Source organism: Tursiops truncatus, chromosome 7 (assembly GCF_011762595.2).
Source record: "Tursiops truncatus isolate mTurTru1 chromosome 7, mTurTru1.mat.Y, whole genome shotgun sequence".
Classification (NCBI taxonomy): Eukaryota; Metazoa; Chordata; class Mammalia; order Artiodactyla; family Delphinidae; genus Tursiops; species Tursiops truncatus.
The window spans coordinates 98,811,820-99,965,252 of NC_047040.1; the positions used below are offsets into that span (position 1 = coordinate 98,811,820).

The 1,153,433-nt window shown below is 36.3% G+C and overlaps 1 protein-coding gene and 3 pseudogenes across 1 annotated transcript; 1 reads left to right on the plus strand and 3 right to left on the minus strand.

The window, feature by feature from the left end:
* The first annotated feature begins 145,224 nt into the window (after positions 1-145,224).
* DPP10 (dipeptidyl peptidase like 10) lies at positions 145,225-794,047 on the plus strand. Its single transcript, XM_033860253.2, has 26 exons — positions 145,225-146,135; positions 286,929-287,043; positions 321,493-321,588; positions 457,542-457,636; positions 483,260-483,334; positions 649,627-649,679; positions 649,780-649,861; positions 674,071-674,191; positions 684,692-684,846; positions 692,725-692,822; positions 704,339-704,462; positions 709,282-709,320; positions 714,629-714,736; positions 729,849-729,940; positions 730,352-730,399; positions 733,342-733,463; positions 735,174-735,221; positions 750,026-750,124; positions 750,235-750,304; positions 768,071-768,265; positions 768,963-769,017; positions 788,051-788,150; positions 788,401-788,459; positions 788,574-788,646; positions 792,345-792,418; positions 793,913-794,047. The coding sequence occupies exons 1-26, from the start codon at positions 146,064-146,066 to the stop codon at positions 794,045-794,047; spliced, it is 2,403 nt and encodes an 800-aa protein (XP_033716144.1). The 5' UTR covers positions 145,225-146,063.
* On the minus strand, positions 423,210-425,455 carry LOC101325530 (mitochondrial import inner membrane translocase subunit Tim17-A-like; annotated as a pseudogene).
* Positions 794,048-1,115,434: 321,387 nt separating the features above from the next.
* LOC109549402 (small ribosomal subunit protein uS10-like) lies at positions 1,115,435-1,125,857 on the minus strand (annotated as a pseudogene).
* A 1,903-nt stretch (positions 1,125,858-1,127,760) lies between these two features.
* LOC101329677 (small ribosomal subunit protein mS31 pseudogene) lies at positions 1,127,761-1,129,203 on the minus strand (annotated as a pseudogene).
* Between the last annotated feature and the right edge of the window lie 24,230 nt (positions 1,129,204-1,153,433).

A 1,153,433-nucleotide genomic window follows, 5' to 3' on the forward strand; every position in this document is an offset into this window, starting at 1 on the left:
TGAGTAAGTTATTCCAGAGGAAAATGGTTTCTGAATTCAGATGCTGTGCCATGTCGAAATCTGATTCACAACAATTTAGTACGTGTTGTACACAGCCAGAAATAATGAACAATCTGTTTATAGAATATCTTTTTTTGTACTGGGTCATTTATCAGTACATTAAATAATAAAATATTTATAATACTTTCATTCTTCATATGGTAAAACCAAACATTTACTATTTTTCAATAAGACTTTGTGATTTGAGTAAATTATTTTTCTTGAACTATGTAGAATATTTTCCAAGTATTCAGATTCTTCCCCCAAGAGTACCTTTTTGGTTGTTGAAAATATTTGCCTATTACTTTGTCAGGGCAATACGCCTAGTGGTGTTGCAACAGGGCTTTCCAATTTAAACAATGACTGACGTCTTAATAATTATCTCACAAATCACATGTTCTGGACAACTAAGCCAACCAGGCTCATTCAGATTTGTTAAGCCATTCATTTCTTGGGCTGTTCTAACCAACACTTCACAGTTAGTCTCCAACAGCTGGACCAACTGACACCTTTACATAAATGATAAGATATTCTTGGGCAATGGAGATGTAAAATGATAGAACGATTAATTTGGGGATATCTATATCCAATAACATAGCTCCATTGTTGGTGTATTAATAGAACTGTCTGACAGGTAAACCATCAAAGATTCAACAGTTCTGGCTCATGAAATATACTTTTCAAAAAGCAATGCAGACTCATACTAGCCTTGCATTATTACAGCAAATGTGTGACTCCTTTAAGAAATCAAACTACATAATACTCCTATTTTAAGGCAAATGTAAATTATGGGACCATTACTTTTTAGGAAGAGGATTACTAGCTATACAAAGGGGTTCACGTGGCTTCCTGAGTAGTATTTTTACAATATAATTTCATTGTTTAAATTTTGGTTTGATTCCACTGTACAGAGATTACAGCCAGGATATACACACATACACATACACACTAAATTAAATGAACTTGGGGAGGATCCTTTTACAAAGTTACCCTGAGATCGATCCTTCTGAGGATTATCTGCTTGACTTTTTGAGGTATCACAGGTGGCAGGTTATGTCAGTACTCACTGATAACTCTGTCGTTTCTCTTCCTGGGCACAAGCTCAGCTGCGTTTTCCAGCATCCTGACAGTAATGTGTGGCATGTGATTGACATCTGGTCAATGTGATATGAGTGCAAGTGAAATGTGCCTCTTCCAGGCAAGGCTCGGAAAGCATCCCTAGCTCTCTTTTCCTGTTATCTGGCTAAATGTACAGAATTCCCAGGACCTGGGGGAAGCACCTGGCTCTGAACTGTTTCCATGGGAAAAAACAGTCCACCCCTGGTCCCTATTGCATTGAAATGTGACTTTGAAATTTGAAGTTTTAAGTCACTCAGATTTTAGGATTTGTCCTTTATAGAAGCTAGTAGTAGTTGTCTTAACTAACATCCCTGGAATCTACTCTCTATGGCCCAAACTCAGTCTTCTCCCAGCCTTGACTCTACCTCAACTACAGTTGAATGTCCAGACCCTGCTTGGCAAAAAGATGATTTAGACAACAAGAGAGCAAAGCTGGGAACTTGGGCAGGGTCAAGGCAGAATATGGCCAAGCTTAACCTGGAGCATGTGCGAGCTTCTCACATGATTGGTGGCAGGCTTAGTCACAGCCTATGGTGAAATGAGTGGAAGGTTAAAAGAGGGAAATAAATCAGGACTCAGGAATCTAGATATGGCTTACACGAAGGTGAAGTCGGAGGCTAAAAGGAAAAACTGTTTCTGTACTTACACTTCTGACACCAAATGTGCGGAGTTTTTCCTCACACTAAGCAATTCTGACACTAACTACCCGGAGTTAGCCAGACCCCACGAGTTAAGGGCTCAGTCCTAGAAGACCGTCCCTCCACATCAGATCCCAACTTCAAGTAGAGGGTCCCCAGGGTACCCACACTTCTGTCCAGCTTGGCTACAAATCTGAGGTTCCCATGACTCCCTCTGAGGTTTGATTACTTGCTACAGTGGATCATAGAACTCAGGGAAACACTTTACTGAACTATCACTGGATTATTATATGGGAGATTATAAAGGATATAAATAATCAGCCAGATGAAGAGGTATATGGGATGAGGTCTAGAAGGGTCCACAGAGGAGGAGTTTGGAGTACACCACTCTCTTGGCATGTGGAGATGTGTTCATCAACCCAGAGTCTCTTCAAACCTCTTTGTTTGGGTTTTGATGGAAGTTTCATTACATAAACGCAGTTAATTAAACCATTAGCCATTGATAAATAATCTCCAGCCTCTCTCCCTTCCCCAGAGTTCTGCTAGTGGAGTTGGAAGTTCCAACCCTGTAATCACATAGCTGTTTCTTCCAGCAACCAGCCCCCATCCTGAAGCTATTTGAGTCCACCAAGGGTCACCTCATTAGCATAAACTCAGAAATGGGTTTATTATAAATAACAAAATATGCCCTCTCACCCTTACCACTTGATAAATGTACAAGTGTTTTAGGAGCACTGTGCTAAGAACTGTGGTAAAGACCAAATATATATTTCCTATTATATCACAGGCGCAAAGATGAAAACTTTTTCTAGAGGTATTGGTACTACAAGGGTTTACTGATCAAAACAGTTTAGTAGCTGGGCCCCTATGTACCTCAAACATATTTTAAAAGCCTCCCCTTTTGAAGGTGAAAACGATTTCCTATATTGGTAGTGTTCTCATTTCTTAAATTCTTCCAGTTTGCATTTGATGAGAGTTATATGTTGTTTTGATATACTGAAGACAGACTGATGGTAGGGACACAACATAGGCAGGACAGATAGTGGCTAATCTCCTAGCACCTGAGATTATCATCATCAGATTATTTTCTCAGGACAAGGGATAAAGTTCCAGGCATCTGAGTTTTGCCTAAAACCCTGGCAGCTAAACAGAACTCCTTACATTTAAAGTTTTTTTTTTTTTTTCCGTTAACTATGTATATTTAAAAATAATGGGTTCTTAGCAACAATGTATTAATGCAGCTTTGTTTATGTCACACCAAATTAAATTAGGAGTTAGCAATAAATTGATTCAATTTTTTTATTCTTTCCTCAAATCCCCAAATTATTGAACTCTGGTAACTGGATCTCAGCCCTCAAGGGATTCAAAACTTAATGGGGTAGATCAGGAGGGGATGGATGACTGAGTTAAGCACAGGCTATTAAGATAGCACATAGGGTGTGCATCTAACCCAGATTAGGAAATTGAAGGATAGCAAAGAGAATGAGTTTGTTTAGGAATCCTTAGCATACAAAGACAGCCCAACCAGCTAATTCAGACAAATGTATTTTGCAAATGTAACCCAGACTTTGTGGCTCAATACATATTCAATTTAAATAAAAGAGTGAAATTTGAGCACCTTCTTTGTATCAGACGCTGTGCCCGATATATTAGTTGTAGTAACACATTTGGAGCTCATAGCAGTTCCACAAAGTTGACATTCAGTTTGAGAGATAAGGAAACATTCAAATTTTGAGTCATATTTGGATACCATAATTTATGGTATGCTAGCCACTTTAAGAAACTAAATTTTTACAGACGTAATTTAACTTGCTACCTTACTTTATCTACCTTTCCACGTACTGAGATAAGAGATAAACTAGATTATAATCACAGGGTACCATTATTATAATCACATGGTACCATTATTGGTCCCCTGGAAGAGGGCTTTCACTACCACCTACTCACTTATAATTTGAATCTTCATTAGAAGGAATAAATCTTCCTTCTATTATTAGAACTATGGCTTTAAATGTAAAGTCACCACTGGAAGAAGAGACACCAATTTGATTCACACAGAGATAAATGAATGCCAAGCTTCATTCAGTTTGCTGTGACATAAACAAAATTATACGTTAGCTACGTTGTGACTAAAAAGTAAAAGTCGGAGCGAGCAAGGAGACACTAAAGAAACAGAGAGAAAGATACCATGAAGTTTTATAGGAAACACAGGCAAAGAGGCAAGGGGCAGTGAATAAAAATCTGAGACTACTTTCCATTTTCCCTAAGGGACAGCCTGTTTAGATGTTGAATCTGTCATTGTTGAAGAAGATAAGCAAGCTTTAAAAATAGTTGTTTTTCTAGATTATTTTTATATCTATTTTTCATGTTGAGACAATCAGTTTTGCTCACTCACTTCCATACTAATAATTTGCAGTAGTAAAATGGCTGGGGGGCATCTCTGGTTTAGTCACGAACTACTATGAAAATCAATCCGGCAAACTTGAATTCACTCCTTAGAAGAGCACAGTTAAAAACCAAGTTAGACTACTATGAATAAGTTGGCTCTCCACGATTTATTCACTGTTTTTTTTAAAATCCCATTTAGAATGAGATTGATTTAGATGGTAATCACAACTAATTGCTAACTGCTAATCACTCTTTGGGTTTCAGTTTTTATTATTATCCGGAAATGTCATCAATCTTGAACTTGTTCTCATTCATTTTCCTGACAAGCGTTAGTTTGCCTAAAAATGGTTAAGTCCACACTCACAGTCAATTTGACTGAATTAGTTTGAAGTTAGGGAAACGTCTGATGAGTGTAAACCTCTGATTTTCACAGATTTGGTATTCAGTTTTGAAGATTCACGAAGATTGAAGATCCATGGCCTGAGGAGTTTGTGATTATACTCAAGTACAAATTTGATAATTGTGTGTTATTTAGGTAGTTAGAAGGATCGACGTTCTCAACTACTAAATGAATGTGTCAATGAGGGTGTTTTAGGTGTCCTATGAACACAGTTTCACACGCAGAAAGACTTACTTGTTCACCTAAAAGGAATCCAGAAGTACAGGAAGCCATAGGGTTGGCAGCTTCATCAAGTCAATGCCATTAAAATTGACCACATTTCTCCCCACAGTGCCAGTTTTTTCCTGTATTGATCTTTCCATGGCTGAAGGATGGTTCCTTACTAGCAACTAGGACTATATGTTTCCCTGTATGTATCGAAAGGCTGAGGAAGAATGTTCCTGTCTGGTATTTTAATTAAGAAAAAGTTCTGTGATGTGACCTGATTGGATTGCCTAAGTCACAGGTCCACACTTAATATTGACTGTGGTTGGGGGAATGAATTTGCTGACTGTATTTCTCTGCAGCTCGTGGGCTCCATGAAAGGAGAGGTCTTAGTGTTCTTTTGGAAGGAGGAAGGGGTCAATTTGTGCTAATCACACAACCAAAAGCACTGCCCAGCATCGCAAATTCAATCAGGATTTTCTTTCCATTGCACTTTTGCTTTGTGTTTTTGTTTACTTATTTTTAATTTCATAGTCCATGAATAGTAATATGATGTTAGTAATATATATATAGTAAAACAATATATGATAACAAAATATGGTAATAAAATGATAGGTACTTATGGAAAGATGAGGTAATGAAATATATTACTGAATATATTAACACTGTTAATATTTTTTTAGTGAATATAATTTCCAACCTCTTTCTATGCATATATATGCATATAGAAGAATGACTAACTAGATGGATATACATATATAATAAAAAAATAGAGCAAAGAAGTAATTTATAAGAATGAGGTCATACTTTACATTATGTTTCATAAGGGGTACCGTGGAGGCTTTCTACGTAGACATCCATTTAACTGGCTGTCTATGGGGTAATAGATACTCATCATCAATAAGCACCTCTCTAGTACAACCATACATTTAGGTTCCTATCAGTTGAGCTGTATGTTAAGAGTCAGATAGGTTTATTCCTAAACCTGTTTATGCAGGTTATACTTGTTATTTCAATTTAATATTTTGACAAAATACTTTATAAGCTGATGAAACATGAAGTTGGAAAAATATGAGTTGTATTTATGAAACTAAATGGAATGCTTTTGAAAGACTTAAGTTTTTAAATTTTTTTGCAAAATTAGTGTGAGAGAGGCAACTGTAAAACATATGGATAAGATTTAAGAAAAAAATCTGGAAAGATTTGCAATCAGACTGTTTTGCAAACATTTTTAATGTTAACATCTTGCTCTTCTTTAAAGAAAATGAAATTGAAAATTGTAGAAAATATGCTGTGGTATGATTATTCTGAAAGGAAAATTTTGAACTTCAATTAGTGGCCGTGTACTCAAAAAAGAAACATTTATCCCACAGCAGATAACTAGTGAATAGTGACTAGTGAAAATATCTTTTAGGTTAATATTGAAGTGTTGATATGCTTTTTGTTCCTTTTTTACCTTAGTGTTTTTAAATTCGGTGGCCAGTTGCTTTAAATGAGGGTACTTTAAATTAGAAAGTTTAAATAAATCTACAATAAATCCGGTAAATTTTTAGCTGATTTTAATGGAAGTAAAATAATTTGAAGTAAAATTGAAAAATTGCTGAACTTTTACATAAATGCTTTTTATTACATAAACTTTGGAAAAATTGCTCAGAAAATTTTTTTAAATTATGAAAATTATTAACATGATCAATTTAAACTATACATTGCATTTTTACAGTGTCAGTTGATTCTTTGCTGTGAAAGACACAATTATTAACGCCTTTTCTCTCCTTGTTTCTTTCTCTCACCTTTCCTCCTAATTTTGTTGCTTTATTCAGCATTTATATACCAGTCTATGTCTATAATTTTCCTACCATTTTGTCTAAGTGTTATATTTAAGTAAGTCCAAAGCTTATCACTAGCTCTTCTACCATGGTTTCCTCGTTTTTTAGCAATTTATTTTAATTTATCTCCTAGCTGAATTTCAGCATTGGGCAGTTTATTTTTTTCTGAGAAAAACAGTGCAATATTTCCTGAAGGATTTTTTTGTTCACGTTTAAGCAGAATATTTGAATATTCCCTGTTGCCTTTTTGTTTGAATGACAATATAGTTGGAAGTAAAAGAGAATTACTAAATTATACTTTCCTTTTTGAACTTTCTGGATAGTATTTCATTGTCTTTTAGCCTATAGTGTTTCAGTGGAGAAGGTTGAAAGTAGCCTACTTTTTCTCCCTTGTGACATTTTTTCTGCCTATAGAAGAGTAAAATTTCTTTATTCTTGAAGGTCAATAAAAAATTAACTAGGATATATATACATACTAGCTGTTCAGTAAATGTTTTGTTATTTTATTTATTGTACCTATTTAGTCTGCAGGTTCAATGCTCCCTTATTTCAGGATATTTTTCCTTGTATTACCTTCCTTGGTACTATTTTCCATTCTATGTGTTGGTTTTCTACTTTGAAAACATCAGTGATCTTTTTTTTTTTTTTTTTCGGTACGCGGGCCTCTCACTGCTGTGGCCTCTCCCATTGCGGAGCACAGGCTCCGGACGCACAGGCTCAGTGGCCATGGCTCACGGGCCAGCCGCTCCGCGGCATGTGGGATCTTCCCGGACTGGGGCACGAACCCGTGTCCCCTGCATCGGCAGGCGGACTCTCAACCACTGCGCCACCAGGGAAGCCCTCATTCCAGATTTTTGCATGCATGAAATACTATAAAGAATAAATGATAAAAATTAATTAGTAAATAGGTAATTAGTGGCAAACGATCCCTTAAAACTTATAAAATACAATTTTAAATATATAAACTGTGTGTTTAGATATATTTCTTTTATGATTTCTTTTATGATATATGTCTTTTATGATATATTTCTTTTATGATACACAATCAAATATTAATTTTCTGCCTTCTGGCACAAATGTCAATTAGTTTCTTCCTAAAAAAATTTTGTCAGTTTCTGTAGTCTTTTGTAATCACTTTATACCACCTAAGGAGTTTTTTGTGTGTGCTAAATCTCCATTAATCAACTATAATGAGGATAATCTCCCTTAGAGTTTTTTATTTGCTTGCTTGTTTTGCTAAGTAACTTTATTCCCTTACCTTCTATCATTTTTCTTGATTCTTCAATCAGAACAACCCTCTGAGGGCAGTGAAGTGAAGACAGTGTGTGTCTGTATGTCTGTTTTATTGCTTTATCCTCTGTATCTAGGAAAACACATGGAAGCAAGTGGAAAGCATAACATTATATGAGTAACTATGACCTGATCTTAGTTATCTTTTAATAATTAATATGTTCACAAATCTTATGCTTTCTAATAATATCTGCAAATGACTCACAAGACATCTTAAATGTCACTGTTAAATTACACTGGCACTAAAGGATATGGTTAAGAGGCATTATCCCACAGTTACCAAGATTCCATAAGCAAATATCAGGGACAAGTGACAAATTTGAAAAAAATTATTTGTAACCTATGTAAAATACAGAAGGAAAAAAGCCACACTTCATAAGGAGCCCCTAGAATTTGAAAAGTACAAAAGGATACTGTAGAAAACAAAGAATATAATTAGGAAAATTCCTAAAATAGAAATCCAAAATGGCCCAAATTCAATAAAGAAATGCAAGTCTTGACAACGATGACATGGCAGTTTTTAACCAGGATTGACAAAACGTAAAGATAAATGATATCTAGTGTTTCAGAGAGCATGAGGATGACAGGCAATATAATTTACTATTGATAGGAGAATAAATTGGCCCAACCATTTCAGAGAACAAATTGTCTATATTTCTCAAAAGTTTAAATGCTCAGATTCATTAACTGATTAATCCTACTTCTAAGAATCAGTTTTATAAAAACCTTCACTGGGGTTTCCCTAGTGGTGCAGTGGTTAGGAATCCACCTGCCAGTGCAGGGGACACAGGTTCGAGCCCTGGTCCTGGAAGATCCCACATGCCGCGGAGCAACTAAGCCCATGCACCATGACTACTGAGCCTGTACTCTAGAGCCTGACAGCCACAACTACTAAGCCTGCGTGCCACAACTACTGAAGCCCATGAGCCTAGAGCCCGTGCTCCGCAACAAGAGAAGCCACTGCAGTGAGAAGCCTGCGCACCTCAATGAAGAGTAGCCCCCACTCTCCACAACTAGAGAAAGCCCGTGCACAGCAACAGGGACCCAACACAGACTAAATAAATAAATTTATTAAAGAAAATTATTAATGTTTCTTTAAGCATTGTAACTGAAATAGGTTTTAATTTATGCCATCGTAGACCATTAACATTTTCTATTGCTTATTTTGACCACTTATACCAATATATTTTAGAGAGTCTTCAACTTTTCTTTCTCAACACAAAGTTTATAATTATCTATAAAAATCCATAGGCCCAGAACCAATAAATTGTGATAAAATCCTTTATCACCTTCCTATGGTACTAATCTCACACATTTTATTGTTGTAGCAGTAGGGATGGTTGAAGTAAAATAGTGACTAATTGTAATTATTTTTTTACTTCAAATACAATTTTTCAAATAAAACTTTCAAATCTGAAAGATTATTTGTATTACTTAAGCATTATTGTCCTACCAAAATATTATTTCTATATATTAACTATCCTCCAGTGATTTTAGGTTTGATATCAAAACCCATTTTCTTTGAAACAATATTAATGACACTGTTCAGAGCTAATGGTACGTTACACATTTGATTATTAATTTTGTGTTTGTTTTAAGTGAATGTCAAAATTGGATATAAAGAGAATGCCAGTGGTTTTCACTGTTGCAGAAGTTTTCTTTCCATGAATCAGAGTTACTAGATGGTCCAATCTCTCCCTAGAAAGATTTAATTAGTTATACTTGTTGAAAAGTTTGCCCTAGATGCTTTATACTTAAGACTATTTTATAATTAAATGTCATCTTACAAAAGCTCTTCTTGCTTCTGAATTAACTTATTAATGGATATTGAATTAAAAATCATAAAACTTAATACTAACTGGTGAATAGTTCTTGAATCTTGACTAATAAACAGTTGGCATATGAACCTCCTCATTGAAATATAGAACATTTTTACTGGTGAATACAATTTTCTATTTAAAAGTTTTTATGCTGATATAATTGGTTCCATTAAGCCATTATAATATAAATTGCATTCTCCGAAGGTCATTTTAGCCTTTACACATGGTTAAAGGCTTTCATCAGTTATATAAAATTGAGTGCTGTCAAAGAATTTTACTATTGCTTGGGGGACTGCCCAGTAGACTGAATAACTAAAAGAATGGAGAAAAAGCAAAATAACGCAAAAAGTAGGTAAAACTTATATTGAGTTCACACCAGTCATGCACTTTTAAAATTGTCTCATCCATATTAAATCATTTAATTCTCATTATAATCTAAGAATTGGAACCTACTATTATGCCCATATTAGAGGTGAAGAAACTGAGGCTCAGAGAGGCTAGGTAATTTATACCTGGTGCCATACAGGTAGTAAGGAGTAAACCTAGTGTTTGAGCCCAGATAGTATAGTTCAACAGGCCATGCTCTGATTTAACCATTAAGCTATACGACCTCTATACAAATTAGCTTTGGGTAACTGAAATAGGTACTTGGAACCACGTGACATATAAAGCTGCAGACACAGAGGACCCAAGATTTCATAACTTTAATTTGCTACCACGAACCCATGTGCCAATACTTGGAAGTTCTGGTTTCTCTACTTATTTAATACTTTAATAGATTACACCAATAAATCTGATTTGGTTCCATTCTGCTGCCACTCAGTATTAAACTATAAAAAGATGTACTTGCTCGCTTCTAAACTCCTGCCAATTAATGCACAAAAGGATAAGCTTTCTCATCAAAATCACTGGTGCTTAGCCTCATTTTTCTCATCCTTTTGCTAGAATATGTGTATTTCATTTTAAATACAGACCCTGGGTTGTGGAGTGGGGTAAGCCTGGTGCACATTTGTGACAGCTGCCTTTGGGTTCAAAAAGCCAGATTGAACGAGCAGGAATATTACCTAAGGTAACTGTAGTTTGTAGCACGTTTGAGCAAAAAGAGAGAAAAAAAAGGAAAAGAAATTGTCATAGTTGCTAGTCAGCAGAGTGTGTCAATCCCATAGGCATGTTAAGAATGAAAACAGGAAAATTACTAGTAAAAAACCCAGAAGTTCATAGATTAAAAATATCTGTTAATTGTAACAAAGAGATCTCCTAATTATCAGTAATACCAAATCCATTTAAAATAACTTTTGTATTGTCCAGTGTATTGTTCTGCTAATATTCTTCTCAATGACCAAAGAATGAAAGGGTGAAAAAGGAAAAAACAAAACAAAATAACTATCAGGCACCATTGCTCTTGTCAAAAACCTATAGCATTATCTTAGTTTCTTCTTTCCCTCATTTCCCTACTCTGACGGCGGAGCCATTTAGGAAGCCCTGAGGTTCACCATGAAAATAAAGTGAGAAGGAAGCCACTTCTCCCAATTTCCCTTCCACCAGCTTCCTAGTCAGCATCCTGTTCCTCTCTTGCCTAGACCGCAGCCCAGGCCACTGCTGTGTGTGGATTTCCACGCTTCCACTCCGGCCCTCCCCCAAGGCCTGCTGCAGGACACACTCCAGAGAATTTTAAATTAGAAATGAGATCCTATCACTCTCCTACCTAAACCCTATTTTAGTGAAAAAAGAAAAATCAGTGCTTTCACATAGGCCTTAGAATAAAATTTGAACTCCTTTCAAAGCTCAATGACTGAATAACTTTGTCTTTCTCTAACCTCATCTCGTTTTTTTCTCTCACTTCCCCTCCCTGCCCCATGCTAACTTATTTCCAGTTATACTCTTCTCCTTTTAGTTCTCCAGTTAGCCCCTGAACTCTCTTGTCTCAGGGTCCTGGCACATTTTCCCCGTCTGTGTAGAATGCTCTTCCCCAGACCTTCAAATGCCTGGCTCTGTCCCATTCGGGTCTCCACTCAGTATCACCTACTCAGAGAAGGCTTTGCCGTGCAGCTGTTTGAAAGAGGGCCTCTAAATTACTTCCTATCACACCACCCTGTTCGTTTTCTTCATAGCAATTGTAAACAGTCTACATTTTCTTGCTTACTTATTTAATTATATACAAGTTGTTTCTTCCACTAGATGGTAAAACTTACCAGAGGGGCAGGCCCATTCTACCTCCTTTGGACTTGCTAAATAAAAAGCCTGGTGTATAGTAGGCATGAGATCAACGTCAACTGAAAGAAAGAAATTGGTGGTGTATTAGGTCAAGGGAAAGAGTCCAGGACTGAGACCATGGATGGTGAACATGTTCTTTGCATGTTTGTTAGAACAGAAAGACAGGCTGGAGGGGTCACACTGAGCCTAACCTCCCCAAATGTAGTAAATGAAGGCGACATAGTAAAAGAATGACTGTTTTATATATATGTATGTAATACAACTGTATATGTATCTAATATATAGTTTTATCCTTTCATGAAAATGTACATTGTATTTGATAGTTTTCAAATTTAATCATTACATGGCAATAATTAAAATAGGAAAATAGATTTATAAAATTAGTTAAAAAGTTAAATGCACACACTCCTGAGTCTTCAGAAGTTGAAAAATTTAAATACGATACCTTGATTCCCCAGCGTCAGATTAACCAATGATATACTCTGTGATACGGCTGTCAAATTACATGGTTAAGTAGCCTTTGTAATTGAAATGCTTGCATGTAATTCATGTATCATAGTTTGAGACGATAAACCTACAGAAGCAAATGAAATAATTTTGATTAAAAGTGAACCTGTCTTTTTGGAAGTTAAAATGATAGAATAGTAAAATACGACAGTTTAAGTGTCATGTTTACTCTTTATTTTCCTTTAATTGAAAGTCCAGTAAACCTAGTCCAGAAATCTTTATTACACATCAAAATGTGTAATAAGTTGACATCAACATGGCTATTATTTGTGAGTGTAGGTTTTCTTTTCAATTTGGGCTGGACCTTGAGTTTATGGTAATTACCCCAAAACTTAATTAAGGCTTAGGAAGCTTTTAAGGAGGAGGCCATTGCCTTCATGTTCTTTCCAGAATTGTCAGCAATATCATTTTCACCCCCTTCCCTGAGATTCCATCTCATAAACCCCTTCTGGATATAATTATGTAAGGAGTATAAGAATCTTTGCAAATTACTCCAAAAGGACGATCGTGACTTTAACTGCCACAACCAATCAGATCTAAAGACAAACTTATTTAATAAACATATGTCCATAAAAATAACAGTGAAATTACCAACCTTATCATTTAATAGCAGAAAGGTAAATAATACAAATAAATAGCATAATTAAGTAGTAAGAGGTAATGAAAATCTAGACGTTTAAGAGTACCTGCAAGTCTAAAGATGACTTTTACAAATGCATTGCTGTAAGATAGATTTTCTAATTGCCATTAAGGGTCTTTGAAAAAAATTACATGTCAAAAACTCATTGAAGTGTATACTTCCCTGGATGAATTTTACATTATGCAAATTATACTTCAGTTAAGCTGCTAGAAAAGTTATGTACCAGAACTTTTTTTCTCTACTCCACATTTTCAACTTTTTTCACTCTATGTCAGAGACACTTTCTTCTATACTCATCATATCTTTCACTTCCCAACCTTCTCCGAACCTAAATTTCATCACCTGTTTAAATAATTAATTCTTCTGGAGAGAGAAGTGTTATTCTGACTGGGCGGATTGGTGGGTGTTTTGTGTTTATTTTTCTCCTTATTTTAAAATGTCACTGAGTTTTGAGTTAATCACATTTCTCAGTTTATGGAACATTATCAGTATGGATCTATGCAAGGCTATCACACTTCATTTTTTCACTCCCTGTAACTTCACTCTCCACTGAGGAAAATTTTATAAAGGAGATCATATATGACCTGGGTCCTGGGTGAATGGATTGGATATCCACAGTCAGAGGAGAGAGAAGGAGACTGTGGGAACTAAGAATTGATTGTTGGTTAAGTCTGGGGATAGTGATAGCATTATGTGTCTGGAAAGGTTGTTGTAGCCAAGTTGTAAAGGGCTTAGTATCTTGTGTTAATACAATCAGTAGCATCATCAAATGATTTTGAGCAGATAAGTAACTAGATCAGATAAGGTCATTCTAACACAGGTATAGAAAATCAATTTGAGAAACTGAGCTAGGGAAATCAGTTTGTACAATAGCTTATTGAAATCATAGTCACAATTACAATGTAAGGCAGTGTTTCCCACTGGTACAGTGTTTAAAATAAAGCAGAGGTCGGCATGCAAGTAATCCTGTCTCACATGCTGATATTATAGGCTTTATACTAAAATTCTTTTAAAAATACTCATGCTGTCCCTGTAAACAGTTACCACTACTGGCGTTTTGGGCTGCCTTCATAAATATAAGAACAAACTTTACCTGTTTATGTATTTCTAGCACTAAACCATAACAGATCAAGTTGTAGTGCATTGAAAAGGTGCGTTAGAACTCTGGGTAGAAGGTCTGTGTTAAGTGTAATTTATGTAGAGTAGCACAGTAATCTCAAATTACATGAGAAAATTACCTAGGGAAAAATTCTTTATATATATTTTTAATTTAAAATGATCATGATCAGAACTAAATCTCAAAAATACTGTGAAGCAGTAGAATTTATATTGGGCAATTCCATGGTTGCCTTCTTACATCCATCCCTCCCCCGTCCTGCAACTGGTGTCCTCTGGGTATCTCACTCCTCCCTCTCTCCCCATCCTATTAGAACCTACTCTAAGGAGAATTACCCATCATGGAAATGGACATTCCCCAGGTACATTCTTCAGGGTCTGGCTCCCAGCTTCCTGTCTCAGATCCTCAACTGCCACTCTTCCGCACTCCTGCTGTCCTTGCCACCCACGTCTGCACTTGACATACTATCATATGCTGACCCTATAGTTCCACTTACCCATTATACTCTTTCCGTATATTCAGTTTCCACATATTTGCAATATGTGAAATGCCCTTACCTTCCCTGGGGGTCTGACAAATGACCATTTGTCTTTAAGTCTCAGATCTTCTGAGATTACCTGCTCTGGAAGGACTCATCTAAGGACATGGCGGTTATACAAGTTGAATTACACATATTTGTCTACCTTATTAATTCTAATACTGTACTTACCACACTGCATTTATTTCTGAATATAGTTTTTGTGTTAGATTGAAAAGGTGCCAGATTGAAATGCATTACGCCTCCCTGTTTCCTTTTGTAATCTTGTTTTTAGTATCTGCTCACTGGACTTTGAGCTTGACCATACTATCCACTTGGGCCAATGCAGTGTTGGCAAATACAATGCAAACAGAGGCTTGAAATGCACTTGCACACTGAGGCTTATTTGCTCTTGCCTTTTGCCATTGCCATGAGAACCTTCACAGACTAGCCTGCTGATGGATTAAGGACACACAGAGCAGAACTGGGTTGTCCCAGTTACCTTGGCCACGGCCACCTCAGACCAACTGACAACCAGCTGTTCAGCAGATATGCTTGTTATACAACATTACTGTGGCAAACATAACCATATGATTGCTTTGACTCCACTCTGAAATACTACAGAGTGAGGACTCTATGCCATGATTAATTCTGTTTCTTTCATAGGTAGAACAGTAGTTGACCTAATATGATTTGGTTGAATTGAACTTGATGAAAGCTACTATTTTCCTTTTCTCAAAGGAAGTGATGTATATCTTATTTCTAATAGGTAAATTAAAAAAAAAAAAAACTTAGTCGCCTGCTTAAAGAGATTCTAAACAAAAGTAAAGGTATTCAGAAGAGAACTGCATAATCTCCCTAAAGTAATTAACATATGCAGATGACTAATTCACCTACCACTTTAGCCGATCTTAAGCTTGTCAAAGAGAGTACGTATTTTTCCTGAGTGGTCTTCATGTAATGATTTGAATTTCTCTAAAAATGATTGTGGTTAGCGAGGGACAGGGAGACCAACTTTGAAAACAGCACCAGTGTTCTTTTTTCATCTTTCCTCTAATGAACATATTTATGCTCTGTCCATTTGCAATGTAAACTTCATGTATAAATTTTCTCTCCTGTTTCATGAGCTCCATAACATACTGTTTTTCATATTTGGAATAAAAAATTACTTGTAAATTTACAATTCTGGCAGGTGTAACCAAATAGGTAAATCTCTCACTTCATATAAATAATCAAAAACATACTCTCAAGATATGAATGCAGAAAGATTAGAAATTCTAGGATTCAGGCTGTTTGGAAAGATTGTTCTGATGCCCCCACACAAAGGACTTTTCTTTCAAGCTTTGAAAGAATCAATCTATGTAAAGGTATTTCTCTAAGCTGCTACTGTAAAAGTAGTAAACGTCAAACTTACGGACAGGTGTGGAAACTGAATAGCTTTGCTTTTCTTCTAGGGATTTAATTTATTTTTAATATCACAGATGACTTGAGGCGAGGTATAATCATCTGTCAGTCTTCAGTTAAATGATGTCCCCTCACTTCTGAAATAGTCTTTGATCTCCCTACCTGGAAATCACATTCTGCTTTCTCTGTCATAGACTGTAGTATATAGATATAATAATGGCATTATAAATTGCTCAAGGCTGTGGGGAGTATATCCGTTTAAAAGATGACTGAGAGACAAAACACATGCAAGCATCAATTCAGACATTCCCTTTTTTATGTTTTTTTCTTCTTTTCTGACTTCAGTCGCCAGAAAATAGAAATTGTATGAAGTACAGGTTGAAGACAGTTTTTAACTTCTTTAATTAAGACACCAGAGCTTTTCTTTTTTTTTTTTTTGCTGGTTTTATATTTTAGCCAATATTAACACCTTAAATCTGTAACTCTGTGATTTTGAATATATAGGTTTAAATATTCAGGTTATCAAGTGGGCAGAAAAAACTGAAGTTTTCTAGATATATACTACCTCAATAATAATTTTACTTGTAGTAACATGTCTTAGTTCACAACATAATTCCTAAGAGAATCACTGGGAATACTAGTCTATGTTAGGAAAAGTCATAGGTGGAACTCTAGTTTTTTATATTGGTTACTCCAATATAAAAGGATATCTCTATTTTCCCTAGTCAGTGTAATCATTAAATAGTTTATAAGAAATTTAAATACTACAAAAAGATGTCAACTCTCTTGGATAAAGGTCATAGATGGGACACATTTTGAGAAACATCACCTTGCAAAAATTGTAACATTACGATTATAACGATACCCACATTTATATATATTTTACAAGAAACAAGAACGGGTAAAATGGAAAACAAAAGAAGTCAATATGAAAACAGCCTTGACTAAATAAGTCATAAATCCTGGAAATGGGAATGGTGGGAAGGAAGGAAAGGCTTCTATTAACATGAGGGATGAGAGCTGGAGGGAAAAGGGAGAGTGATGTACAATCTTTGTCTGCTTTCAATCTTGAAGGTAACAGAATCTTGAATTTGGTATCACCCGGCTGAGTGATTTTAAATGATGGGGTTCCTTGTGTCAAGGCTCATTTCTTTTCTCTAATAGAAACAATAATCACTGACACAAAATTCGAAGTTTTGGACGGGTTCAGAACAACTCATTTATGAGAGTTTACAGAAAAGAACTGTAACATTGATCCAAACCAACAAAACTATATAGGAAGAGTGACATGAAGCAACTTTTTAATTTCCAATATTTGATACAATTAGGCTAAAACTGTGTCTATGTGTATACAATGATCCAACAGAATTCATCAGTTTGGTCAAGTCCTGGCTCTGGAAAGGAAACATATTACATGTTTTTGTCAAGTCCTTCCTTTAAGAATTCTTATTATTTGTATGGCTGACTATACCTACCTTGAAAACCACAAATAGGATAGAGTCTGGTATCTCCATGCCTCACAAGTTTTTATGGAATATACTTGAGAGTCTAGTAGGCAAAGCCTACCCCAACTGAGCAGAAATTCTTTGTGGACTCATAACACAGAAGCAACTTTAGCTCAAATCTGGGCCTAGAGATTACAGCCTTCTGGTGCTCATGTAAGGCAGTAGGAAGGTTCGTAAAGCAAACCAAAATGTTTTGTCTTCCACAGGTGTCTTATCTCAAGAATACCTAGCTTTGAGGTAGTACCATGTTCTGGTTTGTTTTGTTTTTGTCTTTTGAGCTTTGCAAGAACTTTATAAGGCAGTACTTAGGGCATGTAAAATTTATAAGTATTTTACAGATGACAAAACTAAGGCTGGTAGTCAGCTGCCTTGACCAAGGTAAGAAGTTGTTCTCTAGTCTATCACCAAGGCTCTGTTGAATAATGGCCTTCTCCTTCCATTGTCAACATCTAATTGGATAGAATATTGAGAACATAGTTTGCCAATATCTGTAATGGTGGATTACAAGAGACTCCTGAACTAATGGTCAGCAAAAGACACAGCTTCCATTTTTTTGCAAACAGTACAACATTTTACATGGACAACGGGCTAGTCGCCAGGGCATATACTAGAATATAGTGCTTTACTGTGCCCATTGGAGACATTCATGGTATTTTCAGGTTACTTTCTAATAAAATACTTCTGCTTCATTTAAATTCTGTCCTAATATTTATGTTGTGAGAATAAATAAATATATTAAAGAACATAAGACTTTCAAAATAATTTTATTTGCATTTTTGATGGCTTATTTCTCTGAATACTATCAACTCTATTTCCTGATTCTTCACAGTACTTTTTGGTACATTGCTTCAGACTCTTAATCAAGAACCTATTAATCTCTGGGTTAAATGGAATTTCTTGCTGTTTGGGGCATCATGCTTTTAGTTGCAAGTTAAAAAAAAAAGATGAGAGAGCTAATTCGTGGTACCAACAAGGGATAGTGCAGGAAGTTATCACCACGTTTAAGTCTGAAGAGGCAAGAACAGAGCAGGGAAATTATAGAGGGAAGCTGCATGGGAGAACCCTCAACAACTAGAGGGACCTAGTCCTGCTGACCTCACTTTCCCTTCTACCTTCCTATCTCCTGCCTGTTCCTCCCATTGGCTGAAACCAGCCAGAAGCTGGTGGACCAGAGGTCCTACATCTGTAAGGGTCAGCTTCCCAGGGCACAGAACTAAGGGGAAGCTTAGCTAAGGGAAAAGGGTGACGAGTGATTTAGAGACACAAACAAAAAATTCAATAGATTACCGCTATTATGAATTCTTTTATATTTTATTATTTTATAATTAGTTATATTCTCCAACAATTCTAAATAAGACAGGCACTCATTTTATAATCAAGGGGAAAAACACTTTTTACTTACCCTGGATGAAGCATGAGCATAGACACACAGAGCCAGGCTGAATTCCATACGTTCCCCACATGTCACCAGATCCCCAACCCAATCCCTCAACACACACACACACACACACACACACACACACACACACACACACACATCTCCTAGACATCTCTCATCTTCTCAGCTCTTCTTAAGGGACGACTTCTCTGCTTTACCGAACTCTGGTCCCAGCTCTGCCAAATTGCTCAAGGACCACGTGTAAGCCGCTTAAAACCTAGGCTTCAATTTTCTCTTCTGTACAAAGAACAGTCTTCTTTCAGTAAAACAATGACTGAACCAATCTCCCCGTAATGTTTTTTTTCAGGCACTAAGTTCCCTTTTTTGTTCCCATATCTGGAGTTTGGAAATTACCTTTGATTTCAATATTGTTCTACATCCATGAAACACATCAATCTTATAGTTTCCTAGGACACATTGCCTAACACAATTTCTCAAAGAAAACATACTTTCTAAGATGTCAGCTATTGAATATAAGTAACTTAATGCCCAAACTCAAGTGAAGTCAGTGATAGAGGAAAAGTATGGACACTGAAACCAGAGTTCGCTAGGTTCAAATCCTAGCTTAGTCTCTTTACTGCCTCAAATGAGCACAGTAGCTTAAATCACTGAGCCTCTGTTTCCTCATCACTTAAAAAATATAATCATAATCCTTGTGTTAGTTTCCTATTACTGCTGTAAAACAATTCCCACAAATGGAGTGACTTAAGCAACATAAATGTTGTGTTCTGAAGATCAGAAGCCAGTACAGGTCTCAACAGGCTGAAATCTACATGCTGGCAAGACCACATCCCCTTCTGGAGGCTCTAGGGGAGAATCCATTTCCTGTTCACTCACTTCTTGGTGGGATTACTTCCATGCAGTTGTATAACTGAAGTCTCTGTTTCCTTGCTAGCTGTCAGCTTCAGGTCCTAGAGACCTCTCTCTGGTCCTGACGCATAGCCCCCAACGTCTCAGAACCAGAAACAGAACTACTTCTCAAGCTACCATTTCTCAGTCCTTTCTTTTGTTGTCACAGCTGTCTCTCGGACCACAAGTGGGAAAAGTTCTCCACTTTTGAGTGTTCGTGTGATTACACTGGGCCTACCTGGATAACACAGGAAAATCTCACCATCTCAATACCTTTAACTTAATTACGTCTGCAAAGTCACTTTTGTTATGTAATATAATATAGTACCGGTTTCTGGGGATTAAGATGTGGGCATCTTTTGAGGAGTCATTATTCTGGCTACCCCTGTTCTGAATTTATTACATCATTGTAAGGCTTAAATGAACTAATGCAGGTAAAACATTCAGGATAGTGCTTTGCAGAAAATAAATTGTCATTAAGTGTTGAAACTGTGACGGTACATGTAATATTATGAGTAGGAAAGCAGTTAGTTAACCTGCATGATATAATTTAAAGAAAGTAAAGTGTTTGTTTTTATTTTATTTATCTATTTTTTATCCAAATATCCTACCCTTTGTCTTGGGGCTTGAAATGTCCTCAGAAGTCGTGTTTTCCTTTAGGTCCTGGAATAACTAAACACTGAAGCAGACATTTCATAAAGTGTGAGGAAGTTAGTTGTACTATAAGGATGTCACAACCTCGGTGAGAGGGGAAATGGTTTTGCTTACTGCTGTATCCTCAGTATTTATAAAAGGACCAAAATAAATATTCGTTGAATGAATGAATGCATGTGTGAATGAATGAGTGGGGAGAGCAATCTTGAGAGAAACAGCTGTGCTCTTTGGGGAAGAGAGAGAGGCAGGCTTCAACAGTACAGCCACTGCCTCTTCCAGAGACACTCCTCTCTCTGCCAGATTGCTTCCAAGAGTCCGTCTGAGTCCTTATGAATTGCACTCCTCTCCAATCCATTCCTCATTTTACAACTGGAATGAAATTTCTTTAGTCAGAGCTCATCACTCACGAACCTGGTTAAATTCCAAGCGAAGTTTCCTTTTGCCTGTTCAGTAAAACCAAGTTCCTGCAACAACACCCTTTAGAGATCTGGCCCTGGCCACCATTTTCCTCACGCTTCGTTCTGCAGCTGCATGAAAAATTTGCTCTTTCCTAGTGTCCCTACATAACCTAAGGCCTTTGTTCATGTCAATTCTTCTGTTTTATAGACTCCTCCCTCCATCTCAAGATGCCCTTTTCTGGTATCTTGCTTTAGTTTTAATACTCAACACAGCTGCTACCCCCTCGATGTTCCCTCCCGCTCTGGTGGGACCCAAACTTGTTTTTTCTTTGAAAAGGAAATAACATGTTAAAATCAGATGTTTTTAAAATTTTTTGTATTTTTATACAGTGTTTAAAGATTACTCTACATTTACAGTTATTATAAAATATTGGCTATATTCCCTATGTTGTATAATATACCCTTGAGCCTGTCTCACACCCAATAGTTTGTACCTCCCACTCTCCCACCCATATATTGCCCCCACCAACTGGTAACCACTACTTTGTTCTCTGTATCAGTAAGTCTGCTTCTTTTATGTTATATTCATTAGTTTGTTGTACTTTTCGATTCCACATATAAGCAATTCATACCATATTTATCTTTGTCTGACATATTTCACTTAGTGTGATGCCCTACAAGTCCATCCATGTGGCTGCAAATTTCACCCTTTTTATGGCTGAGTAGTATTCCTTTATATATATACATGTATATAATTGTATGTGTGTATATATATATATATCTTCTTATCACACCTTTTTAATCCACTCATCTGTTGATGGACACTCAGGTTGCTTCCATATCTTGGCAATTGTAAATAATACTGCTGTGAACATTGGGGTGCATGTATCTTTTCAAATTAGTGTTTTTATTTCATTCAGGTAAATACTTATTTTTTTTTTTTTTTGCTATTTACCATTAAATGTGCCTGGAAACACATCTTAGAGTTTAATCTTATCTTTTCATTGTTATGGTTTATGGGCAAGCTAAGGTTGGCTCTAAAACATTTGCTGGGGAAATTGGTCTAAAATGAACCACCTTCAAAAAGAATCACAAAAAAGGAAGGAGACGAGTGTGGCTAGTGGTACACAGTGAGTGGCACGAGAGTGCACAGTCTACTTTGGCATGCATTTCTATACGGAAACAGGACTAAAAGTGCCAGGACAAGTCTCAGATTACAATTTCAGGAATTTACCAAGTGCCACATCCTCTAAGAAACGCCCCTAACACCTGAATGCCAAGGTTGCTCCTAGAGCACCCTCTGTGTAGTTTTTTCCCACTCCAGAGGATGCTGCATGTAGTTACTTGGCTGTCTCTGCTATCCACCTCCTTTCCAGGACAAAACTTTGATTTTCATACTCCCTTTGTTCCTTTGCACTCAGCACATAGTAAGTGTCTAAACAAAAAAATGCGTTCAAAGCAACCAAACTACAGATGTCCCACTTTGCATAAACAGACATTAAGAAAGCCAGACATTAAAAATATAAGAACTTAAAGGGCACATTTCTGCTTTGAGATTGCATGCTGGTGCTCCCAGGAAACAGAAGTGAAGAAAAAGTGACAAAGATAAGTTTATCCTCCGTTTTGCCATTTTGTGACACCCACTAGCATGCTTAACCTCCAGCTTCTTTCTCTTTGATATATGTAAGGTGTTCCCCAGGAGGGGAAAAGAAAGAATCTAGTAACAAATGTTTCTTCTCTCCTCTCTCCCAGGATTCAGCACCATTTCCATTGGTGGGAAGAACCCTGAAGGGCTACTATAAAATAGAAAATTTGACAGCCAAAATTGGGAGAGGAAACATGTTCTAGAAAGCATGATATGGTCTAAGATTGTGAGATCCTCAAACGCAGATAACGATTCTTGTTCCTCTCTGTTGCCCGGGGCCTAACCTATGCCTGGTAAATGTTTTGAGCTTTGGTGTTCTCATTTGCCAAATGATGTTAATATCTAACTGCACAGAATTGTGATAGGATTATATGAGACAAGCTCCTGAAATTTATTTTTAAGCAGCAAATTTACAAATGAGTAAATGCAAATAGATATTAAATCCATGAAAAGATTCTCAAACCTACCAGTCAGAAAAATGTAAATTAAAACAAATAGGAGATACTTTTTTTTGTCCTTCAGATATTCAACATTTTTGAAGGTTGATATAATCTGGTGCTAATAAGAAAATTATACACAAAACAGTTATTTATTGCTCGTGGGAACAGTATTGTGATATATCTTTAAAAAAAGCAGGCTTTCCAAAATTTTATTTGAAGTTTCTGTTACTTAAAATTTTAAAAGATATATGAAGTTATCATCATGAGAATTCAGAGTTGTTTTGGATTTTCTTATATAACTTTACTGTTAGTTTTGTTTTCATTTAAATTACACATGTGGCAGTAAGGGAAACTATAAGATTTTCAGTACCTAGAGTCCAAAGTCTCTTTAACTTTGGGTAAAAATTTAAGTTGCTATAACCTGGTGGTATCAGTTATCATTATAAAATGTTCAGAGTATTTTACCCAGAGATTCCAATTAGAAAACTCTTTTATGGCTATACAAGCCTAAATAAATCATTTTACGTAAAATACACTTGCTGCAGTATTGTTTGAGGACAAAAATCTGAAATTGGTGGCGGTGGAAGTGGTGGTGTGATGAATTGGGAGATTGGGATTGACATATATACACTAATATGTATAAAATAGATAACTAATAAGAACCTGCTGTATAAAAATAATAATAAAATTCAAAAAAACACCCTGAAATCAGGCATGTTTCAATTAAAATAAGCTAATAAATTAAGGTAGGTACATCTATTTTTAAAAATGAGAATGCATGAGCATTAATCTGGAGAGCTGTCCATGGTGTGCAATTCAGAGAAATGGAAAAGTAAACGAAAGCAAATTGCATAGTAACGTAAATGGTAAAATCACATTTAAAGAAATACAGATTGTATATATGTGATAAGTGTTTAAATAAATACAGAGATAGGTTTGGAAAATTATACATATCAGACTTCTAATCTGGAGTAGTGATGAGCCTAAGATTACACTGTTAGAGGGAATATTATTAACTTAAAAATTCAGTCAAGTTATATTTTCTAATTTCAGAAGCATATATATATATATATATATATATATATATATATATATTTTTTTTTTTTTTTTTTTTTTTTTTTTTTTTTGCGGTACACGGGCCTCTCACTGTTGTGGCCTCTCCCGTTGCGGAGCACAGACTCTGGACGCACAGGCTCAGCGGCCATGGCTCACGGGCCCAGCCGCTCCGCGGCATGTGGGATCTTCCCGGACTGGGGCACGAATCCGTGTTCCCTGCATCGGCAGGCGGACTCTCAACCACTGCGCCACCAGGGAAGCCCAGAAGCATGTATTTTTGATACAAAAATCTAATAAAGTTTAAAAAAGAAGTTGAAATTGGTAAAAACTTGCTACAGGTGGGAGTATTGACTGAAATGGGGAATGAGAAAAATCTCGAGGGTGACACAAATGTTCTTTATCTTGATTGTGATAGAAGTTACACACGTATATATATTTAGCAGAGCTTATCAAATTGTACCTTTAAAATGGGTGGATTTTATGATATATATATTATACTTCAATAATTTAAAAAATGAATTGGGGAGGAGTTATAGGACTTTTTTTTTAATCCTCCACCCCCTTACTCACAAGTGCTCCCAAGATTAGTTGAAAGTATTGTTCTCTGGCAACAGAGTGAACACAAGGGTATAAGGTATTTATTACTCTTTCTACTAATTCAATCCAATTCCCTGAGGAAATGCTACACACATATGTATATATGCATGTATTTTTCCTATTATTTTAAACAACAAATTTTGGGGGAATTAATTAGTCTCCCTTTTCCCCGTGATCATCCCTCAGCTCAGAATCAAATTTCCAGCTCAATTACATCGAATGTAGTGTATTTTATAAGTCTTCACACGTTTCTCTTCTAACTTCTCCATCTCCTCTATTCAAGAACCTAATGTTGAGCCCCCCTTTATAATTAGATTTTTCCTATTTTTCCATATCTGTTGTTCATGTACTTTCTGAAAAATAAATTGCCTAAAATTATTTGCAGAAAAATAAGGGCACACAATTTAAAAATCAGATTCAACAAGCTTTAATTTAGTGCTTGTACATCTAGGACTGCTTGGGGCATAAAGAGAAAGAAATAGGCACCGACACACAAATTAGCAGACACAAATCCTAAGTTGAGAATTTTTGCTATCAACATTTTTCCTTTTTTGAGGATTAACAACTCCGGGGGTCGGGGGAAAGCCTTCCAAAAGAACTGTATTCTGTAATGTAGAAAAGAAAAAGAAATATAATTAATTCTTTCAGAAGACTTTTTAGTACCTGTAGTTAAGAATAAATTTGTGTCTTTTATATCGGTTCCTTTGGTCATTACAGTAAATAGCCTCATGTGGTTATAACCCACTCTGTTGCTCATAAAACAGGTTTGATCTGTGTTTATCACTTGCTCTATGAGTAGCTCTTCATTTCTGTTTGTTGTTCCTATGGTTATAAAATATACTACTGTAACAGTTCTTAAACGCACACTAGCACTATAAAACAGTACCTCTGTTGCAATGGTAAATGGGAGGGGTTCCTTAATTTCTCTTTCAGATTTTTCATCATTAGTGTATAGGAATGCAAGAGATTTCTGTGCATTAATTTTGTATCCTGCAACTTTACCAAATTCATTGATTAGCTCTAGTAGTTTTCTGGTGGCATCATTAGGATTTTCTATATATAGTATCATGTCATCCACAAACAGTGACAGTTTTACTTCTTCTTTTCCAATTCATATTCATTTTTTTTCATATTCATTTTATTTCTTTTTCTTCTCTGATAGCCGTCACTAGGACTTCCAAAACTATGTTGAATAAAAGTGGTGAGAGTGGACATCCTTGTCTTGTTCCTGATCTTAGAAAAAATGCTTTCAGTTTTTCACCATTGAGAATGATCTTGGCTGTGGGTTTGTCATATATGGCTTTTATTATGTTGAGGTAGGTTCCCTCTATGCCCACTTTCTGGAGAGTTTTTATCATAAATGGGTATTGAATTTGTCAAAAGCTTTTTCTGCATCTATTCAGATTATCATATGTTTTTTATCCTTCAGTTTGTTAATATGGTGTATCACATTGATTGATTTGCGTATATTGAAGAATCCTTGCATTCCTGGGATAAACCCCACTTAATCGTGGTGTATGATCCTTTTAATGTGCTGTTAGATTCTGTTCGCTAGTATTTTGTTGAGGATTTTTGCATCTATGTTCATCAGTGATATTGGCCTGTAGTTTTCTTTTTTTGTGACATTTTTGTCTGTTTTTGGTATCAGGGTGATGGTGGCCTTGTAGAATGAGTTTGGAAGTGTTCCTCCCTCTGCTATATTTTGGAAGAGTTTGAGAAGGGTAGGTATTAGCTCTTCTCTAAATGTTTGATAGAATTCGCCTGTGAAGCCATCTGGTCCTGGGCTTTTGTTTGTTGGAAGATTTTAAATCACAGTTCAAATTTCAGTGCTTGTGATTGGTCTGTTCACATTTTCTATTTCTTCCTGGTTCATTCTTGGAAGGTTGTACTTTTCTAAGAATTTGTACATTTCTTCCAGGTTGTCCATTTTACTGGCATATAGTTGCTTGTAGTAGTCTCTCATGATCCTTTGTATTTCTGCAGTGTCAGTTGTTACTTCTTTTTTATTTCAAATTCTGTTGATTTGAGTCTTCTCCCTTTTTTCCTTATGAGTCTGGCTAAAGGTTTATCAATTTTGTTTATCTTCTCAAGGAGCCAGCTTTTAGTTTCATTGATCTTCGCTACTGTTTCCTTCATTTCTTTTTCCCATTGCAACAAAAAGAATAAAATACCTAGGATAAACCTACCTAAGGAGGCAAAAGACCTGCATGCAGAAACTAGAAGATGAAAAACTTTCACTGATGAAAAAAATCAAAGGCGATACAGACAGATGGAGAGATATACCATGTTCTTGGATTGGAAGGATCAACACTGTGAAAATGACTGTACCACCCAAAGCAATATACAGATTCAATGCAATCCCTATGAAATTACCAGTGGCATTTTTCACAGAACCAGAACAAAAAATTTTACAATTTGTGTGGAAACACAAAAGACGCCGAATAGCCAAAGCAATCTTGAGAAAGAAAAACAGAGCTGGAGGAATCAGGCTCCCTGACTTCAGACTATACTACAAAGCTACAGTAATCAAGACAGTATGGTACTGGCACAAAAAAAGAAATATAGATCAATGGAGCAGGATAGAAAGCCCAGAGATAAACCCATGCACATATGGTCACCTTTTCTTTGATAAAGGAGGCAAGAATATACAATGGAGAAAAGACAGCCTCTTCAATAAGAGGTGCTGGGAAAACTGGACAGCTACATGTAAAAGAATGAAATTAGAACACTCCCTAACACCACGCACAAAAATAAACTCAAAATGGATTAAAGACCTAAATGTAAGACCAGACACTATCAAACTCTTAGAGTAAAACATAGGCAGGGGCTTCCCTGGTGGCGCAGTGGTTGAGGGTCTGCCTGCCGATGCAGGGGACACAGGTTCATGCCCCGGTCTGGGAGGATCCCGCATGCTGCGGAGCGGCTGGGCCTGTGAGCCATGGCCACTGAGCCTGCGCGTCTGGAGCCTGTGCTCCACAATGGGAGAAGCCACAACAGTGAGAGGCCCGCGTACCGCAAAAAATAAAAAAAAATTATGTCTATTTATATTCAAGATCTGCCTTTCTTCATTTTCAATGCTATCAACATTTAAATAACTAATGTTAGATTTTGACATTTTTACTTATTTAAATAAATTTTTAAATGCCATTATGAAGTGAATTGTGTGAAATCTTTAATTTGGAAGTTAAATATTTAACATAAGAATATGAAGAGTTGTAGAGCATTTACATCATTTATGTAACATAAATAACTCACCAAAAAAGTTCAAAGCATACATAATTCTGAAAACAGCCACAAATTATTGAAAAAAATTAAACATTATATATTCATGTAGATTTTCACCAACATTTTCTTATTATGTAGGAATTGGTAAATAAACTTAGAACAAATTTTAGTAGCAGTTATAGACCTTGCCAAAACTATAGACTTGTTACCTTGCGTTATTGTAACAGTATTATATTATTTATATATTACATCTTATTAGTCTGTTCGTCAATTCAACAGATATTTTCTTTGTCCCTACTACATGTATGGACCTGTGCTAAGCACTGAGATTATAAAACTTAGGAAGGTTAGCTTTGGCCCTTCAGGAATTTTATTTTAAAGAAAATAAAATAGATGTTTAGAATGTACTGTGATATTTACTTGGATAGCGAGTGGTAGGTCTTCCAAAACTTTCCAGTTTATCCATCTTCAGTTTACCCTCTACTTGATTTTGTTAAAGTAAAACATCGTTGAGTATCTTAGTGTTTTTCTTGCTTATTTTTTCATTTGTGGTTGATTTCTACAAGTAAATAACTTCATGACTCTCATAAATCTTATTTTAAAATTTCTATGCCCAACCAAGTAAAGGTAATTCAGAAACCTAAGCACCAAGCTTGTAATCGATGTGGTGGCACACTGTGAAAACGTGTACACATGTATGTAACAACAGAATCAAGTTTTAATTTATTCCTGCTGGTAGATAATAACAGGAAGTCAAGCAGACTGATGTGTGATAGCTATTTATCCAGCTGTACATTGTTTATGCATAAGCACAATTCATGAGAGTTTCTTTGCGCCTCATTAAATAAGTTAATCATGTAAATCATAGAGAAAATTTTTAGAAAATGCGGGTATAAGTTTAAACATAAATGTTGCATTTGTCATTGCTGAACATAAAAACAGATGTGACAATGCCCAGGTGTCAGTCACAAAATGTTATCATTCTTTAGTATCTAATTTGAGTAAGAAATTAAAAGGTCAAATTGATAATATACTGCTATTTGTAGAGCATGGTCACCAATATAAATCATTCTGCATAATTAAAACAAGCCTAAAGGGCTCCAATGCAATGATAAGAATTTAAAATGAGATGAATATCATTTCTTTAAATTACATTGAGAGACTTTTTCAACAGAAGCTCCCCAAATCCATCATTTAGTCAATGAAAAATCCATTAATATATGTTTAGTGAGTTTATGGCAGTAAACACAGCATGCCTGAATCCTTTAATTTTTCCCAGCCCCTCAATATTCCATATGCCTTCTACTATTATAAGGAATAGTAGCCAGACAGGAGAGGCAACATCTAAAAAATTGATGGGGAGAAAGGGAGTGAATAGAGAAGAAAATGTAGAAATGGCCATACAAGGTGCATATTTAAGGCAGTGACTCTGGAGGCAAATATGGGCCTGAATTCATGTATATGTTATGTTTTCATTTTCAGTCAGTTCAAAGTATTTTCAAATTTCCCTTTTGATTTCTTGTTTGATTAACAGTTTATTTAGACATATTTTATTTAGTTTCAAATATTTGGGGACTTTTCTGCAAATACTGTTACTCATTTTTAATTTAATCCCGTAGTGGTCCAAGAACATATATTGTATGATTTAAAACATATTAGATTTATTGAGATTTGTTTTGTGGCTTAGAATATGGTCTATCTTGGTAAATGTTTTGTGTATACTTGAAGAGAGTATGCATTCTGCTTTTGTACAGTGTTCTGTAAATGACATTTAAGTCACATTGATTGATAGTGTTATTCACATCTTGTATATTCTCACTACTTTTCTCTCTATTCTGTTAGTTATTGAGAGAAAAGTCTTGAAACTTCCCAATATAATTGAAATTAGTCTATTTCTAACTATACCTATATCATTTTTGCTTCATGTATTTTGCTTCGTTATTAGGCATATAAACATTCAGGACTGTTATATTCTCCTGATAAATGGTGTCTCTGTATTTTTTCTAATATTCTTTGCTCTGAAATCCACTTTGTCTAATAGGAATATAGTCCCCCCAGCCTTCTTTGGTTTAGAATTAGGATGTTATGTCTTTTTTTATTATCTTGCTTGTAACCTACTTGCATATTTATATTTCAAGTGGGTTTCTTGTAGACAGTATATAGTTGAGTTTCAGTTTTAATCTGATTTGACAATCTCATCTTCACTTGGGATTCTTAGTTCATTTACATATGATGTGGATATTAATATGCTTGCCATTTGCTTTCTATTTATTCCTTTTCTTTTTTTCCTGTATTCCTATTTTCTGCCTTCTTTTGGATGAAATGATTTTTTAGTGATTTCTATTTATCTCCTTTTTTGGCTTATAAGCTATAACTCTTTGGTTTATTATTATCATTATCATTATTATTATTATTATTATTGTGATTGCTTTAGGATTTATAGCAATCATACATCTTTAAGTTAATTTAATTCAAGTTATATACCTATTCACATATAGGATAAAAGTATTCCAAATGTATGCTTCCATGTATACCATCCCAACCTTTGTGCTATTGTTGTTATATATTTTATTTCAACAATATATTAAACTCTTCAATAAGTTATTGCTACTTTAGTTTGAACAGTTAACTGCCTTTTACAGAGAATTAAATAGTAAGAAACAAAGGCTTTTTATTTGTTCACATACTTGTTTTATTTATTTTTTGGGTGTTTTTCATTTTTTTGTGCAGATCCAGGTTTTCCTCTGGTATCATTTTCTTCTGCCTGAAGGGCTTCCTCTAATAGTTTTTTGAGTACAAATCTGCTGGTTATGAAATTCAGCTTTGCTATGTGTTAAAAATTCTTTTCATTTCACCTTAAATTTAAAATAAAAAAAAACCTCTTCACTTTATCTAGAACTCTAGCTTGGCAGTTGTTTTTCTTTTTTTCTTCTCTCAGTATTTTAAATGTATTACTCAACTGCTTTCTGACTTTCGTAGTTTCTGCTGAGAGGTTGGCTGTCATTCTTATCTTTGTTCCACTCTATGTATTGTTTTACTCTGGGTGCTTTTAAGATTTTATATTTATCAATGGTTTTAAGCAATTTAATTACAGCATGCCTTGGTATATTTTTCTTCATACTTTGTTTGAAGTACTTTGAACCTCTTAGACCTGTGGGTTTACAGTTTTCGTCAAATTTGGAAATGTTTTGGCCATTATTTCTTTAAAAGCTTTTTCTGTATCCTCACTTCTCTCCATCAGAGACTCAAATTACATGTATATCTGGCTACTTGAAGTTGTCTCACAGTTCATTGATGCTCTGTTCATTTTTTTTTCTAATCTTTTTCTCTTTGTATTTCATTTTAGATAGCCTCTGTTTGTCTTTATATTCACTAATATATTTTTCTGTAGTTAATCTGTTTCTAATCCTACCTGGCATTTTTCATCTCAAAATTGTTTTAATACCCTTGTAAACCATTTTATCATGGTGTTATTTCTGGGAATGTTTTAACTGATTTTTGTCCTCTTTATGAGTCATTATATTCCTGTTTCTTTGAATGTCTGATTTTTTTTATTAGATGCCATAGATTGTGAATTTTATCGATTTGGGGTGCTGGATATTTTTTCATTCATGTAAATATGATTAGGCTTTGTTTTGAGATTCAGTTAAACTTATTTGGAAACAGTTTAATCCCTTTTCATCTTGCTTTTAAGCTGTGTTTAGGGGACCAGAACAGTGTTTATTCTAGGTCTAAGTTTGCCCCACTACTGAGGCAAAACCCTCTGAGTACTCCACCCAATGCCCTGTATATTATGCGTGTTTTTTTTTCCTAACTCAGGTAGTTTCTGCAGCTGAAAGCATAAAGCAGATCATTGGAGTGCTCTGTTTATACAGCCCACATTTTGCAGTACTTTGTCACACAAACTCATGCAGTCTTGGCTGTCCATGACTTTCAACAACTATTTTATCAATTCAGGGAGACCTCAGGGTTCTGCCTAATTTTTCTTCTTTGTACCATGCCTTGGAGTCTCTCTAGAAGGTAAGCTCAGACAGTCTTAAGACTTAATTGACTTTACATTTTTCTGAATCACTATTCTTCATTGCCTGATATTCAGTGTCCTGAAAACCATTGTTTCATATATTTTGTCTGGTTTCTTGTTTTTACTTTGGTTTGGTTTTGTTTTCTGCTTTTAGTTGTTTCAGGCATGACGGTCAATCTGGCCCCTGAAGTAGATATCTGAATTCATTGTGATATCACATTGACCTTAGGCTACATTTTAGCTCCTAGGGCAGGGTTTAGTTAAGAATATAATTTTCCAAAATGAGAGTCAATATATAATGCAAAGTATTATTCTCTAATATTTAATTAGGATATTATTTCAGAATATAGTCTCATAATTCTTGGGATTCCATTGTCATTAAAAATCTTTTGACATATAGTCCCTGGCTGGAGGCTGCTTGGGGGTAAAGAAACTGCCATTTTTCTCACTTAAAAATTTCTTATTTGGAAGCAGTCTAAATACCGTGCAACACACTACTTATATACTCAAAAGTCCAAAACTGTCTCATAACCTCTTTTTATCCATAAGAGTATGTCTCAAGATCTTTGACTTAGAAAAATCACTTAAGGAGAATGATTTCTCCTGTCAACTCAGTGTATATTTGGAGGGAGGGAAAAATAGCCTCAAATAAGCTGGTGAAATAACGAACTCTGGACAGCATCTATGTGACATCATGGAACTGATTGCTCTATCTTTGTTGACACCTGATTCTTACAAGATGTTCAGCTGGCTTCTCATAGAAGATGCCTAGAGTTTGGTTGGTTTAATTGTGTCCAATCAGGATGCATTTGCAATCTAATTAATTAATATTTTTCTCACTCCTGTTGACCTGTAAGGAAATAAACATAGGAGACTTCCTAGATCATTAAATTATTGCTTTCTCTAAACTGAAATCATTCTTCTGCATGCAGATTGTGTATTAAAAATACATAGTTTTACAGATGATTAGAGTGCTGATAAAAGAAACAAATAAAAAAGATAAGAATTTGTTCTGTTTATCCTTTTCTCCAGTGATTATTTACAAATCTTTACAAAAGCTCTCAAAAATACCTTAAGAATGGCTTCTTATAATGTGAACCATGCGGCTTTTGGCAGTTTAGCATTTCTAATCTTGCTATCTGACTTGGGGGAGAGGGAGAATCTCTTTGCTTTCTTCGTGTCAGGTTTCTCATCTGAAATATAGCCATAATGTGTTTTGCTCTTGTATGGACTACATACGTTAGTTGTAATATTCAATTTGAAAAACAGACCACCTATTACAAACATAATACATAACCACAGTAATATGTGTCATTGCTGAATTATTCTTCTGCAAGTGCTTACCGTAATGGTAAAATGCAAAGTTTGAGTCTACCATATATAATTTTATTATAAAGAAGAGTCAAATAGGAGAACAAATTACTCTCTGACTTTGATGTACTCTGCATGAGAGTGAGAATAATGTGGTTAAAAAATAAAACAAATGGGCAATATTTGCAAACAATAGAAGGAAATATCTTGGAATCTATTTTTCTTAGGAATGGGAAGAGGCATTTTCAAATCATATTAACTCTGGAAATTGCCTTTCTTCCTATTAAAATACCAAGAGTATCCATATAGCAGAGCAGAGACCATGCAAAGCAGAGAAATCATTCCCAGGGTATATCATTGCAACTGACATTTTGCAGAGGGGTGAAGTAAAAACCTAAAATTTTAATATTATACATTTCTATGTAGATATTAGAAAGAGTTTATATGATTCTGCAAGTCTGTACCTTGAAGCATTGCATAGATAAAGACTAAAAAAACTCTGAAAAATAGTATTTGTAATTAGTGTGATTCAGAATAAGAAGATATTTCCCTTAGAAACAAATAACTGAGTGTTACTATACCATATATATGATATATATATGGTATATATATATCATATCTTTATTCATATATATACATATATCTGTGTGTGTATATATATATATATATATATATCTCATCAACAGGCACGTAGGTTGTTTCCATATCCTGTCTATTGTAAATAATGCTGCAGTAAACATAGGGGTGCATGTATCTTTTCGAATTAGTATTTTTGTGTTCTTCAGATAGATACCTAGAAGTGAAATAGCTGGATCATATGGAAATTCTATTCTTAATATTTTGAGGAATCTCTATACCACTTTCCACAGGGGCTTCACCAACCTACATTCCCACCAAAAGTGTTTGAAAGTTCTCTTTTTTCCACATCCTCTTCCACATTTGTTATTTTTTGCCTTTTTGATAATAGCCATTTTAACAGATGTGAAGTGATATTGTGGGTTTTGATTTGCATTTCCCTGATTATTAGTGTTGTTAAATATCTTTCAAGTGTCTGTTGGCCATCTGTTTGTCTTCTTCGGAAAAATGTCTTATTTTAAAGTTAAGTTGTTTGTTTTATTGTTGTTGAGTTGTATGAGTTCTTTATATACTTTATTAACCCTTTATCAGATATATGACTTGCAAATATGCTCTACTATTTAGTAGGTTGTCATTTCATTCTGTTGATTGTTTCCTATGTTGTTCAAAAGCTTCTTAGTTTGATATAGTCCAATTTGCTTATTTTTGCTTTTGTTTCCCTGCCTGAGGAGACATATCCAGAAAGATATTGCTAAGACCCATGTCGAAGGGCATACTGCCTATGCATTCTTCTAGAAGTTTTATAGTTTCAGGTCTTACATTCAAGTTTTTAGTCCATTTTGAGCTAACTTGTGTGTATGGTGTAAGATAGTGGTCTAGTTTTATTCTTTTGCATGTGGCTGTCCAGTTTTCCTAATACCATCTACTTTTCTCCAATGTATGTTCTTTGCTCCTTTGCCATAAATTAATTGTCAATATATGTGTGGGTTAATTTCTGGGCTCTCAGTTCTGCTCCATTGATCTATGTGTCTGTTTTTCTGCCAGTACTGTGCTATTTTGATTACTGTAGCTTTGTAGTATAATTTGAAATCAGGGCATGTGATACTTCTAGCTGTGTTCTTTCTCAGGATTACTTTGGTTATCTGGGGTCTTCTGTAGTTCCATACAAATTTTAGGACATTTTTGTTCTATTTCTATTAAAAAAATGTCACTGGGGATTTTTATAGGGATTGCATTGAATCTATAGATTGCTTTAGGTAATGTAGTCATTTTAACAATGTTAATTCTTCCAAACCACGAGTACAGAATGTCTTTCCATTTCTTTGTGTTTTCTTCAATTTCTTTCAACAATGTCATAGTTTTCAGTGTATAGGTCTTTTGCCTCCTTTGTTAAATTGTATTCCTAGGTTCTTTTTGTTGCAATTCTAAATAGGACTGTTTTCTTAATTTCTCTTTTTGCTAGTTCACTGTTGGTGTATATAAACAACAGATTTTGTATATTGATTTTGTACTGTGCAACTTTCTGTATTCATTTATTATTTTTAGATTATTTTGGTAAAGTCTTGGTTTTCTATACATAAAATTGTGTCATCTGCAAATAGTGACAGTTTTATTTCTTTTCCAATTTGGATGACTTTTTTCTTACCTAATTTCTTGGCTACGACTTCCACTACTATGTTGATTACGAGTGATGAGAGTGGACATCCTTGTCTTATTCCTGATCTTAGAGGGGTAGCTTTCTGTTTTTCACCATTAAGTATGATGTTAGCTCTAGGTTTGTCATATATAACCTTTACTGTGTTGAGGTGCGTTTCTTCTATACCCAAGTTATTGAGAGTTTTTATCATAAATAGGTTATTACAAATTTTCTTAATAGTTATGCCTTATTATTTTGTTTGTACTTTTGAATATTATTATTTATCTGTAATGAAGAAGTAGAGCATTATTAAGGAAAGACATCATCATCATCATCATCTAAATTTATTGTGGAAAATCTTTGCAGACTCACATATATTACATACACATGCATGTGACAATTTTTTGTTTGTTTCCATCCACATTCTTTCTAAAATTTCAGATGAATTTCTGGCTTATTTATTCATTTTTCTTCTTTGATTTATAAAACTAATATACATTTAATAGCCACTAAGTTCCAGGTAATCTGCTAAGCATGAAAAACTAAAGGCAAATAAGATTGCTCTCAAGAGGTTTGTGTTTCTTGTTTAGTGATTTTCAAAGTGTAGTCCTTAGACCACCTATGTGAGAAGTACCTTGGGTATTTGTTAACTCTGAAGATATCTGATGTCACTCCAAATTATAATTTCTGTGTATGCATTTCCAAAGTCTATATTTTTAACAAGCACCGCAGTTGATTCTTTTGCTCTTTAAAATTTGCACACTGAACTACTGCATTTCAGCATTTCCCGTTTGAGCATTTCCCATCCCCCATAACTTCTGAGTCTACATTTTAAGTTGTCATCAAGGGCTTTTTCCACTTTAAAGTCCGAGAAGCATTGGTATGGTCTATATCATTTCTGAAGCCAACCATACGATGAAGGTATATGATATGATTGGAGAGTGATGTGGGAGACACCAACTAAATGTTCTCTGGACCTTGAATTTCACTGTTATCCATTATTCTATTTTTAACATTTCTCAGGTGAATCTGTTTACTACACTTTGCTTGGGTTTCTTGTTTGTTTGTTTGTTTAGGTTCCAGTTGACACTGAAAATTTAAAGAATAGTGATGCACTGCTTGTGCTGATCAGTTAGTGTCTGGATACCTGTTATCAGCCTGATGCAGGGGCATGTGGACAATTAATATAGCTAGAAGGTCTGTATTACAAAAATAAGAGAAACCACAGATGTCAGAGTTAGTGCAACCTGTCTGCAATCATCTGTTCATTAATTTTATTCAACAGATATTTATTAAGCTTTTTCTACGAGCCAGGGATTTAATAGCATTTAAAATATTAAGAACAGCAAATATTTATAGACCAGTTTCACTGTGTATTAGTGACTCTTCTTAATTGTCACATGTGTTATCACATTTAATTGTCACAATCCTATAAAGGAGGGACTGTGATCTCTTCTGTTTTGCAAACCGGGAAGCTGAACCTTAGAAGAGTAACTTGCTTGAAGTCGCCCAGCTATAATACATTTTATTGGGAACTTGAATCCACCTCTCTTCCCTTGGAGCCCTCCTTTTTAACCTCTATGCTGTATTACTGCACCAGATGCTAGGAATTAGATCATCAAAGTGCTTAGTTAGACACAAAGGTGAAAAAAAATATAACAAGCATGCTACATTTGAGGCATAGTGGAGATTCAAAGGAAGCGTAAGAGGAAATAAGAATTCATGGGGTCTACCTGTAGGAGTCAGAGAAGGCCAGAAGATGTTGCCTTGGTACATGCCAGGAGACGAGGGAGCAACATTCTGGGCATATGGAGCAGTATGTATAACAGCACAAAACATTAGACAACATGCTATGTTTAGGCAACTAAAATTTCTTGGTTTTGCTAAAGTGTATGTTTTGAGGTAGGAGAGAAGTGGGAAATGACAGAGTAGTAATGTGCCAGATATTAAAGATAATTATATGTCATGCCAAGAATCTCAGATTTATCTTATAGAAGATACAAATTGATTGGTTTTAAACAGATTAAATCATGAGATTTCAGTTCAGAGAAATTAATTTTTAAAGAATGGTAATGAATAGTGTAAACTTTTAGGTAATAATGAATCCAAATATTTTGTTGGTATACTTCTTAGTCTTTTCTTTCATAAAAGAAACAGCGGTGTTGCTGAGACAGTTGTAGGCATTTTGGCCTCAGGGAAAGGGTGAGCATAACATGATTTCTTTTTTTAAAAAATAAATTTATTTATTCTGTTTATTTATTTTTGGCTGTGTTGGGTCTTCATTGCTGTGCGCAGCTTTCTCTAGTTGTAGTGAGCGGGGGATGCTCTTCCTTGCTGTGCGCGGGCTTCTCATTGCGGTGGCTTCTCTTTGCTGCAGAGCACGGGCTCTAGGCGTTCGGGTTTCAGTAGTTGTGGCACCTGGGCTCAGTAGTTGTGGCTCACGGGCTCTAGAGCACAGGCTCAGTAGTTGTGGCGCACGGGCTTAGTTGCTCCGCAGCATGTGGGATCTTCCCAGACCAAGGCTCAAACCCGTGTCCCCTGCATTGGCTGGCAGATTCTTAACCACTGCGCCACCAGGGAAGCCCAACACAATTTCTTATACCAGAGGGCAAGACCTTCCCAGCAGTGTTTTTGACTTGGCAAATTATGTGTGCACACTTTTTTCCCATGACTTAGTGGGAGTTGTTATTCTTGTCGGTCAGGTGCATTAAAAAATAAAATTATTTTGTGTTTACCATCATGAGCATGCCTCATTTCTAAGGCATCATTTTTTGGGAATAATGCCTAGGTTGTTTGGTACTTTGGGATCCTAGAGGCTACATATTGTTGGACACAATAATTAATGGTGCTGGACTCTACTGAGGTACAAATGTACATCCCCATCGGCAAGTGTGTATAGGGCAATTTTCAAGCAATGCCTTACTAACAACACCATTTTCTAGTTACAAACTTTTCTCTGACAAAGCCATCCAAATAACAATTCAGAGATCATGCAACTATCTTGCAGGGCGGGAATAGAGACGTAGACATAGAGAAGGGACATGTGGACATGGGGTGGGGGGGAAGGGAAGTGTTGGACGAATTGGGAGATTAGGATTGACGTTAAAAAAAAATCATGCAAATATCAATATATCAATAAATGATGCTAGGATCCTATTTTTCATCAGGTTCGTTCAAGCCACACACACACACACACACACACACACACACACACACACACACACACACACACATGCATCTTCTTTCAGAAAAATAAATACTTTTAAATGTTCCAATTTCAACCTGATTTAAAAATGGACTAACTTACAATTGACTAATTCATTTTTCCTTGAGTAAATTTAGTCACAATTTCCGGTATAAACCAAGGGGAAAGGAGAAGACCTTACCAACACCCCAGTCATATCTACAGCAGATAGTCATTCTTTGTTTTTAGTATTCTGTGATCATCTGGCAAACGGAATAAAATTACTAACTGATGCAATCCTTTCCATTAAGTAAATTTCAGGGAATACCACTTCTGCTCCCACGGATATGATTCCCAGTATCTGGCACTTGTATCATATGTGACAAATAATCGTTGGTTTCTTACTTTGAGTTTGGCCTGGCATTCACCCAGGAGTGAAGGGTTTTTCATCATTCTTCCTCACCATGAGATGTTGCTTATGTGATAGGATAAAACAGAGAAGATCTCCAGCTCATCGATTTTTATGACCCAAGTCAGGATATGAACTTAGGGATCTCTGCCTTTATGCATTATTAGGCCATATTCTTTATACATTTTTTTATAGGAACAGTGATGTTTTTTGCTATGGTTTTTGTTTGTTTTTCTTGCTGTTTCTTCACTTTCCCTCTTTTTCTATCACAGTGTACTTCACTCTGTTTCTTCCACACAGTATATCTTTCTAGGTCACACCCTTGCTGCCTCAAGAATTTTAACGAGAGTTATAAACCTACTGTGTCCACACACCTGGGAAACTCTTGCTGACCTTATCCTTCATCATTTTCCCATGAGGATTTTTTATGACTTTGACTATGGTGTGTTTTAAGAAAACATATTATATAAATAGGTGTTGCCCTTTGTTACACAATGAGGATGCCACGAGTCTACTGGCCCTCTGTCAATAGGCCATTCCATTGTTTCTCGGTTTTCCATCAGTAGAGTTGTCATTATGAGGCTCCCACCTCCTTTTTTCATAATTAAGCTGTGTCTTTCTTGCTGTTACTTCTCTCTCAATCAAGAACGTATGATTTCGCTGAAGGAGCATTCAAAATAAAGAAAAGGCAGATTTGAATTCCGGCTTAGTCACCAACTTTATGTAATACAAATAAAATGTTAATATTTTAGCTGTCCTAGAATAAATTCTCAAACACACCTAGGGTTGTTGCTGCTGTAGTAATATGAACACAAGTTACTCTTGACTGTTGACGCATGGAGTGTTGGGGTTGAAACATTTCTTAATTTTTACCCTCATGTTGCAGATTAGGAAAGCAAGAGCAGAGGGTACAAACAGAATGAGCTGTCATCCCACTATCATGATACTCCAATTTCAAATCATGCCAGAGTCTATTTTACTACATCCCCATATTGATGTTTTCCTACCAATAGCATTATTCCTCTTCTCACTTCATGGTATGTACTTGTGGATCATTCTGAATTTGAACCTAATAATCAGCGACTCTGTCTAGTTCACTAGATTCTGTCTAATGTTTCATGTGAAACCCTTGGGTTTTGTGATATTTTTCATGTTAAATAATTTCATAATTTTAATAGTTTATTTCAATAATGATGTATGCAAAATTATTTCACTGAGGGGACATAGCAAGTTTCCCTGTCTCAGTGTGCTGTAATATATTTAAACCTTGCTAGCCAAACTAATTAAAATATTTTGTTTAAGGAGTTCTGAGGGCCCACTACTTTTTGAGTCTCTAATGGATACTTCATGGGCTAACAGAGAAAAAAATATTGTGTTGACTTTTTTTCTCCTTAAAATATAATGTGATGTTGCATGATTGGTTTAGCCAAACTTGAATATTAGAAAATGATGTACAATCACATGAATCTTGGAAAAGTCAGATTTAATTGAAAAATCAGTTGATTGGATTTAAATAAACTCATTTTTCAAGATCACAAAATTTGAGAGACCTCACGGTTTTGCTAAGCTGTTATTTGTAAGAGTTCTTATCACAATATATAGACATATAAATATTAACAAATTATGTAGTTCATTTAAAATTTCTTCCTCCACGGAAAGCACAAGTTTCATAATTTTAAGTTTCTAATACCCATCATATCTGACTACAAAATATAATATAGTGAATTCTTGATTATTCAGGGATTGACTAATCACTTGGTACATTAATCAGGTTTTTGATTTTTCCTTCTCTCTCCTTGCTGCATGCCTTTTGGTCACATCAGTATTCACTAGCAACTCAATTAGAATGAAGAAAAGAAACTAAACAAAATCCAAATTTAAATACTATCCTTTGTTAGCAAATTACCTTTTTAATTTAAAAATTATAGAGAAAACATTTGAAATATTGACTTTCATTTGAAGTTTTTAGACTATCTGTATATTTAAAATATCAAAACTCTTCCTCTTCACTATTTCTATGGTGTTCAAAGATATATTTTGGCCACATAAAAAATGGATGCAGATGATAATTTTGGTTTATCAATTCTGTTAGTTCATGGGTTTTTTTGTTTTGTTTTCTTTCATTTCATTTCTTTTACTAATTGGATGAGTGATTATCTCAAGTTGTGTATGCACAAGAGAGACGTTTGGTGTGTGTTGAAAGACTGCGTGTGTGTGTGTGCATTTTGCTTAATGCTAAATAAATTCAAACTATCAGTAATTTTGAATTGGCCAGCTGTTTTCATGTAGAAGCAATGACAATAGACATTTTAGGTAAGATTTAAAAAGAAAAAAAAAGAACGTAAGCTTCTAGCAATCAATCAAGGTGTAAGCAACTTAAAATTGTCTCCATCTGTAAAACCATCATTTCACAAATGATATTGTTTTAAAGCAATGACAGAATCCAGCTTTGGTTATAAAACATATAAATTCTTATCTAATGAAATAAAGATAATTACTCCAAATCATACCATTTGAATTCTCAGAAACTTTAAAGCTTAACTATTGGATTCCTACTCTTCACAACCCATGGGCATTTTTAATAAGCCACATAGTATGATTCTAGGCTAGGGTGGGGAAATAAATTAGGAATCTCTCTCTAGAGGGTGCTTATGTATATTACATAGAATTAGGTTGTTTCTGTGAAATCATCCTAAATCATAGTGGATGATACAGTTTATAATTTTCAACCACAAGATCCATCTTAGTTTATAACTTCAGTAATCAATGTCTGGAAGCATACCGTGTAGTATATAGGAGACATCTATCAAATACCTTGTAAATGCTGAAGATCAAAACATTTGGTTGTCCAAAAATATCAAGGAGAGAAGAACATATCCAAATATATTTAATGTAAACATACAATGACACTATATTTATAGAAAAATTTATTAATATAATTTCTCCAGTTCTTTTCAATCTTTGCATAAATTTACTATATAGGAATGTTTATTATTTTCATTTATACTCTCTGTTCTTATCTCCTGTATTCTTTTAAATCAGAATTGCCATTTTAAAATACTCTTACCAATTCAAATATGTGGCTATGTTTTGTATTTTAATTTTGTTTTTGTTTTATAAGCTCCATCAGCAAAACACCATCTGGTACATATTAAACATGAACCATATCCTCATTTAATCTGGTTGCTGTTTAGAAACCAAAGCTGAAGAGATGTCCCTCTACATTATTTTTTAATCACTTGTTATTTACTAGCATTTGAGAATTTACAATTTTACTATTAGTAACGTGTGTATATCATTCCAATGAAAAATTAAAGTAATCCTTGATTCATAGAACACACTGAAGACTTTATAAATTATAAATATGCTGAATAGATAGGTGACTTTCATGCCAATGTTGAGTAAATCAAATGTTTTATCATTCTCGTGATTCCTCCAAACGATTATCTGATTTCTACTAATATATTTACACTGTACCTTTTTAAGTCCATTCATAATGTCATTGCTGCTCTTTGCCAGCAGTACGAATGTTAATTAAAATTTCATTGTATCAATCACAATGACATTGTGACTGAAAAAATACTGTGTATTCAGTTTAATCTTAATGTTGCTCAATTTCAGAAAATATTTGTCTATGATCATATTTTCAATAGTAAGAATTATTTCCAACCGACTTTTAAACACTTCTCTTTCATTCTTTTAAATCAGTAAAACTTCCATATTATTCCTCCTTTCTTGTTTTATATGATTCTAAATGTAGAATAACAGTAATCAATGTGATTAATACACACATTTTAAAATGTAAAAAAGGGCAGCAACCTTGACATTTGAGCAGTAAATTAATAATGAAAGAATATTAGACGTGAAAAGAAACACTCACTTGTATCTTTCAAATAAGATAGAATAAAAAATGAACACTTATTAATGACAGTTCCTAAAATTAGAAAATCTGAAAGTAATACATATTATAGATACCAGTAATTTAAGAGAAGCTAAAATATTTCTTACTGATCTTCACTTACCACAAAGCTTCCCTACCAGCCCCCAGTGAGTTCCTCTATTCTCAAAATACCGATTACCAAAATCTGACTTCTTGTTCACCAGATAAAATTTGGAAAATAGCAACATTGTTTTTATGAAAAATTAGGCAGCAAAATAAGAATGTAATGGAACTTGCTCATTTTGATAAAGGGCATTTATGAAAAACCCACAGCTAACTTCAAACTAATGGTAAAAGATTGAAAGCTTTTACACTAACAGCAGGATTCAGCCAAAGGTGTCTGCTCCTACCACTTTTATTCAAAATTCCCTGGAAATGCTAGCCAGAGCAATTAGGCAAGGAAAACAAATAAAAGGTATCCATCTTGAAAAGTAAGACACAAAACTATCTTTATTCACAGATGACATGATCTTATATATAGAAAATCTTAAACAATCCACAAAAATACCTATTGGAGCTAATATGAGTTCAGTAAAATTGCAGGATATAATATTAATATACAAAAACTCAGTTGTATTTCTATACACTTGGAATAAACAATTTAAAAATGAAACTAAGAAGACATTTCCATACATAATAGCGTTACAAAGAATAAAACACTTATGAATAAATTTAACCAAGGAAGTGAAAATTTGTATACCACAAAGCATTGTCAAAATAATTAATGATTTAAATAAACTGAAAGACATCCCATATTTATGGATTGGAAGATGTAATATTGTTAAAATGGCAATACTGTCCAAATTGATCTGCAGATTCGATGCAATCCCTGTCAAAATTCCACCTTCCTTTTTTTTGCAGAAATGGATAAATTTATTCTAAAATTTATGTGTATTTGCAAAAGAACTCCAAATAGCCAAAACAATCTTTAAAAAGAACAAAGTTGGAGAATTCACAGTTCCTGATTTCAAAATTAACTTCAAGACTACAGTAATCAAAATAGTGTGCTGTTGGAATAAAAACAAATATATAGATCAATGAAACAGAACCAAGAGTCCAGAAATAAATCCACATATCTATGGCTAATTGATTTTTCAACAGGGTACCAAGACCACCCAATACAGAAAGAATATTTTTTTTTAATAAATAGTGCTGAGACAACTGGATATCCACAAGAAAAAGAATGAGTTTAGACCCCTAACTCATACCACATATTAAAATTTACTCAAAGTAGATTAAAGTCGTAAATGTAAGACCTAAAGCTATAAAACTCCGAGAAGGAAGCATAGCTGTAAATTTTACTGTACTTGGATTAGGCAGTGGTTTCTTAATTAATACACCAGAGCACAAGCAACAAAAGAAAAAATAAATAAACTAAACTTAAATTTTAAAATTTATATTTCAAAGGACATTATCAAGAAATTAAGGAGACAACCCATAGAATGAGAGATAATATTTGCAAATAGTATATCTGATAAGGGTCTACTATCCAGAATATGTAAAGAACAATCACAACTCAGCACCAAAAGATAAACGACACAATTGAAAAGTCGGCAATTGATCTGAATAGATATTTCTCCAAAGAAGATATACAAATGGCCAATAAACACATAAAAGGACGCTCAACACCATTAGTCATTAGGCAAATGAAAAGCAAAACTCTTAATGAGGTATACTTCACACCCACTAGAATGGCTATAAAAAAACAAAAACTATATGGGGAAGTTTACTAAGGAAGTGGAGAAATTGAGATCCTTGTACATTGTTGGTGGTAGTATAAAATGACACAGCACTGTGGAGAAGAGTTTGACAGTTCATCCAAAACTTAAGCGCAGAGTCCAAAACATAAACATATGACCCAGCCATTCCACTCCTAGGTATAACTAAGAGAATTAAAAATATATATTTGCACAAAAACTTGTACGTGAATGTTCATAGCAGCATTATTTACAGCAGACAATAGTTGGAAACAACCCAAAAGTCCATTAACTGACAAATGGGTAAAGAATATGTGGTATATTCGTGTGATGGAATATTATTCAGCTATAAAAAGGAACACAGTAGTGATATATGCATGAAACCTGAAGACATGATGCTAAGTGTAAGAAACCAGACACAAAAGGCTACGCAAGATTCCATTAATATGAAATGTCCAGAATAAACAGGAAAGTTCATAAAGACATCAAGTATATTAGTGGTTGCAAGGGGCTGGGGGCTGGGGAGAATTGGTGGTGACTGCTTAAAGATGATGGGTTTTCTTTGGAGGGTGATAAACGTATTTTAGAATTAGCAGTGATCATTGGATGACATTGTGATTTTACTGAAGATGACCGAATTGCACATTTTAAAATGGTTAAAATCATCATTTTTTTTAAATTAAAAAAAGAATTTCTAATAGACATTTTCAAAATGAATACAAATATGGAAATTAGAGTATATCTCATGGCCTATTGTACATTCAATATAAGGTTTGGTTAAATGAAATCTCCATTCTTTTAGACTTTTTCTCTGAAATATTTAGCATGTTATATCACGGTTCCAGTATGTTTCTGTAGAATATAGTGGAGTGTGCTAACTCTCCTACTAGACTACATGCACCTTGAGAACAGAAACAATTTTTCGTTTAATTTAGTTTACTGTTTGCAACTAGCTAAGTCGCTTATAACTGATTAACCTATGAGCATACCAATAGTTGTTGAATGACTTAATTAATTATTCTGACTGAGAAGAAGGAAGTTAATATACTATCACTGGTGATGTCTTGCCTAATTCTTGCCTTCAGATCCAAGTACAGAAACCATGGTTTCTTGTCATTGCTGCAAATGGGATGGAGCAACCATCACGTGTTCGTTTTATGGAGATCACTCAGTTGATGACCATAATACTAAAATGTGCATTAACTTAATTGTCTGGTACATTGCTTTATGTAAAAAATGCAATTTTCTGCAAACTTATTTTAGGTAGTATGATCAGTTATTACTATCTTTGGTTTCAATACTAAATGCTCTGTGGACCCTCAAAGTCCTCAAGTAATGTGAAAGACAGGGAAGTGATTCACTTTCCACTCACTGAGAATTTCAAGCCGTTATATAGTTGACACTGATGAGCATTATATTTGACTCTTGCTTCCTAACTGCAATTTTTAAAAGCATAAGTCTGTTGAACTCAGGTCTAGCCTCATTTCCATACATGGTGCTTCATTGCAAGTAACACAGTGGACTGTCACTTCAATAATATTCTTAAAAAAAATGCACTATTGAGTTCATTTTTGTAGTTTCTTGTAGCAACCTAAGTTAAACTGAAGTTTTAACTGAAAAACTAAAGTTAAAATTCACTTTCTTAATTTGCTTTCAGTCTATGATATTCTTATGCCTGGTCTTTATTAGAAATATGTATTATATTTTCTATATACAATTTCTTCTTAAAATATCATGTGTTTGGTTTCCACCTTTTAATGTATTTCTTTGCTAGCATATTCTTATTGTATTTCAGCATTCTTTTTGAATTGCCCACTCTCCTTTTTTTTTTTTTTTTTTTTTTTTTTTGCGGTACGCGGGCCTCTCACTGTTGTGGCCTCTCCCGTTGCGGAGCACAGGCTCCGGACGCGCAGGCTCAGCGGCCACGGCTCACGGGCCCAGCCGCTCCACGGCATGTGGGATCTTCCCGGACCGGGGCACGAACCCGTGTCCCCTGCATCGGCAGGCGGACTCGCGCTCACTACGCCACCAGGGAAGCCCGCCCACTCTCCTTTAATAACAGTGGTACTATTTATTTTTGTGGTGCTTGAAATAAAACCGTGTTATTGGTGCCTCCTCTGCCATTTCTCATCCAGCTTGTTTTCTTTCCGTGAGTCTAGCTTTTACTAAAACAAAAAGATGACACAAACTACTAATGTCTAGACTATTCTAAGCCTCTGTAAACTGCATTTTCCATTATTCTCTTGAAATTCCATACAACCTGTCCTGGTTTTAATCTGTTTTTTATAAGTGGCAGAGCCATACAATTCAACACAGGAAGTAATACAAATAAAACTCACTCCAAAACTACCACTGGATATTTTTTGTTGTTTTGAACCTGACTGTAAGTGATCAATATAACAGGATTCCCAATAATATATCAATGTCACGATTGGAAAAGTGGCTTTCTTTTTCAAGGGTGGTAGAACTCACTTTCTTGGACAAAATGTTTGGCAGAAGATAAACAACAAGCTAAGAACCACTTGAGCAGGTAATTTTTGAGGAGCTTTTCAAATTTGAAATACTATTAATCTCTCAAGTTCATAATTTTTATACTAAATCTCAAAAATGAAATGGGTATTTGATGACCAAAGTACCTCAAAATGTTTATTTTCTGCCAGTTGTCCAAGAGTGATGTGAAGGTGACTCTTCACAGTCACTGGTAGAACTGGCATAATTTGTCTGCCACCCACTTCTAGAATGGAGGGCTGACTGCATCTTCATGCACCCAAGCCACTGTAAGGGAAATTTTGCTCATAATTTTATATGTTAATATTTTATACATTTTACTCATAAATATTTGCTATTATTTGGGCTTTCCTGTCATATAAAACATAGGGTTTTGTTGACATAATATTAAAAATGTATCATATTGGGGGCTTCCCTGGTGGCGCAGTGGTTGAGAGTCCGCCTGCCGATGCAGGGGACACGGGTTCGTGCCCCGGTCCGGAAAGATCCCACATGCCGCGGAGCGGCTGGGCCCGTGAGCCATGGCCGCTGAGCCTGCACGTCCAGAGCCTGTGTTCCGCAGCAGGAGAGGCCACAACAGTGAGAGGCCCGCGTACCGCAAAAAAAAAAAAAAAAAAGTATCATATTAGACTCACTGTTTTAAAAGGTAATGCACCATGCAGCACTTAAGACATATAAAATTTATAAATAATAAAATAAATAGCCATATCCGCTGCCCAGTTTACTAAACAAAAGATTACCAAAAGTCAAATCTCCTTTGTTTCTTGCTCCCTGATCATCTCCTTTGGAAGTAAATATGATTCTGTATATGACTCTCTCGAATTTCCCTATATGTTTACTGTGGATATAGATATAGAGCTACAAACAGCAGCCTGGGTTAGAAGGTTGGGCTACAATGGCTACAATTTACAGAAAGAATATATGAGTCAAGGGTACTGTGGTGTGGAGACCAACATCAGCAGAATAGATCTGAGTTGCTATCAAGATACTATTATGTCCAGCATCTGAAAAACATGGGTCATTCAGGAGCCCCATGGTTCTCAAGTCCTCAATAACCAAGAACCATGCCAATGTAAGTTCGGCACTGCATATCTTCTCTCTCCAAATAGCCCCAAATGGAGGAGAAGGACACCAAGAGAGAAGAGGGTGAATGGGAGGACGACGAGGAACAGAGAGAGCCAGATGGGGACATCACCTCATAGTCATGCCTACCTTTCCAGCAGCCCTGCTCACTGAAGTGCCCTTCATCCCGTTGCCTCAACAAAATTGCCTAAACCCATTTATAACCAAGAATAGGGGATACGGTTTTATTTCTTACCACTATGGCATCTAAAATCATGTGTCCACAAATGAAAGCAGATTGATAATAGAAAGCACTTCATTCGCAAGCTTCATCTTCTCCATGTACCTTTAAAAGAAGAGAAACACCCCCAAAACAACAACAACAAGAAAATTGCCTCTTCTTTAAGACTTTTCTAGCAAAGCTCATATCTGGAGAGATGTTTACAACTGAAGCTGCCATTTCTTGACTCCATTAGACGTTGAGATAATTGAAATATGATTGAAATATGCCTTATCCCAGCAGTACACCCTGTACCCCCCATTCACCCCCTCCATGTGCCAATCAACTCGTTCTGCTGTTTGAGATGGGAGTAAAGTTTTGACTGCAAAATATCCCTTCTTCTTGCATTTGTTATAATTGAGAAAAAAATGTTTTAGAGTTGAATGGTGGAATGAAGCAATTATAAAAACAAAGCTTTACATTTAACCAAGGTTTTATGAGTTCCTTGCTTTTTCACATTCAACATTTCAACTACAAAAATAGGCAGATGGACCAGACCCATTTATGAGATAAGGGAACCAGGAGTCAGTGACTTCCTACAAAGGTATAGAGTTGCTGTTTTTACTGGGTGAAATCATCTTTCTATGGAAGAAGACACAAGGGACAGAGTTTTACTTTGTTCACTTTATTTTGGTTTTTAGTAAACGTGCAAGTGTTTGCAAAGAACAAAACAGCAAGAATGCAAGGATGTGGTAAATTATTCACTTTAGGACTTCAAAGAGCATAGCTCAATAGATAACAGACCTGTATAGATCAGTGGATAATGGGCATAAATAAGAATCATAGAATTTCTTGAGGTCATTCAGAGCAACACCTCCCAAGGGATGATATTGTTCCAACGTCTCTGAGAAAAGGCCAGGCCTCCCACTCTGGCCTAAGTTTCAGTTTGGATAAGAATTTTCGCTTGGACTCAGGGAAAGCTTGCTTTCTCTTTTGTTTCTCCACAAAGCAGCTAATAAGCAGTGCAAAAACTCTACAGGAGTTAAGAATGTGTTGGGTCTTAAACTTCTTGCTGTGATCACACAAGGGCAGTGTTCTCTTACTTGCACCTGCTCTAGACGGCTGGGGAGATTTCTTATTTTGTTCCATCAGGGCTTTCCATGGGCAGACTTGTTCATGACCGAACACAAGAAATAACTCAGACTCTGTGGGAACATCCCCCAAAGGGGTAGCTGACAACGTCATAGTGTTTTGTCTTCCAGTTTGGGAAGTACAGTTGTCAGCCTTTCTTCTACAGCTTTCATGTTGCAGTCAAGGCTGGGTTTGCAGCTTACACTGCTAAGAGACACCATCCTTAAAGACCTTCAGCTTCTACTGCTCTGTTAGCAGCTTCTTCCTTTCATTGAGATAAGAAAAGCATCTCTTAAGTTTCCAGATCTTTGTACTGTTTTTTAGTCTGAAGGTGCACAGAAAAAGTCAACAATCTTTTCTGTAAGACAACCTTTCAAATATTTCAATAAATTACCTCCCCCTCCCCAGCTACTCCCAGGGTTGGTTGTAATATTAGTTTTTCTAGTCCCCAAATTCTGACCTATCTCCTCCTAGAATATAGATTCTTTTGCCTTTGTGTGCTCTCACCAGAACATTCTCCAATGTGTCACATCCAGTTTTAAAATGTAGATTTCCTAGCAAACCCCAGCTGAGCCTCAATCATTCTCTACAAGGGATTCATTCATATCAAGACTGGAAGTCCTCTACTGTCAATCATGCCACAGATTGCTCCATTTAAAGGTGGTAAAAAAAGAGGGAGGGAAGGAGGGAAGGAAGGAAGGGAGGGAGGGAGGGAGGGAAGGAGGGAAGGAGGGAGGAAAGGGGAGGGAGAGAAAGAGAGAGAGAGAGAGAGAGAGAAAGGAGAGAAAGCGGACAGGGAGGGAGGGAAAGAAAAAGGCCCCACTGCTCCCAAATAAGAAAATGAGTCTGCTGTGGTCTGTTAAGTCATACAACTTTTAAAGAATTCTCTTGTCTTGTCCTCTAGGTTCACACAAACTATTTGATAAATAGTAGATATTTGTTGTTTGCCTACATAATATCCATTCTCTCTTTTCTAATAAGAGTGCCTTCATTTCCTAAGGGATCCATGCTCCCTCACTTCCCTGGAAAGTGGTTTAGGAGAGCTCTGTCTAGTGTGGACTTCAACAGAACACGTGAGATTCTGGTCTGAACAATCAAAGCACTCTGGTCCTCCATCCATGATATCTGTTTCATGATATCTGACCCATTCAGAGACAATAAGGACCAAACTCAGAATTTTAACCAAAAATACCAGAAAATAAATTATATTTCAACAAGATTTGAAAGAAAAGCTTGGGGCTGCTCCAGGCTCCAGTAGGAAAAAAGAAGCCAAGATAGGAAAAAAAAAAAAAAAAAGAGCCAGGAGATGGAAAGAGCTTCCTGATAACTTGGAAATACAGGGCACACACCATGCTAGCAGTCAGTTGTACCAGTGAACTTTTCAGTTACTGACACTTTTTGTTTAAGCCACTTTCAGCTGGGTTTCTTTTATTTGCCACAGAAAGAGACATGAGGAATACCATTTATTTTCCCAAAGTAGACATCAAATTTTACCAGAGTTTACAAAATTAATTATTTCCAATTAAAAGCATGAGGATCACTTATTTTTTTTAATCCTTACCCTTAATGTAATTTATTAATCATCTAATTATTTGTTTAGCAGCTCTCTCCTCCAGTGTTATAAGCTACACGAGAGCAAGAAACATTGTATAAAACAAGCTATGTGTCTAGCACAGTACCATGCATTCAGTTAACACACAGTAAATACTAAGATAGATAGATAGATAAATATAGATAGATATACATAGATGATAGATAGACATTATTACATGAAAATTCTGTCAACTCTCCCATTCTCTGCCATTCAGCATTTGGTGGCATATGCTCTGGGAACTCATTCATAACACTTTCTATTATTCTAATAGCTTTGACCTGATCACATGCTCTCCTAAAATCTTTTTCTCCCTTCTGATTTCATCCTGGATTATTAATTGTCCTATTTAAGGAATGTTCATCTTATTGCTAATAATAAGCTGAGTTCAGAGAGATGCCCCTCACGCTCTTTAAGCCTAGAAAATGTTCTGGGTAACATATGGAGATGGTGCTCATGCCATGTGGGAGAACAGATATAGTATTTCCACAACCGTACATTTTATCATATCTCTGAGGGTCCATGCTTCCTGCTGCAGCCCAGGATGAATTAGAAATTCCTTGTGATGCCTTACTCTCTTTCAAACAATTAATCAGAATCTTTCTGGTTACCTTGGAGACTCTTTTAAGACTCTTAAAATTCTATTTGTCTCCTCCCTAGCCATTTACAGATACAAGGCTATGGGGCTTCTCTGGTGGCGCAGTGGTTGGGAGCCCGCCTGCCGATGCAGGGGACACGGGTTCGTGCTCCGGTCCGGGGGGATCCCGCGTGCCGCGGAGCGGCTGGGCCCGTGAGCCATGGCCGCTGGGCCTGCGCGTCCGGAGCCTGTGCTCCGCGGCAGGAGAGGCCACAACAGTGAGAGGCCCGGGTACCGCAGATGCAAGGCTATGAATTACCACAATTAACAATATTGTTAAATGCTAGCAAACATTATTCAATCACATAAAAATAATAGACGAGCAAACACAGAGATTTCCCTCCTATTTAGGTACTTATTTAAGAAGCATCTGACCTCTGCAGGAGCTTCTGGGTAAACTTTTATACTTTGTCTATTTGTTATTAAAAATTCATAGAAAAATGCAGATGAAAATGACTCATTTACTTTTTTTCAGTCATGCCAAAATTAGTCAAATGGCTTTTGAATCTGATAACTTCCAGTTGCTTTGTGCAATGGACAAGTGATACCACTTTACAGGGCTGGGGGAAAGCATTATGGTGGTATCTAATAATGCAACTTAGGCAACAATTTCCACACAAATAACACATTGATTACCCTCTATGCCAAAGCTAAGCCATCTGCAATTTGTAAACATAGACGACTTACATTGATTTCAAACTTAAGAAATTTTAAAATGCATGCTAATTAAATAAAACACATAGCATCTATAAATAGACAACATAATAGTGATGACGATGATAATAATGACAATAGTTAGATAGCACTTATAAATTGATTTTTAGTTTTACAAGGATACTAGGCACTTTTGTAAATGCTTTCTACAAATTAATCCATTTAATCCTCCCAAATACCATTTGAGGTAGGTAGTATGATTATCCTGGATGAGAATTGAGAAAAATGTTATGCAGTTAAGGTAGTAAACAGCAAGGGTCTGAGACGCGAATGAGCACAGCATGTTGGAGAACCCAAAAGAAGATCACATGTTGATAATTATTTTTTGCATAATAATATTTTATAATTTCAGTTTTCATATTCTTTCTAGTACAAGAGTTATTTTTAAATATATTATAATTTCCAAGGAAAGGATATTTGTTATTCTTATGGCTATTTTTGACTATTCCTTTTTAACTTTACTTTTTAAATATTTTGTTCAGAGAATGTGGATTTCTGTTATATAATTTGTTCTGATTTTATTTGTGATCTACTACATGAAATTTTAAAATATCCTTTCATGAGTATTTGAAAAAAATGTAGTATAAGAGTGCAGCTCTCTCTCTTCCTGTCTCTGTCTCTCTCTCTGTACATATAACTGTTAAATAAAATTGTTAATTGTTTGAATTTTACTATTCCTCTTTATTTTGAATCTATTCAATAGTATCATCATCAAATACATTTGGAATGAAGTATCTTAAAGGCTCTAACATTTAGGGATAAGTTCTCCTTGTATTTCTCTCAGGTTAGTTTTATATATGTAGCCTGATAATATATTTTAGGCATCAAAGGTTTCATGACTTTACTTTTACCAGTAAGACATATTTTTAGCTTGTCCCATTTATCATTTTGTTTTCTGCTATTATAATTGGTTTTACATTGCTGGTGCAATGTGCGGTTCTCGTTGTTAAAATTTGCCCTATATACTTTTTCTGTTATTTTACTATCATACTTTATGTTATATTTTTAACTCTCTCATGCTCATATAGCATTAGCTAGGTTTGAGATTGTTGTTAATCTGTTTTCTTTCTTTTATTATTTATTTATTTATTGCCTGATGTTAGGGACTTTGTTTTATAATAAGGAAATAAAACTTATTTGTATTTGTTGTACCTACTAACTTGGTTAACATTCCTTACTTTGGGGTCCCCAGAAAGGAGACCCAGAAGCAAAGGCTTACGTGCTTCTGCTACATTAAAGAGTGTGATCCCAGGGAGAACAGTGAGGTCAAGAGGAGGAAAGAAGGGAGTCAGTAGAGAATGCTTATTGAACTGATGCTTGACCTTCAGAACCACTCTTCCAGAAACTGTCTGACTCAGAACAGTATGCCCTAGGGAGAATGGGGTGAGAATTTATCCACTCGCTCCTGTGGCCCACTACTCAAAATTCTGGCTGATGGGATATTCATTCCCCCTTGCCCTGTATTCTAGCTACACATAGATGGGCACTGAGCAAAAGTCCTTAGCTTCCTGCACTTACACGCAAAAGACAAAATGCTGAGAATAGGAGGCAGGAATGAGGCACCAGGCAAGGGCGCTGACTGCTGTGTGGTCACACCCGTAGAAGTTGGTCTGCAACCTCAGAGCCGGTCATCACAGAGGGGGCTGAGAGAAGAGCAGGTGGGTCTGAGGAGGTGAATGAATGGTGCATACAAGGTTTTAATACTATGGTCTTTAGCCTGATATCTGTTTGTGTTTCTTTAATTTTATTTTACTGGGTCAAATTGTCTTTTCCCATTTTTTCTAGTTTTAAGCATTGTGTATCATGTGTAACAGTTACTCACCACTGTTTAATACACATGTTTATACTATAATTTTGGAAGGGTAATTTAAATTAGTTTCTATTTAGAAAATGACCATAACATACCTTCACCGTCCTTGTACCCTATGTATGTGTTCCTTCTCCACCAGTCACCCTATGATGATATGCTCAGGGTTTAATTTAGTATTAATAAAATTTTTGGCAATATTCCTGGATTATTAAATCATAACTGTGTTACATATTTATTTTCTGCATTCCTAGGGGAAAAATCCATTTTTGAGCTCACTAGTTTTTTTGTTTTTTTGGGGTTTTTTTTGCTGTACGCGGGCCTCTCACTGTTGCGGCCTCTCCCGTTGCGGAGCACAGGCTCCGGACGCGCAGTCTCAGTGGTCATGGCCCACGGGCCCAGCCGCTCCGCGGCATGTGGGACCCTCCCGGACCGGGGCACGAACCCGTGTCCCCTGCATCGTCAGGCGGATTCTCAACCCCTGCGCCACCAGGGAAGCCCCTCACTAGTTTCTTTTATAGCTCTATCCGCTTCTCAAATCAACCCATCAATTGAGTTTTCTATTTTATTTCAATTGGAAATTAAAAGCTTAAAGCAAACTCTTGTTAGTGGCAACTGCTTGGTATAAACTGGGAAGAGATGAGGAAGCAGTGGCCCATCTACTCTAATAATTATGGTGATGAATGGTCAGGTGGCCTCTGGATTACGATCAAGGAGGTCTCCTGAGCGCTACAACGTTAGCACAGGATCGATACACAAGTTTGGGGCTCTGGTTTCTTATGTTTGTTTTATTACCTTCATAGGTCTTTCTAATCTCCTTTCTAAATTCCAGGAATTCCTACAAAAGTCTGGTATGCTAATGTCATCCTCCAATGTTTTAGTGCTCATTTGAAGATGTTTGGGCTTGTGTGTGTGTGTGTGTGTGTGTGTGTGGTCTCTTTTCCTAGTGGTACACCCTCCGGGTCTACTTCTCCCTCTTTCTCTCCCTCATCCTACTTTGCTTTCTGGGTTTTTCTCATTATGTGGGATTTTGAACAACAGCAGAGTGGAACTGTGTACTCAGTCTATTCTTTGTTTTGGTACAATCTCCAGGACACATTCTAATTAAGTACACATTTTTGTTACTCTTAGTTTTCATTAAAACATATTTACCAAAAAAAAAAAAAAGAAGGAGATAATTGGGTTAGTATACCTGAGTTTATTTAGTGGATAATCTTTTAATTTTAAACTATGTTAACCTTAGCATGTGCACAGATATTGCCTGCCGTCCTGCATTCCGCTCAGTTTCTGAATCAGGGTAATACTTCAATGACACATTAATAAACAGCAAAGTTTTTGGACCTACCATCATTTTAAATTGCGTGACTTGACAAATTGCACAGTATTGCTTAAGATAAACATTAAATACATAAACATTTAAGGTAAAAACTGTATTAGTTTAATCTAGCAAAGACATCACAGATAAATCTTTATTAATGTGTATATATATATATATATATATATATATATAAATGTCTCATTCTTTGTCAGTCATCTTACAGATTACATGCTGTTAGGATTGAATACCAGTTTTAATTTTTGTCACAGCCATGGCTGCATGTGTGCGTACTTTACACCTGCACATGTACACATTTACATCTCTACATTATTTCATTACTATGGGTAATTCAAGGATATTCAAAATATGAGAGAAATACAAATAAAAATGTGAAAGGAATTAATGTGGTTATTTGCACAGTGTAAATATAGAATTAGAGCATGCTTTAGAGATCTAATAGGATCTTGGAATCCATTACATGGCACGATTGCTTTAAAATTATAATGTCTCTCAAATTTTGAAACTTAGAAGTTACCCTCAACTTAAAGCAAATGATAATGACAAGACATTACAATAACATATGGCACTAACCGATTGATTCTAAATGGCCACCTGTTCCTAATATCTGTAATTGCCTCAACAGATAATTATTGGGTACCTGCTGCTCAACACTGTGTTAGACACTACGAATATGAGGATGATTAAAAGAACAAAATAACAACCCAGTATGATCCTTGTTTCCTTTCTCAAAAATGTTGGCAAATTAAAGAGTAGTAGTATTGTTGTTTTGTTAAACATTGGGTTTCAAAATCCAAATAAAATAAGAAACTATCAAGGTAATTAATGGATGCCTAAAACAAGTTTTCCAGCCAGGTCCAGGAACCTTCGGGATCTGTGAAAATCACAGTGGGTATCCTCCAGACTCTTCAGTCATTTCCTTACAGAAATCAATGTTTTACTCTTAATATCTTTGATAAGATCACAAAGACTAACTAAAGGATCAGTATTTCTTTGCTTTTGTTGGACATGTATGAACTCAGTCTTTACTCAGTTTAGCGTAGTGATAAGCTGATAAGTGATGGGTGATAAGGCTTTGATGTGACACAGAGCCAGAGTCCAATTCTGGTCTCTTAACTTACAGGCTGGTGAATTTAGGCAAACTACTTCTTTGAAAAGAAATTGTTTTTTTCTCATTTGGCAAAGGGGCATAATAATCAGAGCAATCTAATGATTATTTTGAGGAATATATATTTATATGCATATAAATATAGAGGAATATATATACATATATATAGAGAGAGGAATATATAAATACTATAGATGGTTATTTTATGCTGAATAACCTATATATACATATTTACATTTATATAATTCACCATAAAATAACCATACTTACCTGTAAGTGTTCAGTGTGGTGATTCTTAGTTAACAAACCTATATGTGTGTTTATATAGTGTTCAAGTTTAAATAAAATAGGATTGAACTTAAACCCCTGGTAGATAGATTTGTATCATTGTAATCTATTAAGTTAATATGTGGATGCTCTAAAATAAACAAACACAATGAAACCTCACAGGCTTATAAAAGTATAATGAGAAATACATTCTGTGGTGGTAAGAGATCATATGTCATGCCAGTGTGGCATTGCATATACCTTTGTGTTTGTGAATATGTTGTGAATATGCTCAGGACAAATATATGGCAGAGAATTATGAAACTGCACACTTTTTCCAGAGGGCAGTTGATTATTCAGTACCATGTCAAATCACATAAGCTAATTCAGATATAATAGATTACAGTAAAAAAGCATGCTGATGTTTTGTCCCTGAATTCTAATAATGAGTGTAAAACAGTGTTAACTCTAGTCAATCAGACATTCATTAGTATGCTAACAAAGTGATTACTATAGTATTGGCTACCAAACAGGTAACAGTGTATGATTATAAAAAAGATATTCTGGGGCTTCCCTGGTGGCGCAGTGGTTGAGAGTCCGCCTGCCAGTGCAGGGGACGGGGGTTCGTGCCCCGATCCAGGAAGATCCCACATGCCGCGGAGCGGCTGGGCCCATGAGCCATGGCTGCTGAGCCTGTGTGTCAGGAGCCTGTGCTCCGCAGCGGGAGAGGCCACAGCAGTGAGAGGCCCGCGTACCGCAAAAAAAAAAAAAAGAAGATATCGACATTACTTACAATATGTGGGTTCATTTATTCTAGGAATAATAAGCATAAAGATAAGTGTAGAAAGACTAATTTGTTAATAAAATGTGTTTTAAATTCACAGTTGCTGACACTTACTGCTTGCTTCTCTTTGCCTCCCTGAATTTTAAATAAAAAAGAGCCTTAAATAACTGAGAATTTTCTCCAATTCATCTATCAGTGTATTAGCCTCCACCTAATAAAAATGTGTATTTGGTTTCAGCATGAAATTTCCCAGATAGTCCAAAGCAAATCTGCCAAATCGATGCGAATAATTTTCTAAGTATTTTGAAAATTAATATTTATAAAGGGTGAAAGTTTACTTTCCTAACTTTGCAATTAAATGAATATTTTCTCTTCATAAATAGAAATTAATGAGTCAATGTTTATGCAATTGTCTGGTTGCCAGTTAAACACTTTTCCTAGAATTCATAACTGTCTTTGTTCATCAAGGAGTCAGCAATAGAGAATTCTTTCTTTTTTCTCTTTTCTTTTTTAAAGATTTAATTTTATTTATTTTTGGCTGCGTTGGGTCTTCGTTGTGGTGCGCAGGCTTCTCATTGCAGTGGCTTCTCTTGTTGTGGAGCACGGGCTCTAGGCTCACGGGCTTCAGTAGTTGTGGCACATGGGCTCAGTAGTTGTGGCTCGCGGGCTCTAGAGCGCAGGTTCAGTGGTTGTGGCGCATGGGCTTAGTTGCTCCGCAACATGTGAGATCTTCCCGGACCAGAGATCGAACCCGTGTCGCCTGCATTGGCAGGTGGATTCTCATCCACTGAGCCACCAGCGTTGTCCCTCTCTCTCTTTTTTTTTAATGACCTTTCTTCTGTCAACTTTTCCTTAATTCTTCATCCTAACAGTTTTTGCTCATCCTCTTTGTTTTTTACTCCTCGCCCTTTCCTTTTCTTCACCGTCCTCCATCTCCTGCGCAGTGAGGGTCTAGTGATGGCCTCACATAAAGCTAAGTGGGGAGCAGCAGGTAAGCAACAGGAGGGAAGCGAGATTCATAAAGCTTGATCAACTTGGTTTACAGCATTTAGAAGCTGAGATGGAGGAAGTTTCCTGGCCCAGAATCTGGGGACTCAAAACAACTTTTTTCCATTAGGTTTTTCTTAAATGAACAGAAGATTACATGTTCAGATTGTTCAGTGTCATTGGCAGTGATGCCGAAGAAAAGCCAGAGGACGAAGGCTAGAAAGAATAGGAACAGCAAGGAGGAACTGTCCAGTTGTGTACAGGAGAGAAGTTGAGCCCAAAGCTGAGATGATGAGTGTGGGTCTGGAACAGACAGGGACGATCGAGGGAATATAAAGAAGAGAGACCCTGGAGGATTCAGCAATCAGTTGCAGGAAGGACAGAAATGAGATTTCACGTTTCACAGATTGGAAATGTAATAAATGCACATTTATGCGTTCTTTCCCAGCTGCTTTTTAAAAAAGCACGTATATCACCTCATGGTTATCTGAACGAGAGCCCTGCTGAAGAGGGTGGCCATCAGACTGAGCCAAGCACACAAGTTATTCCACTATAGGGAACAGCCCTAGAAACAGATTTTACGATTTAGCATAGATATGTCTTTTTTCTTAAAAGAAACAATCCCGGCTTATATTTTATTCATAGAAGCCATTCTTTATTGCCTTGAGTGATTTTGGTGATGAGTAGATGTGAGTGTAGTAGCTTTAAATGCACCTGTGCCCTTGAAACAGCAGCTGCAGTACGTTCAACATTGTTACTCTGCTGCTATTCTGGCTTCTCTGTGAGCCTATCATGAAGCTCCTCTTTTCAGAAAATTGTATTCTGGTGCTATTATTGAATTAACACTTTTGCTTAAATGTATATACACAGACACACGCACACACACTCTCACACATCTCAAAGAGAATGTGTAAATAACCGAAGGACAGCAAAAAGGCATACTCTCTATGAAGAGCTTTTAAAGTGCCTATGATGTCCCGCTTACCTTAGTTGCAAGAGAGATGTAGGGACTTACTAATAATGAGTGGACATGTTATATATTAAATAGGAAGTCAAAGTATATGTTTTCTTTCAGATACCAAACATAATGTTCCTGATTCACTTCCCACATTAAAGAATAATTATTGTCTATGTAAAACGTAATGCTCATTTGCACACTGAATTTAAAAAATGATGATACATTTCTAAAAAAAATACTTGAGCTGTGCTTCCCAACATTATGTGCACATCCAAATCCTCTGGAGAGGGGTAAAAATACTGAAACCTGAATTCCACCCTGATAAATTCTGATTTTTAAAATTTCTCCTAGTCAACTTCATGCATAGCCAAAGTGGAGAATCAGTGTGTTCGGGCCTGCCTGTGGCAGAAAAAAATAATCTCTCTCCTACCTACATAACAATAAAATAGGATGTTGGAGGAAAGTTCCTTCTGAACTTTATATGTGAAATCCATCTCATCCAATTTACAATTCTGTCATTGAATTATCCCGGTAATGAGTTAACCTGGGTCTCCCTGCTTTGAGAGAAGACAGCCTATGAAGAAAAAAAAGAATTTTGGAACAAGAGACTTCAGCTGGAGTGTTGGGCCAGCCATTTACCTGCTGAGATGCTTTGGAAAATGACTGAATCTCTTGTAAGTTTCCTTATCGATAAAGTAGAAGTGAGTAAAATATATGCTCAACTCAGAAGGTGTTTAAGCTGAATGAAAGGTAATATGTGTAAGACTTACCACATAGGAAATATTCAGTCTGTGATTTCCTTCTCCTTTACTACTGAATTGTAACCTTTCCTATTCTCTGGTGCTACTTTAGGATAAAATAGGCAAAGTCAAGTGAAAGTGATCAAAATCAAGTCAGTCTATTTACTGCTTTGGCAACAACTCTGTAAAGTCTGGGGTGAGGCACTTTTAACGTTTAAGGGAGGGAAATGATTTTTTTAAGAAACACACAAAGCAGATATTTTTGTCTTAATAAATACTATCCAACTTAAAATAGTTGGCTATGAGAACTCTGAGGTTATTGCAAAGATACTGCTGCTGCTGCTGAAAAAAATTCACACACACACGTGTGAAATTGTTTTCCAGGATTTAGGGCACTAGGGCAGGATGACAATATAATGCAATTACAGAGTTCTGGGGATACAGACCTGAGGAAAACAAGCTAGTTTTCTGACTCCCTGGTTTACCTTTTAGAGGAAGATGGATTTTGATCAAGTAATTCTATAAATAACTGAAACAAGTAAAATGCTCCAGATAGGAGGGAAACAAATGTGGATAGGGCATACAATTTACTAGGTATTGGAGGTTGTCCAGGTGAGAGAGATGGTGGTACCCTGGACTAGGGTGGGTGGTGGAGACAGAGAACAGATGATCTGTATGAACTATTTGGGAGAGAGAACCAAGAAGATTTGCATATGGGGAGCATTTATTTAAGTACTATTTTCTAAGTAAAATCAATAGGATAATGAAAGAGAAGATTATGTGTGATACCTATTTGTATATATGACTTGAGCAGCCAAACGAATGATGCTACTATTCAATAAAATTGGGTGTACTAAATAAATCTCTCATTTGGGATGGAAGATCATGTTCTGAACATGAGTTTGAGATTCCTTTGGAGTATCCAAGATGAGATGCCAGGTAAAGAGTTGGAGACGTCTCAGTCCCATAGAGGAAAGATGTGGGAAGCAGATAGACACCTATGGGTTATCGACTCTAGACGGTAAGGCAGCAAACGGAGTGATGACTGTGGAAGATCATATTGAGATAAAGAACACAAAGAGAAGAGTGCACACGTTTGTACTAAGAGCTTCCTATGATAACACTGCCTGCCAGTCATGTTGGTGCTTTGTGTATAATAGCACGATCTAACCCATAGGTCCTCTTCCTTAGAAGTTGTTTGCAAGAGAAAACAAAGCTGCTCTTCAAGAAATGTTGCACATACAATTGACCCTTGAACAACATGGGTTTGAACTGTGCAAGTCCACTTATATTTGGATTTTTTTTCCATAGTAAATACTACAGTACTACATAACCCAAGGTTGGTTCAATCCAAGGATGTGAAACTGTGAATACAGAGAAACCTTCGATACAGAAGAACTGTGGGTATGGAGGGCCAACTGTAAGTTATACACAGTTTTGACTTCAGGGCTTTGGTGCCCCACGTTGTTCAAAAGTCAGCTGTACTTGGAAATCCTTGCAAGAAAAGCCATATTTTCCAGATGGCCCTTGGATAAGTCATTGTGTAGAAGGGTCAAGTAACAAAAGCAGACTGAGAATTTTGAAGAGTGGCCATTTCAGTTTAGAATCCAGTCCAGAATCCTGAGATTGTTTTAAGTGACTAAAGAAATGGTTATCCATAGAGGTTTTGCCGAAATAGTCTCCTTAAGAAAATGATTCTCATGTTTGTCATCTATAGTCTGCAATCTGAAATTTAATTAGGAATTCTAAATCTCTCTTGAACCTCTAGTAGTCTTAGCAGTTGTAAAGACGCTTGAAGCTTACGAGTTCTGCCCATCTTACTGCAGGGAAAAGAATGAGAATGCAATGATGAAGGATTTTTCCTGTGTTAGGCAACTCTTTCCCCTCCATATGCAGAGAGACACCTGCTTTTTAGTTAAACTTCTATTTCTAGCCACCTTAGGCAGCAGTTAAATTCTTACTATTTGGGGACAGTGAATCAATTTAAAACTTTAACAAGTAAAATTTAGTCCACTGTTTCTTAAATGTAATCTCACCTTCCAGGGTCAAGAGTGCTTTAATAATTAGGCTTCCAAACAGAGTGCAGGAAGCAGTTAAGGGCAGTGCTGTTGTGAATCATGCTTCGTGTTCAGAATCAAAAGACCCAGGTTTCTACTCACCCCACACAGAGCACAGGATGTGTTGTGAACTGAACTCGGAGCTGCAGAGAAAGGTTTTCCCTTTCCTAACTCTTTATCTTCCCTATAAAGATTCGGTCCTTTTTGTTGTTTCTGTTGTTGTTGGAATTTTAAATTTTACTGTGGAATATTTCAGACATTCAAGTAAGAATAAAGTGCTATAAAAAGTATTATAATCAACATTAGGCTTCATTAAGTGTTAAATTAGGAAATAGTTATTTCTGATTTTTTTAAGAAATTGAACATTGCAGATAGAGTTGAGGTTCCTTTTGTACTCTTCCCCTGTATCGTTTCATTCCCTTCCTCCTTCAATTTCACTAGTCAAGATTCATTGCTCTTAAAAAGAGTGTTTTTGTTTGTCGGTAATGGCTGAAGGTCTCCCAGACCCTCACCTGTGTCTGTAGAGAGAGGCGATCAGAGAATGTACTAAATCTATATTTACCAGCCCTGTATATGTTAAAACAATAACAATTTCTATACATGTTATACTCTGTATCTCATTACATAGTTATGTAGTCAAAAACTTATATATGTGGTTTGCAATTTTTGTTACCTTTATTTGAATAGTATAACAGTGCACCTTGATCTTAGTATTTCGTTTGGAGTTTTACCTATGTGGGTAGCGGTAACTCCATTTCAAATGGGATCAGTACACGCTACTCCAAAATATAGCACCTTGGCGTATTGAATATTTTAAGCTGAAGGAGTTTCAGAAAATAGCAGAGGCAGGAAGATCACTCTGACCTCCCCTCCTTCCCCTGAAACCTTCCTATACCTGGAGAAAAGGAGCATCTTTTTCTCCAAAGGCAAGATATTGAGCAGAGTCCAAACAAACAGGTTTTGCCAAGTTTCCCCCAGTTTACTCCACCTACATCATACTCTTGGACCTATTTCATATTTCTCCATGACTGTCGACTCCTCCTCAAACCTAATATGCAGTACTCACCATTTCTTTGAGGCTCTGTATCCTTATGAAGGCTCCTATGTCACGCAAAACCTATATTAAATAAATACGTACGTTTTTCTCCTGTTAGTCTGTCTTCATCAGTTTAATTTTCAGACCCAGCTAGGAAGCCTGAGGGTCAAGGAAAACTTTTATCTCCCCTACACTAATATTCCATTTATGAATATATGCAATGTATTCTTCCGTGTTCCCATAGATGAATGTTAGTTTTGTTTATAATTCTATTATTATAAAAAATGAAGCACTGAGCATTATTGTTCTGGTACGTGCCTTCTTGTGTTTCTATGTTAGAATTTTATATGCAGGATATTTATTGTTTGATATAGATTATAACACTGTTAACCTTTATGGTACATTGCTAAATTGCTCTCTGAAGAGGTTGTAAGAATATATACTCCCAGTAACAGTGGGAGTCCTCATTCCTTCATTTCTTTGCCAACACCTAGTATTTTCTTTTTTTGTGTGTTGGCTCAATTTTATCTCAGACTTTTGTAACTAAGTCTATGAAAAATCTTGGTACCACTACCATTGTCATGGAGATCCTCCCCATAGACACTACCAGCTCCCTGATTCTTTTTTTTTTTTTTTAACATCTTTATTGGGGTATAATTGCTTTACAATGGTGTGTTAGTTTCTGCTTTATAACAAAGTGAATCAGTTACACATATACATATGTTCCCATATCTCTTCCCTCTTGCGTCTCCCTCCCTCCCGCCCTCCCTATCCCACCCCTCTAGGTGGTCACAAACCACCTAGCTGATCTCCCTGTGTCCCTGATTCTTTCATATGAGCAATTCTTAAACACTTAGTTACGATGGAATGAGCCAAATACTTTGTGAAGTAATTTGCTGTTGTAGTCTAATATATAACTGTGCCTAATCAAAACAACAGGAGTAAAATCTTCAATCTATTACATTCGCCATATATTAGCTAAATAGTGACAATGAGAATAATTATAATTCTGATTTAATAATGAAAAGTAAAAGGATTACACAGTCATTGATGAGAACACACCAGATTCGCCATGAACTTCAAGGAGAGATACTCAAGATTTTTACGCTCCTGCTTGGGTCAGATACATGCATTTTACCCCACTGATAAACTAGGAAATTGGTCAAATCATCAAATCCTTCTTTTGCCCCCTATATTCCCTATTCAAAATAAATTTGTATAATTTTGAATTAAAAAGAATATATTAACAATTTTGTCCAAGCTCCTCAATTAATCTTTCTAAAGGACTTTTTTCGAATTTTGAGGCCTTGATAAAGTCACATAACCATTCTTTTTTACCTGACTTTTTGTCAACCTAGGGTCCTACAGTGTGGTGACCTGTCCAAACACACTGACTGTAAAGAACAACTCAAATGATCAAGGTTTTGCTGTCCCAGTTACTTACTGTAACATATCACCTATTTCATCTCTATTATTTCAGGATTTTCCTCCTTGCTAACCAATCTGGTAACTAATTAACCAGTACCAACCGTGGGTTAATGTCCTATCCACCCTGGAAAATATTTACCTTAGAGTGAAGTTTTTCATCTAGCTTCTTTCTAAAAGTCTCTCAAAATATTACTCTATAAGCATCAAATTAAGCTTCTTAAATGTAGTGGGGGAGGGTTTCCCTGGTGGCACAGTGGTTGAGAGTCGCCTGCCGATGCAGGGGACACGGGTTCATGTCCCGGTCCGGGAAGATCCCACATGCCGCGGAGCGGCTGGGCCCGTGAGCCATGGCCGCTGAGCCTGCGCATCCGGAGCCTGTGCTCCGCAGCGGGAGAGGCCACAACAGTGAGAGGCCCGCGTACCGAAAAAAAAACAAAAACAACAAAACAAAACAAAATAAAAAACAGCCCATGTGATCACACAGCAGCAGCCAGTACACCATACTCAGGAGACCATGGTCCTCAATTTAAGTGGTGAGATGGGCTTGAATGGAGCGGGAGAGAAGTGGCTGGAGAGGAAAGGAAAACACCAGACCACAAGGACGCTCGTGTCATTGTAAGGAATTGGGGCTTGATAACCAGACAGAGAAGTCCTTAAAAAACATAAACAGGGAAATGGCATGATCAGATTTGCCTTTCAGATAGCTCGTTCTAGTTGCCTCATTGTTGCTGAATATTTCCTACAATTAGAAGAGTTAAGGGGAAACGAAAAGAAGCTGTGTAATAATCTCCAGGGCTTTCCCTGTGACTATAGAAGGAAGGCTCAGAGTCTGTGCTAAACTATGAGTACTGGCCTTATGTGTGTTAAACTACAACAGTAAAGGAAAGGACGCGAACTTATCAATATTTAGTCCTTAGCTGCTTCCTCCTCAGCCTGGGGGTAAACCCAAAGAACTAAGGAATAGAGCTGTAAGTTCACTTAAGTGAGGGATCAGCAAACCATGGCCGGGCAGGCCACATCTGGCCCACTGCCCGCTTCTATAAACACAGTTTTATTGGCAACCAGTCACATTCTCATTCTTTTATGTATTGTCTGTGGTTATTTTTGCACTACAACAGCAGGATACTCATGAAAGGGAGCATAGAGCACGCAAAGCCTACAATAGTTACACCCTGTATAGGAAAAGTTTGCCAACCCCTGACTTAAGAGATCACTCAGTCCCAAACATGTATGTTTTCCACATAGTTCTACTTTCTTTGCTCTTTATTCTTTCTTTTTTTTTTTTTTAATTTTTATTTTATTTCTGGCTGCGTTGGGTCTTCGTTGCTGCACACGGGCTTTATCTAGCTGTGGCGAGTGGGGGCTACTCTTCATTGCAGTATGCATGCTTCTCATTGCAGTGGCTTCTCTTGTTGCGGAGCACGGGCTCTAAGTGCATGGGCTTCAGTAGTTGTGGCACGAGGGCTCAGTAGTTGTGGCTCACAGGCTTAGTTGCTCTGCGACATGTGGGATCTTCCCGGACCGGGGCTCAAACCCGTGTCCCCCACATTGGCAGGCAGATTCTTAACCACCGTGCCACCAGGGAAGAGCCTTTATTCTTTGTACCTCGGACATATGTGGGATCATTTACCTTCTGCCTTTAAATTTTCTTCCGTACAAGTCTGCCATGCTGACCCTCTCAGCCTTGTCTGACTAAAAACATCTTTAATCACCAACAGTCACAAAATATTTTACACATTAAAGAGATGATTCCTCTATCATACTTTGTGGCTATTAAGAAGTCAACTGTCAGTCTAATTCTTGTTCCTTTGAAGATAAACTTTCTTTGTTTGCCACTAGCTTCTCTTAAGATTTTTCTCTAAGCCTTTTTTTCTTTTGTTTTGTTTTTTCCTGCAGTTTCAATATAATGTATTTAGTTGCAGGTTTCGCTTTAATTATCCTGCATGGGATGTGTGGGGTTCTTGAATCTGCAGATTACTGTCTTTCAGAATAAAAAAAATTTCAACCACTATCTCTTCAGATATATCTGCTGTCCCACCACCCTTTTCTCTCCCTCTAGGGCTCTGATGACATATCCAGACCTTGTTATGGTGTCATCCATGGTTATAAGTCTCTCTCATGTATAGTCCTCCTTTGGCCTTTCTGGATTGAACCCTAGATAATTCTTTTCAACCTGTCTCCATATAGACCGAGTCTGTCTTCAGCTCTCCTTTTGTGTTGTTAAGGCCCCTCACAGAGATTTTAATTTCTACTATGTATTTTCTCCAGAAGTTTTATTTGTTTCTTTTCAAACCTGCTGTGTCACTGTTTACAGTTCCCAGTCATCCGCAGATACCTTTAAGTGGGTTGTTCTTTTATTTAAATATGGTCAGCATCGTTGTTTTATAGTTGATGTCTAATTATCTTAACATCTGATATCTTGGCCTTTTGCTGTGTTTCTGGCTTCCTTTTCTGCCTTTTCTGCTTATCTTCGTAGAGTCTAGCATGTATATGCACCTAGTTATCATTTTTGATGTGATAAACACTGTATTTGAAAAACTGTTTTAGGGCTAATTTGACAGTTTTTCAAAGACAAAGTCTATCACTGCATCAGGCTCAGGACTTGATCCAGATAATTCAGTACATGACTGTAATTCTTCCCAGACTCTGCCATTTCTCCTTCACCTTCACCCTTGGCCTGAGAGTAAATTCTTTAGGGTCTTGGCTTACCAAGAAGGAGTCCTATCAGACTTCTCAGTTTAGTTGAATTCTAGGCTTTGATTTTAGTCCCATTCCCAGAAGCCCACTGCCAAGAAGTCAAACAGCTTCAGGGCAAAATCAGTTTCTGTGCCAGCATAAATCTCTGGGTTTTCATTATTCCTACATTTTAGCCTGTTAATTCCTTACTGTCCTGCTGTCTGTGTGATGCTTTTAAGAAGCTCTTCTGTAATATTTTATACAGCTTTTTTCATTGTTTTCAACAGGAGGGTACATGCCAATAACCTTACCCTCCCATTACTGGAAACAAGAAGTCTTTTGAACATGCATTTTAAAGGTGAGGATATTAGGTTAAATGAGGCCGTAACTTTCTGCTAAGAACACTTCCTCTGCTGCCTTGGTGAAGCAGGGGAAGTTTCTCTCTTCTTAACATTCTGTGGACTTAAATGGTTACAGCAAGGCTTCGTACTCTTTTTGCTCTGACATTATAAAAAGCTCACGCTAAAATAATTACTTGAGGCCATTTTTGTCCATAAAGGGCTGTGGCTCTGGTGCATAACCAGAATTCCAAGAACTCTTTGCTGGTGCCGATTGAGAAAATGGCAATTCACTGCAGCTTCTTCCATCAAGATGTGGAGTCTAGGGCTTCCCTGGTGGCGCAGTGGTTGAGAGTCCGCCTGCCGATGCAGGGGACACGGGTTCGTGCCCCGGTCCGGGAGGATCCCACATGCCGCGGAGCGGCTGGGCCCGTGAGCCATGGCTGCTGAACCTGCGCGTCCGGAGCCTGTGCTCCGCAACGGGACAGGCCACAACAGTGAGAGGCCCGCGTACAGAAAAAAAAAAAAAAAAAAAAAAAAAAACTTTTAGAGGCTTAGTGTTTACTGTAAGAGATTTGGAAAATCATAAGCACATATGCTACCACAATTATTTTCTCTGCCTCTTATGGTCATCACTAAGTGATTTCTGTATTTTCACGTGAAGCCTAGAATCCAACTCTACACAGATGGCCATTACTATTGGATAGGAGATAGCTTTAAGACTGAAATCTATTTGCCTTAGATTGTCAAAGATAAACAAAACTGGACACTAGTTAAAGTGGTAAGGGCAGATTTTAATTGGTAATATACTATTGCGATAAACAGTATTACATGAGCCACGCTCAATTTTGATTGGTACGGAAACAACTGGGCTTTGTAAAGGGAGAATGAGGAAGTAGGAAGAGGGAGAAACAGGGGCTTAGTAGAATCAGGGAAGTGAAAACCTACAAAGAATTGGTCAGTGTAAATGCCAGTTAGGCCAGCTGGGTCTGTTAGCTGGCAAATATGGAAGTTAGGATTGTATCCTCCCACAGAGACTGGGAGACTGAGGCAACATCCTCCCTGATAATCACATTTTAAAGGGATGGCTTTCACATCCTTGAGAAAGATACTCCTGAGTTGCAGCAGATACACAGACATCTCAAAGGGACAGAGCAAAGAGTCACATTTGAAAGCCCTTTTCAGTAAATGCTCTAAGAAAGGGTCTTCTGGACCTATCTTCAGATGTTGGCTAAGATAAACAGTAAATTATTTTGGGAGCCTTGAGTTTTCTCAGGCAGGCACTTTACAGGAGGCTAGGGTCATTCAAGGGATGAGGTCTTTTGTTCTATGTTTAATGTGGGAGGAGGAGAGTGGACAATAGCATATGTGTTGAGAGTCTGTAGTTTTTATAGACCAAGGCTGAGACCTAGTCAGTAAGAGGGCTCAGAGGAGCCTGGCTAGAGTTTGGTCAGGAAGAGAATCTTTGTCAGGGTTAACATCTATACTCTGTAACACTACATTTTAAGAATAGGGTATGCACTCAGTAAAGACTTAATGATTGTTCCAGTTAATTATATTGCTGCATAGCAAATAGCCCTTAAGCTCAATGGCCTATAGCCACAATAATAATTTATTTCATTAAAAAGTATGCTTTGGGCAGGGCTCAGAGGTGAAGGCTCATCTCTGCTCCATACAGCACTAGCTGGGGCAGTTCAATTGGGGCTGGAAGATTTACTTCCAAAATGGTTCATTCCCACGACTGGCAAGATGGTGCTGGCTGTCTAGTCTGGGTTCTTAGCAGTAGGCGAGGAACTTCTGTTTCTCTGTATGTGAGTCTTTGTGTGGGGCTGCTTGGGCTTCCTCACAGCATGGTGGCTAAATTTTAAGAGTGAGGATTCTGAGAAGACTAGGCCGTAAAACAATTTTTAGGACACAATCTCGGAAGTTCTAGAAAGTCACTTTCATCATATTTTATTGACCAAGAAAGTGTTAAGGCCAGCCATAATTCACGAGGAAGGGATTCTACCTGTTGGTGAGAAGAATGTCAGAGAATGTGTGACTAATTTTTCATCTACTATGCTGAGTGCTTGAATGAATGGAGTCAATGAAAGATTCTTTATTAGCTGTCCCCTGTCTATATCTTCTGAGTTAATGTTTAAATTCCTCTTAAACATATTATGCAAAAATAAACAAGGAAAAATCTAACCACCTGTTGCCATTCTCTTAAATCCTCCTTTCTTTGCCTCTGTGTCTCTATTGATGCTGTGTCCTCAATCAACACTGTCCATCCTTTCTCCTACTATTCACTTTCTATATAACTACATCTCTTTTAAGAGTCAGCTAAGTTTTCTTTCAGGTATGCTTTTATGAAAGCATTCTAGATGCTCTTCCTTTGTGATTCTGTCCAACCCTGTATGGATCCTTCTAAATATATCTGCATACAGTTTTGCAGATTTTTAATGATGCATCCATTTATCTCAGAACTCTGTGATGCCAAGTACTGCATCTTAAATGTCTTTATATTTCCAACATTTAGCACAATTCCTGACAATTCTAGCCCCTCAGTTGTTCTAAAATAAAAGACACTTGAAAGAAAACAATGACCTCTCCAAACTCCAACAATACTTGTGGACTCAAATCATCTGAGAAGTGGTCGTTCAGCCAGGTTTATGAATGCAAAACAACTAAGGGCTCTAGGCAACATTTTCTCTTACCTCTGAGAAATCCTCAAGGAGTTCTACTCTTTGAAGACAAGTGTTGTTGGAAAAGAAGTTGTGACATCAGGTTCACTGCTCTCTCAAATTCTGCCTGGTACTATGATTACAGTGCCTTAGCAGCTTGAATTTCCTGGGCAAGAGTACACTATGCTGTAATAATTCAAAAGCTGTTTTTTGTTCTTGAAACATATGGTGTTAGCTCAGATTTATCTTGGGAAAAGCTGGTCAGGAAGAGAAACTGCTGAAGAGCTGAAATCTCTCCCAACAGTTAAGGAAACGATGGAGGGGCGCTGGCGTCCTTCCTTGAAGAGCTCAGGCTCTCTGCCAGTTTATGGTCCATATGCTGAACCCAAAGAGCTGCTTCAGTTCTAATAATGATTGCCTCAAGTTGCATGGGGCTGATATTACCCCAGAGGGCTCACAGTCTCAAGCACACTTACATGCACTCTGCTAGAAAGCAGAGCCTCAGAAAAATGGATTAGCACTTCTAAGAAAAGAGTTTATTTTTATTCTTCCTGCTTACAGAGTTGCAAGTTGACTTGTTCAGAGAGAGTTCTGTTTTTGCTCCACACTGATATTCAGTTGGGTGCAACGTTTTTTCTGCGGACAGCACATAGCACAGAATGTGGTGATAGAGAAAATGCTGTTTCTTGGCTTATCTCTTGTAGAGAAGTTTGCAGTGGGGCTAAAACCACCTGAGATGAATAACGTCCTGGATATTCAATCTGTATCCACCCTGTGATTTACTATTTCATTATAATAGACTGACTTTGAGGCAATGGTTTGCTCAGGAAATTAAAAAAAACATCTTACTTGATTTGTTTTGTGTGCAGTTTTGAAATATTTGCTTCATCTACTCAAGTACCTCCCTGCTCCCACTCTCCCTCCCCTGCCCCACCCTTTCCTTCTCTCCTCTTCTTTTATTCTCTTTTTCTGTATGTCTGTGTTTGTATAAATTGAGTATATAGTTACATGTATATATAACATACACTATTTGCATATATGCATATTCAGTATAAGTGTGGTTGAATGAATACACTACACCTTATGACTTGAATATTATACATTCAGATTCCTTCCAGACAGAAGAGTAAAGGTTAGTTTCCTAGCACTCAGCAGAGAAAGATAGGCTAGTAAACATGTGGATACCCTGTACCCGGGGGAAAAGGTTTTAAGAAAATATTGGGGGCTTCCCTCGTGGCGCAGTGGTTGAGAGTCCGCCTGCCGATGCAGGGGACATGGGTTTGTGACCCGGTCCGGGAAGATCCCACATGCCACGGAGCGGCTGGGCCCGTGAGCCATGGCCGCTGAGCCTGCGCATCCGGAGCCTGTGCTCCACAACAGGAGAGGCCACAACAGTGAGAGGCCCGCGTACCGCAAAAAAAAAAAAAAAAAAAAAGAAAATATTGGCACTAGTAAAAGGCATATAGGAAGCTGGGGAAAACAGCAAATTGAAAAAGGACAGAAAGATTTTGCTAAACTTTTATTAGGAGGAAGAGACTTCTATGAATATTACATCTTTAGTTATAATAATGGATTAACAATGGAGAATAGCTGGAATAAGAAAATAGTCTGATTAAATATTTAATATTTCTAAGTGGTTTTATTCTAATAATGATAAATCTTATTTAACTAAAGAGGCTGACAGAGTAAAGACTTGTTTTAATACATTCGTAACACTCATTTGTACTTGGCTTCTCAGGGGATGCATGTTCTAGATAGGGTACCCTGATTTCTTCTGTATGTAATACAATTTTCATGTGTGTGTGCATGTGTGTTTGTGCATGTGGGTGTGTGTGGGTGTCTGCATTCATTCTGTTGTGATAATTGAAAGTGTGTCATTTGTTGGAGCAGGCTAAACATTTTCCTTTAAATATTAGTAAGTTTAGAAAACTCTTTCAGAAAGAATAAAAGTGATAATTTCAACTCAGTTTTTCCAAATTACAATAAATTAATCAGAATAAATGAATTTGTAGTACTATTTAGAAAAAAAAATAGTTAAAAGGAAACATTCTAATAAAATTATAATTCACAAAATGCCAAATTTCAAATTGAAAAATCAAAAATAGCTGTAACCTGAATATCTGGCCAGCACTATTAAGGTATAAGTTAGGAAATCTCACAGTTCCCTACCCATCTCACTCACCCCCTTCAAAAAAAAAAGTGTTTCTCCAAAAAATATTAAATCAGCCTTCCTAGCCCTGGCTCATTATAATACTTTATTTACATTTTATAAAATGTTTTATAAACAGCTAAAATATCTTACCTTACACCATATAAATAAATGTATTGCACACACATTTACACATATACACCCCTCCCCCCATACACTGTCTTCCAAGCTGTGCTTTCAACTCAGGAGAGCAAGCACTGCAGGGTGTGTAGCCTGTTCTAATTACAGTCACGGGACAAATGTTCTCAGCCAATAAGCACTTTGTGTTCCAAGTTGAGTGCCTTCTCTAATATATTTTATTTATTTTGCTGCTCTCTCTTGTGATGTCTCCATTTATTTTATTTTGTGGTAAACACTTTTGACCCATAATGGTTAAGAGAAACTGAATCTGCCCAACTGAAACACCTAACTGAATATGCTCGATGTTAAAATAGCAGTGTTATGACGGCTATATGTAACTTCAAGGAACGGTTGAAGGAAGAGACGGATATCAAAGAGCGGTAGAAATATTTTAATGGTTTTATGGGTGTCAAAAAAATACCACTCGATCAATTAGTATAAATCAGTTGTAGAGCAGTGGTCCTCAAACTCAAACATGCATCAGAATTACACAGCGGTCTGATTAACTGTAAGTTGATTAACTGTAAGTCTGATTAAGCTGTAAGTTGGGGAGCACACTTTGAGAACCATTCTTCTAGAGCAACACCTAAAGGGTTCTTCAATCTGTGCTCCGCAACGGGAGAGGCCACAAAAGCGAGAGGCCCGCGTACTGCAAAAAAATAAAAAATAAAAAAATAAAACAGAAAAAAAAAAAAAAAAACACCCTTGCTTTCTTGTCATTCTTCTCCACGTGGCCAAAATAATCCAATCTAATCATCTTTTCCCCTTTGATTTCCACATTACTGATCATCACTAGAAAAATTAATGGTAAAACCGCCATGTGTATTTGCAACTGAAATTGTCCAATATTAATTGGACAGTAGTCATACGCGTCTTACTAGCCCTCTCTGCTGGTTTTCACAATCTCTATTTCAGATTCTCATCAATGAAGTCCCTTTCTCACCGTCCTCTCCATCACACTCTGGAAAAAGATTTTCCTTCCATATTAATAATAATAATAATGGCCACCAGTTAGTTTACACCTTCGACTTCCTTCACCCTTCCTTATGCTGGTGCTTGTGTCTTCTGTCATCTGTGCCTCATTGCTTCCTGCTTCAGAGGAAAACAAGAGTAGAAGCAAGAGCCGGCACACAGGTAGTGTGGGATAAGTACCCCATTTCCCTTTATATTTCTTACCACCAGAGTAGTGCCTGGGAAAGTAGGCAACACTTAAATCTGCAGAAACAAAGCCCACCTATCGCACTCTGCACTTCCACTTACCATTAAAAACAAAAACAAAAACTCACTCTATTGAAATCATCTCTTTCCTGAGTTGTCTCCTAAACTAGACTGTGAGGTTTTTGTTTCCTGTAACTCCTGCTCTCCACCTCTGTCTCCAACAAGTAGCTCAGTACCTGGCGCATCGCAGGGACTGCTCAGTCAATGAGTCAGTGGGTCATTTGTCTGTCGTCATTGTCTCATTTCTGTTAATCCTCACTTTGTGCTCTTAGTTATCTCCCCTTAGTTTTCTCCTCTTCACAATTATTGATACTTTTTTGTATTATCTTTCATTTGCTTATCCAAATGTTTACATCTTGTTCTTTAAAATATAAGCAAGTCATAAAAGTGCAAAGAAGAATCTGACTCACATAGCATTGACATATATACACTACCAAATGTAAAATAGATAGCCAGTGGGAAGCAGCTGCATAGCACAGGGAGATCAGCTTGGTGCTTTGTGATCACCTAGAGGGGTGGGATAGGGAAGGTGGGAGGGAGACGCAAGAGGGAGGGGATATGGGGTTATACGTATGCCTATAGCTGATTCACTTTGTTACACAGCAGAAACTAGCACAACATTGTAAAGCAATTATATTCTGATAAAGATGTTAAAAAAAAAAAAAAAGAATCTGACTCACCCAGAGGTAACCTTTGCTGGCATTTGTTAAGTGATATTCTGGATACAGCTCTATGCATATTTAAAATTTGCAGTCCCTGGGTATTTTACTGGTTTCTTTTGGTTTCTCTTTCAATGGGGGAGGGGGTGATGTGGTGTGGTGTGGTGGTGAACTCTCCCTGGAGCAGCTATCTGAAGAGAAACAGAGTGGGGATTAAGGTCGGGGGTGTCAGGGCTTGTCTTGGAACAGTCTAAAACTTCAGTGCCTGTTTATTGTTTCAAATACCCTCGCACAAAACCTGTTATGTTTTCCAGCTGAGGATTAGCTCTCTGCTTAGCAGTGAAGTCCTGTGATGGAAATCAGATAATCACTGCTTCCCGTCCCTTCTGGTTGTCTATGTCCAACCATCTCCCGGTGCTAAGAAGCAGGATTGAAGACAGTAAGATGCCACATCTGCAGGATCCACTTTGAGGAGCCCCTCTCCTGTTCTGCCCTGTAAATTGGGGTCTGCACAGGGTCACTTTCCCATCCTCCCTCACACCATGCACCCTTCTGTACCTTGGTAGTAGGGACACGCCTTTTCAGGACCACGTTACTCTTTTTCAGAGAAGTCTGTAATTGTCCAAAGTCTGAGGAGATAAATATCAGCTTTAATCACTTCCTCACTTTTGTCCAGATTTTAGTATATGATAGGGATTTTTTTTTTTTTTTAGTTTTAGGTATGTAGTTAGGGTCCTTCCTTGCCACACTGAAACTAATTTGCTCCCCTTCCCCATGTGTATATATAAATATAAATAATATAAATATAAATAATAATAGAATATATTATTATAGAATATAATATATATAAATAATATAAATAATAATAGAAATATTTATATGTACACATGGGGAAGGGGCAAAAAATATATATACACACATATATCTATATATATCTATTTCTATATCTCTATATATCTATATATATATAGAGAGAGAGAGATTCAGTGATGCTTAAAGGACGAGGGTAGAATAAAGATTGCTTAACTCTGCTATTTTTCATTGGAAGCCCTACCAATTTACTTTGAAATTGTTTTTATGAACAATATAACAGAGAAGCAAAGTTAACAAAGAAAAAACAATCTGTTTGTCCTTATCCTTTGCTCTGGGAAAGGCTTCATTTTATTGCTGTTTGACCTCAGCTCAGTTCAGTTTCTCTCCTCTTTGAGGATAGCGCACCTGCCTCTGCGCTGTATTGTCTGGTGTTATAGCTTGTTTGCCCTTTAGTACTGAGGGAAACATTCTGTTAGAAGTGTAAGCTGAAAATAATCACAGTGCTCCTCTGATGCTTTCTGGGCAAGGCTGTTACACAGTCATCCTGACGCCAGCATCTTGGGACATTACTGCTGTGGCCATTGAGTGCGTATGTTGAGGACATACGTCTTGCCAGGCACTCTGCTAAGGGCTCCTATACATTGTAATCACTTCCGCAGCCTGGGACCCACATTTTTAAAATAAAGGAATGGAACCTCATAAAACTCAAAAAATTTGTGCTACTTCATCACACTAGTGGGCGGGGGACGCTCTCTGTTTGGCTCTAGTCTTGTCCACATGCTTGAACACTCTCCAAACTCACTCCAAATAACTCACTTTCTAAACAATTTGTGTCCATTTTCATGGGATTCACACATTATCACCTCATTAATTTGTTCATTTTATTGCTCACTTCCAGAATGGTCTTGCTGCTCCTTTTAACATGAAACATCTCACCAGTCTTAAAGAGCCAGTTTATAGCTCGACTGGCATCCTGTCCTTCCCCTGATTATCCCAGGAGGAAGTAATGTTTCTTCTACTATTACACTCAGGTGTGTTTGTTTCTAACACTTTTTTTTAAAAATTGAAGTATAGTTGATGTACAATGTTGTGTTAGTTTCAGGTGTACAGTAAAATGATTCAGATATATATGTATATTATATATATATATAATTATATATATATAATTTTTCAGATTCTTTTCCCTTAGGGTTATTACAAATTACTGAGTATAGTTCCCTGTGCTATGCAGGAGGGCCTTGTTGGTTCTCTATTTTATGTATGCTAGTGTGTATATGTGAATCCCAAACTCCTAATTTATCCCTCCCCGCACCCTTCCCCTTTAGTAACCATAAGTTTGTTTTCCATGTCCACACTTATTTTAAATGAATCAGTTCATGTCAGAAATACCTGTATCACCTTTAGTTCTCAGAATTGTACTTTGCATCTCTCACACTATCTGGTACAAGACTGCTTTTTTTGTTTGTTTGTTTTTTGTTTTCATTACTTGATTTCAATAAATAGTGTGAAAAGTGGAGGTTTGATCAAATGAAAAAATAGTGTAGCATTTACTATAAGAAGACTAACGTCCAAAGTCCTAGCATTTGCTAGCTGTGTAATATTAGAAAATGTGACGGGGGCCCGTGGACCTCATTTTTGTCCTCCAGAAAAATGGTAGTCATGATAAAACTACTTGTTTTACCTTTCACTGAGTTTTTAAGAGGGAATCAACTACCATAATAGATGTGGAAGTGTTTTATAACCCATAGAGTTCTATGTAACTGTATTTTATCATTGCTAATAAAAAAGAGTTGATTATTTAATTGACTTTTAGGCCGGTAGAGAGTGGACAGTTAAAAAAAAAAAGCAAAGCTGAGACTGTGATCCTAAAATACAGTTGTTGATGCTGTCTTTCCTATTGCTGAAGTTACCTGGTTCTGCATTGCCTTGGGGCTTTTTCACTACCCATTAAGATAAAAGGCTAGAAGATAAAAACCAGAAAAAAATTGTACAGCTAGGCAAAAGTCTAGCTGGAATTCAATGAATCAAACCAAGACAAGTAAAGACCCACCTTGAGGTGGGGTAGATTTGTAATATTTTTTTTTTTTTTTTGCGGTACGCGGGCCTCTCACTGTTGTGGCCTCTCCCGCGCGCAGGCTCAGCGGCCATGACTCACGGGCCCAGCCGCTCCGCGGCATGTGGGATCTTCCCGGACCGGGGCACGAACCCGTGTCCCCTGCATCGGCAGGCGGACTCTCAACCACTGCGCCCCCAGGGAAGCCCTGTAATAATGTTTAAAGTGACTAACTACACAGAAGAATAGAGTTGCTTAAAACACATGAAGTATGGGTGCTCCTGCTGAATCAACTAAACTGAGTCACATACACATAATTGTCTGCATCACGAAACAATATTATAAATATGAATAATTGTACGTTGATTCAACTAATGTAAAGAATATACCATAGTGAAGGACTACACTATCCTTTGTACTATTACCCACCGATTATAGGTAAAATTTAAAAAGAAATTCTCCATGTTTAACCCAATTTAAACTTTATAAAATAAAGTTATAAAAAATTTACTTATTTTACTTTTGAGGGAAACTGAGTTTGGAGAAATAATGATAATTTGGTGTCCACAATGTCTAGGAGATGGTACGTACATAATAAATATTTGTTGATTCAATTAGTGAATGGTAGCCACTGGCATATAAGCTAAACAGCATTTCTGGGTGAAAAGGCTGAAACAATGATTCTTTTGACCCATAAATGCTGGGACATTAATTATATATTAAAAATATAGAATTCTAAAAAAAATTAAAATTAGAAATGCATAAAATGTCACTTAATATTTTCATTGTTCTACTAAATGAATTTGTTTTCATTTATGAGAGTGTAATTATTGCATCTTGTCTCTATGCAGACACATTTGTGAACCACTTTAAATAAATCATCTTTTCCTTTTTAATTTTCTAACAGTGGAGAAAATCTTTTTTGTGTCCATGAAATATACAATTTAAAAAATATTTTATGAAATTGGATGGCTAATTTAGGGATAACAATTGTCATGTGTCGCACTGTGATTCCTTTTAAAACTTAATAGGACTTCCCTGGTGGCGCAGTGGTTAAGAATCCTCCTACCAATTCAGGGGACACAGGTTCGATCCCTGGTCCAGGAAGATCCCACATGCCACGGAGCAACTAAGCCCGTGTGCCACAACTATTGAGCCCACGAGCCACAACTACTGAGCCTGCGTGCCACAACTACTGAGGCTGCATGCCACAACTACCGAAGCCTGCAGGCCTAGAGCCCGTGCTCCGCAACAAGAGAAGCCACTGCAAAGAGAAGCCCGCACACCGCAACAAAGAGTAGCCCCCGCTCGCTGCAGCTAGAGAAAGCCCACATGCAGCAACGAAGACCCAACGCAGCCAAAAATAAATAAATAAATAAATTTATTTATTTAAAAAAGGAACAAAAAACTCAATAGGAGTCTTTTAAAACTCCCCTACTGTGTTGTAAGGGTATCAGTTAACTTTGAAGTATGGAGTAGTGAACTGTGAATGATGGAGTTCATGTTTCTGTTAAATGTAAAGTGAAAAACATAGTAGGTACTGTTCGTATAGTAGGTTTACTGTTACGTTACATAGTGATGTGCAAATTAAAATCGAGAAAGTATCACTTAAATAGGTTTATTCTATTCAGAGTTAAAAATATGACAGCAGCTGGCCTTTATTGTTCTGCTTTACTGCAACAAAATCTTTTTGGATGTTAGTTTCTAGTGTAAATTCACTAAAACTGATAAAAGAAGTCAAATATCTAGGCAAGGGTATATATTTTGGGAGACAGAAAAATTACTTTCTTACCTTCAGCAAAATCTTTTGTTGATCACAAAAGGCAATCCCCAATGTTCTAACTTACGACAATTGTAATACATAAAATATAGTACATCAATGATAATACATAAATGAAATGTAAAGGTCATATTCTATGAGTAAAATGAAGAGATTCTACTAAATTGTGAGCTTCTTGTTTTATTAGCTTTTACATTCCCTGGACCTAGCGTAATACCTATTTTGAAATAGAAGCTCCATGAGTGTTTATTGAAGTTAACAGAATTCAGTTATATAAATTTAAACGTAGCTGAATTATGTAAGCAATTAATTTAGCTTAAGTAGTTTTCTTAACTGCCAGTGACAAAGATAGCATTAAAATGGGCACAGAATAAGTATACCAGAGTTTTGCAAGCATTTCCTGTAAAGGGCCAGATAGTGAATGTTTTAAGCTTAGAGTATCAAAAAGCAAAATCGAGGATATTATGTGGTATTTATGTACTTATTTAAAAATGTCTCTAAATACATTTAAAATATAAATATAAAATGTAGTATAAATATAAAAATGTAAAAACCATTCTTAAATCATATGCCATACAAAAACAGGCACCAGGCACATTTGGTCCATGAGCTATAGTTTGCTGACCCCAGAAGGAGACCTTGTGCAATAAATTTGAAGATTTTTTTCACAGACTCAACCTAAATATTTCTGTAGATTTGATCCTTCATGATGCAGATTTATAGACAAAATGGTAGTGCGGTGATGGATTGAAGTCAATTTCTTGTGAATTTAAAGTAAACAGTTGCAATAAATGGTTTAATTATGCCTTTATTTTGCCACATAAGTTAGCAAACTCTAGGAGCCTCGTGGCTGATGTGGGTATTAGGGCTTAAATAAGTATGGAGATTCTACTGAGAATGACACCCTCAGGAGAAAAAAAACCAATGGGGTTTAAAGTGCACCTCAGAAAAAGAATGGATTTAGATAAAGAGAAAATAGCCTTCCTGGCAGTAGGAGGAGATGCATAAGCAAATGGGCTTCGGGAACAATGTGTGGGTGAGTTAGTGGGAGGAGTAACTGTTCGCTCGAGGGACACGTCAGGCCCTTGTCCTTGAAGTCTGCCTTTTGACATAAGAACATCTAGCATGGAAATATTAGACACAAGTGAGATCTATTTAGGAAACTGTGCTATCCTTTGCCGGAAGGAATTATGCACCTCTAACAGGACAAAACATGCAATAAAACACACATGAGTAATGGAAATTAACTTTAATCAACTAATTTCTCTATTTTAAATGAGATTAGACTGTGGTCTATTAGTGTTGCCTTTTAAAAAGAGCCACATGCCATTTTCCAAACTATAAATTATCCTACATATAGTATCTTTGAGCAGTGTCATAGTAAAACTTAAAAGAAAAACTGAAAAATTATGAAGAAAGGCAAGGCCCTTAACCTTTCTGAGCCTGGGTTACCTCATGGGTCAGGTGAAGAAATTTTACCTAATGATTGCTAATGACCTACTTTTAAAATGCCAGGAAGGCATGGATTTTCTATAAGTTAAATATCTGAAATGCAAAATTACTCACTGAATCACCCAAGGTACAAAGATGTACACATATGTACTATTTTAACACCTAGACTCATAGTTACCAAACTGTGTATCAGAGTGACCTGGGGCACCACAGTGAACTCACAGAGACATCTGTCAGACTCTGTGCAAACTACTGGATGGTGGTAGATCAGTTTCAACTCTTTCCTTTTAACCATGTCACATCTTTCAGGAACTAGCTTTATGGGAGTGGCTGTGACGAATGGCAGGTACCATGTGAAAATCAGTGTGGAGCAGGAAATGAGAGTGGTAGTGTACGATCTGAGTCTAAGGTTTGAGAAGTTGCCCAATGACCAACAGGTTGTAAGGACATACACAATTATTGTTTAAAAAAACATAACTACATAATAAACGGATGTTAGATATTTCATTTGTCTTGGTGGCATCATGAAAATATTACTAAGGCAGTAAGCATGCTGTGACCCAAGAAAGTTTGGGAACCTCTGAGATTATCTATAAATCATTTCTGGGTCATGTCTTTCTAGTACATTTGATTTTTCTCAAGCTAATTAACCTAAATATTAAGTATCTCTGTCCTACTAATTGTCATTCAAAAACTCAATCACATTTGCTTTCAATCTGCAGTGTTCCAATCACAATTCCACATTGTTTACAAAACAACTCCTGACGCTTGAGAGATAAGGGTTCTTAGAGATACATGTGCATCCCTAAAACACAATTTTCCCATAATAAGATGGTAATAGTGGTGTGGAAAGAGGAGGGAATTTTAGTCATACTCAGGAGACTTACATTTATTATAATCTTTAATATTATCTGATATTTCCATGTATTCCTGTGATACGATGAGAATTTAAAAGTTTGGGATCAGTGGTGGGTGGAGAAAGTGAGTGAGCAGAGGGGAATCTGAACAGGCTCTCTACTGGAAACTGTTAAAGTCATACTGGTGAATATAATTCCTGGCCAGGAGGTCATTAAGATGAGAAAATTGATGTGATCAGGGAGGAAACTGGCCTTTGCATGAAGGTATGGGCAATCTTTTCAAGGAAAGGGAAACATCAGGCTTCTCTTAATGTTGTCAAAGGCAAGACTGAGCTTCCTGCTGGAGAAAAGTTTAACATCATAAATCATCGTACCCAGTATACAAGGGAAACTAAACTCCGCCCAAATTAAAATACGGACCAAAGTAACAAATACAAAAATAACAAAAAGAGTCATTGCTTTTCTAAGTGGACATAGAAAAATATCTTTTCAGTAGCATGATGCAATGCAATGGACAAGTGCAACGGAACAGCCCATAATAAGCCACAGAAACAGAGAGATAAATTAGGAGTTCAGGATTTGCAGATACAAGCTACTATATATACATATATCTGCATGTATAACCGAATCACTTTGCCATACACCAGAAACTAACACAACATTGTGAATCAACCATGCTTCAATAAAAAAAGAAAGAAAGGAAGAAAGTCAAATCAACACGAGCAGAAAGGCTGACGTCTTAAGAACTGGTCTTTGCCATGCACAGGAAGAGTCAGAGGAGCCCCACAGCAGGTAAATTTCTAGAGCATTAATAAGAGGAAATATAGTCCAGTGAGATCCAAGGAAAGGTTAATATAAACCGAACTCCCAAATTCAAATGCCAAATGAAGAGGATAGGCAGCAAGAATGAGTGGACATGGAGTGCATGAAAAGCAGTGAAGTAGAGAATGTTACTTGGTTAAAATGTGTCAGCAACTTTCCAGTTGTTTTGGAGGATTGTCAGGTGGGAAAGAGGTACATTTATTGTCAGACCTTCTAATTTTAGATAAGCCAGATATCAGATTTTATGTGAAATCTACTAATCTTAATATATTGACAGCTAATTAAAAATAAAACTTTGAAGGCCATAGAGATCAAACAAACACGTGAAGACCAAAGTGAAATTTTGGTCTTGCATTTCTTTTGCTAAAATACTTCACCAAAACTAGTATGTAAAGATCAGTGGTTATTTGATACACAGGTTTTTTATTATACGAAATATATATATATATATATATATAGTGTGTGTATCTAGAAAGAGAGAGAGAGAGAGAGAGAGGAGTACAATTACCAGTTCATCACTAGTACTTACTATCTTAGTCTCTTTGGGCTGCTCTAACAAAATACCACAAACTGGGGAGCTTATAAACAACAGAAATTTACTTTTCACCGTTCTGCAGGCTGGAGGTCCAAGATGAGCATGCCATCACAGTCAGGCTCTGGTGTGGGCCCCCTTCTGAGATGCATTCTGCCAGCATTTTGCTCTGTCCTCACATGGTGGGTGGAACGAAGGGAGCTCTGTGGGGTCCCACAAATAAAGAGTCCACTCCAACCATCTAATCACCTCACAAAGCTCCTGTCTCCTAATACCATCACATTGGGCATTAGGATTTCAGCATATGAATTTTGAGGGAACACAGACATGCAGACCACAGCAGTTAGAAAGTTTTGGTTTTCCAAATGTCTTCCAAGCTACCTCTTAGAGAGACATCAGTTTCACAGCTGGCCATGAACCCGGACCAACTCTTGTCTGAGAATTCTTGGTGACTTAATCAAATTAAATTGCACTGAAACTGAGTACTATTCGGGGAAGGCTTTCATAAAGAAACTGTACATTTTTGCTTTAAACCCAATCCTAACATTATTTTAAATGTAATTTTTCAGCCAATACCTAGAAGCAGAAAATTAGAAAGAGGAAATAAAATCTGAGGAGATTGCTAAACAAGCATAGAATTTAGAAAGATCTGTTTGATCACTTGGTTAAGGAGAGACTGTTCCATATAACTACACGCATCAGCAACCCCTGAGGTCACTGTTCTATTAGAAGCCTGTATAAATAACAGTAGAGAATGACAAAGCTATTAATCAATATAAGTTTAGTTATTATCAACATATTCTATATAGGAAGACAGGGTAAAATTCCAGAGAGTAGTGAAAATTTTCTACCATAAACATTTGTAAGTTTTCATAGATTTGTACTTGAAGTCCTGGAAAGCATTTTTATAGGGAACCTTTCATTTCCTGAAATTGCCAGGTAATATGTTAACAATGCAATGAACTGACTGCTCAAATGAGTGAGCCCAGGGAATACGTGCAGAAGAAGTAACCAAATAGACTGAGCCTGAAATGCCAACACTCAAGATTCAGAGCTAGTAAATGACTGTTTTAATCCATGAAGTTTCAGGATGGTTAGTTACACAGTAAAAGGTAACTAATACAATGTGTATGTATTAGAGGTCAGCAAACTTTTCTTAAAAAGCCAGATAGGAATATTTTTTACGCTTGTTGAGTCATACAGTTTCTTACACAACTACTCAACTTTGCTCTTGTAAAACAAAAGCAGCCATAAACGATATGTAAGGAAATGAGCATGACTGTGTTCTAATAAAACTTTATTTACAAAAAGAGGTGGCTATCACACATGTAGTTCTAGTTTGCCCAGCTCTGATATATATACATATATATTTGTATGTGCACATTGAATATGTGTGTTTATATGCTCTCAAGAAATCTACGAGTATATGAAATGTTTCGTGCTTTGTGAATAAGTTAGAAAAGTAGATACTTAAGTGCAGAATGGAGAGAAAGAAGACAGTAGGTAGATTAGAGATAGTCTGGATCAAAAAGAATGAAGACCACTAGTCAGAGCAAATAGCTTAATAAGTTCAGTGTATATATATTTATTACATATATACTATTATATATTTATGTATTTATAAATATTATATAATATTTATATAAAATGAAAACAATTATATAAAAGATAAAATATTCTATCTATATTTATAAAATATTTCATATTTTACTTATATAGATATATAATATATTATAATATACATTAAAATATATTGTATTTCTAATCTATATGTGTGTATTTATAAATACACATATATATACATGTATGGATTAATGTCAGTTTCTCTAAGAAACATTGCTAGCAAATACATTCTTCAGTTGTGTCAACTGCTCATTTCAGATATGACAGATAACTAGTTTATATTACTCTGAAACTTGTTTAGGAGAAATAAATCAATGAATGTCCATTTTAAACCTCTTTTTCAAGTTTAAACTCATTCCCTTGGTTCTCTTAAATAGTAATAAAAGGTTTTGCTCAAGTTGAGCCTGCCTAATCTAGACATTACACTCTTATAAAACTACTTTAATCGCAAGGAGAAAGCCGGGCTGCTACAGATTCAGCCGAGACAGCTATGTAACTGTGTGACTGACATTCAGTTGGCCATGTTATCAAGACCCAAGATATTATAACAAATTTTTAATACAATTAAAGATGATGCTAGTAATAAGACTTGCAATCTGGCTAGCAGAGACCTTCAAAAAATCTTTTCTGCTTAAATAAATGTTTTTCTGACTTCATGTTAAAGATTGTGTCTCTGATCCCAGTTAAGGATCAAATTTTAAAAATATAGGTACTTCAGATCTGTATCTGTATTGAATTCTAATGTGAAGATCTTTGCTACAATGCTTTGAAAGAGATTAGAAATATTGATTCTCCTTTAAGTACTCTTAGATCACCAAAATCTCACCAATGAAGAATTTCTTTAGCTAATGACCCCTACTGGCTAGTTAACAAATTATATCATGAACGTGTAATACATTAATCCCTCAGACATGACCTGAAATCACTAAATGAGATATCGTTTGGGCGGGCACCCCGCTCTCGGAAGCTGGGTCTGCACAAACACCACCTTCGGGCTGCAAGCCTTGGTCCCCCCACCTTCTGGGGTGCAGCGATGCATTGACCTTGACTCCCGCTGCTTCCCGCACACTGCCCACGCTGGACCCCGCGCCCAGTATATGATCACGTTTATGGAAGTTTTGGCAAATGCAATTCTTTCAGAAACGTAGTAGGGATATTATCTATTTTATTACAGTCATGTAATCACATCCAAAGTTTTTCCTAGACATATTTCTTAAGGTTGATTGATTTCTCTAATTGTTCACCTTCATACTTTATACCTCAGGTAATGGTGATGATTTGGGGGCTTTCTGGCATAACACTTTTGAGAGAGACGACCACTGCCTTAATCTGATCTCTGCTTCAGGGCTGCAGATGAATTGTCCTTTATCGTTCAAAATTTCTTTTCCTCTTACCTGTTACTGTTAGTGGCCTAAACATAAGCTTTGATAACCATTTGGTATTCTCAAATCTGTACTCATTAATTCCTTTTTATTTCTTTTGGCAATTCAGCCAATTCTTTCCCAGAGAAACCTTTTATTATATTACTATCTCAATACACACAATTACTCTTACCCTTTCCAACCATTTTCTCTAGAGATATAGGCTCAGTGGGCCTACTATTAGTCTACTTCCTAAGTTACTGTGGACAACAATTTTACCAAACTGTTTACAGCTGCATAACATGTGTCTCCATCCATACTGCTTCCAATATCAGTGCCTTTGCTGCTTGCTGCCCAACCACTAAGCCACTGGAGTGTATTTTAGATTTTATAGCAAGACCTTATTTCCTGGTACCAAAATCTCTGTTTTAGGCTTGTTGATACTACTTCTCACTATGAGAAATAATCGTGTTTATTTATTGTGTTTTCTTGTTTATTACCTGCCCTTTCTTATTATTGCATATGTTTTATGAGTTTATTGTTTATCTTTCATCACTTTATACCCTGCATCTAGAACACTGTCCGACTCATAGAACACACTCAATACATAACTCTTTAATATATGAATAAATAAGTAGTTTTGCTTGTTTCACAGCCAAGATTGTATTTCTAGACCTAAATAAATGTCTTTCAAATGTTTTACATGACCATAGTATGAAATCTTGGAGCTATATATACACACACACATAGAGTAGCAATCTATAGTATCCTTGGTAACAATATATATGATCTCCTTCGTTCTTCACACTAAGTGAAGTCTCATCAGTGTGATTAAGAGGTAGTCTTTTTTTCTTTTTTCTTTGCCAATAACTCAGTGAGAGACCAATGCCTTCCAACATTCTTACATAACACCAAAAATGTCTGATTAGCTAAATAAAAAATTTACTTAATCTTATCTTTTGTTAGAAAAGAATATGTTTTATAAAATGATTGACAGACATAGAGAATGGACTTGAGGACACGGGGAGGGGGAAGGGTAAGCTGGGACAAAGTGAGAGAATAACGTTGATGTATATTCACTACCAAATGTAAAATAGATAGCTAGTGGGAAGCAGCTGTATAGCACAAGGAGATCAGCTCGGTGTTTTGCGACCACCTAGAGGGGTGGGATAAGGAGGGTGGGAGGGAGACGCAGGAGGGAGATGCGAGAGGGAGGGGATATAGAGATATACGTATGCATACAGCCAATTCACTTTGTTATACAGCAGAAACTAGCACAACATTGTAAAGCAATTATACTCCAATAAAGATGTTTAAAAAAATTAATTAATTAAATAAAATGATTGTCTAAATTTACTGCATTTCCCCGGAAAGAATCTACTTTGCCAAAAATGACTCAGAATTGATTTTATATTTTACCATTTGTCCTTAGCACCCACTCAGGCTGAGGTCTGCCTCTCTACTGACTGTGCTTTCTTATACTATTTCTCTTAGCGGGCCAATGTGTGGTTCTAAAACTCCACACAATTCAACACATCAAAATGTGCTAGCGGGCTTCCCTGGTGGCACAGTGGTTGAGAGTCCGCCTGCCGATGCAGGGGACACGGGTTCGTGCCCCGGTCCGGGAAGATCCCACATGCCGCGGAGCGGCTGGGCCCGTGAGCCATGGCCGCTGAGCCTGCGAGTCCGGAGCCTGTGCTCTGCAACGGGAGAGGCCACAACAGCGAGAGGCCCGCATACCGCAAAAAAAAAAAAAAAAAAAAAAAAAAGTGCTAGCACAGTTATAGATCGTTGACTAGGTGCCTAAGTCTGATAAGTTAATATCAATCCTAGACAAACAAAAATGTATACTTTCTAACAAAATACATGCTGAAATTGAGCACAGTCATCTGGTGAATCATTCATTCTTCTGTTTGTTGTTTCTTCTTAATTACACAAATTATCAGTGATTATATTGAAAAATACTCAGGCAAAGACTCCAAATAAATAAGTAAAACCCTTGGAAGAGATATTACATACTGATGGCAACACAAAGGTTAAAACGTTTGTGACTTAAAATATTAATAATTAATTTTTATTTTTTTGTACGACTTAGCTGTTTTAAAACACAGGTCACATTAACTACTGACATGATCCAGTTTTTTTGTTTGTTTTTTTTTTGAGGTACGCGGGCCTCTCACTGTTGTGGCCTCTCCTGCTGCGGAGCACAGGCTCTGGACGCGCAGGCTCAGCGGCCATGACTCACGGGCCCAGCCACTCTGCGGCATGTGGGATCCTCCCGCACCGGGGCACGACATGTCCCCTGCACCGGCAGGCGGACTCTCAACCACGGCGCCACCAGGGAAGCCCCATGATCCAGTTTTTTAAACTCTGTTTTCTAGTTCTAAAGACATGAGCATACATATAATTTCCATCACTTAAAGCTATTTGGGCATCATTGTGATGGCCTACTGTACTTCTGCAAATTACTTTATCTTCTTTACTGCTCTGTGATTCTTCCTGTCAACGCCGTGTCTCTGATAATGTCACTTTGAACAGTGATTGCGTGAATGCTTGGAATTACTGATAATTTCCACAGACAGCATCTTGTAGTAAAGCAGTAAGGAAATATTTTTCTATTCTGTGCAAGTGTCTTACAGTGACTGATTTTCTACAAGATGACTTTCTTGGCATCCAATGCAAGGACTCTCGTCCCAAGAGAGAACTGTATGCACAAATGAGAAACGGTTGAAAACATTTCTTAAAATAGAACTGCATTGGAAGATGCATTCTCTCTTAACAAACTCCTGAATTTTTGTATCCATAATTAATAAAGATTATCATAATTCCAAACACAGAATTTTTTGAGGTAACAGACATGTAAAATCTTTCACCTTGATAATTTTTTTTTTTTTTTTTTTTTTGCGGTACGCGGGCCTCTCACTGTTGTGGCCTCTCCCGTTGCGGAGCACAGGCTCCAGATGCGCAGACCCAGCGGCCATGGCTCCCAGGCCCAGCCGCTCCACGGCATGTGGGATCCTCCCGGACCGGGGCACGAACCCGTGTCCCCTGCATCGGCAGGCGGACTCTCAACCACTGTGCCACCAGGGAAGCCCCATCTTGATAATTTTTATAATACTTTATTGATTGTTACAACTTGAAGAGAATAGAAATTCCTTTCTATAGAAACTACCTATTTGGCAATCTATTGCTTAGTCTAATCGTTTACAAAGCTGAATTACTGAAAATATTAAAACTTTAAGTTTAAAAATAAAATTCCTTAGTAAGAGAAAGGGGAAACAAGGCAGTTGATGGGAAATATAATAAAGAAGGAGCAATAAAAAGGGTTTTGCGTTGGTTACAGCTTTTGTTTATTTTAATTTCTTTTCTAAGTGCTATTTCAACCTTATTTTTTATAAGGTTGACTGTATGTCAGATAGATAGAAACTTTAAGTCTATATGTTTAAAACCAGGCCCATAAATTTGGACAGATACTGTTTTAACAATGACTCAGATTAGCTAGACAGGTGCACAGATAGACAGATATAGATAGATAGATAGATAGACATATATATACATTAGGATATCTATATATATACAGTGCAACATCTTTTTCAATTTAAGTCAAAATGCTCTTATGCATTACTATTTGATCATAAACTCAAAATGTACCCTAAAATGCTAATCTCTAGAAAATATAATGCCTAAGACAATTTTACAGAACTTGTGATTTGTGCCATTACTGTCTTACTTATTATAATTTCAAAAGATTTATAGAACATTTCTAGTCAGTCTTTTTAAGAAAACCTGAACATACAAAGTTTAAAATAAGAATTTTCTTTTTTTCTTTCTTTTTTTTTTTTTTTTTGCGGTACGCGGGCCTTTCGCCGCTGCGGCCTCTCCCATTGCGGAGCAAGCCTCCGGACACACAGGATCAGCGGCCCTGCCTCACGGGGCCAGCCGCTCCGCGGCACGTGGGATCCTCCCAGACCGGGGCACGAACCCACGTCTCCTGCATCAGCAGGCAGACTCTCAACCACTGTGCCACCAGGGAAGCCCAAGAATTTTCATTTTTTATAAGAATATATTAATATATTTTCATCCCTGTTTAGAGGGGAAAGGAAATTGAAGGACATTTATTTCATTGAAAAATTATACATATCTTGATTAATATAAGCTTTTGAGATTACTTCATACAAGATTAATCTTCTCATAATTATCATTGTTAATCTGATAATGCAGGATAACTTTGATTCACCCACTGTTTTTCATGGTGCTTGCTTTCTCTTTCACCAGGTTATTTCCCAGGGTGATACATGGGCCCTTTTTGAATATTTATCCCTGGAAAAAATAATCTAACCATTCCCAATATGTGTGTATCTTAGCTAATGTAGATAAAATATACAGAAGTAAACTGCAGATTTGTGAATGTGGAGTAGGATCAATGGGTCATGGCACTTATAGACTAGGGTTTTCAAACTTAGATGTCAGCAGAGGCTTGGTGGGTAATATCAATGGATTGAACAGGCAGGGTATGATCTGTGGTAGACTGTGATGAATATGAAAGCCTATCTCCCCTCAAAAATAGAGAATATCTACTAAGGTGAAACAATTGTTTCCTTGCTGAAATGTAGACTAGATAGTGCAGCATAGGAAGAGAAGTCAGAAATCCATTTTTTGAATGTCTTCTCAATTCAGTGTAGTTATCTAACTCAACTTATTGAACAGTATACAAACCATACAAAATATATCTCTGTGAACTATCAACAGCCAGTTTTAAACCTATGTATAGATCATGTGTAAAGATGACAAACTTGCTATAACAGAAAGACATATGTAGTATTTTAAATTGAATTTTAATATTTTTCAACTAGTCATCGGTCCTATCATTTCTTATTATCTTACCTGTCAGCTTTTTCAATTTACTTCCTTTTGGGTCTTTGAATACCCTTGAGACTATAACCAAGTTGGTGTCAAAATCCCTATGACAATGTCAGTGTGACCACTCATCAGTGGAAGAGTGACTGGGTGTATGGTTGGGATGGGGGTGAGAGATTTAGGAGATTGTTTGACAGCTTGCATTGGGGAACTGAGGCAGTTCCTCTTCCCTATCAAGCAAGGCACCTCTTCATCCATTTGGGTATCTCTAGCTATACGGAAAAAAACACGAATTCATGTCACTAAGCGTGTTTTATGTTAAAATATCAAGAGAATTCTAATCTAAAATATTAGTCCTAGGAAATTAAAAAATAAAAAAGAATTGAAGCTATGTCCAAAATTTGGTTTGAGACACTAAAAATTTTGAAGGCAATAATTAGCAGAAGAGGCAAATGAAAAATGGCCAGAAATTTGAGGTAGGCAGAAATCGCCTACTGGTGGAACTATTTTTGCTCCCCCATTTCTCCTGAACTCACCCCCACCCCGACATGGGCTCTGCTCCTGGTTAACTTATGGAATAAATTAAGATGGTTTCAGGATGGAAAAAAACATCCTCGGGGATAATCCTGATATGGCTAAAAATGTAACATCCCCATGGAAAATCAAGTTTCGGCTTTATATCTGCTCCACCTGTGCTTCCTTGAACTGACCTTGTTAACGGTGAGCCATTTCTCAGTCACTGAGACTGATCCTGGAGAAGAGTTGGCTTCTGGTAAATCCAATCCCTTGGGAGACAATTGTAAGCAAAGATTCTGTGCCTCAGGCAATGAACCTCATCACACTGGTTTCTCATTTGGAGTCACTCACTCCAGTAAGTGATGTCTTGACCATTTTGATACTCAGCTGGCATGTCAGCTGTGTCCCATGCTGACAAACACATAGATGTCAGTAATTGAACAGCATTTTTTTCTAGCTTCTGGCCTGAGGGCCCAAAGAAACCCACTTAGAGGGCTGAGAATATTAGCAACCTTTGAAGTCATTGAATGAAATGCCTTCACTTTTTTTATTCAGTTATATATTTACAATGTATATTCCACATAGTTTTGTTTCTAGCTAAAATCATATTTTAGTTTAAAGGCAGCATTATTTGTTAACATCTTTATTGGAGTATAATTGCTTTACAATGGTGTGTTAGTTTCTGCTGTATAACAAAGTGAATCAGCTATACATATATTCCCATTTCTCCTCCCTCTTGCATCTCCCTCCCTCCTTCCCTATCCCACCCCTCTAGGTGGACACAAAGCACTGAGCTGATCTCCCTGTGCCATGCGGCTGCTTCCCACTAGCTATCTATTTTACATTTGGTCATGTATGTATGTCCATGCCACTCTCTCGCTTTGTCACAGCTTACCCTCCCACTCTCCGTGTGCTCAAGTCCATTCCCTACATCTGCGTCTTTATCCCTGTCCTGCCCCTAGGTTCTTCAGAAACTTTTTTTTTTTTTTTTTTTTTTAGATTTCATATGTATGTGTTACCATATGGTATTTATTTTTCTCTTTCTGACTTACTTCACTCTGTATGACAGTCTCTAGGTCCACCCACCTCACTGCAAATAACTCAATTTTGTTTCTTTTTATGGCTGAGTAATATTCCATTGTATATATGTGTCACATCTTCTTTATCCATTCATCTGTCGATGGACACTTAGGTTGCTTCCATGTCCTGGCTATTGTAAATAGTGTTGCAATGAACATTGTGGTGCATGACTCTTTTTGAATTATGGTTTTCTCTAGGTATATGTCAAGTAGTGGGATTGCTGGGTCGTGTGGTAGTTCTATTTTTAGTTTTTTTAAGGAACCTCCATACTGTTCTCCATAGTGGCTGTATCAATTTACATTCCTACCAACAGTGCAAGAGGGTTCACTTTCCTCCACACCCTCTCCAGCATTTATTGTTTGTAGATTGTTTGATGATGGCCATTTTGACCGGTGTGAGGTGATACCTCATTGTAGTCTTGATTTGCATTTCTCTAATGATTAGTGATATTGAGCATCCTTTCATGCTTTTGTTGGCCATCTGTATGTCTTCTTTGGAGAAATGTCTATATAGGTCTTCTGCCCATTTTTGGATTTGGTTGTTTGTTCTTTTGATATTGAGCTGCATGAGCTGCTTGTATATGTTGGAGATTAATCCTTTGTCAGTTGCTTCATTTGCAAATATGTTCTCCCATTCTGAGGGTTGTCTTTTCATTTTGTTTATGGTTTCCTTTGCTAGGCAAAAGCATTTAAGTTTCATTAGGTCCCATTTGTTTATTTTTGTTTTTATTTCCATCACTCTAGGAGGGGGGTCAAAAACGATCTTGCTGTGATTTATGTCATAGAGTGTTCTGCCTATGTTTTCCTCTAAGAGTTTTATAGTGTCTGGTCTTACATTTAGGTCTTTAATCCATTTTGAGTTTATTTTTGTGTGTGGTGTTAGGGAGTGTTCTAATTTTATTCTTTTACATGTAGCTGTCCAGTTTTCCCTGCACCACTTATTGAAGAATCTGTCTTTTCTCCATTGTATATTCTTGTCTCCTTTTTCAAAGATAAGGTGACTATATGTGTTGGTTTATCTCTGGGCTTTCTATCCTGTTCCATTGATCTATCTTTCTGTTTTTGTGCCAGTACCATACTGTCTTTATTATTGTAGCTTTGTAATATATCTGAAGTCAGGGAGGCCAATTCCTCCAGCTCCACTTTTCTTTCTCAAGATTGCTTTGGCTATTCAGGGTCTTTTGTGTTTCCATACAAATGTGAAATTTTTTGTTCTATTTCTGTGAAAAAATGCCACTGGTAGTTTGATAGGGATTGCATTGAATCTGTAGATTGCTTTGGGTAGTAGAGTCATTTTCACAATGTTGATTCTTCCAATCCAAGAACATGGTATATCTCTCTATCTGTTTGTATCATCTTTAATTTCTTTCATCAGTGTATTATAGTTTTCTGCATACAGGTCTTTTGTCTCCTTAGGTAGGTTTATTCCTAGGTATTTTATTCTTTTTGTTGCAATGGTAAATGGGAGTGTTTCCTTAATTTCTCTTTCAGATTTTTCATCATTAGTGTATAAGAATGCAAGAGATTTCTGTGCATTAATTTTGTATCCTGCTGCTTTACCAGATTCATTGTTTAGCTCTAGTAGTTTTCTGGAATCATCTTTAGGATTCTCTATGTATAGTATCATGTCATCTGCAAACAGTGACAGCTTTACTTCTTTTCTGATTTGGATTCCTTTTATTTCTTTTTCTTCTCCGATTGCTGTGGCTAAAACTTCCAAAACCATGTTGAATAATAGCGGTGAGAGTGGGCAACTTTGTCTTGTTCCTGATCTTAGTGGAAATGGTTTCAGTTTTTCACCATTGAGAACGATTACAGGCAGCATTTTGATTCTGTGCTAAATGGCAGAGACATCAAGACAAGGACATTTATTTTTTTGTTTTGCTTATGTTATTATGATGTCAAATAAAAACACATCTGGATCTAGATAAAGGGAAACTTTATTTGAAAACATTATTGCAAAGGAACTGGGGGATGGACTTTTACAGTAGGAAGAAGGGGACTATTGCAGTAGGAAGAACATGTAACCGTGAAGTCTGCCAGCTTCTCAACGGTTGGTGGGAAAGGTTCTTCTCTTCATAAGGAGGAGTAAACAAAGCTGCAAAAATACAGGTTTGAGGAAGTGAATAAGCAAGGGTGAGATGGAAGGATGGTAGATCGGAGACTGTTTTATGTTGCGGTCCGAATTATTCTCAAGATGGGATCTTAAGGAGGGGTTGTATACAGGCTCAGGCTAAGGATGGATCAAAATACAGAGGCCTGGGAGAAGAAGAGAAACTTAACCAGAGTTCGGTTACAAGCATTTTGTTCTGATTGATCAGTGGGGACTCAACAGTTCATCTAATCATTTACAAGGCAAAGAATGAGAATTTGGAGGTTCTGCCTCTGTTAAGCAAGAGGAATATCTGTAGTCTTACCTAAATCATATTGGGATGGCTGGTTCCTTGCAACAGTCTTTTACCTCAACACGAAGGGGTGGAGGGATTGCTTAACCATTGCTACTTTCCAGAATCACAGGGCTCAGATACAGCTCAACATTGACAATAAGGATTTCACAGTAAGGCACAAAGGGAAAGTTTAAAATAATCTCAAGAAACTAGAATCCCATTGGAGGGATGTTCCCTCACATAGCTTAAGAAGATAATCCATACCTGCAGGGCAATGGTTCTCAGCTGGGGCTGATCCCTTCACCTTTCACCTTGTGGACACATGGAAATATTTTTGATTGTCCAAATGGAGGTAAGGATGCCACTGGCATCCAGTGGGTAGAAGCCAGGGACGCTGTTAAACATCCTACAATACACAGGAGAGTTCCACAAGAAAGATTTATCTAGACCAAACTTTCAGTAACGCTGAGGTTCAGAAATTCTGCTTAGGAAAAAAAAAAAAAAATGAGAACTGGATCATTCTCTGCCATTGTCTGGCTGTGTAGCCTCTCAAAAGTCAGTTAGCTAGTTTGAGCCCCAGTTTCCTTATATGTTACCTGGGAACAATGCTATTTATTTCATAGGGATTATTGTAAGGATTAATGAAAGAAAATCTGTGTAAGCACCTACCACAGGATCTCGTAAATAAAAGTCAGGTAGAATATATTAATTACTTATCTATTTCCCAATTTTCCTTCCATCTACTTTTATCCATTTCTCATATTGGCTCCTCCAGACTAACTTTTTTGGTTATCACCCATGTCCCAGTGTTTGGGCGGAGAGGCTAACCTCAAGAACCTGGGGTTGGGAGGACAGAGAACAGAGCTTGAGTACCACCAGGATTAGCTTTATGAACTTAGGTAAAACAATTAACTTACTCTCTCTGTGTTTTAGTTTCCTTAACTGTCCAAAGGATAAAAAGACATTTTCCCTTACCTGTGTCAGGGCTGAAAATAAATAAGTTAATAGGGAAAGCAATGGCTTGCCCAGAAGTGATCAATAAATTATTTTTGCTTCAACAAGATGTGAAAGCACTTTCAGAAGTTATGAGCATTATCTAAATTGAGAGGTTTAAGTGGCCATTAAAATTTATTTCACTATAATTTATTTACCAGTCTTTTGATCGTAAGGGTGCTCTTTAATTTTTTAAAGTTATATTTTAAATTAAATAACTATCTACAAAATTTTTAAAAAATATGTATAGATAAATCTCAAATTAAGAGTACAGAATTCCTCACATACTCATATCCATTTCTACTCTGGATCCTTAATTTCTTTTCATAATTTCCGAGTTTTATTTCTTTGGGTAGTTTCCTTTGTATATTTAAAATAAGTATTTTGATTTTTCATGATTTATTAACTTTAGATGGTATTATTTGATTCCATTCTTCAAAAGATTAATCATATAGTGACTTACCCAACTATATATGTCTCTTCTCCTTCCTCTCCTAAAGTTTATGTTATTATTTTAAAGTTTCAAAGTTTATAAACTTCACATTTGATATGTAAGTAGTTGTGTTCCAGTTTTACTTTGGGTTGATTCCAAAAATAAAAGTGTGGTAAAAACAATATTTGCAGTTTTTCAATTATGTAAATATTTTAAATTATATAACTATGTAACCCCAAAACTGAAATTAAAACCATAGAGAAAGAAATGCAATCCTATGATACTGACGTGCTAATGCTCAAAGGAGAATATCCCAAGCGTCTGCATCTAGTGACGTTTCCTTTATTTTCTTTTGAGCTTACATTTTTTTCCATACATTTTCAGTGACCACTAATTCGTAATCATCTTGTCATTTTCTTTCTTAAATGCTTTTTAAAAATATGTTGCTCTGTAGGTGTCTGTGGCAGACTGTGAGACAGAGATTTGTGTTCAGAAAATTTATTGAGGCTTGCTCCTAAGGATCGACCTGGTGTGGGATGAGAGGAAGGGGGATGCGTTAAAAAAAAAAAAAAAAAAAAAAGCAGGATTGGTTAAAAGGAAAGGCTGGTCTGTAAAACATAAAGTCTTCAACTGATCCCAGGAGGAGCTCCTGAGCTGAGATGCCCCTTCAGAATTTTCCCTAATTGGGCCAAGGGAGTAGGCATCATCCGTGTGGGTTACAGCAAGGAAGGGGCGTGATGTGTACGGTGGGGTGGTTCCCATCAACAGGACAATATTGGGGAGGTAGGTGGGGAGGAAATCAGCTGCAACCTGTCAGCCACCAGTAATCCCAGCAGCAGGGAGAATGCACGCTTCAGACCTGAAAGGGGTGTCAGGGAAGGGGAGGAATCTGGGCAGCACACAAGGGAATCCAAAACCGTCCCTAAGGAGCCATTTCTCATATGAGATCCTTGAACATTTGAAAATCTGGATTCGTCTTTTTCTTTATGCTTCACTGGTAATTTGTCTGAGTAGATATTCTTTCTGTCAGGTTGTTTTCTTATTGTCTTCTTAGCACACAGTGTTCGATAAGTCAGTCTGCCAACCAGATGCTTGCTGTACCTATTTTTTTCTCTCTATGGCAGATTGAGGAATTTCTCTTCATTCTTAAAGTTCTGAAACTTGTCAGGATATGGATCTTTTTTCATTCTAATCAGCATTTCTAAGTGTCTATGATATGAAGATGTGTCCTTTTCTTTAGCTAACAAAAATATTTGTAAATCATTTATTTCATTGTTTCTTTCCATTTGTCATCACAGTTCTTTTCATCTGCAACACTTACTGAATAAGACCTAGAATCCTGGGTGTACCGTGGCAAGAATCTTTCCTCAGACTATACTTCCTTTTGTCTTTTTTTCTCTTTTTGTCTTCTGGGGCATTTATCCAATTTTTATCTTTCAGATCAGCTAGATTCTTAGCTTTATTTATTTTGATTTTCATTCCATACGCTGACTTTTAATAATATCTAGGTACTTTCTTTTTCTATTAATACCCCTTTTCTTTGGACAGCAGTCTCTTTTATAAATGAAATAAATGCTTGTTTTCCTCTAAATACACTAAATCTGTTTTGTAGATGTTCTTTTCTTCTGTGCGTCATTTCTATTTCTGCCGTCAGCTGTATGTTTCCTCACCCTGGTATTTGCTTTAATGTTTTGTTCACATGTTTGATGATTCATGGTTCATTATTTCATGAATAAAAGCACAACTAATTTGATTAGTATAGGTTGTTTTCATAGGTTTACTCTGCAGATACATTTAAATATGTTTCCCTAAGTGACTAAGTTACATATGCATGGTGTGCGTGTGTCTGTCTGTGTGTGTGTTTATCACTGTGGACTAAATTTTCAATATAAGTATATGTATGTATGTATACTTAATATATAATTGTATGTATTTATATTAAATATAATAGTTTGCATGTGTTTATATATACTATATATGTTGATATATATGCTATATTCTGTCTTTTGTTTTATATATTTTACAAGTTATGTTTTATAGGATATATATATGTTTATATATATTACTTATATATAGTATTGTAATATTATATATAAATATATATATATATATATATATATAGCCACACTATGTATATGTGTCCTCTTCTTTTTTAATCTAAGTGACCTGAATGCTTTTTGCCCCCAAACATCTCCTCTAGTAGCCTCAAATGCTCATTATTTTCAATATTTTCAAAACGCATATTTTTGGTCATATTTTCTGCCCTTTTCTTTCCATAAGCATCCTGGATTTTACTCCTCAGTCCTAATCCCACACCTTGGCCCCAGGAAGATACTTTTAATCTGATTAGTCAGCAATGAAACCATAATTAAGTCATTCTCACTAATGTTGAGTGTGCACTAAATCACACACATCTATCTTTTCTGCCTCTATTTTTCTTCTATCTCTTCTCTATTTCTGTGGTGCTTATATGTAGGTGGAAGAGCCACTAATGTCTAGTTTTCCAGAACTGGCCATCTTATGCTCATTTCCTCTCTACTTCCTTTATCAGTGTGATGGTCTGAGGGTGATAAGCTCTTGAGGTAAAGACTTTTGGGCAAAATATAAAGTCCCATGTAGGCTAGTCAAATCTAGGCTCTACCAGAGCTGCATATTAAGATATCAGGCTTTTATGCAGCCCTTACAATTGCAGTTTGGTTCTTCTATAGCTATTATTCCTTTTGTGTATTGCCCTATTGAAAACATAGACTATATATATATATAAAATGGGCAAGCATTTGATTTAATGAAAACCTCACCCTAAATCCTAACAGTATCCATTCATACGTTCTGCTATGTCTACATGAATCCATTTAAAATGATAAATATTTACGAAGAATAAAACCCATTTATCAATCAGCATCCACCAATGTTTTTTCCTCAAAGGATTATATTCACAATCTAGATCCTCTCGTGCCGTCAGACCCCCAAACTTTGCTCCCCAACCTGCTCAGGAGACTGCTTTTCAATTATGATGACACTCACTTCACTCCAACTAGGTAAAAATAAAAGCATATTTCAATACAACTGAGTATTTTTATGCTGATACCATTGATGAAAGTCTAATTTAACTAATAAAATTTCCTTCACATAATCTTTGCATTTTATCTAATATTAGTATCTATTACTAGAATTAGTAATATTACTTTCGACATGCCTCTCTTTTTTTTTTTTTTTTTTTTTGCGGTACGCAGGCCTCTCACTGTTGTGGCCTCTCCCGTTGCGGAGCGCAGGCTCAGGGGCCATGGCTCACGGGCCCAGCCGCTCCGCGGCATGTGGGATCCTCCCGGAGCGGGGCACGAACCCGCGTCCCCTGCATCAGCAGGCGGACTCTCAACCACTGCGCCACCAGGAAAGCCCTCGACATGCCTCTCTTCTTGTTGGAGGAGGTCATTTAGAGGACATGACTGCTGGTTGACCCTTGGAGCTGGACTCGGGACTCAGGCAATGGAGAATCCTTTCTTCCTCCCCTGTCCTTAGAAAATACGTTCTGCCCACTGTTGCTGCTCTAGGACCTACTTCAAAGATGCAGCCTTAAGAGAGTCCTATGTTAATAAGACCATGTGGACTGTATACATGACAACCCCATTAAAGCCTCTATGTAAATTCTTAAAATTCTCGTGGGCCGGTGTGGAGATCTACCTGTCTTGAGGTCACCCAAGACACGACTCATGTAAGTTCCCTTGCTTATAAAAACTGCCACCTACCAGTCTGGAGGGGTCTGCCTCTTTCTTTGGTTTCTCCTTGCCCACTGTGTATGGGGGGCAGTTTTAAATTTCACCTGGGCAATTCCTGCGATTTAGGAAAACACTTCTGGCTCTGACATACCAATGTGTTTCTACTGATATTTTGAGACTTAGGAGTGTAGCATTAACACATTAGCATAGATTAATTCCTTGATTTAATTAGAAAGCTCAAACAAAGGAAGAGGGACATAAACGGTTTGTTAAGAATGAAGAGGATACAAAGCATTCCATTACCTGCAAAGGGTACGCTTGCCTACGTATACTGTTGTGTGTGCATTGGGGACCTGGGCAGAGGGAGAGTCATAGGACATGTTATAAAAAATTGTCCCTTCTTCATAATTTTGCCAAGAGCTTTTGTTGATCCCCAAAGTCACTGTGTTCAGGGATAGTGAAACTGCAGAGCATTATTGGAGGAAATGACAGAGCTCTGGGAAAAGTGTAAATGCCCCAGTGGACAGAAAGGTGTGAAGTGGCTTGCTTGGGCCTCAGAGTCTGTCACTCTGTTGCTGAGGCAACCAATGCTGGCGGAGAAGTAATATCCATGGTTACCTTTCTGGTCGTGTTGAGTTGTTGGGGAAAAATTTAAAAAGAATTTGGATCATCCGTTCCCTGGAGACCCATTTGAATCATCGAAGCTTAGTGTCATTTGTCTGTATCTCTTTCAGCTATGCATTCCACATATCAATTTGCTTAAATGGTGGGTGCCCATGCCAAATCTAATTATCCCTTATCTCACAGAGTCATTAATCATTTCTATCCATTATGCATTGACTACTGATAGCTACTCCAATCTTTAGTACATGAAACTTTAATATGCATTAGAATACCATGTTTATAAGTGGCATTTATCCCTGAAATGTACTGCATGGCATTTCTTAGATGAAAGATTTTGGCATGAAAACTGGTGGTGTGTTTTATGTTGCTTTTCTAATAATTTATAAAAATAATAAAATAAAAACAGTATGCTAGAGACAATTGCGAAGCTGCTGATAATTATTCATTATAATGTTAATTAGCACAGCAGAGTGAAATATTATACAACCTAAATAGTGTCCAAGAATCTCAAAACACAGCGAAAACAAATTATAACTTATCAATAGCATCAGGGGGCGAACGATGTGAGGGGAATATTTTCCTAGTTAAAATTTAAAAATAATGTAATATTAGTGGTAACTATAGCATTCTCTAGCTGTTCAGCATCTTCAATTGCTGCATTCTACACAATGCCTATAGCCCCATATGTATTCTGACTTTTTGTTTTCCTCCAAAATATTTGGTGGTACTGAAATAGATGTAAACAATGATCAAGTTCAAAACATTTTTTTTTTTTTTCAGACACTTAGAGAGTCTATTGCACAGCAGAGATTTGAACTCAGATTTCATGACTCCAACCCATGGCTATTTCATCCATAGATAGTAAGGGATGTAACCAAAATTTTTTCAGTGTCTCCTACATAACCAGTTACTATACACAGTACCATTACATATTATTTTCACTATTGAGAAGACTAATTATTTATCTATACTGTATCTATATTTCCATCTGTAAATCTATCAGCTATCTTCTTATTAACATATCTAGCTATATAGAAAACAATGGATCTGCCAAAATTTGAATCCTAGTTTGTCATATTTAAATTGTAATTTGAGTATTTCCAAACACTCGACCATTTTTAGTTTCATATAATGCTGAGGAAGTAAAAATAACATTTCCTCTGTAATAAAAACTAATGTTAAATTAATGTTAAATGTCAAAGATTTCACAAAGACCTCTTAATCCAATTCCCCTATTTTAAAGGTGAGAAAATGGAGGTCCAGCAAAGGTTACTGCTTTGCACATTTATATGATTATTTTTACTGTTTCCTAACTTGTAATCTTGTTGATATATTTACTACACCACCACACTTTGCTCTTGAGCTGCTCATAATTGGAATATCATCCCATATTTTTCTTTCATTTTCTCTCCTTCTAGCGAAGATCTATATGTATTGTAAGACTGAGCTCAAAACCTTTGTCTTCCATAAATCTTTACCAAATTTCATTATTTAAAATTTATTTACTTAATTTTTTGGAGTTCCCCAAAAGTTTTATTTTTTAAATTAATTTTTATTAGAGTATAGTTGCTTCACAATGTTGTGTTAGTTTCTACTGTACAGCAAAGTGAATCAGCTATATATATACATATATCCCCTCGTTTTTGGATTTCTTTCCCATTTAGGTCAACACCAGCACTGAGTAGAGTTCCCTGTGCTATACAGTAGGTTCTCATTATTATCTATTTTATACATATATCAATAGTGTATATATGTCAATCCCAATCTTGCAATTCATCCCATCCCCCTTCCCCCTTTTCCTCCTTGGTATTCATACATTTTTTCTATGTCTGTGTCTTTATTTCTGCTTTGCAAATAAGATAATAGATACCATTTTTCTAGATTCTACATATATGCATTAATATATGATATTTAGTTTTCTCTTTCTGACTTACTTCACTCTGTATTATAGTCTCTAGGTCCATCCACATCTCTACAAATCTATAAATGACCCAGTTTGGTTCCTTTTTATGGCTAATATTCTGCTGTATATATGTACCATATCTTCTTTATCCATTCCTCTGTTGATGGACATTTAGGTTCCTTCCATATCTTGGCTATTGTAAATAGTGCTACAACGAACATTGGGGTGCATGTGTCTTTTTGAATTATGGTTTTCTCAGGGTATATGCCCAGTAGTGGGATTGCTTGATCATATGGTGGTTCTATTTTAGTTTTTTAAGGAACCTCCATACTGTTCTCCATAGTGGCTGTATCAATATACATTCCCACCAACAGTGCAAGAGGGTTCCCTTGTCTCCACACCCTCTCCATAATTTATTGTTTGTAGATTTTTTGATGATTGCCATTCTGACTGGTGTGAGGTGTTACCTCATTGTAGTTTTGATTTACATTTCTCTAATAATTAGTGATGTTGAGCATCTTCTCATGTGCCTCTTGGCCATCTGTATGTCTTCGTTGGAGAAATATCTATTTAGGTCTTCCACCTATTTTTTTTGATTGGGTTGTTTGGTTTTTGATATTGAGCTGCATGAGCTGCTCATATATTTTAGAGGTTAATCCTCTGTCAGTTGCTTCGTTTGCAAGAATTTTCTCCCATTCTGAGGGTTGTATTTTTGTCTTGTTTATGGTTTCCTTTGCTGTGCAAAAGCTTTTAAGTTTCATTAGGTTCCATTTGTTTATTTTTGTTTTTATTTTCATTACTCTAAGAGGTGGGTAAAAAAGATCTTGCTGTGATTTATGTCCAAGAATGTCCTGCTTATGTTTTCCTTTAAGAGTTTGATAGTGTCTGGCCTTACATTTAGGTCTTTGATCCATTTTGAGTTTATTTTTGTATATGGTGTTATGGAGTGTTCTAATTTCATTCTTTTACATGTAACTGTCCAGTTTTCCCAGCACCACTTATTGAAGAGGCTGTCTTTTCTCCATATTCTTGCCTCCTTAGCCATGGATTAGGTGACCATAGGTGTGTGGGTTTATCTGTGGACTTTCTCTCCTGTTCCATTGATCTATATTTCTGTTTTTATGCCAGTACCATACTGTCTTGATTACTGTAGCTTTGTAGTATTGTCTGAAGTCAGGGAGTCTGATTCCTCCAGCTCCATTTTCCTTTCTCAAGACTGCTTTGGCTATTCGGGGCCTTTTGTGTTTCCATACCAATTGTACAAATTTTTGTTCTAGTTCTGTGAAAAATGCCACTGGTAATTTAAGAGGGATTGCACTGAATCTGTATATTGTTTTGGGTAGTATAGTCATTTTCACAATATTGATTCTTCCAGTCAAGAACATGGTATATCTCTCCACCTGTTTGTATTGTCTTTGATCTCTTTCATCAGTATCTTATGGTTTTTGGTGTACAGGTTTTTGCATCCTTAGGTAGGTTTATTCTTAGGTATTTTATTCTTTTTGTTGAAATGGTAAATGGGACTTTTTCCTTAATTTCACTTTCTGATCTTTTGTTATTAGTGTATAGGAATGCAACAGATTTCTGTGTATTAATTTTGTATCCTGCAACTTTACTAAATTCATTGATTAGCTCTAGTAGGTTTCTGGTGGCATCTTTAGGATTTTCTATATTATCATGTCATCTGTAAACAGTGACATTTTTACTTCTTCTTTTCCAATTTGGATTCCTTCTATTTATTTTTCTTCTCTGATTACCATGGCTAGGGCTTTCAAAGCTATGTTGAACAATAGTGGCGAGAGTGGACACGCTTGTCTTGTTCCTGATCTTAGAGGAAATGCTTTCAGTTTTTCACCGTTGAGAATAATGTTTGCTGTGGGTTTGTCATATACGGCCTTTATTGTGTTGAGGTAGGTTCCCTCTATGCCCACTTTCTGGAGAGTTTTTTATCATAAATGGGTGTAGAATTTTGTTGAAAGCTTTTTCTGCATCTATTGAGATGATCATATGGTTTTTATTCTTCAATTTGTTACTATGGTGTATCACATTGATTGATTTGCATATATTGAAAATCCTTGCAGTTACAAAATTTCTAATGCATAATTTTTTTTTTCTTGGAACTAAGAGAACATATATATGGTATAATTAATCTTTTCTTATTTACTCTATCTTTTTATTTATGCCTCCTTTTAATCATCCTTTTTTTTTTTTTTGCTGGGACATGAAGAGACTTTTTATTTATCACATATGTTAATACTTATTTTTGCTTGTAGAACAGAGTCACGGATCGAAGAGTAGGCTGTTAGTAGGTATTAGTAGGGTTGCAGCGTCTAGCATAGCATTTAGTACACAATAGGCTGTTCAATAAGGATGAGTGATAGTTCTCAAATGCCAACTTCAGGTACTGTAAACTGTCAATCACTTTTTATGTAGATGCCTTGGATTGCTGATACACTACATTTTCTTCAATTAGGGATTAAATTTTTTTGTAGTTTTTTGGGGTTTTGTTTGTTTCCAGTCATCTTTAGAAGTTAGGTGGTAGGGCCCCGTCTCCCTCTCTTTCCCCCACAACAACAGAATAGTATTCTTATTAGAAGTTCCTAAGATGGGCAATTCCAGCATGCAAAGTGGGATGGGACATAGCCAGGAAGATGAGAAATTGAAGCCATCATCTAGGAGCAATATATTCCATCACTGTTGCTCCTTGCAGCCTGCAGATCTTCTTCACAGCCCTCTCCATTAAACCCATTAACATGCAGGATCTTTATTTGCTTTACAGGGGTGCTTTTACCAGATTCTCCAACACCCAACCCCCTGGTGTAGGGTAGGACTCTCGGAAAAAGAGAGAGAAAGAGAGAAAAGGGGGCAGGGCAAGAGAGCAGGCGGCCAGGGGAGAGAGACCCACACCTGGGTTGCCACAGCCCCGTGCCCCATTTTGGGCACCCCGGCCAGCTGAATCTTTCATCCTTTTTTAAACATGTTCATATATTGTCTCACCAGCTGGATAGAAAGTTCTGCGAGAGAAGCTTGTCCACTTTCTTGTAGCTCCTCCGACTTCCCAGTGTATTGACTTTGCCCGGGTAGGCACTCAATCAGTATGTGGTCATTACTTGATTGATGTTTGGTCATGACAGAGAGCAAATTGTTTGGTTTATTTCATTTACAAGGTACAGCAAAGTCAACTAATATGAACTTTTATCACTGAAAAGGGAAAAGAGAATTACAGAAGTTGGAAATTCACTGCCTACTACCACAGAGGTGGGAAGTCAAAATAGCCATTTTCCCCACCAGCTTTTCCATTTGTGTGCTTCTAGGCCAGTGAGCTCGATATTGTAACATGAACTGCCTAAAACTAACCGCCAGTGTCCATATTTCAAAATGTGTCCATATTTCACCTTTGGAGCACTGACTCATCCATCAGTTCCTGAAAAGCTTTTGTAAGCTCAATGTATATGATGCTGAAGACTGACCCGAACATGTTAAAAACATTGGTGGACATATAAAATAAATAGGAACAGTTCGGCAAGCGAGATTAACAGAAGGAAAGAGAACTCAAATGCCCTCTTTCCGCTTTGGTCCTCTCGTAATGTACCGATTGCCTCAAATACCTTCAGAGTAACCATGTTGGGGGCAAAGTGGGGGAACATGGAGAGACAGAATACTGGAATATTCAGTAAACATGATTCCCAAGAGCAAGAATCCTCTAGGGCAGCGGTCCCCAACCTTTTTGGCACTAGGAACTGGTTTCATGGAAGACAATTTTTCCGTGGATGGGGTGGGGGACGGGGTGTAGGGTTTGTTCAGTTCAATGCAAGCAATGGGAGGGATGGTTCAGGCGGTAATGCGCGTGATGGGGAGCGATGGGGAGCGGCAGATGAAGCTTCACCCGCTCACCTGCCACTCACCTTCTTCTGTGCGGCCTGGTTCCTAACAGGCTGCGAACTGGTATTGGTCTGTGGACCAGGGGCTGGGGACCCCTGCTCTAGGGTAGCTTTTCAGAGATGATTTTTTTTTTTTGGCTCAGCGGCCATGGCTCACGGGCCCAGCCGCTCTGCGGCATGTGGGATCTTCCCGGATCGGGGCGCAAACCCGTGTCCCCTGCATCAGCAGGCGGACTCTCAACCACTGTGCCACCAGGGAAGCCCTCAGAGATGATTTTGCATGATAATAACTTCTGCCTTAGGAAAAGTCTTCTTCACTAGACTTGTCCCTTCTCTGGAATAAGTTCCTATTTTGATAAATGGTCACCACCATCTACCCAGTTGCTCAAGCCCCAAACCTGGATGGTACCCTTTATCCTTTTCTCTTCCTCACCTACTACATCCAATCAACCACCAATTGTTGTTGATTCTATCTCCTAAAAATCTCTTGATTTTTTTCCACTTCTCTCTAATCTGTTACTATCACAGTAGTCTGAACCAACACTCTCTCTCACCTAGATGATTTACTCCTTCAAACTAATTTCCATCCCTTTCTATTACCAAATAAATATAAAGGTTAAGACTGCTAGCTTTCAGATCGCACACTGATTAGCTATGTTACATTGGGCAAATTGCTCAAGCTTTTTGTAAAGTGGAAATAATAATGTTTTCCACCTCATTGAGTTGTTATGAATACTAATATTTGAATACATGGAACATCCCTAAAGAGATTTGGTTTATAGAAGGTCCTTATTGTTGCACTCAACAGACCTAGTGATATACAAAATGAATAGCTGATCATTCCCTTTTCCAGCTTAAAACCATTCAATGACTTCACATTACTTTTGGAATAAATTCCAAAATTCTTAATGTGGCTTCAGATGAGTTTCCTTGATTCACCCCTACACACATCTCCAGCCACATCTTTGCTATGCCTGTGTTCATTATCTGATCTCTAGCAGCACTGGTTTAATTCACATTTCTTAGACACCCAAGACTCATATTGGTCTAAATCTTCACACATGCAGCTTTCTTCTACTTTCCTTGGGCTGGATCATCTCTCATCGTCCCTTAACTTCTGATGTTCTTTCAGAATCTAACTTAAAGAACACTTCCTTGGGGATATTTATTATGTGACATTCTTGTGTGACTACTCAAGACTAGATCAAATCCTCCTTTATATGTAATTTCATACTGTCTAGAATTAGAACTAATTACTTGTGTAAGTATATGTTTTTGTTCCTTTCTGTAATGTAAATTTTACTACATTAAGTGTGTAGTGAAACAGGCAACGAAAGGATTAGAAAAATAATTGTAGAGTAACTCTCATTCTGTTCTTTGACTTTCTGTATCTACTTACCAGGAGAAGAGCCAGGGATGCCTTAGAGATAATTCATCCTAACCTCTATTTTATAGAGAAACCCACCAATTCCATGCAGCAATATGAAAGGCTCTCTCCACTTTTCTCCTGTCAAAAGTTCAATTGCTTCCCTATCTACTGTCACCATGGAAAAATTCCCAAATATTAACCTGGACATTAGTGAAGATTAGTTGGCTAATTTATAAAGCTGTGCATTGTAAAGAGTCCAAAATTTAAATGGTAGAACTAATGAGATCAGTAAAATATTGGTATTAAAAAAAGTCTTGGGACCGTAAACAAGCATTCCCCCTACCTCATCTGATTAAAATCATTCCTGGGTATGAAATATAAACTGTGACAGATACTGTTAAAGGTTTCTCAAACTACTTCTAAACAGGAAAAGACACGATAAAGGATAAAAACTTGAATCTTGACAAGTGCCTTAAAACCTGACCTGTTATTGTTCTTGCCAATGTAGGAAAAAAATGACATCTCCAATCTGAAGACAATGAAACACATTAAATACAAACTGGGAAATCAGAAAAATTCGAAGTCAATTATAAGATTTAAGCATATGTTTTATTTGTCTGTTTCTTTAAATAGTGAGACACTTAAGGGCAATGGATCCATAGTTCAAATTCTTTTAATATTTCAATTAAACTTTAAAAAAGTCATATTATTAGAATCAATAAAAGGTACTTATTTCCAGATTGGAATTGCATCTATTTACAATGACGAAATACAAAGTTTTGTTGAAAGAGTTCCATTTGTTGAACATTTCTGTCTTATATAATTTTATGCTAGTCTACACCATCATTGCTATTGACTAAAATTATAGAGCACTTCATACATTTCAATTTATTTTGTGTCTTCTGTGCTTAGGCAATCTTGACTGAATATGAATGCTCTCTTTTTGTCAACCTGGAGTAGTTGAAGTATATTTATTTAAAAGCAATACTAATGATATAAATAGAAAAAAGTATGGTATCAACTGGATAGGCATTTTCAGGTAAGAGAAAAGTTTATATTTGAAGTGGAAGAGATACAGTATATATTTTATGAGTTGGTTTTTACACTTAAAGTTCTACTGTTCTTTTTGTTCTTGTTCTTCAGATGATCTCTCTCTTGTTCCTTTTCCTGTGTCACAGACAGTTATATTCCTTTTTTTTTAATCTAACCTTTCCCTGATTACAGACATTGTGCTAATTACTCACTGTGATTCCAAGGTTCCACACAGCCAGCTTTGTTCCCACTTCTGCAAGGTACACAGTTGCATCAATATTCAGTAGGGAGTTCTTTAAAATAACCTAAGTGGCACTTGGGAATAGATCTTCCTCCAGTGGGTAAATACGTATTCAAATCAACAAAATATACATTCAGTAAGCGTACTTCTGAAATGTTACACTTTCCAAATGAGTTTTTTTACAATGAAAGATTCATAATATGCTAATACAGATATAAATATTGTGCCAGGTCACATCTAAAGATGGAAAAGTCTAGTAAGTAAAAATGCCCATTACCCGGGGACTTCAAGATTTTTCTGCCCGAGGTGATGCACGGTAGTAGCACTCCCTAACTGCAAAGAACCAGGAAGTTTTGTTGCTGTTGCTTTGTTTTGTTTTGTTTTGTGGGTTGTATCAGCAAAAGACACCAACTGTAGAGTGCTGAGTGTATTTTGTTTCCCTATTGAATTCTGACTCTCTTGTTAAAATGATTAATTCCTATTTTTAAAAAAATTCAGAAAATATCACATAAGTACTGGATTTCTGTCTTCCCTTGAAAACCATGAAGATCTGCCAACTCTGAGCCCCATTTCTGCTCTGCGCAGCAGCATAGCCACTGCCCAGTGGTACCCTTACCCTCAGAGGGAGGAGAGCTCTCTCATTCAGCACGCTTCAGTGTCTGTCTTTGCCTCCCATACACTGAGACCTAGAGTCAAGGTACCATGTACCTATTGTTTTCCTAATGTTAGAGTTAAAATTTTTTTTCTTATATCTATATTTCCATCAAATGTGGTAAAATTAAAAACGGACCTATATGCCAGTATGTTTCAAATAAAAGGGGTAGTCTAAGGAGCTAGTATATTTCTTCGTGGAAACAAAGAACATTCCATATATTTAATTTGTAACGGTGTCTGTGTGAAAGGCTGCATGTTTAACACCTCACTACTCTCCCCTGCTGCACACATTTATATTAACTTACATACCTCTTAGGAGTTGAGTTTACAGCCACTATGACATAGTGTGAGCTGATTTTTGTAAAATGCGTGTGTGAACATGTGTACACTTAGGAAAAATTGGCAAAGGATACCCCCAATGTCAACTGCACTATTTCTGGTCAATGGGGTTATGAGTGATTTTAAGTTTCCTCTGTTTATTTTTTTTATGTTATGAAATTTTCACTGTGTGCTTGTGTTATTTTCGAAAACAGAAACAATGAAATTTTTAAAATATTACAAAATGGGGCTTACCTGTTGGCGCAGTGGTGGAGAGTCCGCCTGCCGTTGCAGGGGACACGGGTTCATGCCCCGGTCTGGGAAGATCCCTCATGCCGCGGAACGGCTGGGCCCATGAGCCATGGCCGCTGAGGCTGCACGTCCGGAGACTGTGCTCTGCAACAGGAGAGGCCACAACAGTGAGAGGCCCGCGTACCCCAAAAAAAAAAAAAAAAAAAAAAAAAATTACAAAATGGTTTGGGATGTCCCTGGTGGCGCAGTGGTTAAGAATCCACCTGCCAATGCAGGGGACACAGGTTCGAGCCCTGGTCCAGGAAGATCCCACATGCCGTGGAGCAACTAAGTCCGTGCGCCACAGCTACTGAGCCTGCGCTCTAGAGCCCGCAAGCCACAACTACTGAGCCGGTTTCCCCACAGCCCGTGCTCCGCAACAAGAGAAGCCACCGCAGTGAGAAGCCCGTGCACCGCAACGAGGAGCAGCCCCCGCTCGCCGCAACTAGAGGAAGCCCACGCGCAGCGACGAAGACCCAACACAGCCAAAAATAAATAGATAAATAAATAAAAGAATTTTTTTATAAATGGTTTGATCAGAATGCTAGAGACCTATTCCCTATTTGTTCCCCTCTGGATGCAATTAATGCACATTTCAGTCTTCATAGAACCTAACCCAAAATGCAAGGGTCTTTATAATCAGCCTTGCCAAATTGATTTTCACTCAATCAAAACCTTCCTCTCCAGGCATATTGATTTTCTCATTGTCATTTAAACACACCTGAACTCTGAACTGTTTCCTCGTCTACATTTTTATTTATTCTGTTAATCCTCTCAACTTGCATCCCAACCCAGAATATCTTATTTTGTCAATGCTCAAAATACTCATATCATTCAATGCCAGCTCAAACTCCTCATTGACGCCTTCCCTAGATTTCTGAAGTGAAGATCTCCCTAATTGCAATTGTACTAAACCGACTTTTAATCTTTACAATAATATTCCCTTATTTGTCCTCTGAGGAATACTAAGTCCTCCTTGAGATATGCACTGTTTTTATGATATAAAAAATCCAATGGTTTAAAAACAAAACCAAATCGTCAGAAACTTTGGTTTAAACCAAGTTAACCAGATTTATAACTGCAGTGATTCTCAGAACAATTAAAATATGCCTGCTCTCCTACTTATATTGAAGGAAAGAAGTTCTAGTATATGGTATTTTACAAACTCTTATCAGCATCAGACTCCTTTTTTGTCTATATTTTCTAGAAGAATGTCACGGAAGGCTATTTCTTCTGCAGACTATTCTGCAGATATTACTATCTGCAGTAATTACTATCTGCAGTAAGATATAACTCTTACTAATATTTTTGTGCTTCAGAGTCCTTGGACGGCTATGAGCGCCTGGTACGTGCACAACCACCACAGGGAGATAAGAATGGCACTCAGGATGCATTGTCCACTGGCTAAGATAGTGGAGGGACAGCAAAGGGGAAGTGGTGGTGAGGACAACGGGGACCCAGATTCTGTAAACAGGAGGAAATGCCTAAAAAAGCACTAGGTAACCTCTGAACGTCTAACATTGTATCTTTCTTCATGACACTTGCTCTTTGTGTCTCTTCTGTCTGGATCAGATAGTTTCAAATCCATGCTTCATGTGACTCTCCACTGTAAAGAGGTTTAAAGAGATAGGATCCCTTCCATTCAAGGTGCAGCCTCATTTTCCCCTCTCCTATTTGCAAATTGATGGGAACTTTACATGCGTCATGTCTTCTTTTAAAGATGAACATAGGGAATGTGGATGATAATGCACTCAATATTTATTTAGTTTCAAAATGAGTGGCAAGGTGAAAATCTTTCATGATGTCTTGATCCAAAGAAATTAATTCAAAGAAATACTTGAGCTGTCTACCTACCACCTCTGACAGGTTTTGACCACTGTTTATTTCTGAAGCACTTACATATCTATGTATTAATTAACATCCTTTTTGTTTATGTTTTCTTGTACATATCATAATATCCTTAAACTATCTGAGACTGGACTTAACGTGCCTCATTCTATGCTCTGCAAGGAGAGGCATATGCGTATTAATTGAGAATTTAGTACATTCTTAATGAATACATGAACTATTCATAAAATGCATTCTTGTTGTTCCTCTTTGCCATGTTTAACCATCACGTTTTCTGTCTTTCATCAAACTATGTTCTTATTTTGCACGTATTCTGATTACACCCCAAAACCCACTTGCCTGAGACTTCGTTCCTCTGTGTCATTATTTCTCAAAGTTTAGTCAGAGAACCAGTACTATTGGCATTACCTGACAGCTTGTTCAAAATGTAGAATCTTAGGTCCAGCCCAGGCATAGTGAATCAGAATATTCATATAAACAAAATCTCTTGGTAATTCTTTTTTTTTTTAAGATTTTTTTGATGTGGACCATTTTTAAAGTCTTCATTGAATTTGTTACAATATTGCTTCTGTTTTATGTGTTGTTTTTTTGGCCACCAGGTGTGTGGAATCTTAGCTCCCCGACCAGGGATCGAACCCACACCCCCTGCACTGGAAGGCAAAGTCTTAACCACTGGACCTCCAGGGAAGTCCCTCTTGGTAATTCTTATTATCCTTAAAGTTTGAGAAGCTATGTTCTAAGTGTCTTCTGGATTTCCACTGTGGTCTCGGGTACTTAGCTTATAGACCTCTTTCTCTCTCAGTGTTCCTGTTATTCTGGGAGATTTCTCCAACTTTTCTCTCTCTCTCTCTCTCTCTTTTTTAGCAAGTTAACTTGCTTTGGAATCTCAAAACCATCTTCATAATTCATCTTCTGCCCCGTCAAAACTCTCCTATCTATATATCCTCCACTCTCACGCCAAAGATAAAAAGTTTCCTTGAACCTGCCTTCCTTATAGCTAGCTGACTCAGATGGAATTTCATTCTCCTTCAAGATTCTGTGAAGAGGCGACTACTCCACTCGCCAGGCATTCTTCGGCTCATTGTTTGTCTTCTGCTCCATAACTCTCTTAAAACCCCTTCAGGTCACAATTACTTAAAGTTTCTGAAGGTATTGAGCATTTCCCAAACTTCAGTTGATGTCTCACTCCTCAAAACTCTGTTTTCCCTCAGCTTCTGTGGCATAATCTTTTCTGATTCTACAATGACTCAGATCTTTCATTCTCATTTTCCTACCTCTGCTTTCCTATGAAATATATTGTCTACAGCCGCCATCCATCCTCAACTTTGCTTTTTTTCCTCCCTACAAATTGTCTACACATTTGCACGTTACCTCCTCTCAAGGATTGAACTATCAAAGTCAGCGCTACTGACGCTTTCTATCTCTGGCCATGCCTGCTCCTGGGCTCCAGACTCATGCCTCTCCCTGCCTGTTACACATCTCTCTTTGTCAATGTGCCCCAAATTAAACTTATTTTCTCCTCCTTTTTTGCGTTCTCTCTTCCTTAACTGGGTTGGTAGAATTGAAATGCCCTTCTCAACTCCTTCTTCCCTTTACCCTCTACATCCAGTCATCTCTGAGTTCTGCCAATTCCACTGTCTTAATCGCTCTCAAATGCATCCCATCTCTCTCATCACATTGTTACTGTCTCAGTCCAGCATTTCTTCATTATTTCTTACTCACATTGTAATAATTGTCTCCTGCTAGATTTTCTTTCTCCTCACCTGCAGAGCTTCATCTTTCTCTCTTCCTCCGGAGTGAAAAAGCTTCCTTCCTCAGACTGTAGTCACCCCAATGGGTTTCTGCTTGCATGTCCACAAAAGGCAAGGAAGGTCTCCTGAGGTTACGACAATGTGAAAGGGACAGGAGGTAAACAACTCAAGTGAGATGTGGTTTCTTAGGCAACATTTCCTTCTATCATCTATGTATAAATGAAAATAAGACAAAGGTTTAAATTAATCCTGGGTCAAGAACATGACTGCAAATTGTTTTTAAGATGTTCTATGTTAGACTTTAGCCAATGATTCTTAAAATAAACCCCACTAATCACCCATCCAATTTAGATGTGCTTCATAGATGTGAAACATCTTTCCCCATTTACATCTTTGACTTATACCTAAAATCTCTACTCAGGGATAACCTTCTCTCATCTCCACATTCTTCACCCTCAGCTTCCTTTTTCTTTTCTCCAACCTACCTCTTCTGAAAGGGAGGTTGGAAACTATCCTATAGTTTGAATTCATCAGCTAGGATCAGGAAAAAGGAATTATTCCAGGAGTTTGTGAGGGATTCCAAAATCTGAACAGAGAGAAACTTCAAAAATCACCCATTTTATGAGCCAAAGATTGTGATCAGAATTACTGAAAATATCCTTCATGATATCAGTACCAAAGCTAAGTCCTATGAAACCAGCAATCCAAGATGGTGGAAGACAAGAGCATGTACAGGGAGAAAAGTCTGTGGCAATTGCTTGTAATTACTGTGCAACATTGTTTGGAATAGAGGCCTCTGCCTGGGACTGGCATTCACATTCAAGTACTTAGTGGGTACGGAGGTCAGCCTGCCATGTTTACCTGACCTGGGCTAGGCAGGCACCTTCCCCTACACCCCGGCAATGGGAAAGAAATGCCTTTCATTACCATTGTATGCCTTGTTCTACATTAGAAATGTGAGAAAGCCTGACCTAAATGAGGATGCCCAGGGGTTCTCGAGGTTACTAATAAGGGTGACAGCAATTCCAGGCAGAGGGCCTGACAGGTCCCTGAGATGAGGAACTATCTTATTCAAATCTGTGTTCCCAGGGTCTGTCACATAGTAGTCCCTCTAAATGTATTAATATGTGAGTCTAGAAATTTGCAATGAGCAATTCTATGTGTCTGCAATTAGCAAGTAACAAACACGGGATAAATGCTGAAACCAAACAAGTGACCATGCAGTTGAAACAAATAGAACAAAGACGAAACTCATGTAGATTTGCCTATAGTTACTGTTCTGGTATTCATTTGGTTAGCAGGGCTTCCATGGATCAAAAATATTGCTTAATTGGATGCCATTTGGTAAATGGGAAAATTTCTAAATGCAACTGTGAACTATATACATCACCAATAGAAGAATAAGTAGCCAAACCTGAAATTTCTTACCTACTTGAACTATAAGAAACTTTCTGTCTATTCAAACCAGTAGATAATCAGATATTTTGAATACACACTCATTAAACGCTTCCATGTGGACAAATCTGGGACATGTTCAAAACAGCATCAGAGTCAGAAGAACTAGAAGCATTATTAAAGAATCCAGTAACATTTCCACAGAAGTCAATGTGCAGTGCGTTACTTCCTTTGTATTCAAATACAGAAACTAAGAAACAATCCATTAATGTTTTATTTTGCTTTCCTCAATGCCAACATGTAAACATAAGTTCACACGTGAAAAGTGATATTAATGGGTAATCCTTAAAAATACAGACTGACAAGGGACATGTCTCTTTAGGGACTTAAAGATCAGGGAACTGAATTAACATTGAGTTCTTAGCAGATTCCAAGATCTGTTGTACACAGGCATTTAGATAGGCTTTCTCAGTTGATCTTCATAAAAACTGCATAAGTAGGTGTAATCAATAGAAAAAAAAATGAGAAAAAATGAATTAAGTAGCAGCAACTTACTTAATGCCAAGAACTTTATTAGGCATGTGGGTATCTATTATCTAAAGCTCATTTTGCTGATGAGGGACGCTGCTGAGATGATTGGTGACTTGCTTACAGAAATGCTGCTCTTAGGTGGTAAAGCAGGGAGTATGAAGCTTTGCTTACTTCACGGCCTGAGCTGCTTTTATTATAAACACCTACAGTTGTTGAGAAGTGAAGACCTTTTGGGAAACAAGTGAACTGAACTGCTTACCTATTTGTTTTTTAATCAGGTCTGTCTGCAAAGACGTCTGCCTGCTGTTTTGTATTTGTCCACAGTACCTAGCCCTGTGTTCCGTCATACTTGACAATCAATAAATGCTTGCCGAATTGACGGATGATCTTTTGTGTGCTGTTAAAGAACACTCATCAGACTCCAGGAACTGTTTGTCCCCATGTTAATCAACAGCTGGTTATGATGAACCTTTTAAAGAAAATTAAATTATCCTCCTCCAAAAACACATACATTTAGTAAAAATGAGAATTTTATTATTATTTGGTATGATTTTGAGGGTCTTGATCTTAAATTCAGTTAAATGGCTAGAAGAATGGGAATAGGGTTATGAAAAAAATTCCTTTATGAGCCATGATAAAGAATAATAATTATTTGATAGTAGATTTAAGTACAAATTCACAGAAATCCTTATAAAATATAACTGATTTATTGTCCTATGCTTGAGTATACAATAAACTATCTCCATAGATAATTTAACATAAATGCTATACATATATATTAAGTATATACACTTACCCTAAGTAAGTATAACAATTTTAGCCCTATCCTCTAGACATAAGGAAAGGGGATGACATTTATTATGTCTGCTCTGCATTAGGCAGCTGGCTGGATAGTACACATCCTCCCTAATGATGATGTTCAAAACAATCATATGAAATATGTTATTGTAATTGCATTTAGATGGAGAAACTAAGTCAGGAAGACTTAGTTAGTTGCGCAACTCACCCACCTTACTCATTAAAGCCAGAGTTTAAACCTGCCTGTCTGATTTCAAAGTCTTTATCTACTCTACTTATGGTATGCTAACCCCAGTAACTCCAAATACAAGGAAGACACAGTGATGCAAATAGAGCCTTCATCAAAAAGGATCAGAGTAAAAGGGTAATGGATAATAAAATATTTACCACATCTGCAGGGTCAAGGATAAGTGCATTTTGGGAAAAAAAAAAAAATGACTGGAAGGAAACACACCACAATGTGAATAGTGGTTTCATTGCATTACATTACATTTTGTTATTTTACTAATGGAAAAATTTAAACTCATAATAAAGGATGAGTGCATTATAGGACAAGGCTTTATATCAAATCAAAGGAGAATTCTGGGAGAGGAGACTTGTGAAGCCATCGTGGAGCCTGGGAAGGGGGAAGGAAACTTCCATGCTTCTGCTTTGAATAAACACAGACTAGAGCAGTCAGCACGCATTTGTGAAATTACACTTTCATTTCAAACCCAGGGTAAGAGCGGTAGTTGTGGCCGAGTGAGAATGTTGAGGAAGAGAACAGTGGTGAAGCCTTCTACTTGTCGTATAGGCAGGCAGGTGCCAGACTGACCAAGCCAGCAGTATGCAAGATGCTGGAGATAGAACGATTAAGTCATGTAGGGAGGTTCAGCGTGCTATGGGGCCGGTCGTCCTACTCCCTGAGGCCTCCCACCCCTTTACAGCTCCCCTGGGAGGGGATTCTTGGGCTACATCTCACTGTATTCATGTCCCTTCTCCCTACCACGCTGAGGACGAAGCACCCTCCAGAGACTGTGGAGAGGAGACGAGACTGGTAATGAGAGCAAATAGAACTTTGTGGTTTTTCTTCTTCCTTCTGCATAGCTTTTACTCCTTCCTTCCTTCATTCGTCCCTTCCTTCCAAATATGTGCATCCTGCAAGAATTCCCCATTTACCTCCTAGTACACTGGCCAGGTTTGGAGAAAGTATTGACTAAGCCTTTCTTTAACAATAGCACCCAACTCCTCTGTTTTATTTAAAAAAAAAAAAAAAAAAAAACACTCAGGTTTTATATTCCATTTTTAATGCCCCCAAAGAAAAGAAGTCTCCAGCATCGTGAGAGTGCTGCTAGATTGAATGGCCTGCCCCTTAAAACTGTTCATGATTTACAACAGGACATTTTAAAGCTCGGTGAAATCATTTCTGGTCCCCAGTACAATGGACTTTTGTTCTCTCACCTCCTGAGGAGGTTGACCTGAACATACTAAATGAGGGTCCTTTTAGTTCCAGTGAATGTGAGTGATGATATCGAGCCACCAACCTAGCCCAGGAGATAACTTCCTGGGAGTCTTTGAGGCTGGGTATTCAGTCTTTCATGTTTTACACATAATCCCAGACCATTCTGCAGAAAGGCTTCTTGACTTCCATTTCAACAATCAAAGGCAAGTTTTTCTCACGGGTGGTGATTCTTACGCCATAAATGAATGTGCGGGAAAGTCGCAAAGCTTTTCTCACTCCCCTCTTTACCTTGAGTGGTCAGGCTTGCTAATTTGACCTCCTACTGTCATTTAGAATCGTCCACCAGGAGAGTTTTTTAAGAAGCAAGAGGCTGAGCACTTAGGCACGGAAGATCATGTTGATTATTTACTTTTATGGAATGGAAAGGACTGAGAGAAAAAAAGAGAGAGATGTGTCCTTTTTTTTTCTTTTAATAAATTTATTTATTTTGGGCTGCATTGGGTTTTCGTTGCTGCGCGGGGCTTTCTCCAGTTGCAGCGAGAGGGGGCTGCTCTTCGTTGCAGTGTGTGGACTTCTCACTGCGGCGGCTTCTCTTGTTGCGGAGTACGGGCTCTAGGTGCGCGGGCTTCAGTAGTTGCAGCACACGGGCTCGGTAGTTGTGGCTCGCGAGAGCTCAGTAGCTGTGGCACATGGGCTTAGTTGCTCAGCAGCATGTGGGATCTTCCCAGACCAGGGCTCGAACCCGTGTCCCCCGCATTGGCAGGCAGATTCTTAACCACTGCACCACAAGGGAAGCCCGAGAGATGTGTCTTTTAGGAGTATTTCACGGATGAGAAACTTTAGGGTACAAAACAGCAGCTCCTTGGTTTATTCCAAAAAGAAAAAAAAACATCTGAACACAAGTCACAATGCAGCAAAAACTCTAAGGTGAATGCTATGCATACCCAGATCCCTCTTAGCATACCTATGTGCGTTAGATTATCTCTAACGCAGAGAAAATATGTTGGAGTTTATGACAGGAAAAGTGCACCTGTGTGAGTTCTGTCTTACTATTTCTGTGACAACGTAGATATGCCATAAAGTTATTTGGAACAAATGGCAATGTTTTTCTAGCTCTCATGTATTCTCAGAGTATTTGCTGGAACACGTCAACTGGGTAGAGTTGCAGCTATGAGCAAGTAAGTAAGGCCATAATATTTCAAAAATTATTCTCCCTAGAAGCTCACGTATACGTTCTCAAGAGATGTCCTCAGGCACTCAGTCAGAACCAATGTATTTTTATGTTATGACCTATTCTACCAGACGAGGCTATCTCATCTCCCAGGTCTAAACAAATTCAAAGAGGAAACGCTGCTAGCAATCAGGAAAGGCAAAACATGCAAAGGGATAGATGGCAAAACCATAAAGCAGATACAGGGATTTACAGAGCCAAACAGTGTGAGGACACCTACTTCAGGAGCCGGAATCTATGCTAACAGTCTCTGGGGGCATAGCACAGAAATGGAGGTCCTGAGTGTTGACCAAAGTCATCGTATTTAAAATCCCCAGTGGAAGAAAGCAGAGAACAACGTAATAATTCTAGAAATCTGTCCACTCAAAGTAGATGCTTAAATATTTTCATTTAAAGAGATTTTCCTTCTCAGTGATGTGGAATAAATTTGGTCCGAGATTCAGTTAACTCAGCGTTTTTAGCATTAGGGCAGGTGATGGCTCCTGCCTTCCGTGGTCCAGATGACCTCACTCTCTTTCAACAAGACAGAGCCAGAGCAGTTACCATGCATGCAAACCACATGCGGGTGTGGGGGGGAGGGGGAGGGGTGGGAAGAGGAGGTCCTCTGTGCTAATGAAAAATAAGCTCAAAGGGCATATCCGGCATCACCTTCATATGTGAGAGGCATCTATTCGGGTTTTCATTTTCTGACAGGGAGTGATAGCATTACAACTAATACAATAAATAAATAGAGCTTTAAGAAGTGCAGCAAAAGCATCCCAACCCTGGCCAGTGATTTGATTTGCTCTAGCACATCTACCTGACGGAGCCATCTGGCAGGGAACCAGGGTTTCTGCGTGGCAATGGGTGGAGCCTCGAGGCAGGCTAGCCCCTTAGCAAAGAGGATGGTGGGAGAGTGCAAGATGGGGCAGGACTGAGTGGCCGACTACCAGGCTGCAGAGGCTCTCATCAGAGGAAAGGAAATGAGCGCTCCACACCACTTTGTCCAGTGTGTTTGGCCAGGCCAGGTGTTGGAAGGGGCCCCGAGATCAACATCAAGGAAGGTCTAACAGCAGGTGTGCCAGGCAAGGAAGGGAAGCTGGGTTTCAGTTAAGAAAACACAGACTGGCTCTGTAGTTTGGAGAGAAGTCCATTCACAGTGAAAGGAAATGGAGGCGGTAGAAAATTTCCCCAGTGGGAAAGCGATTGATGGGACTCCAACTAAGAAGGCAGATCGAGGGACTGGAAATCCAGATAGGTAAATAAAGCATGGCTTAGAGAAGGTTGTGATTTAGAGCCAATACCAATTACATTCCAGACACAACTGTGTATTAGACTATCAGACAAAGAACCAGGTCAAAGTTCTATTTAACTATGGGACTTCGGCTGCCCATTCTCTCCACAGTGTCACATGGGGCTAGACCAGACTTACGCTGAGAGATGAGGGTCACCAGCATAGAGATACAGACGTTCAAAGCTTAAGAGTAAAACTGTAGAGGATATAATGTAGGGACTGGCAGAGGCACTGGTATGCATTACACTGTGTTCAGATGAACCTTACGAAAGTGGAACAAATAGGTTTTCTATTCTAATTTGCTTTTCCAAAAGTTATGTACTTAAATGCTTGCCTTGCTTCATTTCCCCTCTACATGGGGGTCTAGGGTGGCTATCTGGAGGCAAAAGAAAAAGGTTTATGAAATTTTTTTTTAGTACTCTATTGAACACATCACTGCATTTTAATCTGGAGCAGAGGGTGGAAAATGGCATCTGGTTAATCAGAGGTTCATAGATTATTTGGTGATACAACTTAACTGTGTTGATGATGAAATGAAAAATTGTGTGTCTTCCCTAGAGCAGCATTATAAAGCATTCTGCCTGCTACTTAAAATTGATTGTGCATTATATTGGTTAAACAGTGGCATTTTGAAAATAAAATTAAGGGTGATTTGCATTTGTGTTGAAACAGTTGCACGTGCACTTAGTACAAATAGTATTTTTCTTCTGGAGCACATTTACAGTTTGCATTTATATTAACTCAGTGTTTTCCCTCAACATTGTTTTAAAAGATAAGATGAATATGGATATAATTATTCACAAGGAAAATAACTCTTATGTGTGAAATTGGTTGCTATAGATTTCATTTGGAAAAATAAAATGCAAATGTATTTTTTATTAATGAGAGCACAAGCAATACCACAGTAAAAATACCCAGGTCATTGAATTTTTTTTAATGGAAAGTTTTTATAAAGCAGCGGGAAGCATTATATATTATTACGTTTCACATCTAGAGATGCATTTATAGATGCTGTCAGAATCCTGGATTGGTATCTGTTTATTAAGATTTAAGCTCCATGACTTTGTTGCATTATGTTTAATTTATGTGTATTTCCTTGATTCACAATCTACAGTAAATTCTTATTACTTGGATCTGGGCAAAATGTCTTTACAATTATCCATAACTTCCAGGTAGTAGAAAAAATGAATTTCATATTGATGGTAAAGGAAAACAAACTGCTACCCTGTAGCAGTACTGTGATACACACAGATTTATTATTTATCTGTCTTTATTGCTCCTTCAAATATGATTGGGAGTTATATTCTTTCTAGAAAATTTTGTTTTCCAGGAGGGTGTTTGCAAAGACATCAGAGTAGCAATTGAAATAGCAACTAGGCCAGTAATTGTAACAGAGAACTTGAAAATACATGCAAACACAACAGAACAACTGTCTTATTTAACTTATGGTATATTACGTTGTATTTGGAAAGGGACTGAGGAGACTTGGTGTTCAAAAATTTTAATCACAGAAGTGAAGAATACACTGCTGTTATAAAATTTGTGTTATAAGATGGTGTCAGAGACAGAAATAATAGGGAAGTTCATAGACTGTGTTTTCAATTTTTAAGTTATTTAGTGTAAATCATCGAAGGACTCTAGGAAGACAGTCTCTCTCTCTCTCTCTCTCTCTCTCTCTCTCTCTCTCTCTCTCTCATACACACACACAACCCCCTTAAAAGCTGCACATTTTAAAAGGCCAGGAAAATACTACTATAAGACAGTGAAATATATAGTAAGCATCTGGTTGTAAATCTAGCCATAATCATCTAGAAAGTTTGGTTATAAAATGGACATTTTGGGCCGAGTATCAAAGGTTTAATAAATTAAGCTTTGTCAGACAGGAGAAGGAATTGAGTTTCAAAGCAGCCCAGAGGTGAAAAGCAAGTGTGGGTAGATACATCTAGAGGTCTTAACTGAATAGTCTTTAATTGGAAGATAAATCTGAGAAAGTAATAAACAAGATCTTGAGACTATTTTGTTACAAAATAACTTGATGATTCTGTGTTAATGGTACAGTCATCAATCCCTGACCATCAAGACAGTGAGCTTGGTCAGTGAACTGGCTCTAATTTGAACCTCTTTGCCCCAGACAAATGGTTCTAGGCCAGAAAAATCTAAGCTCCAGGACGCTGACTCCCACTGGAGAGATCAGAGCATTTGTGTATCATAATATATATTTATTAAATTCTTTGTAAGTGGCAGACCTTACGCTGGGTACCTAGGGCATGGAAGTGAACAAAATAGACAAAGGCCTCGAGGTGTGCAGTTTGTTAGGCCAGGAGAAGAGAGGTCATAAGTAGATAAACAAATAAATAAACACATTGCAGATGGTGATGGGTTTTTTTAATCAAAATAATGAATCAGAGTAAGTAACAGAGAGAGTAACAGGGATGCTATTTTAGGGAAGATAGTCAGGAAAGATCCTCTTGGCCTAGCAGCATTTGTCAGAGACTGGAAGGAAGTTAGCAGTGAGCTCTATGGGTTTTAGAAAAAGTGTGCTCTGTGTAAAGGAAACAGCAGGGAATCTCGGGTCCTGTTTAAGGATCAGGGAGGCTGCGGAGGTACGAGCAGAGGCAGAATGATGGGAAATGATGGCTCAGAGGTAGTGACAGCAAAGCGGTCAGATCAGTGAGAGCCTTTGGGGTCACTGTAAGAAATTTGGCTTTTGCTTTCACTGAGACGAGGTCACTGAACAATTTTGAGTAGGAGAACGATATGGCCTGGCTTCTCTCTTAAATAGCTCATTTTGGCTGCCCTGAGGAAATTGAAGAGAAGCAAGGTTGTAGGAAGGGATAAGGGCAAGTTTTTGCAACCATCCACACGAAAGATGGTTCTTGGACCAAGTTTCTACCAGTGGAAGTAGTAAGAAGTGGCTGAATCCAGGATCTATTTAATGGTCAACAGGATCTGCCGATGGATTGGATATGGTGTGTGAGAGGAGAGAGAAGTGAAGAGAGGAGTAATTGGTGGCTCCAGGTTTTCTAATCCGTGTAATTAGAAGGACAGAGCTGCCATGTACTGCAGTGGCATAGATTATAAGAGGGAGATAAATCAGGAGTTCATTTTTGGGCGTGATAATTTCGAGGTACCTATTGGACATTCGAGCACAAAGGAGAATTGAAGTATTTGTCTTTGAAAGTAGAGAATAAATGGAATAGCAGAGTATTGTAAGATTACCACATAGCCCTAAAAATCCACCAGAGCTTGTGATTTTCCCCAGTGGGTTCTAATGTTCAGCTAAGAATGAAAACCGTTGAGTAGGACAAGAAAGTATGGATATTCAGTGAAGTGATTAAGGGTATCAAAATCCCTTGGAAATATTTTGCCATCTACACATTACAGTGGTATTGGGGGGTGGGGGGCAGCTGGAAACTGGGTGGCTTGGAAAAGTTCCTTAGATGATTCTCATAGGTCCTTCCCAACGTGGAAATCACTCACGTAAATCAGAAGAGAATTTTTTTCTAGCTTCTTTCAGGAGCATTCTCAGACTAACACCCAGAAAGTTAACATTTATGAGGGAAGCAAATGAAACTTCCAGAAGGCATGTTATGTCTCAGACACTGTATTTGCTGCTTTGTGCATATTATCTTAATTGATCCTTCCAGCATACTGTCGAGATGGAGACTCGGCTGTATTGTAGGGATGAGGAAAATAAGGTTAAATAACCACACCTAGGTGACAGGGGTAGAGGTAAGATTTTGCCTTACCTACAGTCATTTCTAGCTGAAGAAGTTGAAAGATGCTTCCAAGTATTTTGTTATAAGACGGGGTTTTAATAACATTTAAATGCATACTATCTACACAGTAATATGTTAGATTCTGGAAAGAAACACTTAAGGATTGTAAGCTTCTCGAAGATTGAGTCCACGATGTGCTATATGCAGGTGTATTATTGTATTCCTTTATTCATCCAACATTCATTTAGAGCTTATGGTGGGTAAGGAGCTAAATAAGCTAAATAACACATAGTTCTTGTTCTGAAGGATTTCCTATTCTATCAACAGACTCAGGTACTAATGCATTGTTTCGGCTTTAAAGGCTGTGCTCCTCTGGCCTGTGTAATATTCATCAACCGTCTATAATCCTGGGCTTTGCAGAAATCATTCACTGCTTTCTGCAGTGATCAGTTAACCAAGCGGGGCCACAAAGGGGCTCAAGCAAGGGTGGTAGAAATCTAGATTCTAGAATTCAGGAAAAGTCTCTGCTAGCCAGAGCCCAAGGTTCTAAATACAGACCAAGTCAGAGGCTGGGAACAGAGCAGTGTGTGCTCATAGGTCACCTGAACCCAGGGGATTGGGTATAGGAATGGAGACCAGATGGAAGCCAACACTGCTGGTTTCAATAGAGGCAGAGCAAGGTTAGAAATTCCAGCTCAGAAGGTCAGCTGTTTCAAAGAGGAGAGTTACTGCTGAAACACGTGAACTAAAACGAGGGCTCAGAATCTCCCAGAGAAAGAGAGCTGGCTGGGGCACCCTGCTCTGGATCCGCTTAAGTATCAGACCCTTCAGAGTGGGCTGTACAACTTTCTCTATCAGCACTGCTCCGTGGGAGTACTGACTGTGCCACCATCAGGAAGAAGCAAAGCTACAGCCCTCCAGGTCCCTAATTGGAGTTCCTTGAGAGCCCTTGGTCTACTTCAGTAGAGGGACAGCAGGCAGAGGACTGCATCGTTAATACTTACTAGGAGAGTCTTTTGCTAGCGCGTGGCTGGGCAGATTAAATTAGCTCCTTTCAGAAGCTAGAGGTTGAGGTATTAGTTCTGACACTAACGAATATATATAAGGCAGCTGGAAGTGGTGGTTCATTATGATTATTAAACCAACAACAACAATGACACGTCCCAGGCTAAGAAGCTATTTAAGGTATTGTAAGATGCCTGCGTAGAACAGACGTGCTCAGCAGAACTGAAAGAGTAATAAAATATGAGGTGAAAGAAAGGCAGAAAATGAATGGATCTGATCAGTGAACCAAGCACTACCCAAGACACAGAGTAATTTCCACAAGGCTATGAATTCTAATGGTAAGGAAAGCGCAATAGGTTTAAAATGCACGGGGATCCTAAGCGTGCCAAATACGTTGCCGAATCCAATAGACTCGATCCCGCTGAGGATGGTCACGCCTCAGTAGAGTTGAGTCTTCTGAACTTCAGATCACTCATTTGATATGAGGGCATAACGGTATGTGGCATCACCGGATCAGCACAGTTTTAAACAATCTTCCCAGTTACCCAAGGGTCCCTGAGCGCATCTCATTCTATTCTTTTATCATAGAACAAGTAAGGGGCAGAGGCCAGAGAGACAATCAGATGCTGCTTCTGGCAATCCAGAGATTCCTTCAGCAGATCTTCACAAGTCTCAGGCAGATGGTCTTTGTTTGGCAGGTGGATTCTTAACCACTGTGCCACCAGAGAAGTCCCTCTGATAATATTTTTAGTAATTGAATTCTACTTTATCTGATATTAATCCGGGCACTCCAATCTGTATATGCTCACTGTTACTTTCAACCTGTTTGTGTTTTTATATCTAAAGTGTATCTTGTATAAACATAAAATAGTTGGGTATTTTAAACTCCATTTTGACTACTTCTGCCTTTTAATCAAAAGGATTAGTCCATTGACATCTACTGTCAATGGACACTTAGGTTGCTTCCATGTCCTGCTATTGTAAATAGAGCTGCAATGAACATTGTGGTACATGACTCTTATTGAATTATGGTTTTCTCAGGGTATATGCCCAGCAGTGGGATTGCTGGGTCGTGTGGTAGTTCTATTTTTAGTTTTTTAAGGAACCTCCATACTGTTCTCCATAGTGGCTGTATCAATTTACATTCCCACCAACAGTGAAGAGGGTTCCCTTTTCTCCACATCCTCTCCAGCATTTATTGTTTGTAGATTTTTTGATGATGGCCATTCTGACTGGTGTGAGGTGATACCTCATTGTAGTTTTGATTTGCATTTCTCTAATGATTAGTGATGTTGAGCATTCTTTCATGTGGTTGTTGGCAGTCTGTATATCTTCTTTGGAGAAATGTCTGTTAGGTCTTCTGCCCATTTTTGGATTGGGTTTTTGTTTTTTTGATATTGAGATGTATGAGCTGCTTGTAAATTTTGAAGATTAATCCTTTGTCAGTTGCTTCATTTGCAAATATTTTCTTCCATTCTGAGGGTTGTCTTTTCGTCTTGTTTCCTTTGCTGTGCAAAAGCTTTTAAGTTTCATTAGGCCCCATTTGTTTATTTTTGTTTTTATTTCCATTTCTCTAGGAGGTGGGTCAAAAAGGATCTTGCTGTGATTCATGTCATAGAGTGTTCTGCCTATGTTTTCCTTTAAGAGTCTTATAGTGTCTGGCCTTACATTTAGGTCTTTAATCCATTTTGAATTTATTTTTGTGTATGGTGTTAGGGAGTGTTCTAATTTCATTCTTAAGTTTACAGAAAAACTGATTGAAAAATACAGAGAGTTCCCATATACCCCACACCCGCCCCATATACATACAGTTCCCTCATGATTAATATTTTGCATTAGTGTAGTACATTTGTTACAACTGATCAGTCAATAATCATATGTTATTATTAACTAACTTCCATAATTGACATTCGGGTGCTCTCTTTGTGTTGTATATACTATGGATTTTGACAAATGTATAATGACATAACCCACTGTTGCAGTATCATACAGAATAGTTTTACTGCCTTAAAAATCCCTGTTGCCCTCCTGTTCATTCCTCTCTGTCCTTCCCTGAACTCCTAATAACCACTGATAGTTTTTATCTTTTCCAGAATGTCACATAATTAGAACTATACAGTATGTCGCCTTTTCAGATTGGCTTATTTCACTTAGCCATATGCATTTAAGGTTCCTCCATGTGTTTTCATGGCTTGATAGGTCATTTCTTTTTATCATTGAATAAGATTCCATTGTATGGATATACCACAGTTTATTCATCCATTTGCCTACTGAATGGCATCTTGGTTGTTTGCAAGTTTTGGCAATTATGAATAAAGCTGCTCTAAATATCTGGTGCAGGTTTTTGTGTGGACAAAAGTTTTCTACTCATTTGGGTTAATATCAAGGAGTGTGATTGCTGGATCAGATGGTAAGAGTGTGTTTAGTTTCATAAGAAACTGTCAAACTGTCCCCAGAGTGATTGTGCCCTTTTGTGTTCCCGCCAGCAATGAATGAGAGTTCCTGTTGCTCCACATTCTCACAAGCATTTGGTGTTGTCAGTGTTTTGGATTTTCATTATTCTAAAAATAGGTATGTAGCGGTATCTCACTGTTTTCATTTGTAATTATCTAATGTCACATGACATTGAGAACACCTACATTTTAACAACTGCAAATACCGCCACTACCATTACTTGCTAACACTTAATTATCACTTCCTATGTGCTAGACTGAGCACTTTTCACGTACTTTCTCACGTCATGAATCAGATACTATTATTTTTAGGCATTCTGCAGAAGAAGACACTGAAGTTTAGAGAAGTTAAGTACATTGCTGGTAAATGTTGAATCTGTGACTCTGGATTTTCTGACTCCAAATCTCATCTCTTAAATACTAGTATCTTTTTTCCCCCTCTCTTAGAGTGTGACTCCTAAATCTCTTACTTCAGAGCCAACGAGGATGTGGATAAAAATTCAACTCCCAGACACTACCCTATTACATCAGAATCTTCACAATGAGCATCTGGAGGGGGAGATTCTGAGGCACACCTGAGATTGAGAATCAATCAATAATCATACAAAGATTATTCAAAGTCCAAATGGAAGTTTTGATGTTTTGTTGTATCTTGCTTCATGTATTTCTCTTCGAAGGATATTTACAAAAATATAATTATTTATATAAAATAAAATATACTGGAAACAGTGAGAGAATATCTTCAATGTAAAGTCAATAAGTGGTTCACTGTGTCTTCTCATTAGAGAATACGTGAAAAGTTTTCCCCACAGATTTCCAAGCTTGTATCTGAAAATTTCTACCGAAGATTCTTATTATTAGTGTAAGCACTTGGGGACAGATTATAAAATACAGGACCTCTCTCTTAGATACGGATTTTAAAATAATATATCTGAATGAGGAAGACTGAATAAAATGAGTAGTTATAATAAGGATCATGGGAAGCATAGACATAATTTTGAGAAGAGAAGAATGTCCATTGAATAACTACTATGTATCCCTCTGTGCTAGATAAATTGGACAAAATCATACAAAATACTTCTAGTGTTATGATAGATTTATCTAACTATATGTCTCTTGCCTTTTTTATTGGGTATATATACATAGTATACACACATGTACAGTTTATAGTATATTAAACAGCAACTTCAGACCAGGCAAAAGTCAACATAGCAGGTGCTCTATGAAAATTGTGAATTAAATTAAATAGACACATATTCCTTGTGGCTTTTGATCTGAGACAAGACATTATTAAGGATATTTGCAATAGGATTACCTGTGTTAAAATCCCTGTTTTGCCTCTAAATAGGTTTGGAACCTTGGATATCAAAAGACTTGGTCTACTTCATTCTACATGGAGGTAGATATACATCTACCCTGTAGAGTTGTTGCATTAAAACCGTTAGACAGTGCCTGATTTACATGAAGCAGTCCATAAATGTGAGTTATTATCTTAACTATTATTATTATTCACAGGAAAAATTCGAAAATGGGAATGGACTCAATAGAGTACTAGAGTGGAAAGATGCTAGCATGATAGCTAATGGTATCAGGAAATAAATGGTATGTGACAAATGCAAGATGTAGAAATTAAGTACTCTAGGAATGGGAAACAGAAGAAATCACTTTTCACTGGAGTGGGCAGGGATGGCTTCTTCAAGAAATCTAAATGAGTTTGCAAATGTTTTTAGGTGGAGAAAATGTGCATTTGGAGGGAGTGTCTTTTCGGGGATGTACAAATTCAGAGATTTTAGCACTTCTTCACAGATGGAAGGACTCCATTTGGACCCTCAGACACAGACCACTGTGCCAATATTTGGAATGTAAGCAGAGAGAGTTCCAAGACAGGTGCTGCATAAGAAAGAAGCTTGGACCCAAGTGAGGAGAAGGCGTCTTTCTAATGCTAACTGCAGCTCACCTTGGATAGCAACTACACACCCATTTGTAGCTAGAAAATTCCAGGCTGAGGACAAAATAGCCCTTTAAACAAGCATGCCACTGAGTGTGGAAAGGGAAGAGGCAGAGCCACCTGAAGACACAAATCCTGCTAAGAAGAGCATTAATTGTTCTCTATATCACACAGACTTACTTCTGCAATCAATAAGAAAGAGTGGGCTCGGACTGGGGCTCATTGTTTTACAACGTAAATTTGGAATTGAACAATAGATCTCAACCTCCAGTTTTCTCCATGGTGTGGAACACAAGCTAAGCTGATACAGCATTCAACAATATGCAAATGAGCTAATGGCCTTGCAAGGAAGATCCCAAAAAGGATCCCCCGCAAAAGATAAACGCCTTTCTCCTTGCAACCTCTTTTGTCTATCTTGGTGTTTGCTCAAGCTGAGGAGTTCAAAAAGCGTAAACAAATTTAGCATTTCACTGTCAAGGCCATAAACACATTCATAAAGGCAGGAGCAATTTTGTAGCTGTACATACATTGAAGAGAGAGCATGCCACTGGGAGCTGAAGCTTTACCATCACTTAAAACAAGCAAACAAACAAACAACACAATTGGGAAGGAATTGTTCTAAATGCAGTCCTATCTTTTATTTTATATTCTTTTATAGCCACCCTTTATTGAGTGTTTACTAAGAGCTAAGAACTCTACTAGGCATTTTTTAAACTTTTATTTTAAAATAAAACACAAATACAACAAATCACACAAAATTATTATAAAGCAAATACTATTTTAACCACCACCCACATCAAAGAATGAAACGTTCTTTGAAACATTCAATAGAAGCCTCTCCCTCCAAAAGAAGCTCTGTTCTCTCTCCCTCCAAAAGTAAACACTGCACTGACTTTTATAGTAATCCTTTCCTTATTTTTCTTTATGGTTTATCACTTAAGTGTGCACAGTAGCTTAGTCATCAATTTTCAAGTTGATATTTTTTTTTAACTCCATTTTAATCAAGTCATCCCTTTATCCTCCCCCCACCAAACTCCTCCTTTTGTCTTACTTAAAATGTATCTTTTCTTCTTGAGTTTGCTCCAGGGTGGAGCTGCTAATTGCATATTCATGGTGCAGCTTTTCAGGCTCTCTTTTCTGTACTGTGTGGAGCGGGACCCTTGGTCAGACTCAGCTTTGATGTCTTTGGCAAGACTATCGGTGGTGCTGTGCTCTTTTTTCAGGAGACATACTGATGCTTAACATATCAATCCATTGTTTTATTAGAGATTCCAAAATGGTAACACTCGAGTTCTATCCACTATTTTTATACATTTGCTTGAATAATTTTATGTATAAGAAGATGCTTCCTCTCATCTACAATTTGGTTACCCAGTGGTATAGTTCCAAAAAAGGTAGAATCAATGTTTGATTCTTTTCTTTCATGTAGTTTTCATGAGAATAAATTGGTTTCCTATCATCCTCAGAAGGGGACCAATTAAGATTTAAATATATTTGGTGGATACCCATCCACTGTAATTTCTGTCCTTATGGAAGTTCAGTGGTTTCTTTGGCTAGGTAGAGCCATTTTAATGTTGGCTTTTAATTCCTCTTAACGTTGTTCTAATAGTCTTTGATAGCTTCCATGCTAGTTTGTCAAAATGTTCCAGGTTTATCTGTTACAGTTCTTATCCCAGATTCAGTTCAGCTGTGTCTCTAAGAAGCTCTCGTTTCTTGTATGATGACAATATGGGTGTAGGTGATAATCACTGCTACTAGGGTTGCTAGATTTAGCAAATAAAAATACAGGACACTCAGTTAAATTTCAATTTCAAATAAACAACAAATACATTATAGTATAAGTATGTCCCCAAATCAGCAGAGGACAACTTGTACTAAAAAAGTATTTGCTGTTTATCTGAAATTCAAATTTAACTGGACAGCCTATAATTTATCTGACAACTGATTACAACTAGGTAGTCATCTCTAGACTGTATTAGCCCAGGCCCTCTGAGAAGCAGGTATGATTAGATATGCAAGAGAGTTATTGGAAGAGATTCCTATGAGGGAACAAAGCCAGGGGTTTGAAAAGGCACGGGAGCCCTCTGGGATGATGCAGGCTTGACTTCTGTGAAAGGCACAGAGAAGAAAGCAGAATAAGATAAGCAGAGTCTCAAATTACAGTTCAATTCTAACAAATAGAAATATTTATAAATACATAAAAATCTCTGGCTCACATGTTATTTTCTTGAATATCTTAAGTATGTAACTTTATTTTTCCCCCTAAGATAAAGTGTTGTTGTGGAAAAATCTAATGATAATATAATATTATTTACTTTTTAAGTGTTTTTTTGCCTAGATGCCCAAATAAATATTTATTTTCCTTAATTTTAATTAAGATCCCTTAATTTTACTTGGTATTGACTGTGCTGTGTTAATAATCCCAGGCATACTATATGATTTTTGAATAAGTAGTTTAAATTGTTTTTTCAATGTCCAGATCACCTTCTTAAATTGTTGTTTTTAGTATTTCTTCCCCCCTACGCTCCCCTTGATTTGTTCTCCCACTCAGGAACTCCCATAATCTGTATGTTGGATCTTTCTTTCCATGAACAATATTTGTTGCTTTCTCATGGGTCTTTTTTTTTTGCCAAATTATTTTTATTTATTTATTTTAACATCTTTATTGGAGTATAATTGCTTTACAATGGTGTGTTAGTTTCTGCTTTACAATAAAGTGAATCAGTTATACATATACATATGTTTCCATATCTCTTCCCTCTTGTGTCTCCCTCGCAACCACCCTCCCTATCCCACCACTCTAGGTGGTCACAAACCACCTAGCTGATCTCCCTGTGCCATGAGGCTGCTTCCCACTAGCTATCCACCCTACGTTTGGTAGTGTATATATGTGCATGCCACTCTCTCACTTTGTCACAGCTTACCCTTCCCCCTCCCCATATCTTCAAGTCCATGCTCTAGTAGGTCTGTGTCTTTATTCCTGTCCTACCCTTAGGATCTTCATGACATTTCTTTTTCTTAGATTCCATATATATGTGTTAGCATATGGTATTTGTTTTTCTCCTTCTGACTTAACTTCACTCTGTATGACAGACTCCAGGTCCATCCACCTCACTACAAATAACTCAATTTCGTTTCTTTTTATGGCTGAGTAATATTCCATTGTATATATGTGCCACATCTTTATCCATTCATCTGTTGATGGGCACTTAGGTTGCTTCCATCTCCTGGCTATTGTAAATAGACCTGCAATGAACATTGTGGTACACGACTCTTTTTGAATTTGTGTGTGTCCCTAGGTCTGAAGTGGGTCTCCTGTAAACAACATATATATGGGTCTTGTTTTTGAATCCATTCAGCCAGTCTGTGTCTTTTGGTAAGAGCATTTAATCCATTTACATTCAAGGTAATTATCGATATGTATGTTCCTATTCCCATTTTCTTAATTGTTTTGGGTTTGTTATTGTAGGTCTTTTCCTTCTCTTGTGTTTCTTGCCTAGAGAAGTTCCTTTAGCATTTGTTGTAAAGCTGCTTTGGTGGTGCTGAACTCTCTCAGCTTTTGCTTATCTGTAAAGGTTTTAATTTCTCCATCAAATCTGAATGAGATCCTTGCTGGGTAGAGTAATCTTGGTTGTAGGTTTTTCTCCTTCATCACTTTAAATATGTCCTGCCCCTCCCTTCTAGCTTGCAGAGTTTCTGCTGAAAGATCAGCTGTTAACCTTATGGGGATTCCCTTGTGTGTTATTTGTTGTTTTTCCCTTGCTGCTTTTAATATGTTTTCTTTGTATTTAATTTTTGATAGTTTGATTAATATGTTGTCTTGGTGTGTTCCTTGGAATTACCCTGTATTGGACTCTCTGTGCTTCCTGGACTTGATCAACTATTCCTTTCCCATATTAGGGAAGTTTTCAACTATAATCTCTTCAAATATTTTCTCAGTCCCTTTCTTTTTCTTTTCTTCTTCTGGGACCCCTATAATACGAATGTTGGTGCATTAAATGTTGTCCCAGAGGTCTCTGAGACTGTCCTCAGTTCTTTTCATTCTTTTTTCTTTATTCTGCTCTGCAGTAGTTATTTCCACTATTTTATCTTCCAGGTCACTTATCCATTCTTCTGCCTCAGTTATTCTGCTATTGAACCCATCTAGAGTATTTTTAATTTCATTTATTGTGTTGTTCATCATTGCTTGTTTCCTCTTTAGTTCTTCTAGGTCCTTGTTAAATGTAGCTTGCATTTTCTCTATTTCCCAGATTTTGGATCATCTTTACTATCATTATTCTGAACCCTTTTTCTGGTGGACTGCCTATTTCCTCTTCATTTGTTAGGTCTGATGGGTTTTTATCTTGCTCCTTCATCTGCTGTGTGTTTTTTCTGTCTTTTCATTTTGCTTATCTTACTGTGTTTGGGGTCTCCTTTTTGCAGGCTGCAGGTTTGTAGTTCCCGTTGTTTTTGGTGTCTGTCCCCAGTGGCTAAGGTTGGTTCAGTGGATTGTGTAGGTTTCCTGGTGGAGGCGACTAGTGCCTGTGTTCTGGTGGATGAGGCTGGATCTTGTCTTTCTGGTGGGCAGGTCCACGTCTGGTGGTGTGTTTTGGGGTGTCTGTAGCCTTATTATGATTTTAGGCAGCCTCTCTGCTAATGGATGGGGCTGTGTTCCTTCTTGCTAGTTGTTTGGCATAGGGTGTCCAGCGCTGTAGCTTGCTGGTCGCTGAGTGGAGCTGGGTCTTGGCGTTGAGTTTAGATCTCTGGGAGATTTTCGCTTTTTGATATTACGTGGAGCTGGGAGGTCTCTTGTGTACCAGTGTCCTGAAATTGGCTCTCCCACCTCAGAGGCACAGCACTGACTCCTGGCTGGAGCACCAAGAGCCTTTCATCTACACAGCTCAGAATAAAAGGGAGAAAAAATAAGAAAGAAAGGAAGAAATGGAGAAAAAAAGAAAGGAAGGAAGGAAGGGGATAAAATAAAGTAGGATAAAATAAAATAAAGTTATTCAAATAAAAAAAATAATTATTAAGAAGAAGAAACCGGACAGTCAGAACCCTAGGACAAATGGTGTAAGCAATGCTATACAGACAAAATCTCACACAGAAGCATACACATACACACTGACAAAAAGAGGAAAAGGGGAAAAAATAATCTACCTTGCTCCCAAAGTCCACCTCCTCAATTTGGGATGATTCGTTGTCTATTCATGTATTCCACAGATGCAGGGTACATCAAGGTGATTGTAGAGATTTAATCCGCTGCTCCTGAGGCTGCTGGGAGAGATTTCCCTTTCTCTTTGTTCGCACAGCTCCCGGGGTTCAGCTTTGGATTTGGCCCCGCCTCTGCGTGTAGGTCGCCGGAGGGCGTCTGTTATTCGCTCAGACAGGACGGAGTTAAAGGAGCCGCTGATTCGGGGACTCTGGCTCACTCAGGCCGGGGGGAGGGAGGGGCACGGAGTGCGGGGCGGGCCTGCGGCGGCAGAGGCCGGCGTGACGTTGCACCAGCCTGAGGTGCGCCGTGTGTTCTCCTGGGTAAGTTGTCCCTAGGTCACGGCACCCTGGCAGTGGCGGGCTGCACAGGCTCCCCGGAAGGGAGGTGTGGAGAGTGACCTGTGCTCGCACACAGGCTTCTTGGTGGCGGCAGCAGCAGCCTTAGCGTCTCATGCCCGTCTCTGGGGTCCGCGCTTTTAGCCGCGGCTCGCGCCCGTCTCTGGAGCTCCTTTAAGCAGCACTCTTAATCCCATCTCCTCACGCACCAGGAAACGAAGAGGTAAGAAAAAGTGTCTTGCCTCTTCAGCAGCTCCAGACTTTTTCGCCGACTCCCTCCCGGGTAGCCGTGGCGCACTGTACCCCTTCAGGCTGTGTTCATGCCGCCAACCCCAGTCCTCTCCCAGGGATCCGACCTCCGAAGCCCGAGCCTCAGCTCCCAGCCCCGCCCACCCCGGCGGGTGAGCAGACAAGCCTCTCGGGCTGGTGAGCGCTGGGCGGCACCAATATTCTGTGCGGGAATCTCTCCGCTTTTCCCTCTGCACCCCTGTTGCTGCGCTCTCCTCGGTGGCTCCAAAGCGTCCCGCCTCCGCCACCCGCAGTCTCCGCCCGCGAAGGGGCTTTTTAGTGTGTGGAAACCATTTCTCCTTCACAACTGTCTCCCACTGGTGCAGGTCCCGTCCCTATTATTTGTCTCTGTTTATTCTTTTTTCTTCTGCCCTACCCGGGTACGTGGGGAGTTTCTTGCCTTTTGGGAGGTCTGAGGTCTTCTGCCAGTGATCAGTGGGTGTTCTGTAGGAGTTGTTCCACGTGTAGATGTATTTCTGATGTATCTGTGGGGAGGAAGGTGATCTCTGCGTCTTACTCTTACGCCATCTTCTCTTGAAAACTCTTTGGTTCTTATCATTTTTTCCTTCCCACCTGATTTTCCTTAGAGTATCATTTGTTGTGCTTAGTTGCTCTTATGTTACTCCTAGAGTAGTCTTTATTTCTAATGACTTTTCAACAATTTCTAATTCTTTCTTGAGTTCTGTCCCTTTATTTCAGAGTTTTTAAAATTCTGATTGTTATTTTTCATATATTGTATGATTTTTTAAATCTCCTTTAGCTCATGTTGCAATGGTGTGTTATAGTTTTGAAAATATTTTGAGCATGACTTTTTTTGGAAAACTTTCTTTGTCAATAGCAGAAGTTGGTGAAATTCCTGTAAAGTGCTAGAAAGTAAATATTTTACGCTTTGTAGGTCATTTGTTCTCTGCCACAATGCTTAACACTGTCATTGCAGCTTAAAAACAATCATAGGCGATGTATAAATGAATAAGCATGGCTATATTCCAATAAAACTTTATTTATAAAAATAAGAAGTGGGCTGGATTTGGTCAGTGGGCTATAGTTTGCCAATCCTTGATCTGTTGGGATATTATTCCCTTTCGTTCTTGTAGGAAGTTTGTTTTTAAGGCTAATCTTTAAATGGAATATGACTGTGATAGTTTTTTGTCTACTCATTTTTATATATGAATGTAGTTTTCTTGAACTTTTAGATAGTTAAAAGTTCAGACAGGTTTTCTAACTTCAAATTAAATCTGTTTTGTTTTCAGGTAGTGCTAATTGATTCCACTTCTAGTAGTTTTTCCTTATCATGGGGTCCTGTATTTGAAAGAAGCCCTGGCAAGTCAACTTTAAAAGTTCAAAGGATCTAGGCTGCTCTAGTCACCTTAAACTTTGACCCTGGCTTGTTAAGAGCTATGAAGTGTCTGAGGTTTTACAAGGCTTACAAGCTAACAAGTTAACCTACCAGTTTTATGGATATTTTCAAAAAATATGAGACTCTTGGGTCAGAGACAAAGAACTTTACTACTTCAGTATAGCAAAGAGCATAAACATCATCATATTTGTGTGAGCTCTCTTTTTCCCCAAGTCCCATGGAGGTGAGTGATTGGACCCAGATGGATGTTGGTTCACACAGTGGGTTATAGAAGAGGAATCCTAAGCTTAAGAAAACCAAATCTCTTACAATGGGAAGAAAATATGCTTTCCCTTTGTTCCAGAGAGAGACACTGCTTCCTCTTTCCAGGATAATTGCTATACAAGTATTCTTTAAAAGATACTCTAGAACAAAAGACCATTTCTGGCCAGTGAGACCTGCAGAAAGGGGAGAGATCGATGGGAAATCGACTCCCAGCAGAGTCCCTTTCCTTTCACTCACTATTGGAATGCACAAAACCTCTCCTAGTTATTTTTATATTGACACACTGTGCTTTCTGGTGAATATTCACTGACTATTTTGGGGCTCTCTCCTTGAATATTTTGGGATTGTAGGTATGTCATTTGCCCTACTGCTTCCCTCTGCTTTCTCCCATATACATACCAAGGGCACTCAGGCTGTGCGGTTTTTGGTATTTAGGGATTAGTAGAGGTGTTTTCTTATCTGGATTTGTTGTAAATGTTGTGCTTTTTGGTTTTGATGTCTAGTTCTCATCCAGCCTAAACGCATGCGGGCATCACCACAGTCCATCTTCCCCAAATAACCTTGTCTTTTAAAGAAAGTATGCCAAGCCAATTTTCCTTTTTTTTTTTTTGAATCGTCATTTTGACCATCAACTTTACTATGCTATAATATGGTTATACTCTGTGATCCTACTGAGTTGCAGAGGGATGCTTGCCCCTTTTCGCCTCCCCCCACAACACTAAATGGTACTAAGTTGTTCTGTCATTTTAAGTGGAGGTCCAAATCTTCTCTTTTCCATTTATAAGGTTATATAGTTTCCCTTCTTGCTATTAGTTGTGTATCTCATCCTATGGTAATTCCTATTACCCTCTTTTTGAATATGTGGTCCAAAGACTAGTAAATCAAACAACCTTGTTTAAAATGTTTGCAGAGGATGCAAAACAAAAATAAAAATGCTCTGAGGTTGGGCATAATTCTAGAAGATTCTATCGACCTTGTGGTAGTTTTGGCATTATGTGGAACAGGCTACAGAAATTCAAACTATATTAAGATGACAAAACATTGTATTCAATGTCAACATTTCCTCATAATTTTACCCAGTATAGCTCCTCCTTCCTCAAATTCAGTATAAGATTTATATCCTAGGGGGAAGATAGAATACCTTAAGAGCGGCATTGCCAATATAATGCTTATCTCCAAATTCATTTTTCCCTGTGAGTTCTCAGCACTGGAGGCTCAGCACTGTAAAATACTATGTATTTTATAACACATAATATCTGCTCATAAGCAGTGGAAAATTCCAAGTTTAGTTGGCTTTCACTTAATGTTTTGAAACACAGCAGTATCTGGTAAGTCTTTACCCATATCCAGACTCAGCAGATCAGAGGATTATCAAGATTATTTAATTCCTACATGTTAAATAGAAAAAGGTAAAATATTCTGAGACAACAGGGAGACAGAGACAAGGTATTTTCCCTGGGTGACACTGTTCAATAAATTAAATAAAAAATAAGTTCGTAGGAGATTCTGAGAGGGCTTACTATTGAAGTGGTGAGGAGAAGAATTATTTTTTTTCAAAGTATATTTCCTCCAAGGCCCCTTTTCTTAAGCAACGAGACTGATGTAGACTCCTACCCACAACCCCTGCACACACAGAAACTGTACCTCTGCCCCCAACAGGATTTCTCCCCCAACCCCCGCAAATTACAGTGTAGTAGAAAGATAAAATGTCTCTTGTGACAATTAGAATTCTGAGCAAGCTAGTACAGAATAAAGGCATAAATTGTGCAGTGATTTATACACCAGAAGTAGTGTTAACAAGGAGTGTCTCTGTGAAGTTGAGTTAGGAAAGGATGTGAGAGGAGCTGAGTCCTAATACATCAACTTCATTTGGGAAGATGGACAGGTGAGTGGATGGCTTCTCCATAGGGAGGGGTGGGAGACCACAAGAGAGACTGCCCGTCCATCCTATGAGGCTATTTTGATGGCCTATCAAGTAGGATTAAACACATATCAACACTGCTGACTCAATAAAATAGCTAATTAAATGGTATTTCTCTAGTCATTGATTTGTATAAACTGTGATATTTAGTATAGATTCTCTCGACCTCCTCCACTGATGCGTGTAGTCAATTGTTAAGTGCAAAAATGATAAACATTACAAGAAAATATAGGCTTAATATTGGTTGAAAAATATCAGATATAAATCAACTAGAGAGGATAAGGAAATTAAAATTTGGACTATGCTTTCTAAAATTGTATGAATACGTAAAATAAAACAATGGCAGGAGCTATACTTAAGACCTAACCAAAAGGAATTAAGGTATTTCACAATTCTTATGAAAACATTAACAAAAATACAAAAGACTTAATATACCCAAATATCCCTGATAGCTTTAGAAATCATTCTTTTGTCTTTTCCCCTCTTTTTTTCTTCCCACTTTTCCTTGATCTCTTCTTCCTCTTTCTCCTTTTTAGATTTGAATAAAGATACACAGAGTTAATAAATATTTAAATTGATAAGATAGATATTAAGTGACTCAATTATCGTCCCAAATATTGATAGATGTAGGTGACAGATAAATAGATGAATATAAGGATATAAGAAGTGATCTACAAAAATAGCAGGCAACCCATCTAAGCTAATAGGTTAAACAGAGTTAAATAGTGGTTAGTAATGAGAGATGTATTTTATGTGCCTCATTTCAATAGAGGTCACACCCCAAGATATCCTGGAACTATATTTGTAAAATATTTGTAAAATATTTGTAAATATTTGTAAAATATTTGTAAAATGTATTTGTAAAATCTAAACAAATGACTCTGGGGTGAAAGGACTGGCTGGGAATCCAAGGACTTGGCCTCAGTTTCCTTTGGAGATGATAGAAGAAGAATTTCTAGTGGTAGAAACTCTAGTGGTAGTAGTGGGAGAAGAATGCCAGGGGCCCTTTAACGTTAGTGAATCGTCTGGAGCCTTTTTACCTAAATCTTAGACTAGACTATCTTTTGTTTTCAGGAGGAAAATTCATAAGGGAGTTTGAATCTAGCGCTAAATTCTTAAAAATACATTTAGCATGGTGGAACTGGCACAAAAGATGGAAATTCTCTCTTCTCTCCAAAATTAGTCAAGATCTCACTGTAAAAGTTTTCTCTTTCAATTTATTAAATATTTCTCTGAATGGGAAATGTGCTTTGTGCTATTCTGGGAATTATATAAGGAAAGAAGTTAGGTAACCATTATGAAGTCTGAGTGTAGGAGAAGTCTCAAGTATAATGTACTTTCCAAGGACAAAAGATAAAGAGGTTATTTTGAATCATTAGAAAATCAAGCCTTGGTTAGAAAGTGAGAAATATCAAGTTCAGAGAAATTTATCTATCACAGACACATTATCTGAAAAGAACAAACGTTATGCCAATGTTTCTAAGTACTCTTCCACATCTGACAATCTTTCTGTCGTTTGTGGACAACATCTGATTCAGGAAAGTTGATTTCATTTCTAAAGAAATAGGAAGATCAGGAAAAAAAATCATCAACAAAAAGAAAGAGAAGGTATTTTTTTTACAATGCTAACAACCAATTCATTAAATAATTACTCTTTAAAAAAATCAAATAAATAAACACAGATCCCTTGAAAGCATCTAGGTAAAAAAAATCATGATAACAGGTAAATTGCCCACATTCTAGATATTTTGGTGTTGTGATTCAGCTATACATTGGAGAGAAAATATTACATGGGGAAAGTCATGTTCATTGTTTCCCTGTCTTAATACCCTTATATATGATATGGCACAGAGGGCTGTTGGGGGTAAAGGAAGATTCGAGGTGTGTTAATGTAACAACGAAGGGGACTGTACAGCGCTGGGTCTCAGTGCGAATGAGCAGTTTGTCAATATCTTCTGGTCTCCAGTGAGCAACAAGAATGGCTCTCAGGGTATTGCAACTCTGTCTGCTTCCACCAGAGATCATAATTGGGCTATGAATTTTTACAACAGGAAAGTTCCTATCATAGACAGAGACAACAAGTTTAGTTAAATTAACGCCAAGAGCATCTTAGAACTGGATGAGCAGTGTGCATGGATATCACTCAAATACGTAGTGACCCTGCTTCTTTTTCTTTCTTTTTTATGAATATATTTTTGTGATCGTTTACTGGTTAGAGCTTCCAATATATATCTTATTTCTGAGGATTGCTCAGCATACTGGTTTTCTGCCCAATGACATGATACGCGCTTTGGGGAGTTCAAGAAGCTGATTGAGGTGAGTAGAGATGATTTATAAATCGAAAGCAAATGATAGCGGAATATGTGAACTGAAGCTATTTCTTGATCTCCGAAAAGCTAATTGGGCACGTTTCAGGCCAGGTCTCTGAAGGCACAGCTCATGAACTGTCTTTCTGATGCTGTGCTCATTATGGACACTCAATAGAGGACCGGCTAATGCTAGAGAAATCCTCATCGAAGTGGCCTTTATGTGACATTGCAGATTTACTTCAGGAAAGAGAGAGAAGGAAAAAGAAGGGAGAGATTTCAGGCAATCAGCCCTTACAGAGCCCTATTTGCCTTAAGTAATTGATCTGAAACTGAAGAGTTTGTCTGTGAAGGCTTCCCCGGCTTCATAAATTCTCAAGGGACTCTGTCTTCTAACACATCAGGGTTTAGCCAGGCTTTATTTGTTACTGGTTGTTGGAGGACATGTGGGATTTTATGGTCCTGGGTCTACTCTTTGAAATGGAAGACTGAATGCAGCACACATGACCTAAGTATTCTGGAACAACCCATGTTTGCCACTGACGCTTAAGCGTTTTAACGATAATCTTCAATGAATTTAATTATTATTTAATCTCATAACCTATCCTCAATTATTCATATTAATACTTCTAGGTAAGATGAAATGTACTGCATTGGCATCACACTTTTATTAAAGAATCAAATATCAAGGAAAGAAAGACATCACAAATGGTCACAATGCTGTATATGGAGAAAGTTTTTGAGTGACTTGGGAAATTTAAATCAATATATTGAGGAAGCAAGATAGTGGGTTATGTCTACATGGGAACCTGAAACTAGGATTTGAGGCAGTAAAAATTTTCGGAAGGGAATACTGGAGTCTGAATCCTGGAAATCTTCCTGAATAATATGTGCATGTTGCAAGGTTTGGATATTTATAAAACAAAATAGAGGGGATTTTGCTGAGCAATCTCTTCAGGTTTTTGTAGTTATAAGAGTCTGATTCCATTCCACAAAATCTGCAGAAAAACTTCCTTTATCATTGCCTGAGTGTTATAAAATGAGTGGTTGTCCATGAGCTAGCTCATCAAAGATAATACATGAAAAAAGTACTCAAAAATATTTTATAAATCTGGGACTTCCCTGGCGGTCCAGTGGTTAAGACTCTGCCTTCCAATGCAGGGGGTGCGGATTCGATCCCTGGTCAGGGAGCTAAGATCCCACATGCTTTGTGGCCAAAAAACCAAAAACATAAAACAGCAGCAATATTGTAACAAGTTCAATAAAGACTTTAAAAAAGGTCCGCATCAAAAATATTTTATAAATCTCTCCTTTAATAGACCTTTACTTTTCAGAAATGATAATCTGTAAATAAATTAATTTTAATTTTCAGATTTCTAAAAATATTATCAAGACAAGAATTGTTACTATACACTTATGTGTAACTAGAGAGCAGGGGAAAGTTTGGTGGATATTAAGGATCCTTTGTGAAGTAATTTACTTATCTACTGATTTTTTTTTTTTTGGGTATTTGTATAAGTACTTAATTGTCTCACTAAGTTTTAAACATGTATAATTTATCATTCCGATGATAGTCTTTTGCTCCATAAAATTAATATATAGTCAAAGAAATTTAGAGAAAGAAGACATTTTAATGGTCACCTAGTCGAAAGTTTTGAATTTTATCATATAAGGAAGCAGAGGCAGGACATAGGTGACTTAACCCTGGCCCATACCTCTATGTGTGATGGGGGCTAGGGTGCAGCTGCCAATCTGATAACATCTAATCTGGTACAGGTCCTCTTCTCTACACTGTACTAGGATTATATCTAACTGAGTAGTTTTAAAACTTTGTAGATGTTTGATTGTAAATTAGTGTTTTATTTTTTTAGATGATAATCTATAATCAGAAACCATACAAAACTCAGCGGGAGACATTCTCTCAGAATGTAAGGTATTTTTTTTTCTTCTTGAACAGTAGACTTTTTTCTTCAATAAGAAATGAAGTAGAAAATCCTACATTGTAATTCAAGGGCATCACACTTCAAAAAATAGTGTATTTAAGTTGGGGACATCAGTTTACCTGTGATTAAGTTTTAATTAATGCCCTTAACTTAGATCCCAACAGCTACAACATAATGTTCTTATCTTAGACAAAATAAGAACCCACCAAAAAGACACAGACTCAAATTAAATCAAAGAAGCTTTCCTTCCAAAAAATGATATATGTACACAAATACACATTATACATGAAACATACAACTAATATCTTGAATTGTGACCCAAGTGAATTTTATCTGAATACTGAAAATGGATGCAAGTTGAACATCTTAATTCAATCAAATAAGTAATCTTAAATAGAATGAGGATAATTCCCTCCAGTCTATACTTGTCCCATGTGGACAGAAATCTTTGCACGTAACTAAATTCCTGCAAGTCAAGTCAACTGTCCAAAATAGAAACACATTCAAAGGATGAATACACTGAAATAATGAAGAGAAGAGCAAAATATAAAGACAGAAATACTTTTAATGTAGCTCCCTTTCTCTGAAAATATTACATGTGAGGGAAAACCTGGATTGTCAGATTTAATGGATGAATTGCTCAACAGCTATTTTACTATTGTTTCATTTGAAAATTTTGTTTTGTACTTTTACAACTAGCAGAGTTATTCCTATCACAAAGTTATTTCTATCAAAATGGACCAACACACTATATATTACAGGTCACTAGTAATAATGCACTTCACTATCTGTTTTTGAAAAGCAAGCTCTCTCTCCAGTCAAATACTACCTTTTTTGTAGAGAAAGTCATTTTATTTTTATTCTCTAATCTACAGAAATCTGGTGAACATTGCTTTCTTTAAAAAAAAAACATCTTAAAGGCTTAGGACAGTTAATGCTTAGGACAAGCGTGACAATGCGTGTTTCAGGAATTAACAGGGCAGGAGCTCAATTCCTTTTACCCTACAACATTCCCTTAACTAGGAGGTGGCTAGTTCTTGGACTTAAGTGACTCGGACAAGGAGGGAGTTGGTCCTTAGCCAAAAAAACATGACTCAAGGTTACTCTGTTCCCCTCCCCCCCACATAGGCTAGGTCCCTTCTGCTGAAAATTCCTCACGACCCATGTTCTAAGTCCAGTCATACGGGATATTTAACTCCTCCCACCTTGTCTCTGGTCAGCCTGTGCCTGAGACTCAGAGAATGCTTTTTGTCCATCTGCTTTGGGCGGGTCCTTTCTAGCAGCCCGGGAAAGCCACGTGCTAGCACATATGGATGGAACTGATGGACATTGTCTGTTATACCCACAGGAATTCAGCCTCCAAAGAGCTACATTGACTCATTGATTTGTATCCATGCTCCGGGCTCCTGGTACCCACACTATAACGTAAACTCCCTGCTGGCGGGGAATTTGGAGAGTGTTTTTGGCACAGGATAGGTGCTCAATAAACAAACTTTGAAAGGGAGAGAGTTGTGTTGAGCGAAGGGAAGGCTGCAAAGGAACTTAAAATTTGAAGGGTTTTCTACGTGTCCAAAGAAAGAGAGAGAGAGAGAAAAAAAGAAAAATGTGAGTACCAGAGTATCATCATTATTGTTTTTATTCAACCTTTAGCAATTCCACTGGCATTATTTACCAGAGAGCTAGCAGGGGAATCCAGGCTGGAGGCTAAAGGACCCCTGCCCATTGACCCAAATCAGGCGGCGCAAAGCCTCGGGTCATAAGCAATGACACCCTCTTGGGTCCCGACAGGTGCTGGTGGCCCGGATGGGGCTCTGGACCCCCAGTACCCCGCTGCCCCCTGCCTTCTCGGAGCGCTAGAGCATGCCCAATGGCAGCGCTGGAGCCACCGAGGGCTTTGCACGCTGGCACTCCGCTTCTCCGGGTTTTAGCAGGAGCCTGCGGAGGGATTGGGGGGGTGGCGAGGGGACCCGTGGAGCCTGGCAGCCTTGGTCGAGCGTGTGGGGAGCTGGCGCGTGGCGCAGGGCTCTCTCCTGCGTTGCGGTTACTGGGGAGATGCTGGAGCGCGGCGCCCGGCTGCTCCACCTGGCGGGCTGAGCGCGGCGCGGGGAGCCCCGGGGGGTGGGCGAGGGGCGCGGACTGCGGTAGAATGCGAGCCGGGCTCCTCCGGGACTGCGAGACAAAGCTCGAGCGCGATCAGGTGCCGGTCGCCCGCCGCTCGCCGCTCCACTAACTTGTCTCTTGCTGGTGTCTGGTCTCCAAGGCTCTCAGCGCTTTGGGGTGGTGAGGGGCGGGGGGAGTGGGGAGTTAGAGGGTCTGCGGTAGCCGAAGGGGGGAGCCTGCCTGGTGCCGCTCTTCTTCCCTTCCCTACCGCTCCCCTCCCCCCACCCCGTCGCTGCCGCTTTCCCTTCCTCCAATTCGGAGAGCGTCGGGCGCCTGTGACATGCGATCGCTGCCAAGTGACGGACCCCGAGTCTGAAGTGCCCGCGAGGAAGTGAGCGCCAACGCGGGCCGCCGGCGATGACAGCCATGAAGCCGGAGCAGCAGCCCACCCCGGGGGCCAGGGCGAGCCAGGCTCAGTCGGCGGACCAGGTGAGAGTTGGCAGCTGCGGCCAGGCCCGCCAGGGGAGGGAGACTGCAAGCCGCGCTCCCCCCGCCCCTCCTCCCGGGCTCGGCTCCCACGCCTCCCTCTCCCCACCCTCCCTCCGCCCCAGTTCCAAGGCTCTTCCTCAGCTCATGCATGGACTCCGCAGGAAGTTAGAGCATCTGAGCGCGCTCCGGGGCCGGGCGAGAGGATGCGCACGGTGGAGAGCCGCGGGGAAGGGGGGAGAGAGGTAAAGGCTGGGGTGGCCCAGGGAACCCCAGCGGGAGGGCCCCCGAGCGAGGGAGGGAGAGGTGGCCGGGGCCAAGGAATGGGGGCTTCTTGGCGCCTAGTAACGCACGTTGGAGGAATTGCTGCGCGCCTGGAGGCGTCCACTTGCTGGGTTCGAGCCCTGTCTTCACGTAGCTCGTGAGACGAGCGCTGGCCAAAGCTACCCGAGTAGGCGAATGACCTTTAGACCGGCAGAGTTTTTCCGTTCCTTTCTTTTTTCCTTTGAGGAGACGGGGACGGGGGCGCACACCTTTGAGGTGGTCTGCTTGGAACGGAGCTTGGAGCAAAAAGGCATAATTACGGGGAACTGGGAGGATACTGGCTTTAGTGATTTGTTGGGTCCAGATGTGTTGTGTCTGCAGAGATGAGGTGCCGTGTGCTGGCTGAGGGTTATTTTAATTGCTTTTCCGTCTTTCCGCTCCGGCCACCCCCTTTGTGTTTCGGTCTTTGGGGATCTGTAGCATAACCATATGATGAATCTCCATCTCGTTTCTGTCCCTGGATTGGGGTGACTCGGGAGTTTGGTGTCGCTTTTTCCCAAAGTTGGAGGGTCGGGAGCGCCGAGGTGCCCTGGCAAAGAAGAGGGCGGCTGTGAGAAGCCGGGTCGAGATGCTGTCACGTTTACCTGAATTCGAGAGTCTGAACCTAGAGGGTTACACTTAGGTCCGCGTATAACTAGGGAGCTGGAGAAGGGAGGCGCCGGGGTACAGAGATGGTCCCTTTGCCCCGAGTGCACTGTTGAAGGCCGCCCGACGCATTTCTGGCAGAGACACTCCTAGCTCACTGCTAGACATGGGTGAAGGGGGTGCAAACAGCGAGGCTCCAGTAGCATCTCGGCTCTTCACATATTCTAAGCATTGAGGAACTAGTGAAGGGGAGCTGTCCAAGTCGTCCTGAGTGGCCGGGGGGTGGGGTGGGCAGAGGAGGCGACGCCAGGGCTGCTGTTATTAATATTCTAGTCCTGGTCATCGCTTCTGCCTAGTGGCCTCTCTCTTCTCCTTTTCCCTCCCCTTCTCATTTCCCTCACATATGTTTCACACAGGTGGTGAGGATTACTCAATGCCTTACAGCTCCCCATCCCTTTACTGGGATGAATGTTGCAGTTTTTACAAAGCAGTTGTTTTCTTAAACATCCTCTTTGCTCCCTACCCTGAGATAAATATGAGATTATTAAAACATTTGTATTACACTATATGTCCCTTCCCCTCATACCTCTTTTCCCTGCTCCCTCCTGCACACATCACAAAGTAACAACTGGTTAGCAGATTATAAAAATAATTTCAGGAGAGGAACATGGGTTTAATATCCTCTTTCAGACTGACAGCCCTTAAACTTCATTAACAAGCCACTGAGCCTCTCTACTGCTCTTGGAATGATGCTACCAATAAGAATGATTAGTCAGGTGAGAGTCCCCACGTGAAATCTTTGCTCACTAACCTGTGACACCAGCTGGTTACTTGAGGTGCTGCAGACAGTTCAGTGGTGGCGGAGGTGGGGAAGAAGAAGCAAAGCAGAGCACACAGAAGCTGAAAATGTATGTGTAAATGGTGGACAAGTAGTATATGGACAGCAAAGCCTTTTGTCAGAACGAATCTGGTACTTAAAATTCATATAAAGACAGAGATTCAAGTTTGAATCCGTTGTTTCTCTTGTTAGTGTGCGTTTTTGTTATGGTCACTTCGAATAGTCAGGGAGTGGCCATTTGCAGAACTCTTGTTTTAATTGAGTTTTTTAAAGTGCCTTTCTGAGCACTGACAAGATTTTAAAATGTCAATGGTATGCATATTACGCTTGAGTTAAAATGAAAGAGATTGATTTCTCAAGGGAAAAGAAAGACTGAAATATACATGGCAGCATCCCATTGGAGGTTTTCCAAGCACTCCCAGAAAATACCTATATGTAGTCTATTCTTTGTCGAAAGCTTGACATGTGAAATCATGACCAGATGATGTGGACAATTGCTGTCAGTGCTTAAGCTATTTCTTCTAAGATTACTAAATTTTTATTAACAGTATTAGTCATTGTGACCTAATTCTGCAGTTGTCAGACAACTCTCATGTGGTCCTAGATATAATACCTCCATATAGACATGACTGATTGTTCAAGTTTCTGCGATATTTCTGGAAAAAAAAAGATTCACAAATTTATCTAAAACTGTAGCTTTATGAAGTTCTACTTAATGGTTAAATAAGGGGCGTGTTCCAACTAGTCACTTAGTAGGTATTGATTTTGAGTGATTTAAGCTTTTGAATGTTGTCAGAAAGGTCCTGTGCTTTCTGTGGTAGAGATGTTTATGAAACCTCGAAGATGCCTTGTCCTGATGCCATCAAATGCCCATTTCCACTTACAGCGCCGTAGAAGACCATAGTCTTTCCTCTGGGTGAAATGGTTATGAACCACATAATTTGTTTGTTGTGATGGTCCTTTAGAGAGCCGGACGTCCCTATTTCATCTTATCTGCTCTGGTACAGGGTGCCATGACCAGAGGCAGCCCTTCTTCTGGGAGCAGCTGCAGCAAGAATAACAGGAAGTGAATATTTTTATTAACGTTCTGAATCATTGGAGATATTTTTATCATCTCAGTAGTCTTGCCTTTAAAGCTCCATTGGTTAAATAAATGTTCATAACAGTTACTTCTGTTGTTTTTATAACACTCCATATTTACAAAATGTCTAAAAATAAATGTTTGCTATTGGTAGAAACAGTCGTTCCCACTTAGCGTATAATCAATATCCATTTTACATCAAGGGATACAAAATCTTGAGTGGCTAGTTGTAACTTACTAGGTTTGGAAATCACTTCCTGAATGCTTGCCGTGTGCTGAGTACTGTCCTCTGGGTTGATAAGTTAACATTCAATGAATGCATTTTTCTGTTTGATCCTCGAAGCAACTTTTTGAGTTAGGTCTTGTTGTTATTCCTGTTTTAGAGATGAGAACACAGAGGATTAAACAAACTAAGCAACTTGATCAACCTTGACTTCATAAGTGGTAGAGATGAGACATAGCCCTAGTCTATGGCACTTAAGAAAAATAAGCTCATTTAAGTCTAAAGCTCCACCTTCTGGACTTCCCTGGTGGCAGAGTGGTTAAGAATCCAGCTGCCAATGCAGGGGACACGGGTTCTAGCCCTGGCCCGGGAAGATCCCACATGTCCCGGAGCAGCTAAGCCCATGCGCCACAACTACTGAGCCTGTGCTCTAGAGCCCATGAGCCACAACTGCTGAAGCCTGTGCACCTAGAGCCCATGCTCCTCAATAAGAGAAGCCACCACAATGAGAAGCCCGTGCACCACAACAAAGAGTAGCCCCCGCTTGCTACAACTAGAGAAAGCCCGCGAGCAGCAATGAAGACCCAATGCAGCCAAAGATAAAAAATATAAATAAATTAATTTTAAAAAAAGCTCCACCTCTAACCTCTACACAGTTATAGTTCAACACACTCCGATTAGCATAATGCAGAAGAATTGCAAATATTATGTATGTGTGTGTACAAATTTACCATGATTATAAAGTAAAGAATTTGTTTAAAGCTTCAACTATAAATGTAAATAATATCTCTTGAAATTTAAAAGTTAACTTAATATCTATTCTATTGATTAAAATAATATAAAAAGAACCAGATATACCCTGATAAGTACATAGGAACTTAAAAAAAAATTTCGTATCATTTGCCCTTGGTAATGATGAGACTTTCAAGGCTTCCTAAACAAGTACATTTTTATAGTTAGACCTGGTTTAGAATTTGCCCGCGTTGCCACCAGGTGGCACCCTTTTGCTGAATCCAATGGGGAAAAGTATTTCCTAAAATGTTTGACAGTCCTCGGCTCCAAAAAAAACGAAATCAAACAAAAACAAAAACAAACAAGGAAAAAAACCCATAACCTCACTTTCTGAAGTATGACTAAGAAGTGTATTTTTATAAACAACTCTTTGGCTGTAGAGGCAGCATTAGTTATGCATAAAAAAATAAACAACAAAAACAACAAAACTCATTCTGGTAGAAATCCAGTCACTTACAGTTCAGCACATAGCAGCCTCTTGATGAAATAATTCATGGTCAGAATTGCGATTAAATATGTAATGTATAAAATGCCTTTTGTAAAATACCTATGGTACATTTGACTTTTATGTAACATTAACCTAAAATGTTTTCATAAAGAAATTAGGATTCACTATTTTTATTTCAACTTTGGTCTAGCAAACCTGATTAAAATTTTCAAATGTATGCTTAATGAACTCATAAAAAAGTTATTCTTCCTTTTTTCCTTACTAATACATAAACATGTTATAATTTAGTTTATAAAGTATTGTTTTTAACTCAGAACCTCAAAAATAGCTTTTAGAAACCATGTTGAAAAACTTTATTTAATAGAAGGTTTATTACTTCTAAACGTTCAACATAAAATATATACTATCTTATTGGTGGAAGAATTCTATATGATTTGGTTATGAAAGGCATTTGATGCAGGTGCTATGTAGAAGTCTTTATAACTTAGGAGATATTCTACGTTTCCTACCATCCCTCAATTTCTTATTATATATATTTTATGTATATCTTACTGCATATATATGACATTGTATCTGCTGAGTTTAGAACATACCACAAAACATTCCTTGCTTATAAGCTTCTAATCTCTCTGTTTATTTCAAAGACTGAGCAAATTGCACATTTAAGAAAGATTAAACTATATTAAAAACAAGTTAAAGAAAATTGTATTATTAAATATTAATGCTGCATTATCTTATGAAGTGCATTGCATTGGAAACAAAACACTGAAACCAAATTTCTCTGAGTAAAAATAAAGCTATTTCCCAGTTTTCATTCCTTGAATCATTTATAATTACATAATGTTTTAAGCTTCTAGTACTTATAGGCATATTTTAGATTTACTTACAGTTTACCAACATACACAAAACTAGAACGTTGCAACTAGGACTGTGAGCTTTTGTGCCGTCAACCAGGAGTATTTCTTTACTACTGTCTATAGGTTATGCACCGGAAAGCACAGATTCAAGTTCATATGTCAGCTTGGCCAGTCATTGCTGTGTTTTGGGGGGCAGGATAACTCATTTTCTGTATTTCATCTGTGACTGGAGGTGACTACAGATCCTTTACATGCTTGTGGTAAGGACTGAATGAAATAATATGTTAAAGCTTTTGAATAATGTTTGTTTCATACCAATACTCTCATTAAATTTACAGTCTAGGAACAGGAGCCTAGGGGAAAACAAAGCTTAGAGGATCACTGAATCACCTACAGCTGGTATATTATTTTAACATTTTACTGAGTATTGCATTGTTTAGTACACATATGTGTATGATTACATATGAGTTTGCACATGCATAAAAATATTTTAATAATGTAATAAAAATTATTGGGTTAGGCATCTAGCCTGATTTGGCAGAAATGCAGACTTCAAAATATTCTGTAACATCCTTATTTCCACTCAATCAAAACTCACTTTTTACTGTCCTACGCTGTAAGGGACCAGGCTGACAGTAAACATTGGCTAATTCTCACTAACAGGGGAATTAGCTGCTGAATACGCATATTGTTTTCAATGTAATGCACTCATATTGGTAATTAGCATGGAGAAAGAGGAAGTTTGAAGAAAAAAGGGGTGTGACTTATAGAAATATCTCAGGAGGTGAGATTTCAGTCATTTCAATCATTCAGGAGAATGTGCAGAGTAGTGGAACCCCCTGCAGGGAGCCCAGTGTGGGTGCGCCTACCATCACTGGGGGTGAGACTGAGTGACCCAATATTGGGCTTAGCATAATTCGAAAGATTTTTATACACATTTTTCTACAGTTATTCCTATGCAATATTTAAATACACGCAACATTTTTGATGTTGCGACAATTAAAATTACCTCCATATATTTTCATACTTGCTGAGTGACTTCGTATGTTCTAATCAAGTCCACGTCTTACTGAAATATTATAACGGGGGTATATGTACGAAGACATATGTCAACTAGTAAAGGGTGGAGCTCTTCCCATCTGAAGACCTGTAAAGGCTCCAGAAAAGGGCAAATTAATAATGGAGGGAATATAAACTTCTTGATAAGCACGTCTTCATGTAGAGTTAGAAATGTTTCCACCCTCGTGTATGCTGCCTGGCTTTGAGAAGTCTTACAGCTCAGTGTTGATTATTCCCAGCACACTCTTGTGTTAAAGTTTATGCTTGATCTGATCCACAAGCTTTTTGGCAATAACTAATCTCCTTTTACTTTTCTCCATCTAGACAACACCTGTTTTCCAAGGCTTTTAAATTGTGCACCTATCACTCCCCTCCCCGACCTGATAGAGACATCCTTATCATTTGTTACGTATTAACTAAAGGAGGGCTTGTCACTTCCAGGATAGTAGAGAAAGCTGGGAAGTAGGCTCAGTGGAAAGAATGGGACACTTGAGAGAGAGCTCCTCTACTGTAGATTCATTTTAGTTAAGCCGTCCTAAATCTCCAAGGTTTCAAACATACCCATATGTGATGGTAAATATAACACCCACTGCCAGGCCAAATACAGAAAACTGACTTGTATCCAAAGCTGATTAAAATAAACATTTTATTTTAAACTATAATTGATGTTAACAGCACTCTTGGTAATATCTTCTACAGAATAAAAAATGATTTTCATTTTCTTTTCAAGTTTGTCATCCCGTGGTTTATTTGAAAATTGTTAAAGCATTAATAATTTTTTTTTAAGATGTTGGGGGTAGCAGTTTATTAATTAATTAATTTATTTTTGCTGTGTTGGGTCTTCGTTTCTGTGCCAGGGCTTTCTCTAGTTGTGGCAAGCGGGGGCCACCCTTCATTGCGGTGCGTGGGCCTCTCACTATTGCGGCCTCTTGTTGCGGAGCACAGGCTCCAGACGCGCAGGCTCAGTAGTTGTGGCTCATGGGCCTAGTTGCTCCCTGGCATGTGGGATCCTCCCAGACCAGGACTCGAACCCGTGTCCCCTGCATTAGCAGGCAGATTCTCAACCACTGCGCCACCAGGGAAGCCCAGCATTAATAATTTTGAAACCAACTTTCAGATAACATGCTTATTCCATTAACCAGAACAGTACATTTTATTGTATAATATATTTTGGAATTGCCAAATGATTTTCAGATTTAATTATATTCTGGGGAAGAAGGCAACATGATGTAAGGTTGAAAACAGAGTCCAACAGACTGCAGGTTGAATCCTTCTTCTTCCCTTTATCATGCAGTGTAAGGCAAATGCTTTAACCCCTCTGAAACCTTTTCCTCACCTTTAGAGGAAGTAGATGGGGAGAGTGCGGCAAGGGTGAGAGACAGTCTGTATGAAGGGCTTGTACAATATCTGGCCCAAGGCAGCACTTAGTAAGTATTTTTATTCTTATCGCTACTATGCCTCTCAATCATCTAAGAAGATTATTTCATTCTTTTGCAAGGGTAATTTTGCATTTACCTTGATGAAAATGCTGAATATATATGTATGTGTGTGTGGTGTGTGTACATCACCATATGTACACACACCACGTACACATACATACTTATGATCTAAATATACTGGGTATTTTACAGTCGGTTTATTGTAAGGCTTTAGGTAAAAATTTTTAACAACCTGACTGATTTCTCCTGTTTTTAGCTGCTCACCTGTTTAGGATCTTCTTTGAAGTGCTCATGGTTTAATACTCTCTTTACAAAAGTTTGGTTTCCAGAAACGATTGAATTTCCTTAGAAATTCTTTGCATATGGGAGCCGATGATATGTTGAGTTGAAATTTAAGAAAAGTGCATAATCAAAACTGCCTTCAGATCTGGAAGTGCCAAGTCAAGCTGCCTATGTATTCTCTAGCCAAGGTGTATATTATCTGACTTGAATATTATTGTAATTTATCATACTTATCAATTTTTAACAGGTCAATGCAAAAACCTATGTATCAGGTTACAAGAGAGCAAATGAAGAAAAGTGAGGAAACAAGCCACGTTGATTATCTTTATTCCCAGCCCCCTTTTGAGATCTAAATGAAGATTCGATTTCTTCTTCCATTTCAAAGTCTCTGCTCTGAAAACATAAATATGACAAATCTGAATTATATCACTGAGAACCTGAATGGCAGGCTCTCCTGTGATTTATTTTCAAAGAATGGACCAGAGAGACCACTCGAAGTTTCATTAATAATGCTTGTACAGGGTAGAAGCAGGCCTTTCCTGTCATTGGTATATGGGTTTACTTTTTGCAAGAGGAATGGAGTAAATGAAAATTCTGATACTCACGCTTCCATTAATTACATCTCACCTCCAGGAAAGGTTTTAATATGAGTTAATTAATGCAAGACATGGACTTTTTGTTTTCATTTCACATATTTTGAAACAAGTGCTAGAAAGTCTTTTTTTAAAAATAAAGCAACCCTTTCAATCAATGTTTCATAAACTTGCATAATGATTCTTCTCACCTAGACACAGAATCCAGGATTAGGAATCAAGACACCTTTTGAATAGAGGTCAAAAATCTATAGAAAAATCTTAAATTCATGTAGAATTTCTAAACTGTAGAAATAGGTCATTTGTTTTGCTAGGTTAGCATATAATTTACATTTCCTGGGATCTATGAATTTATGAATAGATTTTCCTATCGACTCTATTAGCTTTTAGTGATTTTAGGGAAAAAGACCATGCATTTCACTGGTTTGTTTCTTTTTAGAATACTACAAAACATGTTTTAAGATATAAAGAAAATATAGTTTGAAGGTATATTCATCATCTTCATAAAGTTATTCCTTTTCTCTGATCCTGTGAATTAAGCGTATTCCGTTTCTTGACAATCATGTTGGCAGTGATAGGTAGGTGTGAATTGAACCTGGAGTTGGAATGGAAGAGACTCACCCTTATTCACATCTGTGGAGGTTGTTTATAATTATTCTAGATGGGGTTTACCGAACATTAGTGCCACAGTGGCATTACGGGTGTTTTGCATCTGCCACTCCTTACAAATGTCTGTTCTCACAGAATCAGTGCTTCTTACCTTACAGGATTGTCATGTTGATTCCTTTGTCTCCCTTTGCATCTGCGTCATCTCCAAATCCAAATCCAGTTTTTTCTACCTTTCTGTATTTCTGAGATCCAGTTTCTGTCCAAGACTGATTCCCTGATGTCTAAACTATGTCCATAGTGATGGACATAGCGATGTCCATAGTGGCCTTGCTCATCCGAATTCTCCCTTCAAGTAGCCATAAAGTCATAAATGATGATAACATTTTGAGAAACTGTTCTGATTGCTGAATCTAATGCCTTTGTTTTCAAATCAGGTGACAGTCAGTGCAGAGGTGAGTGGCCTGTCTCAGATCACACAGTTTGTTAGAATCAGAAGCAATAATTGATTTGGGGTCTTTTCAGCAATGGCCGTTTTTCATGCGTCCTGCTGCCAGAGTCAGCTATTGATACAGAGCCTTTGAGAGTTTCTTGGTAGCACATTCACCTTCCTTAGCATTTGATGTCAGAGTAAAATTTGTTTTTTAAATTAATGTTCTTAAAAGCTTTGAATCTGTAGGCAAAACTCACTTGACATTTCTTGGTTTTTCCAGTGTGATGTGTTGGTTCTAGGCCAGTGGTCCTTAGACTTTTTGGCACTTGGCAGCAAAACTTCACAGAACCGCATATGCATCTTCTCCAACTTGCCATGGCAAGAAGTCACCCCAATGTCCTAAAGCCATCCTGAGAGTAACCTGTGAGATGCACTCTTCCAAGGAAACGACAGCATCTCTCACCGTACATGAAGACACAGGCATTCTTAAACCTCTTCTCTTCCCCTCAGCATGAAAGAGGACCCATTGACCCTCTTTCAGCAGTTGAAATTGCAATTCATTGATGAATAGACGAGTGATTGGATGAATCCCTTTTTTTTTTATTTTTTAAACTTTTTAAACATCTTTATTGGAGTATAATTGCTTTACAATGGTGTGTTAGTTTCTGCTTTAAAACAAAGTGAATCAGTTATACATATACATATGTTCCCATGTCTCTTCCCTCTTGCGTCTCCCTCCCTCCCACCCTCCCTATCCCTCCCCTCTAGGTGGTCACAAAGCACCGAGTTGATCTCCCTGTGCTATGCGCCTGCCTCCCACTAGCTATCTATTTTACGTTTGGTATGCACTTGGCACCCTAGAAAGCACCAAGGTGAATTTTAGAGCTTTCTTGATAAGTTAATAGAAACAACAGGCTTCTGATTCGCTGGAATTCTTGGAAGACAGGGCTGCTTCTAGAAGCTGTGATAATTTTGTCAGAGTCCCAAGTTCTAATACCAGACCAGAGAAACTTTTACCTGCTAAAATAAATAAGCAAGAAGTAGTTTTGAGTCACACAGAATTCTTTTTAGTGGAAAGGACTATTGCTTTCTATTAATCTAACCTCAGTTTAAACTCTATTTACTAGTTTGAGCAAGTTACCCAGTCTCTCTCTGAATTTAATACTTCATCTGGAAATGGGATGATTCTTACCATGCAGAATTGTTCTGAAGACTAGCAATGAGATAGGTTTATTAAGCAGGGGATGCTGAAAGTGGCTGTGCTTTTTGTTGTTGTTGTCCTTGATGTGTATTGGGCTGCTCTACCAGACAGAGGCAGAGGGATGGGCAATCAAGCTTCACTGGATTGGAGGTTCCAGCTTTAAAGCTTTTTTCTCTGTTACTTTGATTAAACTTCAGAGCAACTTTAATACTGAGCTCTTGTTTTATTTTGACATGGAGATTATATGGATTCATCCCGGCTCCAGAGCAAACATGGATTAGGAGTTGGTCAGTAAAATATATGGCATCCACTCATTTTTATATTCCTTATAAGCGCAGAAAAATCAACAAAGTTTGCATTCTGAAGGTGGAGAACTGAATGTGGATTTGCCTTTCCTGATTTCTTCCCTCCATTCAATGGTTAAAATCCTTCTCATGCTTCTGACACAGTCTACATTTGGAGTACTGTTTCATTCTTATTCAGAGCTACAGTCCTTGAGCTGTAATGGCAAATCCAAAAAAAAAACTAATATAGAATCACAGACGGTGCAAATATTTGAAAATAGGTAAATACAATCTAGGATTAGCTGCTTGGGCTCAGAAATGTCAGCTTTGTATTGCTTATTCGTCACACAAGGCGATTTTAGTTAAGGCGAAAACCAGGACAGAAGCATCATGATACAAAATTGCTGGTTTGGAGCTATGCAGCATAACAAGCCCATAATTGTTATATAAACTCTAGAATAAGTCGGTCTGTAACAGGAAAAGGTGTTTCAGGGAGGTCACAAAGCACCAAGAGGCTATATAGGTGGTAAAAAAATTAAGTAAATATGATAACATGGAACTGCTATCATTACTGTCTGCTGAATTATATTTAAAGCCAAATTGTTTTTTTTTTTTTTGCGGTACGCGGGCCTCTCACTGTTGTGGCCTCTCCCGTTGCGGAGCACAGGCTCCAGATGCACAGGCTCAGTGGCCATGGCTCACGGGCCCAGCCGCTCCGCGGCATGTGGGATCTTCCCGGACCGGGGCACGAACCCGTGTCCCCTGCATTGGCAGGCGGATTCTCAACCACGGCGCCACCAGGGAAGCCCTAAAGCCAATTTTTGAGGGGAAAATATCTATTCTTATGAGTATGCTGCAGTTTCATATTAAATGACCTGAGCATGGGAACCAATAGATTGCGAGCATAAAATCCGTATGTGGTAATTATTAGTAGTAACAAGCGCTATGTGTCCCTGTTTCTGACTCTGAGCGTTTTAAACAATATAATGTAATTTTCCTTTAGTTTTGCCCCTATAAGAGATGTGATTCTTTGAAAAGCTTAACTAACTATGGTGATTAAGTCACCTGGTCTACTGATAAGACAACTGAGAATGATAAAGGCTAACTTGTTCAAGGTCATACCCACTGATGAATTTAGAAACTGGAGTAGATTAGAAACCAGAGTTCCTTACTTCTAGGTTGGGAGTTGGTAGGAGACTCACTCAATCATGGGATCATGGAAGTCATTTCTGGTTGTCTGTGTTCTTGTCAGAGAAGTAAAGGTGGATGAGAATTAACATGGGAAGGTTCCAGCTTGTTTAAAAGTTCTTCTTTTAATTTAAAAATTTTTTCTAGGCAGTAGGTTTAATAAGATCAGATCTATTATATATCAATCCTATCAGGAAGCATCAAAGAGCAGGTGGTCATGTGTGTAATGGTTGTGTGAAGCCTCGATTTTCTGCGGTTTCTCATTTCTCGGATGAAGTGGCAGAGAATGAGAAGAGATGCTGTAGATAATATACGACCTGTAAAGCAGCACTGATCCCTATCAAGTAAGAAATCGTGGATCTCATATAAATATACAGGGAACATTATGTCAAGGACTTAACTTATTAATAAAGGAGCCATCAAGATGGTAAAGCTGGTTTATAAAGCGTTTGAGGAAGAGAGATTTATATAGTCAGGAAAACAATGGCATACAAAGTTTGCAGAATCAGATCCAAAACTGGTTAATATCCAATAGGGAATTTAAATGATAACCATTGTGGTTATCTTTTATAGCAGACAGAATTTTTTTGTAACCTGTCTATCTTCTACAATTAACATGTAACTTTACAGACTTTGGATCTATGTCAAAAGTAAATGGTAAGTCTAAGAAAGAGACATTCTCCTTAAATTGTATAATCCTTGTGTGGGCTGATTAGAAATTCCTCAGTCTTGACATTAGAAGGATCGACACGCAATCATAATTATGTTTTATTTCCAAGTTCTCAAAAATTTGCTTAACATCCTGACCTTACAAAAATGGTGCAGTCTGGGTCTCCACTTGATGTTGCAACCAACTTTACACTTGACGTTGCAACCAAGCAACTTTATCATAACTTTCTACAAGCCCTGTGGAGCTTTGAATGTCAGACCCCATTCACCAGCAGCGAAGTTGCCCGTCAGCCAACATTGCTTGTCAGATTTGTCCCAACAAATTGGTCCAGGTGTTTTTGAAGGATGGAAGAGAACAGTTTGATAATTTCAAATAGCTCTCTGTGGAGAAGATGAAGTAGAATAATTGCACACAGGGAGGTGAAAAGCCATTCTCTATGATTTAGCAAAATAAAGTCTGATCAAGTTGCATTGTGATAGTGGTTCCTGGGAATGGTGGCTTTCAGAGCTGCCCTTTGTTTTTGTTTTTTTGTTTGTTTGTTTTTCTGTTTTTATGACGACTATGGTTATACTGCACTGTATATTTGAAAGTTGAAAGTTGCTGAAAATCTTAAAAGTTCTCATTACAAGAAAAAAATTTGTAGCTATATAAGGTGATGGATGTTAACTAAACTTGCTGTGGTAATCATTTTGCAATACATATATCAAATCATTATGTTGGACATACACCTTAAACTCGTGCAATGTTACGTTGATTATATCTCACTAAAACTAGAAAAAATTAATTTAAAAATGATACATTCTGGGTTTAATTTCAAGTTTGAGAATTCCTAGCCATGTGAAGTCTATTCAGATATTTTATTCTGAGCCTTTGTTTGCTTATCTGCAAAACCTGAGGCTCTAATTAAAAACAAATAAGCAAGCAAAGAAACAACACTGAGCTGCCCTTTGGAGGCGAGAGATACTGTAATCCCCAACACCGTCCTAAGTGTTCCTTCTCTTGTCACTCACTTTCCTGACTGCCTGTCAAGAGAAAGCTCTTCTCATCTGTCTGAATATATCTGAATTCCACTATGACTCCCTTTGGTCTTTTAATTTTAAGGCTGAGCAGGGGGTGGTCATGATTTAGGTCTAACTGTATTTATTTGACATGCCATGGTGACTTGGGAGGCTGTGTCTTGAGAACTGATATTCAGGGCAAGAGGAAATGAGGGCTTTATGAATGTGAGGGGGTGGTGACAGGAGGACATAAACGTAGAAATAGGGCTGGGAATCTCTGGAGAGAATGATCACCTGCACGTGGGGCAAGCCACTTCCCTTAACTGACCCTCAGTTTTCTAATCCGAGTGAAAAAAAATAAAAGGTAAGTTCAGATGAGTATTTTTGTACTACGTATAAAGGCGTTTGGTGAAAAGTTCGGGGTTTAAACAATCTTATTGGATTACTAAGATTTATTTTCCTAAAATATCTTTTACTACCTATAGAAACGTATCCTACCAAGTATTAGGAAAGATGCTCTAGATCAGTATTGTCCAATAGTACATTCTGGAATGGTAGAAAAGCTTGTATATATGTGTTTTCCAATATCGTAGACACCAGCCACATGTGGTTATTGAACACGAATTGTGTCTAGTGTCACTGAGGAGCTGATTTTCAATTTCATTTAATTTTAATTAAACTGATATAGCCATATGTGACTAGGAGCTACTGTATTAGACAGTTATTTCTAGACCTTTGTTTTTTAAACATTAACATGCATATGAATCATTTGGAGATATTGTTATAAAGTCAAGTCTAACCTGCTGAACCTGGAATGGGGTCCAGATTTTGCATTTATAACATGATTCTAGTCTTTGGACCACGCTCTATGTAAAACTATTTCTCAGCATCAGTGATTCTTGAATTCTAATTTATGGCTTTGCCCAGGCTGACATCTGTCATAGAAGATAAGTCTGATGGGCCTGTAGCAAAGTTACAAAGTAACTTTAGTATTATAAAAGGAAAATAATTTTAGTGTTAAAATTATCACATTTTTATTATCACTGACAGTGGCTAAAGTTTTGAGTACTATTCATATATACCATGCAGTGGTAAAGTGCCTATATCTCATTTAATCCTCACTATAATTCTGTGTAATATATATTACTTTTATTGCAGCTTTGCAAATGAGAAGCTGCGGTTTGGAGGGTTAAGAGAGTTCCAAGGTAGCACAGATAGTAATTAGAGAAGCTATCTTTGGTCACATACAATCATATATATTATAATAAGCATCAGTCGCTTTCCCTTATCAAAATGAGGCCGTGATTTGCTGTGTGTGGGTGATCAGTAAATCATATTTGATTCTTTTCCACAGATAATAGTGGTAGCAGTAGTAGTAGTCGTTTTACTCGTAGTTTCAGTAATAATCCCCTTTAGAACTCTGCAAGTTAGTACTGTCATTCTTATTTTAAAAATGAGGAAATTGTGAGACAGAGAGGTAAAGTAGTTTGATTAGGGCCACACACCATAATTCTAGGTAATAGATTACTTTTATTCCAGTTTTGCAAATGAGAAGCTGCAGTTTGGAGGGTTAAGAGATTTCCAAGAACCGCAGCAGCAGAACCAGAGTCTGAACCTCTGGAGCCCATGCTCTTGCGTGCTCTACTAGACGGTTTCTCAGGTGTTTAGTGAGTACCTATTGTGTGTCAGGCAGTGTGCTAAGAGCATGGTTCCTGTCTTTTTTATGTTCCATGACTTTGAGAATATTCACCATGAATAATTTCATGTTTACTCAGAATGTTTTAAAACAGAAAAATGACTCTTCCATATCCAAAGCGTATACTTCAGTTTGTGTGGTATGGGAAGCCAACATTAAAATTAGGCATAGCTAATTTTAGTGTCTTTTACATGATAAGTATCTTACATCTACTATTTTATTAGTGAAAAAAATGATGAGAACTGTAGGATATGGTGTGTGTGTGTAAACTTCACAATTTAGAAAAACTTAAGATTGTCTTTCCTGTCTCTCACAGTAACCTTGAGCAACACATGGGCTTCATCATTTTAATGAATGAAAAAGTGAATGCTTTCACCCTGGTTATTCAGCAACCTAAGGGTCAGATCTAAGCCTTATTTTGCAGAGTTCTCTTGTCACTTTGTTTAGCTCAGTGACCAATGTTAACTGAGTCTATTTTTGTATTTCCTGATTTTAAACAAATCACACAGTCGTCTTCATTAATTTCTGAATAACATATTCACTTAGTTCAAACATCAAAATCAGTACATATACAGTGAGATGTCTCCCTCCTACAGTTGTTCCCCAGCTGCTCAATTTTGCATTCTATCATTTCCTTAATAGGTCATCACTATTAATGTTTTCATTTTTTTCTTTTCTTTGTTCCAGAGACATCTGTGGTATATAAAAGCTATTCCAAATCTTTCGCCACCTCTTTTTACATAAATGCTAGCATACATGTTTGTTTTAAAATGCATGATATTTTTGTTATCTATGGGTATTATCAAAATAGATTCTCTAACAGTTGGCTTCTTTAACATATTTTCCTCTTTTATTCATGATGAATTAGAGCTCTTTGTGTCCCGTAAACTGATAAGCAGTCTTGGTGCATGTGTGTGCCTGTGCACTTGTGTGCATATAGACGGCAAGAACCATGATCTTGGAACTGCCTGAAATACGATACGTGCTCACTAAACGCCTGAGAAATTATCTAGTGGAGCACATAAGAGCATGAACTCTAAAAGCAAATAGCCAATATGTTTTCCCAGTCAGCCCCATGAAGTAAATTATTTCATATCCTTTATATCACTTAATATTGTTTAAATATTTAATAAATCATTTAACCTCAGTTTAATAAAGGTGAGCAGTTGATCGTTATTATGATATGTATGATCGTATGTGACCAAAAAGACATTTTCTCTATTTACTAGCTGTGATACCTCGGGAATCTCTTAACCTCTCTGAACCTTAGCTCCTCATTTGCAAAATTGGAATTAAAGTATTTAATTGGTTGGCGTTCAGTTCGGTGCTGTACATCTATGTATATGTATATTTTTATCTCTATAACCTTGGTCTATATATGTTAATTAGATTCTTGTGACACATTGAAAAGAGAATAGTGTCCTCCCCACCTTCAAGTATTCGACTCAGGAATAAGTGCCGGCAGTTGCATGTTCTAAAAATTTGCAAATAATTGTTGAGCATTTCCCAGTGGATAGATAAAAGGAAAGGGACATTTATTGTCATATTATCAAAGACAGATTTATATCCAGTGAGTTACTCATGTTAAGGAAATAAGACAATATTTAGAAATTTTAATATAGAATTTTTAAAGTACCCTGGGTTTTCTGTAACAATAAGGAAGATTTTCTATTACTAGATGAATGAATGGTACTGTAAAGCATAAAGTCTGCCAGTGGATAGGACCCAGCGCCGTGAAAATACTGTTTCCTGTAATTTTATTAAGTAATATGGAAACTTTCAATACGTGATGATGAATACATGTCATGTTTGCATTTTCTTGCATCCTGGGGGGTTAACCTAATTTGTAAAATGGGAGACATCTCCTTCAGGAGTGTACTATACTTCATTTTCATCTCTAATTTATCCTAAAAATGCTATATGTTGCTGTCAGCCACCGTTAACTTATTCTCCTAGTGAAGAGGAAAGAGAATAACCATAGTTGAGGGAGAGATGGAAGACCTTAGCCTTTGCAGAATCCTTTTTTATTTTCAAGAAAAAATTACTTCAATAAATTATAAATTCATGACTTTTTATGTCCTTACAACCTCATATAATGAAGAAGCTGAGAACCATTTCAAACTCAGAAATTATCTATTCGGTCAAAATATTCCCCTGTGTTCCCCCAAGTAGTCCTGAAAATTATTAAGAAACACACCAGGAAGAAGAATGGCAGTGAGGAAATGTTTTATTGATCCATTTAGGATGACCAGGTCTTCCAAGGCTCCAACCATTTCACAGAGGGAAGTTTTAGTTAAATGATTTTTAACAATAGGGAAAACAAAGTTTTAAAATTTCTTTTAAGGTTCCCTAAAGATTCCAGAGCTCTTTAAAATCAAATAACTCCTTTTCTCTGAAAAATTTTAAAGAAAAATCAGTTCTTTACAATGCACTTCCTGAATTATGGCAGGTCATACTTGGTGGCAGGTAATCTTTAAACACTAGGAAAAAGCATTTCGTTTCTAGTGGTTTGGGAAAGTCAAGCTACTAAACGGGAGGCAGTTGTTAGATTCAAAACAGGCACTAATTCTTGATGTTCTGCTTGGGATATTAGGAGAATGGGGGCACTGTTTAGCGGGTACATTGATCAAAATCAAGTAGAGCTTTCATAATTCATTTTTCCTGATCTCTAAATAACCTAGTCAGAAAAGGTATATGAAGCAATGCCAGAAGAATTCGTGATTTCATACTAAGTGAATGAATATGACTTAAAGTAAATCTTAATGAGTTAATTATTACATATGCATACATGAAGACTGGGTAGTAGTAGCATTTGATTTTATCATGAGGAATAAACCCTTCTATGCATTTTAATCCAGCATCTCTTAAGTTAGATCTGTTGCTTTTCCAAATTAACCTGGAAATCTTAGGTCAGATAATATGATACCAGTGAGACAGAGCAGTTTATCAGGAAGTCAGGGTTCTCCTGGTCCCCAGGATGTCACTGTGTTAGGTGGCACACCTAACCCTCTGCTTCCCTAGCTACCACGAGAATCTCATGACATAGCCAATGGATGAATTTTAAGTTTTGCCCCTGGCAGAATCTAACTTTATCATCCCGTCAATAGAAATACGTATGTATGTAGACCAGCAGTGCAAGAGTGTTCCCTTTTCTCCACACCCTCTCCAGCATTTATTGTTTCTAGATTTTTCGATGGTGGCCATTCTGACTGGTGTGAGGTGATACCTCATTGTAGTTTTGATTTGCATTTCTCTAATGATTAATGAATGTGGAACATTTCAACACCGTTTTCTAACATGAAACTGTTTTACATCAAGAACTTGCAAGGCACATCTGTTCTTTTTATCCTGGACCTTGAAAAATAATTTCGGACAAACATTCTGCTACAAAAATATTTAAGTTAGCAAGTTTTATTTTTCTAAGTCACAAGGGAGAGTCTGGTGAATTATAATGCTAACCTGGTGGTATTCAGAATGTATCATAGGCAGATTCTGTTTTAATTGTCTATGATTTCATAACCCGTCCCTCCATCACTTGGTGACTTAAAACAACAACTACTTTATTTCTCATGATTCTGCTGGTTAGGCATCCTGGTAGGGCTGGGTGGCAGCTCTCCCGTTCCCTGTGGTGTCGCCAACTCGACTAGTAGCTAGGCTAGGCAGAAGGGCCAAGAAGGTGTCACTCATGTGTCTGGTACCTTGGGACTCGTTCACGTGGCATTTTTCTCCCTCCACACGGATAGCTTGGCCTTCTTGCCAGTCAGTTGTCTTCCAAAAGGGAACATTTCAAGCAGTGAAGACAGAAATTAAGATCTCATAATGATCGACCTTAGAAGTTATAGAGCGTCTCGTCTGCCACATTTTATTGCTTAAAGCAAGACACAGGGTCCAGCCAAATAACAAAGGGAGAGGAAATCCTTATCTCCATTAGAGGTGTGTAAAGAATTTGCAATCATCTCAAAACTACCACAGACTCAAATAATGTTGGTAAAAACAATAGACATATATCTGAGTATAAATATTCACTATATGACCATGGGGAGAATTTAAAGGTGTTTAAATGATGAAAAATATTATAAGAATAAAAGCGATACCCTGAGATACAGTGAACAAGCTGGTGGTTGCCAGAGAAGAGGGGGAAGATGAGTGAAATAGGTGAGTGAGATTAAGAGGTACAAACTTCCAGTAGCAAAATAAATGAGTCATGGGTGTAAAAAGTAAAGTGTGGGGAAAATAGTCAAAAACCATGTACTGTCTTTGTATGATGACAGATGGTAATTAGATTTATCATGGTGGTCATTTTGTAATGCATGAAAATATCAGATCACTGTTATATACCTGAACCTAATATAATGTAAGTTGATTATACTTCAATTAAAAAATTCATAATACCTCTTAATTTTTAGGGGATGCAGATCGAACTAGGAATTTGAAGAGAAGCTTCAGTGTCAGTAAAAATAAAAAAATAGTGATGCCGTGCTGTCAGTGCTGTATTTGGCCATAGTCCATCAATGTATGCCCCTTTAGAATGTGAAGGCAAGTTATAATTAATAGAAAACAGTGCTTCAAATGCAATGATACTTAAAAGGGTAAGAATTTATTATTTTCACTTAAAAATAGAAATAGATATTAAACAGTCACCTTTATCGAGGTATAGTTATGAAATATATTTATTGGGGAATAAACTTAGTGGACTGTTTGTTTGAAAATATGGTATGTTCTAAATAAACTTTTAACTCCAGGGAAATTAGGACCATCTAGAGTAATTTGTTGCCATAAAGTAAAATATATATCTACAGGTCTGAGAAGGTGCACATTATAAAGAGACAACATTGTACACAGAAGTTGGTTACGATGGCTATAAAGGTACTTTGATTCTGAGATATCTAATAATTACTGTTAATGAATTCTGCCACCATGAAATAGTTTATATTGCCACATTTCATGCTGGAAGAAGCAGCTAAGCTGGGATTGGTGGGGTTCGAAAGATTTCACCTAAAGTGAGCTTTTTCAGATGCGGGGGAAATGATCCAGGAGCAAAAGCTTTGGGGTTCTCAGGAATGCAATATCATTCTCTATGGAGTATTTTTTAAAAACCATTCCTGTCTCTCCTTAGACCTTAAAAGTACATGGGAAACCCCCTCTTCTCAGTGGTGTAACTTTTAAAAATGTACTTCAGTGCAAGTGTAGATACGCCTGTCCATGGTGTATGTCCTTATTTATGATACCTTTCTCCTTTATTTACCCCATGGATCAAGCAAGAGTAACTTAACTAAGGAAGAAGGTGGGGAGGCCATCGCAGAAGCCCCCTCTACAGCCTGAGTGATGGAAAGTTCTTTCTTGTGCTCTCCACTCCTCCATACTACCTGTTCTGCTTTAAATACTGCTTTACATATCCACCTTCCTTCATTTTTCAGGGAGATGTGAATGTAGAAACCAAGATGACCTTAGTGGTAAACTGTACCACCCCAGAAGAGTAAGTAGTGTGGCTTATACCACATGGAAAAATTTACACACACACACACACACACACACACACACACACACACACGGGCTAGCGAAGGAAAAATAATAACTTACTTGGAGATTTCTCTTGACATCATAACCTAAGTCCTGCAGACCTTGGTCTGATCACAATGTAAGCCACTCACTCTCACTCAGAGCAGAAAAGAAATAGAGGAAATTATCCACTGCTATAGTATAATGTCATTCTACCCGCAAAATACCATGTAAGAATTCCTTCATCTCTTAGAGATAGGTTCTTCCATTAGCACTCCAAACGATATGGAAAAAACAAAAACAAAAAAAACCATATTCTTTTAAATTGATTCTGACTTGTGGTTCTTGGGAATACAGCTATATGTGGCATTTTAAGCATTCCTGTCTAGGTGGTTTCTGCTAAGTGGCCTCCAGTTATAATGCGAACCTTTTTCTCAACTCCATCATACTTTGAATTTACCTGTTTACTGGTGTCTCTCCAGATAGCTACCTCTCTTAAGGGCAAGGACTGGGCTTTGTTAATTTCGAATCATCAATGAGGAGGTTTCAAAAAACCTTTGTGAATTTGCATTTGTGGTAGAAATGCTTTGAAGAGAACAGAGTCTGGCATTTAGAAGAGGGCCCGGGGTAATCTTTATTAAGCTGATTAGTATCTATAATAGTTCCCAGTTTGTGGGTACTAGGCAAGGTGGGCTGTTGAAGCCTAGGAGAACTCACTTCGACAGGTGGAATGAACAGTTAGCCTTTTGTTATATAATCTCACAGGAAAAAGTCTAGAGTGAGATGATGCACAGCAGAAGGACAGGAGCTCCAAAAGCTAGATCAAAAGAGTGTTAAAGGAACTTGGAAGAACGAGTCTGGAAGAAACAGAATCCAGAGGGTACCAGGCTGGGAGGGGGATGTGCAGGAGACTTCCTGTGCAGCCAGGTGGCCAAGAGCATGAGCTAAACTGACAGGTGAGTGAATTACATTAGTTTGAACTTCAAGTCCAATCAGTAGCTTTGGACTTGAGGTTCAGATAGGGGGAGAGAATAGGCAACTCAGTGACTTTTCTGAATAAGCAAATGAAAGAACGTCTATGAAACCTATTAAGAAGAATAGTGGCCCCAAGGGTAAGGCCTATCCTGAGGGACCTCAAGAGTCAAAATGGAAGCAGTACTTTAAACTCATGTCCAGTCATCAGAATGGTGTAGTCTTTGGCCATTATTATTATTTTTCACCATAATATCGTTTATCAGGAGGAATCCTTATGCTGCCTGATGAGGATTAACTGTGCAGCTGAGCTGACTAGGCTGGATTGCATTGAATAGGGCAGAAGAAGAGGAAATTTCAAAAAGGAGAAAGGAGAGAAAAGTGTGAACATCTGTGGATGATGTGTGACGTCAGATTTCTTCCGTTTCTTGGACTTTATAAAATGATGGCGGCAGCAACCAGGAACTTGATAAGAGTAACATTCTCTTTGGAGGCTGCCCTCCGGGGATGCTCCCATTTATCACAACTGTACAGAAGTCACATACGGGAGAGCTATAACAGGCAAAGCCAAGCCAGCTGTAATTAATGGCTCAGGCCAATATTGGTCTTTGAAGTACTCAGATATTAATAAATGTTAGATAATAAAGGCAGCTAGTTATCTCTTCGCCCAGTACAGTTTCAAACATTTGTACAAGAGATAGATAGCCTAATGTAAACATTTGCAACTTCTCATATTGTCGGAATCTCTGAATTGCAACAGGCGACAGCAGGTTACCTGAAGTATTGCGATGAAACAGGATAATCTAGTAGAAGCTGTTATCCTAAGTAATATATTTTCTGCAAAACGGAGTTAAGAAAAATGAATAACAGTTTTTAGTAATGCACACTATGAAGTCAAAGAAGATATTGCCAACATTAAAGCGTGTTTTATTGCCAAGTTTCATCCCTGCTTGAGAAAAATTAAGTTTCGTATAGTAGTCTTTTGCTGTATGTTAGACAAATATTGAAATAAGTTATAGTAGTAAAATAAAATTGCTTGATATTTTTATTTTTAGAATTAGGTCAGGATCATAAAATGAGGTACCTCACAGCTGGTTTATAACTTTTGAGTTCTGAACTCTTATAAACACTATAACATGTTTGTAAAAGTATCCCATGCTTAGAATTCACAGCAAGTTAACTGGCTTGTTCCAACGGCTTGCTTTTATATATAGGTTTTGTTGTTGTTGTTTGTTTGTTTGTTTTTTAACTTTTAGACATAAGCACGCAGTGAATGACAGGAGCCTCTGACCTGCTTGAAAAACTTTGGAACCTGAACTGCATTATATTAATGGGGAAGAAGTTAAAGTCAGGAATTTAAATTTGCAACACTTGTTAACATATATGTAGAGAATTTCAACAAAGAAATAAATGAAATGACTAAAGTTTTAAAGTATTATGAAAGAGTCTGAACTAAAAAAGAACTCATTAAATATTAACTCACCATTTTATGAAATTCATTATGCAGAAAATTATTGCTAGAGTCCTAAAAAATGATGGAGATTTTCAAAAATAAAAAGTATGTAAAATTTAAGTTCTTAGCAAGAAATATTTTAAATTTATGTCAGTTTATACTAAAACTGCAAGTTTGGAAATTTCTGAATAAAATTGCATTAAGAATGCATGAAATATTTTAGAGTTATGATTAACAAACCAAGAGGAAAATAACATGAATATAGATATTTAATATTATCTAATTGGGCATAGATGGATGTGACTCAGTGTAGCAGGAACTCTAGGAAGCTAATTTTAACAAAAGGTGATAACCTGGATGATATTACATATGCAGGTCACCGTATTTAGAGGTAATTAATGTAATTATAAACCTATTAGTATAGATTGTAATGCAAGGGTGTTCTACTGGAGTTCTCCAGGAATTGTCTACTCTTCTCTGGTGAAAAATATTAGAACTACTTTCAAGAATAAAGCTGACTACAGTATAAGAGAGCAACTCCACAACACCTCTACCTCACAATAAATACACCCCACGATATTGTATTGGTTATGAATTTCACAAAATTCATTAATTGGTTGAATTTCTTAAAAGTCTATTATATTAACTTAATTCTTTCTAACTCTTTTGCAAGTGAATAGAAAGTTTCTTTTATTTCTTCCCCTGTTCTCTCTCTCTTACCACTCAGTAATTCCATTGTTTTTATTTTCTTCTTCATTCCTGGTCTTAGTTCTCCTTGCTTGGTTCTATTTCACTTGTAAACTCAGTTTTACATGAATATATTTCTACATAGAGGAAATATAGTGTATTTTATATGATTGGGGCAACAAATACACATAGATAGAACCTTATGCACCAGGAACTGTGCTAATTACTGGATTTACAGTTTTTACATGATGGAGCTCTCAGAACCTGAAGTGAAAAACTGGCAGAAACAGACCAGTGCAATGGTTTGGTGAATGTAACAAAGTGTGTAGTGAATGCTACAGGCCTCTTGTAAGAGTTTTGCTCAGCTCATCCTTTGGTGTGGTAGGTGGAAGGGAGTCAAGCAGAAAAGATGCCCTTTGACTGGAGACTTGAAACAGGAGCCAAGATAGGATAAGAAGGGGGGATGGTAATCATTTCAAGAAGAAGGCAGTGTGATGCACAAATTGTATAGGTCCCGATTGGTACCTATGGGGGAATTACAAGCAATTGTATGTGATTGTCATGTAAATTTCAAGGAAGTGGTGTGTATTGAGGTTGGAGGATGGAGGAACCATGTCCTAGAAATAATTGTCTTTATAGGATGCTCACAGCAACTTGGGCTGTTCTCTAGAAGATGCGGAGACTATTGGAGGGCTTTAAGCAGGTGACTTTCATGGTCTATTTTAGATGTTTCATTTGGCAGCAGTATGTCGGATGGGCTTACAGTAATAATACCCTAAGGTGAAGAGTCTAGCCAGGGCAGGGGCCACCAACAAAGTTCAGATGAGGTAACAAAGCACCTGGGCTAAAATCAGCGTTGTAAGGAACGAACAGAGTAAAGAGTTTGAAAATATGCATAGTTTCAATTTTTCAGGGCTTGGGAGTCAAGTAGGATGATACATCTTCAGGACTGGATATTTGAGTATGGAACTAACTTTGAGGGAGTAGCATGAATCCAGAATGCCTCCCAGGTTTTTCACTTTATTGACTCAGGGACGTGGTAGGAAGACTCTTAGAATACACGAAGAGAAACAAGTCCATCTGAGAAGTTCGTTTTTGATATATGAAGTTTGAGGTACTTTTGGGCATTGCTGAGCTGAGACTAAGTCTTGACAAAGATAGGAAAGAAGACATCAATTTCGGAACTACCAGTATAGATATATGTATTTGTGAAAATTATGAAAGTAGATGGAGAATTTTAGGTTTAGTGGATATAGTGGGCAAGTTGTGGTTAGTGAAACACCCATAGGGAAAAAATCTAGTGGGCAGATAGAATTAAAGAAGTCCACAAGGACCGACAACAGCAAATGACCAGAGAAGTAGGAGGAAAATTAGGATACCGGCATCATGGAACCCAAGTAAACATGAGATTTCAGTAACAAGGGAGGAATTTCAGTGTTAAAGGCAGCAGTGAGGTCCGGAATTAGAATCAATACATTTATGTAGCCTTTTGGGAAGTAAGGGTGGAAATGCAATGGGTTGAAGCAGGTGGGAAGTAAAACTTCAAAGGAGTTTTGCTGAGCAAGGAAGTAAAAAGACTAATATGAGTGGCGGAGGCATGGAATTCAGCAGTTTTCCTTGTTCTTTAAATTTTGTTCTCTATTATTTGTGTGATTTCTCACCTTATTTTTTAGGTTAGGGAGAATTAAAAATGTTTATAGGCTGCAGGCAAAGAGTCAGTTGAGAGTAAGATTGGAGCTATGGGAGAAAAGGGATTATTAAGGGTCTTGGGAGAATGTCAGGTAACTGGATCTATCTTTGTAAAGAAAAGTTTGGATAGCTAGAGACTACATTATGGCTGTTAAAATTTCATTGAATTTAACTAAAAAGAACCATGACTCAAGTAATTTTAAGCCTACAGAAATGTATTAGGGAAACAGGCAGCACTTTAATATCTCTTCAGAAAATTCATGGACCAAATCATAAAACATAGGAAATCCAAGATAGGTCGATGACAGAAAATGGGTAGAAAACAGAAATGCAAAAGCTTCATAACTGTACATAAAGATGCTCATATTTTCTCATAAAAAAGAAATAAAAATTTAAATTACATTGTAATACCAGTTATCACCTTTCAGATTGGCAAAAATCCAAAAGTTTGGTAATACATACTGTTGATGAGGCTTTGGGATTTGCGGGTGGAAATGCAAAATGGTATAGTTTTATATGGAGAAGAATTTGGCAGTATCTAGTAAAATTATGTATACTTTTGCCTGTTGACTCAGCAATCACACTTTTGGAAATCCGTTTCAAAATACGTTGGCAAAATATAAAAAAACAGTACACCCAAGGCTATTCACCATAAGTCTATTTATAATAGCAGAAGACTGGAAACAATCCAAATTTCCTTTAATAGTACTGTGATACATCTATACAGATGCAGTATTTTACAGTTATAAAGATGATTAAGAGATATTTCTATTTAGTATCGTCATTTTATATATATATATATATATATATATATATATATACACACACACACGTTAGAGAAAAACATTACACACACACACAAAGTAGAGAGAAGTGGGTATTGTATACTACCATTTTTCAAGAGGGGCAATATGTAACAGGAAGAGGGCAATGATGTGAAAGGTGACAGGAAAAGAAGTATATTTTTCTTTGAATATACGTTATCTTGTAAAAGTGATTTTGGAGCTCTATAAATAATCTACACAATTTACATAATGACAAACTAAATTAATCGAGGAATCCTAGATATTAAAAATAAAAGCTACTAACATATCTAAATATGTATCCAGTAGATCACATAGTCGCACAGGAAGGAGCTATTCCAAGTGCCCTTGAAAAACAGTAATTTGAATATTATATGCCTAGTGGAATATCCTTAGATTAAAAAAATTGTCAGAAAAATAATTCTTTAAGTTACCGTATTTTTGGAGTATTGCTATTGTTATTCTGAGACTGTGTGTGTAATGTGAGCAAGATATTATGATTCCTGATGTGTGGATGAGGAAACTGAGGTTTGGAGAAGTTTGTAAACGTGTCAGATGTCACACATTGGCTGAGCTGACCTTCAGAAGGAGGTCTGACTTCCGACTAGGACGTTCTAGGCTCTTCCACGCTGCTCTTGTAAGAGCCTGAAGTGATTTTCAAGCCATTGCTACCTGCTCCCTTTACAGCAGGCTGTGAACTCTTGCTTTAGTCTGGATGGCAGGGGATCAGAACGGTCATTTATGTGTGACGTTGAATACTCTTATATAAGATGTTCAGTGCAATAGGAAATTCTCAGTGTTGCATGTTCTTGTCAGTCTCAGCAGATGCAGTATCCCAGGTCCCCTCAGGAAGGCAGCACTTCCTGAAGAGCTTTCTCTGTGTTAGGCAATGAAGGAGAATTGCGTTGGTCAGCTTCCTAGTGTTGTTTCCCCTGTCTGATAAATCTAAATTGGGACAGTGTCTGATGGAGATTTGGGGGTATATTTTGGGCATTCAACACATGTTAGTCACTATCACTGACTGGGCAGACTTACCTGAAGAAGCAACATGTAATTAGAAGATGAGGGGTGCTCTGTAATTCAAAACCCTATTTCACACTCATGAGACGTTGTCGGGGATTCTAATTCTGACTCATGGTGGCTTTCAAGATGTGTCTTTAAGATCGTGTGATCATTGGCCTGCTTATATTTTATCATTGCTGTGTACTCTTTTTTTTTTTTTCCCCCGGTACGCGGGCCTCTCACTGTTGTGGCCTCTCCCGTTGCGGAGCACAGGCTCTGGACATGCAGGCTCAGCGGCCATGGCTCACGGGCCCAGCCGCTCTGCGGCATGTGGGATCTTTCTGGACCGGGACACAAACCTGTGTCCCCTGCATCGGCAGGCGGACTCTCAACCACTGCGCCACCAGGGAAGCCCTCATTGCTGTGTACTCTTAAAGATGTTAGGAGTAAATGTGTTTTTATGTTCTAATATGCTGAAAAAGACTCTCCCCACCATACACACGTACCTGTAGAGATGAATATTTTGTTGGGCTTGCAACTCTGGAAGGGAGAGGCTTATTTTTCATTTTTGTCTCTTAAAACTGTGAGTATATTTCTAGGTATTACTTTGAGCTTGTGCTTTAAGATCTACCCAGTTATTTACTTTTGCCCCCAAGGAGTCTGCACACGTTCACACTCTCGTGTCTGCTTGCGTTAATGTGTTTATGCCATTGTTCTGTCATCATAAATATTGCTTTGGCTACATGTACCCAGAAATTGTTATTACATTTTTTTGATACTGAAAGTTGGATAACAATTCAAACTTGTGGGATCTCACTTGTTCGTTTAGAAGTGGTAGAAGCTTTTAACGCTTTGTCAGAATTCTTAATGGCTGCTTCTCCCTTGGTTTTGCGGCACAGTAATCCTTCCTTTAATGGTCCTTGCGGGGTATTTTGTGGCATTCCATCCTTAATAAACAAGCAGCTCTTCAGTGGGCACTGTCATTTTCTCTCACTTCTCTTCCACATTTACTGGTGTACCGACATACAGTACATTACTTATTTTATTACTTGCAGTTTGGTGAAAAAGTGGGTTTGACATGACAACCAAGTATTTAATGGAACAGAAGTGTAGATAAAGAACACGTCTTAAAAGAAATACAAGAAGCAGTGTTTCATGTCAATCTGAGGTGCTTTCAGCATTGAGGGGAAAAATATGTGCCAGTGAAATGCCACTTTTTCAGGGACCAGAGTTCATTTTATTTATTAATTGTGAACAGTCCATAAAGCACAGCAGGATTTTCCCAGAGATTTCCTCCTGTGGTTTTCAAATTTATCTGAAATGTAGAAAACAAAAATTTCAGCTGGGACAGAAGAATTAGAGTGCAACTTAAATATATGTGATCATTGGAGCATATTCTTCCCTCAGATGACAAATGTATTAGAATGTATTACAAATGTAAAGACTGTAAAGAATATATTAACATCTTGCTTGAATCTTAGATCTGTGTGCTTCTCCTACTGGGGTTTGTTATGTTGATAGTGACCGACTAGATTAGTCATTCTTCTCCTCTATTCTATGAAAGCATATTTAAAACTTATTACTATAAGATTATATTTATAGTAAACACTCTCCAGTGAATCGGGGTTTCGAAGTTTTCTGTTTCAAAATATATTTATAATTTTGTTTTAGTTGTGCTATCCACAATAGCTGAAACTGAAGCTACATTAAAAAAAAAGATATATATATACTAATATTTCCCTTCCTTTTAGTGGGTAGCTATCCCCATGAAAGATGACTTTTTTTTAAAAGATTGACTTTTACTTTTCTTATACTGTAAGTAGAATCATGGCCCAAACCTCTGACCATGTCTTCCTAATAAAGGTTCACGTATCTTTACTGAGCTCTCTGCACCTCTCACTTTGCTAGAACGTAAGGTGTGAGTATGGTGTATGCAAAGTAACTGTCCTAAAGGAGCTTATCAGAGAACATGTGGAGGACAAAGCACAATAAAACTGAAGCATAAGGTTAAATATAATCACAAACTATGATGAAATATGTGGAGCTGAAAAGAGAAGGGCTTCCTATTGGGAGTTGCTTTATCGTAAAATTGGAACTTAAGTCACATCTTAAAATATGGATGGATAGGCTTAGCCTGGTAGAAGTGAAATGATGGATAGTACTGGTAAATAAATATGATGTGGGACAAGGTTTAATCACAGAGTCTTGGGGAAACAGAGAGGAGGCTGGGATAAATGGAGTTGGGAATATGGACTCATAAACTTACCTTCAGGAGTTGTCAAGATACCACTACTGGCAGCTGGGAAACCTCAACAATTTTCGTTGCTGTAATTTAGCTCAGAATTCCAATTGTAGGGTAAGAGATCTTATTGGCTGTATCTTCAGATCTTTGGAGGCTAACATCTTATTTTCTCTACTGCATTTAAAGTGCACCATAAACCCTAATAGATGACTTGATTCATAGGCAGGATTTGGGATGTTGGTAAATCTTGGCCATAACATTTGAGAGTTGGCTTATTTCACATCCTGTTTGAATGAAGCAGCAGGACATTGGGGTCTTGAATTATGCTTAAGAAAATGAATATACTGTGGCATTTGTAGTTGGTGTGATTCAGAATTCAGCTGGGTAAGCTGCATGTGTCCGTATTCTTTAGGGTCTCATTACCAACTTTTGCAGCACTCTTCAAAGGGTAATTTTAGTAATTTGTGATGTACCTATGGTCATGAAAAATGTTATTACTTCCCCATGACATGTACTAGCTCATCTACTCAGTGCTTTTCACTGTGAAATATTTACTGAGATCTGCTAATTGATTTAGTGCATTTTCTCTAAAGCTTTTTCTGTATTCCTCATTCACTGTAATATCTCATTACAATTTAGGGATCATATCAACCCTATTTTCTTGGACATGATTCGTATAACTGCATCAAGACTAATTAAAATAGAGATGTCTGTCCTAAATGGTTGGGCTAAGACTTAAATGAGCACTCCTCAGCCTAAAATCTTCCAATTTTTCCTCATCTTGCTCAGAGTAAAAGCCAAAGTTCTTTTCATGGTTTATGAGAACCCATGTAATTGAACACCCTGATACTTGTCGGAACTCATCTTCTCCAACTCTGTCTTATGGCGTTCACCTTGATGTACTGCTCTGGATTGTGGTGAAGGTACCAAATGAAAGTGTGTGTGTGTGTGTGTGTGTGTGCGCGCGCGCGCGCGTGCGTGTGTGTGTGCGTGTGTGTGTAACTGTGAACTCTCACAGATGGAGGTTCTGTCCCTTAGTATAACTGCATGTTGCTCCATATGTATACCCTGGATTTTTTGCTGTCCCTCAGTCATGCCTTTCCCCATGCTGTTCCATTAGTCTGGAATGTTCTCTCATATGTCTTCATGGAATACTCCTTCAACTTCTCAAAGACTTTGATCAAATTACTTCCTAATGAGTCTTTCCCTAGAAAGGTTTATTAAAAATTGCACCACTTTTTCTTCCAAGCACTCTTTTTCTGCACAACGGTTGCCACTTTCTAATATACTATATTTTTACCTATTTATTCTCTTTGTGGTCGGTATCCCCACCCCATCCACAGAACATAAGTTCAGAGAGGATAAGACGTTTCTTTGCTCCTTTTCACTAGTGAATCTCCAGCACCTAATTCAGTCTTGCGTGGAGTAAGCATTTACTAAATACACATTAAATAAATGACTGGAAGCTTCATCTAAATACGAGTCTACCATTATTATCACCTCTCAAGAAGTAGATCTTGTGGTCGAAAAGGATGGAAAAGTTCTTCTTACTTTTTCTTCTAATCAGAAGACTTTGTCGTGCTTGAAACATTAAATGGAACTAAATTTCTAGATTTATTTCTATTTATATCTCCAGGTGACATGCCAGAGACTAATTATGATGACATGGATAATAATGTTATAGTAGTAGTAACAATAATCATAGCTAACATTTAATAAGGACTTATTAAATCTCAAGCACTATTTTTGTTCAATTTTTCCTGCCAATTTTATTAGGATATTATTGACATAGAACACTGTGTAAGTTTCAGGTATACAGCATAAGGATTTGACTTGCATACATCATGAAGTGATGGCCACAATACGTTTATTTATTATTTATTTATTTATTGTTTTGGCTGTGCTGTGTAGCATGTGGGTCTTAGTTTCCCAACCAGGGATTGAACCCGCACCCCCTGCAGTGGAAGCGTGGAGTCTTAACCACTGGACCTCCAAGGAAGTCCCACACGAAAAGTTTATTGAACTTCCATCATCTTGTATAGATATGAGATTAAAGAAATAGAAAAAAAATTTTCCTTGTGATGAGAACCCTTAGAATTTACCCTCTGAACAACTTTAATATACAACATACTGCAGTATCAATTATATTTATCACATTGTACGTTACATCTCTAGTGCTTATTTATCTCATAACTGGAAGTTTGTACCTTCTGATATCTTTTTCTATGAGTTTGTTTGTTTGTTTGTTTTTGAAGTCTAATTGACTTGCAACACTATGTTAGTTTCGTTTAAACAACAGAGTGATTTAATATTTCTATATATTTCAAAATAATCACCATGATAAGTCTAGTTATCATCTGTCACCAAAGAGGTTACAAAATTATTGACTATATTCCTCACACTGTACGTTTTATACTCATGACTCGGTTATTTTTCAGCTGGAAGTTTGTACCCCTTAATTCCCCTCACCTATTTCATCCCTCCACCCCCTCCCCTCTGGCAACCATTTGTTTCTTCTCTGTATCTGTGACTCTGTTTCTGTGTTGTTATGTGTGTTCACTTGTTATGTTTTTTAGTTTCCACATGTAAGTGAAGTCTTACAGAATTTGTTTTTCTCTGTCTGACTTATTTCATTTAACATAATACCCCTCTAGGTCCATATCCATGTTCTCCCAAATGGGAAGATGTCATTAATTTTTATGACTGAATAATATTTCATTGTATGTATATATACCGCATGTTCTTTATCTGTTCATCTATTGATAGACACTTAGGTTGCTTCTGTGTCTTGACTATCGTAAATAATGCTGCAATGAACATATGAGTGAATATATCTTTTTGAATGAGTGTTTTCATTTTCTTTGATAAATACCCAGGTGTGGAATTGCTGGATTATATGGTAGTTCTGTTTTTAATTTTTTAAGGAATCTCCACGCTGTTTTCCATAGTGGCTGTACCAACATACATTCCCATCAATAGTGCATGAGGGTTTCCTTTTCTCCACATCCTTGCCAACACTTGTTATTTGTTGTCTTGTTAATAATAGCCATTCTCACAGGGGTGAGGTGATATCTTTTTTGTGGTTTTGAGTTGCATTTGCCTGATGATTAGTGATGTTGAGCATCTTTTCATGTGCCTCTTGGCCATCTGTATGTCTTCTTTGGAAAAATGTCTATTCAGATCCTCTGCCCATTTTTAAATCAGGTTGTCTGTTTTTTTGATGTTGACTTGTATGAGTTCTTTGTATATTTTGGCTATTAACCCTTATCAGACATATCGTTTGCTTTTCCCATTCATTAGGTGACCTTTTCATTTTGCTGATCATTTCCTTTGCTGTGCAAAAAGCTTTTTAGTTTGTTGTAGTCCCATTTGCTCATTTTTGCTTTTGTTTCCCTTACCTGAGGAGACATATCCAAAAAATATCACTAATACTGATGTCAAAGAGTGTACTTCCTATGTTTTCTCCTAGAAGTTTCTCCTAGAAACTTCTCCTAGAAGAAGTTTTCTCCTAGAAGTTTCTCCTAGAAACTTCTCCTAGAAGTTTCAGGTCTTACATTTAAGTCTTTAATCCATTTTGAATTTATTTCTGTGCATGGCATGAGAAAGTAGTCCAGTTTGACTTTTTTGGATGTAGCTGTCCAGTTTTCCCAACACCATTTATTGAAGAGGCTATCTTTTCCCCATTGTGTATTCTTGCCTCCTTTGTTGTAGGCTAATTGCCCATACTAGTGTGGGTTCATTTCTAGGTATTACATTTTCTTAAATTTTCATTACATTTTGTTATTTTATTAAATTTTATAGAGATTTTATTAAATTATTCAATAAAAGTCTTAAATTTTTAACGAACATTTTGATAAGCAGTGTAGGGCAATATTATGCCTGTTTTAAATATGATGGAAACCAACCATAGAAACTTAGAGTAACTTGCCCACGGTTAGACAGCTGGTAAAGAATAGATTTCACATACCAAACAAGGACCTGCCTCAGAGCCCATGCTTTAACCAATGTGCTACAGGACACTATTAACCACTACTCTGTTTCCTGGAATCTAGCTGTGTGGTTATACAGGAGTCTTTAATCTCTTTTCTATTTTAATTATTTGTTCATTTATGTATTTATTTATTAGTTGGTAATTTGTGTATATGTATGTATATATTTCTTCTACTTGGGATTCATTGGATAGTTGTATGTGGGTTTTATGATAGCCATATCTAGCTTGGAGAATATCAGGGTCAGGTAAATTCTGGGTTTTTTTGTTTTTTTGTTTTTTTGGAAATCCATTGGTTTTTAAGCACTAGGAATCAAAAACTAATATAAATAACTATTAAGTTGTTTTCATCTGACTCTTCTGTTTTGACTTGTATACTAAGGGAATCATCCTTTATTAGTCATTTGAACTTTTAGATCTTAGGTTTGAATGTAACAAATACTCGAGAGAAACCTTTTGTCCACACAGAGCCATGTAATTCTATATTTTAATATCATACTAACTTCCCAAAAGTATTTGAGAGGAAATTTGTGATTCGTTTAGGTTTTGACATTTTTTGGTTCTGGCCTTTGTGTTTTTCACCTTTTGTGTCCATACCCTCTTTTTATTCTTTATCTTTGTTCATAGCACTGTGTACTTTTAAATTTGTATTTAGACTGAAAGATGATTTAGAGAAGATAGTCTTTGTGTCATGATTTCCTTTCCATTCATTTTCTTCATGAGATGGTTTAAAATATCTGGATTTTACAAGGCTGTAGATCTGTTTGAATATATGTCAAATAGCATACGAAACTCTCTACTTGACACTTTTGAGATCAAACACTGTCCTAACACCCACAGTGTTTTAAAAGAAGGCAGGTGTCTGGCCTCCAACATAGCTGACCTTTAATCAACAGGAAGTATATAAAATGTCTCTAGAGCGGAATGATGGTATTCCAAACTTAGATTATACAGAAATGACACCAACTCTGGGTCCCCTCACTATTTCTGTGCATCAGTTATTACATCCAAGAAGCAGAGTATTTTCTGTTCCCCTATAGTTCATCTAGTTTGAAGCAAGAAAATTTAAGAGTGCAGCAAAACAAACTGCCTTTTCCAGCTGAACTCTGTCTTCTCTGACACATGGTTTGGTTGGGCGTCTTTTCCATCCAGAGAAGTGCGGTATTTGAAGAATGAAAGCATTGTGAGAGATCATTTGTTTTATAGAAGCAGAGTTTTAAATAACCATTACTACTGCCAATCTCAGCTGTTAATTCTTGGTTTTTCATATACGTGTAGAAGCAGCCCTGGGGTGAGATTAAACATTCAGGAAATGTGTGTTTTTTTCCAAAGTCATTAAGCACCGAGCATTTAATCTTTTCTATATGCAGATTAAAAATGAAGGTTGGGGCTTCCCTGGTGGCGCAGTGGTTGAGAGTCCGCCTGCCGATGCAGGGGTGCCCGGGTCCGGGAAGTGGCTGGGCCCGTGAGTCATGGCCGCGGAGCCTGCGCATCCGGAGCCTGTGCTCCGCAATGGGAGAGGCCACAACAGCGAGAGGCCCGCGTACCGCAAAACAAACAAACAAAAAACAAAAATGAAGGTTGATTAAATAACAACAAAGGAAGATTCATTCAGAAAAAAAACTGCAGCATATTTGTTGGTTCCTTTGGTGCCTGTTAGTAATTTATTATGCAGAAGAATAAGACTTTGTAAGAATATTATTTCCCCAAGCAGGTATAGCCCTTGTGAAGGTTATGGAGTATCTGTTTACTCTGCTAACCTAATTCTCTGCCCATTTCTCTTGTCAATGTTTTTTTCCATTCTGGCATGGAACAATGCACCTAGGACTTATCCTGCTGAATATGCTTCAGGCGCTAGACCCTTCCTAATCTTGTTCTCACGTATCATGACTTGATTATACTTGTCTACTTGAGTCATTCCACATAATGGGAACTTGCCTTTTATAACAATTTAAACTAAGATGCTATTGGCTGACTTGCTGAATGTATTTGCATTTTCCAAATGACTACAAAGCTTTATACCAAAGAAATAACCCGAATAGAGGGGAAGCAAACGTGCTTGTCATTCATTAAGAAGGGGAGAAGCAGAAAATTAATATTTGGAAACAAGAGCGGCTTGTTTGTTCCTCAATTCGTAGCACTTACCTAGTCCTATTTTAGGTTATCCTATGAGTGCTGTTAAGAAAGTAAATGGGAACTCAGCCCACTCTATAATCTAAAAGATTAAAAAAGCCCACTTACTTTGAAACCATATCGAATTTATCTCCACCTGAACACACCTCACAGTTTTCAGAATACGGAGCCATTTTGGTGGCCACTTTGGAGAAAGTTCAGATTTTTCATATCGCTTTTAAGCCAATTCAGTCTTACACAAGGATCTACTAGTTGTGTGTATGTGTAAACAGCAGAGGAGGTGAGTCCAAGAAAAGGAATCAAGAATGATTCCCTTGTAAGTAGACTATTTCTTTTGAAGAGCCCGTCTTGTCCTTGAGGTGTATGGAAATCTTATTTTTTAATAGCGCCCCCTTCTGCTGTGAACCCAGTTCCAGCCTTGCCTCCCCACCATGGAGCAACAAGAGAAGGGTGACACCTTGTTCAGGAGCAATATTTCTGTGTATTCAGAACTGCTACCCCATTAGGAAATCTTGAGGTTAAAAATCCTTATTTAAAGAGGGAAAATATTGGGAAATTATAGATTGTGAATGTCTTTCACTTCCTCATGTTAGTGTCTTTTTTCAAAATGCGGTGCTCTTATGTCTTGGGATATCCTGTGTTATGAAAGATTCTAAGTTTTATGTTAAATTAGTGCTTGTGCTTTCTCAAAATGCTAATCACCAAGATTAGCATTTGATCCAAACTCAGCCGCAGAGTCATAATTCATTTCCATTATTTAATTAATTACAAATTCAAGAAATAAGCACTGCTGACTTGAAAGTCAAGAACTTTGCTATGACCTAGCAACTTAAAGCACAACTTCCTCTGGTTTATCGCTAAATGAAACATACCTGTTAATTAAGAATGGGAAAATTGTGGTTTGGTGGAATTGAACTTATCTCAGTTTCCTGACCAAATGCCCTTGGAATTTTAAACTCGCCTAATTCAGCTTCTTAAGGATGTTTTTTTAATTGTATAGCTTTGGTTTAAATACTTCCAGTAGACCTGTTTCTCCCTACTTATTTCCGGGAAAGTCTCTACATCTGACAGTTGTATTCATTTTAGAGATTATTTTAAGTCTAAATTGGATTCCTTATAATTTTACTTGCTTCTCAGAGCAATACTTTTTTTTTAATGTTAGAATAGCACTCCCTAATAGTGCTTTCTGTGATGAAGAAATGTTCTGTATATGTCCAATATGACTATGTGGCTATAGCCCTTGAAATGTGGCTAATATGATGGAAAAACTGAATTTTTAATCAAATTTGAACTAAATTAAATTAAAATACCCACCCATGGCTAGTGGCTGCAGTATTGGATATCTAGAAATATTGCTGTCATCAGGGCAGAGAGAAGAAAATAATCTCTTATATACTGCCTCACAGGTAATACACCACTCACACGATATTCTTTCACAAACGTCTGAGAAAGAACTTTTGGTGTTAATGCTTATTTTTGCATAGAAATGAAGTCATAAGGAAAATTCAGTATATGGTCAACTGAAGTTTAGAAAGTAGCTCTACATGATAGTCAATCAAGGGAGAGATGGGTAGGGAAGGCATAGAAGGGGGGATAGAAACGGCAGTAGGACAACCAACAGTGGCAATAATTCAACTGCATTGTCCAAGTTCATGTTTCCTGCAAGAATGGATGGGTCTTCAGTACAAGAAATAGGGTTAGCTTGCAGTCTATTGAGTTTTTTTTTTTTTTCCCCCCTAAGTAATATGGTTTACTGAATATTTCAAGCCCACTCTGGAGAACTATTGCTCAGAAAAAAAAGATTCTTTCAAAATATTACTGCTCATTGACAATGCACCTTGTTTCCCAACAGCTCTTATGGAGATGTATGAGTCTAAAGTTGTTTTTATGCCCTAACACAACGCCCATTCTGCAACCCATGGATCAAGGAGTAATTTCAACTTTCAAGTCTTATTATTGAAGAAATACACTTTCATAAGGCTATAGCTGCCATCGATAATGATTTCTCTGATGGATCTAGGCAAAGTCAATTGAAAGCCTTCTGGAAAGGATTAACCATTCTAGATGCCTTTAAGAACATTTGTAATTCATGGAAAGAGGTCCAAATATCAACACTAAAAGGAGTTGGGGGGCAGTTGAGTCCAATGCTCACGGATGACTTTGAGGGTTTCCAGACTTCAGTTGAGGAAGTGGTGGAGCAGATGTGGTGGAAATAGAAAAAGAACTAGAATGAGAAGTGAAGTTCATTGCCAGGGTCTGGGGCGGTGGGGTAATCAGAAATTATTTTTTAGCGGGCATAGATTTTCAGTGTTGCAAGATGAAGCATCTGTTGGAAATGGATAGTGGTTATAGTTTCACAGCAATATGAATGTACTTAATACCAATGAATTCTACATTTAAAAATGGTAAAGGTAATAACTTGTATGTTACGTATATTTTAGCACAATTAAAAAGTTGAAAAACAATAAATTCTAAATAAAAACATTAACAGATAAAAAAAAGAAGTGAAGTCTGAAGATGTGACTGAATTGCTGTAATCTCATGATAAAATTTTAACAGATGGGGAGTTGCTTCTTACGGATGAGCAAAGAAAGTAGTTTCTTGAGGTGGAATCTATTCCTGGTGAAGATGCCGTGTAGACTGTTGAAATGACAACAAAGGATTTAGAATATTACATAAACTTACTTGATAAAGCAGCATCGAGGTTTGAGAGGACCTCGATGCTTTTGTTTTTTTTTTTTTTTGCGGTACGCGGGCCCCTCACTGTTGTTGCCTTTTCCGCTGCGGAGCACAGTCTCCGGACGCGCAGGCTCAGCGGCCATGGCTTACGGGCCCAGCCGCTCTGCGGCACATGTGATCCTCCCGGACCAGGGCACGAACCCGTGTCCCCTGCATCAGCAGGCAGACTCTCAACCACTGCGCCGCCAGGGAAGCCCTTGACTCCAGTTTTGAAAGAAGTTCTGCAGTGGGTAAAATGCTATCAAATAGCACTGCATTCGACAGAAAAATTGTTCAGGAAAGGAAGAGTCAATGACGTGGCAAAATCCATTGTTGTCTTATTTTAAGAAATTGTTGCAGCCACCCTACCTTCAGCAGTCACCACCTTGATCAGTCGGCAGCCATCCACATTGAGGCAAGACCCTCCACCAGCACAAAGATTCCAACTTGCTGAAGCTCAAATCATGGTTAGCATTTTTTAGCAATAAAGTATTTTTTAAATAGAGGTATGTACATTTTTTTGACATAGTGCTAGCGCTCTTAATAGACTACAGTATAGTGTAAACATAACTTTCATATGCACTGGGAAACCAAAAAAACTGTGTGACTCACTTTACTGCAATATTCACTTTATTGTGGTGGTCTGGAACCAAACCCACAATATCTCCAAGGTACTCCTGGGTTTTCGTATAGCATATCATCCGCCTACTAGTGTTCACGTGTCTTTGTTTCTTACCAAGATGCCAATGTCTGGTGGCCAGAAAAGGAAGTAGAAATAGATCCTGAAGGGGAGAATGCTAGCTATGAATAGAAAGCAGTAGGCCACTTCTGCAGGCCCAGACGACTCAGGGGTATTGGGATTTCAAGGTTTTCTAGTGCACTGACCCAGATGTCCCATCTGAAGCCTTAGGATCCAGATACCAAATCTTGTTTACCCCAAGTTGTTGAAGTTTTTTCAATTTTATCACATTTCCTGTTGGTCTCAGAGGGTCTCCTAGAGAGGTGAGGGGGCAGGGGTGACTGTTGTAGTCTATTCTTAAGGGTTTTTTTCTATTTATCCTTATTTTTTTTCCCAAAGTTGTTTCCAGTGTGTATAAATCTTTGGCATTTCTCAAATCTTTACTGAAGGGTCAACTCTGTTATTCAGGTGAAGAGACGGAGGGTCATGCACATATGTGCTTGTCTTTATCCTTTGTTTGATTGTTCTCCATTCTTTTTTTTTTTGTGGTATGCGGGCCTCTCACGGTTGTGGCCTCTCCCGTTGCGGAGCACAGGCTCCGGGCGCGCAGGCTCAGTGGCCATGGCTCACGGGACCAGCCTCTCCGAGGCACGCGGGATCTTCCCGGACCGGGGCACGAACCCGTGTCCCTTGCATCGGCAGGCGGACTCTCAACCACTGTGCCACCAGGGAAGCCCTGATTGTTCTCCATTCTTGATTCCAGGGTGAACAGATTAGAGATGGTGATGCTAAGTTGCATCACATTGGGCAGAGCTGAATTGATCAGAGCTAAGGGTGGTAGCCTTCCAAATTATTACAGTATTTTACATTCAGTCTCATCCAACTAGTGTAGTCATCTTCCTGCTCTGGAAAAATAAAAAAGACAAACACACACACGTACGCGTGCGCGCACACACACACACACCACCACCACCATGAAGTTATCTTTGTTGGCCTCTTATTTCTCTTTTTGAATGTCTGTGTGACTTACCTCAATCTCCCTGTCCAATCACAGTATTCTTTATATCATACGATATATTTTCTTATGTTCATCTCTTGTTAAATTTTTCCCTCCTCCCTGTCCAATCAAAACTCTTTCCCTGCCTATACAAGTTTACCTAATTATCATACTAAAGCAATTCATACCCAGTTGTGAAGCAGTTCTCTAGGCTAGGAATAAATATAGAGAAAGTCTATTATTCAAATGAATCTAAGTGATGGAATCCTGCAGGGGTGGGTGACTGAGCAGTACTCTGAGTTGTCTTCAGTCATCCTGATTTGAGCTGATTTTAGGGTTTTTTTGTAAAGAAAAAGAAAGCTAATTAGTGTAATTGTCATCTGCAGTTAAAATTCTATTATGCCTTGTCTCCCTGTCTCTGCTATAAAGCTATGCATACACTGGGGGCCTCCAAAAACACTTAAGTGACCGCTTCTCATTAGGCAAGGTATAAAAACACAAGTAGAGAAGAGAGTGATTTAACTCTCTCCAGGGGAGTCGTTCTCTACACAAGCATCAGGAACTGGCCACGTGTCAGACACTGGCCTCAGCATTTGTGGAATAAAAAGACAAAGCCTCTAGCCCCTTGCATCTGACAGGAGTGATAGGTACTGTGCGGACCGGGCAGATCCAGTGTGCAATTGTGATGAATTCTGTGATAGTAACCGAGAAAAATCTCTTCAGCCTTTAGACAATGTCAGGACTTTACTAAGCAGTTTACTCATGAACTCTAATCTGCCAACAACCCACAAAGCCCGCGTTACCACCTGCATATTACAAATGAGAGTCCTGAGGCTCAGGGAAGTGGCCTCTGGATGAAACCTTGGGCCCTTGTCTGGGCGGCATCCATGCTCACAGGGCAAACAGGTCATCAAAGAACGAGGAAGCAGCTCAGTTTCTTTTCCCAGCCTCCCTTATCAGATAGAGACAGCTCCTCCTCTGGGGATCAGTGACTCAGTCAGTGACAGGAATCCAAAAAGGGAAGAAGCAGCTTCTTATTCCTGGAGATGAGTGTACACGTTTTCTCACGGGAACATGAAGATGCGGAAATGTTTCCCTCTCACAGGTGACTGGGCTGCTTTCTGCATGTATTCGTGAGGTGAATATGTTTGTGCGAGGTAATGTAGTAGATGCCTTGGGAAACCAATTTCATTTTTTAAAGAATCTACAACACCTTAAATGAGCTTTTTCTGATATACCTTCCACATCTGTTAATTACCATTCTCTGAACAAGAGTTTCATGAACAAAGAGGTAAATGTGGTCCATATTTATGGTTACATGTGGGAGAAACTTCCTACTAGATCCTTGATTTTGTTTAAAACATTCCTTCCCACATCTGACACTGGAGCCATGTTGGATTTTTTCCCTCTTCCAAAGTCAACCTACTAACATATTTCTGCAGAACACATTTGAAAAACGTTTCATTAAACTAAAGGAATAAATGATGTGGAAAATTCAGGCAAATTCAGGCGTACCAGTGGGACTATGGAAACATTTTTGGCAGGGGGTGGGTTGTGGGCAACCATTTTGTTACCCTATTCAGCTAGGTTTACACCTCTGTTTAGCAGCATCTGGTACTAAGAATATATACTGAAGAGTTTTCCAGGGTAATAGAACCCATTGGTTTTGCCTGGATTCTGTAAATTCTAACCAATGTTAAATAATAATGCTAAGATTGAGCATGTACATGCTCAATCCAGATGCAGGCTAGGCTCAAAGAATGATGTGACATGGGAGTGCTATCTCTTCAACAGTCTTCAAAGATGTGATCATAAGATTTATAGAACTAGAAAGAGACCATGACTAAACAAATATTGGAGATTTCTTTCCAACTGCCACCAAGTGTTTTGTTGACTGTTCCAGACTTTTAAAAGTGCTGTAACTTCAATATTCGAACCTCCTTTTTGTGTGCATAATAAACATTTCTGCTCTGTGTAATTTTAACTAGACTGAATGATGCTTGCACTTTCCAGATACCAGCTGTTGAAGCAGCAACTTTCAAATGATTTTGCAGATTGGCAAACACATTATATCATTGTGTGTTTTGCAGCTGTCTCTTCAGTTAGCCTTGCTTTGCTTTTTGCAGAGTAACTCGTGTACAGTGACAGAAGAGTATTTGTTTCCCTCCAACCGTCTTAGCAATTAGTGCTTTCCTAGCTCCAGTTTTTCTTCAGTGCAACAGGTGCCCTGTACTGTGAACCATTTACAAACCAAGGTAATGACTTGTAAGATTTTTTAAGAGCAATTACCATACAAAAATAAAGGAGAAAAAGGAATACGCTTTGTCCTGACTTGAGTCACTTTAAGATTGTTTACTCAACAAATATTTGTGTGCCCGTTGTGTTGAAGGCACTCTGCTAAGTATTTTACGGCCATTGAACAGTAAATAGTATAAATTAGTTGGGTAAAGAGCAGAGGGGAAATTTGTTCTAAGGAACACCAAAATTTTCGAAGTGATAGAGAACATATCACTTTAGTGCAACAGAAGGAAACCCAGTGAGGCTAGAGCAGAGTCCAAAATCAGAATATCTTAAAGTAAAACTTGGAAAGCAGCATATAGATTGTGGAAGGCCATGTTATAGAGCTTGGAATTGTGCCTGAGCTAATGGAAAGCCTTTGGAGGATTTTCATTAGGGAGATACCAAGGTCAGATTTGTGTTTCTAGGCAAAGATGACTCAGTATCCTATAGAGAATAAATTGGAAAGAGTCAGACTGGATGCAGGGAAACCCTAAGGATGTTATCACCTAGTTACTTAACAGTAGGGTCAGCAAGAAGTGGGCAGTGGAAATGGAGGGTCCCAGTAGTTTTCTTATACATATCTGTTACCTGATGTATACAGTTATGAGCTAAAGGATGATAGAATTTTATGTTTTTTTTTAAATTGAAGTATAGTTGATTTATAATATTATATTAGTTTCAGGGGTACAGCATACTAATTCAGTATTTTTGCAGATTATAATCCATTAAAAGTTATTAGAAGATAATGTCTATCATTCTCTGTGCTATAAAATATTGTCTTGCTGCTTACTTATTTTATTCATTGTAGTTTGTATCTCTTAATTCCACATCCCTAATTTCCCCCTCCCCTTTGGTAACCATAAGTTGGCTTTCTATATCTGTGAGTCTGTTTCTGTTTTGCACTGACATTTATTTGTATTATTTTTTAGATTCCACATAACAGTGATATCATACAGTATTTGTCTTTCTCTCTCTGACTTATTTCACTAAGAGGATGATAGAATTTTAGAGCTGAAAGAGCCGCTAATCCAAGCCCTTGGTTTAAGATGCAGAGACCAAGTCTCAGGGCAATTAAATCACCTTCCTAAGACTTTTAAAGCTGGTTAGTAGCAAAGCTAGGATCGGAACCTATGTCTCTAGGGAATCTTGCTTTATATCACCTCTCCATTCTGATTTTATTTTGTATTTTATTACCTTCATTTAGCCTTAACTGCATAGCACTGAGTAAAAGAGTAATGTCTTTTAATATTATTATAAATTGCTAAAATGAGGTCTTGTAGCAGAGGGGGACTGTTTAATGGCAGCTGCCTCTGCCTCTGCCTCTTGTTACTTGACTTTGAGCAATGCATTCATTTGGTTCCAATATCTACTTTATAATTTTTGACTCTACCAGTCTCACTTGTCTCCATCATTCAGTGAACAAGTATTGATTGCCACCCATGCTCCAGGGACTATAATAGGCGCTGGGCGTACATTTTGAGTAAAGCTCTGTCCTTGAGGTTTTGCAGCATAGGACAAATACACAGGGCAACAGGACATCCAGCCCTTTCTGAGGAGTTCAGAATGGCTTCCTGGGCGTGAAACTTATTTGAGGGCAGTGCCGACATCAGAGTTTCAAATTGCCTGAAGTGTACATTTAGGAGCAAATCTACAAAGCTGAAAAAATACTCTGCCTATTTTGTTTTTGTACCTGACCCTTGTGATCGGTTGTGACATGTTTATTATTCTGAAACCCTTTCTGGAATTGGCCTTGTGGACAACAGATCAATTCTCAGACAAGAGTTGAGTCATTATAAACTGGTACCATATTGAATTACTTGGGCCAGCCCTCACTCTAGTGGTAATGGAAACAATACTCACCTCAAAGGCATCCCTTTCCTAACTTAGACTACACCATCTTGATCCTGAGGAGATATCCTTGGTTTTGAACACTTGCCCCAACTTCAAGCTGTGACTGAGTTATAAAAGTTAAACATTTTCATCTTAAGGAAAATGTCACTGCCCTCATAAAACCCACATTCTTTCCAAAAGGCCAGATATGCCTCTGTATGAAACATGAGCATCTTGAGAAAATGAAGCTGTTTACAAAGCTTGTATTCTGTACTCACTCACTCCTTGATTGTTTTTATCAGATAGATTTGCTTAGCAAAATTTAAGATATGCACACTTGTTTAATGTACGTTGTACACACACACATTTGCAATAGTCTCTAGCTAGGTTTAATCAGGAAAAGTTTCAGCATATGCAATTGCTATCATCTCATTCAGTTGCATTCCTGCTAAAGTAGACTTCTTTCTGTGGGTTTTGTTTCCCTAGTATTGCTTGTCTACCACTTTTCCTTGTCCAGTCTAACTTTCTTCTTTTATGCCTTGCGCTACTCATTTTGCTTTCGCTCATCTCCAGAGCAGGCAAAGAAACCTCTGGGAAATGTGGCCTTGCAGCTCAGAACAGCAAAGAAAAAATAATGCAGGAACTATAAGGAAGGAACTGCGTTTCCTGAAGATGAATTTGTGCCAAAGCAGATGCAAGAAGCAACAGCTCTGGCAGAGACAGAGAAGAACTACAGATGTCTCAAGGTTGTAATTCCCAGATTTACTGACACCGATAGTAATGCAGATAGAAAGCACTGCATTTCCACAATATAGTCATCATGGATGCTAAAGATACATAGAGGGAGATTGAATAAATCCAAGCAGTACAAATAAGAAACACTCAAGGCATTTACATTTTAATGCAATTTGTTTATTTTGCAAACAGAAATCCACAACTGTTTGAGCAGTGGTATGAATCTGATTCCATTTTTGTATTGTACTTTAAAGATTAATATGTAACTTGTCTTGAATAGTGCTATTTATTAATTTTAGCATTATTTTGCTAAATTTATGGGTGCTTTTCAGAAAGATGGGTTGCTTACTTAGCTTTTTTTTTTTTTGCGGTACGCAGGCCTCTCACTGTTGTGGCCTCTCCCGCTGTGGAGCACAGGCTCCGGGCGCGCAGGCTCAGCGGCCATGGCTCACGGGCCCAGCCGCTCCGCGGCATGTGGGATCTTCCCAGACTGGGGCACGAACCCGCGTCCCCTGCATCAGCAGGCGGACTCTCAACCACTGCGCCACCAGGGAAGCCCGCTTACTTAGTTTTTTTTTTTTTGTTAGTCTTATTTGTATTTTACTGTCCTTTTGTTTTTGTTTTAGACTATAAAATTTCCTATGAAAATATATTTTTGAAATGATACTTTATCAGTGGGTCACAAAACACCTCAATTTGCCAACATATTAAGAAAGTTTGACTAATAAAATCAATGCTCTTTTATTTATTTGACCTGCAAATTTGACATTATATTTGACTTTTCCTAAAGCAATCTTTTTATTAGCTCCTTTTTGTTTTTTAGAATCCATCATTCTTCTGTTTTACATTCGAGTAACCATATCTGCAATTGAATAATATAAACCACACCACCGTCGAATAATTCGAGCCCATAAATTGTTCTTATTTATTCTAAACTCTGGATGAATGTGATACGTCAGCCAGAAAGATCCAGTTTGAATAAGAAAAATAACTAAATATTTTTTATGGATTTGTTCTGAAATTTGCTAGAACACAGAACTGCCTGGTGTGGTGAGTGAAAGGATGGGCTCTGAAATGTGCCAGCCAAGAGGCCTGCCGGCTCCTTCCTGTGTGGCATTAGATAAGTAAGGATAATAATACTAGGCAAGTTGGCCTCAGGCTTCCTATTTGTAAAATGGCACAAATACCAGTGCCCACGTGAGAAGACAGTTGTGAGACAACACAAGAAAATCATTTAGCAGAGCCAAGCCCTAGGAAGGACTGACTAAATTGCCCTGGGTTAATAGTATCATTACCATTCCTATAAGTTCTACTGGTTCTGTGTATGAGATGAGTCATACATCATCCATTGTCAATGCAGACAGATTTTGGATTTAATAACATTGGTACATTTAGCCCATTGAATTATATTCAATATATAATATGATATATATATTAATTACATATATGTTATATATATATAATGTATTTTATATATATAATTCAAAGAATTCCTCCTTACGTTTTTTTTTTTCACTTTCAACTTAGATTATTGACTCTTGGGGGACTTTCACACTACGTTCTTTCATTTAATGTGACAGTAATATACCAACTATCAGTCAGTTATGTATATCATCAGAGGTAATAAAACCAATTATCACTTCAGTGCATTCATAGTTTGAAATCTATTTTTCATATATTGCTTGGAATCTCTTCAAGAAACAAATGATATCAGTACTCGCGTTAAACAGAGTGGGAAGTGAACTGTTAGGTATTTATTTATTTATTTGTGTTTGGTGTGGGAGAGGTAGCAACTGCTTTATTTGAGGCGTTGAAATGTTTTCCTATTCAATTTATTATTCTTTTCTTGATTAACAAGTAAGTGTTAGTTAAAGCTATTTGATGCTATGGCTGTTTAGCTTTCTATGCAAAAACGGGTGAAAATCCTTTGATTTGTTAAGTGTCTGTGCAGCCTCATGTAAGAGTAAAAACCCAGGATGCATGGCTTAGCTCTGACCTTCTCCTGCAATTACTTCTCAATGAAGCTCTGCTGATGCCTTTGTCAAGTACTTGTACGTTATCCACAAATTAGCTAATTTTCAAGTTGCGAGGTTAATCTTTATCTATGTTACCTTTACACTAAATACCTATTGTTTCCTTAAGCATGTTAGTACTTTAGAAAAGAAGGAGTGAACCTTCTTGACTGAATCTGTTAGGTCATGACCCTTCATTATGGGCTCTTTGGAAGCTGTGAGGAGGTTTTATATTTAGCCGAGATGATCAGAGCAGCCTGCTTTATTGGAAAGAATCAATCCAATATGCATGACGTGTAGTAGTGTTTACCCTCTAATTATTCAGATCAGAGACTACCTTTCATTGCTGTGGCCAAAATACTCCACTTTGATCTGCAATCTTCTTAGATTCAACATAAACTTCTGTGGCGCATACCTTTGAAAAGTCCATGCTGGCACTCAGGGGGTCACTGCGTAGTGACCTTTTAACATATGAGACAAAACAATATTTTTGTGTTTGGTGGAATGATAATCTATGTAACAGTATTGTGAAAACCAACTTTCATTAATTGCTACCTATCTGAAGCACACACACATACGCTGAACTGTCTTTTACCTTGATATATTCTTTTTTCTGATAAATTTATTTATTTATTTTTGGCTGCGGTGGGTCTTCGTTGCTGCGTGCGGGTTTTCTCTAGTTGCGGTGAGCGGGGGCTGCTCTTTGTTGTGGTATGCGGGCTTCTCATTGCGGTGGCTTCTCTTGTTGTAGGGCACGGGCTCTAGGCTCACGGGCATCAGTAGTTGTGGCGCGTGGGTTCCATGGTTGTGGCTCGCGGGCTCTAGAGCGCAGGCTCAGTAGTTTTGGTGCACAGCTTAGTTGCTCCGTGGCATGTGGGATCTTCCTGGACCAGGGCTCGAACCAGCGTCCCCTACATTGGCAGGTGGATTCCTAACCACCGTGCCACCAGGGAAGACCCAGTATATTCATATACTGTTACATATTTGGATATATTTGTCCATAAATTCTTTAAGTGACATGTTTATACATGTTCTGTTTGAAATGAGTTCAATGAGTTCAGTATTTCAATTTGAGAAATGCGTAAGTTATTCACATTGGGTTTATTATATATGGCATTGAAAGAGTCTAGTTTACTTCTCTTTCAAAACCATGTAAGCAATTCATTTATCTAAGTATAAAAGTGACATTCACATGACTAACCATGTCCATTAATAGTTAGTATTCACCACTCTGTTATCCTTTAAATGAGTTCTCAAATAGTTCTATTTAACTATAGGCCTTGTAGAGCCTATAGAATATAGTTGAAGGGACGCTCAGCAGTTATAGTGAGGAGAATTTCCAAGAGGATATTGGGAAAGTCTTCACTAAGGACTCATTTTAGATAGCTGAGGTGTGTATATATACACTCCTGGACTTGGCAGGATGCAGTGCCTTTTTATTTCACATATTTTGTTTCAGAATCAGTAAGAGATACCTTGGAGTAGGAAGCTGTGTTCCTGACAAGCATTAATTTAGAAAAGACTGGGATTGTAAACTCAACCATATCAAAGACCCATTTTGCCAATCTCTTGCTTATAAGAAACTCTTCATGCTTTTACCGTGCTTCACTTACCCACAGTGTGAAGGGATAATAAGAGTAATCAATACTCATCCTTAAGGCTTCAGGATTCGTTTTATATCAGGTCTCCATGGATGTATTTGTGTTTATCTTTCTTCATCCTGACTGATCATACACCACTTACCTTTCCTCTTTTCAGACTGAGAACTTATCATTTTTCTTACTTTCTTTACTTGTTACTCAAAGCCGTTCCTCGGACAATCTTGTTCTGATGTTGTTGGTTGATGATTTTTAGTAGGAAAGAGTAAGGTCTACGTTTTTTGTTTGTGAACTCTTCCTGATTATTCCTTGATTTTGTTTTTATATTGCTGCAATTAATATTTATTTACTAACGTCCGTGTGTTTAATCTTAAATGAATAATAATGTGACGCATCACAGTGTACAATATTCCGAGATGATTGGCATATACCTGTGTCCTAAGTACTGTAATAGTAAGTTAGGTCTAAAGCACCTAACTACCATTATTTCAGTACTTACTATAATCAGTAGATTTTTAAGCATATTTAAGAGCTTAATAAGCTGACTCAGGTCCCTAAAATACTGTTTGCTATACTGAAGTAAGGGCAGGATTTATAGATGGAAAAGTATCAGCAAAAATTTTTTTAAAACAAAATAATTAGAGTAAAATGTATGTATTTTTAAAACAGCATTTAGCATTTGGAGAGAAATTCTGTGTTTGAGAAGCAAGCCTTCCATGAACAGGAGCTGGAAAGCAGACTTGAGACTGTAACATAATTTTCTGGCAAGTGTGGCCAGTGGGTTGGACAGCGCCATGCAAATTGAGAAAAGTTGTGGCTGTGGAATGAATGGAGGTTTGGTCTGGGTGCCAAGGCAATGTAAGGAGCAAAAGCTACATCCCGTGAAGATGGTTTAGTGACAACCCTGGCTTTCAGCAAGTTGATGAAAAGCTTTATTATTCCAATTCTGCTTCAGTTACAGGCATCGTTTTGGGGGTTAAGCTTACCCAAGAGTATTACCTCATTTCCAAGTCTAAGCATCATGTCCTGATAGATGGTATGAAATTGTTCAACCCTGTGGATTTTGAATGGCCTTTTGAAATCATCTGTATCAACAAAAGTGATGTTAAGATACATTGAGTTCATTTTTGATTAATTTCTACTTCAGCCTACTTTGGGGAGGAGCAGATAGGGAAATATTAATCAGTATTGCCGTGTGATGGGCATTTTCTATATGAAATAATTAATGTGTCACTGAACATGTGTTTGTCTGGAAGTCGTATGTGTGTCCCAATCCATCCTTCCTTCTGACCTCCCCACCCCTTTTTTTTTTTTTTTGGCCACGCAGCCCAGCATGTGGAATCTTAGTTCCCCGACCAGGGATTGAACCCGTGCCCCCTGCAGCGGAAGCACGGAGTCCTAACCACTGGACCGCCAGGAAATTTCCCTGACTTCCCTCTTTATTCAGTAACACTCAGTGGACCTACATTGGCCATAATTTGAGCTTGTCTTCTGGCTCTGGAGAAATGTCAGGTTTGCTGGGTTTTCTGTATCAACTCATCACTGGCACTGCATCCATTCCCATACTTCCCTCCTGACCTCCTGACTGCGTTGTCGCTTGCCTCACAGAATTGTGACCCCTTGCTTCCCTGTACCCTCAGGTTTCCAATCCACTCAGTCTGACTGTGCCCATATCTGGCCCTCATTTGCTTTCCCCACTCTCATCTTGTCTTACTGAGATCACTGTCTTATTGTTAGCTAAACTACTACCTGTGTTGTGGACATGACACAATTTTAAAAAGGCTGGGGCAAAAATTTTAACCTATTCCATTACCCAGTAGGTTTGGTTTTTAAAATCTGTTTTTATTCCAGACGACACAATTTGTGTTATGATATACCTATATGGTAAGAATTTTGTGGATATTTTCAATGTCGATTATCCAGAATTGCCTCAAAACAAAGGTGTTGGTATAATTCTCTAGGTCGGTCAATATATTATGCTAGTATTAATGTGTTGTCAAAGAGTGACTTGTTATAATATTGTACCAAATAAAGAAGCATCTTGTTTTGTGCTAATCTCAGCCTAGCAATAACCGATGTTGTGGTTGGGTTGACCCTTGTGGTTCTTGTGATTGCAAGACACTCTTCAGCAGTAACCATCAGAAGCTATGAAAAAATAAAAGCCTATGACTTAAAGGACCTGGAAATTACACAGCACACCTGGGGCTACACAGTGAGGTTGTGGGTAAAGAAAGAGAGGACATGTGCCTGCAGTTCTACTTTTACTGGTGTCGAAGGTGGGGACTTAGGATTTCCACAGGCTCACTCTTTCTTGGTGAATTTAAAACACAAGAGTGGAAATTTAAAGCTGGAAGAGAAAAAACAAGTGGCCCAAATGGTCACTTACCGAAAGCAACCAAGATCTCTAAAGCAAAGGAGACTCAATGAGGGGAGGTAGTCTGACTCTTTACCCAGTGTGGCTGGCAGTGTGTTTTTCTGAGATAGCCCTCTTTGAACTGGATGCCTAAGCAATCAAAGTCAGGCACTTGCACTGAAAAAAAGGAGAAAACCCAACTTTCAGGGCTTATACTCTACATCTTTATTCCCATCTAACAAGAAATCACAAGATTTCTTTTGATAGTAAACTTTTTAAATTATTTGACCAATGTGATGAACATTTTAAGTTGCAATTTTAACTCTGAAAAGAGAAGGCTTTATAAAAGATGCTATATGATTTTATAAATCTGCAAAGTTTAGGAAATAAAACCTTACATTTTAAAGTAGGCCACATGTTGTTGTAGCTCATATATACATGCAAAAATGTAAATCCTCCAAGGTCTATGGAGAGACCACGAAATTTTAAAAATTTCAATGATTGATTTTATCAATATACATGTGTCTGATTTAACATAATCAAAAACATGCATTAAAATATTTGAGTTTTACTGCAGTATACCTTTATACCTACCATGTGTTTGGATTTATTCCTTTATCTGTTCAGTAAGCTTCTATTCATCCTCAAGTCCTAATTCACTTATTAATTTCCCATCTTCTCCCAGATGAGTTGTTTTTACTTCGGGGTTCTACCAAGATACTTCATAATTAGGAGCAAGGAAGAAGCATCAAACAACTTAGTTTTGAATCCTAGATCTGCTCATTTGACCTTGGAAAAATTATTTAATGACTTGAAATCTTAATTTCTTCATCTGTAATATGATACAAGGGTAGCTATTTAATAATAGTAACTGGCCCTCTTTTGTGAATTATAAATGACATAATGACATGGCAAACACATGTAGAGTGCTTGTCACATAAGGCTTATTTTTTTTTTATTTTATTTTTTTTGCGGTACGCGGGCCTCTCACTGTTGTGGCCTCTCCCGTTGCGGAGCACAGGCTCCGGACACGCAGGCTCAGTGGCCGTGGCTCACGGGCCCAGCCGTTCCACGGCATGTGGGATCTTCCCTGACTGGGGCACGAACCTGTGTCCCCTGCATTGGCAGGCAGACTCTCAACCACTGCGCCCCAGGGAAGCCCACATAAGGCTCATTTAATGTTAGTTCTGTTTCTGTGAGTGATGGTCATTATTATTTATTTAGGACTTTGATTTTTTCGTTTAACTTTTTGCATGTCTGACTACTTCCCCTATTATACTGGGACTTTTTCCAGACAGTAATAACTTGGTATGTATTGGTTTTTCCTCAGTAGCTCGTGTGTCCTAAACATAATAAGTATTTAATTAATTTAGGGTGAATAAAGAAAGAATGCTTTACAAAATGCTGCTAGTGGAACTTCAGATACACCGTTGATCTTATTTTAATTCAGTGCCACCCATTACCCATCTTAAAGCATCTGATCTCCTACACATGAAAACCAAAGTCTTTTGAGAACTACTGAGGTTAGCTCTTGTCACTTTGCCCAACACTCTTTATCCTGAACTATTTTGTCTCCTAAAACACATGATTGATTCACAAATCTTTTTGCCTTTGCCTTTGGTTACTTATGACTAGAATTGTCCTTGCCTTATTTACTTGTCTAACCTACTTATTCCATGACTCAACTCAAGCATCACCTTCTCTCAAATCTCTGCTAGGTTTAGGTTTACTCCCACACCGACACTATGCTCTGCTTTGCCTACTTGTCATATGTCACTTAACCCTTATTGTTTTTGTCTCTCACCCATGTGATTATAGTCTTTTGTAAGGGCAGGCAAAGTTCCAGTGTCTTAATTAATTATGAATGTTTTGTCTGAGAGTTAGTTCTTAGTTTCTTAAAAGGACTCAGTAAACATGTGTTGAGCTGAACTGAAGATGTTATATAGAGTTATACTTTGAGGATACAGCTTCTCGACTTGGATTCAAAAGGACACCTTTTCTATTTTTGCACTTGCTGGTGTAAAATGTTTTGAGGCCCTTGTATCTTAACTGTCAAATATACATAAAAAATTGAACTCAAGAGATAAGTGGCTTTGAGGTTTTGGGAAAGGAGAGAAAAAAGGATTTGTTTGTTCTTGAAGCATGATGTCTAGCCTTACATATCTTTCCTGTGACTTTAATCAGTGTGTAGCAAGAAAGTTCTGCTGGATCCTTACATTTTCTAGAAAAACTTTATTCCCTTACATGTACTTATACCTAACTTCCTTAGAGCGTGACATTCGAATGAAATGCGTACCTTAGGAAAATGTATTTCTTTTACCCTGTATGGTTTCCAGCTATCGTACTGGCATAAAATTCAAAGCAGTGGTCATGTCTCATTTTTGTTAAGAAAGAAAATGTCCTTTAATAAACCAGGAAATGCATTGATTTCTTAGAAGGTTATCTGAAGCTCCTCCAAACAAAGAGCACAGAATAATGTAAGTAATTCTGATACTATAAAAATTCTGGTCTGCTTTTAATATTTTAATTGGAGACAGCAAGTTCTAGTTCCCTTTCACTCCATTTGAACCGGACTGTATGTTCCATGTAAACTTTTTCTTTGAGAATGCTGTCAGTAAAATCTTTGGCTTACTTCCCATGCCAAGGAAATTCTCTACAGAGTAGTATCTACTGGAAATAATTATAATAAAATATGCTTCCAATTTCCCATGTCGAACATTTGGGTCTCTAATGTTTATGAGCTACAAATCAATTTTGTGATGATTGTTTTTCTGACCATAATTTAAACAGAAAATACTACTGAATTAAATTGTGTTTTAATTAAGAGAAACACAATGTAGATTTAAATTTTTTTCTATCTCTCTCTTTTTTCTTGATAGATCTTTATTGGAGTATAATTGCTTCACAATGCCATGTTAGTTTCTATTGCACAACAAAGCGAATCAGCCATGGCATACACATGTCCCCATATCCCCTCCCTCTTGAGCCGCCTCCCTCCCACCCTCCCTATCCCATCCCTCTAGGTCATCGCAAAGCACCGAGCCAATCTCCCTGTGCTGTGCTGCTGCTTCCCACCAGCCAACTGTTTTACAATTGGTAGTGTATATATGTCGATGCTACTCTCAGTTCACCTCAGCTTCACCCTCCCACCCCATGTCCTCAAGTCCATTCTCTATGTCTACCTCTTTATTCCTGCCCTACAACTAGGTTCATTACTACCATTTTTTTCTTTATTTTTAGATTCCATATATATTACTTTTTTTTTTTTGTTACTAAAGAAGGCCAATATTGTATGTTCAAATTGAAGTCAATGTACTTATTGGTCTTAGAAGCACATTCTGATATCCATGATCATTGCCCACCAAAACACATTGAGTGCTTACTATACACTAGGATCTGTGATTAGTGATAATATGCGTTATCTTATTTATCAAACTACCTAAGGTAACTGTTATTATCCCCATTTTATGGATGATAAACAAGGGCACAGAGAGTTCAAAGTAGCATAGCTTTAAAAAGTGGAAGCAGGCCTTAATTCTTCAGCTAAGACAATAGACATTCACAACATAGGCTTTTTTTTTTTTGGCTGCTTTGAATCGTTGCTGTGTATGGGCTTTCTCTAGTTGTGGTGAGCAGGGGCTACTCTCTGTTGTGGTGTGCAGGCTTCTCATTGCGGTAGCTTCTCTTGTTGTGGAGCATGGACTCTAGGCGCATGGGCTTCAGTAGTTGCAGCACGCGTGCTCAGCAGTTGTGGTGCACGGGCTCAGTTGCTCCGCGGCATGTAGGATCTTCCCGGACCAGGGATCGAACCTGTGTCCTCTGCATTGGCAGGAAGATTCTTAACCACTGTGCCACCGGGGAAGTCCTGCATTTACCTGTTTGTACTGGTAAAAGTTTGAGTAATTTTGATTTCTAGACTGTGAAGTGAAATCCTTGAAAATGAGCAACATTATATTGTATTTATTTCCTCACTATTTATTACATAATAGGGATGCAGTTAATTTTTGTATCCGAGTCTTGAGTATATGTTCATATTTATGTGGTTCAATATTTCCAGCTCTAGCTCTGAGTACTTTCTCATATTTAGTTTACTTCTGTTTCAGAGTACAAATACCAATACATACTTCCATTCTTATTACGGAACTTTCTCTGTCCGTGGTCCTGAAGCCAGTGAGCTATACATAAATAATAATAACAGGGAATTCCCTGGCAGTCCAATGTTTAGGTTAGGACTTGGCACTTATCTCACTGCTGGGCCCCCGTGGTGAGGGGACTAAAATCCCATAAGTCGCACGGTGTGGCAGAAAAAAAAGAATAATAACCGTAAAAAGTTGCTGTATTCATCAACCATCAGATGATTGATGTTTATCATATGTATTACTGAGACATAACACAGGGAAGTTTGTATTTCTTGAAATACTACCCTAAATTCTCAATTTAGAAGTTCTGCAAACTTAGTAATAGGAGAATAAAATGACCTTAAATGTCATTAGCCAAACTCTGAGGAACAGAAACTTAAAGAAACTGACCAGAGTCTCACACTTAGCTTGGAATTGAGCTTGGAAGAAAACATAACTATACTGTTTTGTTCTTATGCCCTTTAATGATGCTACCTTGCCTTGGCTCTTATGTCAATAAAGAGAAAATCTGTCATAGAAAAATGTGAATTGTTGGACTTTTTCTCAGAATTTATCATCTGCGATCAACAACTAGAAATGTGTGAGCCAGTGAGCCCACTTAACTGTGGTAGAGTGATGGCAGAGATGATAATAAATGCCACCAATGATTAGCATTTATTGAGTGTTTGCTGTGATCTCTATAAGCATCATTCAATTTAATCTTCACTTCAACCCCATAGGAATTAAAATTTCTATTCTGAAGATGGAGACCCTGATCCTCAGAGAGATGTAATTGTTCATTTCCCTTGGCAGTTTTGCAGGGTAAATGTTTGAATCCAGGTTTTCTAACACCAAAGTCTATATCCTTAATCACTATTTATTTTGCCTCCTTTATTTCATATACCATTGTATCTACCGGTTGCTATCAACATTGCACACATTACCACTGCCAAAGACTGTCTTTATGAACTTGTTTGTGACAGTAAGAAAACAAAATAGTATGTTTCCAGTTAGTTACCTTTGTGTAGGCTTCCCATGTGAACTTATGAAGGACACCTTGGATTTAATATTATTCTAAGAAAAATGCATTCAGGAAGAATTGTGTTACAAAGTCATCTGTTGGCAGAAGATTATGTGTAGTCTAGACATAACCAATCCTTGATAGGGGAGCAATATCTCACCAACATAAATGAACTTAAGAAAGTATTAGACTTGCCCTAACTTGGAGTTCATTTAATTATTATTTCTGAAAACAAAACACACTGTGCCTCTGATGAATCTTGAAAAATTCAAAAGGGAGTATAACAATAGTTCACTACTACTATACCACACACTGTACTATGTATTTTACATAATTACTTCTAATTATCATATCTATTCTTCAAAATATTGATCTATTTCATTATCTATCTATTTCTTGAAGAGGGATATGATAATTAGAAGTAAATGTGAAATACTACATAGTGCAGTACCTGATAGATAGATAGATAATGTTCATAGATGTATACGGCAGTATCGCTTCCATCAAATCTCTAGTTATCAAGTATTTCATCTGGCAGCATTGTAAGATGTTATCAGAAAATGTCAGCAAAGCTTGAATTCAATTTTACATACTCTTCAAGAAACAGAGCATATATGATAAATATCTTGTCACTTAGAACGCTGTTGTCATTTGTCTGGTTTGCAGATTTTGTTGTTATGATGCATTGAGCAAATTTTGGTAGTGGGTGGGTTAGACTGCCTAAGTATTATTTTCTATCACAATATGTTTATCATGCTCTTTTTTGGTGCATTCTTTATTAAGAAACTTAATTACTTAGAGCTCTAACTACTATGCCTTATGAGTTACACATATGTGTGAATGTGCGTCCAGCTGTTTTGTTGAATCTGACACATTTCTACAGAGACACCGTGAGAACAAGAAATCAATAAGATCTACTTCCATTTTGAGTTAGAAAAGTGTCCATTTAGTCATCGTGTGGTTATATTCTGCATTTCCATGAAAATCATTTGAAACATAGTAAACCCGTAGTTTTGAATTTGATACTTATAAACATACTGTCAGTTATCCACACGGAAAAATTAACAAGCATGAACAAAATCTTTTTTTTTTTTTTTTGCGCTACGCGGGCCTCTCACTGCTGTGGCCTCTCCCGTTGCGGAGCACAGGCTCTGGACGCGCAGGCTCAGCGGCCGTGGCTCACGGGCGCAGCCTCTCAGCGGCACGTGGAATCTTCCTGGACCGGGGCACGAACCCGTGTCTCCTGCATCGGCAGGCGGACTCTCAACCACTGTGCCACCAGGGAAGCCCTGAACAAAATCTTTTAACTGTCATGTATTATTGTGTTAGGTAATCTTATTAAACTATGAAATACTTAATACTTTTGAAATGACACTTTACTGAACTCTTCTATCTATAACAAAGTTATTAAAATGCTCAGTTTGACTACTTAATAACTGTTGGATCTATTCAATATTTCCAATAGTAGTTAAAGAAAGCATAATTTAGTTAAATATCTGCAAGGAGGAAATTGAAATCAGAACAAAAGTCACTATTTCAAATTACTTATTTGGACTTCACGGTTCTTTTTGTTAATGGAGTTTACCTTTGTATAACCAGTTGTAATAGGTTAAGCTTTCCATTTGGCATAATGCGTGTGTTCCTGTCTGAAGAACTGCAAACTTCAAGTAAATCAAAACAAAACAAGAAATCACCAAACCATGGCACCAAAGCATTGACCGTAGACATCAAGGCACATTTCAAGTTTACACTAAACGCTGGAAACTCCATATAAATTGCCATGTCCGTAGGACATTCTTATAGTCTCTGAATGCAGGGAGACACTACATCTTATTATGACATCGTAATATTATTTTGACATCAAGACATTTGGATGGGATTGAGCTTCTCAAGATTTAATTTTAAGTTGTTGTTTAGAGTTTCTAAGTACCCACATGCTTCCATGCTTCCTAGGTTACATAAAATAAAATGTTCTGAATAGTCTGACTTATGCGAATATGTCAGATTCTAGGGACTTAATGAAATATAGAAATAGTATTTTCATTTCAGTGCAGACTGCTATTTTTAGCAAGAAATTATTTGTCAGAGTGAGGTCAGTTTTCAGAGTACCAGAAATCATTTAGAAATATTTACCTTGCAGTACAGGAATATACTGAATCTTCCAGTTGGAATCATGCTGTTTCGTTCTCTTTTTCTTTCTTTTTTTTTTTTGGCGGTACGCGGGCCTCTCACTGTTGTGGCCTCTCCCATTGCGGAGCACAGGCTCCGGACGCGCAGGCCCAGCGGCCATGGCTCACGGGTCCAGCGGCTCCGCGGCATGTGGGATCCTCCCGGACCGGGGTACGAACCTGTCTCCCCTGCATCGGCAGGCGGACTCTCAACCACTGTGCCACCAGGGAAGCCCCCCCTCTTTTTCTTTTCTCAGGTTTTTTAGAGATGTAATCTGCATACAGTATAATTCACTCTTTTTTAGTGAATAGTTTGGAGTTTTGACAGCCGCATGGAGTCATATAACTATTAGCACAATTAAGATACAGAAGCGTTCCCCCAAACTCCCTCTTTCCCCTCTTTAGTCACCCATCCTTGACTGTCAGCCCTTGGTAGGCACTGGTATGTTTTTTGTCTCTATAGTTTTGCATATTCCAGATTTTCATATAAATAAAATTATACAATCTGTAGCCTTTAGGGACTGACTTCTTTAACTTAATGCATTTGAGATTCATTCCTGCTGTTGTGTGCCTCAGTACTCCACTTCTTTTTATTGCTGAAGACCATCCCATCCTATGGATCTACCACAGTGTGTTCAGCCCTTTTATGCTTTCTTTTTATTTTCTAGGTAGGGTTTCTGCCATGAACACTTAGCATTCTATTAGCACTTTGACTAATTATCATTTTGTGTACATTTGTGTACACTTATTTTCTTTTAGGATTTTTCAAATGAGCTCTCATGATTTTAGTCTTTGAAAACAGGGAGCTTTTTTAATGTATTATATTACTTGTAAACATTTACATTTAAATAAGTATTGCATTTAATAAAAAATGAATCATATGATAAAAGATTCTTTTAAGACCTCAAGATTTGATAATGATTTATTTTTGTACTTTTTTGGGATGCTTTTTTGGTATCAAATTAATTGTGAAAAAATTGAACTAAAGATACTTATAAAAGAATAAAAGGAGAAAAATCTATAGTACTCTAACATTGTTTATAGTTTGCTGGAAAAGAAATTCAATAAATATATTTTTTTAATCTCTAATGTCTGTAACCTTAATCTCAAAAATTGAGAACTATTGATTTACATTCAATTTGGAAGTTTTTAAAGTGAAACCAAAATTAGGTAATTTAGTTAACTTAGGGGAGGCAAGCTGAATCTATGGAGTATGGATGGGGGAAAATGCTTCAATGTTAAAAACATTAAAAAAAAGAAGAGAAAGAAAACTGTAATTTATTGTTTGAGCTAACCCATATTCTTCCAGGGAGTTCCCTACTTTTATTAGCCCACGTATTTGAAGTAGAGTTAAAGCTCAGTTATTTAAAGTTCTGTAGTAGAAAACTAATAGTATTGATTTATAGACTGAAAAAAAAATTGCTTACACATAATTACCAATCTAAGGTTATGAAGTATGGAAGAATAAGTCTAACTTTAATGTACTGAGACAAGAATGTGCACATTCCTTTACCTTTATCTCATTCTACATGAAAATAGAATAACATGCATTCTGTTTATAAGCATGTATGCTTATCCTATGGTACATATATTTGTAATCTTTCTTTTGTTATTGTTCTCACATTTTCCCATGAAAAATTAAAAAAAAAATTTTAATTGAAATATAGTTGATTTACAATATTGTGTTAATTACTGCTATACAGCAAAGTGACTCAGTTATACACACATACATATATATAAATATATATATATACATATATACACATTCTTTTTCATATTCTTTTCCATTATGGTTTATCGCAGGATATTAAATATAGTTCCCTGTGCTATGCTATGTAGGACTGTATTGTTTATCCATTCTATATATAATAGTTTGCATTTGCTAATCCCAAACTCGCAATCCATGCCTCTCCCACCCACCTCCCCTTTAAACACCAGTCTATCCATGAAAAATTTTAAGTACCCATTTTACACTATGATTCATATTAATACTCAAGTTTTTTGTGTGTTATACCTACATTTAGAGTTGGAAGGGACTTCAGTCGTCTTAGTCGAGGCACATCATTTTTCTAGAGAAGAAACTCATCTCTTGAATGGTTAGTGAATAGAAAAGTTCCAAAAGATATGAGAGCCCCAAGTGTCAATTCAGGAGGATCTTCCATAGTGTTCATTTCATAGCTAATAGGAAATGAATCCTACCAGAAATAAGTTTTTATACTTGTGTTTGGAACAAACTCCGGCCCCCAAATCTTTCATTCAAGAAGCAGAGACATGAAATAAATCTAGTCTCATAGGTCATTCTTTTTTGTGACTCCTCCCATGCCCCCTCCTCGTCCTCCTATGGCCTTGACTCCAGATCCGTCCCACATTACCTCTTGTCAGACCAACGCTTCTCAAACTTCGGTAGGTATGAAAATCATCTGGAGAGTTAACAGTGCACGCAGCTGCCTAGGCTTGTTCAAACTGGGCCTTTAAATTTTTATCAAATTTTACATTTGACAATTGACATTGTCACTAGAGTTTAGAATCACGGGTCTAGAGTCCTGCCTATGTTTCCACTGGAGCCCTCCCTCACTCTGCTCTAATCCAGAGAACAGACACTGGCTGGTACAAGTCTTCTCAACGCCTAGTCCATTTTTTTGTTCTAAGTCTATGTCATTGGCATAAAAATATATTTTCTGCTCTCAGAGTCTTGAATTAAACTCAGAGTTATTCCCCATAGAACTTTTCTGGGCCTCATCTTTTTTTCTGGAAAATAAAAAACACAGAGCTTTTTTTATGAGCTTTGAATATAATGCCCATAAAACACTGAGCATAGGGAAGAAGGCGTTGGCCTTGCTAATGTGACAGGCCACGTTGTCCCCTTTCTCCTTCAATTATTTTGCTTACAGCGTTTCACCTGCCCCTCTCTTTTAAACTTGCACATCAACGTTCAGGTCTGATTTCACAGACTCCCAGAAGCCTACTATGATTTCGCCAGGGTTTTGTGCTTTCTTCGTCCTCTGAACGTGTGTACAATTGTCATGTAGCCACTGTTAGGAAAGATATTCAGACGTATGAGTGTCAGTGTACATTCTGATTATCCTCACACAAGACAAGGGAGCTAATCTGATTCCTTTTCATAATCACCGCACATGACAAGCTCCCTAAAATGTGTATTGAACGGAGTGAATACACTCAGTTTGAGCTCTTAATCTTACGGCATTAATATTTCCTAGCAATCATAATAACAGCTGCTGTTTATTCCGCAGTTAATACGTACCAGCCTTTCTAAAGTGTTTTGTGCATGTAATTATCATGAGCTGTCATTACCACAACCAAGCTGAGAGGTCGCTTTGTTAACTCCATTTCACATCTGGAGCAAGGTGAGGCTGAGGAAAATTAAGTAATACGTTGCAATAGCTAGTAGGGACCAGAGCTGCCTCAAACATATAAACTGTTAGCAACTTTATTGATAGTGTCCATAATCATCTAGTCTTGACTGTAAATTGTCTTTTTTTAAAAAAAAAAAATGAATTTAAAGTGGCAAAGCAAAATAGGTGACTATCTTGTAGTTTAAAGGTTACAGTGACAGAATTTAGTCTGTTTTACAGAATCAAAGGTGATCTTTCAAACAACTTAAAGAAGGTTGTAATTGTGTTGGAAGCATAGGTGCGTGTGTGTGTGTGTGTGTGATATTTGTTTTCATGCAGTTCAAATGAAGCTAGATGAGTGGTATTATGTTCTCTAGTAACTGCTCCCACTGTGCTTTCTGAAAGAAAACAGCCTGATTGAATATTTGAGGTACTTTTGGTTATTTAAAGATTTTCATCTAGTTTTTAAAAACGTGGTTCTGGAATGCAGTCTAAAGATACAGTCCCACGTGTGATTGTCCAACCTTGTCCCCAGTACAGACCAGACTTGACTCCATAGGCATCTTCTGGGTTGGAGAAGTCTATGGTTTCCCCACTCCTTCCTCTGCTCTCTAATTTTCCTCCTGGTGTTTCACTTTATCAGGAACATTACAGTGTGAGTTCTTTCTGAGGATGCATTTGATAATTCTTCTTAGAGACTTCGAGTTTCCTGGCATGGAGACTCAGTTTCTGCAGAGAACAATCCGCAGCAGAGCCTGTCATGGATGGGAACTCCTCTCCTGGTTTGCAGTCCACTTGTGGGTGTGCACAGGATGCTAATCCCCAGGTAACTCCTACAGCATCCTCTGACTCATACACCACTCACTTATCTTTTCCATATCAAATGCGAGGGGAGAGGCTCTGCTGTTCCTTCCCCCGCCCCCAATCTCTGTTCTCCTGTCTCCCTCCTGACCTTTCTGTTGCCCCAACTGTATCAGGTCGCTTTAAAACAGAACATTCCAGATATGAGATATAAACTGGTCCTCAAATTGGTAGGGAGATTAGTGAAGGGAGTGGGGGAAATGCTTTTCAGCACTTCAGTCTTAAAGAAAAGGGGAGGATTCTCGCAAGTATTAGGATGAAGTTGAAGTCATTTTCTCTCAGATTCACTTGTCCCCCAGTTTTATTATGAGGATTAGTACTTATCATTTTTACCTCCAGCTCACAATAAAAAATACATTTTGCATCATAATCTAGCTCTCTGTCTCTCTCTCCCTCTCTCTCTTTCTCTCTCTCTCATACCTACACACACACAGAAACACACACACCTGAAATATATTTTTAAATCCAATACTTATCTATACTACATGCCTGCACTATAATTTCCTCTACTCAGTCCTATCAGTTTTCAGAACACTTGTTTCACGGCCCACTAAACTGATTAGATAACCTTTGAATGGGTCAACTCCACAGTTTATAAAACACTGCTGTAGAAGGTAAAGACTAATAAACATGTTGGCCTTTCTCTCCCTGATACTTTGGACTCTCAGATCAATAGGTGGACTTTCCTAAAATTGGCCCTGAAAGTTTAGAATCTTAATTCTCAACAGGAGTTTTCTCTGCTGTAATCCGTGCACTACTGGGGAACATTTGGAGGCAAGAAAAAAGTACTCGGTATGTCATGGCAACTGCTCGTTGTGTACACTTTGACTAGAGGATAGCTCTGTGTGTGTGTGCGTATGTGTGTGTGTGTGCGTGTGCGTGTGTGCATGAGCGTTTATATTTATTAGACCAGTTTTACTGTTTTCCCTGAATATGACAATAATACATGTAATACATGCTTATTGTTTAAAAGATATTTTGAAATATGTAAGTATAAAATTACCTGTTCTTTCTGACTCCTGACGAGTAACGATTACTCCAGATCTTTTTCAGGCCCTACACAGTACACATATACACTCATTCACTCTTATATTTTAGTAGTCTTGCATTTCTGCCAGGGCTTTACTTGTTCCAAAAGTTGATCATCATAGACAGTGTGACCTTGGCATGGGAGTCAGCTCTTGCTCTAAAGTTTAAACTGGCACGGTGAATTTATGATCTCCCTGGGATGAGAACATGATCTTTAGAATCTGTTAGCTTTTCTTCAGCTTGCCTCTCATTTCCCATGAAAATGCTTAGGTTTTTCTTTTTAACTTTTCTTTTAGCTTTTATTGTGCAGTCGCTAAGTTTATTCTCAGTGTGACCTCTTAGATGTCTACAGGGAAAGGCAAATTGCCCTAGAAAGCCTCCATGAAAGGAAGTTCAGGAAATAGACTTCTCTTTGTAAGAATAATATGGGCTGGGAATGGTTTACTGGGGCACAAAAACTCTTCCACATACCAAGAGAGCAGGAGAGTAGAAATAAAGATCTGGATGGTAAAACAATAATGAAGACTTTTCCTCAATTACTTTTTTTAAGTATTTGTCATCTAAGGTATTGACATATTGGTCTCTGGTTTCGAATTTATGGAAAAAAAGAACTGTGGATAGAAGGGTACAATTTGTGGTACAGACTCATTTAAAACAATATAATTCTATTTTAAAATCACGTTGCCTTGGACTTTCCTGGTGGTGCAGTGGCTAAGAATCTGCCTGCCAATACAGGGGACATGGGTTCAAGCCCTGGTCTGGGAAGATCCCACATGCCGCGGAGCAACTAAGCCCATGCACCACAACTACTGAGCCTGCAAGCCACAACTACTGAGCCCGCATGCCACAACTACTGAAGCCTGTGCGTCTAGAGCCTGTGCTTCGTAGCAAGAGAAGCCACTGCAATGAGAAGCATGCGCACCACAACGAAGAGTAGCCCCTGATCGCCACAACTAGAGAAAGCCTGCGTGTAGCAAAGAAGACCCAATGCAGCCAAAAATAAATAAGTAAACAAATTTATTTTTTAAAAAAATCACATTGCCTTACTTGGTTATTTCAAAGCTGAGCATGTGATACCATTTCCTGAAGTGCTCCAAATTATCCTAAAGTTGAAATTTGAGGCTATTACCCTAAGAAGTACATTTTGTGGTTATGGGCTTTGTGCTTGAGTCTGCAACATGGGCAATTTCTCAGTGAAATGTTTAAATTGTTCTCTAAGCCCCAACCCTAGTACCTCATCTCATGAGTAAAATCAAAGCTTTCTTCTTAAATAAGGGGTGCAGGAAACAAACCAGAACAAAGCTTATATACACTCCCTCCCACCACCACACACACTCGAAGTTCTGTTTCATTGTATGATTGTAACCATTTACAGAGTGCTTTTTTGGGTATGTGCCTGACACTCTCCTAAACATTGTTAAATCCTCAAAACAAAACTCTGAGGTAAATACTATCCCCTTTTGGTAAAATAAAAAAAAACTCAAGAACTTTCTTACTGATGTAACATCATGGTGGTAGAGCTTTTAACCCAAGTCCTTACGAATATACTCTGGACATGGGTGTCAGTCAAATGTGTTTACGTAGAGTTGCCCTTTGTTATTTAATGATATAGGTACCCTAGGTACCCTTTCAGATATCTAGTGGGAATCCAGTAGCTGTCTTGTCTATTAATAGTGAAAATCAAGATGAAGAAATGTGTTCTCTTTGGTCCTCTTATTTCCAAGCAATATTTTTATGTTAGTAATAATTTCCCTAATCAAACACCAGGGATTCTCATTTGCTTTCTTTTTCTATGGCAGACATTATTAACTGATTACAGCATTCTCTCTGGTGGAACAAAGTCTGTCAGCACAATCATTCACAAACAGTATTCTAGCCAGATTGTTGAGGGCATCAAAATTGACACCATGGTGGCCTTCTTCCTTCCTATGACCCTCCTGTTCTGATGATTGAAAAGACAATTTTGAATTTTTAACTCAAATCAGTAAGAGATAGGTTGATTTGTAAGAAGCGCTTATTAGGTACTATGCAGAGTGAGCTAGACTCACAGGATACTCTCTGTCATGGAGTTAAGTTGGCTTTCCTTATTCATGAAAACAACTGTAACATCTTAGTGTTCCAGTGAGTTCAGAATTTTAAGGAAGGGCATTACATGTATACCCTAGATTTTGGAATTTGACTTGAATAACATGAATTCAAGATAAGGATCTTAGAAATCCTTGTTTTTCCTGTAGCCCCTTAATGTATAACAGCAACAACAATCACCACAATAAAAATAAACTTTTCTGCTTTCCTACTGTGAAGCTAAGCTTTATACCAGGTGAACCCTCTATGTTAAAATGCAGTTTCTACAAAAAAGTCTTGCAAACTAGTGCACTTTTTAAATTTTTTTAATTAAAAATTTTTTTTTCTAGTATTCTTTTGTTTTTTTAAATTGAGGCGTAGTTGATTTACAGTATTATATTTTCATGTGTACAACATAGTGATTCACAATTTTTAAAGGTTAGACTCCATTTATAAATAGTTTCCTTTTAAATCAGGGAACATAAAACCTGAATCAGCCTTACAAAAACCTCATCTATATCAGAAGTTGAGTATTCTAAAATTCTGTGCTTTATGAAATGCTTGAATGGCATTTCATAATGCCATTCTATAAGCTCCTCTAGTAGATTAAATATATAATTCTCATTAAAATAATTTGATTCACAAGCAACATTGTAGAAACACATCCACTGTATAATGTGATATGAGGTACTACCTCTCATTACTTTATTTATATAATTTTTATATATAATAATAGACAGTTTTTATTCTGTCTGTATGCCTTATCTATTTTATTTTATTTTTGTTAACATCTTTATTGGAGTATAACTGCTTTACAATGTTGTGTTAGTTTCTGCTGTATAACAAAGTGAATCAGCTATATGTATACATATATCCCCATATCCCCTCCCTCTTGCATCTCCCTCCCACACTCCCTATCCCACCCCTCTAGGTGGTCACAAAACACTGAATTGATCTCCCTGTGCTGTGCAGCTGCTTCCCACTAGTTATCTATTTTACATTTGGTAGTGTATATATGTCAGTGATACTCTTTCAATTCGTCCCAGCTTACCCTTCACCCGGCCCGTGTCCTCAAGTCCATTCTCTGTGTCTGCGTCTTTATTCCTGTCCTGCCCCATCAGAACCATTTTTTTTTTTTTTTTTAAGAATCCATGTATATGTGTTAGCATACGGTATTCGTTTTTCTCTTTCTGACTTACTTCACTCTGTATGACAGACTCTAGGTCCACCCACCTCACTACAAATAACTCAATTTCATTTCTTTAAATGGCCGAGTAATATTCTATTGTATATATGTGCCACATTTTCTTTATCCTTCCATCTGTCGATGGACACTTAGGTTGCTTCCATGTCCTGGCTATTGTAAATAGTGCTGCAATGAACATTATGGTACATGACTCTTTTTGAATGATGGTTTTCTCAGGGGATTTGTCCAGTAGTGGAATTGCTGTGTCATATGGTAATTCTATTTTTAGTTCTTTAAGGAAGCTCCATACCGTTCTCCATAGTGGCTGTATCACTTTACATTCCCACCAACAGAGCAAGAGGGTTGCCTTTTCTCCATACCCTCTCCAGCATTTATTGTTTGTAGATTTTTTGATGATGGCCATTCTGACTGGTGTGAGGTGATACCTCATTGTAGTTTTGGTTTGCATTTCTCTAATGATTAGTGATGTTGAGCATCTTTTCATGTGTTTGTTGGCAAACTGTATATCTTCTTTGGAGAAATGTCTATTTAGGTCTTCTGCCTGTTTTGCGTTGTTTTTCTTTTGATATTGACTTGCAAGGGCTGCTTGTAAATTTTGGAGATTAATCCTTTGACAGTTGCTTCATTTGCAAATATTTTCTACCATTCTGAGGGTTGTCTTTTCATCTTTTTTATGGCTTCCTTTGGTGTGCAAAAGCTTTTAAGTTTCATTAGGTCCCATTTGTTTATTTTTGTTTTTATTTCCATTTCTCTAGGAAGTGGGTCCTAAAGGATTTTCCTGTGATTTATGTCATAGAGGGTTCTGCATATATTTTCCTCTAAGTTTTATAGTGTCTGGCCTTACATTTAGGTCTTTAATCCATTTTGAGTTTATTTTTGTGTATGGTGTTAGGGAGTGTTCTAATTTCATTCTTTTACATGTAGCTGTCCAGTTTTCCCAGCATCACTTATTGAAGAGGCTGTCTGTTCTCCATTGTATATTCTTGCCTCCTTTATCAAAGATAAGGTGACCATATGTGCATGGGTTTATCTTTGGGGTTTCTCTCCTGGTCCGCTGGTCTATATTTCTGTTTCTGTGCCAGTACCATACTGTCTTGATTACTGTAGCTTTGTAGTGTAGTCTGAAGTCTGGGAGCCTGATTCCTCCAGCTCCGTTTATTTTTCTCAAGATTGCTTTGGCTATTCGGGGTCTGTTGTGTTTCCATACAAATTGTGAAACTTTTTGTTCTAGTTCTGTGAAAAATACCACTGGTAGCTTGATAGGGATTGCACTGAATCTGTAGATTGCTTTGGGTAGTATAGTCATTTTCACAATGTTGATGTTTCCACTCAAGAACATGATATATCTCTTCATCTGTTTGTATCATCTTTAATTTCTTTCATCAGTGTCTTATAGTTTTCTGCATATAGGTCTTTTGTCTCCTTAGGTAGGTTTATTCCTAGGTATTTTATTCTTTTCGTTGGAATGGTGAATGAGATAGTTTCCTTAATTTCTCTTTCAGATTTTTTGTCGTTAGTGTATAGGAATGCAGGAGATTTCTTTGCATTAATTTTTTATCCTGATACTTTACCAAATTCATTGATTAGCTCTAGTAGCTTTCTGGTAGCATCTTTAGGATTATTAATATATAGTATCATATCATCTGCAAATAGGGACAGTTTTACTTCTTTTCCAATTTGCATTCCTTTTATTTCTTCTTCTTCTCTGTTTGCTGAGGCTAAAACTTCCAATACTATGTTGAATAATCGTGGTGAGAGTGGGCAACCTTGTCTTATTCCTGATCTTAATGGAAATGGTTTCAGTTTTTCACCATTGAGAACAATGTTGGCTGTGGGTTTGTCATATATGGCCTTTATTATGTTGAGGTAAGTTCCATCTATGCCTACTTTCTGGAGAGTTTTTTTATCATAAATGGGGTTTGAATTTTGTCAAAGCTTTTTGTGCATCTGTTGAGATTATCATATGGTTTTTCTCCTTCAGTTTGTTAATATGGTGTATCACATTGATTAATTTGCATATATTGAAGAATCCTTGCATTCCTGGGATAAATCCCACTTGATCATGGTGTATGATCCTTTAAATGTGCTGTTGGATTCTGTTTGCTAGTATCTTGTAGAGGATTTTTGCATCTATGTTCGTCAGTGATACTGATCTGTAGTTTTCTTATTTTGTGACATCTTTTCCTGATTTTGGTATCAGGGTTATGATGACCTCATAGAATGAGTTTGGGAATGTTCCTCCCTCTGCTTTATTTTAGAAGAGTTTGAGAAGGACAGGTGTTAACTCTTCTCTAAATGTTTGATAGAATTTACCTGTGAGGCCAGCTGGTCTTGGGCTTTTGTTTGTTGGAAGATTTTTATTCACAGTTTCAATTTCAGTGCTTGTGATTGGTCTGTTCGTATTTTCTATTTCTTCCCAGTTCAGTCTTGGAAGGTTGTACTTTTCTAAGAATTCATCCATTTCTTCCAGGTTGTATATTTTATTGCCATAGAGTTGCTTGTAGTAGTTTCTCATGATCCTTTGTATTTCTGCAGTGTCAGTAGTTAACTTCTTTTCCATTTCTAATTCTGGTGATTTGAGTCTTCTCTGTTTTCTTGATAAGTCTGGCTAATGGTTTATCGATTTTTTTTATCTTCTCAAAGAAGCAGCTTTTAGTTTTATTTATCATTGCTATTGTTTCCTTCATTTCTTTTTCATTTATTTCTGAACTGATCTTTATGATTTCTTTCCTTCTGCTAACTTTGGGTTTTTTTTGTTCTTCTTTCTCTAATTGCTTTAGGTGTAAGGTTAGGTTGTTTATTTGAGATTTTTCCTTTTTCTTGAGGTAGGATTGTATTGCTATAAACTTCCCTCCTAGAACTGCTTTTGCTGCATCCCATAGGTTTTGGGTGTCACGTTTTCACTGTCATTTGTTTCTAGGTATTTTTTGATTTCCTCTTTGATTTCTTCAGTGATCTCTTGGTTATTTAGTAGCATATTGTTCAGCCTCCATGTGTTTGTATTTTTACACTGTTTTTTTCCGGTAATTGATATATAGTCTCATAGCGTTGTGGTCGGAAAAGATACTTGATACGATTTCAGTTTCCTTAAGTTTACCAAGGCTTGATTTGTGACCTAAGATATAATCTATCCTGAAGAATGTTCCATGAGCACTGGAGAAGAAAGTGTGCTCTGTTGTTTTTGGATGGAATGTCCTATAAATATCAATTAAGTACATCTTTTTAAATATGTCATTTAAAGCTTGTGTTTGCTTATTTATTTTCATTTTAGATGAACTGTCCATTGGTGAAAGTGAGTTGTTAAAGTCCCCTACTATGATTGTGTTACTGTCGATTTCCCTTTTTATGGCTGTTAGTATTTGCCTTATGTAGTTAGGTGTGCCTATGTTGGGTGCATAAATATTTACAATTATTATATCTTCTTCTTGGATTGATCCCTTGATCATTATGTAGTGTCCTTGTTTGTCTCTTGTAATAGTCTTTATTTTAAAGTCTATTTTTGTCTGATAATGAGAATTGCTACTCCAGCTTTTTTTTGATTTCCATTTGCATGGAATATCTTTTTCCATTTCCTCACTTTCAGTCTGTATGTGTCCCTAGGTCTCAAGTAGGTGTCTTGTAGACAGCATATATATGGGTCTTGTTTTTATATCCATTCAGCCAGTCTGTGTGTTTTGGTTGGAGGATTTAATCCTTTTACATTTAAGGTAATTTTCGATATGTATGTTCCTATTATAATTTTTTTAATTGTTTTGTGTTTGTTATTGTAGGTCTTTTCCTTCTCTTGTGTTTCCTGCCTAGAGAAGTTCCCTTAGCATTTGTTGTAAAGACAGTTTGGTGATGCTGAATTCTCTTGCCTTTTGCTTGTCTGTCAATGTTTATTTTCTCCACCAAATCTGAATGAGCTCCTTGCTGAGTAAAGTAATCTTGGTTGTACGTTTTTCCTTTTCATCACTTTAAATATCCCCTGCCACTCCCTTCTAGTTTAGAAAGTTTCTGCTGAAAGACCAGCTGTTAACCTTATGGGGTTTCCCTTGTATGTAATTTTTTGCCTTTCCCCTACTCTTTTAATATTTTTTCTTTGAATTTAATTTTTGAGTGTTTGATTAATATGTGTATTGGCATGTTTCTCCTTTGATTTATTCTGTATGGGGCTCTCTGCACTTCCTGGACTTAATTGACTATTTCCTTTCCCATGTTAGGGAAGTTTTCAACTATAATCTTTTCAAATATTTTCTCAGACCCTTTCTTTTCCTCTTCTTCTTCTGGGACCCCTATAATTCGAATGTTGGTGCATTTACTGTTGTCCCAGAGGTCTCTGAGACGGTCCTCAATTCTTTCCATCCTTTCTTCTTTATTCTTCTCTGTGGTAGTTATTTCCACTATTTTATCTTTCCGCTCACTTATCCGTTCTTCTGCCTCAGTTGTTTTGCTATTGATTCCTTCTAGAGAATTTTTAATTTCATTTTTTGTGTTGTTCATCATTGTTTCTTTGCTCTTTAGTTTTTCTAGGTCCATGTTAAACCTGTCTTGTATTTTCTCCATTCTATTACCATGATTTTGGATCATCTTTACTATCAATACTCTGAATTCTTTTTCAAGTAGACTTCCTATTTCCTCTTCATTTGTTAGGTCTGGTATATTTTTATCTTGCTCCTTTATCTGCGGTGTGTTTTTCTGTCTTCTCATTTTGCTTAACTTACTGTGTTTGGGGTCTCCTTTTTGCAGGCTGCACGTTTGTAGTTCCCATTGTTTTTGGTGTCTGCCCCCAGTGGGTGAGGTTGGTTCAGTGGGTTGTGTAGGCTTCCTGGTGGAAGGGACTGGTGCCTGTGTTCTGGTGGGTGGGGCTGTTTCTTGTGCTTGTGGTGGGCAAGGCCGTGTCTGGTAGTGTGTTTTGGAATTTCTGTGAACTTAGTATGACTTTAGGCAGCCTCTCTGCTAATGGGTGGGGTTGTGTTCCTGTCTTGCTAGTTGTTTGGCATGGGGCGTCCAGCACTGGAGCTTGCTGATCGTTGGGTGGAGCTGGGTCTTAGTGTTGAGACAAAGATTTCTGGGAGCGCTCTCGCCGATTGATATTACGTAGGTCCACAAAGTTTCTGGTGGTCCAATGTCGTGAGCTCAGCCCTCCCACCTCAGAGGCTCAGGCCTGGTACCCGGCTGGAACACCAAGATGCTACCAGCCACATGGCTCAGAAGAAAAGGAAGAAAGAAAACAAAACAAAGCAAAATGAAACAAAACAATTAACAGACAGAACCCTAGGACAAATAGTAAAAGCAAACCTATGCAGACAAACTCACACAAAAAAAGCATACACATACACACTCACAAAAAGAGAAAAAGGAGAAAAAGAATTTTTTTAATATATATATAAAAAAAGGAAGAGAGCAACCAGACCAATATACAAGTCCACCAATGATAATAAACACTAAATACTAAACTAAGATAAACATAATCCCAGATACAGATTAGCCGCAGAAAGCAAACCCCAAGTCTACAGTTGCTCCCGATGTCCACTGCCTCAATTTTGGGAACACTCATCGTCTATTTATGTATTCTTTAGATGCAGGGTTTATCAAGTTGATTGTGGGGATTTAATCTGCTGCTCCTGAGGCTGCACGGAGAGATTTCCCTTTCTCTTCTTTGTTCGCACAGCTCCTGGGGTTCAGCTTTGGTTTTGGCCCCGCCTCTGTGTGTAGGTCACACTCAGGAGTCTGTTACCTGGCCAGACAGGAGGGGGTTAAAGCAGGAGCTGATTAGGACACTCTTGCTCCCTCAGGCTGGGGGGGTGCTTACTTTCTCAAATGCACAGACACCAACAAAAGGCCACAAGAATTATGAATGATTAAGGAAACATGACACAAATAAAGGAAACTGATAAAACATTTTCTTAAAGAAATGCAGTGAACTATGAGAAGACACACAGCTGGACAACTAAATGAAATTAGGAAAACAATACATGAACAAAATGAGAAGTTTAATGAAGAAATGGAAACATTTTGAAGAAAAATCCTAGAGTTATGAATGCAGTGACTGAAGTGAAGAATTTCATAGAGATCTTCAACCACAGGCTCAGAATCAGAAGAAAGAATTAGTGAACTAAAAGACAGGTCATTTAAAATCATCAGAGGAGTAAAAAAGGAAAAAGAATGAAATGTCTAACAAACTAGTAAAGGCAAGCAGATAGTCAGATTCAGAATACTCTAATACTCTAATGTGGTGGGAATGAAAGCATACCAGAAAAAATGAATAATGTGACATTAGTAAGTCTTTACCTGTTGATAATTACTTTAAATGTAAATGGATTAAATTATTACGTCAAAAGACATAGAGTGGCTGAATGGATTAAAAGACAACCCAACTATATGCTGCCAACAAGAGACTCACTTCAGCTTTAAGGACAAGCATAGGCTCAAAGTAGAGGGATGAAAAAGTATTTCATGCATATGTAAACCAAATAGAATACGGTAGCTATATTTAGACAAAAGAGACTTTAAGTCAAAACTGTAACAAGACACAAAAAATGTTCCCATATAATGATAAAAGGATTAATATATAAAGAGGATAACATAATTGTAAATAAATATGCACCCAACATCGGAGTATCTAGAAATACGAAACAAATGATAACAGATCCAAAGGGAAAAATAGACAATAATACATTAATAGCAGGTGATTTCAATACACCACTTTCAACAATGTATAGACTATTCAGTCAGAAAAATCAATAAGGAAATAATGAGCTTCAATTATATTTTAGACCAAATGGCCTTAATAGGCATACACAGAATATTCTACCAAACAGCAGCAGAATACACATTCTTCCAAAGCACACATAGAACATTTTCTAGGACAGTCATATATGTCAGGTCACAGAGACAAGCTGTAGCAAATTTAAGATTCAAGTCATAGCAGGTATCTTTTCTGACCACAGTGATATGAAATTAGAAATCAATAACAGGAAGAAAACTGGAAAATTCACAAATGTGTGGAAATTAAATAACATACTCCTGAATGATGGGTCAAATAAAAAATTAAAAGGGAAATAAAAATATATCTCTAATTGAAAATGGAAATACAACATAACACAATTATAGGATACAGCAAAAACGGTGTTAAGAGAGAAGTTTATAGCCATAAACACGTACATTAAGTAAAAAGAAAGATCACAAATAAACAGTCAAACCTTATACCTTAAGGAAAAAGAAGAACAAAGTGCGAAGTTAGGAGATGAAAGACAAAAAACAAAGGTTAGAGCAGAAATAAATGAAATAGAGACCAGGAAACTTTAGAAAAGATGAACAAAACTAAGAGATGATTTTTTGAAAAGATAAGCAAATTTGACAACCATTAGTTAGACTAAGAAAAAAGAGAGAAGTCTCAAATAAATACAATCAGAAAGAGGGGATGTTGCAGCTGACAACACAGAAACACAAAGGATCATAAGAGACTACAAGGAACAATTATATACCAACAAACTGGATAACCTAGAAGTAATGGATAAATTCCTAGAAACATACAACCTACCAAAACTGAATCATGAAGAAATAAAAAACCTGAACAGACCAGTAATCAAAAACCTTACAACAATGAAAAGTCCAGGACCAGATGGTTTCACTAGTGAGTTCTACCAAACATTTAAAGAAAATTAACAGCAATGCTTCTCAGACTCTCCCACAAAATTGAAGGGGAGGGAACACTACGAATCTCATTTTATGAGGGCAGGATTATGCTGCTACCAAAGCCAGATAAAGATACTAAAAGAAAAGAAAATTCCAGGCTCATATCCTTGATAAACACAAATGCAACAATTTTCAAGAAAATATAAGTAAACCAAATTTAACAGCACAGTGAAAGGATCATACACCATGAAAAAGTGGGATTTGTCCCTGGAGTGCAAGAGTGCTTCACTATATGAAAATCAATAAATATGATATACCCCATTCATAGAATAAAAGATAAAAATTACATGATCATCTCAATACATGCAGAAAAAGTATTTGATACAGTTCAACATCATTTCATGATAAAAACTCTCAAAAAATTGGGTATAGTACCTAAACACAATAAAGGCCATATATGAGAAGCCTACAGTTAACACTAAATGGTAAAAGTTTGAAAACTTTTCCACTAAGTTCAGGAACAAGATAAGGTTGCCCACTCTTACCACTCCTATTCAATATAGAACTGGAAGTACTTGTCAGAGCAATTGGGAAAGAATTGGGGAAAATAGAAGGCATCCAAAATGGAAAAGAAGAAGTAAAATTCTCTATGTTTACAGATGATGATCTCATATATAGAAAGGCCTAAATGTTCCACCAAAAAAACTGTTAGAACTATTATATGAATTGATTTAAGTGGCAGGATTCAAAATCTGTACAGTCGTCCCTAGGTATACATAGGAGATTGGTTCCAGGACCTGCTGTGGATACCAAAATCTGCAGATGCTCAAGTCCCATAGTTGGCCCTCAGCAGTACCACATCCATGGATCCAATTAAGTGTAGGTCAGGTAGTACTGTGGTATTTCTTGAAAAAAATCCACTTGTAATTGGACCCATGCAGTTCAAACCCTTGTTGTTCAAGGGTCAACTGTATACAAAATATAACTGCATTTCTATATACTAACAATGACCCACTGGAAACAAAAATTAAGAAAACAATCCCATTTACAATAGCATCAAAAATAATAAAGTACTTGGAATAATTTTATTCAAGAAGGTGAAAGATCTGTACACTCAAAGTTATAAGATATTGAAGAAATAGAAAATACGGGATATTCCACGTTCGTCTATCAGAAGAATTAATATTGTTAAAATGTCCATACTACTCAAAGTCATTTATATATTCAGTACAATTCCTATCAAAATTCCGATGATATTTTTCTCAAAAAAATAGACAAAAACAATTCTAAAATTCATATGGAACCACAGAAGATGCTCAAATAGCCAAGTCAATCCTAAAGAAGAAAATTAAAGCTGGAGATATCACACATTTGTAATAATGGTTTCAAATATTACTGCAAGTTTATAGTAATCAAAACAGTGTAGTCTTAGAATAAAACAGACATATAGATCAATGGAACATCATCAAGAGCCCAGAAATAAACCTGCATTTGTATATTCAGCTAATATTTGACAAGGGAGCCAAGAATAGGGGAAGAGTAGTCTCTTCAATACATGGGGTTGGGAAAATTGGACATTCACATGCAAAAGACTGAAATGGGACCTCTGTCTTACTCCACTCACAAAATGTAACTTAAAATGAATTAAAGACCTTAATGTACAACATGAAAGTGTAAAACTGCCAGAAGAAAACGTGGGGGGAAAAGCTTCTGGACATTGTTCTTGACAGTGATTTTTTAGATATGACACCAAAAGCCCAAGCAACAAAAGCAAAAATAAACAAGCGGGACTGTATCAAACTGAAAAAGCTTCTGCATAAAAATAGGAACATTGAGCAAAATGAAAAGGCAAGCTATGGAATGAGGGAACATATTTGCAAATCATCTATCTGAAGAGGGGTTAGTATCCAAAATACATAAGAAAACAAATAATTCAATTTTTAAAGAATAGGCAGAGGACGTGAATGGACATTTCTCCCCTCCAAAAAAAAAAACACAGCATACAGATAGTGAACAGGTACATGAAGAAATGCCCAGCATCACTAATGATCAGGGAAATGAAAATCAAAACTACAGTGAGATACCATCTCCCACCTGGCTATTATTAAACAAAGAAGAGATAAGTTTTGGTGAGGGTGTGGAGAAAAGGGAACTCTTCTGCACTGTTGGTGGGAATGTAAATTGTACAGCCACTATGGAGAACAGCATGGAGGTTCTTCAGAAGTTAAATATAGAACTACCATATGATGCAACAATCCCACTTCTGAGTTTATATTTGAAAAAAAGATGAAATCACTGTCTTGCAGGATATCTTTGTCTCCATGTTCATTGTAGCATTATTTGTGATAGCCAAGACAGAAATAACCAAAATGTCCACCTACAATGGAAAGGATAAATAAAATGTGGAAAAGTACATGTACAATGTAATGTTATTCTGCCGTGGGAAAGAAGGAAAAACTTTTGGACAGCATAGATTGCCCTTGAGGGCTTCAATCTAAGTGAAATGAGTTCTACACAGAAAGACAAGTACTTACGTTTTCACTTGTATGTGCAATCTAAACATAGTAACTCATACAAGTAAAGAGCAGAATGGTAGGTACTAGGGGCTGGAGAGTAGAGGAAATGGGGAAATATTGGTCAAATGGGTACAAACTTCTAGCTATAAGATGAATAAATTCTGCGGATCTAATAAGTATAGCATAGTAGCTATAAATTAACAATACTTTATTATATACCTGACATTTGTTAAGAGAGTAGATCTTAATTGTTATCACCACAAAAAGAAATAATAATTATGTGATATCACATAAGAGTTAATTAACTTATTGTGGTAATAATTTCATAGTTTACATGAGTATAAAGTCAATGTTGTATGTCTTAAACTTTTGTATGCTGTATGTCAATAATACCCCTGTAAAGATGGGATAAAAAAGAAAGGAAAAAATATTTGAGGAATTAAGGGATGAATACTTGCCAAGATGTTGAACGAAATAGAAATCCATGAGTTTGTACTGAGAGAAAGAAAGGAAGGAAGGAGGGAAAGAAGGAAAGAAGGAAGGGAGGGAGGGGAGGAAGGAAAGAAAGAAAGAAAGAGAAAGAAAGGAAGGAAGGAGGGAAGAAAGAAAGAAAGAAAAGAAAAGAAAAGCTTTTCTTTGCTGTGGAAGGCAAAATACTATAAGTAGAAGGAATGATGGTTTTCAGAAATCAAGGGCTCAATTAGGAGAAAGCTTAATGAGGAACGGTTACTTACATAATCTCAAAGTATCTCCTCACATAATACTTTTTTTTTTAACAACTTTATTGGAGTGTAATTGCTTTACAATGGTGTGTTAGTTTCTGCTGCATAACAAAGTGAATCAGCTATATGTATACATATATCCCCATATCTCCTCCCTCTTGCATCTCCCTTCCACCCTCCCTATCCCACCCCTCTAGGTGGTCACAGAGCGCCGAACTGATCTCCCTGTGCTATGCAGCTGCTTCCCACTAGCTATCTATTTTACATTTGGTAGTGTATATATGTCCTTGCTACTCTTTCACTTTGTCCCAGCTTACCCTCCCCACTCCCCACGTCCTCAAGTCCATTCTCTACATCTGCGTCTTTATTCCTGTCCTGCCCCTAGGTTCATCAGAAGCATTTTTTTTTTTTAGATTCCATATATATGTGTTAGCATATGATATTTGTTTTTCTCTTTCTGACTTACTTCACTCTGTATGACAGACTCTAGGTCCATCCTCCTCATGACAAATAACTCAATTTTGTTTCTTTTTATGGGTGAGTGATATTCCATTGTCTATATGTGCCACATCTTCTCTATCAGTTCATCTGTCCATAGACACCTAGGTTGTTTCCATGTCCTGGTTATTGTAAATAGTGCTGCAGTGAACATTGTGGTACATGACTCTTTTTGAATTATGGTTTTCTCAGGGTACAAAACATAATACTTTTTTAATTACAAAGAAAACAATGCCAACTTTACAGAGGAGAAATCTGTTGATAGACATCACTTTAACCAAGTGGTTCACGTTAACATCACCATAATTAGGATAAACTGATAGTCTGTGTCCTGATATAACGCACCAAGAATGATATAGCATCATGAATGTGGCATTCCTACCAAGTATGTTTAACATGAATCTAAACATGAGAAAATATCACATCAATGTAGATTGAGGACATTTTACAAAATAGTTGACCTGTGCTCTTTGAAAATGTCAAGGTGAAGGAAGACAAAGAAAAGTTGTGGAACTGTTTCAGAATAAAAAAGACAAAGGAGATATGACAATTAAGTGCAATGTACAATATAGTATTGCATCTTGGACTGAACAAAAATGAAAATCATAAAGGATGTTATTGGAAAATTGAGGAAATCTGAATTTTTTACTGTACATTAGGTGATAATGTTTTATCTTTGATATGTTTTCTGAATTTTACAATATCTTGTGGCTTTTACTTATACTTCAGAAATATAAAGTATTTAGAGATGAAAAATGAGGATGGTGGAAAATAATTAGTTACTAGGAAAAGGAATAGAATGTGAAAAATAATTATTTAATCTGTGAAGATTTACATACTTCTTGAAGTCCAGTTTTTTTCAGTATCATTATTTGTTGAATATAAACCCCATGCAGAACCCATGTGAGGTTGTGAGGGGTCATAAATATAATAGGAATGGTTCTTACCTTCAAGATGATTAAAAAGTGATGGACAAATATATATTTGTAAAATGTTCTAAGCTATTTATAAAGAGTTAGTTTAGGATTGAGACTGTGCCAAAAGAACAGCCTTTGAAAAAAGTTTTTAGATTGTCTTTGGGCAGTCCCATCCTCCCAGTATCAGTAAAGAAACCTGCATGAAAAGTTGGTACAAGACGATATACTTTCTTAACCATATCTAAAAACATGCCCATGCCTATGAACTTTGCATTGTATCACATATTAATATGATACGCTGAAGCATACTCCAGTAGAATCCCTTCAAACACACCACATCAACTTATAAATGAAAGAATTAATGTGTCTTAGGAAGGCAACTTGCTATTTGATCCAGAATTATTTTTTTCTAAAAATGTACTTAGACTAACAGATACTGTGGTCTGAACTTTGCCTCTAATATTAATTTGTTCGATAAAAGGTTGATTAAAATATATAAAGCATTTGGACATAATAGGGAACAGTTACAGAAAACTCATTTTTGCTTCCTGCAAGAGTCACTCCTCTTAATTATCTAAATAATTCCAATGAATGACTTTTATTTATTTTTTGGGTAATTGCTTCTGTTCAAACTTGACCCTCCATGGGCTGTCGACCTGTAAGCCCTGAGGATTACAGCTGAAATAATTGTTGAGGTTATTGTTTAGTTTAATGCTAGTTTAACTCAGAGATACTCATGCCTCATTATGTTTGTTAACTGTATTCTGATCCTTCTCATCTGATTAATCATGATTTATTGGGAGCAGCCTTTTCCCTCTTTGTGTTTACTTCAGTCCACAGAGCATAAAGGAGGAGGGGGGCTCTGATGGGTTTGATGCTTACTGTAGTTGTTGGTCTCATACTTAATCAAGATTTTATTTTAAATTTGGTCCAAAGAATAAAGAGTTGTCAGATTTTTCTTTATGTACTCGAGTGAAGTGTGCCTAAATTCTTCAAATCAGTAAAATCTCAGATTGTTTTCTCAGATGGATGTAATGCTTCTCTTTCCCAGTTGCATTCCTTGAAATGAAAATCTTTTTTCTAACCTTCTAGCTGTAGGGAGTTTGCCAAAGACAAAATTGTTAACAAAGATTTTGATTTCTGACCTATGATTCCAACTTTCCTTTCATCTTAACATAGTTAATATGAATGCAGTATGTCTCAATATGGCATTTTATATGTAAAGGGTGAAAAAAGTAGAAACCCTATTGTTTTCAAATAGATGTTTTTTCTAACTTAGATTTTTTTCTAAATTAATCTATGCATATGCACATGTTTTCTTTGATGATATAACCTGTGTTCTATTCAAGTTTAAAATTATTTAATAGGATATTTTCAAGGTAATAATGTCAATGGAATTGAATTTAAAGTTATAGAGAGTTCTAGAAGAGGTTTCTGTTCAGGGGAGTCAAAATGTGAAAAGAGAGAACCACATGGAATCTCAGTTGGAACTGGAAAACGTGTAGCCTGGCTTTTCTTTTTCTCTCTACTCTTATTATTAATTCTAATCCTGTCAAAACAGGATTAGCTGTCAATAAAACTCAGACAGGAAACAGCTGTCATTAAAACTCAGCCCTATTTCTTTTTAAAAAGCAAATACGATTTATTGATGCTAGAAACGTCAATAAAACAAAAGTACATTTGGGGCTTCCCTGGTGGCGCAGTGGTTGAGAGTCCGCCTGCCAATGCAGGGGACACGGGTTCGTGCCCCTGTCCGGGAAGATCCCACATGCCGCGGAGCGGCTGGGCCCGTGAGCCATGGCCGCTGAGCCTGCGCGTCCGGCGCCTGTGCTCCGCGACGGGAGAGGCCACAACAGTGAGAGGCCCGCGTACCAAAAAAAAAAAAAAAAAAAAAAAGTACGTTTGACCCTTGGACAACATGGGTTTGAACTGCACGGGTCCACTTATACGTGGATTTTTTTTTTCAATCAATATATACCCCACGATCTGAGGTTGGTTGAATCTGCAGATGCAGACCCACTGGTACAGAGGGCCAACTGTAAAGTTATACCCAGACTTACAACTGTACTGGGGAGTCAGAGCCCCTACCCCCAGGTTGTTCAAGGGTCAAATGTACTTCTAATTTAATTTTGTTATTGTCATGGTACACTGAAATTGGATTTATTCTAGTTTATGTATCTGAAATTACTGTATTATACAAAAGCATTAGAAATGAAAGGCTTAAGCAAGACAATGATGAAGATGCTGACAGTAGCTGATGTTATTTGAATACTCACTGGGTGCCAGCTACATGCATTTTTATCTCTTAATTTTCATGGCAACCCATTGATGGCAAAACTAGAGTTTAAATAACTGATTCAAAAACAAGAGAATAAAGACAAGAGTCTAGGAATAAATCAAATTTGAAAAATGTCTAAATTAAACCTAAAAATTCAATTTGGCAAATTAAACCTCCATAATATTTAGTTAAATAAATTATAATTAAAGATGAAATTAAGTTCAATATAGAATGATATTTAATAATAAACAAACATGTATGCAGAATTTTAAATAAGAAATATAGCTTTCATACTGCAGATAGAATTAGCCTACTTTTACACATGTATATCACCACTGAAGTTTGCGTTCAGCCGCCTTTACCAGAACACCACAAATCGCAGTGGCTTAGGCCAAGTTGGTCCTTATTTCTCTCTTTTACAGAAGAAATCCTGAGATTGACATTCCGGGGCAGGTATGGGCAGCGGTTATATATTTCCTGCACCCTGCTTATCTTATTTCCTGCACTTAATACTTATCTTCCAACTTGCTGCTGGAGTTCCAGTCACTGTGCCTGCATTCCAGGTACTAGAAGGGAGGAAAGACAGCAAAGGAAGTATGCTTCAGCTCCCTGTAACCTTTTAAAGAGCCTACTTGGAATCTTCCTCAAAAAACTTGTGTTTACTGTTCATTAGCCAAGCACTTTATCACATGGCCACACTTAGTTACAAGAGATTCTAGGAAATACATAGTCTGTACCTGGAAATATTTCTACCCTAAGTATAATTCTTTTTTATTTTTCTCTTTTTTACATTTTAAATATATACAGTTTATTGACTGTCAAATATGTTTCAGTAAGTATGTTTAAAAGAAAATAAAAAGGGGGGAAATAATCAAGCAAATATTAACAAGAGCAATAATGAAAAGATCACTTTCGGCTATATTACATGAGACAAAACAGACTCTAAGGCAAAAATAGTCATTAGTATCACTAAGGTAAAGGTGTAATGATGAAAGTTCAATACCTGTTAGACATTGTATGCCTAATAATATAAACTTACAAATACATATTGTAAGGGCTTCCCTGGTGGTGCAGTGGTTGAGAGTCCGCCTGCCAATGCAGGGGACACGGGTTTGTGCCCCGGTCCGGGAAGATCCCACATGCTGCGGAGCGGCTGGGCCCGTGAGCCATGGCCGCTGAGCCTGCGCGTCCGGAGCCTGTGCTCCGCAATGGGAGAGGCCACAATTGTGAGAGGCCCGCGTACAGAAAAAAAAAAAAAAAAAAAAAAAACCATATTGTAAGGTATAAAAATATGAAGTTATATGCACAGTCTCATTTTAGCTCAAATTCCAAGGGATATTGACAAATCTCCCATTATAGTGGAATTTTTCAATCTCTCTCTCTCAATTATTGGCATGTTAAGTAGACATAAAATTAGTGAGGAATAGTGCAATTAATATGGTTGATTTAATGGATGTAAATAGACTTACCTGCTCTAAGTATAATTTTTGGGTGTCCAAATAGCAGTCTCTGTCCTGGCATTGAATGTACAATTTGCATTAAACGTACAATGATTTTAAAAATACACATACACATATATGCAAAAATGTATGTATTGTAATACATATATAATAACTGTATATGTATGTGCATACTTCTATAGTTAGAATTGTTTAGTTACACTTGCTTTAGTATATTCATTAATGGTTATTTATCAGTGGAACATATGGTTTATTTTCTTTTTTTAGCTTATAATTTAAAAACATTTGATCTTATATAAGTATACATTTAAAAATAACAAGTAAGTTTTTTAAAATAATAATTTTGAAATTTATAATGTTTATTCACTGTTTTTCCCTAGATTAACCCTTCTAGCATCAGTCACTATTTTTCGTAAACCATACATGTTAAACGTTAAGGTATTATTTTCAGGTCTTTTGCCAATATCAGAATATCTTTTTTTTTTTTTTTTTTGCGGTACGTGGGCCTCTCACTGGTGTGGCCTCTCCCGTTGCGGAGCACAGGCTCCGGACGCGCAGGCTCAGCCGCTCCGCGGCATGCGGGATCCTACCGGACCGGGGCACGAACCCGCGTCCCCTGCATCGGCAGGCGGACTCTCAACCACTGCGCCACCAGGGAAGCCCCAGAATATCTTTTATGGCACTAGGAAGTTGGAAATATGTTCAGATCATTCTGTCAGTGTTACTTGGACTGACTTTCTCTTTTATGGTATGATAAGAATTGTTTCTTTGTTTATTTTTATTATTTCTGAACCAAGAAACTTGGAGATCATATGAATGTACTCGCTTTTCAGTTGAGAGTCAGATGTCCAACTTTAGGGATGAGATAAATCGATGTGTTCTAAAATGACCCCAAAACCCCAAGACGCATGCCGGGAATAAGAGAGTAAATTTATGTTCCTCAAAATCTCAGTAACGATTGCTGCTGTTTCCTTGAGTATAAGTTACTCTTGTTCATGAATGTTTTGTAGTTTATAGAACTGTACCTCAAATGTCTATCCTAACTAGTAATAGTGAGTGGTTACTCAGTCGAAAGGGATAGATACATAATTTTTAAAGCCCTTTTGTACAGCTGTTCTTTAGAATTTTAAATTTTCTTAGTGTGTTCTTCATAATATACCTTAATTGTAAATGTTCTTTTGAAAAATGAAACTAAAATTTGGGGAAGGGAAAAAATACTCTTAAAGTCAAAGCCTCTTCTCAGTTCACTAGTTTATTAAATTAGAAATTAAAAGCAGAGGAAACTGACAAGGGAATTGGGTCATACTACGGAATTACTTTCAAAGCTAAACACAAAAGTAAAACTGTGTCAAAATCATAATTAGTGTTTGCCCTTGAGTTGTCCTTGTTAATAGAAGTGGAACAGTGGAAAATACTGCATAGAAGCATTGGCTGGAAATAGTGCATTTCATAGCCAGTAAATCCCAACCACATTAACAGAATATAATTAAGAGGAGGGTCTGTAATTTCTGTGGTTTGAAAAAAAGCAAAGCACATCTTTTTCTGCATTTCTAAATTGCATCTTGGAATCAATTGAACCTATGTCATCCAGGATTTCATTGCCATTAGTTAAAAGTTGTATAGGAATTATTTTATTTTTTAAGTCTTCTAGATAGCCCAATTTTGTTGAGCATAAAAGGCAGTGGGTCATACTGTTACTCTGGTGGGTCATTTCCCCTTTAGATATTTCTAGTGGGTACTTACGAGCATTATAGGGAACCCTTGGTGAAGAAGTAGCGCTAAGTGGACCTAGACGTTCAGAGATTTGCCTTGAAGTCATGGCAAATTCCTATTCAGCCTTGAGCATTTTTAAATATGATGGTTTTTCTGTCCCAACACTTTCTATAATCCAATTTATTTCTTGCCTTTTCTATTGTTAAAAGAAAATAATTTTGCCACATATTTCTTTTTTTAAACATCTTTATTGGAGTATAATTGTTTTACAATGGTGTGTTAGTTTCTGCTTTATAACAAAGTGAATCAGCTATACATATACATATATCCCCATATCTCCTCCCTCTTGTGTCTCCCTCCCACCCTCCCTATCCCACCCCTCTAGGTGGTCACAAAGCATCGAGCTGATCTCCCTGTGCTATGCAGCTGCTTCCCACTAGCTATCTCCTTTACATTTGGGAGTGTATATATGTCCATGCCACTCGCTCACTTCGTCCCAGCTTACCCTTCCCCCTCCACGTGTCCTCAAGTCCTTTCTCTACATCTGCGTCTTTATTCCTGTCCTGCCCCTAGGTTCATCAGAATCATCTGTTTTTTAGATTCCATATATATATGTTACCATACGGTATTTGTTTTTCTCTTTCTGACTTACTTCACTCTGTATGGCAGACTCTAGTTCCATCCGCCTCACTACAAATAACTCAATTTCATTTCTTTTTATGGCCAAGTAATATTGCATTGTATATATGCACCACATTTTCTTTATCCATTCATCTGTTGATGGACACTTAGGTTGCTTCCATGTCCTGGCTATTGTAAATAGAGCTGCAATGAGCATTGTGGTACATGACTTTTTGAATTATGGTTTTCTCAGGGTATATGCCCAGTAGTGGGATTGCTGGGTCGTATGGTAGTTCTATTTGTAGTTTTTTAAGGAACCTCCATACTGTTCTCCATAGTGGCTGTATCAATTTACATTCCCACCAACAGTGCAAGAGGGTTCCCTTTTCTCCACGCCCTCTCCAGCATTTACCGTTTGTAGATTTTTTGATGATGGCCATTCTGACCGGTGTGAGGTGCCACATATTTCTTGAATGCACGTCTTGGAAAGGACTGGGGGGAGAGTTTATCGGTATGGAAGCCAACATTTTGTGTCTGTTGTAAAACCAGCAGGAAATGTTTAAAGGTTTGGAAGGTAGGTGATTCTCTTGTACTACAGCCAGTAGTTATATAATGTTTGTCTCATTCTCTTTTTAACCTTTCCCATATTCTACTCATGATAAGGCAGAAGGATTTTACTTATCTCTGTATTGTCATGCATTTTGCAACATTTAGTTATATTATTGTAACTCTTCTCAGAAGACCCAGGCATCCTCCCAAAACATGTTCTAATCGGGTTCTACTATACAGGTAGTGGCTGTCTTAACTTGACCCTGGATAAGCAGTGTATTGGAGTGTCTTGTCAGTTTGGGATTTCAGCTATAGGCAATGACAAAGGATTAGAGAGGACCTGGCAAGCAGCCTGCAGAACTAATGCTTGGGGAAATCTTTAGAAGAGCTTAAGTGATGAAGCTGAAATAAAACTGTCTTATTGAAACATTGATCTGAACATGCTGAGCAGTAAGGTGGAAACCAGGTGTGAGACAAAGAAACCAAGACAGAGCAACTGGGTTTGGAATATAGATTTAGAAGCTAGAGCCAGGATGCCTTCCTTCTGGTGCCTAAATAACATGCATATATTTTCTCAGATGTAGAAAATAGACCTTAGGGTCACTGAGTTGATTTCAGTCATTTTTAGGGGAGATTGTAACCTCAGGGGTATAATTGCATTCTCCCATTTGACTTTGCTTGGAAACTAAAAACCCAGAGCAAATCTAAATTTATGAACCACTGTAGTGAGGGAGTAGATCACACTGTTGTTCAATAGAGAGAACTCACAGAACTCCATTGAATTTAGAAAGAGTTCAAAGCCAGCAAGATATAAAGAGCTGAAATTTTCCCCTTTATATTGGGAAAACGATGACCTGTTTGGTCAGAGTTTCAGAGAAAATTGGTGACACTGCATTCTCTTTTAATTTTAAATGAAACTCAGTTTTGATTACCTTTCAAACCCTTCATACCCCTTCCATCCCCTTATTGGAAAATGTTGAAATGATGAAATAAGCCAAACAGTATGCAGTAGAGTCATATTATCAATATTCTTTATTTTATAAAATTAAATTGTACTTAAATAATTTTCTTTATCATTAAAAAATGTATTTGGGGATAAAAGTTCAGGCAAGAGAAGGAGTTGTGTCGGAGGTTTTTACCTTAGTCTTAAAGCAGATTGAAGGCAATAGTCTCCAAGTTTACTATGCAGTACTGCATTTTGCTTAATACTTTGTCTAAACCGTTTTGGATATCTCATTGAACTAATGTGTGATGTTTTTATAGCAGAGCATTTGTGAATAGACAAGATTTATTTTACTGGTACTATTATACAAGAAAAAGCATTCCCTATCTTTATTTTCTTTCTTCCCCTCTGCCACCTAACTTTTTGAATTGAATGCTTACTTGCTAATTTTAAATTTTATCATTTCTAAAATATCCATTTAAGTAACTAAATTTACCTCTGAGTACCCCTTTAGCTGTGTTCTGAATGTTTGAAATGTGGTACTTTTGTTCTCCCTTAGTTCTAAGTATTTCTAAATTTCCACTATTATTTCTTTCTTTGCCTACATATATTTCTAATGATTTTTTTAAAAATTCTGAATCAAGTTTTCTTCCTCCAGTTTTGTTTACTGGTTACTCACTTTAAGCAGCACAAGCAGAAATTGTTTTTTTGTTAATTATTTATATTTGATTAGAGTGAATATAAAATTAACCATATATTAATTATTTTTATAAATTTTAAAGTCTATAATGTATACATTTTAATAAATTTGGTGAAGATTATATGTATATATTGAAAAAATAAGCTGTTTAAGGATGCTGCTCATATATTAAACATTTTTATTCTTTTATTTGAGCCCTTCAGTCTTGCATTTTGAGTAAATAATTACCTTGTTTTCCTTTAGCTCACCACATACAGATATACCCCTGAAACTAATCACATTCATTTCCATATTTTTAACACATACACATATATACTCAGTCTTTGTAATTTGCTTTTCAACATTATGTCCCTCAGATTTATTCATGTTAGTATGAAGCTGTAGTTTAATTTTTATTGCAATGGAGGATCCCATTGTATGAATGAATATACTACAACTTATTTTTCTATTATCCTTTCTTTGGACATTTAGATTATTTCCAGGTAATGCCAAACTATTTCATGAAAAGAATAAGAATTTCAATTGCCCTAATTTTTGTCGACATTTGATAATGTCATACTCTTTCCCCCTAATCAGAAAGATGTGTGCAATGTGTCTGGGATTTTGGTTCATATTTTTTTGTTGCTAATGAGTATGAATATATATGTGTGTGTGTGTGTGTGTGTGTGTGTGTATATGTGTAGATATATGTATATGTATATATCAGCCATCCCTACTTTTCACTTCAATGAAACATTCATTCAAAATATTTTTAATTAAATTTTAGATATAGGAGTTTTATATGTTGTCCAGATCTTAATTATTTGTCAGTTTTATGTCTTGAAAATGTTTTTTCTCAGTTTGTGACTTGCCTTTTCATGTTGTTTGTGGTGTTATTTGACCAACAGAAGAGTCTAATCTTAATTTAATCAGGTTTGTTAATATTTCACTTATTATTATATATATAGTATTTATATAATTTCATCTCTACATTTATGTTTTAATTCACCCAGATTTGATTGTCATTTATAGTGTGAGGTAGAGATATCTTTCTTTATACAAGATACATAGAGTAATTGAATAAGCATCCTCTACTAATTTATCTGTAATACTAGCATTGTAATAAATCACGTTTCCATATACGGGTAGGTCTAGTACTGGGACCTCTGCTCTGCTCATTTGCTCTGTTTTTCTATCCTTATGACAACACCATACTATATTTGTAACAATAGCTATAAAGTCGTTATAACTTGTAACACAGTTTTCCACTTGGTCTTGTTCTTGTTTTGACTCAGATATAATTTGCGAATTCATTGTCATTTGCTCTCCCATATGAATATCACAATGACATTTTTCAAGTTAAAGAAGAAAATTACTGGGATTTTGATAGCAACTATTGATCAAACAGGTGATAACTATACAATTTTCATCTTATTTAAGCTATGTTTAAGTGACCAAATAAAGCATTATGATTTTACTAAAAATACTTGTGCATTGTTTTAAATTTCTAAATATATGTATATGTATATATGCATACATATGTGTGTGTGTATATATATATAGAATTGATTTTATTTTTATTTTAAATTCAATTATTTGCTTGTTGCTGATCTATAGAAATTGTTTTGTTTGTGTCTACAAACCCTGGAGCTGGCTAGATTCTCATAGATTCTAAAATTTCTGCTTCGTGTTTTTCTAAATATGAAGAATGTCATTTATGGATAGTGACAGTTTTGTTTTTTTCCTTTCTAATCCCCTTACATTTTGTATGCATGTGTCTTATTATATAGAAGTGTCAATGGCTCTCATTCTTATGTATTTCCTGGTCTTAAAGGGAATTATTTAAGCATTTTCCAGTTAGGTGTGATGTTTGCTGTAGGTATGTGATAGAAACCATCTATCATATTAAAGTTCCATTCTATTTATATGTGTACATATACACACACACATATATATACATGTATGTATGTGTGTGTGTATATATATATATGTATGTGTGTATATATATATATATATATATATATATATATATATATTTCTACCAAATGCTTTCATTTATTTCCTGGAATGATTATTTTAAGAAAAAATAATTAACAGAATGGATTATTTATTTGAATTTCTGATATTAATCATGTTTACTTAGATTGAACACTACATTTATTTTATTAATATTTTGTTTAGGTTTTTGCATCTATGTTCATGTGTGAAATTGGCCTTTAATTTTTTTCTACTGTCATTAATTTTCGGGATCAAGGTTATACTGTTTTTATCAAATGAGTTGCAGTTTTGTCCCATTTATTGACTGATTGATTGATTGATTGATTGACTGACTGATAGCATTTTCTGAAAGAGTAATATTGGAATTACCTGTCCTATTCATTGAAAGTTTTGTTGAATTTATCTGTAAAACTGCGTGGATATTTTTAATTACTTATTCAGCTCATTTAATTGTTATAGGATTAGTCAACTCTTGTGTTATTAAGTGATGCCCCATCTGCATATCTAGAATTATTTATTGCCTATAGGTCTTTTTTGTCCCATAATAATATGTCTCCATCAACTTTCTTTGGGTTGTTTTCTTCCTGGTCAGTCATGTCATTTTCTAAGATTTTACTTTTGATTGTTCTCTTTTTTGTTCTTATGTTTTAGGTATGCCTTTTGTAAACAATACAGGTAACAAAAGTAAAATTAAAACCTCAGTTTCTAACATGTTTATGTAGTTTCCACACCCCACCTTAATCCCCTCCAAAAAAAATTCTTTACCTCCTGTTAAGAGTTAAAGATTCTCATTTTGAAGTTCCATTTTCATTTCTAGAATATGTAAATTTTCTTTCTTTGTAACCCAATTAGTTGTTTCTAAAATATCTGATAAAAGATGCAGCTCACATTTCCATGCTTTTCTGCAGGAAAAGGGCACATATTATTTCAGTGTGTCAATTTGCCACAAATTGAAAGCCCTAAGCTATTATTTCTTTAATTCATTGGTCATGATAAATGGAACATTTATGAATCTAATGGAATATTTATAAATTGAATATTTTCTGTCATATGTATAAACAAAGGATGTCACAGTCACCAATGATTGCAGCCCTCCAATGTGAGCTGGTGAGCCCTGAGGAAACTCAGGGCTGAAAAGAATACCTGCCATCTAGCAGCGGTAATACTGTAGCCACTCCCTGCGGTGAGCCCTGAGGAGACTCAGGGTGTGAAAATACAGGCCCCAGACAGCTAAGATGCATAGCAAAGGAATGATTTCAGTGAGCCCAGATTTCTGCATCTTCCCATACATAGAAAAGCGCTAAATTCCTTAACTTGAGATATCTGCTTTTCTTTATTTGACAATAATCTTTTGATGGTCCCAATTACCTGCTCTCTGTTGCAAAACTATATATCTTGGCTCCTCCCATCGCCTCTTCTGGAGCAGTTTCTCAGAGTTATCTGAAACGCTGTCTCCCGGGCTGCAGTCCTCATTTTGCCCCAAATAACTCGCAACTCTAACGTTGTGCATTATTTTATGTCAACAGTCATTATATATATATATATATATTTGCGGTACACGGGCCTCTCACTGTTGTGGCCTCTCCTGTTGTGCAGCACAGGCTCTGGACGCGCAGGCTCAGCGGCCATGGCTCACGGGCCCAGCCGCTCCGCGGCATGTGGGATCTTCCCGGAGCGGGGCACGAACCTGTGTCCCCTGCATCGGCAGGCGGACTCTCAACCACTGCGCCACCAGGGAAGCCCAACAGTCATTATAGATCTGTTTGGTTTAGCACCTCATCTTTTGTCACCAGTCTCATTTTCTTACACTCTTCTTTCTCCAGATATCATTCATGTCACAACAGTTATTTTGTATTATCATTTTCCTTTACTCACCATTATTTTACTTGTGTTTTCTAAAAATGTTCTCGGAAACCTAAAAACATCAGTGGATATAGCTCAGTATTTATTCATTTTGAATATATGTTCAGAAAGTAACATAGTTTAGTTCAACTATTGATTATGATATGTACATCTTATATTCTAACATAACATTGAAAAAAATACGTATGCTTCTCTCTGTCTCGAATATATGTCTTGGTCAGTAATTGATATATTGAAAAATTCAATTTAAAAATTACACTTGATAAAGTCATCTTAAAATTGAAAGCACTGATAGTTCTTGGATAAATTGTGTGCAGAGAAATTCACTTTAATAGAAGTGCCATATGTCATTCGTCTTCTTTTTTCTGTACCAGCATATCCATATTCATGGTTTTCATTAATTACTTTTTCCCCAGGCCCCTGTAAAGAAGATAAACTCATTATAGTACATTGCACAGTAATCCCCAAATTCCATGTATTTCCACAAGGGGGAAAATATAAGCCAAAATCATGGTACATTTCTTTGGATGTAGCAGACTCATCCTACATTTATTCCTCATTCCCCTTTAAGTCACAGTGTGTGGCTTGTGCCTTCCACAGTAATGTCTAAATGGGTCAATAAAATATTAGCATTTATTGTCCTGTCTCTGGAAATAATAGTTGTAACCTAGAGCAAATGATTTTATTTCCCTGGATGTAGTTTTTCATTCTACAAAATATTATAGAGAGCTTATCTATAGCAGAAGTCACACATCTCTTGTCTTACTAAAATGCCCATTTCAATAAGTAGCCCCACCTTGGGCCCTGGGCCCAGAAGGATCTTTAAGGGTATATTTAGCCATGAATCTTTATTTAATGAATGCTTAGGGCTGCCTTTGTCCTGACTTTTTCACCAGAGCTTACGTAATCAAGAGTTGTCCTTTTTAAGTACTTGACAGTGATTTGTGATATTCTGTCTTTTGAAGATCTTCCCAGGGACAGACTTGGAATCTTCTGGACTTGACACAGGGCAAGGAGGGGGTGGTGGTAGGGGAAGGGTAAGTTGGGACGAAGTGAGAGAGTGGCATGGACGTATATACACTACCAAATGTAAAATAGATAGCCAGTGGGAAGCAGCCGCATAGCACAGGGAGATAAGCTCGATGCTTTGTGACCACGTAGAGGGGTGGGATAGGAAGGGTGGGAGGGAGACACAAGAGGGAGGGGATATGGGGATATATGTATGCATATAGCCGACTCACTTTGTTATACAGCAGAAACTAACACAACATTGTAAAGCAATTACACTCCAATAAAGATGTTAAAAAATGATAATTGGTTGCGCTACTTTAACAGCTTTATCCTCTTTTTTTTTTTTACATCTTTATTGGAGTGTAATTGCTTTACAATGTTGTGTTAATTGTTTTGGGTTTGTTATTGTAGGTCTTTTCCTTCTCTTGTGTTTCTTGCCTAGAGAAGTTCCTTTAGCATTTGTTGTAAAGCTGGTTTGGTGGTGCTGAACTCTCTCAGCTTTTGCTTGTCTGTAAAGGTTTTAATTTCTCCATCCAATCTGAATGAGATCCTTGCTGGGTAGAGTAATCTTGGTTGTAGGTAGCTTTATCCTCTTAACAACTGCAAATCCGTAGAAATCCTATTCTTGTTTAAAAAATGACATTCCAAAGAATCATTAAGAAGGAGTACAGTTATTCATTAATAAGTTAGGAATTGCTTCATTGGTTTAGTATTTACTGCCACATGCTTTTCTCATGTAATTTTTATATAGGTTTTTGTCTCTGAGACGAGATTCAAAACTTTATCTTTCCTTTGAAAAATGGTAGTGCAAAAATTCTAAAGGTGTTCAACATACACCCATGTGTACATACACACACACACACAAGCCCATTGTTAAATACATTAGCTGGAAGCCCATACGTCTATATCTATTTCCATCTTTTTCTGGTTGTTAAATGTCCAAATTCAAGTAATTGTGAATTGCAACAGGTTGCATTTGAGGTGACCAGGAGGGTGGGTTTTAATTCATAATGAGAATGGAAAGTAGTTAAAATGATCTCCATGCTAAAGATTCAATAGGATTATAAACAAAGAATAGGATATACCAAGAAAATTATGCTGGAAAACTTAAACCTTTGAGGTAATTCAAGAGTGCTAATGGATTTTTGTGATATATTTTTAGGAATTTATGTTATATTAAGGTATTCTGAATTATGAAATGTATTAGTCAGGTTTCATTAAAATAATGCTGCATAACAAGCTATCAAAAATCTCAATGACTAACAACAAGAAAATTTGTTTTTCGTTGAAATGACTGAATGTTGGCTGGTGTGGTTCTGCTTCTGTGGTTAGGTTCATGTCTCTTTCACATGTCTGATATTCTGGGATTGATGCTTACCTGAGGAGTAATATTTGTATGGTTTAAGGCAGGATTACATATACAAACAAAGCCATACATACACATCTAAAGCCTGGTTGGATATGATAAATTCTATCAGCTCACGTGGCAATTGTTCAGGCAAGGCACATAGTCAAGCTCCAAGTCAGTGAAGAGGACATGTATACACACATTGTATATACACCACAATGAAGCCACTTCACGATGGAGAAGGAAGAAAGAATTGTTAACAAACAATACTATTGCCACATGAAATATGCTTAGTAGTATTCTGTAACATTTTGTACACTTCACATAAATTCAAACTGTACTTTGAGAAATATAGCAGGTAAAGATCCCATATATTTTGGAATGATACTATTTAGACAGATGATGCTATTTCAGTTCTGTAAGCTAGTTAATGTTTATTTATGTGTCATCTTTGCATTAAAATATAAAGATTTAATTTCATAGTGTATGTGAAAAGTAGATCCCAAATTCTGGGCTGTGTAACAGAACAATAAAGGAAATGGTCGTAAGAAAATCATGAATCTAGAAAACCACTATTTATGGATTTTATTAAGGGTGCCAAATGGTCACCTTACATGTTGATGAGAAATGAGCTTTTCTTTTATATTGCTCAGTAGTACAACTTCCTGGTATTACAACCTGCTGTAGATGACCCTTGAGTTTTAGGATGATTCAAAGATGTCCTCATTGAAGCATGGTAGTCGAAGTGTCACATAGTCGTGTGCCAAATCTAAGACAACTCCAGGCAGTACTGAAAATCAAATTTAACCATAGCAATTTCACCTTCCCCATTTTTTTCATTCCGTATGTATTCATTGGTGCTCCCACTGTATGCATTCTGTCCCTTAGTTTTGGCTTCCCCTTGTGTGTATCTGATTTTCTCTTAATTTCATTCAGTCTCCTGTCCTATGGATACAAGTGCTCCCATTGTAAACATTTATTGAATATAGAGTTCTTTATTAGGCGCTCTGTATGTAAATAAGTAGGGGACATGGTCTTCTAGGACAGTGGTTTTCAAGCTTAAAAAGAAATAATGCAGTACTGTAAGAAATATTCATTGCAACCCTCTAAACACATACATCCACACACATACAAAAAACAAAAATTTTATAGATAATAGTTACCCTTACTATATGTGGTATGTTCTGATCTATTCTATTTCATTGAGGGTAAGGTCTGGTAGCAACTCACTAAATGGATGTCGGTCCCATTGATATGTCTCATTTCACTGTAAAATGCTACTTTAACATTTTTAGGTCCAACTGGTGGTCAAACTTAAGGACAGTGGAAGAGACATCTATACACATCATACATTCTCTGGTATCATTAACTGCTAAATAAATGGTACAGATCATAAGTACTAAACAAGTTTGGAAAAGGAGGAAGCTAATCTTGATTATAGTAGTGATACCGGACCTCATTAACGATGAAGAGGTGACACTTGGATTTCATGTAGGTGTTTCAAAAGGATTAACATGAAAAAGTATTTTAGTTGTTACATTGCCATGGCCATCAGCAGTATGAATTAGATGAGACGGATTAGATGCAGGGGTTCATTTTGAGAATCAATGTGAAATAAACATGAAATGAAAGATTGATTCCAAATTATGTTTAAATGTGAATTCCAGGCCAAGGATCTTAAAATTTATCCTTTGGGCAATGGGAAGTTTCTTTGAGTTTCTGATTGGGAGGCTGGAATGATGTAAAAAGTGTTTAAGAAGGTGAATTTGATGGGTGACATATAGCAGGATGGTCACTTAACTGCTATTGTCTTTTTGCCGGTTTTTTTTAGAATTTCTGATAAACTCTTTGGTGTGGAGGTTGTTAATTGCTGAAGAAGGTTAATCTATCACACTTTTTCTGGGACTTGTTGGCATTTTGACAGGAGTTAAATTGGATAGTGCTTTAACACTGGTGAAGACTTACTATGGAGAAAGTGTCCCTGGGGATCTAATGCATTAATCTCTCATATTATATATTCTATCCTGAGAATTTTACATGTTCTTAAAAGCATTATTTCAAGTATCTGATATGTGTTGAATCTGCTCACCACTGTCCAGAATGGTTTTATCTTTATCTGTGGTCTTAATTTTTTTTAAGGACTGTGCAAATAAGCTTCATATTTGAGAATGATAATAATTTGACCAACCTTTATATTCTAAGAAATTAATTATCAAGAGTACTTAGAAAGGGCTTCCCTGGTGGCGCAGTGGTTGGGAGTCCGCCTGCCGATGCAGGGGACGTGTTCGTGCCCCGGTCCGGGAGGATCCCACATGCCGCGGAGCCGCTGGGCCCGTGAGCCATGGCCGCTGAGCCTGCGCGTCCGGAGCCTGTGCTCCGCGGCGGGGGAGGCCAAGGCAGTGAGAGGCCCGCCTACTGCAAAAAAAAAAAAACAAAAAAACAAAAGTAAATAGCACGAAATATTAGTGGAAAATAGTGAGACAGGTGTTTCTATCCTCGTAAGTTATTTTGAAGAGGGTACAAAGCCCTTATGATTTTGTTTGTTTATTTGGAGAGGGAGAATTAGAGTTGTAATTATGTTTTAAGGTCCTGGTTTTTCTTTTATTATAGGCAGAAACATGTTCCGCCTTCAAACTGCTGGTCACTGTCAATGCGAGAGGGCTGCTGAGTTTGACTGCATATCAACCCCTACTGGGCTTTTCCTGGTTAAAAACATCTTAGCTGCCCTATAAGTTAGTTTGAAAAACTGCTTTGTAGTCTAAAAAGATGCTAACGTTTATACCATAGGAAAATCAAGGGATGTTTAGAGGAAGGATTCCTATATATCTTAGATGATCATGTTGGAAGCAAATCATGTTTTCAGTGAGATGTCCGTGAGTACCTATGTCAGAGACAGAATATAAGGCTATGCTCTCATGGGGCTGACTACGTAGGAGAATTTAGTCAACTCATTCCTAACATGTAGACATATATGTAGTATATTAAATAATAATGGCAGAAAGGCATGCCTCTGTGCCTTGAGAGATAATTATTGAAGACATTTCTAATTTCACAAATAGGAATACTTTGGAATAGCAGAGAATTGTCTTTAGGGAGGAAATCTGATACATATTAGAGAGCACTATTATATCTAAAAGTGATTTCTCCAGACATAAAATGCTTCAAATTCTTGAAAAATTAGGGCACCTTCATTATCATGGAACTGAATTTCCACAGTGTTTTTCACCAATCTGCAATGTATGCCCAGGAAACTTTCTCTTCTCTGTCTCTCTGCTCTTTCCTCCCTTCCTCTTTCTCTCACCACCTCTGTCTTTGAATCTTGTCACAATTGCTTTCCCAGCACTTTCCATCCTCAGGATATTTGCTCATTTAGTTTCCTCTGCCTTGCATACTTCTTTTTTTCCTATTGGTAAATATAATTCCTAGCCATTAAAATCTATCTCAGGGCTTCCCTTGTGGCGCAGTGGTTGAGAGTCCGCCTGCCGATGCGGGGGACGCGGGTTCGTGCCCCGGTCCGAGAAGATCCCACATGCCGCGGAGCGGCTGGACCCGTGATCCACGGTCGCTGAGCCTGCGCGTCTGGAGCCTGCGCTCCGCAACAGGAGAGGCCACAACAGTGAGAGGCCCGCGTACCGCCAAAAAAAAAAAAAAAAAAAAAAAAAAAAAAAATCTAAAATCACAGAATCTTCAAGAAGTTTCCCAAAACTTTCGTCATGTTCAATCTTATGTCCCCATTTTCACTGTGGCTTGCTTTTTTAAAATTATAGCTAGCCTTCTTGTCCTTATTTAGCAGTAGTTTATGTTATGTCCACTTATTCTTTTCATAATATTCTACTCTAGGTCGAGGGCTATGTCTTGCTCACACATCATAGGCATTAACATAGAAATTTGCAGAGAGTTGGCAATCAATAGGTATTTAAACTGAATTTTCATTCTGAATCACCTTTCAATTATCTGTGTGGATTTAACCATACTTTATTGATGTTTTCATTTAATCAGAAGTCTCTCAAAAATGGTGTAACTTGTGCTGGTATTATGTCTCACTCACCTTTGTACCCCCATGTATCTAACTATAATATTGAGTTCTCATTTTGTCCCAGACTCACTACTAGGTTCTTTGCACTTTGACTCATCTTATTTAGTCTTCAGAATTAATAATTGATATAGTTGGCACTGATATCTCCAATTTATAGGGGAAACAAATTATGGGTCAGGGGTTAATTTCTTAAGGTCTAAGTAACAGAACCAATAAGTCATAGAACCAAGATTAAAACTCAGAGAGTTCTGATTGGAAAGCTTTATTGCCTTCTGCAAACCCTGAACAATGTAATGAATAAACAAACATGACTTCACAGTTATGATACATGTCCAGCAGGAGAGAGAAACCACCATATGGCTCCCTAAAATAGGGTGCATTAATTCTATCCAACAAGCATTTGAGGAAGTGCACTATGCTTAGTAGTTCTGTGAAGCATGATCTTGGGCTGTGTGAATTGTAGAGCTGCAGCCGCTGGAAAGAAAGACGCGGGTACTCTGTTCGGGAATCAATGAGAGACGAAGAAGTTGGTGGAAAAATGGAGTGTGAGAGAGGCAATGGGTCTGTTATTATATATTTAGGTGATTTAACATTATTTCTACACTATAAATACTTAAAATTGTATTTTTATGTTAATCTTTCAATTTCCATGCTATGTGACTTCATTTGTTATCATCATAAGGGCAAGACAGTTTATTCATCTTCATATCTGGTAGACTTGTACACATTGTCTTATATGACACATGGATGCTTACTGAATGTTATTTGGGAGAAAGCATTAGTTGGCTTAAAGCTCAGTATCTTAAACTCAAGGTTGTGATTTAAATAGTAACAGAAGGTACCATTTATTGAGTTCCTATTAAGGAATTGTAGGATACCAGTAGTAAGCATACAGAGCACCTGTATTAGTTATTTATTGTTACATAACAAATTACCCCCAAATTTCTGGCTTAAAACAGCTAACGTTTATTATCTCACTATTTCTTTGATTAGGAATCCAGTGCCTCTGATTTAAGGTTTCTAGTGAGGTTGCAGTAAAGCTATCGGCAAGGGCTGCAGTCTCATCCGAAGACTAGGGGAGAATTACTTCCAAATTCACTCTTCTGAGTCTCAGTTTCTTGCTGGCTGTGGCCCAGAGCCCTCTCTCAGTTGTTTGGTTGTTTGCCCTATAGATTGCTTCACGGTGCTTTCTTATGACATGACATGGTTTCCCCAGGCTGAGCAGTGAGAGAGAGAGAGAGAGACAGGAGAGACAGACAGGGAGACAGAGAGAGAGAGAGAGAGACACCAAGATGGAAGACCAGATCTTTTTATAATCTAAATTGGAAGCGACATTCCATTATTTCTGCTACGTCCAGTTGGTTTGAAGTAAGTCACAAAGTCCAGCCTACATTCAGGAAAGAGGGTTATAGACGGGCATAAATATAGGAGGGGGATTATGGGGTCCCATTTTACAGGCTATCTACTGCAGTACTTACCCTGCCATCCTGTCTTCTCAAACCCATTTCAACGTACTGAAAATGCCCAAGCTCTTTCCACTACATTATAGTGCTTTCATATCACTTTATTGCTGCTTAAAGGGGATTTGAATTTTGTTATTCGTAAAGTATCAACAGATTGGTGTTACAGGTACAGCCAAATGTTTTTCTCCTTAGAGGAAACTGATTTGCACAACATTAAGAGAGATATTAACCATATTCCATATTTGTGGACTGTTGCTGACAGTTTTAATATAGCAGGGTCTTTTTTAGCTGATAAGGTTTTAGAATCAGGAAATCTTGACAGAAGTTTTGAATAGTGTATTCTTTATGCTTTCAAACTGTGAAAACTATGCATTTTCCTAAGAGTAGATTATTAAAGTCACACAGGGGATCAGGCTGGAAATGGACTTCTAGAGTCTTTGCTCTGCAGGTTGTTGCATTTTTTTCTTTACTATTGAACTCTCTCTTTTTCATGCTGCTCCTTTTTTTTTTTTTAACTGCTTTTAGAAATGTAGTGACAAGCTCTAAATTTTCACAGAAAGAGTAAGCAGTAAAGATATTAGGTACCTTTGAACAGCCATGATGTCTTTTGAAAATATTTATCCAGGTGAACTAGAAACTTCAAAAGCTACCTGAAAGCTAAAATATAAGTTGTAAAAAAAAGCAGGTTTAAGTAAGTCATAGGTGAAAAACATTTGAGTAGGAAAACGTGAAAAAAAAAATGTAAAAACTTTGGATGATAATTTGATGGCTTCAGTAGAAAAATTAATAGTGCAGGTTCTTTTTAGTAAAATTTGACAACTATTAACAAAAATCTAAAAATGAAAATTAAAGATTGGTATTTAATTGAGAAAGATGAAGTTGAAATAGTTTTTTTTTTTTTTTTATTTTCATGAGTTCCGTTTGTGGTGAGAACAATATTTTTATTTAATCAAATATATGTGCAAAATGTTATCTTTTTTTTTTTTTGTGGGGGTGCTGTTCACGGGCCTCTCACTGTTGTGGCCTCTCCCGTTGGCGAGCACAGGCTCCGGACGCACAGGCTCAGCGGCCGTGGCTCACGGGTCCAGCCGCTCCGCGGCATGTGGGATCTTCCCGGACCAGGGCACGAACCTGTGTCCCCCTGCATCGGCAGGCGGACTCTCAACCACTGCGCCACCAGGGAAGCCCTAAAATGTTATCTTGATAGTCCTTTTAGAGTTTTAATAAAAGACTCAATCAATGTAAGCATATTTATTCAACCAGCTAGTTATGTTCATATGCTCTGGAAATAATCTGATAATAATGAAACATGAAAATACTAACATAATAAAATTGAACAGAAAATCTTCTCAAGTAAATTGATGTTAGTGTTGCACAGACAGTTGGTATTGTTATAAATCATTCTTCTTATTATAGTATCTTGTTGTAAGTGTTTTCTGTGAAATGAATCAACTTCAGCATCTAGAACATATAGTAGAAGATTGATAACAGGTTGTTAGATGAAGAAGTGAACATCCGATTGCCATAGTAATTGGAATTGTTAGACTGACAGACATTTTAGTGCCTAAATGGGATATTCCAGTTTTCTCTTAGAAAAATAATCCTGTTTGTAAGGCTTGTAGAAATATTGCCAATTGACAGAAAAACTTTACTTCGACCTAGAATGTATGAGTTCATTAAAGAATAAGTATGTCAAGTCTGTGCTAATTTCAACTACCCTTTATCCTGAGCCCCTGAAGGGTAAAGAGCTTAGAGTCAAGGTTATTACGGATGTGAAATGCTTCATGATCCAAATATTTCTTATCTCAGATATGTACCCAAATGGTAATAGGAAATAAAAATACCTGTCAGATTTGCACTGTGATACTGAAATATCTGAAAGAGTGGGCTTGCTTTGCTCTAATTTATTGTTGCTCCTTAGGTTTATTTGGTAAAAATGACAAAACCTTTTAATTCAAAAAATTGTTTTCTTTTATATAAGATGGCATGTTTGTAATAGATAGATAAATAGATATGGAGAGACAGAAAACTACCTTGTATGAAATTTCGCCTTTCCCTTAATTCTTTAGAAATGTTCTTCTTTCCCCCTTAAATGTAAATTGTTTGGATATCCAAGAGTGGAGTATATTTGTTTTCTAAAAGCAGATTTTTTCCATTTTTATTTATTCACCCTAAAGATCCACTTGAATTTACTCTTAGTACTTTTCTGTCTGACCAGGATTCTCTGTCCTTTTTTTTCACATTTAGTTTGGACAGTCTGCTTTTAAAGAGGTCTCACAAACAACTGACATTTATGACTGCCTTCTGATTTCAGATGAGATATTTCAGAACATATTACTAGAGATCTGAAATAATGTTTTTAAAAATCATTCAAGTTATTGGTGTTTTTTTCTGAAGCTCAGTGGCAAACCTTTATTTTAAAGTTTGCATGTGGAACCTGAGACCAATTTGGTAGTTTCCCAAAACTGTTTTGAGTAGAAAACGAGTGCAGTGTTCTTTTATTAGGATTCCGTGGCCAAATAAATTTGGAGATTCCAAAGTTAAAGCCTTGTAGCTCTCCTGTGGAGGACTTCAGAGTCTTTACTAGCTCAGAGGCATCAAGTATTTGCCATTGTCTCAGAAAGGTAGCATAATAAGATGTGTCAGTTGATTGAATGGACCAAGAACTGCTTCCCTCTGTGTAGCATCCCAAGGAACCGGTTTTCTTGCATATACGCTTTGAATCCCCAGGTGATAGTTATTATCTTAGTCAGTCTTACCTTTGAATGATAACCTAATTCATTATACGTAACTGTATAACTATACTTCAAAATACAGTCTAACTGCTTTATCTAACCATTTTATTTTTAAAGGGGATTTTAAAACTTTACTGTTATGAGCACTGCTACTTCGTGTGGAAGTTTTTAAACACTAGAACCTGCAGAATTAAGCCAACTCTGATATGAAAACTATTACATGCCTGTCACTTCTTTCTTTTTTCCTAAGTCTTAGGTGAAATTTGAGATCTGGTTTGTTATTGCTCTAGTGGTATGGCCAGAGTACTCTTTATTTCTTTTTTTTCTTCTTTTCATTTTTGTTTAATCTACAGAGAAGTTCTCAGACCCTCTGGAGCTCTGATGGGAAGAATTGTAGAGTGTATCCACTGCCAAAAGATCTAATAAAAAATTTACACACTGGAGGCCTTAGTTAAATGAATTATTCATTGACAGCTATTCATCAAGGCATTAGAAGTTTATGGCAATATGAGCTGTGGAAAATGAAAAGTTACCATCACCAACTTTTTAGAATGGGAAAGTCAGAAATTCAGATTTTAACCTATGCACGTAGAAAGACACAATGCAAACTATTGAGAGAGCTTGCAAACTGTTAACCTCATTATCTGATAAACTTACCATTGGCTACCAATTAACAATTGTAGAACGTTTCTTCTTATCTTTCTGTCCCTTCATCAAGCGTAATGATATGTGGAGAGAAAGCTTTTTCTGGTTTCTAAGTGTTAACCTTCCTCTGTAAGATTCCTCAGCACTTCAGGCAGGCAAAGCTGTATTCCCAGAATAGAATCCTATTTTATTTTCTTTTATATTAGAAACAGTCCATTGCATCTTGACAAGGTGTTTTGAATCAAAGAGGAAAGGTCAATCATTTAAACAAGCTTCAGTAAAAGCGTGTATATATAGAAAGTTGTTTCTTGGCTTTCTGAAATGAATTTTAACAGCCACCTGTAATTGAAAGCACTTCATGCGGGACCCTTCACAAAACAGACGTTCAGAAATTGCAAGTTGACCCGTGACTGCAGTAGAGTTGTTTTGTGCCTTTGAAAAGTTCCCTGGGATAAATCGTGCACTGTCTATATTGAGTTCTCCAATTAAATAATAATCCCTGTCTCTTTTATCCCTCTCTAGCTAGCCATCCATCTATATATGTTTCTATATATACACACACACTCAAATGTATTTTACATAATTTATCTATTGATGTATATTAACAAGTAACTCTTATGTATCCGGCAGTTGTTTAGGGCATGTGACTTCGTATACACTTACAAAAATTTATGAGGAAAATAGTGTTGTTAATATTTCATATCTTCCAAACCAAGGTTCAAAGAATTTAAGGAATTTTTCCATGTTGACCTAGTAAGGGAAACATTTACTGTATATGTCACTTTAATAACAAATGCCACCCTTTCTTTTTCTTCTGGATACTATATGAAAATTATGTAGACAAGTTTCTTTATAAACCCTTACCATAAGAACAACTCCTTGATTTCTCTCATATTCTTGGGGACAGAAACACCTTTCTTAAATCTCACCCAGAAGTGAATTGTATGCTCATTCCTTTCTCTTCGTGGATATGTGGAGACACCAATGACAGTTCACCTTTTCTCTTGGCTTTTAGCATAGTTACTGATAATGAGAAAATACTCAAATGGTAAGTTGCCAGTTGGAGAAGAGGGAATAAAGATACAGAGAACCTGGCCAATCCAGATTTGAGACAATCACCTTTTAAGAAATGGGGAGTTCGCTGAGGTTGCTAATGAGTGTTGTTACTTGTATCACTCAAGAGGATAATCTGTAAATGGCTGGTGGAGGATCACAGGCCAGAACATAACTCTCTTCTCTGAAAAGCAGCAAACACATTGTATTGAGCTAATTTTCCCTGCATTTTTGTCTAAGAAAAAGATGCTTTCATAATTTCACAAGTGATTTTTTTTTCTTCTGAATATGGGCTACATCCAAGAATCTGAAGCCACTCATACTAGGAACAGAACAGTCCTGAGCCAAGTGTCCATAGGGAGACTGTCACAGGAGTTGGCACATTAGTGAGAAAGGAGACATTACTTCATTTAGAGGGATGACTCTTGAGAATTCTGTAAGGTACTCAGTGAGATAGAGTCACCTTTATTGGTGGCACTATAAAGCATGAGAGATTTTGGCAAGATTGTCTTTCTTACAGAGACATTTTTCTTTGTTTCTCTTTTATTAAGTCAGTGCTAATAATGTTTCTGATTCCCTGCTGTTATACTCCCAGGATTGCACTGAAGGATCATTTTCATAAAGCTTGTGACTTAGATGTCCTGCTTTTGACATATATCCCTCTATTTCTAGGGTGATCCAAAAGATATTTCAGCACAGAAGTACATGCCAACAGAAGTTTAAAGTTCACGTTTTTAAAAAGTCCTGTTTCTTTCTTGCTTTCCTAAAATAAATTCTAAAATGAATTTCTTGAAAAATTTCTGTAAGATTACGAAAAAGAAAAACCAGTAATATTAAGAAATACAAATTCTACTTTGTATAGTTTTCCTAATACTTATAACTTAGATATTTAAAATATCAAGAAGTAAATTCCTAAAGAAATAATATTTTTCCTGTCCCAGAATTAGGATAACAACCACCGTAAACTAAAATAGCTAATGTGTTCTCCATCCTCCACCAATAGGGAATCTTGGAGTATCTGACTGTCTGTTTCTTAGAGACCAGTGAAAGCTGTGAACGAGGCAGATAATCAAGTGCACTGTAATGAATAACCTTATAAAAGTTCTGTCCTTTAAGGGCAGTCAGTTTGGAATACTATGCTATCTTTTAGCACAATGTACTTTTTGATGTTACTCCAGGGATCTGAGAGAATGAGAGTGATACTTAAATCCTGCCAGTTTTGTTTTGTTTTTTCTTTTCCTGTACTTAATAGCACTTTCCCTATACTCTATACATGACATTATCTAATAGGAGAAAATGTTTTATAGCAAAGTCATTTGGGCACTTCAGTCACTATGTACCCTTGGATACTTATAAAGAATAACTCGTTTTGTGATAAAGACCATTCTAGTGACATATGTATACTTTGTTGGATTCCTCCTATTTCTCTCCTTCAGCAGTTGAAAGTTAATGAAAATGTACCTTAAATTGAGAACAACTTCTTTTTTTCTTTTTTTTTTTTTTTTGCTGTACGCGGGCCTCTCACTGTTGTGGCCTCTCCCGTTGCGGAGCACAGGCTCCGGACGCGCAGGCTCAGTGGCCGTGGCTCACGGGCCCAGCCGCTCCGCGGCATGTGGGATCCTCCTGGACCGGGGCACGAACCCGTGTCCCCTGCATCGGCAGGCGGACTCTCAACCACTGCGCCACCAGGGAAGCCCGAGAACAACTTCTGTAACAGTATTTCTTTTTAAATAAATTTATTTTTTTATTATTCAACATACCACATAAACCAAATACTCTGTATTATGTTTGTGGCCATTTTGAAATGCTGACTTTTAACTTTCATAAAGTGTATGTAATTGACATTGTAAGATGTTACAACTTCTTTTGTTAACATTGTCATAAAAAATTAGGGTTGGCAGAGAAATGGGACAATGTTGACTTTGCAGTCAGCCTCCACTAGTGTTGTTGATCCACACTTACAAACAGATGTTTTGTTGCTGTACAGTTTGATGAAGTGGTTAAGACCATAGCTTGGGAGACAGACATGGATTCGAATCCAGGTTCAAGCATCCCTATTTATGTACAATTTGGGGCATGCCACTTTTTCTTTCTGAGGCTCACTTCCCTACTCTGTCAATGTAGAAATAATTCTTTCCTCATATTGTAAGGTGGCTGTGAGAATTTAGTGCAATCATACATGTGCAAAATAAAGTATTCCACATAAATAAATGTCATGAGTGCTTCTTATGATAATGTCATTCAGAGCACAGGCTGCTTACCGCTTATGATGTGAAGCTCTGTGTGCTCTGTCTAGAGGCCGAGCTCTTCTTTTCTGGAAGAATTATTGATTACACCACTTGTGTGTCTATTAAATTCATTGTTATAGATGCCTTTTGAGTAAGGCTAATCGGAAGACATTCTTTTTTTTTAAACAACTTTAAAGATAATTTGTATACCACATAGTTAACTAGTTTAAAGTATGTAATCCAGTGTGTTTTACAGAGTCATGCTGCCGTCACCATAATAAAACTATAAAACCCTTAGAAGAAAACACAAGAGTAAATCTTTGTTACCTTGGGTTATACAGTGGTTTCGATTTGACACCAAAAGCACCAGCAATGAAATTAAAAAAAAAAAAAAAGTAGGTGGGATTTCATCAAAATTAAAAACTTTATGCTTCAGTGAAGTCCACCAGATCAGAAGCCATTCTTACATGTGACTGATCCACAGACTTACTTAATTAGTCTGGAAATGGATATTTAACCCATGGTATGGTAGGTTGACACAGATTTTCTCATGTAAGACTTTGAGAGAGACACAAGGAAATACCATGAAGGGAACCTCAATGAATCTATAACTTGTAAACTTTAGAAAACTTCATTTACCATATTTCACTCACTATGTGGAAAGAGAAGCCAGCAAGTCAGTGAAGAAAGAGAAGAAGGAGGAAGAAAGAGGAAGAGGTGAGGTGAGTTTGGTCTGGAAGAATGCTGCTCAAAATGTTGCCTGTTAATCAGTACCAGGCCATGAACTGCTTGTAACTGGTTTCTACGTGATAGGGAGCTTGTGCTGGAATGTAATAGTCCAGTAGGCATTTCCATTTGGTAGCAAGAATTGCCCAATTAAAAAAAATTCACTTGATTACTTTTTATGTAGTCTTATCAGGGACCAGCTTTTTGTGTGACAATCAACATAAAGCTTTTTGAAAGTATTCCTTGTATCCTTCCTACAATTTTATGTCCTGTGGTAGCAGGTTGCTTGCCCTAATCATGCTCAATGGGTATTGATTGAATTAATAGTGGAAGAGTGAATACAGTCGCAAGGTCTTGAATTTGAGATTACATAATGTTTGAGAGAAAATAAAAGTGACATGGTGAAAGATGTGCTTTTAGGATCAGCAAGCCTGTGTGGAAATGGACATTTTTAATAGTCTTAGAAATAGTAACTAGTAATGGAGTCTTCATTGCTATTTTACTAAGATATGGACAAAAACTTAAAATCTATGTCTTCTACTTTTATGCATTGGTAAAAAAACAGAAAGACAATTTTATCTATTGAAAAATATATATACTCTGGAAGTCTTGAGTCTGAGGCTTAGGAATTCAGGCTCTTCCCAGGAAAACTGTGACTTTATGAAACATTTTATAAACAGGTCTCATGATTCATGTGTCACCTTTTATGATTTTTCACATATGACCAACATGATGCTGATTAGACACTCATGAAACAATTGGGAAACGATTTCAGTGTCAAGCAAGATGTCATATTTGTTATTATGTATTCCATGTGTTGAGAAATTATCTCTTGACGATTTCTTTAGTTAACCTTGGACAATTAATCTTTGTTTCTAACGATGTTGAGGTATGTTCTCTCTGTGTCCACTTTCTGGAGAGTTTTTATCATAAATGGATGCTGAATTTTATCAAAAGCTTTTTCTGCATCTATCAAGATGATCATATGGTTTTTATACTTCAGTTTGTTAATATGGTGTATCACATTGATTGATTTGCGTATACTGAAGAATCCTTGCATCCCTGGGACAATCCCACTTGATCATGGTGTATGATCCTTTTAATGTATTGCTGTATTCAGTTTGCTAGTATTTTGTTGAGGTTTTCTGCATCTATGTTCATCAGTGATATTGGCCTGTAATTTTCTGATTTTGTGGTATCTTTGTCTGGTTTTGGTATCAGGGTGATGGTGGCTTCATAGAATGAGTTCAGAAGTGTTTCTCCCTCTGAAATTTTTTGGAATAGTTTCAGAAGGATAGGTGTTAACTCTTCTCTAAATGTTTCATAGAATTCGCCTGTGAAGTCATCTGGTCCTGGACTTCTGTTTGTTGGGAGTTTTTAAAACTTAGATTCAATTTCATTACTTGTAATTGGTCTGTTCATATTTTCTATTTCTTCCTGGTTCAGTCTTGGGAGATTGTACCTTTCTAAGACTTTGTCCATTTCTTCTAGGTTGGCCACTTTATTGGCAAATGCCTACTTGTAGTATTCAAGGTTTGAAAAACTATCTTCTCCACTTAATGTGTTCTGTTACAGATATTCTGCCTCTTGGATTTGTGAGAGAGAATTGCTATTTTCCTCCTGCTTTTCTAGAAAAGGTCATATGAAGGAGTGCCTTGAATATCCTAAATCTATGGCTAACATTATATTTTTGTTCTCATCTGATTTCTTTCATACTCATTTAAATATAATTCTGTTCTGTCTCCCACAAAAGCTATCATTGAAATAGCTATGCCCATAAGAAGTGGAAAGGTTAATCATATGGAGATGAAACTGGAATTCAGCCCCTATAAACAATATTATGCACACTTTTTCTGTTTGCTTTTTTTTTTTTTCTCAGCTAGACTATGAACAAGAGTTTTAAGTTTTTACTTTTTATCTGGTTGCTTCTAAACATATTTTCACTCCATCCCTTAAACTTCAGTTTTCTCTTACTGTTTTCACCCTTAGAATAAAGTGAAGTTCTTGCATTATTTCAGTAGGAATGAGAAGTAGATGCCTTAATGAGACAACTTCTGATTCCATTTCAGAACTGGGTGAAATTTTGGTTTTCCATTTCAGAAGCAAAGATAATCCCCTGTGCTTGCTGGTATGTGTTTCAGAGACTTTTTTTTTTTTTTTTTTTCTGTTCCTACTAGTTAGAAACGAGACAGAATTCCCATAGAGTAATTGTTTCGGAGACACCACAAAATGAAAACTTCACAGAAAAGGATTCTTCTTCCTCAGTGGAGCCCATTCGCTAATAGATGATATGCTACATGATTGATGCTGGTTTGAAATGGAATAGCCAGTGTATCTGTGCCTCTTGGTAAAATCACATGAGCCCACCAGAAAAAGAATATGCCTGAAGGAGAAAACAGAACTTCTTATTTTTAAAAAGTACCTATGATCTTACAACTTCTGTTGTTTTAATTGTTATTGAAACTAATGATATTTTGTCTCTATCAGTGCCTAGCAAGAGCAGATATTCAACAAATATTATTTAAATTAACAAATACTTTAGTCCACATAGTATAAACCATAATATTTAAATAGACATGATCATTATTCCACAGCAAAAAACACTGGACATCTTAAAATATCAGAAAGTTAAATGTGGAAAATTTTTCCTGCATTTTATTATTATAAAAGTAGGGTCTGGGACTTCCCTGGTGCCTCAGTGGTTACGAATCCGCCTGATGGGCTTCCCTGGTGGCGCAGTGGTTGAGAGTCTGCCTGCTGATGCAGAGGACACGGGTTCGTGCCCCTGTCCGGGAGGATCCCACATGCCGCAGAGCAACTAAGCCCGTGTGCCACAACTACTGAGCCTGCGCTCTAGAGCCCGCGAGCCACAACTACTGAGCCCATGCACCACAACTACTGAGCCCGCATGCCCAGAGCCCGTGCTCCGCAACAAAGAGTAGCCCCCGCTCACCGCAACTAAAGAAAGCCCGCACCCAGCAACAAAGACCCAACGCAGCCAAAAATAAATAAATAAAAAGTAGGGTCTGTTCACAATAAAATATTCAAAAATACCAAAGTATTTATAGGGTAAGATGACATTTTAGGAATTCTAGAATTCGAACCCAGGAATAATCTTTAAGTTTATTGTTGATTTTATATATGTGTTTAAAATTTAATGTTGTTGTTATCATTATATTGTAAAGTGTGATTATTTGCAGTATGTTGTTCACTTTCAGTTGTGGGTGGGGAGATTCTTTCAAGGAGGAAGAGAATCCATTTTCATACTTTCCTGCTAAAAAGTTTGTATAAACAAGTGATAACCTGAATAACCTTAGTACTTGTTAAAAAAGAGATATGAGCCCTGCCAACTTGTAACATATATTTTAATAAGTGAGTTTAAAAAGATAAACACAGATCAAACAGAATTGCATGATACAGTTATGGTTAGCTTTATTGATGTATTTCTGTACAATAAAATTCACCCATTTAAATACACAATTTGATTAGTTTTGACAAATGTGTGGAATCATATAACCATGATAATATCATTTATAAAGCATTTCCATCATTCAAGGATTTCATGTTTTCTTCTAAAAGCTTCATAGTTTAGGTCTTTTATTTAAATCTATAATGCTTCCAAGTTAATATTTTTACATGGTATAAGGTCATGATGATGGATTATTATTTTGCATATGGATAGCCAATTATTTCAGCATCATTTGTTGAAAAGACAATCCTTTTTTTCCATTGAATTACTTTGGCACTTCTGTTAAAAATCAGTTTTCCATGTATGTGTGGATTTATTTTTTGCATTACATTCTGTTCCATTCAGTAATGTATCTATCTTGACCCCAGGGCCATATTGTCTTGATTATTCTAGTTTCATAGCAAGTCTTGAAATCAGGTAGTGCAAATCTTCCAACTTTGTTCTCTTTTTTTAGACATTGGTTTGACTATTTAGGTCCTTTGCATTTAAATATCAATTTTAGAACCAGCTTGCCAGTTTCCATAAAAAAAGCCTTCTGGTAATTTAACAGATTGCATTGAATCTATTGATCAATATGGGAAGAAATGACATGTTAGTAATACTGTCTTCCCAATTGATAAACATGGCATATATCTCATTTTATATCTTATTTATTTATTTATTTTTTGCGGTACGCGGGCCTCTCACTGCTGTGGCCTCTCCCGTTGTGGAGCACAGGCTCCGGACGCGCAGGCTCAGCGGCCATGGCTCACGGGCCTAGTCGCTCTGCGGCATGTGGGATCTTCCCGGACCAGGGCACGAACCTGCGTCCCCTGCATCAGCAGGCGGACTCCCAACCATTGTGCCATCAGGGAAGCCTTCTCATTGTTTTGATACCCGTTAATTTCTCTCTGAAAAGTAGTTGTCAGCTAACAAGTCTTGGCATAAATTTCATTAAATCTATCCCTAAGTACTTCATATTTTTGACGCTATTGTAAATGGCAATATTTTTTAAACATATATATGTTGTATATATACGTACACATATACGCACATTACACATACACACAACTGATTTTTATATAATAATTGAATATCCTTTGACTTTGCTAAACCTACTTACTAGTTCTAGGACTTTTCTCTATATTCACTGGGATTGTTTTTCTATGTAGACAATCATGTCATCTATAAATAAAGAGTTTTATATTTTCCTTTCTAATATCTGAATGACTAGTATTAAAAATTGTTCCCTCAGTGGGTCATATTTGCTTTTGGTTTCTGAAAGTAGAATTAAAAACTCATGAAATCTTTTTTTCCCTGAATCCCACTCCAACTAATATTACAAAGCTATATTTATTATTTTATATTCATAGTGTCTTGCCTACAAAAAATTTTATAGGCTAGGGCCCAATTCTTTCATCTGGCATTTAGAGCCGTGAGGGTTTGCTCCTCAGAGGATCCAATCTAGGAGGTAACCCTCATAGGCAACTGTAGTATCTCACCAGCTAACTTTCCTTGAAATATACCAGAACCTAGTTAAATATCGAAGAAGAGGCTGGATATCCTCTGTTTGGAGATAGAAGATAACATCCACGTTTAAGCTCTTGTTTTAAACCAACAGCGTTGGTAGATTTTGAGATATATTTTGGTTTAAGTAAGTCTCTTCAGCAAAATACCATTCCTGTCTTGTGTCTTATTCCCCTCTTTACAGCAGAGCCTTGTCTCAATCTTTAAATATGGACAGACTTTTTGTCCCTCTCCATTTTGGGATAAGGATTATATCTATATGTGCATTTACAATATGATATTGGCATTTGAATATTTTCTAACTTCTAATGAACCCCATTCACGTGCCTTTCTTGGATTGGATCTTGTAATCTGGCCATGCTTTTTCTCTTAGTCCTGTTACTAGCTCACTTCTTAATTCTAATCTCACTTCTGGTCCTGGCTTCTTTTCTAAGTGCAAAGTGAGTATAGCTTTCTATATCGTAGAGAGTATAGCTTTCTACTATCGTAGTCTGCTCAGAGCTGATGCAGACTCAATTACAGTATTATAATAATCGTTTTGAAGCATGCAGTAATAATATCACCACCTTAATAACTTAAACTTTAATTTATAATCAGACTGAAATACGTGAATGAAAAAATTTGTGATACAGAGCATTACATTTTTGGATGGACAGTTTTATTGAAATCCTAGCAGCTAGGAAGTGATATCTGCTTAAGGTATATGTTGGCGGACTCTCATGCTAACTCTTAACTGTGTTTATTATTTACTGTTTTATATTGGTCAAGTTTTTTGAAGTCTGAATAATAAGTAGTCACTCTTGGTAACTATTGCTTATTTATCTTACGTATGAAGTATATGATACAATTCTATTAGAGGTTTTGTTGATTGATTAATCAATCTAATTAAATACTAATCTAAGTTCAGTGTTTAGTCTGAAGGTGCCATTACTGGGTTGGTACCAAATAACCAGCATTGATTTCTTCTTCTTTTTTTTTTTAACTTTTATTTTTATTTTGGAGTATAGCCAATTAACAACGTTGTGATAGTTTCAGGTGCACAGGAAAGTGACTCAGCCATACATATACATGTATTCATTCTCCTCCAGACTCCTGTCCCATCTGGACTGCCACATAACACGGAGCAGAGTTCCCTGGAACCAGCATTGATTTCTGATCAGTCTGACCATAGCTAAAAATGTGGTTCCCTGAGTGTGTGTACACACGTATTGGATTGTGATTGTTTTTTAATTACAAGCAAAATAACTGTCAGTTTTCACCTCAATATCAAAGTCTTTAGCAATTCTAAGTAAAGAATTCACAGAAAGAAGGAGAATCTATATCAGTGTGTTGAAAATTTTTGCGTATTTTCTATGTAACATGGCTGTTAACGACATACCTTATTAATTTTTGGTGACAAATGCAAATTACTTTCACAATAAGCCTGTTCTCTGTAACACCCTGATTTGTTTAACCTGGTCATGTTGCTATTAAAACAATTGAACAGAGAGGACCCATCAGCTTATACCTAATGCATTATCTCTCAAAAGCCCTGTTAATTTTTTGTTGATAACCTCTGAGTGGCCTCAGTAAGTCAGAACATGACCTCATATTTTAACCTGTCAGACTTTTAGGCACCAAGTAATTTTTCCTGCACTTTTAATTAAGGGTACATGGTATTATCTGTGAAGGGAATATGTTAATCAGTTATGATAAAACGGGACAAAACTAGCTTTTGGCTCAGTGAGAAAGAGAAAAGTAAATGTATTTTTGTTGTTGTTAGAATATAAACTATGTTACAATGTTGCTATAGGAAAATAGATGCTTCTGAAATAGGTTTCAAGGAAAAGGAAAACTACAAGTTAAAATGTATGATTATAAACCTGTACATCTAAGGTATGTTGACTGAAGAAAATCGTACAACCTAAAAGCTGAGAGTTCAGTTTTATTTGGGGATTATACTGAGAGCTATATCTGGGAGATATCCTCTCAGATAGTTCTGAGGAGCTACTCTGAAGAGGTAATGGATGAGCCAGGATATGTAGGAGTTTTTTGCTGGAAAAAAAAAATGTAATTGGACATCAAAAGATTATTGCTAATCACAAGGAACAGACATCTCAAGTTAATGATTTTAATACTTTTCTGTGTATGAGAAGATGCATGATTCTGGGCTCATTGAAATTATTCCTTAGATGTTCATCTCAACTCTCTAGGGCAAGTATACAAAGCACAGAATACTTCTTGTTTTTCTCCATGCTGAATTGCCTGAGGAGGCACCTTTTGTGGGTAGCACAGTGGCTAACGACTTGATCCTTGTAGAACAGGGATGGCAGGCAGCATTCGTATTTACTGGAATGGCAGGCAACATTCCCTGTCCACAGGTACCACACAGAGGAAGAGGCTTCAGTTAGGACCAATGGGATCAATGGATTTGAGTCAATATCAGATTAATTTCTACTTTATTCTTTACATCATTTCTCTTTATACTTTTATTTTATTTTATTTTATTCATTTATTTATTTTGCGGTATGTGGGCCTCTGACTTTTGTGGCCTCTCCCATTGCAGAGCACAGGCTCCGGACATGCAGGCTCAGTGGCCATGGCTCACGGTCCCAGCCGCTCTGCGGCATGTGGGATCTTCCCTTTCTTTTAAAATGTCGCATTCACTAAAACTGCAACAATTGCTCATTTATATCAGACTCTCAGCTTCTCAGTGGTGTTTCCTATCCATTGTGTTTTAACATCTGAAGTGTGGGTTTGTAACTAATTATCATAATAGCTAGTTAGCATTAACTGTATGTCCATAACATGCTTGGCTCTGTGCTAGGGGCTTGAAACTCGTTATCTCATTTAAACCCCATAGCAACACTCTGAAGTTGGTCCTCTTATGAACCCTGTGAATGAGGAAACCAAACTTCAGGAATTTAGTCATAAATTTAGGCAAATGGCAGAGTAGATCCAGGGCATGTGTCTTTTCACAGTGCCACTAGGTTCTTAACTCCTACTCTTTCACACATCACCTACTATATCTTTATTGTGTTGTTTTTAAAAAAGGTAATTAACATCTACTATTAATAAGCTGAAAGATACATTGTCTATAATATTAGAACTGTGATATCCAAATGCAGATATTAAAGAACATACAATAGGCAGTAAAAGTGAGGGTGTAGTAGGAGGGATAATTATATATGTGTTGATTAATTTAAAAATTCTTTTAGTATATATTAACACTTTGGAATGTGTGCAAGTTACACTAGTGACCTTTCTACATAGAAATCCAATGAGGAAAGGCATGCCATTGTTAGATGAAACACTTTTCATTTCAGGCAGGTAAGCAGCACCGCACTTGGTGGATTAAAGATCAATTGATCTCAGCAAGCAAAGAACATTGTTAAATTGGTCAGTCCTCCTTTCTGGCTTTCTCTTTTTGCTAGGAGTGGAAAAAGAGAGGGCCTTGCTCTGCACTACTGTCTCAGTCTTGTACCTAGAGCTACAATTGCTGCAAATAAAACCCAGGAACAATTTGTGTTGTGGTTGCCACACGTAATTACATTATAGCTGCTTCTCTTTGCCCTATAGTCACATTTGCAATTTGTGATTAAAATATTAGTGGAAATAAAGTAATGACCCATTGTAGTTAATGAACATTTTCCTTATCTGTTGTTTCTTCATTGCCTTTATTTCTTTCTCACAGGTTAACATGCGTATGTTAATTTTTATGCATGCTCTATGCTGTACTTACATTTCCATGTATTATTTAGGGAACTTTTTACATTAGCTCTAATAAATGAGCTGTTAAATTTTAAATCATTGTCTTTGCTCTACTTAATTTATTTGTATTTGCTCTTTTTTCATTCCTCCATGAGGAAACTGCCCCACTGTTTTATTTTTATAATAAAATACTCTGAGAAAGAGTTATTATGGTTTCTAACACTGGTATGCAAACATCATTAAAGTTTACAAAGCAATGGCTTTTGATAACATATGGAGAGACTTTTGGCTGACGCAGTTTTTGTGTTAATATGTTTGCTTCAGTGTAAGAGAAACTGGATTTAATTCTTCCTAGGATCCTGTGTAGATATAGACACATTTACCTAAATTTCTTTTTATAGTATACATGTAGAGCCACATCATTTTCACTTTGCAATTTTTAAATATGATTTATTTTCCTGTGTTACATGGCCTGTAAAGTTTAAAGTGAAAAAATATATAAGTATTGAAAATTGAACTAGTATTGACGTATTCTTGACAATGGCAATTGGAATAGGATTTGAGGAAAGGAACAGAGGGTGTGTGTGGAGGAGAGAGGTAAGGCTGTGGACTAGGGGTGGTGAGAGTGAGGTGACAGAGGAGAAGAAAGTGAAGTTTATTGTTAAGCTCTATAGAAATGCTCATTATTTTGAATGGTCACTTTGCTGGTGTTTTTACTGTCCATTAAAAATGAATAAGATCACTGAGAAAGTAGCCAGTGTGGATGTGCTTCTGTTAGCGAAGAAATGATAATGCGCAAATCCTTTTGAGGGAATTTCCTTAAGTCACATGACATTGATATATTACAAACCAGAGGTGCAGTAGCAGCTTATAAAATTTACATTTCCTGCTTCTTCTGCGTGTGCAAGACCTCTATTTGAGACTTTGCTAAAACTTTACTGAAATATTCGAGTACAAATTCAAGTATGTATTTGTGAACTAGAAGAATTGATGAGATTTTAATAATTGGATTTCTTCACTCTGGAAAGACAGAATATGTAGGATTGTAAAGTCAGCATTCATGAAATGATTAAGGGTGTGTATATAGAGAACAACGATTAGCCAAGTCCCAGGGTATCAGAAAATGGGAGTAAGGGTGTGATCCATGAGGTTTCACTGAAATTTGAGAGAGACAGATTTCAAAACAAATGGAAAATAATGATACCTGATTAATTTGAGATTTGTACATCTTACTCTATGTAAATTTTACCTAAAAAATGTTACATATATAACAAAATAATAATTCTGGAATCTAGCTGCTGGGTAGATAGATGTTCACTGTGCATTTTCCTCCACTTTTCTGTATGTTTAAAATTTTTCATGATAAAATCTTGGGTAAGAAAGTAAAACTACTGAGACAATGGTGAGAAAATTCTTAATGCCTGTTCAGGTAACGATAGTTGAAAAGTAAGTTATTTAAAAAAAAGCATTTTGATAATCATGAATCCTATAAACAATGCTCACCTCTGAAGTCCCCAGTGTTATTCTGATCTTGTTGGAATCCTGGACTAGATAACTGTGTGTTTGATCAAGAGTATCCTGTTTCAATATACTTTTTATACAAAAGGATTGTAATTTGCAAATATTTGGCAGAAAATTTCCTGAAGTCACGTGATCTACTGCAAATCAGTTGTGGAGTAGAAGTATTTAGTATTTAAGTTTCCTGCTTCCGGGCGTACAGAACCTCTATGTGAAGATTGGCTCAAATCTTACTAAACCATTCAAGATTACAGATTGATGCATGTATTTGGGACCTAACCTAAAGCAGAGATGAGAACAAAATTGAAAATAGCCTGTAAGACCATTGTCTTAAGCCAAAAGATATCACTTATACAGGATTAGTCAGCATATCTCTAAGGTGATACAATATACGTTTGGGGAAAGACATTTCTTTTTTTTTTTTTTTTTTTTTGCGTTACGCAGTCCTCTCACTGTTGTGGCCTCTCCCGGTGCGGAGCACAGGCTCTGGACGCGCAGGCTCAGCGGCCATGGCTCACGGGCCCAGCCGCTCCGCAGCATGTGGGATCTTCCCGGACCGGGGCACGAACCCACGTCCCCTGCATCGGCAGGCGGACTCTCAACCACTGCGCCACCAGGGAAGCCCTTACATTTCTTTTTTTTCCCCCTAAATCATGACATATCAATGATTAGGCACATGCAGTATGTTTGTTTCTGATTTCTTTAACACTCTCATATTACTTGTGGTGGAGACACTTCTTTCAGGCCAACAAAGAGAGCTCCTTTTTTCCCCTTGAAGGAGATGAAGATAAGACAAATCATCTTTTCAGTCTCTCAGGCAGGCTAATAACTGCTAATCTGCCCATCTTTCCACCTCTGATACACAAAGGAGAGACCAATGTTTGTTATCTAACCATAGATCTGGATTTGCCCCTTTATCACATATCACTTCGTCAATCTACCCCAGACTAAATATTCAAGGCTATTAATAAAATGTTACTAAATATAGATACATAAAAATTTTTGCCGTTAAGCTTTATTAACCAACATTGCATGTAGCATTTTACTCACCACAAATTTCCAATAGCCAGTAAATTAATGGTGTATTTTGGTTTTCCTCTAGAAATATTGGGTAAAGCACAGTCTAGCTCTATACTGCTATCATAATACTTATGTTCCAGAACAACTTATATGCCCACTCTATCAATATATTTTCTTTATTCATATATCTTTTCCACTACTACCTTTATATGAATGATGGATGTATGAGTCTTAAACCCATTTATCAGTAAGAATGAAATTACTACTACTTGGCTACTTTTGTGAGTTACATAAGCAAGAAAATTTCAGAACTGATCTTTTATGAGTATGGAATGGTCACTGATCAGATCTTCATTGTAGGCTCATTACTTTTCAACACATTCAGAAATACCAAGACCTTGATATGACTGGACTTTATGATCTATAGCACTGTGTCACTGTCCATTCCCCCAAATCCATTACATAGTGTAGACTTTTTCTCATTCTTAAAACTAGGGAAATTGATTGCCTTTCCTGTAAGTTTACATAACTGGAACAATCTAGAACTGGAAAGTGTTTTAAGTGGTCATTCAGGTCAAGCATTGCTTCCTTATAGAATTTTTCTTTAACTATCCAAGACAGGCAGCATCAGGTCCTGTTGTAAAATATTTCTGGAGAGAATCTTTATTCCATTTAAATAATGTCATGTATGTATCCCATCCTTCATTATGATCAGTTACTGGTCTAACTTTCCTTAGTGCTGTTTAAGTCTTTTTTTAAAACTTTTTATTTTATATTGGAGTATAGTTGACTAACAATGTTGTGATAGTTTCAGGTATACAGCAAAGTGATTCAATTAGACATATACATGTATCTATCCTTTTCCAAATTCTTTTCCCATTTAGGTTGTTACATAATATTGAGCAGAGTTCCCTGTGCTTCCAGCCTGTAGGACTTAGGTCATTCTGGTCAAGTCTTTCTGTCTCTATTGGCAGGCATTTCAAGGAAACTAAATGAACATCTAGAAGTTGCTTGATGAACATGGAATCAAAGTAAGGAAAATAAGTTTTACAATTAAGATATTTAATAGTCTTAGCCCTATGTTTCCTTATATGTTCATTTCTTCAATAAGAATTTGTGTGTATTGGGAATCAGAGTTGTTATGAACTAAAAGGGCACTGCTGACATTTACCTCTTTCTGACTGCTGAACAGTTTTTCTGCATATAAGACTGTAGTCAGGATATAGTCAGTGACTTTCTCTGTAAATTGAGACCAGTTCTGTTTCTTACCATTCAACTTGGAGAAAGCGGTGTTTCCTTTATATTCCCCAAATGTACTGTGGTACCATCATGTAGTACAGACAATCTTCTGGTAAAAAAAGAATAAAAGGTAATGTTGAATTGTTCAGAAACTGTGGGACTTAATAACACAGGCATCATTAGAGTAATGCATCTAGTAAATGGAGAGAGTTACAATGGAGATTCAGAGATGATCTTTTGAAAAGAGAGAAAAAGGAGAGAAGAAGGACAGTTATGTTGGATTCACATATCCTGGGTGATCTTCTGAAAGTTCATATTTGATCACTGAAATCTGAATCAACACAGACATCCGTAAATCTCTGTTTGTGTTGAAGGAGGAAACCAAGTCTTTCAGAAAGCACTTTGTTTTGATATGCTTTATCTTCCCCTAACAACCAAATCAAAGGAAAGAGATAAGCAATTTTTTAACATGGAAAACCACAACAAAAGAAACATATTTTTCCTTGGGAGAAAATATTGCCAAATACTAAATCTGATTAGGAATTAATACCCAAATTACGTGAGAAACTCATACAACTCTATAGCAAGCAAAACAAAGAAAACAAAACAAAACAAAAATCTGATGGAAAAATGGACAGAGGACCTGAATAGACATTTTTTCAAAGAAAACATACAAATAGCCAACAGGTACATTAAAAAAGGGCTCAACATCCCTAATCATTAGGGGAACACAAGTCAAAACCAGATTGAGATATTATCTCACACATATCAGAATGGCTATCATCAAAAAGACAAGAAATAATGAGTGTTGACGAGGACGTAGAGAAATGGGAACCCTTGTGCACTGTCGGTGGGAATGTAAATCGGTATAGCCACTATGCAGAACAGTATGGAGGTTCATCAAAAAGTGTAAAACAGAACTACCACGTGATGCAACAATCCCACTTCTGGGAGTATATGAAGGGACATCATGAAGTCAGGATCTCAAAGAGATGTTAATTGAGGCATTATTCACATTAACCAAGATATGGAAACAACTGAAGTGTCCATCTATGGATGAATGGATAAGGAAGATGAGGTATAGTTACGTATATACAATGGAATATTTTTCAGCCAGGAGAAAGAAGGAAATCCTACCGTTTGCGACAATGTGGATGGACCTTGAGGGCATTATGCTAAGTGAGATAAGTCAGAAAGAGAAAGGCAAATACTGTATGATATCACTTACACGTGGAATCTAAACAAGCCAAACTCATAGAAACAGAGAGGTCGCCAGGGGCAAGGGGGTGAGGAAATGGGGAGATGACTGTCAAAGAGTACAGACTTCCAGTTACAAGATGAATAAGTTGTAGTTAACAATACTGTATTGTATACTTGAAAGTTGCTAGGAGAGTAGATCTTAAATGTTCTCACGAAAAATAAATGCTCCTTTTATGAGATGATAGAGGTGTTAACTGATTCTACTGTGGTAATTATTTCACAGTACCTAAGTGTATCAAATTATTGCTTTGTATACCTAAATCTCACAGAATATTATGTCAGTTATATTTAAATAAAGTTGGAGAAAGAAATATATATTTCCTGAGAAGGAAGACCCTCAATCTCACTAGTAGTGTGTATTCTAAGCCAGTCATCCCCCCTCATTCAATAAATATTTATTCATTAAAGTGATAGTCTAGTGGAAGAGACACAAATCTGGACCATCAGATGCAGTTTAATAAGTGCTACCATGGGGGTAAGCCAAGGTGCCATGAACAGACTAGGAAAGGGGCCTCATGCAAACATGGGGGCATCAATGGATCATTCTAGAGAGGCCCACAAGGCCATCACACTGTACATTAACCAGGAGGTTGACCTATGGAAAAAATATACTTCTGGTTTTTTGAGATTTACTTATTTATTTACCAAATATACATTGAGATTCTACTGTGTATCAGGCTCTGTTAGTACTATGGATAGAGTGAAAAAAGAAACAAGATTCATGGAGTTTGTATGCTAGTAGGTAGATTGTGTTTAGTTTGGATTAGGTTTTGTAAATTTAAATCTGGGAGAATTACTGTTTAGCTTTGTTCTCTCTCTCTGCCCCTCCCCCCTTTGTTTGTTGCTTTTTTGGGGAAGGGAGCCTCCTGTATAGTATTTACAGTTTTTCTTCTTTGAAGAACTGTTCTTAAGTTTATCTTCACAAATCTCTTCTAAAAGACTTAACAAAATGAAAAATGACATGGGTCTCTATGGTAAACTTATTACTTGTAACTATAAACGTGGGATCTTTACATCAATGTATTTTATGAGGAGAGAGCTTATGGTTGGTTTGAGATAACTATTAAGCATACCCAAATTCTCAGAATGCTTTTATTATGCTAGTAAATATCACCAGAAACTGAGCTGATGATGTCTATCATGTGGCCAAAGCAGTGATGATTTTCGGGAGGGACAGTTGGTTATCTCTTCCTGGCAGGTGGTTTGTCACTCCCCATCTCCACCTCCTCCACGCAGACATAAAGTTGATTGAATTTTATGTATGTCTTTTGGAGAAAGAAAATATAAGACATGCAAAAAGTTTTTAAAAATTAGATTTAAACTCTCTAATAATTCCACCAAAATGAACATTTAGAGCAAACCTCTTTTGAAAGATTGGGGGATGGTCTTGTAACTAGCAGTTCTGAGGGGACATTCTTCCGAAGGCTGCAGATACTGGCTACTGTATTCACAGACAGGGGAAAAAAAGACTCTCTCAGCAGATGAATAGAAACATTGACTGGCTTTCAGGCGAGTAATTGCCTTACTCACCCACACAAAAATTTCAGCCAGAGAAATCCTCTTTTAAGCAGAGCACAAATGATGCATGATGCATACTTATGCAGGTGAAGTGCAATTTACCTTGGGTTTATTCAGTTATTCTTGGTCCATGGGGTTTCTAGAAAATAGCCAGGATACTATGTTACTGCAGATTTAAATAAAATGTCCACATCTCTGTTAATTTCTTTTTTCTTCACTGCAGGGTATGTATGTATAGCATATATGTGTTAGAATTGGTTATAACCATTACAGAGCAATAGAGAAGTTAACATATTCTTTACATCTCCAAATAAAAGGAGCACAGGAATATTGATTAGCACAGTGAAAATATAAATTATTTCTTTCCTTTTTAAATACCTGTATGATACTTATTAAAATTTTTAATGGCAAAATTGATAAAAATAATTAAAAGCCCATTTAGTTCCTGTTCTGCTCCACTTCATTGATGTCTGCTTCTTTTTTGTTTTTTTTTTGAAGAAAAAGTTGTAAAATTGATGTCCTCGCTATAGGTGCCCTTTTATGATATTAAATTTCTGCACGTGGAGGAAGAATTAGAAAGATTTTCTCCTACACACATACTGTGTTTTAATTTGAAAAAAAAAAAAAGTGGCCTACCTCCATTCCTGCTATTTAAAGGGCATTGTTGAAAATTTTAACAAAGAAATGCTTAATTTTCAAAGTTTATTACATTTTTTCTGGGTTAAAAATAATAGATGCTCAATAAATAAATGTGTGAAAAAAATCAAGTTTTGAGCTATGTCAAATGTGTCTATTTCTATTTCAATATTAGTGTCTACTCCTGAGAACCCCAAAGGCTTTTCTACTGAAAGAGAATTCTTCCTAGCCACCGACTTTTCCTCTGGTGAGCGCAACTGAAAAATGGCGCTTCTTCCTGAGGAGGAGAGGGATTTCCAGATCCCACCCAGTACTGACTTACTGGGAAGGTTTTTGGCTTGGGGGCTGGTAGTAGTGACGTAGAAGTGCAGTTAGTTAAAATAAGGAGATCTGGTGAATTGCCAAATTTGTCCCCAGCTGCTCAGCAGTATCTAAAGGTCAGTTGTGTTATGAAGAGCAAATTAATAATGCTGGCTTTGAACTTGGCTTGTAGCTATAGCATCACTTGTTCCTTTCAGCCAGCCCTGCTTTGCCAATGGCTCTACTATTTTCTTAACCTCTGTGTGGAATCTTATTTGACTCCTGGGCAATGGCAACCTGTAACTAACCACTAGAAAAGGAAGCAAATTAAACACACCTTGTTCAACTTGAGTTAACAAGGAATGGGGTTTCCCTCAGCCTGGGGTGAACTTCTTCTGTCTTTCACATATAAGCCCTTCCTGATCCAAGTCTTCTTTAACTAGGAAAGGGTCAATATAGATTTGGTCTTTAGCATACCTGAAATTTAACACCACCGGGGTTCTCTTCTCTTCTCTGGATTCCTATCACATTCAGCTTCTTACACTACAATTTTAATTTTTTAAGAATATTTTTTCTGTTTCTTTTTTCTTCTATTCTTTAATGATCTTTTGATCTCTCCAACTAGACTGCTAGGATTGTCACTTATCTAAAGGCAGTAAACTCATCTGGAGTCCTTCCCAATCCTTCCTTCCTTCCCTCATTCCTCCCTCCCTTCCTCCTTCCATCCATCATCCAGTATAAGCTGACATCTATCTTCGCAGCAGGCTGAGACTTCAAAAATGTATCTGTCCATTAAGAGTTTACAAAAGTCTTATAAACCTGTCTGTTTCAAAGGAACTACTTTTCCTGACTCAATGACAGTTAATACTCATGAACAATTATATACGTTTTCTTTATTCTTCAAATTTGAGAGAGATGGTTACAAAATTTAATAGACTAAATAGTTTATGAACAGTTTTCACTTGCACTATTTCTTTCAAGGCTCACAGATACCATATGCAAATTGGTAATATCACTTCTATTGTGTATATGAGCAAAGCAAAGCTGTTTTATCTAGGAGGCAGAAAAGTGGGGATGGGTGTTGTGACATGCTGACTGCATCAGACAAGGTCCGATGGCATTATTTGGGCATATGCTGCTATTTCTGTTTGATGCCTAAGAAAATGAAAGCCTTATCTTAAGACACACAGGGAATGTATGTAGACCAGGTTGCTAGGTTTACTATTTTCTCTCTCTCTACACTGAATATTCCACATTAGACATGGATAATCTGTTGTCAAGATAGTTTTATATCACATTTTCATATAAAAGTAGTTTTATATCTATTGATATAATAGTACTGAAAATTAAAAGTTGAAATTCTGAAAGTAACTGCAAGGTAAATATAAAGTATTATACAAAGCCCCCAAAATAGTTTCTTAGTCTATTACGTTCATATCATTGGTGAATGTGGATTGACGCACCATGTACCAAAAACTGTGCTGGGCATCGCGGGTACAATGAGAAATGACTAGATTCCTTGACGTCCTCATAGGCAAGAGGTTAGTTTGCTAAAATATTAGAACTTTGGGAAGACTTAGCGGAAGATAATGTTTTCAGCCTTCTCATCTGAAATCAAGCTCAAAGATGATGGTCTGGCTTATTAGCAACTCATGCTGGCTAATGAACCCCAGAAATTTAGGCCTGTTGATCCAGTTTGTAGATCACTGAGATTCTTTTAGTGCTCTTTAAACAACAAACATACAGCTCCTGAGATGAGTCGAAAACTACTCTCCTGGGATGTCTTTTCTCTTTAGATTTCAAAGGCAGAGAGCTAGTTCATCTCCTTTTCCTCAAATGGCAGAGATGCATCCCTCAAGATTAAAGACCCTATTCTTCACTCTCAAAGTATAAAGCTGAGCATAGTGTGTCAGTCCAGATGTTTTGTGAACACTTACTATGTGCTGTACTAGGTGTTGGGGATGCAAGATGAGTGTGAAATGGTCTCACATGCAGTTGAGGTGGAACTCAATTGAGATTAAAACTTGATTTGGTAAATAACAAATACAGAGGAAGATAATAAAAGGGACCACTGTGTCTCAGGCACTATCAGTTGGATTCATAATTTTAAAATATTATTTCAATTGTATATGTAATAGACCTAGTAAGTATGTAATTGGAATTTAAAATCCAGATGTACTTACTCCAAAGCTGCTAAGCCATAATGTGTTCACCAAATTTCACTGAAGCTGAAGTGCATCATTTTAACAGTTCCAGAACTGTAGGAATTAATCTCTACAATTGAGATTCTCAACTTTTAGTGTGCACAGGAATCATCTGGAAGCTTGTTAAAACAAAGACTGTTCAGGACCCAGAAACTCAGTAGGTCTGTGATGGTGCCGAATTATTTGCATTTATACTATCTCAGAGGTGACACTGACCATTCTCTGAGTAGCACTAACCTCGGGAATGTTTGTGAAACTTTAGCATACAGCAGAATTATCTGGACAGCTTGTTAAGAGACATTGTTGGGCTGGGCGTGGCCATGGAGATTCAGAAGGTCTGGAATGAGGCTAAATAATTTTTATTTCAAGCATGCTTTCAGAAGGCATTCAACAGCATCTAAAGGTCAGCTTTAGACTCTGCTGGTTCATGGACTGCACTGAGAACTAAGGGACTATCCAACTAGGTGGACGGAAACCACCTAATAAGAAACCCAATTTCGAGAAACGTAAAACCTTTGGTCAAAATACGTACTCTACTTAAGATGGAATTGTCATCCAAGAAGAGAAAAAAATATGGGAAACTGTGAATGGCATGCATCTGAGAAGCAATAAGTACTACAAGTAACAAGTGATGACACATTAAAATAAAGGTGTTACACATATAGAGGGAGAGGGTAGGCAGCTCGAAGGATATGGTGATACCTTAAGCTATCTGTTTACTTAGAGATCAGTTTGTTTTTATTTTTTAATATCTTGTCCATGAATTCATTTTAAACATTTTTTAACATCTTTATTGGAGTATAATTGCTTTACAATGGTGTGTTAGTTTCTGCTTTATAACAAAGTGAATAAGTTATACGTATACATCTGTTCCCATATCTCTTCACTGTTGCATCTCCCTCCCTCCCACCCTCCCTATCCCACCCCTCTAGGTGGTCACAGAGCACTGAGCTGATCTCCCTGTGCTATGCGGCTGCTTCCCACTAGCTATCTATTTTACGTTCGGTAGTGTATATATGTCCATGCCACTTCCTCACTTTGTCACAGCTTACCCTTCCCGCTCCCCATATCCTCAAGTCCATTCTCTAGTAGGTCTGTGTCTTTATTCCCATCTTGCCCCTAGGTTCTTCATGACCTTTATTTTTTTCTTAGATTCCATATATATGTGTTAGCATACGGTATTTGTTTTTCTGTCTCTGACTTACTTCACTCTGTATGACAGACTCTAGGTCCATCCACCTCACAACAAATAACTCAATTTCGTTTCTTTTTATGGCTGAGTAATATTCCATTGTATATATGTGCCACATCTTCTTTATCCATTCATCCAATGGTGAACACATAGGTTGTTTCCATCTCCTGGCTATTGTAAATAGACCTGCAATGAACATTGTGGTACATGACTCTTTTTGAATTATGGTTTTCTCAGGGTATATGCCCAGTAGTGGGATTGCTTTGTCATATGGTAGTTCTGTTTGTAGTTTTTTAAAGAACCTCCACACTGTTCTCCACAGTGGTTGTATCAGTTTACATTCCCACCAACAGTGCAAGAGGGTTCCCTTTTCTCCACACCCTCTCCAGCATTTATTATTTCTAGATTTTTTGATGATGGCCATTCTGACCGGTGTGAGATGATATCTCATTGTAGTTTTGATTTGCATTTCTCTAATGATTAATGATGTTGAGCATTCTTTCATGTGTTTGTTGGTAGTCTGTATATCTTCTCTGGAGAAATGTCTATTTAGGTCTTCTGCCCATTTTTGGATTGGGTTTTTTGTTTTTTTGTTATTGAGCTGCATGAGCTGCTTGTATATTTTGGAGATTAATCCTTTATCGGTTGTTTTGTTTGCAAATAGTTTCTCCCATTCTGAGGGTTGTCTTTTCGTCTTCTGTATGGTTTCCTTTGCTGTGCAAAAGCTTTTAAGTTTCATTAGGTCCCATTTGTTTATTTTTGTTTTTATTTTCATTTCTCTAGGAGGTGGGTCCAAAAGGATCTTGCTGTGATTTATGTCATAGAGGGTTCTGCCTATGTTTTCCTCTAAGAGTTTTATAGTGTTTGGCCTTACATTTAGGTCTTTAATCCATTTTGAGCTTATTTTTGTGTATGGTGTTAGGGAGTGTTCTAATCTCATACTTTTACATGTACCTGTCCAGTGTTCCCAGCACCACTTACTGAAGAGGTTGTCTTTTCTCCACTGTATATTCTTGCCTCCTTTATCAAAGATAAGGTGACCATATGTGCGTGGGTTTATCTCTTGGCTTTCTATCCTGTTCCATTGATCTATTTTTCTGTTTTTGTGCCAGTACCATACTGTCTTGATTACTGTAGCTTTGTAATATAGTCTGAAGTCAGGGAACCTGATTACTACAGCTCCGTTTTTCGTTCTCAAGATTGCTTTGGCTATTCGAGGTCTTTTGTGTTTCCATACAAATTGTGAAATTTTTTGTTCTAGTTCTGTGAAAATTGCCAGTGGTAGTTTGATAAGGATTGCATTGAATCTGTAGATTGCTTTGGGTAGTAGAGTCATTTTCACAATGTTGATTCTTCGAATCCAAGAACATGGTGTATCTCTCCATCTGTTTGTATCATCTTTAATTTCTTTCATCAGTATCTTATAATTTTCTGCATACAGGTCTTTTGTCTCCTTAGGTAAGTTTATTCCTAGATATTTTATTCTTTTTGTTGCAGTGGTAAATGGGAGTGTTTCCTTAATTTCACTTTCAGATTTTTCGTCATTAGTGTATAGGAATGCAAGAGATTTCTGTGCATTAATTTTGTATCCTGCTACTTTACCAAATTCATTGATTAGCTCTAGTAGTTTTCTGGTAGCATCTTTGGGATTCTCTATGTATAGTATCATGTCATCTGCAAACAGTGACAGCTTTACTTCTTCTTTTCTGATTTGGATTCCTTTTATTTCTTTTTCTTTTCTGATTGCTGTGGCTAAAAATTCTAGAACTATGTTGAATAATAGCGGTGAGTGTGGGCAACCTTGTCTTTTTCCTGGTCTTAGTAGAAATGGTTTCAGTTTTTCACCATTGAGGACAATGTTGGCTGTGGGTTTCTCATATATGGCCTTTATTATGTTGAGGAAAGTTCCCTCTATGCCTACTTTCTGCAGGGTTTTTATCATAAATGGGTGTTGAATTTTGTCGAAAGCTTTCTCTGCATCTATTGAGATGATCATATAGTTTTTCTCCTTCAATTTGTTAATATTGTGTATCACGTTGATTGATTTGCATATATTGAAGAATCCTTGCATTCCTGGGATAAACCCCACTTGATCATGGTGTATGATCATTTTAATGTGCTGTTGGATTCTGTTTGCTAGGACTTTGTTAAGGATTTTTTGCTTTTAAAATGTTTTCTTTGTATTTAATTTTTGATAGCTTTATTAATATGTGTCTTGGCATCTTTCTCCTTGGATTTATCCTGTATGGGACTCTCTGTGCTTCCTGGACTTGATTAACTATTCCTTTCCCATATTAAGGAAGTTTTCAACTATAATCTCTTCAAAAATTTTCTCAGTCCCTTTCTTTTTCTCTTCTTCTTCTGGGACCCCTAAAATTCGAATGTTGGTGTGTTTAATGTTGTCCCAGAGGTCTCTGAGCCTGTCCTCAGTTCTTTTCCTTCTTTTTTCTTTATTCTGCTCTGCAGTAGTTATTTCCACTATTTTATCTTCCAGGTCACTTATCCGTTCTTCTGCCTCAGTTATTCTGTTATTGATCCCTTCCAGAGTATTTTTAATTTCATTTATTGTGTTGTTCATCATTGCTTGTTTCCTCTTTAGTTCTTCTAGGTCCTTGTTAAATGTTTCTTGCTTTTTCTCTATTCTATTTCCAAGATTTTGGATCATCTTTACTATCATTATTCTGAATTCTTTTTCAGCTAGATTGCCTATTTCCTCTTCATTTGTTAGGCTTGGTGGGTTTTTACCTTACTTCTTCATCTGCTGTGTGTTTTTCTGTCTTCTCATTTTGCTTATCTTACTGTGTTTGGGGTATCCTTTTTGCAGCCTGCAGGTTCATAGTTCCTGTTGTTTTTGGTGTCTGTCCCCAGTGGCTAAAGTTGGTTCAGTGGGTTGTGTAGGCTTCCTGGTGGAGCGGACTAGTGCCTGTGTTCTGGTGGATGAGGCTGGATCTTGTCTTTCTGGTGGGCAGGTCCACGTCTGGTGGTGTGTTTTGGGGTGTCTGTGGCCTTATTATGATTTTAGGCAGCCTCTCTGCTAATGGGTGGGGTTGTGTTCCTGTCCTGCTAGTTGTTTGGCATAGGGTGTCCAGCATTGTAGCTTGCTGGTCGTTGAGTGAAGGTGGGTCTTGGTGTTGAGATGGAGATCTCTCGGAGATTTTCGCTTTTTGATATTACATGGAGCTGGGAAGTCTCTTGTGGACCAGTGTCCTGAAGTTGGTCTCCCACCTCAGAGGCACAGCACTGATTCCTGGCTGGAGCACCAAGAGCCTTTCATCCACACGGCTCACAATAAAAGGGAGAAAAAGTAGAAAGAAAGAAAGAGGGTAAAATAAAATAAAATAAAGTAAGATAAAATAAAATAAAGTTATTAAAATAAAAAATAATTATTAAGAAAAAAACTTTTTAAAAAGAAAAAAAAAAAGCAACAGACGGATAGAGCCCTAGGACAAATGGTGAAAGCAAAGCTATACAGACAAAATCTCACACAGAAGCATACACATACATACTCACAAAAAGAGGAAAAGGGGAAAAAATAATCTATCTTGCTCCCAAAGTCCACCTCCTCAATTTGGGATGATTCCTTGTCTGTTCAGGTATTCCACACATGCAGGGTACATCAAGTTGATTATGGAGATTTAATCTGCTGCCCCTGAGGCTGCTGGGAGAAATTTCTTTCTCTTCTTTGTTCTCACAGCTCCCGGGGTTCAGCTTTGGATTTGGCCCCGCCTCTGCGTGTAGGTCGCTGGAGGGCGTCTGTTCTTCGCTCAGACAGGATGGGGTTAAAGATGCCGCTGATTCAGGGGCTGTGGCTCACTAAGGCGGGGCGGGGCGGGGCGGGGCGGGGCGGGGGGGCGGGGCACGGAGTGCGGGGCGGGCCTGCGGCAGCAGAGGCCGGCGTGACGTTGCACCAGTCTGAGGCGCGCTGTGCGTTCTCCCGGGGAAGTTGTCACTCGATCCTGGGACCCTGGCAGTGGCGGGCTGCACAGGCTCCCCGGAAGGGAGGTGTGGAGAGTGACCTGTGCTCGCTCACAGGTTTCTTGGTGGCGGCGGCAGCAGCCTTAGCGTCCCATGCCCGTCTCTGGGGTCTGAGCTGATAGCCGCGGCTCGCGCCCGTCTCTGGAGCTCCTTTAAGCAGCGCTCGGAATCCCCTCTCCTCGCACATCAGGAAACAAAGGAGCAAGAAAAAGTCTCTTGCCTCTTCGGCAGCTCCAGACTTTTTCCTGGACTCCCTCCCGGCTAGCTTTGGCGCACTAACCCCTTCAGGCTGTGTTCACGCCGCCAACCCCAGTCCTCTCCCTGCGTCTGACCGAAACCCGAGCCTCAGCTCCCAGCCCCGCCCGCCCCGGCGGGTGAGCAGACAAGCCTCTCAGACTGGTGAGTGCTGGTCAGCACCGATGCTCTGTGTGGGAATCTCTCCGCTTTTCCCGCCGCATCCCTGTTGCTGCGCTGTCCTCCTTGCCTTTGAAGCTCCCCCTTCCGCCACCCACAGTCTCCACCCGCGAAGGGCCTCCTAGTGTGTGGAAACTTCCTCCTTCACAGCTCCCTCCCACTGGTGCCGTCCCGTCCCTCTTATTTGGTCTCTGTTTTTCCTTTTGCCCTACCCAGGTACGTGGGGAGTTTCTTGTCTTTTGGGAGGTCTGAGGTCTTCTGCCAGCGTTCAGTAGGTGTTCTGTAGGAGTTGTTCCACGTGTAGATGTATTTCTGATGTACCTGTGGCGAGGAATGTGATATCCGCGTCTTACTCTTCCGCCATCCTCCCGGTCCCTCCATTTTAAACATTTAACATATAAAACTGATTAAAATGTTTTGAGTGATATAAAATGAGATTAAATGCTATCCCTAGAAATAGTGTTCACGTTGAGAAAAAGGGTGGGCCCGAGCCTAGCCTGGGGGAACTCCATAGTTTAGAGGTAAGCCTAAGAAGAAACCAGTAAAGAAAATGGAGAAGTGGCTAGCAATGCCGGATAAAAAACAGGAGAGTGTGGTGTCACAGGAAAGACTTTCCTGGGAGGATATATTGGTTGATGGATTAGAATGCTGCTGAGAATTCCTGTAAAATAATGGAAAAATTGGCTCTTTGATTTGGCACCATAGAGACCATGAAATCACCTCATTGGAGTGTTGTGTGAAACCCCTGTTGGCGTTCTTACAGAAAGAAGGTATAATGAGAATTTGGGTTCAAAATATAAACAATTTGTCGATATGTGTGTAAATGGAATTTTTTTGAAATATAGTTTTGTTTATTAATATTTCCTTTCTTATTAATATTCCACAATTTTCATTAGCACAGATTTATATTAAATTTTAGTATCTGGCATCCATCATTATTTTTCTTTTTTCAAAGTTATTCTATCTACATATGATTATTTTTCCAGATGAATTTCAAGATAATTTTATCAGTTCAAGGAAAAAGAGTTCTGTTAGGATTTTTATTGGAATTACTTAAAATTTTTAGATTAATCTAGGAAATGACCATTTTTTCCATATTGAATCATGCTTAACAGGAATGCAGTGATTCCCTATTTCCTTCAAGTGGTCTTAGAAATCCTCTGGTAAACTTTTGTGGTTTTCTTCTTTTGGACACTAAAACTTTCTAAAGTCACTTAATGTATCTGTTCCTATGATGAATGTTGCTATTATTTACATTTTTAAAATCGTGACAAAATATGCGTAAAATAAAAGTTACCATTTTAATAATTTTTAAGTGTACTCTCAGTGGTATTAAGTACAGTTATACTGCTGTGCAACTATCATCACCATCCATCTCCAGAACCTTTTTCATCTTCTCAAACTGAAACTCCATACTCATTAAACAGTAACTCCCCACAAAGAGATGGATACAAAAACTGGACTCTTTTTTTAGCTCCATCCTTCCTACTTTATGTAAATGATGTTATAAATTACATCTTTGTATTGTAGACCCATTAACACAGACTTATAATTAATTTTTATGTTTTTGTTTCTTAAATTCTGTAGAATAGTAAAATGTGGAGTTAGGAGCCAAAATTAAAGTAATGCTAATTTTTGTATTTGTCCTCATATTTATCCTTATGGAATACTTTGCATTTTATTATGACTTCAGGTTATATCTAGCAATCTTTTCATTTCAACTTGAAGGACTCCCTTTAGCATTTCTTGTAGGTCAAGTGTAGGGGCAATGAGGTGTTTTATTTTTATTTCACTGGGGATGTCTTAATTTCTCCCTCATTTTCAAAGAACATTATTGCTGAACATAGACTTTTTTGGTTGACAGTTCTTTCTTTCAGTACCTTAAATATATTGTCCCACTGCTTCTGGCCTGCAAAGTTTCTGCTGAGAAATCCATTGCTAATCGTATTGCAGATACTTGTAGGTGATGAGTCACTTTTCTTTCAAGATTCTCTTTTTTATCTTTGACTTTTAATATATTTATTAAAATATGTCTCAGTGTGGATCTGTTTGGGTTTATCTTACTTGGGGTTCATCTTCCTTGGAGTTCACTGAGCTTTTGGTGCTTTCATATAACCGTATCTTTCTTCAGATTTGAAGTTTCCATCATTATTTCTTCAAATAAACTCTCGTACCCTTTCTCTCTCTTTTTCTTCTCCTTCTGAGATTCTCATGATATGTACATTGCTCTGTTTGGTGCTACCCAATAAGTCCCATAGGTTCTGTTTACTTTCTTTATTCTTTTTTTCCCTTTTGCTCCTCAAACTTGATAATTTCAAAGGACATGTGTTCAGTTCACTGATTCTTTTTTCTACTGTTTGAGTCTGCTGTTAGGTTTTTAAATTCAGTTATTGTATTTTCCCACTCCAGAAATTCTGTGTGTGTTTTTTTTTCAATAATTTCTGTATTTTGGTCGATCATCTTTTGTTCATATATCATTTTCCTGATTTTCTTTAATTCTTTGTCCATGTTTTCCTTTTGCTCTTAGAGCATATTTCTGATAGCTGTTTTAAAGTCTCTAGTAGTCCAGAACCTTTGTTACTTTACAGTTAGTTTCTAGAGATATATTTTGTTCTCTGACTGGACCATGTTTCCCTGTTGCTTTGTAAACTTGTGATCTTTTGTTGAAAATAGGGCATTTGAAAAAATAGCCACTTCTTCCAGTTTTTGGAGACTGGCTCTGTTCACAGAAAGATGTTCTCTAATCAGTCCAGCAGGAAGCCTCAAGATATTCTCAGGATTTTTGCATTTGTCTTCCCTTGGCCTGTGTGTACGTGTTCCCCCCTCCCTTACCCCCAGTTCCCCTGTATACGTGGCTGTTTTAAAATGTCCTGATTTCTTTAAGAGTATCACCCTGCTATTTCTTAAGGTTTTAAGTGTTCCACTGTGTTTCTAAGCAGGTAATCTCTGTCCTCAAATTCTGCTTGTTTACAGTTCAGCAGTTTTCATGCACCATGGAAGACTCCAGTTTTCCATGCCTTCTAACCTGAGATCTAAACTATGCTGCTATTTCTGTCAGGCAAGACAGAAACCTGTTCCTCAGGTAGCCCACTGATAGGCCAGAACATGCAAACAAGTTCCACTCATTTTTTCCATCTGAAGGAAGGAACTGGGAATTGAGTCACTTCCTTCTGAGCATGCTAAACTGTGCCAGGGAGGGAATGAGGGTATTCACACATGCCATGAAATCTCCTGCCTTTTTAAGTGTGACTTTTTCTTGATTGGGCATTTGCTTGGTTGCTGCATATCCTTCACTGGTTTTTGGAGCTCCCGTAATGCTATTTTAATCACTCTATAGTTGTTTACTTGATGTTTCCATGAGGGAATGAGGACCTGGAACATCCTCGTCTGCCATCTTGCTGATATCAGATCTGTTTGTTTGCTTTTTTAATTGTTTCTTTTACAGTTTTAGTTGTGGTTTTGAAGCCTAAACAGGTTCAGAATCATAGATGATCAGCCAAACCTCTAAATCATGATAATAGAAATGTGAAACTACTACTGAAAAATACATTGATGATAGCCGTCATCTTTGTTTTGTCTCTAATTTGATGGTGATCCATCTAGGAGTGTGTCACAAACAAATATAATTATCAGAGAATTATAAATGACAGATTACAACTGAGACAATTGCTAGTTCTTTTATAAACAAATTAATGTTGAACAGATAAAACTAAATCAGAACTTTTTTAAAAAAAGAATAGAGCAAATCTCAATAAAAGACTCTTGTCTTGCATTTCTAATAAGCTCCCAGGTGATGTTGATGCTGCTGTCTATAGTTCATACTATGAGTAGCACTTATTCAGCACTGCCTCATGTACACTGATAACACAAAACTATAATAGATGTAATTTTGAAAAAATGTATAACTTTCTGTATGAAATGTGATTATTTACCAAACTATGCACTTTATTTAGCATAGAGTTTTCTAACTGGAGAAGCATGATAAATGAGGAACTTGTGAATGTCCACAGTATAATGGGCAATTTTAAGAAGCAGTAGGTATTACAAGTATTAAACTGAAAATTAAATATGAAAAACAATCTCTATGATTATATTTTCTTTACTGATATCAGTAAATGTTGTAAGGAACTATGACTATATCTCCTAGTGGTAGAAATATCTCACAATATTTAATTATTATTTATATTGAGCTCCTGCATTGAATTCATTAACATTTTATTTAGTACTTTTGCATCTATTTCTTTATTTAAATTGAGCTTAATTTTTTTTTTTTATGTGCTTTCTATTTCAGACAATCAAGACAAGGTAAACATTAAAATTTTGGAAATTTCCTTCTTTCAATACACTCTAAAATGTTTCAAATGGCACAGGAATTATTTGTGTTTTAGAGGCAAAATCTGTGACCTTGTAATTTTGTGGAGCTATATAAAAAATTGTCTCAATTTCTTTTACATTTACTGGTCTATTCCAGGTTGTAAATATTGTCAATTATTATTTTTGCTAGAAAGAAAAAAAATGCACACTTTGTTCCATTTTCCAATACCTAAGTGTGTATTTTTATACACACTTTACACCTATTTAAAAAAGAAAAAAAATCCTCTGATTCCTTTTTGTCTTTCCAGATTTTGTATATGTAATTCTATAATCCCACCACATCTAGTACCTTATTTATTAGGAAATGCTGTATGAATGCTTAAAGAAAAAAAATTATATCAGTACAAGGAAGTTAATAACTTCTCCCCTCATTTCCCATAGAAAAATTCTGTGATTTGCTGGGTTACCTTTATTTATATAACTTCGTACTATACTGGTGGTAAGCAAAATCTTCATTAGTGTTTATACTCACTGAGGACAGTTCTATTTTAACTTGTATCCCCAGTTGCATGTAGTGTAATGTTCTATATTCTAAAAGACTCCAGTGCATTTTGTTAAACAGAATGATTTAAAGAGAATTGGCCAACTGCTGAATACCCATATCTCAAGGTCTTTCAAGTCAGAGCTGGCTAAACGTTTCTAAGAATGATGTAAAAGGATTTTTTTAAATCAATTTTTTAATCACTATTTTACAGAGGACTTTAAAAGTCTTAATGTAATGCTATGCTTTTCTAATATCATGAAACAATATACAACATTTAAAAGTACCTTAAGTTCCTTTAAGATATTTTCCAATTATTAAGTGTAAATGCTTTGGACTATTTTTTGACCTATTCACAGTTGAGACTTCACAGTTGTGAATGTGAACGCCATGTGATGAAAAAATCTATTTTTATTAAAACACACCCTCATCCAATCTACAGACATAATTTCAATACCTTGATGATTTTTCCTCCTTGTATCTTCCTGTATATGTTATTACTTTTTGATACAATTTTAATATGGAGGGATCATATTTCTTTTCATGATGTATATGGCAGATGAACATGGAGTTTTTTAAGGGGAACTACAAGTGGAATATATATTTATATTTATTATATACATTTATATTCTTTTTCTTATTTTTAAGAAAATTGAATTTGTTGGTTCGGCTTTTTTCCTTATTTTGCCCAAGGAAGTGATATATAAATCTTGGATGTTTTCTGCTTATGATTTCTAGAATTTTTTTCCTTTGTATTTGAACAAATTAAAAATGCATTTGGATTTAGATAAACTATGTGTGCCGAGAACATCCGTCTTATAAACTAAACTGTTCTCTAAAGGGTGATGAGTAATTTGATTGGCAGTGAACACAACATAAATAACTAGGTTACAGATTGAGCTTAGTTTGGCCTGCAGCACCAAAACATCTCTAGACAATCACAACACTGAACTTCAGCTGCAGTTGGACACAAGTGTTTTAACCTATGCATCTCTCCACTGGAGGACTGACTTTAAAAACAACTGTATATATGGATTCTTAAACATTTGTTCTTATACCTTCAAACCTTTCCAGGGGATTTAATATCCCAACATTGACTCTGTGCTGCCTCCAAAGCATTCAGACGATGACATTGCAAGGTCAGGCTGCTGCCCAGCACAAACCTGTCCTGTGGGCCTGGCGTGTATGTTTTCAGGTGTTGGCTAGGAGGAAGTCATTGCAAAGCAGAGCCAATTAGACCCACTTCCAGCAACAATAGAAATTACTGAGGTTGTCGAAGAAGAAGATAAACTGAAGAATGGCAACTGTATTTTGGGATCCAAGCATCAGATAAATGAAGCTAAAAATAATTGCAATCAAATTTATCTATAGCAAGTAGTTCCTTCTTTTAAAATTACTATTGATGTGTATTTAACTAATGACACTGTAGCTCTATACCATTTCAGGTACCATTTATACCACTTAATTAACTGGGCAACTGTTTTCTAAGCACCTATTAAGAGGACTAGAATTTGTTCAGTGGTCTAAGGAATATAAAGTTATCTAAGATGTGCTCCTTACCTTAAGGAGATAACTTTGACAGGGATATGATGGCTGTTTATACATGGCTTTAAGCATTACCATCACCACCATCGTCATCATTATCATCAGAACTGCTATCATTCATTTATTCATTTGTTTATTATGTATAGTATACCTAGTATGTGCCAAAGACTGTTCAAAATGCTAGAGATATAGCAGAGAACAAGATGACCTAGGTTACTGACATCACAAAGCTTCTATTCTGGAGAGCTGAGACTGATAAAATGAACATTTAAACAACTTAATTTATATTATTGTAGATATATGATTTACTATGACATAATATACTCAAAAATGATAATGATATGAAGAAAAATAAAGCTAATTGAAGAAATAGGAGTGGATATAGAATGTTATTTTGTAGAGGGTGGCCAGGCAAGGCTTCTCAAAGGAAGGAACATTTGAGACTGAGACCTGAAACGATGAGAGAGAAAGAGTGACATGTGCAAGTGTACTGAGGAAGCACATTCCAAGCAGTTCACTTAGTGTGAACTGTCTTATTGTATATTTAAGTGAGAGCTTTGTTTGAATAATTTGTTTTAACCCTTGTTACATTTAAAAATAATTATTGTTATTATTCCAGTTGTTCAGCTAAAAAAGAAGCCTGAGGCTTAGGAAATTGTAGAGGCATGTTGTTTGCAATCTCATAGCTGTTAAGTAGCAGAGTTGGTCTCAAACCTATTGGTACAATGCATTTTAGGCATTTTTTTTTTTCAGAAGGAAAATTATATCTGGCTTGCATAATTGGGGGAAGCTTTCAAGAGAAGAGACATTTGAGCAAGATGTTGAATGATTGACAATGTCTGTACTTGGATGCATATGAAAGGAATTGGAGAAAAAAACTGGGAGTGGAATGGTTGGGTGAAGTTTGAAGCATCTGAGGCATATGTTGGAAATGGTAATCAGAGCAGTATAGGGTTCTTCCTCAAAAAAAAAAAGATCAAGTTGGATGAAAAGACTGGAGCTTGGCTATAGACCATTGTTATTCTAGACTCACACATTTGCACTTAATTCGTTAGATAATGTAGAGACATTAAAGGACTTTGTGAATAAAGTGATGTAAGTGAAACCGTGCTTTAGAAATATTATAATGGTAATGGAATTTAAGATGGTTGGAAAGGAGGGAATTATAGTAAGAGTTCATTAAGTCTGCAGTTCCTAAAACAGGGACTTGTAGATGCTTTTGATATTGATGGGTCATTTTTAGAGGAGCCAGACATTCTTATGTGCATCACTTTATGAACAGAAAAGTATTTTGTACTCAAACATGTTTTACCATTTTTAAAAATGGTATATTTTTTCTAGTCTGCCATTCCTGGGAAAATATGAGTTTATTTGAAAGCATTACAGACTTCAGAAGAGCTTTTATAAAATTGTGAATTTTCTCAGATAAAAGGTATTAAAGTGCAACTATTATTATGTAGGGGTTCAAATCATTCCTTGATTCTTTGGCTTATTGATTGATTCGAGAAATATCTCCTTTTAGAATAGCATATTATAGTGTGTGAGTGTGGTTTCTGAAGCTAGACTTTTATGGATTGGACCTTGAGATATCCCACTTATTAGCAGTAAGTGGTTTGTTATTTATCTCTGTAAATCCCATGTTTCTCATCTGCAGATTTGTCAAAATAATAGTAATCTCACCTAATTCTCATGAGGATTTTGTGAGATTGTGAATATAAAGTACTCAGTACAATACGAGACACATAATAAGGTATCTATTATTGCTTTTAGACAGTGCTTGGTAGGCATTGCATAGTTACATATTCAAAAACTGAAAAACACACTCTGAACACATTTGTCTAATAATTTGCCTTGCGTTCCAGTGACAGTGAATCAAGATCAGAGTCAGTAGATTTAAAATTATCATTTCCCCTTGATTCCTTTACTGGACTGAGAAGTCAGTTATAATTGCTTACAATTATTCTTTTTCCTTTTTCTTCCCTCCCTTTGAGTTAATAAATATGAAAGTGTTTATGATTCTTGGTCCAGATACTCACTTCCTATTGTTTGTTGCCCTTCTTTCATTATCTCTTAGTTCTTGAGATGAGTGTCTCACAACTTTTTGCCCAGCATAGGCATCTACGTGTAGCATTGCCTCTCTAATCTATCGTTCTGGCTTCTGAGTAGTCTTAAATAGAGCCTTAATATGGAGCATAACTGGTCATCACACCACACAGATTCTGACAAAGAAATTGCCCAGGGAACCTGCAGTCACGTTGCATTCCAGAAAAGGGTTTATGGTCTTAAGACAACTATTGCTTTTCTTGATGTTGTTACTGAAACATTGATGATTTGCTAATCTACTGTTTCGATTTATGTGGACTAAGTTTATGAATGGAAATTCTAACCAAAATTCAGAAGGGATAGAGGTATTGGACGATAAGCATTAATAAGCATGAACATGAGGTATGGAGTGAGCCATTTTAGAAAAAAGATTGGAATTGATTTCTGCCGAATTTGGTTCATCAGAGTGTAAAACCTAAAGCTACTGATCTGAGAAGGGGAAAAACAAACAGTAACAAAATACCTCGTATGCATGGTTTCTTCTTGCATTTATTTAGGACCTAGTTCTTTAAGTCCAAAGAGTTTATCGCAGAACTGAATGCCACTATCCCTATATGAAAATTGGCTTCAGTGCTTTAAACTGTGAGTCACAATAAGCCATTTATAGCTTATCAGACGTTTGCTATTTTACTTATCTTTGTTTAAAGGAAGCCTGTGGCTTCTTGGGTGATTTGTGCAAATACAGTGAACTGGAAACCTTTACATTTTGTTTCATTTGTCCCCAAATCATTTGACTATTTCTGAATAAAGAAGGCTCTATTAGGACTGGAGGAAAAGAGGCTGGGGATTGGGACAGGAAGAAAGAAACAAGAAGCTTAGTGTTTTATAAACTTTATTATAAAGAAAATCTGGCATTTATTTCAAACTAGTGTGGTCTGTGCTTTACTTTGGTGAATGATGCTCATATATTTCTAGTCAGTAGAATAGAACACAGATCATTTGAAAAATGAAAAGCTTTACTATATGTATTGTAAGAAATGCTCAAGTTTATCCTACCCCATCAGACATACCTCCTTGCCAATATCATGCATGCTGCCCAGGGAGAGGATGTCGTAAACCATTGATATAGAAGCGCTCATTTAATTTAGTTACTACATCCTGTTGATATTTATGAGTGGTAGGGGAACTGTTTAAAATAAGGACCTTTTGAGTTGACAAATGTGCACTGCTCTGCAGTGAGGGGGCATTTTGAATAATTTTCCCATCACTAGTCTCTTTTCCCCTTACCAGTTAGAAAAGTAGTCTATAGTGCTTCAGGAATATTAATATTTAAATCTTTATTGTAGGTTCCATTGTAGCAAGAAAAAATGTAAATGGGCACACTTTATTTACATAATTATTTTGCAGAGTATTTTGGCTATCATCCTAGTGTTTATATTCAATGTATTTTAATGCCATCCACATTTTAGACAACAGGCATAAACCTTTGCTGCTTTATCTGTTGGAGAAATAAGATTGCCCCCCAAAAGATAGCCATTTATAATATATGCACCTTTGAATAATTAAATGAGCTACCAAAGAGGAAGAGGATTCTAATCAGCTTTCAATGTGATTCTTCCATGCACTGAATCATTCCTTTATGAGTACATTTCTCTTGGAGCATGTATAATTATGAAACTTCTTTTTTTTTCTATCTCGGTAGGAACTGGGAAGTAACAACCCTCCACAGAGAAACTGGAAGGGAATTGCTATTGCCCTGCTGGTGATTTTAGTTGTATGCTCACTCATCACTATGTCAGTCATCCTCTTAACCCCAGGTAATCTGTCTTTATTACTCTCTTATGATGGTATTGTGGATGATAATTTCACATTCAAATGCCTTAATAGGGTAGTCACATGTGGTATCTTAGAACACATTAGCATTGGTTGGAATAAAAAAATGAATAACCAGACATTTCGCAAATGGCACAGTCATTTTGTGGTTTAAATACCATGCAAGATATTTGGGGGAAGCTGAAATGTAAAATATATATATTGAGAATGCCAAGGAAATCTTTGGTCTCCAGTGCTGTTTAGAGACTTGTTATGTTTGTCAATTTAATAAATGCGGAACACATTTGACTTTTATTGTGGGTGGAGGTGAGGGAGTGGAGTCTGGAAGTTTCCATATATAGGAGACAGCCCAACTATAATGACAGTGGTAAGGGAGGATTTGACAGACAAAGAGGATTAGATCAAAAGAAAATGAGCTAAGCCTCTAAATAAGACACTTCCACTTTCTCTCGTCTTTCTCTGTAGTTTATACATTCCCAGTTTCTCTCTGTCTAAAGACCCTCTCCAGTTTGCTCTTGCACTACTCTTTAAATTGTGTCCTTTATGTTAAATAGTTGAAAACTACTATATAACTTATCAGTAGGTTTACTTGTTCTCTGGGGTTTATTTCAGTACTCAGAAGTTTTACTACTCTTTGGTAGGTGATAACACAGAAGGCAGAGAAAGGCTGCTCACATTTTAAACTCCCAAACTGCCTTCCAGGAACAAAAAAGTTTGTCATGCTAGTACAACCCACCCAACTAGCTTGCTCAAAAACTGATCACCATATATGGCGGTGAAAAAAATGGTCGTTTCTGTGATAGGATTGAGCTAGTCCCCAGATCAACTCATATGCCCGTTGTTAAAGGCTATAAATTTATAACTTCAGTTCCTGCCCCAGTTTTGTTATTTACAAGCCCCTTAAACATGCTGAATTTATTTCCTCATGTACAACATTTGATTAACAAAAGCTCTCTTTCACAGAGTCATTCAGTCAATTAATTATGGTGGCTAATTATACAAATCGCAGTATCAGGTGTTCCAATATGGTACTTTGTGACATATACCATCTTGGTAAAAACGTTGGCTTTGAAATGTATAGATTCCCAAAAATATAGTTTGTAGTTGTTATTTCACATATGAAGAGATTGAGAAAGAAATTAAGGGAGTCAGGAGAGAGGAAACCGAAGAGGAGACTTTAAAAAAAAAAAAAAAGAAAGAAAAAATTTCTCTTATAAGAGGTGGCTTATCCATCATTCTCTCAGGAACTGTCTCTTAACAGCGTCATTTGCACATCTGCAGTACAGTGTAATTGAGCAATGTGATGGCTGTGAGTTGCTGCCGATTGCCAAGAATCTTTGTTAAAGGAAGATGAGCTTATGTTCAGCATAGTGTTTCACTTAAACGTAGGAATTTTGGCATAATTCTTAAAAAAATGAATGACATGGCTTCACTGCTTCTATTGATGAGTATCAGCCAGATGGAAGAAATTAGTATCATAGAATACCTATGTGTTTCTCTTGAACTTTCTTCCATCTGGTTCTAGTATCCTTGTCCCAGTGATTCAGTTTCTCAGGTTTTCTTGTTAACTCTCTGAGGCCATAGTGATACCTTGGTGTCTTTGGGAGTTTGGTATAACAAAGATCTTGGTCACTTTGTAAATTAAACCACCTCTACCCAACCCTTACCAAGTTGCCCCAGTAATAAAAACACAGGATAGTTGCATTCATTTTGTCATGCACTTATTCATTTATTAAAAGAAGGGTTTAAGCAAGATACACCTTGGTTTGAGTTATGGCTCTCACGGAACTAGTTTTGTGAAGCTGGCTAATAATTTCACCTTGTCTTCACTCATCTGTATTATGGACGCAACTCATAGTGCCAACTTTACAGTGTTGTTACCGACCCGGGTTCTTGGCCTCTTTAATCAATAGAAATTGATAAGAGGCCAGACAAGAAATTCAGGCAAGGCTTTATTGGGGCCCCTGCTGTATCAGGGGGGAGCAAGAACAAACAACAGGTTTCCTTGCTCGCTCCCTGAGGGGGGGCGAGCTGGATCCTTATGTGGGGTGAGGGTAGGGGTGTGTCCAGGGGTCAGGCTGGAGGGGGGGCCTTAGGTGGTTTGCCTACCCCTTTGGTGGTGTTGTGTGCAGGAGGCATGCACAGTACCCTCCTTTTGCTCCTGGCTCTTCAGAAGTGACAGTTGGGATTTTTTTGGTATTTTTGTATCTTGTTGTCCATAATTTGCCCCAACTGGGAATGCACGCAGTTATTTTTAGTCCTTTATAGTTTCTTTGTATTTTCTTGCTCAGGAAGACGTCTGTCCAGGTGCAAGCGCTGCAGCAAAGTGTCCCAGGTCCCAGCCTGTCTCAGTGTTACTGTGAAGGATAAATGAGATAATAAAATTGAGGTGTTTAGTACAGTCTGTAGAACTGCTGCTGGCATTCCTCTTATTATTTTTATTATTAAGTACTTATTGACCACCAGACACAATGCCAAACACTGTTGCATGAGGGAGATTTCTAAGAAAAAGTATAAAGTCTTTCAGGAATATAGATCTTCTGTGATTTCAATTTTAAATTATGGCAGATGGAAAAATACTAAATATTTAATCTGGCATCAGTCTTTCAGTGGTCTGTTCATTCATTTATTCATACATCAATAGATAATTATGGAGTACAACTTTCTAGGTACTATCATAGTTGGCCTCACTATCTCCTGCTTTATATCTATCACTTCCAATCTCCTTCTTCCCCAGCTACACAAGCACACAACAACCACATATCCCAACCCAAAGAGTTAATTTCATATGAAAGTAATCACACACAAATGGAAGTGCAATTATTATTTAGATTTATAATTTAGTGCTTGTTTTACATACCACATGTTCATATGTCTTTAGATTTCACTGTTATTTTTGGCAGGGATGTTATGAAATGAAAAATAAAAGTCAGTGTGCTGGAGTGGAAAAAGTATTGTTACAGAAAACAAACAACTTGTGTTCTACACTCTCTGTTTGTAAACTCAGCGTCACCAGGGGTTGGAAGATGATATAAATTGATGAAGTGGACATAGGTAATGATGCTGGTTTAGGAATTTGCTTGAGTTATGAACGAGCAAATACCAGCCTGGTGGGGCCTCCATGGTGGGCTCAAACCAAACAGCAGAGTAAAATATAAGCTCAGAAGACTTACAGTTTGTGGCCTGAGTCCTAAGCCTAGAAGTACTCTTAGAAGTTATCTAGTCTTGCCTCCCTCGTTAGACAGGAAAAAAAAAAAAATAGAACTGAGTTTGTTTAACCTCTGGTTCTGAGGGCTAGCATGTGCATCGAGACCATTAGTGTGGCCTTTTGATTTAGCACATGTGTGCCTGTCTGTGGTCAGACTCTGGTGCTCTGATTACACGGAGCCTTCCTCTTCTTACCCTCAGCAGTGCTAGAATAGACCCGCAAGGGAAAACCCTTGCGGGTCCCTCCAGCTGAGGGAATAACATGCAACAACCCCCTCTAATCTTTCCTTTGTTCACAAGTATGTCTCCAAGGCCCAGCTTTCTAGGTAAAGCCAGTCAGACGGATGGAAACTTTCAGCCAGGAAGGGGAATCCATGACAGGAAGGGAAACTTCTGATTCTGAAATTACTCAGCAAGATACTTGACCTTTTAGGATAAAGAGCTGACTCTAGAACAATCCTTCCAGTAAGTGTTGGGGTCAGAAATTCAACACCTTTATAGCTACAGTAAGTCCCCTACATACGGACCTTCAAGTTGCAAACTTTCAAAGATTCGAATATGCATGCATTCACATGTCTAATCACGTAAGTTAGTTCACGTGTCGGGCGTACATTGCCATGTGCAGCTTGCCCTCTGTCTCCTACTGCTGATGACCCTTCAGCTCTACCATCTCCCACCTCCTCTCCCTCCTCCTGTCAGTAACTCTTCTTGCCTGTTCACGCGATGCCAGCCCCTGGATGCCAGCTGTTGTACTGTACTACTGTACTTTTCAAGGTACTGTACTGTAAGATTAAAAATGTTTTCTTTATTTTTTGTGTTTGTTTTTTATGTATTATTAGTGTGAAAAGTATTATAAACCTATTACATTATAGTACTACATAGCCGATTTGTTTAGTTGGGTACCTGGGCTAACTTTGTTGGACTTACGAACAAATTGGACTTATGAATGCGCTCTTGGGACGAAACTCGTTTGTATGTAGGGGATTTACAGTATACGACCTCGGATAAATCACTTACCTCCTTTGACCCCAAGTGTTTTGTTGAAGAAAAGGGCATCTTTGGTTTGCCAGAAACTGAAGTGATTTCTTGAAGTTCATTACAGCTCTGATATCTGTGACCTAATAAAACAACAACAGCAATAATGGTGGCTTGCTTAGTAACAAATATAGCAACAGACTAAATCTGGTGAGCTCTCTCACTAAGCCCCTTCTACCTTGAAAATATATTTAATTTTTTGGAGGAGGGTGGGTGACGGAGAAAGCATACAAGGAGTTATCTAGTCTAAGAAATGATTTAGGAACTGTTTTGCTCAAAATAGCATCACATTTTGCAGGTAAGTGCTAAGGAATGTAAGCCTATAACCAGAGAAACACATGTTCATTGTAATTTTGGTTTGATTGCAAATTTTATTACAGAAGTAATTTGACACAGGTGTCTTAATTTCCAAGGTTGTCAGCAACTTCCGTGCCTTGTGAAAAGAAGTCCTAATTATTTTTGAAGAGTAGGTTAACAATTCAAGTATTTCTTTAATAAGTAACTATTTCTGAAAGAAAATTTTCTTTTCAGATAAAAGGACACTTATTCGGATGTATTGATCCAGCCCACATATTTGTTGTTGTTGTTATTTGTATTTAAGTCATTTAAAGAAAAAAGTGTATCCACATTTATTTTCAGAACAGGTAACAATAAGATCAATAATTATACTCTACAGGGCTTCCCTGGTGGCGCAGTGGTTGAGAGTACGCCTGCCTATGCAGGGGACACGGGTTCGTGCCCCGGTCCGGGAATATCCCACATGCCACGGAGCGGCTGGGCCTGTGAGCCATGGCCACTGAGCCTGCGCATCCGGAGCCTGTGCTCCGCAACAGGAGAGGCCATAACAGTGAGAGGCCCGAGTACTGCAAAAAAAAAAATTATACTCTACAAATATATGGGTGTACATTCATGCTTAAAGCTCTGGAAACCAGTTTTAGGTAGCTATGCATTTACTCCGCAGTCTCATATTTATATTTAATATGCAGAATGACAGTGAACATGGTTAGGAAACATTTCACACAGAATACAGTTACCCATTTTGACTTGTTTGGAAAATAGAGAAGCGTATTTTATGAGTTAGAATGTATTTGGTAGAGGATATTCATCAAGCTCTTAAGTTTGATTGCCATGTTGAAATAACCACCTATGGACTGCGTATATTCCACCAGTACTTCAGCAGCACTGGCCTGTTGCCCTTTGATTAACGTCTGTAATCAGTCAGTGTCAAAACAAAGTCTTCAGGTAAATTTACTCTCATGGTTGACTAAAGACAACATTGTAAGGCACTGAAATTGTGTCTTCATCGTTAGCTCTAGCTCTTGCTTTTAGGCAATTTTTTATTCCTTTAGTGCCTTCTGTAGGTGAGCATTTGGGTTGATCGTCACAGTTTTATCAGAGTATAAAAGAAGTCAAGCACTCAGGTATAAGATACCAGAACTCTGCTTGATCTCAGTTAAACAATAATTTAATAAGGATTGTCCACTTCCACTATATAAATGTCTGTATTTTCCCTTAGAGATGTATCTCTAATAGTAAGACGTTTACAGTAGATTCAGATTCCATTTTGGAAAATAATTTACAGAGGTTGAGATTGCCACTGTGATGCTGATGATTAGTTAAATCTTTAATGTCAGATGAGGATTTGATCCATGAAGTTCGGCTCACGTGGTTCATTTGAGCCGAAATTTAGAACCAAGGAAATAGAGAGAACCTGAGAAATTTGTGCAATCCTATCCTGAAAAATAAACAAAACAAAAACTGAAAGTTAACATTTAAGGATGTGTGCCTTTCTTTGAAGAAATACCAATTTACAGATATTTTCCAAAGGGAGTGAACAATCATCTTATTTATTTCTCATAACACATAAATTTAAAGAAAGTAGAGTAGTTTTCTAGATAATACGTCTAAGGCCAGCAGAATTGGGATGACTTTAGGTACCTAGTTTGTGGACAGTGTACAGCAGATAGAGTGATTAAATTGACAGCAGATAGAGTGATTAAATTGACCTTTGTATCAGTCTGACTTGAATTCATCACTTTGCCTTGATATGTCCCTGCAAATATGACTTTGAGGCAAAGAATTCTCTCTTAACTATTGTCTTAGACACCAGATTTATTATTTATTTAACATCTTTATTGGAGTATAATTGCTTTACAATGTTGTGTTAGTTTCTGCTGTATAACAAAGTGAATCAGCTATAGGCATACGTATATCATCCCCATATACCCTCCCTCTTGTGTCTCCCTCCCAGCCTCCTTATCCCACCCCTCTAGGTGGTAGCAAAGCACCAAGCTGATCTCCCTGTGCTATGCAGCTGCTTCCCACTAGCTATCTAGTTTACATTCGGTAGTGTATATATGTCAGTGTTACTCTCTCACTTCGTCCCAGCTTACCTTTCCCCCTCTTCGTGTCCTCAAGTCCATTCTCAACGTCTGTGTCTTTATTCCTGTCCTGCCCCTAGGTTCATCAGAATCATTTTAAAAAAATTTTTTTTAGATTCCATATATATATGTTAGCATACAGTATTTGTTTTTCTCTTTCAGACTTACTTCACTCTGTATGACAGACTCTAGGTCCACCCACTTTAAGATAAATAACTCAATTTCATTTCTTTTTATGGCTGAGTAATATTCCACTGTATACATGTGCCACATCTTCTTTATCCATCCATCTCTCGATGGATACTTAGGTTGCTTCCATGTCCTGGCTGTTGTAAATAGAGCTGCAATGAACAATGTGGTACATGAGTCTTGTTGAATTATGGTTTTCTCAGGGTGTATGCCCAGTAGTGGGATTGCTGGGTCGTATGGTAGTTCTATTTTTAGTTTTTTAAGGAACCTCCATACTGTTCCCCATAGTGGCTGTATCAATTTACATTCCCACCAACAGTGCAAGAGGGTTCCCTTTTCTCCACACCCTCCCCAGGATTTATTGTTTGTAGATTTTTTGATGATGGCCATTCTGACCAGTGTGAGGTGATAACTCATTGTAGTTTAGGTTTGCATTTCTCTAACGATTAGTGATGTTGAGCATCCTTTCATGTGTTTGTTGGCAATCTGTATATCTTCTTTGGAGAAATGTCCATTTAGGTCTTCTGCCCATTTGTGGATTGGGTTGTTTGTTTTCTTGATATTGAGCTGCTTGTGTTGCTTGTATATTTTGGAGATTAATCCTTTATCGGTTGTTTTGTTTGCAAATAGTTTCTCCCATTCTGAGGGTTGTCTTTTCGTCTTCTGTATGGTTTCCTTTGCTGTGCAAAAGCTTTTAAGTTTCATTAGGTCCCATTTGTTTATTTTTGTTTTTATTTTCATTTCTCTAGGAGGTGGGTCCAAAAGGATCTTGCTGTGATTTATGTCATAGAGGGTTCTGCCTATGTTTTCCTCTAAGAGTTTTATAGTGTTTGGCCTTACATTTAGGTCTTTAATCCATTTTGAGTTTTTTTTGTGTATGGTGTTAGGAAGTGTTCTAATTACATTCTTTTTTTTTTTTTTCTAATTTCATTCATTTACATGTAGCTGTCCAGTTTTCCCAGCACCACTTATTGAAGAGGCTGTCTTTCCTCCATTGTATACTCTTGCCTCCTTTATCAAAGATAAGGTGACCATATGTGCATGGGTTTATATCTGGGCTTTCTATCCTGCTCCCTTGATCTGTTTTTTGCCAGTACCATACTGTCTTGTTTACTGTAGCTTTTTAGTATAGTCTGAAGTCCAGGAGCCTGATTGAGAAACAGCTCCGTTTCTCTTTCTCAAGATTGCTTTGGCTATTTGGGGTCTTTTCTGTTTCCATATAAATTGTGAACTTTTTTGTTCTAGTTCTGTGAAAAATGCCAGTGGTAGTTTGATAGGGATTGCATTGACTCTGTGATTGCTTTGGGTAGTAGAGTCATTTTCACAATGTTGATTCTTCCAATCCAAGAACATGGTATATCTCTCCATCTGTTTGTATCATCTTTAATTTCTTTCATCAGTGTCTTATAGTTTTCTGCATATAGGTCTTTTGTCTCCTTAGGTAGGTTTATTCCTAGGTATTTAATTCTTTTTGTTGCAGTGGTAAATAGGAGTGTTTCCTTAATTTCTCTTTCAGATTTTTCGTCATTAGTGTATAGGAATGCCAGAGATTTCTGTGCATTAATTTTGCATCCTGCTACTCTACCAAATTCATTGATTAGTTCTAGTAGTTTTCTGGTAGCATCTTTAGGATTTTCTATGTATAGTATCATGTCATTTGCAAACAGTGACAGCTTTACTTCTTCTTTTCCAATTTGGATTCCTTTTATTTCTTTTTCTTCTCTGATTGCTGTGGTTCCAAAACTATGTTGAATAATAGCAGTGAGAGTGGGAAACCTTGTCTTGTTCCTGATCTTAGAGGAAATGGTTTCACTTTTTCACCATTGAGAGTGATGTTGGCTGTGAGTTTGTCATGTATGGCCTTTATTATGTTGAGGTAAGTTCCCTCTATGCCTACTTTCTGGGGAGTTTTTATTATAAATGGATGTTGAATTTTGTTGAAAGCTTTCTCTGCATCTATTGAGATTATCATATGGTTTTTATACTTCAGTTTGTTAATATGGTGTATCACATTGATTGATTTGCATATATTGAAGAATCCTTGCATTCCTGGGATAAACCCCATTTGAACATGGTATATGATCCTTTTAATGTGCTGTTGGATTCTGTTTGCTAGTATTTTGTTGAGGATTTTTGCATCTGTGTTCATCAGAGATATTAGCCTGTATTTTCTTTTTCTGTGACATCTTTGTCTGGTTTTGGTATCAGGGTGATGGTGGCCTCGTAGAATGAGTTTGGGAGTGTTCCTTCCTCTGCTGTATTTTGGAAGTGTTTGAGAAGGACAGGTGTTACCTCTTCTCTAAATGTTTGATAGAATTCTTCTGTGAAGCCATCTGGTCCTGGGCTGTTGTTTGTTGTAAGATTTTAAATCACACTTTCAGTTTCAATGCTTGTGATTGGTTTGTTTATATTTTCTATTTCTTCCTGGTTCATTCATTGAAGGTTGTGCTTTTCTAAGAATTTGTCCATTTCTTCCAGGTTGTCCATTTTGTTGGCATATAGTTGCCTGTAGTAATCTCTATGATCCTTTTTTTTCTGCAGTGTCAGTTGTTACATCTCCTTTTTCAGTTCTAATTCTATAGATTTGAGTCTTCTCCCTTTTTTTCTTGATGAGTCTGGCTAATGTTTTATCAATTTTGTTTGTCTTCTCAAAGAATCAGCTTTTAATTTTATTGATCCTTGCTATCATTTCGTTCATTTCTTTTTCATTTATTTGTGATCTGATCTCTATGTTTTCTTTCCTTCTGCGAACTTTGGGAATTTTTTTGTTCTTCTTTCTCTAATTGCTTTAGGTGTTAACGTTGAGTTGTTTAGTTGAGATTTTTCTTGTTTCTTGATGTAGGATTGTATTGCTATAAACTTCCCTCTTAGAACTGCTTTTGGTGCATACCATAGGTTTGTTTCTAGGTATTTTTTGGTTTCCTCTTTGATTTCTTCAGTGATCTCTTGGTTATTTAGTAGTGTGTTTTTTAGCCTCCATGTGTTTGTAATTATAAATTTTTTTTCCTGTAATTGATATCTAGTCTCATAGCATTGTGGTTGGAAAAGACACTTGATATGATTTCAGTTTTGTTAAATTAACCAAGTCTTGATTTGTGACCAAAATATGGTCTATCCTGGGGAATGTTCTTTGAGCTCTTGAGAAGAAAGTGTATTCTGTAGTTTTTGGATGGAGTGTCCTATAAATATCAATTAAGTCCATCTTGTTTATTGTGTCACTTAAAGCTTCTGTTTGCTTATTTATTTTCATTTTGGATGATGTGTCCATTGGTGAAAGTGGGGTGTTAAAGTCCCCTACTGTGATTGTATTACTGTCGATTTCCCATTTTATGGCTGTTAGCATTTGCCTTATGTATTGAGGTACTCCTATGTTGGGTGCATAAATATTTACAATTGTTATATCTTCTTCTTGGATTGATCCCTTAATCATTATGTAGTGTCCTTCTTTGTCTCTTGTAATAGTCTTTATTTTAAAGTCTATTTTGTCTGATATGAGAATTGCTACTCCAGCTTTCTTTTGATTTCCATTTGCATGGAATATCTTTTTCCATCCTGTCAGTTTCAGTCTGTATGTGTCCCTAGATCTGAAATGGGTCTCTTATATACAGCATATATATAGGTCCTGTTTTTGTGTTCATTGAGCCAGTCTGTGTCTTTTGGTTGGAGCATTTAATCCATTTACATTTAAGATAATTATCAATATGTATCAATATGTATGTTCCTATTACCATTTCCTTAATTGTTTTGGCGTTTTTTTTGTTTGTCTTTTCTTTCTCTTGTGTTTCCTGCCTATAGAAGTTCCTTTAGCGTTTGTTGTAATGCTGGTTTTGTGGTGCTGAATTCTCTTAACTTTTGCTTATCTCTGAAGGTTTTAATTTCTCCATCAAATCTGAATGAGAATCTTGCTGGGTAGAGTAATCTTGGTTGTAGGTTTTTCCCTTTCATCACTTTAAATATGTCCTGTCACTCCCTTCTGGCTTGCAGAGTTTCTGCTGAAAAATGAGCTGTTAACCTTGTGGGGATTCCCTTGTATGTTATTCGTTGCTTTTCCCTTGCTGCTTTTAATATTTTTTATTTGTATGTAAATTTTGATAGTTTGATTAATATGTCGTTCGGCATGTTTCTCTTTGGGTTTTTCTTGTATTAAACTCTCTGGGCTTTCTGGACTTGATTGACTATTTCCTTTCCCATGTTAGGGAAGTTTTCGACTATAATCTCTCCAAATATTTTTTTGGACCCTTTCTTTTTCTCTTCCTCTTCTGGGACCCCTGTAATTCAAATGTTGGTGCATTTAATGTTGTCCCAGAGGTCTCTGAGACTGTCCTCAATTCTTTTCATTCTTTTTCCTTTATTCTGCACCCTGGCAGTTATTTCTACCATTTTATCTTCCAGGTCACTTATCCGTTCTTCTGCCTCTGTTATTCTGCTATTGATTCCTTCTAGAGTATTTTTAATTTCAGTAATTGTGTTTTTCATCACTGTTTGTTTGCTCTTTAGTTCTTCTAGATCCCTGTTAACTGTTTCTTGTATTTATTTTCTCCATTTTGTTTCTGAGATTTTGGATCATCTTTACCATCATTACTCTGAATTCTTTTTCAGGTAGGTTGCCTATTTCTTCTTCATTTATTTGGTCTTGTAGGTTTTTTACCTTGCTGCTTATTCTATAACATATCTTTTGTTGTTTAATTTTTTTATTTTTGATGGGTGGTGCTTTATTCCTGTCCTACTGGTTGTTTGTCCTGAGACGTCCAGCACCGGAGTTTGCAGGCAGTTGGATAGAGCTGGGTCTTGGTGCTGAGATGAGGACCTCCAGGAGGGCTCACTGAGATTAATCTTCCCTGGTGTCTGAGGTTCTCTGTAATTCCACCAGTTTGGACTCAGAGCTCCCATCACAGGAGCTTGGGCCCGACCTCTGGCCTGGGAACCAACATGTCGTGAGCTTCATGGTACGGTTAAAAAAAAAAAAAAAGAAAGAAAACAAAAAAGAAGCAGTATAATATCAAAGAATAAAAACCGAAATGAAATTAGAAAGATAAAAAATATATTAGAAAAAATAAAACTATAATTGAAACAACTGGTCACTGGGGGTACCTGCCATCCCCTTAGGTGTCCGTTGTTCCCCACCGTTGCCTGGTACGTGCCCTAGTTTTGAGAAGATGCAAATTCCACGTCCTCCTAATATGCCATCTTGACTCACCCCCCACATTTTTTAAAGGAATGTTCTGACCCTTTGAAATGAGGCTTTAAAAATATTAATCTGTCCCTATTTATAAAAAAGATAATTTTCTAGAAAACAGTTGATAAAATTAAGTGCTTTATTGGACAGGTGACAGCTGATTTTTTATTGTTATGCAAAAACTGAAAATGAATTTATTCTGGTTACTATTATATTCTGAGAAAATAATAGCTCCTGGTTATAGTTAGTTAAAATGTCGTGTTATATTATGTTGCAAGCAATGTCTTGGCAGCTCTAATTTAAAACGTGTCATTTAAGTATCTGACCTGTGTTTTAAAATGTCAAAGCAGCGATTAAAATATCCCATTATGCTTTTATGAGGGAGAAATAATGTTTTACATATTTTGAAATTTGCATTACTCACTTATAAACATCAACATCCACCAAGATGCAAATCGTATATTTTATTTTGTTGAATTAAAAAGAGATATATGTTGTATTGATAGGCATAAGCTAAATTGTCTCTGATTGTTTTTCCAAGAACAGCACAGGTGAACACATTTTAATATGGTATTACCCAGGCATAATCAGGCTGCCAAAGAGAAAACAATGACAGATTCTAACAGTTTCCCCCCAGATAAAATGGACTGTGGTTGCTTTTCTAATAGATTTATCTCTTATGTTAAATGAAAAATAATTTTCTCTGTCACTAATAAAGTCAGAGTAGTTAAATTTTTTGTCTCTGCTTTATAGTTGCATTTCTATTTTTAAGTCAGATTTGATTTCCTTATTTATTTTCATCTTTTTGTATTGTCCAATCAGATAAATAAGGGATTTAGTTTACCTTATAATGTGTTCATTTTTATAAGAGTCAGAAGAGAATGTTTTAATAAGTAACATTTATTTATTATCTGCTTGTTACATTCCAGGTATTACACTGAGTGCTTTAAATGTACTACTTTATTTACCATCGCACCACTAACATGAAATAGATACTATTAATTTATTCATATTCTACATTATTTGGCTGAGTGTTACAAGTTACAGTAAATTGCCTGTCACACAGTCAGAATATGGGGAAGCTGGGTCCCTATCCCAGGCCATTTTGGCTCTAGCACCCGTCTTAACCTTTGAAATAAATGTTAAGTTAAGCTCTATACTGTACCTATGCAAAGTATGGGCAAGAAACATTTGAGAAAAAAAAAAAAGAGAGAGAGAGAGAGCAAAATGAACTGTGCTTTTATTCTGAGCCTTGATTTTTTTTTTTAAATGAGTGAGTTAATTCTGTATATTTCCAAAAGGGAATGCAAAGCAAAGAAGGAATTAAGCTGGGGTGGCCAATGGGTAGTTAGAGAAGAAGTGACAGAAGTAGGTGACTGGAAAAAGTATACATGTAAATTCTTTCAGCTATCATATTGTTTTCTAAAACTTCAAACACTCATGATAAAATGTAAGTGAACCTGTTCTTTTGTAAACCACAGTGTATCAAAACTATTTACATGTCACTGTACAATTTTAAATATGTTGTCATATTTTTTATTTGCCTTCTTTTAAATGAAATACTTGCTTTAGGAATATGATAGCCTGGGGAAAATTGGGGGATCAAAATAGCCTGGTCTTTGAGAAGGAAAGTTTCCTTAAGCGAGGGTGTTGTATCCAATTGCCCCTCCTCCTGGAAAAAAAATTAGCATACATTAGCCCCCTGTGTTTGTGATAGGGGATATTTTAATATGCAAATCTGTGCATAATGATTTGACTTTTGCATGGGGTGTAGAACACCTCTGATCCTATGCTCACAGCCTACCCTGTTTTTTTCTGGAGAAACACCAGCAATTATGCAATATGAGGGAAAAAAGGCCAATAAACTTACTTTTTTATATGGGTTATACCATATGGGTAATGCCATGTACCATAAAATTTTCCACTTTGAAGTGAACAGTTCAATGGCATTTAGTATGTTCACAATGTGTGTAACCACCAACTCTATATAGTTCCAAAACATGTTATCACTCCAAAAGGAAACCCTGTGCCCATTTAGAAGTTACTCCCCATTTTCCACTTGCCCCAGCTCCTGGCAGCCAGCAGTCTAGCTCTGTCTCTACCAGTTTACCTATTCTGAATATTTCATACAAATGGGATCAAACAATATGTGACCTTTTTAGTTTGACTTCTTTCACTTAACATAATGTTTTAGAAGTTCATCCACGTTTTCACATATCAGCATTTCATTCCCTTTTATGGCTGAATAATAGTCCATTGTATGTAGGTATCACAATTTATTTATCCATTCATTGATTCATCCATCCATCCATCCATCCAATCACTGATGGAAATTTGGAATGTTTTCACCTTTGGGCTATTGGGAATAGAGCTGCTATGTACATGTGTACATGCATTGTTTTTTTTTGAGTTCTTGTTTTCAATTTTTTGATGAGTATGTCCAGGAATAGAATTATGGGGCTATGTGCTAATTCATGTTTAACTTTTTGAGAAACTACCAGACTATTTTCCACAGCAACTACACCATCTTACATTTCCAACAGCAATATATACATTTTCGAGTTTCTCCACACCCTCATCAACACTTGTTATTTTACATTTATTTTATGATTGTCATCCAAGAGGTTTGAAGTGACATCTCATTTGGTTTTAATATGCATTTCCCGAATGATGAGTGTTGTTGAGCATCTTCTCATATGCTTATTGGCCGTTTGTGTATCTTCGTTTAAGAATGGTCTATTCAAGTTTTTTGCACATGTTTTAATTGGGTTGTTTGATTTATTGTTGTTGAGTTGTAGTTCTGTATTCTGGATATTAATCTCTTGCTAGATATATGATTTGCAAATATTTTCTTCTATTCTGTAGGTTGTCTTCACTTTTTTGACACTTAATTTTTATGAAGTCCAGCTTATCTTTTTTGGTATTGTATCTAAGAATCCATTGCTAAATCCAGAGGCATGAAGATTTACCTGTATGTTTTTTAAAGAGGTTTATGGTTTTAGCTCATAGCGTTAGGGCAGTGAATGATTTTGAGTTAATTTTTGTGTACGGTGTAAGGTGGGGAGTCCAACTTCATTTTTTGCATACATTTCACCTAGAAACATTTGTTGAAGAGACTGTTCTTTACCCATTGAAAGTTTTTTTTTCTCTCTTGTTGATTATCATTTATCATAGATAATATTGGCTTATTTAAGGACTTGCAATTGTAATCCACAGTCTGTGTCTAACCTTATGCCAGTATCACGCCACTGTTTTGATTACTGTAGCTTTGTAGTAAATTTTGAAATTAGAAAATGTGAGTGCTCCAACTTTGTTTTCTTTTTTAGTTTTTAATTTTTTCCTATTCAGGGCCTTTTACAATTCCATATAAATTTGAGGATTGTCTTTTCCATTTCTGCAAAAAATAAAAAGGTAGTTGGGATTTTGATATTGATTGTATTGAATCTGTGGATCACTTTGGGTAATATTGCCATCTTAGAAATATTCTTTCAATCATTAAACACTAGTTGTCTTTCCATTTATTTATATCTTTAATTTCTTTCAGCAATGTTTTATAGTTTTAAATGTAAATTCTTTACCTCCTTGGTTAAATTTATTCCTAAGTATTTCATTCTTTTGAATGTGATTGTAGCTAGAATTAATCCCTTAATATCTTTTTTTGATTGCTTATTGCTGGCATATAGAAATACAACTAATTTTTGAGTGTTAATAAACACTTAAAACCCTTTATTCTAAATTTACTTATTAGCTGTAGAAGATTGTTGTAGATTCTTTGGGTTTTCTACATATAGAAGACAATGGCATGTGTAAATAGAGATAGTTTTACATCTTCATTTCCAAGTTGGCTGTCTTTTATTTATTTTTCTTCCCTGGCTAGAATTCTGGTTAGAATTTCTAGTATAATTTTGTATAGCAATGGTGAAAGTGGACATCATTGTCTTGTTCTTGATCACAGAACGTCTTTCAGTCTTTCATCACTGACTACCACCTTAGCTGTGGGTTTTTCATAAAGACCTTATTTCATGTTGAGGAAGTTTCTTTTCATTCCTAGTTTTTAAAATGTTTCTAAAAGAAAGAGTGATGGATTTTGTCAAATGCTTTTTATCATGAATTGAGATGATCATGTGTTTTTCCTCTTCTTATCTATGAATGTAGTGTATTACATTGGTTACCTCTTTTTTTTTTTTTTTTTTGGTCAGGTTACCCTTAAATTCCTGGAATAATCCTCTTTGTTAATAGTTCATAATCCTCTTGATGTGCTGGAGAATTTGGTTGGCCAATTAAAAGAAGTCATTCTGCCATTTGCTACTAGTATTTCATTGAGGGTTTTTGCATATATATTCATAAGGAATCTTAACATTTTTTTCATGTGTTCTCTTTGGATTTGGATCAGAATAGCCTAACCTTATAAAAGGAGTTATTAGGTATTCCTTCCTCTTCTAGCTTTTGGAAGAGTTTGAGAAAAATTGGAGCTAATTCTTCTTTAAATGTTCGGTAGAATTTACAAGTGAAGTCATCTGTTCCTGCATTTTTCATTTTTGGGAGGTTTTTGTTTATGGATTCAATCTTCTTACTAGTAATTGGTCTGTTCAGATTTTTTATTTCTTCTTGAGTCAGTTTGGTAGTTTACATGTTTCTAGAAATGTGTCCATTTTATCTAAGTTATTTAATTTGTTAGCATACAATTGTTCAAAGTATTCTCTCATGATTCTTTTAATTTCTATAAAATTTTAGCAATGCTCCCAGTTTCATAACTGACTTATTATCTGCATCTTCTTTCTTTTTTATCTTAGTCAACTTAAGTAAAATTTGGTCAATTGTTTTGATGTTTTCAAAGAAAAAACTTTTGATTTTATTGATTCTTTCTACTGGTTTTCTATTCTCTAATTTCATTTATCATCACTCTAATATTTATTACTTTCTTCTACTAGATTTCAGTTAATTTCCTCTTCTTTTTCTACTTATTTACATGTAAAGTTAGGTTATTGATTTGAGATCTTTCTTTTTTAGTGGAGGTATTTATCTCTTTTAGTAATGCCTTCACTGAATCCTATCAGTTTTGGTATGTTGTATTTTCATTTTCATTTGTCCCAAAGTATTTCCTAATTTCCTTTGTGATTTCTTCTCTGAAATACTGCTTGTTAAAAGTGTCTTGTTTAACATCCTCATACAGGTGAATTTTCCAGTTTTCTTTCTGTTATTGATTTTTACTTTCATTCCATCTCATTCAGAGAGCATATTTTGAATAATTTCAATATTTTTAAATTTATTGAACCTTGTTTGGTGGCCTAACATATGGTCTATCCTGGAGACTGTTCCATGTAGTTGAAAAGAATGTATCCTGCTGTTGTTGGATGTAGTGATATGTGGATAAATAGATAGATAGAGAGAGATATTGATACTGATGCATTGATTAGTTGATCAATATTGATATATCGATTTTGGAAAGTCAGTATCCTGTGTGATGTGTAGTCTCTAAAGTCTCTGTTCCTTTAGTTTATGTACAGGTCACATTTTTACAAAGATTTCCTTGAATGTTCGGATTCAAGAGGTGGGGAGGGGCAGGGAGGATAAAAAAAGAAAAAAAAGTAGAATGTTTTTAAAAAGAGGGGACCAAAAAACCATCTCATTCTTTTCAAATTAGTACTGTGCTGGGACACTTATTCAGATCATCTGCAGTTCTGTCTTAGCCTTCACTTCCTGCTTGTACTGAGCCTAAAGTTTAGCCTGAGGTGAAAACTTAGGGTCTTTTCAGATCTTTTTTGAGCATGCATACTGCTCTGGGCATGCATGTGGCTTTCCAAATGTTCCAATATATGTAGGCATTTTGAATGCCTAATTTCCCAAAGAAACTCTTTTCCAGCTTTGCCTCCCAGCTTTGGGTTCCCTATATTATGTCTTAACTCTGTCTTTTTCCCCATGTAGCTGTGGCTCATTCATTTGCTTTATGATGTTTTTGAGGAATACCCATTGCTTTTCTGCCCTGATTGTTCTGGATCAGGTGTAACAAAAATAAGTGCCTTGTGTCAGTTGAGACAGTTTAGAGCAGGCAAACACAACTCTTTGAGAATAAGATCTACTTTGCTCCCTCTAGAACCAGGACCATACTACAAATGCAGGCTGCTGACTCAAAGATTGCCACCAAGACAGTGAGGGGATGGGGGTAATGGCAAATAAAAATTCCACAAGCCTTCCTATTATTTTTAAATTGCCCTTTTCTTGATTCAGTGTTTGCTTGTCTTTTGTAAACATTTGACTGTTTTCCAGAGTTTGACAGTTTATTCTGACAATTTTTCTTGTGTTTTTTTTTTTTTTTTTGATGTTACTGTGGGAAAACAGTCTCTTGGAGCAATCTACTCCTTTGTGTTCATTGATCTCACTCTAATAACAGACTTTACCGATCCAATTTATATGCAACTGGCTTCTGTGATTTGTGATCAACCTGAGTTGTTATATTTAAAACCATCAAGCCTAGGTTTTATATCTTTACCATTTACACTGTTTCCTCCATTTATTGTATGATGCATAATAGTTTATACTATCAGTACAAACCGAGTTTTCACTAAATATTGACCAGTGACAAATTTATCTACTTATTCACTCTTGTATTAAAAATTACAGAATGTCAGAGAAATATTTCATGAAGTTCTTGATGGTGAACATAACAATAACATAATGTAGTATGATCATTAAATCTGATGTTATTACCAAATCGAGAAGAGAGTCCACATCTGTAGAGACCTAGAATAATACTTACTATAACCTTAGCAGTTTGAAATGAAGGTAAAATAAACTTAATAAAATACACAATAAAGTATACACAGGAGAGCTTAGTGTGGGGAACTCTAACAAATCATTGAGGACATAAAAGTGCTTTTGGGCATTTGAATTATACCTATAAATATTTTCTGGATTAGAAATTAATTTCTCAGGCTTTTTATAAAATATCTGTTAATTCATTTAAAATGGCAAAGTAAAACTATTACATGTAAATGTACATAATATATAATGAAAAATAGTTACCTTTTCAGAAATTGGTGAGAAGAATGTCATTATTTTATGTTTTTGCAAATATTTAATGTCTGCTCAATAGAAGACTGCAGGATTCTCATATGTACTCCTGTGTCAATTCTTTTGGAGTCAGTTGCTTTGGTTGAAGCATATGAAGGAATTCTGGCCTCATAAATATATGTAGTTAGAAATGGAGGGAGTTTTTTAATAGCTTTTTCACATGATTGTAGATGCTCTTCCTTGATACTTCTTGAGAACTTGATAAATGGTAGATCCTCAATGGTTAGCTGCATTGTGAAACCTGAAACCATATCCGTAAAATATCAGTACTCTGCTTTTAAAATCTATTGGTCCATCTAGCACTTTAAAAGGATCTTTTACCTATGCACGATTCTGTAACATTATGCATTGGTCATTTGGAAAATATTAGTTCAGTGAGTTATACAGATCTTCCAAATGTTGGTAGAGTTTATTACACAATATTAAGAAAAAACAGCTAATATCACTGATGGTATAACTAGAAAAATCTCACTAGAAGAGTATTGGGAAGTAGTCAAACTCAAGATAGAGAACACAAGTTTTGAGAACTTCAATTTTTTTTTTGAAAGCTTGAATTTTATAGTTTGTAACAAACAATTGTGTTTTTAAATTTTTTTATGTATTATTTTTTAACAGTTATGATTTTTAAGTGAGAGGCTCATTTTATTTATTTTGAAGAAAACATTTGCCAGATCCTTAAATCTAAATAATCATAGTTTGTTATTCATTTTTTCCACTAAAAATGGTGTTCCAGGAAAAAAGCTGTTAGTTCAGTTCATAACTTAAGCAATTGCCCACATGCATTTCTTTGGAACAAGTACCATGTCAATATGCAGGGGAAGTGCTTTTTGGGCAGCAGAGGGGAGGAGGTATAAGTCCCTTTTCACCACACAAATATTAAAAAGATATCAAGGGTGGAGACTGAATACAATGGACAATTTTTAGAACTGTGTTGAGGAAATTCTTAACTGGAATAGGATTTTTCAAGCATTTTTTGAGCATTTATAAGACTAAAGAACAGAATGACTATCATATAGTTTTATGCCACAGTATTGACTCTCAGTGAGGTGCCTGTAGTTGCATCCACTTTTGGTTTTGCTTCCAGGAGTGGGAATTTCAACCCAGTGTAAAAGGAAGATGTGCCTTAGTATTACTATGAATATAATTTTGACTTTTAGGACTGCTTCCACAGTTGCCCACAGATTATGCTCTGCAGTGCTCTCCTGTAGAGTAGTAGAGATATGGAACAAAAATTTGCTCATGGTAATGTGATTGAAATAAAAAGTATGCCTGAGGGAGGAGCTCAAACTTGTTTATATAAGAACTCATAGGCCCAAAGTAGAGCTATAACACATTAGGGTATAAAGAAGACATCATTCTAGCATATGTGTGTGTGTGTGTGTGTGTGTGTGTGTGTGTGTGTAAGGTGTGTGTTATGTGTATATGTGTATCAGTCTGTAATTTGCCTTTTCTTCTCACAATGTAAAAGGCCTTTGTGCAAGTACATTTCTCACATTTAGGTTTTCTACTCAAATTCAGGAGATTTAATTTGGAAAAAGTCTCAGAAAGAAGATTGAATGTGATTAGCACTTTGAATAATTGACTAATTTGACTAATTAAACCTATGAGTAAATCCTAAAGCTCTTGATTTACTTATTCAAGAGATGACAAGTTTGAAGTAAAATTTAATAAGGCCTTCAGAACCTGAAAGTACATTCCTTATTTTGATGAGCACTTAAGAGTGTCTGCTGAAAATAAGGAGAACTCGTACAGAATATAACAGAAATTAGGGCATCTTACGGATGCAAGCTACTTTATGGGCCTTTGTGTGTGTTTGGGGAGGTGTACATCCAATAAAATTCTATATGAAGAAACCAAACATGTCAACAGCAGAGCTGTTCTGTTTGAAGAGTTTTAACCACATAATTCCCATCTACCCCTCTCCTTTCTCTGTCCTAAGAGAGCTTTAGAGTCTCTAGAACACAGCCAGCCACAGTGTAATTTAGTCCAACCCTTTCTCTTTACAAATGAGGAAACTTACTCCTGAATAGATGGAGAGAACTAGCCAAGGGCCTATGCACTAGTTAAGGGTTTAACTAGGATTAAAATATGAACTCCTAGCTCTGATTACTGTTATTTCAGCATTAGTGCTTGTCCCTGTTTGAGTATAGGCAGTGGGAGTATAAGTTCATAACTGTCTGTGGGGAAACTTTGAGAAGACGAATGGATCGTAGAAGGCAAACTTCTTGTAATCTGTATTTCAGTATTTTGTATTCAGTGTACATTCCCTAGAAATTCTCCCCATGCATGGTGGAAAAAAAGGACAGAGTTGGAAGAGGGAAGAAAGTGACAGTTAAATAAATACATAATACCTTATTTGCCAGCCGTCCTCTTCATTCCATTCAGTACAGACCCAGCTGTAGTTACAATTTAGTAACTTTCCACATAGCTGAATTTTTAAATGACTTTTTATAATTAAAATGTGGCTTTCTGTATGAACGCTACATGCTGGAAATATACTTGAGAAGGAAAGAACATTCATTGGAAGATAATCTGATTTAGGAAGTAAATTTAATTTGAAGGGTATATATAATTTAGGCTTTATAAGATACAGGGTTAATCTGAGTCAAAAGTGGTTCTAGGTGGTAGAATTGATGAAGATAAGGAATTGACTGGCCTTTTATTCAAGAAACTAAGCTGTTGCCACAAGATATTGGAGTAGGAAAAGGCAAAAGAAAGAGATAGAGGAAGGAAACTCCTGGCATACCAAGAGGAACAAAGGTAATTTTCTGGGACTATAGAACAGATGGTACACAGTGCACTAATTCCCTTTGTGCTTTTGCTTGAGTGGATGAATTGGTGTTCAGAATACTAAGTGACAAACTGCTTCATTGACAAGACTGATTTATAATTTATTTGTGTGATCCATATATTTGACCTTACAAATTCAAAATAGCCAAATACTCTTCTTTCAAAAAGAGACTTCTGAGTGAATTTTACATTTCACTAACTTTTTCTACTAAAACATGCAACTCAATACTGTACTTCTGGTAGGGTACATCCAAGAACATAATGGAAATATTTGGGCTGAAGGGAACTATGAAAGAAACAAAAACTCCAAAGAAAGGGAAAACATTTTGTTTTGTGACTTTGAAATTTTAAAATTCAAATTTGCTTTACGTTGAGGTACATTTTAACCTTTTAATAATAATAATGACAATGGCTAACATTAAATAAGCTGAGTACTTTGCCTAATGATTTCCATATATTTCTTCATTTATAAATAGAAAAGAAAAGAGATGTAACTTGTACCAGGGCATACCTTATAATTTTCTTCTGTTTCAGTGATATGTATTTTTATTCCTCAATTTTACATTCCAAACTATGTGTAGCTCCTTAACTGGAAATAGTAACCCTTTGTTCATTTTCTAGGTGATAAACCAGGAAACATTAAAAAGAACTTGGTATATTATATCTGATCTCAAATGACATAAATTTTGACAATATTCAGTCTGCTGTATTGTATTTCAGCATCCTAGTGAAAGAAAAGAATGGGAAAATGATGGAAAAAAGAAAGGAATTAGTGCTTTAGCTGTTAAGTAGTAAAACTTTAAAGTCTGACTAGGAAATGTACAATCAGCAAATATTTTGAAAAGATCTGGAATTTGGCTGTGACTGCTATGGTTTGCATTCTATATTTTCATATATACAGTTATATAAGGCAGGGTGGCGGGGGTGTTACCCTTTCTATGAACTTTGAAAAATCAATAATGTTTTAAAATGGAAATGCGGGCTTCCCTGGTGGTGCAGTGGTTGAGGGTCCGCCTGCCGATGCAAGGGACATGGGTTCGTGCCCCGGTCCGGGAAGATCCCACATGCCACGGAGCAGCTGGGCCCATGAGCCATGGCCCCTGAGCCTGCGCGTCCGGAGCCTGTGCTCCGCAACGGGAGAGGCCATAACAGTGAGAGGCCCGCGTACCGCAAAAAAATAAAAAATAAAAAAAATAAAATAAAATGGAAATGCACCAGAAGAGTAGCCTGTAGTGACACTAAACATGGGAAGTGAGAATAAACTTTAAGAATAGAGATTTAAATGTAGCTCTGGGAAATAAAGGTGGTGGTACATTGGACATCCAGAGAAAAGAGAGAATCAAATGAGCAGAAAGAGGAAATAGCCTTGTTCTTCTTGTGGGAATTCCGAATAACTACCTGATTAGATTTTTCTTTTCATTACTGTTTTAACAGGAAATTATTTCAAATAAGATTTAAATTAAAAGAAATATTTCTGAACCTCTGATGTCAAGAGTAAACCAGATAAAAAGTAACACAGTTTCAGTAAAGAGAAACCAAGTACTGAAAGTCACAGATTAGTTTTCCTTCAGTTCATTACTGAAGAATTTTCTTTTCTCTTCTAAGATTATGTGGCCAACTTATTTCAAAAGGCCATTTAAAAGCAAGATTGGATTTTTGGAAGAAAGCACAGAAATACCAATAGAAGTCTATGATCTTGAATGATAGACTAGAACAGAGAAAAGAACATGGAGAGAATTATTTAATGTCAATTCTATTTCTACACTCCTGTTTGCAAAGTTGAATGTTTTAGCTAAGATTCTATATCTTGTACAATTAAAAAAATAATTACTCTGTTTCCAGTTCTTTAAATACTTGGGATCATTGTTATACTGTGCATCTCATTGGATCCATGTGCTATTATTCATAATTATAACCATAATCATAGGATACTATTTGGTTAACAAATATTTAGCCTTTCAATAGAAACTGTCGACAAGCCTCTTAGATAGCCTCATCCACCAAAGGGCAGACGGCAGAAGCAAGAAGAACTACAGTCCTGCAGCCTGTGGAACAAATACCACATTCACAGAAAGATAGACAAGATGAAAAGGCAGAAGGCTATGTACCTGATGAAGGAACAAGATAAAACCCCAGAAAAACAACTAAATGAAGTGGAGATAGGAAACATTCCAGAAAAAGAATTCAGCATAATGATAGTGAAGAAGATCCAGGACCTCGGAAAAAGAATGGAGGCAAAGATCGAGAAGATGCAAGATATGTTTAACAAAGCCCTAGAAGAATTAAGAAACAAACACCTAGAAGAATTAAAGAACAAACAAATAGAGATGAACAATACAGTAACGGAAATGAAAAATACACTAGAAGGAATCAATAGCAGAATAACTGAGGCAGAAGAACGAATGAGTGACCTGGAAGACAGGATGTTGGAATTCACTGCCGCAGAATAGAATAAAGAAAAAAGAATGAAAAGAAATGAAGACAGCCTAAGAGACCTCTGGGACAACATTAAATGCACCAACATTCGCATTACAGGGGTCCCAGAAGGAGAAGAGAGAGAGAAAGGACCTCAGAAAATATTTGAAGAGATTATAGTCGAAAACTTCCCTAACATGGGAAAGGAAATAGCCACCCAAGTCCAGGAAGTGCAGAGAGTTCCAGGCAGGATAAACCCAAGGAGAAACACACCGAGACACATAGTAATCAAACTGACAAAAATTAAAGACAAAGAAAAATTATTGAGCGCAACAGAAAAATGACAAGTAATATACAAGGGAACTCCCATGAGTTTAACAGCTGATTTCTCAGCAGAAACTCTACAAGCCAGAAGGGAGTGGCATGATATATTTAAAGTGATGAAAGGGAAGAACCTACAACCAAGATTACTCTACCTGGCAAGGATCTCATTCAGATTCGTCGGAGAAATCAAAAGCTTTACAGACAAGCAAAAGCTAAGAGAATTCAGCACCACCAAACCAGCTCTACAACAAATGCTAAAGGAACTTCTCTAAGTGGGAAACACAAGAGAAGAAAAGGACTTACAAAAACAAACCCATAACAATTAAGAAAATGGTCATAGGAACATACATATCGATAATTACCTTAAACGTGAATGGATTAAATGCTCCCACCAAAAGACACAGGCTTGCTGAATGGATACAAAAACAAGACCCATATATATGCTGTCTACAAGAGATCCACTTCAGACCTAGGGACACATACAGACTGAAAGTGAGGGGATGGAAAAAGATATTCCATGCAAATGAAACTCAAAAGAAAGCTGGAGTAGCAATACTCATATCAGATAAGATAGACTTTAAAATAAGGAATGTTACAAGACACAAGAAGGACACTACATGATGATCAAGGGATCAATCCAAGAAGAAGATATAACAATTATAAATATATATGCACCCAACGTAGGAGCACCTCAATACATAAGGCAGCTGCTAACAGCTATAAGAGAGGAAATCAACAGTAACACAATAATAGTGGGGGACTTTAACACCTCACTTACACCAATGGACAGACCATCCCAAGAGAAAATTAATAAGGAAACACAAGCTTTAAATGACACAATAGACCAGATAGATTTAATTGATATTTCTAGGACATTCCATCCAAAAACAGCAGATTACACTTTCTTCTCAAGTGCACACAGAACATTCTCCAGGATAGATCACATCTTGGGTCACAAATCATGCCTCAGTAAATTTAAGAAAATTGAAATCATATCAAGCATCTCTTCTGGCCACAACACTATGAGATTAGAAGTCAATTACAGGGGAAAAAAAACTTAAAAAACACAAACACATGGAGGCTAAACAACACATTACTAAATAACCAAGAGATTCACTGAGGAAATCAGAAAGTACCTAGAGACAAATTACAATGAAAACACAACGATCCAAAACCTATCGGATGCAGGAAAAGTAGTTCTAAGAGGGAAATTTATAGCAATACAAGTCTACCTCAAGAAATAATGAAAATCTCAAATAAACAATCTAACCTTCCACCTAAAAAACTAGAGAAAGAAGAACAAACAAAACCCAAAGTTAGCAGAAGGAAAGGAATCATAAAGATCAGAGCAGAAATAAATGAAATAGAAACAAAGAAAACAATAGCAAATATCAATAAAACTAAAAGCTGGTTCTTTGAGAAGGTAAACAAAATTGATAACCCGTTAGCCAGACTCATCAAGAAAAAGAGGGAGAGGACTCAAATCAATAAAATTAGAAATGAAAAAGGAGAAGTTACAACAGAAATGGACAAATTCTTAGAAAGGTGTAACCTTCCAAGACTGAACCAGGAAGAAATAAAAAATATGAACAGACCAATCACAAGTAATGAAATTGAAACTGTGATTAAAAATCTTCCCACACACAAAAGTCCAGGACCAGATGTCTTCACAGGTGAATTCTATCAAACATTTAGAGAAGAGCTAACACCCATCCTTCTCAAACTCTTCCAAAAAATTGTAGCGGAAGGAACACTCCCAAACTCATTCTATGAGGCCATCATCACCCTGATACCAAAACCAGACAAACATACTACAAGAAAAGAAAATTACAGACCAATATCACTGATGAATATAGATGCAAAAATCCTCAATAAAATACTAGCAAACAGAATCCAACAACACATTAAAAGGGTCATACACCATGATCAAGTGGGATTTATCCCATGGATGCAAGGATTCTTCAATATATGCAAATGAATCAATGTGATACACCATATTAACAAATTGAAGAATGAAAACCATGTGATCATCTCAGTAGATACAGAAAAAGCTTTTGACAAAATTCAACACCCATTTATGATAAAAACTCTCCAGAAAGTGGACATAGAGGGAACCTACCTCAACATAATAAAGGCCATATATGACAAACCCACAGCAAACATCATTAAAAAAAAAAGAAATAGCAACTATCAACATATATTAGGTTTTCAGACTTTCACACATGTATCCACACTTATATATATGTACATATGCACACACATCAAAAGGTATCTCATATTTAGTTACAAAATAACTAGAGATGATGTGTTACCCAGTACCTTACTTGTGAAGGATAAAGTCTATGAGACACAGTCCAGTGTTTGAGACTCAGTGCTTCCACTTCTGGGGGCACATGTTGATCCCTGATCAGGGAGCTAAGATCCCACAGGCCGTGAAGTGCGGCCAAAAAAAAATTAAGTAATATTTTGTTGATACTAGGAATAGGTGTTGATTTCAGAATTTCTTCCTCTGAAGATTTGTAAGAAAGGAGCTTTACATGAGGAATCATCTCTTAAAATTATTTACAATCTAATACCAATTTCCTTCTTAAGCTACCTTCTCAGTGTTCGATGTGAGTGATTGGGATGAAGAAATGGTGCCCAGGATTCTCTGTTTGCTAAGTGTGGCTGTAGAGTCAAAATGGAGAGAAAATTATTAAAATGTATGAAATATAAGATTTCTTCAGATGGTTCTAACATAAATTAAGTTCCTGAGAAATCAGGTTGCAGCTGGGTTATAAATGTTTGCTGATGAGGTGTGATAGGTGATGCTACTAATGTTAATACTAAATAGAGTGCAGCAATGAGCAGAGGGTAAATTTGGAGTTTCAGGCTGACATTTTATAGACAATTTCTTGAAGAAAACAAACAAAAAGCTCCACTTTTTCATGAATGCTGTGACACTGCTCTATGTGAGAAAATAGAAAGACTGTGGCAATGGTACCTTCATGAGCAGGTTGGAGCAGAATGGGATGGTAATAAAGTCTGGAGAGGGTACAGGAGGAGTTGAATTTCAATTAGGAGGAGGATTATTGTGGCTAAAAGGAAATAAGAATATTCTTAAAATATAATTTATAAAATTGTACATTTAAAAAAAACTAATTAACACAATATTATAGAGAACGAGAAAAGAAAACTTATTTTGAGAGACAGTAGAGTTTAATAAGTCAGAGAGATGTAGGTTCCAATTTCAGTCCTGCCTCTTACTAACCATGTGAACTTTGTCAAAATCTTTAGGTTTGCTGAGCCTAAGTTTCCCCTCCAAATGGATATCCCATTAGGGCTTGGGGAGGGGCATTTGGAAAAGGGATGATTGATTACAAAGGATGAACACCCCAAAAGACTATGATGAGATGTGGAGATAAAAGGAGCTAGGGGATAAAAAAACCAGCCTCCAAGGCTATTAAAACAGAAGCTTAATTATTCATCATATGTAGAGGAAGAAGTCTCTTTTCTAGGACTGAAAAATTCAAGAGACCTCAGGGATAGTGCCTGACAGCTAAGAAAAATTTAAAGAAATGGACAAAGAAATAAGGAAAAAAAAACAACCAGAAAGAGGTATGAAGTAATGAAGTGTATACAGTTCATTCAGTAATGAATGAAGACAAATAAATTAAATCTTAAGTTTTATCTGATTATTGTTTAAATTTAAAATTTAATCACAATAGTTTGAATTACTTTGATGAGTTGATTTTATAATAAATTCTAAGGGCAATTGGAGTTAAAAAAATCCTGACTATTAAAATTATTGAATTATTTCAGATTATAGAAAATAAATGGAGTTCAGAATATTTACTAAAATTATTAAAATGTTAACTGATCAGTATAATACAAAATGAAAAAAAATAATGGACCATTAGTTTAATTCATTAAAAAAATCTGAACATTTAAATAAACATTTAACATATTAATCTAGCAGTAGAAAAGTAATAATAGTTTGCCATGACCAGTTGGATTTTGTTATAGAAATAGAGGGTGGTTGGAAATAGGAAATTTCATTTATAAAACTTTTATATCAACACATTAAAGGAGAAAATTATGTTTATATAAAAGGCTGGAAGTGTATCATGACATAGTTATAATTTCAGATAAAAATTCGAAGTGACATAGGAATAAAAACAAATTACTTAAGCATGATACAGATTCCTTTCCAAAAATCAAGAAAAAACATCTTATTAAATAATGAAATATTAAAGATACTGCCATAATAAAAGAAGACAGCAGGATTGTTATTTCATCATTATTATTCAACGTTGTTTTGACACTCGAGCTAATGAAATAATTCACTAAAATGAAATAAATGCTTTTTAATGGTGCTGGAGCAATTGGTCATCCAATATGCAAAAAAACAAAAATAAAATATGAACCTCTAATTAATCCTCACATGATAGACAAAAAGTAACTCAAGATGATTCCGGGACTTATATGTAAAATATAAAACTATTATCCTTTTAGGAAAAAAGATAGGAGAAAATCTTCAGGATTAGTTCAAGCATTCTTAGTCTTGACAATAAAAGTGTGATTTATAAAAGGAAAAAATGATAAAGTGGATCTCATCAAAATTAAAAAACTTTTCCTCTGCAGAAGTCCTTTTTAAAGGGATGAAAAGACAAGGTAGAGGGCTGGAGGAAATCCGAAGTTGACATATCAACAAATGATTTACATCTAGAATAAAAAACTCTAAACTCAACAGTCACAGAAACAAAACAATCCAATTAGAAAATGGGCAAATGACATGAACAGACATTTCACTTAAGAGGATATAAACATCGCAAATAAGCACATTAACAGATGTTCATTAGCTATTAGGGTAATGCAAGTTAAAACCACAACGGCATATCATTACACATATATCAGAATGGCTTATTTTTTTAAAAAAACCACCAAATTCTTGCAAGAACACAGAAAAACTAGGTCATTTCTACATTGCTGGTGAGAATGTAAAATGGTACAACTACTCTAGAAAAGCATCCGATTTTTTCTTACAAAACTAAATGTGCACCGTGTGACCCAGCAATTGCATATTTTGGCATTTATCCCAAAGAAAGGAACATTTATGTTCACATAAAAACCTATAATTAATGTTCATAGCAGCTTTATTCATAATAACCCCAAGCTACAAATGATAACCCAGATTTCCTTCAACAGATGGATAGTTTAACAAACTGATACATTCATGCCCTGGAATAGTACCAAGCAACAAAAAGGAACAGAGAATTGATACACTCAACAACTAAGATGGATCTCTGCCAATCTGAAAATATTACATAATGCATGATTCCATTTACATAGCACTCTTGAAATTACAAAATCATAAAGATGGGAAATAGATCAGTGGTTGCCAAAGGTTGCAGAGGGAGGTTATGGCAATAAAAGGGCAACACAGGAGATTCTGGTGATGGAACTGTTCTCTGCCTTACTGGTACTCATCATATTTGATATAATTGCATAGAACTAAAGACAGCCACATATACTCACATGTACACAACTGAATACATGCAGAACTGGTGAAGTCTGAGTAAAGTTGGTGGAGGGTATCAGTGTCAATTTCTTTTTCAGATATTGTTTATGCAAGATATATGTTATTGATGGAAACTGGAGGAAGTGTATAAAGGATTTGTCTTTCTGTATTATTTCTTACAACTGCGTGTGAATCTGCAATACCTGAAAATTTTATATATATATTATGTGTGTGTGTGTATACACATATAAATGTATATATATACATATAAATGCATATATATACATGCACAGATATACATATAAATATATATACATATAAATTTAAACTTTAGGAAAAAGAGAAAATGTATTTCCAGATGATAGAATTGAATATGTAGAAAAATAAAAGATTTAATTTCCATTGGCATTTTAAAGAAAATGTGATATGGTGAATAATATAATTATTAACTCTGTGTGTGTGTATTAATTCATTTAGAATAACAATGGGAAATATTCTGTTCACAATAACAAACCATATATACTTACTAGTAAATATAATAGGAAATGTGAAGGATCTATATGAAAAATAGAAGATGAAACACAATTAATGTACCTAAAGTTTAAAGTTTTCCAATTCACTGTGTATGTATAATGCTATTTTAATAAGATTCCCATTCTGGTGGATTTTAATATGATTTTTAAGCTCATATGAAAGAACAGATGTTTGAGAATTGCCAAAATAATATTTCAAAAAAGTATATGAAAAAAAGATTGTATGGTATGCTGCATTTGCCTTACAAGGTGTTTTTTTGTTTGTTTGTTTTACATATGCCCAAAAAATACAGTAAACAAAATATGTGGAATTTACCTAGGAGCAAAAATATAGTAAATTTTTCAATTCAGTTGATAAGGAACATTTATTTAATAGATTGTGCTATCATAATCTACTTTCCACTGAAAGTTAGACTCCTACCTCCTACCTTTACCTATATAAATTTCATTGGATCAACTAAATAAATGCATATCAAAGAGAGATGGTAAAGTGTAATCATCTAAGAATTAAAGGGATTGTATTGGACAAATTAGGGTGCCTTTATATAATCTCAGGAAACTTTAAATTGTGAAACTTGTCTATACCAAAATCTGGTCTTATTGAGATATCTCATAGAATAAATATATTTCTGAAATCCTGATAAAGTTAGCTCATCTGATTAAAATCCCAAACTACTATGACAGAAAATTAATTCTAGCATCAAAGCTTTTTTGCTGTGTCAAACAAAAAGCAGTCATTCTTTTTTCTAAAATGCTCTCATTCCTTCACTTGTCCATGCCATTCCCTTTCTCTGTCTTTTGAAACCTGTAAGGCCCAGGTCATTTAACTTTTAAAAATAAAAATGAATAGATTTTATTTTCAAGAGAAATTTTATGTTCACAGAAAAATTGAACAGAAGGTACAGGGATTTTCCATTTACCCTTACCTTCACATGGGTAAAACCTCCCCCATTGTCAACATCCCACATGTGATATGTTTACTACAACTGATGAACCTATATTGACACATCATTATCACCCAAAGTTCAGATTTTACTTTAAGGTTCACTCTTGCTGTTGTACATCCTATGGATTTGGACAAAAGTTTAATGACATGTATCTACCATTCTAACTACTAGTACCTTTAGAGTCTCCATTGTTTACATTTTCCAGCATGTTACATAGTTGGAATCATACAGTATGGAGTCTTTTCAAACTGGCTTCTTTCACTTAATAATTTAAGGTTCCTCCATGTCTTTTCATGGTTGATAGCTCGTTTCTTTTTATCACTTCATAGTATCACAATATCTGGACCACAGTTTATCCATTCACCTACTGAAGGACAGACATCTTGGTTGCTTCCAAATTTTGGCAGTTATATATAAAGCTACTATAAACATCCATGTGCAGATTTTTGTGTGGCTGTAAGTTTTCAGCTCATTTGGGTAAATACCAGGGAGCACAATTGTTAGATTACATGTTTAGTTTTGTAAGAAACTGCTAGCCTTTCTTCCAAGTATCTGTACCATTTTTCATTCCCACCAGCAATGCATGATATTTGGTCATTATATTTTTCATTATATTTTTCACTGAAGGCTTTTCTGATTGTTTTTGCAAGATATTTTCCTTCCTTTGTCTGAGCTCATACAGTACTCTGTATCCTCATTCTGACATCCATCGTATTCTTTCTTGCTTTGTGTGAACCCCTCGGGGCAGGACATAGATATGTCTTCTGCACCTTACAATACTTCACTTAACACCTTGAAAATTAAGAGCCCTAGTATTTGTTGAATGAATAAGGTAAATTTAAATTTTGTTGTGTCAGACTGTCAAATGGAGCATTTTGTTTTGCATATCTATATATAATCACGTCTTATACTAGGCTTGGGTCAAACAATTCTCACTAGTTCCATCTGTTATATTTTTTTCAGTTGTTTCTGAACAATTATTTTGTGGGTTAACTACATGGCTGATTCATGTTGAAAGAAACTGCATTTGAAGTTATTGATTCTTTGCCCCAGCTTTTCAGCTGGAAGAAACAAAGCTCTTGCTACAATAAGTACTGAACTTTTAAAAAACAATATCTAATGAGGTTAGCATATATTGTTGACATTTTATTTTCAACCAGAGTTAAGGTCACAGCTGAAAGGTCACAAAGATGATTTTATACAGTAAATAAACAATCATATTATTTTGCAAAGGAAATGAAATATCACAAACTTGTCTGTAGCCTCTTTTGTCTAAAAGTATGTTTGCTATGCTTAATTTTGGTATCTAAGCTGTGTTGTCCTTCCATTTCTTACATTTGGGGATTTGAAAAGGAAGTACACCTAGTTTATGTGTCAGGGACTAATATAAACATGTGCTTTTCATTCATATTCTGGCATTATATTGAGTTTTTACATTTAACTCCTAAGTCCACTTAGTATTTGTTGGGTTTATTTGTGGAATTTTGGTATTTATTCTGTTTATTTGGTGAACTTCCTTTCAAGTTGGGAAGTTTTATTGATCATATTTGTTTGGGACCTTTACCTCTTCATCTTTGGTGTTTACAACAAAACTGTAAATTTATCATTAGAGAGAATATGTTGAAGTGATTTTGGAAAGTATTGGGCTGGATTATGGTTAAACAGTGAAAATGTGTGCGTTGGGGCACAATGCACAATAGAAACTATTAACTGCTTTCATATTATATATCAGTACATAACAAGGGATTGATCTCTTAAATTTGTGGTAGCTCAAGACAATTTTAATATTGAAAATAATTTAATGGGTTGAAAAGTATCATGGAACAGACAAACTTCTAATGCCAAAAACCATTAAAATTTCCACTTTATATTGTCATCTAGTTAACATTTTTAAAGCAAAGTAGTCCAGATAGTGTAATTCATTAGTTTTTTTTAAGACATTTTAAAACTTTTAATTTTATGTTGGAGTATAGCCAATTAACAATGTTGATGATAGTTTCAGGTGTACACTAGAGGGACTCAGCCATACCTATACATGTATCCATTCTCCCCCAAACTCTGTTCCCATCCAGACTGCCACATAAAATTGAGCAGAGTTCCCTGTGCTATACAGTAGGTCCTTCTTGGTTATCCATTTAAAATACAGCATTGTGTACATGTCAATCCCAAACTCCGTAATTATCCCTTCCCCCATCCTTCCCTCCTGGTAACCAGAAGTTCATTCTCTAAGTCTGTTTTGTAAATAAATTCATTTGTATCATTTCTTTTTAGATTCCACATATAAGGGGTATCATACGATATTTCTCTTTCTCTGTCTGACTTTACTCAGTATGACAATCTCTAGGTCCTTCCATGTTGCTGCAAATGGCATTATTTCATTCTTTTTAATGGCTGAGTAATATTCCATTGTATATATGTACCACATCTCCTTTATCTGTTCTTCTATTGATGGACATTTAGGTTGCTATTGTAAACAGTGCTGCAATGAACATTGGGCTGCATGTATTCTTTCAGACTATGTTTTTCTCCGGATATATGCCCAAGAGTGGGATTGCAGAGTCATATGGTAGCTCTATTTTTAGTTTTTTAAGGAACCTCCTTACTGTTCTCCATAGTGGCTGTACCAATTTACATTCCCACCAACAGTGTAGGAGGGTTCCCTTGTCTCCACACCATCTCCAGCATTTATTGTTTGTAGATTTTTTGATGATAGCCATTTTGACTGGTGTGAGGTGATATCTCACTGTAGTCTTGATTTGTATTTCTCTAATGATTAGTGATGTTGAACATCTTTTCATATGCCTCTTGGCCATCTGTATGTCTTCTTTGGAGAATGTGTCTAACCTAAAATTTACTTTATTTTAGATGAACTCACAAATTCATCAGAAACCAGATGGTCTTTAGAAGACCTCTTCAGGAAAGAATTTGTGCTTCATGATCCAGAAGCTCGATGGATCAATGGTATGTGTATACATTCTTATATGTTACATTTATTTCAAGTTCTGTATAATTAAAATTAAATAGTGGTTTTGTTGACCACTGGTTGACCACCAGTGGTTATTTTAATTGACATTATGCTTCAATGATTACAGATACCATTTAATCAGAAATTTATACCTTGGCTCATGTGAGAGAAAACTAATTCCTAAGGTAGTTCATCAATAAAATTATCCCCCAAACATTAGATTGACTGCTCTGTATCTGCTCTTCCCTCATGAATCATTAGTTATGTGACTGCAAACACATATTACGTCTCTAGCATTTCTCTGGGTAATTCTCCTTGGTGTAGAAGTATAGATTTTGGGAGCGTACATATAAGTGATTCAGATTTGGCAATCAGATTAATTTTCTTCTCTCTCTTTGTGGCTTTTCTTTTTAAGTTTAAATGCCACGAACTAGGGAGACTCTCCAGTCTGAGAGTCTACAAAGGTGACTCTACAAAGTTGAAATGACAGAAGGGGCATGGGAACACATTGCACTTTTGCTTTTTGTGGCTTGGCAAAGAAATCACCTCAGCTTTCCTTAGGTTATTTCTGATTTTGCTATTTTCAAAAAGTTTTAAAAAGAGTTTAAATTACAAATACAATCAGTCAATCAGTCAATCAATCAAAACCACTGAGTGGCTCCATGGACTTTGGCTTGTCTTTGTGGGAGGTGGTAGGGGGAGTTATTGGGTAATCCAGTTATAAGAAATGTGTTGGTGAAAAGGAAGTCAGGTTTTCATTTCTGGAATATTACAATTTGCCTGACCATACTAATCACCTTGGTTAGATAGCTGTTAATCTTTGCCCTTCATTTTATTTAGACATAATATCTTTGCTTGTTTTCAAGGCCTAGAGTAGGTTACATGTATGATAGCTAAGAAGAGCTTTGCCTTTGTATCTAATGAATAACGTCTTACTTACAGTCCATTCTTTCTTCTGTAATATCCTAATTAAATACATTTATGCCTGCAAATTAAATGTTTATTTATGGAAGCTATAAAAAGAATGTAACTTAATTCATGAGGGCAGGAGGCAAATCATACTTGTTTACCTAGCACTGATACAGTTTCTGGAGAGCAGCAAGCACTTAAGATTTGTTTTTTTTGAATAAATGAATGAAATCATTTAACAGAAGTTCAGTTTTATTTTTCTGTAAACTCAGGTTTCAGTTGAAATTGGTTGCAAGGTAAGTATTATCATGGTGATGATGTTACAAATAGAGAAAACAAGATAGCAGTTTTATTAATCTATTTGTATATTTTCATTTTGAATTGTTCATAAGTTTGGGTCTTGCCTTATTGTTGCCTTTGCACTATGATTATTTCAGAGGTACACTATGATTTATTTCAGATGAGTACTATTACTAAATTTAAAAAAAGGTATGGAATTACGTAGCCTTGCTCTAATACGTAATGAGTCTCCCACAACTCATTCTCCTAATGTGCCATTGTAATTTTATAAGTCATCTTTCTACTTGCTAGCAAGTATTTTCTATTGAAGGAGATGACCAAAAAACTTTGAGTCATTAGATTTGAAATGCTGAATAATATTCTGTTTTATTCATCATGATTTTGACCAAACTATAGAAATTTGTGCAGTTTTTGACTTTGGGAAGCAAGAAAAAAATCATGGATCTCGTCCCCCTTCTCAGGTTAGCTTGAACTATTTAAAGAGGCATTTACTTCTGTGTGTAACTGACACGTTGGTATCGAAGTATCAAAAGACTGGAGCGGTGTTTAAGCAGAGAACTGCATACTAAATTAAGCCACATTTCAATATCTAGGGCGCACATTCTACTCTAATGCTCCACAAGATATCAAAATAAAATTATTTGGAGTTAATCATTTTAATCATTTTTTTTCATAATTTCTTTACCAATCATCGGTAAAGCTGATTTTGAAAATATATCCTGGGACAAAGCTGCAGTGTATTATCATACTATAAATAAAACCTAAGATCAAATATATTTATAAAAGAACTTGACATAAAACAACCTTTACACAGAATTAAACAATATCTAAGCTCTTAGAGCCATGTGGTCTTTATAAATACCACTGAAAGAATTGACTCACTGTCAGTAGGTTGTGTGCACTGGGTTGCTTTTCCAGCAGGGGAATAGATTTGTGCTCATTTTTTCCTCTATCCAATCCAGATCACCTTTCTGGCAATCACTAGGTACTTGGCCTATTTACGTATTCCTCACAAAGCCAGATAATACAGTGGGGACTATAAATACAATGTGTAACCCTGGCTTCATTGTCACAGATTATATCTAAATGTAAAATGTGAGCTTCTTATTTATTCTCATGACATGTCTCACCAGGTTTCTATAGTATATAAGTGGCTTGAAGGAGTCTAAACTAAGCTCATTTGGAAGCTTCATTTAGTTCTTGGAGGTCACCATAGGAGCATTTAATACATTACTGGTCAAGGAGAAGGAGGGCATCTAGATGGCCCTGACACGTTTAGGCTGAAGTGTAGCAATGTCATTCATTATGCTGCTTCTCAAACAATATATCTGTGAATGTCAATGCAGCCTTGGATGGGTGCTTGTGTTCATGGTTAGCGTAACAACTGCCTTCCACCAAATATGCTCAGATCCTTGAAATCTCCATTTTTATAGCACCTTCTTCGTAGTTATGTCACCTTGAAACTCAGAAATCCATCTTCTTTAACATTATTCATCTCCCCACGTACATTTGAGGACCTATCAATCATCAAAGAAAAATCTAATATTAATTGAGTGCCTTCTACGCTAGGCTTTGTGCTGGATGCTTTATGGACATATTTCATAGATAGCATGTAAGTTATAATGAGGAACCCCAGACAACTGAGGCTAAAGCAAAACACTTATCCAAAACCACAGCTGATAAGGGGTGGAGCCTGCTTTAATCACTATGTTGAAGTATAAAGCCTCCCTTCTCCCAGTGTTTCACTCTGAGATGCCATTCCACATCTTTAACACATGCATTAACTACCTCTTTGACAATCTCATGGGTACAGATCGCACTGTGACTAATCCTTTCATGTTGAATATTGCAGTCATGTCATCTACCCCAAGGACATCCATATAATGGTAACTTATGCAGTCACTAAAATAATGTATAAGCATATTTATATGTTTATGGTATAAAAAGTAAACAAAGGTGTCTTTAAAACAGAGTTGATGGTATGTGATTCACACTGTCTCTACTGTATACCAGTGAGTGTTTCCAGATGGCTGGATTTTGACCTGATATATTTTTTTTCTTTTTGCTTATTCATTTTTTCCTGAATTTTTCGATAAATATGTATGTTTATGTGATTTTATAACTACTTTTTCTTTTTTTAATTTTTTATTTTATATTGGAGTATAGTTGATTTAAAATGTTGTGTTGGGTATACAGCAAAGTGATTTAGTTATACATATACATATATCCATTCTTTTTCAGATGCTTTTCCCATATAGGTTATTACAGAATATTGGGTAGAGTTCCCTGTGCTATACAGTAGGTCCTTGTTGATTATCTGTTTTATATGTAGCAGCGTATATATGTTAATACCAAACTCCTTACTTAGTTTCATGGGTCTCCAATCCTCCAGCAGTCTCCTGCCAAATACAACTTTATAAGGCCCAGCTAAAAACTGTAAACACACTTCTCAAAAACCATCAGAGGAACCCCTTTGCCAATTGAATAAATTCCAAACTCCTCCCTTTGAATTCCAGACCTCTCAGAATCAAGCTTGGCCTCTATCCTGCTTTTCTACTTAACATTATGTTTCAGGGGTATTGAACTGCTTGATATTCTTCGTAAGGCTCAAAAGCTCTTTTGACTCTGTGCCTTTGCCAACACTACTTTCTCTACCTGGAACCCTCTCCCCAATCTGACAGCCCCCATTTTGTCCCACTGGAAACTTGATTCCCAGGTGCAAAGTTCTTTTTCCTGCCAGCATCATCTTCCTCTAAACCCCATAGGTTGATTCTCTCATATAGAAATTTCTTCCTTGATTATAATTATAACATGTCTAATCTCCTCTAAGACAGTGCTTCTAAAACTATTATGAAAGACCACTGTTTTAAAATTTAATACTTTGTATGTATTTCCTATTTGGCACGAATCAATGTTTTTGAAAAATACAATAAAATCAATTATTAGAAAAATAAAATAAGTAAATATTACAAATACAGCCCCCAAATTTAGCTCATTATAATTAACTGTTTTAAAATTACATTGCAAAAATATATAATAAGTACCAACATAACATTGGAATAAAAGAGGAATTTCATATATTACTTTGAGAGTGGATATACAGGCGACTAATAGGATTGCTATTATATTCATAACTTTTTGTTATTGCTAAATGAGAATTAAACAAATATTGAGAAAAATAGTGATTATTCACATTAAATGCCAATTCTCAGGTTTTGAACAGGAACTGGCATATCAATATTCACAGGTTTTAATGTAGGAAATGAACTTGCTTCCTTCTTGTTAACTAATCTAGGTTAGATTGACAACGGCACCACTCTTAGGGGATAATGTATGTTTAGACTGTCTCTATTTTTTTTTTTAATAATATTATTGGAGAGAAGAAATCAGTCTCCAAAATAAGGATGATGGTAATGCAAGGAGATTTTAAAGCATTTTAACAATCTCAGGATGTTCATTTTAAGCTTTTATACAAAATGAATAAAGTGATACTGTATTTTTAAACTTTATCTTCAACTCTTTACCACTGGCTAATTTCAAAATTTATTCTGTAGGATATAAATCAGTTATCTTTTCATCAAAAAATATATTTTGGATTTTAAGTACATCTGGGGTATACTGGAAAGACTAAGGTTGAATCACAACATCATGTAATGAGGTTCTTCTGCGTATAGTTAGTCTGTTGCTGGCTCACCCATGGGTTCATCTGCTCAGTTAAATTAGGCCACTTATCATGCGTTTGGATCTGGCGGCACTGTCAAATTGCTACGAAAGCATCAAATGCTTACCCTCAGCTCAACTTATCACATTGTGGACCAGTGGCCATCACTTCCCAACTGGGTGTAGTCTCCCAACATGACTCTTAGAGCAGCTCGGTTCCAAGAGACAGTAAACCCTGAGGAATAGGACTTGTGTCATATTTATGTTTGAGTCACCCCAGCAATTAGCACACTGTCTGGATCCAATTAAAACTCAAAATAGTTCGGTTAGCATAATGAGATAAACTATTATATTTATTTGATATACTAAGGAGGGCCCACTTGATCCACAATCAGTAGAGGTTTCATTTCAGTTCTTTTCCTCAGGGTGTGCATAGATTTTTCTCTGATCTATACAGACTTGTCCTTCCCAATGTCCATCACGCATGTGAGTTGTTGCATGGTTATTTTTTTTGTGTGTGGAAAATGTCTAGCTGGGATGAATGATCACATGTGAGGCCCTGGATATAATTTTTTTTTAACATCTTTATTGGAGTATATTTGCTTTACAATGGTGTGTTACTTTCTGCTTTATAACAAAGTGAATCAGCTATACGTATATCCCCATATCCCCTCCCTCTTGTGTCTCCCTCCCACCCTCCCTATCCCACTCCTCTAGGTGGTCACAAAGCACTGAGCTGATCTCCTGTGCTATGCGGCTGCTTCCCACTAGCTATCCAGTTTACATTTGGTAGTGTATATACATCCATGCCACTCTCTCACTTCATCCCAGCTTACCTTTCCCCCTCCCCATGTCCTCAAGTCCATTCTCTGTGTCTGCGTCTGTACTCCTGTCCTGCCCCTAGGTTCTTCAGAACCACTTTTTTTTTTTTTTTTTAGATTCTATATATACGTGTTAGCATACAGTATTTGTTTTTCTCTTTCTGACTTACTTCACTCTCTATGACAGACTCTAGGTCCATCCACCTCATTACAAATAACTCAATTTCGTTTCTTTTCATGGCTGAGTAATATTCCATTGTATATATGTGCCACATCTCCTTTACCCATTCATCTATTGATGGACATTTAGGTTGCTTCCATATGCTGGCTACTGTAAATAGTGTTGCAGTAAACATTGTGGTACATGACTCTTTTTGAATTATGGTTTTCTCCAGGTATGTGCCCAGTAGTGGGATTGCTGGGTCATATGGTAGTTCTATTTTTAGTTTTTTAAGGAACCTCTGCACTGTTCTCCATAGTGGCTGTATCAATTTACATTTGAAGTCAGGGAGCCTGATTCCTCCAGCTCCGATTTTCTTTCTCAAGATTGGTTTGGCTATTCGGGGTCTTTTGTGTTTCCATACAAATTGTGAAATTTTTTTTCTAGTTCTGTGAAAAATGCCACTGATCATTTGATAGGGATTGCATTGAATCCGTAGATTGCTTTGGGTAGTAGAGTCATTTTCACAATGTTGATTCTTCCAATCCAAGAACGTGGTATATCTCTCCATCTGTTTGTATCATCTTTAATTTCTTTCATCAGTGTCTTATAATTTTCTGCATACAGGTCTTTTGTCTCCTTAGGTAGGTTTATTCCTATGTATTTTATTCTTTTTGTTTCAATGGTAAATGGGAGTGCTTTCTTAATTTCACTTTCAGATTTTTCATCATTAGTGTATAGGAATGCCAGAGATTTCTGTGCATCAATTTTGTATCCTGCTACTTTACCAGATTTATTGATTAGCTCTAGTAGTTTTCTGGTAGCATCTTTAGGATTCTCTGTGTATAGTATCATGTCATCTGCAAACAGTGACAGCTTTACTTCTTTTCCGATTTGGCTTCCTTTTATTTCTTTTTCTTCTCCAACTGCTGTGGCTACAACTTCCAAAACTATGTTGAATAATAGTGGTGAGAGTGGGCAACTTCGTCTTGTTCCTGATATTAGTGGAAATGGTTTGTTTTTCACCATTGAGGACGATGTTGGCTGTGGGTTTGTCATATATGGCCTTTATTATGTTGAGGTAAGTTTCCTCTATGCCTACTTTCTGGAGGGTTTTTATCATAAATGGGTGTGAATTTTGTCGAAGACTGTCTCTGCATGTATTGAGATAATCATATGGTTTTTCTCCTTCAATTGTTAATATGGTGTATCACATTGATTGATTTGCATATATTGAAGAATCCTTTCATTCCTGGGGTAAACCCCACTTGATCATGGTGTATGATCCTTTTAATGTGCTGTTGGATTCTGTTTGCTAGTATTTTGTTGAGGATTTTTGCATCTATGTTCATCAGTGATATTGGCCTGTAGTTTTCTTTCTTTGTGACAGTAGATGTATTTTTGATGTATTTGTGGGGAGGAAGGTGATCTTCACTTCCTACTCCTCCACCATCTTGAAGGTTCTCCCCCTTGGATATAATCTTAATTTTATCGGACAATGTTGGAGACAACTGAACTCATCTACCATATGATATTCAAAAATAGATATTTAAACCTGTTATCTTTCAAATGATGTGTTACAGTATGACATATTGAAATAGGAAAAGTCCTTAAACAGAGACAAACCAGAGTCTTCTAGCAATTTTTTAAAGTCTTCTGAGGCTTGGTTTCTTCATCTAAAGTGGGGATAATAGTTCCTATAGGCAAAAGCACAGTGAAAATTAAATAAGCAAAAATGTTCAAAAAGTAAAGATAAAAAGGTAAAGGCAAAAAGTAAAAGTTAAGAAAACATAAAGAAAAAGCAAAAATCTGGAGCCAAATAGATCTTAGAATGGTTATTAGAATATTATCCTGACAATAGCTTTTAGAGATGCTCTGGGCACCTGATAATCCTTTATAAATGCCCCAGGACCCTTATCCCGATGAATTATATCCAGGATATTGAATAGAAAGTGAAAAGCCATTGTTATAATCTTCATGAAAAATAAAACAAATTACTGAAATAATATCAATAATATTTACTCATAATTAGGGAAATGGGACAAATGAATCTAGTTTGTTATTTTTTGGTTTGGCACTGTTTTATCATGCAAAGGCTTCTGTCCATCAGTTCAGTTTGGTTTTGTTGCAGAAACTGTTGGATTTCTTTGTGTGCAGGGAGCTACACTTCTGACAGCATTATTACTTCCAGCTCTGGGTCAGAATTTTAACTCTTTTAACTTATTTTTAATTTTTCCCCTAATTTTTTATAAACATCAACCAACCTGATAGTTTAAAAAAGTAGAATTGAATTCATGACTATGAGGTTTTGAGGGTAATTTATATTTTTATTGAAACATAATTTATAAGGAAAAAATATAGAGTAGAGAGTAAATGTGCAAAAGTAAGTATGTGGTTAGATAAATTATTCTACATCCATTTAAGGGAATATTATACAGCCATTGAAACTGATCTTTTGAAAAAAATAATGACATTAGAACATGCTTGGAATAAAATATTAAGTGGAAAGGGTAGAATACAGAATAATATGCAGAGTACATTACCAATTGTATCACACACTTGTAGATGCAACAAAAGTTATATCAGAATTAAATATACTAACATATTAAATAATTTTCTATGATTGATATAATGTTTTAAATTTTTTATCTTTTTGTTTATGTTGTTATTTTTATAACATGTAAAAATCTACTAAATTCTCCTTAAAATAAAAGAGTGCTGGACTATCTTAAGAGGCACAGATTCTTATAATAGCACTCTTACTCCTTGTTTGTTGAGACAGAGTATTCCCTGTAGTTTACTGTTTCTTTTTCCCCTCCCAGTAATGTAAACACATTGAAATTATGATATCTGTATTTCCTGACTCACAGCTTAAAGAATTGAAAATTAGGTTAAAAATATAATTAATTGTTATCATTGCTGATCTTCTTTTTTAAAGTAATGTATGTCAAAGTATCTTACTATCAAGAGTAGATCATTTCCTGCCAAAACTAAAGAAGTGCTTACAGAAGTATATCATTAAAGCATATTTACTTTTCTGCAGATTACCAAAAATGTTCTCTTTATTGCTAAATGATTTACATGCTCCATATATTTTAACCAAAGTTTAAAATAATCTATATTAAAAGCACTTGAAATCAAAAACAAAATAAAAATATTTAGTATAAAAAAATCAAACTGTGGTAACCTTACATACCACTGCAAATATTCATACTTTTGTTTGAAATTTAAATCTAAATAGTTTTTTAAGAAAATATTTTTAAGATTCCAGCTTATGTTAAAATGACTATATTTATACTAAATGCAAAGAGGGAGTAGGGAAAAGGATTTACTCATAAAATCCAGTGTTAGTATTTCGGGGGAAAAATTTAGGAAAATAATATTTCTGTTTTAGAAATACAGTGATTACTTAAGAGTATTTAAAGGGAGTTGGAAATATAAATCAAATTTTAGATTATGAGAGCTAAACTTTTATGTTACAACCTACTTTTTTTTAATAAATTTATTTGTTTTAATTTATTTTTGTCTGCATTGGGTCTTCATTGCTGCACATGGGCTTCCTCTAGTTGTGCTGAGCGGGGGCTACTTTTCATTGTGGTGTGTGGGCTTCTCATTGCGGTGTCTTCTCTTGTTGTGGAGCACAGGCTCTAGGTGCACAGGCTTCAGTGATTGCGGCACATGGGCTCAGTAGTTGTGACTCACGGGCTCTAGAGCGCAGGCTCAGTAGTGGTGCACGGGCTTAGTTGCTCTGTGGCATGTGGGATCTTCCCAGATCAGGACTCGAACCCGTGTCCCCTGCATCGGCAGGCGGATTCTTAACCACTGCACCACCAGGGAAGCTCACAACCAACTTTTTCAAGTAGAAAACTGTATTTTGATTTTTAAAAGGAAAAAATGTCTGTATGAGTGGTATGAAACAGTTATGCTTAGATTCGTCAGCAGGCGTTATTGAATTCCAATTACATGCCCTGCACAGAGTTTTGTATATTCCAGGTAGGATTCATTGACATTTAAAAGGTTTGCAGTAAAATAGACTGTGTACTTACAGTGCATTCCACACAATCATGGTTGGTGCTGGTTTTGTTGGCCCAGGAACTGGGTTTGTCAACACAAATAAAGATTAATAGATACTTTGACATTGGCATCTATTTTTCCATCAATTTATTCATCTAATATTCCTTCAAGAAATACTTATTGAGCGTAGCCAAGCATTCTTCTAGATATAAAGTTTATAAAGATGACTGAACACAGTTCTTTTGCTCAGGAAAATTATAAATACGTTCCTCATTGTTCACAGTACCTTTTTTTGGTATACAGAGTTTGAAGAAGTAAAGTTAGTCATCAAAAGGCTGTGACTGGGGTAGGAAGTAGAGGTAATCTGAGAGTTTCAAGAAATACTCTATTCAGACCATGATGAGGTTTGATTAACCTTTTCCCCAGAAGCCAAAACACATCTGTTCCACACTTCTCTCCCCACTATGATGGACGACACACAGCAGCACATTTTTGCTTTTGGAACTCTTTTATTCTCTTTGCCTCTCCTTTATTTGTTACTGTTTTCTCTTATATGTGATAATAGTTATGACATATATACATATACCACTGACATGTTTAAAAGGAATAAAGTGTGATTATGGTACCCAGGGAATTTAGAAACTAGATGAAAATAACATACCTGAAATAATCAGACAACAATTCGGTGATAAACTCCTGGGTTATTACTGAAGAAAAGACAAAAAAAGACATTGGAGATCAGTTTGAGCTAAGAATAACTGCAGTCATCTTTATGGAAAAGATGGAGTTCAGTCTCAGTGTAGAGGTCAGATGAGCCTAGGAGAAGAAAGAGTACATCACTGGGAGAGCAAGGAAGTATTATGGCAGAGGCATAGGAATTAGCATGGTATGTAAGAGTATCTGTAATATTCTGTGTGTGCCTGTGTGTGTGTGTTTAAAATTAATGATGAAAAAAGTCAGTCAACTCAGATTAGTATATACTTAGAATATTAATACTATTACTTTACTGTACTTGTTATACTTTGATCTCCTTTAGCAGAGTCATATTATTAGATTATGATTTTAAAACAGAAGAATTTGAAGTTGCTCTGATGGTTACCAGCTGTGTTATTTTCCTTAGAATGGGAGATGTCGGTAACAGGAATTTCACCTAATATGTTTATAATAATTCATGTTTACATTTACTTTTCTACTTTTCTAGGACGTTTCAACATATGGTACTTATTTGCATTTCTTTGAAAAACCTTGTTTCGGAGGTAGGGTGAACATTAATTTTGCGTTATAGATGAGTAAGTTGAGACACTAACATCTTTTCTGCACTTCTTCCCAATTCAAAGTCAGTACTTAGCTCTGGCCAGAATCCAGGTTTTCCATGTTCAGTGTTGGGTAGGATACATCAGAGTAGAGAAAATGTCTTAGGTGAGTTTTTTCTGTTGTCCTTAAACTAACATTTAATAATGTTTATAAACCAATAAAAGCACATCTATGGCTTAAGGAAAGACATACTATGGGAAAGATAGATAATAATAAGGGAAGATTTCCTTTGACTCATATCTGACTATATGAATTTGGCTAGAATTTTTAGGTTACGTTGAAAAAATGTAATCATTTTTGTGTCATTGATTGTAACTGTTCCAAAAAAGGTCTTGCAGCGAACCATTATAATAAAGTCACATTTTACACTACACATTAAGCTTTTAATTCAACTTGCTTTGCTTGAGTCATGTTTTCTGCTTGTGTGTGTGTGGGGGGGGTGGTGTGCATTTCCTTCTAAGGCTAATTTTACTTAACCACGTTGGTCATGAAGTCAGTTTGTATGGGTCATTGGGACCTTTAGATGACACACAATCAACTATTCCACTATTTTATGTTGGGCAAACAAATATTAAGCACGTAAGTACATTTCAGAAAGTCTTTAGTTAGAAGAATTGCTCGAGATAATTCTGTTTATCATTAAATGGCTAACATTCTCTATAGTAAGTTATTTCATGCATAAGCATCTACTCAATTGAAATGTTCTGTCCTGTTCACAGTGGTCTGGTTTCATGTGTGCTCATAGAGGTACACACAGTAGTATATCTAGCAGTTTAATTCTACTTCTTTTCTATATTTATCTTTTATTTTTGTTCTTGATAAAAATTAAATACTATTTTTATATAGTACCGTAGGGATGCAAAAAAAATTGTAATATCTGCTTTCATTAATTTATTATTAATGCCAATAATAAAAGTTACGTGTTTTGGAGGTTATCTAATAGTAGCTAGGAACTGTGCTTGCCTTTTTAATTTATCATACAGATGTTTCTAGTTCTCTAATTTAAGTAGAGATATATTCATTTTATAAATTAACAAACTGAGCTTTAAAGTAACGCAGGTGACTTGTTCAAGTCCACACAGCTAGAAGGAGGCAGGTTCAGACTTGAAGTTCACATATTCTACTGTTAACCTCAGTCAACAATGAACCTAGTAACTGTAAACAAATATAAGTTTAAGGAATACAATATCAAGAAAAGACACATAACATAGAGAAAATAGTTTTCAGATATAGGATTAAGCATAAGCTATATAATTAATGTAGGAAAAAGTGAAACTTCTTTAATCAATTTATACAAGAACTCTGAAATAAGATGCACACAGAACTTAATGTGGAATTTAAAATTTAATGTGGAATAGAAAACAGTATTACACTGGGATTCAGGAGCCCTGGCTCAGTAACTGAATATTCACCTTGGGAAAACCTCATCACCATCAGTCTGCTGGACCCCGGGTTCTTAATCAGTGGGTTTGACTGAATGACACATGAGGTCTCCCCAGTTTTCTTACTTGGAATTAACCAAATTTATGTGTGGTAGCACAACTGGCCCTAAAGCAATTGGCAGTGTGGCTAGAATGCATACTTCTAAACTTCATATTACCTGGTTTAAGTGGAAGTTTTACTATGATTATTATTTGTAATAGTAGTAGTAGAATTTTAAAGTTCTCTGCTATCACTTTCAAAACTTGATTCTCCTTTTCAATTTCTAACAAACTTGCTATATGACACGAGTTAAGCTGATGATCCAATTTATGTTGTCATGTAAGATGCCAACATTTTTATCATCAATAATGATAATGACTTAATGCCCTATGCATCTATTTATGAGTTAAAATATTAGTTTTGTCTTGTTTCAAATGAGAATTGGGACTTTTGGGCAGTGTGGAAGGTCTGAGAAGAGGATATTCTGATTGTGCCATTTTTAATACATTAAGTCCCCTACATACGGACCTTCAAGTTGTGAACTTTCAAAGATGTGAATGTGCGTTTGCGTGTCCAGTCACGTAAGTTAGTTCACGTGTCTGGCATACATTGTCACATGCATGCTACAAGTGGTTGTGGTTTTGTGTACTTTACTGTACAGTACTGTATAGAGTACAGTAGTACAGTATCTTTATTTCAAGCCCAGGATGTCCAGAAGCAAGTGTAAAAGCAATAGTGATGTAGCTGTTACTGTACTGTACTTTTCAATGTGCTACACTGTAAGATTAAAAATGCTTTCTTTATTTTTGTGTTCGTTTTTATGTATTATTTGTGTGAAAAGTATTATAAACCTATTAAATACAGTACTATATAGCTGATTGTGTTAGTTGAGTGCCTAGGCTAACTCTGCTGGACTTACGAACAAATTGGACTTATGAATGTGCTCTCGAACAGAACACGCTCATATGTAGGGGACTTACCGTACAACTTTCATAATTTAACTTTTTCCGTTATACATAAAAGTGAAAAGAATAGTATAATGAACCTCTAAGTAATTATGATCAATATGTGAATGATTACCAACATGTTATGGTAGTTCTTCATCCAAGGATACAAATATGAGTGTGAAATACTAAAGGTTGGAAAAGTGAAAGGAATAAATCTAAAAATGAAGCAAAGAGAAAAAGGAGAGCAGTTGTTGGAGATGTGCTGGAGGGGAGTATTCCATGCTGATTATAGCTGGTTTCTGGAATTGTGCTAATTCTGAATGATATAGCTTACCTTTAAGAGTAAATTCAAGGAGGTTAAAACCCAGAATTATGAGCTGGAATTCCTGAAATATGGTTGAAGAAAGTCAGACCTAGAGAAACAAGGAATTGGAGGTGTTATCCGAACCATCATTGGATATGAAAAGCCATCCTGTGAGTAGGGGGTTCGATTTTTCATGTAGACTTTAGAGTTACCTAAAATGAAAGCCCTCAGGGATGGATGTCCGCTCAACTGCAATATGTCACATGTAACAAGTGTAGTTTTCCATCTTTTGACTAGGTTGGTTTAAGTAAAAAATAGTGATTTCTCCATTCCTTGCTAATAATATAGAGAGGTTGGGTGACCATGTGATAAGGATACCTTAGTGGGATTCATATAACTGATAGAAAATTGTAAAAGATGATCCCCGAGTGCAACTTTAGTTCTAAGATTTTGTCATTTTGTCTCCAAGTCAACAGAAAACCATGGTTTAACCCACTGTTTGAATAGTTCTTTGGTTTAGTTAGAAACCAGTTGGTACTCTGATCTAAAACAGTTCCTAAGGAATGGTGTCAGCTTTCACAGAAATTCCTCTGCTTCTCCTTTCCACACAAGGAGCCTCCAGTACATGACATAACACTCTTCTGTCTTTGTTTTGACTGGCCATGTGGAGTTTCTGAAACATAATTTAAAAGCTGATCTCATTTTGCACTTTCAGTTGATAACACCTTGGCATACTCCTTTGTGCTGTCAATACCTGTGCCAGTTTTAAGGAGCTTGAACCTTCATTACTGGGGCTATGTACCCTAGCCATTAACCTGTCACTGCCATGTGCTTGCAAATAGCATCTCAAAGCAGGTAGCTTGCACCTACCTAGTCTCTGATGATATTCAATTTGTAAGTGAAAAAATACACATATTAATTAGTTGTATGTGTTTCCCCCTCTTTCCTAGGAGTGTGAATGCTCACTTGGTTTTCTGCCATGACCAGTTTTGCTAATTGTTTAATTTTCCTTTTGTCACCCCATGACAAAATATTTTTTATACTGCCCTCCTTAGGTTTTAATTCCAGAAAGATGCTATTGTATTCAAAAATTATTAAAAAAATATAAAGCCTCTTAATTAGAAAAGTGAGTAAGGCCTTGTGTAGCATAAGTACTCCATAATCTTTCCTGGCTGATGATTAATTGACTTTGCTGCTCTGTACTGTTCAGATGTGATGCTCTCTGAGGCCCTACCAACCATCAAGGTGGAGAAGCGTCCTGTCAGTATGTCAGATGGAGAGTCTGACAAGGGAGGGGTTAGGCCTCCAGAAATCAGAGCTTTAGTTCTGTCTCTGGTTGAGATGGTGGGCAAGTCACTTGACTTCTCTAAATGGCCATGTCATTACCCATAAGACTGAGAGGGTAATTCCTCTTACGCCTTCTTCCTAAAGTCATTGTGAGCATCACAAGGGATATAAATTCTCTAAAAGTGTTAAACCACTTAAGAAGTTTTGTTTCTATTCTTATTGAAAGAGAATTGATATTCACTAGACTGTGTGGCCTTGCCCAAGTTAACCAATATGTTTGGCATTACTTTTGTCAAAGCCCCATAATGAGAATCACAATACCTAATTATTGATTGGGTGTTGAGTGTTTGCCCATTGGGCTGTTTGCAATGTTCAACTTTATTTATTTAATCTTCACAACAACTCTCTGAATTGTTTTTATGATCTCCACTTTACCACTGGAAAAACTAAACCCAGAGACCTTAGTAACTATCCCAGGCTCCCATAGCTAATAAGTAGCAGACCTGGAGGGAGATTCCTTAGGTTATTGGAGGAGGAGGGATTCAGGGTACAAAGATTCAGTTAGGCAAGATGAATAAATTCTGAGGATCTAACGTACAGCAATGTGACTCTAGTTAATAATACTGTATTGTTATTGAAAATGGGAACTATGTGAGGTGATGGATATGTTAATTACTTTGTGGTGCTTACTTCATAATGTATTTGCATATCTAAACATCAAGTTGGGGACTTCCCTGGTGGCGCAGTTGTTGAGAATCCACCTGCCAATGCAGGGGACATGGGTTCAATCCCTGGTACGGGAAGACCCCACATGCCGCGGAGCAACTAAGCCTGTGCACCACAACTATTGAGCCTGTGCTCTAGAGCTCACGTGCCACAACTAGTGAGCCCATGAGCCACAACTACTGAAGCCCTCGAACCTAGAGCCTGTACTCCACAACAAGAAAAGCCACCGCAGTGAGAAGCCCACAAACCGCAACGAAGAGTAGCCTCTGCTCACTGCAACTAGAGAAAGCCCATGCGCAGCAACGAAGGCCCAACACAGCCAAAAATAAATAAATGAATAAATAAACATCAAGTTGTATACCTTAAATAGATACAGTTTATATTAGTCAATCATACCTTAATAAAGTTGCAAGAAAAAAGAAAACTTCTAAAAATTACTTAAAATTTAGTCCATAAAACTTTGCTTTGGTACAGGTTAGAAAAAAGTAAAAAGCAGAGAACAGAAAATCTGCTACTTTATTTTTGTGTTTTGCTTTGTTTTTGTTTTGGCCAAATTTGCCTAATAGCCTGCTTGCACAGTCCTTACCTGCTTTGAAATTCCAACTGCTGCTCTCACATTTGGGGACAATTTTGTCATTTCTTATCATTTAAAGATCCCGTAACTCGGTGAATGAGCTGGATAGCGCTGGTTACACACGTCTGGCATTTTGCTCTCACCAAACTACCCCTTTCTACTCTCCAAGGTTTGTCAAACAAAAGAGTAGTGTTCAAACCATGGAAAAAGAACACATTGTTGCATGTACATGAGTTTATGCCCTCAACCTACTTTCCTTTCTATACCAAAAGCAGAAGCCTCAGTTCTGCTTTAAATTCAACCATGACTTTCCTAGGCTAATCTATTTTTTAAAAATCTCCCTGGACTAATTTATGCTCAGTCATGTTTGAGACTCACACTGGTAAACTCGGTTTCTTCACAGCAGGAATGTTACATTTTGTCTATATTTTCAGATTCAAAAAAAATGTCCTGCATGTAGTTATTTCCGCAAATGAATTAGTACTTTGATGCCACAGACCCTCATTTTAATTTGAAAACAGACGTAATTGTGAGGGTAGACTTGATGTTTCCTTATAGTTTTAGATGAAATATATATAGTAGAGGACATTATTTCTTCTTTCAACAATTCAAAGAAAGAAAATCATTCATTTTGTTGAAAGCTTAACAAAGGCACTAAATTATTGTGTTCCTTTGTGGGGTGTTATTACTGATGGGCAAACTCCTGTATCAAGTTACACATATATAAGAAGACTAGTATTTTTTCTCTACAATTGCTGAGACAAGTTGTAAGAAGTAGACATATTTGTTTCTGTGGGATCCCTGGAATATTCATTTTCGTCATGGAACTACACTTCAGTAGACTAAATCTCTGGAACTACAGAAACTATGCTAGAATTTAATATGTTGTTGGAGTATTGCATGCCAGTGGGGCAATAGATTTTGCTGAAGCCCGTCATTATCTAATTCCGGTTATGCCATAAAAGACAAATATGAACATGGAGACTTTCAACATATGAATAATTTGTACCCTTAAAGAGAGTAGTTTTGGGTTACTGGGTAGGTTGGCTCCTTAGAGCCATCCTGGATACCAAGAACTGGAAGAGTCTGCAGACATCAGCTGGCGATGATCCAAGTAATCAGGTGAAAATAGGTGAATTATTCAAAACAGATATCTTCATAAGCATCTATAGAGTTTTCATGTTCAGAAATGTCTTTTTTTTTTATACTGGGTTTCTATGTATCAAGTTACCTTTTTCTCATTGATTTTTCAAATGTTTCAATACAATGGCAATTAATCCTACATGGCCAAAACTGGAAGAGGTTTTAGAAAGTTGTTCCTCAGTTTACCATAAGATACTTGAGAATGAGAGAAATGTTGAGTTTATTGTAATCCTGTGGTGCCCAGGTCAGTGCCTGACACCTTTTAGGTGTTTAATAATTTCTGGTTGAACTGAACTGGATCCCTATACATTATCTGACACCATCCACAGTCATCATACCAAGCCCTGTTTTAGACTTCAATGAGGTGAATCCTATGATGACTATGGGTTTTCTCAAGGTCATAAAGGACAGACAGAGTCGTATTTAAGATCAGCCAAGTCATCTTTATTTTTGCTATAAATCAGTATTAATATATGACTGCCTTTCTGACCTCTATATTGAAAATTTCTGATTATAGATTTATTGATTTCATGCAATCTAAAGGTCAGGTTTAAAGGAAGAGGACACAAACAGTGATTGGGAGTCAGTGCCTGCGTTTTTGCTGAGAAGTGACATTTTGATAATAGAATTATCTGGTTTCTGCCCAAAGAGACTTATAATGCTTAAGATGACTCTTTACTCTTATTCTTTTTTACCTATTATCATACCTGTTATTACTTTCATCTCTTGACTAAGCTGCATATTCTAAGAGCTTCCCAAATTTACTTTCTACATTACTTTTTTTTCCTTCTTCTTCTTTTGGGCTTCAATACTACTCATGAATACTTCCAATCCTGCTACTGAAATTTTGGCTCCTTAAAGACAATTATATTTCTCCTTAATATCATTATATACTCTTTTAATTTCCATTTTATTCTTTACAGTTTTATTCTATGATTATATACAAAACACATTGTCATATTTCCTTTTAAGTTACTAAACAGATTTTTAAATTATTTTCATTTTTTTTTAGAAAAATATCTAGTCTTCCACAAGCAGGTCAGTATCAGTCATTATCTCTCCCTCTGAATCCTCAGGATGATGTTCTGTAAGTTCTCATTCATATACATTGTTCTCCTGCTTATCTTTGGAGGAAGGACTGTCTATTCCTGTTGACCCTGCTGGGGCTTCCATGATCCGCAGACATAGGACAGATGGGGCTGTATCCGCCTGGGTTTCTTCTCAGCATCTAAGCAGACTCCATCTTAGTGACATCCTATGAGAACTGATATTGTATCTTTTCCCATCTCTTCAATTCTTGCCTCTCTGACACTTTAAACAGCGCTAATGAAAAAAATCACATTACATTCCCAAGAATACCCTTTTGGGAAGGTTCTTCTTACTTATACTCAGGCCTACAACACTTTCAGATTACAAAATATATGGGCTCCATCACTGTCTTCCCCAACACATCCTATATATCAAAGTATTCGTATAATATTTGCTAGAAGTTGACATTTCTAATAGATATTGTAAGAATGATACCGTAGGGAGAAGAGAGTTAGAAAGTAAAGCAAAGCGTGTGAGATACTTTAAGTTGCACCTAAGCAGTAGACAGATGGCTGGCCTAATTATCTGGTTAATACACTCACTTGAATTTTAGATCCAAGACAGACAATGGTAGCAAATGTAGACCCGTGTGTGTGTGTGTGTGTGTGTGTGTGTGTGTGTGTGTGTGTTTTAACCTAATTTTTGAAACATAGTCTGGTGATGCAAATATTGTAGTTTTTAATCCAACTCCAGTGACATTATAGGTAATGGAAATTTTTCCCAGTTCCTCAGAGGCTGACAGTTCTACTTTTTAGTGTACTATGATATTTACTAAATACAACTATATTTGTTACCATGCATAATTTGGTAGAAATTTGGGAGAGCATGTGGAAAGTACTGGTGACAAGGTACCATTTAATATTAGTAAACTTTTGAGATTTTTTACTTTTTAAGTTCTGAATGCCATTTTTTCTGTTTTGACTGATTTTAAAGTTGTTCAAATCACCAACACATTTCTTATAATTAAAAGGGAATTTAAGATCAATAAATCACTGAAACTTTGATGAGGTGCAGAATCAAAGCAGCCTTTTTCACCAGAAAGGAATTACAATTACTAATTAATAAGCACTAATGAGCCTCTACATCTTTATATGAATATATGCTTGATATTTCTTTGTTTTGAAGTTATGATAAAATTGAAATTCTATACAATAGCTAATAAAACTAGATTTTGATATTTGATAGAAGTTTTAATAGAAAACTTGAAATTATTCCATGTCTTGGATTGGATTTTAAGATTTCTAGTTGACTCCAGTTTAGAAATTAAAGAAACCTTGCCCTAGCTCTGCCTCCATCTGATGTGTAAATTTGGGAAATTTCTTAATCTCAGGGATCTCACTTAGTTGGAGGTCATCTATGAGTTCAACACACTGTTTTTTGGGCCTCACAGTATATTAAGGTCTGTGATAATTATTAAAGAAGTCCCTGAACTCCTTACAGCCTTGGTTTTCCATCTCTTTTTGTCATGAGACTTTGCTCTAACAAAAACATACATGAAAGGAGAGAGGTAACTCCTCTGAATAAGTTTAATTCGGCAGGAGGTCTGGAATGTGCCAAATGTCTCCCCTTTCTTCCTGGCAGCCCCAGGAGGCCTTTGTGAAACCTTGAGGGCTTCAAGGAGCACACGATGGACACCACAACACACAGTGTGGTTCTGAGATCAAAGGATATATTGAAACACTTGTAGTGATATGCAAAGCCTACATATATAATGTTGATTATTATTTTATTCTTCTAGTGATTCACTTCTTTATAAAGTGTCCATCATATTTTCCAATTCATTATTTCTTTTTTTTTTTTTTAATATATATTTATTTATTTATGGCTGTGTTGGGTCTTCGTTTCTGTGCGAGGGCTTTCTCTAGTTGTGGCAAGCAGGGGCCACTCTTCATCGCGGAGCACGGGCCTCTCACTATCGCGGCCTCTCTTGTTGTGGAGCACAGGCTCCAGACGTGCTGGCTCAGTAGTTGTGGCTCACGGGCCTAGTTGCTCCGCGGCATGTGGGATCTTCCCAGACCAGGGCTCGAACCCGTGTCCCCTGCATTGGCAGGCAGATTCTCAACCACTGTGCCACCAGGGAAGCCCTCATTATTTCTTTTAAACATTTTAATCAGTATATGATATCATACTTATTTTTAATTTTCTCTCTTTTTTGCAATGTTTAAATTAAGTCACTAATTTGAATTGAATTTGATCAAGAAGGATGAGAAGAAATACTAATTTTTAAAAATGTAATTGTCACAAGGTGAAAGTTTGGCAATTCCAGTCTTCTTATGGTCAAGTGGATATGATTTAATGCTATATGGTGTTTTCACTGAAGGTCTGCATGTTATGCATTTGTGCAGATGTGTTATGGTGCAAAGGTTGTTTCTCTTTTTAACTTGAAGTAGTCAAAGTCTTTTCTTTGAGTAAAATTAGAAACTATTATGGAAATTTACATGATTTTTACAAACTGCCTTTATGTGGTAATATTACTGTATGGTTAGTTCATATCTCATTATTTCTGTGATTGCCAACTGGTCAAGTATATGCTTTTATTTGTTTTACTTGCTGGTGAAAATGGACTGTTTTCACTAATTACCGAGGTTGCTTTGAATAAGCATAGGATCTGCATATATTTGTTAACAGAGAGTTGTGTGAGTTTGAACTTTCATTGAAATGGTTTCCTAAGAGTTGATTGCATAGCAGAGGGCGATTTTTTTCCTAAAGTAGCTGGATATTCACATTTCAGTATATCTGTAACTAACAGAAAATGATCAGACTACTATCCAGACAGTGTAATTTATCTGTAGCCTTGTTAGACTAAAAGTATAATCAGATAAGTCAAGGACAAAATTGATGAAAAGGAAATGTTCTCAAAAGTATTTCAAAAATCAAGATTATTTTATAAACTGATCTATATTATCACAATAAGGCAGAAAACTGAACAACAAAAACAAACATTTGCCTCTAGTATAATTTCACAGTTTTTTTTCTGTCTTTAAAAAATTTTATGTGAATAATTGCCTTAATTTTCCTCTATAGTTTTGATTAGTTAAATATATATTTATTGAGTGCCTATCATGTGCCAGCCACATCTAAATATGGTGTTGGAAATACAAAGACGAATGAGAGATTATATCTTAATTCAAGAGTGAAGTAGAGATGTAGGCAAATAATTCCAGTAAAATGTTTGGGTATCATGTAGTGTTATAAATTTTATTCAAGCTAAAAATTATAGCAGAAGGAAGACTGACTTTTTGTGGTACAGCCTTTACAAAAGAAATAGAGCTTGTGTAGGGTTTTCAAGAATAAATGGAAGTTGTTAAATGAACAAAAATGGGTTAGAGAGCATTACCGGTTGAGGAAACAGTGATGTCTTTAACATGTAGAGATGCAGCCCAAATGCTTTTCTACTCAATATGTGAGAAATTTCTTGTTTCTCTCTTTTATCGTCTAGTCTATCGGCTGATTAGTTTACCCAAGCCAAAATAAAATTAAAAAAAAACAACTTTCTGTTAGTGGTAATCTCTGTAAATCTATCTGTAATACACAGAAAGGTATCCAGAGAAGAAAATGTTTCAGATAGAAGTTTTCAGACTTGACAATGCAAAAACCTGGGTTCCAGAGACCTGTCTCTGGAGCTATAGAAGGAGCAACTGCATGAAAAGCTTTTCTGATTCTCTGCTTTAACCAGAACTGTCTCGCATTCTGTCACCAAAAGTAAATGCAAAAGCAAGATACATTTAACTAAAATCGTAGACTTAGATGATTTTTTCTTGTTTAATCTGTTTTAGGTGACAGGATAATTGAGAGCTTGTTTATAGACTTGGAAATTCTCATCCTTTGAAATCCATATTTACTTACTTGCAGGTCACTCATTTTTGCCCCTTGATAATTTTAGAAAATATCAGGGAAAAAGACACAGAAATTGATCATATTAGGGTGGAGTTAATCCATGAAAAATTGAAAGCTTGATCTTGAAAACTGTAATGTAGGACAGTTTTCGGGGAAAGAAAAATAAGCACAGAGCAAAAGCTGTATAGTGTCAAGAACTGTATGCTGGTCCCAGTTCTACCCTCTGTAAGCAAAGTAAACAATGGAAAGTTAAGTTTTAATTCCTAGATCATGTGATTTGTAAAATGAGAAGGTATATTGAAACAAGAAGATAAATTTAAACAACCAATATGTGTCCTGGAGCCCTTCATCTGTTCGTATCACATACTATAAACATATATGCTCAGGAAGTATAAGATAAACCAAATATTAGAGTGTGTCAGAATCATCTGGAGGCCTTGTTAGAAGACAAATTGCCGGTTCTTGTCCTCAGAGTATTCTGATTCAGTGGGTCTGGGTTAGGCCTGAGAATCTGCATCTCTAACAAGTGCCCGGTGATGCTGCTGGTCCCAGGACTACACTTAGAGAACCTCTAAGATAAACAGATCATATGAGCTTGAATTCCTGAAATTCTACCTTCTTCAAATAAGAAAACAAAATAATGACCATGTTTTTGCCTATAGAGTTGTGGAGGTCTTTTTATTAATCAAATTTAATTAATTTTGTTTTGGAAATTAAGTTTAAAAAGTTTGCCTAAATGACTATGACAATATCCATTACTCCTATTTTAACTCAATTTTTTGTTTCACTTTCTATTAATATTTTCCCCCAAATTTTAGTCTATTTTAATCAAGATATAAGGTTAACTTATTCTATATTTTTTGCTTTCACAGTATACATATCATATGCATTTAAAATTTTACATTTAGATTTTCAGGATGAACTCAATTGAACTCTTTATGTCCCTCAAATATTTTTTCCTGTAATTTGAGTATCTTGCTTCCAGATGGCAGAAATGATCTCTTAAATAAACATATGAAAATATTTGCAAACTCATCTTTTTAAAAACAGCAAGCCAAGACTTTTCATTAAAAGACATGAACCTGAACTCTTTAAGAAATACCATTTAAAGATTATTGGTTTTCAAACAAAGTTTACCTTATCACATCTCTTTTCCTTTCCCTAAAGATTTCCAGTGCCATAGGTTGTTTTACCCTTTTCAATATCATTATGTTTTTCTTGTGTTTTTCCTTACGAGTGTTCTTTTTCTGAGAATTATTATTTTGGCACAAACCCAAACTTACTAAGTTGTGTTATTTTTCTGAATATTATTATTTGAGCACAAACCCAAACTCACTAAAAATTCTGTGATCTTCAGAGTGGAAGAGAAATGTACTAAAGGGAGAATAATCTTGATACTCAGATATTTGAAGAAGTAACATTTGAAAAAGGATATAGATTTTGATGTAGCCTAGTGTCAAAGAGGGGAAGTTATAGGAAAACATATTTTATCTTAATGTAAGAGAAAACATCTAAATAAACAGAGCGGTAGAGCAGTTACATAATGTGCTGATGCTTTCCATAAATGTCTTCAAATTATGAGTGTATGCTTATAAGAAATATTGTACAAGAGGTTCTCAAATAGTATGAGTGTTAATATGAATGTTATTCTGATTTCTTTATGCTCTAACAATGACCTTATTATAATTTAAGCTAGATTTTTTTTCCCCGTAATTCTTGTTTTCTGTGTTAGTTTACTAACTTTTTAAGTCTTTTTAATATTAGTGTAGGTAAGAGTATAAAATTCCTTCGGGTCTTGCATTCTAAAGATTTTTTTAATTAATAGATGCAATTTTGTTGATCGTATTGTTTAAACCATGAGCTATAAGTTGAAGAAATGCTGTTCTCAACATGAATTTTGGAAGAAAGACAACTGAAAAAAAAGACCTTAGAAAGAAAGAAAAAAAGAGTGCATGTAAGATCTTTTGAGCTTAAAAATATGAACGACTGATTTCTGGTGGTAGTTTTCGAAAACTGCAGTTCTTGTTTGGTGATTTCTTTAGCTTCTAGGTATCAGTTAAGATGGTGAATGAAAAGATAATCATTACCCTTCAGAGGTAAAAAAAATTTCTGCAGGTTTTATAGAACTAACTTGATTTCAATAAACATTAAAAGGTTTTGTAATTTTTGCACTGTCCCACATTCAGTGTAAGGCCAAAATTGATTCTGCTCTGAGCTCAGCAGGATGAAACTCTTAGCAAGTATGAAACTCTCTTAATAGGCCCATATCCTTTCAGTAATACTATTACACAGCCAGAGGCCATTATTTGTGATAACCTGCTATTGACTTCGCAACTGGACCAGGGAAAAAGGTTGTTAATGAACCCTGATCAGAGACCAGATTAGTTGACCAGCCCTGGAGTTTATAATCCAGTATATGGAATAAACATATAGCCATCATTGAAGTCAGAGTAATTTAAGCGCTGTACCTGAGGCAGTACAGTGGATGAGGGCTGAGTGTAGCACTGGGGTCAGGCTTGTTTTGGAATCCTAGCCTAGATTTTTTCTTTGACATTATGCTAATTATTTAGCTTATGCTGGGCACTAGAAATATAAACACAATCAAGACATAGTATCTGCCTGCCTTCAAGAAATTTGTTACTAGTATAGTTGTTAGTGCAGTCAAGTTAATGACATTACAATATATAATATACACTATGTATAATTATAATGGAGTATGACAATGCTATGATAAGAGTGCTATAGTCAGCCCTTGGAAGCCACAGAAGGGTGCCTGACTACTTAAGGAGATCAGGGCAAGTTTCCTGGAGAAAGGAACAAGTTGGCTAAAACCAGTAGGAAAAGTCGAAGTAATAGCTCTTCAGAAAATATTCATTGTGTGTCTATTTGACTAAAGGTCTGCTTAACAGTGAAATATTCCTACTTGTATTTCATACCTCTTCTCCATTGAAAGCTAATTCAGATGGGAGAGGAGACCTAATAATACGAACTAAATATAGACACAGCATTGGAAAGAAACCATTAGAACCAATGACGGCTCATTAGTGAAGCTCAGGTTTGGAATGCCAGTCTGGAAGAGCAGAGCTAAAGAAAAAAAAGTGATAGACTACCTCCTTGATAACATTCTAAATGCCAGTCTCTCTAACCTTTGAAAGGAATTCTGTGAAATCACACCTTCTCCTAACACTGAGGACAAAACTCAAATACTTAAAGATGTTCACACCTAGAATTCACACATTATATTTATAATGCAACTTACCCCCATTCCCATCAGAATTCACAAAATTTAGAACAAAATGGTGTAACAGTAACAAGAGAAGTGATTTCTTTTAAAAGTCTCTAGTCTGCACCCAAACATTTGTTTTTTGTAAAAAAAAAAATATATATATATATACACACACACACACACACACATATATATATATATATATACATATCTGTTTTAAATGTTCATCACATGTCCATGGCTCCTTCTACAGCTCCACCAATAAGTTTCTAGCAAGGGTGGGCTTCACTCCCTTCATCTTCTCCCTGTCTCAGCATTCGCCCACCTATGCCTTCTTTTCAGGCTTTCACCCTCAACAGTCTAATGAATTTCTTTAATCAAACACTATTAGTAAATTATAAACTGCTGAATCCCTCATAATTTTATGTTATCTTTCTAACTATACTCTTTTGAAACATTCTTCCCATTTCTAGTTTCTCCAGTTATTTTTCTACAGGAGGGAGTTCCCCTGGTATAATGTTCAGATCTTTCACCCTCTTTCTACTATCAGTTAGCGTTCTAATCAGTTTCCATAACTTCCATATACTCTTTACAGAGAAGACTTGCAATTCTATTTGTCTAACACTGCACAATATTGCAAATGGATTGATAGCATTAACTTCGTTTGGACTCCAAGCTCAGCTGCAACACACTGTATGTAAACAATGATAATAATAAACTATAATCTCTCTACACATCTATGTTCTCATGTGGAGGAACAGGAATCAGATTTCACATATCATTGGGTTGTCCTACTAGTTAATTATTATGGATATTATGTGAGTGTCTGACTAATTTGCCATCTGGAAGAATTAAGGTCTACCGTACAGGCAGGATTGAATATTAGGATTTATTAAATTTGTTTTTTCAATTTATTTTTAAATGTTTGTCATACTATAGAATAGTGATTAGACAAATGTATATACCTTATATCCATTACTTAAAATCTCCTAGGAAATAAATTGTATTAGGCAAAATTTATAAAGGAGGCAAGGATCATTGAAATATTACTAATTAAAAGGATCAAATGAACATGATAAGCAGACTTCTTTGTTTCTTCTGCTCCAAGTAAAAGTAGAAAATTCTGTGTTACAGGATAAATTCCTTTTTAATATGTTCTTACCAATCAATAAATATTTATTGATTACATGTTAAGTTCTGAAAAAAAAATCTATGGGAAATACTAAAACGTGAAGGGCACAGTATAGCCCCTTAAAAAGCTTTAAATTCAACTGTGGAGTATATATATACACTTTACATATCTACATATATATCTTTATTTTCTTTTATTATTAAAAATTTCAAACATACAAAAAAGTAGACAGAAGAGTATACCTGAACTTCAGCAGTTCCGGGGTTTGTTGGTTTTACATGCATTCCACACCTTTGCCTGCTCACCTCTGTGCTCTCTGCAGCAGCGGAAGGCACACCCAGTGAACTAGGGTTTTCAGCATTGTCCGCCTCTCTCTTGACTCTAGCAGTGGGAGACATAAGGAATGGGACCAGAGAACCCCCAGGAGGTTTCTTCCCCTCCTCTCACACTTACTAGCTTCAAAGAACGCTAACATGTTGCCTTATTAGCTCCATCATTGGTTTTCTTAATTTAAAATAAACAAGAAACATCATGCTATTTTACCTGTAAATACCTCAATGTGCATCTGGAAAAATAAAGACATTGTCTTCATAAGCAAACCATCATTATCACCTCTAACTAAATTAGCAATTCATAGTGCCATTTTTTCTTTAGTTTGTTAATAGTCTTAATTGTCCTTTATAATTGATTTGTTTGAAACATGCTCCAATGAAGATCCCCATGTTTTAGTATATCTCATGCAATACTTGAGGCCTGTTTGTGCCAAAATAGTATTTTTCGTTTATCTGAATTTCAAATTTAACTAGATGTTCTGTGTTTTTATTTGGTAAATTTAGCAGTCATACTCACATTTCATTTGGTTATTATGCTTTTATAGGTCACAAGTATTTGCCAAGCCCTGGTTCAGTTGCCATTAGTAAATACGATGAGATAGTCAAGGTCTTAACAGCACTTCTATTACATAATTAAGGATGATAATCAGGCAATAAAAAATTGGAGGAAAAAGATCTTGACAACAACCATGAAGAAAGAAAAAAGAAAAGTGGTAGAATGTGATTGGAAGATGAGACTAATGCACACTCAGGGAAAATTTATCTGAGGGAATGACACTGACCTGACAGTGAAATCACAGAAAGCATCCACGCATGTGCAAATACTAAGAAATTGTGTTTTTAGAAAAGAGGATTGACGATGTAAACTTTCTGATGTGGGAAAAAATGATTTTTTTTCCCTGAAGACTGCAATAAGCTATTTGTTTCTGGAGTGTCTTGAATAAACTAAGAAGGTATTTTGAGATAAGAATCAAAGAGGTGGAAAGGTGCCGTGTTATTTTAGAAGCTTTTGTGCCATGGGATAGCATTTTGGATTTTATGCTTAAGTATGATGGGGAGCTTTAAAGTCGGAGAGGAGAACAACAAGAAATTATTTCCTGTGGAAGGAGATCGTTCTGGCTGCAGAGAACTGTCAGAGGGCAGGGGTGGATCTTGTACTGGTTAGCAGGGGGTAAGTGTGGTAGATCAGCAGGTGGAAGTGGTTCAGCAGAGAGTTGTAGTAGTGGAGACAGAGAACAGAGGATGTATTCTGAAAACCACTTGGACAGATATTTCAGGGCTCTCCAGGATGACTCAACTAGCTCTGCTTACCTCTTTCCTTACATTGCTAACAGGCTCATGAGTAAAACACCATCACTGCATCTAAAATGCTGTATTGAAATTCCCGATGACGCTGTATTCTTCTCCCCCAGACTGTACACCTCCTGAGGATAGAATAAATGGTCTTTTTAATAGCATCTTGCTCATATTCAGTGCTCGAATCATATTGTGGAGAGGACGTGATTTAATGGGAATTTGCTTCATATTCCATAAATGCTTTTTAAAGACCGTGGCTCCTGCAATTCAGTTAATTAAAAAGCCCATATATATGATATAGACTATGGCTGTCATATAGGATAATTATTGTTATGTATGATATATGTTATATATAACGTTTATATAAAATATATTGCTATATACATATATATGATATAAATTATACCACTATAGAAACTTGAAAGCCTATTTCTTTTTTAACCCTTGAGAGCTAAACTTGGGAAAATATGTTTGTAAGCCTGTGGTCACAGCAAAAGTAATCAGACACACAAGGTTTTAGTCTCTTGAGAAAAACCAGATATAATTTCCTCAATTTTCCATGACCAAATTGTATGACTGGTATCTGAACTCATCTTTTCTCCTTTGTTCCGTCTGCATTGAAGGCCACTCCCAGTTATCTTGGTTAAAAAATATAATCTGTGATAACCTTCACTCCTGTCAATTTAATGACATCAGTTTTCAAAATGTTGCCACAATGAACAAAATGCACCCAGCTGCAACATTCCCCCTGCCTGCAGTTAGGTGCCCTTACAACAATATCTCACACACATGCACACACACACATTCATTCTACTGAATTTCAACTACGTGAAGTTTACTACATCTCAGTTATGGCAGAGAACATAACTTCTTGGCTTTTTTACAGTTACGATTAATAATTAATCATTTGCATAATAACTTTAATTTTTATTTGCCTTTAACACTCTGGGAAGGAATCATTTCTATTTTGTTAAATTTTTTATCCACTTTGGCTCACGTGAGCTTGAAGCTTGGAATTCAACAAGTTTATCATGAATGAGTAACTGACGTAACAAACTGAATAATAGCCTTACTGAACCTAATGATATAAAGGCAAGTGTGATCATCTCCCTAAGGATGTTCAGGAGGTGGGAGGGTAAGAAGAGTCCTGGTTAGGAAGTACCCATGAATTACAACACCCACTGCTAACAAAACAGCACTCAACCATGTTCTAGGGAAGCTCAACATAGTGCATGAGGATTTGGGGAAATTCCTGAGAACATTATTCACAAACGAGTAGTATTCAATATGTAATTATTTATCTTAGAGCCTCTGTGTGAGTACTTATTTGGTAAACATGTGAAATTTATAGAATTACCAAGAAGGCTTCTCTTTAATTAATTAGTATTTCATTATTTAGCTCAACCCGTTTGTTGTAAAACAACCTCTAATCTATCCTGCAACTAAGTTCTTATCACATCGAAGCTAATTTATACCTTATTCCCCATAGGCAGAATCTTGAGGGCATTAGGGAGAACTTGAGAATTCCTTTGTTAGTAATGGATAAAGTCCTTCTACATTCAGCAAGATTCTTTTCTAAACCCAGTCTCTCATTTTGTTATATATTTTTGCCTTTCTAGTTCTTATTTCAGTGACTGGAAACTTACAGGTACCAAAGTACTATATGTCACATAAGTTGAATGAAGAGAACAGAACTTGAGTTGAAACTAGGACAAATGCAACTTTTAAGAGGCTGTGTTTATGTCCCCATGGATGCTTGTTGACTACACACAAACACCATGCTGAAGTATATTCATCCAAGGAAATAAAGCTAAGCAGGGACAATTCCCACAAAGGCTATTTTTAGACCGTAATAATTATATGTTAACCACCTGGTACTTCCTGCCGAAGGGGAGATGACATTTCTGTTGATGATAAGTTGCATGTTCTACAGCCGCATCTTCATGGCACAACAGCCTTTCACTAAATTTCTCTGCAGTAGGGATTGACTATCAGATGATCGTGCTCTATTTGTCACTGCTTTGTCTTTACGCTCTGCTTGATGTAAATAGAGGTACTGGACATTTCTCAAATGATCTTTATTCTATCTTTGCTTCAGCACACCAATTGTTCCCTTTAACACTCAGATTTAATGTTGAGAGAGAAATGAACTGTCTCCACCCCACCCCCTGCCAGTAAAAAAAAAAAAAAAAAAAAAAAAGAGTTTTGATGGTTGTATTTAATGAGATTAACACCTTTTCCTTCTGAAGACTTTCTATAATTCACACGCTAAAATTTCACACAGTGTATCATGTGTATAGAAACATGTTAAACTGAATGCCAAAATTATCTAGACCTCAGTAAAAACTGGAATCTAAGTGCCTCCTTTTAGTAAAGAAATTTGAATTAGGAGAGATTAGATCATGTGTCTGAGGTCTAGAGCTAAGTCCCAGGATTTGTGACTGCATCCCAGAGTTTTTCTCCTATCTTCATAGTTAATGTCATCTTATACTAGTCACCTTTCTTCTCACATATAACCCACACATAAAATATTACGCTTCCTATCATTGCTTGAAATCCCAGTATTGATTTCATGAGGACATTAGACAAAAACACTTGTGTTGTTAGAAGGAAAAGCAGAGAAGACTATGGAGAAGGGAGCGCTTCTCAGGAGGGCTGGTTATGTGAGTTTTAGGAACCGCATGAGGGTATTAGATTCTTTTGGAACTCAGAGTGGAAGTCAACATTTACTTAACATGTGGCTTCTACCACTATTATTTTTGATTAGCGTGCAGTATTTGGAAATGTTTTACTAATCCAGAGTCTTTCAAAGCATGAATATACAATCGTGGAATAATGATTATCTACAAGGACCTCTCTATGCTTATATCAAAGTTTGTTATGAATCCAACAAATATAAAGGTCTTGCCATTGGATATAGATCAGGTGACCAGTGTAACATCCTTACATGATCATATTGATCATGGGGAGTGATTACATTCTGAAATAATTCTGCTTCATGACAGCTACAATAGGGTGCATTCAAGGTGCTGTGAGAACATTCAGGGTGAATACTGACATCCAGAAAGAAGGGATTTTTGAAATGGTATATGAAATGGCTAAGTTTTGATGTCAGACAGATCTACGTTTGAGACTTGAATCTTCATCTTAATAACTCTAGGAGCTTTATCAACTAACCTCTCTAAACTAGTTTCCAGATCTATACATCTGGAATACCAATACATAAACTATGATGATGCAATGAAATAGGTGTAAAACAATGTGATTTCAGCACATATAAATAGTAAATAATCCTTCATCATAATTCTAAATATATATCTCTAAATAATCAGTCCAACATTTATTTTATTAAACTGAGGCCAAAAGGAAAATACTAAAAAAAATTTTTTCTCCTCCAAATGAATGGGAGAAAAATACAAGGTGAATTGTGGAGGTGATATATGAGGAAATCAAAATGTCTTCACAGTTATACCGGTTCACTACTTCATTTCTCTTTTTTAATGTAAATGGATCTTAGTGAATTAAACAGCTAGATAATAAGATTATCTCTTAGGAGAAACTTAAGTGTCACAGCAGAAACGGTATTGACCTAACACTGGGGACCCTGAGTTCTCCCAGTAAGTTCTCCCTATGTGACCCAGGACCACTCAGCTATTTGTGTGTCCATCTTCTCATCTGTATCATAGAGAGTGGGTCCTGGAGGTCATTAAGGTCACTTCTAGACATAAATTTCCACGGTTCTGTGAAAATCCATATTCTCTACTTGCTGATATAAAAAATGCCCCCTCCAATTTATTTATTCTTGTGTTGTCAAATGGGAAATAAACTCAAAGCCTCACAGTTTAATGCCATTTTGGATTATTTTTGTTTTCTTTCCCCTCAAGCCTAGAATTACTGGGAAGCTGTAGAAACACTGAAACATACTGAGTCTCTAATCTTCCGTGACCTTTTGTTTTATAAGCTGTGCTTCGTTTTATTGTCAGTAACTGGTTTCTTTTAAGAAGAGGTGGTCACTTTGATATGTTAGTAAAAAGGTGAAAAAAGTGTTAGCCTTAAAGAAATATATATATAAATTGTTGAGCTGTGTTTTGTTATTTTTAGTTTCCCATTTTCAATTTTTATACTTCACATATAAAGCTGTGTGCTTTCAATGAAAAAATACATAATTGCCCTCATAACTTCAGAATATTCTATATATCATATGTATAATATATATATAATTTACTTCAGGGTATGGATGAAAAAATGCTATACCTAGTGATTTTAATCATATGCGATATTATTTTCAGGACAGTCTGTTGGATGAGCAAGATAGTTACAGATCAGACTACATTTAATATCATTTGTTTTTAATTTTAGTGGTCATGATTTAAACTATAATGAATCCTAACATTTCCATACAGATACATTGTTTTATAGAGGTTCATTGTTTATATTCAAAATCACCATTAAATGAGATTTTTGGTGTAATGAAATCAACATATATAACCCTTGAATTCCAGTTGCTGCTAGAAGTCCCATCACAGGGTAAATTGGGGCATGTGGAAAAAGGATCACATTGAACTCGTTAATGGTCAATTCAGTTTCTGGGCCTTTGTGCATCTTCAGTCAAAGAGAGAGACAGAGCTTTGGAACTTGTTATTTTTTTCAGGTCATGGGAGGCAGGCCTTTCTTTGGTCTGGCTTGGTTAAAGAACTTAATTTAGAGGCAGATCAGCCTCCCAGACCTGATCTGTTTGGCATGGTTTTTGAAAACAGCAAAATCCAAGTTGTGAAGCATGAATTGGAATTGTCCAGGCCAACTAAGTGAAGATGATATATCAATAGTATGGCACTTAAGCCAATGAAATAGCGTATACCATATGTAGGGCCATAGATGAGAACATATGGTTTATTCTAGGACCTGAAAGAAGTTTGTGGTTAATGGTATATAGACATAAAATTTATTAGATGTAAGGGTTTGGGACTGACAGAGGGAAGTGGGATGAGGTTGGACCATTATCCAAAGATTGACTCACTCAGAATTTCATCAAACATGTAAAGAAATTGGGAATTGATTCTAAAAGCCATGAAGAGACAACAAAGTGTTTTAAGTGAAAAGCGACATGATCAAATTCCCATTTTAAAAACTGGAATTTAAAATGATTAGAGTCTTCATATCTCAGAACTTCTGAAGCTAGAGGACAAAAAATGGATTGCAGACATTTCAAGAAGGATGCAGTCCTGGCCTCAGAATCACAGTGCTCTTGAAATGTAAGTGGAAGGACTGATGAAACCCACCCCACTGCTCTTGAAGATACTCTCTTGGGAATGTGGAAGATGTTAAAATTATTTTTTAATAAATAAAAAAACAACACTTTATTATAGGCTGCTGTGAGTAATTCATACTCATGAAAGAAAAAAAAAAGCCCCATTAAATGTTACCTCTCCGTAAAACTAATGAAATGGTTGAATAATTTATTTGTGAAGCATTTATTCTAGCATGATACAATTTTCTACTAATAGAGCAAGTTAAAGATTTAAAACAACTGTCAAAATAGTTCGTGTCAGGTGAAATCACTTTTCCTGAATTACAAGACTATTGTAAGATATGGGTCTAATCAAAGGGGTTTTTGAAGGTTAACCCTTGTTACCAACCCAGGCTCTTGGACTCTTTAACCAATGAAATTGATAAGCAGCCAGAAGAGAATTTCAGACAAGGATTTTTCTTTTAATTGAAGTTGTGTTAACTTGTTGTGTTGTGTTAATTACTGCTATACAGCAAAGTGATTCATATATATATTCTTTTTTCTAATATTCTTTTCCATTATGGTTTATCATAGGATTTTTTTTTTTTTTTGCGGTTCGCGGGCCCCTCACTGTTGTGGCCTTTCCCGTTGTGGAGCACAGGCTCCGGACGCACAGACTCCGCAGCATGTGGGATCTTCCCGGACCGGGGCACGAACCCGTGTCCCCTTTATCGGCAGGCGGACTCTCAACCACTGCGCCACCAGGGAAGCCCTCTCATAGGATATTGAATATAGTTCTCTATGCTATACAGTAGGACCTTTATCGGCGCTCCTGGTGCAGCATAGGGGAGTAAAAGCAAGAAACAAGTACCCTTGACTAGTCTCCCAGCAGAGCAGATTGGGGCCTTAAATGGAGTATGGGTTGGGCAGGTCTGATGGGTTGTGCCAGAGGTGTGGCCTGGGTGGTCTGTTCCGCCCCTTCGCCTTCCAGGGTGCCCTGTGCAAGGGTCAGGGGCCTCACTTCAAACACGGTGACCGAGCTCACTACCACCACCCCAGGAAGATGGAAGAGCTGTCAAAATTGCCCTTGTTGAGCATGCGCAATGCCGGAATGTCCCTAGCCACAGTGGTGGTCTCGTCTTTCAGTTTCACCTGCTGGTCAGAAGCCTCCTGGTCTGCCTGTGGTGAGTCAGCTTCCTGTTTGTGAACAAACAGGAGGCAGTCTCCATATGCTACTGTTCTGGCAGGGTCCAGCCTATCTCAGTATTAGGTGGAGCAAAACTCTACCGGAGCAGGCAGCACGGTGAAGTGGGCTGTACCTTGAAGCACCGTTTTTTTGCTTTTACTTGATACCCCAAATTGAAGTCAACTAAGCACCAAATATTTCTACATTAACCTTACACCCCATTTTCTCTAAGATCCTCAGCCGGGAAAACCTTCTGGCCCATAACTGGGGCCAGCTCCTCTGCGGCCCCTGGTCACTGACCCACGGGGAAGGCCATGTGGAAAGCCTGGGTTTGGGGGACAGTCACTGACCAAGGGGCGAAGAGGCCTGGCTCCTTCCTTCCCAGGCGCCCAGCAGGCAAAGGACTACCTAACCCCATCGTCCAGGAGCTCGCCTCCTATTCCATCCAGGGAGACCGCCTCTCGAGACCCTGGCCCGGGCCTGACCCTGCACCGCCCGCCCGCCCGCCCGCCATGCTCACCTTCAGCCGTGTGGGCCTCCGGGCCTCCTCCCGCCCCGCACCTGCAGACCAGCGGGCGGTCCCAAGGGACCCTCCCCTGTTCCCTTCACCTCACAGCCCTAGCTCCTCCGCCTTCCGCCTGCCTCGGTCTGGGGTCCAGCCCACCCTCCGGGAGGACAAGCTCCGCACGCTCACCTTCTTGCCCTCCTGTGTTGCCAGGAGCGGCCCCCGCAGCATGGTCTGCCCTGGGAGCCCTGCGCCACCGGCGGCAGCTACCTGCCCTCCTGCCTCCTTGTCCCGGGTTCCTGCGGCGCCTGCCTGGCCGCAGTCTCTGCTCGCGGCCGCGAGGGGCGCCCACGTCTCGCAACCCGCACCCGGGACCCGTCTCAAGACTTGCCATCTTTAGGGCAGTCAACTTCCCAGCTTATCTCAACCTAATATATTTAACTTGACTGTGGGTCCATACATAATAACAGTGTTAGAATTCTCTGCTAAGAATAATGATCTCAGTGTTATCCAAAGATGAGAGTGTCTCGAGAGAGTTGAAGATCAAAAATGATTCTTTAGTCCATGGAAAAATAATTTCATCCTCTGATCCAATTGCTTGCCTTCTATTTGTGTAGAAAAAAGTGCTCTCATGTTCTCAAAACTTCATGGACTAGACTCTTCACCTCTGAATCAATTTGCTAGGGCTGCCATAATCAAATACTACAGACTGGGTGGCTTAAACGAAGAAATTTATTTTCTCATAGTTCTGGAGGCTGAAAGTCTAAGATCAGAGTGCTAGCTGACTTGGTTCCTTGAGACCTCTCTCCTAGGCTTATAGACGGCTGCCCTCTTCCCTCTTCCTGTCTTGTTGTGGGGCTGTCCCTCTATGCATATGCTCCCTAGGGTCTATTTTTGTGTGTCCACATTTCCCCTTCTTGTAAAAACACCAGTCAGACTAGGTTAAATCTTACTCTAACGGCCTCATTTTAACTTCCGCTTTAAAGGCCCTATCCCCAAATATAGTCACATTCTGAAATACTGGGGGTTAGCACCTCAATATATGAATTATGGGGGGACATAATTCAGCCCATGACAACTACCAAAGGTTTCAGTGACACCTCATTACCAATTCAGAAATACCCCGGATTTTCTACCTATTGCTTTATTTTACTAATTCAAGTATGCCCATCCTTGATATGAGATTCTTTACCCAATGAAGGTCTATACCTTTAGTTTCCATTTCTCTAGATCCTACCTAGTACTGGCTTTTCAACTCAGCTCAGAATCTTCACAGATTCTTTTGTCGGTAAAAATCTTTGCTGTAGATAGAACTCATAGGTGGCTGATACACAATTTTCCTCTTAATTGTGCATTCCTTTACATTGGATTCTCATTGTTCCATATATTTCCATTGTCTCCCTGTCTAGATTTTAGTTGATGAGGATGGAAATGACACTTTATATTCACTTTATATCTTAATAATGTCCACTTGAGTGTTGTGTCCATATCATATTCTCAAATAATCCTGTTTGATTGAATTTCTGGTTAGTGAAGTATACAGCTACTTGAATCTGTTTGTTTTCAATGTTACCTTAATAGGCTTTGTGAATTCCCAGCACTTTGATTCACCATATTACTTTCTAATCATCTACAGTGCTCGAGCGGGCTAACTGTTGAATGCTTTGGATAGCACTCTAGGCATGAGGGTTACCTCAGTGCACTGGAATACAGTGTGTACCTCAGTGCACATCTATTACCTCATAGATTGTCAAGCTTGATTTTATTGACATAGATGAATGGCTATCTAGATGTACTCATCATGTCTCACTTTTCTTTGTGTGTCCTTTCAAGAAAATGACCCTCTCCGATAGACAACTATTTCTTTTTAACCAAGGTTATATAGGCATCTGTGATAATCTTAAAAGTCATGGACCCATTTGAACTATGTTAGGTGACAGATTCATATTGACCTCCATGAATTACCAATGTTTGTTTTCAGAACAGTTGTGGAATAATGTTTGGGAATAAGTTGATACCTGAACCAAGTATCCAGTAACTCAAGCCAGCTCCCCATGTGATTTCTTAAAATAGAAATTCTAGCTCCTTCAACTTGGAATAATATACAAAACATCAGTATGCATAAAGGGCTCTTGGAAATCATTATTTATTCTTTATTTTTGTATAGTCATTCACCTAAAGAGAGAGAAATAGTGTGCAGTGTCAACAGCTCCCACTGTGTTAGTCTTTTTACTGTCCCAACATATGTCCTAATATTTAAAAAGCAATAAAAGTTTGCTGCTTCCGCAGTCATTAGCTTTGGTTGTTGCAGTCAATCACCCATAGAAGTCAGAACCATATTAGTTCTTTTTCTTCCTCGTTGCACAATCTAGCCATTGTCCTCATTTATCATTAAAGGAAAAATGAACTTAGGAAACTGCCCAGACACTAAAGTGCATTTGCAATGTGAGAAAACTCTCATCAGTTTACTTGAGGAAAAGTACCTCCATCATATTGAGTAAACAGTAAAAACATATGAAATTAACATTATTGATAGAAGTATTATCCCATCTTTTAAGTGGATTGATAGTTTCTAGTTTTAAAATATGTGTTTATTCAAGAAAAAATGATATGAATATTTGACAGAAATACTTAGATAATTTTAGATGAAGTTTACTCTTGTCTCAGTGACTTGATTACTTCTGCTTAGATCATAGTTAGGAATGCCAATAGGATCATTTCAACAGAACCTGATCTATCTATGAATCAAGAAGTAAAATAAAAATATAAGTTGGTCATGTGTGAATGAATGTCCTTGGTGGGTTATGTAACCTTGAAACAATTTTGACTAGGTTAAGGACAGTAATTTAATTTTTTTCAATAAGCTCATTATGAAAAAAATAAATTAGAAACATAGGCAATTTTACATTTACTTTTATTCTCTAAGTAAGATAAAAGTAAATATTATTTTCTATTTCATTTGAACTCGAGCACATTCACTGATAACAAATTGTGATTATTCCAGAGGCATATAATTATAAGCAACTTGAGTTAAATTTCAACTCTTCTGACATTCACTTCAAATTATTATAATTGGGCTAAATATATATAAATTACAAAATACGGGTTTGGAATTGGGCATCCAAACATGATCATGAAAACAATACATTGTATACAAGTACTCTTACTAAATATAAGTTGAAGCACTGCATGATTCATTGGTGAGAAAGGGAGATGATGTGTTACTCAAGTTCAACTTCCTCTTTAGTTTCTGACCAGTGCTGTCCCAGGGTATTTTTCCTGTGCTTTTGGCCAGAACTTTTTGATTATTCAAATAACTGGTCTTCCTTCTTTGAGATATGATTTTCAGGGTTAGTGTTTGTTAGGTTTGTATTTCCCTCACAAGTTGATTTGGTTTCTTAACCAATGGTCCTTGCTCTTGTCCACATACCTCTGTTCAATCTCAGCTTTGTCACCTCAGCAAATTGCTGGGTTATTAGTGCAAGAGTTGATCTGGCAATACATAGAACAAATGTTCATGACTGTTTTGTAATTTGATAAAGTGATGAAATTTATGGATACTTCCCTCACAGAGATGTTCATCACGCAAACAATTGCATATAATTTCAAGACTCATTTATGAACCTGATCTTAGAAGTCCTGGTTTAGAGGTACCTCTGAATGCATTTCCTTGGATATTTTCATTATATGTGAATTTTTTTTCTTGTTCTTTTCTCCCTTGGTTATATTAAGCTGCTTATTAATAGTAAGGAAAGCAGTACTTAAGAAACTAGAATATCTTTTTTCTGTATGAATATGTGGCAAAATTTATTGCAACCATATATGATTTATTAAACTGAGCCAACCCTGAAGCAAATGCATTACTAAGTAGTTAAAAAATGACATGTCTTTAACACAGTGAGAGTGCCTTAGAGGAGCTCATTCATTCAATAAATATGTGTTTAACAAAATTGCTTGAAATGAATCTCTTTTATGGGCTTTCGTAATTATTGTACTTATTTAAGACTTTATATATATATATATATATAGCATAAATAACAGAATCTGTTTTTCACATAGGGTTGTGGTTTGTTTTTGAGTGCAAAGAGTCACAGTCCTTTGTGAGTATGTAATAAAATGCTTTGTTGTATCATTAAAACTACTCAGTAGGCTGTGGTGTGTGGTGTCCTAGAACATATTCTCTACATGGTACATAGCCGCCTTTCTATTTTGAGATTTAAAGGAAGATTGCAATGGAAACCTTCTATGATTTCTTATTGTGGATGTTGGACTCTAAGCTCAATCATTTAGTTATAGAATGAAGATCTTAAATTTTAACTTTTCTGAGTTTTCAACCAATATGTTCAAAACTAAAGGGCTATGCAAAAATGGTGTTTCCTGTGTCATCTGAAATAGAGGTAGTTCTACTTATGTCACATTTTGAGGTATATCACGTAAGTGCAAGCCTCTTCAGTACCCCAGTGTAATTTCCGTATGGCTGCAGTCACGTAGAGAGCACAACTCTCTAAGAACTGCAGCTCTCCATTCTTTTAGCAATTATTTATGTTTAGATTTGTGTTATTGCTAAAGCACTACATACTTTGACTCTATATTCTGAGTCAGTGTTCATGACCTTTTTATCAGTACCACCCCTACCTCATTACTGCTATTACTACTAGTACCATCATCACTAAAAATGACAGTTTACTGAGTACTCACACTGTGACTGACATCAAGAAAAACACTTTATTTCAACCATGTTGCAGATAGAGAAACAGGGATCCAGTGATTTTTAAATAACATGCACAAACGCACACACACACAAATGTATTTGGAAGATAATTCTTTTTTTTTTTTTTTTTTTAGTAATCCACATATGTAAACCAAAGATACACAATGATAGTATTATAATCTACTACCCATGTAAGGTAAGGTATTTCCAAACTTGTGAAGTTAATGTGATTTTACAAACGAATGTAAATATTTGAATAATTCCTTACTCAGTGCTACAAGAGAATAGCCCAATATCTATGTTCACTTTGGCTGATCTGGTAACTCTCAAGAGAAATTCACCATTATACACATACATGGATTTTTCAGGGTCCCTATTTTTGGCATTCTCTATATAAGAGATAATCAAAGATGAAAATTAAGGAAAAAAAACAAACTAGTACCCAGACTCATTAATGGGCACTTATAATGCAATAGAACACATTATTTAGTTTTATGGTTTATAACCTACCTAAACTGTTGGAATAATCTTAAAATTATTCTCTGCTTTCCAGCTACATTATTTGCCTCTGAAAGAATCTTGAAATTTTGCCTGAGAATCAGTCCACATACTATTTGCTGGAGTTTTATGGATTTATTTATTTTTTTATTTTAGAAGTTTGTAGTATACTAATTTATATGCTTAAAGGCCTGTTTATGTATAGTCTTATATTTGAGTAAAAATATAACTTGAAGACAGGAAAGAAATCACAATTTCATCCAACTCCTTTACAAAAATTCTCAGATAATTCTCTTGACTGACTGAATTTTCCAGATCAACTATGAATGGAAAGAAGTGAATGAATCCCATCCAATAAAGGGATTTCAGATTAATTATTTTAAGAAACTAGAAGTAAATACTCTTACTTAAATTACAATGGACTTTTGGTTATGGCAGCATGAGGATGTTGTCAAATTCTCCCACCTCTCCCACCCCCCAAATAAGTATAATATTAGAAAAAATTGTCAGAAACAGCATTTCAGGGTACTGGATACCAACCAAAAGCAGACAAAAGGTTAGTAAGAATTTACTCTTGTAATTAACTCAAGAGCTGTAAGTTAGAAGACAGAGTTATCTATGGCTTTTTTTGTCTAGGTTACTTCCTTCTTTACTTCACACCCAATAGGGTTAGCAAAAACTGTTGTTTTAACAGTTGACATTGAAAACCAACAGCTCTGAGGCTATAGGGAACTGATTTAGTTTGGAATTGTCAGTGAAAACGTATGGTTTTGGCAGCTAAAGTGGGAAATTAGATGGGAACAAATGGGAAAAAAAAAGCTCCCATCTTTGTTAGTCCAGGGTCATCATCCTGATTGTGTGAGCAATAAACCAGCCAGAAATTTAATGGAGAGATCCTAGAAATGAGAGCCATAGAATGTCTGAGATAAGCTCTTCACATATCACTGGCAGATGGAAAAGTTTACACATTTGTCAGGGAAACCTGAGAGGGCTTTGAGAAATATAAATGATGATGGAGACTTGAGAACTAGCTGCAAGTTTAAATGTGTTTCCCAAACCACTCACTAATCAAATTGAAGAGGGTACACACCTTATGGGAACAAGGATTTAGAGCACATCCTTTGCCCAAATAATTAGATAACCACTAAACTATAAAGACACAGGGGAGATTACTAGAAAACTAGGCATAAACATTATGAGAATAATAATAATAATAAGGAAAATAAGTAGAGAATCACAGGCTGCTCATCATGGGGGAGACGGATTCTACAATAAGATTAAGGAAGTTAACTTAAAAAAATACAAAAACAACTCACAGAAATATAAAACATTTCAGAGTTGATATGATATGTTCTCTAAAATGTTAAGTTTTCAACTAAAAATTATGAGACATTCAAAGAAACATGAAAGTGTGACCAATAAAAGAGTACTGAATCAATAAAAACTGACTCTACATAGGACCAGGTGTAAAATTTAACAGGAAAAAAAATTCAAAGCAGCTATTATACATATTTTCAAAGAATTAAAGAAAACTGTGTTCAAAAAATAAAGGAGATATAACAGCAATGAATCAACAAATAGGAAATCTATACAAAGAGAAATATAATTATAGTTTTAAAATGAGCATAAAAATTGTATATTTGAAAAGTGCAATGACTGAAATGAACAATTCATCAGATGGATGCAATAGCAGATCTGAAGTTGCAGGAGAAATATTCAGAAATTTGAAGATAAATAAATGTAAAATTTTTAAATCTGAAGAACAAAGTGAGGAAAAATAAAAAGAGATGCTGAAACAAGTGAGACAACATCAGATATCCCTAATGTAACATATAATGGAAGTGCCAGTGGGAAAGAGGAAAGAGAAAGGGGAAGAAACATTATTTGAAGAAATAATTCCTTACAAGTTCCCAAGTTAGATGAGGAAACAATAATCTGAAGGGCCAAAAACTCAATAATCACCAAGTATGATAAACACAGAAATCCACACCTGGAAGCATCATAGTCAAGCTGCTGAAAGATAAAGAAAAAGAGGAAATGTTGAAAGCAATAAGAAAAATGCAATGTTTTTCACATCAGTGGTAGTCATTTCCTTAAGGAAGAGCTGAAGAGCACTGTCAATGATAGCTATGTTGGTAAATATAAAAGACTCTGTGTGTGCGTGTATGTGTGTATGTTTATAGAATTCTTCTTTTATATCTTAAAAATAAGTTCATTTAAAGCAAGGATTATAACACTGCATTTTCAGAGTCAGATATTTGACTCTCTCTTTCTCTCCATATATATATATATATATATATATATATATATGTATATATATATATATATATATAAAACACATGGCACTCTCAAAATAGACCATCTAGGGAATAACACAACTTTCAATATTTTTAAAAGTGATGGAAATCATACAAAGTATGTTCTCTGGCCACAGCAGAATTCAGTTAAGAATCCACAACAAAAGAATGTTTGGAAAACCTTAAAAGTTTGAAAATTAAATTGTAATTTCCAAACTCATTGATCAAAAGAGATCTCATGAGGGATATTAGAAAAAATATTGATATGAATGAAAATGAAAACAAAATAACAAAATTGATGGAATGCAGCTAAAGCAGTGCTTAGACAGGGATGGACTGCTTTAAACATATATATTAGAAAAGAAACAATATACAATTTGATTATAAGCTTCCACTTCGAGAAACTAAAAGAAAACAAATCAAATCCAAAGCAATAAACCATAAATGTCACAGTAGATATTAATGGAAAAGAAAGTAGTTAAATGGAGAAAATCAATAATTAAAAAAATTTTTTAAAGGAAGAAAAAAGATAAATATTTAATTAGACTGGTTAAAAAATAAAGAGAGAAAATCAAACTACCAAATTTGGGAATAAAAAAGAGAACTCAATATAAACTCTTCAGAAATTAAAAAAAGCACTATAAGAATATTATTCCAACAGTTGTGAAAATGTAGGTGAAATGGATAAATTTGTGAAAGACTCAAACTACCAAAGGTAACTCCAAGAAAAAAAAAAATCCAGAGATCTAAGTCAAGTCAAAAAATAGAATTATTAAGTAATACTCTTTCCACAAAGAAAACCAAGAAAACCTTTATGTACATATGGATAAATTCTGTCAAACACCTGCAGAAGAGGGCTCCCCTGGTGGTGTAGTGGTTGAGAGTCTGCCTGACAATGCAGGGGACACAGGTTCGTGCACTGGTCCAGGAAGATCCCACATGCCGCGGAGCGGCTGGACCCGTGAGCCATGGCTGCCCAGCCTGCGCGTCCGGAGCCTGTGCTCAACAGGAGAGGCCACAACAGTGAGAGGCCTGTGTATCACAAAAAAAAAAAAAAAAAAAAATCTACAGAAGAATACATATTAAAGTTTCACAAGCTATTTCAGAAAATAAAGGAGAAGGAACAGTTCTCAACTTACATTTTGAGACAATTTATTACCCTGACACCAAAACTTGACAAAGATATCAAGATTTCAAGAAAATAAAACTACAGGCAAATATCCTTCGGGTATATAGACAGCAAACTTCTTAACAACGAGCTGGTAAACTGAATTTCACAACACATAAAAAAGATTATACAACTTGACCAAGTGGGGTTTATCCCAGGAATTCAAGATTAGTTTATCATCCAAAAATCAACTATTATAGTCTTAATAGAACAAATGACAATCATATAAATTTTTCTCAGTTGATGCAGAAAATACATTGATTAAATCTAACACTTATTCATGGTAAAAACTATCAACAAAGTGGGATAGAAGAGAATATCCTCAAATTAATAATAAGCATTTATGAGAAAGTTACACCTAGTATAAAAGGTGAAAGAATGAATAATTTCACTGTATGATTGGAAACAATGGAAGGATAGCTACATTCATCACTTCTACTCAACATTGTTAGGGAGTTGTAGCCAATGCAATAAAACAAGAAACAGAAATTAAATACATAAAGATTAGAAAGCAGAAAGTAAAACGGTCTTTATTTTTAGATGACATGATATTGTATGTGGAAAATTCTAAAGAATCTACAAAACAATCAGTAAAATATAATAAGTTAATTCAGAAAAGTTGCAGAATTCAAGGTCAGTATACAAAAATAAATGGGTTTTTTTACTAGCAATATCTGACAATCTAAAACATGAAACAAAGAAAATCCCATCTACAGTTTTATAAAAAAGAAAATATTTATGAGTACATTTTAAGAAGTGTATGTTCTGTAGAATAAAAATTGCAAAGTGTTATTGAAGGAAATTAAAGAAGACCTAAATAAGTGAAGATATATGCCACGTTATTGAATTAGAAGACTCAATATGTTTCAGATGATGATTATCAACAAGTTACCTTGGAGATTAAATACAAATCTTGTCAAAATCCCAGCAGGCATTTTGTTGTAGAAATTGATTTACATGAAAATGCACAGGACCTAGAATTAAACAGTTTTGAAAATAGGAGAACAAATTTAGAGGACTTACACAACTGATTTTAAAAAATATTATAAAGCTACGTAATCAAGACATTGAGATATTGGCGTAAGAATAGACATATAGGTCAATGAAAAATTAAATGGACAATCTAGAAATAAACCTGGACATTTATGGTCAATTTAATTTTGACAAAGTTGCCAAGGTAATTTAATGGGGAAAGGATAGTGTTTTCAACATATGGTGCTGGAATAATTTTATGTCCTCACTTTGCACAAAAATTAACTTGAAATGGATTATAGACCTAAATGTAAGAGCTAGAATTACAAAATTTCTTGAAAATATCATAGAAGAAACTCTTTGTGATCTTGGGAAGAGTAAGTTTCTTTTTTTTAGAAATGGCACCAAAAGCACAATCAATAAATTGTAAAAATGAAAAACTGGACTTCATAAAATTAAAAACATTTGCATTTTAAAATACATAAAGAATATGAAAAGGCAGGCAAGTTACTGGAAAAATATTTGCAAATCATATATCTAAAAAATACCTTTATTCATAATACCTAAGGAACTTTTACAAATTAATGATTAGAAGCCAAAATGTTAAAAATGGACCAAACTGGGCTTCCCTGGTGGCGCAGTGGTTGGGAGTCCGCCTGCCAATGCAGGGGACACGGGTTCGTGCCCCGGTCCGGGAAGATCCCACATGCCACAGAGCAGCTAGGCCCGTGAGACATGCCCGCTGAGCCTGCGCGTCTGGAGCCTGTGCTCCGCGACAGGAGAGGCCACAACAGTGAGAGGCCTGCGTACTGGGGAAAAAAAAAAAAAAAAAAAAAAATGGACCAAACTTTTGAAGTCATTTCATTAAAGATGATATATGAAAAACAAATAAACACATAAAATATGCTCAACTTTCTTAGTTATTAAACAAATACAAGTTCTTATCCACATTAGATTTCACTTACCACTAAATGGAATGGTAATAAACAACCAGATTGACAATGTGAAGAGTTGGTGAAGATATGGAGAAACTGGTACCCTCACACATTTTTGGTGAGAATATAAAAACAAGGGAACCACTTAGGAAAACAGTGTAACAGTTTCTTTAAAAGTTAGACATTTACTTACCACATGGCCCAGCATTTCCACTCCTAAGCATCTACCTAACAAAATAGAAATAAATGTCCATACAAAGACCAGTACACGAACACTCATACAGTAATATTCATAATAGCCCCAAACTGGAAGCCAAATATTCATCAACCGGTGAATGGTTAAACAAACCATTACATCATACAACAGAATACTAATCATTAATAAAAAGAAATTAACTACTGCATTATGCAACACCATGGATGGACTAAAAAAGATTATATTAAGTGAAAGAAGCCAGATACAAAAGCCTACATATTGTATGATTTAATTTGTATTAAATTTATTTATAAGGGAAAGTTATAGAAACAAAAATCAGTGTTTTCCAGAGGCTGTCTGTAGGATTGACTGAAAATTGATGCAAGGTAATATTTTGTAGTAATGGAAGTGTTTTAAAACTGGGTTGGGATGATGGTTAGAAAACAATATAAATTTACTAAAACTCCTCAAACTGCACAATTAAAATTAGTCAATTTTATGTTATATAATTTATACCTCAGAAAAGGTCTTAAAAAATTTCAACTCATTTTCTTAAGATTTGTGCATGGCATGTTTGTTATACCTTAATATATTTTGAATGAAAAAGTAAATCATAGCTAGTCAGTTATTCATAAATAAAAATAAGTTTTTATATTTTGTTAACTTGTTTCAGTTGGGTGTCATTTTTCCATGGGGAAAAAATGATAAATGTTGGCTAATTTTTCAAATAGCCTAACAGTTTTATTTTAGGTCATGATGCCTTTTACCCTGAGTTTCCTTGCTTCCTATAGGTTATAGTTTTTACTAGTTTCTGCATTATCCTTCAAGTGTTTATTTTTGCAAAAAAAAAAAAAAAAAAAAAAAAAGCAATTGCAGAATAGGATTACTTTTCAGACATTTATTAAATCTCATCACACATTTACATGACCGTCTACTAGGAACCATGTGTGGTGCTGTGCTTTAGAGATAAAACTGATTTAAGAAAAAAATACAGCGTTTTGTTCCATATAAAACCTCATTTTAAGATCCAAATTAGATTGCTAAAAGCACATGAACTGACTGAAAGACGTTCTCAGGGACTGGTAAGGATTTAGGAAGAGAGAGAAGGTCCTTTCTACTATGTTCTCATTTAATTGACTGTTTTTATTTTTATTTTTTTAATTTTTTTAACATCTTTATTGGAGTATAATTGCTTTACAATGGTGTGTTAGTTTTTGCTTTATAACAAAGTGAATCAGTTATACATATAAATATGTCCCCATATCTTTTCCCTCTTGCATCTCCCTACCTCCCACCCTCCCTATCCCACCCCTCTAGGTGGTCACAAAGCACCGAGCTGATCTCCCTGTGCTATGCAGCTGCTTCCCACTAGCTATCTGTTCTACGTTTGGTAGTGTATATATGTCCATGCCACTCTCTCACTTTGTCCCAGCTTACCCTTCCCCCTCCCCGTATCCTCAAGTCCATTCTCTAGTAGGTCTGCATCTTTATTCCCGTCTTGCCCCTAGGTTCTTCTGACCATTTTCTTTTTCTTTTTTTTTTTTTTTAGATTCCATATATATGTGTTAGCATATGGTATTTGTTTTTCTCTTTTTGACTTATTTCACTCTCTATGACAGTCTCTAGGTCCATCCACCTCACTACAAATAACTCAGTTTTGTTCCTTTTTATGGCTGAGTAATATTCCACTGTATATATATGTGCCACATCTTCTTTATCCATTCATCTCTCGATGGACACCTAGGTTGCTTCCGTGTCCTGGCTATTGTAAATAGAGCTGCAATAAACATTTTGGTACATGACTCTTTTTGAATTATGGTTTTCTCAGGGTATATGCCCAGTAGTGGGATTGCTGTGTCGTATGATAGTTCTACTTTTAGTTTTTTAAGGAATCTCCATATTGTTCTCCATAGTGGCTGTATCAATTTACATTCCCACCAACAGTGCAAGAGGGTTCCCTTTTCTCCACACCCTCTCCAGCATTTATTATTTGTGGATTTTTTGATGATGGCCATTCTGACCGGTGTGAGGTGATACCTCATTGTAGTTTTGATTTGCATTTCTCTAATGAGTAGTGATGTTGAGCGTTCTTTCATGTGTCTGTTGGCTATCTGTATGTCTTCTTTGGAGAAATGTCTATTTAGGTCTTCTGCCCATTTTTGGATTGGGTGGTTTGTTTTTTTGATATTGAGCTGCATGAGTTGCTTATATGTTTTGGAGATTAATCCTTTGTCAGTTGCTTCATTTGCAAATATTTTCTCCCATTCTGAGGGTTGTCTTTTTGTCTTGTGTACGGTTTCCTTTGCTGTGCAAAAGCTTTGAAGTTTCATTAGGTCCCATTTGTTTATTTTTGTTTTTATTTCCATTTCTCTAGGAGGTGGGTCCAAAAGGATCTTGCTGTGATTTATATAACTGACTATTTTTAAACAGTTGCAGCCTGCTTGATCAAATGACTATCTGTAAAGATTTTATTATTACATTGGAAAAAATTAAAAAGGATCATGATATAATATTTGCATCACTTTAAATCACCCATGAATTAAAATATAAATTCTAGATTTATGGAGAATAGATCATGTTTAGACTATTTGACTGAAAAGGGTAGACTTTGAGGAACAACAGTAAAAACAAAACACGCTGTAAATACAGGTGTGTACTTGGAGAGTCATTGAAATTTAAATTTCTTCTGAATTCTTCAAAATGAGTGTTGAATTAACATTTTTTATCTGAATAATTAAAGCATTAATGGTCCAAGGTTGACAACAGTTGATTTTGTGATGATATGATGATCCTTTGTAGTGACTCTGGGTGACTGTATGAGTTTTCCTTGACACAAGACTAAGCTCTTCTGATCTATTGACTGAAGTGCAAATACCTGAAATTATTCATGCTTTCCTACTCAATGTATTATTAGATTTTTCCTCTCACTTTTTTTTTTTTTTTAACATGCTGTTTGGGAGAAATAAAGATCTTTAACTTTTATTGAGAGGGGAGATGAATTTTCTAATCCTAGTATATGACCACTTGATGCCAATAAAAGGGGTGCTTTCACAGTATTATTTAGGGGAATTCAGAGGGTCCCTGTCGTACCAGGGCACAATAGAGTATTCATGATTATTGGATTTTTTTTTATATGAATACCTTGAATAATTGCCCATAGAGTACTAATGCCATCAGGCCTTCTGCCACATGTAATTTCTCTTTTCTGGGATGTCTCCCTGTGTATGCCATGGCCACATCCCATTTTCTGAGGGGTGGTTCCCTACAAATGGGCCTCCCCCCGCTTTGTGCCATGGAGCTCTCGCATTTGAGACAGCGCTAAATGGAACAGTGAAGGGCATCTGAGGAAGAGGCGGCTTTCAGTGGACCAGCTAGGAGTTTGCGAAGTGGCCTGGTCCACAAGCTCTGTGCCACAACATTATTCTGCTGAATAGTAATTGGCAGTTATTCAGCTACTTTTTCTTTTGGCATCTGAATGTATAGCATATGGAAAACAGATGCAAGGAAAGACAGAAACAGGAAACGTCAGTAAACAGAGACCATGAATCAGTAAAGTTCATAAACTAGAGTTAAGTGATTGTCAGAAGCAGAAAATACTGGCAGAGCCTCCACAGTGGTGGGACGCTAGAATAGGTTATCTCTTCATAGTGAGGTTTGAGTAAATTGGATCTCTTTCTTTAGATTTTCTCGGTTGTTTAGATAGTCTGCAATAAAGGAGTGTTACTTTCATGATCAGGACAATATATGCAAATAGCATAAATATACCTAAAGTTTTGAAAAGAATTACTGGCTTGATTTAACTAGATTTTCCTTTGTTTATCATCATGACTCTGCCAAAGCTACTGCATCTGTTGCTTTATGAATGGAATACTGATTGGGTGAGCTAAAATACAGTTTTTTAGATCTCATATTTAGGCTGCTGTAAAAAGCCTAGTTTCTGAGTAAAAGCCAGACATAGGTTTCTACCACGTGTTTTCAACTCAGGGACAGTTTGTGGACGATGGGGAGTTTCAGTATGGTAGTGATCAAGTTTAATTCTCCAGCTGTCCCTTTAACCATCTGGCTTTGTCTAAGGAATGTAATTCTACACCTCTCAGTTATTTTTTTTCCACTTAGGTTTCTCTGTCATAATGGATGTCTTTGACATTGTGACTGGAGCCGAAGGGATTCCATGTATGCTTCTGATTCAGTGGTCCAAGGTGTTAAGAGATACACATTTTTTTCTGAGGAAGAGCTGTGAGCTTTTTCCTCTCATTAGTGTAAACTAGGTTTATGCCAGGTTTATCCAAGTGCTACCAGATGATTAATAAGAACATATAATCACCATGCTCAGAAATCTGCCAATGTGGGATGAGATTTCAGAATCTTACTTCAAACCTGGACTTTAAAAATAATTTAATCCAACCTCTATTATTATAGAGATGAGTAAATGTTGTTCCAGACAAGTAAAGCCACTTACCAAGATTATAGGAAAGTCGTGACACAGTAGCTTCCAGATCTATATCCTCCTCTTTCTAGCCAGATGCTAGTTCTGCCGTGATGTAAGAGAGACACATCCCATTCATCTTTTATCCCAACATTTAATATAGTTCCTGACACATAGTGGGGGCTTAATTAATGTCATTTATGTGCATCATTGAATACCGAGTACATTCTGTATCATATATCAGAGACATGTACAATTTTTATTTCCACAGTATACATTGTTATGGCAATTTTTGAGGCTGATATATGTTTAACATCAAATAGCATTCATTAATATACACAAAATTGTGCCTGGCACTCTGCCAGGATCTGTCCAAAGAAAATAATATAAAATTAGCCTTGTCTTTCAATTCATTCATTAATATACACAAAATTGTGCCTGGCACTCTGCCAGGATCTGTCCAAAGAAAATAATATAAAATTAGCCTTGTCTTTCTAAATATTTAATCTCTCACACAGTCCAGAGAGAGAGAGAGAGACTTCAAGAAAGTGCTGAGTTCTTGAATACCTCAGGCAAAGCACGTATCAAAGATCAAAATGCAGAGCCACTATTTCCCAAGTCAGTGTCGAGAAATAACGCTGTCTTCAGGAAGACTCTGGGAAGAAAAGCACTGCTATTGACCCGAAATTTCCACTCACTGATAAGCCATGTTAGTTAAGATGGGGACAGATTTCTTTGAAGTGCTATCGCCAGTATCAACTTTGAGGTTTCCTGTGTCATCTGAAGGCTTCATCATAATCTAAAGATGTTGGCTTTCTTGGTGCCCTTTTCTATTCTTGAACTCTCACTTGTGCCTGTGATCTATGATCCTGTTGTTGATTTATCTTTATTATTAGCCTGTTTTCCTAGTAAGAGAGATGTTTAATTCTGCTCAAATTTCTCCTCTTGCATTCCTAATGGGCCTTACACTATCTTTCTGTTTATCATTATTCTCTTGGCCTCTGTTTGTCTAGCTGTACTTTGGCCAATTAAATGTACAGGGGCACAGATGCCAAAGATAGATAAAGAAGCAGCTATTAGTGTAAATGTCTGGTTTAGGATGGGGTCATGGAATTTTCCAGTAAGACTAGGTCTTGAATAATTCCACGGCCCCATCCTAAACCAGACATTTACACTAACAGCTGCTTCTGTAACTACCTTTGAAATCTGTGCCCCTGTGCATTATTATTCTTTCAGCAGTTGTTTCTAAAGGGTTAACCTCTAAAGTCCATCCTCGTATATATGATCTCTGGCTAAAATGAAAATAGAAAGTAGTATGGTCTGTATTAATTAAAAGGTCCTTTAAGGGATCAATGCCAAAAGCTGGATAGATGAAAGCTTGCCAAAGGCACAGGACCAGAAACTTAATTGCACCTTTCTATAGCAAGACTTCTATGGACTCTCACACTCAAACGTATGACCTTCCCTTAATTTTGTGCTAATGCATAAAATGAGGGTCCTGCTTGTCTTTGTACTTAACCATTTGCATGGTACATATGCAGTGCCATAAGTGGAGTTTGTGTGAAAATAGGGCTCCTAACACGATGTCATTGGGAAATAAATCAGATGGTGTAGATGAGTCTGTCTGTATACTTGATATGTTTATGTAAATATATATGCATTCATATTTATTTTAATGACCAGAATATATGAGAATTACAATGAGTTTTTAACATAGTAGTATTCTAATTCTAGGATTGTTGCTATTTCTTTGTACAGCTTCAAAAAGGATCATTACACAAATCTGAAAACAAAACAGTCAAGTTGAAGTCATTTGTGTTTACTCTATCTTCTGAGACTATCAAGCTAATTAGACTGCTAGGTATCCTTCCGAAATTGAAATTATATTTTGCTGCTTGCAACTGCATTGTACTACAAAATATGTGGCCATGGAATGACCATCCCAATGGCTACTGAGCAGATACTTTTCTTTGCCAAGTCACAGAGAGGAGTAACAAGGTGGATATGATGTTTATAAAGTGCAAACGTCAATCAGTTTACAGTTCCTGATTCCCTGGTATGCAGTGGAGTGGCACATTGAGATTTTGAAAAAGAGCTAATTAGGGTATTCCTCCCTATCTTCTCGTAATTTGCCAATATTGGTTTCATGACTATTTCAAGTAGAAAACAAATCAGCTTTAAACTGGTAGCTTTTTCAGTAAGTAGCTGATACAGGTAGATAGGCTAAATTGAAATCATGGCTTAATCTAGCCAAAAGAGGTGCATGGAAAATTGATAGTACATTCTGGAAGATCTTGAGCCATACTACTCTGAAGGATTTTCTTGCACTTACCCTTCCTTGTATCAAGTACTTAACTACTAACTTAGGTGTACAATGAAGAAAAGGAGCTCAGGAAATCTCTCCAAGACATGCATATATTCACAATGCCATTAATTGATTAATCAATTAAGTAAATCACAGTTTATTTGTGTGCCTTCCATGTGGCAAGCATTTCAGTAATTCTGGTTTTATAAGAGATAAACATGAGAAACCATTTATATATGTCCACTGAGAGCTCAAAGGCTACTGTGAGAATGAGACCAATAAATGGACACTTATAAGGCTGTGTTCCAGTTTCATGAATAGCAGTTTACACAAGGAGACTGAAATCTGTGAGAAGATTTATAGAATTTAGATCTAGAAAGGATTGTTCAAGGCAAGGGACCGCACCAGAGAGGGGTGCATTACTTGCTGTGTAACTGCTGCCTGGTGACATCTTACTGGTCTTTTTAATCTAATAACATTTCAGAGGCTTGTTCTGTACTTTATATATAGGGGGCAAATTCTGTCATTTCCACTCATGCTTGCTGTATAAGACTGATATAATCTTGTGTCACCCTTTTCTATGAAGAATAGATATTGGACACCAGGGCATGTGTGTGAATTTAAGTGGTCTCTGGTACAAATGTTTCAGAGCTCCCCAACATAGATCCAAGTCTTTCAATAATAATTTCTTGGTATCATATATTGTAGGTTGTCCAGGGGCCACTAAATAAAAGGTAAAATCAGTGGATTGAAACTCCCAAATAATGTGAAAATATCACCACTTCTGGCTCTCAGGTAGTGTTGTCAGCTTCTTTCTAATGGATATGCTTATCATCGTGATGGGAGAAGAGACAATTTGGAAGGGATTGGGAAAGGATTTACAGTTTGGAAAAGGGGTAACCTCATATAAATTTTGGTAATAGTTTACTTCAATATTAATAATAAATATCCTAACAATATACTTCATATAGCAAACTCTTCTATATCTAACCAGTATTCCTAGTGCTTAATGTATATTAATTCTTTTGCTTATTTTAACAACACTGTGATGTACTTTTTATATCACTCCATTTTATATGTAAGAAAATAGAGGCAAAAGGAGGTCAAGGTTTTCTAGGACCACAGCGTCAAGAGTCTGGTTCTAGGTATTAACCCTTCAACATTCTACTTAGTGCCTCTGAATTTATGATGCCCGGCTCTTTCTCCCATGCTGTGCTTGGTGTTTGTTGTAGTTATGTTAATTTTTCAGTTGAATCATCTGTTTCCCAGGTGTTCAATCATGCCACAATGTATTTTTGTACCATTGTTTTTTATTTTTCTCTCTCTAATTTCTTGTTTTTATCTAATTATGTTTTCCAGTACCTCCAGAATAATAGTTGTGATAGTAGGCATTTTGCCTAAGTGAAATGCTTCAATTGTTTCCCCCAGTATGTGTGATGTTGGCTTTGAGGTCTAGCCAGCCAGACAGTAGAAAATTAAGGTTCATATGGGAAAGCAACTTCAGTAATCCAGATGACAGTGTGAAGAGAAGTATTGAGAGTTTGACTCCTTTTGAAGGTACAGTTGATAGAATTTCGTGATGAATTGGGTTTGTATTTGGTGCACAAGAGAAAGAGAGAATTCAAGATTCAAGGATGACTCTTTTGTTTTGTTTTTTGTTTTTCTTTTTGTCTGAACAACAGAAAAGAAAAAAAATTATACTACCTACCAAGATGTGCAAAGTGTGGGAGGAGCAGGTTTGGTGGAAAGAACAGGAACTTTTTCTTTAACATATGCAGTAGTCAGGGTTCTCCAGAGATATAGAATCAATAGGAGATGAGAGATAGATAGATGATAGATAGATAGATAGATAGATAGATAGATAGATGATACATAGATTTTAAAAAATTGGCTCAAGGAATTGTAGGGCTGGCAAATCTAAAATTTGCAGGGCAGGCCAGTAGGCTGGAAGTTTTGGCAAGCGTTGATATTGCAGTGTTGAGTCTGAAGGCAGTCTAGAGGCAGAATTCCTTCCTTTTTCGAGAACCTCAGTCTTTCCTTTTAAGGCTTCAACTGATTGGGTGAGGCCTATGCACTATGTGAAGGATAATTTGCTTTCCTTAAAGTGTATTGATTTAAATACTAATCACTTCTAAAAAACATACCTTAACAACAACATCCAGACTGGCGTTTGACCAAACAAGTGAGCATTATAACCTAGCCAAGTTGACACATCACATTAACCATCACAACATATTAAGTTTTAGATGCCTATTAGACATCCAAGTAGAAATGTCAAATAGCCAGTGAATGTATCCATCTAGTTATCAAGAGAGAAATCCAAGCAGGAGACATAAATTCCCCATTCATTACAACATGGAAATCAATAAAGCCTTGCCACTGGATAAGAAAATCTTGTCCCAGAGTTCAAGTGGAGAAAGTGTTAATGCAGCTGATGTGTCTAGTAAAAGTTTGAAAATTAGACTGTTCGTTGCAGTGTTATACAGGTCATCATCGTCCTTGATAAGAGCAGTTTCCATGGGGAAGTAAAGGTGTAAGCTTGACTGAAGTGAAACCAAGGAAGAATGAGAGAAGACAAATTAGAAACAGCTCTTCCAAGCAACTTGGTTGTAAGGAAGAACATCCAGAAGAGACAGTAGCTATGGATGAAGGGAGACGTGAAAACAAATGATTTTTTTTAAATAAAATACATTGTAGCATGCTGTATATTGATGGGAATGATCTAGCAAAGAGGGAAAGATTGATGCAAGAAAAAGGAATGCAGTTGATAAAGGTTTGTCCTGCAGATGAAAAGGATAGAATTTAGATCTCAAAAGGAGGTATGATCAGGGAGTGGAACAAGGTAGTTGATCCACAATCACAGGGAAGACAGAGCACATAGGAACAGACAGGTACATAGACAGGACTCTGGGAGAATGAGATAGCACTATTCTGATGGCTGATTTTCTCTGTGAAGGAATGCCATCTGGTGAAAGTAAAGATGAGGGAAGAGGTATTGCATATTTGAGGAAAGAGGAAAAAATATGAATTGTCTTAAGAGAGTGGTACATTTGTACAATCTAGAAACAGCTATTCCTTCAAAATGATGCTTTTCTGTCATCTGCCGGAAAATTGCTAAAATAAATAAACAAGTCTACAATGACTGTGAATGTAAATGGAACCCTCTATAGTTGGGCAGTGTCCCACAAATACATGTTGATGCTAGTTTTAGGAAAATATGGTAGGAGATCCTAGTATTCTTTTGTTGAGCGAATGAATATAAAACATAATAATTGCCTTAAAAGGAAACTAATGAGATCTATTGAAGATGGATGATGAAGTTTATATGTATATTTTGGTCTTTGAGATATACCAAAATTAGGAATAGAATTGAGATAAAGCCCACCATTAGCTTCATGATTTAATGTTTTGCCCAATTTATCACAGTATCCAAATTATTAAAGTAAGCTTTCAAACATTTATTTTAAAATGGGTCATCCTTTTCTATTCTTTATGACTTAAATAAGATGAGTCCATTTTCCCCAAAAATGTATGTGCAGCTTATAGAAAAGAAAGAACTAAAATACATTTTAAAGGTATCTAAAGCCATTAAAAAGTCCCCTGGTGATATTTAAAATGAGAAATAGGGCACTACTTATTTAAGTAGTGTATTAATAATGTGGAAATGGGTTCAACCTTCTCCTCTTGGGGTTCTGGAACTTTCCTCTCGCAATTGTATCTATCCCTAGATGACATATATTGTTGTTAACTGAGAGCTAAAGAATGTCTTATGGAAGTACTTTTGAGTCAGGTTAACATATTTTATGTAAAATGCCAAATGCAAGTTATCAGAGGAAACTGTGAGGTTTTGGTGGTTTTTCCAGATGATTTTGGTACAGTACTTAGTTAACCCAGATCCTGTCCTGCTAATCATGGCTCTTCCCCATGTAGGATCCTGTACCCCAATCCTGTACATGGAGAATCTGTACATTTAGGTATGAAAGTATCACTTGTACCATAGCCTTGTACATGTTTTATCCAACAGTGCATGTATCTGGACTAACAATGAGTTGGCACAACTGACCTAGACTCAAGGCTTGAGGATAACTTTCTATCTTATCTTTAATATGTATATACACAAGCATGCTTGCAAGAAAGAGAATATGACTGAGCCAAAAAGAATCCACTTATATAGATGCCACAGAATAGAGTTGAAGTGGAAATGCAAGGGCAGGGAGGGAATGAATCATGGACAATTGATTATAAAGGCACTATTTTATCCCAATAAATGCTTATATTCTCACCAATGAGATTTGCAAGTCATCCTTCACAGAAAGATCTGGAATAGACTGTGTAGAGCCAGGACTAGTTTGAGACGTATGCCAGAAGCCAAATGTAATGTCTTGAAGATGTGGGAACCTCTTCACATTTTGATCTCAATTGGTATTATTTGGAGAATGGCAATTACTTTGCGGGACATCTACTCACTGATTACTCCATTAACTTACTCACTGATTACTCACTGATTACTCCATTAACTCACTGATAGTATCAGTGAGGTAATGGAAATCCAGAGGGCTTAAATGTCTGGTCCAGAGTTTCAGAGAAATTTAATATAACCTGCACCAGAATTTGACTCTTCACTTGTGAATTTTTCTTATTGATACAGTTCACATATGAAATCTCTGACTGCTTTCATAGGATTCAGAAATGTCTGGCCAATTGGTGGGAATATACCACTAAGAGTCTATTTCACAGGAAATACTGAAATGTGTCCTGGGGGATAACTATACCAAAGGTGAGTTCTTTTATGGTTTCATCCAATAACTAATACTGAGTTTGATAGAATCTTTTATAAAAGGGGGTGAGGTGAGGTTGAGAAGTGAATTATCCAAGCAGCTGAATATCTGTGATTCCCATTTATTGCTCTGACACAGATCACATGTATTAGAGATCAAAGAACTAGAAATTATGTGTAAAAGAGTGAAAAAACTGTTTTCATGGAAGATAGTTTAAGACATAGGGCTCAAAAACTGTATTACTGGGTCTCTGTCAGACAGTTGAATGAAAACAGTAGGATTCTTTTCTTTTTGGCAATGAGACATCATGTTGCTTGGCCATGTTGAGGGCTCCCCAAAATATAGTGCAGTCATAACTTTGGTTTATCAAAGACAAGGGAATCAGAAGCTCTTGAAAGCAAGGCTGGGTGAACTCCTCTGAAATAGAAACCTCATCTGTGATTCAAAAGAAAGATGGTTCTCTCTCCTTACCAGGCAACAGTGGTGATCAAGAGGCATCATCAAGAAGCTCTGTGGCAGCGGGAATCTTGTGGGCAGACACCAGTAGGAAGATCAGGCTAGAATACAGGGGAAAATATCAGATGACTAAGAAATGACTCAGAGAATACTAGGATGTCAAAATAGTGTGTGGAAATATAAGTAATTAATTTTACTGTTAGTATGACCCAATTTGTAACCTTTCTCTCTGGGCTCATCTGAAATTGGAACTGGTGGCAAAAACACAAGTCTGTAGCTACCCCAAATCCAGGGGTCAGTATTCACACTTTTATTCTATAATGCAGTGGCCATACTTAAATTTGTTTCTTCTTTTCTCAATCTCTCTCTCTCTCTCAATTGCATTTAATTCACCAATTATTTATTCAATCCTTACCATGTTCTTATCATTAAGAACTTTTATACCTGTATATATTCATAGAATGTCAAACCTGAAAATAATCTTCAGCAATGTCAGCTTATTTATATTAATCTGATTCAATTAGACTTAGGCAAATAGTGAATAATATAGGAGGGAATTCCATGAACGAGTAAATTAAATATACATTTACAAACTTTTTACACCTATTAAAATGTAAGAATATCAAGTTCAAGGGCTGCTTTCTATTTCAAAACGCCCTTCCATCTGTAAACAGGTTTATAGCACTCTCCCTCCAAAACCCTATATAGATTAGGTGATATAAATAGGTCCTTCAACTCACTAGGTTTTATTCCTGGAACAATTGAGAAGTGACTGCTCTGTGGTGAGACTCTATGGGAGATTCCTTAGCAAACTCATGGATTCCAGGGAGAAAATTGTTGATGCAAAGCTATTTAATGAGTTGTGTTACTTTGACATGAGATCAGTCCTCTGAAGAATCATTCACTTTGAGAGGCAGAATGAAAATTTCCTTAATATTATAACTTGTTATATTGATATTTTATAGCACAGGCAACATAGAGTTCCCAAGTTTGAGAATGCATTTCGGTATTATTTACTTCAACCAGGGGTCTTTGAGAAAGCTGTTTCATTTTAGGGAATTTTCTTAGCTTGACAGTTTAGGTGAAGAAGTCTGTGTGACTGTGCCAGTGGCATATTTCTTTGTGGTAAGAATGTGCATTATTCTGCTAAGCAAATGACAAAATTAGTTACTCTAGATAAGTCAAACTTGCTGGAAGTCAAACTGCAGATGATGAAAGTTATACTAACCGTAGATCTTAAATTCCCATAACTTTCATTCTGTCCCTACATATTAGAGAGTGACTTGATATCTTTTTAGTTAATAATCACAATTCATCGTCCTAACCTTCATTTTTTTAAATGCTATGTAAACTTGGGTTGATAATAATAATAAATCATTTCCAATGATGTCAATTCTGATAGTGAGTTAGTTCAACTAAGGAGAATGAAATTAAAACTATAAAAATGTGTTTGTGTCCCTATGACTTTCTTAGTATTGGGACCATTTGCTCAGATTCATTTACATATATGGAAAACTTTTAAATCATTTAGTGTTGAAAGAGACAATGAAATTCCTGGAAATGCCATTTCCCAGCCATGTGTGGCCACTGTCCTGAAAATGTCCTAGCTGAGTTCTCCCTAGAATCTAGCTGTCCAATTGAACTATAACAAGTGCTACAAATACAAACAAGAAGTTAAAATTGTCTAGTAACACACTGGATTAAATAAAACAAAACAAACTAATTTTAATAAAAGATGCCACTCGGGCTTTCTTGGTGGCGCTGTGGTTGAGAGTCCGCCTGCTGATACAGGGGACACGGGTTTGTGCCTGGGTCCGGGAAGATCCTACATGCGGCGGAGCGGCTAGGCCCGTGAGCCATGGCCGCTGAGCCTGCGCGTCCGGAGCCTGTACTCCGCGACGGGAGAGGCCACAGCAGTGAGAGGCCCCTGTACCACACCAAAAAAAAAAAAAAACCCAAAACTGATGATAATAACTGAGGGAAACTCTAGACTACAACAAAGTAGCAACAAGAACCCTGTGAACTCAAATACTGAGGATGATGGCATAGAAAAGTATAGGAAGCAGTTTATCTGCACCACTCCATCCTCCAGTCCAGAGCAGCTTGATGCCAGGATGGTTACTTTTAGAGGAATTTCACCCCATGGGGAAAAAGGAGAGCAGGAGAACATCAGCAAACCACTGTGGACAATTGCAGTCTTGGCTACTGAGGACTCCCACAAGCCCTGCGCTGGAGTTGTCTCTGCAGTGAGACCTTCCCCCAGGTACTCAAGTGCCAAGCTCTCTAGAGTTGCGATGCCGTGGTGCCTTGCCATATATGGGACCAGAGCTACCACTGCTCTATGCCCCGTGCCTGGTTCCGGGTTCTGGCTTTGTCCTACCGATATTGGGGCAGCCACTGCTGCTCTGACCTCCCCTGCTTCCTGGTGTCCAGGTCACAGATTGTTGTGCTGACCTACCCTACTGATTTTCCAGTGTTCAGCAACAGGGCCCCTGGGTCCCAACACATAGCTTTACCACGCAGCTGCAAGGGACATGCTACTGCTGTTCTTTGGCTGCTCTCTAGGGAAAGAGTTGGGACTTGGACTCACCATATCAGGCTGTGCTACTTTGCACCCTGTACCCTAGGCCCAAGCCGCTAATGTACCCTGTCATCCCAGAACTGCAGTCTGCACTGATGTTGACCTCAGCTGATGAAGATGCATGACTGTTATGCTGTTGTGTGCTCCTGGGAAACAAAGACACTACACCCTTCCCAGCTGGCACCCTTCCAGCTACTTTCGGGTGAAAGTCTGTCCACACTGAAGCCGGTTTGAAAAGGCTGGAAGAGATGACTCCTTCAAATGTACAGATACCCATGCAAAATCATCAGAAACATAAAAAAGCAAGGAAACACCACAAAAGGAATGCAATCATTTTCTACTAACAAACCCCAAGGAAATGGTGATATGTGATTTACCTAAAAAAAAAAAGAAAAAAAACCCTCAAAGTGATTATTTTAAGGAAGCTCAGTGAGATTCAAGGGAATGGGATAGACAACTCAATGAACTTGGAAAAACAATAGATGAAAAACACAAGTTCAGAAAAGAGAGATAAATCATAAAAAAAAAAGAATGAAACAAATTCTGGAGCTGACTAATACAATGAATGATATGAAAAAATACAATAGAGAGTTTCAACAACAAGCTTAAACAAGCAGAAGAGAATCTGTAAACTTGAAGATAGATATCTTGATATTATCCAGACAGAGGAGAAAAAAATATATTAGAATGAAAAACAGTGAGGAAAGCCTATGCAAATTATGGGACACCATTAGACAAAATAATATTCACACTATGGGAGTCCCAGAAGGAGAAGAGAGACAGAAAGGGACAAAAAACTTCTTCAAAGAAATAATAACTGAAAACTTACCAAATAAGGGAGAGACATGTCCCCAAAGAGAACTTAACCAAGCTGATTCAACCAAAAAGAACTTAACATGTTATAATCAAGCTCTCAACCATCAAAGACAAAGAATTTTGAAAGCAGCAAGAAAGAAAAGACACATCACATAGAAGGGAATTCTGTTGAGCATTTTATTGATTTCTCAGCAGAAACCTTTCGGTCCAGGAGAGAGTGGAATGACGTATTCAAAGAACCCAAAGGAAAACAAAAACAAAAAACCCAAACCGGAATACTTTACTCAGCAAAGTTAACTTTCGGAAATGAATAGATAAAGACTCTCCCAGACAAACAAAACTGTTGGAATTGATCATAACTAGATCTCCCTGACAAGAAATTCCAGAAGGATATATTCAATCTGAAATGAAAGGACAATAATTAGTACCATGAAAACATATGGAAGTATAAAAGTTACTTCTAAAAGGAAATATGTAATCAAATTCAATATACTCTAATATTGCAGCAGTGATGTTTAAATCACTTTGAATTCTAGCATATAGATTAAAAGACAACAGTGTTAAAAGTAACTGTAGCTATAATATTTTGTTAATGGATGTAAAAAAGATGTAAATTGGGGCATTAACAATATAAATTGTTGGAAGAAAAGTAAATATACGGAACTTTTTTATGCAATTGAGGTTAAGTTATTACAAGTTTAAAATAGATTACTCTATAAGATGTATCATGAAACTTCATGGTAAACACAAAGCTAAAATCTATAATAGAAACACAAATGATAAAAGGAAAAGAATCAAAGCATATCACTATAAAAAATTATCAATTCACAAAGAAAGACAGGAAGAGAGGAGGAAAGGACAAAGTAACTACAAAACAATTGGAAAATAATGAACAAAATGGTCATTTAAATCCTTACTTATGAGTAATTAATCTAAATGTATATGATTTAAATTATCTAATTAAAAGACAGAATGGCTGAATGGATACAGAAATAATACCCAACTATATGTTGCCTACAAAAGACTCACTTAAGCTTTAAGGACACTTTTAGTCTGAAAATCAAGGGATTGAAAAATATATTTCACACAAATGGAAATGAAAAGAAAACAGGGAACTTACATTATATCAGCAAAATAGACTTTAAGTCAAAAGCTGTCACAATAGACAAAGAAGGTTATTATATAAGGATAAAGGGGTCAATCCATCAAAGGGATAGAACAATTTATAAATATATACACACCCAATATTGGATCACCTAAACATATTAAACAACTTTTAACAGATCCAAAAGCAAAAATATACAGCAGTGCAACAATAAGCGGACACTTCAGTAGTCACTTTCAACCATGGATAGATCATTCAGACAGGAAACAAATAAGGGAATAATAGACTGAACTATACTTTAGACTAAGTGACCTAACAGATGTATCCCAACGTTCCATCCAGCTTCAGCAAAATACACATTCTCCTCAAGTGTACATGGAACATTCTCCAGGATAGATCATATGATAGGACACAAAATAAGTCTTATCAAGTTTAAGAAGATTGAAATCTTATCAAGTATCTTTGTGACTGCAATGGTATGAAACTAATAATGAAGGAGAAAAGCTTAAAAATTCACAAATATATGAAAATTAAATGGCACATTTTTGAACAACCAATGAGTCAAAAAATAAATAAAAAAGGAAGTTAAAAATACCCTAAGATGAACAAAAATTGAAAAACAACATACCAAAATTGTGGAATACAGCAAAAGTAGTTCTAAGAGGAAAGGTTATAGCAGTACACACCCTTATTAAGAAAAAAGAAAGATCTGAAATAAACAACCTAACCTTATGGAAGAAAAAACTAAGTCAAATGTTAGCAAAAGGAAGGAAATAATAAAGATTAAAAAGAAATGAATGAAATAGAGGCTAGAAAGACAATACAAAAGATAAACAAAATTAAGATTTGGGTTTTTTTTTTGAAAAATTAAACAAAATTGGCAAACCTTATCTAGACTAAGAAAAAAAGAGAGTTGGCTCAAATTAATAAAATTATAAATTAAAGAGGAGACATTACAACTGATACCATAGATATATGAAGGATCATAAGAGACTACTATGAACAATTATATGCCATCAAACTAGATAACTTAGAAGAAATGGCTAAATTCCTAGAAACATACAACTTACCAAGACAGAATCATGAAGTAACAGAAAATCTGAACAGACAAATAAGGAGCAAAGATATTGAATCAGTAATCAAAAATCTCCCAACAAATAAAACACAGGACCATATGGCTTCATAGGTGAATTCTACCAAACATTTAAAGAAGAATTGACATCTCTCTTTCTCAAATTCTTCCAAGAAAAAGAAGAGGATACAACACTTTCAAACTCATTTTTTGAGGCCATTTTATCACCCTTATACTGAAGCCAGACAAGGACATTACAAGACAAGAATATTACAAGCCAATATCCCTAATGAACATAGATGTAAAATTCTCAACAAGATACTAGAAAACCATCCAAGAGCACATTAAAAGGATCATACAGCATGATCAAATGAGATTCATCCCTAGGATGCAAGGATGTTTCAATGTATAAAAATAAGTTAATGTGGACTTCCCTGGTGGTGCAGTGGTTAGGAATCCGCCTGCCAATGCAGAGGACATGGGTTTGAGCCCTGGTCCTGGAAGATCCCACATGCCGCAGAGCAACTAAGCCCGTTTGCCACAACTACTGAGCCTGTGCTCTAGAGCCCGTGAGCCACAACTACTGAGCCCACGTGCCACAACAGCTGAAGCCCGTGCGCCTAGAGCCCATGCTCCACAACAAGAGAAGCCACCGCAATGAGAAGCCTGTGCACCGCAACAAAGAGTAGCCCCCACTCGCCACAACTAGAGAAATCCCGCACGCAGTAACAAAGACCCAACACAGCCAAAAATAAATGAGTAAAATAAATAAGTAATAAAAATAAATTTCTAAAAAAAGTATATATATATAAGGTAATGTGATATACCACATTAACCAAATAAAAGACAAATATAGATCGTTTCAATAGATGCAGAAAAAGCAGTTGGTAAAATTCAACATCTTTTCATGGTAAAAACTCTCAACAGATTTGGTATAGAAGGAATGTTCTTCAACATAATGAAGACCATATATGACAAGCCCACAGCTAACATAATACTCAATGGTGAAAAATTAACAGCCTTCCCTCTAAAATCAGGAACAAGACAAGGATGCCCACTCATGCAATTTCTATTCCAAGTATTGGAAGTCCTACCCATAGCAGTTAGGCAACAAAAAGGAGAAAAATGCATCCAGATCAAAAAGAAAGAAGTAAAATTATTTCCATCTGCAGATGACATAATCTATTTAGAGACCCCTAAAGACTACACACACACACACACACACACACACATACACACACACACTTAGTAGATTCAATATATGAATTTAGTAAAGTTACAGAATACAAGATCAACATACAGAAATCAATTGTATTTCTATACACTAACCACAAACTATCTGAAAGAGAAATTAAGAAAACAGTCCCATTTATAATATCAAATAGGTGAAAGACCTGTATACTGAAACTGTAAGATACTGACAAAAGAAATTAAAGAAGACACAAATAAATGGAAAGATATTCTATGTTCTTGGATTGGAAGAATAAATATTGTTAAAGTGTTCATCCTACCCAAATCATTCTACAGATTCAGTATAATCCCTATCAATATTCAAATGACATTTTTTACAGTAATAGAAAAAAATCTATCCTAATATTTGTATGGAACACCAAAGACCTCAAATAGCCAAAACAATCTTGAGAAAGAACAAAGCTAGAGAATTTACATTTCCTGATTTCAAACTATATTGTAAAGTTATAGTAATCAAGACTGTATAGTATTGGCATAAAATCATACACATAGATCAACGGAACAGAATGAAGAGCCCAGCCATAAGCTCACACATATATGGTAAACTGATATTTGACAAGGGCACCAAGAACACACAATGGAAAAAGTTTAGCCTCTTTAATAAATGACATTGGGAAAACTGGATATCCACTTGCAAAATAATGAAACTGTATCCCTATCTTGTACCTTTCACAAAAATTAACTTGAAATGGATCAGAGACTTAAATGTAAGGCCTGAAACCATAAAACTCCTAAAAGAAGACAAGGAAAAAGATCCATGACATTGGTCTTGACATTGATTTCTTGAATAAGACATCCAAAACAGAGGCAACAAAACTTTAAATAATAAGTGGGATTACCTCAAACTAAAGAGCTTCTGCACAGCAAAGGAAATGATCAATAAATTGAAAAGGCAGCTTACAGAATGTAAGAAAATATACCTAATAAGAGGTTAATATCTAAAATATGTAAAACACTCATACAACTCAATAGCAAAAAATAAATAATACAATTTAAAAATGGGCAAAGACTTGAATATTCATTTTCCAAAAAAGATATATAAATGTCTAATAGGTACATGAAAAGGTGCTTGACATCACTAATCATCAGGGAAATGCAAATCAAAACCAAGATGAAATATCATCTCATACCTATTAGGATAGTAATTATTAAAAAGACAGGAGATAAAAAATATTGTTGAGAATGTGGAGAAAAGGGAGCTTTTTTACACTGTTGGTAGAAATGTAAATTGGTACAGCCGTTATGGAAAACAGTATGGTGGTTCCTCAAAAACATAAAACAATAGAACTACCTTATGATCTAGGACTTCCACTACTCGTTATATATTGGAAGAATTGAAATTAGTATCTTGAAGAGATTATCTGCACCTCCATGGCCACTGCAGCATTATTCACAATATCCAAGATATGGAAACAACCTAAATGTCTTTCAGTGGATGAGTGGATAAAGAAAATGTGATACGCACACACACAAACACACACACACACACACACACACACACACACACACACACACACACACAAAATGGAATATTATTCAGCCACGAAAAAGAAGGAAACCTGCCATGCATAAAACTGGAGTATCACTTACATGTATTATCTTTTAAAAATAAAAGGCAATTTCGTAGAAGCAAAGGGTAGAATTGTGGTTGCCAGAGGCTGGGGGGAGGGGGAAATGGGTGAAGTAGATCAAAGGGTATAAATTTTCAGTTATAAGAAAAATAAGTTCTGAAGGTCTAATAGCATAGTGACTCTAGTTAATAACATGGTATCGTGTACTTAAAAGTTGCTGAGAGTAGATCTTAAGCGTTCTCACACACAAAAGAAAAGAGTTAACTATGTGAGTTGATGGGTGTTTTAATTATACTGTTCTTGGTAGTCATTCCACGGTGTATATGTGTATCAAATCATCACATCATACAGTTTAAAAATGTACATTTATATTTGTCATTTAGTCCTCAAAAAGTTTAAAATAAGAAAAAAAATCTATTGACATGTCTCCTAGAAGTCTGTTTTTTCAAATTATTCTTTTCTAGTCACTTTGTTACCTTTGCCTCAATATTATATATTCTTTTTTACTAGTAGGGTGTGTTTTTAAAATGCAAATGAATAAACAATAAATATATATTAAAATTTAAAATAGCTCAAAAGAATATATATAATCTCCAATAATATATGCATATATATGTTAGAGATTCAAAAATGTATTTTTTTTTTTTTTTTGCGGTACGCGGGCCTCTCACTGCTGCGGCCTCTCCCGCTGCGGAGCACAGGCTCCAGACGCGCGGGCCCAGCGGCCATGGCCCACGGGCCCAGCCGCTCCGCGGCACGCGGGATCCTCCCAGACCAGGGCACGAACCCGCGTCGCCTGCATCGGCAGGCGGACTCTCAACCACTGCGCCACCAGGGAAGCCCCAAAAATGTATTTTAATGACAGAAGTGAGTGGGTGATAACTAATTTATATAGTAATTAAGACCTTGTCATTGTCATCAGTCTCAAAGAAAGCGACATTAAGTATTGCTAAGGTCAATTTAAGTGATTTGAAGTTTTGACTAACAGGTTATAATCAATTATTTGTAGAAGAGGATTGTGTTGAGTCTGCACCCATGGGCTATTTACAAAGGGCACTCTACCTTGCCTAATGTGTCTGAAAGGCAAAATATGTGGATATTCTCCTGACTGGAAAAGAGAAGTGGGTTAGATGGGAATGAATGGAGGATGAAGTACTGTACTTTTCAAAATGCAGAGAACGCTTTGCAGGGAAGCAATTCCATGACTCAGTTCTAAGGAGAGCAGAGGCACAGCTGGAAGAAGGGATCTAGAAGAAACTGCAGTTTGATAGGAGGTGCTGGCCCCTAAGAGTTTTATTCCAGTATCTATTTGACTGCTTTCAGAAGAGGAGTAATGAGTTTGCCAAACTGAATGAGATGGCCAGTGACATATGGAAAGGGTTTTTAGATAAATATATGTTGGACAATTAGAGAAACTGATCCAGGTATTAAAAATGACTTTGAATTCAAATTCTTAAGATAATAAATGCCTAACATGGTGACTATCATTAAAGAACATCTTTCTTTCCCTGCTAAACCCTCTGTGGAAACTACATATTTGCTCAAGATTATTTACTCTTGCCTCTTAAAATATTGTTGCCTAAAACTGAACTAAAGATTCTCTGTCTTGCATCAGTGCTAGTTTTATTCTTCCTTAAGTGTTTGAGGGAGAGGAATGGTGATGAAGGAGAGGGGGAATCATTTTATCACCAGGGGCTTGCTGCAGGCCACATTTTTCCTGTGAGACTTTGACTAGGCTAAGCAATAAACATGGGAGGGACCTGAATATTTTCATCCATACAATGAATTGTAGGAGAAGCTGAGGTGATACAAATTGTCAAGAAAAGGGAGCAGTGTAAGACTGATTTAGAATCCATAGTGGAGTGTGTATGATAAAAGATACTATTGTATCTAAAGATAAAGATACTATTGTAGTATCTAAAGATATTATTGTATACTCTTTGTGAAATTATAATTTTCACGTCTTTTGGGGGGGAGAGTGGATGACCTAATATTGCAGTTTCTAACAATTTTAACATGCAGGCTTTTCACTAGCAATACCACGTCTAGGAACTTTCAAAATGATATTTCTTACAACATTATTTATAACAATGAAGCAAAACTAAAGTTCTACAAATAAGGAAGTCGCTAAAAAATTTAAGTAGTTCCTTAGAATATTTTGCCACTTATAAAAAAGTAAACTACATGTATATAACAAGGTAAAAAGTAGTTCAGTCCATTTGTTTTTTAAAGATAGATGATTGATTGCTTGATAGATAGGTAGAAGAACTAAAGGGAAAGGCAGAAAGAATTGATGAATGTATAGAAGGAAGAAAGGAAAGATGCATAAAAAAGAAATCGAAATGATGATACATGTTAAATTTTAACTGTGGTTATTTTTGTGAATAAAATTATAGTGAATAAAGGAGGAATTTTTTTCTTTGTACATTTAAGGTTTGTTTTCCTCCAAACTCCTCATATTACTTTTGAAATATGTTAGATAAGAAAAGCATCTGAATATGCTTTTCTTATTTGGGGCCTACTATTGTTTTTTTTTGTTTGTTTGTTTTGTTTTTTTTTTTTTTTTTTGCGGTACGCGGACCTCTCACTGCTGTGGCCCCTCCCACTGCGAAGTACAGGCTCCGGACACGCAGGCCCAGTGGCCGTGGATCACGGGCCCAGCCGCTCTGCGGCATGCTGGATCCTCCCGGACCGGGGCACAAACCGGCGTCCCCTGCATCGGCAGGCGGACTCTCAACCGCTGCTCCACCAGGGAAGCCCAACTATTGTATTTAAATGAAATTATATTTATTAATATACCCCTCACTTTATTTGAAAAAACAACTTAAGGTTTACAAGGATACGTAAAATTCAACAAGCTAACATAAATATAGTGTTTGGGAAAAAATAAATGATAAGATGGGGTATGATCATAAAATAGAGTAGTAATGGGCCTAAAAATGCATAGCATACTGTCTAAAATGTGGTTCCGTGCTGGCATATAAGAAGAGCTCAAAAGAGGAGAGATTTACTTCATGTGCATAATAATAAAAGCCAAATGCACTTCCCAGACACGATATCTGTAGTGTCTCCAGGACTTTAAAAAACTTATGCATATTTTACAAATAGAATCAGCATTAAGTAAGAGACTGACTTATATGCCCACTTCCCTAGCATCAGATCTTGCCTGGAACCTTCACTTGGTCTACTTTGTCTTAATACATATAGAAACATAACCTTTCCCTCAGAAAAACAAACAGGTTGAGAGCATTAACAGTGCAAGGAAGGTAACGGAACAGACATTTATTAAGAGACATTCAGAATCTTGAATGACTCATGATTATCACACTCTACACTGTTGAAAAAGACATGCCCGTTAGTACTGGGTTCAGTTTTTGTTTTCACTTTTTGAATATGTATATAAACAACCTAGGCTGTGTTCAGAGGAGTGTGTGTGACCAGAAGGGTAAAGCAGTATATCTGACAAAGAGTTGAAGGAAGTGTTCTGTTGCAGAGGTCTTAAAAAAAGATGGGGGACACAAGGACTGTGTGATATCTATTTTCAAATACTTAAAAGAAAAGTGCCAAGAGGAAAATGAATGAAATGGATGAATAAACCAGGACCTGCAGTTGGAGGTTAGAAGGCAGTAGATTTGGGTCTGATCTAAGAAAAGATTTTCCAAAGAGCAGATCTGCTCACTGGTGACATTAATTGCTTTAAAAAGTGATGTTTGCTATTTAGCTTTAACTGAATGGCTACAAGACCAGGTCTCAAATATTGGAAAAGTTCTGGAACTAGACAATTCTAAGATCTCTAAAATGTTGCCAGATCTATGGTCAGTTCTTTCTTTTTCTTATTTAGTAATTGAAGGATATGAAACTAATGTGAAACATTGTGAAACATTATGAAACAAACACACCTAAGACACAGTGTCATATTTTTATCACTTACTGTAGCACAGGGAAAATGAGATTATTTAACACTGAAAAAATGAATAACAGTAACATTGTGATTTCTCTTCATCTACATAGATTTTTAAAGTCTTTGTCAATCAAAATTTTCAAGTACTTGTGGAATTCACCTATTTACCAGAAATAGGGTAGACTGAGTAATACAGCAATAACAACAAACAAAGAAAAATTAATACATTCTAGGAGAAACAAATTAGAAAATAGCGCTCCTTTTACAGAGTGTATGAAGAGAAAGCTAAATCGATAATCCCACCTTTTTGCTTTCTACTGAATTTTCTAACTGAAAAGCCTCAGGCAGTCCTTTTTCAAGAATGGCCTTCTTTTCACATATGGTTTTAATAAAGACAACACGCTGCCAAGGTCCATGGAATGGTAGATAAGCAAATTGCTCTGTGTTTTACTGCCCACTCCACTCCTACATTCCTAGTATTTGACAAGTAGGGCTTAAATGGGAGCACTTTTTCTTATTCTTTTTTTTTTTTTTTTTTCCCCTTAGGGAGGGCAGTTACTCTGAAAACTTAAATGAAACATTGGAGTAAGGTGGCATAAATTTCCCTCCTCATTTATTAAGATCCAATCTGTTTGCAAACTCTGCCAGGCACATTATATTAGGTTGGTTAAACAGATATTATACGAGCTCTTTAAGAGAATGAAAATCAGACAATATCAAAGTAGAGACACAAAGCTACTATTCATGCCAATGCACTGTAATTCTTCATGAACTAATGTCTTGCAAACGAAAAGGAATCCAGGGATGCTGTAATCAATATTAGACAGTCTGTTCTGACCAGAGATCTAAGGGATCAAGCTAGGCATGATAGACTTTCAGGAGGTTAGAGTACAAATCCCTGAATCTCACTAGGTCAATGAGAAACAGACAAATACTAGCACCTAGGTGTGGGTTCAGGCAACAAGAATAAAGGATGGAGGGAAGGGACCCAGGGTCAGTAACTATAATAGAGTCCGTGACCCTATCACCACACCATAGAATTGGAGGGCCAACAAAAACTTCCCTGTATTAGGAGGTCAGGATCTAGATTAGGTAACAGAATACAAACGGACTGCAAAAATGAAGTTTGATTCTGAAGTTATGTACGGATGGTGCTACCAAAACCTTTCTGCCTGAGGCCAGTGCTCTTTCAGTGGGAATCACAAAAAGCAAATGGCTCTTTACAGCTTTAGGCCTGAGATTCTAAAATGATAGAGAAAAATCACAAGACATTCCTCACTCCTCCACCGGGCTTGACCTCGCTGTTGGGCTAATCATATTCACTTCTGATCTCTAACACTCTGGTGGTCTAACCAGTTCACTTTCCTGTGTCTGTGACGCAACTTGTCTAAATGCACATACTTCCATTCTACACCCCAACATTTTCTCTTCACTTCTTGGAGACCTGAGTATAAAAATAGGACCAGAGGGCACTTGTATCTGCCTAAATATTCATGTGAACTACATTTTGTACACTAGAATCCTGAATCTCCATTACTGCAGGATGTCTATAAAGTTGGATTTGGAATTTGTTTAGAATAATGGCAGAATTACTGCTAATAAGGCAAATAAGCTGTTTTCAAAGCTGAGCAGGAAACCCATCTACTTTATTCTGAGAAAAATCATGTCAATAAGCATACTAATCAAAGCTGTATAAATTACCCATACCCCAAATAGAAAAGCAGACAAGACACTGTTAACAGAAAAAGGGATTTCAGACAATATAGTCAACACTTATTCTCAGGTTTCTATCCTGAGATTCATTGTTACCTATCAGTTGCCTTTCCTCAGTCAATGTCAAGTCTATGGACAAGTACACTGAATTATGGTAGCTGGAATGTTCAGCTCCATGGCAGCCCTCATCAGTCCCCTGCTCTTTTATTTAAGCTACTATAGACTTTGCTCAAATCTGAATGAAATTAGAGGCAGTTTATTCTAGGAAATAATGCTTGAAATTAAATAATGCTTGATTTCCAACAAGAAAGGTATACGTAAATAGAAAGGGTTAGTCTGCTGGTTTTGCTGCTGCCTATCTGAGGGGCTTTAGGCCAGCCTTCACCTCTAATATGGGTCTTAGCTTCCTCATCTGTGACATGAGAGGATTAGACTTGGTAATGTAGAGGACCATTCCTTTATGTTAGACTGGAGAATTATTGATGACTAAACAAAATGTTTGGCTGACTGAAGTTCAATTTCGTATGTTTGTAATCATTTGAATTACTTTTGAGGCGTCCATGTTTAAAAGGCATATACAAGTGAGCATGTGTGTGTGTGTGTGTGTGTGTGTGTATTTTTGTCAGTGTTTTATCAACCAGGAGCAGTTTTGCCCCTCAGTGGACTTTGAACAATGTCTGGTTCAGAGGCACAGAGATGGGCGTATTACTGTCTTCCAGTTGGAGAAGCCACAAATGCTACTAAGTATTTTAATGTGCAAAATACCATTACCATTACCCAAAACAAATGGTAATTCAGTCAAAAATATTAATAGTGTCAAGGTTGAAAAATCTTGCAACTAGTTATGGCCTCGGTTGACAGCATACCCTATATTTCTGGATATTGTGACCAGTCCGGTTGTGGCTTATCATCTAAATTAGACGTAGCAGGATCTTTCCCTGCCCTCACTGAGAAAGGATTTCTCGGTCTTGTCTCAAGTACTCAAGGGTTGGAGGCTAAGTTTGTTCCTGTGGTTGAGATTCCACCTTATTATGAGGTTGACAGTCATAATTAGCGAATTCTGTGTATTTCTTTTTATTATTAATTAATATATTCTTTGTGACCTTCCTAATGTACAATTTTTTAAAGGTTTCAAGGTCTATGAAAGAAATGTGTTCTCCATTTTCATGTTATGGCGTTAAATGTATTAATACAATTGATATTATGGATTGCCATTTAGGTTTTCCATACCATTATAGCCGACTGAAAACCAGTAAAGAGATTTTCATTGATTTCTGAATTTTAATGATTTTCTATATGTAGGCAGAATTGATTTGGCTATTTGTGTGTATGTTGAAATATATATATATACGTATATGCAAAAAACACATCTATAAATAAAAAAACTAAATTTTCTATTTCCACATCATTAATTCCATTAGCAAGATACTGTTTATGTGTAACACACATTTTTTTTCCTAATTAAGATTGACATTTACTAAATGTTTTATATCCTCTTGATTTTACTTTAAAAATAGAACTTCAGGCTAACATATGGCTGTACTTCACACTATATATACCTGCAGGGCCTCAGAAAATGAATACAGCCAGCATTTTGCTCCTGTTTCCTTTATTAACTCCATTTATTTCTCTATTCCCCTTAAACAAAAGGACTGGTATTTTCAAAGATGAAAGTGAACTTCTCACTTAACTTTAATAAAGATTTGTCCTTCATGTATCATTCATATATCATGACTAACATGTTCCTATCCAAATTCAAATTTTTTTTCCCCATTAATTAATTAATTTTTTTTACATATGTTCCCATATCTCTTCCCTCTTGCGTCTCCCTCCCTCCCATCCTCCCTACTCCACTCCTCCAGGCGGTCACAAAGCACCGAGCTGATCTCCCTCTGCTCTGCGGCTGCTTCCCACTAGCTATCTACCCTACGTTTGGTAGTGTATATATGTCCATGCCTCGCTCGCTCTTTGTCACAGCTTTCCCTTCCCCCTCCCCGTATCCTCAAGTCCATTCTCTAGAAGATCTGTGTCTTTATTCCAAATTCAAATTTTTGCCTTATGCGATTTTATAGGTTTCTGGTGACCTGAATTCCAGCCTGGCTCTAACAGTCATTTTACATATCTTTAGATAAACAACATCTATATACTGTGGCCCACTTTCTTCTTTAATAATCTGGTCACAGTTTTCTGCTCAATTTGCCTCAGAAATTGTGGGTTAATAAATATTAAGGCACTTTGAAAAATATCAATGGCTATATACATGGGTAATTGTGGTAATATAATTTATACATTAGACAGCAGTAGCAAGAGCAACAAAAACGTAAAATCGACTAGGGCAAATTTTTAAAAAGCTATGATATAAAAAAGTTCCTGGGTAATTTTACATTTAGATCATGATTCATCCATAACTGGAAATTTGAATAATTACTTCAAAAATCTCTATCACCAAAACTTCTGAAGTACAGGCTCACTTCAAGGCCAAGTAATTTATGTCTTTTTTTTGTTAAACAAAGTTGAGTGAACACCTGCGACATACCACGTATTAGATTATGTCCTGGGAGATACCCGGCTTCATCAAATTGGTTCCTTGTCCTCAAGAAGCACCTTGACAGATGCGATAATAGAATCGTATATACAGGAGTGGAACACAAGGAAGCATGGATAAGCTCTTCTTGATAGGAGGGCTCAAGGCAAGCTTCACGGTGGAGGGCATGTTTGAACTGGTACTTCATGTGTTTGTACTTGTCTTGGGGAAGGTATAAATATTTGGGGGAAGTTTTTACTTTGAAGCTCTGGCCTGTTTTAAAGCAACGGTCTTTGGTAAGCACTGTAGAAACTATTCATGGAACAGGACGGCTTTTGCTAGTGCTGACTCTGGAAGAGTGGCATCTGCCAGTGCTTTTTGGGCTGCGTGTTTACCTGTGTCATCATTATGATCATGCACAATTTGGATAGCTGTACAAAAAGTCTGTAAGAGTTTTCTTGGGGTTAGAGATGATGCATATTTAAAACAATTTAAATATTCTCTTCATGTTTAATGGTAAATGAATTAATTTTGTTTTCTAAAGGACTATTTTATTCACCAAGAAAAGATGTTTTACTGTAGTACACACATGCACACACACACACACACACACATTCAGTAAAAGTAAATGTATATTCTGTATTTCCAGAAAATATGTAGGAAATTTCAACTATTGTTTCCTTTTCCTTTTAAGGTTATCAATAATATGAATAGAAATGTGACAAATTTTGCCAATTAATGTTTTTCCCTTGTGTTTACTTCTGACCTGTTATACTGTTTGGAAATGTGTACCTTTTATAATTGCATGTTAAAATTCTTTTCCAAGTGCCTGAGTAAATCTGCTATCAACTTCAAAAGTGCAAAGTAATTCTTTTTACTTTATCATAGAAATATAGAGTGCATAAAATGATATTTTTAGCAGATAAAAGCTCTTTGAAGATAATTGAAAATAAGGAAACATACTGTGCAAGTATAATATGAAATATCTGGAGCAGTGTCTTATTCAGAGTCAAGAATATTGATTGGATTTCAGATCGCAGTCTATTTCTAAGGCAGTGTGGCAGAGTGTTTACGAGCTCAGATTCTGACGGTGGATGGACCTACGTTTGAATTCCTTCCATGTCTGTGATTAACTGTGTGCTGGCACGGTGCTTAACTTTCCAATCTTTAGCAGGTCCCTCAATATTGTCAGACTGAAAATAATACCTTTTAAAAGCGTTGTTGAGACAATCCAACAAGATTGTGTGTGTGTGTGTGTGTGTGTGTGTGTGTGTGTGTGTTGAAACATTCTTCTGAAGGAAATAAATTGACCCTTCCGGGGATGCATCCATGATTGTAATTTCAGTACCACAGACAGCAATTCAGGGTCGCTTGGTCCACGGGCTTAGAGAGAGAATGGACATTTGTGTGCTATGTTCACCTACAGACATTGTCACTGCAGCATTTACCTGGGCCCTGTGGGAAAGGGATGTGGGTGGGGACAAGGAAGGTAATTTGCTCAGTGAAAGCCTTAGGAGTTCTCATGAATTTGAAACTTACAAATGGGTCAAGAAACCTGAGGATAGTTTCACAAAAGACAAATGTGTAGAGCAGGTTGATTCGGCCTTGAGAGGAGAGTCATGCTGAGCGCCAATAATAGAAAGTTTGTTTTCGTCTAGTCTTATTTCTCTTCTGTTCTTCTCTTACCTCCCTGCCCGCAACAATCTTCTATCATCACTCCCATCTTTGTACAAGTGTGGTTCTTTTTTCTTTCGAAAGCTTACTCGTATCTGTTATCAATTTTTTGTTCTTTAATTCCTCTAAATATCCATCCTCACTGTTATCAATAAGCTTTACGCTTCTTAATCCCCTCTCCTTACTCCTTCTATACGCTTGGAATGTCCTGCTATTCTTTGACCCTTCTCTCAAGTTTTGCTGTTGTTCCATTTCTTTACTAAAACAGTGCAAAGTGAGTTATTTTACTAGTTCAGTCCTCATTGATTGTCAAAACTTGTGTACAAGCTACCAGCCTATCCAAGTGATTTCCAAATCCCACTGACCCTCAAAGGCATTTAATCCTACAAAGTTTTAGACTACATTCGTGGAGATTAGATTTTGATAGCTCTAAGTTTGTTTCCAAGAATGTCTAACTAGAGAAAACACTCCCAGTAATTTTGATGGTCAGCTGGGTTGATGATCAGAAAATACATATACTATATATTTTCTAGTTAACCACTGGCCTCATATCTAGTACAGTTTAATTATACTTTGGCTCAATTATTTAATGTTTATTGGTCATTTCTTCTAAGATCTATTAGAAATTCCTTGAGTATTAAGGCTGTGTATTACATACTCCCTAACAATAGGTAATAATTAAAGCATTTTTAATTTAGCTAATTTTAAGGAAATAACTCTCAGGGTTTTTATTTTTGTTACTGTTTATATCTTTAATTTAGTGGAAGAAAAAGTGAAAATTTAGCTCCTAGGGCGAGGCACCTGTTTAATGACAGGGGTTTTTGGATGGTGTGAATAAGAGGAAAGCAGCCTCACTGATGATGTTTTGCATGAGCTAAAGGAACATGAGGCTGGGGCAGAAAAGTCTCTGAAGTTTTACTTCCAAAAATAATACTTGCTAAGTAATTTGCCTGGTACAAAACACAAAAAAATGTTAGAATGCATACACACATACAAATACACGCACACAAACACTCATACAGAGTTAGACCTCTTTTTGCACAGTTCTGCTATGTTTGAATTCACTTTCCATGGTTTAGCTAAATAGCATCAGCCCTCCAACACTACGGTTCAAGTTTCAATTACTATGGTGTATTAGCTGTGCGTAATTTGCAAAACATACATTTTTGTTGTTATGTTGTTGTTGTTACACATTTTGTTGTTATGTATGTTGCAAAACATACATACTGTGAGCTCATTGGTCCACATATCACTATGTAAATAAAAGATGTGAATCATGATCAGTGACCAGTTATGTCCCTTCTTAAAAGCTTGTTTGTGATCAGTCAATAAGCATCTCTTATTTAGTTCACAGACAGCAAAGCATATAGTTGCGTTGCTCCTTGTCTCCAACTAAGTCCATGTGACATTTTACAAGAAGGAATGACCAAAATAAGAAACTGCCAGCAAAGATAAAAGTGCATCAAACAAATGAAAAGTGAAAATGCTGGAAGTGAAATTTGAGTAGAATGTAAATGAAATAGGAATTAACGTGGCAATGTTAGTACTGCTGCCATTCAAGAGTCTACATAGGCAGCCAGGGAACTTAGTGAAGGGGAAACCTGTGAACATAAATGAGGAAAGTGCTTTTGACAAAATGGATGAAGATGCCACTCAGGAAGCGATGTGTCCTGAAAAACTTCACATGAAAGGAACTCTCAGAGATATTTCACGACATTTAAGGCACAAAAGAGAAAATGTTAGAAGCATATCTAAACATAAAAAAGGAGTGTGACAATTCTCAAAGGCATAGAATAGATATTTTATATCATTAAGTTATAGGATGAGAAAAAAAGACAGGCATAGTTTAAAATACTCAATAAATTTCTTACAAGAAACAAAATGTAAGCACTTTAAATTTCAATATTCCTAATGTTTTAGATTACATCATACTAAGTAAATATCAGTTTTACTACTTTTTTTCATTTCCCTATACATTTATAACCAATGATAAGAGAGGTTTTTTAACATTTTGAAAACATTTTTCAAGTGCCACGAAACAATCATAATTTTTCCCATTAAGACCGCTTTGCACAATCAATCAAAGCTTTCATGAACATTTTTGCAGTCCCACATACTGTATAAAGAAAGGATTGCCTGAATATTCTTTACATGAAGTGATAGAACTTGCCAGAAAGTAAAGGTAATCCTTTGGACCAGTGAAAAACACACATGCCAGACTATGTGTGTTAGTAATGATCCTAAACTTTGAGTTTTTCTGGGGCAAGGGCATTCTAGACAAATGGACAAATACGAGAAAGGTATCACACCATTGTGGCTTGAGCAGAGGGGTTGTTGGTGGTTAGAAAATAGAGGTAAAATTTTAAAAGGGATGAGATTCTAGGGCTCCTTTTATCTAGCAGATGAATCTAATTTTTCTTTAAGTAAAAGCATTTGGGCAGATGTTATTGTGAGTGACAGTATCTTTTTGTGTTGTTTTTTTGAAACAACTTCAGTAATAGATAAAGGCAAAAAGAAGTTTTTCAGACCTATCAACAAAAAGCAGTGTAAAATAACATGAATATACTGGGTGTGGAATGGTGATAAAAATCTGGAATCTCAGTTAATAAGTGATCACCCTACAATGACATATTGAACATATTCTACCTGCCTACCTCTGTATTCAATGCTGCATATAAACTAGGTGTAGTGGATAAAATTGTTGGTATTTGGTTTAAATTCCTGTCTACAAATTTTGCTGTAAAAGCTTAGGGGTTTGATGTGATTAAATGTTTTTGATCTTGAGACAATATATTGTAAACTGATTATTTTAATTTATTGTTCCAAGACGTAATACAACTTACATAACTTACATAAGCATTGTTTCAGAATGCTTGGGTGATATAAAGATTAAAACATTGAGATAAGTGCTAGATTGTTGTTCTTATTTAGAGAACACCTGATTTCAGATAACTAATGGATTCTGTGCACAGTCATCAGTGCCTGAATATTAAATGTAGTCTATCAACCGCTTTTAAACACCATTTATTGATGCCCATTTAGCGCCTTGGTGTGGTATTGATGTTTGGATACAGCAGAGGACAGATGAGTAGTAAAAAAAGACAATTATGACAAATGGAAAAGACATAAACTAAGACTTGGAAAGTTTTAAAAACATGGAAACCTAATTTGATTAGAAATTGTATTGTTCCAGTTCTGAAACTTCATTCAGTTTGTGTGTACAACTATGTTTTGAAGTAAGGATTGAGGTTTTATTTCAAAATGACCTGTATTCAATTCAGTTAATACTTTTGTTACCAAAATTATAATTAGTAATACATTATATTAACAGTTAATACAAAATTTAGGTTTAATGATCTGTAAGCTACAGCAATTTTATAAAGTACAAGATACAATATTTCTCTAAAGGAAGCATAGAGTCTCATTGGTGATTAATTATATGACTGCATGAAGGTAACTCAGAATATAATTTATTGATAATTATGTATCCTAAAATGCAGAATTTTTAGAATCATAAGAGACTTCAAATGTCATTTAATCCAGCCCCCTACATAATTTCATCTGATGAGTGATTTCCGTGGAGAAGATGGTGTTTGAATTGACCCAAAATGATGTCAAGATATTCTCTAACATTGATTGAGATTCTTTGTGAATTCGTTTTATCTGTTGTGAAGACCAAGCAGCAAACTGAACTCTGATTCAGCTGTGTAGCTCCTTTACAAATGCAAACCACCCTTTGATTTGACCACTTAGAGAGGTTTTCAGCTTTAAAGAAAAAATATGTTTTACCAATATCTACACGTTTTAGGGCAGATTAAAGCTGTGACCCAGTGCTCTACCCACCTATATTTCATGCCCACTTTCTTCTGGAGCTGCTACTTATTTGGTTTTTTTTTTTAATTAATTAATTAATTTATTTTTGGCTGCATTGGGTCTTTTTTGCTGTGCATGTGCTTTCTCTAGTTGAGGCGAGCGAGGGCTACTCTTCGTTGCGGTGCGTGGGCTTCTCATTGTGGTGGCTTCTCTTGTTGCGGAGCACGGGCTCTAGGCGTGTGGGCTCAGTAGTTGTGGCGCACGGGCTTAGTTGCTTCGTGGCATGTGTGATATTCCTGGAGCAGGGCTCAAACCCGTGTCCCCTGCATTGGCAGGTGGATTCTTAACCACTGTGCCACCAGGGAAGTCCCTATTTGTAATACACTATTGGTCTAAGTAGCTGGAATCCATCTCAGTTCTTCCCTGGAGACGTCAATTCATGATATAGATTTTAAAAACAGGTGTCTGTAGAGTCAAAGTGATTAAAAGAGGCACTTCCTCAGTCACATTAATTGTATAAGTGAAGTGTGTTAATAGATGATCCATGTTGAATCTGAGAGAGCAGAGTGTCATTCCCCAAGTGTTCAGGTTGATAAGCACAGCTTTAGCATTAAGTTACTGATGACTGCAATAATCTCAGATAAATGTCTCCATGGTGCTTTTAAAAATGGAAAGTGATGTAGGATAGGAAAGCAGATGGCAACTTAAATATTCATAATTCAGTGTTCCTCTACCTTAATTATGCAGTAAGCAATGGCTTGCACCTCAGTGTATGAAACATATTAAGAATATAACTAATGTGTTTAAGTTCACTCAGTAGGAAACAGGTGTGAATTTTGAAGGTGATAAATGACTCTCTTGGTGGTATTGTAAAAGCTGTCACTAAGAAATGAACAAGAATGATAGAGCATTTTTGTTGTGTCTAAATTTTCATTCAAACACAATTTATTTTATAACATGTATTTTATTTTATTAAATGTATTTTACGCAGTTCATAGTGCCAAACAGGAGCTATTCATGGACCTCAAGACTAAAAGTCATATTTGTTTTATAGTCTATATTAAAAATAATAAGTCCCTTTATATGACTAGGGGTTCAAATTGAAAAAAGAGACAGGCCACATTAACGGATGGGATTTCAAATTAAATAAGAACTACGATAAAAAATAGTGGGAATAAGCACATGAAAAGATGCTAAACAACACTAATCAATAGAGAAATGCAAACCAAAACCACAGTGAAAAGTCACTTCTCACTCATAAGGATGGCTATTATAAAAAATAAACAGAAAATGGAAAATAACAAATGTTGTCAAGGATGTGGAGAAATTGGAACCTTTATTCATCGCTGGTGGGAATGTAAACTGGCATAGCCACTACGGTATACAGTATGGTGGTTCCTCAAAAAATTAAACATAGAATTACCATATGATCCAGAAATTCCACTTCTAGTATATACCCAAAAGAATAGAAAGCAGGGCCTTGAGATAGTTGTACACCAGTATTCATAGCAGCATTATTCACAGTAGCCAAAATATAGAAACAACTCACATGTCCATCAGTAGATGAATGGATAAACAAAATGTGGTATAAACATGCCATGGAACGTTAGCCTTAAAAAGGAATGAAATTCTGATACATGTAACAACATGAATAAAATTTGAAAGTATTATGCTCATATTAAGCCAGACACAAAATGACACATATTGTATGATTTCACTTATAAGAGATATCTAAATCAGTCAAGTTCAGAAAGTAGAATAGTAGTTATCAAGTCCTGGGGTGTAGGGAGGAATGGAGAACTATTGTTTAATGGGTACAGAGTTTCAGTTTGGGATGATGAAAAACTTCTAGAGATGGATAGTGGTCACGGTTGCCAACAGTGTGAAGGTACTTAGTGCCGCTGAACTGTACACTTAAAAATGGTTAAAATGGGGGCTTCCCTGGTGGCTTAGTGGTTGAGAGTCCACCTGATGATGTAGGTGACGCGGGTTCGTGCCCCGGTCCGGGAGGATCCCACATGCCATGGAGCGGCTGGGCCCGTGAGCCATGGCCGCTGAGCCTGTACGTCAGGAGCCTGTGCTCCGCAGCGGGAGAGGCCACAACAGTGAGAGCCCCGCGTACCGCAAAAAAAAAAAAAAAAAAAAAAAAAAAAAAAAAGGTTAAAATGGGGAAATTGATGTTATGTATATTTTACCACAATAAAAATGGTGAAAATATTTTTATTTTGGAAACTATACTCTTCAAAACACAGCTAACAAAAGAATTTGAGGAACTTTTACTACATATGAATAAGTGTTTTATTTGGAGTTTTAAGGAATGGAATTCAATTTCTTTGACTCCAGATACCTTTGTCCTTCACCTCGGTGGCAGTTATCAGAAACAAATGAAATTTTTATTAAAATATTATCTGGCTTTCCATAGAGTTGGGAAGAATGATTTTACTAACCTTAAATAAAATATAAATCACAATGCATATATTGAACTGACATTGTTTTTCTCTTACACTGGTTTTCAGAAGGTTCAACAGTACAATATATTCAGTGATATGAGCTCTATAGAGCTTCATTTATCTGTTTTATTCCTTTCTTCCTTTTTAAAAAGATATTCCTCTTTTATCTGTATTTTTCTTCTTTTTAATTTAGTGTTATGAATATTTTATTATTTCACAGTACAATGTCTTATTTTAACTCCAGCAAGAATTTGAGGGAACTGGTAAACCCCAATCCACTAAAGGAAAATGATAAAGCTAGTCACAAGATAAAATTGGAAAACTAATGTAGTGTTAAGAGCCAAAGGTGTAGTTGAATAATTGTGCTGTATGAATCCAGAGACAGGAGCACACACTTCCAGCTGGGCTCTTCAGCATGCTGTGATTCGTATGGACTTGGATTTAGCTGCTTGATGTGGGACTTGAGAGTAGATAAAGATTTTATTACATGAAGTTGTGAGGGATGAGTTGGAAAAGAATTTTGTATGTGACCAATATGTGTCTATTTGCAATCTGAAGTCAGATGAACTATTATCTCCTTTAGGAAACTTTTCTACTTCTGCCTGTTCATGCTTAGGATAAATGAGTACTATATTTTTTGAGGATGACCTATAGTTGTGTTAGCAGGGTCACTTACCTATGTCATACTCCAGACCTGCAGCGTTCAATACAGTAGCCACTAGCCACATGTGGCTACTGAGAACTTGAAACATAGCTATTTCTTGGCTTTGAATTTCTGAAATCACACGTAGTTAGTATAAATTTAGACTCAAAATTTGTTCAGGAACACAGACCTAGTAATTTGATTTATCATGGGACACTTGTGTTTTTTTTTTTTTTTTTTAATCCCTCTTAGACCCAGGTCAAGAAAAGCTTCTTAGTTTCTTCTTGCTCTGGTAAGTGGAGATTTTTTCTCCACTAGGCTTCCACTACTGTGAAGTCATAGATTTAATGCAGTAGTCTCAGTTCTGCCCTGTACGGACATCAAAATCCAATTCCTTTATCGTAACTAAGCCCAAGGATCCCGCCCCTACTCATCAGGGCTGTCACCAGTCAGATTGGCTGCCTACTACTCTAGATTTATTTTTTATTTTTTTTTGCGTTACGCGGGCCTCTAACTGTTGTGGCCTCTCCCGTTGCGGAGCACAGGCTCCGGACGCGCAGGCTCAGTGGCCACGGCTCACGGGTCCAGCCGCTCCGCGGCATGTGGGATCTTCCCGGACAGGGGCACGAACCCGTGTCCCCTGCATCGGCAGGTGGACTCTCAACCACTGCGCCACCAGGAAAGCCCTAGATTTCTTTTTTTTTTTTTTCAAACTTATATGCATAGCTGTACTATGGCTGTGACTCTGTGTGTGTGTATGTGTGTGTGTGTGTACATTTCATCCAATATTTCTTGGTGTTACTGTGCGAGTGTTTTTGAGTTACCCTAATTCTTGAAATTTTTAATAGTATTCAGTGTTCAGTGGAACATTGCTTAAGGTTTGTAAGAGAGAAAGGAGATCAAACTGGTGTTTTAGGAAGATTATTTTGCTTACTCCCATGTATGTGAGTAGATTATAAAAGAAAAGACAGTAACTCAAGATGCCATTTATTTAATGCCTTTGATAATTACTGAGATATATCAGGTTTTAAATTGAACACAAATCTAAAAGAAACAAATTGATAAATGAAGTCTGTCTTTTTTGAATATATATAGAGTAGTTCCCCCTTGCGACATATTAAAAACTATTATCATAGACATATTTTTCCTCAAGAGGGTTTCATAAGCGAAAGAAACATAAGGTGAAAAGAATGAGCATTTTAACACTTGCCAGAATTATCAATGTTTCGTCCCTCATCTATAGAAGAACAGTTGTCTTTAACAGTTATTTAAACCATGAGCCTTTAGTTTTATCTGAGAATGCATGGTTAGAAAGCTAGGGACAGGGACAGCACTGTCTGGCTAAGAAAGAAGGGTTTAACAGAGATCAAGCCTATCCATCTGGATTGTAAACTATTTTACTTATTTATTTTTTATTTGCCTTTTTTATTTTATATTCATGCTGAGAAAAAACCTTTTTAAAAAATTTAACATTATGTTCTAGTAAGTCCTTTCTTTGATTTGGGTCTAAGTTATGAGACACATGACTTTCATTAGTACCAATGACTTGTATAATATTTTGTATAATATTTTACATTCTTTAATATTTTGAATTCTTCAAGGCTGAAAACTGTTCGAGCAGTTTTGTCAATACTTTCAACCTTCAAGGCAGAAAATAGGTGAGCAGTAGTAAATGCTCCCTCCCAGACTTTTATCTCTTAATGTGAAAAATCTATGCTTAACAAACATTGTGTTGTTGTTGTTCTATAAAGAAAATAGGGTTCAAACTCTTAGACTTCGAAATTTTATAGCAATAATCTAAACACTTAAATTCAAGACTTTTTTATTCACTGGAAATTTAAGTGCCTACCCTATTTCGTGAATAAGCAGTAATGAGCTGAATAGACGCTGCCCTTGATCTAATTGAGCTTAGAATCTAGAAGCGAAGATAGATATTACATTTATGATTAGAGATATGCTATATCTTATGTAAGGAGAAGTGTAAGATTTTATGAGTGGTTATGTCAAAGTGATTTAAGTCAAGAAGGTGGTTCTCAAGATGTGGTTCCCGGACAAGCAGTATTAGCAACACCAAGACATTTCTAAGAAATGTAAGTTCTATGGCCCCAACCAAGACCTACTGAATCAGACACATTAGAGATGAATCTAGCAGTCTGTGTTTTTAACAAGTCCTCCAGGTGGTTCTAATAGCTAAAGTTTGAGAACAACTGATCTAGGTCAGGATTTCTCAACGTGGGCACGATTGATATCTAGGACAGATAATTCTCGGTTGCGTGGGCCTACTTGTGCACTGTAGTCTGTTGAGCAGCACTCCTGGCCTCTAACTACTAGATGCCAGTAGCATCTCCCAGTCCTGTCAACCAAAAATGTCACCAGATATTGTCAAATGTCCCCAAGAGACAAATTCTTGTTGCCAGCTCCCTTCCCCTCATCTCTCCTTCCACACACACCAGATAAAGTTCAAATAACATGCTCAGTCCTTTTATCTTGTAATCGTATAATGTGTGGTGAAATGCTCTGAAACAAGTAAAAGGGACTCTACCATGTTTATTCAACATAGGAGTCCTAAATTAATTTAACCTCAAGTCTAAACAGAGAATCTAAGTTCTAGTCACTTGGGTCTCAGTTTTTTCTTGCTTTCAGCTTCTTTCTTTTCCTTCACAGTTCTTCCCTTTTTTTGCCATCTGTATTTTTCTTCTCCTTCCCTTTTTTAAAGTGGGGAGTTAATAAACACTCTTATAGATTAGTCCTGTGTTGACCTTAAATAGTAACTCATTCTGTTTATGTTCTCAAGTTAGGAATATGATGAATCTCATGTAATTAAAATGGGGTTTATTTTCACATAAATTAGACTGAAGCACCTGCTCTTTCCTAAGACTTTGAACATAAAAAAGCAAAGAAAGTGAAGCGTGTGATTTTCATTTTGTCTTGTATTAATAAAAAACTCAAAATATTCTCACTGATGAATTGTTATGTAGAATCCTCTGTCAATCATAGATTATTTGGGAATTCATTTATTTTGAAGTCTCTCTCTCTTTTCTTTTTGTATTTACTCATCCATTGTATTTCAAAACTTTTCCTAAGCCCTGGTTATGGAATAGGAAACTGTTTCAGTTTCTTACGTCTTTGAAGCAATCTCCAAAGTGTTTTCGTTTTCTGGTTTTCAGATCATAGGAAGTCCTATTTGAGGACAGGTTGCTAGGAGCCAAATAGATAAAAGTAGTTGCAGTGAAAAAGCAGAGGTGTCTGCCAGTATAGCAGTAATGCGTTTTGATAGGTTCACAAACATGTGTACACTTTCTAAAGTAGTTAACAGACCCAGACCGATGGCATGTTTCCACAGGTTATTATGCTGGGAGGCCCATAACAGGAGTTAATTCTCAGTCACGTTTGGCTGGTACTAACTGGTAAGGGTCAGAGAGGGTCAAGGATATTTTATCTCCACTAATAACATTCTTGAGCAGGATGGTAGTAATAAGTTGTATACCAAAAGATGTTGGAAATGATGATGATGATGGTGATGATGATGGTGGTCATAAATAATATATAGTTGGAAGAAGTTCAGACAGGTATGGATCCAACATAGCATCCTCTGGATTTGTTTTCATTTTTAAGAGCTCTTTGTTGATGGCGATGCAAAACCATGAAGGGAGGGTAGTGGCCGAGTACCAGCCAGCCCTAACCCCCTGGGGGTCAGGTATAAATTACAAAAATAGAATCACAAATAGAGATGGGGTGGGAGTTGGGAATTTAATAAATTGTGGTCGGCAGGGGTAGGCCCTGCTCACAGCCACACTGGCACCCTGAATTCTCAAAGATGCAGCGTGTAACCGTCAGTGATCCCTCAGGCTGACTCACAAAAAGAAAATCTCATGTCCCTAGCTAGTGAATCCAGAGTCAGAAGACAGCTGGAGGGTCAGGGACAGTCAGAAAGGAGACAGAAGGAAGTGGTCAGATAAAAATCGGCAGAGAAAAGACAGAGGGGGAGGGGCACTCGGGAAAGAGACAGCCAGAGACGGCTGGAGACAATCAGGAAAAAGAGCTGGAGACAGTCAGACAGAGACAGTCAGAGAAAAGAGAGCCTGAGGCAGGCGAACTGAAGTTTCCAGAAGCAGTGCTACCACTTCAACAACATGCTTTGAGGGCCAGCGTAGCCTAGGCTGAGGTTGGAGAAGCTCTCACACACTCACACACATCCACATGTAATATATTTATTCATGCATAATGGATGCAGGTGCCTCTCGGAAACCGGGAAAGGGATAAATAACTGTAACAGGGGTCTGGGTTCAGGGTGGAGCCTTGGCACTGAGCAGGTAAAATGTTTTCCGTGCAGCTGGGGGGCAGTGTAGCCCACCCGCCCCCATGTTAAAAATATCAGTTTGCCTTGTAATAAAATTCTCAGGAGGTGAAACACAAGGAAAGGTGGGGTGGGGAAGCCAAAGGCAAGATTTGGGGCTGGGGGAGATGTAGGACGAGAAGCTGGGACAGTGGGAGCCGAGCCCCTTTGAGTTTGCCAGTCCAAAAATATCAGGGGTTGGGGGTCAAAGCCTCAGCCCTTAAATCTTCTCCAGAAGAATGTCAAGCGCCCAGTAACCTCTTCTTGAGCTATTTTTAGAAAGGATGTGGGAGTTCCAATGGGAGGGAGAAATTGGCATCCTGGGCTGGGGAATGGTGACAGACCTTAAAGAAAAAGGCCAGGGCTTGGGGCTGGGAGTCCTGAGGAGAGAGGCCATGCAGATAGATAATTGTCACCTCCTCCCTTGAGTCTGTCACTCCCTTGAGTCTAACTTACATCGAGGGGAAGAAGGAGGCAGATGGTGGGGAGGCCAGACCAAGGAAAGGCTTTGGGAGGGATTCTGGAAGGATTCTGTCCCACTGGCCTCCACCCACAGCCTGACCAGCTCCTTTCACAGATATTGTGCCTTTGGTTCCAGACCACCGCTATTGCAAATGTCACCATACAATTCGCCCCTTAATTCAAAAATACTTTATTGCTAAACAATGCTAACCATCATCTGAGGTTTCAGCAAGTCTTAGTAGTAACATCAAAGATTAATGATCACAGATCACCATAACAAATAGCAGTAATAATGAAAAATAATCTGAAATACTGGATTACCAAAATGTGACACGGGACACAACGTGAGAAAATGCTCTTGGAAGAATGGCACCGATAGACTTGATCGACACAGGCTTGACACAAAGCTTCAGTCTGTGAAAAACTCACTATCTGGGAATCACAATAAAGCAAAAGCTCAATCAAAGAAGGGCATCACAGCGCCCCCTGCTGCCTGAATGGGAGAGGCCCAACAAGGAAGGCCTGGAAGGGAGGCTGAAGGAGGGGCAGGAATAACACTGAATTAGGAAGGAGGGCGGGGGTTGCTGAATTTGGAGGGATCCCGAGGAGGTGAAAAATTCAAATCAGGTCCGGGTTTGCTGGAAAGTGGCAGCTGGACAGTCAGAGAAGTTCACATATCAGAGTAAGCCTGGGTGGGGGGAATGAGATTATTTGAGGGGGCATCAGCTGCCCTCCAGAGTGGGGCTCATTTCAGAGGAGGATCTAACCACATGGAAATATTGAATAGATAAGCTAAGGTCAGGGCAGCAAGGAGAACTAGCCTAGTCGCCCACCTGAAGTGCGGCTGTGGCAGACACGGTGGAGGGCTCTGGGGCATTTCCTTTTTGGGCTCTCCGGAGAGGACTCCAGCCCACCTTTTCCTCCAGCCCAAAGGTGGGCATCACCCCTACCCAGCCATCCCCAGAGGTTGGGTTGAAGTGAGAGGTTCAAGAGGCAGCTGGGTGGTGTTCATCTCCTGCCCAACTCCTGTCCCCTGCGTCCTCCCGGGGCCACAGAAACAGGAGACGGCACAAAACACAAGGAGGTCCTTCTGTTCCATGGGAGGGAGGCCACAAGCCCAACTTGTCCTTCTCCCCTTCTTCCAAATCTTTCTCCTCTGTGCTGTTGTTGTTTCGTGTCTAAAGAGTTTACAAAGCAAGAAGGGAGGGTGAGGGCCGCGAGTCCGAAGGCTGGTCACTGCCGCAGCATTGGGCTCCGTGGAACACAGAGACCTCCACCTCCAGGCGGGGGAGGACAAATGAAGGCAAGCAGGGCGTTATCAGCAAAGACGGAGTCCCCGAGGACTTGAAGCTGACTGTGTGTCAAGGGTGAAGCTGTCAGGTTGTGGGGAAGGCTGCGTCTTGGCTGGTCTGGAAGAGCAGGGGTGGTGGTGGGGGCAGTGGCAGCCATCTGAAGCCATCTTCCTCAGTGGATTCCATCCCCCACGAATCTCTCACGGTTCACTCCAGGTAACCCTTCACTTCTCCTTCTCCTCCTGAGCAACAGTCTCCTCTTGGCGTCTCCTAGGCGGGGCTTGGGCTGGGCAGTCAGGCCCAAGTCCACTGGTGTGTTTCAAAGAGTTGTAAGATGCGGCTGGTAGTGGAAGAGACATAACATCGTCTAGACTTTGGGCAGAAGAGATAATTCATCCTGAGTGGGGAACACCGCAAACAGGTCTGCCACGTGGTCTGCCATCAAATGACTGGCTACTGGGAAGGCAGAGGGTGATGACCTGGAAAATGCACAGGACAAGGAGTGGCAGACTTGAAAGATTCCATTCTAGGGGAGAAGGAAGCACAATGGAAAGTAAAGATGCCCCTTAGAGGCTTGGTGGGGTAAGGAAAGAAAAAAAAAATGACCTAAGAAGAATAGGCCCTCTTTGAATAAAATGCCATCAAAGAATAAGAAGATGTCAGATAAAAACAGGCCAGTGGCAACAACAACAAAACAGTAACAGCAAAAGTGGATCTGTATTAAAGAATAGGCCCTCTTTGAATAAAATGCCATCAAAGAATAAGAAGATGTCAGATAAAAACAGGTCAGTGGCAACAACAACAAAACAGTAAGAGCAAAAGTGGACCTGTATTAAAGAAACTGAGCAGCTAAACTTCAGTGTAGCACGAAGTACACGCACCTTTGCACTAAGATGCCTAACGAGCTACCCTATCCCTCAAGTGTTATCTGCTGTTGTTAGAGCAAAGCTAATTCAAGACATAATCCTGATCATAAAGAAGCTAGAACCCAACATTCGTAAAACTTACTGTGTGAAGAAAAGTATCACCTACTATTTCAGGACAAGGAAAGTTCAAGATAAGAAATCCTCATCATTAAAAAGGAACCCAATATTCACAGAAATTACTACGTGAAGAAAAGGCACCCAATGAATATTTCTTGAATGGATTCCTCAATTTTTATTTCAGTTCAGAAATGCTCATGAAAATACATGGGTAAAGTAAAAGATGCTTAACTTCATTTCATTCAAGCTCTGCTGAACTGAGGCATCCACAGACTTGCTTTCTCAGTCCACACTTTTTCACATAATTCTCCCCCATTACCCTCTTCATGGCAAATATCACTACCTGAGGTTTTACTGTATAGTTTTCATTGGTTTATTTTCTGTCTCTGCCACTAGAATGAAAACACCATGTGGTCAGCAAATTCATTTGCTTTAATTTATCTATCATACCTAAAATAGTGCTGGCCAAACAGAAGGCACTCAGTAAATACCTGTTGAATGGTTAAATGAATGAGTGAATCCATTAAGTATTTTTTGAAGGGATTTGTATACAAAAGAAAAATGAAATGGTGGAATTTTCAGCAAATTCAATCATATATTTGAGATGGGGCTAATTCCTTTGCTTTAAGTTTGACATAAAAATATTGTGAATTTGTTTTAATAGTATAATTATAATAGGAGAAAAACATTTCTAAATGAGTCAGCTAGTACATTTTGGAAAACAGTTGGTACAAGAAGTACTGGGAGAGAGCCATGAGATCAGGCCAACTGAACATTCATTTTACTGTTAGAAATTTTAATAAAACAGTAAGATTGTTGATGTTGCTTCGTATTAGGAAGAATTATCAGAGCAACATATGCTGAGGGGACAAACAAGGATAAGGAGTATAAAGTCTAGTTGATCTTAGTAACTGAGGTAGTTCTCTTAACATTAGGAAAAGAAAAACTGCTCTGGTTTTAGCACTCACTGTATTCTGATCATTGATGCTTATATTTGACATGGAGTGAGAGTGGTTTATCTTCATTTTCTCTCTTGGCTAGGGCCAGTTGAATATTCTTCCTGCATCTGACACATGAATGTATAACGCAGTAAAGTGTTATTGACTTTATTACATTGGACGTCAGATTTGAGGGGTCCTGTGATGAGCACATGTCAGCTTCTGTCCTAAATGTTGAAATCAGAGTCATGTCTTTAGTGGCTACTTGGCATTAAGCTCCACACCAATGGAGTCAAAATCATTCCCGAACTGCTGCAAAGGTGTAAGTCGTAGACCGTCCATCAGATCCCCTGCACGCATGTAATACAGATTTGTGACTGTAAATCATGAGGCAGCCACAGAAGTTACATGAAAATTAATCTATATTAAAGTCAAGAAATATGTATGGTAAAAATGATTAAATCCAGGGCACTTTAGGTCTGGAATTATCCTTTCATTATTCAGGAACAAATAAAATAAAAACCCAGAGGAGTGAATTTATTTTTCTGAAGCCCGAGGATTATTCATTAGCAGAATAAAGGCATAAACTGGGGCCTCTTGAATCCCAATGCTTTGGTCATCTGGAATCTGATTAAATAAAGCTTTCAGCTAAGATTTTTTTTTAAAAACATAAAACTTTGATTTGAAAAAACAATACAAAACAAAGAAACATTGAAATATAAGATACGAACATATAAGCCAATACTTAAGATATAATAAAAAGAAAACTACCAATTAGACTCCAAGGCCAGGATATAGTCAACATTCTTCTTCTCTCTCTCTAGCACCTTGTTACTGAGATAATCAAGACAGCAAAAAAGGAGATCAAATATGACATTCACTTGTTCTTCTTCATAGCTCAGAATATCTGCTTTTTGTTTAATGCATGTCTTTTAGCTGGGAGAGGCTGCTAAGCCATTTATTGACTGTGTGTTCAGACAATTGTGCTGAGTTCTGATGACACAGTCCTTCCCAAGTCATCCACCTTTGTCTGTCTTTCTTAACTATATATCTGTGCACATTTTTTTATTTTATTTGTTGTAATTTTAAAAATGCAAGGTAATAAAGATATAGAATTTTCTAGTATATAAAACGTTGTTTCTCACTTAGTATCAAATCCTGTGCAATAGGGACCAGTGTTCTATGGTTGTCTTACTCATGAAGGATCTGAGGCTCATAGATTGTGGTTTGACACAAATGACAAACCCACTAAATGACAAAGCACGTAACAGGGATTTCTGACTCAGAAACCAGTGGTTTTCCTAGTGGAGTCTTCATACATTGCTGGTGGGAAAATTAAACAATGCAGCACAATTTGACAGTTTCTTTAAAAGTTAAATATGTGTTTATTAGATGACATAGTAAGTATGTGCCCAAGCAAAATGAGACATATATTCACACAAAAACCTGTGTGAAAATGTTCATGAGAGCGTTGTTTGTATGGGCAAACACTGTAACCAACCCAAAAGTTTATCAACTTGGTAAATGGATAAACAAAATATGTATATTTGTGCAGTAGAATACAAATCAACAATAAAACAACCAAATTCTGATGTATGCTACAAAATGAATGAACCCCAAAAACATTATTGTATGAGTGCACTTATATGAAATGCCCAGAACAGACAAATTTATAGATACAAACTGAAGATTATGTGGTGCTGAGAATGGGGTGAGATTACACCAAATGGGCTCCAGAGAATTTTTAGGGGATGATGGAAATGATCTAAAACTGAATTATAGTGATTATTCTCCAACTCTGCAAATTCATTACAAATCTTTGAATTTTGTACTTATAATAGGTATATTTTAAGAATATATACTATACCCCCCCAAAATGAGAGGGGGACAGAGAGAGAGGGAGGGAGGGAAAAAGGGAGGGAAAGAGAAACAGAGACAGATAGACACTCAGAGGGTATTACCAACCCGAGGAGCCATGGGAGCCATTTCTAGATGTAATCTAATCCTCTTAACTTTACCGTACTAAGGATGATGTTGATTGGTTCATGGGAAGAAAGTTTCAGGAACATGATTATTTTACGGGTGACAGAAACAAGGGAATTTTAAAGAATTGTAAAAACATTTAACCCGTGATTCCATTTATGTATTAAATTCATAGATAATTGTTCAGAAACTCTTTTGCTTGAAACAATGCATCTCAACTGTCTTTCTTTTTTTTAATAAATTTATTTATTTATTTATCTATCTATTTATTTATTTATTTTTGGCTGTGTTGGGTCTTCCTTGCGGTGCGTGGGCTTTTCACTGCGGTGGCTTCTCTTATTGTGGAGCACGGGCTCTAGGCGCGCTGGCTTCAGTAGTTGTGGCTGGTGGGCTCTAGAGCGCAGGCTCAGTAGTTGTGGCACACAGGCTTAGTTGCTCTGTGGCATGTGGGATCTTCCCGGACCAGGGATCGAACCCGTGTCCCTTTCATTGGCAGGTGGATTCTTAACCACTGCGCTACCAGGGATGTCCTCAGCTGTCTTTTTGGACTGAAAAAAAAATGTGGAAAGCTTCATATAGTTGAATATAACCTTCAACCACTTCTTATATGCCTATCTCAACACTTAAAATGAAGGAAGGTGAAAAGGAAAATATGATGAGAGAAGAGATTTTATTCAACTAATTATTTTCACCTGGTACATTTTGGATTCAGTAAAAGTCAAGATTTGATCAATATTTTGTATGTATATACATATATATATTATATAATACAATAGACATATGGTCCTATATAATGATAATTAATATTCAACATGGTAATTTTGAAGTATCATAAGAAATATATCAATGCTTACTTTTACTCCAGTCAAAACTGCAGTCTAATATTTATTTTAGAGAAATGCTTACCTTATATGTTTGAAATAGATTATGAGTTAATCAGAAAACTCAATCAGTATCTAATGTCATTCCACTTTCCTCCCTAGTTAAATAGTTAAATCAGAAGATTTGATAAATTTGGTGATTTCTAGGGCAAAATAGTGCATTTTAACTTAATGACCAGTGGGGACCTACTGACTCACTGAGGAGTCCACATGTTTTTCTGAATTTTATCCTTGCCATGGATGTCATCATGGCAGTTGTGTTCATTCCAGCACTAAGACTACATTCCTATATTGATAATGTTGTTAAATATTTAACTTCTCTCTCATTAATTTCAACATCTAAATTTTAAAACTACCTAGGAAAATAAAATTTTAAGACCTCAACATTATGATTTATTTAGGCTTGTTTTCTTTTGTCTTGGAGAGTGGAAACTGAGATGTCCTCAGAGGGACAAACCACAATCAAAGTGTATTGATTGAGCATCGTGGCTTCAATGTGTGTGTGTGTGTGTTTGTGTGTGTGTGTGTGTAATCAAGCTCTCTAGTGATTAATTACATGCCAGTTTGGGGCATTTCTAGAATGTTGAGACTTGTGGAATTATCAGGCATATTGAAATAAACTATGATATAGAGGACTAGTAAAAAGAAAAATAACTTTCTAAAATGAAAAGAGGTGAGGTGTATTTGTACTATGCTTACTTTACATATATGTAGCCTGTCTACAAATCTATTACTTGTGTTCCTATTTTAATTGAATATATGAACATCTTTGTTCAAATCACTGTGCTAGATGATGTGGATATAAAACAGAATAGAATATGGAATTTGTCCTCAAGGATAGAAAATAACATTAATTTTTTTTCTTTCTTCTCAGCATATAGCAATAAATGCAGTAATTTCCCTTTTTAAAATTAGTAATCATGGTATTCATTTGAATATTCAATGGTGATAAGAGTTTCAAATTTTAGCCTTATAAGGACTTTCTAGTGACTGATATAATAGGTTTCAGAGGCTCATTAACTCTACCTGGTGTCCACATAAGTAATCACACACTCTGTTGTATGAATGGATTACATTTTTCATAACGACCTGAAAATATAAAACCTGCCTTTCTCTCCCTATTAATTATTCTCTTTTGGCACATAAGTAGAAGAGACATAATGCAATACCAGGAGTTTTATCTATTTGAGCTCAAGTAATATCTCCCAAGGTGACATTCCATAGCTAAAGAGGCAGTCTTCTTGGTTTTGTGTTTGAAAACACACTTATTTAGATCGAGATTTAAGATGGTACTTTTTTTGGCAGGAATTTTAAAATGCTTAACATACATACATTTAATCATTTCTTTTTACAAGTATATTCAGGCTTCTGAAGTTCTCTAACGAGCTCTTGTTTTTGGCCAGTTGCCTGTACATTTCTCTAGGAAATTTGCATCATTGTGACAAAGTGGTAGTTACCTGTGTCCTTACTGTTCGATTCTGGGTCTCTCTCATGGTACCCTCTCAGAATCCTGGGAAGTGGCAAAAGAAAGTCACTGCAAGGTTGCAGTGAACATAAATTTGACTTGGCCACTGCTAGGTTTTGTGAATGGGAAGAAAGAGTTGTGTACCGTGAGCAACTGCAGTGGTGTCACATGGATTTGCTCAGGAGATATTCCCTGGCCCAACCAAAGTCTGCTTATACATGGGATTAACCCCACATGAGAGTGGGAACCTCTCACATAGTGAGGTAGGGAAGTGACCATTTCAGATTAAATTTCAGAGTTATGGGGGATTAACTGTAGAGCACATTCTGACTACAGATCCAAAGGAAATATGAAATCAAATCCAATAGAGATGTACTCATGAATGCAAATTTCATTATTTAACCAATTTTTATTGATTAGCCCCTCTCTGCCTTCTGTATCAGGAGGATGAAAAGGTGAACAAAATGAATGTGTCCTTATGTCTTGTCATCTCAAAAACCCCAAATACCCTGAAACATTATAGTAATTGTTTGTTTTGTTTTTCAGTAAAATTTACAACCCAGTGACTAAAAGGGAACTTCTTGGAGTAGTTGAGATGTCTCACTCCTTCCTTTCCTTTATCTCTCCCTCCCTCTTCCTTTCTTTCAACTACACAAGCAAAAAGCATTCTTTGGTAAAGAAATGTCCTTTCCTGTTGGCCTCTCAGACCCCATGTTACTTCATTTTATTCATTTATATCTTTCAGGAATTGAATAGTATTTTGAGAATTTCACACCTTGCTTTACTTTACTGCTTTTCTACTGAAGAATTGAGATTTTAGCTATCCACAGAGACACCTCAAACTCAACATGTTCAAAGTTGATTCACTATTATTCCTCGCTAACTCTTTCTGCTGTTTTCCAAACTATAAGAATGATAGCATCACCTGCCAATCATGTAGAACTCCTCCATGACTCCCTTTCCTGATCCCTTACATCCAGATGGCATCCAATTTCAGTCAGCTCTACCTCCTTACCACTTCCTCATCTCGTTCCCTTGTAGTCATCCTCTTGTTTCCACCTTAATTCAGACTTCATTCATCTTTTGCCTAGCCTACTTCTTCTTCTATGTGTTCTCATTAAAATCTTGTCTCTCTTCAACCCATATACCTTGCAGGAGTAAGTTGATAATGCACATATCAAATAAGTTGTATCAGTTCCTGATTTAATCTTCTTTTCCTGACTTCTCATTGCCTGCTAGATTATAATCCAAATTCCTTGGTATGACATACAAGGTCCCGCATTATAGGGAGTCTGCCCACCACTTCAACAATTACAAAACCTTACCATATTTAATAGTTTGGTCCCTGATATGGACTGAATGTTGGTGTTCCTCCAGAATTCACCTATCCTAACCCTCCAATGTGATGGCATTAGGAGGTGGGACCTTTGGGAGTTAATTAAGTCATGAGGGTGGGGCCTCATGAATGGGATTAGTGCCCTTATAAAAAGAGACAAGAGAACTGCTCTCTCTATCTCTCTGCTCTTTGCCATGTAAGGAGAGACTAAGACAGTCATCTGCAAACCAGGAAGTGGGCTCTCACTTGATGCCAGTTGTGATGGTACCTTGATCTTGGACCTTCCAACCTCCAGAACTGTGAGAAATAAATGTTTGTTGTTTAAGCCACCCAGCCTATGGTAATTTGTTATAGCAGCTTGAACTGACTAAGATGATCTCTAAACTATGATAAGTTGTCTAACTCCTTTGTATTGTTGTTCAAGCTATTTCCTCTACCTTGAATGGCCTTCAAGGTAGATTAGTTCCAGACAGGTGTAATAACTCCACTATAAACCACATTTGGAAATTATTCATATTCCTCTGAGAGAGAATTGAATGCTTTCTTATGCCTCCAACAGCATCCTATTTCTATCTATCTTGTAATTTCTTTGAGGACAACATCTGTAACTGATTCATCTTTGAGATTCTTATACCCAGCTTTGCATCTGACACATGGTAAATGCCAAACCTTGGCAAGGTACTGATAACTATTTGTATTTTATGTGATTCATTTAGGCTGAAAGAATTAGGATGCTTCAAGTGTTTCAATACCAAGCTTTCAAGATCAGTGAACTCCAAAAGAGATACTTGAAGAATCAGTTTCTGAGTTTTTTAGAATGGAAGGAACGTAGGTAGAAAATCATAAAACTGTTGGCAGCCATCTCTTTAAATATGTAGGAGTGATTTTTTTTTTTAATGTTTTTATTGGAGTATAATTGCTTTATAGTGGTGTGTTAGTTTCTGCTTTATAACAAAGTGGATCAGTAATACATATACATATATCCCCATATCTCTTCCCTCTTGTATCTCCCTCCCTCCCACCCTCCCTATCCCACCCTTCTAGCTGGTCACAAAACACCGAGCTGATCTCCCTGTGCTATGCAACTGCTTCCCACTAGCTATCTATTTTACATTTGGTAGTGTATATATGTCCATATATACGCCACCACTCTCTCACTTTCTCCCAGCTTACCCTTCCCCATACCCGTGTTCTCAAGTCCATTCTCTAGTAGGTCTGCGTCTTTATTCACATCTTGCCCCTAGGTTCTTCATAACCTTTTTTTTTTTTTTGGTGACAGTTGTAATTCTTCTTTTCCAATTTGTATTCCTTTTATTTCTTTTTCTTCTCTGATTGCTGTGGCTAGGACTTCCAAAACTATGTTGCATAGTAGTGGTGAGATTGGACATCCTTGTCTTGTTCCTGATATTAGAAGAAATGCTTTCAGTTTTTGACCATTGAGAATGATGTTTTGCTGTGGGTTTGTCGTATATGGCCTTTAGTATGTTGAGGTAGGTTCCCTCTATGCCCACTTTCTGGAGAGCTTTTATCATAAATCAGTGTTGAATTTTGTCAAAAGCTTTTTCTACATCTGTTGAGATGATTATATGGTTTTTATTTTTCAGTTTGTTAATATGGTGTATTGCATTGATGGATTTGCATATATTGAAGAATCCTTGCATCCCTTGGATGAATCCCACTTGATCATGGTGTATGATCCTTTTAATGTGTTGTTGGATTCTGTTTGCTAGTATTTTATTGAGGATTTTTGTATCTATATTCATCAGTGATATTGGTCTGTAATTTTCTCTTTTTTAGTATCTTCATCTGGTTTTGGTATCAGGGTGATGGTGGCCTCATAGAACAAGTTTGGGAGTGTTCCTTCTTCTGCAACTTTTTGGAAGAATTTGAGAAGAAGGATGGGTGTCAGCTCTTCCCTAAACACTTGACAGAATTCACCGTGAAGCTATCTGGTCCTGGACTTTTGTTGGAAGATTTTTAATCACAGTTTCATTACTTGTGATTGGTTAATTCATATTTTCTATTTCTTCCTGGTTCAGTCTTGGAAGGTTATACCTCTCTAAAAATTTTTCCATTTCTTCCATGTTGTTCATTTTATTGACATAGAGTTGCTTGTAGTATTCTCTTATGATGCTTTGTATTTGTGCAGTGTCCATAGTAACTTCTCCTTTATCATTTCCAATTTTATTGATTTGAGTCCTCTCCCTCTTTTCCTTGATGAGTCTGGCTAAAGGTTTATCAATTTTGTTTATCTTATTAAAGAATCAGCTTTTAGTTTTATTGATCTTGGCTGTTCTTTCTTTCTGTTTCTTTTATTTCTGCTCTGATCTTTATGATTTCTTTCCTTCTACTAACTTTGGGTTTTGTTTGTTCTTCTTCCTCTAGTTCCTTTAAGTGTAAGGTTAGATTGCTTATTTGAGATTTTTCTTGTTTCTTGAGGTAGGATGGTATTGCTATAAACTGCCCTCTTAGAACTGCTTTTGCTGCCTCCCATAAGTTTTGGATCGCCGTGTTTTCGTTGTCATCTGTCTCTAGGTATTTTTTGATTTCCTCTTTGATTTCTTCAGTGATCTCTTGGTTATATTGCAGCACATTGTTTATCCACCATGTGTTTGTGTTTTTTACGGTTTTTTCCCTGTAATTTATTTCTAATCTCATAGTGTTGTGGTCAGAAAAGATGCTTGATATGATTTCAATTTTCTTAAATTTACCGAGGCTTGATTTGTGACCCAAGGTGTGATCTGTCCTGGAGAATGTTTCATGTGCACTTGAGAAGAAAGTGTAATCTGCTGTTTTTGGATGGAATGTCCTATAAATATCAATTAAATCTATTTGGTCTATCTTCACTATCATTATTCTGAATTCTTTTTCTGGAATGTTGCCGATCTCCACTTCTTTTAGTTGTTTTTCTGGGGTTTTATCTTGCTCTTTCACCTGGTACATATTCCTCTGACTTTTCATTTTGTCTATCTTTCTGTGAATGTGGTTTTCATTCCACAGGCTGCAGAATTGTAGTTCTTCTTTCTTCTGCTGCCTGCTCTCTGGTGGATGGGGCTATGTTAAGAGGCTTGTGCAAGTTTCCTGATGTGAGGGACTGGTGGTGGGTAGAGCTGGGTGTTGCTCTAGTGGGCAGAGCTCAGTAAAACTTTAATGTGTTTGTCTCCTGGGTGAGGCTGAGTTCCCTCCCTACTGGTTGTTTGGCATGAGGCTACCCAGCACTGGAGCCTACAGGCTCTTTGCTGGGGCTAATGGTGGACTCAGGATGGCTCATGCCAAGGAGTACTTCCCAGAACTTCTGCTGCCAGTGTCCTTGTCCCCACAGTGAGCCACAGCTGCCCCCCACCTCTGCAGGAGACCCTTCAACACCAGCAGGTACGTCTGGTTCAGTCTTCTATGGGGTCACTGCTCCTTCCCCTGGGTCCTGATGTGCACATTACTTTGTGTGTGCCCTCCAAGCATGGAGTCTCTGTTTCCTCCTGTCCTGTCAAAGTCCTGCAGTCAAATCCCACTAGCCTTCAAAGTCTGATTCTCTGGTAACTCCTTCTCCCGTTGCTGGACCCCCATGTTGGGAAGCCTGACATAGGGCTCAGAACCTTCACTCCAGTGGGTGAACTTCTGTGGTATACTTGTTCTTCAATTTGTGAGTCACCCACCCAGCGGTTATGGGATTTGATTTTATTGTGATTGCACCCCTCCTACCATCTCATTGTGGCTTCTCCTTTGTCTTTGGATGTGGGGTATCTTTTTTGGTGAGTTCCAGTGTCTTCCTGTCAGTGATTGCTCAGCAGTTAGCTGTGATTCTGCTGCTCTCGCAAGAGGGAGTAAGTGCATGTCCCTCTACCGAGACTAGATTCTGATACTCACTACTCTTCTGGGATTTATTGAACTGGACTGCCTGCATTTTAATGTGGCCAACTGAAGAACACAAGACATTTTTAATGCAATTTTAAAAATGATTATTGAATAATGATACTTAAGTGTTTATTTTTGACTTCTGTAGTAAGTGTCATTATGTAGAACAGTTTGTACCCAGGCAGAGCCTTGTGAAACAAAGATTGTAACCCTTAGCAATCAGGATAGATTATAAACATAAACTGAGACAGCAGAATCATGGCCTTATCTGAATGCTGTGTTCCAGTTCTGCTCAGTGGATGTTGGAAGAATTTAAATGAGGAGGAGAATCAAGAAAATTATGTAAAGAAAAAAGAAATATAAATTTATTTTGTTTTAAATTAGAAGGGTGTAAAGAAAGACTAAATCTATTTTCAAATTAAAATTATTCTAAAGTAAGTTTTGTTTTGTTTTGTTTTTTTAAGAGCAATGTCCAGGAGTTTTTTTTATTGTTTGACTAACAGAACGAAACCAGGCAGAGAAGTCCACAAGGAAATGATGGTCATACTTCATTGCTGCTTGCCATTTGGTCCTTCATCTTCCTAGCACTTACTGTATTTTCTTTGAAAGATTTTAGACATTTATTTAATCACAAATGCAATCCAAGTATGAATAAATAAATGTATTATCTTTTAGGAACCCCCACCCCCATGTTCCTTTAAATAGAAGAAGATGCTAAATGTCTCTTCATAGTTTGTTTGGCCATAGTTGTCCCACCTATAGTTTGAAAAACAGTCTGAAATCCTTTCCTGATTCTATTAAAGAAATCCTGGGAAAGAAGTTCTATTGATATTGTCCATAGTCTTCAAAAGGTGAGGATGGTAACTGGGCTGAAGGCTACTGCAAGGGGTCTTCAGGAAATGGAGGATAATTGGGAAATTGGGCAGAGGCAAATCTTGTCAAGGAGACACCAGCTCCTTCAATTAAAGCCCAGAGAATGCCACCCATCGCAGCTGACCCAACCATGGCCACTGGTCTGTTTCTTGCTGTCAGTATGGCTCCTGTTAAGGCACCGCTCATGGTCGAGTTCCAGGGATCTTCTTTCCCTCTGACTTGAACCATACTGCAGTCAGTCATGGAAAACAGACCTTCCCCAAACAGCAAAGCTACCTCTCAACTGCAGAGCCCTGGTTTTAATAGCTGTCAAACTCCTTCCTAGTCTGTGGTTTACTCCCACTGGAGAACTGCGAAAACCTTTGATTGCCATCACCTATGGTTCTCATCTTAAAGGCCCCACCACAGTCATCCACAATTTGCACGCATACTCTTGTACCTTGACTCCATGGTCAAAGTAAATTTTAAAATTCAGTTTAATCTAGAGACATTGTTGATTAAATTTTAGATGACAGTTTGGTATCTGACTGAGATGAAGAAACCACATGACGGATTTACTGGTTGCTGTTTTGTACTTTGTGATTTTAGCCCATAGTCAATTTTAAAGATCTGCTAGTTAGAAGGTGCTGCCTCTCTACTACTGTGACTAAAACCTTTTTGACTTTAATTTTATCTCTGTTCAAAGAATTAACACCCTTCCAAAAGTTCTACAATCACATTGAAATTACTTTTAAAGAGAAGTTAGCTCTAGGTTTTACTTAAAAGATAGATTCTTAAACCTTTAGATATCAGTTAAGGTCTGTACATTTTATTGCATTTTATATGCATTGGATAAATTCAGTTTTAAAATGTGACAAATCTTGTTTGAAGGGAAAGAACCCTCACTGAGCAGAATTGTTGCACCCTAGTGTGTACTTTAATTTGGAATTTTCAGAATATGAATTTGTTTAGCATTGCCACAAACAAACAGAATGCTTATCTATACAAGTCCCCCATCCTAAAGAAGAACTTTGAATTTGGGTATCTATGCACAAACAGAAAGAGAGGATTTTCCTGTTAGTCCTTTGATATAATGTGGTTATTAGCTGCTTGATTTTATTTTATTAAATTTAAAAAATTTTCGGCCACACTGTGCAGTTATCAGGATCTTAGTTCCCCAACCAGGGATTGAACCTGTGCCCTCAGCAGTGAAAGCCCAGAGTCTTAACCACTGGACTGCCGGACAATTCCCTTAGCTGCTTCATTTTAAAACTTTATAGAAGAATGTGTTTTGGTGCAGACATGTTGGTAAATCTGTTTCTTTTGCCAAGAATACAAGAGGACAACCCAAATTTACATCGTGGTGAACCTCATTTATCATCCTGTCACTGCACCATCTTTTTCCAGTTTCATCCTGGACCAGGATTTCATGGCACAGAAAGAAACCTGGGCATCAAACCATAGCATATGAGCAAGTGGATGGCCCAAATGTTTGAGAGCATAAACATGCCTCTCTCACTGGGCACCAGTTGAGAGGGTTGAAGCCCATTCATTGTAATTGCAGTTCAGAGTAGAAGAAGAAACTGTGCCCAGATGAGAAACAATTTGAATGTTTGTGTGGATTTGGATTTTAATAGCTCTGTCACGTTCCATCACTGTTTGCTTGAGCATTTCCCTGATATGTTCTCCCAACACTGAGGCCATTTCTGCTTCTTTCTTGATATCACTCGTTGTTTTCAAAATGTGGTTTTCCATGCTCTCTTCTCCAAACAGTCTCAGTTAGGTTTGAAATTTAATAAATGGTCAGTAAAAATATAGCCCCCTAGGAGCTTAAGTCCTGAAATAATATTTGAGATGATTTAGTGTAATATTTACTTACTGTAACATTTTTCTGTCCTTTTTAGTTCTCACTCATCTGAAGATGCATCTCAGTCTTCGCTAAAATTTTATTCTTTTCAAAATTAATATTGATAGTGTCATTAATTTCTAAACCTGAAGGACACTAAGTACCATTTTTTTACATAAAGAAAAGACATACACGGAAGGAGTTTGTAATGTTGAGCCATGAACGAGTGATAAATATAGTCTGTTAATGAGACTGTACAGGACGACACTACTGTCATGAGACAGAGAGTGTGCCTTACATAAGGGCAAAACTGCTGGTCTTCCAGTGACACATTCACCACTGTGATCGGGTGTGACAAAGAGGTGGACATGGCAAACTTTGAGACATATGCTAATAACACACTACCCAGAGATATCTAGGGTGGGTACCTACTGTGATATCATCAACTGGAAATGTGCACTTTGGTACTGTCATAGAATGTTGGCATAACCCTGCTGTTTGTATCTAGCTGTTTAAGACATTGATGACGAAGCAGTGAATCTTACTAAGGGAGAAAACAAAGTGATGCAATCAAAATGAAAAGTTATTTCAGATACTATTGCTGGTTGCTAATTGTTATAGGTTATCCTATCACAAATTTAGTATATAGTATATATACATATATTTGTTCATTTCACTTTTGATAATGTTACCTTATTCAACATATTTAAAATTTAATCCACCAAAATTCCTTCCAGAAGAGTCTCCTTTCTTATTATTTTAATGCCCTTATGATATATCATTGTAACTACAATAAAATTAATTAAACAAGGAGTCTATTAGACTGAGGTGGCTCTGATGCCTCGGCAGCCTACTAAGCAAGCCAAAACCTAAGCCAGAATCAATGCACCAGAATCCAAAAAAAAAAACCCAAGAGAACAACCGATCACAAGTAGCCCGCTTTTCCAAATAGGGCAACTGCTTAAGTATAGCCAATCGAATAACGTATTTGTTTTTCTTCTGCATCTTCTCTATGAAAACCTTTTCCCTAGCTTCTGTCATCAGGGAGCTCCTAACCATTTTTGGTTTGGTGCTGTCCAGTTTGAATCGGCTTGTATAAATAAACCTTTGAAAAAATTTTATGTGCCTCAGTTTATCTTTTAACACTACCTATACCTCTAATACAAAAGGAACCTTTTCCTGAGAGCTTTCAACTTTTTCTCTTTCACCTGGGAGGTAGATCTCGACTCTGTTTTGTCCTTATAAGTTATAAAGAACCTATGAGTGTTGGTGTCTATCCATTACCATAATAGAATCTGAGCATTAATATTTATTGGTGGGCATTCCCAATTTACAAAATCCAAAACTTATTTTCATAACCTAGCTTACAGTGAGTGTATTAAATGAGTACAAGTTTTAGTGGCTTGTTGGTTTAATAGGCTCAATTAGTAGAAAAGGATAACTGGATAGCTATCAAAAGCATCCTGCCTTAAGGGTTAGAATGGGGAAGTAATATGCCTTACTACTCAGAAATTCTTTTATTAATATCTTAGTAATCTCCTTCATGACATCACTTATTCCCATTTCATTTCTTCTCTTTGTGTATCTCCTTTGACTCTCCTAAAACAATATGGTTAATTTTATAGAGGGGATTCCTAATTTCATAAATTCTTTAAAATAGTATTGGGCAGTGTAGTGACCTGGCTTTTCTCACCTCTTCAGTCTCTCTTCCCACCATTGCTTCGAAGAGGTTTGCAGTCCTACACATTGAAAGCCACTTTCAGTTCCTGGAATGGACCTTGGTTCTTTCAAGTTTTATGACTTTATTTATATTGTCCCTATTCTTGGAAATATTCTTATCCTCCTATTACAATGGGGTAGCTTTCTGACATTCTTTGAAGGTTTAGTGAAATCATTATTATTATTTTTTTTTTTTTGGAGTTCTCTGAGTTTACTTCTTCTGGCCTGAGATAGGTACTCTTTCTATGTGCCTACTTAATGCTTACATATTTAATAATAGTCACCTTTTAGATGTTTTGATTCACTTACTATTCCAACAGCTCTATTGAGTAAACAACTATAATTGTTATCAGCCGCTTCTTATACATGAGGAAACTGAAGCAAAAAACAAACAAACTAGTACTTGCCTAAGGTCTTACAGCTAGTAAGTGACAGAATGAGTTTTGAAGACAAAGGTCTAGTAGCATCACTATACAAACCAGCGCTGTCCAATAGAAATCTGAGTTACAAATGTGACGTAATTCATAAATTTTCTAAAGAATACATTGAAAAAGTAACTGGTGAAATTAATTGTGTTAATACATTTTGTTTAATACAATATATCCCAAATAACATTTCAAGCATAATCAGTACAGTATTAAAAATTAGTATTAAAAATGAGGTATTTTATACTTTTTATACGAGGTCTTCAAAATGCAGTGTGTATTTTATACTTACAGGATATCTCAATTTGGGCTAGTGTTTTAAAGTACATGTGGTTAATTTCTACCCTCAGTTGATAACACAAGTCTTTACTCTTAATCACAGTACTGTACTTCTCTTTGTATGGAAATAGTTTTATTTGCCTGTATCCCCCATTGAACTCTGAACTCCTTAATGAGTGAGGATGTTTTGTATCTCTAGCACATAGAATAGGTATTTCCTGATACGTAGTACAAACTTAATGAATATTTATTGAATTTTGTTGCTGAAGTACATTGTTAAGTTGAAATTTCAAGAGATTGAAAATAAATGACCAAATGCATACATTTGCCACTCTTGAGCAGATCATGAGAGAAAATTGAGACGACATCCAGGAAGACAGTTGTATCTTTCAGGACAACAGGATATATGTCAGGTTCCATTTTAAGAATGTATGTAAATGCTGAATTTCACTAAAATCATATTATAAAATAATAAATGAAAACATGGTCTAAAAGTGTCACAATTTTTTTTATTATTATAGAATACTGTGTTTTGTTACATTTTTTTAGTGAAAAAGGGGGTCAGAATTAACATTGTATCATCATGTTTGGTAAAATCATGAGTGGAATCATGCCTCATGCATTGTAGATACCTAACAAATACTTTCTAATCTGATTTTTTTGAGCCAGGGATAGTAACCTCAACTCCTACAGGTATTTATTTATTTATTTGAAATCCAATCCAACTTGCCATCAGTTTGGACAAGCTGGGACAATTTCTCAAAATGAACTCCACTATAGTCAAATTGTTCTCCCCAAATGAAAGAAGCTTCCCTTGATGCTAGTCAAAGAGTGAGGGCTCCTTGACTCAGAACCAGATGCAAGCTTAATACCAGCCTTCCATTTCAGCTCAATTACATTCTTGGCAGCCTATGAGGCTCATGGGGTAAACTTTTTATAACAATTATCAATATCAGCCTATTTTTCAGAATGGGCAAGAATAAACTTCAATAGCTCCAGGATGAGTTTGCAGTCTTCCAAAGGTTCTCTCTGGCTAACTGCCATGGAGAATATTGTAGGAGCATAAAGAGTGCAGTTTTATGCAACACTCTAGAAATCAGTTAACTTTATGTTTAGTTAGATTGTGAAGATTTTATCAAGCTGAATTAACTATTTAATGCTGTTTTAGGGTACCGTTTCTTTTTGTGAGATAGGAAAATGGTCATTTTCTTGTGATATTTTATATACAGGACTGCAGCTGTGTGTGTGTGTGTGTGTGTGTGTGTGTGTGTGTGTGTGTATGAGTATTAACTAGCAATGTTTAGAGGTTGGCCTATCACTGACTGTGTCATAAAACTATCATGGATGAAAGAGAGAGAGCATCCTACTGATGGGCTACAGGCTCAGTAAGAACCCGGAACTTTTGGATGTGTTTATTGGGGTAGAAATTTTTGTTAGGAGTAGAATTGATATTCAGGGTGATTTGAAATGATACTACGTTCTTAAACCCAGGAATGGCTAAATCCCGTCATTATCCAGCATTCTTTATATTTTGTAACATCAGGTACATCATTATACAAGGAACTATTAATTATAAACACACACTACTCTGTTATTCACTGAATGTCCATAACCACAAAAGTGAAATTCTTTCTTCAATTGTAATAGGGCATTTAGATTTCTTTCAAAGTTTAAGTGAAAACTTTCCTTTCCTTAAAAATCTAAATTTTAACACCATGCTGCTCTAAAAACTAAAGCAAATATTTTATATAAAAGAGAAGAGGGTGAGAAGCCATATGTATCCTCTTGCCTCTCAGCCAGACTTTAATGTGTTCAAGCCACGGAGGCAGGAATTAAAAAAAGGCACCAGAGGGCTTCCCTGGTGGCGCAGTGGTTGAGAGTCCACCTGCCGATGCAGGGGACACGGGTTCGTGCCCCGGTCTGGGAAGATCCCACATGCCGCGGAGCGGCTAGGCCCGTGAGCCATGGCCGCTGAGCCTGCGCGTCCGGAGCCTGTGCTCCACAACGGGAGAGGCCACAACAGTGAGAGGCCCGCGTACCGCAAAAAAAAAATAAATAAATAAAAATAAGGCACCAGAGACCACATGGAATTCCATGGAATTTCTTCTTAGGAATTCAACCACAGAGATTCTGGAAGCATAAGAAACAGCAATATCTCAACCATGACCTTTGAACATAGTGACCCCTCACATTAGTAATTGTTTAATTTGGTTTATACAAGTATAGTTATTAAATATGGAGTGTCTTCAAGGAGATACCACACCTCTTTCAATAAATACAAATTATAGTTTACAATATGCCCCAAGAGTAGTGCACCATCATTTTTATAAAATGTTAATATATCCCACTATTACTAGAAAAAAAGAAAAAATATGGTGTAAATAATCACAATTGAGGTTTTGTGAAATATTTCATCATAGTAAAATATCTGAATATCGCTACAGTAAATGTAAACAGTCAAATATGTTTAGCTTTGTTTAACAATCATAACTTTTTGCTGATGGATCAGTTTTAGTGAAATTTGTGTTAGAGTCTTTGAAGCATATTTTGAAATACAGCATATCTTTTAATCTTTATGTGAATTGGTTTCATTTAGTAACATTTGGAGGAGATCTCTTATTCTGAGGGAATCTGATGGGAATTCTGATGAGTGTTTGAAAAGTGGTAATTGTGGCACTTTGGGAAATGCTGGGAGAGGGCCAACCTGAGGGCCACAGGTGCTTTTCCCAGCCAGCAAGGAGGCTTAAAAGCAAGAAAGCTTTCTAGCACTGTGCCAGGAGTTGAGCTAGGGCCCTCAATAAAAGGGAATTGGATTTATCTGTAGATAAATATAACATTTCTTTGTCCTTTTCTATTCAAAAGTTATACACGTTGTGATATATACCTCTAAAAAAACTCTATCTGTCCTACAGAGAAAGGGGTCCAGGGAACTCCTTCCACCTCCAGTTTATTAATACTACATTAAAAATGTGTATTACTTTTAAGAAATTTAAACATGACAGTTAAAATACAAACATTAAACTTATAAACAATCAAAAATTATGCAAAAGAAATACAAATACTATGAAATTCTACTTCTGCAAAATCTTGGGTAACAATCTGAAGGTGGAAATCTTGATGATATACAACATTTAATGAAGTTTCAGAATCTATTTCTGCTACTGCAAAGAAATGTCATCATCAACAGTACAGAAATAAAAATTTAATAATTCAATGCGTGTTGCATAAAGAAATATTTTGCAGCCATTAAAAAATGTAAAATAATATGAAAGAATCTAGCGTAACCTTTTCTATCATTAGGGTTAAAATTGGTGTACAAAAGTTCATCCAGTCTGATTTAAAATGCTTAATATAAAAAGATAAAGCTAATTGTATTATCTTTGTCAGGGTTTTCTAGAGATACAAGACCAATTTTCTTCCTATCTATCTATCTATCTATCTATCTATTATCTGTCTATCTATCTATGTAGCTATCTAGAGGGAGAAGGAGAGAGAGGGAGGGAGGGAAGGAGGGGGAGGGAGAGAGAAAGAGAGAGAGGGAGGTTAGTTTATTATAGAAATTGGCTCATACAGTGATGGAAGTCAAGAAGGCCCACAGTCTTTCATCTGCAAGCTGGAGAACCAGGAAAACTAATGGGTTTCATTCAGTCTGAGTCCAAAGTGCCACAGGACCACTGATGTCTGAGGGTAGGAAAAGAGTTGCCCCAACTCAAGCAAAAAGAGCAAATTCACTCTTCTCTTGCCTTTTTGTTATATTCAGACCCTCATTTGAATGGATACTACCCACCTACATTGGTGAGCTTCTTTACTCAGTCTTTCTCAAATGCTAATCTCTTCCAGAAACATCCTCACAGACACACCAAGAAAAAATGTTCTACCCCCTATTTGGGAATCCCTTTGCCCAGTCAAGGTGACACATAAAGTGAACTATCACAAGAACTCATAGAATTTTAATTTCTTTTTTAATATTTTCATTAATTTCTAAAGTAAGTTGTGTTACCATTTAAGTCATAAATACAGGGGAAGGATTCTTCAAAGATGGGTCTAGGTAGGAATTTATCTCCCTAACTAGACAACAGTTGTACTGGCAGAATCTGTCTGATATAACTCTTTTGAAACTCTGGAGTCTGTTGAAGGTTTGTAACTTCCACGGGGAGGGTTTGGATAGCAAATTGCAGATAACAGTCAATTTCAACTCTTAGTACAGTACCAGTTACCCTTCCTTCACACCTCAACCTGGGAAAGGAGGCAGTGCACATGTTACAGGAGAACCTTGCAGGAGCTAGAGTGGACAAAAGGCACCCTGTCTTCCTTTGGAGATCATTGTTCTATTTGCTGATTGTTGCTTCTGATCACAGAGGTTCAGAGAAAGAGGTGGTGGTCATTGTTGTTATACCTACCCCACTGTTGTAAGGTCCTCTCCTTTTGGCCGAAGTGACTTCTAGTGATATTTAAAGGGCCAGCACCTTCCACCCCTGCCCCCTCCCTCTTTTTATTCTTTTTCTCCTTTCGGGAGCCAAACATTGAAGACTGATATATTTAAAATCAACTGCATATATATAGGGCAATTAGAAATGCCTAGGGAAAAGCACAGGATCAAAAAAGACCTGAAAAAACCCTAAGCTTACACCTCAGTGATCTTCAGCACAGAAACAACATATAGCAATCAAAAACAAAAAATAAAAAATAAAAAAACAGAAAACCCTGAGGAAGGAGGAGAATCTGGTTTCCAGAGTTACCACACTACTACATTTAAATGAACAATTTTCAACAAAAACTAAAAAGGCTTAAAAAGTGTAGTCTATTCAAAGAGAAAAAAAGTAAATTTGTTAGGTCACAAATTAAGTTTCAGTGGATTTTAAAATGTAGATATCATACAAAATATCTTCTCTGATCACAATGGGATAAAGTTAAAAATCAATAACAGAAGAAACACTGGAAAATTCACAAATTTGTGGAAATGAGACAACACACTGTTTAAAAATTAATGGATCAAGGCAGAAATCACAAGGGAAAGTGAAATATACTTAGATATAAATGAAAATGAGAACACAGCATGCCTCTAAATATATTGGATGCAGTGAAAGCAGTGCTAGGGGAGAAGTTTATAAATATCAGCAGTTACATTAAGAAAAAAAGAAAGCTTTCAGATCAACAACCTAATTTTATAACTTAATGAACTAGATAAAGAAGAAAAAACTAAACCCAAAGCTAGAAGAAGGAAGGAAATCATAAAAGAGCAGAGAAAAACAAAATAAATAATAGAAAAAACCCCAGTGAAACCAAAAGTTTATTCTTCAAAAAGATCAACAAAATGGACAAAGTTTTAGGGATTTCCCTGGAGGTCCAGCAGTTAAGACTTTGTGCTTCCATTGCAGGGGGCACGGGTTCGATCCCTGGTTGGGGAAACAAGATCCCTCATGCCATGCCAACCTTTAAATAGATGGACTATTTAGAAAGAAATAGAAAGATAGAGAAAATATTCAAATCACTAAAATCAAAATGAAAGTGGGGACATTACTAGTGGTTCTACAGAAATAAAAAAGGATTTAAGAGAGTACTATGAACTAGTGTACATCAACAAATTGGATAACCTAGATGAAATGTACAAATTCCTAGAAACATAAAGCCTACCATTAATAAATGATGAAGAAATTAAAAATATGAATAGAGCTATAACTAGTAAGAAGATTGAACCAGTAATCAAAAATCTCCTAACAAAGAAAAGCCCTGGATCTAAATGCTTCAATGGTCAATTCTACCAAACTTTAATAAAGAAGAAATAGCATGTATCCTTAAAGAAAATATGAATAAATGGAAAGATATACCATATTTATGGATTGGAAGACTTATTAAGATGTAAGTACTATTCAAAGTGATCTACAGAGTCAATGAAATCCTTACTAAAATCCCAGCAATGTTTTTTGCAGAAGAGAAAAAAACATTCTAAATTTCATACGGAATCAAAAGGGACCATGAATAGCCAAAAGAGTCCAGGACAAGGGAACAAATTTGGAGGACTCAAATTTCCTGATTTCAAAACTTAACTACAAAGCTACAGTAATCAAAACAGTGTAGTACTGGCATAAAGAAAGACATATATAACAATGGAATAGAATAGAGAATCCATAAATAAACCTTAACATGTACGATCAAATGATTTTTGGCAAGAGTGCGGAAATATTCATTGGAGAAAGGACAATGTTTTTGACAAATGATGCTGGTAAAACTGGATATCAACATGCAAAATATCGAAATCAGACATTTACTTAACACCATATACAAAAATTGTATATGGTGTTAGGTAAATGTATATGTTTACCTAGTTCATAACTCAGAATGGAACCATGACCTAAATTGAAAACTTAACGCTATAAAAATCTTAGAAGAAAACATAGTACAAAATCTTCACAACATTGGATTTGACAATGATTTTTTGTGTATGACACCAAAATCACAGATGAACAAAAGGAAAAATAGACAAATTGGGCTTCATGAAAAATTTTTTTAAATGTACACCAAAAGACACTATCAACCGAGTAAAAGGTAGCCCACAGAATTGGAGAAAATATTTGAAAATCATGTATCTGATAAGGGATATCCAGAATATTTAAAGAACTCCTAAGACTCAAGCACAAAAACACCAAACAACCGGATTCAAAAATGGGCAAAGAACTTGAGTAGACACTTTTCTAAGGTATACTAATTGTCAATAAGCATATGAAAAGATGCACAAAACCACTAAACACTAAGGACGTGGACATGCAAGTCAAAACCACGATGCGATATCATCTCATATGCATTAGTGTGGTTTCTGTACAAAGCAAAACAAGCAAGCGAACAAACTCAGAAAATAATGAGAGTTGGCAAAGATGTGTAGAAATTGGAATCCTTGTGCACTACTGGTGGGAATGTGAAATTGTACAGTCACTGTGGAAAACAATATGGGGGTTCCTTTAAAAATTAAACATAGGGGGCTTCCCTGGTGGCTTAGTGGTTGAGAGTCCGCCTGCCGATGCAGGGGACACGGGTTCGTGCCCCGATCCGGGAGGATCCCACATGCCGCGGAGCGGCTGGGCCCGTGAGCCATGGCCGCTGAGCCGGCGCGTCCGGAGCCTGTGCTCTGCAACGGGAGAGGCCACAACAGTGAGAGGCCCGCGTACCGCAAAAAAAAAAAAAAAAAAAAAAAAAAAAAATTAAACATAGAATTACCATATGATCCAGAAATTCCGCTTCTGGGTATATCACCAAAAAAATTGCAAGCAGAGTCTTTAAAAGATATTTGTGCATCTGTGTTCATAGCAGTATTATTCACAATTGCTAAAACATGGAAACATTTCAAGTTCCCACCGATGAATGCTATGTACATGCAATGAAGTACTATTTATCTAAAAAGGAAGGAGACTCTGGCATTAGCTAGAACTTGAATGAATCTTGAAGTCATTATGCTAAGTAAAATAAACCAGTCACAAAAAGACCAATACTGTACGATCCCCCTTATATGAGTAGCAGAAATCATAGAGACAGAAAGTAGAATGGTGATTTCCAGGGACTGAAGGAAGAGGGATTAGTGAGTTACTGCTTAATGGATATAGAATTTCAGTTTTGCAAGATGAAAAAAGGGTTCTGGAGATGGATAATGGTAATGATTGCATACTGATATAAAGGTACTTAATACTTCTGACTGTACACTTATAAGATGGTAAATTTTATGAGTATTTTAACATAATAAAAAATTGAAAAAAGAACATAATTACTTTTTAAGTAAAGACACATGTATTAATCTTTGATATGATGACATGGGGTCTCGTGTAATAGTAGGAGGGCTCGGTTAAGCTTCCTCCATTATCATGGTCCTTTCGACCCTTTAGAGGTTACCACTCCATCCTTGCTGAGCTTCAGAGGTGGGTCTGCCTGCACCAGTCAAGCTGGGACTAGCTCCACTGTTAGCCAGACGCTCCCTTGGTTTCTGACCAGATTCTGATAGCTGACACTGATAAAGCTGAGAGAAGCACCCTACAGAACAGATATGGAGGTATCTGCTCCTGATTTTGCCATGTTCAGGTCTCAGTTACTTCCCATAATGAGACATTGCAAGGGCTTTCAGGAGTTACCCCTTCAACTCCTGCGTCTGTGTTCAGGACACCAGCCAGCACTGGGCGGGTTGTGTGCGGAAGGGGTTAGAGATCAGGTAGTAGCATCTTCTGGAGCAGCTGTTTCAACACTCATTGACAAATTGTACTTAAAATCTGTCCCCCATCAGAATTCTGACCCCACCATTCTCTTAATCGTCTAATGTTAGTCCCGTTAACTAAGTTCCCTGAGGCTCAATTTTCTCTAATGTAACAAGAGCCATTACTGTGAGAATTAAATAAGTATAAATGCCTAATAAAACTCCTTTCTTATTATGAAAGTTAATAAATATCGTTTTTTAATATGCCACATAACTTTATTTTATTTTACTGACTAAATTTTAGTTGCCATTTTCTCCCCTTTATATTTCCAAGGAACATGGTAAACACTTAAGTAGTTGTTTGATTATTCTAACAATATATTGAAAAATTGTGTTTATTATTTTGTTAATTGTTTATCAGAATACTTGATAAGGACAAAAAATAGTGCGTGTTTTCTATATTATATCTCATCTGTAAACAAATTGCATACTAGTTTGTCGTATTTTTGCTTCCAGCTGTGCCCTAGAGCAAATGTTATGAGGGTGAAATGGGGTAGGATTTACAGATGTGGCTCTTATCTGCTTAGTGATGTCTATAGTGTCATATTAGAAAGAGGGACAGGAAGGTTCATCATTTTGAAGCAGAAACATGCAAGGTATATTATGTTTTCTAAAAGATCATGGGAGACAAAAAAGGTGAAATAAAATGCTTAAGGAGAGACATCTGTTCTCGCTGATTCTTTAAGTCACTTTAAACTTGGAGAAACAAAGCAAAGTGACAGTTAACTCTTGTGTTTTGTCAGACCTAGATCTTTAGCTCTTGTATAAAAGTAAGCAAGCAAGCTACCATCTGTGCAAACAGGTGGTTTGAATGATGTGGAGTATTATAAAAATCATCTTTGGAGCAATGGCAAGGAATAGAGAATTTAAGAAAACTCAAAAGAGTTTCTTTAGTAAGATGAGAAATGTGAACTATTGATTGTGTGAGTGTTAGAAGATAAAATGTGGAAATTAAAATGTGGAAATATTTGTCCAAAAGGCTCTTCATGATACACATATTCCCATAGTAATTCTATCATCAGTGCGCTTACCCCAAGCAGCAGATGGCGCACTATTACACTTGTGGCTCCCTCAACAGAGTAACTGAGGCCATCTTGGAAACAGTAGTAGGGAAGATGCCTTATGCCACAGCATAACTAAGGTATTGCTCACCCTTGACTATTTATGACTTAGTAGTCACTCTCCTAGCTTCATAAAGGAGGTTCTTGAAGCCTTGAGGCTGAGTGGAAAGAAAAGAATACACAGACTGGAGGGTCAGCTTAAGGAACCAGTATAAACATCAGTTATTAGTTGACAGACAGCCAATGTTGCAGAAATTGGACTGGATTTGGAATCCTCATCCAGGAATTTAATTGCTGATTTCTCAGTGTTTTCACCTAACTTCCTGTGGCTTTATTTTTGAGAAAATGAAGGGATTAGACAAGGTGACCTCCTTGGTTCCTTCCAGCTCTTCAAAATATTTTAGAGCCAATTAGATTGTCAACATTATTTTTAGGACTCCTTTTATAGAAACAATCTGTGAAAATTACTGATAAAGCAGTTAGGTACTCATATATCTGTATGACTAATGTTAAATATTCATAGTTTACTCACGATCTACTGTGTGTAGATCCCTGCATTAACAGAAGTGAGGATGAGAAGGTTCAAAGTAAAGGAGAAGATGAATTATAGGTAGCAACCATAATGCGGAAACAAACCATTTTTGTTTCAAAGACGTTGAAGAATTTAGCATTATTTCAAATAGTGGGAACAAATACCAGGTAAATATCACGTATATATATTTTTTCTATTCTACCAACAGTTTTGTTTTTAAAGCCAAAATAAATCTAAAAATGTATATTTTAAACTTTTGGCATCTTAGCCATCTCTTCTTTGGTCTTTACATTTTTTGATTTATTTATCTTTTAATAAGAACTTTATTGAGATAAAATTCATGTACCATAAAATGCACCCCTTTAAAGTATACAATTCATTGTTTTTTAATATATTCATAGAATTGTCCAACCATTGCCCCTATCTATTTCCAAAATATTTTCACTGACCCCCATACTCATAAGCAGTGATTTCCCCTTTCCCTTTCCCCTTCTCCCCTGACAACCACTAATCTACTTTCTATTTCTATGCATTTTCCTACTTGGACATTTCCTATACATTGAATTATATAACATGTGGCTCTTTTAGATTTGCTTTTTTCAGTTCGATTGTTTCCAAGCTTCATCCCTCTTGTAGCATGTATCATCAGCTCCTTTATTGACAAATAATGTTCTGCTGTATAAGTATATCACATTTTTAAATCTATTTATTAGTTTATGATATTGAGTTGCTTTCCTTTATCATTGGCTTTAGATCTTAATATTATTTTATTTCTTATATTATTGAGTGAATAATTAACCCTTGGAACTTCCTTCTATTCTTCTTGCCTAGTTATCATCAAATGTATATGGTGATTTTACAATGCACAAAATGGAAAGATTTAGAAATTAATTCAATGAGACACATAAACACCAACTATATACTCGGTTCTATTCTAAGTAATGTGGTAAATAAGGAAATTTGAATATTTCCTTTTAGAAAGAGTATGTGCACTTTTTAATGATTAATGACGATATCTGATAAGGATGGAATATAGGTTGAGTGGAGAATTATTTTTTAAAATGCTAGTTAAATCATCATAATCAGGGCTTCCCTGGTGGCGCAGTGGTTGAGAGTCCGCCTGCCGATGCAGGGTACACGGGTTCATGCCCCGGTCCGGGAAGATCCCACATGCCGTGGAGCGGCTGGGCCCGTGAGCCATGCATGGCCACTGAGCCTGCGCGTCCGAAGCTTGTGCTCCGCAACGGGAGAGGCCACAACAATGAGAGGCCCGCGTACCGCAAAAAAAAAAAAAAATCATCATAATCAGCTTTGCTACCTCCATCATCAACAAAGCCAGGATCACTCATTGGGCACATACGCTGTATAAGATATTGCATTTGTTGGCATACATTGGAGTGTTTTATATTCAAACAACTTAATTGGGACATGGTTTTTTCTTATTTCAAATTAGAAGAGTAAATTACAGATAGCTAATGTAACCAGACCCAAAATTAAATGCTTAGGAATAAGAAGAGTCAGGTTTTATCCTAAATCTCTAAAACATACTCCATATATATGTGTGTCAGTGTGTGTATATATATATAACATAGTATTATACTGTGTAATATATATTACACTATATATATTTATATATTGTACTATATAATATATATTACACTATGTATACTTATATACATACATGTACTATAAATATACAATATATATGTGTATTTTATATATTTATATAAATTATATACTTGAAAAGGAATCATGGTGGAGGGACAGACTTTGAACTTATCCATGATGTTTATTTTCAAGATTTGGTTGATCAGAGTTGGGGTTGAGATCAGTGGTTTGAGGAAAAGAATCACAGTAATAAAAAGCATCCTTTCCACTGCAACGCTGTGGTACCACTAACTGATTTTAAATCGTATGTTTAGAGTTTATCCTTATTGGCAAGACTCATTTGTAATTTCAGTCCATTCCTTGGCACATCTGGTCTCTCTTAACAACTCGACAGGAGAGTTGAAACTTTGATGGAGATTTGTGATTCTTCCAGGACATACATGTGCATCTCCTCAGCAGTATCAGATTGATCTGTTGCCCACATGTTTTCTCCCCTCTCAGGAGAATGAATCTCTGACTACACATCCTGGCAAACCCACACATTCCTCCTGGCAAGCTTCCCCAGTGGGCCACAGAAAGTCTTATGCTTTCAGGCAAAATCATTTTTCTCTAAGGGAAGTGTGACTTGGGAATATGGCAAGGCCCCAAATAACCTGGAAAGTTTCCTCAGAATTTTAACAATTACTGAAATAGATTTCCTTTTATGGACCCATTCTTCTGCTACAAAGTACCCATTACACACACACACACACACATAATCAATTGTGCTGCACTTTCCTGCATGATAAAATGCCAGTTTATGGTAAGTTTGGAGAGGCATTGTTTTTGTTGTAAATAACACCCTTCATAAATAAAATCAGTCTTCATTAATGCACATACACTGTATAATAGATCTGTTACCTATTTCACTTATCCAAACTTGACCTTTTTCTGGCATCCACAGAATGATTTCTTTTTTTAAAATCAACGCATACCCAACACTCAGCAGGAGTGGACATGAGATTTAGTCCTGTGCCTGTTAGTACATCACATACCCCTAACATGCAGGGCAAGAATGTTTACCTGGCCCAATCAGGACCAGAGACAGCAGCGAAACTCTGATTGAGTATCCTAGAAAAAGAATCTTAATTTTTCCTGTTGGGCTTGAAAGTGAGAGGCCATGAGGTTTTCGTGATATTTGGATCATGAAGGGAAAGCCTGTCTGAATAGAGCCATCTGAAAGAAAACTATAAGATAGTACACTTGGCCTGATGACATTTGAGCCCTGGCATCAACTGGTACCTTGAAGCCAGACATACAATAAAATACATTTTAGACTTAAATCCGTTTGGGTCAGGTCTTCCAATACTTGAAACAGAAATAATCCTTTACTTTTCTCCCAATTCCTACCCTTATATATAAAATAGTAACAACTTATCCATGTGTTCTTATTTGATCAATCTTCTCCTACGAGCATGAATTAGTATAATACCTGTTTACAGTTAGATAAATTTCATCTTAAGCATATGACAGAATATGATTAAGTTCATTATACAACTTGGACTCATCAGCATTTTTCTTTAATCAACTGAGTTTTTCTAATGAACTTTAACAGTGTTTAAAAAAGAAAAAAACAAACAAAACTAAATATGCTTGAGAAGTGATTTAATCCAAACTCAAAACCCAAAATTATTGCCCAAAGTTATTGCCTCTGTCCACTAAACTTAGCCATAGAACTAACTAGAGTTTTCTTATATTGGTAAATATCCTATAAGTGTTTTAATATATTTTATATTTCTGTTATAATCCCCAGAGTCTGATTGTCTTTCAGTATGTGAATTTTTAAGCGTACTTTTGTCACTTATATCAATATTTTTTCTGTTTAAATCAGTGCAATACTTCCGTTTCATTCAACTAAGTCAATTTCCTATTCAATTAAGTCTTACCTTATGGTTCAGTTATATACTACTTAGAGTGCAGTGATCAATTTTAATCTCTAGAGATTTAATTGAAAATGAAGAAATTGATAAAGGTATGCCATTATGCACTTGAAAAGTCACAGCATCTGTTGTTTAGATGTATGAATTAGTTGTACAACAAAAAAATTCTTCAGTGCTACTTTGTAAAACTATGTTCAGGACTAAAATATCTACATTTACTTTATTCTATTTTTTTTTTTGCGGTACACGGGCCTCTCACTGCTGTGGCCTCTCCCGTTGCGGAGCACAGGTTCCGGACGTGCAGGCTCAGCGGCCATGGCTCATGGGCCCAGCCGCTCTGCGGCACATGGGATCCTCCTGGACTGGGGCACGAACCCGTGTCCCCTGCATCGGCAGACGGACTCTCAACTGCTGCGCCACCAGGGAAGCCCACTAATTTATAATTTTAAGAGAAGCAAAAGGGATACAAAACATGATGTACTTTGAGATCTCAACTGCATGTTTGTAAGGAAACACATTAAAATTTTCATAGTTATTTTTCCTTGGTATGTTGGCATTATACAAATTTTCTGTGTTGCACATATATTACTTTAAAATCAGAAAAGAAACAAAAGTTACTGCCTTTGATAATATACGTCTTTTTCTTTTGTTATTTTGAATGTTCTAATATTAAACATGACGAGAAAAACATTTTCATAGGATGAGAATCTGCCTAAGATAAACTGGCACTAGATAGGGAAAGGTAACAGATTCATCTCTCCATTCAACTGGAAGACCAATTTCAAGACATTGCGTCTTGATAAGAAGGAATAGCCTTATCAAATATATTGGAGAGTAAACATGTTTGTCAGTGGAACAATGTCAATTGTTAATGGAAATTGACTAAAGTGTATGGACTGGCCAGAAAGGATCCAAGTAGCTAAATCTGCACAGATATAAGTATTATAGATAGTTAATTATATTATATATATATATATATATATATATATATAAAATACTATTTATATATTATAGATAGATAACAGATAGATAGCTAAATAGTGGATTTCAGAACTTTAAATGGCAGTCAGTGTTGCAAGATTAAAGCACAAATTGGATGTGTAGAGTTAATGTTAATTTTGAGTCTCTAATTTACAAGTTTGGTGCAAGATTATTTGATTTATGATTAAGTTAATGAAATGTCACTATGCAATTTGAGACCGTGTTATTAATGATATAGAAATTAATTCTGAAATTAAAACCTTGAGAGAAAAAGGGGAGGTGTTTAGAATTGAGGAAGGATAACTTGTAAATGAGTAACTGTGAATGATCTAGGATTTTACTCTCCTTGTGTATATATATATAAACATGAAGCCTTTGGATCAGAGGCAAGGAGAGTTTGTGGTGAGGGCCAGATGGTACCTTCTCATATAGTGAGGTGCCTTACAGGAATGGAACTGCATAATAAGAAAACACTTACCTTGCATAGGATTGCTGGTGACCTGCCCATCCTCCAAATCTTCATTTGGAAGCTGAGATCAGCCCAGATTAATCTTTCCAGAATAAGGAAACATGGAGACAAGTTAGTGGCTAAAACAAAAACAAAATTAGACAAGAGAGGAGTGATTTAGATATTTTCCTAGACTCTTATTTTTTCCTTATATTTTGCAGTTTACATGTTACCTTAAAATAAGATCTGTTCTTTGTATGTGTCACTGCCGTGTAGACTTCTAGACTTTTAAGATCATAGAAACACAACCAACATTTATGTTCATTTCACATGAGCTGCTCAGTGAAGAGAAGGCATGAATCTGTTTGTCTTCTTTTTGCCTGCTGACTACAGTAGACTGGACCACTCAAGCAGAGATAGTTGAGTATATGAGTCTGGAGTTAAGAAAGCTTTGGTAAAGCCCTAGTGATTTCTGATGGTTTTAACTGAAGAAAGTTAAGAACCAGTTACAAGTGGTATTTATCTTATTGCTGTGCAAACAAATCTTCTGGTGGTAGAGGTATTTGAAATTCTAGAGAGTGGTGTTTAATTTTTCTCTTATGTGATTTTTTGCAAATAATCTAAAGAATGAAATGATCCTATGAAAACTGCTTCTATTCACATTTTAGCTACAGATCAAAAAAACATCATTTAGTTGAGTGACCATCAAGTGGAAAGGGCTGTTTACCACTGGAAGTTCCATTCATAGGATTGACATTTCCATATGAATTAATGATCATTACTTAGAATTATGACAACTTTTAAATGAAGATGGCCTTTATTCTGGTTATTTTTTAGAAAAATGCATTTATTTTGTACATTTATCTTTATCCTAAATATTTACCAGGAATGAAAATCATTTTAAGGTAAATATATCTCTCATGCCAGATTGGAAAGCAAAAATTCTTTCAAGTAAATAGATATTTTGGGGATCCAAAAGTAATTCTTCTGGTGACATTGCAGTGATTGGTGACTAAACTAACATTTCTAAATATGGTAAGTAAAAAATATGATCTTTGAATGAAGCAAACAACCAACACAGAAGTCAGCAGATTTTTCTTTAAAGGATCAGAGAGTAAACGTTTTACGTTTTATGAGCTATATACTCTGTGCTGCAGCTACTAAAATCTGCCATTGTAGTGCAAAAGCAGCTACAATATGTAAATGAATAAATGAATAAACATGACTGTGGGCCAAATTTGGTGCACCTAAACTTAGGTTTGTAAGGTTGGGTTAAAGAAAAATTATTTTGCCACATGTTAAAATAGTAAGGAAGACCTCATTCAAGACTATTACAATAGAGGGTAGACTATTGCAATAGAGGGAAGACAACTAAACTGAACTCTAAATACAGCAAAGATACCTAGGGATTTATAGCCAAGAAGCAAAGTGTGAGGCAGAGTACATGGAAAATTTCTAAGAGGACATATCAAGGGTAGTCACTAAGCTGACTTAGCAGGATTCTTGCTAGCAATGAACAGTCAAGGTCTAGTGAAGAAGAGGGGTCAGAGGTGCCCACCTAAATTTTGGTCAAGAAGGGAGTCTTTGTCAATAGTGCTAAATGCATTTCTAAATAAAGTTATACGTGGAAAAATAAAATATAATTGATAAATGTAGTGAAAAGACTTAATCTTGTACCAGAGAAAAATATTTGTTGAGGTCTTTCAATGGGATAGGTGCCATATTGTGTACTATAGAAGTTATAAACTGAATACTAGTTCCCCCAAATTATCACCAAGATAACCTGTTAAACATGATGAAGCACAGCTGAATTTGTTGCTTACCTTCATAAAGAAGATCAGTTTCTTCACCAAGAGTAAGCAGCATATTACCCAAAGGGAATGGTGAAAGAAAGATGTTTATGAGGTTTGGGGGGATCTGGTTTGACAGGTCTTTCAAGAAGTAGTATTGATTAGGATTGGTTGAAATTTGAGTTGTAAAAGTTGAGGATTGGTGAATTTAGGGAGGGGAGGGTTTGGGAGAGACTCTTGAATATTAAACAGTCATTTGGTTGAGTTATGTATTGTTCTGAGAAAGAGATGTTTACTTCAGTGAGCATTAGTTGAGTAGTCTATTTTTCAAATAAATGGGTTTTCAGAAAGTTACTGAAAAAAAAAAAAGGGATGAAGTTATTTGCAACCTCATCTTACCAGCAAGAATTTTCTGAAATATTAAAGCCGTATTAATACAGACACTTGAATAGTAAATTCATGTTAATGTAGATTGTGGGATGTGTGGGTGTGGATTGTTTCAGTTCTGAAAGAAACAAGAAATAGGGCCTTCTAGAATTTCTAAAGTAATTGAAAACCCAAAACAAACACATGAAAACTAAATAAAAATAGACAGTAAAATTATTTGAAGAAATTATATGATTAAATATTAAATGACTGGTTTAAGAGCTCAGAAAAGAGAGATACTGAGTGAGGACTTTCGAAGTGTCGGGAATCTAACCATGCTTTGGGAAATGTGGAAATTCTGGACAGGACCTGGCCATTGGTTACTGGGCATCATAAGGAAAATAGAGTGGGAGTGAAGTATGAGTTGTGTGGACAACTGTAAACAACAGATGATCAGAACTTCTTATAGGGTGTCAGGAGATAATAAGTAGGGAAATACATGTTGAAGTCATGGAGTGAGTAACCTGAGTGTTATGATTGTTTTCAGAGCAAATGAGAGCATTCAAAGTGTTGTTTAGGATGTGTTAGACTATGTGATGGGAATAAACTAGAGGCATAGAGAACACTGAAAAAACTAAAACAATCTTCCAAGTGAGAGGCTTTATAGCCTCTACATAGGAGATCTATATATATGTGTGTATATATATATATGTATATATTTCCATCTATATAGGAAATGAGATAGGAAGATGTAATGAACTTAAGCATATATATAGAGAACTTTGAGGGAGGGTGTAGCCAAAAATATGATGAGTTTAATTTTAGTCTACTGAGTTTTATGTATCTGCAAGTCATTTATGTCATCTAGTATAGAACTGGAAATATGAAACCAGCATACAGGAGAGGTCAGGGTTCAAAAATTTAAGAATCAATATAGGTTCATTCTCTAAGGCTGTGAGTTTGTTCTGTTTTGCAAATAAGTTCATTTGTATCATTTTTTTTAAGATTCTGCATATAAGTGATTATCACAGGATATTTGTCTTTGTCTGACTTACTTCACTTGGTATGATCATCTCCGGGTCCATCCATATAGCTGCAAATGGCATTATTTCATTCTGTTTAATGGCTGAGTAATATTCCATTGTATATATGTACCACATCTTCTTTATCCATTCATCTGTCCGTGGACATTTAGAGAATGAACCTGGTTACCAGGGCAGGGGGAGGGTAGGGGAGGGAAAGATAGGGAGTTTAGGATTGACATGTACACACTGCTATATTTAAAATAGATAACCAACAATGACCTACTGTAAAAATAAATAAATTTTTAAAAAGTAAAGAGAAAAAAAAGAATCAATATAGGTAGGTCTGAGTAGAAATGACCAGTTAGAGAATAGCAGCTGGAAAAAAAAAGCTCAGAATTGAGCTTTGGAGTATGTCTTTGTTTAGATAGCAATTGGATGAGTAGAATGTATAGAAATTTTTGAAGAAAGGATTCCAGGACAAGGTAATGCTTCAAAGGCAAGAAAAGATTTCAAAATCCTCTGTTCATTGTAATTGTCACAGACTGCAAAGTTGAGTGCGGTGGGGACTAAGCGTGCAGAAAGAGCACATTAGATTTGGTTATCACAGGTCAGTGTTGATGTTGGCAGTTTGCTATTTCAGGAGAGTGAAGACTGCATCTGTACTTCAGGGAGATATGGAGAATTGCATGTATGGTGGACACACAGCATAAGGCTGAAACCCCTTGTACAAAAGGTTTACTGAGGCTTATTGTGAATGGACAAAAGCCTGGGAGAGAGCAAAAGAACTGAATGAGGGTGATTATTATTATTATTTTTTAATATAGAGAAGAAATATACAACATGAAAAGTACAAGTAAATGGCAAGAGGTAGATATTTAAGAAATATCAGAAATCAAAGATATTTAAAAGCACGGAGCATACTGATTTGGCTACAAAACAGCTTTTTTGGCTTTCAAAAGAAAAAGATCACCTCTTTCCAGAAGTCTGGGGGAATGGAAGAGTGTACATGGAATGAGATTTTGAGGTAGACAAAAAGGACAACTAAGCCATTTCAGATGGCCTCAATTTTCTCAGGTAAATATATGGAGCCTGGGGTTCCTTAAAAAGTGAGAAAAATTTCTATATAGTTGTGAGCAGTGTTTTAGGAGAGATGGGTAAAGGCCTGCTGTGTTTCAACTATGATTAGCTCATAGTCTAGATTTACCACTGTTATCTTTAAATAATGATTAAATCTTAACTTGATATTTAACAAATTCTTCCTAAATTTATTTGAACATTTTCAGTGATTATCATTTCATTATTTCGTTTTACTGTTTTTTCTAATATTTTCAGTTTGAGTGTGAATTTAAAAAAATGGATGCTATAGAATTTTTATTTTAGATATGTTAAAAATAAGTTTTTCAGACAAAAATCATATTTGTATTAAAATGTTTCAAACAACCAATTTGCCAAGATTTTTTCCACTTTTTGAAAATTCTCTCCACAGATAGATGATAGAGGGATAGATTTAATTTTGAAACATTAAAAGCAAATGTCTAAATTAATGCATCATTACATTACCAATAATAACATTAAAAAATAAGGTGACTTTATATTGATATTCATGGGAGGTGAATTTTGTCAGCTGTCAACACCCAGAATAACCTGTTATGCAAAGCTGAGTTTATTACCTATTGCAGTCAGGGAGAACAACATTTTGATACTCTTTGTAGGTCCAGAAGGAGAGATTGGTGGGGTGGGTTGGGGGTTGTGTATAGGACTGGAAATCTAGATGTGAATTGTTAAGACAGGTATTTCAGTGTGAGGGTATGATCGAAGATGGGTGCATTTCATGATGTAATGGACTAGGAGGGGTGCACACAGAGAGGCAAGCAACTTGAGGTGACCCTTAAGTTAACAGTTGTTTGATAATTTAGAAATCTGCTCAGTTTTAGGAGCTTATGGTTCAGATAAATTACTTTTCAGCAAGTTTATGAAAAAAAAATTAAGTTTTGTACTGATTTACAGTCTTGTCTTCATGGGCAAGAAGTAAAAGTAAAATCTTAAGGATATAGGTCCTGACAGTTGGGGTGGATGCAGAGGCTTCAGTTCTCAATTTCAACAGCAAACTGGAATGTGAAGTCCATTACTACCTGCTTTGAGTGGACTAGGTATAAAATAAAACGTTGCCTTTACTGGAAAGAACTTAAACTAGGATATGGTACCGGTTTTCCTTTTGCTAGACAAATTAGGGAAAAAGGAATTAGAAAGAAATGTCAGGAGTTTGGATGGTGGGCGGTAGACACTAAAAGTATCATTACATTCTTATAGCTCAGGATGGAGGGGCATGAGGGTGATTCTATCTTGTCACATCTTTTCATTTTTTTTAAAAAAAAAAACCTTACTGAATATGTGTTTAGGATAATTGACTCTTAATGTTCAATGAGCTGAAAAGGAAGAAAGATTATTTAATCAAAGTACTGTATAGACATGCATAATACAGTGTTTTAAGAATGTTTCAAGTACACCTACCTTAATCTTCTCGTGTTAATGCACTTTACTCATTGATCTTATTCACTCATATTTCAATACCTAATATTAAACAAAATATGAGGTGACAGTTTTGAAATATATTTCCAGAAAGTAATTTATTAATACAATATTAGGAGTTTCAAAACTGGGAGATTCCACTAGCGATTATAAATCAAACAGTAAAGTAGGATAAATATGACACACAGAAGACCAGATTTTAAAGACCAGAAAAAATTAAAGAGAATTAATAAAGGCAGATATTAGATGCTTTTAAAATAATTCATGCAGAAATCTGTATTAAATATTAACCTGGAGAGTTACAGCTGAATTAAAACAAAAAAAGTTTTCTCCCACTAATGCAACATTGAAAGTCTAATAGTAAAATTTGCAGGAGTACAGATCCAAAGGGATTTATAAATCTCAACTCTCTATAGATGTTTTTCAAGTCTAAGTAATTATCCAATGAAATTTACTTTAAGACAATTAAATGTAAAGAGATGAAGGGGAAAAACCTACAACCAAGATTACTCTACTGAGCAAGGATCTTATTCAGATTTGACAGAAAAATTAAAACCTTTACAGACAACCAAAAGCTAAGAGAATTCAGCACCAGCAAACCAGATTTACAACAAATGCTAAAAGAAATTCTCTAGGCAGGAAACACAAGAGAAGGAAAAGACCTACAATAACAAACCCAAAACAATTAAGAAAATGGTAATAGGAACATACATATCGATAATTACCTTAAATGTAAATGGATTAAATGCTCCAACCAAAGGACATAGACTGGCTGAATGGACACAAAAACAAGACCCATATATATGCTGTGGACAACAGACCCACTTCAGACCTAGGAACACATACAGACTCAAAGTGAAGGGGTGGAAAAGGATATTCCATGCAAATGGAAATCAAAAGAAAACTGGAGGAGCAATTCTCATATCAGACAAAATAGACTCTAAAATAAAGACTATTATAAGAGACAAAGAAGGACACTACAAAATGATCAAGGAATCAATCCAAAAAGAAGATATAACAATTGTATATATTTATGTACCCAAAATAGGAGCACATCAATACATAAGACAAATGCTAACAGCCATAAAAGGAGAAATTGACAGTAGCACAATCATTGTAGAGGACTTTAAGACCCCACTTTCACCAATGGACAGATCATCCAACATGAAAATAAATAAGGAAACACAAGCTTTAAATGATACATTAAACAAGGTGGACTGAATTGATATTTATAGGACATCCCATCCAAAAACAACAGATTACACTTTCTTCTCAAGTGCTCATGGAACATTCTCCAGGATAGATCATATCTTGGGTCACAAATCAAGACTTGGTAAATTTAAGAAAATTGAAATTGTTTCAAGTATCTTTTCAAACTACAACACTATGAGACTAGATATCAATTACAGCAAAAATTTGTAAAAATTACAAACACATGAAGGGTAAACAATACGCTACTAAATAACCAAGAGATCACTGAAGAAATCAAAGAGGAAATCAAAAAATACCTAGAAAGAAATGACAATGAAAACATGATGACCCAAAACCTATGGGATGCAGCAAAAGCAGTTCTAAGAGGGCAGTTTATAGCAATACAATCCTTCCTCAAGAAAAAAAAATCTCAAACAACCTAACCTTACACCTAAAGCAATTAAAGAAAGAAGAACAAAAGAACCCCAAAGTTAGCAGAAGGAAACAAATCATAAAGATCAGATGAGAAATAAATGAAAAAGAAATGAAGGAAACAATAGCAAAGATCAATAAAATGAAAAGCTGGTTCTTTGAGAAGGTAAACAAAATTGATGAACCATTAGACAGACTCATCAAGAAAAACAGTGAGAAGACTCAAATCAACAGATTTAGAAATGAAAAAGGAGAAGTAACAACTACAAGGGATTATGAGAGATTACTACAAACAACTCTGTGCCAATCAAATGGACAACCTGGAAGACATGGACAACTTCTTAGAAGAGCACAACCTACCAACACTGAACCAGGAAGAAATAGAAAATATGAACCAACCAATCACAAGCACTGAAATTGCAACTGTGATTAAAACTCTTCCAACAAACAAAAGCCCAGGACCAGATGGCTTCACAGGCGAATTCTGTCAAACATTTAGAGAAGAGCTAACACCTGTCCTTCTCAAACTCTTCCAAAATATAGCAAGGGAGGAACACTCCCAAACTCATTCTACGAGGCCACCATCACCCTGATACCAAAACAGACAAAGATGTCACAAAGAAAGAAAACTACAGACCAATATCACTGATGAACATAGATGCAAAAAAACTCAACAAAATATATGCAAACAGAATCCAGCAGCTCATTAATAGTATCATGCACCACGATCAAGTGGGGTTTATCCCAGGAATGCAAGGATTCTTCAATATACGCAAATAAATCAATGTGATACACCATATTAACAAACTGAAGGAGAAAAATCATATGATCATCTCAATAGATGCAGAAAAAGCTTTTGACAAAATTCAACATCCATTTATAATAAAAACCCTCCAGAAAGTAGGCACAGAGGGAACTTAACATGATAAAGGCCATATATGACAAACCCACAGCCAACATTGTTCTCAATGGTGAAAAACTGAAACCATTTCCTTTAAGATCAGGAAAAAGACAAGGTTGTCCACTCTCACCACTATTATTCAACATAGTTTTGGAAGTTTTAGCTACAGCAATCACAGAAGAAAAAGAAATAAAAGGAATCCAAATTGGAGAAGAAGAAATAAAACTGGCATTATTTGCAGATGACATGATACCATACATAGAGAATCCTAAAGATGCTACCAGAATACTGCTAGAGCTAATGAATGAATTTGGGAAAGTAACAATACAAAATTAATGCACAGAAATCTCTTGCATTCCTGTACACTAATGATGAAAACTGAAAGAGAAATTAAGGAAACACTCCCATTTACCATTGCAACAAAAAGAATAAAATACCTAGGAATAAACCTACCTAAGGAGACAAAAGACCTGTATACAGAAAATTATAAGACACTGATGAAAGAAATTAAAGATGATACAAAGAGATGGAGAGATATACCATGTTCTTGGATTGGAAGAATCAACATTGTGAAAATGACTATACTACCCAAAGCAATCTACAGATTCAGTACAATCCCTATCAAAATACAACTGGCATTTTTCACAGAACTAGAACAAAAAAATTCACAATTGTATGGAAACACAAAAGACCCTGAAGCACCAAAGCAATCTTGGGAAAGAAAAATGGAGCTGGAGGTACCAGGCTCCCAGACTTCAGACTATACTACAAGGCAACAGTAATCAAGAGAGTATGGTACTGGCACAAAAACAGAAACATAGCTCAATGGAACAGGATAGAAAGCCCAGAGATAAACCCACACACATATGGTCACCTTATTTTTGATAAAGGAGGCAAGAATATACAATGGAGAAAGGACAACCTCTTCAATAAGTAGTGCTGGGAAAACTGGACAGCTACCTATAAAAGAATGAAATTAGAACACTCCCTAAAACCATACACAAAAATAAACTCAAAATGGATTAAAGACCTAAATGTAAGTCCAGACACTGTCAAACTCTTAGAGGAAAACATAGGCAGAACACTCTGTAACAAATATCACAGCAAGATCCTTTTTGTCCGAGATCCTAGAGAAATGGAAATAAAAACAAAAATAAATAAATGGGACCTAATGAAATAGAAAACCTTTTGCACAGCAAAGGAAACCATAAACAAGAGCAAAAGACAACCCTCAACATGGGAAAAAATATTTGCAAATGAAGCAACTGACAATGGATTAATCTCCAAAATTTACAAGCAGCCCATGCAGCTCAATATAAAAAAAAACAAACAACCCCATCCAAAAATGGACAGGAGGCCTAAATAGACATTTCTCCAAAGAAGATATACAGATTGCCAACAAACCCATGGTAGGATGCTCAACATCACTAATCGTTAGAGAAATGCAACTTAAAGCTGCAATGAGGTATCCCCTCACACCAGTCAGAATGGCCATCATCAAAAAAAATCTACAAACAATAAATGCTGGAGAGGGTGTGGAGAAAAGGGAACCCTCTTGCACTGTTGGTGGGAATGTAAACTGATACAGCCACTATGGAGAACAATATGGAGATTCCTTAAAAAACTAAAAATAGAACTACCATATGACCCAGCAATCCCACTACTGGGCATATACCCTGAGAAAACCATAATTCAAAAAGAGTCATGTACCACAATGTTCATTGCAGCTCTATTTACAATAGCCAGGCCGTGGAAGCAACCTAAGTGTCCATCGACAGATGAATGGATAAAGAAGATGTGGTACATATATACAATGGAATATTGCTCAGCCATAAAAAGAAACGAAACTGAGTTATTTGCAGTGAGGTGGATGGACCTAGAGTCTGTCATACAGAGTGAAGTAAGTCAGAAAGAGAAAAACAAATACCATATGCTAACACATATATATGGAATAAAAAAAAATGTTCATGAAGAACCTAGGGCCAGGACGGGAATAAAGATGCTGACCTACTAGAGAATGAACTTGAGGACACGGGGAGGGGGATGGGTAAGTTGGGACAAAGTGAGACAGTGACATGTACATATATACACTATCAAATGTAAAACCGGTAGCTAGTGGGAAGCAGCTGCATAGCACAGGGAGATCAGCTTGGTGCTTTGTGACCGCCTAGAGAGGTGGGATAGGGAGGGTGGGAGGGAGGGAGACACAAGAGGAAGAGATATGGGGATATATGTATATGTATTGCTGATTCACTTTGTTATAAAGTAGAAACTAACACACCATTGTAAAGCAATTATACTCCAGTAAAGATGTTAAAAAAAAAAGAAGTATTTTACTGGAACTATTTTCTATGTTGAAAAATATTCAACAACAGGTGAGTGATAAAGGAATGATGTCATATTCATGAATAGAACACTGTGCAACTGTTAAAAGAATGAGGTAGACACATGTGTACTGACATGAAACATTATTTAAGATTATTAAATTTAAAAAGAAGTGCATCATCAAAAAGCAGACATCAGTGGAACAGAATAGAGAGCCCAGAAATAAATCCACATATTTATGGTCAATTAATCTATGACAAAGGAGGCAAGAATATACAATGGAGAAAAGACAATGTCTTCAGTAAGTGGTGCTGGGAAAACCGGCCAGCTATATGTAAAATAGTGAATTTAGAACATTTTCCCACACTATATACAAAATTATATACAAATATAAACTCAAAGTGGATTAAAGACCTAAACATAAAACATGACACCACAAAACTCCTAGGAAAGTACATAGGCAGAACACTCTTTGACATAAATCACAGCAATATTTTTTGGATCTGTCTCCTAAAGCAAAGAAAACAAAAGCAAAAATAAACAAATGGGAGCTAATTAAACCTAGAAGCTTTAGCACAGCATAGGAAATCATCGACAAAACAAAATGCGAACCTACTGAATGGGAGAAAACTTTTGTGAATGATATGACTGATAAGGGGTTAAAGAACTCATACAACTCAATATTAAAAAAGCAATCAACCCAATTAAAAAATAGGCAGAAGACCTGAATAGACATTTTTCCAAAGAAGACATACAGATGGCCAACGGGCACATGAAAAGATGCTCAACATCATTAATCATCAGAGAAATGCAAATTAAAACCAAAGTGATATATCACCTCACACCTGTGAGAATGGCTATCATCAAAAAGTCAACAAATAACAAATGCTGGAGAGGATGTGGAGAAAAGGGAACACTTGTCCACTCTTAGTGGGAATGTAAATTGGTGCAGCCACTGTGGAAAACAGTATGGAAGTTTCTCAAAAAAACTGAAAATAAAGTTGCCATATGATTCAGCAATTCCACTCCTCAGTATATACCTGAATAAACCAAAAACAATTTGAAAAGATACATGTACCCCAATGTTCATAGGAACATTATTTACAATTGTCAAGATATGGAAGCAACCTAAGTGTCCATCAACAGATGAAGCAATAAAGAAGATGTGGTATATACATGGATATACAGTATGTGGATATACAAAGGAATACTACTTAGCCATGAAAAAAGAATGAAATTTTGCCATTTGCAGCAACGTGGATGGACATGGAGAGCATTATGCTAAGTGAAATAAGTCAGACAGAGAAAGAAAAATACTGTATGATACCACTTATATGTGGAATCTAAAAAATACAACAAACTGGTGAATACAACAAAAAAGAAACAGACTCACAAATATAGAGTACAAACCAGGGGTTACCAGTGAGGAGAAGGAAGGAAGGAGGGGCAAGATAAGGGTAGGGGATTAAGAGGTGCAAACTACTATCTATAAAATAAGCTACAAGAATATATTGTACAGTACAGGGAATATAGCCAATATTTTATAGTAATTATGAAGGGAATATAACCTTTAAAATTGTGATCACTATGTTGTATACCTGAAGCTTATATAATATTGTAAACTATCTATACCTCAATTTTAAAAAAACATTAAAAAAGTGCATCATAAAAAAAAATGATGTGGCACACATATACAATGGAATAGTACTCAGCCATAAAAAGCAGTGAAATTGCATTTTTTGTATTGAGATAGATGGACCTAGAGTCTGTCATACAGAGTGAAGTAAGTCAGAAAGAGAAAAACAAATACTGTATGCTAACACATATATATGGAATCTAAAAAAAAGAAAAAAGATTCTGAAGAACCTAGGGGCAGGACAGGAATAAAGGTCCAGACGAGGACACAGGGAGGGGGAAGGGTAAGCTGGGATGAAGTGAGAGAGTGGCATGGACATATATACACTACCAAATGTAAAATAGATAGCTAGTGGGAAGCAGCTGCATAACACAGGGAGATCAGTTTGATTTTTTGTGACCACCTAGAGGGGTGGGATAGGGAGGGGGGGAAGGAGACGCAAGAGGGAGGAGATATGGGGACATATGTATAACTGATTCACGTTGCTATAAAGCAGAAACTAACACAATTGTAAAGCAATTATACTCCAATAAAGATGTTAAAAAAATTAAATGTAGTCTTTATCTTCTCAAACAAACTCCACTTCCTTCTATTTTGATTCTAAGGGAAATAAAAATTAATTTTCCTTCATCTATCCCAATATAATCCATCATCAGCTGCGGGTTTCCTTACTATGAGAGACAGTAAGGCCATATGTTACTTTATCTCTTCTGTTGAAGAAGAATCACTATTCATGCTCTCTGGGCTCCTGTTTCTCCCTAAGCCCTTAGATTCTCATCCCTATTTAGAATTCTGCAGTGTGCTGGTCCCCTGGGAAAAGAACCAGTCACTGATTGGCTTTTTGCTCTATTTATTACCATGGTACAGTAGAAGGGGAAAAACCCTCTTTCTCTTAATTTATTGTAAAAATATTTTAAGGATGTTTGTTAAGACACGTTATTTATGCTAATCTGTGATGGCAGTGTCTATCCATACCAAGAGGTGGTCCAGAACTGAGAAAATGATGGAACATAACAGAGGCGTCAGTTGAGGTTGGACTATAGATTAAAGCAAGCGTTGATTTTGAGCGGGAAGACAGGAGACCAGAGTCAGCTGGCAAGGCTTAATTGAGTAACACAGGTGACCAGTATTGCTCTTGAGCCTGTGATCATATATTTGGGATAGAAAGGAAAGGGAAGAGAGGTAAAGAATAGAAAGCAAAATAAATATTTATTATGTGTGTAACCCTGTTACTTGTCTTACATCACTAGAAAGGTCAGCAGGTAAAGTTAATGATAAAAAGAACCCAATTTATCTATAGGTGATGAAAGAAATTCAGTAGGTGATACAAGGCCTTATTTTTTTTTTTTTTTTTTTTTTTTTGCGGTACGCGGGCCTCTCACTGTTGTGGCCTCTCCCGTTGCGGAGCACAGGCTCCGGACGCGCAGGCTCAGCGGCCATGGCTCACGGGCCCAGCCGCTCCGCGGCATGTGGGATTTTCCCAGACCGGGGCACGAACCCGCGTCCCCTGCATCGGCAGGCGGACTCTCAACCATTGTGCCACCAGGGAAGCCCCCAAGGCCTTATTTTTAAGTTCACATAGGACCATCTTTCAGTACACTTAAATACAACTCAGATAGTAACTTGAAATCTTTGTCTCTTTTTCTCCTTTCTTAAAACACTATTTGTCTTTCCTTGTGGCCCATGTCTTTCCAACATGTCACTCTCCCCATGTGACTAAGGTCAAGAAGAGCCATTGGCCTTCTGTGCCATCCCTGACTCTAGTAGGAGAGTCATATTGGACTCTCAGTCTTCTGAATGGAACACAGAAGAAAGACAAACTTCATTTTTGCTAGTATTGATTGCTTCTCATCATAACTTCTGGGTGTCACTATTTATAATATTGAAATAACTAGAGAACGAGTCAGAAAACCTTGCTCTGCCAAAACTGTCAGACATTTCCACATAGTTTTCACAGCCCACCATGCAGTATTTGTTTACCACCATTATGCAGATGAAGCCAGGTTCTGAGAATTGTAAATTATATAACTTCATTTACTGTGAATAGTAGGTCCAACCCCTCTCAATATTTCTTCCAAGAATGGGCAGGCGGGTAGGGGGGTGCAATACCATGGAGAAGTTTAGAATTGGGTAAAACTGAAAAGGACATTATAAAAAAAAAAAAAAAAAAAAGAAAGAAAGAACACTCAAGACTGCTTTTATTTGGGTATCTTCCCTTTTATCTAATCACATAAATGTATGTATAATATATCTATTATTTATATAGCTTTTATGTAGATACAGATATCTTTCTTTTCTTAACTCCTGAATATCCTTTCTGGCAGCTTGTCTCAGGTTGGTATTTGCAGTCTATGGTATTCTTAATATGAGTTAATTTCCTGGTAAATGTGGCTGAATTTAACTCAAACATATTTAAAATCAACAGCTGTCCAGACGAAATGCAATTATTTACACTGAAAACATCATTCTCTTTAAAGTTGAAAAAGTGGATACAATGGACACATACAGTCTCAGAGATTTTGACCAGTGGTCACACAATCCAGACAAAATACCAGAGGCACAGTTCCAAACCCAAGGGAGAAAGAGGTTGAGTGGCAATTGAGCGGTGGTAGGACTGGGTTTGTGAAAAAGTCTGCATGAACGTGCTTCATATGATAGTCTCAGAATTGTGTCCAGTTATGTTTAACTGGCAGTCTCGTTGAAAGTTTACCTAGATCACTAATCAGTAACAGCTTCGGAAATGGGAGGCATTTCTCTGTCCCTTCTTTCTCATCTTAGAATGGGCATCAGTTGCCCATGTTTTAATTACTTTTCATTTGTTCAACCAAGAATCTGAGTGACCCTGTCACTAACACTGTTTTCATTGCACAGTAGACCATGTGCTGGGTGGGCTTCCTGAAGAGGATTAATGAGAGCTAAGTACAGAAATCTGCTCAGGTTATTAAAGGCTAACAGTGATTGTTCTAATGTGTCTGTTTATTATGCACATTATCTCTTCTACACTCATATTAACCTAGTCAATGTGTTTGTCAATTGTTAATATCTTTTTGTTGCAGATACAGATGTGGTGTATAAAAGCGAGAATGGACATGTCATTAAACTGAATATAGAAACAAATACTACCACATTATTATTGGAAAACACAACTTTTGTAAGTAATGAATAATTAATTACTTTAATCATTTCAGTATTGTTTAGAATGTTCTCTTGGTATACATAATGGTCGTTTTTTTCAGCTTCAGCACTTGCAAAGCTTTTCAAGTGAAAAGTTAAGGCTGGGATATTATTAGAATCAGTAGATCTATTCATAGAAAATTCCCATGTGACCATCTGCTCTGTTTTCTCCCCAATTATCCTTTTTAGTAAATGAATAAGTGTTTCTAAGAATAATATTTTTTTAGAATGAATGTTTATTCCAATATTTTCTATGTAAGTTTAGCCATACAAATGCCAAAATTAAAAAAAAAAAGGTTAATATAACCCAAGTCATAACTTTTTCTCTGCCTTTACTTTTCATTCTTCCTGACTTGTTTCTAATTGTGGTTTTCGAAATCAAGTAGAAGGCAGGCTTTCTAAAACTGGCCTTTAGTTGGAGTTGATATGCTTTACTTTTATAATTAAGCATTCTATCAGTATCATTTCTCTTCTCCAGAATCATTGTTTGGCCTAACAATGATCCAAATAACTGAATGTATTTATTTTGCTCTCATAAATGTATATGAACTTTGGGGTAAATTCAGTCCTCTTAAGGTTAAATTTAGCTATGATTACCTATTGAGTAAGTGACAATGAATCAACTGTTTCAAATGTTCAAAATCTAGGATCAAACACCACTGAAAAATAGTTTAAAGTTATTTGCTCATTGTTTTATACAATCAAAGGTTCAATGTATTGCCTATTAGATGAGTTCCTATGTTATAACACATGAACTAAGGCCTCAGAAGACCTCCTATACAAATTAAAGGAAGAAGCAAACCATCAGACACTTTTCGTACTTATTGCTACTTGTACATCTGGAATAAACATTTGGACTTCATGTTTGTAATAGGGTGGCCAGGTGGAAGAGATGAAGTGAAAACTTCTGTTGTTAGTGTTTTTACTTTTTAAGAGAAAAGTGGTTGTTGAAATCATGCAGTGATTATATATGTATATATTTGTTAGACTAAATTAAACCAACCAGCTGAGGTACTTTAGCAATTAGGTTATTAACTAACTAATAATGGCATTTCTATTTTTAAATGAATCAGTTAATTCACAGATATTAGAAGAGCAGATACTCTGAATGCAATGATTTATAGTACTTGTGGAATGCCAAGGCAATGTAAGCCATATTGCTCACTTTCTTAGAATATTGATTTCCTTGGGGTAGGTAATGCTTACCTTCCTGAAAAAGTTTAACAAACAGCATAGAGCAGTATCTATTATTTCTTAACTGGTTGGTCCTCGGGGATACTAGAGAAGAGGCTAAGGAATCATCGAGAGATGCTGAAATCAATGGGAAAGAAGCCTCCATATGAGATAGGACAGGAGGTAGAAAGCAGGAATCAGTAATTATGACAGCTAATGGTTGGCTGATTAAAGTCAATGCGAATTAATTTCAGTAAAACTAGTTTGGAGAGCAAAATTAAATGAATTTTTGTATTTGTTTCCTTTATTATAAAGTAACATTTTTGATGGGGGTTATAGACCTTTAGTGGTCAAGTATTTAAGTTAAGAATAACCACGTAGTACGTGAATATCTGGTTATGTGACTGTTCCACACTGATCATCCCCTTACACAGGTTAATGAGGTCTTCTATTGGTCACTAATTATCTTTTTTTTTTTTTCAGCATTTATTCCTTGCTTTCTTAGTCTCTTTGGTACATCAGAAAAGGAACAGAACAAACCTTGTCGGTTATTATTTCATTCTGTCATTGGTACTTCGTACTTTACACCAACCCCATCTCATTGTAGTTTTCTCCATGTGTTAATTAATGCCATTTTATCTTTATGCTTGTATGTTTAATCTTCTAAAAATCCTTCTGAGGTCTATTTCTGCTCTTTTCTATGTTGGCCATGACTCTTAATTACCACCGAGTCATATTTAACAAATATTCTAATTTACTGATCTTTTAAGATTCATAGGCTCCCTGAAGACATTCATCTCACAACACAGATAATGAAGCAGTTTATAAGTCCTAGAGGCATCAGAATTCAGTGGAGGAGGCTGAGGATAAAGATTGGAATGCGCCTTATGTTTCCAACTAGTTAACTGAGAACCGCAAACGAAAAATACAAATTAACACGAATCCAGATGAATTCAAAGGAACTTATTTAATCATTTTCTCCTTCTAACTCCGAGATAGCATTATTAAACACACTTGTGTTTTAAAGATCATGCTAAGCTAAAGCCTGCATATGCTTTCTCTCTCAGGCCACACTCTTGGGAAAAAAATCCCTTATCAGAGCATAAAATTTTTATTTATAGCACAGTTTTTTTTCATTGAGCAATTAGCAATACTTTAATGACAATTATAATTAATTGGATTAGATCACTATAAGAAGCTTTGTAGTAAAGTGTACCAAGGCAATTGAGAAAAAAAATTATTACTTAAAATGTGACAACAGAATAGCCTATTGTATAATAAGACATATTTTGCAAAAAAATGTGACTGCCAGTTTATTTTAAAACTTAATATAACATCACATTGTTATTTCTCTGCTTACATACGTTTTAAATATGAATGGTGGGCCCTTTTAGCTATGTAATCATGGTTAGCAGACACTATGAGTAATGATAATATTGGCTGTGACAGTCAAAAATAAAACAAAAGTAAATAATTTTCCTGAAATAATTGGCTTATGTCTTAAGGCATTCTTTTGGAGTGAAGATAGGTGGACTTCTAATGAAGGAGAAAATTAAAGTGTATATAACTTTTTGAAGAGGAGTTACATGAAAGGAGTGATTTAGCCCCAAAAGTGCTCTTAATCATTTTTAAGTGTTTGAAAAAGTTATCTCATAAAGCCACAACTATTTCAAACAAAAGCTCATTCACAGTGTCATAATGAGGAAAATGTTTCATAAGTATTAGCTGTATTCTGTCTACTGGAAATAATTTGAATATCTCCAGTGGTTTTGGCAAAAAACACCAGCATTCATAAATAGTTCTATCAAATTTCTGAGATTAGAAAGGAATTGGAAACATGATTCTGAGCTACATGCTTAAACATTACTAAGATTAAAAAAAAAAAAAAGCTTGTATACTCATATGGAAAGGGAAACTAAATATCTGTAAGCTTTTAAAACTATGCTATAAAAATAGCCTAAAGCATAGAAAGGAAATTCACGGTAACATTCAAGGGAAATGTTACCTATACATGTTTTGGTCCAACTATTTATTTATAGGTCATTACAAAATAGTAGGTTTGACTAGAACCAAGGAATATTTATGGACTTATCATGCATAGAGATAGCATCAGTTGATTTGCATACCACTGCAGTATTTCTTTTTTTAACATCTTTATTGTAGTGTAGTTGCTTAACAATGTTGTGTTAGTTTCTGCTGTATAACAAAGTGAATCAACTATATGCATACATATATCCCCATATCCCCTCCCTCTTGCATCTCTCTCCCACCCTCCCTATCCCACCCCTCTAGGTGGTCACAAACAACGAAGCTGATCTCCCTGTGCTATGCGTCTGCTTCCCACTACCTATCTGTTTTACATTTGGTAGTGTATATATGTCAATGCCACTCTCTAACTTTGTCCCAGCTTACCCTTCCCCCTCCATGTGTCCTCAAGTCCATTCTCTACATTTGCATCTTTATTCCTGTCTTGCCCCTAGGTTCTTCAGAACCTTTTTTTTTTTTACATTCCATATATATATATGTTACCATATGGTATTTGTTTTTCTTTTTCTGACTTATTTCACTCTGTATGACAGACACTAGGTCCATCCACCTCACTACAAATAACTCAATTTCGTTTTGTTTTATGGCTGAGTAATATTCCATTGTATATATGGACCACATCATCTTTATCCATTCATCTGTCGATGCACACTTAGGTTGCTTCCATGTCCTGGCTATTGTAAATAGAGCTGCAATGAACATTGTGCTCCATTACTCCTTATGAATTATGGTTTTCTCAGGGTATATGCCCACTAGTAGGATTGCTGGGTCATATGGTAGTTCTATTTTTAGTTTTTAAAGGAACCTCCATACTGTTCTCCATTGTGGCTGTATCAATTTACATTCCCACCAACAGTGCAAGAGGGTTCTCTTTTCTCCACACCCTCTCCCGCATTTATTGTTTGTAGAATTTTTGATGATGGCCATTCTGACTGGTGTCAGGTAATACCTAATTGTAATTTTTATTTGCATTCCTGTAATGATTAGTGATTTTGAGCATCCGTTCATGTGTTTGTTGGCAATCTGTATATCTTCATTGGAGAAATGACTATTTAGGTCTCCTGCCCATTTTTGGATTAGATTGTTTGTTATTTTTATATTGAGCTCATGAGCTGCTTTAATATTTTGGAGATTAATCCTTTGTCAGTTACATTTTTTGCAAATATTTTCTCCCATTTTGAGGGTTGTCTTTTCATCTTGTTTATGGTTTCTTTTGCTTTGCAAAACTTTTGTGTCTCATTAGGTCCCATTTGTTTATATTTCCATTTCTCTAGGAGGAGGGTCAAAAAGGATCTTGCTGTGATTTATGTCATAGAGTGTTCTGCCTATGTTTTCCTCTAGGAGTTTTATAGTGTCTGGCCTTACATTTAGGTCTTTAATCCATTTGGAGTTTATTTTTGTGTATGGTTTTAGGGACTGTTCTAATTTCATTCTTTTACATGTAGCTGTCCAGTTTTCCCAGCACCACTTATTGAAGAGACTGTCTTTTCTCCATTGTATATTCTGATCTCCTTTATCAAAGATAAGGTGACCGTATGTGCGTGGGTTTATCTCTAGGCTTTCTATCCTGTTCCATTTGTCTATGTTTCTGTTTTTGTGCCAGTACCTTACTGTATTGATTTCTGTAGCTTTGTAGTATAGTCTGAAGTCTAGGAGCCTGATTCATCCAGCTCCATTTTTCTTTCTCAAGATTGCTTTGGCTATTTGGGGTCCTTTGTGTTTCCATACAAATTGTGAAATGTTTTTTTCTAATTCTGTGAAAAATGCCATTGGTATAGGGATTGCAATGAATCTTTAGATTGCTTTGGGTAGTATGGTCATTTTCACAATGATGATTCCTCCAATCTAAGAACATGGTATATCTCTCCATCTGTTTGTATCATCTTTAATTTCTCCCATCAGTGTCTTATAGTTTTCTGCATACAGGTCTTTTGTCTCCTTAGGTAGGTTTATTCCTAGGTATTTTATTCTTTTTGTTGCAATGGTAAATGGGAGTGTTTCCTTAATTTCTCTTTCAGTTTTCATCATTAGTGTACAGGAATGCAAGAGATTTCTGTGCATTAATTTTGTATCCTGCCACTTTCCCAAATTAATTCATTAGCTGTAGTAGTTTCCTGGTAGCATCTTTAGGGTTCTCCATGTATAGTATCATGTCATATGCAAACTGACCATTTTACTTCTTCTCCGATTTGGATTCCTTTTATTTCTTTTTCTTCTCTGATTGCTGCAGCTAAAACTTCCAAAACTTTGTTGAATAATAGCAGTGAGACCGGGCAGCCCTGTCTTTTTCCTGATGTTAGTGGAAATGGTTTCAGTTTTTCACCACTGAGAACAATGTTGTCTGTGGGTTTGTCATATATGGCCTTTATTATGTTGAGGTAAGTTCCCTCTATGCTTACTTTCTGGAAGGTTTTTATCTTAAATGGGTGTTGAATATTGTCAAAAGCCTTTTCTGCATCTATTGAGGTTATCATATGATTTTTCTCCTTCAGTTTGTTAATATGGTTTATCACATTGATTGATTTGCATATATTGAAGAATCCTTGCATTCCTGGGATAAACCCCACTTGATCATGGTGTATGATCCTTTTAATGTGCTGTTGGATTCTGTTTGCAGGTATTTTGTTGAGGATTTTTGCATCTATGTTCATCAGTGATATTGGCCTGTAGTTTTCTTTCTTTGTGACATCTTTGTCTGGTTTTGGTACCAGGGTGATGGTGGCCTCATAGAATGAGTTTGGGCGTGTTCCTCCCTCTGCTTTATTTTGGAAGAGTTTGAGAAGGATAGGCATTAGCTCTTCTCTAAATGTTTGATACAATTGACCTGTGAAGCCATCTGGACCTGGGCTTTTGTTTCTTGGAAGATTTTTAATCACACTTTCAATTTCAGTGCTTGTGATTGGTTGTTTCATATTTTCTGTTTCTTCCTTGTTCAGTGTTGGGAAGGTTATGCTCTTCTACGAATTTGTCCATTTCTTCCAGGTTGTCCATTTGATTGGCATATAGTTGCTTGTAGTAATCTCTCATGATCCCTTTGTATTTCTGCAGTGTCCGGTGTTACTTCTCCTTTTTCATTTCTAATTCTGCTGAGTTTAGTCTTCTCCCTTTTTATCTTGATGAGGCTGGCTAATGGTTTATTAATTTTGTTTATCTTCTCAAAGAACCAGATTTTAGTTTTATTGTTCTTTACCATCGTTACCTTCATTTCTTTTTCATTTATTTCTGATCTGATCTTTATGATTTCTTTCCTTCTGCTAACTTTGTGGGGGTTTTTTTGTTGTTCTTTTTCTAATTGCTTTAGGTGTAAGGTTAGGTTGTTTATTTGAGATTGTTCTTGTTTCTTGAAATAGGATGTATTGCTATAAACTTCCCTCTTAGAACTACTTTCGCTGCATCCCATAGGTTTTGGGTTGTCGTGTTTTCATTGTCATTTCTTTCTAGGTATTTTTTGATATCCTCTTTGATTTATTCATTGATCTCTTGGTTATTTAGTAGTGTATTGTTTAGCCTCCATGTGTTTGTATTTTTTACAGTATTTTTCCTGTAATTAATATCTAGTCTCATAGTGTTGTGGTTAGAAAAGATACTTGATACGATTTCAATTTTCTTAAATTTACCAAGGCTTGATTTGTGACCCACAATATCGTCTATCCTGGAGAATGTTCCTTGAGCTCTTAAGAAGAAAGTGTATTCTGTAGTTTTTGGATGGAATGTACTATAAATATCAATTGAGTCCATCTTGTTTAATGTGTCATTTAAAGCTTGTATTTCCTTATTTATTTTCATTTTGGATGATCTGTCCATTGGTGAAAGTGGAGTCTTAAAGTCCCCTACTATGATTGTGTTACTGTCAATTTCCCCTTTTATGGCTGTTAGCATTTGCCTTATGTATTGAGGTGCTCCTATATTGGGTGCATAAATATTTACAATTGTTATATCTTCTTCTTGGATTGATGCCTTTATGATTATGTAGTGTCCTTCTTTGTCTCTTGTAAGCCTTTATTTTAAAATATATTTTTTCTGATACAAGAATTGCTATTCTAGCTTTCTTTTGATTTCCATTTGCATGGAATATCTTTTTCCATCTCCTCACTTTCAGTCTGTATGTGTTCCTAGGTCTGAAGTGGGTCTCTTGTAGACAGCATATGTATAGGTTTTGTTATTTTATCCATTCAACCAGTCTATGTCTTTTGGTTGGAGCACTTAATACACTTACATTTAAGGTAATTATCGATATGTATGTTCCTATTACCATTTTAAAAATTGTTTTGGATTTGTTATTGTAGGTCTTTTCCTTCTCTTGTGTTTCCTGCCTAGAGAAGTTCCTTTAGCATTTGTTGTAAATTTGTGGTGCTGAATTCTCTTAGCTTTTGGTTATCTGTAAAGGTTTTAATTTCTCTGTCAAATCTGAATAAAATCCTTGCTGGGTAGAGTAATCTTCGTTGTAGGTTTTTCCCTTTCATCACTTTAAACATGTCCTGCCAGTCCCTCTGGCTTGCAGGGTTTCTGCTGCTAGATTAGCTGTTAACCTTATGGGGATTCCCCTGTATGTTATTGGTTGCTTTTCCCTTGCTGCTTTTAATATTTTTTCTTAGTATTTAATTTTTGATAGTTTGATTAATATGTGTCTTGGCGTGTTTTTCCTTGGTTTTATCCTGTATGGGACTCTCTGTGCTTCCTGGAATTGATTGCCCTATCCTTTCCCATATTAGGGAACTTTTCAACTATAATCTCTTCAGATATTTTCTCAGTCCCTTTCTTTTTCTCTTCTTCTTCTGGGACCCCTATATTTCGAATGGTGGTGCATTTAATATTGTTCCAGAGGTCTCTGAGACTGTCCTCAATTCTTTTCATTCTTTTTTCTTTATTGTGATCTGTGGTAATTATTTCCACTGTTTTATCTTCCAGGTCACTTATCTGTTCTTCTGCCTCAGTTATTCTGCTATTGATCCCCTTTAGAGAATTTTAAATTTCATTTATTTTGTTGTTCATCATTATTTGTTTGCTCTAGTTCTTCTAGGTCCTTGTTAAACATTTCTTGTACTTTCTCCATTCCATTTCCAAGATTTTGGATCATCTTTACCATCATTACTCTGAATTCTTTTTCAGGTAGACTGCCTAGTTCCTCTTCATTTATTTGGTCTGGTGTGTTTTTACTTTGCTCCTTCATTTGCTGTGTATTTCTCTGTCTTCTCATTTTGCTGAACTTACTGTTTTTGTGGTCTCCTTTTTGCAGGCTGCAGGTTCGTAGTTCCCGTTGTTTTTGGTGTCTGCCCCCAGTGGGTAAGGTTGGCTCAGAGGGTTGTGTAGGCTTCCTGATAGAGGGGAGTGGTGCCTGTGTTCTGGTGAATGAGGCTGGATCTTGTCTTTCTGGTGGGCAGGTCCACGTCTGGTGTTGTGTTTTGGGGTGTCTGTGAACTTATTATGATTTTAGGCAGCCTGTCTGCTAATGGGTGGGGTTGTGTTCCAGTCTTGCTAGTTGTTTGGCATGGGGTGTCCAGCACTGGAGCTTGCTGGTCGTTGAGTGGAGCTGGGTCTTAGTGTTGAGTAGGAGATCTCTGGGAGGGCTCTCGCTGATTGATATTACGTAGGGCCAGGAGTTCTGTGGTGGTCCAATGTCCAGAACTCGGCTCTCCCACCTCAGAGTCTCAGCCCTGACTCCTGGCCAAGACCCTGTCAGCCACATGGCTCAATAGAACTGATAGTTAGGGACTTCCCTGGTGGTCCAGTGGTTAAAACTCCATGCTTCAACTGCAGGGGGCACAGGTTCAATCTCTGCTTGGGGTGTTAAGATCCTTGGGTGTGTTGTGGGTTTTACTGTCTTTTTTAGGAAGAATGCACAGATAGGTAGAAAACTTGGGGCCAATCCTGGTGGGCTGCCATTGCAGTATTTTTATTTGTTTAAATTTCACTTATTCTGCCACTGAATATTTGGGGTGGGGGATCGATAAAAATCTTTTTACCACCAAAATATCAAGGAGCTTATTTTCTCATTTATGTTTGAGGAAAGAGCTACGTGTTGGAAAAAAAAATAGAATGGCACAAGCAATCATTTGTTGGATAAAGACAACCAAAATTTCACCTCTTAAAATTTGAAATAAAGAAAGGTTATCAGGGTTTTCTGACCACCCAGGTGTTCCACATGCTGGCTATAATCATGGAGGCTTTATATGTTAAAAATCTGGCCTCAGACAAGGCATACAATGATGGCAGAGTAGGAAGACCCTGAACTCATCTCCTCTCACGGGCATACCAAAATTACAACTATTTACAGAACAACTATTGATAAGAAAGATCGGAATCTACCAGAAAAGATCTTCCACAACTAAAGATATAAAGAACGAATCACAAGACACCTGGGGGTGTGGGAAGAGTTATGGTATATTCAAGACCCATACCTCTGGGAGAGTGATCCACAAATGGGAAAATAGTTACAACTGCAGAGGTTCTCCCCAAGGAGCAAGGGATCTGAGTCCCGTATTGGGCTCCCCAGCCAGGGGCACCAGAGCAAGAATTGGAGCCCCAAAAATGTATGGCTTTGAAGGACAGAGGGGCTTACTTTCAGGTGATCCAGAGGACTGTGGGAAATAGAGACTCCACTCTTAAAGAGTGCACACACAATCTCACACACTGTGGGACCCAGGGAAGAAACAGTAGTTTGAAAGAACTGTGGGTCAGACCTACCTGCTGATCTTGGAGAAGCTCCTGGAGAGGCAGGAGGTAACTGGAGCTCACCCTGAGGATATAAATACTGGCAGCAGCCATTTTGGGGACCTCTTTCTCTCATGTGGAAACTGATGCTGTCAAGGAATATTTTGGAATCCTCCCTCCTGCTTATTAAAGTCAGGACCCAGCCCTGCCACCCCCACCTTCCAGCCTGTAGACACCAGTACTGGAATCCCTCAGGCCAAGCAACCAGCTGGGTAGGGACACAGCCCCACATACCAGCAGACAAGCTGCCTTGGTAAAGGCCTTAAGACTCCCTGAGCCCATACCTTCCCCTGGACATGGCCGTGTCCACCAGAGGGTCCAGGACCGAGACCCACACACCAGTACACAGGCACTAGACCCAGGACCTCCAGGGCCCTGCAGCCAGAGACCCTGGGAACCACCTCTGCCCACCAGTGGGCAGGAATGATCCCCAGAACCCCCTGGGTCCTGGCCACACCCACCAGCCAGCCAGCTCTAGACTTGGGACCAGCCTCATCCACCAGCAGTCCAACACCAACTCTGTGACTCCTGGACCTAGGACCCAGCTCTGCCTGCCAGCAGGATGGCACTAGCCCCAGGACCTAACTTTACCCACTGGTGGGTGAGCACCTTGTACTCCTCTGCCTCGTTATATATCCCCACTCTCCAGTGAGCCAGCACCAACTTTGGTATACTGTAGAACCTGCAGCCAGCCATGTAAGGAACCGGCCTAACCCACCAGCAGGCCAACACTAAATCCAAGAACGTAGCCCCAAAACCATCCACCCCAGAACCTAGTTCTGCCCCAGAGTGCACCAGCACTAGGGCTGGGGCCCCCAAGGGTTCCACAGCCAGCTGCCTTGTGACCTGGCCCCACCAACCAGTGGCTGGCAATCTCCACACAAGGCAGGGCCTGACAACCAACCAAACCAGGAGCCAGCGCCGCACTTACCAGACTGTCCACAGTAGTTAGCCCACTACAGCAGAAGAGCCCACACAGCCCACATAGGGGCATCCCTAGAGCATATAACTCTGGTGACCAGAGGGGTATGTGGTGCTGAGATGCACAGGATGTCTCCTACAAAAGACCACTTCTCCAAGGTTGAGAAGCCTAACCAACATACAAGAAATAGGAACAGCAAATTAAGCAAAGTAAGGTAACAGAGGAACATGTTCCAAACAAAGGAACAAGATAAAACCCCATAAGAACTAAATGAAATGGATAGAGATAGGTGATCTAACAGAATGAGTTCAAGGTAATAACAATAAAGATAATCAATGAACTTGAGAGAATTGATGAGCAGAGAGAGAAGTTATAAGTTTTTAACAAAGAGTTAGAAAATATAAAGAAGAACCAAATAGAGATGAAGAATGCAGTACTGAAACAAAACAAAAGAAACAAACAAACAAAAACACTAGAAGGAATAAACAGTATCTTAAATGATGCAGAGGAATGGATCAGCGAGTTGGAAGACAGAGTAGTGGAAATCACGAATGAACAGAAAAAAGAAAAAACGAATAAAAAGAAATAAGGACAGCTTAAGAGGCCTCTGAGACAATATCAAGCATAGTAATATTGATATTATAGGGGTTCTAGAAGGAGAAGAGATAGAGAAAGGGGCAAAGAACGTATTTGAGGACATAATAGCTTAAAACTTCCCTAACCTGGGAAGGGAAGCAGACACTCAGGTCCAGGAAGCACAGAGAGTCTCAAACAGGATCAACCCAAAGAGAACCACACCAAGGCACATTGAAATTAAAATGGCAGAAGTTAAAAATAAAGGGAGGAATATTAAAAGCAGCAAGGGAAAAGAGCGAGTTACCTACCAGGCAACTCCCATTAGACTATTAGCTAACTTTTCAGCAGAAACTCTTCAAGACAGAAGGGTGGCACCGTATATTTAAAGTAATGAAAGTGAAAAACCTAAAACCAAGGAAACTACCCAGCAACACTTTTACTTGGATTTGAAGGAGAGATCAAAAGTTTTACAGACAAGCAAAAGTTAAGAGTTCAGCACCACCAAACCAGCTTTACAAGAGGTGTTAATGAGACTACTCTAAGTGAAAAAGAAAAGATCACAACCAGAGACGTGAATATTATGAAAGGAAAAAACTCATTGGTAAAGGCAAATATACAGTAAATATATTTTGGATATTAACCCCTTATTAGTCATATAATTTGCAAATATTTTCTCCCATTCAGTAGGTTGCCTTTTCATTTTGTCAGTGGTTTCATTTGCTGAGCAAAAGCTTTTAAGTTTAATTAGGTCCCTTTTGTTTCTTTTGTCTGAGGAGACAGATCCCCAAAAAATATTGCTACAATTTCTATCAAAGAGTGTTCTGCCTATGTTGTCTTCTAGGAAGTTTTAGGTCTTTAATCCATTTTGAGTTTATTTTTGTATATGGTGTGAGGAAATGTTCTAATTTCATTCTTTCACATGTAACTGTTCAGTTTTCCCAGCACCACTTATTGAAGAGACTGTTTGTTCTCCATTGCATATTCTTAGCTCCTTTGTTGTATATTAATTGACCATAAATGCGTGGGTTTATTTCTGGGCCCTGTATTATGTTCCATGGATGTGTGTGTCTGCTTTTGTGCCAGTACCGTGTTATTTTGATTACTGTAGCTTTGTAGTGTAGTCTGAAATCAGGGCACCTGATTCCTCCGGCTTTGTTCTTTTTTTATTAAGTTTGCTTTGGCAATTTGTTGTCTTTTGTGGTTCCATATAAATTTTGCAATTATATGTTTCGTTCTGTGAAAAATGTCATGGATATTCTGATAGGGATTCCATTAAATCTGTAGATTTCCTTGGATAATATGGGAATTTTAATGCTATTAATTCTTCTGATCCACAAACATTGGATATCTTTCCATTTCTTTGTATCAGCTTCAGTTTTCTTCATCAATGTTTTATTGTTTTCACAGTATAGGTCTTTCACCTCCTTGGCTAAGTTTATTCCTAGGTATTATATTCATTTTGATGTGATTTTAAATAGGATTGTCTTCTTGCTTTCTCTCTCTGATAGTTCATAAGTAATGTATAGAAAAGCAACAGATTTCTGTATATTATTCTTATATCCTGAAACCTTGCTGAATTCATTTATTAGCGCTAAACTTTTTTGGTGGATACTTTAGGGTTTTCTATATATAGACTCATGTCATTTGCAAATAGTGAGTTTTATTCCTTCCTTTCCAGATTGGATGCCTTTTATTGCTTTTTCTTGTCTGATTGCTATGGCTAGGAATTTCAATACTATGTTAAATATAAATGGTGAGTGTGGGCATCCTTGTCTTGTTCCTGATTTCAGATGAAGAGCTTTCAGCTTTTCACTGTTGAGTATGATGTTGGCTGTGGGTTTGTCATAAATAGCCTTTTTATGTTGAGATATGTTTCATTTACACATTCTATTCTTTATAAAAGAAATAGTAATTAAAGATTCATTTCATAGAGATCATCTTACATCTTTATACTATGTATACACTTACATATTAAGTAAAACAAACAAACAAACAAATTCACATTGTAAGTTCCCTTTATTTGGAGCAAAGCATTTATGTTTATAATCTCTCCTTCAGTTTAATACTATTTTTACAATTCTGTGGCTTTCTTCTTTCTTATCATTTGTTATGTCCCATAATTTTTATATGTCCCTTAAATATTAACATTTGAGATTTTATAAATTATAGTATAATTACAAATAGAAATATTATTCTTAATCTCCTTCATTGACATGTTTAAGAACAATATAGTGAAAACATGGTTGGAAAAAATATATATAGTATATTGACCTATCTGATATGACAGTCACTAGCCACATATGGCTATTTAAATTTATTTTTAAATTAATTAAAATCATGTAAAATTAAAAACTCCATCTTTTAGTGACAACAGCCACATTTTAAACATTCAATATCCAAGTGTAACCAGTGGCTGCCACACCAGATGATGTTCATACAAAGCCTTTCCATTACCATAGGAAGTTCTTCTGCACAGTGCTGATATACATGTATATATAATAAAAATAAAAGTTTTCCTCCATATCACTCAGTACTCCTTTTTGAGGGTAGCCATGTACATATTTCTGCTCACCAAAAATGACTCCAGAAATATGTCTGTGGGTCTTCTTACATCTGTACATAAACAATATATCTCAAAATATATGCACTCATGTGTGTGTGGGTATTTAATTTCAACAGCATGGATGGTCTCCCCTTTTCATCTACTTAATAATATAACCTGAAGGTCTTTTTATATGAATGCTTTTGTTTTTCTCTAATATCATTTAACGAGTACATAGAATTCCCTTGCATAATGCACTACCATATATTCATTTCTATTATATTCCTGTAGATACACTTGGCAACCATTTTTGAAATATATTTGTAGGCTAAATTCATAGAAGTACTATTGCTGGGTCAAAAGAAATGTCAATTTGAAATTTAATAATATCAAATTGTATTAATCAGATCCACCAATAGTATATGATATTGCCTGTTAACCTACTCTGGCCATCACTAATATTGCCAACATATTAACTAGTATCAATTTGGCTGATGAAAAAATAGTACTTAATTGTTATATTGATTTGCAGTTATTTAATTATGAATGAGATTGAGCATTATCTTGTCATACGTGCCTTGACAATTGGTTCATTTTTTTCTATGAATTCCTTTGCATAACCTTTTATAATTGGGACTTTGCAAGTGAGACACATGTGCAGCAGCATTTCATCTTTACATATTTCTACTTAGCTTGAATCTCACTGGAATCATTCATTCACCACCATCTGCAAAGTCCAGTGAAAGTTTTTTTTGTATTTCAAATGTCTTATTAGACCTGTATCTATTATTAACTGGTGGAAGAAGGAATGAATAATGAGCGTTAGTGAAGGAGGAACAATGGGAGGATTTGTGAGTAAATGTCTGTAATGAACTCATTTAGCCTTAAATACCTATTTAATATAAGAAGAACCATCTGCCCTATAAAGTGTTAGAAATATACCTCTTAATTTTTCCCTCAGTTTTCAAAGTGAAATAAAATTAATACTAAAAAAAAGAAAAAAAGAAAAAAGAAGCGGGCAAACTAAAATCATTCTTCATGTCTTGGGCTTAATCTGACCTTTATCTGCCCATTTGAAAATGTGCAGAAAAAGGATTGATCTTAGCCTTCTATATATTTCATTAAAAAATATTGAGGGCTTCCCTGGTGGCGCAGTGGTTGAGAGTCCGCCTGCCGATGCAGGGGACACGGGTTCGTGCCCCAGTCTGGGAAGATCCCACATGCCGCAGAGCGGCTGGGCCCATGAGCCATGGCTGCTGAGCCTGCACGTCCGGAGCCTGTGCTTCGCAATGCGAGAGTCCACATCAGTGAGAAGCCTGCGTACCGCACAAAAAAAAAAAAAAAAAAAAAAATTGAAATCTTAACATTTCTGAGAAAGGGACAATGCAAGAAATAAATTTTGGCTTTGGGACACTAAAATGCAAAGATTAGTAAATGACAGCTCAACTGAAACTAATTTGCCCTGGAAATGATTTTTATATCTATCCTTACATTTTTGGTGAATGTCTAACAGAGCTCCTAAGTGCAGCTGAAGAGACCCAGAAGTGTTTTCAACTGTGACTGCTAGATAAGAATAGAAGAACTGTTTTCTTACTTTAGAGCTGGGGATTTGGGCTCAAGACATTGGATCTGGAGGCAGCCCCTGATTGTTCCTTATCGTCATTCTATTGGATTTGACGTGATTTCACAGGACCTCTTTCTTTCCCTAGTTAAGCAGAAAGTTCTGTGCCACCAGGGAAGTAAATCTGAAGTTACTTTTTTCTTTTACTATTGCCCTTTGCTTTGGCAGATAAGGGTCAGTTATAGTATATCTGCTTATTAAATGGATAATGACAAATGAGAAGGAAATGGAGAATCAACTTCTTTGTGAGTCCTGAGCAGGAGTAGTAGTCCACCTGTTAATATACTCAAGAAACATTGATGTTCAGAACTGAAAACCTGAGTCTTGTCATTCTTTGGTTTAGTTCAGATTCTTCCTCTGAATTGTCACATCCTATAATTTTTTTGTTTGTTTGTATCTTGTATCTATTATAATCTCATGTTAAAATTAGAGTTCACAGACAGATATTTTAGCATAGTAAAGAATACCAAGTGGTAAATGATAAAGGCATGGTGAAAAGCATTAGTTAACTGAAAAATATTACTGTGTAATTAATATGAAAAAACTCCTCCAATTTTATTGAAAAATAAGCAAAATATTTAAATACACTGTTCACAAAAGAAACACATCATTGATAAACAGAGAAACAAATACTTCACATAATTTACAAACAGGAAAATGATAGTCAACAAAGAGATGTATTTTGCACCTATCCCACTGGCAAAGTTTAACTCTGACGTTACCAAGAACTGGAAAGAATGTGGAGAACAGGACGTCTTACACATTGCTAGCAGGAGTGTAATTTGTGTTTTTACTTTGGGTAACAGTTTGTCATTTTGTGTGAAGCAGAACATTCACACACCCTACAACCCACAGATTTCTCCCTAGATAGATACACCATATGAAAATGGTTGCACATGTGCATCAAGAAAGAACACAAAAGTTTATTCAGTCATAGTTGCAAACAACTGCTGTTCTCCTCAACTGAGCTTAGGATCTATTAATAGACATTTCTGATTAAGTGAACAATAAAGAATGACCTTTAGCTTTGGACCATTAAAGTGCAAGTTTAGTAAATGACAACTCAACATTTAAACTAATTTGCTCTGGAAATTATTTTTTTGTATCCTTGGGTTTCTGGTGAATGTCTAACTCAGTTTGGTTATGTATATGTTTGCCTAAATGACATATTTAGTTGGTTTTGAACTTTTAATAGAGGAACCGGGCTGTCCATGATCTTCATATATGTCCTTTTATCACAGCATTCTGTTACTGGTTCATGCATATTTACATTTAGTTGTAGCTCACTAATTTTTATAGGATATTCCATAGTTTTATGTTATTTTCACATTATTGTATGGTTTGTCATTATTTTCATAGATTACAGCATATTTGTTGTTTATCTGATATTCAAGTTTAACTGGGCATGTTATATTTTTATTGGCTAAATTTATTACAAATGACACTCTGTCAAGAGACAAAAGTTATTATTAATCTAATTCTGTGCATCCAAGGTCCATTAAGATGAAAACAACAAATAAATATTATACTCTTTATATAAATAGTTTTATCAAAGATAAAAATAAGAGAGAAGGGGCTTCCCTGGTGGCGCAGTGGTTGAGAGTCCGCCTGCCGATGCAGGGGACACGGGTTTGTGCCCTGGTCCGGGAAGATCCCACGTGCCGTGGAGCGGCTGGGCCTGTGAGCCATGGCCGCTGCGCCTGCGGGTCCAGAGCCTGTGCTCCGCTGTGGGACGCCGCCAGGAAGGAGCTGGATTTTTAGTCCAGAGGAAGGCGAAGTTACATTGTTACATCTTGCTTGCACTACCCGGGAGTGCCGCGTAAGGCGCCACGCATGCATCCCGTGGATTGTAGGCGTAGCAATATATTGTCACATGTACTGACACACACCAATCCAGGGCTATTGTGTGGACCTTCTGGCCAGTATAAAGCCTGCCATATTCTGCTGCGTAGGGTCTTCCTTCCATCTTTCTTCAACCAAACTGTGCTCCAATAAAGTGTGATACGAAAAAAATCTTGCGTGTGGCGGCTCGTTATTCTGCTGGTCGGAAGCGGCCCGCCGCACTCCGCAATGGAAGAGGCCACAACAGTGAGAGGCCCACGTACCGCAAATAAATAAATAAATAAAAAGAGAGAAGAAAGTAAATATCTAACCTGATATTATTGAAGAATATACCAGAATTTATTAAATATCAATAAATAAGTTTCTTTTTAGTTACTAACGTATGTTCTCTCTTGTTCCTTGGGATTATCAATGGTAATGCTAAACTAATGATGTCGTACCAACTTTAAATGGGTCTTTGATCTATAAGAAAAATCGATCACCTGTCAACCAAAATTCAATCTTTACAGCACTAGTATTTTCCTATTTTTCTCTCATTTTTAAAGAAGATTCAGCCAGGTTAAATTTTTTTATGAAGCAATATTGGTCATTATATTTTCTCTTCTTTTTAAAAATATGAAAATTTCAAAGTTCTTGGTAGCCACTTCCTGGCCTATGAGAGATATAAAATCACATTACTGACACAAATTCTTGAAAAGTCCATAGCATGTTTTAAAATAGTAACTATTAATTAGGTTTTCTCTCTAATATTTATCTGATAGAATATCATTGCAAAAATGTACTGAAGTAATTTGCTACTGGAAAGATCCAGTCAACTTGTCTTATAAGCATTGTATTGAACAAATTATATTAGGCCATGATTAGGAAAACTTATACAGAAATTCTAATGTGATATTTTTTGGACTTTCATAACTTTTAATTTCTTTCTATATGCTGTATTTTTTAGTGCATTACATTTAGTGCCTTACATTCTTTACCTGAATGTAATAACACCATTTAAGATAAATTATGTTTGAAGTATTGTGATTAGAAAACATTAAGACAATTTGAAGAATCAGATTAGCGTAACTCAACTTCAAAGGAATAATTTGTGTAAGTATGCACTTTACAATATTCCTTAACTTTCTTCTCCAGCCTAAGCTTTCTTAATTTGTTGTACTTGTTGCGGAGCACAGGCTCCGGACGCGCAGGCTCAGCGGCCATGGCTCACCGGCCCAGCCGCTCCACGGCATGCGGGATCTTCCCGGACCGGGGCACGAACCCGTGTCCCCTGCATCTGCAGGTGGACTCTCAACCACTGCACCACCAGGGAAGCCCAGTTTGTTATATTTTTGAGTGCAGAAATACTCACATTTTTCTCAAAGTCATCTTGTTGGCCCTTTTTTTAAAGTTATTAACAGAATTCAGAGACCATTAGTTTTACCTTCTATTAAAAATAAAAATTGTTTTTTAAATGTTTTAGTGTATGGACTGTGATCGAACTCAATAAAATATTAATTTGGCTGTTCACATTTATTGAGCAATAAAGATATATGTGAGACATTCTACATGGGTTAGTAAGTACTGATTTAATAGTCTTAAAAACTAGCTACTTGCACCATGGCATTTTCTCCATTGACTTTTTTAATAAAATATTCTAGAATCAATAAGATGCATGGTGCCAAGAAAAAATACTAGAGACGATCTATTATGTTTATACAACATGGATGTCCTAGGCATCACAAAGTAATATAATTCAGACACTATGCTAATTGGGTAGTTATGAAAAGAGAATATTAAAAAAAATAGAATAAAAGGTCTGATTTTTAAAAAAATCTGCATATAAACACAGTTATGGCTATAACAAACAAACATGGCTTTATTTAGAGCTGCAAGATAAAAAAAAAAAAACAGTCGCTCTGCCTCTTCCTTGTTTCTTTCATTTGAAGCCAGACAGAGAAAGAGAGTCCATCTTTGGTATCCCTTAAGAGACTGCGATTTGGTTTGCCTTCTTTTCTGCCTTCTTTTGACCTTCTTTTCCTTTTTTATCAATTGTATAGTAACCATTTCCCTCCTGCCATCCACTTAAGGTCAACTGGCTTTTTAAAATCTTTCCTCATGCTCATTTCATGATTATTTATAGACTGCATTGTAAAAGAGGCTTATTGACAATATATACTTAATCACATACTTGAAAAAATAATATTTTATTTTTCTAGAATAAGAGATGACTTTTCTAAACATTTTTTGTCAGTTATCAATAAGCTAAAATTAGATTAGGTAATGAGGGAAATTATAGCCAAATAAATTAAACATAATCTGTGTGTGTTTGTGTGTATATGTCTCTGTGTGTGTGTGTGTGTGTGTGTGTGTGTGTGTGTGTGTGTGTAGGATTTTGGTTGGGTGAGGTGGAGGGATCAGGAAAAAAAAGACCATAGGGTCCTCAAAGACCTACTTTCTTGTTTTCATCATTCTATATCTGTTGAAAATGTACCCACCTACACTTTAAGTTAGCGGATTCTCCAACTCAAGTTCTTGGACCAGTAATTTTTTTTTTTTTTGTAATAGAGGTGCCTATATATATATATATAAATGCGGTACGCGGGCCTCTCACTGCTGTGGCCTCTCCCGTTGCGGAGCACAGGCTCCGGACGCGCAGGCTCAGCGACCATGGCTCACGGGCCCAGCCGCTCCGCGGCACGTGGGATCTTCCCGGACCGGGGCACGAACCTGTGTCCCCTGTATCGACAGGCGGACTCTCAACCGCTGCGCCACCAGGAAAGCCCACCTATACATACTTTTATCAACAGCATGTTACAAGATCTAGAATAACACTCACCTGAACTGTACTGTTCTTATGCATCTGTCATTTCTCAATCTTAAGGCAACCAAGTCTTCTACCAGCTTTTGTTCATTTTAATCCAATCTCTTGTCTTCTCCTCTTGCTCATTCTTTTCTCAGCCTTAAGTTATACAAATGCATATTTTATATGTTATGGCACTTCTGACATTTACGTTTGTATTTAATGATTTCTTGCCATGATATTCAATATCTGACATCTTGGAACAGTCTAGTCCATTGTCTAGTTTTACCTCTAGTTATAATGTTTCTGACAAGAATGAATCATTGTCATGGAGCCTCTTAATAGGGGCATCACTGTGGCAGTAGATGTTAAATTAAGGTTCCAAACAACCCAAAAGAGCAATAATGGAAGTGATCAGTGATTAAATGAACTGCACATATAATTGTATACATATGACTCAGGCGAATCACTTGCACTGAAAAGGACAGAGAAGGCTTAAAGAGGGAGAATTAGAATGATATTTGAGAGAAATACAGCTTGAATAAAGAGCAGGGAGAGGTGAAGTTATTATGGCAGGTGGAACAGGTTTACTTATAAAAGTAATCGTAAACATTACTCATAATAACTGCATTGTTACTGATCCACTCATAGTAGAACATGTTGTTTGAGAGGTTTTGCTCCTTTTGTCTGATGAGAATGAATTTACATTGAATGTAAACTTTCATCTAATACTCCATAAAATTCCAGATATCTCTCTTAAACTCCAGGCTTATGTACAAAAAGCTTGAATATCCCCTATTGGATATCCCACTAAGATTAAAACCATAGCATATCTAAAATTGGTGTGTCTAAAATTTTCCTCAAAATATGCCTGGTTTTTGCTTTTTCCCAAGTTTGTTTGCAGTAGCAACATTCACCCAGTGATAAAAACATGAAAACCCAAAATTGTTTTGTACACTTTCTTCTTAGTCTTCAGATCTAATCAATAAATTCTTTTGTTTTTATCAGCAATCTCCCTTGCAGATGTACCCTCCTCCCTATGCCCTTGCATCTTTCTTAACTTCTTGACGTTGCTTGTCTGGATTGTCATGAGAGCTTCTTACCAGATCTCATTGACCTCAAGATGTCATCAGATCTAACTCACCCAACTGCCAGAGGAATCATTCTAAATTCAAATCTGATTCTGTTGCTTCCTTGGCTTTAAATTTCACCATTCATGAAAACAGTGATTAGCTTTGCCATATTCATGTTGGTAATAATACATGTATGATGTTAACACTAAGCCATGGGGTTAGCCCCACCTCTCTGGGAATCTTTTAAAACTACATGTACATTTGTAAAGGTTGTTCTCATAATGCAGTCTGTAATTTCATTTAACTGGAAAACGTGGGATCACGAAGTTTTCACTTACATTACTACCGAGTATATGAAAAGTACACCACCTGTTTTTTAAATCTCATAACATTGTTTCCACCCCCACCCCCACCCCCTTATCCTTATGTCAATTTTTGCTTTACCAAAATTAAGCAAACTAGCAGCCCCTAGGCAGAATCTGGTACACATATATGTTTCAAAGTATCGGGCTATAATTTAAGAATCATGAGATTGTAAATTAACAGCTTGATTTCCAGCTTATCTTGAAAAAAATTGGAAAGTTAGAAATACTGTATATAATTTCCTATAAGATAATGCTTATTTGAAGGTGAGGGGCTACTGCCCCCTTTTGACAGCCTGACTGCTCCATTTGTCCTCAGTTTACTCAGCTGCTTTCTTCTACCACACATCCAGTCTTTTAAGGCATTTGGGGCAGAGAAACACAGTGCTTGTCTTATCCTGCCCAATATGAGATGGGAAAGATTCTAATGACTTTGTTTTTCGACTTTGTAGCACCTTCAGTGTTTATCATGGTGTTCATCTTATTTTGAATGTTCGATAAGTTAGTTTTGGTATAGTTGAATGATACATACAAATGAGGTGCTACAAAATCTTGCCAAGCTGCCTGAAAGCATGCATTTGTTTCTCAACTGATCAAATGTCTTTTCTCCCTTGTTAATTTGTTTAGTTAACCACCTGCGTATTTGCTTTCCTGTTTATCCCACCTTACTTGGCTTTAATCGAGTGTTCCTAGATGGCAGAGTTCATGCATTTTAATGCCCTTTGTTCAAAAATGCATTAGTAAGCATCATTGCCGAATAATACCGATAAACACATGTAGAAAATATTTCTGCATCCTTTTATTACAATAGTAATTAAGTGATTAACTATGTAGGTAACATAACAGCATTATTGGCAATAATAGACTTCCCAAAACACTAATTTGAGGCCATATCAAGTTGAGACTCAACTGGAACTATATTAATGTCTGTAATTAGGGTCAGTGTAGACCAAGGGGTCTCCGGTGGCTGCTAGGAAGGATTAATCACCCAGATGCAACAGATGATAACATTAATGGCTTAGGTTAAGAGGGATTTGGCCCTTGACTAAGCGGCAAGGATGTGTTTCTTAGACGTGTATCATCAGCAAGTCTCTTTGCAGCACCACCCGTGCACAACTCTAAGTTCGAAGTTTCAGCAGCTTGGGCCTTTGAAAAGGTATTTGGAAAGTTTCCCAGGTTGTATGCTGCAGAAGCTGAAGGCAGTATAGTGATAATTAATAAAGTGCCAGACTGGATAATTGTAGGAACTGTAAAAGATACTAAAATGTTACCAGGGGCTCAGATGCACCTGTGAACGTGTGAAGTTAATTTGCGTGAGCAACGTTCCGTGAGAACGGATGGGGACGAGGGGGCTGAAATTTTTGTGAAATAATTCAGACTTCAGACAGGGTAGCTCTCTAAAACAAGAGAGAGAGAGAAAGAGAGAAGAGAGAGGAAAGGGGAAGGGAGGAAGGAAAGGAGGGAAGGAAGGGAGGAAGAGAGGAAAGGAGAAAAGAAAGAATCTCCTGTTGGCATAGGGCTTATGAAAGGAGTTCCTCCTGCATTCTTTCATTATATATACTTCTCTGTGACCTTGACAAAAGTTTAAGAACTGTATTATTAGAGTTTTCTTATTCCCATAGGACTGGAATGATGGCATTGCCCTTTCAACCAATTTTTAAATAACAATAAACCTCCTCTTGTGTAACAGTATACCTCCTGATACTGCAATGTGCAATGCTGAGTGAGAGGACCTTGTGTTCTATATGTCACCCTAAATCTCACACAGGCTAATATCTATCAAGTTTCAATATACAATAAGTTAATGAGAAAAAAAGAAAGGGTTAGAATGAAGATACCTCCCTCACAGCTTTGTCATGGGGCAGGAGGTGGGGGAATTATTGAGAACCACAGAATTCTAAGCAATTTCAGAGCTTATGACAGATGATAGATCAATGGTAGCCCTACTGTTGTGATTGTTGTTTGTTGTTGTTATTTTCATTATTATTGAAGTGGCTTTTTGAAAAAATGAAAAACAAATTCCTTGAGGTGAATTATTGCCAGTGATTATTCTGATCTTCTAAGTGGATGGTACAAGATGGATGTATATAGGCAACACCTCTTCCAAATCAATGTTACCATGTACAAGTATTTTCTCCCAGAGTACTCCATTCTCTTGCATATCTGGCTCAGAAATGAACAGACTGTGCTATTTCAACAACAATTCTCTGGGTGACTTACAATTCAATTCATTCTGATACTAACTACTCAGAGTTAGTGAAGACCCCACGGGTTAAGGACTCAGTGCCTGCTCTCATTTCAGATATCAGCTTCAAGTCCTGAGACCCCAGGCTACTTGCATTTTTATTGGACTTGGTTTACAGATTTGGTGGTTCTCACAATCTCCCTTCAGATTTGATAATTTGCTAGAATGACACAGAAAGAACTATACTTATGATTACCGGTTTATTATAAAGAATATAAATGAAAAGCCAGATGAATAGGTAAATAGGGTGAATGGAGAAGGGTCCTAAGTACAGTCTGTCTCAGTGGAGTTGGGATATGTCCCCTCCAGGTACATTGATATGTTTACTAACAAGGAAGCTTCTGCAAATCTCATGGTTCAGAGGTTTTCTACTGAGGTTTTGTTACCCAGGCCCGATTGATTAAATCATCGGCCATATGCTTGAACTTCAGCTCCAGTCCCACCACCCTCCCTGACCTCCAGGTAGGGTTCAAAGTTCTCGCTCTCTAATCAGGTGGCTGGTTCTTCTCCAGAAGCTATCTTGCCACTCTCCCCCGACCCCCAATCCTGGAGTCATCTCATTAACATAAACTGTGTGTGGTCAAAGAGGGCTAGTTATTAATTAACAAAATACCCTTCTATCGCTCAGGAAATTCCAAGCATTTTAGAAGCTCTGTGCCAGGAACCAGGGAAAAAGACCAAATATATTTTTGATTATACCATGCAAACTTTGCCAGATATTGGTTCTTCTGAGTTTCTTGTCCTTTCCATTGTCTTTGGGAATTTCTAAGTACTAAAACCTTGACTTCACCCTTTTCTGTTTTTCTTAGAGACCAGTGTTGTTGAAACTGCCCAGACATAAAATTATACAATTATTTATACCTGTATTTCTCTGCAAAAACCATACAAATTAGTTTGCTTAAAATCCATGTACAGTTTATTTTATTTTTTTGTTTGCGTTTTGTAGGCTTTTGTTGCAGCAACTCAATTTGCTTGCCTTCTCTTTAGATATGAAATTACATGTAATCTCTTTCCCAAATAAAACCATTTTCCCACTCTCAGTGTATTTATCCTTCACTTTACGTTCAAGTCTTTCTAACATTGGATTTATTCAGTGGTAAAATAAAAAGCTCAAAATTAAACATGTGTAGTGCATTTGTTTATATTTCTATACCATATATACATATTGAGTATAATCAGTTATGTATTTGTGTTTTAATCTGCCTCACTCTGGGAGTTTCCTTTAAGGAGATTTTGTCTTTAACATATGTCTTTTTAAAAATATAAATATACAACCTGAGAAAAAACAGAAGTGCAGAGACAGAAAATCATGACACCACAGAATGCCAATATTTCTTTTCCTTTTGATTAATCCAACATGCAAATATAAAAGCATTTTGGTTACTTAAGAAGTTCAATGATGTTTTGCTTTTTTATTCTTATAAATGAAAATATGAATTTAGTCTTTAAGTGATAACATGTAGGGGAGATACGTTAGCAAAACTTTTCTTAATGAAGTGTCTAATATAGCCTCTCCAAGTTTCTATATCCATCTGTAAGGTCCTACATATGTACATGCCTGTGCATACTTATAATATGAACGAGAAAGCCTATTTTACAATGTTATGAGGAGAATGGACATCTTTTTTTATACTTACATATCCAAATGCATGTCAATCTTTCCATTATTAAGCTCTTTAAAATAATTGTTTCTTTTTATTTCTAGGTAACCTTCAAAGCATCAAGACATTCAGTTTCACCAGATTTAAAATGTGTTCTTCTGGCATATGATGTCAAACAGGTAAAGGAGTGATCTTTGAAGAAAATTTTTTCATTGTGTGTTGCATTCAAGTGACAGTTCATAGTTGTGTTGCGTTCAAGTGAGAGTTCATAGTTTTCCTTGGTCATCTACTCAACTAGAGAAAATTTGACATATCCGGTAGGTGCAGGTGAATACTGATAACCGATATTGCACAAGAGAGTTTTGGCAACAATGTCCTTTCTTCCACACCCAGCTAGCAAATAACTGGAACGATCTGCTAGGTGCCTGTACTGGTCCAAGTTCATCGCTTTTAAAGGAGAGTGTGGCAGAGCTTAGCAAATCCAAAAAATGGGGGCTTTTGACAATTCCAGGATACGCCTTAATATCTACTTGTGTTGTATGTATATGTAGATTAAGGGGTTTCCTAATGGCTGTGCCTGAGCTGCAGTGTGTATTGTGGGAAGAGCTGGTGAAAATATTGATTCAGTTTATGGTCAAAGGATTCTTTGTTGGTGTTTGAGCATAAGCCTTGTGGTTGTGGAAATTTCTAAAAGTGGGGCAAGGCAAGAATCAATTCTGAACAAATAAAGTGTTCTAACTGCAATTAGTATTTCATTATTCCATGTCAGCTCTATAGCACAATTAGAGCCTTATGTATGGTTGTGGAGTATTTTTACTCAGATATAATTTGCACTGTTAAAAAGCAAAGTAAATGTTGAAAAGGCAATTCAGCAGATTAGCTTCTGTAGAAAATAAATGATTTTGAAAATTATTCAAGAATGTTTTGTGTGCTTTAAGGCAGACCATAAAAATTTATAGACAAAGCAGGAAGCCTCATATAATGCATTGAAACCCTTCGAGCACATGAAATTTTACTATTCAAAGGACCTTCTACTTGATGGTTTTAGTCTTCTGAAATATACATGTGTTATATTTTTAGACAAGTTTGTATTTCTTATTTAAAATAATTAATTTACACTACAAAAGGCTGGGAGACTGTAATCAAAGCCATCTTTTTCCTGTTACAAATCTTGGCCCTTTTCCTTTACCTTTGTTCTGTGTTCTCTCTACTCATTGGGATATTGAAAAACCTGTAAGAGTTGGAAAAGTGCTTGAGCTTTATAACCAAACTATTGCAGCATCCTCAAGTTTTTAAAACAATATTTGTCGAAAGAGTTTTAACTTAAAATGACTGCTATATTAAAATGATAATAAACTTTAAAAAAAATCAGGTTTCAGTAGCTACAATTTGTTTTATTCTGTTTCATTGATCTATGTGTCTATCCTTCTGCTAGTTCCACGAAGTCTTCTCTTATTTTGGATATTTTACATAAATGGAATCATCCAGTATATGACTGTTGTCTGGCTTCTTTCACTTCGTATAATGCTTTTTAGATTTATCCACATTATAATATGTATTAGTACTTCATTCCTTTTTTACGGTTGAATACTATTTCATTGTATGTATGTACTACATTTATTCATTTATCCATTAAAGGATGCTGGGGTTTTTTCCACCTTTTGGCTGTTATGAATAGTGTTGTTGTAAACATTTGTGCACAAGCATTTTTTTTGAGTACCTGTTTTCAACTTTGGAGATAAATATTGAGGTGTGGAATTGCTGGGTAATGTGATAATTCTAGGTTTATCTTTTTGAGAAACCACCAAATCACTTTCTAAAATGGCTGCACCATTTTACATTCCCACGGGCAGTGTGCAAGTGTTTCAGTTTCTCTGTATCCTTACCAACAGTTGTTATTTTCCATTCTTCTTATTGGAGCTATTCAAATGTATATGAATTGATATCTCATTGTGGTTTTGGTGTATACCTCCCTAATTAGACTAATGATGTTAAGCATATTTTCATATGTTTGTTGGCCTTCTGTGTTTCTTCTTTGGAAAATGTCTATTCAAGTCCATTGCAGTTGTTTTTTTTTTTTTCTTTTTGTAGTTGAGTTTGAGAGCTGTTTAGATATCCTGGATAGAAGACCCTTATCAAATATATGATTTGCAAATATTTTCTTCCACTCAGTAGATTGCTTTTTCACTTTTTTGATAATGTCCTTTGGTGCATAAATTTAAAAAATTCTGATGAAGTATGATTTATCTATTTTTGTCTCTTGTTACTCATGCTTTTGGTACCATATCTAAGAATACATTGCCAAATTCAAGGTCATGAAGTTGTACCCTTATGTTTTTTTCTAAGAGTTCTATAGTTTCAGTTCTTATATTTAGGTTGTTGATATATTTTGAATTATTACTTTTTATTGTTTGAGATAGCCTTAAAAACATTTTAAGGTTCCTGTTATATACTGAAAAACCGTTTCAAAATGGTTTTGTTGGTTTATACTGCCCTTAGGTAATACATAGCCTGTTACATTGACATATATACACTACCATGTGTAAAATAGATAGCTAGTGGGAAGCTGCTGCATAGCACAGGGAGATCAGCTCGGTGCTTTATGAAGACCTAGAGGGGTGGGATAGGGAGGGTTGGGAGGGAGGCTAAAGAGGGAGGGGATATATGTATATGCATAGCTGATTCACTTTGTAGTACAGCAGAAACTAACACACCATTGTAAAGCAACTATAGTCCAATAAAGATGAAAAAACAGAGTAATTATTAAATTGATAGATTATGTATAACCTAACTACTAATTTTGAATGCATACACAACCCCCCCCACATTCACACACATACACACAATAAGTATTGGTGTTATATTACTATGTAATAAATCACCCCAAACTTAGTGACTTAAAAAAAAAATTACTGTTGTTCACAGTTTGTGTGTATCAGGAATTTGGGATTGGCTTAAGTGGGAGGTTCTGGCTTTAATGATGTTGCAATCAGGTATCAGCTGGGGCTGCAGTCATCTGACAGCTTGACTGAGGCTGGAGGATAGACTTCCAAGGTAGATCTCTCACATGGGTGGGTAATTGGTGCTTGCTGACGTCATGAGGCCTCAGGTTTCTCCACATGAAACTCTCTACAGTGCTACTTGAGTGTCCTCATAACGTGGCACTTGGAGTATCCCAGAGTGAGTAGCGCAGAAGATAAAGGTAGGGATTTCAGTGCCTTGCCTGATCTCTCTTTGGAAGTAACCTGTTATTTTCACCATGTATGTATATTTTTTTTGTCACACAAGTCAGCTCTAATTCAGTGTTGGAGGGGGCTACCAGAGGGTGAGGATTTGGGGAGGCCATCTTAGAGGCTGACTAACATAGTCCCCAAATATTTCATATTCATCCTATGTGAAGTATACTCAAGGCCCCCCAAATTTTTATGCATTACAGCCCAGCATTTTAATCAAGGAGATCAATCTCCTTAGGCATGGTTTCTTGACTGTAGTCCCTTGAGTATATTTATATATTCATATATAAAATTAAATATGCTCAATATATAGCCATATGTTTGTATCCATATAAATACTATAAAGATACACATGTATTTTAATATGTATTTAAATACCAATTTGACTATTATTTTCAGGTTTTTTTTTTTTACTTTTATTGTGAATAACATTTATTTACTCCGTTCGTTTATCTTTTGTAGTCTTAGTATTTCTTTAAACATCTATGTGTATAATTCAATCATTAGTTTTATTGTCCTTTCTTTAAATATATCACTGATTTTTTGGTTTTAATTATTTTTTGACTTGGAGAAATTTTGAATTTTGTGAATTTTTATCTTTCACTTTGTTGTGTTTATTTTTGTTCTAAGCTTAGAGAAATGCCCACCAATGTGATAAATATAAACTTGTATTTTTTTATATATTTTATGCATAAACATTCATTCTATTTTAGTCGCAATTGTTTATGGTGACAAGTGATCAAAACCTCTCTTTCTAATGATCATAGTAATAAAAAGACCTATCGTTCCTATGAGTGAATTCATCATGCCCGGTCTTTGGAGGGGCAAGACTCCGAAGGGACATTTTTGATGTATTACTGGAAAACCACCCAACACAATAAACGGTTTCATGAATGCCATACCTGTCCTCAGTTTCCCCATGACTATAATGAAGAGGGAAGAAATATGAATGCTTCTCAAACTTTCTCAAATTTACTGTCCTGAACAATGTCCTGGTCATGTGATAATAATCCTGCCTCTGGGATCCTGTGCAGGAGCCACTATACAGGATCTAGTACTGTTATTTTGGAGTCAGAGGAGCTTGCTGGGGAGAGCTAATTTAGTTTTATTTCCCTACTGATATTCTCAATTTGAATCAAATATCAATAATTTAGTGTAGGCCAAATTTAGAAAGTGCCTTTTAGGTCAACAACTGAGTTCTTCTGTGTGTAACCTGTGGGCTACGCATGTTGAATCACGCTAATCTGTGGGTTACCAATGTTGAAATGCTTTATTCAGAGCTTAAGTTGGCATCATCATCGTGTCTGAGCGATGAAGAGTATGATTCTGACTTTTTTCTTAGCTTTATTTTTATTTTTTTCTTAGCTTTTTGCATGTTAACGATACTATTTTAACAAACACTACAATGATGTGCAATTTTAGTACAGTAAGTTCCCTACATATGAACGAGTTCTGTTCCAAGAGTCCAATTTGTTCATAAGTCCAACAGAGTTAGCCTAGGTACCCAACTAACACAATCGGCTATATAGTACTGTACTGTAATAGGTTTATAAAACTTTTCACACAAATAATACATAAAAAACAAACACCAAAAATAAAGAAAACATTGTTAAGCTTACAGCACAGGACCTTGAAAAGTACAGTAGTACAGTGCAACAGCTGGCATCCAGGGGCTGGCATCGAGTGAACAGGCAAGAAGTGTTACTGACTGGAGGAGGGAGAGGAGGTGGGAGATGGTACAGCTGAAGGATCCTCAGCAATAGGAGATGGAGGGCAGGCTGCAATGTCACTCACGCCTGACGCTGATGGCACAGGTTCTGGTTCCTTGCTGGATTCACTTCTATCTACGCTCTTGAGAAAGCGATCCAGTGATGTCTGGGTGGTAGCTCTTTTTTTCTCGGCATAGATGACAGGGTAGCACTGGATTGTATTCTCAATGGCTGCTGCATCCTTCACGTACCGTTCTACATTCGGGTATGGCTCAAAAACTCACAGTGCCTCCTCAAATAAAGAAAATCCCCGTGCCATTTCCTGCGTCCTGAATCTCTTCGGTTCTTCAGTTACTTCTCCCTCTTGTCTCTCTTCGTCTTTTCTCTGGGCCTCCAATTCCTGCTGCTTCTTAACGGTAACACCTGCATCACCACTGCTTTTACGCCTGCTTCCAGACATCGTGGGCTTAAAATAAAGATACTGTACTACTGTACTCTATACAGTACTGTACAGTAAAGTACACAAAAGCACAACCACTTGTAGAGGATGCATGCACACGACAATGTACACCAGACACATGAACTAACTTAACGTGATTGGACATGGGAATGCATGTTAGCATCTTTGAAAGTTCACAGCTTGAAGCTTCTTATGTAGGGGACTAACTGTATCCATAGTCATAAAGCAATTACGATTACTAATATAGGTTTATGGACAGTTTTTGAAGATTCTGCATCAGGAGTTGCATGCTAAATAAATCATGGAAACTATAAGCCAATAATTTTTTAGTCCTTTGCAAAGAAGACAAAATAATATTCATTTTTGTATCAATGTCAAATTTATTGAACTTAGGCTGAATCTCTTCTGTTGAGATGTACAACTATTAATTAATTCTAATATGATTAATATGAAGACTATTTCCCCCATGCAAATTATTTGTGTTCTACAACATCAAAAAGGTAATTTGAACAAAGTGAGAAGCTGCTTTTCTTTTTCTGGCCAGATTAATGTTTCTCATATTTTGAGCCTATAGCATGGTTCCTAGGTTGTTCTGCTCCACAGAATTTGAGAATGTTTTGTGCCTGTTGTCTACAGGAATCTGTGGACAGATCAAGGTAAATGATATTCTCCTGTAAGACTCTTACAGATAAATGGGGGAAACAGGGAGAAAAGATCGTTTATGATTGGAAGGAAAGATGAGTCTTCCTGTAGGAAGGTAGAGAATGCTGCAGGGGCACTTTGGGGTGACCTTGTGATCCTTAAGACTGTAAGAGTGATATTTATTCCGTTTGCTGCAAAAGGAGAAGTCTACTGGCAATGGTAGAGCTTAAGTCTGGCTGCCCCTGCTGAAGTGCTTTTACTTGCGGCCGGGAAGCTTCCTGATAGTTTGTTTTTTTATGCCCAGACTACTTGTCACAATTGCAGGAACTGTCAGACCCATATCACTTGGTGACCCTGTTTACACAGAAGCTGACACCAAAGCAAAGCAAACTTAAAAACCTCCAGGTGATGTCCCAGAAATGCTGGAGAAAGGAGCAGGAAATCAGATTGATCATTTTCCTCTTTTTTTTTTTTTTTTTTTTTTTTTGCGGTACGCGGGCCTCCCACTGCTGCAGCCTCCCCCTGTTGCAGAGCACAGGCTCCGAACGCACAGACTCAGCGGCCATGGCTCACGGGCCCAGCCGCTCCGCGGCACGCGGGATCCTCCCGGACCGGGGCACAAACCCGTGTCCCCTGCATCGGGAGGCGGACTCCCAACCACTGCGCCACCAGGGAAGCCCTTTCCTCTTTTTTCAAAAGAAGATATTAAACTTGCATAATCAAAGGGAAAATAAATAAACAAAACCAAAATAAATCTCACCTCATATATCCAGATTGTTGAGTTTATCCAACTATGTTTTAGGATGTAACAATATTTGAGAGAAATATTTCTAAAATAAGTGGTATATTTTCTGCATTATTAGACCAAGGAAAGAGAACTCACTAAATACTTTTCTCCTTGGCTCATGGCTATCATTATGAACACTGATTACTCTGCAATAACTCAGCAGGAAACCTGCCTGTTTTCTCACATCTGTGTCCTTGTCTGAAGGATGGGGTACAGAAGAATGAAGAGCCTGGAGAGAAAGACAAGTACTGTATGGTATCACTTATGTGTAGAATTTAAAAAATACCAACTTGTTAAAACAGAATAAAATGGTGGTTACCAGGGGATGGCGGGTGGGGGAAGAGGACAGATGTTATTTTAGGGGACAAACTTACAAGGAGTAGTAAACAAGCCCTAGAAATTATAATGCACAGTACAGTGAATATAGACAACAGTACTGTATGAGAATCATCAAACTTGCTGAGACTAAAAATTATTGCAAATACCTAAAAAGAAAGTGTAATTCTGTAACGTGATAGAGATGCTAATTATTGCTACAGTGGCAGTCATATTACAATATATAAATGAACATGTACACATTAAACTTATACAATGATATAGGTCAAAATATATTTCAATTTATAAAAATGGGGGGATAGTGTGTTTAAGTCATCTCTTGTTGGAAGGAATGTCATAGCCCAGGTTCCCTTCAATCACTCCTCTTCCTTTTAATCAGTTTCCCACACTCAAGCTAAGCTGATCTTTAAAATCTGATTGTCATCCACTGTTTAGAACCTTCCTAGGCTTCTTGGGATAAAGAAGTCATAATAGCCTACAAGGCCCTGCCTGCCGTTTTAGCCTCACCTTCCACAAACCACCCCCAACCTGTTCTCAGCACTTCTGGGATTTCCTTCAGTTCTTCGAAACACCATGCCCCTCCCATCATCGGGCTTTCACTACTCTTCTGCCTGGAACAAGTTCCTACCCCTTTCTTCATATTGATAATTTGTACTTATTCTTTAGATGCCAACTCAAGCATACGTGCCTTAAACATCAAGGCTGTTCCATTTGGCTGTTCCAAATCAAGGCTGATTTGGTCATATTTCCCTATTACAAGTTTCATGGTACTCTCTCTCCCCACTGTAGAATTTATCACAACTATAATTGTGTCTAACACAATGCCTGACACAGTGTTACTCAAAAAAAAAAAAAAAGAGGGCTTCCCTGGTGGCACAGTCGTTGAGAGTCCGCCTGCCGATGCAGGGGACACGGGTTCGTGCCCGGTCCGGGAGGATCCCACGTGCCGCGGAGCGGCTGGGCCCGTGAGCCATGGCCGCTGAGCCTGCGCGTCCGGAGCCTGTGCTCCGTAACGGGAGAGGCCACAACAGTGAGAGGCCCGCGTACCGCAAAGAAAAAAAAAAGAATAAATAGAAACATAATTTATGAATTAATAAACAAGAACCTCCACCAAACTTTTCCTTGAAGTGCCAGGCAAGGGTCAGTTGCCCTTCTCTGTGCCTTTATGGCATGTGGTACATACTTACCTCTCAATATTTCTGTCATTGCGTTGAACACGACCATTTATGTGTACATCTCCTTGACTAAACTATAAGACCCTTAAAGTCAAGAACTTTGCTTTATTCCTTTTAAAGCCCACAGGGTTTTCTGCAGTGAATGGCGTATTGTAAACACTTAGTCAATGTTTGTGAAACTAAAACAGTGATTATCAATCTTGGCTGCACATCAGAATCACCTGGAGAGTTGAGTTCCACAGTGCAGAAATCCTGATTTAATTGTTTTGGGATAGAGCCCAGACAGTGGAGTTGTAAAAACTCCCCAGGAGACTGTAATGTCAGCCAGGCTTACAGTCCACTGAATTTAAGTGAACTGCTCTCTTCCACCTATTGAAGACTTTTCAGACTTCAGACAAGGGAAGGACAAGAAATAAAGATGAAAATACCTGCTTTTTAATACTGCACCTACTTGGTGCCAAAGACTGTACCTGTACATCTTCATTCCTTACCATTTCTCTTTATAGCAGTTGATGTTATCTTATTAATGAAAATATAGAGACAAAGGAGATTCCTTTGCATAATAAATTTGCATAATATGACTCAAGATTGAAACTTTTTTTTTTCTGGAAACATAGTTCTCAATATATGTTCCCAGAATAGCAGCACCAGGATCTCCTGAGAATTATTAGCAGTGTAAATTCTTGGGCTCTGCCCAGGCCCAGTGAAACAGGAACTCTGGAGATGGGACCAAGATCTGTGGGTAACAAGCCCTCCAGGTGATTTTCTGATATAGCTCAAGATTGAGAGCCACCTATTCAGAGGAAATGATTCCTTCAAATTCAAGAGCTCTACTTGGGAAAAGACCTAAGTAGCTAGAACTTAACCATGTATATGGCAGTGATTTAGAGAAAATATCATTTAAAAAAGAGAGTCTACCATTTTCTCTTTAGTATTTCAAAATAATTTAATCCTGGATTTAACGTTCAGCTGTTCCTTTCTGACATTGGCCATTGGTCTGGCCTCATTTACTCTTCAAGGTTGATGCTTAATCTGTCATATTATAATTAGATGTGACCTAGTGAGGAATGCATGGAAGATGGAGAAAATAGGTGATTTTATATTCAAATTATCCATACTTAATGTTTTGTTGAAGTGTAGCATACATACAGGAGCACGCACATACTGTGAGGATAGTCTGATGAAGTTTTACAACTGAGCGTGTCTCTGTAACTATCACCCAGATCAAGAAGCAAAACATTACTGTGCTCCTTTCCAGTCACTACCCACCTCAAGGGAGGCCACTGTTCAAGCTTTTAACAGCTTAGATTATTTTTTTCTAGTTTTTACATATATATATATATATATATATATATATATATACATACAGTGTGTGCTGTTTTGTGTATGTCTTCTTTTACTCAACGATGTTTGTGAAATATATCCATATTGTTCAATAGCTGGATAGTACCTTGTTCATTTTCCCTACTATTATAGCATTCCACTGCAAATATTGTTTATCCATTTGACTGCCAATTGGACTATAAAAAATATATACCTGAACAATATAGCTTTTTTGTGTTGGATTATTTTCTCTGATCACTCCCTTTTCTATCTATTACCCTGCTGCTTTTTTGGTGCCTGTTTCAAAAATGGATTTTAGTAGAGGGAACAAACTTTTGTTGAGTATTCAAATAGTGCCTCTTATATGGGAAGTCCATCAATTTAAACGTGCCCAAATCCTTGCTCCTTAGTCACTGATAACATATTTTACAAAGGTGGGAAGCTTAGAGATGCTAACTTACTTAGTTAGGGTCCCACTTCCCAGTTGCAGAGCTCGGACTCAATCCCATCTTTCTAGCTCCAAAGCCCCTGCCATTTTCTGAAAGTTATTACATATCTCCATAGATTTATTCTGTAATCTGGTGTAATTATTTTCCCATTCATTTGCAATTATATCAACTGTATTCTAATTAAGTAATTAGAAGACAAATGGAACTTGTATTGCATATAATTATTCGCAGTACTCAGGTAGCATTTATTATATTCATCCAGACTTACTGGTTATGCATTTTAATTTTCTATTTGCTTCTTAGAAGTTGTTTCTCAAAAATAGCCAACTAAATAACTGTGGGTTGCACTTTGATACCATTAATTTGAAAATATTCCTGAGGAAGAAAAAAGTATTCCAAAATATAATGCAGTCAAGATTTTATGAAATCTTGATTATCAGAATATTTGTGCTTAAGAATTGTCATCTAGTATTTGACATTTCCAATATCAAACTTATTTTTTCCTTTATTCTGAGTTATGTTAAATCATAAATAGTTTTAACCATTTAAATCAAGTTTATTTTATATATTATTCCAATATGCTTAACATTATTAGTCCATTTGAATTATTTAACAATTGCATTTTAAGCCATCTTTGAAAAGTCCATAGTGTAATATATGTAATAATATATACTTAAGACAAACAAAATAAGTAGAAACAAGTATTTAAAAAAAAACCCTTTAAACTAATATTTATAGTTTTCTTACTGTTTGGATTAACAATGCATATTAAATAGACTAATAAATAGCTAAATTAACTATTTACATTGCCAACATACTTATTATGTCTTATGTTTGGGGTCAGAAACTTTAATTGCATTTACTGTTGTTTAGGAATAATTAGAAGATGAATCTTCATGAGAATAAGCTCTTTCTAAAAAGAAAAGCAAAACCGAATGAATCTATTAAACCGTGTCTAACAGAAGGAATAAATCAATTGTACGTGTGCTACAGTTACTGTGTTGATGTCTGTCCTCCAAAGTCGATGCTCTGCAGAAGAGTGGTCTTGTTATTCTCTAGAGTTAGATGCATTCACTTCAGTTTATGTTTCTACTAGTCTGTAGCTCTGTAGACAAGACCTTCTTTATGATAAATTTCTATTTTAACTAAGATGTAATTCACTGTACCATGAATCCTGCATGCACTACTGCCTAAAAAGTAACTCTTCTCTAGTGAATTATCTAATTAAATTCTGAGCCTTAATACTTCAGTGCTTTACAATTACAGACAAATATTTAAGAAGTCTGTGGGAGTACATGATCTGGTCGTGGAATTATCTAAGCTATTAAGATTCATGCACTTGGGGAGCGCTAATATTTCAAATAATCCTATTAATAATAAACTCAGGAAATCACAGCCTAGGAAAGTGACTGAACTCAAATATATGGGACTTGGAGTTCACCTTGAGAGCCTCCTGCCTTCCAGTGCCCATAGAACACACCTTCTTGGTCCCGTTGTAGCTGCTGCTGCTAAATGACCTTTCTAGTTAACCTCCTCCTTTCTAAAGAGAGATAATAAGGCATGAAAAAAATATTAACATCAATTTTGGATTTTTTTCCTTGGTTAAAGCAGAAGAATCCTAGGAGGAAAAAAAGGAAAGAAAGGAAGGAAGGAAGGAAGGGAGCAACCCTAAGTTTTGGCAGATAGAATTTACAACTTTTCCTTTTTGTAGTAGCTATTATTGTATTTATCAGTGTATCATTAATTCAACTACATAGCATTTGTTTTATTTTGATTTTGAAAATAATATGTTTAGTATAGAGAATTTGAAAACACTGAAAAACATGAAAAAGATGATTATAATGCTTGTATTTACCTCTTTTAGAGAACACCACTAACAATATGTTGATTTATCTCATCCAAGTCTTGTTTTTGTCATAGATACATATATCTTGTTTCCATTTATAGACAAAATTATTAGAATACTTTGAGAAATAATGTATTAGCAAAACATTGTCATACTAAGCATTCCAATCTTGTTCAAGTAATCTAATGTTGTATAATTACTACAGACCTTTGTGGCATAAAACAGTAATTTATTATCATCGTGGATCTTGTGCATTCTGGAAGGGCTCTGCTATGACATTCCCACTTGCATTCTCATTTGTGATTGCTGTCAGATGTTGTTTGAGGCTGCAGTCATCGGAAGACTTGACGGGACGGAGGATCTGCTTCCAAGGTGGCTCATTCACGTGGCTGGAAGTTAATGCTGGCTGTTGGCTGACAGCTCAGTGTTTCTCCATGTGGACCACTCCACGGGGTTACTTGATGTCCTCATGGCAGGGTAGCTGGCCTCTCCCAGAATGGGTGATCCAAGGGAGCAAGGTGGAGTCTGCAATGCCTTTCTGGATCTAGCTTGGACCACATAAGCCTCCATTACCACTATATTCTATTGGCCACACAGGGTCAGCTGTGATTCCAAGTAGGAGGGGAGTATACTAGGGCATGAAAATAAGGAGATGAGAATAATTATGTGTCAGAGATCCCGATAGGAAGAAATCAGATTGCATGAAGGTTTTGGACAGTTCATCATGAACTCACTGTAGCATTAGTGGAGATTACATGCTGAATGTTGGTGAAGTCAGGTGGCTTTGAAGCTGGCTAACTACCAAGAGAGTTATGATTAATTAATATTATTGTGAGCATCTCTATCAATGTAGCACAGGCCTGTATTATTGTTATTGTTCTTTCCTATTCGATATGATTAAACAAGATTTAAATAGATAAAAAAATGCAGATAAAAGTTTAGAATGAGAGTTGATTTAGTAGACTACAAAATCAAGATTACAGATAATCTAGAGGCGGGAATGCTAGCCCAAGTCAACAATGTTAAATTTATTAATGGTTAGAATGAATTTAAGCATGTGTTTTATTTAAAAATCTGGTTCTTAAAATATAGGATGAAAAGAGTAACCGGTATCCCAACTTAGGTACTTTTATTGATCGTAAACTCAGTATGGACTTAGACTCTCCCATGAACTTTAAAAACATCAATATATTTTTCAAGATGAGTTAATAAAATTAAACTGCCTAGAACTGTACTGTCCAGTACTGTAGCCACTGGCCACATGGGCTGAATGAGCACTTGAAATGCAATTAGTCTAAGTTGAGGTGTGCTGTAAGTGCAAAATACACACTCCAGATTTTGAAGGCTTAGTAAAAAAAAAAAAAAAAGTAAAACATTAATAATAGGTCATATTCAAGATATGATAAAACAACATTTTTGTATATATTGGACTAAATACAATGTATTAGTAATTTTTAAACTTTTTTCTCTTTTTTTATTAATAGGGCTATAAAAATTAAACTTACTTATATAGTACTTGCATTATATTTCTCCTGCTCAGTGCTGCTCTAGAACACAGGAGGTAAATATCCCAATGTTTTAAGTGCCAGTTGGAAAGCACCTGGGATGCTGTACCCAACTGGAGACCATATGGAAGGAGACAATCATAATTCTCAAAGACTTAGAAACTGTAATGAAGGAATTAGATATGTAGCTATGAACAGAGAAAACTTGGCAAAAGACAGGGATAATAATAGCTATCTTGAGTGTTGCAGGGCTGTCAAAGAGAATAGAAGTCAGATGTATTTCTTAGTGTAAAACTAAGGCCAATAAAAACAAATGGCAACAGGAAGACAGATTTGGCTCAGCATAAAGAAGGCCTCTCTAACAGTTACTTGTTCAGTGATACAGGGGCCTACTTTCTTTAGAAATTTACAAATGGTGGATGGATAACGCTCCTTTATAGGCACTGTGTAAAGGAAACTTGCACAGGTGAACTGTGTTGGAATAGTTAAATTTCAGTCTTTCATTAATCCAAGAAAGACAGCAGTTTCTGCTCTAAAATACATCATAGCATAAACACAGGAAGAAAGAGTTGTGTGACTCTCCTACTAATATGTCAAGTTTGAAGTCTTGCAGAATATATAGTCCTGAAATTTTCTTTCTATAAATGTCAACATTTATAGAAAGAATGTCAAAAGCAGTCTACTTTGCTTTATTTACTCATATCTAGTTTGAAAAAGATCAAACATAGGACAACTTTTCAGAAAAATATAACAGTAATTCTTACAAGAAGTAGCAAACTTCAAGTAAAAGAAAAAATGTACACATGGAAAGAAATTCAGATGTAGTGTTTTCTGATTATACCAAGAGACGACAATGTTATGATTCCTAATTGGAGTTTACGCTAAGTCACTTGTAATTGCTTTTATCTTGCCTATTTAAAAAAGAAAAAAAAATGGTAAAGATTGTGTGTTAGTAAATTAACCAGCTCAAAGATAGTGTGTGGTATAAGGAGACTCTTAATTTAGCCAAATGGAAAGGACCCGAGCATTTCTGAATAAAGAGGGAGCAGAGAATGTAACTAGAGTAATGAGACCATGCATTTTTAAAAGAACTCAGCCAGAAAATGACCAACAGTCACTGTCAAAAAATTGAGACTTCATTTTTAAGAGCACATTTTTTGTTTATATAGAAGATTTAATCCAGTGTACCTGTAACATAACTAAATGTTGCATAATCATACTGAATTTTACTTATCTGTACTGAATTATGTCCAATTTACATTTTTACACATTTTTCTCATCTTGTGCCTTTGAGATCATTTAAGGCTCTAACAAGGCCTTAATTGATGTGACATCCCCAATACCAAGTTCCATGCAGCTGTGCACTATTGTCATTTCTTTCTTGAATAAGTGAATGACTCCACAAGGAGCGGGACAAACATTCGCCACTCGGGGAGAGAGGACCTATTCCCTGCTTCTTCTGCTTAACAGCCTTTCTAGACCCTGTCTCAAAAAATAAGAGATACTTTACAGAGATGATGAAAAGCCAGTGGTATTGATGTGAAATTTGATCTGCATAAAAGAGATAAATTCAATAATCAGAGCTTTTCACATTAATTTTTCACCTTAGACTAGTTTCTGCACCTATAATTTTGTACTCACATTTATGAATATTGGCTGATTGACAATGATTTAATCACTTTTCTTTTCAAATAGAAAAATGTTTCTGCCTATAATATCCCAAATGAAAAAACATTAACAGTTTTCAATATAGGGTACCACTTTGTCGTTATTGCTTTTCCCTCTAAATGGAATTGAGGAGCAGATTTTTATTTTTTGCGGTTGAATTTCACTTAATACATATGCCTGTCATGCATAATAACACATTCTGGGAGGAGGGCGTTTTATTAATAACTTTATTTGCAAATTCAGTATCATGAGACCAAAATAGTGATATGCATGCTCACTTACTCTTCCTTATAATTGACAAAACTATTTGTGTATTTACTGGTGGTATGAGAAATACAGTTATTTGATGCTGTAGCTAGTCGTGATGTTAATAAAGAATAGACATTTAGGGGCTTCCCTGGTGGTGCAGTGGTTGAGAGTCTGCCTGCCAATGCAGGGAACACGGGTTCGAGCCCTGGTCTGGGAGGATCCCACATGCCACGGAGCAGCTGGCCCCGTGAGCCACAATTACTGAGCCTGCGCGTCTGAAGCCTGTGCTCCGCAACAAGAGAGGCCGTGATAGTGAGAGGCCCGCGCGCCGCTGTGAGGAGTGGCCCCTGCTTGCCGCAACTGGAGAGACCCCTCGCACAGAAACGAAGAGCCAACACAGCCATTAAAAAAAAAAAAAAAAAAAAGAATAGACATTCAAAACTTACTATAATTTATTGCAGATTAGATCTGTACTTAATTATTCATTCATCAAAGAAAATGATGTCTTTGTTTTCAGAAAAATGCTCCAAATTACTGTACAATTCACCAAAAACACAAAGCCCTTTTTCCTGTTGTTGGATATTTAGGTTATTTCAAATTTTTCCTCTATTTAAATAATGTCGTGATGATCATCCTAGCATTTAAAACTGTGTCCACGTTTCTAATAAATCACTGAGTTGAATGATATTAATTTTTTAAGAGTTATTGAAACATATTACTGTAGTTATTTCCAAGAAGTTTATCTCAGGTGGCACTTCTACCATCTCTGAATTATTGTGTGTTCTTTTAATTTAACCTTTTAAGCATTATTAATATATATATATATATATTTTTTTTTTTGCGGTACACGGACCTCTCACTGTTGTGGCCTCTCCTGTTGCGGAGCACAGGCTCTGGATGCACAGGCTCAGCGGCCATGGCTCACGGGCCCAGCCGATGTGGGATCTTCCCGGACCGGGGCACGAACCGGTGTCCCCTGCATCGACAGGTGGACTCTCAACCACTGCGCCACCAGGGAAGCCCCATTATTCATATTTTTGATGAGAAAATTGACTAAAAAGTTAAAGAGATTTGATGAAGACCTACTAGCTAGATAACAGCAGAGCTGGGATCAGAATCAAAGGTCATGATATTAATCACAATGTTAAGATGGTTTTCCTTAATGTAAGATAGTATAGTCATCCAACATAAATTTATTCAATACCGATTCACAGAGCGCTTACTCTGTGCCTAGCATTGTTGTACGCATCACGGATACAGCCCTGAACAAAAATGAGAATTTCTTGTCAACATGGAGTTTTAAGAGAATAATGAAAATAAATGAGTAATTTATACAGCATGTTAGATGCTTCTAAGGGCTAGGGGATTTTTTAAATTTTACTTTTTAGTTTTACTTTTATTTACTTTTAAACATAGATTCACAAGAACTTTCAGCACAGCCTGGAGATGTGTCTGTACCCATCACCAAGCTTCCTGCCATGATTGACATCTTTCATAACAGTTGTGCATTATTAAAACAGGAAGAGTGTATTTATCAAAAACTGTACAATAAAATTAAGTAGATTATAGATCTTTCTCAGATATTTTGCATACATATTTTGCATACACTCATTTTTTGGCATGTCCTATGCATATTTCTGTTGCATTTTCTGACATATAACTAACATCACCACGCACAATTGAGATACACATCCGTTCTGTCACCATGAAGAAAATCTCTTATACTTCTCCTTTGTAGTCACACCTTCCCTCCCCTTCTCTAATCTCTGGCAACACCTGTTCTCCATCTCTACAATTTTGTTATCTCCGGCATGGTATATAAATTGTATTATACAATATATAACCTTTTGAGATTGACTTTTAGGTGTTTTTTTTTTTTTACCATTCAGTATAATGCTCTTAAGATCCGTATAAGTTGCCACGTGTATCAATAGTTTGTTCCCTTTTATTGCTGAGTAGTACAGAGAGATCTATAAAGCAGAAAAGAAAACGCCATTAAGAAGGGTGCAGTTGGCACAGCCTGCCGCCATCTTGAGTTGGGTGTCCTGTGAGGAGCTTCAGCGCACATCCTGAGCTTAGGTATTGGCTCAGCTGTTTCACGAGGAACTCTGGTCTGAAGGGCCGGGGGCGAGGCCTCTGCATGGGGCCAGCTATGAGCAAGTGAAACAGACTAAGCACAAAGGGAGAAAAGGTGGATGGGCTAGGCCTGAAGTGAGATGGCCAGATTTATGTCCTTTCCAGATGAAATGTGGATCCTCTAGCAACAGGAGCCATGTGGCTGACAGGGTCTTGGTGCTCCAGCCAGGTGTCAGGCTTCTGAGGTGGGAGAGCCAAGTTCAGGACATTGGACCACCAGAGACCTCCTGGACCCATGTAATATCAATCAGCAAGAGCTCTTGCAGAGATCTCCGTCTCAACGCTAAGACCCAGCTCCACTCAATGACAGTGCTGGATACCCTATGCCAAACAACTAGCAAGACAGGAACACAACCACAACCATTAGCAAAGAAACTGCCTAAAATCATAAGTACACAGACACCCCAAAACACACGACCATACGTGGACCTGCCCACCAGAAAGACAAGATCCAGCTCCATCCAGCAGAACACAGCCACCAGTCCCCTCTACCAGGGAGCCTACCCAACCCACTGAACCAACCTTAGCCACTGGGGACAGACACCAAAAACAACGGGAACTACGAACCTGCAGCCTGCGAAAAGGAGACCTCAAACACAGTTAAGTTAAGCAAAATGAGAAGACAGAAAAACACACAGCAGATGAAGGAGCAAGGTAAAAACCCACCAGACCAAACAAATGAAGAGGAAATAGGCAGTATAACAGAAAAATAATGCAGAATAATGATAGTAAAGATGACCCAAAATCTTGGAAATAGAATGGAGAAAACACAAGAAACGTTTAACAAGGACCTAGAAGAACTAAAAAGCAAACAAACAATCATGACCAACACAATAAATGAAATTAAAATTTCTCTAGAAGTGATCAATAGCAGAATAACTGAGGCAGAAGAACGGATAAGTGACCTGGAAGATAAAACAGTGGAAATAATTACCACAGATCACAATAAAGAAAAAAGAATGAAAAGAATTGAGGAGAGTCTCAGAGACCTCTGGAACAATATTAAACGCACCAACATTTGAATTATAGGGGTTGCAGAAGAAGAAGGGAAAAAGAAAGGGACTGAGAAAATATTTGAAGAGATTATGGCTGAAAACTTCCCTAATATGGGAAAGGAAATAGTCCATCAAGTCTAGGATGTGCAGAGAGTCCCATACAGGATAAATCCAAGGAGAAACATGCCAAGACACATATTAATCAAACTATCAAAGATTAAATACAAAGAAAAAATATTAAAAGCAGCAAGGCAAAAGCAACAAATAACGTACAGGGGAATACTCATAAGGTTAACAGCTGATCTTTCGGCAGAAACTCCGCAAGCCAGAAGGGAGTAGCAGGACATATTTAAAGTGATGAAAGGGGGAAAAAAAAAGTGATGACAGGGAAAAACCTAAAACCAAAATTACTCTACCCAGCAAGGATCTCATTCAGATTCAATGGAGAAAGTAAAACCTTTACAGACAAGCATAAATGGGGAATTTTATGGCTTGATTGGAATTTTATCTTTAAAAGGATTAAGTGAACTTTATAGGTTCTTATTAGTCATCAATTTTATACACATCAGTGTATACATGTCAATCCCAATCACCCAGTTTATCACACCACCACCCTCTCCCCCTGCCGCTTTCCCCCTTGGTGTCCATGCGTTTGTTCTCTACATCTGTGTCTCAATTTCTGCCCTGCAAACCGGTTCACCTGTACCATTTTTCTAGGTTCCACATATATGCGTCAATATACGATATTTGTTTTTCTTTTTCTGACTTACTTCACTCTATATGACAGTCTCTAGATCCATCCACGTCTCAACAAATGACCCAATTTCTTTCCTTTTATGGCTGAGTAATATTCCATTGTATATATGTACCACATTTTCTTTATCCATTCGTCTGTCGATAGGCATTTAGGTTGCTTCCATGACCTGGCTATTGTAAATAGTGCTGCAGTGAACATTGGGGTGCATGTGTCTTTTTGAATTATGGTTTTCTCTGGGTATATGCCCAGTAGTGGGATTGCTGGATCATATGGTAATTCTATTTTTATTTTTTGAAGTAACCTCCATACTGTTCTCCATAGTGGCTGTGTCAATTAACATTCCCACCGACAGTGCAAGAGGGTTCCCTTTTCTCCACACCCTCTCCAGCATTTGTTGTTTGTAGATTTTCTGATGATGCCCGTTCTAACTGGTGTGAGGTGACACCTCATTGTAGTTTTTTTTTTTTTTTCGGTACACGGGCCTCTCACTGCTGTGGCCTCTCCCGTTGCGGAGCACGGGCTCCAAACGCGCAGGCTCAGTGGCCATGGCTCACGGGCCCAGCTGCTCCACGGCATGTGGGATCCTCCCAGACTGGGGCACAAACCCGCGTCCCCTGCATCGGCAGACGGACTCTCAACCACTGTGCCACCAGGGAAGCCCCTCATTATAGTTTTGATTTGCATTTCTCTAATAATTAATTAGTGATGCTGAGCAGCTTTTCATGTGCTTCTTGGCCATCTGTATGTCTTCTTTGGAGAAATGTCTATTTAGGTCTTCTGCCCACTTTTGGATTGCACTGTTTGTTTTTTGATATTGAGCTGCGTGAGTTGCTTGTAAATTTTGGAGATTAATCCTTTGTCAGTTGCTTCATTTTCAAATACTTTCTCCCATTCTGAGGGTTGTCTTTTCGTCTTGTTTATGGTTTCCTTTGCTGTGCAAAAGCTTTCAAGTTTCATTAGGTTCCATTTGTTTATTTTTATTTCCATTACTTTAGGAGGTGGATCAAAAAAGATCTTGCTGTGATTTATGTCAAAGAGCGTTCTTCCTATGTTTTCCTCTAAGAGTTTTATAGTGTCCAGTCTTACATTTAGGTCTCTAATCCATTTTGAGTTTATTTTTGTGTATGGTGTTGGGGAATGTTCTAATTTCATTCTTTTACATGTAGCTGTCTAGTTTTCCCAGCCCCACTTATTGAAGAGACTGTCTTTTCTCCATTGTATATCCTTGCCTCCTTTGTCATAGAGTAGTTGACCATAGGTGTGTGGATTTATCTCTGGGCTTTCTATCTTGTTCCATTGATCTATGTTTCTGTTTTTGTGCCAGTATCATATTTTCTTGATTACTGTAGCTTTGTAGTATAGTCTGAAGTCAGGGAGTCTGATTCCTTCAGCTCCGTTTTTTTCCCTCAAGACTGCTTTGGCTATTCGGGGTCTTTTGTGTCTCCATACAAATTTTAAGATCTTTTGTTCTAGTTCCGTAGAAAATGCCATTGGTAATTTGATACGGATTGCATTGAATCTGTAGATTGCTTTGGGTAGTATAGTCATTTTCACAATATTGATTCTTTAAAAGGATTAAGTGAACTTTATATTCCCTTTATGAAATGTTTGCGCCAATTTTATCAAATTGTTTAAGTAACTTTGGCATGAAGTGGAAGGCACACATCTATTCCTTTGCATTGTTCATGACCCACTGGTGGCTTTAGACCTCACTCAGAGGGCACAAAAGTCTTAAGAATTTACTGGAAGAACAGAGATGACATCTCCTGTGACTCAAAGGGCATTGCATTAGAGTGTGGTCTTCATCCCAGCAAAATCTCATGGAAGAGGAAATGAAGGTGAAGTCTTGCCAGACAGTATCTGTGGTTTTTGTGATCATGTCAGGTAGCAAACACTAAGTGGACCCACCCGAAAATCCAGTCCATTTGGAAAATTACACGAGCTAAGCCAAATCTTAGCCTTTCACCCTGTCAAAGAATAAGGGGTCCACTTTGTCCCTTTGACAGGTCTCAGAAGCAGCTCAATAAATGAACAAAGCTCAGGAAGCCAAAGCTGTGGATATTCATGAAACTTCTGAATTGAACTGGTGTTGGGGAGAGCTGGCAATCATAATTTTGTTCACAAACATGCTGACAATAAACAATAAACTCTCAGGTAAAAACAGCCAGACACATAGAAGTTCACTCATTTCAGCTAAGTACAACTTCTCCAGGAAAACTTTCCTGTCTTCTGGACTGTGCAATTGGAAACTTACCCCTGCAGTATTAGATGCTGTATTTCCACCATCAAATATAAGCTCCCTGAGGACAGATACTATTTTTTTCTTTCATTTATTTTTCCTGCCATACCTAGAATGTAGTAGAAAGCAGTAGGCACTCTGTAAAAAGGATACGTTTCTCTTACATCAAGGAACACAAGCTATGACTTGCAGGTGTACTTGGAAATGTGACTACTGCTATAAACAGTTCTCAACATCCCTTCAGCGAGCATCAGTATCTGATTAATATCCTTTCTACTTAAAAGAGAGAATTAAGAGATGAAACCTAACTGCCAAGAACCAGTAGGGGAAAGTAGTCACTGTGTTGATTTGAATGCCTGCTGTGCAAGTGACACATTAATATTAAATGAGTTTTTATTGAACAGTTGCATTGTCAAATGGGAAAAAATTAATCATTTGAAAAAATCCAAAGCATTTACCCCCAACTGTGTAGGTAAAGAGGAAAAAAAAAAAGCTGAAGAAACAGTAACTCTCACATGCTTATTTTTTTCCTGAAAGTGTGAGATGGTGAAAACTGAGAAAGAAAGTATAATGTGCTTTTAGCTATTTATAATATTATGTCACAAAAACAATAATAAAAATAAAAATTCTTTTATGGGGTTCATTTACAGAATATTAAGTAATCCTTAGGAAGTTATCAATGTAGTCAGCTTTCTAGATTTACAGGTATTTGTTGTTATTGTTTTAATTTCTTATTTTTATATTTAACCTTCCTGGGTTACCTGACACACAGGTGTTCATGATGAAAAACAAGTGATGAAGATAAGAAATTGCTGATCTTTATTGCTTAAGGTTGTTATTCATCTTCAGCAAAAGATGAAGATAAACAGTTGCTATTTCTATGGTTCTTTAATGCTGACGTCAAGTTTCTCATTTACTTCATATTAATTCCTAAGCACTCGCATCTTTAAAATTCAGGTATGAGTGTAATCTCAAAAGAAGCAATAGGAAATACAAGACAACTTGGTCAAGCTTGTAAACCTCACATAGGGGATTATTTTGTACTCGTCCCAAGATTTATTCTAGTGCAAAATTTAACCATACATCCAAAAACTATTTATTAAGACCTTTTCTCAAATCAAGTGTAGAGCTCTGGTTAGAAGTTTTCAGTCTGGATCAGTTTAGGTCTGGTTTATTTTCTGGATCAGAGCTAAATTAGGCCAAGTGTATTCAGACCAGTTCCTACTTAAGGGCAATGTAACGTGTGATATCCAAGCATGTGACACCTTAAAGTTGGGGTTCCACATTTAAAGAGGTACAACATGTTCTTCCCCTGCTGCCAGAGGTGAATTGAATGGCGAAAATGGGCTTAGTGATAATTTGGGAATATTGCCTTTTGCTTTATTTCCTCTTGTGTTTTCTGTTTGGTACATAGGCTGTCCACTGAAGTTTGTCTTCAGTGTTTGTTGCCCAAGTTGTTTCATTTCTTCCGGGTTGAGGAAGGTGTTCTGGATGAGTTATCAAGAAGTCACAGCATTTTTATGTTACAGAGGGCTTAGAACACCCTGATTTATTGCTGGGAAATTGAGGCCCAGACAGTCAAATGACATAAAGCTATGTAGTAGCAGAGTTTGACCTAGATAGTAGAGCTCTGAATTCTAAAGGACTTTTTTCATTATTGTTTAAAATATTCCATATCGTTAGGAGCAGGAAAAATTATATTCCCTCCAGAAAATTTAAAAAGGACACATGTATCTTAGTCCTTTTCAAATACTAGTTATATTGTATTTTTCCCACACATCTACTCATTCATTTTCAAATAATTGAATATCAACAAATGTGCTAGCAATTAAGAATAAAAATAGTTGCATATAATTCCTGCTTTTCACTTGAAGTGTTCATACTCTAGTGGGGAAATTTGTATAAATAGAAGAATTATAATAAATGGAACAAGGATTGATCTTCAAGAGCCAAGATAGCTCAGAATTCCCAGAAAAGAACATCAAAACTGTACCTTGAAGATTGAGTAGGAATTTTCTAGGGTTAAAAAACTAAAGTGGGGAGATGCCTTAAGACATACAGAACGAGAGTCATGAAAGGGCCCAGCATGTGTACAGAGCAGTGAGATACTTGGTGTGGCAAGAATGTTGGAAAGTGAAGTGTGGAAGAGGTTCAGAAGGTCTTAATCTGCTTGCTAATTATTTTCAGTCTCTGAAGTTTGTTGTGTTGAAATAGAAATCCTCAATCACTTGCAGGCTCACAAAGAGCACATGAGTTTTCGATATCAGGCAAAGCTGCCTGTTTGTTACTGCAGAGTGTTTGCCTCTGTGTGGCACCTCTGGGACTAATGAGCTGGGCAAGATCACAGGAAACTACAGGGTCTCCTTTTCCCCCTCTAACCCAGGACTAGCCTTGAAAGTTGGTGTCTTGATCCCCTTTCTTCCATGTTCTCTTACTTGGTACTCAGGGCTTTTCCAATCCATCTTGACCTTGCTAATACCCTTTTTATTTGGGAATGGAAAAAGGGGCAAAAAGAAGCTCTGAGTAATCCCTAACTTTAGGAATGACCTCTTAGACCTGCACTGGGGCTTGGTTTCATTTTTTTTTCTTTAGGTTTTTTTTTCCACTTCTGAGAGGCAGGTGACACTGATGGGTTCCATCCCCTCCCTTCCCAGTTGATCACTGAAACATATCAAAGGCAAAACAGCCAGGACCTATCTGACTGGCTGCTTCCAATCAGATGAACATTTCTTTAGTTCAAATTGAAATAAGTAAATTGATTATCAAGCTCTGTTCTAAACCAATATTAAGTATGCATATTTTGTGTATATATGTATGTTTATATGTACTTTCATTCGTGTAGGTAGAGCATCCCGAATTTGTATTTGTTAGGTGTCCTCAATCTGGATAAACTATTATAAAACCTTTAATGCATCCATGGTTGCCTTGCAACGGCTTAGGAGATGTATTTCCTTCCCTCCCATTCATTTGGGGTTATCCACATCATCATTTTTTTTTTTCTTTTCTCTTCAACATTCCTACTCCTCATTTATCTTGCATCCTGGCAGTGGTATAACTAAGAGGATTATCTACTCTCATTAAAATGAATGAAATTATCATGATTCTGATAAAATATAGGAGTAGGGGTAGGATAAAAGAAAGACACTGATAATTGAACCTCTTAAAGACTAGCAGTATCACTTGTATTCAACTCCTTTCTTTGCAGATAGTAAAGGGCTTGGGGAGTGTTGTCTGAGGAACTAAAGGTCTGAATCTTTTGGAAGACCTGTCAAAGCGGGATGGTATAGCAGATAGCATGAAAATTTCGGGGAAGACAGATGTTTTACCTTTTACACTATTGCAAGACTACAGGTCTTTCCCAGCTCTTCCTGTTCTGTTTGCAATATTGCAGCTTCATCACATCTACATGCAATTTAATTTGAACATGAATTATTAGCTCTTACTAATATCTGCTAAGCCTTATGGGATATGATTATAAAATCCTTGGAAAGTATGACCCTAGCTTTTGAGAACCTTGTAATTTGATATTCTCTCCTTGACTCATTTTTAGTTCTGTATTCTACCCTTTATCCTGACACCAAATGTCACCTCATAGCCATTCCATCCCGGTATTGCCTTACAGAAAAACTCTAAGAAAGACATGAATGATAACATTCCCAGTGAGGTCATCCTTCATCTTTCATTTTGTTAAATAATTGGAGAACTATTTTAAAAGCTGTCTGGCTGTAACATATAAAGCCATTTTGGAAGGATGCTTTTGCAGAGTTACGGCACTGAAATCGTTTTTATTAGAACTTAAAGATCTTTGAAAAAGTCCCTTTGTACATGAGAATATTTAACACTTCCATGATATATTAGTAGCTTATATTGAAAAGAAAACACAATGCCTTATCTCATTTGCCATTTCTAAATTTGTTTTGATATGCTTTTCTAAAAATGGCTTATAAATGATTTTATTAGGGAAAAATGTTAGGGGAGCAGGTGTATTTTATATTTCTTTGCATGTAAGAAAAGCACTCCCTTAATAGTCTTGAGTAGAAATGGCATCTTTACTTATTAGAATAAAATCTATTTCTTTTATGTTTCATTGTTCAAATGCATTTTACTTAATAACCCAATTAGTCTTGAAAACAGTACTTGAGTAAATAAGTCATTTTAACTTTTACACAATAAAATCTTGATTAGCTAGAACAAAACTAACAAGAAATATCAATTTACCCGAGTGAATTAAATTATAAGGCAACTCAAAAGTACCTGGAATTTAGAAACCTATATTAGAAAATTTGAGGGGAAATGTGCGGAAGGTTATAATCGTCTAATCTAATTCTTTTGCTTTTTATGGTTTTAAAATCACAATTTAGATATTTAGGTCTTCTTGGGTCCTTAAAGCAAGTTTTCTTCTGTGCATTAGATTCTTCTTACAAACTAGGAAAGTGGAATAAAGTTATGATAGTATAATCAACAAAGAATGAAAGAACAACTTCCAATGATTCCTCAGTTAACTGGGGTCGACATAACTTCTTCTTTTGCTGGCATTGTGTTGAAAATACATACATGGAGGAGTTGATAATAGAGTTAGTCAAATAGACGAATTAGGACACGAAAGTACAGAGAGAAAGACAACATTCTGGGGATATTCTTCAAACCTCAGTGTCAAAAAGTCAGTGATGCCATGAGGAGCTTTAGCTACTTCCTCAACAAATCTCAAGACCTATTTTATTACCAACATTAGTGACTCTAAAGAAGACACAGTTCCTGTCCTCTAGGAATTTACCATCTAATGACAGAAAGTGGAGGGAGGTCAGTAATTAGACACAGTTAAAATACTCATCATAAATGACATAACCATGGTGGATGTGTCCACAATATAAACACATGTGCACTTTAAAGTAACTATTATTCATTTGGAAACAGTGTTTGTTCCCATCTCAGTTACAATTAGTTTGCTTGATTCTATGGAAACAAGGCAGTGACATCATATAACAAATTTGTAATAGTTTTACAATTATCCTTTTCTTTTACCAAAATATTCTCTTAATTTTTCTGTTTCTGTTAACAGTATTATTACCCATCTAACTAAACCTTGAGGTTTCAGTTATCTTTGTATTCCTATCACCATCACTCATCCAGTTGTTTTGATATCAGCAAATCAACCTAATGCTTCCTCTGCATTTCCACTGCAAAGACTTACTTAGGTCCTTTTAATCCTTTCCTTAGCTGGGACTTGAGAAATTATTTCCCTACTACAGCCAGATACATACTATTAAAGCATAGCTTTGTTTGGATAAATTGATTTCCTGAAAACCTTAAATGGTCCAATGCCTTCTGTTGAATAATGTACAAACAAGTCAACCAGGCATCAAGGCCAACACAAGATACCCAGATCTGACTCTCTGACATTGTTTTCTATGTCTGCATTAAATGTTCCCTTTGTGTCGTAAATGTGCGTAATTACTCTTCCGACCTGCCCCAAACTGTTAGTCTTTTCCTTTCTTACTAACTGTGCTCACAGATGTTGCTTCTCTGATCTCCATCTCTTTTTATCAAACTTTTCTATCCTTCATTGTTTAGTTCAAAGATCTTATCTTCCATGCATTCTTTCCTTATCCCTTCACTTCAAGATGACCTTTTCTGTTACTGAGATCTTACAAACTTATCCACCAGTCCCATGATACGTTATAAATATTGACTTCTATGTGCCGCTGACTACATCTATTAATTATATCCCTCCAATACCACACTCCTCAGAATCTCTATCATCTTTCACCTGTATTGCTACAGTAGGCTCCTGATTGGTCTTTCTACCGCTAAGGCCTGCCAGTTCCTCTCTTGTTCATTCTCCACACAGAAACTAACGTGATTTTTTTAAAAACCATAAATATGACCATTCTAATCATTAAAATCAATCAGTGACACCACATTAGGGCAAAGTCCAATCTTTTTCAAGATTTACAGTGATTCAAAGCCTCCATCTCTGGCTTTGTCTTTCTCCACTGTCTTTCTTCTCTATCTATGCCCCAGGGACATTTGATGAAATGTACCTTTGAGTACATCATACTCCTTCTTACTGCAATATACATATACATTATACATATGTATATACATTACCTATACTCGTCTCCCAACTGTAATGTTCTTTCCTACAACACACCCATCCCTGAGCCAGGCACTGTGATCATGTTCAGTATAGCATCCTCTGCATGTCCTCTGTATGATGTATATAGAAATCAAGTCCATTCATGCAAGTTTGGTGGAATCAATCCCACTCAAATCATTTTAGTCATACAAAAAGTGGGAGAGAAAATGTTCTTGGGAAAGTTCAAATGCTATCAAGAAAATGAAAGAAGGAATAGGTGCTAGTTAGGCAACAATGAAACTCCACTGCACTAAGTAATGGCATGTGTGTATAATAATACATAATTACAGAGGCTTTTTACACAGTTGTGAATTACAGTTCATTAAATAGTGAGCTATGTGTAAAAATGAAAGAAAACTCATCATTGTATATAGTATGCATATCAATCCAGTGGCTAAAGTTAGCTGACTTTATCCTTTGGCCCAGTTAGAAGTTTTCATTCTCATCACATCAATTTCTTTAACATCATTATTGTCATTGCACCTCTGAACATTTTTCAGATCTGACAGCTATAATGAAATATATGATACATGCAAAATGTGCTTAAAACCGTGCTTAGCAGAATATGCATAGCACATTACTGAAACAGATGAAGAGAGTCCCTAGTGCACTTTACATCACAGAAATATCTGCTTCATTTTATAACTGTTTTTCATGCAGAAACTGACCCCTATTTTTGCTTTTTATCCGTGAAGTTCTCACTAGCCGTCTGCTTAGCCTATGACCTATTTTATTTCTCAACTTTTCAGTTGAAATGAGAATCAACTTTAAAGCTTATTTAAAGGAATGTGAAAAAGCTAAATATGGGGTTGCAGCTGGTTCAGACTTTCTGTTGAACTTATTATGGCCTGGTATAATTTAAGATCTATTTACGTAGTTGTCTTGAACCCGGAAAAACGATCAAAGAAAGCTGCATGTTACATCACTTTGCCAAAGTGAGATATATCAAAAGTGACATTGTCTTTGTCTTCTTGTTTAAAGAATTTAACTCCAAAATAGTAATCTGGCCCACCCACAGATGTGTTAGGTTGACCCTCAGGGTGTTGGTTCAAATATTGGCTAAAAAATTCAAAAACAAATTAGTTGTCACCATTTAACCTACAAATGTTAAATGGTGACATACAAATCCAAATTTTACATACAAATCCATATATTTTTCTCTTGAAAACTTGTAAGATCTGTCAGTATTGGCATATTGAGATGGCATTTCCTCAGGCAAACAGTGACTGGCCTTCATAGATACATTATTCTCTCTTTAGTTAACCTTGGTACTCATCATTTTTAATATTTTTTTTATTCTTGCATACTTCACTTATTTATACAACCTGTCAAACTTTGTAGACCTTTCAGAATGTAACAATTACTTATCACAATGAGAAACTCTGAAAGGACTTGACCAAAATGAACAGTATAAGGAGCTCAAGATGCAATATCAAGATCAATTTCAAGCTTAAGAACAAATCACTCAAGTGATGAACAAATTACAAAGTGAATAAACTAGAAATGCTTGCAGCTGCAAGTGAAAGAAAATACAAATACAGTTGGTTAAAAAAATTGAGTTATTAGTTTCACATAAGAAGAGGTCTTAAAGTAGGCAGCTAATGTTATTTGTTCTACAGTGGCTGGACTGGTATCTCTAAATGCTCTTAACTTTTTCCTTATGTTTGTACCTTCTTATCAATAAAGCAACATATGTCCATGAAATCCCACCTAGCTGACTTTAATTAAGGCAAGATCTCTGTTCAAGAGGAAAGAAATTACAATGATTCATTTAGAATAATCATAATTTACCCCTTTAGGATGACATAGGGTTTGCCCTCCCTGAGATTAAGTTACCTCCTAGAATTTTCTTAGCACAGAATATGAAAATGAGGAGGAGACAGTTGTGTAGGCATTGATCAAAATCTATCACACAAGACTTGGATGCCCCCAGTCAATTTCAAAGGACTTCACTATAAATTGTGCCTTGTACTTTAGGAAGGCTCCTTCCAAAATAACCATTGTCTCACACTAACAGAATTATTATCAAACCAATCAATATTTTCTGATAGATGAGGCCACTGAGTCTTCCATTCTGGAGGCTTCACACTTTTCATCTTTTATCTTGGATTGCAGTTGACCTTGGCAAGTGATATGTATTATGTCGAAGCAGGTGTAAGGTTTTCCCAGGCAGTACCATTTTAGGGTGTAATAAGGTCAGGGGGCAAAAAAATCTTTTTAAAATGCTTTGTAGATTTAAAGAGCACCATGTAATAAGCATATTGAATAATCATCGATTAAAAAAAGATTATTAGTTCACAAACTTCAAGATCATGTTTTCCAGGCCAGGAAGGTGTTAAAGAATGGATTAACCAGAAAGACAAGGCAGGGAAAAAACCAAAATTTCTTTATGACTTCTATCTTTTTAAAACATTCTTTCTCCTTTGATTTTAGGCAAGGTGAGGTTACACAGTTTATGCAAAAATTTACTTATACTTTAAATTCCTAGATTTGATGTTCTGAAATTTAAAACTAGGTCAACCCAGATAAAGAGAGTAGAAGACTCAGACCAAAACCTTCATAGAGTTGTTGTTGCCTGGCCTAAGGAATGAAAGGATTTAAAGGGAATTCACTATGGCAAAGGCAATTCAGATAAATTTAATGTGAACATTTCCATGTACACTCCTGCATTATTCATGTTATCCAGATATTATCATTTTATATGTAAGTCTATAGTCATTTGACCTTCACAGCATATCCTGTAGATAAGATATCATAGGCCTGATATACTTGGTATAAATTATGAGATTACAGGATAACATTACCATGGATCTTTATATTCAAAAGCAGATTATGTCTTTCCTCATAGCTATTCTTCTTGCTCATCTAAAAAATATGAAGCCAATATAAATTATATTTGTAAGTGGGAATTATCACTATTTTCATGACTAAAAAGTATATAAACATATATTAATAAATTATTTTCAAATTTGTAATTGTACACATTCATTGTTCTCCCTCAAAAAATGTATAACTTTTTCATGTTAACTTTGAATGGATAAAGATGATGGCATATTAAATTACCATAAAATATTTTGATTATTGGGTGTCATACATTTGCATGGGCTTCCTTCAGGAAGAAATAAAATGATACTAATTGGATGGGGACACTGATTAAATACATTATTGAGTAAATTGAAGCTGGTATTTACTAAACAAATGGTGTATTTCACTTTGTACTATGATCTTTACAGCAAAATAATCTATTCTAATTCTTTTGTATAGACTACACCATAGACACATGATTTAGATTCATGACTATGCTGGGAAGATGCTCTTACAGATACTTTTTTGGCTCAAAAAAATTATGCTGGGGTGTGCTTTTCCTTAGATGATTTTTATTATACCATTCAAGCAACTTCCTAAATAAGCCATTACAAACTGAATTGTTCAGGGTTTCAGGTGGAGTGAGTAGTAGAGAGATCCAGATCCAGGTTAGTTTCTCAGCTCTGACACCTCTTTCTTTTTCTCTTTCTCACACATAAACACACACACACACACATGTGTGCACAATGCAAAGGAACAGCTTTCTCCATCCACATCCATAAACATATTAACTGAAAAACTTTATTTTGGTTTAATGCCAGTGGTTATTTGTGTTGTTCTCAAGCCTACTATGCTATCTACCTAGAATTTTGACATGACATTTACCAAAACTTGGGGAGTTAAAATTGATCATAATTGCTGAAATTTTATCACACGTGAGAAAATAGGATTTAAATCACAGATGCGCCCTCACATGAGTTTACTATAAAAAAAAAAAAAGCAAATGGTGACAAGAGAATCAAGTTTCTGTTTTCAGTTGCATTATCATTTTTCACCACTAAGGCAGTCATTTATCATTTTTGAAAAGGACACCATCAGAGATGTTATTCCCTAGATTTACGAGTAGAGAAAATACTAATATTTGTTCTTGGGCAACAGCAATTTGAGTACCTACTGTGTGATGGGGATATGAAATAAATACATCATATACATATGTTCCCAGCCCTCAATTACTACATGCATTGGTCAGAGTAGACTCCGTCTGTACTGATCTCAGGGGCTTAACATAATCTCATACCCCAGAGATAACAGTTGCTAATGGTTCCTCATGAGTCCTTTCAGAATCTTCTTTCTTTATAACAACATACATATTCAAGCACATACAGTCTTTTATACAAAGTAACTAGTATACTGCATGATGTTTTGCAGGGGGCCTTATTTATATTTAACCATTTTTATAAAATATATGAAACCCCACAAATATAGGCCTCTTCTTTTGCAGCAAATCATTTAAAAATAATCATTTCCTTGGTTTGTATTATAATCTTTGCCTCTTGCGTAAATCCTGCCTATTTTACTATATATATCACCCACTACCCATTCAATTGAACTCTTTTTTGATGTTCTTTCCAGAAACATTCCCCTCTAATACAGAGGCATCTCTATCTCTTCAGCTCCTGTTTGGTGCTGGGAGAAAATGTCTAATTCCTGTGCAAATACCCGGGTTTTCACGCCTCTGAAACAGAGGAGAAGGCGACTGTGGCGGGACATCAGTATCTCATTCCTGCTGCCCTTTCTTTGGTAACTGATGTTTGATGTGGACATTGATGAAAGAATGTATTCCCAATCTAAAAATCAGAGGCAGAAATAAGTCTTCTCAAAGGCATTGCTTCCTGTCTTATGTACTATTCCTTAGAAGTTGGGAACACACGATTATGTTCCTTTTCCTTATCTAAAAACTATACCCCATAACTCATCCTTGACCTTTTCCTACCTTCTTACATATTAGCACTTGAGGAAATAGTGAAAATGCTGATGTTTGGAAGCCTGATATGTTGAAATGTGTATGTCCTTTTTGTTGTGAGTGTGTATGTTTGCAGAGGGTGTGGGGAGCGGATGGGGTTACCTGGGGGAGATATCTCTGTAACTTCTAGTTTCTTCAAATATATTGCCAAAGTATATACTTCTTTCTGTATGTGTTCCCAAGGCATCATCAGTAGCATGCACTAACTCTTGAATGGCCACTTGAGAACCTTCAGAATCTTTTATATCTTTGAAATAGGAAGAATTTTTCTGAGTATTAAAAGCATAACCTAAGGTTAACTTCCAGGTTATTTCTTTAGTATAACTTTAACTCAGGTGTACAAGAGAGGAGCAAACTTTGATTAATAGACCGATACTCTTTATAACATTAATGTGATTCTGGGAAAAAGAAGAAAAGAAAATTAGCTAGAAGGTGAGAAAAGAGGCGCCGTTACATTTAAAAGTGTGCCTTGCTTACAAGTGACCCTAATATTAGAGTATCAATTGTGCATTAAATAAAAGTATGATCAGAATCTCTCTGCTCTTAAAAATGGGTTTAAAAATTCATTCTATACATTACACATTCTCATATTGTTGTTTTAACCAATAAAAAAGTGTAATGTATCCCATATCCATTTTTACAAGGACATTCTGGCTAAATTAGTTTAATCAAGGTGCTGAAATCTAATGTTTTCTCCTGCAAGGTAACAAAAGCATTTTAGAGCTACTTTCACTTCTTGGAATGGGTGAAAAATTGACACAATAGCTTTCTGTTTACCACTTTATAGGCTATGATGAAGTTATAAAATGTAAAGCTTACACAGTCTTGTGATATTAACATTTTTATGCCATTTTTAAATTGTATTGTATTAAAAGTTAAATTTCACCACATTAAGAACGTGTGTGTGGCGGGGGTGTGTGTTTGGGTGTGAGTGGGTGGGTGTATGTGTGTGTGTGTGCTTAATTGCTTGATGTAATAAAATGCTGTCAAAAGAGTTCTAGATGCATGCGTTTTTTTTCAGCATGTCACTCCTGAAGAGAAAAAAAATGAGAGGTTTCTGTATAGCAGCAGAAGTTGAAGCACCTTTTACAACATGTTACCAAACCAGCTGCCATTTTGACTCTGCATAAGACAATCATAGAATTATCCATCATTGAGGGTTTTGCCATCAAGCACTCTGCCCGTCACCTCTATAGAGATTGCAGATTGAAGGACTGCCTCTGTCAGAATCTTCCCTATTGCTCTAAACCTGACTTCTTGCAATTACCCTTCTAAATTCCATAAGAACCTCCTTTTCTCAGAGTATAATTTTCTATAATGTGTTAAACTGGATTTAAGATTTGTGGACATATTGTAGAAATACTCAGAGATACCCAGAATATTTTTTCCAGATGTTCCAGAGGGCATAGATCCGTCATGGAGGCCTTCGGTGAAGAAAAATGGATCAAGGTCAGACAGAAGGCAGAATGGCCTGCCCCCATTTGTCACTGATTCTGAAATGCAGAGGCTTATGCTTAGGAAGGCATTTTTTCAGGGGCTGAGAGGACTCTTGTGATTTTATTTACTGTGAAATTTTCAATTGTCAACTTAAATGCAGGATTAATGCTCAAAAAGAGGAAGCAACATTGTCTAGTGAAAAAAGCATGGACTTGGAGACTTAGAAGTCAGATGTTACTGGGCTTGTTCTTCATCTCCATCACTTAGTACCTGTGGGACGTTGGACAAGTTGCTTAAATGAAGATGATGATATATGTACTTTATAAGACATTATATTGTATACATTATATATACACTGTATTCTGTGTGTGCGTATGTGTGTGTGTGTTCCTCCGTGAAGCAGACCCAAGATGCAATTAGCCATGCAAGAGATTTATTCAGGAAAAGCTTGAAAAAGATAGACATGAAAGAGCAGAAGTACAGACCTCAAATTTGACACTTAGAGAAGTAAAGGGGCAATGAAGGAAGTTAGGAATTGTCTCAGACTACAGGGAGGACCTAAGAAATTTTCAGGCAAGATTGTCTTAGGGACCCCCTACGCCAAAGTTGCCCTTCAGGGAATTCTATCTCCTGCAGGAATGGGCTTGCCTTTGTACCCTCCTGAGAGCAGCCGTCAGGGAGCATGGCCTCAATGCAAACTTGATAGTGAATCCAGCAGGGCAGCAGATGGAAATACAAGTCAACCCTGCTCCCTCAGCAGGGTCTCTTAAGGGAGATCTCAGTGGATCATGGTGTGTGAACTAGAAGTTGCACAAATAACTTAGGACAGTGAGAGACAGTAGCTTTGTACATTATAAGAATTACTGTCTTTATTGAATAAATTGTAGGGGCAGTTTTTAATGAGGATCATCAGTCAGAGGTTTTCAACTTTTAGGTTTTTACATTAAGAGTACATTTTAGTATTTAGCTAAAAACAGTGGTCCTCACCTCAGAAATTATGATTCATTGGATAGGTATGAGGAAGAACAATGTGTTTTGTGTGTGTGTGTGTGTGTGTGTGTGTGTGTGTGTATGTGCATGTTTGTTTTCTAGCTTTATTTTATTTTTTTCACAGGCTTTTTATTTTTCTTCAATATTATTGACTATATTCCCCATGCTGCATATTTCATTCCTATAACACATTTATTTTGTAACTGGAAGTTTCTGCCACTTAATCTCCCTCCCCTATTTCACTCATCCCTCTATTCCCCTCCTAACTGGCAACCACCAGTTTGTTTTCTGTATATTTGAGTCTGTTATTGTTTGTTTGTTAATGTTTGTTCATTTGTTTTGTTTTAGATTTCACATATAAGTGAAATCATATGGTATTTGTCTATCTCTGTCTGACTTATTTCACTTAGCATAATAAAGTCCATACATGTTGCTGCAAATGGCAAGATTTTATTCTTTCATATGACTGATATTCCATTACATATATATTATGTTATTATATATGTATGTGTGTATATATATATATATATATATATATATATATATGTAAAACACATCTTTATCATTCATCTATCAATAGACACTTAGGTTGTTTCCATATCTTGGCTACTGTAAACAGTGCTGCAGTGAACATAAGGGTGCATATATCGTTTCCAATTAATGTTTTGGTTTTTTTTGATAATTACCCAGAAGTAGAATTGCTAAATCTTTGGGTTTTTTTTTTTTTTTTTTTTTTTTTTTTTTGCAGTACGCGGGCCTCTCACTGTGGCCTCTCCTGTTGAGGAGCACAGGCTCCAGACGCGCAGGCTCAGCGGCCATGGCTCACGGGCCCAGCCACTTTGCGGCATGTGGGGTCTTCCCAGACCGGGGCACGAACCCGTGTCCCCTGCATCAGCAGGCGGACTCTCAACCACTGTGCCACCAGGGAAGCCCTATTTTTAATGAAATATTTTGAGGAAATTTGGTACTGTTTTCCATATTGGCTATAGCAATTTATGTTTCACCTACAGTGTAAAAATGATCCCCTCCTCATGGAAATTTGTTGTCTTTTTTTTTTTTTATAATAGCAATTCTGACAGGTGTGCGGTGGTATCTCATTGTGGTTTCAATTTGCATTTTCCTAATAATTAGATATGTTGAAGATTTTTTCATGTATCTATTGGCCATCTGTATATCTTACTTGGAAAAATGTCTGTTAAAGTCCTCTGTTCATTTTTTAATCTGATTTTTTTTTGATGTTGAGTTACACGAGTTCTTTGTATATTTTGTATATTAACCTCTTATCAGATATATTGTTTGTTAATATATTTTCCGATTAACTAGGCTGCCTTTTCATTTTGTGATAGTTTTTCTTCCTGTGCAAAAGCTTTTTAATTAGATATAGTCCCATTTATTTACTTTTGCTTTTGTTTCCCTTGCCCGAAGAGAGATATCTAAAGAAATAGTGCTAAGACTGATGTCAGAGAGTGTACTGCCTGGCTTTCTTCTAGAAGTTTTACAGTTTCAGATTTACATTTAAATTTTTAATCCATTTGAGCTTATTTTTGTATATGGTATGAAAAAGTAGTCCAATTTGATTTTTTTGTATGTAACTGTCCAGTTTTTCCAGCACCATCTATTAAAGAAGCTGTCTTTTCCCCATTCTATACTTGTGACTCTTTTGTTGTAGATTAATGGACAAATAAGTGTGGGTTTATTTCTGAGCTCTATTCTATTCCATTGATACCTATGTCAGTTTTTATGCCAGTACAATGTTGTTTTGATTACTGTAGCTTTGTAGTATAGTTTTAAATCTGGAAGTGCCATACCTTCAGTTTTGTTTTTCTTTCTCAAAATTGTTTTGATTATTAGGGTTCTTTTGTGTTTCCATACTAATTTTAGAATATTTGTTCTAGTTCTGTGAAAAATGTCATTGTTATCTTGATAAGGATTGTGCTAAATATGTAGATTGGTGTGGATAGTATGGTCATTTTAACAGTTATACTTCTAAACTGCAAGAACAGTATATCTTTCCATTTGTTTGTGTCATCTTCAATTTCTTTTTTCAGTATTTTATAGTTTCCAGAGTATAGGTCTTTTTCTTCTTTGGTTAGAATTATTCCTAGGTATTTTATTATTTTTGATGGATTTGTAAATGGGATTGTTTTCTTAATTTGTGTTTCTGGTAGTTCATTGTTAGTATGTAGAAACACAACAGATTTCAGAGATTAATTTTATAATCTGCAACTTTACTGAATTCATTTATTAGCTATAATAGTTTTTTGATGACATCTTTAGAATTTTCTGTATATAGTATCATGTCATCTGCAAACAGTGACAGTTTTACTTCTTCCTTTCTAATTTGGATTTCTTTTATTTCTTTTTATTATCTGATTGCTGTACCTAGGATTTCCAATACTATGTTACATAGACTTGTCACATGACCTTTATTATGTTGAAGTAGGGTCCCTCTATACCCACTTTGTTGAGAGTTTTTATCATAAATGAATGTTGAATTTTGTCAAAGGATTTTTCTGCTTCTATTTAAATCATCATATGATTTTTATTCTTCAGTTTGTTAACGTTGTATATCACACTGAATGATTTGCAGGTATTGAAGCGTCCTTGCATCCTTGAGATAAATCCCACTTGATCATGATGTATGATTCTCTTCATGTATTGTTAAATTCAGTTTGCTAGTATTTTGTTGAGGACTTTTGCACCTATGTTCATCAGTTATATTGGGCTGCAATTTCCTTTTTTTGTGGTGTCTTTGTCTGATTTGGGGCAGGGTGATGTTGGCTTGGCTTCATAAAACAAGTTCAGAAATGTTCTAACAACCCTGAATTTTTACTCTCCCCTGACACTTAATGTTTTCGATATCATATTTTATACCTTTCTGTTTTGTGTATCCCTTAACTACTTATTGTGGATATATTACTTTTACTACTTTTTTTTAAACTTTCCTACTAGCTTTATAAGTGGTTTATATACTGCCTTTGCTGTATACTTGCCCTTACCATTGTGATTTTTTTTCTTTTATAATTTTTATATTTCTAGTTGTGGTCTTTTCTTTCCCACTTAGAGAAGTCCCTTTAACATTTCTTGTAAAGCTGGTTTAGTGGTTCTGTACTCTTAGCTTTTGCTTATCTGTAAAACATTTATCTCTCCTTAAAATATGAATGGTAGCCTTGCCTATTAGAGTATTCTTGGTGATAGATTTTTTTTTTTTCTTTCAACAATTTAAATATATCTTGCCACTCCATTTTGGCATAGTTTCTTCCGAAAACTCAGTTTGTCTTATGGGAGTTCCCTTGTACTTAACTAGTTGCTTTTCCCTTGCCGCTTTTAAGATTCTATCTTCATCGTTAATTTTTGCCATTCTAATTACAATGTGTCTTTGTGGCAGCCTCTTTGGGTTGATCTTGTTTGGGACTTTTTGTGATTCCCAAATCTGGATGTCAATTTCCTTTCCCAAGTTAGGGAAGTTTTCAGCTACTAGCTCTTCAAATAAGTTTTCTGCCCCTTTCTCTCGCCCTTTGCCTTCCAGGAGCCTATAATGCAAATGTTAGTATGCTTGATATTATACCAGAGGTCTCTTCAACTATGCTAAATTTAATTTTTTTTTCTTTTTTCTCTTCAGTTTGAGTGATTTCCATAACTCCGTCTTTAAGTTCACGGATCCATCCCTCTGTATCATCTAGTCTACTGTTGATTCCTTCTAGTATTCTTTATTTCTAGTATTCTTTATTTCAGTTATTATATTATTCAGCTTCTGTTTGGTTCTTCTTTATATTTTCTAATTTTTTGTTAAAATTCTCACTGTGTTCATGCATTCTTCCCTAGCTTTGTTGAATATCTTTATGATCATTACCATGAACTCTTTATTGGGTAAATTGCTTAACTTTACATCACTTAGTTCTTCTGATGTTTCATTTTGTTCCTTCATTTGTTCCTTCACATATTCCTCTGATGCCTCATTTTGCCTGAACTCTCTGTTTTTATTTGTATGTATTAGGTTTGGTGCTTCCTGATCTTGGAGAAGTGGCTTTGTGTAGGATATGTCTTATGGGTCCCAGCAGCACACTCGCATCTGGCCACCAGAGCTCTATGCTCTAGGGGTGGACCCTAAATGGGTTGTGTGGTCCCTTCTGTTGTGGCAGGGCCAACTAATGTAGGTGAGCTTGTAGGCAGGGCTTGACGCTCGTCTGGTTGACTTCCAGGTCCTACTTCATACTGTGGGTGCTAGCCCACTGGAGGGTGGGACTGGGTCCCAGCACAGCTAGTCTCCTAGTCCAGAGAGTCCCAGGGCTGTTGCTTGCCTACTGATGGGTGGCAATGTATCCTGTGACAGCTGGCTATGGAGCTCTGGGGTTCCTGGGGCTGGTTCTTACTGGTTGGTGGGTACATAAGCCCCCAGCACTAATAGGCTAGTGGGAGGACTACAAAATGGCCTTTGCCAGCACCAACGTCCTTGTGTTAGAACAAGCTCCCAAAAATGGCTGCCAACAGCATCTGTTTTTGCAGGGGTACACCATTTACCTCTTTCCTCTCTGGGAGACTCTCCAAAAGCAGTGAGTGGGTGTGATCCAGGATCCCTTCAAGTTACTCTCTCTGTGCTGGGTCTTGGAGAGTGTGAGGTTTTGCATTAGTTAAGGTTAGAGTCTCTGTTTCCTGCCACCTTCTGGCTCTCCTGTATGCAAACCCCTCTGACCTTCAAAGCCAGAAATTCTGGAGACTTGTATTCCTGGTGTAGGACTCCAGGCTGGAGAGCCTGATTTGGAGCTCAGACCCCTCACTCCTTAAGGAGCACCTCTGCAATTGTGATTACCATCCTGTTTGTGGGTTGTCTACCCAGGGGTGTGGTTCTGGACTATATTGTGTCTCCACTCCTCTTACCCATCTCATTGTGGTTCCTTCTTTATATCTTTAGTTGTGAAATTTTTTTTCTACTATCTTTAGGTAATTCTCACCAAGAGTTGCTCTATAAAAAGTTGTAATTTTGGTACATTCATGGGAAGATGTGAATTCAGGGTCTTCTGACTCTGCCATCTTGGCCACTTCAATGATGTGTATTTTTAACAAACAACCAAGGGAGTCTGATGTTTGTATAGCACAGCCTAAAAAACACTGGCCTACCTAAGTCATATAGACTGTATAAACTACACTGATTATTGTATACCCTATTTAAAATTAGATACATAAGGTTTTTTTTTTTTTTTGATACATAAGGTTTTTATATTTTATAAATCTATGCTGGGGAATTAAGAGTTATTTTCATTTATTCAAAAAATTATATTTGGTGTATGATATCATACAACATCAACAGATTAGTGATTTTTATGGAAGTTCACAAAGGCAGTATAGACTAGCAGCCATTTGGAGGACTTCAGTTTCCTTTCTCAGCTGCTATCTCTCTGCTACTCCAAGTACCATTATCTACTTTAATCATAATGAATTACTGCATTTGTGAATGACAGGTACTTACTTATGCAAATGAATTGGCCATACTAAGCTAGTTTAGTTGATCAAGCTTTCCAGCTCAAGAAGGGCATTTCCCTAGATAAGATTAAGAAACAAGATAAATCTCTTGGGAGATAAAGAGAAAATCATTAGAGCATATCATCTATTTGGAATTTCAAGTAGCATTTTTGTCCTTAAATTGTTCCCCAATTATTGGTCAGATTCACTATAGACACTGTTTCTTGGAATATTCATTACCTTATTGAACTCTAACATTTTTCTGTTGTTCAACCTCACAAAATGTACTCAAATGAGATAAGTATTCCAGTGGAAATATGAACATTATATGAAAGGCAGGTTCAGTGTAAATGCAAATTGCTTCATAAAAGTATTGGAAAATACTCTGAAGGGGAGTAATTTAATGTGAACAAAATATTTTAAAGGGACTTTTAATGTTAATGTCTCCATAATTTTTCAATATCCTGAAAATAGTAATTAGTGACAAAATTATAATTTTATGACAATACCCTGCCTAGTGTGAGATCATTGAATGAGGTCATTCTTACTTGTTTTACAGTTTCATTTCCAATTTACAAACTTGAATAAGACTGCCTTCTTGGTGCTTAAGTTAATCTAGAATAATATAAATGATGCTAAACTGATACAATGGTACTTTAGGCTTCACTTTATTTTCCATTAAAAATTAAAATTATTAGCTTGTGGCTGGTGTTTTTGTTTATATAACTGCATGAAAATAATTACACTTTTATTTTCCAAATAATGTACAACCTATTAGAGGACCTCTGTCAACTTTATAACTGCAGTGCTCAGAGAGTACCTTGAAATTTATTTTACATATAACAAGATCAAATGAGTAGGATGGGCAGGCCATTTAACAAATGTTACAGTTTGTTAAAACATTTTAATTTCTTGTGCAAAACCTTATATCAGATTATTTCTAATATTATTATATGAGTTTGTGGTGATTCTCTGTTAGACATGGCGTCTGGAAAGGGTGCATTGTTTTATGGCTTTAGAATCCTGACTTTGATCTACCTATGAGCACATATTCATGAATCTAAAAAGAAAAGTTCTTTCTTCTGGATGAACTTGTCATAACTGTCTGCTTTGAATTTTCTTTCGTAAGGCTTGAGGTCTCTGTTCAAAGAACTCATTTGCCGCAAAAGGGTCCACAGTGTCTTCTTGCTTCTTAAAATAGTAAGGCAAGCTACCAATTGTCTTGTTGGAAATGTATTTACAGTCTTCAAGATTGTGTTGTTGTTGCCAATTACCTAACCAAAGAGCTCACAGAAATCTAGCCCCCCAGATAGTTCTGTTTAGAATAATATATTACCTAACCTCATCCCAAATATGAAGGTGAGACCTAGGATTATACAGAAAAAGATCAACCAAAATGACACCTGAGCATTTAAAGGAAAAAACAAATAAGAAATGAATATTTTAATGTTCATTGTTAAATTTGTCTTACCATGGCCATTATGACCATTTACACTTCCATTCTAAAATGACTGTAATGTTTTTAAATGGATTACCAGGCCCTCTTTGATTCAGTGATCTTGGTGCCTCATGATACGGACAATTCTGTTCATATAGGTATCACCCCTACTGCACACCTCCCAGTGAAGTGAACAGAAGAAAGAGCAGGCCATCAATGGAGGTAGTTCTTTCTACACAAAGAGTATACAAGTTTCAGTATTTTGTTCTTTTATAACAGGAGCATTAAGGAAACTAGCCCATGACCCACACTGAGCTGATAGAATTTGCCTGCTAAAATCTCAACAGTGGAAGGACTGATCCACAGCCAAGTTAGCATGTACAAAAACAGTGCGCATATTTACACATTGCTTTGAGGGAATTTAGGTCATTTTATAAAAAAAGTCATTGTAGCATGTATAAGAAGTATTTTTTTAACGTTTTTATTGGAGTATAATTGCTTTACAATGGTGTGTTAGTTTCTGCTTTATAACTAAAGGAATCAGTTATACATATACATATATACCCATATCCCCTCCCTCTTGCGTCTCCCTCCCACCCTCCCATTCCCACCCCTCTAGCTGGTCACAAAGCACCGAGCTGATCTCCCTGTGCTATGCGACTGCTTCCCACTAGCTATCTATTTTACATTTGGTAATGTATATATGTCCATATATACTCTACCACTCTCTCACTTTGTCCCACCTTACCCTTCCCCCTCCCCGTGTCCTCAAGTCCATTTTCTAGTAGGTCTGCATCTTTATTCCTATCTTGCCGTAGGTTCTTCATGACTTTTTTTTTTTTTTTTAGATTCCATATATATGTGTTAGCATACAGTATTTGTTTTTCTCTTTCTGACTTACTTCACTCTGTATGACAGACCCTAGGTCCATCCACCTCACTACAAATAACTCAATTTTGTTCCTTTTTATGGCTGAGTAATATTCCATTGTATATATGTGCCACATCTTCTTTATCCATTCATCTGTCGATGGTCACTTAGGTTGCTTCCATGTCCTGGCTCTTGTAAATAGAGCTGCAATGAACATTGTGGTACATGACTCTTTTTGAATTATGGTTTTCTGAGGGTATATGCCCAATAGTGGGATTGCTGTGTTGTATGGTAGTTCTATTTTTAGTTTTTTAAGGAACCTCCATACTGTTCTCCATAGTGGCTGTATCAATTTACATTCCCACCAACAGTGTATGAGGGTTCCCTTTTCTCAACACCCTCTCCAGCATTTATTGTTTGTAGATTTTTTTTTTTTTTCGGTACGTGGACCTCTCACCGCTGTGGCCTCTCCCATTGCAGAGCACAGGCTCCAGACGTGCAGGCCCAGCGGCCATGGCCCTTGGGCCCAGCCACCCTGCGGCCTGTGAGATCCTCCCGGACTGGGGCACAAACCCGCGTTCCCCTCATCGGCAGGCAGACTCCCAACCACTGAGCCACCAGGGAAGACCTGTTTGTAGATTTTTTGATGATGGCCATTCTGACCAGTGCAAGATGATATCACACTGTAGTTTTGATGTGCATTTCTCTAACGATTAATGATGTTGAGCATTCTTTCATGTGTTTGTTGGCAATCTGGATATCTTCTTTGGAGAAATGTCTATTTAGGTCTCTGCCCATTTTTGGATTGCGTTGTTTGTTTTCTTGATATTGAGCTGCATGAGCTGCTTGTAAATTTTGGAGATTAATCCTTTGTCAGTTTCTTCATTTGCAAATATTTTCTCCCATTCTGAGGGTTGTCTTTTTCATCTTGTTTATGGTTTCCTTTGCTGTGCAAAAGCTTTTAAGTTTCATTAGGTCCCATTTCTCTAGGAGGTGCGTCAAAAAGGATCTTGCTGTGATTTATGTCATAGAGTGTTCTGCCTATGTTTTCCTCTAAGAGTTTTATAGTATCTGGCCTTACATTTAAGTCTTTAATACATTTTGAGTTTATTTTTGTGTATGGTATTAGGGAGTGTTCTAATTTCATTCTTTTACCTGTATCTGTCCAGTTTTCCCAGCACCACTTATTGAAGAGACTGTCTTTTCTCCATTGTATATTCTTGCCTCCTTTATCAAAGATAAGGTGACCATATGTGTGTTGGTTTATCTCTGGGCTTTCTATCCTGTTCCATTGATCTATATTTGTGTTTTCGTGCCAGTACCATACTGTCTTGATTACTATAGCTTTGTAGTATAGTCTGAAGTCCAGGAGCCTGATTCCTCCAGCTCCGTTTTTCTTTCTCAGGATTGCTTTGGCTATTCGGGGTCTTTTGTGTTTCCATACAACTTGTGAATTTTTTTGTTCTAGTTCTGTGAAAAATGCCAGTGGTAGTTTGATAGGGATTGCATTGAATCTGTAGATTGCTTTGGGTAGTAGAGTCATTTTCACAATGTTGATTCTTCCAATCCAAGAACATGGTATATCTCTCCATCTATTTGCATCATCTTTAATTTCTTTCATCAGTGTCTTATAATTTTCTGCATACAGGTGTTTTGTCTCTTTAGGTAGGTTTATTCCTAGGTATTTTATTCTTTTTGTTTCAATAGTAAATGGGAGTGTTTTCTGAATTTCACTTTCAGATTTTTCATCAGTAGTGTATAGGAATGCAAGAGATTTCTGTGCATTAATTTTAGAAGTATTTAAATGAAGAAATAAATTAGATAAATAATTATTTTATGTAAAATAAAGCCTTTTTAGAAATAAAATAATTAAAATACTTTAGATAATAAAGAATAATTATTGAAAATTTGGGTATTAAATTTCCCTTATGGAAAGAGAATATACAAATACACATTATTGATCTCTTTCTCAATCTTTTGAAGTTTTGGAGGTAATAATTTGGAAAAAAATAAATGTCTATATGAGGCTTTCTTACATTGGGGTGTTTAAATATAGGCTCTGAATCAATATGGAACTCTCAATCTTCCTCAAAACAAAACAAAACAAAAACCACTTCTGTGGTGTCTTTTAGAGTTACATTTCTCTGATCCCCAAAACTGTCCTATATCTTTTTTTTGTTTGTTTGTTTTTGTTTTTCTTTTTTGCGGTATGTGGGCCTCTTACTGTTGTGGCCTCTCTCGTTGTGGAGCACAGGCTCCGGACGCGCAGGCTCAGCGGCCATGGATCACGGGCCCAGCCGCTCCGCGGCATGTGGGATCTTCCCGGAGCAGGGCACGAACCCGTGTCCCCTGCATCGGCAGGCGGACTCTCAACCACTGCGCCACCAGGGAAGCCCTCCTATATCTTTAAGTGCTTCTCTGAATATATTATTCCTTTTCTTCCTTTCTGAAATCTGACAATTGTTTGTTGAAATCACAACCTCTAAAGCCTCTGCAGGGAACAACACATTTTTTTCTTTCATTCCTCCATGGGTTACAGAGCCAGGATATAGCATAGATATTTTATCAGTTCCTTGTTACCACCTCAAAATAATTTCTCACCTTTCCTCTTTTGAGAACCCAGATTTTGTAAAAAACTCAAGTCACCTAACTACACAGATCTCTCCCTTTCTCACAGTCATTATCTACAACATATTTGCCTTTCACTGCCATTTATCCATGGCTTTAGATTCGGGTTCACTCTCTCTTCAACTCTGCTCTAATCTACTTTACCTCAACATCAAAATGCTTCTAAAACCTTGGGCTTTTAATCCCTTGATTTACCTGCTTCCAGAACCTTTTACTCAGTTCAAGGCTCAAAGTACATTTTTTCATCACCATTAAGCAGCACCCCTCTGTCATCAGTCATGATTCAAAAAATTCCACACTCTAACATTTTTACCCCGTTAGATTATCCCTCATTGTTAATTATTTCTATCCCATTTCAATCTCCATCATCTCCTTCTGTTTTCACCTTTCTTTTTAAATTAGCATATATTCCAAAGTCCATAATAATATCCACTTCCTTGCCAACAACCTCAATTATTTTGTCTCTTGCTGAATCATAGTCATCTGTCAGATCTGGGTTCTACTTAATCATTTGCTTAATTTCACCTTAAAAAAACATCTCCCCAAATGCACACCAATCTCACACAGATCTAATTCAATTTCCCACTTTCTAAGATGATATCATACCTTGTATTTTCTATAAAGCTCTAAATTGTCTTTCTTAGATCAGAACTTGTGATCTGAATAGTCAAATAAGTTTCATAGCTGTCAATTTCAACTCATTAGTACTCAATCACCATCAGGAAGCTGAGTGATCAGAAATAAGTTAATAAAATCATGCCAGTCATTAACATATGAAGTCAGTTGACTATCTCTTTTCCTTTATGACATATATTTATGCAAAAGGGCATGAAATATTCAACTGCCTTTTCTTAAATATAATATGTGAGTATATATGAAGACTAACTTATTTCTCCTCTAATGAACACTGTAAGCAAAACATGCAAACATAGAACAATCTTATCTTAAACATGTCAATCAGCTATAATACTCATTTGAACTTTGGCATTATGACTGTTTCTGGAGCAGGTACTATTTGTATTTCATCATTATGCCTCTCAGCATTATTCCTAACAAAATAATATATCATATATATCTTCTGATAGGAAAAAGCAAAATCCCTCTCAAACCCAAGACAGCAGCTACAATCAAATGAGAATGAGTAAAGGCAAATAAAAGGACAAGAGACTCATTTAAGCTTTAAGAACATTCATAAACTGAAAGTGAAAGGATGGAAAAGATATTTCATGCAAATCTAAACCAAGAGAGAATGGGGCTAGCTATACTTATACCATACAAAATAGATTTTAAGTAAAAAGCGGTAATGAGAGATAAAATAGGTCATTATAAAGTGATGAAAGTGTCAATTCATCAAAAGTATATAACAATTATAAATCTATATGCACCCAATATTGGAGGAGCTAAATACATTAAATAATTATTAGCAGATATGTAGACAAAAATAGACAGCAATCAATGAAATAATGGTAGGAGTTGTCAATATCCCACTTTCAATAATGAATGGATCATTCAGACAGAAAATCAATAAGGAAATAATGGACTTGAACTATACTTTAGACCAAGTAGACCTAAAACACCTATACAGAACATTCTGTCAAAAAACAATGGAATACACATTCTTCTCAAATGCACATAGAACATTCTCCAGTACAGATGACATGTTAGTCTACAAAACAAGTGTTAACAAATTTAAGCAGATTGAAATCATACCAGGTATCTCTTCTAACCACAATGGTATGACACTAGAAATCAAATAACAGGAGGAAAGATGAAAACTTCCCAAACATGTGGAAATTAAGCAACAATATATGTGAACATCAAATTGGTTAAAAAAAAAAATGTCAAAAGAGAAATAAAAAAAAATATTGTGAGACAAATGGAAATGGAAATGCAACATACCAAAACTTACTATGGGATGAAACAAACTTAGTTCTAAGAAAGAAGTCTATAGGATAAATGCCTATATTAAGAAAAAAGAAAGCTTGCAAATAAACAAATTAACCTTATCCCTCAAGGGACTAGAAGAAGAAGAACAAACTAAGCCCAAGGTTAGAAGAAGGAAAGAGATAACAAAGATCAGAGCAGAAATAAATAAAATAAAGATTAAGAAAACAATAGAAAATATCAATGAAACTAAGAGCTGTTTTTATTTTTTAAAGATAAAATAGGCAAATCTTTAGCTAGATTAACTAAAAAAAGAAGAGAGATGTCTCAGTAAAATTATAAATTAAATAGATATTACAACTGATATCACAGAAACACAAAGGATCATAAGCAACTACTATGAACAACTATACACCAACAAATTTGATAACTTAGAAGAAATGGATAAATTTCTAGAAACAAACAACTAACCAGGACTGAATTATGAAGTAATAATAAAGTATAAACAGACCAATAACAAGTAAGGAGATTAAATCAGTAATCAAAAATCTCCCAACAAATAAAAGCCCAGGACCAGATAGCTTCACTGGTGAATTCTACCAAATATTTAAAGAAGAATTAATATCAGTCCTTCTCAACACTTCCAAAAAATTGAAGAGGAAAGGAACCCTTCCAAATTCATTTTATAAGACCATTATTATCCTGATACTGGATACTACAAGAAAATTGCAAGCCAATATCCCTGATGACCATAGATGCAGATGTCCTCAACAAAATACTAGCAAACTGAATTTAAGAGAAAATTAAAAGGATCATTAACCATGATTAGTTGAGATTAATCCCTGTAATACAAGGATGTTTCAGCATATGCAAACCAATAGATGTGACACACCATATTAACAGAATGAAGGATAAATAGCATATGATCATTTTAATAGATGCAGAAAAATTATTTGACAAAATTTATTATTTTTCATGATAAAAACTCTCGATAAATTAGGTATAAAAGGAATATGCCACACATAATAGAGGCCATATATGGTAAGGCCACAGTTAACATTATATCCAATGGTGAAAAGTTAAAAACCTTTCTTCTAATAACAGGAACAAGACAAGGATGCCCACTCTCACCATTTCTAGTCAACATAACACTGGAAGTTCTAGCCAGGGCAATTAGGCAAGAAAAAGAAATAAAAGACATCAAATCAGAAGGAAGAAGTAAAACTGTCTCTATTTGCAGATGATAAGATATTATATACGGAAAACTGTAAAAATTTCAACAAAAAAACTTTAAATAAATTCAGTAAATTTGTAGGATACAAAATCAACATAAAAATATCATTATTTTTTGATATTATCAATATCAAAATCAACATAAAAATAGCATTTTTTATACATTAGCAACAAACCATCTGAAAGAGAAATTAAGAAAGCAATTTAATTTACAATAACATCAAAAATAATAACATACTTTGGAATGCATTTGAACTGAACACCAAAAACTGTAAGACATTGATGAAAGAAATTGAAGACACAAATAAATGTAGACATCCTGTGTTCTTGGATTGGAAGGCAGAATATCGTGAAAATGCCCATACTATCTAAAGTGATCTACAAATTCAATGTAATCCCTTTCAAAATTCCAATGACATTTTTCATAGAAGTAGAAAAAACCTAAAATGTGTATAGTCCCACAAAAAACTGAATAGCCATAACAATCTTGAGAAAGAAGAACAAAGCTGAAGGCATCATACTTTCTGGTTTCAAGCTAAATTATAAAGTTGTAGTAATCAAACAGTATGGTACTGGCATAAAAACAGGCACATAGACCAGTGGAACAGAATGGAGAGCCCAGATATAAGCCCACACATATATGGTAAACTAATTTTTTGACAAAGATGCCAAAAACAAACAATAGGGAAAGGATAGTTTCTTCAATAAATGTTGCTGGAAAAACTGGATATCCACACGCAAAAGGATAAATCAAGATCCCTGTCTTACACTACTCACAAAAATGAACTAGAAACGGATCAAAGAATTAAATATAAGACGTGAAACCATAAACTCCTAGAAGAAGACATTGGGAAAAAGACTTTGACAAAGGTCTTGGCAATAATTTCTTAGCTAAGACACCCAAAGCCCGGCAACAAGAAGCTAAAATAAACAATTGGGACAACAACACACTAAAGATCTTCTGCACAGCAATGAAAACAACAGTAAAGTGAAAAGTCAAACTACAGAATAAGAGAAAATATTCACAAACCTTATATTTAATAAGGGGTCAATCTCCACATTGTATTAAAACCTCATGCAATTCCATAGCAAAAAATCAAATTATTGTTTTTATGTAAAAATGGGCAAAGGACCTGAATGGACATTTTTCCAAAGAAGACATTCAGATGGCCAGTAGGCATTGACAAGTTGCTTAGCATCATTAATCAACAAGGAAATGCTAATCAAAACCACAATGAGATGTCACCTCACACCTGTTACAATGGGTAATATCAAAAAGACAAGAGATAAGTGTTGGCAAGGATATGGAAAAAAGGGAACCCTTTTACACTGTTGGTGGGAATGTAAAGTGATACAGACATTATGGCAAATTATATGTCGTTCCTCAAAAAAAAAAATAGATCTACCCTATGATCCAGCAATACCACTTCTGAGCATATAAGAATCCCCCACCTTTTGAAAGTTTACGCTACTTCGCTTTTACAAAAGACCGACATTAGTACTTGCTTTTGCTAACCTAAAGAAATCCAAAGAGGATTTTTCGCTTTTATGAAAGAAGGTGAAATTTAACTCCCAATTTAAATAACATTTTTGTTTTTTGTTTTTACTTATAGAAAAATTAAGTCTTAGTTGTGTTAGAGTGGGAAGAGCTGGAGTTCTAGAGGCAGATTCTGCACTTAGACTGGGTCTGTGATGCTTGATTTTGAGAAACTAAGTGTATTTCCCTGCCTTCATTCAGACAGAATGGGTGGCAATCTGAATTTCCTTACTTTGATACCAAATGACCTACTTATTTTCTATGATACTGTGAGGACAACCATGAACATGCATTATAACAGAAACAGAAAGCACAGAACTTTCTCCTACTCCCTGAAAAGCAGGAGGTAGCAAGCTCTGAAATTTGTGATTGTGTGTGTGTGTGTGTGTGTGCTTGCCTGCCTGCATGCAGCTGACCCTGAAAATACTTTATTTTTTTATATTTGAAAACTGTTGAATTTGAAATAATTTCATATTTTTAAAAAGTTACAAGATTATTTAAAGAAATATTGTAACCCCTTCACCTGGATTCTTTCTTTCACTAGGTGTGTATGTACATATACACTTTACACACAAACAGAGGCATTTTTTTCTGAACCATTTGAGAGTGATAATGTTCCTTTAGTCCTAGTACTGTAATTTTTATTTCTACAAAAAAGGACATTCTCTTAGAAAACCCTAACATGATGATCAAATCAGGAAATTCATATAGATACAATATTATCAAATTTACAGACCATATTCAAATTTTGCCAGTTATTCTACTTATGATTTTTAGGGTGGGGGGAAAAAAATCCTGGTCCAAAATCCCATCTGGGAATCACAGATTACTTTTACTTGTCTGTTTTGTCTTCTTTCATCTGGAATATTTCCTCAATCTTTTTGTCTCTTATGTGCTTGACATTTTTAAGGAGTACAGGTCAGTTATTTTATAGATATTCCTTCATTTGGGTTTGATATTTTCTCATGATTAAGTTCAGGTGATGTATTTTGGGCAGTGGCAGTATGGAAGTGATTTTGTGTCCTTCACAGTGCAGCAAATTAGGAACTACATACTGTCTATTTTTCATTTTAATGGCAGTAGTTACTTTGATGATTGGGTTAAGATAGTGTCACTTTGTAATTTATAAGTATCAATAATTTTCCATAAGAGAATACTATGACTCTGTATCAATGGCATATTCTCTGTCAAACTTTTCTAATGCTTTAGCATCCATGGACTTTTCTTGCCTGAAACAACTATTACTGTGATATTTCTAAACTTTTTTTTAGGGATTTTTTTCTTCCCTATATTTCTTCTACATTTATTAATTTGAATTCTACTATAAGGAAACACTTTCCATTCATCCCCATTCGTCTGTTTTATCCTATGGGTTATAACACTTTGCCATCATGATTTATTTTGGTGATCTAATTTTCCAGATTTTGCCAATGCGATCCACTTCAAGCTGGCCCTTTGCAAAATTTGAATATGGTCAGTAGATTTAATGATAATATTGTATCTATATTAATTTCCTGTATTGATTCAAAATATTTCCATCATTCTATGAACATTTCCTTACTTTTTGGTAGGGCATATTACTCTAGGCTCATCTTGAATGTTTCCTGCTCCAATTTAAGAATGAATCATTTGTCCAGTTTATCTCTTTTTCTTAAAGAATGATATTTAGGAACCAAGACCTGGGCTTTAGGTGTGTTCATTTTTACTGTAATGACAAATAAACACATGTATGTAATATGATTATAGACACTTTCCTATATCTATTTCTAGTTTTATATTAAAACTCATTAATTTATACTGATATTCCAATTCCAATTAACATTGCAGGGTTCATTTTAGCCTTGCCTTTTTCTGTGTTCTTATATTCTTATCTAGACAGAGAGAAACTAGGATTCCATAAATCATGCCATTGTGGAACGCAAAACAACTCACTACAGCCTCTCTCTCTCTCTCTCTCTCATTCAACTCCAGATTTAAATAACATGTTTTTGGATTAATTTTTCTTTTATTTAAAAATTTAAAAAATTGACTCTTAGTTGCATTTGAGTGGGAAGAGCTGGAATTCTAGAGACAGATTCTGGACTTGTTCCAAGAGGCTTGATTTTGAGAAATTCACTGTATTTCCCTGTCTTCATTCAGACTGATTATTATAAAAAATACTTTAATCTGAGGATATATGTCAAAATATCAATTTCAAATACTATTTGAATTATATTTTTTTCAGCATTTCTATGTTATTAATTTGAAATATGTCTTCCCCCACACTTGTAGAGTTTAGGTATCTTTTTTGTATGTCCAACATTAAAATAATTGTGAAATTTAAAACTGTACAAAAATACATACTTAAGGTATTCTTACTGCCCTTGCTCCTTTCTTTCCTTTTCTAAACCACCAACCTTCCTACCAGTTCTCACCCCTTATACATAACCAACTTCATTAGTTTGTGGATCATCTCTCCAGTGCTTCTTTTTTTAACAAATAAATGCACAGATACAAACATATAAATGCCTTACCTCTTCTCTTTTACATGAAGCAGAGCATACCTTAGATAAACTTTTGTACTTTGCTTTTTTTTTCACTTAACACTGTATCCTGGATATCACTCCATATCACACCTCTTAAGATCATCTCATTTTTTTACAACTAAATAATGTGGATGTATACAAGTTTACCCACCTTCTCTCACCTATTGATGTTTGGCTTGTTTTCAATTTTATGTATAGGCATTTGACTTGATTTCAAATTTTAGCAGTTAAAAAGACTGCTTCAAGGAGAATTTCTAGATGCTGACTTTCCGGGACAAAGATAAATGCATATGCAGTTCCATTAATTAAATGTTGCCAAATTCTCCCCTACAAAGTCAGCACCAATTTGCATTCAGAGTAGCAATGTTTGAGAGCGCCTGTTTCCCTTGAACTTCACCCAGAGAATGTTAACAGTATTTTAATTTTTTCCAGTATGATTGGTAAGAAATGGTATCTCAGTGTATTTGCATTTGCATTTCTCTAATTGCACTTGAGGCTGAATACTTTCCTTATGTTTAATGGCTATTTTGGATTTTTTTGTGAACTGATTTTATCTTTTGCTCATTTTTCTACAATGTAGTTTATTATTATTCCAAACCCAATCAAGTGGTAAGAGTGTGTGTGTATATGTATAATATCATATGTATGCTACATATTTATAATATATATAAGTATATAATATGTATTAAATATATATAAATATATATGTAATATTATATGTTATAATATATTGTTATAAATATATTATTTATATTATAATATATTTTATATTGTACATTATATAATATAAAAAATATATAATTATACATAGTATATAATATATATGATAAATAAAATATATGATATATTTATATATTTATATGATATATACATATTAATAAATACATAATATAAATATATATTATTTATATGTTATACAATATATAATATACCTTTCATATATTTATATGTAATAATATATAATACATTATATATGATATATATGCATAACATATATATTACATAATATATAATAAATAAAATATAAGATATGATATATTTATATTCATACATATACATTGCATATTTATGAATATTATAATATTCATAAACATTTGTTTTATATTATAATATGTTATATAATATATTATACATAATAATACTTATATATCATATATTATATAAATATATTAAACATATTTATAATATCATGTATATGATATTCACTCTTTATCTGTAATATAGTTTAAAAATATTTGCACTCAGTTTGTCAGTTGTCTTTTGAGTTTGTTTATGATATTTATTTTCAAATGTAGTCACACTTACTAGTGTTTTATTGTATCTGAACTTTGAAGTATTTTCTCAAAACCTTTCTGTGGCGATAGAAGAATTCACATGTTTTCTTATAATATGGTTTCATATTTTACATTTAAACCTCTGATTCATTTGAAGTTTATCCTCGTGTATATTGTGAGATATGGATATAATTTGATCCTTTTTGACAATTGGCTATTGTCAATTTATTTATTAAACTATTTATTAAAAAGTTCGTATTTGGTGGTATACCAAATTTGAGGTGTCCCCCTTACCATACACTAATTTCCTATTTAGTATATATTTTGTTGCATGAAGCCTTTTTTTATTTGTTTATTTGTGTTAATTCTCCTCCATTGTTGCATTACTTTGTATGTTTTGGAGAAGTATAATGCCTGGTTAATTTCTTTGACCTTTTAAGTTGTGTGATATAAAAAGCCAGGAAGGCATCAAGGATATTTTCTTAATCATAGATCAGTACATTTATACACATATGTCTTGCAGTTGCTCATTCTCAGGCAGTTTTTCCAGATATCCAGTGGCCCTTTCCAGTATGCAAATTCAGATCTAAAACTTGAATTTCAGTTTTAAATATTAATAATGTTCCATATTATATGTCTTGGCCTATGTTCAATTTCAGCCACTTTCTCTTGATCTTTTTAAATTTATTTCATCATCTAATTTTCATTCTGTTGGCATTTTTCTTGGCTTTTCTTTGACTCATTAGATTTTCATTTAAGTCTATTACCCCTTGACATTTATTAAATTTAATCTTCAGGCTGGGATGATTTTTATCTCTTTTTTCTATTTTTTTTCAGGCAAATATGTTTAATTTTTTTAAATAACTAATGGCAAAGTAAAATATTTCCATCACATCATTTATTTTTGAGTTTAATCAACTATCTCTCTTTTTAAAAACTTCTTCCTACTCACTGATTTTTTCTTTTTTTTTTTACATTTTAATTTCTAAGTTAAGGTGTTTTTTCATATCCTCAGATATTTACCTCATTTTGAGGTGTTTGAGGTATCCAATTTTCTTTTGCTTTGTGGTTGATTTTTGTAGTTATAGATGAGGAAGTGGGATTTCTTCAGCCTGGGTGCCTTAGTTCTCATTTTCTATTTTAATTGTGCTGTGTAATGTTATGTAGTTTTCATGTAATCATTTGAAATATTTTTGGTGTAGTAAAAGATTCAGGGCTTAACAGAATTCTCTTGTATTTCTTTATTTTTGTTTTTGTTTTTATTTTTTCGAGAGGGAGGCGGATTGAATGACCTCTAATTTGTTGCTTCTCTTTTTTACAGCAGGACCCTCAATTTCCCATTTGCTCATTTTTTTAAATCAACAGTTTCTAAAAACACCTCATCCCTCCCCTTTATCTTCTTTCCCAGACATATTATTGCTTTCAGACTGCAACCTCAAATGGCATGTGCTTTCCTGTAGGAAGTATTCTCAACCAGCAAGTCTCTTTTCTAGGCTTTGTACACTTAGAGTGAACGTTCTCCTTTTGGCAGCAATTTTAGCTCAGTTATATACCTACCACTGGTTTCCCTCTTCTCTCTTTCTTGCCATCTTTACTCCTGGCAAAGATTTTCTGTAAGAGCATAAGTGATAGCTCACCATGGTTGGTCTTTTTCTTTTCTTCTTCTACTTTTTCTTTTTTTTTTTACTTAGAGGTAATTCGGGGGGTTTTTCCCCTATATTTTAATCATGAGCAGTTTGGTATATTTCTGTGGTTTTGCTTTTCTTGTTGTTATTTATTGTTTTTGGAGAACATGTCATTATTGTCCACTATTTGAAAGTCTTAAAAAGTACACACACACACGCACACACACAAACACACACATACATATATTTAGCTGTCGTTTAATTAATTTTTCCTGGAACTCATGAAACCATGACTTTGCAAAACTGCTTAGAATAATATTTTAACTGATATCCCTGGCTATAATCTTTTACTTTCTCCCTGTTCATTCTTACCAGAGAAAGCTTGGAGGCTCATTTTAGTAATGTCACTTCCCTACTCAGAAGTCCTCAGTGGTATCACTATTCATCTTCAAATCAACTTGAAATTCTACGCGAGTTATGTGGGATCCCAGGTTGCCTACTTTTCTTCTGTGTCTCTGCTTATTCCCATGAAGCTAACCTGGGTTTGTTCTCTACTTAAACTTCACCCAGGCTAAGATGTCCGTCAGTTCATTCCATTCTGCTACCTTATGGCTATCACCATTTCCTTTTCACCTAGAAAACAGTTTTCAAGAATAACCTTGAGTGAGCATTACCAGAACAAACTGGGTCTGCCCTGGCCACATTGGTTAATGAAAAGTCCCATTAACCCTTTGTGGCACTTTAATCCTTTCTCATGCTGTGTTTCTCTTTCCTTGGTATAAATATTTTAATATGGATACTTAGCAGTCTACCGTAAGTCTGTCTACTGTCCATGCCATAAACAAAGGTCCTTCTTTTGGTAGACGTGCTCAAGAAATATTCTAAGTCCTTACGTACTATATCACTTATACTCTACAACAGCTATATGAGGTATGTACTTTCACTAAACCTTAGTTTACAGATAAAAAAGAGAAATCAAGTTACAGAGAGATGAAGTAACTGAGTTAATATAGCTAGCAATTTGTACAACCAGGTTTTGGACTCAGGTAGCCTGTTTTCAGAGCCTGAACTCAAAACCAGTAATCTGTATGTTGCATAGAAGGAATGGATATTTTATTAATTTTGAAAATTTCAAAGAAATTTCAAAGAAATATAATCCAGTATCCTAAGCTTTAAAATCAGAAAGGTTGCCTGACAATACAGTAGGTAAATGAAGTATCTGATTTTGATTAAAAGAGCAGTAGTATGCTGTAGTTCAGCTATTAGATAATTATAATTCTGTAATATCAGTGGTTTTGAAAATTAATTTATACTTAATGAGATATACCAAATATTAATTATACTTCAAGAAGGAGAGGGATTAATACAGAATTCATTAATAAGAGAATGCAATGATTTATTTTAAAATATACTTAGATTGTGTCTACATAATTGAGGGATATTTTTGGGTTTTTTGGTGTAATAAGAGTTGTATGATTCAACAAGAAGTGATCAGTAGGAAAGTACACCTGATGAATTTACTTAACAGAAGTAATTATATTTAGCATGGACTACTATTAATATGTATTCAAAGCCACACCTTTGCACATATTGCAGAGTACATGAACACCTTACCCAGGCTGGGAGTACTGCAAAGTCATCTGAGTCAGAAATCAGGGAGAACCTAAAAGATTCAGTTGACATTGGGTCATGATCACAACTCTATTATTAAATAATTTTGTCACAAATATGAACTAAAATTAATTTAAAATAAAGTGGTAATATAGCATGTATAAGTACAAATTATTCAAAATTGAATGACTTAAAAGTAAGATAATCAGAAGACACATTTTCTTATCAGCAATTTTTGTTTAAGTGAGGTTCATCGCAATTGAAATTACCTTACAATGATCTGTGTGAAAAGAGACTGAGGTCTGTGGTCTGAGGAAAAAATTTTATGTAATATATATCTTCTAGCATTGAAGTGTTGCTTTCTGAAGAGTCTTTATTTCTGCAGAGAAATAAAGACAATTGGAAAACCCATCTTTCATGCCTGCTGTTTTCTTATTTTATGAAAGTGACATTCATCGTAGGTTAGTTGATAGAAACCGAGCAGTAAATGACGTTCTGAGACCTCATCTGCAGAAGCAAAATAAGCAGCAGACCTTAAAATAACCCCATGTACTCAATATAGTCAAAACAGAATAAAGGAGGAAAATTCTAAATCCATTTACCTAAAATGGCCCAACAGTTTCAATGACACACTTGTAAAAAGTCATTCTTTTCTGTGCTATATGTTTTCCTTACATTTCATCAGGAGCAAAATACTTGATTGGAACTTCTAGTATTAAATGCTTTGGTATTTCAGATGGTGTCTACACTTCAGATCACACATAGAATCTATAACTATACTTCTCCCTCTATGCCCACATGTTTCACGAGAACTTAAGAATCTGTTGTCAGAATTTCCTCATAAACAAATCACTCCTCTATCTGCTATCTTCTTACTTTGTCATCTTCAAATGCGTGCCAAATATTTGTTCTGAGTTAGTGCTATGGTATAATTATTTTAACTTGTGAACAGGAAAGTGCCAATTAAAGGAGATAAAGGCCTGGAAATAAAGTTCTTTTGTTAAAAACATAGCTTTAGAAATGCTTTTAAGTATATTTATTAATCAATCTGCTGAAATGGATACAGTAATTATGCATGACCAAAGACTATATAATTTGAGCAGATAATATTAGTGTAAATGTACTAATATAAAAGACAAAATTGTCCCTCAGGCTATCCGTGTCTCACATACCTCCTTGTGTCATTCTTTGCTCTTTGTTGACTCACTGACTCTCACCAGATGAGGGGAGCTGGTGGGTGTTGGCCACAGTGTGAATCAGGATTCAGGGATTCACTAAGTCGCTTACCCCAGGCACTCACACACCCACTTAACGTTCCAGGAAGCCAGGACTAATTCCCCTGTCACTACACTCTCAGCCGAGTTCGTTTTACTTGACTCACTAAAAAAGCCAAATAATTAGATCCTTTGAGACATAAAGTGTGAGTTTTTGCAATGAAATGCAAAAACTATCAAAGCATTCAGTTACTTATATCATCTTGAATGTTGGCAGTATCTTTAATCAAATTGCAATGTGTAGAAATATGTCAGGAAGGGCAGTGGACTGAAAATGGGCACTGATACCATGTCACTCTGCTCTCCCTCAATCACGAGGACCCTGCCTAAGGAGGTTTAGCCCTCTTTTGTTTCAAAACAACGAGTATAGTGGAAATCAAAAACCACTCATACCCAAAAAAGAACCTCCTGAACAATTTTTGATATATTTTTTCTCCAAAATCTTTGTGTGCATCTGCATGTGTGCACATGTGTGTATGTATGTATCTTTTATAGAGAAAAATGTGCACTCCCAAACGGGATATAAAGTAAATCATTTTTACCTTTCCAAACTAAACTGTTAAGGGCCATTCCTTTACTGAAAAATCATATCACTCAATTTAAATAGAAAGTATTTTACCCAACTATTGCCTGAACAAACCAAAGTTGTATAATTACAGTATTATATATTGTATTCTTTAAAAAGCCTGATATATTTACAGATCAAAGCATGTAGTGCAACACCTGTGTTGCTATAGAGATACCTAATTTTATCAAGATTAAAAAAATTTAACAACAAATCCATTTGTTTTATAAGTATTCTAAAGGCTTACCATAAACACCCACAAACATTTCTTTCATCAGTTTTATAGGACAATACAGGAATAAGATATTATGTGCCTTTTAATGAGTTACATTTTCCAATCTCATGTCTTTTATTTTTCTGATACATCCTCTCTACTGATATATTTCCTCAGTTTAGAATGATCAGTGAAAAAGTTATATTCTTCAACTTTTTAAACCTGGACTGCCAAACTGATAATGTATGTATTTTACATATATACATACATACATACATATATCATATCTCTGTTTTTTCTCTATATGTGAACATAGCACTAGCATGAAGGTTTTTTTTTTTTTTTTAGCTTGAAGATTCTTAAAGTGTTCGTGGGACAGAATCAAGGTCATCTGATTACATAAGAGTCATCATTCAGATTTATTCTTTTGAAATTGCCTGAGAGTTTAAGGAGGATATTTCTCTAGGGATTAGAACCTTAGCATAGCAGTTGTTGATTTAACAGGGTCTTTAAGAAATCATTCAATTATTAATAAGACCAAAACTTACTATTATTATTCTGTTTTTTTTGAACTATCTTTGAAATACTTTGGGGTAACGTTGGGTCTTATGGAAAGTAACTGACTTGTGTTAACCATGACTATTTCATGTTGCCACCTGAAGGAAAAAGAGTGAAGAGGAGACTGGATCTAGAATTTCATATGTAAAAAGAGCACAGAGAAGGTATACTGATTGTTGCTTAAGCTATGTCTAAATGCTGTGTTAGAGTCCCGAAAAAAAGCTGTCATCATCCTTCGTAGGTACTCACAGCAGAATTTGTTAGCCAGATTCCCAAGAAAGCAGAAATGTTAGAATGCTGAGATGAAATTCAGGGTAGAGAGTGAGAAGACCTATTAGAAGCGAATAGGAAATAGACCAGCCGTCAGTGCATGGTAGAGTCATCTCAGTGAGCAGCGCTATAAAGTGAGGATCTATAAATTCTTACTGCTGAAGTGCTAGCCCTGCCTGACATATAGCCTGCATGAAACCCAGGTCTCCTGGGATTTTTGAGCTCCTAAATTTCCAGTGTGATTCTTATTTTCTTACTGCTCTGTACATATCTTTTTTTTTTTTTTGCGGTACGCTGGCCTCTCACTGTTGTGGCCTCTCCCGTTGCGGAGCACAGGCTCCAGACGCGCAGGCTCAGCGGCCGTGGCTCACGGGCCCAGCCGCTCTGTGGCATGTGGCATCTTCCCGGGCCGGGGCACGAACCCATGTCCCCTGCATCGACAGGCGGACTCTCAACCACTGCGCCACCAGGGAAGCCCTGTACATATCTTATAATAACCCCTCCCTTCACTTGAGCTAGCCTGTGTCTCTCTGTACATCTTGAATCATTGAAGCTTAACTAAAGCTATGTCTTTACTAACCACAATTTATGCTAAGCATCATACTTTTCTTGAATTATTGTAAGCTAATTCAGTCACCAGCCATCCATTCGTCCACAAAATGCAAGAACCTGGTAGTCATACTTCACTTTCCTCTCCGCTTCACCAATGCCCTCTCTTCCCCCATCTACACTCCACACCTTGTCCTGCCACCTAATTCCCAGGATTAATTAACCTTCCTCCTTAACACTACTGTCTCACCGGAGTAATATCTCTTCCCTGAACTATTGTGAGAGTGCTGTAACTATTTCCCTGCCATCAATTTAGTTTCCTTACCATCCTCCACATTTTACATAGGAAAATCCATATGGGACATGATTAGAGCCTTAGCACAGGCTTCTTGCCCTCTTGTAATAAGTTTTCTAATGACTTGGTTCTCTCTACCTCACCAGACTTTACCTCCTCCAGCACTTCCTGCTCTGTTGCCTCTGATTCAAATGCCTACCCCATCTCTGTTTGCTCATCATCTCCACTTGCCCTTCAGCACTTGACTGAACCATCGTTTTCTCCAGGAAGATTTTCTTAAACACAAAGATTAGACTCTCCGCTGAGCTTCCATAGCTGTGCTACCTCCAGCTGAGCACACAGCATTGTCCGCTGAGTAAATATCTTAGCTGTCTGTGTTTTCACAAAGCTGTAAGTTTATTGATGCTGAGGACTGCTGTTATGACACCCCAAACCTGGAACAGGGCCTGGAATATGCCAGTGACCAATACACCTTTTTATGAACGTACTTACCCTTGGCCTTGCAATCCGTTGGATTTAGATGACCTCCAGGGCCCTCTCCCAGCCCACGTGATCCCAGTTTTCTCTGCAGCATGATTGGCAATGGCAGCTTGTTTACCTGCTGTGCCAAACCCAGTCTGTGGCCGGCACTGGGGCTTACAGGGGCTTAGAAGGAAGCCCCTGTAGAATGATTAGAACTCCTTAATGGTTTCCCTGAGAGCTGGGTTTACTGAAGTCATCCCCCAGCCCCGGTTTTATTTTAAAGTACCTTCAACCTTACCTTCCTTGATTAACCATACATCGAGAAGAAACCCTCAGTTTCTTCTTGCTTTCTTTGCCCTGCAATAAAAAGAAGAATCTGCCCTTTTAGAAGGATATGTTTCGATACTAAGAGAAGGGGCTGTACAGCCAGGACACAGTGCAGAGAAACAAGAGTCCCATCAGGCCTCAGACTGCATAGTTGGATTTGGGGTAAACATAAATAATAATAATAATAAACCCTTGCTCTTACTTCACCATATTTAGTTTTGATTTTTTTGGATAAAATATATCTTTTAACATCATCATAAGGAAATAAGAGTTTGGTACTGTTTTAGAGCTTCCACTTGGAAAAGATTTCAAGGGTGAGGAGTCCGTGTCTCCTGGAGACATTTCATAGGCACCATCATTAGTGTTAAGGGGGGCAGCCCTGTGGGCTTCTTTACGTTTATAGTCCTTGTTCCTAAAGGATCAGAAGTAGTTTTTCCTTGTACATACAGAAGCTAAGAGCTTGTCACTTCTTCAGAAAGTGCCAGCTCTGTGGCTGAATGCGATTCGTGTTCAGAATTGCCTAAAGCAGAATTTCAGACCCCAGAAGCAACACAGGATCTCGTCCTTGTAATTACCCACAGTTGATGATTGTGGTGAGCAGAAAAATGGCCCCCCAAAATGTTCACATCCTAATCCCTGGGACTTGTGAATACATTGCATTATAAGGCAAAAGGGAATTAAGGTTGTGAATCAGTTGATCTTAAAGCAGGAAGATTATACTGGATTATGCAGGTGGATCTAATGTAATCACACGAGTCCTTAAAAAACAGAAGAAGAAGGAAGAAAAGTCACTCAAAGAAATGCCACAGGTCTTCCCTGGTGGCGCAGTGGCTGACCCGTGCCCCTGTCCGGGAAGATCCCACATGCCGCGGAGCGGCTGGGCCCGTGAGCCATGGCCGCTGAGCCTGCGCGTCCGGAGCCTGTGCTCTGCAACAGGAGAGGCCACAGCAGTGAGAGGCCCGCATACCACAAAAAAAAAAAAAAAAAAAAAAATTCCACAAAGATGGAGGGAGGGCATGAGCCAGAGAATTCAAGAAACCTAGAAGCCACTAGAAACTGGTAAATACCCTCAGCTGACAGCCAGGAACATGGACTGTAGCCCTAAAACTGCAAAGAACTAAATTCTGCCAACAACATGAATAAGCGAGGAAATGGATTCATCCCTAGAGCATCCCGAAAACCTCCCTGCTCACACTTTGGTTCGATTCTACTAAACCTGTGTCAGACATTTGACCTACCAAACTATAAGATAATAAATTTGTGTTGTTTTAAGCTACTATGTTTGTGACAATTTGATGTTACAACACAGAAAAGTAATACAATGATCTATCAAACACTTACCCTTGGCAGGGACAAAACGCCTACAAGAAGATTGCAATTTAATTGTCAGGAAAGATATAAATACATGGAAATTTCAACAGTGATGCGAGAACAAGGCAGTATTTTGAGACGGTAATTGGTTTAGTGGCATAAAACAGTGCTTGATAAATTGCCACATGAATTCTGCTGAGTTTTGAGTAGAGTCTTAATGAAGAGGTCAAAAGAAATGAGTCTCAGGTTCATGGTCTCAAGTATATATTAAGAGGCTGTGCACAGCGTTGGTAGATAACCTCACAAACATTGCTTTATTTAATGTAAATTGGCATTATATAATTAAGTTGAACATTTTATGACACTGAATGTAGGAATTCACAGTATTTGAAATTTTCCGTAAAATACTGAGAAAGAGACTGAATGGGAATCAAGCATGAATGTCTAAGTAGGATTCATTTGGAAAAGGAGGTGAGAGAGGCTTTCCAGAAGAGAACAAATTGATCAGTGTTTCACAGTGGACAATGTGTGCATTACCTCATGGGACAATTGAGGATGAAGCACATTTGCTGCAAAACACCCACAACATCTGAGTGGAACCCCCCACTCTAGGTACACAAACAATCACAAACACATACCTCCCTCACCTGAGCAGTTGGCAATACAGTTTCTGAAAATGAGACAGAACAAAGAGTAATCTCTCAGGCATTCTCCATTAACCCAACAGAGACAGAGCCTCAGTTGTAAGAAAATTTAGATAAAGAAGCCACCAGTATTTTGGTTTCTAATCCCTTTCAAGTTCGGACTCAAAAAGTAATTGAAAGTCAGGAGAGGGGACTTCCCTGGTGGCGCAGTGGTTAAGAATCCACCTGCCAATGCAGGGGACACGGGGTTGAGCCTTGGTCTAGGATGATCTCACATGCCACGGAGCAACTAAGCCCATGAGCCATAGCTACTGAGCCTGTGCTCTAGAGCCCATGAGCCACAACTACTGAAGCCCGTGCTCCTAGAGCCCATGATCTGCAACAAGAGAAACCACCACAATGAGAAGCCCGCGCACCGCAACAAAGAGTAGCTCCCGCTTGCCACAACTAGAGAAAGCCCACGCTCAGCAATGAAGACCCAATGCAGCCAAAATAAATAAATAAATTTATTTTTTAGAAAAGATAAGAAAGGGGCTTCCCTGGTGGCGCAGTGGTTGAGAGTCCGCCTGCCGATGCAGGGGACGCGGGTTCGTGCCCCGGTCTGGGAAGATCCCACGTGCCGCGGAGCGGCTGGGCCTGTGAGCCATGGCCGCTGAGCCTGCGCGTCCGGAGCCTGTGCTCTGCAGCGGGAGAGGCCACAGCAGTTAGAGGCCTGCATACCGCAAAAATAAATAAATAAATAAATAAGATGAAACTCTTAAAAAAAAAGATAAGAAAAAGAAAGCAGGAGAAATCCTCAGTTAATGCCACCCTTCCAACCAAAGGTGAAAGTACTAAAGGAACAGGGAGTTTTTTTTTATGATGAGCACAGCTCTTGGGTAAGCCCCTAATGCTTCCTCTGTCCCAACAGGGTTGGTGACCAAGGCAGCGAGGGCCCCCAATTGTCAGAAATTGTCCCTGCAGGTGCCCCAGCTGCTCACTGACTTCCAGACCTCAAGGGGTCAGTCTAGAGGTAGACACTGCATCTACTGTCTCCTCCTATCCAGAGACACATAGAGCCAAGATCCTGGGGAGCAGGTGTTCCTGGAAAGCCAAGTGGAGAGTGTGATCCTTTTAGTAAGAAGACCTAGATGTAATTTGTGTCTTCATTGCTAATGAATAGTGGAACTTCATGCCAATCACCAAGCCTCTCTAGGCTTTAGTTTCTTCATTTGTAAAATGGCACTGATGATATTAATGTGCCTCTCTCAGAGTAGGCATTCACATCCTTTTGGGTGTGTGTGAGTGTGTGTGTCTGTGTGTGTGAATTTTAGTGAGATCATACAAATCTTTGGTAAAATATAAAGTGCTATGAAATGTTGGTACTGTTGTATTATTATTGTATTAGTTCTCTAAGGCTGCCATGACAAAGTACCACAGACTGGGGACCTAAACAACAGAAATTTATTTCCACACAGTTGTGAAGGCTAGACATCCAAGATCAAAGTGTCGGCAGGGTTGGTTTCTACTGAAGCCTCTTTCCTTGGCTTGTAGATGGCTGTCTTCTCCCTGTGTCTTCACGTGGTCTGCCCTCTGTGACTATATGTATCCAAATTTCCTCTCTATTGTAAGGACACCAGTCACTGGATTGGGATCTCCTCTAATGACCTCATTTACTTCTTCAGAGAATCTATTACCAAATATGGTCACATTCTGAGATACTGGGGGTTAGGACCTCAACATAGGGAATTTGGGGGAACAGAATTCAGCCCATAATAATTATTATTTGATGATGATGGTGATGATGATGATGATAATGATGAATGCCAGTTTAGTGGTTAAAATAATATTTGTACTATGTCAGTTATGAACTTCATCTATAAAAATAGTGAATACCTTTATTGGGTCCCTTTGAGGCCTTAAGGTCCCAAAGTCACTGCTTCTCAGGGGCAACAGAAGCTGGAAGTGTGGTTCCAGTGCTCCTCTGGGCTCACATACAGCAAGTCCCCTACATACGAACCTTCAAGTTGCAAACTTTCAAAGTGCGAACGTGCTACTACCCAGACATCACTGGATCGTTTTTTCAAGAGGGTAGATAGAATTGAATCCAGCAAGGAACCAGAACCTGTGCCATCAGCGTCAGGCGTGAGTGACACTGCAGCCTGCCCTCCATCTCCTATTGCTGACGATCCTTCAGCTCTACCATCTCCCACCTCCTCTCCCTCCTCCAGTCAGTAACTCTTCTTGCCTGTTCACTCGATGCCAGCCCCTGGATGCCAGCTGTTGCACTGTACTACTGTACTTTTCAAGGTCCTGTGCTGTAAGCTTAACAATGTTTTCTTTATTTTTGGTGTTTGTTTTTTATGTATTATTTGTGTGAAAAGTATTATAAACCTATTACAGTACAGTACTATATAGCCGATTGTGTTAGTTGGGTACCTAGGCTAACTCTGTTGGACTTATGAACAAATTGGACTCTAGGAACAGAACTCGTTCATATGTAGGGAACTTACTGTACTAAAATTGCACATCATTGTAGTGTTTGTTAAAATAGTATCGTTAACATGCAAAAAGCTAAGAAAAAAATAAAAATAAAGCTAAGAAAAAAGTCAGAATCATACTCTTCATCGCTCAGACACGATGATGATGCCAACTTAAGCTCTGAATAAAGCATTTCAACATTGGTAACCCACAGATTAGCGTGATTCAACATGCGTAGCCCACAGGTACTGTACTACTGCACTTTTCAAGGTACTGTGCTGTAAGATTGAAAATGTTTCTTTATTTTTTGTGTTTGTTTTTTATGTATTATTTATGTGAAAAGTATTATAAACCTATTACAGTACAGTACTAGGTAGCTGATTGTGTTCGTTGGATACCTAGGCTAAATTTGTTGGACTTATGAACAAATTGGACTTACAAATGCACTCTCAGAACAGAACTCGTTAGTATGTAAGGGACTTACTGTACACATGCCTTGAAGTCGGTGCCTAGACCTCTGGAGGTTTTGTTACCTTTAACAGGACAAACTGTCCTCAAATTATAGTCTCATCTTTTGTACTTCATAAAAGTGTTCAGTTTAACTGTAGAAATTGACTTCAATGACAAAATAAATGTGGAAGCTAACTACTTTTCTGCAGCAGCTCTAAATTCCCTTCTGGCAAAAAAAAATTGCTAAAATTATCATGCTTCATTGGCATTTCCTATTAGAGCATTTCTCCACGATGCACAGAGACTAGACTGGGTAATTTAGGGAGAAGGGCTGTATCCCAAAGTACTCCAAACTCCCAGGAGGCCCATTTATATCCATTCCTCAGACAAGCAAAGATATAGACAGTGAGCAACGTTTATCCTGGGGAAACTGATCAAGGAAGAGAAGCCACCTGGAAAAAACAAGTCAAGGAGACCGGCGGACTTAGAACCGTAATTTGAGATGCTAATCATTCCGGAAGCATGTTTTATTGGTTCACTTAATTTGATTTAGGGAGAAATTTCCCACATGGATTAGGGGATTTTTTAGACCTAAGATACTGACTTAAAAAGTAAAGTTTGATTTACTGTATTAGCTGCCTCAGTGGAATCAGTTCCTCAAGCCTCCTAATAACTAAAGCAGTGGCTTTCAACCTTCAATCTTTCTAAGAATCATCTGGAGAGCTTGTTAAAATGCTACAGGCTCAAGAGATTCTTATTCATCCAGTCATGAGTGGGACCCAGCAATTTGCATTGTATCAAGCCTTCCTTTCTGGAGGCAATTTTAATTTTTCTAACAAACACTTATATAATGTTTATTACATACCAGACACTGTTTTAAGCATTTTATCAATGTTAACTTCTTACAAGGCAAACTACTGCATTTTGTTATCTGTATTTTACAAGAGAGGAATGGGGGCAGAGTCATTTGCCCAAGGACATAGTGCTAATAAGTGGCAGGCCTGGGATTTGAACTCAGGCAGTTTTGTTCTGCAGTCCATGCTCTTGGCTACTATATTGTGCTACCACCTCATTTTGACGCCAATTTTCCAGCCGTCACGTTATAAGAAACACCACAGTAAAGACTATTCACACAGGCATAAGAACTGATCCCATAAGGCAAATGATGTCCATCATTCATGTATACCTGTTTGGGGAAAAGAAAAACATAAGCCTTTATGTAATACCTATTTTGTGCCAGAAGTTCTGATAGCCATGCAAACATTACTAGAGAAATGATTTTAAAAATGCTAAATGGAAAAATTGTTCAACCCCACTGAGTTTCTCTGTGGTCCTAATGAATGATCAGGAAGCAACATAAACGCCAGAGTTTGCTTCCAGATACTCAAACTGCTGTTGGACGCAGGCTCTGGCTCTATGCAACACATGACTTAGGAATTTGCCCCTGTTTTTTCTTTTAAAAACAAGCATTATTTGGAAACAATTTCAAATTTACAGAGATGTTACAAGAAGAAGAATCCTACCAAAGATCATCCCTCATATATCCTTCACCCTGGATATCCCATTCTTAAAAAATCACCTCATTATTTCCTACATTTGTTCAGCCACTTCCTCCCTTCTTTCCCTCTTTCCCTTGGTGCATTCCTGTCTTCCAGCTCTGGAAAGTGTGCCTGAATCTGGAAGTCCTCAAGAAATAGTTGCTGAACAAATATCCATTGGGCAGATAAGGAAAAGGAGGCCCAAAGAGGTTACATCACTTGACCAAAGTCAAATTTCTGGAAGGTGACAGAGCAAAGATGTGTTGTAGAGCCCACATTCTTATATACTGTACATCTCATCATCTGAGAGAAATAAAAGGAGCAAGGCTGAGGCTCATATTTTGGAGTTTTCAGTGGTGGAGCTTCTATCTTCTTACTGGAAAGGCTGAATATTCACACATAAATGTCCCTGTCTTCCTGTGATCACTGTGCTCAGCTCAACTGCAGAAAATAATTTGACTCAAAAAAAACAAGTACTCTTAGTAGTAGTGTTACAAAAGTGCTTTGCACTTGCAAATCTCTTCACTATTTTCCTAGTGCTGTTATATGCATTATGTCATTTTACATCATAATGCGCCATTGAATCAGGGCTTATTATCAACTTTCTGGGAATGAAGAAGTTGAAACTCAAGGAGTTAGTGGTTTCCTCAAGGCCATATAGCAAAAAATGTGATTGAGAACTGGGGCCCAGGTTCCCAGTTTCTGACCTCATCTTCTTAGTACCAAACTTCTTACTCAGCCACATACGCTACTAAGCTCTGTTATACAAAATAACCCTGCTAAGCAAAACTAACAAACCACTGACCCATACAAAATTGTAGGTATGATAACAACGAGGTTCTCAGTGGTACCTGCTAATGACCGTATTATATGGAATAAATGTTAACTCAGAAGTGCTAAAAGGCTCTGAGAAGTTGTGCAAGGCCATCTGGTCATTTGACGATAGACATGTAGTGGTATGTTGGACCTGAATCTTATTGTGACCCCAGAAGCTGGCTTCCTAAGTGGCTAAGGGAGGTGCAATTCAAGGAACAAAACATCTTTTCTGTAGATACCACCATTGTGCTCACCACAAATCCCAAGGACGTGAGACTGAAACATGGATCTAGAGGTTTTCAGTCCAGGGAAATAATCATCATCAGTGACCATCACCAAAATTTCATACTTCCTAGTAGTTTTTAACTTCATAAACTTTGTTAATAGCAATGGACATATTTGAGTCTCAATATAAATGACCAACTTAGGTTATGAGACAATGTAACAATCTCCCTCACTGTCAAATCTCAACAGAATTTCTTAGAGCTATTAATGATTCATCTAATATCTCACTGTTCGTATTACACAGTCTCCTGATGCTGAGTCTGTCCTCTTGTCACCAATCTGCAAAGGGGAAGGAGAATAACTGGTACAGGCCTGCCATTTAGTACTCAGTCAACATTCCTTTTCTCTTTCTCATTGTCCCTGCTCTGTAATTGAAGTATTTTATCATCTTGCATCTCTGTGAGATGATCAGGTATTGTTATCTCCATTTTTTATCAATGAGAAACTGAACCTCAGAAAGCTTTTGCAATTATTCCTAAATAGAAGAGAGATTTAAGTCCAAAAAGCAAAGAATGGGGAAATAGTACACTGAATATTTTCATTACGTTTTATATGTTCCAGGTCACGTTCTAAACAAAGTGATCTAAACAAAGTGACTTCCCTCTTAGATTTCTCTGTTGTCAGGATTACGAAGAAGTTTGTTGCTTTGTAGCCTCTTCAGAATCATTTGTACTCAATTATTTCATTCTGTCCCAGTTATGTATCATTGTGTTGTGTAGTACCAGCTCCAAGGTTACTAGAATAAAATAACAGAATTGCATTATATGTTATGGTTTTATGGGTCGGGAATTTGAGTAAGGAGTTTATTCTCTTCCATTGGACATCAACAGGGATTACTTGATGGTATTCAGTTTACTTAATGGTATTCAGTTGTAAGTGCGCTGGCATAAAAGGTCCAAGGAGGTATTCAGTTGTAAATCTGCTGGCATAAAAGGTCCAAGAAGGCTTCTCCTTGGTGTCTTAGAGGAGATGACCTCTTGGAGTGGAAGGTGCCTTGGAGTAGACGGCTGAGAGGCTGGGTCCAGCTGAAACGATTGACCAAAGCCCACATGGTCACATATTGACACATGGCTTCTACAACATGATGGTCTCAGAGTAGTTGGATTTCTTACCTGCTTGCTCAGGACTTCCATAAGGAGTGTTCCAAGAGGCAGAAATCTGAGACTGCCTTAGGGCCTGAGGGCAAATTTAGCAGCATCAATTCTACTGTATTCTACTATTCAAAGCAGTCATAGGACCTGTCCAGATTCAAGGGATAGGAGTATAGACAGGATGCTTCAATAGAAAAAATGGTACAGACTTTGTGACCCTCTTTAATCTTTATATCTTGTATATTTCTACATCATGATGGTGAGCATGCTGGCATCTGAACTGGTCAGGCTATGCAGCATAAGAAAGGGGGTAGGTGAAATGGGAAAGTGATAAGCATCAGAAGATGGTTCCTGCCTCTGAGGAGAAAGATTTCCCTAGGCAAAAACTGGAAAGTAGTTCAAGTTGGTCTTTCCTAGTCTCCTAACATTTTTGCTATTAATCTTGTCGATGGGGTGAATGTTTAGACAAGTATACTAAATACTGATTTTTTTTTTCCATCAACCAATCCCTGCCAGAGCCATATCTATGGGGTCCCTAAGTCAGTGGTTCCAAATTGCTGTAATTCTGTATCTTGCTGACCATTTTTAAAACCATATCAGACTTCTTGCAGTATTTTTTAACTTTAATTGAATCTGAGACACACGCACACACACACGAACAGACTGTTAACTATTATAAACATTTGACTTCGAGCCTGGAATTGGGCCAGAACATATATGAGTTGCAAAAATTACCTTTGTTCCTCTAGTATAAGACCAAGAACAGCATTGTCAAGTTGCAGCTTATGAAGAATTAGTATTCAGCAAGACGTTAATAAGTATTCTGGAAACAAACACAAAATGCAAAGTCTCCCAATATTTTGGGGAGTGCTTTGATTAACAACTCATTTTGAAAATTCACATTGTTCATATTAATATATAAAAGTCATTGAGGAAATCAGTTTAACTCAGTGTTTCCCAGACTCCTTGACCATAGGAACCTTTTACCACGGACCTCCCAAATTTCATTCAACAAATATTTATTACATGCCTACATTGTACCAAGTCTTGTGCTAGACTTTGGGACTAGAGCAGTGACCAAGCAGATGTCAGCCCTTCTCTTAAAGATTATACAGTATAGTGGGAGAGCCAAATATTACCCAGATAGCATACAGCCAAAATAAATATGCTAAGAATGAAAATCTTAAGAAGAAAATATACTGAGTATGATACATACATATAATATTTGGAGATCAAATTTAGTCAGGAGCAACCAACTAGATGAGAAACAACTTACTGGTGTAACCCACAGGCTCCATGTAGTTTCAAAAACAAGATGGGAACATTATTTTGGAAAATGTTGGGCTTCTAATGCAGCAGCTGCTAGCCATATGTGGCTAAATAAATTAATTAAAATTAAATAAATGTAAAAATTCAGTGCCTCCTTTGTATTCATCACATTTCAAGTGATCAATAGCCAGATGTCCCTATGGCTACTGTAAAGGAGAGTGCAGAATAAAACCCTTCTATTTTCAGAGAAATTTCCATTAGACAACCTTGATCTAGGGCAAGTGTCAGGAAATTATGGCCCACTGGCCAAATCAGGCTGTGGCCTGTTTTGGCTCCTGAACTAAGAATATTGTTAACATTTGTAAAGGGTTTTAGAAATAAAGAGGGGGGAGGGAGAGAGAGAAAGAAGAAAAAGAGGGATAAGGAGAAGAAAAAGAAGGAGGAGGAGAGGAGGGAAGGAAGAGGGAGAAAGGGCAAGAAAGAGAGGAATGAGGGAAGAAACAGAACTTATATTGCCTGCAGAACCTAAAATATTTATTGATACTGTCTGGCCCCTTACAGAGAAAGCTTGCTACCCGGATGTAGAGCCCACAACTTCTAAATTTGTCCTTCTAATGCAGTATTATAAGCCTGTGTTTTCCACCTGCTTAAAAAGCTACATTTGACACTGCTTGGTGACCAACAAAAAACGATGGCCCCATCCCATGGCGTAGAGTTGTAGCTAAGCAGCAGGTGTCCAGGCCATAGATTATAATTCTGAGCCTTGCCTCATACCCTGACCTCTAGTGTTGCTATTAGAATAATTCTCACTAATGGAAGATAAGCGAAACTGATGGATGTTCATTGTGGGTTCAAGATGCTTAAATACTGGTTGTGTGATCCTCCACAATCTTTTTCGATCTCTTGCCTTTGTCTGCCAGTTGGAATATTCTATGTTTAAAGAAATAAGAGATTGTTCAGCCTGTACTATGGGATCTGATCAACAGTTGTCAGCCTTATAGACTAAACATAGTCATTAATTTGTATTGTGTCCCTTTGGCCATAATTATACCAAAATATCCACACTGATGGAGACACAGTAGCAATAGCCTTATTACAGAGTAACTATTATATGGGCTTCTGTGCCATAGAAGTCAGCAGTTAAGAAAAAATACTGCTTTGAAGGCTACAGTGGCAACATATTGGTTATCAAATTCATTCAGGGAATATTTCCTAAATCCCCGAAGCAGGTGTGAGATGAGCAATAAATTAATCAGTTAAGATTACTATTAAGTGAAATTCCAATGATTTTAATTTTAATAAATTGCAATGATTAACCCAGACATTAATTTCAGTTGCAGGCATAGGTAATCCAGATAAATGACATCCTAAAGAGTTAAAACAGAAAATAACCCACACAGTACTGAAAAAAAAAAAAAAAATATATATATATATATATATATATATATATATATATATATATATGCTTCATTACTTAGCCAATCCATCAAGATTCTTGTTTACTATTGCTAATTGCAGTGCCTTCCATGGGCAAAACAATGCAGTTTCTCATGCGTGATATCACTTGAGCCTCAAGTTAAACAAATCAAATTTTATCTAGTTTTCTCTCCCCCCTTTCCCTCTCTTTCTTCTTTTCTTCCTCCTCTCTCTCTCTCTCTTTCCTCCCTCCCTCCTTCCGTCCTCCCTCCCTCCCTCTCTTTCTTTCTTTCTTTCTTTGTTCAAAGCAACAAAGATGCATAGTGTAAAGCAGTTTGCCCACAGTCAAGTGAGAAATCCTAGCTTCCACTGCTGTCTTCCCCATCCTTTTCCTTCTCTCCTCCAATTGGTTAACCTTTTAATTCATTTTTGCTTTATATATCTAGTTTAGTTGTTTTTAGTGTAAGCAAATATATGTGTGTGATCCGCCCATCTATCCACGTCTTCACTTCTTTACACGAAAGGTAGCACTCTAAACATGGTTCTGCATTTCGGTTTTGCTTGTTTCTTTAATACTTAACTATATATCCTCCAGGTCACTGCATAGCAATATACAAAAAAATTAAAAATAGAACTATCATATGGTCCAGAAATCCCACTTTGGGGTATATATCCAAAGGAAACAAAATCAGTGTCTTGAAGCGATACCTGGGCTTCCATGTTATGGTCCAGAAATCCCACTTTGGGGTATATATCCAAAGGAAACAAAATCAGTGTCTTGAAGCGATACCTGGGCTTCCATGTTCATTGCAGCATTATCCACAGTAGCCAAGATATGGAAACCACATATCCAACGCCTGTCAACAAATGAATGGATAAAGAAAATGTGGTACACATATACAATAGAATATGATTCACCTGCCATTTGCAACAACATGGATGGACCCAGAAGATGTTATGTCAAGTAAAATAAGAAAGACAAATACTGTGTTATCACACTTGTATGGGGAGTCTAAAAACACTGTACTCAGAACTAGAGAGTTGAATGGTGATTACTAGGGGATGAGGATGGAGGATATAGGGAGATGTTCACCGATACAAACTCAGTTATAAGATGAATAAGTTTTACGGAATTAACATACAGCATGGTGATTATAGCTAATAATACTACATGGTATATTTGGAATTTTCTGAAGGAGTAGATCTTAGTTGTTCTCACCACACACACACACACACACACACACACACACACAAATGGTAGCCGTGTGAAGTGATAGATTTGTTAATTAACTTGATTGTGGTAATTAGTTTATGACATATTAAATCATCACGTTACAAGCCTTAAAAATTATGTTGTACAACATAAATATATACAATTTGTATTTGGTAATCATATCTCAGTGAAGCTTGGGGGAATTTTTTTTGAATACACTGTCTTGACTACTAGTGCTTTACGGTAAATATTGGAACCAGTAGTGGTTACTTTTCAAACTCTGCTTTTTTAAAGATCACTTTAGCTGTTCTTGATAATTTACATTTTCATAAAATTTTTGAATCACTTCTCAAAAACTAAAAAGAAAATCTATTTGAATTTTTATTTTGTTTGCATTAAACTTAAAGATCAATTTGAGGGAATTGACATCCTGAGTATTGAGTTTTCCAGCCTAGGAACATGATATATCTCTTTATTTTGTTTATCTTTAATCTTTCAGCAATCCTCTGTAGATTTCAGTGTACAGATCTTGCACGTCTTTTGTTTAATTTATTCATATATATTATTTTTGATGCTCTTGTAAACAGAATTATTTTTTAATTTTATTTTTTATGCTACTAGTATATAAAACTAGATTTTTTACTTTAACCTTATATCCACTGACTTTGCTAAGTTTACTGTCAAAGTTGTTTTGCAGATTCCTGAGGATTTTCTATGTAAATAATCATGTCATCTGAAAAAGGAAATTTACTTCTTTCTTTGTTATGACTTTTTCCCTTTGCTTCATTTCAATGTCTAGAATTTTTAATATAATAATGAACAGAGATTGCAAGAATAGACATCCATGCCTTGTTTCTGATCTGAGGAGGAAAGTCTTTAACATTTTATTATTAAATATGATTTTAGCAGTAGAGATATTCTTTTATAGATGCTATTTATCAGCTTGAAGATGTTTTCTATTATAGTTTGCTGAAAGTTTTCATCATGATGTTAAATGTTATCAAATGTTTCTTCTACATCTTTTGAAAGATCATATGGATATTCTCCTTTGTTTTATAAATATGATAGATTACAATGATTAATTTTTAGATATTGAGTCACTCTTGAGAAAATTTTCCAGGAATGATTTTTTAATAATCTGTTAAGAATATTTATGTACATGTTCATGTGCACTATTAGTTTGTGGTTTGTGCATGCTGTTGCTTTTTGTTTGTTGTTATGTCTCTGTTTTTCGTAACTAGATAATGTCAAAGTCACAAAATGAGTTAAGAAGTGTTCTCTATTTTATGCAAGAGTTTGTGTATAATTGATTTATTTCTTTCTTAAATGTTTGGCAGAATTTACCCAGATAGCCATCTGAACCTGTAATTTTTCTTTTAAGAAGGCGTTTAACTAATAAAAAGTTCAATTTAGGTAATTAATATAGGACTATCCAGGTTATCTGTGTTTTCGTGAGTGGGCTTTCACAGTGCTTATCTTTAAAGAATTTTTTCATTACATCTATAATGTCATTTTTATGGCAGAAAGCTGTTTGTAATATAACCTCATTTTTTTTTAATATCTGAAGGACCTTTCATTTCTGATACTGGTGATTTATAGCTTCTCTATTATTTGTTGAATATTTTGATCGTAATTATTTTCAATGAACAAGCTTTGGCATTAATTTTCTATACTGTTTGCATCTTTTCTATTTTGTTAATTTTTCTTTTAGCATTAATATGTCCTTTCTCTATTTACTTTGTGTTTACGTTGATCTTTTTCTATACCCTTTAGACAGCATTTAAAACTAGAAATTACCCCCAGGTTCCCTCAAGCTCAGTCCATTTATTTTAATCTTTTTTTTTCCCCTCTCATATTTTGACTTAATGAAATCTATTGGTAGGTCTTCAAGTGCACTGGCCCTTTTCTCTGTCATCTTTTTCTACTGTTAAGCTCAGCTAGTGACTTTATTTCGGATGTTTATTTCAATTCTAACGTTTCCTTTTATTTCTTTTAGGTGTTGTCTAATCTTTGTTGAAGTTTACTATTTTCATTCATTATGAAGGCATATTCATTTACCTTACACAATATAATAGCTGCTTAGCATCCCCATCTGATAATTCTAACCTCTGAGCCATCTGGTTGCCATCTGTTGATGATCTTTTACCTTAGAATTGAGTCACATTCTTGACCTTCATATACCTAGTCATTTTGGATTGTATCCTGGACATCGTGAGTGTTATGCTGTATAGACTCTGGATTCCATTTTATTTTTTCCCAAAGATTGTCTATATTTTTTTATTTTAGCAGGCAATTTACTTGTTAAGACCCAAATTGCAGACCATCACACCTGAAGTGTGTAATGACTCACATTTTCCTTGTCTGGTAATGCTTATTTGTAAGTTGCTTTAATTCTGCTCACCTCCTCCACTCCCCAGGAGTGATTCAGTGATCAACCAGAAACTTGGGTGGAGTTTGTGTATGAATTAAGCTTGGTCCAGCTTGCTCCTTTTTGCTCCTTACACTTTGGCAGCCCTTGTTACCCCGGAGTTTCTTCTCCTCGTTCCTCTGAACAGAAATCATTTTAGCTTATCTCCACTGAAACTGCATCTACTCTAAGGGTAAAGCACCAATAAAATGGGAATCTACTATATGCTGGTCACTTTCTCCAACTTTTAACTTCTGTCTTAGAAACTCCCTGTTTTGTTCAGCTTCCAAAGCTCTCAGCTAGTTGCTTTTTGTATTTTATCCAGAATTTAAAGCTCTTATTTATGTGAGAGAAGGTTTGTTAGGAGCTCATTTCTCCAACTCAAAAGTATAAACTTCATATTCAATAAATTTTAATAACTAAAAGAATAATGAAATAAAATTTCCCTCAAATGAAAGATACATATTTTAATACATTTTGTCAGATTCATTAACATATATTTTGAAAAAGAACAATAACAATGGTGATTTTCTGAAATTTGTATTTATATATCAATCCTATTAAATGTGTTAGTTGATTTCAATGTATGTATTGAAATGCACAGGACTAAAGTGTTCAATCTATTCTTGCACATCATTGGTGAAATGATTTCTGCTTGATTGCCTCTAAAGCATGGTTCATTCACATTAAATTAGCATAATAATAGGCCACTTATAACATTAATCCACAAAGCTGAATTTATAATTGTAAGAGGTGGCAACTTTGAAATTGGCATTTCTTTTATATCAATGAGATTGCAGCTGTAGATGAAGTGCAAATGGCATATTATGCAAAATAAAAGTTTACTTACGAGAGAAAACTTCAGTTGAATATTCCTGTTTGATTAATAATCTATAAGCAGATACCATCTAATTTCAATTTACAAGAAAGCATAACTGCTGTTGAAAAACTGCTACAATTTAACAGTAACATCAATCCGAGTCTCTTTCCCCAATTTTTTTGTGTATAGGCAAAGCTAGTAGTCACTTGGACGTAAACTGGCCTTTTTAGAATTAATGCCTAGGGAATACAAAAACAATAAAGTTTTATTTTAAGCCATTCTATTTCATGCTCATTCCCTTATTTATCTTGTAAACGTCCTTTTTTGGTGCTTATGAGACTGGAATATTTTTCAATTTGTCCCAGTTGCCTACTCTTAAAAGAGAAAAACATTCATTCATTCAAACTCTTTGAGCTGATATTCATGGGAATTGTGTAGTTTGCCAGAGACCCTCTAAACCTGCTGACTAGAATTGACACAGAACTTATTCACATAAAATACGAAATATTTCACTTCAAAATGATATTAACTTATTGTAGATTTAATTAGTTTTAGGATTGTTTTTGGTTTTGTTTTTGTTTGATTTTAGCAGCCTTGCTCTTGTAACAGCAGAAATACAAACTACAAACACCAGCTACCCAAGTATAAATTGATGACTAAAGGCTAAAGCTTTTCCACATTAAATGCTATTAAGTCTGATATTTGTAACACAAATACCTGAAATCTGTAATGCAGATAAATAACTTAAGTGTATTCCTATTAAAATAGATTATATATATATATATATATATATATATATATATATATATATATATACCATTTGGCAGTTCTGTCTCATTAAATAGGAATCTATCCAGGCAAAAGAAAGAATTATTACTTGGGTTAACGAGCATTACACTGGGAGATAGAAAGTCTTATTCTTTACTAGTTGAACAACACTAATTGTATAACTTTGAAACTAGGTCTGCCTAAAACTGAGTTCCTTTGCAGAATTTATGATTAATCTCTATATCCAAAATTTTATTCCCTTTCTTGTCCCACCCCTATTGTCCTCAGGATTGAGGAGTATCCAAGAAAAGGAGGGGGGGGGGGCAAGAAGTAGGACCTTGTCAGGCCCTCCAAGGTAAATAAGCTCATCTGTGTCTCCTGTTTCTTGTTTGTAGAAAAAAGGTTTTAGTCTCCTAGGCCTTCTCTGAGTTCCAAAGCGCAGATTCAAGCAGCTAATGCTTTGAACTGATGAGTAACAGGACTCCGAGTTCCTCCTGAAGGTCATAAATAACAACCTGGTGCATGTATTTGAGTTGTTCTGCAGAAACTATGACCCCCAACCAGTAGAGGATGCTAACTACATGATGACCACAAGCATGTAAACCCAGACTGGTTGGAACCAGAAGGTTGATGATTGATATTCCCAAAACATCACCCTGTCATCTCACCACCAATCAATCGGAAGAAGGTCCATGAGCTGAACAGGCATCCTACAGCGCTCTCTCCTAACACTGTTGTTAAACACCCTTGCCTATAAGCCATCAAAGAGCTTGGGTCTTTTGAGCATGAGCTGCCCATTCTCCTTGCTTGGTGTCCTGCAAATAAAGACTGTACTTTCCTTCACCACAACCCAATGTCGGTAGACTGGCTTTGCTGCAAGCTGGGTGAACAGACCCAGGTTTAGTTTGGTAGCAACTTTAGGCAAATCATTTGACCTCCCAAGATCTCTGTTTCTTTAACTGTGAAATTAGATATATTTTGTATTAAATCATCTTTTAGTTTTGTTTTTCCCCCAAATTAACATTTCTATGAATAACAACCCTGAATGCACCAGGAATTTAACAGTCTTTAGGTAAAAGTCTGTTTGTCAAAAGGATAGGAGGCTCAAAGCAATGTTGCTTCTCATAATTTTACTCACTGTGTTTTTGAGGACTCATAGATCTATTAGACATGGTCTCTGTCTGAAGGAGCTGCCTATTTTATGGAACGACAGGGTTAGACATAAGAAAACATAACGACTGTTTCAAAAAGTGCTACAGAAATGTATGTTTCCAAAGTCACTGTGTGTTTTTAACACAGAATCTTATACAGACCTTTTAATCAGACTTACATGACATTGAATAGTTAATTTCAACCCCTTATTTTCTGTTTATCTTTACTTCTGTGTCTAGTGAAAGAGATTATCTCATTCAATATTTAAAAACATCTCTTCAAAAATACTTTCTGTATTTTGAGCCATATAAATTTTGCTTTTATTTTTTCTTTCTACTTTTTCATGTGACGTTGCAGATCTTGTGAGACTGGGATTTTTATGAAAGAAAAGGGAGGTCTTCCTTGCAGGCAAATGATCTATGTAAGAAAAAAAAGCATGTGTTTGCAAGGTGACAGCTCTTTGAAGGGGTCACTCACTGAGCAGCCAGGGTCCACACAGATCATATAACAATGGCTGTGGGGAAGTCAGAGCTTTGCATATTGCTTTAATTGTATCTGCCAGGGATTCATTCAGTGCTCTGAAAAAGCCACTTAGTCACTGGCTATTTTAAATAATAGTGCAATGAATACACCTATACCTAAATTCTTATTTATGTCTCTTATTTCCTTGAAGTAATTTCTGTGAAGTATAATTATTAATAGAAAGCTTAAATGTAAGTAATTCGAGAGAAATGATTACTATTAAGATATTAAGATTCTTTTTTTTCTTTTTTTTTGCCGTACGCGGGCCTCTCACTGTCGTGGCCTCTCCCGTTGCGGAGCACAGGCTCCGGACGCGCAGGCTCAGCGGCCATGGCTCACGGGCCCAGCCACTCCACGGCATGTGGGATCTTCCCAGACCGGGGCACGAACCTGTGTCCCCTGCATCGGCAGGCGGACTCTCAACCACTGCGCCACCAGGGAAGCCCAAGATTCTTGATATACATTGATATATTATCCCCCAGAAAGTTGGTACATTGTCTATTTTACCTGGAAAATTTTTTGGGTTTTTTTTGTTTTTATTGAAATATAGTTGATTTACAATGTTTTGATTACCTGGAGTGTTTGAGTCATATCTGCTTTCATCCCTTTCAACATTCTAGATATTATCACTTAAGAAATAAAAAAATCCATATATAAATTTTCCCGGACTTCCCTGGTGGCACAGTGCTTAAGAATATGCCTGCCAATGCAGGGGACATGGGTTCGAGCCCTGGTCCGGGAAGATCCCACATGCCGTGGAGCAACTAAGCCCATGGTCCACAACTACTGAGCCTGCACTCTAAAGCCTGCGAGACACAACTACTGAGCCCATGTGCTGCAATTACTGAAGCCCACACGCCTAGAGCCCATGCTCCGCAACAAGAGAAGCCACCACAGTGAGAAGCCTGCACACTGCAACAAAGAGTAGCCCCCGCTCACCACAACTAGAGAAAGCCCGCGCGCAGCAACGAAGACCCAACGCAGCCATAAATAAATGAATTAATTAATTAAAAAAATTTTCCCATATGATAATTGAATATATTCTATGGGAAAATAAAAGGCTAGATTTGCATCAAAATTTCCTGATCAAAATACAGCCTGTCATTTTCTTATACTTTCTTCAGTTGGTGACAAGGGTACCATATTGTCTGTGAGTTGTGATTTGGAAAAGGCACAAAAAGGAGTCCAATCTCAACTCTGAGAGTGGCAGTGACCAGGAAAACAGAACAGATCTATTTTCTCAGCTTTCTCTGCTCTCCCCAGTGTTTGAAGAAGCAGGTAAGCTAGGGTGTAGGCTCATGCTCCTGTGTAACATTTGGGCATAACAAAGCTCAGCTGGAAGAACTTGACCTCCCTTCAGCTCTGTTTTTCTTTGGTTTCCTGACAACTATCACCATGTCAACCAAGCAGCAGAGAAAAGGAGAAAGAGGCATCAGTCCTGCTATGTACAATGCTGGAATATTGCAGTTTGTGCAGAATAAATCTCAACCATTTCAGAGCAGTGATATTTCTTCATCAGAATTTGGTCTATGAACCAATTCTATCCACTGTCCAAGAAGTGTGATAAACACAAGGTTGATTTTTTCCTGAAAGATAAAGTATTTATGAAGTGATTTTTTAATCAGTAGGCACTTATTAAGCAACACTCTTTTCAGACTATGCTTGGTGCAGACTCTCTATGCAAACTTAAACTAAGGTAAACACCTAGGAGTTTACTTCTTAAGACATAAGGTGCGATAGCAACTGAATGCTGAATAAGAACATGCATTTATAAAGACTTGGTTTACAAAAGCAAAGAGGGAAATGTATCGTAGGTTGATGGAGGAAACACCAAGAAAGAGACAAGCCACAATTTGAATAAACCTTCCTTCAAGCTATTTTATTTGACAATAGCAGCTTTAGAAACAGTGCAATCTTTCAGGATATAGAGATGCCCTTTCAAACACATTGATATTGTGTGACAAGACTGCTTCTTTTTGTGAAATGGGCTGAGGACAGCTGATTGTCAAGATTGTCCTCCTGAGAGGTTAGCCTGGGACCCTATTTTCAGATTTGTCAACTTTCTAGTCTTCCCTGTATATCTCTCAGAAACTTCAGTCTCCTGGCATCCATCTTAAAACCATATAACTTATATAAGGAGTTATTTAACTTCTGATTTAAAAATCAGCCTACCTAAGTGTAATCCTCATACCTGTCATTTGTTTTCTGACCCCAGAGGAACTCTCTCAACCTAGACTACTCACCCACTCATTGCAACATAACAATACTCTCTGAGCCTGAACTGGTCACCCACAGTTGTTCTGTTCTGTCAAGGTAATTGCTATCATGATTCACAACCACTGTCTCTTTCCCTCAAGGAAATGCCACTCAGATTTATCCTACCTCCTTCACCTTGAATACCATCACCTAAGTCCAAGCCTTTTTCATATCATGACCCTACATCTGCAAGAATCTCTTAACTATTATCTCACTTTCTTCCAATGTGCCTATAGCAATATTATTGCCCATTATACTTTTTCATTAGGTCATTTATTTTTTGAAAACATAAGTAACTGTTGCAGGAAGGGGGACCCCTTCCAGGACCCGAGAGTGGGCTCTTGTCTAATACTTGGAAATGAATTGTCCTAGGTGACACATGTGCTGACAAAGCAAAAGACTTTTTTGGGAAGGGGCACCCAGGCAGAGAGCAGCAGGGTAAGGGAACCCAGGAGAACTGCTCTGCCACATGGCTCGCAGTCTTGGGTTTTATGGTAATGGGGTTGGTGTCTGGGTTGTCTCTGGCCAATCACTCTGACTCAGGGTCCTTCCTGGTGGCGTGTGCATCACACAGCCAAGATGGATTCCAGCGAGAAGGATTCTGGGAGGTTGGTAAGACATATGGACTGGCGTTTCCTCTCTCTTTTTGACCTTTCCCGAATTCTTCTGGTGTGGACCTCCTGTTGTAACATAACTCATGCAAGTGGTTACTATGGTGCCTGGCCAGGGCAGGTGGTTTCAGTCAGTGGTTCCCTTAGCATAACCACATTGTCAAAACCCCTTTATGAGACTGTTAAGGTCATTCATATCCGAAAGTTTCCAATTTCATCTCTCATTCTTTTTTTCTATATATATCTTTATTGGCGTATAATCGCTTTACAATGTTGTGTTAGTTTCTACTGTATAATAATCGCTTTACAATATATAATTGCTTTACAATGTTGTGTTAGTTTCTACTGTATAATAAAGTGAATCAGCTATACGTATCCCCAGCTATACGTATCCCCATATCCCCTCCCTCATCTCTCATTCTGATCACAAAAATTTGGGGAAACATTTATTATGCAGTGAATTATGCTATTTTTTCTTGCATTTTATTCTAATCGTTCCAATGCTTTTTGTAATTTAATAAATGACTTCATAAGCCACTACTAGTTTTTTTATAACTTATTGCTTAAAGATGAATTCTATAAAGGTTTCCATGATCTTACAACAGCGTATGAGGATGAGTAGATGATAATGTGACAGAGAAAATTAATCACCAGTATTCACCTGCTTTACAGGACTGGGTCGTGGCTATGCTTTTGAAAACTAAAGGAATTTTGAGATTGTATTCTTGGGCAGATGATAATAACAGTCATTTATTGGGTGTAATCTGGGTCTGAGACACCACATATCTTATGTCATTAAATCTGATAAGAAACATACTACTTACATTATTTCCCCAATTTTGAATTTGGGAAGACTATGAATTAGAGACTATGTACTGTCAACTAAAAATATTCACCACCTAAAAGTGGAGAGTTATGTTTTATTTGGTGGGCATACTGAGGACTTCAAGCCCGGGAGGCAGCATCTTAAGTAACACTGAGAAAACTGCTCTGAGGAGGTGATGGAGGAGCTAGGATATATAGGAGTTTTGCAGCAAAGGGCAGGTAGTAGGAACAAAAGATTACTGTTAATAAAAGAAAACTATATATCTCAAGTTAAGGAATTGAGTGCTTTTCTATGTACAGGGAGATGCCAGAGTCTGGGCTGACTGAAATCGTTCCTTTGATATGCCCCTCAGCTATCTGGGGCCAGTATCCTGTGTTTTCACATCCTGAGTTCCCTCAGAGCTCACCAGCTCACTGTCTGTGGTGGCTGCAACCACTGTTGACTGTGACATCCTTTGTTTACTGACACGGCAGGCAATATTTTATTTCTCGGTATCATAATTTTTCTAAGATGACACAATTTGTGAGCTAGGAGGTCAAAAATTTAAACTTTTCTATCACCCTATGCTATCTCCCTAAATGTTGAAGATAAACATTTTAAATACTGCCCTTGCTTCTCTAATAAACTCAATTTCTACTTCCTAATCTGTCCAAATTCTCATTAACTCCCAATTTCTAGGATCTAAGACATTTCTACTTTTGTCTCAATATAGCGTTTAACTGTATAGTATATATTTCAATATTTACAAACTTATTAAGACATGGGAAATAGAATCTATTAGCACCTGGATAATTTTCTGTTGAACTTCTTCTGTAATGTTTCCAAACCAGAAAGGATCAGTTCTTTCTTGCATTTAAATTTTGTAATCTGAGAGAAAAAACAAAGATGGAGGAAGAAGTAGGAGGGGGAAAAACAAGAGGAAGATAGGAGGGAAGAAAGAGAAAAGAAGGCAGTGAGGCAAAAAAGGAGAACGAAACATGTTTTAATGTCAGCACATAAGTAAAATCTTGGACTCTCCAATATTAACATTATTCCACTCTCAAATAGCCAGAGGTAAGCATGCTGAGTCCTGACAAGTTGTGTAAGGTATCGGTGAAAGTAGACAAACAAACCAGTAAACAACAGCAAAGCTGCACACAGTGTTAGCGACTCCAAGCTCACTCTGCTTGTTGCACGACAGGCCAATAAATCAGTGATGAGGTGGTGAGGCAAGGAATACGACTTTATTTGGAAAGCTGGGCAGCCGAGAAGATGGCAGACTAGCGTCCTAGAGTACCGTTTTATCAGGGTCAGGATGCTAGTTTCTTTTCTAGAACAGAGAGAGGGAGGAGGTGAGGAAGTAAAGTAAAAAGGCCATAAGTCCTACAAAATATCTCCTGGTTTTGGCCAGCCTCAGGGAGGGAACATGTTTATTTCTTCTTTTCTGCAGCCATTCACAGGTGGGCAGGATCAGGATGTTTCCCTGTGAACTGAACAAAGGCTCTTTAGTTTAACATTAAGGCATAGGGGCAGGGTTCCCCGAGGCAGGCCATTATGTGTGCCTATAGCTATAGACAGAACAAAAGCAATGGAAAGCAAAGGTTAAAGTAAAAGAAACAGATCTAACATGAAGTCAGATTTTGTTCTTCCCTGTTACAATAGCATCCTCTCTCACATGTCCCATACTCCCAGAAAAAAGTCCCACATTTCATTTATTTTCTGAATATCTAAATAGAAATTGAAGTTGGCATATATGTAATTGAAAATTATGGCAAAATACCTAATTTGGGATTTATCATTTTCTAAACATTTTTCTTGCCAAGAATCTTCTTAAATGTTATAGAATTTATAATAGATTTGTGTCTCTCACCTGTGTCTGGGTCTTTCTCTTAATATTCTTTGCTTGTAGAAAATAGGTTGTATATTACTTGATTTTGGTAATTGTGTCTATGAAGTCCTACAAAATCCAGTGACTTAATCACACCACGTAGTAATTGAATAACCTTCCAAATTGTGAGTTAAGCTTTTTGTTTTAACCAAGAGCCTCAAACTCCAGTTTTCTTAGTTTCCTTTTATTTAATTTTTAGGTAAGTATTTTCTAAATTTTGCATGATTTCTATCTTTTTTCATATCATGATTCTGTTCATACTAAGGATAAATGTATTTTCCTTTCAAATTTAAGTGATGTACTTGGCATTTTCCTTAGTTTTCATTTTCCTCAGTATAAACTGCAGATGAGGGAAATGTTGAGTGAAGAGGGAGAGAAAGCCAACAGATGAGCAAAGTTTTTACCAACTGTCACATAATGACATTGTCCAGCCAAGAATATTTCCATCTTGTGATCAAAGGAACTAAAATTCACTCAAGTAAATCATTTCAAAAGCAGAAACATTTGCCTTGCATTTCAAACTCAAATTAAATCAGCATTTATGGAGTACCTACTATGTGATAGGACCATCTTCTCTTTCATCCTCCCAACTATTCTCTATATGGCAATTAGTATGTGTACTATGCAGAATCAGCAACTAGGCTCTGAAGGTTAAGTATCTGATGCGAAGTCACACAGAGATTCAAACCCAGATCTCATGATTTAAAAGTTCAATGCCTTTGTTTTTTTAATATATATATCTTCAGATGATGTTGTACCTGTCAAATTCATGGCGTATAGAGTTGGCAATATGAAGATCTCTAGCTAAAATTTAAATTGACATACAAGTTAATACACATGATTCTTAATGAAAACTTTTATTAGGCATTTTAATTAACATATATCTATTGATATTAACTCACAAAATTAAATTTTTATTGTCTAAGAAATAATTGTTCAATAAGGGTATTTTTAAGCATTAGTAACAATTTGAGATGCAATCTTAATTCCTGAAAGAAAAAATACTTTTTAATATTCTACAGGGGAAATTCAAACATTAGACATTTATTTCTCAATGTGTACTTTCACACACTTTTTTAAACTTTTGATAACTGCAAAGAAAATAATATAATTAAAAGAAGTTTTTATCAAGCATTTTATTTTAGCTAAAGGAGTAGATTCAAACTGAAAGTGTAAGTCTAGAAGACAAAATGAAGCTAAACCAAACAGCACTACTTATAAGTCAAATGTGTTCTTTTCTTTTCTCATCTACTTCCTCCTGTGTAACCTGTCACTGGGTACTGATTAATTTCCTTTGAATTGTTTCTCTCACTTTCCTCTAGAGAGCTGGATTGTTGGATCTGGCAGCAGATCACAGCTACTCAAACACTTGTTTGATGGACTCTCAGCCTGATAGTGGAGACTTTGAGTTCAAATGAGCCTAGAATTTCTGAAGGAATATCCTCAAGCAGTGAGGGAAGAAGGTCATCTCTGTTCATTAGACTCAGTCCTGCTGTAAAGATATCACAAAAGTCAAAGTTAAAAACACAGGATGTGAATGCCAGTGTTGATTTCCTGGGCTGGGCCTCAAGGAGGTTTCTGCTTGCCCAGTAAGAGGCTGATATATAAGTGTTCCTGCAATAGAAATAGGGCCTGTGTACCTATTTTTTTAAGTTCATAAAAACGCATGTCCTCTACCACTTTCAGAGATAAGTGATGAATAGCATATCAGGCAAAAAGAAGAGAAAGAATGAAAGCTTATAATTTTCCTTTTCTGCCTCAATTAGAACTGTTCAAATGCAGTCCAGCCCTTGACCAGCTCAGGTTGGGATGGCTCTTGAGTAGTCTGTGACTCCTCTGTCTAAAAGTGGGGAGAAAGGAGTTCTAAGAAGGAAAACCAAAGGTTCACAGAAAATTAAAAAACAACAAAGCTGAAGTCTAAAGTTGATTAATGAAGTTATATTAGCCCAGATGGGTACTCATGGCTTTGCCCTGATCTCTTCCACCATCATGTCAACGACTTGAATACTAATGTCAGAGAAGGTATAATGTATGCAGGTGTGGTAGACTTGGCCATTATACTTGAAAAGAAAAATGATACAAATTAATTCAAATATATTTCAATAGTGTAAGAAATTAGATGTTTCTTCACAACAGGAAATTTAATGTTAATAGGTACAAAAACTCACATTTAGTAAAAACAAACAAATGAAAGCAAACATATTTACACAAATATACAGGGAGAGATTCTATTTAATGACTGTTTATATGAAAAAAATATACATGAGAATTTTAGTTGATTACCTTGAGCACAACATGAGTCAATAGCATGTTGTGGCTGTTAAAAACAGTCTCAAATCATTTTCAGAAGCATGTTTAGAAGCAATGTGCAAAGATAAAAGCAGATAATCCTTCCATTGTATTGTCCCTTTCGTTTGTCCTTTAGTATTTGTTATAACCTAATATTATCAATTCATTTTTTTACATGTTTAACGTGTATCTTTTTCACTAGATTCTTAGTTCCACATCACACCTGTTTATAGCACATGGCCCAACATATATATTCAGTGTCTCATATATGGTAAATGAGGACACTTTAGTGGGTGGAATATAGAAAAGTTGGGTCCTGGGTAGATATATCTTATATTGCAACCCAGGAATCAGGCTCAGACTCAAAATGTAGAAATCATGGAGAGATTAATTTAAATTCAAAAGCAATATATTTTATTTTAACTATTCTAAAACTTAGAGATATTCCAAAATGGAGTAGCCTAGACTTCTAATTAAAGATGGTAGAATAAAAACACAGTTGTGTATCTGGCCTTGGAGATGCCAAGTCAGCTGAAGGAACAAGTGCTTATTAAAGAGCAGAAAGTGATACTTAGTCTATATCCTGAATGATGACACATCTCCCACTCCTCTCCCCGCTGAAACTCTGGGGAGAGGCAAGAACTCTGCCTGCTAACTGTACTGTCTCATAAAACAATTTGGAAGACTTTCATCTGAAAGTGGAGAAGTCTAAGAGAAAAGATGCACAGATATTGCCACATAATTTGTCGCATATAAAATGACTCTGTCTGGTCATTCTACGGTAAGAATCACCATTCATCAAACTGTGTCTGTGATAAGAATTTCCAATCATCCTTTAGTGTCTTTTTATTAAATGTGAATGATTCTGTGGTGATCAGATAATGTGGTAAGCTTCTACCACGAAAGAAACAATAATAAGCAAACTAGAGATATAAAACATGAAAGTAATGGAGACATTGTGGGAAGCAGAAAAAATGAAAAACTATCATTAATATCTGCAGAGAAATTTTCTAAAATTTTTTGTTAATGGGAAGATGCAGTGTTAAAGAACATTTGGAAAAGGAAAAACAAGTGTTGGAAATTTAAAAGAAATATGGATACAGTATTTTAAAAAGTAATACAAATTTTATTAAAGTTAAAGATGTTGAAAAATAATGTATATTATAATATATATAATATAAAAGGGAACATTAAAACACATAGAAGAACCAATCCATAAAGGTCAATATGAATTCCAGAAAGAGAGAAGAGAGAAAAGGAAAAAGAAACTATTTTCAAAAGAATTTTTAAAATTTTCTACATTTTAAAGATATGTATTTCTAGCCTGAGTACGAATAACAAGGGATGGGGTTAAAAAGATTCAGACAAAGGCACATAATTATGAAATTATGGAATGTAGAAGAAAAAGAGAAGACCCTAAAGTTTTACAGAGGAGAAAACAGATTTGGCAATACAGAGGATGAAATATCAGAAAGATTCTTCTCAGTGGCAAAATTATATGATAGAAAACATTGGGAAGTACTGAATACCTTCAAAATACTGAGGGAAAATTATTCTCAAGCTGGAGCTTCATACCTATTCAGTAGAGCATGATGTTAGAATGAAGGTATTTTCAGATCTACAAATCTCAAAAAACAGTGACTTTCTCAGGAAACTACTAGACAATATGTTTCAGAAAAAAAAATACGAAAATCACAAAGAAAGAAGGCATGAGATTGGTTTTCAGGAGTCATAGGATCTCTCATGGGAGACATGAGAAGTGAATTATCCGGGTGGTTAGTGAAAAGGTACCCCAGGATGCCATTTTAAAATCAAGAGAATGGTAAGCTGTCACACAATGAGTCCAAGTTGAAAATAAGTAAAAATAAATAAAAGCAAACACTCTGGTAGAATACTAGAGCCTATTGTGTGGAACATTTGCTATCTATCTGGAGAGTTTTGAGATAATTTAGTTTTTGTTACACAGAATACTTTAAAGAATGTTTTAAAGAATGAATTATTTACTTTAGTGAAACCAAAATTGTTTTGAGTAAAAAAAAATGTAGTTAATGGCTCAGCTCTGGAGAATATTGATGCTGTCATTAATAGTGAAACTACGGAATATTTACGTATTAAAATGATAATATACCTATATTGGATGGAGAGATGGATGGATGGGGAATAATAAGTGGTTCATAGTGAGGTTGAGGGTGAATATATGAGAGCTACATCCTCATCTTCTTTAGTGGGAAGTCAATAGAGAATATTTACTTTTTTTTTAATCAAGAAAATGCTGTGTATTAGCCATCAATTGCTGCAAAGCCAATTATCCACCAATTTAGTAGCTTAAACATTAAAGAGTTACTATCTCACCTAGTTTCTGTGGATCAGGAATATGGGGGTAGCTTAACTGTGTGGATCTCTAATAAGGTTAGAGTTAAGATGTTAGTCAGGGCTGCAGTCATCAAGGCTTGACTGGTGCTCAAGGCTCTGCTTCCAAAATGACTCACTCCCATGGATGTCAGGTAGACCACTGGTGGGAGGTTTTCCCACATGGGCCTCTCTCATAGGGCTGTTTAAGGCTCAGGAATGGCAGCTGCATTTCCCCAGAGTGAGTGCTTCAGGATAGAGCCTGCAGTAGAGGAAATGTCTTCTATGACTAGTCTCTTCAGTCACAAATTATTTCCACAATATGCTATTAGTTACTGAGATCAACTCCAAATTCATGGTTGGAGAGGACTTGGTGTAAGAATACCAGGAGAGAAGCTCTTGGGGGTCATCTTGGAGGCCAACTACCACAAGCAGTATAAGTGTGTGTGTGTGTGTGTGTGTGTGTGTGTGTGTTCAAGATGAGGTAAATTGTAGAACCAATCCCAACACAGCTAACTAAGAGCTACATGGGCAGAGACCCCAGTATGAAAAATAATGAATTTTGTAATTACCCATGTAAATAAAACAACACATCTTGCATCTTCTCTTCTTAAAATGCTTGTAAATGTTCAGCAGCTTAATTATTGAAAGAGCTCTTCAGTTACCTGAGGATAAGCTATACGCATCCTTTAAATTCTATCTGCTCCTCAGCACCACTACCCTGGTATAAGCAGGATATGTGTATTTGGAATTGGCTGATTTGTATTGTCTTTAAGAGAACTGCAAAACTGCAAGTACTTTGTATGATGGTAGAAAAAAGCTAAAAAAATTAAAAAAAAAAAAGAGAGAGAAAAAAAAAGGGAAACAATATTAGCCAAAATAAATATCTTTAGAAAGCATACTTCTAATAGAACATTGATATTCCTAGGCATGTCAGTCAATTAATCCACCCACTTGATAGTGGTTGCAAATTAGTATCTTAAGACATAAGTTTTTCCCCCTACATATCTATATTATATCAGGTCAATGTAGCTTGCATTCTCACAGCAAAAAGGAAATAAAATTTTAATAAAAGCTGGATTGTGTGACTAATATTCTTGAATTTTAGTGCATAAAAAACCTTCATGCAGGAAATGAAAGAGAAAAAAAAATAACCAAGATCCTAACTTTTCAGTAGGGGAGTGAAATGTAAAATGATTATATAAAATAGATCATTTTCAAATTAGTGTTAGAATACCAATTTGCTAATACTAATATGCTCGAGGGAAGAGCCTATTTTTCTCCTGCATAAATTATGTGGGAACACATTTCAAAAACTTAATCTTAATCTAAGCAATGAACATTTCAAAAGTAAATTAGTATCTTCCAGGAAATGAAATATAGCATGTTAGGGAGGCTACTCCAGTGCCACAGAAATTATGGTTTTCCCAACATTTCTGCGAGAAGCCTGATTCTGAAACTTTATTTTTCCTACTCTCCCAGCCTTGTTGATGACAGAATTTAGTGTTGATCCCAGGCTCTGAACAAAGCTGACCTATTTTTTCTTCTTCAAGTGAAACTCCTTTATAGCAATATGACTTTCTAACTTCTTCCAAAAAAAATGTATGGTTTCAGATTTCTCTTATTTCATCTATTGTAGCTTACAGATATGAGAATATCTTCATATCATAAAATGATCGAATTTTAGAGCTTTGGAATGATGTTACTGAAGCCATATCATAAAGGCAAAGGAAACAGCCCATAAAATGTTTTTAAAAAGCACTAATCTTGGAGTCAGCAGCCCTAACCCCTGTGTTAGCCTAGCTTTTTTTTAGTAGGGTTACCTTCAGTCAGTCACTTCATTTTCAGGAGTTTCTGGGTTTTTTTTTTTTTTTTTCTTTTATATCTGTAAGATGAGAGCACTGAACTTGATGGCCTCTAAGATCTCTCTGGGCTCTAATACTACTCAAGGTTGAATAGAGAATGAAGGTTTGAACCAAATCTAGAATATAAATATCTTGACTCTCAGTTTGGTATCTTCACAGATACTAGATTTATGATTTTTTTTTTCTTTTTTTTCCTTTGTTTCACTTGATTATTTTTATTTTAATATGGGAAGAACATGTAACGTGAGATCTACCCTCTTAAATGTTTAAGGGTACAATACGTTATTGTTGACTATAAGTAAAATGCTATACAGCAGATTTCTAAAACTTATTCATCTTTCTCATGCCCATTTCCCCCTCCCCCTATGAATCTGACTACGTTAGATGCTACACATAAGTGAAATCATGTATATTTGTGTTTCTGTGACAGGGCTTTTTCACTTGGCATACTGTCCTCAAGGTTCATTTATGCTGTCACATACTGCGGAATTTTCTTCCTTTTTTAAGGCTGAAAAATATTCCACTGTATGTATACTACATTTTCTTTTTTTTTATTTGCCCATCAGCGGACATTTAGGTTTTCCACACCTTGGCTCTTGTGAACTATGAACGTGGGAGTGCAGATAGCTCTTTGAGATCCTGATTTCAATTATTTTAGACAAATACTCAGAAGTGGGATTGCTGGATCAAATGGTAGAGAAAATGTAACTATTCAGAATACGTTTCTAGGTATATGAGATATATTACAATATGGAAGGAAAACGATGCCCACTTGTGACACTTTTTTATGGCCCTAATCAGACAACTCTAGAAAAGTAGTGAAACATGCATCTGACCAAAATTTGTATTTTTATATCCCCATCAGCCTCTCCCTATGTCCTTGACTTCTTTTTAATATGATCAAATTAACATCTTTGTGAAACATAAAATATCCCAAACAGAATCTCATTTACAAAAATAAGACCCAGTATTAAAAATATTTGGTGATATTTGCCATGATTTTTTCCCCTGGACCAAAGATGGCAAGCCATTCTGGAAACCAAGAGCATTTGATTAGAATATATCAGTGCTTCATCTTAGTGTGATGATTATTCTAATGAGTTTCTAGTTGGGAGTATTTGCAGGCTTATTTTACAAATATAGATTGACTAAATGACTTCAAGTCTCAAGTTATATATTTCTGTGAAATCCACTAGAAAATGCATTACAATTTCATAGCTATAATTTCAGTTACTCATATCTTCCATATGTATAGTGAAGTAGAATGTATCTCTCTTGTTCCCACCAATAAGCTTCTCATATGCTGATATCTTCTGCCCAAATGTAGCAAGTGGGAAGTATGTGTCTTGCAGGCAGAAAGACCTGGGTTGTAATCTCATGTCTGCAATGCATAGTTATAGTGATCCTGGGAAAGTTACTTAATGTCTCTGAGCCTCAATTTCCTCCTTTGCAAAATGGGATTAATAGTACTTCTCTTATAAGGCTATGTATTGATAATAATGATACATTCTAACTATATATACGAAATTATATGCAATTATAAAACAGAGATATTGATACACCTAACACTGTTAGATGCATTAAAAATGCTGAACACATGTATTTTTTTTTACCCCTTTTATAACTTTCCATTTAATCACAGTAACAGTATCACAACTGGTAATATTAGGAGGAATCTTACCACTAGGCAGCGTTGATAAATCAACTGTATAGAATGGGACATAAAACAAAGAATGTGTTTCTTTGTTTAATGATTGTAACTATGGCTGCTACATGACTTTCATACTTTGCCTATTTATCCAAGACCTCAAGGAATTACATTCTTAGAGTATTTAGTGGTTTGTTTCTGTGACTTGATGCTGAAGAGATTTCTAGGAGAGCCAGATATTTGGATGCTATTTTATATAGATAGGAAGTGAATCTTTCCTTTTTGGGGAAGTTCTTGGCATGGTACTCTCGCTTTTGGTAGTTGGCCAGATAGGAGTCTCATTCATGAGTGAAGTTCAAGAAATCCCAATGCTTAGTCCTGTGTTCAGTAAGCGCTCAGAAAATATGTGAAGGGTAACATTGTAATAGTGTGTCTGTGGTTTCTGATTTATATATGCTGATAGAATATCTTTTGGTCCTTGTGTATAGAAACTCTTGTGTTATTTTATCATTGGAGCAGTTCTGTGTCTCAATGTCCATGAGTTCTTTATGGCTAAGTGCTTCTACTTGCTTATCTAATACAGCTACTGCCCCTCCGTGGTGTAAAATCTGCACTGTAATTCAAAGTCATAGTCTGCATACAGCTGACTCAATATTCCATTGTTCTCTCCTTTTTCCACTTCAGATCCCTAACATAAGCCTCCATTTTCAGAGAATCCATTCCTGACGGTTCGAACAAATACTGCTAAGACACATCCCTTCTCTGAGCCTCTTTAATACTTACAGCTAATACATAATTGTCTCAATTTGGACTCCCACAAAAGCAGACATAGGCATGGATTTCAGTAGAAGTAGATTACTGGGAGATGATCTTAAGAAATCCCAGTGAGAAAGTAGGACTGGGAAGGAAAGGTACCGATAAAGGGTATATAGTCAAGCATCTTAGACTCCGGGCACCTGGAGTTTAATCCTCTGAGGAGCTCTGGGAAATGATATTAGAACAACACACTTCAGAGACATCACCATGCCTGCCCACAGGAGAGAGAAATGTGGATTCAATCCTTGATTTAAAGGCTATCCCAGAGACATTCATTACCAACCACTTCTGTGGACTGCCGAAGGGGAGGCCCAAGGGATACTTGGAGCAGGGTAACAAAGGTATTATCAGATGGAATTCAGGGCATGCACTGAAATGGTCAGGGCCAAAGGGGATGAGCAGAAAACTGAAAGGTCTACCATCATCACTGTAAAAACTTATCCCTTATGCAATTTTAGAATTGAATATAACTTTAGAGGTCAGTTCTCAGCTTACGTCTCTTAAAAAAGTTGCTGAGAGGGCTTCCCTGGTGGCGCAGTGGTTGAGAGTCCACCTGCCGATGCAGGGGACGCGGGTTCATGCCCCGGTCCGGGAGGATCCCACATGCCGCGGAGCGGCTGGGCCCATGAGCCATGGCTGCTGGGCCTGCGCGTCCGGAGCTTGTGCTCCGCAACGGGAGAGGCCACAGCAGTGAGAGGCCCGCGTACCGCAAAAAAAAAACAAAAGCAAAAACAAACAAACGAAAAAAGTTGCTGAGAGAGTTTGGATGTGATAATTCTTCATTGGGTGGAGCTGTGTATGTACATGGTCGGACCCGCTGTCTAGCGTCATTCAGGCACCCAGTTACTCAGTGCGTAAATCAGTCCTGCACATTTCCAGGTACCTCCTGACAGTAGCCTGACTGTTGACTGAAAATTTCTCTGAACTCCACAATTCTATAGGGAAAGGAATTCTCTCTTGGAGAGGCTAAGTGACTTGCTTTAAAGGCACTAGGCAACCAGAGTGCAAGTCTCACGCGGTGAGGGCAGAGATCATCTTTTGAGGGAGATCAGGTAGGAGATTATTTTGGTACCTGGGTAGCAGTTATATAAGTATAAAATAATATTTGAGTGGATAATAAATATTAAATTATTATGTGGACTAGTCAAATAGCTTTACAGTTCCCTATATAAAATTTTCTACCCCCTTTCTTAAGTATAAATATTATATATGCACAAAGGCAAAGGCAGAGTAAAGAGATAATCTATTTAAAATTATTGCAATTCAGAACAAATATATGCACATTAAAAACATATATTTTGTTGGATTGTGACCAGTGAAGCTTACATGATACCTGCTGTAATTCCAGGATGTCATCACAAATAAGATGCTTGTTCACCTGAGTTGCTTCATCTCTAGCCAAACACTCTCCAAGTGCTCAGTGTTGGCCAGCTCAATGAGTGGGTAGTCTTTTTGTCCACAGATTCTTAAGCAAATGGAATCTAGTTGAGAGAAAAAAGTGAGATAATGAGAATGTTTCCCCCCACCTGGGGGCTTGTATTATCTATCTCTATTAGAGAAGTGCTTTCCGACTCATCAGTGGTTCTGAGAAGAAGTGATAAACTATTGGGTGTGTAATTTTTTTTTCTTTTTTTTTTCTTTTAATTGAAGTACAGTTGTTTTACAATGTTCTGTTAGTTTCTTGTGCACAGCAAAGTGATTCAGTTATACATATATATGTATACATATTCTTTTTCATATTATTTTCCATTATGGTTTATTACAGGATATTGAATATAGTTCCATGGGTTATAAAGTAGGACCTTGCTGCTTATCTGTTTTATATATAGTAGTTTGTATCTGCTGATCCCAAACTCCTAATTTATCCCTCCCCCACCCATTTCCCCTTTAAAAATTTTAAAAGATGGCTAAGAGCCATCAGGGTGGAGAATAACCCCAAAAATGGCTGGGGAAAATCAGGAATAAATAAAATTTTAAAGGAGGAATTGAGAACATGTCAGGATCAGAAAATTTTAAAGTAAAATTAAATAACTCTGATGTTAAGCAAATGAGGAAAAATGAGAGCAAAAATTTCGCATTTTTGCTTTCCTCTGTGAAAACGAACAAACCAAATTTGAAAAAAAGTTAACAGATACTGAAATTTATAAAAACTACCAAGAAAGCAATACAAAAGTAAACAAATATTTAGTAGTAAAATTATAGTTATAGAACTGGTTATATTTGTATTACATCTGAAAATTTTCTGGCCAATTACTATATTAATTCAGTCCATTTTAAACATGTGCATGTACATACACACGTACATACGAATGCACTTTTTTTCATTTCAGACTGTTTTACTTCTATAAAATAGAAGCACATATTTGAGGAAAAAATCCATTATTTATCTTATCTGATTGACTGATTATAAATTCTAGAATGGCATGGAGTTTTAAGTTGCATTACATGTGACTCCATAGACTAGGTGAATACAAATTCCACATGTGATCACAGCATTACAAAGTAAATGTATTCTTAAATTGCTGTAGTTATTTATGAAAATATAAACTCAAGCAGAAGAGTAATTGTTAAAGGAAAGGGTGGAGCAACATATATAATATTAAACAAAAATCTGGAAACCACTGCTTCTCCTTGGGAAAGCGTATCTCTTTAAGGTTATTGCAATTATTTACGGGGATTAAGAAAATTAATGCCAAACCTAATGATCTGGAAAAATGGAGTCAGTTATTTAACATGGAATTAGAAATTTCATCCTGAATTTCTATTCCTTTCTCTTTCCAGAGAGAACCTAAATGGAGATTATAGTAGAGAATTGTTTGACTGTACAATTAGGAAAAAGTAGCAAGTGTTACTTAAATAGAGGTGAGAGATATATGGAATTAATATTCTTGTTTGGGGGTGTACTTTTCCTACAGTTCTATTTCTCGCAATTTTCTACCACTACCTTTATGCTATATCATAAAATTTCATGTTTCTGTTCCTCTAATATTCTTCCTTCTGCCTGTAATGACTTTCTTGTCTGATTAGCTCCTGTTCATTCTTTGAACTTTAGCTCAGATATCACCTACATTAAGTAGCCTTCCCAAGACTAGATTAAATAGCTGTATCGTAGCCCTGCTCACGTGTCTTTCAATCACTCATACCATTTATCGTTCTAAAATTCAGGTCTGGACATATTAGCTCCCTGCTTAGAATACTTCATGTGCCCCCATTCTCTATAATAAAAAATCTAATGTTCTTAGCATGGCATTGCCTGTACTTCTTATCTTTCTACAGTGCTCTCATCCTTTTCATAAAAGATCAATACGCAGGGGCTTCCCTGGTGGCGCAGTGGGTGAGAGTCCGCCTGCCGATGCAGGGGACACGGGTTCGTGCCCCGGTAAGATCAATACCCAAGTACAGAGCACTGACAGTTTTCTGAACAGGTCCAGCAGTTTCTAACACTCTTGCTGTTACCCCTGCTGACTCCTCTGTGTGATCCTCTGCTATTCTAGTCACCTGCTCTCCTCTCGAGGCTAACTCAGTCAAGTGTCACACTGTGAGCCTTTTGTCAACCCAGGCATAGAACCGACTTTCTCAGTGCCCCTGTGTTACTGACCCTCCTGAGTCTGTCCCCAAAAAGGGTCCTTTTGGCCTGTGTCGCTCGTACCAATAGAAGGAGACCAGATTCGGTTCATAAGCAAAGGAAAACTTTATTCTTTGATCAAAGAATGGAGAGGTGCGAGCGTGCTCTCTAGAGTTCATGCGTTCTCCCCGAGGGACTGTGGGTGAGGCTGCTTTGTGACGTTCTGTCAGTGGGGAGGGGAGGGGGCAGAGTTCTCGCGTGATGGGCACATGCGTGTTACTCACACTCCAGATCGCAGCATCTCTGCACACGGCCTGCCCCCGCCATCTTGAATTGCAGTGTCGTGTGTAGCACTTGCGCACACGGTCCGGGAGCTGAGGTGTCATTTCGTACCAGGAACTCCGGACTGAAATTCTGAGTGTGAGGCGTCTGCACGTGACACCCTATGAGCAAGTGAAACTAGACTAAGCACAAGGGGGAGAAAAGGTTAGACTTTATCTTATCACCCAGATTCTATTTTTGTTCCCCAGGAATTGTGAATGGGCTTTGCTAGTGACACGTGCTTTAGTCTGTGTGCATGTCTATCAAAACACCTGTTGTCATTTGAGTTCAGTCATTTCCTTTTCTGTTTTCTTCAATAAACTCACTGAAGATAGGACTTCGTTCTAACTTTGTTTTCCAGCAACAGAGGGAATGGATACCTGAGAGTCGGTTACTATTTGATGGAGTAAATAAATGCGTAAATTGTAAAATTTGTAAAAGATATTGAAATGAGCTCCAGAGTTGAAACTATATTCTTAATAAACATAAAGTAAGAAAGATTTATTCCATCTGTTCAGTTTTGCCCTCCAAGTGAAGTAGCTTTGCATTTCATAAAGAGCATATTGGAATGTTATGCCACTGCTGCTTTGCTGACGGGCATTCTCATCTCCTGAAATCTTTGCTCACTGCCATTGATTTACATCAGCTGTCCTCCAGGAGAATGGCAGTACTACCTGAAAATCAAGTCCTTGCTTCCCAAACAGAGCCCAGGGCCAGGTTCGAACTTGGAATCTAGTCACCCATTATGTGCTGAACTAGCCTCCTTTCCACTTTATCTCTTTGCTTTCTGCATGCAAACCCACACATATTTTATATTCAAAAGAATAATGTTATGTTTAAGTCTTAGCATACATAACGATGTTTTAAGAGGTATGACGGGCCATCAGAAACTTGTAGCTACCAACTTTTAGTTCCCCTACTGGAAGTGTGGAGTAGGATTTACAGAACATTAGCCTGTCACTCTTTTCAGATTAAAATATCTTACATGGTCATCCAGAAAAATAAAAGAAACCAAAGGTAAAACCTGCAAAACACTGTCAACTAGACAGAAAGTTTGTCATATTTTATGGAGAAACCATAATTTTTACCTGTCTGTATTAGCAATTCTGGTTGAGTTGATACTTTTGGACTGCTTAGAGAGTCATAATTTTCTATCCATTTGCTTAAGAGTATGCATTTTTAATTTTTTTATTTCTTCATATACAGTAATGATCAATAACGTCTTCTTTTCCAGAAACTTATAGTGTAATCAGAGCTCTGCCCAGTTGTTTAGATAATTTCTATGGAAAATATGGTATTAGGGTAGAGTGGCCATATAATTTATTGTCCAAGTCAAGTCACTTTTTCAGAATAAAGAAAGTTCTATTTATAATTGCACCAGTAGAGCAGGCAAAAATTGGAAAGTATGGTCAACTGATTCTATAAGGGTCATTTCTTATAAGAGGAAATTTTTCTAAATAATACAAATCATAAACACCTCCAGAGATATAAAGCCCATTCTGAAAACATAATTTGCCCTTTATATTTCAAAATGACATGGTTAGCATTTAGTGTAAAGAGATGGCAACAGCACTGATATATGACAAGAAATCCTTTCTTGTATTTAATCCCAATCTTTCAGTCCAAACACCAAATGCAGAAAAAAAAAAAAAGATGCACAGAACTATAGTGCTCAAGCATCTCTTTTTGGATTATAGAGTAACAATTAACTTTTACACTATTTTAGATACAATTTCCAACACTTTTTCAAAAAAATTTGGGCCTTTTTTAAAAACTTAAATGTCAGTGTTCAAAAGAAATGGAAATAAGCATAAATACTGCAACTATTCTATTATAAAATATTACATTTTTAATAATAGTAATTATTTCTAGCTATATATCTTCAAAAGCATGATGTTTTAGTTCTCTGTGATAATAAATAGGCAATGCTTATTGATATGCAGTTGACAGGGGACATTTTTAAGTAGGAAAAAAGGGAAGATGAGCCCCATTCATTTTAGAGAAGCATTATTTTTTCATTGACTTGTCTTTCTATTTCTGTAGGTTGTAAGCTTCCTGGATGGTAAAACAGGGATTTTAAACGTGTAAGGAACATTTCTATAATGGAATTCTATAATATATAATCTCAAATGTAAATTGCAGGATGGAAAAAATAATTCTGAGGGTATATTCCCAATCTCAACATGATTCCTTAAGTGACTTAGCACCATATGGAGTGCCATCTACTTGTAGTGGCTTGGTAAGCACTAGAGATCAATTGACTCATATTTTTTCCCCGAATTGGCTCTTCAGCACGCATAGATATTTTTTTCCTCATATTCCTTTACACCTCTAGTATTTATGGCCTTGGCCTTCTTTAGAAGAAAAGAGAATATATTCTCCTTGTTTTGAAATATTTTCCTTTATATTCTATAAAGTTTATTCTAAAGAAAAAAAGATCATTGCCAAAGATGATGAATACCTCTAAGACAGAGTGCTTTCTTTAACTGTCAGAATTTTTTTTGTTTGTTATTTTTTTTCCGTTTTGGCATCAAGAAGACTTTCATTAAATTTCTTATCTCTACTAAGGGCAATTAATTTTAACCTTCTTGGATGACCTATAAATGATTTTGCATTCCTCACCTTTGAGTTAAAGCAGTGCTTTCAAAGTATAATACAAAAATAACTGACTCTCAAGGATTCCAAGGACAGTCACGTTTAGGAAATGTTAAATGTGTTTTCATAATACCTATTAACATTGCCTGGAACTGGTGTAACACAGAACACTTTTTGAGAAATACTGATTTAAAGGGACTGGGATCATTTTCAAAAATATCTCACAAAGGAAGCCCTAATAAAGGAACCAATTACTCCTACCATTAAATGAGTGCATGGGGCTTTTAAAAAGGTGGTTATAGTCAAACGTCATTGTGTTGTAGGAACATGAATTCATTCCTCTCCTGAATCCTTTGTCTAAGTCATTCCAGACTAGCTGCCTGCAAATATATCCTGTTGATCATCAAGTCAACTGAAGAAAAATCCATTTCCACTGCAGGAAAAAAAGTTTCCCAGTAGGTGTTGAATATAAGAGCTTATTCTTTATATGTGGAGTATAGCATGACCTATTATCATTCAGTCAGTGTGTAGTGATTACTTTTCATGCGTTTAGTCTTTATGTTGTAATTGGCATCAGAGAAGGATAAGATGAATTCCCTAAACTGCAAGCACGTTGTATTTTTTATCTCGATGTTGAAGGAGTTACAATAGTTTGGTAAAATGATTTTTAATACTGTGGGTAGCCATAGGCCACTTTGGGAATCTGATCAAACCATGGACCCAGCAAAATGCAAATAAGCACATAAACACAGATATTTGCATATAATTTCAGGGCTAACAACCCCTGTAGCTTATCCTGGGGTCCATGGTTTCCAGATTAAAACCCTTGTTACTATGAGGCTTGAGTCTCTTCTTCCAAGAATTCTTACTTGAATCATGCTTTTTAATACACTTATTTTAATAATATAAGTGGGCAGATTGTTCAGGAAATGTTTATGAAACACCAACCAAATGCCAAGCATAATTCTAGCAATGTGATTACAAAGATTACAGAACACCTGCCTTTAGCAGCTCACAATCTAGATATAATTATAATCGAAATGTGACTGAATATTTCCCTATAATCGGATTTCCCAGCCACATTCAGATGAGTCTATAATTACCCTAAAATTTATTTATTTTATTTATAAATGTGTAAACTCATACACCTCACTTAAGCTAAAAGATACAGAGAAAAATGAGCAAAGGCACATCTATGCAAAATAGTCACAGCAATCATTATACTGGATATTTATACGGCACTTTTTTTTAGAGTTCACACAGATCTTTCGCATGTATTTTGTGAGTTGGGTAGAAACATTTTTTATCCTTCCATTTCATTTTGCTGACTGAGACTCAGATGGCACCAGCCACCTGTCAAAGGTCAGGGTCCTAGAAGTTTTAAACTACATTAGAATCTTTCTAGTTCTAAATGCTCTGCACCTTTTACTTCCCTGGTTTCAATGTGCATTTATGAAGAACAGAAGTTTTGAAAGGTACAGTGCCAAGTCCTGGAGACTGCCTCAATGAACCAATCAGTCAGAGTCTTTCATGCTTAGAATCTAGAGGCCAATCCAGAAAATCACAAGAAAGACCCCAAACAAGGAAGTAGACAATGAGAATCAGGGGCAGTGGCTAATTGAGGTTAACAGTGAAACCAATTGCTTCATTGTCAAAGGTCAGGAGTGTCAGGGTTCTTGACACTCCAGGGTTCTTGGCCTTCCCCAATCAATAGAAATTGACTAGAGGCCAGACAAGAAATTCAGGCAAGGCTTTATTGGGGCCCCTGCTGCAGCTGGGGGGAGTGAGAACAAACAACAGATTCCCTTGCTTGCTTGCTCCCTATACAGGGTAGGGGTGTGTCCAGGGGTCCGGACGGAGTGGTGGCTTAGGTGTTTCGCCCACCCCTTATGTGGTGGTGTGTGCAGGGGGCATGCTCAGTTCCCTGCTTTTGCTCCAGGCTCTTCAAAAGTGGCAGTTGGGTTTTTTTGGTCTCTTTATATTTTTTGTCCAGAATTTGTCTCAACTGCACATGCAGGCAGTTATTTTTAGTCCCATACAGTTTCTTTGTATTTTGTTGCTCAAGGAGAGGTATGTCCAGGTGCAAGCAGCACTGTAGCAAAGGGTCCCAGGTCCCAGCTTGTCTCAGGGGGGTGTATTTTATTTGCCTCCAGATAGTTTCCTGAATTCATGCCTGTGGTTTGCCTGAAAAGTAGACCAAAAGCTTTTCATTGACTTTCATGTTCATGCAAGTATGCATTCTCATTAAATACATGGGTATTTTACTGAAATACTGAAAGATCATGCATAACCCAGATTTTGGCAAATTGAATTATTTCTCTTGTAAAAGGAAGCATTATGAATCAATTAGAAAAGGGGTTCAAACACTCTGCCACTTTCTAAAAACTGTGTTTTTAGCAGCTTTATTTAGGTATGATTTACATGCCATAAAGTTGACTCATTTAAAATATACCACTCAATAGGTTTTAGTCTATTTACAGACCTGGGTATCCATCTCCATATTCTAATTTTGGAACATTTTCATCATCCCCCCAAAAGGAACCTTGAATACATTAGTAATCATTCCTCATTCCTCCCACTGTCCACCCCCTCAGCCGGGCCCCATCCATAGACAACTACTCACCTACTTTATGCCTCCATATATTTGACTATTCTACATATTTCATATAAATGGCATTTTATAATATGTGGTCATTTGTGTCTTCTTCTTTCACTTGGTATAATGTTTTTGAGGTCCATATGTGTTGTAGCATGTATAAATACTTCATTCCTTCTTATTGTCTAATAATATTCCATTGCATGGGAATACCACATTTTATTTATTCATTCATCTGTTCATGGAAATTTGAGTTGTTTTCACTTTTGACTGTTCATGCTGCTATTTATGCACACATTTTTCTTTGTTTATTTTGGATCTACATTTTCATTTCTCTATTTAGAATTCTACCTAGGAGTGTAATTGCTGAGTCATGTGTTAACTCTCTGTTTCACCTTTTGAGAAACTGTCAGACTGTTTTCCAAAGTGGCTGTACCATTCTACATTCCCACCAGCAATGTTTGAGTGTTCCAGTTTCTCCATATTCCTGCCAAGACTTTTTTTTAACATCTTTATTGGAGTATAATTGCTTTACAATGGTGTGTTAGTTTCTGCTTTATAACAAAGTGAATCAGTTATACATATACATATGTTCCCATTGTCCAACTTTTTTTAATGTATTTTTAATGTATTTTAGTGTTTGGTTCTCAAAAGTTAGGAATATCTTTTATGCCTTTTTTTTCTTTCTAATGTTTTCCTACCTTGAGCAATTCATGGCTGTATAAAAGTCTCAAAAGTACTTTCATAATCTCTTTGAGAGATTTTGTCAAATCTCTCAGAAACAACCCCCCAAAAGGCATTTTAGTGGGTGACTAGTGATATTGAGTATCTCTGCCTGTTTGGATAAATAAAAATTTCTTGGAACACAGCCTCACCCATTCATTTATTCTTACTTTCTATGGCTGTTTCTGCAGTATAATGGCAAAGTTGAGTAGTTGCAACAGAATATATAATCTGCAAGGTTTAAAACATTTACTATCTGGACCTTTACAGAAGAAGTTTGCCAACCCCTACTTTATCAAATAAATTCACATCCTTAACTATGTTTCATTTACAAGTGAATTTCCATACATCAGGGTGATTAATGCCATATAGAGATACAAGTGTATCTAATTGTATATGGAGAGGAAGATTGAAATGACTTTGGATATACTTGTGAACTTGTGGTTGATGTTAAGTTTCTATGTATTCATTCACATATAGTCATTCAAATATTCATTTATTTCATATACTTATTTAAGTCTTACTATATGCCTGTAGCTGTGTTAGATTCTGGAGATATTGCAGGAAGGATGGACAATATCTCTGCCCGAACGGAGCTCACAATTTATGTAAAGACTGCCTTTTACAGGGTGGAAGTGATGAGGTACAGTGGTGACAAGGGTGTGAGGGAAGATGGGAAATGAAAGTGGATAAGGATTAGTGGAAGGAACTGTTAGAACAGTATTCCCCAAAGTGTGAAAATATTTCTCAGTGTTGTGAGAGGAAAAAAAAATCACTGGTGCAATATCTTTGTGTCTGAAGAACAGATTTCTTTTTCTATACAATATCTCAGAAACTTTAATATGTAAATTGCAGATCTGTAGCAGGATTTCTCAATTTCCCAAGATCACCTTTGAGTTTGACACCTTTGAGTATGGCTCCCTGAAGCATTTTCTCAGAAAAAAGATTAGAACTTTGCTGTTCAGGAATTGAGTTGAAGATGGAAAAGATTCATACAAGCTCCAGGAAGCAAAATGAGATCACACACTCAACTTTGGTTTCCTAGTACGAGGTGACCTTTTTAGATCTTGAAACTTTCCCTTGTGTAGATATTAGGCCTGTAAATTAGTTATGGTAATGCCTCCTTTAAAGGGTCTTTGAAGTTAAGTTTTTCCTTTATTAAATACCTGTCTTTCATATGAGTTTTTCTAAAACACCTTGAAATCATAGAGAAGAAAGTTCAAGGAAAGATAATATAATAGACTATTCTTCCTTGAGCCCTAACACTTTTAAAAGAGTTATTTCTTACCTTTTCATTAAATTGACTTAGATAACTTTTTCAAAGTAAAGTGTTTGGTTCTCAAAAGCTAAGAATATCTTTTTGTCCCTTTTTATTCTTTCTAATATTTTCCTTCTTTGACCAATTTATGGCTGGATAAGTCTCAAAAATACTGTCATAATTCCCTTGCCAATTTTTTTGTCAAATCCTTTAGAAACAAGCTTCCAGAAAGCAAAAGCAAGCACTGTCAAGAATCCTCAGTTTATCAGTATTAGAAGTGCAGATAGCAAGTAACCTATGAGAGCACCTAAAGTTCTGCTGTGTGCAGCCAATTATAATTCTGGACTGTGTGGAACTCAAGCTCAATTACTCACACTGCCATTTAGCACCTGTGTACTTGGAACAAATAACTGCCTTCCTTTGTAACTCAAGTTTCCTCTTTTGTATAATCAGGAGAGTTAATGATACTTGTCTCAGTTTATTGTGAGATACCAAGTAGATAGTTGGCATGCAGTATATATAACTACCAATACAAAAATTGGTCTAACAAATGAAGAAACATCCATTAGAACAACTTTTTTTTTATTTGGTGAAAACATTATTCGTGCCTTGAAGCAAAATTATCTGCCGTATTGTGTCACAGTCTGTGTAAAAGTTGTGTCACTTTGTCACTACCTTAGGCTGGAGGGGGTTGATAGTCTGTTGGATAACCGAATGATGACCATATCATATTGACAGAGGTATGATGCATCTAATTTATTAGATAATATTAAAAATTAATAAATTGGAAAAAGACCTTTATTTGGATCAAACCTACAATGTTAGAAAAAGTCTATGAAATGGAAAGGGTGAGTGTAGAAAATACTTAGGGGTTTAAAATGACTGTAAAATTATGTGATAAGGAGATGCATGTGCCCAAAAGAGTCCAATATAATTATAATTACCTCAAATAGATTAAAAAGTATCTGCAACAATGGAGATTGTTGCCCTACTCAAATTTGGACTTGATTCTTAGAGTGTTATATTCAGTTGTAGTCACTGCACACTGAGGGATAAAGATAAATGCTAATATATTCAAGAAAAGTTAAGTGGTTGGTGGCAGCTGTTGATAAAAGGATTAAGATATTAGGGGCAGTCATGTAGATTGGAAAATCTAATATGAAATTATATAACTGAAAATAACTAACAAAACCACTTCACTCCAACAACCCCAAGTCTGTGAATTTACCATGAAGAGAGTCCTCCACGTGTGAAAGCAATGTATGTTCAAGGTTCTGAATCTGAGCATTAGTTGTAACTTGAAAAGACTGGAAACAGCCTAAGGTGCTGGTTGAATAATTTATGTACAACCACTCACTGAAATAATATTTTTCCATAAAAAAGGATGAAGTAGTTTTCTCTGAACTTATGTGATTTCTAGGGTATATAGTATAAAGGATGACTATAAGTTTCATTAGGTCCCATTTGTTTATTTTTTGTTTTATTTCCATTTCTCTGGGAGGTGGGTCCAAAAGGATCTTCCTGTGATTTATGTCATAGAGTGTTCTGCCTATGTTTTCCTCTAAGAGTTTTATAGTATCTGGCCTTACATTTAGGTCTTTAATCCATTTTGAGTTTATTTTTGTGTATGGTGTTAAGGAGTGTTCTAATTTCATTCTTTTACATGTAGCTCTCCAGTTTTCGCAGCACCACTTATTGAAGAGGCTGTCTTTTCTCCATTGTATATTCTTGCCTCCATTTTCAAAGATAAGGTGACCATATGTTTGTGGGTTTATCGCTGGGCTTTCTCTCCTGTTCCATTAATCTATATTTCTGTTTTCGTTCCAGTACCATACTCTCTTGATTACCATAGCGTTGTAGTATAGTCTGAAATCAGGGAGGCTGATTCCTCCAGCTCCGCTTTTCTTTCTCAAGATTACTTTGGCTATTTGGGGTCTTTGGTGTTTCCATACAAATTGTGAAATTTTTTTGTTATAGTTCTGTGAAAAATGCCATTGGTAGTTTGATAGGGATTGCATTGAATCTGTAGATTGATTTGGGTACTATAGTCATTTTCACAATGTTGATTCTTCGAATCCAAGAACATGGTATATCTCTCCATCTGTGTGTATCATCTTTAATTTCTTTCATCAGTGTCTTATAGTTTGCTGCATACAGGTCTTTTCTCTCCTTATGTAGGTTTATTCCTAGGTATTTTATTCTTTCTGTTGCAGTAGTAAATGGGAGTGTTTACTTAATTTCTCTTTCAGATTTTTCATCAGTAGTGTACAGGAATGCAAGAGATTTCTGTGCATTAATTTTGTATCCTGCCACTTAACCAAATTCATTGATTAGCTCTAGTAGTTTTCTGGTAGCATCTTTAGGATTCTCTATGTATAGTACCATGTCATCTGTAAACAGTGACAGTTTTACTTCTTTTCCAATTTGGATTCCTTTTTCTTCTCTGACTGCTGTGGCTAAAACTTCCAAAGCTATGTTGAATAATAGTGGTGAGAGTGGGCGACCTTGTCTTGTTCCTGATCTTAGTGGAAATGGTTTCAGTTTTTCACCATTGAGAACAATGTTGGTTGTGGGTTCGTCACATATGGCCTTTATTATGTTGAGGTAAATTCCCTCTATGCCTCCCTCTGGAGGGTTTTTATCATAAATGGGTGTTGAATTTTGTCAAAAGCTTTTACTGCATCTATTGAGATTATCATATGGTTTTTCTCCTTCAGTTTCTTAATATGGTGTATCACGTTGATTGATTTGCGCATATTGAAGAATCCTTGTATTCCTGGGGTAAACCCCACTTGATCATGGTGTATGATCCTTTTAATGTGCTGTTGGATTCTGCGTGCTAGTATTTTGTTGAGGACTTTTGCATCTATGTTCATCAGTGATATTGGTCTGTAGTTTTCTTTGTGACATCCTTGTCTGGTTTTGGTATCAGGGTAATGGTGGCCTCATAGAATGAGTTTGGGAGTGTTCCTCCCTCTGCTATATATTTTGGAAGAGTTTGAGAAAGATAGGTGTTAGCTCTTCTCTAAATGTTTGATAGAATTCGCCTGTGAAGCCATCTGGTCCTAGGGTTTTGTTTGTTGGAAGATTTTTAATCAGTTTCAATTTCAGTGCTTGTGATTGGTCTGTTTATATTTTCTATTTCTTCCTGGTTCAGTCTCTGAAGGTTGTGCTCTTCTAAGAATTTGTCCATTTCTTCCAGGTTGTCCATTTTATTGACATATAGTTGCTTGTAGTAATCTTTCATGATCCTTTGTATTTCTGCAGTGTCAGTTGTTACTTCTCCTTTTTCATTCCTAATTCTATTGATTTGAGTGTTCTCCCTTTGCACAGCAAAGGAAACCATAAACAGAATGAAAAGACAGCCCTCAGAATGGGAGAAAATATTTGAAAATGAAGCAACTGACAAGGAATCATCTCCAAAATATACAAGCAGCTCATGCAGCTCAATATCAAAAAACAAGCAACCCAATCCAAAAATGGGCAGAAGATCTAAATAGACATTTCTCCAAAGAAGATGTACAGACTGCCAACAAACACATGAAAGAATGCTCAACATCATTAATCATTAGAGAAATGCAAATCAAAACTACAATGAGATATCATCTCACACTGGTCAGAATGGCCATCATCAAAAAATCTAGAAACAATAAATGCTGGAGAGGGTGTGGAGAAAAGTAAAACCTCTTGCACTGTTGGTGGGAATGTAAATTGATACACCCACAATGGAGAACAGTATGGAGGTTCCTTAAAAAACTAAAAACAGAACTACCACACGACTCAGCAATCCCACCACTGGGCATATACCCTGAGAAAATCATAATTCAAAAAGAGTCATGTACCACAATGTTCATTGCAGCACTATTTACAATAACCAGGATATGGAAGCAACCTAAGTGTCCATCGACAGATGAATGGATAAAGAAGATGTGGCACATATATACAATGGAATATTACTCAGCCGTAAAAAGAAACGAAACTGAGTTATTTGTAGAGAGGTGGATGGACCTAGAGACTGTCATACAGAGTGAAGTAAGTCAGAAAGAGAAAAACAAATACCTTATGCTAACACATATATATGGAATCTAAAAAAAAAAAAAAGGTTATGAAGAACCTAGGGGCCAGACAGGCATAAAGACTCAGATGTAGAGAATGGACTTGAGGACACAGGGAGGGGGACGGTTAGGCTGGGACAAAGTGAGAGAGTGGCATGGACATATATACACTACCAAATGTAAAATAGATATCTAGTGGGAAGCAGCCACATGGCACAGGGAGATCAGCTCGGTGCTTTGTGGTCACCTAGAAGGGTGGGATAAGGAGGGTGGGAGGGAGACACAAGAGGGAGGAGAAATGGGGATATATGTATAGCTGGTTCATTTTGTTATAAAGCAGTAACTAACACACCATTGTAAAGTAATTATACTCTAATAAACATGTAAAAAAAAGAATGATTATAGAATATTAAGTTTTATATAACAAATAAGGGGAAGTAAGAACAGTTGATTCTCTCTTTCTTGAGGTATCTATCTATCTGTTTATACTTTTTTGGCAAAAAGAAGCAAAGGAATACTAAATAGAAACTAATGAAAATAGTTATCTATAAGGAGTAGATGAAAATGAGAGAGAGGAAATAGGAATGGGAGTGTTACTTCTCTGCAGTTCCCTATTAATAGAGTTTGATGTTTGAATTATAAAAATATTTTGTATATTCAAAAAATGAAATTAAATATAAAGGAATGAAAAAATTAATTTAACCAAATAGAAACAAATGAGCCTACCTGAATATCCAATTAATAACTACCACACTAAGAAAATAATTAATTTAATTAACTTTTTCTTAAATATTTAATTAATTTACTAATGTAACTACTTAAAATATTTATTTGTCATAATGTTACTCATAAAACACATGCTTAGAAAGATGTATGTATTATGAAGTCCAAAACCATTGCACAAATATGAACTTTTTTGGTAAGTTTGTTGTTGGTATTTGCCTTGGTGTGGTCATTCTGAAACTATACTGTGTCTGTAATGTAGGAAAAAAACAAATGGTTAAATATATAGATATTGTTGGGAGATAGGAGATATAAACATGGAACAGGATAGTGTAGAAAAACACTGTAGTATTGGGTTTTATTAAGAAGTCTTGGTTATTACACACACACACACATGCACATACACATACCCCACATACATATACTTGATATGTCCTTCAAGCACAAGCACATATTCATCCATCTTGAATCAATCTAACTGTTCTATGTTCTAATAATATATTCTTCTCTTGGTTAAAGGACATGATGATATCTTTTTGTGCATCTAATGCCCAGATCATGATTTCTAAATACTGTTCACCACATGCATATTAAAAACTGGGAAACTTAAAGAAATGGCTGGTTTCAGGTCTGAACAGGAAAGAACAAGGTGAGTCTGATGCTCAAAGATTAATAGGATGAGAGAGGGTACGGATATTGTGTATAGGGAATTCATTGACCTAGTTAGTAATATATAGCATCAATAAGAAAAATATAGAATAGCATGTAAAAAAAAAATCCATGTATGTGCCCATAGTGATACAAGAGATACAGAAGAAAGAATAAAGGTGGGGGAGGGCTCTTTTTCAATAGAATGATGTGTTTTGCAGGACAACTGGTCTGGACTTTCCAAAGGATTCAATATGAGAAGAATAGGGGAAATCAGATCAGTCATTCTAAATTAGAGAAGACTAAAATGGCATAACAGTCTAATATAATATTGAATTTGTATCCTGTATTAAATTATATATATATACATATATAATGTTTGTATGACTACTGGTGAAATTTAAATATAGGTTCTGTGTTGGATAATGTTAAGCTTGAGTTTTCTTGGGCATGGTATGGTGTTGTGGTCATATGTTCTTGACAGAGACATGCTGAAATATCATGATGTATACAGTCTACTTTACATTGCTTGAGAAAACAGCTGTGTGTGTGTGTGTGTGTGTGTGTGTGTGTGTGTGTGTGTGTGTGTGTGTATAGAATTAGAGATGAAGCAGATATAGCAAGATCTTGCGAGTTTGTGAATCTAAGTAGTATTCAGGTCTTTATTATAGTGTTCTTTCAATTTTCCTTCAAGTTTGAAAAATCTGAAAATAAAAAATCATAATTAACTTACATTATACCTAAATGTGAAAAACAGATCGATCGTTATCAAGAAATAACATAAGGAGGGAGACAGATTTCTAGTCCCATGTCATAGATATCATAAAAAAACTGCAAAATTCAAAAGAGGGGCTTCCCTGGTGGCGCAGTGGTTGAGAGTCCACCTGCCGATGCAGGGGACACGGGTTCGTGCCCCGGTCCGGGAAGGTCCCACATGCCACAGAGCGGCTGAGCCCGTGAGCCATGGCCGCTGAGCCTGCGCGTCCGGAGCCTGTGCTCCGCAACGGGAGGGGCCACAGCAGTGAGAGGCCTGCGTACCGCAAAAAAAAAAAAAAAAAAAAGAAATCAAAAGAAAATGGGATCTTACAAGATTCCGGAGGAATGCAAGACTACAGTAGATGGGTAATTAATTCAACAGACCTCTCACCAACAACCAAGAGATACCCCAAAATAGTGGAATAATATTTTCAGTGAGCTTACAGTTCTATACCCAGTAATATATCTTTCACGAGTATGGGTGAAAAAAAGACATTTTTAAGCATACAGGCTGAGATAAGCCAAAAGAAAAGTCTCTTTAATAAAAGAAATTCTAAAGGTTTAATTTAGGCACGAGGAAAATCGTACAATATGGAAAGATAGAGATGCAAGAAGAAATTATGAGCAATTATGTTGGTAAATATGTGGTTAAAGCTAAACAAATGACTGTATAAGACAATAATAATTTGAAATTATGTGAAGAGAAAAAAATCTTCTTAGAACATAAAAAAAAAAACAACTGTGATGACAAAATCGCCTACAGGAACATGAGTAAAGTATATGACAGTCCTTGCATGGTGTGGAAAGTGGGTAACTTAATTATCCTTTTTAAGTTAAATTAGGACAACTACTGAAAGGATAAACGTAAGGTACAAACACTCAAAACTAGAGGAGAAAAACAATAAAACCTCGAGAAACATGAAAAATGCAATGCAAGTGATAGAGGAAGACTGGGCAACAATGACATTGTAAACATTGGGGAGTTTAGAAAACCAATGCAGTATATTATTGGGAGAGGATTTCTAACAGGTGAAGAAACTCAGCAGCTCCAAATTATGAATAAATGTTATTTTATGAGAACTAAGACTGAAAATATTATTGAATTTACTAGACCAGAAATAGAACATGTTTCATAGGCATAAGACTGATTATATTTCCCTTTCTCGAGGGAGGGGGGTTACTTACCTAAGTCAGGTCTAGACATAGCTCTCACCAATTGACAGGAATGGTGATGATGCCAGTCAAACCAAACTTGTGTGAAGTCCATTTAAGCCTGAATAGAGTGTGTGATCTCCAGTATAATTCGTATGACCACTGCATATATGGCATTCAATTGGTATAATTCAAAAATGTAATTTAAGAGTGAAGGCTTCAAATTGTGTAAAGTAAGAGGATGGTGTGTAGAATAATATCCAGAAATCTGATTCCGTGTTACATTTAAGTATAGAATGTAGAAGAGAATCTGAAAGTTAATAAAATCTTTGGAATTCAGAGATGACTCTTCCACTGCATAAGCCTTGTGAAAATCTCTGATATATGCAGTTTCATATGCATTTGTGATTCTGCCTAATTTTAATGGGTGCTGCTTTGCGATTCTTTGGAAAGAAAAGTATCATGAGACTGAAGTCTATCAGTTGATTGCACATTTCTTGTTTAGTCAAAACTTACTCAGAATTCTAAGTGTACATTTACTAAGACTGTGCTTGAAGGGTTGGTAATGGGTGATTTAATTCTGGTGATGTTCTATGTGATTGCAATCTGGAAGGCTGAACTCTTTCGGTGATGGCCAACCGTGCAGGAAGAAGGTTAACACATCAGCGGTGGCATTTATCTCTAAGGGCAGATACAAGTGCATGTAAAGCAGAAGTCCAGGAGAGAGAATTCGGCTTTTCCTCTTTTAATTCTTGAATTCTAGGCCAAAATGTCAGGTAAAAGTTCTGTGACTAAAATATCAATATTGATTTCTAGAAATACAATAGGAATGCCTGAAGGATTCTATGTATTTTTCCCTGTAGGTCACTCAAAATAACCTGGTATGCTACTTTTTAAAATATGTTAGGTTTCAGTTGTCCTGTGGAGTTTTCCTTTGATGTCCCCCTCTGGACTGTAAAACGTGAAGGGTCTGGACTTAGAGTTGAGCTGGTTTAGTGTGTGCGTTCATCTGATTTCCGTCAACAAATCAGTGCTACTTAAATCATTGTGTGCATAGGGGTTTATTATAAGAATTACACTCCACATAAACGTGGGAGCAGCGGATGAGGTGAAAGTCTTTAATGGGGAATAAGAGGATTACAAAGAGAATCACTAACAGATTTGTCTAAAGCACTGGCCCAGGTACATAGGTAAGAGCTTGCAGACAAACGGAAGAAACCGAACGTGTCTACCACCAAAGTGGAGCTCTAAAGAGGGCACTTAAGGCAAAATCTATAGGAAAATATTTCTTTGGGGAGCTGCCACCTCTGTGGGTCCACAGCCATGTGCTCAGTGATAGGTCTGAGGCTGCCATTGGTCAGCAGGACCACCACCTGGAAAGAGGCTCTGGCTTCAAAGAGGAGAATGAGAACAAGCTGGGATATACCATGTACCTCTATGTCTATCCATCAATGTGTCTTTCCTAAGATAACCTTCTGAAAGTGCTGGCTTCTGTTTCTCTTCTACCTTCCATATGTAACAAATGTTTCTCTTCCGTCAGCTCTAACTGGAGCCATAAGGAAAAGGGTATTTTACAAATGCAGTACCCAGTATTAACAGGATAAAACAACTCTAGTAAGAAGCTGATGATGTCCATGTAATTTAGGATGATTAGGAGTCTAAAACAGTATGTAAACTAGCAAGAAAGAGACCAATAATAGTTACAGGGAAATAAGTCAGGTGCTGTATACAAAGAATCTATCACCCAAAAGAGAGCAGACAGGAAAGAAAAGCGTCCAGACAGACAACTTCTGTCCTTATGTTTTATGTCATGCTAGTATGTAAAAGGTCAAGGATGAGATGATTTGTGCTAGGAGCCAAAGGAGAGTGAGACTTACCTCTGAGCTGATTAGAGGTCATAGATGAATGAAGGTCAAATTTGCTGCAGTTTCCTTTTTTTCTCCAAATATAATTAGAAGGAAATTAATTCCAGAAATTTTGTGGTATTTTTTAAAAATGTAGATTTCTGGAACTTCCTTATAGACCTAGGAATCAGAATTCTCTGGGGTTTGGATTCAAGAATTTGTCTTTTTAGCAAGATTCTTAGATGGTTCTTCTGGGCAGTGTAGTTTGGAAACTTACACTTGCAGAGTGGCTAGTTTATCCCAGACATGTGCCAGGTCCTTTACAGGCACTGCTGTATTCCCTTTTTGAGACCAGTGACTTAAATAGAGACATAGAAAAATATATTAAATTTTTAAAAAGCTGACTAATAAAAGAAACACTGCTACTTTTTAGGGAAGAGAAAAATTGAGGCTAGAGATGGCAAATAAATGATTTGTGTCACATATCTAGTAAGTGATCGAGTCCATATTCTAATTTAGATCTGTTTGGCTCCAAAGAGTATCCTTGAGCTGTTTAATGTGGTAAAAAGGTCAGGCTTGCTGAATATTACGTACCTTCTTGCCAAACAAACATGAGTGAGACCCCTCCAGGAAGAACGAGTAATATTGTTCTCCAATTAAGCTAAGTCTATGTGGATTTCTAAGAAAAATCCTAGAGGCTCAAATGCCTCAACCACTCCCAAAACAAGCAGACAAGTAATAGACAAAGCAAGGGTCTGAAAAAAGCCCTCCCAAGAAAAGAACCTCACACTTGTCCTGTTTCCTGTTCCATCTTCTCCTCCCTGTCTGTGAACCCACCACATACAATGAAAAAGTCCTGCATATGACTTATGTCCTATCTGTGTGTCGTTAGCACATGGAGCATTCACATTTCTTCTAAAAAAAATCTGGCTTGTTTAAATGATATTAATTGCACAGTTAATATACAAAACCTAACTTTCTTTACCTGTCTTTTTGAGAGGAGTACTGTGGACTCTGGCTGAATTATTTGTATTGATATTTTTGAAGGAATAGGTGAGTGTGAGCGAGAAACCTGTGGAATCAGATTGCATCCTTAGAGGTGAGCCTGGCTGTGGCAGCTGAAATGTGACCTGGAGCCCCTGTATTCTAATTTAGACTCTGCTGGGAAGCTTTACAAGAACTACTAGTTTGCTGGGTAGCTTTCTAACAATCAGAGCTCGTCTGATTGTTTGAGTTGCCTTGGGAATTAGATAATTCTTCTACGTGAAAGATACTTTTGCAGGGGATTGTCTTTACATGGGGATGTTATACACCATTAATTTATAAACTACAAAGTTCAGGTCCCTCAACCTTAATTTTGTTCTATTACTCTCCATTCACCAAATGATGGTAAAACTATCTTTCTTCTGCACCTTGCAGAATTCCTGCTAAGAATAACAAGATAAAAAATGTAGAATATCTTTGAAAATACATAAAGTCATATATATTTTATGATGTACATACAGCATATAGGAAAGCACTCTTACATCAGCAACAATTTCATTGGTTCCAAATCTGGATGCTTTTTACTAGCTCTACTAGCCCAAGCATCATGGCTCATCGGCTCACTAATAGTATCCTAAATGATCTCCTTTTGTCCTGTCTGCTTCCTCAAGACTCCATTATCTAGTCAGAGTAATTTAGAGCCTGTCATTCCCTTGCAATGAGAATGTATCAGTACAAGTTTTGCCATGGCTTCAAGGCCATACGTGATTTGTCCTCACCTGTTTTTCCAGGTCACATCTCCTACCAGTGTCCCTTTAGTTCTCTACATTCCAGCATCACAAACTTGCTTTCCTAATGTCAGATGTGCCCAGCTCATTCCTACCTTCATCTTTGCTCTTCCCATTTTGTTCAAGTATTACCTTTTCAGAGAAATCTTAAACCACCCTAAATCAATTAGCCTAAACTCCTTCTGTCTCCCATTGTCCTCTTTTATTTTCTTCATAGTACTTACCACTATCTAAATTTATTTGCTTACTAGTTTATAGGTTCATTATTAGTTTCCTGCTACTAAAGTGTAAGCTCAGTAGTGCTGATGTCTTTGTCATGTATCCCTAATTCCTAGAAGAGTGTCTGTCATATAAACGTCTGTCATTATAAATAAATGAATAAACAAATGGGAGAGACAAACTTATATGTGATAGGTCAGTAACTGGCCAGATTCAGGGAAATTATGGGATATAAGTGGCCCCAATGAAAACCTTTTTTTTATGCCATTCTATATATCATAGTCTCATGAAACATTATGCATTTCAGCCACAGGATCTAAAATAATGAAATAGAGCATACTAGTTGGCCTTGGAACCAACTTCTCCCTTAGGCACCTGGAGTAATGAGCAGAAAGCTCATGCAGAATTTAAGCTGATCACTTAAAAATAATCCTCTGCAGCTCACAGAGAAAGGATGAATAGGGCATTAGTTTCCAAGTCATTGGCTTTTCAGTTGTTAGATAAAATAATTATAAATATATTTGCATGTTATATTATTATAATTCTAATCAAAATATAGTTTTTGTTCTCAAGATGGGCACAAATTTAAATAGAAATGAGGCAATGCCTCATAAATACAATATGATGATGTTTAACAGATAAGACACTGTGATGTTTAATTTTACAGGTTAACTTGGCTGGGCCATTGTGCCCAGATATATGGTCAAACAGTACTCTGGATGTTTTTGTGAAGGTGATTTTTTGGATGAGCTTAATCAGTGGACCTTGAGAAGGTAGAGTGCTCGCCATGATGTAGGTGGGCCTCAAAGGCCTGATAGAACGAAGACTGAGCTCCTCTGAGCAGGAAGAACTTCTGCCAGCTGACTGCCTTTGGACTCCAACTGCATCTCTTTTCTGAGTCCCCAGATGGCCAGCCTACCCCATCAGATTTTGGACTTGGCAAGCTTCTACAATCATGTGAGCCAATTCCTTAAATAAATATGTCATCAACAGGATGTTGATAAAACCAGCATGTTTTTTATCAACATCTGGCTGGTTCCGTTTTTCTGGAGAACACTGGCTGATACAGACATATTTCTGTTATGGGTTTAAAATATACTATTGAGAAAAGTTTACATAACCTGTCCAAATATTTATTTGGTTATTCATTCAGTTATTGTATTGGCTGTATCTGTCACATCAGAAAGCCTATTTGTAGATTGCTATTAAGAATCAAAAGATGGTATGTGGGCTTCCCTGGTGGCGCAGTGGTTGAGAGTCCGCCTGCCGATGCAGGGGACATGGGTTCGTGCCCCGGTCCGGGAAGATCCCACATGCTGCAGAGCGGCTGGGTCTGTGAGCCATGGCCACTGAGCCTACGCGTCCGGAGCCTGAGCTCCGCAACGGGAGAGACCACAGCAGTGAGAGGCCCGCGTACAGCAAAAAAAAAAAAAAAAAAAAAGATGGTATGTAATATCCCACGAAATATGAAGTCATTTAAATTATTTAACATACATTAAGAAAAAAATGAATGAATAAACTCAACTTACTTCATTTCCTCTGACTTAGCAGTTAAAGTCAGTCTTGGCCCTAGCATCAAAATTATCTGAAAAAAAGGTAGGAAGAGCAAGTGTGACCTTGATATGCAGTGCAATTGATGGCCATAGTGGGCTAGTCTCATATAAGCTGTTACAATATGTACAACTCATCACTGTAGTTCAAAGTTACCGTCAGCGTAATTTTTCTTCTTAATTGCTCAAGGCACTCCACTGTGACACTGGCTACTTTGGCTGCATAGAGAATTTAAAGAATCAATTCATTGTATTTTATAGTTAATATGATTGCTAATAAAGAACAGTAGTAGCATGAAAATTTGCAGAGAGACAGTAAAATGGAAGCCTCAAAGGGTCTACCTGTGCAGATTGTAAAATACATATTTTGCCCAAAGATTTAAAAAGGGGAATAAAGATGGAACCATGATATCGTAGCTTAATACAAAAGGTAAGGTGTCTGACTTAGAATATAGGACAATATTAGGGGCATAGAGCACGTATGAAATTATATCAATAAAATTATTCTCCAAGGTCCTTTTTATTTATTTATTTATTCATTTATTTATATTTTTGGCTGCATTGGGTCTTCGTTGCTGCATGTGGGCTTTCTCTGGTTGTGGCGAGCAGGGGCTACTCTTCGTTGTGGTGCGCGGGCTTCTCATTTCAGTGGCTTCTACTGTTGTAGAGCACAGGCTCTAGGCTTGCGGACTTCAGTAGTTGTGGCACATGGGCTCAGTCATTATGGCTCATGGGTTCTAGAGTGCAGGCCCAGTAGTTGTGGCGCACAGGCTTAGTTGCTCTGAGGCATGTGGGATCTTCCCGGACCAGGGCTCGAACCCGTGTCTTCTACATTGGCAGGCGGATTCTTAACCACTCCGCCACTAGGGAAGTCCCCTTTGTCCTTTTTAAGTTACAAGAATTACTTGTACTCTTCAGCATATCTATATTTTCAGTACACTTTTAGAAATACTTATGAGTTCCTGCTATGTACCAGACACTGATGGGCTTAGTCAGTTATTTTGTACCTGGTCATAGTTAGCTTTGGACAAGGCAAATCATCTTCTGAACACTCCAGTTTGGAACATTTGGTGAAAAAATGCATTAGACGTCTATTTAAAGATTCTTCACATAGCTCTGTGCTCTTCTTTGCTGGTGTTCTCCTGTCCATGTCATAGTCACAAATCATCAGCACCTAACTGGCCAAGCAGGTCAGTTGATTCTCATGCTCTGCAATACACTCAACATTTCTAAATCCAGTTCCACACTGTAAACCACCTGTGGTTAACTATCACATAAATTACAAAATCTTTACTGCGTCTAACCTACAGGAAAGAAACGTATTCTTGGTTTAGCTATTTATTGACTAGGAGTGGTTGTGTGGGGTTGAGTTTGGCAGCCAGTATAAGTCCTCATAATTTAATGCAGTTTGTGTAAATAATACTCACCAAAGGTATAATTATTTATGTTGAAACACAAACATATCCAACAACATAATTGGGTTCTACGTTTCTTTACAATGGTGAACAAGTCAGGCTCCAAAGGCAAACTGCACAGGAACTTGCCTTTTGGGCTTACAGCATTGCCCTTGTTACTTTAGGTGTTCACCCTGGTGATGCTGTGAAAATATCCTGTAATGGAGTCAGACAGGAAGCTGAGACACAAAGCCTCTTTGAGCTAAAAGGGTCCTGAAGATTGATAGTGCTTTGAAGTCCTAAACTCTTTTCTGAAAGGCCAAGTCCAACCCCCAGATGTGTTTTGCCAACTAATTAGTTAACAAATAAAATGAAAATGGTGAGTTTTGATGCAAAGATGGTAATTTTCAATTTATTTGGAAAATTTAGTAGATCTGATGCACATTCTTCATGATCGTAATCAGGTGGAGCTGAGAAGTTACTTCCCCTTTCAGGTGTGTCCTTGATCCCCAGGGTTTCACAATCCTTCTCAGCCACTTTCTTTTTACATCATCTGTCTGGACTCTGTAATCATATGGGTTTACAATCCTTTGTTTAATCTAAACTCTTCATCTTCATCATGTAAAATTTGAGTTATGAAGGAGAAACAATTTACCTGAAATTGTGGAAAACGAAACTCACCTATACATAAAACATGTCATATGCCCTTATTCCTTACTATAAAAAACTTCATGTAATTCAGAGTGGCTATATGTCTAATTTTAAAAATAAAATAAAATCTTTAAGTTTCCAGTCTCCCTTGCAAAAGGGTTCACCATATGACAGACTATGTTCCTATGTTATATAAGTAGAAATCTATTGGGGATTTCTAGGAAAGATTTGCCAACTCTTTCTACTTCCTTTTTTCTTTTTCCTACATAAAATATTAAGGTAAAACTGGAGCATTCATGTCATGATCATGAGGCAATAATTACTGGGACAAAAGGCACAGTATAGCTTTCAGAGTCAGGAAAGATAGAAGAACCTATGTTAAGCCACAATGCTTGGCTTTTGTTAAATGGACCAAATATATAACCTATAACCCTGACTAATAACTGATAAGCATATATATTTCCTTTCCCACCACACAGAGACACACACACACACACACACACACACACACACACACACACACATTCTGCTCTCTTTCCGTCTTCCTATTTATGATTTTATTTAGTACTTATTATAAGTCAGTTACTATACTGGTCCTGCTTCTGTCTGAAAGTAATGGAGATCAGACCGTGGCACACTGCTCCCTGGTCTAAAATGCTCGTGAAAACCAAGAAAGTTAGACAAAATAGCACATTCTATTTAGATCCTTAAACATCATTAAAATGGGGCTATTAGCACTGTGAATGGGAACACAGCCTACTCTTGGTAAGAAAAGGATTGAGGACTTAACAAATGGGAGATTTATAATACATTAGTAAAATTAACAGATAAAGGAACGAAAATCTACAAACAAAAAATAAAATTGATTCTCAGGAGATCTGTGATAATTCAGTCAATTCCATCTGCACTGTTACTTGTGCTGAAACACCAGTGTCCTATACATGGGATGTAAGATGCAGTACCATTAAGACACAGGGTGAGAATGTGTCTGCGTGTGGTTTTTATGTGTGCATGTATTTAACATACATTTAGATATTTCCTTTGTCCGCCTCAGCTAATATCGTGGTAAGAGAATATCATGTAGGTGGCTATAATGAAAGATTTTGTTTGACATCACTTTAAAATACTCTTAGATCTTCTGAGTGAATCTTATTATCAAAATATTTCACTTTGGCAGCTTAGAAATTGTTTTCAAGCAAGTTTTGAGAAAGCTGAAACACTTTAACCTCAATTTCCTCCTCTCTAAATTGAAGATGTTGAATTGTACCATTACTAAGTTCCTTTCAGATCTAGCATTTTCAGAGTTCTGTAAAATCTCTTCCTAATGCATTTTTTTTCTGCCACTGTGTGCACACTGCTTGCTCCTGGATCCGTCTCAACAGATGAGGTAGATCACTGTGTATAAACTAATCAAAAGCGGTAGGTCATGAATAGGAAGTAAGGTACATTCCTTTTATAGTAGCCATAAGAAGTTATTCCCATCAAATTGAGATAAAGGAAAACCATTCACTTCACTCTGGAGACTAGAGATTTATTTATATGTTTACAGTCTCTATGGGCTTCAGAAGTATGGACAGAAAGAAGAAAGAAGGCAACATAGAATTTGAAGGCACATCAGGACGTTTTCTTTCTTTGGTGTGGAGCAGTCAGAGAAGGAAGACCACCCCTCTCATGCGTAGAACTGATTTGACATGCATTACTCATAGAAATGCACTTCTAATTCCAGAATTTAAGGCGCAGAAGTAGGCAGTTGAGGATGAAATGGCACATGGGGGGAAATTTTCTAAACCACTCCGAGCAGCTATACAATTATTACACTCATTCATTAGTTCTTTTAACAGATAATAATTTAGGGGCCAGGTACTGTGATAGGGACTTCAGATATAGTATTATACAAAGCAAGGTCTTTGCTATAGGGAGTACAAATAATTAAAATATAACAGGATAAATGCTGTGTTAAAAATAATACATGATAAAATTTAATAAACACAGGGCTGTGATAATTTGGAGGAGGACGTGACTAAATATACCCAGTGAAAACTCTCATCACTTCTGTCCTATGCTAAGAAGGAAGAACTTATTTTATGCTGTTACTTTGTATGGCCAGAGTGATAGCAAGGGACCTCTCTCCCCCAGTCTAGCTTACCAAGATAAATAAAAGCAATAGCCCACTAAGGGATCGTAAGAAGGATCCACCAGAGCGGGAAGTATGGTGGGCATTTATGATTCCTTTATTTAAAATTAATCCAGTAGAACTTGGTGAAGGCTAGGATGTCCTAACCAATTTACATCAGTTTTACCAAGGGAGGGGAGAACCTATATGAGAACTTATAAAAGCAAAGGTAAAGTAAGGTGAGAGTTCACAGATTAATGGAGTAGATTCCAACCCAGTTGGAAAGCAAAGAATAATTGAAATCACACAGATAATCCTTACTATTCATCTTTGTTTTCTTAGCGCCTAGCAAAAGTAGAATGAGCCAAATGTAACAGATTAATGGGGTAGACACACCAACCCAGCTGGATAGCAAAGCAGTAATTAAGACCAGGCAGAGGTACTGGCATAGATGAGCCCATGTTATTATGATTATTCTCCTAAAAATGTATCTTTCCAACATTAGTGGGAAGAAAACAGTAAAACCTAGAGAGAATTCAACAGCATGGGGAGAGAAGAGAGGAAACAGTGCAACAGTAAGAATAAGACTATTAATGTATCTTTCCTTGGAAGCCTTAGTGAATTAATGCTTATAAATGGCCAGAGTATTTGGTTCAAACATTCAGTATAAGTGAGAGGAGCTATTCTTAGGTAACTTTTTCAGAGTTCATTAACAATCAAAGGGATTATAATGGACTTTGACAGAACTAAGTGACAATCAACAAAGTAAGAAGGGAGTTTATTATGGAGAATATTATATTTCCTGCATAATATTAATTTCACAAAAGGCATTTTAGAAACTACAGCTTAAAATTTGCTGTATTCATATTTTTGTATTTAAATCTTTATTCCTCCTTCAAAATACTCCTTATATAGGAACATGATTTTGGGGGGAAGTCATTGATCAGTGTCTTGTTAATTTTCTCATTTTTTTATATTACCTTTAAAATAAGATGTTGCTTTTAGAATACTTTAAAATAAACTTTGGTGTCAACAGTGTTCTGCTTTCAGTGGTAAAAAAGGAGAGAGAATTCAATTAAACTTTACATTCTCTCACCACATGGATTTTTCATTACCATGTGCTATGTTTTATGCCGTATACTATTTAATTTGAATGGAAATGCGCCTCATATTTTCAGAGTACATATTCTTTAGTTATTCATATTAGTTCATATACTGAGAACATAAATATACTTCCATTCTTTTTCCTACACATTGGCTTCTAACCAGCCAGAGACTTTGTTTCCACCTTTAATACCTGACAAAAAATGCTGGCTGCTGTTAATGTCATCTGTCAAATATCACATTTCCTCCATTATGGGAAAACTAAAACATATTTTTGTTTATAGCATGTCAAATGTATAAATTCAACAAACTTCTGATTTGTTGGCAGAAAGCAAAGACTAAAAAGCAGTGAATATTTTCATTTGGCATGTACTAATTTGTTGGCACAAATAATTTCTATATTATAAATGATACTCAACTTCCTCTTTGATGGCCTCACTTTAAGAGTAGATTTTGAACCAAAGATTTTAACCAGTTAGAATTTCTGTCACTGGGCTGTTTTATTCAGAAGTATTTGATACTCGAAAGTGCCTTTTTTTAACATCTTTATTGGAGTATAATTGCTTTACAATGGTGTGTTAGTTTCTGCTTTACAACAAAATGAATCAGTTATATATATACATATGTTCCCATAACTCTTCCCTCTTGCATCTCCCTCCCTCCCACCCTCCCTATCCCACCCCTCCAGGCGGTCACAAAGCACAGAGCTGATCTCCCTGTGCTATGCGGCTGCTTCCCACTAGCTATCTACCTTACGTTTGGTAGAGTATATTTGTCCATGCCTCTCTCGCTTTGTCACAGCTTACCCTTCCCCCCGCCATATCCTCAAGTCCATTCTCTAGTAGGTCTGTGTCTTTATTCCTGTCTTACCCCTAGGTTCTTCATAACATTTTTTTTCCCTTAAATTCCATATATATGTGTTAGCATAGAAAGTGCCTTTTATTCGCTTCGGCTTGAATCATGTGCTGCCAAAAGCTTTCCTATTAACGTGATTATTTCAGGGAACATCTTAAAGTTTTCACTGAGTAACTTTTTTGACGTGACAACTTTTATCTCCTCGATCTTGAAAAGTATGTGTCGTGACAAAGGTGCATGCTGGTGAAGGGTGGCGAGGGGGTAAGGCATATGGCATCCCATAAGGATAATTGTATTTTGACTGTTTTTTTAAATAATTGAGGTATTTATTTATCAGCCTGATTATGACTATAGTTTCTCTTTTTAATCCATTCTACATATTGCTGCCAAAGCGATTGCTCTGTCTCACATATGTATATACTTTTTAACATCTTTATTGGAGTATAGTTGTTCTACAATGCTGTGTTAGTTTCTGTTTTATAACAAAGTGAATCAGCTATACATATACATATATCCCCATATCTCCTCCCTCTTGCTGTCTCATATATTTTGGCTTATAACCCATCTGCTGAAAAAAAACATAGGGTATCTTTGTATTGTTTTCAGAATTATTTTTTGCTTAGAGTAGCACACTGATCTTTGCATCATTGCCCCTCCTTGCCCTCCAGCCTCATCTCTCTCTTCTTCCCATGGTGACTTCTGCTCTAGCAATGCTGATCTAGAGTCATCCTCACACAGTCCCTGCTCCCCTGGGTGTCCTGCTTTTGGCCATGCACTTCTGCTTCTAGCAGCACTTAAAAAAGAAGACGAAAAAGAAGAAGGAAAGAAAGAACTCCTACTCATTTTATGAGACTCACCTCAAGTATCCCCTCCTCCTCAGACCTTCCCAAAGCCCCTGACAGTGAGCCCTATTCCACCATCCATTGTACTGTGTCACCACCAAGCAAATTCATCCAGTTTTGTAAAGTATTTTCATGGTTTTCTTTTTCTTTTTATCTTACATATGATTCAAAGGTTGAGAGAAGGGTCTGAGTCTTGTCTATCTCTGTGTCCCTCCATCACCTAGTAGTAAACAGGGATAAAACTTTTTTTTTTTGAAAGAAGGAATGAATGGAAACTACAAGTTTATATAAAAGAGATAGCAAAACAAACAAGCCAACGAAACAGTACTGGTTCACTCAACCCTATTTGTATAATAAAGTTGACATCTAAATTAGTCTTTCTAGTTGGTAAATTGGAAGAAAATTAATGATCCTGAAAATGAAAGGTAGGGTGTCCCATTATAAGCTTTCTTAGGATATAACTGGGAACTTTCATTCCTTCTGTTGTCCTCTTTTCCCTCTCTGCTCTGAATCATCTTCTAAAATGGTTCACCCAAATAAAAAGTTAATTAATTTTTATTAAGCAATTAGAGGAAGAAAAGTAATTTTCATTTTCTAGTCAAAGAATTGGAAAGAGGGAGAGAAACTGACTGATATTTTTAGAAATGGCTATCCTAGAGACCAAAATGTTGCCCACATATAGCAAGGTAAGAAGGATGAATATGACAGGGATGATCCATGGGTAATGCAATACTGTCTTCCAGTGTGGAGAGAGATGTATCTGTACATCAACTTTGATCACACTATGAAGGGATTAGCATAAGAGAGAGATGGCATATTCCTTGAAACATATTCTCTAGCCTCCATTTATACTGAAAATTTTGCTGTAAAGAGGATGAGCAGATACCTTCCATGGTTGAGCAGCTTTTTCAAATTTCACAAATTTTCAAACTTTCTATCGACAAATAGTGGCATACTCAATTCTTCAAGCTAACAGTGTTGAACTGAATCAGAGTTTAGGGTTTCTCTAGCTATAAAAAGTAATGATCCTTTCTCACAGCCTCTCTGGAGTGCATCACGTGCATCTATAGGTTAAGAGCATGTCCTAACGCTCAGACGTGTGAATTCAAATCTAGACCCTGCAGTTGACTTTGTGATGTTGGACAATTTAATTTTCATCTTTGAAGCGTGATTTTCTCAGCTATAATATAAAGGGGGAGTATTGTGAGGATATAATGAATAACAAAAATAGCTAATATTAATTGAGTATGTAGTATATGCCAGTCACTCTTGCAGGTGCTTTATACAACTTAATGCTTTTAAACAATCCCAATAAATTTATTATTTAGGTACAATTATTGTACCCATTTTACAGAAGAAGAAACTGAGAACCAAGTAAACTATCAATTATTTGGTAAATGAAATATATAGCAGAGGGCCTGACATACAGTAAGCAAGCAATAGCTGGAAACAGATATTGCTTTTTTCTGTTAGTCATATTCATACATGTGAATATATGTATGTGTATATCATATAAATATATGAGAGCAAGGAGAGATTGAGAGAGAGAGAGAAAAAGAGATTCTTTATAAGGAAATTGTATGGACACTGAGAAGTCCAACAACTGCAGTCTCCAAGCTCGAGAACCAAGGGAGCCTATGGCGTAGTTCTAGTCCAAGTCCAAAGGTCTGAGCACTAGGAAAGCCAGTGGTTTAAGTTCTAGTCCTAGCCTGAATTGAAAGGCAGGAGAAGAGCAATGTCCCAGCTTGAGAACAGTCAGGCAGAGATGTCAAATTCTTTCTTATTCTGCCTTTTGTTCTATTCAGGCCTTCGATGGATTGGATGAGGTTCACCCACATTGAGGTGGGCAATCTGCTTTACTCAGTCTGTTGATTCAAACGCGGATCTCTTCCGGAAACACCCTCACAGACACAGTCAAACTAATGTTTAACCAAAGGTCTGAGCACCCATGGCCCAGTCAAGTTGACACACAAAATTAACCATCACAGTAAATTTCAAAGGAGGCAAATGTTTGTAGAATCACTTAAAAATGAATTCTCAAAATGAAGGTTATAATTATATTTACAAATGGAAGCACGAATGAGAATGGAGCCCAGTCCATACTTCACACACAGTAAATGCTTATTCAGTGATTAATTGAAATATCATCCCTTGGAGATGGGTATGCTAAATTTAGAACATTGTAACAGGTAATTGAAAGGACAGAGTACAAAAGTGGGTCCAAAGAGAAGACAATTTAGGAAAAGCAGAGCAAGTGAAATGATGGCAAAGGGTATATCCACATATCTCAAATAATTGAGATATCTATATATCTATATATATCTATATATCTATATATCGATATAGATATGGGTTTTAGGAATCAGACAGTTGGACAAAACATGAAGTAGAATTTGTCTAATTCAAGTTGAAAAAATAATTTTAAAAGTATTCTTGGATTAACAAATGATGACTACACAGAAGAAATATCAAACTGTAGCTTCTCTGGTTGTACCCTATTTCAATCTATCCTCATTAGTGCCAGTAGTTTGCTTTTAAAACTATGAATCTAATTGCCATCCACATGCTTAAAAATGTGTTAGGGAATCCCCACTGTGTCTAAATGAAATTCAAACTCCTTTGTATACCATAGATTCTCCTAACATTTGCCTTACTTTTCATTTCCAGACTCATCTCTTACCACTGTTCCCTCTGTATACATTGAATTCTATCTATAATTAGCTACTTATATCCTTCTCTTGCCTAAATGACTCTATCTTCCCTTTTTCAACTGATGAGCCCTATTCCTTGAAAAGAGCGTTTATGATGGTAATGACAATAATGGGAATGACAATATAATGGGAAAGAAGAGGAAGGTGGTAGTGATTATAGCTCTCTTTTACTGATTATTTCTGGCCAAGCCCTTTAAAGAATGTCTTAACTACCTTACTTCATTTAATGCTTACAACAAACCTTGGTTCTGTTATTCACAGTTTGTTGTGGAAATTGTAGCTTAAAGAGATTGAGTGACTTGCTCAAGGTCACCCACTTAATAAGAACAATTTTAATTTCGTCTGAATACCAAATCCACTCAGCAAAATATCAAAATGGCTTTTCTAAAAATCCTTTTATTAATAATAAAATTTTAAAACTCATTAAGCTCTCCAGTATGTTGCTTTTATATTGTATCTAATTATATAAGAATTATTTACATATCAGACTACTCAATTGATTTGATTTCCTTAAGTCTAGGAATGAGTTCCATCAGTCTGCTTGCCCCATACCCTGGACAGTGTTAGGTTCATCATAAGCAGTTTATAATCTTTTATTAATAAAAGCAAATATAAAAAATAAATTCTAAATATACCCAAATGAAGGCCTACAACCCCAATAGTAAAAATAAAAAATCAAAGCAAATTGCCTTTGCTATTTTAAATGTGAGGGGAGATAGAAACCTTATTAAAATTCCCCTCTACTAGAATGTCAATAGATAAACACATTGGATGAAAATAAGCACAAAGCTTAATTCTTTTTCTTAATTATTATCTGGGGAAAGTCTTTGAAAAGAGAAGTATCAAAGGATACAAAAACAGGAAGATCAAGAAATGTACCAAATTGGCACTGATTTCCTAAGCAAACGGAATAGTCTATAAAATCATTGGGGGTAGGGATTGTTGCTTCCATCACAAAAAGCATGAAAATTAAATTATTTGCTTTAAATAATCTTGTCATAAGGAAACTCAATATGCTTCTTCCTACATTAAATAAAAATGAATCCCTTGTGTGGTTGCCCATTGTGAAGCAGGATAACGACTTTATTGTTGATAGACCAATCAATATCTTTCAATCCCAATGTGCAACGTATCTGTCACCATCAGTACAGCAGAAGGCAAAGGAGGTGAAATAAATGTTAGCATAGACAAGATGATGTAGCAGATAGACTCATTAGAGGAATTATCAGGAGTAGAGAATTCTGTCTCCCGACATTAATGCCCACAACTTTAACCTTTTGATTGGATTTCTTCATAGAATTCAGCCTGACTTTTATAATTTTTAAAAAGTCTGCATTTATTCTCTAGTTTCTCTTGTGCTTTTCAGGATATCTTTGTAAATATTCTCTATGAGTAAATATTTGGAGGGCAATTAATGTTCTTGTAGAACTTTGTGGTTGTTTTGTAAATGCATTCAACTGGAGATAAATGCCCTCAACTTGAAATTTGGATCTCATTATCCCTTTTACTAAATTATATATTGCCGTTTTGTAGTAGTTACAGTGTCCCAAATACATAGCTTCTGTAGGCGTCTTTAATTAGAAGTATTTGGCCAAATAAGCACAGTTGAAAGTTCTCACTGAGATTCTGGGACTCAAGTTTGCAGCAACACCAACGCACTACACCCATAACAGGTACTCTTTGTGTGCTACATGTTAAAAAGCACTTGCGAATAGTGTACGTGTATCAGAATTTTTTGTTTTAATCAGACTATACCAAGTCCTTTAGAAAACGTTTTCCAACAAATGATGTAAACATTAAATCATACTATATAAATTTTGAATCTGTGAAAGTCACAATTTGTGCTTGCTCATCCACGATATTTGTCTTGTCTACTCCATCGTGTGTTTCCTTCTAGATGCCTCTATTGAGTGAGTGGTTCAGGTACATAGCAAGTCATATGGATCCTTGTTCGCTTCTCCCTTTGGTTATTTTCTTTCAAATTCTAATCCCTTACTTAAATCAATAACAGAATAAACGCATGTACAAACTATTAAGAGGTTGGTCATGTAATTGCTCAACAATTTCCTGCTGAGTTGATTCTAGTTTTCAGATAATTAGTTCTTTATTCAAGACAAGTTTCTAAGGGAAGACTGGGAGAGAAGATTGAAAGATGAAGAGTTGGTGACGGGTATTAATTGCTATGGGAGAGTCAGTAAGACTGTGATGCATTGCAAGATACTGTTCATATTTGTATTGCTTTTTATTAAGTCTCAAGTTTAACATTTGGAGCTTACTCTTTTTAAAAAAAAAAAAAAATTCCGGGGGAATAAAAAACCGGAGGCTGCAGCTGCTTTGAAATACTACTAATATTAGATATATAGCTCTGAAGATATGAAAGAACTTTGTTTCCCTTTTTCTTGTATTTTTGCATAAAAAAGAAGAAAGATAAATCTGTGGGTATGAAAGGAAAATTATAAATTCTAGTTAGGGATTTATTCTTCAGCAAGTTTTCATCTCAATATTTTTAAAAAAGTACTTTTTACAGTTAGAGGTGTTCATATTTAAAGTTCAGGTAATATAGAATATGGTAAAGAAGAAATTAAAAATTAACGGAAATGCCACGAGTTGAAGAAAATCACCATTATATTTGGCATATATTCCTCAAGAACATACATAAAATATATAAAAAGACAACTAAAATGTTTACGTGCTTATTTATTTATCTTATAGAAATGTAATCATTCTATAAAAAAATTTACGAAATGTTTTTTTCACATAATTTATCATGACCATATTTCCATGATAATAATGGCAGAACCGTGTTAAATTATAAATTTGCTTATCCTAAAATTAAATTAACATTATTTGATCCTATTGGCTTCCTATTATGTATCAGAAATAAATTTAAGGTAAACCTCTTTTGTTTATTAAAAAAGATTGTTGGGCTTCCCTGGTGGCACAGTGGTTGAGAGTCCGCCTGCCGATGCAGGGGACATGGGTTCGTGCCCCGGTCCGGGAGGATCCCACATGCCGCGGAGCGGCTGGGCCCGTGAGCCATGGCCGCTAAGCCTGCGCGTCCGGAGCTGGTGCTCCGCAATGGGAGAGGGCACAACAGTGAGAGGCCCGCGTACTGCAAAAAAAAAAAAAAAAAAAAATGTATAAACCTAAAAGTAGATAAAGAGGGATAATGGCAGCAATAGATTTTCCCAAAAGGCTTACATGCAAACCTGATTAATAGATGGTGACAATAATGATGAAACAAACTTCTCATGACTTTAAAACCAACCATTTCAAAATCATATATCAAATTCAGTGTTTGTTGTAGTATGTGAATCTCAAGAAGGGTATATTTCTTTTAATTTATGAAATGTTAAATATAGCTATTTTCTCTAGCTTTTCTCAAGACATTATTTAATCTGTATCTTTGCTTTTATTGAGTTTTTTTCTCCTTTTAGTCTTCATTACTCTCTCCTTTCTCTCAATCTGGTCCATTTGCTCTGTTTTTTTCTCCATTATGTTCTGCCTTGAATTCTCAACCACCATTTCTAAAAGGCTTCTTTTGAACTTCAATTAATGATGTGGGTGTACATTAATTATTACTTTTAGAAGTTCTTGTGTTTTTAAAAATGTTTTGGAGCAATCTAAATGCATGGAAGTTATATGATCACAAGATTTTTTAAATGATAGAAATGTCTTCATTTACATTAGGCGCTTTATGTTCTTTCCACATAAATGGTTACTAGAAATAAATAGTATTAAATTCTCCTGGAGACTTTAAATATTTATGTCTCGTGTGTTTGAAGAGAACTCTCTTCAGTAGATCTCAATAGAGCATATGTTCAGGCTGCTCTTATCTCTTTCAATATTTAAGGCATTATGTGTGGTATCTAAATTGTATTATACCAAGACGATAAAACGAATGACTCTTTTTTACAGCAACTTAAAATAACACACATTTATGATCTCACAGTTTACATGCATCAGGGATCTAAGCATGGCTTAGCTGCGTCATCTGCTCAGGGTCTCACTAGGGTGCAATTGAGGTATCAGCCAGAGCTGCAGTCTCATTTGACACTGGGGTCATCTTCCAAGTTTGTTGGTTATTGGCAGAATTGAGTACCTTGAGGCTGTAGAATTGCAGCGCGCAGCCCCAGTCAGCCTGCTTTTTAAAGTCTGCCTGCCATTCCCTCTCACATGACTCTCTACAGAACGTGACATTTTGCTTCTTCAAGGTCAATGGGAGAATTATCTGCTGCTCCTACTCCTGTCTCTGAATTCCAGTCCCAGTTTTTTTTTTTTAACATCTTTATTGGAGTATAATTGCTTTACAATGGTGTGTTAGTTTCTTCTTTATAACAAAGTGAATCAGTTATACATATACATATGTTCCCATATCTATTCCCTCTTGCGTCTCCCTCCCTCCCACCCTCCCTATCCCACCCCTCCAGGCGGTCACAAAGCACAGAGCTGATATCCCTGTGCCATGCGGCTGCTTCCCACTAGCTATCTACCTTACATTTGGTAGTGTCTATATGTCCATGCCTCTCTCTCGCTTTGTCACAGCTTACCCTTCCCCCTCCCCATATCCTCAAGTCCATTCTGTAGTAGGTCTGTGTCTTTACTCCTGTCTTACCCCTAGGTTCTTCATGACATTTTTTTTCTTAAATTCCATATATATGTGTTAGCATACAGTATTTGACTTTCTCTTTCTGACTTACTTCATTCTGTATGACAGACTCTAGGTCTATCCACCTCATTACAAATAGCTCAATTTCGTTTCTTTTTATGGCTGAGTAATATTCCATTGTATGTATGTGCCACATCTTCTTTATCCATTCATCCGATGATGGACACTTAGGTTGTTTCCATCTCCTGGCTATTGTAAATAGAGCTGCAGTGAACATTTTGGTACATGACTCTTTTTGAATTATGGTTTTCTCAGGGTATATGCCCAGTAGTGGGATCGCTGGGTCATATGGTAGTTCTATTTGTAGTTTTTTAAGGAACCTCCATACTGTTCTCCACAGTGGCTGTATCAATTTATATTCCCACCAAGAGTGCAGGAGGGTTCCCTTTTCTCCACATCCTCTCCAGCATTTATTGTTTCTAGATTTTTTGATGATGGCCATTCTGAATGGTGTGAGATGATATCTCGTAGTTTTGATTTGCATTTCTCTAATGATTAATGATGTTGAGCATTCTTTCATGTGTTTGTTGGCAGTCTGTATATCTTCTTTGGAGAAATGTCTATTTACGTCTTCTGCCCATTTTAGGATTGGGTTGTTTGTTCTTTTGTTATTGAGCTGCATGAGCTGCTTATAAATTTTGGATATTAATCCTTTGTCAGTTGCTTCATTTGCAAATATTTTCTCCCATTCTCAGCGTTGTCTTTTGGTCTTGTTTATGCTTTCCTTTGCTATGCAAAAGCTTTGAAGTTTCATTAAGTCCCATTTGTTTATTTTTGTTTTTATTTCCATTTCTCTAGGAGGTGGATCAAAAAGGATCTTGCTGTGTTTTATGTCATAGAGTGTTCTGCCTATGTTTGCCTCTAAGAGTTTGATAGTTTCTGGCCTTACATTTAGGTCTTTAATCCATTTGGAGCTTATTTTTGTGTATGGTGTTAGGGAGTGATCTAATCTCATACTTTTAAATGTACCTGTCCAGTTTTCCCAGCACCACTTATTGAAGAGGCTGACCTTTCTCCACTGTACATTCCTGCCTCCTTTATCAAAGATAAGGTGACCATATGTGCGTGGGTTTATCTCTGGGCTTTCTATCCTGTTCCATTGATCTGTCTTTCTGTTTTTGTGCCAGTACCATACTGTCTTGATTACTGTAGCTTTATAGTATAGTCTGAAGTCAGGGAGCCTGATTCCTCCAGCTCCGTTTTTCATTCTCAAGACTGCTTTGGCTATTCGGGGTCTTTTGTGTCTCCATACAAATTGTGAAATTTTTTGTTCTAGTTCTGTAAAAATGCCAGTGGTAGTTTGATAGGGATTGCATTGAATCTGTAGATTGCTTTGGGTAGTAGAGTCATTTTCACAATGTTGATTCGTCCAATCCAAGAACATGGTATATCTCTCCATCTATTTGTATCATCTTTGATTTCTTTCATCGGTGTCTTACAATTTTCTGTATACAGGTCTTTTGTCTCCTTAGGTAGGTTTATTCCTAGGTATTTTATTCTTTTTGTTGCAGTGGTAAATGGGAGTGTGTTCTTGATTTCACTTTCAGATTTTTCATCATTAGTGAATAGGAATGCCAGAGATTTCTGTGCATTAATTTTGTATCCTGCTACTTTACCAACTTCATTCATTAGCTCTAGTAGTTTTCTGGTAGCATCTTTAGGATTCTCTATGTATAGTATCATGTCGTCTGCAGACAGTGACAGCTTTACTTCTTCTTTTCCTATTTGGATTCCTTTTATTTCCTTTTCTTCTCTCATTGCTGTGGCTAAAACTTCCAAAAGTATGTTGAATAAGAGTGGTGAGAGTGGGCAACCTTGTCTTGTTCCTGATCTTAGTGGAAATGCTTTCAGTTTTCACCATTGAGGATGATGTTGGCTGTGGGTTTCTCATATATGGCCTTTATTATGTTGAGGAAAGTTCCCTCTATGCCTACTTTCTGCAGGGTTTTTATCATAAATGGGTGTTGAATTTTGTCGAAAGCTTTTACTGCTTCTTTTGATATTATCATGTGGTTTTTCTCCTTCAGTTTGTTAATATGGTGTATCACGTCGATTGATTTGTGTATATTGAAGAATCCTTGCATTCCTGGAATAAACCCCACTTGATCATGGTGTATGATCTGTTTAATGTGCTGTTGAATTCTGTTTGCTAGTATTTTGTTGAGGATTTTTGCATCTGTGTTCATCAGTGATATTGGCCTGTAGTTTTCTTTGTGACATCCTTGTCTGGTTTTGGTATCAGGGTAATGGTGGCCTCGTAGAATGAGTTTGGGAGTGTTCCTCCCTCTGCTATACTTTGGAAGAGTTTGAGAAGGATAGGTGTTAGCTCTTCTCTAAATGTTTGATAGAATTCGCCTGTGAAGCCATCTGGTCCTGGGCTTTTGTTTGTTGGAAGATTTTTAATCACAGTTTCAATTTCAGTGCTTGTGATTGATCTGTTCATATTTTCTATTTCTTCCGGATTCAGTCTTGGCAGGTTGTGCATTTCTAAGAATCTGTCCATTTCTTCCAGGTTGTCCATTTTATTGGCATAGAGTTGCTTGTAGTAGTCTCTCATGATCTTTTGTATTTCTGCAGTGTCAGTTGTTACTTCTTCTTTTTCATTTCTAATTCTATTGATTTGAGTCTTTTCTTTTTTTTCTTGATGAGTGTGGCTAACAGTTTATCAATTTTGTTTATCTTCTCAAAGAACCAGCTTTTAGTTTTATTGATCTTTGTTATTGTTTCATTCATTTCTTTTTCATTTATTTCTGATCTGATTTCTTTCCTTCTGCTAACTTCGGGATTTTTTTGTTCTTTTTTCTCTAATTGCTTTAGGTGCAAGGTTAGGTTGTTTATTCGAGATGTTTCCTGTTTCTTAAGGTAGGATTGTATTGATATAAACTTCTCTCTTAGAACTGCTTTTGCTGCATCCCATAGATTTTGGGTCATCGTGTCTCCATTGTCATTTGTTTCTAGGTATTTTTTTATTTCCTCTTTGATTTCTTCAGTGATCACTTCATTATTAAGTAGTGTATTGTTTAGCCTCCATGTGTTTGTATTTTTTACAGATCTTTTCCTGTAATTGATATCTAGTCTCATAGCGTTGTGGTCGGAAAAGATACTTGATAGAATTTCAATTTTCTTAAATTTATCAAGGCTTGATTTGTGACCCAAGATATGATCTATCCTGGAGAATATTCCATGAGTACTTGAGAAATATGTGTATTCTTTTGTTTTTGGATGGAGTGTCCTATAAATATCAATTAAGTCCATATTGTTTAATGTATCATTTAAAGCTGTGTTTCCTTATTTATTTTCATTTTGGATGATCTGTCCATTGGTGAAAGTGGGATGTTAAAGGCCCCTACTATGAATGTGTTACTGTCGATTTCCCCTTTTATGGCTGTTAGTATTTGCCTTATGTATTGAGGTGCTCCTATGTTGGGTGCATAAATATTTACAGTTATATCTTCTTCTTGGATCGATCCCTTGATCATTATGTAGTGTCCTTCTTTTTCTCTTCTAATAGTCTTTATTTTAAAGTGTATTTTGTCTGATATGAGAATTGCTACTCCAGCTTTCTTTTGGTTTCCATTTGCATGAAATATCTTTTCCATCCCCTTACTTTCAGTCTGTATGTGTCTCTAGGTCTGAAATGGGTCTCTTGTAGACAGCAAATATATGGGTCTTGTTTTTGTATCCATTCAGCCAATCTGTGTCTTTTGGTGGGAGCATTTAGTCCATTTACATTTAAGGTAATTATCGATATGTATGTTCCTATTCCCATTTTCTTAATTGTTTTGGGTTCGTTATTGTAGGTCTTTTCCGTCTCTTGTGTTTCTTGCCTAGAGAAGTTCCTTTAGCAATTGTTTTAAAGCTGGTTTGGTGGTGTTGAACTCTCTCAGCTTTTGCTTGTCTGTAAAGATTTTAAATTATCCATCCAATCTGAATGAGATCCTTGCTGGGTAGAGTAATCTTGGTTGCAGGTTTTTCTCCTTCATCACTTTAAATATGTCCTGCCAGTCCCTTCTGGCTTGCAGAGTTTCTGCTGCTAGATCAGCTGTTAACCCTATGGGGATTCCCTTGTGTGTTATTTGTTGTTTTTCCTTTGCTGCTTTTAATAATTTTCCTTTGTATTTAATTTTTGACAGTTTGATTAATACATGCCTTGGCATATTTCTCCTTGGATTTATCCTGTATGGGACTCTCTGTGCTTCCTGGACTTGATTAACTATTTCCTTTCCCATATTAGGGAAGTTTCCAACTATAATCTCTTCAAATATTTTCTCAGTCCCTTTCTTTTTCTCTTCTTCTTCTGGAACCCCTATAATTCGAATGTTGGTGCGTTTAATGTTGTCCCAGAGGTCTCTGAGACTGTCCTCAGTTCTTTTCATTCTTTTTTCTTTATTCTGCTCTGCAGTAGTTATTTCCACTATTTTATCTTCCAGGTCACTTATCCGTTCTTCTGCCTCAGTTATTCTGTTATTGATCCCATCTAGAGTATTTTTAATTTCATATATTGTGCTGTTCATCATTGTTTGTTTCATCTTTAGCTCTTCTAGGTCCTTGTTAAATGTTTCTTGCATTTTGTCTATTCTTTTTCCAAGATTTTGGATCATCTTTACTGTCATTATTCTGAATTCTTTTTCAGGTAGACTGCCTATTTCCTCTTCATTTGTTAAGTCTGGTGCATTTTTATCTTGCTCCTTTATCTGCTGTGTGTTTTTCTGTCTTCTCATTTTGTTTATCTTACTGTGTTTGGGGTCTCCTTTTTGCAGACTGCAAGTTCATAGTTCCTGTTGTTTTTGGTGTCTGTCCCCAGTGGCTAAGGTTGGTTCAGTGGGTTGTGTAGGCTTCCTGGTAGAGGGGACTAGTGCCTGTGTTCTGGTGGATGAGGCTGGATCTTGTCTTTCTGGTGGGCAGGTCTACGTCTGGTGGTGTGTTTTGGGCTGTCTGTGGACTTATTATGATTTTAGGCAGCCTCTCTGCTAATGGATGGGGCTCTGTTCCTGTCTTGCTAGTTGTTTGGCATAGGATGTCCAGAACTGTAGCTTGCTGGTCATTGAGTGAAGCTGGGTGCTGCTGTTGAGATGGAGATCTCTGGGAGATTTTCGCCTTTTGGTATTACATGGAGCTGGGAGGTCTCTTGTGGACCAGTGTCCTGAAGTTGGCTCTCCCACCTCAGAGGCACAGCACTGACTCCTGGCTGCAGCACCAAGAGCCTTTCATCCACACAGCTCAGAGTAAAAAGGAGAGAAAGTAGAGAGAAAGCATTAGTAGAAGTAGAAAGAAAGAAGGGAGGGAGGGAGGGAGGAAGGAAGGAAGGAAGGAGGGAAGGAAGGAAAAAAAGAAAGAAGATAAAGTAAAATAAAGTAAAGTAAGATAAAATATAATAAAGTTATTAAAATCAGAAAATAATTATTAAGAGAAAAAAAAACGGACGGATAGAACCCTAGGACAAATGGTGGAAGCAAAGCTATACAGACAAAATCTCACACAGAAGCATACACATACACACTCACAAAAAGAGGAAAAGGGGAAAAAAATCATAAATCTTGGTCTCAACGTCCACCTCCTCAATTTGGGATGAATCCTTGTGTAAAGGAGGGAAGGAAGGAAAGAAAGAAAGAAAGAAAGAAGGTAAAGTAAAATAAAATAAAGTTATTAAAATAAAAAATAATTATTAAGAAAAAAAATTTTTTTAAAAAAAGGATGGATAGAACCCTAGGACAAATGGTGGAAGCAGAGCTATACAGACAAAATCTCACACAGAAGCATACACATACACATTCACAAAAAGAGGAAAAGGGGAAAAAATCATAGATCTTGCTCTCGAAGCCCACCTCCTCAATTTGGGATGACTCGTTGTCTATTCACGTATTCCACAGATGCAAGGCACATCAAGTTGATTGTGGAGCTTTAATCCGCTGCTTCTGAGGCTGCTGGGAGAGATTTCCCTTTCTCTTCTTTGTTCTCACAGCTCCCAGGGGCTCAGCTTTGGATTTGGCTCTGCCTCTGCGTGTAGGTCGCCGGAGGGCATCTGCTCTTCGCTCAGACAGGACAGGGTTGAAGGAGCAGCTGATTCGGGGGCTCTGGCTCACTCAGGCCGGGGGGGAGGGAGGGGCACGGAGTGCGGGGCGAGCCTGCGGCGGCAGAGGCCGGCGTGACGTTGCACCAGCCTGAGGCGTGCCGTGCGTTCTCCCGGGGGAGCTGTCAGGATCCCGGGACCCTGGCAGTGGCGGGCTGCACAGGCTCCCCGGAAGCGGGTTGTGGAGAGTGACCTGTGCTCGCACACAGGCTTCTTGGTGGCGGCAGCATCAGCCTTAGCATCTCATGCCCATCTCTGGGATCCGCGCTTTTAGGCGCGGCTCGCGCCCATCTCTGGAGCTCCTTTAAGCAGCGCTCTTAATCCCCTCTTCTTTTGGGAGGTCTGAAGTCTTCTGCCAGCGTTCAGTAAGTGTTCTGTAGGAGTTGTTCCACGTGTAGGTGTATTTCTGGTGTATCTGTGGGGAGGAAGGTGATCTCCGCGTCTTACTCTTCCGCCATCTTTATGCAGCTACACAGGCACCAACTGGCAATGACGTGAATTGAAATTCTTTCTGCAAATAACTAAAAACCATGTGCGATCAGGAAACTTGCCTCTTAGAGCGTAACAGAACAGTGATGCTGGCACCTTTGGGAGAGAATGGGGAGCCCGTCAGCAGTTACAGTGTCTTCTCTCCAGTCCCAGTTTTAAAGGGCCCACCTGATTAGGTCAAGCCCACCCAGGGAAATCTCACTTTTAATTAACTTCAAAGCAACTTAATAGAGGCTTAATAACATCTGCAAAATCCCTTCACCTTTGCCATGTACATAGCATACTCTCGTACTCATGTGAGTGAAGTCCCGTTATATTGGTGAACACGTTGTTATATTGGGTTGGCCAAGATGTTCGTTCGTTTTTTTCCGTAAGATGGCTCTGGTAGCACTTAGCTGTCTTTAACTGCATTTGAAACAATTTCGTTAGATTGTATGTGACAGCTGTCATATTAGCGTGCATTTTAAAAAAAAGACATCAAAATTGGTGAATTTTTAGGTAGCCAGCTTTGTATTTCAAGAAAGGTAAAAATGCAACTGAAACGCAGAAAAAGATTTGTGCAGTGTATGGAGAAGGTGCCGTGACTGATCACACACGTCGAAAGTGGTTTGCAAAGTTTCGTGCTGGAGATTTCTCGCTGGACAATGCTCCACAGTCCGGTAGTCCAGTTGAACTTGATAACGATCAGATCGAGACATTAATTGAGAACAGTCAACGTTATACCCCTTGGAAGATAGCCGACATATTCAAAATATCCAAATCAAACGTTGAAACCATTTGCACCAGCTTGGTTATGTTCATCGCTTTGATGTTGGGGTTCCACATAAGTTAAGCAAAAAAACCTCCTTGACCATATTTCCACATGTGATTCTCTACTGAAACGTAATGAAAACGTTCCATTTTTAAAACAAATTGTGATGGCTGATGAAAAGTGGATACTGTACTATAATGTGGAATGGAGGAGATCGTGGGGCAAGCAAAATGAACCACCACCAACCACAGGCCTGTCTTCATCCAAAGAAGGTGATGTTGCATATATGGTGGGATTGGAAGGCTATTTTGAGCTCCTTCTGGAAAACCAAACGATTCATTCCAGCAAGTGCTGCTCCCAGTTAGACCAACTGAAAGCAGCACTCGACAAAAAGCGTCCAGAATGAGTCAACAGAAAACGCATAATCTTCCATCAGGATAACGCCAGACCGCATGTTTCTTTGATGACCAGGCAAAACCTGTTACAGCTTGGCTGGGAAGTTCTGATTCATCCGCTGTATTCACCAGACATTGCACCTTCGGACTTCCATTTATTTCTGTCTTTACAAAATTTTCTTAATGGAAAAAATTTCAGCTCCCTGGAAGACTGTAAAAGGCATCTGGAACAGTTCTTTGCTCAAAAAGATAAAAAGTTTTGGGAAGATGGAATTATGAAGTTGCCTGAAAAATGGTAGAAGGTAGTGGAACAAAAGGATGAATACATTGTTCAATAAAGTTCTTGGTGAAAAGGAAAAATGTGTCTTTTATTTTTACCTAAATACCGAAGGCACTTTTTGGCCAACCCAATATTTACAAGTCCTGACCACACTCAAGGTGAAAGGATTCTACAGAGTTTATAGGGCGTAATTGATGCTGATTGAATCAAATAAATGTGATGTTTGCAAAGTTATGACCTTGTCAGTTAACTTGGGTGCAACAAATCTTTTAGATCTATAGGAACTGAATCTAAAAGATAACTGAAGAAGGCAAATTTCCATTTATCAAAAAAATGGCTTTTGTCTTTGAATACACCTTTATTTTATAACAGGGATAGTCTAAAAGCTCTGCAAAAACAAACAAACAAAACAAACAAAAAACATTACTAATCTCTCTCATGTGGAGTCACAGAGTAAATGAAAGTTGCTGGGAATATTAAACGTGAAAGTAAGCTTGCCCAACCTCCCATTTTATAAATAAACTAGGTAAGTGTTAAGAACCAGATAGGAGGAATTGTCCTAGGTCATATAGTGAGCCTTTAGCAAACTTGGGACCAGAACTCTGTTTTCCTCACTGACTCCACATTTCATCTCTCACAAAGTGCTTTTTCTTTTTTTCTACACTGAAAGTGATTTACAAAACATAATTTAAGATTAAATCTATTTCCAATTAGCTTCAAAATGCAGAGTCCACTTTAATATGTATCTCTAAAAAGCTGCAGTTCAGCCCTCAGGCTGCATTATGAGAGGAAATAAAATTAGCATTAGTTTTGTTGATTTAGTCACAAGTTGGTGGTTTGTTTTAACCCCTTCTTTTTTTTTCCCAAAATGTCTATGAACTTGATATTGAGACAGTATTTCCATAGCATGCACGAAAGTTCAAGGCTATGGCCTTAATAATAATATAATACTTATAATAGTAATAAGATAAATTGTTTATGTGTACTACACAGAGAAATAGCCAAGGATATTGAATCTGTCTGCTTGACCTAAGAAATTCAGTCAGTAACTGTTGCAAGAAAGAATTCATCAGTGTTCATTCATTTGTCAGTGGTACCAGCCCCAGGCAAATTTCTTTCTGTTTTGGCTCTTTATTAATTAACCATATCCTAAGCGCTGAAAGCAATGAGTCATTTCAAGAATTTATTTTTTGTATGTCTTCATTTCTAGTTTTGCCACTTTGTACTCACAAACAAGCCACAGATGGATTAGTCATTATGTCATCTAAGGTTATAAATCCATGGCATGGAGGTTAATTTAAGAAATATGTTGTCCTAGCATTTTATGTTTTTTTTGTTTTTTTTTTTTTTTTTTTTTTGCGGTACGCGGGCCTCTCACTGCTGTGGCCTCTCCCGTTGCAGAGCAACAGGCTCTGGACGCACGAGCAACAGGCTCTGGACGCACAGCCTCAGCGGCCGTGGCTCACGGGCGCAGCCGCTCCGCGGCATGTGGGATCTTCCCGGACCGGGGCACGAATCCGTGTCCCCTGCATCGGCAGGCGGACTCTCAACCACTGCGCCACCAGGGAAGCCCTGTCCTAGCATTTTATAATAGCCTTCATTTATTGAAGCCCTGCTATGTAACACTCATTGTGCTGGGCATTGTCCATATATCACTGCCAATTTGTAATTGGCAACTACTTAAGGATTGTCTTTTTGAAATCTTTCCCTTTACACAGTTGAGGCTCAACAAATTTGAGCATATTTCCGAAGGTTAAATGATTGGTGAATGAAAAAACAATCATTAGTTCTTGGCCTCTGAGTTCCGAATCTTATATTTTCACCTCTTCACCAGTCTGATTTTGTCACCCCGTGACTAAAGTAATTGGCCGTATGAAAAATCATTTCAGTAGATATTGTGATCATTCCTGAATATCAGGTTTCTTTATTGTCACAAGTATTTTGATATCAAAGCTGATTTCCTCTTCCCGTGGTTTGAAGTGGAACTTAATTAAATAAATGACTGAAGAAAATATAATGAGAGAAATACATCAGAGTAAATAATGCCAACAAAATCTAACTCTCAGGGTGGTAGTCAGACCCGCTACATAAATTGTGAGGCCCGGGGCAGGATGAAAAGGTGAGAGCCATCATTTAAGAAGCAGGAAGAAAGTACTATTAAAGATACCAAAACTTTTTTTCCTGTACTCCATGGTCTCTTTCTCTCAACTTGTCAAGGTGTTGGGGGCTTTGTTATTATTGTTTGCAATTTAATGTCATTCTAAATAAAGAAAAATTAAAATTTACTTATTAGCATGGATTTCAGCATTTGTCCTTATATTGTGCAATGCCGATTGTAAATGAAAATGTTAGTTCTTATCTTATATGTAGGACCGAAGCTACACAATTCATATTTCTTAGCTTGTATATGCAAAAGTATTTCTTTCTTACTTGACAGTGGAAACAAACTGAACAAACTGAATTTAGCTGTTTTTATTTCACTTTTTTACAAGCATATATTCTGCTTACAATTTCCACCTTTGGCTTAAAGATGTGTAAGACAGACCATCAAAGGGAAAGGAATTATGGCTTTTCCTCCTTCTGCTTCCTTCAGTGATATCATTTTCAGCTTAAGCAGTTGACTAACATAGGGAAGTAACACACATAAAAATAATATCATATGGTTCCTTGGTCATTTAATGTTTCTTTATTCAACTAAGTTCTGGTTCAAGCAGAGAGCGTGGCCTCTTGGGGCTCTTAGCATCCCTGCCTACTCAGTTGTAGACATGACACACACTCAATTTGAGTATCGCTGAACTACCACACGTTGTGAGTTTACCAGAATTTTGTGCATATGGGATGTCATAGATACTGTATACGAATACGATGGCAAGCAATGGCAGACATTTCTACTGTGCATATCTCCTTTGCTCACATGCATGCTCTGCTGTCCCAAAGTACTTCCATTATAAAACACAAATTCAAAGATCTAACTTAAAATTTCAAGATGTTGAAAACCAAGCACAGGGCCTTTCTGTGTATGGGGTCCAGGCCACAGACTCCACCTGCAGAGGTAAGAATATGCTGTGTTTAAAGAACACTCATTATGTAAAGGGGAATTAAAGATTTTTTATTCAGAAGTGTTTTATTTTTTTAAAGATAGTATTGGAAGTCTTAGCCACCGCGATCAGACAGAAGTTTGTTTGTTTCTTCCCTGCAAGAATGCCCCTTTGAAGTTGGAGAAATTTCAAGAAGTCAAGAAAACTGTTAGGCGAATACTTGGGAAACAAGACAATGTGCAAATTTTAACATCATTTTGTTGGGTGGCTCCGATGCTTCTAAGCTAGATTGAAATTTATGCTGTATCGGTCTTAGGGAAAAACACAAGGGTTTTAGAATCAGAACACTTATGCTTCTACTCACTAGATAGATAAACATAAGTAAATCATATAACCTGATCTGTAAAATGGGAATGATTGTGCTCATCTCTTGGAGTTTTGTGAGAACCAACTCTGATAATACAGAGAGGGTTCTAATAAAAGTTCCAAGGTGGATATGGAATTTGACATAATAGACATTTTATAGATTATAGTTATTTTTTTTTAATTTTGGAGATATCATATGACACTTAAGGAAAAATCTCCATATTAATATGCTCTGAGGGTCAAAAAATAATTTTGGAAGATAAATCAAAACTGGAACAGTATATATTGGAATTTTTGAAAGTACCACCAAAGATAAAAACAGAAAGTGAGAAAAAAAATAAAACAAAACTGAAATTTCATGATGAGTTGTTCAAAACTGCAGGGAAAGAATCAGACCAAAGAGAAGGCTATCCCAGAAAGAGAAAATTGTTCAAGGGGAAATGAGGAGTTTACTTTAGAGGCTTATTTGGAGGATGGTCCTGGAGCAATAGTTCCATGAGGCTCTCTCTGCTTTCTGTAGCCTATATTAATCTTGTTTTTCTCTGAATCAACACCTTTCACTATACCACTTAATTCTGTGTTTCTTAGATCATTCTGTACTCCAGATGTCTGCTTCTCATGTTCATTACTACATTACAGATTTCTTGGTCATGAAAACCAACTATAGTAATTGTATTTTTTTTCTCTTTCACCTCCTCAGTGTATAGCACCATCAAGGTGAATTGATTTTCAAGTGCTTGCCTTATTTTTCATATTTCTGTGACCATTTCTATAGTCATTACAGAATAATAATAATTCAAATATTTGGATATAAAATGAGTTGCTTAGACTAAATAAATTATAAAGTCCTTTCTGGGTCCAAAATTTTATTATACAAATGCTTCTGGAAAATGGGGATTTCTTTAGTGATAATAGAGTATTTGAGGCCTAACAATTCAGATTGCTTGTTTATATAACCTAATTTCCTTGTAAAACAACTCTTCAATCTATTTAAATTCCAAATTACCATCTTATCCCAGGTCCTACTATAATTCTTGTTCTTATGTCTTCCTTTCATTTTCTTCTTTTTCTCTGTCTGCTTGTTTGTATCTTGTTTTCATATTTTAATTTTATGGTTGCATTTCATGGAGGTGTATGTTTTGTTCTGTTCTGCTTTGCTTTAACTGTGAGAGTCTTTATATCTATTTGGAATTAATAAAATGTACCCTATAAATAATAATATTATTTTTTTACCATATTTATAGACCAATTTCTTGACTAATTATTGGGCCAACAAGAGTTCTGAGACAGTTATTTAAAAACATGAGTTTTCTGTGTCATCATATAAAAGTCAAGACTAATCATAACAAGAAATGTATGCAATCAGTTGATGATTCATTTGCTATAGACTCTAATTTGGTTTTATTTTTTACATGAAATGTGTATTTCTAATTGGCTTTGTACTAGGTAACATAATTCAGTTGGTTTTCCAACATCTTTTGATTAGCCTTTCTTTAGTTACCATATTTCTGTGTTCTCAACATGGAAATCTCCTAGAGTCAGGATGTAGGCATGTAATCTAGACTGCCAAAGTTCAACCAATTGAACTTTAATTTGGAATTGATCAGTATGAGGAAGAAGGCTCTCTCTGGTGTTTCTAAGTTTTGCAAGGTTGGTGGTCACAGAAGTGTTTGGCTTTCATTTGTGTCAGTTGTTACAAGTCGTGTTCCTAGCACTGAAGTGGCTTTTGTGGGGTGAAGAGGTGGAAGTTTTCCGTAGGCTCCATGCAGCATCAGTGTTTCTTTTTTTATCACTAGTCAGTTTCTTTTTTTTTTTAATGGTTAAAATGCCAAATTTTATTTATTTATTTTTCCATTTTATTTTATTTTTTTATACAGCAGGTTCTTTTTAGTTATCTATTTTATGCATATCAGTGTATACATGTCAATCCCAATCTCCCAATTCATCCCACCACCACCCCCAGTCCGTTTCATTGTGTAGTTTCACCTAATATTCCTAGAAACTTAGCCTCCACCCTGTTTTTTTAAGTCCTCCCAACTATTCTATGAGATTCATAATACATTTCTACTATATGCATTTTCCTTTACTTAGCTAAAATGCAATTCTGTTACTTGTAATCAAGAATTCTGGTAAAGCCTTCCTTAAGCCTTTATTCAGACAATGGAGACCTAAAGATATGTGACATAGCACGATACATGGAGCATGCCTAGGAACATGTCAGGACTACTGCATCTTTGTGTTTAACAATGTGCTCTCTCTCCAGGTAGACAAGTTGTGAAAAGTTGTCGCTTCTGAGCACTTGCATCCATGAGCACACTGTTTGGCTAGGGCTGAGCAAGTTGTGTGGTGAAAAAGGTGCTTTTTCCTCTGGCAGGACACAGCTCTGACCAAGAAGATAACCAGAATTTAGATTGGGTTTCAGTCCCCTCTTGTCTGTTCAGCTGGGTTGTTTTGTATTGAGAACAAGCTACATAATCATATGAAATAGCCCTGATATATCTCATATAACACTTACATGTATGCATTTATAGACATGCGCACGTTATGCTGGTGATGGTATGTACATAAGACATTTAAGTTAAGCTTGGTAAAGTCCTTAAGTTTTACTGGGATTCAAATTAATATCTACTTACATTTGAAACATGTGAAGACACTTTGGAAATCACCTGCATTTACTAATTATTTTATACTGGAAAACATTTTTATTTGTAAAACTTGTATAGCACAGTATATAATATATAAAAGCACCAAAATATACTGGAAAATGACAAAGTAGAATAATCAAAAGTGATATAAAATATTATTGAATACTGATGACAAATTTTTGTTTTATCAGCAAGAAAGATTTTAACCTATGTTTAATCTTAGTATGGATCTGGGTTATAGTCCCAAATCTTACTCTCGTCATTAGTTATTGTGTATTTAAAAAATATAACTAATGATAATGCTTAATTTGTATCTCACAATTTTATTTATACCAGCACATTGAGAAAAAAATAAATAAATAAAATCGAGGTTAGTAGAGATTTCTCTGCTAGGAAATTAAATGCTTAATTTCACGAAAAATCAGGAGGCTTGTAAGATGTGAGAAAGGAGAAATGGCCGGTATTCTTACTGCTGGGCTGTCTCCTGTGCTTATCACCTTCTTAATTGTTTCTCTCTTATCCCAACTAGGTTGATGAAGTAGGAGACCATGGAGACCAAAGCAGCACTTTTACTTTCGGAGCTGTGTAGTAGGGCCACCAACTGCTTGGTCATTCTATCCTAATCTAAAAAATGCTCCAACCCAATGGCTAAGCCTGCACTGTGCACTACAAGGCTGCTAGTTACATGTGGACATTTAAATTTAAATTAACGTTATAAAGTTACATGTTTAATTCCTCAGTTGCACTAGCCATATTTCGAGTACTCTATATTCACATATGGTTTGTGGCCAGTGCACACTGAACACGTCCATCATTTCAGAAGGTTCTATTGACCATGCTGACCTAAGCCCTTACTTAGAAATTAGTTTTCATTTTTTACTTACAATTCCTCGGAATCTTGCTTTAAATACTCCAGTGTTATACTAAGTGTCTCAGTCTCATACTGCCGTGTTCAGTTCAGTTGCCGTGAAGTAATTAGTAGTGTCTTGTGGGATGAAGGTCAGCAAAGCATAGCAGTCACGGCATTTTAGCCTTTAACCCTTTTGACAAAGATATACTTCCCTTTACCAAAACTTGTTTGCTAAAGGAGAATAATTACTGAATTTCATTGAATCTGAGATATCATCAGTTGAAAGATGTAGCATTATTTTGTGTTCCAGTAAGCTGTTCAATTATGATGTTCCCTTCATATCAGAGTCATCTTAATTTCAAGGATGTTAAAATGTGAAAAAAATGCACATCTTGGATTTATTGAAATATGGTAAAATAAAAAGCCAAATCTTCCTTCCTTTACAAAATCATATCTTGCAACATAGAAAGAATAAGACAATTTAATTACAGAAAATTATACTTGATAGTGTATTAATGGATTGAGAGCTTTCTTAAAATACCCTTTTCTTTTATTCATCTTGTATATCTGGCTTTATCTCTAATGACAAATAGCTCACTATACATTAAAATACAAGAAAATTCAATCTTTTTACTGTTCAGATCTGCACGTTTTAACAACTGCCTATTAGTCATGGAACCACCACCACAATCAAGGTATAGAATAGTGCCATCACACTAAAAATTATCCCACATCACTCTGTGTTCAATTCTTCTCTTTAATTCCAGCCCATGGCAACTATTGATTGGTTTTTTTGTCTCCATAGTTTTACATTTTCTAGAATGTCATATAAATGGATTCATACAGTATGTAGCCTTTTTTAAATTTTTTTTATGTAGCCTTTTAAATCTGGTAACTTTTAATTTGCATTGTGCATTTGCGTTTCATGCATGCCGCTCTGTGTGTCAGGAGTTTGTTCCTTTTTTTGCTAAATAGTATTTGACTATATTGATATACCACAATTTATTCCTTCCACAGTTGAAGGACATTTGTGTGGTTTCAAGTTGTTGATAATTATCTCAGAAAGGAGTATAAGCATCGAGATTCAAGTTTTTGTGTGAGCATAGGCTTAAATTTCACTTTGATAAGCACTTAAGAGTAGGAATTGCTGACTCGTATGGTAAAAGCATACATCTACCTTTATAAGAGACTGTGAAACTGTTTTCTGAACTACCACTTGACAGTCCCATCAGAAATGTTTGAAACTTCCAGTGGCTTCATATAATCACCAATTTGTACCTTCAGTACTGTCATTATATTGCCATTCTAATTAAGTGTGTAGTGGTATTTGAATTTTCCTAATGACATCATCTTGAAAATTTTTTCATGTCCTTAATTGCTATCCATATATCTTCTTTAGATATATACTTGTTGAGATCTTTCCTCATTATTGGTGGGGGAGGGGATTGTTATTGTTTAATTATAAGTCCTTTATTTCTTTTGGATGCAGGTCTTTTATCATAAGTGATTTGCAAGTATTTTCTTCAAGTCTTTGGTTAACCATTTCATTTTGATATAAGTGATCTTTTTGAAGATCATTCTTAATTTTTATGAAATCCAATTTAGCTTTTTTTCATTTATGCATGGTGCTTTTGGCTTTGTCTGTAGGAAATTTTGCCTAACCAAAACTCACAAAGATTTTTCTTCAGTGTTATTTCCTTCTAGAAATTCTAGGTTATACATTGATGTCTATGATTCATTTCTGGTCAATTCTAATATATAATGCAAAATATGGATAAAGGTTTATTGTTTTGCATATGGATATTCAATTATTTCAGCACCGTTTGTTAAAAGTTTGATTTTCCTTTCTGTGTTGAATGGAGAGAAGGCTTGGTTAGAAAAGCAATGAATATATTTGTATATCTGTGTTTATTTCCGAACTTTATCTTATTTTGTGAGTTATATGTCTGTCATTTATTTAACATCACATTGTTTTTTTGTTTTTTTTTTGCGGTACGTGGGCCTCTCACTGTTGTGGCCTCTCCCGTTGCGGAGCACAGGCTCCGGACGCGCAGGCTCAGCGGCCATGGCTCATGGGCCCAGCTGCTCCGCGGCATGTGGGATCTTCCCGGACTGGGGCACGAACCCGTGTCCCCTGCATCAGCAGGCGGACTCCCAACCACTGCGCCACCAGGGAAGCCCCATCACATTGTTTTGATTACTGTAGCTTTATAAGAAAATAATTGTGTGAGTCCTCCAAATTTGTTCTTTTTAAAAGTTGTTTTGGATTTCCTCTTTTGTCTTGTTTTGTTTGCCCTTCTGTATACATTTTAGAATCAGTCTGTCAGTATGTTTTTTGCTGGAATTTGAAGTGGAATAGTGTTAGATGCAGAAATCAGTTTTGGGAGACTTGACATCTTAAGTATACAGAGTGTTCCAATCCATGAATACCATGTATGGCAATATACTTAGGTCTTCTTCTCTTTTCTCATCAGTGTTTGGTAGTTTTGATCCTGCACATATTTTAAAAATATTTATATTTAAGTATTTAACCATTTTTGACACTATTATAAATGGCACTACTTTTGGGAATTTAATTCCCATTTGTTCATTGCTAGTATATTACTTTTGGACTCATTTTTCTATGCTGACATTGTATTCTTTGACATCACTATACTCACTTATCAATTCTAAAAAATACTGTAGATTTCTTGGATTTTCTACACACACAATTATGTCAGCTGAGGATAGAAACATTTTTTTTTCCTTTCCAATACATATGTATTTTATTTCATTTTCTTGCACTGAATAGGAATTCCAGTATGATGTTCAATAAGAGTGGTGGGAATGTAAATCCTTGCCTTGTTTCCAAGGGTTGTGTGTTTAATCTTTTACCACAAAGTGTGACATTAGCTGTATGTTTTTATTAATGCTCTTTATCCCATTGAGGTGTTTCCTTCTAGTTATGGTTGCTCAGAGTTTTTAATCATGACTGGATATTAAATGTCAAAAGATTTTTCTGCATCTATTAATATATAATGCAATTCTTATTTGGTCATTGGTGATGTGAAGTACTATAATAGTTTATTTTCAAATACTGAATCAGTCTTACATCTAGAATAAATTCCAATTGATCATAATATATTCTCCTTTTATCTGGTATTGGATTTCCTAGAATTTTTTGAGGAGTTTTGCATCTGTGTTCACAAATAATATTGATCAATTTTATATATATATATACACACACACACACATATATATATATATATATATATATATATATATATATATAAATGCTTTCATCTGGTTTTGATATTAGGATAATATTGGCCTTATAAAATGAGTTAGGAAGTATTCTTTCTTCTCCTATCGTCTGGTAAAGTGTGTGTTGATTTAATGTTCATCCTTCAATACATGCTTAATAAAGTACCAATGAAGCCTATAGTTTTCTTTGCTTCAAATGTTGATTGGCTATTAATTTAATTTCTTTAACACATGATGGACTATTTAAGTTACCTATTTAATATTTAGCAAAAGTCAGCGGTGTTGTATCTTTCAAGGAATTATTTCTAATATTTCTAATTTTGTTTTTGATCTGATTATAGCTTTATTAACATTATTGATCATAGTCCATTGACGTTTTAAGTGATTATTGATAGGTATCTACTTATTGCCGTTTTGTTACTTATTTTTTGTTTTTGTTTGCTTGTTTGTTTTTTGTAATTCTTCCTCTGTTCTTTTTTTCTTCTTTTAGTATTTTTCCATGTGGTTTAGTGACTTTGTAGTGGTATGCTTGTGTTCCTTTATCTTTGTTTTTTTATATCTGTTACAGGTTTTAGATTTGTGGTGACCATGGGGTTTATATATGTTAACCTATAACTATATCTACCTGTTTAAACTGGTAGTCATTTAAGATCAGGCACAATCTAAAAGATCAAGATTTTTTACTTCCCTCCCCCACATTATGTGTTTTTGATGTCATATTTTACATCTTCATGTTTATCCCAATACTATTTATTATAGTTTTATTGATTTTACAATTTTTTTGTTTTTTAATTTTCAATTAAAAATTAAATTAAAAAAATTTTAATACTAGCTTATTTAAAGTGGTTAATCCTCAGCCTTTACTATGCATTTGCCTTTACTAGAGGGATTTTCCTTTCCTTTAGATACCTACCTCTTGTTGCCTTTTCCTTTCCACTTAGAGAAGACCCTTTAACATTTATTTTAGGGTGGGTTTAGTATCGATGAACCCTTTTAGTTTTTGCTTGTCTAAGAAGTTATTTATCTCTCCTTCAATTCTAAATGAAAATCTTGCTGGGTAAAATTACCTAGGTTGCAGGGTTTTCCCTTTTAATGTTTTAAATATATCATGTCACTCTCTTTAAGGTTTCTGCAGAAAAATCAGCTGCTAGCCTTATGAGGGTCCCCCTGTATGTGACTCTTTTTTTCTCTTGCTGCCTTTAGAATTCTCTAACTTTAACTTTTTCCATTTTAATTATGACATGTCTTGGTATGGGTCTGTTTGGGTTCATTTTGTTTGTTAACCTCTATGCTTCGTGTACCTTGATATCTGTTTCCTTCTTCAGGTTCAGGAAGTTTTCAGCCATAATTTCATCAACCCCTTTCTCTCTTCTCCTTGGGCACCCAAATGTTGGTATATTTGATGTTATTTGATGTTTATAACTGTTTATAAACAGTTATAAACTATTCTCATTTCTTTTTTACTTTGTTTTTCTTTTTGTTGTTTTAATTGGGTGATTTCCATTATTACAATTTCCAGATCATTTATGTTTTCTTCTGTATCACCAAGTCTGCTATTAATTCCTTCTCGTGTGTTTTTCCTTTTAGTTAATGTATTCTTCAGTTCCAGTTGGTTCTTTTTTATATTTTCTAGTTCCTTGTTAAAATTCTCACTGTGTCCATCTATTATTTTCCCTGATTTAGTTTACATTTTTATTACTAATGCTTTGAACTATTTATCTGATAAATTATTTATTTCTGTTTCACAGTTGTTTTCTTTTTCTTTCTATTGAAACAAATCCCTCTGTTATCTCATTTTGTTTAACTTTCTCTGTCTCTGTTAAATTTGGTGAAAGAGTTAGCTTTTGTGGTCTTGAAGGGGTGTCCATGCATGGGAGCCTTCTCATACAGTCTGTGTGTGCCTGGTGACTTTGGTGGGAGAGAGAGATATAACATGAGCACAAGTTATGTTTTAACCCAAGGTGTGCTATCACCTTGGTAGGAGGTGGGGCCTGAGATGGAGGAGCTAGATCCAGAGCCAGGTGTGAGTTGGGGCCTCCCCTATGCTCTGTGGCCATCACTGCTCTATCAGGGGCACGGTTGGGTCCCAAGTTGCTGGAGCAGAAGCCCTGAGCGGCAGATCAGTCTGGTTCTGTTCCCTCTAAGTGTGTGCTCTCCCCTCTTCCAGCACTGGCACATTTGCCCCACAGGGGATTAGTGCTGTAGCAAGAGGGCCTGGAGCAGACCCTTGGCATGGGTGTGGGCATGGGCTGTAGCAGTCCTGCCCCTAGTCAGAGTTCCCTGCTGCTTCTGATGGGCTGCTTCAGTAACTGCTAGTAATGGCTGTCCACACCCTATTCAGTTGCTGTTCTGTTTCTGAGCTGGCTCTGTCCCTCACAACTGAGCAGACCCCTTACCCTGGCATCCCTCACCCTAGTGTGGAGCTGCCTTGTGAAGCAACCAGGACCAGAGTGGTGCTCTACTGAGGCTGGGGTGTGCACCAGGGTAGTTGCAGGAAGCCTGCCAGAGTCCTGTACTGTTTCAGTCTGCTTTCTCCCCCCGGTTTTGGGAGTAAGCAGGTGTGCACTTGCTCTTCACGAGTGAAGTCTAGATTTTTTACAGCCCTCCTGCTCATGTCCCTCTCCTCTTCTGTGTCCCCTTGCAGGAGCACAGGTCTCACCCTGATTGCTCCTCTTCCCTTCCTCACAGACTGTGTGTGGATCCTTCTTACAACCTTGGTGTATAGGAGTCTTTCTGCCAGTCTCCAGTTAGTTTTCAGTGAGAATGGTTCCATAGGTAGATGTATTTTTGATGCGTTCGTGGTGGGAGGTGAGCTCCACATCATCCCACTCCATCATTCTGATCTCTTCCAGCTACCGTAATATTGTAAGAGTTTAAGGAGTCAAAATGTGTCTATGACTATCTAGATAATTGACTTACCTGAAAACTGTATAATTAAAAAACAATGTATGGACTCCTGGTGCAGTGTTTAAGAATCTACCTGCCAATGCAGGGGACATAGGTTCGAGCCCTGGTCGGGAAGATCCCACATGCCACAGGGCAACTAAGTCCGTGCGCCACAGCTACTGAGCCTGCACTCTAGAGCCCGCGAGCCGCAACTACTGAAGCCTGCACACCTAGAGCCCGTGCTCCACAACAAGAGAAGCCACTGCAATGAGAAGCCCACGCACCGCAACGAAGAGCAGCCCCCCGCTTGCCACAACTAGAGAAAGCCCGCGCACAGCAGTGAAGACCCAATGCAGCCAAAGATAAATAAGTAAATGAAAATAAATTTATTTTAAAAAAATGTAGTTTACAATGACTAAGTTAATTGGCAATGTGTAATAAAGGCTCTAAATAATTAATCATATAATTATTTTAAACATGATATCCTAATAATAACAACAACAGCAGCAGCAACAACAGTAATAATGGTTATTGAATACTTAAGATATACTAAGGACTTCACAACCATTATCTCAGTTAATCTACACAGCAAGCCTATTTTCCAGATATGGGACCTAAAGCTCCCCCTGTCCAAAATGCAGCTCACTGGAATTTAAATGTAGTAGGCTGCTGAGCATAAATTCCAATAGCACATCAGTTCCCTTAACCATGTCATTGAGAAAATTATATTTCTTTTGTCCAATTTTTTGTCATCTACTTGTCCAATATCTTCTGATACTTTCTTGAATTCCCCATGCTATATTCTCATAATCCTAGTCAAAACTGTGATTGTTTTCTCACATGTGGGCTCTTATATCTAATTCAGAAGTTCAAAGCCTCAATGAGGAATAATTCTTAAGTTAAGGAACATACAGCACCTTCCTCAATGTTACTTAAAGGGGTCATTTTCCTTACACAGCTCAGTGTGTAATACCTGCTGTCAAGTATTTATTACCCTGAGCCTGGCTGCTTCTTTCTTTGAACCAGGAATGGTATTTGATACCTGCGTACTTCTATCAGTAGATTCTGCTCACAATACAGCATTGGGAGGTGATTTTAAAACTTTCTACATTTGCTTATAAGAATAACTTCTTTAATGTAGTGTAAAGCGAACAGGATGATTAATTTCACATTAGGGAAGAACATTGACTCCGAAGCCCTTTTCTCATGTTTTATAATGAAACTTCTACAGCCTCTAGTTTTTCTATTCAATCACCGTGGCTGTAAACAATGGGAATTTTCATAGAGCAGAACAGCATTTCCCAAACCTGCCTGACAAAAAGGATGACTGGAGGCACACAGTAAAATGCAGATTTCAAGGTCTCTCCTAGGGGATTTCCTGGAATTCATAATTTTATAAAATTCTTCTAATGATTTTTATGATTCAGAAAATTTAAAGAATATCACAATACATTTTTTTTAAAGGGGAGAAGGGAAGGATAATTTGGATTATTAAGATACTAATTAGTCAAAGTGCAACACCGGGCTTCTAGAATCAAGCAAAAGTGGGCACAGAAGTGAAGAAAACAGACCCACGTAGTTCATTTTTTTACAATTTTCCCTGATCTTCTGATTTTTGGTATAAATCATATGTACTATCTCCCCTTTGCAAGTATTATATACTTACAGCATGTAGCTTTCTAAGAGGGAGAAAAGGTCTGTTCTTGAACCTTAGGCTCTGGTACCTACTCTACCTGATGGTTTCTGGGTGATCTGTGTGGCATTTTCAAGGCTCAGTTGGTTTGGCTGACCTTCAGGGCTAAAGATTTGGCCCCTTCAGGAAGAAAGTTCTGCTCTTAGTAATAATCAGATTGGCATGGGCCACTTGCCAGTCCAGATGAATACACATGAAGTGATTGAGATTGAAAGTCAGTTCTTTATATATTTGATTTTCATGACATCAGAAATCTTACAAATAGAGGGGTCAGAGGGATTTTATGTTGAAAGTCAGTGTAGCATTACCTTTGCTATGTGGGATGACAACTTCTTCAGATATTATTATCACCATTAGAGTAATTGTTCTGTAAAGTTTTGTCTCAATTTCTGTTTCCTTTGAAAAATAAATATTTCCTATCCGCTTAGAATTCAGGTCATTTTTCATAAGCAGCATATAAAAGCACATTAATTTTTTATGGATGTCTGTGTATATTTTTATCTTAGGGTTAGTTATTCTCAAATATTTTCAACCTACAACCTTTACCTTTAATAAGAGTTCTTCTCCATTAACACCTTCAGTAACTTCCCATCCTTTATTTTTTTTTAAATTTTATTGGAGTAGAGTTGATTTACAGTGTTGTGTTAGTTTCAGGTGTACAGCAAAGTGGTTCAGTTATAGATATACATATATTCATTCTTTTTCAGATTCTTTACCCATATAGGTTATTACAGAATATTGAGTAGAGTTCCCTGTGCTATACAGTCGGTCCTTGTTGGTTATCTATTTTATCTATAGTAGCATATATACGTTAATCCCCAGCTCCTAATTTATCTCTCCCCGCCATGTTTCCTCTTTGGCAACCATAAATTTGTTTTTGAAATCTGTGAGTCTGTTTCTGTTTTGTAAATAAGTTCATTTGTATCATTTTTCAAAATTAGATTCCACATATGAGTGCTATCATATGATATTTGTCTTTATCTGACTTACTTCACTTAGTATGATAATCTCTAGGTCCATCCATGTTGTTGCAGATGGCATCATTTCATTCTTTATTTATGGCTGAGTAGTATTCCATTGTAGAAATGTACCACATCTTCTTTATCCATTCCTCTGTCAATGCATGTATCTTTTTGGATGGTGGTTTTCTCTGGATATATGCCCAGGAGTGGGATTGCTGGATCATATGGTAGTTTTGTTTTTAGTTTTTTAAGGAACCTCCATACTGTTCTCCATAGTGGCTGTATCAATTTATATTCCCACCAAGAGTATAGGAGGGTGCCCTTTTCTCCACACACTCTCCAGCATTTATTGTTTGTAGACTTTTAATGATGGCCATTCTGACTGGTGTGAGGTGATATCTTGGGGTTTTGATTTGCATTTTTCTGATAATTAGTGATGTTGAACATCTTTTCCTGTGTTTTTTGGCCATCTGTATGTCTTCTTTGGAGAAATGTCTATTTATTTAGATCTTCCACCCATTTATTGATTGGATTGTTTCTTTGACATTGATCTGCATGAGCTGTTTGTATATTTTGGAGATTAAACCCTTGTTGGTCACTTTGTTGGCAAATATTTTCTCCCATTCTGAGCGATGTCTTTTCCTCTTGTTTATGGTTTCCTTTACTGTGCAAAAGCTTTTAAGTTTCATTATGTCCCATTTGTTTATTTTTGTTTTTATTTTCATTACTCTAGGAGAAAGATCCAAAAAGATATTGCTGCGATTTATGTCAAAGAGTCTTCTGCTTATATTTTCCTCTAAGAGTTTTATAGTGTCCGGCCTTACATTTTGGTCTTTGATTCATTTTGAGTTTATTTTTGTGTATGGTGTTAAAGAATGTTGTAATTTCATTCTTTTACATGTAGCTGTCCGGTTTTCCCACCACCACTTATTGAAGAGACTGTCTTTTCTCCATTGTATATTCTTGCCTGTTTTGTCATAGATTAAATGACCATTGGTGCATGGGTTTATTTCTGGGCTTTCTATCCTATAACTTCCCATCCTTTAAAAGAAAATCATCGATTTTTCTTGAAGATGTTTCCATCACTAGGAAACAGGCAAAGTTATGTCACTTACTCAGGTTTGCACAGTAAATGTTGAGCCAAACAAACAATTCACACAGACACTTTAGCACCCAACCCGCAGTCTTCACTATTTCACTACTCTGCATGCTTATGATGATAGAAGACATTAAATGAAAACATTAACAAGTAAATTATGTTCATGACCAATAAAAACATCTTTTAAGAAATGGACTCAAGAGTTTTTTGAAAGTAATAAACAATAAAATTTTTATTTGACAGTAATTAATCCTCCTCTTGGTTTAACTAGAATTTAATCAAAAGACTAAACCTGCACTTAAATAGGCAGTATTTAGAGTGTATATATGTCATAAAAAAGATGAAATGAGCTAACCTTCTCGGATGTTAAAATGTATTTTAAAGTTGTACTATAGTGATTCTAGTCAGAAAAAAAGGTCAAAGTTATATAAGGAATTAAGGAGGTACATTAAATAAAAGGATAAATTACAAATCAATTATATTGGAGAACTGCCTGGTTATTTGGGGAAGAAAAAAACAAAACTGAATTTATACTTCACCTCTTAAACAAAAAATAATTTTAGGTGGATTGAGGAGATCATAGACTTGAGAAGTGCTAGAAAGAATATTGTTTAAAGTTTAAAATGTTGAGTTAGTGAAGCTTCTCTTGGCACCCTTCTAGGGTCTGAAATAGTATATAGCTTTTAGAAATAATCACATAAAGATTTAAAATTTCTCTGTAGAGAACACACACAGGGAAAGAGAAAAGGCAAACTTTAGTTGGGTAAAATATTTATTGCATTAATGAAAATACATTTGCATTTTGTAATATAAAAAGAGCTTTTAGATATCAACAAGGAAAAGATGAACAATGCCATAGAAAAGACATTGATAGATAAGTAACAAATGAAGAAGTACAGAGCACTAAGAGCTTATGACAAAATATTCAGGCTTAATCATAATTAGACTGCAAGTCTAAATAATGATGTTTGTTTTCGTTTTTGCCACTCAAACAATCCAAATCAGCACAATGGGTAATGTTATTTTATTGTGGCATTAAAGAAAACATAAGATACTTGTGTAGCACATAGCACTATGACTTGTTTCTAATCTTTCTAGAAAATGATTTGGTAGTATGAAGCAAAATGTAAAATGTGCATATCTTCGGATCTACAAATTTTACTTCTGGGAATGTATCCTAAGGATATGTGTAAATATGCAATGAAAATAATCTCAGTATTTTGCATATGTGAAAAATCTCAACCTAAATAGCTATTAATATGTAAATAATTACATAAATTATCATATATTCTTGAAAATTATATTTTTATAATTTTTGAAAAGAAAATTTGAAAATTTGAAAAAAGAAATTTGAAAAGAATATTTTCTCTAATATTTTAAAATTATTCAACACAAATGAGTCTTAATTATTTATGGGGGATAGTGTTGCAAAAAGTAACTAATAAATACCATTAATTTTATGGTTGTTTTCCTTTCTTGCTTAATAGTAAGACTTTTATTAAAGAAATTTTAAAATTTCAATTACAATAGATTTGAGTTTTCCTGGTTTTGGTTTGAGTTTGGGGTTAGCCTCATGTGATAACTAAATAATTTCCTTATGGTTTGTCTTATAATCTTTATTAGGAAACAGTTGGATATATCTTGCTTTCTCCATTTTCCTGATGAGTCAAGTAAAATTTTTAAGTAACCTGCTCAAGAAACAGAAGCTAGGACTTGATCCCATTGAAATAAAAAAAGAACCTTTTCATCAAAGTTGCTGGGGAATGAAATGACTACTTTCCTGAGTTACATACTTGGTTCCATCAACAAGGGCCTGCAAATGCCTTCAAATCTTGTTGAATCAATAATTTTAATCCTTTTCTTTCAAGTTATAGTACTCAGTAGAAGCAGTTCGAGATTTTTGTCTCTCACACTCTACTATTGTAATAATATATTTCTTCATTGACATGCTATAGAGAAATTTACTGTAAGGGTAGTTAGATAATGTTTAAATTTATTTCAGTGCAGATTGAAAACCTACTTGCACTACTGTCAGCAGTTAACCCTTAAGTGCTATTCAGGTTATCAAACCAGATATTTTTAATATTGGGACATAGGAAATAGTTTAATGCCAGTTGGTGTGAAAGTAGCTTATTTGCATTAATTAATACAGAATGGTCTGGTATGTGAAAATATTTTATTACAAAGGATGGCACTGTCAATGAGGTTGGTGTTTTAGTCAGCAGTATATTATGGTGCAAATTGCATGTTAAATATGAATAATTAAAAAACTGATGCTAGGGAGCTTCTTTGGAATGAAATTTTGTATTATAGACAACATCTCATGAACTAAATTCTGAGAGCAATTCTAGGAGATTTTTCTATAATGATCAGTTAGTGTATTTAACAGGAAATAGATCAGAAAATGATTTATTCCTCTCACTCAAAGATCTCTTGTATAATACAGTATATTCTTCTCATGCTGGCTGCTTTTACTTTGCAAGTCATTGGGTTATATCCTGGACACGATAATCCTACACAAAATTGAAAAATGATGCCCAGGTAATTTTTGTCATCTGCTTTTAAGACTTGAGTCATTAGCCATCCATTTTCTTAAATAAAATAAATGTTTTAAATGAAACCATGTTTACCTTATATAATTTCTTATTAGGTTGTTCACTTTCATAGTATGCCAACAGTATCGTATTTCAGCTCAGAGTGAATACACTATGAATACTAAAAACAAAGAAAACAATATCCTATCTTTTCCAAATGGGAAGCCTGCTAGACTCAAATAAAGTAAGAAAAAGCCAAAATCTTACTATATATCCTGTGTGATGATGGCATCATGATGCGTATAGGTTAACAGAATGACTAAATTGGATTTGTAGCAGATAGTCTGTTTTTTAATTAGCAAATTTATTTTTGTTTTATATAGATTTTGCCAAATTTAGAGCTGAATTAAACATCTAAACTTTATCTTCTCTAGCATCATTTATATTTAGTCTCACCATCTTGAGTATTTTACTATGTCTGCCACTTACCATAATGGTGATACAGTGAAAGAATCTTACATGGTTCTTCCATGTAGTAACACATTAAAACGATGCTTGCATGTTTGGAATGTGTAAGATCTTGGTTCCAATCATGATTTTACCAATTGTGTATCCTGCATAGTACTTCTTTTTTTTTTTTTTTTTTTTTTTTTTTTTGTAGACAGGGTCCTTTATTTAACTTCTTAAAGAAGAAAACATATAAAACATTTTTAGCCACTTTCAAATTGAGGATCAAGGGGAATGACATCAGTGAAAATGTCAGAGTAGGGAACTCTGGGGTGTGTCCATCCCCAGAAACACTGACATAGATGGTAAAACCTGTCAGTAATGATCTTATCAACATATGTAAGTTTTTAAAATTAATTTTTATTGGAGTATAGTTGATTTACAATGTTGTGTCAGTTTCTGCTGTACAGCAAAGTAAATCAGTTATACATATACATATATCCACTCTTTTTTAGATTCTTTTCCCATATAGGTCAGTACAGAATATTGAGTAGAGTTCCCTGTGCTATACAGTAAGTTCTTATTAGTTATCTATATTATGTATATAGTAGTGTGTATATGTCAATCTTAAAGATTAAAGAAAGACTAAAATATTGACAAATATTACTTATACCTTAAATTTCCTCCCATATTTATTTTCCCTTTCTACCAATACCTGTTGTTCACAATGTTCACAAAACCTTTTTTAATACAGTGTCTTAAAAGGATTTTTGTAGAGCTGCATCTTGTAATTTTGTGAACCATATTTACTACATTAGAGTATCCTACCTGATGGTCTAGTTTTTCACTGCATAATAAAGATAAAAATGTCCAACAACAGAACCACTACTTACTCATCGTGAAGGGTATTCCATTATCCTAGAACAAACGTGGCATCATTATACCACTTACTTCCAAGAGAAACAAACAGCCTTTTGTCTACATTGTCTTTTCTCTCACTGCCACTTTTTCATAAATACTATTTATTCAGAGACCTGCTTCCTCATAGATTAGTTTTCCTAACTGTTTGAGTCAATGGCAAATCCATAATCCTATTTTAAATATCCTCAAGCCATGAAAAAGTATGCTATTTATTCCAATTCGGCAGTTTAACTGCAGAGCAGAAAAGTTCGGCACCCAGAGATTTAAGCGTTTAAATTAAATTAAAGCGTTTAAGCGTTTTAAGCGTAAATTACTAAGGCACCCTGTTCTTTTTTCTTGTAAGTGTAACTCTCCTTGACGTGAATCCCCATAGATGTCTTAGGCAATAAATGATATTCCAAGAAAATGTGAAAAAGCTAAAGGAGAAGGGGATTTACATTTTTAATTTGATATATTAGATCATCTTTCAATGAAATCTCTTAACTGTGATAATCACAATTAATTCATGCCTACTCGTGTCCATAAATCTTTGGGTGGTACCTTTAAAGGTCTTTCAGAAATAAATCTTTTGCAAAGCTGGAGTCATGCTTCCTGTCCCAGCTCCGTGAGATAGAGAGTACGGAGAGATTAAGTCATAATATGGGTTGTAATCAGACAGACATAGGCTCAAATTGTGGCTCTGTCTCCTGCTTAAACTTTCAGTGCTTCCAGAGCCTATCCCATGAATTATGAATTACAGTTTCTACTTCCTGAGGTCGATTTAAACGTAAATGATATATATTGAGCACTCAGCAGAGTCCAGTATATAGTAAATACTCAATTCAATAATTATATTAGTTCCTTCAATGCCAAAGTCAACTGTTATCTTCCCTATGATTGCAGGCTTGAAACAGATTACTAATTGCTTCTTGGAAAGCTTATGATTTATAATCTGCAAGTTCTAATTTAACCAAGACCTGCAACTGGAGCCCTTTATACTAATATAATATTTCCTAACTTTGTCCCCCCAAATGGGTCAAGAGCTCTTTGGGGGCAGGGGTCATGTTTATTACAGTCTTTGCATTTGGCAATGGCAAGGTACTTAACTTATAAGCTTGCATATAATTAGTATTCAACACATGTTTATAAACTGACAGATAGACAACATATAGGAGTAAATAAAAATTATCAATTGATACTCTTTTCTATTTTACTCTATTTTAAAAATGAGTTTTATCCCCATAATAATTTTTTTTTGGAATGGTACCTAGTGTAGTGCCTGTGTCAAAAAGATTATTTAACAGACATTTGATAACTGAATGGATGTAGCTAGTTTTCATTTGCAGAACATGAACACCACCACTGTGGGTAACTTCTATATGTTTCTTGTGTTTAAGTTCTGGCAGGCCTTCCTTCAATATGCCTGTTTTTTTTTTTCTTTCTTCCAGTAACATCTCATGCTATGTCTGTGTTACGTGTACAGGTAGTCTTCGTTTTTTAAAGATTCTGGAATTGCAAACATACCTGTTTTCTAAATTGTATTTGTAACTGCAAGATCCATACTTGCTGCATGTTCTCAGTCATTCACAAACATGTTCAGAACAGCAGAACATCTGCGTTGCCTGATGCACACTTTCCCAGCTGAGATCAAAAAAGGTGATGCAAGGTCTTCTTGTTCCAGCTTTCATACTGTAAATTAGAGTCCTTTTCATGGTCTTTTAGTGCTATTTTTTCAAAAATGTTTGTGCTTTTTGTTGGTGATTTTGCTGTTTAAAGTACTCCCAAGCACAGTGCTGAAGTACTGTCCGGTGTTATTATGTGCAGGAAGGCTGTGATGTGCTTTACAGAGAAAGTACATGTGTTAGGTAAGCTTCATTCAGGCATGAGTTACAATACTGTTGGCCATGAGCTCAGTGCTAATGAATCAACAATATTTAGTGTTAGATACAGTGTCTTCACATAAAAAAAACACGTGAAAAGATGGTATGTATTGATTGGTCGATGAAAATGTAACCAGAGACCCACAGGAACCTAACCCTATATTTCTCCCAGGAGCTATCATTCAGTATTTGCTAATTCAGTGTTTACGATGACTTATAGAGCAAAACTATAGCAAACAATGATAATTAGTTATACCACTCATGGTGATTAATATTTGGTAATCAGCCTCTTATAGGGTCCTAAAGTAAGGTAGAGGTGGTGGGGATCAGATTGGTTTGCAGGATCTTATGATGCCTTCTGTACATCCCAATACATTTTGGCATCATGAGACTGAATGTCATCTCAAGTCCAGCTTCCAGGAGTAAGCACTGATCACGTTTTTACATAGTATATCTCAATTTTGCCCCACACCCACTACCTTTGCTATAACTATTCACGCTCTGTATCAAGCAGTGGAACATCATTTGCAGAGATGGGATGAATATGTAATTTTTGACTGTGAAGTGTCTTTGTCCCCAAGGATCTCATCAAATGTTCAGTTCGGCGCTCACTATGCAACAGCCAATCATTATAGGAAAAAGACTGTTTCTAACATCAGGGACTCCAATTTTATCCTCTCATCGTAAAACAAGACCTACCTAGCCAATGTAGAAGAGGAACATAGGATAAAAGGAAATGAGGAGTGTTAGAAAAGAATAGAAATGTTATTCAAGGAAGGAAAGAGAGAGATGCAGATTAACACAGACTGAATTTAGCCCAATGTGCTTCAATACAAATGTTCAGTAAAGCTAAGTCTAATTCTACTTGAAAACTCCCCCTTTCAGAATCTCTGCAACACTATGAAAACAAACATAAAGAAATGTCTACCTCTAACCCTGTTGAAAATCTCTCCTATCTTACACTCTTTACATTCTGTGGTGGACATATAATGCAATTTTAATTATGGAAAACTACAAAGTATTTGAAATCTTCTGGGAGTACACACACTCACACACACACACACACACACACACACACACACACACACACACACACACACACCAAGGGACAGTGGATTTAGTGGAAAGAGTTCTAAGCTAAGAAAAAAGGGCTAGGTTCTAATTACCTGTAAATGGCAAGCTGCTGGCTTTGTAGCGAACCTATAGTTGAGGCTAAGTCTCTGCAATTTGTTTGCTGTGTGTTTGCAGGTTAGGCAGGATTAACTTTTTTTAATTAAAGTATAGTTGACTTGCAATATTATGTTAGTTTTGGGTATACAACATAGTGATTTAATATTTTTATAGTTTATGCACATACAATATTATTAACTATATTCTCTGTGCTATACATTACGTCCCTGTGACTTATTTTATAACTGGTAGTTTGTACCTCTTAATCCCTTTCACCTGTTTTTTTCATCTCTGACCCTCCTCCCTCTGGCAACCACTAGTTTGTTCTCTGTATCTGTGAGGTTAAATTCTTTATTGTGATCTTCCATCTCAGCATACCAGCTGAGAGAAACAAATGTTGTATTAGGCTAAGAACTACAAAGCAGAAAGTGGATTTATATATCCCTCTCTCTAAATCCCATCATTGGGAGACCATCTAAGTTCTTTGGATTCATACATCGAGAAGAGCCAGCAACCTCTATAATTCTATATTATATAAATATGATAGAGACCAACATTCAATGGTTATATCCATCCAGTTTTGTCTCAGTGGTTATTTTGGCTTGCTTTGACTAAAACAGTAGTGCACAGGAACTCTCAAGATGGATGTGAGCCTAGAATTCAGGTACAGTGTGTTAGGTGATTAACAGATGGGATAAATAGTTTCTTTTTACCCATAACATCATTGACACATTTGTCTGCTTTGAAGACCAAGTGCTCACTTGGCAGTTTGCTTTGGCAGCAGAACTTTCTGAGTTGAAAAAAAATGTTTATAGAGGTGGTCACATTTCTCACCTCTTTGTTAGCTATAGTAGTAAATTCAAGATTTAAAATTTGTAGTCAAATATGGAATTTTATAGAACACAATATGAAAGCCAAAATAGACAACAGGAAAAGTTATTTTCACTCCTATGACTCTATAGTGAAGGCAATCTCAGATTTAATAGTTATTCCAAAAGAAAAGGAGGAATAAAGCTTCATTGTAAAACACAATATTATAACAAATGGGGGAAGGATTGTAATTTCAATGCAAAGAGAGAACACTAGTATTGCTTTACAGAATATGTGGCCAATCATGTTTAATTGAAGCTATTGCAGTGAGAAGTAACAATTTGACTTCTAGGGAGTTTCAATTGACAGTATTATATTTGTGCAACGTACATCCACTAGAGGAATAAAAGAAACTTTTACTTGTATGCTGAAAAATGGAAGTATCAACATAAGTTCTGTAAATCTTGCAAATAATAACAATATAGCTAGATGGAAAAAAGTTTCTTCACTAGATCCACATAGCTTAGAGAAAAAAAATTTCATTGAAATGTCACATACTTATCATCTCTTTCCCTAACCCGTCTTTTGCAATTTTCCTCATTCTTCTGTATTCTACTATTCCACCATCTTTAATTAGTAAGAACCAAAATATAGGGATATCTTTGCATCATCCACTATGTTCCTTAATGTCACCCCATCATGGATGCTGTGATCCTTGGGAAGATGCCCTTTAGAAAGAAACAAGGCTCTTTATAAGATGGCACTAAAGTCTCTTGAAGATACGTACTTGCAACCCACTAGTTAACATATAATTTTCAACTATTTCTATGAAGTGATTGGGGTGTTACCCCATTTTGTCTCCACAAACACTTTAAGCTGCAAGAGTTTTTCCCCATCAGAATCATTACTCAACAAATATTGATTGCATGTTGCATGCAAACATGACACCATATAAGGTAATGTGGAGGATGCAAAGGTAATACGCACCTGGACCTGACAACATTTTAGTGGGAAAAAGAAACAAGTACTTAAAATATTTATCTAACTTACGTTACAGGGTGAAAATTGTCCTAAGAGTTGAAAGTAAACTGTGAGACAGATTTCTATTGAAGGCTATACAGAGGCTATAATGGAAGGAGGGGAAATTTTCACCTGAGTGAGGGTAGGATGTCCTAAAAAAAAGAAAAAAAGAGAGAGAGAGAGAGAGATGCTCAGGTTACTCAGGATATACAGAGGAATTTGTTTAAGGTAATTGAAGTATAGACTAGGTGAAAAGAAGTAGTGGATGTTAAGGGTGGGAAAACGTGTAGGACCCAAAATACCAAAACCCTTGAATATCATTGAAGTGGTTTGAACTTTATTTTATAGGCAGTGAGGAATCACTGAATATTTTAAACAAGTTAGCAAAATATTCAGAATCATACTAAATATAGAGTGTGGATTGAATAAGGAATGAGATTGATGGTAGAAAGAAGGATTAGGAGGTTATTACAGTAAGGCTCAGAAAGGGTAATAAACTCCAGAACTAGAATATTTCACATTTTGAATTCTCTCTAAAACCAATTTTAGATTTCCTGGATTTTATCAAAAACATATATACCCATTAAGATGGAGGCTTTATTCCAAACTAGGGTCTATAATGCTTCTTTTTTTTTTCAGATTTTTCATTATTCGTATACTGCTTCATATGTGATTTACAATATACACACTAGGTAAGTTCTTTGATTTTCTGGTTTCCATGAGCAACTGTCCAACTAAATTGTTGATGTAGGTGTTAATTTGTTCATGTAAAAATATTTACCTTTTTTCAAGGGAAGTTTGGGAGTTAAATCCTCCAGAAGTAGAGGACTCCATCTTGCAGTACGCGGCCTGGGGCGTCCAAGGGCAGCAGCTGGTAAGCACAGGCATTGGTATGCACTGAGTACTGTCAGCCAGGGCCCTATGGAAAATGCTTACAGAAGCCACTCGTAAAAATTGTCCTATTATACTGGATGATTTTAATTTACCTTAATATCTTTTATCTAGTATTTTAATTTAAGAATATATCAAATAGTACCAGTATAATGTTATCAACTAATTAAAAAGAAAAGTTTATAATGTGTGATTAAACTGCTAGTTAATAATAAAACCCAGAAGAGATCCAAGAATACTAAGGCCTCGTTCTGTAAAATTTCTGTTACATAATGTTTTATTTATTCTTAAATAAATTTATTCTTAAACTGTTCATGGCAAAAATGTAAGATGGAAGTCTACACTTGACAATGTTCTCTTAAGACTTTTTTCTCATATATTTTGGAATTATCACAAACTCAAAAAGAGAGTGATTGATGTATAAAAGCAGTTTGAGCTTCACAATATTCTTGAGTCTCATGGGTGCCTGGATATAAACTTTAAGGGAAAATTGCTCAGGAAGTGGTATTGCTTGCTTGTATGGCTTGAGCATGCTCAAAAGTACTACACATGGCCAAACTGATTTCTAAATTGTTTGTGTGTTTATATGCTTACTAGCAACAATGTGAGAATCCCCTTTGTTCCATATCCTCACGAACACCTAGTTTTTCCAGACTATTATTTGTTAATAATGGCATTATTGCTTCTTCCATTCCAATTTTTCTGCTTTCTAATTTATTAAATTCTTCTTGCACTAGCTACCCTATGAATGTGCCTAGTTATGGTGAGGTAGTTTCTTTTTTTGTGGGAAGATTTTTAAAAATGTATTCTATTATGATTGTAACAGTAAGGTTTAGATTTATTTTTGAATAAGTTTTGGTAATTTATGCATTTCTAAAAGTCCATTTCACCTAAATTTTCAAATTTTTAGCATAATATTTTTATAACTTCTTAGTGTTCTTTTAATCTTAGCATGTGTTGCTGTATTTTTTCTTGTTTCCTAATATTATTTATAAGTATTTTATTTTCATGATCAACTTTGGTTGATATTTATAAATTTCACATTTGTCTTCTCAAAAAGCCAAATTTTAAATTTATTTGATCCTTTCTAGTATAATGTTAGTGTCCTCTTTTTCTGTTCCAATAAAACATGGAAGACTATAGAATTTTCTTTAAATGGTGCTTAATCTTCATCCAACAATTTGATAGTAATACTTTTAATAGTATTTAGTTAGAAGATTTTTAAAAATTTATTGCATATTCTTATTTCAGGTGTGTTATTTTGATGTTTGTTTTTAAATTTACAAAAATGTGAAATTGGTTTTGAAGCTAATTTGTAAAGTTCAAAAACAGATCTTTGTAATAGTCACTTAGAAAATGATGACCTAATGGCTTAATGTAAACTTTAATAAATGTTTTCCCTGCGATAGGTACAGTGTTTTATATGTGCCTATTGGGTCTATCTTAATACATAATTATGTTTTACATAATACATAAATTAAAGTTAAATAAGTTAAAGTACATAAGACTTTAACTCCTTAGTAGTGATGGTGGATATATGGTCTTTTTCTTTAGTGTTCTGTAGGTTTTACATTATATAATTTGAACTATGCTTTTAAGAATGAGGGGGGTTAAATGTATTTTAAATACGTCTTTTAGTAAATTCAAATTCTTCATATTCTTATCAATATGTTCATCTTATTTGCCTTTAATAATTCTGATCAACCAACCCTAACCCTAACCTTTAACAGAAGTTAGAATCCTCTAGTTTTGTTTGTTTGCTTGTATTTACTTAGAATTGCTGCTTCAGTAACAGCTGAGTGGGTTGAGGTATGTTTTTTAATTTCCCATGGCCATCATTTCATTATGATAATTTAGGAAATATAAATATTTTCCTTAAAAAAGTGCATATTATTAGTTTTATTCCATTTTTTAAATCTAAGAAATACTTTCTTAAGCTAATTGGCGAAACAGATATTTCACATCACAGTAAGGCTGTGGAATAATGTACTATAACTAAACAATGCATCTTTTCATTAAAAAACTTCTGGACCCTGAAATATTCTGGACGTGAATATACCTGAGATAGAGTCTCGGCCAGTGGTTGGTTATGTGACTTTGGCCAAATCATTTTTCCTCTCGGCACCTCATTTTCATCAGTAGTAAAATGAAAGCATTTGACTGCTTTTTGACCTCCCTCATATTACATTCTATATAATTCTAAATATTATAGTCTATATTTAACTGGGATTATTTAAACCTTAAAGATTTACCAATAATATTGAGAGAAACATATACAAAGTTGCCAGACATTAGACCCGAAGCTTCTTGAACATCTTTATGGTTACATTTTATAAAGAAATCCTGTATAACACAGTGTATTCACTGCCTTATCCACACTAAATGGTTGAATAATTGATTAAATTATTATGAAGAAAACAAGCCAGTAATTTAAAATGAAAAAATATTGCAATGGTTCAAATACCGTAGATTATAGACAGTATATTTGCATTTATCCTGTGTCTATTTTAGACATGTAAAACAATGTGTTTAATATACCTATGTAGGGCTGTCTCTAGATCCATTCCATTATGATATTCCTGAAGAGTGGCGGCAGAAGCTGCCTAAGATATGCTAGATATGAAGATGCAGGTCTGATTCAGAGAAGTCAAGGATCAGTGTATTGATGGACAGTAGTGAGTGGGCACCAGGAAGTGGGCAGGCGCTGTAGTCCTACTGCTTCACTCTGCTGCTGTCAACAAGAGAGCTGGTCCATTAGGCCAGAGGGAAATTCTAAACACACAAAATGTTAGAACACAGAAACCCAAAATAACTTCATGTTCCTGTCACTGGAGAGTCCTTAGGAAAAATGTATAAAACTTTGATTAGTTTTAAATGATTCTTTTTCTCCAAGCCTGAGAGCAACCTACACCTGTGCCAAAATAAGTTTTATACCCTAAAGGAAGTAGTATTAGTTGTATGCATTTTCTTTAATGATTCCTATTTGTTATTGATTCCTTATTCTTTAATATATTTGAGAAAATCATAAGAATACTAAAAATTTACAAAAATCACAGATCCTCTCATGGGGGTCATTTTGCAGGTGATTGAATCCTCATCCATTACTTACTAGCTGTTGATTTTGAGACAATTACTTAATCTCTACATGCCTTAGTTTTCTTATCTTTAAAATGGTGACAATAACAGTGCTTTACTAATAATGCTATTCTGGTATTTAATGTATAAATACAAAGCATTTTGAAAAGTATCTAGCATGTAGTATTTTAGAGGTGTTAATTTTTACTGTTTTAAAAAGATTAAAAACAATGTGTCACTTGAATTTTAACTTCTTCAGGAATTTTGGTGTTACTAGTTTTTTTGAGAAATAAGCCTAAGTTCTTTGTCATGGCATTTTCCAAAGTCATTTGGGAAAATTTGGGGATAAGTTCTATTCTTGTTGAGGTTATTTTTTGTGCAAGTAAACATAAATTCAATATAATTAAAGGGTGTATCTCTGCAAATGGCTAACGGTCCATTTCATGTGAATATGACAGGCTTTGTCACTATTTGAAGCCATCAGCAAAAGTCAGCGATATGATTATACCAGAGATGAGCCACTGCAGTACTTTAGTTTTGCATTAAATTAATCAGAGTCCTGTAGTGTTTATAAACTAAGAACAATTGATTTTTTCATCCTTAATTCTCAGTCCCTAATTTTATTTGCTGTAAAATAAATCCTTGGCTATAGAGAAGAAAGGTAAGAGATTGGGCATAATTTATAGATAAAGAGGGTCTGAGTTAGAATTCAAAGGATGGAGAATTTTTTAGTAACAATAGGTGTAGGGGAAAACAGTTTGGTTGTGGCCAACTTTGTGGGAAAAAAACCTGACACAATACAGCATGTATTATTTAGAGAAGGCAGTGAGTAGACCACTTCAGCTGTAGCAAATGTTTTATAAAAAGAAATGATGGATACTGAAGCAGGAAGAATTATGTTAGTCATTCAGTTGAAAAGAATTCTGGTTTAAGAGGGCGTAGCCTTTTTCTTTCCAAAATAACTTCATCTTATAAAAGTTAAAATCACTCATTGTAGAACATTTGAAAAGTCATATAATTATATGAATTCATGTAAATTCATATATAAAAGTTAAATACACCTTATCTATAATTTTACCGTAAGAATTGAAAGCTTCTAAAAGTCAGATGAAGTCTGAGCATAAGAAGGAAAAAACATTTCACTGATTAAAATACACTCTCTAGAATCAGAAAAAACTCAATTCAAGTTCAGATTCTGTTTTTTGTTTTGTAACTTATGGAAGGTTGAAAGCTTTAAGCTTAAACTTGCTCATTTTAAAAATGAAAGAAAATCATAACTACCCCCAGTTTTGCTTGAGGTTTAAATGAGATAGGTAATGTGCACAAGTTAAGATTTTCCAGTAAACAGTATTAATAGTGTATATAGCTATATATGTATATGTGTATTCAGAGAGAGAGAGATTGAGAACCTGCCTCAAACAACTATGGGCGCAGTCTGGCTGGCTGGAAACTCTGATAAGATTGAATATCACAGTCTTGAGCTGCAGTCCTGAGGCCTTCAACTCATTGGATAAAGACCAACCACATGATTCCTTACTTAAAATGAACTGATTGTAAATGTTAATCATATCTGCAAACTGCTTTCACAGCCAGACTAGTATTTGACCAAACAGTCAGGCACCATAACTCAGCCAGATTTACACATAAAATTAGCCATCACAGCATAGTAAGCACTCAATAAATGACAGCTATTAATTGGATTCCCACTTGTCCTTTCATGTAATAACATAATTAATTCAGAATTTCATCATCTTTCCCCTAAAAATTTTTGCAGCTTATTTTCTAACGTCCCTTCTTCAATTGCTAGCCATTCTAATTCACACCTGCAGAGATATGGTTAGCAATGCCGATCCTTAGCAACTCCCACAAGGTTATGAAATGTCACTGAGATGACACACAATGTCATTGATGTGACACACAAGATGTGACTAAGTTGTCACATCATCTGACTCCTGACAGTTCATCACAGAACAAAGCACAGATGCTTTTCTACCTGGACCAAACTCTGTAATTTCCAGAGGGTGACACAGGGCTGCTTTGTGCTCCGAGTGATTCCCCTTTCTATACCCGTTGTTTTCTTTTCGTCAGAACTCTTTGTCAAATACTTTCCCTCCTCTTCTCTGGTAATTTTTCCAGCATTTCTACATCTAAGTGAATTGTTTACTTCCCAAGATTCTAGTATTGTTCTATTTTATTTCAAATTTTTACAGTATTTTATATTATTTATTTACATTGCTGTCTTCCACCACAAAACTGTAGTCTTTTCCAGAGCAGACAGAAGAAAGAATATGCTAAATGTCCCTCTCTTCTCTCTCTCTTTCTCTCTCTCTCCTTTTATCTCTCTCTCTCTCCCTGCCTCTGTCTTCCCCTCATCTTCCTCCCCCTTCCTTCTTCATAAAATTCATCTTAGCACAAGGCACAATGTAGATTTAATAAGAAATTAATGAAAGGCTAACAGTTGTTTCCATGGATAATGGGATGCCAAAGAAGGTTTTGAAGATGGCATAATATGAAAAGAAATCATTCCTGAAAAGACAGGTCTGGCAGGAAAGTTTAAAATAGAGTGTAGGTTACTGAGTCCAAAGGCAGAGAGCTAGGTTTAGAGGCCATTAGTATAATCTAGAACTGGTTTGACAGATAACAATATATTTAAGAGATGAACACATCAAGTTTTAAACTGAGATCTAAAATTTGCAGTCCAACAATAAAAATTGTCTTATAAATACTTATTCAAGTAAATTAAATTATGCATATATGTATGTTTTTACATATTTTTGCAAATAATCTCATTTTAGACTCTTAATTTATTTAAACCACTTTATTGAGTACAAATAAAAGATTGAGGGCTTCCCTGGTGGCGCAGTGGTTGAGAGTCCGCCTGCCTGCAGGGGACACGGGTTCGTGCCCCGGTCTGGGAAGATCCCACATGCCGCGGAGCGGCTGGGCCCGTGAGCCATGGCCGCTGAGCCTGTGCTCCGCAACGGGAGAGGCCACAACAGTGAGAGGCCCGCATACCGCAAAAAAAAACACAAAAAACAAAAGATTGACACATACAAAAGGCTGTACTTTGCACTGAATACATACAAAAGACTATAAAACTTGAGATGAAAATAAGTATACACCCATGAAACCATCAGCACCTTCAATGGGATAAACACATCCATCACCTCCAAAAGATGTTTACTGCCCTCTTTAATTTTTTGTGTGATAAGAACACTTAACATAAGGTAGACTCCTTCTTTAATATTGCTAGTACTTTTTCAATCTATTCAGGATAAAATAAAATCACCATACCCATTCTTCCGATGGCATAAAGCTTTAAAAATATCCAGTATGTTACTTAATTTATCACAATTTAGGTGTTTAGAGAAATCACTTTTCTACATTCATTATCTATATTTTTGAAGAACGTAATGTTTAGGTAATTCTCCAAATACAATTTATCAAACTTTCCTATCACCTACATTTTTACTTACTAGAGATTTACCTTAAAATTGTATTAAAATCTTAAGTGATTAGCAGTGGTTCATTGCCTCTAGGAGAGTTTCAATTTCTTTGGTGTAACTGCTTAAGTTTTCATTAAGATTTAATGAAAATTTACCTAATTAATTAATTTCATTAATTAATGTAAACATTTTGAACAATTTTATTGACTTTTCCAGGGTGACTTTAACCCTTCTTCGTTTAAAGGCAGATGTTTAAGGTAGCATTTTTCAAACATGTTGCTGAAATCTCATGTCCCCTACTAAAAATCAATATGATTTTGCTTCATATGCCATTGTGTTTTTCTCCAGTATAAAAGTAATCATTTTAATTGTCATTAAGATGTATTCAAGAAATACATGATAAGCATTTGCAAATATAAGATATACACGTGCATACTCATACACACACTACACACACACATAGTCATATGCACACACATTCACTCCCTGCTGCTGGTGTCATGTACATTTGAAACGAAAGTCTGGGGTTTAGAGTCCTAGCATACCAACATACCAGAGGTGACATAGAAGTAAATAAAGAAAAGCAGCCATTGAGAGTCAAGGTCTATTTCAAGTCAGTTCTTCACTGTGGTGTGTGTGGTGTGGTAATCATTCCTAGGTAGTACATTGGTGCAGGAAAACTGCCAGAAAATTTATACCATAACATCCTCAAGTGTTTGTCATGATGACCTTTTCTCTTATAAATGAATTTGCACCTTTTTTTAAAACTCCACTTATTTTCATTAGTGGTGATAAATGAAAAACAAGGTTACTTTTTCATTTTACCCAGGACAAAATCTAATGATTATATTTTTAGTTCCAGGAAATAATAAAAGCAATCCTTCTTATTATATTCTAGTATTAGACACACCTAAGGTCTAATGGGTCTCACTTCAAGTTTGGAATCAGGAAAATCAATATCAAGAAGCTAATATGTTTTCTATAATCAATATTTTGACTGGGGATAACTGATGAACCATAATAGGATAACTATGTTTGGATTTAACAAAAATACCTTTAAACTATCTCAACCATTTTGACTGATACATTTGCATTGTATTCAGGTGTATATTTACATTAGTATATCATGTAGGCAAATGTGACAGGAAATACATTCTCATATAAGTAAAATATGGTAACAGTATAAGTGTACATGTGTAAAGAAAAAATATGCAATTACAGTGTACAATTTAAAAGAAAATTAATTTGCCTTGCTGTGCAATATAAATCTTAGTGTCTTGTAATTATTTAAACAGCATATTTATGACTTTTCTACAAAATTCAGATTTCCAAAAGAAATGGAAAATGAAATTACTATCCTTTATAAGCACACATTTCAGATTATTTCCCTCCAATTAAGTGTTGCTTATTTCAATGTAAGGAGAAAACTGAGCAACTTGCATACTGTTAGCTATACTCGTATTGCTTTTAAAGGCTTTGCACAGGCCTTATCAGAAGTCACTTGATAAGTATGTGTTGACTTGACTTTGATGATTGCCTTGGACTGTAAACAAACTCTCTGAAGGCAGGAGCTCAAATTCTGTAATTCTGATAGCATGTATAACTGTATATTGGACTATGGAGTTAGCAGGCATGGGTTTTCCATGGAAAATAATAAAAGAGAAGCTGCTTAGAGAAGATGTTGTAACCTGTGCCAGCATATGCAAATGGAAGATACTTAGATGCTGACAGATGCGAGGCCAGCCCTGACCTACATTTAGATCTAGAGAGTGATAAGAAATATTGCCAAGCTTTTATCTAGTAATAATAATAATATTAATAATTAAAAAGCAAGAAAAGAAAATCAATTCACTGTATGCTATTTGAGAATGCCTTTTTCCTGTGCTATGTTTGTAGTGTTTTATTCAACATTTAGAAAAATCAAATGGAAACCAATACTGTCATATAAAGTACCAGTTTTAATGATGGAATGTCAGAAATGTACTTCTCTCTTCTGGGGGGAGATGGTAGTCTTTATCCTGATTTAAAGTGCTTCGTTTGGTTTAATCCAGCATGAAATATAAAATTTCATAGAACTTCTAACTAGGTCTTATGAACTTGTTACTTATTACGGGTATAAAAGGCACAATATCTATTCCAGGAATTCACAGAAAATAGACTTAAAGGTGAGAATACTCACCTTTGGGAACACCTACAACATGGACCTCATCTTGCAGGGGGAATCCTCTCTGAGGTGATGGAGCGGTTTCCTAGAGGAAGTAACCAGCAAGTTGAGTTTTGGAGTTATATACTGGTGCAAGATTTGGACCTTTATTTAAAGGCATCCCTCTGACTATAAGGAAGCTCTCAATATGAAAAGAAATAGAGTAGACTTCTATGCAATCACATGCTTTAATTCTTTTATTTATACTTTTAATAACAGAAAACTATAACTTACTATTATTTCCAAATGTGAAAAGATAATAAAGCAAACTAGAAATATAAAATGTGCTAGCAGACTTGTACTGGAAAGAATAACCATAAAAACTCATTGTAATAAAACTCCCTATATTTCCCTTAACTTATATTTAAGCAATTTTGAGTTATTTAGTAATAATGAGGTAAATGCAACAGCCATATCTTTTCCCCTATTTGTTTGTTTTCCAACATAAATAGCAATTTCTGCAGCACTTCTTGTCTCATGCTGCTCCTAACATTGAATTAAATAATATATTGTGGAGTAAGAGCCAGAGAGATTCTAAGATTGCACATTTTTAAACTATAAATCTGGATCATACATAATCCGATGTACTGAATACTTTGGACAGTTCCTGCTAAGCAAACCATTTGAATGGAGTAACAACATAGATGATGATCAGTGAAGGTTTCTAAATATTAGACTCTTTCTGTTTCATTGCAGCTAAGCTTTTGCATATCTATTATTCTTACTTTTAACCATACAGGGTTATCCTACAGTGCTGTCAAGTCATAGTCCTTCAACGGTCTAAATAAAAACTTTAAAAATAAGATTATAGTAGTGTTTTATTGTAAGATGTGACCCATGCTACACAACCCCTGAGGTATAAAGATTCCAATTAGGAAAAGTTCAGTATTCTAGGGATTTACTGTTCTTTAGTAAACGGCATGAAGAGAACTCTCTGAGAGAAACTGTGCTCTGCATTAATTTCAAGATTACTCATGTCAGAAATAACTCCAGGCATCCTTTACATGGTGTGGTAGAGGAGCTCTCCCCTTGCTTTCCTTCTTAAGAACAACAAAGAAACTGAACATGTGAAAAGAAACTCTGTATTTTATGATACTTTGAATCGACCACAGCCTAAACTATAGTCTCTGAGAAACATGAAGTAATAATTCTCCAGAGCCAGGAAAAGTTTGAAAGCAGATATATACTTTAGTAGATTTCAGAAACTCAGAGAAATAGACAAATTGAAAATTTTAGCTGGTAATTTCAACACTTGTCTTCCGGTTAAAGATAGAACAACTATACAGAAAATCAGTGACGATATAAAAGAATTGATCGACACAGTCAATCAACATGACATAATTGACATTTACAGAACACTATACCCAAAAATTACAGAATACAGGGCATTTTTAAGTGCTCACACTGGGTCATAAAACAAACCTCAATAAGTATAGAAGAATGGGAATAAAACAGAATATGTTCTTGGACCACAAAGGTATTAAATTAGAAATCAAAAATAAACATAAACTATACACACACATTCTTATTGGGCTACGAATATATCCAATAAGAAATATAGTGCTATATATCTAGCAATTCTAAATATAGAATTTATCCTGTGGATATATTGCACATAGATCCAAACACATAAAAAGAAAATTCACTTGAATGTTATTTATAATTTAAAAAGCAGAATAAAAGAATAGAAACAACTTAAGTCATCATTATGAGACTAATAAAATATATTAGGGTGCATAAAATAATCAAATATTAAAAAGCCATTAAAATTAGTATGATTCTTCTACATGTGCAGATATGCAATGCCATCCACTAATAAACGTGAATATAATTAATCAGTATGCTTTCTTTTTAAGTCATTGTAAATTTTTGAGACTTTGTTTCCTTTGGGTCTTATTTCTAAAACCAAGGTGTATTATCTTGGTAGCTCATCCAGTTTTAATCATATGGTTAATAAAACATGTAGTAAACAATTCAGTTAGCATGAATTCAGTTCTGGTAGCATTTATTACTCCCAAATGTGATGACCTTCAAGAATTTAGTTAGTAAAATGTAGAGAACATTTTCTATAAAAAAAAAATAGCCACTTGAGTTTTTAAAGAATAAGAAGTTTGTCCTTAGAATCTGCTATGTTAGTCACTAGAGAATTCCGTTGGAGTGAAATTAAAGAACGGCTGAGACATTTAAAATCTAGAAGCAGAAGATGATAAATCAAGACATACTTTGGACAAAACTACAATAGTTATAGCACAATAACATGCAGATAAGGCTAGTCGACGGCATACCTTTTTTTTTTTTTTTTTAATGAGGGAAATAGTGGGTTTGTTTCTTTGGAATCATGATTTTGGCCCATGGGCCCAGCCACTCCGTGGCATGTGGGATCCTCCCAGACTGAGTCATGAACCCATGTCCCCTGCATCGGCAGGCGGACTCTCAACCACTGCGCCACCAGGGAAGCCCTAAAAATAAAGAGATTTTACAGAAGAAAAAAGTTATTTGAAAAGACTTTGAAGGAAGATCTGATTTATTTGCTCTGGATGTTTGGCTTGTTGTATCAGAGAATCTAAAAGGTGAAGAAAAACAAAATAAGGGATCTGCTGGGACAGAGAAGTGTTGGCTTGGTTGGCCTAGAATGTTATGGTGACTAAATATTTGGTGGATTGTAAACGCTGTTTTTAAGAAAAATATGAAAATTTTGCTCTAAATCAATCAATTAATTCGAGTCAATCCTTGATGTTTAATTTCTCAAGATGAGTTTTATTATTGCTACTGAAGTTTGCTGACAAAAAGTTTACCCATATCTTGGAGAAGTGTTAATGCAATTTGAAAGCTGTGAAAATAATAGATCTTTAAGGATACAAATAATGATACAGTTACCAGTTAATTTTTATTTAAGGTAATAAGACTTATTTTAAATTGCATTTTTAAAAGTTTTAGAATATTTGGCCTGTAAGATGTTCTGATTTTTTTTTTAAATTGTGGTCAACTGTATTTAGGAAACGTTATATAATATCGTGGATTTCAGTGTTTCAAAATGAAATTAGCAAACTTTGAAGGATCCTGAATTGAAAGAAAGAGAGGGAGGGAGGGAGGGAGAAAGGAAGGAAAAGAGAGAGAGAGAGGAAGGAGGAAGGAAGGGAAGGGAAGGAAGGAAGGAAGGAAGGAGGGAAGGGAGGAAGGAAGAAACTAATACTGTTTAATTCAATATTTCTTCGTTGTTTACCCCAAATCAAGGGTCAGCAAACTTTCTGTAAAGGGCCAGATAGTAAATATTTTTGGTTTTGCAGGACAAGAGGCAAAATCAAGAGTATTATGTAAGTTTTAATGTAACAAGGCAGAAAAACACGTTGCCAGAAAATTCTATTGAGGTAATTCAAAGTAAAATAACAATTAAGTGTAATGTTTTATAATACATATCTACCAATAAGAAGAATGGGATTCTTTTTTGTGGGATAACTTTTCACCTAATTAGGATTCCATGTAAGTGTTCCCTCTCATCAAATTAATTACACATGTTGGTCTGCAAAAACCATTCTTAGTTCATGGGCCAGGCTAGATTTTGCTCATGCACCATAATTTACTGAACCCTTCCATAGACCATGAAACTTTTTTTTTCATATAATGCCTATCAGAACTAGTATTTTTATAACTAGTGTTTTAGAATATTACTTTTCTGCATTGAGAGCCAGAGAATGGTAAAGCTGATTGGCATGAGCCTCATATGAAAAGGATTTTTTATAATGAGGTGAAAGAATTATGTTCTAAAGGAACAAAAGGGAGCAATGAGCATCTTGAGGTGTGAGATAATAAGCAGGGGTCACTAGAGAGGGTGCCTGGGTAATGATGTCCTCAAGGGAGACCAGGGTTCAGGTATGGCAAAGAGGGAGAAGGAACCCTTAGAGAAGTAACAAAGTAGAGGGAAATAGGTTGGTTTTGGAGTGCCAGTTTTCAAATATAGAGTAAAAGGGCATGGAAGGTTGAGTGGGTAAAGGGCCAGGGAGTATTGAGTGTTATTATAGGGATGATGACATAGTGGAAGATAAGTTGTTAGTGACAGTAGTTAAAATCTGGAGATGTCTGATACAAACAGGAATAAATGACATGAGAGATTTCACTGATAAAGTCTGTGTGAGGAAAGTGATCACTAAGCCTGGGGCAAGGAGACTTAATTGCTGCAATGATGGGATCCATGCAAAGCTTGATGGTCTTCTTTGCTTGAACCCTGTGATGAAGGATTCTGGACAGCAGACTTACAGCCTATGCAGCCTAAATGATTTTGAGGAAGTAAATTCTGGGTGTATTTCCTCAATTCTCATTCTCCTCCTCCTCTTTTTCATCTTCCTTCTCCTTCTTACTACTTTTAAATTCCCAGAAAAGTCTTTTATTCAGGGACATTGTTTTGAAAGTTTGTCAAGCTGTCATTTTTTTCACCTTGTCTTATTCCATCCTCCATTTATAAACCCAAGAATGTATATGCACTGGTGATATTCCCCCTCCCCCTGCCCAGAATCATACTGTTCATTTGCTTCTCAGTCATATTATATCTCTTCAAGAGTTATGATACCAAGTTATCAGTGGAGGATGAATTTGGACTTTCCTATTAAAACATCTTGCTATCTGTCTAAACATTGATTTTCTATCTCTATTAGTCTTGGTTTTGTCTATTCTAACATTAAAGTATTATATGCATCGAACTTGGAAATACACCCACCTCCCACCAAAGGCTAATGTGAAAGAAGTCCATTTTAAGAGAGGGCATATTATTTGTCTACTGTATTAATGCCTGTAGAATCAGGAGACCCATATAGGAAAGGTGTTTGGAGGTTCAGTTTGAGATATCCTATACCTTAGTTGTTAATAATACAATATCACTGAGATAATTGAGATTTCATTTCACTTCCTGCTTCTCCAAGAATAGAGAGTAATTATTTAAATTTACTCAAAATGAAATGAAAGATTCTATGATCATGATTAAAAATTTTTCAAGACACTTTATCCATCTTTGTACCTCCACAAATGGACCAATATTATTCTAGTCAGTTTTTAAATAGAACTGCTTTTCAGAATGACTAGTAAATGGATAATTGTTAAGAAAGATCTCATTCTCATCTCCTTATGTTTCCCTCTCTTCTCTCCAGCTCTCCAACAAATCTTTCATATCTATAGTCTGGCTTCATTCACCCGCTAACACACATCTCTTTGCCTTGTCATTTCTCCCCCTATTCCTTCTGCTTTTTGCTATATAGTGTGTTTTCAACATATGATCATTTAAACCCACCTTTTCTCATGCCATTTCCTCTACTTGAATTTTGTTTTACCTTTCTCTGCCTAGGAAAATCCACCTGAACTTGTAAGTTCAGCCAAAATGTCTTGCCTCATCTGAAACCTTTTCTGACCCTCCTATTCCTCAATCAGATTCAAGCTGTCTTGTGTCTTTATTCACATTCTAATAATGCTTTGTGCATCAATATGTCATACAAATACCATGTAGTTTGTTAATTACTTCTTGTTTTTCTTATCTTTCTTATTTTAAACTGTGAATTCATCAAGTACAGGGACTAAGACTCAGTCAACATTGTCTCATAGACATGGTGCATAGTAGGAGTATAGTGAAATTGCAAATGAATAAGTGACCTGTATACCATCGTTCCTCCATGTGTGCCCCCATACATGTGGCTTGCCATCTTCTTTCATCTTTAAACTTTCTTCATTAAGAAACAAAAATATTTCAAGTAGTAAATATATATAATTATATGTGTCTTTAAATAATATGAAATGTCTGACATTAGCATTTTTAAAAAGTGGTATCTCACAAGGAAGTCTATTTTCTGTTCAAGGTAGACTTTTTCTGTTTTGTGTGTCAGTGTCTCCCCAAGAAAGAAGAAAATAAAACAAACACAGACAAAAACTGTACTGTGTGATGGCAAGTGGATGAGATTTACTAGGGCAGAGATTGCCTTGTAGATGGATTAGTACATAAATCCTAACCAGTACAATTTGCTTAGAATTTTAGTGTAAAGAATTTAGCCTTTACTCTTTATGGAATGCTGAAAGTTTAATTGGACAATGTCGCAGTCAAAGCACTGACAGAAAGGGTCTGTTTTGTCATTTTATTGTATGGATGCAAGTGAGGAGAACTGAAGAGAGGGAAGCAGTGAATAAACTATTGCAAACACCAAACATGAATTAGTAAAAATCGAAAATGACTCTTTCAAACATCCTCTTACATTCTTTCATCAACAAAATAAAAAGTTATTAGGGTATATTGTGTTACAGTTACACATACATCAGAGATAGGGTTTAATTATACCCCATTGTAGCAGACAGATAACGAAGCACAAGGGATAATCATTTCTGTAGACTCTCACATGGGGAAAAAGAAGAAGGAGACAACAAGGAAGTATTTCAAGTGCTTTTTGTCCTGCATTTCAAGTTATGCTTGAATTTAAATGACTCTCATCCTCAGTTGATCATTAGCTCAATTAAATTTAACTTTATAAGAACATTAACTAGAATAAACAAATTAATTATGGACATAAGACATTTCATTACTAAGTTGAATTTTTATGATTATTTTACTCATATCCAGTATTTGGGGAGGATACAGTAAAAAATGTTTGGATATTCTTGTATTGAAAAAAACGGCCTGTATTTTTCATTTGTGCCCAGGGACGCCTTGAAATTGCCTGAAGTGGAATAAAGAGTCCAGAGCTGTGGGTAAAATGTGCATGGGAGATAGCCAAGGCTGGTTCCACCTACTGCATTTTTCAATTTGTTTTCTTATCAACATGCCCATAAACTGGAAAGCATTAGGCACAGACACATTGATAAGCATATGAGAATTATGCTTCCAATCTCCCTCAATCCTCAGAATCTCTTTTTTAAATTTTGAAGTCTCCATTTGAAATACAAGGAGTTACAATACAAATGTAAAATCAAATTGTTTTAGCATCAGAGAATAAAGTGTATATGCACCATGCTTTTTGCTAATCCTGGGATGGATGAAAGCTGGAAAGAAACAGGGGTTAATTTAGCTTGCTCCCAACATAAGTGACAGTGAAGGGCTTTCTTACCCATGAGGCTTTGAAGGTCAAGCTGCCGCATGTCTCCTGGTAATTAGGATTCCTGGAAGTAAGTGAGAGACATGGATTCACGTTCATTTCAACCGAAAATGAATTCATTAAATAGATTTCTGAAAACTCTCAGAACCAATGAGAAAGTTGGAATTCCAGGACTGGAAAATGAACAGGAGCCAGGAGGGGTCAGGCATTGTTGAACATAGGATTTGTTCAGGAAAATTTGATTACAATGCCACAGGAATCTGTGATTAGGATACTGCAACTGGCAGCTACATCAGTCTCACAAAGAGCACTGCCAGGATTAGATCCCATGTCTCTTTGATAGAAATCCCATTTTCTACACTTTTGCTTTTATTCTTGTTTCCCATTTCAAGTTCTACTGCTATGACACATATTGGGCAGTAATATGTCCCGCTAAATTAATGTCATCATACATTGGTTTTGTTTTTCTTTACTGGCCATATCTACATTAATTTGTGTGTGCTTGTATTGGAATGCAACATTAGATTGTAAGATCTCGTCCTTATATCCCCAAAACTTAGCACAGCATCTAGCATGTAAACAATCCAGATACCTATTTGGTAAATGATAAAGGACTAGAAAAAAGGGTAATAAGACAAGAGATGGAGTGGTGAAGGAACAATGAAAAAGAAGAAAGTGGAGTAGAGGAAGAAATGGGTACACAATGACTAGACAATACCATCCTCTAGCATTCTGACACATATAAATCATCACATTAAAGTTTTTTTTAAATAATATAATAATGTTGATTGTCTTCAGTGTGTCGCAGTTTATTTCTTGGGGCGCATAAGAATTTTAATTTTTCAATTATCAAAATGATCAATTTATCATACAGTCTTCTCTTACCCTAAATGAGGTTTAGGGAATGACACTGCCAAGAGATAGTCTGTTGTTACATTTCATTGATTGGAGTTGGTTTTCAATTATCTGTTTGCTTGTTTTTATCTGGTATCCATTTTTCTCCTAAAAAAAAAATGGATAAAAGGGCTTTGGAATTGGGGAGTGACTTACATAATTATGAATTTAAGGCAAAAGGATATATTTCACTTCTTTGAGAATGCATAATGTTCTATAAAGGTTTTACGAAATAAGAACTCTTTGAAAGGGTTTCCTGATATGAATAATTGCAAATGTCAAGGGATGAGAGTTCTCTGATAGTGATTCTATCTCTAGAATGTCAGGTACTAGTGCAAAGGTGACATGAATGATTTGAGTGAGTTATTCTATCCCAGAGATGGTTCTGCAGAGAAATGAAAGCAGTACTCTATAACCCACAGACAGATTTATTCAAAGCTAAAATGTCAGAGGTAATCAAACTATTTAACTTGTGCTCATAGCTTTACTTTGCATTACATAAATGGGCTCTCAGAATTTATTACACACTGACAAAGAAACAAAATTTTTATAAAGTTGAATGATATACTGTGGCTTTTAGTAAAATATTGATCATCTTTAAGATAGCATTTTCAATGAATTATGATTACTGATAAAATTCTGCATAATTTTTTCCTTTTTCTTTAAGTTAACAGAATGCAGCAAATAAGCAGAGCTGATTCTTGTGAACAATCCCATTTTCACAGTGCCCAGAGTAGAAACAGAGCATCATTCATATACCAGAAGACCCCTGATTTGCTCTTTACTAGTGCTACCAAACCAAACTTGGGTCTGCTCACCCACCACACAGCAAAGCTAATCTACTGACACTGGGTTGTGGTGAAGGCAAGTACAGCATTTATTTGCAGGGTGCCAAGCAAGGAGAATGGGTAGTTCATGCTCAAAAGACCCAAACTCCCTGATGGCTTTCAGGGAAGTGCTTTTAAAGACAACATTTGGAGTGAGGGTTGCAGCTTGTGGACTTTCTTCTGATTGGTTGGTGGTGAGGTAACAGGGTGATCTTTCAGGGACCTTAATCATCAACCTTCTGGTTCCAACCAGTCTTGGTTCTATGTGCTTGTGGTCAGCATACAGTTATCATCTTCCACCTGGGTGGGGATCTTAGTTTTTGCATAACAACTCAAAGATATGTGTCAGATTGTTATGTGTATTCCTTGAGAAGGAACTAGGACTCTGTTTTATCCCTAAACTATTGTTTCTTGACTGCTTTTCCTTTGTTTCTTCATTCCCTCACTTCCCTAATTATTAACTGCTTGAGTCTGTTCTTTGTAACTCAGGGAAGTCCTAGGAGACTAAAGCCCTTTTTCTACAAACAAGACACTGGGGACACAGAAGGGCTTTTATACCCAGGAAGACCCCACAGTGTCCTGCTCAGTTTCACTAGCACTATTCCCCGCCAAGGGTAATTATTATCATAATTTGCAACACAGTTGTTGACTATTACAAATAGCGCTGCTATGAGCATTCTCATATATGTTCCTTGATATATTGGGTTCCCATATATGTCCATATATTGGATGTATATCCATATACATTTTTGTTATGGATATATATCCATATACATTTCCTTGGATGGAGTTGCTGAGTTTTACAGTTATGCACATATTCTGTTTTGGTAAAAACTGTTACATATATTTACAAAGTGATTGTACCAATTCACTCGCCCACCAGAAGAGATGAAAGTTCCAGTTGCTTTACATCCTTGGCAACATTATTATTGGCTCTCATTTTCACTTTAGCCATTCTAATTGTAAAGTCAAAATACTCTGATTTTTTTTGTCTGCTTATATTCTTTCGTGTTACCAAAAGAATCTGTTATATAAATCAAAATAAGGACCTTTTATTTATAAGTTTACACTTAAGAGTCTTTAAAGAATAATTCCTCTAAGTGTTTCCTAGACTGAAATGTAGCATATTGCTTAAAAGGGAAAATTTTACTTCAAATCCAATGGAATCATACCCATTAATGGAATATGGCTTAAATATTTCAAACATTTTTATTTATTTAAAAAATACTTAAATGTCTTATGTATGTGATGGAGTTCAAGGTGGCTTATTGATAAAAAAGTATTATGTACATAATTATGTGCTTTAATACTGTCCATATGATAAAATTTTCTTATTTATTGAAAAATGATAACATCTGAAACTAATAATGATGCTAAATCACTGCAAAATCTTTTGTGAATGATTTATTTCCAAAGTAATATTACATGAAATTCACTTTATTAACATATATTTAGTTTCATATAAATTATTTAAGAAATTGATAAGTTGGAATAATTAAAAATTAAAATCTGTTCCTGGTAAAGCAAAAGGCAAAGATTCCACACAAATTTTGGAGCCACTATTGGATCAGGAAGTATGACGAAGTTGGAGTATGGTTAGTGGTCCAGGAGCCAAAAGAAGCAAGGATATGGTTATCTGAATGTTCACATCTATTAGGGCAGGTTGAAAGATGAGAACTGCATAGATTTGAAGAGTATAATATATATATATATATATATATATATATATATATATATATATATATATATACTGCTACTTAGTCACTATTGTTGAAGCTGGCATGCAAAAGCCACTACCAAAGGTTAAATGTCTTCCAGTTCCTAACTAGCAGCTTTCTCATATTTGCAGAAAGTAACTAGAACCCATCAAGCAAAGAAGCTGAGAAGACTAGTTTGCAAGGGAATTTTAGAATTGTAGATTTCACGTTTCTGATGACACAGTAATAGAAGACTATGGCGGGTGGGGGGCAGGTGTGGGGCTGAGTACCAAAAGACAACATTCAGGGCTTCCCTGGTGGCGCAGTGGTTGAGAGTCCGCCTGCCGATGCTGGGGACACGGGTTTGTGCTCCAGTCCGGGAAGATCCCACATGCCGTGGAGCGGCTGGGTCCGCGAGCCATGGCCACTGAGCCTACGCGTCCGGAGCCTGTGCTCCGCAACGGAAGAGGCCACAACAGTGAGAAGCCTGTGTACCGCAAAAAAACACACAAAAAAGACAACATTCAATGTATATCTGTTGGTGAGATCCCTGCTAGTGTAAGTTTGTATTAGTATTGTCATTGTCTGGTGCACAAAAATGGATTCATGTTGAAATAATTTTCTTGTTTTGTGCCTTTTGTCACTTGACAGTATCTCAGTGAAACACCTCCAGGTCAACTCATGTAACTAATTTATTCTCAAAGCCCGAGTGTTACTACCTGGTGTGGATGAATCATAATCCATCCAGGCAAGCACTTTGATAGGTTTTCACTTTGACTCTTCATTTTGGCCATCATAAACACTGCAGAAATAAATATCACTCTTCATCATTCTGTACATATTGGTGGTTTTCTGTTTTTGTTTTTCTTACAAGACAAGGTCCCAGATTTGGGATTGCTGATGAGATGGAATATGTTTTGTTTTCAGTTGCCATGTTGCTTTTCAATATGCTTATCACATTTTATATTTTCACAATCAACATAGGAAAGGTCCCCTTTCACCACATCCCTGCCAGTAATATATGTTATCTGGGATAGTTTCTTAATTACAACTTTTTCCCAGAAAGCAAGCCACAGTAGAAGGCAACCCAAATACTATCCCAACTTGGCTGTGACTTTGTAGATTCTCTTACACCATTACAACATATGGGGATTTTTGAATGATTTGTAGTTTTCTAATTTAAAATTATCATAAAAATCACTCAAATCAGTGAAGGTGGAATAGCTTTTCAGTAATATTTCAGCTAAAATAGATCTAACATTCAATTATATTTCTGTTCTATTCTGATGTTCTTTTTCAATTAAACTGGCTGAAAGTTCATAAGAGTCTGCTCTTATAAGTTTGTATTAGGCATTGTCTCTGGTTAAATCAGTCACAGTAGGGTAATTTACATTGTAGTTGCTCTCAAACCTATAATCCTAATGACTTTTAAGATCAAATGTTCATTTATTGCCATATGTCCATCACAAGTTGGCTGGGGCTGGGGAAGGAGTTTGTACCATACCTCTTCACCCAGCAATCCTGGCTGCTGGGGCATCCATCATCTTAAGCATTACTGGAGTAGCAGCAGGGGAAGAGAAGGCAGAAAGTTGAAAATTGGCTCTTACAGCCTCCTGCACAGCAATGACACATGTTGTGTTTAATCATTGGTAATGAGTAATATCAATTAACACATTGATAGAATAATTTCCTGGGTCATTTACTACATATTTCTCAGTTTGTCACAGCATATAGTATTTCAGCTGTCTTCCTGTTGCCTTTCTTGTGACTTTACCAATTTTGAATTATTTTGTAAGTGTACTAAGACCATGGATTTTGAAAAACTGCTTAGTCAGCTTGCTCTATTAGCTGAAAAATTAAGTGGTCAAATAGCTATCCATTTCTATTTGTTATACTGTGTAGGTGGCTCATTGAAGGAATTGATTGATGGCGTCAAAAATATTATGACAGTTTAATCAGTAACATTAGGATAAATGGCATTAGTGTTTGTCGTATTTTCAATGTGATTTAAATCTAGTCGTAGCCCTTGATCATTGCCCTTTGGATCCAGCTTAATTTCATCAATGTGCCAAGATAGTACCTGGGAATATTTGCAGCTCCTATATTGCTAAAGTAGTGGTGAGAGTTTGTGACTATTACTTGAAGCTAATATAATTCAAGGAAAAACTTTGGTAATTTAAAAGGGTTTAAAAGACTATAAATGTATATTTTCATAAAGGCAGCCACTAATTTTTTGTCCACAGAAAAAAGATCTTGTGGATATCCCCTGATATTACAGATTTCAGCAAATGGCATTAAAATTCTGATTCCATATTGCTTGTTCTTTTACATTGAAACAGATGTCAGTTTCATGTGGAGTTTGAACATCATCCAATCTGTTCTTCAAATACAAATGTAATTACTGGTCAATGGTTTTGGTATCCAAAACCATTTATACATCTGCTGAAATCGTGGAGGTTTTATTAATTGTTTTGACTTAGAGTTTGTTCCCTTCAAAAAGCTGAGGATTTGGAACAATATTACATTGGGTTAAGTAACCCTTTTTAGTGTTTTTTAAATATTTATTATTTATTTATTTTTGGCTGTGTTGGGTCTTCGTTGCGTCATGGGGAATCTTCACTGAGGCACGCGGGATCTTTCGTTGCGGTGCGCGGGCTTCTCTCTAGTTGTAGTGTGCAGTTTTCTCTTCTCTAGTCGTGGCGTGCAGGCTCCAGGGTCGGTGGGCTCTGTAGTTGCAGCACGCAGTCTCTCTAGTTGAGGCACTCAAGCTCAGTAGTTGTGGCGCGTGGGCTTAGTTGCTCTGTGGGATGTGGGATCTTAATTCCCTGACCAGGGATCGAACCACTGGACCATCAGGGAAGTCTCAAGTCACCCTTACTTTTGATAATAGTCCCATGTGCTTATGTAGCATGAGTGTGGATGATCTGAATTTCTATTTACTTACAAGTCCTAGTAGAAGGTTATGGTACAAAAAGAGAATTCCCTCCAAGTAAAGCCGATTTTGTGTGCCTATTTCATATACTCTTTGTGAAAGGCAAAAGGAGGTAGTATACAAAACACATAAAGTTTAAGCCTTAAATGGCTACCATAAAGCTAATATTATTTCTCAGTTATGAGGGGTTGTGAAAGTCATAAAAAAAAAACTTCCATCCAGTTTTAAGATACCTGAGGTATAGTTCTCAAACTTTTGCCTAAGTGGGACCTGCCTACTTTCAATAAGTTTATTTCCTATATTCTTATCACTTGAAAACTTTCTAAATGAAGTGAAAGCAATGAATATCATTTGTTAATACCACCCCCTCTCCTCCTAATAGTACTACCCCTACTGCTATTACTATTCTACTAACTATTCCTAATATACAGTCGTCATAATATAATCAACCCAATAGTCAATAGTTTGGGATAATTTACACCTTGGCTGAAGCTGTAGAGGTTTTGTTTTGAATTAGATTCCGTAGCGCCTGCAAAAAGTGTAAGATTTTTGAACCAGATTATCTTGCGTGAAGTCAGCCCTGCTCCTAGCAATAGCCACATGTGTTACATGTTCTACATTCATCATCTCATTTATTCTTCACATCAGATCTCTAAAGTAGGTGTGAGACATCCACATCTTATAAAAGAGAGGATTGAGATGCAGAAAGGTTAAGCAAATTATCCAAGTTATTTGGATTTTAAATTTAGGCTGCCTGATTATAAACACATGTTTAAACACCTATTATATCTTTTTACTCTCCACCGCCAACAATTCTTATTCTTATTGTCATCCTCACCTGTAATATAAACAACAGGTAGTAGTGGAATGGTTAACTAGATACACTCACTGTTAAGTGCTTGCCAAATCACCAGAATCAAAGTAGAATACCAATCAAATGTTCTGGATGTTAAGATTGCCTTCATCATTGAGCACATCAAGGTTTAAAGCCTAGGACCTCATGATTAATCACACAATTATTTCAGAAGTTCTTGTGTTTGCTCTGTCTGCTTTTGTGCAATGATCCTATAGCATGCTGGAACACATGGGCACTAGGCCCTCTTTCACCTTCTTAGTAGAATGTCAATCTAAATAGCAATTTGGCTTTCATTGAACAATATTTTACTCCCCGCAACAAGTGGATGAAACATGGCTCTGTGACAGTTATATCACACAGACCAACAGTTTGAAATGTTTGGCATTAAAAATGTTTTAAAGTGAATTATAAATAATTTTATCCTGAATTATCTCTATTAAAGATAGTTCATTTTTTTGTGGACAGACACTTTAATTTCTACTGCTCTTCCTGTATTGGGACTATTGTTGTTGCTGCTGGTGATGTTGACATTATTTTGTAAGACTGTAATGTATTCATATTAAAACTCTTTCTTGAATCCTCAAGCACAAGGTTATTATTACTGCTATGCTATTTAGGAAAGAATTACCAGGGAAGACTGAGGCATAGGGAGGTGTGTTCCACTTATCAATCTGAAAGAATTTTGCCAGTGTTTCCTTTCATTAGTGGATCTTTGAGTTGAGCTGGAGAGAATCAGAGACATGCTCTAAAGATTATTTTATTGATCACCAATGCATTTTTTGGTAAAAGACCCCAAATTGAGGTTTTTCGAGTTGTTTGCTGTTACTAAAATGACATCTAGTACAGTTGTCAGTCTCTTAAGCCTGCAGAATATTATCTCAAACCCAAACCAATTTTGTGGTATGAGAAAAAGATCATTAAGTAGATGAAACATTGTTGTCGAATATATGGATTTAAAAGCTTCAATAGCTAGTACCATGTAATTTCTAAATGATAACTGGATATTATATGATAGAGAAAGAAACAGCCATTAATAATTGAAAGCAATAAAAATATACATTAAATAAAAACAAATTGAAAGCAGGCAAATAATAAAACACTTAGCTCTTCAGCTATTATTCTATTATATGAAAGTTTAAAAAAAGGCTTCCTAATATTTTTGGTTTTTTGGTTTGTTTGTTTTACATGTTTCCTGATCCAGATTTATATTTTTGAAAATAATATCTACTATCAACCTGATATAAAGAGTAGTTCATTGCGACTGACATCTTCTGGAAAAGAAGGAATTATTTTTAATGGAATTGCTGACTGGTTATATGAAGGTGAGTGAATAGATTTAGTTTCAAAAGAATACAAATGATATATTTTTATACAAAATCTATAAGAAAAATCTGTTCAATTATAACAATACTTATAGCACTATTTCTTCCTCTCATTTCCTCTCAAAATTGCCTTCATGCTTTCATATCTTTGCATCTGCTCATGTTTTGACTGGTTATGATTTACATCTACTTATATAATTCCATGTTTGATATATATATATATATATATATATATATCTCACATATACACACATACACATTTTGTTCAGGCTAAATAGATCTTATTTTTGGTGATGCTTAACTAATGAAAATGAATAATCACCTTACATCACTCTGGAATTAGATGCTGAATTTTTCTGACTCTGGGAAAGAATAAACAAAATCCTTTACTATTCAAAAAGTGCATGAAAGCCACTTAATTATTAGTCATTTCCATTAAGAACATTCTGCACATTTTAAAAGCCACTGTATAGGGACCAAAATATTCAATAAAACCTACCTAAAAAGTTATTTATAATAACTGTTGAATCAAGTTTTCCTAATAGCTGAGAATATAAGAAGGAATCAGGTGATGAAAACCTCTATCCAATTTTATCATGTACCAATTATCAGCTAGTTATAGGTACAGATTGCCTAGGAAAAACTCAAAGTGTGAGTTTAAAACCTACGTTTCAGACTCTACAACTGATCTTGGCAAAATACATCAAAATTTAAACTAAGTTAGTCTATTAAATTAAAAATTATAAAGCAAGGATCTTCCAGAGCATAAATTTTACTCTTGAGCAGTACTGGCAAATGCAATCTTTCTAGCTCAGAGTTGCTACTTTTAATTATGTAAGAAAGTAAATCATTTAGTTTATTCATTCATTCATTTCATTCATTCATGCTCTCATTTGACAGATATTATTGAAGACCTACTATGTTCCAAGTACTTGTCTAAGTGCTGAGATACATCAGGAAACAAAACAAAGTTCTGCTCTCAGGACTTTACATTAAAAGGAAAATGTTGCTGGGTGGAACTATATTATTAAGGAAGAGATATTGTAGCCTTCAAGATTTACACATATATGTGTACGTGTGTATTTATATCTATAATATATTTTGTGTATAAGCTAGCATCAAATAGTAAAAGCCACAGTTTATTCTGAGGAGTAGGGGAACCTACTGTGGAAATATCAGTGATAATTATACTATGAAATTTTACAAAATGAAATGCACAAACAGATTAGTAGGATTCTTTGGTTGAGAGTGTCAAAAAACTGACTCTGGCTTTCTTATTTCAAATGATGGATTATTAGAGGGGCCTGAGACGCCCCAATGAATTGAAAAAACAGGTGAGGAACAAACTTGAAACCTTGGTAGTTCTGAGAATCTAGGTAGTAAGAATTAACCACCTCTTACCTAGAGGAGCTAGGAAAGACACACCTTTTATCTTCAAAATATTTTTGGTACTGTAGAAGACCCTGAAAGATGAAGAAACCATGCGCATGCAGTGTACTAAATAATAAATCACAGTAAACACAGGATTCTATGAAAAAACAAAGGAGTCAGACTTAGCCCATTTTAGGGATTTGTAAATATTTTCTTAATGGGGAAACCCTCTGAGCTGAGCCTCAAAGAATAAGAAGTTTAACACAGAAGAAGAAACCAGGAAGGAAAAATCCAAGCAGGAGTTAAAAGCTTGAAGAAGCATAGAAGGGTTAAATAGCATAGTGTGTACCCAGGGAACTAAAATCAGCTTGGTATTATTGAGGCATAAAATTTGAGAAAAGGAAGGCAACAAGAACCAAGAGGCAGTAACCCTAAAAATTATCTGGGATTTCAATTATTTTCCACTATTAAATGGAGAAACTAATACAGCTTTTCAGGAAAGGAAGTGTCAAGATTAGATCTTCCACATAAATAGATCATTTTGGCTAGAATGTAAAGCTGGAATTGAATAGTGAAAAGAACCAATGAGCAGCTATAAGGCTTTTTCTATGTTCTATCAAGAGATAATGAGCAAGAGGACTAGGGTTAAAGCAGGAAGAAGGAGGGAAGATTCTAAAATTGATGAGGCAGTAAAATAGGTAGATCTTAGTGTTTAAATGGACGAGATGGATTGAAGAAGTCAAGAATGAATCTTTGGCTTCTGGCTTGGATCACTAGTAAATAGTGGTGGCAGACACAGTGAGTAGACATCAGAAGGAACAGTAGACTCAGGGAGGAGAGGAATAATTTAGTGGGAACATTGGTGCTTCACAGTGTGCTAGTATGCTACATTGGGTGACAAAATGTGATCCTTAACATTCAAGAAATTTTGAGTCAACTAGGGGTAAACCCAATGTAGGATGTACCGACTTGACACTGATCAAGATTTGGGCCTCTGTCCTTTAGGGAAGGCTTCATATAGCTTATGGAATTACATCTTTGAGGAAATTAAAAGGAGAGAAATTAAAGACCGCTATTTGGGAAATAAGGTTATCTTCTTAATTAGAGAATAAAAACCTGTATATTGGGGCTGAAACTGAACAGTGTGTTGAGGGATAAGCAGGACAAATGAGTAACAAAAACTTTTGTTTTGGGGATGACACTGTAAGTCTGACACTTTCCAAAAAGGGGGAAATGGAAAAATTATGGGTTTTGCCATTCAAATTAAATTCAGTCCTTTGGGCTCATATGTTCTAGGTATACTAGGAAATTCCAGATATGCTATGTGAGTTAATTCTTACGATGCTAGTATATCTAATCACTTACTGAAGAAACCATGATTCAGGGAGGATAGGTGACTTGGACGTGCCCTCAGCGTTCACAAGGGTAGAGCTGACACTTGAATGTGTGTCTTCAAAGTCAGTGCTTCATCCTGCGCTACTCCACCTGTTACAGTGCAGGCCTTTCACTCTTCCCTAAGGGATGACATGCATTATGGACCTAAGGTGTTAGATTTCCCTCGTCTCTTTCATCAGCCAGAGACTCTGAACCCTACTGTCCATGGACTTACCTCAATTCTTGCTTCAGTTCCAAGAGAAGGGACCTTACGAAGGGAATAAGTGTTAAGGTTTGGCAGAGGGATTTAGGCAATTCATACATCATTGATTTTCCCTCAGCATTTTGCTTGGCATCCCCAACCTATGGTTCAAAAGTCCCACACGGGCCTTAATCACTTACTATCACTTTGCTTGTCCAATGTGTCAACACCTCCCAGAATCCAGACCTTCTCTTTTCCTTCAGTATACTCATGAAAAGGCAGTACTACCTATTAGAAATGCCTATGATCTTCAGCAGTATATATGTGATACTCTAGTGTAGAGATTTCCTTTTTATTACTTTGCAGAAATCAATTATAATATGAGTTAGCATGTGTGGGAAACCCAAGAAGGAACATGTAACATTTCCACTTACTTTTTCTAAATGGAAATTTACCTTCTATAATTATCGTAGGAAAAGATTAGAAGAGTCACATAAAAGATAATAAAATGTTTTTATGGCAAATATTAAGTGCGTTAGGGCCAGGCCATTCTGTGAGTGTGCCTGTTGCTCCCAACCACAGTCACTAATGTGGAGTCTTTAAAAGTCTTTTAAAAGTGTAGTTGTTTCTATTTCTAGTATTACGCAATTCCTAAGGAAAGTAAAAGCAAATAAAATATAATGTGGGGCTTCCCTGGTGGCGCAGTGGTTGGGAGTCCGCCTGTCGATGCAGGGGACACGGGTTCGTGCCCCGGTCTGGGAGGATCCCACGTGCCGCGGAGCGGCTGGGCCCGTGAGCCGTGGCCGCTGGGCCTCCACGTCCGGAGCCTGTGCTCCGCAACGGGAGAGGCCACAACAGTGAGAGGCCTGCGTACCCCCCCCCAAAAAATATATATATATATATATATATAATGTGTTTTAAAGAGTTGATGAAGTTCATGGGGAATTCTCTGGTGGTCCAATGGTTAGGACTCCATGCTGTCACTGCCAAGGGCCTGGGTTCAATCCCTGGTCTGGGAACTAAGATCCCACAAATCACGCAGAGCGCCCCCCCCCCAAAAAAAAAAAAAAGAGTTGGTGAAGTTCAGAAGAAAAATAAAACATTGTGCTCAAAATGAAACATTTTAAGTATAATTTACACAAAGCACCTCAAATCTTATTCACATAAATTGGCATATTTAATGTGGTAACTTAACTAAACAAAGTATCAGATCAATATTTTGTTTAAAAAAGGTAAAGTTCACAGCTGCCAAGTTTACAACTTGAAAATCTCCATGGAGTATTGAATCTATTAAATAGAAACAAAAAATGACTGTCACTTTCAATTATTTGAATAATGGAACTGACATGCCTAAAAGATTTATAAATATATTTTAGAATCTCGTATTTTAAAGGAATCCTTCTCTGAAATTCAATCTAACAGTTGTTGAGCACATATATTTGTCAGACATCATCTGAGAGCAATACAATGAGGAATATGGGTTTCTATGTTTTGGGTATTTCCAACTAAATGGAGAGAAAAACTATAACCAGCTATTATATAATGAAACATTTGAAGCATGGTAAATAGAAATATAAGTAGAACTACATGTCATCGTATTAAATATATGTATAAATAGAATTAATTCTGATGCGTTGCGGGAATATAGGGTGGTTTATAGAAGAAATGGTTTTTGCATTGAGCTTTAAGAATGACAAGAATAAAGAGGTGAGAGAAGAAAATTACAAGATAAACAATATGCTTATCAACAAATTGGGATTGTTGTTTTTTTGTTATTTGGTGAGAATAATGCAAAACGCCTGTATTCACTGCCTTCTCATAGACACAGGAAGTCACATTCATCCATTCATTGATTCAACAAATATTTACTGAGTACTTACTAAATCCCAGTAAAACTGAACTGTGACATATAAAAGAAAAAAAGATTAGAGATGCAGCCATGGAAGCCAGAGGAAGATAGGATGATAAACAACAATGCCAAGTCTCAGGAGGTCAAACAAGCTAAGGATTCCAAAGTTACTGTTTGATTTGCTACCAGAATTTGACTAGAACAAAATCAGTCAAGTGGTGGTGCCAGAAGCAAGCCTGCAGTGGATGGAGCTGTAAATGGGAAGTGAGAAGGTTATGAACATAGACAATTCTTTCAAGAAAGTTGACAGTAAGATACAGGCAATAAGGGGAAAAAAATCAACCAAAACCCAGGGCTGACAGTAGATCCTCAGGAAATGCTATCTAAGTTGATAAACTACAAATGGATAAAATCAGCTTAGTTTTCGGAATTGCTTGTTAATCTGAACACAGTGGTCGTATAGGAGTTAATTTTCTGTGAGTGCTTTGTGTTGAGGCTATATTTTTAAGTGTCTGTGATATAAAACCACATGTGTTGAGAACTCCATCTGCTCTGCCGTGAGATTTTCTAAATCAGTGTAACAAAGACATTGAAGAGCCACGCCTACATTGAAATGGAATGGAATGCAATGTGTAAAAATACATTGTTTGTAAATAATCTGATTACAGGAAGTTTCAATCCGTGAGTAAAAGTCCCTACTAGTTGCAATTAAAGAATGTGTGCCTTGTTCAAGAGGACTTTTAAGCAAATGCATATTAAAGATTCTTTTATTTATCTACTTTCTATTCGGGTAGCTTTTTTTATATACCTGAAGGAAGTCACATAACTCTTTGTATATACTACTTTGCTCTTTTATCATTTTTGTGAGGAACAACTTTAGGCATAAATCACTCTAAAATAAATAAAGGTAGATGATGTCCAGTTTCTACTGAATGGTGCTCTCAAATTGGGGCCATTCTCATTCTTGGGAAGTACTTGTGTACGCATACTTCAGCACCCAGGATACAACCTGCTTCTTAGAAACCCTGAGTGTTGATTTTGGGCAACACAATCTGATCTCTCTGTACCTACAGGTCTTACAAGACTTAGAGTTTACGTGCACTCAATTGGCAGCATGTTTTTTCTCCAGTGTTATGTGGCTCACTCATGTCTCCTCACCTGAATGTTAAGTTACTTGAATAAATCAGGGTCAGGATCACTATTGGAAAAAAAATTGGCGCGTTCAGCATAGTATTCAGCTTTATCTATGAAGAGGCCACTTGTAAAAGACAAGGAATATACAACCTGTGGCCAGTAATGGTTTAGCCGTTAATACCTGAAGAGGGAAGGGGGGCAGCTGTTACTAGGGCCTAGAAGGAGGGAGCCCTGGAGTTTTCACAGTGTTAGAAGCAGTGAGTTTTGGTTGAAGAAGACAGCCAAACCCACATGATTTCCATGGGTGGAAACCAACAAAATAAATACCATGCACTAACTTTTTTCTCTTTATTTGATTTGCCTGGCTTCATATTGGCCACACTTTGAGTTTTTAAACTCAGACACCATGGGAATGTTCTTATTATTCAAATGAAAAGTCTGTGGCCCCAGAAGAGGAACACACAAAGTCTCATCTGCTGCCGTTTCATTGTAGAGTGATGTTAGTCCAGTTACATACCAGTCTGAAATTGACAGCCAGTATCTGTGTTTTCCATATAAGGTTTGGGGGGAAATGGCCCCATTAAGAACGGAAATAACTTATCATATGGCCTTAATTGGTAATCATAGCTCCTTTCCTGAACTGTTCATTCCTTTTTCCATGTACCTTCAGTCAGCATTTTGACTAGATAGGTCATTTACCTGGTGCATCAAACCAAAACTTTATTCCTGCCAAATCTTATTCCTTTGCTTCCTCTTCTTAATAACTAGGTTGCTACCGTTTTAGTTTTCCATTGAAATGGAAATTGGCATGTAGAAATGTGGAGCTGGAAAATGAGATGGAATTAGACAAAAGGGTATTTGTGAATCTGCTAACTTCCAAATATCTTCTTCCTTTTCCTTCTTTATATAGTAAAGGCACATTTTCTTCCTGGCAGATGATATTAATCGTTGACCCCGCACAGTGACTGTGTTTTCTGTCAGTTTATTTTTCCAGTCACACTGAGCCCAAAATGGTCAGGGAAAAATTTCAGCTTCTAATTCAGAGGAACAGAACTGTGACTATTTTCCTTGTTTGGAGGCAATCCTCCCTTAGGTATTAGGACTTCTGCACCCACCAAGCCCATTGTCATGAGGTTAAGAAACAGAATGTTGTGTCCAGTGGATTATTGATGTGATAGTGAAAGAGAACACTACACTTCCACCCCTTAGCTCCTAGATCTGTGCTTCCTGGTTATGCAGGCGGACACAGAACCTCCTCTGCTATGAATGTGCTCTGGTGGACATTAAGCAGGACACTAGTATCTGGAGGATAACATCCCAACTTCAAGGATGGTGTCAAAAAAAATAGTGCCTAAATCGAGGTAGAGCAGACTATTTTACTCTTCTATCAAGCCTGGCTAGTGGGGAGCATGAAGAAATCAGTGAATGCCATTCTGAGTCCATTGCCTTCCTTTTGCTGTAAAATATTTGCTGTGCGGAGGTGACACAGTGTGGGTTATTGCGGTAATGGATAAGTTATTCTGTAAGTCCACGAACAGCAGTGCGGATAGGACTACAGGCAGCAAAGACATGTCCATATCTAGAATATGTATCGATTTCTGTTATGGCAAAATTCTACCCTTTCTTGATGGAAGAGTTACCATGTAATCCACCTGTCACCAGGTAGTCAGCTGGGCCAGCTGGGAAATAATGCCATGTCAAGTGTTTAGTAATGATCATTATCATTGGCAACGAGAGACAAACTGGCATGCACTCGGTGGTCATACTGCCCATCTGGTCATTGAGAGCCTCCTCTGCTATGGCTGTGCTCTGGTGGACACTAATATCTTCACATTTTTCCATTTTTACCCCTCCTGACAAGTCCATGCACTTAGTTTCCCTAGACTTCCTGTCACTCATTCTGCGATTTTACTTTTCCATATCCCTGATCAGGTGACCATTTATTAGTTACTGTGCATGAGTCTGGATGGACCTATGCTTCAGGCCAAGTCTCCTTCCGCAAGAAGTAGAAGCTTCAGGCCAAGTCTCCTTCCGCAAGAAGTAGAAAGCTAAATATCTTGTTTAAAAGTCTTCCAACTGGGAGGATTTATGTCTATTATAGTCTTTTTAGGCCACTCCTGGGTAAGATTATAGTGCAGAGCCTGTCCAGTTCCAGTGTGTTCAAGTACATCACGCAAACCTGCCCATAAACCAGGCCTACATTTACTCCTCCTCTGCCAGCTTATGTCAGGATGTCAGAGGCATAGGCATCTTGAGGCATAGACGTGAAATGGAGGAGAAAGGATGAAGCAGAGGATGCAATACGATGGGCAGTTCACTTATACGTTCTAGTCCAGTTCCTTATAAACCCCTTCTGTCTTATAGTGGAATATAGCTGTATGTGTTTAGTTTTATGGTCAGTGAATCAGATAAGATGGACAGTTTGGGTTGCATAGTCACTTGGTATCCCATGGTCAGCCTAATTATTTCTACCATAGCTCAGTAGAGAGCTGCTTTTGAATTGGGGAATATTTATCGGCACAGGAGAAAATGGCCTTTCCCTAAAGCTTGTAATGCCTGTGCTCTGATTGTCATACGGTGATTGCCAGAAGCTTCACACAACATCTCTGTTTGGGAAGGACACTTGGACTACCATCGTATCTGCTGGGTCACAGGGTGAAGATGGTAGGAAAGATTGGACCATGGCCTTGGTCTGCTGCACAGCCCTCTCCTGCTCAGGTTCTTCTCAGAACTGGCAGTTTTAGAGGTTACCTGGGAATAAAACAGGTCAGCACATGTGAATGTAGTTTACGGTGTTCTTCAAAATCCAGAGTACAGGCCCTCTTTACTTTTAAATAAATATAATCCCAACAAATTTCCTCACTTTTTAATAGATATCCCAGTGTATCCCAGGCTACTACGTCTCTAACCTTTTCCCTAGGGATGCAGCCTCTTAAAATTTACAGGAATTACTCTTTCACTCTGCCTTTATGCAGAGAAGGTCTAGCTCCCTTGTATAGAGGTTGCTTCAGTCAGCAAGAAGACTTGTGGAAATTTTGAGGTTCAAAATCTTCAGCCGACATTCCACTATAAAATGTGTTATTTATGAGACTGGTCCAGAAAGCAGTAAGCGTACTGCACACATCTACCCAAGCACCCTTAGCCTATTTGTCAGGCTCCCAATACTTCTCTCCCAATATTGCTGTCTTAGCTTTAAAACACAAATGAAGTTGAGACCCTAATCTGTGTTGCACCTCTGCAACACTTTCTATGTTCTCTCGGACCTCAGCCACATCTGCTCTTCAACTACAGAAGAGAGGGACCCCAAAGTTGCCATGGTGACCTTTTGTGTTTTCCTAATTTAGTTGTCATGATTTCAATTTCTGCTTATTCCTATGTAATCCCTCTGAGGTGTCATAAGAACTTCACTTATAATCTTTATCGTTGTCATTTGTGTAGCAACTGAGTGTCACCATCACTTGTCCTCCAAACGCTTTTCCTCTCTAGCTGCATTTTATTCTATGTCATCACCAGTGACAGTTGATTGTTCATGATTCCATCCCTTGCTATGGATTATCTATGCTCCCAATTCCCCCCAAAAAAGTTATTATTACATCAAAGGTCTCCAACCTAATCCCAAAATCTAATTTTGAAGGTGTCTTTTCTGAGTCTACTGCTGGTATTATGGTAGGGTCTTAAAAGGAAAAGAGTTAGCATATTCAATAATTTGAAAACTATTTATTTACAAAAAGATAATTTACAGAGGTGAAGGTGTAGGGGATCCATAAATGACAGAACTATAATCTAGACTAGTAGCAGCCAGGCGATGTGCACCCCTATGATGACAGAAGTGAGCCATTATCAGATACAAAAGGAGAAGATTGTGTAGATGAGGCTGCATTGATAGGCGTAGTGAGATCATTTAAAGCACTCAGCAAGCCTCAGGTGACATTTCAGAACAGAGCCAAGGGAATACATACTCTGACTTTACTCTCCTTCTTCTAATCTCTTGCCACAGTACCATAGTGGCCATGCTCTAGAGAGCATGGGAGCCCTTTTGATATAGTTCATACAGGTTAATTTCCTGGGCCAGAAATCAGGTGTAGAAAAGTGGATAGTGGATCGGGGGTCACGTGAAAGATATCCAGTATATTTTTTAAAATTTTATTTCCTTAGAGCTTAGGATAGTTTAACGAATCTAGTAGGTATTCCACTTGTTTGATGATAGGATGGAAATATGACTGAATGCAGATATGAATGAATAACGACACGAATATGGTTTTATGCCATGTTTCAGTCTTCAATTACTGTTCTCATTCTTTTTACTCTGATAGTGCTTTCATCTCCTCTGTTCACATTGTTGACAATCCATGAAATCCTGACTTCACTGCTTTATTCTTTCCTCTCTTTGCATCTCCTTTTCTTGGGATCAAAAGGGTAGCTCAGAAATACAGAATTCTTCATGAAGTTGATAAAATCCACCACACTGTATAGAAAAGATTTATGTCCAATGAAGATTTCAAGGACAGATGTTTGTGGGTCACTGAACCCACATCTACAGTTGTTTTCAAATAACACTCGTTTATTCTAGAGGAACTTCTGCATTCTCACATCGCCCACTGGTGGTCACCAGATGGAGAAAGGCTTGCCTTCCTGATGATAAATGATTCCTTGGTGCCTAACATGGTTATCCCCCGGTTTACTGGAGCTTTGTATCCCAAAGGAAAGAAGTATCCATACCCTAAGGTAAGTGAAGTGGAAGCCCTGTTTGTCCCCCCGCTCTGTGTGCCCGTGACTTGATTGATAGTATTCTCAGTTCATGAACAAGTTGTCTTTGGAGAATAAAATAAGCCCCCTTACCGGTCGACAGAGTCATCATTCTGAGAGCTTGCAGCGGTCTGTGCGCAGTGCTTGTGTATGAACAGCTAAAGATGATTCAAGGGTGCAGGAACTTTTGCTGTATTTCTTTCACTTTGATGCTCTCATTCTTTATCCCTCACCTTCCTGGTTGAAAAGAGGGTGAGAAAACATAAGAAGCAGCATTGATCCCAGGGCAAAAGTTTCTCCAAGGTATATTCTGTGAGTTGTTAATAGCTATTATACAGGAGCAAAAAGTGTCACAGTCAAATAAGTTGGGAATTCTCAGTTTAAAAAAAAAAAATCTAGCTTTTTTCCAGATGATTTCTTAGAGCACTTAATATACTGCTTGCTAATGTGTATTAAAAATCTCCTAAAAAAGTAGACTGAGCATAAAGAATCCCTAGTAAGGAATAGACTAAGCATAAATAATCTCAATAAAAAATAGACTAGGGCTTCCCTGGTGGCACAGTGGTTGAGAGTCCGCCTGCCGATTCAAGGGACACGGGTTCGTGCCCCGGTCCGGGAAGATCCCACATGCCGCGGAGCGGCTGGGCCCATGAGCCGTGGCCACTGAGCCTGCGCGTCCGGAGCCTGTGCTCCACAAAGGCAGAGGCCGCGGCGGTGAGAGGCCCGCGTACCGCAAAAATAAATAAATAAATAAATAAATAAAGACTAAACATAAAGAATCACCAATAAAGAATAGACTAACCATAGAGAATTTATGAGTATTAATATTAGCACCAGTATTATTTTGGCAGAACATACTTTATCAAATGCTGGGGTAGAACCATAGCCAGGCCTAGCTGGAATAGATGGAATTGTTTTATTGAGTGAAGCGAATATAGAAACCCTGCACAGATAGCAAAACTATTTTTAAGTGTTGGGTGAGGCCTCTGAAAGCAGGCTGTGGAACCATCTGGAGGGTACTGGTTTTTCTCTTATACGTCATCGTTAATTATCTAAGGTCTCTTGCTTTAAAGTTTATTTTCCCCATGTTTACAAAACAAAAAAAAGTGAGCCCCCCCGCAAGCATTAATCATGTAAGGATGTCTTATAGAAAACTTTTAAAATTCAAGTTTATACGTTTTAGCTCTTAATGAGGTAAGAGAAGGCTGCTGATTTCATTTAGAAGTCTTTATTAAGCCATTTCTTTAGTGAGTTGTACCTTGTGTTTCCAAAGTACAATAGGTTTTATACCTTTAAGTTTGTGCAGTACCTTAACTGGGCAGAGTACTGGAAAAATTATCCATCACGTGTATTTTTCTACTCCTGCAATGAAGGCATGGTCAGGGGGGATGACTTTCCTCATTTTCCTATCATCTACAAGACTCAAGTTATCCAAGGTGGGGACAGGAGGAAGGAAAGTAGTGAATATGGAGAGTCAGGGCTGCGAAGCCTGTTTCCTCAGGGAGATTCTGTGCTATCTTTCTCCCCATCCTATCTTCCTTCCAATAGGTTGTAGTAACAGAGTGACTGATTGACAGCTACGGAAGACAGCAGGTTTGAGAGGAATAAGATTCCATGATTTTGAAATATTATTTTTAGGGTCTTCTCTGGACATAGATCTGAAAGCACGTATACTCAGTGCTCTTCAGGAAAAAAATGGCAATTTGACCTAACAACAGAATAATTATATTTCCCAAGACATTTGTATGGTACTCCAAGAAAAGTACTTATGTCTTCTCCAGTTGTAGATTTAGCCATGTTTTATGTATGACAGTTTGTGCGGGTACAACATACCTGTACCAGTTATTTTTTCCAGAGAAAAAATTAAAAGATTTTTGAAATATATTCTCACCCCATTTGATTTACTTATAATAATGAAAGTTCACCTGACAATGTAAATACAAAATGAAGAATGGGTCCATACTGTGAAAAGCACATGTCAATGGGCAAGACAGTCACTCAGAGCTGTTCAGTGTGTGCATTGCACAAAGGGAATAAAATCAACCCCAGGGAAGGGACCACTTTCTGTAATTCATTTTCCAAGAGGAGTGGGGATTTTAGGATTCACACAGAAGAGCCATATGTAATAGCTGCATCTTCGAGTTGCCTTCTCAGTTACAGACTCTTGGTGCTTGAACTTGGACACTCCTAGGCCTTATAATTTTATCAAGACTAAGGCAAACAAATGGACATACAGAAACATCTGAGAAAATCTAAATAAGTCATCAGTAAGTCAGAAGATACTGGGTTGACAAACCTAGACAATTTGTTTTTATTTAATAAGTTATTATTTAATTAATTACTATTTCTTAATAGTAAAGCTAGGCATAAAATAATAATAATGTTTGTTTACTAAATGGGTAAATCCTGTGTGCTAATAATATGCTATATATTTTCAGGGAGACTTTTCACGTTTTTTCTTCATTCGGCCGTCTTCACAAGTGCCTCTGTTTTACAATTGGGCCAACTAAGCTTCTAAAAGGCTAAGTCCTTTTATAAAAGTCATAGTTATATAGAGAACAGAGAAATAACTCAAGTTTATTGATTCTGTCTCTCTCTCTCTCTTTCTGTCTAAAACTACCATAGGTTAACTTGTATCTCAGAAGATGTAGCTGGAATCAAAATATCTCCTTGTCAGGTTAACGAATAGATGTGGAGCTCTCTTTGCTCCATTAACTGCAAATGACTCAGCTCCGTATGAGTAAAATTCTTAGCCTGTATATTTAATAAATGATGTATGTAATACATAATGAAGGTCCTGAGTGTGTATTAATGACTACCATTGAGGACTATTAAAAATAAAGACAAATATTATAGTGGCCAAAGAGAAAGAATCCCAAGTCCTCACGTGGCTGTCAGTAGAAATATCTGCCCAGGTGCTTAAGACAACAGGACTCAAAGAAACTAGGTCTGGGTTTTCATCCTTGTTCTCAGAATAAATTTCAGAATAATTTTCAGTCTATTACTTGAATTTTCAGTCTCATTATTTTCTACTCTGGTTTAAAAAAAAATGTTTGTTAGTTTTTCCACTAACAAATGTGTTATTTTGATTTGTTCTTACTTATGCAATAAACTTCCAAAAAGTGGTGCTTTAGACATCGAAGTAATGCATAGAGTTCACACTAAATTGTGCTTCAAATTAAACTAGATTAAAACGAGTGCAGCAAATACCCAATGTGGTCAGGTTTACTAATGAAATACTTACACTAAACAAATATATTTGTATTTTGCTTAATTCAGCATAATTCAGAATTTATAAATACCCTATCATTAGCAATTCAGCACAAAAAAGATGCACAGTTCTATCTCAGCAACTCAGGTTAATCTTCTTAATTAAAACATTATCTCATTTAATGACAGTTTGGTTGCCAGTAAAATAAGGTTAAGTATTATTGAGGCTTGTGTTTCAGAATCATAGAGGAAGGATTCTATGGGTTTGCAGTCTTTGTAGCAAATTAGACTGTTAAAAAGCGAGTAGATGAACTCCTCTAATTTGCAAACTATTGAAACAATTCAAATATTAAAGGGTACAAATGAACTTGCAATGTGCACTTAATTTCAAAACTCCAAGGAAAGAAATCAAATTGAGATTATAGAATGCTAGAGAGCTGAATTTTGGAAAGAGCTTAATGTTTGGTTTTTTGTCTAAAACTGACCATAGGTGTACACAACTTTTTTTTTTAGATGTTTTCATTTCTTTACTATCTTTCAGTTCCAGTAATTTCATACAAATTCAGAGGGAGATAACAAACTTGCATTGACTTTGAACCAAACGGATGTTAAGTGGTTATGTTTTCATTTATCAATGATCCTCTTGTTTAATGATGGCTCCAAACTTTTCTTTTATTTGAATCTGAAAATATTTAAAATTCATATAATAAATTAGTTGGCATTTTTCACAAATGCTTTATTATAGTAATGGCTTTCTAATTTTATCTTGTACTTCAATCATGGACTTTTAGACTCATGGTGTGTATACAACCTTTAATTTGTTTTCATGTGAAAGCTAATTGGGATACCAGTGATCCTGTATAGTCCTATAGACCTGAAAAAAACTGCCTTAATATGTGGTAATAACTGTGTATATCTTTGACAAAGTATGTCATAAAATAAGACATCACCGATAAGAATTCATAAAAATTGATCAAATTTAATTTAATTTCTCTTTTTCTTTAATCAATTTTTTTTGTTTGTTTGTTTGTTTTGCGGTACGCGGGCCTCTCACTGTTGTGGCCTCTCCCGTTGCGGAGCAGGCTCCGGCCGCGCAGGCTCAGCCGCCATGGCTCACGGGCCCAGCCGCTCCGCATGTGGGATTTTCCCGGACCGGGGCACGAACCCATGTCCCCTGCATCGGCAGGCAGACTCTCAACCACTGCGCCACCAGGGAAGCCCTAAAAAATATGAACATAGTTTTTCACTCACTAGAAAAATCAGTGTCTGACCATTATTTTTAATTCATGAGTTAATTATGTAATTAAGTATATACTATTTTTTGGCACTTTTGAAAATCATCTTTTTTGTTAGTCCATATAACAAAAGTATGAGATGGTTTTTTCCACTGAAAGGAAATCTACTTTGGCTCAAAACTTCTGACTGTGACGTATTCTCAGAGAAATGTCTCATTTTTGAGAATCAAATAAAATAATACTTGAGGATCTTTAACATCCTGTCCATGGTCCATGTCCAATAAATAACAGTCAAACTTGAACCCAGATTTCTGTGATTCGTAGATTAAACTGAACCAGTTCTCAAAATGTTGCCCTTTTACCAGCAATGTCAGCCTCATCTGGGAAATTATTAGAAATGTGAATTCTCATGTCCCATCTAGACATTAAAGATGCTGGAGGTAGGCTTCAGCGGTCAGTGGTTTAATTAGCTTTCCAGGCCCTCTGGATGATTTTCATGCAAGTTCACCTTTAATAACTGCTGAGCAGTAGTATATATCGATATATAGATATATGCACATACATCAGTGTCTTAGCAACATTTGCATACTAATTATAATCATCTGGAAATCCTCTTACAACACAGATTTTTAGGTCCACACCCAAAGATTCTGATTCTTGGTCTGAATATAGGTCCGTCCGTTTGGGGCCCATGAATTTGTGTTTCTATGGTTCTAATTGATGCTGCTGGTTTAAAAAAAGCACTTTGAATGACACTGCTATATACTCTGCCCCAGCTCTAAATTTTAACATACCTGATCAAGCTAGAGAAATGGTTAGACTCAAAAAATACAGAGAAAGACCAATACTTTCAGGGAGAAACATGGCAATGGAATTAAAACAAAAGTGATGTGAAAGGGACCTCCTAAATGAGGTAGAAGGCTAAATTGCCCAAGACAGATGAACCCAAGCACTGGAGGGTTTTAGAGCAATAAAAAGCTTTACAAAGTTTGACACCTGAGCCTTCTCTGTGAGGCAGGCTCATAGCTTATCTTCCAGGAAGCCCTTTATCATATGAACCATTTTCATAATCTCTCTTTGTAGTCACTGCATTTCTAAAATGAAAGCCTTTCTGGACCCCTTTCTTTGGATCAAACTTCTGATGTGTGTGATATGCTCCCACAGACGTGCTAGTCATTTTTTAAATGAAGACTTTATTTTTTAAGAGCAGTTTAAGATTCATAGCAAACTTGAGGGGACGGAAGATATTTGTGCCATATACCCCCAGCTCCCACTTAGCACCCCCCATCAGAGTTGTGTGTTTGATATAATTGATGAAGCTCCATTGACACATCATAATCACCCAAAGTACAGAGTTTACATTACAGTTCCATCTTGTTGTTATGCATTATGGTTTTGGACATATGTGTAATGAAAAATACAGAGTGTTTTTCACTGCTCTACAAATCCTGTTACTTCGTCTATTCATCCCTCCTCCCTCCCCTCCATGTTCGTTATTTTTAATAACTTAACAAAACATTCTTGAGGAGCTATTACTGATTATTGGTGGAATGCATTATGTTGCTTCTCTCCTGATTTAACTCTGGGTTTTGTCAGTACCAATTCCTTGAACATGAATCTTTCTTTTTCTTTTTTTTTTTGCGGTACGCGTGCCTCTCACCGTTGTGGCCTCTCCCGTTGCGGAGCACAGGCTCCCGATGCACAGGCTCAGCGTCCATGGCTCACTGGCCCAGCCGCTCCGCGGCATGTGGGATCTTCCCGGACCGGGGCACGAACCCGTGTCCCTTGCATCATCAGGCGGACTCTCAACCACTGCGCCACCAGGGAAGCCCTGAATCTTTCTTTAAATCACTTTTATCATTCCCTTTAGATTTTTGTCAGGTCTTTTAATTCAACTCGCTTTTAATTTCCTTGTCCTTCTCTGTATATCTCACATGGTCTTCTCTTCACAAAGCAGCTACACCACAATGATACTGGTGTATTGTTTAGAAACACATTGAGCCACAAGTAGCCAATTGATTCTGTTAATTATTTATTCACATAAACATTCTTTCATTCGTTCATCCTACCTGCTTGAGATATATTGGCATAAGTTCCCATTTCTTCTCGCTAAGAGTTCACAGTGTATTTAGAAAAACTTTGAAGGCCTAGGAATGAATGGAAGCAAATCTAGAGCCGTTAAGAGCATCCTGGGGTTAAATACTAGCTCCCTCAGTTATTGGATGTTTCACCCTGCACAATTTGCTAAGCTCCTCCATTTTCATCTGAAAAATGGTTATAAATAAGTCTTAGGACTGTAGTAGGAACATAGAATACGATAATTCATGTGCTGCTTTAACACAAAGTCGGAGCCAGAAACACACGAACTGCTATACAGACTAGTTATTATTTCATAAATTTTGATTTAATAAACTCAAATTACATTTTCTTACCACTGTCTTTCTAGTCTTCATGCCAGGTACATAGTGAGGGCATTCTGCTCCATGGTCCACATCCCAAGGGACATTTATACCTCATTTAGTATTCATTATAATTTAAAAGGAAACCTATGATGATTCATGCATGGAAGAAATTAGGTATTGTGGAATTTTAAACATGTGGCACTGGGATAGGGTAGGTTTTCTTTTTCTTTCTTCTTCTTTTTTTTTTTTTTTTTTTAATTAGCCAAGCTTTCTTCCCTTTGCTTTTCATATCCTATAGTGTGAGCAGCTGCTTTATCTACTAGTTGTTTTGTAAAGCCAGCCCTTCTGGTGTCATTCTAGGGGAAGAACACAGAGCATTGCCTAATGAGTAAAGTCATCATGATTTTCTGTCACCTTTAATTGTCTGACTAAAGTGCTAGAGAAGCAGCAATCTACAAAAACAATTGAGAGCAATCATGTTGTTGCATTTAAAATCATTTCTACTTTAGAGAAGTTAAACTTTTTTCCCCATTCTAACACAAAATTGTAAAAGAATCAAAATGCATTTTCTTTTCTCTTTCTGACTTACTCATATATATGGAATGTAAAAAAAAAAATTGGTACTGATGAACAAGTGGCAGGGCAGGAATAAAGCCATAGACAGAGAATGGACTTGAGGACATGGTGTCAGGGGTTGGGGAGGGAAGCTGGGGCAAAGTGAGAGTAGCATCGACATATATACACTACCAAATGTAGAATAGATAGCTAGTGGGAAGCAGCAGCATAGCACAGTGAGATTAGCTAGAGGGGTGGGATAAGAGGTTGATGCAAGAGGGAGGGGATGGGGGATATATGTATGCATATGGCTGATTCAATTTGTTGTACAGCAGAAACTAACACAGTATTGTGAAGCAATTATTCTCCAATAAAGCTCTATTAAAAATGCATTTTCTTTCTTTCTCAATATATTCTAATAATGTATTTGCATTGCAACTTTCATTTTCTCAAAGGCAGGTCAAGTGAACCCAACAATCAAATTATATGTTGTAAACCTATATGGACCAACTCATACTTTGGAACTCATGCCACCTGATAACTTTAAATCAAGGTATGTAATTTCAATTTCACTTTTACCAGAAGATAGATCTCTTAACTCCAATTATCATTTTGTTGCAATTTAGAGAGAGATGTGATCAACTCAACAAATTCACTTGAAAATAAAACTGAGGTTGTGTCCATTAGTGCAGGAATGAACTCATTGTGGATCTCTTGTTGTTCCCAGGAAGCATTTAGAGTTTTGAGGTCATTACCAGCACCACAAAATGACTAAATATACTGATACCAAGAATTAGCTCTTTGGCAGGAGATGTGACAGAGAGATGGGAACAAAGGATAATTTTCCATTGAATTTTCTTCCTGAAAATAGTCACTCAATGTTTTTAAATGGTCCTCTTTCAAAGAGTATAATCTTCCTAAAATGTGTGTAATTTTCCAACCTTTTCCCTGTAACTTGCCAATGATTCCCTAGCTTTGTTTTCCACGCAGAGAAATTTAATGAGATTTTGTTTTGAAATATCCTACATAAGAATCCTGCTTATTTAAGTCTGAGTGGGGAGAAAAGACACACATTTTATGGGTCAAAAACATAATTTTAATATTAGCAAAATTTCCAATATTTGAACAACTAATCAAATGACCATGTGGATTGTGAAATCCAGAGTGGTCTCAGACTTCAAAGGTGATTCTTTCAAATATTTTAATCCTGTGGAAATTTACAGCAGTCCTGGAGATGGAATAGGCAGCTGATTTAGGAAAATAGTTTTATACTGTATTGAATGGTATAAGGCTAAGCTTAGAGTTTGTTTTGATGACATCAAAAATAATCACAGGGTGACTGATTCAAGTAGAAATTCCATTCAGTGTTCCATTGACATATTTGGGAAAATTTCCTCATATTTGGGATTTTCACAGATAGTGCAGCCTTTAGCATGTAGAAATTTTTCCTACTTGAAAAGTTATTAAAAATATTTGGAATGCTTACACTGGAAAGACCCCCATTATTATCTAATATAAACTGTTCCTATTATTGGTGGAAAAGATGGGGCCCAAAGAATAAGTATGCTACAGATTAGTTGGTAGTAGAGGTAGAAAGTGAAGTAAAGCCTGTTTCAAGTTATAGAGCATTTCATCTAGGTTGTGATGAAAGATCTTACAGGGTCATTAAAATTGACATATAGAATACAGTACAGTTGACTAAATCAGACGAAACTTCTACTTCTGAGCTTGGTTTACCAGCCATGAAAGATTTGGACACAAATGAAGCAATTATGAAAATTATTAATATTTTATGTGATCCTTAAGGCTTATCTTTTTCTCTGGTTTGTTCAGTGCTCTGAATTAACAATAAAGAACACTAACCTGGAGTGTTTGAGTCACATCTCTACTACCACTTTATTGTGTGACCCTGGATAAGTCACTGTACCTCTCTCTAAACCTGAATACCCTAATCTTAAAATAATAATTTCTCATTTTTATCAGCTTTTTAAATCTTTCAAATGGAAGTCAATTTTATAATATCCAGGTTTCTTTCTAATAGAAGGTAGCGATTCCTGACGTTGATGCTGTTACCTAAGAGCCTTTCTAATGAGTTCACCAGCTAGGACATAGCAGTGTCATCAAATACAAAGCTTTGTAAAGACAGAATCAATTGTCATTATTAGAGAATTAGTTAAGCATATATCTGTTTAATATTTGAGGTACAATGTGATCAAATTAGTCACCCATTGCGAAAAGATATCACATATCTTTAGATGTTGGAAATCCAGTACATAGAATGGTATTCTAGATCCCTCTAAGAATGAGGAAGAATCCTGTGAAGAAAAAGTTCTTAACTGTAATTCAGGTATGTTGGTTTATCAATGAACTTGGTCTACATTTGGCAGAGTCATGTAATACCTTATCTGCACAATGTATGTAACATGTTTCTTTTTCTGCCTCGTAGTTATGTAAGTGCCCGTTGTGGCATGTGAAACCACAATTGGCACTTTTGGCATTTCTGGTGCACCGAAGTATATGATTTACTCCTTTAGTTGGAAAACTCAAGACCAAAATTTACTTCAGAATGTTTTTTTCAGTATTCCCCAGGAATATTCAGTTTTTATGTTTCCTTACTCATTTGTTCCTGGTGAAAGCTTTAGTCCAATTTCCTATCATCTGCATTTAACCTCTCTGAGCACCGGTATTACTTTGATGGGCCTACAAACACACAGACATGAACAAAGTAGAGCTATCCATGGTGCAAATCAAAGAATGCTGCATTTATCTGCACATCAAATGGAAATTAAACTCATACTTTTCCTTGATTTTGTTTTAGGATTATCAATATCTATAATATTTAACACCTAGTACTTTAGCCATATGGAAATTTGCTAGAAAACTATTGTGCCCTCCCTAGTTAGATAGACATTTGCGATCTAAAAGAGCATAACATTTTCCATAATTTACTGGTCAGGGTCCTGGAAATTAAAAACACTCAAGAGGGGTAATTGAAATGCAGTTAATTAAGGGACTGTTAACAAAGATATGCACGGGATTAAAAGGACACTCACAAGGGACAGGAAAGCAACACAGAGTCTGCAATAGCAGAAATCCTTTACTGCCCCAGGACTGAAGGAGCAAGGGGCAGACTCACTTAGGAAGCCTGAAGAGGCTTGTAGCTGAAGAACAGAATGGACCAACAGGACCTGTCCACAGGTAGAACAATTAAGTCATTGCCAAACCGGGCCCTAATAGGGAGTGGGTCCTGGGAATAAACACCCTGAACTCTCTCTAAAGCTTTGAGTTCCTCCAGAAGTCTCTCTTGGGCTAGGGAGCCTCGTTGTAGTGTCCAGCCTCTGGAGACCTTGGGGGTGAGTGCTAAGGGGCAAATTCGAGAATAGATTTGACAAATGGGGAATATTCAACAGACATGATTTAAGGATATATTTCCCTGAAAATTTATCATTCTTATTACTTTAGGGATGTGTTGGAGATGTCCAGAAGAACACACAATAATTTGACGCCATGTGAAAAGTGTTCTGTCTCTGTTTCTAGTTCTGTTTCTGTCCCTGTCTCTTTCTCTCTGTCTTTGTGTGTGTGTGGCGTGTGTCTTTCAATCTCTCTGTCTCTCTCTCTTTCTCCACACACACACACACGCGCGCACACACACACACACACACACACACACACACACATACGCATCTATGGTTTACCTAAGTAATACTTGTACTTTTCCTGAAAACGTGCTATATTTTTCTCAAGTGCATTGTAGATTATGTAACGAATCATGTTTCAGCTGTTTGCATCAGTGTATTTTGGACATGGAGTTTACCCCTGGTGACACCTGGGTATCTCCTGTAACTTATTTTCCTTTATCTGTCTTCCTAATTTTATTTACCACAGTATTCTTAAATCATTCTAAGCTAACACAAATTCTTTTTATTTTTTGAAAATGTTAGCTCTATAAATATACAAATTAATAGTTTGTTGGTATTAGTAGCAATTTTCCCATATTTATTAGTGACAGTATTCCCATAGGTATTGCAAGCCTATGTACCTTTATTGGAGAATTTTGGTATGAACTTAAAAATACATAGTTAACTTTTAGAGGAAATATTTTTAGAATAATGAATCATGCAGATTTAGAGATTTGTCACATTGTTTTGGAGAAGTGGTTGTCTCCTGTGTTCATTCATCTGCAGGCTGAAGAATAAAGACAGTGTTTTGTCTTTAGGTTCTCCTCACTCACTGTCTTTGACATTCTACTTACCAGAAATCTTTCTTTACTCATCCACCCTTTGTGACACATTGTTCTCAGCCTGTTTCATTGATATGACACTGTCATATTGCCCCTGTCATTCTGGGCTTGAACTGCCGTGGTTTTTCTTCCTATTTAATTGAAGTATGTCTAGTCTGTGTCTCCTATTCTGCCAGTGAATGTCTATACCTTCCAATAAAATCTAATTAATAAATTTATCTGTGTTGATGGAAGTGACCCTTCTTACAAGTAAAGCATGGATATTAACAGAGGTCTTTGGAGGGCACTAGCTATGAGTTGGTCATGAATGTCATCACAATACACTTGTGTGCAGAGATCTTGGGTTATCTGGAAGAGAGTGAGCTCAGAGTAACCATATGTGCACAAAGACTGTTGTGAACAAAGAGTAGTGATTGGACAGGAAGCCAGTGAACACACAGGTGTGACTGCTAATATACCTGTCTGCTGGTGATGCTGGTGCCTCCATTCCGCATACCCTTGTGAACAATGAGATCTCTTGTGCCAGACCACCCAGCTAATAGAAAGTCTTTCTTGACTTGAGTGCAATCCCTCTAACCCGCTTGTCTATGTCTCTGTGGCTCAAGAGGACCAGATCCTCGAGGACTTCCTGGGTAATCCAGAGCCATGGAGACTAGGAACAAGCAGGAAAGCCAGTTATAAGGAAGGGACACTTTCACTGGCCACTGGTCATGGGACACCAGATCTAATGTGTTCATGAGATGGAGTTCCAGGAGGACAGCCACATCTGCAGCAGGCAGGCCAAGGAGTGTGGCATTTTCAGGTAAGGGCGCTTCCTTATTTCCTCTTTCAGAGGAACCCTGAATACTTACAAGCAAACTGAACAAGTCATTATAAATCATAAGGAGATGTGCACCTAGGACCTTGGAACAAAGAAAGAATACAGGATGGAATTTAATTAGTAAACATCTTTCCTCCCTTCTTACGTGCCAAGTTCTACTTATTTTTCATTTTGGATATTTCCAGCACTTTATTATGGAAATCTTAATGGTTGGAAATCACCCCAATGGACTTTACAAGTTCTATTTTGGGGAGAACTCTCATCCTTATGAATATATGTACTAAGATATCTCACATAAGACTAAATTTTGCTTATGAATATTAGTTTAGGTACAAACACACAAAATCATATTATTTAATCAAAGAGAAATGTAAGTGGTATGACTATAAATAATTTTTGTTTGTTTTTCTTTTTTTTTTTGAAATTTTGAACTTTATTTTATTTATTTATTTATACAGCAGGTTCTTATTAGTCATCCATTTTATACACATCGGTGTATACATGTCAATCCCAATCTCCCAATTCATCACACCACCACCACCACCACCCTGCCACTTTCCCCCCTTGGTGTCCATACGTTTGTTCTCTACATCTGTGTCTCTATTTCTGCCCTGCAAACTGGTTCATCTGTACCATTTTTCTAGGTTCCACATACACGTGTTAGCATAGGGTATTTGTTTTTCTCTTTCTGACTTACTTCACTTTGTATGACAGTCTCTAGATCCATCCACGTCTCTACAAATGACCCAATTTCGTTCCTTTGTATGGCTGAGTAATATTCCATTGTATATATGTACCACATCTTCTTTATCCATTCGTCTGTCGATGGGCATCTAGGTTGCTACCATGACCTGGCTATTGCAAGTAGTGCTGCAGTGAATGTTGGGGTGCATGTGTCTTTTTGAATTACGTTTTTCTCTGGGTATGCCCAGTACTGGGATTGCTGGGTCATATGGTAATTCTATTTTTAGTTTTTTAAGGAACCTCCATACTGTTCTCCATAGTGGCTGTATCAATTTACATTCCCACCAAGAGTGCAAGAGGGTTCCCTGTTCTCCAGACCCTCTCCAGCATTTGTTGTTTGTAGACTTTTCTGAGATGCCTATTCTAACTGGTGTGAGGTGATACCTCATTGTGCTTTTGATTTGCATTTCTCTGATAATTAGTGATGTTGAGCAACTTTTCATGTGCCTCTTGGCCATCTGTATGTCTTCTTTGGAGAAATGTCTATTTAGGTCTTCTGCCCATTTTTGAATTGGATTCTTTCTTTTTTTAATATTGAGCTGCATGAGCTGTTTATATATTTTGGAGATTAATCCTTTGTCCGTTGATATGTTTACAAATACTTTCTCCCAATCTGAGGGTTGTCTTTTCGTCTTGTTTATGGTTTCCTTTGCTGTGCAAAAACTTCTAAGTTTTATTAGGTCCCATTTGTTTATTTTTGTCTTTATTTTCATTATTCTAGGAGGTGGATCAAAAAAGATCTTGCTGTGGTTTATGTCAAAGAGTGTTCTTCTTATGTTTTCCTCTAAGAGTTTTATAGTGTCTGGTCTTCATTTAGGTCTCTAATCCATTTTGAATTTATTTTTGTGTATGGTGTTAGGGAGTGTTCTAATTTCATTCTTTTACATGTAGCTGTCCAGTTTTCCAGCCCCACTTATTGAAGAGACTGTCTTTTCTCCATTGTGTATCCTTACCTGCTTTATCATAGATTAGTTGACCATTGGTGCATGGGTTTATCTCTGGGCTTTCTATCTTGTTCCATTGATCTATATTTCTGTTTTTGTACCAGTACCATATTGTCTTCATTACTGTAGCTTTGTAGTATAGTCTGAAGTCAGGGAGTCTGATTCCTCCACCTCCGTTTTTTTCCCTCAAGACTGCTTTGGCTATTCGGGGTTTTTTGTGTCTCCATACAAATTTTAAGATTTTTCATTCTAGATTTTTCATTCAATTTTTCATTCATTCTAGTGTCTCCATACAAATTTTAAGATTTTTCATTCATTCATTCTGTAAAAAATCCATTGGTAATTTGATAGGGATTGCATTGAATCTGTAGATTTCTTTGGGTAGTATAGTCATTTTCACAATAGTGATTCTTCCAATCCAAGAACATGGTATATCTCTCCATCTGTTGGTATCATCTTTAATTTCTTTCATCAGTGTCTTATAGTTTTCTGCCTACAAGTCTTATGTCTCCCTAGGTAGGTTTATTCCTAGGTATTTTATTTTTTGCTGCAGTGGTAAATGGGAGTGTTTCCTTAATTTCTCTTTCGGATTTTTCATCATTAGTGTATAGGAATGCACGAGATCTCTATGCATTAATTTTGTATCCAGCAGCTTTAACAAATTCATTGACTAACTCTAGTAGTTGTCTGGTGACATCTTTAGGATTCTCCATGTATAGTATCATGTCATATGCAAACAGTGACAGTTTTACTTCTTCTTTTCCAATTTGTATTCCTTTTATTTCTTTTTCTTCTCTGATTGGCGTGGCTAGGACTTCGAAAACTATGTTGAATAATAGTGGTGAGAGTGGAAATCCTTGTCTTGTTCCTGATCATAGAGGAAATGCTTTCAGTTTTTCACCATTGAGAATGGTTTGCTGTGCGTTTGTCCTATATGGCCTTTATTAAGTTGAGGTAGGTTCCCTCTATGACCACTTTCTGGAGAGTTGTTATCATAAATGGGTGTTGAATTTTGTCAAAAGCTTTTTCTGCAACTATTGAGATGATCATATGGTTTTTATTTTTCAATTGCTTAATATGGTGTATCATGTTGATTGATTTGCATATATTGGAGAATCCTTGCATCCCTGGGGTAAATCCCACTTGATCATGGTGTATGATCCTTTTAATGTTTTGTTGGATTCTGTTTGCTAGTATTTTCTTGAGGATTTTTGCATCTATATTCATCAGTGATATTTGTCTGTAATTTTCTCTTTTTGTAGTATTTTGTCTGGTTTTGGTATCGGGATGATGGTGGCCTCATTGAATGAGTTTGGGAGTGTTCCTTCCTTTGCAATTTTTTGGAAGAGTTTGAGAAGGATTGGTGTTAGCTCTTCTCTAAATGTTTGATAGAATTCACCCGTGAAGCCATCTGGTCCTGGGCTTTTGTTTGTTGGAAGATTTTTAATCATAGTTTCAATTTCATTACTTGTGATTGGTCTGTTCATATTTTCTATTTCTTCCTGATTCAGTCTTGGAAGCTTATACTTTTCTAAAAATTTGTCCATTTCTTCCAGGTTATCAATTTTATTGGCATAGAGTTGCTTGTAGTAGTCTCTTAGGATGATTTGTATTTCTGTGGTGTGTGTTGTAACTTCTCCTTTTTCGTTTCTAATTTTACTGATTTGAGTCCTCTCACTCTTTTTCTTCATGAGTCTGGCTAATGGTTTATCAATTTTGTTTATCTTCTCAAAGAACCAGCTTTTAGTTTTATTGATCTTTGCTATTGTTGTCTTTGTTTCTATTTCATTTATTTCTGCTCTAATCGCTATGATTTCTTTCGTTCTGCTAACTTTGGGTTTAATTTGTTCTTCTTTCTCTAGTTTCTTTAGGTGTAAGGTTAGATTGTTTATTTGAGATTTTTCTTGTTTCTTGAGATAGGATTGTATTGCTATACACTTCCCTCTTAGAACTGCTTTTGCTGCATCCCATAGGTTTTGGATCGTCATGTTTTCATTGTCATTTGTCTCTAGGTATTTTTTGATTTCCTCTTTGATTTCTTCAGTGATCTCTTGGTTATTTAGTAACACATTGTTTAGCCTCCATATGTTTGTGTTTTTTACATTTTTTTCCCTGTAATTGATTTCTAATCTCATAGCGTTGTGGTTAGAAAAGATGCTTGATATGATTTCAATTTTCTTAAGTTTACTGAGGCTTGATTTGTGGCCCAAGATATGATCCATCCTGGAGAATGTTCCATGCACACTTGAGAAGAAAGTGTAATCTGCTGTTTTTGGATGGAATGTCCTATAAATATCAATTAAATCTATGTGGTCTATTGTGCCATTTAAAACTTGTGTTTCCTTATTAATTTTCTGTTTGGATGATCTGTCCATTGGTGTAAGTGAGGTGTTAAAATCCCCCACTATTATTGTGTTACTGTCAATTTCATCTTTTAGAGCTGTTAGCAGTTGTCTTATGTATTGAGGTGCTCCTACGTTGGGTGCATATGTATTTATAATTGTTATATCTTCTTCTTGGATTGACCCCTTGATCGTTATGTAGTGTCCTTCCTTGTCTCTTGTAACATTCTTTATTTTAAAGTCTATCTTATCTGATATGAGTATTGCTACTCCAGCTTTCTTTTGATTTCCATTTGCATGGAATATCTTTTTCCATCTCTTCACTTTCAGTCTGTAGGTGTCCCTAGGTCTGAAGTGGATCTCTTGTAGACAGCATATATATGGGTCTTGTTTTTGTATCCATTCAGCAAGCCTGTGTCTTTTGGGTGGAGCATTTAATCCATTCATGTTTAAGGTAATTATGAATATGTATGTTCCTATGACCATTTTCTTAATTGTTTTGGGTTTGTTTTTGTAGGTCCTTTTCTTCTCTTTGTTTCCCATGTAGAGGAGTTCCTTTAGCATTTGTTGTATAGCTGGTTTGGTGGAGCTGAATTCTCTTAGCTTTTGCTTATCTCTAAAGGTTTTAATTTCTCTGTCGAATATGAATGAGATCTTTTCTGGGTAGAGTAATCTTGGTTGTAGGTCTTTCCCTTTCATCACTTTAAATATTTCCTTCCACTCTCTTCTGGCTTGCAGAGTTTCTGCTGAAAGATCAGCTGTTAACCTTTTGGAGATTCCCTTGTATATTTTTTGTTGCTTTTCCCTTGCTTCTTTTAATATTTTGTCTTTGTATTTAAATTTTGGTAATTTGATTATTATGTGTCTTGACTATAAATAATTTTTAACTTAATTTTATACCTAACTTAGTGTTCTCTTTAAAAACCATTTATTCACTAGATTTGCACCAGTTGAATTTTAATGTTTTTTAAGTATGATTTTTCTTTTAAATCAAGATTTCACATCTTATATAGTTAATATAATGTGTCAGTGTCTGGGAAGACATTACAAAGATATTCTTAAAACATTTCACCTGAGGGCTACTTTGAAAGGAAAACACTCAAAATGAATATTTAAATTTTTTTTTGTTGTTCCTGTTGTTATTTATTTTAAAAACCATTCATATTAATTCATCTCATTTGGCACAAAATATAATATTAGTCACTTTAGCTAAGTGAGACAAATTTCTGATCAGGTTTGAAATTCTTCTATATGTCAGTTCTCTCCAGATTTTTCAATAACTATTACCACCTTGATTTTGCAGTCTTTGGTCAGTTGTTTACAACAATCAAATTATTTTTTACTTCAGTTTTGCACAACATTTATGCCAGTTACTCAGAAATATATATTATCACATTTCAGCACTTTTTTCCTGATTAATTATAGTATCCACTGTCATTTTTCTCCATGCTAAGCCTTCTAGGTAAATTTCTTAAAATTTAATGCCTATATTTTTCCTTTTTTAATATTCACACTGCCCAAAATGGTAATGCATGCAAAATAAATCAGTTTAAACAAAGCGTAGTGAAAGTGAACAAGACACAGGTCTTTAAAGAATCACAAGGCCCATTGATTTGGCCAAAGATTAATCCTAAACCAGTAGCATATTTGATTCAAAGTTGCCTTGTTAACTTTATTTAGGTAACTTTATTTTATGATTTCACTGAGTTTCGAGGCAATTTTCAAGTGAGACTCAGCTAGTTGTGAAAGGTGCTGGATAGCTTGAAGAGATTATTGAAGAAGATATGGCAGGATTCACTGTATGACAAGTTATGCTTGTCCTTCTGACATCTTTACTTTGATGGGCTAACTGGTTTTCGAGAGGAAGCACTAACTACTCAATAATGTTAGAAATGTGAGATTCAGGTAGCTGAATGTCTAACTCAATGTGTCTAAGGAGAGGTGATTTGTATTACAAGGTTTTACTTTCATAGGTGATTTTTTTCAAAGTCGCTTAAAAACCTGATGCATTCATTTTAAGACAATATTCATGGATGGCATTTTTCAAACCATTTCTAAATCATCTAATCTATTTTGAAACTGGGCAATTTTGTTGGAAATTTTTTTCTTTTTATCATAAATTGAATCAGTATTAATGATTGCATTTTGTTATGTGTGGGTTGGGGGGGTTTGTGATATATTATGTAAATTTCCAGACATAGAATCTATAAAGGAAAAATATAAGCTTTCCCAATCTACAACCATCGTGCGGACATTATAGGCTCCACTGATTAGCATCCTTACTTTACCAAAAATTCAATAACCCTTCATATTCTTCAGTTTGATTCCTTCTTTGTTTTAAACTTTTTCAAATAAATAAGATTAAAAAATAATATTGTAAAAAATATTATGAATAAGATTATATTTCCATTGTCCCTCAATGGAAAAAGACCAAAGCAAACCATTCATGGCTCTGTGGCTCAAGTCCTGTGGATAAAGTGAGATAACATGGAAGTCATACATAAGAAATAACTATTAAATCAATAATAATATTTGCCTTTTAATTGATTATTGAATGAATTTTTGAAAAAGTAAAATAGAATATAACTTAGAAAATTTTTTCTTATTTTGCACGTTAGCACTGTACTGATCGATAGAAAATTATTTATGAATGTCTAGTATCTTGATTATTTTTATTTTTTCCAAAAATTTTCCTTCTGTGAAATCATTCACTTTCAAATTTATTCTCAAATCTTCTGTATATTTATGTATATATGTATATGTGCATGTGTTTATATACATATGCACACACATATATTTGTATTTATATATGTCAATATTTGAAGAAGCAGATTTGTATATATATAAGTGGAGAATAACATGATGTGACATCCTTATAGTGTTTCATTTATTCTGCGTGTAAAATAACAAGTGTATATTATTGGTGCTGTACACGTTCTCTGGCTCTAAATGTAAATTTTAATTTTATTTCCGAACTAGAGAATACTATATCACTATGGTTAAATGGGTAAGCAATACCAAGACGGTGGTCAGATGGTTAAATCGACCTCAGAACATCTCCATCCTCACAGTCTGTGAGACCACTACTGGTGCTTGTAGTAGAGTGAGTATAATTTACTTTCCTTTATGCTTAAAATATAATAGTTTATGCTACCTTTCAAAGGAAAATTAAACAATTCTTTGTGCAAAGACTTCAATATTTAACTTCCAAAGCTATTAGGAGTGTATACTTTAATTCATAAATCTTCCATACATTGAAGTAAGAAATATAGATGATAAAGAGAAGAGAACAAATTAAGCTTTAAAACAATGAATTCTTATATAGTATAAAGGGTAGTCCAAGCCATGTTAGTTTCATTCTCAAATGTAGGCTTTCTCTCTACTTTTTGACAGTGATTAACTTGAGAATATGTGATATTTCTTTCCTGTCATCTTTAAACAATTCCAAAAATTCATCGTTTTTTCTGTAGTTCAGATTAGTCTTCTAAAATAAGTGTCTCTGTCTTTAAATTATCTAAAAATAGTAAAAGAAAAAAAAAAATGATTCTTCAGCAACTATGTTTTGAAAGTAGGTTGTATTTCAATTTCTATAATCATGTTTTATAAACTCTGCAGTAGAATCTATATGTGTAATTTTAAGGTTATTAGTAAAGGGAATACTTTAATAAGTTTAAATTGTTATATTACATATTTGGTACTTGGTAAAGGGTTCTCAATTATTTAACAACAGAATTTTCAAACTTAAGCTTCTGTACAAGATGGAGTAAATGTTATCAGCCTTGCATCTCCATAGTAATCAACTGTAACACTTTACAAAATATATTAACTATATTCAGACATTGGACAATAAGGCAGTTAAAATATAAATGGTCAAATGAAGCTATGGCTTCCTACTGGTGACACATTTGAGGCCACAGTGCAAGGAGATAACATCCAAGAAAAGCACAAGTGTATCACTGATCCAAAAAGGCAGGGAGAATCAGAGTTTGAGGCTATTGTGGTGGCTGAATTTTTCAGGACAAGTACCACAGGATAGGAGCTATATATAAAAGAACTTCAGCAATATATGTAAAGGTCTCTTAAGTCTTTATCTCAGTGCTTCGCTGTGCAAGTAAAGGGCCTGCCTCAGAGAGGGAAGCAAATGGAGAATCTGCAAGTTGCACAATACTTGGAGACTTTGGAGTAATGAACAGCAAAAATAGAGATCTCTCACTGAAAACCCTAAGCATTCAACTCAGAGCCCAGAAAGAAAATGTATTAGGAATAGAACTATTCTATACTCCTTCTAATAAATCTTTAAATCAAACCTTGAAAGAATTCAGTTCATCTGCCTGTAAACTAGCTGCCTGCCAGAACAAAGTTTACTCTTTAAAATAATTAAAAATTCATTCTCAAAAATGCAGCATTCACAATATCAGTCACACAATTAAAACATACTATATATAGACACAGAAAATATAACTCACCCACCTCCCCCAAAATAAGAAGCAGACTTACAAAGGATATAGATACTGGATATATAATAATAAAGCAAATGGAGCACAATATAAATACATGAGGAATATGTCTAAAGGATATGCAGATGTTTCTTGAACTGGTCTTTTACCTTCTCTGTAAGTTTGCACTTGTTTCAAAATAAAGATTTAAGAAGTAACAAAATATATTTCCAAGATTGGTAATATTATGATGGAAAATAAAAATACTATTAAAATATTTAAAATATTAGGTACATAGGAATAAATTTAACAAAGAGTGGCAAAATCTTAATACTGAAAACTAAAACATTGCTGAAAGGCATTAAAGAAGACCTAAAGAAGAAGTTAAGCCACATTCCTGAATTGAAAGGCTTCATGTTGTAGATGTCAATTCTACTCAAATTGTACTATAGTTTCAATACAATATGAATTAAACTCTCAGCAGACTTTTTTTTTTTTTGGTAGAAACAGACAAGATAGTTTTTAAATGCATATGGAACTACAAAAGGCCTGACCAGGTAAATCAATACCCTAAAAAAAAAAAAAGATAATAATTGGAAGAGTTGTACTACATGATTTCAGGAATAACCAGAAACTTAGAGATTGTAATGGAGGCAAAAGAACACACAAATCGATCAGTTGAACTGAATAGTGTTTCCAGAAATAGATCTATATTTATATGATCAATTGACTTTCAGCACAGGTGCCAAAGCAGTTCAATAGGGGGAAATGGCACTGGAACAATTAATAACCGGGTGGAAAATACAATGATGGTTGACATTTCTTATACTATATTCTAAAATTAGTCTGAGACATACTACAGCCTTAAATCTAAAAGCTAGTACTGTCAATCTTCTAGATGAAAAGATGGAATATAACTTCACTATATTGAATAGACAAAGTAGTCATTTATCATAAAAGAAAAAAATAAATCAGACATCATCAAAATTAGAAACTTCTCATCAAAGACCCTATTAGGAAATCAAACAGCTAACCACAGACTGGGAGAAAATATTTTTCAAAATGTGCATCTGACGAAGAAATATATACGTTTCAATAATAAAAGACAACCCAATGAAAAAGTCAAAATGTGTGAACAGAAACTTGTAAAGAAGTAACAAACTCATGAAAAAGTACTCAAAATTGTTACACATTAGGAAAATATAGATTAAATCATAATGAGGTAACACTACATACCATTAAAATGAATAAACTTGAAACAGCAACAAAAAGTGACCGTTTTAACTGCTGATGAGGAGGTGGAGAATTGCAAATCTCATTCTTTGTGGGTAGAAGTGTGACTTTACTTTAAAAGAATGATTTTGTAGTCTCAAAGAAAGTTAAACACACATATATAAATATATATGTGTGTGCATATATATCTCAGGAGCTCCATTCCTAGATGTTTGCATGAGAAATAAAAACCTGTTTCCACCAAAGGATTTGTTTAAAACACGTCTTTTTTAGAGAAGCTTTATTCACAATAGCTAAAAACTGGAAACTGTCCAACTGTCCATTAACAAGAAATGAATAAACAAAATGAGGCATATCAATACAATGACATTCCACTCTGCAATTTGAAAAGAAACAGAAGACTGATACACTGAACAATATGAATGAATCTCAAAAACGTGGTGTGAAAGAAGCCCTACACGAAAGAGTACATAATACATGATTCCCATTTTCTGAATTTCTAAAACAGGCAAAACTAATCTATGGAAAAAGATTTGGAAGAGTAGTTGCCTTATTGGAAACTGTGAAGGGGCACGAGGAAATGTGTTTGGAAGTGTAAAGGTCATATATCTTGATGGGATGTAAATACATTTATCAAAACTCGTCACATAAACTTACGATCTGTACATTTCACTATATGCAAATTACACTTCAGTATTTTTAAACATAATTTTTAAATGGTCTGTAAAAGATAGCAATAAAGAGGAAAAAATTTATCTGTGATTGGAATGATGAGCATAGATGTGAAAACAAAGTTGATGCATCAGCCATTTACTTATTGGGTTTCGCTGACACTCTTTACATTTAGCTTGCATATATTAGAAATTTTATTTCAATTATCCTTTTTCATCTGGCTGGCTTATGACCAGGATTTCATCATTTATTTGTTAAACTGTTCTGGATGGTTTCTTACTGGGACGATCACAAAGTCATTTAAAAATTGTTCATGCGTATACGTATTCTAGTTAGAGAAAGCCTGCCATCTCTATATAGGGAAAATCTATATAGGTAAAGTGCTTCAATAGAAAAGATACAGGAACCCTATCGTATTCTTGAATTGATACCTTATTGATATTCTATTTCTATTCCATTTATGGAGTTTAAAATTTTTACTTTCTACAATAATAGAAATAATAAGACAGATAATTGCATGTGAAGTTTTGGACCCTCGTGGAGTCTAACAAAACTTAGTGACACTAATGAGCAGTGGCACTGATATATTTTTTTGTGTGTCTGTGTTTTACAGATATCAAGGATGATTATTGCTGAAGTGTGACTAGAAAATCAAGGAATGATTTAGTTAGATGTTTTTCTGATGTCTGTATATAGAGAAAATCTATTGGAAGAAAAAAGCCCTGAAAATGGACAGTGGTTAATTATAATGTAATAATAATATGGCTTTAAAAGAGGAAATTGGTAAAAAAAAAAACAAACCTATAAATAAATAATAATCATTATTTACAATTTGAAATGAGTACTTTTGCATAGAGGTAAACTCTCTAACATATTACGATTTAGTTTTCTTCATTTTAATACTTTTATTATAGAGTCATTTTTTCCAGAGAACCACAAGATATTCCATAAATTACTACATGTAAACAGCATTACTAAAATTTATTTTATCTACACATATTCAACTTGAGATGAAATTTGTCTAATTTTGCTTTTTGAAATATAATTTTGGTTCTGATCCTATGCAAGATTATTTTAAACACACATAAAATTTTGCCATTTCAAATGTTTAGTTGTTTTCCCTAAGGGGAAAAAATGACTATGGTAAGAGTGGATGGAATGTTGACAAAATGTCCACTTTTAAATTTTATTCCTGGCTGTTTGCCCAGTTTTTTGGAAGGACTTAATATTTGTTTCCTGATGATGCCTAGAGGTGAAAAGAGACAGTGTCTAGTGGTTCAAAACAGTTTGAATGAAGTAATCAAATGGAGCTGGAAAATGATCTTCTGTCTCTGGTTAAGTACAACTGAGAATTCTGAAGGAGTTCACCAAAGAAAAGACTATAATTAGAATATCATTTCATCCCAATTCTCTACTTATTCATTCAGTTTAAATCAATAATGACAATGTGATCTCCCGTGGTATTTCACCAGCTGCAGGAAGGAAAAATGTGCCTATAGGATAACAGTGTAAAAAAGGTTAAATTGATGCGTGCTCACTTTGGTCTTTAGATGCTTCATGGAGTTAATTGTTTTCTTTCAGAAATATGAGATGACATCAGATACATGGCTATCTAAACAGGTATGGTATAGGTGGTCTCTTTATGTCACATTTTGTCCATCACGCCCATCCTGTTCACTCATTTGTTATGTATAACTTTTTCTCAAAAGTTATTTCAGTAATATGAATTTAAGGCTCTGTTATGTTTGAATAAATGAGTCTTTTTCATTAAAATATTTATAACTTGGGCTCTATGACATCATTTGTAGAAAGATTACTTCTGTTTTTTATAGGACATAAATTGTAGAATAACTACCAGGATCCATTTTCAGGACCATTCATATAAGTAAATGTTTGTGTAGAAGAAGGAGAAAAAGATGTGACCCATTAAAACTACAAACCATCAGCATTGCTCAAATCACCCAGAAAATTAACTTGGTTATGTGGAGATTATTCAGGTGAACATTTCTTTCCTTAGATATATCCTAGCTCATAATGCTAGCTTGTGATATAAATGAAGCTGGAATCCAGATGATCACAGAAGAATAAACAAACATCTCCACAACATGCTTTCATACTGGACACTTCAGAAGGAAGCACAAATAGATTATTCAAATATAGCTGAACCCATTTTACTACTAATTTCATCACTACTTTTTGCAAAGGGAAGTATTTTGTTTGGCTTGTTTGGTTTTGATTTGTTTTGTTCTTTACAGTGCTCTTTTATTTTATATTCTCTCCCTGGGTGTCATACACATCTGTGGTTTCAATTACCACCACCAAGTGTATAGCCCCAGGCAACTCACTTCTGAGTTCTGAAATATCCAAATTCATGCTTGGCATCTTCTCCTGAATCTGTGAAAGTAACTGCACACTCCACAGGTTCAAACTAAACTTCTCTGCCTTCCAGTCAGTCTGTCTTCTTATCATAGGAGTCAAGGACGTATTTATCCATCCAGCTATCAAAATCATAAACCTAGTGGGGATTTTTAAACATTGTCTTATCCTTATCTGCATATGTTATTATTCATCACCAAGTTATTTTGATTTTACTCTCAAAGATCTCAAGTCAATTTACTTTTCTCCAATTCACAAACACCATACAGGATTAAACTACAGGCACTGCATTTCCTCCTTAACTGGTGAACTCTCAACCCCTTAGCGTTGAGAGTTCCCCTTAGGAACCTGACAATCTGTTCTCTACACTGCAGACTGGCTGAGTGATCTTTTCAAAATATGTATTTGATTGTCACTACCCACAACACTCATATTCTCTCACAACTAAAACAATTTTTATCTCCCCTTTGTTCTACAGATAAAGACCAACATCCTTAAAGGGTCTACAAAGGATTAAGTTGAAAGCCTTTCCAGCTCTGTGTCATACCATCTTTTCTCCCATTTTTTCCATTAACCCTCCTCATATACCCAGGACCTTTATGTGAACTCTTTCTTCTGAACAGAGTTCTCTCAACTACTTTCTTATGTGAAGGCTGCTCATTTGTCAAACCTCAGCCTAAATCACCTGCATAAGAAGTCACCTCCTCAACCACACTAAACAAATCACATTCCCCAATAAAAGTTAAAGTCAAGTGTAATCTTTATGAAACACTGATACAGTTAGTTCTGTGACTTTTTTACTACATTCACAAGAGCAGGAAGGTTATTCATTTTTTGTTACCCACTAATACAAATGCTTAATATGGAGTCTGGTTATAAGAAGAGATCCATATATACTTGTTGAACAAATAAAGAAAAAGAGTAAGAAGGATTGTGAATAGGCTAAACCTTTGCTTGTTCGAAGTATAGGCATGTATATCTATTTATCTATCTATCTATCTATCTATCTATATTATCTATCTATCTGTCATCCATCTATCATCTATCCATAGGTAACAATATGAACTATTTAATCTTAGTCAAGGTACAAAATTAAATTGGGGAAAAAAAATCTTGTTTTTTTAGCCAATAATGGACTCTTACAAAATTAAATTAGATACTTAAAATAAAAATCATTGAAAACAATAACATAATGGATATGGATTTATTCTAAAGTGCCTGCGTTATTAAACCTATTTTGCTACCGTTTTGATTGCTAGTGACATTCATAATAGTCTAACATACAACAATACAATGCATGCTCTTTAAGGATTATGTTATCTACATTTTAAGTCCCAAATTTATGAATATTTAATAGAAACTTTTTAAAATAAAGAAACCGGTTATCAATTATTCAATAAAAAATGCAGGGAGTAGTTTGTCATGGTTAACTTTTTCTCCAAAAGCTCTAAGGGAATTTCAGGAAATACTTAGAATTCAATGAAATTTAAAGGATGAGAATCTATAATGAGATGAAGCAAGTTTCCAAGAAAATTAGAAATTTAATGTAATACTCATATGCTTGTTTTCTGGATAGTGAGAAGAGCAGAGAGAAGTGGGCATGTTTGCCCTAGCTTTCAAGAGACTTATAGTTGGAATAACCAGTGTAAAAAACATTTGGCCAAGAGGTGGACTTTGTTATCCTCAGCTCATTATCCTGTGTGCCATAAATACTGCCTTGTTTAAGGTCATAAATGTAGACAGTTAGACTGTCTCTACTTCTTTATTTGATTGCAGGAAAGGCTCTGCATAGAGCTGTATGTTTATAACTAGTTACATTTCAATGGTGAAAGTTTTTAAACCTAGCAATGTATTGGAGATTATAATTCCCATCTACTCTTTAAAATGAACTATTTCTAAGGTACCCGAATTGGAGGAACAGGGACTAACATAAAAAGCACATTGCTCAGATATCCCCATACCTAATTTATTCTTGGAGCAAAGCACAGGAGAAAAATGTTGAATAAGGGAGAAGCCAATAGTTTGGAGTAAATGTGGTGGATAAAGTGATATATGTAACAAATATTTTTGCCCATTGTACACGTGCATTCATCTGTTCAATTATAAGAAGGTCACCTACTGTGTCCTAGGCAATAGAGCTAAAAAAGATAAAATTACAAACTTAGTTTAATTATTACTTGCCTAGCGAAGGAAGTCAACTATGTAATAGAGTGTACTGAAAGCCATGATAGAGATGAATACAGAGTACTATTCAGAATCTCTGAGGAGAGGTTTCCTAACTAGAAGAGACTCTCTAACTAAGGAAATTTGGAAATGGTTTCTATTCTGAGTTTAAGTAAAAAATGAGTAAGATTTAGCACAAAAAGGACGACTGAAAGGTTAGGCCAGACAGAAGAAACCCCATGTGCAAAGGCAAAGAGAGAAATATTCCACAGGGGCAAGAGATGGAACATAGTTGAACAATGTGATTCACTCAGTCAAGTGTCTTGTCATTATTTATTATATGCTTTGTAATGCAATTTTCCCATCCTTGAATTGTATTACCTCACAGTTTTAAATTTATTACACATATCATCTTATATTTTCATGAGTGTCCACGAAGTAGACAAGGAAAATAATATTTTTATGTTTCTATCATGGGATGTCATTACTAATAAAGCTAGAATCAGACTCGAGATTATTAAAATAGTTATTAATTTACATATTCAGTCAATAAATGATTATTAAGTACAATTTATGTGACAGTCACTGTCCTGGGTGCTGGAGACAAAGCAGTGAAGAATGGAGCTTACATTCTAGAGGAATACCTCCTATCTCTCTATCTACCTACCTACCTATATGCACATATACACATATCCATTCATGTACAAACAAATGTATGCATACCTAAAATATGTATGGTATTAGGTGGTACGGAAAAAAGTAGACAGTAGGCAAAAGTGAGATGAGGGATTCAGATACAGTTGGATGACCTGGCTTTCCTGATCACACTTTATATGGGATAATCAGGAAACACCTCACTGATAACAGACATAAGAAAGAGGTGAGATCAAGAAAGATCCTTCTGCAGCAACATGGATGGACCTAGAGATCGTCATACTGAGTGAAATCAGAAAAAGACAAATATCACATAATATCGCTTATACGTGGAATCTAAAGAAAGTATACAAATGAACTTATTTACAAAACAGAAATAGAGTCACAGATGTAGAAAACGAACTTATGGTTTCCAGGGGGGAAAGGGAGAGGGATAAATTGGGAGATTAGAATTGACATATACACATTACTATATATAAATAAATAACTAATAAGGGTCTAGTTTATGGCACAGGGAACTCCACTCAATACTCTGTAATGGCTTATATGGGAAAAGAATCTAAAAAAGTGGATATATGTATATGTATAACTGATTCAGTTTGCTGTACAGCAGAAAGTAACACAACATTGTAAATCAACTATACTCCAATAAAAATTTTTTTAAAAAGAAATAATTTCCACAGAAAAAGAAAGGAAGGAAGGAGGGAGGGAGGAAAGGAGGGAGGAAGGAAAAGAGAGAGATATGAGAAAGAGCCAGACAAAGGGTAAAAAAAAAGTGCAAAGGCACTGGAGCAGGAAAATGCAGGAAGCAGGAGAAGGAAGGAAGAGGAGAGCAGGAAGAGAGTGGAGGGTCAGATCATCTAAAAATAGTTGTGAGCCATTCTGAAGACCTACTGAGGAAACCATACCAAAGCCCTTCTCTATACCATATGTATAATCACTCTCACTAATCTAAAAGAAAAAACTCGATGTTTTGTTACATAGATCGATTTTCTTAATGTTTCCCCTGGAGCAAAAGAAAGCAATCTATATGTATATCATCCATCATTTAATTTTAAAAAACAATTATATTGATTTAACATGCTACTAGAGTTTAATTAAAAAAATCATCAAATGGGCATCTGTGTTTGTGTGTTTGTGAAGGGGTGAGCAGTGAGGATGGGAAATTTGAATTAAATTATTTTCAATGGATTCCTTCCAATTTTGCAGCCTTTTCATTTTTGTATTTACAGTAAATTCATGTGTACATCATCAGAAATGTATCTTCAATAACTTGAGTTGTTGAGTAAAAGATTTCAGAAAAATGTATTAAATATTATATGTTAGAAAATTTTCTAAATTAAAAAAATGATTTTGATAAACTGGTGCAGATGTTAACATTTTCTTTATTTTTGAAAGATAAATTTCTAAACACAATCATATCATATGTGAAGATATGAAAGTTCTTTTCTGAACCAATTTAAAAAGTGTCTTTAGTCTAATTGTAAATCATTTCTATCCAGTATGCAAGAAACTTTCCCATCCATCTCATCACTCAAACACACACATATGCCCAATGCATCATCGCGTTCACTTTAAAACATACTGTTATACTTTTATTTTTTAAATAATTCGACAATTTGCCAAACTAAACTTAAATCAATTATTGGTCTATTCCATGCATGTATTAGCAATAGTTGGAAGTACAATTTTCAAATGCCCTTTTGAGATTGTTGCATGCGCTTCTATATTTTAGAATGAGGAGCCCGTGTTTTCTAGAGATGGCAGCAAATTCTTTATGACAGTTCCTGTTAAGCAAGGGGGCCGTGGAGAATATAACCACATAGCTATGTTCCTCGTCCAGGTAAGTGCTGGCTTCTTTCTGTAGTTTGGTTTCATTCCATCATGTTCATGAAAGTCTTTTTCGTGTGGTATTCTGCACCTACAGTTAATACCTGTGAAGTCCAGCCATATATCCAACTCAGGGATGTTTTAGGAAGAGGATCCCCACCCTTAGCCATAAATTCAAGCTGTACACAAAACATTTTCAACACTCAATAAAATTTAGTGAGCTACACATGTGTGCTATGAGTTGAGGGCCTTGGGATATAGAATTTAATAAATGGAAAGTACCCAACCCCTACTTTCCAAGACCTGAGGAAAATCGAGAGACGATTTTCCATTCAACAAATATATATCATCTATTTGGTACAAGTAATATTTTCAGTGTGTTATAAAAGTTTTAAATACCTGAAGCAGTCTAAATGTCCATCAAAAATTGAATGGTTAGTAAGTTGTAGTATACCCACACAAGGAAATGCAGGGCAGATTTTAAAAACCAGGATAAAATAGATTTCTTATGTGTTGTCAAAGATAAAATCTGTGTTATGTTTTTATGGACCTTTTGATAAAAAAAGGATAAAAGGTTATTTTTCCTCTACATTTCAAATGAATGTTAACCAGTTTTATCTAATTATAAAAAGAATCAGTGAATTTACAATAAGTAATTTAAATATGGCAAGGTTAATGAGTCAATTTGAATCTAATTGACAATAAAAATATTCGTGAGAAATAAAGTTTCCTTCAAAATCAAATAAACAGTCTAGTCTCACAGATAAATGTTAATTTATAAAGATAAAACATTGTGGATAAATTGGAATCTTTCTTGAGAGTGTTATAAACAAACTAGCCAAGAATCAATTTCATATTTACTAAGTATAGAATAAATATGAATGTGGTAAAAGATCCCTAAGCAACCTGACTACTTTTATGTTCTTAGAACCTTCAAGTCTTGTGCATATTCTCCAATTTTTACCATTATCCATATATGTATTTACATTGGGCAGCTCAGTACCTTGAATTTTTTAAATCTGTGTCAGTAGCTTAAGAGGCAACCCTTGTCCAAGATCTGTACTATTAAAGTAATTGTCATGATTTTAACTTTAATTTTAATCAAAGCTGAAATAAATAATTTGACTACACATAATCTCCACAATAGCAATGTAGATTAATTTTCATAGTATATTATTAAATTGGAAAAATAAGTTATAGACTAATATATAATGTGATCTCATTTATGTTTTAAATAAATGAAAGCATTTATATATGAATAAAAATTTTTGGTGATTCTGTACTCAACTATTAGATGATTATATCAGACAGGTGATATTAAGGGAACATATTTTGGTTTTTATGTGAACTGGAGGAAGCTTCACCAGCAAATTGCTTTACCTGATTAACTTTTGCTAGCTAATTATAAACTTTGTTATCATAAATACTGGGGAAATATTTCCGCCAAAAGAATAAATAAAACTTTCCAAATCTCACAATTGACTGTGGTGACACCTTATTGCATTTTTAAATATCAGCATTTATATTCAAGAAGCTGTGTAAAAACCCAGGTAGTCAAAATTACATACAAATTATGACTATTTATAAGATATAGTGAAAGGTAGAGAAAGATGTATAATACATCTATATATATATGTATAATTCTGAGATTATCTATTCAAAAAAATAAGAACAGAAATGTTGTCTTTTAAAAAGTGTGGGGTTGGCAGAGCAGAGGTAGGAGATGAAGATGTTGGCATGTAGAAATTGAGATATTTATGCACATAACAAAAGTTTCTTTACAAGCCTTGGGAAGAAATACCTTCTGTCTCCCAATCTAACCAGTCTGAAATGCAGTCTAATTCATTATTTCTGAAATGTTCAGAAGAACAACTTCATAGAGCAGATGTGTTTACTTTGTTCCTCTTCCATATGGAGATTATAGCAAAGCTTCCATTGAAGTAGAAAATGTTTTGATCTATTCTGGCTACAGTTCAGAGAATTTGTGGCTTGCCTCACTGATAAATAAACATGACTGCATGATTATTTACAGATATTTTGGCAATGTGGCTAAAATTAACTTACTTTGTTAATGAATCAGAGGTCAGTGCTTAGGTAAATACAATTTATTCTTAAGTTTGTACATACACACAATTTTGAACCTCTTTGCCTCAATTTTTAAATAGCTAACAAAAAAGCTCTTTTATGATTTTTTTATGATTACCGTATTGAGAGATATATATATATATATATATATATATATACACACTATAAAAATTTGTAAAATTCTAAACTGAGTAAACTAAACAAAAGATTATAAGGGGCTTCCCTGGTGGTGCAGTGGTTGAGAATCTGCCTGCCAATGCAGGGGACGCGGGTTCAAGTCCTGGTCTGGGAAGATCCCACATGCCGCGGAGCAACTAGGCCCATGCGCCACAACTACTGAGCCTGTGTGTCTGGAGCCTGTGCTCCGTAACAAGACAGGTCATGATAGTGAGAGGCCCGCACACTGCGATGAAGAGTGGCCCCCGCTTGCCACAACTAGAGAAAGCCCTCGCACAGAAACGAAGACCCAACACAGCCAAAAATAAATAAATAAATAAATAAAAGAAAAGATTATATAAAATCAGGGACTTCCCTGGTGGTCGTAGCCAAAAAGTAAGAAAAAGAAAAAAGAGTATATAAAATCAAACATAATCTCATCACCCCAGACTTGCACACTACAAATCAATTGTTGTATATATTTCCAATTTCTTTTTACATTAAAAATATATCACTTTTTCTTAAAGTGTGCAATCAAAGCATATATATTGATTTGTAACATTTAAAGAGTAATTTCTGAGCATTTTCTCACATCATTTAATTGCATTCTTAATATTTAATATTATTTGTAAATGTGATTTTAATAGCTGTTCAACATCCTGTCTAGTAAATATATTATACTGTATTTAAATGAATTAATTTTCATCATCATATTTATTTCTAGTTTTGATACCAAAAATGATCCAGAGATAAATGTTCTTACCACAAATATATATTTCTAGATGTCAAAAGTTACCTAGGCAAAGCGTATGTGTACATATATGTATTTGTTTAGGTTTTGATATGGAATGTGAAACTGGCCCTCCAAAAATGGTGTACTAATTTACCGTCTAAACAGTAGTGCATAGCACCAGTGATGACTTTTTACCCCCTCTTCCTTCCCTTGATACACCAGAGGACTCCACCTAAATTGATGTGCCCAGGGAGTGAGAAATGACAGGAACAGAGAGCTTGGCAGCCGTCAGGAAGACCACCTTTGCAGTACTTGATGCTTAGCTATATTAGAGAGCTTCCCCATTGACTGCAAATATATTCATCTGTTTGAAGTATCTTACTAAACGAAATTAGTAAATTTTTGCAAACATTTTTCTCTCTTACACGATCAGTAGGTAAACAAAAAACATTAATTAGAGACCAGGCTACAAAATTAGTGTTTCAGGATATTTTCAATATATAGATTGATGGTTGGCCTTACAAATATTTTAGTGGTTTTTTCCCCTCATTTACAAGACTTATGCTTGTTAAAATAATTCCAAAAAATAAAAAATAGGAAAAAATTGTGTGTTCCTTCAGTCTACTTTTAAACATGATTATAATTTTATGTTAAGTACAGTATTTTATCCTATTTGAATTTAAATTTTAAAGCATAATTTTCCCATAGTGCTAAACAATTTTGAAATGCAATTCTTTTCAATATTAATATTTAGTTGACTGGATGTACATAGTTAACCATTGTTGTTCAATGTTTAATTTAGTGGCAATTTACTACAACTATAGATGTCACTATACATAAAGATTATTTTTATTATGAATTATTTTTTTAGTTGTGGTTAACAGAACTGGAATTCCTGAATCAAAAGTAAAATATTTCTAAACCCATATATATTTATATATATATATATTTCCAGATACTTTCTATATGAATATGTGAAAGCAAAATTTATGAGTACGGTTTATCTACTTTTATATATTCCATTAAAGATAAAAATAAAAACTGGCTCTTCCAAAAATCTTTATAGCTAAAATAAATTTCCTGAGTAGAGTGTGAAGTATGCAGTATTGATATCAGTTTACGTAGTTTCTGAATCAAACAATGATGCAAACCTTTTTTTACGGCAGACCACTTCAGATCACTTCAGATATTTCCCTCTGCCCTTTTCCCCCATAGAATTCTTTATGTAGACTTCTAACTCCTGAATTCCCATATTTGGAACCATAATATCCTATATCTTACAATGTAAGTTGCAGTCAAGAGAAAGGTTTTTGTCAAATACATGGCCGCCTTTTCCCCTCTAATATGGGATAAGCAGAGTTTCAGTCATGTTAAGTGGTTCAGATTTATAAGCATAAGCCATTGCCCTGTTATCTTCCAAAACTGTGTTAAATGAAAATTTATATATATTGGTGAATTCATTCACTTTTTCTATCCAGCAATACAAAGTTTTGCTTATGAGAGCTGATGATTTCACTTGGAACAATTTTAAATGCCATTATTCATTACAAATACTGTAGAAAATAGCATGCCCCCAATCCACAATTCTGTCACCCAATCAACCCAGTACAATTTTTTCATTACATTTCACTGCTGTATCTGATTAGGACATTGTCTGAAAACAATTAGTTCACCTCACATGAGGAATAGACAGTAAATTAAAGCATGCTATTTTTAAGCACTGCAATATTTCCATTATTTAGAAGCTGTAAAAGTTAAACAGAATTTACTGTAAGAAATTAGAATGAACAGTGTATAATCAGGTGAAAAGCACATGCATCATTAAACTTTTACTGATACCAATATGTTTCCAACTTATAAACAGATACATAAAATTCATATTGAACTTGCTGAGTAAGATAAAATCTCTGCCGATCCAAGGAGAGGTGCCTGAGGTCTAATGTCCCAAATAAAAACACTTTATTTCCTAGATTTTCAGCTCTTTTGAAAATGAATGAAATTACTAGTTTTATTGCTGCCCTTATAAAATTAAAAGTGAAATATGAGTTCAATTTAAAGTATATTGCCATGTTGCCCTTGTCAAAATTCCACAATGGTTTCATATTCATAATCAGTGTTTCTCTTCTACTAAGTGAATATAATGGAGATCATGGTGGCACAGAAAGAAAGAATTATTTCTGTGAAGTAAAATGAGTATTCTTTCCTGCTTTGTTAAATTACCTTTCCTGTGATTATATTTCTGCTGAAGGTGGATGGAAAATTAATTGAGGTACAGACTAGTCAAGTCCCTTGATATTTATTTTGAATTTACTGTATAGTCATCTACCATGTTCTGATTGGTATTGGAACTATTTACCTAGAGTCCAGATCAAACGTAATATGCTATTATTAGAAAATAGCTTACAAGTCTTATAACTATGTAACTATACAAGATAGTCTATGCTATTACATGTAAAATGGAGTGAAACTTATTCCCCAGCCCAGAGTTGCCCTGGTAGATATAAAGCAAGCAGAGAAATTACAGATGTTTGAAGTAAAGTCCAAAGGTTGTGAGGTTGTTATCATGGCTTCCAACAAGAGATCTTTTACTTCTACACTTAGAAACATATTTTGATCCGAGATGCATCATTGGATGTGTAATTTTTATTTTCTGTACACTGTATTCAAACATTTTTCAAAGCATTGGATTTTTGCTCATGATCACTTTTAATGTGGCCACTCTTCCATCCTTAAAACACACACACACACACACACACACACCAAAATTCTCTGAAAAACAGAGAACGTATAAGCAATCTAGAAATCTGTGAACAAAATGCATCTCCGGATATGTACAAATATTGATCAAAGTTTCTTTACTTTTTAATGTTTTGAGATTTTGTTCATCTTGAAATTAGATGCACTAAAACCTGAGATCTTAGTCCTGTCCTTGGTCCATTCAAAACAGGATCTGAAAATGAGTAAGTAGGACTATCTACTGTGTTGTTGTCCTGTGGGAATTTGGCAATAAAATATATGACTTCAGAACTCCATGCCAGCCTTCAGGCTGTGCCTGTCTCAAATCTCAGAACTTTGGTTTCATCTTTGCATTTATACTTTTATTCAGCAAGTACTTGTAAAGTGCCAGAATGCATCAGACAGCATATGAAGAAGTTAAAATAAAGAAGTCACATGCTTGTTGTTGACCTTGAGCAGCTAGAAGTCTAGAGCGCTCCCTTTAAGAATAAGGAATAGATGGTTTAGAAAGATACTGAAATACAGATGTGTACCAATAAGTCACTTATTGTTTTTTTGAAGGAAGATTCTAATACTACATATACATTATGGAATGACCTTTTAGTTTCTGCTTCCAGTAGTATAAGAAAGTAGATATTTAATAAAACTCTCCCACATCAAAAATCCTAGATTCTAGATATATTTATACCAAAAATGCATCTGAAGTATTATTTAGCTGATAGATTACACTCTCTGAAAACAATGCAATTGAATTAGAAGTGAATAACAACAATTACAACTTTTAAAAAGCGATATGTTTGAAAATAAAATATAATTTTTACATTTTTCATGGGTTAAATTACATATATCTATTATTATTTTATAATATAATTATACTATATTTATACATATATATTCAAATGTAGAAGAAGGACGTGAGAAACTCAGTAGTAGAATTTAATGAAATAGAAAGTAAAGATAAAATAAAGGGGTTTAGCCAAATAAACAGTTGGTTCTTTGAAAAAAACTAATTCACACTAGAATGTATAACAAACTTAATTTAAAAAGAGGACAAGCCCCCAAAGTATAAATAATAGAAAGAAGGCATAACTGCAAATTTTAAAATATTTTTTTAAATGCTATGTATAGCCGATGTCAACAAATTTGAAAGCTTGAGTAAAATAGATAAATTCTAGAAAAAAGAAATACCAGGTCTGATTTAAGAAACAGACAACCTGAATTGTCCCATAATATTGAGGAAATGGAATCAGTGTCTTAAAATGTATTCAAATCAGGCACAGGGAGTTTTTTAAAGGTGTGTTCTACCAAATATTCAAAAGCCTTAGAAATTTAAAAATAAAGAACTTCTTTAAGCTGACAAAGGCATTAATCAAAAGCTTAGATAATATAACATAATCTATAGTGGAAAATTAGTACATTTCTTTTAAAAATAAGCATTGAGAAAATGAATCAGAATGAAGTAACTTGAATATGCACAAAACCAAAGATGACAGTTTTTAAAAATTACCACCCAAGAAAGTAAAACAAGAAAAAAAACTTGATAGAGAGAGGCATCTCTTAGAATATTGTCGGTAAAAGAAAAGGTGAAAACTAGTGGTAGAAATTAAGAACTCTACAGAAAAAAAATATTATCCACTCCTAATGGTGTCTCATTAGGGTGCTTCTAGGGATACTAGTTCTTAGGGAACTATTAATAGCACTCCTTAGAAACACTGCTCCTTTAGAATTCAAGGGAGTCACCTAATCCTTCACCATTCTTAAGCATCTATATCCTGGAAAATCCAAGATACTTATAAAGAGCAAAATATGGTTGGCAATAGATTTACAAAATTACTATATGAGCAAAACAGAAAGTAGAATAAAATTTTTCCAATACATAAAGACACTTTTCCTGAAGAAAAACAATGATGAGGCAGAAGAAGTCTATAAAACAATACTCCAAAAAGAATGACTATTATTATCAAAAAAGAATGAATTATTATCATTAAATAAGCATATGTAGACATAAAATTATCAAGTGAGAAATTCAAAACCTAGAAAAGGCCTCATAAAGTAGAAATAAAGTTGTAAACTAAAAAGTGACAGATTTCAGGAAGGAAATGGAAAAGATAATACAAAATAATAACAGAAATAATTAATTGAAAGATGACCACTGGTAAATAGATATTTCTGAAAATATACTAATGGATAGCAAGAAGACCCATAAAAACAGCCAATAGAAAGAAATAAAGTAGAAGGGATCTGATTTAAGTTAGGTAAGACAGGGAAATAAGATCCACCTGGTATTTAATTGGCTTTTTTTGTGTGTGTGTGGTATGCGGGCCTCTCACTGTTGTGGCCTCTCCCGTTGCAGAGCACAGGCTCCAGACACGCAGGCTCAGTGGCCATGGCTCACGGGCCTAGCCGCTCCACGGCATGTGAGATCTTCCCGGACGGGGGCACGAACCCGTGTCCCCTGCATCGGCAGGCAGACTCTCAACCACTGCGCCACCAGGGAAGCCCCTTAATTGGCATTTTTATAGAAGATAAGCAAAACATTGGAAGAGAGGTAACATTTAAACCCATAATCCAATGACAAACCAGAACAACAAAAAAATGTTCTAGAAACACAGAGTATCTTTGGAGGGGGGTGGTGGTGGAAAAATATTATTAAAGGTATTAATATAAAGATGACATGTAAAGTTAAAATAAAACCTAACACTGGATTTCAAAACACTAAGCAGACTACAAAAAGACTGCCTACAAAAAACTCATTAAACATAATATTCAAAATAAACGTATAAAATATGATAGAGTTTTTAGAAGGGTATCAGTCATACCAATAAATGTAAATTGGCCTAACTTATGTCCTAAAATTTTAAAAATATTTTTTAAATTGGCTCATGAAACAGAATCCAGTTCAATATTTTATGCAAAATATACATCTTAAACAAAATGATTCAGAAAGGCTAAAATCCTGATAACAAACAAGAAGAGCTGCTTTCATGTTCCAAAGCATTAAGACCACCAAAAGAAGATGCTTTATAATGTTCAAGGCCACAAATCACAAGGAAGATATAATAGTCAATTGTCTGTATCTATGCCCCAGATAGATGGCTACCTTTATAAAACAGAAATGCCAGAAACTACTTAATATGTGGAAACCTTATTGTACCATTCATTCTCAGTTCAAACTGATTCAAGTGGACAAAAAATTAAGTAAGTTTATAGATATAGCATATATAATGTGTGTATTTATGTATTTATGTTTGAACACATCTAAACAAGAGATATTATATATCTGTTTCAAATGTATGTGGAACTTTGTCAAAAGTTGAACATTCATCAGGTCATCCATCTAAAAAGCTCAGTAAGTTCTACAAATTAGAAATTAAATGAAAGCATGCTATAATCACAAAATAATATGCCTAGAAATCAATAATATATTTTAACAGGTTTTCCACCTAAGTAATTTTTAAAGTAAATCTAATTAAACAATTTACTGGAGAATTCAAGTCAAGATTCCAAAATTTATAAAATAATAATAAGAAAAAGAATGGCAACACTTTATATCAGAATAAGTTGTCAGAATAAAAATCATAACTTAGCAAACATAAAAATGAAAATGGAAGAATGAAATAAGTTGAATTTCCAACTTAAATAGAAAATTATCAGCAAAATGCAGCATACATTAGAAAAGTGGGAATGATTAAATTTGAAGCAGAAATGAAGTAGTTTATAAATAGAAAAAGGTAGAACTAATAAGTGGAAAAATAATGTTTACCCTTTGAAAACGTGTGCGCACACACACACACACACACACACGAGACAAGACACATGCTCATCCAATCAAAGAAAAAGAGGGAGAAAGCAAACTGGTATAAAATTAGAAATGGCTAATGGGAAATGAACAAAGGGCATTTGAATAAATCGTAAGAGACTATTTTGCAGAACTCTATGTCAATTCGTTTGAAAATTTAGATGAAATGAAAAATTTCATGAAGAAATACACTTCGAACTGTCCCCAGGAGAGACGCAGAGCTTAACTGATTAATGACGTAGAAGAAGCAGAATGTTATCAAAGAACTACACCACAAGTGAGAACCAGGCCCACATGATTTCATAAAAGAATCTTATTAGACTTTCAAAGGCAATGCCAATAAAATTTAAATTGTCTATAGAATAGGTTTTCCTTGTAGTTGCCTTTTACAAAATTTAATACCACTTTCTGGTTAATATACATACACATATACATACACATATACATATACACATATATATATAGGAATTGGGGATAATTTCTTAAAGTGATAAAACATGTATACCTCAGCCCAAAAGCCAATCTCGTGTCATTCCCATCAAGGTCAGGAGCAAGGGAGGATGCACACTATCTCCACTACTATGTAAAATGATTTTGGAGGTATTAGTTAATGAGACAAGAATAAACAACCAGCTGTAAGATTTGGAAAAAGCATTTAGTGAGACAGCAGGATAGATATTTAGCATACAGAAATCAATAGCTTTCATATTTTCAAACAATAATCAATTAGAAGGTATAATGGAAGAGAGAGGCCTTTAGACAATAGCAGCAAAATATAAAATACTTAGTAATAAATATGAAAATGAAATTATATGAAATGTACAAAACCCATATGAGGACAACATTGAAACATTCTGGAAAGACATAAAGTAGACTTGAACAAACGGAAAAATATCTATGTTCTTCTAAAAAATAACTGAAGATCATAAGATCAGTATTAATTATAAAATTAATAGTCTCCCAATAAGATATTCCAGTAAGTTTTTATTTGCTTGAACTAGATATGCTTATTTTTAAGCTTCTTTGGGAAAATAAAAATGTAGTATTATCTAGGGAAATCCTGAAAATAAGAACAATGAGTGGGTGTGAGTCCTAAATAATATGGATGTTAAAAAAAATCTATAACTAAAATGTGTGGTATTGGGACGTGACTTAACAGAGATAAATGTATAGTATAGACAGTACAAAAATAGACTCAGGTACATATGGAAATTTAATATATAATAAAGGTGGCATTTCAAACCACTGAAAAAATTAAGTTTTTATAAAATCATTTTAGGAAAACTCAATATCCCTTAGGAAAAAGATAAAAGTAGTTCCAGTCTACCACCCTAACTCTAAAATGACAAAGCTCTAACTTTAAAAATTAAATCTTACCTGTAATAGGAGAAAACATCAGTAAATTCTTTGTAACCTTAGTTTGAAGAAAGCCTTTAAACTATGCATCATCACTTAGAAGTAATATAAGAATATGTTGGTAAACTTGATTTTATAAAGAACAGAAAAAAAATTGGGGAAAAATGCTATCATAACCAATGTCAACACAAAATGACAAACCAGGAGAATATATTTGCAGCATATACCTCACATAAATGGAAATAAAGACACAAAGAGCTCCTAAAAAATAAATAAGACCAGAATACAAAGAAATCTGATCGAATAGATAACAGAGACAAACATTAGCAGAGAGTTAGATAAAACAATTATGCAAATGGATTATATATTATACATTATATGTATATATATATATATATATATATATAAGCATTTGTACATATATAGATAAATATAGATGCTCAACTTTTCTTCCAAGCAAAATGCAAGTTGAAAATACACTAATATACCTGTCACAAGTTGAGTGTCACAGGAAGCCAACTGTGAAAGAAAGATTAGCCTGCAGGCCAGTTATTACAGAGATCAATAACTCTGGAAAGGAGGAAAAGAAAGCAACATTGTGCAGAAGAATTTGAGTGGCAGAGCCATCTCAATGAAGGTTTCAGCTAACCCCACAGAGAGTTCTGCACTGGGAGAGCCCTTCAGAGAAGTCCCAAGTTAGAGCAAGAGGGCTGGGCTTCTATATCCCAATATTGATCAGGTTGTCCTTTCGAGGGCTGTTGAAAAGAGGTATGATCTTGGGTGAGGCCATTTTCTTCAGTTCAGGCCGTCTCCAGACTGACAGCTGAGGGCCTTCTTCCAGCACGACTTCTAGCCACTGGAGAGGTAGGTCCTTCCTTCTAGAAGGGAGTTCTGGTTGGTGTATCATAGCGTCTACCACAGCAACATTTCTCACTTGTCAGATTAGCAAAAATTCAAACAATGAACAGCGTGTTCTGTAACATGTTCATGGGAAGACTGTACTTTCAGGGATCATTTCTGTAGGTCATTATATGTCCATTGGAAAACAGGCACCTTATACATTACTGGTAGATGTGCAGAATGGTACTTTCCCTATGGAGGAAAATATCCTGAAGATATTTCCCTACACATTAAACCACAAACAAACATATACACAGGGTTAATCAATAAAGCATTATTTGAGATAATAATCACTATAGATTATTTGCATTATTGGAGGCTAGTTGAATGAAGTATGGTACATCCACACAGGCAGAACTATTTAAGAATTAAAAAGAAGATGATATATAACAATTGATATAGAGCACATCCCACAATCTCTCTAATTTGTACATATATATGTAATTAGATTAGCATTTACATTTATAGTAATAAAATATTAATTTTTTAATTATAAAAATCTACCCCCAGAAAAGAAGCATAAATAAGAACCAAATGAAGAAAAGTTTTTTCTATGTGATGAGAATGGGGTGAGATCAAGACTTCTGTCAATGTATATATCCACATATTTATACTTTATTTTTGACCATGTACATATTTTAAAATAAAAAGAACGAGGACATCAAAGCTTAAATTGAAATACTAAGAGAAGATAATACACCTAAAATGTAAATCAAACTGATATGAATTTTAATTGAGGTGTGACTACGAACGCACACATACACCTACACACACAGAACATATGGACATCTGGCTGGCTGCCTATCTATCTCCTCTGAAAAGGTCCAGAACTAATAACATTAGAGTAGTAATGAGCACACCTAAGCCCAGATCTTGATATCTAAATATCATAATCCAGTAGAAAATATGCCTTGGAGAAATTATTGATTATGGATATGGGAGATAAGAAGCGATCTTAGAACATCTTACTGTGCAGAAAACAAGGAAGTGCTCTAAAACTAACATAATCATTTCCAAAGAATAGAGGGGTTAGCTTGAAGGGGTCCCACTAACCAAAGTTTGTCAATTTCAGCATCATGAAGAATGATAACAACAACAACAAAATAACAGTAATGGAATGTAACACATCAGATTAAAAATGTTATAATAGTATGAGGAAGAGGGAGATAAAGAGAGTGAACACATGTGAGGGGAAAAAGTAGGGAAAGTTCTTTTTACAGAAGAATACCACCTAATAAATATAGAATGGATGTTAGAGTTAGAAAATCACTTCTAAATGATAATTTGTTCAGGGAAAGGTCATGAATGGATACCAAAACTACTGAGTGGAAAGTTCATGGAGGAAAAGCTATTCATGTAATGTGCAAGCATCATCCCACTTTTAACTACAGGGAAAAATGTACTTTACAATGAACATATATCAGTTACCTTGTAAACAGCATTGTTAAGGATGGGAAGAAGTGTAATGGTGTGTTTCCTAATATGAAGCATAAGAGGTATCCAATATCACCTATATAATATTCTTGCCAAAAATATTAGCCTAAATTATATCATTTTAAAAAATCAGATAAATCAAAAATACTCTACATATCAGACCACTGGACCAAGAGTCTTAAAAATGGTCAGTGTGGACTTCCCTGGCAGTCCAATGGTTAAGACTCCACCCTTCCAATGAAGGGGGCACGGGTTCAATCCCTAGTCAGGGAAGTTCCGCATGCCACATGCCGCAGAAATCCCCGCCCCCAAAATGGTCAATGCTGTAGAACTCAAGAAAAGATAGGATAACTTTTACTTTAAAAGAGACTAAAGAGGTGACAACCCACTGCAATTAGGTAGATAGGTAGATATGTAGATAGATAGAAAAATAGATATAGATATATAGATATGGAGATATTTGGGTTACTTAGGGCAGTGTGGAAATTAGAATACATACTATATATTTAGATGATATTAATGTTGTTTTTCATAGGTATGATATGCAATTTGCTTATATGAGAAAATACTGTTAATTTTGAGAGATGTATACTGAAATATTTAGAGCTGAAATAGTCTGATGCTTTCAACTTCCTTTCATATGATTTAGCATATGAAGAAAGGGGGAGAGCAAATATTCAAAATGTTAATGTTTGGTGAATCTAGGTAACGGTTTTATGGGTATTCATGTACTATCCATTAACCTTTCTGTAGATTTGAATATTTTCTTAAAAATAAAGGAATTGAATGAGATACAATTTCACACTCATTAGTTTGACAAAAAATTAAATAGTCTGATGACATTAACTGTTGGTGAGGAAGTGGATAAAATGTGGAGCAACAGAAACTCACATTGCTAGTAGATTCTAAATCGGCACAACTTTGGAAAATAATGTCACTATTGAGTTAGGTAGGAGACATTCACCTTTTGACCAAGCAGTCCCATTTATCAGTGTTCATCTCAAGAAAATCCTGTCACATGCACCGGGAGACATTAATAAAACTGTTCATAGACAACTTGTTTTTAAGAGCGAAAATTTGGAAAAACTCAAATGTCAAAAAATAAATAAATTTTACTGTATTCATACATACAATAAAATACCATATATCGGGCTTTCCTGGTGGCGCAGTGGTTGAGAGTCAGCCTGCCGATGCAGGGGACACGGGTTCATCCCCCGGTCCGGGAAGATCCCACATGCCGCGGAGCGGCTCGGCCCGTGAGCCATGGCCGCTGAGCCTGCGCGTCCGCAGCCTGTGCTCCGCAACGGGAGAGGCCACAACAGTGAGAGGCCCGCGTACCGCAAAAAAAACAAAAACAAACGAAAACAAATAAACAAAAAAACCATATAGCAGTGAAAATAAACTGTGGCTACAAGGGTCAGTGTGATCCCAGAAATAAATTATTGATGATCTCATCAATAGTGATGATATTTAACGATCTCAGAAACAAATTACTGTGTGAAAATAGCAAATCATATAGCAATGCACATCTGTAAATGTTGAAATAATGTAACAGAATCTATTTGGAATGAAGTTTGTTTGAAGTATTTTATTTAAAGCTTTCCAAACTGCATAGCTGTCGATCATTTAGATGAGAGTCTGTACCAAATGCCCAGATGACTTCCTATGTCAACATGATGATGCACACGTAATCCTCACCTGGAGATGTTTTCTGAATGGTTTTCCTACACATAGGAATAAAGGCACCATCTTACCTGCATCTGTGTTTATGCACATGTGGATATATTCTTAAGATTGAAAGTGAGAAACTCAACATTAGCTGAGAACTAAAGAATGAAAAGTAACACAGGCGGTTAGTACTTTTGTGCTGACCAGAGAGATGCTGTTTAAATAAGAAGAAAATCAATATATTCTATTTCTTTGCAGAGTAAAAGTGAGCAAATTACTGTGCGGCATCTGACATCCGGAAACTGGGAAGTGATAAAGATCCTGGCGTACGATGAAACGACGCAAAAAATGTGAGTGGTTTTGGTTCTCTAGTCAGGTTGGAAGTCACTGTCGTCAAATGCAGTCTTTTCTGCTAGATTTATATTTTGCTTACCATGGTCCTAGTCCAAGTAGCCTGGCCATGTAAAAACCTTTTCTTTAAGCTTCTCCCTATACTTCACACAGAGAGATACTTACACAGACAGTTACACAGACACATGCACACACACACACACGCACACTCAGAGAGATTGAGAGAGATCATGGAAAAGTGTGACAATATTTTAAGAAAAAATATGCGTTTCCCAAATGGATCAAGTCCTGCCCTTAAATAATAGAAGAGCTCTTGCCTGTTCTTTGACAGTTTGAAAATTCAGGTGAAAACTCGGTGTGGCAAAAATTGATTGGTGCCTGATGTTTGTGTTGTTTTCTTTCATGGGCAGTTACTTTCTGAGCACCGAGTCGTCTCCCAGAGGGAGGCAGCTGTACAGGTAAGCAATGTGAGAGGATCTTCCTGCACAGGTAGATTCCTCAGGGGCCATCTACACAACATAATGATGGAATGGAGAAGTCTGAAGTTTCCTTTTTGGTATGGCTAGGAGAGAACCAACTCAGTATGACAAAACCCCACACTCTTGGCCCAGTCCCTCAGCTTTGGACCACTGTGAGCGTAAACAATTGGAACTGAAATGGAGATCATCTTATTCCTCCTTTATTTTTTCCCTCATTTGTTTTTACAGTCTCAAAATGTCTTTTTTTTTTTTTTTTTTTTTTGAGGCTTGCTTTTCTCAACTACCCACATCACAGGCATTTACATATTTTCCCCAGTAGGCTTTTCTTTTACTATGCCTCATTTATATTTTCATGGCATTAATGTTGTACACATGTGATGTATTCCCGAACAAAATAAAAGCATTGTGAACATTTAGTAGAGTGGATCAAGTGGCAGTTTCTCTCCCCCACCCCCCATAATGTGTATAATCCATTGATTGTTATTTAAGCAGGAATGGTCCTTGCTTACCTAAATAAAGCAGTGGATGGGGACTATTTTCATCTGTCCAATTTTCCCGGATGAAAAGTTATATTCATAAAAGGGGTTAAGGTCATACCTATTTAGTGTTAAAAATGTCTCTTCACTCAGAAAGCTTTCACCAGGACCTCCCAAGAATGACTTTTATTTTTGTCTGGCAAGCAACTTACAATTATAGACTCATATACACTTTCTAATTTACATTTCACAGATCCATTTTTAAACTGTCAAAACTGCCATGGCATATTCTCAGTGGAAATTCATCATGTTTGAAGAAGTGTCACCAATGATTCTTACCAAGTAGCCTAGACTTTCCTTCGAGAGTAAAAATGCATGTTTCAAGTACCTTAACTCTCTCTAATTCATCCACACACTCTTATTTATAAATTGTTTTAATCTGAAGCGAGCCTCTCCTTTTTATCACATATCCCAATATGTCATCTTCACATTCTTCGTTTTTTTTCTCTTAGAGTCTGGAACACATGTTCTCAATTCTAATGGCTTCCAAAAGAAGAACAGCTGTTTATTTAAAGAGAATGATTCTAATTTTGGTTTAGAGGTCTTGGTTAAAGTACCGGTCGCTTTCTCTTTTTGGTTACCTGAAGCTTATCTTTCTTGAAACTTATACAGTGGTTAATAGTGGCAGTCAAGAACAGTCCTTTAGAGATGTGGAAATACTGGACCAATGTCTTATTCTTCTCATTTTGTAAAACTCTTAACGAAAAATGACAGCGCCAGAAAATTAGGCTTGGCTAAACTCAGCTAGCAGCGCTGCCTCATCCTCTCTCTCCTCCCTCTATTAACCTAAAATGTGATTTGAATCACAGTGGGTTCTTAGATTTGTTTGCTTGTCTTATGTCCCCAGTGACTGAGGCAGAGCAGTACAAAAGTCAATATATCTATGACCTGTACTAGTGCAGAGGGCTGTGTTATAAAGAAAATATAGTACCAATAAATCTCCCTTTAAATGGCTCACCCAGTGCCAGTTTGTTTGACTGTAAGATAATATTAGTGTTTGACCCAGAAAACTCAATCATTGTCTTGTCCAGGCTATACAAATAATAATTGGTTGATTTAATTTATGGGATTAGATGCTTCTGCGGAATCAGAACTGCTAGCGTATTCGGTGTCATTATTTTGTCTCAAAATGTGCTTTTCTCTATTTTAGTAATTCATAATCCAAATAATGAGAAGATACCAACATAATTTTTAGGAAACTTGGATCTGAAAAATTATATGGAAGAGTAGAGAGAGAAAAGGTTTTAAATTCTAGTTATGTCACTAAATAGCTGTGACTAATAGGGACTGGCACACATTCATAGTTTCTGTGGTGATAGTTGTGCAACATTGTGACTGTAATTAATGACGTTGAACCATATACTTGAAATACGGTTAAAATGTTGAATGTTGTTTTACGTATATACCACAATTTAAAAGAAAAAAAATGGGTATGATTTGTCATAATGGTGAAACTAGCTAATGTGTTTAAGTGCCTAGTATATTAATCACCTTGACTAGAAAAGGAAAATTTTGGATTATAATGAGTCAAAATGTTTCAAATGTGAAACTGTGACTTTGTGAACTATACTATACTATAGTATGTGTTTTGTTCCAAAATGAAATTGAGAATATTTTGTCCAGCCAAGTTTTAAAAAATGTATCATCAACAGTGTTTTCATTTAGAAGCATAGATAATTTACAATTAATCTCTATTTATAAAATAAATGAATCTGTACATGAAATTTAACTTTGGGTTAATATTTCAACCCCTCTAACCTTAAGCACCATTGTTTGTAAAATAAAGAGATGAGTGCTTTTCTCTTTATCTATCTCCTTGATGTCTCAAAGCATGTATGAGTATTAACATTATATATATTATCATACGAAAATAGCTTTTCTTTTCCCAAAATTCAGTGCAACTATTTAGTGGGAAAAATCTGGTACTAATATCAAAATCTAATGTTGAATTTAGGAAATCATGAGCTTTTTATATGTGTGTGACTTGTGAAAACATTAGTTCTTCCAACTAATATTATTGCTGGTGACTTTATGCTTGTCTCTGTGGGTAATTTCTTTTAAGACTTTACAAAGAAATATCTATAAAAATAAGAATAAGTTATATTGCATCCTGTGACAATCAGTTTCTTTGTAAGCATACATACATATTACATTCATATAGGTGTACATAATTTTAATTTTATTACAGAGAAGAAAAATGCATATGTCTTAACATTAGTAATGGGAATTGACTTTGTTTGCATTTTTATGGTAAGTCATAATTTACAAGGAACCTCAGCTGAGTAATTCTGTAGCATCTTTGTTTATGTCAATATTTAAATATAGATACCACACATTCAAGGACCTGGAACAGTAGCATTTCTAACTTTCTTTTTCTTTCCCCAGTGCTTCTACTGAAGGATTATTGAATCGTCAGTGCATTTCATGTAACTTTATGAAAGAACAATGTACATATTTTGGTGCCAGTTTTAGTCCCATGAATCAACATTTCTTATTACTCTGTAAAGGTAATAGATGATTTCTGATAAAATTTATTTTATTCATTTTATTTGATCAGTATCTATTACTATCATTAGTAATGATTACCCTAGCTGTATGATTTGATATTCTTAGTTTATGTAAGTTTTTGTTAAAAAGTTATAAATTAAGGGTTTATTGAGATAGAAATTGTATCCATTACTTTATTTAAAAGATAGAAATTGGGAGTAAGTCAATATGTGCACATACACATGATCAATAAGTGCCGGTTGACATGGACCTTTTAAAAAAGTGAATAAACATATTTACATCAGCAAAGTCAAGCTAGAATAATAAACTAATTTACCTAGACATTAGGAAAAGCAATAGTTTCCTTATTAAAATAATGGCTTGGTTGTTAAAAAATTTAGGATCTATAGAAATTTAATTCCCAGGGTGTGGTCCCCTTCAATTTTGAGAAATTATGTTCACCCCAATTATTTCTTCTATCCGGTAACTATGCTATAGCCTTACATAGTAGTATGGTATCTCTAGGTTATACTGATAGGAATCACTGTCCCTTTAATAGGATACTGTATTTCCCAGAGATGAAATGGGAGATGTCCTCTTATAATGTGATGGATTGAGTGCTACTGCTTCAGCTGGTACCTTACACATTCGTGTTTTAAGACACTATGAGGAAGAGACCAATACTTTTTCTTTTTAGTTATTTTTCTCTTGACATCTGAAATAAAGTAATCAAAAAAGAGAAGTACTTGTTGGATGACACCAGAGAAAAACCATTAGACCCCTAGGCAGAGTTCCTCAGAGAAGTGAAGTTTTAAGATAACATCTTATGGTTACACTTGAATTATCCTGTATATTTGAAATAATTAACAATTCCAGTTAATGTATTTTTAAAATTAATATATAATTAGTTCCAATTTTTAATTTATCTTGTGGGTGAAATTTTTTTTTGCTTTTATTTTTATTTTTTTGAATTTTTGAATTTTATTTTATTTATTTTTTTATACAGCAGGTTCTTATTATCTGTTTTATGAATATTAATGTATACATGTCAATCCCAATCTCCCAATTCATCCCACCACTGCCACCACCCCCACCACTTTCCCCCCTTGGTGTCCATACGTTTGTTCTCTACATCTGTGTCTCTATTTCTGCCCTGCAAACCGGGCTCTAGAGCGCAGCCTCAGTAGTTGTGGTGCACGGGCTTGGTTGCTCCGCGGCATGTGGGATCTTCCCAGACCAGGGCTTTAACCCATATCCCCTGCATTGGCAGGTGGATTCTTAACCACTGTGCCAAAATACTTCTAATATACATGCATTCTTTCTTTCTTGGCTAAGTGGTAAATAGAATTTAATCTTGAATGAGTGGATGAGGGTTCACAGGGTTGTGAATCAACTTTCTGAACATCAGTGATGATTCTATAAAAGACTAGATAAAAAGAGAGTAAAGTGCATAAGATTGGCTAAAACCATAGAACTATAGAAGTATAGGGCATTTTGGAGAAGGGAGAATTGTAACAATAATCCTGAAAATAGTTTCTTTCCCCGTATATTCTTACTTCTCTGAATAGAATATCCATAGAAAGGAATGAAATCTAATAATCGGGTTTCTGTTTCATTATGTTTTAACTATGAAATGTTATATTTGGAAAAAAGAACTCTATCATGTAATCTTCCAGTAGTTATTACTTAGATGTCTTTAAAATGTTTATACATACATTTCTAAAATCTAGGTCCAGGGGTTCCAGTGGTCAGCCTACATGACACGGACAACCCAGCAAGTAAGTACATGAAGACAACATCATGGTTGGCATTGGTCCTTAGTGTTATATTATTTATTCTGACTGTTGTACTCTATAGAGCCTTCTTCAAAGGAGGCCCCAGCCTGAGGAAAGTAGCATAGGCACCATCAACTTGACCTTGTGTGTGTAAGAGAAACATTAAAGCAAATGGCTTGAGCCATGTTACAATTGGAGTTGGTTCTTATATGCCTGAAATAGGCTATCTACTGTATCTTAATTGAATGAGGAGTGATTGATGAGACTCATTTAGATATATTTCAGCCTACTGGCCCCTTATACTCTGGTTCATTCTTTCTTGAGCCTCATATAAATTATTCCTCCAGAGCAACACATTTACTTTTGGGAAAAATTATTCAATTGTCCATCATCTGTTGAGTGAGGACTTACTTTATCAGGCAATATGACAGAGGCTGGGTGTTCATTGCTAGTAAGATGTGGTCAACGTGTTTAAGAACTTTAATAGTAGAGTGTATAAATACAAACATGGCTGAGCTGATCTTAAAAATGAATACCCAGGTTGCTTCCTGCCTCCCTGTTTCCTTCTTTTCATCTATCCTTCTTTTCCTTCTTTCATTTAAAACCTTTATTTAATCAACAAAACTTTATTTAATCAACACTCTCATGCTCTAATGATTTACCATAATCTAGTAAATGAGGCTTATATTTTTTAACACATTTACTCCTCAGAACACCCCCTGATGTTGTTAATTTTGTTATCCTTTTTTAAAGATGAGGGAACTGAGCCACAAAGAGGTTAACAAACTTGGCTAGAGTCACTCTAATATAACAGGTGGCAGTGCCAAGAATCAAATAAGATTGTCTGACCCCAGAAGAGGGTTTATTATCACTACCATACAATGGTAGCTCATTCTACTGCGTTTTTGTCTGTCTCATCACATACTTAGGTTTAAGTAGTAGTCTTACTTAAATGCTTTGACTTAAAGGAGAGACAGGCATAAAAGTAAAATGTTGAATGACAAATATCATTTTTAGAGGACACAGAAAGACCTTTTAGACTCTTCAAATACCACCATATGGAGACTTCCTGCTTATTCTAGAGAAACACAAAACTTCTAAATAGTTAATGGAGTTCTGTGTGGTTGGAAATCAGTTAGCACATCTTTTAGTTTCTACTTAGTGTAAATCCTAAAGCAAATTAAATCTGTTGAATATTAACACTAACGGCAACAATAATGATAACAAATACAGTTTATTTGATAAAACAGAAAGAAGGTTGAATTTCACAGGTAGAAAAATTAGTGTATAAAGTGAGTCCACCACATACCTTTTGTGGATATAATCTCATAGAATCAATTTCCTTGTAAAAAAAATAGCAAATGAAATTTCTGTGAGGATGAGATACATTTGCAACATGGACACTCAATAAACAGCAACTATTTGTGTTACATTGCATATTCTGCCAAAATGATGTATTTTTTTAAATCCCCAACCTGACTTTAATTAATTTTATTCTACTGTTAAAAGGCAATGTTGTTTTCTAATAACTTTTGTTTCAAATCATGACACACTTTCCTCTGAGGGAAGCCTTTCTGATTTTCTCATTTATAAGTGAATTCTGATAGTCTCAGGATCAAGACGAACAAAAAGGGACTGACCAGTGATCAGGTGCTTAATTTTATTTTCAAAAGACAATTATTTATGGAGATAAAATTTACATTTGATTGCAAGTAAATCTTTGGGTTAATGGATCTTCGGGTTAATGGATCTTCAGTTTAATATTCATTAAACTAATGAATCAGTCATAACTCATTTTGGGGCCACACGAAGCAGAATAAAGCATGAAAAGTATATTGAAAAATGAAAATATTTAACAAACATGGAAAACCTTTAAACCACCAGTTATCAAAGAAATGCAAAGTAAAACACTGCCAAGTAATTTTTCCTAACAAATTAATAACATCAAAAAATTTACATTGCTAATGAGGATATAATGAGGCTCTCATAAATTGCTGGTAGAAATATAAATTACAGCAAATCTTTTGGAAAAAAATAACCATAAGCCTTAAATCTTTTATATCTATTTACCCTATATTTTTCCTTTTAATAGTTTATACTGAAGAGATATTTAATTATAATGTGATGGATTGAGTGCTACTGCTTCAGCTGGTACCTTACATATTCGTGTTTTAAGACACCATGAGGAAGAGACCAATACTTTTTCTTTTTAACTATTTTTCTGTTGACATCTGAAATAAAGTAATCAAAAAAGAGAGAAAATTATAACCATGCTACTGATGGTAGTGAAAAAACATAATAAAAGGGGTGATTTGTAAATAAACTTTAATGGAATACTGATTTGTGCCCTGAATATCTTCCATTTGTCTTTTCAGAGCCACTCTTAACTGTTTTTCTTTCCCATAACCTCTACCCCAGCAGGAGTTTGTACTGATGACTTAAGTTCTGCTGCCATTTGGCTGCCAATTGGATCCAGCTAAAGTGAATCCTATAGGTGACTGAAGAGAGGCAGAAAAGTGACTTTGGAGTCTATTTCTCCAGTGCTATCCCTGTGGAGTCACCCAAGTTGCTCTGACTCTTGGGTGCAGGTCACTGTGGATCTTTCATGCAACCAACTCCAAGTAACTGCTCTCTCCTCTTGACCTGCTGGCCTAGCCTTTGTCATAAGCCCTGGGTTATGGTACTACCCCTTATGACCTCCCTGCCCTTTGTCCTATATTTGTAAATACTCCTTTATTAAAATTTCATCAAATTGTTCTAATAGAGTTGCCACTAGTTCCCCACTAGGATTAAAAATAAAAATACATTTTTAAAAGTCAATTCTTCAAAACTGTTTAAGCTATAGTTCTAAGTGTTTAAGGAGTTCAAATATTTATGCCACTTAAACAAAATTATTTGAAAATGCATATTAAAATTCCAGAAGACAATATTTGAAAACAGTAAAAGTCTTGTATTTGCCTGGCAGCCTTTCAGATGATTTTTTGTTCTTTTTTCTTAAGTATTTTCCTAATGTTCTACGATGAACATATATTACCTTTATAATGAAAAAGAAACCCTTCATTAAAATGTTCAGTGACGAGATTGGTTCAAGATGGCGGAGTAGAAGGACATGCTCTCACTCCCTCTTTCGCAAACACCAGAATCACAACTAACTGCTGAACAATCATTGACAGGAAGACACTGGAACTCATGAAAAAAGATACCCCACATGCAAAGACAAAGGAGAAGCCTCAGTGAGATGATAGGAGGGGCGCAATCACAATAAAATCAAATCCCATAACTGCTGGGTGGGTGACTCACAAACTGGAGAACACTTATACCACAGAAGTCCACCTACTGTAGTGAAGGTTCTGAGCCCCACGTCAGGCTTCCCAGCCTGGGGGTCCGGCAATGAGAGAAGGAATTCCTAGAGAATCAGACTTTGAAGGCTAGCAGCATTTGATTGCAGGACTTCGACAGGACTGGGGGAAACAGAGACTCCACTCTTGGAGGGCACACACAAAGTAGTGTGTGCATCAGCACCCAGAGGAAGGAGCAATGACCCCATAGGAGACTGAACCACACCTACCTGCTAGTGTTGGAGGGTCTCCTGAAGAGGCAGGGGGTGGCTGTGCCTCACTGCGAGGACAAAGACACTGGCAGCAGAAGTTCTGGGAAGTACTCCTTGGCATGAGCCCTCCGGGAGTCCACCATTAGCTCCACCAAACAGCCCAGCTAGGCTCCAGTGTTGGGTCACCTCAGGCCAAACAACCAACAGGGAGGGAACCCAGCCCCACCCATCAGCAGACAAGTGGATTAAAGTTTTACTGAGCTCTGCCCACCAGAGCAGCAGCCAGCTCTACCCACCACCAGTCTCTGCCATGAGGAAACTTGCACAAGCCTCATAGATAGCCTCATCCACCAGGGGGCAGACAGCAGAATCAAGAAGAATTACAGTCCTGCAGCCTGTGGAACAAAAACCACATTCACAGAAAGATAGACAAGATGGAAAGTCAGAGAGCTATGTACCAGATGAAGGAACAAGATAAAAGCCCAGAAAAACAACTAAATGAAACGGAGATAGGCAATCTTCCAGAAAAAAAATTCAGAATAATAATAGTGAAGATGATCCAGGACCTTGGAAAAAGAATGGAGGCAAAGATCTAGAAGATGCAAGAAATGTTTAACAAACACCTAGAAGAATTAAAGAACAAAAAAACAGAGATGAACAATACAATAACTGAAACGAAAACTACACTAGAAGGAATAAATAGAAGAATAACTGAGGCAGAAGAACACATAAGTAACCTGGAAGACAGAATGGTGGAATTCACTGCCATGGAACAGAATAAAGAAAAAAGAATGAAAAGAAATGAAGACAGCCTAAGAGACCTCTGGGACAACGTTGAACACAACAACATTCACGTTATAGGGGTCCCAGAAGGAGAAGAGAGAAAGGACCCGAGAAAATATTTGAAGAGATTATAGTCAAAAACTTCCCTAAAATGGAAGAAGAAATAGCCACCCAAGTCCAGGAAGTGCAGAGGGTCCCATACAGGACAAATCCAAGGAGAAACACACTGAGACACACTGTAATCAAATTGGCAAAACTTAAAGACAAAGAAAAATTATTGAAAGCAGCAAGGGAAAAATGACAAATAAAATACAAGGGAACTCTGATAAGGTTAACAGCTAATTTCTCAGCAGAAACTCTACAAGCCAGAAGGGAGTGGCATGATATGCTTAAAGTGAGGAAAGGAAAGAAACTACAACCAAGATTACTCTACAGAGCAAGGACCTCATCCAGATTCGATGGAGAAATCAAAAGCTTTACAGACAAGCAAAAGCTAAGAGAATTCAGCACCACCAAACCAGCTCTACAACAAATGCTAAAGGAACTTCTCTAAGTGGAAACACAAAGAAGAAAAGGACCTACAAAAACAAACCCAAAACAATTAAGAAAATGGTCATAGGAACATACATATCGATAATTACCTTAAACCTGAACAGATTAAATGCTCCAACCAAAAGACACAGGCTTGCTGAATGGATAGAGAAACAAGACCCATATATATGCTGTCTACAAGAGACCCACTTCAGACCTAGGGACACATACAGACTGAAACTGAGGGGATGGAAAAAGATATTCCATGCAAATTGAAATCAAAAGAAAGCTGGAGTAGCAATACTCATATCAGATAAAATAGACTTTAAAATAAAGAATGTTAAAAGAGACAAAGAAGGACACTACATAATGATCAAGGGATCAATCCAAGAAGAAGATATAACAATTATAAATACATATGCACCCGGGCTTCCCTGGTGGTGCAGTGGTTGAGAGTACACCTGCAGATGCAAGGGACACAGGTTCGTGCCCTGGTCCGGGAAGATCCCACATGCGCGGAGAGGCTGGGCCCATGAGCCATGGCCACTGAGCCTGTGCGTCTGGAGCCTGTGCTCCGCAATTGGAGAGGCCACAACAGTGAGAGGCCTGCGTACCACAGCAAAAAAAAAAAAAAAAAATATATATATATATATATATGTATATATACACACCCAACATAGGAGCACCTCAATACATAATGCAACGGCTAACAGCTCTAAAAGAGGAAATCGACAGTAACACAATAATAGTGGGGGATTTTAACACCTCACTTACACCAATGGACAGATCATCCAAACAGAAAATTAATAAGGAAACACAAGCTTTAAATGACACAATAGACCAGATAGATTTAATTGATATTTCTAGGACATTCCATCCAAAACCAGCAGATTTCACTTTCTCTCAAGTGTGCACGGAACATTCTCCAGGATAGATCATATCTTGGGCCACAAATCAAGCCTCAATAAATTTAAGAAAATTGAAATCATATCAAGCATCTTTTCTGACCACAACGCTATCAGGTTAGAAATCAGTTACAGGGAAAAAAACATAAAAAAAAACACATGGAGGCTAAATAATACGTTACTAACTAACCAAGACATCTTTGAAGAAATCAAAGAGGAAATCAAAAAATAACTAGAAACAAATGACAGTGAAAACACGATGATCCAAAACCTATGGGATGCAGCAAAAGCAGTTCTAAGGCGGAAGTTTATAGCTATACAAGCCTACCTCAAGAAACAAGAAAAATCTCAAATAAACAATCTAACCTTACACCTAAAGGAACTAGAGAAAGAAGAAAAAAGAAAACCCAAAGTTAGCGGAAGGAAAGAAATCATAAAGAACAGAGCAGAAATGAATGGAATAGAAACAAAGAAAACAATAGCAAAGATCAATAAAACTAAAAGCTGGTTCTTTGAGAAAAAAATCTAAATTGATAAACCATTAGCCAGACTCATCAAGAAAAAGAGGGAGAGGACTTAAATCAATAAAATTAGAAATGAAAAAGGAGAAGTTACAACAGACACCACAGAAATACAAAGGATCCTAGGGGACTACTACAAGCAGCTCTATGCCAATAAAATGGACAACCTGGAAGAAATGGACGAATTCTTAGAAAGGTATACCCTTCCAAGACTGACCCAGGAGGAAATAGAAAATATGAACAGACAAATCACAAGTAATGAAATTGAAACTGTGATTAAAAATCTTCCCACACACAAAAGTCCAGGACCAGATGGCTTCACAGTTGAATTCTATCAAACATTTAGAGAAGAGCTAACACCCACCCTTCTCAAACTTTTCCAAAAAATTGCAGAGGATGGAACACCCTGTGTTCTGTGAGGCCACCATTCTGTGAGGCCACCATCACCCTGATACCAAAACCAGACAAAGATACTACAAAAAAAGAAAATTACAGACCAATATCACTGATGAATATATATGCAAAAATCCTCAACAATATACTAGCAAACAGAATCCAACAACACATTAAAAGGGTCATACACCATGTTCAAGTGGGATTTATCCCAAGGATGCAAGGATTATTCAATATATGCAAATCAATCAGTGTGATACAGCATATTAACAAATTGAAGAATAAAAACCATATGACCATCTCAATAGATGCAGAAAAGGCTTTTGACAAAATTCAACACCCATTTATGATAAAAACTCTCCAGAAAGTGGGCATAGAGGGAACTTACCTCAACATAATAAAGGCCATATATGACAAACCCACAGCAAACATCATTCTCAATGGTGAAAAACTGAAAGCATTTCCTCTAAGATCAGGAATAAGACAAGGATGTCCAATCTCACCACCATTATTCAACATAGTTTTGGAAGTCCTACCCATGGCAGTCAGAGAAGAAAAAGAAATAAAAGGAATACAAACCGGAAAAGAAGCAGTAAAATTGTCAGTGTTTGCAGATGACATGATACTATACATGGAGAATCCTAAAGATGCCACCAGAAAACTGCTAGAGCTAATCAATGAATTTGGTAAAGTAGCAGGATACAAAATTAATGCATGGAAATCTCTTGCATTCCTATACACTAATGATGAAAAATCTGAAAGAGAAATTAAGGAAACACTCCCATTTACCATTGCAACAAAAAGAATAAAATACCTAGGAATAAACCTACCTAGGGAGACAAAAGACCTGTAATCAGAAAACTAAGACACTGATGAAAGAAATTAAAGATGATACCAACAGATGGATAGATATACCATGTTCTTGGACTGGGAGAATCAATACTGTGGAAATGACTATACTACCTAAAGCAGTCTACAGGTTCAATGCAATCCCTATCAAATTACCGATGGCATTTTTTACAGAACTAGAACAGAAAATCTTAAAATTTGTATGGAGACACAAAAGACCCCGAATAGCCAAAGCAGTCTTGAGGGAAAAAAACGGAGCTGTAGGAATCAGACTCCCTGACTTCAGACTGTACTACAAAGCTACAATAATCAAGACAATATGGTACTGGCACAAAAACAGAAATATAGATCAATGGAACAGGAAAGAAGGCCCAGAGATAAACCCACGCACCTATGGTCAACTAATCTATGACACAGGAGGCAACGATATACAATGGAGAAGAGGCAGTTTCTTCAACAAGTGGCACTGGGAAAACTGGACAGCTACATGTAAAAGAATAAAATAGAACACTCCCTAACACCATACACAAAAGTAAACTCAAAATGTATTAGAGACCTAAATATAAGACCGGACACTGTAAAACTCTAAGAGGAAAACATAGGAAGAACACTCTGACATAAGTCACAGCAAGATCTTTTTTGATCCATCTCCTAGAGCAATGGAAATAAAAACAAAAATAAATACATGGGACCTAATGAAACTTAAAAGCTTTTGCACAGCAAAGGAAACCATAAACAAGATGAAAAGACAACCCTCAGTATGGGGAAAAATATTTGCAAATGAATCAATGAATAAAGGATTAATCTCCAAAATATATAAACAGATCATGCAGGTCAGTATTAAAGAAACAGTCAACCCAACCCAAAAAGGGCAGAAGACCTAAATAGACATTTCTCCAAAGAAGACATACAGCTGGCCAACAGACACATGAAAAGCTGCTCAACATCATCATTGTTAGAGAAATGCAAATCAAAACTACAATGAGGTATCACCTCACACCGGTTAGAATGGGTATCATCAGAAAATCTACAAACAACAAATGCTGGAGAGGGTGTGGAGAAAAGGGAACCCTCTTGCACTCTTGGTGGGAATGTAAATTGATACAGCCACTATGGAGAACAGTATGGAGGTTCCTTAAAAAACTAAAAATAGAACTACCATGTGACCCAGCAATCCCACTACTGGGCATATACCCAGAGGAAACCATAATTCAAAAAGACACATGCACCCCAATGTTCATTACAGCCCTATTTACAATAGCCAGGTCATAGAAGCCACCTAAATGTACATCGACAGTTGAATGGATAAAGAAGATTTGGTGCATATATACAATGGAATATTACTGAGCCATAAAAAGGAACAAAATTGGGACATTTGTAGAGACGTGGATGCATCTAGAGACTTTCATACAGAGTGAAGTAAGTCAGAAAGAGAAAAACAAATATCGTATATTAACGCATATATGTGGAACCTAGAAATTTATACAGATGAACCGGTTTGCAGAGCAGAAATTGAGACACAGAAGTAGAAAAAAAACGTATGGACACCAAGGGGGGAAAGCGGCTGGGGTTTGGGGTGGTGGTGTGATGAATTGGGAAGTTGGGACTGACGTGTATATACTGATGTGTATAAAATATATGACTAATAAGAACCTGCTGTATAAAAAAATGAATAAAATTAAATAAAAATAAATGTTCAGTGACTAGGAAATGATATATATATGTAAAATTTTGCTTAGTATTTCAAAGTCTTTTGTCTCATTGCTATCTTTCCTTTTCCTCTTTTTATATTTTCATTTTTTTCTTTTTCCTTATGTGTATATGATTTCCTTTGCTTTAATTCATTTTTCATCTCTTCCCTTTCTTCCTTTCTCTCCATTGCATCTCCTTCTCATCTCTCCTTATACTTCCTCTCTAATATTTTCTCATCTCTCCCTTTCTTCCTTCTTCCTAATTTTCTGTTCTCATTTTAATTCTCTTTTCCTCCTCAATCGCACAATTAAAATCATGTCTTAATACTACCTTGTCTTCATGTTTCACAAAAAACTATGATTGAAACATATTTTCTGAACTTATCATGAAAAAAACTCTGTGTGCTTTTGAAAATGATGTATTTTCTTCTGTATTTTTTTTTCCTTAAATATAATTTTATTTCTCTGTGACCATGGGTTGATTTTTTTTTTTTACCATGAGCAAGTGAATTCCTTTGATTTAGAAGTAAAAAAATTTCAACTACCTCTTATCTCATGTAATTTATTTTTTCCCATTCATTTTTGATAATAAAGAGAAGCCATGAGAAATTATTAGTATATTAGTCTCATATTGCTGCCTCTAGCTGTATTTATTCATTCATTTATTTAGTTAGCTAGTCACTGTAATACAATAAACTATTGTCCACTTATAAAAATATTTATCCAACAAGATGCTCTCTAGTAAGGTATAAAGGTAAAAGTTTAATGGGCTTTAGTCTCTAAAAATTGCTGCCTATGTCATTAACAAATATCAGGTGATATTGGTTTCTAGATACAAAAAGAATGCTTTTATCCACAATTAAGTTCATTAAGTGCATTTTTATGACAAGTCTTACATTATAAATGCTGAATCCTTAATGAAAGTGTATAAAGTGGAATTATTCACATTTTAAATTTTATAATTGAATATTTGGTATAGATTCTTTGAAAATATGCTATTATTTAAATAGTCTGAAATTTCTTGTATCAGGGAGATAGAAGAAATCTGTGAGAACATCTAATTTCCCAAATTTGTATTATAGAGGACGACACTTATTTATAAGAGAGGTGGTTTGGTGTGCCTGAAATCACACAGATTCACAGTCCAAAGCAAGAATCAGAAAATTTAATGGTTATAATAGAATATGATAATTTTTCTGGTAGAAGTGGACACAGTTCAAAAAAAGAGGAAGTCAGTGGAAAGCATTTCTGGAAGAAAGAATGTGAATACACAATCATGAGGAATGAAACTATTTACACTTGCAAGATAAAAGTTGTTCAATGTGGCTGGAACAAAACATTTAAGATAAATCAAAGGTATAGGCTATAGGGCAGACTGGAGCCAGATCTTAAAAGCCTTATGTTTCATCCTAAGGAGTTTGTAATTAACAATAAAGTGTCAATGATAAACCATTGACAATTAAAATAATAATCTTATTCTGGCCATGGAGTACCTGAAAGTAGACATGGCCTCCTGGCAAAAAGAAAGAAAAGAAAAGTGAAACAGAAAATAAAAGATTTTTTTTTCAAAAATAACTGGATAAAATACATGAAACAACACTTTTCAAGCATGGGACAAGAGTCACGATAGGCTTCTGATCCCTGAAAGAAGGGGAAAAAGTCAGGTGAATGTTGTAATTGTCCTGGCTCTCTGGCTAGAATTATTTTTTGAATTCTAGGGTAAAGAGGAACAATTAAATAAGTGTATAAGGGTATCTCAGAGTCACAGTTGAGACAGAAATTGGCGTTCAGAAGGGTTGAAGATTCTGGAATGTTGGGAAGGTGGACAACACTGGAGCACAAGAAGAGACAGAGAGAGGACACCAGGAATCTGCATAGGGTTACAAGGGATCATCTTGCATCTGTTGCTGAAAATACCTAGCTGAACATACATAGGAAGATAGTCTGAGCCTGGGAAAAGCCAGAGCTCACACAGTGCTGGAATATATTAAAGTTCCAAACAGTCAGAACACTGGAATGTTTAGGAGAGATCCCAGAAGAGTCATGCCTTAGTATTAGAGCTTAACAAGTCATAGAGCAAAGGTCATTCAAACTCACACTAAATAAAATATTTTTTAAATCTTTCAAATAATTAAGCTGGGGCTTCGCTGGTGGCGCAGTGGTTGAGAGTCCGCCTGCCGATGCAGGGGATGTGGGTTCGTGCCCCTGTCCGGGAATATCCCACATGCCGTGGAGCGGCTGGGCCCGTGAGCCATGGCCGCTGAGCCTGTGCGTCCGGAGCCTGTGCTCCGCAACGGGAGAGGCCACAACAGTGAGGGGCACGCATACCGCAAAAAAAAAAAAAAAATAGCTGACCTGCAAATAGCTTAAACATCTGCTATAACACAGTCCAACAATTAATAAAAGGACAGAATGATGTCCAGAACTCAACAATGTAAACATCACAGTGGTTAGAATCCAATAAAACATTACTGGCTACATATAGAAGCTAGAAAATATGACTCATAACTAGGAAAGGAAAGCCAGTGAATTGAGACAGATTCAGATATGATGGAAATTATGGAATCCACTGACAAATACAATAAATTGGCTATTATAAATATGCTAAAATATATCAAGAAAAAATGAATGTAGTGATAAATAGAATATATTTTAAGAACTTAAAATATGTGAAATTAAAACTTCTCTGAAAAATACTAAAAGCAAATTAGACACTACAGAAGAAATATTAGTGAACTTGAAACATTATAGACACTTCCAGATGCAGAGAAAACTAATGAAAGAAGTGAACAGAGCCTAAGATAGTTTACGTCAATATCCATATCTATAATATTTTAAATTAAAGCTGAAATGGAAAAAATATTTGATGAAATAATGGCCAAATCCAAATCTGATGAAAAATATAAAGTTGCTCAACAACCCTCAAGCAGGATACAAAAATAAAAAGACATTTACTTCCACACATTACATACATAGTAAGAGAGCCAAGAGTGACTGTAGGCTTCTCATCAGAAAAAAGCAATGGAGAAAAATCTTTAGAATACTGATGGGAAGCAAAACAATACAAAACTATCAACATAGAATAACAAACTTAGAAAATATCCTTCAAAAGTAAATGCAAAATAAAGAATCAAGAAAAAAGAAACAAGAAGGTGTTGCCATCAGACATGCATCTTTAAATAACACAAAGATCAAAGAAGAATTTAGGAAAATAATTGGAAAATATTTTGAGCCAAATGAAAACACAACTAATCTAAATTTAGGGATACCTAACATTGTGATTAGAAATACATTTATGTCTCTAAATTCTTACTTTATAAAAAAGGAAATCTTTAAAATCAATCATCTAAGATTCCACCTTAAGAAACTAGAAAAAAAGAGCAAATTAATCCAAAGTAAGTTGAAGGAAGGAAATTATAAAGATAAGAATAGAAATAAATGATATAGAAAATGGACTGGCAGTAGAGAAAAGCATATTAAGAACTAAAATTATTTTCTTAGAAAACATAAATAAAATTGATAAAATTCTAGATAGAACCTTAAAGGAAAAAGTACACTGTCATTTTCATTAATGAAATAGATGATGTTAATAACAGGTTCTACAAACATTGTAATGCCAGTAATGGAATATTATAAGTAATTTTAGGGCAGTAAATTTGACATCTTAGATAAAATGGGTAAATTTCTTAAAAGAAAAATTGCTAAACATTCAAACAGGAAGATATACAATATATAAATATCCCATTATCTACTAAAAGTTTTAATTCACAGTTAATATTCTTCCCACAAAGTAAATTCCAGTTCCAGTAGCTTCACTGGTGCGTTCTGTTCAACATTTAATATATTAATACCAAGTTCACATATACTCTCAGAAAATATAAGGCCAGCATCAACCAGATTCCAAATTCAACATAGACATAACAAGGACAAAAAAAATCAATTTTTCACATGAATATTGATGCAAAATTCCTTAACTAAATAGTAGCAAGAAAAATCCAGCAATTTATAAAAGGGTAATATATTATGACTATGTGTGGTTTACCTGAGGAATCCATGATTGCTATGATATTCAATAATTAATCAATGCAACTTACTATGTTATACTGTCAACAACTCAAAGGATTTATAAAAAATATTTGATTAAAAATGAAAAACAACAATAATAATAAAGTAGTAATAATAACTGGGCCAGAAGAAAAAAAAATGATTTAACTTGATGAATGGTAGGTACAAAAATACTACACCTGACATCATACTTAATGTTGAAGACAATGCATTTCCCCCAAAACTGGGAAAAAGTAAAAATGTCTGCTCTCACCACCTCTTTGCAACATTGTATTAGAGGACTTAGTGAAATGAGGCAAGAAAAGAAATAATAGGTAAAAAAAATTGCCTTTATTTGCAGAAGATATAAATAAAACAGAACCAAATAAACAAAATGGAATCCATACACACTCATAATACTATTAGAAATAATGAGTGAATTTATCAGGGTTATTACAATTATAGATTAATATACAAAAATCAAATATTTTATATACTATAAGGCAAGGCAAAATTTAAAAATAGTTAAAAATAACTACTTAAAGTAACATCTGAAACTATGTACTATATACTATAGTATACTATATACATCTAATAGAAATGTGTCAGTCTGCTAAAATGAAAGCAAACATTTCTGGAAGAAATTAAAGACTCAAATGGATATATACATGCATACATATTTATGGATTAGAAAGTTCACTATTTTTAGTATATAAAAATCCCCAATAAATCTATATTTTTAATATAGCAGTCAAAATTCCAGCAAGTTACTGATGTTTCTCTCCCTTCATGTTTTGCCAGTTTTCTCGCTCTCTTTTTTTTTTGGTTTTTATAAAAAAAACCATTTTAATATTTTCTATTGCTATATTGTTGAATTCATTAATCTTTTCTTCTGCAGTATCTAATATGTTGTTAATCCTATCCAGTATTTTTTCGTCTTAGATTTTATAGTTTTCATGTATATCAAATTTTTCAGTTCTTATTTTTAGAATTTTAACTTGGTTGTTTTTAAAATGTCTTTCATGTTTCTCCTTAATATCCTCAGGCTTTTTAAAAACTTAACACATGGAATGTAATTATAATCTCTGTTTTAATGTCATTATCTATTATATGCATCTGTGTCATTTCTGGGTTCTTTCTATTGAATAAAATTTGTACTCATCATGGGTGATATTTTCCTGATTTTTTGCATGCTTGGTAACTTTGTATTAGAATTCAGGCATTGTGAATTTTAAATCATTGGCTGCTACATAATTTTGTATTATTTAAAATATATTCTTAAGCATAACATTAACAAGATCAGATTTACATTTTGAAAACGTAAATGCTAATTCCAGGTATAAGGGGCAACTGGAGACAATTTCACTGGAATAAAGAAGCTCAGTTAGAAAACTTGTAATAATCCAGAAGAGAATTTATGAGAGAGTAATCGGTGACTAGCACAGTGCCTGTCAAATGATAATGATGGATAATTATTTGTGTTACACTGTTTCTTAATCAACACATAGAGATTATTTACACTATCCTTTTTGACTTACAGAATATTTTATATTGGAAAGCAATTCTATGCTGAAGGAAGCTATCCTGAAGAAGAAGAGAGTAAAGTCAGAAATTAAAACGCTTCATATTGATGACTATGGTAAAGTTTTGTGCATGCTATGTTATTCAAAAAAAAAAACTTTCTCTGCACCTTATAGTTTTACATATAAATGACTCTCCATCTTTAATATTTTGCTCTTTCTTTAAAAGAACTTCCTTTACAGTTGTCCTTTCCCAAAGATTTTACGGACCGAAACCAGTATGCTCTTCTGTTAATAATGTAAGTATTTTATTTGTTTTTGAAATAAAGGAACCTAAAGAGTTTAGAATTTTTCTTATGTCTCACATGGCAGTATTCTGATTAAAAAACAACAGAAGAAGTCCTATATGTGTAGATAACTGGGACAGCTGTCAGTTGTATGAGTTCCTCAAGGACACCACCACTAAATAATACGGAAGGGTGTGTAATTGCTTGTGCTTTTTGCATCCCAAATTGCACTCAATGTTACTCCTGGGAAAAATGACACATATAGTTTGGTTTATGGATGTCTGCTTAGCAATTACTCAAGCTCTATGCTCCCTTTGTTTTCTTTCTTTCTTTCTTTCTTCCTTTGTGATATATTTGTCATATCAAAATTATACTAGATTTGTAAAAGCCATTTTTTTTTTAATTGTGGTGAGAGCACTTAACATGAGATCTACCCTCTGGACAAAATTTTAGGAATACAATACAGTGTTGTTAACTACACGCACAGTGCTGTCTAGCAGATCTCTAGAACTTATTCATCTTGCATGACTGAAACTTTATACCCATTGAAAAGCAACTCCCCATCCCTCCTCCCTCCAGCCCCTGGCAACCACCATTCTACTCTCTGCTTCTATGAATCTGACTATTTTAGATGCCTCATGTAAGTGGAATCATGCAGTATTTGCCCTTCTGTGACTGGTTGTTTCACTTAGCATGATGTTTTTAAAGTACATCCATGTTTTCACAGGTAAGCCTTATGTTTTCTATTAGTTCTTGATGCAGCATTGAGGAAACATTTATTTCCATTGTTGAAAAAATTTGTTATATTTATATTACTCTTACCAGTTTTCCCTCCTGGATTTAAGGTCAGCAGGAGGCCACTCCTGTCCTCAGAAAAACCTGACTCTTAGGTTTTTCCAACTTGGAATTGAATTCATTCATACTTTCTATGAGATTATATTGTGACTATATACTACTGGGCACAGAGGCCTCTAACATCTATTGGTTAACTAACTTGATATTGATGTAGAATTGTATTCCTGAGAATTATTAGTTATTTTCCTTATTAAGAACACAGCCAACATATTGCTATGACTGTGCTTAAAATTGTCTACAATTGTTCAGACCCTTTTTGGAAGAGTAGAATAGAAAATAACATAACTTGTTATGACTATTGAATGTGGACAGTAAGTATTCAGTCTGCGGAATCCAACTGCCTGGCTTCAAATTCCAGTTTTGTCATTTGCTAACAGTGTGTCCTTGAACAAGTTACATAACCTCTTGTGAGGTTCAGCTTTTGCAAATATAAAATGAGCATTATCATCCAGCCTATGTTTTAAGGCTGCTTTTTAGATTAAATGAAATAACATATAAAATGCCTAGCACATGTGAGTCTTATAATTATTGTGATTATAATTCATTCTTTTTTATATAGATTGCATTGATTTAGATCTTTTGATAAATAGAAGCAATTTGTCGTTTCATTTTAATAAGCCAAATAATACAGAAAATACAATACTTAATATTTTCACTCACTCCAGTGTTTATTCCTAACTCTAATACCTTGAGCTATCTTTGTTTCTTATGCCAGGACCTTTCTCCTTTGTCCCTAATAGCCAGAGGCCCTGAAATTTCTTGGTATCTTCCTGAGGAAGTTCTTATTTGCTCTTTTCTTATCTTAACTCCTTCTCCTGTATCTTGTCTTTCACTTAGTTGTCTTTAGTGCTTTTTTTTTTAATCAAAGTATAATAAATTTTAATTGATTTACAGTGTTTCAGGTATACAGCAAAGTGATTCAGTTAATCTATTATAAATATACTTAATCTATTATATATATATATATATATTTTATACATAGTGTATATATGTTTATCCCAAACTCCTAATTTATCTGTCCTCCCCTATTTCCCCTTTGGTAACCATAAGTTTGTTTTCTATATCTGTGAGTCTATTTCTGTTTTGTAAATAAGTTCATTTTTATCATTTTTTAAGATTCCATGTATAAGTGATAGGGTATGATATTTGTCTTTCTCTGTCTGACTTCATTTAGTATGATAATCTTTAGGTCCATCCATGTTGTTGCACATGGCATTATTTCATTCATTTTTGTGACTGAGTATTCAATTCCTATTTGAACTGTATGTGTGATTTATTGGGGAAATATCTCAGGCACTAAAATGAGAAAAAACTGAAAATAAAATTCTCAACCTCGTGCTCTCTCTCAGTCATATCTCCTTTTGGGAAAAGGGATTGTTCTTTTTATTCACTGAGAAATGAGGTTTCTCAGGGAAAGGAACTCTACAAGGCATCCTTCCTTGAAGCATGACTTACATATGCAGTTGGATGTGTAGACAGTTCTTCCCATTCACATATCCACTGGCTCCACAGTGTGTCAGACTTTGGGGGAAAAAGTAGCCCCCAAAGCTACTGTAGCCTTGAGTCAGAGAAGCCAACTGGCTTGTCCTGCCATCAGATTTGTGCTTTGGTCTGGGTGATTTTTAGTTCATAAGAAGAATATAAGGAATTGCACAACACTCAACTCTCTTATTAGAAAGGAATAGTCCAGTGTTTTTTAGAGGCGGGAGAGGAGAGTAAAGGTACTGGCTTAGGAGTCAGGTAGGCCTGGGTTCAAATCTCAGCTCAAAGATTTACCAGTACATTGCTTAATTTTCCTAAGCTTCAGTTTCCTTATAAATAAATTGAAGACAAAAACATGGACTAATATATATAAACATGTCACCATAGTGTCTAGAAGAGCATAAACATTTGCAGTTGGTGTTTAATAAATTGTAACCATAAACATAGTTATTATTAGAAGTAGTAGTCATTTTAATATTTAAAAGTATCAATATAAACATTTAATAATATATTTTAGCATCCATAAAATTATTTAATAGACATTACTAAAGCAGATAAAATAATATAGTTAGGCCTATAGAGTTTAATTTGCCACTTTTTTGTTGAAAAGAAGAATAAAAGTATTAATTCATTAGTTTTCATTTGTTTTTATATGCTGATTATACTAAATATTAATTTAATTTATCCAAATTCCTTGATTTTTAGAGGTAAATTCTCAGAAGTTTCACAGAATATGACTTACAGAGCCAAACAGGATTTTTTTCTTTTTTGATTCTATATTTATATAAAATGATCGATTGCTTTAAGCTACATGATCATTCCTAAAATATTTATGCTTGGAAAGCCATATAGATCAGAATGGCTTAAGTGTAAAGTGTCTTTTACCTGTTTTTTAGAAGGTTTATAATTTAAGGGTATTTTTTTTCTTAAGATTAGGTACTGTGTTCAGTTATAAGTGGACTCCACACTCGAAAACAGAAAATAATAATAATTGTCTTTTTTTCCCTAAATGGACAATTTGACAGTGAAGAATAGTAAATAAACTAATATCTAAATGAGGCTAAGAGATGATTTAGTGATTTTGTTGTCACTACTTTATTGCTATTCTGTGCAGTGCATCTAGTACCTGACAGGCTGTGAGTCACTTCTTCATCTATAGAGATGGGTTCGCGTCCAGGAAATTCTATAGTGAATGCATAAGTTGGAGACTGGCTGCAGCAATCTGAGGAGGTGAAGGAAGATTGGCCTTGAAGAAAGTAGCCTCTGGCTATCAGGAATCATCTTTCTGCTAAATTTTCATTACGGAACCTCAGAAGAAATGGTCCTTTGAGGACCTCTCTGTGAGTTTTCTGAAACTCAAACCTAATTTCATGGTATTGAAAGTACAAGTGAATCAATGGCAACCAAATATTTTACTGTAATAGAAAATCTAAGAAGCATTGCCACTACAACTGTTTCTCAGTGGCCTCAACTTACAGTAGCCTCTGTGGGGTCATGACCCCTTTTTCTTTTTTTACTCCTATTGTCCTTTCTCCAGTCTTTCTCCTTAATGTTATATTGAGTACTTAAGAACCCAGTAGTCTATATTCACGTTCATACCTATTCTATATGCATCTAGCCTATACTATATATACTATATCCATCTATATCCATTTCAGCATGTATCTCCTTGAATTATTGTTTCTTATGTTATTCTTATTTTCTATTCCTATATATGTCACTTAGTACAATACAAATTTACCATGTTGCTTTTATGTGCAAGAAGCTGTGCTAATGGCTGAAATGGCATCTTGAAATCTGCAATCTTTTTTTAGATTTGTGTTATCTCCGCAATACCTAGCACACATGGTGGAACCTTATGAAAACTTACTAACTAATCTGTAATTCTTTTAATAGTGCAAGACTGAAGATTACTTGAGAGAGAGCCTACAGTTATAGATGTTTATTTGATAAATTAATGTAAATCTAAAGGCCTAGAGCCTGATAGGAAACAATCTAAACAGATATACTGTTATTAGAGATGAAAGGTGTTTTCTCTGTTCACTGTGTTCCTGAAGACAAGCATATCAAGCTGAGTTTCATTCAGTACCAAGGAATCATCATGTCTTCCCATTTCATACCCTTTCATGTTCAACTTATCCATGCCACCCTTGGCACAGGTGTAACGCAGAGAGGCAGTGACTGGTCAACACATTACATTAGTTTCCAGAATGCAACATCCTTTATCATGCCCTTATGACTTAGTCTCATCTTGCTGAACTCATCTTCCTTGAAATCCTAATGAATTCTTTTTTTTTTTTTTTTTTGTAGTACGCGGGCCTCTCACTGCTGTGGCCTCTCCCGTTGCGGAGCACAGGCCCCGGACGCGCAGGCTCACTGGTCATGACTCACGGGCCCAGCCACTCCGCAGCATGTGGGATCTTCCCGGACCGGGGCACGAACCCGTGTCCCCTGCATCGGCAGGCGGACTCTCAACCACTGCGCCACCAGGGAAGCCCCCCTAATGAATTCTTGATCATCCATCAAGTCTTATCTTCCTGAAGCTTTCTTTCACCCTCTTCATCAGCCCATCTATATCCTATAACAATCTCCAATCTATGCCTCCTCCTACAGGGACAGCCTTCTGTTCAAAGTCTTTCCATATATCTTGAATCATATTCATCATACTGTTACTTTTCCCACTTTACCCCAATTTCGTAGGATGTTTTTATATACTATTTAGGGAATTTCTGACTCTCACTAGATTTTGCACCAATGTTTCTGAAGGAAAAATCCACGGTCTAGAAGTGAGTATTTAGAGAAACAATTTATAGAATGGCTTATGAATATTTCAGCATCTTAAGAAAATAGAAATGTTAGAAATCTTTATTTTAACATAGTAATATATTCCATGTATTAAACAATGCCTTATTCATTTGTCTTCCTCACAGCAACTAGTTTTTGCAGAGTTGCTCCACAAATTTGTGTTGAGTGAAGAGATTGACAATGGCCAGAAATCAGATGAATATGGTTATTACTACAGTTTACTACAGTTTCCCACTAAGCCATTTTAACTGGAGAGCATTATTCATTTTTATCTAGATATTTTCATCATTTAGTCAATGTTATTCATATCAGAGTCCTAGGACTTGGTCATCTTAATGGAAGTAAGCTGTTTGCCAGCTCTTTTTGTATAGTTATTCTGTTAAAAAGCAGGGTATAATTGGTACATTCATAGTGAGCGAAATTATCCAGCTACTCATCTCCAGCAGTCAAGTTAACATCACTACTTTTTTCATACACACATTTTCCTTTCAAAAAACAATATGGATATTATTTAAAATGTTGAATAACATCAGGTTCTTGGGACCATAGTGTCTTGTCTTGACCTTTGAACCAATGGAGTCCTCCAAGAGCCCACACTCTTCTTCAAGTCCCACACCAAGCATAGAGCAGAACTGGACGAGTCAATTCTAATCTGTCAATCTGCTCTCTACCTACACTGCCTTTTCTGTAATGTATTGCTATATCCTCTCTCTTTCAGTTTCTTTTCCACTCTGCTGCTAGAGTGAACTTTGTGAGATCCATATCTGAAAATGTGGCTCTCCTGGGAAAAATTCTCTCATTATTGTTCTCCAATTGATTAAAAGTTCACATTTCCTAACACAGCATATAAAAGTCTTCATCTGTTTCCCACATATCTCTCCATCTTCATCTGGCTCCACCCACCCTCTAAAGAGACATTTAGTGCTCTAGATATTTTTTAAAACTGTTTTAAAAATGAAATACCAGGGGCTTCCCTGGTGGCACAGTTGTTGACAGTCTGCCTGCCGATGCAGGGGACACGAGTTCGTGCCCCGGTCCGGGAAGATCCCACGTGCCACGGAGCGGCTGGGCCCGTGAGCCATGGCAGCTGAGCCTGCGCGTCTGGAGCCTGTGCTCCGCAACCGGAGAGGCCACAACAGTGAGAGGCCCGCGTACCGCAAAAAAAAAAAAAAGAAATACCAGCTTCTCAATCATTTCTCTGTGTCTTTTTCCACAGTCTCCCAGTAACTTTAGTTTCTATTAAGACTTCAAGATGTATTTTTACATAATTCTATACACACCTCTGTTATAACATGAAACCACACCAGATTACATATATTTACTTTGCTGTCTCTTCTTTTAAACTATAAACTCATTGCTGATAACAACCCTTTTCATATTGTTTTACCTTAACACAGTGCTTAGAGCATTATTTATGTTCATAAAATATTCATAGAATGAATGAATAAATGAATGTGTGAATGAGTGAATATTTGAATGAAGGAATACATGAATGAATAAACAAAGAAATCAATCAACCCTGAGTTAGTCATCGGGAATGAGTTAAATCAAAGTAGAGAAAAAGAGAAGTAAATTATGAGAGTTTATAATGTGTTAAATCAGCCTTTAGGATGAGTCAAGTTTTCTGCAGTTTAGTTTTTCTCTCAGAAAAACGAGGTGTTTCTCATTTCTCTTAAAATCTTTCTGGATAAAGCTAAATAATGATTGGTTTTCATGCTATCTTTTTACTGTTTCTCTCTTACATTTGATTATTGAGATTATCTTCTTAAAATTATAGGATTTAATAATAGCTACCGTTTATTAAGTGTTTATTGTACAAGGGGCATCATGCTAAGGATATATAAATGCCCTCTTTAATTCTTACAGAGACCAAGTGAGGTAAATATCACTTTCCTCAGTTTAACACAAGGAAGCTATGACTAAAATATGGCATGAATATTAACTCCAAGGTCATGGGCAGGACAAAATTAGTGTTTGAACTCAAAGGTTTTTTCAATTTATTTTTCAGATCAAAAAGCTCTGCTGTTTCTATTACACAATACTCTACTTACATATCGCATTGCATGATAATTATTATTGGAAGATTATCAAAAATGCTGTCCAGAATCAATAGGGACTTCTCTAAAACCAAATTCATATAACCTTTCGTTCTTCCCACTTAACAGTTTGTGATAATCTCTAGAATGTAACATTTTCCACCTGTACCGTGTTAATGCTTTGGTGTAAGATAAAGATTATAAAGGACAAATTGTGGGATTGGGATTGACATATATACACTACTATGTATAAAATAGGTAACTAATGAGAACCTACTGTATAGCACAGGGAATTCTACTCAATGCTCTGTGGTGACTTAAATGGGAAGGAAATCCAAAAAAGAAGGGATGTACGTATACGTATAGCTGATTCACTTTGCTGTACAGCAGAAACTAACACAACGTTGTAAAGCAACTATACTCCAATAAAAAATTAATTTAAAAAAACCATGAGTAAGTTCCTAGATAGTCCACATGAAAGATCAAATTCTCAATCCACACTATTTCATAAAATTCCAAATTCTAATCAGAGGGTTCACTTTATGGGAAGTCTTTACTCTCTTCACTTACTATGTGGATTCATAGACTTTTGAGCAGATCAGATTGTTAGAAGTAACTTTGTTTTGTTTCCCAAGAGTAAAGACACACATATTCCAAAATTTCTATAACATTATTTGATTATCCACTTGTTCATGCCAAATACATACCCATTTCACTCTCAGTTTCTTACAAAGATAACACATTTGCTAGATGTAAATGGACAAGAGAGATAGCTAGTACTTGTCTCAGTGAGTCATTACTGCTTTGCCATGTAAGGGGGGTCAAACTTTAAATTTTAAGTTTCTGACTTTTCTCATTCTTGTTCATGTTGCTCATTTAAGTGAATGTAAAATGTACTCACACTGTAATACCCAGGAAATGATGAAGAGAAAAGACAGTGGCATTTAATCTTGGTAATGGAAGGAGGGAAGGTGATCATTACTTTTTATATTATTCTTGAACAGATTAGAGCTTGTTCTTTCACAGTTTATAGATAATGCCTCTTAATGTCAGTATTAATTTCTTAGGACTGTTTAAAACTGTACACACTCAAAGTTGATGTATTAAGAAAATGTCACAGGGAAAAAAATTCTAAATTTACAAAAATGTGTATGTAATATGTAAGACATAATATTCTCTTGACTATTCTTTTAAATTGATAGATTTATGTACATATACTAGTATAAAAATATATAGTCACTTCTATGACTTACATATTTATACCATTTTAGCTCTTTTCCTCTCTTAATACAGGTCTCAGATATTAATGGTTTCATATGAATGACATGAATGATGTGATATGGTTTCATATGAATAATGTCAATTGATTACCTTTTTGCAACATACAAGTATATTCTATATTTAAAGATATGCTTCCGAGTGCTTTTCATAAGAAATGGTTCCTAATTCTGTTTTTTTTTTGAATTAAGTCATAAATGTAAGGGTATAACTATATTAGATCATTCTTTTCTTCTGTTTTAATTATTTATTTTTTTCTGAAATCTATGATAGAAGAAAACATTAACTATGTTACTAATTTGTCATGTCTTTGAAAGGTTAAACTAAGGATACTAAACATGGTGTTTTTCTCCTTTGGTAATCCAACAAAGCCCCAAGCTGAAGGAGTGCATCAGTGACATTATGTTACTTATTCATAGTTAGCACTACAGTTATTATTATTTCTGTTTAACACAATAATGTAAGCTAAGATTAAAATTACCTGTGTTTATGTAGCCACATTTCTCAGTTGATAAATTGACATTTAGAATCCAGCTAAAGGATTCTAGTTAGGGAAAATGTATTGTATAACCACCATGTATTATTGAAGGTGAATGATGCCCTGTCTATGATAAAATGAAGGTTCAAAGTTTGTATATAATTAGTATCCATCCCTATATTATAAATCCATTGCAATCCATGATATACATCCTATGTATTGTATGCCTCAGTGTTACACTCAAAACATTCTCATGCTGAATTGTATTCTACTTTAGAAAATGAAAGGAGTTCTCTGGCGCTCTAGTGGTTAGAACTTGGCACTTTCACTGCCTTGGCCCCAGGGTTCAACCCATGGTTGGGGCACTAAGATCCCACAAGCCGTGCAGCACACACACACACACACACACACACACACACACGCAAAATGGAAAATGAAGAAATATGAGATCGTTGTGAAGATTGCCATCAGCTTCTTATTTTAATATACACATACTTCTATTTCTTTTGGAATATACCCATATTCCTTAAGCCAGCGTGTAGAATATTTTCCATTATAATATCTAAAGCAGACCTTTTGCATAAAAGATTTACATGACAATTATATTCACATAAAGAATGAGGCAGAGTCTCCTGTCGATCTGTTTATACAATGTGCTAAACTGTCTTTTGACTGTGAGTGATTTAGGTGTCAGTGTCTCAAAGGCCAGGGGGTGGATGAAGGGCTTTCTAGCTCAGTGATTACACAACCATCCCCAGCAACTGAAAATAAAGATCAACAAACCCCTTTCTCTTTCGACCTCCTCAACCACTCTGTTAGAAATTATCCCAAATGGAAATTGGCCAACAAATAAGAATTCATGTAGTAAGACTTCGACGGTAGGGATGATTAGGAGATTGGAACTTCTATTTTATTGCACAATTTCTGTCTACAAGACATCCCTGAGGCCCTTTTCTGATAATTTTATGTGCTGTCTAAGATGTTTATCCCGAGGTTAATATTGTGTGGATAATACTAACAGTCCATTTTGGGGTTTTGTAGTTGGCTCATTAATATCCATGCTGTTTAACATTTCAACCTGTGTTCCGATAAGCTCTTCATTCTTTGGCTTCCTATATCAATATAAATAACTTGATTTAAAGAACTGAATTCTGTTTTTTTTCATTGCTCTAATGATAGTTTTATGCAGTTTTTATATCATGCTAAGGAACAATCTCTAGCTTCTATTCAAGAGAAATCAAAGAGCAAAATAGAATTGAATTTCCTTCCAGACAAGGAAGAATGCCTTTAGCATACAGAAATTGACCCTGATATGTGGAAGGCTATTCTACTAAAAATCGAAGGAGGAAAAGAAGAGAAGTGAGAAGAGCAGTAGGGTAAGGATGAAAAAAGATGCAGTTTTATTAACACAAAATACCCTCCCAAATTTGAGATCAAATTTTGATCAAGAAAAAATATTAAATTTATTGTCTGAGCAGCTTCTTGAATATAAAGAAAACTATTGAAAAAAAATAATGCCTCAAAAAAATAAAAAGACCTAATATCTATGTCATAAGTTCTATAAATCAGAAAGGTATACGAGGGTAACATTCTCTTGTTTTAGTGGTTCCAGAAGAAGTATATATCTGTGGAATCAAAAGAAAGAATTTACACATACAGAGACACACAAATTACACTCAGATGCATAATCACATGTGACTATGTGTAGAAAGAAATCAATTACACAGAAAAAACCAAATACGTACATATTCATTCATTCTAAGTTAACTGAAAGACCCACCCACTGTGAAAAGTAGAACACTTTTACTGCAACTGAATTTTTCGTCCTTTGGACTGAGCCAAATAAGAAAAACTTGATTTTTATAATATAAAAGCTCAGGACTTATCACTGCAGAGTTGCCTAGGGATGGCCAGGTTTGGGAGCTCAGCTTCCTTGAGAGGAATGGAAGATGAAACAGTCAAGTCCCATAGCGTTGACCAGAACATTGGGTTAATAATATTTAACAAACTACAAACTGGACACTTTGCTAAGCAATTTATATATATATATATAATTTTATTTAATATTTACCATAACTGTACTAGGTAGACACTATTATTATCATCTTCCACACCAAAGCAGACTTAGGCATAGGGAAGGGAAGGCACTTGTCAAAGCCACTGGGCCTGGGCTCAACTCATTTTGGTTTTACCAACGTATTCTGTACCCTTTTCATGATAACATCTCACATCACTATAAGGTTCAGGTCATTAATATAGGCAATATTTTCTAAAAAGTTTAACATGGGAAAGATCTATGAATGCAAGTATATGAACACAGGTGATGGAGGATAACACAACTTGAGAATTTGTTTGATAAGCCTAACTTTCTATGTATTATCAGGTAGACCACGGGGTCTGGTTAGAGGCATAAATAAACTTGTCCATGTCAAACGCTTCCCTAGTTGTAACTCCATGGAAATTAATTCAGCCAAAAATTATATGTAAACAAACCAGGGATCAGAAACTTGCAGGTTGTATTATATTATAATATTCCTAATGGAAGAAGATGGGGATGTGAACAAGAAACTGTTCTCTGACAGAAAAAAAAGAATGTTATTTCTTATATGATGTAGTATATATATGAAAAAACTCATTCCACCAATCTGCATGTAGGACAATCCTTCCATGAGAGGGAAGTCTGTGGATAATAAAATGAGAAATAGAAGGAATTGGCCAAGAAGCCCTTGACCAATGTATGTATCTGCATGTATTGATATATATTGCTTGAAACAGGATAGATTTCATTAGCTTTTAGATGTACTTAACGTTATAACTAAGTCATCGCTGAATATAAATTTTTATAAATTTCAGGTTGAGACAAGACAAATATCGTTTCACTCTACTCATGTCAAACTCGTGTTCTATTGTGAAATGAGTTCTCTCCTAAAGAACAAAATCAAAAGCGCTGACAATTCGTTTTCCTTAAGAATGTACTGTGATGCAGCTCTCTGCAGCATCAGTTTCTTTTCCCTTATCTGGCCTTTCATTCTGTCTGTCACCCTTCTTTCTACACTCTTTTTTAGTTTACTATCTCTAAAATAAAATTGCAACACAGCTCTCCCTGAGTCTAGCTCTTATCTAGCACTTATGCAGCTGAAGTTGGTCTATTCTAAGCCTAAAAAGAGCAAAGAACCAAGATGACAAGCAATTTTCTCTGTCCCCTCCTTCCACAACCCAGTAGACACAGATACCCAGCTGTTGTATAGCAGTTTTGAAATTCTGCCGTGTAGGAAAAAAAAAATTCTGCCATTCAATAGATCACTCATGGAAAGTTCTCTCACTGGTAAATATTTTCCTTGTTTATCTAGCCAAAGTTTTCGTGGTAAGGAAAAGGCTTTTAAAAATGTACTCTACGTGATCTTAACTATTTACAACACATTATTCTATAATGAAAACAATAAATGAAGATAAAAAGAGCGTATAATTGCCAGAGTAACTCAGCATATTGATAACAAAGTCAAAACCTATCCCTTCTGAACGTAAATCCAGCTCTTTTCATGAATTTAAATAGCATTTTGTGAACATGACCAAACGTACTCCAAACAAATCTCTTCACTTTAATTCAGTTTTTGACATAGATGATGTTTTGTTATGTCATAAAGAAGTGGCTTGTTTTGTCATTTTAAAGGTCTGTTGAATTTTGTGTGTTTTGCTCAGCCTTTTTTCTTTATTTCATTATTTGCTTATATCATGTTCTCTTCATCCACGCAGAGACATTGAGTGTTCAAGGTATTAAAACAGATGTGAACTCTACCCTCAAAGACCTTAACTTCTAAGAAGAGTTTAGTCTTAAGTTGATTTTGCTGCCTGTGTTAGGAAGTGGACACATTTCATATTGCTGTGACCTTTTCACTGCTTAAAACACATGGAATTGTTCTTTTCATACAACTTTCAACAAAATTGTGTGTCCCTATTCTCAACCTTGAAACACTGTTCTTTATATGTCCCCAGAGATTTCTGAGACAGAGAGGGTAAAGCAAAACCATATCAAAAAAAGGATGCGGCAGACACTCAGAGGAAAACAGAGGAGGCACATGAATGGGAGCTCACCAATTCTGCATGGCCAATACATACACGAGTTGTGATACCCATTTATTATATGATGGATGATTTGGTTCACAGTACCTTCCTTGTGGTCATCCCTACAGCCATATATCGTTTCCTACTTCATCAAATAAGTAATATTTTCTTGCCTTTATTTGTTGAAAAAAATTTCTGGTGAACACTTTGTGAAGAATCTCCCCCTTGCTTCTGCAAGTCTCTGGCTTGTTTCTTATACAGGCAGTGCTTACCATCATAACCCATGTTCTAATTGATATTGAAATAGATATGCCTGTATTCTGCACCAAAAAAGAAAGAACAACACACCCAACTAGACAGAGAAATGGGTTAAAATTATTGGCTGATAATAGATGATAACATTTTGTGTTCTAACACTGAAAGCAGGTGAAGCAGAGCAAATGAATGAAATTGTATATTTTTCCTGGGTACTGCGAGCATGCGTAAGGAATTGAATTTTTGCTTTGAAAAATCTACAATCACTTATTAATCATAAGTTTGAAAAATGTGCCTTATTTTAAACTATATTTTTTCTTTTCTTTTTTTATTGAAGTATAATTGATTTATAGTGTTGTGTTAGTTTCAGGTATACAGCATAGCGACTCAAGTTTTTTGCCGATTATGCATCATTATAAGTTATTGTAAGATATTGGGTATAATTCCCTGTGCTATACAGTAATTCCAGGTTGCTCATCTATTTTATGTATGGTAGTTTCTATCTGTTAATCCCATACTTCTAATTTGTCCCTCCCTCTCTCTCCCCTTTAGTAATCATAAGTTTGTTTTCTATGTCTGTGAGTCTATTTCTGTTTCATATATAGATTTATTTGTATTTTTTTTTAGATTCCAAGTATAAGTGATATCACATAGGGTTTGTCTTTGTCTAACTTACTTCGCTAAGCATACTATTTTCTAGGTCCATCCACGTTGCTGCAAATGGCAATATTTCACTCTTTTTTATGGCTCAGTAATATTGCATCCTATATACAAACCACACCTTCTTAAGCCAGTCAACTGCTGATGGGCACTTGGGTGGCTTCCATGCCTTGGCTATTGTAAATAGTGCTGCTATGAAAATTGGGGTGTGTGTATCTTTTGGAATTATGGTTTCCTTTGGATATATGCCCAGGAGTGGGATTGCTGGATGATATGGTAGTTCTATTTTTAGTTTTTTAAGGGACCTGTATACTATTTTCCATAGTGGCTGCACCAATTTACATTCCCACTAACAGTGTACAAGGGTTCTCCTTTCTTCACACCCTCTCCAGCATTTATTGTTTGTAGAGTTTTTGATGATGGCCATTCTGATTGGTGTGTGGTGATACCTCATTGTGGTTTTGATTTGAATTTCTCTAATAATTAGTGATGTTGAGCGTCTTTTCATGTGGCCTGTTAGCCATCTGTATGTCTTCTTTGGAAAAAATGTCTAGTTAGGTCTTTTGCCCATTTTTTTGATTGGGTTGTTTTGTTTGGTTTTTTGAGCTGTTTGTATATTTTGCATATTAACCCCTTGTCGGTCGCATTGTTTGCAAATATTTTCTCTCACTCAGTAGGTTATCTTTTCATTTTGTTAAAGGTTTCCTTTGCTGTGGAGAAGCTTTTAAGCTTGATTAAGTCCCATTTGTTTATTTTTGCTTTTATTTCTTTTGCCTTGAGAGACTGATCTAAGAAAATATTGGTATGATTTATGTCAAAGCGTGTTTCGCTTATGTTCTCTTCCAGGAGTTTTATGGTGTCATGTCTTACATTTAGATCTTTAAACAGTTTCAGGTTTATTTTTGTATATGGTATGAGGGAATATTCTAAATTTCATTGTTTTACATGTAGCTGTCCAGCTTTCCCAACACCACATGTCGAAAAGACTGTCCTTTCTCAACTGTATATTCTTGCCTACTTTGTTGAAGATGAATTGACTATAGGTGCATGGGTTTATTTCTAGGCTCTCTTGCCTTAGTAACTAACAACACTCTGATAATTGCTCCAAAGGATCTGTTGATTGCACTTTTTAATTTTCTTATGAACCTTTGGTATCTTTGACCATCTAGAAAATGGAAGTCCCCTTGGTATAACAGCTCCTACTGCATGGTATAATATCTTTATCCATAGATATTTCTCAATTTAATTACTGGCCAAAATCTTTTATATAGTTTTCCATTTTGAACTATAAGGAAATATGCTCAGTATAAGTAAAAGTGACTTCAAACAAAAGAGTAATAGTAACAGTTTCTATTGTTCAGTAAATCTAATAATAATCTTATATTGCTTACTATATTTTACAAAGTATTTTCAAATACATTATGCCATTTAATGCTTACAAAACACTTTGAGGAAAACAAGACAGTGTTTTACCATTATTAAAGGTAAGGAAACTGAGTCTTAGTGTTTTAGTATCTTCCCTATCTATGTTCAGAGTGAAATTGGGACTTAAACTGTCATATTTTTACTCAACTTAAATGTTGAAGTTAATGCTGTATCTTGTCCTCTGTGAATCATATTCTGTTTTCTGATATTTGCAATAAATCCCCAAGCTTCAAAGTACAGGATTTATTAAGCTTTTTAAGGTCCTTCCATTTTAAACTTCACTTGAGTCTGCTTTCCCTGAAACTGTCTAGTTCAACAAGCATTCTCTATGTTCTCCATGCATCAGAAATTGTGCCACGCACGGTGATTCATGCTGTTTCTCAAATGGTACACAAGTTACATCAGTATCATCTGGGAATGTGGAAAAAATAGCAATTTCAGACTTCATTCTGAACTAGGCAATTGGAATTCTAGGCAAAAGCACATGGAAATGTGTAGTAACAATTCCTAATAATCTGATCAAGAGGTAAATTGCAAAACCTAAAATAAATTAAAAATTAAATTAAAAAAAAGAGATAAAGATGGCAAACACTGTGGAAGGACAAAACAGTTCTATATTTGGAATCACAGGATCACCATTAAATGTGTGATTTAGGAAGGCATGGAGTAGGTCATTATTAAAACCCTTCCGTGGCACAATTTCTTTATTTACAGTGTAGGAATAATAATACATTGGAATGCAATAAGCCATGCAATAAGCCATGCGACAGGCAACTTCCTCCCCAGAAAGGTTAAGTAACTTTTGTTGGTGTATAGTAAATAAGGTAAAGGATCTTAAGTGCTTAGATCATAGAAGGCCTTTGTATCAGTTTATTAGGGCTGACATAGCAAAATAACACATACTAGGTATTTTAAACAACAGAAATTTATTTTCTCACAGTTCTAGAGGCTCGACATCCAAGAGCTAGATGTCAGCAGGCTTTATTTCTTCTGAGACCTCTCCTTGGCTTGCAGATCGTTGCCCTCTTGCTGCCTCTTCCTATGTTCTTTTCTCTGTGCGTGCACACCCCTAGGGTCTGTCTGTTGTCCTAATTTCCTCTTGCAAGGACACAGGTTGGATTGGATTAAGGTTCACTCTAATAGCCTCATTTCAACTTAATCACTACTGTAAAGGCACTATCTCCAAATACAGTCAGATTCTGAGATAGTGGACGTTGGAGATTCAACATATGGATTTTGAGAGACACAATTCGTTCCATAACAGCATTCGGTAAATTTTAGTTGTCTGACATTTTGCCCTATTCCCTACCTTCTTCTTTACCCAACTCATTGGTCCCACACAACCTCTGTATCTGCTCAGTTCTATTTGCTGCCCAGAAGTTATTTCCTTTAGCAAATCTGATAACCTAAAACTTGTTAATGATGATTAATTTGTGTATTGGTATATTTTAATGCTTCAAAGCAACACATTTACATAAACTTGAAGGCAAGTTTGGTGTCTTCACAGGAGAGTGAGTAGAGTGAAGATTTCTAGTATGCAGCCCAACTATAAATGGAGATCTTTTCAGAGAGTTAGATGTTTTGTTACTCTTAAAATCTATCACGTGGACCACTGTGTGTTTGAACTGTACCTAGGTTTGGACCTAGATCATCTGTGTGATTTTATGAGAGTCTGCTTTTTTACCTGTTCTATATTCTGGAAAATAAATTATAAATACCATAGTAGTGTGACATTTTAAAATTGTATCACCTTTTCCCTCTGGACAGAATGTTCATGATTTATAATTTGTGTTTCCATCTTTACTTTTAACTTTCAAATTTTTCAAACATATGCGTGTCTGCTTCCTTTTCTTGCTGTCAAATTTAGTGATAAAAAAGAATTTTTCCTCACTGTTCGCTTAAATTCTTCTCAGTGAGAATTACTTCACAAAAAACAATTCAGGAAATATTAATGCAGTATTTCTTTTTGAATCTGACGTGCTTTAGGATCGTACATTTCTTGTTAAATTATTATTAAGCTTCCATGACTGATTCCTCTCTCTGTCAGACCCTTTGGCCCTTGTATACCATCTGCAAAACATTTCTAAAACACACTGTCTGTAAGAAATCCAATAAAGTAGGGCCTGTATGTCAACTTGATGATCATTCTTTAGATATGCCTATGGAAAATGTGTGCTTTTTTCTTTATTTTTCTCTTTTTAAAATGGGTTAAATAATTTCTCATAAACAGTTTTAAATTCTGTTTCATATTTTCATTTCATTCAAAGAGCTTTTCATTTGAAAATTTACAAAGGAAAATGACGTTTATATTTTCAGGTTTAATATCAAGAATTAAGAGAAATTTTAATAGCCAACATGGGTCTTTTCCATAATTATTAACCAATAAATTTCGACCACATTGTCAGTTGTTCTTGTTTTGGTCAAATGTGTTGATATTTGCAGGGATGAAGAGCCAGGAGGCCAGCTGGTTACAGATAAGTTCCATTTTGACTGGGATTCAGTACTTGTTGGCACGGGTAACGTCATCACAGCACGGTTTGATGGCAGAGGAAGTGGATTCCAGGGCCTGAAAATTTTGCAGGAGATTCATCGAAGGTTAGGCTCAGTGGAAATAAAGGACCAAATAGCAGCAGTGAAGTAAGTGAATGTACATTTTCTTATCGTTTTTCCTGTAATGAGAAACTATATATGTGATATAGAATACTTAGCATTAATAAATGCTAAGAGATTTATATTTTAATGATTAAACAATTTTCTAAGTTAATCATAAAGACTATTGTATTTTTTCAAGTATCTTTCACTCTCAGTGACAAAAGAATTATCATACTTCCCCCTCTGGAATTAGAATCCACTTTGGACTTATGAAAATGGGAGAGACCTTAATTAAACTACTATATTATTTATTTACAATAATCCACAATGTCTATTATTGTCCCAGTTAATTACAGTTCTTGAACTTTCACAGATACCTTTCCCACATTGGCATGAAAAAGTGACCTGAGAAAACTAGTAGGTTCTTTAAAACAGTATACAGACATTAGCTAGGATATTGTTAAAATACAGATGTTGATTCAGTAGGCTGGTAATGGGCCCAAGACTCTGCATTTGTAACAAGCCAACAGGTGTGATACCCAAGCTACTGCACCACCACTCTGAGTAGCAAGATTTTGGTAAACAGGACCCTTCTCCATGAATAGAGCTGCAACCACTAAAGCAGTCTCGTTTGACCTCTGCTTTGTTCTGTTTTGTTTTTTTTCTTGTTGCTAAGAATGGATTTCTATGGTTCATTTAACTCAAGAAGTCATAGCTATAATTTTTTCTTTTTTCATTTCAGATTTTTACTGAAACAGCCATACATTGACTCCAGAAGATTAAGCATTTTTGGAAAGGTAAATAGTAGAAATATGTGTGTGTACATTATGTGTTTGTATATGTACTTTCATAACTACTTTCTTCATCTTACTATAATTTCTCTGTATTATCCTTTAAAATATAATATTGTAATTAATATTATATAAATTCAGTTATTTATTAATCTGGCAACTGTTTACTGAGTATCTCTAATTGATGCATGGTGTTAGAAATAGAGCAACAATAGGACAAAAAAAAAGGAATCATTTTCAGGAAGATTATCTTCTAAGGAGGAGAAGGAGAAAGTAAATGGATAAATGAAAAACATAGTTTCATCTGGTATTAAATCTTATAAGGAAAACAAACCAAGATAAACTTGACGGATAAAAGATAATTACAGGAAGGGCCAATGTTATTAAATTGAGTGGTCAAGTAAGGCCCCTCTGATTTAAGTGATATTTAGGCTGATACCTAAATAACAGGAAGGAGTCAGTCATGCAGCTCTATTGAGGGAGCAATTTCTCCGAAGAAGGAACAAGCACCACAGCCTTGGGGAAGACAACATGGCTTAGAAACTAAAAGGTGACTGGGGGCTTCCCTGGTGGCGCAGTGGTTGAGAGTCCGCCTGCCGATGCAGGGTACACGCGTTCGTGCCCCGGTCTGGGAGGATCCCACGTGCCGCGGAGCGGCTGGGCCCGTGAGCCATGGCCGCTGGGCCTGCGCGTCCGGAGCCTGTGCTCCGCAACGGGAGAGGCCACAACAGTGAGAGGCCCGCGTACAGCAAAAAAAAAAAAAAAAAAAAGGTGACTGGAATGCATAATTATGTCTTCTGTGCTTACTGTATGATATTTACTTCCTTTTAAAATTTTTTTATTAAAGTATAGTTGATTTACAGTGTGGTATTAGTTTCTGGTGTACAGCCAAGTGATTCAGTTATTCATATATATATATATGTATTCTTTTTCATATTCTTTTCCATTATGGTTATTTAGAAGATATTGAGTATCGTTCCCTGAGGATATTTACTTCTTATAGCAATAATTTTTATGTCAAGTTCAATATCATCTTCACAGTAAGAAATTAAACCCCATATAGATATTTATTGAGCACCTAGTTTATACATATCACTGGGCCAGACATTATAAAGATACTAAGATGACAGGAAAGAGATTTTGTACTATTTTAGTTTAGAGACAAAGCAAATTCTTGGCCTTCATTGATTTAAACGAAATACGTTCTACTATTCATAATGAACCCAAAGACTCATGACAGCAAGTAACTGGTACTTTTACTGGGGCACAAACTTTAGTGGTGTACACTGACAAGTGGGTCCATGAAAATCTACTTAACACATAGTAAAATATAAAACAACATGCATCACTACCATTCTCCCCCCACTTCAATCTGCAGTGCATCATGTTTTTGCTATATTTAATTCAGTCAGTGTCAGTAATATTTAAGAGTTCAATAAAAATATTTTGTGAATAATGCTCCTCTCACATAAGTACAAACAAATAAATAAATAAAAGCCCACCACTAGCAGTAAAGATATTAGTGAAAAAATGAAAATATCTAAGAAAGTGATCATTCCAAAGAAATGAAAATGCTATAGATGCATCAACAAGTGCATATAGTAAAGTCTTATCAGATGCTGCAGCATGGATGAAACTTGAAGACATGTGCTTGGTGAAGTGAGCCAGTTACAGAGGGACAAATACTGTTTTATTCAACTTACATAAAATATCTAGAGTAGTCAAGTTCATGGTGGTTGCCAAGGCTGGAGGGAGGAAAAAGGAAAGTTGTTTTTTTAATGGGGGTAGCATTTCAGATTAATATGAATACACTTGACATGACTGAGCACTTAAAAGTGGTTAAGATGGTAAATTTTACATTATGTGTTTCTTACCACAGCAAAAGATGCATATCGTAGAGAACATTTTACCCTTTCGTGGTCCTAATATACGTAATAATTTACAAAGGACTTAGAGCTTATGTATTTCAGGGCTGTACTTGTATACACATAAATGAGTATAAAAGACCAAAGGAGCTATACAAACATTTATGAATATGGAAGTTTAGCAAAGATTTGGAAAGTTGTAAAATGCATTATGAAGACAGTGAAACATGAACTGGATGTTGAGAATCATTCAGCAAGTAGAAGACAAGGAGAAGAGTTTCATGTAAATGCAGTGTCAGTGAGGAGAGCCTGTTTGGAGAACATGAAATAAAGTAATTGACTAAAATTAAGGCTCACATAAGGAGGTGACAGTTGACAGCACTGAGAGGAAGCCTGGGCACAGATCTCAGTGAGTCCTCCATATAAACTAGAAAATATAGATGTTCGTCTAGAAACATGGGGAAATAAAACTGGAGCCTTCAGGTTTAGAATTTCAAAAATCTTATGTTTATCATTGTATTAGGGTCTGTAGCATTGTATTAGGGGACTGCTGAGTCTCAGGCAATTTACTCTGGCAATCTAAATATAGGATAAACTGACATAGGATATAAACAAACAAAAACATAACTAGATATATTTTAAATGGAAAAATATTCCATTTCGATTTAAAAAAATATGCATATCTTTGACTAAGTTATAACTCAGAAGGTGGCTTTCTTAGCATATAAAAGAATGTTGTTAGGGGCTTCCCTGGTGGCGCAGTGGTTGAGAGTCCGCCTGCCGATGCAGGGAACACGGGTTCGTGCCCCGGTCCGGGAAGATCCCACATGCCGCAGAGCGGCTGGGCCCGTGAGCCATGGCCGCTGAGCCTGCGCATCCGGAGCCTGTGCTCCGCAATGGGAGAGGCCACAACAGTGAGAGGCCCGCGTACCGCAAAAAAAAAAAAAAAAAAGAATGTGGTTAGCTTTAAGACTCAGTAGGTCTTGTGATTTTTCTTAATGTACTTGTTTTATTTCAGTATCAAATTGTGTTAAACTCATAAAATTTGCTGAGGAATTATGTTCTTTTTTTAATTGTTGGGAAAAGCTTGCTTAGAATTGGAGTTAGATTGTAAAGTATCTGGGGTTATTGCTTTCTTTGTTAGAAAAAATTTAATTAATGTTTAAATGTATTTAATCAATACAGGACTATTACGATTTTTCCATTTCTTCTGGAGTCAGTTTTAGTACTTTTTGTTTTTCTTCCAGTTTTATTGAGATAAAATTGACATACAGCACTGTATAAGTTTAAGATGTACAGCGTAATGATTTGATTTACATACATCATGAAATGATTATCAGAATAAGTTCAGTGAACAGCCATTATCTCATATAGATATAACATTAAAGAAATAGAAAAACATTGTTTTCCTTGTGATGAGGACTCAAGATTTACTCTTTTAACAATGTTCATATACAACATACAGCAGTATTAATTATATTTATTGTGTTGTACATTACACCCCTAGTACTTATTTATCCTATAACTAGAAGTTTCTACCTTTTGACTGCCTTCATCCAGTTCCCCCACTCCCCACCTCTATGGCCCTACATTAGTTCCTGTTACACAGCATAGTGATTTGATATTTCTATACATTTCAAAATGATCACCAAGCTAAGTCTAGTTACGATATGTCACCATACAAAGATAATGCATAATTTCTGACTATATTCCCCACACTGTACATTTTACACCTGTGACTCATTTATTTTGTAACTGGATGTTTGTATCTCTTAATTTGTGTTTTGTACTTTTAAAAGTATTCTTTCCATTTCATATATTATTCAAGAACATTCTCAAAGTGTAACGTATCCTCTTATTACATGTTTAATCCTTTTACTAGTGGTGGCAGTGTCCCATTTGGACTCCCGGGTTGGCTTATTAGTGCCCCTTTGCTCTTGCTGAAGCACCTCTTCTGCTCTGGGCTGCCTGCACTCACTCTTGCACTTGCTCTTGTCCCCCCTGTCTTCTCCCTTTCATCTCTCCCTCCTTTTCCATGAACCATATTTTGGGCTTAATTTTTCTTCTCCGTTTATCTTTGTTTTCTATTTCACTAACGTCTACGCCTCGTGTTATTACCTTTTCTTCTATCTTTTATCCCATATTGTTTTTAAATTACTATGTTGAATGTCTAGCTTATTAGTTTTTAGCATTCTTCCTTTCAAATATAAGCCTTTGAGTTATGAAATCCCTTTGCAGTACTCCCTTAGGTACTTCCCACTGGTACTAATGTAGTACTTTTAAAATTTAATGTATGTATTTCTCAATTTCCAGGGTAAGTATGCCCTCTGAATTGTTTTTATTATTTTTATTCCAATATTTTTATAGAAGTTTTGGTAACTTTCTATAATTGACTTTGGTTATAACTGAATTGTAATCATAGAATTGACTAGAATAACAGAAATCCTTTGAAACCTCAGTTGATTCATGACTTAGGAAAGGAATGATTTATAAAACTTTCACCTCTGCTTAAAAGATTTAGTGTTACATCTATGCCTGTTTAATCAAACTTGCCCATCATGATGTTCAAATCATAAACTTACTTTATGATTTATTTTGTCTCTAATTTCCAAGAAAGCTGTATTAAAATGTCACATTATAATGGTGAATTATTCAGTTTCTCCTTAGTAGGCTAATTTAGTCTTTATATTTTAAGACTATTTTTATTCATTCCCTCCAAGTTCAGATTATTATATCTTCTCAGAGAACTGAATCTTTTATTGTTTTTCACCAATCCAGTTTATTTCTATTCATTTTTTGTTTTATGGATTTTAAAAAAATATTAAAATTACACCACCAGCATTCTTTTGACTAGTACACATTGTTTTTGCTTTTCTATCTTATCATTTTCAAACTTCATCCTCACAATTTAGGTATTTGAAGATTGCATTTATTTATATAAATTGTGATTACCGATACATTTAAATGTTATAGTTTTCATCATTTCTGCCTACTGTCTTATTTGTTCTATTTTTTTTCCTTTCTTCCATTCATCTTGATTAAGTTTTTTTTTCTTTTTTCTCTTTTTTTCCTTTTTCTGAATATATTTTTGGTTTTGTTGTCTGCTTTTGCAAGGAATTGCCAAACATGTTCCAAAGGAGTTATATCATTTTATTTTACCAACTGCTGTATATGAGAGTTCCAGGTGCTCTACATCCTTACCAACAGAGTATCATAAGTCTTTTTAATTTAGAAGTTCTCTGATGATTAATAACATTGATCATTTTTTCATGTGTTTATTGACATATATATATATTTTTAACACAACTGATTTATTGACCATTTATGTTGTGCAACAGACACTTACATTTTAAGGTTTACTAAATCAGAGGGAGTATATTATAGTCACAAATTTGTCCCTCCCTTTTTTCAACTTTTAAATTGAGATACAATTGACATACTAAAAATCATCATTACACAATAATAGTGTATCTAGAAATGAGATAGTAGAAGTTCTTTCATCTTGTTCTTTTTCAGAATTCTTTTGTCTCATCTAGGTATTGTATTTCTTTAAAAATTTTAGAATCATCTTTTGTAATTTTACAAAATAGACCATGGGGATTTTCATGGGAATTGTATTGAATCTGTAGATCACCTAGGGAGAACTGACATCTAAGAAATATTGACACTTTCATATTTTTTAAGATATTTTTCTTTGGTGTTTTTTACTTTCTCCAATATGTGTACAGTTATGAATTTTTTTATTAATCATATTTGGGTTTTGATGGGTTCTCTGTGCTTTGTCTTCCATCAGTTCCATCAAAATTGGAATTTTACATATGGAATTCTTTAAAGCTTATGTTGCATTTGTATTTTTGTATTTGCTTTTCTTTTAATTACACTTATATGGTAAATTTGGTCTGCAAACACCAGTGTGGACTTATGGCTCAAATTTTTAGTTAAGGTTAATTTTTTTTCATTGATTCAGTACAAGTTCATAAGAATTAAAAACAAAATCATTTTCATCAATCCTTTTGTGCAGCATAATTATCTCTTGTCATCTTTAGACAACCCTTTAGGGGTCTAGCTTTGTGCAGTCTCCCTTTAGATCAGGGGTCCTGAACCCCTGGGCCATGGACAGGTACCAGTCCGTGGCCTGTTAGGAACTGGGCTGCACAGCAGGAGGTGAATGGCGGGCAAGTGAGCGAAGCTTCATCTGTATTTACAGCCACTCCCCATTGCTCACATTGCCGCCTGAGCTCCGCCTCCTGTCGGATCAGCAGTGGCATTAGATTCTCATAGGAGCATGAACCCTACTGTGAACTGTGCATGCGAGGGATCTAGGTTGCATGCTCCGTATGAGAATCTAATGCCTGATGATATGAGATGGAGCTGAGGTGGTGATGCTAGTGCTGGGGAGTGGCTGCAGATACAGATTATCATTAGCAGAGAGGTTTGACTGCACAGAGACCATAATAAATCAATTGCTTGCAGACTCATATCAAAACCCTAACAGTGAGTGGCAGGTGAAAACAAGCTCAGGACTTCCATGATTCTGCATTATGGTGAGTTGTATAATTATTTTGTTCTATAATTACAATGTAATAATAATAGAAATAAAGTGTATGGTAAATGTAATGCACTTGAGTCATCCCAAAACCATCCTCCCCACAACCCCTGGTCTCTGGAAAAATTGTCTTCCACAAAACCAGTCCCTGGTGCCAAAAAGGTTGGAGACCACTGCTTTAGACCTATTGTATGGAATCTATGCATTTTGTCTACCTCATGCACTGAGTCATCATAGCAGAAGGTTAAAATCACTTGCATTTGCAAAACAAAGAAACAAACAAAATTGGCTTTATGCTTGTTTACCTCTCAGTTTTCCAGTTTTCAGTTAATATCTGGCCTCTGTGGATTCATAACCTTTGTGCCAGTTCAATGTTGTATTCAGAATTACTTTTAGTTGTTTAGTTCTCTTTCTCTTTTTTTTAACTACCACTTTGTATTTATTTTTTGTTTTTGTTTAGTTTGGGGTTTGTTTTCAGTTGAGTTGATTGAGATATCAGTTTCACCAAATACTAGAAATGGAATTGCCACACTTATGTTTTTACCATCAAAGAGGCTAGAGCAGTGTTCCCTTCAAAGATTACAGGCTGAGTTAGAATTTAGTGTGAAAAGTGTTATGATTCACTTGAGATATTCCCTCTGAAAAAAGAAAGATGAATGGCAGCAGTAGTGCCAGGAATTTACCATCTTTAATCAACTTATTTCCTTTACATTTATCACTATATAATTGAATTTCTAGGTCTTGCTTTTTCTCCCTTTGGTCTAAAATTCATCCTGTTTTATATGGTCTATATATTTATATCTATATCTATATCTGTATCTGTATCTATATCTATATCTACCTAGCTAGATAACTGATTTCATCCATTATAATTGAGTTTGTCAGCAGAAATTAAATTTACTTCGAAGTTTTGAGGTACATTGCATTGTTGGTCTCCATAAAGCTGAAATAGGGAACTCCAAGAAACTGGTTGATATTTTTTATTTTGTGTGTGATTCATTCCAGTATAATCTTTCAGAATTTGGAAAGCAATTCTAATCTATTCTTTCTAACCGTGTAAGCTGATTAAGGAATATAGAATTTTTAGTATTTCTAAGAATGTGTTTTGTGTTAAATAATATATATTTTTAGACAATATGCCTACCTGTTTTCTATTTATGGAAATATTAAGCCTATAAACGCCAGGAAAGCATTGATTAAATAAATGCATTCTCTTCTAAAACTGTCACTACTTTTAGATACTAAAGAGACTACTAGAAATGGGTATTAGAGGAAAACTTCAGCCAGCATAGAAGATAATGTTTGGCTTTTTATATCCAATTTCATTTCAATATTTCATGGGTAAACAAAATTATATGAAAAAGTTGTAACTATTACCTAAAATGGATCTTAAGGATACTCCAGTAGTTATTTATTGTTCCAAATGAGTTTTCTTCAATATAGTTAAGCTGAAATTCTTATTGGTTATAAGTATTCCTTCCACCTTTCTGCTTCAGTATTTTTGTTCATGCCTTTTAATTTATTTCTAATAACAGCCTCAAGCCGGTACATTGCTTTTATAATTCTATCTCTTATTAAGCCTCATTCAGAGGTCGTTTTCTCCATAAATTATTCACTAAATCTCTCCCACTTGAAATCATCATTCCCTCCTATGTACTCAAAGAATACTTTGTCAGTAGCTTCTCATATTCATTATACCATCATGCAATGTATTATATTTATTTGTATTCTTATTCATTTCTTATGTTAGACTATAAGCCTTTTCAGGGTATTTATGTTTTATTTGATTTTTTGTTGCAAAGGAATTTGAACTGAACTCATGTCATGCTCTTTCCTTCATCTGGAATTCTCTCTTTTCCACCAGACAGCCAAACCTTATCATTTTGGAGGGAGGTACACTGAGTTTCTTGGCTTTCTAGCTTTAGTGTTTTCATCAAATTTGGAAAATGTTCAGTTATTACTTCAATTTTTTTTGTTGTTGCTGCCCCCTTTCTCCAGGGATTGCAAATAGGTGTGTAATTAGGCCAGTTGAATTTTTCCCTAAACTCACCAAAACTATATTAATTTTTTTAAAATATTTTTCTCTGTGTGCTTCATTTTTGGATATATTGTGCTGCTGTGCCTTAACTATACTCTTCCAGGCAGGAAGCTGTAGCAATCCCAGGGTTGACTTGTTCTCTGTCTTTCAGTGATCACTGTCCTTTGTTGCCCAATGTCCAATATCTTAATTACTTCTATTTCATATATTTTGCCCATATTTTTAGTTGTTTCACATGGAAGGGTAAATCTCATTTCTGTTATTCCATTCTTATGGAATTAGAAATTCCTACATAAAATTAATTTTTGTTTATTAATCATTTTACAATGTTTTTTTGAATTGTCAATTTATATACATATATACACTTAGTTATATTGGTCTCATATATGTGAATATATGTATTTGTTTTCTTATTGCAATTTTGAGATTTTGATGCATTAAAGATAGCAATCTTTTCACATTTGTTTGAAATATTTCTTCAGCCTGTTGATTGACTTTCAGTTTTGTTTACGATAATTAAAAAAACTGAAGTGTTAAAGTGTTTTTCTTATCTTTTGGCAAAACCTTTCAAATCCTTTCTCTGGTGATTTCTTCCAATGATTTTATTTTTTAGAGATCTCATTCCTATCAAAATAAGTATTTATTAGATTTTCTCTCTGGTGATTTCTTCCAGTGATTTTATTTTTTAAAGGTCTCATTCCTATCAAAATAAGTATTTATTAGATTTTCTCTTTATGTATCTGTTTGAGTGGGGCAGAGAGGTACATAACACTTGTATGCTGAGGATTTATGTATTTGGTTTCAAATAGCTAGTCAGTTTCACCAGCTCCATTGATTGACTAAATCGTCCTTAACACTTTGATTATGATGCCACCTAAACAATAAGTTCTCAGATATTCTTGGATCTATTTCTGGTGTAACCTGCCTATCTGTTCTTAGACTAATCTTATAGTCTTTTAATTATAATATCATGCTTAATAATAATACATTTTAATACTTTAAAATATTTTCCACTCTTCGCTCTTTTCTTTCATAATACCTTTCACTTACCTCTCCTATTTTCTCCACTTTTATAAATTCTCCCAAAATATTCAGCTATAATTTTTTAACTAAAATTTTATTAAAACAATTTTTATTTGAGAAGAATTAAACTTTTCAAACGATGTAGCTTTGATCTGAATCACATAGTACATCTCTTTTATTTAATTCTTATTTTATATTTCTCAGTAGAATTTTATAGTTTTCTTTATGTATGTCAAATATCTTCCCTGCTATATTTATTTCTAGGTATTGCTTATTAGTAGTGCATTTTAAAATTTTATTTTAAGTAGTATGTTTTTGTCTATATTGTTTTCTAACTTGTTTGTTGGATAAATGGAAAGCTTATACTATTAGCATATTTAGCTAATATGCTAATAGTGTAATAACTGGCCATCTGTACTCAATAATCATTCATATGACTTGATTAAAGACTTTGAACCATTTTAGTTTGAATAATTATCCTTAGGACCTAATCTAATTTCATATAATATAATGTAATAATATTAGTGTTCACTGTACCAAGTAATTATATCTAAGTGTTAAAGGTAAGAAAACTGCTGAAAGAAATTTTTTCTGACATATTTTTAAAAAATTGATGACACAAATTAAAAGTAGGTAGCAAAATTTAAAACATTATAAACATCATACAGAGAACAGATATTGCTATGATTACCAGGCCAGTATTGATGGGAATAAAATTAATTCATTAAAAAAAAATGTACTGAGTGTATACTATGTGCCTTGCACTTTTCAAGTTACTGGACCTACAGCAGTCACTGAAACAAAACAAAACAAAACAAAAAAAAGTCTATCTTTTATATAATTGTTAATGTAGTGAAGAGAGATAAATGAAAAACAAATAAATGAGAAATAATTAGTAAAGTATATAAAATGTCAGATATTGATATTACAATTCAGAAAAATGAAGCAAAGAGGCAGAGAGGGAATCAAGAATAAAGATGAGATAGCAATTTTCAATCATTAGAGAGGAACAATTTCACTAGGAATTCATGATTGGTCTAAAACAGGGAAATTTGAGGAGACAAGAGACATGGATATCTGGAGAAGGTAAAACAACTTTAAAAGTGCAATGAATATGGAAGCTTTTTAAAACTTAACCTATGGGGATAATTACTCATTATTTATAGTCTTAAGAGTCTCAACTGGGATAGCCTCATCCACCAGAGGGCAGACAGCAGAAGCAAGAAGAACTACAATCCTGCAGCCTGTGGAACGAAAACCACATTCACAGAAACATAGACAAAATGAAAAGGCAAAGGACTATGTACCAGATGAAGGAACAAGATAAAACCCCAAAAAAACAAATATATAAAGTGGAGATAGGTAACCTTCCAGAAAAAGAATTCAGAAGAATGATAGTGAAGATGATCCAGGACCTCAGAAAAAGAATGGAGGCAAAGATCGAGAAGATGCAAGAAATGTTTAACAAACACCTAGAAGAACTAAAGAACAAACAAATAGAGATGAATAATACAATAACTGAAATGAAAAATACACTAGAAGGAATCAATAGCAGAATAACTGAGGCAGAAGAAAGGATAAGTAACCTGGAAGACAGAATGGTGGAATTCACTACCATGGAACAGAATAAAGAAAAAAGAATGAAAAAAAAGGAAGAAAGCCTCAGAGACCTCGGGGGCAGCATTAAACACACAAACATTCGCATTTATCGGTCCCAGAAGGAGAAAAGAGAGAGAAAGGACCTGAGAAAATATTTGAAGAGATTATAGTGGAAAACTTCCCTAACATGGGAAAGGAAATAGCCACCCAAGTCCAGGAAGTGCCAAGAGTCTCAGAGCAGGATAAACCCAAGGAGAAACAGGCTGAGACACATAGTAATCAAACTGACAAAAATTAAAGACAAAGAAAAATTATTAAAAGCAACAAGGGAAAAACGACAAATAACATACAAGGGAACTCCGATAAGGTTAACAGCTGATTTCTCAGCAGAAACTCAACAAGCCAGAAGGGAGGGGCATGATATATTTAGAGTGATGAAAAGGAAGAACCTACAACCAAGATTACTCTACCCAGCAAGGATTCAATGGAGAAATTAAAACCTTTACAGATAAGCAAAAGCTAAGAGAAAAAAACACCACCAAACCAGCTCTACAACAAATGCTAAAGGAACTTCTCTAAGTGGGAAACACAAGAGAAGAAAAGGACCTAAAAAAACAAACCTAAAACAATTAAGAAAATTATAATAGGAACATACATATCAATAATCACTTTATGTGTGAATGGATTAAATGCTCCAACCAGACACATGCTCACTGAATGGATACAAAAACAAGACCCATATATATGCTGTCTACAAGAGACCCACTTCAGACCTAGGGGCATATGAAGACTGAAAGTGAGGGGCTAGAAAAAGATATTCCATGCAAATGGAAATCAAAAGAAAGCTGGAGTAGCAATACTTATATCAGATAAAATAGACTTTAAAATAAAGAATGTTACAAGACACAAGGAAGGACACTACATAATGATCAAGGGATCAATCCAAGAAGAAGATTTAACAATTATAAATATATACACACCCAACATAGGAGCACCTCAATTCATAAGGCAACTGCTAATAGCTCTAAAAGAGGAAATCAACAGTAACAAAATAATAGTGGGGGACTTTAACACCTCACTTACACCAATGGACAGATCATCCAAACAGAAAATTAATAAGGAAACACAAGCTTTAAATGACACAATAGACCAGATAGATTTAATTGATATTTATAGGACGTTCCATCCGAAAACAGCAGATTACACTTTCTTCTCAAGTGAACATTCTCCAAGATAGATCACATCTTGGGTCACAAATCAAGCCTCGGTAAATTTAAGAAAATTGAAACCATATCAAGCATCTTTTCTGACCACAATGCTATGAGTCTAGAAATCAATTACAGGAAAAAAAACGTAAAAAAACGCAAACAGTTGGAGGCTAAACAATACGTTACTAAATAATCAAGAGATCACTGAAGAAATTAGAGGAAATAAAAAATTACCTAGAGACAAATGACAACAAAAACACAGCGATCCAAAGCCTATGGGATACAGGAAAAGCAGTTCTAAGAGGAAAGTTTATAGCAATACAAACCTACCTCAAGAAACAAGAAAAATCTCAAATAAGCAATCTAACCTTACACCTAAAGGAACTGGAGAAAGAAGAACAAACAAAACCCAAAGTTAGTAGAAGGAAATAAATCATAAAGCTCAGAGCAGAAATAAATGAAATAGAAACAAAGAAAACAATAGCAACGATCAATAAAACTAAAACCTGGTTCTTTGAGAAGATAAACAAAACTTATAAATCTTTAGCCAGACTCATCAAGAAAAAGAGGGAGAGGACTCAAATCAATAAAATTAGAAATGAAAAAGGAGAAGTTACAATGGACCCTGCAGAAATACAAAGCATCCTAAGAGACTACTACAAGCAACTCTATGCCAATAAAATGGACAACCTGGAAGAAATGGACAAATGCTTAGAAAGGTATAACCTTCCAAGACTGAACCAGGAAGAAATAGAGACCATGAACCGACCAATCACAAGTAATGAAATTGAAACTGTGATTAAGAATCTTTCAACAAACAAAAGTCCAGAACCAGATGGCTTCACAGTTGAATTCTATCAAACATTTAGAGAAGAGCTAACACCCATCTTTCTCAAACTCTTCCAAAAAATTGCAAAGGAAGGAACACTCCCAAACTCATTCTATGAGGCCACCATCACCCTGATACCAAAACCAGACAAAGATACTACAAAAAAAGAAAATTACCAGCCAATATCACTGATGAATATAGATGCAAAAATCCTGAACAAAATACTAGCAAGCAGAACCCAACAACACATTACAAGGATCATACACCATGATCAAGTGGGATTTATCCCAGGGTTGCAAGGATTCTTCAATATACTCAAATCATCAGTGTGATACACCATATTAACAAATTGAAGAATAGAAATCATATGATCATCTCAATAAATGCAGGAAAAGCTTTTGACAAAATTCAACACCCATTTATGATAAAAACTCTCCAGAAAGTAGGCATAGAGGGAACCTACCTCAACATAATAAAGGCCATATATGACAAACCCACAGCAAACATCATTCTCAATGGTGAAAAGCTGAAAGCATTTCCTCTAAGATCAGGAACAAGACAAGGATGTCCACTGTCGCCACTATCATTCAACATAGTTTTGGAAGTCCTAGCCATGGCAATCAGAGAAGAAAAAGAAATAAAAGGAATACAAATTAGAAATGAAGAAGTAAAACTGTCACTGTTTGCAGATGACATGATACTATACATAGATTATCCTAAAGATGCCACCAGAAAACTACTAGAGCTAATCAATGAATTTGGTAAAGTTGCAGGATACAAAATTAATGCACAGAAATCTCTTGCATTACTATACACTGACAATGAAAGATCAGAAAGAGAAATTAATGCAACAATAAATTTTGTTATTCATAACATATTTACAGTATTTTTACTTTAAATTAATTCACTGTGTATTACAACTGATGTGGTTCAGAAAGAATCATACAAGTCAAAGGCTGTAGGAGAAACGTTTTTTTTTTTTCAGTTCTGTCAGTATATCTTTTTGACTTCAATCATGAACTCTTGAAAACTATCTCAAAAAGTCACTTAAGTATCTCAAAACCTGGGGCCCATGAAAACGTAAGTCCTTAGTAAAATGGTATTACAGATTTCACCTCCTGTTTTTATAGTCTTTCTATCTATTGGATTCAGTTTCTTACACCACAGGTAAAAATTATTTTTTAAAGAAATAAAATTATCTATATTTTAGGTCCATGGAATAAACTTTTAAAAATCTAGATAAATTTGTTAAAATTTTATAAGTAATGCTAAAATGCTTTGCAAATGGACATGACATAACAATTGTAATGAATGGAACAGTCTAATCACTGAGAAACAAATAAAATGACAACACAACTGAAACATAGCAGCCTATACCAACTATTGACTATTATTGACCTATATCAAATTAAAAATGTGCTCTCGTTGACAAGAGTCAGTATGATGAACCCCAGTTTTTGGTATCTTCCTGATAGATACGAGTTGCTTTGGAAGTTAAAATCACCATTCTATGTCTACTAGAATTTATATCTGATTTCTTATATCTGATTCCAATATCCTTGTGGAATATTATTTTTCAAGAACTTGTTCATTATCTATTCTGGCATTCAGTGAATAAATATGAAATGATAAAGAGGAAGGAAAGCAATTCAAATTTATTTTAATTCCTGCCAGTGTTGATTTTCTTTTAAAAATAGAATTTATTAACTGAAATAAATCAGTTTAAAGCAGTATTTTGAATAAGATTTTTAAATGCTATAGAGAGAATTTTATTCAAAAATTTTTACTACCATTTAAAGAGTATTTACCTTCATTAATCCCAAATCCTGGATTTTTTTTTTCTAAACAGTAAAATACAATGTCTTATGCAACAGCGATGTACAACCCTGCTTTCAGTTAGAATCACATGGAGAGCTCCATGGCCCATTCTCCACATATTGATTCAATTGTTTTTGAGGGCATTGATACATAATTTATTAAGTTCCACTGGTCAAGGGAATGCTGGCTAAAGCTAGGAAGATATTATGTTGGGAATCTTTATTACATTATTACACAATAAGAACTTTCTATTCAAAATATGGACCAGCAGTATAAACGTCTCCTGGGAGTTGGTTAAAAATGCAAAATCTTGGGCCCTATCCCAGATCTACTGGATTAGAATAGGCATTTTTAACAAGATTCCCAAATAATTTAAAAGAACTTTCAGGTATTGTTCTGGAATCTGCCCCTCCTTTGGAAGACACCATTCTCCTTAGTTCCTGGAGATAATGACTCTGAGAATCATGTGAAACTAAGGTAAAAAAAAAATTATACCAATTTATTAATTTATTTTATTTAAATATGATATACAGTTATTCTCAGGATAGTAATATCTAGCTATCTCTCAAAGTAGTTAAGTTATGTAAATAACAGAATTGTTATCAGTTGAAAGATTGTTTGGTTATTGTGGAATTAGAACCAGAAAAGTTATCAACTAAGATACATTTTTCACTATGAGAATACTGTTGCCGCTTGGGACATATTTGAAACCTCTTGGCTACAACACCATGGTCTCAATTCCATGACAGAGAACTAGAAAGGATATACCAGAAAAGCTCCTTGTAGGGACAGAATTTTCAAAGTCTCTCTACAGTTTTGCTCTATAATAGCTATTTATTTATTTGCTTTGCATGACTCATCCCACACCTTCATACTTCTGAAGGGGAGCAGAACATGCCATGCCAGAATATGCCTCTTTGGCATAAGGATTATTTTGAGCTGATTATTTTAAGAAACAGCATAAACAGGAGACACAGCATAAATGGGAGAAGCTTTAAAAACAGAGTAGAAGTTACCCTTTTGCAAGGGGCATTTACATTTATAAAGAAAACCTCTATTTGTGTCTCCCTCTCTTTACCAGGAAGGGAAGAATGACTCTAAATCATAAGAAACTTTTATCACTGGAGAAGGCACTGACTTAAATCTACATAACAAACCTTACCCTTGTTTACAGTTCTTTTCCTGATAACTTCCCATCACTGACTTTCCCCCAACATTTTTCTTCTGTTTTTAGTTGAAGATGGTATTTAAGGTGGTGACTTGGGCCATCTAGGGAGTTACTTAGTTTCCCTGCTAATCTCCATGTATAGGTGAGGTATACAAGTAAATAAACTATTTGTTTTCCTCTTGTTAATCTGTCTTTTATTGGAAGACATCTCAGCCAAGAGCTCAGAAAGATAAAAGGAAATTATTTTTCCTCCCTTCCACTTCTTTCTTTAGATATGTTAAGACATTTAAGCCTATTACTTTTTTTGTATTAATTTTGCTGACTTAAGGCTATTTTCATCCCTCTCAAAGAGACTAAGCAAAGGTACTCTGTGGGGGCTTACTTCTATAAGGGATAATTTTATTTCTCTCAGTTTCTAATTGTTGCAGAAGCTTTGCATAAATGTCTGGGTACTATTGTACACAATTGACATATATAGGGGAGGAAAAATAATTTCCCTCTGCCCTTCTCAGTTCTTGCCTGAGATTCTCTTACAATAAGAGACAGATTAACAAGAGAAAAATGAACAGAAGTTTGTTGACATGTACACCTCATGTATACATGGGAGATACTCTGGGGAAAATGAGTAACTCTGTGAGGTGGCTTAGAAATGAGGCTTAAATACCATCTTAATAGTGATGCTGAAAACTCGGCCTCTGTGCACCCATGCTGAATCCAATCTCAGAGGCAGAGTTTTGGGTGAAGTAGAAAAGAATATCTTCATTGCTTTGTCAGGCAAAGGGGGATGCAGCAGACCATTGCCCCTCAAAACTGTGTGTCTCAACCTGGAAGGATTTCATGAGGAGTTTTATAACAATGGTTCAAGGGCAGGGTTGCTGATAAGGATTAGAGTGTGTGCAGGGGTTGCATTCCTTTAATCTGGTCTCAGGTGGTCTGTTGAGTTTCTGTGGTTACTTTAATCTGGCCTTAGGTGGTCTTTTGAAGAACTTCTCTGGTTCCTTTAATCTGGAATGAAGAATGCTGACATCTTCCATTTGTTGGGGATTTTAGTACTGTAAAGAGCTCAAAGATATTGTTATGTGTATCCTTTGAGGCAGAACCAGGACCCTGCCCCAAGGCTGCACTACTGTTTCTTGCTTGCTCCTCCCTTGTCTCTGTATCCCCTCCCTTCCCTGATTAGCAACTGTTCGAATCTGCCCTTTGGGACTCAGGGAAGTTCATAGAGGTGGAGTCAGTTTCCCACAAACAAGAAATGGGGAGCAGAAAAGCTTCTGTGCCCAGGAGCCCCACCGAGTTCTGCACGCTTTCAACAGGGAAAGGGAAGAGGGGATATAGGCATTTTAAGAGAGAATAAATTATTGTTAGGAAAGACAGATGGGGCTTTAGAAGAATAGATGGGAGGTATAGTTTGTGATATAGTGTCTCTGGCTGTGGTGTCAACTTCTAGTCTCCTTTCCTGTGGCAACAGGCAATCTTCCCTGGTTGATGAAACTTCCAGGGAGGGGATCTAGAACAATTGATTTCTTTTTGGAGGATCTGCCTTTAGGAAGATAAGGGGAGTTCAGAGAAAGCTTCTCTCAGCATTTGCTGTTTTTTCCAGTGCCTATATCTCAAAATAATCAATATGTCATGTGGCATACTTTGGGGTGGTGTATTCTGCTACCCTTCACATATGTTCTGTCAACCACTTAAGTAATGTCTGATTTCATTTTGGACTTTCTAGTACCAATTTTTTTTTTTTTTTTTTGCGGTACACGGGCCTCTCACTGTTGTGGCCTCTCCCATTGTGGAGCACAGGCTCCGGACACACAGACTCAGCGGCCATGGCTCATGGGCCCAGCCGCTCCATGGCATGTGGGATCTTCCCGGACCGGGGCACGAACCCATGTCGCCTGCATGAGCAGGCGGACTCTCAACCACTGCACCACCAGGGAAGCCCTCTAGTACCAATTTTTAAACAATGCTCCAAATAAGCACAAATGAAATTCTTTACTACTCATCTCAAGAGTATAGAGAAAACAACACGTTCCTAGAGCACAGGACCACACTAGAATCATCTGGAAATCTTTCAAAAGTAGAGTCAATTGCATCAGAATTTCTGTGCTAAGGCCTGGGTATTAATATTTTTTTAATACCTACTAGGATACTCCCTTGTCTGGCAAAATGAAAAACAATTCCAAGAGCACAGCAAGAATTAACGTCTAAAATGAACAGACAACTCAGTAGGTCATTCCCTTAGCCTAGCATTACTGTAGTTATTAAAATCTCCTTTGGAAATTTTCTAGTCAGATCGTGGTCTACAAAAGAAAACTGGACACCTTGATTTATTTTTTTAAGAAGTTATAATTAAGTTTGTTCAAAAGCATTTCAAGAGGATATTTAAAAATTAAATTTAAAAATAATCCAACTCATCTAACTAGCAAAAGTATTTATCTTATACCATTTCTTTCAGGTTTTTAGTTGTGTGGAACTGAAAGCAGAATCTATACTTGTGAAGATATATTTTAAATATTTAATTCCTCTTTCTTAATTCTTAATAATCATCATTATTATTAAATGTTTTATTAAATGAATATACTGTTTTATTAAATATATAGTACCTAAAATGATATGATTTAATCAGTTCTGTATTTTCCTAATTTCAAATTGTTTGGAGCTATTCCCAGATATCAAATCAAAGAGCCAATATTTGACACTTGATGATATATAATTAATTTTATATTTTACCTAAAGTTATTAAAATAGCTTATTATATAAAAATTTAAATAACTCTTTTCAAAATTTTCATCTGTACATAGTGATGTTAGTATATTCTTTGCTCCAGTCTGGGACATTATGAGACATTCTGATATGTATATTACCAAACAGTGACCAAAAGCTTAAAAAAATCTCTAGGAATATATATATATATAAAAATATATATGAAAACTTTTTTTTTTTGTCAGGGGTATGGTGGCTATATTGCATCAATGATATTAAAATCAGATGAAAACCTTTTTAAATGTGGATCAGTGATTGCACCCATTATAGACTTGAAGTTGTATGGTGAGTACTTCCTACAGACTGACCTAATATAATGTATTGATTCATAGACAAGAAAGTCCCCATGTAGAGAAGCTCATTTGAGTTCATTTATCATGTGTTATCAGAGATGTTTTCAGCTCTTTATCACCTCTCTGATTCAATCAATTTTAGTGGAGCATGACAATTAAATGTGAAATGTAGAAACTAAATGAAATATGCTAGTCAAATGATTTTTAGTTTACCCTCAAATTTCTGTTTTCTTGGGTCACAGCCTCAGCTTTCTCTGAAAGATATCTTGGTATGCCAGCTAAAGAAGAAAGCACATACCAGGTAACTAATTTAAAACCAATGAAGAAAGGAGAGTATTTTTGTTCTAAAAACCCAGTCAAAATGCAAATATAGATAAATCTTTATATACAGATTTTTGTGTTTTTGTTTTTATAGGCTTCCAGTGTGCTACATAATATTCATGGCTTAAAAGAAGAAAATATATTAATAATTCATGGGACTGCTGACAGTAAGTATTATACTTGCTGCTACTGATTGATGTGGTCTGACCTTGAACAAAGGGGTACATCCAAGGACTTGCTTACAGGAGGCCCTGTAACCCTTCTGGGGAGGAGAGCAGAGGAATTGAGCACAAAGAATCTGATACCTGCACTACCCAGTAAACTTCTCTGGGATGATGGAAATGTCATCTCTGTACTGTTGAGCACAGTAGCCACTGGCCACATGTGGCTCTCAAGCACTTGACATGTTCAGTATGACTGAGGAACTGAATTTTTAAATTTTAGTTAATTGTAATTAATTTAAATGTAAATAACCACATGTGGTTAGTCACTACTAGGACAGTGTTCTTCAGGTACCTCAAATGGAAACTAACCTGGAAAACAGCAGCATAGCAAACAGGTGCCAGCACTGAGATGATATTCTGATGAGTTTTACCACTCGAAACAAAAACCCAAAAGGCACTTTCATATCACCTCTCATTTTTTATTATTTTAAACATTGGAGATGAATGTGATTGATCATGCTAGTAATAAATAATATTTTATATTCACAGGAAGTGTTTGGTACTCAAAGAATTTTTTTTATGATTTTATGTGAAATCTTACAACAGAGGGCTATTTATAGCCCCACTCACAGATGAGAAAAATCAATTTCAAGGAGGAAACTGATTTATCCAAGGCCACCTGGCAAGTGAGCAAAGAGAAGCAAAGCCTTGAAGCAATATTTCCTAAATCTTAAACTTGTTTTTGTCAGTCCGCTCTGCCCTGCCTCAGTATTTTTATCCCATTTTACATAGAATACCACTAAAAAGGCCTTATATCAAAGATAATACCAGCTGTCACTCAAACTTAACTTAGAGGCATGTCAGGCCACAGTTAAATTATAGCTTAGATCAATATTGATATATACCATACATATATATATATATACACACACATACATATAGTATATATTTGTATAAATAGGTAAATGAGGGAGAAGAAACAAATCTCCCTTAGGTAGATTTCCAAACCATTTATGTAGATGCCCCAACTCAAGGAGGCAAAGCTTAATTGTCCTGCCTTCCCCCTTCACAGTGTGTTGCACTTAGTGATTTGCTTCAAAAGAGTACAGTATGGAATGGAGGGGGAAGGGTAACTTTCATGGCAGAGAAACTTGACAAACTTCACCTCAGCCACGTGATCAAGGTCAGCATTAACAGTGACAAGTCATGTAGATAGTATGTAACCTTGATGTGGCTTCATGAGAACGGCATTCTATCTCTATATGGTCTTGTCCCAAATACGCATAACCCCAGACAAACCCAAATGAGGAACATCTTATCAAATTCCTGACCAGTACTCCTCAGAACTGCCAAAGTCATCAAAAGCAAAGAAAGTTTGAGAAATCATCATAGACCAGAAGGGGTTAAGGAAACAGTACATCTAAATGTTCTAAATGTACCATAATAATGTAAGATGTTAACAGGTAGGGAAAACTGGGTAAGGGATATACAGGAACTCTCTGTACTATCTTTGCAACTTTTCTGAAAATCTAAAACTATTATGATTTTTTTAAAAAAGACTTAGATGATACCATACCTGTTGTAGATGAAACATGATGTAAGAGAACATAAACATTTTGAAGGACATTAGAATTTTGTTCTCAGGTATTAAGAACTTACATATACATTGTTAGTAATAACAAATAGTGATTATTAAGTAATGGCTGAATGTTAGGAAATGTGCTAAAAGCTTTTAATATCATAGTGTCTGTTTTTCACAAAAATACTGTGCAGTAGGTATTACTTCTCTTGTTATTTGACAAATTGGGAAAATAAATATTATGGAATTTATATAACTTGCCGAAAATCACACAGCTATTAACAGAAAGGTGGTTTGAAATAGGCATTGAGGCTCTTATTCATTTGGCCTTAAAGCTTCAATTATGGGAATAAATTATTTTCAAGATTAAATTATTTTACATCTAGCCATCACACTTTAATATATTAACGTTGTTCAGTTGTTTCTGTTAATATGTTGTAATTATTAAGGTAAATTTTGTTGTTCCCTGACTCATCCAGTCATGGGCCTGGGACTTCACCTACCTGATAAAATGTAAGCAGACCTTCAGCACTCGTCACTTCAAAGAAAATACACCTGTGTGTTTGCACACACACACACACAAATGTACTCACACACACCACACACACAAATGTACTCACATATACCACACACACATTCCACATGGGACTGGTAGGTTATAGGTACTCAGTCAATAATACTATAATACCACCATTATTATCATCTTCCAAAATTATCAGCAAATCGGATAACTCAACCAATTAGACTTTTAATGCCCCCATTTAGTTTTAGGAAGGGGACAAATGGCAAATGTCAACAGGCTTTGCACTAGAAACTAAACAGAAAAAAAAAACTGGAAAATCCATTTATGCATTTATCTTTTCAGCTGTATCCATGCAGCTGAATGATGGAGTCCTTTTCAATTTGTTTTCTGCAATAAACAAATGAGGTATATAAAGGATCATTTTATCTCAGTCATTGCCCTATTTATTAACATTTCTAGTAGCTTACATTTACAGAGCAATTTGCACAGTTATTTAGAAATGGCATGGTAATTTTCCCATTAAGTACAATAAGAGAATGTTAGAAAAGATTATAGGTAGACTTTTAAAAGATATAAACGATTATGTGGAGTCTTTTATTGTCTGCTCTGTAGCAGGATTAATCAGTACCATAGCATTAGAACAATGAAGAAGCTTAAACTATTGATAAGGTTGCCCTAGTTTTACAAAGACAGTCAAAAAATGTGAGCTTAAAAGTTATTTACAGAAATTTTAAGATACACAGTGTAGGAGTGTATTGCCAAGGCAGCATATGAGCTAAGTGCTACGCAAAAAAAATTGTAAGTGATTTGTCCAAGTCTTCATAGCTAGTTAGGGACAATGCTGCTACCCACACCCAGGCTGCTGTGCTGCTTATTTCAGAGTTTTGGAACTGAGGTTCAGGGAGAAGGAAGCTAGAAGGAAAGAGGAGAAACCAGTATGGTCCACATTAAATATTTAGCCCTTGAGTAATGATATGTGTATGCTATTTTCTCAACATGAGGTATTCTTTTCTAATTTAATATAAGGCAGAATGCCAGTGTCTGAGAGTGGCCCTAGTGATCCTCAGAAAGGAATAGAAGGCTGGCTTGCTATTACTATCCAGACAGGCGTTCACTGTGTTAAAATTGTTATAATGGTATAAAATACGTGAATAATTACAAATAATAAATGATATGCAATATAATAAATCTAATCACCATTCTGTAAAGTAGAGGCTTAGTAGGAACTGCTGTTTTAATTTATTTTTTTACAATGTGAAGCTCAGAGTTTTATTGCCATTGTATCTACTGGCTTTCCAGGTAAAGCTAGGTATCAGTCTTTTAAATGTGCAGTGGATGTAAAGTAAAAATCCATAAATGGATTTTCCAGTTATTATTATTTTTTTTTCTGTTTAATTTCTAGTGCAAAGCCTGTTGACATTTGCCACTTGTCCCCTTCCCAAAACTAAACGGGAGCATTAAAAGTCTAATTGGTTGAGTTATCTGATTTGCTGATAATTTTGGAAGATAAATACATAATCTCTTTGAAAAAATGATATAAAAATGTTCTGATCCTGAAAAATGTTTTTCCTTCAAATATCATAATTTAATTTCTTGCAGCAAAAGTTCATTTCCAGCATTCAGCAGAATTAATCAAACACCTAATAAAAGCTGGAGTGAATTATACTATGCAGGTAAGCTACTTTTTCAGAAAAATATGTTTTTCTACCTTGGTTTTTTAGTTGTAAAATGCAGAACACAGCTTCTATATGACTCCATCTCCCACCCTTTCATTTTTACTGTTTTTTTCAGCTACCAAATTGTGTTCTTATTTCCTAATTACAATGAGAATGTGGATCACCTTATGTTTTATATGTGAATTGCATAAACTCTTTCAAAAATGTTTTTTCTTCTCTAACTTTTTTATTCATATCACTGATAATGAATTATTTTAAAATAATAATTTTTATTTCCTTTCTAGTTCCTTTGTCTTTTTGTCCGTTTCCATCACTCATCATAAAAAGTGGGGGAAAATAGTTTTGAGTAAATAACATGAGAGAAAAAGGAGAGGGCAAAACATCCTTACGTCATTTACATGTCTGCATTCAACCATATTTAGTAAATATTTATCAAGGATTTACTTTACAGGGGTCTCTATGCTAAATGGGTCAACAGGACATACTTTACACATCAAGGAACTTTCAATCTGAAGCAGGAGTCATGGAAGGGAAAAAAATTGTTTTAATTCCTCAGCATTTGGAAGAACTAAAAGTCGTTCATTATACTTAAAACACAGGAACCAGGGTTAGAATGATGAAAGATGAAGATGTAGAGATAAACAGATGGAGAGTCATGGCAGTGACAGTGTAAAGGATTGTGAGGCTTTACTCAGAGGGAAACGAGGCACCATCTAAAAACTTGACACTCAGGAATTGACATGACAGTATTTTCATTTATATTTTAGAAAACTCACTAATGTCGTTTATATTGGAAGGACATTGTCAAAGTAAAAATTGCATTACACAAGATTAAACAGACAAGGAAAACTTTATCCAAGACTACTGCAATAGGGGAGAAAGAATAAACTCAACTTTGTTAAAACAAGGGGCTGGAGCATTTTTAAGAGCCCCAATGGAGGGACTCATTGCCTTCTGTGTTTGGTAATCAGCCTTAAGAAACATTTCTTTTATCTTTATGACAGGAAGCAGTTTTACAACTTGGAGACTGGGAGATAGGGGGGTGCTGTCTCTCTTTCAATGTTTGCATTTCAAAGAGATGGTTTCCAAGTCCTTGAGAAAGAAATTTCCTGGGTTGTAAAACTGGCAAGAGTCTGAAAGAAGATTTACATACATTTCAAAGGGACAGAGAAAGAACTTACAAAACTATCTAAAATTTAGTTAAGGTGATGTCAGTGCCACCTTGCTCAACGTGAACGTAGAAAGCTCTAACTTTTTGGCCAACAAATCCCAATATAAATGCATAAAATTGTATTTTGTCTCAAATGTTGATTTTGATATGATTATAATAAAAAAGGAAAGTTTAGCATGAACAACAAAGAGTTAAATTACATGAGATTTTGGTCAGATATTATTTTCCCAAGTTCCGTTGCCATGGGGCTAAAGTAATGAGTTCTGAGGAAGAAGACTTGCTTTGATAACTTTAAATCTCCGTTCCCTTCAATATCTTAGGTCTACCCAGATGAAGGCCATGACGTATCTGAGAAGAGCAAATATCATCTCTACAGCACAATCCTCAGATTCTTCAGTGATTGTTTAAAGGAAGAAATACCCATATTACCACAGGAACCAGAAGAAGATGAATAAAGGACCCTATTTATATAGAACTGAAGGGGATATTGAGGCTCAATGAAACCTAACCAAGAGACTGTAATATTGTAGATGCTCCAGAATTTCAAGGGCAGCTTAAGGAGATGATGCTGGAACAGCACACTCAGAGACAATGAACTAGAATTTGAATACAGAAGTCCATGTCTACTGTGTTACCAAGGGTGCAGAACCTGTTTCTTTGTGTAAGAAAGGTCAAAGGGTTGGTTTCCTGGGAGAAATTAGTTTTGCATTAAAGTAGGAGTAGTGCATGTTTTCTTCTGTTATCCCCCTATTGGTTCTGTAATTAGTTGCTCTCATTTTAATTTCAGTGGCCACGGTCATCTTTGCATATAATGCACAACTTATCAGTACTACAGTCCCTGATCTTTGATGTCTGAGCTGCAATCTAACACTTTACTGTACCTTTAAAATAAGTGCAATTCCTTCATTGTCTATTATTATGCTTAAGATTCGGTTAATAAAAACCAGAGTATTTTATGTAATTTCTGTTTATAAAAAGACATTTTTAAATGGGTCACAGGTCATGTAGAAATATGGGTTTCAGCACCTTCCAAAGTTCAACCAGTTATCAGTAGATAGGATATCTTTAAATCAACACATGAGGTATGTCTCACAATATGTATACACACGTGTGCATATGAAGTCAATAAATCTATCTTTACATGTATTCATGCTACAAAGGATAAACTTTTGATGAATTAGAAGAAACACTCTTTTACAGTCTGTAATGGATGCTTTGTTTAATGAGCCAAATATGATGAAACTTTTTTTTCCAATTCAAATTCTAGCTATTGTTTTCCTATAAATGTTTGGGTTGTGTTTGGTATTGTTTTTAGTGGTTAATAGTTTTCTAGTTGCAATTTAATTTTTTGAATATGATACCTTGTCACATGTAAATTAGGTACTTAAATATTAAATTATAGTTTCTGATAAAGAAATTTTGTTAACACTGCAATGCCACTGAGTGCTATTTTGCTCTTTTGGTGGAGAAAGCTTTTTTAAAACACTGAGTCCTTTTACTTCTCTCAATGAAGAATCAATTCTCATTTTCATGGTAAAAGCAAAGAGCTGGATTATTTCATTTGCTAGTTCCTATTTAGTATTCCGTGCCTGTCCAATTCATCTGTTACTATTTAATTTAAATCCTTCTGGTGAGATTTAGAAATGAAATACTTTTTATTCATTGGCCAAAAAGTTCATGAACAGCAGTGTGTACTCTTTAAGGCACAAAATGCCTTAATTTCTGTGCTGTGTTGACTTGCAGTAGTGAGTAACTGCGAATGTAAAATAAACTTGACTGTATGAAGTCAATTTAGGTCATGAGAATATTAACTTTGGTGACTAAAGTCAAAGAGTATCTTCTCACTTCACTTGAGGTATCTTCCAGAAGAGATGTCCAAAAGTCAAGCTCAGAAGTTCAGTTAAAGCTAGGCAGTGGACTGTGTTTTTGTGGTTTTAAAAATTCCTTAGGACAGGCTGGATTATCATGACATCGGAACACCAGGAGGAAACTTTAAAATGTCATGGAATTGCTCAGTAACCCTCTTGTTTTGTGAAAGCATCAACCCCAAATCAGGGTTTTTGGAAACACATAAATCGTTTTTTGGGTATTCTGCTTTTCTTCCGGGTTCTTTGGAATTGCATCCTCACTGCTCTGTTGGATTCAATTTAAAATGGGAAAAGCTCTTTTCTGAAAGACCCATTTCAAGTCTTTTTCAAGAATAGTAAACACGTTTTTTTAAAAAAATAAGTGTCATGTTTAAAAGGAAAGTTTTGCCTATTTTATTAAGATGGAAATTTCTTTTTAGGCTGAAGTCCAATTGAAGCTTTTTAATCAATATTTTAAATTTCAACAACTAGAGTTTTTTATGATGCAAATAATTATTATGTTGACTGAAAGATGTGGTTTTATTGATTGTCTATTTGAGTAACATTTAAAAAGTATTTACCTTTTACTGTTCATCATTTCTCTTATTTTATTATTATTATCAATGTTTATTTTTCAATTAATTTAATACAGCTTCTAATGTGAAAGACATTTGTCTGGAACCCACTTTCACCTTTAAGGCTAAATAGATATTAAATGAAAACTACTGATTAGTAGGAAGGTGGAAAATTTTTATCTCTGTGATTATCTGAGTTTTAATAATTGGGCTATTTTGGATAAAGGGGATGCTCACCAGAACACACACACACACCCCAATTATTAAAGGAATCATGTAGCTGGATTTTGTCCTTAATATATTTGCCTTTGGTCATAACCTCACAATTTCATATGTGTTTATACATTCTAAGAGTTTTCTAGAACTTTGCAAGTGTTATTTCCAGGAGGAAGCTTTCCAAGTGTTATTTTTCCCTTAAAGTTAAAAAAAAAAAAAGACTCAACATAAACTAAAAATTCCATAATAAAAAAAGGTAAGCAGTATTAAATCATCCACAGAGATAACCACATAATATTTTGAAACTATTTTAAAAGGGGAAAGAAGTTTTTCACTTTAATTGCCTCCACTGAGGTTTCTATGTCAACACTTGGGACTAAGGAGACTGTGTATTGTTTGAGTTTCCTGACAGAACTTAGGGCGGAGGACTCACTTCAAAACATGAATCTCAGCTCACCTGGAAAACGTGCCTTTTTTTTTTTTTTTTTTTTTTTTATTTTTTGTGGCACGCGGGCCTCTCACTGTTGTGGCCTCTCCCGTTGCGGAGCACAGGCTCCGGACGCGCAGGCTCAGCGGCCATGGCTCACGGGCCCAGCCGCTTTGCGGCATGTGGGATCTTCCCGGACCGGGGCACGAACCTGCGTCCCCTGCATCGGCAGGCGGACTCTCAACCACTGCGCCACAAGGGAAGCCCAATGTGTCCTTTTTGATTGGATATTTAGCATAGAAATCACCATTGAGGGTCTTGTAGATACCAGTTGTAGACCTACTAGAACAAGGTGAGAAACTTTGGTCTTTACTATAAAGAGAATTACTTAAGCCATTGTCCTCAAAGGGTGTGCTTTGAAACAGAGGTACCTGGGACTGAATTACCTCCAGATCTCAAGGGTCACTGAGGACACATGGCTGCTATAAAGAATCATGTGTGAAATACCATTTGTGTCCTTCCTCACATGGTTTGATCACCTGCACATCCTACAGCAACCAGCATTGCGTAAATAAACTGTGACACCTCAGCTGGGCTCTCTCTCGCTTTCTCTTCTGGGAGTTCTCTGCTGCTAATGTTGTCTCTCTACTAGAACCAACAGTCTCACCACTTACATACTACAGACCCATACGACAATGTTAATGCACCCATTGCAACCCAATTAATGGAAAACAGGAGCAAGTGACTATATGTTCCCCTTTTTCTCCCCTCAGACATTCTATTATACGTGGTTCTTAGAAGGCCCCATGAAACTCAGCTGTCACATCTGCGTGTCCTTCTGTGTCCCTCTTCCCCGTTTCAGGCTTCTCAGTCCTATTTCCTAGAATCACTTCCCAAAATAAGTTACCCGTGCACCAAATTTCATCTCAGGTTTTACTTTCTGAGGAAACCCTTTCTTCCCACAAGAGCTTATCATTGTGAGTATTATAGGATGAAGAAATAAAATGAGAATAAAGAGGTGGTTTCCTTTCAGGTTTGAAGCTGTTTCTACCAAAAAGTTATTGGATCTTTACTAAGTGCCAAGCATGTAGTAAGTGCTTTACATTGATTATCAAATTGAATCTTTTCAACATCCCCTGAAATAGCTGTTATGATTCCCATTTTACAGATAAAGAAATTGAGTCTCAGATAAGTATGTAACTTGTCAGATTTACATAATTAATGAGTAAATAGCCCAAAACCCAGCTCCAGCCAACTTAGGAACCCATTCCGCTCTACAGTACTCCTGAAATGAGGAAGGTTTTAACCCACATTCACCTCAACTAAGAATGGATTCTGAATTTTTAAACATATAGTTACAGATATTTTTGAGAATAACTTGATAGCAACAATACTAAAAGGTAAATGATAGTCCAGTGCACAACTGTTGCCATGTTTGAAGTCACATGGATTCCCTAATGTCAAGAGGATGTATGTAATATTAAAACATGTTTTCTTTTTCTGTTGGAGATATGTAAGGTTATTCCTATCCATGGAAACCCTTGCTCAGAAGATCATAACTATATGCCTGAGAAGTTGTAAGTAAATTCCCTTGCTCTGGCATTAGGCCTAGAACATTCCAAAATCACTCCAGGAGGTATTCAAAGCATTATGTTGATCAAAGCACCCAGGCTTATAAACATGAAAACATGAAGACCTCATCTGGTCATCAAACACTGCAAATCCAGAAAGCACTTTGCAACATTTAGAGTCATAGCTGGTGTCCACCATCCTATTTGCAATCTGACTGAAGAAAACTGCATTATTTTCCACCCTCCTATCACTACAGGCAATAGATTTTGCTTACCACTGGATCAGATCTGCTAACAATATTTTCATTTCATTTGACAATATTCCAGCAATTCTGGGGGAGAGTTTGTGAATTTAAAAATTTTCTCTTTCATCAAAGACAGTGCAGACAGGTTTTTAAAGAAGAAACAAGTCATATAAAAGTACAGTTTTGATTACTTCTTATATTTTTAAAAATTCCAATTAAGTTTAACGTAGCCTGATACAGGAGTCACAGGATTTTGATACAGCAGCTTGGTTACAAGGAAAGTCTCTGTGCTGACTGCCACAATCTGTATATTTCTACCAGACTTAGCACCAATTTAACTAAGCAATGTTTGGCATGAGTGAAGCTTGACAATACAGAATTCCATACCGCCAATAACATCATAGAAAACTCACATCTGTTCAAGACCTAGGCTTTTCATTACATAATCTCAACTAATCTTCAAACCAACCATGTGAGACAGACGGCACTGTTCTCTGAAGAAACCAAGATTCACAGAGGTTACGTAATTTTCCAATAGGGTCACACAGTGTGTAAATGACAGAACCAGGATTTAAATACAGACCATGATGACCTCAAAGCTCTCACAATCCATAATCCTGTCTATGCATTTTTTAGCTGGTGAATCCCTAAGTTTTGTCATGCATAGCTTTCGATTGGATTCAACTTTCAAGTCCCTCTCTATTCAGTGTTGCCATTTAGTATGCACGTGGCTTCAAGTAACTGAATACAAGCTTAAAAGTTGCCTAAATACTGGTGACTCGATATATAAGCAGCTTGGACATCACCTGAGTGTCTGTTAGAAATACAGACTCTCAGGCACCACCCGGGCCTTCCTGAATCAGAATCCAAATGTTAACAATATCCCCAAGTGAATTGCCTTAAACGACAAGAAACCTTACTGACCACATCACAAGAGAGCTAAAGTTGGGTGCCTCTAAGGACCATTTAACAGATCAAGAAGGAAATCAAATTCCAGTCTCCCCCCACCCTTTCCCTTCTCCAGCTTCAGTGTGCTGTTTGCTCTATTGGTTGCAGCTGCCTCAGACAATACGTTCTTCCACAGCAATGTCCAAGGATAGATAGGCAAAGAGTGACTATTGTTTTTAATAAGGAAAGGTAATTCCCTCAAGTTGCATTGTCCAGCCTTTGGTTGCAAGTCCCCATCTTAGATATGAGAGACTGGGAAGTTCTATATCTGAGATTGCAGTCTCTTTCATGAGGGTGTGACAAGTAAGAACGGTAGTAGAACAGATGAAAGATAAGTGCCCAATGTACGGCCCAGAAGAGGTAAGAACACCCTACTAATGGCAACAGGATCCTTAGTCCTGGCATTTCAGCTAGAGGCATAGCTAAGGCATTGAACAGTGAGGCTGGGTGTTTACACAGACCCTTCTTTTGAAGGTGTCTCAGAAAGACCCTGAACATCTGCTCCCCTTCTAAGAGTTAGTACACCTTCCCTAGCCAACATTTTCTCTTTTGTCTTCTGCTCATCAGCGACACATTGTCTCCTGCAGGCAGGCGGTTTTGAAATTTGATTGCTGTGCTAACAAACCCATTTTTCAGGCTTTATTTATTCTAACAGGATTTCTGAGGGCTTGATTATCTCCGTATGGCCGTAATTGCTCGTCACACCATTGATTCTCCTGATGGATGGATTACATAAGGCATATTCCAATGGGAAAATAAAATTCCTGATGAGGAAACACAGGTAACGAACAGGGTCTCCCCATTCATAGACACTTTTCTTTCTTTTAGACTAAAAAAGAATTTTTAGAAAATTGTTTGTACCATTTTAAAGTTACTTTTTATTTACAGTTATTACAAAATATTGGCTACATTCCCTGTATTGTACAATATGTCCTTGAGCCTGTGTTACACCCAATAGATTGTGGCCCCCACTCTCCCACCCCTATATTGCCCCTCCCCCTTCCTTGGTAATGACTAGTTTGCTTTCTATATTTGTGAGTCTGCTTCTTTTTTGTTATATTCACTAGTTTGTTATATTTTTTATATTCCCTATATAAGCGATATCATATAGTATTTGTTTTTCTCTGTCTGACATGTGTACTTTTAATGGTTGTCATTCTTAATACTCTCCACCTCTCTATTCCTTTAGCACAGCAAGTGTGACTTTTAAAAATCTCTATGGTGTAATTTGGGAAGAGCAAAATTATTTTGCCCAGATACATGGAAAATTCCAACTTCAAAGTTGGCTTCAAATCACAAAATATCTCAGAGACTTTGTGCCGACTATGTTTCAGATACTGTGCTGTTTGATACAACATTAGGATCCTATTTTGCCATTTAATCTAATGAACATGTCTAATGTGTAAATGGATATCTTAGTTCAAATGTTTTATAGCTAACTGAGTCATCATTTACTAAAAACATCAGCATATTCAGTCACGATTTGATTTTCTCTGAGTCTTTTGTAATGTTCCCCATATTGCCTATGGTATTCCCTTGGACCCATCCCCTTTGAATAAATGTCCCATAATGAATCTACTTGTTTTCTCCAAGTCAAAAGAGCTCCATAGCCCACTGTCATACTAAAGAACAGTTGTTCTGTGTACAGCTTCCTGTCCCACTCTCAATTTTAGGGAAATTTGTGGTAAAGCCCTGCTATTTTCTGACAATTATTTCTCAATCCAAAACACTCATGGCAGAAAGACATAGATTTTAAGAAGAAAAAAAAATTAGTTTTGTTTTAATTTGTGGTATATTAGCATTTTTTTTAACTGAAGGAAATAATTCACATCCTACGGAAAGGTAAATATTTCTGGAGTATAAAAAATAGTAAATAGAATAACCTACTGCCCGGAGCACACTACCTGCTTTGGATTTCAGCTGAGTCTCTGTTCACCTTGAACCCTTTAAGAATTTTCAAAAAATGATGAATTGATTCCCTATTATTCTCCATATTTACTGAGGAAGATTTTTATTTTCAAAATTGTTATGAACTTATGAATTTAAACAAATTTTATAGATATTAGTTACTATCCTAACTGGCGCTCAATGCATGCCTTTGTTATACAGTTTCCGCATCTTTAAGTTGGTCCTTGAGTCCTTTTGGCATGATCTGTGTAGTCTGTGGGAGCTTCTAGGATTTTTCAGTGGACAGAGCTAGAAAATACATTTTAAAAATAACCTATGTTATGAGTTCAGTTCTCACTTTACCTCTTAATGAAACTAAATATTTATTTATTTTAACCCATAATTAAATTTTACAGTCTCAGGGAAAATGTGCCAAACTTACTGCCAAATAAATGATTATTATATCATATTATTAGATGAAGATTTTTTTTCCAGTCCTTGGACTATGGAGACAAATTACTGTATTTAGAAATCCCTTGGAGAAAAAAAAATATTTTCAGTATGATAATACTTTGTACTCAATATAAGGTTGAAATTATTGGTTTTATTTTTCCTTAAATGTTTAAGATCTGTTTATTACACTCTGTTGTATAGTACTCTAAAATATTGATACTTACATGATTCCAAAATTAAATCTATAAAAAGGAATATAAACTAGATTCGATTTCTCTTCTCTCTACTCATTTTCTCCCCATACGTATAGCACTTAAAAATATGGTTTATGTGTTCATTTGAAACTGTGATTTGACAAAAGAGGCGTATATTTGTACTTACCTCTAACTTCTCAAATAAACAGTGCCATATTGAGACACATTTCTCCACCTAAATTTTTCACTTAAAAATAAATCCCTAGGGCTTCCCTGTTGGCGCAGTGGTTGAGAGTCCACCTGCCGATGCAGGGGACACGGGTTCGTGCCCCGGTCCGGGAAGGTCCCACATGCCGTGGAGCGGCTGGGCCAGTGAACCATGGCCGCTGAGCCTGCACGTCCGGAGTCTGTGCATCCGGAGCCTGAGCTCCGCAAAGGGAGAGGCCACAACAGTGAGAGGCCCGCATACCGCAAAAAAATAAAACCAAATAAAATAAATCCCTAACTCCATAGGATTATCAGGATATAACCATCATGCTTTATTAATGCTGAATATTATAATGATCTAATAGTACTAATGCCCACTATTTGAGGCATTGTATTGAATTTACAAATTAACTTCAGGATTAATAATATATTATCATGCCAATCCTTCCTAAGTAAGAACACAGCATGTTTGGATTTATGTTTTATTCAGAAGTGTTTCAAAATTTATCTCATATGGATTTACACTTCTCATTTTAACCTAGATATTTTCATTTTTGTTCTTTTTTGTTGTAGTAATTAGGTTATTCTGTTTTTTTCTTTGTATACATGAAGGCTAATGATTTTTGTATGTTGTTTTCTGAGCCAGCTACTTTTTAAAATTCAATGAGTTTTCAGAATAGGCTTTCCTTGATTCCTTCAAGAAATTATTTTATATATATATATATATATATATATATATATATATATATAATATTATATACAAATAGAGGCACTTTTAGCTCTTTCCCTCTAATTCTTATGCCTTTAATTGCTTTTCCTAGTCTGTTTTCATTGGCTGAAGACAGGATTTTTCCCTGACTTGTTTTTAATTTTAATGGTAAAGAACAAGTGTTTCCTCCTAAGAAAGAGGCTAAATATTGGGTTAAGATATTTATTTTATCAAGTGCTATTTAGCATGTGTGAGGGTTGAATTCTGTCAAATAACCCCATGGCATCTACGGAGAGGATCGAGTTTTTTTTTCTTTTGTAGATATTTTAATATGATGAACTACATGACTAGATTTTCTAATGTTGAACACTCTTGAAACACTGGAATAACACTGTGCCATTTTCAGATGTAATATCAAATTCTTCTTACTAATATTTTTGTATTGATATTTAAAAGTGAGATTAGTATATAGTTTTCTTTCCTGGGTGTGATTTTTCTGGTTTTTAAATCAAGGGTATGCTTGTTTCATAAAGACATTGTAGATATTTTTCTTTATGTTTCTATGTTCTGGAATAGTTTACTCTGACAACACTGATCTTTAAAAGTTTTTTCGGAATTCCTTGAGCAAACATCTGAGACATACACTTTATTTTGGCTTTTTATTGGTGGGGAAGGAGAGGGGTTTCTTTATTCTATTTATTGTCATTGTTCTCTAGATTTTCTGTCTCTAATTGAAGTCAAATTTTTATAACCTGTGTTTTAAAAATTTTTCTATTTCATCTAGGACTTAAAATTTAGTTGAATAGATTTGATCACAGTAGCTTTTATATTTTTGCTGTTTTGCTTTTACTTTCCATAATTTTGAACAATAATTTTATCCTTTCTGACTTTTTTTTGTAATTTTAAATTATATTATCTATATGTTTTTTCTCCCCTCTTCAAGAAAGGATATTTGTATTATTTATTTCTTCTATTGTTTTTCTGTTTTCTACCTCAATAATGTATCCATTTATTTTATTATTTCTTATATTTTATTTCTGTGAACTTTATTATTTTTCTCTGACTCTTGAATTGAGCATTTGTCATTCATTTTTTTTTTTTTTTTTTTTTTTTGCGGTACGTGGGTCTCTCACTGCTGTGGCCTCCCCTGTTGCAGAGCACAGGCTCCGGACGCACAGGCCCAGCAGCCATGGCTCACGGGCCCAACCGCTCTGCGGCATGTGGGATCCTCCGGGACCGGGGCACGAACCCGCGTGCCCTGCATCAGCAGGCGGACTCTCAACCACTGCACCACCAGGGAAACCCTGTCATTCATTTTTATTTGGTTTTAATGCTGAGAATTTTCCTCTAAGCATTTTGCTCTATCTCATTGCTTCAATGTCATGTTGAGGTTTTTAAAAAAAATTTTTTTCCATTATAATAGACATTTTTATTTGTAAAAGTCCACATATAAAATGTATTCTTTCAGTCTTTCCAAATTTTCCTCTTTTACAAAAACAAAAAGGCACTTTAAAACCTTCCCCGATGTCGTTCCCACAGACTGATGTTTCTCGGGCAGCCGTTGCCCCTCCCCCATCATCTTTTTTTTTTTAATTGAAGTATAGTAGCTGTATGATATTACATAAGTTACAAGGGTACAATAATAGTGATTCACCATTTTTAAAGCTTATACTCCATTTATCGTTATTATAAAATATTGAGTATATTCCCTGTGTTGTACAGTATATGCTTATAGCTTATTTTATACGTAATAGTTTGTACCTCCTAATTAATACCAATAAACTTCAAAATTTTAGCCTACTCTTAACTGGAATCCTTACCAATAATGTAAATAGTAGATTGACACATATTTTGCATGTTACATATATTATATACTGTAGTCTTACAATACACTAGAAGAGAGAAAATGTTAAGAAAATCATAAGGAAGATTAACTATATTTACAGTACTGTACTATATTTATCTGTACTGTAAGTTTGTGTGGTCTATCTACAAGATGAGGTCTATCAGTACCTACAGCAATATTATCTGATATGATACGAAACACTATAGATATTATACACAGTACTAACACTAGACATCAAAAATGAAAACATAATGTGAAAAAAATTCACATTTATTTACAGGTATAATGATACATGCATTGTTAATGAAGCAGGAGCAATATAATTTCTTTATGATAGCCTAGTGTAATTGATACAATTACTTCATAGTAGCCCAGCCTACACACAAATGAATAAATCATAAAATTTTATGGCATACAGTAATATTTATAATATAGTATTGGGAACACTGTTACCATTTAAAAAAAAAACACTTGACCCATGATGATAAGCTGATATGGAGTTTCTCCAATTATGAGAGAAAGAGGCATACTCTACAGTAATGTAATTCTTTGAAAGCAAAGTTATAAAATGTAAGAAAATGAACACATTATTAATTTTATATTAAATATCACTCACCTATGCCTGTGTGAAGATAGGCTATCCACTTCAATACACACATTGTTCTACACCAGGAATATGTAGGTGGTGATGATAATGATGACACAAAAACATATCATACAGTTCTCACTGTACAGTTATAAGATTTTTACAGGAATACACTCACACACAGCAGATAAGTTTATGTATGAACTGTACGGCAGGATGATTATTTCCTACTCATTAAATAGAAATGGATCATCATAAAGGTCTTCATCCTCGTTGTCTTCACACTGAGTAGCCTGAGGTGGAGGTGGAAGAGGAGGGGTTGGTCTTGTTGCCTCAGGGACCACAGAGGCCGAAGGTGTGGAGAAGGTGGGAAGGGAGGCAGGAAAGGCAGGCACACACTGTAACTCTGTGGAAATTCATCATAATTTCTAGCTGACGTTTTCTTATCTCTAAAACTGTTTCTATGTGGTACATATCCTTCCTCCACTGTTTGCCTTAGTTTCAGAGCCTGTATCATAGTAAGGTCCATATAAAAGAAGTCAAAAGAAGTCTTGAATAATCAAAACCCTTCTGCCAGATTGTCTAATGTCAGTTTGTTTTCTGGCACTGCTCTTCTACATCTTCTTCCTCACCGTCTGGCACAGTTTCAGAAGCATGCATCTCCACCAAGCCCACTTCTTGAATTTTTTTGGTGTGGCATTTATTAGCTCCTGAACTTCTCCAAGACCCATATCTTGGAACAATTTATCTCTCACCCTTTTTGCCATATCCACAATCTCTTTTATGATTTCTTTGATTGGCTCTGTCGTAAATCCTGTGAAGTCATGCATAACATCTAGACACAGTTTTCTCTAGCGGAAATTTGTTTTGAGCTTGATGGTTTTCTTGGCTTTTTCTCTAACAGTGATAGCATCTTCAATGGTGTAATCCTTCCAGACTTTCATGAGGTTCTCTCTGTGAGGATTTTCTTCCATAGCACTGACAGTCAGTTTAACTGATGCTCTGAGATAACTTTAAACTAGATCTGGAGATATATACAGTACACTTTAAAGAAAAACTGAAGTCTAAAGATGATGGGAGGGCTTCCCTGGTGGCTCAGTGGTTGAGTGTCCGCCTGCCGATGCAGGGGATATGGGTTCGTGCCCCGGTCCGGGAAGATCCCACATGCCGCAAAGCGGCTGGGCCCGTGAGCCATGGTCGCTGAGCCTGCGCGTCCGGAGCCTGTGCTCCACAACGGGAGAGGCTACAACAGTGACAGGCCCGCGTACCACAAAAAAATAAATAAATTGATTAATTAAAATAAAGATGATGGGATTTCATGGTCAAGATCACACCCTGATGGTCAAAGGTTAGGCATCCAGGAATTTGGATAGGATCACTTGGGGAGAATTGAAAGTGCCTGAGGAGTTGGAGAATCCCAACACTCCCAAACCATACCAATCAGCTCTTAATTTATCCCTACAAGTAGAGCAAATGCAGTCAGAATGCCCTGTGGACTTGGGAACAAGGCCAAGAATCAGACTTTCAAAAGAAGAAATGGATTACGAGGAATTTTAAAGTACATGTTATAGCCAGGAAAAAATTCAGTAAATATGAATTTTAAATCCTTCTGATGAAAAAACTCATCAAATAGGTAAATGTCACACTGAGATGATAACCTGCTTGCTTGTTGGCGAAGAAACATGGTGGGCATTTCCTTGTTTATACTATGAGCCATCATTCCTTGCCTCCACCACTAAACACACACACACACACACACACACACACACACACACACACACATTTGACCTTCTTGACTGTTATAAAAGGGAAAAAGGACTACAGATCCAGGCATGTTTTTCTGTAAGTTTATTTTTACTATTGTGATTGAAAGTTGGCTTTTCTAACATTTCAACTTCCCAAATTTCTGACATTCCTCTGTTCCCTTTTCTTTCAAAGCCAATACAATGGGCTCTCCTTATCTGGGGGCTTCATATCCGTGGATACGGAGGACCAACGGTACTGTGCCATTTTATATCTATGGGGGGTTCTGGAACCAATCCCCCGCTGAATACCAATGGACAACTCTAGCCCTTCCCTAAGCTCGACTCTTTCCTGCAGTGCCTTCCTTATGCAACTGAAAATAAGCAAAGCCCACCACTAACATTCTTTGGCAAGTCTTTTTTTTCCAGAGCTAAAAGTTCATTAATACAAGGCTTGCCTTACAAGTTCCCACAAATATTACCTAATATTTTGCCATTTTACTACCTGGATCACTACCTTTTCAGACTTCTATATTATTTGTCTCATTTTTGCTGTCATCTGTGAAGCTTAACTGTTGAACTAAAACCTTACATTCTAAGCTTTTGCTTGTTTCTGCAAATTTTTTCCTTTTTTAAAAAAATTAACCAGGTTAGGAAAGGTGATGCTGTGATAACAAATAGCCCCCCAATATATCAGAGTATATCAGAAGCTTTACAAACAAACTGATACACGACATTTATGGTTGGTAAGGGAAACTTTTTCTTGCTTATGCTATGCTCCATCATTTTTTGCCTCCACCATTAAAACACAAATACACACACACAAACAAAAATCATTTGACTTCCTTGGTTGTCATAAAAGGGAAAACGAGACTGCAGAACCATACACGTTTGTGTTCAAGTTTATTTTTACTGACTCAGCCCCACACTTTGCTTTTTTTCACAGCCCAATGGCCAGGGCTCATTACTCTGCAGAGAGGTTGAAAATTTAGGGGTGCAGATGGAATATTTAGTAAGCATTACATTCTCTCCCTCAGTGGACTCACATAGTACCTGTGAAGAGCCTGAAGGCTGTGGTCCCAATCATGTGGCTAGGATACTTTGAATCCCTTTTAGTAACTAGACATGTTATAGTACATAAACTATACCCATAGCTCATCAGTTAGAATTGGCTTGCTATAAAAGATAATTAAGAAAGTAAATCCTCCCACTTGGAATATTTTAGTACATGACCACCACAAAAAGATCATAGCACTTTGGACAGAGAACAGTTCAAGGTGAAAAGAAAGACATTTATAGCGGATCATTCAGCTAAAAGGAAGCCTTGTAAAATAGCTTTGCCCCAAAAGACCCTCAGTATTCTATTGTGACAAGTTAGCCCAAACTTATTCTCTCTCAGGAGTTTTGAGTATCAATTGAAAATAGAGAGCCTATCACCAGGAGAAGTAGAAGGATAAATAGATGATAGATAGATAGGTAGATAGATGATAGATAGATAGATAGATAGATAAAAAAGGTGACTCGATGAGCCAATTGTCAAAACCCTAGAGCAAGGGACAAATATTTTCATGTTCAGTACTTTAAAAAACAAGGTCCCTAGAACCTTGTATCCTGAGGTGTATCTTATAATAAATCTCCATTTACTGAGGTGAAGTGTCTCTATTCCTTGTGACTTGAAAGATACTGACACATGCAAAGAAGTGAATATGTATGTGCATATTATAAACTAAATGGTGTCCCTCCAAAATTCATATGTTGAAGTCTTAATCCCAAATGTGACTGCATTTGGAAATAGAGCCAATAAGGAGGTAATTAAATAAATTAATAAGGTTGGGGCCCTAATTCAATAAGATAGGTGTCTTTATAAGAGGAGGGGGAGACATCAGGTCTCTCTTTTTCTGTGCACACACACACACACACACACATGCACACAAAAGAAAAACCACATGAGGACACAGTGAGAAGTCAAGAAGTTGGCTATCTACAAGCCAGGAAGAGAGGCCTCAGACAAAACCAGCCCTGACTGCATGTCCAGACTGAGAAAGTAAGTTTCTCTGGTATAAACCATCCAGTCTGTGGTATCTTTTAAATGACAGCCTGAGCAGACTAGTAATAGTGCATATTTATAATAACTAATGTATCTTGGTATCAGCACACTATGCCTACTATTTTTTTTCCCTTTGTGTTAAGAACCTCTTTCCCCCAATTCTTTTGTTTCACGAAAGTCTCGCTGCTTTATTTCTTTTTACTTTGATTTCACAGCTTATGGTAGTATAATGGTTAGAAGACAATACATGGGCTTTACAAATTAAAACACCAAGCAAAAGTGAATATTATTAGTATTTTAATAATCGTCACGGTTGCTGGTATGGAAAATTGAAGTAATTATATGGACCAATGGCCCCTGATATTTACAATATATGTAATTTTTTTTAGCTTTTGTCTAAAAAAAACTATGATTTTTTAAATAATAAAACTTTTTCCTATTTTAATGATAGTTACTAAATCTGTACAACAAAGTTTGAGCACTTATCGTGTGTCTCGTGGAGCTTGGCATGAGGAGCCAGGCAATAAATATTATAAATATGCTAAATATCTAGTATGCTACGTGGTGATGTGCACTATCACGTCGGAAAGGGGATTTAAGTGGGAGGAATTCCAATTTAACCAAGCATGACATTTGAGTAGAAAACCTGAAGGAGATATAAGACAGTCACGCTCGTATCTGAGGGGAAGGTCATTTCAGGCAGAGGAACAACAAATGCAAAGACCTGAACTGAGAGCATGCCAGTCAAGTAGCAAGGAGGTCACGGTAGCTGGAGGAGTGTGATGAGAGGGAAGCAATAGAAGATGAGATCAGAAAGGCAGTCATGTGGGTCCTTGTCTATTGCAGGAGTTGCCTTTTGCCTTCAGAGAGATGCAAGCAGCTGAAGAGTCGAGCAAAGCAGTGACATGGCCAGACTTATATTTGAACAAATTCACTCTGGATGCTATTCTATGAAAATAGAAAGATGGAAAGAGGGCAAGGGAATAGACATGAGACCAGTGAGGAGGCTACCTCAGTAACCCAGGAGAGGAATGATGGCGGCTTGGATCAAAAGCATGGGGATGGAGGTATTGAGAAGTTGTTTGATTCTGAATATATTCTAAATATTGAGTTATTAGGATGTGTTGACATACTGGATATAATGGATGACAGGAAGAGAAGAGTTAAGGGTAACTCCAAGGGTTTTGTTTGTTTGAGAACAAAAGTAAAGAGGAATGGTATTTACTGAGAGGAACTAGGTGTGAGACAACACATACCTTGGAGGCAATTAGGATAATTAGCAGCTCCCTTCTGACAATGTAAAGTTTCAAATATCTAGTAGGTATCTATGTTTAGATGTTAGGTAGGTAGGTAGATATCTAATTCCAGGATTGAGAGGATGGGACATAAACATTTGAGAGTGGTCAGTAAAGAGATGATAGTTAAATCTACCACACAAGATGGTACCACAAAGGGAGGGTGAGTCATGTAAAATATCAAGGGAAAATAAAATAAATAAAAGGAAAACCTGGAGATTATGATAAGATGCAGCAACTTTTATGAAACTCTTGTCAGTTATCATTCTCTTATCAATTCTTTATTCCAATACTTTACTGATTTTATGAACTTTCTGAAGTATACTTGTTTTGTACTTTTTCGGCCTTATTATTCCAGATTATTAAGTCTATTTTGTTATTTCTGAATATCATCGTGTGATAATCCATGATGACAGCAGTTTTCCAAACAAAGCATAAGAGAAGGGGGTCCACATTCTAAGTCTTTGAAGCAAGAGTGTCTATCTTTGTATATACACTGTGTATCTTTGTATAATTACAAAACCAGCAGCATGAAGACTGCTTGTTCATAATAGGCACAGAAATATCCTTATTAAAAGAGTAAAGAAAGACAGAAAGGAAGAGAGACGCCCATGAATAAAGAAATGGACAGAGCTGGTAAGAGGTTCTAATTAGAATTAATTGGAAAAGAAGAGACTAAATTAGTCAAGACCTAATTTTAGTTGGTGTTTAAAGAAAAACCCTTTCTATTATAATTATATGAAAGAACTTGCAATAGGGTAACATTACAAGTGCTTCTATTCAGGAGAATACATACAGGGCCCTATATTTTCTTAATTATGTCTGGAGACGTGTAGGGAGAAAATGTGGACGATCCTTCTGTTCAGGCTTTAGTCCAGTGTTTATTTGGTAACAAAGTCTAGCCAGCGTCAAACTTAATGTTACACACATTATCTTAACAAATAATTGGAAACATTACTAAAATGCCATGGATTCATTAATTAATTTATCCATCAAATTTTTTTATTGAATGTCTTCTGTGTGCTCAATAACAGTTTAGGTGCTAAGGACTTAGCAGTGAATAAGACATACAAAGTCCCTGTCCTTAAGAAGCTTGCATCTTAATTAGCAATAAACAAAGAAATATATGAATAAATAATTTTAGATATGTTGTGTTTTAAAAAGAAAATACAAAAGGGTTAGAAAGAGTGACAGCAGTGGGTGATAGAGATCAGGAAAGTCCTCTCTAAGAAGATATTTGTACAATAGCTAATGATGAAAAAGATCTAGTGTACACACACACACACATAACATGACAGATTATTACAGAAAAAGGGAACTGTTGCAATAAATGTATAAGTGTTCCTTGATTCATTTAGGAAACATTTACATAATAACTGCTAGATGACATAATTCAAATAATATAGTCCCAATTATTGAAGATCTTATTGTGTCTTGGTCTAATGAGCATTCTTATCAAGCTTTAATATTACCAGCGGTACCAGGAGCTGTACGTTGAGTTTGGAGCAGCAGTTTTTCTTCATTAAGAACAAGTCTCAAGCTCATTAGGAAGAGCTGGGTCACTGTCTCAGTCCTACTCTTGTTTTTATCTGTGCATTTCTGCTGCTTGTCCTTATTATACAAGGACTTATATGATCTTTGTGACATCTTTCCAGTGTTCAGTCGCCTCACTGATAGGACACTGATGTCCTTTGCATTCATTTTATCCCCTTTGTACCTCCTGTACACTTTGAACCACATGCAGTTTTTGCATTTTCAATTCTCTTTCTTGTATACTTTCAGTTTCCTGCAGAATGTAACTCACTAACTTGTCTTTTCCTCAATGTCTTCATCTGTTTCTATGTCACGACCTATTTTCAAACAACCTTTTAATTTTAGAATAGTTTTAGATTGACAAAAAGTTGTGAAGGTAGTAGAGAGAGTACTTATATACCCCACAACCAATTTCCCCTATAATTAACATATTGCATTAGTGTGGTACATTGGCAACAATTAATGAACTTATATTTATACATTGTTGTTAATTAAAGTCCACACTTTATTTACATTCCCTTAATTTTTACCTAATACATATCCTTATTCTCTTCCAGAATCCCACCCAGTATATCACATTACTTTTAGTTGTCATGTCTCCTTAGGATTCTCTCGGCTGTGAGAATTTCTCAAACTTCCCTTGTTTTAATGACCTTGACAATTTTGAGACGTACTATCAGACTTTCTGTATGACGTTCCTCAATTTGAGTCTGTCTGATATTTTTCTCATGATTAGATTGGGTAGAGATTTGCAGAGGAAGACCACAGAGGTAAGATGCCATTCTCATTATATCAAGGGTACATACTGTTGAGGTGACTTACCATTGCTGATGTCGACCTTGATAACCTGGCTGAGCTAGTGTTGGTCAGGTTTCTCTACTGTAAAGTTACTCTTCCCCTCCCCTTTATATACTGTGCTCTGTGTATAAAGTTACCATGCATAGCGCACGCTTAATGAGTGGGGAGCTGTGATCCACCTCCTTAAAGGCAAAGTTTGAAAAGTGAGAATAAAGAGTTCTTTCTAAATTATTAGGAATTTCTACCTAAAGTCTACTTAAATTATTAGGAATTTCTCTAGACAGACTTGTCTCTATCTACCCACCTATCACCTATCTATTATCTATCAATCAATCAATCAATATATCTATTTATCTGTCTGTATCTTTTAAGTTGTTTATTTATGTTAATATGGGCTAGTGGATATTTATTTATTTTGCTGCTCAAACTATTTATTTTGTTTTATCATCTTGTCCCACTTCAAAAGCAAGGGAAAACTGCCTGCCTTTTTTTCTTTTTTTTGCGGTACGCGGGCCTCTCACTGTTGTGGCCTCTCCCGTTGCGGAGCACAGGCTCCGGATGCACAGGCCCAGCGGCCATGGCTCACGGGCCCAGCCGCTCCGCGGCATGTGGGATCTTCCCGGACCGGGGCACGAACCCGCGTCCCCTGCATCGGCAGGCGGACTTTCAACCACTGCGCCACGAGGGAAGCCCCTTTTTTTCTTTTTTAATTTGCCTTTTGTTTGTCAGAGGAAGCCAGCACACTGCTTTGAGGGCTCACTTTGCACGTTTGGGCACAGGGGCTGTTTTGAGCCATTTGTTCATTTTATGAGGGAGAAAGCCCTGCCAGTATTTTCTTTGGGGACCCCAAAAGAGCCCAAGTTGTGTGTTGTTGTTGCTGTTGTTGTTTTTAACACACTGATGGCAGTACTATTCATCATCTCACTGGTGCAGGAGAAGTAAATAACTGAATTAAGAGACAGAAGGAAAGCAAGCAGCCCTGAGGTCCCAAGCCTGATAATTCCTTATTATCCAGCCTCATGAGTGGGCCAGCGTTTCAGTCCTGCAACTGATTCTTTTCCCCCATCAAATATTTAGAAAGTACTTTATTCTCATTTTCTAAATTTTTTATAATCTACTTGCCCTGTAACCTCTTGAAATCTCACACCCATTCCATGACTACTCTAGAACAGATTCTAAAAGTTTAATGTTTCTTCCTGCCATATTGCCAAAAATCTAACATTTTAGCAACATACTTTATACAAATAATCCAAGTCCTTGGTAGGTTTTCTTTTTACTGGGAAGCCACTGTTTTCTTCACCAGAAATACTGGTTAGAGATGTATAATGGAATCCTCTGTGAATCTCCTGGGCTCAAGAAAACTATACTTGAGTGTCAGAACAAACTGTCCTCTTGGTAATCAAGATTAACATCCTGGTCAGTATAGTGACTGCCTTTCTCTAAATTTTGGTCCAGTCGCATAAGGATTCCAGGCCAGGGGCGCTCTCAGCTTCATATTTAATGGAAATTTTTCTTAGTAATGCAGCACTATTCCAAAGCCTGCAATGTTTCAAATTTGCCAGTGAAATAAACTTTAAATCTTGAACCCCCAGAACTTTTATCTGAATCATTTTCACAATTGTTCATGTGTTACCTTGTGTTTTAGACATCTGAGCATGTACCTCCTTTCCTTTAATAATTGATAAATTATTTAAAGCAGATTCTGTACTTTAAGTAACAGCGTGCTTTTCATGATATGAGGATCAATATACATTACTTTAATAGATCATGGAAATAAGTTATTTCCAGTTATGACATTTATTAATAGCTTTAAGAAAATCTCCTTCCTTCCTTTCTTCTTCCCTTTATTTTCAAGCAGAAAGTCATTAGGTAATTTATATAGATAGTCCACCTTCAAGGAGGCGGCTCGTCACACCCCACTCCTTAAGTGTTGCCTGCACAGAGTAAATTCTTTTTTTTTTTTTTTTTTGCGGTACGCGGACCTCTCACCGCTGTGGCCTCTCCCGTTGCGGAGCACAGGCTCCGAACGCGCAGGCTCAGCGGCCATGGCTCACGGGCCCAGCCGCTCCGCTGCATGTGGGATCCTCCCGGACCGGGGCACGAACCCGTGTCCCCTGCATCGGCAGGCGGACTCTCAACCACTGCGCCACCAGGGAAACCCTGCACAGAGTAAATTCTTTCCAAAGAGTACAGTATGGAAAGGTGTGTGTGGAAGTGGGGTGGAGGGAATAGTTTTACAGCAGAGAAACCTGGAAAACATTATTTCCTCTGGGTGACTAAGGTTAACATCTATGGCAATAAGTCGTGTTGATGGTATCTTCCCTTTGATATGATGTGATAATAATGGTACTTTATTTCTGTGATCTTCCTCTTAAACGCCATGACTCCAGTATAAGCATGAGGAAAACATCAGATATCCTCCAGTTGAGGCTCATTCAACAAAATATCTGACCCATACTCCTGAAAACTACCAATTTCATCAAAAACAAGGGAAATCTGAGAAACTATTACAGCCAAGAAAAATCTAAGGAGACATGATTGATGACTAAATGTAAACTGATATCCTAGATGAAATTCTAGCACAGCAATAACAACAACAAGGGCAACAAAAGGACACTAAGTAAAAACTAAGGAGAACTCAAGAAAGTTTGAACTTCAGTTAATGATAGTACATCAATATTAGTTCATTAATTGTTACAAAGGTACCATACTAATGTAAGCTATTAGTTAGTGATAGAGAAACTGAGTGTGAGGTATATGGGAACTCTTTACTATCTTCAAAAATTTATTTTAGATAAATCAGTGAAGGGGATTGATCAAACAATTAGACACACATGGACAACAGGAACCAGGCTTCTCCTTTGCTGAAGAAGTAAGGTGCAAAGATGGAGGTGGGAACCAGAATGAAGGCTATGGTGTTAGATTGGAATTGAAGGTGTTGGACAAGCTTACTTTGAGGGACATTCTATGAAATTACTGGTCTTTGATTTTTGAGAATGTGAAGAATTATTTCACGAAATCAAGAAAAAGATTGAGAAACTGTTCCAGAGTAAAGGAGATTAGAAGGAAGTAGAGATGGAGATCCAGATGTGGCATGAGATTCTTTTGCTCTAAAGAACATGACAATCAGTAATTCTTTGTTCTATTCTTGATATGTCTTCAAAAGCAACAGAAAAAAAAGGAAATTAAATAAGATTTAGTTCTACCTTTCAAAAATTGTATTTTATACACATACACACATGCACTTCTTTTTTCATAATAGACTAGAGAGAAATATTAGCTCAGACTACATAAGAAATACTAAAAATTACAAATCAATAGGTTTCATATCATATGTTCCAGGGACATCTGACCTTTTTCCCCAATTGTTCTGACTGAATGCATCTTTTCTTTAGTAATTCTTTATTTCTTCCTCAGACTCTTTCTGCCTTAGTTAAATATTCTTTTTTCTTGCTGCCAAATAAATTGCTTACTTAAATTCAAACTCTTACCAAATTTAAACTGGACAAGGTCACTTGCATTTCAATGAAAACTGATCTTGGTCTGTACTTAGGTTCAACATTTTCATAAATTCTGTTCTTACAAAAATTATGTATTTTTCTTACAAGAACCACCCTAATAAAAGTAGTGTTGAGGTAACCCTATGTCATATGAAGTATAAAAATTCTTTTTACTCTTTCTATTTTTTCTCTCTCTATTCTTTATATATCTTTTCCTCTTCCTTTCTCTTCTTTGTTTCTTTCTTTCTTCGTTTCTTTCTCTCTTTCTTTCTTTCTTTCGAAAGAGAACAGTCATATAATTTCTGTACTTCTTTCATGTGAAGGTAGTGACATTTACAATAACAATATAAAAGAAAATTACTTAAGCAAGAAACTTGAAATTATTTCCTTTGGACTTAGTCATAGGGCTAAATGCAATGCTCAGGAAAATCTCCAAGGAAATACTCCATCCAAGATCTTTTGCGGGTAGAGAAAGTAGAAATGATTTATGTTTCTTGTCCAGGAAGACTGACATCTTTGAAAATCAAGCAGTACATTTTATGATAGACTGATCAGCCAGAAGAAAATAAAGGATAATTTATTGGGGATTCATTTCTAACTGGGTTGTATTTTAGAATATTGAGCTTTTAAGCAAAACTTGTTTTATGATGTCTTTTGCAGAGCAACTTAAGAGATTGAACCTTGCCCAATTTGGGTACTCTCTCAATGGTTGAGTGCACCTACAATTATAGAGACTCAGATTTATTCTATCTCTGCAGTCTAGAAGAAGCAGCTGGGAACTGGAGAACAGGGGCACTCACCTTACAGCCTTCACCTTACACTTGACATTGCAGGCAGACACTTCTATTCTTTCTTCCAAAGCTACCACCGTCAGCCACACCCTGGAGTTTATTTCTGACTTCCCCTTCCCTCCCATTCTGATAACCCTTAGTCTATAAGTACAATTTTTCCTCCTTTGAATAAATTCTCTGTTTTCCCTTTATCAATCTCTTTTTACTCACTCTGGGATCATTGTCGGAGCAGTCTACCCTCATTTCTGGAATATTGCAAAAGCTTTTTATTTCTACACTTACCTCCTTTTAAAACTTACTGAAAATTACTATTTAGAGTAATTTTCCAAAAACACTGCTTTTATTACAACTCAAAACTCACTAATGTCTACTGAAAATTTTTCAAATTTCTATGTGGCGGGCTTCCCTGGTGGCACAGTGGTTGGGAGTCCGCCTGCCGATGCAGGGGACGCGGGTTCGTGCCCCGGTCTGGGAAGATCCCACATGCCGCGGAGCGGCTGGGCCCGTGAGCCATGGCCGCTGAGCCTGCGCGTCCAGAGCCTGTGCTCCGCAACGGGAGAGGCCACAACAGTGAGAGGCCCGCGTACCGCAAAAAAAAAAAAAAAATTCTATGTGGCAAATCCCATCAGTTATCAAACTGCCATCACTTCCTTTCCAGGTTTATTTTCTATTGCTCCCATATATGGACCTTAGATTCTAGTTGAAAAGTCTGTTTATGTCCCTCTACCCACCATCCTATTTATCATGTTCACAACTTTGTCCACATTAGCTTCCTACCCATTACAAGTGAAACTAACAATTCTTTCCCACCTTACTCCCATCTCCTTATCAAAACTGGGTCAAACATTAATTTTCAATTTAAAATCACTTTTATGTTTGTCCTTCTTATATTGACCCAGCCGAGAGAAACCTTCCATTCCTCAACACTTGTAAGAATTATAATCTGTGCTGTTCATTTCATTCATTTGTTAGTTTACATGGTTCTTATTTCTCCATATGTATTTTGGAAAGCTAAGGTCTTGTAGTTTTGTATACATTTGACCTTGCTGAACAGAAACTACATTTCCTAGAGCTACCTTTCTTTATCGTCCCACCTTTCCTACTTCTGGGCAGGCACAAGTGTAGTTCGATAATGAATGGTCATCAGGTGGAGATGGATGCAGGTTTCAACTTGTCTTCATGGTTTTCAGTTTATCTTTATGGATTCAATTTTTTCACCTCTCCTCCACTTCACACCTAGCTCTCTTTTCTGTATGCTAATCCTGCTGACGCCTGTAGTCTTTAAGCCAAAAATGCAGAGGTAACAGTCTTATATTGATGTCATCACTAGAAACTAAGATTGCAAACTCCAGGACCATGAGTAAAAAAAAAAAAGTATAATTGAAATGGTAAGAGAATAGAAAATGGAATAATATTAAATATTCAATTAAAACTTCAGAAAGCAGGTAAAGAAGGGAAAACAAGAAAAAAAAGAAACATTACAATGAATAAAATACACCATTTAAAAGATAGAGATTGTCAAGAGAGGATAAAAAACAAGACCTATCTATAGATAATTAGATTAAAAATTACATAATTAGATAAAAAAATAGATAATTACCAAAAAAAAGTGCTTTAAATATAAGAACTCAGCTAGGTGAAAAGTAAAGATATGGAGAAAGATATACTGTACTGAGACAAATCAAAAGAAAGATGGAATAATTGCATTTATTTCAAAGCAAGCTATAGAGCAGGGAAATTATCAGAGATAAAGAGGGGAAATACATAATTATCATTATAATTCTCCAAGAAGACGAAATATGCTAACCATCCTGTGAGCCTTCAAAGAGTCGTAATATTTTTGCTGGTGGAGGGTTTGAAATATTGTGAAACAGAGACACAAAGTGAGCAAATGCTGTCAGAAAAATGGTACCAATAGACTTGCTCGACACAGGGTCGCCACAATCTTTAATTTGTAAAAAGAAAAAAAAATCCAAAAAACAAACCCCCCCCCCCCCAAAACCCAATATTTGTGAAGGGTAATAAAGTGAAGAGCAATAAAACAAGATATGTCTGTATTAATGACAAGTTAATCTCATTGTTAGCTTTATTTAATTTATTCAGTTAAAAATGTTTCTGTAGACAAACCTGGTAGATAGCAAACCAACAAATATCCCATCTTTCTTCCTTGCTAAATAATCTAGATATTGTCAGGAATCAGGAAGTTGGTGTCCATTCCAGGGGATGCATTATAATTGATCTATTCAGTTGCGGTAATCTCATTCTCCTTTGCCAGTGAGCTTTAGGGACTGTTATGTGACCCAGTTTTCCAAATGAGATGAAAAGGGAAATCTGCTTGTTAAATTCCAGGAAAGTTTTTTCTCCTTGATTCAATTAAATAGACCTTTGATAAGCCCCTTCCTGGAACGCCCTCAACTAACGTCATGGCCTTTTTCTTATTGAGTAATAACCTAATTCTTAGAGCTGTAGGAGCTGTATTGTTGCCATATGAGGAAAATCCAAGAAAATTGCAGAAAAGTTGAGCAACTGCCAAGAAATCATTTTATTGCTGAGTTAACCAACTCTTGACTATCTACCTATGGACTTTTTATTGTTTGGAGATTTTGGTCCGTGGTCTTATAACATAGACTTTTTATTTTTTTTTTATTTTTTGCAGTGCGCAGGCCTCTCACTGTTGTGGCCTTTCCCGTTGTGGAGCACAGGCTCCGGATGCGCAGGCTCAGCGGCCATGGCTCACGGGCGCAGCTGCTCCGCGGCATGTGGGATCTTCCCAGACCGGGGCACGAACCCGCGTCCCCTGCATCGGCAGGCGGACTCTCAACCACTGCGCCACCAGGGAAGCTCAACATAGACTTCTTATAATACCTAATGCAGTGCAAATACTATGTAAATAGTTGCTGGCATGCAGCAATTTCAAATATTGCTTTTTAGGACTTTCTGGAACTTTTAAAATAAATTTATTTATTTTGGGGGGGCTGCGTTGGGTCTTTGTTGCTGCACGCAGGCTTTCTCTAGTTGCGGCGAGCGGAGCTACTCTTCGTTGCAGTGCGTGGGCTTCTCATTGCAGCGGCTTCTCTTGTGCGGAGCACGGGCTTCAGGTGTGCGGGCTTCAGTAGTTGTGGCACTGAAGTTGTGGCTCAGTAGTTGTGGCTCACGGGCTCCAGAGTGCAGGCTCAGTAGCTGTGGCGCACGGGCCCAGTTGCTCCGTGGCATGTGGGATCTTCCTGGACCAGGGCTCGAACCCGTGTCCCCTGCATTGGCAGGCGGATTCTTAACCACTGTGCCACTGGGGAAGCCCCAGAACTTTTTTTAAATATAAAATTTCAATACAAGTTTGGTTGAATCCACAGATGCAGGTCCCATGGATACAGAGGGCCTGACTGTAGTTAACAGCTCCACGGCATATACTTGTAATGGGAGCTTAGGTTTAGATAGTTTTTCCTTCAATAACAATCAAGGTGATTTTCCATTTAGTCTCATTCATTTACATAACATAGTTTTCCTTATTCTTTCCTAATTCAAAAGCACTGAAAAACTAAGCATCCCCCACCACCCACCCCTCTGGAAAAAAAAAAAACAAAGTAGAGCTAAGAAGAGACTTGACCTTGACCTCTCCCGGTCATTAATTTCTAATATTGTACTGAAATTCCTGATATTGTTGCCAAGGTTTTAATCCCCATTCAAGAACATATGTACATCTGATTTTTTTTTCTTTTGTCATCCAATTTAATTTGTTTTATTATTAAAAGTATTTTTTGTAAATAAGCTCATTTGTGTCATATTTTAGATTCTACAAATAAGTGATATCATATGGTATTTGTCTTTCTCTTTCTGAAGTATTGCTCAGTATGATAATCTCTAGTTGCATCCATGTTGCTGCAAATGACATTATTTCGTTCTTTTTTATGGCTGAGTAGTATTCCAACAAGGTCCTATTGTATAGCACAGGGAACTGTATTCAGTATCCTATGATAAACCATAGTGTAAAAGAATATTTAAAAAAAGAATGTATATATATGTATAACAGAATCACTTTGCTGTACAGCAGACATTAACACAATGTTGTAAATCAACTGTATTTCAATTAAAAAAACAGGAAAAAAAGTATTTTTGAAATAAAATAGCACCAAAGTATAAGGAGATTCAAGATGCTGTCTGTGTCACTGTGATATCTCATGCCTGTGTACAAATCAGCAGTACCCTCTCTCTTCCATTAGATCGTCTGGACTTGTCTGACTCATGCAGAGGCAATATAATCAGAACTAGCGAATGGAGGCATGACTGTTGCTCTGTTGTCAGCAAACACCCATTTTACTTTCCAAACTTCTTTTAAAAAGGCAAACCACTTCCTTTCTCCTTCCCCACCTCCCACTCCACCATCCTCCCATCCCCAATCTCTACTCAGTATGATTTTTACCTAACTTATGAAGGGAATAAAAGCATTCTTTTCAAGAATCACCCCCTGAAGTCATGAAAGAGATCTGGAATTCAAGATGTAGTCAGAATATTTCAAGGACATTACAGTGTACTACATGCCTCCTTCAGTCTTTCGGGCAGTAAAACTGTACCACTTTAAGTGTAGAAATAGAAACACTGTGGGGAAAATGGGTTACAATCTGCACAGTGTTATGATTTTTCATTGTTATCTTTCATTTAGCTTACAAAAATGAATAATTGCCTTAATAGATTTTTTTTTCCCGAAGTCAGGCTATTCTTGGCATTACCCTATATCTCTTCTCATCTCATATAAAAGTTTAATATCTGGGCTTCCCTGGTGGCGCGGTGGTTGAGAGTCCGCCTGCCGATGCAGGGGACGCGGATTCGTGCCCCGGTCCGGGAGGATCCCACGTGCCGCGGAGCGGCTGGGCCCGTGAGCCATGGCCGCTGGGCCTGCGCGTCTGGAGCCTGTGCCCCGCAGTGGGAGAGGCCGCGACAGTGAGAGGCCCGCGTACCACAAAAAAAAAAAAAAAAAAGTTTAATATCTTATAAGCAAATGGCTGTGATGAGGCAAACAAAAGGAGATCGAGCAATCAAGTCAAGTTATTATATTCCTTATACTACACAGCCTTTCAAAGAAAACTTGATTGCTTTGAGTGGTTTGTACACGTTCTTGCCAAAATCGCCAAGTGCCAAGAACCCACAAAATTCCTTTAGAGCATTAATTTCATATTTAATTTGATGGACAGTCTAAAGCTCCATCTCTACCATAGAAATGGCTGAAAAAGCAAGAGATTAAATCAAATTTTTATAAAAATGATTGTAACAAGAATAAGATATGAGCCATTAATTGGATCTTGTTAAAAATAGAAGGCCAAAATGAGAAATTAATGGGGTGCCAGTATCATGGAAAATCCAAAGACACATTAGAACCCATACTTGAGAGTAGAGGTAGTGAAGGTTCAGTTATCACACCCACACTAGGCTTCATCTTGGTGTTATTCCACCACATTCCCCTTTTCACAGAATTCAGTGTATAGCAAGCCGCATGGAATTTTGGATATTGGCAAATGCATACGATTTTGCCCCCAGTTTTCTTTGTCTTTTTCGACCCCTGAAGCCTATCTTAATCTGTGGTTTAGACCTGCTGTGGATTAAATGATTGTCCTCCCCACATGTCTATGTTGAAGCCCTCATCATCGATGTGATGATGTTTGGAGGTAAGGTTTTGGGGAGGTAAATAAGTTTAGATGAGGTCATGAGGGCTGAGCCCTCATGATGGGGGGTAGTGCTCTTATAAAAGAAGAAAGACATATAAGATCTATCTGCATGCCCGATCCAAGAAAAGAAAAGTTTGGCCCTGTGAGGACAAAATCAAAAAGAGAGCTCTCACCAAGAACCCTATCATGCTGGCACCCTGACCCTGGATTTTAGTCTCCAGACCATGAGAGATACCAGTCTATGGTATGTCATTATAGCAGCATGAACTAAGACGATGCCTAATATGACTTTTCTGATCCTCAGGGTCAGGGTTCCCAAGGGCCCCATGCACTTGAATGGGCTTAGAGCATTCTAAATAATTAGCTTTTCATAAATAAATTTTCCTTAGCCGAAGGCCATTTGAAATTCATTATTTTTGTATAAAAGATAATATTTCTGGGTGTTATAAGCAATGTAAATAAATCTGACATCGCAGCCTCTTATATCACAAAAATTATTAGTAATTTAGCTTATCAGATTCCTTAGTTGTCACATGAAAATCTGGTTTTTCATGATGGAATGTGGGAGGGGGAGAAAGATTTTATACTGAGTGGAGGCACGGCCACATAAATATCACTTAAGAATTAAAGCAGTGTGGGTCCTCAGCACACTATGGAAATGAACATTGTCTCAGTATATTAATGATAATAACAGACTTCTCCCTCCTGATTTTGCAATGATCAGAAATTTATGTGAAAAATTTTATAACAATGTACTGAATTTTTTCTTTGTTCTCTTCAATCTTGTCACCAGCTATAAGTTGGTGTTACTTATGGCCTCTATTTGGCAAAGAAAATTTCTCTAAAGCTGTGATGTCCCAAAGACAGAGACCAATAGTCACACGTGGCTCCTTAAATTAAATTAATTAAACAAATAAAATTAAAACTTTGCTTCCTGGGTTGCACTCACCACGTTTCAAGAGCTTCATAGACACAGCAGACAGTACAGAATAGAACATTACCATCTTCATAGAAAGTTTTATCAGAGAACTGTGCTAAAGGTGGTTTTTAAGATATGGCTATAGCTGAGAAATATTTCTACCTTATTTTAACTAATTTTAACCAAGCTAGTCAGGTAAATTATGCCTTATTTATACAAATTCCAAAGCATCTATCCCTTCTGTGATCAGGATGTAATAATTTAGCAGTATAAAAATCTACAACTATCTTCCTTGAAGATAAAATGTTCAAAGTATTCCCTTTGAGAAAAGGAACAATATAAAGTGGGCTACAATTATGACTGAGAACATTTTCTAGTTAACAATTTTGACTCACTAACAGATAGAATAAGGTAAGAAAAACAAATAAAGTTAATGGGATTAGAAAGAGAAAAAAACTAGTCATTATTCACATATGATAGGATATATATGAAAGAATATCTAAAGGATTCTATAGTTAAATATTATTTTTAGTAAGTTTGTGAAGAGTATTAAATCAATATATTAAAAAAAATCTACTGTGCTTCTGTATAAAAGGAAAAAAAAGAAACTAAAATATCTGATTTCCAGTAGCATCAAAATAAAAATACCTAGGACTAAATCTAAACAAATATATAAAGAATTTTACCAAAACAAAATATTAAAATATTGAGGATCATTAAAGAAGATTGAAATAAATGAAGGAGTATACAATGTTTCTGGGCTGGAAGACTCAGTAGTATAAAGATAGTTTTCCTCATGTTGGTATCTAGATATAAAGCAAAAACTCCAAAAATTGGTGTGTGTGAGCATGTGTGTGTGTGTGTTTGTGTGTGTTTATGTATTTAAACTTACCATCTGGATTCCAACATTTCTTGTAGCAGTGGAAAGGATCACTACTATCGAGATACATTTGAAGAAGAAAAAAACGGGAGAATTAACTAGTTGAAAAATGTACTAAAACTGAAACAATTAAGATAAAATGGAATTATGAAGAAATATAAATTGAAAAATGTAACTGAACTGGACGTAGAAGCTGACCGACACAAAAATGGCACCTGGTAAGTCTATCACAGTCTTCCTTCTAGTCATCAAATATTTGACATACTGTCTCTCCCAGTGATAAAATATACTCACCTCGAATGTTCAGTCATATTAACAAGCTCAAGTACCATTTTCCCTGAGTGAGCTATAACATGAATTACAGATATGAGTGCTATTGAACTAAAAGCACAAGTTATGTACACTCCATACACCTAATATATAATTGTGGTTTAGAAAAATTCTAGTCACAACAAACAATGCTATTTAGGAAAGAGAAAAATAAGGACCATACACAATTCATTAGTCTGTAGCAATTCTAAAATCGCGTTGAGCAGACATTCCAAAGGACACTTATTCTGAGATTAGTGGGTAGGAAGAAGATTTTAAGGTCTGAATCTCACTCTATTTATTCCTCATTATATGATGTGTATTTCTGTGTGTTGCCTTGACATATCCTCTATGGTCTTCTCTGTCAAAAACTGTGAAGGGTCTGAGATGCTACCATACTTACGACTAAACAAGGTAGCCTGGTATAGTTTCATAGATGTTAATAGGAAATTGTGACTCCTGGAATAGAGGCAAAGAATTTTCTTATTCACAGCAACTACACAAGCAAGAAAATCAGCATTTTCTTGTGCCTGTCCCCAGAGCCCCAAATTCCCAGAGTGTGACACTCAGAGGGCCAGATGATCCTTGAATATACAGTGGGTTGCATTATAAAAGAAAAAAAAAGAATTTAAAGGAACAAATATCTTTTATAAGGGGCAGTAAGAATACCTGATTCAGAGGGAGACATTATCTTTATTATACTGGACAGTAAACATTCCAGATTTTTGCCTGAAGAGACATTATTTCTATTTTCCAAAGCTGTTCACCATGCAAACATCATTGCAAATAGAGTCCAAAACTATATATTCTCAACACTTGCATTTTTATCCTTCTCCTTGGCCACTTCTGAAGTAGGCCTTGGAGAATAAGTCCTCCAGGGAAGGTAGGACAGTGGGTAAGGAAGACTTTTTAGCTTGTTTCTTGTTAGTAAATGATTTTGGTTCCAAAGGATTTTTGTAAATCTCACACAGCCAGAAACATTTTTAGTGTAGGATTATCGTGTCTTTGGCAGAAAAAATCTTCAAATCTTAGTTTCAAAAATGTTGCTTGTTACCTATTTGATTGTATACAGCTCCATGTGTCGTTAGCCATATAGACAGACTAGACATTTCTCTTTATCTGGTTTTTATTGTGGATATTCTGAGTCTATCAGTTTTTTTTTTTTCTTTTTTTTTGTGGTACGTGGGCCTCTCACTGTTGTGGCCTCTCCCGTTGCGGAGCACAGGCTCCGGACGCGCAGGCCCAGCGGCCATGGCTCCCGGGCCCAGCCGCTCCGCGGCATGGGGGATCTTCCTGGACCGGGGCACGAACCCGTGTCCCCTGCATCGGCAGGCGGACTCTCAACCACTGAGCCACCAGAAAAGCCCCTGAGTCTATCAGTTTGATGAGAGAGCAATACCCTTACGCCCCCCCAAAAAAATTACCGTTAAGATTACCTGGTTATCTCAACCCCTTCAGGCATTTTAACCATTGGTGTCTGGATTTACCCTAGATTTACGAGTTGCCATTATGCTGAGCTCTCATTGGCCTTGGTTGCTCATAGCAATTTCTCAATTTTATCTTTTACTGTAAATCTGGAAGTCCCTAAATTCCTGAACTTTTTCTATTCCCTTTAACACCTTCTTCCAAATAGGAGATTTGCTTTTTTCTTAGAGTAACCATATCAAATGAAATCAAATGGAAGCCAATAGACAAACACTATTAACATTCTGTTTTCAACCTCTGTTCCTAAAACCATAATATGTGTGAGGTATATTGTCTGCTTTTCAAATCACAGACGATAATATGACCTAGTATTTTGCCTCTTCATTTCATGGATTGCCATGTTTCCAACTCTCAATAATAGTTTTCTTTCTGCCTGCAGCCAGTCATATATTTTAGGCTTTTTTAAAATTATTATTATGATAGTACCCTAGTTCTAGGTACAAGTTTCTATAACACGTTCTGTAACAGTTTCTATAACAAGCAATCCTCAAAGTCTAGCTGTTTAAAGAAAGATTCCTTTCTTACACATCACATATGTCTTTTGAGTGTAGGTAGGGATTCGCTGCTTCTAATAGTCTCTTAGCAACCTAAGCAGACAAATCAGCCTCCATTCTGAATGTTTCTGGACACTGACCCAGAGGAAGAAAAAAGTAGTAGGGGGAGAGGGTCTTGCAGCAGCAATTAAATGTTCTAACCTGGGGGAGACACAATTATTTTTCTCACAACTCATAGTCTTGACTAGTTATATACCTCATTCAACCACCACAAAAGGTCAGCACGTATAATCAGTGTTTAGATGGTAAATATTCTGAAATATCTGGTCAGCAAAATTCATAATAACTACTCTACCGTGCTGCAGTGGCTCTAAACTCAGAGCAATTTTGTCTCTCAGGGGACATTTAGTGATGTGTAAAGCTATTTTTGGTTTGCACAGTGAAAGAGGGCTGTGCCTCTGGCATCTAATGGGTGGAAGCCAGGGATATTGCCAAATATCCTACAGTGCCCAGAGCAATTCCCACCCCCAACAAAAAATGATCCAACCCCAAATAGTAGTGCTGAGGATGAGAAATCCTGCCCTAGAGAAACTCACCTACAGGCACACCTCACTTTATTGTGCTTCTTTTATTCTGTTTCAATATATTGTTTTTCACAAATTGAAGGTTTGCGGCAACTTTGCATCAAACAAATGTATCAGCACCATTTTCCAAGAGCATTTGCTCACTTTGTGTGTCTGTGTTATGTTGTGGTAATTTTTGCAATGTTTCAATCTTTTTCATAATTATTATATTTGTTATGGCCATCTGTGATCAGTGATCTTTGATGTTACTATTATAATTCTACACCACAAACCACACCCATATAAGACGAAAATCTTATTTTTTTATTTATTTATTTTTTTGCGGTACGCGGGCCTCTCACTGCTGTGGCCTCTCGCGTTGCGGAGCACAGGCTCCGGACACACAGTCTCAGCGGCCATGGCTCATGGACACAGCCGCTCCACGGCATGTGGGATCTTCCCAGACTGGGGCACGAACCCGTGTCCCCTGCAGCGGCAGGTGGACTCTCAACCACTGCGCCACCAGGAAAGCCCAAGACGAAAATCTTAATTGATAAATGTTGTGTGTGTTCTGACTGCTCCGCTGACTGGCTGCTCCCCCAATCTCTCTCCCACTCCACAGGCCTTCATATTCCCTGAGACACAACAGTACTGAAATGAGGGCCATTGATAACCCTACAATGGCCTCTAAGTGTTCAAGTGAAAGGAAGAGTCACACATCTCTCCTTTAAATCGAAAGCTAGAAATGACGAAGCTTACTGAGGAAGGTATTTCAAAGCTGAGATAGGCCTCTTGCACCAAAAAGTTAGCGAATGCAAAGGATAAGTTCTTGAAGGAAATTACAAGTGCTACTGCAGTGAAAACATGAATGATAAGAAAGTGAAACAGCCTTATTGTTGATATTGAGAAAGTTTTAGTGGTCTGGATAGATCAAACCAGCTACAACATCCCCTTAAGACACAACCTAATCCAACACAAGGCCTTAACTCTCTTCAATTCTATGAAGGCTGAGAGAGGTGAGGAAGCTGCAGAAAAAAAGTTTGAAACTAGCAGAGGTTGGTTCATGAGGTTTAAGGAAAGAAGCCGTCTCCGTAACATAAAAGTACAAGATGAAACAGTAAGCACTGATGTAGAAGCTGCAGCAACTTATCCAGAATATCTAGTTAAGATAATTAATGAAGAGCTACACTAAACAACAAATTTTTAATGCAGACGAAGTAGCCTAGTGTTGGAAGGAGATATCATCTAGGATTTTCATAGCTAGAGAGGAGAAGTCAAACCCTGGCTTCAAAGCTTCAAAGGACAGGCTGACTATCTTGTTAGGGGCTAATGCAATCGGTGAGTTTAAGTTGAAACCAATGCTCATTTACCATTCTGAAAATCCTAGGACCCTTTAGAATTATGCTAAATCTACTCTGCCTGGACTCTATAGATGGAACCACAAAACCTGAATGAGAACACATCTGTTTACAACAAGGTTGACTAAATATTTTAAGCTCACTGTGGAGATCTACTGCTTAAAAAAGAAGAAAAAGATTCTTTTCAAAAGATTACTGCTCATTGACAATGCACTTGGTCACCCAGGTGCTCTGATGGAGATATAAAGTGAGATTAATGTTGTTTTCATGCCTGCTAACACAACATCTATTCTGAAGACATGGTTCAAGGAGTAATCTCAATTTTCGAGTCTTATTATTTAAAAAATACATTTTGTAAGGCTATAGCTGCCATAGAGAGTGATTCCTCTGATGGATCTGTGCAAAGTCAACTGAAAACCTTCTGGAAAGGAGTTACCATTCTAGATGCCATTAAGAACATCTAGGATTCGTGGGAGAGGTAAATAGATCAACATTGACAGGAGTGTGGAAGAAGTTGATTCCAACCCTCATGGATGACCTTGAGGGGCTCAGGACTTCAGTGGAGGGAGTAACTGCATATATGATGGAAATAGCAAGAGAAATAGAATCAGAAATGGAACCTGAAGCTCTGACTGAATTGCTGCAGTCTCATAGTAAAACTTTAATAAATGAAGAGTTGCTTCTTTTAGATGAGTGAAGAAAGTGTTTTCTTAAGATGGAATCTACTCCTGGTGAAGATACTGTGAACATTGTTGAAATGACATCAAAGTATTTAGAATATTATATAAACTTAGTTGATAAAGCAATGACAGGTTTTGAGAGGACTGACTCCAATTTTAGAAGAAGTTCTACTGTGGGGAAAAGGCTCTTAAATAGCCTTTCATGCCATAGAGAAATTGTTTGTGAAAGAGTTGATTAATGCAGCAACATTTATTATTGTCTTATTTTAAGAAATTGCCACTTAACCTTCAGAAACCACAGCCCTGATCAGTCAGCAGCCATCAGTATCAAGATAAGACCCTCCACCAGCAAAAGCATTACAGCTCACTGAAGGCTTAAATGATGGTTAGCATTTTTTAGAAATAAAATACTTTTAAAAATTACGGTAGGTACATTGTTCTTTAAGACATAATGTGATTCCTCACTTAATAGACTACCATGTAGTCTATTAGTGTAATCATAACTTTTATATACACTAGGAAAACAAAAATTCTGTGACTCACTTTACTGCCCAAATCATTTTATTGCAGTTGTCTGGAACCAAACCCTTAATATCTCTGAGGTACTCCTGTACATGTGGTATATTCCATTTATATGTAGTTTAAAAGCAAGCAAAAATAAAATATTAATTTTAAGGATTCACTTATAAGTGGAAAATGAGAACTAACTGGTAGAAAATAATTATGATAAAAGTTGAAATGTTTCCAGTGGGTGGGGAAGAAAAAGCATATGATGTAAGAACAGTATATGGTAGGGGCTGCTTCCAAGGTTCCAGGGAGTTCTGTGTCTTCATCTGGTAAATGGTTACATGGGTAGTCACTTAATAGTGAAGGAGGGATAGAGAAAGGAGGTTAAATCCAGTAAGTCCAGTGACCTATCCCTTTCAGAATGCACATGGGGCCTGATGACATGAACATATCCGGTAGGTATGTTCTGCCACCTATCAGACTGAATGATTAGCTGAATCCTGCTGCTAGAATATTGCTGCTTCTGCCACAGATGCTGAAGGGACTGTTGAGGCCTGAGTGAATACTCAAGCAGAAAAGGAATAATAATACAGAAGTTTGGGAATGGAGAGAGATAAGCAGAGGTGTCGGGGGTTGAGGATAATAGGGAACTTAGGCGTTGACTTGAGATAAGGCATTCCGTGCCTCTTTCATATGGTTCCCTAAACCATTAGGGGCAGGGGACAAGTGTGGCTGCTACACACTCTTCCCTTTGCTCGTGTGGCATGTTTAATCTACACAACAGAACTGGACACCTGACAGCATCGCATAGAGAAAAATGAATTTATTTGGGGCTTGATAAACCTGTACTGGAGTATCAGTTCTACTCTTTACCATATATGTGAACTTAGAAAACAATTTAACAATATCTAAGTATTTTCTCTGGAAAAACTAACGATGCTAATATTCAATTACTAGGGCTTTACGAGTTAATGATTAAGAAGCACCTGGTATGAAAACAATGAAGATACCACTATATACTTATTTAGAATAGCCGTAACGTAGTACACCGACAGCACCAAACACTGGCAAGGATGTGCAGCAGCAGAAACTTTCATTCATTGCTGGTGGGAATGCTAAATGGTGCAGCCACTTTGGAAGACAGTTTGGCAATTTCTTACAAAACGAAACAATTCTTGCCATACACCCAGCAATCGCACTTCCTGGTATTTACCCAAATAGGTTGAAAACGTCTGTCCACACGGACACCTTCTCACAGATGTTTATAGCAACTTTATTCATAACTAGCAAACCTTGGAAGCAGCCAAGATGCCCCTCAGTTGGTAAATGATGAGCAAACCGTGGTGCATCCAGACAATGGAATATCATTCAGGAGTAAAAATCGACGAGCTATTTAGCCATAAAAAAACATGGAGGAACCTTCAATGCATACTATTAGGTGAAAGAAGCCACTCTAAAAATTTTGGCTACATACTGTAGCCACTCTAAAAATACTACAGAGTTCAAATACATGGAATCCTGAAAAGGGCAAAACTTCAGAGATGGTAAAAGGACCAGTGGTCTCCAGAAGTTGGAGCTGGGAGTGAGGGTGAAGGAAGGGCTGGATGAACAGAGCGCAGAGGATTTTGATGGTAAAACATGCTGTATGATACTCCAGTGGTAGATAAACGTCTTTATACATTTGTATAAACCCATTGAATGCAAAACACCAAGCATGAACCATAATATAAACCAAAGACTTTGGGAGATGATGATGTGTCAGTGTAGGCTTATGACTGTACCCAGTGTGTACCGTCATGGGGCAGGAAGTTCACAGCAAGTGAGGATTTGTAGCAGCAAGGGTACATGGCAACTCTCTATACTTTCTGCTCCATTTTGCTGTGAATCTAAAACTGCTCTAAAAAAGAAAGTTGATTAATTTGCAAAAAAAAAAGGAGTAGTTTTGTTAAGCTGAACTGAATTTGAAAAAATATATTAAAAAGTCTAGGTTACAAAAGAGTATTTGCTACCTTGATTAGTTGGATCTCTTTATTGATTCTCATGGCATGATATATAGGATAAACTGTTCCAGTGAAGAATCATACATTTAATCACAGGGAAATGAGGCAAACAGAAAGTTAATCTAACATTAAATTATTTGAAATGTTCCCCGTTCCATGAAAGCAGGCTGAGGAATGCTGACATACACTCCATCTCTCTTCATTCATCTTGCTTCTTTAAAGAGAGATGTGCATAATTTAATTCAAGTTGTCAGTATTTCCAGAAATATGTAGCTAACTAAGACGTTCATGTCACTTTGTTTTTCTGATAACTTCCTGGAAAGTTATTCAATTAAATAGGCTAACACCCCGCTACAATGGGAGACGTCTCTATGTAAGTTGCTATAAAGCAGAGTGACTAAATCAGGCTGCTGGTGTTGCCTCTGAGCCAAGTTTTGACAGGATTTCTGACTTCTCTTTTTTTTTTTTTTCCCATAGAATTTTGGCTTGTTCAAAATGTGAAAATGAAACAGAAAAGGCTGTAGCTAATTCTGTTCCATAAAAGGAAAACATGTGGAAGTGGGAAAATAGACCACGGTGCATGTTTGATCTACCTGATACATGCTGTGCCAGGTAGAATTCATTGCCAGCCCTCCCCTACTTTGTCCTACTTAGCAATACAGTCATCCTTCAATATTAGCAGGGGATTCGTCCCAGGACTCCTGCAAATAATCTTCAGATGCTCAAGTCCCTTATAGAAAATGGCAGAGTGTTTGCCTATAAACTATGCCCATCTTCCCATATACTTTACCTCTAGATTACTTATAACACCTAATACAATGTAAGTACTATGTAAATAGTTGTAAATACAATACAAATGTTGCCAGTGAGTAGCAAGTTCAAGTTTTGCTTTTTGGAACTTTCTGGAATTTTTTCCAAATATTTTTGATAGGAGGTTGGTTGAGTCCGGGGATGCAGAACACACAGGTATGGAGCCTGACTGTACTGAAGCTGTGGGCTGTAGACATTTTGCTTTTGCAGCTGTCTCAGTGTTAGCTCTGTCACTAGAAAGAGCTGAAGGGGCCCTACAGGAAGGGCTTTCCTGCTTCTGATGTGCTGCTTTTGAGGGCGTGAGAGCCAGCAAATCAGCTTACAGGAGGTCTAACAGTACTGGCTTTAGGGACCTTCGTAGGCTAGCCATGGCTCTCGGCATCCGGAAAGTTTTCAGCCCCTGGCAGGCCACTCTCGCATATGAGCCTTGGGTTGCTCCCTCTGACAAGTTTCTTCAGCCCTGGAAAACTGGTGTCCTAGTGGCAGCCACACCCTCTCCAAAGAGATCTGAATTTAAGTTGTGGGTAGAAAGATATATTAAGTCTGTCCACTTCTTGTTCACATTTCCTGGGGTTCTCAGGGTAGCAGTAGCTGAGTTACCCATTTGCAACTTCTGTATACCTTATGGTTTTCTTTTAACCTTTAACCACCGAGTTAACAATTCTGTATGTAAAATTTTCTTCTTCAAATGCCTGATAGGTTTTATGTCTTCTAACTAGACTCTGATTGATACACACATATTACATAGAGCTATTGTCAGCGAAAAATGTTGCCTGCCATGTCAGTAAACAAAGGATGTTGCAGCCATCGTCATCACATTACAGCTGCCTCAATGATGAGCAGAACCCAGGATAGAAATAGGATGCCTGCCATCAAGGCATCAGCCCCTGCAGCCATTCCCCCACTCCAAAGGTGCACCCTGAGGAGACTCAGGATGAGAAGCACAGGATACTGGCTCCCATACATAGAAAAGTGCTAAGTTCATTAACATGAGGTGTCAGGTTTTCTTTAATTAACAGTAATCTTTTGATGTTCTGACTATCTGGTCTTTGTTGCAAAAACTCCTCTATATCCTGGCTCCTCCCTTACCTCTTTGGAACAATTTCTCAGAGAGGCTACATCCCAGGCTTTAAGTTCTCAGTTTTATCTGCCAAATAAAACCTATTTCTCAACTTTTAGGCTGTGCATTTTGTTTCAGTTGACACTACCTAAATGCTTAGCAATAGGAAGTCCAAACATAGTGGTATGAACCAAATTATTTGTATGAGTGGAGGCTAGGGCAAAAAGCTTATTCTCCCATAATGTTGCTTTGTGACAATGAAACAATTTAAGTGGCGTATTCAAGCCATCAAAGGAAACTAATACAAAATTAGTATCTATTAGGAGATTTATTCCAACTGTTAATGAAGGGTGTGTGTGTGTGTGTGTGTGTGTGTGTGTCTATTTGTAACATAGGATCTCTGAAAACAAATTCACTACCTTTTTTTAAGATTTTATTTTATTTTTTGTAGTGTTACGTGTGTTGTTAGATTTATTTGTTTAATTCCCACTAACTTCTAATTTCTTGGAAAAATAATATATTTTGCTGTACTTACTTGCATAATTCTACTTCCCTTATTAGTAACATGTATAAAAGGAGATTATCCGGCCACTACTACCTACATACGTTGTTTTATAATTGTCCACTTAATAGTTTCATTTTTTACCGCAATGAGCATTGCAATGTACTTCACATATAGAAGTTGAGCAATTTTGGAAAAGAAATGCATGTCCTGTCTGGTGGACAGAATAGATTGTAGAATTCTCAGTACTTTTGCTGCCTCTTGTTCTACGTATATAATTTTCCAAGGTAAAACCACTGATTATTTGTTAGAAGGATTGTAGTGTATGGGTATAATTTTTCTGAAAGAAGAGAATTTTCCCAATAATTCTGCTTTATTTACCACAGTGAAGGGTATCGAGTACGTGCCTGCTAAATGGTTTATCCTACTTGATTTAGCACTGTAAAAGGGGTATCTCAGTGATAGCAATACTTCAAAATTCAAATATCCTGAATTTGCTCTTATTATCTGTTACATATTACTCCATTCCTTTGACCTTCTTTAATTCTAACCCATTCTTTCATTTTACTCTACTTTAAATCACACATTACCTACCTTTTGAATTAACGTCCTTGTTATTGCCCTCACCTCACTGTATTCAATGACTTTAAAATTTTTCAGAGGACCATAATATATAATGGAAAAAAAATCACTCTTCTATCTTTGTGTTCTGATATAGGTTTATATCATCATGACTGACTCTTCTTTAACATATCCTCTTGATCAGGTTACTTAAATGCTCTGAGCCTTTCTTTAGATAATGATAATAATATGGTCTATGTGCTGTTTAATTATGTAATTATATTACTCAGGGTTCTGCCAAGATAATGCTGTGTAACAAAGAGTTCCATAGTCTCAACAAGCATTTACTTATTGGTCAAATCTCTGAAGGTCTTCTGGGATTGTTCGGGTTCAGGTTCAAGTCAGTTTCATGTCTTTCATTCTGGGACCTGCAGCTACCCAGGCATAATCCTATTATGATAGATGCTAAAACCCAGGAGGCCATGCTAAACCAAATTTTAAATAAAATATTTAAAAGCTTTGTTTATATTACCTCCACTAATGTTTCTTGATTAAACCTCTATTTTGCTTCCTGTGAATAGGAAGGTCCTGTGAATAGGTCCCACTCCATTGTTCCCAACAACTCTTTGCTCTGCCCTATGAGACTGTGTTTGTTACATAATGTGGTCTTCTACTGTATATTCATTACTTCAAGTTGCTCACTTCTACATCCAACCTTGCAAAAGAGCTTTCCTTGATAGAAGCTAGTGTAGAACACTAGCTACAAAAGAAATTGTGTGTCTGTGTGTGCTTGTATGCATTGCAATAAGCCTGTGAACATATTTACTTTCTCATAAATCACCAGGAAAATGCAAACAAACAAAGACATAAGAAATGTGATAACACTCTCACCTGTCCATTTGTCAAAAATAGTTTATATTTGGTGTTGGAGAATTTGCAGGGAAACTGCCACTCACACAGTTGTAAAATGATGAGAGTGTAAATTGTTAAATCTTTAAGAGAGCAATTTGTCAGTATCCATAGTAAAAGGTATGCATTCTTTGAATACTTCATGGGAATTTATCTGTTGGATACACTGACAAAAAATGTCAAGTTATTTATCTGAAGTGTTTATTGTAGCATATTTACAATGATAAAAATATTAAATAATTTAAATTTCCATTAATATATCATTGCTTAAATATAGTATGTTACATACAACAGAAACTTCAGCAATTATTGAAAGGAATTAAAAAGATCAGCGTTTACAGACATGAGAACAAGTCTGAGTTACATTCTTAAGTGGAAAAGAAAAAATGAAGGACAATATATAGTGGGTAATTTTTTATATATTAAAAAAAATGTTCAAGCACTGATTTGTTGACTGATACACATGCTGTAATAGGGAAGAACAAATCTGACTCCATATTGGATCTGTTCCTGTTACTTTAGCATTTGTAGTCTACTGCTTTTGCTACAAGTTAATCACTAAAGGGCTGTTGCCTGTAGCTTAAAGTGTACATAACGGGCCATCTCCGGGAACACTGCCTCCCATGCCTGAGAATTCAGCTTTACCTTTGTTTATCTCACAGGAAACATCCAGACAAGGTCCACCTGGGAATGCCCGCAGGAAAGGAGAAATTAACCCATCCCCACCTCCCCACCCCCAGTCTGACGGGAACCAGGAAATATTTGCAGCAACTTATCACCTTTTTTACTTTACCTCCTCACCTCCCCTTCTTTGTTCTATAAAAGAAACTAGCATCCAAACTCAGGCAAGATGGTTCTTAGGGACACTAGTCCACCATCTGCTCGGTCTATTGGCTTTCCAAATAAAGTCACTGTCCCTTGCCCCAACAACTCGTCTCTCGATTTATTGGCCTGTTGTGCCAGGAGCAGCATGAGCTTGGACTCGGTTACAATGTCACACAAACACACACATCCATGCTTTCATTCCACTAGAAGGAAACAAAAGGAAAAGTTAACAAGCTTTGGTTTGGGGGAGAATGACGACTATTGTTTTTTTATGACTTTCAGATTCTTTGAAACTTTTACAATGAGCAATGTTACTTGAAAAAAGAAGCTAGACAAGAAATTTACTCTACCTATGAAGAGTTACTTAGTGATTAATGAAATATTTGCTATGTGCCAGGTGAATATATAGTTACCAAGACTTTCTAGGATAGGGCAGTGGATGTGAAATAGAACATCATGGAGAAGGCAGGCTCTAGGCTGAATACTACATGTTAAAGAGAATGGTGTATCAGATGAAGAGATGGTGGTGACCATTCTATCCAGGGGCTTTCTATAAACTAAGCGGTTTGGCATAGTGATTGGGTGGGATACTTATGAAGTCAGTCGGTATGAGCTCAGTTCTCAGCTCTAATATTTACTAGCTGTGTGACCTTGGGCATGATTTTTATTGTTTCTGTGACTCAGTTTTCTCATCAATAAAATGCAGTTGATGATAGTAATACCTACCTCATAGAGGATTTATGAGAATTGAAATATACTACACAAAAGCCTTTTGGATAACCCCTAGCAAATAGTAACCCATAAATAAAGGTTAGGTGATATTATTGTAATTAGCAAGATTGAAAGAAGCATTAATGTGGCTAAAGCAGGTTGTCTTTTTTTTTTTTTTTTTTGTGGTACGCGGGCCTCTCACTGTTGTGGTCTCTCCCGTTGCGGAGCACAGGCTCCAGACGCGCAGGCTCAGCGGCCATGGCTCACGGGCCCAGCTGCTCCGCCGGCAGGCGGACTCTCAACCACTGTGGCACCAGGAAAGCCCGGTTGTCTTTTTAAGCATATCATTGACATGATAGGGTGATTGCATGAAGCTCAGTAGAACTCTGTTGCATTTCTGACGGTTCTTTAAACATACTTCATTTACAGCTCTTTCCTACCCATAAAAAGCCTTTCTTATTAGAATATGAAGAAGATAGAAACTGATCACCTCTGGCTGATAGGACTTTTTTTCCTGTCTTTCTAATGGAGAGTCAATAAAAGTACATAATTCATTTGTTAATACAACTGAAGAAAAATGTTAAGAATTTGGCTAACTACATCCAAGGAAAGTTTTTCTCCCTGAATCTTGACAGTTTGTTTTTGCTAGATAAGTAGATGAAATTACTGGTAAAAATTAGCATGTGAAAGCCCTTCTCACATCAATTTTAATACTAATTTGGAAAAATAATCCAATTTTTCATGTATGTTGATGGTGCATTATCATGGTTCCTAGCACGTAAAACCAAGCAAAGACAGGCTCAGTCACATTCAGGTTTACATTGCCTCTGTAATCCCTGTCTTTTCCTTATTCTTCCAAGTATATGCTTCAGCAGAATTGTAAGCCAAACTTTTTTCTTCTACAATCATTGATATTTTGGGGGTCAGTCACCCTGTAGCACCCTGCCGTATGCTGTACAGAAACTTTCTTATTCTCACATTTTAAAAATAAAAGCTTAAGCATAAGTAATAAATACACGTAGATCAGCAACTTTTTCACACATGCTCTGTTAAAAAAAAAAATCCAGTCTTGGTTAGGTGAGACTTTAAACTAAGGGAGGGAGGGATCAATGCAGTAGGGTTAGGTTTAGGGTTAGCGTTCTGACTATCAGAAAATGCAAATGTCTCAAAGATTCTGCAAAAACAGTTTTTCCCTTATAGAGAGGAGTGAACAAGGCTACAAAGAACTGGGTGTGGGAAAGTAGAATGAAAAGGTATGATGTGATTGGACAGTAGATCCAATACTGCTTTACTCTGAGGCTGGTCTATTCTCAGGAGGGCCCTTTAATAAGAGCGGGTGGATGCTGTCTCAGGCTGAGGGTGGACCAAAGTCTAGAGTCCTGGGGAAAAGAAGTTTGGTTAACAAGCTGTGGAAGTAAACAAAGACCAATTAAATCAGATAAGTAAAGTGTATTTATTCAGAGCTTGCTATGGCAAGTCAGCCACCATCACTTGGGTTTGGCAGAGAATCAAAGGCAGGTAGAGCCGTGGGAAATTTTTATAGTGGAAAAAGGCTTCAGGTGTGCCCTGATTGGAGGCTGTTGGCATGCAGAAGCCACAGGGCAGGCTAACTAGAAGTGGGGTTTCCTATGTGATTGGTTAAGGGTGCATATCTGGCTTTTCTCTGCTTGGTCCTAAGTCGAAAACAGGAATAAAAATTAGGTATGTTATCATCTATTAACCAAGTCCTGGCCATTTGGGGGCTGATTTTTACAGAAGTTATTGTTTAGTTTCACAGACTGTCACTAGAGACAGCAATCAGACTTAGAGTAGGCTGGCTTCCTGGGTTGTTTGTCATAGACAGAGGGTTTGTTTCCTGAGCAGGTTGCCGCAGGTTGTGGGTCAAAGTTCTACATTTATATATGGTCTGGTCACTGTTCATTTGTATATTCCTCCTCTCAAGGCATTTTGTTCTTATGAATCAGTAAGGACAAAACAATTCAGCTAATCATTTATTAGGTTAAGAATGGGAATTTGGGGGCTTCCCTGGTGGCGCAGTGGTTGAGAGTCCGCCTGCCGATGCAGGGGATGCGGGTTCGTGCCCTGGTCCGGGAAGATCCCACATGCTGCGGAGCGGCTGGGCCTGTGAGCCATGACCGCTAAGCCTGTGCGTCCGGAGCCTGTGCTCCGCAATGGGAGAGGCCACAACAGTGAGAGGCCCGCGTACCGCAAAAAAAAAAAAAAAAAAGAATGGGAATTTGGAGGACCTCTGTTGGGGCTTGTCATAGGTAAACAATGGAGATATCAGGGAATCTTAAGGGAATCTTATTTAAGTCATTTGGGAGAAGTGTGGTGGGTCTTTGCAGTAAGCCATTTCCAGGAACATGAAACGGTGTGTGTGTGTGTGTGTGTGTGTGTGTGTGTGTGTGTGTAGTTCTTAATATTTATTGTTTTCCAGCATCCCAAGGCTCAGGTAAAATCCGACATTCTCACCTCTGATCATTATTTATACAGCCATATCCATGCATATGTGGATAGATATGTATAATGATGGACACAGACACCTCAAGGAAGTTATCTGAATATCTCTATTGTATATATATGTTTAATTTTTCCATTTCACAAGGCAAAATATTTCATTTTGAGTCTCTCGTTTGTCTATCTGTTTTCTTGAAAAAGAGATTAAATAGTCAGGAGTATGTCCAGGGCTGTTCATTGTTCCTCCCAATGATACATTAATGAGGTATTTGAAGAAATTTAGAAAATTTTACTTACCTAATGAGATATGTGGCATTCTAAGATTGAGAATGTGTCTCAGGCCTTCATGAATAAAAAGACTCCTTCCATATTACTGAAATTAATAGGTATCTTAGCCCACGTTGGCCATAGATGTGCTTCCTCAGGCTTTGAGCCTCTTCCTCTTAGTGTGAAGGGCACTGACATGTTTTTATTCAACCCTGAGTTTAGATGATCACCGTGACACAGTCTTGTGAAACTTCAGGGAACAGTGCTTGAAACAGATATAACAGACATTATACTTTAGGATCTACCAAGATTGCATTATGATTCAGAGCTAAAAAGAAATGCAGAAAAGGTTCATTCATAGAATTCTTTATTATCACTCCATCAACTTCCTGAAATTTAACTCTATGTAGCCATAATGACTCACTAGAAGAGCCTCAGGAGATCTGAAAGCATTGCTCAAAACAGAGTGATCACCCTGGGCCTTGAGCACACCTGATCCCACTGGGACTGCGCCCTGCCCGATTTCAGATAACAATATAGCAGAGGGAGGAATACTTGCAAACTCATTCTATGAGACCACCGTCACCCTGATACCAAAACCAGACAACAATGTCACAAAGAAAGAAAACTACAGGCCAATATCACTGATGAACATAGATGCAAAAATCCTCAACAAAATACTAGCAAACAGAATCCAACAGCACATTAAAGGATCATACACCATGATCAAGTGGGGTTTATCCCAGGAATGCAAGGATTCTTCAATATACACAAATCAATCAATGTGATACACCATATTAAAAAATTGAAGGATAAAAACTATACGATAATCTCAATAGATGCAAAAAAAGTTTTTGACAAAATTCAACACCATTTATGTTAAAAATCTTCCAGAAAGTAGGCATTGAGGGAACTTACCTTAACATAATAAAGGCCATATATGACAAACCCATAGCCAACATCGTTCTCAATGGTGAACAACTGAAACCATTTCCACTAAGATCAGGAACAAAACAAGGTTGCCCACCCCCACCACTATTATTCAACATAGTTTTGGAAGTTTTAGCCTCAGCAATCAGAGAAGAAGAAGAAATAAAATGAATCCAAATCAGAAAAGAAGAAGTAAAACTGTTACTGTTTGCAGATGACATGATATGATACATAGAGTATCCTAAAGATGCCACCAGAAAACTACTAGAGCTAATCAATGAATTTGGTAAAGTAGCAGGATACAAAATTAATGCACAGAAATCTCTTGCACTCCTATACATTAATGATGTAAAATCTGAAAGAGAAATTAAGGAAACACTCCCATTTACCACTTCAACAAAAAGAATAAAATTCCTAGGAATATGAGAAAACCATAATTCAAAAAGAGTCTTGCGCCACAATGTTCACTGCAGCTCTATGTCATACAGGGTGAAGTAAGTTAGAAAGAGAAAAACAAATACCGTATGCTAACACATATATATGGAATCTGAAAAAAAAAAAATGGTTCTGAAGAACGTAGGGGCAAGGGAGGAATAAAGACACAGATGTAGAGAATGTGCTTGAGGACATGGGGAGGGGGAAGGGTAAGCTGGGACCAAGTGAGAGAATGGCATGGACATATATACACTACCAAATGTAAAATAGATAGCAAGTGGGAAGCAGCCGCATAGCACAGGGAGATCAACTTGGTGCTCTGTGACCACCTAGAAGGGTAGGATAGGGATGGTGGGAGGGAGATGAAAGAAGTAGGGGATATGGGGCTATATGTATACATATTGCTGTTTCACTTTGTTATAAAGCAAAAACTAACACAACAATGTTAAGCAATTATACTCCAATAAAGATGTTAAAAAACAAAACAAAACAAAACAATAAAACAGAGTGATTGCCTTGTTTGTGAGGACATCTCTTTCGTCACCTAAAAGTGAAATAAATTAGGGGGTGCCATTTCCACTGTTGCTGACTCACTGCTTAACCTATATCAGAGCTGTATACACATATCAATCTTAACACGATGTGAGGCTTTCAAAATCGAGCCATAAGTCATTTTGAAAAAAGGAATCCAAAAACAGGAAACAAAGATTTTTATATAGGAGGCAGCATTCTAAAATTTAATTTGGAAAGAATGTCATTTAGAAATGTGAGATGTAAAATGTGTGACATGAAAGAGCTAGTGGACAACACAAGGTCATGTGAAGGCAAGTATGAGAGAAGCGGATTAAAGAAGTATATCCTGGTGTCCCAGTGTGAAAGAGACCACTTACACCATGGCTAGAGAAGCTCCCAGTCTCCCCAAGAAATGTGACTACGCCTGATTAAATGTTAAAGTGTTCCATGTATATATTTGAATCCTCAATTATAAATGGGAAAAATAACCAAGTGAGCAACTGTGAATCATTAATCTTTGCATATGAAGAGTTTTTGCTTGTTTATTTTAGATCACTAGGGATCCATAAAATAAGAAATTTTTAGAGGAATAAAATTTTATAAAAACATTGTAATGAATAGCCAAGGTCCAAATACCCAAATAAGGGCATCTTTAGGATGAGATACAAGAAAGGGAAAAGCAGCAGAATGGGTAAATGAGAGACACCAGATAAGTTTCACAAAATATAGCTCTGGCTGTAAATATTAAGAGAATTTTGCTATTCGTTTTGAATCAGATTCTAAAAGAAACCATGTTTAATGGATTAGATTACTAGAAAGTTGACAACTTTGAGAGCAAAATCCAGTTTTAAAACATAAACAAACTTCAGCCATATGTTTCCTGGGTAGACAAGAAAGGGGAAGCAGAGATAAGACAAGTGGGATTGTAGCTAAATCTGTTCCAAATTTTCCGTTTATTCAATTTGCCTCTACAAATAAATGCATAGCAACTAGACTGACCTAGTGTATTCTTTACAAAGGCTCTGGGTTTGTTTTGTGTTTAGTTTTAGTCATTTCTTTTAACACCGAACATTCAGGTGTTCATTTGAATAACAAAACTGTCACAGATGTGGTATGCACCCCATCTATATCCCCTTATCATTACCAATTTGCTGTAAAATCACTTGACTTCCAACTGCTAGAATCTGTATTCTTTTACTGAGATCTTTGTCTGGCTAGTGAGCGAGATTCACACCCTAAGCACGAGAACATCTGTGCTGAGGAATTGGGAGCAGTGCTTAACCACTATCTAAAGGGAGGTGTGAAAAAATACACCCATCTCCTTGCTCCTAGGGTTTCCACAGCAGAATTAAACTTCAGTGATTCATAGTGGTAGCTGGCTTGATAATGTGCCTTCCCTCCGTTTTCTCATTACCCCATACAGTTTCCTTCACCTTTCACATAAACTAGTTGTTAGAGACCCTGGCCTCAAGATATTCCTGGGGAACTCAAACTAAGGCAAAAATCAACAAAGCAAGTCATTTTATATAATGTAAATACTATATCTCAGTTTAATCTTCACACTACAAGAATGTTAGGACAAAAATATCCTGTCGGATGATTAATCGGATCTCTGAAATCTCTGGATCGAGAGAGAGCGAGCCTGAGCCCTTGGGTATTTTAGTGGCTATGAGAAATAATACTCATTCTGGTGCAGCTATTTTCATGAAGCAAGGGATGCTGTGAGCAGCAGCTCATGGTTGCAGTTGTGATATTGGCACATGTACTGAGCCATCACTCTGGCCTCCTCTCCATATGCACGGCGCAGCTGGCCAGGCTGCTGGAGGAGCCTTCTGTAGCAGGACAGCCTGCTGGGCTTGAGATAAAACACACCTGCTCTTCACTGTTTCCTTCTGGGACCTTCTATGCTAAATGGGATGATTTCTTTTTCCATAAACACTGGGCTCAGTTATGGGCATCCAGCAGGCGGTGGGCACCAGGACTTGGAAAAAAATGGCAGGATCTGCAGAGGGAAATTGATAGGACATTATTCTAGGTAAAAAGAGAGTTGTATCTGCCAATTTATATTGGTCTCATACCCACTAGCATTACTGAGACATCCACAATCCTTAAAAGACTCACAGGAGAAAAATAAGCTCAATTCTCAAAGGACCAGAGATTTTCATTTGGTTCCAGTGGGCCACTGCCAGTTACATGGCTTGATATTGGGATCCTTCAAGCAAAAATGTAAGGAAGACCTACTGGAAAATTTAATTGCTCTATAAGTCGATCACCAGTGTCCTTAAAATTCAGAGTATACTTAAGCAGTATTTTTACCTATGAAAAATTAAAATAATCCAGCCAACAGTACTCTGTGGTTCAAATTATCCCAGACTTTTTTTTTTCTTGTGTATTTTCTGTTTATAGACTCAAGGATCAGAAATTACTACACAAAAAAGCTAGATGACTCTTGAATAAATATGTAAGTTTTGCCTAATATAAACATTTCTAATAAATGCATTGTTTCATGGTGTCTCAGAAGCTGTTACTGAGAGTCCCAGCCTCCTATAAACCAGAACAATCTGAAATTTAGGAGAGAGGACAGAGACCACAACCCTAAAATAGCTTTGGCCTGGAGAGATCGTCCCCCTACTTCAGTTTCTCTGCTAGAGACTCTTTCCAAAGGCTAGCTCACTGCCCCTATACTAGTAGAGACAACAGAACTCTTGCATGATCATTCTGATACGTGCACTGCAGGATTGGGGATTTACAGAAACACTAAACTTGAGTTTTTTTCGACCTCCTATAGCTAGTTATTCTTTGCTCCCAGGTATCCTGATTTTCATTTGACTCACAAGCCTGGTTTACAATAAGGCCACATTTGGCTAGAACATAGCTGCAGTTCACACATGTTAGAAAACCAAATACAGGGAGGAGTGAGGCTTTCACAGTTTCTTCAGGATCCTATGTTAGTCTTCAAGAAGTCATTACATGACAATGTTTCCTCCCCCTCATATTGAAAAATAAAGAGCAATTTGCTAAATTCAGACCAAGGGAGAAGTGAAAAATTGTGTGACAATTAATAATAAGGTTAAGGAACTCTAACCATTAGGTAATTATAGAGCTTTCGGTAAATTATGCCAACTTTAAAAAAAAAAAAATTATGCCAACTTTGTGTTTGCCAGTACTTTACTATAGCTTCTTCTGATGATAACTTCCATCAGGAGTTGTTTATAAATGTCTGTGTGCATCATTTTGAGATAAAGAAACTCATGAAAGGATAGCTCAATTTCTCTCAGCAATATTCAATAGAAATATAATGCAAGGCACATATGTGATTTCAGATGTTCTAGTTGCTACTTTAAATTTTTTAAAAAAGTAAAGTTAATTTTAATGATAGATTTACCCCAATACATCCACAATTGTTTTTCAAGATTTAATCAATATAAAAATTATTGAGATATTTTACATTATTCTTTGTATTCAACCTTTGAAGTCTGGTGTGTAACTTACAATTACAGCACATCCCAGCTTGGACTGGCCACATTTCAAGGGCTCAATAGTCATGTGGGACTAGTGGCTATCATGTTGGACAGCAGGTCTACCTGGTATCTAGATACAAAATCCAAGAATGAAAAGTGTTGCTACTTTCAAGCCCAGTAAGACACTCAATTGCTCTGATGGCATTTTTGGGAAAGAAGGAAACTTATATAATACAGTGATGAAAACTCACAGTAGAGAATGCCTTTTTCCAAAATAAATAGCTCACATTTAAGAATTAGGTCTACTTCTCAGCACTATACATCTTGGAATCATCTCAACTTATTCCTTGGCATCTGCAGAAGGATACAGTGACTTTTATTGCTCCTAGGACATGACTGTTTGGCATTTGAAAAGTAAACAATGACAAAAAATATAGAAGGAAAAAATATCAAGGGATTTTTTCATTGTACATTTGGGAGTTTTTTGAATAAGAAAGAGTAAGTTCTTTTTTTCCCCTCCATACCAGAATCAGTTTGTTACGATAGCATCATGACTACAAAGAATGCTACAAAATTATTTAATAGGGCATCTTCTCCCCTAATAAATTGCTTTTATAATCAGTGGAAAAAGAAAATAGAGGTCATTTTAATGGCACCATTTTTGTTGGTGTTGTTCTTCTACTCACTGCCCACCACAAAGAAGGAAGAAGAAGTGCATTGGCTTCAATTTGGATGCCCTGGGCATGAAACTGTCCTGCTTTGTATCCTGGAAAGAGAACATTCCTAGTTAATCTGGTATAGCCATGAAGCACCAACAAAACATTTGAAACTAGAATGCTAGTTCCCATAATGCTTACAGAGATATAAAACATTTTGTCAGGATATTAATACCATTTATATATTTCTGACTATTTGCAGCAAAGATGTGAAGCTAATATAAGTTATTATGATTTTTTTCCATTTTCTTATTGGAGTAATCTAGTGTTTCTTTCTAACCCCTTGACTTCCTTCTTCATATTCCTTAAGGGTTTTGCTCAACAAAACAAAATGTATTTTCCTCTCCAGGAATGTTCCCACCACCTTTGTTTCAATGGAAACTATAATTGGGGCTTTCAATTTGTGAATACTTACTTCTTAGCTCAACAGGACCTGTAAGAGTCAATCGATAAAATCTCAACTACAGAAAACCAGGTTATGGTGATAAATATTCTATATTAAGATATATCAATTTTTCACAAATTGTATATAATATTCCTTGCTAAGCATGAAGTCAAATGCCAAAAGGACTTGTGATAACTCATGAAAAATAAAAAGCATAAAAAGGAAAAAAATCTTTATAAGAACTCTAGGAAAATAGCAAGTTCTATTTATAACTGGATCATAATACATTTAAAATGAAGCTAATTCTGGATTTTTTCCTAATTTTATCAATAGACATGAGATATTAAGTTAGGTATAAAGCAGATTCAGAAATCCTTCCCCAGCCATGGGATCTCCCTCTACAAACTTCTGGAATGTGTGTCGTTATTGGAAGAATTTCAAATTCAGAATATATGAAGTCACATGATTTAGGAATTTTTAGGAATATGATGTGGTAGAAAAGAAGTGGGAAGGAATGTTAAAAGCTGATGAGCCGGAGACACTATTTCAAAATTCCTTTAAATCATTTTTTAAAGCCAGAGAATAGTTTAACCAAACCTAATATTGAACTTTAGTTAGTAGAAAGAGTTTGGGAAAATGTGTACTTTTGGAAACGGTCTAAATTACAATAGGTATTAGGAAAATATTTTCCTAAAAATAAAAAAGGAATTTCATATTGGATGAAGACCCACTCCTGGAAACATAACCACTGAAAGTACATATTATGTAAAGAAAAAATATCCACTTGAAACCAGCAGTGATGAGAACATATGAGTGGAAAAGAGGAACTGACCAGAGTCATACATTTTAAGTAAAGTATAATATTCATAATAGTTATATAATCCATATATATATATATAAAAATATATATATGTATTTTTATATATATATAAAATATATATATTTATATTTTATATATAAATATAAATATATATAAATATATATATAAATATATATATAAATATATATATTTATATATATATATATTTTATATATATATAAAAAAAATATATATTTATATATATTTTTTTTTTTTTCCTGGCCGGGCCAGGTCTTTATCTGAATTTGGGCATGATACAGATGAAGAGGATTATGCCAATGAAGATGAAGCAGATGATAATAAAAGCACGGCCCCGAGCAGCCAGTTGACTGACTTGTGTGTGTGCTGCTTCAGTAGCCCAGATTCTGTCTTCAGCTTCTCCAGGTTCTGGTCGGCCATCTTGAGTGATGGATGTTATATATATATGGATATATACACATATATAATACTTTTTGGTGCAAGTGTGTGTGTGTTTGTGTGTGTGTGTGTGTGTGTGTGTGTGTGTGTGTGTGTGTGTGTGTGTGTGTGTGGTTTCCAATAGGTTAACATGAAATCTGTTTCTTAAGATGTATTTTCCTACAAGATCTTATGTTTTTCAAAATGATTTTTCCTACCCTGGACAGTTTTATTTGCTTCAACAACTTGGCTTTGCAGTGATTACTTATGCATATTTTGTACCATATTTTCCAGTTGTCATCATTATAATATAGACAATACATTTTTTTAGAAAAAAATCTGGCCCCAAGACATTATATTCACAAAAGAGTTCCAAAGTTCCTGCCAAGGCATATTTTCTTTCCCTAATATGATACATTTCATACCTTCATATTAATCATGCCTAAAAATCAACATTCAGTCTCCATTATTTTTGCACAAATATTCCAAATACATTTATATTTAAATGTCTCACAGCTAATTCCTCTTTCCTAGAAGTTCTGTTTGGCTCTGTAGGACTTGGATGTTTAAACAGCCTCACTGTTACGCCATTGCTACCCAATAATTCCCCACTAAGAGGCTAGTATTTGATTCAGTTTTCAAACAGTTCCATATTAGTGGGACTAGAGAAAGAGATGTAAATGCCTTAGAAAACAGAAATACTTAAAAAAATACAAATAAGCAACTCTGTTCAGAGGGTATATTTCTGTTCATTAATTGAATTAATTAATTAGTTAATTCAATATTCAATTACTGAAAATAACTTAATTATCCTGAAGCTACTATGGCCAGGATAATGAGCTAATGATTTGATGTGTGGGTAGGGGGGATATAAAAATGAGTGTGTTTGTGATATCAAGGAAAGTTTAAGCTATTCATAAAGACAAGCTATACATAAATAACTACAGTACAAGAAAGAAACTAATAAGTACCATGAGAATGGACGGAAGTATTTTGTACCCAGATGAGAGAGAACATACTCAACTGTCATGACTGGAGAAGATTTCCTGCAGTAAGTGACATATTAGAAAGAGATAAAAGAGGAATAAGATTTAAACAGAGAGTGCCACAGCTAATATGAATAAGAACAAGAGTTCAGATTTGGAAAAGCCCACATTGCACGTGGAGAATAATGCCCACAGTGAGGAGGGCAGAGGGTCCCTGCAGTAGGGTAGTAAACAATTTTGTGAAGGGCCCAGGAGTTAGTCCTTGGTTGAGGTAGACCATTCGCAAAATTTGAGCAGAGAAATCACCTTACAAAACAGTGTTCTTGGAGGGGCACATACTGTCTGATTATGGGGAAAAGATGGGTGGCAGAGCCTTCTAGGGTAAGGCAAACCCTGTGAAGGATGCAAAATGTATTATGAAAAGCAATCAACAAAGTGTTTGCCATGAAAGAGCGGGAAAAATCAAATGCCCACTCTGAGAGGCTGGTGAAATCCTTAAAAGGGGAATGAGAGGCTGAGGGAAGAGCTACTATGTGAGGAAAGACAATCTAATGATGAAGTACAGACTGAGTGCAGGTGTGCATCTGTTCCATGGACCAGAAAAATGACGATTAGAGCACCAGAGTTATCTGGGTCATTCCAGATGCAAGTCTTTATTTATTTAAGCATAATATTTTGTAGGTAAATATTCACTAACGTTGAAGCAATTCTTGAAGATTAAGAGGGCTGTCCAGAAGAAGTGTGATAAATAAAAAGTTACGGGACATCCAGGGGCACAAATCCCATCTGTGCTCTGGCTGGTTATGTGCATAAAAGCAAAATGGGGCAAAGAAACGGAATGTATTAAAAATCAGAATGGGTTTCAATTCTTTTAAAGTTCACACTAATTTCCTTATACTTTACTTGCATCTAGTCCTGGGATCCTGCAGATTTTTGGTGAATATTCATCAAAATGTGATGTTCTGTCACATAGCATTGAGATCAAGATTGAGAACACAGAGAAAGAGCTGAACATGGTAAAGATGAACTACTCAAGGGATCAGATAAGTATCAGAGATAAAGCAAGTCATGGAGAAGATTCAAGGAGGTAAGCCATAGTTAGAGAGGAAGATGTGCAAGGATCAGAGAAAGAAGTGGTCCAGAATTCATCTGAGAACAAAATTCTGAGGTTCACAGATTCTGGAGTACAGAGGAAAGGTGAGGTGTTCAAAGACCGGGGAAAGAGGTATGTACCAAAGGGCAGAGCAAACCAGCAAGAGGCACCTGAAATGAGGCAGTAACTTAATGCCCAGGCAATGTCTGGCTGGTATGAATTTTACATGCATAAAGTAATAACTGAAATGTCACTGTAGGGTTTAACTTATTTGCTCAGGTTTTATTTTCTTATTGTTTTGTAGCAGCTGTTAAAAATTCTTACAGAATCTCTGTATTCCATTGACACTAAACTTTGGCTACTTATTTGAATGCCCTGAAGAGCCTTAAAATGTACTGATGACTGGGCCCCTTCCCTAAGGTTCCAGTTTAACTCTCCTGGGTGTAGTCTGGGCATCTGGAGTTTTGGAAACTCCTCAGCAGATTCCACTAGCTTCAGTGGAGAGCTCCTGCATATGTAAAACTGACCGCAGCTGTGCTGCTCACAGGGGAGGAGAGTAGAACTCTGTGGCCACTGCTTATCTCCTCCCAAATCCAATCTAGCTTGTGAAGCAGAGTCCCTGGGGGAATGTTTAAAAATACAGAAGCCTGGTCCCACTCTAAATCTATTGATTATGAATCTGAGTGTTGAAGGTAGGGCAGAGCATGAATGATTCTGATACACAAATCCTGTTTAAAATCCTCTGCCGTACCTCCGCTTAAACTATACTTACTTTTTTAATTTAGAAAACATCTATTTAAAACTTTTATTTAAAAGGACACTTTACATCACATTCTTAAATGGAAATCAAAATCACTTGTCATACGTGATAAAAAACTAATGTAAATAAAACAATATTATTGAATTATACTGGAAACCGTTGCCTGTGAAAACTTTGAGCCCTGCACTTGTTTTTTGTTTTTTTTTAATTGAAGTGTAGTTGACTTACAATGTTGTGTTTGTTTCAGGTATACAGCAAAGTGATTCAGATATATATCTATAGATATATAGATATATATGTTTTTTTCAGATTCTTTTCCATTACAGGTTATTGCCAGATATTGAATATAGTTCCCTGTGCTATACAGTAGATTCTTGTTGTTTCTTTTATTTATTTATTTATTTATTTATTTGCAGTAGGCGGGCCTCTCACTGTTGTGGCCTCTCCCGTTGCGGAGCACAGGCTCTGGACGCGCAGGCTCAGCGACCATGGCTCACGGGCCCAGCCGCTCCGCGGCACGTGGGATCTTCCCGGACCGGGGCACGAACCCGTGTCCCCTGCATGGGCAGGCGGACTCTCCACCACTGCGCCACCAGAGAAGCCCTTGTTGTTTATTTTATATACAGTACTGTGTATCTGTTAATCCCAAACTCCTAATTTATCCCTCACCCCTTCTCCTTTGGTAACCAACCATAAGTTTGTTTCCTGTATCTGTGAGTCTATTTCTGTTTTAAAACATACTTTTTAAACCATTGCCACAAATAAAGATTTTGACTTCTGTTGAGTTTCCAAGCTTCTTCTGAAGGATAATACTTTCACCTGCTTAGTTCTGATGATTCAGTGCTATTTGTTTCTAGCTCTATATTAGATAATAACACTAATTACCATTAATTAAGAGTTATGTGGCAAGATATTTCTAGTCCCTGAAGATACCAGAAGAGTCAAGCCTTGGTCCTCATCCTTAATGATCCACCACCTAGTGGAGGAAAAACAAGTAAATATTTATGACATAGTGTGTAAGTGTTCTACAAAACCTGGGAGGAGCATGGAGGATGGGTACAGGTAAGGAGAAGGTCACCAACACTGCCTGAGGAGTCCAGGTGGAAAAGCTTCCTTGATGGGACATATCAGGGGGAAACTCTGGGTGGCTAGAAACAGAAAAGTAGTGTGTTAGAGAAGTAGGAAAAGAGGCCAATAAGCTAGGAAGTAGAAAACACTTTAACTCATGCAAATTTCAATATTTAATCAAGACATAAACTGCTGTCTCTGGGGGCTTCGTGATGCCTCTGTTTCCTCCTCTCCTTTGGAGTTCTGACTAATGGAATATATGCATAGAGCTCTATTAGTTTGACACAGGACACGTAAAAGGATTCAAGAAGCAAGTCAGTGCCTTTTAGGACCAGCATCTCTGCTTCCTAGTAGAAGAGGACCTAATTAATTTTAATCTCTGGTCAAACATGATGGCTAATCCTCCCTCTTTGGGAAATGGATTGAAAGTGGGTCACAGGGCCCAGGAGGGGGGGCAGTGCAGAGATTTCTCTCTCAGTCCTCCTGTGACAAAGACCATGAGCTGCTTATTAATATTCATTCTCTCTTTCTTCCTTAGTAGCATAACCAACCCATATTTTGTTCAGACTGACAATGTGTCCAGTTTAGAAGCAACACTTACCAGTCCTACTTGAGGCATTGATATCTATGGGACAGACTTCTGTCTTGTGTGGTGTTACTGGAGGTTGCTGGGTAGAGCTTGTGGACATTTTCCCTACAAGAGTGGCATACTCTAAGGATGTACTAACTTTTATAGTTGGCCTTGTTGCTTCCACAAACCTGGAACTCAGATGTGATGGCCGCAGGCACAGAACCATCATAGAAGAACAAATATGAAGGTTAGTAGCCTGAGTCATGCATAGCAACATGAAGTATGATGCCAGTACTCAATGGTTTATCTTGAGACTTACCCTTACCAGAGGGAAATATAAATTCCCTAATTTGTTTAAGCCACTTTTTGGGGGGAAGGAGTGGTGGTGTCTCTGTTACTTGTAGGAGAATTATAATTCCTAACTGATACTCTTTTCCACAGGAGAAGAAATGACAAAAGTAAGTCCCCTTCTCCATCTATAAGGCAAGATTGAAAAGTTTGGTATGAAGGTACAAATGCTTTTCTTTCTACTTAAGGATAGCATGTAAAATTTATTGCCTTATAAATTTGTGTGCTACACCAAACTCCAGACCAAACAATAGGTGGAGAAAACACTCTTTATTTTTATGGCCTTGCCCTGCAGCATGCATGACCTTAGTTCCCCAACCAGGGATAGAACCCGTGGCCCCTGCAGTGGAAGTGTGGAGTCTTAACCACCAGACCTTCAGGGAAGTCCCTGGAAAAAGCACTCTTTATAACCTAAAGGAAGAAATGACATTACAAGATCTTCAAAAATCTGAATTAATTCTCGAAACAAGAGAAAAATGTCATTCTTAAATAATGCTGATAAGACTAGCTTACCTTTTCATGTTAAGTCAACTCCTCAAATTATTTCGGAGAAAACTTCTTCCAGGTTTTCTCAATTATTATGTGAACAGTTTGCAAAAGGTTGCCTCAGGCAGTGTTCATGAGAAGATGTGTCAGTCCCTTAAATGGAAGTGACAGCTGCTGGATAATGTTGGAGTTCTGGCTTTTGCCGTCTGTCCACTCACTGTGACAAAGTTGTGATGAGTCACCTTATTCTATGAGCATAGACGCATCCCTTATGAGGAAGAATGAGAAAAATACCAACACTATTTCTCTTTTAAAATTGACTGAGCAATTGTAAGAAATCTGCACAATTACCCTCACAAGTTTTTAAGGAGCTGTTCATCATTGCGGACATCTCAGGCTTTCTACGGTTCTGGTTTAAAGTGCATGACGATCTTCAAGCTTTAATGATCAACTTTACAATAATGTTTTGCACAATGATTTAGGGATGCAACATTAGGTACTGAGCTGGCATTACTCAATGGTAACAATATCCCACCATAGGGACCGAATGTTCCAGGAAAACATCAACAAAAAGCAATTTTTATTAACGAGGAAAAGAAATTAATAAGAAGTGTTTGGGGGGGCGGGAGGTGGTGATGGGATGAACTAGGAGATTGGGATTGACATGGATACACCAATATGTATAAAATGGATAACTAATAAACAGCTGCTATATAAAAAAATAAAATAAAACAAAATTCAAATATAAAAAAAAGAAGTGCTGTTTTCCCCATTGCTTCTTTTAATAAAGAATTATATTTTATAATGTCTCTGATGTTCTGGTATAGCTCTCAGTCCTAAGAATACCTGGGTTTAGAGTTCTTAAATCAAAATAGTGGGTGCATATAGTGGGTTTGTAGTCCAGCTGTGAGATCCCAACATCAGACTCGACAATTTTCAAAAATGCTTTTGCTAGAAGCAGTTGTGTGAACTTGGGGCGGCAGCCAAAACCAAATTATTTTTTAATTTAGTGAAAAGTCAGTTTGCATCTCTCTCTATACTTAAGGGATCACATTTTCCAGATTAGTATTGCCTTTAAAGACGAGAGCAATTAGAATATACTACTGAGCCCATATCCTCACTAAGTCTCCTGAGAAGTAAATTAGAGAATTTCACAACCGCCTCCATGATATTTTGGATTAAGATAGAAGTAGACTTAATATTTCTGGTGTTTTAACTGGGAAAACCACTGGATAAATTTTATTACTCATAAACTCAGCATGGCTGGGGACAAGAGGATGATTAGGGGTGCCAAGACTGTTTTTCCATACTCTACTCATTTGATAGGGTTATGTGGCCTTAGTTTCATACATGATAACTATTACGAGTATCAACAAAGCAGAAAACTCCAATCTTGTTCTGCCAGCCCTATTTACTCAAATATCAATTCTCCTCCATCAACAGGCACATTTTTATTTTTACCAAAGCTGAGTACAACGAAAACTCTTCTCTCCTTTTGCCACTCGCTTTATATACATCTCTTTTCGTCTTATTACGACTGACTTTAGCTGGAGACTGTGCAATGCAGAGCCAGCACCAGGGATCAGGAAAATGCCAGTGTGTCAGAGATCGGTGGCTTTCACTAAGCCCATTTCCCAGACTCCTTTACAGTTAGACATGTCATACACACCCTTCCCTTTCCACCAACTTGATGCAGGTGGGTTTGGTAACCTTGGAGGTCATGTTTTAAAAGATGATGAAGGGCTTCCCTGGTGGCGCAGTGGTTGAGAGTCCACCTGCCGATGCAGGGGACACGGGTTCGTGCCCCGGTCCGGGAAGATCCCACATGCCGCGGAGCGGCTGGGCCCCCATGGTCACTGAGCCTGCGCATCCGGAGCCTGTGCTCCGCAACGGGAGAGACCACAACAGTGAGAGGCCCGCGTACCACACACAAAAAAAAGATGATGAAGACCTGAGACAGAAGAAAACTGAGTCTCTAAATTATCAACTGGAGGAAACCTGCCTGCCAATTAATGTGTCCAAGAAATGAAATGTCATGTTTGAGCCTTGATATTTTGGGAGATTTGATTGTTACACCAGCTAAAATTACTTTAAGTAAGCAGAAAAAGAATCATTAGTATTCTGTTATCTCAGTGATATCCTCTTCATTTTGACGGTCTCTTTAGGGAACCTGTCTTTTCCTTTCTTAGTTATTTATATGAAATCTGCCCCCACCCTTGTCTGTCTATGATCAAGATTTACACACCTCTTCCAATAACCCCAAACTATTTCCTCTCTCAAAACTGACCTATTCCTACCTCATGTCTTCATGGACTTTTTTTTTTTTTTTTGGAAAAATAACTAACCCACTCAAGTGTTTAAATACCTAAATGTGGTTGAAAACATTGTCCCTCAAGTGCTAACACCTTTACGTTTTTAAAGCTTCAACCCACTAATTCAAATTAATGACTAATATTAGAAACATAAATCAGGGGACCAACGTTTGGAAGCCATCCTAGTTTAGGAAGACTTTTGGTCCTTCCAATCCACATCTTATAATGTGTTTCCTATACAGTAATGTGCAAGGTGAGCCCTCAGCCTGGCAATCAGTTGGTGGTACCAGGTTAGGGATTATATCCTCACCGGATCAATCATATCCTCACCACTGCCATCCTCCCATTTACTCACCACACCCCCTGACCAGTCATGAAATCTATATTTTCTAGAGATTTTGAAGTTGCTATTCTTCCAGTACAACCATGAACTACCAACTTGTTTCCTCCTTCCTCAGATACCCTGATGACCCATGAAGCAGGAAGCCGGGGTGATTTCATTGAGGGATATGGATGGTTCTTCTGTCAATTTCCCAACTTACAAATCAGTTAGAAAATACTAACGCCTACATTAGAATAAACTAAAGTCTGTGACTTCATGGAGATTTACCAAATAACGCCCTGCCCTTAAACTTGTCTTACTAAAGTGTACTTGATTTATTAGAGAGATATTCAGTTGAGAAAGTCAGGTCCATTAACACAGTAGGTCCAAAGCATTCATGTGCTCTTCTGAAAGTCTGCCCACACAACTGCATACAGAGTGGCTATCATGTAGGCGATTTGTTCCACATAGACGGCTGTCTGGATAGCGCAGTCTGAACAAAACAGAATCTATAACCCTAGAAATGCCCAATGGCCTGTATTACTCTGTCTGAATGCCTATATGGGTCTAAAAACCTGGCAATTGGGTTGTTAAATGGATAACAGCTCAGGCTTCACTCTGTCCTTCTTAGAAAATACTTGGTCTCTTTCCCAGCAAGCTTGTGAAAGTACAGGGACTGAGAACGCCTGTCAAAAAGCCTCATCTTATCAGGACCCCTAATATCTAATTCATTTGTATATGGCCCCCCAGTGCATTAGAGCAGATTGCTAAAAATGCCATAAAAAGAGTTATTGTAGGCTTATTGCAGTTCTGATAGGTGACTGATGCCTTAATTAGGCCTGTTAATAGGCTTCATAGTGGTATGTTGTAATAACTAAACAGTCATGTTGGGCTTTAGGGTCACTATATTAGTTTGTTGACTGCCACTAAATGAGGTTTCCTTTTCATAACCTAATTATAATTTTATAGCTAACTCATAAACTTACCTCCGCTCAAATACTATTTAAAAAGCTCAGAGAGGTGCTTATTTACCAAGCTCTGAGCCACTAAGCTCTAAGCCGTAAAAATTGAACTGCAGCTATTACAATTCTCAGTCTTGGTAATAACTCCCCTCTAAATAATGCTCTACATTTCATAAAAAAAAGAAAAGGTAAATTACATTAGACAAAAGAGAAAGTTATAAGTATGCATATAGTAATATAAAATTACATTCATTATTTCTATCAATTAAAAGAGAAAAATTGATAAGTGCTTTCAATTCTCAATGTTACTATGAGGTTAAGCTTAATTCCAATAAGTAGTAAGAGATACCAAAAATATATTTGGTTTCAAAGGCTGTATAAGAAAAACAAAATGCTTAATAATTGAAATTTAATATGGGAGAGACTTCTCTCTTTTTTTAACCTATGCTTATTTTATTATCTTATTTAATTCTGTATTTGACCTACATAGACTTCAACATTTATTACATTATTAACAAAAAGAAACATTTTCTGCATATAAAAGAAAAGGAGCCTGCTTAAATTCTGATCCATGAATATTATACTTAAATATTCTGATTTTATTTTATCTTACTCCTAAAAGATGCTTTCAATGTGACCTTCCGTATGTTACATCACTTGTACCAAACAGTATCAGTGGACAGGTAGGGATGAGAGACAAGGAAATCCATGCTTATTTGTGTCAAAGGGCAAATCACTTGTAGACCCAGATGCCTTGATTCTGTGCATTAAACTTTTTTGAAATGAATCCTCATAGTATATTGATGAAGTGAGTGAGCTAAATAGGAAGATATAATTTAAAATGAAGTTTTACAAATATGGTCCCTCTGCTATAACAATGGAAGTAAGATGAAAATCAGGCCCCACCCAGGGGCCCCTGAGACCTAAGGTCAGTTTGGTAGTGGAATTCCTGGTACTTGTGGAGAACATGGATGCAACTGGAAGATAGCATTCAATGGTGTGATACAGAGGCCGTGCTAACTTAAAATGGAGGTGCTGAATCCAAACCAGAGAGCTTAGCGGTCCAGAAAAAAGGTGGAGATAGGGAGGTGGGTAAGGTAGGTTAGAAATGAAGCAAAGCAAAAACCAAGAGAAAGAAGTTTCAGAGTAAGTGAATGATGGATGAGAAGGCTCATGAAATAGTACTCCTAAGTTTACAGTAGAGTTCTACATGCCCCCAACACATGCCTGCAACCAGATGGTACAAGAAGAATCTTCAGACCAGGCTGGTGTTTCAGGATTGATGATTAGGATACCTCATAACCAGGATGTGCATAAGAAAGTCCCAAGTTGGCAATTAGAGAGGATAGTCACTTGGTCTGATAATTTGACAAAATATACACTCAGTCTCCGTGTGTAGTACACTATTGTTTGCATACATTATGCTCATTTTTATCAGTGTTTAATTTAAATCTTTCTGTGTCTAGATATTACAAAAATCTTGTGAACAACCTTGTTGTGGAGAATGACTGCTTAAGAGCTATTCATTTTCAAAATACGATGATGAATTAATGTGTTCGTTCATTCTTCAACAAAGATTTCTGAGCACTGTGTACCAAGCCTGGTAAAACACACATGATAGCGTAGTAGAGATGTTGCAATTAAATCCTGAATCCAGCACTTACTTGATGAATGACCTCAGACAATTCTGAACCATTTGGGACCTTAGTTTCCTCATCTTTAAGATAGGAAGAATATTAACTTCACAGGGTTGAATTGAATATTTGTTAAAAGAAAAAGAAAATGAGCTGACTGGAACACAGCCTGGTACAGTGTAAATAATTTGGGGATCATTATTATTATGAAAGAAAATAAGCCCTATTTCTTGCCCTCAAAGAAAATAGAGTTTAACGTGAAACAAAATAAGTTATATAATAGAGGCACAAAAACGTTTTGGGGAGTGTGATGTACATAAGTGGTAGTAGATGACATACTAGCTGGTTCAAATTAGTATGAATTCTAACGAATCATTCTCCCTCTCAAGTCAGTCATTGTGATGATAGGCAATGGCCTTGACTTCTATCCCAGCCCAAAGACCTGTGCCAGTGAAAGCATCAAGAATAACACATTAGAGAGGCAGTGAAGTTTAACTTCTAAACCTGGATTCTGATTCAGCAAGCAGATGGTATAGTGGAACAGACATGAACTCAGATATAGATTTCAGTTCTGGTTCTAAAATTATTGCCTGGTCAACCCAGAAACATTTGATAAACTTCCTATACCTTCTTGCTCAACTTTTGCTGGATATTAGCTATTCCCTACAAGATTTATTAACCTATTAGAGATGGTCAGAAAATGGTAGCTGCTATATCTCATCATTATTTAATATAAAAATATACATGACAAATATGAAATTTAAACATTTCATTTCTTTGTTTATAGCCTTCAATATGTTCTGAAGGCCTTTAAGACAAAATCTCAATCCCTAAGCATAGTCTTTAACACCCCTTCTAGACCTCATCTCTCCTCATCTGCAGACTACTTTTATCACTCCCCGCCCCCCGCCACCACCCCGAGCCCTTGCCCCATATTCTGCCATTTTGTCACCAAACTTGAAAATCAATACTGGAAAGAGGCAAGTGCTGGTAGAAAGGAAAGTTGCTTTTAATCAGAATGCCAGCAATCTGGGGAGATGGTGAACTTAGTGTCCCCAAAAACCGCTTCTGAAGATTCTGCTCGGCCATGAAAGATTTTAAAGGGAAAAAGAGAAGTCATCTCAGTTAATCACTGAGGTGGGGCTCAGAGTCTTCATCGTCCCCCACTGTGTGCAGGCTTGTCAACTCCTTGTGATGTTTCTTTCATGTTATCTTGTTCACACAGTTTGTGAGATTACTGAAAGGGAAGCTAGGGAAGAGATATGGTCATCTATTAATTACTTATTCTTCATTTCTACTTCTTTGATCTATGCAAGGAACCAACAGCTTAGACAAGGTATTGTGTGATCAAAAGATTTGAAAGGTGTGCTAGGGCCGGAGATGTGTAGAGCATGGGGGTGCGTGGTTTAAGCTTAGTGACAAGACAAAAGGGGCCTGCTGCAGAGAGCTCTTTCCTGCAAAGAGCTCTTTCCTGACAAAAGCTGCTTACAATTTCTCTGTGACTTTGCTCATATGTTGTTTTCTCTGATAGGAAGGTCCTCTTGCCCCCAAAGACTCATTATTCACGATTTATCTCTCTCAAGAAACTTTCACTCTCCCATCTCCACACAAAATGAAGTGAGTTCCCTTCTTCACTTCAAAGTATTCATGAGCACATATATCTTGGTGTTTTATTGCAGTTGTTTCTCTACTTTTCTCTTTCCTTGACTTGAATTCCTTCAGATAAAAGACTGCCTTTCATACCTGCCTCTTAAGAAACCTAGCACCAAACTGGCCACATAGAAGTTGCTCAATAAATGTTTGTGGAATGAATGAATCAGTGTCTTTGGAAAGTGTAAAATATGAGTAGGCGAAATCAGGTTATGAACTTAAAAGTCCCCTCAAGGTGCTCAAGGAATTTGACAAGAAGACCCTCCCCTCCTGAGAAGACTCTTGTAGTTTTAGAAGTTTTTGCACTCAGAAATATCTGGCTAAAAATCCCAGTTAAAGTAAATGCATCTTTGGCTCTGGGGAACAGAGAGGGCTCTGAGGTAGGAAGTGTGTGTCTATCACCACCAATTAATTTTTACTTAGGTACTCTGAGCATTGGGCTTAATAAATTCTTACTTTTTGCAGACTCTTTTATTGTCAGGGCGATTTTAGCTTAACCCCAGTGAGATCTTTTTTACATACAAATCTACTTCATAATACATCTAAGGACTTCTGATTTCAGATGTTTTTTTGAACTGGCATCCTCTGGGAAAATTAAATTTAATATGTAGGCAATAGCCTGATTAATTAAACTTAGGAAAAAAAACATAGTTTCTCTCTCTTCCTCTCTTTACTTCTGGCCAAAATAATTCAGTGCTTTTCGTTGGAATTTCCCACACAATTGCTTCTCCTCTATTTTATCTGATGGAGGAAGCCTGACCACTGACAGTTATTACCTGACCCATTTTCTTCATGGTCAGTGATCTTTTGGTTGAGAAAAAGAATTCACTCAAATTAACTCTAGCAAAAAAGGAGGAATTGTTTATAAGAAAGAAAGGGCAATAAGTATAGTCAGACTCTCAAAAGACTCGATTTGGGACCTGGAAAACAAGAAACAAAGGTGTTTCTCTCTTCGTCTTTTAAGAATGTATCATGTATTTCTGTCTTTATCTGAGAATTTATTAATTCTTTTCTCAGCCAAATACTTTTTTCCTGCCTTTCCATATAAGTAGTAGAATGCGGTTGCTTCACAACTTGTCAGTTTATGTATCTTCTCAGTTTGAATATCTAAAGAAACTAATTACGTATCATCTTTCAATCCTAGTTTCAAATGCTTGGGAGAAAGAAACTAATTAGCCCAAATGGGTCAGTGGTCTACCTCAATCTGCTGTAATGACAGGATGGCCATGGTCATGGGGGATCCTACACATGGCAGGGTTAATCCTAGTCAAGTCTGGAGGCACATTACTCACATTTATCAGAGTAGATCCAGGTGGAGCAGATGCCTACCACAAAGAACAGTATTTCTATACAACATAAATTGGTAGTTTGTATTCTGTAATTACCCTGTATCAGTATATGTTCACCACAGTGAATCAAGTGCAGGGAACGAGAATCACAGACTGTCTGTATGTCTTAGCCCTGAAAATTAGAGATAAGATTCTCTTCCTTTTCTTGGCCAGTGCTTTAGACTAACCCACTATGTCCTAATAAAGGACAGTTTTCTAACCAACAATCAAATATCTACAAAACAAGACGTAGTCTCAGTACTCCTTGAATTTTCCATTTGAACAAACATTCTAGAACTCTCCTCAAGAGAGTCTCTGTCTTTTTTTTCCTTAAAGTAACTTTTATTTATCTCTAGCAGTATGCGTTTTACTTGTAATCTATGCATTTAATTTTCATAAAAATCTGTGTTATGTATAATTTTATTTCGTACTATTTTATATATAAGAAAACAAAAGCACCAAAAGGTTAAGTAATTTATGCAAATCATACAGTTAGTAAAGGACAAGGGGGGTGGTGAGGGGCTAAAATTAAAAATTGAGGCTGGCGTTGGAGCCCAAACTAGCACTAGTGGGTATCTTCATCTGTCTTTATTAGTCACCTTCAACTTCCAGCTAATTCAATAAGTAAAGTGTCTATGATAGAATTCTCTCTAATTGATCTCTTTTAACCAGTTCACTAAGTCAAATGTGCTTTTCATGTCTTAGCAAAACAGAGTGACTAACGTATCTGTGTTTTTCTTCCTACTATTTGATACATTCCTCTTTATGTCTGTTTGAACTCACAATTATGTAATTTCATTAACTAGGGTATAGACTGATTAAATAAAGTAATTAAAATAGTTATTTCTATAAAAAAGAAGACATATTTTGCAAGAACTTAAGAAAGATGAACTTCTTATAATAATAGTATTTTAAAATAGGCTTAGAAAAGATAATATAAAAATTAGGAAAAATGTTAATTCCACAGAATAACATGGTTAAGAGTAATTAACAAAAATCTTTAAATTCTTGCTACATTTTAAATATTTTATAACTGAGAAATGTATATGGTGTACTATTGACATAACTATGCAAAAAAGCTGTGAATTTCAATCCATTGTGAAACGTTTTGAGCCTATATCAGAATTGTCAAATACACATGCAAAGAAAACATTTGAAGGAAGCATATGTCTATTTTTCAATTCTCTTTATTTTATTTTTTCATGGAAAACCATTTATTGAGCACTAACAATTTGCCTCATGTACATTATATTTTTTATTGTTTAAATGTATTATTTATTTATTTATTTTGCGGTACGTGGGCCTCTCACTGCTGTGGCCTCTCTTGCCGCGGAGCACAGGCTCTGGACGCTCAGGCTCAGCGGCCATGGCTCACGGGCCCAGCCGCTCCGCGGCACGTGGGATCCTCCCGGACCGGGGCACGAACCCGCGCCCCCTGCATCGGCAGGCGGACCCCCAATCACTGCGGCACCAGGGAAGCCCTAAACGTATTTTTTAAAGTGTACAATTCACTGGACGTCAATTGTCAGTATTCACCACTAAGTCCAAAATATTTTTAACATCCCAAAATGAAATCCTTTACTCATTCACAGTCACTTGCCTTTTCTACCTCACCTAATCCCTAGCAACCACTAATCTAGTTATTTTGTCTCTATAGATTTGTCTATTCTGGACATATAAATGAAATTATACAATATATATATTGTATAAGTTCAATATATATATATACAGCCTTCAATATATATATATACAGCCTTTGGTGTCTGACTTCATTAGGTTATAATATTTGCAAGGTTCATCCATGTTGTTACATGTGTCAGTACTTTGCTGATTTATATGGTCATTATATGGTTATATCACATTTATTTATCCATTCACCAGTAGTTGGACATTGAATATGCTTCCACTTTTTTTTCTTTTGCTGTGATGAATGAGGCTGCTCTGAACATTTATGTACAAGATTGTGTGTGAATATACGTTCCCCTTATGTTGAGTGTGTGCATGGGAGAGACATTGCTGGGTCATGTAGAATGATGGTTAGTTTCATGTGTCTCATTGACTAGACTATAATATCCAATTATTCAATCAAATATTAATACAGGTATTACTGTGGAGGTATTTTGTAGATCTGGTTAGTATCTATAATCAAATGACCTAAGGTACAGGAGATTATCCATGCTAATGTGAGTAGGTCTCATTCAAGCAAGCCATAGGAGAAAAATTGAGGTTTCTGTAAAAAGAAGAAACTCTGCTTCAAATCAGGAACATCAGCCCCTCCCTGAGAGTTTACTGCCTGCCAGATTGGCCTATTAGTTTGGGATTTGGCAGCATCCACAATCATGAAGCCAACTTCTTGAAGTAAATAAACCAAACATATATCAACATGTTTGCGTTTCTCTGGAGAGTACTGACTTCTTCAGACTCTGGTACTTCAGACTCTGGTCAGTTGCTTGGAGGCACAAACTTTTGTTTTTTAATTGAAGTATGGTTGATTTACAATGTTGTGTTAATTTCTGCTGCACAGCAAAGTGACTCAGTTATACATATATATATATATATATATATATACTTTTTCATATTCTTTTCCATTATGGTTTATCCCAAGATATTGGATATAGTTCCCTGTGCTATACAGGAGGACTTTGTTGTTTTTCCATTCTATATATAATAGTTTACAACTGCTAATCCCAAACTCCCAATCCTTCCCTCCCCTACCTGCCCTCGCCCTTGGCAACCACAGGTCTGTTCTCTGTTGGTCTGTTTTGAGGAACAGAATATTAAGGACAAGTTTTATGCATTGGTTCTGTTTTTTTGGAGTTGATTCTCTAATCTGATTAAATTTCAAGGCACTGATGACTATTTCCAGTGATAAAGAGAGCACTAGTATTCCACGTGGCAGTGGAGATGTGCAAAATGACACCATTTCCCACTTCTAATCAAGCACTTATAAAAGATAAGTTTCTGGGTGACCATGTATTTTATACTTTAGGGCATTTCTGTAAAACTAATGAGTATAATGATATTGGCTGGTTGCTCCTAACTTCTGGAGAAAGTAGGAGATATAAGATGCTTAGGACTTCACATTCCCAGCTTAAGCTTTGCATAAATGACCGGAAATTTTCTGTCTACCCTGAAAGAATCCATTAAGTCCCACAGCTATAGGGCTGATATTTCTGAAAATCAAACCCAGACTCATTGTATAATTGGTTGAATCACAACACAAATTGAACTCTTAACCTCTCAAGGAGATTCTGTTAAAGTGAAGGCATTAGTTGGGAAAAAGATGGGATCTTGAAAATTAGAATAAGGACATGTGGTCATATCCCATTGAAACTGGGGACATCAAACCCCTGAATTCCACTGTTTTTTTGGCTGTAGTCTGGCACACCTTTCTGAGGAGTTCAGCCTCTTCCTGAGGAGTTTAAACCAACTTTGCCTGAAGAAGCCATAATGACCCCTCTTTTTTTTCAAGACCTAAAGCTGAACTCATGTCCCAACAAACCCAGAAGGGTAAGGTCAGTGGTGAATTACAGAGAGATGATCTATACATCCAAAGAGCTATACAATCAATTTTTCCAAAGTATATGAACAGAAATCTGGGAAATATGTGTAGAAATTAATGTTAAGGGTGCAGAATAATAGTGGTGGAGAAAAAAAAGTTGCATTAGGCCAAATTAATTCATATTGGACCACTAAGCAGAGAATCTGGATTCAATGTTGCAACTCAAGGGGTTAGAAAGTGCTCTAACATGGGTGAAACACGCACCAAGATGTGGTCTACACTAAAAGAAGCTGAAATGCCAAAACAGTCTTGGTATACCATAGAAAAGGGGTCCAAAGGCTTAGGGAGATTAAAACGGTAAAATGGATTTATCGTGTAAGACCTGGTCACTAACGTTGGTTGGGTCCAGAAGACACACCTTTCACTATGACTCTGAAAAATAAATTTGTAAAGGGTGTCCCAGCTTTCTTGAACATCTTTGTGGTTGTCCTTTTCTGTAGGCCAGAAACTAAAGTGGAAACTGTTGCCACTGAACTGGGATTGTTAAATGCAGTAGGGGAATAAATGTATACCAGGATGGCAGGAGCCAGTGGCCACACGTAATTGCCCCAGACAAGGCAGGCATGGTTGCCTTAATAGACAGAAGGTCAAAGCAGTAATTAAAACAGTGTGACTCACAGAGACCTAAGACACTGGCCAGTTGATCATGGTGTTCCTAGAAGAGAATTAAATGTACAGTCTACTAAATTCTTACTTGATCTTTATAAGCAGAAGACTTCTGGGTCAAGTGAACAGAAGTTCAACTTGACACCAAAATAAAGAGTCATGAACTCTCAATGATTTCCTAGATTGGATCCAGTTTACAGACCTAGACCCCTTGAGTAAAGGAAAGGTTGGACCTGCGTACAGAAGGATCTTATTTCCTTAAAATTGATAATTTATTATACAGAGTGTACTAATAATCTTCCTCTGGGCATTTTCCAAAAGGGACCTACAGCCTTTTACTAGGATTACTATTCATGGGCAAAATAAATTGTCAGACTTGGGATTGCCAGACACTAGCTCTGAACTAACACTTATTCCAAGAGACTATCAGTGCAGAGGTTCGTGGAGGTCAGGTGATCAATGGAGTTTTAGCTTATGTTTGCCTTATGGTGGGTCCACTGGGTCCCTGAACTCATTCTCTAGTTATTTTCACAGTCACAGTATGGATACTTGACATAGATGTACTCAGCAACTGGCAGAATCCACTTACATTTGAAATAATTATTGACAGGTAAGAACTTACTATTGCCATTTTGTTAATTGTTTTTTGACTGTTTTGTAATTCCTTTGCTCCCTTCTTTCTCTTTTACTGTTTTCCTTTGTGGATTGATGACTTTTGGAGTGGTATGCTTTGAATCCTTTTTCTTTATCTTTTGTGTATCTACTATAGATTTCTGCTTTGTGGTTATAAGGTTTCTAGAAAATATCTTATAGTCATAACAATATATTTTAAGCTGATAACAACTTAACTTCAATTGCATACAAAACCTTTTTGCTTTCCCAGCCAACATTTTATGTTTTTGATATCACAACCTATATTTTTATATTGTGTAACCATTAATAAAATATTATATTTATCGTTATTTTTAATCCTTTTGTCTTTTAGCCTTTATACTAGAGTTAAAAGTGATTTACACACCACCATTACATAATTCTGAATTTGGCTATATTATGTACCTTTACCAGCGAATATTATACTTTCATATATTTACATGTTCCTAATTAGCATGCAATTGTAAGCTTTTTGTAGGTATTCTTTTTCATTTTTAGGCCTTTTTCTCTTCAGTTCCTTTTTCTGAGAATTTTTATCATTAATTGATATTGGAGTTTTGAAGTGTTTTCCTCTGTTAATTAACATAATTATAAGATTTTTCTTCTTTAGCTATTTGATATGGTGGATTTATTGTTTGTTTTTCATATGTTCAACTAGCCTTGAAAACCTGAAATAATTTCACTTGGTCACGGTATTTATTTTTTTTGAATATTTTGGATTTTGCTTGCTAATATATTGTTGAGATATCTTGCATCTAGATTCATGGTAGTTATTGGTCTGTAGTCTATTTGTTGGGGGGCTGCCTTCATTTACATTTGGTATCAGGAGAATACTAGTTTTATAAAATGAATTGGACAATGTTCCTTTATCTTCTTTTCTGTAAAAGATTATGTAAAATTTGGTTAATTCTTCTTTACGTATTTGGTATAATTTTCAAGTGGAATCATATGTGATTGGAAATTTATGTTTTGGGAGATTTTAAATTATGAATTTAATTTATTTTATGGTTATAGAGCCCTTCAGGTTGTCCATTTAATTTTATTTGAGTTTTGGTAGTTTGTGGTTTTTGACGAATAGATCCATTTCTTCTAAGTTGTCAGATTTATGAGTGCTAAGTTGTCTCAAGCTATCTTTAAAGGCTGTAGGATCTCTAGTGATATCCTCTATTTCATTTCTGATAATGGCAATTTTTGTCTCTTCTCCTTTTATATTGTCAGTCTTGTTGGAGATATGTCTTTTTCCCGGTTTTCAAGACTGCAGGATGGTGCTTGGAAATGTACACGGGATTAGCACAATATTCCTTTTTTTTTTTTTTTTTTTTTGTGGTACGCAGCCCTCTCACTGCTGTGGCCTTTCCCGCCACGGAGCACAGGCTCTGGACGCTCAGGCTCAGCGGCCATGGCTCACAGGCTCAGCTGCTCCGTGGCATGTGGGATCCTCCCGGACAGGGGCATGAACCCGTGTCCCCTGCATCGGCAGGTGGGCTCCCAACCACTGCGCCACCAGGGAAGCCCATAGCACAATATTCTTGTTTCCTCATTTTTCCCATAAATGTTTTGTATCCTTAGAGAACAAGCAGATAAATTGCATAGTATCTTGGAGCAAAGAATGGAAACAGGGTCTTAGCCTCTGCTAAGTGATGGAAGCATTCAAGGATGCTAATGAGACTGTAGTTAAGAATTTGACAGTATTTGTCCAGACTACATAGAAGGGTGGGTAACTCTAAAAACAAAAGAAAAAGAAAGGAAAGAGAAAGAGGAAGAAGAGTTAATGTGTCTCTCACATCAAGTATCATTTTGGGTGTAGTTCACTGGAGTAACTCAGATAGGAATCAGATTGCTAGAGGTCCAGGTGGACATAGGTTGCAAAGAAGTACAGGCAGCAGATTCAAGTTGATCCAAAAGTTAGAAATGAGAGCAAGAAGAGAATAATAGAGTAGAGGGGTTACTTATAAGAAAGTGGTGAATTTTTTTTCAGTACAGTAAAATGTGTGCATATATTCGGAAAATTAAAGGGAATGACAAATTTCCAATACAGATAATTAAGAGAAATACATATATTTTTGCTTAAAAAGTGGTTTCAGACATCTGTTTATACACTCTTTAATTCAGCTGGTTTTAAATGCTAACATCAAATAAGTGAAATCAAAATCAATGTATTTATTTTATCAACCTTTTGAAAATTTTACATGTGCAGCTTTGGCAAATGTAACTCCAAACATCCCAACAAGAGCATCATGCTAATGCGGGGACCATTTCCAAGCAGTGTCCTACAATAGCAGTCTGGAAAACTGGGAAACAAGATTCTGTAGTCACAATGAGGATAATGTTGTTGTCAAAGAGAATAAAAGCAAATGATGTACAGGTGGCTTTAGGTCAGACAACCATGTGCTTGCATCTGGGAAGTATTCCAAAGGACAGGTCCTACAAAGAAACATAGCTTTGGCAATGGACAGGGTGGATAATCAGGCAAGCTCTGTGATTCTAGACTGCTTAAAATTTAAAGCAACTCAAATGAAGAAACTACTGCAATAATAAAGCCATAATTATTAGCATTTAAAAAGAGAACATTAAAATTAAACTCAATGTACTGTATCCATTCTCTTTAAAAATGGGACACACTGTTTTTATTATACTCAGAGTAAAAAGTCATCCCCAGTATAATAAAAGCAAAGTTATACTGGAAATCTGGAGGTCAGTTGAGATGTGGTAAAGTCATCTTACTTCAATATTTTGATATATTTAAAAAACATGGCTATTTGTTGCCTAAAAATGCACTCAGAACATTTGGAGAAAGTAATCATATCGAGATTTCTTGGGATGCATTCTTTCTGTGTTAGTCAGCTCAGGCTGCCATAAGAAAATACCACTGACTAGGTGGCTTACACAACAGATATTTACTTCTCACAGTTCTGGAGGCTGGAAGTCCAAGAACAAGGTGCTGTCCAAATAGGTTCCTGGTGAGAGCTCTTTTCCTGGCTTGCAGATGGCCTCCTTCTCACTGTGTCCTCACATGGCAGAGAGAGAGAGAGAGAAAGAGATTTTTCTTAGAAGGTCACCAATCCTATCGGATTAAGGTCCCACCCTTATGATTTTATTTAACTTTAATTACTTCCTAAAACGCCTATCTCCAAATACAGTCATATTGGGTGTTAGATCATTGATATACAAATTTGGGGGCGGGAGACACAATTCAGTCTGCTGTACATTCTAATGGTTTATTTGAGTAAAAGTCTTTAGTGTGGCCTGGTATGCATGGGGCCTGGGGCCTGCGGCCTGGGGCTTGGGCTATGTCTCTAATATTTCTGTTCACTCTGTTTAAGCATCCTGACTTCTTAATGTTTCTCAAAATGCTAAATATATTTTCCCCTCTGCCTGCTCACACACTACTTTCTGTGCTTAGCTCATACCCTTCAATCAGATCTCTGCTCAAACATTGCCGCCTTATTTATTTTTTTAGGTACTTATTGTTTACTTTTATCACTGAACATTGTTTTGTTCACTGTTTATTGTTTTGTTCACTGTTTATTGTACAGTAAGTACTAAATAAATGCTTGTTGAATGAATAAATCCTGAATCAAATCCAGAAGAAAAGCATTTGGGAAACAACTCTATTTTGCTTGCATGCCAAGGAAGACCTGAATGTCTAACCTTCTTCTTGGTTGTTCATATGTAAAAGTCTTATGGACTGAGAGAAGCCTCGTGAGAGAAAGTAAGCCATCTCTCTCTCTCTGGCCCTCCCAGTCCAGTACCCATTCATAAATATACATATCTAAGTCTCCTTTGATATCCAATGTAATCAATAATTCATGAGAGTACAATTCTTACTCATTCATATCTCCAGTTTGGGACATGCTTTCCCCAAAATATTAAGGGATGTCATTATAGAGGAGTCTTTCAAAGGGAGCATCAACAATTACAGTCTCATCTCAGGAAATACAAAGTTCATTTACCAAACAGCTAAAAAAAGAAACATTCAATGATCTTGGTTGGAAAAAGCAAAGTTGACTGTTGTTAGTTTAAGTAAGGAATAATATTCTGGAAACCTGTTAGTGAAAGTGAATCCACTGATGACCCACCCTAACCCCTTTGGAATGTGTCAACTTTCTTGGTGACAGCAAGGAGCAGTAAGAACAATCAACGTAGCAGGTTGACATATTTATAGAAACCCCAGGTAATTACACAAATCACTGCCCTAGAGGAATGGCTCCATCTTCACCTAGTTCTAGCATTCTTTCCTGTGCTGCAGTCGTCAGGTATAACACGAGGTCATAGAAATAGTTGACACTACCCTATTTATGTTATCAGAATACAATAACTGTTCTTTTCTGTTTTTTGTCGCCATGCTGCGTGGCATTCAGGATCTTAATTCTTTCACCAGGTATCGAAACTATGGCCCCTGCAGTGGAAGCGCAGAGTCTTAACAATTGTACCTCCAGGGAAGTCCTGCAATAACCATTCTTAATTATCAAACTCAGCATATTTTCTTTGATTTATAATCAGACGCTCATTCTCCTTTCATTTCTTGCTTACCCATTTCTCAAAAACAAAACAAAACAAAACAAAAAACCTTTCACAATTCTCTAGACTTCCCTTGGACGTGTATGGGCAACCCAACCCAAACATGCTGGTTATTTCAGTTGCATGTGGCATATCTTCTAACAATATATTTGGCATGGAGAGGCAGTTATAAAAATGCACACTTAGAGCATCCTTTTCTAGTTTGGCCAAGTTTGAACCCCATTTGAACACAAATGAGCCACCTTGTTTATCTCACATCTGTCAGTCAACTATATAAACTCATTTCTTTTCTTACTAGCCAAAGTAATTTCAACACAGCATTTAAAATCGCCCAAAAACTTATGTACATATGACCATCTTGTGTAATGTTCCTAAATTTCAAATAAGTGACATTAACTTTTTAACTTATAAGTTGACATTTATGTTTCACTAAGAATTACCATCAATTTTTACATAATACATTTTTTTTTACATAATACTATCCTCTCTTTAATGATAGGGGGACTAAGCACAGAGAGGTTAAATACCTTGGCCAGGGTCTCAAAGCTGGTTGGGGGTAGAGTCAGTATTTGAACCAGATCATACAACCCCAGAAATTCTCTTTTCATCATTATGCCTTTCTGCCTTTCAGTGAAGGCGCTGATTGATTGAACAATTTGTCCAATACGTTTTCTTATGCACTTTATTTGATCTTATGAAGGACTTTACAGAATGCATGGGAGATAGCGAAAACAGACTTGGGAATAACAGGAACCTAAAATATTCCAGAAGTTTATAAAATTAAGGAAAGGCATAGCCAGGAAGTCACCACTTTGGTGACTTCAATGTTAATCCCAATATATTGTAACTTTTTTTCATTCTCAAAATTGTCCTAGTTTGAATGTTAAATTATATTATCAATGTTGTAATGAACCATCATGCTATTGAACTATTCATTAACTGGGCAAGTTTTACAAGATGAAAGATCTATACACGGGTAAGGAGTGCAGGTAACAACAGTGAGATCATTCATAATATCTAACTGACATGTTAAACCAAGTGTGAGCATAACTTAAGAATCTGCTCATTCTTTCTTCTGTTTATCCCTTTGGGGAGAAATAGATGGGAGAAACCCTTGGAAATTGAAATTGAAATTTTACCCGAGACTCCCTGGGGAGAAATTTAGACCCAGTACATCTCCTAGAGTATGAGGGATAAAATGTGTTAACAGAGAAAGGTTTAAATCCATTTCAAATGAACTAGAAAATTTAATGCAGGGAATAACATGAAGCCTGAAAATGCCCCAGAAAATTGAATAAATAAGAAGAGATTTACAAATGGCCTTTGCAGTGGTCAAAAACCTGATCTGAAGAAATTGTTTTCTCATCTATATATATGCACATAAAATTATTTCAATAGATGAAGTGGTCCACAATGTTAGACCAAGCCAAGGAAGTATTTTCTGTGATGCTCCCACACAAATACAAGGAGAGGTAACAGAAGGCCAACTGGCTGCAGCTTCCTTTTCTGAGCTTAGGTTCAGAATGAAAGAGCTGCTTCCTCAAATCTGTGCCAGGAAACTTGTTATTATTTTTAGTTTCATTGTTGTTGTCATTCCAAAAAGAGCGGTAATTTGAGTTCTGTAGATCTTTGATAATGAAATACCCATATGAATTGTCTGGGTTCACTGTGAAGAACTCTTTAGCCAAAAGTGAGGTAAAACTTTAGCCAAAAGTGAGGCAAATTAGTTTGACAACAGAAAAATATGTATAATGGAAAAGATAATTATTTCTCTTTTTCTCTTTCTAGTATTCAATTATTTAGGATTGTTATCTTTGGTGTTAAATTTGTGGGTTCTCCACCAAGGCAAGAGATTGTTCTGCATATAAAATAGAAAAAAAAAATGGCCAGAATCGTAGCTTTTTTAATGTTTTGAATATTCAGGTTTCACTTTACTAAATTAAATGTGAGCCAGTTTTCTAACCATTTATCTGAAATGCTGTGAGATTGCCTTGATACTGGAAGACAAAAATTATTGTATACCTAGATATATAATACGTATACTTACTGAAGTGTGAAATAGTACGGGTATGTGAATTATGGCAGCTTAGTATGTGAAAGGTCTTTCTTAAGGGTGTTATTACATAATCTTGTGATTTTGGGGGGGGATAGGGGGTGTATGAAAATATTATAACATAAATGCAGCAAACATCTCAAAACAATCTTGCCAGGAGACAAGGAGGGGAAGGGAGAGACAGAGACAGGGAGAAAGAAAAAGAGATAGAGATAGAGACAGAGAGAGGAAAAAAGGCAAACAAATTCAACACTGAAGTCAAGGATTTTGAAAAGTAAATAATAGTAAAAGCACGGGGAGAGAGGAAGGATGGAATTAATAAAGGACAAGATAGAGAACACATTGGAAACAAATGTAATACTAATATGTACATCCAAATGTGATTCATTTCGAAAACAATAAAATCTAGCCTGATCAGGAAAAGATAAGGAAGGAAGCCTTAGACACAAAAGATTAGAGAGGAAATGGGAAAGAACCAAAGAGACAGAAGGAATTAAATGAATTAAATAATTCATCACTTTCTTCAAATCAGTTTGAAAGCTGAATATAATAAATGAGGTTCTTGAAAATGCAAATTGCTAAAATGAACTCATGAACTGGCAGTAAACATTAGCAAACCAATTGCATGAGTGAAACTAAACATGTTCAAGAAGAAAACAGCATCCTCACCATTGCATCTCTAATCTCCTATAAAAGCCCAAGAACCAGAGGTTATTACAGGTGAGTTTTATCAATATTTCAAGGAATTGATCATGCTGATGCTATTTAAACTTGTCCACAGCACTGAGAGCAAAGGAAAAGTTCAAAACTATTTTTAAAAATCAAATATATCCTTGATATCAAAACCAGACAAGTCAGTACAAAGAAAGAAAACTCATTTAAAAATATTGACTTAAAAGTCTGAAATAAAATAGACTCCAGCAAAAAAAATAAATTGGGAAATATAGAAAACTGGAGTTTGTTTCGAGAATAAAGACTCATTTAATACTAAAAAATATTTGCTTATAACATAGTATGAAACATATACTAGCATTAAAACATATACAACATAGTATACAATTACTATAAAACATAAATATACAAGCACTTATATAACTACTATCAAAACATATGTGAAAGCTAGATTGATGGCCAGAAGATATATGATAAAATGTAAAATATATTTTTGATTAAAATCACCTAACTTTCAATAAAATTGTGATTGCTGGATACTTTTAGTGTAATGTTTAATAGTGGAACATGGAAGAAATTATCATTACATTCAGAAAACATAAAGGATGTGTATTACTCTCATGACTATTAACATTATTCCAGAAATACTAGTCAAAGTAAATATACAAGAAAAACCTATATGGGCATAAAACACCTTTGTTAAGGAAGAAGCAAATTTAGCCTTATTTAAAGATAATGAGAACATATATCTGGTTATTCCACATATTTAAATTGAAAATCTATTAAAAACTCTAAATAAATTCATAGGGGAAGAGGACCTTCAAGATGGCAGAGGAGCAAGACATGGAGATCACCTTCCTCCCCACAAATACATCAAAATACATCTACATGTGGAACAACTCCTACAGAACATATACTGAACACTGGCAGAAGACCTCAGACTTCCCAAAAGGCAAGAAAATCCCCAGGTACTTTGCCGTGTGGCTGACAGGGTCTTGGTGTTCTGCCCAGGTGTCAGAACTGCGTCTCAGAGGTGGAAGAGCTGAACTCAGGACTTTGGACAACCAGAGACCTCCCGACCCCATGTAATATCAATTGGCAAGAGCTCTCCCAGAGATCTCTATCTCAACGTTAAGACCCAGCTCCACTCAATGACGAGCAAGCTCCAGTGCTGGACACCCCATGTCAAACAACTAGCAAGACAGGAACACAGCCCCACCCATTGGCAGAGAAGCTGCCTAAAATCATAATAAGTTCACAGAAACCCCAAAACACACCACCGGAGGTGGTCCTGCCCACCAGAAAGACAAGATCCAGACTTATCCACCAGAACACAGGCACCAGTCCCCTCCACCAGGAAGCCTACACAACCCACTGAACCAATCTTACCCACTGGGGGCAGACACCAAAAACAATGGGAACTACCAAAGGTCAGCCCGCAAAAAGGAGACCCCAAACACAGTAAGTTAAACAAAATGAGAAGACAGAGAAATACACAACAGATGAAGGAGCAAAAAAAATCCACCAGACCAAACAAATGAAGAGGAAATAGGCAGTGTACCTGAAAAAGAATTCAGAGTAATGATAGTAAAGATGATCCAAAATCTTGGAAATAGAATTGAGAAAATACAAGAAACATTTAAAAAAGACCTAGAGGAAATAAAGAGCAAACAAACAATGATGCACAACACAATACATGAAATTAAAAATTCTCTAGAAGGAATCAATAGCAGAGTAACTGAGGCAGAAGAATGGATAAGTGACCTGGAACATAAAATATTGGAAATAATGACTGCAGAGCAGAATAAAGAAAAAAGAATGAAAAGAATTGAGGACAGTCTCAGAGACCTCTGGGACAACACTAAACATACCAACATTCGAATTATAGGGGTCCCAGAAGAAGAAGAGAAAAAGAAAGTGACTGAGAAAATATTTAAAGAGATTATAGTTGAAAACTTCCCTAATATGGGAAAGGAGATAGTCAATCGAGCCCAGGAAGCACAGAGAGTCCCATACAGGATAAATCCAAGGAGAAAAAGGCCAAGACACATATTAATCAAACTATCAAAAATTAAATACAAAGAAAAAATATTAAAAGCAGCAAGGAAAAAACAACAAATAACATACAAGGGAATCCCCATAAGGTTAACAGCTGATCTTTCAGCAGAAACTCTGCAAGCCAGAAAGGAGTGGCAGGACATATTTAAAGTGATGAAAGGGAAAAACCTACAACCAAGTTTACTCTATCCAGCAAGGATCTCATTCAGATTTGACAGAGAAATTAAAACCTTTACAGACAAGCAAAAGCTAAGAGAATTAAGCACCACCAAAACAGCTTTACAACAAATGCTAAAGGAACTTCTTCAGGCAGGAAACACAAGAGGAAGAAAAGACCTATAATAACAAACCCAAAACAATTAAGAAAATGGGAATAGGAACATACATATCGATAATTACCTGAAATGTAAATGGATTAAATCCTCCAACCAAAAGACATAGACTGGCTGAAAGGATACAAAAACAAAACCCGTGTATATGCTGTCTACAAAAGACCCACTTCAGACCAAGGGACACATACTGAAAAGTGAGGGGATGGAAGAAGATATTCCAGGCAAATGGAAACCAAAGGAAAGCTGGAGTAGCAATTCTCATATCAGACAAAACAGACTTTAAAACAAAGACTATTACAAGAGACAAAGAAGGACATTACATAATGATCAAGGGATCAATCCAAGAAGAAGATATAACAATTGTAAGTATTTATGCACCCAACATAGGAGCACCTCAAAACATAAGGCAAATGCTAACAACAATAAAGGGGAAATCGACAATAACACAATCATAGTAGGGTACTTTAACACCCCACTGTAACCAATGGACAGACCAACCAAATTGAAAATAAATAAGGAAACACAAGCTTTAAATGACACATTAAAAAAGATGGAATTAATTGATATTTATAGGACATTCCATTCAAAAACAACAGAATACACTTTCTTCTGAAGTGCTCATTGAACATGTTCCAGGACAGATAATATCTTGGGTCACAAATCAAGCCTTGGTAAATTTAAGAAAATTGAAATTGCATCAAGTATCTTTTCCGACCAAAAAGCTATGAAACTAGATATCAATTACAGGAGAAAAAACTGTGAAAAATACAAACACATGCAGCCTAAACAATATGCTACTAAATGGCCAAGAGATCACTGAAGAAATCGAAGAGGACATCAAAAAATACCTAGAAACAAATGACAATGAAAACACGACGACCCAGGACCTATGGGATGCAGCAAAAGCAGTTCTATGAAGGAAGTTTATAACAATACAATCCTGCCTCAAGAAACAAGAAACATCTCAAATAAACAGCCTAACCTTATGCCTAAAGCAATTAGAGAAAGAAGAACAAAAAGAACCCAAAGTTAACAAAAGGAAAGAAACCATAAAGATCAGATCAGAAATAAATGAAAAAGAAATGAATGAAACAATAACAAAGATCAATAAAACTAAAAGCTGGTTCTTTGAGAAGATAAACAAAATTGATAAACCATTAGACAGACACATCAAGAAAAAAGGGGAACAGACTCAAATCAATAGAATTAGAAATGAAAAAGGAGAAGTAACAACTGACACTGCAGAAATACAGAGGATCATGAGAGATTACTACAAGCAACTCTATGCCAATAAAATGGACAACCTGGCAGAAATGGACAAATTCTTAGAAAAGCACGACTTTCTGAGACTGAACCAGGAAGAAATAGAAAATATAAACAGACCAATCACAAGCACTGAAATTGAAACTGTGATGAAAAGCCCAGGACCAGATGGCTTCACAGGCGAATCCTATCAAACATTTAGAGAAGAGTTAACACCTATCCTTCTCAAACTCTTCCAAAATACACCAGAGGGAGGAACACTCCCAAACTCATTCTATGAGGCCACCATCACCCTGATACCAAAACCAGACAACAATGTCACAAAGAAAGAAAACTACAGGCCAATATCACTGATGAACATAGATGCACAAATTCTTAACAAAACAGAATTCAGCAGCACATTGAAAGGATCAGACACCATTATCAAGTGGAGTTTATCCCAGGAATGCAAGGATTCTTCAATACACACAAATCAATCAAAGTGATAACCATATTAACAAATTGAAGGATAAAATACATATGATAATTTCAATATATGCAGGAAAAGCTTTTGACAAAATTCAACATTCACTTACGAAAAAATTTCCAGAAAGTAGGCATAAATGGAACTGACCTCAACATAATAAAAGCCATATATGACAAACCCACAGCCAACATTGTTCTCAGTGGTGAAAAACTGAAACCATTTCCACTAAGATCAGGAACAAGACAAGGTTGCCTGCCCTCACAACTCTTATTCAACATAGTTTGGAAGTTTTAGCCACAGCAATCAGAGATGAAAAAGAAATAAAAGGAATCCAAATCAGAAAAGAAGAAGTAAAACTGTCCACTATTCGCAGATGACATGATACTATACATAGAGAATCCTTAAGATGCTACCAGAAAAATGCTAGTGCTAATTAATGAATTCGGTAAAGTAGCAGGATACAAAATTAACGCACAGAAATCTCTTGCTTTCCTATACACTAATGATGAAAAATCTGAAAGAGGAATTAAAGAAACACTTCCATTTACCTTTGCAACAAAAAGAATAAAATACCTGGGAATAAACCTACCTAAGGAGCAAAAGATCTGTATGCAGAAAACTATAAGACACTGATGAAAGAAATTAAAGATGATACAAACAGATGGAGAGATATGCCATGTTCTTGGATTGGAAGAATCAACATTGTGGAAATGACTATACTACCCAAAACAATCTACAGATTCAATGCAATCCCTATCAAACTACCAAGGCTATTTTCACAGAACTAAGAAGAAAAAATCTCACAATCTGTATGGAAGCATCAAAGACCCTGAATAGCCACAGCAATCTTGAGAAATAAAACGGAGCTGGCGGAAGCAAGCTGCCTGACTTCAGACTATACTACAAAGCTACTGTAATCAAGACAGTATGGTACTGGCACAAAAACAAATATAGATCAATGGAAGAGGATAGAAAGCCCAGAGATAAACCCATGCACATACGGTCACCTTATCTTTGATAAAGGAGGCAAGAATATACACCAGAGAAAAGACAGCTTCTTCAATAATTGGTGCTGGGAAAACTGGACAGCTACATGTAAAAGAATGAAATTAAAACACTCCTTAACACCATACACAAAAATAAACTCAAAGTGATTTAAAGACCTAAATGTAAGACCAGACACTATTAAACTCTTAGAGGGAAACATAGGCGAACACTCTATGACATAAATCAGTGCAAGATCCTTTTTGACCCACCTCCTAGAGAAATGGAAATAAAAACAAAAATAAACAAGTGGGACCTAATGAAACTTAAAACCTGTTGCACAGCAAAAGAAACCATAAACAAGACAAAAAGACAACCCTCAGAACAGGAGAAAATATTTGCAAATGAAGCAACTGAAAAAGGATTAATCTCCAAAATATACAAGCAGCTCATGCAGCTCGATATCAAAAAACAAACAACCCAATCCAAACATAAACAGTAGACCTAAATAGACATTTCTCCAAAGAAGATATACAGATTGCCAACAAACACATGAAAGGATGCTCAACATCACTAAACTTTAGAGGAATGCAAATCAAAACTTCAGTGTGGTATCACCTCACACCAGTCAGAATGGCCATCATCAAAAAATCAACAAACAATAAATGCTGGAGAAGGTGTGGAGAAAAGGGAACACTCTTGCACTGTTGGTGGGAATGTAAATTGATACAGCCACTATGGAGAACAGTATGGGGGTTCCTTAAAAAACTAAAAATAGAACTACCATATGACCCAGCAATCCCACTACTGGGCATATACCCTGAGAAAACCATAATTCAAAAGAAGCACGTACCGCAATGTTCATTGCAGCTCTATTTACAATAGCCAGGACATGGAAGCAACCTAAGTGTCCATCGACAGATGAATGGATAAAGAAGATGTGGCACATATATATGATGGAATATTACTCAGCCATAAAAAAGAAATGAAACTGAGTTATTTGTAGTGAGGTGGATGGACCTAGAGTCTGTCATATGGAGTGCAGTAAGTCAGAAGGAAAAGCACAAATACCATATGCTAACACATATATAAGGACTCTAAAAAGAAAAAACAAGTTTCTGGAGAAACTTGGGGCAGGAGAGGAATAAAGACACAGATGTAGATAATGGGCTTGGGGACATGGGGAGGGAGAAGGACAACCTGCATCAAAGTGAGAGGGTAGCATTGACATATATGCACTATCAAATGTAAAATAGCTAGTGGGAAGCAGCCACTTAGCACAGGGAGATCAGCTCGGTGTTTTGTGACCACCTAGAGGGGTGGGATAGGGAGGGTGGGAGGGAGACGCAAGAGGGAGGGGATATGGGGATATATGTATACGTATAGCTGATTCACTTTGTTATACAGCAGAAACGAACACAATAATATAAAGCAATTATACTCCAATAAAGATTAAAAAAAAAAAACGTGAAGTAGGGGTTGCCAGTGACGTGTAAGAGGAGCAAATGGGGATTTACTAATCAATAGGCACAAAATTTCAGCCCAACAAGATGACTAAGCTCTGGAGATCTGTGTACAACACTGTACCCACAATCAACGATAATGTATTTTACATTTAGAATTTTGTTCAGACAGTGGATCTCATGTTAAGTGTTCTCTCCACAATAATAATAAAAAGAAAATTCTTCAGTATAGGTACAAAATTAACATACTCAGCTTTCATATTTATAAACAACAATCTCTTGGAAATAGAGATTTTATTTACAATAGTAAACACATACAAATAAATCATACAAATAAATGTAACAAGGAATGTCTAGGACCTAGAGGAAGAATCTTCAAGTCCGTCAGTTCCTCATTATGTGTAATTAACCACCTGAAAACTTAGTGGCTTAAAACAACGATAATATATTTGCCCCTGCTTCTATTGATTGGCAGTTTGGGCTGGGTTCTGCTGGAACAACTCTTTGCTCCATGTGGTGGTGCTGGCCTTGACTATAGCTCTACATGGTTTCTCATCCTTTCTGAAGTGAACCGAGGCTTACTCACAGGATGGCAACTGTGTTCCAGGACAGCAAATGTATAAACCACAACGTTACTTTAGGCCTCAGCTTAGAACTTGTAGGCATTCACTCCGAACTTGAGAAAATTTGAACAAAAATTATTTTAAGCTGAAGACATTTGAGATTCAACAGATGCAGAAAGAAGTCTTCTTGGGGCTTCTCCTATCTGACTCAAAGCAGAAACTTCTGAGAAATGACGATGGCCATAAATTCCCTCTTTGGGGTCACTTCTGCTCCCAGGAGAGAGTCCAGAAGTAAACCTACTAAAATTGCCCTCTCTGGGGGAGTTTTATGGCCCTGAAGACCACTCATACCTGTATAGAAAAATATTACCACAAAATTTTTTGCCTCCCATTTGTTCTACCAAAAAAGAAAAATTTATTTTTTCCTAAAGAAACCTATTTGCTCTTCCCATACAAGTCATTTCTTCTCCCTTCCTTCCCCCTACAAAGTTTGGTATATAAGCCTTTGACTTTAACCATTTAACAAGCCAGCCACGTCTTTGTTGACTCCTGTGTACATACAAATAAATATTTTTCTTCTTAATTTGTCCTTCGTAAGTTTAATTTATAGGTTTCAGGTACAGAATATAGGAGAGTAGAGGAAAAGGTTTTTTCCTCCCTGATACACTCAGGGCCCAAGGCCAGCCTGGGTTCAAGAGTTTGGAAAAATAGATTCCATCTCTTGATGGGAGAAGCTACAAAGAATTTGTGACCACTTTTAATTTGCCATATTTACAAAGGGAGATAAAATAAGATACCTAAATAACCTTGTTCTTAGTCAATATGAATAAATGTTATGAACATTTCAATTCCTTCAAAATTAATCTGTAATTTAATGGGAGTAATAAAATACTGGCAGATTATATCGTTTCTTTGACACAATGTTAAACCTCATATATAAAAATATGTAAAGTAGACATAAATAGTAATGATAAAAATAATGATAATGATAAATCATGATAAAATCAATAATAAACATAATTAATAATAAAATTTCTACAGATATTAAAACATATTGCAAAAACACAGAGATAGAAACTTTTGATGTGTGCACAGAAGTAAGCAGATAGATAAATGAAATGGGTTGAAGATTTCATAAAATATATTAAACATAGAATAAAGCAATCATTTAAAAACAATGAGAAATCCATGAATTAGCCAAAAAAGAATAATTGAAAAACTGATAATCCAAGTAAAAGGAAAACAAATCTAGATCACTACATTAAAAAAAATTATTTACTTATTTATTTTTGGCTGCACTGGGTCTTCATTTTTACACGTGGGCTTTCTCTAGTTACGGAGAGCAGGGGCTACTCTTTGTTGCGGTGCGCGGGCGTCTCATTGTGGTGGCTTCTCTTGCTGTGGAGCACAGACTCTAGGCACGTGGGCTTCAGTAGTTGTGGCATGTGGGCTCAGTAGTTGTGGCTCGCAGGGCTCTAGAGCGCAGGCTCAGTAGTTGTGGTGCATGGGCTTCGTTGCTCTGCAGCATATGGGATCTTCCTGACCAGGGCTCGAACCCATGTCCCCTGCATTGGCAGGTGGATTCTTAACCACTGCACCACCAGGGAAGTCCCAAGATGCTACGTTTTTTAATACCACACTTCTCCCCAAACAAAGTTAGAAGACAATTTAGAGGTTTTTTTTTTAAACAACCTTGGAGAAGAAAAATTTTTGCTAAATAAAAAAGAAGAATCCAGAATTCACAAAATATATTTTATAAATTTGATTGTATAAAATTAAAAATGTATGCATGAGAAAGGAATATCAGAAATCAAAATACTAAAGACAAACTGAGAAATACATAATAAGCAATTAAGAATCAATAAAAAAGATATGATAAACCCGATAGGAATAAAATAGGCAAAGGATATGAATAGGGAATGTGACGGTTAATTTTATCTGTCAACTTGATTGGCCTAAGGAATGCCCAGATAACTGGTAAAATATTATTTCTGGATTTGTCTGTGTGGGTGTTTCTGGAAGAGATTAGCCTTTGATTAAATTAGACCAAAGAAAGAGATCTGTCTTCACCAGTGTGGGCATCATCCAATCCATTGGGGGTGAAATGGAGCAAAAAGGCAAAGGAAGGGTGAGTTCTCTCCTTAAGCTGGGAGATTCGTCTTCTTCTGCCCATGGACATCAGAGCTTCTGGTTCTCCAGCCTTTCAACTCAGGGACTTACCTAGTGACCCTCTGGTTCTCAGGCCTCTGGAATAAGATTGAATCATAACACTGGCGTTCCTGGTTCTCTAACTTGCAGACAGCAGACTGTGGGACTTCTCAGACTTCTCAGCCTCCATGATCACTTGAGCCAATTCCAGTAATAAATATCTTCCCTCTTTCTCTCTCTCTCTCTCTCTCTCTCTCTCTGTATATATATATATATATATATATATATATATATATATATATATATATATACCTGATTGGTTCTGTTTCTCTGGAGAATACTGACTAATATAGGGAGTTATAAAAACTAAAGTTCAAATGTGGCATAAATATATGAAACTATTCACTCATAATTAGAAAAAACTGACTCATAAATAAAATAAAGCAAATTATGAACTCATATCACATTATATTAGCAAAAGTAAACTAAAAATAATGATATGTGATATTGCTGAGCTTACGAAGGAATAAACTAAGTTTTATTAACTGTTAGTAGGAGGACAGATTAGTGAAAGCAATTTGGAGAACAATTTTGCAATATCTAACATAAAATGTAAATAACCATGAACTTTGATCCAGTTTAGTTCAGTTTTTGACTTCCAACTTAAACAGAATTTAGCAAAAAGAGGGAACTATTAGCTCTGGTTCTGAAAAATGTCTTGGAGATAGATTAGTTTGATTGGGGGCCTAATTAGCTTTTCTTTTCTTTTTTGATCTCTCAGACAGACTTTTGCCACAAGAGAATGTTCATTGCAGCATTGCATTGTAACAGCAAAATCTAGTCCTGTGTGTGTGTGTGTGTGTGTGTGTGTGCGCGCACGTGTGTGTGTGTGTGTGTGTGTGCGCACACATGTGTGTGTATCCCCATTAATAAGAGCTAGGCTAAACAAGTTATGGTAAATGCATATAATAGAATAATTTAAAAAGGTAAAGAAAAGAAATTAAGCTGATACACTGTGCCAAAATGGAAAGTTTCACCAAGGTGGTTGTTTGAAAAAAAAATTTAGTATGCATGTCTACAATTGGCTTCCATTTGTTATTATTTTTAAAAAGTAAATAGATATATTTATACAAAGAAAATTTTTGGCAAGATAGGCAACTCCTAAGAGTACAATTTCTTGAGAGTTAAAGGTATGATTTTTGCTGTGTGGTAGTTTATACGTGTTGGTAAGATCTTCTGTGTTTGAAATATTTTACCTTGACCATATATTCTTTGAAAAAAAATATAACAATAGGTTTTACTGACCCTGTTCGCAAATACTTCATAGTTTACTATGGGAGGGGTCATATAGAAAAATGTCCTTATAGAGAAACAAGAGATGTTTTTAATAAAATGCAGCATTTGCGCTTTGGCTTAAGGGATATATAGAAGTTTTAGCTTGGATAAGTAGAGGGAAGTGGCATAAAACTCATGGCACTAAAGTGAATTATTCAATCTGGAATTGGCATAACATGTTTTTATTGTATATTCAGACAAATTTAGAGATTTTGCAGAAAAAAATTACAGAAAAACATTCTTCTTTATATAATTCCAAAGGACATAATTTCTACATGATTGTAATCAGCCAGGACTTTTTTTAGACATCTCACTTAAACATTAAGTGAAAAGAGGGATCTATTTAGCTCATGTTCTGAAAAATGTCCTGGAACTAGACTAACTAAACCCAGGGCCCCCAAACGATACAATTAGGATAAAAGTGCCCTTCATTTCTTAGGTCTGCTTTTCTTTTTTTGTCTTATTCTCAGATGGACTTTCTCCACGAGATAGAATCCAACAAATCCAAGTTTATTATCCCAATGATATTTTAGGCTTCTCTGAGACAATTTTTAAAATTAATTGAATCCTTTTGTTTCACAGCAAAGGAGACTAATACCTTGAATTCACCACAGCCTAAGTTCTGGGACAAGCCTTCCCATCTTAATGCAAAGAGAAGCAACATTGCAGGGAGGAAAGACAAGTACTCTGTTTGCAGCCTGGTTCTGTCCTGTAGTATTACTCTGTGACTGAAGACAAGTCTGATCTTTCTTTTGAGCTGAGTTCCTTCTGTTTGTATAAAATAGAGGTAAGGATGTACATATCTCAAGGGCACTGTGAGAGTCGAATGAAGTTTAAATACAAAGGACTCATCATCTTTCTGGAATCACAGTTTTTGCTTAATATCTTTGTTAATTCCTTTCCCCCTCCCCTTGCAGATGCCTCGTCCTGTGCTCTTTACTATGACTGCTAGTCCGACCTTTTTCTCAGCTTGTCCTTGCTGACATGCTCAGTTTCCATTTTATAACCCAGCAGTTGTCTTTATTTGAAGAACTTCTAAATTCTTATTTTCCAGAATGAAAGTTCATGCCACACCAGGCAGCTTCCCTGTGGGTGCCCTCTGCACTCTGTACAAAGGATCATTAACAAAGAACCCTGGAGGTCAGGCCTGAGGAAGGGAGTTCCTGCTGCTAATAGCAGGAATGTTGGATCAGAATGGACTGTCACCATGCTGAATGTGCCAACTCTCTTTGGGATTTAATACTGTACTTTGTAAATAACCTAGAATAACCATGATCCTGAAAGCCATGGGACAAACCTAGTGAATATCCTACTAGTAGGTGGAGGCAAAAGATCCTTACATCAGGGGTTATTGAAACCCAGCAGGCCCTGTGGGGCTCCTGGACACGAAAACCTTTCTATGTCCTCCATTTCCTGATTACAGGAAATAGGCTTCATTCAGCCCCCACAACCTTCCCTGAGTTCCAAGGAGGAGGTTCAAACAGTTGCTAATTAGGGAAGGGAGGGGATGTGGAGACATAGGAGAAGCAGTCAAGGAACACTAGTGCAGTCTTGGGGCAGGGTCCTGGTGCCCCTTTAAGGGATACACATATCAATATCTTTGAGCTGTTTTGCAGATACCAGGTGGAAGAAGTTAAGTATATGCTGCCCGCAAGCAGGCAGACCCAGACCAGTTGGAACAAGAAGGTTGTTGTTCCAACACCTTCTCACCACCAACCAATCAGAAGAATGTCCATGAGCTGATCACGCCCTCTTTGAACCATTACTATAAAATTCCTCACTACTCCCTCCAGGTGGGACACACAGCTTTGAGGGCATTAGTCCCTGTGGTCCCCTTTGCCTGCAAAGCAATAAAGCAGTTCTTTTCTACTTTACCCAAAACTCTGTGAGATTTAATTTAGTGTTGGGGTACAGAGGCTGGATTTGGCTTCATTATTCAGCTAGAGAACTCCCAGGGTTAGAGTAGAGAGGTGCTGGTCAAATAAGGGAGCATTAATGGGGAAAGGAGCCGGGGTGCACCACACACTTCACAACATGATTGCAAATGATTGCAACAGAACAAGTAAACTTGATTTTAATTAAATGCTGAGACCTGAAACCAATGTATTTTTTATTCTTGTGCTAAACCATTCTGGGAGGGGAAGTATTGTCCTGCTTTTGTGCTAAATAACACTGGATCAGGCAAAAATAGCTTAGCTGCTTGCTCCAGGAAATATATGATCTTGTGAACCACCTAAACAGTTTAACAAAATTAACAATTTTCTCATCAAAACTCACTTTCAAGCCCCTTACTTCACTTTACTGTGCCCATTAATCCAAAATTATTAGGTTATCTACTCTCCCTGCCTCATCTCAGCCAGGTCCCCACTTTCAAGACACCTTAAAATGACCCAGACCTGGCTACAAACCTGATGAAGGCTAGATCCCAATTTTTGCCTTTTTGAGACACTGTTAAGAATTGGTCAAGATGGTATTCTCCCTTACTGCTCAGCTTTTCTTGAATAACAGATTTGACTGGAGGTCTTGTGGTGAGTTGAGATTTGAGTACATTAATAGAGACATTTGGGGAGATAGGTTAGAATGCGCCAGATGTTAAAATCGAGTGTTCTTAGGTTGGCAGTTAACCTTCTGATGGCTGCTACATATCTCATCCCCATTAACTAAATGATAATACTTTTTAGAGCCACAGACTTTCAGTGTGCTCTTTCCTATATAGGAATGAGGAAACTGACACCTAAGGATGTTAACTAAATAGTTGACATTGATACATGGAATTAAAGATACAGTCAGGGCTAGAGATACAACTTACCAGCTTTCAAAATTAATTATTCCATTCCATTAAATAATGCCTATCTCTGAGGAAATCAATATATATATATTTTTATAAAGTATAAGCCTTGACCTTTTTCCTTAAAATTCAAAATGTTGACTGAAGCACTTTTAAAATGGTACTATAGGTAAGAATATTTCCAACATGCAGTTCATTTATTTTAGGGATATGTGTAGAATTCTGGAGTAGAGTTTCTTAAACTTATCTGCCCATAAGAATTACTTAGAATTCTTGTTAATATTATATAGGCTTGGCCCCTCTTTGGTCTACTGAATGTTTTTATAGGAGGTAGCTGAGAATTTGCTTCCTTATCAAGTTTTCACATCTTTCTTGGCCTAAGGTAAGTGTGGAAAATGGTGTATTCTAGACCACTGGTTCACAATTCTGTCTGTACTTTTGAGTCACCTGGGAAACATTTTTTTTAACCACTCATGCTTGCCTATACCCTAGATCAATTAAATTAAAATTGTTTAGGAAGAGACCCAGTTATGTGTGTTTTTGTATCTCCCTGATCTCAGAGAGACAGCAGTGAGTGGTAGCTTGAAGTGAAATCTTAGTTCCCTGCCCAGGAATTGAACCTGAGTAGCCTGAGTGAAAACCAGGAATCCTAAACACTAGTCTACCAGGGGCTAGAGGCAAAGTTGCCCTGGCTCTTGTCCTGTTTGAAAAATGAATTTCTCAAGGAGGCAAAAACTGCAAAAACAGGTAACATGCGGGAGAGCACACAGAGGAACTGTTTATTTAAGACAGAAGCAAGGCAGTAATACACACCCGGAGAGAAAGAGTGTGGGCATCCTCGCTGATGAAGAGGACTGCCATAAAGAGGCAGCTAAATCATTTATGTAGTGGCAGTTCTTTAGGGTTTTTGTTTACCTTTGGCCAATTATCTTGTTTCTTTTCCACATCTGACCTGTCCTAGGGCCCTCCTCAATATGTGTGTGCATCTTTTTGCCAAGATAGATTCCAGCACAGAGGCCCGTGGGAGGTTTGACATCACCTATTATGGGGTGGCACTCCCTCCCTTTCAAGCCCTCCCAAGGAGCTTTTCTGTGCCTGTGGCCTTGGGGAGGTCTCCTTGACCTCAGGAGTGGTCATCTTGTCTCTTTACTCCAGCAGAGCTCAACTCCTGCCACTAACTTGGTCTTTGGAATGTCTGGGAAAACAGAGCTCCAATTTACTCTACTTGGCCAACTCCAGCTGTCCAGTCAAGGGGTGATTCTACCTCCTACCACCTCCCTAAGTTATGCTAATAGGTACCTAGCACTGAGACCTAGTGTGACAAACCAGGGCTTCTCATTTATATGCAGACAGGTCTTAGAAAAATGCAAATTATGATTTAACGGATCTGGGGGTGGGGTATGAAGCACTGCATTTCTAAGAAGTTCCCAAAGTAGGTTGTAGCTCCTGCTCACAGGCCACACAATGAGTGGCAAGAAATTAGAACAGCAGTGCTCTGATTCCCAGACCAGTGGTGTCAGCTTTACCTGGGAAAAATGGTGGACATGAAAATGCTTGGCCCCAGCCCAGACCTACTCCATCAGGAACGCTGGGCTAGGGCTTTGCCTTTACAATGCCCCACCATGTCCTCACAACAATAACAGATTCACTGTCATTTATTCTACAAACTGAGCCTCCAGTCATGATTTTGCTCAGGAGTTCTGAAAGCAGCAATGAATAGATAAAGATTGGTACGTAGGTAGATAAGAAAACCTCACATTTCCAGAAAAATTCTAGATTTGAAATCAGAAAACCAAATAAAACATTGCAGCTCAATTTTCTCTGTTGTGTGAGCTTGAGTGAATAATGTAATCCTGGGCCTCAGATTTCTTAACTGAAAAAAATGCTAAAATGAATGCAAATACCTTCCTTATCTGCTTTATATGTTAGCTGTGAGGAACCAAATTATTCTTATAGGTAATGGAAATATATACTTCGTAATGACAGAGTGGGTAAAGAAATATAAAATTTAACTTGGTTGCAACTGCATAGACTTTCAATCAATTTAGAAACAAAAGTCAAATAATAAACAATAAGAGCAAAGAGAAGCAAGAAGTTGCTGGAAGGAACAAAGGAAAGGATAGTAACATTTACCAAAGACCCATTGGGTGTTTTAATTATGACATTTCATTTTTTCAACTTACTAATAAATTACAAGTGAGGAAATTGGGATTGCAAATAAATTAAATGAATCGCCTTTGGGGCTAATTAACAGACTTTTGTATCAGAAGACCTAAATTTGAGTAATTAAATTTGAGACCTAAATTTGAGTAACAAAGTTGTCAGTATGTGAAAATCGATTAAAATTCTCTGCTTCACTATGTCTCTATAAAATAGAGATAATACCTGCCTTACCAAGTACTTAGTATCCATAAATTTGAAAAAGACGTGTGATTGCTATAAAAATTTTAAGGATTTTTAACAACGGAATTAAATTAGTTAAATAAGTGATTGTTATGCAAAAATATCATGTAAGAAGTCTTATGATAAAGACTTCAATAATATTAATATTTTGCTAAATTTATTTCAGTTTCTCTGACACATACACCAAGCAGAGGCAATACTGAGTTGTAGAGTATACAAATCAACTTTCATTTCCACACTTTTTAATTTCATACTTTTTTTTAATGCATATTATTTATTCATAATCACTTCAAGGTCTCTGAATATAATCATGTTGAAGTTTTTTTTTGTCTCATTGATGTGTCATTTCTTTTTGTCTGGAGGAAATTCATCTACTAATGTTGATTTTACCGATAACTTCTATAGTTAAAATGTACTTTAAATATTCAGAGTTTTGTTTTGCTGCTCTTTGGGGGAAGGTCCCTCTCTCTCTCTCCATAAGATGTTCACCTTCCTGTGGTTTTGTAATTGCTTCCAGCTGAGAACTAGGCCTCCTGGATATGGCTCAGTTCCTACTCCATGGTGACTACAGATATTGCTGATCCAATAGCTGAGCCAGCAGCTGTGTCTCTATCCTTTTGCTTCTGAAGAAAGCAGAGATATGTGAGCCGTGTTGCCAGCAGTGGTTGGCAGAAACATTTTTTAGCATTTTTGCTTTTATAAGCAAAGGTTCTTCATCATGCCCTGCTTTTAACACAGTGGAAAATGTTTATTCCTTGTAATCCCACGTGTGTCAGCTGCTTCTGGATCTGGAGCCTGGAGTGCTCCTGGCTTCAGCTCTGCTCTGTGCTTTGTTTTCTGGTTTTCAGAGGGTTTTTTTTTTTGTTTTTATTTTTTGCCACACCATGCGGCTTATGTGATCTTAGTTTCCCTACCTACCAGGGATTGAACCAGGGCCCTCAGTGGTGAGAGTGTGGAGTCCTAATCACTAGACCACCAGGGAATTCCCAGTGGCACTTATTTCTTCAATTTTACAGCCGGGCTATATCTTTTAAAAATTGTCTTTTATCTATCTATTATTATTATTGTATCTTCCAAGACAAGAAAAGTCCTCAGAGTCTAACTTTGAATGTCAGCTTAACCAGAAATATGATGTCAATTTTATGCTCTGAGTGTTAAAGCTATCAGGATCAGAAAAGTGAAGAAAGCATCACAAAAAAAGGGCCCGATAGAATCCATGAGGCAAAATGAGATTATCCCGTTAATTTCTGCGTGTTTGCTCCGCAGGGACTGAAGTGGTGCCCACCCAGCTTCAGCAATGTGGAGGCTGAGTCGATCTTTTTTCTTCTACTGTTTGCCAGTTCATTGCTTTTTCTCCTCTGTGGGTCCCCGGGGAAGTAAGCTTGTTTGGTCTTTACAGCGCCTTTAAATTGGCCATTTTTCAGTTGAATTTCTCCCCAGCTTGCTGTGACTAAATCAGGTCAACCTTCTGCAGCTTGACGGATTGTTCTATCCTCCATCATAAGGAAGGCTAAAAAAAAAAAAAGAGTGACAGGAAAGTCGTCAATTTGTAGACTTTTCCCAAGGGCATGTTTACTCGACCCATTCCCTACTTGTAAAACTCACCTGTCCAGCACTAAGTTATAAAATACTTGAAAAATGAGCAATTAAGAACCCTAAGTAGAATTTTTGTCACCTTTTCAATTGAATGGGTTATGTCAACTCTTGTATCATAATTGGGTAAAATTATGTTGTCATATCACCTTCTGGCTTTGTTTCAGTGGAGACACAGACCCCCTCGTCACTGGGGAACTTATCCTGAATAGTATCCCAAGATGACTCTAACATGAAAAAATTACATTAAAAAATGTAAGCGGTTCATTCTCAGCATTACTACTGAGCTTCTGGATTTATCTTCATGAGAATGGGGAATGTGAGTAGGTTTAGAGATTTTTTCCTTATTAAAAATGATCTGGAAGCATTTAGAAATCATGGCAATATAGTTTATCTAAATATAGATAGAATATTTACAGAAAATAAATATAAATAATTATAACATGCTTTTTCATTAGGGTGTACTTTTCTTTTTAACTGGCAATGTGGGAAAACAACTATCAACTATGTAACTGGTAAATTAATCAGTGCATAGATTAATGGTGATTAAAATTAGTAATAGTGTGTTGATGTTAAAAAAAGAACAGAATATTAAATTCAACTTTTTTTTCCTTAAGTTAGGAGTATTAGCAGAGGTCTAACCATTAATGAAGGAGAGGGCAACAGATTTTTAAGCAAGTTTTCCAACCCTTATTTTATTCTGTTCCTGGGTAGATTCCAACAGTGAGAGATTCTTTGGAGAGTACAATCCATATGCAGTGTGTTTTCAGGGAGGATGGGAGTGAACTGGTTCAATTCCAGCCAGTTGAATTCAAGCTTAAATATATGAATGCAGAAACTTATACTTGGTTCACTCCTGAAATAGCCCCTGATTGCAAAACAGAAGAAATGGATCAAAGTGGAACGAAGCTGTTCTACCAAGAAAGGAGTTAACATCTTGTTCCTCAAGGTTTAGGCATTGATCTTATGAAAGGATCTCATCTTGGAAGCAACCACATTGGAGAGGATTAAGTGCAGGTGTGAGGTGTCCTCCACCAGACTCCCTGAGTCTGTGGCTTATGGGCTGTTAAAAGCAGTCACCCAATTTACCCATCACTCATGACAGGCAACTACAGGTAATAATGACCTAGTAATATGGGAAGGGGGGGTATTTGAAAAATTCACAGAAATTTCCATGGGAGAAAACATTTGAGGAACTTGGTATCCTAAATGCACTTTACATTACACATTACAACTCTAGCAATGAACTTATTTCTGAACTTCTCATCCCTTACTGCAATTCCGGAGAAGCCAAATGTAGTATAGTAAGGAGAGGGTTATGAAGACTGCACATAGATAGGAAGTGATGGAAGGACTGAAAGATACCTAACATTCATGAGGTGCCTGGATACTAAATATTCATTATACTCTAAATATGCATGATACTTAGTAGACACTACATATACAAGAGAGCCTCATTCAGAATACTCGAAATGAGGTCTTAATATGGCCACCTATTGGTGCCATCAATTTTGGTCCCATATATCCTCTGCCCAAGCACAAAATTAAAGCCCATGGCTGTTTATCAAGTTGACTGACAAGCTACAGTTCATGTGCCCAGTATTCTGTACATATTACTTTACCCTATCTCTCTCCCACTGCTCATTCCCATGTACTCTAAATACATTTTAATATACCATGTGATTCAAGCATTTTAATTTAGTTTGGGAGCAAATCTGTTCTTTGACCTCTTGGATTGCTCGCATAGTAATGTACTTGTAGACCGCTGCCTCAAGGTAATAGCCCATGTGATGGCTCCTTATGCCATAGTCTAGCTTTCATTCAAGGTTTGTAACAAAATATCTGTTTGCTTATTTATTGATATATTTTAAATACCATGAAATATTTCTTCAGTGCCTCCTAGAGTGCCCAGGATATACCAGGCATTCAATAAATATTTGTTGACTACATAGATGAATATTAGAAGGTAAGTAGGGACTTTTTAAAAAAATTTTTTGGAATATTTTAGACTTAAAGAAGAGTTGAGGAAATAGTAAGGAGTCCCAAATACCCTTCACCCAGCTTCCCTTAATGTTAAGATATACTGTTAACTAAACTACAGACTTTATTCATATTTCACCAGATTTCCACTAACGTTCTTTGTCCATTTCAGGATCCAACCCAGGAAGCCAAATTGCATTAATTGTTGTGGCTTCTTAGTTTACTAAGGACCAGTGACAGTTTCCGAGTATTCCCTTGTCTTAAATAATCTTAATACTTTGAAGAATACTTTTCAAGTATTTTGTAGACTATTCCTTGATTTGTGTGTGCCTGACGCTTTCTTTTTATTGGATTGAGGTTATACATTTTTGGTTATGTGCCATTTCTAATATGTCATATCAGATGATACAGAGTATCAAAGTCTTATTACTCTTTATTACTCTTTAGCATAATGATCATAGCTACTTTAAATCACTTATTAGCTAGTTTCTATATCTCTGTCATATATGAATCTAGTGCTGATGATTCTTTATCTCTCAGGAGTGTATTCTTTTCTCTTGCCTTTTTTTAATGCTTATATTCTTTTCCCGAAAGCCAGTTACATTGTGTAGCAGAGTTGAGACTGGGGTAAATAGGTTTTTCAACCTAGAAATGGGTGCACTTTTCCTTTTACTGGGTCTTTAGGGCAGGGGTTTGAGCTAATCTAATTAGAAATGGGATTGGGTTTGACCTTTGTTGTCTTTGTGGTTACTCTGTGTGCCACAGATGTTAAATTATCTAGGGGATACTTTGTGTTTTGTGTGGGAGCTGGTTTGCCAGATTCTTTTTCCAATGCTTTTTGTTCTCAGATTAGGGCTTTCCTTTCTGCTCCATCTCAGCAAGTCTTTTGCAAATGACTTATTATGAGATATTTGTTAGCATGGGGGTGGGGTGTTCAATGTGGAGGCATTTTCTGTCGTTCTGACCAAAATCTCAGCCTCAGACACACCCCCTGTTGTGTCCCTGGGCCTCAAGGATGTAGTATTTTCATTGCTCCCCTCACTCCCCACAATTCTAATTCTAGAAGCTATTCTTGATCCTCTCTCAGATTCAGAAGGATTTTTTAGATGCAATGGGTTCTCACTGGTACCTCCAGCTCTACAGTGTTATTGCATTCCTTTCACAGATTAAGGCTTTCATTCCATACAGGAAATAGAAGTTCAGAGTCTCAGTTTCCTGGATTTCCTGAAGCAGCTGCTGTTCCCAGTTGTAGTTCTGAAATATGAGAGACGCTCTGATGATTCTCTGAATCTTTTCAGGAAATGTCCTATGCGGTTTGTGAAAAAAGGAAACCAAAAATAACAAAAAAGAGCCTTCCAGAGGGCCTGGACTCCACGTCTGTTCACAGTTCCCAGGGACTTCACCGTCTTGCCATTGCTCATCACCCAGCCTCGCCCAAGTCACCAGTGACCTAGATAGACTCTGTGTGTACAGCTGCATCTTGCGCAGGTATGTCAGTGCTGCTACCTCCTCTGCTCCCAAGGTTACCTGTCTTGGATTTGTTTTATTATTCATTTTTCATTTTTTTAAATTTTTATTTATTTTTTGCGGTACGCGGGCCTCTCACTGCTGTGGCCTCTCCTGTTGCGGAGCACAGGCTCCGGACGCGCAGGCTCAGCGGCCATGGCTCACGGGCCCAGCCGCTCCGCAGCATGTGGGATCCTCCCGGACCGGGGCACGAGCCCGCGTCCCCTGCATCGGCAGGCGGACTCTCAACCACTGCGCCACCAGGGAAGCCCCTGTGTTGGATTTGTTGATTGCTCTGCAACCCCAGTACACTCAGGGATTCAGGAAGTCATGAACTTGCTGTTTGCGGGACCACTTCTGTAAGTTTGAAAGCAGTACTCTTTCCAGCCCTCTGTATCTCCAAAGGAAACCCAAAGTCTCAGACTCCCCCTGCCCCTCCAGACCTGTTTTTATGATGCTTTGCAACACGAGAGCTGGCTAGGAGCAAAGACCGAAAACGTGTAAAATTAAACCTTAAATTTTGTGATGTAGTAATAAAACCCCCAAAACTGAAGTCTGAAGTTCAAGTTTCTTCCACACCACTTTCTCTTTTGGAACCTTGGGCAAGTTAGGCTCAGTGCCCTCATCGGTAAAATAGTTACAAGTATATAGACCTCATACTGTATCTTTCCACTAGTCATTATCAAATCCGGATGCTGTACGGGAAGCAAGTAACATGAGAGTGGAAGCTGCCCCTCCCACCTTCAATTAAAGGACCTCTGGATTTTTTGACTTTGTCGATAAGATGTACCAGTGAGCTTTAATTTGAAGAGAAGATGACTAAGAAAATGAAAACCAGGGATGTATGAATGTAAAACATAAAGTGCAAAATAATGTTTTTTGTTTTGGGTTTCAATTCAAGAAAATTAAGTATCATGAGGTCATAACAGTGAAAGGCCAACCTAGGAGTTTTGATAGTGGAAACCTCAGTAAAACCACGAGGCTCTCAAAAAAATGGAAAGGAATAAGAATGAAAGCAAAGTCAAGGAGATGATAAAAGTAGATGTAGAGAGGTAGTGTGATACTTCTGAAGAGGGTAGAATTTGGAGTTTAGGAGAAGGCTCAGCTACTTACGTACTGAGTGACTTTTGGCAAATTATTTCATCCCTTTGTGCTCAGAGTTCCCATTTGGGAAGAACCACTATAATCAGGTCCTTCTCCTTCATCTACTCCTTCAGATTCTGTGCTGCATTCATACTTCACTGTTTGCTGTTTCCTTGGACACAGAAGGCTCATCTGTGTTTCCTGTTTCTGTGCTCACAGTTTCATTTTCCCGATGTGTTCCCAAGGGGGCTCAGAGTTCCAGGAGAGCAAGGACTGGGACTTCCTTCCTTATATCTCCAGAATTTCTCATAGCCACACAGAGAATATCACTGGCTCTCAAGAGTGTCTTTAATTCATAAAAGAGGAAAGAAAGAAAGCAAGAAGGAATGCATGAAAAAACTATGGTTTAGTATTGAGTCATTCATACCCAGTGGCCCATTCAACTCTATAATTAGGGTCACACATGTAAAAGACAAATTCTACAAGAAAAATGCAGTCTGTGGGTAAGGAGCAGAGTGAGGTGTAGCGGATGTGGGAAGGCAATAATGAAATAAAGTGAAGATGTGCTTCTTATTAACACAGACTTTCAAATCAGTGAGCTAATGAGCTTTCAGCCTGAGATGGAAGGACAGGGAGAAGAAAGGGAGCACAGGAGAGAGAAGGAGCATGAACACAGGATAGGAGAACGTGATTGAGATTTTGAGGTTGGGAACCCAAGCCGTGCTCTCCAAAATTGGCAATATTTACTTCCAATCATTCTATAGTGACTTTTCACGTAACATCTGTGGTGATAAAGATGGAAAAAAGATGAGCAGGCTAAACATCAGTACAACCCAGGCATCCGGTAAGGCAATGCTTTTTCTATTTGCTGACATAACATTCAGCCAGGCAGTTACTGGTAAGACTCTGGCATGCTGTATGGGTAACAAATTCCCCCCAGCCACTAACGCAGAGTCTAGTCAAAGTGTTGGAGATACTCCAAGAGATATTCCCTTTCACCACCACTTATCAGAACTAAGATACTGCAACTAGACAAAAATGTCCACGTGATTTGACTCCGATTAAAGACCATTGTCCATCTCAAATTTCACCATTCCTCTAACTTCTATTCCATTAAGCACTTCTAATTGTCATAAGCCATATACACTCTCCCTTCTGAAATCCTTTAGCTGTTATTTAAAACAGTGACTTTTAGGCTGTCTGTTTGCAAAGGAGCTATTGGTTGATGTTGCAGTTCTTAATGCAAAATTTAGTATGGAACTTCAATGTGACAGAAGAGCTCTGGGAGAATGAGTTGAGAGGGAGGAGATTTGGGTCCTATTTTGATGCTGTGTTTATGATAGTTCTGCAATAGCCACCCATTGGGGAAAGAAAAAGAAACAAACAAACAAACAACAAGGAAAGTGATCAGAAAATAAGTTTCTATCAAAAAGCTGTGTGAACTTCATAAACTCAGCTCACCTACCTCACATCATTTAATATAAAAAAACCAAGGGGGACTTCCCTGGTGGCGCAGTGGTTGAGAGTCCGCCTGCCGATGCAGGGGACGTGGGTTCGTGCCCCGGTCTGGGAAGATCCCACATGCCACAGAGTGGCTGGGCCCGTGAGCCATGGCCGCTGAGCCTGCACGTCCGGAGCCTGTGCTCCGCAACGGAAGAGGCCACAGCAGTGAGAGGCCCGAAAAAAAAAACAAAAAACCAAGGGGTTGGAAGAGGAATATTTCTCAGGTCCTTTCCAGTCATAAAATTATCTAGAGTGAAATTAATCTATTATATTGGTGATTTCAATCCTGATACATCCAAAAATGGTTTTAAGCATCGAAGATTCAGGGGAAAATGTCAAAAATATATATTTTGAGGAGCATGGGTTCATGTGCCTTAATATTGTACAAAGAGGCTGTTCTTCATTTAGAGCATTGATTACTCATTAACAACGGAAGAGGAGAAAGATCTCTAATAAAGAAAGAAATAGCTGTGAAAGCCACACACTTCAGTAAAGTGTTCATCCAGATTCCCATGTGTGTATGTTATTTCTCTCCTTTATTTAACACCATTTGAACCAAATATTTCATTGTTATGCCCCAGACTACTCTGCTGGCTCAAATAAACATTGGGTTCCCCAAATATAAAATGATTTTTCACCTTTCAGAGGGACTTTGTAAGGTTCCAGTGACCTGCTCCTTAGGCAAACAAAATGTCTTTTTCTGCACATAATTCTGAGTTGAGAGAAGGTGAATTGAAATGACATTTTAAAATTTAAAATTAGTTTTAGTAAATCTAATATTGACAGTTTACTCTGTGGGGACACCTGACACTTAAAAGATGAGAGATGTCTTCAGAGAAATCCTGCTTTTCTGCCTCAAGAAGACTCTTCGTTTATTTCTTTTGGAGACTTTGAATGTGAAACTGGGCATCAGAAATAACAAGCAGACAAAAATAGTATTATGCTTACTTTTTTTTTACTTCTTCAAGTACTTCCATATGACTGAATTTGTCATAATTTTTTGTAAACTTTTAAAGTGAAACATAATATAAAGTTAACTGCACAAATGAATTGTTTCAAATGTATATACATTTATAATGATCACCTAGGTAAAAGTAAACAGCAAGATTAGCACATCAGAAACTTCCCTTGCTTCTTCTCCCAGTCAATTCCCATCCTGTAGATGTAACTTGTTCTGTGACTTTTAACCATAAATTGGTATTGTCTGTTTTTGAATTTCACATGAGGAATTATATAGTATCCAATACTTTTCCAACTGGGTTCCTTAACTTATCATCATTTCCGTCAGATTTATCCATGTTGTGTGTATCAGAATTTCTTTATTTTTATTGCTGCATTATAGTCCATTAATAAACATGCCACAATTTATTTATTCCAACATTGATAAGCAATTGGATCATTGCTAGTTTAGGGCTACTATGAATAACACTGCTATCAACACTCATGTAAATATATTTTGGAAAATTTAAGAATAAAATTGTGTGTGTTTAGCTTTAGTAGTTACTACCAAAAGTATTCCTGAGCAGTGGCTGCAGTAGTAACTTACGTGCTCACCACCAGTACCAACACTCATTTCTTTTATCATATTATCAGTGTTTTTTAAATTAATAGTTTCCATTTGAATAGGTGTGAAGTGATAGCACATTTTGTTCTTAATTTTAATTTCTCTAATGTTAGTTATGTGAATATCTTTTTATATTCTTGTTCTATCAAACTTATCTCTTGAATTCTTAAATTTTGTTAATTTATTTTCAGTTCTAGAATTTCCAGAATTGTTTTCAGCTTCCTGCTGGAATTCTTTGTCTTTCTCTGTATTTTCTAAACACATCAAACATAATTACTGTAAGGTTCTTTTCTGATATCTCTAATATCTGGATCGCTCAGGTATTTTTCTATTATTTATTTTTACTCTTGATTTTTTTGGTTATTTGATTCTGTTTCTTGGCATGCCTATTAATTTTTCGCTAAATATTGGATCTTCTATGCTTTGGATGAAGCTATCTTTTTCCAGAGAGTGTTTAATTTTACTCTGGCAAGTGGATGGAGTAGAGATAAATCACCTTATTCCAGTGGAGTCTTTGTTTCCAGTTTTAATAGGGATGTCTGATTTTAGTTTGCTCTTACTCTTAGGGTGTAGCCCCACTCCTAAAGTATAGCCCTTTTATGTGTCACCTGAAAATCTTCCTCCCTTCCTCCCTCCCTCCCTCTCTCCCTTTCTTTCTCTCTTTCTCACTTCCATGGCCAGTCCTGAATTTTAACTTCTTTGTAGCTAGACAGCCAAATTATTTTCTAAGCTTTTTAGCTCTTCAGATACTCTCTTCACTTGCTTTTTAGGAGTCTCAGCTTGAACACACACAGTGTAAGAATTGCACAATGCCCAAAGTAGGTCATTACCTACAGTTCTCAGCTCATTTCTTTTTGGTTTCCTGCCTCTGGTTCTTTTGCCCCTTAAGTTTTTGCCATTCTAGGAACCCCAAACTCCAGACTGTCTCCCTTCCCCAGTTTGAGTGCCCATATTTTTAGGCTACCATGGCTTTCATTTCCCTAAAATGTGATTGGCAAATTTTCTAACACAAAAACAGAAGTGAATGGGGACTTCCCTTGCTGTGCTTCCTTGCTCCTGCCTGCCCTGATTGCTCTCCTGTAACATCAGATGGTTGTTTACATATTTTATCCATCCTTTATAGTTTCTCTCAGAGGTAGAATGAATCTCTTATACGTTCCATTATCATGGTTGAAAGTGAGAGACTATATATACATACATAGTGATAAGCATTATAGTTCTGATTTGAAAGATGGAAGAAATAAAAAGCGAAGAGGAAGTAAGCATTTCCTATGATCACATAGAAAGTCTTTTGTGGACCAGGAATTCTAATTTTAGTCTCAGAAACGTGTGATCCAAGCTTAATATTTCACACCCTTCAGATTTCAGATAAACTGAACTTCCATACTTCAATTTTTCTCAGATTATATTGAAGAGGAACATTAACAAGCCAATGATCTCAGCTCGTAACAGAATACAATCTTGGTATTCTGGTAGTCAATATTCTTATGAAGGCTGACTTAAATATTACATTAAAGGAATGGGAAGAATTTTTCTTGAATTAGCAGCTACTAATGAAATCCACAATTAGAAGATAGTGTAGAGACTACTGTAGAAATAAAAATGACTCCTAACTTCCCTCTACATGAATTCTATCACCATTACCTTGACCATAAGTCATACATCAAATATGTTGATATATTAAGATGTATTCATAATATCCAAACCAGTGGCTGACAAGTGGACTTTTAAATGGAAAATTACATTTATTTTATGACACCTTATAATGCTTATAGTGATTTGCATTTACTATCTCATAAGTATTTTACAGTGATGTCACTTGGTAGTTCCATGTTACAGAGAAGAAAAAAATAGATGCACAGATATGGTCACAAGCATTCACCAGGGCAATGAGGAGTTTGTGACAAAATCAGATATGAGACAGGGATTTTGTCTCAACCTCAGCCTCAGTCCCCTTTTGCTGTATTGGAAAACCTGAGTATTTTATGGAAACATCCCAAGAACTTTATTTTACCCTACACTTCTGGATCTACTCTCAGGCCTTTGAAAATGAAATGAACTCCAGGAAGAAAGGTTTCAGAAGCTTACGATGAAAACATTGTTGGAAGCACCTGCTGTTTAAAGTGTCATTGGAATCTTTCTCCCTTTTGATTTCCACGTGCTCTCATAGGAAATCCAACCCTCTGCATAGATCCTCTCTTGCCTCAGGAGTTTAGAGAGTTCTCAATGAGAATTTCACCTGAGCACCAGGGACACCATTTACATAGATCTCAACATGAATGATACCCCGAGTTAGCAGTATTAGCCTTGGGGTCAGAGATTCTTCCATGATTCCCTTCCAGGTTCTACCAATAAAATTCCCAGCAATTGCCCTCCTTATAGCTGTCACTGCTTTTCCAGACATGACAAATCCTGAAAATGTTCTGCAACTATTCATGAGATTTTCTTTCATGTAAAATATTTATGAGCTGTTTGATGCCTCAAACAATTAGAATTTTACAATTTTATAAAAATCTGAATGGGAGAGTATGAATCTCTTCCTTGTGTGTTACACTCTGTCAGAGAAATCCCAAAGCAGTGATATTTAATCTTGTATGTGAGACAGAGTTTAATGAAAAGATCCTGCCCACCCAGCGGGTATGAATTTTGTGACACTTACCTTAGGAAATAAATACTATTGGCAAAAACAATGATGTGGTTTACCTTTTCACTCTCTCTCTGATGGATAAGCCATCATTAGGTATAAAGCTCTTTGCTCAGAAGAGGTCCTCTTTCATTTGACTTTGCATTGTCATTTCAAGAAATTATCATCAGAGTAGCTCAACAATCTCTAAGACAGTTCCAAAATATATGAATTTCTCAATATACAGTTGGAACATTCCACTACAGAAATCATAATTGATTTCATCTATAAATTGAAGAGACTGGCTAGAAAACAACTGTAAAAAATAAATAAAATAAAATGCTTATGTCAAATCCATATTATTGATCATCAGTAATGATAGAAACAGGCATTTATGGATGGCATAGCCCTTCACCATATTATTAGACTATAATGATCCTCATTTTTCAATAACTGATTTATTTAGAGATAGCATTGCACTTTAGAGATTTGAGTCATTGATTTTTGAATTGAATAGTAATTTCTAATTTTTACTGAACTTAATTACACACTACATAGAACTTGGTAAAAATTGAGCTCTCTCTTTTTAATAAAAGCTTTCTTTCTGAATCTTAGTGTGGAAAAATGGATTAAATTGTATTAGGAGGAAGTTTTACGAGAGGAGGCTAAGAAAAAACTATTAAACACTTTACTTGAAACATATGAGTGTTCAGAGATTACCATTTCATAGATTTGCTAATTTTCCAAAAAAAAAGATTCAGATAATTGCTATGATTTCTTTCCTTAGGTGTTATCTCTTGTAGTTTGCTATTATTCCGTCACAGAATAAAAGGTAAAAAAAAAAAGTCTTTGGTAATTTCCTGAAATGAGCCTTCTTATTTTGCTTAAGAATTCAGAAAAGGGACTTCCCTTGTGGCGCAGTGGTTAAGAGTCTGCCTGCCAATGCAGGGGACACGGGTTTGAGTCCTGGTCCGGGAAGATCCCACATGCCACAGAGCAAGTAAGCCCATGAGCCACAAGTACTGAGCCTGAGCTCTAGAACTCGCAAGCCACAACTAGAGAAAGCCTGCGTGTAGCAACGAAGACCCAACAAAGCCAAAAATAAATAAAGAAGAATTCAGAAAAGATCAGAATTTAATTAAATGCATTTTGTTCAGAAATGAAAATTGGAATTGGAATGTGGAAATTTCTATCAAAATTTGCAGCTTGCGTGCTACAAAAAGAACATGAATGCTCCTGGTCATACACTGAAACCAATGTTCACCAGGGCTGTGAGACACACCTGCCATTAGAGAAGAACTAGCTTGGGCACTGTTGACAAATGGAAAAAGGCTACTGGTGGCTTTTCTCAGCCCCGCATGAGAGTCTGGTAGATTAAGAGTTATAGGAAGAACAAGCCCACACCCAGAACCCCATAAAGGCAATTAATTGTCTGAAGTAAATGTAAAATATGTTCCAATGTATTGTCAAAGTTGATTATCATCTTACTAGTTAAATGTTTTCAGATGTGATCTTTCCTGTTAATAAGCATCACTTGTACCACCTACAGAGAAATTATGAAAACTGGAAGCGGCTCAGAACAGGCCTTCTGGTTTTTCTGATGCCCTCTTGCACATGGAATATGTTCAGACTCCTCAGCCTGGGGTAGACCTTCCTTTGCACACTGGAAGTCCTTTCTTTTACGTCTTGCTTCACTTCTACGTTCGTGCTCTCAAACTAAGCTACCACTTCCAAGCTATGTTAATATGTGGGAGAGCCTGCTGATTTCTATGAGCATAAATATTAAAAGCAACACATCCACTATGGCATTTCTATATGTGCCAGGCTAATATAGAATTCTTTCTAGTACCACCACAGTTGCTACTTATGTGATCTCCTTGCTTTCTTATTGCTGGGCTCCGTCTCCATTGCTGGGCTTAATCTCCCTTACTGTTCTATTCAACATGACTCTTCATTCTATTCTAGTGTGTTCCTGAAGAGCCTAAAAGGATGACGTTAACACAACACTATGACATGCTGATAGAGGTAATATTTGGGAGGCACCTGGTTGCCTTTTAGAGTTCTTCAAATGATAAAATAGGTCATATCATGCCAACCTTCCTTTCAAAGGCTCCCAGAAGGTCCCCATCCCCCAGTAAAAACCATCATCCTATCATTAGCCTATAAGCCCCATCTGAATCCTGCTATAACTTTCTGACCTTGAACTCCTTTTCCTTTCCCCCTGCTCACTTTTCTTTTAGCATATTGAGGCAGGAAAGACAGGGCCAGGCCAAAGGATAACCTCCTCCTGCATAGGCATTAGGCAGAAGGCAAGAGGCCAGGACACATGAAGGAATGGGATATAAAGGGATAACCTCCTCCTGCATAGGCATTAGGCAGAAGGCAAGAGGCCAGGACACATGAAGGAATGGGATATAAAACAGAAACTCTGACCATGAAAACGGTGGAGCATGTGCAATAAAAATGCACGGTTTGCTGATGACCGTGTACGACCTTCCAAACGGCTCTTAAAGCAGGAGTACAGTGGCTTCAGGAGACAAATGTGCAGGACTGAGAGCTGACGCAGCCTGGTGCAATCCAGGCCACATCTCAACCCTCCCCTCAATGAATATTCCATCCCTAATCAAAAAGGCCCCACCCATTCCAAGGGCTAAACTTAAGATAAAAAGGGGGAGAAAAATACCCTGCTCCATGCCCTTCATTTGTGAGGATGGCCACCCGCCCTGCACTCTTCTTCTCTGAGTGTGTGACTTTTGCTTCTGCCCTAAATAAACTGCTTCTTTGTTCTCTTTGCTCTCAGCCTCAGTGTTATTTTTAAAATTTTTTTCCTTTGTGTTTTGTGTTCCTCATCCAAATTCTTTTGGAGGCGTTGAACAAGAGCCTGGACTTTTGATAAAGCTTTTTTGGTAACAATATTGCCTTTTTTTTGGGCTCTTTGCACTCACTCTTCTCTATGTCTGGAATGTTTTTCCCTGTATATCTACATGGGCTGATTCCCTTCTTTTTAAGTCTTTGCTTATATGACATTTGCACAGTGAGAAATCGCTTTAAAACCCTATTTAAACGGCAACACACACACAGACACTTCACATTCCTTTACCCCAGTAACTACTATATTTTTTTATTGTGTCACTCAATTCATTTTGTTCTTTCTGCCTCCTCTTACTCAAATATGGCTCCTCTGATGATTATATATGTAATATATATACTCTGTGTTAATGTTTTTGTTTTCTAATGAGTTCCCAGGGTCTTGACCAAATGACTGGCACATGATCTTTCAATAAATATGTGTTATATAAATGGTCGTGTCTAGGTAGTTCCATATATAGATTGGACCCAGCCATTTTTCTTTGTCAGGAATAAAGGGGAACCAGATGAAACAGAGGATTCTCCAATGATCTGGGTTAGGAAACCAGTTTTCACTGCAAGCTTTCTTTGGATCGCACATGATAGAACGTTTTATTAATTGAGAAAGTGAATAATAAGCTGTTTTTAATTTAGCAACATAAATCAATCTTCACTTTAATAATCACAAAAAACATGACACATAAACAAATTCTGTTTGCAGTATAATGTTATTTATTTATTTATTTTTTGGCAGTACGCAGGCGCACAGGCTCCGGACGCGCAGGCTCAGCAGCCATGGCTCACGGGCCCAGTCGCTCCGCGGTATGTGGGATCCTCCCGGACCGGGGCACGAACCCGTGTCCCCTGCATCGGCAGGCGGACTCTCAACCACTGCGCCACCAGGGAAGCCCCGCAGTATAATGTTTTAATACATTCTGAGACCACATGAGAAGTTTAAAAAACTTTCCTCCTTGAATTTTGGAATTGATTTTAGTACTTAGAAAAATAAATGTATTTTAATATATGGAATAAGTATACCGTTATCATAATAGCAAGTTTACTACTGCTTCTCATATTTTACTAGAGCCTCCTCAGTTTTACCAATATGCAATGTATCATCAGAAAAATGCATACGTTGGAACTCCTGAAGTACAGTGAATTATAAAAATGGTAACAGAGATCACTTTTGCAAAGTTACAGATTTTAATTTTAATGTTATTAATGTTCTTCTATTTAAAACATGTTTGATTTTGGAAAATTATTTTTATTATATTTATTTAGCTACCTTTAATTCTTATAACATTTTAAATTTTATATATAAAATATCAGTATTCAATGAGAGGTTTCTCACTCTATATTTACATAATAGATAGATGGATTTCTTCACATGAAACCTCCCTTGCATTTCTGGAATACATCTACATTCATTTTGTAGTATATTGTTATTTTTATACTTTATTGGAATGCGTTTGCTATTTACTTAGTTTTTTTTGTGTCCATTTTTTTTTTTTTTTGCGGTACACGGGTCTCTCATTGTTGTGGCCTCTCCCGTTGCAGAGCACAGGCTCCGGACGCGCAGGCTCAGCGGCCATGGCTCACGGGCCCAGCCGCTCCGCGGCATGTGTGGGATCTTCACGGACCGGGGCATGAACCCGTGTCCCCTGAATCGGCAGGCGGACTCTCAAGCACTGCGCCACCAGGGAAGCCCTGTATCCATATTCTTAAGTGTTCTGAACAACTGCAATTTACCTTCTGGTAAAGAGTATGCAATAAAGAGTATGCAATGGCTGAGTACACGACACTAGACGGATGAAATGGTAACAGTTTATTGTCAAATATACTCACACCCTGGAGGAAGAGGACACACAGGACGTTCAAGGCCACAGTGGGATTGCACTCGGGAGCAAAGTGATCCAATAGGGACCAAGGGCGGCATGCTTCATAGTATCCAGAGGGTAGAATAACACCTGGTCCCATCAGGACTGTGTGATTGGCTTCTTTGAAAAGTTTCCTGGGTTGACAAGGAGGTGAAACCCAATCGGTTGAGGACAGGTAATGGCTGATCAGAGGACTGGCTGGCATGGGGGCGGGGAGCATTTCCCACTGGGTGGGGTGCATATCTGGCAAACGCAACTCACAATTAGGGTTTTATGGGGCCCTGTGGAGGCTCAAAAATGTCAAGGCAGCACTTGAAATTTTAGGTTTTACAATACAATAAGTGAGATTGATCTGGTGTGCAGTTGCAGCGCTCGGGCTTCTCTCTAGTTGTGGTGGGTGGGCTCCAGGGCGCATGGACTCTGTAGTTTGTGACATGCTGGCTCCCTTGTTGAGGCGCATGAGCTCAGTTGTGGTGTGTGCGGGCTTAGTTGCCCCGTGGCATGTAGGATCTTAGTTCCCAGACCAGGGATCGAACCCGCATCCCCTGCATTGAAAGGCAGATTCTTTACAACTGGACCACCAGGGAAGTCCCTCTAGAACATTATTTCTAATATTAGAACACTATTTATAGAATATAAATTTTCTAGCATACTTAAAATATAATGGACTCAGCAATTCTTTAACAGAAATCAGTTGTAATGGCAGCTGATTCTGATAATTTTGAATCATGTTTGGAATCCCTTTTATGTCAAAATATTCTAATTATTCTTAGGTTATTAAAAATGTTTTAATTTTACTTATAAATAATTTACTCTAGGTTTTGATATTTTTGTTATAGATTTGCTCATGGTATCTTCTTATTTTTATTTCTCTTATATTTATGTATAACCACACAGGTATAAGAGAAATATGAAATGTTTCTTTTTTTATTCCTAATCTTGTTTTTTTATTCTTTTTTAGTTAATCAAGTTCATAAAGGCTTTTCTGTTAATCTTTTCTAAAGATAAGTTTAGATTTATCTTTAAATATTTATTTCTTTTTATTTCATTAATTTCAGTATTTATTTTTAGTTCTAATATCCTGTGTCATTGTGATTATATTATTTGTTTTCTAATATCTTTAAAAAATATAAAATGATTTATTTCTGGGAAAGTTTCAATTACTTAAATGCTGAAACTGAGATGTTAATTCTTGTGAAAGTGATTTATTAAGGGAGCAGCCTATAGGGGAAGACTTTAATACATCACTGTTTAGTATAACATTAATTATAGGGTTTGCTAGATCTCCTCTATCAGATTAAGAAAGGTCTCTTCTATTCCTTTGTCTGCATTTATTGAACTGATCACAAGTTTTATCTTTCTCTGTTCAAGTGGTGAATTACAATTGATTTTTGAATGTTCAACCAACTTTTGAAATCTGATATAAAGCCCACTTACTCATGGCATATTAATTTTTTTCCTATTGTGGGATTTACATTGTAATTTTGTCCTCTAATCAAAAGCAGAACCTGATACTTTGAAGTAGGGGTAGTTGTTCTTCTTGTTACAGATATCATTGCTTGTTACGGGAGGCTCCACCTGCCAGATTTTAAGCCTCAATTTATTTGGTATCCTTTCATATCTTACTGTTGGAGAGAAAGAAGTACAATTAACATTGGCTGTTTAGCTAAACATTTTTGTATGCTTGTGTGAGTGTGAGTGTGTGTGTGTGTGTGTGTGTGTGTGTAGCCAGAGCTAAAGGGAGAGGGAAATAAGGAATTATTGTTTAATGGGCATACAATTTCAGTTATGCAATGTATACATTTTAATTTAACCTTTTCAAGTTACTATGAAAAGTTTTGTGCTTATTGAATAATTTTTCTTCTTATCCCAAAGCTTTCTATACTTTCAGCAAATAAAGTTGGCAACTTCAAATGTCTTAAATAAAGAAGATAAAAGTCAGAAGAATGATGATGTTTGGTATGTAAGGTTAGAGACAATGTTTTTTAGGAATATTCTGTGTTTCATCTGTGTTAATTAGCAACAACATATATTTATCATAGAAAGGCAAATATTTCTGCTTATTTCTTAAGGGTATTAACAAGTCCTAGGAAATTTGTCTACAGCCTTTTCTATGTCAGATCATAGTTTTCATACACAGAAACATACAGTTTAAGGAGAGTTTATATTAAAGAGACAAACTGGTAAAACGTAGAGACAAAAATTGCCAATCAAGCTACCAAATTTCTGTCTTGCCTAAGTGGGATTATTATACACTATTTTATATATTCTATTCAATTCTTAATAAGTATTCCATAAAGGTATATAAACTATATTGATAATATTTTATTAAAAAATAGAGAAATACCTTCCTTTTTCAGTTTCCTTCCTGTGTGCTCTACTGATAATGCTTAATGTTGTGCCGGCTGTAAAGGAGCATTGTTTACAGGGTCCCACTCCATTATCATAGAGCAGGTAATAAAGTATGAATTGGGAGCTGTGAAGCAATACATTTTTAAGTGCAAATAACTATCAAATACATACTGTTATAAGTATATCTTACATTTGTATATTAACACCCTTTCCTTTTCATAGTCATTTTTTAACTTTTACCACCCAAATTTAAAATCTATTTTCTACTGATCCAACTAAATAATCTACCCAAATGGGAATTCTAAGTCGCTCTTTTTAAGAGTCTTCAAAAATACTCATTTTCATAAATAAACTCTGTAATTATTTATCCAGCAAATAAGCTCCTTTTCCCTTTTTTATGGCCAGATCTCTTAGCATTCATTGGCTTTTTTTTTTTTTTTTTTTTTTGCGGTACGTGGTCCTCTCACTGTTTTGGCCTCTCCCGTTGTGGAGCACAGGCTCCGGACACGCAGGCTCAGCGGCCGTGGCTCACGGGCCCAGCCGCTCTGTGGCATGTGGGATCTTCCCAGACGGGGCCATGAACCCACATCCCCTGCATCGGCAGGCGGACTCCCAACCACTGCGCCACCAGGGAAGCCCCATTGGCTTTTTTCATTGGCTTAGCCGACTACAATCTGTCCTCGGGAGCTCTCACTCCGTGTTTTCATCCATCCGTTCTCTGAAAGAATCATTTCTTCTATTTTGGTCTTGTTCCAAGAAAACTACAATAGTGTTAAATGGACGCTCCTGAAAAATGGTAGGGAGACTAATTCAAATTGTAGTTCTTAGGGCCAGAACAGACACGAGATAAATAGGAACAATGAGGAGGACTTATAATCATTGTCAGTCAATTGTATTTGTTAGCACCAAAGAGCAATAAGAGAATATAAGGTTAACATCCTCCCTTGATAAGTTTAGATTAGTTTAAAAATATATAACAGAGGAGTTTTCACTGGGTCTTAATAATTTCAAGAAACTTGCCCTTTTTCTGCTATACTCAGGGACAGAAATGCTCCAAAGATTTTGAACTAATTGGCTCTCTTTCAGCTGATTCTGAGACATTGCTCATTTAAAAATAGATATGTATGTATGTATAAGTGAATCACTTTGCTGTACTCCTGAAACCAACATAACACTGTAAATTAACTATACTTCAATTTAAAAAAATTAATCCAAAAAATAAAAAGAAACTCCTCTACTTCCAAATTTGTTTTTAACTTTTGACACTCTCCTTCAGCAGAAAGGTATTTTTTAGAGTTGTCCTTACCTTTTATTCCCCTGATATAGTCTTTATATTGTTTTCTCATTTCAAATTACTGTGTGGGTTCTGTCTCCTGATTGGATTTTAATTGACAAAGAACATGGTTGAACCAATTGTGAGCATGAAGAAGAGAGTGGGCAAGGGTGATTCTCAGATATGAACTGATTAATTGTGGCACTTTTGACTGATATATGAAGTCATCACAAATAGGGGAAGAAAATCAATTCCATTTTGAATCTGGACAATGTGAAGTACTTGTAGGGCATTCAGAGGTAATTGGCCCTCAGGCAATAAGATAGAATAACTGAAGTTTGGTGGAGAGAGGGCAGACAGAAGAAATGGATTCATGAGTTACCAGCTTCCAAGAGGAAGTTGAAATTATGAGCATGGAAGTGATCACCTAAACTATCGAAGTATGATGAATGATAAAAAGCAGAGACTCAAGGACAGAAATCTATGGAAAATTAATATGTAATAATTCCCAAGAACAGCTTAGAAGTAGCCATGAGGAGAAAGTAGACATTTTCGCAAGTAAGGAGTGATTAGTGATGCTAAATATAACAGGAAATATTAATATAAGGTCGGGATATTTTTCATTAAATTTGGCAACTCAATGCTATTAAGAAAAGTTTCAGTTCTTTTGTGAGATTAGGAACGAAATTATCATGACTTGAGAAATAAATTTTCAGTGAGATGACAGAGGGTAGTTTTTTCTTTGTGAAGTTTAAGTGAAAAGAGTAAAAGATTAAACAGTGTCTTGCAGGACACATAGCATAGAAGGCAGAGGATAATTTAGTTTTTAGGGTGAGAGAGTTTTAAGAATGATTAACAAAGGAAAAAAATTGTCAGAGGGAGAAATTAAAGGTAAAAAAACCTGCAGTAATAATCAATAGAACTCAATATCTGGGACACAAAGTGTTGGACTTAAGAACACGTGGAGGGGTTGGCTTCGAAATGAAGGTGGTATTTGTGACCTCAGGATGTTTTTGGTTGTGGAAAGTATGTAATATGGGGAAGGAGAAATCAAAGAAATTCATGCTAATGACAAGTCTTCTCAGTGAAGTGAACTTATGAGATTGATGAAGTGGGAGAAAATGTAAAGCTCCTTGGAGAAATTAGATGTAGAATATGTTGAGGAGGTTAGGTCAGGAATTTGTGATCCATTGATATACAATAGTAACAATCAGTGGTAGAGTATTTGCATTTGTTTGTGTGTATATATGTATCCAAAAGTGATTATTTGCTCATGTACATAAGTAATATATTTTTGCTCTTGCCAAAAATTTCCATAAATATTTACACCAGTTGGCTTTTCAACTAGCAGGAGATGAGACTATCTCACTGTGTAAGTAAACTTTAGATAGAATTCCATACAGTACTCAAAATCAATTGCGAATCTCTATTTTGGACAATTTTAGACCTAACATGGAATAGTGGAAAGAGCATAGACTTGGTCTGAGAAAGTCCTGGATTCCACTACAGACTCTCCACTTTTCAAGCTGTAGGATATTGTTTCTTTCTGATCTTGGTACATCCAGATACATAATAAATATTACTGTAATTCTTAAGTGTATATGTTCTTACATTTCTAGGAGGGTTCTCTAGAAGTTTATTTTCCTTCTGAGTTTTCTCATGTCTAAAATCAGGATAATCCTTACTCTGTAAAGTTGTTGTGAAGATCAGATGAACTAATTAATGTATATGAAGTCTATGGCTCATGGCATCTACAGAGATTTAAGTTAGTGATTGAGACAACAGAAAATGTAGATTTTCCTATTTACCCACACTGTCTTCCTTTCTTTAATCCAAATGTCTAAAGCAATTCACATACACATTAATTATATTAAACACTTAATCTCTCTGATATTGACTTTTATTCTTCAAAACCAGTATTAACTATTATTTAGGACATACACTTTTACTTAACAATTAATTGGTCGTAGTGGCAAGAATCACCTAAAAACAAACAGAAATAATTGAGGAGACATTCACTGAGAAATGAGTAGAGAATTTCCAAATTTGCAAATATAGATGAAGACTATATTTTTAGGATTATAGCAAATTTAATATTCCTCTTGGTACAAAAATAACTTGAAATCCCAGATAAAATGCAATAAATATCCTCATGAATACATAGCTGAGAGAGCAGGACCATATAGAGACCAAAAATGACAGAGGAGATGAAACCAGCAAAGTAAACAAAGCACGAGATAAAAGCTTTCTTACATGTATTTGCTTATACCATAAATTTAGTGCCTTGGGTTTTAAGTTCTCTTCAGGAGACAGAAAAAAGCCATGGAGTTTGCACCAGGAGAAACCTTAAACAAGACCTTTTCAAAAAGTTAGGGACCTCATCTCCATGAAAGGTTGTGATAAAAAAAGAAAATTGCCTTCACACAGTATTTGAGCTTTGATTTTCAATGACCTTCATGGTGTGGGAAAACTCAAGTAGAGAATTTTTTAGTGCGTTTTTAGGCTAATATTACCCTAGATCCCTGATACTCAACGTGTGATCCACAAACACCCAGCAGCATCTGGATCACCTGGAAATTTCCTAGAAATACAGAAACTCTCACTTTCCCAGGCCCACCATCAGATGCTTTTGTGTTATTAACAAGATCCCAAGGTGATTTGCATGCACATTGCCTTGGATTCCTATTGCTGCTGTAACAAAATTAGTGGAACAAGCAAACTGATGTAACCACAAATTTAGTGGAAATCAACCCAAATTTATCATCTTCCTGGAGATCAGAATTTCTAATATCAAGGTATTGGAAGCCCACATTCCTTCTGGAAGTTCTAGGGAAGAATCCATCCCCTTGCCTTTCTAGGTTCCTAGATGCTGCTTGCATTTCTCTGCTTGTAGCCTTTTCTCCATCTTCAGAGCCACCAGTATAACATTTTAAATCTCTTTCCTTCTCCCTTTCTGCCTTTCTACTCAATTTATAGCATCACATCTCATTCCCTTACTATGACCCTCCTGCCTTACTCTTATAAGACTCTTTGTGATTACATTGGGCACACTTGCATAATCCATTAACTCCTTCTGCAAAGCCCCTTTGGCATAGAAGGTAACACATACTCAAGGTCTGGGAATTAAGAAATGAGCATTTTTGAAGGGCTTTTATTCTGTCTACCACACACAGTAAAGACCGAGAGACACTGCCTTAGAGATTCTGAAAGAAGTAAGTGGAAATACTCTCTAAAGAATCTCAAGCTCAACCTAGATACTGTGGGATTTCTATCAAATACAATTGGCTGAATGGGAGTTCACAAACAAATTACAAATCAGTTGAAACAGTACGGCATGTGAGAGAGTCCACAGAAAGAACAAACAACAGAGAGAACAAAATGTAGTATTAGGACTGCAGATGCTTACAAATATTTATTTAAAGAAGTAATGTTCTGTATAAAAAACATGAACACAACTTTCAAAAACAAGTTGGCATATTTGAAAAACAAGCAATATATTACAAAGCAAATTAAAAACAAAGCAAAAAAGAGAATAAGTGCACTAACAAATATAAATGGATAAATGATGCAGAATGCAACACAGAGAAAAAACAGAAGCTGTGAAAGAAGGTTTATACACGTTGAGGATATAATAAAAAGATCCAATATACATCTAATTGGAATCCCAGAAGAATACAATAGTGGAAAGGGGTAAGAAACATATTTGAAAAAAATATTGTGACACACAGTAATATACAGGAAGCATAATTCATTCCAAGAAGGATAAATAGCAAGAAATATATATTTAGGTATATCAGAATGAAATTAAATAGCACCAAGTCAGCCAGGAGGAAAAAGACAGATTATGTACAAAGGATGATAGCTAACTACTCAATCACAATAGTAGAAGCTAGACACAGTAGAATATTTTGTAGGACTGCAAAAAATAATTTAAGATATAGAATTCTATAATTAGTTAAGAGCTAGAGTTAAGTAAATCCTTTTTCAATATAATACCACATATTTCACAAGGATATATATATATATATATATATATATATATATATATATATATATATATAAATGTAATAAAAGTATTTGAAATGTAGATAGACCCAACCAACTGTGATAAGCAGTCACATGCCAAAAGGAATTTTGAAAAGAGTAGACAGACAAATGACAGTTTTCCCCACCCTTTCATTCCAATACAAACATCTGAGTTTATATTAATCTAAAGATACCATATTTTATAAATGTGAGTTGCCTTTATTGCTCTACACCAAATCTCATGTGAGATTCTCTATCGTTCATAAAAATGAAGTCAAATTTAGAAGAGCTCTGAAAGCTCATGTAGCACTTCAAGTGTGGTCTGCAGATTGCTGCTAGTCAATGAACTGTTTGTTAGAGTCAGGACAATATGATTCAAAAACTGAAGATGTTTTGAAAATATTTATAGTAATTTAATGTTGCTGCACTATTCAAAGCACATGATCCAAGACTTGTTTCCCTGAACAGGAAACAGATCCATTTTGGTGCTGATGATCTTTTGTAATAAATCATATCATGTATGAATGAAGTATTACTCATGACATTTTAAGTTTAATCTGCTAAATGAAACCCAAAAGTATGAAAAATATGAAAAAGCTTAAGCATTTAGTTACTGCATTACTTGTTTTTTTTGTTTTTTTTTTTCTGTACGCAGGCCTCTCACTGTTGTGGCCTCTCCCGTTGCGGAGCACAGGCTCCGGACACGCAGGCTCAGCGGCCATGGCTCATGGGCCCAGCCGCTCCGCGGCATGTGGGATCTTCCCGGACTGGGGCACGAACCAGTGTCCCCTGCATCGGCAGGCGGACTCCCAACCACTGCGCCACCAGGGAAGCCCTCATTACTTGTTTTTTATAAACATCTTTTTTTATCAAGCCTTTAAAAAATGTATAGTTTTATAGTATTATTTAAATTAGGAAAGCATAATTTGTGTTATTTATTTTTTCACCCTAATTTTAATATGTTGAAACAAGTTTATTACATTTTGACAAGAATTATTATGAATTCTTTTGTTTGAAGCAGTAGTTGTAAGCCTAATGCCAACTATGCAAGTGATTCTAAACAAAACCAAAATAACTGATACTAATTTTACTCAAATGTATGATTGTACAAATATTGAGTTTACTTTTATAGGCATGATTCACAATGAGGTGCTAGAATAACAGTAGGCTATTTATGAGGGATGTACTGACTAACGAAACAGTGATTCTATTACAACTTAAGTATCATTTATATGCAAAATAAAAAGGAACACATTCAGCCATGATTACATTTTAAAAGAAAATATACTGAATTAAAAACTCAAAAGAAGCTGATGTTCAATAATTCAAATATAAATGTTGGTTCATATAAGAGGGCTTCTTATAAAGTAACACATCAGGTTGAAGACTAAAGGATCACATACAATTGCTGAGACACCAGTGAAAGACTGTATCAAAGAGGGACAATTAGTGAAAGACTGTATCAAAGAGGGGCACCTATAAACGTTGGATAAGTTGGTGGCAATGAAGGTAAGTCAAGTATCAGTTAACTGTTATACCATTGACATTTTTAGGAGATGGTTAATGATACAGAACACCAAAACTTAGAACAACATAAAACTATCAAGGTATTTTTTGTTTCATCTTACAGAATGCCCAGGTATTGTTAAAACAGCAGTTCTTTGAATGTGATGAAGATAAAAAGGAATGATTCCTTTGTTTAGCTTCACTGCTATAAAACAGCTAGCTCTGAAGGGCATAACATTGTAGCTGTACATTGTGAGAGACTTCAGTTCCGATGACCCAGCTACAAAGATAGGGAAACCTTATAGTTTAGTTGCCCAGTGTATCAGTTATCTGTTGCTCATAACAAATCACCCAGGACTTAATGGGTTAAAAAATCAAACATTTATTTACTCACCATTTCCATGGGTCAGGAATGTGAGACATCTGCATAGGTCTTCTAGCTTAGGTTACTTCATGAGGTTCTAGTCAAGCTGTTGACCAGAGCTGCAACCATCTGAAGACTCAGATGGAGCTGAAAGATCAGCTTCCAGAAACTCATATGGTTGTTATCAGGCCTCAGTTGTCACTAGCTTTGACCATTTGATTGCCCTGGTGGCCTCTTCATAGAGGCTCACAGAATTGCTTCTCCCAGGGAGAAGAGAGTTGATATAAACATATACTTTGGACAGCCACTTATTGTTTATCATCATTATTTTTTTTAATGATTTTAGCATTTCCATGCAAAGAAGGAATGGATTTTTTTTTTTTTTTTTTTTTTTTTTCCTGCGGTACACGGGCCTCTCACCGCTGTGGCCTCTCCTGTCGCGGAGCACAGGCTCCGGACGCGCAGGCTCAGCGGCCATGGCTCACGGGCCCAGCTGCTCCGCGGCATGTGGGATCTTCCCGGACCGGGGCACGAACCCGCGTCCCCTGCATTGGCAGGCGGACTCTCAACCACTGCGCCACCAGGGAGGACCTCGGAATGGATGTTTTTTAATAGCATGTGAGATAAAAGAGCCAAAACAAAGTTTAGAAATCTACAAGAACAAAGGTTTAAAAATTGTCATTATATTCCACAATTTAAGGATAATTACCAATTAATTAGGATATTGATATTGTAAATCTGTGGAAAGTTATCACCGAACACCTTAAAAATTTGCTAGAACATTATGAATTACATTTCTGTCAAGAAAGATCCATGCATGGGAGGTTTATGATCAGAATTGATTTCTTTAGTCAAAAGACAACTTAAATCTAAATTTATAAGATAAATCATTGGAACTAGCTACTGATGACACATTGAAAATGAATTTTAAAAATAGAGATTACTTGCTACCTTTTGGACAAAAGCTTAAATGAATAATCTGAGCTCATTGAAGTTGCTTTAAAATCTCTTCTATACCCATTAGCACATCACTGTGACACTGGTACGCTACAATGAATGTTATCAAAACAAGACATTGAAGCAGTTTAGCTACGTATTATTTCCTCTTAGTAGCACTATTGTTAAAGCGACCTACATTAGTTAAGTTAATAAGGGAGAAGCAAGCTCATTTATCACATTAATATTTGATTGTTAATATAGGTGGTATTTATTTAAGTGTGCTTGCAGGCATTTAACATGGAGAATGATTATATCCCTCATACATTTCCATTTAGTTATAAATCTAGAATGACAAAAAAGTGTGTAATATTTTATATTAATTGATTACTCACATTTGCAATGAATAATTCATATATTTAATTATTTCCTTATGTTTGTTCTGACTGGATATTAAAATTTAATACGCCTGTTGGCTCTGATGGCTGAAAAACTTTGGGCTTGTATATTATACCTCTTTATTTATTTAGCATTTCATTTGAATTCTTGTAAGTGTTGGACTGTGATGTATTGGATCTTTAAAATTTGTTTTGTCAAAGATAGTTTGAGAAATGCTGACCTCGTGGATTTTAGTAAGTTAATTACAAGTTTATTATAAATACTTTGGTTTGGCCTCTGCAGAAAAGCAGTAATGGATTCAAAGTTCAAAACAGGTTTCCCCCACTATCTGAAAGCAGAATGTTCCTATGAAACCTTTAGTAAGCCGAAATGGCGTAAAGTGAAGAAGCAACCACCTCAGGACACATGTTGCTAACAAACGCACAAAATAAATCGAGATAAAGTGCAGGCGCTCTCAGACACGGCTTGGAGCTATGGCGCTTGTTGATGCTGAGGTGCTGAATTAATTCCTTAGGGAAGGAGTCTGGCCAGGTTAGGGGCCTGGTCACCCCCTGCTCAGGTGCTCGTTGCCTCCATAGCAGCTTGCTGCTACAAAACAAACACTGAACCCAACTTCTGCTTTTCGCCTTTTTTCATAGAATGAAAATCCTCTTTGGATTTCTTTCGGTTGGCAAAACAGGTATTAATGTAGGTCTTTCATAAAAGCGAAGTGGTGTAAAGTGAACTTTTGAAAAGCAGAGGTTACCTGAATAGAAAGAGTTGTCTTGGGGGGAAGGGAGGGATAAATTAGGAGATTGGGATTAACATATACACACTACTATATATAAAATAGATAACTAATAAGGGCCCACTGTATAGCACAGGGAACTCTACTCAATACTCTGTAATGGCCTATATGGGAAAAGAACCTAAGAAAGAGTGGATATATGTGTATGTATAACTGATTCACTTTGCTGTACACCCGAAACTAACACAGCATTGCAATCAACTCTACTCCAATAAAAATTTAAAAAGAAAAATGAAAAACAAAGAGAGTTGTAGGGTTGTTTCTCAGGGAGGATAGGTAAAACAAACAAAAATGAAAAAACAAACAAGTGAAATATCCCCACAGCATTTAGGCTATGGAACTGAAGTATGGAGAACCTTAATTTTTTTTCTTTGACAACCTAAAGAAAAAAGAGAAAAGGAGTAGAATTTAAAACAGAACTTCAATTTTCTTTCACTTTTGCATAAGGGCTTTGCTGATAACATTGGTAAAAAACTTTGGTTCTTTAGAAGTGATATAGATTTTACCTGATTGCCTTGAAATGTTTTTCCTTTCCACTGAAATTATTCAGTGATGATGTATAAAAGTTGATTCTTCTGCGGGCTTCCCTGGTGGGGCAGTGGTTGAGAGTCCGCCTGCCGATGCAGGGGACACGGGTTCGTGCCCCGGTCCGGGAAGATCCCACATGCTGTGGAGCGGCTGGGCCCTTGAGCCATGGCCGCTGAGCCTGTGTCTGGAGCCTGTGCTCCGCAACGGGAGAGGCCACACAGTGAGAAGCCCGTGTACCGCAAAAAAAAAAAAAAAAAAGTTGATTCTTCCATGTTATTTAGAGATCGGTATTTCCGTAGTACTAATGAAAACAATAACATTGATATACTTTTGAATTTGGCTGAAAAGATTTAAAAAATTCTCAAATTATTTATGAGAATGCTCATCAAGCTTTTCTTTTGATGCTAATTTTATATATTTTCATATACGAAAAATTACAATGAATCAGAAATCATTATCCATGTAAATAACTATTATAATATTTTGAGAGCTTTTTGTATGTTATGTATTTTACATTTGTTAAACTATTGCATGTGTTAGGTGTTTTGTATGTATTTTCTCTAGTTTACACAAGAATTCTGCAGAATAAGTCGTGTGCCATCATTTATCAGATAGAAAAATTGAGGCACAGGGAAGTTAAATAACATGCCCAAATCCATTGAAGTAAAGGATGTTAGTGATGATATTTAAACCCAGCTCATTCTGATTCCCTTCCTACTCTATTATTTCATCACAACATTTATTCCCTGACATTATTTCACAAGTAACTTTATATTAAAGCAAAAAAATACATAAATTGAAAAAAACTATTAGGTAAAAATTACTAAATGAAGAAAAATCTCCATTTCAGCTTGATTATTTGGAATTGTGTGTGTTTGTGTGTGTGTTTCATTGAAGCTGTTATGAGACTTTTTTCTTAATGAAATTTGCAACATAAAACCAGATCAATATACACTACTATTTGGACAGTTTGTATTTCAGTCTGCAATCATGAAACAAAATGGCAGTTACAAAACCCAACAAGGGGACATGTTTTCCAAAGTAGTAATTTATATGAATGAAAAATGATCTTTGTGTAAAGGTTATTTAGCTATGTGATTGTTCTGTGACTAAATAATTAAAAAATCATTTCTCAAACTACTCATGAAATGATTCTATTTTCCGTGTATCTTCTATTTATGTAATTTTCCTACCCATAAGATGAGGTAGCTGCTTGTGGAATATCTAATATATTTTGCCTTCTATCAAGAGACAAGTGGTATTTTTCAACTGATTTCCTTTTCTTGCCCCATGACATGTATTATATGTCAACAAATAAGAAAGTGTGTTGATTCTTCCTTCCCACTCACCATGACATCCAACAAGTCATTAAGACCCACCAATGTCACCTAGCTACTGCTTATCTGCTGGGGCTGTAATCTTGCCCTTGAGATATTAGAGCTTTTAGTTCTGATTGTCCGGTATAAGTATCCTCTAGCCGCATGTGGTTAGTGAGTACTTGGAATCTGGCAGGTTCATACAGCGACAAGCTGAAAGCATGAAGTACACACTGGAGTTGAAGATAGTATTTAAAAAGAGAATGTAGGGAATTCCCTGGCGGTCCAGTGGTTAGGATTGCACGCCTTCACTGCTGACAGCTTGGGTTCCATCCCTGGTTGGGGAACTAAGATTCCGCAAGCTACAAGCTGTGTGGCCAAAAAAAAAAAAAAAAAAAAAAAAAAAGGAGTGGAGTGTAGACTATTTCATGTATAATTTTATAATGATTTTATATTAAATGACAATATTTTGAATCTATTGTGTTAGATGAAATGTATTCCTAAAATTAATTTTACCTCTTTCATTTTACTTTTCTAATGTGGCTACTAGAAAAGCTTGCTATGACCTAGGTGGATCTTATTATGTTTCTATTTTATTGTACTGCTCTAGTTGGTCTCTGTGCCTTCTGACTCAAATTCATTCCAATACTGAGCTACCAAAGGGGCCTGTCTAAAACAATTTTAATCACTAAACAGACACTTCCAGATGGTGTACAGAACAGCTTGATGCAGAAATTGTAACTGGGGTAGAATAATAAGACTTGCTTAGAGACAGTTATGTTAATGACACGGTAGCCCTTAAAAAGAGTTAAATATAGATAATTACCAATGGGTCCATTGTACAGGAAGCTGATGCTTTGAAACCACCATTGCATCACATGAGCTGAGAAAGTAAAACACTCTTTTACAAAGCATCAGCTTCTCTCTTTATCAACATACACTCACATATATGCCCTAAAAGCTCTCCAATGTTAACAAGTAAGAATTTTAGTTACAATTAAAAGTAAAATCAATTAAGAGCAATATTAAAAAACAAACTAGCTATTTCTGGGCATATTAGTATGGTTCCCTACTTCTTTATAATTTGTCTTCTCCACAAAATAAAATCATCTACTTCCCAAATCACAAATTATGTAGTAATATATAACATCAACATTTTAATAGTACAGGGACAAAATTACCTTGCAGCTGCCTTTTTTTTTTTCCTAATGAAATTTCAGGAGAAATGAAATATATCATTTGACTCACGGTTTGCTTTTTTTTTTGACTCATGTTTATGTTATTAGTGTAATATGTCCGTGCAAGGAGATTCAGGTTTAACAACTTTTCCCTTATGTAAAGAAAATCACCATAATGCCATTTCTAAGGGAATTTTTCCCTCAAAGATGAAAAATGCAATCTGACATTTGTTTGGACAGCAGTTGGTGAGGGATACTGTTGTGGACTGTGGATACAGTATTGAACTAAGTTTAGCAGGTCAATGCAAGGATTGAATGATAATCAGATTTCATTATCAGCCCAGTAATTCAAGTTCCTAAGCTAAATGGCCTCAAACAAAATGGAAATAATTAGAGAATGACTATTAAAGTAGTGGAAGTGAGAAAACATCCCGGGAGTTTCATTCTTATGTGGATGTTTGAACTTCACTAATATGATTATGGTAAAAAGTTCAGTCATTTATTTTTATTTTTCAAATATGTCACAGTTTCTCTCAATAGTTCACATGAAAACCGTGACATAAGGTATGCAACATAAAGGAAGGCCCAAAAGGCTAGAAATGGAACCAACTAATTCTAATGAATTTTAGTAAATGTATTACAAAGGCTAAAATCATACAGAGCATGTGTCATAGGAAACAGTACTTCTGTGTGTAGTAAAATGAAAAAAAAAAAAGATATGACAATGACTTCCAGAGAATCCATACTTTTCCTTCCTTTGAGAACACAAAGAAGACAAAGTAGTATTTGCAACATTATTTTCAACATTTTCTTCTTTTTACAAAATATAATTGCAGATAAAATTAATAAAGAACTGGAGTCTTTCAAAATAAAGAGGCAAAGGCTGTCTGACTGCATTAAGAATTTATTCCTATTTAAACATACATGAGGTAACTTTTATGAAAATTGATTTATCTATGTATTACATAGATTATTTTTTATTGCTATTGTAACTATATCATGATGTGTCATTAAATTTAGTTGAACAGCTGTTAAAATGTATCTTCAGATAATCTATATGAAACTTTATTTAGTTACACTGGTTTTACATACATTATCTGTAATTTATACAAGAATATAGTTGAGTAGATATAATACTATCAATTTACCGATGAGAAAACTGAGGCACAGAAAAGTTAATTATTTACCAAAAATCACACACATTGACTCTGATGGGGCTGAAAATTGCATCCAACTCTCTTGATTCCAAAGCCCCTTATCTTTATGCTGTATTATTCTTATCTCACACATGAATGTAACTTTTGTGTAAGAAGTAGATTTTCATGGAAGTAAAATGTGCATAAATTGGAAAAACTGCATTATGTAAAAGTTTGGTAAGTTGAGGAAAGTCTTTATGTCAGCTCTCAGCCATTTGGCCTCTTGCTTATCTGTTGCATTGCCAATGTTACAGGATCAAACTGATCTTTAGGAGATTTCAAATGTAAAACAAAATTGGATCAGTATGCCCTATTAATTTGGTGATTGGTAGTTCTGTCTGCTATACAAAGTGGTAGTTAATGAAGCTTCCTATGGGGACATCCTTTCAGAAAGTTGTAACTTATCTGAATAAAATATGATCTCTGGGTAGAGGTTATAGAGATAGGCAGCTGTTCTGAATTACACAACCATTTCCAAAACTTCTAGGAAAGTGATTCAACTTCCCACATGTGTTTTATCTATGTGGGTGAGTTATTTATTTAGTTGTCTAAATAAATTTAGAAATGGCTTTAAAATATACTTTAAAAATGTTAAATATATTTGTTTTGTGGAATGTGTAGTATATTTTTATTTACTTCAGGAGACACATAATATTCCTCTGATTCTCCACTTCTTATTCAATAATATTTGTTCTAGTATTCTAATATTAACCTTTGAAAGTGATCTATCTGAACACAACTAGACCTATAGTATTTATAGTTTCTATAATTATTCTTCTTCAGTGGTCACTCCATCACCTAAATGATAAAAATCAAAGTTCTTAATTTGTCTCACTAGGCCTTTCTTAATATGATGGTTATTAGTTTTCTGACCTGATTTCTCACCATCCCTCCCTTGCCTTTTATGCTCCAACAGCACTAAGTTCTTAGCCAGTGTGTTTCTGGCCTTTGGCCATTTGCTTAGGTTATTCATTTTCATTCATTCATTAAAGACATTTATTGAACATCTTCTCTGAGAAAGACACTGGCGTGGTGCTCCGGACCCGCAGGCTCAGCGGCCATGGCTCACGGGCCCAGCCGCTCCGCGGCATGTGGGATCTTCCCGGACCGGGGCACGAACCCGTGTCCCCTGCATCGGCAGGCGGACTCCCAACCACTGTGCCACCAGGGAAGCCCCCACCATCCATTTTTAAGCATCCACCATGGCATGAACCTCACTAGGGGCTAATGGAAATATAGAATATACAGAAGATGGGGTGGTTCCTCTCAAAAAATATGCATGGTATTATGAAGAGGCTTAAGTGAACTAACTAGAGATTGATTTAATTAGGGATCAATAAACTTTTTCCATAAAAGGTTAGAGAGTAAATATTTGGGTCTTTGTGGGCCATATGGACTTCGATTCCATTGCTCAACTCTATCCTTGTAGCACAAAAGCAGCCACAGATACATGAATGGGCATGGCTGTGCTTCATAAAATTTTACTTACAAAAGTAGGTGGCAGGCCGGATGTAGCCCTGCCAAAACTGCAGGCTGGAGACCCAGGTGAGTCAATGGTTTAGTTCTAGTCTGAGTTCTGAGGCCTGAAAACAAAGAGAAACAATGATGTGGTTCAACGCAAGCTTAAGACCTAGAAAAAACTGATGTTTCAGTTTGAGTTTGAAGACAGGAATAAAAACAGTTTTCCAGTTCGAAGGAAACCAGGCAGGAGAATTCTTTTTTATTTTAGGGAGAGTCAGCTTTTTGTTCTATTTAGGCCTTCAGCTGATTGGACGAGGCCCACCCATATTTGGAGGGCAATTTGTTTTACTCAGTCTATCCATTTAAATACTAAACTCATCTAAAAATATCCTAACAAAAACACTCAGAGTAATATTTAATATCTGGGCACCCCATGGTCCAATCAGGTTGACATGTAAAATTAACATCGAGTAGGCTGATTTTTTTAAAGTCAGTTTGCATAACAGGAGTCATGAGAGTCTAATTGCCTTTTACAAAGAACCACCTCCCTTGCTCCACCACCACACATATATACCTCTTCCCCTGTCTATCTAATGATGCCATAAGAAAACATACTTATCATTAAAAGTCATTTAATACCACTCTTTTTAAAAAGGCTCCATGGTAGTCAATTATAGTAATTAGTTTTTATGGTTTCACGACATTTTCTCTTCTCTATTCACACACACACAAATAATCTACTTGCAAAATAACAATTCCATGTAATGATATACTACACCATCTCTTTTCTATAGTACAGAGTGCACATTGCCTTGTTGCCTCTGGCTTTGGGTAAAACAATGTGTGAGAGATGACATATGGCATTTCAATTTTTGTATTTTAGCATTTTATTAATTCAGTATGCTACAAGACCTCACCATAGAAGGTAGTAGGTATATTCTTAATGATTTTTTCCTTATTCAAATTTAGTAAGTAACATACCATTATCAAAATCTATTTTCTTTTAATTCTCTTTTAATTTTTTAAAAATTTTATTTATACCATTTACTCAAATAACAAGTGTTAACATTCCATTGCTTAAGTAAAGATTAAAGCTGATTAGGATTTACTATCTGGCACTGTCAAACATTGCTTTCTTTTACATCTCTTTATCTCTGTCCTGTGTTCCAGCTGTCACCATCCAGTTGCACTAAAGAAGCAAACATTGCATTAGCATAAGGAACCAGGATGGAACTATCACGTTGTTATGGGATCCTTTTAGATTGGCACAAATTTCTGAAACTGAATTTCTCTTGACATAACTCTTGAGTTGATTTAATTCTCAAGGATCAGAAATTCGTCTGAGTCTTAGATTTGTAGCTTCATATATATAAAAGTGACTGACATCTATCTTCTGCAATCCTCTTTCCAACAAACAATATATAGTTGGGGGTTGGACAAAACAGCATTCCTTTACAGGATTTCTGATGAAACTATAACTTTGTAGATTGAAGTATATCTGAAGTCATCAATTTCTGGTCCAGTTATAAATATGTCAAATGGCATTCTTCTAAGTAAATAGTGAATATTATTTCTCTCTCCTTTTCCCTCTCTTCCTTTGAAACATCTGAAGCTGCCCTCAGAGCAAAGTAAGGTTTAAAGGAAAAAATACAGTTTGTAATTGAGATTTTCTGTTAACCTTTAGTCTGTAGTGGTTGTGTTCAATGCTTTTATTTTTCTTCTGGAAATAGTAGTAAATTAGTGTGTTGGTGACATTTCAGAAATCCCAACTTGGAGTATGACTTATACTCTATATTGCATTATAAATACTGACTTGCTTCAAACTCCATGTTTTTCTCTTATGTAGAAACCAACTAGACAGTGAAGTCATTATTCAGTTTAATTTGCACCATTTATAACCCTTGCTGGATATGCGTGTGTTAGTTATATTCACAACAAATGTCCTCTGGATTTTGAGGTATACATTATGTTCTTAAAAAATTACTTACATTTCATGCATTGTATTTTTTTTCTTTCTTCTCTGTGCTTAATGTTGTATTATAGAGAAAAATGTATATGTAATTGGGAATTAAGGTATTACATTTGATTTTAGAATATGATTCTGTCTGAATAGGAATCTTGTACATTGCTGTTCTGGATTTATCTATCCTATAAATTTAGGTAGAAAAAGAATTTTTTGCTATAAATTTATTATTGATCATGTCTTAAATTTCCCATCCCATCCCACTGATTTTCAAACCTTACTTATGTATTTTTCAAACCTTCCTTTGTTATTTTTGTCTGTCTCCTCTTTTTGTCAATATTTATTCCTTACAGTATTGGTAATAACACAGCTTTTCTCCTTTCCAATAAATAATTCGGTGCTCTGTTAAGGCCTCTAAGTTTGGTTAGGGCAAAACGAAGAGATGAATATAAAATTTCTACTTTTCCAAGGCATAACTTGAACAGCAAGTATTTCTGTGAACAACAGCAAGCCATTGGAGGTGTAACTGTTGGTTGGGCTCCACTTCAACAGTATGGTCTATCCTGGGGCAAAGTTGTTCTCCATCTGTGGACCTGTGAACCTTGAATACAAGTTATCTACTTCTTCCAAAATACAATTGTAGGACAGGCATAGAATAGACATTACCTATTCCAAAGGGAGAAATAGGAAGGAGAAAGGGTTGATTCAGATCCCAGCAAGTTCAAAACCCATCAGAGAAAATTTCATTAGGGTCCAAGGCCTGAGAATAATCCTCTGTGGCTTGAAGCCTTGTCCTCTGAGCTGTCAGTATGCCCCCTACCCCGGTTCCCTCTCCTCCCCCCACGTTTGTGCTGCTCTCAGAGTCATTCTTCCTTTTTCTTGTATAGCAGTATGTTTGCAGCCAAGTAGCTCTATGATTCCATTCTTGCCTGTAGAATTTTAGAGGTCCCACAGTCTTTTGTCATTGTGTCCTGTTTCTGTACCTTTCAATTTAAGATCATAGTGTTTCTGCTGATTCTCGAAAACCATGTTGGTCTCCTGTGTATAATTCAGGTCCATGCCATTAGACAACAGTCCTCTACAAATCTTTTCTGTATGATCTCATCTCTATTCCTGGTTTCTGCTGAGATATGTAATTGGATCCATGAGCCACTTCCCTGGTCCCTTCAGCAAAATGTGGTTCAGCCGCATCTTTGGCTTTCTTTTCAGAGCATGCTTTATGAACAGAAACTCTCCCAATGTGTTCTGACACTAATTTCTCTGACACCAACTAGGTGTCCTACAATTCAATTCTGTCACTAACTATCCAGAATTTGTGTAGATGCCACAAGACAAGGGCAAAGTCCTTCAATTCTAACTAACTCCTTAGGGTTAGTGTCAGATCTCACATGTTAAAGGGCAAGGTCCTTAACAAGACTGCTTTTGCTAGATGCCAGGCACAGGAGAGATCCCTGAACTACCTGCACTTCTGTTGGAGTTTGGTCGCAAACATGGGAATTTCCACAATCCCCCTTCAAGTTCCTGGGCTTGTAGCTGTATATCTTCCATCTCTGCCTCCATTTCCACATGATCTTCTCCTCTATGCCTCTGTGTTTCTCCTGCTCTATAAGAATGTCTGTCATTGTATTTAGGGCCCACCCCAAATCCAGGAAAATCTCAAGATTTTTAATGTAATTATATGCCCAAAGACCTTTTTCCAAATAAGATCACATTCACAGGCTCCAGGTTGATATATCTTTTGGAGGGTTACAATTCCATTCACTATATCCTCCCATCTTTCTCCACTCTCTGTCTCATTTTCTCTCACTCTCACTCTTGCTTTCTCTTTTATAAATGATATCTTTTTGAAACCAGTGGTTATTAATGCCAAATTTTACTTATAACTAGTAGAGCCAGGCTAATATTTTCAAGGTTCATTTACTCCCTCCCCTATAGTTCAGACATTGATCATTTAAATTTTGTCCCTTAGGTCACCTACTTAAGACATTAAAACACTTGCTTCTCTGACTGCTGCATTTATTAACACCCAATTTAAACTGATCATCTTTTTATTATACCTTATTTCCACTGTACATTAAATTAACCTTGTTCATAATGCTTTAACCTGTGTGTTCATATAGATAAAAATAGCTTCTATTATATAATATCATTAAGTTTCAATGGCAATCAAATTCAATTTGTTTGTAGAACTCCTAATGTGTGCAGGGCCAAGTTGCACTGCTTGTCAAACTATTACCCAGAGATCAGCTGATTTTAAAAGTCAGTGAAAGAACTTGTTATACCAGCAGTTTACAGGTATAATCCCAGACATATGGTGTGACTCTGAGCAAATACTCAAATATTAAATGATTAAAGCATAGGGGCTTTCTACTCTATATTTCTAATGCATTGTGTATACATGTATTATCATACTAATAAGCAATACAATACAATGTATAATGTATAGCTTAAAAGAGTGTTAGTGACAAGGACTGTGCCATATTCATCTCTATCGCATATAGCATATAGCTGCACCTATCTCAATCATCTTTGAAGATTCTGTGGTATATGAGTCAAGAGCTAAAAGTAGGATTAATTTTTGTAAAGGGATAAGTATCAAGAGTTGTATGATGGTAGGCATAGTTGTCAAGATATTCTGGAAGCCCAGTTCCATCATATACTTTATATTGAATTGAAGAACTATGTCCTCATTAATAAAGAAAATTTATTAAGGATCTTTCTCTGAAAATTATTATGAGGAGTACATATATTAACTAACTAAAACAGATTTCTTTATTAAATTTTGAATGAGTCAGTAAATGATATATACAACTATTCACAAAGAATTATGAAACATGGTTGCATCATAGACTTACTTTTTCTGCCTTTTTCTATATCATGAATCTCATGAAGGTGACATTTCTCAAAAATGATAAAAATGATAACAACAGCAACACCAGTGGTTACTATTTGTTATCCACTAACTAAGTATCAGGAACTATATCAGGTTCTGTACCCATTATTTTTAATCCTCCCAGTATCTCCATGAAGAGCAGGTTGAAAATCATAAGATTACTCAAGGTCACAGGTAATTAAGTGGTGGAGGCAGGATTTGGACAGAACTGCATTTCTTTAAAGCCAATGTCTCTCTCTAGCTTGCCCCAAATTCTTTAGTGTCCATATAGAAGTAGTGTCAATTCTCTACCTGGCAACATCATGCCTGACTTGCATATGAGTCATTGTTTATAGTATCAGATGAATTAAGTTGACAAGAGTTTTCCAGGTAGAAAGCCTGTGGATGCAACAGGCAGAAATGTAGAAAATGTCATTGCAATAAAAACAGCATGCTTGGGCTTCCCTGGTGGCGCAGTTGTTGAGAGGCTGCCTGCTGATGCAGGGGACATGGGTTCGTGCCCCGGTCCAGGAAGATCCCACATGCCGTGGAGCGGCTGGGCCCGTGAGCCATGGCCGCTCAGCCTGCGCGTCCGGAGCCTGTGCTCTGCAACGGGAGAGGTCACAACAGTGAGAAGCCCGCGTACCGCAAAGCAAAAAACAAAAAACAACAACATGCTTCTCGGATTCTAAAGAAAAACTGTCCCTCTTCCCATCCAGGAAGAAGATAAGGAATCTAAATCTGTATTTAAAAAAAAAATTATATTGGGGTATAGTTGACTTACAATGTTGTGTTAGTTTCAGGTGTATAGCAAAGTGAATCAGTTACACATATACACATATACACTCTTTTTAGATTCTCTTCCCATATAGGTCATTACAGAGTATTGAGTAGAGTTCCCTGTGCTGTACAGTAGGTTCTTATTAATTATTTTATGCATAATAGTGTGTATATATCAATCCCAATTGCCAGTTTATCCCTACCCCCCGTCCCCCCTGGTAACCATAAATTTGTTTTCTACATCTGTGACTCTATTTCTGTTTTGTAAATAAGTTCATTTCTACCATTTTTTAAGATTCCACATGTAAGTGATATCATATGGTATTTGACTTTTTCTGTCTGTCTTACTTCACTCAGTATGACAATGTCTAGGTCTAAATGCCTGAAATTGTTGATGGTGGACATACTATATGATCTAAGTAATCCCATGGAGTGAGGTTTTTTTGTTTGTTTTTTTTTTGGCTGTGCTGTGTGGCTTAGTTCCCCGACCAGGGATTGAACCCCGGCCCCTGGCAGTGAAAGCGCCAAGTCCTAACCACTGGACCACCAGGGAAGTCCCCACGGAGTGAGTTTGATGGGTTTATTATGGCTAGTTTATAAATGAAGAAAGTGAGGCTTTGGAGGGTTATATGTTTTCCTAAGCTACTGACAAGACCCTCTCCTTAACTAAACTTTAGTCAGGTGCCTCTAAGCCCTCTAGGCCTTGACCTTCAGTGTCTGTCCCTGTTTGGCCTGTATCACCCAATTTTAGCAAGAATCATGTGAATTCAGTTTAGAAAGAACCACCCATCTTTGATATCTGATCAAGTTCCTCATCCTCTACAATCGCCCTAGTCACCTGATTATCCTGGCCCACCTTCAGCAAGAATCCTGTTAAATCCATTTACCCAGAAATCCCCCTTTACCTCTGATATTTCCTCTTAGCAATTTTCTGTCCACTCACCCCCACCCTACTCCTTGGCTATGAATCTCTACTTATCCATACAGTATTTGGAATTGAGCCCAGTTCTATACTGAGGTCTCTATTCCCCTAATGTAATAGTTCCTGAGTAAAATCTATTGGAGGGGGAAAAAGTGAGAGCTGTCTGGATGGTAAACCTACAAGCAACAGAGACAGATTATATATGGAGAATGACATAAAGGAGGGATGACGTCACACTTTCTTGCCTACTTAAGGAAAGATTGGTGGTAACATTCACTGGTGCCATGGTAATAGGAGCAGATTTCAGGTGAAGATCAGAAAATTAAATTAGCTATATTGAATAAAAGTATTAATTTTAAAAATCCAATTTAAGGTGTCTAGTTGCAAGTTAGACATTTGAGTTTAACTCAGAGCTCAATTTTACTTTGTTCTTATCTCTTTTTGGAATGAATAGTGGACGATTCTGGCCTTCTAACACTTGACGGCATTTTTCCTTATGCTACAGTAGAAGAGAGAGCCATGTTTGTGGGAAACAATGTGTTATGACTTTTTCTTTCAATCCGTAATGCCCTGGATGTTTATTACTGTGAATAACCAAAAACCCCACACTTACTTTAAAAAAGAGAGAGAGAGAATTTGTTGCCTTTATGGGTTAGTGGAAATGAAAAGGTTCGTGGGTAGGGCAGCCTCCAAGTGTAATTTGCTCAGTGCTCCAGCCCCATTCTCCTGAGATTTTCTTAACTCTTTTGTTCTAATCCTTCAGAGTCAGACTGGTATGGTTTTGCACAGGTTCTGGACTTGCAGGCTCAGCGGCCATGGCTCACGGGCCCAGCCGCTCCGCGGCATGTGTGGGATCTTCACGGACCGGGGCATGAACCCGTGTCCCCTGCATCGGCAGGCGGACTCTCAAGCACTGCGCCACCAGGGAAGCCCAGACTGATATTGTTCATGGAAGAAAAAGGCTGCAGCAGTTTCAAACTTAACATCTGCAAGCTATGTTATCCAAAATAAGAGGATGGCCTCTCTATTATAAAATGTATAAGAAGAGTCCTGGGATTAACTGTCTTAGAAAACATGAGCTGCTCCAGAAACTAAGGACGGAATCAGCTTGCCTAAACCACAGGGATTTTTGTTATACCTTGGGAGTTACAAAGAAGGGTGAATGGATATTAGAGAAGAAACTGACAGCTACTCACAATAATCTATTTGACTGATGAATATCCACACCATCTCTATGCTCTTTTCCAATATACTCTTATCAACCTGGACTTTACTCATTTTCTTTACAAAAGTAGATAACAAAAGTCTCATTCAGATATACCATCTAGCTCTGATTTTTAGGTTCACTGGATGATGTTCAGTCCTCTTAATCAGGCACAGATATACCTTCTCACAGTCCAGTACCTATTGTTAAATAAAAAATTATCCACTCTGACATATAAACTCTAATAAAAATTACCATGCAGAATATTCTTTGACATTAGTCTTAACAATATATTTATAGACATGTCTCTTCAGGCAAGGGAAACAAAAGCAAAAATAAACAAATGGGACTACATCAAACTACAAAGCTTCTGCACAGTAAAGGGGACAATCAATAAAACTAAAAGACAACCTACCAAATAGAAGAGATATTTGCAAATGATATATCCAGTAAGGTGTTAATATCCCCCTAATATACAGAACTCATATGACTTAACGACAATGAAACCCCAAAAAAATCCAATTTAAAAATGGGCAGAGGAGCTGAATAGACATTTTTCCAAAGAAGACATACAGATGGCCAGTATGCACATGAAAAGATGTTAAATATCGCTAATTATTAGGGAAATGTAAATCAAAACCACAATGAGATATCACCTCACACCTGCCAGAATGGCTATTATCAAAAAGACAACAAATAAGTGTTGGTGTGGTGAGAATGTTGAAAAAAAGGGAAACTCATACAGTGTTTGCGGGAATGTAAATTGGTGCAGCCACTATGGAGAAGAGTATGGCAGTTCCTCAAAAACTTAAGAATAGAACTACCACATGATCCAGCTATCTCACTTCTGGCTATTCAACCAAAGAATACGGAAACAATAATTCAAAAAGATATATGAACCCTTATGTTCATCGACGCATTACTTACAATAAACATGATATGGAAACAACTTAAGTGCCCATCAACAGATGAATAGATAAAGATAAGATGTGGTGTATATACACAGTGGAATACTACTTAGCCATAAAAAAGGAAATCTTGCCATTTGCCACAACATGGACGGAACTTGAGGATATTATATTAAGTAAAATAAGTCAAACGAAGAAAGACAAATACCATATTATTTCACTCATATGTGGAATATTTTAAAAACTAGTAAACAAACAAACAAACAAATTAAATGATCAAACAAAAACACACACATAGATATAGAGAACAGAGTAGTGGTTACCAGATAAGGAGGGTGGGCTGGGGGAGGGTGAAATGGGTAAGAGGGATCAAATGTATGGTGACAGGTGGAAACATTTTTGGTGGAAGCATGCTATAGAAATATAATGTTGTACACAAGAAAATTATTTAATGTTATAAATGAATGTTATCTCAATAAATATAAGCAAATAAATAAATAAAATATCTCAAAGAAAAAAAAATATCACTTGCAGAAGGAATATCTAGAAACGAGAAACAGTGATCACTTGTCCACAACACAGAGAATATCCTCTGGACAACAGTAACAAAATCCACCTGCCTTGTTGGAGAAGTGAGGTCTCAGTCCACCAGCTGAACCCAGATTTTGCTCTTCAGAGTGAATGGTTCACGCCCATTTATCTCTTCTCCAGGATTGTATGTAACCTACCTTTGGGGAAGCTGTCCTTCAAAATAGGAAATATTAAAAACCAGCCTGTTTCTATGTGGTGTAAACTCAGGGGCCTGGACCTTGCCCCACATTATAAGCCACTGGGAATCAGACTTGAGGTTTATTCGCAATACATCTTCTAAATTCTCAGTGGGCTTTAGGTCTGTTTTGGTCACACTTACAAAGGCTGGGAAGTCTACCACCAAAAATTTGGGTTAGATGTTGAGACTGATAATGACACATGCACACCCAGAAGGTATGGAAAGGTTTATCACTCACATAATAATGGGGCTTTTCTGGGGATAGGTGGGCAGACTTCCCAAGCTGATCTGAAAATGGCTTGAGGAAGCAAAACAAAACAAAACCAAAAAAGAGTACTGGCTGACGAATGCATAAAGCAGATGTGGTACATATATACAAAGGAATATTACTTAGCCATAAAAAGGAACGAAATTGGGTCATTTGTTGAGACGTGGATGGATCTAGAGACTGTCATACAGAGTGAAGTAAGTCAGAAAGAGAAAAACAAATATCGTATATTAACGCATATATGTGGAATCTAGAAAAATGGTACAGATGAACCAGTTTACAGGGCAGAAATTGAGACACAGATGTAGCGAACAAACGTATGGACACAAAGCGGGGAAAGCAGCGGGGGGTGGGGGTGGGGGTGGGATGAATTGGGAGATTGGGATTGACATGTATACACCCATGTGTATAAAATGGATGATTAATAAGAACCTGCTATATAAAAAAATAAAATAAAATTCAAAAAAAAAAAGTACTGGCTTTGGGTGTTTATTGTGGTTAGAGATTGCACCTGTGGTGAGTATTCCCACCCCCAGATTTCTGGCAGAAGGGGAAGAAGGAGGAATAAAGCTTAAAAGATGTTTGCAGTCCCATATAAAAAATGGAGTCAGAGTTTTTATTTTCAAAATATATATTTTCTAATAATTTCATGTCCCAGACATCATGGAATCTTCTCTAGCCAACGTTTGTGGCCAGTAATGAGCTTGAACATTTCTGTCCATTCTTAACAAGTATTTCTATCTTTTTAACCCTCAGTTTAAAATTCTCCTTTGTTAAATTGACCAAAGTAGACTGGGGAGACAAGGTAAAGGTAAGCTGTCCTCTTATCCCAGACTGCATCCCAGCTCTACATCGAAGTGACTGTCCCCTTTTACAAACAAAAATTGAGCTACTAGAATTGTTTGGGGAGGCTTTGGGGATCAGGCTTTTCCTGGGTCCCAGTCTTAAAATCTGCCAAGGTTTTTAACTTTACTACCTTTGTCAGAACTAGTGTTAGAATTTGAGATAGAAAATCTAACTTTCCAATTGTGACATTATTCAATATTGAAGTCTTATCAACATGGATTGAACTCCTTGAGCAGACAAGACGTCTTATAGCAAAACTGTAGATCTTCCTCTTCTTTCAGAGGACAGGACAGTTTCAAAGTAGCTTATTCCTATGATGAGTAAACTTACTGAAGCTACAAGAAATAACAATCAAGTAACACCATCCTGATGTATTAGCCATGCCTCTAATGCTGTAGCATTGTTAGGCAAAGGATCCATGTCTAAACGTTAGACAGGCTACAAGTTAACAGCTGTTTCACTAGTCTACAAGAATCATCATCAATTTCTCACATGAGGTAGAGGAAAATGTGAAGGTGACCAATAGCTATCTACTCTAGCAGGTACTGAGTAAAAATATTTGTTCAGTAAGAAGAGGGTATGTTTCCAGAATTTAAACATTTAATTGATTAGCATGTTAAGTGCCATGGGACATTACTCATCTCTCACTTTGTTCCTAGAGTTTAATTATCCAGGATCAACCTTTGTTAAGCGCGTCTACCATCGTGGTCCTGAAGTGGCTTCCAGGGGGCCCTGAGATTTTCCTTTATGCTTGTTGGTAAAAACATCCCATCTGCCTGAAGATAAGCAGGACTGTTTTAGGAAATTGAGTGGATGAACTTATGGTCTTTCCTGTCCATTTAGGGGCATGGATATCACCATCCATGTTATACATTAATGTATGAAAAACTTGTCTTCTGTGCTTTCCCATGACAATTTTTCATATTGAGTCATAACATTTTAATTCAAGCTGCTTTTCTTTTATCAAATAGATTCTTCTAAGGAATTATACAAAGCTTTCAATTTTATAAGGTTGTGCAGTTTTAAAAGATTTTTAAATAAAAATAGGAATGAAAGCCTTTGAACGTTTATGCTAAATTTGTGTCATTCTGAAATGGAGTCTTTCTTCTCTTTAATGGTTCTCTCAGTGCTGAGATTAGAATAATTGCTCTGGTTAACTTTTGCATTTCTATGTTAAAGCCAACTGGATAAAATATATTTTTTCTTTTTTCAAAAGCAAAGCTTGTTCTTATGCAACTTTTTTCCTGCTCCCTCATTTTGAAGTAATTTATTTTCTACCATAGCCAAGAAAATTAGTGACTTCATTTTTGCTACTTAATCCTCTCAGCTAAAAGTCACAATCAGCTGGATCCCTCTTAGGTATGTACCATAACAAGCATTCTATTTCTCCATTTCAAAAATATTTATTTCCTATGTTATTTTCCTTCTGTCTCTGCTATCTGATAAGGATTATCTGAAGCACTGACTCAAGCAAAGGTATTAGGTTGAATCCTGCACAAGGGAGCCACCAAGAAGGCCACTGGAAGGGGCTTCTTTTCCTCATTAGCACAAAGGGGACATCTGCTCACCAAACTGTACATCAGTAGCTTTGCATCTGTCCAGAATGAAAAGCCTTTTTCAGTTTGCAGAAATATCTCTTTTCCTAGAGTTTCAGGTCTAGTTGTGCAATTTATTAGAGTTCCATATCAGTTAGGGATTTTTATAGCAAGCAGTAGAAACTTACTCTGGTTAACTTATGAAACAGAAATGGAATTTGTTTCTAAAGATGCTGCAGTAGCTTATAGAATTATGGAATACTGAGGCTTTCAGAAGGACAGACACCCGTGCACCCCTGCAGTGTCAGCAGCAGGAAAAATTGGACAACAGAATTAGCCAAGAGCTAATGTTTCCCTTTTGTTTTCATAACTCGAGTTTCAAATTCTCTTGGGAGAGTATGGTTGACCTTGTTACCAAAAGAATTAGGAAGGGATGATGAGTAAATTAGAATAATAAATAGCCACTTGTGACAGACATGAAGATATGCAGACTGCTTCTCCTTCACGTAAGGGCTTCATTGCCCAGATGAGGAACGTGGTTGGCAACCAGCACCCAGCTATTAATTATCATCTCCAGGTCTACTTCAGCTTATGAGTTTTCATCACTCAGAAGTGGCCATGATGTGAGGTGGCAAACAAAAATCTTTCCAATGGGAAGAGTTTTGGGTGCTACATCTGAGCATCCACTTTATGTGGAAGAAGGGGCCCAGGATTAGAATATATACAGACTCATGGAAAGTTACAATGTTCAGTCTGGCTGAACAGGGACCTAGAATAAAAAGATTAGAAGATCAGAGACAAAAAGGTCTTGAGTGGAGACGTATGAATGGACTTATGGGAGAAGGCACAAATTGTGAAGAACTTTATTTTACCTACCAGTACCTAGGAAAAAGCATCGACCAAAGAGATGCTACCAACTAAGTACACAACATGCCTTATTATTATGATGGGTCATCAGGTAGCTGCTTCTGATTGGTCCTACCTCATAGCAAAGGAGACGCAGGTGTGGGTCCATGAGCTTGGGATTCATTGGTTGTTTTCATATACACCAATCAGAAGCAACATAATAATTGAAGAAACAACTGAAGTACCAGTTGGGAGGCAATACTCTGGGAGTGTGAAGTTCTGTCTTCCAGGAGTCATAGGTCTCTCTATGGCATTGTGTCTCCAATAGGAAGAATACACAGGCATAGGAATCAAGGGACAGAAACAAAAGTGACCTCAATTAGTATCATCCCTGATTCCTTGACACAGTAAGAGATTTTGTGTTTCTCATTGTCTCAACTCTTGGCTCTACGGGATTGGAGATCTTGGTTCACAAAGAGGGTACACTCTTGCCATAGAAACAACAAGCTAAAAGCTATGACTACCACCTCATACTTTGGACTCCTGTATCCAGGGACAGGCAGTCAGACTGTTAAGTCACCATCTTAGCAGACCACTGAACCTGATCAACAGCAGAAAGTAGAACAGCTGTTATCCAACTGGGGCAGTAGGTAAGGAATATGTATGAAATATGAGTTATCCAGTTGGGTGACTCTTGGTACTTTCTTGCTCAAATACAACTGTGAATGAATAAGTGCAGGACATTAACCTGAAAAAAATATGCTTGCCAGGAACTCAGTTCCCTTAAGAATGAGGATTTGGGACACACCATGAAGTAAGCCACCCACTGAAATCAGCAAAGGTGATAGCTGAGGGGAAGGAGGATTTGAAAGGGTGGAGGAGGAAAGAGATGGATGAGTACCAGTTTCAGCCCTTGGATGGGAACAGGTAAGGGGGATGCAATTCCAGTCACTACCTTATTTTTCTAAACTTCTCTGCACAAGTAGCTGCTCTCCAAATGCACATGGAGAAGTGAATCCTCAGGGAACAAGGGCTGGAATGTGGCAGAAACAGAGAACTGGGACTCTCAAATCCCCCTTCAAGGAAAGACTTGTTGCCCAACTGAGAGGAGTGTGGTTTGCTGGAAACATCTTGCTGTTAATTTCTTCAGGTGTGCCTCAGCATTTGAGTCGAGGTCATGCTCTCTTTGGGTGGCCTCAACCAATGACTGGGTGAGACTGTGATACAAGCGTTCAGCAATTTCTGCTCACTACAGGATTAGTTTAATATTTGCTCCCTGGCCCCAGTTGGGTTCACAGAGATTTTGTTATATTAGCATCACAGTCTCTTGAAGCCCATGCCCTATTCTGTTCTTCCCTTGTGCTTTCATATATGTTACTTTTGTATAAACGTGTTGCTGTACTAATTGTATCTAAATGTCAGCTTCTGTAGGACCCAACTAACCCACCAGTAAAATTCTTTGTTTCTTCTTTTTAAAGAAAATTTCCACAAGCAGTGTATGAGTTAGAGTAAGATAATGCTGTCTCCCAAGAAACTACAATTCTTTTAGAGTGCCACACATTGTGATCTTGTGCCTTGGTTTAGCTGGCAAACAATTTCACATTACTGCAAAATACGCCCTACAACTTTTAGGATTTAGCATATTAGCATTATGTTCATTTCAAGTGTCCAGTGTATGTTTACAGACTCTACACACCCAATAAAAATATGAAAGGCTCACATTTGTCAACCCACAGTGCAGCATTGTCAATGTTCAAATGTGTGCCGATGTTTTCTTTTTCTCTGATCTTTTGAAAGTACTTTTTGAGAACATTTAAAATAAATTATTGCATCCAAGCATGGCTTAAGGCTGATTCTGAGTTATCTCACATCCTACAATACACTTTGTTATAGTGGAAAGAACTCAAGATTTTAGTCAAAGTCACCTAGGTTGAACTCTGGATTTGTCTCCTATCCAGCATGTGATGTCAGGAAAGTTACTTAATCTTTTTTCTTCTTAACTTTCTCGTGTAAAATAGAACAATTATAATACCATCCTTAAGTTTTTCCTTTGAGGATGAATAATGCATATAATGTAATCAGGGTATCTGGAACTCAATCAAGAAATAGTCTTTTCCAGAAGTTATAGTATCTAGGTAAGGTGCAGAATCTGGAAAAGGGAATAAACTGTAATTTGTTTAGCACCTGACATGGGTCATGTCCTTCACTATTCGTATTACAGCTATAATTTCATTTCTTTAATCCACATACAAGCTTGTGAATTAACCTTATATATTCTTATTTTATAGCTAGGAAAATATAGGACTCTGAAAGGTGAAACAACTAGCCCAGCACGATATGGTTCATAAGTAGCAAGGATGGAGAAGTTATAGCATTCCAACAGAGCCATTAATAAGAATTAAATGCCCAAAGTGAATGATAATACTAGTGTTAGGTTAGTATGCTTTCTTTTTTTTTTTTTTTTTAACATCTCTACTGGAGTATAATTGCTTTACTTTGTTGTGTTAGTTTCTGCTCTATAACAAAGTGAATCAGCTATACATATACATATATCCCCATATCTCCTCCCTCTTGTGTCTCCCTCCCTCCCTCCCTATCCCACCCCTCCAGGTGGTCACAAAGCACCTAGCTGATCTCCCTGTGCTATGCGGCCGCTTCCCACTAGCTATCTATTTTACATTTGGTAGTGTATATATGTCCATTCCACTCTCTCACTTCGTCCCAGCTTACCCTTCCCCCTCCCTGTGTCCTCAAGTCCATTCTCTACACCTGCATCTTTATTCCTGTCCTGCCCCTAGGTTCATAAGAACCATTTTTTTTTTTAGATTCCATATATATATGTTAGCATATGGTATTTATTTTTCTCTTTCTGACTTACTTCACTCTGTATGACAGTCTCTATGTCCATCCACCTCAGTACAAATAACTCAATTTTGTTTCTTTTTATGGCTGAGTAATATTCCATTGTATATAGGTGCCACATCTTCTTTATCCATTCATCTGTCGATGGACAGTTAGGTTGCTTCTCTATCCTGGCTATTGTACATAGAGCTGCAATGAGCATTGTGGTACATGACTCTTTTTGAATTATGGTTTTCTCAGGGTGTATGCCCAGTAGAGGGATTACTGGGTTCTATGGTAGTTCTTATCTCTTCTCTACCCTGCTGTTATGGTGAACCAATGCTTTCACAGTGTGTTTTCTTTGAGAAGTAGACTGAGCTTTTAACAGACAACTAGCTTGTGGCTTTAAATGTAATCGATTTGACTGATTTATTACAAAATGTGATTGCTTTTAAATATATACAAAGGATCAAAATAACATGAAAAGATGAATACATTGGAGATTTTACTGGGTCTATTTTCATGGTCAGATCGAACTTTTTGTTTTTAGCAAATAGCCTGTTAAAAATGGCTGATGGAGGATGCTTCCTTCCACACTGAAGTACTCACAGTTCCCAGAACATACCAAGCTCAGTCAGACCTTTCCCCCGTACGTGGTTCACATCTGTGACTTCTCATTGGAAAGACCTTTTCTCACTTACTTTCTCAGACAGGACTCGTTCCTACCTCAACACCAGTGTCTGCACCTCTTAGAAATGTCCCCTGGAACACTAACTACCCTGCCCTGACTTCCCAAACCATCACTCAATCACAGTAATTGGGACCAGTGCCTTTCTTGCAGCATTTTTATGATGGCATTTATTAAATTATGTACAATTTGATGGATGGTGCTGTTGGAGGACAGGGGAAGTCAGAGCTCGGTAGATGGTTATTAACATGTATTGGGGAGGACAGGAGAATGGCCTATTACTACTAAAATTAGCTGAGACTGGCTGGACTATCAAAGCCAATGATCTTGAACTACATTCTGTAGTGGACACCGTCAGTGTTCCACTCAGATCTCTGCAGATCTGTTTTCCATTTCTGTGTGTCCCTCCCTTCATTTACTATTTGGTGTTTCTAAAGTCCTGCACCTGCCCCTCTTCAGATGGTTGTTCCAGGGCTACTTTATCTGTATTACTAGTGACACAAAAACACGGGAATGTTGTGACCCTCTCATCTTTGTGCAGCATAGCTCTTAGCAGAGATAGACTGGAACCACTGGAAGGGGAAAGCTCAGCCCCCTTGCCTTTAGTCAGCACAAGATCTTAGAGGACCAGCCTGTGGCTGAGATTTTCCCCTTAAATCACTCCATTTGTCTCTTTTCCTTCCTTGTCTAGCTCAGATGACTCTGTTATTGGTTTCTTCTGGGAGCACTTCAGTTATAAAGCATTTGCACATGAAATGTGTCTCAAGGTCTGCTTCTGGGAAATCCATCTTGAAGACATTAAATGGCCATTTACATTTATTGTTTATTTTATCAAAACAGTTTTCACATAAAGACCACCACAACAGAAGAGGCTCATATTGCAAAGCAGCATGACCACCCCTTCCTTCCCCATTTCCTCCTCCTGGACACAATGGCTATCATTTTGGATTAGGCTTGATTTTATGGTATTTTCTTTCATATCACTAAGTAATTACTGCTCTTATTTTATACATCAGATTTAGTTATGATTCACTTCCTGGAAATTAGAAAAAAGATTAGGAAGTAGCTCACATGCTCATATGTGACCTCCCCATACAGGGCCTTCATTCCCATCCTGCCAAGAGAGTTTTTTGTTTGTTCATTTTGTTTTTAATTCATGGTTCTATTTTGGTCAACTTCAAGCAAGGAACTTAAGCTGCCATCTCTCCATCTCTTAAAAATTTTCAAGATCTCCATTCAAGTTCCCCCTTTCCTTCAAGAGAAATCCCTCCCAGACTCTCTTTCTTGTGTTCCAATTTAGACTTTCAGGCCTGCTACACAGCTGTCATCAGGGGATTTTTACTTTTCTTGCCCTCTTGAGTCTACAGGTTCCTTTTAATTAATAGATCAATCTCTTATCTTACTAGAATATATCCTTGAGTAATTTCTTAAATGTGAATAAAGATAATTCTTTGAGTCTTTTCATGATGTAAATGGCTTTATCCTGTCTTCTCACTTTATTGTAGCTTGCCAAAATGTTCTATTCTAGGTTGAAAATATTTTTCTTTCATAATTCTGAAGGTATTTTTTTCATTGTCTTCCTACATTCATTGCTGCTAAGAAAAAGGCTGAGGCCACTCTACATTTCATAGCTTTGTAACGGACCTATTTTTTTTTCCTGTTTTGACACTTTTAGAGCCTTAACTTTATCCTGCAATTTAAAATCGATACATCTAGATTTCTGAGTTTATTTTCATATGTCTTGCACTCATTACATACTTTTCATTCAAGTGACAATGTATTCTTTCAAATGTGAAAGTTTTTCTTGAATTGTTTCTTTATTAATTTTCTCCCCCATTATTTTTGTCTATTCTCTCTTTCTGGAACTTCCATGTGTTCCTCATCTGGTCCTCTTTGTTTTTCATCTCTTCCTTTCTTTTCTATATAATTTTTGTTTTACTCTCTGGGACATTTCTTCACTTTAGTCTTCTTTCTCATCTACTGTTTGTTTTATTCTGACAACAATAATTTTAATATCTAGTTCTGTGATTTCTCTCTTTCCTAAGATCCTGCTCTTGTCTAAACATAAAATGTGTACATTTCCCTGAAGCCATTTTCTTTGGCTCTTTTTCTTTCATTCTGTTTAATTATCAGCCTATTTCATCTTACAGGATTTCTTGGAAATTCTACAGATCCTTCATTTTGGATTTATATGTATGTGCACAGCAATAGAAAGGACAGTTTATAAATAGGCTGTTTATAAATAGGCTGTTTATAAATAGGCTGTTTATAAACTCAGACTCAGGGGTGAAGCCGGCTGCTGTACTGGGAGAACTCTTAACATCAGGTTAAGGAGAGCTCTCCTTAGGGGGCCTTTGTTCTCCTCAGACACTAAGTGCATGTCTGTGCAGAAGAACATTTTTTCTAGACATAGATATCAGACTTTGTTCTGTGCGCTCACATGGAATGAATAATTTCCACCTAAGTGTGTTCTACTAGACGTGTGATTTAAGCCTGAGCCCTCGTTCTGGTCCACAGTGTACCCTGATTTCTAAATGTAAAGTGTCTCTGAAGCTCTGCCAACAGGCGAGTACCCTCTTTGAGTCTTTTCGGGCTGAAAGTGTCTTTATCCTGTCTTCTCACTTTATTGTAGCTTGCCAAAGTGTTCTATTCCCCTGTGTTTATGACCAAGGTTGAGGCTGTATTCCTCAATGTTCCTTCTCGCTCTTTCCATCTTCCAATAATTGTTGGAATTTCCTGTCCATGGATCACTCTTTTCCCATTCTCTTTACTATAGGTTTATGCCATGTTATGAATTTCTTTATTATCATTTTGTGGAATAGGAGAGAGAGAGAGAGAGGGAGTGAGAGAGAGAGAGAGGGAGTGAGAGAAAGAGAGATTATGTGATGCTGCTTTCCTCTGCCCTCTTTTACTTCTAGAAATGTACAACTACTCTCATTTCTATTACTCCTAGTATTGATTCTACCTTTGGTTCTACTATTAGCATGTAATTGGAGCTAATATTTGTTTACAGTACCTTGTGACAGGAACCTTGTTATGAGATTTGTGTATTTCATTATTTCACTTAATTATCACCTTATCTTTACAGGTGTTACTATCTCCATTAAACATACAAGGAAATAGAGGTTCAAAAATATCTTTCAGAGCTTGAATTTCAATTTGGTCTATCTGACCACAAAGGTCATAGTCATCCTATTATGTTAGGCTACAGCTACTCTCTGCCTTCCAACAGGCGGTGTTTATAGATTTGCTTATTTGTTTGTAATTTGTGGCATACTAAATGACATCATTTGCACAAAATGAAGGACATCTGTTGATCCAGTTTTTTCCAGATGTTTTATTATAGTTTTCTATGTAGTGACATTTTCCTTTTATATTTTACTTGGACTACATTTATATTAAATACCAACAAACTGGAATTATATTCTCTGTGGGAATATTTCACACCTGAAATGTAATATAAAATTCAAGGTGGAACTATATTTAACTAGCCTGAGTGTTCCAATTACTAATACACAACACTGTAAAGTGTCAGACACAAAGTTCTAAGGCAATTTCATGTTTTTCCCCAGGCTGTAAATCTTACCAAAACACTCATTAATAAGTATTTTGGCAAGATATATTTTGAGAGTATTTTATGCATGTGTTTTCTAAAAACATTGGCTTATCTACTACCTAAATAGCAGATTCTTGCAATTTACTAGTTTTAGTTGGGTTTTCTTATACTGGTCCATCTTGGAGTCTTGTAATAAGTGTGTAGTTATTCTTATGAATAAATGTTGAGCTGCAAAGCAAGAAGACAATTTCCATCCTTCTTTTGATGGTCTAGATTCATGAGAAAGAAAAGTAAAAGAGAAGCCTGAGGGACTATGCAAAATAATTTATTTATCGTGAAGCTTAAATTTAAATATTCTTCCTAACATTTTTTTTCAAATTCTTAGCTGTGACCTTGTGAGCTTTTTAATCTCTATGCATTTGCATACTTCTCATTTTTTAAAATGAGAAAATTGGAATAGATTAATAGTTACAAAAATATTTTTCCAAAAACCTTTTGTTAAAAACATTATAATATAAAATAGATAATCAACAAGGACCTACTGTATAGCACAGGGAACTTTACTTAATACTCTGTAATTATCTATACAGGAAAAGAATCCAAAAAAGGATAGATGTTTGTATATGTGTAACTAAATCACTTTGCTGTACACCTGAAAATAACACAACATTGTAAATCAAATATACTCCAATATAAAAATAAATAAATAATTTTTAAAAACTTAAAAAAAACCCAATATTATACAAAATCCCAGTATATTTTAAAAATCAGATAAAAGCTGAGCATGTCTGGTAGAAACCCTGTGAGATCGAACCTGGAGGAGACTGGAGCCTGACTCCTCAGCCTTCACCTCACTTCAAATGGCAGCTTCAGGGTACATCTCGTGAACCTTTGGATGCTCAGGAAAACTGCTGGCATACATGGCATCTAAAAATGCTTCAGTCTCAAAATTTACATAACACTATGACACAGAGTGATGAATTTGGGGGAAAAGAGAGGACTTACCTTCAATGGAAATAGAAAAGTATAAAAGTGATTGCTCATGCCTCATTTTAAGCTCATTTTGGAGCTTTCTGTAATTAAATCCACCTGTATTTCTCATTACTGTATATAGCCATTTGTATAAGATGTTCTAGGACCAAGGAATTTATTGCATTTTTCATAATGACATAAATAACAATTTTTATAGTTTTATATGCCACTTCAGAGAAATAAGCTCAAAGATCAGAAGCTCAAATATGGAGTATTTGGCCCCCCAAGAAGTCTATATTTTTGATTCTGAAATCACAGACAGGATGAAGTTCAGTACCAGACCTATTAAGCAATAGATTTTCCATTCCACAGAAATCCTCTCACTCCTGATTTCCTTTTACAGTTTTAATTGAGTCACTCAGGGGAACCTTAAATAGACCTTTCCTTATAAGGCAAGGTGCTTCTCTAAACTTTTTGATGTCAGGTATCATACCTCTTTCTTTTTGAATTCTATGCAGTATTTAGAGTAATACCTCACGCATCAAATGAGCTCAACCAATATCTGTCTTTGTTGGAAGAAGAGGGGAGAGAGTATCATGGTTGACAGAACTGCTTCTGTATGGGATTTCTAAACTTTTGGTTTATACTTAGATTTATTTTGAACTCAGCAATATGATGTGGATCATGAAAAAAAAAATCAGGTGAATGATGAATGGCAGAAAGTACAGTGATGAAGAATAAATTATAACATTTAATAGTTAAACTCATCTATTTTTCTAGTAGTGTTGCCTGAGCTATGATTATAGATTAAGACAGGAATGGTGAAATTGTAAGCAAAATAGGAAACAATGAAGTTTTTTGAAACATAGAAATGATTTTTAAAGTTCTCTGGTATGAAAACCTTCTTTTAAGTTCACATGAGACATTTTGTAAAACAGTGTTCAGTGTTTAAAAGTTGCATTTCATTGAGCATGAAAATACACATGTTTCAATTTGAAATGGTAGTGTGCTGGGTTGAGTCTTTGGGGATCAAAGATCAAAGGAGACACAAATTTATTAAATGAAAAATGCAATAAAGCCTCAGTATAAATATGAATATATCTTGATACACTTAATAAGTTCTGAGTCTTTTTGGGTTGTAAGAGTTTTTCCAGTCTCTCAAAAATTCATGTTGCAGAAGGCAATTTTATCCAAATCATAAATCCCTACATCAACGTTTTAGAGTTCCCAATTATCCAAATATTCATTCCTCCAGAGATAATAATGTACAGTTGGTAAATGTTAGAAAGAATGCTATTTTAAAAGTTGCTTCTTAGAGGTGACAAAATAGTGGATATAACATCTAATATCAATCATATCTTGATGCCAAAACAATGAATTTCAGAGCATTATGCACACTCAAGGATGAGTGATTTGAGAGCATCTCAAATCATACACCATAAAATGTGTCATTAAGGTTTGTATTTTCATGGGAATGTCAGCCATCCTCCAGGTCTATATTGTCATAATAAGCTTGAGCTCTATCTAGTTGTGAGCTCTGTCTAAGTGGGCAGGACATATCACTAGCAAGGTTCATTCTTGTTTTGGTGAATGATAAGCAATTAGGCATGAAAGTCTAACCTCCCAATACTTACATAAAGACGGCCACGCTCTGAGTTTCCCGAACCCATCCCATGGCTTCTGGTATCTTTGAGTAACTAAGTCTTTTTCTTTAGATAGTAAGTTTTCCAGAATTGTTCTACAACAGAATATCACTGTTTCTTGTCACTCTATATTTTTAGAACATTATAGGGTGGGGGAAGTTAGGAGGGATTAACTGTCAAAGGTTTCACTAAACAACGTATTTCTCTCATTACTATTTGTCAACTTTGAACTCAGAAACTCTGAGGCTCAATTAGGTGGGAATGTTGGACCTGCCCCACTGGATCTGCAGGATTTTCAGTGTATTTTTTTAGCTGTTGTTTTCTCTCCTGAGAATCCCAATATGATTGCATATGATTTATATTTTTAGAAGTTTGTTAATATTAATCTGCTGCTGCTTCCCAATGTCCCCAAGCTCCTGTTCTAAACACTGTTGTTATTATTGTTGTTTCTATACCAACACTTTAATATACTTTTTTGGGGAAATTGAAGTGTTTTGCCACCTTGAACTAGAAGCCTGGGTGTATTTTATGAATGCCTCAACTTGTCACCAATTTGAAAAATTCTCATGTGAAACTTTTGTTGCAACCATCTGACAAGGAACTTTAGGAAAGCTTCTATATATTCTTGTCAAACAGTCTTGCTTTAAGATTTTAAAACAGCTTCCTGTGGTGTTTATATGCTGAACATTGCAGATGGTAACTTCCAAATGAATTTCAATAATACTTTTCCAACCGCTATCAGTCATCGGTGTTGAAAATGTAGAATGCTAGGCAGTCTGGTGAACATTAAGGAGATCAGGACTTAGAAGTAGCAGTCGTATGTGTTGTAGTCTTTGCTCTCTCAATTACTGACTATTCAACCTTGGGTCCTAAGTTTTCTTATCTATAAATGAAATCGGACTAGAAGATTTCAGACTTTTTTTCAGATCTGTTTCATTGTCTCATGGTTTTAAGATACTAGTAAATTCTAGTCAGTGTTATTCCCGTAAGAAAGCAATTATACTCCAATAAAGATGTAAAAAAAAAAAGTAGAAGAAGACTGGCTTACATTTTCAATGGATTTTTAACGTTGCAACAAAATCCTAGTGCTGTCACAGAAGGAGAGTGTTAGCACTTTCTGTCTTCATACTAGTTTTTCTCTGTTATAACTCTTTTAAAATAGAAATCCTTTGCACATTCTGTTACATAAGTTTCAAAGCCTGTGTAGATGTAGAATAAAATATGCAGAAGTCGCTAAAGTGGGTCACACAAGTTAAGTCTAGTCTTAAATTTTGTATTTATTTCAAGCATACATGATGTTCTCAGTGGCTCCCTATTACCAATATATCATCAGGACAAAAAAGGCCCTTTGTGAATTAGCCCCTCCTATTAGGAATAGAATTATGAGAGATACAATTAACAAATAAAGGAGAATGGTTAAGTTTAATTACTGTTTCTGGCAAGAAAAAGAGAGATTTAAATTACCAAAAAAAAAGCATAAAAGAAAAGGAAAAAAAATTATCTCAGAGTACAAGTATGATGCCACATATGCCCATTTAGCAACTACTGATGTTTATTAACTCAGATCTGTTATTTGTTATTTTTGTTTGTTTTTTTTTGCTTTCATTTTTGATACCTTGGATCTCAGCAGCTTGATGTGCTTTGCATATACTTTGGAAAAAAACCGAAAACAACTAGGATATCAAACCATTCCCAATATCAGTGATGGCTGGGAAATACCAAGAAGTGGATATATGGTCTTAAGAATATGAAATTACGACTATTTAACTTTTTGTGGCCTACACAATCGATCTACAAAGTCCATATGATTCAACTTAACATAAGCCTAATTTGGTATATGTGTAGGCAGGACGTCAGCTTCCAGGGAGGCACCAGGAGAGAACTTGAGTGGTGTTAAAGGTGATGAAAGAAAAGATACACTTTTTATTTTGTATGATGTTGTGAGTCCCTGTATTTGTGTTTGACAACAAGTGGTAAAGCAAATCCCTGTTCTTCCCAGTGACCCGAAGGCCAGCCAGAGTGAATAAATCGTTAGCAGTGATGCCTCAAGTCCTCTACCTACTAGTGAGAACAAACAATTTATCATCCAACCTGGGGAACTTGTGAGAGCAAAGGGAGTGCTGTTGGTAATTACACCTTGAAAATGCTCCAAAATCTGGACTGTCTGAAACATGTTATGTAGGGTGACCCTACTTTCCCGGGCACCACTGCAATGACTGATTATGAGACTTGCACCTGAGAGCCTGGGGTCGACCTCCTGGTCAGTCTTAATGAGTTTAATTGGGATGGGCAGAGCATGAGAGCATGTTACTATAACTTTATAATTCTTGACTTTATCAGATACAAAAACCCCTTTATGATAAATATTTTAATACTCCTTTATGATCCTGATATTCACTAAAAACTATAACCAACCTATACAAGTTCTTTTGAAAATCAATGTAATGCTCTTACTGAATTATGGGAGAAAAATAAAAGAAAGTAATTGATAATAAAATAAGACATTATGCCATAAGTAAATGTTTGAAATATCTTCACTACAAAGTAAAGTGAAGGAGCCAAATATGTGTAACTACATAGAAGAAATAAGTTTGGATTTAAGAAATGTAAGATAATATTCAACTGGATATTATTAGCATTTTTTGTTTGACATTTAAAAATAAAGGCCAAGTAAATGCATTTTTTTTCTACACATAGGGTCACATTTGTAGCTATAGCTACAAATGCATACTATCACAGATTCATTGTTTGGCAAATCAAATGTCATGAGTAATATTACAATTAGTGACACGATTTTCCAAATTGATGAACAAAACCTTGATAATATTCCTAAAAATGATGAACAACCTTACCTGTAGTAGTCCTGAAATTTTTCACATATATTAAATCAATGAAAAATATTTTCTGTTAGAGTCAAGTTCTAGGCTCTGATATTTATAAATACATTTTTCTTCTATAAGAATGCCTGGTAGGGCATCCACATGTGTGCAGACTGTAGCATGGAGTCTATATACAGCCAAATCCTGCATGTTGCTGAGAATCTAGAACGTCTGGCACTTGCCCATTGGATGTCTATGTGTCCCCAGTTTTGATGACAATTAAAACTGACCCTGCATATTTCCAAAATACCCCCGATGAACCTCACAATTTACAAAATATCTTGAATCTATGGACACTCATTATTCCTTCTGGTCACCAAGCAGGAGTGAGATCAATGATAGGATATGATAAGAAGGAAACACGTCCTCTGTGGTCTTCTTCCCCAAACCCTATAACCCCAGGCTGATTATTAAAAAAAAAAAAAATCAGACAAATCTCAATTGAGAGATAGACTACAAAATACTAACTGTAGTCCCCAGAACTGTCAAGGTCATGAAGACCATAGAAACACTGAAAAATTGACACAGATTGGAGGAGAATAAAGGCTACACGATAACTAAAGGGAATATGGTTCACTGGATTGGACTCTGGAACAGGAAAAGAACATTACTGGAAAAACTGGTGAAATCCAAATTAAATCTACGGTTTGACTAATATTAATAAGAATGAATCAGGACTTCCCTGGTGATGCAGTGATTAAGAATCCGCCTGCCAAAGCAGAGGACAAGGGTTTTAACCCTGGTCTGGGAAGATCCCACATGCCATGGAGCAAGTAAGCCCAGGAGCCACACCTACTGAGCCTGCGTGCCACAACTACTGAAGCCCACATGCCTAGAGCCCCTGCTCTGCAACAAGAGAAGCCACCGCAATGAGAAACCTGCGCACTGCAATGAAGAGTAGTCCCCACTAGCCACAACTAGCGAAAGCCCGAGCGCAGCAATTAAGACCTAACACAGCCAAAAATAAATAAATAAATAAATAAATTTTAAAAAATAGTAATGAATCAATGTCAGTTTCTTAGTTTTGACACATGTACAGTGTCAATGTAAGATGATAACATTAGAAGAAACTAGAATTTTGTGTGGAATATATGGGAACTTGCTGTTCTATCTTTGCAACTGTTCTGTAAACCCCAAATTATTCCAGAGCAAAAGTTTATTTATTTTAAAATATAAATGTGGCTTACACCTGATATAGTCACAGCCCAGGCTGCAAGCTGACTAGCTAAATAAACAGATAAATAAATAAATAAATAAATAATTGTGAAAAGGTCCTCAAGTAGTACAGGAGAATCATGCAAAATATTTTATAAAACACAATATAAAAGTATAAAGCCTGTAACTACACTGTATGGGAATTAACATTTATATGGCATCAATATAGCTCGGAGATGTAATCATTTCAGTAGAACATGCCAGGAAGATTAGTGTGTTTAGAATCCCTTTGGAGAAAAATAAAAAGCTAAGTGAGCAAGCATTTCGATTACTATTGTGTATGCATAGCTGCTGTGTCTTTAGTCTGTTATTTATTTTTATATTTATTTATTTTTCTCTATTTTTTCTTTTTCTTTTTTGGCTGCGTCAGGTCTTAGTTGCGGCACGTGGGATCTTCGTTGAGGCATGCGGGATCTGCCGTTGCAGTGCTCGGGCTGTGTGGGTTTTCTCTCTCTAGTTGTTGCGTGCAGGCTCCAGAGCACGTGGGCTCTGTAGTTTGCGGCACATGGGCTCTCTTGTTGAGGTGCATGAGCTCAATAGTTGCGGTGGCCGGGCTTAGTTGCCCTGGGGCATGTGGGATCTTAGTTCCCTAACCAGGGATTGAACTTGCGTCCCCTGCATTGGAAGGCGGATTCTTTACCACTGGACCACCAGGGAAGTCCCTGGTCTGTTATTATTGAATTATTTTAGCCATGCTTAAGTCATACTTCAATAATCATATTATAAATATTATTTTGTAGCTCTGCCAGCTTTCAGCTGTGGAATTATAGGTTCAAAAATGTGGGTGCACTTTAAAAAAATTTAGTGTTATATATTGAGAAACGGCCCACCACAAGTGTTGCACCAATTTCTACTCCTAGTTTTAAGAACACTGATGTTAATTTAGATCTAAATGTGTATGAAATATGTCAAGCCATCTAGCTTATTTACATTCATTTTACTTATTATTTAAAACATTGAAATATGTTTAATGTGTAGCTACTAATTTCAATTTATGTTTTAATTCAGTATAGTAATTTTTCTTTTAATCTACTTAAAGTGACAAATTGGATATCTTATGTTCAACAAATTTAAAAAATGCTCATAAGTTTTTTTGGAAGTATAAATTTCTACTGCCTCACATTCTTTAGTTTTGCTAAACTCACTTTCCCTTTCCTTGAACACTATCATTCTCTAATGATCTGAAGTGATATTCCCTATTGGTAATCATCTCTAATTTCAGATCATATAGCCTGGCCCTTGTTTAATGTATTGATAATGATACATGATTGCTCTCTTCTATGATTTATTTATAAAGTAATATCATCTCCTTGGGGCAAATTTTCAAATAGATCTTTGGTTTCCTTGTTGAGATTATCTCTGACAATCTCAGTTGGTTTTCATGTGAAATTAAGGGTTGTGATATCTACAAAACTCAATTTTATCAGCCAGCATTAGAAAACTACAAGCAGCACAACACACTGGGAAGCCAGAGATGCTTGAGGGACACGAACAATTTTAAATGGCTACTTCCATGGAGATATGGAGATACTATGAAGAAATATCCCACAGAAAATTGATTTGATTTCCTTGTTTGCACACATATTTATTAAGTATCGATGGCTTACAGAGGTCTTTCACATCAATTTTTAAATTTCATCTTCATTACCCTAAGAGATGCCAATTCCTCTGTAGTTATACTATGGACGAATTTATTGTATATGTTCTCTTAGAGAGAAGCAAATGATTTATGGAAATGTCACAATGAAACTATTAAAGGAACCCCTTAAAGACTCAGTGGATAGCTGCTTTCCCAAAATAACAAAACACCATCTGTCAGACAGAATTTGTGTGGGAAGAGAATAATAATTTTTCATTTACTACATACACCAGGAGAACTGATAAATCTTTGAGGGGTCATGGATGTGTTTTGGAATAGTTTCAATTTAAATTTTGTTTTGAAGATGGCCGTCAGGAGGCATGGCGGAGGCAATCAGTGGTGTGTCGTCATGATGCCAGCTGTTCACAGCACACCATGGAAAGAAAGAAAGCTGACTGTGTGAGACAGGGAACCAGAAGGCAAGGCCAGGACTAGGGTTTGAGCCAATTTTCTTAAGGACCAAATTTTAGGACTATTTTAGGGAAAAAAAATAAGGGAAAGAAATTGAGTGATGTCTAAATTAGGTTATATTTATCTTACTCTGCGTTCTCTTCTGAACTCACAGTACTAACAACATGGACAAGTACAAATTGTTGATTATTTGTCCTCCGAGAGCTCAGTTCAACAGCAAAAATATTGAACATATATTATGAGCAAGGCAAAGGATTAGGTAATGGTGAGACTCGGATGAGTATGATATGCTGTGTATCCTTGAGGTACTCACAGCATCATGGGGGGAGCCAGGCAACCCAAACAGGCAATTCCAAGGGAACTCATGATGTGTATTCATAGAATCATATGTTCTGTGGAAGCATTGTAACCAGGAACTTTGGAGGATGTTTTCTAGAAGAGATGATATCTGAACTGAATATGAAGGGCAAACATGATTAGAAGTGTGTTTTAGTCAGAGTTTTCCAGAGAAAAAGGACCAGTAGGTTATATATACACATATAAGGAGATTTATTAGAAGAATTGGCTCATGCAATTATGGACGCCAATAAATCATATCATCTGCTGTCTGCAAGCTGGAGAACTAATTCAGGCTAGATCTGATGGCCTAAGAATCAGGGGGACTTGAATCTGAAGTCCCCAGAGCCAGTAGTGCTGATGTTTGAGGGAAGGAGAAGATGGATTCTCAGCTGGAGCAGCGAAAGCAAATTTGCCCTTCTTCCATCCTTGTGTGTGTATATGTGTATGAATCATGTTTTGGTTCTTGTTATTTTTTAGCATGTCCATCGCAAAATGTAGGCAGTTAATCCAAATCACCCCAATAGAACTTATTTGTATAATCTCAGTTTTTACTTTTAATTTTATTTTAAAATTTTACTTTTCATCTTCTTTTTTGTCTGTACTTCTTGTTAAGCTTTACTTCCAATTTCTAAATGTATTTAATATTAGAAAATTTCCATAAAATTCCATGTATACAAATCAAATATCTGGCTTAAGCCATCACATAGGCAAAGATATTAGTGTTAGGCTGCACATTTGTGTTTCATTTATATCAGTATTTTCACATTAAGAATTAATAATAGATTGTAAAATAAATTTAGTAGATTTCTAAAAGAAGTTTCAAAAAACAGAATACAGAACAAAAGTAATAGAAAACAGAGTGTATCACACACAATAAGGGTGAATATTGTTTCAGGAAACATTTAAGTGTATGTATGTGTGTGTGTGTGTGTGTGTGTGTGTGTATGCATATACTGAATAGCAATATAAAATAGATTTCTTCCTACAGATCATTATATCTGCCTGTATCCAGTCAGGAAACAGAAAACATACCAGTTACTTTAAAAGACAGAATTTTTAATAAAAGAATTGTTCACTGGACATTCAGGAAGTGAACAAGCAAAAGCAAAGACTTATTGATCAGTTGGAGCTCCTGTTGCTGAGCTGGAAGGAGGGGTCCCATGGAACTACCTCCAGACTTGGAGGAGGAACACCAGCTGATGGCACTGGTGTCTCACGAGGGTGCCATGATGTTGAATCTGCAAGTGTTGGAAAGACTGCTCACTGGGCTCAGCTGTGGCTACTTAAGGAAACTGCTTGGGTGACACTTGACAGGAACAGGAAGGCAACAATGAGAAAGAGGAAGAAAATGGAAAAAACCTTTCCAGTCTCCCTCTCATATCTCCTTTTTGAAGACTCTAAAAGGGGATCAGATGGCAAAGGATAAATGTAATTTTCAGGGTCTCAACCCTAGCATCACAAAGCAGCCTGTAGAATGGTGGAATCGAAGCTAAGCAACTATAGCTTAAGAATGGAAACAGTTGTTTCAAAAGGCTCTCTCTGAATATTTTTAAAATTTCACTTCCCTTCCACAAATTATGAGGCCAATTCTATATGCTATACCAATGAAAATAAGTGGAACAATCTTCAATTTTGTAGTAACTGCTTCAATTACACATATCTACTAAAAATATAATTGACCACAAATAATTTACCTGATTATCATGTTTTCTCATAGCTGTAGTGTCCTCAAATCATTGCCTTCTAATTAAGTCATGCTCTCCAACCAGAAATGCTTTTGTCTGAATGAGAAAACAGAGGCAAAACTGGAGTCTAAATATTCAAAACAAACAATAATAACAACAAAAATAAAACTTTGTGGAATCTTCAGTTTAAAAAGGAAGTGGTCAGTTGACAGTCATTATGCTGAAAGTAGGCAGAATGGAGAGACAAAGTTTAGGGCCAGATATAAAATCTGGTGATTAGACTATACTTAGGTTGCAGCATCTGTGAATAGGAGTATTAAAAAGTAAGTATAGCAATCAAGGAGTCATTGGAAGAGGTACTGTAGAAATTTTCTGGGATTTGGTCTAGGATCTAATTTATGCAGATGACAATTTTCCCATTAAATCCTTCCTTTGAATAATTCCTTTTGGCATCAGGTGAGTGAACTATGTAGCTGGCTTGTGAAGCAGTATTCTTTTTGATTAATTGTTCTCTTATTTTTCTTATTCTTCTATTATATTAGATAATAATTTCAAGTTTTATACTAGATGAAAGATCTTCAAGTACAGTTTTGAGACAGCCAATATTTCTTTTTCTAGGTCCATTTCATAAATGAATATTCCTCCCACTTACACGGTCACCTTTATAGATAACAGTGAATAGATCCATGCAAATGTTATATGGTTTCTTAATAAAATGACTGATTGAAATGGCAGATAAAGTCAAAGAAAGTCTGGAGCACTTCTTTGGAATATCACCGATTAGAGATCCTTTGAGCTTGTCCAGCTGGTGAGTCCTCTAAGTCCAGCCTGGTGGTATAGAATTTGGAAAGTTAGTTATAAGTGATAAGAATAATGGTTGGTATTGACATGGGAAATAAAAAGCATAGGAGGAAAAGACATGTTTTGGGTGAACGTGCAGATGGAGTTAAGTTCAATTAAATGGCAGGTGGAAGGGTACTTCCATTCTCCACCGAATTACACGTTGTACTCTAGAAACTGGTGATTCATTCTCTCTCATTGACTGGATTAGGTACCCAGAAGAAAAATGGGTTGTTTGTGAAAATATACCAGTGTCATTTTGAGACCTAGTAGAAAGCCCGGGAACATTGATAAGTTCAATAAGTTAGGTAACAATAGTTATTTTTAGTACCATAGTGAGGTCCCTTTTGCTAAATAAAAATATCTGGCTTTGAAGAGGGTATTTGCTGCCACTAAGATAATATATGATTTTAGGTCTAGAGAAGTCTTTTTCTGAAAATTAAGGAGATAGCTTAGGAGTAAATACTAGGGATGTCAATATTCTCTGTATGCCTTCTAATTTCCATGGACAGTTCTTTGCACAAGAGTAGACTTTATATGCCTAGTTAATGAACTTTTCCATACTGTGGTAGGACTGTCAGACATTAATTAAAGTTGTGAGAATAGATTTTACTCAATAACTATGGAGAGTAGGGGAAAGATCTGAGCTCTATTCTAATTTGCACAGAGGTGACTGGGCATTTTAAAGGAGAATAAGGGAATCGGGAAGGAGAGCCAGTAGGGGCTCAAGTAGAGCCAGGAAAGTGAAAAATTAAAAGTGTTGGTCATTGTAAATCAATTAGGCCAACTGGGTCTGCTTAGGTGACGATATTGAAGTTTGGATTCTATCAGCTCATAGAGACTGAGAGGAGGCAGAAGCTCTATCCTTCCTGATGATTACATTTTAAATGGATGACTTTCAGGTCCTTGAGAGAGATACTCCTGATTTGTAGGAGGTACATCTCCAAAGGACAGAAGAAGGATTCACAGTTGTGAGCCCATTTTAGTAAATGATCTAAGAAAGGGTGGTAGGAGGACAATTGTCAGGTGTTGGGTGGAACAAACAGTAAATTCTTTTGATAGTCCTGGGCTTTTCCAGATGGAAACTCAAAATGGGGTGGGGGAGAATCATCTCAAGGACGTGGCTTTGTGTTGCTGGAAATCATGTTACAGTTTGGTCGGGTCTCTTAGTGCAGAAATTTGGATGAAGTATTTAAGTGCCAAGAGTTCTTGCAGTTCTCATTTCAGGGTCATTTACACTTAGCAAATCAAGGAAAAGTGTTTTTTGGGGGCTCTAGGATCTGTGTCATAGAGCTTCATTCCAAAACTGGCCACTACAAACAAATATGTTTATGTGAGTAGGCTAATTGAAGATTTGAATTAAAGAAACTTCTGGGTGTGGGCACAGTGAACAGCACATGGTAAGATATTAGACCTGAAATTCATTTTTCTCCAAATGTAAAGTTAAGGTTCTCATTCTTAGTAGGAGTCACTGTTCTTGCCTGGCTGGATGTTTTATGAAATTATAGCCTTTGGTGAGAGAGAAATTTACTTTACTACTACTAAAAAATTATGGAATCTTGGAAATATATATCCCGTTACAGAAAATGCCCGTGAGATGAGAGTGATGATTATAGAGGGCCAAGGAGATGGGTTTATTGTCAAAGAGTATCCATGTATTGTACCTAGAGTCACTGGACTTGCATTAGAGTAAATTTGCTTCTTATCTTTGGATAAGGGATGATATTTAAAATTTCTGGAGATACCAAAATACCAAGATTCATTCAACAACTTGAACAACTCTTTTTTTTTTAATCTTTATTGGAGTATAATTGCTTTACAATGGTGTGTTCATTTCTGATTTATAACAAAGTGAGAACAATTCTTTTCTCAATAGTGACTCACAAGATTTGTTTCTTTTTGTTTGTTTGTTTGTTTTTGCAGTACGCAGGCCTCTCACTGTTGTGGCCTCTCCTGTTGCGGAGCACAGGCTCCGGACGCACAGGCCCAGTGGCCATGGCTCATGGGCCCAACCGCTCTGCGGCATGTGGGATCCTCCCGGACCGGGGCACGAACCCGTGTCCCCTGCATCAGCAGGCGGACTCTCAACCACTGCGTCACCAGGGAAGCCCCACAAGATTTGTTTCTGACATGATAGTGGAATTTAAAAAAGGACGTCTTTGTCAAGACACTCAATATTTCCATTACAATGAAACCAATTCATCACTTTCCTCTTTTATTATTTCTGGTCCTAGAATTAAGGAATTTGCTTTAAAAGTTTCTAGAAAATTGATACATCTATCTAAAGTATAGTGAATGAAGTTGGACTGGAACCACATTGGGCTGGTATTAAACATCTTTTTAGGTGACTCTCTTGGTTGAGTAAAAGAAATGGATTATCTACCACTTCTCCATATTTAACCATGTTATCCATTCTTTGGTTGGACTACTTCTGAGGGTTGTCTTGCATGAACCTAGGTTCCATCATGTCAAAGAGAAAAGGTGATCTCATAATTGTGAACTGAATCTTAGCCCATGTGAGGCAGAGGTCTCTGTTGCTTAGACATCTCTTCTTTCATAGTCTTCCAAATAGCTCATAGGAATTCCTGCAGGGAATCTTTATAATGACCTTTCACTGATTCCTTTCCTTTGCCAAGACCATGGTCCCATCATGTACATTTCATAGGACAAATAGTAAAGAGTATCACCTTATGAATATTGCCAAATTTCTTTTCTTATCTTTTTTGAAGTACAACTGAAATTGGGCCCTACGCTAACCTATCAACTTACTCCTGATAGTTTAGGGAAACCACCCAGAGGTTAATGTGTGTATGTGGAGGGGAGAGTGTTAAGGAAGGGTTAAGAAATGTAAGAAGGAAAGAGCTACTGTGGAAGTCTTTCATGTTCAAAGCCCTAAGTTTCTACTGTAAGGTGTCAACATGAGGTTTCAAGGATGAATTTTAGTAAGTTAGCACCTGTATTGAGTGGGCAGCATTCTTAATAAAAGATAATGTTCTCAGTCAAAAGGTTGTAAAAATTCTCCCCAAATCATGCATTTCTCCTGAATAAAGTTTGGACAGGAAAAGGCACAGTATATATCTATATGTTAAAACTAACAAGTTTTATTTTGCCCAACAGGGCTGGGGATCAAAGCATTCTGAGATATTCTAGAGAGTAAGTTACAACCCTACCATGGAAGGCAGAGTTAAATGAAGTCTAGCAGATTCTGTTTCTGATATAACTATTTTAGGTTTGGCCACATTACCATGACTTGCACCTTTGTCCTTCTATTGTCTCAAGCAATGATGCTTGATAACTTTTTTAAACCCTGTGTGGACTCTGAGACCACCTGTGTTCTCCTTCATGTAGCTTTCTCTAGCTGTTCAGACTTTCTGTTGCTGTTACAATTCATGCCCAAATGATCCTCTCATGTGTTAACTTTGATTAAATGTGACAATGTACACAAACAGGCTTCAGGTCCTGTACAGCTCAAGATCATTTTTATTAATAGAATACATACAATCAACTAACTCTTCAGCAAATTGTAAGCCTGTACTTCTCAAGGTCCATTCCTTGAAAACTTCCTCAAAAGATATTCATAGAGAACAACTCTAAAAATTAAATAGTCTTTTTAAATACAGGATATCTCAGGTTCTTTAACATGCTACTGTGCATTATGAATACACCATATGGGAGGTGGTGATAGATAGATAGATAATATCTAATAGCCTAATTCATAAATTTCATGGCCACAAGGTGCTTTTTTTAGGAGTGACTTTTTTTCCCCTTGGAGCACATTTTGATATATGTTGGTGTCTCTTTCTTGGTATTGAGCACATTTGCTATCATTTCACTCATTGCACCTAGAAACCCAATCAAGTTCCAAGTGATTATGGAGCTAGAGGGACTGAGATAACATTTATTGAGTCTTAAATATGTACAATGTTTTCAGCTAAACACTTTATATATATAGACCTAGTAAATCTGTACCACCTTGCTATATTATCTTTAGTATTTATGCCATTATATGGTTGAAGAAACTAAATTCAAGGGATAATTTGCCCAAGGTTGTGCATATGAGAGTGGTCAACATTTGGATGTAATCACAATTTATGAAATGTTCAGTAAACCTCTGCTTACTTTATCCCTATTATTATTTATGTCCCATAAACAGCCAGGCAGAACTTTAGTGGTTGTTGATTTTTCAGGTTTTGTATATATTTTATGAGGGGCATGAGTAAGGTTAGGTAATTAACCCACTTAAGTGAGTTAACCATGGACAAAACTCTATAGGAATTTTGTAATTGCTATTATAACTATCAGTTTTGCAATAAAAAGGACTCATATCACTGCATTATTTCCCATTTCGATATTTAGAGGCAATAACAAGCACAAAAGATTTCCTGGGGATTAATGACCATCTGAAGTTGACTGTCCTCTACTCTGCCTGAGGCCCTCAACTCCTCCTTATCATTAGTAGTTAATTCCTTAAAAAATACTACATATTTGAATTGTTATTTCTTGAACAATAGCACTTTGACTCTGTTGGGTGATCACAGTACAGGAGTTCATTATTGAATCTTTTCATTTTTTTGTCTTCTCATTTGCATTACAATTAAAAGATGCCAAATCCTAAGCTGACTTAGTCTTAATGACTAGATATTTGAAAAACATATTATTATTGATGTTTAGGACATTATATCATCTTAAGCATGTCCCCTAAAACTTTGAACTGCAGAAAAAAATATTCTAGTGATCTATCAATGGTCAGGTGATATGAATTTCCTCATCATAAACCACAGAACAGTTCTCCAATATAGACAGTACAGAGGGTATACTTATCCTCCAAATAATAGTGTGTCTGGGAGTGTCTGTTTCAGTAAACATTAGTATAAATTTATGTTCACAAGTGGAAAATCTTTTCTAGCAAAAGACAAATGCCCTTTGTGACCTAGCTGGCTTCCTATGGCAAGCTATATTTGATTTGTGGTTTTTATCTTTTGGTAAATTATCTGAATGTGTCAGCGAGGGTTTTCAGTACTCTGTAAACTCAGGCAGATAAGGCAGCAAGGAAAATATCAAGTCAGTTCATTCCTGGAAGCTATTGACTGAGAGCTGAATATACTAATCTGGTAAAAATGATAGTTTAATGAACACTTTCTTGCTTATCGTTGAGAAAATCACTAAATAAAGAGGTGTAAGTGATGCCTTATTTGACCTAGACAGTTTATCTTTCTGATCTAGTTTATCCAGATTATCTTTTTTCATTCTAAACTGTTGACTTACCTTTTTTTTTTATCACTACAAATATGGCAAGGCATAAAAAGTCTATGATGACTTCCCTGTAGTTTCCCATGGATGAGATGTGGTTTTATTGAAAAAAAAATTTAATGTTAAAATAACCCAGTTCATTGACGTCTGTTGAAAAGCATCTAACTGATAATATCTTGCTTTTGCTTTCCATTTCATTGTTTACATAACCTTTAGCATTTAATATGAGAAGGCTGGTGCCTCACAGAAGGGAAAGAAAAGACATCTATTCTGTTCTGTCTTTAATCCATTTTGAAATCTCCCGTTTACTGCCCCCTTTGTTATTATTCTTTCTTATGTAAAATATATTCTATTACTTATCTAAACAATACGACTGTCACTCTTAATGCAACTTGCCTTCTTGCTTGCTTTGCAATTTGTGGTGAACAAAAAGGGTGATTCTGAGGTATTTAATTAGTCTGAATGGCAACTTCAATGTACAGACAAGGAAATTTTTTCTTAAATCCTGGAAAAAAAAAACAAAGGGGAATACTTACAATGTGCTATTTGGTTGATATATTTGAAACTAACATGATATTATTTGAGAATTTTTCTTTGTCTGCAATGCCTTATACACTATGAAGGGTATGACAAGCAGCTTGTTAGGTAGAATGTCTTACTATCAAGGGTTTCCAATCCTTTGGTCAGGTCAAGGCCATAAAGATTTCAGGCAAAAATTGTCATGGTTCCTAGAAACCAAGGAATGTGAACAAGGCACAACCATACTCAATTTCAGCTGGATTTGGAATAATAAACATATTCTGGGGATAGAAAATTGGCATGAGTTCATGGGAGACAAAATTCACTGTCATTTAGGTCATAGGCTCATCTTGCCAAAAAAGTAGAAGTGATATCTTGGGAAACTGAGGTCAGATCTTAATGACTGGAATCTCACAGCCAGCAAAGGGAGAATTTTGTGTGATTACCCCAGATAGCATGAATAAATCTATTAATTAGTGATTAGTAGGTGATTAGTGATTAGTGATTAGGCAGAGGTCTGGGAAACGTTCTCTTCTTATTAGGCTTACCTAACCAGGAACCACTAATGATCTTTGTGTGCTTATTCAAATGAGAGATCTACTACTTTTAGTTGTGTAATTACGGACAAGTTTATTTAACATCTCTGTGCCTCCATTTTTCTTTCGTTCTTCTTTTTTTAATCTGCAAACTGGGAATAATAGAGGTATTTACGTCATAAGTTTACTGTGAAACTAAATTGGGTTATATACGTAAAAACCCTTAAAATGATGCCTGAAAGTAAATCTGTTGTATTTGCTAATTTTATTACATTGTTTTTCTATGTGGAGCTGACTTTTGCTAGAAGAAGGAGAAGATGGCAAGGCAAGGACATTTCATTGAATAATTTGGACAATGAAAAGAGACAAGAATTAATTAATGAATGATTTTTCTGTGTGCTGAACAAGCTTTGTAAAATTTTCCTGAAGTCAAAAATGAGTAGATTTGTTACCAAATTGAGTCATCACTTAATTTCCTTCTTTCTCTTTCACACTAAGGCTTCTCCTACCCTACCTGCTCCCGTATTCTATAAACCAATTCAGAGCCTCTGAATGGTGGTCCTCCTCTTGCCTCCAAGGTCTTTTATAATCTGGGGTGATTTCATTTTGAAGCATCTTGGAGCATGACTTATTTTACATTCCTGACCTCCTTAGCTCCAATGACCTCCATCTAACTCTACTTGAACATCCACTCCAATAGCCACATCTTTGCCCTTGTCATCATGGACTCCTCCAAAACTGAAATCTTATATGAAAATACCTTAGTCTATGACTGCAACCTCATTCTCCCAAACTTCCTCTGCCTTTTCCAATTCACCTTTGCTTTGACTTCCTTGAGACCTGTCACTTATGACTCCACTTCTTTTGTCTCATGTTACTTCTGTCACATCTACCTGGGACATTCCAACATGAGATAGTTCTCACATTCTACCTTCTCCCCTTTCTTACAGGAGTTCCTAAGCAAGACCAAGGAAAATCTTCTGACTACTCAGCTTTGTGCCTTACAGATTCCTACTGCCAAGTCCCGCTGGGCACTCAATACTGTCCTATAGTGTTTCTATAGTGATGATTTCAGATCGTCTCTTTCCTATATTCTGCTTCTATCCCATTACCCTTCTATATATAAACAATAGAATTCTGAAGAGAGAATCTTATTTACCTCCTGCAGAAAATGAGTTTATATACAATACATTTATAATATATATATTTATAATACTCAGAATCATGGAGGATACACAATAAATGCCATACAAATATTTAATTTTTTATTTTGTTTTGTTTTTCCTGTTTGTTTTTTTGGCTGTACAGGGTGGCTTGTGGGGTCTTAGTTCCCCAACCAGGGATTGAACCCAGGTCCTTGGCAGTGAAAGCGTGGAGTCCTACATACTGGACCACCAGGGAATTCCCAATATTTAATGTTTTTATTATCACTGTACTCATCAGTAGGTGCAAGTCCCTCAATATTTTATCCCTCTACATCCATCTACACAATCCTCCATGCCTCTCCCCACCGTCAAAAAGGAAAATATACAACAAACTCCTGTCTAAGGTCACATCTTTTCTTGTATTATGGACCCATGTAGATCTCCAATGATCATTTTTTCACTCTATTCCCAGCTTTCCTTCTCTAATGGTCTTTCCCATCATTTAACATATTTTGACCTCCTCTATTCCTCTCTCCAACCATAAGCCCTTGATCCTATGATTTCTTTTCTTTCCTTTAAAGGGCTATAGAAAGGGAATAAAAAAATTATAGAAAATGAGCTTTATTAAAACTCTTTTGACCTTTTGAGTTTCTACCTTCTCTTTTTCCATAAATTTCTCAACCCATGGCAAACTAGTTTTTGCTAGATCAACACTTAACAAAACCACTGTGGCAAAGAGTATCCGTACTCAGTTTCTTACAAAATCGTATGGATTCCTTTCATTATTATAATTTTTGACAATTGTATTCTTCTGAAAACTCCTTTTTTAGGAGTAGTTGGTATTGAGTTCAACTCCCCGGTAGCAGCACTTTATAATCTCATTTATTGTTTCCTCTTATTTCTTTGTTCCAAATGTTGGTGTTCCTCCCTGATTCTCATCCCATATGTGTGATTTCATTCACATTTGTAGTTGCAAGACTGTGTGTATCTTTTTTTTAATCACGATTTATTCCCCTGAATTAGTTCTAGAATGATAGAGCCAACTACTTATTGCATATGTATCAAACTCAAAATGTGAATCCAGAAATCATCATGTCTTACTGGCCCACCCAAAATGTGTTACTTTTTGTAATCACTATGCTAGTTAGTAGCAATCAACTATTAATTAAAGCAGCAAAAAATTTGCTAGTCCATGTTGAATCTGCCTTTTACCCTTGCTTCCAAATCTAATCAATCCACTCAATGATTTTAAAAATTATACTTCTAAAATCTCTATTAAGTTTATCTTATTCTTCACTACTAGTACCAATACACTTTTTAAGGCCCTGGTTTTATTTGATCCAAACCATTCTCCACACAAACTCCACGATGATTGCTTTGAAATACAGTCGTGACAGCAGCATAAACTTATGTCAAGTCTGTGCTTGAGGTACTAGTAAGTAGTAAGCATTCAGGCAAGTTATTTGAATGGCACTTAGTTATACTAAGTTCTTTTCCTACTTCCCTTTTGAATCTTTAACTTCGTCTGTGAAAACAAAAGAGCCACACATACAAAGTAATTGAATTGTCAGAAATGCACCATCTCTCATCAAAACTGTAACATCTTTGAACTTGAATTGACTCACAATGGCAGGTATTCCCCGAAGCAAAAAGTAAATTATTTCATTTATTAAACACGGATCTTTGTACTAATAGATGTAATGTTGTATTTAAAATGTAAAATTGATGAGTTTATAATGTGGAAAGGGAGATTTTATTTACCAAATGTAGCAATTCCTTTATTACTTTTAATATTTATGAATTAAAACTATCACTGTGATTTGTAGAGCCAAACACCAAAATTGGCAATTTGATTATACTTTTTGTAAGTTAACTGAAAAAGGTGGGCTAGCCTCTTTAATATAAATGAGACGTCTCTTGTTAGAGAAGTATTTTTATTGTTTAGTTGGAATGCTAGCTAACCAATATATATAGTACTTAATAAATGCTAGTTGTATGAATGTCTAGTTTCAAAAGATTTTCTCTAGGCTGCACAGAAAAAAGTTATTTTCAGGATGGTTGTTTAAATCTGCCTGAGTTATTTCTTGCCTACTACTACTGTGCTTTTATTTATGATCGTTCCTTGTCATTAATCCATGCTTGCAATTTCATATTCATTTGTTGATATTGCACTAAAAAGTTTCCTTGAGATAGACTGCAACATTTCAACATTATGTTCTAATAAATGCCCTCACACAAACATCAGTGTTTATGAGACATAAATTAGAAAACAATGCTTTGCTTAGCACTATTTTAGTTTGTTTGTTTTTGCCTTTTCCAGTGATAAAATATGCTGCCTAAGAATTTGATTTCGGAACTATCAAAGACCATTTCTGAAAACATTAGTACAATTTTAAGGGAATTCAGGTTTCTTTAGTATAAGTATAAAGACTAATTTACATAAAGCTGACTAGTATAAATTAAATCTTGAGATAGTTAAATTTTTACAGCCTAGTATTGGCAACCCAGTACTTTGTAAAGAGAGCTCAAATTTATTTAACTTTAATTATTTCTTCATTGAAAAAATTGCTTAATATTTATAACCAGTAGAAGGGCTAAGTTATGACTATTATGAAACTAGGCATTTTTGCCTTCATGGGCCCCTTTTTCTATAAAAAATATTAAAAATTATATTTTACAATTGTATTGGTATAACAATGAATATAATCCAGGCTCAAATTACTATTATATCTTCATTATTATTATTATACTATTTATCTTTTCTTCTGATTTTAAAAGAAATTAAAATTGAGTCATTTCTGTGGGTCCCTACAATTTTCATGGGCACTGTGCCTTCAGTCCCTAATGGATAAGCCAGTGGGTCAAATTAACAACCTCTTGTTTTGAATTTTGTTGTTTCTACTTCTCACCCTCCTGGCTAGATGGTTGGTTGAACACTGAATTTTGACTAACAAGTAGAAACAATTCATCTTGGTTTATTGGTTACTTACTCCTTTTAAGTGATCATTTAAAATTTTGTTTCAGGTCATTAATTTAGTGAGGGCAGAGAGAAAGTAACACTAATTTTGTGTTTGGAATTTAAATAATAGGCAAATGGGGCTTCCCTGGTGGCACAGTGGTTAAGAATCTGCCTGCCAATTCAGGGGACATGGGTTCGAGCCCTGGTCTGGGAAGATCCCACATGCCGCAGAGGAACTAAGCCCGTGGGCCACAACTAATGAAGCCCACGTACTACAACTACTGAAGCCAGTGCACCTAGACCCTGTGCTCCGCAACAAGAGAAGCCACTGCAATGAGAAGCCTGTGCACCGCAATGAAGAGTAGCCTCCACTCGCCGCAACTAGAGAAAGCCCGCACACAGCAATGAAGACCCAACACAGCCAAATATAAATAAAATAAATAAAGTTAAAAGATAAAATTTAAAAAAAAAGGCAAATGGTATAGCAAAACACACGTCTCAGTTAAGATTTTGGTTGAAAAACTAACAGAAACTTCCTTTGTGAAGGTGTGAAGGAGTTATATTTTATTTAAAATACTGTGATTTATTCTCTATAATCAAAATCTGTAATAAAAACATTGAAGTCTACTAATTGATCTGGTATTATGATAATGATAAGAACAATCATAATGTGTTGTTGAAATTCTGATGGAAAGGAATTAAAGAAGCTAGCCCTATTAGATTGATTGGAACAAACTATGAAAATTAATGGCCTGTTAGCTCTTTCCTAATTTATTTGCTGACATTGGCAAACTTTGGATAACACAAAAAAATATAAAACATTTTGATCTTCCTCTACTTCAGATGCTTCCTGTCCGATAGTTTACAACTGAACAGTAAAATGACTGTCAATTCATCATTTTTTCATTAATATAAAATGACAATTTTTATTTTTTTAATTAATTTTTATTGGCACACAGTTGATTTACAATGTTCTGTTAGTTTCTGCTGTACAGCAAAGTGAATCAGTTATACGTATATATATCCACTCTGTTTTAGATTCTTTTCCTGTATAGGTCATTACAGAGTATTGAGTAGAGTTCTCTGTGATATAGAGTAGGTCCTTATTAGTTATCTATTTTATATATAGTAGTGTGCATATGTCAGTCCCACAAAGAAACAGTTTTTAAAAGTATAAAGTAAAGCTTGATTGAAATTTTCAATGCATATAGATACATGAGCATGTTTATGTAAATATTAAGAAAGCACAAGAATAGTCTGTGCTTTCCTTAGTAAAAAATTCATTTTTCAGGAAATTTGCATTGATATAATTGCAAATGTACTATTGAATTCCAAAGTGAGACTTAGCAACTGACTGATTCAGTCAGCTATGCATTTGCAAGAGCTTTGAGATGAAAATTAGATGAATTTTAACAGTAAATTGTGAAGTCTAAAGTATTTATAGAAGTCCTACAGCTATGTATCATCATATTTCAACTAATTTCATTCGTACTACTCACTGAACCTGAGCCACATAAAAAAGTTTAGTTCTTTCAGAAGACATTGCTATTCATAATTGGTTTATATCATTGTTCCTCTGCTGAAAAATTGTACTTACTTAACATTCAAGCACTCCTGAAATTCTACTGACTAGAATTTTATATTTGAAAGGAGAAGGAAAGAGGATGGGCCTTGAGTTTAGACAACCCTGCTCTTGCAGGCTAGCTCAGCCAGTATTCAGCTGCAAGTAGGCTGTTTCAGAATCTGTACTCTCAACCATTATTCTTGGCTATGTCTTGAAAACTGAGTCAAACTCTCCCCCATCCCTATAAACAAAAGCAAGTAGGGGTGGAACTTTTAGGTGCATTTTGACTTGTGGAGGGAATTTGGTAATGTGTTGCGGTTTCTCTATTTGGTTAAAAAAGTCACAGGGCACACAGTAAATATTTATTACTTATTCACACACACACACACACACACACACAAGTAAACAAAAAAGGTTACTCATGCAGCAATATGGATGGACCTAGAGATTATCATACTAAGTGAAGTAAGTTACACAGAGAAAGACAAATATCATATGATATCACTTATATGTGGAATTTAAAATATGACACAAATGAACTTATCTACGAAACAGAAAAAGACTCACAGACATAGAGAACATACATGTGGTTGCCAAGGGGGAGGTGGGGTGGGGAGGAATGGATTGGGAACTTGGGATTAGAACAAGCAAACTATTATATATAGGATTGATAAACAACAGGGTCCTACTGTATAGCACAGGGAACTTTATTCAATATCCTGTGATAAGACATAATAGAAAAGAATATGAAAAAGAATGTATATATGTGTATAACTGAGTCATTTTGCTGTACAGTAGAAGTTAACACAACATTTGTAAATCAACTCTACTTCACTAAAATAAGTTTAAAAAAAAGCTTACCCATTTTTGGCAGAAGCACTTCCATTCACAATACTCAAGAATATATTAGTCTAGAGTGAATCATTAGCTGCTGTAACAAACAATCCCCAAATCTCAGCTGCTTGACACAATAAAAGTTTATTGCTCGCTTACTTAAAAAAAATTCACAAGGAAGATATTTTTTCTTGGTTTTCCTTCAACCTTCAAAACAATGTCAGGTCATTCTATCTGTAACCTCTTATTGCTCAAGGCATTGAAATCTGTATTTTGCCTACATCCAAAGCAAGGCATCTGAAATATATAGGGCACTTCAGTTCTCCCATTCCAAAGAATGTTAGAATAAATTTATCTGGATACAGGGCTAAGATCTAATGTTGATCAGAGAGAAGTTCTAGGCACTCATAGACCAAGAAACATACAAAGGTGGTAGGTGGGGGGAATTGTCAGTAGGAGTGGTCGGCCCAGCAAGAAAGAGTACTATATCACTGATACTGCCAGTGTACGGTGATAATAAAATCAGACTGACTTTTAGTTAGTTTTGTTATTCATTTGATATTCTCTACAGACAATAAATCTTTTTATCGTCTGTACTCAGAGCAGACATTTCCCTGATCCTGCTCTTGATATGCCACTGGAGACCCTCTAAACAAAATATTTTTCATTCTTAACAATTAAACCTTCATTTGAAGGATTGAGTTCAGATTCAGGCTCCCTACTCAGTACTCAAGTTTGCCATTACACTTGACGTTCACACTTAACCCTAGGTTTCTGGCCTGGGGCTGAAATACCCTAAGTACTGCATGCCATTTTGCACTCCAACTTGATTTCCAGTAGGTATTTAACAAAAGGTTTTTAAAAACCAAACCAAAACCAAACCCCCCCAAATCTGTAGGTTATATCAACCTTTCTGCTTTTGACCTCTGCATTTATCCACATTCATAACACAAACCTAGATAATTTTCTTGTTTAAATTAGAATATGCTCAGCTCTGGAACATTGTGGACTGCTGTGTTTTGTCTACAAGATTAGTGTTCTTTCTTCCACCACCAGTACCCTCTGCTGAACTGAACCATAACAAAATATGACCTAATTTTAAGCATGAGCCCTACACACATGGTTTTCCCCTTGACTTTTGGCTTTCTGTAGTTGAATCAGTTTCTGCAGACTCTTCTAGCCAACCTCATGTCTAGCTCTTGTTGGTATTGAGTAGAATACAGTTATTTCTAATCAAGACAGAAATATAAAGACAAACATTCTTTTCTTGCCAAATCTAAAACTATGAAGAAAAATAACTAAGTAAAATCTGTATTTGGAAACTATATATTGTAAGTACTCTAAAGGCATTTTTCTTTAGCTTTTTAAAAATATTTTTCAAGGAACAAACCAAGATAATGAAAAGTTTTAAGGATTTTATCATGATCATTTCTAACATGCCAGAAAAAATATATATTGATATTATGTATTACTTACTTTATATTTGCCATTTTGAAAAGCTTATTTTTGAGTATAGGAGGGAAATGACTATCTGTATTGGTGAGGAACCTGGCTTTTGTAGAAAAATGAAATTTTCAGATAATCCCAAAATTGGATTTTCTCTAGTATTTTAAATTTTAGCTTCTATCAAACATTTCATTTAAGTTTTTGGATTTTCTGTTATCTCTTGTGGAGACATAGTAATAGAAAATTTCAAAAGCCTGACAAGCACAAGAAAACAGAAGGAGCAAGAGGACTGTTTTGAATCATCCAAAGATAAAATAAATCCTGGTGTAACTGATCAACTGTACTTCATTCAGTAACGACTCAAGCCTTTTAGAAGAGAGAATTGGACGAATAGATACTCTGGTAGTGTGCAGATGACAATAAAATTGCTGATCAATGAAGGGAAGAAAGTTAGACAGTATTCAGTAAATATTTTTACTAAAAAATAAAACAAACAAATGTATACAACAAAACAGAAATAAACTCACTGATGTACAGAAAAAACCTAGTGGCTACCATTGAGGAAAGGGGAGGGGGAGGGGCAAGACAGGGGTATGGGATTAAGAAATATAAACTTTATTTTATTTTTTATTTTATTTCTTACTTATTTTATTTATGAAAAATTTCCTTGGAAAACAAGTAATTGATTGCTTAAAAATTTAAAATAGAGAGATAAGACAAAATAGTTAATTTCATCTCAAATTTCTTATTCATCATTACCTGATAGGGTTTAAAAAGAAAGAATAATTTGGAATATATCATCTGATCTGTTTTGTATGTTTCTTCTGAGTTTCTCTATCTTGACCTCAGCATGAATATAGTACTCTCAATTTATTACTCAAAATTTTGACATTTTTCCTCCCTGAAAAATAAATTGGTAAACTCTTCACACTATATTAGTATTAGTTACGGCTCTTCAGAAAAACAGAACCAATTGGATGTACATATAAAGAGAGACAAAGAAATTTATCATAAGGAATTAGCTCATGTGACTGTGGAGGCTGGGAAGTCTTGAGATCTACGGGGTAAGTCAACAAGCTGGAGACCCAATAGAGAGCAGAGGGTGTAGTTCCAGTCTGAAAACTAGCAGGCTTGAGACCCATGAAGAGCTGAGCTGATATTTCAGATTGAATCTGCAGGCAGGAAAAAGTCTGTCCTAGATGGAAGACCACCAGAGAAGAATTTTCTTTTATTCAGAAGGTCAATCTTTTTATTCTATTTAGGCCTACAGCTGATTGGACAAGGTTCACCCATATTATGGAGGACAGTCTACTTTAGTCCATCTATTAATTTATATGTTAATCTCATCCAAAAATAGCCTCATAGAAACACCAGAATAATGTTTGACCAAGTATCTGGGCACCCCATGGCCCAGTCAAGCTGACATAAAATTAACTATCATAAACACCAAGGGGAAGTGACTGATCAAAGAATTATGTATTTTTCACTTAAGGGATATTTTACACTTAAAGGGCACTATTTGAATGTCTCTCACAAATGAAAGCACCTCTTATTGAGAAAGTATATATAGCAAATCAAGTTGGTCAAGCACACAGTTCTAGTTGGGCCCCCTTCAAGTCTCTAACTCTGGGCAGTTATATGAAGTAGTCTACAGTAGATATACTGCCTTGTTATTTAAATTATAGTTGCAAGGCAATATACATGGTAGCATTATAGTACAAAGAAACAGAAGAGGAGACAGTTATAAAAACTGAAATTTAGATATTATATGTATGCATTTGTGTAATATTAAATCCTAGAGTCACAGCATAATAGATACCAGCCAATAAGGAGACATGAGTGTTATTAAAGATGTTTATCTGAGATCCCTTTGTAGGAAAAAATGCCTCAACCACCAATCACTGCCAAGACAGCAGTAATTTTATAGTCTGATTCACAGTGGGAGTAGTGAATATCATTTCTTAGTGCACAGATATCTGTCTCTTGTTGGGTAGTTTCCTTACATTTCATCTCTTCATTCTTGACAAGCTGGAATTAGAGTTCTCAGTTTCAAAGTGATTGGTGTGAAGTGGTGTTATGATAAAAGCTGCTGTGATACCAAGAAAACCAAAACCAGAGCAAAACATAAGATATCCCTTAACAACACAAGCTGTCAATAGAGAAATATTTTTGAAACACACACACAGAGACACATTCAGAAAATACATTTCTTGTCATTTGCACTGCACAAGATAGTAATTTTTTTCAGTAACTTCTGAATATTTTCCAAAACTTATGTTTCTTTTGAATTTGTGTTAGCAAGTTTGTTTTCATCCCCATATGTGAAGGCTTATGGACTGTATTGGAGACCTCAATCTTCCTTCTACAAGTCAGAAGCTATTCATTATAGGACCCCCATAATCGAAGGGAGTGTCTCACTGTGAATAGGAGTCAGGTTTGCCTTGAACTTTTCGGATACCACCTGGATGGATGACTTCATTTTCTCATCTTCCACCAAATATCACCTATACAATGCTCCATCGTACTCCAGTGCAAATAAAACCCATAGACAGTTGAGTTTAGAGAGACTCCATATTGGGAAGGAAACTCAATGGAATCAATTCACATAGCTCAAGGGAAAGTGATGAGGAAAAGCAATTCGAGTGAATGGCTTGTTGCCAGAAATGGGAATAGATATTTCACATTCAACATCTAATTAGGTCAAATGTACTGCACAGCCTTGTAATGTTAAATTAACAGAAATGAATGCATTCTGAAAGTCACTGGAAGATTCTGATAGGTCATTTTTCCTTAAGAATTATGATAGATACTTTCTATCATTTTGGGGGAAAGGGGAGAGTGGCCAAGATGATGGAGTAGAAATACACTGAGTTCTCCTCCTCTCACGAGCACACCAAAATCACAACTATCTGCAGAACAACCATCGATGAAAAAAACTGGAACCTACCAGAAAAGATCTTCTATAACTAAAGACATAGAGAAGAAACCACAATGAGATGGGTAGGAGGGGCGGACTCACGATATAATCAAATCCCATACCTCATGGGTGGGCAACCCACAAACTGGAAAATAATAATATTATAGAGATTCTCCACAGAAGTGAGAGCTCTGAGCCCCATGTCAGACTCCCCAGCCTGGGGTACAGCCCCAGGAAGATAAGCCCCCAGAGCATTTATCAGCATGTCTTAATTGCAGGAGCACCACAGAACTGGGGGAAATAGAGATTTCACTCTTAAAGGGTGTACACAAAATCTCACATGTACTGGGTCCCAGAGCAAAATCAGTAATTTGATAGTATCCTAGGCCAGACCTACCTACTGGTCTTGGAGAGTCTCTTGGGGAGATGGCGGACAGCTTTGGCTAACCCTGGGGACATGGACACTGGTGACAGACATATTTGGGAGCATTCAACCATGTGAGCACAGCTGTTGGTGGCTGATATCTTGGCTCCTTAGTGTCAAGACCTGGCCCCATGCAACAGCCTTCAGGTGCCAGTGCTGGGATGTCTCAGGTCAAACAACTAACTGGGTGGGTTCACAGCCCCACCCATCAGCAGACAGGCTGCCTAAAGACTAAAGAGCTCACAGCCACCTCTAAACACACCCCTAGACTCCTCCCTGCCTACCAGAGGATGAAGACCCAGTTCCACCCACCAGAGGGCAGGCACCAGCCCCTCCTGCCAGGAAGCCTGCACAAACCTCTAAACCAGCCTCATCCACGAGGGGGCAGACACCAGAAGCAAGAAAACCATGATCCCATAGCCTGCAGACCGAGTCCAGCAACAATAGGCCAAAACCTATCCTGGGACCAGCTGGGCCCTGGCCCTGCCCACTAGCAGGTCAGTGCAATCTGCAGGACACCCTAGACCCCATACCCAACTGTGTCAGGAACCGCTCCCCCCACCAATGATCTGAAAGAGCTCTGGGGTCCCTGACCCTGCAGTCTGGCTCCAGGAACCGGCTCTGCCTGCCAGTAGTCTGGCACCAACCCCAGGATCTGGCTTCAGCTGCCAGTCAGTGGACAAAAGCCCCAGAGTCTTTGGAACCCTGACTCTGCCCACCAGTGAGCCAACACTAACCCTGTGGGGATCCTTAGGGTTCCACAACCAGCTGCATTGTCACCAGGCCCCACTAAAGAGCAAGCAGCAGCATCAATACAAGGCAGCGTCTGGCAACCAACCAGACAAGGACCCGACCAAGCCTAGCAGACCACACATATAGTCAGCCCACCACAACAGAAGGATGCATGCAGCCCTCTCAGGGCGAATACCTGGAGAAAATAGCTTGGTGTAAGACATTTTGTTAGGACATAGCTCTATGAGATAAAAATTAAAACTAGTAAGAACTAATACAAATACACACATATACATTGATAATGAGTTATACATATAATCTTTATCTATATACATACATACATATATCATATATATTAAATCTAATTTCTAGATTAGACTGTGCTTTTATATGTAACATATAAAAAGAAAATCTTAAGATTTGATAAGTGGTATCCTCCTTTCATGAAATTTAATCTATAAACCAGATGTTAGTACATTTATGTTTCCTCTTATCCTTTTATTTTAAAATCATTTAAAGAAATACATCAAAAAGAGGACAAAATTTTTTAATGAAATAATGAATTTCAACATAACACCATCATGTTGGAGTACATTCTAACATAACTGTAATTTTTTTCAGATCATAATTATAGTTTTGATGCCTTCCTTCTCAGAGGAAAACACTACAAATAATTTATGCTTTATACCACATGTATATTTTCTATTTTCTATTATGTGTCCATGTGCATACACATTTTATAATTGTATATTTATGCTGATTTGTTTGCATTATGTTTGAAATATATATATACATATACATATGTATGCATACATATACATATATGTATATATATGTTTCAAACATAATGCAAACAAATATATATATATATGTGTATATATATATATGGAGAGAGAGAGAAAGGAAGAGAGAGTCTGGTTCATTTGCTGAATTAGTGTTCCATAAATTAAAATTAAATATCCATTTTATTTTTGAAATTCACTTATGCTGTTTCCAATTTCTTGAACTGGGCAACAATAAATATTCCTATAATTACGTACTTGTGAATATAGGCTAGTTTTTAAAATATATCTGAGTGGAATTTCTGATATATTGCCAAACTTATCTCCAGATTAGATTTACCAATTTATATACTTACAAATAGTTTGTAATTATTCTTATATTTTACATTCTTGGCAACATTTTGTATTCATAGACTTTTAAAATTTAGTGTAAATAGTCTGTATACTCCAGCTTTTAGGTGGCTCCAAGTATCTGGGTAGGCTGAAAAGGGCAGCTTAGCCATCTCGACCTCAGTGAAAAACACCTTCCATGTCCTTTCCAGTTGCTTTTGTTGCTAAACCTGGTCAAAGCAAATTAAGAGAGCCATCTAACCTGCAATATATGTTTCTCATTCATTTGCTTATCTTTTTTTTCTAATATGTTTTTAATATTTTTCTTTTGATTTGTAGTTTTGTTCAGATCACCTGAATACTAATTCCCTGTGTTATGTATATTGAAATTATTTTGAATATTTGTTTTACTTTCTTACTTTATATGAAAATAATAATTTCAATGTAGATAATATCCTAAATATTTAATTTATATTTTACACTTTTTGAGTGTTCAAAAAATCATTCCCTACCCCAAATATCCATAGTAAAGGCTTCAAGATACGCTTTTCACTTTTGTGTCATTAATCTAATTAAGAATTAGTTGACATGTGCGGTGTACTATAGGGTACTATCATCTATCTATCATATTTATTTTCACATGCTTAATGAATCATCATTTATGTTATAGTTTTAACATAGCTTACAAGAGCCATGTTATTTGTTAGAGTCCCACTTTGCTCTTCCTTAGGGGTTGTGTTAGTCTGCTCTGGGGCTGCCATAACAAAATACCACAGACTGATATTTTGAGTTGGCTTCTGGTGAGGCTTTACATTTTGGATTGTAGATGCCTGCTATCGTGCTGTGTCCTCACTTGGCCTGTCCTTTGTGTGCAAGCAGGGCGGGGCATGGCGGGGAAATGAGAGAGAGAGAGAGAGAGAGAGAGGGAGAGAGGGAGGGAGGGAGAGAGGGAGGGAGAGAGGGAGGGAGGGAGGCAGGGAGGGAGGGAGGGAGGGAGAGAGAGAGAGAGAGAGAGAGAGAGAGAGAGGTCTCTCCCTCTTCTTTTTTTTTTTTTTTTTTTTTTGCGGTACGCCGGCCTGTCACTGTTGTGGCCTCTCCCGTCGCGGAGCACAGGCTCCGGACACACAGGCTCAGTGGCCATGGCTCACGGGCCCAGCTGGTCCGCGGCATGTGGGATCTTCCCGGACCGGGGCACGAACCCGTGTCCCCTGCATCGGCAGGCGGACTCTCAACCACTGAACCACCAGGGAAGCCCGGCCATAATTTTTTATCACCCCAAAAGCCCAGACCTAAATATTTACAGCCTGTAGGATTGGAGAGGGAAAGAGAAAGTTTTATTCTGCATTATTTTCATGATCTAAAAAGGCAAAGGCAGTTTATTTAATAACATTTTTGGAGCCCCTACTGTGTCCCGAGCACTTTATTAGGTACAGGGGTTACAAAAATTAATTTCATATGTTTTTTTTTCTGATACAATATATAAACTATCTAGGAGACAAATACATATTATAACACAATAACAATCTATATTCTATTTATCCACTAAGCAAGGATCTATTAAATGTTTATTATATGACAAATAAACTGCATTTACACAAGTTGTAGAGCATCAAATTGGAGAGACGACTAACAGACTTGGATGAGAGGTTAGAGAAATGTCAGATAAATATGACCATGCTGTGAAAGACAAGCTCTTACCTAAGTCTCAAAGTTCTTGCAGGCATACTTGAGAATGAAGCAGAGAGGAGTTTAAGTGAAGTTTTCAGGATGAGAGAGGGATTGATATTGGTCAGTCCATTGAAAGAATGGGTGAAGGAAAGCAAATCACCAACTAGTTATATTCCATTGGTAAATCATCCTGAAATAGAAAATGCACATGTAGTATTGCCAGAGCAAATTTTATGATCACCCATCACTTGGCAGTCAAAAATACATGTGGTCAATGTTTCAGATACAGAACTGAACGTGAAATATGAGAAAATTCACATGGATGAAAACCGTAATTTTAGCATGGAAGATAGATTTTTAGCAGGCAGATATTGTTCTAAGAAGAAAGATATATTTTAATGTAGTGGCAAGTGAAAACTTCTCAAATGCCATGCATGTACATTTACCTTGGGAAAGAAAGGGCTTGAATTCTAGGAAATTTCAAAACGTACACACTTTTTTCTAATATTGTCTGAATTACCACAGTCAGATGGAGCCTCCTTAAGAAATTGGTGACAATATTAACATATCCATCTCTGTCTCATATTATGTAGTAGGTAAAAATATTGTGAATGTCAAGATCATTAATAATAATTTTTGGGTTATTGGAAGGCAGGAACAATTACACAATTCAGCTTTGCCAAGATAGACTATATGAAAAATAAAAAGAGAGACAAAATCGATAGAAAAGGATACCCTATCAGATATTATTGCTGCCAACAAAATAATATTCAGTAAGACTTGAAAATATTAAGTGATGATAGATTCAGATAAATGTCATTAAAATGGTCAACTTCTATTCTCTGTCAGTGGAAGGAATCATGATACAAGTAACTAAAATAAAAATTTTTATAACAGCTTTAAAAATGTTTATTTCATATTTAGCCACCTAAGATTCATTATGAAGGGATATAAGAGGGAAAACGGTCAGTATAGTTTGTAATGCTACACAATGCCATTTACTTAGCCTGTGTTTGACTAAGTTAATGAACCAAAAACATATTGATATTCTGTTAAAAACTAGCTTTTTATTTGAAATTTGCTGATTTTTATGGGATATTGGTAGTGATAGAGAAAAAAATGTATTTCAAGTATATGTTACATATTTAAAACAGTTAATTTATTTATCTTACATCTTACCTTGTTCCACACTGGATTCAAGGCAACGAGCAAAACAATGTGTAATGATTGGTAAAAATGAAATAGGAATAATTCAATTGTAATGATAAACTATACATAAAATAATAAAAGTTAATCATGGTAATGTTGTAATAATGACTATGACTTACGGCCTTCCTTGTACTAAGCAACATTTAAGTAGTGTGCATATATATTATCTCATTTAATTTTTATTCAACCACATCTGTTGTGTGAGTTATCTTCATTTTGCCGATGAGAAGATGGAGGCCTAGTGAGGATAAGAACCATGTTCGAAGTAGAACAGCTTGGGAAAGGCTAATGCTGAAATCAAGCTGAAGATTTTTTTTTCTCCATTACTCAATATGCAGTGTCCAATGGATACACTTATTTAATCTTTAAGATGAATATAATTGTGATAGGTAATTTCAAATTTAGACTCAATTTCTACCTCTTAAAGGCTGTATACACTATTATCAAAATATTAATTACAAAGTAATAATTTCAGAAAAAAGAAAAGCATCACAGAAGAATTCAAAAAATTTTGAAAAATATGTTACTGGCATAGGTAAATTTTAATATATACTTGGCACTTTCTAGATCCTGATAATTTAACAGCTCTGGGATTTTGTACCAATATAACGTATAATTCTTATTTTAAGTATAAATATGGACAACTTTTAAAGGAAGAAGGTTTAGTTAATTTGGTAAATTAGCTGGCTAATTAATGCTTAAAAATGTGTTTGCAAGTTTAATGGGTGACAAAGTTAAATAAAAAACTTATCATAAAATAGGCTCAAATTCTGATATCCTCAATTAAAATGAATAACTGTTTCTTTGGAGCCTATTATCTTTATAGTTTATTCAATTAAAAAATAGCATACTTTGCCAAAATTTTGTATATATACAAAAAATTATCAGGTGAATAATTTCATTTATATTTATGACATTATTTACTGTTTCCAAAGAACCTCTTTAATTAGATGCAAACTCAATTCTAAATATTTATAAAGATGACTTTCATATTGGAATGATTAATGGTTATTCACTGAATAGAAAACTGAAGATTTTTCTTCCAAGCTTTTCTTGCCGTTGATTAATTTTCTTACTTTGCTTCATAAGATAGTGTGGATATTTATTGAGTTAGGCAATAAATTATAAGCTTAGGAATGAACAGGGGTTTCTATACTGGGTCTAAATTGTAAAATTCTATACATACATACATACATACATATATACATATACGCATATATGTATCTATACAAATATGCATATGAACATGTATATATATATTTTAATTTTAAATTTCTTGTTCACTTAGTTAAAATGCTCAGTGCTTAACATAAAGCCTTAATTTCTGTCTCAAATTTGTTCATGTCATTAATATGTTGGCTTTCTTTGTCTGGAAACTTGGTAATTAGAGGACTCCACAAAGTGAGAATATGTGTAATTCCTTTTTGGCCCATGGAGTAACTGATGAGATTTCCTATTGTGCTGGCTACAAATGTGGTAAATTGAGAATAGTATTAAAATTGGAATACATGATAGGACTCTGCTTCCATTATTTATGTATGTCTTAAAGCTTGTTATTGAATCTTTGTGACACAGTTTTCTCCTCTTGTTTGTGTAGATATAAAACCTGTATTTCAAGGTTAATATAGAGATTAAATGTGCTATTGTTTTTAAAGCATGGTACTTTGCACAAAATAATATGTTTCTGGGATTTTAATAGAAGTAGTAGTTGTAGTTGATTTAAATAACAGTTGACAATGGGATTAGACCAAGACAAATCCAGAAGCCAGACTTCAGGTTTTGGGGGTGAGGGGGTGAGGATTACATCAATCTCTAAGCATTTCACTTAGTTTAAAGGGGAAAAGACTGGGTTCAGTAAAGTTAACTTATAGCAGGAAGGAGTAGGCAGATATTAGAAGTCCAGATAGGTAGAAACTGGAGTAGAGAAGGTCAGTGACACTAATGAACGGGAAATAGTGAGGTTGGCCCAAAGTCTTGGAAATGGAATATTTTCTCTGAGTTCTGTTTTATACACTCTTCTTGCCATGAGCTCTCTCTGACACACAGGTATCCAGTATAACCAGAAAGATGTTAGAAAACTGGAAGGCAACTGTTAAACAATTGCAGGCAGACAAATGGGTCACTAGCAAATTTTTCTAATTCCGCTGAAAAGATAAAGTATTCTAGCAATAAATGGGAAGTAAAAAAGAGAATATTAAATATTTTGGGGTCTGCTGAATTACAATAAAAAATGCACAATCAAACCAGTTGTAAAACAATAAAGAGAACTGAAGAATTGGCGCATATGGAAATATTCTCATTTAGTAAAACAAAAACAAAACAAATGAACACAGACAGGTTGCAATGCACACCACAACAATTCAAGCCCCTTTGGAATCTATTGAATGAGTAGCTGAATTCTACTTGAAGATTGTGTTCTTCAGAATTGAATCAGTTTCTGTTTAATATTCAAAGCCATGAATGCTTAAGGGAAACCTTTTAAGGAGGGTCTAAGTAGTAAAGATTTCCAAATACTTCCTTTCTCACATTGACTTTTCCATAGCTGTCTTCATTGAGGACCAACTCTGATGACTCACTTCTCATTAGCATTGCCAATACCACCAAGTCTTCAATCCATAAATTTCAGTGATGATTGCTCATATCTCTCTCTTCATGTCTTTACATATTCACTATATTGAGACACCTGGCTTAGCTTCACCCATTAACATGCTTGTTTGGTAAGTCATAATATCTTCACTGGAAAATCTGTTTTTATATATTAATGCTTTATATAAACAAGGAAGCTGCTACCTATGAATAGCTTAGGTCTCCATAGGCTATTAGTCTATTTGTTTGAAACCCCCAAGTCCAAATGTATTACTGATCATCATGCCATCTCATGGTACCAAGCCAAGAAGGTAAACATTGTTCAAATCTATGACCAGTTATGAGCTACTATGAAGTGAATTCCATAGATATCTGTTTCAGTTCAATGATCTGCCTGAATATGTGTGAATTTCATTATTTTTGCTTTAAAATATATTTTATTATGTGGTAGGAAGAGTCAGCCATCTACTTTTATTTTTCATCTATAAGCTTTGTTTACTTTTTCAGATGAGGTTTTGAATAATTTATATCAGCCCCTAGAAAAGAATCTTATTGGGGTTTTATAGGAATTATAATAAGTCTATACACAATCAATTACAATTATCTAAATTTTAAAATTTTGAAACCTTTTCTAAATTGTACTTTCTCAATTTTAACTTCCGTAAGAGATCAATATATTTTCTTGAAGATGGTAGAAATGTAATATATGTTTGACCAATTTGGCATTTGAATTTTAAATTTCTCTTGTCAAGTTTTTGGATACTAGTCATATGTCCATGTACCTAAGCAAAACACTCTTTATTGGGGCTCAAAATCAATAATCCTAAACTTCTGTCAAGTTCTGTAATGATACATCTGCCTGGCTATCTTCCTTTTCTTAATTCCACACTAATTATTGTCACCTAAAAACACAATGTTTAGCTGTTCTAGGAAATAGGCTCTGAGCTTTCCTTTGCCTTCATTTACTTAATTACATGAGCAGACATTATGCTATTTTTCAGTTTTTGGAACACACACTCTAATAAAATAATAGGAAGGGAAGTTTCATTTTCCTTTGCTTTTGTGACTGTCTGATATTCAGTACTATTTGTTTTTGTCTCCTTTCCACCAAACCCCAATTGAGCATAGCTATGAAAATCACATTTGCCCACCAAACTCCCACGTATATACACAACGAATAGGACCTCTATCGCACCTAGAACTCAAATGTCACTGGCCTTTTCCTTTTAAAACACCAAGAGTTGGAAAGTGTTTTCCAACTTATATACACAACGAATAGGGCCTCTATGGCACCTAAATCTCAAATGTCACTGGCCTTTTCCTTTTAAAACACCAAGAGCTGGAGAGTGTTTTCTTTTAAAATTTGCACTATAATACATTTTCCATAGGAATATCATATTATTACTGAGAATACTGTCTTTGGGATATTTTGGAATTCATCTTTGTTTTGGGAGTGAAACATTAAAAAATTATTAAGAAATCTTTTACAGAAAATCAATCTTTTCTTTCTTTCTTTCTTTCTCTTTCTTTTCCTTTCTTTATGCCAAATGTACTCTGTCTTTCCTAGATAATGGAGCACAGGAAAATATATTTTCCCCAATATTCTTCTTTAATTTACCTCTGAGAATTTTTAGTAAAGAAGACTTGTAAACAAAGAGAAAACGATAGGCATGGAATAAAATTATTCAGAGACTCCACAATTGGGAGGAATGCAAATGCTCTTTTTGACACTTGGTAGCAAAGTACGTTGTGTTCCCTCCTGTAATTACTTTAGGATTCTTTACAATTTTTAAAGGTCATATTTATATTTGGATCTACCCATTGACTAACCCTTGGTCAAATTTTAAGCTGAATAATAATTTTTCTTACATAACAGATTGTTTCTTTCAACCTGGATTTTTAAATTTTCTAAGGATGCATTTGGTTAAGTTGTGGAATATGCAGAGATGATTATAGACTTCATTTTGCAGAGAAGAAACTTAGATGGAAGTATTTATTCAACACTATGGAGACAGTTGGTAGCTTAGCCAAGGACAAATCTCTGATTCTTATAGTTGGAAAGTTCTATGAGCTTTCTTTATATATATATATATATATATATATATATATATATATATATATATATATATATATATGTATATATATATTGGTGGTACGCGGGCCTATTACTGCTGTGGCCTCTCCTGTTGCGGAGCACAGGCTCCGGACGCGCAGGCTCAGGGGCCATGGCTCACGGGCCTAGCCGCTCCACGGTATGTAGGATCTTCCCGGACCGGGGCACGAACCTGTGTCCCCTGCGTCGGCAGGTGGACTCTCAACCACTGCGCCACCAGGGAAGCCCTATTTATTTATTTTTGTGGTGACGGAAAGTACAGCATTTATTGCAGGCACCAAGCGAGTATGTGTGGCTCATGCTCAAAAGACCCAGACTCCAAGCTTTATTTTATTAAGATTTAAAACCTGAACACAAACATAATCACTTTTTTCACTTCCATTTCAGTAACGAATACCTTTTAAATACTTGATATATTCTGGATACTCTTTTAGGCAAGAGAAATAAAAGATAACTTCTTCCCATTCCGAATATATGATGTGATTGAAAATTTTAATATGCAAGAGAGGTTAACTAATAATAACCAGCAATAACTGATTGGTATCACTGCCACAGGAGTTCAAATGTACAACTAGAATATTTGGTTCTGATTTTATCAAGAGAGTTTCATGGAAGAGATCAAAGTAAAATTATGTATACAATAATGGTCAGAATCTGGTTAGGCAGAGCAGGGACTGTATTCCAGAAAAATGACAAGGTATATTATAATTACATGTGTTTGGAGAAATAAAATAAACTTGCTCCAGGGTTATTACTGACAGACCAACATTGTAGAGTTAGACTGGGGTCAAATTACGGAGAAGATGAAACGTCTGACTAGAGGTTTTGTAGAATTGGGAGTTTCTGCAAGCATTGGGAGTCATGTAAGTGTATGAGCAAAGTTGTGACACAAAAAGTATGGTTATATTTATGCTTTTTATAATGAAAACTGCAAAAAGGAGAGACAGCAGATGTTATAATTTGAAAACCTGGGCTTAAATACTTTTAACGTGTATTTTGTTGTTATTTGATTTTTGGTTGGGGGTGGGGTATGGAAGGACAATGTTCTGAAATAGTCAGTTAGAAAAAAGAAACAACTACACGACTTCAGCACCACTGATATGAAGGATGTGAATATAAAAATAATCATCACTTGAGAGGATCACAGTGGAAGAGTATCCTCAAGGTAGAAACAGCTTTCAGATAGGGCAAGAAGAAGAAGAGAACTTTCACAGAAGGTAAGAAAATTTTCCATTGTGGTGAAAATGAATGACTTTTTCTACAGTGGGACCATGTGTATATATATATATATATATATATATATATATATATATATATATATATATATATATATATATATATATATATATATTACAGAAAATCAGAGTAGAAAACAACAACTCCCAAACCCTGGAAATCACACCCCATACCAATGCCCCTCTACTGATGACAATAAATATTGTGAGGTATTGAGTATTCTCTGGTTAGACATATGAATGAAACACCATTCAAAAGCTGAACAGGGCTTCCCTGGTGGTGCAGTGGTTGAGAGTCCACCTGCCAATGCAGGGGACGCGGGTTCGTGTCCCGGTCCAGGAGGCTCCTGCATGCCACAGAGCGGCTGGGCCCGTGAGCCATGGCCACTGAGCCTGCGCGACCGGAGCCTGTGCTCCGCAATGGGAGAGGCCACAACAGTGAGAGGCCCGTGTAAAAAAAAAAAAAAAAAAGCTGAACATATCCAACAATTAATGCATTTCATTGATTTGTCAGGACTATAGGGACCGGGTATAATTGAAAGGGATTCATATCTGCAAGATTTTACATCGAGTTTTTAGAATTACATTTTTTAAATAGAAACTGATTCTCTTAGTAAGACACTTGTGTGACAAAGACACTCAAGGGGAAAATAGAGAATGTAGAATATAGGAGCATTATGGGACATTAGCCTTGCTCCACGCAAAAAATAGCTGGCTTAAACTGTGATGTTCTCGGTATATGTAAATACTATTATTTTTTCCTCCTTTATTTTAAAATCTCATAGAAACATTTATATAGTTCCTAATTTGCTGTAGATTCCTGGTGTCTGGAGGGCTGACTGAATATTTGCATAAGAGCACAAATACTTACTAAATTCTGTCGCAGATACCCATGGTTACCTATGGAACATTCTCCCCAACCTCTCATTACCTAAACCCTAATTGTGTTGAGATATTTACCCTCAGAGAAGTGTAAGCCAATCATGGAAATTCCTTGAAAAAGCTTATTTTATGAATGGGCATGTGACCTAGTTACAGGCTACTACATGTGACAAAAAAGAGGAAAATGTATTTTAGGGAGTTTCTAAGAAAGATTTACTAATTTGTAAAAACGGACATCTGGGAAGAATCAGATTATTTTTCCACTTGATATTAACACATCTACAAGTGACGCCTATAAGTAAAATAGGCTTTTTAACCCATGAAGAAATCCAACATGCTTAGTATGGCAGAACAAAAAGGGGGGGGGAAACCTGGATTTTTAACAATCTTACTTAGCCAATGAGCTAACCAACTCTAGAGCTGCTTTATTCCTGGACTTTGGCTAAGGAAATTAACTTTTCATATTGTTTTGGTCATTTTTATTCATGTTGTAACTAAACTCATTTACTTTCTTCACTGTGTTAGTCACTAATTATAAATATTTGAACTAGATATTACCTGGCTCTTCTGCAACTTGAATTCTTGTGCTGTTTCTCAGCACTTTCAGAATTAGGAAGGATCCACACTTCTTGATGTTAATCCTAAATTACAGATTAAGATCTATAGATTAATACTAGTATGTAGGTTATATGAAAAGAGTTTATATTATATATATTATATATTTATATTTTCAAACTATAATTTGGGGTTTGTTCACTCTTCTACAGGTCTGTAGTTTGGTCCAAATCTTTGTGGACTTTATGGACTGAGATGTCTTCCTTTACAGTTTCATCAAGCAGTTTGTTGCCCAAAGAGAGAAAACCAAGAATAGGTTTCAGCTCTTGTTTCTGATGAATGCTGGCTATGTGAATTGATAACAATTTGCATCTATATACAACTCTCTTAAGATCATAATGGAGTTGGAGATAGTCATAAGCAAACAAATTCTAACTTACTGTTGAAAGTGTTTTGGAAATGCCCAGTAATGCTAGGGTTAAGCTGCATTTTAAAAGAAATTTACTTATAATACCTTATAAGTGCATAAATTAAAATAAAGATGTATATACATATTGAATCACTGTGTTTCACACCTGAAACTCATATAACGTTATATGTCAATTATATTTCAATGAAAAATAAGTAAATAAATAAATATGACAAAAAAGAAATAAAATAAATAGAATGGACCTAATATGCAATTAACATTAATCAAATGTAACGTATTACAAAAGACATAATCCATTCCATGCATTGAGGAATGATTCGAGAATTCCAAATCTCCAAAAACATGCTTGGAAAGATAAGTTAAAAAAAAAGTGTAGTGTTTTAATATTGTTCTTTTTATTTAGACATATTTAAAGACAGGTGTCCAATCCTGAGTGATATCTGAAAGTAGATTTGTTATGTTGTTACAAATATTTTACATCATTGATTAGGAAGTTTACTGGTACTTACAAAGTATAAACCATCAGGGTAGGTAAGAAAGTTAACACTGTATTTTTCTTAAAAAGAGCATAACGTTTTAAAAAATGTGAAACACTAAAAACATTAAACAGATGTGGTGTGAAATAAAAGTTTTAATGAGATTCCTCCCAGGTAATTAGAATCATGGAATACTGTCAGGTGATATAGCTTCCCTGGTCTCAAAACTCTTAGAAAAATCTGATATTCCAGATAAGCTCCCTAAGCAAAATTATACCACAGTGTTTAATTAACAAGAAATATGCTTTTATATCCATATAGTTTCAAACTGAAAGAGACAATTTGGAATGCACATTCATTGTGTACTTTTGTTAAATATAGGTGGTAAGCAATATTTGGCAGTATTTGAACATCAGTTTCTCCTCCATAACCTCTTTCACAGATTATAATGAAAGCAAGTTTCAGTCAAACGCTACTGCACATACACTTTTTAACAAAGCCGGAAAAAGCCAATCACACAATCCCTTGTGTAAGCTCAGTGACCTGTGGTCTCCATTTTTTGGAGCTCCAAAACACTCTGCGTGCCAGTTTGACCTGACAAAATGATGCTGTTCTATTAGCAGAACTAGGGAGTCCAATAGTCAGACTGAGACATACAAGAGATGCTCCAAATGAGTGGCTCAACAAAGGGTCAATAGGGTCAACTAGTCAATATTGAAGAGGCTGTAGGAGTCTCATACACTATTCATTTAAAGTCAGAGTGTCTATAAACTCTCTTAAACACTCACCATATCTTGATTGTTACTGATTTCACCAAATGACAGTCAAATTCTAAGTTTTAAGCTATTTAATGAGTCATATACTTCTCCAATTAAATTTTTTTCCCCAATATTCATTGCATTAATTAGAAAGTCTTCTGGTAGTGATATGAGTATAAAAGAAATGGTGTCCCAAACATAGTTTGGAAACTTCTTGGGGCCATGACTCACAACTTTCTTCTGAAAAGAAATTAGCATTTCTGATAAAATAAGTAATTTTTGAAGAACTTCAGAGGGAATAGATTTGTTCTGAAAATTATGGAGAAACTTTTTATATTCCCACTTAGCTGGTTGTCACAAAACTATAGTGACTTTAACCAGGTTTTCTTTCCTTTCTCTTTCTGTCTAATAATGATTATTTCTCCTATAAAAATGTCCTAACAAGAATGAATCTATTTTTGAAGAATGAATTTGAAAAAGAACAGATACATGTATATGTATAACTGAATCACTTTGCTGTACACCTGAAACGAACACAATGTTGTTAATCACCTATACTCCAATATAAAATTAAAAATTAAAAAATATCTTCCTGTAATGTCTTGCACTAGGTTGGTGTTCAATAAATATTGGTTTGGATAATGAAATTACAAAGAAAAGAATGAATCTTTTAAGCAGCCTACAAGGGTCCTTTTCTCCTTCTATGTAATATTATAATAAAAATTTAGCACATGATCATAAATAAATAGCCTGAGAAGTTTTCTTTGTCAGAGATAATGATGGCTGAAGCCTTTGTAGGAGTTGCCCCTTAGAATGAGGTCTTTTCATCAAAACACCACCTTTGGAGTAAATGTTACTGATTAGAGCAACTGATTATCCCGAGCATGTTGTTTAATCTAGCTAATAAGTACAGACTCTTGCAGTGTCAATGTTAAAATAGTTAATTATAAATGATATAGACTTCTGTTTCCAGAAAAATGGAAGAGATATATTTTTCTCCATACCTTCAGATAAGCACAACTAAAAACCCAGGGCATAAGAAAACTCTAAGAGGTGGAGAGGAAAAAAAAAAAAAAACAGACTAGTTAGTGGTCCTAGAATGGAAACAACAATGGTGGTGAGTTTGCTGAGTTTTCTTTTTGCCTTATATGACTCAGATTTGGTGCTAAAGAAGATAACAACCTGGAAATACCAGTAGATACAGACCAAAAAAGTGTTAACAAAAATCTGCTCCTCTCTAGTCAAAGGACCAGGAAAAGTACAGCCTAAAAGAACTGAAAACATTTATAAAATAATGGCTTTAATCCATCCAAACACCACACACATACACACACACACACACATACACACACACACACACACATATACACACAAAATGAAAAACAACAACAAAACAGTGGTTCCACCACCAAATTGGTTCACCAGCAAAGGCCAATTGGAAAGCTTAAATTTCCACCCTCATAAGACTAGAGCAAGGCACCCATCCTGTGGTGTCAGTGGAGACCATGTGGGAGCCTGGATTTCCACCTCCACCAAGCAGTAGAAAGGTGTCTGCTCCCTTTCCACTGGAGTGATGGGAGAGTCAGGACATTCAACACCACCCACCCAGGGATGAAGTCATCTTCTACTTTCTCATGGTGTTAGTGAAAGCTACATGAGAACAGTAACAAAGCATCCTCCTAATCCCCAGCCAGAGGGCATCAGAAGAGACCTGGTTGGAAACAGAATTCCTATATCCATCCACCATTAAAGATGAACCACAACCTGGGTAACAATAGGGGTCAACTGGGGAACCTTGACTTATACCCTCATTTGGCAGTAATGAGATGGCATACTCCTTTCCTCTGTCAAAATGATGATGGAGAAAGCTAGCTAAGACAGAAGAGTTACATCTCTGTAACAGAAGATCCAGAGTCCCGTACTACACAAAATGTCCAGGTTTCAAACAAAAATTATTTGTCATGTTAAGAACCGGAAAGATCTCAAAATGAGTTTAAAAAGATAATCAAAACATGTCAACATTGAGATGATAGAGATATTAGAATTATCTGACAAAGAATTAATTTTAGCCACCATAAGGAAAACACTCAAAAACACTATAGATACATCAAAGTAGAATGATAAAATAAAATTTCAGGTAACCCAAAGGAAGGAGCCTATGCCATGCTGCATGAAAATTCATTCTTGGAAATAGCATACAGAAATCTGAAGTATTTTAGATGATAATCCAATTTGCCAGGAATCATCATTTGGACATCTTAATTAGATAATTATACTAAAGTTTAATTTCCAAAGAAAATAAAGCACTGTATATTCATGTACAAGAAAAAAACATGGCTGCACCTGGGTCAGTGAGGATTATGGGCATATTTACCTGGGGACTAAATTCCTGGACAGCAGGGATTTCTGAATTTTTCACAAAGAGACAAAAGGTACATTATCAGGAGAGAAATATAGAGGATATATGCACATTTATTATGTGAGATATGCAAGTTGCTTAATGTCTTTGTGCCTTGATTTTCTTTTCTCAATTTTGGGGAATATTTAGAGTTAATCACTCAGTCTTATCCATGATGATGATGATGTTTTATTAACATAATTTGCCTGTGAAGAGCGTTTTAAAATATTAGAAAACATTCAGTTTTTATTTTTTTTTCCATTTAACAATTGCAACTAATTGGAAGTTAAGAAACTCACAGGATGAAGGGAAATGGATAAGAAGAGATAGAAGAGTTTGTTTTTAATTCTACCCTCCTTGGTTTTATTCTGTCCTTTTATCCTTTTATGTACCCACCCATCTATACATCCATTCATCCTTACATAGCTATTTAGGGACAAACTCTGAATGCCATGTTTATGATGAGAAGGGTGTTAAGAATACCATGTAGTACATGGAATGTTTTTAATTATAAATAAAATGTAACATAATAGATTGTTTTAAAACTCAGGCTTGACTGATGGTTGGATAGAGAGATAGATGGATAAAATATGTGATAAAACAAATATAATAAAACTTTTATTGTACAATTAGTTGTTGGGGTCCATAATCCTCTTCCCTGACCCAAGTATAGCCATGTGTCATTATTCTTATTATTCTTATTATTACTTGTGAAAACACAGTGCTTTATTTTCCTTTGAAATTAAAGTGTAGTAGTATTAGTAAATTAAGGTGTCCAAATGATGATTCCTTACAAATTGTATTATCACCGAAAAATACTGTTGATTTTGCATACTCTAGACATTCAAGCACGGATCTTCATACAGCATGACAATGGCTCCTTGCTTGGCTTATTTAACCCTAAACTTTACCGATAGCCCAAAACTCATTGCAGGGTAGCTTTCTTCCAAGAAAAAAAAATAGTAAAAGAAAAGTGGAAGAAGTAGAGCTCCTGTTGGGAATAAGAAATTATGATGTACTGGGTAAACAAGTTTTTCTCTTTCTACCTGAATCAAAGAACAGATTTATCATATTTCCATAAGGAAATTAACCTTAAATTTGCACCTTTCACTTACTGGAACATGAATGGAGGTGCCTTGTAATAAAAAACTCATTCTTTAAACTCAATAGTTTTTAGTTTTACCCTTATTATTTCCTTCGAATACTTAGGGTTAAGATGAAGAGAATAAAAGATAAAGTTCTGTAAATAGTATATATATCAAAATTGAATTATTTAAAAATATTCCAGTTAACCACAGGAAGTCAAAGAGTGAGAAAGAGAGAGAGACAGAGAGAGAGAGAGAAACTTGCCAAAATAGAATGGCAGACTTAAGCTATATATGGGGAAAGTAGGCTAAAATATATGATCCAAATTTACGTTGTCTGAATCTCACTTCAAATATTGTAAATAGACAGACTAAAGGATAGAAAAGATATGTCATGCCAACATTAATCAAAGGAAAGCAAGAGTGACTATATTTATACCAGACAAAAAAAGAACATAGACAACAACAACAAAAAATTATCAGAGAGAAGGTGGGACATTTCATAATGATAAAATAATCAATCTACCAAGAGCACATAGCAATCCTAAAACTATGCAACAAAAAGCAGAGTTGCAAATATGTGGAGCAGAACTTGAAGAAACTGAACAGAAAGTAGACAAATCCACCATGGTTTTTGGAGAATTCAACACTCTCTCTCAACAGCTGATAGGCCTATTTGGCAGAAAACCAGTCAAGATATTAAAAAAAAAAAAGTAGCACCACCACAAACTGAAGGGATCTAATGAACATCTATAGAATATTCATCATTTTTGGTGACTATATATGCTTTTCTGATTTTTTTTTTTTTTGGCTGTGCCACACGGCAGCGTGTGGGATCTTGGTTCCCCAACCAGGGATGGAACCTGTGGCCCCTGCAGTGGAAAGGCAGAGTCTTAACCACTGGACAACCAGAGAAGTCCTTATTTATTTATTTATTTTGGCTATATGCTTTATTTTCAATTCCCCCCAAACATATACAAACACAGACCATATCATAGGCTGCAAAACAAATTTCAACAAATTTAAAGAAATTCAAATTCTATAGAGTGCAGTCTCTGACTACAAAGGACTCACACTAGAAACTAATAACAGAAAGATAGAAAAATCTCTAAAATATTGGAAACTAGACAATACATTCCAAAATAATCCATGGGCCAAAGAGGGAGACACTAAGTAAATTAAAATATACACTGAACTGAATGAACATAAAGATATATCAAAATTTGTGGAAAACAGTTAAAACACTGCTGCTGAGAGGGACATTTATAGCACTAAATTCATGCATTAGATAAGATGAAAAGACTCAAATCAGCAATCTAAGCAATCACTTCAAGAGCCTAGAAAAAGAAATGCAAACAAACAAACAAACAAACACCTCAAAACAGGAAAAGAAAAAGAAGGAAAGCTCAGAGGAGAAATGAATGAAATTGAAAACAAGAGAGAAATAAAATAAATGAAATAGAACTATTTCTGCAAAAAAAGATCAATAAAATTGAACCAGAAATAAATCCACACAAATATATCTAAAGGGTTTTTGACAAAGGTGCAAAAAATTCAATGTAGGAAAGATAGCCTTTTCCACAAATGAAGAAAAAATAAAGAACCATAAAATGTTTTGAAAGAAAAAGTTGGGGAAAATCTTCAGAACTAGGATTAGGCAAAGAGTCAGACTTGTTATCAAAAGCATGATTCTTAAAAGGAAAACTTGTTAAGCTGACTTCATTAAATTAAATATGTTTCTCTTCCTGGGACACTGTTAAGAGGATGAAAAGACAAGCTACAGATTATGATTATGACGTAATTCATATGTCTGACAAGAGCTAATGCCAAGAACTTATAATGCACTCTAAATCTCTATAGTAAAGAAACAATCCAATTATAACATGACCAAAACACATGAAGAGACGTTTCAGAGAAGATATGCAGATAACAAAGAAGTCCATGAAAAATGTGTTCAACATCCTTAGCCATTAGGGAAATGCCATCCTATAAGTATGATATTAGCTCTGGAATTTTTGTAGATGTACTTTACCGTGTTGAAGAATTTTCTAGAATATTCCTATTTTACTGAGAGTTTTCATCACAAAAGGGTGTTGGATTTTGTCAAATGCTTTTTCTGCATCTATTGATATGGTCATGTCATTTATGATATTTTTTGGCCTTTTTTTTTAAAAGAAGAAGGTTATCTATGAATAGTTTAGCACCAAGTTCCCCTAATAAGTACATTTACCCTGTTAATGTGTTAGATTACATTAATTGGTTTTCAAATGTTGAACCAGTCTTGTATACCTGGGATAAATTCCACTTGGTTGTGGTGTATAATATTTTTATGCATGGTCTAATTCTACTTGCTAATATTTGTTAGTACTTTTGAATTTTTGATCATGAGAGATATTGGTCTGTAGTTTTCTTTTCTTGTAATGTCTTTGATTTTGGTATTAGGATAATGCTGGCTTCAAAGAATGAGTAAGGAAGTACTACCTATGCTTCTATTCTCTGAAGGATATTGTAGAGAATTAGTATAATTTCTCTCTTAAATATTTGGTAAAATTCATGAGTAAATCCATCTGTGCATGGTACTCTGTATTTTGGAAAGTTATTAGTTATAGATTCAACTTACCAAATAGATACAGGCTTATTCAGATTGTCTATTTCCTCTTGTGTGAGTTTTGGCAGATTGTGTCTTCCAAGGAATTGGTGCATTTCAACTAGGTTATCAGTTTTGTGGGCCTAGAGTTCTTTATGGAATTCTTTTATTATCCTTTAATTGACATGGGATACGTAGTGCTGCCCCATCTTTCATTTCTGATATGTCCTCTCTGTTTCTGTTAGTTAGTCTGCCAAGAAACTGATCAATTGATTGTTATTTCTGAAGAACAAGCTTTTGATTTCATTGATTTTCTCTATTGGTTTCTTGCTTTTTTATTTTATTTTTTCTGTGGTACGCGGGCCTCTCACTTTTGTGGCCTCTCCTGCTGCGGAGCACGGGCTCCGGACGCGCAGGCTCAGTGGCCATGGCTCATGGGCCCAGCCGCTCCGCGGCATGTGGGATCTTCCCAGACAAGGGCACGAACCCGTGTCCCCTGCATCGGCAGGTGGACTCTCAACCACTGCGCCACTAGGGAAGCCCTGGTTTCTTGTTTTTAATTTCACTGATTTCTGTTCTAATTCTTCTTATTATTTTCTTCTGCTTTATTTGAATTTAATTTGCTCTTCTTTGTCTAGTTTCTTACAGTAGATACTTAGATTATTTATTTTAAATTGTTCTTTACTTCTGATATATGCTATTAAAATTATAAATTTCCCTCTAAGTACTGCTTTTATTGTTTCTCATAAATTATATACATTGTGTTTTCATTGTCAATTAGTTCAAAACATTTTAAAATTTCTCTTGAGATTTACTCTTAGACCCCTGTGTTATTTAGAAGTGTTGTTTAATTTCCACATTTTTTCAATTATCTTCCTGTTATTGATTTCTAGTTTAATTTCATTGTGGTATGAAAGCAGACATTGTATGATTTCCTTTTGGTTAACTTTGTTAAGGTGTGTTTTCTGGCTCAGAATGTGGTCTAACTTGGTGAATGTTCCATATGAGCTTGAGTAAAATGTGTATTCTGCTATTGTTGGATGATGTATTCCTCGGGGTCAATTCTCCAAGGAGACATACAACCAAAAAACAGAGCACCAACCTACATCATGTGAAAACTGATAGACCATCAAGGAGAATAAAAGAATCACTATCATAGTTGGGGACTTCAATACATCTCTTTCAAAAATAGACAGATCCAGGCAGAAAATTAGTTAGGACATAGTTGGATTGAGGAACTAACTGACATCTATAGAATATGCCATCCAACACTTTCTCAGAAAAATAAAAATTAAGCAAATTAGTTCCAGCAGCTTTAGAGAGTGAAAAAAATATAGTTCAGATACTTGAACAGAAGAGCATCAAGGAAGAAATAAGCAGAGATAAAATTAAAAGTTTCATTTTTCTTACTCTTAACTGAGCTAACAGATGACAGTTTGTACAAAATAATAATAGTAACAATGTAATTGATTATATATACTTAGCACATGTATCTTATGTATATATATACATATATATACACTTATGTATTCTTATATATAGTGAAATGAATGAGAGCAAAAATACAGAAAACAAAAGGGAAGAATTAGAATTATTTTGTCATTATATGGTACTCACACTATCTGTGAAGTATCATAGTGTTATTTAAAAGTGGACTTGGATTAGTTATAAATGTATATTGCAAAGTCTAGGGAAACCTTTAAATAAAGAGTTATAACTGATATGCTACAAAAGGAAAGAAAATAAAATCATTAAAAAATGTTCAACTAAACCACAAAAGACAGAAAAAGAGCAGACAACAAAAATAGGAACAAAGAGGACTTCCCTGGTGGTGCAGTGGTTGGGAATCCATCTGCCAACGCAGGGAACACGGGTTCAATCCCTGGTCTGGAAGGATCCCACATGCCGCGGAACAACTAAGCCTGTGTGTCACAACTACTGAGCCTGTGCTCTAGAGCCCGGGAGCCACAACTACTGAGCCCTCATGCCACAACTGCTGAAGCCCACATGCCTAGAGCCGGTGCTCCACAAAAAGAGAAGCCACTGCAATGAGAAGCCCGTGCACCACAATGAAGAGTAGCCCCCACTCACTGCAACTAGAGAAAGCTCCTGCGTGGCAACGAAGACGCTTATGCAGCCAAAAATAAATAAATTTATTAATTTAAAAAAATGGGAACAAAGAACAAGGTCAACAAATAGCAAACAGTAACAAGTATAGTAGATATTAATCCAACTATACCAATAATCACTTTGAAAGTCAATGGTCTAATTCACCAATTAAAGGACAGAGATTTCAGATTTGATCAAACCATACCACTCAATTACATGTTGTCTACATATAAAGACACATATATGTTATAAGTAAATGGATAGAGGAAAATATATCATGTTAACATTAATCATAAAAAAGCTACATTAATTTCACACAGAGCATACTTCAAAGTAAGGAAAGTTAGATTAAGAGCAAGAGAAATAAAAGATGTTCTTTGAATATGTAATTTGGTATCTGACATTAATCTGGGGGAAATTCTCAGTCATTACTGTTTCAAATATATTTTTCTGTTTCCTCTCTCTTCTTCTGGTATCCTCATTACGTGTATGTTGCACATTTTGTAGTTGTTCCACAGTCCTTGGGTACTCTGTTCTTTACTGGGTAAAAGGAACAGCTGTAAATAGGCCTTTAGTAATGTGGTGGTGAGCTATGCATATGGGATGCTGTGGGAAGCATTCTATAGCCTATGAGTAGGTCTCCGTATTTCAATAAGCCTACACTTCTGGCCTGTGAACTTCCCAAGTGTTTCTCAGGGTTTTATTCCCCCATAGGGGGGACAGGATGGCTAGGGTTGGCTGGGGTTTGGTATTTCCCTTCTCCCAGGTCAGTTAGACTTTGATAATACTCCAGCAGGTTAGGCTTTGGTTAACTAGATTCCCCTGGGGTCAGGCCTTGTTAAGAACAGAATGCTTTGGTATATTTCAAAATGGTATCCTTTTTGTCCTCCTGCTGGAAGCATCAGGGGAGTTTTCTCCAGTATTTACTGTGAGACCCTGGTTGATCTCCTAGAGGTAAATCTCACAATACTGTGAGACCTCCCCCCATTACTGGGCCCCCCTGGAGTTTTTCACTATTAGAGTTGTTCATGCTGAGCCTCCAGCAATTCAGTAATTACAGGTCTGGGTTTCCTACCCCAGCTCTGGTTCCTGTGTGGTTTCTGCTCGTCTGTGCTCTGGTAAGTCATGAATCCCTGTATGCATCTGTCTCTCCAATACCGGGGGCAGTCCTTTGTCCTGTCCTCCCTTCTCTTATGACTTTAAGAAGTGTTGATTTTTCAGTCTGTTCAACTTTTTGCTTGTTGTTAAAATGGAGTGACAACTTTCAACCTCACTGCATGATGGACCTGAAACCAGAATACTCCTTATTTATTCTTGCTCAGAAAACAGATGAGCTTGTCTCAGAAGGCAGCTAGGGTTATGAACACCAAAGCTAATCCTTCCCAATATTTCCAACTTACCTGAAGGAAGAGACAAAGGTATTGTCATTCGCTCAGAGTTCAAAGTTTATAGTTCCATTGTCCCAGATATGAAAGCTAAATATCTATTTATTTGAGTAGGGTCTACATAGTTACCTGAATATTCACAAAGCAGAAATATTTCATTACATATTTATTTCCTATTAGAAGTATCATCAGAAAAACATTGAAATGCTTGCCACCTTTATTTGTTACTGCATAGCAACTTAGTTTTTGAGCCTGAAAACCTAGTGACTTAGCTCAACAATATATTATCTCCTTTCACAGTTCTGGAGGCTGACAGTGTTAGTTGGCTAAGATTGTTTGTTGAATGGATAAATGACCTTGAGTCAAACCAGTACATTCCATATTGATTATTTCTTCCATTGTTTTTAGTGAAGTTATTTGATAAGTATTTGCTGAATAAATAGATACATAAATGTACCTGCAGATAAATGGTTGTTGAAGTAGAAAAATCTTTCTGTCGATTATTTCTGTAGTAGTCATAGCTCACAAGTAAACTAGTGATATAAATCTCAAAGTTGCCTGCTCATTTAAAGAAAAGTTCATGAGCCTTGCTAACAACAGATATTTCTGTGCTATAATTAGATTGAATTGGCTGATTGAATTTTCAAAGGAAAAGCATAAACTTAATTATATTCGTTTTGTTTATAAATATTAGTCATTACTTACTTAGGGTTTACTATATTAAAGTTAACATGCAACATTTGGGGAGGTTAAAAAAAGTACTTAAAAATACTTAGAAAAGTATCTGTCATCATAAAACTTATGCCAAATATATTCTTCCTGAGTGAGGTTAGCAAGAAGAGAATTAGTCAAAGAAATGAGATGACTTCTCTAAATTTAATGTAATAATTGTCTTTAACAAAATAGTATAAATAATTGCCAGATATTCTTTGTTACGTATCTTGCTATAGACCAGTGTTTACATCTTTTCACCTTCAACATCACAACAAGGGAATAATTACAACAAAAAACCACAAAATTCTGGTAATGCTATACCAGACAAAACCGGAAAAGATCCATTATCAAATAACAGTAGAAATGCTGTCTGAGTTTCAAGTGCACAGGCAAAAATTCACCAATTACTTTTATCTTCAGAAGACACATTTTGTTAATTTAAAATTAGGATTTAAACGTGAAGGACATTGTTTCCTCCAGGCTTTCTAAACCAAATTAATATGGGCAACTTAAACCTTCCTTCACCTTCTAATCTTTGAAAATCTAACCAGGAAAATGTTTTTGTCTCAATATTGTATTATCATATCAAAGATATCTTATTGCCAGTTTTCCTGCTACTCTAAGTTCAGTGACTTTTTTTTTTTTTTTTTTTTTTTTTGCGTTATGTGGGCCTCTCACTGTTGTGGTCTCTCCCGTTGCGGAGCACAGGCTCCGGACACGCAGGCTCAGCGGCCATGGCTCACGGGCCCAGGCGCTCCGCGGCATGTGGGATCTTCCAGGATCGGGGCACGAACCCGTGTCCCGTGCATCGGCAGGCAGACTCTCAACCACTGCGCCACCAGGGAAGCCCTCAGTGACTTTTCTATTAAACTTAAGCAAAATGTTACTTACATGAGAACTTTTACTTTATAGTATCCCTAAAGGACACTTGAAGTCAGTTTTGTAAAATGAAATAAATTATTTGGTATCATTTCCTGAAATAGCATTCAAGTATATTAATTGCAACCTGATTCATTAATAAAATGTTTAATATATACTAGCCCTTCCCTGATTTCAGAATTCTCCTGAGAAATCCCTTGCTACTTCAGCATAGTACATTATCTTGGAAAGAGATGTATTAAAGTTAGGAAATGAAAATGAATGATTCAGCAAGGACCATTCTTTTATTTGCAGAAAGTGAGGTCATGAGAAATGATTTTAAAATATAATACTGTAAGTACTAATTTATAGAAGATGTATGTTTTAGTAGGTACCAGATAGTTTATGGAAATTTTCTATGTGTATTTAAAAACTTAACAAATGTTATCTACATTTCTGTGTTTTTAATTTAAATAATCCTATATGATAAATGAGGACAGTATAAATGTAAGAATGCATACATTCACAAAGGGTTGTAAGAAATGTAGAAAGATTTTGATAAACAAAATAATAATGACATTTGAAATATCAGTAAAGTTTAATTTCCCATTGATGGATATAATTTTTTGTTATTGTGGTTCAACATTATGGGACTTAATAACAATTGAAGTTCATGTATTCTGGACTTTGGGAGAAATAAAACACATGCAATGCTGATTTAGTCTCCTTTGTGGTTTTATGCTATCAAAGATTTTTAACACATAACACCTATTCATATGTATATCGATATCCTGCATATCATGGGGAGCTGGTATCTCAGAAAGCTGACTTAAATTTTAGTGGTCTACAATATATTGCTTTCTAAATTTACTATAAAGATGTCTTCATGGAATGAATGAATTAGATGTCCAAAAGTACCTTATCTTGTGTTTCTCTTTGCAAGAGAATTTATTACACAATTTAATTTATTCCTATGGTCTTTTGATGACTCCATGTAATTCACAAATGTGTCTTTATCACATTTATTCTTCTCATTGGGCTTATTTATTTCATGTTTCTTTGACCTTCATTTGAGTGTCTTCCAGCAATGCTTCCTCATTTACTCCTCTGCCATAGGACAGGATTCCCATGCTAGCATCAGTATTCTCCCTAAAATAATGCAGAGTCTGGCCCTTTCCTCATATTATCATAGGGGAGAGTGTTCCCAAAGTGCATCGCTGTTAAGGACCACTGCTATAGGTGATAAAAGACTACAGTGCAGTCTGGATGAAGATAGACATATCATTTCCTATTGCTGCCATAACAAATTACCACAAACTTGGGGGTTACAAACAGCACAAATTTAATATCTTACAGTTCTAAATGTTAGAAATCTGACATGGCTCACATTGGGCAAATATCCAGGTGTTGGTAGGGCTGTGTTTGTTTCTGGAGGCTCTAGGGGAGAATGTCTTTCCCTGTCCTTTCCAGCCTTTAGAGGTCACTTAGCTTGTGGCCCCTTCCTCAATCTTTAAAACCAGCAAAGTTGCATCTTTCTGACTCTTCTTGCAGAGTTACAATCTCCCTCTCAGACCAGCCTGAAAAGGTCACTGCTTTTAAGGACTCATGTGATTAAATTTGGCCCAACTGGATAATACAGTATAATCTCCCCTTCTCAAACTCCAGACACTTAGTCTCATTTCCAAAGTCCCTTTTAGGAGGAAAGATAGCATATTATTTCACAGCTTCTGGGGATTATGGCACAAGTATTTGGGGGGGACTTGTATTCTGCTTACCACGAGCATCACACATTTTCACACAGTAAATTAGGAATGAAAGCTATACTTTGAGATCTGAACTTATTTTCTCCTCATATTTCACTGATATCGCCGCCCCCGCGCCCCAATATTTAAGTCAAATCTCATTCAATTCTCAGTTCTATCCTGGTTTCTTCAATTCCAACCACCTTAAACCCATCCCTATTTCCACAAATGGCCTCCACTTATCATTAATTTCTTATTGTATTCCTTTTCTTCCTCTAAGAATTATTTTAAAAGAATATTCCCAGGTGTGTGGCCTTCAGTCCTGCCTCATTCAGCTAGAGGAAGCATAACAGTGCCCTCAGTAAACTGTACAGTGATACATTTTCACCCCTCAAGATGTGTTGGAGATTTAAAAAAAAAAGGTATAGATACTTCCTCATTTTTAACCCGGATCAGGGCTGAAATACATCATGTGCTACATTTAGTGATTTAAACTTCTTCCCCTAAGTATTTCTATGGAATCTTTTTCAACTTTGGTGTCTAGTTTAGACTCAGTTCCCCTATTAGTACGTTGATCTGACATGTAGGGTGATGTGGTATTTAGAAAATCTGATTAAGACTCATTACCAACTGTTTGAACATGGGCTATTTATTTAAACTGACTTATTCCCAGTTTCTTATTATGAAATAGAGTTGAAAGTACCTGATACATTACTTTAAAAGTTGATTTTGAAGAGCAGATAAGAGCATAAAATATTAAAAATTGCATTATTAGAAACTGTGATTACATTGTCTAAAAGAAGTTCTGACAAATAATTCTAATTCCAGCTACAGTTTGATTTATATTTAAGATAAAAATGAGACAAAAGATATATTTTATAACTTACCTTTACACTTTCTTTTTTCTTGTACGCCATATGTTTATAGACATGCTGCATGCTGTAAACTGTGATTCTTATCATTAATAAGGTTTTTTAAAAATTTACTTTATTCTTATTGTTAAGAGAAAAAATCCAGTTTATCATCTCAGTAGAAAGGCAAGCCATTTGCACATGGAACTCACCCACAGAAAGTATAAATGTAAATTGAAAGAAAATGTGATAAGAACAGTCAGTGTGTATGCACAGAGGCTGACTTACCCAGAAATATGAAGAGATTACAAAGTCTAATATTTCTAATAATAGTGACACTTATTAGGTGCCCTATATGATAGGTGAATTACATATTAAGCAATATATAAAAGTTTCAATATTAAGACTCACACCAAGCCTGTGATTAAAATATTTCTGACTCTATTTTCTGGATGAGAAACCTGAGACTCAGTAAAATTAAGTAAGATCCTTGAAGTTACACAGTTACTATAAATGCTGTGCCAAGATGTAAATCCAGGTCAGGTTGATTCTGAAGCTTGAGCCCTTATCGACTGTGCTTCATGAAGAGGTCTGTGATGCAATGACGAGATTTGAAAGAGGGACTGGCAGACACTGAGACCCTTCAGTGCTAGACAAGAATTAGACACACTGCTCAATGTATTCTTCTTAGCAAATCTGACATCTTTTTATAGCAAGAAGAAATGATTAAATACTTGTAATCATTTGTTAAAAGCTATGGCTATAGCAAGAAACCCCCTTTGTTTAATTTTGCTGTGAATCTGTTTAAATATAGGTCCTTTTATTGTTTCTCAAAAATGAACCAAAACACCCTCTTAACTAGCTCTCAAATAAAAGACAATAATCATAAGACTAGACTCACAATACAGGGGAAAATACAAAACTCTTCAATTTCTAGTGCTCACTCCACAAAGGGTTGAAGTGGCTACCACTTAATTAATGTATGATTTTCTGTTTCATATTCATTTAGCTGACACTAATATAAATTGTCACCAAGTTTATGGCAAACTTGACAGTTATTAAAATTCTAGAGGAGAGATTCTAAATTTGGATTCTAACTGTGACCCGCAAATATCAGAGATTCACATTTCAGAAGCCTGTGTGCGTGGCCTGATGTCTTCGATTTATTTTACATTAAATAAAATTACACATAAAGTGAAATTAATGCATTAACCATCATAACATTTGGCACCAAAAGGTATTTTTAACTTTGGAATATAATTGTTAAATTTCAAAATAATACCTTGAGCCTTCCCTGCTTATAACATAACATAATGGAATTTCTTGCTTCAAATACTTTGAAAGATTTCCAAACTCTTAGAGTAAAACACAAAATTCTTATTATGATTCAAAAGACCCTCTAGGATATGACCCTAGATTACCTCTGCAGCCTGATGTTCTTGGTGTCTCTTGTCCAGCTATAAACATTTTCATTTAATTACATGAACTTTCTAAGTACTTCCTTGCCTCAAAATCTTTGTACACATAATTTCTCTAATCAGAATATTCTTCACTATATATGTGACTATCTAACTCTTACTTAGCCCAAATTCTCAACCAACCTCAGCATAATTTACTCTCACATAAAATTCAATTATTGAATGTTTCCTCATTCACATCACAATTCTGTACATATTGCGTTCTGATATGAGCCCGATGTTATCAACAGGGTTGAGACACAGCAGTGAACATGATCGTTCACAATCCCTTATCCATAGGCTTAGTTATAATTACTGTACATCATTCAGAACAGCAAGCTCTGGTGATTATGAAATGGTAGGTTTATTTTATTTTCATAGATATTTTGATGGAATTCCTCCAAGAATTTTGTACACTAAAGATCTTAGCCAATATATAAGAACTTTACTCAGTGTAATCTGCTTAGAGAAAGCAATTTATGGAATTTATTGTATTATTAATTGTCCTCCAAATCAAAGAACATTTCATCTTGGAAGACTGCTTTGAACAATTTTACAGTTACTGAGACCTGGAGAAAATGGTGCGACCTATCTAATTCCAACCCCACTCTTTGTTCTCTCAGTTATATCTTCATATCTGCACTATTCAGGTTTCCAAACACTCACTGTATAAATTTTCATTTTTTGAACTTCCTTTTGCTATTGTACTTAATTTTTAAAATAGTTAACCTTATAATTATTCCTATCATCCCTATTTTTATGACTGCACTTATAAATTACTGTTAATAATCACTGTTACAATATTGTTTTATAGCACCATGGAAGAGTCATTACTTTTTACAACCTTTTATTAAAGCAACTTGCATGTCATCCCTGTGAAACTCTTGGGATAATTAGTTTTGTAAACTCATTGAAAATTTGATCTGTCCTAAAAGTGTTACTTCATGCTTCCGACGTGTATGTGAGGGTCGATGGAGATTGGTGGGAGCAGAGATTAGATTATTTCAATGTCCTGAGATTTGAGTAACAAGTTGAGGTTCACATTCACTTTATCTATTTCACAAATATATAGCTTTCATGCTGATCTGATTTAAATTTTTATAATTACAGGAAGTCCCATACATATGAATCTTCAAGTTGTGAACTTTCAAAGATGTGAACGTGCATGTCCAATCATGTAAATTAGTTCACGTGTCTGGTGTACTTTTCAAGGTACTGTAAGATTAAAAATGTTCTCTTTATTTTTTGTGTTTGTTTTTTATGTATTATTTGTGTGAAAAGTATTATAAACCTATTACAGTGCAGTACTATATAGATGATTGTGTCAGTTGGGTATCTAGGCTAACTTTGTTGGACTTACAAACAAATTGGACTTAACGAACACACTCTCAGAACTGAACTCGTTTATATGTAGGGGACTTACTATATTAGTCTAGGATAATAACATTTTTAGTCTAAATGCATGCAAATTCTACTCCATCATTTTTCTCACGTATACTTTTTTTTTTTTTTTTTGCGGTACGAGGGCCTCTCGCTGTTGTGGCCTCTCCCGTTGCAGAGCACAGGCTCCGGACGCGCAGGCTCAGCGGCCATGGCTCACGGGCCCAGCCACTCTGTGGCATGTGGGATCTTCCCAGACCGGGGCACGAACCCGTGTCCCCTGCATCGGCAGGCGAACTCTCAACCACTGCGCCACCAGGGAAGCCTCTCACGTATACCTTTATTCAGGTGTGTCAACTACCTGCTAATTCAATCCCAAGTGCAAAATAATTAATTAATCCATTCATTTATTCAACAAATATTAATGGAATATTGACTCTGTACTTGTCCCTAGGGATTCAAGTTCATAGACCACACCTTTGAAGAGTTTGTGCCTAATAGAATAACCAGAAAAGTAAGTAAGCAAATGAAACATAAAAATGCCACAATACATGAAAATCCAGTGTTATGAAAGTATAGAGATATGACAAAATGAAACTTTTCCCAGGAGTATTATAAAAAGTTTTCTTTAACAGGCAATATTTGAGTTGAGTTTTGAAGAGTGAATAAGAGTTAATCACATGAAGATATGAGGAAATGTTTCAGGCAGAAGGAAGGGCATGTTCAAGAAGATGTGTCCACATGGTTCACCCAACATAAAATCTGTCTTGTAAATGGAGCAGAGAAATGTGTAATTGATTAATTAATGAGAGGATGAATAGGAAGGATGAGTAAAAAATTATAGACTTGTCAAACTACCATAGGAATTTGGACTTAACAGATTCTGTAACAAAATTCCTCAGATGTATACCTTTGTTTTTAATTGAAGTATAGTTGATTTACATTGTTGTGTTAGTTTCAGGTGTACAGCAAAGTGATTCAGCCACATATATATTCTTATTCAGAATCTTTTCCCTTATAGATTATTACAAAATACTGAGTATATTTCCCTGTGCTACACAGTAGGTCCTTGTTGGTTATCTATTTTATGTATAGTAGTGTGTATGTGTTAATCCCAAACTCCTAATTTATCCTGCCACCCCCACCCCAACTTTCTCCCCTTTGGTAACCATAAGTTTGTTTTCTATGTCTGTAGGTCTATTTCTTTTTTTATATATGAGTTGATATTTATCATCTTTTTTATGTACCATCTTTATTATACCTTATTTCTGGAGTTTAATTCCTATTCTCTGTAAAACCAGGACTGATACTTAGGAACACTAACAATTTTCTGCCACCAAAAAACAACAAATAACTGTTTCCAATGCCATCATGTGCTGTTTTATTTTGAACAATCCTAGCCCCTGCCCAAGTCTTCTTATTGTGTTCTGACTTACATTTCTTCCTAACTCCTCAGTGATTTTTTCCTCCGAATTATTCCTTGCTCCTATATCTCTAACCCTTCCCATATACTGGATCATCTCCAGCTCATCAAATTCACTTATTAAGATAAACTAACAAACAAATCAGTGTTTGAGAGCAATTACGCTTGACAAGAAGTCTGGGAAAGAAATGTGGATAGACTTACTGAAATGTGTGCAAGTGAAAATATTTATGTGATCCCCTTCTCTCCTTGTTGGCATAATGAAGATTAAAAAATTCTTAACAAACTTGGAAAGACAGAAATTATACAATACAAATGAAACTATAAAAATTGTAACAAATATTAATGTCAAAGTAAGTTAGTTACAAAAGCTTATCCTAGCTGAAATGGGTGAAAAATCTGATTTCTCTTTCTTAGAACACATGAAAAAATTTCAACGTTACATAGCAAGCTATAGGGTGGTGCCTAAAACTTTACTTGGAGTAATAGTAAAAACTGTAAAATATTTAATAGGAAAGAATTTGGTGTTCAACTCACTGTTTGAAAATTAAGGAAAAGAAGAAAGGTGAGTTAACTAAAGATGAAGTAGGATGCTAATGAATTAGAAAGCAACAATAAATAAAAGACAAAATTGCTTTAAAGTGCAAAAAAATTAAGGACATATAGGGAAAGAAAAAGTTTTCCTCAGTCCTCTTAGAGTCCCTGGTTGGGTCTGAAAATTAAACTGACAAAGGTAGATTAAGAGGAGAAAAGCATAAAAGTTTTATTAAATTTTTACATATACATAGAACATGTAACAAGAGCATGAGAACCAAAGAAGAGACCAGAGTAGGACACTTTTATACTTTTCAGACAAAGAAACAACGGATTTGTGAAAAATTGACAAAGTGGTTGGGGATAGGAGTAATAAGTGGTGAAGTAGTAACTAGGAAGATGAAGGTTAGTTTAACAAAGTTTGTACAGATTCATCATCCCGAAATTTCCTATCTCAGGTGATAAGAATGTCCTCCCTCCTGGAACAGGGAGAATGCCTTTCACATGGGAGTTTTACGACCTGTTACAGGGAAGAAGGGTGAAGGGGGTGATGTCAGAGTTACCTCCTTGTTTCTCTTCTTTTCTCAAAGTCCTCCATCTTAAGAGAGTCAGTATACCAAGGTGCCATAGTTTTGGGTAGCATGTTTTAAACGTCATCAGAAACATCTAATCAAAATAAATGGGAGAGTATATGTATGTGTGTGATATGAATAAACAAACAGACAATAAACCAAATACATTAATAAAATGTTATTTGGAATTTGAAAGGGCACAAAGTCAAAATATTTAAAAATATATATAATAGAAGACAATGTTAGGGGCAAATCTTTGTTAATATATATGAAATAAAATTCCCTTGTATGCTTCTGGGATGATATATATTACCAAACCCAATGAAGAAGCAGTATACATTTAAATAAACCAATACCCATGAAATAAATTTCTAAATTTTTCAAAAAACTATATCCAGAAACAGCCCAGATGGTTTCTAAGAAGGCTATTTGCAAAAGTTCTCTTTGTGATTTTTCCAAACTTACAGTTGTGATACAAAGGCAAAGCTGGTTTGAACTCACGTGTAAAGAAAATTTTCGGAGCAGATGGTTTTCATCCTGTAAGGATTGTACCAAAGATTGAAATTTTAAGTATTCAATATGTTTCACAGGCTAGGAAAACTTCATAATAGTCAAAAGGCCCGGTTCACAAGAATATTTTGGTATCTGACTTGTTTTGCTTATTAAGATTAAGAATTTAACCATATACATGAATGTTTATTCTATTTGTATTGTGTTTCATTGATCTCCATATCTGTTTTTATGCCACTACTATACTGTTTTGCCTACTGTAGTTTTGTAGTATGTTTTGAAATCTGAACATATGAGGGTTCTAGCTTTGTTCTTCTTTCATAAGATTGTTTTGGCTATTCCAGGTCCTCTTTAGGTTCACCCTAGTTGGAGTCCTTAGAGCTTCTTGAATTTAGATGTCCATTTTCTTCCTCAGATTTAAATGTTTTGGGCTATTATTTCTTCATATAAGCTCTCTGTTCCTTTCCTTCTGTCTTCTCTTTCTGGGACTCCCATAATGCATATATTGGTCCACTTTATGGTACTGCATAAGTCCCTAAGGTTTTTTCACTTTTCTTCATTCTTTTTTCTTTTTATTCCTCTGACTCAACAATGTAAAATGACCTGTCTCTGAGTTCTGATTGTTTTTCTTCTGTTTGATTATGTATTCTGTTGAAGCCCTCTAGTGAAGTTTTCAATTCAGTTATTGTATTCTTCAGATCCAGAATTTCGGTTTGTCTCTTTTTTATGGTTTCTGTCTCTGTCGACATTCTCATTTTGTTTGTGCATCCTTTTCTTGATTTTCTTTAGTTGTCTATCTACATTTTTTTTTTTTGGTAGATCACTGAGCTTCTTTGTCTTCAAAATAAGACAATTATTTTGAATTATATATATATATATATATATTTAGATAATTCATAAATCTCTGTTTTGGGCAGTTGATTTCAAAAGATTTATTTTATTCTTTTGATTTGGCCATGTGTCCGTTTCTTTATATGTCTTTTGATTTTTTCTGAGTTGTATGAATTTGAAAAAATAGCCACCACTCTCAGTCTTTGTAAGCTGCCTTTGTATAGGGCAATGCTCCACTCAGCCTAGCTAGAGATTCAGGGAGCATCTGAAACATCTTTGGCGGACTGGCAATTCTCTGAGTTTGTAAGTGTAATTTCTCAATTGGAGAGGTTTCCTGGTTTCTTTTTCAGGAGTTCATAATCTCTTGCTCCCTCTGGTGTCCGTCTGTGATACAGCAGGTTCTGTGGTCTCTGCTCTCTCTTTTTCTCAGTGGCCCAGGTGTCCAAAGTATGCCAGCTCCCTATTAGCCCCCTGAGTCAGGTGAGACAAAAATCAGTCCCTTGGGCAGCCCTCTGAAAAACCAGAATCCCAGATACATGCCCTACTCTTTTCCTTTCTTCCCCAAGGAGAAGTCATGAGTTGGGATCCTTCTCCCAATCATACTGAACCACACCCATCCTCTATCTGTGCCACTCCTGGCCCTCTGGTATCACAGCAAGCTGCCTCCACTCTCCCTTGCTTTCAGTGGCCCCCAGACATCCAAACCATGCTGGTTTCATCAGTGCTCCGAGTCAGGCAGACAAAAATCAGTCCCTCAGACAGCTCTTCAAAAAGCAAGAGGGTTGCCCACATTTCCACCCTTCTCTTGCTCTCCCAAGGGAGAGGCTAGGAGCAGTCTTCTCTCCCAGTGGCCTTGAGCTGTGTCAGCTTGTGTCCGGAGTGACTGAGGGTAAAGTGAAATGGCTTCTCTGACATTCTTGGCTTTGCACACACATGGAGTACTGTAACTTCTTACACGATTTCTGCAATTCTCATCAAGACATTTTGGTCCCTATATTGTTGTAGGTTGTCTCTGTGAGGAAATGGTATCTAGGAGATACCATTTATATCTAGGAGATACCAATAGGAGACTTCCTATTCCATCGTATTTCTGACTGGTATATACTTCTTTAGCAATATTTACACTGACAAATAAATGATTTAATGTTTTTGTGTTTAATTTAGGAAAAATAAGTATTTATGTATATGAAGATAGTTAATCCTAAATTTGAACATTGCCAGTCTGTAAACTTGATTCTGCCAAGATGTCAAAGGTATATTTTAGCTTAGCAAAGCAAAGGTCATTATCAGTGGAGTTTATTCTTCCTAAGGGTTCCTGCACATCTGTTTCTACGTTTAGAAATATCAATGTAAAAATAACCAAAAGATACAAATTTTGTTTTTGCCCATAAGAAATGATGATAAAGTTTTGTGAGATTCCTTGGCACGCTTTTATAATACGAAGAGATCTGGGAATCCATGTTAAGCGCTAAAATTGCCTTTTTAGGTTTGTGAGCACGGCTATTCAGATGAATTTTTAGTTTCATATTTTTTATAATTTTAATTAAAATATATGCTAAAACAGTCATGAAAAATTAGACACTCATTGCTACAACGGAAGGAACAGGGATTTGCGAGTCACATTGGCCTGGTTTTAGATTCTTTATATGTTTTTCCTTCACTGTGGAACTTTAGTGAGTTACTTCAACTCTTTTAACCTCAGTTTCTACATGTGCAAAGCACTAATAATGTTGTTTACCTCATATTATTATGATAATTAAAATCAGATGTCTTTACCTCGGATTGTTATGAGAATTGAAATCAGATAAAATGCCTTTACTCTACATTTGATAAATCTTAAGCATTATCATGACAAAAATTATTTCCTTGAACTCATGGTTCAAACCTAATTCTTTTCATGAACTGTGTTTTGGAGGCTATGGGATGTGGCACAAAATAATGATAAGCATTCAATATAATACGTTAAATGAAACTGAGTCTTAGAAAAATAAATCCAAACGTTTTGTGAATGTTGTTTAAAAGGTATCTCAGAGTTTTCTCATATTTTTTTTTAATTTATGAAGATGCTATTAAGAGCATAATACTATTTGAAGTGATCAAGTATTAAAAGAACTTTTATTACAAAGCATCATATTACTTTAGTTATTTAAAGAGTTCTATTTTTATATTAGATTTTGTCAGAATCTTTATGACTAGCAGAAGTGTTTTCTAGTATCCATAAAACTTCCATATTTTTAATTGTATGCTGTTATGTTATACTAAAACAGAATATTAATGAAAGCACAGTGTAATTATTAGGCTATCAACTATATAATTATCAACTATATTGATAATTACTGTCAGGAAATTTTAGTATCAATATGTATACTTATATTTCAGATTTTATTGATGCATAAAGGTGTTACTTCATTACAGACTAATGAAAACACACAGGGGGACTTCCCTGGCGGTCCAGTGGTTAAGACTGCACTTCTACAGGGGGTACGGGTTCGATCCCTGGTCAGGGAACTAAGATCCCCCATGCTCTGTGGTGTGGCCAAAAAAAAAAGAAAAAAAAGAAAATACACAGAGGCAGACTTACTGTAAAACAATCCACTTAAACTAATTGAAGGATAAATAATCTGGGAACACTATAAATGAAGAAACTATAGATCAAACAGAAGAAAATGGTGGGATCATAACCTGGTGGCTCACACTTGTACTAAAATGTCAGAGTAGAACCTGAATATCATCAGTCAGAACTCTGTTTTGTGTCCACGCATATGTTCATAAAATATTATTGAGCCCCTAATGGCAGCAATTTGATTTCAGCAAAATAATAGCATGTGTTATATTGAATTATTTTTTGCAATTTAAATTTAAGAGTTTATAGTTATATTTGTAGGTTTCTCTAGTTGTATAATAGTTATAGAGATGATAACATGGAGTTTACATTTATATAGTCAGTAATATGAAGATAAAAAGGATTTAAGGCAATATTTTTTTTTTCTCCCTTAAAAATTCTCCAGGCATCCACAGTCTGACAAACACTGATGGAGCACCCAGTGCTACCAAGGGCATGGTCCATTTCTGATGAACCCATAGGCTTCTTACTTCCAAAGACACAGACTATACTTCAGCTCTTTCTAGGTAAGACATAAGTAAGGGCTGATTGAGAGGGTGAGGTTGATGACTTATTGGAAGACAGATATTATTATCACTTTATTCACCAAAATAAAAGCTGAGAGAGATTCATTATAAGGGGCATTTCACAGACAATAAGCGGGTGGGTAATTTAAACCATTGAGAATTTAAACCACTGTTTGTCTGATTCTAAAGTATCTCTAACGATACATACTCAACACTGAAAATAAATAGTAAAATATTATCCCATCATAACTGAAGTTTTTTTGTTTGTTAAACACAAGAATTTGCTTTTTGAGGTCAAAATAGTTTAATGTGCATTAACATGCAGATACAACATTATTATTAAAAGAGGAATTTAAAATTCTGCAAGGAATGATGTGGAAAATGTCAGTTCGTACTCTCAATGCTACCAAAGCATTTTTACTAGTGAATTTTTACTTGTACATTGAAATCATTGACTCTTTCACAAATATGGGACTAGAATGCACGATCATACGTCTTACAGCTTTATGATTCCATTACGTTCTTGAGGCAGCAATCTAGAGAAACGAACAATTTCAATATTTGGAATGCATTCTGCTTTCTCCTGTAGTAAAATTTCCTAGGTACCAAGATAGCCAGTTTCTTAGTGTGGCATAAGATTTGCTTCATTATCTGGCTCCCAACTCCCTTCCCAAGGGCTGTCTCCTAACACTTCCCCGGGGTGCCATGTGGACTGGCCACGCCCTTGTCATTATTATTTCCTGAAGACAGCAGGCACTTTTACGTTCCCACTTCACTGCATGTGCTGTTCCCTTTGCCCGGAACCTAGTCTGTTCCCACTTTATTCTTGATGAATCCTTCCTCTTCCTCCAAGTCTCTGCTCAATTTTAAACTCTTCTGAAAGGTGATTAGACTCATCCCACACCTTGTGTACTCACTAGACTAGCTTACAACTTTGCCTGAGTCTTCAAATCACATCAGATGTTATGTTCTACGAGCAGTTACTCCCATGTAATTTTTAAAATCATGACTTCTATTCTAAGCACTTATCTATGGCAAAAAAAAAAAAAAAAAAAGCATGTCTTTCTTACATTTATGTCTCTAGCACCCAGCTGGATCATTACATTATAGGTCATACATAAGTCAGTATGAATGGATTGACGTGGTTGATGTGAAATAACTATAATCAAGTCATCCATACAGGAGGCAAATTACAACTTCCTTGTTTTCAAGAGAAGAAACAAAGTTTGATTTTAAAATATCAATTCATAGTTGGGGCACTTGCCAAAGGAATGGACTTGTATCTTGAAAATAATGAAAATAGAAGCTGATATGCAAGACAAGGAGTTTTATTGTGAATTTTGTGTGTGGTGCTAAATAATTGATACGGATGTTTATATTTGATGCACTTGGTTTTAAAAATGTTGTTATAAAATGACTTACCGTACATTTAGAAAGCATGCAAAATACAGATAATTATTAAGAGCAGAGCACAATTTTTATAATCACACTGCATAGAATGCCTAATTTTGCTGTAAATTTCTTTCAACATTCACAGACATTTTAGGATGGCATTAACAAAAATACATTATTTAAGCATTTATCACAGCTTGATATAGTCCATGCTAGGCTTTGAGAGATTCAGTGGTGAGCAACATTAGAATCTTTGTCTTTGTTAAACTAAATTAATCAAGGTATTAATCAAATAATTTAAAAAATGTATAATTAAACATAGCATAGTGTGTTATAAAAGAAAGATATATAGCATCATGACAGCACATCCCATAGCTTCATGACCCAGAATGGGGTTAAGGAATATTTTTACTGAGGCAACAACACATAACTTGAGATTTGAGTGTTGAAATTTGATGATTTTAATAATATGTAGAAATGCTGAAAATGCAATGTCAAGTAAAATAAATATTTGATCATATCACTTTCCCTGGATAAATAAGATCCTTCAATAAAAAACGAGTTTATCACAATGGAAATGGGAAACCACTGGAAGGGTTTTCACATAGAGGAATTCATCAGGTATGGTCTATGATATTTGGTTTTTGTTAAAAAATTAGCCACAAAACCTTATTTGCAAAGCAACTTACACTTCAGTTTTATGAATAGGGGCAAAAAAAGACATGCCTCAGAGGCCAAAAGTATAATATTGGGGAGTGGGGGAAAGTCTCCTGTTCTCATTTAGTTCTGTAACCCCCCAAATAATTGTCACTCCTTCCAAAGAATGTTTAATTTACAGCCACCCAAACATAAGAGTGTGCTATTTTTACAAAAGTCTCTTCAAACATAAATCCAATCATAAAAATAATTGGTAAATCTATGGAAGAACTTACCATAGACTTTCTTCATATGGAAATTTTGTGTCATGCATGTCATATGAGGTTTATAGATTTGTATTCACATTCAACTTATTTTTCAGAAATACAATTTCTGGGAAAACATACAGTTTTACCTTGGATCTAGCGGGTTTGAAATACAGCTTAGCCTTCTCTGATTCTTGATGGAATAACTAGGAGGGAACAGAAACTATAAAAATCTCTGCAATCTCTATCTTACATTCCATTGGTGTAGCAATATATTATAGTGTTCTATTTCAGTATGGAAACAAAGCAAAGAGAGTGATTCATGAGAACAGGGAGTGCTTTTGTGAGATATAAAATATATCTATAAATATAAAATAATATATATATTCCTTTATCCTTGTCTCAAGCACATTTTGGCAGTGAGTTTTATTTGTCTCCAACCCAGGGCAGAGGGAGATCACTTGACAGTGCCCAATGAGATGACACAGACAAGTTTAGGACCTTGTGGGCTTCAAACTATAAACACTAATGAATGCTATGGAGTCTGAAATCCTCATTAGATACATTTCTGTGTGTTAAGCTCAACATTTTAAGAGCAGACAGACACAGTTTTGCACGCTGTTTCTGCTACTTATTCACTGTGTGCTTTCAGACAATTATGCAACCTCTCTGATCTGCAAAATGAGAATAACAACATGTACCTGACAGGACCGTGGTTGGGAGAAGGTAAGGCACAGCAGAGAAAATTCTTGGCATAAAGAGGCTTGGGAGGACTGTGTCTCAGGAGATGGGCTGTAAATCAAAGGATAAGACATAAGTTTACCAAAACTTTATGTGTGTGTATATATATATATATATTTTTTTTTTAACTTTTAATTGAAGTATAGTTGATAACATTTTATATATTTATATAGCTAATTTGTGCATACACATAGACACACAGACACACACATACACATATATATAAGAACAGTGCTAGATTGCCTTGGTAATGGCACTATGAAATGACAGATTTACTTTGAAGAACTATTGTGTCAAGAAGCATTTAGGCATTAATTTCAGAGATGTTTTATCAGATGGACAATAGTACCTGGAAAGCATGTATCGCACAAAAATTGTGAAATGGTGTAGGGAAATAAATCCTGATGGTCTGACAGGAAACTATAGATGAAACGCAAAATGTTTGTGTTTCTATTTTTTAGTTTAGTAAATATATTTTTGTTTATTTCTTTTCATTCTTTCACCTTCCTTCCTCCCATTCATTCAGATTCTTACTGTCATCTATTTTTATCTGAATTCTTTACAGTAAACATTATTTTCCTTCATCCATTGGATGACTAACTTTTGCCCTGCTCAAGTGAATCAACCTCACTACAGAAACCTACCTTTATTATATATTGAATGGATAAACAACAAGGTCCTACTGTATAGCACAGAGAACCATATTCAATATCCTGTGATAAACCATAAAGGAAAAGAACATGAAAATGAACATAAATATATGTATAAGTGAATCACATTGCTGTACAGCAGAAAATAACACAACATTGTAAATCAGCTATACCTCAATAAAATACTTTTTTTTTTTTTGGTGGTACGTGGGCCTCTCACTGTTGTGGCCTCTCCCGTTGCGGAGCACAGGCTCCGGACGCACAGGCTCAGAGCCATGGCTCATGGGTCCAGCCGCTCCGCGGTATGTGGGATCTTCCTGGACCGAGACACGAACACGCATCCCCTGCATCGGCAGGCGGACTCTCAACCACTGCACCACCTGGGAAGCCCCAATAAAATACATTTTTTAAAAAGCCTACCTTTATATTCTTCAATAAGTGTCTGAAGATTTGTGAATCCATGTCCACCAATACAAATCAGAGGCGAGTGCAAGCAGGAACTGTTCTCAGGGAGAATTCATTTTCTCTTCACACACACACGTACACTTAGAAATATAATAACATTTACCTTTGAGATTTGAAATGAAAGATTTTTTGCTCTTCTAGGTTTCTGACAAAGAACGTTGACTAAGACTTTTTTTTTTTTTTTGCGGTACGAAGGCCTCTCACTGCTGTGGCCTCTCCTGTTGCGGAGCACAGGCTCCGGAAGCACAGGCTCCGGATGCACAGGCTCAGCGGCCATGGCTCACGGGCCCAGCCACTCCGCGGCATGTGGGATCTTCCCGGACCGGGGCACGAACCCGTGTACCCTGCATCGGCAGGCGGACTCCCAACCACTGGGCCACCAGGGAAGCCCTAAGATATTTTAAATAATCTATTTTTATTGGTGTGAGCTATGGGACCATATTTTAGTGTGGACACTTGTAAGGGTAGGAATGCAGTAAATCTAGTCAGAAAGTGTGGTGAATACAATGTTGAGAGTGAGAAAGATATTTATGGATGAAACACCACGAATGCAGGTGTGTAAGAATATTTTTTGCATAATAAAAATTTGCATCTTTCCGGTCTCTCTTATTACTGTGAAATATGCTCACCTTAAAGTTTATAACTAAAAACAACAAATGGTGAAGGTAAAGACAAGAGGAATAGTTTATTCAAGTGACCGAGTATCCTCTCAAAATTCCAGTAAAAAGATGCACTCCTGCATTATTTTACAAGATACACCTCAGAATACATAAAGCAAACACTTTCCTATTGATTCAAAAATATTTTACACCATTTGTGTGAATCTGAATTATCTCTGCTTTCTATCATTCATTGCTAGTTTTGTAAGAATGTTATTTAGGATGCTGATTTTATTAGTAATTAATAGTGTAACAATTAAATTTTTTACCGTTATTATGTATTATATACTTTATATTTATCTAAATAGTTTCTACCCTTATATTATTTATACTTAGAAAACTATTAATATTAATACGATAAACTAAATCACATTATGAATATCAACAAAAAGCTTCATCAGGGCTTCCCTGGTGGTACAGTGGTTGGGAGTTCGCCTGCCGATGCAGGGGATGCAGGTTCGTGCCCCGGTCTGGGGGGATCCCACGTGCCGCGGAGCAGCTAGGCCCGTAGGCCGTGGCCGCTGAGCCTGCACGTCCGGAGCCTGTGCTCTGCAACGGGAGAGGCCACAGCAGTGAGAGGCCCGCATACCGCAAAAAAAAAAAAAAAAAAAGTCATCATATAAACAAAAAGAGAAGAATTTTTTTGCATGCGTCTCCTGAAAGTGGTTCAGAAAACAGTTTTTATATTGATTTTACCAAGAGAAATGAAATTTAAATATGTTTTCTGATTATAACAATAGTTTGACTTCAAAATAATTTTAAAATACGGGATATCTTTTCCTATCTCTCAGGTTTTAGTATATTTATATCTACTGCAATGGATAATTATTTAGAGTAAAAAAAAAAAAATCTCAGTTTAGAATCAAAAAAGAAAAAAGAAAATGTCTTTCCTCACAATTTAATTACCAGGCAAGTTAAATCTTTTTCCTATGATAACAAAAGTCTTTACGACAGAGTGGTAGTGAGTTCTCTCTCTCTTTTCCTTTTCTTTTTTCATTTTTTTAGTTATGTATTGTTCCTTAGAACCTGCAATAACAAGTATGACTCCTGCAGTGACTGTAATTTCACGGATAACAAAGGATTCTCTGACTGAAGTTAACATTTTCATATAAAAAAATATTGAGCACCCAAACAACTTATATTTGATCATATTGATGTTAGTGGGGAATTATGTAATCAATAATTTTCTTTTTAACATTTTATCTCACTATAAATTTTATCAAAAACAAAACTCTTATAAATACAAAATAAAATACTGGCAAAAAAACCTCCAGTGAAATTAAGTTGCAAAATATTTCTATATAATATAGAGAAGCTAGATTTGTGCCCTTCAGAATAATTCTTTTATCTTATCTCCATACATAATTCATAGTGGGTTCAAAGTCTCCTGACTTTTGAATAAATATATAGACTTGAGGGAAATTGAAATAGAAGAAAAGACACCCTACCTGGGTAGGAATATAATACCTGGTTGTGGGTTGAAAAGTTCAAAGATAAGGACTTTATTATCAGGAAAAAAAAATAGACAACCTTGGAAGTTTGAAAAAATTCCATTTTTTTAAATGAAATACAATCAGAGCCATTGACATATAAACAAAACAGAATCAGAAATGATCCTTTGTTCAATACTGGTGTCAAGAAAGATAATATATTTGGTAATCACAGTTTAGAAGTTGGTGAAGTGAAGTGTCTTTAAAAACTTCTCTTCTACCCCCTATTTGACATTCACATGCTGTTTAATTTGGGAATGCTGTAATAAAATGTATAGAGCTCTCTGTTGGGAATCATGGAATCTCCCAGCCTTGCCATAAAAGTGAATTATTTAACTTCTTTGAGCCCCAGTATTTTTTACTTGGAAGTTAGAATTATAAATAACTTAAAATATCCTGTAAAATGAAGATTGAGACAAATTCATAGATATGCAAACTTACCAAAAAAAGTAAAACATCCCTTCTATCAGGAAAGTTTGGAATCAAGGTAATGAACTATTTTACAATAATACACATATCACACAATAAGAATTAGATTTGTGGAAATGGAAAAATACAAGTCAATGAGGCTTATTTTATCAGCATCCATCCTGTTTTTGCAGGAGTTATAGAATCTGTAGCCATTTGGTTTTGAGTATTATAGTTCTACGCATCTTCAACAAGAGCTCAAGAGCTCTTTTATAATCAAGTTGACTTCTTTAGTTCTTTCTTGATAATTATCAAATGTAGCATGGTTCCAAGCATAGATTTAAAACCAGATTGGCTGGATTCAAATCTAAACTATGCTACTTATGAGCTATATGACTACGGGAAAGTAATATAGCATCTCTGTGTCTGCTATTTCTCATCTGTAAATGAATTGTTATAAAGACAAAAGTGGCTATTATTTGCAAAGTGCTTGAACAGTCTCTGACACATAGTAAGCATGCTATAAATGTTTGAAAGAAATAATGATTGGGCTTCCAGTTTAGAAGTTCCAATTTATAACTTTTTCCTAAGAGAGAGATCTCTTCTTTAGGGAAAAAAAGTACTAGATTCCTGAATCTTCAAGTCTGAGGACCAGACTCAGGACTGTGATGCATTCCCCAAAGTAATTGATGCCGACACAGGAAGGTACTTGGTATAGAGCTAATTAAGCAGTTATGGTGATACATGATTTGCCTTCTGGAAATGAAACTTCAATGTTAGGAATGCTTTAGAGACTTGGAAAACACAAATTAAAGATCACACTTTGAAAGAGCTGGGATGAAAAAGCTGAGATTCAACAATAGTTCTCTGACTCCATAGCCTGTGTTATGTCAGTCTAGCCTTTTTAACATTTTATTATGGATTATGAACTTCAAACATATACAACAAAAAAAATTACAGTGTAATGACCCCCATAAGCCCATCATCCAATTCAACAGTTATCAGTTAAAGGTCAACTTTTTTTTTCATTTTCATTAATTCCCCTGTCCTATATTATTTTGAAACAAATTCCTACATTTTATTTTATTTATGAGTATGAGAACTCTTTTAAAAAATCACAATTAAAGTAACACACTAAATAATTGACAATAGTGTATTAATAAAATCAATTATCCAGTCTATGTTCAAATTTCTAAGTTTCTTATAAATGTCATAATAAAAATTTTAATTTTCTCTACTTGAAATTACTGATATGACTTTTAAAATCTTTAATTTAGTGGTTCCTACAACTCTTTTTTCCCTGTCCTGTAGAGTTTCCTGTAGTTTGGATTTTGGTAGTTGCCTCACAGCACATTACAGTGTAGTTTGACATGTTACTCTCTCCTCTGATTTCCTAAAAATTGATAATCAGGTCCACATATAGTTTTTTTTTTTTCAGAATTTCTTTATAGATAGTTGATTTAAAAAACGTTTTCAGGGCTTCCCTGGTGGCACAGTTGTTGAAAATCTGCCTGCTAATTCAGGGGACACGGGTTCGAGCCCTGGTCTGGGAAGATCCCACATGACACGGAGCAACTAGGCCCGTGAGTCACAACTACTGAGCCTGCGCATCTGGAGCCTGTGCTCCACAACAAGAGAGGCCGCGATAGTGAGAGGCCCACGCACCACGATGAAGAGTGACCCTCGCTTGCCACAACTAGAGAAAGCCTTCGCACAGAAACGAAGACCCAACACAGCCAAAAATAAATAAATTAATTAATTCAAAAAAGAAAAAAAAAACTTTTTCATTCCATCAAGAAGCAATTCTGTTCAGTTGAATCTTTTTTTGATTAGCAGTTATTAATGACATTGTTTAGATCAATTCAAAAAGAGTTGCAAAATGTTCATGTATTAAGTACACTATGTCTTCATTTTTATTGAACTACTTCTTTAATGATAAACTTCCATTCATCTACTATTTGGCTCTCCAGGGGTTCAGTTTGCATAGAAAACATTGGATAAATGTTTGCTTTTCCCTTTATTTATTAGTTTTCAAATAAGGAGCTGCTTCCCAAGTCTCTTCCAAAGCAGACCAATTAGTTTTATTATTTTTGCTTCCACATGAATTAATAAAATTAAACATTTTTGCTTTTTAACACACTTTAATATTTTAAATATTTTTAACATTTTTTGATAAAACTGTATAACCTAAAGAAAAGTTGAAAAATGGTGTAGTGTACAGTCTATAATCACCAAGCAATTTTACAATTAACTTTTTACTATATTGCTTTATCACATATAATGTATTCATTTATCATCTATTATATATATACATCTATTCATGTCTCTATCCATCAATCAAGCCCGAGTTTTTAACTACTCTAGTATGCTTCCTTTTATTTATCATTAAAAACCATCTATGAAACACACAAGGTTCTTAGTATTCTTATCCTCATAAATATGTCATTTGATTTGATCCCTAAATAGTGGTAATAGAGGAATGAACGGATGGATGGATGGATGGATACGTGAGGGGATAAAGGGACAGAATGAAACCGAGAGGGGAGAAATTCAAACAAAGCTTTTCTATCTCTTCTTCTCCATGTCCCTTAATCCTATGGATTTCTTACCTTTCCAATTTATTGCAAATCTAAAATGGAAAAAAAAAAGGCTGTATATTTTCCAATACTTCAAAATGCTATACATAGGCAAACTATGATGACAAAAATTATCATAGTTATTTATCATCATTGTTGAGATTTAGCCATCAACTCATTTAATCCTCACAAATATCCCCCAAATTGTAGAGAAGGAAATCAAGGCACAACAACATTAAGAAATTTGTTATGTCTCATAAAAATGTGCATATATTCCTCTTCTGATAACTTAATTTTAGTCTCTTTGTGAAAACATCAGTAATCCCTGCTGTTCAGGAATTACAGTGGTCAGGTGGTTATGCCCATATTCTTTTCACTGACCAAGCATTGCCATGTTTTTTCTTTTTTTTCTTACTTGTGAAGGCACATTAATTTATTTTCCTTGGAATTACACTTTAGTGGTATTAGTGAGTTAAAATGTCCAAATGATTTCTTGCAAATTGGATCATCATCTGAAAATACTACTGACTTCAGCATGCTCTGTACTTTCAAGCACAAATCTTCACACAACATGGCAATAGCTCCTAAACTTTACCTACAGCCCAAAACTCATTGCAGTGCAGGGTAGGTTTTTTCCAAGAAAATAAATAAAGAAAAGAAGTAAAGAGTATTTTGGGAATAAGAAATTATGATGTGCTGAGTGAATAAGTTGTTCTCTTTTTGCTTGAATCAAAGAACAGATTCGTCATGTTTCCCTGAGGAAATTAATCTTAAATTTTGTACCTTTTAGTTGCCAAAATAGTAATGGAGCTGAATTGTAATAAAGGACTCAATTCCTTGAACTCATTAGTTCTTACTCTTACCCTTTTCTCATTATCTTATTTAAGGATAAGATGAGAAAAAAAAAAGTTAGAGTTTATGTGAATTAGCAAGTAGTGAGAAAATCCTAATATATGAATTAAATAGAAAGTAAAGTCTCACTGTGTGAGTTTCTTTAAGGTTTTACTCTTTTCAGATCAATTTGGGCAATTTTATTGATGGTTTCCATATCTGAATCAGTAAAGAAAATCCATTATTAATTAAACTAAACAGCTTGGAAATCTAGATTCATTGCATATCTAACGAAAAGAAGAAAACAAAAAGCATAAACTGAGTTTGAAGTGTTGTGAGGTGTTGCATACATTCATGTTATTTTTCCAACTCAGTGTATACATATTGTAATGGAAAAGTCATATTACATACTTCCTTTCTGACTTCTTGGGCAAGATTGACATGAAATCATCTCTGTTCCTCTTTATGCTTTTCTTTCTTCAGCCTCTTCCACTTTCAGTCCTCCTGAATACTCCTTTCATATCTATTCCTATTTTGCCCTTATAACTTAGCTAAGAATCTTTCTTCCCCCCTGGAATGCCCTTATTACTCATGTCAATAGCATCTGCATATCAAGCATAATTCAGCTAAAAGCCTACCTCATCTCGTCAGGGGGTCCTAAAAATCCCCACTTCTATGGCTTTTATTAGGTTTCCTGCTTTGGAGATTCTTCTCTGTATTCCTACTCCTTACTTCTCTGTAATCCCCCTTGGTGATTGGTATGGTCAAACTTCTGAATTGTTGCCACTCTAGTTTGTGTAAAATGGTGCACCTTTATGATCTTGTTGGTATTTTCTAAAAATTTTTTCTCTTTTGAAAAGTGTATGTATTTTCTACCATGATAATCATTATGATAACACTAATTGCTTAGTAATTTGACAGTTACTTTCTTTTTTTTTTCCCCAAAATTGACTATATACACCCGAAAGATCCAATCTCATTCATTCTTATCTCTTTGTCATGAGTATCTGGCACAGAGGTACTCCTTTTCAAGGCATTCTATCAACTGTCAAAAGATAATCACTAGCTGTCACATTGCAGCCTTATATATTTAGATTGATTGAATATTAATGAAATCTAAGTATTTAAAATAATTTCAGACATTTATTTCCCACATTTATATGCAATTTGTTTTAGTCTATAAACATTACTGTTTATTTTTCTTTCATATTGGCATGTTATAAATATATGTAGAGGTTGGCCAGTTGCTCTATCACACCACCAGCCTGTTAAGCAAAATGCTTTGGATTTCTTAATTTTGGGGGGGGGGGCAGATGTCTAAATGTGGGGGTTTTGTTTGTTTATATTCTTGTGTTCCTTTCAGTGAAACTATCCTTATAAACCAGAATCACTGTGTTCTCACCAACTGAAATTACAGAGAATATATTTTAGTTCTTGCCAGACTAAAAAAAAAAAAAAAAAAGCTCTCTTTAAATAGGTAATAGAAATAAAAGTTTAAAAAAATAAAGTTGAGTAAGAAAATAAACTAGTCAATATCCTCCTATTACTCAACTCCTGTTCCAAAAGAGAGTATTTTCACAACCTGGTTATCTTAACTCATAATGGATATGGCTATTTAAAGATATAATGTAAAAATTTGCTTCTCTACCTCCCCCCTTACTCCACTGAGATTGAGAGTTGAGCTCCAGTTTTTGGTTGCTTCACTTATTCCTGTGGGGGAAGATGATAAGGTTTAAGTTGAAGTCCAAAATCACTTGGACAAGTAAATATTCAGAGGCCTTAGGCCCTACTGAGTCTCAGCCCTAGCCCTACCTCACTCCACTCAGCTCCACTGATTTGAGGTGGTGATAAGTTTGAGATTTCCTAATGCTTGTCCTCAAAGAGTATCATGTTAGAAGAGGGGAGATTTTCCTTCACTGATTTCTTACCCATAAGAAACATTTGGAGGAATTAATTCCCATTGTCTTAACTATTTTATTTTAATTAGGGAGACAAGATTTCTTAAAATAAGAATAAAAACATTTTACAGACCAGATCAAGCCAGCCAACACAAAGTTATCTTTGTGTATTATTCATTGTATTATATTTACCAAAACCTGTATAGCATATGAACCTCGAAGATAAATCTGCACTTCTATTTTTCAAGAGGAGAAAAGGCACACAAACAGAGGAAATTTCTAAATGTACAAACTGACCCCTTTTTTCTTTTCTTAGCACAGAAAATGTTAGACATCCTAAACTAAAATTTGTAAAATGTACCCTAAACTAAAATTTGTAAAATGTACCCTAAACTTTGGTGGATAAAGTGTTACTTTAATCATGTTGCAACAAACATATTTAGAAAGAAAATTCATCCCTCCATTTCTAAGTAATTGATATTTATAAAGTAAGTTTTGAGTGTTTATTCAAATTGATCACACATTTGGTGAAATGTAAAAATAAGTAGGCAGGGATAATGTACAATGCATGGTTGGTGCTATGATTGAGAGTGATGGAAAACATTAGAACAAGAGTATCTTCCAGAACATTACTGGTCAGGGAGAGTTTTAATCGTGAATCCCTATTTTAGAAGTAGATTTGTTTTTAAAAAGTATTTAAGGAAATGTTATTGAAATGTGTCCAATAGTGTTCTAGTGCAAAAACTGTGTAGTAGTATATGACATCACAGAGCTTGACACTTTTAGCACTAAAAACCAATTTAGTGTGAGCAAAGGCTCAAGAGTGAAGAACTTGCTGTGGGAATATACTGGAAAAGATCTGGCTATACAAGACCTGTTGTCCTTATTCAGGAATGTAGTCAGTATTCTCAGATCAATGAGGAACCGTTAATTGATTAGAATATGACTAAAATAGCCTTTTGTAAGAACCTCACTCTGGTTAAAATGTGATGAATAAATGTGTAGGAGACAAGAATTGATGTTGGAGATGAATAAAGAAAGGATATAAGTTAAGAGCTTGGCTTCAACTGCACAGGGACGTGATAACATTGGTTTATACTAGACTGGCTGGGGTAGGTTGAATAATGCCCCCCACACCAAAGATATACACTTGTTAATCTCCGGAACCTGTAAATATGTTACCTTACATGCAAAAGGAATTTTGTAAATGTGATTAAATTAATAATCTTGAAATGGGAAAATTACCCAGAGTAGTTTGGGTGGGTTCAATGTAATGACGTGAGTTTTTATAAGAGGAAGATAGAAGGGTTAGAATCAGAAAGAGGAGGATGAGAAGATACTATGTTGTTGGCTTTGAAAATGAAGAAGGGGGTCAAGAGCCAAGGATGCAGGTGGGCTCTAGAATCTAGAAAACTAGCATAGGTATAGATGGTGATGATGAAGAGTACAAGTATTCAAGGTAAATTAATGAAATTAATAAAAATAACTTGGACCTAGATAGGATATGATGGGTGAGATAAGAGGAATTATCAAGAATGACTCTAGGCAACTTTGGGAATTGTCTATTTGAGGATGGGAACAGCAGAAGAGGACCAGATTTACAGCAGGAAGGTTATGAGTTTCTTTTTGGCTATATTGAACATGAGTTGCTTTTAAGATATTCAAAAGCAAATGTCAAGTATGGCACTGAGATTATGCTTCTGAATCTCAAAGGAGAGATTAAGGCTAGAGGGCCTGTGTGTGATAAAAATAATCACTGACTTCAATGACAATGAAGTTCTGAATGAGAACTGTTTACATTGAGATATGGGGCAGAAGCCAAACTGGAGTGGTGTGAGGATAGCTGGTGTAAATACTTTTTACAAATAGTTTGGCAGTGAAGTAGAGGAGAGAGAATTCTAGAAGACAAGGAATTCAAGAGGTCAAGGGAAGTTTAGAAGGTTTTCAAAATGTTTGTTTAATATCAGAAAGCTTATATACTTTTTTTATGGTAAGGATTTCTTTTTAAAGAGGAAAATGTTAAATATAAAAAAGAAAGAAAACATTAGTGGCATTGCAAACTTTGGGTTTCTAAAAGGTGAGAGGAGATAAGAATGCAATCAAATGGAGACATGGTCACATTGTCCATAGATAAGAAAATGACTACTCTGTATTATAACAAAAAAGAGAAACAAGAAAAGGATTATTATGGACAGAAGTGAGTTACAGTTTGTGGTTAATGGAACATATGGTATAAATGAAATATGTATATATAGTATTTACATATATATGTGTGTGTAAATATCATTAATCAATTACTTATATGGAGAGAAAGAGAGAGAGATAAAGTGAGAGGTTGAGAGACTAGACCTTAGATTATTTATCCTCTAAGAGCAAGGCTGGGTAGATAGTGAAAGAATGAAAGTGAGCTTAGATATTGAGTAATAGAATTTCATATTGTGATTCTTTGTATCCTTAGCATCTTGTAAATGTTTGACAAATAAATGACACACAACAAATTTTGACTACTTCCCTTTTTATTGCGCTATAGGTTTTCTTACCATAATCACTACTCATACACTATTATTTAACACATTTTTGACTGGAGAAGTATTACGGCCACAGACGTTAGTTTCTGCAAAAATCCCCCGGTCAATATTGTGTTAATATAATTGTTGTTTGAATAAAAAACTCTCCTAGGAAAAGTTCAATTTAGAGATTCCTTATAAAAAATTCCAGCAAAGCAGATTTAAAGAGCCTGTATGATTAATCGCTATTCTTGCTGTCTTTATGTAAATAACCAGGCCAAGTTTATTGAATCTAGACTTATTTTACAAACAGATTAGTCTCAATTTGACTATCTTTGGTACAAATGGGTGTAACTGTAGAGAGAAAAATTATGTTTCAGCAGAAGCTATAATACACACTTATAGATACCAGATTTTAGTTCTATTAATTGTCTTTGAGATTTTTGCTATTTGCCTGAAAACTGGACTGGATCCTGAATTTTTCTAGTTTCCTCCAACTTCTGGCTAAAACTCTCCAAATTAACCTTTCCAATATTCCTCCACCCTTTATGTTACCTAACCAAAAGGGGTTCACTTCTTGGTGAGTTTTTAATCAGAGACAATACCAAGAGTAATTGTCACACAAAGTGAAGTTTTTATTTGCAGCAAATAAAGAGACCAGGGGGAATCATTTTCCAAAGACATGGCTCCCAGAACCAGGAAAGGTTAGTTCTTTTATTAGGGCAGGAGATGAACATTCAAGCAGGAAACTTTGTCATTACAGGTAAAGGTGGGCATAATCTCCCACAAGCGTAGTTTGGGAACATGCTTCTTCATACATCCCATGTTATGTTAATCAGGCTTAAGCTCCACCTGGGGAGGAGATTTCAGCATTAAAATAAAGCAAAGGTAACTTTTGGACACTCTTTGGTTTGTTTGCACAGCCTCCAGTCTTGTGGTCTGGCTCAAACTGTTTTGAGGGGGCTCTTGATAATGTATTATCTTCTTGGAGCTGTCCACGCCCTGAAAAGAAACAACTCAAGAAACAATACTGGATACCTTCTGCCCTGGAGTCCCCTAGGAACACAAAGGCCTCCTTGCATGAGCTACTCAAGGTCAGGGGCTGACAGGTGATATCTGAACTTGGAATCATTGAGAACAAAAACTGCCCTTTTTCTGAAGCCCTGCAAACTAAAGCTAGATGACTTGACATAAACTTCAGAGAAATGACCACGGTAGGTCATGTTTACACAATCTTCTTAATGCTTGTTGCTATATGGGCCACTCAGAAAGTTTACAACTGATGACATCATCAGAGACATTCAAACTACAAAAGATGCTTCAACACTGACATCTAGAAATCTTCTCAATTGGCTACCCTCAGAACTCAAACACTGGTTTATAATTTGCTCCAATTATTAACCATTGTTTTTGTTTATTTGTCTTTTTGTCTCCATAGAAATTCCTCTTATTAAATACCTGGTTGCTTGCACCATAGGCCTGAATTTGAGAGCCCACCTGCATCACCCCCTCCTGAAATGAGTTTAATTGAACTGACCTGTTTTCTAGACTAAGAGTCTCTGGGTCAAAGAGATGGAACCACCTACCGGTAATATGGTAATAACCTACCATATTAACTTTTAATATGTGAAACTTCCAGGGAATTTTCAGAGGAGGAAACTGTTAAGGCCCAGGGTAAGCTGCCCACAAATATGCCACAATGGATATTGATTATTTTGAAATAAAGCTACTTAAGAAACAGCCAATGCAAGAGGAACACTTTCACTCTTCTCTCTGTCTCCCCAAAAGCAAGAAATAAATCTCTCATGTGAAAGATGACCTCACTGTACCAAGAGATAGAAAGACATCCTTATCACCAGAGGTAGGGAATTCAGGGCCAAGAAGCCTACATCATCAAACCTTGTTTCCTCTTTACTAATGTACTACCCTAAGCTCAAACTTCGCTTAAATTCTTTACTAATCAAGCACCCAAATCTAAATTTCATTGTCCTGTCAATTCCTCTCAAATTTATTGTTTGCCGAAAAAATATAAAAGCTGCCTGCTTTAGCCACTTCTTAGGTTTTATTCCTGTGTGCACAAATTAAATTTGTTTCTTTTTCTCCTTTTACTCTGTCTTGTGTCAATTTTATTATTAGTCCAGCCACAAGGACTCAGGAAGGGTGGAGGGGGAAAGTTCTCCCTCTCTGACAGCTACAACTCATTTGGACATTAAGGATGAAATAGGTAAAAACAAATGGAAATAAAGGAAGATAATTACACATGAGTAGCTCCTTTGTGGTGGGTTTATCTTGGTATTTTCAGGAAAAAGAAAGAATAGAAGGATTGTTTGACAAAGGTGATGTATCCACATTTACAATATTTAATGTCTTTATACCTTCTTTAGTTAATTTTAACTGCATATTTTAAAATTTAAGTGACATTTAACAATACTATTTAGCATTCATCCATGACTATCATTCTTTTTTTATATTTGCTGAATCTATATTCTTATTCTTTGCTTTAAAAAGTAGAAGGTACCAAAAAGTTGGCATATAATATTCTTTAAAAATATGCAGGCTAGGTCCACATGTTCCATAGTTATAGTTCCAGCTAGACTTGATTATATTGCATTCAGTTTCTTGGAAGAGAGCAAGGTAATTGATTACATTATTGTTTATATTAAATGCCAGTAAAATAATATTTTAAAAACCAGTTTGAACTGCCCCAACAATGCTGTACATAAAAAGACAATCCAAGAAGAAATCAATATAATTGAGTAAAAAGACAAATCACAGTTGCCAGCAACCATATAAATAACACCCACTGCAGGCTGCTTGCCATTATTAACTACAGTCTTATATGCCTCACTGTAGCCAAATATGGAAGGAGGTGTGCATAGATATATCTAACTAATGGGGAAATTGATTTTCTGTATTTCCTAAGCTAATATGACTTACAAGTTTCTCTCTATCAGAGTTGCAAGTCTTAAGGCAAATGAGTTTTGAACTAAGCATTGAAAGAGATACTCACCTTAAAGAAGAGGAAGGTGAAATATATTATGGAGAGAGTGGCATGAGCAATAACATGGAATTATAGTGAGTAAGAATTTAGGGATAAATTGAGGATGTTGAATAGGGCAAAGAGGATCCACTACATTGGCACTCAACAAAAAATACAATTATAAAGGTGTTTGGTTTAGGAGGAAGAAAAGGAGAAATAGAATAGGACTACTTTAAAGAGATTTTTTGACTGACAGTAGGATAGATTCATGGAGTGAGGTACCATCCTACTATATATAAATGGAATGTTGCACTGATGATCATGGACTAAAACTTGACTAAGTCATTGAGCTTGTGCTAAAAGTCTCTAAAAAGCTTGGTTTAAAATTGAGCATGTTTAAAACTTTAAAATATTAAGCTATGAATGATTGAGGTATTGTCTCTTATTTAAGCCATAGAGACCTAAGGCACTCTGTTGAAATGGTATAGCAACCAGTTACACTTATACTGATTTTATGGTATCAGGACAAAACTACAAAGTAGTCACATGTTTCTCAATGGGTTAAGAACACTAACCACAGCCATTTGGAAGATAATAAGAAAAGTATGTTGATTACAAAAGCTATAATAATCACATTCGTTCAGTAGAATTGGTTTAAAAATAAAACAGACTATGTGTACATTGGGAAGAAAAATAATGTAACTAAATATAAAGTTTACTGAATATGTTATAGATTATTTTAAAGTTTAACTTGTAAAGTGTCTTGTATTTTTAAATCACAATTATTAGAGTCTAGGGAATAAAGTTTTTCTGCAACTAAACTGATCTACGATAATACCCACACATAAATGCTATGACATTACGAGTCAAGTATCTCAGTGGAATCAGAAAAATTCAGTGAGATTTATATATATTGCCTTTGGGATGCCAAGTATGTGGACAGTATATTTGAAAATTTTCATTTTATTTTCAGACTGTTGTGGTGACAGATAAATAGTTATAAATGGTGGAATAATTACAACCAAAAGGTTCCTAAGGAAATACTTTTTAAAAAATCACTCTTTATTCCAGCTATTAATCCTATTTTGTACTGTATCTAAAATATCTGGTACTGTATGTTTTGGAACAAATTAATAACTCCAGGAACTAAGTGAATTATTTTACTAATTTTTCATTCAATCATTCATACGAATATATATGCACAAATAAACTTTGGGTGTGAGATAATTTTTTCCCCTTTTCATATTAATAAAAATGCATATAATGAGAGGAAAATGTTGCATGTGCATCACGTGTGTATGTGCTGTGATATTTGGGAACTGAGAGTACATAAGATGAATAAAATAGCCATTACTACATCTAAGGACCACAGAAGAATATTAATATTCCCCATCCATATGACCTATCCAATCAAGATTATAGACTAATAATAGAGTGATACTGATGTATGTCATTTACCCAAGGAGAATATATCCTAATCATATTTGTTCTACTTGTCAGGGAGGAAAAAATTTTCCTCTACCCTTGTAGGTTCTTCTGGCTGGTCTATGGATTAAATTGACGTGAGACATTAACAGAGGAAAAACAAACAAAAGTTTAACATGGGAGAGATCCAGGTGAACTGAGTAACTTCACAAAATGGCTGAAATGCTCACCTTAAATACAATCTTCAGCAAAAGATAAAAGAGGATATTGGGGGTAGTGTTACTGAACCAAACTTGGGTCCACTTGCCCACACACAGCTAAGCCAGTCTACTGACACTGGGTCGTGGTGAAGGAAATTACTGCATTTATTGCAGGGCACCAAGCAAGGAGAATGGGCAGCTCATGCTCAAAAGACCTGAACTCTCCAGTGGCTTTCAGGAAAGAGGTTTTTTTTTTTTTTTTGGTTTTATTTATTTAATTTTTGCAGTAGGCGGGCCTCTCACTGTTGTGGCCTCTCCCGTTGTGGAGCACAGGCTCCGGATGTGCAGGCTCTGGATGCACAGGCTCAGCAGCCATGGCTCCGGACATGCAGGCTCAGTGGCCATGGCTCCGGATGTGCAGGCTCAGTGGCCATGGCTCTGGATGCACAGGCTCAGCGGCCATGGCTCATGGGACCAGCCGCTCCACGGCATGTGAGATCCTCCTGGACCAGGGCACGAACCCCCCGTCCCCTGCATCTGCAGGCGGACTCTCAACCAGTGCGCCACCAGGGAAGCCCCAGGGAAGAGTTTTTAAAGGCAGTCAGTGTGAGGGAGGGGTCTTCAGGGTCCGTGATCAGCTCATGCATAATTCTTGGATTGGTTGGCATCAAGGTGAAGTTTCAAGCATCATCAGCTGCCTGGTTTCAACCAGTCTAGGGTCTATGTGCTGTGGTCAGCAGTTCTCGTCTGGTGAGGCTCTGCTTCCTGTAAAAACAACTTGGGAATGTGAGTCTGGACTTTATCTGTACCTTTCAGGGAACTGAGAGTTCAGTGATTCTGCTATGTGACTGATTTATAGTCTAAATCATTACCAGTTTTCTAACCCAACAACTATTCTTTGTCTCTACATCTTCACATTCCTAATTATTAACTCCTGAGTCAGCCTTTTGAGACTCAGGAGAGGCCTGAGAGACTAAAGCAGAAGGCTTTTACTTCACAGGACAGGGACACAGGGGCTTGTATTTGGTTTAAATCCCCCCTTTTCTCTGATACTCCTCAATCTTGAGGGGAACAGGTTCAGGAAAAGAAAGGGAGTAAAGTTCTGGATAGAGAGGTTAATCATAAACTCAGCAGAGGAACTCAGTTTTAGGGGACTTGGTGGTTTCAGTAGTGGATGGGACTTCCAAGGGGAGGGAGAAAATTGACATGGAGGTGGAAAAGCAAATGTTTGGTGAAAAATATTTGCTGGGCCAGGCAGAGACAATGGGACACAGATAGAAATTTTAAGACTTTGCTAGCTTCCTCCCTCTACTCATTGAGTTCATACTATAGTTACCTATAGTGACAGCTTCCTTTCTGGGACAAATCCTCTGTCTACATTCTTTAGGCAGTTAGGGGAAAGGTCAAAGTTTTTTCCTGAGTCTTTTAGGCCTTGATTGTTTTCAGCTAGAAATAATCTGCATGTCAAAGAGACATTTTGGGGTGGCAAATTTTGCTCACCTACATACTCTTTTCTTAATTCATGCAGTTGATAGAAATAGCGATATATTAATAATATGAGATAATATCTACTTTGTTTGGAGGATTTATTTGATATTCTCTTTAGGGTGTGAAGAAACCCTGAGGGGTAAATTTACTACATTTTTACTCACTATATTGCTTTCTAATAATTGGTTTTTGGAGTGCTGAATGTGACATGCATGATATGAGAGAGATCTGAGTAGTTATGGTCAAGATAGGGAACATTAGAGGTAATGGGGATAGATGATGGCTTTTCCATTTCTTTAAATGGGGAGACTGACTGATGTCGAGGGATTTTGGTCCAAATAAAAACTGAATTAAACACCTAAATTTAAGATAAATTTGGGCTAATGGTTTGTACATATCCTGTGTCTACCCAAGAAATCTTCAGTAAGTTTTTATATTGCTTCCTAGTGCATTGTGGAGTTGTATTATTTGATCTGTAATCTACCAAATTCTGTCCCTTGATTTTACTTTATCTTTAAAATGCAATGAGGTGAAATTTCAGAATTTGATGTGGCGTAGGTGGAACTGAAGTTATTCATAGGAGGCCACCAAATTGGGGTGAGATAATTTTAGTTTTATATACTTCATAATGTTTGTTTTATACTTTTAATTACTAACTCAATTCTGTAATTCCCTCTATAGCATGTTTGATAGGTGCCCGTGTATAAGTTATTTAATTTCATGTGTTTAATTATTGCATTGTAGTCATTGTGTACTCTGTAATCTGTGGACTTTATCTTCTCAGATAGATTCTGACATTTTTATGAGCAAGAAGAGTGTTTACCTCCCTTCATTTTCTTTACTCATTATAGATGATTGATTTATTTTATATTCTTTATAGACTATCAGTTTATTGTTTCATTTTTAAAACTTTTGTTTACTGCATTCTATGTGTTAGGGACTATATTAGACACCAAAGTTACAAACACAAAACAAATTATAATCTCCAATTTTTATAACATGGAATGATAACTATAGCATATTTGTATTAGTCATGTCCTTTTTATTGCCTATGAGCAAGATTTAAATCACATTGATGTTTAAGGATCCACTAAATAATACAAGCACTAATATAATATGTTAATTGGGGTTAAGGAAAAACAAAATTAAAAAAAAACAGAAGTGACTTGTGAATTCCAGACAGAAAGGGTTTAATATAGGAGTCATGGACGTATGTGAGTGTTGGAAGAGCTGAAGGGGTTGGAGTGACAGATGCCATTGAAGATCATGGAATGTGTCAGTCGGGGTTTCATCAGAGAAAATGAATCACCAGCAGTGATATAGAATGAGAACTTTCAATATAAGGTTTGACCTTATACTATGTGGGAGCTGGCTGACCCGTTTTTGTCCAGCTATTGCTTCTGTGTCAGGTTCAAGGCTGGGGTCAATAGGGCAGGCAGTCAAGAAGAAAGGATGAATGTAGAGGTGGAAGAGAGCAAGGACAAGTTGGAATGCATAGGGGCAAACTGTAACCCATGAGGGTGAGCAGGAACCCATGTGGACCTCTCATGACTTCTAACCTTCACTTCTGTGATATGAGCAATCTGAACTAGACGCAGGTGACCTGCATCCCAGAGCTAAAAGTGCATCTGTTTGTGGAGTCAGAGAAGCTGAAGAAGAAGATACTGAAGAAGCTGTAAGCTATCGACTGGGCTGCTGCCTCCTGCCTGTAAAAGAGAAACAGTGAACCCATCCGAGTGCAGGCTGATAAAGAGCCCGAGCCACCACTGACTTGTAAAGAATGTTCTTGAATGTTGCTTGACTTTCACCTTGCAAATCTCAGTGAATTTATCTTAAGGCCAACTTCATCCCAGAACTCAACAGAGGAGAGAATTCTGCAAAACAGAATTCCCAATTAGCTGATACCAAACCAAGCCATTATATGGAGACTGTGTAAGGCTCACTGAAGATCAACCCTAAAGCACAAAAGCAGGACACCTCCAAAGTTTACTACAAAGCTGCTCTAATTCTCAGGAATCTCTAAGAAATTCTCACCAACAGTTTGAAGCAGCAAAGTGTGTGGTTCTTAGTAGTCATTGAATCTCCTGTCTGCCCCACATATCTGACTACAATTTTACTAAAAGAATAATGGCTCTGTTGTCTTTCTTACCTTCCCAATTTCCAAAGTGTTTCTCTTATTGAAAAACTTCAAATCCAGAGTCATGAAGAGAAAGAGATTCTGAGAAATGCTGTTCCTGACTTCTCCCTTGCAATGCAGTAGAGCCCTTACAGTGGAAGTCCTGGGGATGCTGAAATAGCCAAAAATAATCCAGAAAATACAAGTATTCAGTGATTTTATGCAGAGAAGGATCCTATAATGTATCCTGAGAGGATCAGGAAATGCCTATCAGAGGTGATGGTATATGAGCTGACTCTTAAGGAAAAATACAAGTGTTCAGGCAGCGACTCTAAAAGGAGAAAGTCGGGAAAGGAGGGCAGAGAAGACAGCTTAAGCAAAGGCACAGGTAGGTGGGAGCACACAGTCTACCCCAAGAACTGTGATAATTGAGGATAACAAAAGTGCAGGGCCCATGAGGAATGGAAGGAGAGGGATCTGGAAAGGTCGGCATAAGGGGTTTAAGGTTCCCTTGTGAGGGAACAAGATGATTAAGTACGCTTTGTAAACAACCAATAATAGTCAGGCAACAGGAAGGGAGAAGAACTGAGAGTGTGACTGGACACAGGGAGTACAAACAGGTACCTATTTCAGAGACTTTATATGAGAAATGATGGAAAATGACTGAAATATTGATAGTTGGACTAAAAATATAAAATAGAATTGAAAGATAACAAGATGACCAAATTAAAGAGTTTAATGAGTTGGAGAGGTCTCCTGCGATCCTAGCTTGGGTGGCTGGTGTTCTGTCAATTGCTCTAGAGAAGACAGGAGAACTAGAAGAATCCAGAGGGAAATGGTAAGCTTGGTTAAAAGCCTATTGGTGTTGGTATTCTGTGAAATATTAACATTGTTTAGTGTGCAGTTGTAAATATGAGCATTGAACCCATGGAATAAACTCATGGTGGAAACATGTATTTGTTTAGAATAACACTAAAACATGGTTGAGATACAGGCATGAATGAATGTTTGTTGAATAAACCAACAAAGTCATGGATAAGAAACCTCTGATTAAGTAGTTAATAAGGACTCAGTACTACGTTTCAATTGTGGATTTAAAAAAAAGTGATTAATAAATTGTTCTTGCCCACAAACCAACAACTAATCTATTTATATGTATGTGTTTGGTTCAGACTTGAAACTTAAGGAGGTATAAGTAATGTACTCATAAGAAACTGAACATAAATAGTAAAAATAGTGCATATTTTACAATTATATTTTTTGTTGTACTCTCAGTGACAAATCTCACTATTTCTGTGATTTTAGCTTCCGTTTCTTCATCTGTGTAAAGTTGGGAGAAAATGAAATTAGAAAAGCACGCGTAATAAATTTTTGACATAGTATTGAAATTCTATAGGTGCTTTCTAAGAATAGCTGTGATTATATACATCAAAGTTAAAAGCCCAAAAGAAATATTTAGATATCCAGCCATCTAAATGTTTATAAATGTCCTGCAATGGGATAGACCAGACATCCAGATAATTAACTCTATGTTGCAATTTTCATGCAGATTTCAGTTTAATGTGGAGACAGTACCTAAGCACACTAAATAAAAATATATTCTGTCCATGCTTATTTTGTCCAATATTTCTGGTAGTAGAATGTTTATTATTTGCTGGAAAACATAGCAGTTGAGGTTTCATACTGTGATGATAACAAATGAAAACAGAAGTACTACTTTTCATAATCTCTGTCTTAAGGCACTGCTTGACTGTAGGCACTTTAGCTTTTCTCCAAGGTCTGAACTACTGGTAATAAATTTTAGGGGAAGTATAAACACATAATATAGACATATAGTCAGATATAGCCATCCCCTTTAACTTCTTAAAAGGTCTCTGAGTGCCATTCTTTCCTCCTTAGTTTTCTGCATTCAATCATTCAAGAGAGGAGCTTAGACATGAATCATGGACAAAATGTTGTTCTCATGTATATATAATTATATCACTATACTAGAGGGGAAGAGGGTGGATTTTGCTACAAGATAGGTTGGGATGAAAGTTTTATTTCCTTCTGGTTCTTCCTGTCTTTTCTCCTTCTCATGTGGCTAGATCATATCTGGAGGGTTAAGGAGCACTACTGTGGAGCCCACTTGAAATGAAACATAAGTCAAAACTGCCTTAGGACTTGTCATTTAATTGCAAAAGTGCACAAATCAGCTGTCCTCATCTACAAATGTGCCAATGCTGGAAGATAGAGGGTGTGTGGTAATGGATAACTAGGTCCTCTCATTTTTTTTTTTTTTCATAGTTTAAGTCGGGGTTGACAAACTTCTCTGTAAAGGGTCAGATAGTAAATATTTGAGTCTTTTTAAGTTATGAGGTCGCTGTTGCAACTGTTCAACTCTGCTATTACAGTACAAAAGCAGCCATGACAATTTGTAAAGGAATGAAGAGGCAGCATTAAAGGACATTACGGTAAGGAATGAAGAGGCAGCATTAAAGGACATTACGGTAAGGAATGTCGAGCGATATATTTCTGAAAAAAAAATTTAAAAGTTAAAGGACAAAAATTCTTGTCCTTGATAATATCCTTAAGTTGGTTGATTAGCCAAACACAGTGCCGTCCTGCCTCTGAATTTTGTTGAGTAAGGCAATGCGTTTCCTCTTCTATAAGCCATTTGCAGCTTGTTGTTTCACTTGCAGCCTAATTTATCTTAAATGAATTAATTCCCTTCGGCCAAGTAAGTAATAAGATATCCAACCTTAGCAATTCATGCTTCAATAGCTATGTCATTTATGGAAATTGATTTTGATATTAACTGAGTGGTTAGTGCTAACTGAGCTAGATTATAGGTTTGGTCCTCATGAGGTCATATACAATCATTCTACTTTATTATTATGGTCTCCCACTTTCTGGACATTTTCCACAGTTCAGTAAGTTGAAAACGCATAGTGAGTATCATTTTATTCATTTATTCAATAATACTTATTGGTCAGCTTCCACGTGCAGAGACTGAACTTGCTACTGGGGATTTAATGGTAAGTAAAGCAGGTATGAGCTTTGTATATATGCAGCATGCATTCTTGTTGGTGATAAAGACATTCATCGGATAAGCACAACACTATGTCTTGAAAAACTGTGATATGTGCTATAAATGACAAGTACAGAGAAGCATGAGAGTCATAATAGCCAGATATGATCTAATCTGAGGATTAAAAAAGATTTTCATGAGGAAACAATCCTTGAGTTGAGAGCTGAAGGATGTTTAGGAAAGAAAGAAGAGAGCTTAAGGCAAGGGGAACATTCACAGCAAGGCCCAAATCACAATGATTTGCTAACCCAGGATTTGAACCCAGCAATATGTATGATCAGCTGTGAAAGACTCATATACAGTTTGCAGTGAGATTCTTGCAATGATACAAGTATAAATTAAGGAACTTCTACTCATTACTAGTTTTTTAGGTATTAGTTTAAAAATTATTTTTTCTATATAGAACTGAGAAGATTCATTAAATCTATTTAGCTTCAATATCTCATTGCAAGCCATTTTCCTTAATAGATTGTTTCTACCCTTATGTTTTATGAATCATACCACCAGTTATAAGATTTCAGATGTATAGTACTCTGCTTTATAGAAAACTCCACTAAATAGGCATATCAAATGCCATATGTACCAAACAGAATACACTCTCTCTACCCTTATCCTACTTCTAGCAGCCTTACCTCAAACTGGTTTCTCTCCTTGTATTTCCTACCTTGGTTGATGACGCCAAATTCTATCCTGCCCCCCAAGCCAGAAACATAAGGAGAACAGGTGACCCACTCTCTCTTCCTCATCTCTCATATCCTATCCCTGTAGTCTCTGCCTCAAATACTCTTCTGTTTCCCCATCAGTTGATTTAAACTAGACTTCCTTCATTTTTCATCTGGATGAGGGAGTAACCCTATGATTTTCCCCAAATATGGAATAGGTGTACTCTCCCTATGGCTACAGAGCTAGCTTGGTTGTCTACCTACCACAGAAGCTTAATCTCCAATAGAGATTAAGTAAATCTCAATCTAGTAAATCTTTGTGATGGCCCTGAACCCAATCAGATCTGGATCCAATCAGGTCTGCGCCAGATGACCCTCTCCTCTTCTTGGAATGAGTTCAATGTCTTAAGCAATTATCTATTAATAGAATCTGGGATAAGTGCTGAAATGCCCAGAAATTCCTTAGACTTTCTCAGTTAGGGGCCTAACCCAATGTTTACACCTGGTGCTACACTCCACATATCCAACTACGTATGCCCATTTATTCCAATGTTTCAATTCTAATTGGTAGAATGGTTTGCACAATTTCTACTCATTTTGAGGTACATTAAAAGAAAACTATGAATTATTTTCATTGACTTCTATTTCCTTGCACCTTAAACTCAGGAACCTTGTGGTTATGTTGAAAGTGTATTATTGGTGCAGTACAGCTATACAAGGCACGTTGAGCCCAAAATCCCACTTGGCAGTCCTCCAAAGTTAAAAAAAAAAAAAAGTAAAGTAGGTGAACTTTAAGCTATTTACCAGTTTAGTATTGCAACAAAGAGAAACACAAATCAAACTCAAAAACTAACATTTGAAGATATATAGACTATGCAAAGTCACTTTAAGAAATTATATGAAAAAGGCTTAGAGCAGAATATGCTGAAAGATTTCTTTAATTTTTCTCATAAGTGCATCTCCTAAAAGTCTTCTTAAAATCTTTATTTTCATATAATTGTTCATAGAATCTTCCCTCTTGTACCCTAAATCCTGCTTTCCTCCACTCTTCTGTTTATCATAAGCAGCCAACATCTATTCCCCCCATATCTATTCTCTCATGGAACAATTTGATTGGTTCTCATTCTTGCCTTTCTACAGTTGTTTCATCAGTAAGAAGGCTGGAGAGGTTGCTTGATGATCAAAGAATTCTTCCCTTTTAGAAGATGGAGGGAAAGAGACAGGCAATAAATACGTATACTCTAACTATTTTGTTTTTAGTTTAACTCAGAAACAATTTATATATATGCTATATGATTATATGTTTAAGCTTATTGAAATATGTATACTTCAAGTGAAAGTAATATCCCTTTTATTGGTAGAGAAAGATGCCCAACAATATTCTTTCTTTCTTTCTTTTTAACATATTTATTGAAGTATGATTGCTTTACTATGTTGTATTAGTTTCTGCTGTATAACAAAGTAAATCAGTTATATGTATACATATAAATCCATATCTCCTACCTCTTGTGTCTCCCTCCCACCCACCCTATCCAACCCCTCTAGATGGTCATAAAGCACCAACCTGATCTCCCTGTGCTATGCGGCTGCTTCCCACTAGCTATCTATTTTATGTTTGGTAATGTATATATATCCATTCCATTCTCACAGTTTGTCCCAGCTTAACCTTCCCCCTCCCCATGTCCTCAAGTCCATTCTCTAGATCTGCATCTTTATTCCTACCCTGCCCATAGGTTCTTCAGAAACACTTTTTTTTTTTTTTTAGATTCCATATATATGTGTTAGCATATGGTATTTGTTTTTCTCTCTCTGACTTACTTCAGTCTGTATGACAGACTCTAGGTCCATTCACCTCACTACAAACGACTCAATTTTGTTTCTTTATATGTCTGAGTAATATTCCATTGTATATATGTGCCACATCTTCTTTATCCATTCATCTGTAGATGGACAGATGCTTCCATGTCCTGGCTATTGTAAATAGTGCTGCAGTGAACACTGGGGTACATGAGTCTTTTTTTTTTTTTTTTTTGCGGTACGCGGGCCTCTCACTGCTGTGGCCTCTCCCGTTGCAGAGCACAGGCTCAGGACGTGCAGGCTCAGCGACCATGGCTCACAGGCCCAGCCGCTCCGCGACACGTGGGATCCTCCCGGACTGGAGCACGAACCCGTATCCCCTGCATCGGCAGGCGGACTCTCAACCACTGCGCCACCAGGGAAGCCCCCATGCACCTTTTTGAATTACGGTTTTCTCAGGGTATATGCCCAGTAGTGTGTTTGCTGGGTCCTATGGTAGTTCTATTTTTAGTTTTTTAAGGAACCTCCGTACTGTTCTCCACAGTGGCTCTATCCATTTACATTCCCACCAGCAGTGCAAGAGGGTTCCCTTTTCTCCACACCCTCTCCAGCATTTATTGTTTGTAGTTTTTTTGATGATGGCCATTCTGACCATTGTGAGGTGATACCTCATTGTACTTTTGATTTGCGTTTCTCTAATGATTAGTGATATTGAGTATCTTTTCATGTGTTTGTTGGCAATCTGTATTTCTCCTTGGAAGAAATGTCTGTCTAGGTCTTCTGCCCATTTTTGGATTGGGTTGCTTCCTTTTTTGATATTGAGCTGCATGAGCTGCTTGTATATTTTGGAGATTAATCCTTTGTCAGTTGCTTCATTTACAAATATTTTCTCCCATTCTGAGGGTTGTCTTTTCATCTTGTTTATGGTTTCCTTTGCTGTGGAAAAGCTTTTAAATTTCATTAGTTCCATTTGTTTATTTTTGTTTCCATTTCTCTAAGAGGGGTCAAAAAGGATCTTGCTGTAATTTATGTCATCGAGTGTTGTGCTTATGTTTTCCTCTAAGAGTTTTATAGTGTCTGGCTTTACATTGAGGTCCTTAATCCATTTTTAGTTTATTTTTGTGTATGGTGTTAGGCAGTGTTCTAATTTCATTCTTTTACATGTAGCTGTCCCATTTTCCCAGCACCACTTACTGAAGAGGCTGTCGTTTCTCCATTGTATATTCTTGCCTCCTTTAGCAAAAATAAGGTGACCATATGTGTGTGGGTTTATCTCTGGGCTTTCTATCCTGTTCCATTGATCTATATTTCTGTTTTTGTACCAGTACCATAGTGTCTTGATTACTGTAGCTTTGTAGTAGTCTGAAATCAGGGAGTCTGATGCCTCCAGCCCCATTTTTCTTTCTCAAGATTGCTTTGTCTATTTGGGGTTGTTTGTGTTTCCATACAAATTGTGAAATTTTTTGTTCTAGTTCTGTGAAAAATGCCATTGATAGTTTGATAGGGATTGCATTGAATCTGTAGATTGCTTTGGACAGTATAATCATTTTCAGAATGTTGTTTCTTCCAGTCCAAGAACACAGTATATCTCTCCATCTGTCTGTGTTGTTTTTAATTTTTTTCATCAGTGTCTTACAGTTTTCTGCATACAGGTCTTTTGTCTCCTTAGGTAGGTTTATTCCTAGGTATTTTATTCTTTTTGTTGCAATGGTAAATGGGAGTGGTTCCTTAATTTCTCTTTCAGATTCTTCATCATTAGTGTATAAGAATGTAAGGGATTTCTGTGCATTAATTTTGTATCCTGCTACTTTACCAAATTCATTGATTAGCTCTAGTAGATTTCTGGTAGCATCTTTAGGATTCTCTATGTGTAGTATCATGTCATCTTCACACAGTGACAGCTTTACTTCTTTTTCCAATTTGGATTCCTTTTTCTTCTCTGATTGCTGTGGTTAAACTTCCAAAACTATGCGGAATAATAGTGGTGAGAGCAGCAACCTTGTCTTGTTCTTGATCTTAGTGGAAATTGTTTCAGTTTTTCACCATTGAGAACGATGTTGGCTGTGGGTTTGTCATATATGGCCTTTATTATGTTGAGATAAGTTCTCTCTATGCCTTTCTGGAGGGTTATTATCATAAATGGGTGTTGAATTTTTTTTTTTTTAATAGATCTTTATTGGAGTATAATTGCTTCACAATACTGTGTTAGTTTCTGCTGTATAACAAAGTGCATCAGCCATGTGCATACATATGTCCCCATATCCCCTCCCTCTTGAGCCTCCCTCCCACCCTCCCTATCCCACCCCTCTAGGTGATCACAAAGCACCAAGCTGATCTCCCTGTGCTATTTTACATTCGGTAGTGTATATATGTCGATGCTACTCTCACTTCGCCCCAGCTTCCCCCTCCCACCCCGTGTCCTCAGGTCCATTCTCTATGTCTAAGGTACATTTCTCTTATAATTAGTGATGTTGAGCATTGAGCTTCTTTTCACGTGCCTCGTGGCCATCTGTATGTCTTCCTTGGTGAAATGTCTATTTAGGTCTTCTGCCTATTTTTTAACTGGATTGTTTGGTTTTTTTTTTTTTTTTTTTTTTTAACATCTTTATTGGGGTACAATTGCTTCACAATGGTGTGTTAGTTTCTGCTTTATAACAAAGTGAATCAGTCATACATAAACATATGTTCCCATATGTCTTCCCTGTTGCGTCTCCCTCCCTCCCACCCTCCCCATCCCACCCCTCCAGACTGTCACAAAGCACCGAGTCAATATCCCTGTGCCATGCGGCTGCTTCCCACTAGCTATCTACCTTACTGCGTTTGTTACTATGTATATGCCCATGACTCTCTCTCGCCCTGTCACAGCTCACCCTTCCCCCTCCCCATAACCTCAAGTCCGTTCTCTAAGAGGTCTGCGTCTTTATTCCTGCTTTACCCCTAGGTTCTTCATGACATTTTTTTCTTAAATTCCATATATATGTGTTAGCATACGGTATTTGTCTTTTTCTTTCTGACTTACTTCACTCTGTATGACAGACTCTAGGTCTATCCACCTCATTACAAATAGCTCAATTTCGTTTCTTTTTATGGCTGAGTAATATTCCATTGTATATATGTGCCACATCTTCTTTATCCATTCCTCCGATGACGGGCACTTAGGTTGTTTCCATCTCCGGGCTATTGTAAATAGAGCTGCAATGAACATTTTGGTACATGACTCTTTTTGAATTTTGGTTTTCTCAGGGTATATGCCCAGTAGTGGGATTGCTGGGTCATATGGTAGTTCTATTTGTAGTTTTTTAAGGAACCTCCATACTGTTCTCCACAGTGGCTGAACCAATTCACATTCCCACCAGCAGTGCAAGAGTGTTCCCTTTTCTCCACACCCTCTCCAGCATTTATTGTTTCTAGATTCTTTGATGATGGCCATTCTGACTGGTGTGAGATGATATCTCATTGTAGTTTTGATTTGCATTTCTCTAATGATTAATGATGTTGAGCATTCTTTCATGTGTTTGTTGGCAGTCTGTATATCTTCTTTGGAGAAATGTCTATTTAGGTCTTCTGCCCATTTTTGGATTGGGTTGTTTGTTTTCTTGTTATTGAGCTGCATGAGCTGCTTGTAAATTTTGGAGATTAATCCTTTGTCGGTTGCTTCATTTGCAAATATTTTCTCCCATTCTGAGGGTTGTCTTTTGGTCTTGTTTATGGTTTCCTTTGCTGTGCAAAAGCTTTGAAGTTTCATTAGGTCCCATTTGTTTATTTTTGTTTTTATTTCCATTACTCTAGGAGGTGGGTCAGAAAGGATCTTGCTTTGATTTATGTCATAGAGTGTTCTGCCTATGTTTTCCTCTAAGAGTTTGATAGTTTCTGGCCTTACATTTAGGTCTTTAATCCATTTTGAGCTTATTTTTGTGTATGGTGTTAGGGAGTGATCTAATCTCATACTTTTACATGTACCTGTCCAGTTTTCCCAGCACCACTTATTGAAGAGGCTGTCCTTTCTCCATTGTACATTACTGCCACCTTTATCAAAGATAAGGTGTCCATATGTGCATGGGTTTATCTCTGGGCTTTCTATCCTGTTCCATTGATCTATCTTTCTGTTTTTGTGCCAGTACCATACCGTCTTGATGACTGTAGCTTTGTAGTATAGTCTGAAGTCAGGGAGCCTGATTCCTCCAGTTCCTTCTTTCGTCCTCAAGATTGCTTTGGCTATTCGGGGTCTTTTGTGTTTCCATACAAATTGTGAAATTTTTTGTTCTAGTTCTGTGAAAAATGCCAGTGGTAGTTTGATAGGGATTGCATTGAATCTATAGATTGCTTTGGGTAGTAGAGTCATTTTCACAATGTTGATTCTTCCAATCCAAGAACATGGTATATCTCTCCATCGATTTATATCATCTTTAATTTCTTTCATCAGTGTCTTATAATTTTCTGCATACAGGTCTTTTGTCTCCTTAGGTAGGTTTATTCCTAGATATTTTATTCTTTTTGTTGCAATGGTAAATGGGAGTGTTTTCTTGATTTCACTTTCAGATTTTTCATCATTAGTATATAGGAATGCCAGAGATTTCTGTGCATTAATTTTGTATCCTGCCACTTTACCAAATTCATTGATTAGCTCTAGTAGTTTTCTGGTAGCATCTTTAGGGTTCTCTATGTATAGGATCATGTCATCTGCAAACAGTGACAGCTTTACTTCTTCTTTTCCAATTTGGATTCCTTTTATTTCCTTTTCTTCTCTCATTGCTGTGGCTAAAACTTCCAAAACAATGTTGAATAATAGTGGTGAGAGTGGGCACCTTGTCTTGTTCCTGATCTTAGTGGAAATGCTTTCAGTTTTTCACCATTGAGGATGATGTTTGCTGTGGGCTTGTCATATATGGCCTTTATTATGTTGAGGAAAGTTCCCTCTATGCCTACTTTCTGCAGGGTTTTTATCATAAATGGGTGTTGAATTTTGTCAAAAGCTTTCTCTGCATCTATTGAGATGATCATATGGTTTTTCTCCTTCAATTTGTTAATATGGTTTATCACATTGATAGATTTGCGTATATTGAAGAATCCTTGCATTCCTGGAATAAACCCCACTTGATCATGGTGTATGATCCTTTTAATGTGTTGTTGGATTCTGTTTGCTAGTATTTTGTTGAGGATTTTTGCATCTATGTTCATCAGTGATATTGGCCTGTAGTTTTCTTTCTTTGTGACATCCTTGTCTGGTTTTGGTATCAAGGTGATGGTGGCCTTGTAGAAGGAGTTAGGGAGTGGTCCTCCCTCTGCTATATTTTGGAAGAGTTTGAGAAGGATAGGTGTTAGCTCTTCTCTAAATGTTTGATAGAATTCGCCTGTGAAGCCATCTGGTCCTGGGCTTTTCTTTGTTGGAAGATTTTTAATCACAGTTTCAATTTCAGTGCTTGTGATTGGTCTGTTCATATTTTCTATTTCTTCCTGATTCAGTCTTGGCAGGTTGTGCATTTCTAAGAATTTGTCCATTTCTTCCAGATTGTCCATTTTATTGGCATAGAGTTGTTTGTAGTAATCTCTCATGATCTCTTTTATCTCTGCAGTGTCAGTTGTTACCTCTCCTTTTTCATTTCTAATTCTATTGATTTGAGTCTTCTCCCTTTTTTTCTTGATGAGTCTGGCTAGTGGTTTATCTATTTTGTTTATCTTCTCAAAGAACCAGCTTTTAGTTTTATTGATCTTTGCTATTGTTTCCTTCATTTCTTTTTCATTTATTTCTGATCTGATTTTTATGATTTCTTTCCTTCTGCTAGCTTTGGGGTTTTTTTGTTCTTCTTTCTCTAATTGCTTGAGGTGCAAGGTTAGGTTGTTTATTCGAGATGTTTCCTGCTTCTTAAGGTGGGCTTGTATTGCTATAAACTTCCCCCTTAGAACTGCTTTTGCTGCATCCCACACGTTTTGGGTCGTTGTGTCTCCATTGTCATTTGTTTCTAGGTATTTTTTGATTTCCTCTTTGATTTCTTCAGTGATCTCTTCATTATTAAGTAGTGTATTGTTTAGCCTCCATGTGTTTGTATTTTTTACAGATCTTTTCCTGTAATTGATATCTAGTCTCATGGCGTTGTGGTCAGAAAAGATACTTGATACAATTTCAATTTTCTTAAATTTACCAAGGCTTGATTTGTGACCTAAGATATGATCTATCCTGGAGAATGTTCCATGAGCACTTGAGAAAAATGTGTATTCTGTTGTTTTTGGATGGAGTGTCCTATAAATATCAATTAAGTCCATCTTGTTTAATGTATCATTTAAAGCTTGTGTTTCCTTATTTATTTTCATTTTGGATGATCTGTCCATGGGTGAAAGTGGGGTGTTTAAGTCCCCTACTATGAATGTGTTACTGTCGATTTCCCCTTTTATGGCTGTTAGTATTTGCCTTATGTATTGAGGTGCTCCTATGTTGGGTGCATAAATATTTACAATTGTTATATCTTCTTCTTGGATCGATCCCTTGATCATTATGTAGTGTCCTTCTTTGTCTTTTTTAATAGTCCTTATTTTAAAGTCTATTTTGTCTGATATGAGAATTGCTACTCCAGCTTTCTTTTGGCTTCCATTTGCATGGAATATCTTTTTCCATCCCCTTACTTTCAGTCTGTATGTGTCTCTAGGTCTGAAGTGGGTCTCTTGTAGACAGCATATATAAGGGTCTTGTTTTTGTATCCATTCAGCTAATCTGTGTCTTTTGGTGGGAGCATTTAGTCCATTTACATTTAAGGTAATTATCGATATGTATGTTCCTATTCCCATTTTCTAAATTGTTTTGGGTTCGTTATTATAGGTCTTTTCCTTCTCTTGTGTTTCTTGCCTAGAGAAGATCCTTTAGCATTTGTTGTAAAGCTGGTTTGGTGGTGCTGAACTCTCTCAGCTTTTGCTTGTCTGTAAAGGTTTTAATTTCTCCATCAAATCTGAATGAGATCCTTGCTGGGTAGAGTAGTCTTGGCTGCATGTTTTTCTCCTTCATCACTTTCAGTATGTCCTGCCACTCCCTTCTGGCTTGTAGGGTTTCTGTTGAGAGATCAGCTGTTAACCTTATGGGGATTCCCTTATGTGTTATTTGTTGTTTTTCCCTTGCTGCTTTTAATATGCTTTCTTTGTATTTAATTTTTGACAGTTTGATTAATATGTGTCTTGGCGTATTTCTCCTTGTATTTATCTTGTATGGGACTCTCTGTGCTTCCTGGACTTGATTAACTATTTCCTTTCCCATATTAGGGAAGTTTTCAACTATAATCTCTTCAAATATTTTCTCAGTCCCTTTCTTTTTCTCTTCTTCTTCTGGAACCCCTATAATTCGAATGTTGGTGCGTTTAATGTTGTCCCAGAGGTCTCTGAGACTGTCCTCAGTTCTTTTCATTCTTTTTTCTTTATTCTGCTCTGCAGTAGTTATTTCCACTATTTTATCTTCCAGGTCACTTATCCGTTCTTCTGCCTCAGTTATTCTGCTATTGATCCCATCTAGAGTACTTTTAATTTCATTTATTGTGTTGTTCATCGTTGCTTGTTTCATCTTTAGTTCTTCTAGGTCCTTGTTAACTGATTCTTGCATTTTGTCCAATCTATTGTCCATTCTATCTCCAAGATTTCGGATCAACCTTACTATCATTATTCTGAATTCTCTTTCAGGTAGACTGCCTATTTCCTCTTCATTTGTTAGGTCTGGTGGGTTTTTATCTTGCTCCTTCATCTGCTGTGTGTTTTTCTGTCTTCTCATTTTGCTTATCTTACTGTGTTTGGGGTCTCGTTTTTGCAGGCTGCAGGTTTGTAGTTCCTCCTGTTTTTGATGTCTGTCTCCAGTGGCTAAGGTTGGTTCAGTGGGTTGTGTAGGCTTCTTGGTGGAGGGGGCTAGTGCCTGTGTTGTGGTGGATGAGGCTGGATCTTGTCTCTCTAGTAGGCAGGTTCACGTCTGGTGGTGTGTTTGGGGGTGTCTGTGGCCTTATTATGATTTTAGGCAGCCTCTCTGCTAATGGGTGGGGTTGTGTTCCTGTTTTGCTAGTTGTTTGGCATAGGTTTTCCAGCACTGTGGCTTGCTGGTCGTTGAGTGAAGCTGGGTGCTGGTGTTAAGATGGAGGTCTCTGGGAGATTTTCGCCGTTTGATATTATGTGGAGCTGGGAGGTCTCTTGTTGATCAGTGTCCTGAAGTTGGCTGTCCTACCTCAGAGGCAGAGCCCTGCCTCCTGGCTGGAGCACCAAAAGCTTTTCATCCACAGGCTCAGGATAAAAGGGAGAAAAAGTAGAGGGAATTAGTAGAAGTATGAGGAAAGAAAGAAGGAAAGGAGGGTAGGAAGGAAGGAAGAAAGAAAGAAAGAAGCAAAGAAGGAAAGAAGGCAAGAAGGAAAGAAAGGAGGGAGGGAGGGAGGGAGGAAGGAAGGAAGGAGGGAAAGAAGGAAAAAAGACAGAAAGAAAGAAGATACAGTAAAAATAAAATAAAGTATAATAAAGTTATTGAATTAAAAACTTCTTATTTAGAAAAAAAAAAAGGGGGGGACGGAAAGAACCTTAGGACAAATGTTGGAAGCAAAGCTATACAGACAAAATCTTACACAGAAGCATACACATACACCCTCACTAAAAGAGGTAAATGGGGAAAAATCCTAAATCTTGCTGTCAGAGACCACCTCCTCAATTTGGGATGATTCGTTGTCTAAAGGAGGGAAGGAAGGACGGAAAGAAAGAAAGAAAGAACGAAGGTAAAGTGTAATAAGGTTATTAAAATTAATTATTAAGAAAGAAAAAAAAATTAAAAAAAAACATGGACGGATAGAACCCTAGGACAAATGGTGGAAGCAAGACTATACAGACAAGATCTCACACAGAAGCATACACATACACATTCACAAAAAGAGGAAAGGGGGAAAAATCATAGATCTTGCTCCTAAAGTCCACTTCCTTAATTTGGGATGATTGGTTGTCTATTCAGGTATTCCACAGATGCAGGGTACATCAAGTTGATTGTGGAGCTTTAATCCGCTGCTTCTGAGGCTGCTGGGAGAGATTTCCCTTTCTCTTCTTTGTTCTCACAGCTCCCAGGGCTAAGCTTTGGATTTGGCCCTGCCACTGCGTGTAGATCGCTGGAGGGCGTCTGTTTTTTGCTCAGACAGGATGGGGTTAAAAGAGCCGCTGATTGGGGGCTCTGGCGCACTCAGGCCGGCGGGGACGAAGGGGCACAGAGTGCGGGGCGGGCCTGCGGTGGCAAAGGCCGGCGTGACTTTGCACCAGCCTGAGGCGCGCTGTGCGCTCTCCCGGGGATGTTGTCCCTGGATCCCGGGAACCCGGCAGTGGCGGGCTGCACAGGCTCCGCGGAGGAGGGGTGTGGAGAGTGACCTGTGCTCGCACACAGGCCCCTCGGTGGCGGCAGCAGCAGCCTTAACGTCTCCCGCCCGCCTCTGGGGTCCGCGCTTTTAGCCGCGGCTTGCGCCCGTCTCTGGATTCCGCGCTTTCAGCCGCGGCTCGCGCCTGCCTCTGGATTCCGCGCTTTCAGCCGCGGCTCGCGCCCGTCTCTGGATTCCGCGCTTTCAGCCGCGGCTCGCGCCCGTCTCTGGGGTCCGCGCTTTCAGCCGCGGCTCGCGCCCGTCTCTGGGGTTCGCGCTTTTAGCCGCGGCTCGCGCCCGTCTCTGGAGTTCCTTTAAGCAGCGTTCTTAAACCCCTCTCCTCACGCCCCAGGAAACAAAGAGGGAAGGAAAAGTCTCCTGCCTCTTCTGCAGGTGCAGGCTTTTCCCCGGACTCCCTCCCGGCTAGCTGTGGTGCACTAACCCCTTCAGGCTATGTTCAAGCCGCCAACCCCAGTCCTCTCCCTGCGCTCCGGCCTCAGCTCGCAGCCCCGCCCGCCCCGGCGGGTGAGCAGACAAGCCTCTCGGGCTGGTGAGTGCCGGTTCGGCACCGATCCTCTGTGCGGGAATCTCCCCGCTTTGCCCTCCGCACCCGTTGCTGTGCACTCCTCCGCAGCTTCGAAGCTCCCCCCTCCGCCTCCCGCAGTCTCCGCCCGCGAAGGGGCTTCCTAGAGTGTGGAAACTTTTCCTCCTTCACAGCTCCCTCCCACTGGTGCAGGTGCCGTCCCTATTCTTTTGTCTCTGTTTTTTCTTTTGCCCTACCCAGGTACGTGGGGAGTTTCTTGCCTTTTGGGAGGTCTGAGGTCTTCTGCCAGCCTTCAGTAGGTGTTCTGTAGGAGTTGTTCCACGTGTAGTTGTATTTCTGGTGTATCTGTGGGGAGGAAGGTGATCTCCGCGTCTTACTCTTCCGCCATCTTCCGCCTTCCCCCGGTGTTGAATTTTGTCAAAAGCTTTTTCTGCATCTATTGGGATGATCACATGGTGTTTATGCTTCAGTTTTTTAATAAGATTTATCACATTGACTGATTTGCATATTTTGAAGAATCCTTGCATTTCTGGGATAAACCCCACTTGATAATGGTGTATGATCCTTTTAATGTGCTGTTGGATTCTGTTTGCTAGTATTTAGTTGAGGATTTTTTCATCTATGTTCATCAGAGATGATGGCCTGTATTTTTCTTTTTTTGTGACATCTTCGTCTGCTTTTGGTATCAGGGTGATGGTGGCCTTGTAGAATGAGTTTAGGAGTGTTCCTCCCTCTGCTATATTTTGGAAGAGTTTGAGAAGGATAGATGTTAGCTCTTCTCTAAATGTTTGTTAGAATTCACCTGTGAAGCCATCTGGTCCTGGGTTTTTGTTTTTTGGAAGATTTTTAATCACAGTTTCAATTTCAGTGCTTGTGATTGGTCTGTTTATTTTTCTATTTCTTCCTGGTTCAGTCTCAGAAGGTTGTGCTTTTCTAAGAATTTGTCCATTTCTTCCAGGTTGTCTATTTTATTGGCATACATGTTGTTTGTAGTAATCTCTCATGCTCCTTGTATTTCTGCAGTGTCAGTTGTTACTTCACCTTTTTCATTTCTAATTCGGTTGATTTGAGTCTTCTCCCTTTTATTCTTGAGGAGCCTTGCTGGTGGTTTATCAATTTTCTTTATCTTCTCAAAGGACCAGCTTTTAGTTTTATTGACTTTGCTATTCTTTCCTTCATTTATTTTCATTTACTTCTGCTCTGATCTTTATGATTTCTTTCCTTCTGCTAACTTTGGGTTCTTTTTGTTCTTCTTTCTCTAACTGCTTTAGGTGTAAGGTTAGATTGTTTATTTGAGGTTTTTCTTTTTTCTTGAGGTAGGATGGTATTGCTATAAACTTCCATCTTAGAACGGCTTTTGCTGCATCCCATAGCTTTTGGGTTGTCATGTTTTCATTGTCATTTGTTTCTAGGTATTTTTTGATTTCCTCTTTGATTTCTTTAGGGATCTCTTGGTTTTTTAGTAGTGTATTGTTTAGCCTCCTTGTGTTTGTATTTTTTACAGTTTTTTCTCCCTTAATCGATAGGTAGTCTCAAAGTGTTGTTGGAAAAGATACTTGATACAATTTCAATTTTATTAAATTTACCAAGGCTTGATTTGTGACCCGAGATATGATCTATCCTGGAGAATGTTCCATGAGCACTTGGGAAAAAAGTGTATTCTGTTGTTTGGGATGGAATGTCTTATAAATATCAATTAAGTCCATCTTGCTTAATGTGTCATTTAAAGCTTGTGTTTCCTTATTTATTTTCATTTTGGATGAAATGTCCATTGGTGAAAGTAGGATGTTAAAGTCCCCTATTACGATTGTGTTACTGTCAATTTCACCTTTTATAGCTGTTAGCATTTGCCTTATGTATTGAGGTGCTCCTATGTTGTGTGCATAAATATTTACAACTGATATATCTTCTTGGATTGATCCCTTGATGATTATGTAGTGTCATTCTTTGCCTCTGTAAATGTCTTTATTTTAAAGTCTATTTTGTCTCATATGAGAATTGCTACTCCAGCTTTGTCTTGACTTCCATTTGCATGGAATATCTTTTTCAATCCCCTCCTTTTCCATCTGTATGTGTTTCTAGGTCTGAAGTGGGTCTCTTGTAGACAGCATATATACAGGTCTCGTTTTTGTATCCATTCAGCCAGTCTATGTCTTTTGGTTGGAGCATTTAATCCATTTACATTTAAGGTAATTATCGTTATATATGATCCTATTACCATTTTCTTAATTGTTTGGGGTTTGTTTTGTAGGTCTTTTCCTTCTCTTGTGTTTCCTGCCTAGAGAAGTTTCTTTAGCCTTTGTTGTAAAGCTGGTTTGGTGGTGCTGAATTCCCTTAACCTTTGCTTGTCTGTAAAGTTTTTAATTTCTCCATCACATGTGAATGAGATGCTTGTTGGGTAGAGTAATCTTAGCTGTAGATCTTTCCCTTTCAACACTTTAAATATTTCCTGCCACTCCCTTCTGGCTTGCAGAGTTTCTGCTGAAAGATCAGCTGTTAACCTTATGGGGTTTCCCTTGTATGTTATTTGTTGCTTTTCCCTTGCTGCTTTTAATATTTTCTTTTGTATTTAATTTTTGAAAGTTTGATTAATTTGTGTCTTGGCGTGTTTCTCCTTGGATTTATCCTGTATGGGACTCTCTGCGCTTCCTGGATTTGACTGACTATTTCCTTTCCATGTTAGGGAAGTTTTCCAGTATATTCTCTTCAAATATTTTCTCAGACCCTTTCTTTTTCTCTTCTTCTTCTGGGACCCCTATAATTTGAATGTTGGTGTGTTTAATGTTGTCCCAGAAGTCTCTGAGACTGTCCTCAATTCTTTTCATTCTTTTTTCTTTATTCTTCTCTGCAGTAGTTATTTCCACTATTTTATCCTACAGGTCACTTATCTGTTCTTCTTCCTCAGTTATTCTGCTATTGATTCCTTCTAGTGAATTTTTAGTTTCATTTATTGTTTTCTTCATAATTGTTTGTTTGCTCTTTAGTTCTTCTAGGTCCTTGTAAAACGTTTCTTGTATTTTCTCCATTCTATTTCCAAGATTTTGGATCATCTTTACTATCATTACTCTGAATTCTTTTTCAGGTAGACTGCCTATTTCCTCTTCATTTGTTTGGTCTGGTGGGTTTTTACCTTCCTCCTTCATCTGCTGCATATTTCTTTGTCTTCTCATTTTGTTTAACTTACTGTGTTTGGGGTCTCCTTTTCGCAGGCTGCGGGTTTGTATTTCCCATTGTTTTTGGTGTCTGCCCCCAGTGGGTGATGTTGGTTCAGTGGCTTGTGTAAGCTTCCTGGCGGAGGGGACTGGTGCCTGTGTTCTGGTAGGTGGAGCTGGATGTTATATTTCTGGTGGGCAGGGCCACATCCAGTGGTGTGTTTCTGGGTGTCTGTGAACTTAGTTTGATTTTAGGCAGCCTCTTTGTTAATTGGTGGGGTTGTGTTCCTTTCTAGCTAATTGATTGGCATTGGGTGTCCAGCACTGGAACTTGCTGGCTGTTGACTGGAGTTGGGTCTTATCGTTGAGACAGAGATCTCTGGGAAAGCTCTCATCAATTGATATTACATGGGGCCAGGAGGTCTCTGGTGGTCCAACATCCTGAACTTGGCTCTCCCACCTCAGAGGCTCAGGCCTGACACCTGGCCAGAGCACTAAGACCCTGTCAGCCCTGTGGCTCAGAAGAAAAGGGAGACAAAAAGAAATGAAAATAAATACTAATAAATAAGAAAAAAAAATTAAAATAAAATATTTTAAATAATAATAATAAAAATAGAGAGCAACCAAAGCAATTATCAAATCCACCAATGATAACAAGTGCTAAAAACTATACGAAGATAAACATAAAAATCAGAAACAAATCAGTCACTGACAGCAAACCCCAAATTTACAGTTGCTCGCAAAGTGTACTGCTTCAATTTGGGATGATTCATTGTGTATTCAGGTATTCCACAGATGCAGGTACATCAAGTTGATTGTAGGGATTTAATCTGCCTCTTCTGAGGCTGCAGAGAGAAATTTCCCTTTCTCTTCTTTGTTCACACAGCTCCTGGGGTTCGGCTTTTGTTTTGGCCTCACCTCTGCATGTAGGTTGCCCTCAGGCATCTGGTCCTGCCAATACAGGACGGGGTTAAAGCAGCAGCTGATCACTCATGCTGGGGGGAGGGAGAGGTACCATAGTTATAACTGGAATGCAGGGCGAGCTTGTGGCAGCTGAGGCCTTCGTGAGGTTGCAATAGCCTGAGGTGCACTGTGCGTTCTCCCGGGGAACTTGTCCCTGGATCACGGGACCCTAGCAGTGGCGTGTTGCACAGGCTCCTGGGGCGTGTGGATAGTGACCTGTGCTTGCACACAGGATTCTTGGTGGCTGCAGCAGCAGCGTTAGTGTTTCATGCCCGTCTCTGGTGTCCGTGCTGATAACCGCGGCTCGTGCCTGTCTCTAGAGCTCGTTTAGGTGGTGCTGTGAATCCCCTCTCCTTGCGCACCCTGAAACAATTGTCTCTTGCCTCTTAGGCAGGTCTAGACATTTTCCTGAACTCCTTCCCAGCTAGCTGTGGTGCACTAGCCCCCTTCAGGCTGTGTTCACACAGCCAACCCCAGTCCTCTCCCTGGGATCTGTCCTCCGAAGCCTGAGCCTCAGCTCCCAGCCCCTGCCCATCCCGGCAGGTGAGCAGACAAGCTTCTCAGTCTGGTGAGTGCTGGTCAGCACTGATCCTCTGTGCAGGAATCTCTCTGCTTTGCCCTCTGCACCCCTGTTGCTGCGCTCTCCTCCATGGCTCCGAAGCTTCCGCACCACAACCCCAGTCTCTGCCAGTGAAGGGCCTTCCTAGTGTGTGGAAACTTTTCCTCCTTCACAGCTCCCTCCCAGAGGTACAGGTCCCATCCCTATTCTTTGTCACGGTTTTTTCTTTTCCTTTTGCCCTACCCAGGTAAGTGGGAATTTTCTTGCCTTTTGGGAGGTCTGAGATCTTCTGCCAGTGTTCAGTGGGTGTTCTGTAGGAGTTGTTCCACATGTAGATGTATTTTTGATGTATCTGTGGGGATGAAGGTGATCTCCACATCTTACTCCCCTGCCATCTTGAAGGTACTCCTCTCCCAACACTTTTCAATGCAACTGGTAATCAGAACCCTCAATAATAAATAGAAAATTTACAAAATTATCCTATAGAGACTCTTTCTGTTTTGGCATGCCACTCTAAAGACAAAGTCCAAATTTTGCGTTGAAGGAAAATGGAAAACTCATTTTTCACAGTGACAGTTCAAAAGTGGAGACTTTTGATAATCGAATGATTTGTAATTAGTTAAATGAATGCCTGGGACTCCATCCTTTCCCAATTCCACAGTCCTTTTTTCAGATAGAAGCACAGCTGTGTGTATTTGGCCTATTCTTTGTTTCAATTTTTGGAAACAAGATAAAGCACGTATATAAATCTACCTTGTAAAGTCTACAAAGAACTGCAATGCACTTTTTTAGGTAAAGTTAATGGTTTTAATATGGTCTTGTATTTAGTAAATACTGACAAGCATAATTAGAACTCTCTTCTCGTGAATGCTAAGAAGGAAGAAGGACATGTTCCAACCTGGGAGTGAATTTGCTTTGTCAATTTCATAATTGCTTTTATAACTCCATAATATAAATACTTGATCTCAGAAGAGATATCATAGTGTAGAGGAAAAAGAAAGGGAATTCAGCTCACTGCTCTTCGTGTCCCAGACAAGTTATTAACTATGTGGTCTTGAGTTAGTTACTTAAAATCTTTGCACCTCAGTTCTCTATGTGTAAATGGAGACAATGATATTAATTTTCAAATTTATTATATTATTGATATTACATATAGTGTATGAAAGTTCATGAAATATCTATGTAATTTAGACAATAATCTATCTAAGACGACATTTTTAAAAATGGGGACTGTCTGCCTTGTAGATGAATAAAATGGGAAATTTATCAAAATAAGTGGAGAGATGGGCTATATATGCTATTATTTTCAACTAGAGAAGGGAAGAATTTGCTAATAAATCACTAAATGATTTCCAAAATTCAATGAATAATTTGACATATTTTCTACTACTAAACTTGAAGGTGTTTCATTCACAAAGTGGGCTAACATTTCCCCATTTCAGTCTGCTGTTTCAGCATGGTGGGGCTGCAGCCCTTGTATTAACTTCAAATGAACAACATCAATAGCAAGCCTACAAAGTGTTACAATTCTACAGGAGCTGGTCTGTTTATTAACAAGACAATCAAATGTTCACACTCTAACAGCATCTGCCTTTTATTTATTGTGATCTCATGCAGCCACTGGAAACTGAAAAGGATGCAAAGTTGCTCACAGAAACAATTTTTCCTTAAGGGTATCTCTCCCTACTTTTGCAGTGTTTCAGGAACAGTGTGATATTGATCAGAGTAGGTATAGATTTGCCATTAACCTTCCCAATGTGAAATGGATGCAAAAGGCCTGAAGGTCAAAGGGTCAATGAGCACTTATTTCTACCTGGAGAGAGGCCATTCAGATGGTTTACTCTGGTATGTCACTATCATTCCATCAATTCAATTCAAGAAAATGAGTAATTACTAGGTGCCCAGCAACGTGCAATGTACAAGGGATACAAAAATCAGCTATATGCCAGCCTTGCTCTTAAGAACAACTCAGTTTAATAGGAAAAATGAGATTGTAAAAAATTATCTTTATTATGATAGGTGCTTTGTTAGAGAGACAGATCAAGGCAAAGTAGTAGCACAAAGACAGGAGAAATAGTTAACTTGTGGACAGTTTTTGGGTTCATAACTAAGTGATACATTGCTTCACAGTGAAATTATTAGATCCATTAGTAATCAAACCTATTAGGTAGGGCTTAAGCCTGACTCTCTGTGTGTTGAATTTTCCTTAGTATAAACCGTATTGCATTGGGACCCAATCTATTTTGAGTCAGAGACAATAAAAAGGTGATAAATAAAAATTGTATCACGAAGTAAGTAGTTCACAAAATCGACAAATTCAAGAAATGAGCAAGATATTCTCTGCTAATTTTGCCACTAAACTGAAACAAAACCATAGATTTTAATTTAAACAAAATGGATACCGTTGTACATGGACACAATTCAAATTTTACTGACCATGTTTGTACTATTAAACTGTCAGCATGATGATAAAATTCTAAGCACATCAAGATTTAATTTGGCCAAAGATTCAGGGCTATGGCATATTAATTGCTTTTTGCTAACATGCTAAAGTTGATGGGTATATTTTAATCCAACGTCCAGAATGGTTGGTGAGTTGTTGTCTATGTATATAATTTAGAGTCCTATAGATCTGTCTTTGTTATCTTTTTTGATACTATATCTTCTTTCATTTGAAGCAAAGCCCTGTTGTATTGGCAAGAGATATAACTGAACACTTTATATTTTTGATTTTAATATGATACGGTAATCTCCTGAACCCACAGAACCAGATCTTATTTCTGGGAGCAGCCCTCCTTCACTTTCTAGCTCTTAAAAAAAATATACAAAAAAGCAAAAACCAAAACAAATAAAAACCCTTCTTATAATAAAGGCAGTTTCTAGGGAGCAATACAATCCTGGATGTCACAAATGGTAGAATTACATTCATTTGCAGGATTCTGAGACGCTATCCCAGGCCCAATTTTATTTTGATGATGTGTGTTTTTCCCAAAACCCCATTCGAATATGAACATTTCAACGTCACCCTTTCTTGTATCTTGCTTCTGGTTTGGAGGTATGGATATGATCACATGTCTCTCTGTTATCTCCTGGATCTCTCTAATTTCTGAGTGTTAATCAGATCTTTTTAACACAGGATATATTTAACATATTTGTATGTTCTCCTAATCTAGTTTTGTTATCTGAGCACCAATTCTAAGCAACTTATTCAGATTCCAGACTCTTTCTCTTTCATTTTTAAAAAATTTAATGCACAGAATTTATTCCCCTAACATCTATCACCTTATGTGATACAAAAAAAAAAAGTTTTTATTTTACCTTCACAATGAGAACTCTCAGAATTTACTCTTAACAACTTTCATATAAGTTAAACAGCACTGGTAACTATAGTCAGCATGTTGTACATTACACTTAGTACTTACTTACAACAAAGTTTGTACACTTTGACCACCTTAATCCAATTCCCCCTCCACCTACCTCCCACCTCCGGTAACCACAGAACTGATCTTTTTTTCTATGAGTTTGGTTTTATGTTTTTTGTTTTTGTTTCTTTTTTGATTTCATGTATAAATTAGATCATATAGTATTTGTCTTTCTCTGACTGATTTATTTCACTTAACATAATACCCTCAAGATCCATCCAAGTTGTTACAAATAACAGGATTCCCTTATTTTTTATGGTTGAATGCTATTTCATTACAAATTATATTATATATATATTATATGTATATTACATATATATATTCTTTATCCATGTATTTGTTGATTTGTTGATGAACACTTAGGTTGTTTCCGTGTCTTGGCTAATGTATAAACAAATGCTGCAATAAACATAAGGGTGCAGATATATCTTCCATGCAGTGTTTTTTTCCCTTGGGATATATTCCCAGAAGTGGAATTGGTGGATCGTATGGTGTCTCTATTTTTAATTTTTTGAGGAGCCTCCAGACTGTTTTCCATGGTGGCTATATCATTTCTTCTCTCATTTTACCTGGATTTTGGATCATTGACTTCAGTTTCAAATTTGGGATTAATGTAAAGAGTACCATTAGCCCTGTTAAACCAGATGTATTTTGTTCTCTTAATTCCTGAAGTTATTTCCAGTGAGCTTGTTACATCTGGGGACACCTGATCAGAAGAGAATAAATGAATAACCACAATGGAAAGAGGAAAATGCTTTCACTTATTTCTTTGTCTTGCTTACCAGGAGATGATACTGTGCCTTAAGGCTCTGTGCTAGACATGAACAAAAAAATAACCATTATAAGTATTATTCAATACTAAAATTCAAGCAAAGATTATATAACTCTAGAATAAATGAAAATAAATTCAGGAAATTTCTACATTTAAAAAATCTTAGAAGCTACAGCCTAATTATTTCTCAAGGGTGGGAGCATTTCACATCTGCTTTAGTGAAAGACTTCAGAGTTTCTATAGGTAAATAGTCAGGAAAATTCCTGTACAATTTGCTGTATTAAAATGCAAATGTATTTTCTTTCATTCTGTTTAATATCCCCTGATCCATAACCTAAGTTTATGACAGAATATACAGACATATATTTTCCTGGATTTGGTTTAAAATTTGTGGATGCCTAATACGTGCTCAGAACTTTTATGTATTGTAAAAAAATGTAATTCTTGGGTTCTGAAGGAAATCGGGAAATTTATTTAAAAACATGAAACAATTACCAATTATATTTATTGATTCTTATTTTACATAAGTATACACATGTGTTTCTCTGTGGTTAAATGTTTCTGCCTGTGTTACACAATGTGGTAGAAGCAGGTCCTGCCCAACAAATATTCCATGTCTTGCCTCCATTTCCATGCAGTCAGCTGGGGTTCTGTGGCCAATACTGATCCTTGGACTATGAGTCAGTGTGCCCTTTAGCCTTGCTTTCCCTGTCCTGCTCATCCTGGGGACAAATGTTCAGATGGAGTAATTAAAAGATGAAGAATGGTCATGTGGCCTGCATTAGATGTTACATAATGGCAAGTAAACCTTTATTGTGTTTAGTCACTCAGACTTCGAGGTTTCACTCTTATAGCAAACAGAATTAATTTTCTCAACTAATACTACACTTATATAATATTTAGGTCATTTAATATGTGGACTTCTCTAAACAATTGCTCTGTATATGATGGGGAAAGAATACCATAAGGGTCCTCACCTATTATTTCAGAGCTGAGCTGGATTTTAATTTGTTTCCTATTTCTACACAGCTCTTAGATCTGGAGCCAAATTATAGATCATCTTGTAAAATAGGAAAAAGCATCTGACTTCCAAGATTACTATGAAGAAAAAAAAATGTTATAATGCAGGTAAAATATATAGTACAGAGTTTGGCACATATTAGATGTTAAATAAATAGAGCACTAGACGTTGGGTTAATTTCCATTTCGTTTTCAATTAGCCATAATCTCAACATTTTCTAAGTGAGGAAAAAATCACCAATTTTTTATACTTTTACTTATATTTGGCATATTCATTTAGAGTTTTCGTGAAAGTCTGAAGTATAAGAAAAGCCCTTTGATAGTGTTAGTGATGACGAGGAAGACACCAAGGTAAATTTACACAGTATTTTCAGGATAAAGTATCACATTGTTACATCAGAGATAGAAGTGGGAGGCAAGTTATCAGTCTTTTTTTTTTTTTTACATCTTTATTGGAGTATAATTGCTTTACAATGGTGTGTTAGTTTCTGCTTTATAACAAAGTGAATCAGTTATACATATACATATGTTCCCATATCTCTTCCCTCTTGCATCTCCCTCCCTCCCACCCTCCCTATCCCACCCCTCTAGGTGGTCACAAAGCACTGAGCTGATGTAATTAGACCACACTCAGCTGGGTCACTGTGAGTTGGAATGTGTGATACATTTTTATTATTGTTTCCATTTTTCATTGCCTTCCCTTTAAAAGGATAAGCACTCCTGCCCCATTGCCATCAGTCTAGGCCATGCGAATTGCTCACAGACTTAAACGTGAGTAGATATGAAGTATGCTACTTCTGCACAGAAGCTTTAAGAGCCAGGTGTGGTTCCTATACTTCCTTTTCCCTTCTGTGTAAGAAGAGCTATGCTCTAGTTAGGAATGTTACTACAGCCTGGAACAGAGTCATAGATAATCTGCAATTTACATTTATCATGAGTGAGAAATAAGTCTTTGTTGTGGTAAGCCTTGAGAATTTTGGAGTTGTGTGTTATTGTGGCATAATCTACTGGGTTGGCTTAAAAATGCCTTTGGTTTTTAAGTAAAAATAAGACACATTTTTCATTTTCACCAAGAATTTATTGAACAACATATTCACCCTTTTGTTCCACTACCTTCTGCCGTTTTTCAGGCAACTTCATAATTCCTGTCTTCCCAAAACTTTTTATCTTTGTGAGCAAAGAACTGTTCCAGGTGCCTTTTACAGTCTTCCAGGGAATTGAAATTTTTTCCATTAAGAGAATTTTGTAAAGACTGAAATAAATGGAAAGCCAAAAGTGCAATGTCTGGTGAATACGGCTGATGAATCAGAACTTCCCAGCCAAGCTGTAACAGGTTTTGCCTGGTCATCAAAGAAACATGCGGTCTTGCGTTATCCTGATGGAAGATTATGCGTTTTCTGTTGACTCATTCTGGATGCTTTCCGTCGAGTGTTACTTTCAGTTGGTCTAATTGGAAGCAGTATGTGTTGGAATTAATTGGTTGGTTTTCCGGAAGGAGTTCTTAATAGAGGACTCCCTTCCAATCCCACTGTGTACACATCACCTTCTTTGGATGAAGACCAGCTTTTGGTGTGGTTGGTGGTGGTTCATTTCGCTTGCCCCACGATCTCTTCCATTCCACATTATTGTACAGTATCCACTTTCATCGCCTGTCACAATTTGTTTCTTTTGTTTTTCGGTATGCGGGCCTCTCACTGTTGTGGCCTCTCCCGTTGCAGAGCACAGGCTCCGGACGCGCAGGCTTCAGTGGCCATGGCTCACGGGCCCAACAGCTCCGTGGCATGTGGGATCTTCCCGGACCGGGGCACGAACCCGTGTCCCCTGCATCAGCAGGTGGACTCTCAACCACCGCGCCACCAGAGAAGCCCCACAATTTGTTTTAAAAACGGAATGTTTTCATTACATTTCAGTAGAGAATCGCATGCAGAAACACAGTTGAGAAGGTTTTTTTTTTTTTTTTTTGCTTAGCTTTGTGGAACGCAAACATCAAAGTGAATAACATAACCGATCTGGTGCAAATGATTTTCAACGCTTGATTTGGATATTATGTCAGCTATCTCCTGCGTGGTATAACGTTGACTGTTCTCAATTAATGTCTCGATTTGATTGCTATCAACTTCAACTGGTCTACCGGACTGTAGAGCAACGTCCAGCGAGAAATCTCCAGCATGAAACTTTGCAAACCACTTTTGACAAGTTCATTCAGTCTCAGCACCTTCTCCATACATTGCACGTCTTTTTTTGTGTTTCAGTTGCATTTTTACCTTTCTTGAAATAATAAAGCATAATATGCCAAAAATATTGCTATTTTTCTTCCATTTTCAATATTAAAATAGCTACACAAAAATTCACCAATTATAAGTGTTTTTTTAAATGCACGCTTATACGACAGCTGTCGCATTGTTCTAACAAAATTGTTTCGAATGAAGTTAAGGACAGCTAAATGCTACTAGAGCCATCTTACGGAAGAAACCGAGCGACCCTTTTGGCAACCCAATATTAAAAGTTGAATAAATCAATACCCAAATAGGACTTTTAGCTGTATGTCTTTTTCTACTCTGTGAGGGAGAATTGATAAGCCAAGTAATTCATCTCTTTCCTGTTTCCATATGGCTTAGATTAATAAGTATACTCAGAGCTTTTCTTTGCACCTCCATCTATAGCCACAACAATACATTATTATTATTTTTAAGAGTCGCTTTTATTTTGAAGTACTTTAAATAATAAAAAATACATTTATATTTATCCTTGTAGTTACCAATTCCAGTGCCCTGCCTCCCATTTTATAGATCCATATTTCTACTCTATTTCCTTTTGTCTCACAGACTTCCTTTAATATCTTTTAGTTTAGGTCTGTTGGTGATGAGTTCTTTCAGTCTTGTATGTCTCAAAGCATCTTTATTTCGTCTTCATTTTAGGAAAATATTTTTGCTGGGTATAGAATTTTAGGTGATATTTGGTTTCCCTTTTTACTTTAAAGATGTTACTGTATTATTTTCTGCCTTGAATTATGTTCAAAGTGAAAGCAACTATCATTTTTATCTTTATGTCTCAGTACTTAATTTGCATTTTTTTCATCTGCTTTAAAGATTTGTCTCTTTAAGATTGGATTATGATGTGCCAAGGTGTAATTTCCTCCATCTTTCTTGTGCTTTGGGCAATTGGGAGTTTGCATTTGTGGGTTTCAGCAAATTGGAAAAAAATAGGACTATTACTTTTTTAGTATTTTTCTACCCCCCTTTCTTCCATGGACTTTAATTACATATTTAAAATCTGCTAGAAGTTGTTCTTTGGCTCTCTGAAGTTGTGTTCACTTTTTTCAGTCTTTTTTTCTGTGTTTTAATTTGGGTATTTTCTAATGTTATGTCTTTAAATTCACTAAACTTTTTTCCTGCAATATCTAATGTACTGTTAATCTCAGGTTCTATATTTTTCATTTCAATCACTTTAGTTTTTAACTCAAGGATTTTTTTTGTATCTTTTCTATATATTCCATGTCTCCATCATCCTTAACCTTTCATTTAACTATATGAACACACAGAGTGTAGTTATAATTACTGATTTGATGTCCTTGTCAGCTAGTTCTATCATCTGTGTCATTCTGGGTCTGTTTTGATTGATTTATCTCTCATATGGTTTGTATTTTCTTGCTTCTTTCCATACCTGGTAGATTTTTATTGAAGGCCAGACATTCGGTTTAGGAATTTTATCTTATTGAGTTCTGGATATTTCTGATTTCCTATAAGTATTTTTAGCCATGTTTTATGATATAGTAAATTACTGGGAGGAAGTTTGATCTCTCTGCCTAGCTAATAAACTTTGTAAGGTAGAGCCAGATCCACATGTTGCCTAAGGCTAACTTTTCCCCATTATTGAGGCAAAATCATTCTAATTACTCTACCTAATACCCCATCAATTATGAGATTCTCTATAATGGCTGATGAGAACAGGAACTATTCACAATCTCACATCAGCTTGAGATTATCCTTTCAGGTGGCTCTTTCCCCTCCTTTGGTTAGCTTCTTAACATGCTCACAGTGGTAAATCTTCAGCTTAGCACTGGAAGGGAGGCCCTATGCAGATTTCCAGAGTGTTATCCATGTGCTGTCTCTCCTCTGTTAATCTTCTCTGCTTACTCTTGTCATCTTGGTCTTCCTGGGCTCTCAGCACCATCCCATCAACTCAAGTTACTGCCAGGCTCCAGCTAGATTCTCCATCCCTGTGCCATGGTCTAAGAACTCTCTCAGGTTGACAAGTTGGAGAATCAAAGGCTTACTTCATTTGTTTCCCCCCTTACAGGGATCATTATAGTTCATATGATGATGCCCAATATCTTAAAAAATGTCTTGTATATTTTGCATAATTTTTACTTCTTTCATACAAGAGGGTATAGTTCATCTCTGTTCGCCCATGAGGTTAAAGAAAAAAAATCTCCATTACAATAGATTTTATTGAAAAAAATGGTCATTTGTCTAAGATATTTCTTATATATATTACTTTTTTCCCTAATAAATGTGTATAAATTATTTTTTTTCTTACAGTGATTGTTGCTTTTGCTGTTTTGTTCATTATAATTTTGGAGGACTGACATAATTTCTACAATTCCTTAAAGTCTCTATATATGGAACTTAAATAATATCTCATCATCTCCATTTCTTTTGTCCTTTCTACCTGTCTCCTTTTAAACACCACGTATGACACAAGAATTTCTCTAAAAGACACCAAACAAATATTCAAGTCATCCTTTGTCATAACACTTTTATTTTCAGTGAAGCTGTCTTTTCTACATTGGGGAAGATAAGACGACTCTTGCTATTGTAAATTGGAACGTGTTACCCAGTGACATTCAGACAGTGGTTTTAGTTTTTCCCTTTAGAGTTACAAACAAATAGCTCTTATTTCTTCTTCTAGGTGACATCTGCTCTACAATGTGAAGACAGTTACATGCATCCCTCACACTCATTTGCTTTAATGATTCATTCTGAAAAATCTTTTCTGAAAGACTCATCATCTTGGTTATTGTTCACTGTCTTCAAACTTTTCAGTAGCCCCTTATAATGTGGTTTTCAGGAATGAACAAGGTAAAAGAAATGCAATTGGAACATCACAGAATACAGAAGAACTCTTTTTTTTTTTTTTTTTTTTTGCGGTACGCGGGCCTTTCACTGTTGTGGCCTCTCCCGTTGTGGAGCACAGGCTCCGGACGCGCAGGCTCAGCAGCCATGGCTCACGGGCCCAGCCGCTCCATGGCATGTGGGATCTTCCCGGACCGGGACACGAACCCGTGTCCCCTGCATCAGCAGGCAGACTCTCAACCACTGCACCACCAGGGATGCCCCAGAAGAACTCTTTTTTTCTGTGATTCATACCCTAAAAGTCCTTTAATAGTATATAAAAAGTGTGTTTGGTTTTGAAACTATTGCATCAGTTTATAGAGAGAAACTCACATTTGACCTCTGCAAAACTGAAATTATCAGATAATTTTCATGTAATTATTAAAAACACATATGATATATTTATTTTGCTATATCTTCTACAATCAACAACTTTTAGAAATTTTATTTTAAGATTTCAAACCCTGCCAAATTTACATAAAGATACACGTTTTTCAAGTTGCATTGACACACTAAAAAAAAGTGTCTCAAAAAAACTCCCTGAGTAGGAGATTATCTGTAACAATTATTACCTAATATACTTTTAGATTTTTATATTTAAAAAATTTACTTAATGTGAGTATTATTAACTTTAAGTCAATAATTATCCTCAAACATCTGAGTTGTCACAAGACTGTAACCTTCTCTAGGGTAGGAAGCTAATCTTATTTTTTTTGTTGTTTATCCCTGACTATCTCATCCTACACTTGTCACAAAACAAGCATCTAATTCCTAGGTGCTAAAAGATAAGCTTTAGCTTTCCCAGAGAAAACGTGGGCATATTACAGGGCAGCAGACATTGATCCTGTATAACAAAAGATTTTATAAATTCAAAACTACACCAAAGAGCTCTGCTTTGAAAGGCTACTCTCTTCACCTGAACTATTCAAGCAGATAGTTGGTGACAAGTTGTCAATGTTGTATAGTAATGTACTGGAGTGAATTCTTGGATTCAGCAGAAATTTTATCTAGATAAGCTTTAGAATTTCTTCAAATCCTATGACTTGATGGTACTAATTTTCTGAGACATACGTACAATATAAGGGCCTTAGTTATTTTATATAATCATATTAAGACAAAAAGTATAAAAAAAGAATAAAAGGATATTTGTGTTCTTTGACATTTTCAGTCTAAAAGGTAACAGGGGCATATGTCATGCTCAGTCTGAAACAATAGCATTCATATACAATATTCTATATTTTATGATGGATATGATGGAGAAAACCATCAAATTTAAAATTTGTTATTTTTTATATCGTTTGACAATAGCATTCTCAGCTTAGCTCTGTTTATAAACACATTTTTCAATATATGTCTAAGCTGAATCTTGTAGGATGAATGGATGATGGTTAGTCAAAGGAGGGTAAGAAGGAAGCTGTCTATGCCATGGTAGAAGCATGAGTAGAACACGAAAAAGCAAGAGGAACCAAAAGTCAGTTTGCATTTATCAGATGATGAAGTAGGGAGTGATTCTATGGTTAGCAAAATACTCCTACTACAGTATTTTCAGCTTCTTGATTCTGAACAATGGTATTTTTACTTTTTTCAAAATACAGTATGTAGAAAAGTCCACACTGAGATATCCTTAAAAGGCTGGGGAACACTACTTCTAGAGAAAAATATTCTCTAGAAATGGAAGAGGAAAAAAAGGTAAAATGTGAAAAAAATCTGGCCAAAGAAAAGATAGCAGAACTTTATCATATAAATATAATGAAGAGAATATAAAGTTATCCTGTTCAATTTGATTCACCTGTATTTTTAGTTTTTTTAGATCAAGTTAGAATGAACCTAAGTGAATGAAGATTTCCAGGGAATTTATTCCCCTGAGAATAAATGTATTCATGTATTCTAGAAATCAAGGGGACCACAGTCAAAAACCAAAGTATTCATCATAGTGACCTCAATGTGCTTTCATCTTCAAATTTCTGCAATGCAAGGGTTTTTTTTTTGTCTTTTTGGATATTAAAACAGGAGTCATTCTTTCTCAGTTTAGTTGAGACTCCAAGGAAAAAGAGAAATAGACTAGGTAGTTAAAACCTCCACATCCTAAAGCAAGCTGCCAAACAACATAGGTAGCAGAAGCTGAGGCCATGAAAACTGCTTCTGCCAGTGTTAGGGATCACTCAGCTCACCTGTGAAACAGTGAGGGTCAAGAGTCACACAGAGAAATCAGTTCAGATAGTGTTATTGGAAGTCTATGCATGTCCCAAGCTCCCTAACTGCTTACACTCTCCATAGGAGAAGGGGGGGTGATATTTTGCTCCCAGTTAAGATAATTGGAGACAAGACTAAAGTTCTGATGATCAGTGTTTGACTCTCACCAAGGGCTTACAGATGAAAATCTGTCTGGAGTTGCCTCTACATGACACTACCAAGAAAGAAGGCTGCACTGAGAGTAAATTGCCCTCTGGTGGAGGTGAGGAAAGAGTGGAGTACTCCCAAAGTCAGCATTATCACTGGGAGAGGGTCAGCCTGGGCTTTCTAGAACATTCTGCCAAAAACGGTCAGTAAAAAAATAGATATAGACTGAGAGAGGATAGTAGGGGTGGGTGTGGGGTGGTAATTGCTGGAAGTCTAGAGGCTGACTGAGGGAGGGAGTCTTAAATGCCTTGCCAGAGAAGAGAAGATGAAGCGTCAGGATGATCTCTGAAAACACACAAACAAATAAAAACAGAAAACAACATAAAAGCTCAGAAGAGAAAGAGCAGCAATTGTGTGCTTCCACCTTGTGCAGGGGAACCACTGTCACATTATAATGTCACCACACATAACAGTGTGCTCTCTGGTTAAAGCAAACCACACCCATCCGAAACCTTAGCATTCCAAGGCTGAACAGGGCTAAGCTAGGGGTGATAACAAATGTTAAAAATTAATTAAACCTAAGAGAATTGATTATTACAATGGGCAGACCAATTCATCTCTGAAATAAAGAAGTACTTGGGACAGCAAGGGACAGAGAAGCTATGAGACATGCCTGAAATTTATTTCATAGTCAGCAAAAGACCATATCCACGGAGGATCTTTGAAGGGACCTTAGCAAAAATAACATTACTTTATAGAGATAAAATAGCTAGGAATAAACCTAACTAGAAATATATAATGCCTATATAAAGAAAACTTTTAAATAATTTTAAAGGACACAAAGCCTTTGCACAAATGTTCTTGGAGAGGAAGGTTGAATAACATAAAGATGTTAACTCTTTAATTTGTTTTAAATTTAGTATGATCCAAATAAAAATGCCAATAGTTTTTCTTGCATCCTTTTTTTTTTTTTTTTGCACTGTACGCGGGCCTCTCACTGTTGTGGCCTCTCCCATTGCGGAGCACAGGCTCCGGACGCGCAGGCCCAGCGGCCATGGCTCATGGGCCCAGCCGCTCCACGGCATGTGGGATCCTCCCGGACCGGGGCACGAACCCGTGTCCCCTGCATCGGCAGGTGGACTCTCAACCACTACGCCACCAGGGAAGCCCTCCTGCATCCTTTGATGTTAGGACAGGACTAGATAAAGTGCTTTTTTGGTTCACTTGGAAAAACATACAAACAGATTCAAATATCTAATAAATTCCAGAAAAAGAAAAGCAATAACCAGCTTCAATAGATATTAAACATTAAAGCCCAATAACAAAACTGTGCTTTACTGGCATATAATGCAATAAAATTGTATTTAGCTAGACAGATCAATAAGTAGAACAGGAAGTCAAAAGTAAACCCAAATGTGTATGGGAATTTAGTATACAGTTGACCCTTGTACAACATGGGTTTGAGCTATGTGGACCCATTTATAAATAGAGTTTTTCAATAGTAAATATTACAGTACTACACAATCTGAGGTTAGCTGAATCTCTGGATGCAGAACTGTGGATGCAAAACACATATAGGGAGGGCCAACTGTAAGTTATACATATATTTTCAATTATGTGGCGGGCTGTCCCCTCTAACCTCTGCATTGTCCAAGAGTCAACTGTATTTTATAGGTATGTGTCATCTCAAGTCACTGGATAATTAGGTGGATCACTCAATCAATGGTATTGGGAACACTGGGGGTCATTTGGAATAATCTGAAGGTGGATCCTTCATACTGAATGTTACAATGATTTCTAATTGCATCACCATTCAAATGAAAAATAAAATAAATCCATAAAAATACAGGAGGAAAGACAATAGAAAAAATATTTCATAACCTCTTAGGTGCTGAGAACTTTTAAACTATGATTCAAAATACAGAAGCTATGAAAGTTTTTTTAAAGGATAAATTCGACAACGTAAAAATATAATATCGTATATATAGCAAAATACCACAACCTAAATCCAAAACCAAACGACAAACTGAGAAAAACTTATTTGCAATTTATATTACAAAGGATTAAGGATTTCCAGAAACAAGTAAGAAAAGGATTAATGAATCAATAGAAAAATAAACAATGAATATGAATAGAGAATTCAAAGAAATAGGAATATAAATACTTTAAAATATTACAACATGTTCAACCTCCTTTTAATAAGGAAATAAAAGTAAAGACGCTAATGAATATCATTTTTTTAATCCACATGATCAAAACGCATAAATCTGATAACACTGTGTGGTTGAGGCCATGGGAAAAACTATTGACATTTGGAATATAAAGTTATAAAATCTCCCTAAAGGAAATTTGAATACATTTCTTGAATTTATAAACTCAAAGTGCCTTTTGACCCAGCAACTCAAATTCCTGGATTTTATCCTACACACGTCTTCAAGTATGTGAAATGATATACGTCAGCCTGCCCAACTGGGAAGAGCATGTGGAAGAGCTGTATTATAAATCCATGTTTTTTAATCTATGGGAGAGAAACAACCTTTTCTTTATTTTACTATGAGAAGTATATCTTCAAAAACCAGGTGTCCAAGAGAGCAGTGGTTCCAGTCACCGAATACCTTGAAACATCTCTGGCTTCTAGGATAATCAGCAATTTGTGTGCAAACCATGTCTCATTTCATCCCTCAGCATTTGACAGAGAGCCTTTAGAGAATAGGTGTCTAACAATTTTTGAATGCATAATAGATGGAAATACAAAGTGCATTAGCAATATTGCTATATTTATCATTCTTTATCACTGCTACTACATTTAGACTGAAAATTCGGTACATTGGGAATTGTCTATTCCCACTGGAACGTACGTTCTACGAGGGCAGGAATTTTTACAGATTTATTATCAATGTATTTCAAGTACCTAGAATATTGCCTTATACATAGTAAACAATAAATTGTAATGAAAAAAGGAAGCAAATATCATTCATGGTATCTTTGGCACATGTCAAGTGCCATGGTATCATTGGCACTTTTACTTGAAGTACTTGTCCCCTTAATTTCTGTTTGCCTGCTGCTTACTAACTGTCCATATGCACTTCTGATAACCACTTTCTAACACCTGAGTCTTCCTATTTGGGCCAGTTTTACATGGGTTCTTTTATTTAGAATATTACATTATTATTTTAAAAAATTCTCCTTCAACTGAACTTCCAAAAGTTTTTGTCATAAATAAGATAATACATCTTATTATTTTTGTCTTTAAATTAATTTATGGACATTTCTTAAGACTCAAATGTGTGTAGAACAGTTTTTGTGACCACACAGGATCTGCAAAGACATAGCTTCTCTATTAGTGGTAGTGAAAGCACAAAGATAAAAATCTTAATTTTGCAAATTAGGACAATATTCAGGAAGTGAAAATTTCCGGTGGTCTACCTATACCATAAACAAAAATACGTTCTCTAGAACAATAATAACTCTCTCATTCCTTGCCCCTGTGCTCTATATTTTAAATGTCTTTCTCCTGGTGGACTCCTTTATGGCTTCTGAGTTCCTTGATCTCTTAGCAAATTATTTAAAGGCCCTACCAAGTAGAACATGGGTTCTGTTAATAATAAAGATTTAGAGGCAGATGGGATCAATACAAGGTTAAGCGTTTTCTACTGGAGTTACACTGGTCTCATATCTAGATAGTGTTATTGTCTTGAAGCCACTTTAGTAATGATTTGCTGGCTTCCTGGAGACCTTGTTTGTTAGGAGAGCTCTGTTTTAACGGCTACATTAAATTTGATCTTCCCATTATTTAAGGATCTGTCACATTTTATCTCTCAAAAAATGACAGCTCTCAGTGATTAAGGATTAGTCCAACTCCATCCATTCAAGTCTTTTACTGAAGGATGGATACGAAATAAGTAATAATTAATAGAATAAACTCAATGATGAAAGTGCCTTTGAACATGCCCTTCTTCATTCACTGTGCATCTATAATTTGTCAGCTCTTATTTAGCAAAAGTCTCTGCCTCGTCCTGATCCAGCCCCTTCCTTCTGGGTTAGAAGCCACTCTTCCTTACTTCCATACTGCAATAGGAATAACTTTACCCTAGCAGACAGATTATACTGTATTATAATAATTGTTTAACTTCTCCATAACATCCTACACTAAAAGCTCCTTAAAGACAATGGCTATGTTTCTGTATTTTGTGCCTAGCAGAGAATGTGGCAAATAATAGAGACTCAGAAAGGAATTGTTGAATAAACGGATAAATAAATGAATAAGACTCTTAATTAGCTCTGAATTTGGAAAGAAAATGTATATAAGTCACTGAATGCCAGAAGGAAGAATGATAATTAAAGATGCCTATTTCTGCTAAAATCGAATTTAATGCTTATTGGTTTTAATCTTAGGAAATATACTGATAGTTAAATATCAGTTTCTTTATTTACCAAATAGTTGTAGCTAAAACTGTTCTTTTATGTTATTTATATATTTTGAAGAAATTAACTCTTCTAGGTGTATGCCATGAAATTCCTTTAGCAGCCGGAAGTCCCTTATGTATGGGTGTATGCTGTCAGTTACTGGATGATGATCTGTCCACACTATATCCCTGCCCCAGGCACAATGGCTGCAATATTACCAATGAAGGAAAACTAAGTTCTAATGAGAAGCTGCTGTATTTCTCACAAGAGGTAGACTATCCCTTATTAAATACACTTTATTAGCATTTTCAGCTTGCAAGAATTCACCTTGATATGATAAAAGAGAAAAAGAGAGACATTTTCATTTACGTTGAAGTATGACATACAGAGTAGTGTACAAACCACACATTATAAATATCTACACATCTTCCAAAACGTAAACTTGTCAATAGATAGAAAATTACTAGCATCCCAGAAGCTCTCCTTGTGACCCGTCCCAATTTCTGCCCCTTTCTCCTCCCAAAAGACACTATCCTGCTGTCTGACATCTTGGATTAATTTTTCCTGCAAAGTATACCTGCAAAGTATAGACATGGCATTACACTTATGTAGCATTTTTTGTCTTTCCCTACTAGCAAATTACAGGCATGGAATTATACATTATATATATATTTTTGGTCTTCTTTTATGAGATTCACCCATGTTGTTGTATATTGTGTACGGCAATACTTTGTTCATTATCTTTTTGTAGACTATACTACTGTCTGAATATTCCACAATGTGTTTATTCATGATATTGTTTATATGGACATTTGAGTTGTTTCCAGTTTGGGTTTGTTATAAATAATACTGCTATATACACTCTTGTCTATAATTTTGACACAAATACATGTATATCATTTGGCTATATACCAAGGAGTGTGTGTGTGTATATAATTGTATTTACTTCGTTCCTGAAAATGAATTGACATTCACAGGTAAATGAAGTAACAGAGCATGAAGTAGGCTTTCATAATGATAGGAGCTGAGGAACAAATATGTAGAAGAATCTGAAGTTTTCCATTTATTGACAAATAACTGAAAATCTGGCTAGATGAGTGGGTGGTCATCTATCATTGTCATCCTGGATGAAGAAATAAAGAAATATTAATTTTAGACGTGTAGAGGAGCATCTGTAGAAGACTCTGTCTTACTGATTCAGGGCTTAATTTATAACTGATTCTAAAACAAGATATATCTCTGCTGTACTCATGATGAAATTTAAGCCAGCCATCCACATTCATTTCTTAACCGATGTTGTCCCAATTTTATAGATAAGAAAATTGAATCTCAGTGAACTTAGGTAAGTTACCCAAACTTACCCAAGTAGTTGAAAAACCAACTATTAAGTAGAGGATTAAAGATTTAATTTATGCATACAGTATATATTACATACACACGCGTATACATGTATAGGGACATTTTATTCAGAATATGACTGAATAAATGACAAAAGCATTTCATAGACAATATGAAATACTTGAGTTGGGAGAGAGAAAAAAATCACTATTGTCTTATACAATTAAGGGATATTATACAGATTTGTGTGTCTAGAACTGTTCTTTATGGCAAAGTTGACATTTTCCTAAGGTCAGAGGTGACTGGGAAAAGGAATGGGGCATTCCTTTCTTGTGGAGATACTCCATACTAAGCCACTCTCAGTAAATACAGATATGTTAGTAAATAAACCTTCTGCTAGTCAATGGCTTTGCTTACGTGCTCTTCCATTTTCCACTCCCGTAAGCTACAAGACTCTCACATTAGATTTTCAGTTCTTTAAATACCTTTAGGTGGTAGGAGCAATTGAAACTGCTTGGGAATTTGAGTTCTATGAATAACTCTGCACAAAGTTTGAAAATAAAAAGAGAAAAAGGAAAGCTTTGTAAAACATTAAAAAATAATTGAAGATTTTATTTCTGATCAAAAGATCAGGAAAACTGGGAAGGGCAAAAGTTAAAAAGTAACTGAAAAAAAGATAAAAGTTACGGATGCTTGAAGAACTCTAGGAAGTCATTGTTTCCTCATCTTAGAGATCACTGTTGTAGAAAATGTGCTCTAAAATATCCTTTTTTTATTCTAATTTATGCAGTGAATCCTAGAGGGTTTTAACTATAAGTGACTCCCCAGATACGGTGGTCCTGGGACCAGCTGAACAGGTAAGATAATTGATTAGATAGAAGGGATTAGAGAAAAACAGTAAATGAGAATTAGGATGAAGGTATATGCCAAGGCTTTTAGGAATGAGACTTTTGAGTTCAAATGGTGAAGTGAGACTAAAATCCAAGGGAAAAATGAATAACATGGCAGAGTAAAATGTTATGTTCTTACCACCAAAACAAAAACCAAAAAATAAAAAAAGCAAAAAACAAAGGGACCATAAGGACATCTTGAGAGGTAACAGAAATGTCTGTTACCTTGATTGTGGTGATGTTATCACTAGTGTTTGCATAGGTCCAAACCCATCAGATTTCCACATTAAATATGTGCAGTTCTTTTTATGTCAATTATACCTCAATAAAGCTGTTTTTCTCTTTAAGTATTAGATCAAAAAGAAAGTCTGGGGCTTCCCTGGTGGCACAGTGGTTGGGAGTCTGCCTGCCAATGCAGGGGACATGGATTCGTGCCCCGGTCTGGGAGGATCCCACATGCTGCGCAGCGGCTGGGCCCATGGGTCACGGCCATTAGGCCTGCGCGTCTGGAGCCTGTGCTCCGCAGCGGGAGAGGCCACAACAGTGAGAGGCCCACATACCGCAAAAAAAAAAAAAAAAAGAAAAAAAAAAGAAAGTAAATTTAAACCAATCAATAGTGAGAAACTTGAATTTTCTTTAATTATGTGATTCCAATATTGTGAAAATAGGAATAAAGGCTCAAAGGACCCTACAGTTACAAATTTATGATGAGGCAAAAATTCTGTATACACGAAATTGGACATCAATAGCTTTAGATGGGCTTTAAGAGTCTGAGTTAACTGATACATATTAATCACTTTAAGTATGACTGGAGCTGCCTCTGTTGATCTTATTGGGCCATCTCAGACCCTGAATACTGTACCTTGATTCTCTCTTATACCTTAACTATCTAGTTCTCAAACCAGAGAAGTTTAGAAAGATAAAATTAGGATGAAGAGGGAAAACACCAGAATAGAAAAAAGTGATAACTGACAGATTGCAAAAGGGGCTATAAAAAATAAGACATGGTGCTCAAAATAGCATATGATCACCTGGGGATTTACATAAGGATGTGAATGAAAGGGTCTAAGTTATCAAGGTAAGTGGGTAAGATTTACAAAAATAATGAAGTTTAAAACAGTAACCCCCAAATATGAGGCATAGTCCCTTTTTGTGGACCATCTCCTTCTTCAACAGTGTGAGATAACTGAGCTATAGCTGAAATGAGTCAGCTCTATGTTCCTTCATTAATATATAATGTTGGGCACATTTCTTAACCTCTTTGAGACTCAATTTCAGTACCTGTAAAATGGTACTATTATGCACATCGCTGGTTTAACAAAATTATTAATAAAATACCATGTATAATATATCATCTATATAACTATATCTAAAGTATGTAACATAGGATTGGTGTCCAATTGACGGAAGTTGTCAGTTTTAACCATAAGACCATAAGATTAAAAAATAAGATTACATTTTTGGCTAGGTCTGATTTCAGATGCCACTCCTGGGCCTTTCACCTTTCCCATTACTGTTTAAATGGTGGATCTTCAGATTTGATTGCTATATACTGGACAACATTTAAAATGGACGTTTTGGATTATAATGAGGAAAAGAGGTCCCCATATGCTCAAGGTGACATTCCCACACATATCAACACACAGTAAGTTGTAAGCAGTTTATATCAATAAATGTGGGTGGCAATACCAGTGACAATTTTTTTTTCCCTGAATAAAATTAAGCTCAGAGGAAAAAAGTCTCACACATTAAATCCCATCACAGCCACCAAGCTGACAACATCTGAGGCTAATTAAATGCTTGTTTAACATAGTTTTCTCTAACCAATATCTCATTACTAGAATCTCAATTCCATTCCCTGAAGTCATGAGGCACTCTCTTGAGTTTCTCTTTTCTCCTTCCACAGTGTAGGAATGAGAATAACATGAGAATAACATGTGCAAAGATGTCTATCTAATGTCAATACTTTCATTTCAATAAGAGGCTTCTTGTTTTCCCATTTTTACTTGACAGGTATGGCTGTATTCCTGGAATTGAAATTAACCTTCTTTATTTTTCTATTTGACTAATAAAGATATTTATTGGAACAGAGAATAAAAGGGTTTACACAAAATGAAAACAGGGCATCACATTAATTAAATACTTGGACAAAGCAACCATTTGTTACACAAATTAAAATTCAATGCAGAAGGCACATTAATTCTATTTATTGGGAGCTTACTCTGTGCCAATGAGGAAGAAATCAGCTTCCACAATAAATAGAAGTTTGTCTTGTTGAAAGGTTAAAATCTCAACTAACAAAGAGGTACTTAACATTTTACTACCCAGAACAAACATTGCAACCTCACTGCATATCCTCAGTGTATTACTCTGCTGGACAAATCAATTCTGAGACTCCTTCACAGATCCAAAGTCTCTCACAGTAATATGTTTCCTTTCAAATGCATGGTATCAATATTTCTTTTAAATAGTCTTCATTTTCTTCTTTGTCTGCAAGATACACCTTTCTCTCTGTTGTTAAGTATCACATGGTCTCCCCTCTTCTCTCAATGTCCAAGGTCCCTCTTCTCCTGTTCACTATAAGACAATTCTTTGAAAGGATCCTAGGTTTTGTTCATGTATGAATTATAAACTTGCTGTGTTAAGGAATATGGATGCTGTGGTCATCCATTATGGGTGGATATGCATTCCCCATCTTTTTTCCTGAATTATTATTCTTATGAAGAAAAAATTCTCAGTCTGTGGTCTTATTTCACACATAAAACATATTCCCAGTGCTTTCTAAATATCATTATTAAATCCTACAGCAAACATAATAAGGTGTGTCTAATACTATCAATTTTTTTTTTTTTTTTTTTTTTTTTTTTTTTTTTTTTTGCTGTACGCGGACCTCTCACTGTCGTGGCCTCTCCCGCTGCGAAGCACAGGCTCCGGACGCACAGGCTCAGCGGCCATGGCCCACGGATCCATCCGCTCCGCGGCATGTGGGATCCTCCCAAACCGGGGCACGAACCCGTGTCCCCTGCATCGGCGGGCAGACTCTCAACCACTGCGCCACCAGGGAAGCCCCCTAATACTATCAATTTTAAAAATGAGGAATCTAAGATTTAGTCAAGGTAAATCATTTACAAAATATTATACAAATAAATGATAAAACCAGAACTTTAAAGAAGCTCTGATTATTAGAACACTTGTTCTAATATAATGGTTTCCCTTCTTTATCAAAATACTCACTGTGTATTTGTAACACATGGAGAAAATATTATCTCCCAAGCAACTGGCCCAAAAGTTTCTTGTTGGGGCAAATGATTTTGATAAGTCTGTTGACACACAGAGAAGTGCAAGTATTTTAGAGCAGAAGGAGAAAGCCATCTAGCTCAATAAAGAAAAGAAGGAGAAAGATGGATATATGGGCAATGCCTGGGGATCTGGGTGTGGAGAGGGAAGTCTCTGGTTCATAGAAGGATTGAATAGGGGCTTTGAGAAACGTATGAAGGACTCCTGGAGTCTACGGCAGTGTGGATGTACATTCTGGATATCATCTTCAGTAAATCTTCAGTCAATATTAGATTGTACTCTGATGACTTTTGGAGGAACAAAATGTGTTTGTTTTATTAAAGCATGTGGAGAAATGCCAAGTTCTGCTGCAAAGACGGACAACTACAACAGATGCTGCCGAAGGGGCCAGCCAACGTGTGGGTAGGGCATTCATCGCTGAAACATGTTGAGGAGAAACGAGAGGAGAAAAGGCCTAACTCCTGTCACTGAGGACTTAAAATCTAGTTGAAAATTGAAATAAACATTTAATGTTTTGACAAGCTGAGCTGGTATTACAAGAGTAAAGAGATGGCTCTGTCAGAACTCTTGAAGAGACTTAAAGCCATTTTTGTGATATTTAAATAACATGATTTTTAATTTTTAAAAAATTTTTATTGAAGTATAGCTGATTTACAATTTTATATTAATTTCTGCTGTACAGCAGTGACTCAGTTATACATATATATACATTCTTTTTTATATTCTTTCCCATTATGGTATATCTCAGGATATTAAATATAGTTCCCTGTGTTATACAGTAGGACCTTGTTGCTTATCAATTCTATATGTAATACTAACCCCAAGCTCCCAGTCAATCCCTCCTCCACCCCCCCCCTTAGCAACCACAAGTCTAAATAACCTGATTTTTAAAAATTTAAATAATTTAACTTATTATAGTAAGAACAAAGATGTACACTTATCTATTTAGAAAATAGTACAAAAATAGTTCCCATATTGTTTTTATTTTACCGGAAACTGAGATGCATGCATATCCCGTTTTGATTTGGGGAAATAAGAATTATTTTCCTAAGATAATATCATCAGCTAGGATTGTTACATAATGCCAAAATGGCTAAGCTTTTACCATATGAAAGTAACAGAAATCTCAAGTGAGGCCCTATTCTAATTCTTTGTTACTTAAATAAATTTATTCTGTTCTCAGATTCAATGTTAACAAATGTCTGAACCCCTGCATACTCTGTTAGATACCACAAGGAGCAAAGAAAATAAATGGCAAAAGCTCTTGCTTCTACACGTTGCCATGAAAGAAGCAGGGCTGCTTAAATTGCTTTCTGGAGTCATCTAAATGCAGAGTATCTTGTATCTGAGCCCCTCTCCCTAAACCATTCATAGAATAGGTGTGATGTGGGACAGGCCAGTTGCCTGTCTAGATCTAAAGAATCTAAAGAAAAATAAAGCAGAAAGAAAGAAAAACTAAAAACACAATGTAATTGTGACAGTGAGCTTCTTCTTTTTTTTTTTGGGTTTGTGGGCCTCTCACTGTTGCGGCCTCTCCCGCCGCAGAGCACAGGCTCCGAACACACAGGCCCAGCAGCCATGGCTCACGGGCCCAGCCGCTCCGCAGCATGTGGGATCTTCCCGGAATGGGGCACGAACCCGTGTCCTCTTCATCGGCAGACGGACTCTCAACCACTGCACCACCAGGGAAGCCCTGCTTCTTTTTTTAAAAATCATTATACTCTACCATTTATCAAGGTAATAGGACTATTTTTGTATTATTGTGTGCTCTGTTATATTTAGTCATGTGAACAATTTTTCAGGGAATTATATCTGAAAACATTATTGTTGTACTTTTTTATCACTCTAATGGCCGATTTTATGCCAAGAACAGAACGTTTTCCTAAAAAATAATAATAGATAATAATTTCCTTTGACAAGGACTATAATGAGAGCATAAAATGGAGGGGGAGAAAGTATAAATTTATTCTTGTGACAAATATTTCAATGCGCAGAAAATGGTGCACCATTAATCTATTTGTATGACAGGCTTTGGTTGGACTATCATGGAACTCAGAGGATGTCATATCCTACATCAGTTTCTCTCTCCAGGGGGAAAATTATTCAGCTCGTGGAATATGGAAGAATACAGACTGAAAGTAAAAAATGTACGCTGCCCAACTACACATAGGAGGGGTTCTCTCAGCAATTCTGTAAACTCCCATTTTCAAGTGCCGTATGACACAGTTCCCATAATTCATCAGCTTTATGAGGCCGAGCTCAGTAGTCACTTGCTTTCAGAAGAAAATTAAAGTAACTGTTTCTGATAAGTTTAAGAATCATTATCAGGGTGGCCGAAATGATAAAACCATAGAGTTCTTATCACAGAAAATTTTTCCACAAAAAAGGAAAGAAATAAACATTTCCAAAAGTCACTAAACTTTCTATGAAAAAAAAAGAGTAGTTAACAGTTAAATAAACTGTGTAAATTTGTATAAATCAATGGGGTAACCAAAGATCAAACAAAGATCATAATGTATTTGAAGTCAGGACTTCCCTCAGTCTTTGTGTTTCTATATTTTCTATACTTATCAGATTAATAGTAGAGCTCTTTTCTGGGTCAGTGGAAATAATATCGGCTATATATCTAGATGAGGCTTGGAATCTGATCCTACATTATGAGTGTTGATTATCAGGCAAGATGTCTAGAAGAGAAATCTAGAACAGTGAAAACAGATCAGATCTCATTTTTAGTACTCTGTATTTTTCTAAAGAAATTTAAACTTTGAAAAGTACCTTCTAAAAATAAACCTGCCTGAATGTATATGTTTTGATATAAGGCAGAATCTTGGAAGAAACTAGCATGTCTCAGGCTTGAGTTCAACCATAGATAAACTGGGACTTTTGCTGGTAAGAGTGGAAAATACGGCACACTGCTTGAGCCCAGGACAGGTAAACACTAATAACTAGGCAAAACCAGGGCTAAAAAACCAGAAATTGGTGTGGAAAGAGCTTGCTTTACACTCTGTCACGTACATCTTCTTGAGCTTACCATACATAGTAGTTTTCATGGTAGCCCCTAAAAAGGTAAGCCTAAGTCCAAATCCCTGGAAACTATGAATGTTAGCTTAGGGGAAAGGGGTCTTTGCAGATGGAATTAAATTAAAAATCTAGAGATGTGATCATCTTGGATTACTAGACGGGCCCTATATAATGGCAAATGTCCTTACTATTAGAGAAAAGGAGAAGATGCAGAAGAGGAGGTGGCATTGTGATGAGAGAAGCAGAGACTGAAGTGATGCAGCTACAAACTAAGGGGTGATAAGAATTGCCAGCAGCCACCAGAAGACAAGCATGGAATAGATTCTCTCCAGAGGGAGAATCTTGGGAGAGAGCACAGCCCTGCTGACACCTTGATTTCAAACTTCTGGCCTCCAGAACCATGAGAGAATACGTTTATGTTTGCTTTAAGCCACCCAGTTTCTGGTAATTTGTTACGACAGCCCTAGTCAACTAACATACTCTGTCATGTCCAAAGTGAAGTGGTAAATAAAAATATGCAAAGGAAAAAAAGGAAAGATGGATATCCCCATTTCTTTAACCATCCAAAACCATTGGGAAGTCTTAGGTGTAAAATACGCTGACATCTAAGAAGCGTGGCCAAAACAAGCCTGGATCCGGCAAGATGAGGGACAAGCTCCAGGTGGGAAGGGCCCAGGTTGAGATGGCACCTTCTGTATACCTAAGACAAACAACCTCTAATGAGAAAGACCAACTCTGCTCTGGTTCATACAAATATTACAGTTAAAGAAAACCAATCTTGTGAGAAGGCAGGCACGGCAGTGGGAGGCTGGACAGACTTGAGTGAAGGAAGTCTGTTGGCAGAAAATCTGGCAGATTCCTGGGGAACACCAGAGAAAAGAGAAAGAGGCAGATGCTCGCCCATCTCATGTTCTGGTTGTAGCCAACACTGCTGAACCCTTGACTATCAAACTAGTCCCCATGCAGTGTTAGCAGCCTACCATTCCCCACTAAGATGACGTGGGGTTATCCGACTATCTGAGTGGGTTGAGATGACCTGATGGAATGTATAAACTCTACCATGTTCTGGTCCTATTTTTTCCAAAGTTTATGCAATTAAAAATATTTTTTATTTTATATTAGAGTATAGTTGATTCACAATGTTGTGTTAGTTTCAGGTGTACAGAAAAGTGATTCAGCTATACATATACATGTGTCTATTCTTTTTCAGATTCTTTTTCCCATTTAGGTTATTACAGAATATTGAGTAGAGTTCCCTGTAATATATGTTCTGTTTCTTAATAGAGCCTCTTCAGAATTCCTAATGAACTCTTTAGAACTGTTTTGGTTTTTTTCATTTGTTTCTTGTTTTCAGAAAATGTGAAAGCCCATAAGAAGGCACAATGCTTTCACTTTTCTTAAATATATTTGTGTTTATTTCAACTGTTCAGCTGACAGGGGTAAAAAGTAAGAGAGAGGGTTTTAAATTGTTTCCACAGTGTTCCGCATGGTTTAACAGTCAACTGCCTCTCTGATATATCAGGACTATTATGCTGTGTGAAATATTCTTTCATTTGATAATGACAACTTAATTTCTATTTGATGGTGCAGGTGCCATGGGGCAATTTGTGGTGATGAATTAGCATCATTTAGCGCTTCCTAATATGATAATTTCCCAGTAATCCTAAAACCTCTGCCCTGTTCATATCAAGGTTTAGCTACAGGCCTCTGAGTACCCCTCTGGCTACAGTTTTCAACCTGTTAGTCAGCAGGAAGCATAAAAAGGGGAGCAAGCATTCTGTGAAATGCAGTGAGTAAAATAAAATATTTTGACATAGTGACAGGTTTAAAGTCAGTTTTACCATGTACTTGCTGTGTAATAGAAGTTTCTTCCCTTCAGAGTTTCAGTTTCTGTATCAATCAGGAACTATAATCTGCTCCCACATTAATTTATCCATTTATCTGGAAACAAGAATTTTGGTAGCTTCCAGTTCTGGAAGACTCTAAACGGCATTGCAATACATTTATACGTATTATTTTTGGTGAACATAGGTACTCATTTCTATTGAGTATATACTTAGGAGTAGAATTACCGGGGTGTATTTTATGTGCATATTTGTTTTTTTGAAGATGCTGCTCAACAGTTTTCCTAAGTGGATACATAAATTTTATTTTCTACCTCTGTTATGCAAGACTTCTAGTCAGTCCACATCCTCCCTGACACATGATATTGAACATAATCACATCTTAGCTACTTATTTTCTCTCCTCAGTTTCTTTTGCAAGACTGTTTCTTTTACAGTCTTGCACATTGTAGTAGGTGACAGCTGCATTCCACACCTATGTGTCTGCGCTGATTTCTCTCTCCATTTCGCTCCCTAAATCCAAAGAAGCACAAGCCCTGATAATTCTATTTCAAAACATCTTTCTAACGTGTCAGCTTTCCTCTCTCTCCGTTGCCAACTTCCGATTCTAAAGAAAAACACTTTCTCGCTTGGTCAGCCTTGAGAGCTCCCTAACTAGTCTCTCCACTTCTCTTGTTCCCTCCAATTCATTCCTCATATAGCAGCCAATGGGATGTTTTCAAAAGTAAACTGGATTCTTCCACATCTCTGTTTACTCCTCATGTAAAATGTTCTGTAATTATACTATAAATCTTGAAGGTTCATCGTTCAGAATGTCATTCCTTTTTACACCTGGATAATATTCTATTGTCCAGTCATACTACATTTTGTTTATCCATTCATCTGTTGATGGACATTTAGGTTGCTTACATCTTTTGGATATTGTGAATAGAGGTGCTATGAACATTTGTGTACATTATGCTAAGTGAAAAACTTCAGGCACAAAAGGCCACGTATTATACGATTGCATTTATAGGAAATTATACAGAATCGGTAAATCCATAGAGACAGAAAATGGGTTAGTAGATTCCCGGGGGTTGGAGGACAAGGAATGGAGAATGACTGCTTAATGGGTATGAGGTTTCCACTCAAGGTGATGAAAAAGTTCTGGAACTAGATTGTGGTGATAGCTTTTTTTCTTTTTTCTTTTTTAAAACCCTTCATATAATTTCCATTTTACTTCTACTAAATTCCAGATTTCTCATCTTGGATAATCTGAGTTCTTCTGATCTGGCTTTCTGATTTGGAGCCATTCTCTGCAAATTAAGTAAACTCCAGCCATTTTTATCCCCTTTTAGTTCCTATAATGCACTGACGTAGGACTTGCTTGAAGCATCATTCCTCCTATTCTCCGCCATGGCTGAATATTCCAATCCTGCTCTACCTCCTGTAAGTCTTACTTTAAATGTTATCTCCTTAGACAGACCTCTCCTCATCCTGTACAAGTAGCCCTCAGGTTCGCCTCCTGCCCTTGTGGTCATTCAATTTGTTTGACCATGACTCTTAGTTATCACCTTTCTACTTCATTCCAAGTTTGTAATAATTGACTTATTTGTTTACCTGTTTAACATCTATTGCTCCCCCACTAGCATTGGGAACAAGTTTGTTTCATTCAGCAACAGTATCTGGCACATAATCAGTGCTTAACAAATATTTCTTGGACAAAATATTAAATTACTAACACATGCCTTTCTATGGTCTACACTGGAAGTTCACATTTCTACAAATGTTCCAAATGAAAACACTGCAGACACTTATATGGAACATTTGTATTCTGCCTAATCCATATAGAACTCCAACAAATGTTATTTTAAATAAATAAGGGAGTGAATAAATTAATGGAAATGTCAACAGATTTTCTTAGAATCTTAAATGTAAAGAGTTTCTTGGGCTTCCCTGGTGGCGCAGTGGTTGAGAGTCCACCTGCCGATGCAGGGGATACGGGTTCGTGTCCCGGTCCGGGAAGATCCCACATGCCGCGGAGCAGCTGGGCCCGTGAGCCATGGTCACTGAGCCTGCACGTCCGGATCCTGTGCTCCACGATGGGAGAGGCCACAACAGTGAGAGGCCCGCGTACCGCAAAAAAAAAAAAAAAAAAAAAAATGTGATTCTGATTTGGTATGAGACTTTAAAAAAAAAAAAAAGAAAGTAGGCATAGAGGGAACTTACCTCAACATAATAAAGGCCATATATGACAAACCCACAGCCAACATTGTTCTCAATGGTGAAAAACTGAAACCATTTCCACTAAGCTCAGGAACAAGACAAGGTTGTCCACTCTCACCACTATTATTCAACATAGTTTTGTAAGTTTTAGCCACAGCAATCAGAGAAGAAAAAGAAATAAAAGGAATCCAAATCGGAAAAGAAGAAGTAAAGCTGTCACTGTTTGCAGATGACATGATAGTATACATAGAGAATCCTAAACATGCTACCAGAAAACTACTAGAGCTAATCAATGAATTTGGTAAAGTAGCAGGATACAAAATTAATGCACAGAAATCTTTTGCATTCCTATACATTAATGATGAAAAATCTGAAAGAGAAATTAAGGAAACACTCCCATTTACCATTGCAACAAAAAGAATAAAATTCCATTGCATTTTGCAAGAGTTACATTTCAAGTCGAGCCTGGGAATTTAAACACGGTTGTAATTAGTTGAGCCCTGTAAATTGCAGATTTTATATCCTTGTAACATATCTCAGAGATTTTGTGTCAAGACGTGAAACGATATAGTATGTCAAGATTTGGGAAAATATATGCCAAAGTGTGATGGTTTAGTTGAAAACACAGCTGGCTGGGAAAAAAAGCTGGGAAATGGTAGGATGCAGGAAGCACGGTTAGTGCGTTTGGAATGACTGTAAAAATATCTGTTTACTATGCAGTTTCTTCTTACTGTTAAGATGAAGTACTCCAGGAGTATTTGGTAGTATTGTCTCCCTTACTTTAAGAAAACTATACTCAATATTTTGTAATAATCTATAAGGAAAAATAATCTGAAAAAGAGTATATATATATGTACATATATAACTGAATCACTTTGCTGTACACCTGAAACTAACACGACATTGTAAATCAACTATACTTCTATTAAAAAATTAAAAGTTTTTAAAAAGAAAATATAAATAATACAAAATAAAAAAGAGAGAACTAACTACTGACAGAATAAAGAAAGAATATGAGAAATGGTTGGAAGTCATGAAAAGAAGGTGCATAAATTATCCTGAATAGATAGGAAAACATTGATTGAAAATATTGGAAGAATTTACATAGATGCTGTGCCTCAGATGTGCACTGGCTTTTGTTTTCCTTTCTAAGAATTAGCATTTCTAGCGATCCTTCCTTTTAAGAAGCCAATCAACAGAGACATGCCTTTACTCCAAACAGCAGCAGTGCTTGTGTAAAGCATGTGAAGCCGAGTACAACTTTTTTGTGGAATTATTTCATGTCTGTGAGATACTTCCCGCATGTGACTATAAGACTTCTATGGGTGGAGATAATGTTACAGTTTCTTCATGTGCCCATGGAACAGTGGTAGGCAACTACAACTGTTCCATGGGCACATGAAGAAACTGGAAGTAAGTCAGAAAGAGAAAAACAAATACCGTATGCTAACACATATATATGGAATCTAAAAAAAAAAAAAAATGTTCTGAGGAACCTAGGGGTAGGACAGGAATAAAGACGCAGACATAGAGAATGGACTTGAGGACATGGGGAGGGAGAAGGGTAACGTGGGACGAAGTGAGAGAATGGAATGGACATATATACACTACCAAATGTAAAGTAGATAGCTAGTGGGAAGCAGCCGCATTGCACAGAGATCAGCTCGGTGGTTTGTGACCACATAGAAGGGTGGGATAGGGAGGGTGGGAGGGAGACGCAAGAGGAAGGGGTTATGGGGATATATGTATATGTATAGCTGATTCACTTTGTTATACAGCAGAAACTAACACAACAATGTAAATCAATTATACTCCAATAAAGATATTAAAAAAAAAATAGAACAGTGGTAGTTGCCTAGTGCAAAGATGACTACTTACTGTCTAAAGTCTGGTTAATTCATTCAATTCCACAACTATATATTGACCACTTATTCTATGTCCCAATATAAGGTGATGCAAAAATTAAGCAGAACCACAGATGTTTTCTATCCCAAAGGGGCACCTCAATCCTCTTTCACATAGATAACACTTGCCCGATTTCAAGCCTTGTCATATAAAGTTGAAGCACTGGGTGTGAAGGTATGTGACATAGTTCTGAAATGCTTTTGTGAGAGGCAACCTGGTCCTGTTGAATATTTCTGGAAGGGCATTTGAATTGATGTATTGATTGATTCAGGATGGGATGGAGGGCTTTAACCAATGAAAACTTATCCCTGAGCCTCAGGGATAATTCATTGACTTATTTACTACTTGTTACAAATTTGTACCCCTAAACAACATCAATCTTATCCCCATCCCCAGTGGCCTTTCCACTGAAAAAATCAGTGGAAAACTTTAGTATCTTCGTTAATGAAGACACAGTTTTTAATGTAGTGCTTTAAAAACCATATTAGCACAAACAGGATTCCTAAATCCATTTATGATGAAAGCTAAGCAAAGCTGAGAGATCTTTATGCTATGTAGCTAGAACGGAGAACGTAAATCACTGCTGTGTTCTGGATTCCATGTTAAGCACGTCACATAAACATTTACATTTTACTCTTGTAACACACTTCTTTTTTAAAAAATGTTTATTTAGTTATTTTACTTATTTATTTGGTTGCGCCGGGTCTTAGTTGCAGCATGTGGGAGCTTTAGTTGCGACATGGGAACTCTTAGTTGCGGCATGCATGCAGGATCTAGTTCCCTGACCTGGGATCAAACCCCGGCCCCCTGCATTGGGAGCGTGGAGTCTAGGCCAGTGGACCACCAGGGAAGTCCCTCTTGTGACACATTTCTAGGTAAACTTTATTCTCTAATTTTGCATAAGGTATAACTCAGGCTCAAGGAAGGAAAGTGTCTTTCTCAATTTCATGGAACTAAAAGGAAGCCGAGCCCTCGATAAAGGATGTCCTATGGGACTTACTCTCCCAGCTCTCTTGCTAATATGTAGAATAGTACAGAACAAAGTGGTGTGCATTAACATCCCTGCAACAGATTTTACGTATAACTTAGATAAATGTATATGATTTCACATTTTTAGCAAGGGTGGTTATTGAAAATTTAACAGTTGCTACATGTAAATAGCAGATGTCATTATGCTTTCCTCCAGCAGAAAAACATTAAGGAAAAACTATACAATTGAATTTTACATTTGAAGTAAAGGGTAATCACAGTAGACTATAAAGTTATTCTCTGGAAGTCGTTCTGTAAAACAAATGTTACTGATTTTAATTAGAGGTACATGTATGCACAATTTCACATTTAATGCTGAAATGAGAAATTAAAGAATTCAGCCTCAGTGGCCTTAAGTCAATTCAGAAGAAAACATGTCTCACTTCAGAGCTTAAGCAGTAAACACAGCTTTAAAGTTCTATCTCTGAATTTCAGGTTAGTCTTTTTTGATTTTCTTATCATTTAGAAGGTTCAATTTTTAACCAAGTTACCTCCTATATATATATATATATATATATATATATATATATATATCTTTCCTCTGCCCAGGAAAAAAGATACCATTATGAAAATATAAAGTTTTCAGAGGGTCAAACACAAAGACAATAAGAAACTCTTCAGAGGTTTTCTTTGAAAAGATGTTTTTGGGTGATTTCGATTTCTCAATAACTCTATCTCTTCATTTGTAATGCATATGGCATTTCACTCTAATCCCTTTTTTCTCTGATAATCACTGCAGAAACCACTCCTGATTCACTTTAATCAACAATGGATTGGGTTAGTTAGGAGACCTGCTTGTATTCAAATGACCTAAAATAAGATATAATGGTCAGGTCTTTTCGTATTTGCTATATGTCGAATAAACTGCTCCATTAAGAAATGGAAGGAAAACATAGCACGTCCTTGCAGAGAAGCATGTAATTACTGTATATTGCTTGGAGGAGAAAGTGCACACTTCTCCCAAAATGCTATTTAGAGTCTTCCATTTCTCAAATTTAATTTGCTCCTCCATGGGCTTTGCACCCCCAGTGCTGACAGGCTAAGCGTAGAGATTGGGCAAGAGGTGATTGGGAGTGTTAATGGTGGAGCACAGTTTCAAGGGTTTGTTTATTCTTGTTGATTTATTTGTTTGGTTTTCAGAACCGAGGCTCAGCACAGGACAAAGAAGGTTTCAGAGCAATCTTCCTCAGAACGCTGTGGTGTGGAAACACCAGGATGAGTGGGCGAATGAATGAAGATATTCCTAAGCTTGGGAATAAAACTGAGGTTGGAAACCATTTGTCAAGTAGTCCAACGCTCTGTCAAATGGAAAGATCTAAAACAGGAATTAAACAGTTTTTGCATTCCCGTAATTCTGTGATTTGCCTTTCTTGTTCATGAAAGACATTGTTCACTGATCACGCAAATATTCTCGAGAGAGATCAGATGTTGCAATACCCCTCTCTGCTATGATCACCAACAGAGTAGATTTACCAAGAGCTGAAACTGAGCTCATACAGTTAGAAGGTGTGAGGTAAATAAAACAAAGAAGTTAAGATTGGAGGCTCTCAGCCTAAGTATTGAAAACCCATGCATTTTCTCTTCACTTGAGAAGGCAGTATTCCTTGTGGTTAAGAAACTGGACTCTGGAGGCTTGTCTGGCTTTGCATCCTACCTCTGCCAGCAACGACTTGTGTAAATTTGCTGTAATTACATCTCTGTGCCTAAAATAAGACAAAACTAATAAACATGACTTTATGATGTTGTTGTGAAAATTGAATGAACTTACAACAATGAAAAAGGCACTATCAATGATGGAGATTTAATTATGTCAGATTTGACGGCCTTCCTCTAGCCCTAGACAAAATGAACTCTTAAAATGAAAACTCTTAAAATGAAAAACTCTTAAAATGAAAAGATTGTTGCCAGCTTCATTATCTTCCATTTCTTTTCCAAACTTCTGCTCTTGTCAGTTGGTTTTTCCATAGGCTTCTTAACATGTCTCTAAGTATTTTCTCAGGTGGTGTGATAGTGTTTTTCGTTTGTTTTTGTTTTACTTTTTATTGAATATTTGACGTGTAGCATTGTGTAATTTTACGCTGTACAGCCTGTCACTTTGATACATTTGCATGTTGTAATATGATTGAAGTTGTAGTGATATTTGTCACATTACATAATTATAGTACAATATTACTGTCTGTATTCATTACACCATGAATTAGTATAAGTCCAATAATTAATAATTCATTGACTTATTTACTACTTGTTGCAAATTTGTACCCCTAAACAACATCAATCTTATCCCCATCCCTGCTGATGGTTAGTTTTGTGTGTCAACTTGACTAGGCTATAGTACCCAGTTATTTAATCAAGCATTAAGCTAGGTCTCTCTGTGAAGGTATATTGTAGGCATGGTTAAGGTCTACAGTCAGTTGACTGGGGGAGAAAAAATGGTCCTACATGATATACAAGTACCATTCAAAAGTGGACAGCTTGAGCAATATAGCTGGATGTTCACATTGCTTGAAGGGAGAAAAGCCCGGAAGTATACATGTATATTGATTCAAGGGCTATGGAAAATAATTTGACTGAATGGCCAGGGACTTGGAAGGAAAACAATTAGAAAGTTTGTGACAAAGAGATTTGGGGAGGATGTGTGTGGATATACATTTCTGAATGGGCAAAACCCATGAAGATATCTTTTCCAATGATTTATGCATCTATCTTGACACTGATGCTGCAATCTTGATTGCATATCTTGATTGCAATCTTGATTGCATGATATCATAGCTATATGATAAGTCTTGAAATAGGATAGACTGATTCCTCCTGTTTTATTAAAAATTATTTTAAAAAATCGTTTTAGTTATTTGAGTTCCTTTGTTTTTCCATATACGTTTTAGAAAAATTTTGTCAATAATCAAAAAAAAATTTTACTGAAATTCGATAAGGATTGTGCTAAGGGGCTTCCCTGGTGGCGCAGTGGTTGGGAGTCCACCTGCCGATGCAGGGGACGCGGGTTCGTGCCCTGGTCCGGGAAGATCCCACATGCTGCGGAGCGGCTGGCCCCGTGAGCCATGGCCGCTGAGCCTGCGCGTCCGGAGCCTGTGCTCCGCAACGGGAGAGGCCACAACAGTGAGAGGCCCGTGTACTGCAAAAAAAAAAAAAAAAGAAAAAAGAATTGTGCTAAACCTGTGTATCAATTTGGAGAGAACTAAAATTTTATGTTTTTTTTTTCCATTTAAAAAAATATCTTTTGTGATTTATTTCGTCAGAGTTCTGGAATTTTCCATTTAAAAATCCTATACTTTTTTTTTGACTTACATTTAAGCATTTTATTTTATTTTGGTTCTTTTGTAAAAGTTTTTTGTTTTTAATTTCAAATTCCAATTGTTCATTGCTGTTATTAGAAAAGCAATTTACTTCTCTGAATTAGCCTTTTACCATGTGACCTTGCTATAACCACTATTAGTTTTAAAAGTTTTTTTTTGTTTTTTTATTCACTGGGATCTTCTACACAGATAAATATGTCATCTGTGAATAAAGACTGCTTTATATCTTCCTTTCCAATGTGCATAACTTATATTTTCTTTTCTTTTCTATTGGATTTTCTAAGATTTCTAGTACAATGTTGAATAGGAGTGGTAAGAGACAACAGTTTTGCTTTTTCAGATCTTACGGGAAAGTGTCAAGTTTCTAACTTTTAAATACATTGTCAGCTGTAGGTTTTCTGTAGGTGTTCTTTGTCAAGTTGAGAAAGTTGTGTTCTGTTTGTAGTTTTCTGAGATTTCTTTTGGTCATGAATTGATGTTGGATTTTTTTTCAAATACTTTTTCTCATCAATTAATATTGTCACTTTTTTTTTTCTTTAGCCTGCTGATGTGATGAATTACATTAATTGATTTTTGAATTTTGAACCAGTTTTGCATACCTGGAATAAATCCCACTTAGTCATGGTGTATAACTCTTTTTATACATCATTGGATTCAATTTGCTAATATTTGGTTGAGGATATTTACATTATGTTCTTGACAGATATTGGTCTGTAGTCTTCTTTTCTTATAATATCTTTGTCTGATTTGTGTAATAAAGTAATGCTGTCCCCTAGAATGAGTTAAGAAGTATCCCCCCTGCTTCTTTTTTCTGGTCTATATTGTAGAAAATTGGTATTACTTTTCCTTAAATGTTTGATATCATTTGCCAGTGGAACCATCTGGGCTTGGTGATTTCTTTTTTGAAAGGTTACTATTGATTCAAAATTTTTAATAGATATAGGCCTATTCAGATTATGTGTTTCTCCTTGTGTAAGTTTTTGTAGTTAATTATTTATATACTTGGATTAATATCTACCATGTTTGTACCTATTTTTTATTTGTTGATTTTTTGTTTGTTTGTCTATTCCCATTCTACTTCTATATTTTTCTGCCTTGTCTGTGTATAATTGATCACTTTACCTGGTTCCATTTTATCTCCTCTTTTAGTATATCAACTGTATTTCTTTTTGAATTTGTTTTATTGGTTGCTCTAGAATTTCCAACATGTATTTTTAACTAATCTAAATTTATCTTCAAATAACACTATGTTGCTTCACATGTAGTAGAGTTACTGCATAACAAGTAGACAGTTCCTCCCTCCTTATGACATTTTTGTCATTCAATTTACTTATCTATATGCTATAATTTCCCAATAATACATTGATGCTATTATTTAACACAAGTGTCTTTCAGACCAATTAAGAATAAGAAAAAGAAAATATTTTATTTTACCATTGTTTATTCTTTTCCTGACATTTTCCTTTCCTTTATGTAGATCTGAGCGCCTGTCCTATATTATTTTTCTTCTGCCTGAAGTATTTCATTTGACATTTTTTGCAAAGAAGTTCTAGTGGTGATGAATCCTTCAGGTGTGTGTGTGTGTGAGTGAGTGCACACACATGCATATGACAGATAATGACATTATGTTTTCTTTACTTTTGAAGGATAATTTTGCTGAATATAGAAGGCTTGGGTTCTATTTGTTTGTTTGTTTTATAATTATACTGCTTGTTCTCTGAGCAAACCGGATCTGTGATTTAGTGTCTGTAATTAATTTTGGAAAGCTCCTGACCTTTATTACTTCAAGTATTTCTTTGCAGGATTCTCTCTCCTTTTCCTCTTGTATTCGAATTATGTGTATATTACGCCTTTTGAAATTCATAGTTCTTGGAAAGTCCTTATTGAACTATCCTCAAGATCTCTGCTTCTTGCCCTCAGTGTGTCCAGTCTACTGATGAGCCGTCAAAGGAATTCTTCATTTACATTTCACTTTTCTTCCCTATTATATTTTGATTCTTTTTTAGAATTTAATCTCTCTGCTTACATTACTGGTATGTTTTTGAAGGTTGCTTATTTTTCCATTGGATTCCTTAATGTGTTAATTATAGTTTTTTTATATGTCCTGTCTGGTAATTTGAAAATATGTATCATCTGAGTCTAGTTCTGATCCTGGTCTTATCTATTTGTACTATTTGTTTTTCTTTCCTTTTTTAAAAAAAATTTTCTAATAGGCTTTATACATTTTAGTTACTGTTGTTGCAGGTCAGACAGCTTGTACTGGGTAGTAGGAACTGATGTAAACAGGCCTTTAGTGTGAGGATTTATGTTAATCTGGCTAAAAGTTGGGCTGTGCTTAATATTTTATGTAGTTCCAGATGCCAGAAACTTCAAATTTTTCTTATATCTTTGTTTTTATCTCTGCCATTGACTTTGAGCTTCCTAAGAACCCTTCCCCAGAGATTCTTGGTCTTGAAGCTCTTTTACTTGTAAGCTACTGTTGGTGTGGATGTCGTATGCAGGGGGAGGGGAGGGCAGAAGTATTCTACAATCTTTTGATTAAATCTTAGTCTTTTAGTGGGCCTGTATCACAAGACTGCGACCTTTACCAGTGTTTCTACAGTAGTATAGCTTTCCTTAGGTAAGAAAGTAAAGATATAGGGACCTGGCTTGGGAGAATCATTTTTCTCCATCAGAGAAAAGACTGAATAGAATTTTTTTTTTCCCTAGAGAGTAGGTCTTTGTTATAGAGAATGCTCTAGACATTTGAAAATAATGATTACTCTTCCTCTTCCTCAGCCAGAGCTAAGAATGTATATTTTTCATGTCTTCACCATTAAAACCAGGTGGGGTTCATGGATGTAAAATTCACGAAGTATGGGGGCCTCTAAGACTGCAGCCTCTGCCATTTCTTGCTCTCACTAGTCCATGTTCAGCCTCTAGCAATGATTCAAAATTAGTATTTAAGTTTTCCTTGTAGTTTTTATCTCTAGTGATTTCTGTTCCAGGTAAGCAGTTCTTGGCTTTGACTCTCTGGATTCACCTGTCTCTACAGATTTTATGATGAAAGTTTCAAAATTTTCTGCTGTTTCCTTATGGTAAGAATGGTGGTGACAACTTCCAAGCTCTTTACATGTCAGAGCTGAAACTTGGAAGACTCCTCGTTTTCTTTATACATTAGTAATTAAGTAGTACCACAGAACAAAGTATAAAAACTTAAAGCTAATAAGAGCAGAGCTATTACCACCTCTATACTTGAAGAGATGAGAGGAAAAAGAGGATCCCATAGAGAAAATTTAATAGTAAAGCTTCTCAACAGAAGCCATGATCTTCCATGGATGGTGAAGCCGAGTGATACCACACAGTGAGGCAACTCTCCCACCACCCATTTCTTCTGACTGATCTTCTGTGGTTCCCCATTGGCCACCTTACTGTTAGACAGTGGGTGGGGGAAGGGCAAAGGATGTTCTGGCAAACAGAAGGTATCCAGCACCACTTTTACTAGTGTTACCCACCTCAACTGGTAATAATACCAACAACCATCTATGGCGAGGAGATAATGATGGGGATATTAAGGAGGAGAAACCTGGTTTCTGTGGGAGATTTTCAGAACAGAGGACTCTCCATGTGCTCAAGACTACTTTGTTCATGTCTAGTAAATTTTCATAGTTTTGAAAAAGTGAAGAGATTATAAACTAGATCAGAAAATGCAGAGTAAGCAGGGGGGAAATAGAAACCAAGCCCTTAAAAGCAGGACAGTGCCTGAGTTCTTCCACTGTGGGGATTAGCTCCCTTGTGCTTTCAACATTCCCTCTACTTACAAAGTCCTCACGTAATCTCTCCTGCTCTACTTTTTCCCCTTGCTCTGTAGTTTAATTCAGATACTATTTTTTCTTATAAGAAACATTTCTCATAGAATTTACTCTTTTATTTCTCTAAATTTCCATAGCACATTTTGATTCCCCACATTTCCAGTACATTCCACCAGGCACTGTTGGATTTTATGTGTGATTGTTTTCATTCATTTATATATTAAAAATCAATTATTAAATTAAAGGCAAGTCATGGAAAATGGAATCATATAAAACACTAATATAAATTGTTAAAAATGTGATGTGGTTTGCAGAAGAAGCTAAACCTGCAAAAATAAGTTACGGCCAATTCATAAAAGACTAGGATATGTGTGCTAAGATAATGAGATTGAATTTGTTTCTGGAATCCTAAGTGATTCTGAAATAAGAAGTAACTGTACGTGCAACTGAGAGTATGCGTTATTTTACCTTCATCCTTAAATTCCGCGGAATACTCTATATACTGATAAATTATTGTTAGATTGATAAGTAAGTGAATTTAACATTTTTCTTGTGGAAGCAAAACTGAGGCCTGGAAGACGAGGTTGCTCATGGTGATATAACCAGGTGGTGGCAGAGATTTCTAGTCTAGAAGTCTATATTACAACATGAAGTGATTTCCCCTTGCTTTCCACATCTCTGTTCATGTTTGTGTTCATGGTATCAACTATTATAATTTCATGGTACAATGCCTAACCCCTGCTTTCTGCTAGACTAGGCATATTAGCATATTTTTTCTGCCAAATGAGTCACAAGTGATTAATAAAAATTAGGGAAATAATCTTAGTGTATAAAGGGAAAAAAGCATTAGCTCTCCCTATTTACAACCTTTATAAGTCCTAAAATATTCCATTTAGATACACATTCATGAAAGAGGAGACCATGCAAATTAAATCCTCTTCCCACCCCAAATAACAAAAGACAGTAAAAGAGTGGAATGATGCTTGGTAATCTAAGAGCAGAGGAAGAATAAGTTTAGGGTTAGAAGAGTAACATATAAGACTTGTACTTAGACATTTTGTGCCTGGAACTTTTGTAATTTGCTTCTCTTGAATATAAATTTAATACTTTAGATCAGAGGTTTCCAAACTTTTTCTGTTCAAGGTGCTCTTGGTACCATATCTCAGTAACTTTTTCCTAGTGACCCAAAGCCAAAAGAAACAGCTAAGAGCCCTGTTTACTAAGCACTTAGGTCCAAACAACTTAGTGAATATTTATGCCTTAACAAAGTAGCAGCCACTTGAAAGAAAATAATACAAGTAAAACAGAAGAAATTAACTACAATTATGTAAGGGCTACTGCTTACTAAAAGGATGTATGTGCTTGTTTGTCACTGCACAGCTTCTCCAACCTCAGAATCAGATGAGCTAAGGTCACCATCATTTCCTGTTCCTGGTTAATTTTCATGCAGTACTTGCTTATTATCATAGTAACCAACAAAACTTGGCTTTGAAAGCTATGATATTGAAGTATATACAACATGATCTGATGTAGAGCCTGCATTACCTAGTGATAGTTCTTCACTCAGTGTCATCAAATATCTAGTATCACTGTGCTGTCCATGAAAATTTAAAATATCCCTTAGCAACCCTGTGGCTTCACCATGATGCCCTGGGGAAACTTGTCACACAGCTTGGGAACCATAAGCTTAGATTATTGCAGAATTTCCTGTAGAAAAAAAAAAATTTGTTTTCATCTTCCTTAGAGGTTAGAAGTAGATTCTAAAGTAATAAAGCCATAAATATGACATTTCTGCATAATTTTCCCATATGGCAAACACCCTTGATTACCAGGTGATATAGGGTAGAGGTCTTCAGGCCAGAACCTGGAGAAATGTGTTCTATTTTATATTCTGTCAGTAACTCCCTGTGACTATTTGGAGAAAGTCATTGGTGTTTCTATACCTCAATTTTTATTTTCTATTGGTAAGACAGAGAAAATTATTTTTGCTTTCCACCAGACAAAATTTCTTACTGTTAACTGATGAATCCATGTGAATGTACATTGATATAGAAGACACAATTTACAGGTGATGTTATTATGAACAGTAATTACAAATAGATACAATTACAAATTGATAAATGACCCACTAGAGCTAAGGAAATAGCCTTCCCTTGTGCTTTTCTCATTCTGACTCTACATTTTTTACATGCCAGAAGAGAAATTATTGCATATCATAATATAAACCTGGCTTCCACACCCACCTTTGCCCAATTGCTCTATAACATTTTAGAATTGATTTTGTTTACTTAAAAATTTCAAATTTTAATAAATAAATCTGACACATGAATACATGTTCATTTTAAAATTTTAAATACAAATTAATAAAAGCTCTCTCCTTGTGTCTCTGACCATTTCTACTAACTAGTATTCACATGAATAATAGCCCCTGTTAACAATTTATTGTATTTATTTCTATTATATTTTTAATGCACTAAAATGATTATTATATTAGGGTTCTCCAGAAAAACAGAACCAATAGGGTATATATCGATATATAAGAAAAGAATATTATGGGAATTGGCTCATGTAATTATGGAGGTGGTGAAGTCCCACAATATGCCCCATGCAAACTAGAGAACCAGAAAATTCAGTGGTGTAATTCAGTCCAAGGCTGAAGACCTAAGAATCCTAGGGGTCACTGGTAAAATTCCCAGAGTGAAGGCCAGAGGACCAAGGGCTCTGGTATCTGAGAGCAGAAGAAGATGGATGTCCTAGCTCAAGAAGAGGGAGAGAGAATTCACCATTCACCTGCCCTTTCATTCTGTTGCAGCCTTCAGCAGATTAGATAACGCCTGCTACTTTGGTAAGAGTTGATCTTTATTAGCCTACCGACTCAAATGCTAAGTTCTCAAGAGCCACCCTCAGAGACATACCCGCAGAGACACACCCAGAAATAATGTTTCGCGAGCCATCTGGGCAACCCTTAGCCCAGTCAAGTTGACTTATAAAATTGACCATCACAAATATGTATGTAAATTTAGAACTGTATGGTCCCTTTGTGTATAAAGATAAATAAGTTTTAGGTATTGATGGAGAAACCATTTTTTATCAGTAGGTATAACTCACCTCAATTTTTTATCTGCTGTTTCACATTCTATTAAATTTTGTGCTGGATATCTTCCATATGTCTCTCCAGATCCAGTCTGCACTCTTCCCCACCCTGCTCTGTGCCCTGGGAAACACCTGAAATGACTGCCTGGGAGATTCTCCATCTCCAACACTTTTCTTGCCCTTTGTCTTCTGGTTGCTCTGGCCAATGATGTGAAATCCGTTGGCATGAAATTCAGAAAGGGAAAAAGTAAGACTGGGGCATTTATTCCCCATATTCCATTGTAGCAGTTAAAGAAGAACTTCTATAAGCTGCTACCATCATATTAACCCACTTAACTGTATTCATGGTAATACATATATATATGTATACATAATAATTTTTTTTAAAGCAGAGAAAGCAGAAAACATAAGATAAAGTATCAGGAAGGAGCCTAGACATCTCAGTAATATATATAATAATAAATTTTATATATATATATATATATATATATATATATATATATATATATATATATACATAATCCTGGTTCACTACAAATAGAGTCCACACTTCTAGCCAAAGGTTGCACTTTCAATTGTATAGTAGATCCTATTCTCACTAATTTCCTTAAATACATCACTCCATCAGTTTTTGTCTCTTCCATTTATTATATCTATATTTAGGCTTGTGAGTTATCTTAGGAGTTAAACCTGTTGCGTTTTCTCCTATCTTAAAACAAACAACCAAAAACCCCCAGTTCTCTATATTCTGTTTCCCTTCTTCATGTTTAGAACTCCTTTTTTCCTCTTTACAACAAAACTCCTTAGAAGACTCATCTAAACTCATTTTTTTCTAAAATTTTTTCATATTATTACTTGAGCCCATTCCAGTCAGGTCTATTGCTCCCGTTATTCTACCAAAATTACTCATGCAAGGTCAGCAATGAGTTCTTAATTACCAAGTGAAAAGTCAATTCTTAGTCTTCGTCTTATGGCTCTATCTACGGCATTTGCCTCTCTCATCTCCAGAACACATTTTAAACTTGTATTCCAGATTATCAGCACTCTCCTGGATTTCCTGATTATGCTCTGACCATTCATATTCAGTTTTCTTCACTGTTTTCTCTCATCTGCTCTAATGATATTAGTTACCAAGGGCTCAGTCCTTGGATTTCTTGTGTTTTGTTTGTTTTCATTTACAGTTATGCTCACCAAGTATCATTCAGTCATGTGTTTTTAAATGCAATTTCTACACTAACAATTTTAACATTTAGAGCTCCAAACTGGATTTCACCCTGACCCAAAGACTTATAGAATCAACTTTTTACTTGACATTCCTTTTCTACCAGGCAACTCAAAAGAAACGTGTCCCAGACCTAACCCTCAGACTCTAACATGTCATCACTACCATCTGTTCTTCCTGTGGTCTTTGCCATCTCAATGTAAGGCAACCTGTGTTTTATTTTACAGTCCTGTGAAATTGTGCTAGATATCTTCCAGCTTGGATCTGTTAACTGCTTTCTTTCTAGAGGCTAAAACATAGAATATAGGTTTTCAATGTGATAGACTGAAAGAATGAATGTATCTTTTGAAGAATTATGGATTATATCAATTATAAAAGATAACTAATGTGCATTTAACTAATATTCCCTTTGCTCTAATATAGATAATAACACACCTGATATTTTTAAACATATATCTGATATGCATTTTTTTTCTTTCATTACCAACTTTTATAAGTTATTTTCTTCTAAGTATAACTCTTTTAGACAGGAAACAAGATCACATTTTTAAACCCTATTTGAAACTAAGCATTTAAATTTTTAATTTCTTTATATATTCATTTCATTTGTGATTACTGAGATGTCTAGGCTCCTTCCTGATAATTTATTTTATGTTTTCTGCTTTAAAAAAAATTATTATTCTTATCTTGTGATGAATTCTTGTAGTTTTCTTAGTTCATTTTTTTCTACTAGTTTTAAAATGTGACATCTCACTAATAATTTTCAAATGGTTGCACTTGAAATTTTAACATGTGTATTTAAGTTTTATCCTTCTATGCAGTGCCTTATGTTAATATTTTTCTTTATGTTTTTATCTTATAAATCAAGAATCTTAGCATTTATTTTTCTCTTCCTCCCACCGCCTGCCATCTTTTACATCAGTGAGGTAAAAAGCCTATTCTACACTGAGATCCTCAAAAAATTAAATTTACTTTAAAATTTAAATTGTCATTTTTCCTTTATAAACTACTCGTATTTAAGCCGAAGTATAAGTTATCCTTGTTTCATAGTTCTTCACTATTTCTTGTATAATCTCTCCCTTAGAGTCATTGTTCCTTTTATCAAAGTGTGCCTTCTAGTAATTCTCTCAGATAGGGGTGTTGGGTAAGAAATGTATCTTAGGCATGCTTTCAAAGTTTTTATTTTAACTCTCATAGTTGACTGTTAGTTTGGTTGAATATAAAGTTCTAGTTACTTCAGATATATGAAGCTATTCCTTCAGAATCTTGTACCTATGGTTCCTAATGAGAATTCACTTTTCTACCTGCTGATTATTCATTTAATAGTTGTTTCCAACTTCAAATTATCCCATGGAACTTCCAGTGAAAGAACTCCTTTGATTCTAAAATGTTATTGTGATATGAAAAGTTATGGGTTATTTTAAATTTATTTTTCTTATCTTGGGCTGACAATGAACACCTAAGGACTTATGTTTTCTCTTTAGGTCTATAGAATTAAAATTTTTTTTCTTTGTACGTCTTCTTACCTACTCTCCCTGCTCTGCTGACCCATTTGTACGTAACAAGTATTGATAGATGATGGAATTTTATTTATTTTCTCTGTGTGTTAAATTTTATTTTATTTTCTCTGTATTCACACACACACACACACACACACACACACACACACACACACACACACACACACGTCTGTTATATTCTATGGGATTCTCTTTCGAATCTCCCAGCTCAGCAATTGACATTTTTTTTTTTTTTTTTTTTTTTTGCGTTACGCGGGCCTCTCACTGTTGCGGCCTCTCCCGTTGCGGAGCACAGGCTCCGGACGCGCAGGCTCAGCGGCCATGGCTCACAGGCCCAGCTGCTCCGCGGCATGTGGGATCTTCTCGGATCGGGGCACGAACCCGCGTCCCCTGCATCGGCAGGCGGACTCTCAACCACTGTGCCACCAGGGAAGCCCAGCAATTGACTTTTTAGCAGGGTTCTTTTTAGCTCATCCTCTGCTCTATCTGACCCCCGTTTTGATTTTTTTTTTATGACTTTCATATTTTTCACTTCAAATATGTCTACCCAGATCTTTTAGTACTAATATCTACATCAACCTTTTCATAACACTTTTACCGTAGTCTGACTTTATATTTTGCTCTGAACAATATGAAGTTGATTGTATGCAATTTGCTTTTATTCTCTATTTCACATATATATATGTATCCCATTTATTCAATCAGATGATAAGTCATTCAAAGACACTTCATTCACTTTTTATTTTGCCCTTTCTGAGCTCTTTTTACCTTGATGGGTGCAAAATATACATACGATTCATTGCTTCAAAAGCAAGAGCCTATGCTATTTGCTTCCTTGGGTCTTCCATTTGTACTCCTGAACATGAACCTTCCCTCCCAGTCCTAGAAGTACATGATCTCTCATTTTTTGCTTCTCCCCTGAGCTCATGAATCTCTGAAGCTCTGTCTTATCTATTTTGGTCTGTTTTTCAGCATCATTCAAGTAATTTGGCTGCAGGAAGTATTCACTGATTGATTACAAACGATACTGCAGTGCAAGAAACAGTGTTCAGTAAACTCAAAGTCTCACTTGTTCAAATTAGATTTAATTTTCACTCACAGTCACACATTGCCAATAACAATACTTTCCAGGAATTACTTAAGGTTACAACAGGTCAGAAAGAACTGTTATCTTGAGAAAAAATACAGAATTTATGGTCCCTGAGAAAAATACTTTTGTCATGCAAATATTTTATTTACATTTAAAAATCTGCCTTCTCTAGATAGCATACAACTTAATAGTAGAAATTGTTATAAAAATAATAATGAGTGTAGAAATTTATATCATGGAAACACCAAAGTGAACAAACAGAACACATGATGAGCAACAATTTTGAATGGAGACAACCTAGAATCAACCCTTCATTTTAGTAGCCACAGTTCCAGAATGTCAAAGAGACTACCAGACACAAAATGATAATTAAAGTACCTGCATTCACCCATTTCCATTGTGCTTATTAGGCATTTATATGCAAGGAGAACTTGGAGCTCTCACAGAGATATTTGATTTTGCAATAATTATTTTTATCAAATGGCCAGACACAATCCCAACAGTCACTTTAAATCTAATGGTTGAACTAATCAGTCCAAATGAAGATATGAAAAAGTGTGAAAAGTTAAAAAGAGATTACAACAGAAAGAACAACAAATTACCCAGAACAGCCATTATAGAAATCTTTGCAATTTCCCCTTTAGGAAATAGTACAAGTTTTCTTTGTTTTTTTTTTTTAATATTTCTTATAAAATAATAAAAAAGAGTTAAATCCATTTTCACTTATTGTTAAGCATTGACCTTATCTTTGCACTCAAAGTCAACCAGGAAACAAAACCTTAATTGGATATGAGAGCCACAATTAGTTTTAAAATATAAATTCAATTTTATTCCATTTGAAGTAACAATTTATTTGTAGAAAGAAGCTTATGAATTTGGGAATATAAGACATGGTGGAAGATGTCAAACAGTGTAAGATTCAGTCCTTGTACCAAAGGGACAAAAAGTGAAATTACAATCATACTCCCAGGGCATTGGATGCAATCAAAGGGTACATTTAACCATGAGAGCAAATATGGAGTTAGAAACTCTTAAGACTGAAAAATAGTCTTACTCTGAAACTTTATGTGGGCATTGTGAAGTTAAAGAAAGCTTGCAGAAAGGAACACATGCCCACATTCTTACATGTAATTCTGAATTTCAGTGCTTGAGAAATAAAGTGTTTCTTTTTTCATAATCCACTTGGCAGACAAGCCTGATCTAACAGTCAGGTGACCTAGAATTCTTATGTATCTCACTTAGCGAGGTTATTCACATGTTCTGCTGAAGAAATGTCCTTGTGCCCCTGCCCATCCTGGCAGTGTTACTTATATATCATGTATCTTTCTAATTCTGAGAAATGTTGAAATCTGAACCATACCTTGTCCCAAGTGTTTTGAGAAGGAAGAGTAGTTTTATATCTGAGGATTTAATAAGGAGCAAGTCACCCAAAGCAGAAATTCTATGACCTTAAATCAAAATGTTACACTATTTTGAGATGTTAAAAATACAATTCTACTTATTTATTCTCTATCTATATCCAGTTGAGTATGTTCCTTTAAAGCATTCAATGATTCCAACAGCCTTGCCATTTATGGCATTAGAAATTTCTGTTTGTTTGTTCATCTGTCACGGATCAACCAATATGCATATTGACATGAACATTAAATCATATAATTCTCACAATGACCTTGAGAGTGAGAAATTAGTAATTCTGATTCTTACGTAAGAAAATGGATACAGAGAAGCTAAGTGATTTGCTAGTGTCACACAGCTGGTGGATGGGAGGGCATTGATTTGAATCTGGCCTCCTTCTTCAGCTTCCTCATTTTCCAAAGAAGTTACCTGGAGCCTAGGATGTTAAATCTCACTCCCCTGATGAGTGAGAAAGCCAAGTTCAATGCTTTGATCAGATGACTTGCTGCCACGGAAGAGTAATTTCTAGAGTAATTTGCAATACTACCTCTGTCGTATATCAGAGCAGATTTGAATCCAGGAGCTATAAGTGTGGTTTGTCTGCTACTGTTGCTATCTGGAAAACAGAAACCAATTTTAGCCATCTTAAGCAGAAAAACAAGGATTTTGTTAGAGTGAGAAGTGACTTTCAAGTAACTGGTAGGCCATTTTGCAGTTGATCTTAAGAAGTTAATTAATGAAGAAAGAAACCTATTAAAAGTAATTCAGGGCATCTCTGGTGGCGCAGTGGTGGAGAGTCCGCCTGCCAATGCAGTGGACACGGGTTCGTGCCCCAGTCCGGGAAGATGCCACATGCCGCGGAGCGTCTGGGCCCGTGAGCCATGGCCGCTGAGCCTGCGCGTCTGGAGCCTGTGCTCTGCAACGGGAGAGGCCACAGCAGTGAGAGGCCCGCGTACCGCAAAAAAAAAAAAAAAAAAAAAAAAGTAATTGAAAGAAAATATGCTTAGGCAAAAACTGATCAGTATCCCCTTTTAATTTAAATTAATTATCTTTTTAGAATATCTGATTATTTATACTCTTTATCCCTTTCTTTTTCTTTCTTTCTTTCTTTCCTTCCTCCCTTCCTTTCCTTCTTTCTTTTCTTCCAGTTTTATTGAGATATAATTGGCATGAAGCACTGTATAAGCTTAAGATGTACAGCATAATGATTTGATTTACATTCCCCATGAATTGATTATCACAATAAGTTTAGTGAGCATTCATCATTTCATATAGATACATTAAAGAAGTAGAAAAAAAATTGATAAGAAATCTTAGGATTTACCCTCTTAACTTCCATAAATAACATACAGGAGTTTTAATTATTTTTAACATTTACGTTACATCCCTAGTACTGGAAGTTTGTAGTACCTTTAGCTGCCCTCATCCAACTCTCCTCCCCCCTCCCCCCTGCTCCTGGTAACCACAAATCTGATCTCTTTTTCTATGAATTTGTTTGTTTGGTTTTGGAGTATAATTGACCTACAACACTATGTTACTTTCTGTTACAGGATATAGTAAATTTTTTCTATATATTTTGAAATGATCACCACGATAAGTCTAGTTACGATATGTCACCAAAAGGATATTATCAATACTTAGTTATTGACTATGTTCCCCACACTGTACATTTTATACCAGTGATTCATTTATTTTGCCACTGGAAGTTTGCATTTATTACATTCTTAATGTGATTGGTCTTGTATTTTGTTTCCTCCTCAGTTTTCCTTTATGCACTTCTGAAATGCTTATGTGTTAAGGGACAGATATATTATGACATAAAAAAGAGGATAGAATCTTAAACATCTCATATCAAGTTTTTAATTTAGTATCATACCAATACAATTTTATGTATTCTGAATTAGCTAAGGAAATCATTGTTTCCCCTCAAGTTCCTGATGACCTGTCTGAAAATGTTCATTTTTTCTTAACATGGAAAATATTTTACCCCCAAACACATTTTATTTTCCACATATATTATCTCTCTGAAAAAAAAATACTTTATTTTCAATATCTAGAAAAGTATAAATAAACATCAAAAGATAAACCGAACACTTGGATCCCCCGCCTAGGTTAGAAATACAGCATTACCAATATAGTCAAAACCGGTCTTGGGCATTTCTGTCCTATCGCATTTATTTTCTTTCTTCTTCTCCAGACAAAACTTCTGTCCTGCATTTGATGATTATTAGTCCCATGGATTAATATGTACTTTTATGTTGTGTGTATCTAGTGAAATCTATTAAAATTATTGTCCAAAATGTTCTAATGAATGTATCTTCTCATCCCAGTGTCTAAGAATATTATGCACTGAAATCGAGCAGGACCCTGTGGGGTTCCTTGGCACAGAAGGCTTTCAGTGGCCCTGTTTCTTGTAGGAAACAGACTCCAGCCTCCATGACCTTCCCTGGGTTTCAAAGGGCAGATTCGAACAGCTGCTAGTCTGAGAAGGGAGGGGATGCAGAGACAAGGGAAGAGCAGCCAAGAAACCACCTGAGGCAAGATTAAAGGAACCAGAGAAACTCATCAAGATTAGGAGACCACCTGAGGCAAGATTAAAGCAGTGCGGGCTGTGCATACCCCCAGCCTTGAACTATTGCTATAAAAATTCCTCACCAATTCCTCCCACAGTTGGGACACACTGTTTATCAGGGGCATGAGCCTGCTGTGTCCCTCTTTGCCTGGCAAAGCAACAAAGCTATTCTTTTTGATTTCACCCAAAACTCTGTCTCTGAATACGATTCTGCACCGGTGCACAGAGGCCGAGCTTTTGTGCACAGAGGCCGAGCTTTTGGCAATATCACCGCAACCTCACCTGGACCTGATATTAACAGATACTTTGTCAATATGAATGATCTAAAACAGGATCTAGGGGCTTCCCTGGTGGCGCAGTAGTTGAGAGTCCGCCTGCCGATGCAGGGGACACGGGTTCGTGCCCCGGTCCGGGAAGATCCCACATGCCGCGGGGCGGCTGGGCCCATGAGCCATGGCCGCTGAGCCTGCGCGTCCGGCGCCTGGGCTCAGCAACGGGAGAGACCACAACAGTGAGAGGCCCGCGTACCAAAAAAAAAAAAAAAAAAAAAAAAAAAAGTGGGGTCCTGCATATTTTTATATGTTTATTAGCCACACATGTTTCTCTCCATCTCAATTGTTAATTTATATTTTTGGCATTTTCTCATGTAAATTTTAAGCTATCTTTGTAGAAATCTAAAAGAAATATATTTGTAATACTAATCGTTATTGTATATACTGTAGATCCTTCTTCAAGGCTATGACTTTTCATTTCTTCATGATGGTTTTAGATAAACAAGTTTTTTGTTGTTGTTTATTAATTAGATTTTACTTTTTTCTTTCAACTTTAATAAAATTAAATATATCAGTCGGTTCTTGTGTTCTTTTGTATCTGTTTTAAAAGTTCATTCTACACCCAAAGGTAATGATGATATCCTAAAATATTTTCTTCTAAAGAGTTTTAAGTGTTGCTCTTCATATTTGAGGCTTTGATGAACACAAAGTTGACTGGTATAATAGTGAGAGAGACAGTGTGAAGGGGAAGACTAAATATAAATTTTTAGGGAATTCCTGGTGGTCCAGTGGTTAGGATTCTGCACTTTCACTGCTGAGGGTGTGGGCTCAATCCCTGGCCAAGGAACTAAAATCCCACAAGCCACAAGGCATGGCCAAAAATACATAAATAAAAATTTTAAAAATAAATAAATATAACTTTTTCTTCCCCATGTAAATATCCAATGACCCCAGCATCATTTGTTGTAGAGACCATCACTTTAGAGTAATTGCAATACCACCTCTGTCATATACCAAGTTCCTTCTTATGTGTAGGTCTGTTTCAGTGCCCTTCATTCTTTTCTATTGGCTGGATTCTTTACACATATATTTTAATTTTCCTATCAAGTGATATCTATTCAGGTATATTTTCTTCCTAATTTTATCCATATGCAATTTTATTCTCCTTTATAAATATTTCATATCATTTTTGTATGGTGAGTCGACATAGTAATCTCCATTTTTATTTTATGATCCTGTTTTCTGACTGTTAGATTTTGCATTTTGATTTTAATTTTTACTCACATTTTATGAGATCATTGACTTTTTGATTGTTACTTTTATGGTGACAAATCCAGACTGTTCATGATTTAGATTACAAATGTTCCTCCTGATAGCCTGGAGCCCGGTATCAATTCCAATTATTTAAATTAATTTAATTAAAAATAAAATTAAAATCCTTTTCTATCGAAAATAATTAGCATACTCCAAAGACTCTACTCTCGATTATTCTCAATATTTTAGAAGGTTGGAAATTAATGGCAATTAGACATGCTGTAAAGTTTAAACATTTACAATAAATTAGATAACATCATTGCAGCAAAAGGCAGTCTAACTGAGATAAAGTGTTAATTATCTCCAAAGAGTTAGAATAGCATTTTTATGATAATCATTTGCATTTAAAGAAAATAATTGAATTTTTATCAACCATCTTCTGAATTAAAGAGAAAACTATCGTTTAAAAATTATCATGGCACTACTAGTAATTCTGATAATCTTCTTATCCCCTGAGATATTTTTAAAGGCACAGAAAAATAAAATAATTTTTTCAGATATGTTTCTCTGGTGCCATTGAAACTGATTATAACGAAAAAATAGGTTTATAAATGTTCAGTTTGTGTACATGGTATTATGGGAGAAATTTGAAGAAAAAAATACCTTAGCTATGTCTCTAGTACTCGCGAAGTTTATAATCTGAGTGGGGAATCAAAACTACGAAATATAAAAAAATGAATAACCAGAAGAGAGGTTATGTGGAGTATTGAGGTATTTGAGGTGTGGCAAAGAAATATATGCCATGCAAGACCAAGTCATGAGGCAATAAGTAACTGAAAAGAGCAGGCTTGTGGTTCACCAAGTGAATCTGGGTGAGAACACTGGGAATCTGCATAGAATGGAAATGGAAAAAATATTTATTGAACATCTAGCATAGGTTTAGCATTGTGCTCAGAGTTTGCTACCTTATTTAATCCTCACAATGCTGTGAGGTCAACGTTTTTGTTTCTCACAATTTTTAAATGAGAAAACTGTTACTGATAAAGCTTAAATAACTTGCCCAAGACGGTGGAGTCAGGATTTGTATTCATATTGCTGCGATTCCAAAGACAACTCTTAAAATAAAACATGGGAAACAAAGTCCTAAAGACCTTAATAAACCATTCTATTAATCTTTCTAAACAATCTATCTAACCATCTAAATAATCTGTATTTCTGATTTTCCCATTTGGAAAGGAGCATGTTTAGCTGGGACCTGCAATCTATTTTATCCCTAACCAATCTGGGTAAGGAAGAATAAGATTACCTCACCAATCCCCTTGTAAATTGCAAGTAACAAGTGTCCATACAAACATACCGATGGACTTTACTAGCGAGTCCTTATCTATGAAATGGTTTTAGCGTGATGTACCAGGTCCATCCTGATTGTTAAATTCAATAAATCAAACCAAAATGCATGGCTTTATAGAACATAAACATATGACATAAGCTATGCAAGTGTTTGAGTATACATGAAGGAGGTTTTATAATCAAAATAGCCCTTTTGTTATGATGTTCCACTTAGTTGTTGAATCAGGGTCAGGATACATTCTAATGTGGTGAGAAAGGACTTGGGGAGAAAGTGGTTGCTCCATGCCTCTCAGGTACCATGTGATTAGCTGTACCTTTTGTTTTCTTCTTTGTAGGATGTGCTGGTGGGGAAAAATAAAATAAGAAAAAGCCAGGGGCACAAGGGCAAAGGCAAAAGGAGCAGGCAGAAGAAAAGCTGGGGCTCTCTGCTCTCCAAACCTATTGGTGACCTGAGCTGGGTTTAGTGTCTTGGGAGACTCTCACCCTCAAACCTCCCCAGGGCCCACTGTCCCAGGCAGCCCAAAGGTATCTATGCCCAACAGACCTCGTCTTTGGGAATCCCTTGCCAAACAAAGAAAACACAATTTGTCATTAGGAGGGAGGTTCCTTTCACCAAGAAGAGAAGGGGGGGCAGGTCCTGGAGGCAGAAGACAAGGCAGAGTGGCAGGATGCCAGCCTTATTCAGTTTGATACCAAGCACAGTGCACTGAACATAATTATTCAATAAATATTTGTGGAAGAATAAGCTACAGTTTTCTTTGTATCTTATATTGCTCTGAACAGCCCTGTGGTTACTATTTAGTTAAAATTAATAAAATAATAGATTTTTTAAAATATCATTTAAATAGATGACCGCTGTGAAAAAATATGGTTTCCTCAATATTTGAAAAATCTATTCCAACCTTCCTGTCCATTCCTTGTTTTTTCCTTCCTAAGAAGTTTGCCTTAGAAAAATAGAATCAAAAAAGGCTACTAGAGTATAGTTAATAATACTATAATGCATATTTGAAAGTTACTAAGAGAGTAGATGTTAAATGTCCTAACCACAAGAAAAATAAATTGTAACTATTCATGAGGACAGATGTTAACTTAGTGTGGCTATCATTTTGCAGTATATTCAAATATTGAATCATTATGTTATACACAATAATATAATGCTATATGTAAATTATAGCTCAATTCAAAAAACAGAACCTGTAATGATACATTAAATATTAATACCACCACCAGAAAAATAAAAAGGGCCACCAGAAGTGAAGTTAAATTTACTAATTCCCTCTTATTTAACTCTAATTTGTTGTTGTTGTTGGTAATGATTAAATTTATCATACCCCTTCCAAATTTGATTAAATGACTTCCCGACAAATTTCCCTTCTTCCCTCTATCATCCACATGCAGAGCACCCAACTTCTAGAAGTATGTGGATAATACAGAGTCAGTGCTGCCCTCCCTTGTCACCATGTACTGAATACTCAGCAACAATTTCTCAGGATTTCTGAATTCTAGATAAGCCAAAAAAGATGAATCTCCCCTTTTATCCACATCAAAGAGATTTATTCATTCACTTGTACTAAACTCCACAATAGTCATGGAGTCTATATCTTAATTAACATTTTAAAAACAAAACAAAAATAACAAGAAATTGTCATTTTTCCATCCTTCTGTGTTTTATAATTGGAGTTCTTTTTTCTTATAACACTCCAGTTCAGCAGAAACAGCCAATTTTCTCAAGTAATTAGGTTGTCTATTTTGGGTAAATATGCTATAGTGTGAGAGTATGTAAAAGTGTCTGTGTGACTTGATATAAATTGTGTTAATTAAACACACCATTGTTGTAAGCAATATCTTTTAAAAACAACCACCAGGGATTTAGTGTTTCACATAGTAATCAAATTCTGGTGCTTAGAAGACTTAAGTCTAATGAGCCCTGGGAACTAACACCAAGTGAAGATTTTATGTTCTCAGTGACCTGGATCCACTGTGGGGCAGAGATGGGGTGAGTGTGTCAATTGAAGTCATCAGTGTCACTCTGCAAGGCAGTCATCAACAGGGCTAACACTGAAGACAGAGCTGAGAGCAGAAAAGCAAATGTTTACTGAGTACAGACTGTAACCCCCAAACAAGGCCATGTGCTAGATGACATCCATGCATTTCTTTTAAAAGCTGCTATAAGCCATTCTTTTCACAAACATATGGGGATATATTTTCTCTAAAGAGGGCTAACTTGAACCCAAGTTTGCAGACCTTGGAAGTAACTTAGTAACTTCCAAGTTACTAAGTAACTTAGAGGTCACTAACTAAAGAGAGGTTACAGAACCAAGAAGAAACTTTACAGAAAGCAAGGAAGCTGGGAACATCCTGTGTATCTGATGGAAGCTTATGCAATTGGAGGAAAACTCCTTACAGAAAAAAATACAAAATTGTGAATAGAAAATTAAACATGGGGCCTAGGGAATTCACACATGAAAACAAGTAGCTCCAAAGATGCTGTTGTGCATTATAGCATAATAAAACACCTCCAAAATGTAATAGCTTAAATCAATAAATTACTATTATCCTTCACATTTCTGGGGGTTGATAGGACTGACTAGGTAGTGTAATAGGGAAGAAACTTTGTATTATACTACAGGTTAATCACTAAAGGAATGCTGTCTATAAGCTTAAACTATGCATAGTGGCCCATCTCTGGGAACCCTGCATCTCAGGTAATGAGCATTAAGCTAAAATAACTTTGCTCAGATGATAGGAAACATCTTGACCTGACCCACCTGTGAATGGCTACAAGAAGGAAGAAATTAACATATCCCCTCTGGAGGCTGACCAGAACCAGGAAATGTTTGACTTTACTCCTTCCCTTTTTAGTATAAAGGAAGCCTGAATTCTAACTCAGACAATATGGTTCTTTGGGACACAAGTCCATCATCTTCTCAGTCTGTCAGCTTGCCCCAACAACTCATCTCTCCATGTACTGGCCTGTCATGTGGTAAGCAGTACGAGCTTGGACACAGTAACAGTGTTCTTCATGTAGCTGGAATTGGATACCAACTGAAGCTAGAGTCACCTGAGCATTTGATGAGCTGGACAACCAAGATGACTCATTCGCATGGCTGGCATTTCCTGCTGGTGGTCAACTGAGTGCTTAGCCAGGGTTGTTGACCCTGATCTTATCTGGGGCTCTCATTATGGTTTCTTCACGTGGCTTGTGCTTCTCAGAGCATGGCAGGGTTCTGAGAGGTGGTATCACAAGACGCAGCTTTCCGAAAAGAATGTAACAGATTTTACAAGTCCTTTTAAAGAGTTACCAGAAATTGCATACCATTACTTCTACTGTTTTCTACTGGTTAGGCAGTCATTGGGATAATCTAGACCTAAGAGAAAGGGAAATAAACTCCATGCCCAATGTGGGGAGCATGACAGAATTTGTAGCCATATTTAATCTACCTCTGCAAAGCAAATAAAATCCTACTGAAGAAATTAACAGAGCACTGTGGAATTTCAACAATGGTAAACTTGAACAGACAAATAAGCTGGTGATAAACACTGGAGTTTAAAAATGACCAAAACAAATAGGAAATCTTATTTCTTTTCTGCCTTTCTTTTAACCTGATGCTGATGCAAGAAATAGAGAAAATGGTAAGAGCAGAAATTTAAGAGGTTAATCTATAAATTGCACCAAGGAAGAATGAGAGAATATTTTCAGCTGGGAGAATCAAGATTACCAATCACACTTACATTACATATAAGAAAACTGACTAGGGTAAAGTAAGTGAATTGCTCAAAATGAAGCAAATAAGGGACAGGATAAGATTAATTCTGGGTTTTATAATCTTATAAATTTACAAGTTACAAAAACTAAAATTAAATTAAAAAAGAGTTAAATTTTTTAAAATCTCTTTTTCACTTATTTTACATAAGTAAATGACAATTTACTTATGTAAATTTACACCAATTTAAATTTAGCCACAGGTAAAAACATTTGCAGAGTGAGAATCCAAGTTTTTAGTTTGAACATTCATTCTTGTACTCATCATAATGTATGCTTCCCGAAGGAAGATAATGTGTCTCCTTTACTCAACTTTGCATTTCTGGGATTGAGCACAATGCCTGGTACATGACATAAAGACATTAAATAAATACTTTAAATAAATAAATAGCTTTTATTCTTTTGACTTTCTCAAATGTCTTAAAAGGTAAATGTAATTTGTTTGTCCAGTTGATATCTCAACTTATCAGTAAGGTAATATACTATGTATATTGTTTCTTGCTCTCCACCTTCTTCCCTGGAAGCCCACACTGAGGCCTGTTAGAATGTATGTCACTGAGGTTTCCGGTGCTTTATTATATAGCAATAGCTGACCAATAAAAAAAATATTTTTGTTTGTTTTTGGTTATTGTTGGTTTTTCTTTTTTTCTTAAATTATTGTTTTGAAAAAAATAAACAAAAAGAAATCCAGAAGGTTACCATTACTTTTTGTCACTAAGAATACATTAATAGTATCATTCCATGCACCAAAATATAGAAATCTGAGGACGTGGAATCATCCAAGGAGTAGGGACAATTCTTACAGCTAGACAGAAAAAAGCTAGCGACAAATGTCTTCCACTTTACAATTTAACTTGAGTTTAATCATTAGAAAATATTGAAAAGAATTTTCTAGGATAATACAAACAATAAACTGGTTTAGTCTCCAGTTTGTTGTACTTGCCCCATTTTTAAATCCCATTTAATTAAATGCTAATAGGAATCATTAAGCTAAATGCATAACTAGTCTCAGCAGATTTCTATGTACGAAAATGTTCATATCCAAAGGTTTTCAAAAGGTTTCTGTTGAAGTAAAACTTAGCAGTGATATAAGGGAATACACGTTCACCTAATCATATGACTATCAGGCTACTGAAGATAATTGAGGACTTGAAGCATTTTAGGTAAGAACAAAAATCTTAGTTCCAGGTTTCTTTTTCCAGGGAGACATAGCATCAATGGTTCTGCAGAACTGAGATAAGCATAGTTATACCAATCCCCCAAATTCCCAAATATAAAATTATGTCTCATGGCCTTATCAAATTTTCTCCTGTTCTGGGTTGTATACCAGTGAAAGGGAAATGCACTGGTGTACAATGCTTTAGATACTTATGATTAACAGAGAAAACAGAAATTATAAGGCCATGTAACTGGATGGATGCTCATGGGAACAATGAATACTATAGATACAATTAGCAAAGCAGGTCTCCCACCCCAAAGTCAAGATTCTGATTGGGAAGGAAGGAAACTCTAAGATTCAAATTTAGTGACATCTGGGGTGATGCATTTAAAAATCTTGAGTTCCCATGACATTTACTATTGTCCTCCTCCTCCCTATTGAAGGCCAGTTCTATCCCCATACTGGAAGATGATTAAAAACCTCTATTGATCTGCTCTCAATTACTTTTTGGCCATTACATCATTAAAACAACATAATAGAGTCAAATAAGTGCTGGACCTTGAAAGGAGGACGAATACTGTACACTAAATGACCTGCAGAACTAGCCATTAAGTACAAGCAAGAATTGGGAGTGTATTTATATGAATGGATTCTGAGACTTCTAGATCAAGGGGCTTAAACATGAAATTGGATAAAGTTGAGATTGTTTATAGGGGATTCATCTTCCATTTTATAGGATTTACCCTCCGGAAAAGACCCTTGGAAATAGAACCAACAAGTGGAAACCAGAAATGCCCTAACCACTGTGGCAGATAGTGGACCCAGGGATCAAAAGGCTCAGAGAATTAGATGCTAGAGAGGAGATCCTATGAACACTTTATATTAGGGACGCAACGTGAAAAACTGTAAAGAATAAATATAACCTCCTAAACAGTACTCCGGGATCAATTTAATTCAAGGAATAGTAGAGAGATATTTATTAAACTCTCCCAAGGGCATATAAACAGAAGAACTTGCAAGGTAAAGAAAATTAATTAAAAATTTTTATAGAAGAACAAATTCAAGACAATAATTTATGACTATAATGTTTAGAGAATGGGAGAAGGAAAAGAAAAAGGCTTTTCAAGGTGTTAATGGACGTGCATTGAACTTTCCAATCCCATATTAGAGTGAAAATGTGACGAGTAGGGAAGGAAGGACATAGAGCACAGACTGGCATTTTCCCAATTGTAACATGTCTTTACAGGTTTAAATTTCCCCAGGGAACAAATGACAATATTTTTAATGACCGAGGGGATGACCTCTGCTTCTGTGTGTGTATTGGAGCTAAGCAGTTTCCTCAGTCTGGGGCATCTTCTAGCCTGCCTTGTGTCTCAGCTGAGTACATTTAAAGGGAATGGGAGTATAAATATCTCTTAGAGACACGGATACTGTGTGGGTTGACAATATTATACAAATAAAGATAATGTGAAGTAAGATAAGTGTTCAAAGAGAGGTAGTTTATGTATGGCAGTGCAATTCTAAATTCTATTCGTCGGAACTATTGTATCTGACATGTGAGCCTTATGTAAGGATTTAGATAAAATCAAACATAATACCCATAACAAGCTATTAAAACTTGGATTATTTTCACTAAAATCCTTCAAATTATGACTACGTCAAGAACAATAATATTCATTTGCAATATGCCTGATGCTTACCTGCCCATACTTCCTGCACCTCTGCCCAAATTCTACATATATGATTAAATTTATTACATAAAATTGTATATGAATATATATATATATTACATATAACTGTATGTGATATAGTTACATGTATATGTATATACTTATACATATAATTTACTTTTAGGTTTGAAGGTGAATTCCTTGGAATTTTTTCCTGAATTCAGCTTAAATTGATATGTGTAAGAAAAGTACTTCGAAGGCAATCAGCTTATTGTGTTACAGTGTTCTGAGGAAGATAAAATTACTTTGGCCTAAGGTGACAATAAAGTTTCCTTGATAAATGGGATAAGCTTTCTAATTTTTTTCTTTTTTCACTTGGAGGTTGAAGGGAGAATGATGAAATGTTCAGAAGTAATTTTTCTATAACTGTCCATGGAGTTGCTGTCATAGCCTAGAACCTCTTGCTATGGTGTCTTAAACGATTCTTTTTTTCTTTTTTCTTTTTAAAACATCATTATTTTCATAAATATGTTTCCTTATAGAGGGATCAGCATGAAAATCATCAGCCTTGTATTCAAGATCCATCATGGCTTGAAAGTAGCCAGAATTCTATTTATTGCCACTCGCCCATAAGTCACAGTAGAAACAACAACAACAGCAAAACAACAACAAAAAATGTTATCTGGACACATAAGACCATATTCTTACTTTTAGTCAGGAAACTTCCCCATTTTTCACCCATTTAAAAGTCATTGTTGAACACTCCAAGGAGAAGATACTGTGTAGACTTAAATCAGTCCACTTATATCCTAAACTTTCTTCAGGACCCATCTTAGTAGACCTCAAAAAAAAAGTTCTGGATTCATCCTGACTTAGATGAACACCCTTGGTTTTATTCCCACATAACTTAGGTGTACCTAAGTAGGTTCTGAATTATTCCAAGATGTTCTAGAACATGTTCCCTTGAAGTTGTACTCAAGCCATTTAAATTTACCTTGAGAGCTATTGCTGCCTCAAATAAAGTTTCTTCCTTAAGAGCAAGGAACCATTTCTCTTTGTCTTTCCCATTTTTCTTAATAGAGCGTAGTACAATACCACAGTACTTGGCAATGTATTCCATAGTTGAATACATCTTATTTTATAAATATGCTCTGTAAGTCAAATTTTATTTTGTGCTCTCCTCTATTGGTTTATGTTACAATTAGGGCAGCTATCTTCTTATTGATCACCCAACTTCAGTTGGCAGTACCACCACTCTAATTCCTTTCTCTCTCTTACCTATCTGTTTGCAGCCACAAAGGCTGTTAGTTAGCTGGTTGGTTACTTTAAACAGTGCTGGAAGGTACTAGGGAAGCTGGCTACCTAAGAAACTCTGCAAAGAGTGCATCAGTATTATTTATTTACTTAAAAGTGTAATTATCAACACAAATTCCCAATGTTATCAAACTACCCTTCTTCCAGACATATCCAAATTATCTTTGGGACCTGTCATTTGATAACCTGGGTTATTTTTAAATATTTATTTGTTTTATTTTTGGCCGCATCAGGTCCTAGTTGTGGCATGTGGGGCTTCTGTAGTTGTGGTGCACGGTCTCCAGAGCACACAGGCTTAGTTGCCCCGCGGCATGTGGGATCTTAGTTCCACGACCAGGGAATCGAACCTGCATCCCCTGCACTGGAAGGCGGATTCTTAACCACTGGACCACCAGGGAAGTCCCAATACCCTGGGTTTTCATAACCTAGTAAGGTCCATAGTTTCATGGGTAATTCCCTTCTGGTATCATGCTGTGTTCTCTCACTCTCTAACTCCCTCTCTCCCTTTCCATCTTTGTTCTGCAGCTGATGGATACTTAGGAAACCTCCTAGAAGCAGAAACAGCATGACATTATTTATTACACAACTGGATGATGAGAAATTCCCCTCTCCAGTATGGAAACAAGAAGGAAGAGAAGACAGTACAGTCAGCTTCTTTATATACTTGAAGTTAAAGGAATTATACAGTAGCATAAAATGAGCAGTTAGTGAGATATAAAAATATAAACTGTCTTCTATTGTGCCAGTTCATATGAATTCTATCACATCAAATCATAACAACCCTGTGAAGGTATAATAGTCATTGTAGCAGCCAGCATTTATCTAATTGGAAAATAACTCATTAACTACTCTATGACCTTAGGACGTATATCTGTAGGAAGCTCTCTATATGTTAATTCAGTGCCTACAGGAAATGTGATTGGTAGGAGAATCAACTTTTTGTTTGTTTGTTTAAATGAGGCCTGCAGAACCAAGAAAGTTCCCCAAGTTATACAGCTAGAGTGACATTTCATGGATAAAATCTAAGTTCTTGTCATCCCAAACCTAGGCCTTTTCTCCAAAGGCCTATTTGTGAAATAAGAGAAATTGTTTTAACTCTTCCCCCTTAAACCCTCTCTGTCAATCTGGACTTTCATAGTTTTCAGTAATACCATTGGTTCTCAAGACACCTACATCTCTCCCCACTCTTATAACCTCCCCAAAAGCTGTGTGTGTTTTTTTTTTTTTTTTTTTTTTTTTTTTTTTTTGCGGTACGTCGGCCTCTCACTGTTGTGGCCTCTCCCGTTGCGGAGCACAGACTCCGGAAGCGCAGGCCCAGCGGCCATGGCTCACGGGCCCAGCTGCTCCGCGGCACGTGGGATGCTCCCAGACCGGGGCACGAACCCACGTCCCCTGCATCGTCAGACGGACCCTCAACCACTGTGCCACCAGGGAAGCCCAAAGCTGTGTTTTAATAATAAAATATTTAAAAGATCTAATTCACACTGTAATGAGAATGTTAAGAATAGCTTAATGTGCTACTTTTTCAGATATGTTACTTTTTTTTTCCAAATTACCTTCTTTTTGATGTTTATACTCATAAATTTCATCTTTCACATTTTGCTTATCCTCACCCTAAAAATGTAAACTCAATTACAACAGGTCCATTGCCTGTCTTATTCAATATGTCATTACCAGTGTAATGGTATGGAGTGAGTATGTGATAAATACTAATTAATGAATTGTTTGATACTGGTTATTTGTTTGAATGAATCCAATATTTTTTAAAGATTTTTTTGATATGGACAATTTTTAAAGTCTTTACTAAATTTGTTACAATATTGCTTCTGTTTTATGTTTTGTATTTTTGGCCACAAGGCAGGTGGGATCTTAGCTCCCCACCCAGGAATCAAACCCACACCCCCTGCATTGGAAGGTGGAGTCTTAACCACTGGACAGCCAGGGAAGTCCCTAATATCCTAATATTTTTCTTTCTTTCTTTCTTTTTTTGGCTATCCATCTAATTTTTTTTTTTTTTTTTTTTTTTTTTTGCGGTACGCGGGCCTCTCACTGTTGCGGCCTCTCCCGTTGCGGAGCACAGGCTCTGGACGCGCAGGCTCAGTGGCCACAGCTCACGGGTCCAGCCGCTCCGCATGTGGGATCCTCCCGGACCGGGGCACGAACCCGTGTCCCCTGCATCGGCAGGCGGACTCTCAACCACTGCACCACCAGGGAAGCCCTATCCATCTAATTTTAATTATTCTGCTTAAAAGGTGGAATGAATTCCATAGCACAACTCTATTCCTAAGACCTGTCAGTATTACGAATAAAAGTCAACAAAATTTAACAACTGATTATCAATTTATTAAAAATGTTGATTTAAGTATCTGCAATGGTGACTTCAACCTCGATTCCTGGCTCAATACTGATGGAAGTGATCTGCTTGACAATCTCAGAAGGATGTGCAGGTCAATGAGTCGCTTGTGGATCCTCATCTGAAAATGATCCCAAGTCTTAGAACCTTCACCGCAAGGAGTTTTCCTTGTAGTTTCCTTGTTATTCTCAGAGTTTTGGTAGGGATCTGAACCGGTCCTTTCACTTTGAGATTCTTTTCCTTCGCACCAATGATCAGATCAGCACATACCCTCTCCAAAGACTTCATGTTGCGGCTGGTGAGGGTGATTCTAATCTGGTGAGTCACCACCTGCGTCTCCATGGGATTCTTTCTGCTATCTTTATTGTTTTATTTTATTTTTCTGGAGTATAATTTTATTTTATTTTTTTGGAGTATAATTGCTTCCCTCTTAAGCTTCCCTCCCACCCCCCAATCCCACCCCTCTAGGTTGTCAAAAAACACCAAGATGATCTCCCTGTGCTATGCAGCTTCTTCCCACTAGCTATCTATTTTACATTTGGTAGTGTATATGTCGCTACTACACTCACTTCGTCCCAGCTTCCCCACTGTGTCTGCAAGTCCATTGTCTATGTCTACATCTTTACTCCTGTCCTGCTATTAGGTTCATCAGTACCATTTTTTTTTTTTTTTTAGATTCCATATATATGCATTAGCATACAGTATTTGTTTTTCTCTTTCTGACTTACTTCAGTCTGTATGACAGACTCTAGGTCCATCCACCTCACTACAGATAACTCAATTTTATTTCTTTTCATGGCTGAGTAATATTCCATCGTATATATGTACCACATCTTCTTTATCCATTCATCTGTCGATGGACATTTATGTGGCTTCTATGTCCTGGCTATTGTAAATAGTGCTGCAATGAATCTGATTGAAAAATGAGCAGAAGACCTAAATAGACATTTCTCCAAAGATGACTTACAGATGGCCAAGAGGCACGTGAAAAGATGCTCCACATCACTAATCATTAGAGAAATGCAAATCAAAACTACAACGAGGTATCACCTCACACCAGTCAGAATGGCCATCAAAAAATCTAGAAACAATAAATGCTGGAGAGGGTGTGGAGAAAAAGGAATCTTCTGCACTGTTGGTGGGAATGTAAATTGATACAGCCACTATGGAGAACAGTATGGACGTTCCTTAAAAAACTAAAACTAGAACTACCATAGAACCCAGCAATTCCACTACTGGGCATATACCGTGAGAAAACCATAATTCAAAAAGAGTCACGTACCAAAATGTTCATTGCAGCTCTATTTACAATAGCCAGGACATGGAAGCAACCTAAGTGTCCATCAACTGATGAATGGATAAAGAAGATGTGGCACATATATACAATGGAATATTACTCAGCCATAAAAAGGAATGAAACTGAGTTATTTGTAGTGAGGTGGATGGACCTAGAAACTGTCATACAGAGTGAAGTAAGTCAGAAATAGAAAAACAAATACCGTATGCTGACACATATATATGGAATCTAAAAAAAAAAAATGGTCAGAAGAACCTAGGGGCAAGAAGGGAGTAAAGATGCAGACCTATTAGGGAATGAACTTGAGGATACGGGGAGAGGGAAGGGTAAGCTGGGATGAAGTGAGAGAGTGGCATGAACATATATACACTACCAAATGTAAAATAGATAGCTAGTGGGAAGCAGCTGCATAGCACAGGGAGATCAGCTCGGTGCTTTGTGACCACCTAGAGGAGTGGGAGAGGGAGGGTGGGAGGGAGGGAGAAGCAAGAGGGAGGAGATATGGGGATATATGTATATGTATAACTGATTCACTTTGTTATAAAGCAGAAACTATCACACCATTGTAAAGCAATTTTACTCCAATAAAGATGTTAAAACAACAACAACAACAACTCTATAAACAATAAATTCTGCAGAGGATGTGGAGAAAAGGGAACCCTCCTGCACTGTTGGTGGGAATGTAAATTGATACAACCATTATGGAGAACAGTATGGAAGTTCCTTAAAAAACTAAAAATAGAGCTACCGTATGATCCAGCAATCCCACTGCTGGGCATATACCCTGAGAAAACCATAATTCAAAAAGAGACATGTTCGGCTCTCTTTAAAAGCCATGGCTGTAGCATATCTTCCTGACCGACTTGTTCCTCAGCAAAAGTGAAGAGCGGTGAGTCAGGAGCAGATGCGTGTGACCCAAGGCTCCTCTGCAGCGGTGACAGAGTCTTCCTCAAAGAGCTTCTTTCATTTTTAATTATATTTTTTATCTTATATTTCCATGGCCCTTCCACTATTTGCTTTTAGCTAATCACTAATCCTAAAGTGAGAGACTGTATCAAACTTCTGAGAGCAGTAAGTAAAAAATCACCTGTAGGGCTTCCCTGGTGGCGCAATGATTGAGGGTCTGCCTGCCAATGCAGAGGACACGGGTTCGTGCCCCGGTCCGGGAAGATCCCACATGCCGCGGAGCGGCTGGGCCCATGAGACATAGCCGCTGAGCCTGCGCGTCCGGAGCCTGTGCTCCGCAACGGGAGAGGCCACAACAGTGAGAGGCCCGCATACCGCAAAAAAAAAAAAAAATAAACCACCTGTGTCCACATTACCGAGGTGACAAATTCACCTGTAATTCATAACACACGTGATTTATCTCCACAGCTTAGTTTCTTTTTCTTTTTTCCTATTTTTCCCATTTTATTTCTTATGTTCAACTCTTTTATACATCTAACATTATTTTTATGTGCCATGTAAGATAAAGATCTTTGTGTTTTTAAATATTAGCTCATAATTTTTGTAAAATAATTTACTGAGGAAAACACGGGTTTGAAAAGGCTAGTCTAGGCTTGATATAGAGACTTGAACATTGTGAGCATGGAGATATATTTTTTGAAGCTGACAGGTTGGATGTGATCTCCAGGAAAAGTGTTCTGAGTATGAAAACATATACCCTTAAAATTTTTTTCTACTCAAATTTATTTATTCTTGGATGAATTTAAATAACTTTTTATGAATTTTCTATTTCATTCCATCTATTTGTGTATTTATTCTTATGCATACATAAGAATGTGCAAGATTATAGATTATGCAGTGTTTCAATTTCCAACTATATTTCTTGATATCTTCTATTATTTATTTATCCTTATAAACTCAAAAATCAAGTACTCATGATATCTGCTTTGCCCCACAAAACGTCTTAGTAGCTTCTACCTAACAGCCTGTTCTTCATACTAAGCCAGGGTTTATAATGAACGATCAATGAATTTAAACTATATTGCTTCTTAAGAGAGCTAACATCTGAGAAATGTGGAGAGAGTTCCATTGACATGACTGAGTATTCTCTATTTCTGGTGAAGCTGCTGAACTAATTGTCGATTTTTATATGTTCCATATAAAGAAGTCAGACTTGGACAGAGAGAAACCTCTGAAAGCACTTGCTTTAAAATTAAAATCAGTTAAAATCATGAATTTGAAGATAAATCTAGGTGAGGTAGTTCCTATGGACCCTGTATTAGTTTGCTAGGGCTGCTAGAAGAAAGTACCACAGACAGAATGGTTTAAATAACAGAAATTTATTTTCTCACAATTCTGGGGCTGGAAGTTCAAGATCAAGGTGCCAGTAGGATTGATATCTACTGAAGTTTCTCTCCTTGGCTTACAGACAGCCACCTTCTTGCTGTGTCTTCACATGGCCTTTTTTCTGTGCCCATACATCTCTGGTGTATTTTCCTCTTTTTATAAGAACACAAGTCTTATCAGATTACGGTCCCACTCATATGACCTCATTTAATCTTAATTAACCCCTTAAAGGCCCCATCTCCAAATATAATCACATTGGGGGTGAAAGCTTCAGCATATGAATATCAAGGGGATACAGTTCAGCCAATAATAGATCCTATGGACTTGCCATGCTTTCTTTACCCCTCTAGATTTGGGGGTTTTGGTGGGACTATGCAATAAGTATTTCTATATTAATGCAAAATGTTGTTTGCTTCCTCTGAAAATGGAATAAGTTCTTGATGTCATTTTCAGTTGGTTCCTTTATGCACTAAATTTTGTTTTAAATAAATTACTTGTAGTTTTTTTCTTCCTGAATAGTGACAACCTTCTATATTTTCTAATGTTTTTGTAAGAATATTTTTGCTTTAAAAAACTTATCAACAGTATTCAGATACTACAATCACATATGCAAAAATCAATCATTTAATTCAATTAATCTTTGTAGTTTATGAAGTTTCATATGCATAGTTTTAGTTGTTCTTCCAGACTCACTTGTAAGATAAGTTGGGTGTGGGTGGATATGAGGCTATTCAGAGCAGATTTGACAGGAGGTAACATGTAGGAGAACTACTGAAGAATCATCCTGAGATGAGTCTTCGACAAAAGACATCAATGTTAGTTCCTTTTCCTCCCTACTAGGAAAAAAAAAAAGTAAGAGTAGCAATCTCTAATCTTCTTGATGCTTAGAAGGATTAAGTTCTAAGAGAAAAACTAAAATGAAAGAAGAATTTAAGGCAAGAATTTTATGTGAAGGGGCCACCCCTTCACTGGTAGCAAGATAATGGCTACAAAGCCCAAAGAAATTCCCAGGCATACAGAGAAGAGTGTACTCTGTTTATTCAGAGCACTACAACAGGGTTGGCAAGAGAGATGTGTGGTAATCTCCTTGGGTAATACACTGTTACAAAGGGTAAAAAAAAGTGTATGTTCTATGTAAAAGAAAAAGCAAGGAAAATTCCTTTTCCTGCAATACCTATAACCCCATGACTTCTCACCTCTTCATAACCTTGGCTTTGAGTTGAGGAATGATATATTATATACTAAATTTTATCTTGTTTTGTATGAAAACAAACATAAAAATTACTCTTTCTCTGTGATGACTTCTTATACAACCCAGAAATGCCTTTCTTGTTTCCAAGTCTCTCTTCACAGATCTACTTCTTTAGCCAGGTTTTTTTTTTAATAAGAATAGCTGCACTAGTGTATACTCAAACGTACAGTTTAAGAATAAGATAGCAATATTCTGAATGTTTCTGAGAATAAATGTTTTCTTGTTTTTATTTTACGTTTGTGGAGTCAGTGACACAAGTACAAAACAGGAGATGCCAAGAAGTCAAGAGAAATAAGTGAGTTACTCACAATGGGCATGAAACTGTTAAAGAACAAAGCCTTCTCCAGGTGCAGGAAGCTTAGCCCTACGATCAAACAGGCTCTTGGTAGTGCAGGTATGTGTAGTAATCATCATGAAGTAAGCATAAAGACAACATCTTTAAAATGGTGGTGATGTGATGCTGAGGCTAGAAGATATTTCTTCTTCACTTTCTTATGAAGATAGCCTGTTTCCAGGAAAAGGAGATATTCAAATATCTGATCCCACTTGAAGGGACACATACAGGACAGCTATAACTTGTTATTCAGTAAAATATTTATTAATCTATTAGGTATATATTAAGTGGAAGGCACCAGAGGTATAGAAATGAGCAGATTTGTGCAATAGAGTTTTGGACACAGATAAAAATAAAAATGTGCAGACATGAAAACAGAAACAAAAATAGAAATGAACAACTCCAAGCATAAAAGGTACAATGTCTATAGTAAAAGGAGTAAGCTTGGATTAATTAAATACTGTAGAAAAAGAAATTAACAGTAATAGTACCTGATGTAACTGAGAGGACTGAGAAAAGCATGAACCTGGTTTCCTCCTGACTTCACTTCTTCACATTTTCCCTTTGTTAATTTTGCTTTGGATCCTTTTGCTGTAGTAAATCATAGTCATGAGTAAGACTATACTGATTCCTGTGAGTCCTGCCCTGTCATAATTGGTGTTAGAAGTGGGATGTGCTAGCGTGACCTTGACCCACTGAAATATGGCAAAAACATTCTTTGGGAAAAAGCAAGTTCAAAGGGTGGAGAAGGATAAACCTCCACTTGTTGGGTGTCTATAAGTTAGCCATGGTATGAAAGAGCAGCTGAATTGCTGTCTATTGTGAAAGGGAAAAGTTACACATGGAATTTAAAAATGATTTATCTACTCCAGGAGAATCAGCTTGCTGGATTCTCTAGCTATTTTTGGTAATCCAACTACAGTGAGGAGAAAAGAATGCAGTCCGGTAATGTCTTTGGTTGTTGTCTCTCTTCCCAGTGGAAGGAGAAACAAAGAGACCAAACACGTTCCCAAATGTGATCTTTAGATAGCCCAGAAATGTTAAAAGTTTATATTTTCTCTCCTCCAAGTGGGAGAAGAAGATTAGATCAGTTGCCAGAAATGGATCAAAGCTTTAGATAAACCAGACGGGGGATAAAAGGAAAAATACTCTTGCCATTTCTTCATCCTAACTGCTTCTTCAACTGCTGCAGACCTCCTGCCTCCGCTGTGCATTGCAGCTGGAGCTCCCTCAGAAACTGTGAACTTAAACCTGTAAATGTGAAATTTACTGATAGAAGTTATAATAAATTTACAATAGCATATAAAGAGATTTTTAATTGGCTTTGTACTTTGTGATTATTGCATCTGAATATATAATAAAATTTTTGTAAATGTTTGTAATTTCACAAATCCTAGAGGGAGCATCACAATCAGGGAAAGCTGCAAAGAAATGTGCTCTTAGGATACAGATTCCTTGCTTTTTATCATGGGTGAGTTGGTTGTAATTGAGGTTCTTGACGTATTTTAAAAATATGGCTTTGTAACTGATGTTTCTGATTCTGATTTTTGCCTACTATTAGAGCCCCTGAATAAAGGGAGATACAAGAACAGAGAGTCAATCTCCAGGTGGAGATACAATTTTGATACTGTAAAAACAGTTTTTAATTGCTTATGACCTCTTATAAAATAAGATATCTGACCCTTAGAGGCAGATACTTTTCTAGCCTAATGTGCATATTTTTGAGTGGATCAGTTTGGACACTCAGACTTACAAGACAAAAAAAGGTCAGGAAATCTTTGCTTGTCACTTGGAGTTGGAATACAGCTGTCTGGTCCTATTGAATTTCGGCTTTGCTGCTGCTAACGAAAAGCCACTGAATTTTTTAGAATCTGAATTCAGATACTCATTACCTGGATCTAACTCCAAGCTAAAACCTAATACTGCCTGTTATGGGCTGTTTTGGCCTCAGCATGTGCTATACTAAAACGAGGCAGGCATACTTCTCTAATAAACAGAACTCAGATTCCAAGACTGCTGCAGGTTTAGGATCTCCCTCTGTGGGATCATAAACTATGAAAATATCCTTGATGCTGACTGAACCATCTGTGTCATATACAAATGCCCACAGAAAAGGGCTTATTCTCTGATGGAACTATCTGAGCTCTGGACCAATTTTATATTTCTGAGACTGATTGCATTCCTAACTTGTGATCTCTGCCAAAGGCTGAAAGTTGGGAAGAGGAAACATCATGGGGATGGTGAACCCTCCACCCACATCAGACAGATGAGACTCTTGACCCACTGGGGAATGTTCACTGCTGTTGACCTGTGTTTGGCTTTTCTGATTAGTTATAGCTTGCAGTCATAAACTGATAGCTTGAGCCTACTTCCCTCAACTTTCTCCTGGTGCCGCAACTCAGTAAGCAATTTTATTACTAAATGCAGCTATTTCCAGAAAAAGGAATTGTGTTTGGTAGGTTGCTCACTAGGTGAGTGATCAGAATGAAAGGGATGGAGGGTGTAGAAACTCATTTCAAAAATTTTTGAAAACTCAGGATTTTGTTCTAATTTCTAAACATGAAGTGTCTTTCTGATTAAGTTGTATACAAGACTTGTTTTTTGTTTGTTTTTGTTTTATTTTGTCTTTTTTTAACTGGAGAAAAAGCTTGGACTCTCTTGCATACAACTTTTCTATATGAATGATTTGGGTAACAGTAGGGATAATTGAAAAAGTATAAAGTTATGATTGCTGAATGAGATACACTTACTTTTTACTAACAGAGTAAAAACAAAACCCTGGTACCTGGGCAGACATGGGGAATGAAGAGGGGATTAATGATCTTTATTTTTCAAAACTGTCCCTGGAAGCTTTTTCCTCCTACCGAAGCAAAGAGAAAAATCCCCAGTGTTGACTTTCCAAGCTGCTGTGAGCATTTTGAATCAATCTTACTGCTGGGCCTATGATCACACCTGTCTCTGAGACAGCAGGGGGTGGCCTCAGCACTTTCCACGCAGAACACCTCCAGATGCCATTCACATTTGCGATGAGGATGAACTGGTGTCAGGGACAAGCAAAACTATTTGGAATTGCCTGTCTCAGGCGGTTCATTTGAAACCAAGAACTGAACTGAGTTAAGTGGACGGGACTTAGAATCCTAGGGCAATAGGCCCCAGGGTGGGAGGCCACATCAAGGGCGCTATTAACTTATACTCTGCCTAATTAATGTAGATCCTGTTTGTGGGTCCCTAACAACGATAAATTCTTTATTATATTATAATGTTCTGCATGTGCCCTCTGGGATTATACTTTTTATGTGTGTATCCTGTCAAGACACTGCCTTACTCCTGGAAGGCATTCAGGTCGACTTGAACTTACAGACCAGAATGCTGCTGTGACTAAATTGATGCTGTGGGCCAGGTTAAAAAGGGTAAGGAGGACGGCACTTGTTTTCTAAGATAGACTTTTATGGTAAATGGGATTTGTTTTAACTGAATAAATTCATGACCCCTAAAGGTTATCACTGAGATAACACTGCAATTTGGTGGGTTCTCCTGATAATAATTTTGTTGTAAATATGCCTTGACCAGAGGGCAAGAGGAGGACTGTGCAGAAAAAAGTTGAAATAACAGGGCTGAAACTGCTTTCCTTAGTAAAGCCTGCTTGCAAGGCTGGCCCTGGGCTGGGGTCTGTTAACTTAGGTTTCAAGGGGGTTCCAGTCATCTCCAGAACTAGTAAGAGTGGTTCACTGTGCCTAAATTGTTTGTACAACAATATGTTTTATGCTGAACACCTGCTTTCCTTCTTGGAGTCTGTAATTTTGATACGTGATAGGCAGAGGGTGCATGCATGACCAACTCCCAATAAATGAGTCTTTTAGAGACTGGTGAGAGCGTTTTACACATGTTGTCATAACTCACTGCTAGAGAAATTATGTGTCTACTGGGAGAGGACTTTTGGAAGCTTATGCCTGATTTCCTTGATACTTTACTACATGTGGCTTTTCCCTTTGCTGATTTTCTTGATATCTGTATTTGTTTACCAGAGCTGTGTAACAAAATACCACAGACAGGGTGGCTTAAACAACAGAAATGTACTTTCTCAAAGTTCTGGATTCTAGAAGTTCTGGATTGACACGTTGATAGGGTTGGTTCCTCCTGGGGCCTCTCTCCCTGGGCTGCAGATGGCCACCCATTTTCTGCCTCTTCACATGGTTGTTTCTCTGTTCATGTGCCCTTGGCATCTATCTGTGTGCCCCCATCTCCACTTATAAAGACACCAGTCATATTGGATTAAGACCCACTCTAATGGCCTCATTTGAACTTAATCATCTTTTAAAGGCTCTGTCTCCAAATACAGTCCCATACTGAGGTACCTGGGGTTAGGACATCCATATATGAATTCGGGAAAGGGTGGGAGAGGCATGATTTTAAGCCCAGAACAGTATCTATTGCTATAATAAATTGTAGCCATGAGTACAACCATATACTGAGTTCTGTGAGTCCTCCTTGTAAATTTTCAAACCTGGAGGTGGTGTTGGGGGCTTCCAACAAAATCAGTATATAGTCATTTTTTGGTAAATGTTCTGTGTGTGCTTGGTATGAAAAAAGATTATTTACCAGTTTTGGGGTATGTCATTCTATATGTGTAAATGTTGTCAACTTTGTTAATCATGTTGTCTTCATGGTAATTTTTTTTTCTGGAATGTTTTTTGGTGTCTTTGTTATTTTATTTTATTTATTCTATTTTATTTTTCTGCTGGTTTTCTCTCCTTTCTGTGTACCTTATTTTTGCATCATGAATCAAGCATTTAGTTGAAAAACTATTTGTAGCAATTCTTTTGTAGAAAAGAGGATTTACTTTTTCTCTTGCAAGGCGCCTGGAGACAATGGCAATCAATCAGTTCATTCAACTCCAGGTTTTGAAATGATTTGAAATTGCTTTACAGCCACTAAGTCTGAACTACTTCCAATTAAACCATAATTTGGGGATGTAGCTTTTAAGAACCCAATGTACAGTTTTTCATACAAGCCCTACAAGGCTGTTGATACCTCTGATACCCGTCTCAGGCATTTACTTTCCTTTACTCAGTTAAAAAATCCCCTAGAAAAAATGTTTCTCAGTTTTATTTCTCTGAATTTCCATTTTCTCTTGGATCTTATTCTAAGAATGTTTCACAATCTTGTAAGCTCTCAGGATGTTTTTTACTTTTTATCAAGCATTTCTGATCATCCTCAGTAGGTAGATAATTCCAAACTAACTAGTATAAAAGTAGAGGTCCTCTTAGCCTTCATTCCTCATTTATCAAATGTTATTATATCTCTAGTTTGAAGGTTTATGATGATGGTCAAACTAGATGTTTGAGTCAGCCCTTTGAGAAGTTTCTTGGCTGTGGTCTACATATACAAACTCCTTGTTTTCTTCATTTGATTAGCCAGATCAAAGAAATAAATCTTTTGGGATAAGCCCTCTTTTAATGTCTTTTTTTAGTAAATGATACATTCATCTATCACATGAACATTGTGCTGTTAGAAAAGGCATTTTAACCTTATTTACTAAAAGAAAACTTCTCCTTTGATGTGAGATCTATGTTTTTTTCAAAGATTAGTTCAAGCTCTTTGTCTTTCTGGGAGACAACTATAATCTACTTTTCTCTTAATAAATATCACTCTAAACCTTCTAATATATTTTATATTAAATATTGCTTGTAAATGTACTTAAATCCTACAATCGTCTAATGAAAAACCATAGCATTTATAGATAGAAAACTGTAGAAGCTGCTCTGGGAATAGATATGTTCATACAGTCAACTTTTTTTTCCTTTGGCCACACCACAGGGCATGTGGATCTTAGTTCCCAGACCAGGGATAGAACCTGCGGCTCCTGCAGTGGAAACATGGAGTCTTAACCACTGGACCACCAGGGAAGTCCCCATACAGTCAACTTTTGTATCCAATTATTTCAAAATATTCTCAGGTGTCTTATAAGTAAAAAAAAAAAAAAAAAAAAAAAAAAAAAAAAAAATTAAAAAGTGTACTCAAAAAAGCTAGAAAAGTATTTTGAAGGAAGTGTAGAGGAAACAAGATACACAATTTTGAAATAACGTGTTTCTAAAAGAACTTCTATCACCAGTAGTAAGCACTAGGGAGAAGAGAGCTCTAGACCTCTCCTTAGCAAGCGTAAGTTTCTTTTATGCTTTATCAACTCTTCTAGAAGAGCAGAGTCTGATGGGCAACTTAAATTTCCACTGAATTGTATTTTAAAAGGTAACATAATACTATTGAAAATAAAAGAGATGCTGAAGGTTCCAAGCACAGTAGAGTTATACATTCTTTTCCACAGAACTGATGAACAACTAGAGCATGTTTGTGAAGTTATATTTATTAATAGAATTATATTTGTAATGCAATTCAGTGGATTTTTCATTAAAGGAATTGTGCAATAGTTTGTTAATGGATGTAGTTGTTGTCTGATGATATTTAAGCTTGAACTTTTAAATATTGGATTTTTTTTCTAGTAAAATTTTTAAATCATAATATGAATCTCCAACAGCTTGAAATAAAAATTTCCATGGTCTTCAATTGAACTGTATGCCACTTTCTTTTAGAATGTCCTATTTTTCATTAAAATAACTTCTAAACCACTCTATATGTTCAACCTTCTGCTTAACACTCAGATATGGGTTTTTGGAAAGGCCACAGGTCATCAACTCCATGAAGTGGCGAATTGGTCCTTGTTTTTGGAAAATCCTCCAGGTATTTATCCAGAAATATATATTCATGAAATTCTGAACCATCATCATCAAAACCTGCTTCGTTGTTAGTTGGGAACTCCCACAATTTCCCCTCTTTTGTCAACTGGATCATCTCTTCAAAACCATTCTGAAAGTGTTGTACTTTGACTGCCGCTAACTGCTTAGAAAATTCTACATCCCAAAGAGAAGGTGCTGCCTCTGTTTCAGGTGCCTCTTCAGTAACTGCCTTAAGCTCAAAATTATTAAGCCTCTTCCCCTTGAATATATTTTTCCTAAAACTTTTTCTCAAATCAGCAGCCTTCTCTTGGCCAACAGAATCATCAGTCCCGTCATCAAACTGAATCTGATGTACTGGTCTTGCGCTAACTCTCACTGTGGCAGATCTGGCAACTTTCGTATCTGATATGATGTTAGTGAAACTAATTTTAGGTCTCTCTCCATCCTTCTGTGCCCTCGAGTCTTCCTCGTGCTGCTGGAGCTGCTTGAGCAGCTCTGACTTGTTCATCTGCTTAACAAAAGGGAGAGAGTCTGCAACCGCGGATGCAGCAGCCACAACTCAGGGACTCACTTCTCTTTGGGGGTCATCTTCTGGAGCTTTCTGAAGTCTGCCAATTGAAGCCTCCAAACTTTTAAGTTGGCTTCTGTTGGGTGGCTTTGTTGTTTGTACATTTACTGTGCTTAATTCAACTTTCATTCCCTTAAGAATCTTTTACGTCTTTTTTTTCGTATTCTCCTTTACACTGTGTTGGCTCTCTGTCTCCTTGGAAATCTCACGAGTTGGAACAGACTGCTCATCTTTCCTGCTATAGATCACGCTGTTAGTGCCAAAATATCTTTGGACATTATTTTTTGTCCTGACCGTGTTCATGCAGAGACGCGAGTAGTACGATGGCGGCCGCCGATACCTCTGGGCCTCCGGAGCACAAAGGGAGGCGGGAAAGGGGGCGAAGAGGGAGGAGCAGAGAAACTGAATTGGGCACACAGGGGCGACAACGTGTCCTCTACATATTGGATGTTTTTAAAGCAGTATTGCTCATAGTAATATGGGGATGAATGTAAGGAAATGGAATTTTGATTTGATATCTACTGCTTTTGACTGTTCGTCATCTATCTCCTCTTCATTGGCAATGAAATGGTGAGTTTCCTTTGGAAAACTACCCTTTGTTTCTCATGCTCTCTTGATTCTACCCTTGTCTAATTAAGAGGAATGTGACTCACTAGGCCAATCAGACGCTTCCTGTTGGGAATTTGAATCTTGAGCGGCATGGTGAGAATAACAAAATGTTTGGAGCTCATTTATCCCAATAATAGTGGCCTGAAAAGTTCAATCAGTTCGGCTGCCTTGGTCCGAGAAGATGCCTTGTGTCCTGTCCTCTGTATTACCTGATTACACTGCTTTCCTTTATTTGTGCCATACCAAATTCTTCCAGTAACTTTGCCCTCCTTTTCTAAGTTAATCTGAATTGTTTTCTGCACACAAGTGCCTAACCAACTGGTGATTTTTATACAGAAAGCACATGGAATAATAGGTAAATCTTTTCGTTTTTTTCTAATTTCAATTTTTAATTGTTGTTTTCATAGAAATACATTTTATATTGGAGTATAGTTGTTTTACAATATTGTGTTAGTTCATAGTGTACAGCAAAGTGAATCAACTATACGTATACATATATCCACTCTTTTTTGCATTTCTTTCTCATTTAGGTCACCACAGAGCATTGAGTAGAGTTCCCTGTGCTACACAGTAGGTTCTCATTAGTTATCTATTTTATACGTAGTATCAATAGTGTATATATGTCAATGCCAATATCTCCCAATCCATCCCATCCCACCACTTTCCCCCTTTGTATACATACATTTGTCCTCTACGTCTGTGTCTCTATTTCTGCTTTGCAAATAAGATCATCTATACCAATTTTTTCAGATTCCACATATATACCTTAATATATGATATTTGTTTTTCTCTTTCTGACTTACCTCACTCTGTATGACAGTCTCTAGGTCCATCAATGTCTCTACAAATGACCCAATTTCATTCCTTTTTATGGCTGAGTAATATCCCATTGTGTATAGGTACCACATCTTCTTTATCCATTCCTCTGTCGATGGACATTTAGGTTGCTTCCATGACCTGGCTAAATAGTGCTGCAGTGAACACTGGAGTGCATGTATCTTTTTGAATTATGGTTTTCTCTGGGTATATGCCCAGTAGTGGGATTGCTGGGTCATATGGTAGTTTTATTTTTAGTTTTTTAAGGAACCTCCATACTGTTCTCCATAGTATCAATTTACATTCCCACCAACAGTGCAAGAGGGTTCCCTTTTCTCCACACCCTCTGCAGCATTTATTGTTCGTAGATTTTTTGATGATGGCCATTCTGACTGGTATGAGGTGATACCTCATTGTAGTTTTGATTTGCATTTCTCTGATACTTAGTGATGTTGAGCATCTTTCATGTGTAATGAAATTTCTGCTTGTGCTAAACTTATCTACTGCAGTGGTTCCAAAAACTGGCTTCAAATTAAAGTCAATGAACTTTAAAACCATGTTAATTGCCAATTAATTCAGACTGTTGAACATGAAGACCAAGCAAAAATGTGTTTTGTTTGTTTGTTTTATTGTTGTTGTTGTCAGTGCTTTTCATTTTAGCTTATTGTTTTAAACGTGGTTTTATTCTCTTATTTCAAAGAAAACATCTTTTATTGTGAGTTCTAAAATAATATTCCATATTCCCCTCCCTTTTCCTAAGGTCATACAGTCTTAAAGTATGGTTTACCTCAATTTTTATAATATCTTTTATCTTGGGTCAGTAGTAGTTTTATTTGTTTCATTTTTATAGAAAGATTTGTAAACAGTATAAAATACCAAATAATTTATCAAGATTTGTATTGAAAAATGTAGTCCCCTGACTCTTTCATTTCCTATTCCTATTTTTCCTTCTCTGTCTTTGAACTAAGATTTTCCTTCTGGTATTTATTTCATATTATTAAGTAAATAGTCATTTTTTCCTAATTTTTCAATTTTACATAATAAGTATTGTAATTATATTAGTCAGTGTTTTACAGAGAACCAGTACCAATGGGATATATATTATTATTTATATTATTATTGTATAAGTATTATATTATCTTACTATATATGTTCTTATTGTAGGATATATATCACTTTATTTATTTATTATATATTTATCATTTATTTGTATACATATTATAAGGAATTGGATCATGTGATTATGGAGGCTGAGATGTCCCAAGATCTGCAGTTGGCAAGCTGGAGACCCAGAAGAGCTGATGGTATAGGTTCTAGTCTGAGTTTGAAGACAGAAGACCAATACATTATCTTGGAATCAGTCAGCCAGAGTAAGCAAATTCTTTCTTACTCAGCCTTTTTATCCTAGTCAGGCTTTCAATGGTTTGGATGAGGCCCACCTACATGGAGGAGAGCAATTTGTTTTACTTAGTCTACTAATTTGAATGTTAATCACATCTAATTATGCTAAGAAGTGAGCAAATAATGTGTGATCTCTCATCTATCTATCTATCTATCTATCTCTCTCTCTATCTTTGGAGCTGGAGCCCCATCCCTTATTCAATGCTGTCACTACTATTGGGTTCATGTCATTCTAATTCAGTTATATTACCCTAACGTTGCCCCTGTCTCCTTCACAGAGGCAAGGTTCTGTAAGCAATTGTTTAGCTTTCTTTTGGTTATGATTAATGATTCTTGGCTTTGGAGTATATTTTACCCAGTAAGCAAGACAAAGCCAGATAAAGAAGAATCTCAGTCTCAAAATCAGTGTCATGGAAAATATTAGTGATTAATAAAATTCCATCTGACAACAACTTAGATATGCAATATGTTAAATTGGAAATAACAATGAAAATAAAGAAAAAGAATATCTTTTCTCATGTTCTCAGTGAAAGAAGTCCAATAAAAATTCAGCAAACTTCCTTAACACCAGTACATGTTTCCTGATTATTTTGTTTTTTGATGTGTTCTCTCATAAAAAATAGCTACGCCCTTTGGAATATGATTGATTCCATGTTTTGGGGCAGGAAAAATTTAATTTGGACTTTGAATATACTATTATTGCCAGAAGGAAGGATTCTTTCAAGGCTGCCTGGTGGGAGATGACTAATATTAAAAAGACAAAAGGAACCATATTAAAGGGGCTTATAATGGCTGATTGTGACAATTTTAAATTAATGATGACAGGAAAAAACTCTCAGAATTAATGGAAACAAATTCAGTTCTTCAAAGGCCATGATTTCATAGTAACATATGAAACTGAGAGGACTTCCCTGGTGGCACAGTGGTTGAGAATCCATCTATACCAATGCAGGGGACATGGGTTCGAGCCCTGCTCAGAGAAGATCCCTCATGCAGTAGAGAAACTAAGCCCATGAGCCACAACTACTGAGCCTGCACTCTAGAGCCTGTGAGCCACAACTACGGAACCCACACTCCTAAGAACCCGTGCTCTGCAACAAGAGAAGCCATCGCAATGAGAAGCCCATGCACTGCACCAAAGAGTAGCTCCTGCTCGCCGCAACTAAAAAAATAAAATCCCACTCAAGCAATGAAGACCCAACACAGCCATAAATAAATAAGTTAATTAATTAATTAATTAATTTAAAAAAGAAAGTGAGAAATTAACATAAAGTGTATTAATTGCAATACAAAAGTAGGAGAGTATTATTGTATACACATTAACTGTTTTTTCTATTAAGTATATGTTTTTTATAAACTGCAAAGATGTACATGTCCTTATTTCTCTCAGAGTAATAGAGAATAATAAATTCTGTGGTGGGGGGAAGGAGTGTTACTTACGCAAATAATTCTAGAGAGGTTAGTGGCTGTACCATGAATAAGAAAAATAAAGTAGTCCCAATGCCATGTAAAATAGACAGGTAGATGAGGGTCCTGCAGTGTGTTTCAGTTTGGTGTATTGGCTAAATTGTTCCATAGAGGAGAATTTAACATGTAGATGTGATCCTTCATCTAGCATGAAAGATATCTTTTGAAGGACCTACTAAATGGAATTACATACAGATAAAATATCCTTATGTTTGCTTGTTTGTTTCTGTTTTTTCCCAACATTTTTATCCTAGTAAAATACACATAACATAAAATTTACCACTGTAACCATTTTTAAGTGTACAGTTCAGTAGCATTAAAATACATTCATGGTGATGTCCTACCATCACCACCATCCATCTCCACAACTTTTCATCTTCTATAACTAAAATTCTATACAAGGTAAACAAGAACTCCCCATTTGCTCATTTTACCCCAGCCTCTGGCAACCATCGTTACATTTCGTCTCTGATTTTGACTACTCTAAATACCTTATATAAGTAGAGTCATACTGTATGTGTCTTTTATGACTGACATATCATTTAGCATAATGACCTCAAGGTTCATCCATGTCATAGAATATGTCAAAATTTTCTTACTTTTTAAGTCTGGATAATATTCCATTATATGTATATACCACGCTTGCCTTATCCATTCATCTGTCAATGGATACTTGGGTTGTTTCCACATTTTAACTATTGTGAATAACGCTGCTATGAACATGGGTGTATAGACATCCATATAATTTTAATAATATCTAAGAACAGACAAAACATTAGATTATATAATACTTACTAAAAATAAGAGTGTGCATAATTTGTCTCAAAAACTAGGTTAAAAAAGTCTTACAGGCATACCTCAGAGTCATTGTGAGTTTGGTTCCAAGCCACCACAATAAAGCAAATATCACGATAAAGCAAGTCATACAAATTTTTTGTCTTCCCAGTGGGTATAAAACCTGTGTCTTGTGTTTACATTATTCTGTAGTCTATTAAGTGTACAGTAGTAGCATTATGTCTAAAAAAATAAGGTACATATTTTAATTAAAAATTCTTTATTGATAAAAAATGAAAACCATCATCTGAGTCTTCAGCAGGTCATAATCTTTTTGCTGGTGGAGGGTCTTGCCTTCATGTAGATGACTGCTGGCTGAAAAGAATGGTGGTTGCTGAAGGCTGGGGAAGCTGTGGAAATTTCTTAAGACAAGAATGAAGTTTGCTCCATTAATTGCCTCTTCCTTTCGCAAACGATTTCTCTGTAGCAGGCAATGCTGTTTGATGGCATGTTTCTCACGGTAGAACTTCTTTCAAAATTGAAGTCCATCCTCTCAAGCCTGGCTGCTATTTTGTCAACTAAGTTTATATAATATTTTAAATCTTTTGCTGTCATTTTCATAGTATTTTCATAGTATTTTGTTATATGTTACAATTGTCATGATACAATTTTCATAGTATTTTCACCAGGAGTAGATTCTATCTCAAGAAATCACTTTTCTTGCTCACCCATAAGAAGCAAATCCACATCCACTGAAGTTTTATTACGGGGTTGCAGCAATTCAGTCACATATTCAGGCTCCACTTTTTTTTTTTTTTAACATCTTTACTTAGTATAATTGCTTTACAATGGTGTGTTAGTTTCTGCTTTATAACAAAGTGAATCAGCTATACATATACATATATCCCCATATCTCCTCCCTTTGCATCTCCTTCCCTTCTAGGTGGTCACAAAACACCGAGCTGACCTCCCTGTGCTATGTGGCTGCTTCCCACTAGCTATCTATTTTACATTTGGTAGTATATATAAGTCCATGTCACTCTCTCACTTCATCCCAGCTTACCCTTCCCCCTCCACTTCTAATTCTAGTTTCTTGCTATCTTGACCACTTGTTACTCCACTGAAGTTTTGAAGCCTTCAAAGTCATTCACCAGAGTTTGAATCAACTTCTTCCAAACTCCTGTTAATATTGATATTTTGACCTCTTTCCATGAATCACAAATATTTTTAGTGGCATCTAGAAGGGTGAATCCTTACCAGAAGGTTTTCAATTGGCTTTGCGCAGATCCATCACAGGAATCACTATCTTTGGAAGTTATCACCTTAGGAAATGTACTTCTTAAATAATAAGATCTGAAAGTCAAAATTACTCCTTGATCTATGGGCTACTGAATGGATGTTGTCTTAGCAGACATGGAAACAACTTTAATCTCATTGTACATCTCCAACAGGGTTCTTGGATGACCAGGTATGTTACATTGTCAATAAGCAGCAATATTTTGAAAGAAATCTTTTTTTTTTTTTCTGAATAGTAGGTCTCAACAATGGGCTTAAAATATTCAGTAAACCATGTTGTAAACAGATGAGCTGTCATCCAAGCTTTGTTGTTTCATTTATAGAGCACTGGCAAGTAATACTGCTGTTTGGATTTTAAACAATCTTTACATCTTTATGTTGTCTCCTGACTTCTGTCTTTCAGTGTATGTGCTCAGTTATCCACTGAAAACTGAAGCCCTCCTATTTTAGTCAAAACCATACAAAAACTCTAGAAATTATCAAGCCACTAACAACAAAATATCAGAGAGAGAAATTAAGGAAACAATCCCATTTACCATCACATGAAAGAAACTGAAGATAACACAAATAGATGGAAAGATATATTGTGTTCTTGAATTGGAAAAATCAGTATTGTCAAAATGACCATACTACTCAAGGCAATCTGCAGATTCAATGCAATCCCTATCATATTACAATTGTATTTTTCACAGAACTAGAACAAAAAATTTAAAAAATTTTGTATGGAAACACAAAAGACACTTAATAATGAAAATAATCTTAAGAAAGCAGAATGGAGCTAGAGGAATCAGGGTTCCTGACTTCAGACTATATTACAAAGCTACGGTAATCAAAATGGTATGGTACTGGCCCCAAAACAGACATTGAAGTATGTACATTGTTTTTTAGACATAATGCTATTGCATGCAATAGATTATAGTATAGTGTAAACATAACTTTTATATGCTCTGGCAAACCAAAAAAAAAAATTGTGATTTGCTTTATTGCAATATTCACTTTATTGCAATGGTCTGGAACCAAACCCACTATATCTCCTAAGTATGCTTGTATGTCAATGAAGAAATTGGGTTAGGACTAGCAAGGAAGTGATTTACTGAGACTTGAAGTAAAGATCACGCAATAGAAGTAAAGATCACTCCTCCATGCCCTGTTCCTACTCTGTTCCAGGTGCTTATTCTGAGAATCCCTTGTTTTAGAGCTTAATTTCCAAGCATGTGTCTCTACCTTCACGTGTGCCCCCTGAACCCACCCTCCACAAAGTGGCCAGAGTAACCTACCTCAAATGTTCAGTAAATATCCCAATTCTCTGCTGAAAACTCTGCAAAAATATTTTATCATCCACGGAGAAAAAGTTAAATTTCTTAACTCAAAAGATGAGATCCTGTTCCCTGTCTATCTCTAGCTTCACGTTCATAGCACTGTATGCCTCACACTTAACCTTTTACCAAATACTGGGCTGTTTTTATTTCTCACACATAATGCAGAGGGAAATTGTATCTGCTTCTCAGGATCGTTTTAAAATGATATATCTAAAGAACTTAATATTTGCCTCAAGGAAAGCGCTCAATAAAATTACCTTTTGAAAATTAATAGTATAGTGTTAATTCCATATATGACTTCCTTCATTCTGTTTCCTCCCTGTGGGACCCCATAAACTCCCCTGTCCCCTTCCCCTTTCTTGATCTTGTTAACTCCGACTTCCTTTCCTCTCCCACACCCTTCCCCCAACACATCTCACAGCTCATGTCCTTCAAGAATAGATACCTACCTGCTGTTTGCTGCCCCAGGCTCCTTTTATCATTAAGATATAAAGATATCCTTCTGAAATTTTATCTTTCCCACCTGTCTTTCCCACTGCTCTGGATTTGTCTCGAGAACAATAATGAAGATTTACTCATTTTTGCATTCTCAGCATTCAGCATAATAAATGGCACCCGATAGGAACTCAATATTTTTTAACATAAGATACAGCACTATTAAAGAAGTGATACTTGAAACACCCAATGTACACAAGAAAAGCTAAAAATTATTGCAAAAATATTAACTTATTTCATACACGTTGATCATTGCTGAGTTATGGCAGTCACTGTTTTGTTTTGTTTTAACAGCTGTCTATTCTGAAGCAGTGCACAACTAAATATGACATGCAAATGTTGTAGTAGTTTTTACACAGGCATACTTCAGGTTTGGGTCTTCTGACATATTTCTTTCTGTTAATTAAATCAGAATATCTGGAAGAAATAAATTCAAAATCCCACAGAACAATTTTTGCTGCTTGAAACTGGGAATTAAGTCAAAGAAATACAGACTAAATTAAAAAGAAACCATACACAGAAATAATACATAAAGGAATGTAAACTGTTTGTTGTTGTTGTTTTTTAATTTCAAGTAATTAATCTCTGGTTTAATCTCTGAAACGTATTTGAAACCCATAAATAGGAAACTATTGCATATTTTTGACCCAGTCTCATCTGATTGCCTGGCTTGTTACTCTAGTAAATTGGATATTGGTTAATTGCATACCTTATCAATCTGCAAGTTGCACCAGACGCTCTTTAAAATGTAATGATTCTAGATAAATACTGTTGTGGTTTTCATTTCAATTTTTGATCACATCACAATAATACAATATTTTCTCATTACATTTCACTATAGATCATGTCCTGACAATTTTTTTTCTAACCTGCTTAGCAAATGTTTCTTTTTGCAGTATTACATTTTGTTAAAGTGGGAGTGCTTTAGAGTAGGTGACATCCTTCCTAATCAGAAGCTATTGTTAGTCATCAAAATTAACTTAAGTCAATGGAATAAAAAAAAATGCAGAATAGCATTCTATTAGATTGACCTTTGAAATGTTTTCATTTGTATAAGCAAATTTAGTAACCAAGGTCTTTAAATACCCACTATTATTTTTTCCTCCTTTAAGGGTAATACAGATGAGTTTTGGCAGCCACATAAGAAAATAGGGTATCTCTTGGAAAATATAGGGTGTCATCTTGTAAATATAGGTAACCATATGAAAAATGTAAATGCTATTGTGTTTAAAGAAATAGAAATGTGATGAGTAATATATACATGAGCTTGAAATGCTGTTTCAACTAAATTCCATTTTTTGTCATTATAAAAACTGAATTATCCTCATATTAAGAAAGAAATATATATTTTTAAAAAGTAAAAAATTCACCAAGACTAACTTTCATTCTTCTTGTGTACATATATATTTTTACATATCAGGTTTTTTCTCTTTATTAATCATAAGCCATTAGTAAATATTATGTCACAAATCATAACAACCCATTTAATTCTCAATAGTATCAAAAATAAATTATAAATAGCATACACAAAATTAACAACTTCAAGAAACGTGTGTTTTCTTTTTGAAGAAAATGTAAATCAGAAATTACAAAGGATAAAGGTGATAAGTTACAAGCTGATATATATACACTACTATGTATAAAATAGGTAACTAATGAGAACCTGCTGCATAGCACAGGGAACTTCACTGTACAATAGAAACTAACAACATTGTAAAACAACTATACCCCAATAAAAAAAGAAAGAAAGAAAAATAAATAAAAGCTGATATAAAAACTTGCAAAGGCAGTGTTAAAATATGTATCTCTAGTCAAAAGATGTAAATATTTTCTCTCTGTTCACTTGGCTTCCATTGTCTCATTCTAGCTTTACCATGGTATCTTAGTTTTTTCAAGGATATGCCCGTTCCCCACACAGCTCATTTGCTTTAAGGGAATTTGATCTTAACTTTCAATCTACAAGTGCATCCTGATTTAGTTAGTCCACTCAATACTTCTAATTATTAAGCCACCACAGTTAGGTAGGAGAGACCTAAGCCAGTCCAAATAAAAGTCACGTCTTTTGTTTAGAATGCTGGGACAAAGATGCTCTCCCTTTCTGTGTGCAGGATGGAGTCTGATGGGATGCCTAGAACTCCTGAAACCATTTCGCTACCATGAGATAAGTGGCCAGAACAAAAAGTTGACCCATAAAGGAGAGAACACCTGAGAGAATTAAGACAGAGATCTGATAAAACCATAGCTGAAACCCAGACTTCTTGCTGTTTGAACCAGTAAACTTCCAATATTTATTTGCTAGGGCTGCTGTAACAAAGGACGACAAACTGGGTGGTTTAAATGACAGAAATTTAATGTCTCACAGTTTGGAGGCTAGAAGTCTGAATCAAATAAGCTCATGATCTGAGAATCCAGGCACTTTGGATTTTGGGGGGATAATATCAACCCACTACATTCTGCCCTCTGGCCAACTAAAATTCACATACTTCCCATATGCAAAATACATTCACCCTAACATCCCCAAACTTTTAACCCAATCCAGCATCAATTCTAAATCAAAAATTTCATCTAAATATCATTAACTCATAAGGTTCCTAATCTTACTATCTGAATCATCTATATCAGATATGGGTGAGACTCTGGAAATGTGCCATCCTGGGTCAAGATTTCTCTCCATCTGTGGACCTGTGAAACTAGAAAACATGCTATCAGCTTCCAAAATACAATGGCGAGACAGGCATAGGATAGACATTCCTATCAGGAGGAGGAATTAGAACGAATAAAGAGGCCAGAGGTCCCTAGTAAGCCCAAAACTTGGCAGGAAAAGTCCCAGTAGGAAAATCTCTGAGAATAATTTTCTGTGGCTTGTGTTTTGTTCTCCGGGTCCATAGCGGCAATAGACCTGCCCCCTCTGCCCTCTGCTTCTGCCACTATTTTCTCAGAGTCATTCTTCCTTTTTCTTAAAGTTAGCACATACTCATGGCCTAGTAGCTCCATTAGCCTATTTCCTGCCTGTAGAATCCCAGAGGTCTGACAGCCTTCCTACATTTTAGTCTTTTTGTCTCTTTCATTCCTAGCTGGAAGTGTTTCCGCTGGTATAATATTCTCAACATCCATGCCTGTCTTCTATGCATGAGAAGGGCATCCACATCATTAAACAAACAATGCTCCATAGTTCTTTGCTGGATAATCCCTTCTCTACTCTGGGCTTCTGTTGAGATGGCTGATGGGAGTCACGAATCACAGCCTAATCTTCTTAGCAGACGGTTGTTCAGCCATACCCTTGTCTTTCCCTCTAGGACATGCTTTCTCAATAGTAAATTTCCTAATTTTAGCATCCTTCACTATCTGGATAGAATGAGAATATACCAATGATCAGGGGCTGGTTCTTTTTTTTTTTTTTTTTTTTTTTTTTTGCGGTACGCGGGCCTCTCACTGTTGTGGCCTCTCCCGTTGCGGAGCACAGGCTCCGGACGCGCAGGCCCAGCGGCCATGGCTCATGGGCCCAGCCGCTCCGCGGCATGTGGGATCTTCCCAGACCGGGGCACGAACCCGTGTCCCCTGCATCGGCAGGCGGACTGTCAACCACTGCGCCACCATGGAAGCCCGGTTCTTTTTTTACTAAAGAGTTCCTTCCTTGATTTATCTCTTTACTTTTTCATTTTACCATAAGCAATAAGGGAAGCCAAGCTGACTTTCAACACTTTGCTTAGAAATGTCCTCACATAATATCCAAGTTTATCACATACAAGTTCTACTTTCCACCAAACTTCCAGTCAAATTTTCTGCCATTTCTATAACAAGAATTGCCTTTTCTCCAGTGTCCAATAACATGTTCCTCATTTTCTTCTAAGATCTCACCAAAGTCATCTTTGATGTTCCTATTTCTACCAACATTCTGTTCATGTATGTATATATATATATATATATAATCTAAGATGATAGAAGCTTTCTTCTATAGCGTTCCTCACTTCTTTCTGAATCCTCACTGTAATCACATTTAATTTCCAGATTTCCAAAATTCTTCTCTTCAAAGCAATCTAAGCTTTTTCTTAGAAAAACCTAAAAATTCTTCCAGCCTCTATCTATTGCTCAGTTACAAAGCCACTTCCACATTTTTAGGTGTTTGTTACAGCAGTGCTCTACTTCCCAGTACCAAAATCTGTACTAATTCTCTAGGGCTGCTGTAACAAATTACCACAAATTTGGTGAGTTAAAATAACAAAAATATATGGTATCAGAGTTTTGAACGATAGAAGTCCGAAATCAAGGTGTCAGCAGGGCCATGGTATTTTGAAGGGTCTATGGGAGAACCCTTCCTTGCCTCTCCCTCAGTTTTGTAACCTTGGCTTTTTGTAACCTTGGGGCCTCCTGGCTTGTAGTTGCATCACTCCAATCTCTGCCTCCATCATCATGTGGCTTCCTTCTCTATATCTTTCTGTGTCTTCTATTTTTATAGGAATACTAGTGATTGGATGTAGGGGCTACTCCAAATCCAGGGTTATTTAACGTAAAGATCTTTAACTACTTACATCTGCAAAAATGGAAGATTTGAATTTGAGGAGAAGGGACACTATTCAACACATTACAGCTTGCATGTCATAATGTTTTGCTTTCATTTTATTTTACAGGACACCCCAAATTGTTTTCTTGTATCTTTTTCTTTACCACAATCTCCAAAGGATGACTGTTTCTATTCACCCTCTTCTCTCCCCAGGAGCACTGTGGTTGGTAGACTGTCTCCTTAAGTTGTAAACACATTTTAGATTTGCCCTGTATCTTGTGTTAGAAAATATCAAAGCACATTTTCATTATTTTTTTAATATATAGAGAAAACATTTTCCTTCTGGGAATAATTTTACATCTTTCTTAACTTTTCCAGAAGTTGTTTTCATATCTACTTGGGTCTCTGAAATTATTTTTGTTGATGGAGCTTAAGGAATTGTTCTACCAGAGATTTATCATTATTTTTCTACTTATAGTAATTTGAAGTTTAATCAACTGCCATGTCCTCAGCTACTTTCTCCAAAGTCTGAATTTTAATAAAAATATTAACCATAGACTATAGTTTATTATAAAGGTATATTTGAAAGCTTTCTGAAGTAGACAACTAGAAATAACCTTATTATTATTTTAGATTATATTATTTGTTTAATTATATGCTGGTGAAATAATATAATTGACAAATACCAGTTCTTGTACAATTAAGTAACACATGCATAAGAGAGGTGACAAACAGGTGTGTATGAAGTTAGGAATACAAAACAACAAATTCTTGAGTAAAAAGTTGGAAACAAAGACTTATGCAGATGCTTCTAAAATAAACAGATTTCGGGACTTCCCTGGTGGTCCAGTGCTAAAGAATCTGCCTTCCAATGCAGGGGACATGTGTTCGATCCCTGGTTGGGGAAGTAAGATCCCACATGCCGTGGGGCTACTGAGCTCGCGGACCTCAACAAGAGAGCCCACGTACCCTGGAGCCTGCGCACCACAACTAGAGAGAAACCCAAGAGCCACAATGAAGATCCTGCATGCTGTAACTAAGACCCAACGCAGCCAAAAACATAAAATAAAATAAATAAATAAAATAAATAGATTTCTCTGTTAGCTAAACCATAGAGTTTTGACTGTGGTTTAGGGTGTTAATTAGTACTTTTTTATTACAATTTACAAAATTCTAAGGTAGTTTAAGCAAATGATAACAATTATACGAAAAATAATAAACCATTAGCTCACTTAATTGAAATAGAAAATTAGAGTTAAAATTACATCAGACATACCTTAATTGAGGTGGCCAATTGGTGATGTTAGACTTTAATTCCTTGCCTTAAATTCAGGATTCTCAGAGTATATGGTCACAACAGAGGAAGAAGGTATCTCTTCAACCAATGGACCTGGAACTATATATACAAATGATCCAAATTAGCCTCCCTCGGTTCATTGGGCCATTGTCTATCAATATCTGAGTGCAGAAAGGGAATAAGTACCATGATTGACCAAGCCTAGGTAATGCGTCTACTCCTTGACTCAGGTTGATGACATTGTCTTTACCTGAAACACACTGACTCAGCAAGATTACCACGGAACTGTGGAGACACTGGAAAGAAAGAAATGTCAAGCCATGTTACCTCTCTCAACCCCTTAACTCCAGAATAAAATATGAACATTGATTTTCTATTTGAAATTGTCACAAGCGACCAGGCATTCCTTTTGAATAATAAAAGTATATGTTATTGCTATTTTGAAACTGTTGTTTGTTGGATTAAATTAAAAATTATGGTATAATGACTGTGCTATTATTTCTTTTTTGATCACATTCCAAAGCTGGAATAATGTACTTCAGGATTACTTTGTTCTCATCCTCTAGTTCCTGGGAGTGTGGCTCAGAGAAAGACTGTCTGGTCACTATTAATCAGGTGGCATATGGGCTGATGCATCCAGTCTGAAGAACTCAAAACAGAATCTCTCCATGAAGAGATTTATATAACTCTGCTGATTTTGGCTCTGTCATGTTCACCTTGTTTATTAATACAGGTGCTACTGTCTTCTCTCTACATGCAGACAACTGGGGAGAAATTAGTGAAGTTCTTTGTTGGACTACATCTCTGTGCAGCCTCAAAAGTTGAAAAGTCCATTATTTTCCCTTTTGATAATCACAGACTGTTTCAGAAGCAAATAAGCTCTAAGAGTTAGAAGGAAGGAAATTGCAATCTCAAATTTCCAAATTTCAATTGACTGAGATATAAAGGCAAGAGGAAATAGAAGCTAATTATGAGTTTAATTGCTGGGAGAAAATATCACAGTATGGAATATGGTTATCAAATATCTGCCTTTTCCCTCATATTTATTTCTGGGAGTGAAGCAAACTAATTTTTCTGATGCAGTGGCTGTATTTACTTAGCAGAGCAAAATGAGTAAGATATGTATGCAATTACAAACACTTAAAACAATGACAGGGTTATTGATTAATTACTTAAACAATAGGAGTAATTGAGACAATGCACCATTGTAATTTTTATTCTACTCTTTTCATTTATAATTTTACCTTGAGCATTTTCCAATATCATTTGCCTTATCAAAATATTTTTAATTCCTGCATACTATTTCTTTAAACATCTTTACCATTATTTACTTAACCAGCTTAGTTTATGAATGTTTCCAATTTTTACAAATCCAAAAAGAGCCAAATCTTTTTCTGGGCTTTGAAATACTTCCAAAAGTTTTATTTCAAGAAATATAAGGTTATTAGTATTTTAAAATTCTTAATACATAATCCCAAATTGCTTAAAAAATGATACCAGATTATACTATACTAAATATAAAATTATATAGTAACAATATTAATCATAATTATTTGACCTTTTTTAGCTTTTGATTTGCATTCTCACAACTTAATAGTGTTCTTTATATAATTTAAAAAATTTTTAAATTAACATCACTTAAAGATTGTATGCTACATTGGTTCGTGAGGGCTGCCGTAACAAAATACCCCAGATCCTTTGCTTAAACTACAGAAATTTTCTTAAGTTTTAGAGGCTAGAAGTCCAAGATCAAAATGTCAGCAGGTTTAGTTTCCATATTTAAACCATCATTTTTTAATATAAAAATCTCAAGTCACCCTTGATTATTATATAACATTTGAAAAATATGGTAAATTATAAAGAAAACCACTCATATAATCCAAAACTCTACTGCCCAGAAATGTGTCATGAAAATGTTGCTCCTTCCCTTTCAGAAATTTTATGTATTTATATCCAACTGAACTTAATTAGGGCCATACTAAATATAGTGCTGTTATTTTAAAATCCTGACATTACATTGGGTACAATTTTCATGAAATAAAATATACTTTAAAAACATACCTTATAAATATTATATATTTTACTTATATTTCATAATTCACTTATATTTCAAAATTTATTTTATCTTTTCTCCTTTTTATTAAAGATAGGAAATTTTAGTTTTTCACATTTTCGAGTAACACTGTACTGAACAAATAAATTCCTATACAAAATTCTTATGTATCAATGATAATTTCTAGGTTATACATTCCCAGATGTGGAACAGCTGCCTAGAATTTGAATCTCACTGCCAAGTTTAAAAAAAATCTAATTACAATCCTTGTCATATAATTCCAAAATCTGATTCATCTCAGTGCTGGCATTAGTTCATTGACTTTTCTTATTCAAGTTGTGATTTTCACTGCTTTTGGGTATGGAGAGCGATTTTTTTAAAAGTGTCCCGGGCATTTTCGCTATTATGTTGGAAAACGGTGAGTCCTATTTAAACCTTTTATTTTAGCAGACAGTCACCTGAAAAGGAAGAAACAGCTTATCCAGGCTAGGTCGGTGGGTGCTTCTAGATGGGGGGAAGGGAGTATCCATCCTGCAGGGACAAAGTGCCAAGCCTTGTGACAAGATCTTACCTTCTGTGCTGCCCAGGTATGTGGAATCTCTATGTAGGGCTGGTAGGGACAGAAAGTACTTCCTGGACAGACGCTTGTTAGAGCAAGATTCCTTTCACCAGTGCTGCCAGGCCACTCAGAGTCTCAGGGCCTACAGGAAAGGAGAGAGCTTCCCTCTGTTTGCAATTGACCCTCCTCATTGGGGCCGTCAGCAGGATTCCTTTGGGTCAAGAGGAGGAATAATCCTCCCTGGGCCACCTGCCATTGCTAGGATGGTAGTCAGAAAACTGTGGGCCATGGTTACTTTTTCTGTTCGGTGGCAATTGTAAGTCATTCTGTTGCCTATGTTGTTACCCCAATCCTGGGTCACTATCCAGTCTGCTTTTCACTCTCCATCTTTAAGCGTTCTTGGTTGCCTCCTCGTGAATTTTTTCTACGGTTTATAGCTGTATTTAGTGAGAAATGAGTCTGCACCACCTTGTAACAGACCGGAAGTCTCTCCGTGATATCTTTTAACTAACTATTCCTGAGTTTATGTGTATGCTATATTTTTTCTTGTGTCTCTCTTGAATAGCACATTATCACACACATACACATTATCACACACATACACAGTATAAATCATATCAGCAGTGGCTTCATTACAGATGCAGTCAACTTCACAGCCATAAAATCATGTTTCTTTGAGAAAAAAAAAAGCGTGAAATGACCTTTAAGAAATATAGACATAAACAAAGGTTTTTGCTCCAGGACACAGCATAGTACTCTGAGGGTTTAAGTATCTGACTTAGCAATACTTTGACACTGTTCTTCAGAGAGGACATTTTCTATCAAAAGGCAAGGTTTTATTGCCTCTAAATGGAATAAAATCCTTTCTGCTTTTTTTTTCAGTCTATCTTGCCTCCTGTGGCTATTGCAGATGTCTCAGGCTTCAAATTTGAGATATGTCTGTAGCATGAGTAAAAGAATACAGTGTTCTGAACTTGGCTCTTCCATGCTCCATCTCTGGTTTTCTGCTGAAGCCTCCAGCAAACTCCACTCCTTCTTTGAACTTTCCTTGACCAGAGTCAGTGAGTGACCAGCTGTGCATAGTATGAAGATTCTGGAAACAGCATTTATGATGCTCTATGCCCAAGGTTGGAGGTGTCCAGCACATTCTATTTAGAAGGAGAATGGTATAATGGAAAGAACGTGAAATTTGCAGGTAAAGAAAACCTGGTTTTTTAAGCTCTACTTCTTACTAGCTATGTGACATTTTGCAAGAATCTTGAGGCTGAGTTACCCCTTCTGTAAAGTGGGGAATAATGCCCCCATATTTTGGAGGAAGATTAGGATTAATGTAAGAAAAAGATGATACACACAGTACAGATTTAATAAACACAGCTATTAAGGTTATGTGCAAAACCACAAGAAAGATAGACACTCAGAACAGCCTCCCAGAGTTGCCAATATGCCTTTCCAGCTCGTTTCTGCCTAGATCTGCTTCTCAGCACATTAGAGCATGAACAAGGACGCTGCCCTTACCCAGTCAATGGTCCATGAACGAGTATTTGTTTATTTATGTCAACCATATTTTTTCTCCTCCTCGGTATGTCATATGAAATTCCCAGAGAGAACTGTAGATGTCTGACATTTTCTGCTCTGTATTTCTAAATCCTACATATGTCTCATTACCCTTCTTCCTACCCAACTTGTTCACACAGTCCCCTTTACGTATAGTTTTTGTGTCTCAGTTGACCTTGAAGTAGGAAGGACATATCTTGCTCTGTATTTGGTCTCTGAACTGAGCCTCACTCTTTTTTTTAACTAGTCCTCATTCTCCATGCTATTATTAACTCTAAAAATTCTCCTTTCCTTTCTGTACTTGGTTGTCTCCTTTTTGATATCCAGCATGATGCACATTCGATAAGTAATGGTGATCCTGGGGACAGACACTGACAACGGCAGGGCCGGTAAATGGCTCCACCAGCAACTTGTGCAGTAGCCATGGGAGTAGGCTTTAAAGACAGGAGTAACATCTCAAAACAAACTTCACTTTCTTTATAAGTTTGCCTCAGGATGGTCTGATCATCATGAGAGTTTGGAGACCAATGACTTTTACATAATTTCACAGCAAAATAAATACGAACAATTGATGCATTTTTAAAGTGATGACATGACTAAGATGGGTCTCATTTGTCCACTCTCCACTTCTGGGTTAGAGACAGCAAAAAGATACATTTGCATGAATTTTGGAAAGTAGAAGTGAAGTGGCAGACATTACTCTCTGAAGGTTAAGTTCAGTGAGAGACTGCAAAGGTGCTGGGGAGTTCCAGCTCGTCCTGGCTCACCCCACTTCATGGCCAGCTCTTCTTCCTGGCTTCTGGTTGACCAACAATAATCCCAAGAGCACCACTGGAGGAAGAGGCAACAGTCTTCTACAGGCATCTCCATAAGCTGTCCTCCATGCCCACACCCTGGCAGGTGGGCACCCCTGGCTTACCAGACTTCCCTGCAAGCTCTGACTTTTCCACCTGCATCAGTGTTTAGGAGGGCTGGTTAAGGACTCTTCTCTGATCCTCCAGAACCCTTTGTGGCCTTAGTTCCCAAACTCCTCTCTCAATTGTGTTATGTCTAGTTCCTCTCATAGGTGCTTATTCTATAATAGTCATAATAGTTCAACTTCCCTGATCTAATCCTGACTGACACAGAAATGTTCTATTTTTTTTTTTCAGTACACGGGCCTCTCACTGTTGTGGCCTCTCCCATTGCGGAGCACAGGCTCCAGACGCGCAGGCTCAGCGGCCATGGCTCACGGGCCCAGCCGCTCCGCGGCTTGTGGGATCTTCCCAGACCGGGGCACGAACCCGCGTCCCCTGCATCGGCAGGCGGACTCTCAACCACTGCGCCACCAGGGAAGCCCAGAAATGTTCTATTTTTAATTTTCTATTTATAATTATAGCTATTAGCAGTTGTTTGTTTTATTTCTGATTCCAAGGACTATAGATTTAAGTAGTATTTTATGGACACATATAAAGGACATTTTATTGCTATTAATGAATGGAATGTTCAGCATCAGGTTTTTATCAAGAGTATCCTAAATATTTTGTATTAAAACAATAAGTTGAGTAGAGGGGTCAAGAGTATGATTTGGAGATCAGTAGACCTGGTTTGAATTCCATCTTCCTCATTTATTGTTTGGGTGATTTTTTTACAGTTATTTAACATCTCAAAATGTCAGTTTCTTCACATGTAAAACTGAGATAATATTTATTTCGTGGCGTTGCTCAAATTATTTAGTTCATTTAACGAAATCTCTGGCACATAATAGGTAATATTATTATGAGGTGACTACCATTTATTAACTCTCTGTACTAAGCATGTACTTTGCATCACCTTTAATTAAGAGCACTCAGTGTGATAGTTCTTATAGTTGTTCTTTTCTGGACAGGAAGATTGAGGTTCAGGCCCTCCTCCTTACAGACTGAATGTCTGTACTAACTTATAAATATGTGTCATAAAAATGCTTTATTTAACCTTATGGAATAATAATCAGGAAACACAGTAATTTTGATTCACCAGACTAACTGAAGAGTGAAAAGACATGAATAAGCCAAAGAGGTAGGTCACCCAAGATTATATTTACCTCATGTTTCACCATGAATCACATGCATTTCTCCAGGAAATTTGTTTCCTAAGTTAAAACAGTGAACTTGTTCTGCACCTTCTCAGTAAATATGACAGTGCAAAAACACGGAGTTAGTTCTGAAGGGTAATTGAAAAACAGAAGCAAATTGACCTCATATTCAAAAATTTCCACTGATAATTCTCCACACACACATAGTTCGCGAAAGCCAGCTAAAAATTAATAGACTTTTAAACCTTAGAAGAGCACATCAGCTTCTGTGCACTATTACAGCAGCAGTGGCTGTTATGAGTTGCGTAATCAAAATTTTTGTAATCTTTTCCCTCCAGCTCTGACACCTAATATCTGTGCATCTTTGAACATATTTTTAAGTCACCCTGAGATTCAGTTCTGTCATCTGTAATAGGAGAATAACATGTACTACTATGGGAATAGTGCGAACATTAAAATGAAATTATAAAAAAAGACAGTTTGATGATATACAGACAAAAGACTTGAAAAGACATTTCACCAAAAAAGATAGCTAGATGGCAAATGGGCCATGAACATATGCTTAACATCATTATTCATTAAGGAAATTGAAATTAAAATTACAACAAGCCATCACTACACACCTATTATAATGGCCCCCAAACAAAATGAAACTAAACAAACGAATCTAACAATAGCAAGGCCTGGAGAGCATGCAGAGCACCTAGAACTCCCATGCACTGATGATTGGAATGAAATATTATGCAGCCACTTTGGAAAAGAGTTTGTATTAAGTAAAATATACACTTGCCCTATGACCTAGTAATTCCACTCTCAAGTATTTACCCAAGAGAAATTAAAAATTATATTCACGCAATACATTTTATATCTAGGTTTATAGTAGATTTATTCATAGTCACCAAAAGGAGAAAGATCCAAATGTTCTTCAGCTGGTAAATGTGTAAACGAACTGTCATAACTCCATACAGGGAATGAGCCCCAGCAGTAAAGGGAGTAGACTACTGATGTGACAGCATGGATGATCTCAGCTGTGTCAGGCTAAGTGGCAGAAGATAGACTCAGTAGAAATCTATGTGGATGATGGAATTGTTCTAGATCTTGATTTTTGTTATAGTTACATTAAAGTATAATGGTGTCAACACTCAAAGAACTGCACACTGGAAAGAGTGGGTTTACTCCATGTAAATTACACCCCAATAAAAAGACAACCTTGCATTTGTTCAGTTTTTTGTAATTTACAGTGTGCATTTCGTACATCTTCTATTCTCTCTTCAGACAATTCAGGTGGTAGGTATGATTCTTGTCTTCATTTCACAGTAAAGAATGAAACACTGAATACAAAGAAAACAGGATCAATTCCAGGTTTCCTAACCAGATTTTCTCTCTGGCAGACATTAAGATGCTGAGGTGTGTTTCTCTGAACCTAAGTAGTTTGATATTTTAAAAACACCCTATGGTATTTTTCCTATTTAATAGCTTTGTGACAAAAAATATCCCAAGGTATCACACTTTTGAAGCTATTTTTTCTCATTCTAAGAAAAGAGTGCAAACTTTCCTGGGATAATGGACTATCCATTGAAGTTTCATATTTTGAATCTTTATTCTATTGCTATTCTTTTCCTGAAAAAAAAAAAAGTTAAATCATACATCAACACACCTCCTGCGAAACTACCCCAAGGGAGCTGCTTGTGGAGAACATAAGAACAGGTTAGTTTTGTTTCTTCCTGTAAATTTTCTCTCCAGGGATGGTAAATGAGACAAGCTAGCTGGTCAGCTTTGAAGACACTCAAAGCATTCATGTGGCACCATGCAGATTACTTTTCTTTAGTGAGACAGGCATTTATCCTGCTTCTTTTCTCCTGTAGAGAAAGGCAGCCACACAAAGACATTTAAACCTGATGCGACAAGCAGAATAACCACTCACCCTGACATAAAAGTACTCCCTGAGGAACAATAGCAGACCTCTTTTCCCCCAGTATTTAACCATCAGATGAACTGAGAGGCCAAACCAGGGCACTAACACTTTTCTAGCTATTCAGACTGGTGACCACCAACCCCTCAGTGTAATTAAGGAACAATCTTAATCTTCTACTTTGCTAAAGAAATTTAGGCTGATTTTAAGTGGGAACCACATGGGTACCCTCATAGGAACTGAGACAGAATTTACTTTGGTTCCTTGTAACTTATGAGCCACATTCACTGAAGGGGAAGGATTAGTGGAGAACCATTAAAAGACCCATAGAACATGTGGTTATTTGGCATCAAATTGAGATATGTAGGAAGGGTCAATAAGGGGGAAAAACACTGAATTTAGAGTCACTTCTATGTCTGCTACTTATTTATTATTGGTAACTTTAGCAAGGCCTGGGGCTTTTGTTTGGTGGTTAGTCAGGACTCTTTGATCATGAGACAGAAAGTCAACTGAAATAACTGAGAGAAATGGTGGTTTGGGTATAAGAGTACCAGATGTGTTTTGGAGCCTAAAACAGAACAAAAGCTGGGTTGGCAAAAGAGCTGAAATAAGAACTGGGATTCCAACAAAACGCTCTGCTCCCAGGTGAATTTCTTTATCAAATTTGTGTCAGATGCCCCCTTCTAGAACAAAAAAAATGTAATCAGAGGGATGAACAACTAGACTGACAATATTGAAGGGTAGTAACCTCTGGGCAAGCAAACTGTGTGGGGCTGGGAATAATTTCTACTATATCTTCTCTGCCTGCCACTCTGTAGGCAGGGGTAGGGGAAATTTCTAGTCAAGCACTCTAGTGATGCATTCTGGTTATTCTCTAGTGTGGTGAACACATGCTGCTTTGTACAATGTGGATTCCTGGGCGCTACCTAAGATTCCTCAGGCTGGAATGCAGGAATTGGCATTGTCATAATATTCCCTAGAACATTCTTAGGCACATTAAGAATTGGGACCCAGTGCGCCACACCTTTCATTTGTAATTGAAAATAATCAGTTTGATGCTTGCTAAAGTCCTTTTAATTCTAGAAATGGACTCTTCTTACCAAGTGTAAGGTCTAGAAACTATAATCTGCTATATGGAACCTTTTGAGTACACTCAAATGTGGAATTTGCAGGGGTACAATCTGTCAAATTTGTTCCCTAATATATCACTGGCACTTAGAGCAGTGACTGGAACATAGTAGGCACTCAATAAATATTAGCTGCCTTTGTTAAACCATTGAATGCTCTTATGCATATTATTATATGGTAGCAAAATAATGCAAAAGTAAATAGTAAAAGAGAAGAACAATTACTTTGTTGTCTAAGAATAGACTCACAGTGCTGCTAGATCATAAGCTGGAGTAGTACATTGTTAATCCATGTTCATCTCTTTATGTACTCTTTATATTCTCTTCTTAACCTTCATCACTTATAGTGAGCCAAACCACCAGCTTCCACCCCAAATTCATGTTCTTTTCACTGCAAGACATTATTTCCTCATGGGCTTTTTTTTCTTTCTAGTTTGTAAGTATCAGCAATTTGAATAAATTTGCTTAGTAAAGTGCAATCCACCTGAGTTTACCTTTACTAGTCAAGTGAAGTATAATAACAAATCTCTGTAGGTATGAGACAGAACTTTGGAAAGACATCTACTATCTTGATGACATATGTAGAGTACTGATGATCTTGTTTATCTTAACCAATCCCCTATAACGTTTTCTTTTTTTAATGTTAAATATATGTTTAAATATTTTGCTGTACATGACCAGCAAACCCAGTGAAATGATCAGTAAAACCAGTGAAATCATACAGAAAAATACAATTAATTCCACCTATCACTTCTTTATCTCCTAAAAAGAAACGAAAAAAAAGCTTACAGCCTGATATATAATATGTATTCACACATAGAAGTTTTTGTTGTTGTTTGTTTTTGTTGTTGTGTTTTTAAAGGGAAGGTATTCTCAATCTCAAGATTGCTTTGGCTATTCGTGTTTGTGTTTTCATACAAATTGTAAAATTTGTATTTTGTGTTTCCATACAAATTGTAAAATTTTTTGTTCTAGTTCTGTGAAAAATGCCATTGGTAATTTGATAGGGATTGCATTGAATATGTAGATTGCTTTGGGTAGTATAGTCATTTTCACAATGTTGATTCTTCCAATCCAAGAACATGGTATACATGGTATATCTTTCCATCTGTTTGTATTGTCTTTGATTTCTTTCATCAGTGTCTTATAGTTTTCTGCATACAGGTCTTTTGTCTCCTTAGGTAGGTTTATTCTTAGCTATTTTATTCTTTTTGTTGCATTGGTAAATGGGAGTGTTTCCTTGATTTTGCTTTCTGATTTTTCACTGATAGTGTCTAGGAATGCACGAGATTTCTGTGCATTAATTTTGTATCCTGCAACTTTACCAAATTCATTGATTAGCTCTAGTAGTTTTCTGGTGGCATCTTTAGGATTTTCTAAGTATAGTATCATGTCATCTGCAAACAGTGACAGCTTTACTTCTTTTTTTCTGATTTGGATTCCTTTTATTTCTTTTTCTTCTCTGAATGCTGTGGCTAAAACTTCCAAACCATGTTGAATAATAGCGGTGAGAGTGGGTAACCTTGTCTTATTCCTGATCTTAGAGGAAATGCTTTCAGTTTTTCACCACTGAGAATGATGTTGGCTGTGGGTTTGTCATATATGGCCTTTATTATGTTGAGGTAGGTTCCCTCTATGCCCACTTTCTGGAGAGTTTTTATCATAAATGGGTGTTGAATTTTGTCAAAAGCTTTTTCT

Coding starts and splice junctions, on each gene's coding strand:
- DPP10 (XM_033860253.2), top strand. CDS start 146,064: ATGACAGCCATGAAGCCGGAGCAGCAGCCCACCCCGGGGGCCAGGGCG. Junction 321,589..457,541: donor AGAAGCTCGATGGATCAATG/GTATGTGTATAC, acceptor TTTTTGTTGCAG/ATACAGATGTGGTGTATAAA. Junction 457,637..483,259: donor TATTGGAAAACACAACTTTT/GTAAGTAATGAA, acceptor TTTTATTTCTAG/GTAACCTTCAAAGCATCAAG.